Genomic DNA, 1,008,172 nt, shown 5'->3' on the forward strand with positions numbered 1-1,008,172 from the left:
TTCTTCTTGTCAGCAGCATTAGCTTCCAAAGATTCACCTCCATAGTCACGGTGGAAAAAAATAAGCTTGTGACCAGTTGACCGTTTGTACATTTTGAGGTGCCATGGTTTTTCCACACTTTTGTAAGGGAGGCCACAAATAGAAAGTTCATGATCAAAATCATAGATCAAAATGTAATGTAGCATATTGAGGCTTGCCATTACTTCGGCATCCACCTCCATCCCTGCAAACTGTTAACATTTCAAGGTTTGGCACTCAAACTCCCAAGCGAGCTGCCTCAGTTAAGTAGTAGTTGAGTGCCCCTGTGCTGGAATGATCTAGACTTAGGCGTCCTGAAGAAAATTCATAAAATGCAACAGAAACATCAACAAAAAATCTTACTGGTCCAGAAGAGAAGCAGTCAACAGCAGATTTTCCCTGTTAGCCCACACATATACTGGGGTGTGCCCTCTCAAAAGCTTTTATTTTGAGGAATATTTTTCCATGCAGAATTTAACTTTTGTTTAAAAAATATTTTATTTAGTTTTTTTTCCATAAAAGAGCCAGAAGAGTGTTCAATAATTCCCAAACTGGAAAAACATCCACCTTTTTTATTAGGCTTATTTCTCATGATCATTTAAATACTGTTGATAATTACTTAATCCCTGGTCTTGCACGTGAGTAATTTTCTTGTGAGTAGTCTCATTTAACGCAATGGTACTACTCACTTGGATGAAGTAATTCACATGTGAAAGTGTATGCAGGAGCCTTAGATTGTAAACTTTTTGGAGCAGGGACCTTTTCAGAACTGCCCTGTATGTTATTGGGCCTATATAAATAAATCACTTTAAGAACTAAACTATTTTGATTTTTTGTTTTACCTTTTAGTTATGATTTATCTATTCTCGGAGTTCAGCTTTTATGTTTTTTGCATCTGTATGAGATAGTGACTAATACAATGTCTTTTATAGTTTGTTTTATATTTATATTTTATTACTATGTCCCAGCAAAAGCCATATGGCAGTAAGTAAATTCAGCTTGATTTAAGGGCTAAATATTTCTTTGATTATCAGAGTTGGCGGTTGTTTATTATATCTTTAATATTGTTTAATTTTGTTTTACTTTTTGTTTAACTTTTCTTGGTAGACGACAAAAAAGTTGTGTGCAGAACAGTACAGATCAGAAAGGTCTTTCATAAAATGAGCTGATTTACAATACAAATTAATTAGATTCTGAATATACAGGGCTTAATTAACCACTGCATTATTCCATTGATTCAATAGTGTTATGATGGTATAAAAATAGAGTAACATAGGCCCAGATCCTCAAAGGTATTTAGGCTCCTAATTTCCATTGATTTCAATGGAATTTAAGAGCCTAAATACCTTTAGAGGATTTGGGCCATAGTGTTGAACCAAGTCCAAAGAGCCTGTTCTCACTAGGTCAGCATCCAATCAATGTGTAACAAAAACAATACTTTTTTTTAAAACTTCTAGCATTTATAATAAATGCTGTCTGTGTGAAATTGGAATGCCCCAAAGTCATCCTTTTGGGGGATTATGGTTATGTGAGATTCAATCTATTGTATCGTGATCTCCCAGTTAAGTTTGAAATGGCTATTCATTTACTCATGTAATAGACCTTGCTATATGCTAGTAGTGTTTGTGAGTAAGAATTAACTCCTAGACCAGCGTTTCTCAAACGGGTCCACAAGGGTACTCCATGGGCCCCACTGATCAACTCCTCCTCCTCCCTCCCAGCGCTTCCTGCACGCGGCTGAACAGTAGGGCTATAAACATAGACTGGTGGGATTACACAGTAATGCAGAGCTAAGATGACCAGCAGTAGCTCCAGAACTTTTGCATGAAGAAGCAGACATTCTTGGAGGTTTGTGATCTGCTTACCCTGGTCCTCTAGCATGAGGAAATGTGCATGAGGCTATGCCAGTCCAAAAGTGGGTGGCTATAAGTATCTGGAAGATGGCTACCACAGAGTACTACAGGTCTGTTGCTAACCAGTTTGGAGTTGGCAAGTCAACTGTGGGAGCTGTTGTGGCAAAGGTTTGTACAGCAATAGGGATTGTGATTTACCCAAAGGTGGTGGGCATTAAACATTTTCCTGAAAGAATTGCTGGCTTTAAGAGAATGTCCTTTCCAAACTGTGCTGGGGCCATTGATGGGACTCATGTCCATAATTTGCCCTCTGCAAGAAGCACATGAGTACATTACCTGTGTCAAGGTTCCTTCCCCACTCTGAACTCTAGGGTACAGATGTGGGGACCTGCATGAAAACCTCCTAAGCTTACTTTTACCAGCTTAGGTTAAAACTTCCCCAAGGTACAAACTATTTTACCTTTTGCCCTTGGACTTTATCACTGCCACCACCAAACGTCTAACAGGTATATAACTGGGAAAGAGCCCTTTTGGAAACATCTTTCCCCCCAAAATCCTCCCAAACCTTACACCCCCTTTCCTGGGGAAGGTTTGATAAAAATCCTCACCAATTTGCATAGATGAACACAGACCCAAACCCTTGGATCTTAAGAACAATGAAAAAGCATTCAGATTCTTAAAAGAAGAATTTTAATAGAAGAAAAAGTAAAAAGAATCACTTCTGTAAAATCAGAATGGTAAATACCTTATAGGGTAATTAGATTCAAAACATAGAGAATCCCTCTAGGCAGAACCTTAAGTTACAAAAAGACAAAAAAACAGGAATCTACATTCCATTCAGCACAGTTTATTTTCTCAGCCATTTAAAGGAATCAGAATCTAACGCATATCTAGCTAGATTACTTGCTAAGTTCTAAGACTCCATTCCTGTTCTGTCCCCGGCAAAAGCATCACATAGACAGAGAGAGGCTTTATTTCTCCCCCCCTCCAGCTTTTGAAAGTATCTTGTCTCCTCATTGGTCATTTTGGTCAGGTGCCAGCAAGGTTATCCTAGCTTCTTAACCATTTACAGGTGAAAGGGTTTTTCCTTTGGCCAGGAGGGATTTTAAAGGTGTTTACCCTTCCCTTTATATTTATGACAACCTGCAAAGGGTGCTACCCTATTGTTATGCAGGCCCTGAGACATTATTCCCATCAAATGACATTGTTATAGAATCACTGTCCCCACTGTTATTCTAGGGGACCCTGCTTACCCTCTGTTCCCATGGTTTATGAAACCATACCCTGATTTCAGGGGATCTGGCAAAAGAAGTTTCAGCTACATACTCAATAGCTATAGGATGGTGGTGGAATGTGCATTTGGCAGATTGAAATCCCATTGATACTGCCTTCAGAACCATTTGGCTGCCAGTGTCATCAGTGCCATCTGTATTATTGTGGATTGCTGTGTTCTGCACAATGTCTGCAAGGACAAAAGAAGTTGAACGTTTTCACCAGGCGTGAACTCTGGATACTGCTGGATTGCTGAACTGGAACACACAACCCGCAAGTGCACCTGTCATTAGTGGGGCTGGATTACCTGCACTGGAATTCAGGGTGCTTTTTGCATGGTCCCAGACATGAGGGGAAACAAAATGATATTTGTAATTGCGCTTTTTCTGGGTGTGGGGCACCTGTGAGGGATTTTTTTTTAAAGTGAATTTGTATTATGAATTTTGTAAACACTTTAACTTGCCCCTACACACAATGTATTACTCAATGTGCTGAAATGTATGGATACTTTTAATGCATTTTATTAAAGCTGGCCATGTACTTCAACTCTCAGCTTATGGACTATTGTGATGATGATTATTGAATTTATTGAGACTGGCCATGTATTTCAACTCATAGTTTAGATTACTTTGAAGAAGTTCCACTTCATTACATCCAATAAAACTTGCTATTGAAGCCTTGTGTGAAAATTCAAGACTTTGTACTTAAATACATGTTTAAAATAAAATGGCAATATAAAAATCAGACCAGCTGCCATCCACATGACCAACAAAATAAGCAAAAACTGAACAAAGCATGTTAGCACATGAAATGGACAACTATTTCTGGGTGTCCCTGGCCCTCTGTTCTCCTTGATCATTAGTGCATTTTGCACATGTGGGCTGTGACTGGAGTGGGGGATGCACAGGGTACAAATATGAATGTAAAAAAATTGCTTGAGTCCCAGCATCTTTTTCATTACAAATTAAGTACTGGACGTCTCCCTAAGCTCTGGGTGTCCCTAAGCCTCTCACCGCCAGATGTTGGGACTGGATGACAGGGGATGGATCACTCAATGATTACCCTGTTTTGTTCATTCCCTTTGAAGCATCTGTCAGAAGCCACTGTCATTGGCCACTGTCAGAAGATACTGGGCTAGATGGACCATTGGTCTGACCTAGTATGGCCATTCTTATGTTCTTACAATCCTTTCAGGTGGGGCAAGATCTGGAAGAGGTTATTCTGGAAGTCCCTAAGAGGAAGTCTGAACTTTTCCAGGCCAGTGGAGGACAGAGATCTGTATATGCTGAGGAGATTTTTAGGCACTTGGTGACTGACCAGCATCTCCAAATATGGGGGGCTTATGAGCTACGGAAGCAGCCTTAATAAGCAGAGGAACATAAGTGACAATCTGGAGTTCCTACTCCATGAGAAGTTTGCATTACAACCAGCCAAAAATGGGTGAAAAAATCATGGTAAAATCAACAAGCTGCTAATTTAGCATGGAGACATAGTACAGCCATCTTACAAACACCCTGCGTCCAACCACAAATCCAACTGATTGCCAGCCATGGGGACTCAGACAGACAGACAGCTACCCTGCGCTGTAATCTGAACTCCAAACACAGGCATCTGTGGACTAAATGCACAGTCTGGTATTGTTTGGACTCATATTTCAGACAGCTATGGGCCAAATACACACACTGTTTTGGGGTTTTTTTGGGACTGTATACAGGTGGTCAATTTACAAAGTATGCTGTATTATCAGGGAGGGGTATGTAAAGCTTATAAATGTAGCTTCCCCAATCCATATTTCTAACAACCAGTGAGTAACTAGTACAAATGTCATGATACATGCTTGTTTAACTTTTCCCCCTCAGTTCCTGGTGTCCATTTTGAATCTCATGTGGGGTGTGGGTGTGAGTACAGGGACACTATGGAATTGATGTTCCACCCTGAAGGAAGCACACTCTGATCCTGGCTTGTATTAATAATTTCATAGGGCCATAACCCAGAAATCCCTCCCATTCATATATTAATAACAAACATAAAGGCAGAAACTTACCAGGCTCTGTCTGAAGTGCTTTCTCTGTGGCAGGTTCCACTATGGGCCGTTCCCTAGGACTGTCCCCAAACAGCTTCTCTGAATACAGATCCAGGAGGTGCTGTAGGTGCTCCAAAGGCATTGCCTCTTCAGGGACTGGTGTCAGCATTGGGGTCACTTTGTGTGCTTCATCTCGCAGCTGGCTCACCTCCAGCAGTGTCTGTGACTGGGGGTGATAAGGATGCCATTACTGCTCAGCAGATTGTCATGCCCTATTGTCAGTGCACTGAGTGCACTATTGTCATGTGCTTGGTGAAGTTCTCAGCACCCAGTAAAATCATATTAGAAGAGGCAGGAAGCTGGGGAGTTCCCAGAGTTACCATAGCATACCTGACTGGGCAGCAATCAGTCTTGAGGTGCTTGATTCTCTCTCTGCATTGGTCACCGGTCCAGTCAATCCCCAACACCACAAGCCACTCCGATATAGATTTATAGACATAATCATTTCTTGTGTTCTTGCTGAAGTCAGATATCTTGCTCACCTTGCACTGGAAATTAACCAGAATCCAGCTGTGTTCCTCTGACTAGCTTTAACTTGATTGTCAGTTAAGTTGGGTTAATTAACACAATTTTATGTTCTAGTATAGACACTTGTCACCGGGTGCCTGGCCTCTAAAAGGGAACAGAACCAGTCCCCTGTGATGAAGTAGCTGCCTCCCAATAGGGACTGTTTAGCTCACTTGATTCCCCCAAGCCAACTCAATGAGCTATTTGTCCCAGCTGGAGAGCGGCTAGGAGTATCATAAAAAAGGAGCTGAGGGTAATAAGAGGAAGTGGTAGGGTAAAACGCAATATTTTCTGCAGGCCCTTTCTGGGTTAGAGAGGAAGAGTGACATGTATCAGAGAAGTGCAGACAGGGGTAGCTAAGGAGAGCCCCTAGCTTCCCTTTATGAACCAAGAAGTAGGAGGAAGCTTCTGGAAGTTTCCTGTGGAGGGCTGAGAGTTCACTGGTAAGGGAAGCAGAAGTGCTACTGAGAGAGTGAGGAGGGAAAGGCTCAGGGGCATTGCCCTGGAGCCTGCTATCCTGCCTAAGGGACAGGATAGCTGTGAAACCCAGGTTAGCATTAACAAGAGGAGCTTGGGAGGGATGTATACTAAATGTGTGGGACTGTTGCTTCTTCCTAGTCTGGGAAGACCTTGTTTTAAGTTTCTTTATTTCTCAGGCTTCATCTGGGGCATATGTGTGTCCTAGACCCAGAAGAGTAAGCTGTATGAGATGGGAGAAAGGTCTGCATAGGGAGTCAACAACAACAAGAGTCCTGTGAGAACCCTTAAGGTGTGACATCTGGACTCTTCTTTAAGGCTATCATGGGGTGGTTTGAAGCTTCTAAGTAAGTAAAAGAGCCCTCAACAAGGGTGGCCTTTGTTGAAATCTTTGCAAAGTGATTGGTAGGAGCTCCAGGTTCGTGTTCCTACCACAAGGTGGCATCAGGAGGCCTCTAGGTGTTATAAGACCGTACAAACATTTGTTCTAGGAATGACTGTTTATATACTCTGGTATTGACAAATGTGTGAAAGCATCAGTGCTAGAGCCTACAGTTATGTCAGCTGGGCCAAGTTGCAATCCACTCTTGAGTTCTAGCATCATGGACAAGTTCTAGTAGAAAAACTGTGTTTCCATGGCTGACTTCCCCTAGGAGGTTTTGGTAGGGAAAGGCAAACTTTGATACATGTACATGTGTATAATACTGTATAGTCATCTCACTCCCTTTAAATAAAGTGGGCTCCAGATGTTAATCTTATATCCTTATGTTTAGAAACACAAACCATCTCAAATTTGTACCTCATAAACAATGGAATGTGACCAATATGTACCTGAGAAAAGTCCTTGTAAAAGATTAATAGCTGTTATCCCATCAGTGAGCTGTCTAATGTCACTTCCAGTTTCTTTTAGAATACCTGCTCTGAATATTATTGAAGGCATATTCAGTTTTAACTGGTTTTTTTGGCGGGGGAGGAGGAGAGAGTTGTAGAAATGATCTATAACTTTCTTTCAGACCAATGAAAATGGTAGCCCAATAAAACATGAGTGAATGTTGTTCCTATTTTGCTGGACATGTCAGCCAATCTGATTTGGACTGACAGCTGGTAGCTCTTCCCAACAAGGGGGAGTGTCAGGATTATACCATTTTTAAGATCTGCCCAAATGCCTTTAATGAACAAAAACCAGCACCTTATATTTTAAAGTCCTAAAGATACCTGAATGGTGGTCTCTTCAGAAGGCCATTGAACTATAAAGGCAGGTGGATGATCCAAGCAAGGTAATGCATCTGTCTTTGTAACAGTTTAAATTTTTCCAGAAATGAAGTTAAATTAGACTCAAACTTGGAATGTCCAGTGTGAAGCACCAGTGCAGTATCCACATATTAACTAAGGGAAAATTTACTTCATCTACACGAAACCTGAGTAACCAGGCTTTGTTGTGGGTGAAGTCTGCTTGCTTTCCACCTTGTATAGCCATTTAAACTGTGCAAAGTTAGAGCACAACAGGTACAGAACCCTGCATAATCATAATAGTAGCCTTTTATGCTGAATCTATATAGATGGTAGTCTTTGGAAAATCCCTTCCTTGGAGGGAAGGGAATTCTTATTTGCAAAATGAATTAACTAATGTCCAGAACCTGAGTTGCAGCCAGCAGTGCTTGGTGTAGTTCAGGAAGGTGTATGTATGTGTAAAAAGGTGACTTTACCTGTATGCTCCTCTGATCCTGGGTCTGCCCAGCTGGGTTACACCAGCAGCCAGAGATAATGGAGGAGGAAGACCTGGGGAAATATTCTGCTGGCTGGTTTAAAATGTCTTTAGGGATGCTTTATGCTGTTGGTGCCAGCAGGAGTGGATTGTATATTCTAGTTCTTGATGCATGATTGTGGCATCTAGGCATCTGCCTAGGCACTAGCCATCTATCTGCATCTTTAGGCACCTAACTACCTCTTAACAAATTGGCCCTTTGAGACAATAAACATGGAACCCCATAATGCTACTTCCATAGAGTGATTCTTCAGGATGGAACCTGTGTGTGTGTGTGAGAGAGAGAGAGAGAGATCGTGGGTGTGTTGCATATACACAAGGAAGCAGAGTCTGAAGGAACTGCACTTTAAAAGGCACTATAGATAGTAAGAGCCAACAGCATTGGGAACAAGATATGTACCTCTGTCTTCTTTAAATTAAGAGAGCTGAGTATGCCCTTCCTCCCATTTATCACTAGAATGGTGAAGGGGGAAGAATAGTTGAATCCATTAAAGAGGAACCTTTACAAATGTTTCAAAGAGTTTGACCTATCAAAGCTTACACTATTTAAATATATCTCTTCACTCTAACTGAGCTGATATTTAGCCACATAATACAAAACGGCCTTTTAAAATAAGTCACTTTAGGAATGAATGAAAACCTAGAATGATTACTAAAGAGGGGGCAGATCCTCAACTGCTATAAAAGGTGTAGCTTTACTGAGTTCAGCCGAGGATCATCTGGCCTTGTGACTACTATTCTGAAAATCAGCCCATGATATCTCAATTGGGCACCCACCCTAGAATCAAAGTCCTTAACTTCTAGACCTTGGTTTCTCCATCTGTAAAACAGGGGCAGTAACTCTTAATTCCCTCAGAGGGGTGTTGTGAGGCTTAATGTTCTTAAAGCACTTTGACATAATACTTTCCACTTCATTAGTATTTTCCATCTGCGGTTCTCAGTGTGCCTGGTAAAGGGTGTATTTATTATTTATTTCTTAAGTGAAAGTTTTGGGGGATAGCTCTTAGGGAGCAGCAGAGATGATTACCCAGACATTATTTGGTGTAGTAGTCAGCTCTTGTTAGAACTCTGTGAAGCCCTGGGTTTATTTCCCCCGTTTCCCCTTACATTGGGATTACAACACTGTAAAACCAGTGGTGCTATTTCCTAATTTACAAGGTTGTGAGGGTGACTCCAGCCCTCTATCTTGGCTGGCTAGATTCATGCCCTAGGCTTTGCCTGACAGGTTTGAAGGATCTCTATAATTCAAAGCAAATTCAGCTGAAGTTGATATGTTTGGGGGTTTCCCATGACTTGTACCCTAAGCTTGGACCTTGGCGCTGGTCTTACAAAGCTGACCCCCAGCTGTGCAGGTTACATTTCCACACCAGTAGAGTGTCGTTAGGATTTCCCTTCCCTTTATGCTGGCTCTTTTGCGGAAGGGAAGTCGGTCCGGTCGCGCCATATTTCTTTGTGCCCAGGTGGGGGTGCTGCAGTACAGGCGCTGCCTGTCTCCTCCAGCTTCCTCGCGCTCCCGCAGCCTGAGCACCAGGACCGTGGCTGGGAATGGCTGAGATTGTGCCCAGCAGAGGGCGCTGCCGGACCGGTCCAGGCGGCGGCCGAAGCAGCGGCAGGGATGCAGTGGGAGGGTGGGTGGCTGGAGAAGCTGGTGCTGCAGAGCCGGCGGGGTCCCAGCGGAGAGCATGAGGCGCTCAGAGCGGGAAGAGCGTGGAGTGGGAGCGCTGAGCTTCGCGCAGCCCTGATCCAAGCCTCCGCGCTGGACTCCGGAAGACATGACTATGGCTGGGGGAAGGAGAGGGCTGGTGGCTCCCCAGAACACCTTTCTGGAGAACATTGTGCGGAGATCTAATGGTAAGGGGAGGATTAGCATTCACCAGCAGCACGCCCAGTAACAGGAGATGCTCCGGGGCGGCCAGAAATGCTGCTGAGCTTGGGGCTCGCAGGGGGGGCAGTGGCAAAGAAAACCCAGGAAGTCCTTCCTGCAGCCGGTGTCCGGCCGGGGGCTGCCCAACTGGCTTTGAACCATCACGGCTCGGAGGGGATTGAATGAAGCGGTCTATGCCCGTGCCCTTGGTGGCGCGATCCCGCCGGCGATGCCTTTTCAAAGTCCCGCAGAAAGTAGAGGGGAGAGTCTGATCGGACCCTCCAAAGGGGGGAGGTGGGGAAGGAAGTCCAGGCTTTTGGGTTGCACGAAACCCCCGTGATCTGGCGTAAAGCCCCCGGGACGCTGCTCTGCGGGGCTCAAGTGTCTGCTGCAGAGATGTGAGAGGGAGACGGGTTTGCGGGACAGAGGCTCGGGCACGCTCTAGAGCCGCCTGGATGCTGCCCCAGTGAAGACCCCGCCATGCTCAGGCTCAGACTCATCGCCCGCTCCTCGCAGCTGGGACTGCACCCGGCCCCCTCCTCAGGCCTCTCCCACATCACCGGTGGTGCCCTCCTCCTTGCTCAGGGGCTGCGTCCTTCCTTTCCACTGGGACGTGCTGCTTCGGGGCTAGGCGACCCAATGTGCCTGTCTTGGCAGAGCCCGCGACGGTTGTTTGGTAGCTGGCGATCGCCTTAGTTTTCATTTGCTTGCCAGGAGATCTCTCTGCTGTTGGCTTAAATCTCTTCTACCTCTTAGCTCCGGTGGCAGGCAGGGTGACAAGAGTTCGGGGCTGCTGTAATCACAGATACGATCCGTGGGTCGGTTTAAATTAAGGGTACAGCAAAAAGCCTATCCTGGGTCTGGGTGTCTAAGGAGGGGGTATATTTCTTAGGTATTCTCCTTATACACAGCAGTGTATGCAGGATAACCTCATATATCAGCCATTCAGGACATTTGTCTATTAGATCTAAATAGCTGCCTGTCACTTCTGTAACAGTAACGAGGGAATAGGTGTTAGCCTGTATATGGTTTAAATTGAATACTGAAAATGTTGTAGTTCTTCTATAGCCAAATGTCAAAACCATCAGCCATACTATGGGCCGGATCCTGTGGAATTCACTAATTCATGTAGTTTACACTCACCCAAAGGATCCCACAGACTTCAAGGAAATACAGGGTATGTAAGAAGTCAATTGACTGTCAGGGAGATTCTTTTGGTCTAAGAAATTGCTTTTTAATGACTAAATGATTTCGAAATTCAAGATGGTCTCTAGGAAAAAAAGGAAAAACCCCCAAGTCATCTTGGAAGATCAGGGAGGTCTATCTCGCGGAGTTGAAATTAAGTTTCTTTTTTAAGTAAAGAAAACGGTATTTGAAATTTTGTGAGCCTAAGGATGGATAATTTTTTCAAGAATACAGTAATCAGTATATTGTTGCAAGGGGAAATGTTTAGAATTGCACAACTGCATGTGAATATGTATTAATGTGATCTGGAGTTTGCTAAAAGGCTGTTTCCTTAAAAGGCCTCAATCATGCAAACATTACGCATAATACTTAAAACGAAGAACATATATGTTTGCAGGAATCTTGGCCTAAGTTCTATCAATTTTTAACTCCCGTTCACTTCACTGAGGATACTAAGCAATTTAAGGACTTGGATAAGTTAGAGTGTAGAATCAGGCCCCCACATCAAGAAAACACAATTATTGAATTACACTATTTAAAAATAATCAGCTACATGATGATAAAGTGAAGAAGGGCAATTCCTCATTTGATCTTGGGCTGGAAACTCAAATCACTCCAAGGAACGATTTTCAATTTTTTTATTTTTTTTTTAAAACTGGAGGCTCTTATTGAAGCAACAGCATTTTAGAAAGTCCGGGAGTGCAGACAATCTGGGTACTACTAATGCATCTTCACACGTAATTGTGACACTCTAAATAGGTTGCCTTCCCCCACTCTCTTCCTAGAGAAATGTTTGATTACTGTATTCTTAGAACAAAAAAATACTATCCATTCTTACTGAAAATCCCATTATTTAAAAACAAAATCTCCTGGCTGGCTGTGGTGAAATAGAACCTCTAATCTTCCAACTTCAGTTACTTAAAATTTTTCCTAGAGACTGTCTTGAGTCTTTGAATAATTTCATCATGAGAAAAGTCAACTTCTCACTTTATTCAGCAGAACTGATGAGTCATCAACCTGAACATTTGATCAGTTTTCCATCCCTACACCCCCACAAACATCTGAAGCAGTGTCAAAAGTTACCTTGACATTATAATTTATATGGCGCTGTGGGTGAGCAAGGTGCTTCACAGACTAATAAAAAGAGCAGGCCCCTGCTCTCAGATGTGCATTAGTTCATGAGGGCTATAATAATACTAGACTGAACCTCTAGGCTCAACCTTGTAGGAGGGGATGGCACACAGCTGTACCACACTAAGGAGGAATTGCGACTCAAGTTACAGTCCCTTCCCTTGCTCTTAAGAGGGTGTAATTGAGTGAAGTCCTTTCCCCACTTTGTGCTGGCTCAGCTCTGCTGGTCAGTTTAAGGGAGGCATGGGGGAGTCAAGGCTCCTCCCATTTCCTCTTCCTCTGTCCCTTCTCCTGGCCCACCTGCTTGGAAGGAGAATACTGGGCTGTAGTCTTCACTATGCCTCCTGTACCCAAGCTGTGAGGCAGGGGAAGCTAAAGTGGCCACATAAAAGTTAAGGTTTTGGTCCCCCTTTATTCGCCTGCTCAGTCACATTTGGCTGGGTCACAATCTGACTGACGAGAAATAAATATAAAATGATGGGATTTGCCATTGAAATGTTGGGAGTTTTATCAAGTTAGTACTTAGCTGGCAGCTCAGAGCAGGTTACACACTGCCTCCAAATATTGAGTAGATAAACATACACAAATGCATGCTCTTGGGAGTCTGTTCTCCCACTGAAATGTGAGGGACTTAGCATTAGTGTCAGTTCTATGACTAATTGGTGTGATGCATATGGACCTTGCTGTGAAGGGGGCGTAGAATAGAAACCACTCTGTTTATATCAGAGACACAAATTAATTGAGGACCACATTTGTACTCTCTCTTTTTAGAGACATAGAGAAGCTAGCTACCTAAATGAGACTAGATAACAGTAATAAAGCAATTATCTGCAACCATTTATTGGGAGCAATAATCAAAACACACAACTAATTATGCCATTTCACCATTAGTTTAAAATGTAATTCTATGAACAGCATTTGGTATGAGATGTGAAGCTTGAAAGCGGACATGTCTCCATTGCCAAGTATAGCTCATAAAGAGAATATGTGTGCTTGAAAGAACTGGTGGTTTTAAGTTTATTGTGCATGATTTTTCAGGTCTTTTCATTCTTGCGTAGTGTTTTGCTCATTTCTATAGCTTGTCTTCAGGAGGAAAGATTGTCATACCCATGTGCAGTGATTTGGGATAAGGGAATTTAAGCACTTCCCCGGCCCTACCCGCAAATGTGGCTTGCCTGAGTTGCCACCCCAGGTGCAGGAAAGAGCAGGTTTGTAAGGTCAGTGCTGTCTCCCCAGCCCTGCGTAGGAGTGGGCTGAGAAAAGCAGGGAGATAGGGAGCAATGGGTCTTTTCCCCTACATGCCAGACAGAGTGAAGGGGGAATTAACATTTAAAAAGCTACAGTAAATTACTGCCCTCAGAGTGGAGCGAAGAGGAATCCCTTCCCTGAGCTGCTCCAGGGATGGCATAGGCATGCATCACCCCACACATATGTTGTTTACAATTCTGCTGGTGAACAGCTTGTCTTATGCTTAATATTTTAAAACAGTATTTCTGAACTACCCAGATATAGTTAGAAAAATAAATGTTGTGCATGGGACTTAGTCAGGCTTGGTGAACAAAAAGGGTTTGTTCTGGTTGGTTCTGAAGAAGTGAAAAAGCTAAAAAGGCCAGAACACCCTGTGGGCGGAAAATTGCCTATGCTGTAAAATAGTTCAGTATGGAAGAAATCACTAGGCTGCTGATGGATATTGCTAATGTCATATTCATGTTTTTCCTATGGTAACACAATGTCCCTGTGGTATACAACATGCTATAACAGTATCACAGCTATCATCTTGGTCTGCAGCCAATGCACTCCATTCAAATGGTGCAGTATGTTACAGGCAACTCATTTTTATAAAATGATATTTTAATGCTTTATCAATAATCTAGAGGGAAAAAATCCTTTAAGTTTACAGAATTATAGGCCTGAGTTTTGCAATCCTTACTCAGGCAAAATTCTCATCGAGATCAGAGGGAGTTTTGCCTTGTAAAGGCTGCAGAATCAAGCCCTATTGTCTAATGACTATTGAATTTCAATAGAGTGCAGACACTTCTGAATATTAACAATAAAAGTAAGGAAATATATCACCAAACCAGAGCTTTGTCCAGACGATGACATAGCTAAACAAATATTAAAAAAGACATCTATTCCAGATTTCAGATCATACAACATTAAGACCAGTGTGGCTTCAAACCTTTGAGCTACTTGTATTATGCAAACAAAGATTGATAATGCCATATTTCTAATATGTTATAATTAGTTTTAGCTCAAGGTCAATCTATTTATATGCTGAAAGACACTGGCATACCTACCTGAGTATAAAAATTCTGCTCCAATACCCATGAATCTACCCATATATAAATCTTTTACCAACTACTTATAGACTTCTCAGTGTACAATAATATGGTGCTAAATAATACAGTAAATAAGAGAGGTGCACCAAATAGTCATGTGTTTTCTTTTGTATAACAATTTTGCTTCAAATGCTTATAGAACAAAATAAACAATTCTTGTATAAGATAATGTTTAGGCAATAACATAGATGAATCTTATCTTTCTTGTTTGAAAAGGATGTGTCAAAATTTTATACATCAAGGTCCAGACTCTTGGTTCTGCCTAAGTCCCCTTTGAGCCAAAGCTGCCTCAAACTGGGGCCTACCACAATCTAGCTTTGGTTTTGTTTGGGGTCTTGAGGTACTACTGTAATACAAATAATGAACAGGTCATGGGGTGCTGAGAGGGGGGCCACTCTAATGGGAGTAACTCGGAGCAGCCCAGGCACTGCTCTAAGACACATAAAAGGCTCTTTCTATTCCCCCCAGTTCTGGGACTGCTGGGTAGGTGAAAGGTGGCTTGGGGGGCATCTGTCCTTGCTCACTGGATCTGAGGATCTGGGCCCAGTCCTACAATTCCCCCACACCCAGCTTTTCCATTGATGTCACTGGGAGGTTTGGGTGAGCTAGGAATGCCAATACAGGCTTCAAAAGGGGTAAACTTTGGTAAAAATCAGTTAAGTGTCTTTCCAATAGGGTTGTTTTGTGTGTTTTTTAGTACTGAGGTATTCATATCAAAGCATATTTTAAAAGGACTTAAATTCATGCACAGGTAACTTTTCCCCCACAAACAGACTGTTAAATCTTCTATGTGGTCTGATAACATTAATCTGGGTTAAGTTGTTAGTACAATTAATTAGTAGAGAGGATGAGGCACTGAGAAGTTTTTGGTCTGCACAGACCTTTTTTGAGCTATGGTGCACCAAATCAGGAGAAAATAGCATGGCCCTGCATAGTCTCTCTTACATCCACAGATGCAGGAGACCCTTCACTTGTGGATTTCCCCAGTCCTGTGCTGATGGTTTAGCTCAGTCACTTCTGTGGCATTATTTCTGCCTTCCCATCCTCCTCTGGACCTCAGAGAGGATGCTCTGCAGGTTTAGGTTTCGCATGGAGGAAGGGGGTAGAGTCTGGGTGGGGGAGGGCAGAGGTGGGGCCTGGGAGAAGCACCTTGTACCCTTCAGGAAAATTCCCTGGAAAAAAATAATGTAGCCTAGGGCTTTAATATCTCTTCTGTGGTGCCCACTTCCCATGGCCAGGCCAGGGGGAGCCCCTAGTAGCACTGCTTTAATGGAGCTGAATAATAAGAGAACCTGGATGAGAGGGTTTGGAAGCACAGGACCCCTGTGAAGCTGACTGTTTCTGTGGATCCCCTGAGATCTGCTTTGATCACTGGGGACTGATCAGGTTCAGGGGCAACTCCTGTATCCCTTGAAGGAAAAGTATAGAGGGATCTCCATGAGAGGAGCCTCACAGAGACTTCCCTTGTGGGTTGTACTCTGGGAGGGAATATCAGCCCTGTTGATTATGCCATATTTAATAGAATAGGCCTTTTCCCTTGGTACTGAAGAACATCACCAAGACCCATCCTGCTAAGGGATATGGTGAGTAGAATCCTGTTGTCTCTAGTAACCGATGTGGATTCCTCTTGAAGGGTTCAGAGCTGATTCTCACATTGTGAATCAGACAAATCTCTCAACCGCCCCACTCAGAAATGGTTTGACACCTCTTCTCAGCAAAGATTTACTAAGACAGTGTCCAATGAAATTTGGTCCTAAACTTAGATTTTTTTTTAATTAAAAAAAAGCCTCTTGCAAATCCTGAATGACAGAATTGTTTCCATGATTGTATTGTTAATTCTAATGGAAATAGTTTAAAAAAATCAAACAAGCATTCCATTTTACTGTCTGCAAACCAGACCTTGCAACATTGTGCCATACTTGAGGCTTGCAAGAGAAATTAACTGGCAAGATAAAAAATGAAACTGGCCAGGCTATGTTCTGCTCAATCTGAGAGAAATGTAACAGCAAACAGCATAAAGAGTGGAATAAACTAATTGAATTTCTAAAGTTTTTTTGTATTTTAATAATCTAAATTGTTCTTATTATCATAGGAAACATGAAAAAAGATCTTAACCTGACAGTGTGGCTTTAGCAGCAGAGTGCTGCATTTTGGTATCCCTTTACTAAGACTTACTTTTACAAGTTATGCAAATAACTTCCTCTACTATGAAATATTTACGTAGATGGTAAGATCTTTGGGGCAGTGACTGTTCTTTACTGTTTGTACAATGCCTGGCACAAGGGGGTCATGACTGGTTCATGACTGGGGCTATTAAGTGCACTGTAATTCAGATAAATGACTATTTATAAGTGTTTTCATACATTAAACTAAACTGTGGTTTTCAAAATAAATGAACTGAGTATATTTTGGGGTCCATTGTATTTGTTTTCTTTTTTATCATGTATCTGTGTCTGCTAATTCACAAATTTTGATAATCTTCAAATTCTGCAGTGTCTCCCAACCATTAGTAGGTGAAATTCACTCTGTGCAGTGGGCTGGCACATAGGCTTTGTGCCATTTAAGCTGTTTTTTGAGAACGTAAATGGGTGCCTATGCCTTGTGCTGCTTGTGAATTTCATTCCAGCATGACTGACTGAGGTTCGGCTGCATATTGTCATGCATGTCAGTGAGTATCTCTGATACACAAATTGCTGGAATGAACAAAGTTAACCTTTAAACAGGTGTTGCAAGTGGCAGAGGGTATTGACTTTGCTGTGGAGTGTCTGTGGAAGAATGTCTACACCAGTTAAAGCCTCTAGAGGGACTAATGGGAAAGCTAGAGCAGCAGACCATTTGTTTTTCCACTCCTTTGTACTGGTTCAAGGCGCTATAACTCCATTGGTTTCAGAGGTCTCTATGCTAATCCCACATAGGCTGATGCAGAGGGGGCACTGGGGACAGTGGAGTTGTCAATTATGTGGCTGCCAGGACCTAACGCCCTGAAGAAATTGCAGAGAAGGCTGCTATTTCACCTCATAAATTGTAGTAGCATCTGTGGAGTGGTGTTGGCTAGAAAGTGAATTTTACCTCCCTCCAGTCCCTGTCACTTAACTTGCATAAGGCAAAGTGAATTTCACCTAAACAAAGTAGGCATCTGATACATGAACTAACTTTCTACTCATTTATTAAATGTAAATGCATAAAGCTGACATTCCTTAAGTACCCAATCCTGCAAAACTGTGTGGGCAAGATTCTATCCAAAGGGAGTTTTTGCTTAGGTATGGTCTTTAGGTTGGGCCTAGTGGCTCTGATTCATCAAAGTATTTAAGCATATGAGTAATCCCTCCTGGGCTTCACCGGGACTATTCAGCTGCTTAAAAGTATGAACATGTTCATATACCCTGCTGAATTAGGGCCAGTGTGAAGAAACAATTTTTTTTGTTCTTGCTTGGTCTTGCTCCTTTTGAAGTCAATGGCAAAACTCTTTTATTAACTTCACTGGGAGCAGCACAGACCTGGAGTTTGCAACATAACTTTTTTACTTCTCTAGTAAGCTAATGTTATCCCAATATTTTGCCCAATTTGAATACTGAAATTTTTCTTTGCTAGTTATTACTAAGTTAAGAGCTTCTAATTTTTAGTGTTTGGAAATGTATGACCCGATCTAGTAAGAAAAAAAGAATAGATTATAAGGATGATAGATATGCATTTTAAAATTAATGTTCTGTACACCCCCAAAAGTTCCATGGTAGTAATTCAACTCATCAGTCAATCAATCAATCTGTATTAAATCCTAGAACAAGATCATAAAACAAATCTTAATGAAACCTGTTTGCTAGAGAACTTGTTAATGCATTTTTGTAATGCATACCCTTAAGACTTTGCATAAAATTAGGTCTGGTCAAATGCTTTTAAAACTCTTGATGGCTGAAAATATCAATAAATCAAGTGGTTTATTTTAAACTGCCAGAAGATCTATATAACTAATGTACCCCAAAACAGGCTCTTCACTGGGTTTCTTTTTAAGACCAGAAAGGGAAAAACAAACAATTAAATGAAGTCTAATTGTTAAACATTATTATCTTTGTTCTTTTTTAAAAAAAATAGTACATTATATGGTTTTTGCAGATTTGTACAGGGTGAAGTTTTAATATTAATTTTATTGACTGATAACTTTAATTTTGGAAAGTTACTTCATTCTAGATGCCACATTTGCTTTAACATGCTTTCTTTTTTTGACTTTCAGTCTGGACATTATCTCATAGACAGACAGGTACAGAATGATGCTATGTACAATATACACATGACAGCTTCCATGCATTCTGTCCATTTCAGCCATTACTTCTCCATTGTTCTGTACCAATTGCTGTTAATTTACAAAGAGGGAAAATGGTTTACAAAAGTGTTTCTTTTAAAAAAATATTTTGTAGACTTAATTTGATATTTGACTATCTTTCTAAAGATATGTAATCATCAAAAGAGCGAGGGTTATCACTGTTGGTGGGATGTATCGCTGTTTGCCGTTGAAACTCTTCTGGTGGTAGAGGTCTGTTGTGAAATATTTACTATAGCAATGTAAAATAACAAATGTTGGCATGGAACTATTAATCTCTGTACGAACTGCTGGCTGAAAGTAGCTTTCATTTTTGTGCAATTGTTCAAACTGAGTCACTTGAAGTTGTTGTTTTAGTTAGCGTCGCCTTTGTTTTTTGTGGTAAGTATGATGAAATGCATCTTCTGCAATTCTTTTCAGTCTGTCTGTGTACCATGCTCTATGTGCAAATAGTAGGCTTAGAATGCAGCATTGAAATGTGGGTACTGCACTGAAGCTTTGCTCATGCCCTAGCAATTGTAGAGTCTTTAAAACCCTTTTTGTCTCAGTAAAGTGTGTGTTTTATTATGTGAACCTTACTATGGCCATTTTGTATGTATATATTTAGGTGTTTATTTTCAGATATAGCCTGGCTCTACAGTTCAAAACTATGTATTATAGAGGCAGAATATTGAGGACTTACATTACAATGGCCACAGATGTCATTACTCAGCAAAGAGGATTCATTTTAACATGGCAAATCAGGTCACATAATGTGGTGATGTTTAAATATCAACCCATCCCTGTCCAAGAAATCAGTTCAATAGATACTGAGCCAAAATATGCATCTGTGCAACTCCATTGATATGAGAGCAGCATGTTATCCCATTGGCTTTACTCGGCTACCTCAATACCTATCTAGCAGTATAAGTTGCTGTTTGCATTTGAACAGATTAATATTGTCTTGAGGGCCTCATACTGCACTTCTTATTCTGCCAACAATTTTGTGATTAGTGGGTGTGTCCACCTACTCTGCATTTAGGCTCTAAGTTTAGGCTCTAAGCCACTTGTGCCCAAAGAAATAGTTATTCATGTTTTGAAAAGAATTCCAAGAATGTATTTCCTTACAAAGTTGTCTAGACATTGGGCCTTATGCTGATCTCACCTTGGGGATATATCGGTGTAATACCATTGACCTTGATAGATACTCCTGATTTACACCATTGAGAGCAAAAGTCGCACAATGTAGGGATAAACCTGAATTAAAATGATCGAGTAAATAATTGCTCTGTGGGAATCACTAATGCAAACTGTGCGTGTAAACTCTCTGATTATAGAGGTTTTGAGAGAGATGTATTTACAAGGGAGCACTACATTTCTATAACTACATTTGCTATCAAAAATGAAAACCAAAATACTATATTAAAAAAAGAAATCTTCAGGTTGCAAAGTCAAGTGCTCCACAAATTTGGAAATACCAGAACTAAGGTTGCCTGGCAAACCTAAACTTACTCCCCTTACGTTTATGCTTTTTGGTGTAATTAATTACATAATTGTTACATACTATTTTTTCCACAGGACCCCTTGTTAATTTCAGCAAGGGAAGGGGTAGCATTTTGTACGCCTATTTCAGTGACATGAAAACATAAGAACGGTCACACTGGGTCAAACCAGTTGTCTATCTAGCCCAGTATCCTGTCTTCTGACATTTGGCTGGTGTCAGATGCTTCAGAAGAAATGAACAGAACAGGTCAATTTATTGAGTGATCCATTCCTTGTCATCCAGTCTTAGCTTCTGGCTGTCTGAGGTTTACAGACACCTAAAGCACGGAGTTATATCCATGACCATCTTGGCTAATAGCCATTGATGGACCTATCCTCCATGAACTTATCTAACTCTTCTTTGAACCCAGTTATGCTTTTGGCCTCCATAACATCCCAAACCATGTTGCACTCTGCCATTGGTTGTAACATGCCATCTATGCAGTTCAGTGCCCAGGTAACTAATGTAACACTAGCTAAGTGTGCTATGTCTGCAGATAGGATAAGAGACTGCTACAGATATCAGCTAAGAGGGTTACTCTTTTACCTGAAATGTAAAGGCCTATGCTGGGTTCAAACTCTACTGAAGACCTATGAAGTGTTGTCACAGTAACTTGGGGCATAACAAGGGGAGATGGTGCGATGTACTCCATACATAGGAGTGTGACCACAAAGTGGTTACCTGGGCTCTTAAATCCCAATCCTACATAACTTACTCACCCAAGCAGTTCTTAATCATGCAAACAGTCCTACTGACTTCAAGATGCCACAGATCTTCATGGGATGACTTCTGTGGATCTGCTTGCATGAATAGCTGTGCATCTCATTGGGTTGAAGAATTTATAAGCTCAGTTGCCGAAGCAGGAGGAGATTGGGTCTGATCTTGTGTTGCATCTCCAAGAGCTTTGTGCCCTATGGATTCAGGATGTTCCAGACTGCCTATGGCTTGTAGCTCAACCCAGAATCTCCAGAGTCCTCCCAGCCCCACCTCTTTTGGGGTTCACAAGGGGGCAGTGTTAGGGGTTTTAGAGCCTGTGCCGTGCCAGGGGCATTCTTGCCCAGCCAGCTGCTGCTCCTGCACAGCCCCTCTCTGCCACTGGAGCGATGTGTAGGGAATGCTATGTGGCCAAATTAACATTGTGGTAACACCTTGGGCCTGATTCACCAATATATTTTGCACCACTTCCTCAGTGCAGAACAGCGCTAAACACAGCTTAAGGAGCCAGTGGAGGATTCTTCTTCGTCCCCACCAGGCATAGCGATTCCTATGTTTCCTCCCTTCCTGGTCATTGGCATAGAGGGTATGACCTCTTAAAAAAGGTATGGCTGGGACACCCCTTCGTCCAGCTGCAGTAATGGTTCCTGGGGGGAGTTGGCAGAAATTATCCACTCTAGTCTACGCTGTGGATTGGATTGGTGCCCAGCCAGCCCCGGGACTGGGAGAGGGGACAGGGAAGGGTGGCTTGGGGGCACCTTTGCTGTCAGGTCTGGACTCCTGCTGAGTGCTCCTCAACCAGACTGGAGAACTGGGGCCCTGTCCTCTTGGGATTTGAGAGCTCCATTTCACAAACATTGTGATGCGTCCGGGCTAGGACTTTGTGCATAATACGTGTCCTCGGCTGTCTAGTCAGGTTTGGAAATGGTGCCCAAAATCCATATAATGGGTTAATCTTGTCTCTGGAAGCAGCCCAAGTAACCAGTCTGGGAGATCTCCTAGGGTGGTGGGGAAGGAAGCCTCACAAAGAGCTGCCCCGGGCCACTACTGTAGCCTTAGGGCTTCAACAGCTCCTGTGAGTATTTTTACACACCCTCTGTTGTTGTTTTTTTTGTCTAATCATGTCCTTCCTCTTGCCTATTCTTTTCCTGGCCTGCCATGCCCTGTGGGAAGTCCCTAAGTGGCTGTAACCTGTTGCCTGGGGTCTACGAGAGAATCCCTCCTTCCTGTCGTATGGCAGCTCCACAGCTGTGCCACTGCCTCCAGGGTGGGTGGCCATGCAGCCGGGAAGGCAAGGCTTGTCTCGGTAGATGTCTGATATCTTCCTATGTGAGGGAGTGACTGCTTGACTGATTACCAGCCGTGTCTTGTCAGAGACCTGTCAGAAACGTAAAGTCAGATCAGTGCAATTGAGCACTGACTGTAGCACTGGGGCTGTGCTCAGCTAATATCCCTTCTGCCGGGGGGGGGCTACTGATAAGAAGGAACTGTGCAGGGTAGGCGATAGGTAGGATTCCCTATTTTGTGCCCTATCCTGCAGGGCTCGGCAAAGGCAAGACCCCCAACACCTGAGATGCCTGCTGGGTTACACACATGGAATGCCAGCAGGAGTGGGCCTCGAATGGCCGCAAACCTGCTTTGTGGCAGGTGGGATGGGGAGAGGAGGGCTGTACAGTAGAAAGCAGAGAAGTTCATATTTTTCTGTGACGCTCCATTCTCTTCTGTGAAGGTGAAATCCCCCAGCCCATGGACTGAGGAAACAAGCAGGGTTTGGTGGGATGGAATCCCCTCTCCCAACCCAGTGGGCAGGATGCTGGGGTGTAGCTCTCCCCCTCTGCTACCTGTGTCATGCTTTCTGGCCACTGGCTACACACAGGGCTCCTGGATATTTGCCTATGTGGATCCTGCTTCCAGCTCTCCTTCTGCACCCCCATATCTACAGCCAGTGGACAGCTGAACTTCTTGGTGCACATGGGGTTCCAAGGATCTCATTGCGTGGCAGCGTGGTCCACATCCTCACTATGGGGTACTCTGGGGTTTCTGTGGTGTGCAGGCTTTGTGTGGGCTCTTCACCAACAGATGGATTTCTCGCCTTATGAGCACTAATGGAGTGGGGCAATAGAGCTGGATAAGGAAAGGAAGGATCATTCAGTGGTTGTGGTGCTGAGCTGGGACTTGGTAGATCTGGGTTCAGTTCCCTGTTCCATCTCTGTGACCTTGGGCAAGTCACTTAGCTCCTCATCTGTAAAACGCATGTTGTGACTGTGAAGCACTCAGCTATGACAGTAATGGGGGGCCATAGAAGTACCTAAGATAGATATAGATAAATTCAGGTCTCTAGTTATAGAACTTGTTATCTGGAGCCAAGTTCTGTGCTCAGATGCCTGAGGAGAGCCACCCTATAAATTAATAGGCACTCCTGTACACAGCTCCGGGAGTAGAATTTCCTTTTTGGGAAGAGGAGATGATAGTTAAACTAAAATGAATGGGCAAAGTCATCAAAATCATTGATGTTGGGACAGAATGTGACCTGAAGTTCATATTTGCATATTTCACTGCTGCTTTTTGTTTCCTGATGGATTTTTAAAAAATGTATCCAGACAAGATACAGTGCAGTGTTCGTAGTTGAAAAAAAAAATCTCAAAAGTACTTGATTCAGGCAAAAACAATAAGAAGAAATAACTTATTTTAGTGAATCATAGTGAGGGGTAACGTACATGTAGTGCTTCTGGAACAAGGTGCTTTGCCTAAGAAAAGCCATGGTATTTAAAATGGTTGTGAGAAACAAAGAAGTTAAGATGTCCTGCAGATCTATTACCAGCATATTTCACTCTAAAGTGTGTATACAGATACTTCTATTGCAAGTAGGATTGGGCAATGAAAGTAAGTGGATAAAGAACTTTTTTTTTTTTATATTTAAACCCATTTTATGCTTGCTACAAAATTTTGAAAAGGAAAAAAATCCCACCAGCAATTAATAGTTAAATTGTCTTTAGTCTTTTACTTTCAGGAATCATTGATGACCGCCATAAATATGTTATTGGCCAGAGTATGCTTTAAATACAAATATGGAGACCTAGATAACCCTTTTTGTTCTTTGTTTAATTTCACTTGGGTGTCTAGCCACCCTGCATAATGGTGATGGGCCTGATTCTTCCCTGCCTGGCTCCTTGTGTCATCATTGATACCTGCGAGAAGTCAGTGCTAAAATGAGAGCAAATTAGATTCCTCTGCATGAGTGAGTGGAGCGTAGTGTTTTTTATCTCACTTTGTGCAGATGCGGCTGGCTGTGCAAGGTCCAAGGCAGTGGAGAATCTGGCTGTATGTACCATAGTCAATGTGCTAATTGTTTGAATGATACATTAATTCTATAACAGCAGTAGTAAGCATTGAGGCTTGAATCCTGCTCACTATATTCCTGCTGGGTAAAATTCACCATGGCATGGATGGCCCGCAAAAGGACCTTAAACGGGGCTGGATTTCCAATTAGGCACAGTAGGCATATGCCTAGGGGTCCCAGCATTCTAGGGGCACCTTACCTCTCTAAAACTGGGTGCAACACGAAGGTCATCTGCGGGTGGGGGCGCTGAAGATTCTGTGCCTACAGGTGCAAAAATGTAAATCTGGCCCTGCCCTTACGCACCATGTTCAATCTGCTAGTGGGGCTCTGGACCCTGTATGCCATGGAAAAAGGTGTTTGCATCAGTCCCAGATAGGTCAGAATCGACAACAGCAAAGGGTGAAGGCAATAGGAGGGGCCACTGAATCCAAATTCAGAGCACATGACAGACAACTGTTGCACAGAGGTCTTGGTCACTTATCCAGTGGGTAGAGCTGGATTGGTGAATGGCGGGGGAGAGGGGAGGCGAGAGGGGAAAGAGGAGCAGTGCTGTAATCCCATATTAGCCCTGGATTGGGGATGGGATTCACCTCCCCATACCCTATATTTTACCTGCATAAAGTCCAATCACTCAGGCTTTACGCAAGTAAAGTGAATTTAATCTGCAAATAATCCTGTTGACGTCAGTAGGAATACTATGTGAGTAAAGTGAGTGGGATTGCGCCCCAAACAAATAAATATATATAGGAATGCAGCCACAGAGCTATCTAACTGTCTAACCAATGTGTTCTTTCAAACAGATACTAATTTTGTCTTGGGTAATGCCCAGATAGTGGATTGGCCCATTGTATACAGCAATGATGGATTTTGCAAGCTATCAGGATATCACAGAGCAGAAGTTATGCAAAAAAGCAGCACCTGCAGGTATTTGAGTGCAGATTTACTTTCTATTAAATAACTTGTAGTGTTGTGTTGTCCCCTGAGAAAAAATTCTGTTTGTTCCATTTTTCTCTTTAATTTCCCTAGGATGCATCTGTCATTTATGCTTTGCAGGTGAAATAATAGGACACCATCAAACAAGGGCAATTTTTGTCTAGGCCCTCTTTCACGCCATAAGTAAATGGCTTGTACATCTCTCCAATATCTTACTTGAATTCCTTGGTTTGTTTGCAGTTTTATGTATGGGGAGCTGACAGACAAAGACACAATTGACAAGGTGCGGCAAACTTTTGAGAACTACGAAATGAATTCCTTTGAAATCTTGATGTACAAAAAGAACAGTAAGTTGTTTTTTTGTGTTTTAGGTAAAGTGGGGGGTGGGGGAGTGGTGGTGGTGGGTGTGTGGTTTTTAATATTGGTGAAAGCTGCCAGTTTGCTAGCCTGGAAGACTGCAGTCTTATTAAATTAATGTTAATACATGATTCCGCAGTCTGATCCATAAGGGCAAACCCTTTTACCTGTACAGAGTCCCAGCCAAGGCAAGAGCTTAGGGGTCTGCCCACATGCATCACATTGCAGGACTGAGGCCTTCACTTGCTCACACTTATATTACAACTACTTCAGCTTCCAGAACAATATTTCAGCATGTCAACATTAGAATTCAATAAATAATACTACATGGACTATCCCATAATGACAACAAAACCCACCCAACCAACCTGACCTCTCTAAATACAAACCTACGGAGGTTCCAACTTGCAATCCACCAACCCAACTCTGTCCCAAATATCCAATTTAAAAGATTAGCTTTGTAGCTAGCCCAGGTGTTTAACAAATTTGGGCTCTGTCAGATCAGTGAGGGAATCTGTCCCTTGGGAAAGATCCCTGATAGAGAACCCTGCTAGCAGCTGCTTCCCATTTAAATCCAGGGGGCTCCCAGGCAAGAACCTCTGCTGACTGTCTCATTTAATGGGGAGGAGATCACCTCTTTGCACCAGCCTGTATTGTACTTGTTCTGTAAGTAATGTAACCTTCCCTACTTTGTCTCGCCAATGCACTTCAGCCTTGACCTACAGGAACCAGCTCAATGGAGAAGGGTAATCCAGTCTCCCTGCAGAGTTGGTCCTTGGTCTCTCTGCTGAAACTGCCAATTAGTGCCAGCTGTGGGGTAGCCATCTGAGAGAATCAATCACTTCACATAGGCCACTGAAAGGTAATAAGTAGGGCCCTACCAAATTCACAGTCCATTTTGGTCAATTTCACGGTCATAGGATTTTTAAAATCGTAAATGTCATGATTTCAGCTATTTAAATCTGAAATTTCATGGTGTCGTAATTACAGGGGTCCTGACCCAAAAAGGAGTTGTGCGGGGTGGTGGTCACAAGGTTAGTGTGTGTGTGTGTGTGTGTGTGTGTGTGTGTGTGATTTTGCAGTACTGCTACCCTTACTTCTGGGATGGGTGGCCAGAGAGCAGCTGCTGGCTGGGAGCCCAGCTCTGAAGGCAAAGCCGCCACCTGTAGCAGCGCAGAAGTAAGGATGGCCTGCCTTACTTCCGCAACCCCCCTAAAATAACCATGTGACCCCCCACAATCCCCTTTTGGGTCAGGACCCCCCATCTGAGAAACACTCATCTCCCCCATTAAATCCGTATAGGGTAGGGTAAAAGCACACAAAAGACCAGATTTCATGGGGGGAGACCAGACTTCACGATCCGGGACATGTTTTTCATGGCTGTGAATTTGGTAGGGCCCTCGTAATAAGGGCTTTGTATGCCAGTGCCAATCTGTGGGTGCACTCAGTCCTTTGTTTTCTAAAAGAATCTAATCAGTCCTATAAGGCTGCTGATGTCACTTCATTGGCCTTTGTCGTCATTTCAAAATAATCCTCAAACCACCTTATTTTTCTTTCCAGTCTCCAGCCTCTGGTTTTGCTGCCTGTTACCGTGCAGTCGGAGGCACTCTTCCGTCTGACAGTGCACCATGGCTGGGGGTGCTTTCCTGGAGCTAATACCAATCACTAGAAAAGCCATGGGCACCAGCTGAATAACACTGAGCATTTGTGATTCTTTCATTCCTCAGTGTCATCTGCCTCCGGTGTTTACCTGTGTCTTAGAATCATAGAATATCAGGGTTGGAAGGGACCTCAGGAGGTCATCTAGTCCAATGCCCTGCTCAAAGCAGGACCAATCTCCAATTTTTGCCCCAGATCCCTAAATGGCCCCCTCAAGGATTGAACTCACAACCCTGGGTTTAGCAGGCCAATGCTCAAACCACTGAGCTATCCCTCCCTCCCTAGTCTTGCTAGGCTGAAAATAGCAGCCACAGGGACAAATACAGCTCCCCTCCATGCATGCAAAGCCAAGTAAATGAGCAGTTGTCAGGGTATCCAAGAGGGGCTGGAGGAAGGAGGCATCTTTCAATTAACCAGTGACTCGGCATGGAGTGGCTATGCAGCCACTCTTCTGTCAGTGCTGCAGCGTATGGGCTATAGTCACATCTGGGGACTCTTGCTGTCCCCCCATGCAGGTTTAAAGCAGTCACATTGTGGGGGATGCACCAAGCACTTCCCTGTCTCCAGCCCTCCCATGCTCACAGCCATAAGGAGAGGAGCACATTCCACTGTGCAGACTCTTCACCACCTGCCAGGTCAAAAAAGTGGCACTGTGGTGGGTCTGCTGCATTGAAGGACTTTCAGGCCATTGGAGAAGGGAGGCGCAGGGAAGAGGGAGCAGTTAAATCTGGTATTTAACTCTAGTGAAGATCTAGGTAAATGACTGCACACTGGCGTAACTTAATGAAGGATCCCACTTCTTAGAGGCCAATAGATCTTGTTTCCTATTGCTTTTCAGTATGTAACACAGACCCCTGATTACAAAGCTGTACATTTTTCAACCTCATTAGTCATTTTAGAGATACCTGGTCTACTGTGAGACAGACCTTGAGAGAGAACCTGTACATCACTAGAACCAAGATGTAACATAGAAGGCAGAGGTTCTCAAATATTTTCATAGCATGGACTGCCTCTTAAAAGAGAGATTGTCTTGTGGCTAACCTTCCCCTCACCCCGCTTCATTATTACATAGACCACAACCCTTTCTCCCCTACACCCCCAGCCTCCATTTGTGATCACATAATAGGCCTGTGTAAATACAGCAGTTGCTTATTTGGAAAATTAATATTGGATAAATATTGAAGTAGAGCTGATCAAACAATGGTGACTATTGCATGAAAAATGTGGAAACTTTCAAATTAACTTTCATTCAGCAGGTTTTGAAAAGGACAGTTTTTCCTCTGAAACTTTTCACAACAAAGTTTTGGCTTTGAACACATCTTTTTTTTTAATTTTATTCCTCCTGTTTTCTACCTTTTTTTTTAACCTGTTTTTTGCTCTTTTTCTTGGCTTTTCCCCTCCTAGCCACTGAAAGGGGGGGGGGGGCAGAAAAATTAAATAGTTCTATTTTTATTACTGAATAAACAGAATATTTTGAAAAAATGAAAATTTGTTTTAGAAAAAAGACCATTAAACAATTTTGTTTGAAAAGTGTAGACTAGCTCTGCATATAATTAATGTATTCTTAGCTCCTTTTAAATGTAACTTACCAGCTGGAAACAAGGAATACAGAGCAAAATTTTCAGATGTATCGTAAGTGGGTACTGGGGACAAATCAGCATATTGACATGCATTTCATACATGATGGCTTTGCGAATGGTAATCCCATCTCTGCTCACACTCCAGTTTTGGGAGATGTATGTCCTGATCCTAAACCATTGATTTTTAAATGGAAGCAGGAGAAGGTGTATAGTCAATAGATGGAAGTCATTTAATAATTTAACCAGGGTTGGCATAGACTGCTGACACCACAATCTCAAAAGCAGCGACTTGATGTCAATATTTACTTAGCAGCATTAAAAAAAAAAAAAAAGTGGTCATTGTAGGCAAGTTCATACCATCACTGCGCTAGGACAGAATGGCTGTGAGCCTACGCTGGTTCACAATTATGACTTAGCTGCTAGCATTTTATGATGTATCCTAAAGACAGTGAGTCTGTATCCTGCCTTCATGTTAGCATGTGTTGGTACTTTTTCTCTAAATAAGTATGCAGGAGTAATACTCTTCACTGAACTTTAAGGTTTGGAGAGGATTTCATAGCACTGTATGCTTGGGTCTTAATTGTGCAGCATATATATGTGGAAACATATTCAGGTTATTTAAGATATTGCTTTATAGAACAGTAACTGCAGAAAGTCTACGGATGAAGTGCAAGCAGTTAAAATTTTGGGCGTAAAGAGACCACATTTTCCTCATAGTTACACTGGTGAAACCCAGTGGAGGGGCACTGGTGGATATGAGGGGAGAAGTTGGCCCCCTGAAGGTAATTTGTAAACCTAGATCTCCCAGAGCCAACACACAGGCTTACAGTAACTTCAGGAAAAAGCTCGAACAGTTTAATGCCATTATTTTATTAAAGCTGGATTTGCAGTGGTGTCAATGTTCTGAATGTTTAAGGAAAATTAAAGCAATGATTGCAGCTGCATTGAAGTCAAGGGAGCTGTGCAGATTTACAGCAGCTGAGAATCTACAGGATTAAACACACCAGCCTGAGAGGCAAAATATACTGCTTAGTAGTTTTACTGGAGATTAATGAGGAAGATTCCCTCCTGCTAACAGAAACCTTCAGATTACATAGCTTTTCTTCAGCTGCATACGGAGGGTGCTGTTTTTTGGCCTAGGAAGGGATTTTACTGTAGTCACTCACATCCATAAGCAGATACAGATGTTCTCCCGGTGTGCAGGTCTGAGCAAGGACTTTTGTACCGCTTACAGATCACGCTGAAGCATTGTGAAAGGTGAGATGGGCTGCAGCTATAGAGGGGAGTCTCCTCCTAAAGGGGTGTCTGTGCCAGCTCTGGCTAGGCCCGCAAAGGGGTAGGCCAAGGGATGGGCGACAAGCTCTGTGATTAGGCAGCCCTGGTATTCTCCCAAGTGGTTCAGAGGAGCTGTGACTGATATTCCAGCACATATGCTGAAGTAGTGGCTATTGTGTTGGGAGGCTGGATTTCACCTCCCTGGATCCTGTGCTTTTCACTTGTGTACAACCTGATGCCTGGCTGTATGTGGGTAGAGTGAATTTCACCAGTATTGCTATCTGCTTATTAAGTTTAATGAAATTATTTTTTCCATTGTACATCTCTCAATGCACAAGAAGGCACTCAGGTAGTACACAGAATGGTATATAAGCCCAAAAGAGTGACTTGGGGCCAGACTCTGCTCATGCATATAAATAAGTACAGTGCTTTCTATAGGGTGAAATCCCCCCTCCCCTCCAATTTCTACAGGGTTAAAATCACTGAAACAGGGATAGGGCTTGTGCTCACCCTCTGCACCAGGTGAATTTTGCCCAGCAGACTTAAGCAGAACCATAGGTAGCAAGGTGCACTAGGCCTGTAGTGTTTGCAGCATAGACCACATAGTGATTTATGAACTGGTCCAAACCATTGTGTGGGAGCAGAGGGTGGAGAAAGTGAAGGAAGAGTCACAGTGGGTCACATTCTCAGCTGCTATAAATTGGCATAGCTGAGGATTATCTAGCTGTGATTCTAACCCAATGTCTTGTTATATCACAAACCCACTCCCTTTCATTCCCTGTAAAATACATACGCCTCTTGGTGAGCTGGAGCCAGTTTGCACCGGTTCACTAGAACCGGTTGTTAAATTTAGAAGCCCTTTTAGAACCGGTTGTTCTGCGAGGGACAACCCGGTTCTAAAAGGGCTTCTAAATTTAACCGGCCAAAAGTGGTGCCTTAGGCGCCGACTCCATGGGTGCTCCAGCCCTGGAGCACCCAAAGGGAAAATTTGGTGGGTGCAGAGCACCCACTGGCAGCTCCCCGCCCTACCCCTGGTCCCAGCTCACCTCCACTCCACCTCCACCTCCTCCCCTGAACGCACCACCCCGCTCTGCTTCTCCGCCCCCCCAGGCTTCCCGCGAATCAGCTGTTTGCGCGGGAAGCTAGGGCAGGCTGAGAAGCAGGCTGCAGCTTCCCACTCAGGCCCAGGGAGGCGGAGGTGAGCTGGGGCGGGGGGGAGGGGTGCGAGGAGGGCCGCCCACGCTGCAGCAGGTAACCCGGGGGGATTCGCAGGGGAACCGCTCCCCGCCCCAGCTCACCTCCGCCACCCTCGGCCTGAGCGGGAAGATGCCACCTGCTTCTCAGCCCTCCCAGGCTTCCCTCCAAACAGCTGATTCGCAGGAAGCCAGGGGAGGGGGGCGGAGAAGCAGAGCGGAGCGGTGCATTCAGAGGCGGAGCAGAGGTGAGGTGAGCTGGGGCTGGGCGCAGGGTGGGGAGCTGCCGGTGGGTGCTCTGCACCCACCAAATTTTCCCCGTGGGTGCTCCAGCCCTGGAGCACCCCTGGAGTTGGTGCCTAAGGCGCCACTTTTGATGTGATCAGTGGGGGAGCAACCGCTCCCCCTGCTCCCCCCCTAGTTACGCTCCCCGCCCCTAGGAGCCAGAGGGACCTGCCAGATGCTTCCTGGGAGCTGCCCGAGGTAAGCACCTCCGGGACTCCCCACCTCACACCCTGGCAGGTCCCTCTGGCTCTTAGGGGTGGGCACCCACTATGGTAGCCCACGAGACCCTCCTGCTTGGTTCTGGAGGCAGTCAGGGGACAGGGGAGGGGAGTGGATGGGGCAGAGGTCCGGGGGGGGGGCGTCAAGGAACGCGGGGGGTTGGATGGGGCAGGAGTCGGCAACGAAGCCCTCGTGGGGTGAGGAAGGAACCCGATGTTAAGATTTTGACAGCTCATCACTGCATACGCCTAACTTCAGTTCATCTCAGGAAGGTCAAACTAATACGGCTATGTCACCAGGTGACACCCTGCTCCTGTCTGATCTGTCTACACAGACTCCGAGGCCTTCAGTTATTAAACTGTGCTGGGGTGTTTTGTTTACATTTGCTATTCCCCTACCTTACCAATCCATACACCATGTTATTTAGTTTCAGTCTCTCCTCAGTTCTCCGCCGAGGAGAGGGAAGAGATCTCTCTACCCAGAGATCTCTCCTTCCTGCCTCTCTCTCCCCACCCTCCCCTCCTTCCTGTGCTGCCTTATACTTCCTGTGTTAACAGGCCATTTCTCTTGGTAGTCCTCCACCAGCCCTTCTAATCCATTAATTTGGCCCTGCCAGGTCCACCCTGGGGGAAATTAATAGGTGTTTAAGTGACCAGAGTGCTGGCTCAGCTGTTGGTTCCCAGCCTTCTGTCACAGGCTAGGACTCATAAAACTGATAAACCAAGTCCCCATTGACCATGGCAATGTTGCCGGCACCCAGTGCCAGAGGCAAGCAACAGCAGGGGTTCGTTGCCCGGTATGTGTCACCCAATAATCACAACGGGGTGGAGAAGCAGAAAAGTTTATTTGAAGCTTCAAAGAAGGTACAGGGAGAATACAATCTCAAATCCTGGACACAGAGCAGGAAGTTACACAGGTTTTTATACATCCTTTCTTCAGCATACTTATCCAATAGCAAGCTGCCCTAAGTATCCATGGGGGGCCAAGGACACTTGGGCCTAGTGCGAGGGGGCTTCATCGACACTCATGGTCTTCCATCCCCTCAAGTTACCTAGTGGCCATGCCCAGTGTCCCCAACAGTAACTTTACCTGGATAATGTGTTTGCAAGAATGAGCTACTATCAAACAATTTCTCTAATGTAGTCACTGTGGAGCCACTTTCCGATAACTTCCCTCGTTTCTTTTATCTGAAGCAAAAGCAAGGGAAATCTGGAGGTTTACCCGTCTTCCAATCCCCTACAGCACATCGGAACTTCGTGTAACATAAATCATATCAAATTGCTGTAGTACTCAGAGCTGGCAATAGGCGTAAGCAGACTAAACAATTGCTTAGGGCACTGATCAGCTCAAGGGGGGACCCCCCCTATTAATTATTAATATGGGCTGAGTGTGGGGCAACCCCCCGCAAAATATTCCTGCGTAGGGCCCCCACTAGACTAGCACTGGCAGTAGGGGAGCATGTTCCAAACCAAGTTCTGTTCTTTAGTTACCCTTCAGGATTCTAGCACGCTCGAGTAACCTCTGCATCCAGAGACTTCACCTTTAGGGAGCTGAAATTTGTTTTTCTTTATCTTACCATGTAAAGATCTGACCTATTGACCCATTATTTACTAGTGTAAAGTGGCACCTAGTGCAGAAAATGTGAAGGCAGTGCTTTTAAAGCACTGGAAATGGCACCATAAAGTCTATCAATATAACCACACTGTGCTGAGTGCTGCTAGACACTAAGCTGGTTGGTTCTCATTCAGTGCACACTGCTTGTTCAGAGGTAAAATCTATGATAAGGCTTGAGCATTTACCTTACATAGTCAAATGTCAGATACTCCTCTCTATTCATAGTTAAAACTTGTATTGAAAGTGTCATTTGCCTAGCCCCCTAACTGATCTCACGCGGTTAAATTGTTTGTGTGTTTAATTAAGGTTGGGCAAAATACATGGCCTCTGCCAGGTTGAGAAACAATGTAAAAATGATAGAGCATTAGTGAAATATTGAGGGGGAGAATGTAAAGGTCCGCTGTACTTCTTAAGTAACTGAAATTCAGCTATCTGCTTCACTGCACACTGTAATTGATGAAGATATTGCATGGGGCTCTAGCCTTTCCAACACCATAGTGTTTGGACGTAAAAGCTACCAAAGTAATACCTTCTTGTCTGAGTGTGTGATTGGAACTTTGTCTGAAAGTTGTATTTGTGAGTGCTGTTTTTCTCCAAAGTTACCAATTCAGTAACACCATCTTTGCCATCAAACATGATTTCCATCGTGTTTACACATCAATCTTGTTTTACTCTGTCAAAAGATAAATATTGCCTAGAATGATTTTTTTTTAAAATTAGGCTTTTTACAGCTAACACAGTATTTTACACCTACTTAGCACTATTCACTGAAGGAGGTCAGACTGCATATTGAAACATAAATTAATCCTCATGGTGCCCAGGGAGGTAGATACTTAGGCCTGGTCTACACTACAGCGTTAGGTCGATGGAAGCCACCTTAAGTCAACCTGTTAATGTATGTGTCTACACTACCAGGTCCTTTATGCTGACCTAAGTCACCTTTAGTGTCTCCTACTGTCCAATGAGCACAACCAGGCAGAGAAAGGAAGTGATGTGGCTACAGCACTGTAAACAGTGTGAGAAGCAACAAGAGAACTTGGGAGCTTCTGCCTCACTTCTGCAGAACATTAGCATCCAGGGGATCCAGTCAAGATCAGGCCTCGTTGTGCTAAACACTGTACCTAGCCAGAGTAAGACAGTCTTGCCCTAAAGCTATTGCAATCCAAATAGACAAGACAGGAAAAAAAGGAGAAAGGAAGTGTTGTTTTTCCCATTTTTACATTTGGAGAATGGGGACGCAAAGAGATGAAGTGACTTGTCCAGGCCAGTGCTGGGAACTGACCTAGCTCTCTCGAGACCTAGATCAGTACCTTATCCGCAATACCATCCTGTCTCTTCACATTCCTTTCCCCCACAAAATTGGTTCTATTCCATTAAGCAGGCACTGGATTCCTTCACTGTTGATTCCAATATAACAGAAGTCAACCGGGCTCAGGAGGGTTTACTTCATCGTTTGTGCCCTGGCATTATCATTGATCTTCACTAGGAAGAGCATTTGCCAAGACTAAAAACAAAACATCAGTGAAAGTAGTTGCACTGTTAGAGACGCTGCTAAACAGTCTATGCCTCCATAGGCAGCCATACGTCAGTGCAGAGCGGTGCGAGAGGAGAATTTCCCCTCAGGTAGCTACAAGAGCTCTGAAAAATCAGGCCGGCAGATGTGCCTCAGCAGGTGTAAATTGTGGACTGGATTTGAAAATAACACTGCATTAAAAGAGGCATTTCTGAGCCACTAGTGACTGTCTGGCTGAGCGGAGACGTCAGCTTTGACACTGATAGAGTGGGGTCTCCCTGTTTAGAGGCTGAAATCCTTGTTTCTGGCCTGATTTATTACTAGTTTACACTCAGAGCTTTCATGTTTAAAATTAAAATAAACTGTTGAATGTTTTTAAAAAGTAAAATTCTTCTGATAATTACACCAGGCTGCAGAAAAGAACTCAGTACAGCCACAAGCTCACCCAAACCTTCCCATGTTTCCTACAACTTAGATCTCAGACCTGCTATCAGTTACCTCTGAGCAGCAAGAGCATTGTGGGTAACCATTTGCAAATGAGCACACCCCACTTTATTATAGAAATTCCTCTACCTGGTACCTGTCTCCTAGCCCCAGAGACATTTAAAATGAGACTGGACAAAGCACTGGGAACTTCTGTGTGTTATCTCCAGCGATGGACTGAATCACTTAAAAGGATTTTTCCATTCAATAATCTTTGCTGTTGCTATTTACATATAGCTCCAGAAATGGAGTAGGGTTTACCCAGACTAGCTCTGTGACCGTGAGCATGTTTTGCCATGGGAAGTCCCAGGCGTGTGCCATCCTGCCCCAGTGGTGCTCCAAAGGATACCTGAATAATGGCAGTTACTAAAAGCACCTCCTTTCATTTCTGGCCAGCAAGAAGATTTGGTTGCTCCCTGCTGTTGCTGGCCTAGATACAGAGAGCTAGAAACTCTACCTGGCTCACAATAAAACGTTCAGTAAGAAACTGCAGCTGGCGCATAATGTGGTGCGCTAGGTCACGAGGAGGAAATAGCTGATCAAAGCATGTTACGTAGGAATGCTACAGACTGCGTTTGCTTCCTGTTCGCTGCCAAATCCAATTCAAGGTTATGGTACTGATCTATAAAGCCCTTAGAAAGAGCTCACATTGTCTCAGAGATTCTTCTTCTGAGACCAGCCCCAGCAGTTACTTTCATGTGGCATGTTATTATTGAAAGAACACGCACATGAAACTGCGGGAGCCATAGTGAGAACCTTCTCGATAGAAACCCATGGGCTGGTACAGCCTCCCAAGCAGGAAAATTCCCTTGCCTCATTCAGCTTATGTAGTAAAAATCACCTTTTCAATAATTTGTCCCTCTGTAGAACCAAAGCACTAGAAAAAAGCAACATGTACTAGAGAAGAAGCCAATGTTTAAACCAGAGCAGGAGGGTAAATTGCCTGTCTTTTCTGGAGAGAACCCACTATTTTCTCTAGCTTTTATACAATATCTAAATGCCAAGGTGTTTTAGAAATGACAGGTGGAGGTGAAACTGGGTATACGACACCACCTAAATACTATGAAGGTTTAAAAGTAAGCCTAGCACCATGGCAATAGGTTGCAGTGCAACAAGGCAATTTGGGGTGCTTCTGGATGAAAGAAAACATTCGTGCAAAAAGCTAGTAACCGCTGGCTATCAGGGGAGATTGGCTCCCTTCCAGCTGCACAGTAGACATGCCCTAAGTATGCAAAGGAGTAGGAGAAGCTGGAACACAAGTGAGTGGGTATGCACATGGGGTGTGATGGAACAAATGAAGGTGCGTGGTGGAGAGCTGGATGTGCATTTGGTCATACTGGGGATAATGCATGCATGAAGGTAGGAGGAAGGCCAGATGGGAAAGGATGAAGGAATACACATGCATGGTAAACTGGGTGGGAGTTAGGGCTGTGGCTAAGAAAGGATCAAAGTATAGAAAGGTGAGTGCAAAGGGAAAAAATGTTACAAAAAGATACTGGCTTCTCTGTAGATGAGACTCTTTAGGTTAATTAATAACTTGCTAATGATTTTTACTGGGGCATTTATTCTGTTGTCACTATTTTGTAACTGCTTCAGGTTTTATTTATTTGTTTAAGGCTTGCTCAGGCACTTTAGTGCCTTTCTTCATATAGAGCCCTTAAATTTCTGTAGCTCCAACACTTCTCCCCAAATGGCTTTCAGTAACTCAAAGTCCATCTGTTGGCTTACCATGCTTTTTGAATCAGAAACTCCATCATTCAGTTACCCTGAAGTTCACAGGGCTTGCAGCACATATGGTCTGGAAGCTTGTTCGATGTCTGAAGCTGCCTGCAATATCCAGGCACAGCGGGATGTGTTAAAGATTTGAGTTTCATTCACGGAAACTGTCTATGGGCCTCTGAGTTTTATCTTCAGTGGCCCAGGAAGACTGCTACATTCAGAGGCTGGGGGAAGGCTGGGTGATGCATCAAGAGCACCATGCTTCATACCCATTAGCACACTGGGAAAATTGCCAGTTGCTTATTTCAACGAACAATTTGTGAACTTCCTGAGGGCCTTGTGCTCCTCTGGGAGCTGTGAGTAGCCACAGTCATTACTCACATCTGACTGAATTATGGACTATCATGTAAATACAGTCTGTACTCTGAAATAAAACCTGGATAGTTCAGCTGATAGATAAAGCAATATGCCTCTCTCATCTTCAGGTTGCTAGAACCAAATGAACCTAGGTAGGGGGTCATATGGTGGAGAAGAGGTGGTTCTCTTCCAGGCTCCACCCACAAAATAAGCTCCACCCATGTGAGGTGTAAAAATGAGATGCTACTTGCTGTAGGTAGTGCAGATGGTCAAAATATAATTGTGCAGCTCTTTGAGCTCCATTGGGCTTCTAAAACTTGGCTACCCTCTGTGGGCTTAAATATACCCATGGGCTGTGCTAGGCCCCTAGGGCTGAGGAAATAACTAGTGATATCTCCCAAGCATCACTCACTGTGACACCAACAAGTGACACCAACATGGGACCTCTCTCTCAGTGAATTATGTAGATCTGTGAATCCGCCCTTTGATTTCTTACATGCACAGTGAAGTAAGTGTTGACTTCTAAATCACCATCTTTAGGTAGCTTGGTTGACTCCTCACTGATATGAATGGGACAGCTCACACCTCTTAGAGCTAATGTTCCAGACTCTCTGCAGCATCACTTGGACAGCTCTGCATGGATTACGCTTGGTTCACCCTCTTGAGGTTTCTGTCACAACCATAACCATTGGAGATGTACGTTTTCTTTTTAGAAGAAAGCTGAGATTCTGGGGGGAAAGACTAGCTTCACGGAGGAGCTGGTATGGTGTATGGGCACATATTGGCTCTGTTTGAGCCGTTCAGCCTGCTAATACCCAAAAGTCTCGAACATCTGACAGCTGTGGTTTGTGTGAAATGAGTCTGTTGAGGTCAGTACTGGTGCTAGTGGACAGGGACCCCATTACTATAATTGACATCATTTTGGCAGCCTCAGCAGAAACACCAGGGATTAAATGGACCTTGAGATTGAATTACCCTCTCCCCTATAGAGATGGTCTGTTTGTCTGTCATAGTTGAAGTACTCTGGCAGAGCAGCTGGTATGGCTGCTGTCTGTGTGATATCTTTACTGTGATAAGCAGAGGACTCCAATCTTCAGAGCTGTCATTAGCACTTAATCCATTTAGGTAATTACCAAAGCACAGCTATATTGAAATGTCACTCTTAGTCACAATCTGTGGGCCCAATCCTGATCACTTGTATTCTGATGTAACTCCATTGACTTCACTGGAGTTATTCCTGCTTTATACTGGGGTAAGTGAGAGCATCATCAGAATGAGCAGACGTTGAGATGGCCTGAGTGGCCAGCAGAATGTTTCCTTTGCACAGAGGAATCTTCCAGTAACACAGAGCTAGCATAGCCAGTCCAGTGCCATCCTCCTCACAGCTCCTGGCATTGGGGGCATGGCTGGACCAAGACTGTACTTTGGTCCTCCCTGACTGCCAGAGTGGCCCCGGGGGACTCTTGCAGGTAGGCGTAACTTAGAGCCAAACTGACCTCCAGCCATCCCAATGCTGGGGTGTATGATATCAAGGTGGTATATAACTTTCGCCCCTTACTCAGGTCCTCTGCTCCGAGAACAGCCCAACTGGTCTCAGGGATTGGGCCTTTGCACCTGGGATGTTTTCATCTGTAGATCTCAAAGCACTTTATAAATGTGGGTAAAAATTATTTTAACCATTTTGCATATAGGAAACTCCAGGCACAAAGAGGGGTAAGTGACTTGTCCAAGATCACACAACAAATCAGAGGTAGAGTTGAGACTACAGCTGCCCTCACAGCTGCTCTGTCATTTTACATTTGGGGTGTTTGCGAAACAGTAATAGTCACAAACGGCTTCTTTTAAAGTCTAAACTTTAAAAATATCACATTCAGTGTTCTGTCTACTATTGACCAACTTTTTTTTTTTTTTTGCAGGGACACCTGTCTGGTTCTTTGTGAAAATTGCTCCAATTCGAAATGAACAGGATAAAGTGGTTTTATTTCTTTGCACTTTCAGTGACATAACAGCTTTCAAACAGCCCATTGAGGATGATTCATGTAAAGGTTTGTCTTTCTTGTCATATAATTGTGCATTGTGCTGCTTCTCTTGGTGCATGTTGACTGTGAAATAACTGAAGGCCTCTAATACTCACACTAAGAATTGGACTTTAAAACAAGTGGCAACCATGCAGTGTCAAGCACAGCCCCATGTGGAATGACTGCAAGCTTTAGAACGATCTAAGCAGGATTGACTCTGGTATGTGCTTGGATGGGTGACCACTAAGGAAAAATCCAAGTACTGTTAGAAATTGGGACTGGGGATCCAGTGGGTGGTGCTTTTCCTTTTAATTCAGTTCTGACCAATGCCTCAGCATGGTATTATGTGGGCACAGAGTTGTTACAAGTGCCAGCTTTTGGATGAACTGTAAAACTAAGGTCTCGACCACTTATCATTATTATAACTAGTGAAGGGTGCCGAGTTCCTTCTCTGAGGCACTGAGCCAACACAAATCCTTTGTCCTCGGTGGGAACGGGGGCTGTTCAGCTTCTTTCAGATTTGTTGGCACTCTGTGCAACAGCAGAGGCATTAACCCTATTGCTGGAATCTAGCCCAGACTTGGGTAATTTCATTCCACCTGCCTAAATGAGGGCCTGATCTGGTTTCCATGAAACTCAATGAAAAGACTCCCAGTGACCTCAGTGGGAGCTGGATCAGGCCTAAACTGTTAGATAGAGTTGCTGCATGCTGTTAATCCATTGCTGAGTTTCACCCCAGAAACTGTGGCCCTTCAGCAAGATCCTGATCCTGCACATTTATGGGTAGATTCCTGTGTCCGTGCAGAGCCATATATGAGCTTGAAGGAGAATAGTTTATAACGGGAGATGAATCCTCGGAGGCGAGAGGTACATAATGCAAGTTCTCTTGTTGATCGCATTTCTTTTTAGTGTTCAATAATATCTGTAGTATAAACTTAACAGGAAGTTGAATTTATTTACATTTTATTTTAAAAATATAGTGTTTCTCAAAGTGGAAACACCTGTCACCATCCCTAATGAAGAACAACCTTTAAAAATAGACTCTCTGCCAAGCTATATTGAATGGTTTTCTTTTTATTGCCATGTGTTTTTGGTTTTTTTGTTGCTCTAATCAAATTAGAAAGTGGGTTTTGTAGTCAGAAAGGTCTGTCCCATGGAAAATAGCTTTCTGCCAGTCACCTCGTGGTCTTCACTTCACTCTGACAAGAACTGACTGCAGAGATAAATCAGTATTAGGTAGTAAAGCTAGCTCTAGATTATTCTCTGGGAATGAAGTGCATTTAACCAGGCAATGAAGCGAGTTTCTTTCAGGAGTGATACTAGCCTGTAGTTCTCCCCTGCACTTCTGCTGAAACCAACGTTCTGCTGAAGAGCCTAATGTGCTAGTAAGCTATGGACTTGGGAGCAAAGATTTGTTTTCTCTCTGAAGATGACACATTTGATTTTGTAAGTAGGAGAAAGAAAACTCTAATCAAACATTTGAAGAAGTTGCACCTGTTGGATTCCCAGATTGTACTATACTTACCGTGGTGGTGATGATGCTTAGCAGTTTCATGTCCAAAGCAATGTACAGAGATTAAACTAATTATCCACACAGCATCCAAGTTAGGTGGGTGTTATGTTCATTTTACAAATGGGGAAACGGAGGCAGACAGCTAAGTGCCAGATTTTTGAAATGTGGGTGCCTAAAACCAGGCATGGAAGTAAAGGTGGCCTGATTTTCAGAGGGGCTAAATACCCACAACTTCCCCAGAAATATTCCTCAGACTTGGATGGAGTGACTTGCCTAAGGCCACAGAGTGAGCCTGTGGCACAGCTGGGATTAAAATTTGAGAGCTGCTGACTCTCAACCCTACGCTCATTCTCCAGACCGTGCTGTTTCTTCACATAACAAAAGTTACATGATGTTATTTGTAAGTCTTCCAAATATTAGTCCCAAGTTTACTGAAGTCAGTGAAGTTCTACCAGTTTTGTGTTGGTGTGAGTGGAAAACCCATTATTTCTACACATGCAAGTCAGAAGATGTGATACCATGGTAATAAAGTTGGAGATACTCTCATAAGCCTTAATTTATTTCCAAGTCTTTTTACTCCCTGCTACTGCTTCTTCCTAGAGGATAGCTCCACACTGTCCCTACACACAGTATATTTGCAATGATTTGATTAATTAAAAGCCCAGCGCCATACAGAAATGCATGTTGTCAGACACTTAGAGACTTTTATACAGATATTTATTAGTAGCGCTTATTGAGCCTTCATATCTTGCATGGAAAAGTTGCATGTCTGGTGGGTGACTCACAGGGTTGTGGAGGGGAATGAGAATATTTTTGGAAGTTGTGAGAGGTAGAAAAACTGGTTATGATTTCAGAAGAATCTTCAAGGAATAAACATCAGGGGTCTGAATTTTGAAGAGGACACATTCTTTGGGCCACATACAAACTTGTATTGACATTTACTGTAGTGCTGATCACAACATATTTTAAATGAAAAATGGCTTTTTGACCAAAAAGAGAACTTTTGCAGAAAATTTTCATTTGAGTAGAAATGTTCCTGATTTTCTACAAAAAAACAGGAAACCCCAAAGTGGAAGTTTTTATTGAAAATGACTTTTGGATCTCAGCTTTTTGTTGTTTGTTTGTTGCTGGAAAAAATGAAAACTCCTTGTGGGAAATAATTTTTCAGAATTTCCTATGAAAAGCCTCTAGTTTAGTGTGATTGTGCATGCACCCTCAGTTATTTCCTGTGAAAATCTCCAGTTAAACGCCTAATAGTCCCTTTACATGTGCAAAGACCTCATTTCCACGTGCAGTTATGTGTTGGTTCATATGCGATGGATGTAGCCCTAGGTGCCTGATCATTTGAAATCAGGCCCTGTAGCTCTGCTTATGGAAGCATTGTTATCTTATGCAAAGAGTAGCTGTCTATTTATCTCTGCCCATTTAAAGAGCAGGTTATGGCTTGGCCTGAGCACACTTAGCTATGAATGTCTTAGTAGACCACTATTGAATGTTTAATTTCAAGGACTTTTTTTTTTTGAGCTGTCAGCGTGCTTGTGACTTACGGAAGGGGGTGTGTGTGTCTTGCACTAATGACTGGAGATTGACATGTGTGCAAAAGTGAACAGGCAGCTGTTATCTGAGATGAGTAGAGGAAGGCAGAGATGAAAATGGTGCTGAGACCACCCATTCATTTTAATAAACACCCTAATAATCAGACATTAAAAAGCCTGACATTTGAAAAATGGAAGTCTTATACTAGGTATGCTTCTAATGATAGGGTCTTTTGTTTTCTGGTTCAAAGAACTCGTTCACTTTTAATACTGCATAATGTATGACTGCCGTGGAGATTTAAGTAAATTTGCTTTTAAACATAGCTGCTTTAAAAATAGCACACACCAAATATAGCTACTTGAAAAATACTATATGTCAGTGGTGTTTGAAGATATAAATAAATTTTTCTACCTCCCCACACACGTTCCTCTTAAAATTTCGGGGTGGGGGGGGAGAGGTATTTAGCCTGTGTGCAATTCCATTCAAGTTGATTGAGTTACATTATGGCGGAATATGGCACTTGATATTTTATGTGGGCCTCACAGCAGGCCCTCTAGAATGTCTGAAACTAGTCTATTCTTTTGCCCTTTTGGTTTATGATCACATGAGGTTTGGAGCACTCCGAGAAGGAGATATTCAAAATGATCTCTACATCTGAATGCACAGTTTTAGGGGCATGGTAATTTGTGCATGCAAATAGGATTTGTATGTACAAATTGAGTAGTCAGACATTCAGCAGGTTGGCAGGAACGAGTATTTGTGCATGCAAAGGAATGTGTGGAAACCTAGGGGTTGTGTTGAGGTCCATTTGAAAATGTGGACTGGAGGGTGCTCTGCCGACTTACACCAGCTCAGAATCTGTTGCTTAGACCCAATGTTTTTGTTTTCATTATTTTTATAAGACAAAATGATATTGGGTTCAACCACCATGTACCCTGTGGGTGAAAGATTGCTGGCCTGTTATCTCCTAAACTGCTATGTTTCCAGCAGTAATTGTTATAATTGACACTGCAGAAGAAGTTTTATTTCATTTTGTGTTTATGGTAATCCTTTCGATCAGAATCAGGGCTGAGAAAAATCCAACTGGCTTTGTTTGCTTAGTTTATTTTAATTCAGAAATAGTGTTTTCTGGTCTGTGTTTTTGTTTTGTGTGGGGAGGGAGGGGAGATTTTTTAAAATAAGTATTTACATGAACATAATTTATATTTGAAGATTTTTTGTTAGTAGAAACATTAGGCTTCAGTTTCAATGTCTGAATGAAACCTTTAACTTAAAAAAGCAAACAGAGAAGTGATGAGAACATAAAGACTCTTGTTTATGCTTCTTAGGTCCATTAGGACAAATAATGTCTAGAACTCTCCAGAAACTTAGACGGGAATGGGATTGAACAGAGTCACTGATGATTGGAGAGAGGTGAAGTCAGCTGTAATTGGATTTTGAAGAGAAGGGAATAGATGGAAATGAGAACTGTTCAGGAGCGTGGTTTGCTTGAGTCCAGACAATTCTGAATGCAGACGACATGGTAATCTGATAATACAAATCTGGTTACCCCATCTTACTTTTTCAGTCTTCACAATGTTAAATTTATGAGGCAGTGGCTTTTAATTCTAACTCTAGTAACTCAAAGTTGCTGATCAATGCTCCAGCTTGGCTAGTGTTTAGTAATTACTATAGTATTCAACATATGAAAGGATGTGATTCATCTTGAGTAAGCTGAAGGAAGTGGTAGGAAACAACTGAATGAATTGAAATAATGAAAACTGATAATTCTTCTATAATAAAATGTAAACATTGTCATGTTTTCGAAGCAAGTTACAAAGGGACCAGGTTCCTCTCAAAGTGCAGAAAATTGGCTTCTTCCAATTTGTTTGAAAATGAAATGTGCCATTGAATGAAACTTCATCTCTTAAAGTGGAAGAGGAAAACATTGAGTTTGATGATCCTGCAAATAGATCTTTTCGACGCTGTTGTTCTCATTGAAACCTAGCTGCAGTAATAATGTAAGTTCCTGTTCCAGGCATTCTAGCAGTTCTTTCGTATTAAGCAATCTCTCTTCTCTTCTCTTCTCTTCTCTTCTCTTCTCTTCTCTTCTCTTCTCTTCTCTTCTCTTCTCTTCAACATCAAAAAGCAGCAAAACTCCTTGGTAATGATGGTGTAAAGACAAATAAAAGGAAAAACTTGATATTAATAAGAGAGCTTGAAACATTCTTTTATGCCAAGATCTTCACCTTCAGTGTAGCCCAAATCAAACTATCTAAAGAAATGATTGAAGTGTGTTTCGTCCTGTATCAGCTTCTTCAGACCAAATGAAACTCATTGGTCCACTACCTGATGCTGCAAATGAAGAAACAGGAGGAAAACTAAAGGAAAAGCTTAAAGAAATAACATTGGCACTAATGCAGGACGGTTGGTTGAACCTGAGAACCTACCCAACAGTGGCTATAAGTGTCCATTCAGGAAAAATGCGTTCCTACTCATTGCTATTGATTCTGTATCTGAAAACAAAACCACAGAATATCCTGTTCTAGCTGCTGAAAAAAACATGCAAGATTGCAGGGTAAATTGTCTTTGCCATTTGCTCAGAGAACAAAAATTAAAATGGAAAAAGATGAGAAGACTTCTTGGGTGCACTCTTCCTTCATTTCTGAGATGTGGATGTGGAACACACTATTTCAACTTTTTTGAGAAAGAAGTCAGACCTAACACAGATCTGAAGCATACTGGAAGTTCCAAAAGTACTCTGCAACCACCATTTGCATCATGGTTGGCTGATTGAAAAAGGAAGACTAAAAAAATTGTTTGTATTACAGTAGTGCCCATAGGCCCTCGCTGAGACTTGGGGCCCTGTTGTGCTGAACACTGTGCACAGTGTAAGAGGCAATCCCTTCCCCAAAGAGCTTACAGTCTAGATTCACAAGAGTAACAAATGGTGGGAGGGGAAACAGAAGCACAGAGAGGTGAAATGACTTACCTAAGGTCACACAGTAGGTCACTGGCAAAGCTAGTAATAAAATTCACATCTCCTGACCCCCAATCTAGTACTGTGTCTACTAGACCACACTGCCTCCATAAGGATAGATGCCCACCTTCTCAAGGACACTTGGGAATCCTCAAGAAGACTGTTTGTATCTTTGTACCTAAATACTACAGTGTATTGAAATTAGCACTGAGCACAAGGAGGATTCTGTTAAAAACATAACATGCATTTTATATAACAGGGACTCTTAGAGTCACTAAGCTTATGGAGCTCCATCCTGGGGGACCTCTGGTTTCCAAAAGAGATACAGACCCTTATTCTTCCCTCTTGAGGACCTTGCTTGTAGCAGTCTGCATGGAACTTGGAGGAAAGAGCACAGGCTACAGGAGGGAAGGTGGCGGTGACACCATGAAGACAGTCTGTGTGCACATGGCTGGAATGCTAGCTGCAGTTACAGCATCTCTGTAAATAGTTCTCTTAATTAAGATCCTGGTTAGTTTCAGAAACATGGAGTCCTCTCCTATTATTACCCAGCATGTGGTACGTGAAATGTCAATGACCCACCTTAGACCAGTGGGGCCTGGGTTCTTTTGCACTCAGTGCCTTCACCTAATGGCCCAATTCATAAATTAACAGACAACGGCTATGACCTTTGGGACATTACAATGTATAATTACAGGAAATCCAGGACCATCAGACATATTAGTCACAGAATGTATAGCAGTATATTAACAGAATGGAAATGGAACAGGTCAGAGAATCCAGGATATCAAATAATTGAGTAACCAGCCAATCCCCCAGCAATGAACATGCAATGTCCATGAACTAAGTAAGAATATCAAAATGCCTCAGAAGTCTCCCACAGGCCGCAGCTTGTTGTTGGAGCTCAGTGAAAAGGGCTGGCATGCTTTCCTGGTAACCTGATAGTTCTCCCCTTCCAAGGGAAGGGCCCCAATGCAGAGGCAGCTTACCAGGCACAGCTGGAAGTCAGTCCTCACAAGCAAAGCAGAGTCTTGGGGCTCAGTCTCTCCTTTGTGGAGCTGGGGGTCAGTCCTAAGTCCTCTGGCCAGGTAAGACAAAATGGAGTCTCCCCCTGCTGCTGCATGGTGAAACTTCTGGACTGCATTCCCTGTGGCTGCTGTAACCCGACTCTCTGTTTCCAGGTGTCTTCTACAAAACCACCCCTGCCCAGGCTCAGTTCACATGTGAAGGCTCAGAGATGCTTTCTGGGGCCCGAAGTTGGTCACCCAGGCATGGCAATTGGACTCTGGTCAGGTAACTCCTCCTCTCAAACATGAGGTCTGTCCAGGTTCAACTCATATGCTGGGGCAGCTCTGGCCATGAACAGGCTTTCTGGTGCCTGCAGTCAGTTGCCAGGCTTGTCTGGAGCTCCTGGTCTGGCCCCCACAGAGTGTTTGTGCCTCTCAAACAGGTGAGATCAGCAATCTGTTTATACAATTTCTATGCTACAACTGGGAGAGCGCCTCCCAGCCTGGTCAGAGAGACTTGTGCTAGTGGGGCTTGCATTAATATGCCTGGATGTTGTGGCACCAGCAGTGTCTCAGTGTAGCCACCCAAGTTTAGACCCAGGGGGCAGGGTGGGCTTGTGCTTGGGTAGCTAGCTTGAGCCTACACTGGTACCACAGTGTTTGTGCAACTAATTTTAGTGTGCTAGTGCAAGCCCCACTAACATGAGTCTGTTTACCTGGGCTGGGAGGTTCGCTCCCGTGTATGTTAACATACCCTTGGGAATTGCTTCTCTCAAGCCTCCAAATGGCTAGCGGGCTTCACTTACAAAAGCCCCTGAAGCAGATTTAGGGGGGACTTGACAGGTCACAGGTGGAAGACACTACTCTTGTGGTCTCAGTATAAATCTGACTTGAGCCAGTTAACAACAAAAGAACTAGAACTTCACAAGAACAAAATACAAAATCAATTCAGCAAAGCGGTGGGATGTTTTGTTTTCTTAGCCAACGTGACTGATGCCTAATACAAAGGCCATAGTGGAGCCCAGAACAGGAAGAAGAAGAGGTTGAAACACAGCTGATGGTTTTGTGATCCTGAGTTCTTCCCTTTTCTTCTAGCATTCAAGACTGAAGGTCTTTGCAAAGGAGGTTGTATCACAGTGGTTGCATCAAAATGATGAAGAATTGTGAAAGTGAAGTCATTGACAGCAGGACAGTTGAATTCAGAATTTTGTCTTTTTAAGACCTCCACTCCTATTAAGGCAGCTCAGTATTAGTGGAGTGAGTTTTAGTACGTTCAGATTGGTTTGGTCAAAAGTTCATCACAGGACAGGTGCTTAACGTATCAACAGAAGAACAAAAACAGGAGAGTCGGAGGCAAGACAAGATGTTAGATTGGATACTATTATTGTTCTATTCCAGAAATGCAAGCTGGCTTCTTGGACGCTATTATATGTGCTTTTTGATTGTCTGAAAAATAAATATGCTTCTAAGGTGAATTGCATAATGAGTGTCTTGAGTTTCACGTAATACAATTTGAAATTTTTTCTTTTTTCAGAGGAAAAAAGTGGGTGTTTTCAGGTACAGGAAAATCCCTATCACCTTGGGGAAGAAAACAACTCTTTAATTTAGGTGGTCCAGTCTGTTCCCCCTCATCATGGTAGGACTGATGCCATTATACCTTTTTTTGAAATATGTGTCAAATCTAGACTTCAGGAGCTCCAATGCTGTGATTCCACTCTTCCTTCGCATTTTGTTCCACTGCCTAATGGCTCTTAGTTTGAATGTCTTTCTGATATTTACTTTCTCTGCTGTAACTTAAGTCCATCACTTCTTGGTCTGTCTTCATTGACTAATGAGAGTAATCAGTCCTTGCCCTAAATGTCTGCGTACCTGCAGGCAGTTTATGTCTTCCTTCAGGTTTCTGTAGTAATAAGTTGTAACAAGATCAAGAGGGATTCCTTCCTCTTAGGGTACTGAGAGACAAATGAGCATTCCACTGTAGGTGCTGTTGATGCCAATGTTGTCTCTGATGCAACATATAGAACCACTGTGTATGCTGGAGTTTCCACAATTTTCTTTTTCTTCCATTTAAAAATGAAAGGATGGTGTTTTACACTAATTGCCCAAAACACAGCAGTATTGCTACAGTAAGCATTAGGGTTTAGACCATTACTGTAGAATATTCCCAGCCCTTTTTAAATAAGGGACAGAAATGAAAAAAAAGTGAGAGAATCTCTCAGCTTCATAATTGCTAATGTTACTTGAAAAGCATAATATAATTTTTGGCCATTTTGATAGGCTTTGCATCTTCATGGCATTGCTTAAGTTTCTGTAAAATTTAATGATGTTTACTAACCCTTTGTTCTACAGTAAAAACTTCACAAAGCTCAGCTCTGCTCAAGCCATACTCACATACTTATGCACTCTTCAGGCACAGGGCCTGATTCTTCTTCCAACTGTAAATCAGCGGAAATTCCATTGGAATCAACAGTTACAATGATGTAAATCTGGAATAAGCAAGAGGAGAATTGGGCCTGCAGTCTCATTATAGGCAATACTACCAGCTCTGCTTGTATAGTTAAGATTGCATGACACTTCTCTTTACATGATCCTGTTTTCAGTTGCTTGTAACTTTGCCCAACTTTAACTATTTGGCTGAAATTTTCCTCACCAGGTGTCTGCCAGAGGCTGAATTTATTTGTAAAGTTTCCTCAACAATGGTTGAGCCATATCAGAGAATGAGATTAGGTTAAAATGTCTTAGCTTGTCCATGGTAAAAAAAATTGCTCTAATTGTTTCTTTGAGACATTCTAATGCTTTCATGCTTTGGAGCAAAGACTTGAAATTGCCCTGGGCCAGGAATGTGCCTTTTGCCATCCCTGTGAAAACAGCTCATATTTGGCCAAGTTATAAGCCTTTAAAAAACCTTTATTTGCATATGCTCAGTAGAGACTTGTTAAAGCTTGTCAACTAAATTCTCTCAGGATTCTATCTGTACTCAGCATGCTCCAGACCAGGTCTGCAGGGCTGAGCAGGCTTTTCCCTGAAATTAGTGCTGTCTGGTGCTGCAGGCCATCCTGGTCATGGAAACCAGAATTAAGAACAGGGAGAGTCTCTCTGTGATCTCAATGCCCCCCTGCTGGTGACCACACAGTATGGAGGAGGAAGTGACCTGTCTCAAATGCAGAACAGACAAGAACCTGACTGGTGGGTGCAGGGGATGTAGATCGAGACAAGGAACCTGGGATGGGAAACCTGGGATGGGGAGTTAACAGGAGGGGTTTAGAGAAGAGCCACAAGAATGATCAAACTTGTAGTGATAGACTCAAAGAAAGCAATTTATTTAGCTTAACAAAGAGAAGGTTAAGGGGTAACTGTATTAATTTATAAGTACCTACCTGGAGAACAAATATTTAATAATGGCCTCTTCAGTCTAGCAGAGAAAGGTATTCCACAATCTAATGACTGGAAGCTGAAGCTGGACAAATTCAGACTGGTAAAAGGTGTACATTTTTAACAGTGAGGGGCAATTTACCAAGAAGAAGGTGGATTCTCCATCACAGACATTTTTATAATCAAGATTGGATGTTTTTAAAAAGCTATGCTGTAGGAATTATTTTGGGTAAATTCTGTGGCCTGTGTGATACAGAAGGTCGGCCGAGATGATCACAGTGGTCCCTTCTTGTCTTGGAATCTATGGAACTAGGACTGAGACCTGGGAAGGAGAGAGACTGGGACTCTGGGCAAGGAGCCCGTAGGTAGACTGGGATGAGGAGCCTGAACTGGGGAGAAGACTGGGACTTGGACAGGGAGGTCAGAGGATTAGAGTAGGACTGGGATAAGAAGGTAGAGGTGGGGAAATGCAGTGAGATGCTGCAGTGGGGCAATGAGGAAAAGACAGTACTAGAATAGGTACAGACTGAGGGAGACAGGGGCAGAAAGGTGACCACTAGAATAGACTCCCCTCCTGAACGTGGAATGGGATCCCAGATTTCCAAGTCTCCTCATTCTTTTCTCTCAGCAAACATCTGTAAAACCCACCGGCAATGTGTGTGTCTCATCTGCCTCTAACCCTGGTCCACATAAAGGATGACAACCTACTACTGCTATTGGTAAATCCATTAACTCAAGGGGAAGATAGCCATGCAATGGATCCAAACGTTCCAATTCCTCTGATAACCCATGTGGGTGTCAATATGATTCCACAGTTTGCTTTTTTAAAAACCTAGAACATTACATACACACTCAGGGCAGAGTTTGAATAGTGTGAAGTAAATAAGGCCTAGGGCCACACATTGTTCAATGAAGATAAAATAAAATATTGAATAGTTGCTCATTAATTGAGCTCTGTCCATCCTGTGCACTGAATGAGGCAGGGATCCTGGTGGGAAAATTGTATGTGATCATGTAATTAAAGACTGTATCTTAATGCATGTGGACAAGGGAGCCAGATTATGTTCATATGGACAGCCTTAATTCTGGCATTTCCTGTCTGTTGAGTGCTTGGCTTTGCAATATTAAGGTATTTAACATATTGTTTTGTGTGTAATCTTTATACACAGCATAAAGAAAAGGAGTACTTGTGGCACCTTGGAGACTAACAAATTTATTTGAGCATAAGCTTTTGTGAGCACTCATGAAAGCTTATGCTCAAATAACTTTGTTAGTCTCTAAGGTGCCACAAGTACTCCTTTTCTTTTTGCGGATACAGACTAACACGGCTGCTACTCTGAAACTTATACACAGCAAAGTACACTTCATTTCAGCACCACGGACAACATTACTTGCTAATAATACTCATATGGTGTACATGCTTTATTCATATCACATACTATAAGTCTGAGACTGTAAACCCATGTGATTCTATTTACTGCCACTTGAACAAATTATCCCCCAGTTTCTCTGGATGCACACCACTCTAAATCCAATGATCTTGATTCTTCGCTGACTTACACCACTGTAAATCAGGAGTAACTCCAGTGGAGTCATGCTGGTATCCAAGTTATGTCAAAGGAAGGTCTTAGGGCCAGACTCTGAGTTGGTATCCATGACCATAGATTTTCTAAAGCTAATGGAGACATACCAACTTACACCATCTCTATTCGCTTCAGAAGATCTATGCTCATTGACACCAGCTGTGGACCTGGCCCTTAGGAGCAGTTTCCCCCATGTTCTCATAACACCTACTGGCCTACTTAAAGTTTTGCCTGAATAAGAAATGAGTAAGGGCTTCAGGACTGGGCCCATTAATGTTAATGAGACTTACTCATGGACAGCAAGGGAAGAATATTTCCTTAGAAATGTACTGTGTTAAAAAGCTGACAGGAAAATGTATCAGTCTGACTATTGTGAAACATAAACAGATTTGGGGCCAACTGATGTAAATTGATATAGTTGCACTGGAGTCAATAGAGCTGGCTGATTGACCTCAGCTGAGGATCTGCTTCTGTATTTGGAAAGGTAATCTGTTTCTCTGAAGAGATCTCCTTCTTTCTGGGGCAAACACTATGCTCCTTACTCAGGTGAGATTCGGCCCAATGGATGGAAATGAAAAGTCTAATTACTGCTGAACTCTCCAGGAAATAGGCAGTTGGTTCCAGCCAGCTCTATCAATCAGACCTTCTTAAAAGGAGGGGGGGGGTTTCAGTGTTGGCTTTGTAAGAGACATTCTTTGCCTCAACAACTGTTTCTTTGTCTGATTCCACCCCTTTTTTTAGGGTTGCCTCTTTGCACTTTCCTTAAGAAACATATGTCAAGTCACCTTTTCAGCCCCAGGCTAGGAAGGTTCTGCTGAACAGCAAATCCATGTAATTTGCTTCTTTATTGTGTCACCCTTTTATTTAGCAAACACACATTCCAGCAAACACTTTCACAACAGGGCATTGACAGGAAACGTTCAAAGTACTGGGCAGCACTCTAACCACTCAAATCCGAATGACTTTAATAGGAGACTTGCACATTAGCAAGCCAGGCTGCTCTTTAAAAATAGTATAATTTATTTTCTTAATGGAGGCAGAAGGTTATGGAAGCTTTCCCAGGAGCAGAACCACATTAAGAGAGACAGTCTGCAAGGTGCTAAGCACCCTTAATGAGATGGCCAGTGACTCCCAGAAGGCACTAAGTATCTTGCAGAATTGGGACCTAATAATATTTTTCTTTTAGGAGGCTAGAGAAGTCCAAATGCATGTTCTGGCTGAGTTTCTGTGATTGCAAATAATGATCATAAAAGTCACTGTTTCTGCTAACTCTGTAGGTGTTTTGTTAAAGGCCCCTTATTCTGAGGGGTTTATGAATTGGTTGTAAAAAATTGTTCTGGGCTAAAACTTAGCATATAAATTCTCCTCCCCGGCAGCTGAATGTTTTTACAAAGTTTGAAAAATGTATTTGCTTTGTCCTTCCTTTCATCTGCAGAGGGTATAAAATCATGTTGCTGGTTTCATCTGCACTTTTTTTGTTAGATCATGTAGTATCGTCTATTTGCTTACCTCCACACCATCCCCTACACATCTGGGGCCATATTCATTTCTTGTTATAACTCTCATTGTTCCCGATTCTGGTCTCTCACCTGGATAGGTCAGGAACATCTCCTGCATTGATGTGAGATCTGAATCAGATCACTTACTTCAATAGGTGATTATTCCAGGGCAGAATTTTGTCCCCAGGAAATACCCAATCCATGTAACTGTCCTCTTGCACAGCCATTGAAGTGCCACACTTTTTGGCCACTTTACTACACTGACATCTGTTTACTGACTGCCTTCCACCTGGCATGTGGTTAAATTATACCACCTTTATCACTGCTGAATTTGATCCCTGGATTTAGGAGAGTCTTCCTGAAATACAATTCCATATTGTTTCTTGTAGCTATTGTGTAATCTTTGTTCTGTTTTCTCAAGGCTGGGGGAAGTTTGCTCGCTTGACACGAGCCCTCACAAGCAGCCGGGGCGTCTTGCAGCAGCTTGCTCCAAGCGTGCAGAAAGGAGAGAACGTTCACAAGCATTCTCGACTTGCCGAGGTGAGAGAGAGTATGGAGCATGTGACTAGATTGTGATTGCTGAATCCGTATGTCTGTATATGGAATTTCAACGTGTGGTCAGAAGACAAGATTCATTACCCTAAAATCACTGTCTTCTAGTGCAGTTTACAGATGAATGACACACCTAAATGCCACTGTAAGTGAAGTACTTCCATCTTTACTGGGGTAGATGTAAGTAGGTCTCATTTCGTCCCAAATTACCAAGACCTTATCCATGGAGAAATTACACTAGACCTAGTTTACATATCTTTTGCATATGGTGAAGACTAGAAGGAAAGTGGGAATCCAGTGGAAAAGGTACTCAGAGGGCTAACCGTGGGGAAAGGTGATTACATAATATTTCCATGTCCTCATGTAGCTGACAGTATTCTCTCTATACTAGCTATGCACCGTCTGTGCTCTTTTGCCATTAGGTTCAGGCTTGGAAGGGAGGGAATCCAGGAACAAACGTGCTATGCAGTAAGTCCCCCTGGACAATGAATCAATAAGTGCTGTCCATAAAATGTCACGTAAACTAAGCATAATATTAGGATCTACACTCATATGGTCATCAGAGAGGTCATATAACAATATTAATACTAACCAGTATTTTTCACTTATATGTTGCCTTTCTTCCAAGGATCTCAAAGTTCACTAGGATCTATGAGTGCTCATGTGAGCATAACTGGGTGGGAAAAGCTATGGGTAGTACAGCAGAGAAGCCTAGGAAATACCTATTGGCTGAGGACTGTCAGTGTAGAAAGGGCTGGGAGAACATCTAGGAGGAAGCTGGATCTGAGGATTTGTGGTCTTCAGAAGTCAGATGTCTTCTCTTGTTGCCGTTGATCAATATTGTAGCCATCCACTCACTTTATGGAAGCTTTCCCAGGAGCAGAACCACATTAAGAGAGACAATCTGCAAGGTGCTAAGCACCCTTAATGAGATGGCCAGTGACTCCCAGAAGGGACTTAGTTTCTTGCAAGATTGGGATCTAACAATATTTTTCTTTTAGGAAGCTAGAGAAGTCCAAATGCAATGTGATTGCAAAGTAATGATAGTAAAAGTCACTGTGACTGCTAACTCTGTTGGTGTTTCATTAAAGGCCCCTTATTTTGAGGGGTTTATGAATTGGTTGTAAAAAATTATTATGGGCCAAAATTCGACATATAAATTCTGGGGTAATTTAGGGATACACTTGAAAAGGGATTGTCATTTTCCATCAGGTTCCACACATGAACCTCACTCATTCATCGGAATCTCTTAAAGTAAAAGAGTTCAGGAGGCTGGCAGGTGTTTTTAATATTTATCCTATATAAACTATGCTTGTTAGCTCTCATATAGTGATTGTTATCTGTAGATCTCATAGCCAATTATAAGGGAAGGTATAGATCTTTATCCCCATTTTACAGGATGTGGAACTGAATCACCGAGAAGTGAAGTGATTTTGCTCAAAATTACCTAGCTTGTCAGATGTAGAACTGAGATGAAAACCCAGCACGCCTGACTCCAAGGCCAGTGCCTTACCAATTAGACCACGCTGCTTTTGCTGTGTGGGAGCTTCAGAAGGTCAGTTAGTCTGTAATTGGTTCTGTGGCCCTTTCACTCACTTGCAGGGCCTGAGATTGCCCAAATATATTTGTGTCTACTCCTACTGGAATTCATTTCATTTAGAAAGACAATTCTGTAAGTAAAATGGTTGAAATTCTGCACAATAATTTCCTTACTCCTGTTAACTCCACAATATCATTATGGCAAAAAAGGAGGGAGAAATCTTAAGTGTCTTTCAGCAGCTGGGGCCCTTGTTGAGTGCACAGCTTTATTATGTGGGGGAAAAACCCAACTCTGCTGCCATTCATCACTGATATCTACAGTAGTGCACGCTTCCAATATTGTGCTCTCAGTCTTAAAAATATATCCAACTCCTGCAGCCCAATTCTGCCCTCAAGGATGCGACTCTCCTTCATATAATTTGGAATTGTACCCATGTAAGAGTCTGACCCAACTCCCACTGAAGTCATTTACAAGTTGCTTTTTGGCCAATAGGATCCTGAAATATTTTAGACTGATTATAAACTATACATGATAGAGTGGACAGAACCAGCTGCATAACTGCACATAGCAATGCTGTAAACAGTTTAGGGAAGCAAAGGACACTATTTAGTTGATCCTATAAATAATGTAAGGAGGCAGAGTGTCAGGCAAGGATTTGAAAGAGGATCAAACGGCATCATGAAAAGGTCAAGCGTTAGGTGGGCTGTGGTCAGTGCAGATGGGTGGGTATAGAACTTACAACCACCTTTTCCATCTGAACTCAAGGAGGAAGTATTAGCAGCATAAGGGTTTGTACCCTCTTGGTAGGGCTCCAGCCACTAGAGGGAGAGACAGTCGCAAACATCCTGCAGTGGGTTCATGGGCTTTGCCTACACGAGAACATTCAGCATCCATTGTCAGCCACAGGTGAAGCTGCACTGGTGATGACAACAGTTTAGAGAAGGTCTTCCTGATGTGGTCTTGAAAATGGGTTAGCCCAATATACCCAAGCACTTCAACCAGCCATATGGGTTGGCTGTCTGTATCAAGGAAATTGCCACAATTGCTGACAACAGGTACAAAATGTCTTGGTGTAGATAAGACTTTAGTGTAGCTAAGTCTGTCATTGCTTAAAGGTCTCTGTGGGAGGTGTGGGTACTCAGCACCTCTGAGAACCTACTCCAATATGTATCATGATCTCTATGAAAAACAGGTGCGCTCCTGGCCAATATCTGCACCATAACTTAACATGAGCCTGAAAAGGCACATGTATGTGGCTGTGGCAATGCAGACTACGGAGCTTGTGTATTCCGTCTTTGATTCTTCTCTGCACTCAGTTAATCAAGAATGAAAACCTGATTTCAGTAGTCGTCCTATATGGCTGGCACTGCTGGGAAAGCCTTCACCTTGTGGTAGCTTAGGTACGGCAGAATTTTGGGCAACTCTCCTCCCCACCTCTACCTTCTTTACACACCTCTAAAGAACTTCAAGACCCATCATCAGTCATTCTTTCCTTCATTTCAAATGTTTTCCTTTTTCCAGTGCGTGCTAGAACTTAGAAACACAAGACCAGTTTCTGATCTCATTTAGTAATAATAATGCCTAGCTGTTATATAGCACTTTTCACTGGTACAGCTAAAAGCAGTTTACAAAGGAGATAAGCATCATCCCCATTTTACAGGTAGGGAAACTGAGGTACAGAGGTTAAAAGCCTGCTCAATATCACCCAGCAGGCCAGTGGCAGCGCCAGGAACAGAACCTAGGTGTCCTGAGTCCTAGCTGAGTGTTCTGTCCACTAGGGATCACTGCCTCATGATGTCAATTCACAGTTGCTCCAATGAACTCAATGAGTGGATAATGTGTTCAATAAGACTTTGCACTGGTGCAGGTGGCAGGTTCATTGCTACTAATAAAGGGCAGGAACTTATTTTACATGCGTGGAATGAGTTCCTTTAATTGCCACTTGAATATTGCACTCATTGTTTTAAAGTGGTCATTGGGTCTGATTCTGATCTCATTTACATCATTGTATATTGGGAGTAACTGTACTGAAGCCAAAGGCATTAGACCAGAGTAAAAGCTGGGTATGTGTAATCAGAAGCAGGACCATTTCTCTTTACTTAGAGCGGTTGGTTGGGTCTAGCTTGGTAGCCTTCTTGTTCTATAAAAGTGTCTGGACTATTCTGGACATGAGACAATGTATTTGCAAGCCTTATGTGAGAGCTTTTCTACCGCTCTGAATAAACTTCAGCCAGTTTAGAGTATTAAATTCAAGTTAAAAATTCATCCTTTTTTCTCTACTGACTGTCAGTGGTATTTGCTCTCGAAGTCTCTGTATTTATTGGAGTAATATCTTGTAAATTAACTGAATTCAAGAAAGGTGCTTGATTGCAAAAGGCCTTTGTTTATCCACTGAGCAGGTAAAGTGTGGGAAGTGTCAGTGTGAGCTTCTACCCTCTATCAGTATGACCCTGAGAGGATAATTCTGTCTTCATGCCCATTCTGTTCTTGGCCTCTCTGCTGAGAGTGCCAGTTTGTGCTGTGACAGTGGTGGTATGACGTGGACACTCATTCACCACGCGCTAAGTTGAGACCACCGATTCATTTCGCATGGGCCACTGAACAGCTGCCAGATAGTAACAAGTTTAGATTTCTCTGGCCATGGCAAGCATACATTTTTAATATGGAAAACTCCGAAATGTATTGTATAGTAAATGCTAAGACGTGCTATGATTTTGAAAGAGACGTAATGAAGTTGCAATGGAATATAAACTAATCAATACCCTTTTACAATTTGACCACCCCGCAGCTGACTTACGAACCTTTGTCCCTGGACATTGGGCACTGTACGTGTTCTCTGTACTGATGCTATTGGCTGATTTATTCTGTACATTTGCCATGAAGTTCTGTGTTCACAAGATTATGTCACAATTAAAAACGCAACAGGTATAAGCTATAAAAGTAGTTAAATTTATAGTGGCTCTTGGCAGCACTGCTTAATAAAGGGTATACCAGCATTTCCATTGTCAACCTTCCTTTTCAGGGCCTTATAACTCAATATCTACTTCAAATTGAAACTTAGAACATAGACTTTTTGCCCACCAGGGTTGTGTTTGTGTGTGAGAGTGCGAATGAATGAAAAAGGGAGATGTGGCTGCAAATGATTGATTTTTTTTTTTCAGTCATAAAAGACCTTAAAACAAATTACAGTGGCAACTTGTTGATTAACTTCGAGTACTGACTGTTGACACAATCCCCATTTCTGTAACAAGTCTGTGGTATAAATATTTGTATTTTGTGATATGTTAAAAATATTAATACAGCCTAGCAAAACTTTGATGAAAATTGTTACTTCTCCACTCTAAATAATAATCTATGGCTTTAAAGAGCTATTAAAACATCAGGCATTGTTACCAAAAATAATAAACACAGATAGTACTATAGTAGTAGCAGATGAATCATAAATAATTGGGGCAATACTGCTATTAATAACTTTCTGAAATAAATAATTCTTTTATTGCGCTATAAACACAAAATGGAAAAAAAAACCCTCCTAAAATAGGTTGGTTTCACTTATTTAGGCGTCTAGTTCTTATAGTAATGAGGTATTTACTTATTACATGTTTTGGATTGCAACCAACATCAGTTGCTTACATTTTCTCCATAGTTCCTTTTCTGGTCATCTTCTTCTCCCCCTGCCCCCTGCCCAGGAGCAGAAATGCATGGCTACTAGCTGGAACAGAATTGGTACACATAGGCTGGTAACCACCACAGGTCTTGGGGCACATCTCCCAGGTGGGCGCTCCAAAGAGGATTGTGCTTCAGGGTGGCACAATCCTTTCCAGAGCTCACAGATGCGCGGGGAGAGCATTCCGGTACACCACCCTTTAAGCTGGTGTAGCATGTGCCTCTCTCGGTGCTTGGCTAGCTTTGCTGGCTGGTGCAGAGGGTGTGGGGACAAGGCCCTACTCTTTTATGCCCCTTTGGGGGTGATTTACATTCTTGGAGGCATTATGAAGGAGCAGCTGGGCTGTGTGTCACCCCTCATGTCAGGGGCTCAAGGCGGGGAAACAGCTCTTCCCAGTTTTCTATACACCTACACAGCTGCCAGGCAAAACCTAGCCCTTCGGTCGTAATCTTCTTGGGTCTTTCTCTGTGTTTTTTCTGCAGTGCTGGGCACGCTGCTAGTGCTTAATGACAAAAGCAACCCTGTGATGACTCATTTAGAACAGTCAGGTTCATTAGAGGGTTTATTCCTCCTCCAATTTTTAAAAAAAGAGTTTGGTGACTGTGAAAGTTCCCAGGTTGGCAGCTCCAGAGACAGAAGTCAAGTTGGTTATCTACAGAACAGGTAGAGCACAGTACAAGCTGACCTACTCCCCTGCCTCCCTCTCCATGGGTGAGAGGATAGTTCAGTCTCTGTGCCTTTGGATTTCCTTCTGAGAATGGCAACAAGACCCCAGATGTGCTGATGGTGTTTGCAACATGCACATATCTCTGTGAGGAGCTCAGCTAAAGCTGAGATTACCTACTAATTTAAACAGGTCAAGTAGCTATCAGTTGTTAGCTATATTTGGTCCTTTTCAACCTGGACTAGATTTGAACTGGAGACCTAGAGGTGAAATATCTATTACTAAGCCGTGAGCCTTTCAGTTCAGTGCAGAATAGCATGATCTACAAAACAAAAAGGAAGACAGACTTAAATCCTCTTATTTTCTATGCTGCAGTCATTGGACCTCTCATATATAAAGGGAGAGTAAGTCTGTTGATTGTTGATAACATTTAAGAAACTAAAGCAGTCAAGTTGTGTATCTTCATAGTGACTTGAGCTTCAAGGTCTGATTCTCCTTACATTTAATTCAGTTGTGCATCAGTGTAACTTCACTGACTTTACTGAAGTTACTTCTGATATACATCAGAGTAACTGGGACCAGAATTTGGCCCTTAGTTTCTAGGCCAGATACAGATAGATCTTACCTTTTTTTGTTTCTATCATACATATACCTGTGTGAATACACGAGTAAGCTTCCAGACAGTGTTTTTCTAATTTACATAAAGCAAGATTTTCTTAGTGTTAATTAAGAGTTGGCAGTTTTACCATTGAGTTTCAGGGTCTCGGGATTAGGCCATTCTGAGTGGATTTGAAAATTTCGCCTATAGAACCTAAATTCTAAAATATAGTTTACTCATACGAAGGACAAGTTATTTTTAGTTTTCAGGGTTTTTCACTGTCAAGATTCATGTGTATATTTCCAGATTTAAAAGGTGGTTGTCAGGATGGTTGTCAGAATGTCTGCCTGTGGCTATATTGAAGTAACAATGTCGATAGAGATTAACGTAGATGTATGCCAAAAATGACAACCCTAGTCTCCAAGGACCTTTTGATGGCATAAGTAGTATGACCCCCAAGAGCACCTCAGTGCCAGATGGCCAGGAACTACCTGACATGTACCAGTGAGTTTCAGCTGGTCTAACCAGGCCAGTGCACCCCAACTCACTACGGTCACAACTTTCATGACCCATTTTAAATACAAATGATCATATGTGAACTGGTGACAATGGTGATTAATATCATTGTGAAATATATGTATTAACACTAGATGAGGAATTACGGTTACTCACTAATATTATGCTTTAAAGTCTGTGACCAAAAGGAGAGAATCAGTTTTTCTCCCAGACAGGAAGGAAAACAGCTACCTACCTGTCTTATATATAAATTTAGATTAGTAGAATGAAAACAATGGAAGCCCAGTTCACATATGAATCATCAGGGGGATGGGAAGCCCACAGGAAGGGAAGAACAGCATGAGATCATCCTGAGTCTGGGGACAAAAGTGTGAGTTTAGGAAGATAGAAGGAGAGAGAAGACACCATCTTGGTATCCATTGCTGGACAGACACAAGGGGCCAGACCTGTGGCAAGATGAGAAAGATGGGCCCTTCAACCAAGAGGGTTGAAGTCTCAGGAAACTAAACATAGGTGAGAAACCTGCTTAGGCAAAGATCTTTCACCTAGAAAGACAAAGGAAACCCAGCACCTTGTTCTTCTGTGGAAAGTCCTGACTGAGAGAGAGTCAGCCATGGCTGGAAATAAAAAGATTGGTAAGAAATAGACCTTGAACCAAGGCTGTAGCTTGTTGAGTTTAAATTTTAGACTTTTAGGTGTGTGTTTTCACTTTTATTTGCTTGTAACCATTTCTGTTTTTAGCTCTTTTATTTGGTATCACTTAATCCATGGTCTTCTGTTAACAAACTTATTATATTTTTACTAAAAAGAAAAGGAGGACTTGTGGCACGTTAGAGACTAACAAATTTATCTGAGCATAAGCTGTAGCTCACGAAAGCTTATGCTCAAATAAATTTGTTGGTCTCTAAGGTGCCACAAGTACTCCTTTTCTTTTTGCGAATACAGACTAACATGGCTGCTACTCTGAAACCTATATTTTTACTATAAACCAATTCGGCGCTGTGTTTGAAGGGAAGGGTGTGCTTTACACCCAGTTAAATGAATAAGCTGTGATGTATTGACACCTCAGCACAGCATAAACTTGATATATTCTGTGAAAGCACAGTGGTAGGGGCTGTACATCGCAGAGAAGCATCTCTGAGGAGCTTGCAGGCTAGAGTTCACTGATAGTTACCTGCTAGGCTGGGAGATTCTTGAGGAGTTTGCTGGTGAGGAAGACAGACCAGTGTGGCAGGAAAGTGAGACACAATCTAATCACCAGCAAAACTCTCCCTTTTTTAGGCAGAGAGGTCACACAGTGGCTAACAGCTCTGGGTATCCTCAGCAGCATGTTACAAGAGGCAACCGTGGTTTTGCCCTGCATTTAAGAGGTGGTAAAAATGTTCTAGCAGTGGCTGGGACCATTAAGTATTATAACTAAAATCTACTTAACTGACCTGCAGAATGTCACTCTGGGTTATACCTGCTATTGTCAGAGATGGGAAGTGCATGCTGACCAATTATTGCAGTGGATGAGTAGTCTGGATGAGTCCGCTTGCCCCTCATACTGCATTTCAGACTTGGGACTATATATTACCATTACTTCTTATGCAGACTCCCATTGAAGCCAATAGTTGGATTCACCCACAGTGGTTCAAAGGGATATTTTGAATCAGTTCATCCATGGGCACTTGCCCAAGCCGCTGCCCCAGCCAGTACCACATACTTCTGGGGGGATGGCAGTGGTTGGCTGCAGCCTCTTGATAGAGAGGGGGTTATTGCCACCTCGCATCACCTCAAGCTTCTCTAACCACCCAAGGGCAGATTTCCTGTCACATGGAGCACTGGATGAATAAGGTCCAGGGCTGGCAGGATATGGCTCCAGGAATGCTTTGTGATAGCCAGGACCAAATCCTAGCCTGGAGTGCTCTATTAGGATTCTAATTACAGCCTCACATGTTGACCCTCTGTTTTGCGGCTGTTTCTGGAAGCTAAGTTCAGCATAGGAGGTCACGTTTGCCTACATTTTTCATATTGTTCTGGATCGTTGATGATTCTCTGTTTGATCTTGGGTGTACGCAGTCTGCAAATCTATTACTCCGGGGGGCATTCTGCGCCAAAAAATTAAAAACTCTGCACATAATATTTTAAAATTCTGCAAGTTTTATTTGTCAATAAATAAATGCAGAGGGTCCAGCATGGCAATGGGGAGCACAGGCTGTACAAAGGAGGGAGATCACCCTGCAGCCTCCCTGGCTCCGCATCCCCCGGACACAGACTCAGTGGTGATACTGCATCTGACCCTGACACAGCACAAGGCCAGGGCCTGCCCCAGAAACACTCTGGGGCCCTGCCCCTCTGTGCCAGGTGCACCAGGTGTGGGGCAGGCAGGCTCAACCAGGCAGGGTCCAAATGTGGAGGGGCTCAGTGTGAGAGGATTCTGTGTGGGATAATCTGGGTGCAGGCAGCTCAGTGGAGGGTTTAGAAGTGGGGGGATCTGGATGCACAGAGGATCATTGGGTGTGGGGGTTTCAGGTGCAGCACAATAGGACCCTGCAGGGGCTTCCAGGTGAAAGTGGTTGGGGCTCAGCGGAAGGGTCTGGGCATGGGGGTCTCAGCGTGGGGGGGGGGTCTGGATGCTGGGGAGTGGGGATTGGTGGGGTGGGGGTCTGGGTGCAGATAGTTGGGGGTCAGTGGCATGGGGGTCTGGATGTGGGGGCTCAGGATAGTGCAGTGGGGTAGGGCTACTCATGGTGGAGGTTTGAGTGCAGGGAGCTCAGTGGGGGGTGGTCTGGGTGCACAGGTGAGGGTCTGGGTGCAGGGGGGCTCCAGATGCAGGGGTTGAGGTTCAATGGGGTGGAGTTCAGGTATGGGAGGGTAGCGGGGGTCTGGGTGTACGGGGTGAGGCTTGGCATGGGTGACTGGGTATGGGAGGTCCGGATGCATGAGTGTCAGGTGAGCAGTTCCCTGTACAGTGACCCCTCTCCCCACAGCTGAGGAACGATGGGGACAGGAAGCAGGGGAGGATGCTGAGCTTCCTGCAGCTGGGGGAGGTTTCTTGGGGGAGGTCTGTCGCAGACCCAGCCACTCCTTGCAGGGGAAGAGGAAGTCCCGTCCTCTCCTGCCTCCAGCCCAGCCGGGACTAGCACCTGATCCCAGACCAGGGTAGGAGCAACTGGCTGGGGCGTCCCTAGCCCTGCGGTGATTTACCTCTCCGCCGGCCCCTCCGGCAATGTACCTGCACTGCTAGAGAGTGATGTGTGACTGCTCTTGCAGATTCCCTTTGCTTCCCTGTCATTTTTCTGTGTGGAAGCAAAGAAATCTACAGGGGGAAATGAATTCTGCACATGTGCAGTGGCGCATAATTTCCGCAGGAGTAATCTATCTATGGCTTTGATCAGCTCTTGCTGCCCCCTCCTGGAGAAAATGTTGGACTCTGACAATCATCAGGCCTGATTTTCCACAGCCTTGCACCTCACACGGTCATTTACATCTGTGCAAGATGAGTGTGAAATGCTATCATTCTAGTGTGGTGCTGTTTTGCACTCACTCTGCACAGGTGTAAATGACCATAAAAGGTGCAGAAGAACAAAGAATCAGGCCCTAGGATGCTTATAAAGACAGAATCTAAGAGCTGATTGTTCTCCTTTTTTCCTTTCAGTTTAATCTGTTGGAAATAGCCATCAGCTCACAAAAGATCATTTTAAAAGGTTCAGCAAAGTCTGCAAATAAAAGTCTGCATATAAATGATATTAAAAAGCTGATGTGCGGATAACTCCTGTGAGGGCATATTGTCTGTTCTCGTCCTACAGGTGGCAGCGATTTATTTTCCCTTTCCCCATTCTCCAAAGCAAATTAATGGCCATGCTATAGTAAACATGAAAAAAAATGGAAGATCTAAAAAGCTTTCCCAGATGCCACTTGTTTGGCATTGACTCACCTCCCTCTGGCAATGCCTTTATCTTCCTCTCAATTTTCTCCTATCACTGAGCCAATGCAAGCCTTCACATTTTTTATTTGAGGAAAAAGTGTAAGGGCCTGATTCTGATCTCACTCTGGTTTCATGCCTGTGTGCATCCATTGACTTACATGGAGTCACTCCTGATTTACACTAGCGTGAGATGAACATCAGGTCCAAAACCTTCCAGACACGATTCTATTCAGTTATTCCAGTGTATTAATCAGGCCTAATGAAGGCAGTGAAGTTACACTGGGGTAAAACCAATCCAAGGCCCAATTCCAAAAAGGAGTTAACTTCAAGCTAAGAGTGTGGCCAATGAGTTTTAAGCGCATGCTTAAAGTTAAGCCTTTGCTTAAGTGCTTTGTTGAATTTGGGCCTATATGAGGTCAGAAATCAGATCCTAGGTCTTCAGATATTCAGTACTCCTGATGTCTGAATTATTTTAATGGAAAGTGAAAGTTAAAAGCTGGCATAATTTACTGGGCTAATGGTACAATTTTGTGGTATTGAAAGCAAAGTGAGTTTACTCTTATGCCCCACAAAGTAGCACAACAAAGTCCAATTAATTCATGCCACATCATAGCTTCAGTATAGCAGAGAATTAAATCAACAGCATTCAGAGGCAGTGTGGTCCAATGGTTGTGGCACTGGGCTGTGAATAAGGAGAGCTAGGTATTATTCCTGGTTTTGCCAGTGACCTTGTGCAAGTAACTCCTTGCCTCTGCTTCCCTTCCCACCCTTCGTCTGTCTTGTCTATTTAGACCGTAAACTCTTCAGGACAGAATCCGTCTCTTGCTATGTATGTTTTCAATGCCTCATGCAATGGGGCCCTGTAACAGGAAGGCCTGCCCCTTAGGGTAAGTCTATATTGCAGCGGGGAGCCAGTCCCCCCAGCCAGGGTAGACACATTCACGCTAGTGGGGTTTGAGCTGGTGCGCAAAAAACAGCAGCATGGACATTGCGGCTCAGGCTGGAGCTCAGGCTCTCACGCCAACCCGATCCCCTGGGTCTAAGCTCGTGTGGCTAGTCTGAGTCTCCACCATACCTGCAATGCCCGCGCTGCTGTTTTTAGTGAGGTAGCTCAAGCCCCACTAGTGCGAGTCCATCTACCTGGGCAGGAAGCTCACTCCCAGTGGCAGTGCAGACATACCCTTAAGGTCTAAGAAGCCTAGGCTAGCCAGCTCTGTTCCATTAGCCCTACCTGTGCCATAGGTAGCTGCCTCCCAGCCTAAGAGGACTGGACTAATTGAGGTCAGGTGACACCCTGAAACATCTGGCTCTCATGGGAGAGCTGAGAAAACTCTGTTTGAAGGAAGAACCACAGTAAACAAGTTGGGCTCTTGTGGGAGGGTCTGGAAGGACTCCAGGGAAGTAGCGAGCATCCTACGTCTGAGTAGGGAAGATAGAAAGGTAGCTCCAAGAGGAGCTGAGACTGTGAAGGGACTCCAGGGAAGCATGCTCCATCCTAGAGCAGGGAGACTTAAAGGGAGCCCAGAAAGTGCTCAGAAGGGGAACCAAAGTGGGGCAAAAGTACTTTTGGATTGTTTGGAGTTGAGTGGACTGACCTTTGAAAGTGACCTAGACTGAACCACGTCTATTCTGTGGGAGAGAGACAAAACCCTGTGGATGAGAAAATGAGGCAGAGCCCTGGCAGGAGCCATGCTTGGCCAGCAGGGGGTGCTATGGGACATATATGCCCTGTGACGGACCCCGATCTGGGGTTGGCATCAAATTGCTACCATAATGCAAACAGGAAGCTACAACACCATAAAAACGAATAGTGAAAGGATGTAGAGGCAACCGGTTAATTTAAAAGGATTCTGTTGTACTGTACTTGCAACTCTTTAGTGTTTAAAGGAGTCGCAGGATTTTGTAATGGGCACTATTTCTGTGAAACATTTTGTTGAGCTTAATAATCAAAAAAGTGAAAAATATTTCCCTTTTTCTGAAATATCTGTCGTTCCAGGTACTGCAGCTGGGCTCTGAAATCCTTCCACAGTACAAACAAGAGGCACCAAAGACTCCACCACATATCATTTTACATTATTGTGTTTTCAAGACCACCTGGGACTGGATCATCCTGATTTTAACCTTCTACACTGCTATTTTGGTCCCTTACAACGTCTCCTTTAAAACCAAACAGAACAACGTGGCCTGGCTGGTGGTAGATAGCATTGTAGATGTTATTTTTTTAGTAGACATTGTGCTTAATTTCCATACCACCTTCGTTGGGCCAGCCGGAGAGGTCATCTCAGACCCCAAACTGATCCGCATGAACTACCTGAAGACCTGGTTTGTGATTGATCTGCTTTCATGCTTGCCATACGACGTCATCAATGCATTTGAGAATGTTGATGAGGTTAGTATACCAGGCTCATTTCCAGGGCTTTATTTTTTTTCTTTTAATGTTTGACTCCCCCCCAAAAATAAGGAATGAATACTTGTAAATATGCTGGCATATGGTGTGAGCATGTCTCCCTTTAGTAGCTGTCCACAGCAATTGCTGCTGCTTATTCATAGCTATGCAACATAATGTAGATATTGTCTTGCACACACCACCTCCTGTCCCAGGGCTGGGCCTAAATGTGTTGCCACCCAGGGTGGAAAACCATTTTGGTCCCCTGTCCTGAATGAACCAGCCAAGTGTGTATGCCCAAAAATAAAATTTAAAAAAAAAAGGCAAGTAATGTAGTGCCCCTAGAAGTTGGTGCTCAGGGCAACAGCCCTGGTTGCTGGCCCTATTTCCTCCCATGGGTGATCAAATAACATCTCTTTGGCAATTAGTGGTAATTTTTATAGGAGAAAGTAAGATCAGGAGAGTATTCACTGGTTTTATCCAGCTGTCTTTAATTTGATGTAGTAGCCAGAAAGGAGGAAGACAGCCAGCATGATATGGCTAGCAAGCTCCCTGCAGACTACGGTTGGTCCATGCACCACAGTTTGGAAGACATGGCATACCAAACATTTATCTGAAACTACCGTTTTCCAGCTCGTTTTGATGACTTACAGTCTAGAGTGGGCAGAAGAGAGGGATCATGGAACCTTCCCTCCCTCCTTGCTCACCTTCTTCAGGGCTAGCCACAAGACAGCTGGGGAGCACAGACATTCCCCTGGGCTAATCCCACCAATGACTTAAACTAGGGGGATAGGTTGTAGCTTTAACAGTTTTACTTTTAGTCATTTAGACTAGACTGCATTGAGACTAGACTAATCGCCTTTTATATTAAAGTCACATGTGCAAATAGTTTATAAAGGGTGGTTAAATAACGAATATCTTAATAAATGGTTAATCAATTAGTATAGATGAGTCCAACAGGTTGCTTATAACTAAGGCTACGTTTATGTCACGGAGGTCATGGAAGTCACGGAATCTGTGACTTCCAGAGACCTCCCTGACATTCTCTGCTTCAGCCCCAGGGGCTGCAGGACTCTGGAGCTGACAACCAGTGGGGCCCTGGCAGGGTCCCAACGACAGACGACAGCAGCGACAAGCGACAGGGAGCCCCCCTGCAACGTTCCAGCAACAGGTGACAGACTCCTGAGGGGGCCCTCCTCAGGGTTCCAGCGACAGGCGATAGCCTTGTGGGTGACTGGGGGGTGCCTCGGGTGAGCTGCTGGGATGTCCCATTTTTCTCTTTGGGAAATATAGTCACCCTGCAGCTCCCAGCCACCATGGGTGAGGGGGACCCCCACAGCTCCCAGCCACCATGGTGGTGGGGGGAAATCATGGAGCCACATCAGCAAGTCACAGACAGGTCATGGCTTCCATGAATTTTTGTTTATTGCCCGTGACCTGTCCATGACTTTTACTAAAAATAACGATGACAAAATCTTAGCCTTACTTATAACCATCTATAACACCATCTAGTGATGTGCTTATAACCAGCTGTGAGACACAGTACTTGTAGTAAAGTGGTCATCATGAGGTTAACAGGATTACTCAACATATTATGTGTTGGAGTCATGCTTCCCCCTTCCCTTATTTAGTGGGACTTCCCCCACCCTCCTCCTGTTGTGATGCAGCTAAATAAAACAGCAAATTGTCAGTCTGTAGTCCTGTGAGTAGACTTATTTTTGTTGCATTGAAAGGTCCCTTTACAAAACTACTCATGCCTGTAACATACTTCTAACACCTATTAATCGTTTATTCATCCTTTATAATCCATTTATAAACATAACCTTAATGTAAAGTGTGACCAATCTGTGTCCTGAAATCAGGACATTCCTTAAAATAATGTCCAATGAAATATCTGGATAATATCAAAAAAACATGTTACTTCTTGTATAATTAAACAAAAAAAGCTGTGAGAACGAAGCATTGTTCATCTCATTAGATCCATGTAAAATATTTGTTTTTCACTTTGGCTGGGGATAGCTAGGCAAACTATTAAGTGCAGTGAAGCAAATGTAATGTTATGTGAGATTTAAATCCCTGAAGATAGATTTTTGTTTTACATAGAGCCACAGACTGAAATAACACAAGTGAAATCACCCCCAAAACTTTGTAAGCCCTGTCCTTAAATATTTGTTTGTCCCAAATTGTGCCAAAGGGAAGATTTATGTGAAAGACTGACATTTTGCTGTTGTAGATAATCATGGTACTCATAAAGCAATAGAAGGATTGATCAAGTGATCAACAGCTGGCATCTACAGTAGAGTTTATATATTTGTGTGGTGTCTACAGTAGAGTTAAAAAAACAAAATCAAACAACTAGAGTCAATTTTCTTTACGTTCCTAGAACAGTAGCAAATCATTCTTGATCCTGCTGGACAGGCTCTTGATAACCTGAGTCTGATTCTGTCAGGATGACATACAGAACACACCCAGGTGTGAATGTCCATGCTAGAGGCCATTACACTGAAATGAAAAGCCTTTAAGTGAACAGAGATAGGTACATAGTTACTGCAATGATTTTCTGAAGTGATTATTATTGTTATACTTGGAACTTGGTTTTTCAGATTCTTAGGATAAAGCTGTCATTCAAAGGGAACAACTGGTTCATACTGTAATTATTGTATGGTTCTTCAATAGTTTCTTAATCAGAAAAGTACAATAGTGTTATTCCTGGTCATTCTAGTTATCCCATTCAAGCAAATAAAACATGCTGTTCTTGATGCTGTTATTCTAATGCTGTTCACTATTACTTCCCCTAATGGGGCCTGATCCTTAGTTGGTGTAAATCAATGTAGATTGACTAGGGCAAATCTTCAACTGGTGTGAATTGTCAGAGCTCCATTATGATCAATGGAGCTATGACAATTTATACCAGCTGAGGATCTGGCCCCATATTTGTTGTCCATTTCACTATGAACTGCTTCAGAGGAGAGATAAAGACAATCCATCTCTTTGAAGGGCCAAATTCAGGAAGTCTGGTCTAGAGAGAGAGACTAAGTTGCTGTAACTCATGCCTTATTACAGCTCTTCTACATGGCGTGTTGTTACATCAGTTCCACTTCCTTCAGGCTTGATGACTTCTCTAGGTTCTGATACGCACTGGTGTGAAACTGAAGTTATACAAGGAATCTGCACTGGAATCTAAAGGCTAGATTCACTAGGCTGCTCCAACTGCTTTGAGGAAACAACTTTTACATCGGAAAGGTTGCCTTTTTTAGCCTTACGGTAAATACTTTAATAAAAAATCATAATGTAATATTGCCAGAAGGGAAATGTGACAGAGTGCTGGACAACAGCTGCTGATCCAGCACTCTGATCACTGCAACTTCCATTAGCTGCCCCTTTCATGCTTGAATATGGGAAGGAGGCCAAATTGATTGAAATAGGCTGGAGAGAGTTAAAAACTAATTACCTCATTAACTTGGAAGGTGTACACACACACACAGGAAGGAGGTGCAAAGGGGGAAAGAGAAAGAGCTGTCACTGGTAGAGTGAAGGATATAGGAGGTCTCTCTACCCTGCTGGGCTCAAAGGCCGTAGAGCCCCAGGATTCTGTTCAAGCCGCTGCACCACCTATATAGGTGGTGAGAACAAATTTGTAAATAAATCACTGGCTGCTTTACCTGATGGTCTCAATAGTTTGTTCCTCTGGAAAGAGGCAGGAACAGAGCATGCTCCTGCCATAGGGAATGACCCTTCAAACATGTTAATAAAATGAGGTAAAGACTATAAAATCATATTTTACTCCTTCAGTGTTTCCCTGTGTTGACTGTAGCAAGAGAGAACAGAATCCTTATTTGGCTTCATCAGAGCAGGTGAAAGCTGAGTAATTTCATCTGTATCTAATCATTCTTTGTAAAGAAAGATGGATGTCAGTAACGAACTAGCTTGACAAGCCAATTTTTTTCTTTAAAATGCCATAATTCATGTGATGTACATAAAGGATTGATTTATATGAGGTGCCTCATCTGAATCTGATGCGTGAAACACTTTGTACCTTACTGCTCCACAGACCTGTTGGCTCTCTTCAGTTAACTATGACACTTGGAGTCATTTAGCTCTTGAATCTTCTTGTGGAGGAAGGCTGGAGGTGCTCATGTTTGCATTTGAGCATTAAAAGCATTTGGCGTCCATGTCTGTTTGTATGCAGGAGTTTGGATTTCTACAATTCATGCTTGCATACTGGCAAAATCATTTGTTGGTAGAGAAGTGTGATAGTGAGCTTTTATTCTGTCCTTACATTGTTTGGTTTTCTTGGTATTAATAAACTGGGATATTTTTTTTGGTGCACTGGAATCTGTGCAGTTTTATGCTCTGAGATCCCGATGGCCCCATACCACAAAAATTATAATAGAACAATTCTTGAGGTATTGGTTTCAGTACAGATGTAACTGGGTGAAATTCTATGCCCTGTGTTATGTAGGTCTGACCAGATGATCTAATGGTATCTTCTGGCTTTGAAATATATAAATCTATGAACAGCATGTGGTATCATGAGCTGACACCTGTATTCACCATAAGTGGCCCTATTTTTTAGTGATGGCAAGATTGACTGTGGATAATATTGTAGAACTCTTTTTGGGCCAGATTTGGCCGCAACTGATAAGGCCAGATCACGTAAATAAATATTGGCATGTGCCAAATCAACTGTTTTAGATAAAATATTTTTAATACCGTGTCTTTCCCACTCCCTTTCGCCCCAGCATAAAAATAACACACACAATCCCAGAGCTACTGATGGATCCACCATCATAGGAATATTTAGAACTAGAGCTGGTTGGAAACTTTTTGCTTTGGGGGAAAAAATGAAGGGAAGTATTTCAGTAAGGTTAAAATGTTTTGTTCTGTTCTTATCAGAGCAGCAGGCATCAGCTTTTTGGTTTAAATTTTTATTTTATTTTATAATTATAACATAAAACAAAATATTTCAATGGATCTGAGCTGATTTCTCCCCCCCTCCCCAATTTTTTTCACTTTGTGGGCAATCTCAAAATTCTTTGTTTTTTTTCTGATTAGGAATGAAAATAAACTTTGAAATCACAGAATGTCCAACAAAATGAAAATTCCAGTTCCATACAGATTTATTACAATGTCTTGTCTCTAAAACACTTTGTTGTCATTAACTAACTTATCCACACAACTCCTGTGCGAAGTAGGTAAATGTGAATAGCCACATGTTACAGATGGGCGGAGGGAGAGAGGTAAGTGCTTGGTTCAAGAACACAGAATCAGAGATCAGATTAAAGTAGGAATTGCTGGCTCCAAATCCTGCATTCAAACATCTAGAACACCTGTCCCCCCTTACTATGCCCCACCCTCTCAAAAGTTGTATATTTAGAAAAAAGAGAGACTATCCATGGAGAGATTTCCCTCTTGCTCCCAATAAAAGGAACATTGGAGAACTTTTTTCCAGTCTTTTCCACACTGGCGAGTTATTCCTACAATTAAAAGCCAAAACCCTTCCTTGAACTGGTAAGGAACTTCAAATAATGGAAGTCTTTCATTGACGAATGAATCATCATGGTACCAGACTTAGATTTATAACAGTACATACTGAGGTTAAGATGGTACAGTGGATTCCAGTTTAGCTTGCGTAAGATGAGGGGTTGTTCTAAAATGTCTTCCACTTCTCATAAACCCTATAGTACTGATCTCTCTTGAAAATGTGCATCAAATATCATATGCCAGTATTCAGACTGACCATAAATTTTTCCCCACTCAAGGAAAATCCACATAGATTTGGGTATAATGTTACTTTTTTTGTGCTGAAGCTTCAGTTGCCAGAATTAACAAAAATAGAAGTCAGTGACATAGTAGTCTTGTATCCCTCAATAGATTTATGACAGATTCCTTGTTAGGAATTTGTCAAGACCAATGCAGTCTAAGACCTTAAATGCCAAAGCCAAGCTGAAGCATGTTTTTGCAGTGGTGGCATGAGCAATTTCACACAGACCTTTGTATCTTATGCAGTTTTCAGCCCATAACTTCATAAGACACTGGAAACAATGACTTGTTACCCTGGTAACATGTGATCCTGTCATGAAATCTCCTGGCAGGAATGGAATCCACTTGTGTCACCGCCATATAAATCTCTGAAATAAGGGAGTTTATAGTGGAAGTGCTGAAGAGACTTAAACTCTAGCTGCACTAACATGAGCCACTATAATCAGTTATTGGCTGACATTGACTAAATTGAGAACTATCCATCACTCTTATGAATTGAGGTGACAGAGATATGCATACTGAAAAGTCGTGAGGAAAGATGTATTACATATAAATTAACTCACGTTTGCCTAGCCAGATGAATTAGAGAAAAATCTAGCATTCAGGCAAAGAAGATACCTATCTTCCAAAGGAAGGGGCTTTAATGACGAAGTGGAAGAACATAATCCCTGACCTTGAAGAGGATAAAGGAATAGATGGTGGTGATAAGTATAGTCAGGTAACAGGGTGGCCTGCCCCTTTAAGGACAAGAGTCCTGGGGCCAGCCAGTTCTATTTACCAATCAGATGCAGCTGAGAAGTGGTGGGGACAGGTGTTCCTATAAAGAGCTGCAGGAAAGGGGGAGATAGAGAAGCTGCAGGCAGGGGTAGTCTCCCTTCCTTAGAGACCATTTCAGGAGACTCCTGGTGGGAAGCCTGGGTGTCGTGTGGGTAGAAAGCTCCAGCTGGAAATGTTTGTTTTCCTTTTGTGAGTTGTTTGGTGGTTTGGACAACAAATGGAATCTGGAAGCAAGGGCTAAAGATTGATTTGAATGCAGCTGATAATTCTCCTGGCCGGTGAGGAAGGTTGCCATCTTACAGGTCCAAAGAGGAGTCAGTTTGGAAAGAAAAGACATTAAATCAGCTGAGTTTTATGGAATCTTGCTAACTTTGAAACCTTCCAGTTGCTTTTCAAAGACTATCGCAGCTACATTTCAAGTAGTGTTAAAGTTATTTACTGGTGTGTGTGAGCAGATTCCTACCTAGTTTTGTTCATCTTTCCTGTTTGATTCCTTTCTGACTGGGAAACAACAAAGTGCTTTGGATGTGGGTCTGTTAACTGTGGTAATTAAATGAATCTTCTCTAAGGCCACGTCTACATTTACAGCGGCATGTAGAGTCCAGACACTGCATGCCCAGCTAGCCTGGGTATAAATAGCAGTGTAGATAGTGAGGCATTGCTTAGGTGAGTAAAGTACAGACACACCAGAACCTTAGGGTACACACCCTACTCTGCTCTCTGTTCGCCTTCAGCGAAAGGCTCTGGCAGTGTGGGAGGCAGCAGGGAAAGGCTCCAGCAGCTCCCTGCGGCCATAGCTTTTCGCTGCCACATGTAGCTACACATGACAACATAGGCGCAGATTGCTTTTCACCATAGCGTGTAGCTACATGTACCCTGTGTGTCGCTCTGAGCGTAGACCAGGCCTAAGTGTGTGGCTAAACTAAGCAAAAGGAAAACAATTCCTAACCCAACTTCTGTGGAGTGTTTTTACACAAGAGGCAGATTATACATGCCATAGTCCAGGATAAAAAAAACTGCAGTTCAGTTCTTGGGCATGTATATTGGGAAATGGATACTGGCTGCACTAAAAATGGCTGGACTTAAGTGGAGATACAATGAAACATTTAGAACTCTGAGCTTTTGAGAAATGTCTGATTTAGTATGATGTAAGGCTCTCCCACTTTGCTGTGCTCTTAAACCTTTCCCTCCTTACCCCGCCTCGCAAAACTCCATAGCTCTCCATCCCCATATCAGTCAATCATTTTTACACCCTCTTTCAAATGTAATGCCACTCTTTTTTCCTTTATAGAGTGTTCACTTTCATGAATACCAAGTATATGGCAGTGTTTGTAGAGTAGTGAATTCCACTTTTTATTGAATATTGCACATTCAAAACCTGCACAAGAGACAGGGTCCAGTCAGACCTTTGCGATTGTGGCAATCTCTATTGAGGCCTTCTCACATGCAAAAAGTGGGGACATTTTTTTCCACTCCCCTAGAATATTTATAGTTTCTACCAGTCTGATTTCGTGTTGTCTTTAAGATACTTGGAATTTTGGTCCAAGCATTCTTTCATCTGATTTACCCCTTCCAAGCCCATGTTCCAGCTGAGCAACAGGTCTGCTGGTCTCATGGTCCTCCAGCATAACCCAAGAGGGACCATCAGAAATAACCTAAGACAAGCTGAATGATTCTAATGAAGTCTAGTGGAATTTCCATCCCGATACATTAGAGGGAAGTTAACGTTCTTCAAAAATTGTTTAGCTCTTCCTTCATATTTACCATCTTTTCACTTTTACCTGTTATCAGCTCAAGTCTTAAGACTTTTACTCAGACCTGATGCAGGCAGATTCTCACTGGCTGACTAATGGCTTCAAGAATAGATCCTATGGTTTGATTGCCATTCAGTTAATCTCTACAAGCTATTGGCAACCCAGAGCAACTAATCAACTGTAAGCTGTGCAGCAATATGGCTATATAATTGACCAACTCTAATTTGAGTTAGGCATGTCATAGCCATTCTGTAAATTCATCGCTTTAATGTACATGTTGGCAAAGAAGGCTTATGTGAATAGGGAAATCACAGGGTTTACCCACTTTTAAAGTTCTGAGCATAAAATCTCCCAGTAAATGGAATCATGCACTCCTGACAAACACAAATAGTGTATAACATGAATAAATCATGATACTAGCATATACTTATCCCTTCCCTTCTCAGGTACGTCTCCCATAATCATTGAATCCAATGTAACAATCAGTTTGCCCTCAGAACTACCATTGACACAGATATGGAACTTTACAGATTGCGGTTGCTGTTGTGGTTACTGCAGCTTTAAGGTTTGGAAAACTGTGTTTAGCAGAGTTTGAAAGAACCTTGTCAGCTGGAGTTGTAGCTGGAATCTGAATTTAAGAACGAGGCCGGGCTGGATGTAGTGTCATCACAAGGACCCTCTCACTGAGCTAATTTGATTATTTTTGTTGCAAGTTTATTTTTTGGCTATTCTGATTTAACTGCAATAATTTTAGTTATCGGGCCAGATTTGGGTGTTTTTTGCAGGGGGCAGCATGTAACAAATGATTGCAGTAAAAGAGCAATTATTGGGGAAAACTCTTAAGTTTTTAGAGCCAATCTCTGCTCTGATACTCCACTGTCAACCTGGAGAAGCTCCACTGAAATAATCGGAGTTATACTACTGTAGATCCAGAGTAACTGAGAGCAGAATTTGGTCCATGGACCTTATTCTTATTGCTCTGATGACATTGCTTGTGGTTCTGATCAACTGAAAATATTCTGCTTCATGACTGCATTGATTTCAATGACAAAATAACTTCTCAAGGAAATATGTATATTGTCTTAATGCCACTAGCTGACTTCCTGCAGGAGCAATTGCTGTATCAGTGCTGAAAGGGCAGAAGCAGCAAATTTGTTAAATCTGAGGCTTTAGTTTTTATTTTCATTTGGGGCCTGCTCCTGTTCCCACTGAAATCAATGAATCTAGTATTAAGTAAACAAATGCCAGATGAAGAGAGAACTTTGACATAGAAGCTATTACACAATTCAGTCACTGGGCTTGATTTTGCCTTCTGTTGAACTGGGAAGAGGAACATAGAGGAATCCTCTCCTCCCCCACCCCCACCCCACCTCAATAAATAGAAAAGGATCTCTTCTCCAAGCGATAGGAGAGAATACTGGTGAATATGCCAGTCTGTGCACCACACCTCCTTGTAGATGCAGTTGGATGGCAAGAGGACTTATTCCGCTGCAATCAGCAACACACATTAGCTGGGAGAACACACTGTTCCTTATTAGAGCAGCAGCAAAGAACACCCTACCCTGTGTCCCTTGGACCTGCTCTCTGGACTCCTGGCTGGCAAGATAACTGCAGCAGAGTGTCCATCTGCCAGCATCCCCTGTTTTCCCTTGTAATGCTGGCCTGGATAGGATTTATCTCCAAGTCACAGATAAGTAGAGGTATAATTTATACATTGGGTGCCAAGGCTACTTTCTCAGATCTTGGCAAAGCATGATACGTGATTTATCACACTGCAGAAGAATGAGTAGCTTATGTGGGCTGCTATTTTATCTATATAAATCTAAAAGAATTAATATATCAAATTACATCTTCAGCGAGAACATACGGTGATAGCTGTTGTCCGAGGAGAAGAGCTAATTGAGCGTATTAAATTTTGCATTACTTCAGAAAACTGCTGTTAGAGTGATACTTAAAGTGCTTAGAAAGAGAAACATCTTCTAGAAGACTGGATTCAGTTACCCTGTTTTCTTCAGTTTAGAGTATTTTTATTGATCTGAGGCAGCAAATCAGATGAGATGGCAAAGAGTATTTATTTGAGTAGATAAATGGTTGGTTGCTTTATAATCTATTTCATAACAGGTATCAGATTAGAATTTAAGATGGACTGGTACTAGATGCCAAAAGTAGTTCTGACCCCAGATATGGATTGGACATTTGTATTTTTTTTTTTTCAAAATAGGGAAAAAGCTTCTGGAGTTGACTTGCTTTATACCAGTATCACTGAAACAAAGGTAAATAGATCCATTAATTTGAGGTGACTTCTTAATTTGACACTCATCCCCAAATTACAATGCTTAATGAAATATTAATTTACTGACAAATTTCCTTTATCTTTGTTTCCCTTTGTTACAGATCAATGTAAAACAATGTGTATCTTTTCCTGGACACATTAGCCTTTTATCAGTTTTCAACCCATCTCTACATTTACTTCCCATGTATTTGCTGGGTTTTTTTCTTGATCTCTCTTTTCCACCTCTGTATTATGGGCATGGTTGGTGTCTATGTTCTATCTGGATGCTGGAAAACTGGAATCTCAGAGCTCTGACCAAAAACAAGCTTCATGGGTCTTAGATCTCCAGCTGTTCCCTTACTAAAAGCCCTAGTGGTAACCAGAAGGCTTAGATTTTAATTACAGCTTGTGAGTACAATGTTATCTCATAACTTGGCTGCAAAAATAGTAATCTGTAGGAAAGGTCATGTTCAATTAACATGAAATTCTGTTAATTAACAGAAAATCAGAAAATTAAAAATGACAAAGTGAACAGTTCTAATCATGGTATTGTTTACAATTAGGGTTATCATGACACTTCAGATATCTAGAGCAATGCAGTGGTGAAACTGAATCTAGAATCACATTAAAATAAATGGGGCAAGATTGGTTTAAATGAATATTGCCCCACTTATGCCAGTGGTGAATTTGGTCATCTGTCTGCAATTTTGCACAAATAACTCATTTACTTTTATCTAGCTTTATTCCAGTCCTTATAATGATTTACTCTTTGGCCTCCACATCTCACTCCACTTATATTAAACCTCAACATTGCCATAAACCTCCCTATAGCCCTTAAACATGACAGGCAGGATTTTCAGAAGTGGTGCTTTGGCCAGTTGAAATCAAGGGGAGCCAGTGTTAGGCTAACACTAAGCCCTCTTTTAAAAAATTCTGCCCACTACCTCTGGTTCATACTTGGTTCCCAACCACAGTGTTTATAATAAGAGTGAAACATATTCCTGCATTTTATGCATGAAGAAGGCTATACGCAATGTCCTGAAGAGTAGAATGTGACTGTGTAAATTTAACCTGTACCTGCTATCCTTAATGAAGGCTCCAGGAGATATAAATTGAAAACTATTTCCAATCTTCCCTAAAATTATTCATCCTCCATCATGCCCTGAGGGAATTATAAAGCGTGTTCACTTTTCAGTTGTGGTGTGTAAAAAATATGATTTAAAATTATTTACATAAAATTATACTTTCTTCAGCTAGAGCCCGGTTCTTCAGTGATTTCAGACCTGTGTGAGCTGAACTATGGATGACAAAATATGCCTCTCCCATACAAATTAACAGCAATAATTAATAATAAATGCTTTGCAAACTGAATTAACCCTCCCTTTACCCATGTGAGCTAGGGATGACTTGTTATCCCTATTTTACAGATTTGGGAAATCAAGACACAAGACCTTGCGTGACTCACCCAAGGTCTTGCAAGCAGCCTGTTGCAAAGCCAGAGCTAGAATGCATATCTCCTGAATCCCAGTCCTGTGCATCAATTCAAGATTAATCTGAGTTTTCATGAGCTATGTGTGTTTGATGTGAGGAACTCTCAACCGGTATGTGACACAACAGAAAAGGGAGAGAAGAATGAAGCCAAAACATGCACGATACAAAGCAGTGATGCACAACTGGAAAATCAGGTGCTCATGTGTAGAGTACCTAATGAGTAGCTTTAATTTGTGGCATATGACTACCAAAATGTTATTTGGCAGCATTTTGAGAATAATCTTTTCGCTAACTCTTCTTGGCCTGAAAAGCATGGGTCACAAATATACTCCTCTTCAGCAACCAGGCTTGCTTGTCTTTATGCTACTCAAAAAGTGCAGTTTGCTTCAAGTGCAGTTTAAGCTGAAAAATGACTTTGCAAAAGTGACATCACAGGGCTCCATGTTACTTGTACATGCACCGGATCTTATCAGGAGACTTTGAGAGACAAAGCAAAGACTTGTTTCCTCTGAATGCCAGTGCTATACGTCAGAGGAGACTGAAGCTGGACTTTCTTTCTTTCTCATGAATCACCAATAACAAAAATAAAAGTTCTGCTGGCCATATTCTGCTGTGAAGAACAACTGTGCACCCTTATCACCCTCAGTGTGTTTGCATGGCGGGATCTTGCTAGAACTGGGTAAACCGTTCTATAGATGATACATGAGAAGGAATGGAGTCTGGCTTGCTCTTCCTTCGTTGTGTTGGCTCTGCATGGCAAACAGGACTAAAACAGAGTAAAAAATCCTTATTTTTACTCCCCCCATCTTGGTTACTCAGGTCTGTTCCTAGTCTCTGAAAGCACCCAAGAAACAGATCTGATGAAAGATGAGGTGCAGTTTTTACATAGCTGCTTAACAGTGTGGAGCAACACTTCACAGAAATATGTCCAGTCACTGTTTCACAGGGGACTGCTGGTATTGAGAAACTTGTCCTACACTCACATCTTCCTTACGGGTGTTCCCTAAAGGGCTCCTTTGCAGTACAGAAATTGGTAATTCTTGGTGATGTGTAGCACCATTTCCAGCTCTAATGAACTGAAACTTATTTCTTCTTTGGCAGATGGAGCTCAATGTGTGTCTCTTAACCTGTCCCTCAAGTGTGTATATGAGTAGTAATCCTGAGAGAATTAGAAGCATCAAGTGGGAGTATATTGAGTTGAGGCATTTCTCTTGTGTGACCTCTTGAAGCTAACCTGTTGCTGTCTGCTGTACGATGAAATAGGTTGTTTCTGTGTCGATAACAGCAGCATTAAAATAGACAATAACTGTAAAGCGTTATTCTACTCTGGAAAGTGGCAATCTAAAAATGGCACATTCATAGCCAAGAGATGTATTCTTTGTGTGCATTCATATCTTCAATGCTGACTTCAGTGATAAAATTAAGTCTTTACTGCTTCCAACAGAGGCAGCACAGCTAAGATAGAGCAAACTGGGTTCTGTTTCTTTTAGTGCAGGCGTGGGCAAACGTTTTGGCCAGAGGGCCACATCTGGGTAGGGACATTGCATGCAGGGCCATGAATGTAGGGCTGGGGCAGGGGGCTGGGGTGCAGGAGAGGGTGCGGGGTGTGGGAGGGGGTGCAGTGTGCAGGAAGGGGCTCAGGGCAAGGGGTTGGGGCAGAGGAGAGGTACGGGGTGTACCAGGGGGCTCAGGGCAGGGGGTTGGGGTGCAGGAGGGGTGTGGAGTGTGGTAGGGGGTTGGGGTGCAGGCAGAGGGCTCAGGAAAGGAAGTTGAGGTGCAGGAGGGGTTTGGGGTGCAGGCTCCAGCCCAGCACTGCTTACCTGGAGCGGCTCCGGGGTGGCAGTGGCATGCACCGGCGCCAGGGCAGGCTTCGTGCCTGCCCTGGCCCCGGCCCCGGCCCCGGCCCCTGCCCCTGCCCTGTGCCGCTAGCAGAAGCGTCCGGCACCGTGTCCCTGCTGCCCCTGGGGGAGGGTGGGCAGAGGGCTCCGCATGCTGCCCTTGCCTGTGGGTACCTTCCCCAATGCTCCCATTGGCTGCGGTTCCCCATTCCCGGCCAATGGGAGCTTCGGGGGAGGTACCCACAGGCAATGGTGTCAACCCTCCCCTAGGGGCCACAGGGACATGGTGCCAGACGCTTCTGGTAGCGGCGCGGGGCCCGTGGTGCCATGGGGGAGGGGCAATCCCACAGGCTGGATCCAAAGCCCTGAGGGGCCAAATCCAGCACGCGGGCCGTAGTTTGCCCACCCCTGTTTTAGTGCATCAACATAAAATTTTTACTAATTTCCATAATGACAGTCAACTCCAAAGCCTAATTGGGAGCAATGAAGTGTTAATCTTCTTGGGTGGTTTCTTTTAATTTCTTTTATTTAAAAAAAGAAAAAAAGTTAAATGCAAAATATGCTAACACAACAGCTTTTATATTAAAACATATGTCAGAAAAAGCAAAAATTAAGGTTTTTATAGTAACATTTAAGTACTCTACTTTGCCAGTTACTATATAGGATGTTAAACATGTAACTAAATATGCATGTTTGTTCAATGTGTGCAAACTAGTATTAGCACAAAAACATTAACTAGAGCTGGTCAGAAAAACTATGAAGGAACTAGGGCTGTCAAGTGATTAACAAATTAATCATGATTAATCTCACGATTAAAAAAATTAATCTTGATTAATCACACAATTAATCACGCTGTTAATAACAGAATACCATTTATTTAAATATTTTTGGATGTTTTCTACATTTTCAAATATATTGATTTCAATTACAACACAATACAAAGTGTACACTGCTCAGTTTATAATTATTTTTGATTACAAATATTTGCACTGTAAAAACAAAATTAATATTTTTTTTCAATTCCCCTAATACAAGTACTGTCGTGCAATCTCTTTATCATGAAAGTTGAACTTACAAATGTAGAATTATGTACAAAAAATTACTGCATTCAAAAATAAAACAATGTAAAACTTTACAGCCTACCAGTCCACTCAGTCTTACTTCAGCCAATCGCTCAGACAAACAAGTTTGGTTACAATTTGTAGGAAATAATGCTGCCTGCTTCTTTTTTTACAATATCACCTGAAAGTGAGAACAGGCGTTCTCATGGCACTGTTGTAGCTGGCATCACAAGATATTTATGTGCCAGATTCACTAAAGATTCATATGTCCCTTCATGCTTCAACTACCATTCCAGAGGACATGCGTCCATGCTGATGATGGATTCTGCTCGATAACGATCCAAAGCAGAGTGGACTGACGCATGTTCATTTTCATCATCTGAGTCAGATGCCATCAGCAGAAGATTGCTTTTCTTGTTTGGTGGTTCAGGTTTCTGTAGTTTCCGCATCTGAGTGTTGCTCTTTTAAGATTTCTGAAAGCATGCTCCACGCCTCATCCCTCTCAGATTTTGGAAGGCACTTCAGATTCTTAAACCTTGGGTTGAGTGCTGTAGCTATTTTTTAGAAATCTCACATTGGTACCTTCTTTGCGGCTTGTCAAATCTGCTGTGAAAGTGTTCTTAAAATGAACACGTGCTGGGTCATCATCCAAGACTGCTATAACATGAAATATATGGCAGAATGCGGGTAAAACAGAGCAGGAGACATAAAATACTTCCTCAAGCAGTTCAGTCACAAATTTAATTAACACATTATTTTTTTAATGAGCATCATCAGCATGGAAGCATGTCCTCTGGAATGGTGGCTGAAGCACGAAGGGGCATACGAATGGTTAGCATATCTGGCACGTAAATACCTTGCAACACCGGCTACAAATGTGCCATGAGAACTCCTGTTCTCACTTTCAGGTGACATTGTAAATAAGAAGCTGGCAGCATTATCTCCCATAAATGTAAACAAACTTGTTTTTCTTAGCGATTGGGTGAACAACAAATAGAACTGAGTGGACTTGTAGGTTCTAAAGTTTTACATTGTTTTGTTTTTGAGTGCAGTTATTTAACAAAAAATCTACATTTGTAAGTTACACTTCCGTGATAAAGAGATTGCACTACAGTACTTATGAGGTGAATTGAAAAATACTATTTCTTTTATCATTTTTACAGTGCAAATATTTGTAATAAAAATAATAATATAAAGTGAGCACTGTACACTTTGTATTCAGTGTTGTAATAGAAATCAATTTATTTGAAAATGTAGAAAAACATAAAAAAAAATTTAATACATTTCAATTGGTATTCTATTGTTTAACAGTGCGATTAATCGCAATTAATTTTTTTTTTTTTAGTTAATCGCGTGAGTTAACTGCGATTAATCATAGCCCTAGAAGGAACTATCCATGGGAGAATGCAGTTCAGTTTATACTGCTTGGAAAATTTGTGGTGTTTTACCAGAAGTTTCATTTCAGAGAAATGATAAGGGGAAGAACCAAACACTTTTAGAATGAAATGTTTTGATTTTTGTTTTGAAATTACTTCGTTCCTTTTTTTAAATTTTGTATTATAAAGTTGAATTTGGATCACTTTTTACTGATCCAATTTTTTTTTTTTTGGCATTTTCCTTCACAGACAACATTGAAATTTTTTGGTGTTTGTTCCAAGTTGGAATGAAACCAAATTTCAAAATCTCAGTCCTTTGTGAAACAGAATTTCCATCCGCAGCACAGCTCTAATGTTAGCACTTTGGAACTGTTTTTCGGCGATGATCTGTAACTTGTAGGCTCAATTTTGCACAAACAGTGTTAGCCTGAATCAGATTGCATATGCAGTAAGTCTGTTTTAAGCTTCAATTTATTTGTACTTGCAACTTAAATAGCTAATATCTAAACCCTACCAGTTGTCTGCATTTTATTGTGGGCACAGAATTGAAGGCCCAATATATTTGTGTATGAAAAGCTATGCCTGCAAACCTGAGGCCCAGTTGTAAATCAGGCCCTGAATAATAACAAGGCATATTAATGTTACATTAATGATTTTTGCATGTCGTATTATTACATAAAAAAGCATAGGTGTGTTGGGGGAAACTCAGTGCTATGTCTTGACAATAGAGGACAGATATTTAAAGGAGGGCAAAACCTGCATGTGAATACTCAAATGGGCATTTAAGACTTCAAAGTAGGGAACTGGGTTTGCAAATGATTGGTTAGATTTTCCCTTCCCGGATTTTCATGTATATGTATATTGTGTGTTGCTGTTCTATTGGGGTTACGGATATTTCTGCAGGGCTACCTACCACGTCCTCTATTTTGGACATTAGGTCCTACATGCCTTCTTGTCCTTAAACCTTTGAATTTCAAGCAACCGATCATACTCCTTCTGTCAATGAAGTAGAGCTAAGAATGGCACAAATGGGAAAGGTGGGCTTACCTGTCCATCTGGGGAACAAATCGCATGTGTGACTTTTGAAGGCTGATATGTGATTTGATTCCTGGTTAGAACTAGTAAATATGATGGGAACACATCACTTTAGGCCCTTTTTCTAAATCTCTACAAATTATTCTGTTTTATAGAAATATCACTGTCCCCTTTGGACATGTTTGTGAGCACAATTAGCAGAAGCACTTGAAGTCGATTTTTATTGTTAAAGCATCTAGCAGTGTCATTTTTTTCAAAATAGGTAACTATAATCATGACAAATTAATGAAATAAAGAGAAAAATACATTGCTTCAGTCCTCAAAGGACTTATGTTAATATGTAAATCATATGTTATTAGCTAAATTAAATTGTTCCGCTACATTAAACAAGCCGGAACTAGAACATTGAGGCAAATTATATGTAAGCATGACTGAACAACTTTCGGTAAAACCTGGTGACCAGAATTATGCAACTATGCATCTCCAGAAACATTTATTAAAACAAACAGCTTAAAACTTGTTTGGAGAGCTTACTTAAATCTTTTTAGTCAGAGGCAGTTCCTGTGTCTGGTAAATCAGATATATGAGCTCACTCAAAATGTGTTTGGTTTTTGTTTTCTTTTAATTTGCTTTCTGTAAACTTATGGTGTAAATCTGGATGATAATGATGATACTTAGCATTATGTAGTGCACGCTTTAGATCTGAGATTTTGAAGCCCAGTGGGAGCTTTATCGTATCTACTGCAAAGATGTGTCATGAAGAATATTTACTGAAGTTTTCAAAAGTGACTTGTAATTTGGGGGGCCTTAATTTTTGGGTGCCCAAGTTCAGATATTTTAAAGGGGCCTGATTTTCAGAGGGTGGGTTCTCAGCACTTTTGGACAATCTGGTTCCTTTGAGGTGTTGCGATGGACATCCCAATACAGAGGAATCCAAAATCCTTAGACATTTTTAGCCTTTGTAGTTAATCGTCGTGGCACATCCGAGGTAGATACGGTAAGTATTATCCCCATCTTCCAGAAGGGGGAACCGAGGGCTTGTCTACACTGTGATGTTGTCGACAAAAATTTTGTCTTTCACGGGGACTTAGGAAAGCCCCCCCCCCCCCCCCCCGTGAAAGAGAAAAGTTTTGCCAACGCAAGTGGCAGTGTGAAGGTTAACACCGCTTAACATAACTACAATGTTAAGCGAGGAGTTACTGTATAGATTAAACCTATGAACGTATAGCAAAGCGAAGACATGGCTATATATCTGATCAACTCTAACATGCATTATGCATATTTCAAATGGTCTGAAATGAGAAATTCAAAGAGAAACCCAAGGCATGTGAAAGTGAATCGAAACAGAAGAGAAGGTTTGCATGTCCCCCTGAAAACACAGGCCACTGACATTCATACGCTTCACTGTAATGTCGCTTTACAGGCATGTGTCAGTGGCCAGTTTGCATGCCTAGATTATGAACACTGTTGATAGAAAACATTAAATAATGTAATGATGAATTCTAATAGCCTGCTCTGCTTTATTCTTTTAGGGAATCAGTAGCCTGTTCAGTTCACTGAAAGTAGTCCGACTTCTTCGGCTGGGTCGTGTGGCTCGGAAGTTGGATCATTACATTGAGTATGGAGCAGCTGTCTTGGTTCTGCTGGTGTGTGTGTTTGGTCTTGCCGCTCACTGGTTGGCTTGCATTTGGTACAGCATAGGAGATTATGAAGTTATTAATGAGGATACAAACACAATCCGAACTGAAAGTTGGCTCTACCAGCTGGGGGAGTCCATAGGAACGCCTTATCGGTTTAACTCGACAGGTTCAGGGAAATGGGAAGGGGGGCCAAGCAAGGATTCTGTTTATATCTCCTCGTTGTACTTCACAATGACTAGCCTCACCAGTGTTGGATTTGGGAACATTGCCCCCACTACAGATGGCGAGAAGATCTTTGCGGTTGCTATGATGATGATTGGCTGTAAGTACCAGAGATTTCATTTTTTTCATAGACAATAGGTATAAAGTCTTCCTGTGCAAGTTAACCTTTATAAAAATTTCTTACGCAGTATCTTTAGGGTTTCTAACCAATCTTTAAATCTCAGTTTTGTGACAACATTTAGACATCATTACATAAAATATTATGGTTTTTCTGGTATGATATTTTAAAATCAAGGGTGAGAAATCTTGCATTAATGTTGCATAATATTAGAATGACTGTTTCTGTAACAAAATATAGTTGAATTTCTGCTTACATTTAAACAATTAGAACATGCAAGTTCTGGGTAATTAAAGACCATATATATGCAATCAAACAAGAATGAAATGTATTAATGTTTGTTTGAAACTAAGTACCTAATCCTGAAGATGTTTATTTGTCTGAACAACTGTATGCTGTGAAGAGTTGCACTGAAGTCAATAGGACTATTCATGTATGTAACATTACTTGTGTGTATAAATGTTTGCATGATTGGGAACTAAGTGAGTAATTCAAAAAATCTCATCTTTCAATTCACTACTCTCTGGATTTTACAGTATCTAAATTTACTTGTACAGTTCTTATATTCAGAGATGGAAATGCTTCCCTTACTATATTACACAAACCAAGAGTCAAGCTGCCAGAATAGAACCTAGAATAGTTTGTTGTTATAGAGGGTTCTGGTAGTGACACATATGTTCAGGTTTCCTAACACTTTCCCATATGAAAGAATCTTGCAATTTTTTTTTTGACAAGCTCTAATATCTATAGTATTTGCAGTAGGGCTTTGAAATTCAACAGCGAGAGATCTTGGGGCCAGATAAGTGCCTTTTCTTTGTTACGTGAAATTCCATTAATCTTTAATTGAGTTATAAACTGTTGAAAATTGCCTGTCTGTTGTCAGCAAAATGTTGGTAGCATGTCAGACCGGTATCTTGAATACTAACATTCTAAGGAGAGACACCGGTGCTGCTGCCAAAACAATAGCAGTAAGTACAGCAAACCTTGGGAGCAGACAGTCTCTCTGTGATGGTGGGAGAGAGCTGGGTTGAAATCCCCTTACAACCTACCTTGGACTCATCATGTGGCTGCAGTGGTCTTTCTCCCTACCCTCGGGGAGCATCACACTGGGTAGGAGCTCCTGGGCAGAGGAGAGAGACGGTTGGGCCTGGCTCCTTCCAGACCCAGTACATGGTGCAGTAGCCTAGTCCACACTCCGATAACAGCCTACTTCTGCTGTTAGCTACTGTAATCAGCCCTGTAGCCAAAGTCTGTGCTGAAACTTCAGGGTTCAAACCCTGATGATGATTGATGGGGAGAAGGAGAAGGGAATGGGTTTGTGACAACTAACACAATAGAATTTTCACCCTTTTTCCTTTCATAAAAACAAACCATAGGAAATTACTTAACATGCTCTTAATGTTTTGTGTGTGTTTTGTTTTTAAGTTGCAAAGTCAAGCACCCAAGTTGCCTGTGCAACCTGAATTCAACCCCCTTGTGCATCATGATCTAGTTTTTAATTGCATGATCACATCCTCTTTCATTGCAGAGGACCCCTACCTCATTCAAGATGGACCCGCTCTTGGGGTGAAGCAGGGCTGTGTAGCGAATGATGCTGTTTTTCGGTCCCCTGCCTCATTTGTTCCAGAAGTAGGAAGCTGTGAAGTAAATGAAGGAAAAAGGATGATCTCATGGCTAAGGCAGTCGAACACCACACCGGAGAATTCAGTTCTATCCCTGCCTGTGTCGCAGAGCTCCTACGTGATGTTGAGCAATTCACTTAAGCCAAAATTTTGTCAAGTGAACACTAATTTGTTCCTTATTTTATGGGCACCCAGACTGAGACACCTGAGGTCTGATTTGCAGAACTGCAGATCACTCATACCTGCAACTGGGGTCAACGGGAGCTGTGGATGCTCAGCACCTCCAGAAGTGTGATGTGGAGGGATGAGCTCAGAGTTGGGAGTCAAGAGGTCATGAATTCTAATCCTGATTCTGTCACTGATTCACCAAAGCCTAAGTCTTGCTTGTCTCAGTTTTTCCACCTGTAAAATAAAGAGAATAGTATGTGGAGATTAATATTTGAGTCACTTGGTTATAACAGTAATGGGTGCCCTAGAAATGACAATGAGGAAGCAAATAATTCCATATTCAGTGCAAGGTTTTGACAGTGAGCAGTAAATAAGACCAGGGCTATGCACTGAATGACGATAAAAAGAAATATTGAACACTTATATTCCTTAATCACTGTCCATCTTGAATAAGGAATGAGTCAGGTCTCCTGGGGGGAAACAATAGTAGGTGATCATGTAATTAGACTGTATCATTGTGTGTGCATGCAAGGGGGCACAATTAAGGATGCACAGGCAACCTTAATTCTGGCCTTTCCTAACGTTTAAGTGCTTGACATTGCAACCTAAGTACTCTTTGGTTATTGTGGTTATTTATGTGTACAGGACACTCTGTATAGATCATGTGATGTGCTTTAGGTGAAAACAGTGATGGGCCAAATTCTCGGCTGGTGAAAATCAACATAACTCTATTGATGTCGATGGAATTACACCAGCTAAGGAGCTGGCCCTGTATGTTTAGAGATGCCCAACTAAATCCTACTTTAAATTAAAAAGTCTGACTTACCCTCCAACAGGACTGCTTGATTGAGTAAATGGGACAACTCATGGGAGAAAATGATAACTGAATGGTTCACAATCGAGCTTTTTATGTGACATCTGTATTGCATTTATTATATTACATCTCTACTGGCTTTCTAATCTCACAGTGCTCAATAACATGAGATGTGAACAAAAAATTGGAGCAAAGCTTGAACCAATCACACAATCTACTGCTGGAAAATGAGTCTGGCACAGATTGGAAAGAATATGTCTAGGTCACCTGAAATCAGTATGACAGACCAAGCAAATGGAAACCTGGTGCCCTCTCTTAATCAGAGACTATATGATAAATGACTTCAAACATTTTCTAAATCTTTGAAAAAATGGCCAAAACAAACACTTCAATAGGCTTCATGTGTAAATTGATTTGAATCAAAGTGCATGACTTGCAGAGATAAAAGAGAATTAGGTGATAATGTAAAAGACCTCAAGAAATAAATTATGGAAAGAATTATTTTGACTTTTGAGACATTTTGATTACAGTAGTGACCAAGAGGACAGACGAGTGAAAAGCTAGTGGATATTCTGTGAACAATGGAAGGAAGAAATATTTTCTGGACAAATGGACTTTGGACCAGATCCTGCAGGCTGCAGCACATCCCCTGAGATGTGGTGAACACCCAGAAGTACCATGATTTTAAAAAGAGTTAAGCGTGTGCTCAGTGTGTTACTGGATCATGTGTTAATGCAAAGGACAATACCTTAAATTCAGAATAAGCAAATATGCCTAATACTACCTTATTTTTCCTTCCCATGACTACGGGAAAAAACATGTGTACTCTGACTTCTCAGAATAATGTTCTAATGGCTAAATGTTCTCTAAATGCTTCCGGGATCATCCTCAAAAATCTAATAATCCAAGGCCTTCTAGTTTCTTCTGGTAAAGGAAACAAAGGGCCTGACTCCTTGCTTATCCCAAAACTCCAGTTGAAGTCAAGGAGGTGCAAGGAATGCAGGATCAGGCCCAGAATTTCCTCCTTCTATGATGTTCTTTCCACTCCCCTTCCAAATGACATGTCTTTCAAAGCTGCATGAATTAGTCTTCTTGTTCTTGGCATGGAGGATCACCTTGTGGCCAGCCTCTGATGGATTTTATGGTATTGAGGGGCAATTCTTACGATACAAATGTTATTGCTTTGGGATAGAGACGCTGTATTTTTTTTCCTCCTTCAGTTTTACAATTTGCATGTGCTAGTGTTTTCTTTGGGTACTGCTGACAGGTTCTAGCTAGGGCATTGTGTTGTGATCTCAGATGACATTGGCATAAAATGTTGCACAGAAATTATACAAGTGGGCTGAGTGTTCTTTTGTTATGTAATGTCTGCTAAGGAGACCAGTAACAATTCACTGCATTTCATACCTTGACACCAACTAAGTGGCTATCTGAAATTAGAATCAGGAGATTGTCTTCTACTCTGCTTTTTATTTTTAATTCCCTATTATGTGCTGTGTGCAGCTTGGTTTATATGTATTAAATAGGTAACTCAGCACTTTTGCATAGGTATTGGAAGGCCACGCTGACTGGGGTTTATTATTCTGTAGACATGGCCTCCTGTGGTATTTTTCATATGTAAAGTGTCCCATGTTGTGATGTGTGAGTGGATTCATAAGGCAAAGAGTCCATCTAGTCTAGAGTTTCTCACATTATCTCTAAATGCCTTAGAAAACATCCTCAGAAGTCTAATAATCCAAGGCAAGTTAGTTACTGCCGGTGAAGAAAACACAGGGCCCAATACTTTTATTCCTTGCTTTTGCCCAGACTCCTCACACCATGACTTAATAATCTTGCAGACACCGCCCCTCTGACTGCCAATGGAATAATGTCCCTGTGGCAACTACAATCTTTATTCACATTATTAATAGGAAAGCTTGTATTTAGCTGTGTCTTCATACACTGAGCAGGTGCGAACAAAGAGGAGGAGCCAGTCCCAAATGGTCAGGCCGGTCTCCACTGACCACCACCTAAGTACTCTGAAGACGGTTGGTGTGCTGTGGACCACAGCCTATTTACCTGGTCTTGTAATTGAAATAACACAGCAAACGCTGAACATGCATGATACTTAGGGCTGCTCTTGGACTGTTAAGAGGATAAGTACATACATAAAGTGAGAGAAGATTTTGTTCTCTTGGAAGTGAAAGCACAGATAAGAACTGCTCAAGAAATACACTTAGATCATCATGGGCCTAGGTCTGTTTAGCGACATGTTCATCTCACTAGCCAGTGCGGGTTAGCTGGATTATTTCATAAAATGCTGCCATTACACATCAGACCTCTTGTGATCCTTCGGACAGACCTGGGTTGGGACCAAAACTCATTTTGAAGTAAGTATAGTTTTATGGATAATCTATTGATCCAGGGCTCTTCTGTTCCCTTCAGTGTTCGCGGCGAGGTGACAGAATTTGGCAGCGTATTGGGCAGCTGATCAACACGCTTGCTGTAGTGTTTGCAGCTCAGCTTCAGCAGTTCGGGTGCAGTGGGGTAACCAAGACAACTGACATGGCCTGAATATATTGTTCCAACCAGTCCAGGAGAGGGTTGGACTTCTCCAAGAGGGTGGGGGCCCAGGCCAAGATCTCCCCACAGTCAGCAGACTGATGATGAGCCCTACTTGGGCCTGGTGTGTGGGGAACAATTGGGGGCCACAGTCAGAAGAGGAGCCAGTGGTGGTTTTAGAAATCTAGGAATTGAGCACGATCACCACTAAACTTGTGTGGGAGTGTGACCTTCGGCTCTTGGGAGGCAAGAGCCAGGGTTGCCAGTGGAGTTGCTTGGGCTCGTAGGGCTGCATTCTGCACCTGCAGGGTGGACACTTATATCTGCAAGTTCTGTATGGCCCTAAGCAGCTCCGCCAGGGGAAAACCTGGCCTGAGTGGGGTCCACGCCAATGAGGTGGGCCCCTATGCTTTGTATTGGGCTAATTAAACTGTAGCCAACCAGGCTGTGGGCAGTCAAGCCTAGTGGTGGAAGTGAGAATTCAACCTATGAGTTAGAGCTGGGTCTAGGGTGGGCAGCGTCCAAGAAACAAGCTAAGGGTCAGTACCAGAAGGACAGAAGCCAAATGCCAGAGCCAGAGGCAGATCCAGAGATCAAAGTCAGAATCTGAAGCTGAAGTGGAGCAGGGTCTAGAATAAGGGCAAGCATATATGCAGGAGTCACTGCCAGTTTCAAGGCAATACATTGGTTGCCTAGTCGTGAAGTTAGGGGGCAGGTCAGTAGCGCATCCTAGCTCATCTGGGTCCTTGACACCCTCCAACCATTCTGAAACATAGCCAGGAACACTGCTGCATTGCAACAGTTGTCCTTCATTCCCGCATCCAAACCCCTCAGCCCCAGCTCCACACCAGAGCCCACACCCCCAGCCAGAGCCCTCACCCCCTCCCACACCCCAACCCTCTGAACCAGCCCAGTGAAAATGAGTGAGTTAGGGAGGGTGGGAAGAGCGAGTGACAGAGGGAGGGGGGCGGGGCAAGAGTATTCAGTTTTGTGTGAGTAGAAAGTTGGCAACCTTAGGACCAGATGGTATTCACCCAAGAGTTCTGAAGGAACTCAAATGTGAAATTACAGAACTACTAACTATAGTTTGTAACCTATCATTTAAATCCGCATCTGTACCAAATGACTGGAGGATAGCTAATGTGATGCCAATTTTTAAAAAGGGCTTCAGAGGTGATCCTGGCAATTACAGGCCGGTAAGCCTGACTTCAATACTGGGCAAACTGGTTGAAACTTCAGTAAAGAACAAAATTGTCAGACACACAGATGAACTTAATTTATTGGGGAAGAGTCAACATGGTTTTTGTAAAGGAAAATTATGCCTCACCAATCCTACTAGAATTTTTTGAGGGGGTCAACAAGCATGTGGACAAGGGAGATCCATTGGATATAGTGTACTTAGATTTTCAGAAAGCCTTTGACAAGATCCCTCATCAAAGGCTCTTAAGCAAAGTAAGCAGGATAAGAGGGAAGATTCTCTCATGGATTGGTAACTGGTTAAAAGATAGGAAAGAGAGGGTAGGAATAAATGATCAGTTTTCAGAATGGAGAGAGGTAAATAGTGGTGTTGGGACCAGTCCTATTCAACATATTCATAAATGATCTGGAAAAAGAGGTAAACAGTGAGGTGGCAAAATTTGCAGATGATACAGAAATACTCAAGATAGTTAAGTCCCAAGCAGACTGCGAAGAGCTACAAAAGGATCTCACAAAATTGGTGATTGGGCAACAAATCGCAGATGAAATTCAATGTTGATAAATGTAAAGTAATGCACATTGAAAAACATGATCCCAACTATACATATAAAATGATGGAGTCTCAATTAGATGTTACCACTCAAGAAAGAGATCTTGGAGTCATTGTGGATAGTTCTCTGAAAACATCTGGTCAATATGCATCGGCAGTCAAAAAAGTGAACAAAATGGTGGGAAATCATTAGGAAAGGGATAGATAATAAGACAGAAATATAATATTGCCTTTCTATAAATTCATGGTATGCCCACATCTTGAATACCGAAGTTGGTCTCCCCATCTCAAAAAGATAACCAAAATGATTAGGAGTATGGAACAGTTTCCATATGAGATGAGATTAAGAAGACTGGGGGGAGTTTTCAGCTTGGAAAAGAGATGACGAAGGGGGGATATGATAGAGGTCTATAAAATGATGACGGGTATGGAGAAAGTAAATGAGTAAATAACACTTCCGTCTTCTGATAACACAAGAACTAGGGGTCACAAAATGAAATTAATGGGCAGCAGGTTTAAAACAAACAAAAGGAAGTATTTTTTCACACAACGCACAGTCAACCTGTGGAACTCCTTACCTGAGGATGTTGTGAAGGCCAAGACTATAACAAGCTTGATATATAAAAAAGAACTAGATAAGTTCATGGAGGATAGGTCCATCAATTGCTATTAGCCAGGGTGGGTAGGGATAGCGTCCCTAGTCCCTGTTTGCCAGAAGCTGGGAATGGGTGACAGGGAATGGATCACTTGGGGATTACCTGTTCTGTTCATTCACTCTGGGGCACCTGGCATTGGCTGCTGTCAGAAGACAGGATTCTGGGCTAGATGGGCCTTTGGTCCGACCCAGTGTGGCTGTTTATATGTTGAATGGTAACCAGTAAGTGTAAGGGAATCATAAAAGGCTGTGAAATGGTTCTTAACTTGCACACATGTGGTATTCTTTCTGAGGAGTTGGATAAGTGTGTGAGTGTATACCAGGATATGGAACCTCCTGAATCTCACACCAGACACTCTCACTGGCCCTTGTCACTATGTGCATACTGAGGCATTGCTCAAAACAGTAGAAGGAAGGTGGCATAGGCAACCTTTTTATCCCGCCCACTTCTTTTTGTCCTTTAATTGGACAACAGATTCCTTTGGGTGAGAGTGAGTGTAATGTAAAAGGAGATGAAGAGCTTGTACATTTCAGCCATTATAAGCAAAGTAAAGGTATGTGTGTGTTAATGGCACATAGTGGGGCTTTGCTGAAAGAGGGCAGAGTTAAGATTGCACGAGCAACCGTAACTGTGTTTTCTGATCTTCAGACATTTGAGTTTTGCTCAACTCTGTGTTCTTCAAGAAGACAACATACCACCCAGCAACCTTAAGGCAGAGTGTAGTTTTTTGCCACTGAATTGCTACAAAAAAGGACTGGTAAATGCTGCCAATAATGCTCTTTGGCAGAAAAAAATTACAGCATTAAATTCAGTGTAACAGTTAGCTGGGCCTACTGGTTATTCTGTCTTAATTGTGGGACAGCAGAGATAATTTACTATTGTTGAATAAGTTTGCTAAACTCCCAAACCACCTCCCCCCCCTCAAAAAGTACTTCCAGACTGCGTAGAGTATAATTGTTAATTTCTTGTTTCAAAATAATTTTACCATTAATAATGTTTGTTACACATCTGTCTACTCCCCAAAGAATTTTCTGCTGGTGAGCTCCCAGTGGCACATATAAAATCTTAAAAAGCAATCGATCTAGCATATTGCCTGCTTTATTGTCTTGCTTCAACAACAAAACAAAACAAACATAAAAGCAACTTGGAAAAGAGAGGTAAAGCAGATTGCTGATTACAGTTTGAATAGAAAGGGATGTAGCTGACTGACACCTCTCTTATTTTATTGCCTTTTTATTGAAAATGTAAATCTAAACTTCATCCAGAAATAATTGTGCTTGTACAGACAAAGATATCTTTATCTGAGGATGCACAAGTAATTTAGATGTTATTCAGGCCCCATAAAATTGTTATATATAGTTATAGATTAAGGTCAGAAAGGACCATTATGATCACGTAGTCTGACCTGCTGCAAAACAAAGAAAATAAGAGCCCCACCCAATAATTTCTCAACCACGCCCATAAAGATTTGTTATAGCTCAAACAGAAGTTAAGAAAGACACCAACCTTCAGTTAAAGACTTCAAGTGATGGAGAATCCACCATGCCCCTAAGTTGTTCCAGTGATTAGTTACCCTCACTGTTAAAGATGTGTGCCTTATTTCTAGTTTGAATTTGTCCAGCTTCTGCTTCCTATCCCTGGATCTCATTAGGCCTTTTCCTGCTAGATTAAAGCGATATCTACTGTTAGAAATCCCCCGCCCCCCGGCCCTGGCCCCGCCATATAGATACCTTTAGACTGTGATCAAGTCACCTCTTAACCTTCTCTTGGATATCAGATAGTGTTCCCAAATCCATTTTACACATAAGTAAACTGAGGCATAAAAGGGTAAAATGGCATGCCTGCCTTATCACAAGTACTGGGAATAGAAGCATGAGGCATTAACCTATATACCAAATGTGATTATTATATGTGTTCCCAGTCTCTACCATTCATGAGTCCTATAATTGACAAGACACCTAAATACCAATTCTGCAGCACGTTATAGGACAAGGAAAAGACATCATATTCCCTATCTCCTTGAGAGTGGCAATGACAAATACCAGAACAATGAGGGGCAAGTCTTACACATCTCTCCAAAATTTGACTTTCTCACAAAACACAGGTGCTCATATACAACAATTTCCTGCCTTCCTCCAAGCAGCATAGGAATTGGTGTTTTAAGGGAGCATCAGTTTCAGATTGGGCTGAACGATGATATAAAGGATGGACTGGCATGGGTCAAGCCAATGTCCTGTCTGGATGAACTGATCGACCTGAGTATCAGAATTGATCAGTGGCACCGTGAATGTGGCCAGGCCCTGACAGTACCCCTGCTTCCCACCTCTCAACTGTGCACCCCATTCCAGGACCTGGAACCCATGCAGGCCCACCCATGCCTGGGTGAGGCTGGGAAGAACCAGTACTGAACTTTCAGGCCTGTGTCTGTGTTGTGGGGGCAGCGGACACTTTGCCTTGAGATGCAACGGTCAGAGCAGATTCAGGGTCAGGAGATGCCAAAGTCAGGTTGGGCTGATTCCTTTTAACCTCCACATGCCTTTGTCAGGATGGCAGCAACTTCAGATTCACCCTTGATGTGTCTCCGATTGCCATTAAAGCACCGACTCTAGACAAGGCTAGGGGTCTACCTGGAGGATCTGGCTAACTTGGGAGCCTCCAGCAATTTTATGGACCAGGATGTGGTTAAGGCCCAAGAGATTACTGACATGCATAAAAATTCCCTGGATCTGGTGGAAACTAATGATGGGTTGTTCCTGGCCTCAGGGCTGGTCACACACCAGACCACCCTCTTAGGGGTCATTACACTCCAGGGGCACCAGGAAACTCTGCAGTTCAGATTGACTCAGGCACCCCCACTCTCCAGTCATCCTGGGAATGCCCTGGCTCACTTTTCCTGACCCCTGTATCCACTGGCGAAAAGGGACAGTATTCTTTTGCTCCCAGTACTGCCAATGATTCTCCCTTCTAAAGGCCACAGAGAGAATTGGTATCCTCTGCAGCTCATGTCATCATTTGGGGAATCTGTGCTACAAGAGAATGGGCCCATTGGAGTTGGCTGTACCACCAACTGTCCCGTCTGCTGCAGCTGACAAAATACTTGGCAAGTACCACAGCCTTGCAGATGTACTTGACAAGGAAAATGTGGACACCCTTCCATCACACTGCAAAGACATCTGCCCAGTTGACCCTCACCTAGGTGCTGAAATTCCCTTTGGCTACATACACACCCTTTCCAAACCACAGTTCCAGGCCTTTTGTGTCTGTCTACAGGTGAATCTGCAGAAGGGGTTTATCTAGCTGTCCACCTCTCCAGCTAGGGCCCCAATCTTCATTAGATACAATGGTTCCCCCCCTACATTGACAAATGGCTGTCAATAAGGTGATGGTTCGGAACTGTTAACCACTTCCCATTCATGAACTCCTAGACTGAGTATGCTCTGCTCAAATGTTTATAAAGGTAGGCCCCCACAGGGCCTATAACCTGGTGAGAGAAGATGAGTGAAAAAACATCTTCTCCACCCCATATGGACATTTTGAATACCTGGTTATGCTGTTCAGTCGCTGTAATGCTCCTGTGACCTTCCAGCACTTTATCAATGACCTTTTCTGGGACATGCTGATTACATTCATGATGATCTCTTGATAACCTTATATTTTGTAAACGACCAAGCACAGCACAACCAGCATGTACAGCATGCCTTAAAAAGGCTCCGCCAACGCCTCCTATATGGCAAGCCAGACAAATACCAGTTGGATCAGGACACAGAGTTTCTCGGCTGTATCCTCTCATCTGAAGGCCTGGATGGCTGTCACTTTTTGTGGGTCCACAGCAATGACTGGATGGCATCCAGGGGGAGCACTGCATTTTGGGCTTCGCCAGTTACTATAGATTGTTCATCAAGGGTTTCTCAGGGATGGTTCCCCAATCATAGCCTTCCTGCAGAGAGAAGCCCATTTTTTTTGGATCCCAGAGGCATGTGTGTGTCTTGCGTGCCTAAAGCAGAAATTCATCACAGCCCCCGTTTTGGTTCACCCTGACCCAGGCCAGCCATTTATGGTAGAAGCAAATGACTCAAACTTTGTACTGGGAGCAGTCATATCCCAGATGAGAGCCTCCAATGATCAGCTTCATCCTTTTTGTGCTTTTTACTCATGCAAATTCATTCCAGCGGAGCAAGACTATGAAATGAAAAGCTACTGGCCATTAAAGCAGCCTCTGAGGAATGGCGGTGTCTCCTGATAAGTGCCAGATTCCCAATCCAAGTCCTCACCAATCACAAAACTTGGAATTCCTAAAGACAGTTCAGCACCTAAATTTGCGACAGGTCTGCTGGTCCCTCTTTTTCATACTATTTGACTGCTTGGTGACTTATTGCCCCAGGACCAGGAATAGGAAGGCAGATGCATTATCTCGAAAGAGAGAATATGGTGAACTTGACTATCCGTAATTCTCAGACCATCAAATTTCATCTCTGGTACCACTGTCTGTGACCCGATACACTCCATACATTCCCTGCTGCCTAACGATCCCGTTGCAGTCAGATCCGCCAAGCCCTAGACAATGCCAATGCCCAGATTGCCTCAATCATCACTGTCTCAGGAATTTTGTATAGGAAAAGGTGCGGCTATGTGCCTGATGCCTGATCCAGGTTGCAAGTCCTACGAATCTACCACAGTGTTCCTCTAGCAGATCACTTTGATCAATTCAAGACCCAGGCCCTGGTGTTGAGGAGTTTTTGGTGACTAGCTCTGTGCTTTGGTAGCAAACTATGTATGGTCCTGTGACCTTTGTGCCTATACCAAATCTCTCCTGTTGGAAACTGCTCAGTCTCCTTCAGCCCTTGCCCACTCCACATCAGCCTTGAGCCACTGTGTCGATGGAGTTCATTGTGGAGTTACCAACGGTACACGACAATTCTAGTGGTGGTCGATTTCCTGACAAAGATGGTGCATTTTATACCATGTTGCAGCCTCCCTCATTGCCCATGAAACAGCCGATCTGTTCAAAAATATGACATCTTTTGCCTTCATGGGTTGCTCACAAGCATAGTAGCCTCATGGGGGTCCCCGTTTGTTTCATGCTTTTGGCAGGAATTTCTGCACCTCCTGGGCATCAAACCTTGCACCTCATTGGTTTACCACAGTCAGCCGGAGAGTGTCAATCAGGTCCTGGAGTAGAACCTACACGGTTCCTACATTGCCACCAGAACAATGGGCTGGCATTCATTACCCAGACAGAATTCACTTACAACAACTCCACACACAACACGACCCAGAAGACCCCTTTCTTTGTGAATTCTGGGTTCCGCTCTCTAATCCCCCTTGACTTACCAATGCCCACTGTTGCTTACCTAGCCACATGCATCCACCAAGAACCTCAAGAACTCATGCACTGGTTAGAAGAGGCTAAAACCTCATACAAGTGCCATGCTGACCAACACCATCAGCTGACTGCCTCAAAGTAAGGGATAAGGTTTGGCTGTCCACCCAAAACCTGTGATCCACCCATCCCTCCACAAAGCTGAAACACAAGAACTTGGGGCCTTATGCAATCATGGAATAATTTAACCTGGTAGCCTTTCAACTGCAGCTGTCACAATCCCTCACGATCCACCTCATGTTCAATGTCTCCCTTCTGAAGCCTTTCATCGAGAATCCCTTCCCACACTGCATCACTACTTCCCTTTTGTTGATAACCATGGATGGCCAAGAGGAATATGTGATCCAGCAGATTCTGAACTCCCACCAAGTCTGGGGAAAACTCCACTATCTGACTGGGAGGGATATGGTCTAGAGGAGTGTTCATGGGAACAGAAAACATTCATGCCCTGGACCTCCTGCATGACTTCCGCTGGGCCTGTCCTGCGAAACCCAGCCCAAGGTCTCCTGGGAGGTGATGTGGAAAGGAGGCAGGTACTGTCAGGGACTGGACCAGATCAGCTAGGACCAGCTGCTGGCCTGCTCCCTGGCTAACTTTGTTGCTGGACAACCAGTGAACCCAGATGCACTGCCTTGCACTGCCTTGAGAGAGTGACTCCAGCCCCTGAGAGGCTGCTGGTTTAGCAGCCCAGCTTATAAGCCTGGCCCACACTGCAGATCAGGGCTGCTCAATGCAAAACATGCCCATGACTGTGCTTGCCCTTGTTTCAGCTCTGCTCCAGTCCTGCTTCCAGCCTCTGCTCCTGTTTTGTTCCAGCCACTGCTTCCCTCTGGCTTCAGACTTCTGACTTCAAGCCCCAGCTCTGCCTCACAACTCTGGTTGATCCCCCGGTTCTGGCATGCGGCTTCTGTCTCTCTGGTACTGATCCCTGGCTCTGCCTCTGGCTTACAACTCCAGTTTACTCTCTGGCTCCAGCATTTGGTTTCTGTTCCTCCAGTACTGACCCTCAGCTTGTTTCCTGGACCCAGTTCTAATAAGTAGGCTGAACTCTCACTTCCACTACTAGGCCTGACCGCCAACAGCCCAGCTGGCTATGTGGGGTGGAGTTTGTGGCAGGACCAGAGAAATCACAGACAAGATTTCCGTTCCAAAACACTGTCAGTTTTATGCTTGAGAGAAAGATCCCTGTCCAATAGATGTACCCATGTGTGTGACAAAGAGTGAGGTGTGAGGGCTTATAATGTTTGTATGCCATTTAGTACACGTTTTCTGGGAAGCCATGAACACTTCAATTTCCTGATTAATGTTCGTCCAACACTCGGGGAGCTCTACCAAACCCATGCTTCACCCTGCAATGGGGTGTCCTACCCTCTTTAACCCCTAACCCTAGGGAGCTCCACCATTTGTAACCCTAGCCCTGTCCTGGGGAACCTACCAATGGCAAGTCCAGTGAGAGTCTGGGGAGCCGTATCACTTTTAACACTAACTTTAGCCAGGGAGCCCTATGCTCTGTAACCATAACCCTAGTTTGAAGAGCCCTATGGGTCCCAACCATAAGCAGACCTCGGTGTTTCTACCCTCTGTTACCCTAATACAAGCCTAGGAAGCCCTAACATCAGTAACTCTAATCCTAGTCTGGGAAGCTCCTCACTCTCTAACCCTGAACACTTGCATGGGGAGCCCTAATGGGCCAGAGCTTACCTGAGCTTGGGGAGTCATACCATTTATAACCCTAACCCTAGGCTGGAACACCTTACTCTGTGATAGTCACTCCTGAGCTTGTGGTAAGTGATAGTTCTATAAAACATCTGCTCTCCAAGTCTGTCTGTAAATTGACCTGCATATGTTCACCTCTTGATATATTAGTGTATATATAGCTACTGACAAATATGAAAGCTATTGATAGAGGTAACAGGTATTGATTAACTTCTCTGCATCATTGCAAATTAATCAAAATAAATTTTGCTTGTCCCTTTGCACGGGTAGGCAGTGACAGAATACTTTGAATCCAACTTGTTGTCCACGTAGTGTCAGTCCCTCTGGAAGGTCACCCTGTAAAACTGGCAATTTTAAAGCAACTCTCAAGGGCTGTGGAAGAAAGAGTTCACTTTATATTTTTAATACTGGAAAAAATGTGGTGGGAGATGCGTGCCTTTGAGTAACAGGTTTCATATAGTTTGTTTGGTGAAGCTGTCAGGGTTTGGATTTTTTTGTTGCTGTTGCAGTGACAATCATTTTCCCAGACAAGAAGTAGTGGAAATCAGAGGCTTCTTTTTTATGTGCTGTGTTCACATCTGAGCATTATTTTGGCAATCTGTTTCATGTGCATGTGTAGAAGGGGTGCACAGATTAAGTGCTCTGTATTCTCTATCTCTGACATATCAAAATACTGAGGTGGGTATTTTCAACGATGCTTAGATGCTCCAAGTTGAGGTTAAATACCAAAGTGCAATTTTTCCAGCTCTGCCTTCCAGTGGTTTCAGTTGTAGTGAAAGGTCCTAATCCTGTAATCAAAGGGCCTGACGCTCAAGCTGGATCCCCATTGGTCAGTGGGAAGTTTCTTGGAGCAGGAAGTTGGGAATAGGGCCCATTGTTCCTTCAAGGTAAAAGCTACTTTTTAGGAAAGACAAGGGCATATGTTTGAATATGAGGCTAAATAATAAAATTCAGATCAGTCAAAATAACTTGCTCAGACAGAGAGGCTAGAAATAGAATGAAAGTGGAAGCTGAATGGTCAGGTTCACAGAAATACATGCTTATATGTTTCAATAATAGATTTCAGCCATGGGAGTCCATCAAACAAAGCAGGCAAGTGATTCATCTTATGCAAAATTAGCATCATAAAGTCCCTCTAGCACTTTTTAGGGGGTACTCTGTATTTTGGAGAAAGGTAGAAACAAAACTCCTGGAACATTTGACAAAGTAATGATGGTTGTACTAATTTTGTTCAGTTTGGCTATGCATAGACTCTTGCAAATTGAAACTAGAATAGGATGCAGGAAAAACTGTTAAGTATGAAAATGGAACCAGATGATGGCCTTTGGCTAAAAGCAGCAGAAAGCTGCCCTCAGGATATGTCTACGCTGCATCTGGAAACGAGCCTCCCAGTCTGGGTCCACAGGTGGCCTGGGCTTGTGCTAGCACACTAAAAATCACCGTGTGGACGTTACTTTGACATTGTGGCTCAGGCTGGAGCTCAGGCCCTCAAACCCGCTGCCCCCCCGAGCCCCACGCTTCAGAGGCCAAACTCCAGCCTGAGCCATGACATCAAAGCAACATCTGGATAGCTATTTTTAGTGCACTGGTGCAAGCCCCCCTAACACAAGTCTGTGGACTCAGGTTGGGAAACTTGCTCCCCGATACGGTGTGGATGTACCCTAAGGGGCATGAGGACGTCCTTGTCTGGTGTAGTGATACGTAACTAGCTGTATGTCACGCCTTGGTTGAGAGGATGTGGCCAGAGCATACTGCACTCTGGGGATCTCCACTAGCCTAATGACTCTTTGGGAGCTGGTGTGGATAGGCCTGGCAGAAAACTGACTTCAGGATTAGAAAACTGCAGCTTTGTAGCTCACTGCTTCCCCACTCCATGGTGCTTAGTGCTGGCTGCCCCCTTTGTTGGGCTGGAAAATGGAATTTGAATATAGAAATATTATGGAACCTCATTAATTCTCACTTTGCTGATCTGCAAACCTGCTGGCTCTTGCATAAAACCTGGTGTTCTCCCTTGTCGACAAAGATTTACTAGCCAAGCACTACGGAGAGGATATGCTTACCCAATATTCTCAAGTACATATTCTGGCAAGTGGTATCATAAGCAGCTAAAGCTAATCCACCTTTATCAAAATACATGAAGCATCTAATGATGTAATGGCCTTGACGTGGGTTTTAAATCCGGGTGTTGGACTAACTTACTAATTCTGCCAGGGGTCTTATTTTTTAGTGCTCCAAGAACACTAGGAGGAGACCCCGGCTAGTGGTGCCAGCAGCACCATCTGGATTAGAGGGGAAGGGGTGTCAGGATGATGGATTTTGCCACAGCTCACCCTCCTGATTGATGCTGGCTGGAGGTTGCAGAGCAGCATCGTGGGGTGTTCAGGCTATGCCTGCTGATTAGGCGTAGTGACCATAATCATGCTCCCCCTGGCATACCGAGGCTCCTGACACATTCCTCATTGCCCAGGCTCATAGAGCCTGGATGCCTTGTTTTTAAATCTGGTTCATTGTTGGCTCTGACTTTTCTTCCAGACTGGACTGCAGTTATGTTCCGAACAAGGGTTGAGGAGGCTTCGACACCCATGTTTCATTCACAAAGAATGACGTTGAATACAGGTTAATTTGAACAAGTGAGACTTTATTAAACCCTGTGGAGGGTTCTGTCCATGTGGCTGAGTTGTTTCCAGCCAAACACCCTGCTTCCGTGTTCCACTGATGTCCCCTAAATAAGTGTCTCTTCAGGGAACATTGGCCTTCTGACTCCATTTCCACTAATCCTGACACATCTTCCCTATTTTACAAACCTTTTAATATAAACATTAAAAACAAATAATTGTCTGCCAGACCCCCACCCAGATCCCTTCAGCCAGAGGTTGCTAGCACATAGCCAAATTGGAGTCTCATCTGTATCACAGACTTAACTGGTTACGTTGTCTTTGAGATAGTTTGGTCTCCTCAACAGGCGACCACACCAGGAGTGACCTGTTTCCTTATTGTCTGTCTCTGAATCTAGCAAACTATCTCATCTCCCTGTGGGTTTGGCGTCTGGATGGTTTTCTATGTCTCCATTCTATGATGATCTGTATCTCTGAATAAATTTATTTATTAGCACTGTATCTCTATAGGCTCTCTGTGGGTGTTGTCTGCTGGCTCATGTCTCCTTCTGCTTCTTTGGATCACCTGTCTTTCTTTCACAGTCACTTTGTATGACCTGGGTGCCATTGCATCCCTCATGACTCCCTTAGTGCACTCCTTTTCATGTCTCTCTAATGGTTGGATCCTCACAGGAGTGCTTGTCTCTAGGACTGGTAGGTCCGAGAATATGTTATTCTCTAGTGCATGCTTTCTCTGATTGTTGGCTGTCTCCTCTCCTCCCCGTCCTTCTGGCTGCAACAGGTCTTCCCTCATTAGTAGCAGGGTCCTTTGTCCCATCAGTGCCTGTGCTGGACTATTTTGACACCCATGTGATGGAGTATTCCTGTGTACCAAAAATGCTAACATGGAATCTGAACCAGAAGAAGTAGCCTTGTGTCACAGTCTCTCAGCTGTTTTGGCAGCTGATTCCACCTTACCATTACTCTGTGGGTATGCTGTGGGGGAGGTATGGTGGTCAAACTCCCTTTTGTATGCAAATTCACTGAATTCTTCTGAGGAAAACTGGGATCCATTGTCAGTGAATACAGTGTCTGGAATGCCACACCTCACAAAATGGACCTTCAGTTGACCCGTCACTGACTTGTTTCTTGTATCAGGCAGGACATCAACCTGCCACAAATGTGGACAGTAGTCAAGTATTGCTTTTGCTTGAAAGTAAATAAGTCCACTCCCACTGTTTCTCATGGTTGGGTGGGTAGCTCATCTGGTAGGTCTTTCTGCTGGCTGTTATCACGTGACCAGGAGTGGTGCTGTGTATTCATTTCTGGCCAATAAACACACACTTGGTCCCAAGACAGCTGTTATACCCAGGTGTGAGGCATGTAGTTTTGCATGAAATCCTTATGTAATGAGATGGGGACAACAATTCTTGGTCCTGAAAATCAGATTCCATTCTGCACACTCAGCTCATCTTTAATCTGAAAACATGGTTCTGCTTCTGTTGGTACTTCGCTTTTTGTATCCTGGCCACCCCGCCCATTTTGCTCTCTTAACTGCCCGTTTCTGTAGCCTCTTTTATTTCCATCAGCTTTGCTGTTGGAAACTGGAGATAGCGCAGCATGTTAATGATTTCTGTGTCCTGATCACCTTCCCCAGCTCACTCATGCTGGGTATATGCTCTGCTCAGGGTGTCAGCTGACACCAGTAATTATCCTGGATGATAGTTGAGCTTTAACCGGTAACACTGGAGGTGCATCAACATGCTCTGCAATCTCTTTGGAGCACTGAGGGGGATTTTGCCATGATTGTCTCTAGGGGTTTGTGGTCTGATTGCACTGTTACTGGCTGGCCATACGTATACTGATGGAATCGCTGCATTGCAAATACCACAACCAGAAGCTCTTTTTCTGTTTGGGTGTATCCCTGTTCAGTCTCTGACAGGGCTCATCTGGCATAAGCAACCAGCTGTTCCTGCAAAGGGGCTACATCCCATCCTTTCTTTGATGCACAACACTGGAGTGTCAGTGGTCTCCGGGCTGGTAATACTTCAGGACAGGAGCATCCATTATTTGTTTTAGCATGTCAAATGCTTGCTGTTGGGTTCCTGCCCAGTCCTGCTCAACATCCTGCTTTGTGAGCTGACGTATGGCTTCTTCCACTGCAGCCAGGTGTCGGCAGAACCTGGACAGAAAATTTATCATTCCGATGAAGTGCTGCATTCCCTTTCCCATCCATTGGAGCTGGCATGCCTCAGACTGCCTTGATTTTGTTTGGATCTGCTTTCAGCCCTTCTGCTTTGAACAGATGTCCAATGTATGTCACTTCTTGCCATCTGAGTCATTTTTTTCCAGGTTGTTTTATGTTTTTGTCCCCACATCACTGTAGAAAAGCTTGTCATTTTCTGTCATAGTCTCATTCTACCTCTGTATCGTTGCTCCCTTTGCCTACAGGATCTCATCTGCAGTTATTTTCACCCCAGACAGTCCTTCCAGGGCTTGGGTGAGTCTTTTTTCCTTTGGAATGCCTCTGGTGCTGGGCTTATGCTTATTGTTATGGCTCACCATCTGTACTGACCAAATGATGTGGCAAAGGTGGTCAGCATACCGACTCCTTATCCCGGTTTATGTCCCAAAACCTAAGGCACATCACAGGCCATAAAGATTCTGGCTTTGGAAAGTTCTGGCAAGATGTCATCAATTGGGGGAAGTGGAAAGTGGCATCTTCTCAATGCCTGATGAAGTGGCTTTGGGTCTATGCAGATGTATAATTTTCCTGATGGCTTCATTACCACCACCATGTTGCTTAAGCAGGCTGTACTGGCCTCTAAAGGTACTACTATGCCCCTGCTCTGCAGACTTTCAAGCTCCTTGTGTATTGGATTATGTACTGCTTCTGGAATTTTCCTTCGTGCTAAGTTCACATCTTCTACTGTGGAGTCCACTTCCAGTCGCAGCTTTCCTTCAAGGCATCTGTCACCTTTGAAAACATCCCCATATGCTTTTAAAAATGTCTCTGTTGTCCGTGGACCTCCCCTTTTTCTTCTTGCACTGCAGCTGTAGAATTTTGACACTGCACCCTGATCAGAGCCATGGCTTGTATGGCTATATTCCCCAAGAGGGATCTGTGGGGCTTACCATTAACCACCACAAACTTCAGTCATTAATGCAGCCTGTTGTTTTTCTACATCCTGCATTATGCTCTCATTGTACTTTATTAGTTCGCACCTGTTCTTTGTAATGATTGTGTTCAAATCCAATTCACTCTGAGGAATCACACTACAGCAAGCCCTACTATCCAGCAGAAATCACACAGGGAAATTCCCTGTTATGGTTGTTGCCTATATGGAAGTTGGTAGCATCCCTTGTTGCTTCCCTGTCCCAATAGTCTTGAAGCTGATATGCTCTGAGACACGCGGAGAGAATCAAACTCACCGCTATCTGATATGCCATCCCCCCCTTGTACAAGTCTGACTGAATTTTGCTGGGACCTTCCTCTGCTCTTGCACGTGTTGCTAAAATACTTCGACTTGCCGCATTCTTCGCAATGCTGCTCTAGTGCGGGGCAGTTCTCCTTTACCCACTTGTGCTGTCCCAAAGTACATGCATCTCACTAAGGGTCTGGAACCCTGGCCACCTGCTCTCCTTTGCTGTTGTCTCACTGCCTGTATTTCTGGGGGTGTTGGGCCTCCTCCCGCTCTCATCCTTTCTCTTGGGACTTCTGCTGCGTGGCCCATGACCGAGTTCCATGGCTCCTGCTGACTGCTGCGCTGCAGAGAACTCACGCTTCAGGCACCGCCACGTTTCGTTCACAAAGAATGATGCTGAATGCAGGCTGAGTTGAACACGTAAAACTCTGCTAAATCCTGTGCAGCCCTCCCAACAGTCCCAGGTTTCATGGGACTGTCCCACTTTGACCTCTTCCCTCCCCCGAGCGTTCAAACCTGCTGGGTGAAGCTGGGGGCAAAAGGGGAAGTTTGCCCTGGCCTCCTATTTGAGCGCCTTCAAACTGAGAGGTATTGCGACCTGGAGCTCAGGGTCACAGTGCCAGTCAAATTTGGCACCCACCCCCGTCTCCAGCTGCAGAGGAGCAGTTGGGCCAAACCTGAGTAGCACTGTGTCCCTTGACCTGTTGGGAGGCATGCCTTCGGAGTCCTCGGTACATGTGGCTGAGCTGCTTTAAGTTCAACGCCCCTCGTTCCCTGGTCCCCAGTGTCTCCTCAACACCAGTCCCCCCAGTTCCACTGATCACGACACAACCCTGAGCAGTTTTCTTTGTTCCTGTCTTTGTTTCTGTCATGAGTGCAGGTGTGCTCTTTCAGATCATATCCATGGCCTAGATGGTCAGGAAACAAAAGGAAGTCCTGCTGTAAGAAATGATCTTTGGGAGATTCAGCCTCTGTCAGGCTGCCTGGGATTACAACAAACATCCTGTTAAAAATGCCAGAGCTGTATTTAAATTTCAGACCTTTTGCTAACTATTAAAGCTTGACTCCAGCTGACACTTGCTTAATATTAACAATGGTTGCATTGCTGCTTCTTCTTGCAGATAGGTTTGCATGGCTTTTCTCTCTCTGTCCTGTCCCAGCATCAGATAGCTCTTGTGGATTTGTGTGGCAATTTCAAGATTCTAAAACCTGGAATTATCAATTTTTTTAATCAATAGTGGTTTAGACTGAAGGGGGAGCCCTGACTCCTGGCAGGCTTATTCTTGTGTTCTCTGCTTCACTGTTTGTTTGCTGATGTCTGTCAAGATGCCTGAAGAGCTGGTGCAGGCTTCAGTACAACTGCTGATGAAATGTCAGGTGTTTTTTCAGATGCCATCCTTCCTTGATTCACCTGTTAGCTTTAATCACTTGATTCAGTATACGTCACATGCTAGATTCTCTGCTGTGTCAAGTTTTAGGCTCGGTACTGCAAATAGAGGAGGGCCCGTCAGAGAGCTTGCAACAGCTTCCTGGTTCTTGCCCCAGTTCAGGTCAGAGCAGCCTTCACGATGGAGCTTCTTTGAGGTTACCAGGGGGATGTATATCGGAGCTGGCTTTGGTCCAGTGACCACATCTCTTTGCGATACAAGAGAAGGAAGAAAGAAAAGAATGTTTTAGTTTTTTGGCCACACCATCCTTTTGAGGCTCCAGTCATGATGAATATAAAGCTTTCAAAGGGGTGAATTGGTGACTGATGTACAACTCATCAGTACGTTTGGGAATTGCAAGCCTATTGCACTTGTGGTGAGATTTTTCTAAAGCACCTAAGGAACAAAATAAGTGAGCTTTTCCTGAGTTAGAAGCAGCCTTGATTTCTAGTTTACAAACAGTCGCAGTGGTTTGATAGTTACTTGACGCTCAGTGCATACAGAGCATGCTAAAGGAATGTGGTCCATGCCAAATTTTGAAGTGTGTCAGCAAATTCCAAAATGAAAGTTGCAACTGCCTTAAAATCCTCTGCTCCTAGACTAGGCAGAAAACAGGTACACATGCCCATGCTCTGACAGGCCATGTGAATGCTGTGCAGTCCTGCTTTCCTTCTTGGGACCATTCCAGAAGGTGATTGGTAATGGAAAGATTCCTGGGGAAGTAACTGTCTTTTTTACTTACGTTTATACAGTGCCCCAGCCAATGGGGCACCTATTGTGTATTTTACTTTTTACACAACATACATAATGTAAAGGAACCACCTGGGTATGGTGGGGTTCAAATAACCATGTTCACTGAACAGGCAAGGCTCAGCTGTGCGTATGTGTCTCTGCGTATGCACGCGCACGCACACTGCTGCTCTGGCAGGGGTCTGGTAGCTTCTGAAGCATAGAGGATAGTGAGGGTGTCTAAAGTTATTTAAAGGGATAGTACCCTGTTCCTAGATGCATGGTGTGGAAAGTGGTACATTTTTAATTGTTGGCCACCAAGTAATTTTATTTTAAAAATTACTAAAAATATTTGGTTTAGTGAAACAAGAAATGGTAGTCCCACGCTGACTAATTATTTCTTTTACTGACATCTCAGGGATGTAACTCACACTATCTTAGTCAGAGGGTCTTTTTTACATATCTTAGAGGACACTAGGATTAAAAACAAGCAAAATAACCACCATCGTTAGCCATGCTATTTTATTAAAGAAAGGGAAAGAAAAAATGAAACAAACCAACACAAATGACAGAACACATGTGCCAGTCAATGGTTACTTCCATTACAGTTTCTTCTGTATGGCTTTCTGTAGAGAACTTTTTAACAGAGATTATACTCTGGAGAGTGAAGTGCCTCTTGGGGATGTTCTTTGTTTCGTAAGTTGTTGTCTTAGTGTATGCGCAACATGCCTCAGGTGGCACATGACCAGGATTCATCATCAAATTTGGTCCGCTGGTTGGATCATTAGCTTCCTCAGCATGGGCTGGGTACTGATGGGGAGCATGACGTGAACGTTGATTTAAGACCAAAGTGTATTGGTTTCCCAAAGTTATTGTGAGTACAGTCTTAGTATCTCATAGATACTTAATTTTTTTTCCCATTTCAAAACAGTTTAAGGGCAGCTGAGTCCTGTCCGGTTATTAATAGTTTTAATAGAGAGTTTATAATTGGGCAAAGTAAACAAAGTATTTAAATCATTTACTTAAAAGAATCCATTTAAGGAGGTGTCTTAAAACAGGCCAATTAATGAATATTTAAAAATTTACCTCCAATTAAATCCCCCTATTTCTGTGTTTATAGGAATGCATGGTCTCACCATTTGGTGATTAACAGGAGAAACTGTTAATAGTTTAAGTTATAACCGCATTTCAATATTCCAGTGAAACCAAACTATACATTTCACAAAGATATTTTGCCATTTCAACATTTAAGAAGTAAACAAAGGTTTAAAATAGGTAAAATATTTCCCATGGCAGCTTATACTTTGAAATTTCTTATTTTTAAAAATTGCAACAGGAACATAAAACGGAGAGCGCTTCTATTTCTCAGCCCTCCTTCAACACAGAAAAATGCCAAATCCAATGATTTCAAGTTTTGTAACAACCAGCTCTCAACCAGATTGCTGCGCCCAGGCTGAGACTGCCTGCTCAAGTTCTAGCCTCTTGTGAAGTTTTGTGGCTTGGTTATAAACTCTAAAACACAGGCTTTAAACCAGAAGTGCAGACACCTTGGTAACTATGGTTGTGCTGATGAGAACAACTGCATTAGTAGAGCTGATCTCCATAGTGGAGGATAGAAAGGACTATCGATGTGCAAATACTGTTTTGAAACTGTCATAGAAATAAAACTTCTGTTTTTTACTTTATTGTGCACTCAGTAGCACTTTGTTCACTGGCATGATCTCTGGAAACGTAAATTAATTCTAGGTAAGAAATGACTTCATACTACTCAGAGACAGGCAACAAATATCTATTTCCCTTTTCTTTAGCATTGGAAGAGCCTGTTATGTTAGGATCACTTTTTGTAGTGAGCTCTTTGTGAAAAATTCCATCAGTTTGTTGAGCCTCTCAATGCTTTTAATCACCTCCAGAATGTAATTTTAATACACCAGACATTAGACAGCTTCTTAAAGGATTGTAGCAAAATAAACGAGAAAGCATTGAAACACATTTTAAGCCACCGTAACATAACTTCCTATGGGTTTTTTTGTTTTTTCTTGCTCTGAACTTCAGTATACCCCTTCATTGAATTCCTAACTCCACTTTGTTTGTAACATGAAAGTAGGTGGATGTCGTCTTCTTGTTTTGAATGTTGTAGAACAGTGAAATGGAGGAAATATTGTGCAACAAAATAGAACAGGCCATTGAATCTAAAAATGTCTTCTCTGAGTGCTGAGAGACAATGCAAAGCCATATTTCACCTTTGCTCTAGACATGGATAATTTAGTTGCTGTCTTAATGGACAGACATCCAGTCTATGAGTCTGTCACACTCACCTGGTGTCCATCATACCACAGCCCTGTGTGGATATTTAAGCTAGCCCAGGAGTTTGCCTGTACTCACATCATTGGTAAAAATTTGTCTTCCCCTACAAACAAGTTCAAGGCACTGAAACATCAACTCTTTTCCAACTTTTGTCAGCAAGTGCAGCCAACTCCCTGTGATTCGTCAGAAGCTGAAGGAGCAGCACTGTCACAGTTGAGAGGCAGTGTGCGATGCATCCAAAATGCAGACTTGAGGTGAGGGGAAAAAACATAGAGGCAAATTTCAGTAAGATAACCAGGGCATACACTAGGAGTTGAGGTCGAATTTAGCAGCGTTAAATCGATTTAACCCTGCACCCGTCCACACAATGAAGCCCTTTTTTTTGACTTAAAGGGCTCTTAAAATCGATTTCCTTACTCCACCCCCGACAAGGGGATTAGCGCTGAAATCGGTCTTGCTGAGTCGAATTTGGGGTACTGTGGACACAATTAGGCGGAATTGGCCTCCGTGAGCTATCCCAGAGTGCTCCATTGTGACCGCTCTGGACAGCACTCTCAACTCAGATGCACTGGCCAGGTAGACAGGAAAAGGCCCGCGAACTTTTGAATTTCAATTTCCTGTTTGGCCAGCGTGGCAAGCTGCAGTTGACCATTTAGAGCTCATCAGCAGAGGTGACCATGATGGAGTCCCAGAATCGCAAAAGAGCTCCAGCATGGACCGAATGGGAGGTACGGGATCTGATCACTATATAGGGAGAGGAATCCATGCTATCAGAACTATGTTCCAATTTTTGAAATGCCAAAATATTTGTCAAAATCTCCCAGGGCATGAAGGACAGAGGCCATAACAGGGACCCGAAGCAGTGCCGCGTGAAACTTAAGGAGCTGAGGCAAGCCTACCAGAAAACCAGAGAGGCGAATGGCTGCTCCGGGTCAGAGCCCAAAACATGCCGCTTCTATGATGAGCTGCATGCCATTTTAGGGGGTTCAGCCACCACTACCCCAGCCGTGTTGTTTGACTCCTTCAATGGAGATGGAGGCAACACGGAAGCAGGTTTTGGGGACGAGGAAGATGATGAGGAGGAGGTTGTAGATAGCTCACAGTAAGCAAGTGGAGAAACCGGTTTTCCTGACAGCCAGGAACTGTTTCTCACCCTGGACCTGGAGCCAGTACGCCCTGAACCCACCCAAGGCTTCCTCCCAGACCCGCCAGGTGGAGAAGGGACCTCTGGTGAGTGTACCTTTTAAAATACTAGACATGGTTTAAAAGCAAGCATGTTTAATGATTAATTTGCCCTGGCATTCATGGCTCTCCTGGATGTACTCCCAAAGCCTTTGCAAAAGGTTTCTGGGGAGGGCAGCCTTATTGCGTCCTTCATGGTAGGACACTTTACCACTCCAGGCCAGTAGCACATACTCGGGAATCATTGTAGAACAAAGCATTGCAGTGTATTTTTGCTGGTGTTCAAACAACATCTGTTCTTTATCTCTCTGTGTTATCCTCAGGAGAGTGATATCATTCACGGTCACCTGGTTGAAATAGGGTGCTTTTCTTAAGGGGACATTCAGAAGTGCCCGTTCCTGCTGGACTGTTTGCCTGTGGCTGAACAGAAATGTTCCCCGCTGTTAGCCACGGGGAGGAGGAAGGTGCTAGCCACGCGCTGGTGGGAGGCAAAATGTGACCTTGGAACGAGAGCACATGTGCTATGTATGTAATGTTAACAGCAAGGTTTACCATGAAAGAGTGTACCCATTGTTCTATAAAATGTGTCTTTTTAAATACCACTGTCCCTTTTTTTTTCTCCACCAGCTGCATGTGTTTCAAGGATCACAGGATCTTCTCCTTCCCAGAGGCTAGCGAAGATTAGAAGGCGAAGAAAACAACTCGCGATGAAATGTTCTCTGAGCTCATGCTGTCCTCCCACACTGACAGAACACAGACGAATGCGTGGAGGCAGACAATGTCAGAGCGCAGGAAAGCACAAAATGACCGGGAGGAGAGGTGGCGGGCTGAAGAGAGGGCTGAAGCTGAAAGGTGGCGGCAGCGTGATGAGAGGAGGCAGGATTCAATGCTGAGGCTGCTGGAGGATCAAACTAATATGCTCCAGCATATGGTTGAGCTGCAGGAAAGGCAGCAGGAGTGCAGACCGCCACTACAGCCCCTGTGTAACCAACCGCCCTCCTCCCCAAGTTCCATAACCTCCTCACCCAGATGCCCAAGAACGCGGTGGGGGGGCCTCTGGCCACACGGCCACTCCACCCCAGAGGATTGCCCAAGCAACAGAAGGCTGGCATTCAATAAGTTATAAAGTTTTAAAGTGCTGTGTGGCCTTGTCCTTTCCTCCTCCACCACCCCTCCTGGTGCTTCTCTCCTCCACCACCCCTTCTGGGCTACCTTGGTAGTTATCTCCCTATTTGTGTGATGAATTAATAAAGAATGCATGAATGTGAAGCAACAATGACTTTATTGCCTCTGCAAGCGGTGATTGAAGGGAGGAGGGGAGGGTGGTTAGCTTACAGGGAAGTAGAGTGAACCAAGGGGTGGGGGGTTTCATCAAGGAGAAACAAACAGAACTTTCACACCATACCCTGGCAAGTCATGAAACTAGTTTTCAAAGCTTGTCTGATGCGCACTGCGCCCTCCTGTGCTCTTCTAACTGCCCTGGTGTCTGGCTGTGCATAACCAGCAGCCAGGCGATTTGCCTCAACCTCCCACCCCACCATAAATGTCTCCCCCTTACTCTCACAGATATTATGGAGCACATAGCAAGCAGTAATAACAGTGGGAATATTGGTTTCACTGAGGTCTAACAGAGTCAGTAAACTGCGTCAGAGCGCTTTTAAACGTCCAAATGCACATTCTACCACCATTCTGCACTTGCTCAGCCTGTAGCTGAACAGCTCCTGACTACTGTCCAGGCTACCTGTGTATGGCTTCATGAGCCATGGCATTAAGGGGTAGGCTGGGTCCCCAAGGATAACTATAGGCATTTCAACATCCCCAACGGTTATTTTCTGGTCTGGGAATAAAGTCCCTTCCTGCAGCTTTTGAAACAGACCAGAGTTCCTCAAGATGCGAGCGTCATGTATCTTTCCCGGCCATCCCACATTGATGTTGGTGAAACGTCCCTTGTGATCCACCAGTGCTTGCAGCACTATTGAAAAGTACCCCTTGCGGTTTCTGTACTCGCCGGCTTGGTGCTCCGGTGCCAAGATAGGGATCTGGGTTCCGTCTATGGCCCCACCACAGTTAGGGAATCCCATTGCAGCAAAGCCATCCACTATGACCTGCACATTTCCCAGGGTCACTACCCTTGATATCAGCAGATCTTTGATTGCGTTGGCTACTTGCATCACAGCAGCCCTCACAGTAGATTTGCCCACTCCAAATTGATTCCCGACTGACGGTAGCTGTCTGGCATTGCAAGCTTCCACAGGGTATTGCCACTCGCTTCTCAACTGTGAGGGCTGCTCTCATCTTGGTATTACTGCGCCTCAGGGCAGGGGAAAGCAAGTCACAAAGTTCCATGAAAGTGCCCTTATGCATGTGAAAGTTTTGCAGCCACTGGGAATCATCCCAGACCTGCAACACTATGCGGTCCCACCAGTCTGTGCTTGTTTCCCGAGCCCAGAATTGGCGTTCCACTGCATGAACCTTCCCCATTAGCACCATGATGCCCACATTGCCAGGGCCCGTACTTTGAGAGAAGTCTGTGTTCATGTCCTCATCACTCTCGTCACCGTGCTGATGTTGCCTACTCGCCCGGTTTCGCTTTGCCAGGTTCTGGTGCTGCATATACTGCTGGATAATGCGTGTGGTGTTTAATGTGCTCCTAATTGCCAAAGTGATCTGAGCGGGCTCCATGCTTGCCATGATATGGCGTCTGCACAGAAAAAAGGAGCAGAACGATTGTCTGCCGTTGCTCTGACGGAGGGAGGGGCGACTGACGACATGGCTTACAGGGTTGGCTTACAGGGAGTTAAAATCAACAAAGGGGTGGCTTTGCGAGAAACTGAATGGCCCCTCAAGGATAGAACTCAAAACTGGGTTTAGCAGGCGGTTGATTTCACAGAGGGAGGAGGAAATGAATACAAAACAAATCTGGTCTATTTCTTGTTTTGAGCCACTTCATCTATCTTTGTACATCTTGCTGGCAGCAGACTGTGCAGTACGACTGCTAGCCATCGTCATCTCCTGGGTGCTCGGCAGAAGACGGTGCAATATGACTGCTGGCCATCATCTTCTACTGGCTGCTGATTAAAAGACAGTGCACTGCCGGTAGGACTCAATCACCATGAGACGAAACTTAAAAGGGAAATGACCTGGCTGAGTTACTCCCATGTTTGCCCAGGCGCCCCTGACCTCATAGAGGTTGGTTAAAAGAGCACCCAGGACTAAGTCAATGACGGCTACCAGTCATACTGCACTGTCTGCTGCCAAAAGGCAATAAACTGCTGCTGTGTAGCAATGCAGTACCGTGTCTGCCAGCACCCAGGAGACATAAGGTGACGGTTAGCTGAGCGGGCTCCATGCTTGCCGTGGTATGGGGTCTGCACAGGTAACTCAAGAAAAAAGGCGCAAAACAATTGTCTGCCCTTGCTTTCACGGAAGGAGGGAGGGAAGGGGGGCCTGACGATATGTACCCAGAACCACCCGCGACAATGTTTTAGCCCCATCAGGCACTGGGATTTCTACCCAGAATTCAAATGGGCGGGGGAGACTGCGGGAACTGTGGGATAGCTACCCACAGTGCAACGCTCCAGAAGTCAACGGTTGCCTCGGTACTGTGGACACACTTCACCGACTACATGCACTTAGAGCATTTGTGTGGGGACACACACAATCGACTGTATAAAAACGCTTTCTACAAAACCAACTTCTATAAATTTGACCTAATTTTGTAGTGTAGACAGAGAATCATATAATTGTAGGACTGGAAGGGACCTTGAGAGGTCATCTAGTCCAGTCCCCTGCACTCATGGCTGGACTAAGTATTATCTAGACCATCCCTGACAGGTGTTTGTGTAACCTGCTCTTAAAAATCTCCAGTGACGGAGATTCCACAACATGGGACATGACATTTCTGTTTGTTATGAAAACAAACAAAACTTATTCTATTTTTGGGCCTGATCCTGCTGTCCTCACTCAAACAAAATTCCTACAAGGATCTTTCAGAGACATACTGATATTTTATACAACTAGAACACCAGTACTGCTGTGGATTCTTTGGTGTTTAAGCCTCATGGTATCAGGGGTATTTTGTCTGGTGAGTATTGAAGGTAAGGGCCCAGTATGTGATTCCTATTTAAATTGCTTCTTCAAATGATATTTTCAATTAGCTTGGCCAGATTCTGCCAGTAGGTGACCAAGTGTCCAGTTTTCAATGGGAACACCCGGTCAAAAGGGGACCCTGGCAGCTCTGGTCAGCACCGCCGACTGGGCTGTTAAAAGTCCGGTCAGCGGTGCTGCAGAGCTAACACCAGCTAATCCTTCCCTGTCCTGGCTCTGTGCTGCAGCCAGCAGGTCCGGCTCCTAGGTGGTGGTGCTGGGGGCATGGGACTCCGTTCTCTGCCCTCTCCCCGAGCACTGGCTCCGCACTCCCATTGGCCGGGAACTGCAGCCAATGGGAGCTGGGGTGGTGGTGCATGCAGGCAGGAGCAGCACACAGAGCCACCTGCCACATCTCTGCCTAGGAGCCGGATATGCTGGCCGCTTCTGGGGTGTAGTGCAGAGTCAGGACAGGCTGGAAGCCTGCCTTAGCCCTGCTGCACCACTGACTGGGAGCCACTGGAGTTAAGCCCCAACCCCCTGCTCCAGCCTTGAGCCCCCCCCAACCCAGAGCCCCCTTTTCCAAAAAACCTCATCCCCTGCCCCACCCCAGAGCCTGCACCCCCCGATGGAGCCCTCACTCCCCAAGCCCCTGCCCCAGCCCAGGGCCCTGTCCTGCACCCCAAGCCCCTCATCCCCAGCCCCACCCCAGAGCCTGCACCCCCAGATGGAGCCCTCACCCCCTCCCGCACTCCTGCCCCAACCCAGAGCCCCCTCCCACATCCTGAACCCCTCTGCCCCACCCCCGATCCTGGAGCCCCCTTCTGCACTCATCCCCGGCCCCACCCCAGAGCCCATACCCCCAGATGGAGCCCTCACACTCTCCCACACCCCAACCCCCTGCCCCAGCCTGGAGCCTCCTCCCGCACCTGAACCCCTCATTTCTGACCCCACCCTGGAGCCTGCACCCCCTGTTAGAGCCTGCACCCCAACCCCCTGCTCCAGCCCAGTGAAAGTCAGTGAGGATGGGGGAGAGTGAGCCACTGAGGGAGGGGGAATGTAGTGAGCGGGGGGCAGGGCCTCAGGGAAGGGGTGGGGAGGGGTGTGGCCTCAGGGAAGAGGTGGGGCTAGGGTGTTTGGTTTTGTGCGATTAGAAAGTTGGCAGCCCTATCTTCCAGTAGAAGTCTAGAATAACTCTACTGATTTGAATGGAGTTAGTCCAGATTTATACTGGTGTGAATGAATCAGAATCTGGCCTGTTTCCAGTGTTACAGAAATGGGTTGAAAGACAAGAAGTATCTCTTGCTTCATAACAGGCCAGCTGTATTCAGAGACCCTAAATCTAGGAAGCATTTGATTCCCCTGTGATGGATGGAAATGATGACTGATCTTCGAGCATTGCAAGAGTTTAATTTGTAGCCAGCCACAGGTCCACTTCAGCATAAGGAAAAGATATTAGAGAGGAAAAGGAAAACTTTCTATGCAAAATAGCACATCCAGTGGATTTTCTGTCACTTATCCAATATGTAGAATGTGATAGAAAACCTGGAGCATCTTCCATGCACCTTTTATTTCTAAATACTGTAAGCTATTAAAACAGTCTGGTTATTTTACTTTCTAATTATTACCAGACTCAGCCAGACTTGCTAAAGGCTACAACATGTCAAGCAACAGAGACAGTTTTTAGCACTGTAATATTTAATTAAGTGGTTTATGGATCATGAGTTGTCCCTAACGGCTGTCATGTGCTATCAGTGTGCTATATATCTAGCTTGAGAATGAATAAGGATTAGTTGTGCTTGTCAGATCATGGAGTTTCAATGCATTTGGCTGCTTTTATATTTTAAAGGCAGATTTGTCAGTTTATTAAAATAAATAAGGCACAAGAGGATCTAAAGGGTCTTTGTGGGTCGTGTGCAGTTTATCTCTCAAAGCTGAGAGCTCTGGAAAATTCTAGACTGGAGGTTAAGTAAGTGTTTCAAGAAATATCCTGCCTTCAGCTGCAACCTGATGGCACAAGCTCTGCTCTCTTAAGAAAGCATGGAACATATTTGGAAATGTCAATACCTAGCAACATGCTTTTTATCCAGTCCACTAATTTTCACTGCAACCAGTATGAAAAATCTGCAGGGAGACTGGTAACTTATTAATTTCCTCTTGGATTCTAGCAAAGAAGATAACTGTGTTCTTCTTACACTGAAGGGGTAAGACAGCCATCAGGTTCTAGAATGCTAAATATCTTGTAGCAGGGAGTGAAATAATTCGTAATTCTTAAGGACCGATTCTTTTCTCACTTACTCAAGGGTGAATTGTGAATATTTCCTTTTTTCACCCCTGAAAACAAGCCATAATAGCACCAGTAAATCTCCATGGTGAACTCAACTCAGCTTAACGGGCAAGCAAAAGGATTTAGCCAGTTTTAGCCTCAAAATCAAAAACAGACCTAAAGAATTTGGTTAAATCAGGAGAATGGGATGATTCATGATCACAGTTTGTTTCGATGCTCATTGTTAATGGGATTTGGCAGGTGTGGAGGATTTCAGACCTATAAAGCAGAGGCTAGAGATAGTGACAACTATCAATTAACCAACAAAGGGATTCTTTAAAAGGGCAAACTAAACAAGAGGAAATCCTATTGCAATGTCATTCTCCCCACTGTAATTAAGTCTAAATTGGCTTTCTTAACTAAGTAGGGAGTGTGGAGCTTTGCTATAGAAAATAAAAATAAAAGTATGAAAAATAACACAAGTCTTAGAGAATTTCTGCTCCCTGAAGATATTTGAAAGCATTGGGTCCTTCCAGCCCATTCATTTGTAACTTGTAGGAACTCCATAAACCCGAAGTCTATTTTGAATAGTTATTGTATTTGATCTATATGTTATTAGATTGGACACATAACTTAATGGACATTTTGTAGCAAACTTCATATCAAGTATAAACTCACCTACTTGCTATAGCAACTTGGATTTAATTTGCTTCTTTCTTGTTACCTGTGTTCTTCTTGTATCTTTTTTATTTTCCTGCACTATAAAAATATCCTTTATTGATCGCATTGGGGTCAAATCAGTGGAGTTTTACTCACTTGGCCCTCTGTATGTGTGCAGCTGGACTGAAGCAATCCTTTGGAACTCTACAGACTCAATGGCACTGACAATTATTCTGTTAGCAGAAAGCACACTAAAACTGCTGAGGACCAGTGTGTGAAAATTCATCATCTAATATATGCGAGGGGTGCAGATTTACCACCCTAGCACAAAAGGGACCAGTGATGCAACCCATGGAGAAGAGTTTTGCATTTATTGTTCACTATTTGTATTATGACTGTGCCCACAGGTCCCAACAGACATCGGGGCCCCATCTGGTAAGGGTATGCCTACATGGCAAATGAAGTTGTAATTATAGCATTCCTAGGCATACCCTCACTAGTGTTAATCTAGATGGCGTGGGTAACAGTACTATGGAGGACATGATGGCACAGGCTACAGTGTAGACTAGTTGGCCCAGTACAAGCCCTCTGGGTTTATATTCTGGATTCTGGTCTGTGGTACTGTGTCTTCGTGACTGTAGTTACTTGTGTTAGCTAGATTAAAAGCTAGCTGAAATGGGTATGCCTACCTGTGCTACAAATACATCTTCACTTGCACTGTAAACATACCCTTAGTGAGGTTAATATGTGCCAAATCCTGAGGTTCTTACTTCTTGGATGGGATTTCCAAAAGCACCTAAGTGATTTAGGAGCAGAGGTTCCATTGGCATTCATTGGAATGTGCTTTTAAGTCACTTAGGACGGGTGCTTTTGAATCTCCAACCCCTTGACTCTACTGGGAGTCTACTCTGAGTAAAAACACAGTGAGGACTTCAAGGTGTGGTCCTATAACTGCAAAGCTGGTAATGGTATAAAGCAGGTTTCATTTAGTTTTTCCATCTCAAACTGTTATCTGATTTGAATGTATGCCAGACTGTTCTGATTCTAGAGTTTCCTGTGCCATACTTCATAGATACCTCTTCCACCCCGTCCCCCTGCGGAAACAATAAAATGAATAGTGGCAGAAATTGAGATTATAAGTGCTAAATTTTTAGACAGCTGCTTTTTTACACTCTTTGCAGGCAGTAATGTCTACTATAATCAAGTAATTTATTTACAATGACAGAATGTGGGAGAAGGTGTAAATGAGCTTTTTCTGAGAAAGAGCTGTAACCCAAATAGAATTAGACTCCCCCTTGTGAAAATTGTAGCGAAATTATCAAATAGTAGCTTACTCAAAGTAATTTGCCTATTTCATTTAGGTGCTGCAGTGAATGCCAGATGCTAAAGGGGGGCTGTGGGGGGGGGTGGGGAGGACATTGAGCTACATGCTATCTCTATCTTGACCTGTTCACGTTGAAGGCAGATTATTTCTTATGCTGGCTCTAACCTTTCTGCATGTAAGATATTAATAGAACAAGTCATAAAATAGATTTTCCATCTTGCAAAAAAAATTTCAGATGGGGGGGAGGAATAAGATACAGAAAGAAAAGGCGAAATTTTGCATTAAATGACGTTAAATTAAAAATAAATTTAAAATAAAACATGAAGTAAACTTCCAAGTGAAAAGTCATTTCAAAATGAGCAATCCAAACTTTCCATTCTGAAAATGGCAAAACCTCTTTAACACTCCTTTTTTCAGAATGAAATTTTGTCCAAATAGATACAGCTTTGTGAAAAAAAATCACATTTTGTCAAAATGGCATTTTCCAACAGAAAACTGTATATGAGTCGTCAATGTCATGCAGTTGTGAAAAGGCTAATATCATACTGGGGCTGATTAACAGGAATGTCGTATGTAAGACATGGGAGGTAACTGTCCCATTCTACTTGGCACTGGCGAGGCCTTAGCTAGGGTATTGTGTCCAAATTTGGGTACCACACTTTAAGAAAGATGTGGACAAATCTGAGAAAGTCCAAAGGTGAGTAACAAAAATGATAAAGGGTTTAGAAAACCTGAGCTAAGAGGAAACGTTGAAAAAACCTGGGTATGTTTTCAGTCCTGAGAAAAAAGGGGGGACTGCCTCGACGCAGGGGGCTGGACTAGATGCCCTCTCCAGGTCCTTTCCAGCCCTAAATTTCTATGGTTTGATGGAAATTTTTGAACCAGCTCAAGATATTAAGAGACAGGAAGCTGTGTGAGCAGCTGCCCTGGAATGGCAGCATGTGACTACAGCACTGGAGACCAAAGTTCTTCACATATTCCTGTTGTGCTTTTAACCTGCTAGGTGGCCTTGGGCAGGTCATTTTAGCTCTTCCCCCCCCCATCCTTTTGTCTCCCTTGTCCATCTAGACTGTAAGCTCTTTGGGGCAGGACTGTGTGTGTGTGTGGAGGGGAGGGGGATGTCTAGCACGATGTCTAGCTTGGTTGAAGCCTCTAAGCACTACTGAAATACAAATAATAATATAATGCCTTTCCTTGTATTCTACTTACTGTAGATCTGAATAGCAAGTATGTTTTTTGTGCCCAATCTCTCTCAGAGATACTAATGCCTGCCCTCCTGCCTCAAAAGTCATGGGAGAGTTGAAGTTAGGCCAACACCTCCATGGTTCCTAGGTGGCTGAGGCTCCACCAAGTCATCCTTTTTGGGAGTGGAGTTTGCCTCATTGCACAGTGGGCAGTGTTATGGCCTTGATCTACAGGGAAAGCTGGTGGATTGTAGGGCATCTATACTGAGGCATGTAGTGTCTTTGTGCTACTCCTCAGGCTATCTTACCCCACATGACAACATGGCTCCTTCAGGAGCTGTACTACCAAGGACTCCCCACCTGCACTTGGACCTTAAAAGGGTATGACACTGGTGGCAGGGTTAAGATTTTCTTATTCTGGAAAATCCAGGTGGCAAGATACTGTCGAGAGTAGCACTTCTGTTTGCTCCAAAGTCATGAAACACCACATGAGCAGAAGAGCTTCTGCAGCATTAAAGGGGGGGAGGGGTACATTGGGTCAGCCTCCTGTATTTGAGAATTTGGAATAAGTGAGTATCACTTGCCAGCATTTAAATGCTGTAAGTGTTTATTTGAGGAGAAAATAGGGACATATGTTTGAAATCCATGGATGTGTTCAGGTCCTTTGAACTACACTAACTTACTATTGAATGCAGCTTTCTGGAAGGACAGAAGGGAAAAGAAATAGCTATTTGTTTGTATCTGTTCCAATGAGGTGGTGCAAAAGAACATATCACTGTGTACACAAAAAATATGCAACACAGATTAATCAAAGCACTTCCTTGTACTTGGAAATGCAGAGACATTAGCACCTGATCCCCTGAGATACTTATGCCATTGCCAAGTATCTTCTAGCGATACTTCTTGATACTGCCAACCGGACAAATGGTCGTATCTTCCAGCAATGGAATAAACAGGTCTTCCTTTCAGAACTGAACAGTTGCCGAGCTGCATTGTGGGCTCTTGCTGATCCATTAGTAGACACTGGCAGGTGCTAGATGGAAGCAGGTAGCTTCCTGAGTCTGTGTCTCACGTCGCCTGTTTTAAAGTAAGGGTGTAAAGAGAAAAATCAAATGGGCAGAGACAGCCTGAAATCGAAAACTAAGTTCAAATTTTTTTTATTAAGCTTGATAGCTTCTAGAAAGATGGCATCCTGCATAATGCAAGATTAAAACTCTTTTGCTGCTATTGCTCAATAGGTAGCTGTTGTCCAACAGATAAGCAGTATTTCCCATCTCAAAACCTGTCTTCGTTTGTAACAGTGTGCCTAAGTGTGCCTGTGTTTTGAAGTGGCTACTTCTGGAGTCATGCAAGACAATCTTAGAGTGAAGAGGAAACTTGAGATAGCTGTTTATGTAGGCAGTGAAATGAGTGCTGTTACTCTAGGTCAGTGTGGTTAATTGTCTGTATGAGCACTGTCAGTATTGTATATTGCACTGGCATAACAGATCCAGAATCTCATCCACTGTACCCAATGTAAATCCAGGTAAATTCATTGACTTCAGTGGAGTTACTCCAGGTTTACAATGGCATAATTAAGATTCAGAATCTGGTTCTTTTATTTCTTTATTTGTACTGGAGTAGCGAAAAAGGCTTCTGTTTGGATTGGGGCGTCATTTTGTTAGCCACAGTACAAACACATATGAGGGTATGCTCTCTGTCCCAAGGAGTTTAGGATTAATTTGAAACAGATGCAATAACTGAATGTAACAAATAGGAAGGAATGGGAGAAGGAGGAGGTTAATAAGATCCCATGGTTAGTGATGTGCACACATTAATGGTTCTAAAAGCAGTTGAAATAGAAAACCCAGTGAAATATTTGGGATTCTGGGAAGCAGGGAAATCAGGTGAACTTGAGTACTGCCTCAGGCCTCAGGCTGTTTGCTGGTGTTTTGTAATTACAAAGAACAGCAATGTCAGGAGAATATGATCGTTGTGTATGACTTAGCTCACTACACAGCACTGTTAGACCTATTGAAGTATAGAAAGGGATCAGGGGGAGAACCCCTAGCCCTGAGCACTTTAAACAAACACGAAAAAAGTCATTTTGAGGTCATTGTAAATCTTACCTTCTAGAAATATTCACCAATTCTTTCCCACAACTATTTATTGGGATGACGAGACCTGGCTGTGATGTGTTTCCAGCGGAGATTTGAAATGCGATGGAGGGTCTGTGAGGTGGAGAAACATAAGAAGGCCATCCCAGTGGTTGGAGCTGCAGAGGACAAGACTCTGACCCCAAGACTAGCAAGAGTGTTTATGTCACGGCTGGGTCGTGGGCAGCCAGACCCAGTAGTTGGAGCCAGAGTCTGAAGTTACGAGACAGAAGTCAAGAGTTGGCTAGGTCAGGATACTGGTAAGTCAGAAGGAGACAAATTGGAGATCAGAACCATGAGTCAGGAACCTGAGTCAGGCCAGGTCAGGATACCAGAGGGTCTAAGGCAGGAGGCAAACTCGAGATCAGGAACCAAATGCAGATGTCAGGAGTCAAGCTGAGTTGGGATGCCAGGAAGTCAAGTTGGGGGAGCAAGAAGTAGAAGGCACACTGTCCAGAACAGGGTGGAGCCCAGTTGTTTGGGCAGCTTCCTGTTCCTGCTGCTGGTTTAATTAGGGCCAGCTGGCCAATCAGCTGCTCTGGGACTCCATGGATCGAACCTCGGAGGCGAAACCTCGCACTGGGTTGGGCTTTGTGGGTCCCAGGTAAACAGTTGTCAGCAGGCTGCCAGGTGGAAGGTGGGAGTGTGGCTGCTTCCTTGAATCCTGGAGAGCAGATTCAAAACCTGTGGGTCATGACATCACTCCTACCCCTACAGGTGCCCTCTGGGTTATGTGGGTCCAGCTTTCTCAAGGTGGCGCCTATGGAAGCCTGAGCCAGGGTGGGAGTATGAACATTTTCAGCTGGCTCCCAAGTGCGTTCCTCTGGCCTGTGAGATTCCCAATCAATCAAATACCATAATTGGACCCACTTGATCTTAGAGTCCAGGACTTTGTGAACAATGTATTCCTCCTGACCCTGTTTTTGCACTGCTGGGGGGAGCGATTGGGCTGTGTGGGGAAATGTGTTCTTGGGGTATGGTTTTAGAAATGAGATGTGGAATATGGGAGCAAGGGAGCTGGAGCTCGAAGGTGGTTAGGTTGATTGTTGCCAAATCTGGAATGGGCCAAGAAACTGTCAGTCTAGTTTTCAAGACAGTCTGTCAGTTCAGAGGTACTCTGTAGAAAGCTGTAGCATTCATGCAAGGTTCATGCACTTGGCAACATTCAGGGCACACCCAGAGTGTTGTGTAGGAGCAGTGCACACACGGCTCCTCTCAAGGGCATGAACCTTGGAATCTCGCCCAGATGACATGAACTGTGGGAAGCCTCCCAAAACTGGGCTCAAGGCCCGAGAGCAAAAAATGCGGTAAATAAAAATTGGTAAATAAAAATATTATACAAAGCCAGTGTATTCCTTTTATCTGTTAAAGTATATAATGAGCAAAAAAAAAAAAAAAAAAAAGCTAACAGGCAAACCAGCCCGTCGGCAAACCAGCCTGCTTGCTTGCTTAAAGCTTTGTTCTGTCTTGTATTTAGACCGCAATAGAAAGCCATACCTTTTGTCCTACAGGGTAGGTGGGAACCCTGTTGTCTATTCTTATCCATGCGCTTTTTGTAGTCTTCTTCCTTTTCAAGATGTCCTTTCACCTCCTCTTGAGTGTGATGGATGTGTTTTACAAGGTCCATGTTCTTATGATCAGTGAATACTTGGACTGGATAGTGGTCCCCTTCCAAGTAGGGTCATCATTATTCAAAGCCAGTCTTAATTGCCAGGAGCTCCTTGTCCAAGATCTCACAGTTTTGCTCAGCAGGGGTAAGCTTCCTTGAATAATAGGTGATAGGGTGTAGTATTTGCTTGGGTCCATGCCTTTGGGAGAGGACTACCCCAATGGCCCTACTTGTATGTGTGTTGGGCCTTGGATGACTAATGTAATTGGGTATTTTTCTGGAGGAGGGCAGTAAGGAGCTCAGCTTGTTTTGAAAAATTTGAAATGAACTTCTGATAAAGGTTCACAAAGCCTAAAAAATGTTGTAGGACACACATGTTGCAGGGGGCTTCCCTTCTGTGGACATCCTGTGACCTTATGTGGATCTATTTTGATTCCTTCTGGGGACAGGATGAAACCCAGGAAGTTGGTTGATGTCAGGTCAAATGTACACTTCTCAAGTTTAGTGTAGATACCATGTTGTCATAGTTTTTCCAAGACAGTGTAGATGTGAGTAGTGTGTAGGTCTATCTCCGAGAAGATTAATATATTATCTAAGTACACCCCAATGAACTAGTCCAGTAGATCTCAACACATCACTAATGAAGTGCTGGAATGTCACTGGGGCATTAGTCAGTCTAGACAGCATAACTAAATATTCAAAGTGGCCATAGTGGGTCCAAAAGGCAGTATTCCATTGGTTGTGCCCTTGGATACGGATGACACTATAACTACCCCAGAGACCCAGTTTAGTGAATATGTGGGGCAGACCCCATGCGGTCCAATAGCTTGAGGATCAGGTTAGTGGGTAATGGTTCTGGATTTTTATCTGATTTATGGCTCGATAATTGACTGGAAAAGGACTGGGGCACGAGCTGGTGAAGGTGACTTGTGGATGAACCCCTGGGCCAGGTTCTCTGAGATATTCTCACAATGCCACCAGTTCAGGCTCTGGCATTGCGTATATCTGCCCAAATGGTATCTTCGCCCTGGCCAAAGGTCTATGGGGCAGTTGCTGTCTATTGCTCCTGAATAAATGAGGGCCTGTTGGAGGGGAATCCAAGGTGCTCAGCTGGATAGACCTCTGCAAATGAGAAGCCCATGGATGGGGCTTACGGTGTGTCTCAGTGAGGACTATGGAACAAGGAAGATATCTTTTGAAGGTCCATGCTGGTTTCCCCCACTGTGCCTGGACAGGCTTATTTACCCGAGCTTCTCAGCATTCGTACTGGGCAAGCTGAGATAGTGTAGCCAGGTTCATCGCAGCAGAAGCATAGGTCGTGCTGATGGCACAGTTCCTTTTCTTTGGGTGAGAGTCACTGATGAGCCAGCTCATCTTGCATAGGTTTGGCGGGCAATACAGAAGGTGAGGTCACAGTATGCGTGTAAGGGGGCGGCAGGGAACCTCTTAGTGAGGGTCGTCAAAGATGGTTGATCTCAATTGCAGAAAGGCATCCCAGTTCGAGAGCACTGGGCTGTGGCCTTTGAGCAGTGGGGAAGCCCAGTCTAATACATCTCCTGTCAGCAGGCTGGTTACCAAGGCCCCCTTTGCCTAGTCAGAGACACAGATCTGGGGAAACATCAGAAATAGAAAGTGGTTTTGGTTCATGAAATGCCAGAACTGCCAGTGATTCCCGTCAAACCACTGGGGCAAGGGTATTGCAGGCCCCAGTTTGGGACAAGGTACTGCAGGCTTTGATCGCAGTGTGGCATTCTCAGTGCTGAGCTGCTGTGTTTGCTCCTGCAGTCGTTGGTCTGAGGTCAGCTGTGCAACTTGGGCCTGCAGTATGTGGTTATCTGGCTGGAGATGGAGGGCCCATTCAGGCAAGTCGGGTGGCTGTGGTGGTGGTGCTTTGTCCATCCTCCTCACATCAAGCTTGAGCCCTCAGGGTTATTGTGGTCTGAACAAGCTATCGCAGCCAGATCCTGAGTGGCCAGAACTAGCAATAGGAGCCAGAGTTGAAAGTGTTTTCACAGAAGTCAAGAGTCTGCTGGCTCATGATACCAGCCGGACAGAAGCTGGAGACAAACTGGAGGTCAGAACCACAAGTCAGATGTGAGGAGTCAAGCCAGGTCAGGATGCCAGGAAATCAAGCAGTGGGAGCATGGAGCACTGTGGAGCCCAGTTGTTCAGACAGCTCCCTGTTCCTGCTGCTGGCTTAAGTAGGGTCAGTGGGCCAATCACCGACTCTGGGACTCCACCAAATGGAACTCAGAGGTGGAACCTCTCACTGGGGTTGGGCTTTACGGGTCCCAGGCAAGCAATTGTCAGGTGGTGGGTTGGAGCATGGCTGCTCCCATGAACCCAGTGGGTCCAAGTTTGAGACCAGTGGGCCATGATAGAGAGAGCTAAGCAAGCAGAGGGAGTGGGGGAGAAAGCAATGAGAGACAAAGGTCATTAACAAAGGATGACAAAACCCCATGGAGGGTTTTAAAACCCAGCAAAGGCAACTTTCTCCTGGATCCTGAAATGAAGGAGGAGCAATGGAGTTCCTTGAAGGTGTGAGGTTGAGGTGGGGGAGAGAGTAAATTGTATGTGTGAGAAAGTGATGTTCTCAATATGCTGGATTTGGTGAGCTGGGACTTGGGGAGCCCATCACAGTGGTCGGGTAAGTGGATGAAGGTCTGGCTGAGAATTTCTGTAGAGCTAGGCAATACAATACAGAGGCAATGCAGTGGAAATGGTGATAAGTAGATCTGCAGACAAAAGAGATGTGGTTGACGAAAGCATAAAGCTCTAAGTCTGACTATGCTATTTTATTTTTCCTGCATTGATAACCTCGTGTTACTGTAGTTACTATCTATAGCCTAGTACTGCAAAAATACACACTACCTTACAATCAAAGATTTCCTCTTTCTTTTGCAGGAGTGCATAGAATGGATGATGCACAGCAATCTTTGCCTGGGGCATGTACAGCCAAATTCTCTCATGACTGATCACAGAAAAGTTCCACTCCTCAACAATTAGTTGGCACTTGGCTATAGACTGTTGTTCTGCTTATGTTTTAACCTGCCATGCGGGGGCTTGCCATCCAGCCTCTGATTGCATAGTAGGCCCATCACTTGCCAGCTAAAGCAGGACTTTTCTTTTTCCCCTTATAATCCACTGTTTGAAATACCCATTAGTTGCAGGTCATTCTAAATGCTGCAGGCATGCCCGTGTCTAACAATTCAATGGAATGAAACCACATCTAAATGAGAAAACTCACTTGCTGTAATTATATCTGAAAAGCAGCAGACTGCTTACTGCAGTGCCCTGATCCTAGCTAGGCTCAATAGAAAAGAAGGATTGCTGTCCTGTGCTCCAGTGCTGAAGCTGATAGTGGATAGCTACATGACCTACTCTTAGCCATGTACTCTTATCAGAGGACAACACACAAATAAGCCATATTGAGGGAGATGATTGACACCCAGTCCTAAAAAACTTCATACTTCTCAGACCTGATTCTCATCTCGCACCAGTTTGAACTCCATTGACTCATGGAGCTCCTCTTGATTTCCTCTGGTGTAAATGAGAAACTATTTAGGGCTCTTGAGTGTTTGACACTGGGATCTGTTCCTCCTCCAGCTATTGTAATTACAGAGAGACAAAACACCTTTCAAAGAATGAGTCTCTCCTGAGTTTGTTCAGCTCAGGGAGTCTATTTTGCAAACCCATCCCCCTTCCTCATTGAACATGTGAGGTCATATTTTCAAATTTAAAAAAGTTTTGTCTGTTCATACAGGCAGATATTCAGAGTAGCTGAGCGCCTGCAGCTCCCATTGACTTCACCTCTGAAAAATCAGGCCTTTGCCATCTCAGACTGGATACCTAAAGCTGGACAGCTCAAAACCAGTGGCCCCTTTGGAAAACATTGGTCATGAAGAAGAGGGGGAAGATAACATTAATAAAATCACATGGTTCCACAGGTTAGCTATGTACAGTGGAAGTGCTGAAGAGAAACCTTAATTTAGCTGAATAGTACTGTAAAATTAAAATGTAAATGGGCAAAGGAATTACTTTAATAGGAAAAAGTAGTAATATAAGGCTGATTCCCTAGTCTGAAGCCTTTAATCAACTGTGAAACAACTGCACTCTGAGATGTAGAGCATTATGCTAATATACAATTAATTTGTCTGGTCTAGTCGGGAAAGAGTTGCAACTGCCAGAAATATGGTGTCTCCAGTGAAGGAGATGAATGCAGCTTCCTGGTATCAACTGACAAGTTTAATGCTGTTATCTGAGGCACAACAAAACAGTTCTCTGCTTCTGTGTTCGTTGAGCAATCCTGATGTTGTTTCTACGTCTTATCGCCATGTAGCAAATACACTGGTGCACTGCAATTCAGGCGTTGGGCTTTTAAAATGACAATCAGATAAGTAAACAGAGCATAAAAACTATGATCATCAATTCAAAGCATCTTGATTGGACCAGTGTCTTTCTATTTAAAGAAAAAAAGACATCTGTAAAAAGCTCTTTGTTTCTGTGCCTGGGCTCTGCCACACACAGACAACACGTATTTTATGTAATTGTTTGGATTACTATTCCTTCCCGCTACTCCTGATTTTTTACTGTCATTATTTGTTTGCTGCCATCATGGTATTTATACAAATGGAATATTAGTGACATCTACAGTTAAAGTTGCCTAAGTGTGTTCATGTCTGTGTTCCCTTATACAATTGCTCATAACTGTCTGAATCTTTCACCTGTCAAGCTGAAATTGTCAAAGCCTGGTCTCTGTGTGAGTGATTTTTTAAAAAAAAGTTTGTACAAAAATGGTTCAGCCACTTTTGAGAAAGAGGACTTTGGAATAAGGAGGGAGGGGAAATTCAAGTTTCCATGTTATAAAGCAAATTTTTTATCTCTTTTAGCAGTCCTAGTGTCAAATCTATTGTGTACTGAAAACTGTGTTGGAACCATAGGCTGTAACTTTAATTTGTAAGGGCTTCTGTTGTCATACTTGCATGAATATTAGGGAAGCATGCAATCAGAGCCAGTCTGCAGCAAGTTGTGATGCTGTGTTAGGGAGCAGCCTGCTTTTTCTTTTTCTGTTTTGGTTCTTGCGTATTATAGTTCTGGATTTTCAGAAATAAAGTAGTGTTACATTGCAGCCTTCCTGAAAGAGTATTTTGTTTTTTTCTGACTTCTCTGTTTGTATGCTGTGACCATAACAACATTGACTGGGGCTAGAAAGTTGAAATTTTGACAGGAAGATAGGCCTTAGGGAAGAAGAGTTTCTTTGTGCCATCCTGGTGAAAATTGTCTTTGTTTAGCTGAGTTACAAGGGTTTGAAAAATCATAACTGAATCATGCACAGCTATTGTTTAACAAATCAAGGGCATTGAATAACAACCTCTCGATTCTCTGCCGGAAGGAGAAATGGTTAAAAACACCAAAACAAAAAAGAACCCCCCTACATAGATGAAATGGTTTCTGCTTGCCGACTGATACTGTGGTTTAGGATTGGGGATAAGGTGCAATGTTGGGGGCAGTGCAGAGCTGCACTGCCAAATAGTAGCCCTGGCAAGGATTGTGCTTATCATGTAGGAGGAGTGGGCACGGCCCTGCCTCCTCCCCACTCCCTTTGGGGCAAATTGTGCCCAAGTGAAAAATTGCTATATCTCCGAGTGCTGAGACTGCAGTTGTCCCAGGCCTTTGCCTGGGGCATAAAATAGGGGGAAGTGCTTCTTATTTCCCCTCCTCAGCTCAACTGTACAAGGGCCAGGGACACTTGGGACCAGATTCACACTTGGCTGGCACCAAGCTTTAGTCCTTTTAAAAAAGCTGGTGAAAAGTGCTACTTTTCTGATTTGCTGGCATTTTATACCCACCTTGCACTGGTGGAAATGAGTGCACAAGATGTTGGGCAAGAGTGAATCAGGCTCTCTGGCCCTTAATAAGGCAGGGCTGCTTTTTTTGGATGTTGCTTACTGCACATTTCAATTACGGTGCGATCCCTGAGACACAGATTCCACAAGAGCCCCTGCCTCCTGCAGTGCCTGGTGCAGGTAAGTGCACACACGCTGCATTGTTGCTGCAGATGACGGTTACAGACATCCACGAGCAAAATCCGGCTTTCATGCTACTCTGCACTTCTTCTCTACCTATGCAATCTGCCTATCAGGGAGATCAACAACAAAACGTGTATGGTTACATTCACCCCCCTGGTTTAACTGCAGTGACCTTGCGGACTTACACCAGGACTTAATTTATCTCGCATCAATATCTAAGAAATGTTTCCCCTCCCTGATGTTAACAGCATTAAAGGGGGTGCCACATGCAATCCCTAATATTTGGGGCCCCTGTACTTGCAATGTCCCAGGTAATCTTGGATGGTGTCTGCCAACAAACAACCGGAAAATGGCAATTTTAATTGAAACCAGTAGGCCAGATCCTCAGCTGGTGTAAATTGATGTAGCTCACTGTTAAAGTGCTCTTTCAAAGTCTCCCTAAGCCTTTCGCTCTGCTTGGAGCTCGTCTGATAGCCCTTGCATCTGGCTGTTGAAAGTCAGCAGGCAGCCTTTACAGCAAGTTTTGCCCCTGCAGGACACTACAGACAGCCATAACCATTGGGATATCTTCTGCACTGAGATCCAACCTTGTGAATAAACAATGCCAGTCTCCCTTCAATCTACCAAAAGCACATTCAACCGTCATTCTGCAACTGCTGAGTCTGTAGCTGAATCTTTGCTGTCGAGGTGGCTTGGGAGCAAGGGGTAGGCTGGATCCCCTAGGATCACTATTGTCATTTCAACATCACCAGTGGTAATCTAGTCAGGAAAGAAGTTCCATGCTTGGAGCTTTCGGAACAGTCCTGTGTTCTTAAAGATGTGAGCGTCATGCACCTTCTCTGACCAGCCAACATGTATGCCAGTGAAGCATCCCTGGTGATCCACTAATGTGTGCATAACCATGGAAAAGTAGCCCTTTCTGTTGATGTACTCTGTCAAGGTGGTCTGGAGCCAAAAGAGGGATATGCATGTTATCTATTGCACCACTGCAGTTTGGGATCCTTACTGCTGCAAAGCCATCCACCATGTCTTGCACATGACTGAGAGTCACAGTCCTACATAGCAGGAGATGATTAATGGCCCTGCACACTGGCCCCCACAGTGAATTTTCCCACTCCAAAATGACTGCCCCCTGACCAGTAGCAATCCAGCGTTGCAAGTTTCTATAGTGTGATTGCCACTTGCTTCTCCACCTTCAGTGCAGCTCTCAGTTTGATGTTCCTACATTGGATGCTTCTGCAGCCAAAAGTTCTGCAGCCACTGCTTGACATCCCAAACTTGCATTATGATGCAATCCCACCAGTCACTGCTAGTTTCTTGGGCCCAGAAATGACGCTCCACCATTTGCAACTGCTCCATGAATGCCAGCAACAACCTGGAATTGGTTCTCACTATGTCCCACAGCAAACTGACTCCCAGGAAATTGTCGTGTTCCTTGCAGTTCTTCTTGGAGCTCTGCAGGCACTGGAGGATTGTGCTTGCAGTATTCAGGACAATAGTGCAGAACTGTGCAGGCTCCATGCTTCTGTCAGAGATGGCGGACAGAGACAAGTCCTGTGTGGGTTTGTGGGAAATTGAAAATAGGCGTGAAAATTATGAGACAGAGAGGATATGGGCTGGAAAACATTGCATTATGGGATGTTGATCTCCTGCTCCCAGTCACTTGGGGCAAGTTGTTTCTGCCCCACCATGCACTAGCAAAATTCCCAAAAGATAGTACACTGGATGGCAGCAGGTTGCACACTGAGATAGCTCCCCATGGTGCATCTCACTGTGCATCGATGTGCATTCCTGGTGAGTACGTGCAACGCTGGCCAAAGAAATCAAGTATGCACATGCACAAGCGATATACTAACTGCTGTGGCTGTGTGCTGACATAACTTGAGGCAGGAAACTTTGCAGTGTAAACATGGCCTAAAGCCCCATTGTGGATGTGGGCCCCAGGGCCTGATTCTCCATTACTTAGCTTCTCGTGTGGTCATTTACACCTATGCACAGGGCATTTAAAATGCTACCTTTCTGATTTGGTAGCATTTTACGCTCAGCATAGGAGTAAATGATTGTATCAAGTGCAAGGCTGTGAAGAATCAGGTCTTTAGGGCCTTATTTTTCAGAGGTGCTGAGTGCCTATGGATTCCACTGACTTAAATTGGAGTTGTGGGTGCTCTGCATTTATGAGAATCAGGCCCATAATAGGTTTCTCAAGTTGGGCACCTACAAATTGATGTGCCCCAAGTGGCAGCCATATTTGAAAACTTGGGCCTAGGCCAAGATCCTCAAAGGTTTTTAGGCACTTGACTCCCAATACAGTCAAGAAGAATTAGGTTCCTGATTACCTTTGAGGATCTAGGCCTAAGTGACTTGCCATGGAATAGACTCCTTAGTCCCAGCCCAGTGCTCAAACCTGCTTTTCTTAGTAGGACCATTCTCTTCAACACATGTCTTCACAGCACTTAGCTTAATAGGATCCTGATCCACAACTATAGTTTCTAGGCATGACTGTAAAAATCTATAATGATACACTGGAAAATGCTACTCCTTTTTTTGGTAGGCATAATTGGGCCAAACACTGCCTCCTACAGATCTCAGTGGTCACATCTGGGTTAGGCCTAGCCCAAACTATGTTACCATGATCTTGAATAGAACGAAAGGTGTACCAAGCAGGAGTGGAGTTATGCTGGTCTGAGCTAAGGTTGCCAAGTGTCCGGTTTTCGACCGGAACGCCCAGTAGATAAGGCTCCTAGGGGCTCCAGTCAGCACCACCGCCCAGGCTGTTAAAAGTCCGGTCGGCGGTGCTACAGGCAGGCTAGTCTCTATCTGTTCTGGCACCGCATGAGGCTCCGTGCGCTGCTCTAGCCCCAAGCACCGGCTCCACACTCCCATTGGCCTGGAACCGTGGCCAATGGGAGCTGCGGGGGCGATGCCTGCAGGCAAGAGCAGTGCACGGAACCTCCTGGCCCCCTATCCTAGGATCTGGGCTTGCTGGCTGCTTCCAGGGGCAGCACCGAGCCAGGACAGGCAGGGATCCTGTCTTAGCGCTGCTGACTGGCAGCCACCCAAGGTAAGCCCGCACCCCACCCTCAAGTCCCAGCCCTGAGCCCCCCCCCAAACCCCTCATCCCCAAAGCCTGCACCCCCAGCTGGAGCCCTCACCCCCCCCCGCACCCCAGAGCCCCTCCCACACGCTGAGCCCCTCATTTCTGGCCCCACCTCAGAACCCAAGCCCCAGCCTAGGGCCAGTACCTCTGCCACACCCCAGCCCCCTGCCATACTCTGAATCCCTTGGCTCCACTGCCCAGCCCTGAGCCCCAGCCCCCACAAACCCAGAGCCCCCTCCTGCACCCCAAACCCCTTATCCCTGACCCCACCCTAGAGCCTGCAGCCCCAGCCAGAACCCTCACCCTCTCCCGCATCCCAACCCACTGCCTCAGCCCAGAGCCCCCTCCTGCACCCTGAACTCCTCATTTCTGGCCACACCCCAGATCCCAACCCCCTGAGCCAGCCAGGTGAAAATAAATAAATGAATGAATGAGGGGGGGGGGGAATGGGGATGGAGTGAGCGGGAGCAGGGCCTTGGAGAAGGGGCGGAGCCGTAGGCTAGGCTAGGGTAGGGTAGGGAGTGGGGTAAGGGTGTTCAGTTTTGTGCGAGTTGGAAGTTGGTAACCCTAGTCTGAGCGTTTGTTTGGAGACAGCTGTGCTGTATTGACCCTGTATGTAATGTCGCTATCACATGTTTGGAACTCTGTGCTGTCTTTCTCTTTGTGACCCTCCAAACTGTAGTGTTTTGTCTGCTTTTCACACCCTGCCTAATTACTGGGAAGAGAGTCCCATTTCTGTGCGTTCCCTCTTGATATGTGACACAAGGGGCAGTGGCACGTGCTATTAATTGCAGGCCCTGTGATTATAAGCTATGCAGGGTTGGCAATTTGTGAGCTAATTGGTGATGCCTGTTTGCTGCAATTAACCTCATTATGGTTTTGATTACATTAATTAAACTCTTGTCCAGGACAGCAGCTGTTTAATCATTTGCCTTCAGGCTGTCCCCTCTGTGGGGGTCATTCTGAAACCTGCTGTTTTGGATTGTGACAGGAGAGAGTGGGAGGACAGGAGTGGTGAATGTGAGCTATAGTCATGAGAAAGACAGTCTTGAGATTTTTGTTTTGATTTTATACTTTCCCTTAAAAAAACCCAAACCCTACTGCAGAATTTTAACTATCGATTGGTCTGTGATGCTGCTATTGTTAGAAACTGCTGAAGGTGTAAATCTTCAGGGCTGGCAGGGAGAGCCAATCAATTTGCCCTTCAATACGCACACACACATTGCATTAGAGTTAATGGGTATTATGTGGGATGCAATCATACTGAAAGGAGAGCAGACTGCTTTGCTTTGCTGCACAGAGCTCAAAATGTGTCCTTTTCATTGCTTTATTTACCAAAAAAAAAAAAAAAAGGAAAAGAAAAGTTGAAGCTCAAAAGTCATTTTGGGGAGAATCTGGATGTCTTCTCCATGAATGCCCAGCGCCTCCCACAGAAGGTAACAGCATGAAGGGGCAGGTATGATTTGGGGAGCCTGTGTGAGGAGATGGTGTCCCCAGTGAGATGTAGAGTCCAGCTTTGTTTGAGCAACCTGTGGCCTAGTATGCAGCTGGGATACAAGACTGTAGAGGGCAGACAAGGCTGAGTTAGTGACTATACCACCATGTGAACATGATGGGCATTCCCTGCCCCATGAAGGGGAGTGTGGGTATGCTGATACAGGCTCTTCCAGCCCCCGCTAGTAGCTGCAATGTGGCTCAGCTGCTCCCTGTTTTAGGGAAGAGAATAATTCCCTTTTTCCAGCCCAAAGTAGATCCCCAGCCTAGATGCTCAGACTGTGCACTGGGACATACGTTTGGAGCAATTGAAATACAGGGTAGACCTGCCAGCCAGTGAGAGAGCTAGACAAAGCTACTTAGAATCCAGCATTTTGCAGACTAGGAACCTCCTCCAGTATGTAGTCTTCTCCCATTCCCTCAGACAACCACTGTCTCTATCCCAAGGTTCCAGCAGAATTTTATTTGACCTTTAGTTACAGACCCTGTGTTTTACTAAGCAGCAGTTTTTTGTTAGTCCTTTGGGTGGTCTTGCTGCACAAGTGAATATATTTTAAAAAAGAAAACTATTTTTTTAACTTGCCAAGACCTGAGTTCAGAATTCCTCTGGAAGAGTTGAAGCCAGCCCCTAAGGCCCAAAGCAACAGACCGTGAAGCTACTTCCTTCCCTTATAGGCAGTTTTGATGCAATCAGTTCCAGCAGGGAAAACAACCATGAACTTGATCCTGGCAGGTAAGTGTGTAAGTTAATAAAAATTCCCACACTTTTGTTTTCAAGCAATATGTGTTTGTCACTGATTCTATACTGAAGTCCATTAGTGATGTAGAACTGTAAGTAACTTTTTGCAGTTATTTATAAAGCACTTAATGTCACAGAAAGATTTATACCAGTATTTCTCAGTGCCTGAAATCTCCATCTTTAATTTAATCAGTGTTTTAGTATTAAGAGTATTAGTGTGGGAAAGCTTTGGCAAAGAGACAGGACAGGAGCTGTTGTGTGAGGGGGCAGGAAGAGATCGCAGGGAGACTGGCTCTGTTCCAATGTCTTGTGCACATAGCAGCTTAGGAACTCTACCTGGAGCTTAAGAAAGCACTAGATGAGATGGTTATGCTATCTTTATCTTATACGTCATACCTCCAGGAGGGTATGGTCTGCAGGTTGACGGCTTGTCAAACTTCCTTGCCTTGCTAGCATGTAGGCTGCAGTCAGCAGCAAATGCCAGAAGGTAGCAGGCAGGGACGGACAGAAGTGTGAGTAAGATCAGGCCCTAAAGCTCTAATCCTGTAAGGGAAGACCCTGTGCCCCACGTGAGAGCCAGTGAGGCTGTGTATGGGCACAGGAGTCTGCCTATGCAGCTACATCTGCAGGACCTGGCCTGTCTGCAAGCTGCAAAGCCTTAGGGGATTTACTATGCAGAAATCAATGTTTAAACTTTTGGTATTTTTTTCAAAACTGTTCTAAAAATTGGTATATAAAATGAACTCCCAGGCAAAGAGTCTACCTGATAAATGCTTACAACTGAGTAGAAACCAATACAATGGTTGTAATATAAAACACTTATTAGTTATCATAGCCATGACAAATGTCATTTTGTTAATCGATTTTTCTTTCTTCAGCAGAAATGCCATTTTATTATGCTTGCTTTGATTTCAAATGCTATCTAACTGAAAGCTCTTCAGTCAAATAGTAACATTTGTAAAAAGAAAACTGTTGAGACAGAAATCTTCAAAGTTTTAGTAAATTCTGAATGAATGTTTGAGCTGTAATTCCTAGAACATCCTCTACCTGTTTCGGGTAGGGTTGTCAACCCTCCAGGATTGGCCTGGAGTCTTCAGGAGTGAAGGTTATGTCATGTGATTAAATCTCCAGGAATACATCCAACCAAAACTGGCAACCCTAGTCTTGGGTACGGCAGCACAGATGATCCTTTGTTAATGCCTGATCCAAAGTCCACTGAAGTCATTGGAAGTCATTCAGTTGATCTCAATGAACTTTGAATTAGGCCTTCAGAGAATGCAACAAGGCTGGGTAATGTAATGTTACAGGAGATTTGGAAAGCGTAGGTCAGTTCCACAGCTGGTATAATTGTTGTAGCCCCATTGACTTAAATGCAGGTAGGCTGATTTACACCAGCAGTGGATCTAGCCTGTAGATATTCTACAAAGGACTAGTAATGAGGTTTAATATATGGTAGTATATGACTCCTTGGGGCACCAGATAGCATGCCCCAACAGGCTCCTTCCAGTTAGCATGCTGCAATCCAATTGATGTCAGGAAAAGTTCTGCATGTGGGATAAATTGTGAATATTCCCCTTAGAAACTTTTAGGCCAGATTTTCAGTTGTGATGAGCAGCCACTGCTCCCATTCACCTCCCCTGGAGATGAGAGCTCAGCACTTCTGAAAAATCAGGCTTTAAGTGCATGCAGCTCTCATCGACCACAATGTACACAGATCAAGGACGGAGTATTACTAGGCGTGGAAGAATTAGATTTTTATCAGTAAATGCCGATTTCACGGCGTACACACAAACCAATGGACAAAATATTTCCATTGATGGTGATCAAAATGTACAGCTAGGTAAAGTAAGAAAAATGCTGCTTGAGTACTTAGAGTTTAATTTAAGGATATTTAGTTTGTATATTTCAGCATGTTGACCATTTGTGTGTTAAGAGCTAAAAAGTTTTAACTTTCTGAATCTCAGTAGCTTCTGTCATTAAATAATTATTGCCTGACACCCCCACAATTTCCTGCAACTCTGAAAATTTAAATAAAATGCTTAAAATAAATGTCAATTATCTGTTGAAATTATAAAAAAAAAATTAAAATTGAATTCTGCCAAGCCTAAATATAACTCAAGGAAAGCTTGTGAGTCAGAAGGCAGTTGTTGAGGCTGCACTTTGGGCTACAGAAACAGTAATAATTCTGACAGTTTTTGCTTGAGTGGGGTTTGTTTCTAAAGCCTGACATTGTTCTGATACTACTTTTATGGCGGATCTTTGATCTTAAATGACACTTCAAGAGTGTGGAATGATGCTGATCCGTGAACAGGCAAAACATTTCTTACTGCTAATGGTTAACAGCTGAAATATATACACATACATATATGACTTGATGCTTCCAGGAAAGAAAGGGTCTGCAGATAAATCTGTGAAAAGTGAGAAGCGGTATTATTTCTCTCACAGACCAGGAGAGACTGAAAAGGTTTAGTTTGGGGAGGTACCTAGATAGAAAGCAATAAAAGACTGGTCTTTCTTGGTCAGGTAACCAGAGTGAATTGAAGATGGAATCTTTTATAGCAATGACACCTGCTGTTGTGGTTTGCTTTTTAGAAATGGGTCAGATCTTCTAGACTGTGGATTTTAGTACTAGAAATCCCATCCTAGGGCCAGATTTTTCCGCTGCCTTGCACCATGTGTAATCATTTGTACCTGTATAAAATGTTACCGTGTGGCTCTTATAGCATTTTACATTCACTCTGGGCAGGTGTAAATGACTACACAAGGTGCAGTGAAGTGGAGAATTAAGCTCTTAAACTCACATGTACCCCTGATGTAAATAGTGACGTCAGTGGAGTTACACAAGGAATGACTTTAGCTTTTAATATGTAGCTGTGGACAGAGTGTTAATGAAAGAACAACCTCAGTAAAATCAGGATAACTTTATTGTAATCAATGCAAAAAGGTTTTTGAATTCAGCGAGAGCAGGACTGGGCAGGGTTTTGTAAATCAATGAATGTTACTGTTTACAGAGGACTTGGATTATTTATGGCTAGTTTGCCTCTTCTCTCGAGCTCCAATCCTTTGTGATGCTCAGGGTCCCCAGCTCACGCTGGTTTCAGTGGTAATAGGGAATGCTCTTCAGCTCACAGTATCAAGCCTTGGGTTTGTAAGAGATGCTGTTCGTAACTGAGAAGCATTTTAAATTGATGGAGCCTATGCAACGAATAATTTCCCAGAAGGCAGAACAGCAGCAAGCCTACAGAAGCCGATTCCTTCATGCATAGAGAGTCTGATCCCTTGTGACTGACTATGATGATTAAATAACTTTAGAGTAGAATAAAGTTGAATGGCATTTGCCTTGCATCCTTCTGCAGTGCTTTTTTTAATGAGCACCCACACTTCCAACATGCAACTTCTGGTAATTAAAAGCTTTTTCTAGAGGGTTAGTTTTTATTTTAAGGTTGTTTTCTTTGAGATTCTCTGGTATTTGTAAATTTAAATCTTTTGCGTTTGTGTGTAAAATATCAGGTTAAGGCTGATAACAGTTTTAAGCTAATTTATAAGATAATTCCATTGTCCTACATCAGTCCAATTAAAGATTTAGTTCTGTCAGGCTTTACAAAGATAATGTAATATAGAACAAAACTAATTAGCATTTTCATCATCAGTGTGCTTTACAAACATTAGCTAATCCTCAAAACCCCCTGTGACCACACATTCCCAACATAACACAGCAGCCCCATACAGCAAGCATATTATTCCCATTTTTGAGATGGAGAAATGGAGGCAGAAGGGGTAAGTGACAACAAAAGGGAGCTGGTGTTGGAGCCAGGATCTCTATTCTGTGCCAAAACCACTAGATCACTCTCTTCTGTCAGAGCTTGAAAGGGGAACTATGTCATGCATTTGCAGTAGCAAATTAGAAAGAGCTTTCTAGTTAAGCACATCATTTATTCCACAGATGTGGTGGTGGTAATGATGGTGATAGCTATCTAGTAAATTGCAGAGCTATGCGATAAATGAATTTTGATCATGCTCTTTTATTTCCCGCACCTGCACTCGGATCACTAAGCCTTATCCCACTACCCCCTCCAGTTGTCCAGCTTCTCTCTCCCCTGACCTGTGAAGATTCTGCCAGTTCCTCCTAACATCCAATTTACTTGTGACTCCCTCCCAATTGTTAGGATCCTATATTGAGATCAACCAAGGTGTGGCAGCTTCTCTGCTGTGTCTGGTGAGCTGGTGATTTAAATTTTGAAGGCTGTCTGATGCAGAGAGATGGCTGATTCACCAAATCCTATGGCAGATTTCTGAAAGTCAGGAGGCAGATAAGTATTGAGTCAGGAGTATTGAGTAGAAAAGTGGAAGTGGTGGGGGAGACACAGGACTATTCAGGAAGGAAGCCAGAGGAGTAGTAGTAGGAGATGGCCAGATAAAGCCAGTGGGATCTGATCGTTAAAGGAGGGCAAGGTACATAGGTAGGCTATCGGGGAGTCAGAGAGAGATGGAACTCAAAACCACGATAACCAGAATCTGATCACTGAATGTCAGCAAGCATGTACATCCCTAGGGTGCTTAAGGATAACCCCAAAGGGCACTCATGCCCAGACAATGTTGCTAATTCACAGGTAGCATACTGATGATTGGCAGAAAAAAACATGCTTTGAATGGAAAATATCCTCAGGAATATCAAATGATCTTGGATTATTAAAATGCTTTTCTACCAGTGCCTGTATTCTGACTGATTACAACAGATCGAAGCTGAGACTGCTGTCCAGAGTCACTAATATCTGACAGCAAACATTAACTATTAACATCCACAGTTTTTGAGTTATCATAAGGCATTCCATCTGCATTAGACTCCTTCCGAAAATGAAGAAAGGAATGTAGACATGAGGATGCAGAACCTATTAACAGTTCTTTAGCTTCATATTGTCAGCCCTTAAAACATGAACAGGCAGATTTATTGCCACAAACTGTTAAGTGCCAAAATGTGTTTCTGCATTTTTATTGCCTTATAATTTGATAACTTCTGTGCCACTAAATGACGTGAAATATATTTGCCACAGTCATTTGCCAAACTCATGTTGTTATGTTTGTCAATTACAGTGTGAAGTGTAAGTTCTTAACATTGCTTCTAATGACTGTAAGAAACTTGGGATGACATTATGGCATTCTATTGAAGGGATGATGTGCATGGCAAGGGAGTGCAGAAGGCAATAAACTACCTAAGTAGGTGATTAAACGCTGATGCAAGGCGAAGACAGTTTTAAACCGCAACAACTCGTGTTGTGAATATGCTCCGTCATGAACATTATATCCAGTCTACTAAGAGTAAAGACAGAAATTTCCCTAGTTACAGTGGTGGCCTCAGGATTGAGGCTAGACTCGGTATTATGGCAGCAGGGTAATTGTAAGCGGGGAAATAGTCCCGCTATTGTGGGGAACTTTCCTGGCTTCTGCACTACCCCGGTGAAGTGGGCTAGCGAAAGGATCTGAGTCCTCGCTCCCACTTCCTTTACCCAGTGGCCTCCCTGCCCTTGAGGACTCCCCTTCCACTCTTCTGTCTGGCAGAGTCCTTGAAACCCCAACAAGGCTGGGCCCAGGATTCTGGGGGGCCTCGACCCCCAATCCTGCTGTGGTCACCTAGGACAGGGGCTAGGGTGTCCCCACTCCAGGGTACTCTCTCTGCACTGGGCACTTCTCTGACCCACTGACCATTACATACAAGTTAAAGCAAATGCAAGTTATTTAATCAAACAATTAATTTTAAAAAGAATAAGGAAAAATGGGAAAGGTTAAAGGAAACAGATCCACCCGCTCTGTGGCAGGGAATATCACAAACAGTGTCTCTGGAATGTCCGGGCACTTCACAGTCTGTTCCTTGTAAGTCCCAGGCCTTCTTCTCAGGCCCTGGCTGTCCTGCAGGGATGCTGTGGGTTGGACACTTGCTCTGGTGGTGGTCACACCCTCTCAGGCTCTAAGTGGTAGGACCCTTCTTCCCAGTATCGCCCCCACCCTGATGGGGTTATGATCCAAGCCTGGCCTGCGGAGCCCCTTGGCTGAGGCGTCTCCCTGTGCTGAGCCTGCTGCCCAGGGTCCCCCTCGGTCTCACCGCACCCGGCTCCAGACTGCTCCAGCCCCAGCTCCACCACTCTGTCTCTGCGCTGCTGCTGCTGCTCTGCCTCCAGCTCCCTGGGCTGCTTCTCTGGCCCCTCTGCCTCTGGTTGCTGCAGTTCCGTTCCCGGGACAGGTCTGCTCTGCAGGCTGCTTCTGTGACTCTGCTCCCAGCACTGACCTGCTTCGTGAGCTGCTTTTCCGGCCCTTCTGGCTCTGGTTGCTGCAGCTCTCCTCGCAGGGCAAGTCTGCTCTCTCTGGGCTGTGCCTCTGGCTTTGAGGGCTTCAGCTCTGCTCCCAGGACAGGGTCTGCTCTCTCTGGGCTGCTTTTCTGATCCCTCTGGATCTGGCACAGCTCTGCTCCCCAGCTTAGCTTGGCCCCTGCTTCCTCCTTAGTTCAGCCCCACTCTGTCTGACCCAGGCAAATCCAGCTCACACGGAAGACGGGACCTCCATGGCCTCCTGACTCTCTGATTAGCCTGCCCACCCTGTCATTCAGGCTGACCTGGAGCATTGGCCTCTCCTCATTGTTCCTGGGGTCTATCCGTCTCAGGGTCCTGGTTTCCCATAAACCCGTCCCCTTTTAGTACTGGGAGCTAGCCAACCAAAACACCCCCACTGAATGTTAGTAAGGGGGCAACAGTCCCCTTACATAATGGAGGATTTGGACAGGCAGGGCATCAAACTTTACAGTCTAGATTCATAAATTTTTAGGCCGGAAGGGACCATTGTGCTCATCTGGTCTCACCTCGTACAGGCCACAGAATTTCACTTTGTAATTCCTGCATGGCGTCCAGTATTGTATTACTGAACTAGAACATAGTGTTTAGATCTACTCATTCACTTCTTTGTCCTCCCTACTTTCTCTCTCCAAACCAATATCCCAAATCTGGAAGGCTTGCAAGTAGGAGTTTTATTACCTTACTTTTGGCTATATGAATTTTCATAGACATCCTTCTGTGACCTGCGCTTTTCATAATATGTAGTAGTTGGTTGTTTAGTGACTTTGTGCATTTTCATAAATGTTAGGTGGTTTCTGTTAGATCTACTACATCTGGCCCCGGGAACTTGCCAACTAAGACAAGCACAGAGAGCTAAGTAACCCTCTTGTTTATTTGGTGGCTGAGTTGCTCTTGCTCTGGCACCCTGTACTGCTCCACTGCTAGGGATCTTGATACATACAGATTCCCTCTGGGGGTTAGGCATGGAACACGCACAATTACATCACACGTTACAATTTCTATGCATGTATGCAGTGCTGTAGTTTGTTTGTCCCAGGATATTAGAGAGGTGAGGTATTGCCAACTTTCTAATCACACAACAGAGAACACCCTCGCCTCGCCCCTTCGCCAAGGCCCTGCCCCCCACTCACTACATTTCCCCCTCCCTCGGTGGCTTGCTCTCCCCCACCCTCACTCACTTTCACTGGGCAGGGGGGTGGGGTGCAGGAGGGGGTGAGGGCTCTAACTGGGGGTGCAAGCTCTGGTGTGGGTCCAGAAATGAGGGAGAGGGCTCTGGGGTGGGGCCGGGGATGAGGGGTTGGGTTGCAGGAGGGGGCTCCAGGCTCGGGGTGGGGGCTCTGGGGTGGGGCCGGGGATGAGGGGTTGGGTTGCAGGAGGGGGTTCCAGGCTGCGGGGTGGGGCCAAGGGATTCGGAGTGCGGGAGGGGACTGTGGGTTGAGGCAGGGGGTTGGGGTGTGGGAGGAGATGAGGTCTGTGGGCTCTGGGGTGGGGCTGGGGATGAAGGGTTTGGGGTGTAGGAGAGGCCCTGAGGCTGGGGGGTGGGGCCAAGGGATTCGGAGTGCGGGAGAGGACTGCGGGTTGAGGCAGGGGGTTGGGGTGCAGGAGGGGGGTATGGGCTCTGGGTTGGGGATGCAGGCTCTAGGATGGGGCCGGGGATGAGGGGCTTGGGGTGCAGGAGGGGGCTCAGGGCTGGGTTGGGGATCAGGGTTGGGCCACGGGCTTAACTCGGGTGGCTCCCGGTCAGCGGGGCTAAGGCGGGCCCCCTGCCTGTCCTGGCTCCACAATGCACCCTGGAAGCGGTCAGCAGATCCAGCTCCTAGGCAGGGGCAGGAGGCTCTGCATGATGCTCTTGCCCGCAGGCACGGTCCCCCAGCTCCCACTGGCCGCTGTTCCTGGCCAATCTACAGTGGAATCGTCCGCTCATGCACAACAATGCACAGTTTGTCCTTTGAAACCCAAAGCGGATGATTCTGGTTCCTTTATTTTCCCCAAGTGCCCCAAGCATCTAATTGCTAATTTGACTTTCACTCTTCAGTACATCACACTACCAGAAGAAGCCACCCGACATGGCTGTCTGTCAACTCTGATGTCTTTCCATCTTATATTTTTGTACGCGTCGCATGCAGCTGTTGATTTTAGGCTATGAGTACATCTAACGGTAATGTGTGTGGGATGATTGTGACTCATATAAAAGTCACTTGAATGACTGGGTCTTTTCAACTACTTCAGATGAATCTTGAAAAGGGGAATGTCTCTTTTTTTTTTTTTTTTTATCTCCATCGAATTCACTGGCTTACCAGCCATGTTGAAAATGTTGTCATTCTTAAAGGGGTCATTCTAAATGTTAAAATGCTTAGTGGCTTTGTATTTGCATTCTGAATGTATTTAAAATGAATCTTAAATTGCAGCAAGGGTGGTTTAGGTTGGAAATTTTTCCTAATGTCCAACTGTCAGGGTGGTTAAGCACTGGAATAAATTGCCTAGGGAGATTGTGGCATCTCCATCATTGCGGATTTTTAAGAGCAGGTTGGACAAACGCCTGTCAGGGATGGTCTAGATAATACTTAGTCCTGCCTTGAGTGCAGGGGACTGGACTAGATGACCTCTCGAGGTCCCTTCCAGTTCTGTGATTCAGCCTTTTCCACTGAGAGACTGAAGAGAACACCAAAAGGTTTCAGAGAGAGATGGTTGTTATGGCTCCAATGGGCCTCATGTTTGTTTGGAAGTTATTTGTAAACATCCTCCAGAATATGGACTTTTATATTAACTACAGCCTTGGGCGGGTGGGAGGGGAAACAAGTATATATGCATGACAGGGCTTGTGGTCACTTGGTGCATGCCAGAGGGCATCCTGGAGCCTGCAGTATCCCTAGGAGTCTGCCTTACCAAGGCAGGACAGCAGCATGCTTATTGTTAAGTCCCGGCAGAGGTTTCAGAGGCCCAGCTGGCAGGGCCTCTCTGAGCTGAAACAGTCAGTACAACTGAATCTGGTTAGGCAAAGAAGATTTGACTTCACTGGCACAAAAGCATGGTTCTTTTTACATCAGAATAATGTGTAGTAGGATTCTACAGTGAGATAACCAAGTGGAGACAAGGCACTTGTAGTTTTTACAGTGAGCTAGTTGTAAGGCCAGGTCAGCACAAATATTGCCCCCCTTCCCCACTGGTGGTTTATCCGGCTTTGTTTACCTCATGGTAAGACTGCAGTACCTTGTCTCTACTATGATTTTACAGCAGGACAGCGAATGTGTGTTACTCTGAGGTGAGAAAACACCTTTTTGTCAATGAAGACGACGTCAAAGCCTAAAAGAGACTGGGAAATTCCTAGCCCAGGGACAGACAAGGATTTACTGACTGGGTGCCAAGTCAGGTTGCTGGGGAGGCATTAGAGCTGCACCATGTGTGTGGTTGGGTTTCATATTGTTTGTTTGGTATTTAGATTGCTATGCTACCTGGCCAAAGCCTCTGCAGACGTGAGTTATTTTGGTTGCCCAAAACCCTGTAAAAAATCAGAAACTAGAGAGAGCGTTTTTTATTTTATTTGCATAATTGTTTATTTTCAGGCTGGACCCTGAGAAAAAGATCTGTTGTAAAATACTGTAAGCTTGCTCCTTTAAGATGAGGTAAATCGATTAAATGAGGTCTAGACCAGTTATTAAATAGTAAAATTAATGTGTAATTCTGCGTTTTACACTATGGAGTGAATGTTTTAGCAATGCAGAGTGACTGACTCCTATGACTCTAGTTACTGAGCTATGAATTCTCCCATTGCACCAGGGATGAAGGAAAAGTTGCAAAATCTTTAGTAAACTTAAGCAATAAGGGAGAGGCTCAAGCTGCAAAATTCAGATGCATTTCTTAACTCCCAAACACCTCTAGATCTGGGCAGTAAACATGGGGCAAAAACACTAACACAATCCCATAGATTGTATTTGACGGAGAAAGCTAGAGAGTTTTTAAAAATGAGTTAAAATACACTAATGCCTTTCCCTGCAGCTTTCTGCCAATTTTTCGGTTTTACATTCACACTTCCCTATTTTTTAAAAATGTTTTTCTCTCTCCTCCTGGTTTTGTGGAAAAACTCACATAAACCACAGGGGAAATTGACTATGTAGACCAAACCACAAAACTTGATTATAGGCAGAGTATTCTCAAATTCAAAAAGCAAACTGCAAACAAAAATGTTTGTTTTCTTTAGTATTTGTTGTTAGAGGTGTAACTTGTAACAATAATAGGCTAAAAAACCAAATTGTTCAGACACAAGTTTGATTTGGTGATGTCCTTCTATTTCAGTCAAACTTGGTGGATATAGCAGACTTCAGAACAAAAGTGTTAGTATTTGGCACAAATCAGCAGAACCTACCATTAGTACCTGGAGATTTAATTTAATGCATGGGCCATTTTCAATTACCTGACCTATTCTGTAAAAGAAAAATGATGCCCTTAAATGACTCAGTCGTCATTTAAATGGTGATCTGTTCATTAGCACTGGGAAACGAAATGGAAATCCACTTTAATTTTCAAGACAATTTCATTTTGATCATAAAATTCAACAAAACAGTACAATAGTGCCTCTTCTTTCTAAATTGCGGGGGATTTAATCAGATCTTCTACCACTTTAATAATTGTCCCCATGATTAAATCTGCTAGTGAATACATTGAACCAAATTCATCCCTGATGTCAGCGAAACTATCCCAGCGGTGAATCTGCCCAACTGTTCTTGAATGGCGACACTCTCCGACATTGTTTCAGAAAGCTTTTGGCACCAAATATTTGTTCAGGTCGTATGGCATTGAATAAAGGGGCAATCTAATTGGCTAATAAAGCCAAATAACTTTTCATCTGAGCTGGAATTTGGCCTCAGTAGAAAAATTAACAGCTCTGCCCTTATGAAAAGTACCAAGGAGTTTCTAATGACCATGAGTGCTTAGGACCTCTCTCTTGCATCTTATTCAAAAGACCCACACCTGTCTACTGGGAAGTCTCCTTCTCCTGCTGTGCCCTACCTTCCCCTCTTTGATTTGCTCCTTCCCATTGATAGGGAAAGCCTAGAGATGCAGGAACAGCACCTGCAGGGACAGAGCAAAGACTTCCTGATGTAAGAGCAGTAAGCGGAAAAGGACCTGCAGCATGAGGCTGAGCCTGGTAGGAAGAGTGTGGCCATCTTTTGGTGCCTGAAGAATTCGGAATGGAGAAGTGGTAGCGTGGGAAGTGAGGGAGGGTGCTCATTCAGGAGACAGAAAGGGAAGGGAGAGAGCAGGTGGGTGGCCTGACTGATGGCAAGGAGGAGAGAGAGGATAGCTGAGTTTTCTCTTGTTTTAATGGTTATGACACTTATATGTGCTCCAGTACAAGATGCACTTTTCATTGGTCTCTCTCTCATACTGCATGAGTATAGCTTATTCCATGGAGGTGCAAACTGGCTGATTATCTTGTGTGCCCTAATTCCCAGTCTTGAAGATGGGAACACACAACTCTTGCAACTGCCCTCTTTGGTTGCGGAATCTATTTCCTGTCGACGTTCAAATGCACTTGGTCTGTTACAGGGTTTAGAGTTCGTTGGAAGAGACGTGCGTTTGCTTCTGCTCCTTGTAAGTGTGCCTAGAGTAATATCTTGGTGACACTGTGTTGCAGAAAGCACCCCAGGGTTCTCCGAAGGATTCTCTGGAAATGCTCTTGTTCTTGGCATGTGTAGTTTTTGTGTGTGGGATGTTTTTTTTTGTTTTTGGGTTGTTTTTTTTTCTCTTACCAGGATGCAAAAATGAAACTGTCCAAGGTCATAGATCAGATCATTTCCTCTGTTTGCACCAGCCTGGGCAGGGGTGATGGAACAATTTTTATAATGGGGGTGCTGAAGTGGAAACCATGTATTTGGTATTCGTTATTACTGCTTCAAGCCAGGGGGTGCCGCACCCCTAGTTCCAGCCCCAATGGCAGAGGGGACCTGGATAGAGTGTGGGGGACTGCTAGACTTCACATATCCACACTTTACCAGTATGCAAATGGAAACCCTTGTCTCTAAAGAGATGCATAGAAGCCTGTTTTACATAATATGTTACAGAGATTTGACTAATGTGATGTGTTTTCATATTTAATTAATTTTAATTAATTTAATACTGTACACAAGCCTTTGGTGCATACAGCTTCAGCTTGCTAACGGTACCTCTTAAACTACCTCCCTGAAGCATCTCCCTACTTGTTTGCTTCACTGCATCATGACTGAAATCAAGCCAGATCCTGTAGTGACTTCTGTGTTGGGCACACATGGAGCTCATTGCAAGACTGAGGCCTTAGGCCTTCATCCCCCAAAGACTTGTGCAGGTGCTTAATTGTAAACACTGTGAGCAGTCATGTGGAAGTCCTTTGGTTATTCACAGTGCACACAGTTAAGCACGTGCACATGTTTTTGCAGGATTGAGGCCTTAGGGATGCTGAGGCAGGAACCCTGTTGTCTTTACTTGTTCTGTGCGGCACCTAGTGCACGTTGGCTGCTGTAAAATAATGTTGTCCTGTTGGCCTGAGTGGTTAGACAATGTTCTGGGCCTTGTAAGGTTGAAAAATCCATGATATGAGTTGGGTGTATTCTTGGTGTAATCTTGTGTATTTACAAAAAATAGACATACAATCCTGTTTCCCTGAACACAGGAGAAACTAACAGCAGGCAGTTTCCATGCTTAGAAATCCCCAAATCTGTCATGCCAATGAGTTCTGTGCCCCAAATCCTCTGTTTCCTTTTCAGGGTCATGCTCACAACTGTTTCCTAGGGCTCTCTGCCTCCGACACACACACACACACACACCCTACAACCCATCTCCTAGCCCCCATGGGTATGTCTACCCTGCAAATGAAGTTGTGATCAAAGCATGGGTAGGCATATCCATGCTAGCTTTAATTTATCTAGCATGAGTAACAATAGCAGTGTAGAGGTGGTGGTATGGGCGAGCAACCAGAGCACCTACCCGAGGTCCTTAGCAATATGTCCATACGACAGCTGGGACTGTGCTTCCCAGACTGGGCAGACAGACAAGTGCTTGCTTCGCTCAAGCTAATGCACTGAATGGTAGCGTGGATGCTGTGGTGCAGGTAGTGGCTGGGAGCATGCGCTGCACTACCCTGAGGGTGGGCACCACAGCATGTCAGATGTGGGGCAATGCTGGCTTGGCCATCCGGGGGAAGGCTCAATCCTTCCCCACCCCCTGATTGTCTGCAGGACGTCGGGTGGGCAGAGGTGCTGGGGCTGTCCAGAGCCGCTGTCTTGTGGCTGAGCTCCCTGGAGGGGCACGTCTAGGAGTGACCATCCCAGCCCTGTAAGAAGCAGCCCTGGCCAAGTGTGATGTGTCGCATGGGGTCTGCACCCAGTAGTACCATTGGTGGAGCTCTTGCCGGGGGGAGGGAGGGGAGGGGAGGGGGGTGAGCGCAGGGTTGGAGATGGGGCAGGGAATGCAGGACGCCCAGAGTCCAGCAAGGGTCAGGAGCCGAGGCCTGGAGTGGGGCAGTAGTGTGAGGTGGAGGTTTCTGACGGGACCCACCGGATTACAAGTGTTAGGGTTGGGTCAGGTATGAAAGCAAGTGGACAGGCTCGGGTCAGGTTCAGATTGGCTGTGATCTAGTTGGGTTCAGATCAGGCATCAAAATTAGGCCCAAATATACCTCTACCATGTGGTTTCTTGCCTTGAGTGGTCCCCACAGACCCTAAAGGGAAATGATTTGTTCCTTCCTTTGAATTTGAGAGTGTGTGCTTGGCACAGCCATTGGCTTTAATGAGATCTATGATTGTCTTTGGATCTCCGACCCACCTGCTGGCAGCCATTAGCACCTTTCAGCATAAAAATAATTAATGCTAAACTGCAGCTGTCAAAACATATAAACATGGTACATTTTGTGAGGCCATATCCTTGCTATTTTAATAGCCTGTACCTTGCTAATGCAAAATATCCAGTCCTTTGCAGTGTTTCTTCTAGTGATTATTGTAAATTAATGAGGTTTTGCTGTACGTTTGGAACTGGCCCATGGCACTGCCTCTCCTCTTGTACAAAGTACCCTGGGATCCTTAATTATCTATCTATCCATGATAGATAAGCAAAGATCTTGGTTTTAGCTCCCATCCAAAATGCAGGCACTTCAAGAAAACAATGCACTGCAAGGCCTTGGGCGTTGGTTCAGTACTGGCTCAGAGCCACTTACTGAATCACCAGTGCCATGTTGGCAGAAGGGTGGCAGACTAGTATTAGATCTGTGTCTCTTGGCTTTGGTTCACACTGGTTTTAATCAGGATTTTTGTGCATTTTGATTTTGCATGGGTTCCTACACTCTGATTTTTCTCTCTTTCCCGCTCATTTGGACCCAGTGGGTGGAAGCAAGACCAAACTAGGGATTTTAGTTGAGCTCTGTGGACTGCACAAGTGTTTGACCAGCTCAGAAGATCAACTGCTACAAGTTGTTAAACAAAAACGAAATCACAAAGTTTTTGAAGCCGGGTTTCTTGCTTAGGTAGACACACCAAAATTCAATATTGTTGAAAGGCTTCAGGGTCCAAAATGTTTTTCCCAAAACACATCTGACTTTCCCATATTAAACCTGAAACTAGCAGAATTTTAAATGGCTTCAGGGTTTTTTTGGTGAAAGATAGTTATTTGGCAAAGTGCCATCTTGTCTGCAGTACAGTACCAGCCACCCTGATTCTGTGTTTTCAGCAATGTGTGTGAGGAAAGAGTTATTGGTATCTGTGCCTGGGAGGGTCTCAGTCCTGGGCTTCTACCCAGCTGCACTACTGGTAGCCTGTTTTAAGGTGCACAGATGTTTCAACCGCTCTATCCCCTGCTTCTTTTTTAAGTGGCTCCTCAGAGCAGCTGTTCCCTGGTTTGTATCCTTGTTCATGCTACTGACGCTTTCGATAGGTTGCATTGCTGCTTTCTTTGGAGTCTGGAAAAGGGAGAAAAAAAACTGTCGGTCTGGATTTTTTTCCGGACTGTATCAGCTATATTTTTACCAGGGGCATAAACTTTACTGACAATCCTTCTGCAAAGCAGCTGTTTTCATGGTGAGGGAGTGCAGTGTGCTTCTGCTGTTGCATTAGTAATCAGCAGAGGGCACTTCACCCATAGAACTCACAAGTAGGATTGAACTCCTAGGGCGCCTTCAGACTGCAGCATACTTGGCTCCAGTCTCTTGCCCTCCCTCTAAGGAGGAACACAGCTTCTCTTTCCCCCATCAAAAGAGGCTTCTCATAATTGTAAGGGCCTACCCTGGATTTCCACTTCCTCTGCTGCTGACCCTACGCTTCACACTCTCTCAATTAATGGCAATGGGACAGTTCCTCACTACCCCCTGCCTCAGCTAATGCTGCAACTTACCTCTCCATGGTGGGTTTCCAGCCTGAGGTTGAGATTGTGAACTGACAGGGGAGTGAGGTGGGACAGCCCACAAGTGTGTGCGGGGGAGCATAGCAAGACAGGAAAGATGGAAAGCCTCCCAGTGATCGGAAATCCTTCTTCTAAACAGTTCCCAGTAGTGGTTTCCCTTAACCTTGGAAACACGCAGTTTTCCAAGATGTGAATGCAGGAATTCATGTAGGGTAGACTGATTACATCATAGCTAACATCATTCCTTTTCTCACCAAGTGAAAATATTAGGGTAATTATGGAATAAAACGTGTTGGTTTAGTACGTTTAACCAACCATACCATGTTTCTCTGTAAATTTGTTTTAATTTTGGTTTGCTTAGCTAAAGAACAGATCTGAGAATTATGTATTTATAGATTTTTATTAATCGGAATTTAAAGATATATTTTCAGAAAAAAATATATTTTAGTGTGAAATCTTACCACAAAGTATTAAATTAAACCTTAGTAAATCAATTTTATCACAAAGCCATAAACCTAACAATTCTGGGGAGCTGATAATCAGGACCTATTTAGAACTATGGATTTTTAAGAAAGGTCCTTATTAACTTGTCAGTCAAGCTTATATTGCTCAAAAGTTATGGAGCTGTCAGCAACAGTTCAACCAAGAGTGATTCTAAAATTAGAAATTTAAACCATTACTTACTGAACTGTCAACTCAGTTTGAAATTCCTCCCCAGATCAACCCTTTTCCTTTCACACATGTGCACAAATATCACACACTAACCACAAGTATGCATTTAATGATTCCAAACTATTTCTGGTTTATTTGGGAACTCCCAGTAGGAATAACCATAGGTAATCTGTAATCATCATCTTGATCAACTACAAGATCATATGTTATCCTAATCATAATCAAAAACAATCAGCCCGTTCACTTACAATTCATACATTCATTACTTTCAGCTTCTTTCTCTTTAGCTGATAAGATGTTAATTTTGTGTGACATCACAAATGCGTTATCTGAATAATCATTAGACTGTAATTGCTTTAGGCATGCTTGCTTTTTTTTTTTTTTTTTTTTTTTCAGCTAATTTTTCATTGCATTCAGTGTCCTATTAGAAGTCATGTTTTGCTGAATTAGTGTAATGAATCGTCCAGTCTCAGCGTGCACTAAACCATTTATTGAATTAAAATTATTTATAGTAATCTAGGATGAAACTGGTTCATGATACATACATTATACATTTAAGTTGTTTACTGGCTTGTAAACTCTTTGGAAAGTATCCAACACAGAACAACCTAGTCAATAAATATGAGTCTTTGTTGCTTAAAGCGGAACTATTGTGTAGACAGCTCTTTCGGCTCACTTCAAGAGTTCTCAACTGCTGGTTTCTTGAGACAGGTAGAAAGTTCAGTTCATTGTAGAATTGCCAGGTTGTTGGGAGGGTTTTCACTACTGGACAGTGGTATAATTTGTTGCTGTATAGTTTGTATGAATATAATCTGTGCATGGCACAAGAGTTTAGGATGAGTGCATGATCATAATCAATCTGATGATTCATCTTGGGACGCATGCACAGCATTCAGATCTGCAATTGTGAAGACTGAGAGGCTCGTAATTACTTCAAACAGAAACTTGTCTTTTACAGTTTGGAAATCAAACCCCAGAGAGGTGTGTCTCACTTTGGTATCCATATACATACATTTCTCATGGAGTTATTGATTTTTACACTTGTTAGATCATTAGAAATGGCAAATTATTAGGTAACCTCTGCAACCTGTGCCTGACCTTCATGACTCATTTGTATGAGTAATTGGCTGTAGAAATTACTGTGCTTTTATCTTTGATGGTATTAAAATACTGGTTTAAAGGAGGGGACACAGACTGAATTGTTGATGGGTTGCCACATTGTTGGGGGCAATGTGTTTTACTTTTGTCAGAGAAAATGTAACTGGCAGACAAAAAGCTGTTCTGTCCTGTCTGACAATTTTGTGTGTGAAATGACATTTGCTGAAAGAACTCGGTTTGTTTGCTGCCCAGTCTGATTGGTGCAGATCTAGATGAATTGAATGGTATAGGTAACCCTTCTGCCAGATGGAGTCGGCAGTAGCAATGGCCAAGTTCAATATCTAAGGGTTCCTCTTAAAAATACAAAACAGAAGTGTCTTGAGTCCCCACCCAGTAATCTGGGGAAACCTAAAACCACCCCTGGGCGCCTCTGAGAGGCAACGCTTCCCCACTCACAAGCATTGAGTCTGCGTAGAACAAAAGAGAGCATTTGCTAAATGGGAACGGGAACCAAGCTTTAATTTGGGAAAACACCTCAACCATACTCAAAAGCGTGTGACCATAAGCAAACCTAACCCCACAGTGCTTTGGGCAGTGTCCTTTGCTTCAGTGTCCAATGAATGAATGTCCCTTTTACGCATCACTCCCCTCTCCCTCTGCTGTGCCCCACTCAGTTAGCGGTCCTTGCTTAGTGAAGACCCAGAGTTCAGAAGTGTGTTCACAGGGTTACCTCCTCCACCAGAGCTGCGGGGGAGGAGTGGGGGGTGCGGTGGCGAGCAACTGGCTCACAGCTACCACTGCTGGCCACCGTCTCTCTGCTGTCACTGCTGCTGCTGTCTTCTGTCTTTCTGCTGCCACCAGCCACCACTGCTTGCTGCTCCCACGAAATCACACTCTGAAGTTCTGCCACTTAACCCAGCTCTTGGTGAGTTCAGCAGGTAGTGGGGAGCCTCGCGGCCAGTGCAGTCTCTGTGTCTTTCGCTGTCCCCACGCAAGGTCTAAGGCTAATCTGCTAGAACTGGTCAGAAGTGATGTCAACTCTAGGAATCACCAACCAGAAACAAGGAGACTCAGTTGAATCTAACCAGCTCTGTCATTAAACACTGGAGAGGAACAGGTCAAATGGTGTCTAGGACTCTTTAGGTAGAGTCTACACCATTAGGTAAGAACACCTGTCCCCACCCACTCATCTTTGCTGGGATTTGGCACCCCTACCCTCTGGTTAGCGAGTGAGGTTCAGTTTAGGGTGACCCCCTCAACCAGGGCATGCTAGGCACAGGACTGCTACCCATTACTGTACAACAAGTATAACATTTCATTACCCCTACATTCAAATCCTCGAGTGATTTGCCACCCATAACCAGCCAAAATTGATCATTTCGACAAAGCTGCGCACGTGGGCTGGGTAGGTGCGTCTGTGCAAACATGGCCTGCTCCTGAAGTCTTTTCCCCAGCTTATCCCTAGCTGTTAGGGGAAAGCTCATTCAGACCCTGCTTACATCTGGAATATGGACATGGCTGATGCTACGTAAGACGCTTCTCCTTCATTCACATGTGGAGATGGCTGCTAAGGCTGTGATCCTGTAATTGATCTGCACAGAAAACTCTTACTGTGACACAGTGGGCCAGATTCACTCCTGTGCTGATGCAGGCGAGAGGATGGAGGGGAGGCAGTGTGTGCCTCCCATTCAGGGGCTGTTGGGGACTAGTTCAGACCTTGGTGCAGGCTGGGGAAGCCCTCAGGGTTGTCCTAACTGGTGTCCCTTTATAGGCCACTTCTGGGCTGTTGATCCACCCTGACCACACCCCTTCTTGCTCAGATCCATCTCCTCCTTCCTCTGCCGCACTTCCGTTCTGCCCCAAAACTCCCCAAACCCCTGGGGCTATTGAGGAAGTGATACAGAGCTGGCACAAAGCAGGTGTAGTGCAACAGCACATCAGACCCAGTGCCTCCAAAGAGCTTCCCCTGGACCAGTGCAGCTCCAGGCCACCAATACAGGGCAGTGGCTTAATGCCACCATTTAGCCTGCAATTTAGGGTTGCCAATTTTGGTTGGATGTATTCGTGGAGAATTCATCACCTGACATAATCTTTAATCAAAGAGTAATTGCTGGAGGCTCCGGGACAATCCTGGAGGATTGGCAAACCCTACTGCAATTTAGTGTTTGAGCAGTAACATTCAGTTTGAAAACAGGAGTTTGTTTTGCCACCCAGCTCTTTGAAAGAGAAGAATTTTGATTCTGAATTCCTTCTGTGGCTTTGAACATCTTATGATGGATTCATTTCATTATTCGTGTAGAAAGAAGTGAAGGTATGTAACTAGCTATCCTTTGTAGAAACATTACGGGTCAGCGTGCAATATGCTAATGTTATCCCCCAGTCCACAATGAAAGAATCCTCATCCGTCCTGTGTCCATTTAATCCTAATAAAATGGTTAACTAATGATAAATTAAAGATCATAAGATTTGGAATGTTTTTAATAAGAAATTCATGTATGTGGCAATAATTTCCCTTGGCAAGGTAACTGTAATATCGGAGCATAGTGGCTGCAATTAGCAACTGAAATTGCTGTGAAATTGCACACATCGTACTAATCAAGATGAAGTATTGGGTATTGTTTTTCACCAGACTTCACATCGCTTGATTTTCTTGGACAGTAACTCTGAGACATGGGGTTCAATTTTCCCCTCGTGGCATAGGGGTTGTGAATTCCTACTCCCTGAGCCAGCAGAAGTCACTGCTCCATAGGTGATAATAGACAGTTTGTTCCAGTAAAGGCCTGCCAATGAGAGCTGTCCAGGAGGTACTGAATCCATAGCTAACCTTGGTGACTGCCGTGCCCCCCTCTATTCACTGCTCCCCATTTTTGGGATTGCGTTGGCTAGCTGCAAGCTCCGCAGTGGAAGAGGGTTTATAGATGCCTTGGGCTGTCACAGATTCCCCTCCAGGTGGACTTTCCACTGCTGGGGGCCCTGTGTTCAGGATTATGCCAGATAAGCCAGCAAAAGTCAGAGTTGAATCTAACCCATGATATTTAGGGTCCTAGCAGGTAGCAGAAGAGCATCTAGTAGGAAAAAGGTGATAGTGTTTAAATAGAAAATCTGCTGATTAAATCGCTTTTATATTAAATATATCGATAAAAGCATTTCTTCATCTTTCTCCACGAGATGGGGCACTTACATCCCGCAGGCTTTTACGTACAGTTTAGCTCGTGCAAACCTTAATGCTACGAATAAATAGGAAATCATTTGTATACCGTCAGGCAAGATCCATAGAAAAATTATTCTTCTTGACTGTTTGCATAATTGATCGTGCTGCACCACAAGCTGAAATCTTGATTTTGATTGGTGGAAGAAAAGCCATTTAAGAAGTACAAGAAGGGGAAAATCCTGCCCACTGTTCACAGCTGTGTAGAACCTTTAACAGCAGCAGGAGAAGGGTGTGGAAGGATTTGAAGAGCTCGTGCAGGAGGTCTGCACCTCCAAGAGATCACATCTCCAATCAGGGTCTTCTGTATCCCTATACAGAGGGAACAGAGGGGTAGAGACGTGCCTGGAGAAGGGGGAACAGAGCATTTGAATCTCCCTTCTCTTTCAGAAGTGGCATCAGCATCTACTGCAACTCCCATGCAGCCACTTTGTGCTAAGCCCATTTGCCTGGACATAATGCAAAGGCTGGGTCTATGAAAGCTGAGATGGACTAGAACATTGTGTCTGGACATGAGATGATATCCAGATTTGAGGGTTGAATCTCTCTCTTTAATGGGCTTATTTAGGGAAGTGTAAATCTGCACTGTAAACACTCACATTTTGGGGGTTTTGGATCCCTGATTTTGGCTGGGCTCCTTTATATATAAAGTTTGGATTCAGATCTGGAGTTAGATCTGTTTTTGATTTGGGACTATCACTGCAAGGACTTGTTTTTTAATAGGTCCATTCTGTACCTGAGTCAGCTTGGGTAGGGCTTTGCTTTGCTACACTAAAGATAAATAGGACCCAGAGCCACCTTTTCTCTTCCTTTCAGCTAGGTCAGACATAATCATACCTCTGATGTCTTAGCCATTTGCTTAATGCTATTTTTAATTTAGTCATGTCTTTAAAATTTATAAAGATTGCCCTTGAAAGCATAACTCTACCTTTTTTAAAAAAACAAACAAACCAGTATTCCTATTTTCCATATTTTGTGGGATACCTTCTGCTGCTTGCATTGGCTTTAAAATATTTATGTATTTCTACCACCAACAGAGAAATCAAATGATAGGTGTTGGCTCTCAACAACTGGTTATAGTGCATGAAACAGTGCAATTGGATATTGATTAGCTATCCTATTTAATATGACATATTTTGTTTGCTTCCCCTAGTTGTGTTGTGCCTTGTGATTTTACAACATAATGTCATGTAATACAATATAAAGTAATTATCGTAGGTGTAAAACCCAACACGTAACATATATCTGGGGAGGGGAGGGAATTGGATTTGTTACCTACTATTCATTTCACTGATGACAAAACCTCATTCTGATGGGGCAAAGATTGACCAGAAAGTTAACTTCCCCCTTTAGGAAATGTGAAAAGAATGAGGGAAAAATACTAACAAGAAGAGGCCAAATGCCCTAAGTCCTCCTTCAGTGTTTGTTTAATGCAAATTCAGGCAGAGCTCTCAATGACTCATAGGTTATAAGGCTGAAGGGATTGCTGTGATCCTTTAGTCTTACCTCCTGCATATCACAGGCCATAGGACGTCCCTGAATTTCTGTTTGAACTAGAGCATATCTTTCAGAATAACACCTGATCTTGATTTTAAAATTGCCAGTGATGAAGAATCCACCAGAGTCCTTGGTAAGTTGTTCCAATGGCTTGTAACTAGAGCTGGACAAAAAACTGATTTTTTCAGTTTTGACCAAAAATTGTTTTGTTTCTGGTTGACTCAAAAAACAATTTTTTTTTCTTGCTGAAATGACCCCCTGCTTCCCAGTTCCAAATTTTATTCAATCTGATCTGAAACATTATTTTATTTTTGGAGTGATTTTTACCCTTTGTGTTAAATCTATGTAAATTTCTAAATTAAACATTGTTTCAAAACAAAATTGAAACATTTCTCTTAGAAAATGTTGCAACAAACCATTTTGACTTTTTTGAAGGGGGAAAAAAAAGAAAACTCCCTCATTTTTTCTGCCAAAATTATTTGCTGAATTCAACCTGAATTTTGTGACCAGAAACTGCATTTTTCAGCAAATAAACTGCTCATTGAATTTTTTTTTTTTTTTTTTTTTTGCACAGCTCTGTTAATTCTCCGCAATGTTAAGCATTTTGTCCTTATTTGTCTAGCTTCAACTTCCAGCCATTGGATCTTGCTATACCTTTGTCCGCTAGATTGAAGAGCCCATTATCAAAGTTTTGTAGGTACTTAGTGTGATCAAGTCACCCCTTGACTTTAATGGAAGGGTTTGTCAGCATAAGGACTAAATAAAAACGGATGAGGAAGTGGTCCAAGGGGTTTGTCCAAGGTCCAACCAGCTCTTGGTTATCTGATTCAAAACCCCGGCCTTCCTGTTTTTCTTTTCTTTATGGTGTTCTGCTATGCTTGCTCTACGTGGTTAAGTTAGCAAATATATGTATGTTAATAGGGTTATGTATAGTTATGTTGGGCCAAATTCTGAAGACCTTACTCAGCTTTTAAGCAGTGCTTATACTAAGACACTATGGATCCCAGAAGAGGTGTGATTGAGTTGAAACTGACTAAGGTCCTCAGGATTTGGCCCATGAATACATAAGTATCGGAGCTTAGTAAATTATTTATCAAAAGGACCCCTGGACGCTTTATACAGTGGTGACTGAAGTAGGGGGAGTGGTCCAGTTACATTCCCCTAGCACCAGCCCCCTCTCCATCTGTGCAGAAGGGTAGGTGGAAAATGGGCAAGCTGGTTCAAGCAGAAAGGATTTATGAGTTCTGAAAATGGTTACGCGTCTTCAAGGAGGCAGTTCCATGCATAGCCATGTCCTCCTGAGAAGGCCCTGCACTGGACTAAATCCAGATTGAACCTACTCATCTGATCTCAATGGCCTAGGGAGAAAAGGACAGTTCTGCAAGTACCTACAGAAGATGATGAAAGACTTTATCAGACATAAAATCTTGCAGTGTTCTAGTTGGCTTAAGAGCAGCCGACGCAGTTATGGAAAGCAGGTGTCACTGGAATATATTCTATGTATGGTGTACAGAGCTTTAAAAATGTATTTGATTCTAAGTAACCCAAGTGCTAAGCCTATTTGCCAGAGTGAACAGTACCTGTGCAGCTAGGCTGCCTCACAAGTGACTCCTTCCCACAGTTTAAATATTTAGGTGCTGAGCCCTAGAAAGGCAGGACTGGATTGAAATATAAGCTCTATTATAGATCTGTGCCTAGGGTCCTGGCCTCTGGAGTCATGGAATGACCTCAGAATATGAGCTTTCATGTTTTTTAAAGTTATGTCTCTAAGCCTTGTGGTTGTGAACAAAACCTTGGAAACATGAACCAAGTGTAACTGGTGCTGCCTGAGTCTGTAGGCAGGCTAAAGTAGTACTCCAAATTGATTTGAGAGCTACTCTATTCACTTTACTGGGTTGCTAATTCTGACGCCCTCTACCCTCAGGAGCCAACATGAGCCCATTGGGGATGCTGTTTATGGAGGCTCTTGCAGCTGCCACCCCATTATGGCTCTGCTGGCCTGGTGTTAGAAGGGGCCCCCATTCTGAGGTATGTAAGGGGGTCTAGTCCTTCCTCCTCTGGGGCAGACTACTGCTTGGAGGAGCAGGGCCACAGTTGTGGGAGTGTGGCCTAGAGGTGTGGGGGTAGGGCCAAAGGGTGGCCTCTGTGGGGTGGTGTGCTTAGACTCCCAGATTGCCTTAATTCAGCCCTGCTAAACAGAGTAAAACCATTTAAATAGGTGCTGTAGTCCTGGCCTAAATAACAAGATTCTCTCTTAGAGAAGTGAAGCAGGAGAGAAAAAGGGAAAGGGGCAAAGGAAAGAAGATGGTCGGGGGGGGGGGCAGGGAAATGACAAACAGAGAAGCAGAAAAAATGCGGAGAAGACGAGGTGGGTTAGAAGCAGGTACCCGCTGCTCAGCCAGGGCTCAGTTGCTGCTTAGATAGCCTCTCAGGCTGATTGCACCCTTGGTTGTCTAATCTACTCTGATGGTTTCTTGGCTTTCCTTTCATTGAGCTGATCTGCTGCTTCACTATGCTCCCCAGGTCTCTTTTCTCAGTGATGATTACATACAGGTGGCTTGGGTAGGGCACAGAGATGAGGTAAGAGACCTTGAGAGAGGCTGCCTCACATTGTGACCATGAACTGTAACTCCAGCACCCTGTATGTCGTTAGGCTGGGTGAGTGTCAGCCGGAATGCCTGCATTCTAACGCCTTGGGTGAATGGATTTTTTTTTAAGCGCTTTGTGTCTGTATCTGACCTTCTGCCTCTGATTTTTTTTTTTTTAAAAAGGAAATAAAAAAAAGACTCAGTTTTTATTACTTTAATAAATTTTGAATAAATAAACCATGTGGCCATTGTAAGTAAACTGACTGTCGTCAGAAGGCATACCCCAGATTCTGTGTTTAGGGAAGGGGATTGCTCTAATTCTCATTCTTACCTGAGACCTTGCTGTTCCTTCTGCCTGAAGAATATTAAAACATAATACATCTGCATTATTACACTTGCATTTATAAATCACTGACCCATGGTGGTTGTGTATTCTATTCCATCTTGTGCTTTGATGCGTTGTTGTTGTCACACTGAGGTGGATAATGATGGCTCGACTGACTACTGTAGTAATGCATTTAAAGCTTGGAAATGTATCACTGATGGCATTTTAACGCTGGAGCGATAGACCATAGATGAAATTTTAAACTATTTACTGTCAAACTATTTGGCTTAACATTCTTTTATCTTACGTTTTGTTTTTATATGGTTTTTGATGCTACTGAATTGTTTGATGGCCAAAGACAAATGTATAGAATATGTTTCGGTAATTCTCTTTCACCTCCCAGTACTCACCATCATAAATTATACAGTCATCCTGAATTTGTAGTGCTACAAGAAATGTTTATATTTGTGTTTTATAAGATTTTTACCAGCCTAACTTGGTGAAGTGATCACATATACTTCTGAGGACCTGACATTACCGTTGCCCTTGGCTATATGGACACACAGACATATTGAGAGGGCAGACAAACCAACACAGCATATTATTACATAGCTCTCCAGTCTGCTGCTCCTTGAGACTTTAGGAAAATACCTACTGACCTTTTTTTTTTTTTCTTTTGTTTACAGCACTTCTGTATGCCACCATTTTTGGTAACGTGACAACCATCTTCCAGCAAATGTATGCCAACACAAACCGGTACCATGAAATGCTGAACAGTGTCCGGGACTTCCTTAAACTCTACCAGGTGCCCAAAGGTCTGAGCGAACGTGTGATGGACTATATCGTTTCCACTTGGTCAATGTCCAGGGGGATAGATACTGAAAAGGTGAGAGAATGCAACCTGAAGGAAACGTATTGCTTACTTAAAGCTCTTCCAAGCTCGCTAACCATTTAATCCCCAATGTTGATATTTTTAGCTGTTGAATTATTGAGATGCCAAGATTACATCAAACAAACAAAATGTGCATTGATGATGATAGGTTTTATATTTTCATAGGGCTAGAATGTGCACTGATCATGTTTGAGTATCCAGGAGGACAGGGCACAGGCAGCCTTGCTTTCCTTTTCACCCTCCGTGCCAGGGGCCAGGCACAATTGCAGTCTCTGTACTCCAAGGGTGTAGGGATTGGTCATATCCTGGGCCCTAAGGGATGCATGCCACCCAAAATGAGGTTGGGAGGAAACAAGGTCATGTTGCTAAGGGGAGTTTGCCTGACCTCAGAGAGAGGAGCATGTTTTAACTATGTGGTTTTGTGCACAAGGTGCACAGGCTGCTCCTGTCACATATTAATAGGGGTGTTGATTACCATGTAGACGTACAGGGTATAGATTATTAATATAGGTTAGCTATTCTAGTAATAAGATAGTTTGGGATCTACCTTTTACTAGGGGACTAGTCTCATCTTAATTCATTGGATTTACAGGCACAACTCCCATTGTGTGTATTGAGATAACAAATACCCCTTCAACAAAAGAAAATTATCTTTAGTCCCTTCATATTAGGTGCCTACTTTTATAGAGATACTGTTTTTCCTTTTGTTAGCAGACAAATGAGCATGGTGTGTGTTCCAGGGTTATTAATTCAGGAAATTACAACAATGTTCCAATCACCAGGCTTCTGGTTGGTTGGTTATTTTATTGTTCAAAATGGTGGATGATGTGATTTAAAACAAACTCATTGCTCTCTCGTGCTTAAAAAGTTGTTAGAGATGGGCTGAGCAGATGCAGCCTGGAGATGGTTGTCTGGAGTCCCATAGGAACATGGGACTGTTTGACTTCCTGATGGGGCTCTTTAGCATTGCTTTCTGCCACCTGGATCCCAGAGTGCAACTCGAGGGGGTATTGTCCAGAGCAGCAGTTCTCCAGGAGGAATGATATTGCAGCGCTGGACGTTACTGATCAGCAGCATATCCTCACAAATACTGCTTTCTGTGGACTTCAGGGAAGGATGTAAAGCCACCTGGGAAGGATGGTTGGGGGACACCCAGGGCACACAGTACAGCGGGATGCTCCAGCAACAAAAAGTAATTCTGCATGTTTAAAAAAAAAAAAAAGTATTCATCCCTGGCTTCCCCTGCTTAACATGGAAATACTAGATATGTACTGCTGAGAATGACTTTGGAGGTAGCAAGACTCAAATTAAATCACATCTGACTCATTTCACCTTCTAGAATTATTTTAATATGAAAAGTCTCCAATTATCAGAATCTCAGAGAGCATATGATGTAGCTTTCAGTAACTGACACTTTGGAAGCTTAAGCGCCAATCTTTATGGTTATAAAACAAAAACAAAAAATCAGCCTCACCATTTATAACAAGGACTAACAAATATACCACTGACTAATGTTTGTGCCACTCCATAAATTCTCAAGTCTGAGCTCCATTGATTTTTGCATTCATACACAACTTCCAGAATGCTGGATAATGAATAAAACATGGTATCACTTCCACATGCCTGCACAGCTGCCATTGTTAGTGTGTAAAATAATGCAACCCGCTACAGGTAAAACAAATATTTAAAGGTGAACTTATCCTCAGAATCAATCTTTGTAATATGGTACTTTGAACTCATGCTGATTGTGCATAAGTCTGGGGATGAATAACAAACTAAAAGCAAAGGCAAGCCTGCATGTTTTGCAAATGTCATTCTCATCAAGAGCCACGGGTTCCTGGTTAAAAACACTAACTAATCCATGATGACCCACATTTGGCTTCTTTGTGATACTGATACAGATGAAAGGCTACTACGGTCCAGGAATTCTCATAGAAATCAAGGGTTACCGATAGTGGGTTTAACATATTTGAAAGTCTGAAGGCAATCCCCAAAACTTCTCTAAAATGGGAGTGAGAAATACAATAATTTCCTATTCGATAGGGGGAACCAGAAGCGTTTTGGATGAGAGTTTCATAAAATCGTCTCCTCCTTCCAACACCAAGGTTGGGTAGGGCCAAAGTTATGAGAGGATTCCATCCACCTCTGTTTTGAGTTGTCATTGCACCCTGTAGGGGAGTTTCCTGGATGGCTTCATATACCATGTTGTACCACTGTCTCCATGGATGTCTGCTGCCTGCCGCTCCATGCATTATTTCCATACAGAACAATCTTAGGCAGTCCGTTTTCAGTCATTTTAGCAACATTGCCAAACCATTGTAGTTGGCACCTTTTTGATGCTCGTAGTTGCTCATTGTACTTCTATGGGTGTTCTCATTTCTTTAGTCTATCTAATCTTGTCATGGGGCAAACAACGCATTTCAAATATTTGCAGCTGTTGCCCCAGATGCTTTATCAGTAACCATGTTTCACAACCATGAAGTAATACGGGTACAATGCACATTGTATATAAACTAGTTTTAGCGGTCATGGACATGGTGAGTTAAGGGTCCAAACAATTTTATTCAGGCAAGTGAACATTCTCCTGGCAGTAGCTATCCACTTGTCAATGTTGTTTTCATAGTAGCTGTCATACCTTATGATGGAATCTAAGTAGCAAAAACTCTCTCTTTGTTCAGTGTCGACACTGTTAATGATGAGCTTAGCCTGTTTCTTAATTTTTGATGGTTCAATTAGTTTGGTCTTTTTGTTTGTTCAGTTTTCATCTCCATTTTGTGGCTGTTGTATATAGGTTAGTTGTGGCTTCTTGGTTATATTCCTCCAGGGGCCTTACCATTATGATATTGTTTGCAAAGTCAAGGTGATGAATCATTTGCCCTGATATCCTGTGGCCTCCACCAATGTTGTTAAGGAAATAGGACAAGAAATTTTCTAAGTATAGAGCAAAAAGTGTGGGACTGAATATGCATACCTGTTTGACTCCAGTTTTCACTTCAAACCACTTGGTCAGCTCACCATCATCAATACTGCTGGTTTGTATTGTATGCCTTCATAAAGTCATTGTTAGCAAAATCAGAGTTTTCCTGCAATTGCCCCAGTTATAACAGCACTGACAATATGTATGTGACAATAAGATATTTGTGGGGGGGGGGGTGTGCATACGCACGCACGCACATGCTTCCTAGGCTAATCTCTGAATGGCAAGTTTCTGCAAATATGACATGTATGTGTGAACATACATTGCAAGTGTAAATTGTGTAACTGCACAGCTAACTACCTCATTTGTGTGTGTCCAAGCCAAATGTTGTTCCCTCATTCCTAATGAGGAAATGTAGAGCCTGAAAAGTTGCAGAACTACTGAGGTTCTGCTGCTCAGCATGGGCAGACTGGAGAGATCATCAAATAGGGTCCATGCCCAAGCACCACAGAAATGTGTTTCTCAGCCTGGGGCTGCATCCTGTGGTAGCATGGCTCCTTAGAGGTGGAACTAGGAAACTTAAAGCTTTAGTGGAGCTGCAACAGATCCGCTTGTCTCCCGACTAGGGAGCCATGGTAATAAAGGAGACTCTTATAGTGGCTGTTGATTAGTTTTCTTCTGGCACATTGCACTCTTGGTTGTAGAACTCCATCCCTCCAGCTCTGTAGAGGACTCATGAGCAGCCTGGTACCTAGGCTTTGGCCAGTGATAGAAAAATGTGACCCTGTAGGCATATTTGCATACACAAATAATAAGCTGTATGCGGGGATGCATGCATATAGTTAACATGCCATATAGGTGTCTATCTTTGAAAATATGGGCCTTGGAAATTAAATTTGTACCGTGGTGGTCCCTTATAGTCTCTGGTCTCTGATAAGTCTTAACTATTTACTGTTTTACACTTGCCCCTAATCCCCATGAGCTTTTGCACTGAAACCACCACCCTCCTTCCATGAAGGGAAGGATGCATGGGAGTAACTTTAGAGCTTATGAAGGTTGTTCCTTAATTGGATGAAGTAGTTACTTTTGAGAAAAATGAGGCAAACACCATCTGCTCAATTAGACCTATTTTCTCAAATAGTGAATGTTGATGTCCAGTTCATCAGAGATTAATCTGAGGAGATACTGATGAGTGATGAAAGTGGACAGTGGAAGCATGTGACTAGGAGAACCAGGCAGAGGAAAGGACGGGGCAGTGAAGGAGAAATATTGCTCAGGAACAGGTTTGCGGAGTTGGAAAATGGAGAAGGGGCACAGCAGGTGGTCACTGAAGGTGAGAGGGCAAGAAGAAAGAGAAGAGCAGATAGTCCTATTGGAAGAAGGCAAGAGTCAATGGAGATAACACTAGATATAAGCCCCAGGAGGATACGGGATGGGTTGCAGAGGATTGCAAGGGACAATAGGAATCCAGAGGACTTGCGGCCAGATGGAACAGGGGATAAACTGGAGAATCACACCATCGCTAGGAAACGGCAGGTCTACGTGACTGGGGATTCATTACTGAGAAGAACAGACAGGCCTGTAACAAGAGCTGATCTAGAGAACAGAAGGGTGTGCTGTCTGCCAGATGCTAAGATATGGGATGTGGACCTGAGGCTGAAGAGGAGCCTAATGGGAGCGGGAAAGAATCCCCTAATTATCCTTCATGTGGGAACAAATGATACGGCTAGATTCTCTCTGGAACGTATCAAGGGAGACTATGCCAGGCTGGGAAAGACGCTAAAGGAAATAGAGGCTCAGGTGATCTTCAGTGGGATTCTGCATGTTCCTAGAGAAGGGAAAAAAGGTGTGACAAGATTGTGATGCTCAACAGATGGCTCAGGCAGTGATGCTATAAGGAGGGCTTTGGGATGTATGGCCACTGGGAAGCATTCATGGACAGAGGACTGTTCTCTCGGGATGGACTTCACCTGAGTAAGGAGGGAAATAGACTTCAGGATGGAGGATGGCACAACTGATCAAGAGAGCTTTAAACTAGGAATTCGGGGGCGATGGTTGGGAGGTCTCCCAACCAATCTCCACGCCAGTTATTCCCTTTGAGAGGGAAGAAAACGAAGTAAGAAAGGATACAGCCGTGGGTAGGTGAATGGCCATAAGGCGGAAAGGCAGTGTACATACCAAGCTAACAGGTAATATTGGCGGTAGAATGTCTGTGCCCAATCAGGTAAAGAATGTGAGTGAAGCCAAACGGCGCAAATTAAGATGTTTGTACACTAATGCGAGGCGCCTAGGTAACAAAATGGCGGAACTAGAGCTACTGGTGCAGGAAGTGAAACCAGATATTATAGGGATAACAGAAACATGGTGGAATAGTAGTCGTGAAGGGTATTGAAGGGTGTGTGCTGTTTAGGAAAGACATAAATAAAGGCAAAGGTGGTGGAGTAGCATTGTATATCAATGATGAGGTAGACTGTAAAGAAATAAGAAGTGATGGAATGGGTAAGACGGAGTCTGTCTGGGCAAAAATCACATTGGGGAAGGAAGCTACTAGAGCCTGCCCTGGGATAGTGCTTGGGGTATGCTATTGACTGCTGGGATCCAATGTGGATATGGCTAGAGACCTCTTTAATATTTTTAAAGAAGTAAATACTGATGGGAATTGTGTGATCATGGGATACTTTAACTTCCCAGATATAGACTGGAGGACAAGTGCTAGTAATAATAATAATAAGGCTCAGATTTTCCTGGATGCGACAGCTGATGGATTCCTTCACCAAGTAGTTGCTGAACTGACAAGAGGGGATGCCATTTTAGATTTGGTTTTGCTGAGCAGTGAGAACCTCATAGAAGAAATGACTGTAGGGGACAACCTTGGTTCGAGCGATCATGAGCTAATTCAGTTCAAACTAAATGGAAGGATAAACAAAACTAGATCTGTGACTAGGGTTTTTGATTTCCAAAAGGCTAACTTAAAAAAATTAAGGAAATTTAGTTAGGGAAATGGATTGGACTGAAAAACTTGTTGGATCTAAATGCGGAGGAGGCCTGGAATTACTTCAAGTCAAAGTAGCAGAAACTATCAGAAGCCTGCATCCCAAGAAAGGGGGGAAAAAATCATAGGCAGGAGTTGTAGACCAAGCTGGATGAGCAAGCATCTCAGAGAGGTGATTAAGAAAAAACAGCCTACAAGGAGTGGAAGATGGGAGGGATTAGCAAGGAAAGCTACCTTACTGAGGTCAGAACATGTAGGGGGATAAAGTGAGAGAGGCCAAAAGCCACGTAGAGTTGGACCTTGCAAAGGAAATTAAAAGCAACAGTAAAAGGTTCTATAGCCATATAAAGAAGAAGTGGGACTGCTTAACACTGAGGATAGAGTGGAGGTTAAGGATGATCAAGGCATGGCCCAATATCTAAACAAATACTTTGCCTCAGTCTTTAACAAGGCTAATGAGGAGCTTAGGGATAATGGTAGGATGACAAATGGGAATGAGGATATGGAGGTAGATATTAATACATCCGAGGTAGAAGCCAAACTCGAACAGCTTAATGGGACTAAATTGGGGGCCCCGGATAATCTTCATCCAAGAATATTAAAGGAACTGGCCCATGAAATTGCAAGACTGTTAGCAAGAATTTTTAATCAATCTGTAAACTCAGGGATTTTACCGTATGACTGGAGAATTGCTAACAAAGTTCCTATTTTTAAGAAAGGTAAAAAAAAAAAGTGATCTGGGTAACTACAGGCCTGTTTGACATGTGTTAGAAAAATTTTTGAAGGAGAAAGTAGTTAAGGACATTGAGGTCGATGGCAAATGGGACAAAATACAACATAGCTTTACAAAGGTAGATCATATCAAACCAACCTGATCTCCTTCTTTGAGAAGGTAACAGTTTTTTTTAGACAAAGGGACCGCAGTGGATCTAAATTACCTCGATTTCAGTAAGGCATTTGATACAGTTCCACATGGAGAATTATTAGCTAAGTTGGAAAAGATGGGGGTCAATATGAAAATTGAAAGGTGGATAAGGAACTGGTTAAAGAGGAGACTACAGCAGGTCACACTGAAAGGTGAACTGTCAGACTGGAAGAAGGTTACTAGTGGAGTTCCTCAGGGATTGGTTTGGGGATCGATCTTATTTAATCTTTTTATTCCTGACCTTGGCACAAAAAGCAGGAATGTGCTAATAAAGTTTGCAGATGACACACAGCTGGGAGGTATTGCCAATACAGAGAAGGACCGTGATATCATACAGGAAGATCTGGATGATCTTGTAAACCGGAATAATAGTAATAGGATGAAATTTAATAGTGAAAAGTGCAAGGTCATGCATTTAGGGATTAATAACAAGAATTTCTGTTATAAACTGGGGACGCATTACTTGGAAGTAACAGAGGAGGAGAAGGACCTCGGAGTATTGGTTGATCACAGGATGACTATGAGCCTCCAATGTGATATGGCCGTGAAAAAAGCTAATGCGGTCTTGGGATGCATCAGGAGAGGTATTCCAATAGAGATAAGGAGGTGTTAGTACCGTTATATGAGGCACTGGTGAGACCTCATCTTGAATATTGTGTGCAGTTTTGGTCTCCCATGTTTAAGAAGGAAGAATTCAAACTGGAACAGGTACAGAGAGAGGCTACTAGGATGATCCGAGGAATGGAAAACCTGCCCTATGAAAGGAGACTCAAGGAGCTTGGCTTGTTTAGCCTAACTAAAAGAGGCTGAGAGGAGATATGGCTGTTATCTATAAATATATCAGAGGGATAAATACCATGGAGGGAGAAGAATTATTTAAATTCGGTACCAATGTGGACACAAGAACAAATGGATATAAACTGGCCATCAGGAAGTTTAGACTTGAAATTAGACTAAGGTTTCTAGCCATCAGAGGAGTGAAATTCTGGAACAGCCTTCCAAGGGAAGCCATGGGGGCAAAAGACATAGTTGGCTTCAAGACAAAGCTTGATAAGTTTATGGAGGAGATGATATGATGGAATAGCCTAATTTTGGCAATTAATTGATCTTCGACTACTAGCAGCAGATATGTCCAATGGCCTGTGGGATGTTAGATGGGGTGGGATCTGAGTTACCCAGGAAAGAATTCTCTGTAGTATCTGGCTGGTGAGTCTTGCCCACGTGCTCAGGGTTTGAGCTGATCGCCATATTTGGGGTCAGGAAGAAATTTCCCCTCGGGGCAGATTGGCAGAGGCCCTGGGGTTTTTTCACCTTCCTTTGCAGTGTGGGGCCTGGGTCACTTGCTGGAGGATTCTCTGCACCTTGAAGCTTTTAAACCACGATTTGAGGACTTCAGTAGCTCAGACATAAATTAGGGGTTTGTTACAGGAGTTGGTGGGTGAGATTCCATGGCCTGCGTTCTGCAGGAGGTCAGACTAGACTATCATAATGGTCCCTTCTGACCTTAAAGTCTATGATTCTATGAAAGCTTGTGATCCCAAATTCCTATTCATTTGTACAATTCCAGAGTTTTCACTAGTAATTTTAAATTTGTATGTACACTGGCAAATCCATTGTCCCCACTTCACCCGTGTCTGTAGCATATCAACAATCTCTCAAGGTAGATGTGACATTGGACACAACAGGATCACTAATGCAGTGGCACAGATATATACGCACAAAGACAGAAGTATGTTAATAAAAAAGTCTTGATAAACAGAAACCCATTAGGATGGTGCACTAGAAGAAATGTTGTCCCTGGAAGGTTAAAGATTCCCCATTATGGAAAACCAGGTGTAAGCCAATTTATCTCCCACACCAAGGACTCTGTTCATTCTTGCTAGCGGGTGAGGTGTTTATACTTCTGTAGTTCGCCCCGATGGGTTAATACATTTTCTGATTATTTAGCTTAAAGGAATCCATGACTCCCCTTACCACGCACACTCCAAGTAGGTAATGCACTATGCATAGTTTGTGCATTTTTCATGGAATTTTCCTATTAAGAATGAAATATCCATCAAATACAAGCCCATGGCATTAGCAGTCGTTTCTACACAAGCTTTGTGCATCACTGTGCTGTTAATTTTACTGTTTTAAATACCTGCAGCATTTATTCTATAATTCAATATCCAGCAGAGCATGTTGCTGAGAAAAAAACATTATTTTCCTTCTAGTGTTGTAAAGTAGGCTAAGTTAATGTTATGGAGCTTTTTCTTTTAACTGAGGGTGGAAATGTATGAGAAGAATCCCATAGTTCTTAAACTCTGCTATAGTTTAAAAAAATGGGATCACACCAGGAAGGCAACCGTCCGATAGAATGCTCCAGGACTCTTGCACAGAAACTGATGATCTAATCTCCTTTTAGGTTTTACAGATCTGCCCTAAGGATATGCGAGCAGACATCTGTGTGCATCTGAACCGCAAAGTTTTCAAGGAGCACCCAGCATTCAGACTGGCTAGCGATGGGTGCCTTCGAGCCCTGGCCATGGAATTTCAGACTGTACACTGTGCCCCCGGGGATCTGATCTACCATGCTGGCGAGAGTGTGGACAGCCTTTGCTTTGTGGTTTCAGGGTCTTTGGAAGTAATCCAGGACGATGAAGTTGTTGCTATTTTGGGTACGTCTCATTGTTTATAATGCGTGTGCGTCCCTAATATAATGCTAATCTTCTGCATTTCTATAGCACCTTCCATTAAAGAGTCTCACCATGCTTTCAAACCCTTAATTAATTTAGCCTCACAATGCTGTGGTGAGGTATCTGTGTGTTATCGCCCCCCTTTAACAGATGAAGAAACAGAGGCAGAGAAGAGATTATTTGTTCAAGGTCACACAGGAACCTGGCACAGAAGCATAAAATCCTAGAATATCAGGGTTGGAAGGGACTTCAGGAGGTCATCTAGTCCAACCCCCTGCTGAAAGCAGGACCAATCCCCAACTAAATCATCCCAGCCAGGGTATTGTCAAGCCTGACCTTAAAAACCTTCAAGGAAGGAGATTCCACCACCTCCCTAGGTAACCCATTCCAGTGCTTCACCACCCTCCTAGTGAAAAAGTATTTTCCTAATATCCAACCTAAATCTCCCCCACTGCAATTTGAGACCACTGCTCCTTGTTCTGTCATCTGGTACTAGTGAGAACAGTCTAGATCTATCCTCTTTGCAACCCACTTACAGGTAGTTGAAAGCAGCTATCAAATCTCCCTCCCTCCTCATTCTTCTCTTCTGCAGACTAAATAATCCCAGTTCCCTTAGCCTCTCCTCATAAACCATGTGCTCCAGCCCACTAATCATTTTTGTTGCCCTCCCCTGGACCCTTTCCAATTTTTCCACATCCTCCTTGTAGTGAGGGGCTCAAAACTGGACACCGTACTACAGATGAGGCCTCACCAAAGCCAAATAGAGGGGAATGATCATGTCCCTCGATCTACTGGCAATGCTCCTACTTATACAGCCCAAAATGCCGTTCGCCTTCCTGGCAACAAGGGCACGCTGTTGACTCATATCCAGCTTCTCGTCCACTGTAATACCTAGGTCCTTTTCTGCAGAACTGCTGCCTAGCCACTATGTCCCCAGTCTGTTGCAGTGCATGGGATTCTTCCTTCCTAAGTGCAGGACTCTGCACTTGTCCTTGTTGAACCTCATCAGATTTCTTTTGGCCCAATCCTCTAATTTGTCTAGGTCCCTCTGTATCCTATCCCTACCCTCCAGAGTATCTGCCACTCCTCCCAGTTTAGTGTCATCTGCAGACTTGCTGAGGGTGCAATCCACGTCTTCCTCCAGATCATAAATGAAGATCTTGAACAAAACCGGCCCCAGGACCGACCCTTGGGGCACTCCACTTGATACCTGCTGCCAACTAGACATGGAGTCGTTGATCACTGCCTGTTGAGCCTGACAATCTAGCCAATTTTCTATCCACCTTATAGTCCATTCATCCAGCCCATACTACTTTAACTTGCTGGCAAGAATACTGTGAGAGACCGTATCAAAAGCTTTGCTGAAGTCAAGGAATAACACGTCCACTGTTTTCCCCTCATCCACAGAGCCAGTTATCTCATCATAGAAGACAATTAGGTTAGTCAGGCATGACTTGCCCTTGGTGAATCCATGCTGACTGTTCTTGATCACTTTCCTCTAAGTGCTTCAGAATTGATTTCTTGAGAACCTGCTCCATGATTTTTCCAGGGACTGAGCATAAGAGCATCCTCTCTACCTCATGTGAGTCTGTGTAAAGGTGCATGCACATCACCTGTGACTGTTTTCCAAAGCACTCAGTCCTGGCTTAACTGTGCTCCCATTGAAGTCAATAGGAGTTTTAACGCTGCCTTCAGTGCGAGCAGAGTTAGATCAGTGCTGAGTGCTTTTGAAAATTGTACCTATAATTTCAATTCAGTTTAAAAAAAAAAGGGGGGGGGGTCTGTTTAAAACTAAAAGCAATTCTTGTGGGATCACTCAGGAGAAGCTTTACAGACAATGCTGTCACTCTTAACCAGGTATGTGTTATAATAAGCAAACGCTAATGTCGTTTATAATCCCTTTTCAAAACAATATTCTATCTCCCAAGGTCAAAGTAATCTAAAAATGTAGAGGATTTAAACTAGGAATGGCGCTCTAGGTTGGAGGCATTAAAACCATACAAAGAGCTTGCAGTGATGTGAACAACACTGTGAAGGAGAAAAGACGGATAATCCAGTAGACGTAGCTAAATCATGAGGTGGCTAGAGCATTGAAAACGTGGTATTTATCCCTTGATTCAGTCTGACCTTTTTGTGAAAAGATGGAACCTCACGGTGGCTTAAACCAGTATCTGTCATTCATACCAGCCTTAAAAAACAAAAACAAAAAACTCACCAACCCCATAACCTTAATCTTTCAGAACAAGTATACCCAACTCTTCTACGAGAAATTTCTACTGGCAAAATAAAGCTACTGTACTGGGCTCAGTTCTCCACTGTGCCTGAGCAGAGCTGCGTAAGTAGCGTGGTTAGCTTAGAGGTCTGGAGAACTTTGCCTGTAATATTTTACTCTCATTTTTGCACACGTGTAAATGAGTAAAGATGGTGCAAGGCAGTGAAGTAATCAGGTCTATTTTGTTCTATAGCAAAGTGTACGTGTGTGTAAAATACATGTAACAGTTTAATCCCGTAAGATATTGAGCAGCCTCTGCTACACCTGAAATCACACATCCAGGCAGACACTTATACCATTTTCACATGCTGACTTTAGTAATTCATATGGCTAATGTGAAACAATGTCTTAAGTTGAAGTATCACCTTGTATCCCATTACCCTATTTCCCCGCCACTATATTCTTCAGAAGAACACAGACTATCTACTACTGTGTTTAATTTAAACTGAAAGGAATTGAAATAGGCCATTAAGCTCTTCTTTTTTTAAAAAAAATATAAACAAATTCCTTCATGTTAGCATCACCATCTACCCTTGTTTAACTTTTCACAACTATTTTTAAAAGAAGTCAGCATAAATTCCTGAAGAAATTAATGTTAAGGAAACCTAAGGCCCCAATGCATTGACAGCTGATGTTGTCACTGATAAAAGATTATGGATAAATAAATAAGGCCGCTCATTCAGTGCCTGAATGAATAGAAATATTATTTTGTTATCACTGTTCTCATGGGACAATAAATAGATTGATTCCCTTGATATTCCCCTCCCCCCCTTAAATAAAACTTGCAAGCAGAAGCAGCTCCCATGGCAGTTTGAGTGGACCCTGTGTTTTACTTGTGAGACTAATAGACTAAAGCAAAAGTCAGGAGATTTGGGTTCTGTTTGTGGCTCTGCCAGCACTAGCTGTGGGAATTGGACAAGTTGCTTAGGGGCAAATTTTCTGTGTGGTTTCCAACCTGAGGAATTCACCTCCCTCTGGGCAAAGTCAGGGTGTGGAGCCTTCCATGGAGGCTACTCCAGCCCATTCTTCTGTGTCAGGTTGGAACAGCAAGTTTTCTGGCGCTGCCCCACTTACCCTGCACCGTAGCATCCAGTGGTATCTCCAAAAACTGAGCTCTGCACAGCAGAGGGGATATGCACACTCCCATGCAGTCTTGGCGCTTTCCCTTCCTCCACCACAGCAGAACATCATCAGTTCCATTGTCAAGAGTGCCTCCAAAGAGGCAGGGATAGGGTTTCCCCTTTAACCTCACTTCACTGTCGTTTTCTTATCTGTAAAATGGGGATTTTTTTTCTACTCCACAGGACTTATAAAAGTGCTTTGACACCCTGAGATGGAAGGCACTACAGAGGGGCAAGGTGTTATTTATTTAAATCTAGTGCATTTCAAAAGTATATTTTGCATATAGATTGTTCCTTGGCCTGACCCTGCATACCTCCCAATTTGTGGGAGTTGGGCCTGCATAAGGAATACAGGTTCTGGTGCTATAAGTGTATAAAAAAGCACCACCAATTTTTTTACAACTAACTTTTGTATAAGTCATGTACAATTGTTCTGTTATCTGAAATGAAAGGTTGCTTGTCAGTTCTTAACCCCTTCCTTTTCATCTGAGGTTATGACATGGCGTACATCCAATTAACATTGCAGGTAGAATTTCTCAAAAACAGGCTCTCACCATTGATTCAAAGAGCTAATTCTGCACCAGGCAGGAATACACCACCAGCGAAGAGTGTGGCCTAAATTCTGTCTTCATACTAGTCCACACAAGTTATTCAAATGGACCTCTGAAGCAGGCCCAAGAAGATAGCTTTCTGTTAACATTCAGGGAACACTTTTGAATCACCCTTTTCTGGATAGAATATACTAATGAGTCTGTTCAGGCAATGTTCCATCCCAGCCAATCAATTGAATTACGTGTGGGCTCTTTTTTTAAAGAAATCCTAAATACAAATGTACATAGTAAATAGTAAAAGGCCCCATTCCTGTGAAAAGTTATCTGGTTATTTAATTTTACACATGCGGTGTAGTGTGTTGGAAGTCAACGCGGAAGATTTAAACACATGTAAACCTTTTGCAGGACTGGGGCCTCCCACTGCTTTCTACATGTTGAGTGACTTATGAGGCTTAAGACTGTTGCTAGAGCTGAGTGAATAACAAAAAGTTTTCCCCGAACAATCATTTAGACTTTAATACAAATGTGCTTCAGCTCTGTTTGCTCCCCTTATGCATTTGCTTCCCATGAACATTCATGCAACACATATAGCCAGCAATAGTACTCACTGAGGAAAAAAAACCCTATTCTGAATTGCATGAGAAACATGATTGTTGCTGTATTGTTCAGCCAGGAAGCAGACGTGATTTATGTCACTAATCATAACTAAACAACACAGCTTGAATTTTAAATATCAAGCATCAAATAGGAGCCCATAGAATTCATGCAATTTGTGAAAATTTGTAGGATAATTTTGACTAATGAACACACTGGGGGAAATTATAATCTCCTCAATTATTCCAGGAACAAAAAAAAAAAGATAAATTAATAAAACAAGCATTGCAATTAGGAATACATGCTGTCTTCCTTTGCAATAAGTTGCATCTCTAAATTACTCTGTGTGAATGTTGTACAGTATTATCTAAAATTAAGACAAGCTGCCCTTAATCTTCTAAAGATTTGAACCAATTTATAGCCAACATTTTCTAGTACTGAAATTATTTACCCTCAAAGGACAGCATATTAAAAGTGTGGTGCAGATCGCTGGTGTTTGGAATACACTGTGTACTCTTGCATAATATCACTATAAATCAAGTCTACCTAGTATCCAAATAGAAAGTCTGGTTTCAGTTCAAACTCATCTTCTCAGAACAAGTGATTGACTTTGACTTCAAAATGGAGTGACTCACAGACTGGTGTAAAAGAAAATTACATACATGGCAGAAGAGAAGAATCAGGCATTTTCTGTGGCCATCTAATTAACACGCATTCCTTGGTAATTAGAAGGGGAGGGAAAGGCAGATAAAGAGCATGGTCAAACAATTGATGTATTTTACAGGATTCGTGGTTTGTTGTGATAGAAATTTTTGTTACTGTTGTCTGATTTTTGTATCTTATTTCTTTAACTCTATAGAAACTTTACTTTAGTAGCATTCATATAGTACAATAATTGTCTGACACTTCACAGAATTACAGGACAAGAAGTTCTCTGGAATAAGGAGTTTACCATAAGCTCACGTATTGTTATTTGTGATGATGTGGGAGCTAGGGAAAGGGGAGAGACAGCAGGGAAGGCTGTTGTTTGTATAAGGGTTATTTTGTATGTTTAAGGGTTTTGGTTTTTTTTTTTTTTTAAATGGGCAGGTGTGAGGCCAGGGATATGTAGATAGGGTAAGCATGGACATTAGTTGGAGAGAAGTTACCCAGGTAGTTTTTGCAAATAGTGTTAGACAACTTTTTCAACCCTTAGGTCCTCTGATCTCCTTAAGGATATTCTTTTGTGTGGGAGTACAATTTGAAGCTAAATAATACCTTTAAATACATTCATGAAAGAGCCATAGACAATCACGTATATGCTCCACTGAAATCAGAGGACAGAATTTGGCCAATCATATTTTTAGGTTTTCTGGATTTTCTCTCTGGGTCTCAAACAAATACTTTGTTCAGTTTTCTATAGCTTTCTGGCCCTTCCACTCACACCATTACTTAGTACTATAAGTGTGCTCAGTACTTTTGCAGTAGGCAGAAAGTGCAAGACAAATAACAGAATCCCTGCCCTGAGAAGTATTATAGGTGGCACAGGTAGCCTGACATCCCATTATCAGATCTTGTTTCCGGTTGCTTATAACTTTGCTAAACTTTAGCCTTTGGGGCTGAAATTTTCAGTGCTGGGTTTTTGTCTCAGGCTGAATCTTTTGGGAAATTTTTCAGCAGAAATGGTTCAGCTGTTTCTCAGAACAAGGTGAGAGGAAAATACATTGTTTTGTCCATGTAACAAAATTCTTACAGATGTTTAGTTGAAGAGCTATAGAGCCTCAGTGCTATGGAGCCAGGGACATGACATTTGGCAGGGGCTGGCTGTCATGTCAGGGATATGTCTTTTGCCCTCCCCATTAAAATCTGCCCATATTTGGCTCAGATGCAAGCCTTTGAAAAAATCATAGTTTGAATATGCACAGTAGAGACTTGTTAGTCTGGCAGCTAAATTCTCTGACGATTCCATCCGTTCTGAGCATGCTCCAGTCTGGGACTGAGCATGACTTTCCCTGCAATGTGGGGAAAAATAGTATGTGATTATGTAAGTAAATACCATGTCATAATGCATACTCACAATGGGGCCAAATTAAGGTGCAAAGGTAACCTGAATTCTGGCATTTCCTAACTTCTGAGTGCTTGACTTTGCAACCTTAACATTCTTTTAATGTAGTTTCTGTGTGTAATACAGCTTAAAGACAGGCAGGTTTACAATACGGTCGAATGGTATGGCTCAGTAATATCCGGGGAGCCATAGAGTGTTGTGCAGTCATTGTATCTGGAATATTTTATGGAAAGGGTAGGTTTTGATGGAGGATTTTGAAGGAAGAGAAAAGGCTTGGCATATGTTAACTGGGAGGATGCTCCATGCTTAGGCATTGGGATGAGACAAGGTTTGCAGTTGTAAATAGAGGAAGGAGAAAAAGGGTATATCTATACTTGGAGCTGGCATTGTGATGCCCAGCTCTCATTGTACCATGGTGGTACGGGCAGTGGCGCACGGCTGGATGAGCTAGCTGCCCCGAGTACAAACCTAGCCACTGGCACATACTTGAGTGGCTAGTCTGAGTTGCTGCCTATGTTACTGTGGCTATGCTACCCTTTTTAACGCACTAGCACAATGAGAACTAGCGTGAGCATGTCTCCTCAAGCTGGGAATTGCACTCTCCCCAGCTAAAGTGTAGACATACTCAAAGGAAGCCTTGAGGAGTGAGTGGGTGGACTAGATAGTCACTGTTAAGAAACGCACTACCACATTCTGCTTGTATGTATGTTTCTCTTCGTCATCTGCCTCTTCATATCTCCTTCCTGTTGCCATGCGAGATGACCAATCTGCTGCTGTCTCTCCAGATGTAGTCTAGATAGTTTCTGTTTTTTATGGAAAACCACTTAGGAACAAAATTATATATTTATAAATAACTTCTATAAATAGACTATCAAATGATCAATAGAATGCTTTGTTATAAAAGCCAATAAATAGTGTTCAACCCAAAGGCAGTGGCCCCTAAGCAGGAATATTTTTGCCCCTCCCCCACAACTCTTACTAAAAAAAGCAAATGGGGGCCACCTTAAGCTGCTCAGAGCTCTAAGCCATTGCTTAGTCTCCTTATGCCTAACACTGGCTCTGGTTCAGCCTCTTCGGTGACGAGATACATAAATACCTAGACGTGATCAAGAATGCTCTGTCTCTCTTTTAGTAGTGGTAGTAAATAATAAACAATGTAGCCTAAATCTGACTTTTTTGACATGAAAATGGAACTACCAGGGAAAACCCAGCTTGCTGGAAAATTTGAAGGAAGGAAGCAAGCAAAACTGTCCAAGCAAAAGCTGGTACTTGTACTAGACCCAATCTCTTATGTTCAAAGATTGCGTTGTGGATTGGGATAGTATGGCCCAAGGGATCAGCAAGATCCTGTGTATGTCTTGGAGTTGACCAAGGATAGGAAGCAGGAAGTCTGTATAGCCTTGCGGTATGGGGCCTGAGAAATTGGTCTGGTGGAGACTTATTTTAACCTGAGATCACTGGAGTGGGCAATGGTCTGAACCAGTTGTTTGCTTTAACGGGTTTAATGAATGCAGCAAAATGCCTGAGCTGTGTTTGGTAAATTCCGTAGAATGACCACTGTAGAGCATGATATAGCAAACCTTTACTCACGTGAGTAAACTTATTCACACAAGTAGTCTTTGTTGATTATGGTGGGCTGCTTATCTGGGTAAGGACTGGAGGGTTGACCTGTTAGTCTGTTACAGAAACTCTTAATATCTTAAAGACTTTTTTTTACAACATTTAATTGAACAAAGTTTTTTGTTTTTAATTAGCACCTCTGAAATATTCCCAAGATAAAAAGAAATGCTTTTTATAAGCGTTCAGGAAACACTCAGACTGCTTACAACAGATCATTTTAATAAACCATGAAAGAATATGTAGCACTTCTATAGTTCATGGATATCCCTACGTTTTCAGAGATTCGCTTGGCATTTAGATACACAGCTCCTACTGGCATAAAAAGAATTCAGTGGATTAGTGCAAGTTGTTTGGCTAAATTCTGTTTGAGCCTTTGCTATCCACTGATTCTTGTTTACTAAACTGACCACCTTTTTATTAACCTGAGAAGGCTGTAGAAAATAGTGAGCGTCCTGTCTTTGCTCAACCAAAGCTATAAGCAATGACTGGATGCAGAGGGTACACTAAGTGTGATAAGGCCATAACTATCCTTGATGTTAATGACAAAGGCCAACAATTCCCAAATTGGATGCATAAAATGAATAAAATGGGTCTAATTTTCAAAACATTCCCAGTTCCCATTGAAGTCCATTAGAGTTGTGGGTGATTTCAAAATCAGGCTTATTTTTCCTTTTAGGTGCCTAAATATGGAGCTAGGTACCTACCTTTAAGCACTCACTTTTTGGAAATGTTAGACCTCATTTTCAAATGAGGGCATGTAAACTGAGCCCCCCACCAAATATGTGCAGGAAACAGCTGGGTGTTTGCTTATGCCAATAGGGGAACTATTAATAAATACCTGTTTGTGCATCCAGCTATCTGATTCTGTGCACAGAGTCCACATTTGCCCATGTGTGGGGGCAGTTTAGTTGCCCAACCAATCATTTGATCGCAAGCGTCACTGTCTCAGCTCCATTACATTTATCATGTTCTCACATTCTGTGTTTGAGTTAAATATGTTACTCTTATGTGCATACTGTTTGTCTTAGCAAAAGGCACTAATGGCTAAGCCCTCAATCTGTAGTGCAACAGTGGCATTAAAATATTATAGCAATGGTAGCCATATTGGTCAAATCCCCATTGGGATTGGTAGGTTAATGGGAATTTCGTGCCTGGCCTTGAGTATGGAAGTGTATAGCTCTACAAATAGACTTTGTTTCCCCATAAAGGAGTTGTCTACAGTATTTCTTGGATTTTGTGGTGCTGTAGGGTTTGGAACATATTTGCTGACTCATGTAATTGGCAGGTGCTTGAGAAATAGTGTAAAAATATTATTGAAAAACCATGCGTACGTTACTGCTTAAATACATTTAATTTGAGGGTATCTGTTGTAAACAAGAAAACAGGAGGACAGACATTAATTTTTCCTCAGTTATAAAGCCTGTGTCCTCGGATCCCTGAGAGGGATTCACCCTAAGAAGTGCAAGTGATGTTCCCATTGCTTCCTTCCCCTAAGTTCAACTGGCAGGGAACAGCTTGGACCACAGGGGTCTCAGCAGGGGGAGGCCCCTATAGGCTTTGTGTTGAGTGACTGCATCACACATTAAGCAGGGGGAGAGGGGGAGGCTGTTGCCCGGCTTGCTGGAGGAAGGTGTGTACCTCTTTAAGGGATAGAGAGGCCTGGAGTGAGTTTGCAGCAGCTGCGAAGCAGATCAGTGTGGTGATGCTGACGCATTCCGCTCCCTGCCCCCCCACCCCTGTAACAAGAAGAGAAGGGAGGCTATATAAGTAGATGTCGGGGAGAAGTCGTCTCTCTCCACCTAATCTAGCTCTGGCCCCTCCTTGGACAATTCTGAGGCAGATCTGGTTGCCCGCAGTCCCAGGAAAGAAGAGAGTTTGAGGGCACTTGGCATTGCTGCAGCCTTCCCCAGGCATGCTGGAGATCCTTACCCAGGGTTATTCTTGAAAAGATTTTTTTTTTAAATCAAGCATATGAGACACAGTTGAAAGTAGTTATAATTGACATTGTAACAGACAGCATACATGCACCTGTTGTTTGATTGAGCCATGGTCTAGCCAGACATAAGATTGGGATCTAGGAACTCCTGAGTTCTGATTCTGCCTCCAGTTCCGATTCTTTCGATAGCCTTGAGCAAGTCCAATAAATACCCTGCCTTGGTTTTCTCACTTGTAAAATGGGATAACTATATTTGCCTGTGGTATATATCGTAGGGCATGCTGACTCTTTACAGCAGGCTAAAGGCCCTGCACAGCTCTGTTTTCAATTCAGCCCAGAACCAAGGAGCTCTGTCACTTATAGTCCAGAGCTATAAGCCTCCCAGCAAGGAATGGAGACTATATATAAAGAGCTCCTTTTTCACTGTGCAAGAAGAGACCTGAAAGAAATAGGTGGTGGGTCTCTTCTGGCCTGGCTGGCTGTTGGAGGAACTGCGCAGAGCTGTCTGGATGGAGCAGAAAAACTATGAGAAGTAGAGTTTTTTTCTATTTTGAAATTGCTAGTGGCAGCAAGGTTCTGGAGAGAGCTGAATCTCAGGAGGAAGCAAAGAAATTAGTCCTGGGTGAAAAGGTAACTTAGAGAACAGGACAAGGCACGTGCTGCTTTTTCTTGGAGCCTGTGGCCAGAGCTTCCTGCAAAGGATGGGTGAAAAATACTCTCATCCTCTGGACTCGAATTGCAGGAGGGAGGAGCTGGACTTTTGTCACCCTGAAAGAGGTGGAATTTTGATTCAGCCAGAAGGCTAAATGAATGCATTGAAGAGAGAAACTGAGTCAGTGGCCACATATTCATGAAGAGGAGGCAAGCCACTGCTTCAGCACCTCACACTTTGACAATGGAAAAATCACAATGTAGATCCACGTGTGATTATTAGTACTGCTGTCAGAGCTGACGGAACATAACATAATGGAAAAAATTGTCAGAATGATTCTGTATATAACCCAAGATGAGTTTAAGACATTCTATCTATGGAGTTTGTAAGTGGATATTGAGTGGCTGCTTTAATTTATTTATCATCACCGGGGATAGGTTCTGTGTGTCTAGGATTTACATTTATTTACTTTATTTAAGATAACCTGTTGGATGGGAGAAAAGTGCTGTGTTCATGTCCCCAGAATACAAGTTTTTATTATTTATTAAGCTATAACCCTGAGGAGAAGACCTATTCCTGCCCCCCCCCACTTCAAAATACCATGTGAGCTTGATGCGTCACATTCTGTTTCAGAAGGACATTAAATGATCCATTTACTTTGGGTGGAGAAATTCCTGCTGATTTAATTTTATCTAATTGCAATCTTAAAGGACACAAACAGAATTGTTCTTATAATGTTCCTTTGAAATTGCTTTAGTTTCCTCATTTAGCCATAAGCTGTTGTTCAGCTGTAGGCACAGAAGGCTAGATTCTGATCACAGCAGGACAGATTCCTCTCATGGCACAGGGTGTGTGTGCAGGCAAATCACACTCTTTTACACTGAGAGGAGTGGCTATACCAGAGGGGTAATCTACCTTGGGGAAGGGCAAATGGCAATGCAGGATTTCCATCAGGGGAAGGCAGCTGTAAAATCTGTCGGGTGGCCCACCAGCAGTGTCTCCCATCTTGCATGTCATGTGGAATTGGCATCTTCCAGCCTGTTTGGCTTCACTCTGTGGCCACCCGCACCCAGTTCCTGTACTGTGTTGAGTGGTTCACCCTCACTGATGGAGTGGGGCTGTGCAGATCATTGGTGATGCTATGCCCTCTCACCAAGTGTTTCCTTCACTGGAACGTGGTATTCCACTGACAACAGCTGAATCTGGAACGGAGACTGAGTAAGGCCTGCTCAACAGTAGAACATCCTACTGGCATAGCTACCTCATCTAAGAGTATAAACTGCTGGTATAAACTGTCTCTCTATTAGGAGAGAACATATTACCAATATATTATCAATATATCTGTCTTGGGAAACCCTTCCTAATGTAGATAAGGCCTTACTGTGATTTATACTGGCAAATATGGGAATAGAGTTGCATTAAAATATACTCAGAACAAAAGCAAGTAACCATCAAAATAAAGGATTTAAAACCTTTTAGGAAGCACAGATAATTTTACAAAAGTGCCTAGGTGACTTAGGAGCCTAGGACCCTTTTGCAAATGGGGCTTAGGCTCCTGACTTTTGTAAATGTTACCCCACAACTCTACTTTGTTCTCCATCTGAGTTTACAATGTTTTTCCTTTCACATTCTAGGATTTTGAATGAAAACTATCAAGCTGCTGTCTTCTAAGTACCAAGAAATAAATTGTGTGTGCTGGATTACAAGGTGTTAGCAGGATTTCCTGAACATTTTAACAAACTAATTAATGTCACAATGCTGCTATAAGATGGCACTTTATAACTTGAACAATAATTCACTTTTGAAAGCAGAATGATTAATTAAAACCCAGCTCCATCTCCTGTTACTCGCGTTGAGCCCCATTTCTTTAAGTTGGTCTGTTCAGAATGGCAGGCCATCTCCAATCCTCCCTGCTGCCAGACTGCTAACCCTGATGCAGGCAGTTCAGACTAACCTATGGTTTTCATTGTTGTACATTCAATGAACTTCACGGAGGGGAAAAATCTGATTGGTCTGATTTACTAATCCTGTGTTTGGGACGTGTCCCACAAAAGACCCTAATGTAAAAACAAATACACATCTTGAGGCTGATCCTGCTTCTGTTGTCTCAATGGGAGCAGGAGCTTCCCTATATTTGTGGATTTTGCTTTTCTAATGGAAACAGTGCAGCCATTACTCATTAGTCACATGCTTAGGACTCCTAGGAAAAAGCGCTGTTAGTTGGTATTAGCAGCCTCTGGTTTGAGGGTTTGTCTGGAAATCTGCTATTTGTCTGTAATTTCTGGTAGAGCATGAAATGTAGAGGTCATCTGTCACAAAAATATCCGTTCCTTGCTTAAGCCTGCAGATTGTTTAAAATGAGAGATGTGCGTAATGTGTTGGTATCACACAGCTTCAAACCAATTGACAAATTGCTCCCTGGAGGCTCTGGAGAGGAAGGGTCTTACTGCAAAGACAGGCCAGGTTCATGAACCTCAAATATTCAGCCAGTTCTTTGAGGAAGTTGGGCTGAATATTTGACACCAGATGAGTGTCATGTGGATTTGTTTCATACCACAAAATGTATGCAACTCTACTTAAAATACCCCCTGGTCCTGCAGGTATGCTGAGGTGCCAGATTCACTCCATTATTTGTGGAAATATTCCCTTAAGAATGACTGTACCTCTGTGAACTGCGCACAACTGCAGGGCTGACAAGTGCTCTAGTTACACAGGAGAGACAAGGCGGGGGAGGTAATATCTTTTATTGGCCCAACTTCTGTTGGTGAGAGAGACAAGCTTTTGAGCACACAGAGCTCTTCTTGAAAGCTCGACTCTGTCTCACAAACAGTGGTTGGTCCTCACCCGCTTTGTCTCTCTCATATCCGCCTGGGATTGACCCAGCTACAGCTACTCAAGTTACATGTGGGCAGTATTGATCACTGATGTACAAATACACCAGGACCCAAAATGTGAAGACGCTACTACATATCCAAGTGTTGTAAGAGTCTTGGGACCTGTAACTCCTATTCACTTGGCACCTTTCAAGATTTGGCTTACAGCTAGAAAGGTGTGTCCCAGTCCAAATAGCAGCCTGCCCATTACCGCTGATCACCATATTTGAATATTTCCAAATAGCGGTGGTTGAAAATGGTCAGTGTATTTTGGAAAAAGAAGAAAAAATATTTTTGAAACTGGTGGTTTGTTTTGTTTGACAAAAAAATCACACACACACCCCATTTAATTTGCTTTTTTCCACCCTTTTCTTCCCATCCTTTTTTCAGTGGCCAGAAGGAAAAATGAGAAGAAAATGAAACAGCCCGAAGGGGGAAGGAGGGGAAAATTGGAAAAAAAACCCTTCCATTGCTATCGTGAGGGCCAATGTCTGAAAACACACGTGTAGCCACGTACGTGTGTACACAGATTTCCTATTGTATATTCACTTTCCATCAGGAAAGGCACCCCTGGATATTATTCTTAGGCTTCCTAGCTGAGGCCATGATCAAAAGCCCATTGAAATCGATGGAAAGTCTTCCTTGGACTTCAGTTGGTTTTGCCGCTGCCTGAATCTGCAGTATGTTTCGTTTAAAAATAAATATCAGTACAACACATCCAATAACATGGGATGTTGGGATAGATTTTCAGGCACTGTGCTCCATTTAGGCAAATGCAAATAATTCTGGGTTTAGTTGTGGGCCTGCAGTTTTGATCACTCACATGCCTAATTTTGATTTGTCAGCTTAACTAGACCTTGACCACCTTTAAAGTTGTGCCACTTTAAAAATGCTGATATAGTAAAAGTGGCAAAAACAGCCAGAGTAGACAGAGTTATGTTGATATAAAAATGCTTGTCCTGCTACAGCTTTATTCCAGGTTGGCAAAGTGAAATGAGCTATACTGGTATAATTGCATCTGCACTAAAGTTTATACTGGCATAGCTGTGTTCACCTCTCTTCCTCTTCCACCCCAAAATCGCACCCTTAACTAACATAGCTATGCCAGTAAAACTTTCGCATGTAGACATAAGGCCTGATTCGGTGAGGTGCTAAGTGCATTTCTAACAGTTTCATGCAACATTAAAGCTGAGAAATCAAGTCCTCAAAAATCTGGTAATTCCCAAAGGTAAGGCTATTATTACAAGCATTAACTCACCTATGTATTTATGGTGTTTTTATGGTAACTGTGGAAAAAAACAACGTAAGAACAAATTGCAACTTCTTGTGTTGCAAACTGAAACTCTCAGTGGAAACGGTGATTTTTTGCCGCAGTGATCAGAGTCATGAGATGTATTCCGTTCTCTCTTTCTTAGAGATAAACAAGTGAATTATAACATCAACAAAACCCCTTAATATTCTAGGATGCTAGGTCAGGGCAGAGCATTCGGGCAATTGTGTACAATTTTCCTCTGTCTAGGGTCTTGTTTTTAATAGAAGAAAGCTAACTGATGATGCAGATCACATAGTGATTTGTATGAAAGTCAGTGGTACCAAACACATGTTGAAGAAAACACTGCATACCACAAGACCTAGTGCTATAGATAGTAAACTATAATAACGTTATGAGAGATTAGGTTATGTACAGAAATACAATGATACAAATGAAATTTATTGGCTTTTTTTTTTGAAGTACAAACTATACCCTTTACGGTTTGATCTGCAATGGGTATATGGATTAGGGGTACATAAGAGATTTTAGATTTGTGTAGCATCTAAGTACTTTATAACTATCCTCTTACCACCTTATCATCGTAGCCCTTACATGAGTTTGTTCATGAATATGTGGGACCAGGGATGTATGCAGGGTTCATTTCCCACCACCAATTCAAGTGCAGCCAGTTCTGATTTGGGAAGTATCAGCTGTTTAACAATGCACAGCATCTCTACGCAACAGTTTAGGGCAGGAAGTGAAGCCAAACATGGTGGTATGTTCTTTACATTAAGCATTCAGGAAAAGAAACACATACAAAAAGGAAGCTATAAAACTTATTAAAAAACAAGATTAGTACCAACTTCATGTGTTAACAAAACAGAGCATTATAAATAAGCAGTTAAAAATACAAATATGTAGATCACTTGTCTGTAATTGTACTTAACCCAATACTTTCAGAAGTTGAAGGTGTAACCCATGCCTGCTGGGTGTGGTGCTCTGTCCCCCACTAGTGGCACCTAGACCCTCTCGAGATTGATGAGTCTGTTACAGCCTTGGCTAAGAGCCATGTAGCTTTTAGTTCATGTCGTCGAGGCTCATATACTAAGCTTCAGAGGTCCCAGGTTCGATCCCACTTGCTGACGACTGGGGTCTGACGGAGTTACAAAGATGCAATGTAAATATTTGAAACTGCAGGGGGAACACGCTCCTACCTTGAATATGGCCTGACAGTGAGGCTAAAACTTTGACTCCTGTGGACAGTGCAAGGGAATCTGTGTTGACTGTAAGTGGTCTATATCACCATTTCACTGTGTGCCTCCTCTGGGAGACATTACCTCCTACAACCCAGTTCCTCCACAGCTACCTACATGGCAGGATGTTGACTGAGTACTGATTCAGGAAGTGTGCAGGCTGCTCAGTCAAGGGTACCAGTGCCTGCAGCACCTGGAGTTTATCCAGAAAGGTTTCCATCCAGCAAAGCACTTGCATAACTCAAAGCATATGGCTAGACCTATCGACTCCAATAGAACGCTGAAGTCCCTATTGTGTCTTCACACTATTCATGTGCTTAAGTGTTTTGCTATATCAGAGCTCAAGGGCTGACAAAGCTCAATCTTGCTTAGCCTGTGGTATCTGACTGTACGTAGAACAGCTTTGAGCCAAGATCTGAGAGGGAATGACTAGGATGTATGTGCATATCCCATTATTCCATCCACTAGGCAGTCCATAGAGCAGTGGTTCTCAACCTATTTACCGTTGTGGTCCTCCTAGGCAGCTCTCTGTGTTATGTGGGTTGCATCCACACAATATATATAGTACCAGTATGGCCCTGAGGATGTCATATGAGTCGCAGCTGTGAGCTGACTGGGCTCTATGGCAGGTTGAGAACTACTGCCATAGAGTATATCTGTGTTTAAACATGTGGAATACTCCGCTCACAATGTATGCCGACCTAGTCCCAAAATGGAAAATTTGCTGCCGATTCTTGCTGTGCGGGCATGTTGTCAGTTTATCAAATTTTGGAAAATCTAGCCTAGGGATTATATGGAAAAATAAAGAAACTACAAAGTGTCCTTCTATCTGAGGAGTTAACGTGGGATTGGGATATGTTGTTTATCTTTTCCTTTAGCACTCCGTTTTCCTTGACTTGATTTTTAACGTAACTGTAAAAATATTTCTCTGTTTTCGGTCTGCAAGTCAGACCCGGAGCAGATCTCTCAATCCAGTCAGTTACAAGGTTCTTGAAACTCAAAAGTTAGCACTAGTTTGAGTAAATATACTTGAGCAACTACCTTGGAATAGTCAAAATTATATTTCAGCATATATGAATTTTAATAACTAAACCTGTAAAATTGCAAAATGTGCATACTCCTATTTAAAAGTTGGCATTTTACAAATCGTTTGTGAAAAGTGGAGCAAAGTTGCATATATTTTGTCTCCAAGAAATGTCATGAAATATTTACTATTTTTGCATGACCCTATTTCATTTTAGTGTATCTAGCTGGACTTGCTAGGTTTTATAAAATACATTTTAAATAAAAACCCTACAAAAATAAAACATTCCACTATATACACACTTCTCCTCTCCCTGGAGAGACAGTGGGAAAGAGAGCGTGTCACGTAATGTGCTACAGGATTGTGCTCTCATACCATGGAAATGAGGACAGTGGAAAAGCCTACACAGAGTAGAATAGAACTATACCTTGCCCAGCACTGTGGTATCTGAGCCCCTAAGTGTAAGGAAAAAATGACAGCTCTAAAGAACAATTTCCCTTTATGCTAGCTCTGTGAGATTGCAGCCATGAGTAATGGTTTTTCAAATATTCACCCAAAAAGAGAAATTCCTTTCATGGATGTTCTGCTGATCATGCAGTAGCCATCGCTGCCACATACATGTTTGAATAGTCAGTTCTGTCTTGTATTCAGTGTATATTCTGGGAAGAACATTACCTTACCTGAGGGTTGGGTGACTATGGAAAAGGGCCATGAAGCTGTAAGGCACAAAGCTGCAATAGATTTCAGTAGCTGTGACTGGAAGAACCAGCTGGCAGCAAAGCCTGATCCAGCCCCACTGGAGTCAGTGGCAAAACTCCTCTATCCATTTAAATAGAGGCAGGATCCTGGCCTTTTCTGTGTGTGGAAAGGAAACAGAAAGGGTGATAGTTTGGCTACTGCCCTTTTCCTGTTGTTGGACTGTAGTTAGTGTTTTGCTAAGGTCAAGAGGAGGAAAAGGAACAGAGAACTATCATAGTGACATAGGACTGGAAGGGACCCCCTGAGTAATTGAGGCCAGTCCCCTGCTTTCACAGGCAACCCCATCACATAATTTATCAAGCTTCATTTTTAAAACTAATTAGGTGGTTTGCTCCCACCACTCCTATTGGGAGCTGTTCCAGGACCTCACTCCTCTGATGATTAGAAACCTACTAATTTCCTGAATTTATTCATAGCCTGTTTATACCTATTTGTTCTTTTGCCAACGTAGTCCTTTAGCTTAAATAGCTCTTCTCTCTCCCTGGTGTTTACCACTCTGATGTGTTTATAGGGAGCAATGAAATCCTCTCTCCGCCTTCATTTTGCAAGGCTAAATAAGCCAAGCTCTCTTAGTCTCCTCTCATAAGATGAGCTCTCCCTTCCCCTGATCATCCTAGTAGCTCTTCTCTACATCTGTTCTACCGTGAATTCAGACTGGAGCCTTGGCTAGTAGAAAATAATATAGATCACCTCCATACTTGAGTAGTGATTTCCGTCTTATTACTGGCTCAGTTTGGAATTTGAGTCATAGCCTACTAGTCTAGAACAGAAAATCACCTTCATATGCCAACTCCTGCCAAGGGCATTGTGTTGGAGGACCAGAAGAAATGTTCCTGAAGTGGCTGTGAACTTACATTTTCCCCCCTTCCCTGATGCCATGTTCTCACTAGAAAATGGTTGCTTGGGTTCAGTGCTTTTCTGATGCTTTTTCACTGCCTTAAAGTTATGTCAAGAGGAAAGATCTTTCTTTTTTCTCTGGTACTTGTACTTGTCCTCAGAAGTTCCTCTGAAGTCCAATATTGTTCATGTAAAAATAAGAGAAAAGATATTCATTTACATTTTATGCCCAACTCGGGGAAACATTTAATTAAAACTACACAAAAAAATTAAGCCCTTCAGGGCCTGATTTCTGGTCTCACTTACATCTCTGCATTATCAGGAGTCATTCCGCTTAAGTCAATAGTTACACCTGAATACAACTATTGAGAGCAGAATCAGGGCCTGCTGCCCCAAGTTGGCTTTTCATCCTCTGCTCCCAATTTAACTGCAGGGCACGCTTAGAGCAGGAAAAGCACATTGAGACAGAGAAGATTTTTTTTTTTAACATCAGAACAGTGTTTTAGCCAAATACTTACCCTGAACAGAGAACCACAGGGGGCTCTGACTTGTCCCATTTTGTGACCACACTTCATTTTGCAATAGTCTGAGCCTCCACTTGTTTGGATGGAGAGGAAGAATCCTGGGGACTGAGGTCTGTGGAAGTCCTGTATTGAGGTGCATAGAGGATATTCTGCTTGGATGCTGCATATTATCAGCACACATGTAATTCTGATAAGTTTCAAAGACACCAATATTTGCTGAAGCATGATCTCCTAGGCCACTGTTAGGGATGCACTGCTGTTGAGATACTATACCGGGGGGGCTGGAACAATTCGTGTAGTAGCGGTGCTGAGAGTCATTGCATCAAAATGTAAAACCTATATATGATGGCAACCACTTCCTGCCAGGGGGTGCAGGAGCACCCACAGCACCCCTAGTTCCAGCACCTATGCATTACACCGAGCAGCATCAGGAAGCTTCCACAAAATTGCAGCACAGTGGCCTTGGATCATTTCAGCACACCATCATACACGCTAGCCTTAAAGAATCTGGTACTTTTAACATCTCTTTGGATCATCTTGATAGCGTGTGGAAGCAGAGTTCTTGGACATTTTCAGTAGTTTGAATGCAGCTTCATCTCTTGTGTAATAAAGAGCAGCTGTCAAGCCAGATTCTGGCCTCAGAGGGTATAAATCTTGAGTAGCTCTGTTGACCTGAGTGCAGTTCTCAGATGCAGGTTCTGTTTGACACACATTGAAGACCACCTGATCCAAAGCCCACTGAATGCAACATAAAAACTCCTATTAACTTGAATAGGCTTTGGAGCAACCCTTAAGATGCAGAACCCTGCATGTCTCTTGTAGCTAGGCCCTAATAATAGGATCAAGGCAAAAATATACCATGAATCCAAGCATCTGTGAATTTTGTGGGGTTGTAAATTTAGACCTAAATTCAAAATTTGCAGCATGTCTCCTAGATACATTACTCTCTTACTTAGCTACTGAATCTACTGCCTGCATGGGTTTGAATGTCTGTTTGCACTACTGAGCAAACCAAGTTTTTCTTTATTGCCCTGAAGTGCTAATAGCTAAAGTGAGCTGAATTCTATTCTCTCTGCCGCAATAGCAACAAAATAATGAGCAAAGTTCCAATGACAGCATCTTCATTACTGATGCTGCCCTTTGAGAGGCAGAAAAAACACAGGTTGAGCATGCAGTGCAGGCAGTTGGAAAAAATCATCTTTTGACTTGTAAACTGAGCAGCAGATTTGATATGGAGTCACTGGAAGAAAGTAAATATGGCATACTGTCATGTCAGTTTTACTGAATCACTTTTCAGAGTCTACATAAAGCTGTAAACCAAGCAATGAATTATTTGGTTTTCCACAGAGCGGGTAGTGAGCTGAAAGTGGAAGAGGGCCCCAGCCCACAATCCCCAGGAGGTATATAAATGATTGATGGTAAAAGCTTAGGTCATCTACTTTAAGAGTGATTGAAGGATAATGTCTCTGCATGTGTCTGGAATGCAGTGGGAGAGGGGTCTAAGGGAGAACACCCTGTGACACGCTTCTGAATTTATTCTCTTCCTCAGGAGTCGAGGTGGAGGTAGGGGCATAGGTGAAGAGACCCTAGTCTGTGCTTTCCCCTCTGCCACCCTTGGACATTTCTTCCCCAAAGAGCTTTCTGATCCATTTTGCTCTCTCTCTGTTTGCTTTACCTTTCTTTTCAAATTATAGATATTTGGCACATAACTCCGCCATTTAGTCTTGCCCATTTTTACTGATCACCTTGCTTTATTGACAGAATGAGAAGAGGAGGTATGTGGATGTTGAAATTGTTAGGTTGTTCTTTGTTGTGAGTAGGAAAGTGATTGATCCAACCTGATGTGTCTAACCCATGGGTGTAAGTAAGTTTTTGCTGCCATAGGAGTCTTCCCTATCCTTCTCTTTTGACAATTTTTTTCAAAGTTGGTCATAAATTTCCGCCCCTCCAGCTGTCTTCATTTTGTTTTGAAGCTGACAGCCACAGGTAGGGCTTTGTAAATTGCTGGAAAGGATTATTTTTTTAAAAAAACATGCTCTTGACAGAAATACAGCAGTGTGGAGCTTGCACAAGGAATTATTTGAAAAATCCAAACCTGGATATTTTAGAGATGTGGGACACCATCCTTGACTGATGTAAATTGGCATAAATCCATCAACTTCAATGGAGCCATGTCAGTTATATAGACCAGCTGAAGATCTAGCCCATCATTCAAAAACAAAAAAAAAAAAGAAATTCCCTGGGATGTCCCGTTATAATAATGATACCCAGCCTGCATATATAAAGCTCTTGCTTACAAATTAACCCTGCTTCCTCTGTGAAGTAGGTAAGTAAGTAAACTACCTCAATGTTGCAAATGAGGAAACTTACCTAGGGAGGTTAAGAAACTTGCTTAGAGCCAGCGAGAGATTTAGGAGCAGAGCTGGGATTTAAACTTCAAGAGTTTCTCATTTTGCTCAGGCTACGAGGCAGACATTCTGTCAATGACAGCATACTTACATACTTGGTAGCATCACCTGGCATTAATTTGAAATAGTTGTCCAGCTAATTGCATGGCAAATTCTGGATTCATATTTATTACAAAGGTCAACAACCCCTTTTTACCCAGTGAAACGTATCTTTCTTATGGTGCATAAAAATCAGTACACTTCAATGACTGTGGTGAGTGAATTCCTTCTGGGGAGAGCGTCTCTGTGCAGTGAGTGGATGCTAGCTTCTTATGAGGCTTGGGACCATGTTTTAATCATTAATCTTGATTTATGCAATTTGATCCGGAAAGCAAATGTTTAAGACAGAAAACTATCATGTAAACAATGAGCACTATTAATAATAATTATGATAGAGCTATTTACTGCACCAGGGTATTTAGTGTTACCATGATATTTGCAGATTCCATATTGTTAGAATAGGAGATCAGGCAAATGAGATGGTAAATTTATACTGCACTTGGCACATAAATATCCAGTTTTAATAACGTGCATGGTTCTCTGTAAGGGGAGTAGGAGGAGAGGGAACTAACCGACATGGTACCTTTACTAGTGTCTCTGACGCTAGCCCTGGGGAAAATAAATTGTGCCTACAGAATAGGTGGAATTGGAGCTTATAAGGATGGGTTCAATACATACTGACACTTGAAATGTATCTGACATTCCTCCATAGAGTTCAGAGATAAAATTGGCTCATATGTTATAAGGTACCAAGCTGGATTTTGTAGAAGAATGTAGCATAGCTTATAAAATACAGTTTATCAGTACATGTGGATTAATGTACCAGATGGCAATGCCATCCACTCAAGAGGAAAACGTTTATACTTTAGTGGAAAAGAAGGAAATGGAAGGAAAGCTCATGGAATCACACAGAAGTTCTGGTTTGGTGGTGAAGTTTTCGTGATCTCTTACATATTTCTTAATTCTTAACCCTCTGTGGCAAAGAGGCCCATTTGCTGGTTCACTTCTCTTGTCAGGCCTAACACTGTTGTCGTAATCGGTATCTAAAAAGTGTTGTGTAAGATATAATTGGAAAACTAATAACTTACTGATCTTTAGTATTCTTGTGTGATGTATGTATGGGACAGATACAAAGGAAATTGTCTCATGACATTAGGATGATTGTGGCTTGGTTTTTAGGGAGTTTTGCTGAACTCCCATAATTTAACACAGAAAATGAAGAAATGGCAAATTAAACTTTTTTATCACTTACAAGAAATGAGGCTGCAATAAAGCAGGGTTGAAATTTGGAGCTCAGAATACTTATATTGTGCCATACAATGGTACATTGGCTTGCAACGAGTGACCAATAAGGCTATTTCAGCTTTTGGTGACCATTGTTTAAGTCCTTACCTTGCAATAATGATACTTTGATGCATGTTTTTCTCTAGGCAAAGGAGATGTTTTTGGCGATGTGTTTTGGAAAGAAGCTACCCTTGCTCAGTCCTGTGCTAATGTAAGAGCCTTGACTTACTGTGACCTTCATGTGATTAAAAGGGATGCCTTACAGAAAGTGCTGGAGTTCTATACAGCCTTTTCTCACTCCTTCTCCAGGAACCTCATCTTAACCTACAACTTGAGAAAAAGGGTAAGGAGCTTCATTTTTAACATATGGATTCTACAAATAATCACTTCTAAAGACTGTCCCTGTAACTGGTTTGAATTTTGCCATTTCTCTTGCTCTTTCATAAAGGTGTAGGTTGATCAGTGACATTGCTAGAGTCAAAAAGTCACATCTGTAGGTGCATAATCAAATGTGGGTATGTTAAAAGTCCTTTATTTTAATTTATAAGAAGTAATCTCTGAAAAAGACTTGTAAGTTGCCATGCTATTGTGATCAGTTGCTCATTGTTTTTGCACTGTTGATAAACAACATTCACTGATTTCTGCTGCTTTAGTGTGGCAGCACAATTAAAAAAAGGAGGGGGCATTATTTAATCAGTTATGAGAGACTGAGGAAAAGGCATGAAATCTGATATATGGAAGAAAAACCTTTGCAAGTTTGTAATTCTACAGTTGCAATAGCAATAGAATATAAGCATGAACGATTTTATCAGGAGTTTTCTTCTAGCTACAAATACATTTTGGAAGTACTTTGCTGACTTAATCGATCTGTTCTCTCTTCTCTCCCTTCCCCGCCCCCCGTTCATTTTTTTTTTTCAATTCTTCTTATGTGTGTTAAATCCAAGACTTACTGTGTCACGTGCAAATTATAAAAATGTAATATACCATTTTTAATTCCCTACGTAATCTCAGTGAACCACGGCTGTGGAATTTTATTAAAACAGTAGTACATATAGGTCAGTTAATGAGATTCCATGATGTAGTGTAGAAGAGAGAAGAATATGAAATCTTGAATATTTGGAGTACACTGTAGCTATTTGTTAAAAGAATATTTTAATAGAAAGCGGTACATAATCACCTAACATGTACTTTTGGTTGACTTTTTTGTTCCTAAGAAATTCTCCATGGTAACTATCAAGTGCCACAAAACTTCTAACTAATTATAGCCGAATACATAGCAGAACTCTTTTTCAGCCTTTTTGTAAAATGATGACTGTGTGAGACTAGAATTTAACCCCAGTTGGCTAATTCTTGGCACTCTGGATCTACTCTAGGCACGATGAAATTTATAATATTCTGCATATCAGTAACTCATTCCATCCATTTGCACCCTTTAAAAATATCAATTAATTTTAGTCCCTAGTATGCTATAAGGTAGGTAAGTATTATCCCCGTTTTTGACACAAGATCAAAGCAGCAATGACAAATTTATTACAAAATTAACAAGCCAATTCCTGGAGATGTAAATTCTATTTGTTTTTCAGGGAATCCTTACCTTACAGGGTGAATTCTACTGAATGGCACGGCATTTCTGTCACAGACATTTTGCTCCCTATAGGACAAGGGGAAATGCAAGGCTACAAGACTGGTTAACTAACATCTGTTCTTATATGGTTGCAGTTAAGATCATCTGGATATTGGTCCTTAAATGCTGTGGCTTTAATAAAACCTTCTCAATATTGAGATCCTCTGAAGAGTCAATATCCTTGACTCTGTGGGATGAAATAGCCATAGTTATGGTTGTTTAAAACTATTCTGGTGAAGGGTAAAAGATTGTATTAGAACTTTTACATCAGCAATTTGAGAATCAGATATTGATCCAAAGCTGTGGGTCCTTCCACTGACCCTAATGGGCTTGGATTATGCTCCTGATTCCCAGGCCTGTGTTACAAGACCATCTTTAACCACAAAACATCCTTCCTTCCCTGTCAGGTTCTTCTATGATGCGTTTATTACAGAAATGCATTCTGTGATAGCAATTTCCATCAAATTAAGAGCTAATTGGATTTTAATTGGATTGCAGTCAGTGGAAAAACTATGCTGATTGATAGTGGAAGTAAGATTCAACTGATTCTAGGTTAGCAGGCTGTATTAGTTAGTTAGTTAGTTTTTTACTTGAAAGAAAGCTGATTGCAATCAGAGAAGCAATCATAAATAACACAAAGTATATACATTTCTGGGGGTTTATTGAAGGGATGATATTTTATAGTGCTCAGGCAGCAGATCCATCACAAAGTGACTTTTCAGAAATTGGAATTTTAAACATTTGTTTTCATACATAATCCATGAATTACTGTGATGTCATCATCGTTTAAATACTTGTGTCCAATTTATATAGGAAATTCTCATTAAGTTGTGGCTTTCTAACATTTCTCTATTTTTTTCTGAAAAAAAAAACAAAACACAGCCAGAAAACAGAAATTTATGTGAATTATTCTTGTGATAACCTTCAAAATATAAATATTATAATAGTACTTTGCACTCCACTAGCACCTTTCTTCAGGGAATGTCGAAGTGCTAAACTGGCTGAAGGGTAGGTACGGTATGTGCCCTCTAAATACATTTGTACACTATGAAAGTTCCTGGCAATTAAACAGAAATTTTTGATGTGCCAAAAAGACACCATTTCCCCACTAGGGGTCTCCACCTCTGGGGGTGCAGACTCCTTGTTAATAGGAAGCTAGGAAAGTGATCTCCAGAAAGGGCTGCAAGCCCTTTAAGAGTCTGGCTGGAATGGAGCTGTCAGTCTGGGGAGGGCAGGGAACCTGCTCTTCCTGTGACCATGACCTTCTGGAAGCTCTAGTCTGTCATTGCAGACAGTTACTCATCTCACGCAGGAGCACTGGGGCCTAGGGTTGTTTCACTGAGTCCCAGATACAGTTGCGTTTGTTTCCTGATGGAAAAATGTGGCAGAATTAAAGTTGCTCAAAGCAACATTAGCTCCCCTTCTGAACCCTCGGAGAGGGGGGTGAGGCAAAGGCACTGGGGACATGGGCTCACCAGTGGCAGTATAACTCCTAAGGGGGCCACGCTAAAAGAGGTGGAAGGTCCATGGGTGCCCTGTGGAGGAACCCATCATCTCTAGGGAAGATGCCTGCTTTTCCCCCACAAATCTTCTGACACTGTTGGGTTTCATGCTCCCATTAGGAGTCCAGAACCTTTTCTCTTTAAAGGAACAGTGCAGAGGAAAATTCATGGGGAGACGCTTGCACAGTTCCCAGCAACTCTGTCTCCTCCCTCCCCCTCAGGCTTTTTTGTGATAAGGCACTTTCTGGCCGTAGATCTTTAACAACATTTGCTAGCATTCAATTCTTGGATAGCTGACATTAGGATAGTTGGTTGAATGGTTCCCATCCCTTCTGTTTTTAAATATTTGCTCTCTGTATGTGTGCGTGCTTCATGCCCAGTATTTATTCCTACTGTATTGGGGCAAGGAGTATTGTCTCCTTCCACTCAGATGCAGCCATAAATGGTGTTATACCTTTGTTTGTTCTTCATGTGATTGATAGAGAATTCTCATGCATGTTTTACTAAGTTGGTCTCGTTAGCGCGCCGTGCCCTGAATACTTTACTATGCCATTTAAACATTAGGCATTTTAGCTTGGATGGGAAATTAACCAACTGGTTTTGAATGAAATAGAACAGTGTTCACAGATGGAATGGTTCAGCATTTTCATGTTGCCTAATAAAGTCATTATGAATGCTCTTAAGGTCTAGATGGGAGGGGTGGGGAGTTTTCCCGATCACAAATTTGTGTCCGAGGTATAGGGAGAAAGCATAGATTTAGAAAACTAGATGTAGATACAAATTATAATGAAGAGTTACCAGGCAGAAAAGTATGGTACAGAATACTGTCAGCATATAAATGGAGCAGGCATGAGCTAGTGCCTTAAAGCTCAGGACTCAGAATGGGAGATCATGTCATAAAAGAATGCAATGATAGAAAAGACCTAACCATCCATCTCCCTGCCAGTGTGGAACTGCTTCCTATTGTACATTAGTGTTTTGCTCTGTTTGGTTTTAATTGTGCCATTTGATTGGGGCTCCCATTGGTTCTCTTAGGAATCCATTCCACAGATTAGTCAATCACACTGCCAGGAAACTCTTCCTGATATTTAGCCTAACTTTCACCTTCTGTCACTTCTAGCTAGAGTGACTACCCCTCTCATGGGACACTGTGGAAGCTGGGTTTGGATAAGATACTTGAGCTAACAGTCTCTTGGTTTAAATGTGGGGGGGCTTTTCCCCTGTCACAGCCTAAACTTGCCAGCCTTCAGTTCATGCCACAAGATCTCTATGATCTCCCAGCCTGGTTCTTTCTGAATGAAGAGAACTGAGTGGATGGAAGGCTGTGATGGGACAATCTTCATTTTATGGGGGAATCTGGAGGGTTCTAATGTTTTGTTGTTGTATAGTATTTGTTGATGTGATTGATACAGCTGTCCAGATCTTTGCTGGCTCCATTTTAAACAAAGAAATGCTCCCCTTTCTACTAAACAAAATTCCTCCTTTCTCACCTTGTTTTTCAAACTCTTCAAATATTTGTATACTATTATGTCCCTTGTCATTTCCCCCTCACTTGAACTATATATATGTTTACTTCTTCCAATATTTCCTCACGAATAATGTCCTATGTTGTGCTCCTGGCTCTGTCACAGACTTTGTGTGGCCTTGGGCAAGTCATTTAACTTCTCCTCTTTCTTCCCACCTGTAAATGAGTATAGTAATCCTTCCTAGATCAGAGGTTTGTATGCAAATCACTTTGAGACCCTTGCTTGAATGTGCGATGGGAAGTATAAGGTAGTATTACATGTCCACCCACACATACAATAAATAGTCATAGAAATCAATCCAGTGCTACTCCATGCCCTGGGAGTTGGATTTCTTCCACCTCCTCTCCTGAAACTCCTGTGGATCTCATTAACTCAAAGCCCAGCCACTCAGGCTGTGCGCTAGAGGAAGGATTTGGTCCACTCTGAAGTATGAGTGAAACTTTGTATGAATAAGCATACAATTGTTTTTCAGTCGAGTGGGAAGCTTTCCTAATTTTGAGTCAAAAATAACTACTTTGCCTTTCAAAGAAGTCAGCTGAAAGAGTAATTTCCCAAAATTTTTCAGTTCTAAGGTTCTTTTGATCCTGATTTTAAAATATATCGTATATTTTTCAGCCTTAGGTCCTAGTTTACATTATAGAGGAGCTAGTTGCAAATTCTAATGATATACTTTACATAGTTTGAATATATACACATATTCATGCTGTAGCGTTAATAAGCTTGTGTTCTGGATCTGTATTAAAGTTGGTTGTACTATGTGGAAGATTCATTTTAACACAAATATTGTCCATAACTGACTGTATGAACAGTTTAGTCAGATAATGAAATGTTTATATAAATGATCTGAAATGGTCATTCCGGTACTTTTATGTTTTAATTTGCAGCATTCATCATGGTGTGTAGTCTAGATCATGTGTAATGCTAAGCAGTGTTTCATACGTTTAGACATTAGTTTAGCACTTGAGAATTCTCCCCCAGAAATAGTTAACTGATGCTATTCAGAGGCAGGAGTTGTTTTCCCAAAGGAAGAATATTTGAGACAATTTAAATTATTGAAACGTACATAGAATGTAAATCATCTGGGGAGCAAAAATTGTTTTAATAGATGCAGCTCTTCACCACCAGAAGAAATTGATGTGGGGGGACCAGCTGTTGATGGCCTTCTGAATTATGGTTTTTATGAATTGTATCTCATCATGGGATGCTTTTATACTGTAAGTGGTATTAAACAAATCAGCACTTAGCTGTCCCAAAGCATTTGCAGTAGAATATTTTCTGTTCTGTGTTATCATGGGTACCTGGAGCATATGAAATGCTGTTTTTAATGGTACCCCCTCCGTGTGTCACTCTGAAGTATTTGATACCATCTGGCTGATTTCTGAAAACTGAATTAGGAATGCACATTGTGAGGGCAGGATTTATTCAGATAGATATTTCCCAGTTTATTTTAGGACAAGAGAGAGCAGAATATTTGACAATAACTGGGGGGAAAAAAAGATGCAAGAATAACAGGCAAATCCTGGTCCCACTTAAGTTAAGCCTCCCTTTTGATGAGGACTAGGATTCTGTACAAGGTCTATTGAGGTTTGATTAGAACTGGTTGAAATATTTTGACTCTAAAATACTTAAAAACAACTAAACAACTTCTTAAAAACAACTAAAACCAACCAACAAAACAGAAACCTTTGTAAAGCCTTTACAAAAAATGCAAAAAAAAAAAGAGGGTTTTTTTCAAGCTTCTAATTGAAAGTACTTACTGACATTTTCCATTTATCCCCATGCCCAAAAAGTGCTCATGCAGCAGTTTTGGCTAAATGAAAAATGGTCATCAACAATTTCAATAACATTTTCAAATAGAATTTTGATTAACAGTTTTGCAAAATATTTACTATATGTCCATTTGAACTCTGGGAAATGTTTTCCAGTTGGAAAACAGCAAGTAAGTATGAAAAGTATGTTTTTCCCTCACTTTCTTACACTTTTTTTTTTTTTATCTAACCCCACTTTTATTTTTCCCAGTGGAAAAAACATGATGGGCTTGATTCAGCAACCTTACATTCATGTTGAGTAGGACTTACAGGAGTAATCTGAAATTAGTACTTCACTCATATTTCACTCCTCAACACGAGCAAGGGGCCCTATGTGGGTAGCATTCTAAAAATTATTTCAAGGGCCTGGGGCCCTTTCTATCACCCTCCCAAACATCTTCACCTCTGGTCAGCCCCTTCCCTATTATCCATACAATAAACACACAGTGTAATAACATTTTTTTTCATGATTGGTTCTCACAGTTGACATCAGAAACTCCAAGAAAACTTCTCCCCAAATCATTTAATAACAAATTAGACCATTTGCTGTAAAATGCCCTAAGTACTATCTTTGTGTTGAAAATGCAGGATTTATGTACCCTTTTAGAATACTTTTTTTTTCTTGAGTCTTTTTAAAAACCTTGAAGACAAATTCATTTAATGAGGTAACAGCAGGTGCAGCTCTAGTCTTACTAAGGTGACATTTTATAAAGACCAGAAATATATAAATAATCACCTCTAATCTCCAAGAACTTCCTCTCTTTTTTGGCTACTCAGAAATTTAATAAATCCATGGTGTCAGACTCTCTACCTTCACTTTGAGCCATCACATAATTGTGGCTTGTACAGTCCTTTTGCAAGTAAGATACATGTAATTCATTGCTCTTCAGGGATTCACTGTCACCCAGCAGTAGCAGATGAGGTATTATTTATGGTGAGTTGTTATCTTGATTAAAGAACGTAAAATCATTGTCGACTTCCATCACACACTTGTTAAAGTAGCTTAGGCTACCAATGACAATATAGCTCCTGCCCAAAGAACAGCATTGAAACAGCTGTGAAAGAACAGCAGGGAAATGGGACAGAGTCTAAGTGCCAAAGAACAGTCATTGGCTTTGCTGCTGCTACCTGTGATGTAGTCTAAAGATGTCTTATTTATTAGGCTTTGATTTCCTCTACCTGCTTCCATTTTAACTCAGTCATCAACCAGCAAGTCCTGTGCAGCTGCTCGTGGCTCATTGGTTTACAAGATTTCAGTAAATACCTTCTATCTGGGGGTGAAGGGCGTTCGTTGCATTTAATCCAATGACAAATGCAGTGGAATAAGTGAGAGAAGTAATCATGGAAAGCTTTTAGTTGCGATGTCATTTGGGAACAGTCCTATCCAGTTAACATAAAAGCTTTGTGATGTCCTTTATCGGTAACATTCAAAACTGTAATTTGCTTTTGACAGTCACAACATGATTTGGAAGTGACCTTTATATTTTATTCCTAGACCTTGCTTTACCATAGATTTGCATCCATGAAGGGTAGTTCAGAAAGCTAGTGAATTCCATGTACTGTTATATTTCAGAAAGAGGAAACAATTGGTCTGGATTTTTCACCATTCCTGTTTATCCTCGTAATATACAAAGACGTTAAATGGAGAAATAACCTTGGATATATTATGAGTTAATGTTTTGGTGGTGGCAGGAGTTCTGGGACTTTCTTCCCACTAAATTTCCCTCTTTTTTTGCTTCCCGAAAGTCCTGTGTTGGACTAATGCTTCTTTCCAACCAGGGTGATCCTCTAGAGGCCATCAGTATCACCTTGGAGTTAGCCAAGGGGATTGCTTGATGGAATTCTGAAGCCCCTGCCAAATTACCTTTCATAGCTAATTGCAATAACCCATGCATTGGCCAGAACTGTATTACCCAGCATTTTGAGATCCCTGAATTTATAGCGTTTGTCATCCAAGGATTCACAAAGGTAGATAAGTTGTTATGCCTATTATATAAATGGTAGAAACTGAAACAGAGAGAGGTTGTGACTTCTCAAGGTCAAACAGCGAGTCTTAATGTCACTATGAGGAATAGAACTAAGGTTTCCTGGCTCCCAGCCCCCTGCTTTACCCACCATGACACATTTTGGTACCGTCCTGTACCAATTCTCTTATGACTAATGGAAGAACAGACTGTGTAGTTATAGAGTTTGATTTACACTGTGGCGGGATATTAGCAGGTGGACTCATGCAGGAAGTGTTTAGAATTGGTTAAACTATGGCTATGACGAGATAAGTGGCTCTGTGGTGAGGGGAAAGCAGTGGACGTGGTGTTCCTTGACTTTAGCAAAGCTTTTGACACGGTCTCCCACAGTATTCTTGCCAGTAAGTTAAAGAAGTATGGGCTGGATGAATGGACTATAAGGTGAATAGAAAGTTGGCTAGATTGTCGGGCTCAACGGGTAGTGATCAATGGCTCCATGTCTAGTTGGCAGCCGGTATCAAGTGGAGTGTCCCAAGGGTCGGTCCTCGGGCCGGTTTTGTTCAGTATCTTCATAAATGATCTGGAGGATGGTGTGGATTGCACCCTCAGCAAGTTTGCAGATGACACTAAACTGGGAGGAGAGGTAGATACGCTGGAGGGTAGGGATAGGATACAGAGGGACCTAGACAAATCAGAGGATTGGGCCAAAAGAAATCTGATGAGGTTCAACAAGGACAAGTGCAGAGTCCTGCACTTAGGACGGAAGAATCCAATGCATCGCTACAGACTAGGGACCGAATGGCTCGGCAGCAGTTCTGCAGAAAAGGATCTAGGGGTTACAGTGGACGAGAAGTTGGATATGAGTCAACAGCATGCCCTTGTTGCCAAGAAGACCAATGGCATTTTGGGATGTATAGGTAGGGGCATTGCCAGCAGATCGAGGGACGTGATCGTTCCCCTCTATTGGACATTGGTGAGGCCTCATCTGGAGTACTGTGTCCAGTTTTGGGCCCCACACTACAAGAAGGATGTGGAAAAATTGGAAAGAGTCTAGCAGAGGGCAACAAAAATGATTAGGGGACTGGAACACATGAGGAGAGGCTGAAGGAACTGGGATTGTTTAGTCTGCGGAAGAGAAGAATGAGGGGGGATTTGATAGCTGCTTTCAACTACCTGAAAGGGGGTTCCAAAGAGGATGGATCTAGACTGTTCTCAGGGGTAGCTGATGACAGAACGAGGAGTAAAGGTCTCAAGTTGCAGTGGAGGAGGTTTAGCTTGGATATTAGGAAAAACTTTTTCACTAGGAGGTGGTGAAACACTGGAATGCGTTACCTAGGGAGGTGGTGGAATCTCCTGCCGTAGATATTTTTAAGGTCAAGCTTGACAAAGCCCTGGCTGGGATGATTTAGTTGGGGGTTGGTCCTGCTTTGAGCAGGGGGTTGGACTAGATGACCTCCTGAGGTCCCTTCCAACCCTGATATTCTATGATTCTATGAAACTACAAAGATCTATTGTCCCATTGCTGCCTGAGGCAATTGTGAGAACTCCTATTCATGTTAATGCTAAAAACTATTTTCCACGGTCTGCTTCCTGCAGCTAGTAGTTATGTATAGCAACATACTAGCTATATAGTAGACTGAGAAAATACATGTGGTAATATGCTGTTACCATTTTAATGCAAGCAAAGATTAGTGTCAACACATAGCAGCATCACTAATAAGCAGGTGTGGACAGAGAGAATACTCCCTGTATTTAGACCAAATGTGCACTTTCTGGGCTTTGGCTTTTCTTGGTGACTTAGATAAAAATAAACTTCAGTCTAAACTTTCTTTCCAAGCTTGGGTGGCCCTAGGATTTCCCTTTTAACACCTTCTCCATCCCTGACCCTAGTTCCCTCTGCCTCTTAGAGGGACATTTCAGCTCCTTTTGTGTCCTGGTTGGATATGACAAAATGCATCTGTCACTATGATTCACTAGTAATTACACCACATCTTTATGTAGTAATCAGACATCTGACGGCAGGATGCCCCAACAGAGGAGCGCTGCAGTCCTGTTGGCTCTCCTGTTTCAGATGCACGTCTGACAAAATAATCCAAAAGAAAATCCCTCACATGCCTTTTAATAAAAAGGAACAGTATTAAATATAGCTGGACACCTGATTAATGGTTGGAAGTGTATTCCACGGCTTGTCAGATGACAGATTGTACTTTTGAATTGCCTTAAATGCAAGGAGGGGGAGCACTTTAAAAGTTTTCTAAACAACTGAGCAGAAAGGTTAGGATACGTTAGAACCATTTCATCCTACGGTCTGGGCTGCAGGGTGAGCTCTCATCCCTCCATTCTCTGCACAGCAAGAAGCAGCTTCAGAGGAATGAAAGCTAGGTCAGGAATGTAAGAGGAAGTCACAAAAAGGCTACTTGCTGCACAAACACCAGAAATTCACAACCCTGCCCCATTGGGAAGGTGTGTGCTGTGAGATGCTTGCACCTCATTGGAGAGTGTGTGCACAGAGAGATCCTCTGAACTAAAGAGAAATGCCTCTCAATAGGTGAGCAGATGAATGCTGCATCCAATGGAGAGACGAGCAGAAAAAGGCAGGAGCAGACCTGCTGGGTGTCTCCCAATGGAGACATCTGATATCACCAGAGGTAATAGTTCCCTGGGACAGAATGGCAAATGATTAGTGATGGAGAAAACCACTCCCATACCAATTAGGGGAGACCACCAGCAGTAAGGGGAGACCCACCCACCTCTGTGACCAAAGGGGACTCATTCCTCAACTGTTGACCCAGTCTGACACCAGGAAAGGAAATGCTCCCCTACTCCATCCCCAAGAGCCCACCTGTCACTCCTGCTGCCAGAGAGCCCACATCACTGCTGCTGCTTCGAGGAGTGTCCCTGTGGGTGCCGCACTTCAGGTGAATGTGCGCCCCTTCGATTGGAGAGTTTCAGCAGCAGTGCTTGTCTGGGTTGTGCATCAAAGTACATCTTGCAGCTATCGCCCCTTTCCATCACAAGGTCCACAGGACATAGATCTTTGCCCTTCTGATCACCAAACATATCAGAAATGTTTGCCCCAAAATATGTGCACCCCACCCCACCTGGGATTTGAATTTAGTACGCACTGGGCCCCCATCGAATTCATAGCAACATGCTCTCTGACACACCTATTGATGAAGGTGGCCTTGTTAATAGCTATTACATCAGCACACCGAGTGGGAGAGCAAGGGGCCCTCATGGCACACCCACTCTACACCATCTGTGTTAAGGACAAGGTCACTCAAAGATCTCACCCAAAATTTGTCCCTAAGGTAGTTTCATCCTTCCATATAAACCAACCAATCCATCTTCCCTAAACTTCACGGGAGAACACAAGACACGGTACTACATACTCTAGATGTCAGACGCGCCTTAATGGTCTACCTTGGCAGAACTAAATCCTTTAGAAAATCACCAAGACTTTCCATTTCCACTGTGGAATGCTCTAAGGGTTCCACTATTTCCAAATAGAGACTCTCTCTAAATGGATTTCTAGGTGCATCCACCTCTGCTACCTACAGAAGAACCTGCAACTCCCACTGGGGATCCAAACTCACTCCACCAGATTCCTTTCAACTTCGTTAGCCTTCCTAAGCAACACACCAATTATGGACATATGTAGAGGAGCCCTGCACACCTTCACAAAGCATTAAGCACTTGACCAGGGCTCAAGACTGGATTCATTGCTAGGTCTTTTAGTATTATCTTTATTTACACACACACACACAACTCCGAAGCCCCTTCCGTCCAACAAGGGGCACTGCTTGACAGTCAACTGAAGTGGAGCTCCCACAGGGGCACTCCTCGAAGAAGAAGAAGATTACTCGCCCTGTGCAGTAACTGAAGTTCTTCGAGACAGGTGTCCCTGTGAGTGCTCCACTACCCACCCTCTTCCCCTCTACTTCAGAGTTCAATTTCTGGCTCTATGGTAGAGAAGGAGCTGAGGGGGGTCGGGTCATGTGTGCTAGATAGGCACTGTCATTGGCACGAGACGGGGATAGTGCATGCATGACCCAGATGAGCGCTGCTGAAACTCTACGATCGAAGGTGCAGGGACGCACATTCACCTGGACTGGAGCACCCCCAGGGACACCCATCTCAAAGAACTTCAGTTCCTGCACAGGGTGAGTAACCTTCTCTTTAAGAATAGCTGCGGGACAGGGCAGCCAGCTCAAGGAGGAACTTCCCCAAGGTGTTGGGGCTGGGGAAAGCTTAAGAGGGGAGGCTGGACACAGACTGATGGATCTGGGTGAGGGAGGAGTGGAAGGACTGATTGATTCAGGGATCTGTGAGGAATGGGAAGAATTTCTTCCTAGGAAACATTACTTGTTTCACCAACTGAGGTGGCACGGTTTTGAGGGAGCCTTTTGTTAAAATGTTGGCAGCACATCACTCTGTTGAATTGATGTTCCCACCAGGGGTGGGCTTGCTACACAGGGTGCTTCTTTGCATCATCAATATTTTAATAAGCCTGACAAACACTGTAACCTCCCCACGCGTTTCTAAGAAACTACTCTTGCTGGAGCTTGCATTATATTCTTTGTGCCTGTTATCGTCCTGAATAGTTCGACTATTGTGGTTCCATGTTAGGTATGAAAAAACTAACGATTGTTTCTTCTTCACATTTTCCCTTTTGCTTGGGAGAAAACACACAAGCAGACGAACATTTTAAAGTTATTGATATTTTTCCTCCATTTCATTGAACCAAGTCACAGTAAGCCTGAGTTCACAGACAGCTGCCTATTGCTGGCAGATGTAATTTGCTACCTTGCGCACACACTACTGTGTGTGTGTGTGTGTGTGGTGTGTATAGAACAGTGGTCTCCAACTTTTTTATGCCCAAGATCACTTTTTGAATTTAAAGGCAAGCCAGTATCTACCCTACCCCTTTCCCAAAGCCCCACCCCACTCACTCCATCCCCCACCCTCACTCACTTTCACCAGACTGGGGTAGGGGGTTGGGGTGCAGGAGGGGGCTTCGGGTTGGGGCAGTGTGTTGGGGTGCGGGAAAGGATGCTGGCTCTGGGAAGGGGGTCAGGAATGGGGCAGAGTGTTGGGATGCAGGAAAGGGGTCGGGGTGCTGGCTCCGGGAGGGGGCTCAGGGCTGGGAGTTGGGATGTGGCCTCCTGTCAGGCAGCACTTACCTCCAGTGGCTCCCAGTTGGTGGTGCAGCATGGCTGCCCGAAACAGGCTCCCTGCCTATCCCAGCCCGACGCCGCTCCCGGAAGGGTCCAACACACCCCTGTGGCCCCTGGCGGAGGCAGGCAGCACATGGTTCCATGCGCTAACCCTCTCTGCAAGCACCACCCCCACAGCTCCCCATTCCTGGCCAATGGGAGCTGCGGCGGCAGGGCTTGTAGGCAGGAGCAGCATGCAGAGGGAGACCCCTACCCCACGGGGCCGAGCTGGCCACTGCCAGGAGCGGTTTGGGGCCGGGACAGGCAGGGAGCCTGTCTTAGCGGCAGCCCTGCTGTGCCGCCAGTGATTGTGATCGACTGGGAGATCTTCTAGGATCGACCAGTCGATTGCAATCAACCGATTGGGGACCACTGCTATAGAATATAAAAAGAAAAAAAATGTCTTTATTCTTGCATTAGTTATGGTCTGGTGATTCAATGCTCTGTGCAGACCAAAGCAAATAGGAAAGATCCCTCCTAGATACTATGAGGATCTTCAATAAGGTACCTGTTTGGTACTCATTGACTATATATTTAATGGTGAAGAGTTCTGTCTGAATTAAGGTAATAGACCCTGCACCCAATCTCATCTTGCTGAGCAATATTGAAAGTGTCAACCCAGTGGGTATGGCATGCACTTGATTTCTAATACTCATGCTTCTGCTGCACTGATGTGGAATGGCCTTAGAGTGCTTCAGGACTTAAATGGTTTCTTCTCTGTAGTGGGATGGTCATGTAAAATAAAAGTTGGAAGACTAGATACTAGCCTGTGTTGGGAATAATGGTCCTGAGAGACTCTGACAAAGTAACTTTAATTCCTTTGGGACTTCAGTAGGTGCTGGAAGTAGTCCTCGCATCACTGACTTTCTCAACAGTTTTAGGATTGGAACCAACGTTACCAGTTTTTCAACCTTTCTTAGCTCAGTGGCCATTCTTGTTATCCATGATAGCTGGCAAAAGAAAGGAGGTAGAAAACAAACAAGAAAGGATTTGAGAGAGCTTTTTTCTAATGTCATGTAAATTGATGTTCATTTTACTATCCATTATACAGCAATTCTTTTGTTTAGCTTTAGTGTAATAAAACCTACAATTGTTCATAAATATTTCAAGCCATTTAGAGGAATAGAAAAATTATCCAATTTTGTTTTTGTTTTGCATTCCAGTGCAGATCAGGCAAACAACAGAGTTGAAATAAGCTGTTCACTAGATTTCTGAAATCAAACTATTCTTATTGGGTACTGATAGGGATATTCTGCCATTCCCCTGGTGGGCGAGCTAGCCTGAAATACATTGGCACTCTGCATATTCTCCTATCAGGATTGCATCTGTATCCTTTTACTTCCCGGCTTCTGGTTCTAATGTTGCTGCCTAACCGAGTCTTGCTGTGATGTCTTGAAACGCGTGCTTTTCCAGAGAACAGGCTTTTTCTGACATCTGGGGTAAATTTTGTTGTGAGAGATTGAGTTGCAAAGCTTGCCCTCCTCTTCAGAAGAGCTATTGCATTGAGAACACAGAGGCTTTTCAGACCTGTCACTTTTAAATACACCTGCCTCCACTTGGATGCAGCTCTTCAGCATAGTGTTTGAGCCGGAGCCTCTGAAAGCAATGGTAGGTGTATTTTAAAGGACAGGTCTAATTTTTTTACAGCACCTCACAGAAATCAGTGTTTTGATGAGTAAATGCAATACTGTGAAGCACTCTACTGCGTGTGGTTTCTAGTCCTTAGCAAAGTTTTCTCATATTCCAAAGCCAGCTGTCATGGAGAACTATCCTAAATACTTTAAAGGAACCATGAGTGCCTTTCACCTGATCTCTTACGCTATCGAACTTGGAGAGAATAAAAGAGGAATCTCTTGCTTGACTGAGATTTATTTCCAGTCTCTCAAAGTGCTAGTAATAACCCATTTTCTCCTAAGTTGTTTCATTATTTTGTTATACTCAAAAAAAAAAATTGCATTTGCCAAAAATTCATAATCTGAGTAGCTAAAGTTCATCCTAAATCCACACATTGGCATCTAAATAAAAGTGGCTGTCACTCTGCCTGGTATGGGACACAGCTGAGAGCACCAATTTCAGGTCAGACTGCCAGAATACAGGGCATATACTTCAGATTGGTGGTATAGTCTGTCATAAGATTTCACAAAGCCAGTAACAAATGTGTGCTTCCAAAATACTATACTAGTTTTTGTGAAGCCACAGACAGTCCCCTTCAGGCTCTCTAGCCCCCCATGCACCATCCAGACAAACCAGACTTCTATGATAAAAAGTTATTAAACCCAGAAATCACATATATTAGGTTCTTCCAGTTCCAAAGAACCAGACACTCGCCCCAGGTCAACAGGTACTTCAGGATCTCACCAAATACCACCCTGAGCCCATCCTTAGTAAGCTAGCTAAAGATCTATTAATAAAAAAAGAAAAGAGAGTTATTAAATGGTTAAAGTGAATCATATACATTACAGTTGATTTCAGCATCTGTAGATCAGGATAATAGCACTGATGTTAAATCTGCCAGTTCGTAAGAAGTCTCTCTATTTACATCCAAAGATTGGAGTCCTCAGTGCATTGTTCAAAGCTCCCTTTTGTTAGAAATCGCGTTCCAGAGATGTGGAACAGGAAAGAGGCAAGGAGGTGATGTCATGGTCTCCAATTTATACCCTCAGTCCATGTGCATGGAAAAATTCTGGCTCAAACATGGAATCATGGATCACATGATCTACCTGCCCTGCTAAGTCATGGGCATCCATTGTCCATGTGCTCTCTGAGGAATCCTCCAGAGGGGCGCACTGGAAGTGCTGATCCTCCTTAATGGCCCATCAACACATGGCTGGCTAGTCTTGATGTCAATCTGTCTTGTTGCTGTCTGCTTGAATAACAAGCGTACAGCAAATTTTCATTACTTTATACACAATGGTGATACAGACCTTTCAACAGGATGATAATAATACTTAGCAGATTAAAACTTTTCCAATGATACCTTACAAGGCATGCTTTGTACAAGATTTATTGTGTAACATTGGTAACAACAATAGTGCAATAGTGCCCTTTTTATGCAGTGTCACAGTGGCATCACCTCCAGAGGTGGTTAGTACTCTCAAAATTCATTGATGTCAGAGATGCCATAGTGAAAGATTATTTAGATCCCCAAACAATGCTATAATGCACTTTTTTGTATGACACCTTGCAAGGAAATTGTATCAAAATGTTTTACGGATTTAAATAATACAAGTATACTAACTGCAATGATGACCTTTAAAAAAAAATGTTAGTTACTTGCCGTAGCCAACTAAATATATATCTGTAGTTGGCGAACGTCACTGTAGTATTCCAGGTATTTCTAGTAATAGGTGTAAGGTGGATACAAGAGAATGCTGCAGTTACTGAGGTAACCTTATCTTAACTATATAATTGGCTGGTTTCTAAGGGCTATCGCTATAGTGTGACAAAACTGCTAAAGTCCCAATAATAATAAATGCTTTCAACTAAGTGGCATTTCAGCTGCCCCCACCCCTGCGTGCTTTGGTCTTAACAACTCAGTGCTTAAATCTGCAGTGTGTGAGTTTTCCAACTTATCGATTCACAAGCAGAAGTTCTTTTCAAATTAAGATAAAATATATCCCTTTTGGGTAAGCCAGGCAACCCCCAGATGGCTGAGTACCTGACATTCTGAGCAAGAGACCGAGTCTTGTCTTTGGGCAGTTTGTGTGAAAGGAATTGTCTGGAGGCTTAGAGTACTGGGTTTGCTGGAGTTCGAATTGCATCTAAGTGTTGGTGGTGGTGATTCATCATTGTTTATAAGAGTAAATCAGGACTGTGACCATACTGTAAATAAATATAGATTAGGAAGCAATAGTTTTAGTTTTTACATGCAATTGCTCCTCCCCCCAAAAGTGGAATAATCTGCTGCAAACATCCAAGCCCTTCTTGACTGCTCAGACTGGGGTGAATTACAGAAAATAGGGGGATATGGAGATTGCAGAGGGAGTTGTCAAAGTGTTTGCCCATGAGGTCAATGGCAGATGTGCCAGGAAGGCTGTAGGTCTGTTTGGCCTAGGGCCAGATGCACTGCCTAAAACGCTATGTTGGAGGGAAATGTTCAGAAGACAAGCACTGAGCCCTACAATTGTGTGGCTTTTGAGGAGCCACTCGTTTGCTTTATCATTTCCTCAGAACGGGCATCGATGTGTGAAACAGAAGGGAGTGTATGGCCAGAATTTCTTGGGTAGTGTGGGGATCCCACGAAATAGAAGAGGTCCCCACAATCTTGGAGCCTACAGGTGTACCCCTTTGCCTTCAGACTGTCTTTGGACAGGGCCGGGGTCCCAGCATTGGTAACACAGCTGCTATGTTGCCACTGGCTAACTTCCCTTCCCACCAAGCACTCAAACCCTCGCAGTGGTGTGCAAAAGCGGGGTGGGAGGGGGGTGGAGGAGGGGCTAGTGCTGCTGAGTGCAGCAGAAACATACACTGGAAATTGCATAATAAATTACAATATATTCCAGAGAAAATGCTACATGAGGTCACTCCACCCCCTTTATAGCTATGACTGTCATATCTTTGTAGAGCTGAGCTTTAGCATAGAGGCAGCTACATGATGGGGGAGACCACCATGCACTTGGCTTCTTCTCTGCCACTTCTAAACATGATTGTACCCTGACTGCTCCCTTTAGTGCTGATTAAGGGTAGGGAAGCATATGGTCCAAAGTTTTAGCTACTGGAATGTGGGAGATTGTTGTGAAAAGGAAGATAGGGGGAAGGTAAATCAAGAAGCTTTTTCAAATGTGTTAATGCTGTAGAGTAGCTTTAAAGAAATTGAAAATATTCTGTCATAAATTGCACTTAAATTGTCTCTTTTCCAGGCACCATACTGTGTGTGCTTTCTGTTAGCATTGCAGACAACATTGCATTTAGTAACTGTAGTTCATGGTGTCCAACACATTCAGGAACATACCAGACTCACTGATGCCATTTAAGCTTCCATTAATACAATCAGGGGAGAAGGTAATAAGCGTCTTTTCTTTTTACCAGTTGCCAGCATACATTATTTAATACCTGACAAAAACCCCAAGTGTAGGTGTATGAGTGGCTATGTTTGCTAATATTCACTGGCAATCTGTTTGCTTTGCATGTTTTCCAAGCCCTTTAAGGATCCTTAAGATACTTTACACAAAGCCACACAAAAGACTATGGACTTTGTATTAACCCTGATTTATTCTAACTGTTTCATATGCATGAGTGGTTTTCTCTAAGGTAGACAGATAATCATGTAACCCAAGACTGTACAACAATAACAGTGGCTGCTGTGACACCTACTGGCAAAGCAGAGTGGAGCAGGAAAATTCCTCCAATTATTCCTCTATTCTTTTTTCCCCCATTTCCTTCCAATACTTGTATTCCCCTCACAGTCCTCTGTGCTCTCGATGTAGAAATTTCTAGCTGCCTTTAGGAAGGACTGACATGTCTCATCTTCTGCAGCAATCCTGGTACTTTGTTTTTAATTCATTACATCCAACTGTGTTTTTTTTTCTTTTCTTAATTTCTCTCTTCTCCACCCTCCTCCCAATAGTTCTTCAATGTTTATCCCCTTCCTATCATCTCTTGTGTAAGTTTCTTCTATATCAGTGTTGTTAATATTAGAAAATTCAGGGAAATCACTTTGAAGTCTTCTCTGACTTGTCTTTTCCCACTAAAATAGCTCATCTTTCATGATCTGCAATTGTAACTTTAATCATGGAGGCACATTATCATTCTTATTGCTCCCTATTAGACATCCCACCTTTCAAGGGTAGAATGAGACATTTATTCAGTTCTTTCCATGAGATCTCATCACGAAGCAGTTTTTTGTGAAATGGCTTTAGAGCTATGGCCAGAAATGAGCTTTTCTGTATATTATTAAATTGTGATAGGGATCTTAGCAGTGCTCGGGCATGTCAGCCCATTTCCCCAAACCCTGGAAGAATAAATTAGATTTCATAAGTGCAGGACCGGCTCTAGGCACCAGCAAACCAAGCACATGTTTGGGGCAGCACAATTCCAGAGGCGGCATTCAGGGTATGGTGTGTGGTTTGTTTTTTTTTTTGCTACGGCAGTTGCACTCTTGGAGGTTTTTGTTTTTTTGTTTTTGGTTTTGCTTGGGGCAGCAAAAAACCTAGAGCCGGCCCTGCATAAGTGAAGCAAAATTCACAAAGTGCTGTTTCTTCAGGGGGCTAGTTTTGCTGCACTCAAGGAATACTATAACCTTTCACAAGTACATTGCCTTTTGTGTATTATTTCTTGAATGTGATTCTACTAAAAAAAAATACAGTGGGTGTCTTGGTATGTTATCTTTCCATACCTTCATTTCAGGTATGCTCCCTTTACCAAGAAAAAGAGGGTTTTTCATATCTGTCAGCCCTGCAGACTCTACTCGGGATCTGCAAGTAGAGTTAGATTCTCTCTACCTCTTCCATTACCACTAATAAAGTTTCTGCTATTAGATTTTAGCTGACAAATTTGTTGACAATGCGAGAGGCTTAACAGAATCCAGAATCCTATTCTATTCTGAATAGGTTCTTGTATTACACTCATGACCCAAATGCCTTCCAGTACTACATGAAGCAACATAACTAACATCTGTTGTGTGTGTTCTCTCATCCTCTCCCCAGGGGGAGAAGGGTGTGCAGGGAAGTGCTGTGTGTTTTTTGTTTTGTTTTGTTTTTTTAATATGTACACACACACACAGAGCGATATGTTTATACTGGAGAATAAGGTCAAAAATGCACCTTGTATATGGAGCAGTTGGTGGTGAGATTTGTGTTAGCCCTTAGTTCCTGTGGGAGTTCATTCCAGTCTCAGATTGGACCTTGAGAAAGTCTTGCCTCCTGCACAGATGAGCTATATCCTTATTGAAGTGCCACTGTGCCAGAGAAGAGAAGTTGTTGACTACAGTCATAAAATATCTTAATTGATCTTTTAAATATCCCCTGCCCTGTCCATTAAGCTCCTTGACGATAAGGCCTGAGACCTTGAACCTGATCTGATATTCTATGGGAAGACCTGTAGAGTGTGGAGGACAGGTCTGATGTGCTCGTGGTAGCCTGTGTGGCTGAGGAGATGTACAGTAGTGTTCAGTTCTGCTCTCATACTCCCATCTTAAACGGGACTGGCCCCTGGAATGTGTTTTTGTGCTCTTCCTTCCTTTTAAAGGAGCAGTAGTAGCCCCTATGCAGCCCTACTCCCATGCTTGCCCTCTTCCCGTAGGGGGAGGAAGCTAGGAGCGGCAAAGGCTTTGATCGCTGGCCTCATTCAGTTCGTTCACCTGCTCCAACTTTTAACTTTCCCTGAGTTGAGCAAATGGATTATTTTTTCAGGCCCAGCCTGTAGTCTGCCTTAGGCTATACCTCCATGAGGAATCTCAGTGAATCCCTCACTAGTATTAGCACTGATGGGACTCCTAGTGTAGGTGAGGCTTCTGCATCTGAATTAGTTTTTAACTTCCCTGCTAGATTAAGTTGACAGGATGGTAGTTAGAGGTATTTCTGAAAAACTGTCTGTGTGAAACCATTGTTTTCAACATTGTCTTAAGAAGATACCCCAAATTACTATTTTGGTGCTTGTCTCTTCCCACATATTTGTTCCACTTTTGTTTTACTTTAGAAGTTTAAGGGATGTCAAGTTTGGCCTTTAGTAAAACAAGGGAAGGGCTTGTGAGTCTCTGAAGATGTATTGGTTTAGGTTGGATGTTAGGAAAAACTTTTTCACTCTGAGGGTGGTGAAGCACTGGAATGCATTACCTAGGGAGGTGGTGGAATCTCCTTCCTTAGAGGTTTTCAAGGTCAGACTTGACAAAGCCCTGGCTGGGCTGATTTACTTGGGGATTGGCCCTGCTTTCAGGAGGGGGTTGGACTAGATGACCTCCTGAGGTCCCTTCCAACCCTGATATTCTATGATTCTGTGAGATGGAATTTCCTAAGCACTGAAGGCTTCATGACAAGGTATATTGCATTGCAGTAGTGCAGCTAAAAGATGAGAGAGGCCAGATCATCATTTGCCAGGGTGGGACAGAGACTGCTAGTCAACTAGAGTTGGTAGAAGGCATTACTTGGATTACCAGTCACTCACTCAGGTGCATTGGCTCTACAGTGCCAACAGAATAAATGTGTTTTAGTCACTAAAATGAGCAGATGTGAGTCAAAGAGCCAAGGGGAAAGATGTCAAGGGAGATGGTGTCAGTTTTCCATAGCTACTTTTCTGTCCATACACCTCTTTATCCAGTTTTAGCATCCATTTTAAGGATCTGATCCTGTAAGATGCTGTCTATCTTAGAGATGCTGAATGCTCTTTATTCCCAGTGGTTTCAATGGGAGTTGAGGGCATGGGTGGTGGTGATTTATTATTTGTATTTCGGTAACACTAAGAAGCCAAGCTGAGATTTGGGGGCTGCATTTTGTTGTTCGCTGACCAGGAATAGAAACAGACAACATCTGTCTCAGAGTTTACAAAATAGAGAAAATGGACAAAGATTGGGGAGAGGAAATATTATCCCCATTTTAAAGGTGGGTAACTGAGGCACAGAGACTCAGGGCCAGGTGTACAAAGGTATTTAGGCATCTAAAGATGCAGCTAGCCACCTACTGGGATTTACAAAAGCACCTAACCAGGTTAGGTGCCTAATTCTTGGTGAAAGTCAGTGGGAGTTAGGTGACTAATCTCTTTTGGTGCCTAGTGGGATTTACAAAGGCTCCATCTGTATCTTTGGGCACCTAAATACTTTTGTAAATCTGGCCTTAAGTGACTAGCTCAAGGTCAGGCAGAGAGTCTCTGTCAGAGCCAGTAACTGAACCCAGCTATCTTGATTCCTAGTCCAGTTCCTCAACCAAAAGACCATCCTTCCTTTCCAGCACTACTTAGGATCAGCACATTGTGAGCAAAATCCTGGTGAGAGCCTGCCAGTCAAGTGGCACTTCCAGCAAGTTCGAACACTGTTTAGAACAGAAATATGCAGATTAAGCTAGTGTTCCGCTGCTATTTTTACATGGTATTATTTCCATAGTGACATACCACTAAAAGCTGTCATTTAAAATCTCATAATGTCCTGCTCTAAACATCATTATCTTCTTCGCTAGAGAGCTCTGTACTGAGATAATTGGCCTTTACTTCTTTCTGCACTCACTCTTTCAGCTTTGGATTTATGACTTACGTTGCCATCAGTTATCTCAGTGTGGAGCATCTAAGAGTGGAGGACTGTAGCTCAATTCCATTCTTTCCTTGCAAAGTCATAGCGATTTGGCTTCATCCTTTGATATGGAGTACTTGTGGCACCTTAGAGACTAACCAATTTATTTGAGCATAAGTTTTTGTGAGCTACTAGCTGTAGCTCACGAAAGCTTATGCTCAAATAAATTGGTTAGTCTCTAAGGTGCCACAAGTACTCCTTTTCTTTTTGCGAATACAGACTAACACGGCTGTTACTTGAAACCTGTCCTTTGATATATAGCTCTGAAGCCTCCCCATGGCCATTATGTCACCACACCTTTCCATCAGCATGCACTCCTTGTGATTGGAATGTAAGCCCAAATATTTAAATTACCTAGAGGCCTTCGTGAGGTTTTGTGGGTCTCCCATTCATTTTTAGGTATAATGACTTTTGCAGGTTCCCCTTCTCTACTTGCTCTCCTTTATGGTATTGCCTTCACACTGGAAGGGTTGTAGGTGTGCCCAGAGAACACTTGTGAGCAGTAGTTGTCAGTTATCGGGCAGATGCATATTCCCTGAGCCTCCTCATCCTAGAGACCAAGGATACAAATATCCTTTTCCATGTAAGTGTTCCTCAGTTTCTCTGTACACCAGTCGGAGTAGTCCTATTCTCTTCCACTGCCTTTCACTGTCACACTACCATAAAGATATCTAGTTGAATTTTTCCTTATGGGGTCACACACCATTCTTCTATCATATTATTGTGCTTCTTCATTGTAGCATGAACTTTGCACACATCAGGGGATCTTGTTGCTTTCCTCTGAAATCTTGCTGTGATTAACTACAGACAACGCAGTACAATGGAGCAAAGAAAGACACTCATGGGAAAGTCTGGGAGACTATGAACAAATTTGCAGGATTTTTGGGGCCTTCTCTAGAACTTACAAGTGTCCCATTAAGAATGAATAGGAGACTTCACAACGTCTTAAAAAGATCCACAGAATTTTTTGTGACTCCTGCTATGAGGCTTTCCAGTAAGCAGTTTACAGCACCAAGAACTCATAGAGACCTCCTGTTTCTTGTTTTTTTCTGAATAATATTGTCATTAATATGCATCATCACATTTGAATCTCAGGCTTCTGCAACAAGATGTACTAAATGCTATTCCAGGGGCCAGAATAAAGTGTATCTACTAACCCTAAATTCCCTGATTTTTGGCACCTTTTTTCCCTCTCCAAAACTATTCAAAAGTCCTAATCTATGCTGTGTGGAGGGACAGTATTTCATGTACTAGTTCCCATTTTTGTGCTTTTTCTTCTTCTCACATTCTTAAATAAACTATGTGAAGTCCTTTTATTCTCTAAATCCAAAGTGGATCACAGGTCTGTGTAGCTGATTTGTGGGTGCAATATTTAGACAGTTAAGTGAAGTAAATTGTGTACAACCTACCTCCATGGTAGCATTCTCTGAAATGCTTCCAGTTCCACATGCAGGGCCAGGTAGGCAGGCAGAACTGCAGGGTCTCAATCTATGGATAGGGAGGAGGGGTTTAGTTTTATTAGGAACTGGGGAAACTTTTGGGAAAGGGGGAGCCTATACAGGAAGGATGGGCTCCACCAAAACCAAAATGGAACCACATTGCTGGCACTTAAAATTAAAAAGGTTGTAGAGTAGTTTTTAAACTAAGAGCTGGGGGAAAGCTGACAGGTGTAGAGGAGCCCATGGTTTGGACAGAGACATCCCTTAGGGAAGGTTCTATTAATGGAGATTCTCTATATCCTAGTAAGGAGGAGAGAATGGAAGATGATAAAATATGGGTAGGATCTGATGAGAAATAGTCAAATGAAAGACCGTCCCATTCAATTACATCAGGTAATGGCAGACAGCTAAAAAGTGACAATTTAAGTGCTTATATACAAATGCTAGAAGTCTAAATAATAAGATGGGAGAAACAGGGTGCCCTGAATTAAATGAGGATATTGATATAATAGGCATCACAGAGTGGCACTATATATGAAAGAAAGCATAGAATCAAATAAATGAACCAACTGTACCATAGAATCTCTGTGGATAGTAATTCTATGCTCGAATAATAAGAATATAGCAATAGGGATATACTACTTACCAGGATGTTGGTAGTGACTGTGAAATGCGCAAGGAGATTAGAGAGGCTATAAAAATAAACTCAATAATAATGGGGGATTTCAACTATCCCCATGTTGACTGGGTATATGTCACCTCAGGACGGGATGCAAAGATAAAGTTTCTTGACACCTTAAATGACTGCTTCTTAGAGCAGCCAGTCCTAGAAACCCACAAGAAGAGAGGTGTTTCTTGATTTAGTCCTTAGTGGAGCACAGGATCTGGTCCAAGAGGTGAATATGGCTGGACTGCTTGGTAATAGTGACCATAATATAATTAAATGTAACATCTCTGTGGTGGGGAAAACACCACAGCAACCCACCACGGTAGCATTTAATTTCAGAAAAGGGCACTACACAGAAATGAGGAAGTTAGTTAAACAGAAATTAAAAGGTACAGTGCCAAAAATGAAATCCTTGCAAGCTGCATGGAAACTTTTTAAAGACACCATAATAGAGGCTCAACTTAAGTGTATACCCCAAATTAAAAACCAGAGCACCAGAAAAGTGGTTGAACAACAAAGTAAAAGAAGCAGTGAGAGGCAAAAAGGCATCCTTTAAAAAGTGGAAGTTAAATCCTATTGAGGAAAATAGAAAGGAGCATAAACTCTGGCAAGTGAAGTGTAAAAATATAATTAGGAATGCTGAAAAAGAATTTGAAGAACAGTTAGCCAAAGACTCAAAGTAATAGCAATTTTTTTTTAAAGTACATCAGAAGTAGAAAGCCTGTTAAACAACCAGTGGGGCCACTGGACAATCGAGATGCTAAAGGAGCACTCAAGGACAATAAGGCCATTGCGGAGAAACTAAATGAATTCTTGGCATTGGTCTTCATGGCTGAGGATGTGAGGGAGATTCTCAAACCTGAGCCATTCTTTTTAGGTGACAAATCTGAGGAACTCTCCCAGATTGAGGTGTCATTTTAGGGGTTTTTGGAACAAATTGATAAACTAAACAGTAATAAGTCACCAGGACCAGATGGTATTCAGCCAAGAGTTCTAAAGGAACTCAAATGTGAAACCGCAGAACGACCAAATGTGGCATCATTGCGGTACATAGCATAGCAGCGTAAGCACAAGGTCTATACCCAGACGCTTGCTGCATCTCCTTCCTTTCCACCTCTGTTACCCTCAGGAGATTGATATCACATTGGGTCGCCTACGGGAAACAGGGGAAGTTCTCATTAAAAGTGCTCTTCCAAGGGGAAAACAAAAAGCATGTAGACCCACCCCACCCCCTGCATTCCGGATTGTCAAACTACGTGGCCACTAATGTGCCTTTACTGTGCTCAGCATGGGTCAGCAAGTAGTTTAAAGTGGCTGATGGGGGACTGGGGCCCCATGCAAGAGAGTCCGCAATTTGGGAGTGAAAACGTTCCCTCCTGCCCCGTTTGTAAACAGCTTCCTGTGGTGCTATGAGGAAAGGCCATTTCGACTAGCTACCTCTGTTCCCAACATGAGCCTGCCATAAACTTCATTAAAAGTGCTGTCACCCATGACCCTGGGGCGGGAGCCTACTCACCATGGCTGGAGCAGCAAAACAACACAGTGAATGTTTACGGATTCTGATTGTTATGGCTTGCACATAGAGTAATAAGGTGTGGTTTTTTGTTTTGTTTTGTTTTTTTTGTAATGAAAACAGCCTTGCTATGGAAACATTTTATTCACGTACAATGGCTCCTTTATTTTTTCCCATGACTGACCGCTGGAAATGTGTCCTTCAGCTTGTCATCAACACCTGAAAGCATGCTTTCGCTGATTAGAAGGAGAAAGAGAACGCGGGAGGACATGTTCACCGAGATAATGAACGCCTCCGGTACAGCGGACTCGGGTGAGAGCGTGGAGGATTTCAGTGTCCGAGAAGTTAGACATGGACATGGAGAGAAGGGAAGCTTCCAATGAGCAAGAGTGTGCCTTGCAGGATGAAATGCTTTGGATTATGTGGGACCAAGCAGATATGTTGAGGCGTCTGGTTGAACTGCAGGAACAGTCCCTCTGCAGACCCCAGTGGACAGCCAGCATGGCCTGGTGCAGAATCACCCTCCCTCAAGCATTCCATGAGGCGTGGGTGAAAAGTCCATTATCCCTTTCACTTAACACAGGGGGAGGGTACAAGGAACAGAAGATGCCCATTCACAGACCTTTGATGGTCTAGAATGTGGTGTTATGTTACGCAGCTGAAAATGTTTCTCCCATTTCAACTTTACAACCCCTTTTCCCCAAGGTCACCTTTTTTTCTGTTCTCCCTCTTTACTTATTTTTGTTAAATGAATTAAATGGATTCGAGAAATAAATGTTCTTTATTGAGTAGAAGCAGTTGGCTTGGGCGGGGGTTGGCTTTACAGGGACAGTGATACAAGGCAGGTGAAGGTTTGGGAAAGCACAATGCAGACAAGCAGGTCACATTACTGTGACTCATTATTGAAACGGCTTTTCAAAGCCTCGTGGATACGCAGCGCCCCTTGCTGTGCTCTTCTTATTGCCCTGGTGTCTGGCTGCTCAAAAATGGCTGCCATGCGATCTGCCTCAACTGCCTACCCCTGCAGAAAATTTTCCCTCTTTTTTTCACAGATGATATGGAGCACACAGCAGGCAGCTATAACCATGGGGATGTTCTCTTTGCTAAGGTCCAGCCTTGTTAGTAAACTTCTCCAGCACCCTTTCAAATGACCAAAGGCACATTCAACCACCATTCTGCACTTGCTGAGCCTATAGTTGAACCATTCCTTCCTGCTGTCCAGACGGCCGGTGTATGGCTTCATGAGCCATGGGGAGCAAGGGGTAGGCTGGGTCCCCCAGGATAACTATGGGCATCTCAACGTCCTCAATGTTCATTTTGTGGTCTGGAAGGAAAGTCCTGGATTGCCTCTTTTTGAAGACACCCGAGTTCCTAAAGATGTGTGCTTCATGAACCTTTCCCGACCATCCTACGTTGATGTCAGTGAAACGCCTCCTGTGATCCACCAGCATTTGCAATGCCATTGAAAAGTTTCCCTTTTGGTTTATGTACTGTTTGGCAAGGTGGTCTGGTGCCAAGATGGGGATATGCGTGCCATCCATCACCCCACCGCAATTATGGAACCCCATTGCGGCAAAACCATCCACTACATTCTGCACATTTCCCAGACTCACTACCCTTCGTAGCAGACATCGATTTAACGGCCCTGCACGCTTGGGAGCGCAGCCGCTACCGCAGTTGATCTGTCTACTCCAAATTGATTCCCCACTGACCGGTAGCTGTCTGGCATTGCAAGCTTCCAAATAGCGATCACCACTTGCTTCTCCATCGGAGCAGCTCTTATTTTTGTGTTGCTGAACTGCAGGGCAGGGGAAAGCTCTGGACAAGGCTCCTGGAAGGTGGCCTTCCGCATTCGAAAGTTCTGCAGCTGCTGCTCATCATCCAATACCTGCAAAACGATGCGGTCCCACCAATCAGTGCTTGTGTCGCAGGAGCAGAAATGGCGTTCAGAGTGCAGCTGCTCTGTGACTGCCAGCAGCAACTGTGAATTGTTTTTTTTCAATAGCTTGCAGCAGGGCTGCTTGCAGGACATCGCTATGTTCCGCATGGCAGACCCTCCCTCGGCTCTGGAAATACTTCAGGAGAAGGCACCAGGTGTTTGAGATGCTCACAGCAAGAGTGCACAACTGAGCAGGCTCTATGCTTCTGGGGTTATGACATACACGCGGCAGTTTTAAGGCGCAAAAACCACTGAGTAGTTTGCTTCGGCATTCCATGATGCACTGTGCACCCTCGCTCATATCAAAGGCAAACTTCCTATTCTCCCCGGCAACAATGTTTTGGTCCCAGGAGGCATTGCACAAACTTCCTAAAACACACTGCAGCAAGTTGCACTTTGGGATAGCTACCCACAATGCACTGTTTTGTGCATTGATGCAGGTGCTGCTAGTGAGGATGCACTCCATCGAGACAATGAGCATGGTGTGGCCACGCACAATCAACTTAATTAATTTGGGGGCTTGAGGTCGAGTTAGATAAAGTGGACTTAATTTTGTGGTGTAGGCAAGCCCAGTGGCTGGCCTCTATTTCTTTGGGAGTACTGTTTTGCACCCATATTTAATTGCAGAAGCAAATGCTGTTATATAGGCATGTAAGTTTCTGATTTCTGAGCACAAAAATGGGAGCTCTATTCTGTATCAATTCTATCTAGAACTTAGCAAAAGGATGGTCATGGGTTGGGGCTGAGGCATAGCCAAGAAATGTGCAATTAAGCAGATCCAGTTGCCACATACCTCCCTGCTGCAGTAGATTGTCAGAGGTCAAAGCCTTATTCATTCCAGTGCACAACCTGGAATAGCTACCCTGAAGGTGCTGGTTGATGACTGATGGGTGCCATCCCTGAGGGTTGGGGATGTTCCGGCCTATTATTATCTGTGTCACAGTAGTGCCTACAGGCCCGAATCAGAAACAGGATCCCATTATTGTTCTGGGCTTTGCATAAACACACATTAAATGACAGCATCTCCCCTGAAGAACGTACAATCCCTCCAGGCTCTAAGTAGTTCTCTGCATGAAACTTTAATTTTTGATCTTTTTTCTGTATTTAATTCGTTATTTTTTTCAGAATCACTTAACCGATGATAAAAGACCACAAATAATTTTACATTTAAGATCTAGTTTCAATTTCAGACAGCTGATCAGAGATTTAAAAAACCCAAACTCTATTTTGCTCTTTTGTATAAAAAATATTGCTAGAAAGCTTGGCATAAAACATGTTACAATCTTCATAAGTAATAAATTGCCAGCTTCATAAGCCAGAAGGAAGCGCACTAGTAATTGTTTTATCAGGTGTACATTTTGTTTCCTTTTCTTACCTTTTTGTCTCTTCTTAGCGTCCTAAGAAGAATTCTTCTGTTGCCCTAGCTCTGTCTGTGTGGGGATTTAGTTCGGCTTAACAATGCCTCTTGGGTGTGTGGATTTTTCACATCCCTGACTGACCTAATTTTCTAGTGCAGACCGGGCCTTAATAATTAAGCATGATCTTCCCTGCCAGAAACCATGCCTGCACAGTGCTCTTCTTCAAGTCTGGGAAAGGCACTCAAGGCATGTCTGCACTACAAAATTAAGTTGAACTAAGTTAGGTCGACCTACAGCCACCACAGTAATTAAATTAGTTCTTCTTGTCCATGCTATGCTCCTTTTCTTGGCGGTGAGCATCCCCACCAGGAGAGCTTGCAGTGACTGAAGTGGGGCATTGTGGAGCTCCAGTCTGTCAAAGGCAGCAACAGGTGATGTAAGCAACGCAGTGTCTACGCAGACAACATAACTCCATAACTACATCAACCGAAGTGCCACGCCTCTCGCGGAAGTAGAGTTATTAGGTCAGCCTGGCGGGCAAGCTGGCAGTAGGAATGTTGTAGAGTAGACGCTTTCACAATTAGGTCGACGTAAGCTGCCTTCCATTGATCTAGCTCTGTAGTGCAAACCATGCCTCAGTGTCGCAGCTAAATGCAAGATGGAACATATTGTTTATCTTAAGTAGTTACACACATTCTAAGGGACCATTCAATGTGAAGTGGCCTGTTAATGCCGCTGCAGTCATAAGACAAAAAAAGGGGGTGGGGCAGATTAGTGGGTTATAGATTGGATTTATAATTTATTACGAGTGTCTTTATTAAGATCATGATTTTTAGTGTCAAGCAAAGTTATGAATGTAAGGGTCATCCTTTGAAGGTCTTGTACAGGCTTATTACAACAATCTGTAACCTACTAACCCCTGCTTTTTGTCAGGTGACTGCAGGGTGTTAACGGGCCACTTCACCTTGAATGATCCTTCAGAATACATGTTAACTACTTACGCTAAACAATCTGTCCCATCTTGTATTTCACTATGACATTGAGTCTCTTTGCCAGACCCAAAGAAGAGCTCTGTGTAGCTCGAAATCTTGTCTCTTTGACCAGTGAAAGTTGGTCCAATGGAAGACATTACCTTATTCATCTTGTCTCTCTAATAGCCTGAGACCAACACCGCTAAAACAACGCTACAAAGAATAATAGATGCTTTTCAGTTTACGCTCGTTTCTTGTCTCTAGTCTTAGACACACACTGAAGTGTGAGCCCACGTTTACATTTTTGTAAAATCAAACTTTTATACAAACCTTAGACCAGTTGATTTGAAAATGTTTCCCATTGCCATAAATGAGGCTTCAGGATGTGCTTAATGGTAAGCACATACTTTAGTGCAGAAAACGGATGCAAATAAGCACATGCTTTCAGGAATTAAAGGCTAAAAAATCCAAAGAAAAGTGAAAGCAGTTGTTTTTAGATAGACATTCCCCTGCAGTGTTTGAAAGACCAACATGACAGCACTAAGAACTTGAAAGTGAAATGGACAAAAATGTGAAAATTTCACAGATTTTCATTACCCGGACTGAGAGAAATTGGAGGCCAAAGAAATATAAACATTCTTTCACATTTAGTAATTTAGATATTTATTAGTGACCGAGATAAATACATTTGTTTACAATATGCGATCTTAAAGTGGAGTATATCCTTTAACCTTATATCTGTTCCAAGAGTTAATATTCACAGTCATTTATGGTGTTACTTGAACACTTCCTCATTTTTATTTTGCTGTATCTGGAAATGTTCCAAGGTCCTGCTCAGCACAAGTATGCCACTCAAGCTATTCAGCAGTGTTTCTGCTGAATACTTCAGTGGGAATTTTATGGACTGGTTCCTCTTTGAGTACAAATAACAGTGTTTTCAAAATATGGAAGGAAGCCACTGAACACCAAAAGAATAATTCTGGCCAATCAGAGGCCTTTGCAAAACAGTCTGCAGAGAAGTGAAATGGCTGACAAAATATCATGTGACTTAGCTCTTTTCCTGATGTCATCAATTTTATTTTGAGCTCTGCAAACCACAGAAAGATATTTGTAATTCCAAAATGCATTTTATTGATGTGACACGTGCGACAAATGAAGCTTACTGCTGTATTTTCCTTAGAAACCAAATCAGATATGCCGTTGTTTACTAAAAGGTATTTGACTTCTGCCTATTTCATTAGTTTGTCTCAGTTCATTGATTCTAAGGCCAAATTTGTGAACAACTTTCTAAAAATAGTGCTTGGTTTATTTCCACACACAGTTAGTTGAAAATCTATGAGGCTCTTCTGGATATGCCTATGAAATTAGTCTAGAACAATCAGCCCACCCTGTGTTACTGACACATGCTCTTAATGACTTCAGGCAAATCATTCAAGCCAACATTTTAAAGATACCTCTGATTCTGGGTGTCTCAGTTTGTGGGTACCCTACTTAACACACTTTGGGCCTAATTTTCAGAGGAGCTAAGAACAGACCTGTGCAAATAAAGGAATTTTTGGTTTACTGGCAGTTTCTAATAATAATAATTAATAAAAAAAATTCAAGTTAACCTGAAAACAAATTTTCCCCCAAAATTTTGATGAATTGAAAATTAAAAAATGTTTGGGTTAAACAAAAACGCTTTGGTCTTGGGTGTATTTAAGCAGGTTTTAAAATAAAATTGAAGGAAAATTTTAGACAAAATGTCCTTTCAATTCCCCAAATTAAAACGTTTTGTTTTAACAATGTTGAAATTAAATGTTTTTACTTATTTGGATTTTTATTAATTTTTGTTTTACTGAAACAATTTTCATGAATTTGGGTCAATTTCAGTAATGTTTTGATTGACCGAGATCTGCATTTTTCTAAGAAAAAAAAGTTTTGGCTGAAAATTTTCACCCAGCTTCAGCTGGGAGTGCTCCGCACTTCCGCAGATGAAGCTATACGTGTCTCAAGCCAGACACCTTAAAAAAGATGCCCCACATCAGAGGTCACTTTTGAAAATGTAGGTCATGACCTCTCTGCCTCAGTTTACTCATAAAATGGGAATAATACTATCCCCTGCCTTACAGGGGATGAGTAGGAGAATTAATTATGATTGTTGTTGCAATAAACAAGACTGAAGTTAGGGAGCATTTTTCATTTAGTAACCACAGTAGTATTAGACTTGATCTGCGTGGATCCTGTTTGCAGTAAACAGAGAGTAAGAGGAAAAATTGAGGCACTAAAAAGGATGGTAGGGACTTAGAGGAAATGGAAATGACATTGGCTAAGCAGTTAGTTAACTTTCTTTACAGAGAAACTGATAGGGGCAAGGATCACATTTCCATTTATGGTGTAGGGGAGAAATTATTGTGAAAAGACTGTGTTATAATTATGTTCAGTCTACCTGGTCTACAGAATATGCATGCACAAAACCTAAAAGAAACAGAATGGAAATGTCTTTTTTTTTCCCCCTGCTTTTAGGAGTCTCTTTGATAAGTCAGATTTTTAAGGACCAAATGTGGCAAATATACCACCATTATTTGTAAAAGGGCTGCCTGGTAAACTGTAAAAATTGTAGAGCAGTTAGTGCAACATAAGTAGCAAGGAACATCCAGCTACACAGAGAATACAATGAAAAGTATAATGCATCTGAAACAAATATGGATTTATACAATATATACGAATTTGTATCCTCTCTCTTTGGGGGGAGGGGGTGAGAGAGAGAAATTTCAATAAACAAGGACTATTTGCAACCAGAAATTATTTGGGGTTGTATGTACAGAGGTAACACATAGTGAAACAGAGAGATAATTGTCTCTTGTATAACACTTGTTTGAACATAGCTGGAATATTACATTTAGTTCTGGACACCTAATTACTAAAGATATTGGTAGATAAACTGAAGGAAGCTCAGAAGAGCGACAAAATGTTTAAGTAGCTGGAGGGATGGACTTATGAAAAAAGAAATTTTAAAAACTTTCTTTGGAAAAAAAAAAAAATCCAAGTCTTTCAACCCAATGCATGGCTGCAATAAAAATGGCAAGCTGGAGTCTTCACAGGGAGAAATCAACAATCAGAGAACAAATCAAAAGAAGTGGCAGCTTTTATTAGGCATCTGGAATCGAGAAGGATATTATCACTCTGGAGATGGCACAGCCTGGGATGGTGCTTGGTTTTTAGCATATGTATCGCAAAGTAAAGCTAGAGAGTCTCTCTAGAGGAGGGAAGAATTTAAAATGATCTAACCAAGGGTTGTCAGATTTCTGACAAGTTGATAATACGGAACAGGATAAATTGCTTAGAGTGAGGGGTTTGAAACCAGGGTAACACCTAACAAGTAGGACATTTTCAAAAGTAGGGGGCTATGGTAAATTTGTGCACTAGCAACTGGAGAGGTGCGCACACGTAGGAGCTCAGGACATGTTTGTGCCTACGTCTGCATGTTGTTTTGACTCAAGTTACATGCCCACCATATTTTTGAAATTTGTCCCTATGCGCTGTGTACTGCCTTTTGTTCATATGCACAACTCCTGTGGTGAATAGGTGGCCAGAGAGGTTGTGTGATTGGTGAAGGAGGGGGAGAGGTTAAGGGGACAGAAAAGAGAAGCAAGGAGAATCCAGGGAAGGAGCAAGAGAGTCTGAAGAGGAAGGATGAACAGGTGGTTTAGGTGCTAAACTGGGACTCAGGACACCTGGGTTTAAATCCCTGCTCTGCTGCAGGTATCCTGTGTAACCTTTGGCAAGTCACTTAGCCTCTCTGGGCATCATCCTCTGTTCCCCATCTTACATTAATATTGATCCCCTGCTATAGTGTATACTGCACTGTAGAGTAGGCAAGCCATCCCCCAGCTAAAGCACTTGAAGCATGTTTTATTTTTCTCACACCACATATTTCACATGTTTTTAAAACCGATGTGAGTACCAAGTCAGAGCCCATTTTGCTTTTTATCTGTTTATTTAGGCATTTATTTTTTTTAACCAGATTCTGAATACACATTTCAGAAATGCTGTGAAAATGCACCTGCTTTCAGCTCAATAGACAGCAATTAAATTCAAATAATTAGGCAAGTAAGAGGCCAAAGGTAATCCGTACACCAGGTAGAAGGAAGAAAATTACTTCTTGTAGCCTTCTCTTGTCTCCAGTTTTATGCTTTTATTATTTTACTCGCTGTTTTAAAAACAAAAGCCAAAGTATATCTAGTTAAAGCGTAGGCATAATGTCACTTAGCAATAATGTCCAAGATCATTGAACAGGGTAGAGAAAGCAGAGGGATTTGTTCTAATCTCGGTTGTTAATTACACTGCATTGCTGACCTTCGCAGGCATTCTTTCCCTGATTCCAATTAGAAGGATGCAGCAGCTGAGTGATGAGTGGGTATATCAAAGCAGGCACCTTATTGTTTTTAAATCAAAGGAGTGTTATTTTTTTTTCTTTCTTTCCTTATGTAACCATGTGATTTTAAAAAAAAACTAATAAATACCTTTTCCAGCTATGTTCTCCAAACATTTTCACTGCACCTTGCGTCATGGGCAACAGGAGTCTGAGTCTCCTATTATGAGGAGATTGCCTCTGGATGGGTGTGCACATCGAGATGGAGTCACATCAGTTTTGCTAGTGTTGGGAAAAGCAAGCAGGTTTCATGAAAAGCTAGCAGAAGATTGGGGAATGGTACAGAAACACCAAGAAAGGGGAGGCGTTTGAAATAGTGCAAGGAGAGTTAAGCAAGAGCAATAGGATGAAATTAAGTAAGGAACATTTAAAGGGTATGGGCCAAATTCTGAAATGCTATTGCTCTGGAGAGCTCGTATGTCTGGAAACACACCTGCTTGCATTGTGCGCCATAGAAATAACTTCCCCAAATCTCTACAGAGGAGTGCAGAGGTGTGGAAATGAGCATGTTGCTCACTAGTTGGTGGTGTGGCATTGAGTGGATAACTCAAACTCTGCACGTTGGCCTCGTTGGCTGCCACCTCTTTCCTGCACATAACCAGCTTGTAGCTGGCCCTGGGCAGGCACTCAGATGTTCAGCAGCTGGGGGCCATATAAGTACCTAGATGAATAGATAGCTATCCCTTCATAAATTGCAGGGGATGGAGATCCCTGTCCTGCTGTGTTTCAGTATGGGCTCAAGCAAGCAAAATCCTTCGCCTTGTGGTTTGCTCATTTATTTATTTATTCAGTGTTGGGCCCAGTAACAGGAAGAATTTCCTAGAGTATTCTTGGCTGCTAATAGTGAAATGTATTAGTCTGTGAAATTCCATCCCAAAAGAAGTGTAAAGCCATGTGAAATTAGAATGGGCAGAGCACTGGGTCATACCCTGTCAGGAACAATCTTGCACAGATTGGGAGATGGACTAGCTGATCCAATTGGCCTTTCCAATCTCTAATTTCAACAAGTCTATAAATGGGAAGGCAAATCCCCAATATTTTCCAGGTCCTATGAACTGAAGTGGGACTATTGTAATTTTCTCTGTACAATCTATAAATACATTGTAGCATGTCAAAATTGCATTGAGGACGTGGATTTTATTTCCATGTAAGATAGGGATGAAACATGTGGCACAGCCAACTTAGCAGAAGCCCAGGTCCATACTATGGTTGTTGAATATTTGACAAATATATGGTCCCTCATCACACATGCTGAAAGTATTAGCTGGGTTTTAGTGTTTAGCTCTTTCATTTGCTTCTAATGAGAAGTTGTGATCAATAACTACTATGATCAGAAGTTATTTTGCTTTTCTGTTTTGTGTGTGTTGCTGCCAATCATACCCCATTTGGCTGCATTGTAAACATGAGCTAACATCTATATCTATCATATGCCAAGAATGTCTTGCGGGCAAGTGTGTACCAACAGAGGAGCAGGTGTTTCCCCTGGGGTCATTGCCACTTGTCTGGTTTTTCACAGTGCAGCCAGATTTTTAAAGCTGTCACTTGCTGTGGGTTCAACATCAAACCTTGCTTATTAGCTGACCTTTCCATTGCCAGGTATTGCATAGAGAGTTATGAAAAGCTTATCAGTCTGCTTCTGAACTGCTGCTGACCAACTCTCTGTCTGCCTGTCGAGTGATTTACAGGAGGGCCTGCTTCCAGTGGCACTGACTTAGGAACCAGTCCTTAAAACAAGCTCTCATTGACTTAAGGCGCTGGTTTAGTTATTTAAAATCTATCACCAGTTTCCCTAGGGCAACACTACACTTGGATTTCACAGAACTAAACTGAAGAATTTAGTTGATGAAGTTGCTTCATAAGAGCTAATACTGGCAGGGAACAAGATAGGCTGAATTAATCCGTGGTGGAGTTATAATGGGGATGAATTTGGCCTGATCTGTTTTTGCTGTGATCTAAACCTCTCATAATCTTTCCTGAGCGAGGGTCTGACCATGCACCCTTTCCAGTCAATGGCTACATTCCTACTGGTCAGTGAACAGATGATCTAGCTTGAAGTTCTTACAAAACTGTACAAATTCTCTCCCTGCTTCAAAGCGAACCTTTCATTTAACTCACAGGCCAATTTTATTTCTACCCAATAGTCCAGGTTCCTTCCCCACTCTGAACTCTAGGGTACAGATGTGGGGACCTGCATGAAAAACCCCCTAAGCTTATTTTTACCAGCTTAGGTTAAAACTTCCCCAAGGTACAAACTATTTTACCTTTTGTCCCTCGACCTTTATTGCTGCCACCACCACGCGTCTAAAAAAATAACAGGGAAAGAGCCCACTTGGAAACATCTTTCCCCCGAAAAAAATCCCCCCAAGCCCTACACCCCCTTTCCTGGGGAAGGCTTGATAAAAATCCTCACCAATTTGCATAGGTGAACACAGACCCAAACCCTTGGATCTTAAGAACAATGAAAAAGCAAGCAGGTTCTTAAAAGAAGAATTTTAATTAAAGAAAAAGTAAAAGAATCACCTCTGTAAAATCAGGATGGTAAATACCTTACAGGGTAATCAGATTCAAAACATAGAGAATCCCTCTAGGCAAAACCTTAAGTTACAAAAACAGGAATATACATTCCATTCAGCATACTTATTTTATCAGCCATTTAAACAAAACAGAATCTAATGCATATCTGACTAGATTGCTTATTAACTCTTTACAGGAGTTCTGACCTGCATTCCTGCTCTGGTCCTGGCAAAAACAACACACAGAGAACCCTTTGTCCCCTCCTCCCCCCTCCAGCTTTGAAAATGTCTTGTCTCCTCATTGGTCATTTTGGTCAGGTGCCAGCGAGGTTATCCTAGCTTCTTAACCCTTTACAGGTGAAAGGGTTTTTCCTCTGGCCAGGAGGGATTTAAAGGTTTTTACCCTTCCCTTTATATTTATGACACCAATCATTTACTAAACTGTAGGTTAATTGACGCTTCTGTGAGGAAAAGTGCTGTTTTAAAAGTGGTCGCCTCTTTGGCAGTTAATGCTTTTATAAACCAATATCTGAAATCAGGTTTGCTGTGGAGCCTGCTGCAAATGGCCTGCTGCAAATACTCAATGCTCGAGTTAACTAGAAAGGATGATTTCCTCCTTTTTCACAGGGAAAAAACAATCCATATCTGAAATTTTCCCATTGGGAAATAATTAAGAAAAAACATTTTAAAGAAGTGGGGGCAGAGGGAAAGCTACTTTTCCTCACTGTCAGATTCTTTCAACCAGCACAAGTTGGAAATCAGACAAGAAAAAATGTTTCTGAAAGTAAGGCAAGGTCTACACTGGAGACCCAAATTGGCATAACTATGTTGCTCAGGGGTGTGCAAAATCCACCAACCGCACCCCCTCTGTAGACAGCGCTCTGTCAACCGGTGAGCGTCTCTCGTTGACATAGCTATCCTCTCTCGGGCGGGGGGGTGGATTCACTTTGCCGATGGGAGAAGCTCTCCTGTGAGCATAATAGCATCTTCACTAAAGCACTACAGCGTTAATTTAACGCTTTAAAACGAAAATTTTACTTTTAAAAGTGAAAAGTTACACTTTTAAAAATGATTTTTTTCCCCACTTCTAAGCTTTTTTTTAAAAGAACTTTTTCCCTGGAAAAAGCTTTTTTTAAGAGAGAAGGCAAGCATTCTCTCCCCCCCTCCCCATTTAAAATGGAAAATGTTTAAAATACCGAAAAATGTGTGCTCTATTAAAAAAAATATTTTTTTTAAATTGTTGAATTTTTCACAAATTTCATTTTGACAAAACTCAAATTTTCAGCAGACTTCTGGCTCTTTTTAATCCATCTAATAAGCCAAATTCTGCTCTATTACACTTGTGCAACTACATTGAAATTATTTTGGTTGCCAGGGTGTAACACAGGCAGAATTTACCCAAATGACTTTGGGAAGAGAAAGATAAATGTTCTTGGTGGGTTGTTTTTAAGTTGTTTTAGGGGGTTGGCTGTCTTTTGTTAGGGTTTTTTTTTTTTTTGGTTATTGCTAGATTACCACATTGACATTTTTGTATCTGGAACTATCCAGTTAAAGCTTTGCTTGTATTGCTTTGCTTAGAGAGGAGAAAGTTATGGAAGTAGATGCCAACTTCCTTGAGATGATTGAAGAGATTTCTCAATGTAGAAGAGTAAGTGTAACTGACAGCCAAGATCAGCGAGACAAAGTGGGTGAGGTAATTTCTTTTATTGGACCAACTTCTGTAGGTGAGATAGGCTTTTGTGCCACACACAGCTCTTTGTCAGGCCTGGGAAAGATACTTCGAGCATCCCAGCTAAATTCAAGACGGGGCAGATTTTTTAGCATAAGTAGTGAGCACATATTATAAGGGACCATTCAAGGTAGAGTGGCCCATTAATAGCTCTGCAGTTATAGGACAAAGGGGGATTATTGGGTTACATATTGCTGTAATAAGAAATACATCCAGTGTATCTGTTCAGTCCTTGATTTTTAGGGTCTAGCAGAGTTATGAATTTAAGTTCCCAGGCTCATCTTTTGAAAGTGTTGTGCAGGTTTCCTTTGAGTATGGGGACTGATAGGTCAAATATAGGGTGATTGCTCTGTGAAGTGTTCGGTACACAAGCGACGGTATTTTTGGTCTTTTATCATTTTCCTGTGCAAGGTCATTCGAGAGCATAGTGATTGTCTGGTTTCTCGCACATAGTTGTTGTTGGGGCATTTAGTGCACTGGATGAGGTACACCTCATGTTGTGATAACATGTGTAGGACCCATGGATCTTAAAAGGTGTGTTGTGGAGGGTTTGATCATTGCAGCAGTGGAGATATGTCTGCAGGTTTTGCATCTGTTGTTCTGGCAGGGTCTGGTGCTGCTTTGAGTTGTTGTGTCCTGGTCTGTGGGGAGCTTGCTTCTGATGATGAGCTTAGAGAGGCTGGGGGGTTGTTTGAAGACCAGTTTTGGGGGTTCAGGAAAGATTTATTTCAGGATGGGTTCCCTATCGAGTATAGGTTATAGTTGTTTGATGATACCCTGTGTGGGGTGGTAGGTGAGAACTAGGGGCGTGTGGTTGGAGGGGTTTTATTTCTTCATTGAAGCAGGTTCTCTCAGGTTATTCCATGATGCGATCTACTTCCCTGGTGGAGTGTCCTTGTTTGGTGAAGGCAGATTTGAGCATGTTTAAGGTGCATAACCTGGACTTTTTTGTCTGAGCATATTCTGTGGTATCTGAGTGCCTGGCTGTAGATAAATTGGCCCCTAGTTGTTACCTACCACCCCACACTGGAACTAAAAGTCCTATGAGTGCAGAGATGTTAATGGGCCACTCTACCTTGAGTGGTCCTTACAATATGTGCTAACTACTTATGCTAAACAATCTGCTCCATCTTGCATTTGGCTGTAAAGCTCAGGGTACCTTTCCCAGACCTGAAGAGCTCTGTTGTCTGTCTCTAAAGCTTGTCCCCCTCATCGACAGAAATTGGTCCAATAAAAGGTATTATCTCACCCACCTCGTTTGTGTAGAATCCAATGCACACCGCAAGAGCGCAAGTGTATCTGTTTAATAAAGGGCAGATCTGTATCACTTAGTGATCACATTTGCATTCCCTTTTAAAAAAAAAAAAAATCCAGTTCCATCCTGTGATGGTCTATTGTTTGCAGTATTTACCCTTTGAGAAATCTGCTTACATTATGAAAGAGGTGAAATCTATGCTTGTCTGTCTTCTAGTTTTGAGAGGTTAAATTATGATGGCTTTGTGTTCATAAAGCACTCTCCCTCCCTAGCCCCAGAAGGTCTTTTACGTAATTAAAATGTAAACGTTGTCTTATTATTGGACCCCAGTTTATTTCTAGGAGCACGTTACATATATCAGGGTTCAGTGTCTACAGTGCAAACAAAATGAAATAGAGTTTTGTGGCCATGCCTAAATTATCATTATATTGCATATTAATTGCAATTCTTGCCAATTTTTCACACTGCTTGCTCAGGATTGTTTGGGAAATTTGTGTGATTTGCTATTTCCCACCAGAAGTGCTTATATGGGCATGGTGGGGAGATAACATTAAGGAAAAATGTAGAATTATTAAACCATAGAGAATGACATTAAAAAGACCCGACATAAAGGTAGCCTTTTTATACTTGTTTCAGGATAATCTAACATAACAGGCATCATGTTGTACATACTTTTTCTTCAAGGGTAAATCGTAGTGCTCATAATAAAAGCAATTAATGTGTTTTCATGGATGTTGGTTAGATATTTATTATACCGAATATGACCACTTGCCTAATGATAGGCTCTGACACTTGCAATTAATTAAACCTGTATGTAATTCATCAATATTGAAATGAAAAGGCCACTCACTGCATTATCTGCTGACTGATTTATTCATTTTTAAGCATCTAACAATATAGCAGCTAAGCACTTAGTAACTAAATTAAAACAATAATGAATTAGTTAAACCCATCTACAGTGGATAACATTAAAATTACAACCCTTTTTCTCAAGAATAATAAAAACAAAAATCAGACAAAAGCTAAATGACGTCAGAATGTCTTACAGTGGTGTTAGACTGGAGCTTTGTGCCAAGGGAGCAAATTCCAGCAGTAATGCCCTCAAGTGGGGAAAAAACCCCTATGCCTGTTATGGAGTATTTGGAAGCCTTCTAACAGATGTTACTGGCTGTGACGGTGTATAGTGACTGAGCTGGGTTCCACACCATTCAGGTCTTTACAAATCATTGCCAATACCTTGAATTGCAACCAGAAGTGAAAAGAGAAGCCAAGGCAAGAGCTGAATTTGGCTGCTCTATGTGCTTGGAAGACAGGCAGCTGCTGTGGCGGTTCAATGATGAGACAGAACACAGATTTATTCAAGCAAGCAAGCTGGTCAGCTGAAATGGGCTGCTGCCTGTCAGCTTTCCACCTTCCCTTTTATTATATTTCTCCCCCCTGCGCATTACCTACTTCCACCGCAAAGAGACACAACAAAGGAATGCATGACTTTGATTAATATTCTTATTTTTCAGCCTCTATCTACTACAATCCTAATTCTCAGGCCTTGAGGCCAGGCCAAGGAAGCTTCCCACGATTACTGTCCTTAATTAACTTCCCAGGGTTCATATCTGGTCCTCGTCCTTGGACGGAGCAATGTGTTGCTCCTACACAACGGTCAGGGTGTGCCCTGACTGTTTCCAGGTGGATGGACTAAACATGAGCCTTCACAGCTGCATTCTGAAGCAGTTGGAGTTTCGGAATGAATAGAGGGCATTCCAGTAGTACAGCCTTGAGGTGATGTAGGGTTAGTCAACCATGCCCATCACTCAGCACCAACCCTTGTCTCCTTTCATATTCTCCCCTTTTCCTCCCATTCTGACAATGACTCCACCCTTGACTGCCCCTTTCTTTCCATCCCCCACTAACACCTCTGTGCCATCCTTCATATCGCCCCCTACCTGCACCACCAATGAACTTCAACCATATTCATGAGGCCGCCACCTCTAGTAAACATGATTTTTGTATTGTGCGTTTCCCTTCTTTTGTCATCCCAATAAGAGTTGTAAATGCCGTGTGAAGAGTAGTGTAGTATGGGAGTAACTATGGTAATTGAATAATGTAATGTGAAGTATGGGGCTATGCTAATTCCAGTGTTAATCTTTCAGGCTGAGGATGTGAACTAGACCTTTCCAGAAATCTGGCCAGACTCTAAAGTGGGCTGTGTGCTTGCGTACCCGATTGTTTAAAAATGTTGTGCTTTCTCCCCGACAGATTTCATCCATCCGTGCTTATTAATCACTACCCACAGGAAATATTGGTCTGTAATGCTTTACAGAAGTCCATTTTACAGAAGTCATTTTATCTTTGAGCTGTCTGATGTGGCAGGCACCTTTTTTTGGTGAATTCATAAAACAACCAGATATTTAAAACATTCATGAATTGTTAGTGTCCAATGTATTAGCGCCTCGGGGTGGCAGTAATTTGTGTTCTCTTCTTGGATATTTGCCATAACTGTAGACTTTATTCTACGACTGTTCTGGGTGTAGAAAGAGAAGGTGCCTGAGAAGTGGGAGCTTGTTCCAGATATAAGAGAAGGTACAAAATTACAAATGTGACTTTTTTGTTCATGGTCCATACAACACTGTGATAAGAAAGAGCTTTGTATTGGTGGGGAGGAATATTGCATGATGCTTGAGGGCTGGGAAGAGTGATTCCACTAACTACCTCCCTGGGAGCTGAAGTCATTGGTGTTAGTTAAAATGGATTTGTTTCCTTTCAAAATGTACTTCACCATGATTGCTAAGCTCTTATAGCACTCTGCTTTTACTTTAATCCATTAATTTTACAGTTTAGTATAGGAGCTCAGTGTTTGTATCAGTTTTCAAGGGCTTCATTGACTTCATTTATCTACAGCACTGAAGTTTCCTACCCTTTGTTTTGTGTGCATGGTCATTAATCATCGCTTTCGCCAAGTTATGTTAAAAAACCACAGTGTAGTTTCACTGGGCACCCTCAAAAGTGGAAAAAGTTTGGAATTAAAAATACAACAAAAGTAATTTATTTTGATGTTTTCTTTAAACCAGACACCTTTAACTTAGCCTGTGGAAGGAGAAAGGGGTGTGAACAGCTGCAGACAGGGTTGAAGAACAACACTGGGAACCCGTACTAGCTCTCTCTGTGTGAGTGAGTGTGTGTGTGAGAGAGAGAGAGAGATTTATTAGTACTTGAAGGAAAATCTGATCTGATCTTGGCACTGCCGAATGGACTGTGAACTAGCCAAAAAATAGCAGCACATAAGCAATAAAGCTCTTCCTGTATTACCCCTCTTCCTTCCTCCATTTCTTTCTGTCATCTGATGATATTTTAGCCTCTAGGTTACACTGAAAAGTGAACAATGCACAGAATCCAATCATAATGCAGAAACATTCTTCATTCTGAAACATCTTTACATCAGTGATGTTATTTGCCTTTGTAAACACACTTGAGACTAGCTTAGTTAAATTGCTGGAGTGGTCAGTAGTACATCTGCAGATCTACTTCAAGGCAGTTTCCTTGGTGTTGCCTTTGAGTAATTCATGTTAAACGGCTTTTCTATTTACTTTTTTTTACATTTTTTGTTTGAGACATTTATACCTTTTGCTTCCATTAAGAAACAAAACAAATATTCTCTCTCCTATATTTTTTGAAGCACTATACTAGGACTTTGATGTCTATATGCAGGTTCTCTAGATCCTGGATGACCTTGTGTTTGCCTCCTTCCCTGCCTATACCACAGTGTCACACTAAACTCTGGACCAAGAAAACATCCACAGAAATGATGATGATGCCATATGTTAATAAAGGAGCTTGAGAAGAAACTGTGCTGTGTTCCCTAAGCTCCGCAGGACTTGTCACTTCCTCCTTCCTACTGGAGTTAGGGTTCAGGGACAGGAGCCCGGCAGATCAGAAATAGTCTGTGGAGCTGCATGAGCATCTGCAACCATGGTTGAAGAACAACACTGGGAACCCCTATCAGTGTAATGATGCAGAGCTTTTAATCCCCATATTCCATCTAGCCTAGCCCTGCAAGGTGTTCCCATTTCCATGCCCTTCAGTTGTTGGCTATGATTCCAGGAGTTGGGGCTTCAGGAAAGATACCCAGTAGTGCAAGATTACACAATAAAATGTCAAGAATTGCGGTGTCGCCAACTCTTTGATTTTTTTTTTAAATGTGTCTCTCAATATTTGGTGTTTTTTTTTTTTTTAAGGCCAATCATCTGAAGACAAGCAAATGTGACAATCACAGCTTTTAAAAAGGAAGCTTTAAGCTCTCTTGGTTGGGTAATAAAAGCTTGAAAATGTTGGACCCTAACATTAAAAGCAAGAAGGCAAACACGAACTCCAAAATTGTTGTTTAGAAAAATCTTGTGATTTTTAAGCCAGTCTGAGGAGTTAGCATTACTGGCATCAAAACACTAATGTTCCCTTATTAGCGGAAAGAAAGGAAACAAGGCAGCAAGTTCCTTTGTTTTAGCTCCTTTCTTCATATTTCTTTTCAGTGTCTCTAATTGGTCTTCTGTACTTTGTATCCCCAACATTGTTGAAGTCTTTAGAACAAGCTGTTTTGTAGGCAAGCTGTGGCAAAAAAGTACTAGACAATTTTCAAACTTTAATACCCATTTTTTTCTGCCTATCTTTAGAATAGCTTGTCTCAGTAATCTCAAATATGGTTTTAAAAAATTGTGCGCTTGGTCACAGCCCACATGTGCCACATTTCAAGTTGAAAGAGTAGTTATTGGGGATTTTGTAGGTAGGAGCAGCAAAATTGGATTTACAATGGAGTGGATTTTGCTGTTCTATTACATAGATATCACCTTTTGCTGGATCATTTTTCCGTACTTCTGTATGTTAATGTGGTTTACTTTTATGGGCATCAGATTTAAAATCTTATTAGGTGACTTTAATTGTTCATGGTAGTCAAAAGTTCTACACCTTCATTTGGAATCCAAGCAAGAACTCAGGCAACCGTGTGATGCAGTCCTACGCAACAGCCTGCTTTAGGAATGTAGTGTAATAACAGAACAAAATCATCTGACTTTCATAATCAGTGAGTAGAAATAGCACAAAATAAGAGCCATCTGAAACAATCACACAGAAAAATCTCAACAGTTTCCAAGTAATAGGGTTCTTCTGAGCTGGATTAACTGCTATGGAGCAATCTGATTGCCAGCTGGGCTCCTGCCCTGGCAGGCAAAACTAGCATTTTTTTGTATCCTGTTTTCTTGCCAGCAAGGGGCACTTCGCAGTTTGATCAAGGACAATATGCCCTCCCATCAGTATTTTTCACTTTTTCATCTACTTTTTAAAAACATGATGTTCTTCAAACTTGTCCTGGACTGACTGGCAACTGGCTTGCTATCAGTAAGATTTAGTTAGCCCTCCCGAGTCCTGGACGCTCATTGGAGTCATCATTGGTCTTATTCCACATGTACCATATGGCTATCAGGGAGATGAGGTTGAAATGCTTGTGCGAATATGCTTGGGTTGGATTCTGAATTCTGCTGGGTCAGTGTTGCAGCACAGGAGCTGGGTCACACAATTTCACAATTTTTCACTCCTGAAGTGTATTGATGTTACACATTATTGTGCTATATTGGCCCTGAGCCTCTTAGAATAGTTGGCTTTCAGCATTAATGGCGAAGTGGTTTCTTTTAGTATAAGTCTGCTTGCTTATTTTTGTCAGGCCTCAGCTTTAGCCAAGTCGCTGTAACCTACACAACAAATGCCCTTTCTGTGTTTGCGTCCATCATTCCTGAATTATTACAGTCCATTTACAAACAACCTGTTAGTTGTAATTGCTTTCATGAACAATTAATCGGAGTTGAAGCTTCTACATCCTTTTCTGCTTGATTATGCAACAATCTACTGATCATGCAGTGGTTGACTATAGCAGGGGTTCTCAATCTTTTCCTTTCTGGGCTTCCACCTTCCCAAACATGCTATAAAAATGCCACGGCCCACCTGAGCCACAACAAGTAGTTTTCTGCATATAAAAGTTTAGGGGGTAGCAAGCAGGGCAGTTTTCGTGAAGCTAAATTGCTCTGGGGCAGTGGGGTTTCAGCTTTCTGCCCTGGCCCCCAGTGAGTCTAATACTGGCCCTGCTTGACGGACCCCCTGAAAACCTGCTCGTGGCCCCCCAGGGGGCCTCGGTCCCCTGGTTGAGAACTGCTGGACTATAGAACAGAAAATTAGGAAGAGAAGGTGGATGGGGCATTTGTAGAACATATAACAGAAGACCTGGGAGTAATAGGGGACTTAAACGACCCAAATATCTGTTGGAAAAGTAATATGGCAAAACACAGAATTTCCGATAAATTCTTTAAATGTATTGGGGACAATTTTTTGTTCCAGAAAGTGGAGGAAGTAACCCGGGAGGCAGTCATTTTAGACTTGGTTCTGACCAACAGGGAGGAATTGGTAGCGAGTCTGAAGGTGAAAGGCAGTGTGGGTGAAAGTGATCATGAAATTACAGATTTCATGATTCTAAGAAAAGGAAGGCGTGAAAGCAGCAGAATAAGGACAATGGGCTTCAAAAAAAAAAAAAAAAAAAAAAAGCAGGCTTTAACAAACTCAGAGAACAGGCAAGTAAGGACCAGTGGGAAGAAAAACTGAGGGAAAAAGGAGTGTAGGAGAGCTGGCAGTTTCTGAGGGGAGACCATATTAAAGGCACAACTGCAAACTATTTCAGTGCAAAGAAAAGATAGGAAGAATAATAAGAGGCCAATATGGCTCCATCAGGACCTCTTTGATCTGAAAATCAAGAAGAAATCCTACAAAAAGTGGAAACGTAGACAAATTGCTAAAGAGGAGTACAAAAGAACAGCACAAACATGCAGGAACAAAATCAGAAAGGCTAAGGCACAAATACCTAGCAAGTGACATAAAAGGCAATAAGAAGAGGATCTTTAAATACATTTCAGAGTGGTAGCCGTGTTAGTCTGTATCAGCAAAAACAACGAGGAGTCCTTGTGGCTCCTTAGAGACTAACAAATGTATTTGGGCATAAGCTTTTGTGGGCTATTTTCCACTCTGTGCAACTGATGAAATGGGTTTTAGCCCATGAAAACTTACGCCCAAATAAATTTGTTAGTCTCTAAGATGCCACAAGGACTCCTCGTTGTTTTTGCTGATACAGACTAACACGGCTACCACTCTGAAATGTATTTAAAGATCCTCTTCTTATTGCCTTCTATGTCACTTGCTAGGTATTTCTGCCTTAGCCTTTCTGTTGTTTTTAAATACATTAGGAGCAAGAAGAAGATGAAGAAAAGTGTAGGAGGAAGAAAGATAACTGATATCAAGAAAGCTGAGGTGTTTAATGTCTATTTTGTTTCAGTCTTCACTAAAACAGTTAATGGTGACCAGATCCTCAATACAATTAATGTTAACAAGGAACACAAGCCAAAATAGGAAAAGAACAAGTTAAAGAATATTTAGATAAGCTAGATGTATTCAAGTCAGCTGGGCCTGATGAAATTCATTTTGGGATACTTAAGGAACTAGCTGTTTCAATCTTGGAATCCTTAACAATGATCTTTGAGAGCTACTGGAGGATGGGTGAGGTCCCAGAGTACTGGAGAAGAGCAAACATACCTATCTTTTTAAAATGGGGAACAAAGAGGACCTGGGTAATTATAAATCAATCTGCCTAACTGGAAAGATACTGTAACAAACTATTAAACCATCAGTTTATAAGCACCTGGAGGATAATAGGGTTATAAAGAAGGGATCCTAGAAATCTGTTTGCCACAAAAAAATGCAGAATGTGTTTCTTACAGAGAATCTTTAGTTTTTACATTTGTGAAAAAATAAAACATATATTAAGTATTAACTACATTTTACTGAAAGTACCAGTGTCACTTATTCAGTGCCCGCAATCTCTCCCTCTTGTGGTTGATTTTTGAATGTGCTTTAAATTTACATAGCTAAACATATTCCAATAAACCTGCATCTGGCATATAGAGGTTACTCTATGGCATATGGGCATTCGTGTTTTAATGCATTTCAAATTTCTCTTCAGCCTCCAGATGTGAGTAATTAAAGTTATGAAAAGATGCTGAAAATTTTAAAAAATCACCCCTAAAGACCAGGTCACGGAGTGTGGCAAGGACAAATTTCATGTTGATGGTAAAGTGCTGTTCTGTTCTGTACTGTATGCAGCAAGGCTGTAGATTACACATTTCAGTTCTATTAATTTTATTTTATTATAATGACTGATGACACTGGTATGTTTTAAACTAGTTTAAAAATTGTAAATATTCCGGTAAAACATTGTGTTCAACTGATACCCATATATATTGTGGCTAGGGAAACTAAAGTTCAGTGTTTCATTTTAATTGTAAAAAAAAAAAAAAAAAAAACCATGAAAATCTGTCTTATCAGAGAATTTTGGGGTGTTTTTAATCAGGAAAACTAGGATCCCTGATTATAAGGAATCCATATAAGCCAGTATGGATTTGTCAAGAAGTCATGCCACAACACCTAATTTCCTTCTTTGACAAGGTTACAGGTCTAGTGGATAGGGAGGGAGAAAGCAGTAAGTGTGATATATCCTGATTTTAATAAGGTTTTTAACATGGTCCTACATGACATTCTCATAAGCAAACTAGGGAAATGCAGTCTAGATGAATTTACTATAAGGTGGGTGCACAACTTGTTGAAAGACCATACTCAGAGAAGTTATCAATGGTTCGCCGTCAAACTGGGACAGCATATCTAGTGGGGTCACGTGGGTCAGTCCTGAGTCTGGTACTAATCAATAGTTTCATTAATGACTTGGATAATGGAATGGAGAGGATGCCTATAAAACTTGCAGATGACACCAAGCGGGGAGGGGTTGTAAGCACTTTGGAGGACAGGATTAGAATTCAAAAGGACCTTGACAAATTGGAGAATTGGTCTGAATTCAATAAAGACAAGTGCAAGGTACTTCACATAGGAAGAAAAAAATCAAATGCACAAATACAAAATGAGGAATAACTGGCTAGGTGGTAGTACTGTTGAAAAGGAACTGGGGGTTACAATGGATCACAAATTGAATCTGAACCAACAACATGATGCAGCTGTGAAAAAGGCTAATATCATTTTGGGCTGCATTAATAGGAGTGTTGTATGTAAGACAAGGGAGGTAATTGACCCGTTCTACTCAGCACTGGTTAGGCCTCTGATGGACTACTCTTGCCAATTCTGGGTGTCACACTTTAGGAACAATCTGGACAAATTCAAGATAGTGCAGAGGAGAGCAATAAAAATGATGAAAGGTTTAGAAAATCTGACCTATGAGGAAAGGTTAAAAAAACTGGGCATGTTTAGAAAAGAAGACTGAAAAGAGAAGACTGAAGGAGGAACCTGATAAGTCTTCAAAGGTCAGTTATAAAGAGGACTGTGATCAGTTGTTCTCCATGTCCACTGAAACAGGACAGGAAATAATGGGCTTAATCTGCAGCAAGAGAACTTAAGGTTAAACATTAGGAAAAGCTTTCTAACTATCAGGGTAGTTAAGCTGTAGAATAGGCTTCCAAGAAAGGTTGTGGAATCCCCATCATTGGATGTTTTTAAAAACAAGTTGGACAAACACCTGCCTGGCATGGTCTAGGTTTACTTAGTCCTACCACAGCATAGAGGGCTGGCCTTGATGATTTTTGAGTTCCCTTCCAGCCCTACACTGCTATGATTCTGTGAATAATAAGGGGTGTATGGCTCACCGAAATGGCACTGCAGCTCTAATGTTGCCTTTGTAAACAGGAGGTCTGGCCAAGAAGCATGAAGATACATTAGCAAATTATTCATACTGTTGTCGCTACCTTTAATGTGTTACATGGCCATAGGCAGATTAGGCTGAATTTAAAAAAAAAAAAAAAAGTAAATTTTGAATTTAATTCCATTAAAAGAGGCAAAATCCATTTTATATATAGCATTGTAGGGTTAAATCTGGTGAACTTTTAATCTGTGTTATCACAGTGATTGATGGTATATAATAGTGATGGAATTTATATCCTCTTTTGATAACCACTTGAAACTGTCTATTAGGTCAGCATTTACAAATACTGAATTTTTAATGCAAAAATTAATTTATAATGTATTCAAACTTATTCATTAATGGAATAAAGGCAATATAAATAACAGCTTAATAAAACGGAATATCTTTGGTGGGAGGGTAAATTTTAAAGAAGGGAATTTTAAAAAATATTTCCTCCAGGGAGAAAAGAGTTAAACTCAAGACAGTGATGTGTTGATAACTAATATTAACCAAAGTTTTATTGCAGTGAGATTTGGAGATGTCTTGGAGAAAATGGCAGTGCTAGCTAAGATTTTTGGAAAAGCAGGCATTTAATAGAGTCAATTATTTTCTATCATTTACCCATGACAGGAAAAGTCAAAGTGCTCTGTTCCATGCTGTAGTTATTATAACAGTAAAAATGTCTTGATGATCCATCCCTAGAAAATAAGAAATCTCAGCTAAATATTCATTGAAAGTGGCGGCCCAATCTGCTAGTTTAAATGTATGGTATGGTGTTTTGGTGGTAAAGAAGGCATTACCTTGCAAAAGTAATTACCTTCTTATTGATTGGTAAAAATGAATTGTATTTTAAGTTAGCATATTTAAAGTATGACCAGCTAGTAGTTTATAATTTGGTTTTAACTGCGAGCCTCTTAATTCTTACAAAAGCAATAGCACTTCATGCATAGAAAGGCAGTGAAGTGTATCCACTTAAATTATTCATTGTGCAGAACACATTTTTCCAACCAGAAGTCTCTTTTGGGGGAGAAGGGCATTTTTAACAGGCTGCTGCATTCTGTAATGCTCTCTGAGAAACAGAACATTACAGGTGTTTGGAAATGCTAGAAAGGGCTGGTAATTTAATGTAATGAAGAGCTAATGTCTAGAATAGAGGCATGTACAATTTCCGCAGAGTGATGTGTGGCTCTGCAATGCCCTTTACTCAAGGCTGAGTGTACTCTGATAGAAAAGGCCTATAGAACTGACTAGCTGATGATCTCATTGATCTAGGTTGTGTGTGTTGGGTTTCGGAATCATTCTACACAATTTAATGAAGAACTCTATTCCTTTTATAGAATTTTATGGTATGGTCTAAACACCGATAGGTAAGAAATGATTCCCTATTATACTTTGTAACTCCTTAGAGTAATTTCTACAGCGCCCTGACATTTTTATAGAAGTCTGTTGCTTCAGTCCTCTTAAATGATGTAGGCCTGTTCCATAACAGTAAAGGCCACAAATGATGTCAATATGAATTTCAATGTGTATCCATTATGAGAAGGGTATATTTCAATATTTATGGGCAGTGAGTGGCTGAAATATTGTCCTATATTAATATCTAGATCAGAAAAGATATATTTACAGTACAATGTGGCATGCATTTTTAGACTAGTATTGATACTCTGTCAAGCCATTTGCAAAGGGTCAAATTCTGCTCGGTTACAGAGCAGAATCTGTACAAATCTGAAGTAACTCCACTGAAAGAAAATCTCAAAAGAAGAATGGTTTGTACAGAGCGTAATTAGCAGGAAACAATGTAGGTGGTCAATGGAGCTGTACAAATGATGATTTTTTTTTTTGGTTCACTGGCAGTTCTGAAACATTGGAAAAATTGTTTTTGCAAATAAAATGTTTTGAAAGAACTTATTTTGATTTTAGCCATTTTAAAGTTTTTAATAAAAGCAAAGGAAATTTGGAAATCAAGGGCTAGATTCACAAAGGCACATTCACAAAACTATTAATAGTGTTGCTGCCCTTATACCGGAAAGCTCAATGGATCAGGCACCCCCCCTGGGATGTGAAAGATCCAGGTTTGAATTCCTGTTCTGGAACCCAGGTCTCCATTCCTAACCACCAGGCACGCTATAGGATATTCTGCAGTGGAGGCTCTGTCTCTCCTGTTGAAGCAGTTCCACTTTGCGTAAATAAATAGTCACTGCATCTGAGAGAGTGTGAATGAGTCTCTCGTCTGAAGGTTATGGCATTCACCTGGGAGTGGGGAGATCTGGGTTCAAGTCCTTTCTCCGTAGTGGGGATTCAAACCTAGATCTCACACATCCCAAGTGAGTGCCCTAATCACTGGGCTATTGGGTATAAGGGGATCATCACCACTTCCTCCTCCTCCTCTGTTTTGTGAGTGAAGGCTACATCTCCTTGTGAATCTAGCACCCCAGGCTGAAATGTTCCAATTAGGAAATGTCAAAATGAACTGTGTTTTTCTGAATCCCCCCCCCCGAAACAATTTGCCAAAACTGATGCAAATTCGTGATGTTTTCTGGTCAAGTCAAATCAGCATTTTGGGGCAGAAAAAAATTTGGATGAAAAATTTTGCATACCTCCAGAAGGGAGGCAGGTAAGTTGGGGTGAAGTTGTGAATGGCTCTGATGGCTAGGAGAAGAAGCAATAACTTTATTCAGAAGAGCAGAAGCCAGTGCATGGTTTTAAGGAGAGCAATGATGTAATTAAACAATGAGAAACGGATGTGATCTTCACTGCTGTATATTAGATAGTGTGAGGGTGAGGGAAGCGGATCTTTATACTTGTTGTTAGTTAAGATTTATATTACCATGGCAACCAGAGTCCCTAGTGAGGATCAGGATCCTATTGTACAAGCAAATGGGAAGGCACAAACCTTGTCTGGACGAGTATACAATCTAAGCAACTTTATATTTAGAATCTTTGTAAATTCAATGAGACATAGTCAATGACACCGAGCTATTAAACTGTCCATTTGCTACTCTGATGCTTCAGTTCAGTCAGACACACATACTTTTTTACCACGTGGAGATCTGTCAACAGTCAAGCAAAAAATATGCTTGATCCTGAATGCATTAACAATAACTCTTTGGACCTTAACGTAGTGAAACCTGATACCTGAAGGTTACAAAGAGTAAGAAGAAATAGACAGTACCACGCTCATCGGCACCAACTCCATGGGTGCTCCGGGGTTGGAGCACCCATGGGGAAAAAAATAGTGGGTTCTCAGCACCCACCGACAGCCTTGCCAGTCAGCTTCTCCCCATCCCCCCCAGCCCCTTATTTCTGCCACTGATCAGCTGTTCAGCGGCGTGCAGGAGGTGCTCTGTGGGGGAGGAGGAGTGGGGGCAGGAAGAGGCAGAGCAAAGGCGGGGAGCTTCCCACTCCGGGGCGGGAAGGGTAGGGTGCAGAGCAGGGCGGGAGGAGGCTGGGGATGGGTCCTTGGGGAAAGGGGTAGAGTGGGGGCAGGGTCTGGGGTGGAGTGAGGGTTGAGCACCCCGGGGGAAATTAGAAAGTCGGCGCATCTGACCATGCTGCTCTTAATAATGAGTAACACAAATATAGCTACAGGTGTACAGCTTTTATGACACTGTGGTATAAAACTTCACCTTATTTCTGTTTTATTCAGTCTTTATGCCTTACAGTACATGTCTCCAGGCAAACTCCTTAAAAGGCAATATGCATTAGAAAAGAACTATTTTCTTTCTTAGTAGTTGAGAGAAATCTCCTATGTATTATCAAATCTGTAATGTCATGTAAATAATGTATTATTATTTTTCCCTTAAAATTAGAGTCCTGGAACTGTTGGCAAATTATCTCTGCCCTTGAAATATCATGATGTTAATCTGCGCTGTGCTCTTGAATTTGCACATCAAAAGTTTGCTTTGCAGACAGTCACCGTGGGAGTTGTGATTTCTTTTCTTGCTGACATGGCTGGAAGTTGATCCTGGAAGGAAAGCCACTAGCCCCTGACTTGGCATAATTGGAATCACAGTCTTCTACTGATAATCAGACTTGCAGCAGGCAAACGCTTATAGACAAACTTCATTCAAATAGATCCACAGGCTGGTAGAAATTCACTGGTCTGGGAACAGATTTTGTCTGTGATTAGGACCAGCAACTCTCATCTTGTCCTTGGATCTATCCCAGTGTGTTTTCATGTAGTAGCCTTATGGCAACATGACTTATTGGGATAAGGACACCTTTTTGTCCAGTTTAACCTTCACCACCATTCCATAGAAACTTCAGGGTTCTCTTTTCTCTGTAGATGTCTGTGTGAAATGACCAATACTGCAGTATTTTAACAAAACAAGATTTATTAAAATGAGAGAAAATGGAATAAAAATTAAAGAAATGGTTTACTTAACATATCTAGATTTGCCCTTCTCATAAACTAAACTAAATTAATAGAGCTTTTCTCTTCCCTATAGCAAATTTTGACTTTTTGGCAACCAATTGAAAACCTAAATAGTTCAATTCAGAAATACCTCCATGGTGCCTCATGGGAGTTGTAATTTTCTCCCATTCTCCTCTATCAGACTACATCTCTCATGATTCTCCATGGCCTTCCAGTCGCACCAGGCTAAAGGTTCCCTTGTAAATGTCCTGGTAAATTGTTTGTGGGTTGAGTATTTAAACTACAAGAGCCTTCATTTATTAAACTCTCATTTAATTCTCCTTTGTTGTTGCTTTGCATGAGTCCCAGTGCTTTGTGCCCAAATGTGCACTCTGATTTGTTCCAGTACTAGACGGTTGGTCCAGAAAAAATCTGTATTTTAATCCTTTTCCTGATTTACCATTTGAACCTTTTTTAATCTGTTAATTTGAGAAGCAGATTGTCTTCTTATTCTGCAGTGCTAAATTGCCAACCCTCTTCACAGGCCTCCTTAAATTATCCAGTTTAGTTATTAAGAGTTTATTATATTCACAGACTGGCCAATACACTTATTCAATGACATTTTTGTAAATTGAAATCCTGATATGGTTGTTGATACCAGCAAAGAGAAGTGAAGTTCTCAGACACCTAAATTCACTTGCTGCTGACTTCTGGGGTCAGAGTTAGACCTGTGAATGATAAAGACACACTGTTAAGACTGTGTTGTATTGATCTGTTTTTTTTGTCCCCTTCACAAGATTGATCTTGGGAAATTATTTACTAATGTGGTATTTCCCGGACACTATAACCATACTAAGCCATGCATCTCTAAGATATAGCCTTCTTTATCTATCGCAGGGATTGTCAACTTTTGGTACACGGCCCATCAGGGAAATCCACTGGTGGGCCGGGATGGTTGTTTTACGTACAGCAGTTCACCATTCCAAGCCAATGGGGGCTGCAGGGAGCAGCGCAGGCCAAGGGATGTGCTGGCCGCTGCTTCCCACAGCTTCCATTGGCCTGGAACGGCGAACCGCGGCCAGTGGGAGCTGCAATCTGCCGAACCTGCGGACGCTGCAGGTAAACAAACCGTCCCGGTCCACCAGTAGATTTCCCTGACGGGCCACGTGCCAAAGGTTGCTGATTCCTGACCTCTCCACACAACTAAAACTCTTGTCCCATATCTCATCATCTTGTGTCATGATTACTGCTCAACGTGCTTCTGTCTGGCCTTGAAAAAGCCATCTTGAATTGCTCATATCCATTCAGAATGCTGCTGCAAAGATCATTTTCCTGGCCCATTGCTTTCACCACGTCATCCCTCTTTGAATCCCTCTACTGCAGGGGTGGGCAAACTTTTTGGCCTGAGGGCCACATCGGGGTTCCAAAACTGTATGGAGGGCCAGGTAGGGAAGGCTGTGCCTCCCCAAACAGCCTGGCCTCTGCCCCCTCCCACTTCCCACCCCCCTCAGGACCCTCCACCCATCCAACCGTCCCTGCTCCTTGTCCCCTGACTGCCCCCCCGGGACTGCCCCCCCAACCAACGCCCCCCTGTTCCCTGACTGCCCTGACCCCTATCCACACCCCTGACAGGCCCCCCTGGGACTCCCACACCTATTCAACCCCCCTGTTCCCTGTCCGCTGCCCCCTCCCCCCAGAACCCATACAACCACCCCCTGCTCCCTGTGCCCTGACTACCCCCCAGGAGCCCCTGACCCTTATCCACCGCCCACCCCCTTACCATGCTGGTCAGAGCAGCAGGATTGCCAGCCGTGCCGCCAGGCTGGAGCCAGCTGCGCTGCCCAGAGTGCTGGCGGCACTGTGACCTGAGGCTGCGCGGGAGGGGGGACAGCGGGGGAGGGGCCAGGGGCTAGCCTCTCTAGCGGGAGCTCAAGGGCTGGGCAGGAGCTGTGGATGCTCACCTCTGATCACACCAGTCTCCACTGCCAACTTGTTAAATTTTCAAACAAGCACCTTTGTGTTTTCTCCCACGCTGCCCCACATGTTTGGGGGGTGTCAGCTCTAAACAGCTGCAAAGCTGCCTTATTACCCACCTTCAAATACCTCCTAAAAGTCCCTTTGATGTGACAAAAGGTGGGCTGCTAGTGTGCAACGACCACTGCCTAACATACTGACCCGTACTGTCCCATTGTTTGTTTGTACTTCCCCGTCAGTCTATATCCATCTGTTGTCTCTTGTCTTATACTAGGGTTGTAAGCTCCTGGGGGCTGGGACCATGTATTTGTACAATGCCTAGCACAATGGTGTCCTGGTTCTGTCTCCTTCCCCCATGGCTCCTAGACATGATGGTAATACAAGTAATAATAAAATAGCTACCACAGGCTGTGGTCTCCACCAGACCTCACAAGCTTAGGTGCAGGTGAACATGGTTATTTGGATGGGAGATCTCCAAGGAAATCTCAGTTTCTGAATCCGGACATGCTATTCCTTCTTAACCCAAAGCGTCACTGTGCTGTTGGAAGAGCCATTTTGTTATAAAGTACATCTTGACCATACGTGCTCACTAAGGTGTAGCACTTCTCACTAGTGTAGGGTGTTAGTTCCAGTATCTTGGAAAAATTCCAACCTGAGTAATTGTGTTCTGTCTCCCTAAATTCCCCCTGAATGTGTAGCTGGATAATATGGTATTTTTTTTATTTTCTGTCATAAACTTTCAGGAGTATTGCTGGGCACTGTTAAACAGCTGCCCACTTTCACTCCAGAGGTGCCTGAACTTCAGTGGGGAACAAAGTAATTCTTGCAAAGTGCTTGGGAACCTAACAAAGCATTAGTGCAGATGCTATTAATATTTTATTTAATAGGAATAAACTGCTGGCAAGGTTTGGACTTCAGAGATCCACACTTTTTGTGTTTTAGCAGATTTATATTAATAAGAAACAACCATATATAGAGTTTTCTTCTTACTAATGATGATAGTCCTTTTAAACCTTGCAGTAGTTTTTAAGCCTAAAGAAATTGAGATGACTGAACAGAGCAGGAGTGGCAGGACATATGGACTTTTAAAGATTTATTTTTATCTTAGTTGATCAAAAAACATCCTGACAAACATTCCCCTCACCATAACACCAAACACAGCACTGAAAAACTTGACTATCAAGAGGAAAGTTTGGCAGGTGGCAACTGCTGTAGTATCCTTTGATTATCAACCTTCCAGAAAAAAACACTTTAGAAATGTTTCTCTTTGTATCCTGCCCTTAGAAGGAATTTCTTCATTCTGTCCAGAGTGCCATTCCTTCCATCTATGGTTTCATTAAAAAGGGAGAATGCATAGGGCCCTGATTCAGTCCATCCCGATTCAGCAACGGCTGATCCAACACCCCTTGAAAACAATTGAATTTAAGCACATATCTAAGTACTTGGCTGAATAAGCATGGACTTAATCACCTACTTAAATTCTATTCTGAACTGGGGAATAGATGACTTCAATGGGGCTACTCAAATTCTTAAAATTAGGTACATGCTTCAGTAGCTTGCTGAACTGGGGCCCTAATCCAGACTGAAGCAGAAGAGTTTACTGTCCATCAGACTAGCAGATCGTATTTTCTGAAGGGAATATCTGTGTACTCTGAGCAAGCACCGTTTAATACCAGAGATAGTAGCAGAGCAGAACACGCTACCTGCACAGGCATGTGCTGAAGAGGTGCCTTTGATCCTAAACATAAGGCAGCAAAACCTTTTTTTATCTTAGCTATAGGAGCCTACACAAAAACAAACCATTTTAAGAGGTGTTAATCTAGATCAGACCAGTGGTTCTCATTCTGCCATATCAGAACTCCTCTGCTGCCCCCTACCATCTGGAAGGCATCGAACTGGGACAGCTCTCCCATTTAGCAATATGGGACGGGCAGAATGGTTGCAACTCCCAGATGAAGGACCTAGGATCTGAATAGGCAACTGTTAGTTTACTACATCTATAATCTCCCCTTGCCCTTTTCTTAAGTGATATTGGCAAAACCCAGAATTCAAACTCTACAAGACATGTGCCACTAAATTTTGGTGCTTTGAACCAACTTTAGTTTGTGTTGGGGAGCAGATCGAGAGCAGATAGTGAAAGATCCTCAAAACAAAGGGCAGAAAACAGCCATTTCTTATGAAATAGTGAACCAGTGGTGGATTGAATGGCACAGCACTGCAATATTTGTAAAAGCCTTTCTTATATAAATACACACACACATATACCACGGTATATGTTGTTAAAAAAAATTGTATAAATGCTCCTCTGTGTTACATCCTTTTTGTTTACAAAATTCTGTGAGTAAAAGTAACTTTAAATAGATAATTTCACTTGACACTGTTGTCACCCGTTATCTGATACACAGCAGCAATGGATTGGTATGAAATTTTGCAGTCTGGCATATAAAACAGTGCGTGGCCCAGCCTGCAATTATGATTTGTTACCAATCACTATGAGATGCCAAAGCACCAGAAGTAATGAATGTGTAGATGGAACTTCTGCTTTTCAGTTTTGAAACTTGTATAAAAATTAGTGCAAAGCTGATGAATTCAGCAGGAAGGACCTGGAGGACAGGTGACAGTCCAGGGTAGAGGAATAACCATAACTGAGATTGCTTCATTTTACATCACTAAAACCAGCTGCAAATTGGTAGAGTGACTTAACAATAGCAAAAGGGGTTTCCTCAAGGGATAACACTTGTACCCAGAAATCGAAATAACTCCGCATAAAAATGGCGGAGCAGTAGGTTACATAAGCAGAAACAGAGTAACAGAAATCTCCCCCAGCCTAGGGGTTCAACCCAGTCTTATGATCCTGGGTGTGGAGCCCTGCCTTACCGCAGGTTGTCTCCTGTCTCTCTTGCTCAGCACGTCAATTTATATTCCTTCTCCTTGAGCACCTCTGCAAAGGGAGGGGATTAATTCTTAGTAAATTGGGGAAGGGGTAGTGTCACCGCATCTGATAGCACCAATAATGTGTTTTCTCTGTATGAGACGCTTTATATTATCACATTATATTGTGGCACAGCAATACCAAAGTTGTAGAAGCAGGTTCACGTTTTCCTGTTCTTCCTTCAAATGCATCACTATACGCCACCATGAAAGCGTGTTCATACCGAATCTTTACTGACAGTACCACAGGAGGTCGCAGACGGCACAGAGGGTGCATTTAGTTGATTGTGTTGTTCAGACAGCATCAGTGTAAAACAGCCAGCAAAGGTAGGTTTCAGTGATAATCGTCATTTATTATTAGAGTTGTAGACCTCTGCCTGTGATTGTTAGTCTGTTTGCTAAGGAGAGAGACGTATAGCCATTGCAAACTGTCCATAATAATTAGTTCATGATTGGAGAATTTTCCCTGGTGATTACTATGCAGAATCCTGAGTATATTTGTATGGAAGAAATTAACACTGCTAAATTAAAACAAACTGAACTAATTCTGTTGTTAAGATTGATATTCTATGTATATCTTGTAAACAAATCAGCCTATCTAATGGCACAGTAAACAATATATAAAAATTATGAATGAAATTATTTAACAGTAAGGCAGCAAGCAAACGAAGAACTCCTACTTTTTCATCTGGTATGTATGTTTCAAAGGATAACGTATTCCCTCTAGCAGAGAGCTCTAACTTTCATTAAAACAAAAGGACTCCATTTATTTTGCAAACAAGTTATTTCTTTTCTTGCCTAGGGTCAGCAATCAAATAGGTCTAAAATGACAGGTTCTTTGCTATGGCATTATTCCTTTATTGACATATCCTCCCCAGCCAGGTGGCATTTCTGATACTGCAATTTCAATCCCAAGCAGTTCTGCAAGTGGGTTATTTGATGGTTCTGGAAATGGCCATGGTTAAGAGGCTGAGGGTGGGTTTCAAAAAGATCTATCCCACTTTTTTTTTTTTTTTTTTAAGGGAAATAATTTGTCCACAGCTTTCAGGTCCATCTCTGGAGCATACACATTGTGTGGAGAAAGTGGCTAATAGTCCCTCTCTGTATATATTCAGCATGATGCTAAAGGTGGGTGCAAGGCCCTCCATGTGATTTTGAAACTTGCCACGGAAGTGAAACTGGTTGGCTGTTATCCTTTATGTGGACCAGCCATCAAAGGGCGGGATGTGGCACATGCTTTGGCAGTGGGTTACACAATGGTTTGTAAGACAGCAGTGGAATGCTGAGAAAAAGGATTCTGGGGTTCTGTTCCTGGCTCTGGGAACAGAGTGTTGTCTAGTGGCTAGAGACAGCGTAGTTAAGCCCACAGATATGGCATATTCATCTTGAAAGGTGGTGTTGATGAGACTTGGCTCTGATATAGCTGAGACCTGGGTTCTGTTACCAGTTCTGTCTGAAGCAACGCCTCAGTTGCCTGACTTGTCAAATGGGTGAAACTTGCCTGACTCCTAGGGAAAGGGTCATGAAGGAATGGACTAGGGTCTCTGTCAGCGAAGCAAAGGCTAGCTCTGTTAACAGGGGGCTGCCTCCAGCTCCTTGGCAGAGTTGGGATGGGCATAAAACCATGAAAAGATTCCCCATTTTCTGTTAGTGGAAGTTTAACTCCCTCCAAATAGCTTTAATTAAAATGTTAAATGAGTTTTACAGGGAATAATCAGAAGAGCTACACGGTGGGACATGTGAACTTTCGGGAAAGACATTAATAGAGCTACTGTGGGTAATAAGAGAACTGTCCCTAGTGTTTAATCCTGTTAATAGAGCTCACTGGATCTGGCATCTTTAATGCAACAAAACATTATAGAAAAAGTGAGCTGCTGTCATGGTGAAAGGAGGAGCAGCAGGCAGCTGGCACAATGCTCTAGGCCAAGGAACTACCTCTGCAGTGTCTTGCAGTGTTTCAGTTCCACGGCTGTGATTGAATCCTGGGAATACAGGAATGGGGATTCCAAACATCTCTCAAGCAGTTTGCACTCCCTCCTATAGTTAACCTCTGAAGTGCACTTTCTTGTGTAGACATGAGCTATCAGGAAATATTCTCTATTCACTGCCATCATCATTCACTCCAGGGTTACAGCTATAGTTGATCAGAGGTGACAGATTTGCCCTTCTATTCTGAAGTTAAAGGATGCAGGAACATCAGATTTCCTTTGAGACTGGACAGGCCGGATAATTCATTCATTACATGATACTGGTACTACATGTTTTATACACAAAATATTTTTTATTCTCAAATATTGCTAACATCCTTTGTCTGGCATATCTGTATGTTTCTTCTCAGAACAATGAGAGGTGTCCTTGGATCACCAAAACTAGTCATGAATGTAGTTACAATTCTGATTCTCTCCCTCTTAGGAGAGCCACAGCCTGCACTGGAAAGTGTTGACAAGGCACTGTAGTGGGAACCCCCAAGAAGAATTCTGGCTGACTCAGGGTATGTCTACACTGCACTCAGGAGGTGGGACGGCAGCTTGTATAGACACACCTGAGCTAACCTCCATCTAGCTAGATCAAAGCTAGCTTGGGTATGTGTGTGAGACCTGCAATCCCACCTCCTGGCCGATTGCAGCATAGACAGACCCTCCGATTCTGAGGGCTCTTCGAGAGTGTACAGCACATTGCAGCATCAGCTCCACCACCCTAGGGTTGCCAACCCTCTAGGACTGTCCTAGAGTCACCAGGAATTAATGTTTAATTAAAGATTCTGTCATGTGATAAAACCTCCAGGACTATGTCAAACCAAAACTGGCACCTTACATCACCCTTTTAAAGGGTACAGCATATATTTTCCCCTGGGTTGGACCAGTAGAGAGTGAGAGGGAAACCATGGCCCTGCCCTCTCTGAACCTATCATGGCCTCTCCAGGCTAGCAAATAGTTCTTGCATTCAGGGAGTATGGGGACTGTGATTGTGCTCAGTCCCTGCATTGGGTGCACTGTTGGGTAAGCATCCTGGCTCCCTGAGAAAGGACCAGTCATAATCTGGGCCATCATGAACATACAAAGTACAATATCTCATAGTAAATTAAGCTCTCTTGCCTTAAATGTATCTACATGTACTACAGATACACGGAGCTTTGGAAAAAAGAATACATGTGTGGGGAACCTTTTCACGTGACTAAATATTGACTGATTTTATTTCTTACTCCTAATAAATATTGCAGTAGCCAATTTACGACCAGCTTCTTGAATCACTAATTTATACATTTGTTTGTGTGTATATCCCGCCCAAGTGTTCAGGGCCTAATCCTGCTCCCATTGAAGTACTATTGGGCCTAATCCTGCTTTCAATCAAGTCAATGTTATCAGGGCAAGGCCTTTAATGGCCCAAAGTTAACTAACCACTAACTGTTATTGGCACTTGCTGTGAAGATAACAGTTAGGTGCTATCCTGGAAACTGGAAAAAAGCACAGAGTAGTAACAATGATTGGGATATTTATGGTAATTAAACAACAAGCAAAATGACAATTAATGTAAATTGATAATACGCTGCTTGCGTTAATAATAGTTATTTCTGTCACAAAACAAAATGAAGGGTACACTTTAAAATTTGGTCCGCTAATGGTTATAATAACGGGTTTAAAATTATCCACTTAATACATTTAGGACTGACTCAGTTTTTAGTATCAGAAGTTATATAAGTAAATTGTCTTGAACTAAACTAGCAGATAGCAATAGCAAAAGCAAAACCTATAAAAAGAAATTGGATATAAAGGCAAGGAAGGAAATATACTTTAAATATATTGAAAACAGGAAATGGTGAAGATTGATTTTTGTTGTTCTTTATCACATTTCCCCTTTCTGTTAGGGATCTTAATCTGTCACTTGATGCTGTGCAGTACCGTATTCTGGGAGTTGTCCTATGGATTGCAATAAGACTATTTGCAGGGGTCCATGCCTGTGCTTAATATAAGTAATGGTAACAGAATATGGCCCGTAGACTGAAAGGCCAAATGAACAATCTGCGCTTTGTGAGGAGTGGCACATAGCTATGCTACCATAGGAGCCCCTCAGGAAAGAATTGTGACTCAGAGAGGCATATCCCCATCCGTCCTTGCTCCAGTGGAGTAGTATTTACTATGGGTCCTGACGGGTAGGAGATTACTATCCCTGCTCTTGCCCCCCTGCACCGGCTGTGCTGCACTGGCTGGTGCATTGAGATAGGAGCTGGAGTCACCGCCCCACACACTCCCCACCCACCTACCTGCTTAAGTGGGGGGTAGCAAGCCCATAGTTTTCCCGTATACACCCATACTCAAGGCCTGGGAAGGTTGCGCTGGGGTGTCTTTGTGGCATTTTATGTCCCGCATATGGCCATACAGCTCAGCCTACAGTCTAGCTCTTTTGGGCATGGACTTGTCATCTTATGTACTTCTAAACCAACTGGCACATTTTGGGGTGATATGTAATCAACAGTGATGATGATGAGATATGTGATTCTGATTCTAAGCAGTTTTAAGGGATTTGCAGTCTTACACTGAAGAGAAAGAAAGGCAAGGCCAAAGTGTTGATGTTTCTGGAATTTGTAGGCAGGAATGGACGATTGTACATTTTGAGGCCAAACTGATATTCCTTGATCCTCTTAAGTATTTTCATGTCTTTCAAGGCCATAAATATAAATTAGAAAAAAAAAATGCTTAAAATGGAAAAATTGATTGAATCAAGAGATTTTGCTTTACTGCAGGTATTTTAAAAAGTGAGTTTAGGAGAAAAAAAAACCCATGTAGGTTTAATGTCAGCCAATGAAACTTGGTCATTTTCAAAGCCAGCTGCTTCCTCTCTGCATTTCACGAAGAGGCGGGGTCAGCTTTGGAAGTCACTAGGAAGGGAGGGCAGAAAAGTTGCATCCCATGAGTTGTGTCTTGTTAATGATGATAGGCTAGAGCTCAAACTTTAGTTATGGTCAGAAAAGTATGACTCTTAAATGGCATCTTGGTATTTTATATCTAGTTTACTTCAATAGCCAAAGGCTAACATTATTTAAGCATAACTGAGAAAACATATATTTTAAAATCTCCATATTAAGGGCCATATGCTGCCTTCGATAAGGAAGAAGTTCTTAACTTGAAAATATTGATGCATCAACAGCCCAGTTAAGGGCATTGGAGCTCTCACCAGAATGTATCTTGAGACCTTTACAGATTTGGGTTTACTAGTATAGCTGTGGGAATGGAAGTACAGTTCGAAAATACAGTCTGGTTCTGACTGCTAACCCTGTAGGTATATATCTGTGCCAGGGTGGGAGAGTAAGCCTTTTCCTCCCATATATTTAGATTGGAAGTTCCTTGGGAATGGCTCATCTCTCATTATGCATTTGTATAGTGTCTAGCACATGGTGGCCCCTTGTGTTATCGCAATACAAATAACAAATAATAAGATGCCTCTTTCTGGCTTTGAAGTGCAGAATGGACTCCTTAGTAATTCTCTGATCTCTAAATGCACTGATCTGCTTCTCAACTGGGTGCATCATTTTCTGAAGCCCATTTATGGTATGTCTGTGCCAGAAATCCAGGTTCCCAGTGTGTAATCCAAAAGATCAGTTAATGAAAGATTATATGGATTGAGAGAATGGGCTGAGAGAATAACACACGCTCTGGCAGTATAATGTGAACAGTAGCACAGTCTAATGTGCTAGGTCTGTAAAAGGTTTACACAGACTTTGCCCAAAGAGCAGTCTTGTGTGCCTTCTGCGTTTTCAGTATTAGATAGGATGCTTTTAAACCCTGAATTATTTATTCCTTGGTAATATAGTATACTTGACCTTTATATATTGTAGCATTATACAGCAGTGAATTCAGTATTTTATGGCAATAGTTCATATATGTAACTGAAGAGACAGGATTTTTGTACGCCTGCTTCTTCTTGTGGTAGGTCATCTAGCTTTGCCAGGTCACTGCCAGCTTGGTGTTATGGCTTAAATGAAAAGCAGGGGCTGCAAAATACTACAACCCAATCTCACATTTTGCACAGGCATTTTCCATTTGGCTGTGACTGATCACATATGGTGTTACAAAACCAATTTGAGAACTGTACCCATTTTGCTGATCCCAGAAGGCTGAGGTTTCTAATAGTACTTTTATTTCCCAGTTTAGTCATTGTGAGTGATGTCTTTACCTGCCTCGATTCAAGGGTGTTGGTATAAAGAAAATGGGCGTTGTGTTCCTTTGAATCACAGGAAAAATAGTGAAACAAGATCATACCCATAGCAGGTGAAATTACAGTGTTTACTTGTGAATCTTTTAATTCGTTCTTTGCTTTGTGGACCAAAATCCTAAAGGCATGTAATAAATCGCCACAACATTTCTGAATGTTAGGTTTGGCGATTAGTTGTCTGAACTAGTTAACAGATATTGATATGTAAAATCGTATGTGCCTAGAAAAGTACCATATATACAGGAGGCTCAGGAGAGCCCATTATTCCAGCTATTGTCGGTGTTAACAAACTAAAATCTTTCACTTCCAATTACTAATTGTCGTGGTGTAGATCTGCTGGCTTTACAGAGTTTCCAGCAGAAACTTTGCCAGCACAAAAGTGGAAGACACTTGGGACTGGAGATCTTCCCTGCTTTCAGGACAGTATACTATGGCTTACTCAATTGTATGCAGAGGATGCTGATGACCTGTTAAGAGTCACACCCTGATCTTCCCCCACCTCCATCCACACTCATGGAGGAGCCTCACCCAGTGGACCCAGCAGAGTTCCTCTATGGAAGGAGGGCAGGAACTGGAGTCCCTGAGCAGGGAGTTCATACATGCCTCTGTGGTTATATCTACACAGCAATTGGACATCCGCAGCTGGCCCGTGCCCCGGCCTCACAGGGCTCGGGCTAAGGTGCTATTTAATTGCGGGGTAGACATGTGAGCTCAGGCTGGAGCCCAGGCTCTAGGACCCTGATCCCAAACATCAGACCACAATTAAATAGCCCTTTAGCCCAAGCCCCATGAGCACAGGCCAGCTGCGGGTTTTTAATTGCAGCATAGACATATGTCACTACTCTGCGACTCACCACCCTTACGTGCTGTGGCTGGTAGACCTATGACTCTGCTGATGCACCTGTCATCATCCTTGATTAAGGGGGTTTCACTGACTGCCGTGCCAAAGTCACTCTATGGGCTAGGGTGGAGGATTCTTTCTGCTCCTCACCTCCCATAGAGCTCTCCACCTCAGAATCTGATGGCTAGGGCTGCACACAGAGTCAAGGATTTTCACCTTAATGCATTAAAAACATCCACTTCGAGATCTGCAATGAAAGTCTGAAGGTAGTTTCAGGCTCTCAGCATGGCTTAGGTAGAAGGGGCAATTCTGAATCTGGCAGAGAAGCAATAGCATAGCTGATTTGGACATTACAGTCAAGCAGGCCTTTTTTACCTAGTTCGGATGGTAAGGTAGGGCCATGTAAGTGTCAGGCTGAACAAAATGCAAATGTGAAAGGCCCATCAATCCATCCTTGGCTGAAACATCGTTGCCAATTAAGGTGGCACTGTGGATGTTGGAGGAAAAGCAGAGAAAGCAGAAAAATTACTGCATTCAGACAGACGTGAAGTGACAATTAGGAGTTAATAGATTGGAAAATTAAGAGAGATACACACAGATGAGATTAAGCCTTTTCCCTTTGAAACTTCAGCTATAAAGGCTTCGACTGACAGGCTGCTGGCTCACAGGTAACTTCCTTCTGTAAGCTGCAGTGGAATTTCAACATGACTTACGTGTACAGCACTTTTTTTTGCTGTTTTGTCTCCCCATTTCAGTTTATAGGCAAAAGCTGCTGGGAGTAAAGCTGCAAAAGATACTTTTGGGGCTTTTAATTTTGTGACCACAAGCAATGTTGTAAGCCTACTTGACGGCCACAGAGAAGATGGAGAATTGTGATGACGCTGGACTCGGAAGGGAGAAGCGAGGCTAGAACTTGGTCCACAGTTATGCTGCTCTTGTCTTTTATTTGTTAGTTGTTACTGCTAAAGACAGAGGAGCTGAATCTGACGTCTCACTGATTTTCTATATGTGTGGTTTAGTTGACGTCATTGACGTTACTCCTGGTTCTCATCTGTGTGAGATCAGAATAGAATGAGAGCTTTCAGCCACCTCTTGTGCCCTCCTGATTCTGGCCAGAGAGAGAGAGAATCTCCAGAGCTGTGTGCGGTACATCCCCATGACAGGGTTTGTGAGGGAGTACTCAGAAGGCAGCCTTACTGTCTTCTATAGCTAGTTTCTATAGTGCCTATACTAGGGGAATTTCCCTTAGCTGGAAACACAGATTTTAAGGCCCCTTTTCACCACCTCAGCCCTTTTTCTTGGCCATTTAGGGGCTGGAGTGAGGCTGAGGATCTCACCCGAGGCCTTCAGCATAAAAAGCTGGTACAGCCCACACAGAGACAAGTTATATTCAGCAGCTGAGTCATGTATATAGCTTGGAGAAAAATGCCCCGCATTTACAATACCAGCATACCTGAAAGATCAAAACAAGGGGGCTATAACGGCTTCAGAGACTACACACGGCCGCCCTAGAAAATGTATCCCCCAAAGTGGACTAGATGAACAATGGGGTTGTCATCTTTTTGTTGTCAGGTACGGAGCTTCTACGTAATGGCCAATTAATTTTGTTGTTGCAGAAGACTAGGATTCTTGCTTCACCCAGCATATAGCACTTTATGGGCTGCTCTACTTCCTTCTCTATTTAGGGCCATGGGTTCTACTGGATAACAATACCCTAGACTAGGGGTGGGCAAACTTTTTGGCCTGAGGGCTGCATCAGGTTTCTGAAATTGTATGGAGGGCTGGTTAGGGGAGGCTGTGCCTCCCCAAACAGCCAGGCATAGCCCAGCCCTCACCCACAATCTGATCCCCCCGCCCCGCTTCTTGCCCCCTGACACCCCTGTTCCCTGATGGCCCCCCAGGGAGCCCTGCCCCATCCACCCGCCCTCCCCCGCTCTCAGTCCCCTGACCCCCCCCGGACCTCCCACCCCTAACTGTCCCCCACTGCCCCATCCAACCCCCCCTCCTTCCTGACTGCCGCCCTGGGACCCCTGCCCCATCCAATCACCCCTTTTCCCTGTCCGCCCCCGGACCCCTCGCTCCTAACTGCCGCCTGCCCCTAACTGCCACCCACCACCCCATTCAAACCCCCTCTCCTTCCTGATTGCCCCCCCGGGACCCCTGCCCCATCCACCCCCCAGTCCCTGCCCCCTTACCGCGCTGTCTGGAGCACTGGTGGCTGGCAGCGCAGCTGCACCAGGACAGGCAGCCAGACTGTGCAGCACAGAGCACCGGGTCAGGCCAGGCTCTGCAGCCCTGCCGCCCAGAGCATTGCGCTGAGTGGCTGCAGGGGAGAGGGGACAGCTTCCTGGGCCAGGAGCTCAGGGGCCAGGCAGGACGGTCCCGCGGGCCATAGTTTGCCCACCTCTGCCCTAGACCATCTTCTTTAGTAGCATCACAATTTTATATTCCCATTCCATAGTATGAAATCCCAGTGACGATTTCATAGAGATTTATGTAATAAAAGAAAAGAGATGAATGCAGATACATTTGAATGCAAGTCTAGAGACTAGAGGTCTCTGGAAAATGGAAATCCCTTTCCATGGAAAAATCAAATATGTCAAAGGGCTTTCCAGGAAAATTCTGTCTTGGGAAAAGCAAGTTTCTCCTGAACTCAAGGAAAGTTTCTACTACCTTTGCATCCAAAGGTCTTTGGAGGACTTGGTTTTCTTAGTGCTCTTCTCAAAGCACTTTTCATATGTCAGCTAAACATATATCTAATGGTATTCTTTCCAGATTGTTTCCATAAAGACTTAAGCTTTAGCTTCCTGAAAGTTCAGGCCTTGGCTCTAGGTGAGAAGTCCTCTGCGTCCGACTATTTCTGTATCACACATCCCTCACTTCCTTAAAACAGTTACCTGAGAGAGGCTGCCAGCCAGCCCGTGGAATAATGGAGCCATAATCTAGCTCTGCAAGCTATCACTAAATTCTCTTTTGGGCCCCAGTTGTGCCATGGCTCTGCTTTAGGAGTCAAAACCGTTTTTCTAAAGAAAGGCAGAAAAAAGATCACTGGGTCCACTTTTTTTCACTTTTTTGAGGTCATCTTTCACTTTCTTGTGTCAATGCATCCTCCAGCAATAACTTTTTAAAATTTCTTTTGAGTTTTAACCCTCTGAATTCATATCCTGAAGCATGTTGTCCTTACCTGTGAACGAAGAGTCTGTTACTATCGCTGTGTCTGCATTACACACTCATTGGCTCAGGTGGCCTATGGTTTTCTGTAATAGAAAATCTTTCTTACCATGATGTTTGGGTGTTGGGTTGCAATATGCCTTCGACATCTCTAAAAGACTATTTAGTTTTTTCTGCCCTTGGCCAGTAACTTGCTACGCAAAATCTAGGCATGACACATCCCCGCTTTTTCTGACCATTTGAAAATGAGCAGCTTTTCATGCTTTGACATCCTCCAAGCTCTATTAATTCCTTCCATCTGGTTATTTTCTGAAACGTTTCAAGCATTGTGTATGCTATAGCCATGGTCTGTTTTGATTCTGTCTGTGCTTTCTGTTTTAAGTTAAAGAATCAGTTACATGCACCCAGGATAAAGAAACAATCTGTCATTATTCACTGTGCTTCTGAAACAACAATTAAGTGCAAGGACAACTCAGGAAGAGCCATGCATCCCGTCCTGTGCTCTCCTTAAAGAGAAACTGTATAAACTTCAACAATACATTTGAAACATCATCAGAATATCAGAACTTAATACAATTAACAAATATAAGCGATCACTGTTCCATAAAGAAGTTTTTTAAAATAAGAAAACAGAAAGGAAAAGAGAGAAATTATTACCATTTTATCCATGCCCAGAATTTTTCACAGGCACTTATTTTCAAAAGCATCTACTTTTCTAACTAACATTTGAATAGATCTCCAGTTCACAGCTGCATAAAAGCACTGAGATTACGTTTGAGTTGAAAATTCTCAGTTTTGTTGCTTATATCTTTTGATTTCCATATGTTGTTGAGTTTAGTGAATGCTGTGGATGCCTTTCCTATCCTAGATATTGCTTCTTTCTTAAGGTCTCCATGGGCTGGTATGATACTGCCCAGATAGATGAACTGTCCACTTTCTTGATGTTTTTGTCTTCTAATATGATGTTACCGCTTAATGCCTGTTTATATGTATATGTATGGCATACCATATTAATAGTTATTACACGTTATATAAATAAATGTTAGCACAAAGCTTTATATTTGAAAGGTAGTATGCTTACTCTTGTTCACTCATGCTAAGTATCCCATACGACTTTGCAAAGCTGAAGTCCGCTTTGGCACTAGCAAATACGAAATCTGTCAAAATCAACATATACCCTAGTACAGGTACTTTCATGGGTAACTGGTTTGGAAGGTAGTATCCAAAATAGAGATAATAAAAGTATAGAACAAAACAACAAGTTAAGGAACAGTTATGAACGGGTGGGTTGGAATTTAGTGATGTGTAACTTGCAAAATCATACTACGTGTATTACTTGCCAAAATGTATATCATGGAAGCACATCTTTTGTGTAAGGGGAACTGAATGTGCTGAGACAAAAGAGTTGCTTCCTGAAAGGAGAGGTATGTATGTCTCAGACAATCAACTTGGCTAAGTCATTTGGTCTCTTGAACGTTCTTCATGATGAACCACAAGTGTAGTAAACAATTAACTATGTGTCTGTGTTTCAAGGATGTTAGTTTTGGCCTAACTGATTTTGAGCCCTGTTTTTTCCAAGGTGTTTTTTTGTTTTGTTTTTTTTTTGGGGGTGTTGCTCAATAGCACAATATCATCAGCAGTCTAGATCTTCTAAGCATTTGCTATCTACCCATGCTATGCCAGCGTTTGTGTTGCTGATACACTTCTTCATTATCCAGTCTATGGTAATGTCAAACAGCTGCAGAGATGGAATGCAGCCTTGTGTCGTGCCATTGTCCACGTTGAACCACTCTGTCTGGTTGTTCATCCTTACAGCATACTTTGCATTGCTGTACATAGCCTTGCTGATGTTGATGACTTTAGCTGGATTTCCATAGGATTGAAGAATATTCCACAATGTATGCGTATGCAGGCTATCAATTGCCTTTTGAAAATCAATGAAATTGATGATGGGACAGCCTGCCATTCTACACATTCTTCTATGATGGTCCTGAGTGTGAATATCTGATCTGCACAGGATCTCTTGAGCCTGAATCCACCTGTTCTTTCCTAAGCTTTGCATCCACTGCCTCTTTCATCCTATGTAGTATCACCGTACAGAAGACTTTCCCTACAGCAGATAATACTGTGACTCCTCTCCAATTGTTAGTCAGTAAGATCACCCTTATTGGGTATTCGGACCGTTATTCCATGTTTCCAGTGTTCAGGAGGGGTCTCTCCTAGACTTCATTGGACAGCTCTGCCAGTTTCATTAGGGTGGAGGCATCTAGTGCTTTTAGCATTTCTGCTGTGATTTGATCCTCTCCCTCTGCTTTGTAGTTTTTCCAGCTTCTGGCATCTCTCTGACTGGAACTAGAAACCATTATTCTTGAGTCTCAACATTCCCTTGCTGTCTAGCAAATAGCTGTGAAAACCACTGGCAAAGTGTGTGTCTACTGCCACTAGAGCAGATTGATTTCCCCTCCCTCCCCCCCCGCCCCCCCCGCTCCCCTCCAGTGTAGACCAGGGCTCAGATTGGGCACCCAGAATTAGCGGATACTTGACACTTTTGGCTTTAATCTCTGTGCTTCAATTCCCAATACAAAATGGAGATGATAATGCTACCTCACCTCACAGGGGTATTCTGAGGATCAGTTCATTAATGTCTGTAAAAAAACAAACAAACAAAGATATTATGGGGAAAACACCACAGAAAAGCCCACGAGGAAATAAATAACACATTCAATACAGGGTTTGAATAGCTTGCAGTAAATAAGGCCTAGGGCCACACATGGAATAACTACCCATTCAGAGAGCACCATCCAGCCTGTGCACTGTGGAAAAACGCCGTATATGATCATGTGTTTACAGACTGCATCGTAATACATACCCACAAGGGGGCTAAATTAAGATTGCATGGGCAACCTTAATTCTAGCATTTCCTCACTTTTGATACTCTGTTGTTGCATCCTAAATGTTTTTAACATAATTCTTGTGAGCGTGTGTATATAAAATATAAATGCTCAAAACATTTAGGCCAACGTGGTCAAACCTGGGTGCCTAAATTAGCCAACTGTAGCTCGGTTTTCAAAAGTGCTGAGCGCTCTGAAATCCCATTTCAATTAGGCTGCTAATCTCTATTCAGACACCCAAATAAAAGCAGCCTGAATCTCAGAGACACTCCGGTGTCATTGACTTCAGTGTCTTCTCAAGATGATAGAGGGAGAGTAAATTGCATACACTTACATATCATATTCTGCACCTAGAAAAGCACAACTGAGATTATATTCCTTTTGCCAATCAGTTCATATGATATTCTTTAGAATAATACGGATCCAATGGATTTGCATCCCATTCCGGGTAACTTGTGAGAGTGAGATCAATTTGCATTTATTTAAAATGAATTTCCTAGCGATCTATAAGGCTAATAGGGGATAATTCAGATTTTTATATCACTAGAAGTAAGATATAAGTAACTCCTCGGACTTCAGTGAAGTTATTATTGACTTACATCTATGTAACTGCATTTAGGGTCAAACCCAGAGAATCCCCATACTGGTATTTCTTTTTCTTTGCTTAGAAGCAATGGTAGACAGATCATCAAGGATTAAAAGGAGCCAGCTCTCATGGGATAGTAACATTAAGTATGATTTTGATTTCTGTACTATAATTACATTGTTCCAAGAATTTGTACATTATTTCAGTCCAAGGGAAAGGGTATCTTTGTGACAAAAGCACAGGACTGTGTGTGTGAGGTTTATTCCTATGTCTACCACAGACTTTCTGTATGATGTTGGGCCAGTAACTTAATCTGTTTGTTTCCCTTCTGCACAACAGGAATAATAATAATAATAATAATCAATAATACTTTCCTGCCTTGTGGGATATTGTGAAGCTTAATTTATTTAAGATCCTCAGATGAAAGGTGCTATAGAAGTACAAAGGTATCGTTATTATTTAAGAGTACTAATGTATTTGCTGCAGCCTGCGTTGTTGGGCACAATGCGTATGAGAAACTATTTTTGTTCGTTTAACCTCGGACCAAATCCTCAAGTGATTTGCCTGAAAAATGGCTTCAGGATCCAGCTTCTCATTTTTAAGTCTAATGAGGATCTTTTGAAATGTGGGAGTCTGTGACATTTCCTGTTGAATCAAAGAACTGTCTCCATTTCAGCGCCCTAGAAATCTTTAATTTCCCTGGTACACTTTTGGTGCGGGAAATCAGGTCATAGATCTAGACCGTAGAGCTGCAGTCCTTTTTTTTTTTTTTTTTTTTTTAATTAATTTTAAAATGTCCAGGTACGTCTGTATTCCGTTCCAGATGATTTGTTGCTTCAAAAGTATGTCTAATGATGTAGTCAACAATAACAGAGCTAAGGACAATTGTAAACAAATGTAGACCTAAACCAATAATCAAATCTAATTGAATATACATTTAGAAATCATTGTGCAAGAATATCTAAAAGTAATTATGCTAACTATAATATATAAGTTTATTTTAATAATTGATACATGTTACTGTATCTAAATGTTTCTATCAAGCTTTGTAAGATTTGCCATACACGATCTGCCAGATTCATCGAGTCAGGTATCCTGCTTATGCTAGTGGCTGGTACCTGAGGCTTTGCACAGTAAGGTGCCCCTGCAGTCCCCAAGCTGGGAAGGCAGGGGTATGTCTATACCTACAGCGCTGTAGCGACTCAGCTGCAGGAATAGAGTTGCACTGCCGTGTGCCTGCTGACGACGCTCTATGCCGACGGGCGAGACCTCTCCCGTCGGCATAAAAACCCCACCTTTGTGAGGGGCTAAAGCTTCTCCCGTTGACATAGTGCTGTGCACATGAGCGCTTATGTCACTGGGGGTGGAATATTCACGCCCCGAGCAATGAGAGTTTTGCCAGCATAGGGCGTAGTGTAGACATAGCCTGAGTATTGTTTTGACACGACGTGGGGGAGAGGGTATAGCTTCCCAGTGCCTGTGGGGGATCAGGGAGACTATGCCTTGAGGCATGAGGTTTTGATTATTCTTGAAGCACTGTTTTACCTTGCATAATCCCTTTTTTGAAACTGCTGTAGCATTTACATTGCTGACCTTGTGTCAGTGAATCTCAAGACTGATTATACAAAGAGCTGGTTTTTGGGGCCTATGAATCTCCCAGCCCAAGAAGAACGTTGTTTACCTCTCTGTCCTGCCTCCCACCCTCTAGGTTATGGAGGGTCTTCAGTCTGTAGAAAGTTCTGACTTGGCTGCGTGAGTGCAGTGGTTGGTGTTCTGCTAGTTGTGTCTAAATTTAGTGTGCGACCTACAGTGGGGAAAGTTCTAGTCCCCTGGGGCCAGACTTACAAAGGTATTTAGGCACTAATGATGCAGATAGGCACCTAAAAAGATTTACACAAGTGCCTAAGTGAGTTAGGAGCCTAATCTGCTTAGGTGCTTTTGAAAATCCCACTAAGTGCCTGTCTGTATCTTTAGGCACCTAAATACATTTGTAAATCTAGTCCCAGACCTTTAATCTTCTCTCAACTACAACAAAACAGGGGGAATTGAGAAGATCTGCCATTTCCTTCTTTTCTGTGGTGAAGGGATGGCTGTGGTGGGGGAGTGTAGCTGTTAGAATCCCCGTGGTGGAGCACAGAATAGTTTGGGCTGGCGGTGGCTCATGAGATATTTTTTTGTGTTATATTTTCCATATTATGATGCTTGAGCCACAGCAGTAGAAACCTGACCACATTAGGTGTCTAGTGGGGTTGTTTTGTTTGTGGCTGTCAGTTTCTGTTACTTTATTTCACAGTTTTGAGTTCTTTTCCCTTTGAGTTTTGAGTAAATAACAAAGCTGGGTCTGCCTCTCATATACAAAGCATGAGTGTGATGTTTTGACAGTGCTCATTAGGCTTTCAGCAAAATGAAAGATTTCACATCCGCATACCCTTGTTACCCTACACTGTAATTATACCATTGGATACGCATGGATGTTTTTTGTCCTGGGTTATCCTGGGAGGTTCAAATTGGAAGCCTGATGGAGACAGTAGCTAATTGTAGTGTTAAGAGCATCTGAAAAATATTTTGCATTCTAGATGTTACAAACTAAGGCTTTTTATTGTTGGCTTAATACATCTTCATCTGTGAAAAACCAGATTCAAAAATAAAATCAGATGTACCACAAATGTCTCACTTAGAAAAATGTTCAATATTTAAAGATTACAACAAACCACTTGCAAAAACAGGTACCCAACCCTTGTTTTATTTGCACTGTTCCTGATTTTTGTTCCTTGCAACTGTTACTTTCATGTTGACTCTTTGTCAATTTCCTGCACATGACGGAGTGCAGGGGACATTTAGATTTCAAGATGTTTACATAGTTGACAGCAAGTGGCCAGAAAATGGGACTGTATGGGATGATATTTATTTCTTGAGTTGAGGACTGAATGTCCACCTTACATTTAAATTTCTGAGCTTTTTGTTTGTGACACACACTGCCTTAAAGTTATTTTAAACATCATTTGTTATCAGTTAAAAAAGCACTTTAGTTGTCTGTATTCTGTTGAATTTGGTTTATTAATTTTAATAAAACCTTGAAATGGTTCCCATCAGCATAGTGTCATTTTAAAACTAGTGAACATGCCAGCACATGCAGCTGTGTGGTGATAGTGTTTCTGTCAAGGTTCCTTCCCCACTCTAAACTCTAGGGTACAGATGTGGGGACCTGCATGAAAACCTCCTAAGCTTACTTTTACCAGCTTAGATTAAAACTTCCCCAAGGTACAAACTATTTTACCTTTTGCCCTTGGACTTTCGCTGCCACCACCAAACGTCTAACAGGGATATAATTAGGAAAGAGTCCGTTTGGAAACGTCTTTCTCCCCCCCCCCCAAAATCCTCCCAAAAGTTATCCCCCACCCTTCCTGGGGAAGGTTTGATAAAAATCCTCACCAATTTGCATAGGTGACCATGGACCCAAACCCTTGGATCTTAAGAACAATGAAAAAGCATTCAGACTCTTAAAAGAAGAATTTTAATAGAAGAAAAAGTAAAAAGAATTACCTCTGTAAAATCAGGATGGTAAATACCTTACAGGGTAATTAGATTCAAAACACAGAGAATCCCTCTAGGCAAAACCTTAAGTTACAAAAAGACACAAAAACAGGAATATCCATTCCATTCAGCACAGCTTATTTTCTCAGCCATTTAAAGAAATCAGAATCTAACGCATATCTAGCTAGATTACTTACTAAGTTCTAAGACTCCATTCCTGTTCTGTCCCCCGCAAAAGCATGACACACACACACACAGAGAGAGAGGCTTTGTTTCTCCCTCCCCCCAGCTTTTGAAAGTATCTTGTCTCCTCATTGGTCATTTTGGTCAGGTGCCAGCGAGGTTATCCTAGCTTCTTAACCCTTTAAAGGTGAAAGGGTTTTTCCTCTGGCCAGGAGGGATTTTAAAGGTGTTTACCCTTCCCTTTATATTTATGACAGTTTCATTTCTATATCCACGTTGTTAAAGGGATACCATCAGCTGAGGCCCCCATCTGGCAATGGGCTTCTTGGGGACTGATTACTGCATTTGTGCAGAGCCCCACTGGAGGGCTCTGCCCAGGCAGGTCTGACTGCAGGATCAGGGCTTTAGGCTTTCTGTAATAAATAGCGGGGTTTACAAGACCTAATATGAAGAGTAGCCTTGTCAGAGCAAAGATGGTCCCATAATTTGGGCATTAGCTAGGACTTGAGACCTGGATTCAAGTCCCACTACTTGTATGACCTTTGGTAAGTCACTTCGCCTCTTTGTGCCTCAGTTCCTCATAGGTAAAATGGGAAAATAGCACTGCCTTGCCATAAAGGGATGTTGTGAGGATAAATACACTAAAAACCAGGGTGGGGGGAAGGGGACTCGGATACCACAGTTATAGATACTTATTTGGCCCTTAAGATTGTCATGTTTTTTTAAAAAATATAATTAAATGAAAACACTTTTTTCCATTTACATATTAATACTTAACACTCTCCATCTATAGACCTCAAAATACTTTATCAATGTGAGTTTCAATTATCCATCCCCATTTATATTTTGAGAAACCCCAAATGCCGTTGCTTTGTGTTATCACACAAGCTGGAACTGTCCAAGGAGGAGAAGTGAAACCGGCCAGTCTAATCTCATTATTCAAGCTGAGTGAGGTGAAAAGTGTAAACAAAGAGCATACGTGTGGTGAAAAGCAAATCTGATGATTACAATTGGGAAGGATTTTAACATTCAAAGCTGATAACATGGGGGAGGGCTCTGAATTTTGAATCTCTTAAATCTCTGAATTTTGTCTTCACAGTGTCGCTTTTAACACTTGTTATGGCAGTCATCAGAATGTTATAGCCGTACAACAGAATGCATGTGCATTTCATGGAGCAACCTAAGGGGAAATAGAATGACCTTGCAAGTAGGGGTTCCCATTTGGTTTAGGCTGAAGGGCTTTGCTGGAACTGCAGTGCAGTCATGTGTCATCTGTAATATCTGACTGGACAATGAATTGCTGCATTAAGCTGGCAAGATAGTAGACATTCAATTTTCTCTCCCTGTTGACCATTGTGTTCATAAACACTTAAAACAGAAGTTTTGAAAACAGTCCTAATAGGGGAGCTTTCTTTATTGACATTATAAAAAAAAAAATTTGGAGTGCGTGAGGGAAGGGTGGTATTTTTTTCCTCACCAGTCTCTTTACTTTCAGTAATAGCTTGCAGTAGCCTTGTCCTTGAACAGTTCTTGAATATAAATAAGTCTCCCTGAGAACCATGTACTGTACAATAGAATGTATAAATACATTAGATATTGTCAGGCAATCTAGAGGGGTGATTCACTGCTTCGACACCTGTGCTGGTGTTCATTTTGCAAATTGCAGTTTAAATAACCAGTGTATGGAGAAAGTCCAAAGGTTTTCAGATGGCGAAGGAGCTAATTCAGCCTAACCAAATGTAGATGGATTCAGTATAGAGAACTGCCAAAGCCTCCCTTGATTCCTGATCTGAGGTAAAACAGACCCTGCTTTTTTACAGGTCATTACAGCTATTTGCTGCTCCTGGTGTCTGGGCATTCCATCATTTATAGGGTGTCTTGTCATGCTGAGTGATCTCTCATCAGAGCTTTGGTGGTGATTGTACCTGCTGCATGATGGTTTCATGAAATAATGAAATGCAATATGATGTGATGAAATGTTTATTAAATAGTGAACCCCCCCTAATTTTTCCTATCTCAGTTCCTTTACTGATGGGACAGGCAAAGGTGAAAGCTTCATGTTACCTGGTCAGCCTCCACACTGCATGAAATAATTTGAAATGATCAAGAAACCTAGTTCAGTTCCTGTTCATCTGGCTAGTCATTCTGGGTCCTGTATATCACACTAGCAACAGACACCCAGACATCCTCAATCACTCATGCAAATCTGGGGCACTTTACAGCATGGAGCTGTAACAGCAAGGATAAAAGGATCTGCTTTTAATCACTTGCTTACCTGATGCAGCTGAAGGTTGGATGCAAGCTACATAATCATACAACACAAGACTATGTTGTTGTTATTCATATACTCAACTTTAGTTTTATAAGGTACACGATAAGGATGGCTAGAATGTGGGGGAGGCTAGGAAGGAAACGCAGTTAAGGTTGATGCTGGATATTTGCTCGACTTTCCAGATTTTCAGGGTATAATGTTCTAATGAAGATCTTTTACAGGGCAACATCTTCTGAATCCAACTCTATTTTAATCAAGTTTTTATTCTGGGAATAATCATCTTAATAAAGCAGATTATTTCTAAAAAGCCATGTATTAAAAGAGCAAATGCTAAGTGAAAGGAAGGAAATTAGTACACAAGAGAAACCCTGGTTAGGACATTGGATCTAGCAAATTTTCCTATTTATATTAATCCTAGAACTCTTTTTTTTTTTTTTTTTTTGACTAAATGGAAGAGATTTGAGAACAGACTATTTCATTTGTTCATCAAATTGAGAAGGATGTTCTAGCTAATTTTAATGTAAGGTAAATTTCTGAGTAATCCCAAAATCACAAATGGTAGAGGTGCATAACTGATGAATATTTGATTCCTCAAGACATTGTTGGATATTATGGGCTCCTTTACTGTACTTTTCCAGAAGCTCCAATCACTGAGCAGCAAAAGCAGAGTTGAGGAGATTATAGTGCTTCCATCTATTTCAGCCAAACAGGCTTTTGGGCTTGATACCTCCATAACAAATAAGAAATAATGGGAGTGATAGCTGATCTACCAGGCAGCAAAGCTTCTGAGCCAAATGGTTTCCATCTGAATATACAGCAAATTTGCCATTGCACTAATATAGAACAAGTGCACAATGTGTTTGCCAGCTGTGTATGAGAATCCAAGTGCTTACTAGAAAATCTAACATTTTTCCAATATTTTCTTAATATGAGAGAGAGCGGTGAGGGAGCGGGGAGATTTCATTACTTTTAAACATATAGCTCAGTATCTCTTTTGAACACAATGTACTTTAAAATGTGGTAAGCCAGTAGGTGTTGGCAAATGGGTGAATAAGGAATGGAGTATCCCTGTTTAAAGAAGACCATATGAGCTCTAGGCATAACAGATTTTCCACCAACAGATGTTCAAAGGCCCCTGTTGCAGCCCAAATGTGCAGGTGCTGTACAAACACATCTTAGCATGTGGAGTGAGATCTTTACATCCTGTGAAAAGGCTGGAGTGGCATAAAGGAGCCAAGCCCTAAAAGCCCCATATCCTGCCAGGGGAGGATGCCCCTGGTGCAGGCACTGCAGAGTCAGCTGCAAGCAGCCCTTCTGGGGGTTTCATCTCACAACACCTGAAGTAGGGGATGTGCCAGGGGATGGTTTGGGGCCAGAAGGGCATGTCGGGGTGGAGCCACAGCACTGGAGACTCCAGACAGCATTGTGTCCCATAAGGCAGCCTGGAGAAGACTGCCGTATGGGTCCCCAGGGTTGTCTAAATCACACCAGAGTCCAAGATTGAGAGGCCACATAGGTGACTTGAGGCCAGTTTGGCTCCTGCTCCCCTTGGGCTGTGAGTTCTGTGCTGCATCTCTTAGGCAGAGTCTGGGATTTTCAAAGGGGCCTGAGGGAGTCAGTTACACACATCCCATTGAAATCCAACGGGAATTAGGTGCCTAAGAGGCACAAGTACATTTAATGGGAGGTGAGATTGTTATAGCATCATAAATGAGGGGAGATGGTCCTCAGAGCAGGGGTTTGATTAAGATGTGGTTGAAAAATGTGAGAACCCCTGCTTGAAACAAAACTGGTGCTATTGCCAACACTGAGGTTTCACTCCCTCTCTGACTGCTTTGTAACTGGCTACTTTGCACTTCTCAGGATCACTAACTTCTCTGATTGAAGAGAGGGTCAGTAAGGGATTCTAGAGTAGCTCACTGTATGTCTGAGCAATTTGTTTGCCCTGGGCTCTCATTTAAATGTCTCCAATTTAAACATCCAAAGGCTAATCCTCCCCCCTTGAGCTAATGGGCTGATTCCAATTCCATTCACACTGGTGTAATTCCTGAGTAATGCCCTTGGCGTTGCTTGGTCCTTTGAGAGGAGAATCTGGCCTGGAGTAACACTGTGTGCTTCCTCGCTCAAGTTAGGAGTGTCCATGAAGTGGTTGTTCCCAGTATGTTGAAACATTGTCTTTCAGGACTCTGGTGTGGTTTCTACACATGATTAACTAATGAGAGAGAAGCTCCCAGCTACACTCTTCAGTCGCCGAGGAAGTAGTTTACTTCCCATGATACATATTTTCATATCTCGTCCCACAGATCTAGTCTGACGTCATCCATCTTGCCACCTGAGCTGGTTGAGGCACTTCTCAGGGCTGTAATAATTTTTGCAGACTGAGTGGTCCCAGAATAGGACAGAGTGTAGATGGTAAAGGGAGCATAGAAGGGAGGGGAAGGAGCTTATTTACATGAGTTATTTTTTCTCCTGGCCAGCTCTGTAGGCTGCAGTTAAAACGAGGTTTAATGTCCTAGTAAAGAACTTCAGCACACACATTGCAGTGCCTACTAATCATTACACTGCATTTGCTTGGGAGCTCTTCCCTAACGCAGCAGTTTTCAAACTGTGGATCGGGACCTCAAAGTGGGTCGCCAGGACCAGCGTTAGACTTTCTGGGACCCAGGGCTGAAGCCAAAGCCTGAGCTCCCCCCACCTGGAGCCAACCCCCCCCCGCCCCCGGGGTCATATAGTAACTTTATTGTCAGAAGGGGGGTCACGGTGCAACGAAGTTTGAGAACCCCTGCCCTATTGGATAAAATCCCTTATGTTGACGTGTATTATGCAGGGGAGGGAGGTATGTTACAGGCTTTTTCTCCATCTTACTGTGACCAGTGGTCGGATCCATATGGCAAATCCTTTGTTTCTATCCAGCCTCCTGATCTTGGTAGTCCTTGCAGGGCTCAGAAAGCTGAGGATATATTCTGCTGGTCAGGGCCCTGACTTTCTTTCGTGTTTAAATATAAGATTTATCAAGTGCTGTAGGATCAAGTTTTTTATTCCTTGCTTCCTGGGCGGTAACTGATTAGTGCACAATGCAGAGTACTCGCAATGCAGTGTGAAAAATCTCCATGAAGACTTTTCTTTTGTGGACCATTTAAACATGATCAAAGGGAATAAATGCCCACATCAAGCAAAGGGTCTGTTCTGGCACACGCATCCCTACTTACATCATCAGTAGGAGTTACATATACATCATTGGGCCTGTCTTCATTGCAGTGCTAAAGTGAGGTATAATTTGGGTGTTACTCCAAACCTGACCCCCTCTCCACCCACACAAGTCTCTAGGTGGAACTCAGCACTGCATTAAGCTCAAGCTAGCTGGCTGGCAGGAGGTGCGGGTGAAAGCCTGAGTGCTGTTGACACTGGAGATAGTAATGCAGTGGGGATGCAGCTACTTGGATACAATCATTCTGTGCAGCCTGAGTGGTGGTTTGCCGTGTGGCTGTTCTCGCTCAAGCTAGGCTAACTTGAGGGAGGTTGACTCGAGTATAGGTGACCTAATGCAGTGAAGACAAGTCTATTGTCATGTGTGTCTCTCTGTTCCCATCTCACAACGCTGGATTAAAGGAAAGGCAGTGTTATGATGCTATCTGCAGGGAAGCCCCGATTATATAACCGTTGATCCACTGTCATATGATAGGAGAGGAGACTACAACAAACAGAACTTGCCAGTAAGTGATTTTCTCTGGTATTTTATTTATTTACATATAAAGTGCATAATACTTTAAAAACAAACAATTTAGACATGGTTCCTCCCCTGCATAGCTTACACGCCACGTACAGACCTAACATCTAAAATAAGAGGTGTGAGAGGGGACTGAAGAGTGGGTCAGAGGTTGGTTTTAGGCAGAGGTGGATGGTGCACAAAATAAGTGGTGAGGCTGGAACTGGTAACTGGATACTTCCCTCCACTGCACCCTCATCTCAAACATGCACACAATTATTTCTAATCTCCCAAATAACATCAACCGACCACCCATCTAACAAGGGTGGGCACTTCCCAATTAACAAATTCAATCTCCCCCGCCAGCTTCTCTCTTGTAGCTCCCATCCCTGCTCTCCTCCTGAGGAGGCACCCGCTCCAGTCTGCTCCCTGCCTCCATCTTCCTGCCTGAAAAGAGGCCAGCTGCTCTGCTTCCTTCCGGCTGATCTCTGCCCCAGAGAAGACTGAAAAGTCAGCTGGAGCATGCTCTGATCTCAGCCCTGCTCTGTACCTTAATAGAGGGAGGAGCTCTCTTAGCCATCAGCCTCTCTCACTGCTGGCTGCATTCTATGATGCAGCTAAACTGAACGGGCTAGATACTGCCTGCTCCACTCCACCCAGCCTACCCTCTGCTAGGCTTTGTTCTGCTAAAGAGAAGTGGGAAAAGATGGGTGTCTGCCACAAATGTGTTTTTTTGGTGTTTGAAGATAGAGGAGACCTGATAGAGGAGATTTAATTGATAGCGTGAATCCCACCACCGGCCCCTGCTAGTTTTAGGAGATCTGAAGTAGGAATGAGAAGTTGCTTTTCCAATGCCGAGAGTGGGAGAAGTGGACAAAGACAGCTGAGGAGAGAGGCTTAGTCAGAGCACAGGACTGGAGAGTGGGTGGACAATGAGGGGAGCATACATTGTACATACCCCGTTAACTGCAGATACCTTGAATTGAAGTCTCCCTTCCAAAATGTGTAAAGCCATTTAAGCAGCTTATAAGGATTTTGTTCAATAGCTGGCTTTAAAACCAGCTGTGAATTTATTGCTGCTGATAGAAGCTTCTTGGCAGCCCTGGAGAGGGAATTTCTCTTTCTTTGCAAAGCATGTAGGCATCAGGCAGGGGCCGCACAACCCTGACCCACACAGCCCTGCCCATGTGCCTTAATACGGACCTGGGCGGCTGTCACCTCACGGCTGATGGCTTGTCCAGTATCTACATCCATTCAGCCCTTGGCATCTCAGCTGAAACTACAGGCATCAATTGTAGTGGTGGAGTTTTTGTGACCTCTGCTCATCAGGAACCAGAATAAGGCAGGCACAGAAGGATTTTGTGATCATTATCAGGGAAGGCAAAAGTTTCTGCCTCCTCTCTGGGCAGGGAGAGGTCTGCGTACAGACCAATATAGGCTCTACTGTGTGGATGGAGGGCAGGGTTTGAAGTTATACAGGCAGTGCACATTCCTTGTGCATCATGCAGATCAGCTCTGCATGCACTGTCTCTACAGGCGTATTGGATAGGCTGGGAGAGGTGTGGGCCCTATGGATCCACTGTCTTTCCTCATGCACAGCACTGTGTATGTGCATTGGTTGTGGAGGCTACTGCAATCACAAGGCTGGCCATGGAGCAGCCAGAGGTGGGAAAAGATTTCTCCCCACCTCCCAGTCCCCAATGCACAATTCAGCTGCTCATGTTGAGCTCTGGGGCCAGGATTTCAGTCTGAAAGAACACAACACGATTAAACAAAGATTCCTCTGCTTTGTCCCTGCACAGTGTTTATAGTTCTGAGCTCTGTGGCAGGCTGCGCGAGGTTAGCAAGCTTGAAAAACTTGTTGATGTTACTGCTGTTTCAAGGAGTGGGGTAGTGGTAATTTTCAGAATGGGGATCACTGTGAGGTCATGACTCACAGCCCCTCTCCTGGGACCTGGGGGATTGCTAACCTAAGCCTGCCTAAGAGGCTGCTTATAGGGTGGGTGCAATTTTTCACATTCCGGTTTCAATGCATGCACCCTCCTGCAAAAATCAAATGCAAAAACCTAGATGTGAAAAACTGCTTACAATTTTTAGAGACCACATTGAGGCCTCTTTAGAAATTTGGCCCACAACTGTTATACGTTGGGTTTACCTCTACCTCAGGCTTTAGAAAATGAATATATTTCATATCCTCATATAAACAAGCACACCCTCCCCCCATGCCTTTGGTTTCAATGTTACCTAGAGGGTTTCCTGCAGCTGGTTTAGATAGGACACCAACAGGACAATAAAAAATGGAGACGTGTCCCCTCGTTCTCTCCCCGTGATTGTGCATATGCTCAGGATTCAGTCCCGCTGATTTAGCGCAGAGAAAACTCCCATCAACCTATGGGAATTGAGAGCTCACAGGATCTGGCCCATACTGAGTAACATAATGGGGTAATTTTACAGCCATATGTCAAGTAGCAGATGGACAGGAACCCAAGATATGTGCCTCCATCTCTTTATCTGTCAAATGGGGATATTCATTAAGGCTGAATTATTTTCATGGTCATCACAGATTTTAAAGAGAAACTGACCGTTTGCTGTGGAACGCATAAAGTATATTGAAAAATATGAAATTGAAACTTTCTGCTGGCTTATTGAGCATCTGCAGAGAAAAGCCCAAGCCTGGTTAATGTGATGGAGCAATCAAACTTTCTGCAGAAGGGACGAGAACTGTGAGAGTTGAGCATTGGCCCGGGGGGGGCAGGGGTCTCCATCTGCATGCTGCTCCTGCTTCTAAGCACTGCCCCTGCAGGTCCCATTGGCCGGGAATGGGGAGCTGTGGCCAATGGGAGCTGCGGGGACGGTGCTTGCAGAGAGGGGCAGCGTGTGGAGCCACGTGCCGCCCGCCTCCTCCCCAGGGGCGCGTTGGGCCTTTCCAGGCGTGGCGTGGGGCTGAGGTAGGCAGGGAGCTTGCCTTAGTAGCAGCCACGCTGCACCACTGACCGGGAGCTGCTGGAGGTAAGTGTTGCCTGGCGGGAGGCCGCACCCCAGCCCTGAGCCCCCTCCTGGAGCCAGCACCCTGAACCCCCTCCTGCAACCCAATCCCCAGCCCTGACCCCCCTCCCAGAGCCTGCACCCCAATACTCTGCCCCAGCCCGCAGCCCCCTCCTGCACCCCAACCCCCTACCCCAGCCCGGTGAAAGTGAGTGAGGGTGGGGGAGAGGGAGTGACGGAGAGAGAGGGGGAATGGAGTGAGTGGGGTGGGACTTTGGGGAAGGGGAAGGGCAGATCCTGGGTTGCCCTTAAATTCAAAAAGTGATCTTGGGCTTAGAAAGGTTGGAAACCACTGTATTAGGTGAATTGAAAAATACTACTTTTCTCTCTGCTGGAGAACTGTTTTTCTACGGTAGAATGTTTAAGTTAAACAAATTTACTGTATTGTAGAACAATGGATACTCAAGTTATCCACTGATTCTGGAATCTTTCAAAGTAAATTTCTAACAGACGATAAAAAAGAGCAGAAACTCTTCTGCAGGTAACGTTTCTAGCAGCTCAGAAAGCATTACTTGCCTGGCCCTGGCCATTACAATATGTGTGTGTGGTTTGTGTATGGTCATGTTTTTTCAGGAAATAAGCCATTTTGCTCCATTTTTCTGTAGAGAAAAAGTGTAACCTCCCCCCACCCGCAATACAGCCGTAGGCACTACTCCAATACAAATAAATAATAATGACAATGGTGGTGGTAGTACCTATTTAATGCAAAGGAATGTTATGAGGATTAATGAATTGCTTTTAAAACACTTGGAAATCTTTATATGACATGCACTATTGCAAGTACGAAGTGTCTGCCTGTTTTGGCATTTATAGCTGTATTCTTCACCACAGTGCCTTAGTGCCTCATTTTACAGAATAAAAATAGATGAAACAACTTCTAGAATTATTGCTATTTTAAAGGCTGGTCTGTGACAATATTTGGGGTGATCTGTTGATTCAGTCGCCTGGATAATTAGCTCATCTGTGCATTTGCCTGATAGGAGACAGCTGCCAGCACTGCAACTAGACTAGGAAGGAAGGTTGATCAGTGAGAGTCAGCTGGAACCATACCTCAACAGAGTGTCAGCAGGCTATTCCCTAGAGCTGCTAGTTAAGAGCAGTTTCTTGTAACAATAAGATTAGTGTCTGCTATAGACATTTTGTTTGCTTTCCCCGGAAGGTTTTAAGCTTGGGGCTATTAAAGCTGAAGAGATTTGATAACCACTAGGGGTACAACAGAAGCTCTGCTGCAGTGTGCTTTTTGATTGCTGATTGTCACCCAGCCATTAATATTTTGTTTCCTTCCTCTTTATTGTAAACACAAAAGCGTTCCTCGACATGAAAAAGGACAGAATAGCAGACTGGAATTGATTCTCCAGTTGAGGCTTTGTAGGTTGCTCACAGCTACAGTACGTAGGTAAGTTAGGTTGCCTAACGAATAGGGTTTATTTCCTTTTCATGTAGCTACAGTAATTTTTTAAAAATGAAATGTCACCAAGTTTCAAAGCACGTTAACCTCTTGAAATATATGCAGAGACGAATTCACTCCAGCTTAGGCAATCTGTGCAAGGACCTTTACGCCACGGTGAATTTCATCCATAGGGAATAATTTCATCAGCCACACAAGCATTATGTATCAAGGAAAATAGAATATTAATTGCACTTTACTGTAGGAATGTTTGCATGGATTGATTATGCATGTAAGTGAATTAGGAGCAAAAGCCACACAGAAAGTCAGTGGGCCCAGTGTTACTGACTCACTGGGGTGCTTTTGAAAATCCCACCCAGTGTTTCTTTGGAGAGTGTAATAGGCATGGAATAGTTGATAGATAATGACAGAAAACAGACAATTGACAATCAAAAGGGAAAATAAAGAGCAGGAAGGAAAGAAATACAAGAAGAGCAATAGGAGGGGGAAGAAATGATATACTAAGGGGAAGCCAGTGTTTCTGAAATGGAATTATGAACAAAACACACGTCATTAAATATCATTTAAACACATCACCGCCATCTACAGATACCTCCATAGGCTCCCACCCATTTCAGAATTCCATTCAGAAGTGCCCTTCCTGTGTTTAAAAACTCCTATGAACTTGTTCCAGTTCCCCCCACAAAACCCTCGATGCTGCAAGAAGGAGGGGAGCTCTGCTTTGTGCGTTGTCCCCGAGCCTCCTGGCCTGTTGTCAGGGGGAGGAGGGCATTCTGCTCTTCCCTCTTGGCTGCTGAGAGGGTGCATGCATGCAATCTCCAGTCTTCTACCGCTCCCTCAGCCTCCTAGCTCCTGCAAAGGGGAAATGGAGTTTCATGAGTTAGCCTCCCACCTTCCCTCTCCTCCCCCGACATCGTGAAACTGACTTAAAAATTATGAGACTTTGGGGAAAATAATTTTTTTGTGTTTTCTTTGAATTCTGTGTATTTGAGCCTTTGGGACACGCCAGTCACATCTACCACCATTTCGCTACAAACGCCAAGGGCTAGAAACTTACTTTTAAACCAAATTAAAGCTGAGATTCTCCTATAATCCCTGGACTCCAGGAGCTTTAAGAAAATATATCATGAGAGTCGCAACAAAATCACGAGAGTTGGCAACAGTGCAAAAATCAGGAAATTCAGAGTTTTGGTTCTTGTAGTTATTCAGCCCTTGATGTAGTATTTTGTATTATTGTGTGTCCTGGTTTGCAGGGCTAGCTGCACCTTTGTCCCCTTTCTAGTCTCCCTCTCAGTGCCACCCACTCCAGTCTTAGGCCTCATACCTTTCCCCATGTTGAGGGGCAATCCCATAATTCCGTCACTCTTAGACTGGGCACTGGGCTACAGTACCTTGTATCTCAATTGTGCTTACCTAGCAGATCCAGCTGGTTTGGGCACCTGAGGTTCTTCCCTGTGGGAATCTGTGACCAGTGGTGTATGTAGAGATCAGACAGCCTTCTTAAACCAATGAACTGTTTATCCTAACAGTAGGAACAAAGCATTTTGAGAGAGAGAGGATTTTAAAACAACAAACATGTGAGAGCCCAGGGAGCCTCTGACAGAAGACTGTTCTGTCGGGAAATTTTTGACCAGCTCTACTGGTAACACCTGCACTACATACAAGTCAGGCTTTTAAATATAAAGAGGAGGGTGTTTCTCTCATCTTGCTGGTATGAATGTACACTACTGCTGTATCTGTTTACAATTGGGGGTTTAAATTGGTTTTGATTGTTTTCACCAAGTATCATTCTGGAACATCTTTTGTAATCACAGATATAGTACTGAAGTCTGAGTGTCTGGCACACAGAAGGCCCCCAACTTAATGTGTGTTTCCTATTTTACATGTTTATCCAGTTTTCCTAGCTTATTAAAGGCATGGGGTGTTAATAGCTTATAGCAAATATGTTGTCACCTTAGGAAATGTAATGCTATCACTGTCTTTACAAGCATTAGTTCTCTTCTGTAATTAGAGCAGTGAATATTACATTGCTGCCCTGGAATGGTGAGGGATTACTTGGATAACAGTATCAATAAATGGCCATAAATCTGACCCTGTAAACTGTTGCTCATGCCACTAGTCTTGGTTAGGTCAATGGAACATTTTGGGTGAGTTAGGGTTGCAGGATCAGTCCTAATGTTTGGTGGTGGTGCTATGTGCATGGAAATGAGACTGTCCATAGGAAAGTGACATTACCGGTGATATTGGGTGTTAGCACACAAGTCCCACTGCTTTAGTGCTTTATGGGCTAGTTGGATCATTTCAGAACACTTGGGGCAAAATCAAACTATTATTTGCTCCTACTTCCTACATTAAGTGTTCCATTCTGACACTATAATTTTTATGATAAATAGCTTCCCAATAGGGGGCATTATAGTATGTTTATTTGTAGGAACTTAAAAAATCCTACTTTCAGGAAGTGCTTGATGCCAGAGGACAGTATACAGGCAGTCCTTGGACTTACGACACAATTGGTTCCTGTACATTGCGTCGTAAGTCGAAACATCGTAACTCAGAACCATGATACCCTTCATTGCGGGACCGAGCGTCGTAAAGTCAAAATCAGTTGTCGTAAGTCGAATCGGGGGGGGGGGGTCAATTCAGAAACGTCGTAAGTCGAACATCATAAAGTTGAGGACTGCATGTACATGGAGGAAAGGATAAAGTCTGAATGTTGCACTGTCTTGGCTCTGTCTCTCTGTGCTCGCACCCAGTACACAATGTTAGAATTGAGCTGGCTCCTGCAGGCACATGGAAATCAGAAACGAAGGGTATGTCTATACTACCCACCGGATCGGCGGGCAGTGATCGATCTAGCGCCACCCCCGCATGCTCTCCCGTCGACTCCTGTACTCCGCCGCCGCGAGAGGCGCAGGCAGAGTTGATGGGGGAGTGTCAGCAGTCGACTCATCGAAGTGAAGACACCGCAGTGAGTAGGTCTAAGCACGTCGACTTCAGCTACGTTATTCACGTAGCTGAAGTTGCGTAACTGAGATTGATCCCCCCCACCCCCCAGTGTAGACCAGGCCTAAGACTATTGCACACAAAACAAAAAAGAGAGAGAAGAAACAGTAATTATGGCAATTACCAGATTCCTGTCCCTAAGCAGGTGGACACGAAAGGAAATGCTAGACATTCTTTAAATCACAATGGGTAACCTATGAAATTGCAATGGGACTAGATAAAAAGAAAAAAAAATAGAGCAACCACACTTTTAGCTGTAATGATGAGCAAAGGCTGTCACATGCTCCAACAGAATTTGTATATATGTCAGCAGCAGCCTGGGAGGAACCATGTCAAATCACAGAAGCACTTCAAAGCATTTTCAATTAAAAAAAAATCGTATGCAGAAAGGTATCTTTTTAATAAGTGTAATAAAAAATCTGGAGAAACAATAGCTCTGTATGTTGCCAAACTGTGCAAAATGACTGATTCATGCAATTAGATCTTAAAAGATGAACTAATTTGTGAGACAAGGTGGATGAGGTAATGTCTTTTATTGGACCAACTTCTGTTCATGAGAGAGCCACACTTTTGAGCCACACAGAGCTCTTTCTCACCAATAGAAGTTAATCCAATAAAAGATATTACCTCACCCACCTGGTCTCTCTCATAACCGGGGACTGACATGGCTACAACTTCACTGCACGGAACTAATTTGTGATAATTAGTAATAGGAATGAAAGATGCAGGAGCTCAAATGAGAATGCTCAGAGCCCACACTAATTCTGACGAGGGCTACAAGTGTGCATGGCTAGTGAACAAGTTCACGTCCTAATGCAGAGCATAAGTGGAGTGCAAACACATAATTCACCTCATAGTTTAGGGAAATCATAAAAATACAAGGGAAAATGCACCAAAAATCGTGCAAAAGCAAATGCACAAACACAAAGTAGAGAGGAAAAACAAAACTGCGAAAAAAGACCTGTGGAGAAAACCCTCCCCCCCCCCCCCCACGTATAGTGTCATGTACAATAATTGTGGCAAGACAAATTGTTATGGCAAAGCTTGCAGATAAGAAAAACAAAATAAAAATGCACCAAGCTGAGGAAGCAAGCCGTGACTTAGTGGACTTAGATTTTGCATGCATATATCATTAATGCAGTGCAAAGCAGCAACAATAAAATGGCTTGTAAAGCTCAGCCTAGCACCAGATGCAGAGATAAGGACGTAGCACACAAACAGAAATCTGAATGCCAAATAGTCAGTGGGACATCAGTGAATGTGCTCGCTACAGAGATTTTTCTCAGCATCGTACGAGACAAGAAAGCAAAATTGCAAGCAAGCAAAGCCAAATTAAAACTCTATGGTGGCACAATCGTCATACCACCAGGACAGAATAAATGACCAGCAGAAAACTCAGGAACAGTTATACAGACTGACCTGTCAAGTAGTACAGACAACACAGAAGCCACGGCTTTCAGCTAAAACAAGTATATTCACAAACCAAGTGACACTAAAGGCAGGTCTACACTTAAAACGCTGTAGCGCTTCCGTGCAATGCTACCACACCGGTGGGAGAGCTTTTTCCATCAGTGCAGTTAATCCACCTCCTTGAGAGGCAGTTGCTGTGTCGACGGGAGAAGCCCTCCCCTCAACATAGCGCTGTTTACACCGGGGGTTAGGCCTGTGTAACTGCTTCACTCAGGGATGTGGATTTTTCACACCTCTGAGAGACATGATGATGATGATGATGTAAGTTTACAGTGTCAACTTGGCCTAAAACTAGGACAAATGATTGATACAATAGATGCACAAGTAAAACAGAAAATGTATCCAGAGCAGACAATACGTTGTGGCATCCCTATAACAAAGCTGCTAAAAGATTACCTTTTTTTGGAAGGAGGAAGGAGGAGGGGAAAGGGAAGGGCGGGATGTCATAGGTAAAACAATTCAGCCAATACAAGCACTGCCTCACAGAGTCCCTAAGTCAGATAAGCAGCGTGAGAAGCCAGGCAAGCTCATGGCCAGTTCTAGGAGTGGCAGAGCAGGGAAGTCACTCTGGGTGCCAGCCTCCAGGGGATGCCAAACTGCTGTGATGCTGGGTGGTGGTTGTTTTTTCCAGCTCTGCTCTGATTGGCTGGCATGTTATCTTTGGCTGCTGAGGGAGGCACCAAAAATATTTTCCACCCTATCTGGCAAGCCGGCTACGATCCCACCTGGGCAAGCCTCCTGTTTGCATAGAACCAACCAATATATGCAGACCACTAAAAAGAGCCCAGTACCAAATACCTGTTATTGAAGAGATACTACTTGACTTTGCAAAAAGCAAAAACTATTCTCAGTACTTGATGCCAAAGATGTGTATTCGGAAGTGCTAGTGGATTAAGAAAGCAGCTACCTTACAACCCTTTGGACACCAGCAGATAAACATATATGGTTGCAAATGCCGTTTGGGATCAAACCTGCAATGGGAGAATTTCAGTGTCACCAACAAGATATCCAAACAGGATTTTCAGCGATCAACATCCTAGCCGATGACATTATGGTGTACAGATGTGGAGACAACATGATGGAAGCTATGGCAGATCATGACCACAACCTCATCGGTCTGCCAGGGAAGTGACATTGTTTCTAAATGAACCATTTCAGCACTTTTAATATTGTTGTTTTTAGGGGCTTTGCCAGGGGGGCTGAAATTTATTTGACAAATTTGATCTGAATTCAGGAATAGCTTCAGTGCCCCCAAAAATGCATTTTTCTGACAATTTACTGTTTACTGAAAAAATGTCACCCATCTCTACCCATTGTACATATGGTGCAAAGATGAAAATACTTTGGTATTTTAAAATTCATTGTGACTCCCCTCTATTAAAAGATTTCCCCTCCACTAGGTCTAGCATATTTTTATCAAAAGCATTTTGATGAGCTTCTTAATAGTGTGTGGCAATTTTTATTCCCCCTCATCATAATGCCGTACTAATAGAGTTGTAACTGATACACACTTTATCAGCTTAATTATATTTGCTTTTACTTTATAAGTTAGAAGGACATGTGCACTAGAAAAATAGCAGCTACACTTAATTCTTATTTACTCTGAGTACCTATCAGAGCTCGTGATCAGGCTCTGAAGTTTTAAGTGTATTGACGCTTAACTGTATTGTTAGTGGAAATTTTTGAATATCTGTTTTTAACAAGACAAAAAATTGCCTTAATGCCTCGTACCTTGTTACAGAAACTGTGGTTTATGCATCAAGTTATACGAGATTCAGCTATTTTTTTCTCCAGTAATCACACTGTATATATGTTATCCTATTTCCAACAGTATTTTGATCAAAAGATTTTTCTTTCGTGTTATTCTCTGGAGAAAGTGCAGCATAGCCTGCAAACATGAAACAGAATAAGTATGAAAAAAGGGAATTGTCTTTTTGTTGTGTGCAACTTCTGAATAAGTATGAGTGACATGACTGAACAGTAATATCCAAGTCACTGTTTATAGCATTTTTAATTACCCTGCAAAATATCATCTCTCAAAGAAGAAACTTGCAGCATCACCAACGCTAATGAAATTCAGGCTAATAACATTTAGCTCATTCAGTCAGCTTCAGACATTAAAGCTCGGCATCAGTATGAGTTATATACATTAAATCAGATAATGTATGTTGTCCTCAGACTATGAATTCAGGCGTCTCCCCAACACACTCTTGTGGTGATGATTCTGTTGAATATGTTGTGACAGAGTTGGATTTTCTTGTAATATTTTTGAGTCCTGTTTGTTCCTCAGTTTACCGTATATGCTGCCTTGTTACCCAGTGGGGGTGGAAAAGGGCAGTTTGCTCTCAGGGCAGGCTAAGAGACATAGGTGTGGTGTCAACTATCTGTCTCGGTGTTGGTCCCTGTATCGATGGAACATTTGAAAAGACAATGACAAGTCCAGTGTGCAAATCCATTGATACCTAGCAACCAGCACCCCAGAGGGATACAGATTTCCCCACCTCTCCACAGGGAGACTGGGCAACATTCCTCAGCTTGAGAACAAAGTCCAGGAAGATGTGAAGTGGGGGGATAAGAACTGGCTGCTAATAGGTGTCAGGGCTCTCATCTGGAGTTATAGGTGCTGGAACCGCACCCCCTGGATTCAAGTGGTTTCCATCATATACAGGATTTACCATTTGGTTCAATGGCTCTGAGCACACACGTACCCCCACCACAACACAAATCGTTCCAGCACCCCTGCCTGGAGTCTAACCAAAGAGGTCAGACGGAGAGACAGACAGAGCTTCAACAAAGGGGTTCGCCACAGCTTGGCTGGGCTCTGGGCTAACCAGAGGAGACCTTTAACCTTCAATTCTCTCTAGTACCCTTAGGACTTCCTATGCTGTGTTTTGACAATGCTGTGTGTGTTTCAGAGTAGCAGCCGTGTTAGTCTGTATTCGCAAAAAGAAAAGGAGTACTTGTGGCACCTTAGAGACTAACCAATTTATTTGAGCATAAGCTTTCGTGAGCTACAGCTCACTTCATCGGATGCATAAAGTGGAAAATGCAGTGAGGATGTTTTATACACACAGACCATGAAAAAATGGGTGTTTATCACTTCAAAAGGTTTTCTCTCTCCCCACCCCACTCTCCTGCTGGTAATAGCTTATCTAAAGTGATCACTTTCCTTACTATATATATGATAATCAAGGTGGGCCATTTCCAGCACAAATCCAGGGTTTAACAGGAACATCTGAGGAACAGTGCGGGGGGGGGGGGGGGGAGGAAAAAACAAGGGGAAATAGGTTACCTTGCATAATGACTTAGCCACTCTCAGTCTCTATTCAAACCTAAGTTAATTGTATCCAATTTGCAAATGAATTCCAATTCAGCAGTCTCTCGCTGAAGTCTGGTTTTGAAGTTTTTCTGTTGTAATATACATTCATAAACCAGTCGGGGAACACTTCAATCTCTCTGGTCACGTGATTACAGACATGAAAGTTGCGATATCACAACAGAAAAACTTCAAAACCAGACTCCAGCGAGAGACTGCTGAATTGGAATTCATTTGCAAATTAGGTACAATTAACTTAAGCTTGAATGGAGACTGGGAGTGGTTAAGTCATTATGCAAGGTAACCTATTTCCCCTTGTTTTTTCCTACCTCCACCCCTCCCTCCCCCGCACTGTTCCTCAGACGTTCTTGTTAAACCCTGGATTTGTGCTGGAAATGGCCCACCTTGATTATCATACACGTTGTAAGGAGAGTGATCATTTTAGATAAGCTATTACCAGCAGGAGAGTGGGGGGGGGGGGTGTAGAAAACCTTTTGAAGTGAAAAACACCCATTTTTTAATGGTCTGTGTGTATAAAACATCCTCACTGCATTTTCCACTTTATGCATCCGATGAAGTGAGCTGTAGCTCACGAAAGCTTATGCTCAAATAAATTGGTTAGTCTCTAAGGTGCCACAAGTCCTCCTTTTCTTTTTGCTGTGTGTGTGTCACTGCAATTGCTGGGTGAGGTGCATTAATCCCTGCAGAGTGTGCAGGTCTCCATCAGGAGTCTGTCTCAGTTGAACTTTCTGAATGGAGCTCACAATGTGATGCAGGGTGCTCCAAGAGGTCCAGTCTAAGGAGATGGAACCCTAGAGGAAGAGTGAGATCCCTAGGGGGTCTGGCAGATGGAAAGGGTTCCTCCTAGAGACTGTGGATCCGTGGCATGTGAAGAGGTCTGATTTTCAGAAGGGAGGAGCACCGACTATTCTGTCTAGAGGGCAGGGTTTGCTCCCCCCAGCACAAAGAAGAGTCCACACCCAGAATCCTTGGATCTACCAGAGGGCCCTGTCCATTCATGTGTTGGCCCAGCTCCTCCATGCACTCACTCTAGGGCTCTCTACCCCCAGTGTCAGGATCACTGGTAACACGATTCCTTTGTAGCCACATTTCCAGGGCCATTCAGACCTCGGTTTCCTTTAATTTTTCAGAGCATTTCTCATGGAGATTGTTGGGGAATACGGTGACATGCATTCACTTTGTTTCCGTGGAAACCATCACTCAAATTGGGAAGAAAGTCTGTTTCCCTTCAGAAGCCGCTACAAATGAGGGGCTAAATTCTATGGTCATGAAGACCCACATAAATCATACTTACCTCAATGGCATTATTTTGGATTTGTGCTCCTGTGTGATGCCAGCAGACCCATGCACAAAACAGCCAAGACAAATCACAGTGGGCAATGCTTAAATAGGGTCAAAAACTGTGGAAGTCGCTTTGGAAAATCTACATAGCCCACCATTACATGCTTGCAGGTTTATGTGCACATCTAACAGTTAGTTGCCTGGTGGGATCCTCACCCATTTTTGCTATAGATGAACCCTGTGTGCTTATCAAGCTTCTCATGGAAACAGGCTTCACATCTCTGAGATGTAACTGAGAGCAGAATCTAACCCTGGCATAGCAGCAGCTATTGCAGACTGTTTGGGGGAAGTCCTGCAATTTTGTGAGAAGCAAACACCCCAAATAACCCCCTCCTGCCAAAACTCCTTACTAAGTTGTAAAAGGACACAAGGTCTCAGTTCTGCTCTAGTTTTTCTTCTGCATATTGCCTCTTAAGTACCTAATAAAGCATCACTATGGTGATTCTCTACCATACTGTATTAGGTTGATGTTATGCAGCTTTAATTGTCTTTAACAACATCAGCGTCTTATGCATTTTTGTTGCAGCCTCGGTGTCTGTCTGGCATTTTTTTTAATAGATCAGCTTCAATTTTCTTCAGTGTAACATAAGCCTGAAGATATTTTCATCAATTCCCAGCAGATGTTAGATGGGCTGGGTAGTAATAAATGGTTTCTTGGTGATTGTTTTCCTCACACGTAAGTCCATTTTCTGTGCGGACCGCATCAAGTAATTTAAGCTTTTAATTGTTTATGATATCTAGGGCTTGCAGACTCTGTGGGTGTTTTTGTATTTGTAAAAGAGAATTATTAACAAGAGCAGAATACTACCATGTTATTTGCTGCTCACACTAAGGAAGAACTGCCAAGTCCTGGCACTGCCTGTGTGTGCTATAGAGGTGTGAGGATGGGAAGTTGGGGGGAGTTTGTATAGTAATAGATCCATGGCTATCTAGGAACTTCACAACTGTCAGTATGCTACACACTATGGTGATTCAGGACGGTATTCAGAGCCCAATGAAGTCAATGGGAGACTTTCCACTGATTTCAGTGGGTCTTGGATCAGGCTCTCAAAGCCACAGTGGAAAGACAATTTGGATCCTCCTGCTTCAAAATAATAGTTCCCCTCCACTTGCGACGCAGACTCTCCATTAGTTGTTAACAGTCTGGGATCTATGACACACTGCTGAACAGTTCTGATTCCATCCAGTGGAGGGCTGTGTATACATACACAATAGCCAGTTCATTACAATATCAAATATTGTCAATGGAGCACTGCTCTTGATGTTAGCAAATGTGAAGTAACTTCCTCTCCTTGAGGATTGTTGTTCATTTTGCTGATGTGATTATACTTGTGCTGATCTTTGAGGCTGCCTATGTGTTTGATTAAGTGTAGAGTAACACTTCCCAAATTACGGTGTCTGTGTCTATAAAAGATATAGAGTCTTTTTGTAGCCTTGTCAGTCCCAGGATATTAGAGAGACAAGGTGGGTCTGTAAAATGTATGTTCACGAGTGGAACGTGGGTTGTATAGAATTTAACTTAATAAAAAAAAATGACTGACCAGCATCGAAGTTCTGCTCCATATGCAATTCTAAGATTTCAGCCACAAAACTTGAATTTCCTACAGCATTGTGCATTAATTTAAATACAGCCAACTCACACCAACTTTAGAAAAACTGACTTGCCCACCCCTTTAATTTCTCTCCTTGTGTGAAATGTTGGATGGAGTGATAAAACAACAAACTCCCAGATGCTAAGTACAACACTGTAACGGTGTGCAAAACAGTTTTTCTGCCTCCATCCGGACATAGAAAAGGAGGACTTGTGACACCTTAGAGACTAACCAATTTATTTGAGCATAAGCTTTTGTGAGCTGCATCCGATGAAGTGAGCTGTAGCTCAGGAAAGCTTATGCTCAAATAAATTGGTTAGTCTCTAAAGTGCCACAAGTACTCCTTTTCTTTTTGCGAATACAGACTAACACGGCTGCTACTCTGAAACCTGTCATCCGGACATAGGATTTGTGTTGTTTCATTCAAACTAGACAAGCTGCAAAGCCATGCCAAGGTTACTTACTGAGTGTTTCACACTAATCACTATATCATGCTCCCTCCCCTTAGACTGGACCTCCCATTTGTGCATGTGCAGACCAGGGCACCATGGTGGTATATCTGGCTCTCTTGAAGTAAATATCTGAACAGGCTGTTTTGTCAGAGGTTCAGCTCTCAAAGCCCTTCCTCAGATTTTCCTCTGAGCTTTACTTCTGCAATACAGTACTTCCATGAGCTGCAATGGAACGTTTCCTCAGTATGGACTGAGTAAATACTTTAGGATATGTCCCCTATGATTATTTAAAGGGAAGAAGATAGCAGATAGATGTTAATACCTTGAAAATTAGATCTGACTGGGAATCACCAAGAGGATCTCTCTCTTTTAATAACGTAGGCCCTGATCTTGCAAAGGGTTATGCGTGTACTTAGCTTTACTTACTATGAGTAGTCCCACTTAAAATTAGGTATGTACCAAGCCTTTGCAGGACTGCGGCCACATGATTGGCCATTTCTTCCCTAACATCATGAAGTTTGATGTTGCCAATTACCTGCTTTCTGTCAAATGGGGGACTTTCAGGAGCTAATCTAAGGAAATCTCTGACTACCTTCTCCAATGGGAAGGACTGAGGTAGACTGAACTACTCAAAATTCCTTATTGTTCAGAGCAACTTTGGGACAGATTTTGACCTCTGTCATACCAAAGTAAGTCTACTGATGTCAGTGGAGTTGTTCTGGACTAGATTTATACCAATGTAACAGAGATCAGAATCTGGCTCATTATCTTTCTTCTGTCCATAAAGCACCATGGACAATACCAGCACTGTCTGAATAAAGAAAAAAGTGTTACACCACGAAAGAAAGAACTTGTAAAAGCCAAAGGACTCACTCTTTCTTGGATCTTGCCACTCAAGAAGAAAAAGAAAGTGTTGACAAACTGTTTTGCATGTGAAAGGATTGAGCATGACATTTTACTCCTGACTAAAATAAAGACGACAAGGGGTGAGGTAATATCATTCACTGGACCACCTTCTGTTGGTGAAAGAGACAAGCCTTCAAGCTACACAGGCCTAAAGAAGAGTTCTGTGTAGCTCAAAAGCTTGTCTCTTTCACCAACAGAAGTTGGTCTAGTAAAAGAAATTACCTCATCCACCGTGTCTCTCTAATATCCTGGTACCAACATAGCTACAACAACACTGAAAAGTGGCTCGAATAAGTCATTCATGGTGGTCTAACATTTTATGAGGAGGAAGGGAACAGAGTCTCTAAAGCTAAAGTCCTCCAGGAATTTTTTTTTTTTACCCTTGAACAAAAAAATGCAGATTATGAATATGAGGAAGTTGAGGATCTTACCTGTTTTTTTTTCATTACAAACTCTCTCTCTCTTTCCCACTTCACTTGCCTGGTTGTACTAGATTATAATGGCTGAGGTATAGTAACATCATTCAGTATATTTCTTATCTGGATTATTGCTCATGTATTGTTGCAGTTTTAGGGACTAATCCTATCCTTCTTGGAGTCTGGAGGTGTTTGGCCTTTGCCTTCAATGAGAGCCAAATTGGACCCTTAGACTATTTCTAAATGGGTTAATTGTCTTAAGATAACATATGGGCATTCATGAATTACGTCAGCAATTATTATTGCAACTGTTTGGTCGGCTGCTTTTCCTCTCCTCTTAGATCAGCCCCTTGTGACAGGGTCCCTGGGTTGCAACCTGGATGGTGGAACCACTGAGCCCTCCAAACTCACCAACCTGGGCTGCCTCTCACATTGTGACGCTGATATCAAGCTACAAGCCTCTGCCAGGCACTGCATTTACCCAGATGTCCACAGGCAGGGACATACCCAACCGAGTTACGTGGATGATCTCCCAGTCACTCATGAACTAGCAATAGGGAGGCTCAGCCAATTCACCCCAATGCCCCAGTCTTGCACCCCAGAACTATATCGTCTTGCACTGGTCAGAAGCAGTGATGAGCTGCCAAAAGCTGAAGAACCGGTTCCTTAAGTCACTCCGGGTCTTCGGCGGCACTGAAGGACCTGCCGCTGAAGTGCTGCCGAAGACCCGGCGCGCCGCCGGGTGAGTAAAAATTAAAAATGGATTCTCAGGGGACCCTCCCCAGCAGAGAGCTCAGGCGGGCCGGACAGGATGGTCCCATGGGCCGGATGTGGCCCATGGGCCGGAGTTTGCCCACCCCTATAACAACTGGTTCTAAACCGGCTTCAAAATTTAACAACCAGTTTGCGCAAACCATCTCCAGCTCACCACTGGTCAGAAGCCTGGCCAGTGTAAGCTCATTACCCAGTTCGCCTCTTCTTCATAGGGAAGTGGCCATGGACCAGCCTTTGTAATCTGAGCTGAGATTCCCCCAAGCACTTCAACCAAAACACATTGTTTTAGGTAAAATATAAAACAGGTTTATTAACTACAGAAAGATAGATTTTAAGTCATTATAAGTAGCAGGCAGAGAGATCGAAGTTGGTTACTTAAGAAATAAAAATAAATTCAGTCTCAATTCTGCAAACTAAGCAGATTTGAATCATGCAGTGCCTTACTCTGACAGATGGTACAAGCAGGTTATAGATCTTCAATACACAAGCTGGGACTACTTTCCAGCCTGGCACCAAACTTCCCCAGTTCAAAGTCTTTGTCTTCCAGATGTGCTTCCAGGTGTTGAAATGGGGGGTGGGGGGGAGAGGAAGGCCAATTGATGATTCACTCTCCCTCTTTTATACTTCCTTCCAGCTACTAGAAAGATCCTTGCTGTGGTGTGGATGGTCAGGCAGTCCCCATTGCGTACCTGCCGTCTCTAAGGAGTCTCAGGGATAGTGGATTCTTTCCTTGATGGGCCATCAGTGCTGTCTGGCCCTCCCGTGTTGTAACTGAAAGCCTAGCTTGTGGATGTTCCCAACCTCATACCATATTTCAGTAAGGCATATAGCAATATTTCATAACTTTCCATACAATGTTAGTACATACAATTCAACAGGATATTAATATTCAGCAGATCAAGACTTTTAAAATGATACCTCACCAGGAATACTTTGTACAAAACATATAATAACAGAGTGGTGACCATGGGGGTTCTGGGGTGCTACTCTGAGGTGCAAAGTGTCACACAGGAATTTTTCTGTCTTTCTCTTGAAACTCATTAACTAGTCCTTGAAAAGTTTTTTCCTTTGTTAATTTCCCCACTGCATGTAAATAAAAGGCTTGCTTTTGTTGTTGCTCTTGCAGTGTGGATGTAGGAAAGCGTCACGGATTTATGATTTCTGAAATAATTTAGATGATTGCTGAGTCTGTCAAGGGGAATATGGGGCTTTGTTAAAGCCAGACTGTTATTCTTCAGTGTTCTTTCAGTAATTAACTGCAGGTATTTACTCAGCTTCATAAATCTGATATTTCCCTTGGTCTGCTAGACAGGAATGTTGTTTGTTCTTGGTATAATCCATACATGAAAACTTTTTCCCTTTCTCCCCCCTGGCTGATCATTTGATCTGTGATATTCCACTAAAATGTGAAAGAAAAATAAAGTTGGGGGAAAATAAGTTAAATTGAACCCAATATTCCTTTCCAAAGTTCTTTCTAATTTACTGGCATTTACTCTGCTTCTTGAACTGGGGCAGTTTTTTGTTTCTGAAAGAGATTTATATTTAGTCCAGCGTTGGGATGGGAAGAGTAACTAGGGAGCAGAGAGCTGGCAAGTGGAAGTGGTTGAAGGACAAGTGTTTTTTTTAAGGATCATATGTTTGGTTAAGCCATCTAAGTACTCTGTGTGGGTGTGAGAGCTTCGCCACTGCTATGTGGGGTGGAAGAAGATGGTGTCTGAGAAATAATTTTAACATCTCCAAAGCTTTAGTTAGAGTAGAAATAAGATCTGAAATTAAGTTCTGAACTTTGTGACTTTGCTTATAAATTATCATCAGTAAAAAGTTGTTATGGTCTGTCATGTCTAAAACTATTCCCGTCATGGTAGTGTCTAACTGCCCATGACACTTTGGCTGAGATTTTCGGAAGTAAATGCTGAAAGCTGGGTTCCTAAAGATAACATTTTAAGAAGTGCCTAAAGGAGTTAGAAATACAAGTCCCTCTGGAAGTTGTATTCGCAGGTGCTATACTGAGGCTTTTAAATAAGTGGCCTGATTTTGAAAAGTGCTGTCCACCCCACATTGCCTATTGACTTTAATAGGAGTCATTGGGCATACAACATTTTTGAGAATCAGATACTTAGTTAAGGGCCTAAATATGAAATTAGGCTCCTAACACTAGACACCATTTTAAAATATCTTGGCCTTTGTCTCTAAGGGTACATCTACGCTGCAAAGAAAAACGCACAGTACCATGTCTAAGAGGTCAGGTCAAGAGTATGGAGAAGATAATGGATATAGCCTACTATTTTTCCTCATGGACCTCTCTAATGCACATGCTGAGATATAGGCCGATGGATCTATACTATGGCTGATGAACTGGACATACCTCTTGCATGTCTTTCACCTGCTTCTTAAATGCTTTGATCAGTAGTAAAATAGTTATCAATGGCGACATTTAAATGATCATAATTAGATATTTTTGTTTACAGTGTTGTTGTAGCCATGTTGGTACTGGAATATGAGAGAGACAAGATGGGTGAGGTAATATCTTCTGTTGGACTTTGTCTCCATAATAGGACATATCAGTAAAAGCCTTATTGAAATGACTGTAGGCAGTACACCCCTCTGAGCTATTTTTTCAGGCTCTCGGCAAACTCAGCCTGACATCTCTGCAATAGTTACGCTCCTGGCTGATTTGAAGATTTTTTTTGCAACTATTAAGAGGCAGAAACTTATTTTTAAATGAAGGTGAGATTCTGGAACATGAGATGGCAGCTCACGGAGGTGGAGCTATACTGTACACCTAGGTGATCCTAATTGGAGTCCTGCACACACACCTTACATGACCTCTGAATTCAGCCCTCTATTTCTTCAAGATCTAATATCAATTTGAGCCCTTTAGATAGGATAGGTTTCAGAGTAGCAGCCGTGTTAGTCTGTATTCGCAAAAAGAAAAGGAGTACTTGTGGCACCTTAGAGACTAACCAATTTATTTGAGCATAAGCTTTTGCGATGCAGTGAGCTGTAGCTCACGAAAGCTTATGCTCAAATAAATTGGTTAGTCTCTAAGGTGCCATTAGTACGCCTTTTCTTTTTTAGATAGGATATTTTTCCTCTCCTTATCCTCACCCTCTCTTTTTGCACACTGCCCCCCTTCTTTCCTCTCATCCAGTGCCCCAATATAGCCTTCGAAGGAGTTAAGGAGCTACTGCTGCAAACCTTTTCCCCATATTAACTCTGTGCTTCAGTGCTTGAAGAGGATGCCGTGCTACAGCAGTGCCTATACTTTTATGTTAGAGATATAAATAACGCATATAACTGGTGCTCACCTTTATAATGGCTTCAGTCTCCGAGTAGAGTGTGAAATTTTGATCCAGAAGATTGCTAGTGAGTACAAGCTAAGTGACACCTCCAGAGAGGAATATGTTTCTAGGTGGTGATGAGGCGGACCCTGTGCAGCACGAGTGTAAGAACCATCCTAGAGTCTTTGCCCATTGTTCCGAAATATGTTTTAGTTCGAAACAGGTAAAGTTCTGCTTTGGTTAAAATCAGTATCTCTAACTGAAGCAGATTCCATAATACAATGCTATAAAAACATCAAGTGTTTTCCTTCTCATACCCAACAAAAGCTATTTCCAGGTCTCTCAGACTCACCTTGCTTGTGTGCCTAGGCCCATGAATGTCCAGGTAAGTTTAACGTTTGAGCCTCTCTGGGATACTTCCAATATTGTTTCTCCACCATTATTGTTTTTAGTAAGACTATTCCTGAAGCCAATATGGTCCCTATTCATTGAATCCATACATTTTCCATTTTTAATCACACTTTCCAGTCTGGTTACTACTATGCAACATGGTCTGATCAGCACCTATTCACCATGAGAGAACTTTGGGACCACATACCATTCCAGGTCATTTAACTGAATCCCCAGCAATTTTAATGGAAAACCACTTATGTAATGGGAATAATGGGGAGTAGGAAGAACCCCAGTGGTACTTTAGACTGCTCTTCCTATCAAGCACATTCTACTTACCCTCTTTTTCCTGTGTAATGAGAGAGCTCTCTGAGATTCCTTCCTTAAAATGACAATCTCAGACTTCCTTTGGGTCCATTCAGTGAGCCTTTTCAAGCTGTGCAAACATATTGATCGTCTCCTATCTGAATGATCCTACCAAGTCTATATTCCAGGCCATAGTGCTTTAATAGAAGAGTTCCTCATGCTGTTCAACGGAGGGCTTTTTGTTTTGTTTTTATCTCATGAATCATGGTGCAGTAAGCATGGTACAGCATTAAAATGTGAAACACTATGGGAATTCTACAGGGTGTTTGAACAACCTCAGGATTGGGTTAAATTATGTATAAAGTGTATCGAGCTGCAGACTGCAGAATTTACAGGCGCTCCCCGACTTAGGCAATTGTTCCGTTCCGGAAAGCCTTGCGTAACTCAAAGTTTGCGTAAGTTGGAAACGTATTCCCGAACGTTATACCAAAAAACAAACAAAAACCCCTCCTCTTTCTAGCTTACGGAACATTTTCCATAAGTGTGAATTTGCGTAAATCAGGTCTTGCGTAACCCAGGGAGTGTCTGTACTGGTAACAGAATTAAACATCAAAGTTAAATCAGTTCTGTACTGCCAGTGGACCAGTTTAAGATAAGAATTTCTTAACTCTGAGAACAACTAAAATGAAAATATGAGCTACCCAGTGCAGCAATTCTCACTTGCAATATTAACTTGTAGCATTTTAAATTATTGTAACTTTGAAATCCTACAAGGATTTCTCTTTCTCAGAAGGACCAATAAACTGCTCATTAAGAAGACAAAGAAACTTAATACCAAACATTACTTTGAGTTAAGAGGTAGCATTTTCAAAAGTGCCTAAATGACTTAGGAGCATAAGGCCCATTTCCAAAAGTGACATAGGCACTAGGCGCCTAAATCCCATCGACTTGCAAGAGACCTAGGCTCCTAAGTGAAAATGGAACACTTAGTACTCATAAGTGTTAAACAAATGTCCCCAAACAACAGTGTGTTGAAGATGGAAAATAATCAGAGACAGGGAAATAATTCTATATGAGGACAGTTTGAAAAGAGTCTCATTGTTCAGAGAAGAGACTAAAATGGGACATACATAGACGATAGTGAACAATAGAGAGAGAAAAATCAGGGTTCCCTATCTGCTGTTTCCCTTCACTCAAGGGACAAGCAGACATTCAATGTAACTGAAAAGCAGCAGATTTACAACTCATACAAGGAAATACTTTTTACACAGTACATAAATAACCTGCGCAGCTCATTGCCACAAGATCTCACTGAGGCCAGGAACTTAGTAGGTGTCTACAAGGATGAGGTATTTATATGGATAATGAGAACATCCAGAATAACCTTAGGATGATTTTTTATAAGGAATATGTGACATTCAGTGGGAGTCGGGCACCTACCTGCCACTAAGATCACATGGTTACACAGTAAGACAAGTATATACCTCGACTGCACTGTTAAATATTTTTGCTTATTTTGCTTCATTTCCTCCCTCTCATTTCTTACACACGAGATGTCAGAAGTGAGATCTGAATGAGCTGCAGCAGGCATGTAGAGGATGTTTAAAGCACAGTGGGCTCCCTGGAAAAGGGGATACTGAGGCATTTGTCACTAGTATTGCAGCCTTGTTTCAGGAAAACTCATATTTATTGATGCAGACTTTGAAATAAAATTTTAAAAGCATCTTTGACCAGCTTTTCTGCTCGTGTGTATTGCATTTGATCCATTGACATCTAGGGAGCTAGGCAGATTGGCACCAGCTGAGGACCCAGGCCATGTTGTTTGAAGAAAAAATAAAATACCCACCGAGCTGCCTGTTGTAAAGCTTTGACTGCAGAAGAGCAGTTTTAAAATATATCGTCACTGGTTCACTGCTCTCTCTTTTACGTATATTTCTGAAGTCACGCTGTTTGTTAATCTTAATGTCCTATCCGTAGTGATGGAATAAAGATGTGCCAGAGTAGAGAGTTGCAGGGTTATGAAGGTGCGACTAACGGCACTTCAGGTACGACAAGCACATCCCTCTGGTGGACTCAAATGGATGATGATGGAAGGGGGGCTAGATTCTTGGAACACATCAAGCACGACTTTGTCCTTTGCTTTCATTTCAACGAGCAAAATGTAGCACACCTCTCTGCTCTGCTTAACTAAACAGACCAGACCGTGACCAACCCCGCTCAGGTGCACAAGAAGGGTTGGAGAAACCACACGGAGAAGCCGACTCCCTCCGTCCTTTTGTAGAGCCCAGCCTCAGATCCAGCGGGCAGTGCAAAGGGCGCACACATCTAATGCCCGCAGCAGTACTCGACTCCCGAAAAGACCATGACCTTGGCTTCCCTTCCATAGTGGCAGCAAGGTTGAGCTGCTGCAGGGGAGTGGGATAGTTTAGTCCCATTGCACTCCATAAAGGGGGGCTAGAGCTCTTTGTTCCAGGGCATGCTCCTGCAGAGCCCCTCGTGCAGGGGTTCTCAAACTGGGGGTCGGGAGCTGTCAGCCTCCACCTCAAATCCCGCTTTGCCTCCAGCATTGATAAAGGTGTTTGTTTTTAATTGAGAAAGGGGGTCGCACTCAGAGGCTTGCTTTGGGAAAGGGATCGCCAGTACAAAAGTTGGAGAACCCCGGCCCTAGCAGCATTTAGGTTGAGGCAGCTGGATTGCTTCCAGGACCAGCTCCTGCTGAGCAGCTGCTCCACACTCCCCCATCCCCAGTTCAGGCTGTAGTTTCTAAAAGCACAAGCTAACCCCAGGTGTCGGTTGGTCACTGATTTAGCAGACTGGCCTTTTTTAATTGGAGCATAGGATTTCATACAGCTGGTCCCTCTCGTTAAGTAGCCTGCCTCGTGCTATTGGCAGTAACTTGTTGTTCTAGGCTGAAATCCTTGCAATCCATCAAGAAAATTGTGCAATACTGTACAGGTATCTAAGGGTCTTGGCACCGTGCTTTCAAGGGTGATCAAATCTCATACCCCTGTATGCAAGCTGTTACAATAATCTCCTTCTAGGTAAGCAAAAATGCTAAATCTTCCAGCATACGGATGGGATGTTTCCCCTATAATTCATTGTGAACGATAGCAAAATGAATACAGCAAGCGATGTAGCATTTGTAGAGCCTGAAATATAGGGCTGGGGGTTGCTGCTAGGAACCACGATATAGTTTGCTCATTACCTTCAGTCCATTATAGAGCATCATTGTCATTTCAGTTAAACTAGCTAATATGCAGGCCGCTGTGTTACACACTTCATAAGACAACTCTGTAAAAGCACCTCTCCCTTTTGCACTGAGGAATCAACGCAAAATTTTAGAAAAAAAAAAAGCTGAAATAAAAACGACTTCCTTTTCCAGATCTTGCATCTTCCTTTAGACCCCATATACTCTCTGTCTATCTGTCCATCTTCCTCTTTGCCTCAGAATTGATCAGAAAACAATCCACCCAAAACAGCTATTTGCATTTGTTTCTTTGTAAACAGTTGAATATCCCCTTTAAAACAAACACAAACAAAACCCCCCAAATACAGCCCTGTAAAGCCTCTTTCATTACCACTTCGCTTTGCACAGTTACCGTAAAACTTCAGTGGAGTCAAACTGTTCAGTAAGGAGCAGCCGTGAGAGAGCACGGCACTGGAAAAGCTGCCAGAGCAGCGGATATATTTTGACGTGTATTTGGGCATCGTTCTTACAAATTTAAAAAAGCAGAATCTCACTTCTTACCCACGTCTTCAGCTAAAAGAGCCAGCACAATAACCGAAGGGGGAGTCCCCAGACCAACACATTTTGGGTTTGATTCTGCTCAGTAGGGGTGCGGGGTACTGCACAGGTATGTCAGCAAAAGATGATGAACAGGGCAGGGAGTCCAGGGGATCTGATTTTTGCATTAATGAGAGTGCTGCTGTGTGGCTGCCTGGGACCTAGAGAAACACCTAAGCAGTCACTGGAAGAAGAGCTCTGTGTAAGCTCCAAAGACTGTCTCTCTCACCCACAGAAGTTGGTCCGATAAAAGATATTAGCTCCCCCGCCTTGCTTCTCGCAGACTGAAACAGGTTGCGATGCACTTGATTACGATAAGGGGGATGAGCTCATGCATAAGCTGATGTCTCAGACCATCCCATTCTTTACACGTGTCTCCCTCCCACCCCCACCCCCCGCCGTTTTACCGTGTGCTTTTCGGAGTACAGGAATAGGTGTGCATTGGGGCTTGAGACTCTCTACCACACCATGTGGAGACTGTGCCAGGGGCCACATTTTCAAGAGCTCAGCATTTAACAGGTCCCATTTAGGTACCTAAATGAAAAACAATGGGAACTGCTGGGTACTGCCCACTCTTGAAAACCTTCCCCACAGTGTCCACCTTCTGGGGCTGGTTTATAACTTCCAGTCACTCTGGTACAGAAGCACGGCAGCCTGGCATACCTTTGCTGTGCAGCATGCAAGAACTTGCACAAACTAGGATTTGCACATACCGCTGCTTCCCAGAACGGTCACCAGTTGATTCAGCACCTGTGTGCATGTACTTGTAGCAGCTTTGGTAAGCTTTTACTGTCAAATTGAATTACAGTGTCGGGGCTTAAACAGTTTGAGGCCCTCCCTGTTTGCAGGAACCGCGGGCTGATGTCGAGCTCTACCAACAGTTCATATGCCCTCCCTAGGCGTAGTTGTGATTATAGCCCACTTCTCATCACCAATTTATCTGTGTACATACTGCACTTGTGAGGAACGGGTACGTGCTAAGCCAGTATAAATCAGGTTTAAACTGATCTCTGAGCATCCATGTGCAAAGTTAAATCAGTTTAGCTAAATTGGTTTAATGTATCACCTTCAGTTAAACTGGTGCAACTTTTGTCTGTGGACAAGCTCTTATTTTGGAGCACTGTATTAATTATTTACTCTGCCTGGGTGTCATGCCTCTCCTTTTGCAAATTAGACTCCTTTGTCTGAGTTTCCTAATTATTGCGATTTCCTGAAAGGACACTGTCAAACACTTTGTCATTCTTAGTTTATGTTTAGACTCCCCTTTAAAGCTTGAAAATAAAATGTCCTTTCCTACTTGGCAAACATTCGATGATTCTTTCACCACTGACTTCCTCTCCTTTCTAACTACCCAGAAATTAATGCAACTCTCTTTTTGCATGCCTGCACCACACTGAGGAGAATGTCAAGGAGCTTTAGAGCTAGCAGAGCAAGCACAAAACATTCACATTGGGTGTTGTGCGAAAACAGTGCCTTTTCTGAGTATTTTAATATAAATTCCTCCGTGACAGAGGGGTGGGTTTGTTTAATCAGTTTCAATTCATATTTAGAACCTCAGGGATATTTTCTCCTATATTACAATAACTTTAGACTGGGGTTTTTTAAGGAACCCAAGGGGACTAGGCACCCCACTCCCTTGAGCTGCGTACTTAACTCATGTAGTAGGTCTCTTTGAAAACCTCAGCCTTAATGTACATCACATTTTGGAACTAAGCTACTTGAATACCAGATTTGAGTGCACCCTGTTTTCTTGCTTGGAAAATACCAACAGTGATAACGAGTCTACTGTTATTGAGGGGAATATTCTTCCTGTGAGCAGTATGGGACCATCCACCATAGTGTAAGTTAGAGCAGCCTCTAGACAAGGGCTGTGGCTGGCACAGATCAGCCCACAGGATCAAGAAGTCGTTGTTAGTAGAGCTGGTCAAAAAACAGGATAACGTTTTATGAAAAATGTGTCCCTTTTTTGGTCAAAAATATTTCAAATTTTGAAGTTTTTCCAACTAGCTCTAATAATTAGCTCCTTGGCAGCTTCCCCCATTCCAATAAGCAGAGTAGACTCAGAGAATCATTCTATTATTTTGTCCATCTACTCAAACGCCTTTTATCCTCCAGAATAACTTATCAACCTTTATCTCATACGACAAGTGTAACAAGAAAAGGAAGCAAAAGGGAAAACAATTTCAGTCAAGTACCTCAGAGACTACTGTAAATGAGCATGAATATGAGTTAATCTTGGTTGTACAAACCACTTAGCTGGCCGAGTTGCACTAAAACGATTACATAGTTCACGTGATGTGCAGTAAGTGAGCTCAAGGACAAGTAGGCGGAAACACATGAGAATGGCTATTTTAATAGTGAAAAATGAGCACACTGATGAACCCCAAGACCCAGCAGTAATAATACGTGTTAGAATGGAATGACTGTGATTATTATAGTTACAGTTAGTGACAACATCTCATCTCGCCTCTCAGAACTGAAAAGGTTATTTTCCAGTACCTTTGGAACCATATAATGGATGTAGCATGCGTCTAAATACCAAGATAGCCCACATTACACACAACATAAGCCACCCAAGGTATTGAGCAGCAACATTAACAAAAATGTTTGTCGCTGCTGTAGTTAGCAGCATTTTGCTTCTAATAGTGTTAATAGAGATCAAGCTTCACTTCTCCCCTTTCCTCCCCACCGTAACCTTTATGTAATTCATAACAGTGTGAAATATGTTTCTTCTCTGCAGATTGTGTTCCGGAAGATCAGTGATGTCAAACGTGAAGAAGAAGAGAGGATGAAAAGGAAGAATGAAGCGCCTCTGATTCTACCACCAGACCACCCGGTCCGTCGGCTGTTTCAAAGATTCAGGCAACAGAAAGAAGCCCGGCTAGCGGCAGAAAGGGGGAGGGATCCAGATGACCTGGATGTGGAAAAGGGCAACATTCTAGCTGAGCACTCTCGCACTGTTGTGAAAGCTAGCATTGTAACGGTAAGGGAAAGCCCTGCAACCCCTGGTTCGTACCAGTCTGCTTCAACATCCGGTGTGCCCGATCATGCCAAATTGCAGGCCCCTACATCAGACTATGCAGGGTCCAAAGTGTCCGGTGACTACCCAAGACGCAAAGGCTGGGCCAAATTCAAAGATGCTTGTGGAAAGGGGGAAGACTGGAACAAAGTATCCAAAGCAGAATCCATGGAGACTTTACCAGAAAGAACTAAAACTTCAGGAGAGACTACACTGAAGAAGACAGACTCTTGTGACAGTGGCATTACAAAAAGTGACTTGCGCTTGGACAATGTTGGGGAGACAAGGAGCCCTCAGGACCGAAGTCCTGTCCTTACAGAGGTCAAGCATTCTTTTTACCCTATCCCAGAACAGACTCTTCAGGCTGCCATGCTGGAAGTAAAACATGAGCTGAAAGACGACATCAAGGCTTTAAACACAAAAATGAGCAGTATAGAAAAACAGCTTGCGGAGATACTAAGGATATTAACCTCAAGAAGAAGCTCTCAGTCACCACAGGAGCTGTTTGAAATCTCAAGGCCCCAGTCTCCAGAATCAGAAAAGGACATTTTTGGAGCAAGCTGAGATGTTTCTTTTTTAAAAAACAAAAATCCATACAAATAAACACCCCCCCCCAACCATTTAAAATTTAGCCTTTCTTGATGAAAACTAGTGAGGGACCAGTTCATTAAGCATGTTCCCTGTCTCTAAAAAGGTACAGTAACAGGAATTGCAACCTCATGTCAAGATGGCAGCTGACACTGAAGTCTTTTTGACAGCAAGGGTACAGTTTATAAAGGTTTTTTTTTTTCATCTCCTTCATTGGTGCATCTTTTTTTTTCTACCCTTATGATATTTGGATAATTATTTTTAAAACAGCAACCATTCCTGCAAGCATTAGGTGACCTCATAGAGGTTTTTGGAGCATGCCTTAGGTAACCAGCTCAGTTTTTGTATAGATACATAAGGACTTGCCTGGGTGCTTAAATTCTCTAGCAATCTTTTTTGTTTTTGTTTTTTTGGCTGATGCTGTCTTGATCATGTGTACCTGTTAAATATCACAGTATCTTTTCCTACTGCAATGATGAAGTGACAATAAGTGGGAGGTTTATTTGGTTTCTTTTCCAAAGAAATATGCACTACTTAATTTCCAGTGGTATCTGTGGGTGGTATTATGTATTATCACTTGAGGAAAAAACCTGAAACTTCCTACATTTCATTTAAAATCTAGCACATGGTATCAAAGTAATTGTAGTGGGCAAAATCCTCAGTTATCCACTGTATTGAAGATGAGGTCCTCCACACCCCCAGCAGCAGGGATACTGGATTCTCAAAAACTAACCGTTCATAAAGATGCCCTTATACACTGTTAGTTTTGCTTTCCAATACCTAATTTTTTTTTACATAAACTCCAGAGGGCAAAGAACTGTGCATGAAGTATGCTTGAACATGGTGCTTCTTAGAATATGAAGCATTGCAATGAATCAGTGACAATGTCCCATTCACCAGGTTGCCAGTCTATTAGGAAAATATACTGTGCCATTGATTGTTCTAGTTAGAATTATCCTTCAGAAGTTTCTATTTTGATACTGTTCTTTGTTCACAGTCAAAGGCTCTCACGAGGCTTTTTTAAGAATTTAGATGGTTGGAAGTCTGTTTTCTCTCAACATCTAGTTATTGTTCTTCTGCTAACCTAGCTAGAACATCAATGGAAAAGGTAAATAAAAGGACCATGCTTAGTATATACAAGTGCCAAGGGATGCCCCCAACAAAAAAGAAATCTGCTTCTTAAAGGACTGTTTCCAAACCATGTTTTCATAATGCTAGTGCACATAGATACAAGCACTTTACCAAAGCTAGTAAATATCATTTATTAATCATTAGCTAAGGTAGTTTAGCCAGGATCCTGGCCTTGATAGATAGGGATACGGTTGCAGTAAACACTCCAACATTGGGTTTAACAGTGCTTTAGGGATCTGACGTGATATAACATTTTCTGGTCTTTCAGTCTGATAGACAAGGGGTAGTGACTTTTGATCGTTTACCTTTTGACAATACAAACTTACTTCCAAAGGAGATGTGATCTGGGTTTAAGGTTTGTTTCACATTAGATAATGGGGTTGCAAGGGAAAACAAGCCATTTGAAAGGGTTTCTGACGACACACTGTCTGTAAATATTGCTGTTAATTGCAGTATTCTTGGGAAGCAGCTGTGTGGGAACAATTCTTTAGGTCAGTAAAGAATAAGAACATATCAGTGACTCTCACGTAGAAGCACAGGTGCCATTTTATTCACTTTATTTAGGACTCCATGGTTAGCTTTCTCTAGTGCTAATTGGTGTCTGTCCTGTACCAAAGACACACAGTATTAAGGAAAGCTTTATTTGAACAAAGAAACTCACCGTATGTTTGCAGACCTATTGTAACTACCGCTCTATATCTACTTTACAAGTAATAACTGTGTTGTGATTAACCAAATAAACCCAAACACACTTTTCAGTTCAAGACCATTAAGTGACTTTTCATAGACTCTAAAATCAATATAACTATTAAATCATCAGTGATATTTGTCATATTAATTTTTAAAGCCTAAATCACACTCTTTGAGACAATGAATTATTAACTTATATTGGTATGGAGGGTCCTGAAAGTCCCAACAAATTCTTTGGCCCCAGGTAAGAATCTACCTTCTAAATCCATTCTAACTGGGATTAGTTCATCTTCTAAACACAAGTTTTTCTCGATATTTTTTTCAAAAATGCTTAATTCCCATTGAAAATCAAAGGGACATTGGCACTCCTGAAAATTTTACCCATCCATCTTCCACTGGAAAATATAATTTCCCATGTTTCTAGTTGGTGGCCTAGGAGGAAACTATACAGCCTTCTAGTAGGTAGCTGTTTCCAGAAGTACTACAATATAGGTAGAGGAGAGTTAGAGACACAATCACAGTTGTCTGGCCCTGCCTAGCTGATATCTAATTCAATCCACTCAGTCAGCCAAATGACATTTGTGTAGGCCTCTCAGGGAAACTTTAGTGACTATTTTGAGTGCCTAACGTTGGAATGGCAGGGCTAGAACCCAAAAGCTCTGTAATTATGGTATCTCCAGAATGGGAGATCAAACTAAATTAACATGGGTCTGCACTTCTTGTGGCTAAATTATTACTGTCTGAGGTCCTCCACCTTTGTATTACACAGTCATGGAGCCATGAGCGCTATACTAACTGGTGTTTGAAACACAGAACCTACCTGTAGCATTCTATGGCTTGTGAAGGCTTTGCGAGTTATGATGTGCTTTAGAATTATGGTTAATGTTTAATGACTGTATGGGCCAAATGTAGCTTTGTTACACCCATGTAAATCCAGAGTATCGACCCTCGAAGTATCAACTTCAAGTCAGCTCTGAAGTCATCTGAAGTCAGTACGTGAAGTCATGTACTCCAGATTTACACCGCTGTAACTGAGCTCAGACGCTGGCCCATTAAGGCTGTGTGAACCATCAGCTACTCAGACTAGTTGTAGGATATAGTTACAGCCCGCAATGATTCCCATATATTGTAAGAGCATTTTAAAAAAAGTGTGTGTTTAGGACCACGTTCAGTTTTTGGATACATACACACAGACCTCCCATTTGGCCGTGAAGTCAACAAGACTTATACGTTCCTGAAGTGAAATCAAGGCTTTGAATTGTTATTTCTTGTTCTTTGATTTTGCTTCTCTCTGCTGCCTTATGTATTAGATAAACTTTTGTGATCTTTTTTCTTTCAAACTATTTTTAAAATGTCCTCATTTTATTCATCTTAGAAACGGATGAATCCTACATATCGAATTCTATTAACCACCAAACCTTTGTAAATGCTACAAAAACAATGTTCACCATCTTCTGGCATAGTGCTGCTGCAGTTTTACAACTCGCTGAATAATCTTCATCTCAGCAGAAAGCCGTTTCACACCTGATTTTTTTCCTTTAAAGTTGCAATTAGGTTGGAAATGGAATGCAGGTAGTTCAGAGAAAGTAATAATGTGTTTTGGTTGAAATGGCAGGTTTTAAGAGTCAGTACTTAAATTATGTAAAGTACCCTAGGCATTATATGATTTAAAAAAATCTGTGTTCAAATACATTTCCTTCTGTCTGATGTTACATGTATGCTGTTATAAACATTATTCTTGCTTTAAATTTCATTTACAGTGCTGTCCAGCTTTCCAGAGAACATCCAGTTTAACATCTGCGAAGGTGATGTTCTGCTTCTACAGTACTTCACTTTAATGAGCTGAAAGAGTTATTTGCTGTGAATATCCTGGTGATTTTTTTTTTTTTTTGACTCTGTGTTAAGTTTGTGGAACAACTTAAAACACGATTTTTGTCTTTACTATATAAATTTCGGTGTATATGATAACATGTATACATACATACACACTCATACATATTATATATATGTATGTATAGATAAGTCTATGGATTGTATATCAGTCAAATAACAGCACATCCTTCATTTAATGATAAAGGTTCAAGAAGGGAACATAAGTTTTCCCCAGTAGGTGTCCACTGAAATGTTCTAGCCCGGTACATTTTTATTGATCATTAAGCTTTTCAGGCCACAGCATTTCTTTGGTTTCTCTGCTAGGCCTAAAGTTTATTCACCTGACTAGCTTATGACACTATGATTGCGATGCTATCTGGCAAACATTGTGACAGCCAGAAATTGGAAACACACATGAGGCTCAAAAACACTTTGGCATAATTGCTGAGAACCTGGTTCATAATCCACAGCTTGTTGCCATTCATTGTATCTCTAAAGCAAAGTTGATCTAGTACTGGTTCTTGTGGTTTCTCCCCAAGGATGGAGTCCAGAATAAATGTGTTCTTTTTCTGGAACCAGGTGCTGTCTCAAAGGTGCTGAGAATACTGTACTTACCAGGGGGCAAAGTGTCTTTCCATGACTTGAGTCTTAAACATTTCTTGTCACTGCACCTCTATTTTCTTACCCTGGCGCTAAGGGTAGAAATGCACTTGCTGTGTTGGCCTCTGAATTCTTGACTTCGACACAGAAGAAGCCAGTAGCTAAAGGCTATCTCCTGTGAGCGTATAGGCAATAACAAAGTCTGTATGTGATCTGCACTTCTGAGTAATAAAGACAAACATCTCAAAGAACGCCCCGCAAATTCAATGTGAGGTACAGTAAGTACTGAGGTTTACTGTACTCTTGTTCTAGACCACATTGTTGTGGTGAACATTGGTTCAATTAATTAAAAATAAAGCTTCTTGCAATAAAACATTCAACACTTAGCCTTAAGACCTTTCATAAGTGAGTTCAAACTGTGATTCAGTTCTGTAGTGTTTACAGTGTTGTCTAAATATAAAGCACTTTGATTAGCTTTCTAAGTCTAATAGAAGTCACTTGTAGGTAATTACTTATTGCCTTCTTATTAGTTAAATAAATTACTCCAGCAGCCCTTTTCCCCCAAACAAAACATCGTTGTCTAAACACTTTTGTATATCAGGGAGCTGACACATCTATTGCCGAAGTGTTTGTGTTTAGATTGTTGTTTTGGTTTTTTTTTACACTTCAATAAAGCTGATGTGACTTTACCTGCAGCTGTTACTTGTTTCAAACTGATGGAGTGTTGTGTAAACACGTTTGATGTGTAATCCCAGAGCGTCTCTGTAACTGGATTTAAATGCCCAATGTTAATGAAGTAGCTTGGGCTTTTCATGAAACTGCTCTGAAAAACTGGTGACTTTATTTTTTTGGTCATATTCCCACTGAATACGTCACTAAATTAGGAAAAGAATCACTTTAGCTGTAGATGGGAAGTTCAATAATCTTGTATCAGGATTAACTGCTATATAAAGAAATATGACTTTTTCTAATGAACGTGCTATATTACTGTACTACATAGAATCAATATTTGTACATCTGTTGGAAATCTGTCTGCGGTTAAATATTTAGCCACCACTGCATGGACACTTTATCGATATGCAGTTATGCAGTTGCTCTGGCGCTTTTCAATGTATTTCCCTTGTTTTCATCTCTTCAGAAACCCACTCTCTCGTTTCTTTTTCTTTGCATTTGTCACTTTGTCCAATCAAGCATGAATTTAAAAAGAAAGAATGGGTAGATACTATTTTTGTGGTCAGCAGAGAAGCTGCCAGTAGATATACTGTATATCTCCTGTTTTGGAATGTTCAAATAAAGTTGCAGTCACCTACATTAATATTCCCTTCTCAACATTTTTAAACAAGCACAAATACTGTTTGTAAAAAAAAAAAGTTTAATTTTATTTATTATGGTAATAAATTATTTTATACATAACTGTCTGTGTGTGGCTTTTAAATATTTGCATGGAGAAATGACAAGGGATAATTTGCCAAACATTTTGGCTAGATTTCTTCTTTTGTTGTTGGGTAGCTGATTACAATGTGTTCATCTGGATATATTTTTGGCATCTGCTATAGAATCTATAATACCAGTTCTTAGTCAATTGTGTTACAGCTCATACAGATTATATAAAGGCCAAGTATTATTATTTTGATAAATTATTCAGGGTTTTTTAATTAGATTTCAGTTGGTTGTGCACCATTAAACCCTACAGTAACTTGAATAGTTCCAGGGTCACTGTCAATGGGACTCAGATCATTTTAAAATAACCAACCAACCTGGGGTCCTAGGTGGCTGTGTGGACTGGGAATGGAACGCTAAGGCTTTTTCTTTTATCCAGCATGCGATGAAGTCACTAGTAATGGAGAGTCACTACCATCTGAAGACTGGTTGGTGGCCTATTTGAAATGAGCTGGTGTACTCAGATGCTAGAGGATGAGTATCCTTGTGGACGTCTGCATATTGCATTTGTTGTTGCCTTATCTAGGTATAGCTTACGAGAATGAAAAACACTTGCTTCTAACAATTAGCATAGGTCAAACACACCATGCCCTCGCTCCCCCCCACCCACTGATGAAAAAACTACCCTGGCTCTGGATTCAAATTAAGAAGCCAAAGTGAACAAATGCATCTTGTAATACAGTCTAAAAATTGCCCAGGTTGAGAGCATTCCCCAAGACAAAGTGAGTTCCAGACAGGTAGTCTCTGTCTGCCAAAAATGCCCTGCCTGGCTCCAGGAGGTCAATCCTGGGATGGGGGTTCCTGAGGAGGCACCCATTACAATTGGCTATAATTAACACCCTTGTTGGCGTCTCAGCAGAGAGACTGAGGGCCAAACGTGCAATGAGACTGAACTACCGTTCTCAGTCTAGAAGTAGTCCTTGCAAGTGAGGCTTGAGGCACATTGCTGGAGTTGTCGGGAAGCTTGTATTGCTTCGGCTCTTGGTGAACAGCACCCTGCCTGTGGAAAAGGAGAAGGTTTCAGACTCCAGGACTGTCGGCCTGGATCCCTTGTTTCGACCCTGTGCCTTCCAACCCCATTCCTGTTTTTCATTTTGTGTCCCCTGTAATCAGTTACGTTCTGGGTTTAGTGGCTTATCCCTCATATGACGGGGTGGGCCTTTTGTTGTTGTTGTGGTTGGTTCTGCCCACCTGCCAGGATTTAAGTAGACTGGTACTGTTTGGTTCTGTTTACTTTGGCAGCATTCAGGCTCCCATGCTTTTCTGCATCAGTGTACTCTTAAAGTCCAGCTCCTGGACACAGCATGGGGATTGGTGAGAGTCTGCAGAACAATGAAGCCATAAAACAATACATTTTTGCTGACTCACCCGTGTGCAGTAGCAGTAGTCTTTACTTGCATATGTCCACCCAAGTTACTAACAGAACTGCAAAAAAAAAAAAAAAAAGCCTCCATTGTCTTAAACCTCAGAACAATATGAACTGAAGAACTTCTGAACATTGGGTAGGTACAGTAAGAGAGAACACACTGTATGGAAACAGCTTATGTAACAGAAAGACCTGCAGCACTTCGAGAAGACGTGGTACCTCTCTCAGTGAAGGGAAGGTTCTCTGGTTTATGCACTGCGGCATGTCTTCTAAGATGTGGGATGTCTGAGCTGACAAGCTACCTTGTGCTTCACCGAGACACCGCATGGCATGAAATGCAGCATCCCCAACCACAAAATGTTGCAAGACACAATACTTTTATGAATTAGAATAACCAAAATGTAGGGCTGAAAAGGGCCCTAAGAAGTCATCTATGCCAGCCCGCTGTGCTAAAACAGGATCACGCAAACCTAGACAATCCCGGACAGGTGTTTGTCCTATCTGTTCTTAAAAACCTCCAATAATGGGGATTCTACAACCTCCTTTGGAAGTCTATTCCAATGCTTAACTACCCTTTATATTTAGAGCACTTGTCCTAATAGCTAACCTAGAGCTTCCTTGCTGCACATTAAGTCCATTATTTCTTGTCCTACCTTCACTGGCCATGGAGAACAATTGATCAGCCTTCTTTATAACAGCCCTTAATGTATTTAAAGACTGTTTTCAGGTCCCCCCTCAGTCTTTAGTTTCTCAGGTCTAAACATGACTAGTTTATGTAACCTTTCATCACCTTTCTCGCTCTCCTCTGGATTCCCTCCAGTTTTCCCACATCTTTCCAAAAGAATGGTGGCCAGAATTGGACGCAGTACTTCAGCTGAGGCCTCACCACTGCTGAGTGGAACAGACAATTACCTCCTGTTTATATACAACAAGTCTGTTAACATCCCCCAGAATGATATTAGCCTTTTTTGCAAGTGTATCACATTGTTGACTCATACTCAATTTTTCATCCACTTTTACAGCAGTATTGACAGCTAGTTATTCTCCATTTTGTAGATGTGCATTTGATTTTTTCCTTCCTAAGTGAAGTACTTTGCACTTGTCTTTATTGAATATCATCTTGCTGAATTCAGACCAATTCTCCAATTTGTCAAGGTCCTTTTGAATACTAATCCTGTCCTCCAAAGTGCTTGTAATCCCTCCCAGGTTGGTGTCATCTGTATATTTTTAAGCATACTCTCCACTCCATTATCAAAGACACTAATGAAAATAATGAACAGGACTGACCCCTGCAGGACCCCATTAGATATGGCCTCCCAGTTTGACAGTGAATTATTGATAACTAGTCTTTGAGTGTGGTCTTTCAACAGTTCTGCTTGTGCACCCAGCTTATAATAATTTAATCGAGACCACATTTCCCTAGTTTTGCTTATGAGAATGTCATGTGGGACTGTATTGAAAGCCTTACTAAAACCAAGATCTATCTTGTCTACTGCTCCTCATCCACTAGACCAGTAATTCTGTTATAGAAGGAAAATAGCTTGGTCTGTCATGACTGGTTCTTGACAAGTCTATGCTGGCTATTCCTTATAAACCTATAATCCTCTAGGGTTTACAAACTGATTGTTTAATAATTTGTTCCCAAGTAACTCTCCAAGTATCAAAGTTAGGCTGAGTGGTCTAGAATTCCGCAGATGGTCTTTGTTACTGCGAATCCATATGCAAGGTGTGATTACAACCAGGAAAAACAGTATAAGAAATGATGCCAAATATATTGTTCAGCTAGAGATTTGCTCTTTGTCATAGAATGCTAATGACAGTGGATAGTACCTGTGAGAAACTAGCTAGGGAGTGAGTCCTGGATCTGAGAGGCAAAATGTGATTCAAACTTGTAAAGAGCCAATTAGGGCATAGGAACAGATTGATCTCTAAACATGTGTGTCAGATGCACAGATAAGAAACCCCATTCACAACCATATCTGCACGCACACATCTGTGTTCAAGACAAACAGAGGCATGTAACTTATGTTCTGCTCCTAGCCTAAATAGCATATAACATATGTTCTGCTCCATCTTCCCCCCAGATACTTTTCCCCTAATCAAGCTCAAATGCAAGCCCTCAGCTGGCAAAGTTATAGTTTAAAACACATATTTTTTGAAGTTTCATCTGTAATTTCAAATTCCCAGCCTTTTGCTCTTAAAATTCTAACTTGTACTATATAGAAGGGAGACGTGCATGAATCAAGAGAGACAAGAACATCACTTGCTTCACTGACCTACAATTCTTACTGTATTGGCAATATTCGTACTACTTTGTCAACCTTTGTGTTATATTAATTGATGCAGTTTTCCTTACTATGAATAAAGCTGAATGTTTCTAGTAAGTTAATGTGAAAGAAATCTAAAGGAAAGTGGTTAGTAGACGGCTAAAGTCTGCCTTCAGATACACATGTAAGTCTCAATGAAATGAATGGAATTTGTATGTGCGTATGAAGGGAATGCTTTGGCTCAGTCATGCATCCACATCCTCGTAGCTGGTACATGCTACCCACAGGAGATAGAATAAACTACACAGAGAAGCAAATTTGGTCTGTCTTGCATATGAAAGTCACAACATCAAACCAAAGTGCTTGGAAAAGCAGCGGGTTTACAAACCGGGGTGTGTGTGTGTGTGAATATTGGCTAATGTTAACACCCTGAATGTTGGAATTAAATGCAACAGGCATTATGTACTCAGTAATCGCTCAAACACGGCCTTACAACAGTCTGTTCTTTGTGAGCAAAGGTTTAGGATGAATGAAAATGTGGATTACTCGCAAATCCTTTCTAGCAAGCTGATTTTGTGAAATTTGTTTTACAGCTAAGGAGCTGAAAATATTTCAAAGGAACTTCACTGCTGACTGTAACAGAGAAAACGTCTTATAAATTATCTGTTTGAAGCTCCAGAACAGACAATATTATGCTGAGTATATGATAAAAAGTGTGGTCTGTGTGCACACACACCTTTAAGCAGACCAACGTCTAAGTTTTAGACTCCAAATTTTCTTGCTTAACATGGACTTAATCACAATGAAAATAAAACCTTGCCCTTTCTTCCACACCAAATTTCTTACATTCATCCGTAAAAGATTTTAATCTCTTATATTTGCAGTGGGCTACATTTTCTGAATTATTAGTGCCTAGCCTTTCAGCATAGCAAGTGTGTAGAATATAAAATAATCCTGGCTGCTGTATTTGCTTTATTTTTTACAGTTTTTTTAAAACTAACACCACTTTAAAACTGAAACAATCCTTAAAATCTAAGAGGCAGCTTTTCAAAAAGTGGTCAGTACCCATAACTGGGGCCAAGTTAAATAACATTTACCAACAGGTACCACACTCTAGTGGTAGGTAGTGACACTTCAAATGACAGGTTTCAGAGTAGCAGCTGTGTCAGTCTGTATTCGCAAAAAGAAAAGGAGTACGTGTGGCACCTTAGAGACAAGCTGTAGCTCACGAAAGCTTATGCTCAAATAAATTGGTTAGTCTCTAAGGTGCCACACGTACTCCTTTTCTTTTTTCAAATGACAGCGACTGCATTTGACCACATAACATGGTTACTGTTAAGAAAGAAAGGATTTTTGTAACATCCCTTACAGTAACACTTCTTAGTTGTTTGTGTCTTCAAACCCCAGCCGTATCTGGGTGCGGATAGAGTTGATACATAGAACACCAATTGGAACTTTGATTTCATTTCTTTGCAAAATAAATACAGAGCTCCCATTCCTACAAAAATATGGATCATGTAAATGAACACTACAAAGGCAGCTTCCCTGCCCCTTCTCTATACACACAAGGGAATCCAGGATCATATACTACTGATTAGCACTTTATAAACGCCAACTTGTTAAGCATCAAAACAGTCTTATGTGCTAAATTATCACCTTCATTTTAAAGTGGAGGTCCCTGAGGCATAAAAAGGTAAAGTGACTTGCCCAAGATCAGAGAGGGAGTCTAGGACTAGCTTTTTGTTCTCTGTTTGTACAGCACTTTGGGGGCCTGGTCCTTGACTAGGGCTCATAGGCCCTAAGGTAATAATAGCTTGGAGTAGTTCTTTGTTTCAGTTCCTGTGCTTAGACCGTATCACGTGTGTGGCCACACAAATCATCAGCCTGGGGGGGGGGTCTGTAAAGATCATAGTAGAATGAGGAAGCTCTTGTATCCAGGAAATACTTCAGTAGTATGGAGAAGAGCATGCCTTCCACCTGTGAGAACTCCCTATATATAAATAAGGGGACGGATCCTCAATCATCTAAGACAATTTACGGCAGCTGAGGATCAAAGTTGTTTTTAGACAGCAGCATTGTAGCTCTAGGGAAGACTTAACTAAATCCTCTCCAGCCCTCTGCACTAGAATCACACCCCAAACGGCCCCTGTGGAGGGCTGAAGTGAGACTTGTGCTGGCCTTCTGCACAGGTTAGACTGCTCCCCTCTGTTGTAATCTCTTAATTTTGCCATTTTAGGCTGTATAGCTGAGGTATTCTAAATCTGTGATAACCTAACAGCTGCACCTTTCCTCCAAGCTCTGTTCTGTGACAGTGCAGAAAAGCAGGCCCCTACGTGTGTTAACATTTCCAGGCTCTTGTTCTGATACAGGCATGGCGAGGGCAGCAGGCTTGAGGACAGCAGTAGAAACCAGGAATTTGTGAATTCCCGTCCCAGCTCAGAGACAGGCCATTGCAAAACATTTCAGATTTCTGCCCTCATATGTATCATAGAACTGATAATAGCAAATGCCAGTACTTACGTCCCTATCTCCCCAGGGTTGAGAGGGTTAACTGGTAAATGTTTGTAACGATGGAATCACTGTATAAATATTATTTATCGTTTGAGTTTGGGGCTCTCATAACCTCTGGATGTGAGTCTTTCCCAGGGGCAGCTCTTTCAAATTACACTACTGCACAGTTAAATAGTAGGGGACATTTTTTCAAAGGCACAAAGGAGAATTAAGCTTTCAATGGGAGTTGGGCACTGAACTCTTTTATGCCTTTGATAACTTCCCTCTGTAAGCCTTCCTTAAACAATGTTACCTCTTTGTAGTTAGTAGCATCAGTTTCAAAGCAAGTGGACTCTTTCCTAATGCTTCCCCACCCGGGCTCTTCCTTAAAATCCTTTAGTAGCTGTTGATCTTTTAATGCAGCTCCCAGTAGTTATTTTATGCGTCAGCCAGGTTTCGAGACCAAGAAGGACTCAAATACCAAATGCACTAGTGCAGGGATATCAAATGCCTTGGTCCATAAAAAACTCATTAATATGGTCAAGAAAGACATGCTCCAAAGCGAGTGCTAATACAATTTAAACTTCACAGGTCATATGCCAAGTTATATTGGTTGCTTATGCGTTCTGTGAATTTTTAGTGGTCAGATGATACATCCACCCACAGTAATTCCCTGTCACTACCCAGTGCTATTTACGAGTTTTTGTTAGGTCATATTTGACACTGTTTTTTTTAACTTATGTGCTGAATGTCATGCAGGAGGTCATATATTGCATTTAAAGAGCATTTGAGCCACTTCTGAAAGTAGCTGATCGCCACTATTAAAGGCTAGTTGCATTTAAATCAATGTGATCCTGTCTCAGGAGGAAAGGTGACAAAGCCAGGCTTACTTGTGGGCAAACCTTGCAAAGAACTCACACAGTTTCATCCTGTCTCTAGCTTCTGTCTTGCCCTCGTGTGAGACCCAATATAAGGAAGGCAGAGATGGGGAATCCTTCAAGAATGGAAAGTGTTTGAGAGGACTTTTGGTGTCTCAAAAGGATGTGGTCCTAAGTTAATTGCAACCAGCCTGCACACTATTAAACATGGCAGGCCCTATTTCCACTCAGTGCTAACTCATGGTTCACATCATGTAAGTTAGCACTGGGAAATGATACTCTGTTCTAACACACGTTGATAAGCCCAATACAGAGGAAAAGCCTGACTCCTACTGGAGCAATAACTTCACGCCCAAGCAGCCAGATTTCCAAGGGCAATTTGGTAGATGCCAAAGTTGGAGTAGTTTTACTACGATTGATTAGGGAAGCCAAACTACAGGTGCAAAAGTAGAGGCAGTGTGAAAATATAGGCCTAAAGTTACTCCGCTCAGCCTTTGTATACAGCTCTGAGCAAGTAGAACAGGGTGTCTTTTCTCTCTGGCCTCCTGGGCCTTTGGAGGTGGAGGTGATATCATTGAAAAGTTCTCATCCTGGGAGCTGTCAAGGTCTGCCCCAAACCATGGGCTGCACAAGCCCTGGTGATCCATCAGCTACATGCTCTTGTCATAGGTGAGGCGCCCTAGCAAGCAGCTGGGACATATCACCTTGTCAGCCACCTTGACTGAATCCTGCACCTGATACAAATCGAACCCACTAAATGTGGAAAAAACTCAAAAAAAACAGCCCTTGGTGGTGATTTTTGGTGTATTGTGATAATGAGGCTAAAAATGAAACTCACGAACAGCGATATGTGTTAAATTCAGTACATATGAACCATTCCCTAGGCATCAAAATCCTTGAGGGGAGTCAGTTGAGAAATGCAGTATGCTCAGTAGCTCTCAGCGATCCCTTAGCAGAAGGAACAAGCTATTTGTAATGCAGATTTCCTCAACTTCCTCACAAGATTTCACAGACTGTGTGTCCTCTGCAAGCCTCACAGGGAGCAGTATTTCAACTGTCCCCACTGGATTAAAAGAGACGACTTGACTAATAATACGCTGTGTACCTCGAGAATTATTTTCCAGTAGACAGCAGAATGGCTGACAGGAGAGTGAGCTATTGCACTCTATTGGGAGAGGGGATGAGTATTAGTATAAGAAGACAGTAGAAAGCTATGCCATACCGTGCAGCTCTATCCCTTTACTCTTCATAGCTACATTAAACAGACAGTTCCTGAAAACTCTAGGGGCATGCCTAGGGATAACAAATGAGAGAAGCAACTGGCCCGAGGGGCAGACTCTATGGAAGATAGTTATCTTTGGAAATATATGAAGGTATGCAGGGGCAGGAGGTGGCATTTGCTAGTGTGAAGAATGACTAAGACTGCCTTAGGTTTTAACAGCTAAGCTGTTTTTCCTTTGACCTGTGTTAAGTAGATTAGTTCAATTAAGCTGCTTTTAGTTCTCAGATGTGAACCAGATATGTGAACACAGCTCTGCGTGCCATCTGTAATCAAGGCAGAACTGGTTAGCATCATCTTACAGATACAATTATCATCAAGGATGGTGTGTGTTGTCTTAACTCAAAACCAAGTATTTGGGGGAGGAGGGGCTGTGTGAGAGATCCGGACAATCACATTTTTCAGATCCTTCCCTGCACTTGTTGAATACATATATTGCAATGGGCACACCCAGCTTGCCTGCTGCTTAGGATTGTTTTGAAAAACATGGCACCAATTTCACATGAACCTTCATAGGTGTCAAGTGCAGCAGCAGGTACCCAAATTTTAATTCAGCCTCATAATCAGACAGCTAAGTACTGTCTTCATCATTGCATTTTCTACCATGCAATGACAAGGGATGTGGTAACTTCACACGTTCAAAGGGCATCTGATTTACACAAGTGCCCACTAGTCTAGTGCCCTGCCCCTTTGGTATAAAAATGGCAATGTGTTATTTGGGGAACCTGGAGAGATTCTTCCCCTCCCAACCTATCTGTTTCCTCACTCTGAACATTCACTAATATCCAGGCAAGAGAATGCATCTTCCCCTCATCGCCATATTGCTCTCTGATTTGCATGACCAGCTTACTGCTTACTAACTAATGTGTTCACCTTGGTCTGTGGCGCCAAACCTCTGTGTAGCTTCCTCTCCTCTAGGAGTTTCATAAATAAATTGCTCGTAAAATGGCAGCCTGATGCTGCCACTTGTGATGCACTTGAACTCCTCGGTCCTGCTCGTGGTGGCACATGGATATGGGTGAAGGCATGCACTCGGCCTGTTCAGGCCAAGACAAGGACTATCAGTCTCGGTGCCAAACCCCTAGAACTTCTGCTGCAGATGGTCATGGATGTTGCCCTAGGGCACAGAGTCTGGAATCCTATTGATAAATACATGAAGTTAGTCCAAGATTCTGATGCTGTGTATGTTGGTGCATAGCATGTGAGACAGATGGGAACTCTCACATATTTTAAATAGTGACTTTCCTTAAATTGGCCTGATTATAGGAATTTTTGAAATAGGAAAGGGAGCCCCTGAGAGATTGGTGCTGAAGAAAATCTATTTGTTCCTCATACAGGGGAGACATTGTTTAAGAACTCTTCAGGCTTCCCTGTAGATTACTACCCCACACTACATAATGATGTCCAGCTCAAGAGACAGTGACCACAAGTAGCAAGACTTGGCAGAATTCCTCAAGCATACTAACTACATGAAAGCAATTATTACAGCAGGAAGACAAAGTCATCTGACTAGCTAAGGAGATATAATGACAAGCTACAATAGGATAGGCATAAGTGACAGTTTCATTAGGTTATGAGGAGTTTTTATAAAAAGTAACCCAAACCTCTGCCTATATGTTGAACTGAAATAATACCTTAGGAAAAGTTTGCTTGGAGACTCCTTGATCTTCCTTGAGGGAAGTCTAACATGGTGTAAGTGTGTCTACAATCTATTCAAAAGATTCCCCCTGGCTGGCATACACCAAATGACATTAGAAGGAAGCGTGATAAATAGTTACTGAAGCAAAATTAAAGTTGTATTTCAGATTATTAAACTGTTGGCATTTGCACATTCCATTAAAAACAAACAGTAAGAATTTCAGGATGAAAGTATGGTACATGAGAAGCAGAGCTAATCCTTCCCGTGGTTAAAAAGTTTTTATAAAATTGGTGTTTCACCATGGCCTCTGATACAACATAAACAAAAAAATTTTTTTTTCTTTTATATAGGAAAAAATAATTCTGCAAGTCACATCTGTTCATCAACCTTCCTTAAAGACTGAGCTTTATTATTAAAACAGAAAAGGACATAGCAACACTAGTCAGTACAAAGCACTAGAACATAGACCACACAGACTGATACTGCTCTGGAATGAGGCATAGTCTAGATGACCTATGAGGTCATTTCTGTCTCTGAGTGTAAGATATGTTATTTATGCAGACAAGTTACTAAACATCCTACATTAGATCAATGGATTCCCAATCTACGTGGCTGGAGAACAGACACATGGTTTTTCACCTTAGTATTAACTACAGAGGGTTAAGCATGGGCTTTTTCAAAAGCTCTCAGCAATGGCTTAACTCTGCTCCAATGGTTAGGCTGATGTTAGGTGCTTTTGAAAAATCCCACGTTCAGGGCATTCCTTTTTGGTAGTGGTGGCAGTGATCCTCTCAATTACCAAATGTATTAGACAGACAAACTGTGTCTTATTTGGCCGAATGGCTTTTGGGACAGTTTGTACTTCAAGCTAAAACTGATTGCAAAGGGAAATAATTTACCCTAGCTAGATATTTACAAGCACCATCACAAACATGAAGGAATGTATCCTCACAACACCCTGTGAGAAGTTGAACACCCCTTTTTTAACCAATAGGGAATGGACGTACAAAGATATTAAGTGACTCACTAAAGGTCACATAGGAAGTCTGTGGTGGAACCCAGGGCCCAGGCCACCGCTTTAACCATAAGACCCAGCCATCAGTGTTAATTTTTTTCTAAATAGGGATTGGGTGAGCTTTACAGGGTTCAGTTCAGGCAGACTACACAAACTGGATCCTGGATCATTCATGGTGATTGGCACCAGCCCTCTGGTGCAAGTTATCTTGTAGGTTCAAGTTCCACAGAGCCCCTCCTGCCATGATCCAGAAACAGAGAGCATCCCACAATGCATTGGGCACTGATACTCAATAGTTGCCACAGTAGGAATATGGGTTGCTACCTGCCACTGATTCAGTAAAGTGTGGCGACTGCAGCAGGACAGTGTTTCTCCTCACTCAGTGCCCTAATGAGGCAACATGGCAGGTGCTTTTCACTAGCCTTTGGTTTAGAGGTAGCAGTGGCCTTCACTTAGCATTCTCCCAATGCCAACCTGCCACATAACGGAGCAGGTGTCAGGCGATCCATGAAGACTGGTGCAGGGGTCAGGCCAGTTCTGTATCCCTCACCCCAATAACCAGGTGAGATTTGGAGAAGCTAACAAAAGGCTGGTGCATGGCTTCAGAAATTGGCTGTGAGAACTACATCTGCCCTGCTATGACCAACATTCACCAGCCTGTGTTGCTGATTGAGGTTGTGCTATCACCTCAAACCCATCTTGGTCTCAGGCAGATCCAGGCTTCTGTGCAAACCTTTTAGTTCTAAGTAGAGCTGTCGATTCATGCACTTAACTCAAAAAATTAATCGTTATTAAAAAAAATTAATTGAGATTAATCACAGTTTTAATCACACTGTTAAAAAATAGAATACCAATTGAAATGTATTAAATATTTTGGATGTTTTTGTACATTTTCATATATATTGTATTCTGTGTTGTAATTGATATCAAAGTGTATATTATTTTTGATTCCAAATATTTGTACTGTAAAAATCTTAAATAAAAGAAATAGTATTTTTCAATTCACCTCAGACAAGAACTGTAGTGCAATCTCTGTTGTGAAAGTGCAACTTACAAATGTAGATTTCTTTTGTTACATAATTGCACTCAAAAACAAAACAATGAAAAACTTCAGAGCCTACAAGTCCACTCAGTCTCACTTCCTGTTCAGCCATTCGCTAACAGAAATAAGTCTGTTTACTTTACAGGAGATAATATTGCCCTCTTTTTATTTACAATGTCACCAGAAAGTGAGAACAGGCATTTGCATATCATTTTTGTAGCCTGCATTGCAAGGTATTTACGTGCCAGATATGCTAAACATTCGTATGCCCCTTCATGCTTCAGCCACCATTCCAGAGGACATGCTTCCATGCTGATGACGCTCGTTAAAAAGATACTGTGTTAATTAAATTTGTGCCTTGGGGGAGAATTGCTATGTCCCCTGCTCTGTTTTACCTGGATTCTGCCATATATTTCATGTTATAGCAGTCTCGGATGATGACCCAGCACATGTTGTTCATTTTAAGAACACTTTCACTGCAGATTTGACAAAAGGCAAAGAAGGTACCAATGTGAGATTTCTAAAGATAGCTACAGCACTCAACCCAAGGTTTAAGAATCTAAAGTGCCTTCAAAAATCTGAGAGGGATGAGGTGTGGAGCATGCTTTCAGAAGTCTTAAAAGAGGAAAATTCTGATGCAGAAACTACAGAACCTGAACCACCAAAAAAGAAAATCAACCTTCTGCTGGTGACATCGGATTCAGATAATGAAAATGAACTGCTTTGGATTGTTATTGAGCAGAACCCGTCATTAGCATGGACACATGTCTCCTAGAATGGTAATTGAAGCATGAAGGGACATATGAATCTTTAGCGCATCTGGCACATAAATATCTTGCAAAGCCAGCTATAACAGTGCCATGAGAATGCCTGTTCTCACTTTCAGGTGACATTGTAAACAAGAAGCAGGCAGCATTATCTCCTGCAAATGTACACAAACTTTTGTCTGAGCGATTGGCTGAAGTAAGACTGAGTGGACTTACAGACTCTAAAATTTTATATTGTTTTATTTTTGAATGCAGGTTTTTTTGTACATAATTCTACATTTGTAAGTTCAACTTTCATGATAAAGAGATTGCACTATAGTACTTGTATAAGGTGAATTGAAAAATACTATTTCTTTTGCTTTTTTACAGTGCAAATACTTGTGATAAAAAATAAATACAAAGTGAGCGCTGTACACTTTGTATTCTGTGTTGTAATTGAAATCAATATATTTGAAAATATAGAAAACATCCAAAAATATTGAAATAAGTGGTATTGTATTATTGTTTAACAGTGCAATTAATCTTGATTATTTTTTTTAAATTCATCATGAATACTATCATCTGGTGCCCCCTATAGATACACAGAAATCCCTCTCTCCTGACTTGTTCTCTGCTGATCCTTCTCTATCAGCATTCAGTTAGAGCAGTGGTGCCCAAATTTTTCCTGTCCCGCCCCCCTTACCAGTAATGGAATCTGTCCATGCCTCACCCCTTACTGCACAGCCAAGACTTCCTCAGCAGAGGAGCTTGGGCTGAAGGCGGAGCTGGGGCTAGAGGCTGAGTTGGCCTAGGGGTAGAGCGACGTGGAGGCTGGGGCTGGTGTGGAACTGCAGCTGGGGCCGGAGCTGGGCTGGGGGCGGAGTAGAGCTGCGGTTGGGGCCGGAGTTGGGCTGGGGGCAGTGCGGGGCTGGGTGGCACTCCCTCCCTGTCCTCCATGGGGGCTGGCATGGGCTCTGCCACTCACCCTCCAGAATGTTCCTGTGCGCCCTCGTATGCAGGTGCGCCACGCAGCTTGGGGACCACTGAGATAGAGAAATGGCTAAAAAAGCAAAATCTTTTATTCCTTTGTACATGTTTTCAGCTGCACTTTCAATAACCGGGTATTAGTCTCAGATATAATGTATGGAGGGCAATTCGGGTAGAATTCTGGTTTTCTGAATTGTGCAATGGAAGAACAGGATGCCCTCTTTTGTTTGCAATGTATTTAAATTTAATCCAGACCTGAAAAAAATATGAAAAAGACAAAAAATTCTCTCTTCCTGATACATATGGGTCCAAGAATGTGAAGTACATATACTAAGATACTCAACACGTACATACCATTTCAAATATTTCTGATATAAAAATAGTGTCTAAGAAGACAAAAATACTTAAAGAAATCAGTGTTTACAGTTCAAGTGATTTGTCCATAAACAATTATAAATTAAACTGGCTTCCAGTTTTTTAAACAGTTTGGCAAAGTATATTTGCTATGGCATATTTTCCTGCAGAGAGAATGGCATGTACAGCCACGGCAGAGAAATCGGAACGTGTGTATTCACTGTATGAAAGGTTTTACGAAAACCTTTCCCACTCCTTTGTTAACACACAGCTCATGATGGCATACCTTTGTACAACTGTGTGCTAATCTACATGGTGTGTGCGATCCCATTCAATTCCAACGTGAGAGTAGCAGTACAGGAATCCAAGAACAGACAGAGTTGTCCAGGGCCAGCCTGTGAATAGAAAGAAAGGTAATACTAGTCAGAGTAATTAATCTAGTTAATGAACACAGCAAGTGGACAGCAATATATCAAGAAACATGTGTCTGGGGTTGAACGTTTGATGGGTTTACACGGATATTTTTGTTGAACATTTAATATGGGAGGTAAAGCCAAGCCACAGAATTAGAAACCAGATCTGACATTTTCCAAATGTCAGAGGTAGTTAGGTTTGGCTTGGTTTGTTATAGATCCAGGCTCTCCCAAACTTCAGGGGCAATGGGTGTAAGGTTTTGGGTTGGTTTCATCTCAATTTAATATCCAAAAAACAACGTGCCAAATTAAGCAGGTATGTTATAAACTTATTTTCTGCAGGTGGCATTCACCCACTGAAGTGAATCCTAGTAGAAAATTTACATTGTACACATCCTAAGCACAAAAGCGCACAAAGCCATAACATGATGACAAAGTAGTAACATAAGGATACAGGACAAACTGCTGCTCTCACCAGCAGAAATCTGGGCATTTACAATTAAATCTTATTAGGATACTCAGATGCTTCCACATTGTCAGGGTCACTCACAACCGCAGGAGATCTACAGTGAAATACTTCCTTTTATTTTTTTGGTTCACAGATGTCAGACACCTACCTCCTATATTTTCAAAGAATTTCAAGGGGGAGGTGGACTAGTTGTACTTCTATTTACCATTCTCTTTAATGATAATCATGACTCTCGGGGAGACTGTGAGTAGAGCTGTGGAAAGTATTTGCACTGAGCCTTGAACTCTTTCAGAACGAACTTTGGGTTGGAGGCTTGACATGTTCCTGAACTCGTGTCTTTTACAACAACATAGCTATCTTGTTTTAGCTGTCTTGTAAAATTCTAACAAAAACAGGGCAAGTATTACTTTTACCTTGAGCTGGTCAAAACAAACCCTGGGGAGCTGGCGGAGGTGTCTAAGGTTTACCTTGACCAGCTACATACAACACGTTATCTATCTTATAAGATACACTTTTATTTCTAGTGAAGACACAGCCAAAGATGGGCTGTGAGTTTTCACCTAAGTATATCCTGCAAATCCCAGTCAGCCAACCTCCTTTCCCCACAAAATTGGGAACTGTCTCCCCATCTCTCCATGGTCTTTATATACAAATCATTATGTGTTCTCCTTGAAGATCTGAACTCATCTAACTCCCACCTGCAAGCAAATCTGTAGGGACTGGATCACTTTCACCCTGAAAAGTGAAACTGCGGGCTTCACACCATCCTAACTGTGATGTCCTTGTTTCTCAGTAAAATATAAAACACAATATAATACTTGAAACTTACATAGTACTTTCCATCTTCCAGACACTTTACAAATATTAATTGACAGATCTTTACAACACTCCTGCGGAAAGTGAGGCTCTGTTTTTACTGCAAAAAGCTATGTTCTTTTACACTGAGATAACGAACTCCCTATAAATTCCTATTGAAAACAAGGCACTGTACCTTCTACCACACTGCAGCTAGTCAACCCCTATCTGGGGTTAACGTTGACTAGCTACATTGAAAAACTACCGGTGCCTTGTCTCCACTAGGATTTTCCATCAAAAGAGCTATCTTGGTGTAAAAAAGCCCCATCTCTTTTGCAATGAACACAAAGCCTGAGGCAGAAGGGTTAAATAGCCACACAGGCAAGATTTTTAAAGGTATTTAGGTGTCTCAAGATGCAGGTAGGGGTGCCAAATTGGATTTTCAAAAGCACCTAAGGTGCCTAATGCCCATGAGTTAAGGCACCTAGGCACCTAGTGGGATTTTCAGAAGCACTTATTTGCATCTTTAGGAACTTAAATACCACAACAAATCTGGCCAAGGGAGACTGAGAGCTTACTGAGCCCTACTCATCTTCATAGCACAGTACACCACACCCTAAATTAATAAGGCTTTGGCTAGGGAATGATCACAGTGAAAGGTAAAATAGACTGATATGTAGTGAAAACCTCTTACACAGAACATTAATTATTGTGAAATTCCACCTATGGGCAAGTGGAGTGAGTCTTGAATTGTTTCACTTTATTTCACTGGGCTGAGGCAGGGGGCTGGGATGTGGGAGAGGGTATAGCCTCTGGGGTGGGGCCAGAAATGAGGGGTTCAGGGTGAGGGAGGGGGCTCCGGGCTGGGGCAGAGGTTTGGGGTGTGGGGGGATGGGTGAGGCTCCAGCTTGGGGTGCGAGCTCTGGGGTGGGTCTGGGAATGAGGGGCTTGGGGTGAGGAGGGGGCTCTGGGCAGGGGGTTGTGGGGTGAGCACTCCGGGTTGCAGGCTCTGGGGTGGGGCAAGGGATGAGGGGTTTGGAGGGGCTCAGGGCAGCGGGTTGGAGGTCAGGACTGGGGTGTGGGCTTGCCTTGGGTGGCTCCCAATCAGTGGTGCTGCAGGGCTAAGACAGGCTCCCTGCCTGTCCTGGTTCTGCCCTGCGCCATGGAAGCAGCCAGTAGGTACAGCTCTTACGCACAGGGGCTAGGAGGCTCTGTGCACTGCTCTCGCCCACAGGCACCGCCCCCCAGCTCCTACTGGCCGGAAACTGCAGTGAATGGGAATGCAGAGCCAGTCTCGGGGCGGGGGCAACACGTGGAGCCCCGTGGCCCCCCCACCTAGTTGCCGGACCTGCGAGCCGCTTCCGGGGCTCAGCACGGTGCCAGCAAAGGTAGGGCCTAGCCTGTCTTAGCCCCTGCAGCACCAGCAACCGGACTTTTAATGGCCCAGTCAGTGGTGCTGACCAGACCCAGCAGGGTCCCTCTTTGACTGGGCATTCCGGTCGAAAACCGGATGCCTGGCAACCCTACTTTCACTCCACTATAACTAGGTCGGTGGCTACCCTCTCAGAATGCTGCCATTTTTACCTACCCAAAAAACAGGTATTAAGGACTGCATTACAAGGGATCATCCCATCCTGCTCCACTTTTGCTCTAACTCAGCTGTAAAAGGGGGGCGGGAGGGGAAAAGAAAATGCAGCTACCATGGTGGGGGAAAGGGGAAAGAAGAATTTCTGGCTCACAGTGATGGAGGAGATGAGGGTGGAGAGAAGAGGAATGAGTCTTGCTTCAGCTGCTCACTGCTGAGAGTGAAGACAGGGCCTTCCAAAGTGTGTGCGCGCACACCCTGCCAACCCACACACACACCATTAGTGCTCCCTGCAAATGTAGGAGGCATCGCCCATCTGGTGAAGTGGAGGGGATCTCTTGTCCTGTGGGCTCTCCCTTGTTATAATACAATGTAGCATACAGTGGAAGTTGTTACTGGGGAAAAGCCCTTTATGATGAGATGTTTCCACTACAGATATAAAATATAGAAACAAAAGGAGCCACATTCTGCTGCCATTTACACCCATATAAATCCAGAGTAATTGCATTCCAGTCCCTGGAGCCACTCTGGATTTACCTGGGTGTATCTAAGAGAATTTTGTAGGTATACAATCTAAATATGGTGAGTAGCCTGGAACAAGAAAAAGGCCTTTCGAGCACTGTCTTTATTTCAACATCTGCATCTACAATTTTAGTGAATACAAAATAAACACCTTCAAAAACAAAAACAAAAAAAACAAACCTCATAATAACTCGACAGATTTTAAACCTTAGGAAACAGAAAAAAAGGGACACAGGATGTGATTTGCACCTTTCAAAGTTGCTGGTAAAACCCAAGAAAAGTTACCTTCGCTTCAGCACTAACCAGAACAAAAATAAGTAGAGCATGCATCCTTGGCTCCATTGTGGTCCCATACATCTCAAGAAGGCACTTTGTAATGTCAAGAGTTCTGTTTAGATTTGTAACTAAAGAGTAAAAATCCAACAGGTGGGGGAAAAAACGGTTACCTACCTTTCGTAACTGTTTTTTGAGATGTGTTGCTCATTTCCATTCCATGCTAGATGCATGTGTGCTGCCTGCCCCGTTACCAGAGATTTCCCCCCAGTGGTATCCACAGGGCCAGCTCTAGCATCCCCTGAAGGCCCACACTCATGCACTGGTATAAGGGGCACCGCTGGCCCTGCGCCCTTTCAGTTCCTTCTTGCACCAACTCCAATGGCAGGGTAGGAGGGTGGGTCATGGAATGGACATGAGCAACATATCTCGAAGAACAACAGTTACAAAAGGTAGGTAACTGTTTTTTCTTCTTCGAGTGCTTGCTCACGTCAATTCCATGCTCGGTGACTGACAAGCAGTATCCCTGGAGGTGGGCTAGGAGTTCTGGGGCGTACCAACTGTAACATAGCTTTCCTGAAACTGGCATCATCTGTGGCCTGTTGGGCGATGGCATAGTGGGACATGAATGTGTGGACTGATGACCATGTAGCGGCCCTGCAGATGTCCTGTATCGGTATTTGCACCAGGAAAGCTGCTGAAAGCTGCTTTCTTGCACTCTTGTAAAGTGGGCCTTCACAATGACTGGAGGTGGGTCCCCGCCTGTTCGTAGCAGGCCTGGATACAGGCAGTGATCCAGGACGAGATCCTCTGGGCTGACACTGGGAGAGCTTTCATCCTGTCCGCAACTGCAACAAAAAGCTGCGTCAATTTGCAGAAGGGTCTTTTTCTGTTGATATGAAAGGCTAGGAACCTTCTAACGTCCAGAGAATGCACATACCATTCTTATTGTGTCTTGTGCGGTTTCGAGAACAAGACAGGTAGAAAGATGTCCTGGTTGATGTGAAATTGCGACACCATGGTGGATAGAAAGGCCGGGTGGGGACGCAGTCGGATCTTATCTTTAAAGAAAATGGTAAAGGGAGGCTCCAAGGTCAAAGCTTGAAGCTCTGAAACCCTTCTTGCAGAAGTGATTGCTACCAGGAAAGCGACTTACTACCAGAGAAGCAGTATGGAGCATGATGCCAAAGGCTTGAAAGTTGGCCCCGTGAGCCTAGGCAGGACCAGGTTTAAATCCCAAGGCAGAATTGGGTCATGAACTTGTGGGTACAGCTTCTCCAACCCTTTAATGAATCTGCTTGTCATCTTCTGAGTGAAGACTGATTTGCCTTGGATCGGGGGATGGAATGCCAAGATGGCCACCAAGTGGACCTTAACGGAAGACCGTGACAAATCTTGTTACTTCAGGAGGAGCAGACACTCTAGGATGGACTGCAAAGACGTCTGCATTAGAGGAAGGTCCCACTCGGCTGCCCAACCAGTGATGCATTTTCACTTAGCCAGGTAGGTTTCCCTGGTAGAAGCCTTCCTGATACTGAGCAAAACCTGCTGAACCTGCTCTGAACACGCTCCCTCCTCGGGATTTAGCCATGCAGGAACCACGCTATCAAGCGTAGGCCTGTGGGGTTCGGATGGAGGAGTTGCCCACGATCCTGCAAGTCCGGCCCGAGAGGAAGTGCCCACAGGGCTGCGACTGTGAGGTCTACTAGGAGCATGCTGAACCAGTGCTGACGAGGCCAAGCTGGAGTGATCAGGATGACCTTCGCCTGGTCCCCTTTTATCTTCAGGAGCACCTTGTGAACTAGGGGGATTGGACGGAAAGTGTACAGCAGGCTGTCCGACCACGACTGCAGGAAGGCATCAGAAAGGGTGCCTTTGACCTGGCTGAGCCTCGAGCAAAAGCAGTGACACTTCCTGTTCTTTGCGGTAGCGAACAATCCACCTGGGGAGTACCTCACCTCTGGAAGATGACGCTGATGACCTCTGGGTGGAGAGACCACTCATGGCGAGAGGAGAAGGACCTGCTGAGGCAATCCGCCAACACATTCCATTCCCCAGGGAGATGTGATGCCTCTAGGTGAATGTAATGCTTCATGTAATGCTCCCATAGCCTGAGGGCTTCCTGGAAGAGGACCTTGGAGCAAGCTCCTCCCTGTTTGTTGACATATAACTTTGACACTGTATTGTCTGTCAGTACTTGCACACTTTTGCCTTAGAGATGGGGAAGGAACACTTCGCAGAGCCATGCGTATTGCCCTGAGCTCCTTCACATTGATATTTAAGGACAGTTCATCCTGGGAACAGAGGCCTTAGCTCCTGAGATTGCCGAAATGGGCTCCCCACCCCAAGTCCAATAAATCGAGGGCCGGGGGGCTCAAAAGGTACTCCAGACAGAACCAAGGTTGGGTGTAAGCACCACTTCAGGGAAGCCCAGACTGACATCAGAATGGTGAGGATCAAGTCCAGATGGTCCCGGCTTGGGTAACAGACAGACGCAAGCCACATCTGAAGCTGTCTGAGGTGCAGTCATGCATATTGTACCATGTAGGTACATGCCGCCATGTGACCTCGTAGACATAGGCACACCCGAGCAGTCGTCAATAGGCCAGCCGATACTTGGGTGATTCAGTCTGCCGTGGCTCTGTATCTGGCCTCCAGCAGGAAAGCCCTGGCCTGAGGGGAGTTGAGCCCAGCTCCTATCAATTCTATTCTCTGGGCTGGGACCAACATTGACTTTTGTTCGTTTATTAGGAGGCCCGGCGTCCTGCACCACAGAGGCACTGTGCTGAAAAGCCTCGAGTGGCCTTTTATCAGCCAACCATCTAGTGCAGATAAATCTGTACTCCTCAATGTCTGAGGTAGGCTGCAACCACTACCATGCACTTTGTGAAAACTCGCAGGGCCACCAAAAGGCCAAATGAGAGCGCTGTGAATTGGTAGCATTTGTGGCCCACCATGAACCTGAAGAACTTCCTGTGTCCCCAAAACATGGAAATATGCAAGAACGCATCCTTCAAGTCGAGGGCGGCGTACCAGTCTCCTGGATCCAAAGAAGGAATGATAGAGGCCAGGGAGACCATGCGGAACCTCAGTTTCTTGAGATACTTGTTGAGGCAACGCAGGTCTAAGATAGGCTGCAGGCCCCCTTTTGCCTTGGGGAATCAAAAAATAGCAGGAGTAAAAATCTGCCCCCCCCCAAGCTCTGAAGGGTCTATTCCACAGCCCATGCCCATAGGAGGGTTTCCACCTCCTGGATGAGAAGTTGCTCGTGAGAAGGGTCCCTGAAGAGAGACATGGAAGGGGTGTGTGGTGAAGGGATGGAGACAAACTGCTGAGTGTACCCCTCTGCTATGGTACTGAGTACTCAGAGGTCCAATGTAACTGACCCCCAAGCAGGGAGGTATGGCAAAAGGCAGTCCAAAAATAAAAATGGGGGCTGTTGATCTGGGATGGAGACTGGTAAGCCATCCCCAGGCGTGCCTTCAGAAGGCCTACCTGCCTCCACTTGGGAAATGGTTAGTGCCCTGTTGGGCAGAGGTGGAGGGCGACTGTCCCTGATGGCACCTATAACTTTTATCTTTTTTCTTATAGGGCTTGTTCCTGGATGGTCCTGAGAACCTGGAGGGACCGTTGCAGCCTAAACTGTTTCCTCGAGGCCAGCGGTGTATAAAGGCCCAAGGATTGCAACAGCCCTGGGGTCTTTGAGGCCATGCAGTTTGGTGTCTGTCTGGTCCAAGAATAATGAGGCTCCCTCAAATGTGAGATCCTGGACATGCTGCTGAACCTCCTGGGACAGACCCAAAGACTGTGGCCACAAACCACGACTCATGGAGACCACCGATGCCATTGTTCTGGCCACCAAATCTGCAGCATCTAAAGTCGCCTGGAGCGACATTGTGGCCACTATCTTTCCTTCCTCCATGATGTCCCTGAATTCCTGCCACAATTTTTAAGGCAAGGAGTCCTTAAATTTGGCCATGGAGTCCCAAACGTTTAAATCATATCTCCCCAGCAGCACCTGCTGGTTTGCAATGTGAAGTTGAAGGCTTGCAGTGGGATAAAAAGGACCAGGCATTTAGCCTCCTTATTTTTTGGAATGGCACTTGTCTGTCCTTGCCTATCCTGCTCATTAGCGGAGGAAACCACGAAGGACTCCGGGAGAGGGTGTGAGTACATGTACTCAAATCCCTGGCAGGAACATAGTATTTCTTTTCTGCCATTTTAGATGTTGAGGGCAGAGAGGAAGGCATCTGCCACAGTGCTTTTACCAACTTAACCACCCCCTCACGCACCAGCAGAGCCACCTTGGTGGGAGCCACGGCAGCCAGAATATCAAAGAGGGCATCCATGGATTCTTTCAGCTCCTCTGCCTCTAGGCCCAGATTGGTCGTGACCCTCTTGAGGAGCTCCTGGTGGGCTCTAAAATAATCTGGATGCAGGGAGTTAGCGGGACCCATGAATGCCTCGTCTGGGGATGATGATGAGGATGCTACCAGTGGTGGTGGGGCTAAATCCTCTGCCTCCCCTGAGGTAATTTCTGTGGGAGGTACCGCTGGGGTTTCAGTACTGTGGTCGAAGTCCGAGCCTGGCTCTGGGACTGGTTAGGGAGGAGCCGCAGTCCATCTCTCAGAGATCACCATGGACGGAGGGTAAGAGAACGGCCCTGGCATCACCAAGAACCCCCATGGGTTCCAGCACTGCCACTGCTTGGGCCGCTGTCCTGGAAGCCATTGGCCCATATATGGTCCAGCACCAATGTCTGTTACATGTGCTGGGTGACGGCGCCTCTTTTGATGGGGAGTTGAATCCCTCTTGGAGTCTGATGAGGACTCCTCATAAGATGACCACGGCAGAGCTGCTGCTGATCCCTCCTGCCAGCTATGCTGGGGAGCCAGGGAGCGGTGCCGAGGGACAACCCCTTTGTACAGGGGACCAGCTACGGGAGGCTAGTGATTGATGCCAGGACTGGTGTCAGGGCAGTGCTCGAGAGAATGGCGCTGTGGCTGCTGTCAGGGCTCAGGTGAGCAGTGTCAAGATTTGGGTGGCCGGCACCGGGACTCATGTGACCGGTGCTGGGGCTCGGGTGACTGGTGCCAGGTGTTGGTAACAGGTGCCGGCCCGCTGGGGATCGTCGTCTTGAGGTGCCGGGTTGGGGACCACTGCGGAGGTCCCATAGCGGACTTCCCTTTCAATACCAGTGCCCTCAGAGGATCTAGGGAGGTGGGTGGTCGGTCCCGGGGTGTGGGAAGCACCTGTAGGGCCATAAGGTTGCTTCCTGCCTGAAAGGCTTCCAGCACACTCAATAGCACTGGGCCCCGGCTATTGTTTGGCGTGTGGGGTGGGTCCTGGGTTGGGCTAGATGCCACAGGTAGAGTCATCGCCGCAACCGTATGTCTCTGCGGTGAGGGTGAAAGGCCCAATATGCGTTGCATCTCGCTCTTACCTCCCTTGGACAATGGGGAGCGCCCTCTCTGGGTGCGCTTCTTGTGCTGTTTCCTTGGTGCTGAGGATGGGGAATGGTGCTAAGGGGGGCACAGTTCAGAGGGGCACTTCGTACCGAAGCCAATGTACTCGGCGTGGAGTCTGACCTACTCAGCTCAGAGGCCGTCTTGAGTGTGGCTTCCATCAGCAGGGCTTTCAATCTGATATTCCTGTCCTTTCGGGTGCATGGCCTGAAGCCCCGGCAGATTCTGCACTTGTCCTTGATTTGAGCCTCTCCAAGGGACTTTTAGGCAGCTGGAGTGAGGATCGCTCACTGGCATGGGCTTACTACAGGTAGCGCACGGTTTGAAACCTGGGGATCAGGGCATGCCCCAACCCTGGGACAAGGTCCCTTATGTGAACTATCTAACTAATTGACACTAACTAACAAACCAACTAACCACATTTACAAAAATACAGTTCAGTAAACCACTAGAGAAGGCTTGCAAACACAAAGAAAGGAAGACTGTTCCAGCAACTGTCACAGGCAGTAAGAAGGAACTGGAAGGGTGCAGGGCCAGTGGCGCCCCTTATACCGGGAGATGCTAGAGCTGGCTCTACGGATACCCCTAAGGGAAAAATCTCCGGCAACGGGGCATGCAGCGAGCGCACATCTAACATGGAATCAACATGAGCAAGCACTCGAAGAAGAATCCACATGGGGATGCTGAGGAGTAAAAGACGGTGGTAGGTGCTAGTCCTGCAAACATTTACACATGTGCTTGATTTTATGCATGGGAAGGCCCCTTGACATCAGGGGGATTGTTTGCCTGCATACGGTTAAGCACATGCATAGACATGTGCAAGAGTGGAGCCTTAGACTACAACGTGGCTGGTGAAAATCTAAAATCCCTCCCTGAACCAGCCTTTTGGGGTCAAATCTGCATAGTTGGACGCAGCGATCCTCATCCTGGTTCAGAGTGCATCCGAACTAGACACACTTGTACCTTATCTCAGCAGCGGCGCAGGGGTACTAATGCAAGAACTCAGCTGTTTGGAGCACCACCATGAAAACTTGCTCGGAGCAGTTCAGAGCACACTGGTAAAACTCTGGAGCCCTGGTCACACTCTCCCTTCCAGGGACGAACCGGCATCTTCTTTACAGCTTTCTTTTCTAGTACACTCTTTCCTCCTCCTGTCTCGTTTCCCATAAGTATCCTCTTCCTAGCTACAAGCCCCTCACTCACTCTCCTGACCTGAGTTTTGTGGCTTTTCTGTAGTCAGCTCTACTCACGCCTTTTCTCTTCCCTCCCTGCCCCTTGTGCCACCTCAGAGCCAAAAAGAAAGATCTGACCACGATGCAAGGGACAATTTTCTGCATTTGAAAACTAAAGTCATTGCGTTGGATACACAGGAGATGGATACATGCTCCCCAGGCTCTCCATTGTCTGGCTGATTCAGTGAAATCTCACAAGAGAACGTGTTGGTAAGGTTTTAAAAATGGAATCCCAGCCTTAACGATCCTTTATGAAGTGATTTTGCTAAAATCTATATTCCTAATTAGAAACAGCAGGTGGGGGACCACTGAGTCCTCTTATGAAGACGTTTAGCTGCAGATTCTAGTCAGAGTTTTACTTTAGCAAATTTGGTCTCTAGCAATTTTGCCACTTCTTTACTGGTCTCACTTTCATCAGATGTGGCACCCGATTCTGAACCCACTTACACTGGTATAACTGGGAGTAACTCAATGGAGTTACAGTGGGGAAAATCTGATAGTGTCAGGCCCATAGTATTTCCACTTTGCTTCCCTACCCATGAATTCTCTGATTGAAAGGTCATTGGAAAATCCTTCATATGAACTAAATAATGGACCTGATTCACCTCTCCTCTACTCCAGCACTGTGGCATTGTAACTTCATTGGACCAATTCAGTTATACCAATACAGAGCTGGAGTAAAGCAGGGGTGAATCAGACTCAAGTTCTAAATCTTTTTAAATGCTGCAATTTGTACCCACAATCTTTTTTACAAGCTGTAACCTGAGAGCACAGTTTGTTAAATTGCCTTGTCTCTCTCGAATAATGGAGTCTCCTTTCAGATAGCTAAACATAAAATCTGAGCTAGGATTTAAATGTTAATCAGTTTAAACTGTATATCATATCTACTGCAGTCTAGAATTATTGCTCTAGATTTCTTTCTGGAATTGAGTTACATCCTTCAGCACAACATAATCAAAACAATTAAAATTCTTATGTTCTAATTAGAAAATGTCCTGCCAATAGCAATTTAGTAAGGTACCAATGAAAAAGAGAGGTTTGCCAAAATAACCCACCTGGATGACAACGAGACACAGAGACTGAGAGGGGCAGGGAAGATTAATTTGAAGAGTTCAAAACTGGGGCACATATTTATTTGAACATCTTTAGAGACGCTGCAGTTACAACTTGTACAGTACTGTTTATATTCTATGGATGGCAGGAAATGGGACTGGCCTCTATTCCTTTTCCTGCCAGAATGCAGGAACTTCAGTAACATTCTTTGAACCTACAGAAGGTAGCACCTTTCATCCAATTAACTCAAAGTGCGCTACAAAGGTATTTTTACCCTCCCCCCCCAATTAACTGATGGGGAAAGCACACTGAAGTCAGTGGAAAGACTTTATTTCAATGGGCATTGGATCAAGCTATAAGGCCCAGATTTTTAAAGGTATTTAGGAATCAACAAACATGTAGACAAGGGTGATCGAATGGATATAGTGTACTTGGACTTTCAGAAAGCCTTTGACAAGATCCCTTGCCAAAGGCTCTTAAGCAAACTAAGCAGTTATGGGATAAGAGGGAAGGTCCTCTCGTGGATCAGTAACTGGTTAAAAGACAGAAAACAAAGGGTAGGAATGAATGGTCAATTTTCAGAATGGAGAGAGGTAAATAGTGGTGTCCCCCAGGGGTCTGTACTGGGATCTGTGCTGTTCAACAAATTCATAAATGATCTGGACAAAGGGGTAAACAGCGAGGTGGCAAAGTTAGCTGATGATACAAAATTACTAAAGATAGTTAAGTCCAAAGCTGACTGTGAAGAGTTACAAAGGGATCTCACAAAACTGGGTGACGGCAACAAAATGGCAGATGAAATTCAGTGTTGATAAATGCAAAGTAATGCATATTGTTAAACATAATCCCAACTACACACACAAAACGATGGAGATCTGGGAGTCACTGTGGATAGTTCTCTGAAAACATCCACTCAATGTGCAGTGACAGTCAAAAAAGCTAAAAGAATGTTAGGAACCATTAGGAAAGGGATAGATAATAACTCTGTACATATCATAATGCCACTATATAAATCCACAGTACGCCCACACCTTTAACACTGTGTGCAGTTCTGGTCAAAAGATTTATTTGAAATGGAAAAGGTGCAGAGAAAGGCAACAGAAATGATTAAGGGTATGGAACAGCTTCCATCTGAGGAGAGATTAGAAAGACTGGGACTGTGCACCTTTAAAAGAGATGACTAAAGGGGGATCCAATACAAACCTATATAATCATGGATGGTGTGAAGAAAATGAATAAGGAAGAGTTATTTGCTTTTTCACATAACACTAGAACCAGGGGTCACCCAACGAAATTAATAGGCAGGAGGTTTAAGACAAACAAAAGTACTTTTTCACACAACACACAATCAACCTATGGAACTCATTGCCAGGGGATGTTGTGAAGGCCAAAACTATAAGTGGGTTCAAAAAAGAATTAGGTAAATTCATGGAGGATAGGTCCATCAGTGGCTATTGGCCAAGATGGTCAAGGATGCAATCCTAGGTTCTGTGTGTCCCCAGCCTCTGGCTGCCAGATGCTGGGACTGCGTGCCAGGAGATGGATCACTTGATAACTGCCCCATTCTGTTCATTCCCTTTAAAGCATCTGGCTTTGGACACCGTCAGAAGACAAGATACTGGACTAGATGGACCATTGGTGTGGCCTGGTAAAGCCATTCTTATGTTCTGTGTGCATAAAGATAAAACAGGCACCTAGCAGATTTTCAAAAGCATGTAGGCATCCAGATTTTTAAAGGTATTTAGGTGTTGCTGCACTCGGTGCTGCAATGCCTAGCTGGTTTAGGAGCAGAAATATAATTTTCAAAAGGGATTGAGGCACTTAGGAGACAAAATCCCACTGACAATTGATGGGATTTAGATTCCTAAGTGCCTAAATCTCTTTTGAAAATGAGATTTAGACTTCCAAATCAGGTAAGCTTTGCAATGCTGAGCACAACAAATCTGGGACCTAATTCCTAAAATCAATGGGAGTCAGGCACTTAAGAGTTTTTAAAAATCCCACTAGGTTCTTCAAGTCAGTGGCAGAGCCAGGAATAGCATGCAGATCTTCCTAACTTCCACTCCTCTTCTCTAACCACTTCAAATGCTTCCTTTGTTCCTTTCAATTAAAATGCATTACAAAGCCAGCAATAAATGAGCACTTGGGTTCTTCTGAGTTCCCAGTGAAGGACAGATTTACACGAAGAAAGAAAAAGGCTTGACAGTCAAGCCGGAATGATGTCATCTCTGGATTAATTTACACTGATGACCTATGTGTCATCATGTAACTTCTGTAATCAAATAAAAGGAAGTATGAGCCACGCTCTTACAAGAGTCATCTCAAGGGTGCCTTTGCCTTGCTTAAAACACTTGTTGCAAACCCAGGCAGCCAAAACATAATGATATACTTGATCTACATTCTAAAAGGAATGACTTTGTTCTCTTACTTTAGCATTGCAAGTCATATTCCCTGAACTCTTTTTTTTTCTTTCATCCTGACCTCACCTCCAAAGATATTTCAAAAGACTCTTATTTCTGCCCATCATTCTTTCCCCCCTAAAAGCTACATAAGGTGTTGGTCTGAGGGACTAAACAGAAAATCTTCTGATACAAAATGTCATTCTCTGTATAACCTTTTCCAATTATCCATTCAGAAGCACACAGACACACATTGTATATCTGCATCTATATATAAAATGACATACAAAAAAACTACCTTATTAAGGCTTCAAAGTCAACCACTGAATAGTTAAGAAATAGCAGAGATAAGGTTGCCCATGCAACCTTAGTTCACCCTGCTTTTACCTATGTGTTACAATAGCCTTTAGTCATTTGATCTTTGACTGGAGGTCTCCATTTTGATGGCTGCACCATATTTTCATCATCTTTGTGTAACAAAATAGAAAAGATGAGTACTACAATAATTTATACTGTCTGCAACTGAAGGACCCAATCCTGCAACCTTTACCTGCATGACTCATCTTGTTGAAGTCAACTGGCCTGTTCTTGTTAGTAAGGAATACTTGTCTGATAAAGGCTTGCAGAATCAAGGGAAAGTTCTGCACTAAGGCGGGTATATACTGTGCATAAAGCCAGAAACAAACTTCTCAGTAAAGTGATAAAAAAAAAAAAGATGGTACCTTTTGTGCAGAAATTCTAGGGCGGTTCACCAGCCTGTTGTAATTCAAATGCGTAGCACTCAACCCACCCCCTTTCAACGGCCTCCCCAATTAGAAACCGATTACACAAGAGAAATTGCTCTGTTATGCAGTGCTAATCTGATGTCCGATGAGCTGGTTGGTTTCAAACTCCATCATGTGTGTTGATAATGCGTTATGCACTAGAGACTTCTAGAATTACTAACCAAGGGCCTGTGCTTGTTACCCGATCATCGCAAAGCCAACACAACTAATTCCAACGGCAACAACTCTCAGAGCAGCTTCCACCTCTGCACTTCCCACCTTTCCTTCTGAAATGCTTCTAAGGCTTCTTTCTATCAAAGGACAAGATAGGAGCATGCACCTTCAAAGCAACGATGCAACACACTTTGGACTTTGAGTCCGGTAAAAGTAAAGGAGGGCGCCATCCTTCAAGCAAGGCTTGGATTCAATCTCTGCTCCCAAAAGGCTGGCCATGCCCCCATCATCTCACTTCAAATAATCTCTTTCAAGTCACCTTGCCCTCTACAGTGATGAAGATGAAGGGCTCAAACTCCTCAGCTGAAGTCAATCAATGGGAAATGAAGACCCTAAGCACATCACAATGCAATCGGCATATCGCAGGGATTGGGCCCAATGAAAGGAATGGGTCTAAAAATTAAAGGTGGGATACCTAGGCTCCCTGTCCACTGAATGGGGAGAGATTAGGCACCTAAGAATGTGATCTACAAAAGCCAGCACCCTAGGAGGGGAGTTGCCTAAACTAGCCAATGGGACATACCGATGAGAGGAGTGTGTCTGGAGCCCTGCCCCTCTTTCAGAGATAGGTGTCTAAGTCTGGGGTTCAGGGAGACACCTATCTCTGCTTATCTACCTACAAACGGGAACCTGCTGTCCAAAGCCTGATGGCTTAGGTGCCTAAGCCGCTTCTTGCACTTGCTCTCTGTCTCTGGCCCAATGACTGTTTCATTGCAGAGAGAGAGAGAGAAAGAGAGTGGATGAGAATGACTCTGTAGTCCAGTGTTTAGGGCACTCATCTGCGAGATTGGAGACCCAGTCCCCCTGCTCCAATAACTCTCATAATTTATCCACAGTGAAATAACTTTAACAGAAGAGACTGAGGGAGACCCCCTCATAAGGACATCTCATAGCTCAGTGGTTACAGCACCCTCCTGAGACATAGGAGACTCCCCATTCAAATCCTTTCTCGCCCTCTGAAAAAGAGGGGGGAATTGAACCTGGGTCTCCTACATCCCCGGGGAGTGCTCTAGCCAGTGGGCTAAAAGTGAGAAGGTGGGCACTGGTGGGAACCTCCTCCGGTTGGATTCTGAATGGGACCCAATCCAGTAGGCGGTCTCTGAGCACGCTTACCAGATCAGGCCCAACATGCGACTTTGATGAACAAATACTATCTTCCTCTGGTTTATGAATCGCTCAGGATGCTGAGAGGGAGGCAGGAGTACGTCTGCCCAGGGGCAGAAACATAGGTGCCTTGGGCACTTTTACACTGAAAACTTAGGTGTTGAGTGAGTTTAGGTTCCAAGGGGGTTTGATGGGGGTTTTGTGGATCGCAGTGGAACCAGAACGGGAATGTAAGTGTTTTTGGAGTTCTCGGCCTAAGAAACTAGGGGGTGCAAGAAATGAAATCTAGGGTAAAATTTTCAAAAGTGCTTAAGTGACTTAGGAGCCTAAGGTCAAGATTTTCAAAAGTACATAGGCATCTAACTCCCACTGAAATCAATGGGAGCTCAGTGCCTAAATACCTTTAAAAATACTTAGGAACTTAGTTCCCAATTCACAAAGGTACTGAGGTACCTAAAGAGGCAGTTAGGCACCTAATTGTCACTGACATCCTCAAAATTGTTGCTCAGCTGCCACTTAAGTCCCCATACGTGCATAAGTTTCCACCAGTTGGCCTGCACAAAGCCGCCTGATTCAGCCCCACAGCTAATGAACTGCTCAGAGCCCTAGCTCAAATGGAAGCAGGGTTCTCACCAATGGGACCCACTCCCATGGGCATGCTCTGAGCATGCCTAAGACCTGATACCTGTCACAACAGATCACCCAGGTGAGGTGGGGAGGAAGAAGAAAGGGTGGGTGTGTCTGTCCATCCTGCTGATTAGAGCACTCAGCTCGGATATCAGAGACCTGGGTTCAAGTCCCTGCTGGGAAGCATGTTCAAGTTTAACCATAAGCAAAACTTTACACAGCTGGCAGGTTACTGAACAGCATGTCCCTGAGGGCAGATGTAAGCAGTGCAAGGTGAATTTCTTGATGGGAAGATGAGAGAGAGCTGTGGGGATTTAATGCATCTAACAGGATAAAAAGTAAACGGAAACCAGCATGTCAGGTCAAGTGTCCTTTCCTTGTTTCTAACATTGATGAGGTCCTTACAAAAAGCTCAGTATCAATGGCACGTTTCCAGTGAACATAGTACGAGGAAAAACACAACATTCAAACCTATGTGTGGTATATGCTGAGTTAGGCCCTTTCTACATTAAGGACCTTGGCACTGGTAGTCCTGTAATACACTCAAATAAGACACCCCCCTTTCCCCCCCATTTGCACTGCTGTTCTGAATCTACATTAAGAGTTTACACCACAGTAACTACATTGATGTAGTTACACCAGTATGAATTTCCTTACTGGAGACAGGGCCTAACTAGGCATATAACCACCCCCATTCCCAGCCACTTAACAATTTATCATTGACACCTGCCTCTCCCTCTGCATCACCTCTAAATGTTTTGCTTGGTCTGGACTGAAATGTGGCATTGATGTAAGTCAGGCTTAAAGTAGTGACTCCAGCCAAGCCAGTTAATAATCCACCCCAGAGTTTATCCAGCTGCAGTCCAGTGAACTCTATCTTGCCTACAGAAGTGGGTTAGAAACCTTGGGCTGGTGGATACATTCCCCCTTTCTGAATTTTCTTAATGAATTATTTATTATCATTGCAGTAGTGCCTATGTTATTGTTGTTAATTATTTGTACTGGAGTGTGCTTGGTGGTGTGTCAGGTAGACAGGGTTTTGGTCAGAGGAGGGTGCACCTAACACCACTTACACACACTCATTCCTGAATTTGGTCTCTGTTCTTTATGTCTGTGTTAGAATACAGGCCCCTAAAAAAATCAGCATATTAGAAACTCTGAAGAGCTCTGCACAGTCTTGGCTCTCGTGGCATGTCATTTTTACAGCTGTGCTCATCAGATCAAACAAAACTTTAATGTGTTTGGTTTTATTGAGGTTGGAAATTGAAATTTCCAATCTCCGGGTTTTAAACGTAAAACTACAAATGTATTCATGCTTCTTAATGGGGCACTTTACCAATGTCTGCCCGAGTCCTGCAGCAGTGCTTTTTTGTAATTAATGGCTAACCTGATCCACATTAATCTCGGTGAGCAATCATCTCTCTTTTCTGCTGGTATTTTATTACTACTGTACATTGTACTGTGCACTTCAGGTTGAGTTGTGTAGCCAAAAAGTCATGTCACTGAACAAGCCCCTGCTGGTGATAATTGGGACGTGGAAAACTGGCTGCTGCAGAAGATCTCGCTTGAATGTAACTTGCTACCTGAAAATGCTCCAAGAGCCCTAAAGGCCACACCGAGAAAGGAAGACACTAATATTGTGCATATTAAAATGAGCAACTCCTAACACTTTTTCAGAGACAGCTAAAGTGATGTTCCAGTCACAGGGAGAAGGCGAAGGGAAGTTAATTAGGTTAAAAGGCATATTCCGTTGGAACAAGGTCCTAACCTGAGAGGTAGAAGAGGCTCTTCTTGCTGGTGGTTAGTTCCAAACTCTGCTTTGGGTGGAGACTCCTCCTTCAGCCTTTGGGGAGGCAGGAATTCACCCGGAAATCACTCCAATGTTATAAGTAATAAATAATCAGTTTTAATCAGCAGACACACGGCCCAGTGCCCCCCACAACAGTTCCCCCAGTCATTGATAAGGGGTTTCCTTCCCTTTGGGCTCTGGTTGGTCATCATGCACAGTGCAGGTTCACGGGGGGCTACGTGCTAAGACTGCTCCCTGTGCCTGTCCCCCAGCTCATAGCTCAAACTATCAGCCTGCTTTGGCCATGCACCCTTTCCAGCCACCCAGGCTGTTCCCTCCTTCAATCCCAGGACAGATGGCAGTTCTCTAGCCAACCAAAGCCCTGAGAGGGTGGAAAGACTGGCTTCTCCTGTTTGCCCATCGCCTGCCAGTCATGGCTCCATGGACATGGACAGCTTTTGCAGCATGCTGCTTATCTGTGGAGTGGGGCTACACAGAAACTTGTGGAGCATGAAAATGAAAATCAGGACAAAGAAAAGGGGTTATTCCTTCTATGCATGCCCAGGGCACATATTGCTCCACAGAAAGGGGCTGGGGGAGGAGACAGAGCCAATCTCAACCTGCTCATGGAGCAGGTCTTGTGCCCCAGGGTCTTTTGCACTGGGCTCAGCTCCCTGCATCACTCCCACCCCAGCCAGTCCCATATCATATATACACATTTGAAATTTTCAGATCTGGTCGAGCTCTGATGCAGCTACAGCAGTGACAGCAGGAGTGTTAGTGTGAACTGGGTTCCAGGATTTATACTGCCATGGGGTCTAACCATGTTCTGAGTTAGATGGCATGGTGATAAAAATGTCTGTGTTGCACAGATGGGAGAAGTGCCAGTCTAGACAAGGCCTTAAAGGAACAATTTGGCCCATCTTTCAAATGGTGTGAAATGAAAATGACAATAAGCGTAAGATGTAAGGAGGAGACAAAGGAGAGGGAATGGCTGTCAGAGACCAGATAATGGCTGTCAGAGACCAGACAACACAAGAAAGTAAAACTCTTGCTTTTTTGGGGGAGGAGAGGGGGTTGTGGACATGAGGAAGGGTATGTCTTTTATCTTTCTGTCTTTGTCCCCTTCTCCCCCAACTATCTGATTACAAAAGTAAGAAGCTTTTCATTAGCTATTTAGATGACAGCTTGAAGCTGGCCTGTTTGTAAGGCAATATGAAAGCCATGCCTTGCCTAAATGAACGCTAAGGCTGGGTTAACAGGAAGTGCCCTTGAGGAGTCATCATGCTGAAAAGTCTAATGATTAAATGTTTCAAAGACCTTCAACTTGATTCTGAACTCAGTGACACCAAGATAAATTCAGGGTAACCATTGACAGCAGCAGTTTTTACCAGGTGTCACTTCTGTAAGTGGGCTGAAATGCTGTTTCCTTTATTTAACGGGGCAAGGGGTGGGGGGGAATGGGCACTGGAAATGTTCATTTTGTGATGTGCCTATGGAGGGGCAATTCCAAGGGAGGCAGTATATCAGCCTATGTACACTGTACACAACATGTACACAGTCCCGAGACCAGTGTGCAGTTAGGAGCCTGTCAGAGCACAGAGACTGGCATACAGTGCAGCTATCAAGTGGTAACCGAACAGCGCTACACTTTCACTAGCGGAGACAATTCCATGTCTGCACAACTGGGAGTTACTGAACACACAGAAGAAATAACCAGCCTAATGTTATAATTATTTTTCCTGAAAATCAACTACAGTGGAATCCTCTTTCAGTGAATTCACTTTTCCTACAGAACAATTTAAGTATTAACTGGAAAAATACTGGATCAGTGCCATACCGGGGCTGGACAGCAATAACCACCAACCACAAGAATGAAGACTCTGAGAGCAAGGTTGTTGTGGTCTAGCTGCTGAGCACCGACTGAGTGCTTGACCCCGTACAAGACATAAAGGAAGAAATGGCCTCTACCCAGAGAAACTTACAATCTAAATATGTGGCTAAACAAAAGAACACACTGGGAAACCTGGAACATGCTATTAGCTTATAGCTTTCTTTTTATTGTTGTTTTTTAATGGCAACTCACCCTATATGCTTACCACCATGTATTTTATAATAAGACACTACTAGGGCTGACTTTCAAAGTACTGAGCACTTGCATTGACTTTATCAGAATTTATTTTTATGTCACTTCAGCCCATTAGGGCATGGCATGCCACTGTTCTGAAGCAGAACAGTCCATTGAAATCAATGGGGAGTTGTGCTTAAAATGACTGAATGATATACCTCTAATATACTAAACTGCACATTTAAGCAGAAAAGCAGGAATAGAAAATAGTAAGTTTGTGCAATGTAGCCAAGTTGTTGCTGGACTCTTTACTTTTCCTGACTTTCTGTGCTTTTAACTAGTCCATTTTAAAGCTGTATTAAAATTTTGACTTCTGATTTCCTATGAAAAGCAAGAAAATTTAAAATTAATTTGCTTACAGTGGTAAGAGATGCCACCAACCGAGCCAGTAAATACCTTAACTCAGAAAGCATGAAACTGTAGATAATCAACATGATCCTGATCTCACTCTTACTAGTGTAAATCTGGGGTAACTCAGCTGAAATCAAAGGAGTTAAACCAGTGCAAGGACAGAATCTGGATTAGTATTATAGAATCTGGACCTATGTATGGGTATAAAAGGGGTTAGAATTTGGCTTGGTGATGATGGATGGGTAAAAAGGAAAGACCCCAGATTAAGCTTCTGGTTAAAAAAATTAATTTGCAAGTTTGAAGGTCAGGAAAACAAATATTTTTAGCTGTAAAATATAGAAATTTGATATGGAATCAATGAAGCACTGTAAATATAGAACCCCATAATGCTATTTTTACTACAGTCGCATTTCAGAAAAGTACCATTCACAAATGTTTTGCCAAATATTCTTTCAGCTGTAAACAAGCCAAAGGATCTATCCTTTCGATGAATGTTTTTACTATGAAAATATAACATCTCAGAGCAATGACATACTGTGGAACAACTCTACGATTATAAATCCATATATATAATCTGCATAACCTACTTAAATGTGGAAAAACAACATTAAGAATATAAGGCACTTCTTACTTGTAATCACATAAGAATGGCCATATTAGGCTAGATAAATGGTCCACCTAGCCCAATATCCTATCTTCCGACATTGGCCAATACCAGATGCTTCAAAGGGAATGAACAGAACAGGGCAGTTATCAAGTGATCCATCTCATCATCCAGTCCCAGCATCTGGCAGTCAGAGACTTAGGGACACACAGAGCACGGGGTTGCAACCTTGACCATCCTGGCTAATAGCCACTGATGGACCTATCCTCCATGAACTTATCTAATTCTTTTTTGAACCCAGTTATAGTTTTGGCCTTCACAACATCCTCTGGCAACAAGTTCCACAAGTTGACTGTGTGTTGTGTGAAAAAGTACTTCCTTTTGTTTGTTTTAAACCTCCTGCCTATTAATTTCATTAGGCGATCCCAATTTCTTATCTTATGTGAAGGGGAAAATAACTCTTTATTCATTTCTCCACACCATCCATGATTTTTTAGATCTCTATCATATCATATCTCTTTTCCAAGCTGAACACTGCCCGTTTTTTCGATCTTTCCTTAGATGGAAGCTGTTCAATACCCTTAATCATTTTTGTTGCTCTTCTCTGTACCTTTTCAATTTTTAATGTCCAGAACTGCATGCAGTACTCAAGGTGTGGGTGTACCATGGATTTACATAGTGGCATTATTATATATACAGTCTTATTATTTATCCCTTTCCTAATAGAAAAGGAGTACTTGTGGCACCTTAGAGACTAACCAATTTATTTGAGCATAAGCTTTCGTGAGGTACAGCTCACTTCATCGGATGCATACTGTGGAAAATACAGAAGATGTGTTTATACACACAAACCATGAAAAAATGGGTGTTTATCACTACAAAAGGTTTTCTCTCCCCCCACCCTACTGGTTTGTGTGTATAAAAACATCTTCTGTATTTTCAACAGTATGCATCCGATGAAGTGAGCTGTAGCTCACGAAAGCTTATGCTCAAATAAATTGGTTAGTCTCTAAGGTGCCACAAGTACTCCTTTTCTTTTTGCGAATACAGACTAACACGGCTGTTACTCTGAACCCTTTCCTAATGGTTCCTAACATTCTTTTAGCTTTTTTGACTGCCGCTGCACATTGAGTGGATGTTTTCAGAGAACTATCCATGACTCCAAGATCTCTTTCTTGAATGGTAACAGCTAATTGAGACCCCATCATTTTGTATGTATAGTTGGGTTTATGTTTAATAATATGCACTACTTTGCATTTAACAACACTGAATTTCATCTGCCATTTTGTTGCCCAGTCACTCAGTTTTGTGAGATCCCTTTGTAGCTCTTCAAAGTCAGCTTTGGACTTAACTATCTTGAGTAATTTTGTACCATCAGCTAACTTTGCCACCTCATTGTTTACCCCTTTGTCCAGATCATTTATGAATTTGTTGAACAGCACAGGTCCCAGTACAGACCCCTGGGGGACACCACTATTTACCTCTCTCCATTCTGAAAACTGACTATTTATTCCTACCCTTTGTTTCCTGTCTTTTAACCAGTTACTGATCCGTGAGAGGCCCTTCTCTCTTATCCCATGACTGACAAGGTCCCTCGCCAACTAAGCAACTAAGTCTTTCTGAAAGTCCAAGTACACTATAGCCACCGGATCACCCTTGTCCATATGTTTGTTGACCCCCTCAAAGTATTCTAATAGACTGGTGAGGCATAATTTCCCTTTACAAAAGCTGCGTTGACTCTTCCCAACAAAAAGTGTTCATTTACGTGTCTGTAATTCTGTTCTTTACTACAGTTTCTACAATATGCCTGGTATTGAAGTTAGGTTTGCCGGCCGGTAATTGTCTTGGTCACTTCCAGAGCCTTTTTTTTAAACTGGCATCACGTTAGCTATACTCCAGTCATCTGATACAGAAGCTGATTTAAGTGATAGATTACATATCACAATTTTGCAATTTCATATTTGGGTTCCTTCAGAGCCCTTGGGTGAATACCATCTGGCCCTGGTGACTTATTATTGTTTAATTTATAAATTTATTCTGAAATCTCTTCTACTGACACCTCAGTCTGGGACAGTTCTTCAGATCTGTCACCAAAAATAATGGCTCAGATGTGGGAATCTCCCACAGATCCTCAAAGGTGAAGACGGATGCAAGCAATTCATTTAGCTTCTCTGCTATGTCCTTGTCTTCCTTGAGTGCTCCTTTGGCACCTCGATCATCCAGTGACCCCACTGCTTGTTTGGCAGGCTTCCTGCTTCTGATGTACTTAAAAAAACCTTTTGCTGTTAGTTTTTGAGTCTTTTGCTAGTTGCTCTGCAAATTCTTTTTTGGCCTGCCTAATTATACTTTTACACTTGACTTGCCAGAATTCATGGTCCTTTCTATTTTTGACTTCCAATTTTGACTTCCACTTTTTAAATGATGCCTTTTTTTGCTTCAAATTGCCTCTTTTACTCTGTTTAGCCATGGTTGCATTTTTGGTCCTCTTACTGTTTTTTTGTTTGTTTTTTTTTTAATTTGGGGGTATACATTTAATTTGAGCCTGTATTCTAGTTTTTTTAAAAAATTTCCATGCAGCTTGCAGGCATATCACTCTTCTGACTGTTCCTTTTAATTTCTGTTTAACTAGCTTCCTCATTTTTGTGTAGTTAGTTTCCCCTTCTAAAGGTAATTAGTTTATGATGGCATTACAGCTGACTGATTAAAACATCTGAGACAAAAGCCTTTATTCATTACAGTTATATGTTGAAATATGAGAACAAAGTAACTTGATTTATAATATAAAATATGATTTTAGGAGAAATTAATAATTTTTTCCTCCTAACCTCTCATTTTCTTTTATTCCCTTCTAATCTTCACAGTAATAGCAACATTCATGGACATGTTAGCAGTTCATTTGTGCTGACAATTCCTCATTGCCTATTATCTAAAATTAGTATTTATGCTGAGACAGATATTGTGACAAACTCCACCATCATTTACCACCAACCACTGTAGTGTTATATCAACTGTAACTTACCATAGAAGTCTTGTGTATGAAACACCTTTGTGTTAGTAGCATGGAGTTCCCATTTCCCCCTCTGCATACAGTAAACAGAATAACACTGGAACTTCAGGTAAAATTCCAAGACATAACACTACATTAAAATGAGGGAGTTAAGGCTGAGAGTACATCAACTTAACTGAAGGGTAAAAAGCCTTACCGGGGTGTAGTAATTATCCCCAAACTAAGCAATAGAAGCACAGGAAATTCACAAGTGGGGTTGAACTTAAAAGAAATGCAAACATATTAAAGGATGGAAATGCACCATTAAGGCACCCAAACAATTTTTACGTGCCTTGTAGTGACATCATGCAATAGCAATAAGATAATGAATACAGCATTTTAATGTATGTGGTCTCAGGTGAGATTAAACTGATTTTTAAAGACACTTTTTCATATTTTCTTTCCCTGTCACCACAGGGCAGAGTTGGGCTTTCAAACACTGATGACCACAACCACAGAACCTTTAAAGAGCATGGACAGTTGGGCCTACTAATCAGCCAATGGGAACCACTGACACACGTGTACAATCTCCCTCGCACCACTGATGCATTACAACCAACATAATGGCTGCATACAAATTAGCCATACAGAAAGGGCAATGTGTGGTTGACTTATTGAATTAACACTAGCCCCACTTAATAGTTATCTGAGCTGTTGACCTGACTCTGTCCTAGCCTATATAAACATAGCAATTAGATACAATAATTGTTAATAACTTAGGCTTTGTGTAATTATGTACAAGATTTCATTTAATTTTAACGATGTGAAAAAATGGAAGATTCTGTGATATTCTGTTATTAAGACCATTCAAGACAATTAAAAGACTGATACAGATTTTAAATTTCTTAGATTTTCCAGTATTTAATTAATTTTTACTCAAACTAATTAATGGATTGACTGTAAGTGCACATTTTACTCATAAACTAATTAATGGATTTACTGTAAGTTCAAAATGGAACTCAGCTTTCACAATGGATTCGAGACCAGTGCCTCCATTACGGTTGAAAAGAAATCTGGGTGTGATACAGTATCTCACATGCTGATGCTTCATGAGCTTCTGAAGCATAAAGCAGATACGGGGCAAATTCTAATGGCTTCTACACAAATTAATAAGAGACATCAGAAAATCAAATTTGCTTGATTATGGAGCCAGCACGGATCACCACACAGACTCCCACAGACATGACAAACTGTGAATTGTAGGTATGGGCAGCAGCAGTGCAAACTTCTCACAATGTCCTGCAAATGTTCTGTACAGCAACCATACATAACGGGACTATCTCCAAAGGTGAGAGGTTAATTCAACCTTCATTCGTATCCAATACTAGGGCTGTCTGCTGAGATGGCCAATTGTGGTGGAGTTTTTTGTGATATGATGCCTGGAAACTGAAATGAGACCACCAAGCATCCGTCAGTTTTGATCACCACTAATCTGAGCTAGATGTGTACCAGTTGGTAACTAGAGGTGAAAGGTTCCATGGCTCAGCTCCATAAAGGGACTTATGCTGCGTGTAGCATTGCAGAGTTGAACTTTTACCTAGAAAATCACTGGAATCCACAAACTCTGGTTTAGTTGCCTAAACTCTCTATGCTTAGGCATCTAGCTTGTTTCTTGGAGTAGGTGGTGGTCGTGCTGCCTCCCTTATAATTTTTAGCCCAGTGGGATAGTCTGATATGGGTCTCTCAGTCTCTCCTGTTGAAGCTATTACACGCTGTATAAATAAATAGTCATTAGCCCAGAAAAAGCATCAGATTGACTTTATAGCCTGGTGGTTAGGGCACTCACCTGGGACGTAGGAGACCTAGGATCCAATCCCCCTGCTTTAATGTATCCAAAATGGAACAGCTTGAACAGCAGAGATTGCGGAAGACCCACATCAGAATATCAGGCAACTTTTACAGCAAAAATTAAGGCACTGAATGAGTTTAGACAGCTACAGGGTTAGGTGCCAGCCGAGTGTGGATTTTGTGGATTGCAATGGTGCCTAAATCTGGGATTTGGGTGCGTAAATCGCCTTGGGGATTTGGGCTTGTGTGCCTCATTTTCTTCACCTGTACATTGCAGAGAACGATACCGACTTTTGGAAAGTGCTTTGAGATCTACAAGTGAAATAAGAGCTAAGCATAACTCTTATATCCTAGCACCAATCTTTTCGCTTTCCCATTTTAAGAAATAAAATCTCTCTGAATCCCAAATAAATGTTGAGCTGCAATGTGCATAACAAGCCTCCTTCCATTTTATCAGATGCACTTAGGATAGGTCTTATACTCCTGATGTAAACTGTAAGTAAATAATAATTATGTCTGTCAAAATATTTCATAAAAAATTCACATTCAGAGGTATCTTTAGCATTATAGTCTCTTCTCCAGGAAAACAGAAAAAGCAACCATCATCTCGTATGTATTACATCAAAACAACCAAGAAGTAAAAACAGTAAGTAAGATTATGCTTCACCTAAAAAGGTAATGCCAGTATTTAAATCACCTCATTTAAGTGCATCTAACTGCAATTAGATGAAGCCTTCCATGAGCTACTTTATGGCTAGCTAATTTTCCTGGGTATTATCTGACCCTTCCCTGCTAAAATCCAAATTAATAGCATAACATAATGCACTTCTCCAGGGGCTTAACAAGACCACTAATGGTGCTTATGTAAATACCCTGCTCAGAAAAAATAGAAATGTAGCTCAGTTCCAAGGTGATGATTGACCTGCTTATATGCATCCATCCTGCATTATTATTCAGCTGGTTTCTTGTCTCCTTGGCAGAGTCAGCAATGAAGCAACACTTTAATGGGTCATTTATAAATGACGAACAGTGAGGGCCCAATTCTGTTCTTATATTGGTGTCATCAAGAATAGTCTCACTGAAGTCAATGGAATGATACTGGTATAAGGAAGAACAGAATCAGGACTTCAGAAGTCCAATAATAAGAAGCCAGATGCATCCACCTTATTGCATTAGCGGCAGATTCATGTGTTACTATAATGTGGAAAAACGTATAGCTTCCCTTCTGAGATTAACCCACAGGTACACTCATAATAGGTATTTCTCTCAACACTAATTCTGCGGCCCTGTCTACACTACAGAGTTTTCTCAACAAAGGGCCGCTTTTGTCGACAAAACAGTGAATGCATACACACTGTGATACGACTTTTGGCAGCAAAAATGCCCTATTTTGGCAACAAAATAAAACCATCCCGATGAAAGACATAAGTCTTTTTGTGCAAAATTTTTGCCAACAAAGCGGCAGTGTAGACACCATGCTTGATTTTATCACTTTAATTGGCCTCCAAGAGGTGTCCCACAATGCCCATTGTGACCGCTCTGGTCAGCAGTTTGAACCCCGCTGCCTTGCAGCCAGGTAAACAACCGCCCACTCCCCGCCCCCCGCCCTTAGAAGCCCCAGGAATTTTTGAAATTCCTTTTCTTGTTTTTGAATTTTTGAAATTCCATTTTGACATGGAGAGGTCTCATTGCTTCTTCCCAGGTGACCATGGCGGCGTATTGCAGCAAATGCTTTCCCGCTTCGACCACTGCAGAGCTGTTGGATCTGCTCAGTGTATGGGGAGAGGAGGCTGCACAGTCCCAGCTGCGCTTGAGCCGTAGGAATTGGGATACCTATGGGCAGATTTCTCGAGGCTTGTGCAAAAAGGGTTATGGCAGGGACACGCTGCAGTGCAGAGCGATGATAAAGGAGCTGAGGCAGGCGTACCATAAGGCGAGGAAGGCAAACTGTCGCTCCAGTGCTGCACCTAAGACCTGCCAATTCTATAAGGAGCTGGACGCTATCCTCGGTGGCAACCTCACCTCCACCGCCAAGATGCCCATGGATACTTTGGCGGGCCTGAAGGCAGCGGAAAGAGAACCTAACCCAGAGAATGAAGTCATGGATGAAGAGCTGGAGTTAAATGATGATGTGGAACTCCTGGTGGGGTTGCCCAGTGCGGCAGCTAGCCAGGAACTGTTCACCACTCCAGAGGTGTCTAGCCAGTCTCAGCAGTTGCTCTCTGATGAGCAAGAAGCAGGAGAGGAGACGCCTGGTAAGTGGCTGTGGTTTGTGTAGAAGGCTGGCTGTGTTTCTGTGTGCCTGACATTTCCCTGTGCAGCTAATCAGTATGGCAGAACAGGGTGTTGATGCACGCTGAGATCTCACGGGAATCCTCCAGAGAGATCGCCAGGAAAGTTTCCTGGACTTAATCAGTAATCCTCTGCCAAAGATTCCTTGGCAGAGCAGCTTTGTTCCTTCCTCCATTGTAGGAAACTTTCCCACACCATTCAGCAATCACTTGTGCAGGGACCAAAGCGCCACACAGGCGAATAGGATAGGGACCAGGGCGGAAGCCACAAGCATGGAGTAGACATACCCTCGTTTCCCTGCTTACCCTTAGCAGTGAGATATCTGCTACAATGACCCCCGCCTGTCGAAAAGTGTGGAAGAATTTTAGATTTTTTTCCCGTACTCAGCTGCACCACAACCCTTGTGTGCTCTTTTCCCCATGTACAGCGTGCCCCGCCCCCAGCCAACACTCACCATGCTTTGGGTGTTGGCCAAGATGCGTGCTTGCCAAGGGTCAGTCAGAAAGTGATTGTTATGTTAGCAGAGGTGTAATTTATTGAAATGTTTCAATGCTGTGTGCGAACTTAACAAGCATTCTTCTGTGCATTGTTCCTTGTGCTTCGGCAGATGTGGCCTTCAGGAACACTCCCCTACACACACTGGACGAGCGTCTCTGCCAGATAAGAAAGCTCCCAAAACGGAGCAAAGAAGACATGTTCCGGGAGGCACTGCACTTCTCCAAAGCAAAGAAAAGGGAACGCAAAGAGTGGAGGGAAGCCAAAAAGGCAGGACAGAAAAGAAAATCAGGAGTTTGTTAAGGCTGCTACTGAGTGGATGATTAAAGTCATGGAGGAGCAAACGCAGACGCTGAAGTCCTTACTAATGCTGCAGACTGCTGCCTGCCCTCCCCTGCAGCACATTCAGAACTCTTTTCTGTGCTCCCCCCAACAAAAACTCTGCCCACACAGTCCTTTCCGCTTTCTGTGACTTCTTGGTTTCCCCTTCACTCCATCCTCTGGGACAACTTTCAAAATGATAGCTGGTCCTATATGCAGCTCTGAAAGTCTGCCCTTCCCTGGTACCTCCTTTTCCACCAAGCATCTTTGTGTGTGTGTTGTTTCTTGTGCAATAAAAAGCAAAGTTCTTGAATGGTAAGTCATCTTTATTTGTTTCCTACAAATTGAGATAGCAGACTCTACCAATACATACACAGACAGTTTAATCATTTGCTTACTTGCTTACCAAATTTCACCATTGTTTACTAGGAAAATTATATGTAATGTAACATTGCAGCACCAATCACAGAGATATAAATGACTGGTTCTCATTTTCAAAGTGTTGCCCTAAAGCCTCCCTGATTCAAACTGCCTCTCTCTGGCCACTCTGATTGCCCTGGTATCTGGTTGCTCAAAATCATCAGCCAAGCAGTCTGCCTCAATACTCCACCTCTGAGCAAACCTTTCACCCTTACCTTCGCAAAGATTATGCAACATACAACACCCGGCTACGACCATCGGAATATTATCCTCATTGAGGTCTAACCTGTCATAAAGGCATCACCAGTGTGCCTCTGACCTGTCAAAGGCACATTCCACCATCATACGTCACCTACTCAGCCTGTTGTTGAACTGCTCCTTACTGCTTTCCAGGTTTCCCATGTAAGGTTTCATGAGCCATGGCTGTAAGGGGTATGCCAGGTCTTCCAGGATCACTATGGGCATTTCAACATCCCCCACTGTAATCTTCTGGTCTGGAAAGAAAGCCCCCGCTTGTAGCTTTCTATACAGGCTGGTGTATAGATGCGTGCATCATGCACCTTCCTGGACCATGTTGCGATGATGTCACTGAAACACCCATGGTGATCCACAAGTGCCTGCAACACCATGGAGAAGTACCCCTTCCTATTGATGTACTCCACCACAAGGTAGTTTGGTGCCAAAATTGGAATGTGTGTGCCATCTATCACCCCTTCACAGTTAGGGAAACCCATTTCTGAAAAGCTGTCCACTATTTCACGCACGTTTCCCAGAGTCACGATCCTTCGTAGCAGGATGCAATTACTTGTCCTGCACGCTTGCAATAACGCAGCCCCAATGGTTGACTTCCCGACTCCAAATTGATACACAACAGATCTGTAGCAGTCTGGAGTCGCCATCTTCCACACAGCAATTGCCATGCACTTCTCTACCAATAGGGCACCTCTCATTCTGGTGTCTTTGTGCCGTAGTGCTAGGGCGAGCTCCACACATAGTTCCAGGAAGGTGGCTTTCTGCATCCGAAAGTTCTGTAGCCGCTGCTTGTCATCCCACTCCTGCATGATGATACGATCCCACCATTCATGCTTGTTTCCCAAGCCCAAAAGCGACGGTCCACTGTCTGCAGCTGTTCAGTGAATGTCAAAAGTAATCTAAAGTTGCTCCTATCCATATCACACAGCACGTCAGCCAACTAGGAGCCTTCTTCAGTTAGGAACTTTGTGATTAACTGCACTGCCATCCGCAATGTCTTAATGACAATTATCAGAGCATAGGAGAGCAGTGCAGGATCCATCCCTTCTCAGAAAGATGCCAGGGTGCACAGCAAAAAGGGCCATTGAAAAATGCCGCGAAAGAAAGCCAGAAGCCTATGGAATGCTGGAACAGAAAACAATGCATCATGGGACATTGAGCCCAGTCCCAAGATGCACCAGGATCTGCTCTGCCTCCTCACAAGACCTAGCAGCAGAAGGTATCAAGCTGGACTGTGGGATAGGAACCCACAGTGCATTGCTCACACTGTCGATGATAATGTCCCAACTGTGGACGCGCTCTGCTGACAGAGGGAGCGAGTGTGAAAATGCAATACCAATTTTTATTATAGCGCTTTTTGAGTGTTGACATGACTTTTGTTGACAAAACTCTTTATTGTAGACAAGGCCTGCATATCATGAGGGAGAGAGGGTAAGATTATGGTTGTTTTTTCTTTTTTTTCTGGAGAAGAGATTATGCTTTTAAAGGCACAACAGAAAGTGAATTTTTAAAATATAATTAACCACCGCTGCTGAACTACACACTTGGGGCTAAGTTTTCAAGAATGGATAAAATGAATGACCCTGTCAAAATACATGTGACATCACTGTGCATCACAAACCCTGATTTTGTCCAGGCAATTTGGGTTACTGGCAGGGACAAAACAAGCACATGCAAATGGGCGTTTGAGTAGACAAGTATTTACATGTTCTGGTGCCTGAATTACACACAAAAATCTACACACAAATTTTTATTTCACTAATCACTATATTCATAGTCTTACACAATTCTATCCAAAATTTGGACCTAAACAGACCCATCTGAATGTTCGCAAGCACACGTTGTACCAAGCTCTGAAAATTCTGCCCTTGAGATCCGATTTTGCCCATTTACAGTTATGTGTGAGATCCCTGACGTCAGCTCACATAATAAGTGTTAAGTGGTGCAAGGGTATTCAAGTTACTCAGTATTCTCAATTTAGAGTAGTATAATGCACTGGGGATTACCTCAGGGTTCACTTAATCACAGAACCCAAGTATAGCCATGGAGGAAATAACTTATTTTCTTCTTCTATAGTTTCCGTGAGTATTGGCATGAAGTAAGTGAGTCAGCTGGATTCAAACTGTTTCTAAAATAGTTTCATAGTTTAGTTGAACAAACAGAGAGGACTGATTAAATAAGTGACATTTATTTCTTGGCAGAATCCTTAATCCACTTGTTATAAAATAGTTAAACCCAAAACAAAACATGGTATTTTGTTCAAAAAATTGTGATGAAGTTTTTGAGTCATCCTCTTGGTTGCTTTAAATTGCATTTCACTTACTAAGGTAAATAAATTATTCTGGAAGTCAGAAGTCATTACAAATATACTAATATTCTCTACATTCTCCTTTACTAAAGTCCCTGAATTCTTTATGGTTCTAGGCTGACAATCATTTTTCTTATTTAGCAAGATAAAGTAAACTTTACTCTGGCCAAGTCTTGACCTGAATGGTGCTTGGTGTTACATAACAAGTAGTGATGGGAGAATCTCAGAAATTGAGGAGTTTCTGTTCTGATTTCCTGTTTGAAGTATTGTGTACGGCATAGTTAAAAGATTGGGGAGTTGAGTAAAAATGGTGACCCAATTAGACATTCACAACAAAGGACTCTGAAACGTAAATATCAAAGGCCCAAGCAAAGGATTAAAGTGATCAAATGAGTCTCTGGCAGTCAGAAAGAATGTGGGTGAGAAATGGCAGAAGACAGAATGTAAATTGGCAAACAAACAGCAGCTTTCTGCAGCTGAAAAGGGGCCCAGGGAACAGGAGTGAAGCAAACAGATTTGAAAATCAAAACATTTCTACAGAGCATGGTGGCCAATTAAAGCCAACAAATACAAAAACACACAGCCCAGTAATCAGGAAAGGGCCGTGCTCTATCCAGCATATAGTACATTTAACAATGAATTGTTTCAATCCAACAGTCCTTTGTAATGTTCTGAGAGGGTAAGTGCAATACTTCAGTTTTGTCATTGTTTAATGTGCCCATTTTCTAGGAAGAGGATGAAAGAGAATTTTTAATAGAAATATTTTTAAATGTTACATCCGTGGTTTTCAACCTGTGGTCTGCGAACCCCTAGGGATCCACAGACTATGTCTAAGATTTCCAAACGGGTCCACACCTCCATTCAAAATTTTTTAGAGGTCTGCAAATGAAAAAAGATTGAAAACCACTGTGTTAGGTGAATGTTCCTAGTTTCAAGTGATCCATCAGAAGTGAAAAACCACACACTAATGCAAATTTCCCTACACTGCTCCCCAGTGAGCCTCAGCACTGCCCTGGTGGGACCTCTTCCAGCAGTGGGAATCCATCGCCCACTCATTCCTAGTCAATTAGTTTAATTTGTGATAGTTTTATGTTATGGACATTTGTCCTACAGAAACTGAATTGAGACCACAAGTTAATCTGGTTAATATTAACCATCTTCAGCTAATAAAAATGTTCGGTCCATACTGACGAGGGGTGGATTTAAACCAGCAACAGACAGGTCCAGTCCTTTGAGCCATTGTTTCTCCCAAAGCTCATATGCCAATTTTTCAAAGGATAAAGATCTACATTTAGCTTAGGTTGAAGGTCTGCAGGTACAGTGCAAGTTGATCAATGGTTCACTTGAATCTCCAGGATGTAAAGCAGAAACCTTATTACATGTAAATAAAAATAAAATACAGCTAGAATTGGACCCACACTTTTACCCCAGTCAAACTGAGCAGAATGTTAAAAATAAAATGCTGTCAGTAGCCAACTTCTTTAGTGAAAGTAGCAGTGCATAAAGCTGAATTGAATAATTAATGAAACTACAGTTGCTGGACCCATGTGATGGAAGAAACTGCTTGTACAAAGTGAATTTTTCCCTGCAGTAAGTAAATGTCAGCAATGTATTCCCAACTGAGTCACTATCTAAATATATATTGATTTTTGGATTGTCTTAAAAATACATCCACAATTGTAAGAAATGTAAATGTTTCAATTACCAGAACTGGTACAAATATAATAAAATAATAGATGAAAATAAACTTGCTATGATTTACTCTTATCTCCGTGTCAAAAGTGCACATAAAATACCTGCCCTTGGCTAAGTACAGTACTTACACAGTATCAATTTCAGGAGGACTGATGGGTCAGCAGTTGCTATAGTAACAGCAGTACAGCAAGGTAGAGTTAATATAGGAAAGCCTTTTAAGTTGTTACATACCCTACTGTGCCGTTACTGGCGTGAGCGGATGGAGGGAGTTTTATATTGTGCCAATGCTAATGTTACACACAGTGCATGAACATGGGCCACCAGGACAAAGACTAAGTCTATTTATTTAAAAATGCACCAAGGATTGCCTTATTTTAAGAAATGACCTTAGCTTCTTTCTTGCTGCAAGGTTTTCATGACCTAGTGGTAAAAGTGCCTGAACCCTGCCTACATTATTGTCTACACTGCACTCTGGCTGCCACCGGTACAACTGCACTGCTGCTACCGGTGCCTCTGCCGTGCTGCCAGGACCGGCTCTAGGCACCAGCAAAGCAAGCACGTGCTTGGGGTGGCACAATTCTAGGGGCGGCAGTCCGGCCACCCTTTTTTTTTTCGGAAAAATCCACCAATGTACAAAAAAAAACCCCACATGAAGATCAAAAAAATCTGCAGTAGTGCGATAGGAGCGTGATGTGAAAAATATCGTGTCACATCATGACACGGTCACTCATAATGTGAATGTGCGTAAATGTGTAAATGTTAACAGTTATTGATTAATTAAATCAGGAATCACGATTACCTGTGTGTACTGTGCCACCCTATTGGCGCCAATTTCCATGTCACATCAATGGCAGTGGTTATAGGGCTAAAACGACTTTCCGGTACTGCCTACCGGCAACAAAGAGAGAAACAGCAAAAAGAATTAGAAAAACTATCTCATACTTTAAATAAGTATTTTTAAAAAGTCGACAATCAAGGAGAAAGCTCTAAGCAATGCATTGAAAGTGATTATTCATCAACTGATGAACACCAATCGAACCAAAGATTATCTTTATCTTTATCTTGATAAAGATGAACAACAATCCGATCAAAGATTATCTTCGCTAGCTGATAAAGACGAACAATCACAATCCATCCAAAGATTTACTTCTTCAGCTGAAGAGTCCAGAAACGAAGAACTGTTATCCAAATCTAAAACTGAAGAACAATTATTGGAAGGTGGAGAGACTGACATAGGATCGGATCCAAGTACATGGCCGACAATAATTACTGATGCAATGCTAATGATTATTGTGAAAAAAGGTCCTTCAAAACTAGATCCTACATTTGAATATCCATTTAATGAGTCAAATTGTTGATTTATGCCATCCAGTATGAAGAAAATAATGAATAAATAAATAATGGGGAACAATTAATAGATCGTGGTTAGTGTATTCACAGACCAAAGATGTAGTTTTTTGTTTTTGCTACAAACTGTTCTGTAATTCGGATATTCTTCTGGCAACTACAGGTTTTAATGACTGGCGAAATTTGCATCAGCGTCCGAAAGAACACGAAACATCAAAAAATCGTTTACGCTCGTTGACAAATTGGTTTGAGCTGTCAAACAGATTATGTTCCGGTACAACAATCGATGCAGTACAGCAATGTCTACTAAATTCAGAAATTGTATGTTGGCAAGCTGTGTTGGAACGTTTACTGGCAATCATTAATTTCCTAGCCGAACAGTGCCTTGCATTCCGTAGATCCTCGGCTATTTTATATGAGAATAACAATGGAAATTTCTTGAAATTGGTTGAGTTATTGGCAAAATTTGATAGTGTTATGGCTGAGCATGTACGAAAAGTGAAAGATGGAGAGATTCACAACCATTATTTGGCTAAAAATACACAAAATGAGATAATACAATTAATTTCTAATGGAGTGCGTAATGAAATTTTATCGGATTTGAAACATGCCAAATATTACTCAAGATCTGAGCAAAACCAAGCAAACGTCAATAATTTTACAATTTGTGAAAACTGATGAAAATGCAGAAGTGAAAATTTGTGAACATTTTCTAGAATTTATACCAGTGAATGAAACTACTGGGAAAGCCCTCACAGATGTAATTCTACAGAGATTGGAACATTATGGAATACCTTTAGAAAATATGCGTGGCCAAGGGTACGATAACGGCTCAAACATGCGAGGACGACATACAGGTGTACAGCAAAGAAGACTGAATTTAAATAATCGAGCTTTTTTCGTTCCTTGCCATGCGCATTTGCTCAATCTGGTTGTCAGTGATGCCGCCAAATCATCTAAAGATGCCGTTTCATATTTTACCACAGTGCAAGCAATTTACAACTTTTTTAGTGCTTCCACACACCGTTGGGCAGTTTTGAAGAAGCATCTTGAATAAAAACTCACACCTAAACCTCTATGTCAAACTAAATGGGAAAGCAGGATAGACGCTATTAGACCATTCCGACATTCATCAGGAGAGATTTATGATGCACTATTCGAAATAAGCCAGGACTTGTTGTATGATCCTTCATTTCGACCTGAAGCTTAAACATTGGCTCAGAAAATGATGCAGTTTCAATTTTCATGTTGCACAGTTATTTGGCATAATATTCTAAATCAAATTAATTTGACCGGCAAAGTTATGCAGAACATAACCATAGACATATCTGAGGCAAAGATGATTTTCAATGAAAAGCTGGAATATTTAAAAAAACACTGTTCAGATGTAGGATTTGAAGAAACTGTCAAAGAATCAACAACAATAGCAGAGGATCTTGATTTTGAACCGACGTTTGCACCTCAACAATTCATTTGTCCTTGGAAAAAAAACAAGACAGTTTTGTTATGAGGGTCAGGATGATCCTATTCTTGATCCAAAAGAAAGGTTTAAAATTGAATGTTTCTATTGAATTCTGGATGTAGCTATAACTTCCATTGAAGAAAGATTTTATCAGTTGCATGGTCATTGTGAAACTTTTGAATTTTTATACGATATTGGAAATACTAAAAATCAGTTTTCCAAAGAAGACCTCATGAAGCACTGCCAAGACCTACATTTAGCGCTCAGTACGGATAACGCTGCTGACATTGATGGAGTAAAATTGTATGATGAATTAATTGAAGACATTGATGGAGTAGAATTGTATGATGAATTAATAGCTTTATCTGAGCTAATAAGTCATAAAACTTCTCCTCTAAAAGTATTAGAATTTATAGCAAGAAATGATTTTTTCACTCCAAACACTGCTATAGCATTACGCATTCTTTTAACATTACCAGTATCAGTGGTTTCATATCGAGCGCAGTGTTTCAAAACTGAAATTACTAAAAAATTATTTTAGGTCCACCATACCTCAAAATTGTTTGTCGGGACTTGCATTAATTTCAGTTGAAAGTACCAATGCAAAAAATTTAAATTTCACTGAATTATTAAAAGACTACGCAAGTATAAAATCAGAAAAATTCATTTCATATAAATTCTTTTAATTTATGAGAAACTGGGCGCATCGGAAGGCACTAATGTTTTTCATTACAGTGTACAGTTAAACCCAAATTGTTTGTAATTGTGATTTTGTTAAAATTAAATGAGTACACTAGTAGGAAATTGTTTTATTTCACTAACTACAAATTCTGTTTTCATTTTTTTTTAATTTCCAACAGTCAAAAACAAAACAAAACAAAAAACATTGCGAAGTGCAAATGTGTAAAAGCCAAAAAAAAAGCGGGGGGGGGGGGGATTTTTTGTTTGGAGTGGCAAAAAAACTAGAGCTGGCCCTGCATAACGAATTTGGCACACTTTCCCCCTAGCAGTATACACAGGCACCTAACGAACACTGTGTAACTATTTTGGCCCATCCTCTTTCCTCCCAGCTAGCTAAGCAGTCACAAATCTCTGAGTCCACTGGCACTCTTCCATGTGCTGCTCTGTATGTGTCCTCCAGGTACTCGATTTCCTGTCTAAATTTCCCCCACAATGCACAGGTACAAATATAGCCAGGCAGCGTGTAGTAAGACCTGCATGTCAAGCACTTCACACAACAAGCCCTTTGCAATGTGCAACATCAATAGGTTTTATTTGGCCTACAAAATCCAAGAACAATACTGCATGTTCTTGAGGTCCATCTGCTGGTGCCTTAGCTATTAACTAACTATTTACACATATACAGACATATTAAAAACAAAACCTACATTAAAAGAACTTTACGCTAGGAAATGCCAGCATTAAGGATGTCTGTGCAACCTTAATTAGGCCTGCTTGTGTATAAGCATTATGACAGTGTTTTTAATTCCATGTTCACATACTATTTCATCTATAGGACCCCTGCCTCATTCATTGCACAGGATAGAAACTGCAGCCTGACTCCATTCTCCACCTTCTCTCCCCACCCCACTGCTTCCCAGTTCCAGTCGTTTTTGCCCAGCCAGTCCCAGTCTCATCTCCAGTTCCTCATACAATCTCAGTTCTCCCCATTTCCCTTCCTGGCTTCCAGTCTCCTTGCCCAATCAGTACCACTCTCCCCCTGGCTTCTGGTCCCAATAGCCTTGCCCAGCCAATCTCAGTTTTTGCCTTCCAGGCCCAAGTCTCTTTGCCCTGCCTGTCCCGGTCTACCCGCAACTCTCAATCTCAGTTTCCCTTTCCCCTCCCCCAAGGCTCCCAGTCCCAAACTTCTCCAGGCCCCACAGGTCCAGCTTTTGTCCCTGCTGCATTTGAATCAGGCAGCTTTCTCCTCCATTCTGCTTGAACCCAAAAGGAGGGCACTGTAAGTATAGGAAAGACGGGCTCATTGCTCCCAGTTCCAGTGCCTTGCTCTGTGTCAGCCCAGAGCTGCAATTACAGGGTAAGTTCTTGCCAGGCTGGATTGTGCCCACTGTGAACAGAAGCTTCAGGGAATTCAGCTGCCAAACTCTAAGCATTCTCTACTGAGCATGTGTGCACTGCAAGTTTTCAAAGGCTTACAACTTGGCCAAATCTGGATGAATTTTCACAGGGATGGCAAAAGGAACATCCCTGACACAAAGACCATTTCCTCTGCCAAATTCCAAGTCCCTACTCAAGGCATGGGGGTGCTAGAGCCTCCCAAAGAAAAGGTTGCTCACATTTTTTTTAACGTGGGCAAAACAACATTTTTTCTCCAGCCTCAGTCTTGGAAATAGCTGAAATGTTTTGGCTGTAATTTTCCACAAAAAATCACCCTGCATGGAAAATATCATCCCAAATGGTTAAAGTTTGGCAAAGTTATAAGCAAATGAAAAGAGAATCTTATAATAGGAAATGTCAGACAACCTTATTAATAGGCAGTCCCACCGACTCTGTTTATAATATACATCTCTCACATGAATGGATTTAAAATGATACTGTACCGTGCCAGTACAGTCTAATGACCGTATATCATTTGTCAGTGCTGGAATCAATTTAGAAGACGACATGTACATAAAACATTTTGCAAAAGGTAAGGTCCAGGAATGCCTTTTTAACTTGTGAAGTTCAAACAGGTTTGAACTTGCTCAAATACATTCTCTTCTCCCTAGTAATTAATGCTCAAAATATATCCAAAGTTGTGTTGGCACAGCACATTAGTGGGTATATCTTCCCATCACCTTTATAGCTGCATTATAATTATACAATATAGTGTTTTACAATCTAAAGTATACAACCTGATCCACAAATGCACTCAGTCATACCCACACTTCATTCATTGAAATGTCTTGGACCATGAAATGCTAAATTAGAAACCATTTTCCAAAGAATTAACCAACCCCTTATTCAGTGGTTCTCAACCAGGGGTACATGTACCTCTGGGTGTATGCAGAGGTCTTCCTGGGGTTACATCAGTTCATCAAGGTATTTGCCCAGTTTTACAACAGGCTACATAAAAAGCATAGTGAAGTCAGTACAAACTAAAATTTCATATAGACAAAATGAGAAAGTAAGCCATTTTTCAGTACTGGTGTGCTGTGACACTTTGTATTTTTATCATAGAATCACAGGACTGGAAGGGACCTCAAGAGGTCATCTAGTCCAGTCCCCTGCACTCATGGCAGGACTAAATATTATCTAGACCGTGCCTGACAGGTGTTTGTCTAACCTGCTCTTAAAAATCTCCAATGATGGAGATTCCACAACCTCCTTAGGCAATTTATTGTCTGATTTTGTAAGCCAGTAGTTTTAAAGTGAGGTGAAACTTGGGGTTTGCAAGATAATTCAGACTCCTAAATGGGGTACAGTAGTCTGGAAAGGTTGAGAGTCACTGCCCTAATCTATAAATCTGTGGGAAGCATGGGAGAACGTAGCCTCAAAACTCAGATCTAACCACAGGGCTATACAAGGCCATTCAGTGCAAAGTAAATGGAAGCAGAGAGAGCTTGCAGGGACTTGCAATTCACCTTCATTCCTTTACGAGAGAGACATGCAGGACCCAGGTATAAATCTGACTTAGAACTGACAGTGCCATATAGGCTTCAGCTGCCATTAACCTCACACTACAGGAAAGATGTACACACACACAGATAGTTTAGGATAAGCACAGACAGGTAGAGAGGAACAGAGATTAAATGTAGTTAGCTCTAGTTAACGAAACTGAGAAAACACCAGCTAGCGGGGCATGTATGTGACAGTTCAGATCTCAGGCCTACGGATTCAGGGTCTCTGCAAATTCAGGCAGACATTGCTCTAATGGTTACACTCAGGTCTTGTTTTGAAGATTTCCTCTGCTACCATAACAGCTAATGACTAACTTTAAATTTAGAAAAAAAAAACAACAAAAAACGAGGCCAAGACTCTGGAAAACCATCTGCACACCCACACCCCGTCATTCCCTGCTGATCTGTTATGTCCCCTCACGGGGGCACACCCCACACTTTGGAAAATGCTGCACTATGGCTACCAGTGGGTAACCTACATTCTTCTCTTTTAAATAGGAAGAAGATAGAATGTGTGCAAGAAGTGGGAGCCTTCGGGGGGCAAAGAGAGAAAGAAAGTTCTGGAGACTCATGGGGAGTGTGTCTGGGGGTGTGTGGGGACAGCTGAGGCAGGCACTCCTGGTGGAAAAAAGGTGGGGTGGGAATTGAAGAAACTGTTCTCCCCTCCAGCAGGCAATTTGTCCACTTCCTTGAAGAATGTGAGGTCAAGTGACCACCAGCTGTCCCACTTCAGTTTCTCTGGCTGTCAACACAGCACCTTTCACCAACACTGATGTAGTGCACTGGCCTGAGTAACGCAGAAGCCAGCTTTGCTGTGAGGGACAGTTGCAATGCTCATTACAGTGCACAGCAGATGCATTCGTGTTCAGTAAGTACTCGTGGTATTTTAATGAGGGCTTGACCTGCCTGCAGCCCAGCACCTATAGAACAACCTGGGATGTGCCTCATTCATACAAACACATTGTGATTTGACTGTCTTCGCTGCAAATTTGTAATGCTGGGGTCTTTCAGATTTTCAATATAAGAAACACAGGAAAATGATACAATTAAGGCAAGTATTGTCTCCTTCTCCTCCACCCTAGTTACAGATGTCCCCCCCACACAGCAGTACCACTGTCTTCCTACAGAGCAGGTGGAAAGAGAGTATTGTGGGGGCTGTGTACCCCGTCTGTGCTATGGAACTCTGTGGGGTCTCCCTGGATGATGTCATGGTGGAGGGGTTGGGAAAAGAGCACATCATATAAAGCTCAAGTGTCACAATTTGCAAATCATATGTAGCTTGTGGCCACAGTGTTATCCTGTGTCTGGGAATTATAAATGGAGAAAAATGGCAGCCCATCATTACATCAAGCAGAAACAGAACTGAGTGCAGTCCTAGGATTTAGCCTCACTATTCCCATGACTCATAACAGGAGTTACTTTACAAAACTCCTGTTTGGTACATGGACCACTACATTGTAGTCCACAATAATAAGATGAAGGGAGAAGACGAAAGAATCAGAGTAGTTTGTTCCCCCAACCCTGCAGAAAAAAGTGATGGCACGTTCCACCCCCTTTGTGGAAGAAACCAGGAATGATGAGCCCCAACCTTAATACTTAAAGCTATGGTGTTTCTCCCCACAAAATAACTGATGGGCTGATCTACCATTTCAGCTCTTCCTCCCGGCTCCAGCTATTTTGTTTATTTTCACCCTTCAGCAGTCAGAAGAGGGATATGGCCTAACCACCTCTTTGTATGGAATTAAGCAGTGTCTGCACTAGGATTAAAAAATAAAATTTCCATAGGTGCTGTAACATCCAATGCAGCCCCACTCATGAGCATGACAATAACGGGAGTGCCAGTGTAGGCATGAAAAGTGCACGTAAAACATCCACAAAATATAGAGGCTAGCAGGAAAGAGGCCACAATACACGATGATATTCCTGGGGGAATTCTGTGCGAAAAAATTCAAAATTCTGCACCAAAAAAATCCAAAATTCTGCATATTTTATTTGTCAAAATAATGCAATATAATCATACCAGTTTCACTCATTTGGGTAATTTATTTAAACTACCATATGGAAAAAAAAAATCACAACAACAGTTCAGCATTTCCTAAACACATGAAAGTTAAATTACAAATACTTGTAACCAAGGCCCTGCATTCTAGCTATAATCCTGGATTTTCATTAAAATTACATTACTTTTATTTTGGTGCTTGGTGTTCTGTAAAGTAGAATGTCGCTTTAAATTGCTCAGACTTTCACACATGAAAGTCATACAGTTTTGTTAATACTTGTCCTGCATTTTTTTTAATGGATAAGTAAAATAGATCCTGAGCTGTAATCTAACCCCATTGTGTCTCTCTGGCACAGGAGAAAAAGGGAGAAAGCACACAGACCTTCCTAGCTGAGGACTCCGTTACTGTCATTTACAATAAGGCTCCTTTACACCACTCTGGCAAGGTAAAGGAGCCTTAATTGACTAAGAATGGGAACAACTAACTAACAATGGGAACATTAGCAGCCTGCCTGTTTAGGGCACATCTTCACTAGCAACATTAAAGCGCTGCCACGGCTACCAGGGGGAGTAGCTACCAGCACTGGGAGCGCGGCTACCAGCGCTGGTGCACTGTCTACACTGGCACTTTACAGGGCTGAAACTTACAGCGTTCGGGGTGTGTTTTTTCACACCCCTAAGCAAGAAAGTTGCAGCGCTGTAAAGTGCCAGTGTAGACAAGCCCTGAGTTATTACATTTCTGCTCTGCCTCAGGGACAGAGTCTGCTTCACACAGCCCTACACCTCCCTCCAAGCCCAGGATGCAGCAACAGTGCCGAGAGGGACAGAGGGAGTCTCTCTCACTCATTCACACGCAGGCAGGCACCCAGCCCCACTCCCTTAATGTCTCTCGATGGATGCACGCCCAGCCTCCCCATCCCCCGCGGTGATCTCACGCCCGGAAGGGGCATGTGTTCCCCACAGATTTCTTTGCTCCCCCATTTTTCTGAAGGGGAGCCAAGAAATCTGCGGAAGGTATGAATTCTGTGCCCCTCGCAGGGCGCAGAATTCCCCCAGGAGTAATGATGAAGAGGGTAGTAGTGATTCTACTGCTGCTCTGAACTCATTCTCCATTGGCAGCTGGTATCACTGATGTCTTCAGGATGGTTCAAGGTCACAACCACTTTTCCCTTCAGCAATGATGACAATGAATGATTGAGGAAGGATGTCATTTTTAGCCTGTAAGCTCTTGAAGGCAGGGATCGTGTCTTCCTAAATGTTAGGAAGTGGCTAGCATAATGTAGGCGCTACTGTAATACAAATAATAAGGAACATGGGTTTGATTTTTGATGACACCACGCTGTCACATGCACAGTTGGCATCATATCAGCACAAGGTTAGCTGCCTTCTTGATGTAATGCCTTAGCAACTCTGTGTTACTCGAACTCTACCACTCACCCACCAGACTCATCACAGGAAACAGCTCTGAAATGGCAGGACAGTGGTGATATCACTGGCTCTGCTTTTTGTTCATAGTCCTGTGGGTGGTGGGGAATTACTTTTCTTCCCAGAATACTGCATCATGGCAAGGGCCTCAGTTGTTCAGAAGGCAAAGCTACAAGATCATATCAAATGCCCCAGCAAAGGGACACGAAGTGTGTCCAAGAGTATGACCCGTGTGACTTTAAAGACTACAGGATGAAATATTAACCACTACCACACAAGAGCGCTGACCTGATCCTGCCCTCTTTGGAAACTGAATTCTCCCTTGTCCTCCAAAACACCTAGAGGAAGCTCCTGACAGTCCTTAGGAAGCTGCTAATCTTTTCAATAATTAATACCTTGAGTTTACTGAGTGTCTTTAGGGTTAGCCTCTTAAAAAAGGTAGGTGAAAACTTAACTATTATCTATTAATCGTCTCACTGTAATTACAACTTGTGCCCGCACTACACAAAGAGGGAAACATGAGCACATTTCCCATGTTCTAAAAGTTTATTATGTGCTGCTGATGAATAAAGATTGCATCTGGGTCCTGAAGATATTTTATTTTATTGAATGGCACAGGACAGAAGGCAACTGTGCATTGAACTGTGCATGTGATAACAGGCTAAAACAGCTCAGTAATTGAAAACCATCAGTTCCTGCAGTGAATCAATGTTGCAAAACTTGGAGCAATTTTTGGTGGCAGGCAATATATTTTCAGCACAGTTACAGAGCAGCAAGCACTTGAAATGCAGGCTTTCTGAAATCCAGCATGCAGCTTACCCCTGAATCAGCTTTTTGTTTTGTGAAAGGCTTCGCTGTTTGGAGAAGGTTTCCTTTAAGAACAATACCCTGTTGCTGTTTTTCCAGGTTTTGAATGTACGTGCAACTTAACGGAAGATTGACAGCAATGCAAATGAAATTTAGAACAGAAGAGCTAAACTCCCACAAAAATTTCCATATTACCCTAATAAGGCCCTGATTTAAATATTTTAGTCATTGTAGATAATTGGTTTATCCAAGAAAAGAAGTCATATGTTCTAAATCTGCACCAATGAAATGCATGGAAGTTTTGCCACAGACTTCATTGGGAGCACAGCTGGCAGTAGGGGCCAGATGCTAAGCAATCACAGCTGCCAGTCAGTCAGATGGTAGTTAAAGGGCCTCAGCACCTTGCAAGATTTGGTCTGAAAACAGCAGGGCTATTGATTCCCTCTTCATTCCAGAAATACATCATTTGCTTATGCTAATTATTGTGGGATTTTACACCAGGCTTTCGGGCTTATGCACCCTTAATTCAGTCCCCTTTCAAGCATGCATTATGATAAAGTCTTTAATTACATAATCACATACTATTGTTTCCACAGAACCCCAGCCTCATTCAGTGCATGGAGGTTGGCACATGCTCTGTGTGGGTGGAATCTTTGGGGGAATTATGCTTCAAAAGCTCTAGCAAGTCTCTATTAAGTATGTACAAACTGGAAGTCTTCAAAGGCTTGGCCAAATTTTGGCATATTTTCATGGGGACAGCACAAGACACAACCCTAATACAAAGGCCATCTGTATGCTGATAAATTTCATGTCCCTGCTCCAAAGGATGGTGGTGGTATGGCTTTTCAAAGAAAAAGTTGCCAGAATATTTTAACAAGGGCATAGCAATGGATTTTCCCTTGATCACTGTCTGAAATGGCTGCACCGTTTTGGCTGAAATGTTGCAAAATACATCAATGAAAATGAGCCTGAGGCAAACACCCAGCATGGAAAATATCAACTCAAATGACTAAAGTTTGGCAATGTTCTAAGTAACTGAAAACAGGGAAACGCAACGCTTGGGGCAACGTTAATAGTAGGCAGTGTGGCAGCCCTATCTATAATATACATTTAATTACTGATTGAGTTAATAAAATACAAACATGTAGTACATGTTCTCAGTTTCCATCTGATTTCACTGTAAGGAAAAAGCAAAGGGGAGCCCACTTAACTTAGCAACGTATCTGAGAGTAAAAGCTTTGACTACAGCGGTTGTGAACATTCAGGTTACCGCTTGACATGTCTAAAATGATCTTTTTTCTCACTCATTAGTCAATATTTCACTGTTCCCTACTTAGGTGATCTGAACATTTATTACCGTCTTCTCCATGCTGTTCACAAGGAGCAAGTGTGAAAGTCATGTAACTGCTAAAGGTCTTGTGAAATTTATTGTAAGATATAAGAGAAGATGGCCAGGGCCCGATTCAAAGCCTACTGAAGTCAATAAGACGGGGTTATTGACTTCACTGGGCTTCTGAGCAAGTTCTTAAGGAGAAATCCTGTTCCACTGAAGTCAATGGCGTCTTTGGTACTGACTTCAATGGAGCCAGGATTTCGCCTTTAGTAAACAAGTTCCAGAGATTTGTTACATTTTTGTGTGTGTTTGTGGGTGGGGGTGGGTGTATAAAAATTCAGTGTGTGTGATCCAAAATACAAAGTTCAGCAATGCATGGAACTTTCCTATGTATAATTGATAACAAGCTGTCCCCTTTCTAATGCTAACCACCTCCATGTGTCTCGCTATTGGAATATGTTGGGGCAAACCTTCCATTCCCTGTGCATCCAAAATATTTTACTAGTGAAATGTTTGCTGTGGAATTTAAAATCATAATGTATAACTTACGTTTAATCTTCCCAACTTAGTGTGATGTTGATCAGTAGTTCTGTACCCAGTTTTCTGTTTCTTTTTCAGTGGCCTAAACAAGTTGACAGGTTTCATTGACTTCATTTGTTTCTGACATTTTCAATCTTCATTCAAGTTTTAAACATTACCGAAGAGGGCAGGAGTCAATAAGATTCAGTACTCTGCACACTGAACAGCTCAAGTTCTGAGCCACACAAAGTTACACTGACAAAACTGGAATGTTCCAAATGCAACTCATAGCCTAAAAAAATGACAGTCCTTGGAGGGGGGGGGGGGTTGGGGGGGAGGTGGCCTTGCAGCAATTATACAGAATAGTTAAGACAAAAACAATCTTCATCCAAGATTCTCTCTCAGACACACTATTGCAGTAATAAAGCATATGAGAAAATCAAAACAGAACCCATCATTTCTTTGACTAAGAAAAGACTTAGTTTTAGGAGTTCTGAATAAATGTGTTAGTCCAATCATTCTTCCCCACAATAGAATTGCAGCCTAGCATGATGGATTTCTGGGCACGTGAAAGAAGTCAGATGTTCTGATGCTATATTAGGAAGGATTTTTTCTCTGTACGATTTTATATGAAAAGGCTGTATTGTTCATCAGACAGGCAGGTTTGATGGTCACCTTTCCAAGTCCTCATTAATACTGGGATTCTGCTTTTTCTAACATTAAGCCAAGTCTCTGCAGCTGGAGACCACGTGTGAACATGAAAAGGCAAGCTTAGCAAAAAATAGCCTACTGATGTGCACTAAAACTCTCAAAGCTGAAAAAGTAGAACCAATAATGCCTGACATATGGAGAGCTTCTCAGGCATCAAAGAACTTTACAAACCATAGGAATTCAGCAACAAAAGACTGGTTAAGTCATATACTATCCATTCTCTCAGCCTATGCAAGATCATTCTCTGCACGCCAGTATATCAAGAAGTCTAGTTTAAATGTGCCAAGCCAATTTCCCTGGAGGCCTATTCCCAAATCCTGCAGTCTTCATGGTTATTTTTAATTGAGTGATTATAGCAACTATATCAGTAGGCTTGGCAGAACTTTTTTTTTTTTTTATAATTTAGATGGATAATACAGATGTTGAGTTTTAAGCATTTTTAATAGATTTCAATTTTGACAAGTTGATGGAAATTATGGAGGATGTAAAACAATGGGTTGATCAGACAATAATTAGTTAATGACAGTAGATATTGAGATTAAAGACACTAAAGCTTCATAACTGTTAAAACAAAACTGTCAATATCCCATGCAAAATATACAAAATAAATATTCTTAAATCAAACTAACATCTTCTCAAGAAGAATCTTCTTATTTTACTTAACTGTAAATTTCTATCATTATTGGTGGAAATGTTTTTTGTCAGTTTGTGTGCGCATGGTGAAATTGACATCTACAGACATTTACCATTAAAAGTCTAATCCTTCTAGGGTGACCAGACAGCAAATGTGAAAAATCGGGACAGGGGGTGGGGGGTAATGGGAGCCCATTTAAGAAAAAGATTCAAAAATCGGGACTATCCCTATAAAATCGGGACATCTGGTCACCCTAAATCCTTCAAAGCCTAAACATTGATAGAGACCATGTCCACAAGAAGGGGGTCTTGCTTAGTCTAAAATAGGCTGAAGAAACAAATGCAGATGCACAATACTCAATTACTGTACACAACTGGCCATTTAAAAAAACGAAACTTGTTTCTATTGTAGATTAGGAGAAAGCTAAATGAAGAGATGGAGGCTGTTCAGTGCACAAAAAGAGGGAGACAATTCTAAAAACAAGGGAAAGCATGTAAAAAGAAGGCTCAAAGACAGGAGTGGAAGGGGGACACAAAGCGAGTTGTTGAGTTTGCCCAGAGCAAAGAAAGTGGTAAATAGTGAGCACCAGTACAAAGGGTGGAGCATAGCTATGGAAAGCCTTGAAGGTGCAAAGCTAGGGATTGAACTTGATGCAGTTGGAGAGATACTGCAGGGGAAGGGGATGGAGATGGTCCAAGTGGTGGGTGAGGGAAATGATTTTTATGGCAGCATTTGAGATTGACTGAAGAGGTGACAGTGGAGAACTGGGAGGCCACAGAAATGTCCCCACTCAGCTCGTACTCAGGCAGAACTCCTAGGAGGTCAACTGGAGACAGGCCTAAGGTTTGCAGGATTTCGCCCTCACTCTAGAAACATTCCCAATATTCCACCTGACTTTTCCCTTTATTTAATTTCATCTCCTTACCCCTAGGTGTAAGCCCTCAATAATTGCTTTGCACTGGTGTTCACACCCTTTGAATACATGTATCTTGTCTCCCATTAGCGATCCCTTAGACAATTGCAGCCTATTTACTTTATTTGTTTTAGGGCTGGATTCTCCAGTCTGCCATAGCTGGTCAACAGCAAATTCCCCTCAAAGGAAGAATATGCCTGGGGCATTCTAGAGGTGGGGCCTATATTCCACTGACATAATCATGTACGTTAGAATAACTGCCTTACATCCACTCAGGCCAGGTGGTATAGGATCAGGGATTCGGAACTAGTTCCCTGTGGCCCCTTGCTCCACTGTTTCTGAGTGGAGCTGGCCACACTGAAGAATTGAGCCCTCATTCTTTTGCCATGAATCAATATCTCCGCTGCTTCCCCCATCCCCCTGATAATTTCTGTTGTCATTTGAACATCCTTCACTCAGATCTGGTAATAATGGCTTGCTTTGTATTGCACTACCAGTGGATTTTGGCCTTAAAACTGTTGTAGCAAGTCACAGTAGGGTCAGCCTTGTGTAGGAGGAATCCTCCTGCAGTGTCCACTTAGCACAGTATCTTCTGCACCACCGTCCTTCCCCCTTCCTCTCTCCCCACTCCCATCCCTTTCCCGCTCCCAGTGCTGTAGAGGGCGTGACTGGGTGAAACAGCGCATCGCTGGGGCTTTATTACAGCTCCCTGATCCCTAGACTTTTGTATTGGCCAAACTGGCAGCTGGTGTAATTTAGAGAAGCCTGAAGTCTGCTCCAAATTATGCTGGGAGACCTGCCTGGCACGCAGCTGGCCCAATACCAGGTGAGCAAGAAGTTCCTCTTCGCACTCACCCTCTGCTGAGCTGCAGCAGGTACTTCTCAGCTATACCTTAGGATCTGGGCCAATATTCTTTGTGTGGCCACAATGGATCGATTAGTAGCACTATTTTCTGTAATGCCCAAAACTGCACTCTCCAGTTTTGCTGCCAGTCTGTATTGCAAACTCCTGTCTAATTTGCTGTGTGCTAGCACCCCTATATCTCTTTTGGCATTTCTGCTTTCCAGTTTGTCTTTCCTCCCAGACTATCTGTCTCACATTGCTTTTCACTCAGAAGTTTTAGTTTACGTTTTTTCCAAGCTGAATCTCATTTTGTTATTGTCACTAGAGCACATTAAAAGGTCAAAAGAAAGCAATAGTTTTACAGAAGGAGAAAGTGAGGCAGAGAAGTTATATTATTTGCCCGAGACTACAGAAGGCATCAAAGCCAAAGCCTGGATTAAAACTCAGGAGTTCTGACTCATAGTCCTTTTGCCCATGCCTTTTTCAGTAAGTCACTGGTACAGGAAAACCATGACAATATTATCAACTTAAAATACATATTTGAGAAAACGTACATAAAAATTAATTCTCATCTCCATCTCACCCTGTACGCTAAGAATTTCTTCATCTATCAGACTAGTTTGTGCTAGAGGATGAAAACCAAAAATAAATTTATAATCTCTTTGCTTTTATCACTGTTGTTGGTCCTCTCTGCTCCTAGACTAAGTACATTCATAATAACATGACCAAACCATACTTTCAGCTAAATTACATACATAAAAATGCAATGCAACTGACAAATCCCAAAATCAATATTTATGTTACGGAGAAACACAGTATGTCTCTTTATATAATGTGTGGAATAGTAATTTGGTTGGATTGCAATAGAAAAAGGTTGTGTTTAAAGAATAACAAAATGAACATAACACTATGCAAGATATTTTTGCTAAGAGTAACAATTAAAAAGAAAACATGATGTGCCACCTGTCAGGGCTGGATGTGAAATCGAGCCTTGTACCTGAAATACTGTACATTTGAAAATAATAAGCCAATAGTACTAACACTTTAAAGTAATGCTTTTAAATACTGTGAATCCTGCTTATACAACATACTGAGACATAGTGAAACCCCATTTAAGTTGTGAATGCATGAACTAGATGAGATAAAATATGAGCTGTCCCTCTCTTACCCTTCATGCATTTTGAAAAGCATTCAGAGTACATTTTTCTTAAAGTTCTCATATGTTTGGATAAGCCTTTTTCCATTTCTGGTTTCCAGCAAGGGCCAGAACTGAGAGGACTGAAATTCCACAGTAAAGCCTGTTTTAGGGTACTGGGTCAGCCTTCTGAGACCACTGCCTATCATGATGACCAACGTTATCTCATTGTTTCCTTGCACTCCCCTGTTGGTCTGTCTGTATCCATCTGTTGTCTCTTGTCTTATAATTAGATTGTAAGCTCTTTGGAGCAGGGAGTGTTGTTTTTTTTTTTTGTTCTGTGTCCAGCGCACAGCACAATGGGGTCTTGGTCCATGACTGGGGCTCCTATGCACTAAGGTAATGCAAATAAAGTAAAATAATAATAATGTGTGTGGTTCCAAACAAGGGTTGTGACTTCCTTCCCATGCTAGTCTATCGGCCAGAGGAAGAGGTCCCAGAATGCTCTAAAAGATCACATCCATTCTTTGGGCCTAATGCTGGCCCTCTCATGGTATTATCATCTGAGATAGCAGCTGGAAAGGTCACACTCTCCCAAGAAAGCACATGAGCTGAGGTTGCCTTGTGTCATTCTGAGCAAGCCCATGTAGGCATCTCAAGGGTGGTATTGACAGGCTCTGGATAAAGCAACACCTAGCCCCTTATTTAATTTAGGAGGGGCCTCTCCGACAACAGTTATGCAAAACAGGTTGAAATAAGTCTTTCTGTCCTCCAAGAAAGGCAATGAAGACATCTCCTCATCCCACCACCACAGTGGGGCAAAAAAACAACATTGATTAAAATTACACTGTTCTGAAGACTTAGGACTTCCTATATTCAGATCAGGAACAATGTCCAAAAACTGTTTTTTAGGTCTTATTTAGTTTTAAGGTTTAATATCTTAAATCTTCAGTGATACACATCTTTCCAACAGTTTAAAGCATTTATTTCTAGTCCTGTCAGGTCATGAGAGACTAGACCATAAAATCATGTCATTCTTAGTACCATCTTACTTTCCCTCTTCCCCACATTAGAATTCAGAGATTATTTTAATAGGGAATGTAAAAACTGCTATCTCAAGAACTGCCAGAGGTAAAGTATTTACCTCCTTTTAACCAGTAGACCTTCTCCTCTAGCAATTTATGGGATAGTGAGGCTAAAAATCATATGGTGGTATGAATAGGTAAAAAAAAATGGTTTTGGGACTAGTAAAATGTTTCAAGCATTCGTCTTATAACACAGCAATTAATCATAATACATGATTAAATAAAATGACTTCTGATTAGAAAGAAAAAAAAATCTCAAATCAATCTCATTTATTTTTTCTGCCATTGTTTTTTGACCATTAAAATTAACACTGTAAGAATATGATATGGTTTAATATATAAAACAATCCTAATATTTCTACTTCAGCCATGGGATAAAAATCTAGCACAAAGCAATTCAGTAATTCATATTGTAAGAAACGCTAGAGGCACCTTTTAACCAATTTGGAGCTAGGGAGCACACCTCCTAACTTTTGTAACATTTCTAATTAGTTTTGGACTGATGTCCCAAAGCATCCAAGATGTGGCACCATTCATAATAGCTTGTAATAACATTAATTTTACATAATTTTGTATCATGATCCCACTGCACACAAAATCAATGCAATTTTCCTTGATAATGAATGGATCTCCACAATCAATATCTATCGGCTACATTCATTTGACCAAGTTCATACAATTTAATGCACTCTCATGCATGAAACTGGATTGTCACAATAGATTTTGCTGGAATGCTGAGTCTCAGCATTTCATTATTACAAGTCTGAATTCTCACAGTATCCTTTGCGTCAGACAGAAGTTCCTTGCTAAAATCAGGTCTTAAGAATTTTGATTATAATAAATTGAGGCAACCAGTAAATATTAAATCAAAACTGCAGTGTGCCAATTTTATGACTAGAATGTCAAACTTCACAGAGCATTGTTAGTTAAATTGCCACACTGAACAGAAATTATGTTGATTTGAAAGGATTATAGTGGGATAAAAGAATGGGAACAGCTGGGACAATTTAACAGTCTTCTTATATAAAAAGGTTTGCTAGGACGCAATTTTCTCCTCACTCTCAATTTGCACATATACTTTATTGCCATCTATGAGTTTAATTATTACGACCTGGGCATACAGCAGCAAATACACTATAGTCAAAGCATTGCTTGCACATTTTCTCTTCCCAAGACTCATTGATTGAAGTGACTAGCATTTTTCAATGAAGTTGTTTTATTTCCTTTTAGGCACACTGTTGGTCTTTAGTTATGTAGATCCATTCTGTCCCAAGCACTGTATTCCTTATGAAAGTTTGGTAAACAACAGGCACCACTGCGAGCACTGGTGGGACATTCCCACGATGGGGAGCAGTGCCGCTGAGACAGGGACCTACAGAAAGGACCCAAGGTGGGTTTACCTTTAGACCAGGGTACCGCCGTAGCCGGTGTGGGCAGCTCTGGTAGCGCCAGTATATCCTGTGCTGCCTGCAGGGCCTCGGGTGTCAACAGGACCTCTAACTGACGAAGGCCCTCATCACTGGCAGGCATGGCAGGAAAGGGTCAGGGTGGGCTGGACCGTTGACCTGAGCTTGGGCCCGACTCCCAGTAGGAGGTATCAAGCCGCCCTCCTCGGGCCTTGGCTCCCCTCCTGCCTTCTCCTTCCCCTTGCGGGATGCAGGAGATCTTCCTCTCCCGGTCTTCTTTTGCTTGAGCCGGGGAGTGGGATTGGTGCCCGTCTGTTGACGGCGCCGGTGGGGTGCTCTACACCGATGCTGCGGTGCTCGGGGCAAAGTTGTACCTCGACTGCTCCGGTGCTGGAGTTAGAGCTGACTCCATTAGGAGCACTTTGAGATGGCTCTCTCTCTCCTTCTTAGTTTGAGATTTGAAGGACTTGCAAATACGGCACTTATCGCTTATGTGTGATTCGCCGAGACACCTTAAGCAGCTGTTATGCGGATTGCCGACAGGCATCGGTTTCTTGCAGAGATAACAGGGCTTAAGGCCTGGGGACCAGGGCATGCCCCGTCCCTAGGCTAAGTTCCATTCGGGATCAACCAAGTAAAACACTAACGCTAACCACAGGAAACGGTTAACTATGTATAATTATTTTACAAGAAAAGTTTGAAACATTGAACGAAGTGAAAAAGGCTAGCTGAAGCAGCAGACATTCCAGCACCGTCACTGGCGAAAAGAAGGAACTGGGGGTGGGAGGAGCCCCTTATACCGCATCATGTGCGTGCCACTCCAGACGGCACCACAGCTGGTCCCCTACGGATACCACTGAGAGAAAAACTTCTGGCATTGGTGCATGTGGCGAGCACACACTCCTAATATGGAATGGACATGAGCAAGCACTTGAAGAAGAACACTAACATACAGGTGAACGGGTCTGGTTTCTCGCTATGAATTTGTCAGTGCTCAGCTGACACCTACAGACTTGGCAAGAGCTGGCACTTAGTCTACGTGTGTCACAAGCTGTTAGGGGTTGGGCACAAGCAAAAAGGGAGGTGTGATTGCTCTTCCCAGCTCAACCACTGTAGAGTTTGCAGGTTTTTTTCCTTCGGGAAAATGTATCATTCTGTGAAGCTCCAGACATTTGTATTTGTTCTCACTGACCATTTACAGGGTGTGAACTTGTTCTAGATTCCGTATCAATATGGAGTAGCTGGATTGGCAATGGGTCACTGTTTCACATGCAGTTAAAATTAGTAGTGGCTGAAGCTCATTACGATAGCTATTTGGTGACCTACATGAAATAGGCTGGTAATCGCAGTCCGGTTCTTAGTGGAGAAGTATCACTATCACTAACTGGAATCAGTATTGGCAATGGAGATTACCAGAACTGAATGGACGAGAAACTGGACTGTTCTCTTCTTAGAAGAGGAAACCCTGACTGGCCAAGGATTGAAACATGCTAACAGAGCAGTGCAGCAAAGCTTGTATTGCTCTATTGAAGGCCGAGTGGATTTCAGTCTCCATATCTGAAATTCTGCTACTTTTCAATGAACACTAACTTCACTCAAGGTTAAAAAACAAAAACTAAGTCGTTATACCAAGACTATTAAAAACCAGCCTTAGACTTAGGGTGACCAGACAGCAAATGTGAAAAATCGGGACAGGGGTGGGAGGTAATAGGAGCCCATATAAGAAAAAGACCCCAAAATCAGGACTATCCCTATAAAATCGGGACATCTGGTCACCCTACTTAGACTCTCTTTGGCAATTTTGAAATGCGCAGAAGCAAACAATCTTGAAGGCTGAAACAGACTCACTTCTCCCACAGCAGCGATTATAAGAAGCCATATTTTAAATTGTTGTGCATCCATAATTCCTGATATGCTTAACACATTAACAACCATATGTGCAGGTACAAAATGGGTGGGGGAGAGGAGAACAATCTTTTTTACACCTCTCATTATTGACACGGATTACATATGCAAGGGGACTTTAATAAGTACTGAACCAAGGAAAATAACTTTAATTATTTTAATTAGTTTTTTTTCAAAACTACATATAAAAATGATAAATGAAACTACTAAACTGATTTGCATATACTTGCCTCTTAGCCCAAAATGAATGTGTGGATCCCGCCCATTTCTTTAATGTGTGGTAAGGAACAGACAGACTGTCCTCCATCAAACTCTCATCTTTCTATGTCACTGTCAGAGACATTGTGTTTGTGGTGAAAATAGTCAGATTAATTAGGGAATCAGCAATTCAAATTACTTAACTACTGCTCTTGTTCTCATGCTGATAAGTTAATGAAGAAAAATAAGGAGGTAGCATTTGTGGGAAGTGGCAGCTTGTACCAGGGACACACTGAATGATCAAACAGAACAAGAGAGAGTCAGGGGTTGGATTTGTAAGGAATAATTTTTGAAGGTTGTCCCGGTACATTTTCAGTCTTTATTAGTGATAATTAGACTCATCTTTGTCATGTATTGATACATCAGTCATGTTATAGTCTGATTTTAACTCAGAAAAAAGTGATCTGATTATAAAAAATACCCAAGTGAATTTTAAAATATGCAACTTCTAATGCATTGGATGTTTGGGGCAGAGTTCCGAAAGGTGAGGTGTTTGCTTGATCTTTTCAGTGCTAATTGAAGGATGTAATGTTAACACTGCATTGCCTCAATGTATCATCAGCTGCATCAGTAGATAGAGTCTCCTTATCAGGGTAGGGAGTAGTTCTACAATGATAGGTGGTAATAATAGAGTGGATTTATATTGTGTCTTTCATCCCAGAGGATTCCAAAGCATTTTATAAACTAATGTTCTGATCCTGCACTGGGATCTGCTATCCTGGACCTCTGCAGGAATGGAACGTAAAACTATACATGGGTAGCACTTCACTCGTCACTGAAACTCTTGAGTGAAACACAGGAACTGTTTAAGCGTACATAGTAACATGACACCCAACAGTTCAACCATTAGAAACCAAAGGATCAGTAACTGTTACTTACAAATCTAAGGCGAGGAACAGGAGCAGAATCAGCTTGGCTCCCATCTCTGTCTTCCTCTCCCTGACGCTGCCACCACTCCTCCTCTTCCTTCTTTCACAAACATGACACCTCCTAGCCCTCTACAACTCACTCTTCACACACAACAAGACTTCCACTTCCACTCATCCTGGATCTACCCTGCAGCCAGCTCTTTAACATGGAGTCACTTTGGAATCTATGCCAGCCGCTTCTGGAAACTACCCATCTATTATTTTTCTATCTGAGGCAGAGGCTGAGTGAGTCTCTTATCCTGATCGAAGAGGGGGGAAGGGGACAGGAAGAGTCAGAGCTGGGCAGCATTGTTTCTACCCATCTTCTTCTAAAGACAACAAGACCTTCTCCCTCCCAGTGCAGTGCTCCCTAATGGCTCCCCCCCAACCCAGGGAACTGGACACTCTGGATGGAGATCTCCACCATCAGGACTGGCCACTGTTCTCTGGGTTAATACTGTAGGGGGAACTTTAGCTCAAAAAGGAGAGGTCTGTGCCGAAGTGCTAAGGGTATTGGCCATCTCCGAAAGCACAGTACCCCATCTTACACCATTGATTACGTGGGTGAAGTAGTGATCTGACCCAGCCCTCCTCAGCTGAGCAAAAATGGCTGTAGGCAAAAGACAAAAGTATTATTGTGAAGAAGAATTTACAGCAGTGGTGGGCAACGTGTGGTCCGCAGGCCGTTCACAGCCTGTCAGGGTAATCCGCTGGCTGGCCGTCACACAGTTTGTCTACATTAGCACGGCCACCCACCGCTCCCAGCGGCCACGCTTCACCATTCCCGGCCAATGGGAGCGCGGGAAGCAGCGTGGGCTGCAGGGACATGCTGGCCGCCACTTCCCACAGCTCCCATTGGCCGGGAATGGCGAACCGCGGCCACTGGGAGCTGCAGGCGGCCGTCCAAATGTAAACAAACTGTCTGGCAGCCAGCCAGCGGATTGCCCTGATGGGCTGCGTGTGGCCCATGGGCCACAGGTTGCCCACCACTGATTTACAGTATAGAGCACATGGATTTAAAACACTATTTTGCATTAATACTGTAAAAGGATATTGATAAAAGCTTAACATATTGAAGATTACTGAAGTGTTACAACTATTCTAGCCGGGAATATTGTTTTTTTAACCGTCTCCTTAAGGGACTGACTGCTCTGTGAACTACCCATATCCCTCCTACTTGGCTCTCACCACTGTCATATGATTCAATTATGAACTAGGCAGAAGCCACTGAGTGCTTTAAAAGACACATTGGTCTTCCGTGTGTGTGATCTGCTGATAAGCATTTAATTTAAATGACAGTGTGGGATTATTGAGTATAACATTCAATTTCCTGTGCCAGGAAAGATTTGTGCTCTGAGTGTGCGCGTCTGGATTTGCATGCACATATGCAAGGGGTGAGGGGGAGATACCTGCGATTTTGGGCAACGTTGGTTATTTGAGGAGTTTCACTGTAACAAAAATCTTGTGTGGGGGGATCAAATTCAATCTAGAAAAGAGCATATTACCTGTTTGTGGGAAAGTGATGAATGCCAGGTTCATAAGAGATGAGATGGAAAGATTAAAGTGATAAACAGTAATCCAGTAAATTCATTCTCACCAGGCTGGAGCCATTAATTCTCCAATGCTTTTTAAAATTACATGTAATTGTTCAAACGTCTGACCCTTCCAAATTTCAACTGTTCCCTGGAAATAGCAGGGAATCTTCTCCCATACTTTCATAGCATGTGACATCAGCATAATTGGGCATAATTATCACACAGTTTATTACCTCCTTGATGTTTAAAAATGTGCACCACAAGGCTTTTACTCCATTCATCTGACATTTTATCTTTCTTAAGAATATCATTGAACACACCTGTAAAATACTTGATGCTTTCCCATCCCAATGACTTCAGTACATCCACTGGTACTTCATCTGGCCCAGGTGCTTTCTCCTTTTTCATTTTCCCAAGTGCCCTCTACAAGCTATTCCTCCTGTATGCAATCTATCATGCCCCAGTTCAGCTTCCATTTTCTTAGTTCCTCCCTTGGATTCTCCTCATTCATTAGTTTTTCAAAATATTCACTCCAGTCTCTGCTTGATTCACCATTCATTTGCCATATACCATGTTCACTTCTAATATAAGCGAATTCGTTCACATCCCGTGTCTTTTTCTCTCTCGCCTTAGCGAGTTTGTAGATGGTCTGCTCTCCCCCTCATGTCCTCCTAGTTGGTTATACAGCTCATTACACGCAAAATCTTTAGCTGTTATAATACTTTTTTTGGTCTCTTTTGCCTCCATATATGCCGACTTACCCCTGCTCAAGCCACTGACTTGCCATTTTTTAAAAGTTACCTTTTTTCTTCTCAAGGGATTCTTTAATCTGAGGATTCCATCACCATGTCTCCCTTCGTATCCTTTTCAGCTCTGTTTTCATCACTCCTAGGGCTCCATGTGCCTTTTGCAGCAACATTACCTTTAGTTTCTACCAATTATCTTCCACCTATCCCCATGTGTAATCAGGAATTCTGTGCAAAGAATTTTTCATTCCCGTCTTAAAGTTTCCACCACTTAGGACTTTGCGGTGCCCAGAGATTCAGTTGTTTCTAGCTCTCTGCATTCTGAAATTCATAAGAAGAATTCTGTGCTGGTTCACAATGCACTCAATGGGTATTACCTTATAATTGATTATTTGTGATTTATTGCTTCTTCTTGTTAAAAAGAAAACAATTTCTGACTTCTATCCTCTACTGGCATAAGTTATGAGATGGCTTTCCCTCTTCTGAAAGTGTATCTTTGCAATCAACATGCTATGAAAGGTTGTGAAAAGATTATTGAAAAGTGTCTGCATGGAACAGTTGAAATTTGGAACAGCTGCAATTTGCATTCATCCTGGAAAGGAGCACAACTGATGCCATATTTGCTCTACAAATCCTACAGAGAAGTTCCGAGGAAAGAGGCATCAACTGGCATGGTCTTTGTGGACTTGGAGAAGGTGTATGACCATGGACCAAGAGAATTAGTTTTGTGGAATTTGCAACAGAGAGGTATGCTGGAACGATATGTCCATCTTATCCAGGATGTGCATGATGGAGTGACTACTGTAGTCAAAACTAAATGGGGCTACAGCAGAGAATTTCCAGTAAACACTGGCCTGTACCAGGGGTCAGCACTGAGCCCTTTTTTGTTTGTGGATGTGATGTGTTTGGATGTGATACGTACATGAAGAGAGCCACCTTGGAATATGCTGTTTGCTGATGACTTAGTGAAGCATGAGGAAGACTGTGAGAAATGCTTCACATGGAACACATTTCTTCATAGCTAGCTACCCAATGGCCCATGATGCATGCCCAGCATTCGTGTCAGCTCATCAGCCTACAGGATCTGTTACCCAGAGCTTACTTCACCTTTTTGGATCATATGTAATACAGAACCATGCTCAGCAGTGCTACCTTTGGCCCATCACTGCTCTCCCAGCAACCCTCAATCAACCCGTTGCAGAAGGGCCAAACCCTGATAACCTGTATCTCAAATCAGCTCACAGATACATGTCAATAACACTGTATATTAGACTATTGGTATTTACATTATATAGGAATTTATAAATACACAGGAGACACTTTGTACTGTTATCTCATTAGACAGCTCAACCTAAGCAGGTCAGATTTGAGGAGAACAAGGATGGAGACCTTTCAGATGCTGCAGGAATTAGTTTTGGTAATTCAATAGGTGGTACTTTTGCCTCTGAGTATTCCTGAACCACCACCTCCATGAAGAAAATATATCTGCTATTCACGCTGAAAGCTTGCATCACTGATCATTTCTGACTGCAAGACAGCAGCAATACCAGGAAAAAACAACTGCCTGGAAAAAGTGGTGAGCAGAAACATTTAACGAGATCAGGTAGTAATAATAATAACTCACTAATAATTCATCCAAGTTATTAAATTTTATGAAGAGAATAAACTTTAACACTCCAACAGCTGCAAATTCTGTTGACAATATAAAGGTGTTTGACAGAGTGGAATGGACTCATAGGTTTATTGTGTTATCTAACTTTATCTCTAGTAGTAAGTTGACTGGATAGGTGAAAATACTTTTATGTTATGCCAAAAGTCTTGGTGCTTATTATCAGCTTTACAAGGCATGTAACCCAAAACAGGGCTGCTTCCTCTCGTCGCACCTATTTGCATTAACAGAACAACTGCTTGCAGAGCATATTACCTCATAGTACACTGAATTCAGGAAACTGGAGGGGGACTCCCTGAAGCCAAAAGCCTCACAGACTATGCTGTTGGAATTCTGAACACCGTCTTGGATCAGTCCCAATGTTCAATACTTATCACAGGTCATTACAAAATGAACTAAAGAAAAAGTTAGTTGTTCTCAATAATTTCTTCATATAATGTCATTCTTACTTTCCCTCATAGGATCTCAAGTGTTGGGAAAAGTAGATAAATTATTTCAAACGGAGCATTCTCCCACCTCTGTGCAAATAATCATGATGTATTGCTTGATCTTGACAAAATCCTTTTCCTTTTAATATGGGCTGACTCTCCACTGTATGGTTTTGGAAGTAGAGAGACAGGTCTTGCCGTTCAACTCAGCCTAATCTGGTCCTCCATTTTTGAACCCCAGAGTTTTGGATGAAATCTTGACCCCACTGAAGTCAATAGGAGTTTTGTCATTGACTTTAATGGGGCCAGGATTTTACCCCTTGTGCCTGAAGATATTGTAGGCACAATTAGAGGTCTGAATATTTGACTGAGCCCCAAAAATATGGAATGTGGCTGTCTAGTTGACCTATGCCGCACCCAAATACAGTTGCAAGTGCATTGTTTGTGCACTCACATTAGGCATGCTAAAAGGGAGACCCGGTTGGTTGGTTTATTTTAAAGCTGCTCCAGAGCCCGCACCCCCTCTTGCACTGTTAATCGTGTGCAATAAAACTTTATACATATATTGGTTTTCATAATAATGCAACACACCAAAAATTGCCTTTGGCACCCCTAAGAGCCTAAGCAGGGAGAGATTATTTAATGTGCACAATTGTACATTTAAATAAAACTCAAGTGTGAAATTTGGTAGACAAATATTTCAGTGAAAAACAAAGAAAACAGTGCAATAAACACAAAGGCCTTATTCCTGATATTGATTCACATACAAAACTAAGCCAATGGACTACTCTTCTTAAAATCAATAGTAGCATATGGCCTCAGAGAGTCAAATGAAGATCATCAGCTTACTGTTTCTTAAAAGAAACATCTTTTAAGGGCTTTAAACAAACACTTTCTGGTTTTCTTTCCAACCTCCTTATTTCTCTACAATTCCAGTGTCCCTAACACTGTTAATGAGGGATGTTAATGGGCAATCTTTGTACAGATTTCAATGAGGTTCACTGTTTCCAGGAGACAAAATGGTGAAGATCACAAAACATTTACGATCCATGAGCTAAGTAGACAGACCTCACAATCAACTTTCACTTGTATGGCAAACATCAGTATTTTACTGGCACTTTGTTTTTCACAATTTAAGGAGGCAGTTTGTATACCTGCACCCTGATCTTTCTCCCAAACATGTCAATTGCAAGTCTCCTTAGTAGACGTAGGATCAGGTCCCAGGTCTACAGTAACTTCTTCATGATCTCTAAACATGCCTACCACCACTCATCCACTTCCTCATAATCCTTAAAGACAGGTTTCAGAGTAACAGCCATGTTAGTCTGTATTCGCAAAAAGAAAAGGAGTACTTGTGGCACCTTAGAGACTAACCAATTTATTTGAGCATGAGCTTTCGTGAGCTACAGCTCACTTCATCGGATGCATACTGTGGAAACTGCAGAAGACATTATATACACAGAGACCATGAAACAATACCTCCTCCCACCCCACTCTCCTGCTGGTAATAGCTTATCTAAAGCGATCATCAAGTTGGGCCATTTCCAGCACAAATCCAGGTTTTCTCACCCTCCCCCCGCCCCCCCCAACAAACTCACTCTCTTGCTGGTAATAGCCCATCCAAAGTGACCACTCTCTTCACAATGTGTATGATAATCAAGGTGGGCCATTTCCTGCACAAATCCAGGTTCTCTCACCCCCTCAGCCCCTCCAAAAACCACACACACAAACTTACTCTCCTGCTTGTAATAGCTCATCCAAAGTGACCACTCTCCCTACAATGTGCATGATAATCAAGGTGGGCCATTTCCAGCACAAATCCAGGTTTTCTCACACACACACCCCCCCCACACACAAACTCACTCTCCTGCTGGCAATAGCTCATCCAAACTGACCACTCTCCCCACAATGTGCATGACAATCAAGGTGGGCCATTTCCAGCATAAATCCAAGTTTAACCAGAACGTCTGGGGCGGGGGATGTGGGGGGGGAGGAAAAAACAAGGGGAAATAGGCTACCTTGCATAATGACTTAGCCACTCCCAGTCTCTATTTAAGCCTAAATTAATAGTATCCAATTTGCAAATGAATTCCAATTCAGCAGTTTCTCGCTGGAGTCCGGATTTGAAGTTTTTTTGTTGTAAGATAGCGACCTTCATGTCTGTGACTGCGTGACCAGAGAGATTGAAGTGTTCTCCGACTGGTTTATGAATGTTATAATTCTTGACATCTGATTTGTGTCCATTTATTCTTTTACGTAGAGACTGTCCAGTTTGACCAATGTACATGGCAGAGGAGCACTGGACTGGCTGAGGTTGATGGTGGGATGGAAATTGTTGACATCATGTTGGAATTCCTCAAGGGCTTCTTTTCCATGGGTCCAGATGATGAAGATGTCATCAATATAGCCTGGTCCAGTCCACACAAGAGATCCACTTCCTGGACACTACAGTGCTAATAAACAATGGTCACATAAACACCACCCTATACCGGAAACCTACTGACCGCTATTCATACCTACTTGCCTCCAGCTTTCACCCTGACCACACCACACGATCCATCGTCTACAGCCAAGCTCTGCGATACAACCGCATTTGCTCCAACCCCTCAGACAGAGACAAACACCTACAAGATCTCTATCAAGCATTCTTACAACTACAATACTCACCTGCGGAAGTGAAGAAACAGATTGATAGAGCCAGAAGAGTACCCAGAAGTCACCTACTACAGGACAGGCCTAACAAAGAAAATAACAGAACGCCACTAGCCGTCACCTTCAGCCCCCAACTAAAACCCCTCCAACGCATTATTAAGGATCTACAACCTATCCTGAAGGATGACCCAACACTCTCACAAATCTTGAGAGACAGGCCAGTCCTTGCCTACAGACAGCCCCCCAACCTGAAGCAAATACTCACCAACAACCACATACCACACAACAGAACCACTAACCCAGGAACCTATCCTTGCAACAAAGCCCGTTGCCAACTGTGCCCACATATCTATTCAGGGGACACCATCACAGGGCCTAATAACATCAGCCACACTATCAGAGGCTCGTTCACCTGCACATCCACCAATGTGATATATGCCATCATGTGCCAGCAATGCCCCTCTGCCATGTACATTGGTCAAACTGGACAGTCTCTATGTAAAAAAATAAATGGACACAAATCAGATGTCAAGAATTATAACATTCATAAACCAGTCGGAGAACACTTCAATCTCTCCGGTCACGCAATCACAGACATGAAGGTCGCTATTTTACAACAAAAAAACTTCAAATCCAGACTCCAGCGAGAAACTGCTGAATTGGAATTCATTTGCAAATTGGATACTATTAATTTAGGCTTAAATAGAGACTGGGAGTGGCTAAGTCATTATGCAAGGTAGCTTATTTCCCCTTGTTTTTTCCTCCCCCCCCCCTCCCCCGCCCCAGACGTTCTGGTTAAACTTGGATTTATGCTGGAAATGGTCCACCTTGATTGTCATGCACATTGTGGGGAGAGTGGTCAGTTTGGATGAGCTATTGCCAGCAGGAGAGTGAGTTTGTGTGTGGGGGGGGGGGGGTGAGAAAACCTGGATTTGTGCTGGAAATGGCCCACCTTGATTATCATGCACATTGTAGGGAGAGTGGTCACTTTGGATGAGCTATTACAAGCAGGAGAGCGAGTTTGTATGTGTATGGGGGTGAGGGGGGGGGTGAGAAAACCTGGATTTGTGCTGGAAATGGCCTACCTTGATTATCATGCACATTGTAGGGAGAGTGGTCACTTTGGATGAACTATTACCAGCAGGAGAGTGAGTTTGTGTGTGTATGGGGGTGGGGGGGTGACAAAACCTGGATTTGTGCTGGAAATGGCCCACCTTGATTATCATGCACATTGTAGGGAGAGTGGTCACTTTGGATAAGCTATTACCAGCAGGAGAGTGAGTTTGTGTGTGTGTTTTTTTGGAAAAGGGGGGTGTGTGAGAAAACCTGTATTTGTGCCGGAAATGGCCCACCTTGATTTTCATGCACGTTGTAAGGAGAGTGGTCACTTTGGATAGGCTATTACCAGCAGGAGAGTGAGTTTGTGTGTGTGGTTTTTGGAGGGGCTGAGGGGGTGAGAGAACCTGGATTTGTGCAGGAAATGGCCCACCTTGATTATCATATACATTGTGAAGAGAGTGGTCACTTTGGATGGGCTATTACCAGCAGGAGAGTGAGTTTGTGTGGGGGGGGGCGGAGGGTGAGAAAACCTGGATTTGTGCTGGAAATGGCCCAACTTGATGATCACTTTAGGTAAGCTATTACCAGCAGGAGAGTGGGGTGGGAGGAGGTATTGTTTCATGGTCTCTGTGTATATAATGTCTTCTGCAGTTTCCACAGTATGCATCCGATGAAGTGAGCTGTAGCTCACGAAAGCTCATGCTCAAATAAATTGGTTAGTCTCTAAGGTGCCACAAGTACTCCTCATAATCCTTAAAGCAACTCAGGGTACGTCTACATTGTAATTAAAAACCCACAGTCTGTGCCAGCTGTCTTGGGCTCACAGGGCTGTTTAACTGTGGTGTAGATATTAGGGCTCAGCCTGAAGCCCGGGCTCTAAGACCCTGGGAGGTGGGAGGGTCCCAGAACTCAGGCTGCAGCCTGAGTTCAAATGTCTATACCGCAAGTAAAGTGCCCCTTAGCCTGAGCACCTTAGCCCAAGTCAGCTGGCAAAGGCCAGCCACAGGTGTCTAATTGCAATGTAGATACACCCTTACTTCCTTTAACACACAAACCCACATAACGCCCTGGATATTACTGGAGACTATTCTTTTCCTGTGCATATTTAACTCCCACTGAAATTAATTACTGGGAGCTATGCTTCGATAAGGACAACTGCAGACATCCCTCTAATCTCCAGGACGCCATTATTTCAGGAAACTTTATTATGTGCAATGCTGTATTTGACATCCCGTCTGCTGAGCACAGATCAGTCATGTGATATCTGAATTTAACGTGGTATTTTGCTTGACAACTTCTCCTGGTTCATGACATCACTGTACTGTTCCATGATATTATAAAAACACATACCATCTATAAAATACCTGGCATTAATGTGTATGCTCAGTAATGCGTAAACTTTGGGTGTTGGGACAATCATGTTCACCTATATCCTCCCTCGACCATTATAAAATACTGCCACAAAAAAGGAAAATGTCGAGAAATGCATTTTGCTGAAACCCCATTAATGTATCATGTCCTTTTTCAGTAAGTTTCATTCCCATCACTAGTGATTCCCAAGCACAGTACTTCAGCTTTAAGAGAAATTTTACATTTTCTAATCTGTTGCCTCCTGATTTATTCAGCAGTTTTACAATCTGTTGTGTGGGGCAGCATGACACCATGGGAATGACAAATGATCAGGTTCAGTACACTGGGCAAATCACCTAATATTTAAATTGAAAAGTGGAAACATCATATTTATTATACATTAATTTCCAGGTACCTTTACCACTTTTAAAGTATTTTGCTACTCAGCATTATTCTAGTCAGAGCTGGTAGCACTGTCCACAGTTAAGATTGCCCAACACTTCCAATTATAAGATCCTGTCTTAAGCTGCTTAAAATTTTGCTAAACTTTAACTCTTCAGGATGAAATTTTCAATCGTAGGTGCCTATCTCAGCAATTGTTTCAGCAAAAATGGTTCAGCTGTTTCTGAGAGTGACTAGGGTTGCCAACTTTCTAATCACACAAAACCAAACACCCCCTTCCCCGAGGCCCTGCCCTGCTCCTTCTCTGAGACCCCACCCCCACTTGCTCCATCCCCCCACTTGGTCACTCGCTCTCCCCGACCCTCATTCACTTTCATTGGGCTGGGGCAGGGGGTTAGAGTGAAGGAGGGGGGTGAGGGCTCTGGTTCGGGGGTGTGGGCTCTGGGGTGGGACCGGGGATGAGGGGTTTGGAGTGCAGAAGAGGGCTCCAGGCTGGAGTGCGAGGGGGGTATGGGCTCTGGGCTGGAGCTGCGGGCTCTGGGTGTGGCCAGAAATTAGGGGTTCAGGGTGCGGGAGAGGGCTCTGGGCTGGGGTAGGGGTTAGGGTGTGTGGGGGGGAGTGAGGGTTACAGCTGGGGGGTGTGCCCTGTGGTGGGGCCAGGGATGAGGGATTTGGAGTGCAGGAGGGGGCTAGGGCAGGGAGTTAGGGTGCTGTGCTTGTGGGCTGCAGGAGGGAGATTGGGTGCAGGAGGGGACTCCAGGCTGCGGCTGGGGGTGCGGGAGGTGGTTCGGGGTGTGGGGTCTCGGGACCCCACTGCTCCCTGGAAGTGGCCGCCAGGTCCCTGCAGTGCAGCCTCTAGTTGCATGGGTGGCCAGGGAGGCTCCGCGAGCTGCCCTTGTGCCAAAAGGAGCCGCCCCCGCAGCTCCCATTGGTCGCGATTCCCGGCCAATGGGAGTTGCGGAACCGGCACTCGGGGTGGGGACAGCACGTAGAGCTTCCCTGGCCACCCATGCATCTAGGGGCTGCAGGGACCTGGTGGCTGCTTCCAGTAGCTGCAGGGAGCTATGGCAGGCAGGGAGCCTGCCTTAGCCCCGGGCCCCCACTGTGCCGCCGACCGGACTTTTAACCCTAGAATGAACTTAGGGAAAAATATATTGCTTTTCCCATATTAAAAAAAAAATAATTTTTTTTTTTACAGCCATTTACTTGAGGAGCTCTAGAACCCCATGTTTTGGAGCAAGTGCATGAAATCTGGCAGGGATGACCTTTGTGTCAGGGATGTGCCTTTTGCTGTTCCCATGAAAAACTGCTCAAATTTGGCCAAGATATAGGCCTTTGTAAAATGAAGTTAGCACATGCTCAGAAAAGACTTGTTAGATTTTGGCAGCTCAGTTCTCCAAAGATTCTGACTACATGGAGTATACTCTAACCCAGAGCTGCGATCAGGACTGACCCTGCAATTGCTGCTCCTGCATGCAACCTTAATTTGCCTCCCCTTGTGCATTTCATTACTTTAAATAATGTGATCACATATTTTTCCACAATTACATGACGTGATCACATATTTTTCCACAATTACGTGATCACATATTTTTCCACATGACCTCTGTCTTATTCAGTGCACAGGATGGACTGTCGGCCTGGGAGCTAGGCTTTGAATATATACAGTGTGATATGCAATGCTAAGCACTCTGAAAAATCAGGCCCTTGTCTTCTCAAACTGAGCACTCAAAATTAGTTGAAACTTTTGACTTCTGATCTCTCAGCCGCAATTCCCCATCTGTAAAATGGGGAAAATACCACCCCCTTACCTCACCAGGGTGTTGTAAAAATAAATCAGTTAATGTTTGTGAAGCTCTCAGATAATGTAGTGATGAGTTCCATAGAAAAGCCCGTGAGGAAACTAATAATTCTGACCTCAGAGCAGGATTTGAATAGTCTGCAGTAAATAAGTGCTAGGGCCACACACTGAACAACAAAGAGAATACAAAATATTGAATAGCTGTTCATTTGGTAAGTGCTGTCCATGTTGTGCACTTAATGAGGCCTGTTAAAAAAAACAACCATGTGATTATGCACAGGCAACGTCCTATCTTCTGAGTGCTTGACTCTGCAACCTTAATGTTCTTTTGATGTATTTTTTGTATGAAATTATTATTATGTACTTACGCTTTTCTCCAAGGAGCTGTAGTACAGGAAACTATTTGCATAAGAAACCAATATAATTTTTGGATATAAAAGTCTATATAGAGGTCAGTTTCTGAATTTTTATAAGTTATGCCATCATGATCTTTAGAATGGTCTTGGAAAGGTTGAGTGCTGCTGTCATTTTATCCGCATCATACACTTTCTAAGTTTGTCTGTGCACAGAAGTATAATCAAGGGAGAGTTATGCTTTAAGTAGTCTCTTTCACTCTTAATTTTGCAATGTGAAAAATTCACTAAAACTGGTCCAAACTCTAATTTTTCTTGCATCATATGCATGCTTCTTTTCTATCACAATTTATTTAGAAAAATAATAAAATATTATCAGAAACAACAAGTTTCTGAAGATTATTTCAAATGGGTGTAACACATTAAGTATAAAAAACAAATGTAGGGGAGGCAGCGTTGCCTAGTGCACACTACATGTCCTGGGACTCAGGAGACCTAGGTTCTATTCCCAGCTTCTGTCATTGACCTGCAGGAGACCTTGGGCAAGTCATGTCACCTCTCTGTTTTCCATCTGTACAATGGCGATAACAATACTGACCTCCCTTGTGAAGTGCTTTGAGATTTAATGCTATTTAAGAGCTCCCTAGGTATTATAACATTAGTACCCTGAAAATCGCAGGGGTGAGGTAAGAAGCTGGCACAGTAATGTCTGCAAAACTAAGGAATAAGAAAATATGTGTTAAGCATTCCAGGGAGGTAAAATTTCTACTGCCTGCTTCATTTAGTATGTTTTCTCCACTCATCTTAAGATTGCCAGCACTGAAAAGCAAAGGCTGTGTAGAATTATAAAAATTCCACTGTGTTTGAAATGTTACGAGGCTGTGACCCTCTAAGAAATTTGCATTGATTAGGAAAAGGAGGATTGCTTAATACCAACACACTTGACTAGATTTCCCCCTTTGATGTAGAAAAACCAGTATTCTCCAGGAAGGCCACTTGTGGGGAACCTGCTATGGTCACTGACACCTTCATAGGCTCCAGACTCTAGTATTATAATTTATTCTTTACTTGGCCTTCCAGTGAAGCTGGGTCTGGAAACATGCTTCCTGGCAGAGATGAAGGGAACCAGTAATGCCTGACTTCTTTGATTTTGCAGATTAGCTAGTAAACTACTAGATTCAAATAATGTTTTTTGGAAGGTAGGGTTTGTTTGTTTTTTAAGCCTCAGATCCTGAAGAAAAAGTGTGGAGAAATCAGCTTTCATTTCTAGCCCTTGTGGTTGTGGAAAAAACTTGAAAATGTGACCTGAGTGCATCCTGAAGGCTGAAAAACCAGAAGGCAAATTAATAAGAATTTTAAATCAGTTATTTTTAAGATACCATGCTTTAGTCTGACTCACGACTTTTGCACACGTGGGGTTGGCCATATGGAGAAACTGAACCATGAGTGATCAGCCCAAGGTCACAATCTCCCGACATCTAGTTCAGCGCCTTAACCACAAAGCCATCCATCTTTATCTATTGTCATTTTGGTTTCTCCTTGTTCCACGTATGTGTCTTTCCCCAATTTTTGAGAGATTTCCTGAGCTGTTGGACAGTATTCTTGCAATGCTAATTTTTATTTTGAACTGCAATCCAAGTACTTGAGATAGATGCTTTAGAAAATAATAAAATAAAAATAAAAAAGTGGGTCTGATTCCCCAGGGGCATCAATTTAGCACTTTTTGCTAGCACAACATTAATTGAACTATGACAAATAAGAGAAGAAAATTGTGTAATTTTGTTCTACAGCACATCATGTTTCCAAATGCATTTAAAATTAGCTGTGATTAATTCAAATTTGGCCTTTGCTGCATCCAATAAACTATTATGTTCCCTACCGTCCTCTAATAAAACAGCATGGCAACAAGAAGTAATGGCGTTAATGAGGGACAACAGGAAAATAGTACTAGATAAGCCAGTAAACTCATGTGTACATCATGATACAGATCGATGGTGAAAAACTTTCCTATTTTTTCCCCTACTTGATTTTGTTAAATTAAAGAACTGTGAGACATGTTCTTGGAAACACGTCATCAAAGATTACAAAATACAATTTGAATCCTTCCCTGCTAACGTCATTCATCTTCGAACGTCACATAACGAGTGTAGCAAGAGGGCTGAAGATAGTAAAGTTCTTTCCTTTCCTGGTTCAGAGCACTCCCTCTCCCCTGCAGAGAAAAGACCCCACAAAGAGGGGAGACGAGGAAACCAGATCATGTGAGTTAGCACAGGCTGCTGTAGAACAATGGTCAGCGCTTGCTGAGCTATGGTTCTGCAAGGTGGCATAGCCGCCTGCCAACCTCCATCTGCCAAAATGGATGCTGCTGCTGTGGACGCTAATTAAAACATAGATCAAAGAGGAATGAGTAGAGTGGAGTGGTGAACCAGTTGTTATGAGGAAATATTGCAGAGCACATTCATATTATACATATGGGTAAAAGTGATTCATTTTACTTGATAGGAAGTAGAGCAGAACAGTGCTAATTCTCACTTAGCAAACATGATAATTCTCAGCAATAAAACCCCAGTGTTTCTGCCTCACTTATCAGAAAATCTTTATAGGCTAAATGAGGTAGTGAGGTTTCTAACTCTAACATAGCTTTTACCAACTGTAATTTACTAAATTCACCTGTTTATTTTTAGACACAGTATCCTGCATTTTGTGTGTCCCAGCCCTGGCTGGACTAATTTTCAAAATTCTACAGTAAGATCTTGGACTTTTACATTTTTAACAGGTCCAACTTGGTAATATTTATTGGCTTTTCCAAATAAGTTGTTCAGCTCCTCTGAGTCCATAATCTCCCCCGTCTCAATCTCATTTGGAAGATGAGGGTAAGGGTTGTTCCCTGTTCACAAAGGCTTTCTTGGATATCCTATTCTTGTTGTATTTTTTGATGTGCTTCCTTTTTCTTTGCTAGGGAGTCAAAGCAAGCTCCAGGAGGGGAGAAACTCATTTCCTTCCAACTAGCAGTGTTAGGAGAGCGAGGCAGCCCCCACACTCACCAGGTAAGGTGCAATAGAGCCAATGCCACTTATGCTTTTAAGAGACAGGCTTCAGGGGCAATGCAACAGAGGTCATTTATTTTCTCTCCCTAGTCCCCTCTTGCAGCCTCAGGAGAACAGAGGTGGAGAGTTACTTCCCTAGGGTTGTGACATCACAGAGAGATATTATTAAAGAAATACATGTCACTTAGCTACCACATAGCCTTCTTCTGTATAACAAGCAGTTCGCCAACAGCACTGCTTCTACCCTGTCAGCACCAGGTTAAACCAGCTCTGTCCCCTTTCAGAGCTATCATGGGACAGCTACCCTTTGAGGTCTGAGGGCTCAGTCAGCTCATGACTATCTCATGCAGGCCCTACCTAGTCCAGGTGGCTGATTAGTAAATGAGCACCTGGACCTATGAAAGGTTACCCAGTCTTGGTTAGGGGTAAACTCCCAAGGAAGACAGAAAGCTGCTGTGGAGAGGACTCCCAAGAGAGGCCTGAGTCAGTGGGCTCAGCAGGGAGCCTAGACGGTGAGCTCTCTGGGGAACCCACCAGAATGGATCGTGTAACAGGTTCTCCTAGAGATGGAAACCTAGAAGGAGAACTCCAGTCTGAAGACACCCAAGGAGGCCTGCTCCCAGCCAGTGGGTCTCCCAGACACTGGCAATAAGCCTGGCCTGAAAAGGATCACCCACTGTCCCTGGAAGAGTCACAGTGGAAGGACCTCCCTGGACTCCTGACTCCAAAGAAGGATCTTACTCTGGTAGAGGCAAAAGTCTAACACCAGGAGCAGAGACTGGAATGAAGAGAACCCTTGGGGAAGAGCCTGGACAGAGGTGAACACTGGGCTCAGGTGAGGGACAAATGGACCAAGAATGACTGGGTGACCCAGCTAAGATGTGGGGGGGTGAAAGTTTTATTTATATTCTACGTTGGCTTTTTTGTTAATAAATCAGACCCTTCAAATAAGGATGCCCTTTGGCAACGAATGGTCTGTCTGGACTTGATGCCATTGGTGAAGGAATATTCAAGTAAGAGCTTGCCCACCTCATCACATCTGATTGCAAGAGAGTTCTCTGGGTCAGCCTGGAATGATGACTGGCACTTGACCAGATGATAGTGCCAGCTGGGGTTGGCTGTAGCACCTGGTGCACTACAGATTCAACCCTTCATTCAGCTGGACCCACTTACCAACCCCTCACATCATCTATCCCAGCCCCAAAAGGAAGGAACAATCCCAAGAAAAGACAGCATAGGCCCCAGGAAGTCTAATACCAGATATGGCCTACTCACTCTTTACAAACATCGTGTACCCACAGGCCCCAGATCAAACTGATGTTGATCCACACTAGGTGAATGGTCAACAAGCAGGAAGACATGCCTACTAGGGTTGCCAACTTTCTAATTGCACAAAACAGAACACCCCTGCCCCGCCCCCTGCCCTGAGACCCCGCCTGCTCTGCCCCTTTTCCGAGGCCCCACCCCCACTCACTCCTGCCCCTGATCGTTCCATTCCCCTTCCTCTGTCGCTTGCTCTCCTCCACCCTCACTCACTTTCACCGGGCTGGGGCAGGGGGTTGGGGTGCGGAAGGGGGTGAGGGCTCCGGCTGGAGGTGCAGGCTCTGGGGTGAGGCCAGGGATGAGGAGTTTGGGGTGCAGGAGAGAGCTCTGACCTGGGACAGGGGGTTGAGATGTGGGCGGGTATGGGCTCTGGACTGGGGGTGTGGGCTCTGGGTGGGGCCAGAAATGAGGGGTTCAGGGACCGGGAGAGGGCTCCAGGCTGGGTCAGGGGATTGGGGTGAGGACTTTGGCTGGGGGTTCAGGCTCTGGGGTGGGGCTAAGGATGAGGGGTTTGGGGTGCAGAAGGGGGCTCTGGGCTGAGGCCTAGGGGTTCGGAGTGCAGGAGGGGGTGCAGCTGGGGTGTGGGCTCTGGGATGGGGCCAGGGATGAGGCGTTTGGGGTGAAGGAGAGGGCTCTGGGCTGGGGCAGAGTGTTAGGGGGTTGTGGGATCCAGGAGGGAGTTTGGATGTGGGAGGGGACGCAGGGCTCGGGCAGGGGGTTGGGGTGCGGGACGGCATTCGGGGTTCTGGCAGAGCTTACCGCGGCTCCTAGGCATATGGGCGGCCAGGGAGGCTCCGTGTGCTGCCCTCATGCCTGCAGGTGCTGCCCCTGCAGTTCCCATTGGTCGCCGACTGGAGCCAGCTGGGCCTTCCAGTCGAAAACCAGATGCTTGGCAACCCTAGCACCACCTCACCTTGTCAGTGAAGTTCCAGACGTAGCCTGCATCAATGAGACCTGGCTGGATGTTACTCAAAGCCCCTTGCTGGCCCTCCTCCTACTCCCAGGTTATTCAGCACATTGCAGCCCAATAATGGATGAAAAGGCAGATGGAACAGCACTCATTTCCTCTTCCAACTTGAAGGCTGACCAGGAAATACAAAATCCTTTTAATTCCTCCATTTAATGTGAGAAACGAGAGCCAAAGCTAACACAGATTTCCTATTCACCTAAAGACACCCCAAACACTGACAGTTCCATAAAGGAACTGACACAGACATTGTTGGAAACAATGGTGAAGTTTCCCAGACTCCTTGTTCTGTGGTGTTCCAACATCACATTGACAAGGCCTTGGATGCAAATCCCATCACAATTCATTTTCTATTTCTCCTCCTTAGGTCTTTCATGGCCCAATACATACAGCCAGACACACCTTAGGGTTGGTCTTTGGCCTCGCAGTGACCAAAGCTCTTCCCTGCTCAGTGCAACCAGAGCGCGTGACGTATAACCTTGCCACGCTCAGTTGGCTGAGAGCAGGACTGCTGCTACCACTATAGCAAGAAGAGAAGGGAAGGAGACACAAGGGTAGATGCAGAGACAAAGAGGCAAGAATGGCCTACTAGCTGAAAACTGAGTGGCAGAGAGAAGAGAAGCAGAATTTGCAGCTCCGAGCTCTGCAGGCAACAGACTGCAGTAAAGATGTTGGCTGGGTCCTTAAAGTGCGAGGTTTAAGCACCAATGCAATAATTTGCATAAGGACCTCTTTTGAACTGTCAGAGGAGTAGGCATGACAACCCCAGGATAGTTCACACCAGAATGTTATAATTATACCATATAACAGATAGTGTTCAATAGAAAGATTATATTTCATTAAATTCCACAAGATTTAAGTCTAAATTTAAGGCGGAAGAGAGAGAAGGTGCTGTTGACCAAACAATTAGTGGCAACAGGAAGAGCGATTAACCACCTGTTCATATCAGACTAACTGCAGGTGTCATAAAGGAGAGAAATCCTACAAAGGAATGCTGGAACAGGTCAACCTAGAAACAGACATCCACAACACAAAATGGACTTACAAAAGCCTTAAAGTCTTTTAATAACCAAATACAAAGAGGGGGAGAATATAAAGCATTTGCTATATATTTAAAATTCCCTTAAAAAAATCTACATACCATGCTTAGCACATTACTTCAAAGTTGTTTGACAAAGCTCTTCCCAGCATTCTGACCCTAGTGATCATGATTATTTACACTTCCTCCTTCAGTACTTTACTATTTATCAGCTTGTGAAAAATAAGCTCTGTGATGAAGGTGGGGGACCTTGCGTTCTCATTGGTTCTTTCAGCCACATAAAAAAGGAAGCTAATTTAAAACCTTTCTGCGGAATGAACACGAGTGACTAAAGAGCTTCATCTTTATGGTAATTGTGAGAAGCAAAGATGTTATGTGTAAAGCAATACAATTCCAGCTGAGTGCTCTGTTGCTATGCGGGGTACCGCAGCGGTATATTTGGTATGTTAGGGCACAGAAACTGAGCCATGGAGTACTATAGACTTGAATCTTAGCCTGTCGTCAGACTAATTTCTTCTATTATATCATCATTTAAAAGTACAGTGGAGTTCTAGAAATGATTTTCATGCTAACTGCACCAAAGAAGCCACTGGTTTGTTTTTAAAGTCCAGCAGATTTAAGAGAATATAAAGAATAGCAATTGGGAGAGAGGTTCTCTTGAAATTCAGCACCCAGAGAAACGGTCTTACTCAATTTAAAATGATGAATAGTCAATTTATTACAGCAGCACTGTCAAGATAAAAATGGTGGCCCAGATTGAAACATTGCAGTAGGAGGGGGAAAGAGGACTCAGAGAAACTCAGTGAGGTGAACTTTCCACCACATGTTTCCCTTCAACAGTGTGTAGTCTTGCAGGGTGAACAAGCCCCAGGACCTGTGAGAAGAAAAGTTCCATCCTTGCTACTCTTAGGGCACCAATGCACCTTACCTCAGCTCCTTTCCTCCCCTGGTGCTGGGCATAAGTTACTGGTATTGATTATTTGCACAGCATTAACTGCTGTGCTGGTTTTTCTGGCAGAAACAACACTGGGTCTTTCAGTTCTCACATGAAGAGAAAAGGGAGCCCGGCTCTAAAAAACTGTCCTTACATACACATTTGGGTTGATGTCTAGAAATAAAGCGTGGGGAATGAAGCGGGGGGAAAAGTGATGGCAGAGAAGTGAAAAGAAAAAGTGGGAAAGGGCAGAGGACAAGAGAAATACAGCTCAGGAAGAGCGGGAAAGGGCAAAAGAGAATTGCAGAAGATGGGGTTAAGGGAAAATGAGGGGTACACAGAAAAGCAAACAGGAGAGGAGAGTGCAGTACGGAAGGGAAGGGAAGAACGATGAAAATCTTGGGAAGCACGGGAAATGAGGATATTTGATTTTGCACGCTGCTGTTTATCAGACACTGTGTGCATTCTTATACCACATTCATCTCGGGGATATCTGAAGTGTAGGCCTGAACCTGTAACCTTTGTGATTCTCAGTTGCACCGTTTTGTTGTGTTCATAAAGTTAATCTTTAAACTTCAAGTTAAACTTCAAGGGAAACAGGAGTTCACACTTGAAGAATGAACCACTTATGTATCTCACAAATACTTCACACACACAGTACTTTGGACAATGGACCTTTGCTCAGAAGAAGACAAAAAAAAAAATAAAACTCACTCATTCATCCCCAATAACTTTCTTTCTATGGGCAGAGAAGCCAATAGAAATGTGAACATTCACCACGTAATTCTGGTTTCTGATGCCTCCAGCTCCGCTGCTGAACCCACAGTGCAGATAGACAAGCTTTAGGTAAACACTGTTTACAAAAAAACATTTATAAAATTAATGTTCTGAGAAGATAACACCATGTCCATAATAACAATCATGCTTTGCATATCCATGGAAAAGATGTTTCATTTTCACAGAGTCAGTAGTGATGCCGTAGGTAAAGTTATGTTTATATTTGAACTTGAAGTTTGAAGAAAATCCCTTTGTGTTACATTTCAGTGTTTGGAGTCAGTCACCAAATCTTCCACAATAGCTCTTCAGAGGACATATACATATTCCCTGGCTATCATTGTATGGAAGACAACTATCCCCAAATTCCGAGCAATCGCCGACGGGGACATAGTCCCTGGCTGGTGGTGGTGGTGGTGCTGGTGGTGGTTGGTTTCTTCTGTTTTTTGGTTGTTTTTGTCAGGATTTGTTGTTGACTTTTTTAAAACAAACTATTAATGTTTGCAGGGGAAACATGTGGCAAAGAGCCCTTTCTGAAATTTGGCCCTGACAATCTTCCATGTCCCGCTGGGTAAACAACCACAGCACCCACAAACTGCAAGCTGCACATACAAAGCCTATTTTCACATTTTTATACTAAAAGACAAAGACAGTTATTCCCCTAATCTGTCACACTCAAATTATCTCATCCAAGAAAAATCGAAGGAGCAGCTCAAATCCACTAATTGCTTCTGTTCTCCAGTGCTGTAGGGGACAGCTGCCTCTTTAGTAGAGTAAAATTCTAATTCTCTGGCAAGTGGATTCGCCTCTTCACTCTGTCCCCTCCAAAAAGCCTCTTGCTACTAACAGGGGGCTAAGAAAGAGTTGGAGCCCAAACTGCCAGAGGCCTGCAGCATGTAGTGAAGCTCTGGAGCCAATTTCTCTCACTGATACCTGCAGCTCGCTGTGAGTAGAATAAGGCTGCAGTGGAAGAGACAGCTTGTTTTCACAGGGAAACTGACAAGAATAGCTCTCTGTGTGGAATATAGGACCTCCTGGGTCATCAAATTCAGTCCCCTGCTATCACAGGCAGCCCTGTCATATAATTCCATTCATACATTTATCAAGCTCCATTTTAAAACTCTTTTGGTGATTTGCCCCCACTACATCTAGTGGAAGGCAGTTTCAGAACCACACTCCTCTGATGGTTAGGAAGCCTCTTCTAATTTCCAGAATAACAGTGTCCACATGGGGAACTATTCCAGAATAAATATTGTGCTTTAATTTCACATCCTACCTTTTAGAGTGGTAGCCGTGTTAGCCTGTATCAACAAAAACGAGGAGTCCTTGCGGCACCTTAGAGACTAACAAATTTATCTGGGCAAAAGCTTTCGTGGGCTAGAACCCACTTCATCAGATGCATGGAGTGGAAAATACAGGAGCAGGTATAAATATATGAAAAGATGGGAGTTGCATCTGATGAAGTGGGTTCTAGCCCACGGAAGCTTATGCCCAAATAAATTTGTTAGTCCCTAAGGTGCCACAAGGACTCCTCGTTGTTTTTACATCCTACCTTTTCGGGAATAATTTTCCCATGCAGACAAGCCCTAGGAACCGCTGAAATTGAAAACTCTGAAGCTAGTGTCTGAAATTGCTAGCATGACAAATCTAAAGACATACCCAGAGAGAGCTGTGTACCCCAGTTTCCACGTTACCCCAGTTACCCACATGTGTACCCCAGTTTCCAATCTTGGGAATGGGAATAACAGCACTTCCCTACCTCATAATGGTGCTATGAGGATAAATACATTAAAACCTGTGAGGTGCTCAGATTTGACAATGGTAAATGGATTCGATACATATTGTAAATCCAAAATAACAATTGTTGGCCCTATCTGTACACAAAGTTGCACCAGTTTAATTAAAGGTGGGGTTTTTTAATTGCTTTAATTAAACCAGTACAAAACCCTGTGTGGACACTCAATTTAATTTATACCGTTTTAGCTTAAATCAATTAAGAAAAATCCATGTCAGCCTGGGTTATACAGGTGTAAGTGGGTCTGCACAGGAGTTTACACCAATTTAATTACATGAATTTTAAAAACAATTTTATTTAAGCCAATACAACTATTGTGTGAAGACAAGTCAATGGGTTCATTTCTAATTAGCCAGTGTAACTAAAATCTGATTAGGCTCATTTAGTTTAACTTTAACAAAATATGGAAATATTTTGCAAGTGTGCTTTATTAATGGTTGAATATCTGTGGATGTCACTAAGTTTGTTAATGCTCAACTTTTTAGCTACCAAAAAGTTATTTTGTTTTGTTCACTGAAGCTGGTGTAATTTACATCAGCACAATTGTGAAATGCATCTCATCTTCATAGTCTAGACAGGGCTACATAATAAACCATGCAAAAGCAGAACTGTCCTCATGTTAGAAGAAGCAGGAAGTTAATAAATTAAAATAAAAATTGGGGAATTACAGACCAGTAAGTCTTACATCCGTATGTGGCAAACATGGCAGGCATAAGAAGGCTTGGGGATGCTAAGTCTCCCCAAATGGGGCAAGAAATGCTGGATGCAACGCACCTCCCTTTGGCGGTGTGGCAGCCTGCTGCCTTTGGAGCACCGCCGCCGGAAGTTTCCGAGAAGTGAGGGGGCCACCGGTGCCCGGAGCGTGGCCCTGCCCCATCGCCCCACTCCGCCTCTTCCCCCAAGGTCCCTCCACCACCACCCGTGCCTCTCCTGGAAAGGGGCAGAGGGGCCTCCGGGAAGGAGAGGAGCAAGTGGGGAGGGCATCGGGGGAGGGGATGGAGAGGCAGGGGAGGGGAGAGGAGTGAACAGCAGGCGGGGGGATGTTGGGGGAGAGGGCAGAGAGGAGCAGGCAGAGGCAGTACCTGGGAGAGGGGGCAGAGAGGGACAAGGGGTGGGCAGGGTGGCCTCGGAGTGGGGGTGGAGAGGCACAAGTGGTAGGCAGGTGGACCTCGGAGGGGGCAGAGAGACGTAAGCAGGGGAGTCTTGGGAGAGGAGAGGCATGAGCGGTGGGCTTCAGGGGAGGGGCGGAGAGCAGTGGGTGTGGGGAGCCTTAGGGAAAGAGGCGGCGTGGGGGTGGGGCCTCAGGGGAAGGGAAAGAGGCTGAGCGGGAGCAGAGCCTCGGGGCAGAGCATCGGCATAGCCTCGGAGGGAGGAGGCCGAGCGATGGCAAGGTCAATATTTATGATGGTAAAAGTTTAACAGTGGGGTGCCCTAAGTTCTGTACTAGGTCCTGTGTTGTTTAATATCGTTACTAATACTCTGGAAAGGGAAGTGAGTAGTGAAGTAGCAAAACCTGCAGATAACACAAAATTATTTAGGTTACTCAAGGCCAGAAAGGACTGTGAGGAACTTGAGAGAGCTAACTAAGCGAAGTGCGTGGGTTACGTGATGACAAATGAAATTCAGTGTTGACAAATGCAAACTAATGCACATCAGATGGGAACATTTAAACTACTCCTACCCCTTTCAGGATTCTAAATTAACGACTATCAACTCCAAAAAGGGACTTGAGCATTATGGTGAACAGCTCAATGAAGACCTCTGCTTAGTATCTTTAGGTGCAGCTGCAGTTAAAAAAGCAAACACAATGTTAAGATGCATAAGGAATCAGACGTAGAATAATAACGTAAATTCTGAAAGGGGTATTAAACCTCATGCTTCAGGTTTTAAGCCACTTTCTATTACAGATCAAGATGACACCTATTGTGGGAGACAAGGTGGGCGACATAATACCTTTCTCCCAGATCTGCCTACAACCCATCATGTAAGAGTTCTGACCGCTGTTGGATACGGGACTAGATGAATCTCAGGTTTGATCCAGAGTGACAATTCTTATAGTCCTAAGCTTTGCACAAGGGTTAGTCTCCTTATCTGTTGCAAAATGAGAAAAAAAACAAAAACCTGCAGAAATGTTTTACTGCCATGGTTTGATTAACGTGGGAATGTGTGCCATTTCTACCACGGTGTGCCATCATAGGAATCAAATTAGTTCCTATCACCTTCATAGGAACTCGGGAAAGGGGATGTGAGCATTTTGCAGTCTTAATGCTACCTTTAATGCATACTGTACCAATTTCTCTACTCATCACTGAGGAGACAATAAGTTCAAAAGTATGTATATGGTCCTGTTTTACACCTGGGGGAACTCTGTGCCACTGTGCATGCAGAATTTGCAGAGAAATTAATGACAGGCTTCAGAGTAGCAGCCGTGTTAGTCTGTATTCGCAAAAAGAAAAGGAGTACTTGAAGCACCTTAGAGACTAACAAATTTATTTGAGCATAAGCTTTTGTGAGCTTATGCGCAAATAAATTTGTTAGTCTCTAAGGTGCCACAAGTACTCCTTTTCTTTTTTAGAGACATTGTTTTTTTTGTAGAATTTCCTTTTCCTCCACAGAAATGGGCGGCAGAGCTGCTGGCCACTACTAGGGGCCGCTGGACCGAGCGGAGCACAGCTCGCAAGTAGAAGACACTGCTCGGGGGAGGAGGAGGGAGCTGGAGGGATCCCAGCAACTATAGTTCTCTGCATGCCCTGAAGGAAGGAGACAGCGGCGCGCAGAATCTCCACAAAAGCCCAGGACCCAGCATCAGGTTGTTTTCCCCTCTTGATCCTTGAGCTCAGGGGGAAGGGCGGGGAAGCCTCGAGGGGCTTCAGCTAGGGTCTGGGGGGGATGGGAGGGGCAAGTGTCTGGGATGGGGGGTAGGGTTTGCCAGGTGTCTGATTTTCGACCGGAAAGCCCGGTCCAAAAGAGACTGGTATTGACCAGGCCGTTAAAAGTCCAGTTGGCGGCACAGGAGGGCTAAGGCAGGCTCCCTGCCTGCAGTGGCTCCATGTGGCTCCCGGAAGTAGTAGAATGCCCCCCTCTGGCTCCTAAGCATAGGGGCAGCGAGGGGGCTCTGCACGCTGCCCCCACCCCACGCCCCAGCTCTGCAGCTCCCATTGGCTGGGCACCGCGGCTGCACCTCTGCGTAGGAACTGGAGAGGGGACATGCCACTGGTTCTGAGAATTGCTTGAGGTGAGCGCCGCTTGGAGCCTGCACCCCTCACCCCATCCCACGCCCCAACCCCCTGCCCCAGCCCTGATCCCCCTCCCGCCCTCCAAATCCCTCGATCCCAGCCCAGAGCACCCTCCTGCAACCCAAACCCCTCATCCCCAGCCCCACAACAGAGCCTGCACCCCCAGCCGGAGCCCTCACCACCACTCCAGCGCCACAACCCCCTGTCCCAGCCCTGATCCCACTCCTACTCTCCGAAACCCTGGGTCCCAGCCCGGAGCACCCTCCTACACCCCAAACCCCTCATCCCCACCCCCATCCCAGAGTCTGTACCCCCAGCCAGAGCCCTCACACATCACTGCACCCCTGTCAAGCCCCGACCCCTCTCCTGCACTCTGAACCACTCAGCCACAGCCCCATACTCCCAGCCAGAGCTCTCACCCTCCCGCACCCCAACCCCCTTCCCCAGCTTGGGGCCCCCTCCCTCACCCTGAACACCTCATTTCTGGCCCTATCCCAGAACCCCCACCCTCAGCCCAGAGCCCATACTCTCTCCCACACCCCAACCCCCTGTCTCAGCCCAGAGTCCCCTCCCATACTCCAAACACCTTGGCTCCACCCCCCCAGCCCTCACCCCCTCCCACATCCCAACCCCCTGAGCCAGCCTGGTGAAAATGAGTGAGCGAGTGAGGGTGGGGAGAGCGAGCGAGCAAGGGATGTGGGGGGGGGGGGGGAATGGAGTGAGCTGGGGCAGGGCCTCGGAGAAGGGGCAGGGCAAGGGTGTTCAGTTTTGTGTGAGTAGAAAGTTGGCAGCCCTACTGAGGGGTCCTGCAGCTGGGGTTAAGGGGGAAGGAGGTGTATGTCTGGGTGGGGGGGACCTGTAGCAGGGGTCTGGGGGGCCAAGGGGGTGTGGGTGTCTGGGATAGGGGGCACCCCATGGCTGAGCTCTGAGGGGTGGGAGGTAGGGGATGCATGCCAGTGTCTGGATGGGGGAAGCGTGGCTGAGCTCTGGGGCGGTAGGGGATGCATGTGAGTGTCTGGATGGGGGGGGGGGGGCGCTCCACAGCTGGCCTCTGGAGGAGAGGGGGTGCATGCAAATGTCTGTATTGTGTGCAGGGGGCCTGTGGCTGGGCTCTGTGGGGGGGTAGGGAGGCGAGTGTCTGGGCTGGGGGGGTGCCCTGCAATTGGGCTCTGTGGGGGAGGGGGTGTGGCTGTCTGGCCCCCCTACTGGGCTCTGAGGGGAGGGGGCAGAGAAACAGGAACTGAGTTGTCATAGGAGTTTCCTTAGCTCTCTACTCCTGGAGGAATTTTTTTGTGTCTGTACCGTTACAGACACAGTTGCTGATAGGTATTTTGAAATGAATTACCAAAACAAATGAAACTGGCATGATTATATACTGTTATTTTGATGAATAATATATGCAGAATTTTGCACAATTTTAAAATATCGTGCACAGAATTTTTAATGCTTTGGCGCAAAATTCCTCCAGGACTACTGTTTATGTTCTGTAATGTCTTTCAGGGATTTTTTTGTAAAATGTCTTAGTTTTCGTCTGCCCGTCAATATTAACTACAAATATTGTGACTATATTTCAGCTTAAGCAAGCATTTGTATTCTGTTAAGACGACGTAGCATACATTTGTGGTTGTGATTTATTAAACCAAAATCTCCCATCCCACTTGAATCTCGTTACTGATTTACTTTCTCCTCAATACATTATCCAAGAAACATTGCCAGTAATGTCAAATAAATTATTTAATTAATAATTTGTATGATATTCAACTTCCTCTGTATATGGTCAAGTTCTGAAATATTCATTGCAGAGGAATAACATTTCAGAGGAATAATATTCAACCAGCTCTAACTATGGAAAAATATCTCATCTGTATTTATACTGTGTAGTATCCTAGACCCCAGACGGCTAATGGAAATTCTCGTTTAGCTTGGGTGTAGGAACCTCTCATCTGAAACAGGAAGACTGCTGCTATCAAATTCTAAATGACCCTACTGTACAACACAGTGAAAACTGCCAAGTTCTAAGTGGCCACAGATTTGTTACAATTATTTTGGAACATTATAACAAAATCTGCCATTCAGCCAAGGCCATGTGTCATACATTTTACAGTCCTGAGCAAATTCTGATGTCTTTTAATTACTATTTTTTTACCTTTAACTACTTTGTAGAAATGCTTTATTTTTACTTAATATCTCCACTGACAAAAGTAGCTGACTGAGAAACTAATGCAAATTTCATAAAAAATTGGGCCATTACATTACCTTTTTCCAAAGGATTAAAATATGGACAAAAGAGCAAAGTGATAAATGCACAGTATATGCTTCCATGCCTTGCAAGAATGCTGTCTGCTAACATAAACCATTTCAGTATTTTCTAGCTAACGCAGACAGCATCTCATCACAAGCAGAAAAAAGGATGCAGATTAGTTCTATTGTATTTCAGAGGCCAGCGGAAAGGTAGGTATTGATAAGCTAAATTTTGTTAGATTTCACAAAGTCAGCATCATTGGCAATAAGGTTTATTTATAGAGAAAATTAAAGGACAGAAAAATTTTAAAAAGGGATATGCCAAATGCCATTATTGTCCTTGTCAGGAATATCTGATACCTGCTTCAATTGGTAACTATCAGCATAGTTCAGGTGGTTTCAGAAAATAACAGTGAGGTTTCAATTTTGGAAAATAAAAATCGGAGATTGTCAAAAATGGGTCAGGTTTTATTAAAACCTGCAACGTTTTGTACGAGAAAAGGTCTGGATAAGTAGTTTGGGATTTGGGCCATCTTTAATTTTTAGAATTAATCTTTAGTTTTTAATTTGTGGAAAGGAAGATGGGAGGGAACTTCACCAAACAGGTATTTACACTGGATGAACTTTTACCGTTAAAGTTTTGCTCAAGAACTGGACACATTAAAAAGAAGTATATGCTACACTAACATTTAGTTATTTAGAAATAAATGAGAAGGGGCAGATTCTCAATGTGGGAGTCTTCAGTAGGGGCAGAGCCACTGTAGTTGGCTCCTATGCCACCCCTTCACAGCTCCTGGGAAATCGGAGTACGTCTGGGTTGTGGCTGGAGCACATTGCACTCCATGATCTCCCGCTGCCAGACAGCCCCTAGGGAATTCTTACCAGCTGGCAGAGTTAGAGCAGTCTAGAGGCTACTCTAAACTCTGCCGGTGATAAGTCTGCTTCTTCTGGATGCAGCAGAAAATCTGGCCTGGAATCTTTTTTTGTTTGTTTGTTTCCAGTTCTAGACAAGGTTGGCACCTTCATGCTTTTAATCAGCCCATCCTGTTGGACATTAATTATTCTCAACAATATCTTAAGTGATTAGAAAAGGTTCAACACCATTTAATTCACACAAATTAAAAAGCAGTGTCAGGTGCAGCATCAGGAAAGCAACAAACTAAGGCATTTCTGTAAACTCTACTTTGGCTTATAAAGAAACAGCAGAGTGCCCCCACTAAACACGGTGATATGTTAAGTATTACATTGGACCTGACTGGAGCAATATCAACAAGAGAAAGACATGCTTCTTGCAGAGGCTCCCTCTGTCCATTATTTTTGTAACACGAAATGCATGCTTACGCTGCTATAGACATATTAAATATTATTAATCTCTTGGCAGTCTTGATGCACTCACTAACATTTGCTCCTATATGCTGCAGTTGTGCTGCCAAGTCCCCTTCCCTTGTTCAATGTGCAAACTCTATCAAGAGGAGGAAAATCAATTTCAGTGCCCATAAAGACAGAACTGCCAGCTCAGTCGGTTAGAACAATCTGTTGCTCTATACCCCTGGTGCCTTCAAAAGGAGTCATTTTAAACACTGTGGAAGGAGTGTCTGAGAATTCAAACATAAATGGCAAGCGATACTTCCTTTGCTCTGTCTCACAGTCCACAGGAGGTGACATAAGATAACATGCTTCTCACACACCAGTTTAACTCCCCTGGGATTGCTCCTCAGTAGGTGTACATGAGTGCTGCTTCACTGACGTCAGTGGAGCTAACTGATTTACATCACCAGAAGATATGGCCCAGTGACTCTGCTGAAGTTACTTGTGTTTTACTTCAGTGTAAATGTGAGGAGAATCAGGTTCCTGATGTTAAAGAAAAGCCTATTTGTACATAATCCTTTGCACCGGGGCAATTGAGAACCATTCATCCTCTTGTTCAGACCGATTCTGTACTGCTGCCAGGGCCAGTTATCCCGCTTGGGTTATCCTCAGCAGCCATGTAACTGTCAGACATGCACGTTAAAGCAACTGCCCAGGAGACTTTAATTTGCACAGTTTGCTTTGCAGATTTTTCATTTCAATGCTGGTCTGCATTACATTTTTAAATGGGTATAAACGTTTTCATTCAGCTCACTCGCTTTCCTTGTTACACGTTGCCACTTTGGAGCCTTCCACCCTATTGTATCCAAGCCAAGTGCTCCCCACTGTGCAGTGAAAGATCCAACTGCTATTTAAGGAAGCCAGATGGAAGCGCTGTGTCACAGGAAAAGCCATTATCCCAATGAGGAGTGGTGCCTATGCAACTGGTGCCCCTTACAGGCGCTTTGCCTGCCAGAGAAGGCCTCCACCGTCAGTGGAGGATGCCCCGGACAAAACACAATGGTTTTTTTGGCACTGAGAACCTACACAATTGGTGTTTACTCTTGCTTTTTTCCCCTTGCTGGAGCTGTATTTTCTCTGTATCTCTTCCTTTATTCTTGCTCTTGTCTTTTGATCCCTTCAAGGAGTTACTGAAGGGAAAAAAGGAGCCGTATCGAACAGCTGAGAGTTAGGCTCCATTTCTCCAATGAATGAGGCAAAGAATATTAACAGGTTGGGGAATGGAGTCTGCCCTTTTGTAGCCTCAATTCTTTGTTTCCTTGCATTGGAATAGATGGTGCCATAATGACAACTATATGGACTCTTCCATCACATGGGAGAAGAGGAGGAGAAACGTCGAAAAATAAATCTTTACCCAGTTTTATATATGAAATTCACTCTTACTGATGCTAGGAGGTGTAATATATACCCACTGGAGCTTGCCTGCCTCATTGTGCCACAGGGGGGATACAATGCAGGGAAGGTAGGTGATAGTTATGCCACCTGCTCTGCCTTTGAGTTTCCACCAGGCAAGGGCAGCTTTAATCTCTGCCAGGAGCTGCATAACATCTTTCCCAAGGGAGTCTGCAATTGGAGTATGCTAAACCATCCTAGCCATGGTCCTTCCCAGCTAACACTGACAAGTTTTGGGGCCGTGCTGGCTACCAATATAATGGATCTGTGCCTCGGGTTTGCCAGCAGTAATTGGCATACCCTAATACTGAATCTATCTGAAAGCCTGCAAAAGATTTAAAAAGCTAGTTAACAAGCAGATCGTTGCTGTAGACAGAAGTGTATAAAAACTCTCGAGAGCGACTTGCAGAGTCTTGGTAGGTTAAGAGAGCATTGCATTCCAAAGCTTCCTTGTAGTATTTAAATGATTGGCCTGATAACAGATATCTGACTACTGGACTAACAGAATTACTATTTTTTCTAATTCCCCTGGTGTGTTCACCCAGGCAGAATAAATAAGGGAGGCAATGTCTATCTTGAAAACCATCCTCCCCAGCAACGGACATGTTAGATGTCTTAACAATATATGATACAGCTGATATGACTAGACACTGAGATAACTTGTATAATCAATGAGTTATATTGTAAATACATTGTTTATTGGAAGTGTGACACTGGTTATATCAGGAGAGAGAGAATTCGGACTCCTGGGTTCTGTATCTGATTCTGCCTTTGATTTACTCTGGAACCTTAGCCAAGTCACTTTGACAGTTCACCTGTCATTGAAGTGTGGAGCGTGTGAACCTGTTTGACACAACAGATGCTACATATAAGGTCTGCTCTCAGAGAGTGATGGGCCTAATAAGGTTTGAAGATTGAGGGAAAATACCATTCAGTCCTGGCCCACTTTACTGATGGCCTAGTAATACAGAATGATCCTACTTTTGTCTCTGAGCGCTAATTCACACAGTGGCCCCTGGGGCCTGTGTTACTCCACTTTACTGCACTGGTCACACAGATCTCCTTGGCATACTGATTACTTTTGACCAATTAAGCAGCAATGAAAGACACCAGCGTGTGGAAAACATCTGATGTTAAGAGTACTCTACCTAGGTCACGGGTAAGACTGATTGCATTCAGTCTAGTTTTGCTACTGGAAGTAGTATCAGAACTGATGGGAGTGTCGTGCTTGTGAAAAAGCAGCACTGGAAAAAGGGAAAACTGAAGCCCTCTCTTTATCCATAGCCTCAACCCTGAACTAGACGGACCACGTACCACAATGGCAGGATAGTTCAGTCTTCATATTTATTCTCTGCTTCACCAGTCTGCTAAGACAACAAGATACCACTTGTGACATGAACAAACCTGTCCAACAGCAGCTGAACTCAACCCACCTACTCAAAAGTTCACATACCACAAACTAGTAAAAAGCCGTCAGATAATATAAACTTGTAGTCACCGCTAACTTGGAAAGAATTTGAACCTAAGCTAAGGTGAAGGGCTGCACATTCCTCCAGCAATTATCTTGAGCTATTCAGTCCTTTCATTTTTCACATTTCGAACCAGGTTTCAGCTAGATCATTTTTAAATACTGAACATTTGGGAGATTCATTATGTGGGCAGAGATGGACAATTAGTACCCTACATTGAGACTAGAGTGAAATGTCAGATCTTTTTACCTTATGTTTGAGGTGTAATAATGGGGATAAATGTCATATACAGGTTCTAGTTTCATATACGTATTCTGTAGTATGCTCTGCAGCTTCAAACATGCAATTAAGTGGGAAATGTTTGTTATATATGATATCAAAAAGAGTATAAAAGAAACTAAAACAAATAAGTACATAGCAGACCTATGTCTGAAACAAAAATGGCAATTTGAGATGTTAAAAGCCAAAGTTAATACTATCTACTGGAATGCTAAGATTCTCTAGAGCAGTGGAGCTCACGAAAGCTCATGCTCAAATAAACTGGTTAGTCTCTAAGGTGCCACAAGTACTCCTTTTGGTTTTCAATCAGTTATATACAGTTTATTTGTAAAAAGAGAATGCTTGAAACAGTTATATTACAAAGAGAGTGTGCTTTTCAGCTGCAGAGAAAACGACTCATAGCCATAATATTCAAGTGTAAACACATTTCAATTATTTGCAAACTATTTCTCTCTAGATGCTGGATTTTAACCCAGAGATAATGGGTTAAAACACTCACACTTTTCTATCAAAATTAAAAACTACTGTAGAAGCCACTTTCCAACCCGAACAGTACAACTTCTCCAACCATTTTTATTTGTTGTCAGTGAGGAAAAAAGTAATAACAACCAAACATAATATCATGCCCTGGTGTTTCTATCCACCCCACGCTTCAAGAATAATAACCTTAACACAGCCGGCTCAGAAATCCAGAATTTAAGAATTTCTTTTACATGTAATTCGTACTATACATCATAAAGAAAGAAATCCTCGTACCAATGGATTTCTTGGGTGTCTGAGTGAGAAGCCGTACAGAGATTATTACATTTGATATAAGGCTTATTTATGGGTCTAATAAAACAGATGAGGAAGTGGTGTGTGTGTGTGTGGAAATCAGCCGCCAAAAGTTACAATATTGTTGGGTACACAACTATGAGTATTATAAAATCCTGATTATTCGCGGTTTTCTACTTGCAGACTGCAGAAATAGGCAAATACTTTAAAAAAAATTAAAACAACTTCTTCTTATTATCGTCGTCATAAAGGATGCACACTTCTTAAGGTGATCAAACACTACCACATGGCACAGTGACTACAAACGACTCAGAGATTAGTGTTTCACCACTAATCCTAAGGGAAGCAGAATTTAGCATATAAATCTGACTGCCCTTATGAGCTTGCCAGAAAATAGATGCAGGAAGCTCAACAACTCTCAGTGACAAATTCTGATCTTGTTACAACAGGGAAGGTTAAGATATTCTTCAGAGTGCTTACCTTCTAACAGGGATAGGAAATAAAGCTAATGGAGGTAACACCTCCTTGCACTGTTTGGCTAGCAAACTAAGCAATGGATAACACAAGAAGGCTAAAAAACCACTACAAGACCAAATTAGTGGGCTTTCACCTTTCATCACCACTGGGTCTCAGTGTGTATTTTCCTAATATGTGGGAATCCACAAATAACTACATGAGAAAAAGAGGAAGAGACATTTTTTCTGCTGTGGTTAGTCTTTTTCCTTGGGTGCACAATGCCAATATTTTAAATGAATTTAATTATTCCATGAAATACTCTTGAGGAATTTAATTATTCCATGAAATCAATCATCTTAATTATTCAATGAAATAGTGAGTATCACAGCATCAATGGAGAGTGTCAGAACTGACTTGCTAGCTGTGGAAGCACTTAGGATAGTGTCTCCATTGCGCTTTACAGATGAATTTACTATAGTAGGCCTCGTAATTTTTCTTCATTTTAATCTATTCCTCCATCTGTAGGCTAATTAAAATGGACCTATAGTCCAAGGTACTAGGTCATTAACCTGATAAAACCAAGTACCCTATTTATGCAGCCATTCTATTTTGTACTGTAATTCCATTAGATCTCACAAGCTAAGCAGAGCTGGCCCAAGCTCGTGTTTTCATGGCAGGTTTCCAAAATCTAGGTGCTGCACATCACAGCACAGTGTTCAGGGGCACTGAATTGCTGGAGGTGCAGCCTTGGTGATGAGATATAAACCTGAGGTCCTGATGGCTGGAACTGTTAAAATACCCCATGGCAAGTCTCACAGCATAGGCATGTTAATCCTGGTCTCCTTGCCAACTATGATAATTAAACCCTATCTAATATCCATCTGCAGTTTTAACTGGATAGGATAATACACCATATAACCTCGATGGTTGTCCTACATCCTTGTGTGCTGCTACTGTGCATCGTTAAAGAGATGTCATGTAACAGGGATGGCTTTGCTTTACTGGTGGCTGCCATGATCCCTGTACAGCTGACAGACCAGTTTGTGAATTACAGTTTGGGTCCCTTCGGGGTATAAGGCAAATTATTTATATTTAGCCTTCTCCCCACCTTTAGTGGTGCGTAAGAAGGCCAGATACAACCGTTCTTCCTTATCGTACTCCATGAGGGGAAGACGTTGCCCAAAGAGAGCAGAGAGAAGGGGGAGCTACAGTTCTTCCCTCAGCCAACCACCCCTAGTAAGTGTTACAGACACAGGCAAGGTACGCTGTATGACGTGGTCTAGCAGTAAAAGGGCTGCCTCTGCTGTACCAGGAGGTGGGCAGGCATTCTGCCTCCTGGTGCGGTGAAAGACTGATCCCAGTTCAGGGCTCCTCCTCACAGGCTTGACAAAATCTGAGTGAATCAAAGTGTTTTAAAGGGTTCAGGCTTCAAACGTACAACACTGAGGTAGGCTTGAACCAAAATCCCAAGCTGAAAAGCTCCAAGCTTTGGGAAATTTTGGATCTAAATCTAGCCTCTGTGGTGTGGGACCAATTTCTTCACTTTACTCTGGCACTTTGGATGAAAATGGTAAGTGAGCTTAAGCATGGAATTTAGCAAAACATGTAGTGAGTGGAGCATAAATCAGTCTTGTGAAGCTGTCAATATTAATGAAGTTGTAACACACTAAAAACTAGTTTACCAAATATGAATACAGTGTTTGTCTTTAGAAATGTAGGAAATGTCAGCTTTCTTCTAAAGAACAAGAGGGGCAAAATGTCATCAAAAGGGTCCAACTCATCTGAGTCTTTGCAGTGCTGTGGATTTGGAGGAAAAGGGGTTGGAAGAAGAGGGATACTATGGTCATTTTAGCATTGTGCAGAGATGGTAAATTCCTGACAGCTGTTGTGATGTTTATAAACCAAGTTTTGTCAATGTCTGTGCTTCTTAGTGGACATAGTGAATAATACTGGTGGAAAATTTAGCCTCTTCTCCAGCTCAAACTGTTGGCAAGCTAATCACAATTACCACCAGTATGTTCACTTTTCTTAAGTATTCACCTGCTACATGGTTTGTGCTGAACAGTTCAGTCAATGCATTGTATGTGAATTGTTTGCTTTGACTCTTCACCCTGTGTTTGTGATGACTGAGACAGTTGGTACTATCTGAATATAGGTAGGGAACACAGACTGGTAGAGGCACTCTCAGAACACAGCAGTGGGTGATCTTCACATGGAATTAACTCAAAGCAGGGTAGGCAATGTCTACCTCACCTGCCCTAAGGACCTTCACAGCTAGGTGTTGGGTTTACCAGCAGGCTTTCACTTTTGGTATGTCTACACAGCAGTTAGGGGCTGCAGTGTAGATATACCCTTGGAGTAGCATACAGGTTTGTTCTAACTTTCAGTTTTAACAGTATATTGCCACTGTAATTTGCTCAATTAGTAGTGTAAAAAACAAGTGGTGAGCATTACCATTGTTGTACTGTGTGACAAAATCCTGAAAGGTGTTGAATATTTACAAACCCCCATATCAATCAATGAGAGTTGCAAGTCCTCAGCACTTCTCACGATTTGGACAGTAGTGTTTAGTTTTTTGCCAGGAATACATAGGATTTGTAATGTTGTATTACTCTGAAGCCACTGCCTTACTACTCCTCTAAAAGTTTTCAAAGGAAAGTACCCTTGTATAAAAGAGCATAGGGTATTAAAATCTCTATGATGCTATAGTGTCACCACTGAATAAGGTTTGATATGAGTTGACTCCACAGTCGGTCTTCACTGAATTTACCCAAGAACAATTTACAGTAGCACATTTCTCTAGTGTTGTATTTGAGAGGCTCACAATTGTAACAAGCTGTATAAAGTTGTATGAATTTTGTGATACTTGCAGATAGCTACACTAGATAACAAAAGACCCTATTCCAACTTCAGGGAATTACATGAGTCCACAAAGATTCTCAGGATGCAAAAACTGAGTGTACAGATACTAATATAATTTGCTGATGAGAAACTGTACCATAAGTAAACAGGCTAACTTAATTTTGAACAGTCATGGGATCAACATAATGGTTTAGGTCGTGTAGTTGAAATCCAGAATGTACCTAAATGTGTTTACAATGCAAGACACTGAGAAAAAGATGAATATCAGCTGATGAAGACAGATGCTAGACAGTCTAAAGTTGGCAATTATATTTTTGCCTGGGATACTGAAGCGTGATTATAGAGAAAAAAAGTGACACTGTAATAATGGCACCTACTTACTCAGCAGAGCTGTTGGCTGTGTGCCTCTTATCTGGTTACACTACTTTAGTAGCAAAAATAAGTTATTAGTGCTATTTATTCCTGATGGCACTGCAGAACCAACATAGCTATGGGAGAATTAGCAAAATTTTTTGCATGGTTCATGCATCTACACAGCAGAATTGTTAAGTGCATTTGAGAAACTCTCTGTGACTGATGAGGCATGAGTCAGAAAGAACCCAGCTTGATTTGCAGACCCCAGGCAGGTTTGCAGGGCTGGGGCTTGGAAAAAAATCTCTCTAGCTATATAAATGGAGGGAATTTGATCTGAAAGTCACTGACAGGCAATAATTATGGAGCCCCAGCATGCCATTTTTAGAGTCACTTTTCAGAGAATAAATACGGTCTGGGAAAAAAAAGGAATCATGGAAGTATACAAAAGCCCAAAATTAAATACATCCAGTGTTCAACTTCTCACTTTTAGAGGGTTACTTCCTGTGTTTGTGAATTATTCACTAAATAAGCATTTAAAAAAAAAGGCAAAAAGAAACAATTACTAGTTTAAAAGATTTGAAAAAGATGAAAGGGGCTGAGACTAAGAGGAGGAAATCAGTATTCCCCTATAAAAAAAAGGATGGCAACATAAGGAGCCTGCTGAAATTTCATAATAGAATGAACAAATGATGGCTTTGTACTTGGGAAAATGCTAACTCCTCTCTAAGGGCTGGAAGTTCTTAGAGTAGATGAATACTATTAAGAATGCGTTAGCTATGTTTTGGCATATCCATGCATGTGTCGGTATACCAACAGACACTGTGCCCCAAATAAACATAAAATAGCAGTTCAAATACTATATAAAGAAATCTGATACTGATGATCACTGCCATGAGCTTTGCAGAGTGCCCATGCAGGGGAGTGAAAAGGCAAAAGCAGTGCCCAAAAGCCCCTGTGTGGGTCACTTGCATCACCAGAGGCAGCAGGTAGGGAGAGCTAGTTCTCCCTCTCAGCTTGCCAGCCAGCACACTGGAGCAGAGAGGGAAGAAAAAGTGTTGCCACAGACTTCTCCCCTGCAGCAAACAGGGATTAGATTGTGACTCTCAACATCACAACCTGGTTCCTGCCCTGCACCTGGAGAAAGTCAGTGGAACAGTGCCCCTTACTTCAACTGGATTTTAGGATTACAAAACATGGTTGACTTGCCTACAGACTGCAGAGGGAGTGAATGGGGCTGCTTTTTGGTTGCTCTGTTCCCTGGTGGCTGAGTAATCTCAGTGGGTAATTTTAAGCCGGGGTGGCCAACCTGAGCCTGAGAAGGAGCCAGAATTTACCAGTGTACATTGCCAAAGAGCCACAGTAATACGTCAGCAGCCCCCCCTCAACTCCACCCACCCCAGCCTCCAGCGCCTCCTGATCAGCTGTTTTGTGGCGTGCAGGAGGCTCTGGGGAGGAGGGGAGGAGCGAGGGCATGGCAGGCTCAGGGGAGGAGGTGGGAAGGGGTGGAATGGGGGCAGGGCCTGTGGCAGAGCCAGGGGTTGAGCAGTGAGCACCCCTCAACACATTGGAAGTTGGTGCCTGTAGCTCCAGCCCCGGACACGGTGACCATACAAGGAGCCGCATATTAACTTCTGAAGAGCTGCATGTGGCTCCAGAGCCACAGGTTGGCCACCCCTGTTTTAAGCAATTGTTTTTTGTCCCCAAAGGCACTCTCACATGGGTTTCTAACTTTTCTTTGCTCTCATTCAATGTGTAAATGGGGCTTTTGGAGGAATTGGTGCAGAGCAGGGGTGCTGGAACAAATTTTATAGTAGGGTTGCTGAGAGCCATTAAACCAAACTGTAAACTCTGTATATGATGGAAACCACCTCAAGCCAGGGGGTGCGGCAGCAGTCTTTGTTCCAGCACCTATGGTGCAGAGGCATGGATTATGGTGCCTTCAGCCTCCTAGTGCAACAAGGCACTTCAGATGTGTTGACAGATCAAAAAACAAAAGTTTTTCCAGAAAATGTGTATAAAAAGTGATTGTGTTTCTACTTATATGCTCTCTATCGTGTTCTGCCATAGGTGGTTGTGAGGCAGTCTGTAGTACCAATCAACAAATAATGGCAATTTAGAATGTTCTAGGCTCTCAGATTTCCCCCAAGGAAAGGCCTAGTGCAATTGGTCTTCACAGCTAGATCTTACGACAACCTAGGTAGAAGTTACTATTGTAGTTTCTTTTGCAGAAAGGTTTTAGAGAAGAAGAATACAGTCCAAGGTACATGTCTTTGTCCATTTGTATGCATAGGGTGGGATTTTCCAAAGCATCTAAGTGACTTTGAAGCACAAGACTCATTGAAAGTCAGTGGGACTTTTGCTCCAAAATCATGTAGGCACTTTTGAAAATCTCACCCAAAGTTTTTAATAAAATTGGCTGCAGTCTGTAAAGTTTTCTTGGATCTTCGCCAGCTCACATACCATGAAATGTGCCCACCAAATAAGATGGTAAAATAAGCAGTTGTAAGAACAAATATCTTTTGTATGTGAAGAGGTATAAATCATTTGAAAAAATGTGACATCTGCCTGTGATGACACATGCAGCTATGCAATATTTTTTTAATTTATGTAATCCATCAATATAGCATTCATAGCAGTAGTTTGAAAAAGCTGGCTTTAAGTTTCTGAGTAACACAGTAACAAGTGTAAATTCTCATCCTATAATACTGAACAGAATGGTCTGGAGAAGAACCAGAATTTCGGAGGACAAACCATGGAGTGGAATGTAAAACAAAGTGAGACTTGATCAGGAAAGATTAGTTTAAAGAGGAAGAATACAAAACTGCAGCATAAGCCACTGAGCAAGGGCTAATGATATGAAACTAAATGACATTCAGCTGTTTTGACTGAGTTCTCTCTGAGTTTTTGGTGTTTATTTCAATCCCAAATCAAAGCAAGCATGAAGGTGGTAACCCATCCAAATCAATCCTGAAGAAATGGTTTGCACAACTCCCTACAAATAAAAGCCACTACATTTCATACAGCTCTACTTTGACTATGTACTGTGAATCACTGTCCCACAGGAGTTAACTAAAAAACTGAGCCCCTTGGGTAAACCATGCATGAACTCTATGAATGATCAGTCATGGAACTAGTCCCCTCTTCCCCTCAACAGGAAGGAATATGACCAGTGCATACCGGTATGGGGCATGGTAGGAAAATTCAGGGGATCCTCTTTATTCACTGGGTAAACTGCAAAGGACCATGCAGACACTGGGACATCCCATCTGCTAGGCTCTCTGGTCTCTCTCTTCGGGGACTATACACACCCATTTGCTCCCCCCCGTATTGGGTGGCTCATTACAGAACACTCCTGTACATCCAAACTCCCTTTACTCAAAATGCTAGTTATCCAAATCCATGGTGTGTCCTCCATGTAGCCCTGTTAATCACTTGCTAATAACTCCTCAATGAGCTTCTTAGTGCCTATTAGCACTAATCAACTGCTTTGTACTTTTAATGCTTAATGCTCTGTACTTTATTAAAGAGTAAAAAACAACTCTGAATTTATTAGAAATACCAAAATTGTATTTAAACACATCCTTTTAATACAATTTTGGTGTTTTAAGAAACTCAATATAGAAATTTTTTTTACTCTTTAATAAAGTACAACACATTAAGCATTAAAAGTACAAAGACGTTGATTTGCACTAACAGGTACTAAGAGGTTAATTGAGAAATTATTAGCTGGAGATTAACTAACAGAGCTACATGCAGTGAAGCGGCAGCTCAAAATAGGACTTATATTTATCTGAATGCTTAGTTACTGGAAAGTTTTGGATGTCCCCCAGCCATTTGGATAAACGGGACTGTACAGTACTTCCAAAGATTTACACATTCATGCCTTCCCTACCACCTAACCCTATCCACATGTTGATAAAGGTGTTTATATAGGGCCTGACCCTAGAAAGTACTGAGCATCCTCAAGCCTTACTGAAGTGAATGAGAGTTTATGATCCTCAACACATCTCAGTGGATACTGAGCACCTTACGGGATTCAGCCCATAGTTTGTAATCTTCTTGTGGCAGGGAGTTGTCCTCTGTATTTGCCTCTAAAGTCCCATGCAGATCAGCGACGCTATATGAAGAATAAATAGTAATTCATGCTATGTAAATGATTATTTTTGATGCACAAAGAAGGGAGGATCAACCACTAACAATCAAGCGATTTTTTGTAGAAGGAAAGACCATATTGTGCTGCCACTGAAGCAAATGGCAAAACTCCCACAGGGAGGATCGAGCCCTGAACGATCATGGTATTCAGCGAGTCCCCTCAAAATGAGATTAATTCATCATACAATTTCCATAAAATGAAATAAATATAGGCTGTGAGGATAATTTTCAGTGCTATGATTTAATGTAATTAAGAAATAATGTCGTTTGAATTTCATGTTGTCACAGGATGATGGTCTCCTGCTGCTAGACAAATATCAAGTCAGCCAGCATTTACTGAAAATAAACATTGAGGCAGAGACTCAAAAGTTTTTCAAAGCAAGAAGTATCTGTCCTGTGACAACCTTCCATACTAATGTGTGCTTTTATTGCATCAAATGTTGTAGCAGCTGTCATTTTGTCTAACGAATGCTTGCATGGCTGTAGACTAGAAACTACTCGCTCCCACCAGCTTGGAACCTTGCTGCTGTGAGAAACACTATGGGATGAGGGTGGTGCAAAAGTGTGGAGGAGCTTGAAGGCATTCCATCTGCACAAGCCAGACAATGGCAAAATGAATTAGGCTGCACTGGGAGGGCATGTAGCACACTTGGTGCAGAAAGATGCAGTGTGCACTGCCCATGGTGCAAGCTGCCAGATCACCAGCAGGCACAGAAGTTGTGGTGAGGACTTAGACTCATTTGTAACCTGACTGGGCATATCCAGTCTATATTTTGCCTGACTCCTGCACTGGTAAGAGGCTCTGGAAGAATCTCCCTATGCCCTGTTTCCCAGTGCACCCATGCAGGGGCAGCAAGATTTTTGCCCTGTAACTTCAGTGAACAGCGGAATTCTGAAAGGGTTTATACATGGTCTTGTTTAAAAACTAGCAAAAAGAGGAATTGTTTAGTCTGTTTCTCTTTAAATGAAGGCATCTCCATTCCCAACCAACAAACATGCCATTGAGAAATCAGGTTTGGTTTTGTACAGTACAACAGCTTTAACTTGCATCAGAAATGTGACTAATTAAATATTCTTATATGTCACCACATGTTCTATCCTACTTAATGCTAAAGAAAACTAGCAAATGTGAAACCGAGCAAATATTTCAGGATCCCAGCAAACACTGGCTCATGAAACATTTAAAATTATTGTACCGCCATCCCAGTTAAGCTATGTCTTCTTTTTAGTGTTTCTCGGGTATTTTTCATAACAGATTGTTATTTACAACTGCAAAAAAAAAATTATAAAATGCTAACGAAACCTGTTGATTAACATGCAATAATGTATCCCCTAATTCATTTGAAGTAAAATGCAAAATGGGAAAATAAGCTGTGCTGAAAATTCCTTGTCTAATGCCTAAGAATCCCAGGAAACAGTACTATGGTTATATGACAACAGGAAAATTCACAACTGTACCAGTTAGTAAAACAGGCTTCTGTACCTAGTGCCCGTATTTCTTGCAAAAAAACCCAAACCCTTTACTTTCCTCATAATTTATTTATAATAACTGCTATTGTATAGTTGTTCACTTCTAAAGCTGATTACTGCCATTCAAAAGACTAGTCAAAAGACTGGTTTTGTATTTGACTTAAGACCAGGTACATATGGACATATGCTTTACTGATTTTGCTGTAAAAGAAGGAATTGATGATTAAGGCTGCGAGTCTGTCATGGAGGTCACAAAAGTCATGGATTCCATGACTTTCCGGGACCGCTGTGACTTCTGCAGCAGCTGGTGCAGCTGACCCAGGCAGGGCTGGCCTTACTATGAGGCGAACTGAGGCACCGCCTCAGGTGCTAGACTGGAGGGGGGGCGGGGGGGTGTTAAGGACCCAGAATGTAGAAAATTGTGTCTGCTGCTGGTGCATATGTATCCTCTCTGCTCTAGATGCACAGAGATGGTGGAGTGCTGTGCTGGAGGAAGGAGGGCACAAGAGACATTACAGGCAGGCAAGAGAAAAAGTGAGAGGGAATAACAGAAAGCAGCAGGAGCTGCAGGGAGAGAGAGGAGGAGGAGCCTCTTATGTACCGCTCTAGCACCCTCAGGAGCCTGGACTGACTAACACCAGCTTCTCAGGGAGCTTCCTGTTTCCTGCTGCTTCCCTGAACCCACTTGAGGAGAACAGGCAGTCAACTGAAGTAGTAGGAGCCAGTTAGGCCCCTAGGACGCTGATCTCTTCCCTCACTCAGGCCCTGCTACCAGCCTGCGTATTTGTCCCCTTCAATTGAGTGTTGAGAGCCACTATAGCTGGCACAGAACAGCAGTCTTGAGTGAAAGAAGAAAACGCCCCTCTGGGGCAGCATTCAGAAAGAAAGCAAAGGAAGCTTTTCTATCTAGGCAGGAAGGAGCTATCCTGAGATACATAGACATACATGTTCACGGTGAGTCTTCTGGCCCCAGTGAGGATGTGAGTGGTGAGGAGATGCCTGATCTTCCAGTTAGTCAGAGTGCAGGTGACCTGGCAGCTACTGCAGCATCCATATCTCCATCTCAAATGGATGTAACCATGCACATTCCTGAAGAAAAGTGTAGATCAGAGAAGAGTGTGGTGGAGGCACAAGAAACAGCTGCTGCTAAGTTTAGTTCCTTAAGTCTAGATGATTCAGGACTGTGGACCCACTTCAGCAGTAGCCTGGGGGACTTCCTTGTACTGAATGGGCCACAGCAAGTGAAAAACTTCATGTTCCCCAAAGACAATGAAAATAGAAGTTTCCATCTGACACATTACTCGCGTGAAATCCCCAATGGTGACAAAGTGGAGAAGCCATAGCTTATGTACTCAAAAAACCCAGAATGCTGCATACTGTTTTTGTTGCAAACTCTTCCAGTCTAATGTTCCAGCCACACTGGGTTCTACCGGAACAAAGGACTGGAAAAATCTGGCTAGAAATCTGGCATGCCATGAGAAGGCAGGAAGTCACCAGAGAGCATTCCATAGGTGGAAAGAGCTTGAGATGAGACTAAGGTTAAAGGCCGCCATAGATGATCAGCATCAAGAGAAGATTGCATCAGAGTCTCTTTACTGGCAAAATGTTCTGAAAAGGCACATTGCCATTGTGAGAATGCTTGCTACCCAAAACCTAGCACTGCATGGCACCTCAGATCAGCTGTATGTGCCAAACAATGGAAACTTCCTTAAAATTGTGGAGCTGATGGCTGAGTTTGATGCTGTACTCCAGGAGCATCTAAGAAGAGTCACTACCCAAGAAATGTACACACACCTCTACCTTGGAAAACCAATTCAAAATGAGATCAGACAGTTACTGGCAACAAAAGCCAAACAGAAGACTGTGGCAGATCTGAAGTCAGCAAGATACTACTCTGTTATTCTGGACTGCACACCTGACATCAGCCATACGGAACAAATGACTTTAATGGTGCATTTTGTAACAACAACAGAACCTTGTGAAAATGTCCCTGCAATGGTGACTGTCAGAGACCATTTTATAGAATTTATTGACATTGGTGATACTACAGGAGCTGGCATGACAAATGTGCTTCTTAAAAAGCTGGAAGATATGGGAATTGCGATAGCTGACATGAGAGGTCAGGGCTACAATAATGGTGCCAACATAAGAGGAAAGAACAGAGGAGTGCAGACACAGATCCGAGAGTTAAACCCTCGAGCTTTTTTTGTCCCATGCAGTTCTCATTCATTGAACTTGGTGGTCAGTGATGCAGCATCACCTTCTAGTGAGGCTGCTGAATTTTTTAATGTAATTCAAAGCATCTATGTATTTTTCTCTGCACCAACTCATCGACGGCAAATTTTGAAACAACATCTGGGAACATCCTCTCTGACACTGAAACCACTGAGTGCCACATGATGGGAAAGTCGAGTGGAGGCGATAAAGCCTATCAAACACCAAATTGGGAAGATAGATGATGCCATAGTTGCCATTATGGAGGATAATGCTATGACAGGAACTGTTCATGGGAGAACAGTGGCAGAGGGAAATGGAATCACCAGAAACATACATAACTTCAAATTTCTGTGTGGCTTAGGGTTGTGGCATGACATACTGTTTGAAATAAATGTTGTAAGCAAGAGACTCCAAGGTGTTGACCTTGATATATCTGGAGCAATGGAACAACCGGACAAAGCAAAGTCATACCTACAGTCTTACCGGTCAGATGAGGGATTTCAAAACATTCTGAAGAGTGCACAGAAGTTGGCAGAGGAACTTCACACTGAAGCTATTTTCCCACCCATTCAAGAATACAAGAGTCACCGAAGAAGAAGACATTTTGATTACGAGGCACGGGATAATCCCGTAAGAGACCCCAAACAACAATTCAAAGTTGAATTCTTTAACCAGGTGCTAGACTGTGCAATACAGTCAGTTGAAGAACGTTTCATGCAGCTCAAGGAACACAGCAGTACATTTGGGATGTTGTATGATATTCCAAAACTCCTCACTATACCTGAAGAAGACCTACATCAGCAATGCAGGGCACTAGAGACAGTGTTGACACATGATGACATGCACGATATTGATGCGAGTGATTTAGGTGATGAACTGAAAGCCCTCTCAAGATACATTTTAGCAGGATCAACTCCAAAGGCTGTTCTGGAATATATGTGCACAAATAAGATGACCACCCTCTTTCCAAATGCTTTTGTTGCTCTGTGCATACTTCTAACACTTCCTGTGACAGTTGCCAGTGGAGAAAGCAGCTTCTCGAAGCTGAAGTTAATAAAAACACATCTACGCTCCACAATGACACAGAAGAGGCTGGTTGGCCTTGCAACCACCTCAATAGAGCATGAGCTGGCCCAGACTGTGGACCTTCAGCAGGAAGCAGTTCAAATCTTTGCAACCAAGAAGGCACGGAAAACACCACTTTGATTATTCAAACAGATAAAAATGCCAGTGTTTACTATGCAGACTAGAAAAGTTACATTTGCTGTTCAGGCGTTTGAAAGTTAAGTGTTAAAATTTTTGAACAAGGCATTTTAAGTTGTTAGTTCTTCTTTATTGGGGTAGACAGCAGAGCAGTACCATGAGAGGAATAGAACAGGAAGAAGGTAGAATTGAGGCCTTTCAAAGTTTTGTCCCAAGCGAGGGGGCATGGGGGCATCATTTGAGCTCCCCGCCTCAGGTGCCAAAATGTCGTGGGCTGGGCCTGGACCCAGGGGCCGCTTGAACAGCTCAGGCAGCCCCTGGGCCAGCAGCACCAACCGCTGCTGGGGCAGTCTTGAGCCACTGCACCCACCCAACCCAGCAGCAGGAGTCTGGGTGTGGAAGGGGGCTCAGGGCTGCGGCGGGGGGTTGTGGCATGGGAAAGGGTGACGGCTCTGGGTGGTGTTTACCTCAATGGGGGCTCCCCGAAAGCAGTGATATGTCCCTCAGCCTAGGCAGAGGCGTGGCCAGTTCAGCTCTGCGCGCTGCCTCTGCCCACAGGCACCACCCCTGCAGCTCCCATTGGCTGTGGTTCCTGGCCAATGGGAGCTGCGGAGCCGGCGCTTGGGGCCTGGGCAGCACACAGAGCTGCCTGGTTGTGCTCTGTCTAGGAGACGAGGGACATGTCGCCGCTTCTGTGGAGCCATGCAGAGCCAGGTAGGGAGCCTGCCAGCACTACCAACTCCCCCCGCCCCCAGCAGCAGCGAGGGTCTCGGGCCACATGCCACCGCTCACCCACCCTCCCCCAGCAGCAGTCCTCGGCTGCCCCCCAGAGCACCCGTGGCACCCCTGGCCTCAGAGCACACGTGATGCTCCTGGGCCGCCCCTGCCCCACAGTACCCAAGATTGAGTTAGGGGTATACAGTACAAGTCATGGACAGGTCACTGGCCATGAATTGTTGTTTACTGCCCGTGACCTGTCCATGACTTTTACTAAAAACACCCGTGACTAAAACGTAGCCTTATTGATGATCACACAAATTTGGATGAGAACTGAATTTGCCTTCCATGTGCACAGGGCAGAAGGTAGGAGCAGTATTGTTACCTGTGCAATTTTAAAATAAGCTTTGCTATTCACTAATAAGGGCACCTGTCCATACAGGGAGTTGCTGTGAGCACCAATCACTGTGACCTGGGTTCAATCCATTATTAGTGCTTACTTCAGCAAACTCTCATTAGAGACAATGATAATTTGCCCAATGAGGACTTCAGGATTGGGTCCATTAAAAAAGTATTTCTAGTGTACTCTTAATGAAACTGTACTACTTTAGGTCCTGATTCTGGGAAGAAATGTATTGGCAGACCCCTCTGCCCACAGGGAACTGCAGGGACTTCAGTGATCGTCCACATGCATGGTTCTCTTTGCAGGACTGAAGCCTTACTGCCTAGTAGTCCTTAAATCTCAGGGATTCAATTCAAAAATATTTGACTGTACGCGTGTACGTGCACACACACATACACAGTTACTGGTTTCACTGATAAATTGTCACTTTGTAAAAGGATGTTGTAGGTCTTGCTTGGAATGCTTTCCCCACACAAAACAGCTGTAAAAGATGCGTTTATTTTCCATGCAACTTCTATGAAAATCAAAAAATTTAAGGTAGCAGTCTCAATTCAGTGTCTAGAGAACAAGCATCCACAACACATACCCAGGAACACAGTAGACACTAAATCACCCATTTTGGCAGCCTCAGCATGTCAGCACAGAGACCAGCGTTGAATAGGCTCAGCTCGTGATCTGCCTTCACAGATCACTGTTGTTCCATCAAGTTTAAGGTTGAAGTGCCACTGGTTGGGCAGCGCTGAGGAAGCCCGAACTGCAGCTGCTCATGCTGTACCTGTTCTCTGGATAGAATATTTCAGTCCAGCAGCTTTCGTGCAAACTAACTCATCTATTTTAGAAAGTAATTTAAGAACAAAACTCAGATTTTTTTGAAGTAGCATTCTGATCATCATGATTAGATGTTCTGCATAAAACCCACAAGTACAGGTTGTTATCACAGATTGCCACACAGTGGGTGTTTTTTACATCTTGCCATTCCAAGATTTATTTTACCTGTCAGACCTGACAATTCAGTAAAGCCTGTGGTTGTAGCTTTAATGTCTGCATTGAAATATATAGTATTATTAAGTCATTGAGGTTCATCATTTACATTTTGAATAACTTTGCAAACAATCACCTCGTGAAAACAACAGGAGTCAGATTCATGTCTCTGCCTCCTTCTACCTGCTCCCCGCTGCCCATATAGGCACATACACAAAGCCTGACTACTTGGTATTTGGGCAAGGAATTCTGAGGAGGATGTAGGTAATTCACCATTCCTACTGCTGCACAGGTTGAAGGGCTAGAACTAGCCTCTCTACGGCTGCTATTTCAGACCACAGGCCAAAATAGCGTTCTTTACCCGCCCTCCCCCTCACAACCATTATACAGGGGTTGTAACGAACTACAGTCATGGAACCTATGGACTCCCCAGCCCACCCCCAAATCCACACTGGCCTATTATAAAGTCCTGCTCCACAGACTGCATGGAATGTGGCGATGCCCTAGCCTAAGAAGATATTCCATAGCCTCTCCTGTGCAGCCCCTCCTCATGGTATACATGGTGCAAAGACTTGTTTGGGCTTTCCAAACTGGGGTGAATTTCTTGCAGAGGTTAAAGAGTGACCGAGTGTGCAGATGACTTTTGGTGTCATTTTTCATCCCAAATTAATGTAACATTTTTTCTCTTTCCAACCCAAAGCTAATAGTTATTGATTAAAACTGTTTAGAGATTCATCCAGCCTGTCTTAGTAGCACATCAGTGTACACAAGTGTACTCCCTCATCCCCACTTCCTTAGGGCTCTCCTAAATCGGATACTTCCCTGGACACCTGTGCAATATTCATTACTATCTGAAAGGAAAGCCTACCAAACAATTTTGATTTTGAAGTCTAACTCCTTGACTACTGTAAATTTGATGACTTAAGGAACAACAAAACAAAACAATAAGAAAAAAAACCCGCTGAGTTTGTACTGGAACTTGGTGTCCAGACTACTGCTTTGTCTGCTGCATGCAGGGGCACAGCTTTGGAAACAATGGAAGACAGGTGGCTTGAGCCCCTTTGTAAACAGATCCCAAATGAGGTTTGTTTGACCACTGGGACCCCCTCCCATTTTAAACTGGACTCCTCTCAATGTCCTAGCAACAACACATTCCATCCACAGTTCATCAACACCACAAGGCAAAAGAGAAAACCACACAGGTGAACGTCACATTGTTGGTATTGTACAGGACACAAATGTACAAAAAAGGAATTTTCCAAATAAGTCAAAAACATTCAGTGTTTAATCTCTCACTTTACACATTTAATCACAAAAATTAGAGAGTAAAAAGACCCTTCAGGTCACCTAGTCCACCTTTTGGCTGACACAAGAATACCCTGACAGCATATACCACAATGCTCTGTTTAATCTTGATTTAAACGTTTTGAGGGCTGGATTTCATGTGGGATCTAAATTATTTTGCTTCACCCTTAGAGTCTACACCCTAAAAATATTTGTAGATGGTTAGGTCTCCCATAAGTAGAACGATTTAAATTATTTACAATTGAACAATGAGAGTTTGAATAGCTCATCTTGATTTGCAATGGAGAATGCAGGATGCAACACGTGACATTTGTTCAGTAGCAGGAAGATGTGGGAACGGATAAAGAATGCAAGGTCAACAAAATTTAAGACCACTTTCGGGTTTTGGTTTGTTATCCACCTTTGTCAGTTTTTAGACGTGCTCTGTAGTAGCAAATACTTATAGCTATGTGCATGATACCAGAATATGGACATGAAACATGTGACACTGAATTTCCTAACAGAAGCATGTGAGCTCTGCTAAGCAAAGTTTTCAGCTTCTTAAAAATAAAGATAATGTGATTAAATTAACATGGAACAAAGTTTTGAATGATTACACTAATTTGTTATTCCAAACCTAGACCCTCTGTAATATCTCGTTCTGTACTGATGAACCCCGCCCCTGAGCTAATGGCACAATAATTAACCACAGGACTAGAAGATAAAATCTATACTAATAATAAACAAACAAAAAACAACCTACAATCAATTATATGTTATGATGTTTGCCTTCAGAAGATGAAAATACAACTTTGTGTAAACTGCTAAACCTTCTCATGAATAAGGGCAGATTTTAGTTCCAAAGGATCTTTTATAAAGCCTCTACAGCAAACAATAGACATGGATGAGCTTTCAGTAAGTATTACGTGTAGGAACAGAAACCATAGTGTATATTAATATTCATATACCAATAAGTAATACTTCTAGAAACTCTCCCTTTTTCAAAGTTCTTGTCGTATTTCCTTAGCTGTGCTTACATTGTTGTTTGCATTGTTGTAGCTGTGTAGGTCCCAGGATATTAAAGACACAAAGTGGGTGAGGTAATAAACTTTTGAGCTACACAGAACTCTTCTTCCGAGCTGAAGAAGAGCTCTGTGTAGCTCGAAAGCTTGACTTTCACCAACAGAAGGTGATCCGACAAAATACATTACCTCACCCGCCTTGCCTCTGTAGTTGTATTTACATTAACCAAGAAAATAAACAAACCAAGTTTATCAGATAGTAAATGAACACTTTCAGCTTTTCCCTTGAAAATACTAAACAGCAAGGATGCAATGCATTGTTGGCTTTGTGAGTGCAGACAAAATAATAAAAACCAAACAATGTTTCACTACATTTTAGTCTAAAATGAGCAGGTTACTCACCATGTGCAGTAACTGATGTTCTTCGAGATGAGTGTCCCTGTGGGTGCTCCACTCCAGGTGTTGGTGCGTCCCTGCACCTTCGCTCAGAGATTTTTACAGCAGTACTTGTACTGGGCACACACGTGCAGAGCCTGCCCCTGACTCTGAGTGTACCTTAATAGTACACTTGTGCGACGGGTCTCCTCAGTTCCTTCTCTACAACGGAGGCTACCCCAACTCCGAAGTAGAGGGGAGGAGAGGTGTAAGAGGGAGCAAGTGGCTAGGGCTCGAATGGTTGTTGAGTTAAGCAGGATAATACTAAATGAAGGTCCCATGGAGGGGTAGGAGGTTTAATGTCCAGGTATAGGGATTGGAGCCCTTTGAGAAAACACTTGGTGATTGGATGAGCAAAAACAGAGGTATGGTCGATCTTGTCATGAAAAGTTGTAATAGCAGCTAAGTGGACCTTGATGGCGGTGAAAGAAAGGCCAGATTGCTTAAGGTCTAATAGGTAGTCAAGTATGGGCGGAAGAGGTGCAGAAGTAGGAGGAAGTTGTTTAGTTGAACACCATTGTGTGACTCACTTCCACTTTCTGAGATAGGTGATGCGAGTAGATTGTGTTCTGCTATGTAGCAGCACTCTTTGAACCTGCTCAGAGCACGCTAGTTCATTTTGGGAGAACTATGTAGGAACCAAGCTTTGAGGTGAAGCATGGACAGGCTGGGGTGAAGAAATCGGCCGTGTTGCTGCAATAGGAGTTTCGGAGTGAGGGGCAATGAAATCGGTGAGTGAATTGACATTCTGGTGAGGAATGGAACCCACAGTTGTCTGGGCCACGATGGGGCAATCAGAATTACAGTGGCACAATCTGTTCATATCTTTGTCAGAACTCTGTGGAGAACTGGTATTGAGGGAAAAGCATACATTAAGTGTTGAGCCCATGAGATCAGGAATGCATCTCCTAGGGAATGTTTGCCCAATCCCACTCTGGAGCAAAATTTGGGACATTTCTTGTTCTTCACAGTCACAAAGAGGTCCAGGGTTGGATAGCCCCAAACATGGAATATATTGCGTATGATTGTGTCATTTATCTCCCATTCGTGATCCCAGGAAAACCAACTGCTTAGTTTGTCCGCAGTGGTATTCAGGGCCCTGGGAAGATAGGCGGCTGATATCCGGATGTTGTTTGTGAGGCACCAATTCCAGAGCTTCATAGCTTCTGTGCAAAGCGAGTGAGATCAAGACCCTCCCTGCCTGTTGACATAGAACATGCATGCGATGTTGTCTGTCATTATCCGAACATGTTGGTTCTGAATAAATGGGAGGAAGTGACGGCTGGCATTGTGTATGGCTCCCAGTTCTAGGACATTTATGTGTAGGGAGGCTTCGGTGGAAGACCATAGCTCCTGGGCTTTGTGGTGAGACATGTGCTCTCCCCATCCCATGAGGGATGCATCGGTAGTCATTGTGATTGTCATTGTCCTGGAGAAAAGGGACTCCTGAGCAGAGGTTGGAGGGAACTGTCCACCATCGGAGGGAGTCTTTGACTCTGAAGGGTATGGATAGAGGCTTGTTTAGAGCATGTACGTTTGGTTTGTAAACTGTGGCCAACCAAGCTTGGAAGCACCTCATGTATAGGCGTGCATTTTTGACCACAAAAGTACACGAGGCCATGTGGCCTAATTCTTGCAGGCAGTCTCGTGCAGTGACCTGGGGACTGTTGCGAAGTTTTGTAACCAGGAGTTTTATGGTGTTGAAACAATCGAGCGGGAGAGATGTTATTCCCGTTCGGGAATCAAGGTGCACTCCTATGAACTCTAGTTTTTGGGTAGGAGATAAGGTGGATTTGTTTTTGTTAATTTGCAGGCCAAGGGAAAGGAAGCAAGCGACAGTAGCTGCATGGATCGAAGAGCTTCGTCGAGCGTTGAGGCTTTGAGGAGACAATCGTCGAGGTAAGGAAATATTACAACCCCCTGTTTCCTGAGGTGGGCAGTAACCACAGCTAGGAATTGGGAAAAAACTCAGGGGGGTTCGATAGGCCAAAGGGCAACACTCTGTATTGAAAATGTGTCGAACCAATGGTAAAACGAAGAAAATGTCTATGGGCTGGGTGAATAGTCACATGAAAATAGGCGTCCTGTAGGTCGAGGGCTGAAAACCAATTGCTCTGCTCCAGCGCTGGGATTATGGTGGTGAGGGTAACCATTTTGAACTTTTGCTTTTTGATACGTTTGTTTAGCTGCTTGAGGTCGAGGATCGGTCACCATCCCCCGGTTTTCTTTTCCGTTAAAAAGTAATGGGAGTAGAAACCTTTCCCTCTGTGTTGTTCGGGTACGATTTCCACTGCCCTCAACTGAAGGAGATGTTGAACTTCTTGGAGGAGCAGTTGCTCGTGAGAGGGGTCCCTGAAGAGGGACGAGGAGGGTGGGTGGGAGGGAGGCAGGGAGACGAAAGGGATAGAATCGCCAACTGTGACAACCTTTAAAGCCCACTTTTCGGTGGTAATATCATGCCATTGATGGGAGAATGGGCGTAGGTGGTGACCAAAAAATAGGGCAGCCGGTGTAAGCGCTGAAGTGGGAATATTGTTTTCTATACCCTCGACCAAGGCCTCAGATTTGCTTATTGGTTGGAGGGGGTTGAGATACTGCCGAGGAGTTGGGGCGGCAGCGTTGGTACCTGGATCTCTGGCGTTGCTGTTGTTGCTGTTGTTCGTGAGGTCTATGGAATTGCTGGGTGTATGTGGGGTAGCGTGGTCACTGGTAAGGCTGATATCTATATTGTTGTCTTCTGGTCATAGGGGTTTGAATTCCTAGAGACCGCAGAGGTGCCCTGGAGTCCTTCATGCAATTCTAGAAGAAGAAGAGGGCTGCAGGATGTCAGTTAGCTCATGCTGCTGTTCAGGAATTTCCTCCAGATTAATTCGTAGGTCATTGGCAGCTCTTTTAAACAGGTCTTGAAATTTTGAGAAGTCGTCTGAAGATGTCGGGGGAGGAGGAAGAAATGCTTCATCAGGCAGAACTGGTTCAACCGGATTAGAGGCAGGCCGTGCTTGCTCTTGTGGTTGTGACAGGACTTCCTGGTGTCTGGAGTCAATGGCAGGGTCATCAGCTGGTGGTACCGAGCAGGTTTCACGCCTGGCTGCATTGGTATAACGAGTGTGCTCCTGAGTTTTAGGAGCCCATGGAGCCCAATATTGCCACCATGGTGGTAAGGGCATGGGTGGTGCCATCCAGGGGTTCACGCACCATGGGGCAGGACCCTCGGAGTAGGACGAGGCAGCTTTTTTATGACCTCTCTTGACTGGGGTCTGTGGACGGGAGATCTGATAAGGTGAAAATTCTCCCTGCCGCCCAGATTCCTCATCACTGGAGGAAAGCTGTGTGGACCTTGCCTGAGGGTCCGGAGAGAAGCAGGTGTTAAGTAGGGGTGACTGCAAGATAGGGGACACCAGAAGGTCCCTTGAGTGTGTGAAAGGCGGTGCCGCAGTGCCTCTGTGAGGGGAGGGCTGAGCGAGAGGAATTGGTTGCGAGGAGGGATTCCTCTGCACCGGTGTCCCAAGCGTTCTATCACTGCCGGCTAGTTCAAAAGCTGATGGTGCCAGAAGAGTGAGAGGAGCCTGCGGGGGGGGGGGGGGGGGGGGGGGGGGGGGGGGGTCAGGCAGGCTAGTATGCGTCGGCACCGCTTCCATGGCGGCGCTGAACAGTGCCATGTGAGAGGTAGGCAACTGAAAGCCTGAAGCCTCGGCACCAGAGGTTAGTGTGACCGCCGCAGCCGCAGGTGACTTCCACACGGCACCGGAGGAATCCAGCGCATCAAAGGAACTCATCCGGGGGAGCACAGGGAGGGAAGCAGTCCTCGGAGAAGGCTTGTCCCTGCGAATACCTTTTGCGGGTGAGAGAGACTGATGGTTTTTTGAAGTTTTCTTCAGTCTCTTTGAAGCCGGGGGGCTGCAGTGTACAGCAGAGTCAGAGCCCGGGTCTGAGGCTGGTCCAAGAGATTTTTGCAGCAGCAGCCATTTTAGCCGCAGCTCCCTGTCTTTGCGTGCCCTGGATTTCAACATGCTGCAGTGGGCACATTTTTGGGGAAGATGGGACTCCCCCAAACATTTAATACATTTAGAATGGCCAACTGAAAGAGGGATGGCATCATTACAGTTAGAGCAGCGCTTAAAACCTGGAGAGCCAGGCATGGCAGAAGTGGCTGCGCTGACAGGAACAAAGAAGTTTTGTATTTTTTTAAAAAGAGAAGAGAAAGGAAAAAGGGAACCTAACTATTACTGGTAAGCTAAACGAAGTGGGGAAAAAAGTTGAACAAGGAAGAGAAGAAATTCTCTAATGAGTCTGCTGAGCTCAGTCTCAGGCTGGGGACGGTAGAGAAGGAACTGAGGAGACCGGTCATGCACGCGTACTATTAAAGTACACTCAGAGCCGGGGGGCAGGCTCTGCGTGTGCGTGCCCGGTACGAGTATCGCTGTAAAAATCTCTGAGCGAAGGCACAGGGACGCACCAACACCTGGAGTGGAGCACCCACAGGGACACTCATCTCAAAGAAGAAATTTACCTGTCTTCATGCAATTTGATTGAGTTTAAGCTTTGTGGATTAATTTCTTTTTTGGTTGCCTTTATAGAGAGACATTCACTGAACATCATACAACCCCTGAAAACGTTCATTCTGTTAAGATGATTCCTAAGTGGGCTCTTTGAACTAAGCTGGGCCCTAAGCTAAGGTAAAAGAAGGGCAGGAGAAAACAGCACAGGGAGAAGCCATTTTGTACAAGTTCCAGAGAAGCAGGAGACATCAATGGTCTCACTGAGGAGCTTATGAGTGTAGGAACCTGTGGATACTTCCCTCACAAGAAGAATTATCCCTTTATAAATATCAGCAGGACACCCACCCAGGCAGATCTACCACAGAGGCATCTGATTATCACTGCTCAGCTCTGACTGTCTGGTAGCACTAGCTGGCCACAGAGCCTTGATCTCACTTTGTTCATGGGGTTCCTTTCATAGAGAGCATGCACTGTACTGGATTTGGTTGGATAGTGTTTGTACTGATGTATGTGATGTGTTAATGTTAAAGTTGGGGAAAAAAACTTCCAGCCTGGCCAAATGATCATGCCCTGCCTATTTGTTCATTAGTGTCAATTCACTTCTAGGCAAGCCTGGCACCCGGATAGGGGAACTATCTCCTTCAACCCCTGATGGTCGAGGAGGACTGATACCCTACGTGAAGGAGAACAACTACCAATCCACTTATGTTATTTAGATTCAGTGGGCCAGATTCTGATCTCTGTTACACTGACAAGAGAATTACTTCAGCTTTTCCCAGGGGAATTGAGATGACAATCTGGCCTCGCAATCCCAAAGAAACATTTGAAAGCCTTATCACCTACAGCATGTCAAAATAACTTGCCTTCCACAAAGATCCTGTTCCAGTAGATTTTCCCAACTTGATTTCCTCCGAGAAACACTAGATTGGATAAAATCAACATTGAAGTGGAAACAGCTGCCAGGGCAGCGTGAAGTCGACGACAAATTCTCGGTGAGAAAAAACGATCCTGACAAAAAACGAAAAGAAAGACAAGGTTAACACAGAGTTAACACTCCAAAAATACAGAGAAGCTGTTGTTGCAGTAACATTTTTACAACTCACACTGGAAAATGCAATGTAATGATGGCAGATAAGCATTCAGACTCGAGGCCTAATCATTATGGGCCAAATCCTGAAGTCCTTATACTCTGGCAAAACTTCCACTGAACTGATTGGTAGTTTTAACTGAGTAACAAATTCAGGATTGGCCCTACAGCTTTAACAATTATTTCAATGTAATAGATCATTTTTAATTTTCACTATCTTCCTTGAGGCATTTTGCTAGTGAGTTGAGCAGCAAACACACCTTCCTATATGGCCAATGGTACCCAACAGGTTCTAATAGCCAATTGATTTCAAAGGACTAAAGTGATTCTGTCCAAATATAAAGGATTTAAAGAGCCACTAACACTTTTGATTAGGTAATAGCAAGTTCACTTTTGATTAGTTAATAAACATTCACTCAAAGATGCCTCAGTTAAACCAGAATTGTTTAGTACAGTAAGTTCCCTTATAAAAATTACAAATAGTTTGATTGGAAAGTGAATTAAACTGTAAGTTGTGACATCACTGTTCATATTCATTTCAGAGGTGAACCTAGGTATTCTATAATTACTTACATTGGCAAGACAACTTTTGCCATTGGTGTTAATGAAGCATATAAGTCAAGTTAACCACCACAATAACTTGGAGCAGACTACCGCACTGTAAATTAATACTGGCTGGACAATTTTAAAAAGTTTTGTCCTCCTTTAGGTTTCAGCTGTTAAAATGAATGACAAAGATCGCATTATGGTAAATCAGATTAAGAAAGCATACCGTATAGTTACAGTGTTGTATAAGGAACAACATATATTGCACACCACATTTTCAGGTTCCAAAAGTGTCTATTTGTTAGTCTCTAAGGTGCCACAAGTAGTGCCTTTTCTTTTTATTTAGGGACTCATCCTCTCAGAATCTGAATGCTTCCTGCAAAGTAGTGAACACTCCGAACTCCCATGGGAATTAAGGAAACTATCCAGGAAGGGTTCAGTCTCTCACAGCTATTCAGATCAGGTCAGGATGTTGTGGCATAGGATGTTGAGTCTTTTATTGCTGTAGCACCAATAAAGAGCATTAATTTATTTATCTGTAATAGCTGTACTGGACCAGAATTAGTGCGCAGACACCAGAAACATGGAACTTGTACAAAATGGTCCTACAAATTTACTAGGGAGGGAAGTAGACTGCTGGCTTTAAAAACATCAGAACAGACATCTACGGATGACTGAAAATGAAGGCCCAGAAATTCAAATAAATGTACAGGCCTAAAAATGTCATTACAATGAATTTCTGAACAGTAACTCTTTTGTAAACGGCATGTTTACCAACCTAACGTATGTCAGCACTATTCAACAAAGAAATGTTGGCATATATTCACCTGAAAAAAAGTGAATCAATACAGCACACACACAACAATGGAACAATGAGATGCAGTGTGAAATGTAAGCGATAATGGTGAATCTCCCACACAACTCCGGGGAAAATATGCACTGAATATATAGGGTGGGATTTTCCTTTGAAAATCTGAGCCCAAAACGAAGTAATCACAGAGGAAAGTGTGTGGACTACAACAATAATCCCACTACTGTGAGTTATTTAATAAAATAATATATTAGGGCTGTTAAACAATAATAGAATATCATTATTTAAATATTTTTGGATGATTTCTACATTTTCAAATATATTGATTTCAATTACAACACAGAATACAAAGTGTACAGTGCTCACTTTATATTATTTTTATTACAAATATTTGCACTTGTAAAAAACAAAGGAAATAGTATTTTTCAATTTACCTAATACAAGTACTGTAGTGCAATCTCTTTGTCGTGAAAGTTGAACTTACAAATGTAGAATTATGTACAAAAAATAACTGCATTCAAAAATAAAACAATGTAAAACTTTAGAGCCTACAAGTCCACTCAGTCCTACTTCTTGTACAGCCAATCACCCAGAAAAACAAGTTTGTTTACATTTGTAGGAGATAATGCAGCCCGCTTCTTGTTTACAATGTCACCTGAAAGTGAGAACAGGCTTTCGCATGACACTTTTGTAGCCAGCATTGCAAGGTATTTACGTGTCAGATATACTAAACATTTGTATGCCCCTTCACGCTTCATCCACCATTCCAGAGGACATGCTTCCATGCTGATGACACTCGTTAAAAAAAACACTGAGTTAATTAAATTTGTGACTAAATGCCTTGGGGGAGAATTGTATGTCTCCTGCTCTGTTTTACCCGCATAGTGCCACAATATTTCATGTTACAGCAGTCTCAGATGATGACCCAGCACATGTTGTTTGTTTTAAGAACACTTTCACTGCAGATTTGACAAAACGCAAAGAAGGTACCAATGTGAGATTTCTAAAAATAGCTACAGCACTCGACCCAAGGTTTAAGAATCTGAAGTGTCGTACAAAATCTGAGAGGGACGAGGTGTGGAGCATGCTTTCAGAAATCTTAAAAGAGCAACACTCCGATGTGGAAACTACAGAACTCGAACCACCAAAAAAGAAAATCAACCTTCTGCTGGTGGCATCTGACTCAGATGATGAACGTGAACGTGCATCAGTCTGCTCTGCTTTGGATCATTATCAAGCAGAACCCATCATCAGCATGAACACATGTCCTCCGGAGTGGTGACTGAAGCAAGAAGGGACATATGAATCTTTAGCGCATCTGGCATATAAATATCTTGTGAGTTGGGGTGAGGAGGGAGGGCTCAGGGCTGGGGTGCGGGGCAGTGTTTACAAGGGGGGCTCCTCGGAAGAGGAACAGGAACTCCCCCCCTTCTGCGCCTAGCTCCACGTGCTGCCTCTGCCTGCAGGCACCGCCCCCATAGCCAATGGGAGCTGCAGAACGGGGACTTGGGGCAGAGCGGAGGCAGACATGGAGCTAGGAGCTGGAGGTCGCCATTTCCCTTGAGTCGGATAGGGAACCTGCCCCAGCTCTACCAACCCTCCTCAACCTCAGCACCCATGGTGCCCTCAGGGACGTCCCCCCGAGCTGCCCCCCCCCCACCCCAAGTTTTAGTCAGAGGTATATAGTAAAAGTCATGAACAGATCACGGACCGTGAATTTTTCTTTACTGCCCATGACCTGTCCATGACTTTTACTAAAAATACCTGTGACTAAAACATAGCCTTAACCATGACTCCTACATTATGCTCTCCCTTCCTCCCTCTCTCTATCATTCTGCCCTCCACCATCAAGGGTGAAAAAATGCCAGTGGCTCAACAGCATACAGCAACCATGAACAGTAGTTTAGCGTGGGAAGCCAAGAAGTGTAATAGATCCTGATAAAACTGTAGGGAGACTTGAGGTAGCCAAAATAACACCCAAATTGGAATTTGGCCAAGGCTCCCACCGAAGTAATGCTCAGGCCCAGTGCTGCCTAGCTTATGAGATCTGATAGGTTCACAACCCAAAGTGGCATGACTTTCGCATGCATAACAACCTTCCTTAATTAAAACAAACACACAATTATAGGTTTGAGTTTATTTATAAATAGAAATGGATTACCCTTACAGAAAGGAAAAATCAATAGTGCTATACGTACTACAGACAGCTTGTACTGTTTAAATATGTGTCTTTGGTCATTTACAAGATATAAGAGCATTTCAGCACAGAAACAGTTGCTTCATTGAACTCTCTGAGGGCTATGCTGTAGCTAATTTTCATTATTCTGCTAGGAATTGATCCACAAAGCAGTAAGATTTTCTTGGGAGCATTTCAACTTTCTACACATCTGTAACAAAATAGAAAAATCGAACTGTTTTTTTTAAATGTCTCATGTCATCCAGAAAAATCCAATTATGAAAGTACCTGAGCAGCTACTGTGTCCAAATTAACCTAGTGGAAGCAGTAATTTACCAGTGAGAAAGGACTGAGGTGAGTCTTGATTAACAGCAATATTTGTGATTTAAATATTTATCACTTTGTTGATTGTTCTCAAGATCTGACAGTCTGTCTCCATGAAAGCTATTTCCAAAGCTCTTCTCTGTGCTGTTTTGCTCTCTAGATGATCTATTCCACTGCTGCAAGAAAAATGCCAGCAGTTGCTGTAAGTTCTGCCTTCAGCTGTATAGTTTCTTTGGAAGCTGGTGTTCAGTTGTGAAATCCTTATCTCCCCCTTTTTCCTGCTGCCAAGAAAAGTGGCATTTAATGAATTGTTTGGTGTTTAAGTTACAAAAAAGTTGTGGCTACTTGACCAAAAATCTTATATTTGCCTCCATGGTCATTGGCCCCTTTCATTCACAGTCTGGAGTCTATCACTGCCTGCCCTTACATTTGATTTATTTATCTATTTTTCCAATCTGTAAAGATAAACCTACCATGGCGTCTAGGCACATATACAAAAAACTACAATCCCACACCACTCAGATCCTCTGATGGGGCCCAGAAACACAAAGTGCAACATAGGAGAAGTGTGTACAAATGTTGCTTTAAGCGACATCTGCACTTCTCCAGATTCTCAGCAGTCTGTACTCCAGTCCCCGGTGTAAATAAGTGCAGCCTAAACCTCCATCTCAGCCAGTCACTGGGAAAGATGAACTACCACTGCACTCTGTTGTGTCAAAGTAATCTAAGGACAGCAGCTATTGCTAGATTTGGCTCAGCATAACTAGAGTTGCCAGGTGTCCGGTTTTCAGCCGGAACACCTGGTTGAAAACGGACCCTGGCAGCTCCGGTCAGCACTGCCGACCAGTTCATTAAAAGTCCAGTCAGCAACACAGTGGGGCTAACACAGGCTCCTTGCCTGCCATGGCTTCACGCGGCTCCTGGTAGCAGTGGCATGTCTGTCCTCCAGCTCCTATGCGTAGGGGCAGCCAGGGGGCTCCGCACGCTCCCGCACCCCAAGCGCCGGCCCTGCAGCTCCCATTTGCAGGAAACCATGGCCAATGGGAGCTGCGAGGGTGGCACCTGTGGACAGGGCAGTGCGTGGAGCCGCCTGGCTGTTCCTCCATGTAGGAGCCAGAGGTGGCACATGTTGCTGCTTCCAGGAGATGCTTGAGGTAAGCACCGCCCGGAGCCTGCACTCCTGACACACACACCCTCCGCCCTAACCCCCTGTCCCAGCCCTGATCTCCCTCCCACCCTCTGAACCCCTCAGTCCCAGCCCAGAGCACCCTCCTGCACCCCAAACCCCTCATCCCACGCCCCAACCACCTGCCCCAGCCCTGATCCCCCTCCTGCTCTCTGAACTCCTTGGTCCCAACCTGGAGCAGCCTTCTGCACCCCAAATCCCTCATCCACGGCCCCACACCAGAGCCCTCACACCCACACCTGAATCCCCTGCCCCAGCATGGAGCCCCCTCCCGCACCCTGTACCCCTCATTTCTGGCCCCACTCCAGAACCCACATCCCCAGCCCAGAGCCCTCATCCCCTCCCCATGTGCCAGCCCGGTGAAAATGAGGGAGTGAGTGAGGGTGAGGAGAGTGAGCGACAGAGGGAGGGGGGATGGAGTGGACAGGGCCTCAGATAAGGATGGGGCAGGGCCTCGGAGGAGGGGCAGGGCAAGGGTGTTCAGTTTTGTGCAAGTAGAAAACCGGCAATCCTAAGCATAACCTTCTCAATAATCTTCCCTCCAAAAGGAAGGCTTATAAAGACAAATGATGAGCATCACAGTCCACCTCATTTAAAAGTCTGTGCTGGGAGAGGCTACAGCAAACTTCCATGTCAATCCAATATTGCTATTGAGATTGTTGAGGTGGTTAGAATGCTTTAATCAGGGCCTATTCCACAGGCATTAAATCTTGTCAATGTTTCAGGAGTCCTAATATGATTGAACAACAGCTATTTCCCACACTTGTTTTTTGTTACAAGGAACTGCCTTTCCGGAGACTCAAGAATGCAAGCACAAGATAAGAAAAAATTGGAAGCTATGATAAATACTGAGTCTTACACATAACAGAGTATTTATTATAGGACTGCGCATACAATGGAATAAGGATTTTACATGCCAGTGCTAAGATGGGTGTGGTATAAATACATTATGCTTGACTCACCATTGCTGTGCTGCAGTTTTACCCTCCGTTATCTTCTAATTGAGCTGAACGCTTAATACAATTTTTGGGAGAGACAGCAGTCATTTAGCTATCTTGTTCACTATCTGGTCTGCATGATTTTTTTTTTTTCCTGTCAGCCACCTTATCCAGGACAATTTTAAAGTCAGAGAAAGGCTGTGTACTTTTATTCAGAATATATACTGCACGATTGCCTATGCTCAATACATGAGCAAAGAACTTTCAAGAACGGGACACATAATCCCAGCTTCATCCTTCATTTTCAACCACCAAGATATGAAGGATAAGTGTGATTGCAATTTAAGATTGTTGAGTCTCTCGCATTTGAAGCTGATAAGGGATTTTAATAGAGGACTCAGGTTTGTAATCCAAATTATGTTGGAGTGGAACATTAAATGCATTCAGTGCTAATACTGATGACAGCCAGCTGACTCTCATTTCAGTTCGCCTTATTGTACAAATGTACAAAATAAAATATTTTTGCAATGTGTTGTTTATATAAAGGTCATAAAAAAGTTAGAAGGCAAAATACATGTGGACTGTTTTGATTAATTCATCAGGATTATAGTTGCACAAGTGGTATGAGTATGTAACTGAAGATGAGACTTGGAAACTTGAATTTCTAACTCCTGGATCATGTACTGAAATTTTCCTTTTGCTAGCTGTCACCAGGGACCTGAGCCTAGGCTCCCTCTCTACCCGGCATTATGTCCAAAGGATATTGCCAAGAGCATGCTTACCTCTATGAGGCAGCAATACAAGCAATCCAGTTGTTCTGAGTAGGATTCTTGGGTTTTCCCCTTAAGAGATACACTTAGGAATGAGAGCTACCCTCCTCAAACCTCTTCCCCAGGCACTGCAATGATAATAGCTCTCAACAGCCTGAGGAGTAATACCTTGAAGTGTCTTCTAAAACTGGGTAATCTGGACTGTAGTTATGAGCCAAAAATAATGGCACTATATAAAACCAGGAATATGGGTGAAGAGTTGACTGAGAATGGGAGCGGATGGGATGTAGAGAAGGGAAAGGGCATATTTTGACTAACGGTTATCGGTTATTTTATTTATCTGTAAATTAAGAATACTGAAAATGGAGGCTAGGGTGTGACTGAGCAGCTGGGTGACCATATGGGATAAAGGAATGGCTGGAGATTTTGACAAAGCTTTGCCAAACAATACAAATTCATGTAATTTTTAAAGTGAGCATAAAAATGAAAATTGGGTGGGTTTGAGGAGCTGGGCAACTTTTAAAAACACATCAACGTGTATCATCAAAGTAGAATGTTGACCAAACGGTGTCTGGGATGGTCTGGAATCAGAAAGAGTCCAGTGAAAGTGGATGACTCTCTTCTGAGGGGGAAGGAGGCACCCATCTGTTGGTCAGACATAGCATTCCAGGAGGTATGCTGCCTGCCAGGAGCCCGAATCCGAGCCATTAGGAAAGAGGAGACAGACTTGTCGAAAGTCTCTGTGTAAGGATAAAAGGGGTAAAAAACAAGGATCATGTCATGGTAGGGGTCTATTACAGACCACCTAACCAGGAGGATAAGCTTCCTGGATGAGGCTTTGTATAAACAACTAACAAAATCATCCAAAGCAACAGGACTTGGTGTTGATGGGGGACTTCAACTACCCAGACATCTGCTGGGAAAATAACACAGCAGGGCAAAGATTCTCCAACAAGTTCTTGGAATGTATTGGAGATAATTTTTTATTTCAGAAGGTGGAGAAAGCCAGTAGGGGTGATGCTGTTCTAGATTTGATTTTGACAAAGAGGGAAGAATTGGTTCAGAATTTGAAAGTGGAAGGCAACTTGGGTGAAAGTGATCATGAAATGATGAGTTCACGATTTTAAGGAATGGCAGGAGGGAAAACAGCACAATAAAGAAAATGGATTTCAAGATGGCAGACTTTAGCAAACTCAGGTAGTTGGTAGGTAAGATCCCTTGGGAAGCTAGTCTAAAGCGAAAAACAACTGAAGACAGTTGGCAGTTTTCAAAGAGACATTATTAAGGTCACAAGAGCAAACTATCCTACTGCATAGGAAAGATGGGAAATATGGGAAGAGACCATCCTAGCTTAACCAGGAGATCTTCAATGATCTGAAACTCAAAAAAGTGGAAACTAGGTCAAATTACAAAGGATGAACATAAATGTAGGGACAGAATTAGAAAGGTCAAGGCATAAAACGAGATTAAACTAGCTAGAGACATAAAGGGTAACAAGAAAACAGTCTACAAATACATTAGAAGCAAGAGGGAGATCAAGGAAAGGATAGGCCCATTACTCAATGAGGGAGAAAAAACAATAACAGAAAATGGCAGAAGTGCTAAATTATTTTTTTGTTTCAGTTTTAACCAAAAAGTTTAGTAGCAATTGGACATCTAACTTAATGAATGCCAGTAAAAATGAGGTAGGATAAGATGCAAAACTAGGGAAAGAACAAGTTAAAAATTACTTAGACAAGTTTAGATGTTTTCAAGTCACCAGGGCCTGATTAAATACATCCTAGAATACTCAAGGAGCTGACTGAGGAGATATCTGAGTCATTAGTGATTATCTTTGAAAAGTCATGGAAGATGGGTGAGATTCCAGAGGACTGGAAAAGGGCAAATATAGTGCCCATCTGTAAAAAGGGGAATAAGAACAACCTGGGGAATTACAGACCAGTCATCTTAACTTCAGTACCTGGAAAGATATAAGAGCAAATAATTAAGCAATCAATTAATTTGCAAACACCTAGAAGATAATAAGGTGATAAATAACAGTCAGCATGGATTTGTCAAGAACAAATGGTGTCAAACCAGCCTAATAGCTTTCTTTAACAGGGTAACAAGCCTTGTGAATGGGGCGAAGTGGTAGATGTGGTATATCTTGACTTCAGTAAAGCTTTTGATACTAACATGACCGTCTCATAAACAAACTAGGGAAATACAACCTAGATGGAGCTATTATAAGGTGGGTGAATAACTGGTTGGAAAACCATTTCCAGAGAGTAGTTGTCAGTGGTTCACAGTCAAGCTGAAAGGGCATATTGGGTGGGATCTGATACCGTTCACTTCTGGGACAACTGATGGAGTTTTAATTGATTTGTAAAATCATATGGGTTCTGGCTACCCGAGCATCCTTCTCTCTCTCGCTCTCTCTCTAGGAGCCAATGGGATTGCTGTGGTCAGGTGGGCACTCTTCCCTATACTCCCATAGATTTGAAGGTCTGAGTACATCCGAGGTAGAGGGCCATCAGCTCTGGACATCACTCCCTCATTTGGCCCTGCAGAATCCAAATGAGTTGATCTTTGGAATATGATGTACGGCCCATCCATTACTCAGGCTTTTGTCTCAGGAGATGACAACACTGGGATCTCAATAAATGGCATCCTGGAGTGAGAGTCTAAGTTATATGTTTTAAAACTATGTATGTTATTCTAACTCTGTACAGCTGCTCAGAGACACGGAAAGGGGGTAAATTTCCAAACCTACAGCTTAAGCAAATACATAAATAAAATAGATTTCAGTCCAAATAAAGGGTCATCCATTACGCAGAAAATATTACTGAAAATAGCTTTCATTTATTAGAACCAATGTGTTTCAAGTAAAATGTGCAAGTACATACATCATTCTGTCATTTAAATGGGAAACGTTTAGATACAGGCTCTTGACCTTCATACAGTAAGTGACAGAAAAATTTACATCCAGCAAATGAAATGATACATTTCCTGCATAATAAAGGTCATCAAAGCTTAGTATGTGCTGGAAACTAGCTAAGAATGTCTTAATGTACTGAAGAGGCATGTGCTCATTAAAGACTTAATCGTCTGGGAGGTGCTGAGCTCCCTCAATTACCTGGATAAAGCCCTACAATGAGTGCGGGACCCATGTTGAGAGGATATAACTAAGGTTCAGATGCTGGAGGGGCATGATAGTTACATGGTTTCATGACACACCTTATTTAATTTAGGTGAGTTACATTCCTAAGAATGAAATTTCCTTTCAAAAATGCATTGTAAACTATTTATAGCTGCAGGATCCAGTCAATGGGCGTCTTTCCATTGACTTTATTGGGTGCTGGCTCTGGCCTTTAGGCCCTGATCTAGCAAACAGTTAACAAATGTGCCTATCTTTACTTGTGTTATTAGTCCCATTGACTTTAACAGGACTATTCACATCAGTAAATTTACATTTAGGAGCAAGTGTTTATAGGATAAGGCCCAATCCTGCCAACACCTATGCACACGAGCAACTTAACTCATGATTTTAATGCAAAACTTCCTGAGTATAGTTACTTGTGTCTACATCTTCACAGGTTCAGGCCATAAAAACTGACCTCATAATGTCTGCAGATTTCTATAGCTCCAAGGACAGGACTCAGAGAGTGCAAAATGCACTGTTTTATTTAAACAAAATGAAAAAAACCCTGCTCTTAAAACTGCTAAAATAAAGCTCTCTTCAAAGCTGAAAAAACGAATGTCACCATTCTTGCCTCTGGTCCCCAGTAATATAGGAGTTATTTTACTATGGAGATAAGCAAGTGAAATTCATTTTTTATAAAAAAAACTCTGCTGTGCTCTAAGACAATGGGAAAATATACGGAAATTAGTACTATGAAACTGGCCCTATAGGTGCAAAAAAGAATTAAAAAGTAACTCACCTCTTTTCCGAAACCACAAAGAGACTAGTGCTTTGACCACTGATGCCATGTGTCAGAGTTATGGTACATTGAAATTGACTTATTATTCCATTTTACTGCAGTCATAAATGCAGATTTAAACACAAAACTTGGTGAAATATTTTATGCTTTCCAAAGACAAAAAGCTTGTATAAAGGGATAGCGCCTGTCATTGTAAAATAGTCAGTGTTTAAAATAAATGGATGATTCCAATTTGATTCACTTCTGTGCTTAGTTATTTAAGGACAACATTTTTTAGTTTTAGTTAATAAACCACAGGTTCATTAACTACAGTATTTTTTTTAAAGTTAAATTCCATTTAATTTTAGTTTGTTTCCTAGCTTGAGACACAAGTCTTGCATTTTAATGTGGAAGAAACATGAATGTAAATGTTATGGTTTCAATTGAGATTAAAATTTTTTAGCAGGAACCATTTAAACCCAAGAATGGCTGACAGTATCTCTTTACGTTATTGTTATTTTTTGTAATCGAATTTTTGGAAACTGTCCAAAAGCTATAGTAAAGAACATCAAGTAATAAGTACCAAAGGGGTAGCCGTGTTAGTCTGGATCTGTAAAAGCAGCAAAGAGTCCTGTGTCACCTTATAGACTAACAGACGTATTGGAGCATAAGCTTTCGTGGGTGAATACCCACTTCGTCAGATGCATGTACATCTGACGAAGTGGGTATTCACCCACGAAAGCTTATGCTCCAATATGTCTGTTAGTCTATAAGGTGACACAGGACTCTGCCACTTTCATCAAGTAATAAGTTAGTTAATATTATCTTTTAATGGGAGTCAACTTGTTATACCTTAAATAAATGCAAATGTATGGTTTATTTTCTTACTTCAAATAGAGCAGACTAAATCACAGAATCCTAGAAATCTGCTTTTTAAAATGGCCCGATACTGCTTTTTTCATATCAACAGAAATGCTGCCATTGACTTCAAATGGAGCAGGACTGGGACCTTTCTCCATGCATCAGGAACTAATTTAGAATTGTGAGCTACAAAACTCTATTACTTTCTTCAGTCTAGTTTCAAATGTCCCAAGCAATGGTGTTCCTTTGAATAAAAGAATAAAGAGTTGCCAAAAGCCTCTCTCTCTTTTTTTTTTTTAACTCTAATAAAATTCCCTGGATACTGACCAGCTTTCTTTGCACAATATTTATTACTGGTTCATCTGCTTTGAATGGAGAAATACAACTGCTTTGATAAATGGATTAAAATATTATTGAGTTTCACTGTAGCTTCCTTCAGGGTATTTGTATTTTTCCATAAATGCTTTTTGATAACTTCATACAGCAATATTTCTCAGTGAATCACAAAAAGCAAACAGTACAGTTGGGGGACTACTCTACAGCTGGATGCGTAAAGCACAGCACTGTTAAGGAACTAAAAGAGAACGGACCCGTTTCAGATCAAACTTTTTTTTTTTAATTAAGATCAGTTTCAACAAACTTTCAAGATGGTTTCTGCTCATGCAGTTTCACTCCCCTCAAATATTGCATCCAGGTTAATTTAAGCCCAAATGGCGGAGTAAAACCTCAAACAAAACCATCAAATTTCATTCAGAGCTGTGAAAACAACGTGTTTTGGATCACATTTTAATTTCAATATGTCCAGTTCACTCTGAATCCAGTGAGACTGTACTTGTGTAAACAGGAAATATAGGGCCTGATTCTCCTTATGCCTACATCTAATCAGCACATGAGGAGCAACAACGGGCCAAAGAGGGGGTCTCAGAATGCTTTAGATTACTCGCAAAAGAGGTACAAAGAAAAAGTGAGTCAATCCCATGAAAAAATGCCAAAAGAGGTGATTTATAAACTCTTGGTATTAACTCTGTATCAGTTCATTGTTCAGCAAACCACCACACACATTCAAATAGTGCTCAGACTTTAGATTCCATGAGTTTTTTAATGCAATTACAACTTGATTTTTATAAAATAAAAGTTTAATGCTCCTGTAAAACTGAACTCTGTAACACAACCTTAACTATGTTGCAGGGTTAGGGTCAGCAAACTGACTGCGTAAAAATGTCACTCAGACCTACTCTGCTCCCTGTGTTTATTCAGAATCACATCTGCTTATTTGTGTCACAAAAATAAGTTTTCACCTTTTACATCTATTTGCCCCTGGAGAGCCAACACAGCAAAGGGATTAAAAAATTCTAGGCCAGAAGAGAGCACTATGATCACCTAGTCTGGCCTCCTGTGTAACACGCAGGCCACAGAACCTCCCCAAAGTAATTCCCACAGCAGATCTTTTAGAAAAACATCCACTCTTGATTTAAAAATTATCAGTGATGGAGAGTCCACCAAAACACTTGGTAAATTATTCCAGTGATTAATTTACGATCACTGTTAAAATTTTATATCTTACTTCCAGTCTGAATTCGTCTAGCTTCAACTAGACTTCAAGTTATTCCTTTCTCTGGAAGAATGAGCTGGATTCTAGTCTGGTTTGTGCATCATCAACAGACTTCCAACTGAAATAAAATCTTTACACCGGTGTGCATCTCAATTTCACTTTGCATCTCAGTTGCACTGGAAGTACTTTTAATGCACATGTTTGAGATAGGGGTTCTGATGCAGCTACGAGTCAGCACAAAACCAAACTGTTGTTCTTTGAGATGTGTTGCACGTCCATTGCACGTTAGGTGTGCATGCGCTGCGTGCACAATTGCCAAACATTTTTCCTTCAATGATATCCATTGGGTCAGGGCTGGTATCCTGTGATGCCACTTGCTCATGCGCTGGTATAAGGGGTCCCGCCAACCCCAAACTCCCTCAGTTCTTTCTTGCCAGTCAACTCCGACAGAGGGTTAGAAGGGTGGGTTGTGGAATGGACATGTGCAACACACATCTAGAAGAACAACAAGGTTAGTAACTGTTTTTCCTTCGAGTGCTTGCACATGTCCACTGCACATTAGGTGAGTCCCAAGCAGTACCATAGGAGGTGGGATCAGAGTTCATGGACATGCTGACTGCAACACAGCTTGACCAAACTGGGCGTCATCTTTAGCTTGCTAGGTGATGGCATGGGGGATGAAAATGTATGTAACAACAACCAAGTTGCCACTTTGCAGATGTCCTGGATTGGCATCTGGGCCAGGAACACCCCTGAGGAAGCTTGCATCCTCGAAAAATGGGCCGTCACTATCGCTGGTGGTGGCGGGACCCCTATCTGTTTGTAGCATGTGCTGATGCACAATGTGATCTGGGACGAAATCCTCGGAGCTGAAATAGAAAGGCCCTTCATCCTGTCTGTTACTGCCACAAAGAGCTGCGTGGATCTAAGGAATGGTCTTGTGCTCTCAATATAGAAAGCCAGGGTGTGTCTAATGCCCAGTGTGTGGAGATGTTGCTCCTCCCTGCTTGCATGTAGGTTCAGGGGAAAAAATGGCAGGAAAATAGCTTGATTACTGTGAAATTTCAAAATCACCTTTGGGAGGAACATAGGGTGAGGACAAAGCTGTACCTTGTCCTTAAAAAAAGACAGTGTACGGAGGTTCTGACATAAGGGCCCTAATCTCTGAGACGCTCCTGGCTGAAGTGATAGCCATCAGAAAGACCACCTTCCAGGAAAAGTACGACAGGGAACATGTTGCCAGTGGCTCAAACTAGGGGCCTTTGTGTTTTGACATGACCAGGTTTAAGTCCCACAGGGGAATGGGCTCCCGAATCTATGGGTGTAGTCTTTCTAGGCCCTGGAGAAAACAAATGGTCATCTCATGCAAAAAATACTGATCACTCATCCACCGGGCTGTGAAATGCCAAAATTGTTGCCAGGTATACTTTAACTGATGAAATTGCCAGACCTTGTGGGTTCAGATGTAGCAAATACTCCATAATGGTCTGCAGTGACGACCGGATGGGCAAGAGACCTTACTTGGAAGACCAAATGGAAAAACGCTTCTACTTGGCAAGGCATGCAGCTCTGGTAGAGAGCTTCCTGCTACCTAGCAGAACCTGATGGGCTTGCTCCGAACAGGCCAGCTCTTCGGGATTTAACCATGGAGCTTCCAAACTGTCAGGTGGAAGGTGCTGAGGTTTGGGTGGAGCATTCCATCGTGGTTCTGTGATATCAGGTCTGGGAGAATAGAGAGTGGCATCGGAGTCACTACTGAATTCTTTAAGGACAAATTTGCTATCCTTACTCAAACTTTTGATGCCATATGATTCCCAGTACACCACACTCTTGCATTTTGCTATGGGAGGCTGATAAATCTCTTGAAGTAAGTGTGTTTGTAACTAAATAAGACACATTCCTTATTTATAATGACTATTAAATAGCATAAAGCAATCAAAATGACAACCCAGAGTGAAATTAGAAATCAGATGAAAAGCTACCTCCTAATTTTGATGATATATAAACTTGGCCATTGTTTGCTCACACTACGACAGCATAGAACATATCTGCACTACTGCTAGCCCTCACAGTTTGGTTAGCTGACATACTGCACATCTTTAGTTATGCAGTGTAGGCAGACTGGGGAAAATGCACCAACCATTGTATCCATTAAGTACTAGGTTTAATCTACTCTAAAAAAAAATCCAAACTTGAATTTCAAATAAACATGAAGCACAAGGGGATTCAACTTACAATTAAGTCTCGAACAAGTGAAACAGAAAGTAGCCTCTTGACTCCATTTTCTGCAATTATTCCAAGCCAGTTAAGTGCTGCCCAGAACCAAAGGTAGTTATGGCCCCCGTGCCAATAGCTTACAAATGAAAACGTGATTGCTGTGGAAAACAACATCCCAAACACACTGCCATGGGATCCTCCCATTGGGATGTAGATGTACCTGCAGGGGAAATGATAAATAAGCAATGTTATTAAGACCTTATTAAAATCTTGGTAATGTATCCACTGCAAAATAAATTTGATTTTAGAGCAATGTTAGGATTCATTTGACTAATGACCTGACATTTTCCATTTGCAGAACTTGACATAGTTTCTGCAAAGCAGCAGACAACTTCATGAAATGTTAACACACAGCATTTGTCAAGAAGATAGGTCTATGGCCAATGGAATTTTGCATTAAGTGAACACACTGGCTAAACTCCACTCCCACTTCAGAAGATGGTTATTATTTAAAACTGGCGTAGAATGAAATCAACTTATGTAAGAAGGAAGTTCATATAACCAACCTCCCATAAATTTACAATAATATTAAAGATTCTCTCAAAAACAATACAATTTTAAATACTTAACATCTTAAAACTAACTTGCTTATTCTTTACTTATACAATATCTGATGATTTTTCCACATACTTAATGGTTTTATGAATCAGTATTTCATAGAACTAATAGAAATTTTGATTAGATATTTTTAAACAAAAAATAGCCTTTTCTCTACACAAAACTGTAGTCCAGTGGTTCCCAAACTTGTTCTGCTGCTTGTGCAGGGAAAGCCCCTGCTGGGCTGGGCCGGTTTGTTTGCCTGCCGCGTCCGCAGGTTTGGCCGATTGCGGCTCCCAGTGGTTGCGGTTCGCTGCTCCAGGCCAATGGGAGCTGCTGGAAGCGGTGTGGGCCGAGGGACGTACTGGCCGCCGCTTCCAGCGGCTCCAATTGGCCTGGAGCAGCGAACCACGGCCAGTGAGAGCCGCGATTGGCCGAACCTGCGGACGCGGCAGGTAAACAAACCGGCCCGGCCCACCAGGGGCTTTCCCTGCACAAGCCAGCGGAACAAGTTTGGGAACCACTGCTCTAGTCTATCAATCTTCTGGCAACAAATTCTGTGAATTTTTTTTTCAAAACTCTGCATAGAAAATACTTAACCTTTTCTAACTAGCTCTAGTATTTAATCCTCTTGATCATGCCCAGGTACCGTACGAAATAAAATAAATAAATATTCTCGCTCTCTCTCTCTCTCTATACTGTTTAAAAATATCAAAAAAAATTCTATTATATATATATGAGAGAGAGTTTGAAGTAACTTGTACAAAGTCATTTTCTGTAATTCATGTGAATCTGGGATTTACAATCCACGTGTTTATTTTGTATTAAAATACCAAACATAACATAATCATGAAATTTGACATTGTATTTCTGAAGAAGGAAGAAAGAAAGGAAATGGAACAACTCAATCTTTCCATTACTGAGGTCCATCAACTCCCATTGACTTTAGAGAAAGGTAAATCCCTCTATACTCCCCACTTCGCAGAATCAGGCACAAATATGAAAAGACAGAGAGGACTCTCATCCAAGGAAGTTATGATTTCTGTTTGTGTATGTTAATGGCAAGTATACATTATAGCTACTTTTGTTTTTTTCAGATACCATTGGCAACTCAGTTTAGTCACCCTTCTTTCAGGGTGATGATATTCTGTACTAATCGATTTATATTCAGCAAATTAATCAATGGCACTTCTCCAGGGAAATTTTGCTGTTCGTTTATGAAATTCTAGGCCCAGAGACATTACAGTGTAAGTGCTAATTTTAAAGCTTATTAGGTAGATGAACATAGCATTTTACTCTTAATCTTTGAAGTCATAGGCCCAATCATTGGATGAGAGGTAAGGTAAATGAAAATAATTATTAATGGCAATATAAATGAAAAAAGTTATGCAATGATTTTCAAATGCTACCATGACACTAGACATAATTTATTAACATTAATATACCTTTGTGCATATATGGAGCACTCACTACAGAGAAAATCTTATTACATTTATATTGATTTGGCATTCAAACACATTCATAAAGTGTTTCTAAAATAAATAAAAATGTGTTTTCTGTCAATAGTGATATAACAGTTATATCTGTATATGGTATTTGTTTATTATTTTCTGCTCTGGTCCTGTCTTCTCTCATTACATACAAATTGTAAATTCTATTTTTGAATAATACACATTTGTAATTAAATTGCCTTGTCGCAGTATTCTGCCATATGTCGCCACCTGTTGCAGGTCAAAGAGGCATATATTTGGAATCTAAATAGAAAGATCCCCTGTGGGGCCTTTACTGCAACCTGCTACAAAAGATATAGCCACTCTCTGACTGTTTCAAACACTTCACATGTGTCCACATCAAAATCATTACAAAACAAAGGAGTACAAAAATAAGAGACGGAAGAAGGGTTTTTTCTTCTTACCCACACTTTCCAGGACAGACCGTCAGAACAGCTTGAGTGCCCTTTGGTCTCTCTCTATTTGGTGATAAGGCTTCTGTTTATATACTCCCTTTATTTCCCATCATGTCTTGCTGTTAGTTAGTATTGCTAATTATGGTTTCCACTGTGGACTACTCTTCTGGTTTTCAGACATGGACCATTCTAACCAGCAACAGCCAGCCTCATCCATCAGGCTGGGAGAGAGAGGTGGCTCCAAGCCAGCCAGCTCACAGAATGCCAACTTTAGGCCCTAAAGCCAGCATCAGCAAAGTAGACCTCTCTGTCAATCCCTGTTTTGCCAAGACCACCTCTTTCCCTTCACAGGTAGCATTCTCGTCCCACTGGGATTCTTACAGGCAAAGCTGAAGTAGGGTTTTACTGGCTCAGGAGGGTTCCCCTCAGAACTCAAAAGGGAGCATATACCCTGTTACACCATCTTATGGAAGTGTGACATAATTTATAACAAACCCAGAATTACAGACCAATAAGGAGCTCAAGGACCTGACTCGTATTAAAGATCCAATTCTATAAACACTGACATCAATGGAAGCCTTTCTATTGACTTCACTGGGAGCTGGACTGGCCCTTAATGTGTAGATAATGATTAAAAATTTCCATACAACAGTCTTCTTCCTGATATTCAAGCAGTATGGAAACTGTTTTATAATCTCTTGTGCTCAGCTCCTAATGCTACTGTTAGCACAAATAATATCTATTTTTGTCAAGGTGGATATTACCAGCAATAGGCTTAGAAATGCCAGGTTTAATTTAAAAATGTCTATTTCAATTTCAGATTGGTTTACAAGGCCACAAATGGCTCGCACCAAGTGAGCATTCAGATTGCTGTGCTGAGAAAAATGGGCACAGTTTTCCGAGTTTTACTGTTTAATGCCAGCAGTTGGTTAATTAGCAGCATTAGTTTAAATTTTGTTTAGAAAACTCTCCGGTGAATTTTCAGAGTCAAGTGACATTTTAGCTCTATAATTCCCATTGATTAAAGTGGGAGTCGTGTGGCTAAACCCTTGCATGCAGCTTTCAATATTACTTTTTAAAATACTGCATCACCCTTGCATATTGCATGAGAACCAAAAACTGTCTCTATATTTAGTAGCATTTAACCTGTCACTACAGAGCTGCATGCTGCCTACCTATGTGTGGGGACCAGGAAGAGAGAACAGAGCCTCTTCCTTCCCTAGCACTCCTATACAAGAGTAAGAAAACTGCTGACAAAGCACTTTCTGACTTCTAGTCAACATGCCTGGTAGTAACCCCCTGACTTCCAGGTAGGCTGCATGACAAGGCCTCTACCCAAGCATTTTTAAGCAGCTGTTACAACAGGCAGTACATGCTGCTGATTGCTGTAGGACTCCTCCCAAGCTGCCTCTGCCATTTTGTCTGCCTCTCTTTTATGCAGGCTGAATCACTTGTGTAACCTCCTCTAAGATGCTAAAGAATTAGACCTTAGTTTGTTCAGATCATGAAAAACATGTACATAACTCACCGTATAGCATGCATAAATTACACTAGAACTATGTATTTGTATTTACACTTCACAATGAATGGTCCTGTTTGCACGTTAGGTCATTCAGATAGCTCATCTCATGGCCAGTTCTGGGGGCTCTACTCCAGGTGTTTTGTGCAGCTTTGATGAGGATAGTGGTGGCTTGTAAAACAGATACCACCATAAAAGTGCTTTTTTATGACCAAAAGTACTTTGCTTATTCATAAGCATGGGGATCATTAAGATAGTTTCTTAATTTTTCTCTACATGTTTAAATCAGTATGTAAGGAGGAGTAAGCCAGTGAATGATTGTAACTAGTGCAGAGACTGAGGTGACACATCAGCTTCAGCCTGTGAACTAATAGCAATTGATAAGGAAATCCATTTACATCTAAGTTGTGAAAAAAGTTAAAAAAAAGTGAAAGAGAAAAAGTAACTGGCCAATAACTTACACTGCTTTTACTCCAACCTAAAAGTGGATACAAGAGGTTCCTGGAGTGAAATCCAATACAATGCCAGTGCAGTGCACGAAGATAAAAAGCTACATGTGCAAAGTAATTTAAAAAATAGAACGGAAAACCTAGGGCCACCTTCTCTGTGCACCTACATTTCCTGTAGACTTGAATTTGGGGCATAAAAAGAATACAAGATCAGACCACCAGAATTTAATTGCCTGCTTTGTGTCTTCAGTTCTATAACAGATGCTCATTTTTCTATCATATCACTTTTTCATAGCTCTTCCACAGACTAGAAACTTGGCCTTAGGTCAAACTCAGTTGAGGAGAGTTTGATATTAGGCAAGCATACCCTAGCTATATAATATCTCACCTTTTCTCAGTATCTAAACCTTCTTGTAGGATAACATGCAAACTTTGCATTCACTGGAGCAGCTGGTGCTGAGTTTAATTTTAGAATTCAATGTTAGGTCTCAGGTAAACAGATACATCTGAAACTTGAACAAGAGGTATTGGAAAGCTTAAAAAAATAAAGGAAGAGGAGACAGTTTTGTACAGTACTTCAGAGAACTGTAAAACAAGATGCTAGACTCTTCAGTTTACTAACCATTAAGGTTTCTGGGAAAGATATAATTGTTGCAGTTTTCATAAATAAAAAGCAATTGTTTTTTATTGTTGTTATTGTTTTTTCTTAATTCTTCTTTAGGCTCTTGCTGTTAATCAAGAGGCAATGACTACAGCAATGTTATGTTCTAAGGATGTGGTTTTATTCACTTTTCACTTGTCTTCCATTCTGACCAATGTTTCTTCCTTACTAGAATCCGTTCAATAGCCCTTCTTGATATCTAACCACAAAATAGAAGGGGCCAATGATGGTTAGGAGATGCTACTGATCAGCTACAGGAGGTTGACCATCACTTCTGGTTTTGTGATCAGGAATTCTGAGTCCAATTCCACACACCTGTATTAATTTTATTCCAAATGTATCAGTACCTCTTCACATATGTGAATGTGCGTGTACACTCCAGTGTTTATACATGCATATGTATCAACGTACTGCAACATGTCAGCCTTCTGTTTTACTGAGGTGACAACCAAAGTGGTACAATCTTGAATATCATTCTATGTTGAAGTACTGTACCATAGGAATAATATCACAGCCCCAGATTGTTACTTTATTTTCCATAAATGTTACATTTTATTCTAATATCCAAATATATTCATTAAAAAGTTAACACTTGCCAACAATGATCACAGAGTGCCTATAATTATTTCCTATTCTAAGGAGTGGGGTAACTGTGGCAGCTCAGAAACCACTGTTTGGTGACTATTAGCAAATACTAACTTTTTAATATCAGCCACTGCACTTCCAGGTCTATATGAAATCAATGTAGCTCAGAACAACACATCAATGTAGCTCAGAACAACACATTCCAGACACGGTGTGTTAATGGTTTGTAACTGGAGTAGATGTTTACCATATGTATGTAAGGAGAAGGATGCAGACACATCTTAAAGTGTGGTTCTGCAATAGTTCAAACAACCTGCAGCAACTCTATGGGCTGCAAAAGAATCCTTAGTGGATACTATATGATAAGCAAACAGCCGACTTGCCAGGCCAAAGGCTCCATTAGCAACACATGCAGAGAACTGGGCTTGCATGGAAAAGCAGAAAGCTCTCCCTTGTGTTTTTCTCATTGGTAAACCACATTCTGACCAAAGGGCCAAGGAATTACTATTCAAAGTTGAAAATATGCATGTTAGAACATCGACAAAACCTACTTAAGCAACTGGATTAGATCATTCAGAAGCATTTCAGTTTCTCAAAAGAGTAGAAACTTCCAATGTTTTTTTTTTAAATCCAGCAACTGAATACTGAACCAATGTTAACATTGTAATACAAGTACTAAGTATCATTACCGTTATTGTTAGCTGAAGAAAAACACAGGCCTTGGCTACACTTGCAGATGTACAGCGCTGTGAGTTAAACCTGCCTTCGTACAGCTGAGTAGGGAAAGCATTGCAGTCTGTCCACATTGGCAGCTGCCAGCGCACTGTTGTGGCCACATTTGCGGCACTTGCAGGGGCATTGGGAGTGGTGCATTATGGGCAGATATCCCACAAAGCACCTCTTCCCATGATATCGAGTCACATAATGCGTACAACACGAGATTGCTTGTGGCATTCATGGACATGCTCACCACCGTGGAACACCGCTTTGGGGCTCGGGAAACAAACACTGAGTGGTGGGATCACATCGTCATGCAAGTCTGGGATGACGACCAGTGGCTGCAGAACTTTGGGATGAGAAAAGCCACTTTCATGGGACTGTGTGAGGAGCTCGCCCACACCTTATAGCACAAGGACACAAGATTGAGAGTTGCCCTGACGGTGCAGAAGCGGGTGGCTATTGCAATCGGGAAGCTAGCAACTCCAGACAGCTACCAATCGGTTGCGAACCAGTTTGGAGTGGGAAAGTAGACCATTGGACTCATGTTGATGCAAGTTTGCAGGGCCATTAATCGCATCCCGCTCAGAAGAACCGTGACTCTGTGTAACGTGCAGGACATTGTGGATGGCTTTGCACAAATGGGTTTCCCTAACTGTGGAGGGGCGATAGATGGGACGCATATTCCTATTCTGGCACCACCCCACCTAGCCTCCGAGTACGTTAATCGGAAGGGGTATTTCTCTGTGGCTCTCCAGGCACTTGTGGATCACTGTGGGCGTTTCATTGACATTAACGCAGGCTGGCCAGGAAAGGTGCATGACGCAAGTATATTTCAGAACACTACCCTGTTCAGGAAGCTGCAGGCTGGGACTTTTTTCCCAGAGCGGAAGATCACAGTAGGGGAAGTCAAAATGCCCATTGTGATCCTTTGAGACCCTGCTTACCCATTAATGCTGTGGCTCATGAAACCCTACACAGGGAGCCTTGACAGCAGCAAGGAACGGTTCCACTACAGGCTGAGCCAGTACCGAATGACTGTGGAGTGTGCTTTTGGCTGTTTAAAGGGCCGCTGGCGATCTCTGTATGGGAAGCTGGACTTGGCCGAACACAGCATCCCTGAGGTTATATCCGCATGCTGTACCCTCCATAATATTTGTGAAGGGAAGGGTGAAATCTTCACTCAATCATGGACCTCCGAGGTTCAACACCTGGAGGCTGAATTTGCACAGCCAGAGAGCAGGGCTATTAGAGGGGCCCAGCGCAAGGCTGCAAGGATTAGGGATGCCTTGAGGGAGCAATTTGAGGCTGAAAACCACCAGTAATGTCTGGTGCCCTGCACGGGAGTGAAGTGCAGTGGTTCCAATGTTAGTCGGAATCTGTGTTTGCTAAGCTGCCTTGCAGTGCATGTTTCTTTCCTGGGCTAAGGTATCTTTTACTTTATGCAACAATAAAGAATGTTTTCAAAGCCAAAAAATCCATTTATTGAAAAGAAAATTCATTTATTGAAAAGAAACACAACTGCTTGGGAAACAGAAAGGGCAAGGGGGTGGGGTGGAGAGGGGAACGGTTCAATCATAGATTTGCGTATGTCCTGTTCTCATACTCAGCCTTCCTGTCTGGAGTGCTGTGCAATGAGTGCTGCACTTCAGGATGGCTATAATTCAGGATGGGGGTTGAGTGCAGTGGGTGAGAGTCGTAGTTTTCAGGGCTGGATGGTGAAGCTACAGGTGTTGGAGGCAGCTGCTGGCAATAAGAACCCGGATGTTGGGGAAAGTGGGTTGGAGGTTACATGGGGGCACAAGGGAAAGAGTTTTGGGACAACGGCTGCGGGGGGAATGGGGGCACGCGCGCGGTAGGGTTCCGCCTGCATGGCTACAAGCGCCTGGATAGAGTCTGCTTGGAGCTCCATTGTGCTTATCAGCCAATTGGTGGTTTGGTGCCGGAGCTCCATGGTTTGCCGCCAGTGCACTGCATTTTCCTGGCGGATCCTGCTTTCACTCTCCCTCCACTCCTGCACTTTTTGATTCTCTTTAAGAGATTGCTGCATCACTTCTTGCAGCATGTCTTCTTTGCTTTTTCGTGGCCTCCTCCTGAGTCTTTGCAGTCTCTCGGCCAGAGCTAACATGGACTGCTGAGATCTCAAGATTGCATCTGTAAAGGGAAAATGCAACACTTAACAGAGGCAGCATTGTTTATACCAGACAGAGTAATGATTCCCCCAAACTTAAGGAGGGCACACACAGTCTACACAAAAGCATAATTTTCCCATCCCAAAGAGAGCGCAGATAATCCACGGGAGCACCAAAATGGTGAGTAAACACAGGGTCAAGGGGGACTGATTGTTTCACAGCTGTACTGTCCTCTGAGTTTCTGTGCCTTGGGGAGAGCCAACAGCTGCAGGGGCACCTGCACTGAACACTGTCCCAACATTTTCCACAGGAGTCCATCCTGGAAGATATCTCGCTGCTGAGGGTGACCTGGGAATCAAGGGAGGGTCTTCTACTGCAATGCGGCTTCCGCCTGGCCCACATGCAGCTTGCCTGTGTGCAGCAATGGTCCCCCTGCCCCTCGCGGCACAGTGGTGGGGACACATTAGCCTTACTGGGACAAGGAACACAGTGGTTCTCCCAATAAACCTGCGCAAGTGCATTGCCCACATTCTGGATGAGACTTTCGAAGAGATTACCGAGGCCGATTACCACGATGTGATAGACCACATCAATGTGCTATTCCGCATCTAGGCATGCATGCAGCCCTAACCCTCCTTGCCCAAAGAGCCCGCACCGAAAAAATTCCTTCCCGAAAAAAAAGCTGCTTACCGGGAACCTGCTCTTCTGTTTGTCCTCCACCAAGTACCAGCCACTGTGACTGGCTACCTTCCTCCTGGCTTGAGAAGAGCTCCTGGCTGCATGCCTCCAGGGATTCCAGGGTGTCTCTCCCCACCCCAGCACCCTCACTCCCGCTTTCCTCCTCCTCCCGCTCTGAAGTGTCCATGGTGGTGCTCGGAGTGGAGGTGGGGTCACCCCCAAGTATTGCATCCAGCTCTTTGTAGAATCAGCAGGTCGCTGGGGGAGCACCCAAGTGGCCGTTTGCCTTGCAGGCTTTGCAGTAGGCACTCCGCAGCTCCTTCACTTTAATCCTGCACTGCAGTGCGTCCTGGTCATGGCCCCTTTCCCTCATGCCCCTTGATATCTGCCAGAAGGTATCGTAATTCCTACGGCTGTAGCGCAGCTGGGACTGGACAGCTTCCTCCCCCCAAACACTGATGAGATCCAACAATTCTCCATTGCTCCATACTGGGGCTCGCCTGGCACATGGACGCATGGTCACCGGGAAAGATTTGCTGAGAGCACTCCACGCCTGGCTGAGCAAACAGGAAGGTGATTTTCAAAATTCCCATAGAATTTAAAGGGCGGGTCTGACGGTTGGTCAGGGCAACCTGAGGCCAGGGCAGTAGAGTTTGAACTGATTACCAGAGTGGCTAGAACAGGCATTGTGGGATACTTCCAAATACTTCTGGAGGCCAATCAGAGCGCATTGGGTGGCCACACTGGTGCTGTAGTGCATCAGCAGCGGCACAACAAACTTTATTCCTCTGGGGGAGGTGAAGTACCGGCAGTGCTGTAGCCGCGGAAACACAGCGCTGTACGTGCCTTGCCAGTGTGGACGGGGAGTGAGGTACAGCGCTCTGGGAGGCTTTATTGAGCTGTAACTCGCAAGTGTAGCCAAGGCCACAGACAACACTGACATTGCCCTGAATGCGTGCTTCCCCCCTCACACAAGGGATAACATCTGTCTTTACATTACTTTTCCTGGCTTCTGACCTGATTTAATATTAGTATTTAAAATTGGACTTTATACTTTGCTTGTTACACACCAGGATTGTATAGTTGTCTCTTCCAAGAAACTGGGCACCCTTCTTTTAGTACAAGCCTGAACAGCTTAAGACAGCTTATCTACAACAGACAAGCCGCTCCATTTACACGGGATATCATAATTTTAACTCACTAGGCGAACATTAGTGAATTAGATAAAATATGTAAATGTCCCTTCAAATCCCTGCAGTAACACAAACAAACGTAATTGCTGAGGTATTTAAAAGTGACATTTATTTATGGAGAAAAAGTTTCAAAACCAATAATCATTTCTTTAGTCTGTTAAAAGTGGCAATATAAAAAAAAATAAAGACACCACAATAATAAACTAATCCTCTTAGAATACATGTTGCTTTTTTCAAGCACTGATTAACAACAACTGTAAACAAATTTTTGTTTGGATGACTCCAGGAATAGTTATGAATAACATTTTCAACTCCTACAGGACACTTGACTGGTTTTATCCTTATAGGCCCCAATTCAGTAGTCTATCCCTACTCAGCACAGCACTTAAGTACGTGCTTAATTTTAGTCATGTGTTTAATTCTCATTGACTTCACTGGGACTGAAACATGTGCCCAAAGTTAAATATGTGCTTAAGTGATGTGCTAAACTGGGATGGGCTTCAGCTCATGCTTAAATGCTTTCCTGAATTGGGGCTGTACATCAAGACATACAGGGCATGTACTTGTCCAGGATTTTACTCACATACAGGCCTTGGAATGTACTTACTATCGTTGAATGAATAGTAGAAACATATATTTGTGAGTATTTGTTTGAAATTGAAAATGTATTTTGATTAAACCTTATTTGTGAACCTCTTGTTTGCTGTCTGTGAACATTTCAATACTTGAGCTTTACTTGTGAGAAGTCCATTTTAAACTTGAATGCTCAACTATCTGGCACAAGTGAATTTTGAAATGTATGTTTGAAAGCTGAATTGGCCATTATGAACTGTGCATTTTATTAATTGTTATTATTTATAATGGAGGAGCACTTAGAAGCCTCAACCAAGTCAGAGCTAGGCACTGAACAGACTAATATGAAATGACAATCCTTGACCCCAAAAGCTTACAATCAAATCTAGAGTCTAAAATTCAGCATCTCTTGGCAGTTACATAAGCCATAGGATACTGTTTCTTTTCCTTAACTGGATGACTTATATAACGAACCAATGCGATAAACCTCACAATTAGCATTGTGTCAATTAGTTACAGAAATCATCCAATGAGATGAGAAACAAAACTGTGAATTGTAATTATCTTCAATTTGAAAATGATTGTCAGACAAAGTTTTATTTGATGAAGAAAGTAATTAATTTTGAATAATGAATACTGCACATCTGAGAATTTTGTGATCCATTCACAGACAATCTGCAAACAGAAAGGCAAAATTTACTGAATAATTTGTTGTGAATTATTTGCTTATCTCTAGCCCAGATACTTCATCTACAAGCTGCTATCCATCACCAAAGATATTATCAGAAAAATTTTTGGTTGCTGTGGAGAATCACAAAGCATATGGTCTATATTTGGGGAAGATTTTATTTGATGCTATTCTGATCTATGCAAACTGTTCCCATATACTTCAGTGATGTTTGCAATAAGCACAAGAATAGCTTAGATTTGGAAATGCCCTGTTTTCAGATTGCATTACGCTTCCTTAAAATCAGTGAATGTTCCTCAGTAACAACTTTGGGTACCTAATGCTCAAAGTGAGCATGAATAGCTCTGATAGCATTGTTGGTTTTTGTTTTTTGGGTTTTTTTTTTGCCTTTTGCACTAAACATCTCAAATGTGAAGATAGTGAAAAAGAAAACAGTGCAGGAATGTATAGCTCTTCTTGAGGTCTATCAGCATGTTTGATAGACTCCTTGAGTAACCTTGCAGAGTCATGACATGATTAGTCATGGAGCTAATGAATGCGATTTGTTTCACATACCACATTGCAGAACGGATTCTTCCAAACCAAATCCCTTGGAACATTAGGCATTCAGTAACCGTACGACATTATTTGTACTTGCAATTGCTGCTACTCCTCATTTTTCTTCTTTGTTTATAAAGAGCATTTGCTTTTCCCACATAGCTTAACACAACAAAACAACAGCTTGTACCAACAAAAACAAAACTTTAAGAGGCAACCTCTAAGTTTGCTCACCCAGTATTTGCATCTGTAAGAAACCTTTTGCATGTGAAAACATCGGACATACATCCACAGATCAAAAGAATTTAAATTTGACCTTAACTGTATGTTTAAACGTTCCCCGTTTGGGGGTGAAAAATCATACTAATATATTTAGACTTGTGTTCTTGACTTCTTAGGGGTTCTACAAAGCCGGTATAAGACCAACTGCAGTTCTGTACCACATTTAAAAATGAACCCTCAAGACTTAGGGCCAAATTCAGAGCTATTGTAGGCAAGCAAAACCACTTTAGTAATTATTCCATAACTGCTACTTACAATAGGTCTGATTTTGGCCCTAAGGGTTTAACAATAGCACATATCAAAATACACACTAATACTAACCCTGCTGCTGCTAATATTAATTAGGGTAATAATGAAACTATCCATCAAAAATTATTCAGCAGAGTTGAACCCTGGCAGGGACTCTGAATGTAAAAATTTATACTCCTTAACTCTGGATCTCTAGCTATTAGCAGGCAGGTATCCTAGGAGCAAATACAGTCTTTGTTGATTCACCGTGGCACTAAACATTTCATAATATCTGCATGATAGTATCTCCACCACCTGCATTAGAACAATTTGATACATAGCCTTAAAGCAGGTGTGAATGAGAATGTTCACTTACTCCTAATTCTTGCCTATGTCACACACAATCACAAATGTAGCTCTTTCTAGATTTTTTTAAAGTGGTTTTTACCTATTGAGATTTGGGAAGAAATGCTGGGCTTAAGCATTTAAGACACTTCTTCCATCCCAGGATATTCACCCTGTCTTTTGCCACTGCCATATCTAAGCACAGATGGATTTGACCCAGTGGCTTTTATCTCTGCTTGCATGCTAGTTCAGTTCCAAGCTCAGTTAACTTTAACAGTGCCTACAAATAACCTCCTTAAACACATTTTTGGCTCTGAGAAGTCAGGATTAGTGTTCCGTAAGTGGGTCAATCTCCAGCTTCAGCAGCTCTCAGAAGATTGTGACATATATTTGGACACAGAAAGTTCCCATGGTGCCATCAAGATTCTTGCTGAATAGAATGTGTGGGTACGGAAGCCAAATCTGCGATGCTCAGCAGGGCTGAAGCCTACATTTTATCCTTGTTATACTGGGCTTTTTGTTAGCAAGTTGTAGGACGTTTTCAGCTGATAAAATAAATGAGTATGCACCTTTTAAAAAATTTGGTTATTTAGTGCATCATTTTGCATTTACACTTTCTATTAAGTAATAACCTTTTTTAAAAAAAAAAGTCTCTCCTCTGCACTGGTCTTTTCCCTTCATTCTATGTTTTACCCCTTTTCTCTACTGTGACCCTTCTGACTGACTTAGAAGCAGGGTGTAGGGCATCATCCTTCCAGTTTGCCTTGATTTGAAAGTGGATGGACTTAAGATGAAGTCTTTCATGATAGCAGACCAATATAGGGGATAAGGAGAAGGATGATAAATTTTACATCTATATAGTGGTCACCATTAATGAAAATTTTAAGTGAGGGTAATTAACCATTGGAATATCTTAGCAAGGGATGTCGTGGATTCTCCATCACTTATAATCTTTAAATCAATCACTGACTGTCTTTCTAAAAGATATGTTCTAGTTCAAACAGAATTTAAAAGCTTAATGCAGGAATTCCTCAGTGAAATAGTATGGCCTTTGTTATACAGGAGGTCAGTCTAGATTGTTATAATGGTCCCTTCTGGCTTTTAGATCTATGACTCAACCTTTGCCAACGGTTATCACATAATAAGATCTCAGATTACCACAGGATAAGAGATATCTGCAATAATTCTGATGTAATGACTGGCAAATATTCACTTTTTAATGGCTTACCCTATATGCAGTGCCTCTCATCTTGAAAAATCCCAGAGTACTCCGCAAATGAACCAAATTACACAGATCACTACTGAGTATTGAAAAGCCATTTCTGAGGTTAGACACTGAAAGTATTTAGCAGAGCCCAGCACCACTAAGCTTGCATTCAACATAGAAAGTGAAGAATACACTAACCCAATTTAAACTACAGATATAGGGCAAAATATAACCCTATTCTTATTAAGAGTGTCAAGAGATCACAAGTCATTAGGATTCTGGTTTCACTTTTCACACCAAAGACCACACCTCCAGCAAAATAGTGTTCCTTTATACAAAGGTGGGGTATTGGAAGATGACTGATTCAGAATAAAGACTGCTTCCTAATAAATGGCTAAAACAACTTCCTGTAGTATTTAGATGCTCTTTGACAGTCTTCCATCTCAGAATTGATTTAGCATGTGAGATCTGACAACATGGTAGCATAAAGGTGCATGGCTTCAAGTGTCCTGAGCAGTAACAGAACATGTATAAAACACTCCTTCACTAAATGAAATCTGAATAGCTCTTGATCGGCTGACACATAGACAAGACTAAGATAAAAGCCTCAGAATTGGCCTCCACCTCCATCTCCCATGTTGGAAAGTACCACCACATTTTATTTTGAACTTAGACCCGTTTGCTAGGAGAGGAAATGGGCAGAAGAGAACTAGAAGAGACATCTTATGTAGGGCTTGTCTATACGGGAAAAGTTATACTGGTTTTAGTTAAGATGTGAATTTATACCAATGCATTCATATGGTATAACTCCCTGTGTGGACACTCTTTTTTATTGGATTAGCTTAGAACACTTTGAAACGTTGTGACACTCCATACCTCAAAGCAGCACCCTGAAACCCGCATATTCACCACCGTCATATAATTATGATTTTTTTTAAACAAAGTATGCCTTGTGAGGTATCGTTTTTAAAGTCTTGATCTCTTGAACATTAATATCCTCTTGGATTGTATGTGCTACCATTGTATGTGAAGTTATGAAGTTTTGTTACATGGGTTGTGAGGTTGGGAACACCCACAAACAGCCTTTCAGTTACAATGGAGTAGCCAGACAACGGTTAATGGCTCATCAACACCCATCAAGGAAAGAATCCACTATAGCAGGAAATGTATACAATGGCGATTTCTCAGAAAGAACATGTAGACCAGCGGTACTCAACAGAGGGCCCACGGGCCTCCCAGCCCTGAGGCCCCATGGCTAAAACCCAGAGCCCGAGCCCCAGCACCTCCGTGGTGCTGAAGCCAGGACCCGCAGGGTTGAAGCCCCAATCCCTGGTGCCCCCTGCTGGGTGGAAGCTGGGAGCAGCGGGGCTGAATCTTGGAACCCTGAGCCTCAGTGCTCCCCACAGGGCAGAAGCCCTGAGCCCACGGGCAGAGTTGGGAGGAACAGGGGTGTTGCCTCCCTCGAAACTACACTGCAAGAGAAGGGCAGTCCTGGGGCAGCTACATACACGCGCACACACACACACTCCTCCACCTCCTTTTCTCCCCACCCACTGGCCACGTCGGAGGCGGGACGGTCAGAGCCGAGCAGTGCGGGACAGCTGCTGCTCTGGCTGGTGTCATTGAGCAGGCAGCCGCTGTGTTCCCTCCTCTCCTGCTGCTGCTGGTGCAGGGGGTTGAAGCTTCTCTTCAGCTCCCAGCTCCCTTTGTTCAGGCAGCCGGTAAGAGCCACCTGGGCGGGGTGGGACCCGGCTTCATGGCTGACAGAGGAGGGGAGCCCTCCCGACACACAGCCCCTAAATTCCCCCCTCCCTGAACCCTGAGATACCCCCCTTCCCACACACAGTACCTAGCTATCCCCTCCCTGCACCCTGAGCTACCCCACTGCCCGCACACAGCCCCTAGCTACCGCCCAGCCTGCACACAACATCTAGCTACCCCCCTCCCTGCACTGAGCTACCCCGCTGCCAGCACACAGCCCCTAGCTACCCCCGTCCCTGCACCCTGAGATACACCGTGCCCACACATAGCCCCTAGCTGCCCTCTCCCTGCATCAAGATACTCCTCTCTCTGCACCCTGAGCTGTTTTCAAACTTTTTGAGCTGAGCCCCACACCTCTGAGTTACAATTTTTGGTGGCACCCCCGGCCCTCCCGCCTCAACCCACAAAGTAGGTGGCCTGCTGAGGTGAGTCAGGGGGTGGAGGTGGTGCTCCCTCCACAGACCCCACTGTGCAGAGCTGACCTGAGCCCCGCCGACCCTTGCCCACCCTAAATAAAAAAGTCAAACTACAACTATGCCTGAGCCCCGCCCACCCCTGGTACAGAGCCCCGAGTCCTCCCCCTCCCATGCTGGGACCTGGAATTTTTATAGCATGTTGTTGGGGGCCTCAGAAAGAAAAAGGTTGAGAACCCCTGACGTAGACAGTGGAGACTGCCTGACCAATGCGGACTAACCTACCTCACTGCGAAGATCTTTCGAGCAAGCTGGAAGAAACTATAAAAGAGAAGAAGTGACATCATCACTGCTCCCCCCCCTCCCCCCCACAACTCAACACCTGGAAACACATCTGGAGGACAAAAATTTTGAACTTGGGATGGGTGGTCCCAGGCTGGAAGGCAGTCCCAGCCCGTGTATTGAGGATCTGTGACCTGTTTGGACCATCTGTCAGGGTAAGACATTGCTTGATTCAAATCCTGTTTAGTTTGTAAACTCAGACTGCAAATATATTTTTGTTTCTTAAGTAACCAAATCTGATTTCTGTGCCTGCTACTTATAATCACTTAAAATTTATCTTTCTGTAGTTAATAAACCTGTTTTATATTTTATCTAAAACAGTGTGTGTTGGTTGAAGTGCTTGGGAAATCTCAGCTCAGCTAATGTGTGTCCAATCCACATTGAGGGAGGGGAGGACTGGGTAAAGAACTTACACTGGCCAGGCTTCTGACCAGTGCAAGACGGTACAGTTCTGGGTGCAAGGATGGGGAGTTGGGGGGAATTGGCTGGAGCCTCTCTATTGTTAGTTCATGAGCTGCTAGGGAAAGGATTTATGTAACTCAGTGGGGTGTTTCCCTGCCTGTGGATGTCTGTGTAAGTGCAGCACCTGCCAAAGGTTTGTGGCTTGACACGGCATCACAGAGTGAGAGAGGGATACCCCAGGTTAGTAGGACGGAGGGCTCAGTGGTCCCATAGTCAAGATTGCACCCTGCAGGCCCCGTCACACAGGTGTTTCAGCTAACCCCCAAAAAAGCCACTCTTATTCCAGAATAATTGTCCACACAGGGGTTTATATCAGTTTAACTACATCAGTATAAATATACCAGTATAACTTTCCTGTTTAGACAAATAAATAAGGCCTGAAATAATTCCATATATATTTGTGGCACCTTAGAGACTAACCAATTTATTTGAGCATAAGCTTTCGTGAGCTACAGCTCACTTCATAGCTCACGAAAACTTAAGCTCAAATAAAGTGGTTAGTCTCTAAGGTGCCACAAGTACTCCTTTTCTTTTTGCGAATACAGACTAACATGGCTGCTACTCTGAAACCTGTCCATATATATTCGTTATCCTGAGCCAAATTTTAGCATCAATGAGAGATTACCTGAGCAAGAACTGCTAAAAGTCTTCACTTTCTGTATGATGGAAAGAGGAAGATCATGTTTGCACCAATTAAAATCTAAGCTGCAACATAAATGAATGAGCTGTGTTTTCCCAAGACATGACACCCATCAAATGTGACAAACATATGTCACATTAATTAACGATGACAGTAGCTTATCATGCAGCTGAAGTACAGCAGAGGTCATGCACTAATTTTATAAATTATAAATCACAATGCACGAATATTCATACTGCATAATTGCTAATTTGTTTGCAAACCCTATGCTACAACTCAATTTATAGAATCTGAAAATTACATTAAGAATATAATGCAGTTCTAGTAGTTTCATCTTCTACACTAAATCAGCTATTTATGTTTTTAAACATATTTTACTGAGGCTTTCAGATAAAAGAACAACAGACAAAAGCAAACAAGTAATACTAGCTATACAAGGTTTCTAGTATTTACCTGAGATATTCAGTTAGCCTGTATAAAACGAAGCTATAAGGTAAGTTTTATAGGGCAATAAGAACATATGTTTCTGTGACAGGTAATCTACCTATACATATAAAAGCACCGATATCCATAACAGGAGTTAGAAAAAAAATGAAACATCATAATTAATTTGTAATACACCCTATAAAGAAGAGGGGACGGATTTGCCTTACAGTTAGGACACCCCCTTATGGGGGCAGGGGGTTGACAAAAATATTTGGTTTTGTTTTCACTGAAAATTTTACAGAGGTTAAAAAGTCATTTCACGACCAGCTCTAGTGCTAAATGTATGGGGCTTGTGTCTTCCCAACTGCCATAGGAATAGGGGAGGCCATTGCGACTGTCAGTCAGGAGATCCCTCTGGCTGGTATAGCCAGTCAGTCTCCCACAGTGATCAATCTGCTGAGGAACATCCCTTGCTGACTCAGTAAGTCACAGGCTGCCAACTCACCCATATTTAGAGGGTAACACCCTCACAGATTCATAGGGCCCTACCAAATTCAGGGCCATGAAAAATGCATCATGGACCATGAAATCTGGTCTTGTGTGCTTTTACCTTGTACTATACAGATTTCACGGGGGAGACCAGCGTTTCTTAAATTGGGGTCCTGACCTAAAAGGGAGTTGCAGAGGGGGTCACAAAGTTATTTTAGAGGTGTCATGGTATTGCCATCCTTACTTCTGCACTGACTTCAGAGCTGGGCAGCCAGAGAGTGGTGGCTCTCAGCCAGAGCCGGGCACCCAGCTCTGAAAGCAGCGCCCTGCCTTCCCCTATGCCAGCCCCTCGTCCTCTGACTCACTCATCACCAGCATTTTTATTGGGGAAGAAAGAAATCACCTACAGTAAAAACAGCTGGGGGGTGGGGCAGTTTCCAAGGGTATTAGTGAGAATGAATTTAAACTTAAAGGAAGAAAAAAATATCTGAAAATTAGCCTGGAAGAAAACAGAGACAGAGAAATAATCGAAAGAAAATATGTAGCAAGATAGGGAAGGAAAAGCAGAGAAGAGGAAGAGAAAATGGAAAGGAGAGGGTGGGAAAAAAAAGGAGACAAGGGAAAAGAATGGTTACTTGCCTTCTCACAACTGTTGTTCTTCGAGATGTGTTGCTCATATCCATTCCAATTAGGAGTGTTCGCGCAGCGTGGGAACAGTCATCTGAAAGTTTTTCTCCTAGTAGCACCCGTCGGGTCGGCTGTGGAGCCCCCTGGAGTGTGCCTCCAGAGCGCTCTATACATGACCCTGCCGACCCAGTGCCTCCTCAGTTCCTTCTTGCTGGTTACGTCGACAAAGGGGAAGGCAGGTGCGTTTGGAATGGACATGAGCAACACATCTCAAAAAACAACAGTTACGAGAAGGTGAGTAACCGTTCTCTCTTCGAGTGATTGCTCATATCTATCCCAATTAGGTGACTCCCAAGCCGTTCCAAGGCGGTGGGGTCAGAGTTATGGAATTGCTGATTGGAGCACCGCTCTGCCGAAAACTGCATCATCTCTAGCGTGCTGGACGATGGCGTAATGAGAGATGGACATATGCATCGAGGACCAAGTCGCTGCCCTGCAGATTTCTTGGATCAGACCTTGTGCCCTTGTGGAGTGTGCAGTAAGTTTTGGGGCTGGGATTTTGGCTAACTCGTAGCACATGAGGATGCAGAAAGTGATCCAGGAAGATATCCTTTGCGATGATACGGGGAGTCCTTTAATGTGGTCAGACACCGCTACTAATAGCTGGTTTGACTTTCTGAACGGCTTAGTGCATTCGATGTAGAAGGCTAGCACCCACTAAACATCCAGAGAGTGCAACCTCTGCTTGAGGTTACTGGCATGAGGCTTAGGATAGAAAACGGGCAGGTATATGCCTTGAGTCATATGAAAATGTGACACAACCTTAGGAAGAAAGGCCGGGTGAGGCCTAAGTTGCACCTTATCCCTGTGGAAGACGGTGTAAGGTGGGTCAGAGGTGAGGGCTGAGGTAATGGCAACCAGAAAGGCTACCTTGCATGACAGATAGAGGAGGGAGAAAGTCGCTAGCAGTTCAAATGGGAGCCCCCATTAGTTTGGAGAGGATCAAGTTAAGGTTTCACACAGGAACTGGCTGCGAAGGAAGGTTGCTACGACTGACGTGCACTTGGTGAACACTCGGGGATGGGGGGGCTGTTGACAGACCGAATGGGGAGGACCATGAACTGACAGTGTTTGTGGTCGACCACAAACCTTAGAAGTCGCCTGTGTGCAAGGCAAATGGCTCTGTGAAGTACACGTCTTTCATGTCGAGGACGGCGTACCAGTCTCCTGGATCTAGGGAAGAGATAATTGTGCTCAGAGAGACCACGCGGAACTTCAACTTCATCATGAACTAGTTGAGTCCTTGCAGATCTAGAACGGGTCTGAGACCCCCCCTTTGCCTTGGGGATTAGGAAATAGCAGGAGTAGAATCCCTTTCCCCTCAGCTCCTGAGAAACCTCCTCCACTGCTCCCATGGCGAGGAGCTACTGCACCTCCTGGATAAGGAGTTGCTCGTGAAAAGGGACCCTGAAGAGGGATGGGAAAAACAGGTGGGAGGGAGGGGAGGAGCAGAATTGGAGAGAATATCCTACTTCTCCAGCAGTCCGATGTTATTTGGGAGCAAGCACAGTAGAAGAGGGATAGACGGTTCAGAAAACACAGGGAAGGATCCAGTGCTGAGACAGGTGCTCCGTCCTTGGGCGCACCTTCAAAATGACTGCTTTCAGCCCAACGAAGGTTTAGTTGGGACCTTGCCCTGCCCAGACGGAGAGTGGGAGGGCTTGCACCTGCCATTTCTGCCCCTGCATCTGTAGGGATCCTGCCTTGGCCAAGAAGGATATGACCACTGTTATTGTGGTTGGGGCTTAAAGGGCTTTCATTGGGTCGCCGGGGTGTGCATACCCAAGGATTTCATTGTAGCCCTGGAATCCTTTAGGCTATGCAGCCTGGAGTCCATCTGTTCAGCAAACAGACCCACCTCATCGAAAGCCAGATCCTGCATAGCTTGTTGAACCTCGCGTGGAAGCCCCGAGACCTGCAGCCATGAGCTACGCCTCATGGCGATTCCTGAGGACAAGGTGCGCGCTGCCAAGTCCACAGCATCCAGGGAGGCCTGTAAAGTGGTCTGTGCCACGACCTTGCCCTCCTCCACTACAGCTCCAAACTCCTCTTTGGACTCTGCTGGTAAGAAAACCTTAAACATTAGCATTGAGTTCCAGGGGTTGAAGTTGTATTTACTCAGGATTGCCTGCTGATTGGCAATCCTGAGTTGTAAGCCCCTTATGGAGTATACTTTGCGTCCGAATAAATCCAGGCGCTTGGCGTCCTTGGACTTAGGTACTGGGGCTTGTTGTCCCTGCCTCTCCTTTTCATTCACTGCAGCCACCACCAAGGAACAGGGCTGTGGGTGTGTGAATAGGTAGTTGTATCCTTCAGAGGGAACGGAATATTTCCTCTGCCCCCCCTTGGTTGTGGGAGGGATGGAGGCCAGCGACTGACAAATGGTCTCTGTATTGGCCTGGATAGTTTTGATGAGTGGTAGAGTGACCCTAGATAATCCCTCCAGTGCCAGGATAGCTACCACAGGGTCCTCGGACTCTACCATCTCCTTGGCCTGCAGGTTCATATTTTGTGCCACCCTACATAGAAGTTCCTGGTGAGCACGGCTATAGGGGGAGGCCCAGAGATGGAGGTGCTCACCACAACCTCGTCCGGGGAGGAAGACGAGGAGGCCAGAGGGGGAACTGGGTCCTCCTGGCCTTCCGGGTCCTCTGGTACCTCCTGTCCTGCCTCTAGTCCAGGGTCAACCACCCCAGGGTCAGGCTCAGGAACAGGGGTTGGTTCCGGGGGAGGAGATAGGGCAGGTAACTCCTCCACACCTCTCAGTGTGGAACGGCTGGCCGCTGCCTCCAGGACTCTCACCTCAGCTGCCACCAAATGGGAACCCCTGGAATGGGTGCCCTGGGCCTAGTGGTACGCCCAAGGGGACCAAAATGGCCACTGCTCTGGCCCCTGCCACTGTGCAGGCCATGGTGCCACGCTCATGTCTGGTTTGCCCCTTGCCAGCTTGCATCGGGCCCACTCGAAAACTTTAAACCCTGTCTGTGAGCCCGAAGACGCAGACCTAGACTGTGAGAGCCAGGGTGGTGCCAAGTGCTGTAGTCTGGGGAGCAGTGCCGTGACGCTGGATAGTGATGCCGTGACCTAGAACGGTACTGTAACCAGGAGCGGTACCGCAAGTGGGGTCTCCATGTTGATGCTGAATGATCCTGAGATGGACTGCTCCAGGACCACGACCTGGTGCGTGACAGCAGTTGAAGCCGCAAACAGTAGTGCTGGAGGGACCTGGAGAAGTGCCACAAGTCAGACTGGCACCACAAGTGCAACCGGTGCTGCAAGTCTGATCGCCGCAAGTCTGATCAGCGCCAGGACTCTGAGCAGCGCTGGAACGCCGAGCAGTATCTTGTCTCAGGTGGCGCCGAGGGAGCCCCCTCTTCTCCCGCCGATATGCCTATGATCACAGTCTTTTTTCGAGGCAGCCCCCTCTTTGGTTGGTTGGGTGTCAGCCTGCTTTTGGTTTTAGTTCTTATATTGGGGTGGCACCCGCCTCTTGCGAGCATGCCCCAGCGACTCAGCCCTCTGGCTGAGCTGCATACACTGTCCCCCCTTCTGGGGTATGTAGTCCCGAGTTCTTATCACAGCTCTGATATGGGGAAGTACCTCCTATGCTTCTTCTCAGAGACACTACCTTCTTCAACCACCCAGCTGGGTCCTATCTCAGTACTCTCAGCTAGTGTCTTTTCAGCAGCCCTCCCTTGGCTCAGTCTGCAACCAGACCAGCAGGGCCCATCGCAGTACCTTTGTCTGGTCTGGCCGGGTTCTGTGCTCAGTCCCCTAGGCTCAGCCTGCCCACACTGACCTTTTTGTGGTCCTGCTGCTCATTCAGCCAGTCAGTCATTCAGTCTTTGACGGCCTTCCCTGGGCTCAGTTGTCTGGTGAGGTCTCTGAAGTGAGCTATCCGCGGTCCTGCTGTTCATCTAGCCAGCCAGCCAGCCGGTCCTCCCTTGTCAAGCTCCACGCAAAAACTGAAGGTTCTGCTCTGCTGTTTGCCTTTTATCTGACCCTTCTGGTCCCTTATTGGTCACTCCAGCAGCCCCTCTGATTGGCCACTCCTCTGCTGCCACTCTAGGCTCCCTGGAGGACTTCTTGCTGCTCTATTCAGGGGCAGGGTGACGCAGGGCAGCGAGGCCTCCAGCAGGGGCCTCCGGACCTAGTCCACCCTGCCACAGTTGTTCTAGCCACAAAATATCTGTTTCTCCAGCTCTGGATGACACCCAGAGCAAGTCCATATTAAGCTTGTGTTCTTCCCATAAGGTATGCCATGGTACTGTGAGGGCTGGAGTCTTAGGAAGAAACGAGTGCCTGTGTAGGCACTAAGATTCTCTCCTCAGGATCCACCTGGGTCTCAGTGGTCACCAAGCTTGCAACTCTGATTAGTCATCTGGGATGCACAAGTGCCCAGGTTCTGGCCCTTAGAAGGTAGCTTGGACTGAGAGAGCAAAGCCATTTGAATGGAAATGACTCCAAACCATAAGTCAACAACTACACACGTCAGAAATACTTAAGTTTACTAATTTTTGGCCATTCTGAGTATGTCTACTCAGCAACTGAGCACCTGTGGGTAGCCCCTGTCGGTAGCCCCTGTCAGCTGACTTGGGCTTTTGGGGCTCAGGCTGTGGGACTGCAAAATTGTAGTGTATACATTTGGTTTTGGCTAGAGCCCACAGAATCCAAAAGCTCTAACGTCTACACCGCAATTTTACAACCCCACAACATGAACCCCATGAGCCTGAGTCAGCTGACATGGGCCACCTGCTTAACTGCTGTGTAGACATACCCTCTAAAAATTAACTGTAACATTTTGTAAATGGAATAGCCTGCAAGTTTTTATAAAACAATCTCACCTCTCAGATAATGGACGCATTTAACCACACATCAGTGCCAGATGAGACATTAGGCTGAGGAGTATTTCACACCACACAAAACACTATGTGTTAGGTCATGATCCTGATTCCACTGAAGGTGATCGTAGATATGCCATTGACTTCAGTGGGAGGAGGATCAGACACCTTCCTTTCATAAACATGGCTAAACAAAAACTAAACAAGGCAATCTTCCAATAATGAAACTCCTCCTTTGATGCAAAATGAGTGGTAAGATTCACATAATTCCATTTGAAATATAAGCAAAATTAAAATTCTTTGAAAATGAGGACTTCCTTTGAAAATCCTGTATATTTGCTCAAGTGACTGAACTGGTATATTAAATCTGAAATGGATTTTCCAAACACTACCCCTTCATCACCATTGTAACATATAAACCTATGTCAGAGATGACACCTTTAGGGATGTTTAAAATAGGGAAAAAATACAGAAAGAATACTTAGGTTTCTGACTAAACAACTGAAGAAACAAAACACTCATAATACTTCTATTGGCAAATATATCATTATGTGAAAAACTAAGCCACAACTTATTCTGATATATATATAGGAAACTGTGTTTGAATAAGCATTTTTCCCTAATGCTCTGTAACCCAGATGGACTTCATTTCTTACTAGAAATTCTTGTGGTAATTTAACAAACTTGCCTAACATGCACATGAGCTTTAAAATTTAAAAGGGTCATCTTTTATCAAGTGTTGTCTACCACCACATTAAACTAGGGAGGTGAGAGAATTTTCTGGAGATTAGAAGTGTCAACACGCAGCAAAATTATTAAAGACTGAGTTGAAAACTGATTTTTAAAGTAAAAACATGTACCAGCCTCTCTCAGTGTAAATAATGTCAAACCCATTTAGAATATTCCATTCAATTATTCCCTCATTAGACTCCACGTAGACTCAAGTTGTACAAATGTGGACCTGAACCTTCAAACTCATACTGACAGGAGATGTTCAAGTGACTTCACCTGATCTACTCACAGAGGCCCCAGTCCTACAAAAGACTTATGCACACCGTTAACTTTGCACTGTATGTAGTTTTATTGAAGTCAGTGGGACTACTCACAGGGCATAAAGTTAAGCACATGCAAAAGTCTTTGCAGGACTGGGGCCATGTGGACCACTCACAAGTAACAACTGCAGGATTGAGCCTGAAGTCTTTACGTTACAATCTGTAGTTTAGGCTCAAAATTGTGTTGTGATACAATTAAACAAAGAACTCATTTTACAAAAACTGATGGCAGTTCCCTGCAAGACCCACCCTTCCATCCCTACACTGTGTCCAAAACACTCTCATTAAGGTACCCATTGAATCAAATTCAGAGATGAGGTAGATGACCATTCAAATGGCATTACTAAATTGAAGTGAATGTACAAGTTATGCCAGTGTACAGTACACTCATCCAGATGAATTACACTGACTTAAAAACATATCAGTTCTGAATGTGTCCCTTTGTTTCTTTTGTCCACCCCCACTTCATGCCTATTTCGAGCAACTGGTTAGAACAGCTTCCCAGTCAACATTCACCAACGCCCTACTCTCTTCACCTCCCATAGCTTCTGGAACATACTGTCTGTGAAGCCACATGATCACACAACACTTTCTTGTCCTCACTGTTTTAAAATCAATCATGCCTTCAGTCTGCAAGCTGCTAAGGGCAGGACCTCTGAGAAGCATATGACACACCTGTGGCACAGAACTTTGTGCATGTAGAAGAATGTGCCACATAATGGCTATAGTAGGGTGTGCCCCCCAGTGGCTCCAGCAGCGTTTTCTGCTCAGGTGCCCCCTGCTAACAGCCACTCCAGCTGTCCAGCCAAGTAAGGTTACCACGGGTCCTGTTTTCACTCAGACAGTCTGGTTTTTGGCTTCTATGTCTGGGTGCCATTTATGGTTGCCAGATGCCTGGTTTTCAGGGACCTGGCAACCCTAAATGGCACCTGAACCAAAAGTCCGGTTACCACAGGGCAAGGGGAGGCACCGGATCGTTAACCTGCACCAGCCCCTGCTCAGCCGGGCCCACCTCCTACCTGCAGGCAGGCTCCTTGAGACAATCCAGCAAGTGCTGGGGGGAGGGGGTGAGAGGAGCGAGTGATGGGGGCGGGGCCTTGGGGGGGAGGTGGGGCAGGGATGGGGCCTTGGGGGGGAGGTGGGAAGAAGCAGGGTATCAGGGGTCCAGTTACCAGCCATTAGAAAGGTGGCAACCCTATGGTCAAGTCATATATAGTCTCCCCGCTTCTCTTTTGGGGTAAGATGGACTCCCACCAAACAATGATCCAACAAGTTCACATCAGATCTTTGGCCTGACTGGGCTCAGTTGTCCTTACGCCCCTTCTATCAGAGGGTTTTCAGACCACTTTCCTTGGTGGGCCAGTAGGGGAACCCAGGCCATGTCCCTAACACCAACACCAGCACCACTCTGGGTTCTAGCCCAGGGATCCTACAGAAAGCAACTAAGGTTTCCTTCCTCAGAGTCCTTGCTGCCTCCCTGGAACACTTTCTCCCTTGGCCTATCTCCAGCCCCTTTCCCCAGCCCCTTCTTGAGGCTCTTCACCCTTGCCTGGGCTCTGCAGAGTTCTTTGCCGCTCTTCTACAGAGCGGCACCTCTCAGGGTTTTCACTCTAGAGACCAGTAGCCACAAGCAGCCCCCCCTTCACTTGCTCTTTCGAGTGCAGCCTGTGGTTTCCCTTTCAAGGGCAGTTTGCACAGTTTCCTATTATGCTGTTACAAAGCTATAAGCAGCGGAAGTCCCCAGTGATGTTAGATACTTGCTTAAAGCTACATTGCTCTATATTACCAATTGTATTCATGCTTATGAACATGTAATCAACTAACATAAGGAATGAGTAAGATAGTGTGAGTGACAGCCAATGGCAAAGCAAAGAAGCAAATATCGCTTTTTATGGAACCCTGGTATTATCTCGGTGAAGGTATAAATCTTCACCAAGGTGGCCAGGTCAAGGGTACCAACAAGGAAATATAACAGCACATTAAACTCAGGACTGGACCGGAAGCGTAGAGCCCTCCCGCCAATCCGAAGGGACTCCAGGGACTCTTGTCACCTCAGGCTGATCTCCGAGCAGCTGTAGCCTGGCCAGCCCCAGTCACCTGCGAAATCGAAACCAACACCCACAACTGCACCCTACCAGCATGAATGAGTTGTGTGTGTGAGTATAATTGCACAAATAAGGGAAGCAATAAATCAACCTTCAGTATTGCTTAAGTTCACCCTTTGTCTGTGGTTATTTCCTGGCTGGTTCCAGGAACAGGTAACATTAAATGGTGGAGAATGTGGGCAGCACAGGATTAAATTGAACTCGAGCAGTATTTGACGGCCAGGCTTGGGAGTTCCCGGAGACCAGTTGCCATATGGGTAGGCTAGCGAGCCCAAGTAGTAGCGATCCCCGCTCTTACCCCAGAGTGCCCTGAAGGGTTGGTCGACAAGCCCAGGTGGTCTCGGGTATGAGGAGCAGAAGAACCATGCCAATGTTCGGGAAGGGTAAAGGGAAGATGGAGGAAGCAGAAAAAAGGGAGTGGGGTGCTGTAAACCGGCCCTCCCCTTTCTTGGCATGGCTGCAGAATTTAGGCACAGATCCCTGGAGTCCCGTGGTGATCTCAGGAGGGGACACAATTCTGGACTTGGGAAATAATTTTGAGAAGTATTAAGCGTTGTACAAACCTGATAAAAGGGGACAGACCACGGCAGGAGCACGGCTTCTGTGGCAAAATTGTTGGGCTTGGCAAGCTGCCAAGGCAGAGTGCACTAGGGAACTGGAGGCACTCCGCGAGGACTTAACGGAGGCTCGGAGGGAGCATGACCTTTGGAAGGCTCAGGCTTAGACAGCCTTGGTGATTGCCGCCTCCACTGCCATATCAGCAGTGAAGTTGGAAGATAATCATACTAGGTCCCACAAATTGCAGGAGGAAAACAGGGACCTAAAGGCACATGTTACTCTCTTTAAGGATTTGGTGGGGGGACCTGGCCCCCCATAAAAGGACTCCGGTAAGGAAGTGGGGAGGAGAACTAAAATATCGCTTTTCTGTCTCCCCTCCATAGGTCACTCATAGGAGGCCTTCTGGGACTGACCATGATGAGGTGGGACCTCCAGCTCTACCCACCACCCTGCGAGAGAATGCCGTGGTTTAATATGACCACTGGTCAATGTATTTTTGCAAACGCAAATTTGATGGGAGGGTCAAGTGTCTCAAATGAGCAGTGGTGCAATTCTCCTTTGGGTCCGATAGGACCGCAATCTGGACTGGGATTTTAGCCACAGCCCCTCATGGACCTCAACAGGGCCAAGGCGCAGTTTGCTCTGCTTACAAATTTGGGATGGCACCAAGCCAGCTACTGTCCCGTGTTGGCTAGTTGAAAACCCTTCGCTGGTGGCGGACTGGTTATCATAGAATCATAGAATATCAGGGTTGGAAGGGACCACAAGAGGTCATCTAGTCCAACCCCCTGCTCAAAGCAGGACCAATCCCCAATTAAATCATCCCAACCAGGGCGTTGTCAAGCCTGACCTTAAAAACTTCTAAGGAAGGAGATTCCACCACCTCCCTAGGTAACGCATTCCAGTGTTTCACCACCCTCCTAGTGAAAAAGTTTTTCCTAATATCCAATCTAAATCTCCCCCACTGCAACTTGAAACCATTACTCCTTGTTCTGTCATCTGCTACCACTGAGAACAGTCTAGAGCCATCCTCTTTGGAACCCCCTTTCAGGTAGTTGAAAGCAGCTATCAAATCCCCCCTCATTCTTCTCTTCTGCAGACTAAACATCCCCAGTTCCCTCAGCCTCTCCTCATAACTCATGTGTTCCAGTCCCCTAATCATTTTTGTTGCCCTCCGCTGGACTCTTTCCAATTTTTCCACATCCTTCTTGTAGTGTGAGGCCCAAAACTGGACACAGTACTCCAGATGAGGCCTCACCAGTGTCGAATAGAGGGGAACGATCACGTCCCTCGATCTGCTGGCAATGCCCCTATGTATACATCCCAAAATGCCATTGGCCTTCTTGGCAACAAGGGCACACTGTTGACTCATATCCAGCTTCTTGTCCACTGTAACCCCTAGGTCCGTTTCTGCAGAACTGCTGCCGAGCCATTCGGTCCCTAGTCTGTAGTGGTGCATGGGGTTCTTCCATCCTAAGTGCAGGACTCTGCACTTGTCCTTGTTGAACCTCATCAGATTTCTTTTGACCCAATCCTCTAATTTGTCTAGGTCCCTCTGTAACCTATCCCTACCCTCCAGCGTATCTACCACTCCTCCCAGTTTAGTGTCATCCGCAAACTTGCTGAGGGTGCAATCAACACCATCCTCCAGATCATTTATGAAGATATTGAACAAAACCGGCCCCAGGACCGACCCTTGGGGCACTCCACTTGATACCGGCTGCCAACTAGACATGGAGCCATTGATCACTACCCACTGAGCCCGACAATCTAGCCAGCTTTCTATCCACCTTATAGTCCATTCATCCAGCCCATACTTCTTTAACTTGCTGGCAAGAATACTGTGGGAGACCGTGTCAAAAGCTTTGCTAAAGTCAAGGAACAACATGTCCACTGCTTTCCCTTCATCCACAGAGCCAGTTATCTCGTCATAGAAGGCAATTAGATTAGTCAAGCATGACTTGCTCTTGGTGAATCCATGCTGACTGTTCCTGATCACTTTCCTCTCCTCTAAGTGCTTCAGAATTGATTCCTTGAGGACCTGCTCCATGATTTTTCCAGGGACTGAGGTGAGGCTGACTGGCCTGTAGTTCCAAATGGCTCCCCCTTAGAACTCAATCCCACTGGACTCCAGCTTTGGGACACTTCACCCAGACTGTTCACTGCTCACAGGTTAAATTGCATTTTTCGGTTTTGTCCACCTGGCTCGGTGCTCCAGGATGCCTGCTTCTCCGAGCTGGGCCCCAAGAAGGAGGGTCTCTCTGTTTTCGTATCATTGCAAAACAGGGTCTCTGTTCTTAACATGGGACCTTCATATATGTGTGTAACAACCTTGTGAAAAACGTTTCTTGTTACTGGTTGCCCTCCGGCCAAGAATGTAATTTTACCAATAACCATACTCAATGTACCCACAATGTATACGGTGTTCTGGTCAATGGTGTGGGTGCCGCGCCCACCCCAAACCATCGATTTTTTGGCTCCCACACCCGAACTGCCTGTTCCCCACTCCAAGAACTGGTCTATTTGGACCGAGCTCCTAAACAAGAGTTCCAATATGGCCAACAGGCCAGACTAGTGGCCCAGTCCACAATAACCACCCAAATTTGTGGTTTAGCTAAAGGCCGCCAGATTGAACAACTGGGTGGAAAAATAGTCAACCTAACCAAGCTTCACTAATGAGACATTTTCGAGGGCTGGTCCCCCATAGCTTTGGGAATTCTGATGGTCTTAGTGCACCCCATTGTTGTCGTATTGATTATTCTTGGCATACTTTTCATTGTATTTTTATACGTATGTTGATATACCTGGTCGTTGGTTCAGTGAGTCACCAAGCTCCACGAGCTGTTTTGGGGGGCCACTGTTCGACATTCCTTATTGTGATCTATTGATCAAAGGAGGGGAAATGTAGCCAGACGTGCCCCCCGCCCCATTTGTTCTTTCGAGTGCAGCCTGCACAGTTTCCCTTTCAAATGCAGCTTGCACAGTTTCCTGTTATGCTGTTACAAAGCCACAAGCAGCGAAAGTCCCCAGTGATGTTAGATACTTGCTTAAGATAGATTGCTCTGCATTACCAATTGTATTCATGCTTATGAACATGTAATCAATTAATGCAAGGAATGCATGAGATAGTGTGAGTGACAGCTAATGGCAAAGCAAAGAAGCAAATATCGCTTTTTATGGAACCATGGTATTATCTTGGTGAAGGTATAAATCTTGAGACAGGCAGCCAGGTCGAGGGTACCAACAAGGAAATGTAACAGCACACTAAACTCGGGACTGGACCGGAAGCAGTAGAGCCCTCCCGCAGATCCAAAGAGACTCCGGGGACTCTCGTCACCTCATATCCGATCTCTGGGCAGCTGTAGCCTGCCCAGCCCCAGCCACCTGCAAAATTGAAACTAACACCCGCGCCTGCACCTGCCAGCATGAATGAGTTGTGTGTATGAGTATAATTGTGCAAATATGGGAGGCAATAAATCAACCCTCAATACTGCTCAAATTCATCCTTTGTCTGTGGTTATTTCCTGGCTGGTTCCAGAAACAGATAACAAGACCCAGCTCCTGTCTGCCTTTCCCCATGCTGTAGATATGTCCGTGTTTCTCTAATGGCCCTTTTCCAGAGCTCCTGCCTCAGGAGAGGATCCTAAGGCCTACTCTCCCCCTGAGACTCCAACTTCCAACCCTGACATCCTTTCTTTATTAGTCAGCCAGCTCCTCCCCAGCTGGGCCTAATACTATTTGAGTCTGGCTCACCCTACAGACACAACTAGGAGCATTAATTGCTCTCCAGCTCCAATTAACCCCTTCATTACAGTGTGGGGTTCACACCCCATCATACTGCACGTATGAAGTTATTCTACATAAATAGTAGCTGTGGCTGACATTTTGTTTTATTTTACTTCTGAATTTCAATTAAACCATTTTTAAACAGCATTTGCTGTTTTTCAATGAACTGTAATGCAAACATTTTTATAGGAGTTTTTCTAACTAAACATGCCCCTGAGATGTTTGGAAAGCAAATATTGCAACACTGGAAAAGCTGAAAGAGAAATTCACAATGGACCTGAAGAGCTTCATTGTGCAAGCAGTGTTAAACAGATGCCATCATCTTAACATAAATAAAGTTACACTTTTCTCTGAAAATATGTTCAGCAGTACTGTTAAAGCAAACAGCTAAGATTATTATAACAAAGACATGAATAAAAATTCCTCCATTTCCTCCCAATTTGTGAAAACACTTTTGTATAGCAGTATTGCCAACCTCAGGCATTCAAAAATCATGAGTTAAACGTCAAACAATCATGAGATTGGCTTAAAACTCATGAGATTTTATAAAATTGTAAATTTGGAATTCTTCTGGTTTTGGAGCCTTTAGGGTTCATGTTTTCTAGCTTTTCTTAACAACTATGAGAGCTGGAAACTTTTTTTTTTTTAATGAAAACTGGATTCTAATGTAATCACATGACTCCTGGAGGTGGGGCTTTAAGATAAACACCAAACACCACAAGATTTGTGATAAAATTGTGAGTTAGCAACAGTGGTAGGTCTCTCTCTCTTTCTGTCTCTAAGGGTTTTCTATAGAGATCATCACTATAGCATACAAACATATCACAAATAAGTAAGATCTGAATAGCTAGGTCCATAATGGGCTTCTTGCAGTCATAGAGTTTAAGGCCAGAAGAGATAACCAGATCATTTAGTTAGACCTCCTGTGTATCACAGGTCACCACGAGCGCCCAGCACCCACAGCCAAGTCCTCTGGTCTTCTCCCTTCCCAGGTGCCAGAGAACTCTGCTAAGGGGGTTGGTGTCTGTCTCTGTCTCTTTCATACACACACTCTCACTCTCTCTCTCTAAAGGAAAATCACATTTTTTAAAGATAGATAAGGTTAGTCAACTTTCCCTATTATTTGTGTGGAGCTTTCACACAGTAACACAGGAGAGAACTAAAAAAAAATAGGAAAGTGACTGTAAAATCAAAAACTGGTACAGCTATAGAGGGGCAGGTATGCTTTCTGAAACCACATTACTTTTTTTTTCTTTTTTAAATGGATAGATTTCAAGTTATGTCCCAATATGAAAGATAAACAGAGTACATGATGAAAATTAATTAATTTGTAAATCTATCTTAGATTTGATCATCCAAGGTGCAATCAGTAACATGAGTAAGGAGTCTTAAAAGATTTTTATCTAATATCTCTTTAAAATTATTCACATGCATTTAACCAAATTAAGTACAATTCACATAAAGGTTTATAAAGAGCTTAGTGCTCTGAATATTTAAATAGATTTAAAAATTAATGAGAAGGGACAGAAAATTGCAACTCTGTGTTCTGAAAAATGTTACACCAAAATAAAAAATGCAAACGTAGTGACACTCTACCAGGTTTCAAGTTCAGCAAATGCATGTCCTTTAGTATTAGATGGGAAAGTTGTTCATTCCTGTGAGCTGTGTGCATTGTTCCTACTTTCCCTCTGAAGGCAATAAAACCCTCAAGCAAAGCTCTTCTGAGTCCAAGCACATAGCTCCCCTGTTTCAAAAGCTTATTTTTTTGAAGCAGAACAGAAGTTTTTAAACTTTTTTTGACTGTTTATGAAAACTGACTATATACGATTGACATTGGCACCTTCTGACTCAATTGATCTGTTCCTTGTGCGTATTCAGAGTCAGATTACGTATTTAATACCAAAAATGAGGTTTTACTCCTGTAAAGCCCTGACCAGCTCACTGAGAATGAAGTGGAACCTTTTGCTCCTAGGGCGTCATCAAAAGAACTGTTTACAAAATTTCAGTGAGTTAACCTGGGGTAAATCCACTGAAGACAATGGAATTGCACAGGCGTCACAAAGGGCGCAATTTAAAGACAATGGATTTGCAAAGGTGTATCTCCTCTCAGGGTGAACGCAAAGGGTTGTATTAGATGCTTGTTCCTCCACATCCAGAGCCCTCAGATGCACAGTCCCACAGATTTCAATCCTCTTGTGAAGCCATTGGGAGAGCTGAAGAGACAGAAGGGGCCAAAGTGCCTGCATGATACAGGCAATACCCAGATCTACATCTCCTTTAGACTTCATGTAAACTGTTCCAACTCCCAGCTTTCCGAGGAATGCCTAGCCAAAATCAGTAAATATATGAAGAGCAGCTGAACCCTGATAAAATGGGGGTGCTGCTGAAGAAGAGGCAAGGTGTGCTTCCGAGAACTTGCCTCTTCTAAACCATCTTGCCTCATATAGATATGTTCACTTGCAACACTGGGGTCCTTTTGGGCTCCTTAGTGCTACTGGATGCCCACACAGCCATGCTGATAGAAACCAAAACATTTCTATCTGTAACTGGCCAGAAGATTTTGCCCTAGATTTATGCATTTGTGATCCTCTGGCACTGGATTTTTGCAATTCATTATATTTAGGAATAAATCCACAAACCTGGAAGGTCTCCAGTTGGTGCAAAATGAAGCAATACATCTGCTTAGAAACACAGGTCGCCATGACCACATTACTGCACTAGCTCCCTATTTAATATAGAGTCCAGGTCAACATTTGTCTTGATATTCATAGCCCTCTATGGGATTGGCCATACCTATCTGAAAGATTGTCCCTTCCTCTGCAACCAAAACTTCCCACAACAGTTATGTTCCACTGGAACAAGAAAGTGTCCCATAAAAAGGAAGGTACCTGAGCACAGAGACGGAACTTGCACAGGAGTTGGACCTATGCTATGAAATTCACTCTTGTGAGAATCACTGCTTTTAGAAGTAAATGAAAAACCTCATTTCTTTGATTTAGCGCCACTTCAAAAATGTAGGCTTCACACCCTAAGTTCAAAGCAAGCTCTTTCCACTACTCTTCCTATTTTTCATTTCTTCCATGGAAGTTATAGTGCAGTTCTCTCAGATGTCCTAGCGGAAAAATATCTAATTTCAAACTCCATACGAACAGCTACAAATTATGTAATTGCTTGGATGCCACTTAAGTGTGCCACACATGCAAGGCAAAAGGCATCTCCATTTCTACTGCATGTCTATAACATCCATTATAATTTCAAAGGAAATTCAGAAGCACAAAGGAATGCTGCCTCATGCCACCCACAGCACAGTGGGTAGAAAAGCTTGAAGATGAAGAAGACAATATCCAAAATAAGCTCATTATAGTGCATGAAACAGCTGCCTTTTCTGCTGTGCCTCTGACAGAGGAGCACGTTGAATGCAATACGCACATTAGGAACTACAATTCTACTCTCATTTAACAACAAAGGGAGGTGACGGGTAGCAGTGCAAGGTGACTTGCTGGGTACAAGAAAAGAAATTAAGTGTTCAGACATTACTGATTCCTTTGTAGGGGGATGATGATAATATTTTGCAGTTCTTCAGCACTTTGCATTCAAGGGTCTCAAAGCACTTTGCTAGCTTTCATGAATTAATCTTATAACAATCTGTGATATTGGGGTGATACTGTAATAAATAGCATTAACCCCATTTTACAGAGGAAGACAATGAGGTCCAGATATTAAATGTTAAGAGTATGATTCTATACGGTCTTTCACCTTGTGTAGCCATTTACCTCTGTGCAAACAGATTGCACTGGATGCCAAACATCATCATTCTGGCAGAGGCGAGATATGTGTGGGGGGCACACGGGGTCATGTGCCCTCATCCCCCCCCCAAAAATGTCTACCAGGGTTTATATTTTTAGTTCTTTTTTTTTTCTCTTTTTGCATGGAATGGGTTCAAAATATGTGCCCCCCACTATTAATAGTCACACATCGCCTCTGCATTCTGGTCTGGTAGCATTTTATACCCGTTTTGCAAAACTTGAAAATCAGCTAAGACTCAGCGTCAATCTTCAGGAAAACAGGCCAGTAACAAGGGCTTGAAGAAAGATATAACTGGTCATTGAAGTTCACCCCGGAAGAAAATAAGGATATGTCCTGTGGAAGATGCAGAAATATGAGAGAGAGGGGGACAAGTGGAAGAGCTGTTTACATACTGTAGGAAATGTTCTGAACATCAGCAGATACCATCTAAATATGAAATATCATTGGATACAACGTCCTTAAGGTTGTGTGAAACTTTAAGGAGTCAGCATATGATAAATTGTTCCCAAACTAAAGTATTCAAAAACAAATACTTTCCATGGTAAGGTCATTCCTGCCTCACCCATCTCTGTTCACCCCCCTTAGAACATATAGGCCCCCTCTCAGTACTGTGGACAATTTATAATACTGCACAGGCATGGAGATTTCTAGGCAAACACAGCATCTTTCATACCAAAGCACCTTACAAACTATGAAACATATAAAGGAATCACTTCTCACACCAATGAAATGCAACCACCTCTGGAGTATAACACAGCAGCTACATAATAATGCAAAGCAACACTATCCAATTGTTGAGGATAGGAATTGAAAATATCACATTCCATTGAAAACGCAGGTAAAATTTAATTGGGCAGAATATAGTAATATAAATTTGACCAATCCCAAGATCAACAGCCCTGCTTTTATTAAAGTAGTATCTTTAATCAGTCAGGACTTCAGCTTCATCTCTCATCTGAAAGAAAGCATTATCACAGTTTTCTTTCATACGGTGTTGGAGCACTTGTTCTTTACTGACTCAGAGGGCTACTAATATTCATCTGTATCGGCAACATCATCCAGTATCTCCCATCCAAGCACTAAACAGGTCCAACTCTGTTTAGCTTGAGAGATCTAAAGAAATCACAGCCTTGCATGGCTTCAAAAAGATTTTAAAAGATTTTGGCAGCTTTACCACATTTCCCTTGCTTTTGTGTGTGTTTAGGTGAGAACCATAACACCAGTTAAACATTTGTTGCATGCACAGCAATGTTTTTAATGCATGCATATTTGCTTTTCTGAAATAGCATTTTCCAAAATGCTATGAACAACATCGTATGCTGTGTGCTCATCTTCCTCTAACACATCTTGCTGAAGACTTCTTATTTTTTAGTTCACTACCATGTCACATTCAACATGGTCAATTAGACAACTTTTGTTGAGCAATGATTTAAAAAGCAGCCACACATTTTTGAGCGTTTGGGTCCATATAGCATTCTGCCTTTTTGATATAACAAGCAGAAAAAAGAAATGTCAGAGGCATTACCAGCAATATTAGAGAGACTCTTTTTAATGAGGACAGTAACTTCTACTGCTTCAGCAAAAGTATTAAAAAAGCTAACTCCACATATCTTCATGTATTGAATCATACTGTGGTGTTGATAAACTTAAACTTTGTAAAATAGGTGGTGAAATTTGAGTGACTATTAACTGTTATATGATGCTAAAACAAAGACTGGAACTGAATAAAACAATCCCTTACAGCCCAAACCCACTCCCATTAAAGCCAATGGGATTTTTCACACTGACTTGTGGATCAGGGTTTGAACCTCTAATGATTTTAGCGGATCCAGAAAGACTCCCAACGTCTACTTCAAAATACAGATTCTATACATGGAAGGGGCCTGTATGTAAATCAGCAAGATTGTGGCAAGTCAGGGTAGGGGATGCAGTTGATAGCTTTTAAATTCATACATACTACAGTGATTTTAAAAAAATAAATATTTAAGATTTTATTTACATCCTCAAACAGGTGTATGAGCCAGTTAAAATTGGTCCACGATGAGCTCAGTGAAGAAGACTGAAAACAGTTAACAGTTTAAATAGTCCATAAAAAACCTTTGAATGGTATAATTAAAAAAAAAATTTATTTGAACATGACAGAAGCAAAATCCCAACACATATTTCCTTTTTATTCTAAACTGACTTTAGGCTTCTTCCATGCCAACAAATCCTTCTACAACATACATGAACTCTTCTAAACCACAGAAACATCTCTTCCTAAAATTTGTGACTAGAGCTTGGAAAAGTTGCTGGATTCACTGAGACTGATGTCCTCTACTAAAGTACCCACTGAACACGGGGACTACAGATTTCCACAGTGCAGTCTTCCCCACACATTGATTTTTTAAATGTTATCTGAAGAGCAAGGCAAGGTCTACTGAGTTAAGAACTCCTGAGTTCTAATCCTGGCTTTGCTACTAATTCCCTTTGCAGCCTAACAAATCACTTCACCTCTCTGTATCTATCTTAGGCACTTATATGACCCTCCTCACTGTAGTATCTCAGCACCTCATAATAGTTAATGTATTTATCACCACAACGCCTCTGTGAGGTTGGAAAGTGCTACTCTCCACATTTTACAGATGGGAAACTGAGGTGAGAAACTAAGTGACTTACCCAGGGTCACAGAGGATGTTTGTGGTAGAGAAGGAATTGAACCCAGGTCTCCCACAGCTCAGGCTAGCACTCTAACCACTGGGCCTTCTTTCCTCTCTTCCACAGCTGCAAAATGGGGCTGCTAATGCTGAACCATGTCCCTGGGGTTTTGTTAGGATTAATTAATGTTTGTGTATCAGTGCTAACAAATTATTACATAAAACATAAGTAGATTGTTCAAAACGTAACATTGAAGGATATAGGCAAATATCAGATCCTATTACAAAGTTGACTTCTACCCTGATATTAAGTAACAATGTCATAACATGTCAATGGTACCATAGCTGATGTTATAAAGTGAGATTCCCAAGGAACCAGGTGCCAATTCCCATTCAAATTCAATAGGAGTTGGGTGCCTAAATTCTTTAGGCTCCTTCGAAAATCCCTGCTATAATCACAGGCCATAGAAGTTAACAATTGGGATCAAATGGTGCTGGGAAAGAAGTTTAGACTTTTTCTAATAGCAAGATGGGTGATTTTACTCTTAAACCAGAATCAGAAGCTTTCTCAACTGTATACACCTTCATCTTCACTTCTCAGAGCTAACAGGCTGAGAAATGACAGAAGAAATTATATCTTCAAGAAGTTAAAAGAAATAAAGACACTAAAGTGAAATGTCTGACCTGAAAAACCTCAAGAAATAAAAAAATACAGGAGATTTCTGAAGACAGATAGATTCACCAGTAACACTAAAGATAACTGAAGAATCACACAGTAAGGTTCAAATCAGAAACTGCCATTTATCTTTGAGATTGCTGGAATTATTTGTCAGCCATCTATGGGAATGTTTTATTTGTTTAATGATCAGTTTCCATTTCTTTGAACTCAAGGATGCAAGATTTCACACGTGACATAATATTCTCTGTCTAATCTTCTAGAGTTATTAAAGTGATGGGACTAAATACAAATGCAGAAAAGCAAAAATGGTTAACTACTAACAAAATAAAGAAGCAATTTTTTCTTTTTTAAATCACTCATTTTTGTTTCAATATAAATTGTAATACTGCGAGGCAATGCTGCCTAGATGGAGGGATTCAGTGCACTGTACCTTTTAATTATAATCAAGATAAAGACTTGTCATTTGACAAATGGCCTTTAAAATTTCTCTTCTTAGAATTATTTCAAGTCTGTTTTCAGGATTTTCCCAGGTCACTTAGAATACTAAGTCCACATTTTTTAAAAACCAAAGAACACTGATTTCCATATGTAATTACACATATAACAAATCTCTTCAGTTACACCTCAACAACGGATTTAAAGCTACAAATCCCATTAAAGGCCAAATTCTAGCTTCCCCCTTCCTAACAATTGAATGTTAGAGTCTGGTAGCTTTGCATTTTACCTTCCGGGAAAATACCGGGTCCTAGTTCTCCCTACTCCACCCCATCAGGATAGGAGTAATTCCCAGTTTCTTCAAAAGTAGATATTTAAATCTGGAGGGGTTAGGGGTACATATAATGGACCTCTACCACTACAGACTCCTTGATGCCCCCGTCCTGATAGCAAATTTAGCTCAAAACAAGTTCTTCAGGCTGAAGGAGCTCTATTTAGCAGATGAAAGAGAAGGTTAAAGGGTGATTTGATCACAGTCTACAAGTACAAAGAGATTTTATAATAGAAGGCTCTTCAATCTAACGAAGGTGTAACAAGATCCAATGACTGGAAGCGGAAGCTAGACAAGTTCAGAATAGAAATAAGGTACTGAAATTAAGACTGGTTGTTTTACTAGAAGATATGCTGCAGTTCAATTACAGCTATTGGATATGAAGCAAGAATTAATTCAGGGAAATCCTCTAGCCTGTGTTATGCAGAAGGCCAGACTAGATTACCACGGTAATCTATTCTGGTCTTTGCATCAATGAATACTGACAATAAATTAACTCCAATCTATCCCTTATCATGCAAACACTCACACATAGACCCATTGACAAACAAAATTATTATTACATTGTTTTGCAGACTGTCTGTCTAAGGTACTTATCTGGCCCCCATCACCACAGTATCTGAGCGACTCACAATCTTTAATGTATTTATTTTCAACATCCCCTCTGTGAAGCAGGGAAGTGCCCCATTTTTACAGAAGCTCAGAGAGACTAAGTGACTTATCCAGGTTCACATAGGATGCTTGTGGTAGAGGAGAAATTGAACCTAGGTCTGCACAGCCCAGGTTAGTAGTCTAACCACTGGACCACACATTTCCTCTGTAGCAGACCACAGTTTTATCTCAGAAATATCTAGTCTAAGAGCACCCAATTTGTATGACAACAGTAAGCAACACACATTAGGGGTTCCGAAACAAAACTCTGACACAGACGAATTTATTCCAACAAAATGTACAATAAACAGAGTTCCAAAATAAAACAAATAATAATAAAGACTTGGAAGCATATAGCACTTTTCATCTCCTGAGCACTTTACAATCTAAAACTAAGTCTTCATAACATACTTAGATGCAGAGTTCATTGTAAAAACACAAGGTTTGGACAATATTTTAGGTAAAACCAGTGTTGGTAAAATTACTGTAGAAATAAAAAACCCAAGACTAGGCAGTAATCTTTATTTTACATTACAGAAGCTACACCTTTTATTCCCTCTTGAATCAGCCTTAGTTAAACTATAAATTTGTCTATTTAATTAGACTCTCATACATTCAGACTTTCATTTTTCATGAAGCTCTTTAACAAGTAACTTAAAAAGTTCTTTCTATTTTTTTGTACATGGTAGACCTATTTTGTGATTTTGTTTTGATTTTAAAGGTTAGCTGATTGTGTTGCAAAGAATTAAAAGTGCAGGTGACTTTTATAGGATAAATCTGGTCAACGTTTTAAAAAAAACCACACCAGGTTATCTATTTTTATACCTACATGCTCACATCACCATAGTCCCTGAGAGCCCAATCTAAAATCCCCTTACATTCAGTGTATCCATATGCATAAACCAGATGATAGAAATTAATTCATATTGCTAAAACACTCCTAGTAGCAACTGCAGACCCGAGAATAATACCTTGTTTTTTAAAACTGGTTATACAATGAGAAATTACCCAGATATCACTGAGGGTTTTTTGGATGGATGGTAGCTAAGGCCAGTTCATCTGCTTTTAAGATAGCAGGCCTTACCCTACTTACACTGCTGTCATTGGGACTTTTGCCATTGAAACCAATGGACACAAGATCAGGCCATCTATCTTCTCTTTCTATCTTGAGTCCTTTTCCCCCATGATTTTTGTTCTTCTTTGCTCCATCTTTAGCCAATCACCATTTCTACAGTATTTTGAGGGCAGGTTGATCGAGGCAGCAAGACTGCTTGTGCTTTTAATGATTTTAAGACAACAATCCAGCTTTTTGTTGGTTCAATAAAAAGAAAAATGTAATGCACAATTCTGTCTTTGTACAATTATTTTTATGCATGTATACACTACTGTTTGCTTCACTTGGGTGCTCAAATATCTTGTGGGATTGGGGTGGGGTGTTCATTTATGAAGTATTTACATTTAGCAAGGCACTTAGACAAGAATATATTGTTTCATATATCACTACCTTTGTCATTAGAATTGATTCAACAAAGTGAACTTAGCAGATTTAGGTTTTTTTTCACAAGTCTAGTGAAAAAAATGACATATCTGTTTGTTAAAGCTCTGAAGTACATTCATAAGGAATAATTATGAAATTTCCATTTTAATGGAAAACCAGTGCCTCATAAATGTAGAATTATGCTGTTCTCTGCTGAAAAGCCCAAATTACATTGAGATACTACATATTCTTTGTTTCGTGGGCAGGGGAGGACCTCCAAAACAGATTTTAAATAAGCTGTCCAGTTTTTATCTTTTCTCACACATGATTATTTATACTGTATTCTCTCAGCTAGGAAAGGTGAAATTAATTGAACAAATTAGCTATCAGCATGAATTTTCCACTTACGTATTAATTTAGAAGTGATTACTCTCCACAGAGTGGGGGAACCATCAAGAAAATACTGTATATATAGTCCTTGAGAGAACTTACCTCATGTATACTGCAGTATTAAGACTGACTCAGTTGGATCCTTATTTTGAACATGCACACGATACCCCTCTAAGTGGTCTCATATACCTATAGAGGAAGACTTGTATTCAAATACTTCCAATAAGGTCTTAGGTGAAGCTGCTAATGAGCATTCTTAAAAAAAAAATCTTACATTCTGTGAGTATTCAACTAAAGATACAATTTAAGGGTGGTAGTAACTTGGAAGAAGACTTATGCCTTGGGAAAACAATGTTATCAATGAAGAGGCACTGAGAACATATGATGTCAGGATTAATAATATATAGTTCTTAATGCTTTTCAGTCTTAGATTCCAAAATACTTTTAGCATCATTATCACCATTTTACAGATGAGGAAACTGAGGCACAGAGAGGTGAAGTGACTTGTCTAATGTTACCCAGCAGTGGCAGAGCTGTGAACAAAATGTAGGTCTTCCGACTCTTGTCCAGGGCCCTATCTACGAAGCAGCACTGCCTCATCAACCCTATCAGTATCCATCAAGGCTACAAAACAGAACTTGGGTACAAAGTGACAAAGAGTTTGTATGATGCATTCAAACAAATAATATATTTTCATTTCCGATATTTTTTACATGTTGCCTTAGCTCACCTAAATCGCCCTTTTTTATGGAAAAAAAAAAGAGGGGGGGAGAAAACCTGGATTTATGCTGGAAATGGCCCACCTTGATTATCATACACATTGTAAGGAGAGTGATCACTTTAGATAAGCTATTACCAGCAGGAGAGTGGGGTAGGGGGAGAGAAAACCTTTTGTAGTGGTAAACACCCATTTTTTCATGGTTTGTATGTATATAAACTTCTTCTGTATTTTCCACAGTATGCATCCGATGAAGTGAGCTGTAGCTCACGAAAGCTTATGCTCAAATAAATTGGTTAGTCTCTAAGGTAACTCAAAAACAGTTTACTTTCAAACCCTGTCATTTTTACATGCTTATTATTAGTCCATGAAAACCATGCCACAGCCTAGCTTTCAAGAAAAATGCCTTAAAACTGGGGGTGGAAAGGGCTAGAGTTTTGTTTGTTTTTTGGCTAACTGGCTCCTTCTGTGTGAGCAGCTCCAGGGAGAAAACATTTTATCAACAACTTGGCAGCTAAACCATTAGGTGTCAGTGTTAATCTCAGGTTTCATTAAAAATATCATGTCTGAAGCCTTTTTCCTTGTCTTCACAATGTCAACTGAGCACTAGGGTTGAAAGTTTATCATAGTAATTTCACCCAGATATCAGCTATTCTTCCAGATGTGTCTTGTCCCACATCCCTGCAACCTAAGCGCTGGCTGCCAAAGCTACTACTGTTCCTGATGGCTAGCATCTCTCTGCCCTGCACATACTGGTACCACATACGGGGAGGCAGAGAGCCTAAGAGCCCAAAGAGGAAACAAGAGTCTCATTTCAGCAAATCTTAACCCTTTGTAAGATCCAGAGCACAAATACCACCTCTCTGTTCACATTCATTTCTTTTTAGTAATCCTACATTTACAAATTAACCATAAATTAGCGAGAATTAACATTCAGTGACAAACTTCACAGAGAATTTCCAGACTTCTAGGTATTTACGTTTGTTACTAGTATACAATGTTAATAAGACTGGGACTTTTCAGCTTGGAAAAGAGACGACTAAGGGGGGATATGATTGAGGTCTATAAAATCATGACTGGTGTAGACAAAGTAGATAAGGAAGTGTTTACTCCTTCTCATAACACAAGAACTAGGGGTCACCAAATTAAACTAATAGGCAGCAGGTTTAAAACAAATAAAAGGAAGTATTTCTTCACACAACGCACAGTCAACCGGTGGCACTCCTTGCCAGAGAATGTTGGGAAGGCCAAGACCATAACAGGGTTCAAAAAAGAACTAGATAAATTCATGGAGGATAGGTCCATCAATGGCTATTAGCCAGGATGGGTGTCCCTAGCCTCTGTTTGCCAGACGCTGGGAATGAGCGACAGGGGGATGGATCACTTGATGATTACCTGTTCTGTTCATTCCCTCTGGGGCACTTGGCACTGGCCAGTGTCAGTAGACAGGATACTGAGCTAGATGGGCTATTCTTATGTTATGTTCTTTTACCTTACTTTTTTAAAATGGGGAATAATTTAGTAACTTACCAACTTGGTGGGGGAGAAGAAATGGGTGTTATAAAATGCTACTTATTTATTACAAATTGAAAGATGCAGTTATCAGTGGGACAAGACAACTGGAGGTTCCAATTCAGGATGTTAAAGCTCAGTTTCTGTTTAGGAGGCTACCCAGGAACCAAGGACAAAATCCTGGCCTCACTGAAGTCAATGGGATTTTTAGACTATGACTTTAGCGGGACCAGGATTTCACCCCAAGCTGTTAAATTTTGGGCCCAATCCTGGCCCCACTAAAGACAATGGTAAAATTCCTTTTGATTCCAATTGGATCAGGCCTTTTACAAACTTACATTTCCCTTACCAACTGGCCCTATGAATACCCTAACATCTTGGCACAACAGGAAATGATTTTCCTTGCTGGTTGTCCTAGAGCAACAGAACACGGTCTTGGATTCTAGACTTCCAAGATTGCATTGTTTGATATCTTTAATCAAGTTCAATTTTAAATATTAAGACATCATCTGAAAGAGGCTTACTCATCATCCTTGTGACTCCTGTTTTGCTGAGAAAGCAGAAGCTTAATCAATACAACAGCATTCTCTGTAATCTTGTACCTGCCATTTCCTTTGTTACGCTCTTTCACTTCCAAAAGAGAATAGTAAGACAAAAAAGTAACCCCTTATTGTTCTGTGCTTGAACTTAGTGGTTTTGAGAGGAAGAGTTAAAAAGAAAACGCTCATAGTGATCAACATTCCTAGCATCAATCTTTAATGGTGTGAACACAACACATGGCAAATAACGTGTGTAAGATTTAGAAAAGACAAACTGGACATATAAAGAGCTGGTCAGCTACTACACATTAAGTTAAACCCATTAAGTCTGGCTACCGAATATGATAAATGTCCACAAAATAAAACCTTCCCAAGAAAGATCATGGTTGGTAGTATCAAACCAACACATTTTTATTGGAGGGGTGGGGGGGTAGATTGCAGAAACAAACAAAAAGAAACATGGCTAGACACAGCACAGTATCATCCACATCTGAGTTTATAGTCTTGATAGAATGAATATTTCTATATGAAAATCAGATCAATAAATCCTAAGACTACATAGATAAAAATGTCTTACAATGCTTTAGCCCAGGGACGGCCAATCAGCCTGAGAAGGAGCCAGAATTTATCAATGTACATTGCCAAAGAGCCACAGTAATACGTCAGCAGCCCCCTAACAGCTCCTCCATCCTCCTCCCAGTGCCTCTCACCCACTGGCAGCCCCGCCGATCAGCACCTCCCGCTCCCTCCCTGCACCTCCTGATCAGCTGTTCCGTGGCGTGCCGAGGCTCTGGGGTGGGGGGGGAGGAGCAAGGGCATGGGAGGCTCAGGGGAGGGGTTGGGAAGGGGTGGAGTGGGGGCAGGGCCTGTGGCAGAGCCAGGGGCTGAGCAGTGAGCACCCCCCCCCCCCCCAGCACATTGGAAAGTTAGCGCCTGTAGCTCCGGCCCCAGAGTCAGTGCCTATACCAGGAGATGCATATTAACTTCTGAAGAGCCACATATGTCTCCGGAGCCACAGACTGGCCACCCCAGCTTTAGCCCTTCGCTTCTCTTCCACTGTTTCTCATCACTAGACATAAACAAAAAATATAAAGGAGTTTATTGTAGCTTTTGCCAGCGCAGTCGTCTTTGCTTGAGCAGACTGCACTGGCAAAAGCTACAAACAACAAACAAAGGGCAAATTTAGCAACTGTGACAGCCCTGCTCAAGCAAAGACAACTGCGCTGGCGGGGCCATCTGAGTAGGCTGGAAGACAGACACATACCCAAGGACATGCTATACGGGGAGGTATCAGAGGGAACAAGAGCAACAGGACATCCCAAGCTTTGCTATAAAGACACTTGTATGCGAGACATGAAGGAATTTGGAATTGATCTTGTCAAGTGACCGTAACAAGTGGCGCCATCGTCTCCATCAGGGTATCAAAGTCCATGACAGAAGCTGGCTCCTATTGCTTGAAGTGAAAAGCGCACATAGGAAGTCTGCAGCTCCCAACCAAGATACCTACATTTGCAATAACTGCCAAAGATCATGAAAATCTCGGACTGGCCTATTCAGTCATATGAGACATTGCAAACCATGTACATCATAGGCTGCAATTCCCACGGTCTCTTGCAAACGAAAGGATGCCAACATTGTAGCTTTTATTTACTGTGTGACCTGTTAATGGCAATCACTATAAAACATTTCTTTTTTTTTAAATAGAGATGTGCTTAATCAATATTCAGGTTACATCCAAATTTGAAATCTCAGTGTTCAGAAGTGATTGGACATGGTATTTCAATAGGACTCCATCTCTAGTGATTCAGAATGAAGATTCCTTTTAATCAGATGCAAAAGCTTCTCTTCCCAAAGTCAGTGTAACAAGAAATAAAGTTCAGTGACACAGAACAAACAGCTCAGTACTAAAAAGTGATAGAGCTGCAGATAATATTCAACACCAGATGTTGGCTTGTTGAGAGTGCTTGATATTTAAGATAAATCTGTCTCTTGTATGTATTTCAGAAGAATCTAAATGGTAGCACTGCTGTGATTTAACATTTTGACAGCTAAGGAATAGTAACAGTACAAACACTGGTTTTCTGTTGTTGCTAATCTTCAAAGTCATTATAGGTGAAGCCAGATTTAGTAAGTTAAATTAACTTTAATTGTAACAACATGTTAAGTTTCATTGACTTCAGGGTAAGCCGGTGTTTAAGGGATTTTCTGAATAGGGTGAGTTTACTCATGTGCTTTAAAATTCTTAAAATTGCAGAATCAGGGCCTGAGAGCCTGATCAGAAAGTCCATTAAAGTCAATAGAAAGCCTTCCATTGACTACAGTGGGTCTAGGTCAGTTCTTTATGAATTAGGTGATAATTTATGCTCCTCGTTCATCATTTTTCACAGACTGATGGACCACTCAGCTCTGGTAAGTTTTTTAGCATTTTTTATTAATCAAGTTTCATCTCAGTCATTGTATCTGAACAACTGTGAGAGCCAAAGGCCTGAAAAGCCTTCAAGACCATCAGTCACAAAATCTGAGGGCTACAGGCCAATTCAGTATTTACTGTAGCAGTACATGCAATCATCCCATTATTGCCTTTCACAGATGTCACACAGTAGGAAAATGCCACAAAGTACACAGTAAATCTCTAATGTCATCACAATTCAGCATCTCTGGCTGAACGCTTACCATATTTCTGCACTTTGGCAGAAGCCCAATAAGTTTTAGACAAGGTTTTATAGAATTAATCCAAGTCTCAGATGTAAAGAACATTTTAAGAGGTGGATGCCTACGGTGAGCGGGCGTGGATCCCACAGAGACTGACAGGGAGGAAGGTAGGTGGAACCGGGCCAGCCACACCCATCCTGCCGGAAGCAGAGGGGTGGGGCAGGAAGCTTTAAACGCAGGCCCTACAACTCAGTTGGAAGGGAGTTGGCCATGGAGACAGATGCATCCCACCTGCTGCTGAGCCCCACATCTCAGGATGAGCCCTGCAGTGCCAAGGACTCTGCGGTTGGCTAACTGATGGGACCATGAAGGAGCTACTGGGACTGCCATTGGCTGTCTACCCCAGGGAGACAGAGGACAGCCACGAGACAGAAGTACACTGCAATGGGGTAATAGGAAGTAGCCCAGGGACACCAGACAATAATTGGATTGTGAGACCAGAATACTGGTCAGCGTATTTCGGTGGGATCCCTGCTGACCAGGTGGTGGGCCCTCTGCTACTGTCAGGGCCCTTGGCTGAGACCCGGTGGAATAGGGTGGGCCCGGGTCCCCCTACACCCTGCAGCCACTCCACCCAAGTGGCTGCCTACCCACCTTACGTTGAGAGGCCTGCATTTGTCTGCCATCTGCCTGAGCCGATTGCTCTGCCCTACCCCGAGGGTCAGACACCCTTTAAAACTGTGTGTTGTTCTGCCCTGTCTGAGAGCCTGAGCCCCCTAGACTGCTTACTGCTAGCCCTGCCACAAGGCTTGAACCCTATAAACTATTTGTGCTCTGCCCTGCCAAAAGGCCAGGGCACCGTAGACAGTTTATTGCTCCACCCTGCCTGAAGGCCGGAGCCTCGTAGTCTACTTGTCGCCCGGTCCCACACAGACAGTGAGAGCCTCATAGACCACTTTTGTTCTGCTACACCTAGGGGGGTCAGAGCCTTGAGAATGCTAATTTCCCCTTAAGCTTTGTTGGACAGTCACACAGTAGTGAGAGGCATGGCCCCCTGCTGAGACTGAAAGGGAGGGATCACCACAGACCTCTACACATGGTGGAGCATGCTGGCACAGCCAGACCTATGACCAGAGTGTTCGTGGCACTCCCAACGTACCACCCATCGAGCAGCCAGAATGGAGTTGGATAAACTCATGAAATGGTGGTTACGGAGAGCCGGGGAATCCCACACCAACCTGTGCTCTTTGGCCAAAGTGACCAGCACAGAGGGCCTTGGCGGGAATCAAGTGCCCACCCTCATGAACTCCAGCTGTGGACAGACCCTAGTGCGTCAACTACTCATCCCTGTGGCCAACCCGCACTGGGAAAGATTGGACTTCTCTGCATCCATGTGAACTCAAAGTCGTACTTCAGCACCAAGGTCCCGCTGACTGCGGATGGGGTGATCCATTTAATGACGGTCGGCCTAGCCACGAAGCTACCCTATCCTGTCATTCTCAGGCAGGATTGCCCGGGATTTGCCAAGGTCCTGCACAACATGAGCATTTAAGATCCCTGGGCACAGACGGCACTCGAAGGAGACCCCCTTGACGGTAAGGGAGACGGACCCAGGGGAAGTGACCCCGGCAACCCAACAGCTCCATCTGGAGACCCTGGTGCTCCAGAGGGAGACCTGCCACCTCTACCATCTGACAAGCAGACCCCACTAGAGGGCATGACTGACTTCAGTCAGGATCACAGGGAGGACTGCACCCTGAGCTGTGCCTACGAACAACTGGTGTATATCGATGAGGCAACCATGGGTCCCCAGCAAGCTGCCCAGTGGCCACAATTTCAGTTGACGAGGGAGCACCTCTACTGAGATCCTCAGTCCAAAGAATCCTGCTCCCAACTGGTCGAGCCCCAGTGTCACCAGAATGTGGTGCTGAAAATGGCCCATGACATCCCTGCGGCCGGCCACTGGGGCAGGAAGATACCCTGGTCTGGGTCTAGTTTTTCGAGCTGGGCATGCACCAGGACATCAAGAACTACTGTGCCTCCTGCCCGGAATGCAAGCTAGTGGAACCCCCAGGCATACATAAAGCCCCCCTGGTCCCCTTACCAGTGGTAGGGACGCCCTTCAAGAGAGTTGCGATGGACCTGGTTGCGCCCCTCACTAAGAGCATCACCAGCTTCTGATACATTCTAGCGATGATACATTACGTTACCCATTTCCTGGAGACCATCGTGCTAAAGACTGACACTGTGCTCTTGGAAGAGCTCTTGAAGATCTTCGCTCAGATGGGCCTGCCTGGGGGAGATTCTTACAGACCCCAGGGAACAAACATCACATCTCAGCAGCTTCGCTAAGTCTGCAGCCTCCTGGGGATCAAAAGGCTGCAGACATCGGTCTATCAACCCCATACAAACGGGCTGGTCAAGGGCAGTTTAACCAGACTCTCAAAGACATGCTCCAGAACTTCCCCTTCTAAGGACATGCACCAGTGGGACCAACTAATCCTGGCATTACTGCTCGCCATCCAGGAGGCATGGCAATCCTCCACCAAGTTCTCTCCATTTGAACTGCTGTATGGACGCCAGCCCCAGGAGATGCTTAACCTAATGAATTTTGACTTCTGAATTAAGATGTTGAGTTGTCGAAGATCCAGAATGGGTCTCCACCCACTGTTCTTTTTTGAGGCCTAGGAAATACAGAGAATAGAATCTTCTTCCTCAATACTGAGGCAGAATGTGCTCCATTGCCCCTCAGTCCAACAGGGATTCTGATTCCTGATGAATAAGGCTGCAAGCCACGGAGATCACGGAAGTCATGGATTCTGGCTGCTGCAGTCTCAGGCCACCGTGCCCCCACCCAACCCCCAAAGCACCAGTGGCAGTTCCAGGCGATGTGCCATCCTCTCCCCTTACCCCCAAGCACCAGCAGCACCCCCAGGGCTGCCCCATGTTCCAAAGCACCTGCGGCACCACCGGAGGCCCACCCCCCTCAAAAGCACCCAGGATTTAGTCATGGGTATATAATATGAGTCACGGACAGGTCATGGGCCGTGAATTTTTGTTTACTGCCCATGACTTTTACTAAAAATACCCATGACTAAATCTTAGCCTTACTGATGAAGAATTACCTTATGAGAGTGGTCCCAGAAGGGGGATCAGAAGGAAAAGGAACTCTATGGAGCATCCCTGATGGACAAGACCCAATTGCTCATCATGATTAGCTCCCTGTTGCCTCCAAAGGTGACAGAAGAAGGGGCTGGTGTCAGAGATGGCAAGTGGGTCTCAATTAAAAGATCAAAAGTGGCTCCTAGCAGTGGTCTGGGAATGGGTCACACTCATGGTGGTACAAGGGACCAAAAAGTGGGCGCTCTGTGTCTTCTGTCACGTGTGGGGAGGCTCGGCAGGACGCTCGTAGTAGCACGCGTAAGGAGGCAGCAGCGGTCTTGGCTTATAGGTTTGCCTTTGGTACTTCCTCCTTGGGGCTGATGTGTAGATCCTCAGGCAGAGACGGGTACACCTTGAATCCTTTAATGAGTGGAGAGAGTCATCACTCTTCTCGTTAAAGAAATTGGATTCATCCCAGGGAAGGTCTTGGCTAATATTCTGCACCCCTCTAGGGAATCCTGAGGATTGCAACCACGAATCCCTCCTCATAACAATACCAGTGGCCAAACTTCCGGATGCTGTATCTGTTACCTCAACTGCATCCTGAAGGACAGTTTTCACCACCAACCTGACCTCCTCTAAAAGGGAGAAGAACTGTGCTCTGTCCACAGAGGAAAGTTTGTCCTGAAAGACTGTCAGCCTAGCGTAGTTATTAACATCATATCTGGCTAGCAGGGCCTGGTAATTAGCCATGCTGAATTGCAAGCCCACAGAGGAGAAGACCTTTCTTCCCAGGAGATCCAGTCTCTTGGAGCTCTTGTCTGATAGGGTGGTCCTTAGGTATTGGGACCTGTTTCATCCCATAGGAGTATGTACCACCAGGGAACTGGGACCAGGGTGGGAGAAGAGAAATTCAGCTCTTTTTGCCGGGCCCAAATTGTACCTCTGAGCCCTCTTAGGTGTGAGGTTGCAGGATGCGGGGGGTGTGCCAGACCTATCTTGCCAGTTCCAATATGGCCTGTGAGGACTATCTTACATGGGCCCTGAGGCTGCAGAATGCTCAACAGTCGGTGTGGATCTTGGACTTCCTCCAGAGATATCTGGAGATCGTTAGCCACTCTTCGCAATAAGTCCTGGTATGGCTTATTGTCACCTGGTAGGGAAAGGGAAGGAAGACCGCCTTTTCAGGGGAAGAGGCGGGGATTCCTGTCAGAACTGTTGGCACCTGCGGTTCCAGTTCAACATCCTTCTCATACACAGATGGAATAGGTTGTTGACATGTAGGAGAAAAGAGTGGAAAGACTCCTGAGTGGGTCCCAGACATCTGGTGTAAGGATCCCACAGCCCCCAGTAAGGCCAAAAAGAGGGGGCAACCATTTGAGAGGGACCCCACAGGATGGGGAAGCATTGGTTCCAATGGAGGTCATGCCCATAAGGATATTGACTCTAAGTTGTGGTTTGTTTGTCTGGGCTTGACTCTCCCCATGGAGATGAAAGAGGCACGACAATTGCTTCTTTTGGAATGGCAGAGCCGTCAGTACCCGGGCAATCTTGCTGTACAATTGTAAGTGAGATGGTTCCTGGGACACCGAAGTAGTATCATCTGCCAGTGTAGTAATGTCCCTTAGGAGGGCCAGGCCAGAGGAGAGGGGAGACTGCGGGTAGGGGTGGAAGATACCCTCCCATGCTGGGTAGGTCTCCGTGCATCCCAGTGTGCTGGGGGTTTAGATGGTCAGCACCGAGGGAACCAGAGTATCTTTAGTTGTGGTGATTGCTTTGGGTGGATGAGTTGGTAGCACAGAGTCCAGAGCTGCACTCGTGGATGGGACCAGCAGATGATGGTGCTGATCATTCGATACAGGAATCACTGATGGATCCTTCTTCCTGTGCGCTTTACCATCCAGTCTGGTGATTTTTTGCTGAACCGGTTTCTTAGGGTCAGTGCGTAAGGGCTCACCCAACCTTGATGGGCTCGGGGAAGGAGCAGATCTCTTCTGGATTGTCCTTGATGGGGATCTGTCCTTGCACCCTTGAGAGTGTTCCTTGCTCTTATGGGAAGCCCTGGAGGAAGAGACCTTAGGCTTAGAAACGAAGGGCTCTGCTCCTATGCACGTGCTCTGAGGGGCACTGCTCATTTGGTGAGGCTGATTTATGGGGCAGGGCAGAGGGTTTCCCTGGCCTGGATCAGAGAGCGGTCTCATGGCCTTCTCCATTGTTGTCTAAGGTGAAGCTCATGGGCTTCGCAAGTTCTTGGTGGAAACGAGCGACAAATGCTGCACTTCACTGAAATATGTATCCCACCCAGACAGGAGAGGCATAATTGGTGTTCGTCACTGACAGAGAAGGATCTAGGGCAGGAGATGCAGTTTTTAAGCCTTGGATTCGGCATAATCCCCACTGATTTGCTTCACTCCAATGTTTCCAATGCAGAAAAAAATGAAGTTAAAAAAGAGTAATGGAGAAGAATCAAATGAAAGGAGAAAAAGGAAAGGAAAGAAACACAGGAGAAAAGAAGAAGGCCTTCTTTCTGTTATCTTTTAACACTTTTCTGTTCCCCCACAACTAAAGCACAAGACCAAACCTGCAAGAACAGGGGCAAGGATGAAATGGGACCACAGAGAGACAGATTAGATGTATATTAACAATCATGATAGAACTTAAATGGTTTTATCGCCCTCATAGCCATTGTTTTCAAATTACACCATAATTATTCAAGTGCAAGTGACCTGCTACATGTAAATTTTAATCACTACTCTTGTATTAGAGAAAATAAATAAATTTTGTGTTTGTTAGATAAAAATTCATTGTCTACGTAAAACTGAAGCCTTGCATGCCAAAACAATAATGTGTTCTAAGTCAGTGAAGATGCACTAACAAAGGCAAGGCAGGATTAATTAAGTTTGTTCAGCAATTTGAAATTATCAAGCAGTATAATTACTAAGTATTACTATTATTGCTACTAATGTGTGTGTACTCAACTGTTTATGGGTGGGAATGAACAAGGGGGCAAAACTGGTGGGAGTACTTTAATGTCTAGACACTTCAGATTACTTAATTATCAGCTATGTGGTGACTCCTCTAACAACAAATACTGATTCTTGAAAATAATTTTCCCATGACTTTTTAGAAGAGAAATTCTTTTCTTTTAGGGAGAGGGCCATATGAGATTAACACATGAGAGATTTAAAAAAAAAACCACACATTGGCATTAATATCAAAATACATAAAGAAAAAGATATTCAACTATGATCTAATCAAGTTCAGCTGGTCCATGGTCTCTCACTAGGGTTCAATAAAGCTTCCTATCTAGTCTCTGACTATATACACAAATGCATCCTAACAAGGCAGCTAATGAGGGAAACAAAAGAAGCAATTAGTTTTGTCATGGCTCCAAAGAACAGAATTTGCATTAACAAAATTTCTGCCTATCTTGCCATGGACAATAATTTTGTACATTTGAAGTTGAACACCATTTTAAAATATATCAGTCTAGTTTAATTTCTGTATATACCAAGAATGTTACAATCTCCAAACATGACCTGCACTTCTGTACAGCAAATCATTTAATGCTCTCAAAGTATGTTCCATTCTGTATAGGTTCTGGTACTAATCATTAAGCAGCATGACTCATCTGTCATATGTGATTTACTCTCACCCTCATCCTCTCCTGAAGAGGCTCTAGTGGCAGAGGTGCAGTTTCCCTTCACTGCTCATTGGGTGTCCCTGTCCAGTAGGATTTCAAACCATTTTAACACATGCCCCAGACCTCTCCCACCTTTCTCAGACAGGACAACAGTATCTGACAGTCGTCAGAATTCCATGTTGCAGAGAGATCCAGGAGGATGATAATGGATGGCTCTCCAACTGTCAACATTAGCTCAGCTATCAGTGCTACTGAAGTTGTTTCTGTCTCCTGTACCAGCCTGGATCCTGATTGTGGTGGGTTTAGAATATTACCTTCAATGAGATGAGCCTCTAGTTGGCCTTTGGCTAGCTGTTCTGTGAGCTTGCTCAGGAATGGGAAGTTTGATATTGACACTAAGACTAATGTATCCAAGGTAGGTTTCCTCAGTGTGTTGACTGGACTATTGTGTGTTTGAAGGATAGAGGGAAGATTCCTTCCTCAAATGAAGCATGCCTGTTTTGATCGTGAGTGGTACCAATTGCTCATGACTCTCTTTCACAAGCCAAGAAGGGCATATGTTGGCTCAGATTCACAGGTCTTGGGTCGAAATTCCTTTACGGAATTCCTATATGGTGGCAGATTCACAGGTCTTGGGTTGAAATTCCTATACGGTGGCTAGTACATCTTGAAGAGGGAATCTCCTGAACTCCAGGAAGGCAGGCAGGTGTTGGTTGGCTAGCCCAGGTGAACAGGAACCATGCTGGTAGAAAAGCCCTCCCAAATGACATTTTCAGTGAAGTAGGATGATAGTTCTTCATACCACTTGGTGCTGGTATGGAGGCTGTAGGCACTGAGAACCGATGAAGCCGTTTACCATTCTGGATAGTTCCTTAGGATGAGACTTGGCAGCTTCAATGAAGACTAATAGGCATGTTCTCTTGGCATGTAATATAGCCTCAGCATAGGCATGGAGAATATTAATGACTTAATCCTCATAACATCCCTGTGAGAAAGGTAAGAATTATCCCTATTTTACAAATGGGGAGAGATATTGAGACACGGATTGGTCCAGGGTAACACAGGAAGTTTATGGCAGAGCCAGGAATAGAACAGAGACCTCAGTCTTGTGTATTAGCCACAAGATCATCCTTCCAATCCAGAAATAATCCATAAGAGACAATAACATTTCTGAAATAATAAAGTACTTATAAAGGTAATAAATGAATACCAGGGAGATCCTCATTGTGACCAGCTGTTTTCACTGTTACCACAAATAAACCAGATTTGGGTACAGACAACAAGTAATGAGCAAGGTTAAAAAAAAAAACCTACATAGAACAGAAGTTGTTCAACTATCCAGTTTGCAAACATATGCAAATCCTACACATATTTTACATATTGGATTTATATGAGCCAGTACATGATCTCACTTATAGAGGAAGTCCCCTTCTTATATCATAGTCCATACACATGTGAAATACATTAAAAAAATACCTGGTACACTATCTATAAATGTGAAACATATTCTTTCCATGGGAAGTATGCATGAGTCCCTGCGTTTACTAGAACATCTTAAGTGAGGGGGATATCAAAGAAAATAGAGACTGTAAACAACTAATTTAATTCTTTCCCGTTGCCTTCACTGGAAGGATGAGGGACAAATACTCCCAAGGTTACCCCTCCCGTGGTGTAACTAATCATTAACAATTAGTTATTTGTAAATGCAGTTGTAACATTTTCCTCGAGATGGTGATGAGCTTGTGAAACAACCTACTGAGGATATCACTAGCATTAACCAAAACAAATTGCATTTATTAATAACAAACAGGCAATGGAAACCATATGGGGACAAATATATATAGCTCAGTATAGTCAGGAACATTTTTAGTGAGGTGCCAACATATTCATCAAGAGCCATCGACACATCCCACAGAGCATCCTTGAAAATCCAGTAAAAGTACAGGGATGTGACAAATACTTCCAAGCTAGTCACAGTACACTACGGACACCAGTCAAACACACTGTCTCCATTCTTGCTAACTATTGTCTCCAACAAGGTAATAATCAGCTGGAGTTTCAGAGCTGAAGATGAAACATCATGTACAATGCAGAGTGTACTGTTGGTTGACACAGATGGGCACTGTAATTAACTTGAATTATTGGTCATCTTCAACAAAATAAGCAAAGACAACATTGTGAGTATTCAAGGTTTTTTGGATTCCCAGTAATGAGGTGTAAGATTAAAAGGTTTGGATGTTTACAATTCACTACTTTCCAATACAGTAAAGAATAAGGCAGTAAGAAAAAATATTTTGGATTTGGGCATTTTGTAAAATATCACACAACTATAAGCTGAAATAAGTAAATGTATTTATGTCTTGTTCATAAAGTTCTAAAACATGTGGCATATGTTCAATAATTGCTTATATGTGCATAGGAAATGCAGCATGTGTTTGAAACTCAGATAGTATGCTCTTTTTGGAGCTACTATGCATTTAAAACTATATGCAGGCATAGTGTCATTTAGAATCGTAGAATTGGAGGACCGGAAGGGATCTCAAGAAGTCATCAAGTCAAGCCCCCTGCACCATGGCAGGACCAAATAAACCTAGCCTATCCCTGACCGGTGTTTGTCCCACTTGTTTTTTAAAGCTTCCAATAATGGGACTCCAAAACCTCCCTTCTAAGCCTAGTCCAGAGCTTAACTACCCTGACAGTTAGAAAGTTTTTCCTTATGTCTAACCTAAAGCTCTCTTGCTCCAGATGAAGCCCATTTCTTCTTGTCCTATGTCCAGCGGACATGGTGGAGATTGATCATTGTCCTCTTTATAACAGCCCTTAACATACTGGGAGACTTATGCTGCCCCTCAGTCTTCTTTTCTCCTGATTAAACACACCCAGTTTTTTCAACCTTTCCTCACAGGTCAGGTTTTCTAAACCTTTTGCCATTTTTGTTGCTTTCCTCTGGACTCTTTCCAATTTGTTTACATTGTTCCTAAACAGTGGTGCCAAGAATTGGACACAGTACTCCAGCTGAGGCCTCACCAGTGCCAAGTAGAGCGGGACAATTACCTGCAGTGATTTACATACAACAGTCCTGTTAATAAATCCCAGAATCACATTCGCCTTTTTTACAGCTGCATCACACTGACAACTCATATTCAGTTTGTGATCCACAGTAACCCCCAGATTCTTTTCAGCAGTACCACTCCCTAAACAGCTATTCCCTATTTTGTAGTTGTGCAGCATTTGATTATTCCCTCCTAAGGGAAGTACTGAAAATATTTATAAAAAAATTTTGCATTAAAGTATACATGTTTGCACATAAAATGTATATATTTTTATTAAATATCACAATCAGCAATGCAATATTGTATTCTCGTGTTGCATCACAAGGCTATGATTCAGAAATAAAACATTACGGAGAGACTGTACCGAAATAAAAGTCACCTATCTTTTCCAAGCACAGTTTTTTGGTTTTGGAATTTTCCATGTTAGTTTGTTTAACTCTCTCTCTCTCTATATATATATATAATATATAGGTAAGTGAAAACACAGGGCAAACTATTCAATATGCAATGCCTAAAGTTGGGCAACTAAATCCAGATTTAAGCATTTAATAAGTGGCTTGATTTACAGGAAGTGCTTATTATCTTTCAATTCTGTATCTCAATGAAGATACTTGGAAAAGCTTGAGAAAAATAAGGAGAAACCTACAATAATTATATTGAAGCAACATCCAAACTTCTCAACTTTGGGCTCTTTAAATATACTTTAGAACCTTTAAGGTAAATATGCTATAAAGACCTTGCAACTAGGGCTATCAAGTGATTAAAAAAATTAATTGCAATTAATTGAGTGTTAAAAAGATTAATCGTGATTAAACAATAATCGAATACCATTTATTTAAATATATTGATTTCAATTACAACACAGAATACAAAGTGCACAGTGCTCACTTCATATTTATTTTTATTACAAATATTTGCACTGTAAAAAAGAAACAAGAAATAGTATTTCAATTCACGTAATACAAGTACTGTAGTGCAATCTCCTTATCATGAAGTTGAATTTACAATTGTAGAATTATGTACAAAAAATAACTGCACTCCAAAACAAAACAATGTAAAATTTCAGAGCCTATAAATCCATTCACTCCTACTTCTTGGTCAGCCAATTAATCAGACAAACAAGTTTGCTTACATTTACTGGAGATAATGCTGTCTACTTGTTTACAATGTCACCTGAAAGTGAGAACAGGGGTTCACGTTGCACTGCTGTTGCTAGTGTCACAAGATATTTACGTGCCACATACACTAAAATTCATATGCCCCTTCATGCTTCAACCACTATTCCAGGGAACATGTGTCCATGCTGATGACGGGTTCTGCTCAATAACAATCCAAAGCAGTGTGGACATACACATTTTCATTTTCATCATCTGAGTCAGATGCCACCAGTAGAAGGCTGATTTACTTTTCTGATCGTTTGGGTTCTGTAGTTTCCTCATCAGTGTGTTGCTCTTTTAAGACTTCAGATTCTTAAACCTTGGGTCGAGGGCTGTAGCTATCTTTAGAAATCTTATACTGGTACCTTCTTTGCGTTTCATAAAATCTGCAGTGAAAGTGTTCTTAAAATGAACATGTGCTGGGTCATCATCCGAGACTACTGTAACATGAAATATATGGCAAAATGCAGGTAATACACAGAGCAGGAGACATACAATTCTCCCCCAAGGAATTCAGTCAAATTTAATAAAAGCATTATTTTTTTAACAACCGTCATCAGGATGGAAACATGTCCTCCGGAATGGTGGCTGAAGCATGGAGGGGCATACGAATATTTACGTGCCAGATATATTAAATACCTAGCGATGTCGGCTACAAAAGTGACATGCGAATGTCTGTTCTCACTTTTTGGTGACATTGTAAATGAGAAGCAGGCAGCATTATCTCCCATAAATGTACACAAATATGTTTGTCTGAGCAATTGGCTGAACAAGAAATAGGACTGAGTGGACTTGTAGGCTCTAAAATTTGACATTTTTTGTTTTTGAGTGCAGTTATGTAACAAAAAAAACCTACATTTGTAAGCTATGCTTTCACAATAAAGAGATTGTACTACAGTACTTGTATGAGGTGAATTGAAAAATACTATTTCTTTTGTTTACCATTTTTACAGTGCAAATATTTCTAATAAAAATAAATATAAAGTGAGCACTGTACACTTTGTATTCTGTGTTGTAACTGAAATCAATATATTTGAAAATGTAGAAAAACATCCAAAAATATTCAATATATTTCAATTGGTACTCTATTGTTTAACAGTACGATTAAAACTGAATAATCGCGATTAATTTTTTTTAACCATGATTAATTTTTTGACTTAATTATGTGAGTTAACTGCCTTTAATTGACAGCCCTACTCGCAACCTTTAGTATCTGTAATGTAAGAGACAAGAATCAATCCTCAGCTGCACTGAGCACGAGCTTGGTACAGTTGAGGAGGGACAGGCACAGGTACCTCTAAAACACTTGTCCACCTCTTCTAATCATGGTAGCAACCAGGGGCTGAACTGACCTCTGACACAAATCAGAGCAACCTAAAGGCTGATGTAATTTATGCCTATTTGTAATGGCCCCATAGAGGGAGATCAGCCAGAATCCATGGCCCTACTACTGTCAGGCCCCCCCAGATATGATCCCTACATCAGGGGAGAAGAGAGGGAGTGAGTAGATGACACAGAGCCTTGCTTTATGCCTCCTTCGAATTCCCCTGTGCCAGTTGCCTCTTTAGGGCAACTTTCCACAAAGGCATGAGTTAGGATTGTGATAAGCATTTTTTTAATTATGACATCAGCACTTATTAAGTAATTAAGTAATCAAAATCTTTATGCTGAAAATAACAATGCAATGTAAAATCAGATCATGGTAAGTGTGGCATTCTATACCTTCGGGGAGCATACCGTAACCCCCATATTCCTCATTTTATATGATCGTGATCTTACATATAAAACGTGCCTTGTAAGGTATCAGGGGAAAGGTTATGATCTGCTGAAAGTCATTTCTCTATCCATATATGTTAATCATTAATGCATATGAAGTTATGAGAATTGTGTTATATGGCTGTCAATAAAACATGCTGTAAATTGGGGAATCAGCCACATATTAGCTCCCCAGAAGCAACAGCAAGGAAAGTAACCAACACCTGGGCTGGGTTTCAAACAACCCATCAACAACCACTGTCCAGCAAGGGAGCTACAATTCAATGACTCACCTGCATGACACCACACCAGGGGAATTGCTCAAACCTTGCCTGCAGACTCAGCAGTGCTCCCAGACATGCCTGACTTGTGCTCCCCAAGCACATGGGACTGAGATTATAAAACAGACAGTGGACACACGCTTGGCCTTTCTCCTGCCCCCACCTACGCTGCAAGCAACTGAGACGCTGAGAAGAAGACAAGACTCAACAGAGGACATTGGCCCAGGTTTAAGGGACAAACCTGTATATTAAGGAATGCAATATCCAGTGGGGTGAGAAAAACTGCTTAATCTAGTTGTTGCCCGTCTAATAGGCTTGAGAGTTTAGACTGCGTGCTTATATTTTATTTCTTTTGGTAACTAACTCTGACTTTTTGCCTATCACTTAAAAATCTATCTTTTGTAGCCAATAAATCTGTTTTACTGTTTATCTTTACCAGTGAGTTTGTTTGAAGTGTGTGGCAAATCTGCCCAGGTTTTGCAAAGGCTGCTGTATGTCCACCTTCCATTGCTGAAGTGGTGAACCAATTAATAAATTTGCACCGCTCATCTTGAGCAGTGCTAGACGGTATATTCCTGAGGTACAGTGCTGGGAGCTAGGTGGATTTGGCTCTGGTGCCTTTCTCTGTGTGCTTCATGCGTGGCTCTGGGAGCATTCAAGCAATATAGCTGGGTTTGGGTCTCCAAATGCTGTTGTGCTGAGTGACCACAGTGCCTGGAGGGACATGCTGCTTGTCACGAGCAAAGCACTGTGAGACACAACCCAGGCTGGAGAGAGTTAAGGGGGCACATCATAGTCCCAGACTGCACCCCACGGGGATCCCATCACAGTAAGTTTCACAACAAATTAACTCTAAATGCAAAATTTATGAAAATCTTCTGGTAGGACATTTTTATACTCCTGTTTTGTACTTAAAAACATTTTGATCTCCAGTTTAAAGCACAAAAAGTCAGTCATATGCAGTTTTTACTCTCTAAAAATTAAATTCTGGGAAACACTTACCTATCAGGCCATCACAGTTACAGATTCTTAGCCCTGCTGCTGGTGATAGGAATGAAGTAATAAGCCCCCACATTTTTGCATCCTATCCCTATGCGAGACATCTCATCCTTCGTACCATCTGGCTCTTCTGTAATGTCTAGAAGTAGGGTACAATGTGACTGTGTGACAGCCCTAGGGTTTGTGATTTGAGGGCTATGCCCACATAGCAGCCTCATTCAATTTGCTTTGTAGGGGCTTCATTTGTAGTCTCTGACATGACTCACACTTTGGATTGAGAAACCTCCTGAATATTGCACTTAAGGCAGTGAGGTAAAGTGGAGGAAATTGGGATCTGATATAGGGCAAGATATACTCTTGGGATTTTGGTGAGAAATACTAGAAGAAGTATTTGATTTGGAACCTGACAGCAAAATTTCAAACCTGTCAGCATTTAGCATTAGATCCAATTAACTGCTTGGAATCTTTTAAAGATCGCTTTTACCAATCTTTAACAAGAGTTTCCTCTCTTTTTATCAGCGTGTTTCTTTACGGCTCCTCCTGTGGAAACAGTCCAGGAGAAAGCAAGACCACCCCACCAGTGCTCCCACACAGCAGTGCTTTACACATGATTATGTATTATTTGTACTGTGGTATACACAGTGCTGAAAAGCAGCCTGAACATGAGCAGGATTGTAATACATAGCCAGAATCCTGGTCAATTTCAAATGGATGTAGGCACAACATGGAAGTACTACTAGGTAGGTATGTGGGTGGGGCAACTCGCCACTGTAAATTTTCTTCTGCTGCCAATAGGATAAAGGGAAAAGGAGAAAGAATTGCTACCAACAAATGGCACAAAACCTGTGAAATTCCTATGTAAATCTTGATCCACCTGAAACTCTGACTCTCTCTCACCATTTGAAGAAAGAAAGACATACAGAGACAGACAGACAGAAAGATGGCATCCTCCAGAAGAAAAATTAAATTAGTGCCCTGGTTCCTATGCTCCCAGGCAACCCAAAAGATACGTGTATGCCAAAAGTAATGATGAGAATTTAAAAGGTTTCAGAGTAGCAGCCGTGTTAGTCTGTATTCGCAAAAAGGAAAGGAGTACTTGTGGCACTGAATGCATCTGATGAAGTGAGCTGTAGTTCACAAAAGCTTGTGCTCAAATAAATTTGTTAGTCTCTAAGGTGCCACAAGTCCTCCTTTTTTTTTTTGAGAATTTAAAAGACATCCCACATAACACAGATGGACTGCACCAACAGTCTGTTGAAATGTTGCCTCAGCAGCAAAGATTCATGTGGTGATACAAGGCCAACTGCACTAGCATCAGCTAATGGCCTTGTTCCAGTCACAACCACTAGCACAGCAGGGACAAGTCATCTCCAGAACAACTGAAAGAACGATGAGAAGTATCCTGTCTGCACTGGCCATTCAAGTGCAGTTCACTCAGCCTTTATATAATTTAACAGCTTAAAAAAATAGCAGCTGTGAATAAAAATGTGCCAGAGTGACAAAACCAAAAGAATTTATTGCAATTGCAGTACAGACAAAGCTTTTGTATATTTGACACTACCAACGTTTTAAACTCACTCCTTTGTTGTCAGATGATGCTGACTGAAAGTCGCCTTTCTTGATATTGCTGTTATACTTACGTCTTTGTGAAAAGTAAAATGCAAATATCAGAAGGCCCCAAAGTTAAAGAATTGTAAAGAATCTACTCTGTCCATTATTACCTGATGCAAACAGGAATACTGTCAAGTACAAAGACTACATGACATATAAAGCACTTTAAGACAGCCTGTGTATCAGCAATATTTACTTGGCCAGATGGCCGCCTTTAAATAAACTTAAACAGAGCAATGGGAGAAGAACTCTCTCAGTCCCTTAGAATTTCCAAACCACATAAAGAGAAATCAACTAAAGGGATGTAGGGGGAAAAAACAGAGTGAACAACATACACCAATCATGAATAGTAGTGTGTGATAGATGATGTTAGGGGCTTTATTCCTTCACCCGCTTACTTCCCTAGTCCTTCTCACATGAACAGAGAGCAACAATACCCAAAGTCCAAAGGTGCAAACAATTCAATGTTTACTGGGGTGAACTTCCAGCAAGCATGATTCCAGTTTCCTTCCTTAGTGTCCCCCTTCCCAGCTCTGACATCACAGAGCCTTACCTGTGTCCCTGTTCCCATTCCCCCCCTTAGCAAAACATAATTCCAATTTCCCCACCCCCATTCCTTGTTCCCATTCCCACCCCCCCGCGCTTACTTCCTAATTGACTGCAGACTATATAGGAAAACTTGAGTTCTTCTTAGCTATACCTTACCCAATCATTTTACTGACATTTACCTAACCAATCCTAACATATTGTAACATGATTATTTAACCAATTATATCCCACCACCTTAATCAGTTTACACCCAGCTAAATTAATTATACAGCAGACAGAAACAATCACAGAACCAGACAGAGATTATACAGACAAACAATAGGGAAATGGGGACTACAGTGATAGAACAACACAGAAATGAGGATTTCACATCCCAGCTATTGATAAGTGAGTTCTTGCCAGACAGGATGCTATCAAACTAAGTTTCCTTTTACATTTTTTAGGCACTTCCCTTTCCCTGGAGGTGACAGACATGATCAGGACAGGACTGTATTCCTAACAGCCCAATAGCACCTTATTTCAATGTGACTAGTCTGGGATGTGACCATTCGCTTCCAAGTTTACGGCTGCTTCTGCTGCTTAGCCAGAGGCCTTAGCCTAAGAACAGGGCCTCAGACTGTCACAGTGAGAAAAGGCCTTATAAAGTCAGACAATGATTTTGATTCTCTCTTTTGTACCTCTATAACTAGCTAAGTGATAAGAATACACCTAAATTCTCAGAGTATAGGCCTTTACAGACAAGCCTGAATATCTATATCCTAACAGATGAGTGTCATTAATCAGTGACTTTATGTTTTGATACTATATTCCCTAGTGAATTAAGGAGTGCATATCCTTCATATATCATCTTTGCTTTGTTTGGGCTTGTCTTATGAGTCTCATTTGTGAGCGTGTGCAGTCAGTCATGGAAAGGGGTAAATCCGGAGCCCCTGTGCAGCTGCGTATGGCCCAAAACATAGCCAGAGTGCAGCACTCTTCTTGCCCAGGGATACAGGAAGTAAAGAGCCTGGGCAGGGGCACTCCTGGTGGGAGAAGGGAGAGTTCTAGCTCCAAGCACTCTGTACATAAGACTGCATCTGAACATTCCACCTGCAGTGCTTAGGGATGATGCAGAGGGAGCGTCAGATAGCTGCTTTACAAATCTTTTGTACTGATCCTTCACCCTTCTCTGTCCAAAAGACACAATCGCCCAGGAGGAGTAAACTTTGATTCTAAGAAGACAGGGGATTATCCTTGCTGCCCTGTAATCTTCCTGAAGCAGCATCCTAGAATATAGGGAGACGCTTCAAGTCCTTTTCTAACTCCTTCAAATAAAATAAAAACCCTCCTAAAGGATTCTAACCTAGCCAGGCAAATCTTAGTCCTGCATACCCTAAGAACATGGGCAGAAACCAGGCAAAACAATGTCCTTGTTTAAATTAAAGGGTCACTGGACCTTTAAGAAGAAACCTAGACATACAAAGAACCACTTTGCTTCTGCGCAAAAGTAAGCAGAGGGGAATGAAAGAGGGCAGCTGTCTCCCGCACCCTCCAGGCAGGGGCACTCAAGTGTAGAGCCCTGTGTGGATACAAATTTATATCCACAGATGTAGATATCCAGAGATATAAATCGGTATCCACAGAATCACAGGGCTCTTCTGGGAACTGCAGTGGCAAAAGGAGCAGAACATTGGGCCGCCATTCCCAGGAGCCAGTGGAAATCACAGTGTCCTCCTCCTTGTATCATATTGTTTAGGAAACCATCTAGATATTTTTTATTAGAGGAAAAAATCAGACTTTTCAAAATATAGAAGCTACAAATAGGCAAAATAGATCAAATACAACAGCTATATTAATATATTGTATCATTTGATAGAGGACTACATTATATCCAATCTATAATCCCTCCCCAGATCACTAAGGAACTAACAAAGATGGATCTATACAATAAATAGCCGTAAAAGACTTATTAAATATGTTTACTGATCCTTTGGTATTTTTACTCTCCTCCTCATTCAGAAAATTTCTCAGTAACTACTTCTCAATAACACTCTTAGGATTTCCTTATTAAACCAAGAGCTGGCGAAGAGACTAAAATTCTGGTCTGTTCATAGTACTGTGTTTTTCAAGGCCCCAGTCCAGCGTTCTAACATGCTGAGAGAACCATGTGTTAATGGTGATGTCAATGCAACTCCACCCAGGATTAAGGGCCAGATTGCAGGATTGGGGCCTATATCTGTGTCTTCTTAGCCTTTAGTAACGAAAAGCGTTTTTTTAACATTTCAAATGTTTACAGTTAATTTAGTGCTTGTGAAAGATGGCAGATTGATAACACTGGAAACCAACATCCTCATTCGACGAAGCAAGACAGCAATAATACAAGCTTATCCACATTGTCCCACCAATGTTCCTCATGCCTGATCTGAAAGCGACACCTGTATGAATCAAAGGGTGGATCAGGCTCTGTGTTCCATTAAACATATTTCTTGAACCATCCAGTGAAACATGAATAGCACCCGAGTGGTTCTGACTATATGAGAACCACTGGATTACATTACTTGGTGTTTAAGTTTTTCACGTAGTTCAAAGCTGGAGTTATTTGTTCACCCTAAACTCACAAAGAAGTCAGTGGGGTTTTGGCTGCTAAAGCAATGCAGTGGTATGGCCCACATGGTGCCACAATACCTGGGTAAAATGGATTGTGCTTAGGATTGAGTAACAGCTTTAACTCTTCTTGCCTTTGTGGTTCAAATCTAGACTCTTAATATTGCTTCCTTTTGTGAGTCAATATTTAATGTGGCACTACTTTAAGAGCGTGTTGTGTAGAGGAAGAAAAGCATACTTAAAAGTAAATAGATAAAGCACGAGATGTTCACTCAATAGCCAACATAGTCTAAGAATTTAGTTATTAAAAAAACCCCAACAACTGAGTGCTGTATTACCTTTATGGACAGCCATCCATTAGTAAAATATTCAGTATGCACACAAATTGCTTCAAATTTTTGGGGCATTCCCTTTCTGCAGAACGCCAGTTGCGCATTTGCTGTGAGGTCAGCCATATCACCGAGCCAGGCATCAATATCTGGCAGGAATTGAGTTTTCCATTTTTGCAGAATTGATTAATTTTTCGGCAACCAAAGCTGCACGTTGGAACCACACCACCTTGTCACCAAGTAACCCCCAGGTATCACAAATGTATCCAAGAATGAAATTTAAAGGGGAGGGCTCCAGTTTAACATCCAATATCAAATTGGTCCTTTGACCCACTTACCACCAGAAATCGTTTATCTAGGGGACACTCCCAAAACATATGAGCTAATGTAGAACGTAGAGAGTTACATTTCTAACAGCAATCCAGACAGCAATTTTTAAAAATGAACCCAAGGTATAAGGAGGGTGCATAACACAAGACGCATCTGGCGTTTCTGGTTTGGTTTTTTTTAGGAGACGCATACATATTTTCCGTCTAGTAAATGCTTCATTTTCCATATATACAATTATCTGGATTGTTAAATCAAAAGAAGAGTGAAAACTGCCAGCACAAAGCTGACACCATAATATTTAGATACTAGTTCTAGAAATTGAGCTTTAATTCTGTATCTGCTACTATACATAAGACAATTATAGTAACAATTGTCCTTAAAACTCTCTCAGAATTGGTTTCATATAAGCAATGCTTTTCTATGGAGTAATTGCTTTTAGCATTCCCAATCCTGTTACTGACATGCATATTTAATACGTCGACATTTTAATGCCATCTGCCACTTAGAAACCCAATCTGCCAAACTGTCAAAATTTATTCCAGATACTATGTACATCCTCCAAGTCATCTGATTATTCTCCTAGAGTTAGAGGGCCTGATTCTCTACCGCCCTGTACCGTGTGTAATTATTTACACCTGGGCCAACTTGGTGTAAAATGCTCCCAGATCAGAATGATAGCATTTTACACTCACTTGGGACATCTGTAGATGATTAGAATAGGTGCAAGGCCACAGGGAATCAAGACCAATATCTTTTGTAAACACTGTTATTACAGCTTCTAGAGCCTTTGTGTACAGAATAGGAGTAAACCTCATATGGTCAACCTCTCCTTCCTCTCATGGGAAAACCTGTGAGAATGAGGATGGGAAGAGAAAAAACTCCAAGGTTTTCCACGCAGAGTCTCTCTCAAATCATTTGGTGGAGGGGAAGGATTTAGCACTCTGGAATTAGTTGTAGTTCCACCCCAAACCCTGCACATATCAGGAAACTTTGCCTTCCACTTGCTCTGATCCTCCTGGTCTCTCCACACCCACTTCCCAAGAGCACAGATCTACCGGTGACCCCCTCTCTGGCTTCTGCTGCCCACAAGACCTTCCTTCAAAAGGGCTGGCTCAGCAAAAGAGATTATTCATTCCACTTCAGGCTGTATTCCCATTCCTGGGAAACAACACAGGTCTGGGGAAGGGGTAATGTAGGTCCATTATGGCCTGACCTCTCCAGGCCGAAATTCATCTGCTGCCTGCCACTTCCCAGCCCCACAGGATTTCAGGAAAGGGGTAGAGTATAGGGAAAGCAGTGTGGTCAAACGGATACAGCTCTGGGCTGGGATTCAGGACAACCTGGGTTCTCATCCTGGGAGATTCTTCCACTGCCCTGCTGGATGACCTGGGGAAAGTCACTTTCCCTTTCTGTGCCTCAGTTTCTCCATCCGTAAAGTGGGGGAAATGATACTGACCTCCTTTTCTAAAGTGCTTTGAGATCTAAGACTATAGAGCTCTATATAACTGCTAGGTATTATATTATTATTATTACAGACATCTGACCACTTCCACCTTCTGCATGGAAAAGGGGCAGTAAGGGATTATCTCAGCCTAATCCTGATTTAATTAGAGAAAATTCCCATTGGCTTTAGGGTCAGCCTCTATATGACAGCCCATTAGTAGCTTCTTGCTACAATCGCCTGAATTTAAGATTTTGTTTTTTCTAGATGTGCCTAGTTCATTATCTATGCCATGGGGATTAATAACAAGACATGACGCAAACAAGCCATCTAAACTGTTTTTTCCCTTAATTATCTTGTGAAAATGTAACACAAATGTATTTGTCACCTACTGTACACTATATTCACTATAACCGCAGTTCACACAACACTATGTTGCTATCTAGATATTGATACAAAATAAACTAATAGCAATTCTTGGTCTTTCAGGCCAAATTAGTGTTTCAGAAACCTATTCTCCTACCAATTCAGATGCATTAATATGGTAAATTCACATTATTTGGATTATTTACACATCATGGATACTTTAGGGAAGGGATATAGTCCCTGAAGTATCCATTTTAAATTGTGTTAATTAACTTTTGCCTCTGACTACCAACCATTTGTTTCCTTTGCAAGTGACTCCAAGAAGTAAAGATGACAGGACTATAATTCTCTGAATCTAGTTTTGCCTGCCTCGCATTGGAAGCATAAAAGCCATTTCGTAGATTTCTAATCATAATAAATCTCACCAGTCCATAGTACATCTCACGGAAGTATCACAGTAATTGGAGTCCCACATTTTTCCTACTGTACTGCCCTTGGTCCAGTGTACCAGGATGTCTGTTATCTGGTCTTGGGCATTTATATCCTTCTGTATCTTGCAGGCTTTTAAATTAATTTCTCATAATGGATAGCTGCCACGTAAAATCAGCCTTGTTAAAAAATTTAAACAACCCCTCTCCCCTTCAAACCTCTGTTATTTCATGATCTTTATAAGGGATTAAAAAAAAAAAGCAGTCAACATCGCTAGCCAACAACATTACCATTTTATCTCCAACTGCACACGGCATATTGCTGAAAACAAAAACATTACAGATCCAGAACTTGACAGACCGAACAAGCCAAAGTCCTGCTCAGAATTGTACTCATTCTTTACACAAAGGGCAGGAAAACATGCTGGACTAAGCCAGGGTCATTGACATCTGGGCACCACCAGTACCATTGGGAACCTAGACAAAGCAGTAAGTTAGAGGCAGAGCTGCAGGCGCCACACAGTGCAACACAGAAGAACAGAGGGACCAATGATAAAGGAGCCACTTGGTTTTTAAGTTGTTAGTTGTGAGATCCTTTAACTTAACTGTATTGAGGTTTGCTGTATTCTTATGCTCGTGATCTCAAAATGGCTTCTTAAGCACGGTAATCCACTGGCAACAAAAACAGCAACTGCCAATGCTTTCTATAAAGCTCCTTAATACAGAGGTAGTATTTGTAAGGGACATACACAGAGAACAACAGCCCTATTGATTTTTACATTCCTGCAATGAACTTTACTTCAACTTTGAATATTAGATAACAGATGTGGAAAACATCCCATATTGATGGATTCTGCTAGGGTGAATTATTAATCTTTCACAATTCACAAGTGTTTCATGTCCAAGATGACAGCAGCTTGCAAACACACACATTCGCAGGCTCATTTTACTTTACCTTATGTCTCCTATTCTGAGAGAACAGAGAATTAGAAATTTAGTACATTGTGGTTACTTCCTAGGACCAGTCATTCATAACCAACCTTATGCTGCACGTAAAGTACAAGAAGGAAAGAAAGCAGGCACATGAATGAGAGAGAGAGAGATACAGAACTGTCCTGGACAATTAATATATGAGGAATAGGTAATTTCTCTGCTGTCACCAAAAGTCCAAGCGCACCACTGTAATATAAGATATACTAAATCAGAACACTTGCTACCACTGTCTAATTGGGCTGTATGCTGTGTCCAAGATTTATATTAACCTGTGCTGGAATAAGGAGATTTGAGGATTTTTTTTAATTGTGCAGCTGTTTCTCAACAAAATGTGATCAACAATGATTTTTAAGTCCATGGGCCTGGTCCCATCAACATCGATATCAACAAAACTCCCACTGACTTCAGCTGGAGGAGGACTGGAACCTAGGTTCCTATATTTGACATGACAAGTGACTACTCTTCTAGATGGCCTTACACTGGGGAGCAGCTTTGAAAAGGACAGGGGAAAAGGCTGGATTTAGCACACACCACTTGAATCAGGAAGAGACAATCAGTTCCAAGATGTGCACCTAAAAAAGGGCAAAAGATCATAAAAGGATTATTAATCAGTGAAAATGTAGCATTATCTTACAATAAAGTCAGCTGTAGTACTGTAACTATACATCAGAAAATGCATATATCATGACACTATTCCCTAATCCATTTTCCCTCATTATGCTCCCATTATGAGCTTCTTCCCCCAATTTCCAACCGTAGAAATTAACAAGCTTTATTTTCCATTCCCAACTAGGCTCCCCGGCTGCTCCAAGGCTCCCCGGCTTGCATCCTGCCACTAATTATTACTATTATGGCCTGAGCTGTCTCAAAGTTGGCAGAATTTTTACTGAAATGCACAGTTCCAAGTTCCCAGGTGCTTGAGTATAATTATTTAATCGATACCTTTTTGTTTTTCAGCAACAGCCTCAAAAAGCACAGATGGACTGAAATGAAACTCAATTATAAATTAATTTCATATATACATATTTTATACACACGCACACATATATACACATATGGAGATCGCAAACTGTCACATAAAAATAACACAAACTAGCTATATCTTCTTTAAAGTTTCATTGTCACTTCTTCATTTGTACAAAGGAATAATAAGCACAAAGATTAATTAGCTTTCCAAAATTGTATGGCTCATCAAAAATTACAGCCTAGATAGCCTAAAAAATAAGGTGGAAGAGGGGGGAACCTTTTTCACTTTGTTTGGTTTATGTCTGAATAGAGACATTGGGATTCTTTCATTATCAACCTTTTCCATTTCCCTAGTACCACTACTGTTGGAATTATTGTTTATGCAGGATATTATCACAACAATAAATTTCACCATAAAATTCCTTTATTAAATTCAAATGTGGAATGTTATTTATACAATTGCTCTAAACATGCCTAAAAAGCCTAAATAAGCAATTTGCTACAGCCAAACAGTAACAAAACATTTATAAGCATTTGATCAAGATACTTACAAACAGGCTAAACCAAGTGGTGCTTATACTCACATTGGTCAGCTCCAACATGGCCAGGCTGGTATTATAGCAGTGAACCCTTTAAAAGTTTACTTTTTTTTTTATACCCTTTAACAAACAAGCGATGCCATTACGAATTACCGATTTCAGCTAAAAACCAATTTGAAATAGTTCACCCTTATTTCAAGTCTTAATCCAGATAAGAGTTACAACTTCCTTTCCCCCCCATCTCTTCCCCTCCTTCTTGCTGACCAATAAAGAAATTGAATCCTTTGCACCTAGGTTCACATAGGCCCTGATTTTTGAGATAACACTAATATGTGGGTGGGAAGGTTCACATTGGCTCTTTTAAAGACAGATTCTCTGTTTTATTTAAAACCATCTGCAGTCATCTGTATTGGTCAGAGGTCTTCTTATAAACTTCCCCTTATTACACTAGTTATTCTTTGAACATGACATCCTCCTTACTTCATTCTTTCTGGCCTTATAACTCAATACTTTCAAGGCGTTTCTTTTACTTGCTAGTTAGGGCCTTTAAAACACATTTCTTTAACCAAATTTAAGCTAACTTTAATTCTCTAATGTTATATTTATTTTACAAGTACTAAATGAATTGACACAAATAAAGAGAAACTCACACTCCTTCCATGCAAACCAAACTATTTTTTTCAAAGCTCACACTGTAGGAACAACACACAAAAGTGAGGCATCTCTAACAGAGAATACAAGCATCAAACAACGCACATCTGCATAACAATATATTTGTATCTTTTGTTTTAGCACCACAGTATAATTCACTGAATGCCTTACAATCGGTTTTGTTTAAAAAGACAATTATCCATCTGCATTTTTTTAAATTTATTTTCAGCCTATTAATAGCTATAGAAAATAAAATCTGCCCCAGACTCAACTCAAATTAAAACCAGGCCTAGCAGAGCTAGTCCACCACACAAAGAAGTGCAGTTATATTTGTAGGGCTGGAATGGACTTCATGAGGTCAGCTACTGCAAGCCCACATGCTGAGGCAGGACAAAGTAAACCTAGACCAAACCTGGCAGCTGTTTGTCTAATCTGCTCTCAGTAACAGAGATCTTTGTGATGAATTATGTGTTTGAACTTTTAGTCTGTATATGCCCTGATCCTGCAATTGGGTCCACCAATTTCACATCTCAGCCCAATGTCTGCATTAGCAGATGTGATGGCAGGATCAGGACTTTGGATTTTAAGATCCTTGGGGCAGGGACCTCATTTCCTTTATTTTCTGCAACAGGCCAAGTATACCTGCCTTAAATAACTTAAATAAAAAGCAATCATCTTTTGAAATTATTTCATGTGCTGCCCCTGAGAACCCTATGCTGATTGTAAGAGAGAGAGCAGTCAGTTTTCTGTATCCATTCAATGCTTGATAGCATTCTATGAGTGTATAACTCCCACTGGAGTTATAACAACCTAGGCAAGAGTGTCTTGCCCTCTGGATGCTGACCGTCAAATCAGAGTTTATTCTGATGAGTTAATGCTATCTTGTCTTTCACTAATTAAATGATTTATCAGTCTGTCCGGCACAGGAGTTTTGTGGATATAGTTCTGGAGTGAGCAAGTATGTTCCAGCACACCTGTTTTTGTAGTAGAAGCATCTTACTAAAAGCTGTTGTTACTTTTCTAACTTGCTTAATTCTTAAAGGGATGCCATCAACAACTGAAAAAAATATTTCTGTCTGAAATTATTTCACCAAGTCTCTTCTTATGAGTCACACCTAAGGTTACTACAAGTGAAAGAGGTTGGAGAAAAATAATCTCTGTCTTCTGTATTTGTTTACTTTGGGAATTTGGCATCACTTTGTATTTTAGTCAGTTTCACGGTTTCCCATGTAGAGTTGGTCAGTTTTTTCTTGTTTGTGCAGTCTCTCACAACAACAGGAGAGAGAGAAACATTTTTAAATAGGAAAATGAGGTTGTAAAACCATAAAAATATTGGCAGGGAAACACAGGGGGATGTGCAGCACAGTAGAATACTGTTTACCCAAGCCTACTTTATCCGGCTCTCTGTATTTACTGAACCGGGTGGCAGAGCTCAGACTGTCAGCCCCACCATGCAGGGCTCAGAATCCGAGACCGAGCCACACCCATTTTCCTGATTATCCGAATTTTTGATTATCTGATCTGGCCCCAGTCCCAAGTAAATCAGATAAACTGGGTTCCATTGTACTTGAAACTAACTTTTTGAAACTGACTTGACTTTGAGTGGATCGCATGCCTTTAAAATATTATTACTCTGAGCACCACTCCTTTTTAAAGTATTATCAGTAAAGCAGCCAACGTTAATGTTTTGTAATAAGCATATCTACATCCAAGGATGGAGACCTGCAAATCATTACTGTAAACCAAATAGGACAATGCCTACTTTAAATGATGCTATTTTAAAATCTAAAGATCATATTGCATCTTAAGGTGAATGGGAGTTTGATCTGCACATTCCATAGCTCTTTCTTTCACGTATGAAATCATGATGCAGGCACGGATTTACTTTTTAGTAATTCAATCTCTGTCCTTTAACACATCATGTAGCTATTACTGAAATGATGTGTTGACTTAACTACTGAAGACGAATAGCTACTGAGAGTAATTTTATAGAACACCTTTGGGATCATGTAAATAATGGAACACCGGCCAGAGAGAAGAATTTTTTATAGACAAATAGGGCCAAATCTTTGTTCGTGTTAGGCTTGTTTTGTTTGCACTGTTGTGGTGGTGGCTCCAATAGCACCACACCTGCATTGTATCAGGATACTGGGTCTGGCCAGGGAAAAGCATGAGTGGGCAGAAAGTGTCTCTGGCCGGCCAATTCCCAGCAGCTAGAATAGTCCCTACGGGCCACTGGCAGCCTGCATAAAACAGAAGGCTAAAGATTTCTCTAATATTTCTCTGAACGTAGCAGATACTGGAGACAGCACCCACTGACACCTGCCTCAACTGCAAAAGCCTTTGCTCCCCAACCCGCACTACTGACTTGTGCAGAGACCTGTTCAGCCAGTCCAAAACGTCACCAAATCTTCACCTCCAGACACATTTATCAGGATCTTGCAAAAGATCTTGCAAATCTTGCTAAAATAGTTGATGTACATTTTAAACAACTAGAACTGCCTCCATTAGACTGAGAAATAGGTTGCAAAGAAAAGGGACAGAAGCTCCAACTCCTAAGACATTTAAAATTAGACTGAACAAAACAACAACATACTATAGGCAACAATGCAGCACGGCCACAGTGACCATCATGGGACAATTTAATAGCTATTTGCCATCTCTAATTTCTGAGATTCTAGTGATAATATAATTCATACAAAGAAAGAAACCTACATACATAATTATTGAAACTGTGTTAATTCCAGTGAATAGAATTTGCTTTTATACTACTGGTTTGAAATCATTTGGCTCATTTACAAAACAAATAGACCATGGACTCCCCCTGCTGAATTTAAGATTGAAAATTGCCATACTAATAATATTTGAATCTTCTTTAACTGTTAATCTAGTATTAACAGAATTTGAAGTACCATCACAGTATTTTAACATTTTTAGGTATGTCTTTGAAGCACTTCTTAGACAAAATAAGTACTTTGCACTTATGTTTATTTTGAAGGGTTTATTTCAATGTTTTGCAAGGGTGAGGTAATATCTTTTATTGCCCCCCTTGTCTCTCTAATATCCTGGGACTGACATGGCTGCTACAGCAACGCTGCATTACAGCAGCCCTAAGGCTCCAGTAGAACAACTGGGGATCAGTTCAAATAGGGGGCATCCAAACCATTACTCCAGCTACACCCTTGTGCCAGCCACAGCAGGATGGGGTGTGGTGCCATAGAGATCTCTATTCCAGCTCTATGCCACCAGAGGATTCCTTTGCCCTGAAATGCTCTTCTCAAGGCTGGATATGCCAGCTCAGTGGCCAGAATCCAGTGGCGGGGCAGTGCATATCGGTCAGACCACATAGAGACTCTGGCCTTGAATATTCTTCCATTTTCATTGTTCTTTGAAAGTAAAAGGAGAACCAGAAGCAGTGAAGTCAAGTGACAGTGTAAGAGCAGCAAGGGAGTGAGCAACAGAACCAGAATTCTAGCTAGCTAGGCTCTTATACAGCACTTACCGTGGTATCTGAAAGCCTTGCCATTCTAGAATACTTGGATCTCTGTCCTATGCTCAAACCATCCCTCTCACTCTCTACAGCTCTCCACTCTCTTCATCTCTAGAGCTAGTCCCTCTTTGTCAGAATTAAGGCACATTGGTGGGATGCTGTAGGCTTCTACCCTTGCAACACAGCACATGCCCTATCTACTTCTGTGAAGAGGGAACAGGAGTCTGGGTGATGTTAGACTGGCACCTTTTGTGAGTGAATCACAAATCAAACATACACACAGAATACATATTAGTTAAATGGTACTCCTGAGGGAATTCTGCACCAAAAAATTAAAAATTATGCGCAATAAAAATATTTTAAAATTCTGCAAATTTTATTTGTCAATAAATAAATGTGGCTTCAGCATGGCAGTGGGGAGCACAGGCCACTGGCTGCATTGAGATGGGAGATCAGCCTGAAACCCCCACCTCCCTCGGTACAGGGACTCGGCAGTGAGGCTGCACCTGACTCTGACACAGTGGAAGGGCTGCGCCTGCCCCAGAAGCACTCCGGGGCCCTGCCCCTCTGCGCCAGGTGCACCAGGTGTGGGTGGGCAGGCTCAGCCCAGCAGAACCCAAGTGTGCAGAGGCTTAGTGTGGTGGGGATCCAGGTGTGCGGTGAGAAGTTTCTGTGGGGGGCAATCTGGGTGCGGGCGACTTAATGGGAGATCTGGATGCACAGGGGCTCATTGGGGGGTTTCGGGTGCAGGGGCAATGGGACTCTGCAGGGGCCCCAGGTGAAGGTGGTTGGGGCTTAGAATGGGGGAGATGGGTGTGGGGAGACGGGGCTTGGCGGGTGGGGGGTTGGGTGTGGAGGTTCAGTGGGGAGGGTCCGGGTGCTGGGGGAAGGGGCTTGATGGGGTGGGGGTCTAGGTGCAGCTGGTTGGGGCTTAGTAGGGTGGGGGGGTCTAGGTGTGGGGAGCTTGTTGGAGGGGTCCAGATGTGGGGGGAGGGTAGGGCTTGTCAGGATGAGGGTTCAATGAGCCTGCTTAATGGGGGAGCCCCAGCTGCTTCTGAGGGGATGCCGCATGTCTGGCTCCCACTTCCCCCTGCAACTCCTCTATCCCCTTTTCTTCTCCATGACCCTCCCATCACTCCCACATTCCTCTCCCCCTGCCCCATTCCACCCCCACTGCCTCTTCCCTCCATCCCCTCCCCTCCCTCATTTCCTCCACACACCCCTTACCAGCCCCACTGCGAGCACTCACTGCTGCAAAGAAAAAAGGAAGGCTCCTGTGGGTGTACTGTCCCGCATAATTTCCCCCGGAGTAGTTAAATGGACAAGATAAAGCAGGTTTCCATGATCACTTTGTTAACCATCTCTATGTTACTGTTTATGTAGTTTGAAAAACAAAAGACAATATAAACACAAGGAGATAATTAAGGGCTATACTACAGCTAGTCTACCATACACCATGTCTGTTTCAACAGCTAACTGTCAAAGAAATTTTAAAGGATGAAATTTTAAAGAATTTTAAAGGATCAACTGTTGATGCTACCAAGCATTACGCTGCATAAAACTAATCCTCCATTATACATGCAAAGTGTTTCAAAAGGCAATGATAAAGTTCTGTTACCAGTATCTCACCTGTCACTTCCTTTCCATAGAGAGGCTACTACTCATTGTAAGAGCAGTAGCAGAATTTTACACGTCTCGCCATCGATCAGAGAAAGTTCTCACATTGCTGTTAAATTATAATTGACCACCAAAGTTGGCTCTGCATACTGGTGCAGCACCTTTGATCCTATTGCTCCTGGACTAAAGTTTAAATCCTTTTCAGATAGCTAAGGAGTTCTTCTCAGTTATGTTCAGAGGCTTCAGTAAAAGGTTAAGGATTGTTCTGCAATGCTGTAGTCTCCAACAAAAAACTTTTCTAAAACAGTTGAATGATTTTTTTTTTTTGTTAACACCTTAAAATCCTGCATCCTAGAATGATTTCTCACCCTTGGATAGAGGAATTAAAGACACAGCTCCATGATACTGCCAGTTCCAGATATGACCTCCGGTCTCAAAACCAGGAAACCCAAAAGTTACATGAAGACCCATCACTATAGGAATTTTGAGGATAATGTCTTTGTATCTTGACACAGATTTCTTATGGCTGAACACAGGAACATAGCTTATCCTAATGAAAGACTATCTTCAACCACTCCTTCACTGCTGCCCAAAATGAAGCATTATACCATCAGGGCTAAGAAGCTTTTTGAAGTGCCCTAGACGTTCAGTATGATTGTCTGTAATGATCAGACTCGCATTCCCTCAACACTGTGTTGCAAATCGGCCAAACTAGCCTCTTCGCAGTCCCGATTATGTTTCTATAAAGTAACTACCAATTTGTCTTCATTTCTTTAACATTTGTTTGCATTTTCAAGTCTTTCCTTTGAGTTTCTCTTTGTTCTCGTCACAGTGTGTTTCGCTGGTTCCTCTAACCAAAGGTTTTTTTTCATGGTACAGTACTCCTAATAGCATCTTTACTGCATCTACCTTCCTTCTACAGCATTCAGAAAAGTTGAATAGTATTAAAATATCTGAGAAATATTAAACAAATACTTTTCCTAAACATTCAGTAGTATACAACAATTTCCCTCCTTAATTTCTGGGCAATATAGCTATAATCCAAAATAGTGTTCGCAATTGATGATGATCCAGACAGTTCTTTTTTTCTTTATATATTCCATGTTGTTGAATTTCTCCACATGTGCATGTATTTTCTCCAGAAGTCTAGGGCACTTTATAAAACTGTCATGTATGTTACAGCTATTTTGGGGCAGAACATTTAGCTTTCTCCTCTTGGCTGCAGTGCACATATATGTGCATGTATGGGTTTCCCAATACTGCATATCCAGAACAACATCAGAGCATGTATTCACTACTATGTTTGCAATAGCAGCGACAGAGCCACAGTGTCCAGATCATCAGAAGCAGAAGTAGAAATGAAATTAGAGACAGACTCATCTGGGACGGTCTTCCTGCCATCAGTATCCTAAGTATGTGACCTTGTCTCGCTAATGTCCTGGGACAAACACGTCTACACCAACATTGCATATCAGTATCCTAAGACATTACTGGGTACAGCATTTACAGGCAGTAGAAGAACGGTATATAGTGTTGTGCACACCTGAATGTATGCCTTTAATCCTGTGAGTGCAAAGTAGGTGTTTTTACATGATCACATCTGTAATTAGGATAAGAAAGCAAAGAGATTAAAGACCCTTAACACGATGGTATGTAGGTGCACCAACAATGATCAAGCAGGGATATCCTTCCTGCAGCTTCAGAAAGGATATTCAGTTATTCATTCTGATATACAAATATCAGAAGTATGCCTAGAGACTGATAACCAGGGATCACAGAAATCCATTTGCCACAGAAAAACACCGAATTTGTGGGTTTTTACAGAGAATCTTTAGTTTTTACATTTTGTGAAAAAATAAAACGATATATTAAGTATTAACTAAATTTTACTGACAGTACCAGTGTCATTTATTCAATGTCTGCAACCTCCCCCTCTTGTGGATGATATTTGATTACACTTTAAATTTACCTTACTGAAACATGTTTAGCTAAGTGCTTCCAGCGTACAGAGGTTACTTAATAGTATATAGGCGTTTGTGTTTTAATGCATCTGAAATGTCACTCCAGACATCAGTAATTAAAGTTATGAAAAGATGCCGAAAACTTCAAAAATCACCCCTAAAGACCATGTCACTGAGTTTGGCAAGAACAAGTTTCATGTTGAAGGTAGGCTTCAAACTTGCTTAAAAATAGTAAATATCAATAAAACACTGCGTTCAACTGATACCTATATATATTGTGGCTAGGGAAACTAAAGTTCTGAGTTTCATTTTCATTGTGGAAAAACACTGGGGGTGGAGGGTTGTCTTTTTTTTTTTTTTTTTTTTTTTTTAAATCAGAGAATTCTGGTTTTATTGTGACAAAAAACTAGGATCCCTGCTAACTCAGCCAAGTTCAAAAATTGCCTTCTATTCACAAAAGTACATTATTCCATAGCATGTAGCATGAAACACTGGTTTTGCTTATCTGATAGCATCTGAATCAAATTTTCCTACTGTATTCTGAACACTGGTTATTAGCCTGATGTTTTGCACCACTAATTGCAGAACTAAATGTGGATAAGCTACAGCTGTTTAAACTGAGGCATACAATTTGAATGCCAGGATAGAATATGGACTATAAACGGTACACTTACCATTCATTAGTCACACATAAGAGCTACATCAAAGTCCAGGATACAAGATATATGAAAACATCACAAAAAATACTGAATGCAAACATTAATTACTCTGTATTGGTTACTGCTTTCCAAAACTCAGCTATCCTTAGACAAAGTTGCTACCTAACCTCAAAAGCCCCTTTTCACAATCTGTCCAGTAGAAGAGATATTCTAGCTTCCATGACACTGAACATGAACAGGGTTAAGAATATAAAATGTTTAATACCTAAGTCCTTAATCCATTTTATCAACATGCCATCGGTTAGCCCTGCACAACAACAGTTAAAATCCTACACTATCTCAATGTGCTTCCCTGTGTTATATTTCGAAACAACGGAGCTCTGTTTCTTTTATGGAATAGGGTAGAATTCTTTTTAAATATTCTTCGATATTTTCCAAAGTCCAAGGAAAAAGTGTAATTGAATAGAATAGGAAAAAAAAGGCTCCCTATAGTTCACCAGCTCCTATATTCTTTTAATGAGCACAATTCTCTTGAAAGACAGCTAAGAGGTACGTGCATCTCCATTCTACCCCAAAACAAAGGAAAAGAAAAGAGACTAAGAACTTGAAAAGTATATTCTTGGGAAAATTCCTAGGATCAGGTAATTAGATTGAAGGAAAAATAGGAAACGTGACCTATCTTAAATCTGATTTTTACACATCCACCAAACCACCCACCGAAATTTGCAAGGTTACAAGGAAGATAGATAAAATTTTCATTCCCAGTTGTCTGCTTTATTTTCAGAAACTGGAAGTCGGATATGCACTTATTCTTTTTTGCAAAATCACCCATCTGTAGTAGCAGCAGTGCTCAAAATAGGTGTTAAAAAAAGATGATGCTCTGAATATTTTATCTTAGCAAATCATCCACCTCAACTGTGCTCTGATCTAGACCTTAAAGAGTTTCCAAACCTATTCCACCTCTTTGTCTTCCAGGGCACAAAAAGCATTTATTCAGCAACGCATCATTTTATCGATCTCATCTGAAATTTCTAGCAGGAAACCCCTCATGTCCATCCTGGTTTTATTGAAGGACCATGCTACTTTTGTCAGTCCGGCTGAATATTTCAAAATGTTACCCTATGTTACCCTCAGTCTGGGGTGAAAGTAACTTAAATGACTTACTGGTACACACGGGGGCTGGGCTCCTGGGCAAGGTGGGGGGGCGGGGTGGCTCTGGGGCCCTGGAAAGGGCAGGGCCTTGGACAGAAGGGGCGGGGCCTCAGGCCAAAATCCCCCAGCCAGCCCTTCAGCGCTGCCTGGCCCACACTGCCCAGGGCTCTGGCAGCTGCAGCTGGGAGATAATTTCAGTAGTGGCTGCCGGAAGCCCCAGGCCCTTTAAATAGCTGCCGGAGCCCCGGAGCAGGTGCCCCTTTTGCTCCCTCCTCCGCCCCCCCCATCAGCGGCCCAGCTGGTACGGTCAGCACTTTCTTACCAGTACACCGGACCGTACCATACCAGCTTACTTTCATCTCTGCCCTCAGTGAATCTTAGTCATCTAAGCATTGGTTTCACTACACCTAGATACAAGGAACCACAAGTTCAAATGCTGGCCAGGTAAACACAGTCCACTTTTGGGGGAGGCCATAAAAATGAAGTTCTATCTAATCCATATGGATGACATGGATTTCATGGTGCTTCTCTTAATAGCTGTATTTGCTGCTGTATCCTGGGCCAAAAAATTCCTCCTTCCCAGCTGCTGTGTAGTGATAATTATATTTCTGGCTATCACCATCTACTTTAGAGGCTGCTGCATTTCACTGTTACTGTGCATATGTATATTTATAAAGTAGTTACCCACTGTCACAGAGTGTGGGGGAGTCCGGGGCCTGCACCCCTCTTCCTGGGATTCATTGTGACTCTCAGTCAGCCAGTAAAATGGAAGGTTTATTGGACAATAGGAACACAGTCTAAAACAGAGCTTGTGGGTACAACCAGGACCCCTCAGTCAAGTCCATTTGGGGGGCAGGGAGCTTAGACCCCAGCCCTGGGGTTCCCTGCGTTCCACCACCCAGCACCAAACTGAAACCAAACCCCCCTTAGCAGGCTCTCTCCTGCAGCCTTTGTCCAGTTTCCCAGAGGTGTTACCTACCCCTCCCCCTCCTGGCTCAGGTTACAGGCTCTCAGGTCTCCCATTCCCAGTGAAAAGAAAAGGAGTACTTGTGGCACCTTAGAGACTAACCAATTTTATTTGAGCATGAGCTTTCGTGAGCTACAGCTCACTTCATCGGATGCATCGGATGCATCCGATGAAGTGAGCTGTAGCTCACGAAAGCTCATGCTCAAATAAAATTGGTTAGTCTCTAAGGTGCCACAAGTACTCCTTTTCTTTTTGCAAATACAGACTAACACGGCTGTTACTCTGAAACCTGTCATTCCCAGTGAAACTCCCCTGCCACATTCCCAGGTCAACACTCCCCCCTCCCTGCTGCGTCACACCCACCAAGAAAGAACGAACTACATGCAAGATATCTGATACAAGAGTATCTATCACTGATGAAATTTTGTTTTTAATCCTTATAATAAAAAAAAGGTTTCTGTTGCTCTGATTTCTTTTAGATGGACAATCTGTCTATCCAGGAATTAGGTGATGGCAGAGAGTTTCACCAAGACCTTACAGAAATCTCATATTTGCAACCAATGTGAAAAGATGTTTGAATAATTCATAGTCCATTTTAGAGTATCACTGGTTCTTCTTTCCCATCCCTTTAGAAAATGTTAAATGTTAAATATGTTTAAAAAATATTTTCCACACAACTGACAGGCCTCAAAGAAACACAACAGGAGGTTATACTTTGATCACCTGATAACAAATTATCTCCTTATCTTTGTTCAAATACTTAAGGTCAGTGTTTAAAAATAGGATGTTTCATTAAATGGTTGTAAATTTCTATATTTAATATTTTAAAAGCAATATTTTAATCCTTCTTAGAAAGGCATATCCTTTTAGCATATCTGAGATTTTATAACAATCTTTAAAGTACTCAAGATTTCTCTGTAAAAATCGTGGACACATGGTAGTTCTTAGATACCATTACACTCACAGATAACTATTGTTATACTCAATGTTATAAATAATCTCACTAAAACTTAGGGAAAATTCACACAAAAGTAATAAAAATACCTACTACTTACATATACTAACCTGTTCTAAAACACTCTAGGCTGAATTCTGCTTTGTATCATGCTGGTGTAAATTTGGAGTAACTCTACTGAACTCATTGCATCTTGCTATTTATGTAAAATGTAACACCCGATGCTGCTTGAAAAGCACAGATACTTTTCAGATGCTCAGCCAAGGTCTCCTTTTTTAAAGAGGATTCTCAATGTCCAAGTCATGCAGCTTCCATGGAAAGGTTGAGGCTTCAGGAAAAAGTAAATAAGGAGCTGCAAACCTGTGCTACAGCTGATAAAAACACAATCCTTTCGCTTCCATAACTTTAGCTCTTTCTTTACCACTGCACTGTAATTACCTCTAGGAATATACTCGGAAGCCTACACTGCTTTTCTTTGCCCTCCTACTTTAGACCTGTAAAGATAAACAGAAAATTGCAGTTTTTGACCTCTCGCTCCCGAAAATATGTCTATCAGACAATTGTCAAATTCAGTGTATTTCAAGTGGAAAGTCCTGTACATGTGACTTTGTTTTCAAGGGACCCCGTTTCATAGTTTAAGACCAAAGTGTGACCTAATTTCCACAGTAGCTATTACAACTTGGAGAAGACTGTCCTCTGTTACATTATGTATCTTAGCTCCAACACCCTGCAAAGCCGGCATTGCCATGATTTATGCATAATCTGACCATTTTTTCTCTTCTCCCTTTTTATGGTATTTCTCTATTTTATTTTTCAGAATTTGCCCTAGTAAAATGGTTTTCAATCTGTGGTCTGCAGACCCCTGGGGGTTCACAGACTCTGTCTAAGATTTCCAAAGGGGTCTGCACTGCCGTTTGAAGTATTTTGGGGATACGCAAATGAAAAAAGGTTGAAGACCACTGCCCTAGTAACCATGATGAGCAGTAAATATAGACTGTAAAGAAAGGATTGGATATTTCTTTTCAGTTCCCTTTCTTACTCTTCCTTTTTAAACTAAATTTCAGAGTGTGGTGGGAAGACTACGAGTTTGGCAGAGTTACCTTCTGTCCTCTTTCATCTTTCTACTCCTTCGGTCTTGCAATCACATTTGCATGTTTTAATAAAGAGCTCGTAATAAATATTGATACCTAGCTCTTATATAACACTTTTTAATTCATGGATTTCAAAGCACTTTAAAAAGGAAGGTCATTATCCCCATTTTAGGAGGGTAAGTTAAGGCACAGAACCATTAAGTGACTTGCCTAAAACCACAGAGTTGGTCAGCTGAAAAGCTGGGACTAGACCTCATGTCTGATTCCCAGTGCAGTGCCCTGTCCCCTGGATAACAGTATCTGTTTCACAACATCTGTTGCTCTTGAATTTCAATCAGTGATTCTAGGTGCTTGACAAGCCTGAGAATCAATTCAGAGGGATTGTTTTAGATACAGCAGTTTAGTCAGTTTGCACATTAAAAGCTACCCTCTTATGCAAGCAGTACTAGTAAATGAGGGAAGCAAAAGGAAGTCTTGCTTTTATAGCACACTATTGTGACAGAAATAGTGCTTCTTACAAGGTTCAAAATGAAAAAGCTGAGATCAATTCTGCAATTACAGAGGGGATAGCCCTTATTGATATTTACAGACTATTCCATGCTGTAATAGCTAGACAGGAGCTACTGATCTCATTCCTGTGTCTTGTTTATTTCTAGATTTGCGCACACACGCAAAACCCCTCAAACCGGCAGATTGTACAGGTTGAGCAGCCAGTCTGTCACCCTGACTTCCTGTCACTGTTACCCTTTCTTTCACCAAGTAGTTGCACCTTGCCCTAATTTAGATGCTGAAACAGCAAACACTTATGCACATGCTTAACTTTACAAATTCATTGAGACTACTCACAGTGCCAAAATTCAAGTGTGGTGTATTAGTGCTTGAAGTATCAGGACCTTAGATTGTAAGCTCTTTGGGGTAGGGATCATATCTTGCTATGTATCTGTACACCACACAGCCCCCTAGGGCCCTGATCTGATAGGGATTGCTAGGCAGTACTGCTATACAAAAAATAAGTGGCAACAACTATATCTATCTTTGGTATCTCTAATGCCCTCTTTACCATATCAGGTAGGTGCCCATAGTACTTACAAATACATTCATGAGTAAAGGTTTGCAGAGTCAGGCCCATATAATGAACATCGGTCCCTCAAGTAACAGAATGCCTTCTTTTTTTGGAGGGCAGGAAAAGTGGCTGGCTTCCCACTGGGGCACTCCTTTAAAGAAAGTCATCTTATTTGACATTAGTTCAATCCATGGTAAAAGGAAACAGGTTGCTTAGAACATCTGTTCTCAGAATCCTCCTCCATCCATTTTTTACATGCTGCCCCCTGCCTGAGTTGATATTTTGCAGACAATAAAGACAGATATGCGACAGTGGTGGACAACACGTATCAGGTCATATTTCCCTGGCTGCAGATTTCTCTCAGCGTGGGACAATGCCCAGAGAGGATATAGTCAGTGGTGAGCTGGAGCCAGTTTGCACCGGTTCGCTAGAATTGGTTGTTAAATTTAGAAGCCCTTTTAGAACCAGTTGTTCCGCGAGGGACAACCCGGTTCTAAAAGGGCTTCTAAATTTAACTGGCCAAAAGTGGCGCCTTAGGTGCCGACTCCATGGGTGCTCCAGCCCTGGAGCACCCAAGGGGAAAATTTGGTGGGTGCAGAGCACCCACTGGCAGCTCCCCGCCCTACCCCCGGCCCCAGCTCACCTCCACTTCACCTCCACCTCCTCCCCTGAACACACCGCCCCGCTCTGCTTCTCCGCCCCCCAGGCTTCCCGCGAAGCAGCTGTTCACGCGGGAAGCTGGGGCAGGCTGAAAAGCAGGCTGCAGCTTCCCACTCAGGCCCAAGGAGGTGGAGGTGAGCTGGGGGGGGGGGTGCGAGGAGGGCTGCCGGCGCAGCAGCAGGTAACCTGCGGGGGGGGGGGGGGGGGCGCAGGGGAACCGCTCCCCCCACCAGCTCACCTCCGCCACCCTCGGCCTGAGCGGGAAGCCGCCGCCTGCTTCTCAGCCCTCCCAGGCTTCCCGCCGAACAGCTGATCTGTGGGAAGCCGGGGGAGGGGGGCGGAGAAGCAGAGCGGGGCGGTGCGTTCAGGGGCAGAGGCGGAGCGGAGGTGAGGTGATCTGGGGCTGGGCGCAGAGCTGCTAGTGGGTGCTCTACACCCACCAAATTTTCCCCGTGGGTGCTCCAGCCCCGGAGCACCCAGGGAGTCGGCGCCTAAGGCGCCACTTTTGATGTGATCAGTGGGGGAGCAGCCGCTCCCCCTGCTCCCCCCCTAGCTACGCTCCCCGCCCCTAGGAGCCAGAGAGACCTGCCGGATGCTTCCTGGGAGCTGCCCCAGGTAAGCACCTCCGGGACTCCCCACCTCACCCCCCGGCAGGTGCCTCTGGCTCTTAGGGGTGGACACCCACTACGGTGGCCCATGAGACCCTCCTGCCCTGTTCTGGGGGCAGTCAGGGAACAGGGGAGGGGGGTGGATGGGGCAGGGGTCCGGGGGGGGGGCACGTCAAGGAACGCGGGGGGGTTGGATGGGGCAGGAGTCCTGGGGGGCGGGGGTGAGGAGGGAACCAGTTGTTAAGATTTTGGCAGCTCATCACTGGATATAGTCATCATTGTGGGCTCCTAGGTCACTCCCTAGAACAGCCAGTATACAGGGAGAGGTGGTGACAACTGGTGGGGTATGATGAATTGGGGCTCTCTCTCTACAACTAAAGAATTCTGACTGATATCGTGGAGCTGTTCTATGAAACTCTCCTTTGTTATTAGTGTCTTTAGGTATGTGGATCCACCATTGCTGACATGTCCTGTAGCGTACACACTAGGCCAGCAGTTCTCAAACTGGGGGGTCACGAGGTTATTACGTAGCGGTTGTCAGTACATGCCTGCTAGCTAGTAAGTCTGCTGTGAAAAGCGTGTTTTTAATTTGTAAGTGGGGGGTTGCCCTCAGAGGCTTGCTGTGTGAAAGGCGTCGCCACTACAAAAAGGTTGGGAACCCCTGCACTAGGACAAGATACAAAGGGCCAGTGCTTAGGACTCAGTGATCCCATTCAGGTGCAAACACGCGAACGCTTCGTGAGATGCATCCTTAGAAAACCAGTTTTAGCTTAACAACCCTGAAGGGAGGGCGGGAGGGAAGGGGAGGAGAGAGTGAGAGAGAAGAGGGGGACGGGCAACAGCTGTGGAAAACTACACAGAAGATAGAACAAAGGAAGTCAGGTGGGTTTAAATAGTGAGTCACACAAGAATGGTGGGGGCAGGAAGGAGGCGGGCAGGAAGAGGAAGCATGGGGCAGGAAAGAGGAAGGTCACAGAAGTTGGAAAGGGGCTCCATGAGGGAGAGAGACCAGCTAGCATGCAACAGCCTGCCTGAGGAGCAGGCACCCTGCCTGCCTGCTTTCCTCGGCCCAGACGGTTCCCCAAGGGCTCACAAGGATGAGAGAGAGATTGTTGTTTCAGATGTTTACTGTCTTGATGTCTAGTGTACTCTGCTGTGTTTTACATGATTAATTATAAAAGACCATAAAGGCATTAGATTGTGTGTGTGTGTTGACTGCTTCACAACTACTGCATCCCCCTGAGAGAGTTATATTGTAAACCCAGAGATTCACACCTTTGGGGTGGAATTCTGAGAGAGGGGTGTGTTTCAGTAACTAGGGTATCTTAGGGGGTCACCGCTGGTCCTAGGACCTAGGGCAGGTGGGCTGAGGAGCCCTATTTCCAAGAAGGTATAACACACAGAGTCAGTGCCCCTGAAACCTATCAGAAAGGCCAAGGGAATAAACAGTGCTACAGCCTGTTGAGGAGCTAGAAACTTGAAATACCCCAGGGATGTAGAGCAACAGAGGCTTGCATTCCCCTCACAGAGTCCTAGTGGGTGTCCAGGAAGGGGCACTCGCTAGAATCTGCAACTGCAGATTATCAGGGAGAGCGTGTAGCTGGAGCATGCTGAGCTCCAGCTGACCCTCAGATGGTTCTTTGGGGTCCAGTTTGCCATTGTAAAACCAGAGCAACCCCCATGCTGCTCTCGTCTATGCCAGAACAGGGACTCATGAAAATTTGGCTCCAGGATGGAGAAGCTGCAGCTGACTCCTTTACACTTCCCCTTCTCAACTGTGCTCACAGAAGCTGAGCATCTAGCCATATCTGTACAATAAGCTGCATACACTTATTCTCCAAAATGTTAATACAAGGGCCCCCTCTGCTGGTAATAATGTTGCATAATAAGTAAAGCAAATGCTCCTTAATAAAACTTGAGACAACATGGCTACCTCCTGAACATCACACTCTCAGACTCAGCTTAAAACTCACATAAAAAAACCAACAAACTAAAAAAAACATGCATGCCCCTCTGGAAAGGATACTTCACAAAAATGTTACTGATCAATGATTTATTAAAGCAATTGCTAGACTGTCAGAGAAAAGGCCTTAGTTGTTTAAAAATGTGTTATTTTTAGATGTGTTGAGAGAAATAGTACTAAAGGTAAATTATAACACATTTATCCTTAAAAATAAAGATGAAATATAAGCGTGGAAGCAATAGCTGTTGAGAGTATAAAGGTTCAACCTAAACCATGTGCGGGGTAAGACCTTGCCTATGGCAGATGCACTGTCTGGGCTTATTTACCCGAAGCTGAGAGTAGCAGACAACAGTATTTTCTTTCCACAGGCATTTTCTTTCCAATTATGTCTAAATCTCAACCTTGCCAGTAAACCATCATACAAATTTGACAAGCTGCTTTTTATATCTCACTTAAAATGTACAACTCTGCTCTCACATAAAATAATTGTGAAACCAATTGGCTGGTCTGATTTACTTTATGCCAACTGTGTCCTACTAATTGGAAGTAGTCACGCAGCCTGCCAAAAGCCCAAATGTGGGTCACAATTTGTGAAAAACATCCAAACAGACACACAAAAGGATTAATCAAACCAGAAACTTAAAATCAAGCAGAATTCATTCATTCATTCAGGCCCTGATTCAGTAAAGCACTTAACCACTTGCTTAGCTTTAACTGTAAGCATATGTTCAAGTGCTTTGCAGAATCTGGGGCCTGGAGTAACCTCTTATAACCACAGCTCTGAGATTCTGGAATGCAGTAACTTTGATTCTAAGAGATGTGATGTCCTATAAAATGAAGGACATTTGTAAACTCCAGGCCAAATCCTGCAGTCTATATTTAAACAAAACTTCCTCTGAAGTCAGTGCATCAGCATTAACCCAAGACATCACCAGAGTTATTACACCACGGATGAGTTCAGCACCTTCACAGCCTCATCTCAATAAAGAGGGGTCAGCATATTCCTTCCCATACTACAGGAGAACTATCCCATTCCATCTAGCTCCTTCAAATTATCTAGTAAAATTGTTATTACAAAATGACCTGTACTAAATAAAAATCCATCTCCAGTTCAGCAAGCTGTATACTTGCTGCTTACAAACAGTAGCTTGAAATGCTCCGCAATATAAACTAACTGCTTTAATTCACAGTTGAGGAGGCGCAAAAGCATGATGAGAGCTGTACCTTGTTAATCCCAACTTCCCTGCTCCAACTGTTCTTCAATTAAATGTCAAATTTACATGAAATTTATATAAATATGTGCTTTTGTTTACACTGCGTCTAGCTTTATTTTTGTAACACACTCAATTACTAATTCATTATAACACAAACAGATTATAGTCCACTACTCTAAAAATGGGATTTAGATTTAACTCTCTGATGACTGTAAAGGGAGTTTAGTAGCAGCTGAGGGATTTATCGTCGTTCTTCATTATTGTACCGCCAAGCTTTTTTTTAAACAGCAATTCTGATTTTTCTACATGTTGCTCCACTTTACAATACACTTAAAATCATTATTAGCCAGTTCAATAATTCAGTTTTAATTTCACATAATCTACATTAGCAGAGAGTCAAGAAAAGCTAATTTAATGTACTCTATCCAGCAAACGGCTGTTCAATGAGCCTACGGATGCTCCTGCTGAAATCCATGAGTGTTTAGCTGTAAACCTCAATGGAAGCCAGACACTTCCAGAGGTGTTCAAAGCTGACCCAACTCTGCTCCCTTTGACGTCAATAGGAGTTTTGCCATTGACTTGAACAGGAGCAGAGTTAGGCCAACGCTGAGCACTTTTGAAATTCTCATTACATATGTCTACCATATAGATATGGTATCTTTAGAGTGAGGTCGACAATGGACTTCCTAGAGTCATCCTCTGTTCTTCTCCCCTCCCTGATTACAGGTGGCTCTGCTTGGGGATAACTTTTTAAATCATCATTATCCTCGGTATGGCGGGAATGCTTTGTCCGAGAGGTGGGTTTTACAACACAACCTATAAGTGGTCATACGCTGGATTACTCTGGCCACCTCTGGCAGCTTGTTCCACAGCTGAACCTCTTTGACTGAGAATACTTCACCTCCAGCTCTTCTAACTGGCTTCCTTTGTGGCTTTGTACTGTTCCAGAGGAGCACAGATATCCAGGAGGGTCAAAATTAGAGAAATGGTCCCTAGTGTAGCTATATGTAACTAGGGAAATACAACCTAGATAGAGCTACTAAAAGTTGGATGCATACCTGATTGGGACACCATTTCCGGAGAGTGTTTATCAGTGATTCACAATCAAACTGGAAGGGCATATCGAGTGGGGTCCCACAGGGATCAGTTTTGGGTCCAGTTCTGTTCATCAATTATTTAGATAATGGCACAGAGAGTACACTTACAAAGTTTGCAGACAATACCAAGCTGGGAGGGGTTACAAGTGCTTTGGAGGATAGGATTACAATTCAAAATGATCTGGACAAACTGGAGAAATAGGCCAAAGTAAATAGGATGAAATTCAATAAGGACAAATGCGAAGTATGCCACTTTGGAAGGAAAAATCAGTTGCACACACACAAAATGGGAAACATCTACCTAAAAAAGGAGTGCTGCAGAAAGGGATCTAGGGGTCATAGTGAACAACAAGCTACCTATGAGTCAACAGTGTAACACTGTTGTAAAAAAAGCAAACATCATTGTGGGATGTATTAGCAGGAGTGTTGTAAGCAAGACATGAGAAGTAATTCTTCCTCTCTACTCCATGCTGATTAGGCCTCAACTGGAGTATTGTGTCCAGTTCTGGGTGCCACATTTCAGGAAAGATGTGGACAAATTGGAAAAAATCCAGAGAAGAGAAACAAAAATGATTAAAAGTCTGGAAAACATGACCAATGAAGAAAGATGAAAAAAATTGTGTTTGTTTAGTCTAGAGAAGAGAAGACAGAGAGGGGACATGATAACAGTTTTCAAGTTCATAAAAAGTCGTTACAAGGAGGAGGAAGAAAAATTGTTCTCCTTAACCTCTGAGGATCGGACAAGAAGCAATGGGCTTAAATTGCAGCAAAGGCGGTTTAGGTTGGACATTAGGAAAAAATTCCTGTCAGGTTGGTTAAGCACTGGAATAAATTGCCTAGGGAGTGGAATCTTCTTCATAGGAGATTTTTAAGAGCAGGTTAGACAAACACTTGTCAGTGATGGTCTAGATAATACTTAGACCTGCCATGAGTTCAGGGGACTGGACTGGATGACCTCTCGAGGCCCCTTCCAGTCCTATGATTCTAGACTGTGCTGAAACACTGCTGGCTTTGAATAAATCAGTATCACAGTTTAGAACTGAGATCAGAAGCAGAGATGGTGCCAGAGCAGAGAATAAAAAACAGTTTTTGCAATTGCTTTAGTTTTAGACAGAAACATGCTTCACCAACTAGGAGCCCCTGCAATGCATATGCATCCAGTTCCATGTACCATGAGTTATAATGATCCAGTATGAATGTGACAAATGTAGGAATCGCCATGGTTTAATTCCTCTCCAGGTGGGAGGTTAGGAAGTTTCCTAGCAAGCTACATAGGTAATAAAGCATATTGTGCTACTGGTGCACATGATGGTTTAGGCTTAGTGATAAATCAAATAGGACCATGAAGCTTTGCATCACTTTGGTGGATAGGGTTGAATGCCAGCTGTTCTTTATCCAAGACTTGATCTTTTCTAGGCACTGTGACATCCTTCTGATGGCACTGAATGCAACTGTGGAAAATGAGATATACAGATGGGCATTCATGGGCATAATGTTGGCAGTGGTGCACAGTTTCTTACTTTTCCAAATAGCCTCATGTAGACATTAAGAGGAGGGAAGAAAGGACAGATCCTTGCGGATTTCCAAAATTGGGTGCTCTTGCAGAAGAGGATTTACTTCTCTTGGTCCTTGTAGCGAGGCGGTGTGGCTCCCCGCTGCCCCGGAGAGGGTCGAGCCCCTCCAGACACCAGAGTGGGCAGAGCCAGGGAGCTCTGAACCGACCCCTCAGAGGGACAGGCGGCAACCCGGAAGTAGAAAGACGCGACCCAGAAGTATAAAGGACTAGCCGCTGGGGAGGCCAGACGCAGCCAGCCTAGCCCGCGACTGGGGAAACCCTGAGGCCCCAGGTCCCTGCCAAGACTGGCCTGACCTGCCCTGCGCCCGCTATCCAGGGAAGTTACCGGACCTGCCGCTTGTCCACTGCCCCGAGGAACCCATGGTGCTGGACTCCCCGGAGAAGACCGCCGTGATCCAGGTACCCGAAGGAGGGGAGTTAGGAAGTGGCCCAGGGACAGCCGACCTCAGTCTAGCTGTAACTCTGCCAGAACCCATGTCAGTGTGTTGCGGTCAGGATCCCCACTGACCCAGCAGTGGGTCGTTGGCCGCTGCTAGGGCCCCGGGCTGGGATGCAGTGGAGTGGGTGGGCCTGCGTCCCCCCTGCCACCCAACTTGTGGGTGGCAGTCTCCCCCTCTTCCAGGTCCTTGGAGACCTGGGCTAATTCACACATGCTGTGTTGCTCGGCCCCTGCCTGAGGGCCTGAGCTACTGACTGACTGTTGCTCCGCCCTGACCCAGGGCCCGGGCCTATGGTGCTCATTCCAGTTACCGCAAGGGCTGCCGAGGGAGACTCCAGTGGCCGGACAAATTCCCCAAAGTCAACTGTGTATAGCGAGCCAGTGTGGCTCCCCGCCGCCCCGGAGAGGGTCAAGCCCCTTTACAGTCCTGTTTGAAGAGGAATGATTGGAGCCTCTTTAGTGTTGTGCTGTCTATTCCAGCTATAATCATGTAAGACCCTGTGGTCAACTGTGTCAAAAGCAGCAGAAAGACAGTAGTATTAGCAGTGATATGTGGTCTCAGTCCATTGTCATGAAGAAGCCAGCTTTTAGTGGCACTTAGGCTGCCTCCCTGCTATGCCCCAGCATGAAGCCTGATTCAGAAGCATCCAGATGTTGACTGATGTCCCACTCTGTTGGAGCATGGGGTCACTACATTCTCAAATATTTTGCCTAGGAATGAGCCTTTAGGCATGGCAATAGCAGGAGAGATTGTTTGCATCAGATGTTAGCCTTGAGGATTGGCTAGACTACACTAGTTTTCAGGGAAGTTAGTAGGCTTGATTCTCTGACGGAGGCATGGAAAGCATTGTTGGTTCTTCGCTGGCTTTCACCAGCCATGAGGGAACAGATTCCCTGGTGGTAGTACAAATATTTCACAAAGGCTCTTGAGCTTCAGTGAGTGGCTGTATTTCCCGGAAAAGTTGCAAGTGGATAGAGAATGTTAAAAGCTTTAATAAGGAAATCTGATGTCTTTTGGAGGGCATTGTGTGCAAGTGTAAGTGACAGAAACTTTTCTTTTTCTATTTTTCACAATGCTGATCCCCTGCTCGCCTTTCTGAGCAAACAATGCTGATTAATTAGGGACTCCCTCATTTTTAAATTCAGTGAACAAGTCATTTATCAACCCAGCAGATGGTTCATTATCAAAATGCTGTTAGTCTTTTGGTAGCACTGATATATGCAGGACCCAGTGGGAGTCCACAAAGAATGAAAATAGGAGATGAATAGACTGAAGAACAGACTTTCCCTTTTAATCCTCTGGCTCTTCATAACAGTCATATTTAGAAGTCTAAATGCCTCTTTTGTGTGGGGTCAATTCTGCCCTCAGATACAGGTGTCCTGGATCTCACCAAAGCCAATGGGAGTTGCACACACTTATTAAAAATTTGATTCTATGAGCCAAATTATGGCTGGTTCCACATAAGTATGGTAAAGAAAAGGATTAGGCTAGAACTCTTTCCCCCCTAGGACCTGAGAGGCATGGGGCTAGCAGCTAATGTGTTTGGCAGAGCTAGTGACTCCAGAAGGTGCATTTCTAGATGGGACTAGGGATTGTGGTCCTTCTGCTCTGTGCTTCAAAGGTAAAGCAAGAGCTGTTTCCTAGCAGGACTGAAGGCATTATGCCTCTTCAGAGGCCTGGTGTCTCCAGGTACTGCTGCTCAGGCAAGGCACCTCTTCTACCTTCCCTGGCACAGCTCTGCCACAAAGGAGGCTTAATTTAGCATTATATGAGGAAACATTCTCACGTGTTCACGATCTCATTTAATCAAATGCCCTGTTTTCAAACAGGGCTTACTTGCTTTATTTGTTTTGTTTGTCTCCCCAACACCTTGACAATCACTGACATTATAAAACCGTTTAGTTAGGAGGGGGATCAGCTAAAGGGAAAGGAAAGTGAAGGAGATGAGGGAGAGAGGGCAGGGAAGAGAAGAGGGTACCAAGGACAGGTGTGGAGTGAAGCTGAGGTGATGACACTGTGAGAGAGAAGGCTGGAGCAAACAGTCAGCACAGGGCAGACAAAGTCCAGTCAAAACTATAGAGAGTTCTCTAAATATCCAAAGGTCCCTGCTTTGGCTACTTCTGTGTCTACTGGCTAGAGTCTCCAGCTGGCTCCTTCTCTGAAGTTTTTTTCAGAGGGAAGCAGAGCTCTGAGTGGAGGGTCTCCCCTAAACAGTTTTGGAGGGGATGCCTGATGTGTGAAATGGTGGTCCCAGCTTAGCCCCATTTTGCCCTCTCCCCAACAGTGCTGCAGTCCCTGCTTTGGCTGTTCCTACAGGCTGGAGACTCTGGCAGTTAAGTTTCTCTCTAATGTAGAATGCACTCTACCGCAACCTCTCCCCCCACCCGTACATTTAAAAGGTGGGACTTTTATACCTCGTTTATCTTAGAACAATATCAAAAGTGCCCCTCAAGCACCCCTGCACCCACAAAAGAGAATTCCTTTTTTCAGACAACTTTAACTAAACATATTAAAGAATATTTGTGTGCCTGAAATTTCTGTGCCTTGCCTTTAAAAGGCAGGTGGCTTACTCAATCAACCCTACTGTGTGTGCACCAATGTTTGCAGAGTTTATTTTTCCTCTTTAATTAGCATTTTAATAAGTGATTAGGCACAGCTTGTCCTTTTAGCTAGGATTGATTTTACCTCTGCTGGACCTACACTTTGTTTTTCCTACATTCCGGCTGCACCGCGGTAGGCAGTTCTCACATTTTAAAAAATATTCAGAAGATGCTACTTTTTCCAATGCTTTCTGTGGCTATTTTTTATCATTTGTATTCCAGTAGTGCCTAGAAACCCCAACTGAGATTGGGGGACCCATCCTGCTAGGTGCTGTACAAACATATAATAGGAGACAGTCTCTGCCCCAAAGAGCTTATGGTTCAGATGTCATACATGCTGAAAGTGTCTTACATGCTGAAAGCTAAGAGAGGAATTGACTTGCCCAAGATCAAACACAAAGCTGGGAATAGTACTCAGGTCCCAGGTTTCCCAATGACCGGTCCGTGGACTGGCACCGATCCCTGAGAACTCCCTGACACAGTTTAGGAAGGCAGCAGGCTTCAGAAAAAGTTGAGAGACACTGCACCAGACCACACTGCCTTCCAACGGTCTAAGGCTCCAAGAATCAATGGTGTCTATCCTGTCATTAAGGACAGAACAACAAATTACTGCAGGAGGCCCTCTGTGTAGCATTAAAGAATGGGGCCTCAAACAAGAAAGAAAACTTTCAGCTCATACAAATTCAGTGGCAGGTTGCTGTGCCGTGATTATACAAACAAATAGCAAACCCAATGACAGGTTTAAGAGGAGCAGCCGTGTTAGTCTGTATTCACAAAAAGAAAAGGAGTACTTGTGGCACCTTAGAGACTAACAAATTTATCTGAGCATAAGCTTTCGTGAGCTACAGCTCACTTCATTGGATGCGTTCCACTGAATGAATTCCGATGAAGTGAGCTGTAACTCACGAAAGCTTATGCTCAAATAAATTTGTTAGTCTCTAAGGTGCCATAAGTACTCCTTTTCTTTTAGCAAACCCAATGTTACGTCTCAATGGGATGTAAAATACTGTTGTATATTTTTATAAGAGTAACACCTGATTACATTCCTCAGTATGAAGTAATTGAAAGTGACTCTCCTGTGACAGAAGGATTACTATTGACTTGTTTTTGATACATCTACAGTAGATGTGATAACAGTCTCCCTTATAGAAAAGGAGTACTTGTGGCACCTTAGAGACTAACCAATTTATTTGAGCATAAGGTTTCGTGAGCTAGAGCTTACTTCATCGGATGCATAAAAGTGGAAAATGCAGTGAGGATGTTTTTATACACACAGACCATGAAAAAATGGGTGTTTATCACTTCAAAAAGTTTTCTCCCCCCACCCCACTCTCCTGCTGGCAATAGCTTATCCAAAGTGATCACTCTCGGCAGCTCTCCAACACCACTTTCTACATTACTCTCTGATCCCACTGAGGGTTACCAAAAGAAACTACAGAATTTGCTCAAGAAACTCCCTGAAAAAGCACAAGATCAAATCCGCACAGACACACCCCTGGAACCCCAATCTGGGATATTCTATCTACTACCCAAGATCCATAAACTTGGAAATCCTGGGCGCCCCATCATCTCAGGCATTGGCATCCTGACAACAGGATTGTCTGGCTATGTACACTCCCTCCTCAGGCCCTACGCTACCAGCACTCCCAGCTATCTTCGAGACACCACTGACTTCCTGAGGAAACTACAATCCATCGGTGATCTTCCTGAAAATACCATCCTGGCCACTATGGATGTAGAAGCCCTCTAAACCAACATTGCACACAAAGATGGACTACAAGCCGTCAAGAACACTATCCCCGATAATGTCACGGCAAACCTGGTGGCTGAACTTTGTGACTTTGTCCTCACCCATAACTATTTCACATTTGGAGACAATGTATACCTTCAAATCAGTGGCACTGCTATGGGTACCCGCATGGCCCCACAGTATGCCAATATTTTTATGGCTGACTTAGAACAACGCTTCCTCAGCTCTTGTCCCCTAATACCCCTACTCTACTTGCGCTATATTGATGACATCTTCATCATCTGGACCCATGGAAAAGAAGCCCTTGAGGAATTCCACCATGATTTCAACAATTTCCATCCCACCATCAACCTCAGCCTGGACCAGTCCACACAAATGATCCACTTCCTGGACACTACGGTGCTAATAAGCGATGGTCACATAAACACCACCCTATACCGGAAACCTACTGACCACTATTCCTACCTACATGCCTCCAGCTTTCACCCAGACCACACCACACCACACGATCCATCGTCTACAGCCAAGCTCTACGATACAACCACATTTGCTCCAACCCCTCAGACAGAGACAAACACCTACAAGATCTCTATCAAGCATTCTTACAACTACAATACCCACCTGCTGAAGTGAAGAAACAGATTGACAGAGCCAGAAGAGTTCCCAGAAGTCACCTACTACAGGACAGGCCCAACAAAGAAAATAACAGAACGCCACTAGCCGTCACCTTCAGCCCCCAACTAAAACCCCTCCAATGCATTATCAAGGATCTACAACCTATCCTGAAGGACGACCCATCACTCTCACAAATCTTGGGAGACAGGCCAGTCCTTGCTTACAGACAGCCCCCCAACCTGAAGCAAATACTCACCAGCAACTACATACCACACAACAGAACCGCTAACCCAGGAACCTATCCTTGCAACAAAGCCCGTTGCCAACTGTGCCCACATATCTATTCAGGGGACACCATCACAGGGCCTAATAACATCAGCCACACTATCAGAGGCTCGTTCACCGGCACATCTACCAATGTGATATATGCCATCATGTGCAAGCAATGCCCCTCTGCCATGTACATTGGTCAAACTGGACAGTCTCACGTAAAAGAATAAATGGACACAAATCAGATGTCAAGAATTATAACATTCATAGACCAATCGGAGAACACCTCAATCTCTCTGGTCACGCGATTACAGACATGAAAGTTGCGATATTACAACAGAAAAACTTCAAAAGTAGAGTCCAGCGAGAGACTGCTGAATTGGAATTCATTTGCAAATTGGATACAATTAACTTAGGCTTGAATAGAGACTGGGAGTGGCTAAGTCATTATGCAAGGTAACCTATTTCCCCTTGTTTTTTCCTACCCTCCCCGTCCCCCCCGTTCCTCAGACGTTCTTGTTAAACCCTGGATTTGTGCTGGAAATGGCCCACCTTGATTATCATACACATTGTAAGGAGAGAGTGATCACTTTAGATAAGCTATTATCAGCAGGAGAGTGGGGTGGGGGGAGAAAACCTTTTGAAGTGATAAACACCCATTTTTTCATGGTCTGTGTGTATAAAAACATCCTCACTGCATTTTCCACTTTTATGCATCCGATGAAGTGAGCTGTAGCTCACAAAAGCTTATGCTCAAATAAATTGGTTAGTCTCTAAGGTGCCACAAGTACTCCTTTTCTTTTTGCGAATACAGACTAACATGGCTGCTACTCTGAAAAAAGTCTCACTTATGAGATTATTTGTATTCTCAGGAGATCCCATTGTTCGTAGTCTAAGGAGACAATCCTCTTTACACCTGTGACATATTTTTGTGAAAAATAACTATCAAATGATCAGTAGAAATGGCAATGCTGGTAGGAGTGTATGCATAAATACATTTGTAGAATTTATAGTGTCATCACAATGTACAATATTCTCAAACCTTAACTGTGTACTAAAAATGCAGACTTGTTTAGTGATTTTAGCCATCTGGCTCCAGTGAAGAGAACAACTGTTACATCCAAAAAACTACATTAAGAACAACATTAAGGTTGCAAAGTCAAGCACTCAAGAGTTAGGACATGCCAGAATTAAGGTTGTCTGTGCCGCGTTAATTCAGAGCCCCTGTGAGAATGTCTGATGATAAAAGACTTTAATTACATGTTCACATACTATTGTTTCCACAGTACCCGCATCTCATTCAGTGATGGATGGTGCTTACTGAGCAGCTGTTCAATAACTCTTTTTCTCCTCAACTTTCAACGTGTGGCCCCATGTATTATTTACCGCAGACTATTCAAACCCTGCTCTGAACCCCAAATTATTGATTTCTTCATGGGCTTTTCTATGGTGTTCATCATCATAGTATTTGAATGCTTCACAAACATGAATTAATTTATTGTCACATTCATGTATTATGTGAGATAATGGTATGAACCTCATTTTACACATGGGGAACTGAGGCACAGATATAAAAGGAAGTGTCAACTGATTTTGGGTGCCTCATTTGGGACCCTAGGGTCCGATTTTTCAGAGTGTTTAGCATTATATAGCACTTCGTATGTCAAAGGCACAGCTCCCATTCGTTTCAGCTGCAGCTCTGAGTGCATAACGTTTCTGTAAATCAGACCTCCATGGTTTCAAGGTGGACACCCAGAAAATGAAGAACACACAACGACAATTAGTGGCCACCTGTTACAAGTTTGGTTTAAGGGACTTGTCCAGCATCACACAGGAACTCTCTGGCAGAGGCAGGGACAGAAGTCAACTGTCTTAATCATGAGACCCCCTTTTCTCTTCCTGCAATTCCCTGCATCGACTACACTCCTTCCAACTTCTGCAACTAACAAATCTGGGTCCTATAGACAACAGCCTCCTTCTCTATCTAACCCTGATTCATTGCCTGAACACAGTCTGTCTTATGCATTGACTAAGGCAGGGTTTTCACGGGGACAACAAAAGGCACAGCCCTGCCAAAAAGCCAATCCCCTGTGAAGTTTCAAATCCTTACACCAAAGCATAGACACCCTGGGTCTTTTCAATTAAATAATTATAAGAACGTTTTTAACATGGCAAAACGATGCACATATTGTCGTCCTATCTCATTCTCAGAAATGGCTGAACCATTTTTACTGAGATTTTCAAAAGGCACCCTGAAGCAGACACCCAACATGGAAAATTTCAGGCTGAACACTTACAGTTTGGCAAAGTTATAAGTAACCGAAAACAAGGTCTGAGATAAGGAAAATTGTCATATAGCTTTAAAAATAGGCAGCACGAGCAGCACTGCCTAAAACAAGAAACGCTGCTGCTCACTGGAGTTCTGCTGCCCTTTAATGATATCATTAGCTTACCTGATAAGAAAATGATGCAGTCCAACATCGAAACTTCTGTAAGAAAAACAATACAACGTATTTTAAGTGCTCAGATACAACAGCAATGAGTATTCTAGAAACACTCAACCTCAAAATAATCAAATAAGTGTAATTAACTACAATAGAATTACTTCTACATACTATGAACGGCAATGCCTAAGATAGATCAAAGAAGTAGAACATACAATTTCATGTGATTTATGCAACATACATTAAATGTCAGATAATCATCTAGAGGAAAGACTTGAATTCAGTTATAGTCAAGTTCGAGAATTTCCATGACCTGATGTCTGTTCAATAAGGCAGGGCCACGCAGGATGGTATAAGTTCATGGAGGCTATAAATCTGAGTCCTGGTGTTGACATTAATTTTTCTCTTACCCTTTTCATAACTAGTAGGTCTGTGCGCTTCATGCAGTAAAGAGCTGTAGATAAAGGCAGATCCTTTTACCTGAATTGCTACATAAAGCAACTACTCTTCTCCTCCTTCTCTAAGGCTGCTTTGTGCCATTCCAACAAAGCTGCACTAAAACAGCACAATCAGCCATGGTGATTCCCTCGCATCTTACATAGATGATGTAGAATAATCTATAGTAGCCCCTGTGCCACTCCCCTCACCCCCAGCCTGACTTATAGGGCATGTGCCTGGGAAAAGTATGCCTGGAGGGGATGCCCTGTATCCATCTGACATCTAGCTGGTAAAATAACCCATGGACTACCGGCAGTCAGTACAAGTTAGATCAGCACCAGAAACAAGAGCAGTGCCTGGAGACCCCAGGACTGAGGGGGTACGTTTTCATAGCCCCGGAAGCAAGCCTCCCAGCCCGGGGAGACAGACTCAAGTTCATGCTATATTGCTAAAAATAACTGTGTAAACTTTGCCACTCAGGGAGGGGGAGGGACCTCAGAGTCCAAGCTCCAAGCCACAGCTTCAAAGCACTGTCTACCCAGCTATTTTTAGAGCACTACCACGAGCCCTGCTAACCCAAGTGTGTGGACCCGGGCTGAGATGCTTAGACATACAACGGTGGCTTAGAGCCATCTTTGTTCCCCTCTTCTGGATTTGCTCCAAAATACCCCTCAGCCAAATCTGGAGCATCCAGCCCATGAACTGTAGTTGACAAATCAATAAAATTGCAGGAAAACTAGTCATCTGAATTTTGCAAATCTACTTGGTATCTGCGTAAACTTTTCTAAGGAAAGTAGGAGACCTGCAATACATTCCCAGACCAGCTGGATGTATATAATGGCACAGCTATACAAGTATTGTTTATGAGTTGGGTTAAACCTTGTTATGAGCAGAGTTAAAAGCTCATCGACATTGATGCATGAACACATCCTTCCTCATTTTAATATAGTTGTAAGAGACAGTTAAGGGGCCACATCTAAAACAAAGCCTAACAGAACCTGTCCAGAAACTAGCACCGTGTGAGCAACGGGTTCCATAGGTATTGTTCTAACCAGGTGGGTGGGCATGTCTATGGGCGAAAAAGACAAACTGGGAGGGAGGCCAAGAGACAGAGAGACTGAAGCAGAGCAAGAAAGCCAAGCAACGGCTGCGTGTAAGCGTGGTGTGACCCTAGCCAAAAGCCCAGAGAGAGGTCTGTTCAGGGACACAGGCTGAAAGGAGCTTGGATCTGTCAGATAAGAAACAGCTCCTTTTGTTCTTGGTTTCTCCTGGAGAAACAGGACTTTGTAGATTCTTTGTAAATACACAAGATTTCATCAAAGAAAATACCCAACTCCATCATCAATTTCTATTCCCAGCTGGAACAAACTACAAGGCCCCGAATTTTGACTAGCCACCTAGATCAAAAAGGACAACATTACATATAAAGTCTTATTTCTGGTAAGGAACTTAGTTTGAGATGAAGGGTATGTCTACACAGGGATAAAAACCCCAAAACTGGCCCAGGTTAGCTGACTTGGGCCATTGGGGCTCAGGCTCTGGGACTGAAAAACGGTTGTGTTTGGACTCGGGTTGGAGCCTGAGGTCTGGGGACCCAGTGAGGATCAAAGGTCCCAGAGCTTGGGCTCCAGCCCAAGCCTGCACATCTACACAGCATTTTTTTGTCCTGCAGCCTGAGCCCCGCAAGCTCAAGTCAGATGACCTGGGCCAGCCACAGCTATGCCACAAGGCTTTTAACATACCCTAACTAGAAAGGCTTAAATTATTTGCCATAAAATAATTGAAAGCCTTTTGTAAGCAATTAACTCTTGCTGTGCTACCTAATTCAAAACAACTGCTCACTCTAGCTGAGAACAACATGTAAACTTTTTTTTAAAATATAACTAATGCTTGACATGACCCACTGAATAGATGATTCAGCCAGGGAAATCAGTGATGCTGTTATCAGTATCATCCTGACAGAGATACATATCAAGCTTTCAAAAAGTATAGAATTTAACAGAAAATGGAATTACTTCCCATTGATTCAATGAAAAAAAACACACTCCCATTCCCCCACGTAGCAGCTGTTAGCAATACTATTCTTGGAGTTTCTACCGAAGACTTGAGCATGGGCATCTTCAGTTTTATATACCCATACACACCGCCTTTTCCTGAAAGGACTCCCCACCTTTTACTTCGTAAGGTAACAAGAAGAGCATACTGGGACATTTCCAAATTCTTCCTGTTTCGACACACATCAAGATTTGCCTTCCACACTTCTCTAAAATTGTAATAGTCTTATGCAGTTATATTCTTCTATTTTAAATGGTGCACACAATGCATATTTAATTTTTCTGAAAGCCTTTGTGGCTAGGAGTAAAAACTAAGTATCTGTATTGGAGTTCAGGGGTGAGAAGAGCACTCTGTGGCTCCGGAGAATGGTAATAGGATAACCACATCTCTCAACATGAGGTCACCAATTCAAAAACAACAGTTTCAGTTATTACCAACTCAGGCTATCATCTGATAGCTCTTAGGTGTCCTATGTGAAAAAAGCTGCAATGTCAGTCTAGTTTCAAGTGGATAGAGATATGCATCATAAAATGGCCACCACTTTTGACCCTGAATAGTCCCCACATTGGAAGTCTCAAGACAGAGGACAAGGACTGGTACAGACATGGAGACTGAACTGTCCTCATGCTCCTAGAAGCGTCCCATCCAGAACAAGGTTAAGGCATGGAGGCGGGAAGACTGCTGTTGACCTGTGTTGTACCTATTCTATGGATAAACTGGAGGACTTTTAGCTTCCAATAGTCTCAAGGCAACACTTTTCACAACAACAACATGTATGGTGTTTAAAAGACATAGAACAGACACAACTCAACTTTGTTTTGTATAACCTCTCTCCTCTTGAGAGAGTTTACAGGTTTTATAAAATAGTTGCAAAGTTAAAATGAAAAATGAAAGCACAGGAAGACAGTATTTATTACAAAAATTGGAAAGGGAGAAAAAGAAGTCAGAATCTCAACTGGTGTAAATCAGCATAGATCCACAGGCCTTTGTAACCTTAATTTTGATCTTATTACACTGGCATAATTCCACTGACTACGGCAGAGTCTGAATTCACACCAGTGTAAAGCAGGAGCAACTCTACCGCAGTAAGTGGAATTATACCACTGTAAGTAAGATCAGAATCCGGGCACTGTCTGAAAATGTGCCTGGTACATTTTTGAGCACATAAGAAAACGGAGAGCAAGGCTCTGCACACCCAAAAGCCCGAAGAGCTGGGATTTGGGGAGGCTGGCTTACGACAAAAATCTATGTTACTATGGTACATGTTGCTGTTCATGTATTTTTAAAATACTACGTATCTTTGCCTGGTTCACATCTGAAACAAACCAACCTGACTTCACAATAAAAGAGCAAGAGAAACACATACAGTTTATGCAATTACTTGTCAATGCCCACAAATTAAATGGGAAAAAGAGGAAAATAAGAGGACTATATAACAGCTCTTCAGTTTGATATTTGGCAAAAGTGAGGTAACTTCTGTAAATCACAAGGAGAGTATACGTAATCATACTGCACTGAATTAATGATATTATATCATCCTTGTTCAACACTACTTGAATCTAGCAATCAGACATGATACCATATGCAACAATAACGCCATGGTGCACAACCTGGATGCACTGCAAGCCACCATATATGACAATGTAATGATTGTTTCCATCCTGAGAGAACCACACCCACAGCCTGTTGACAGCTGTTTCATAAGTTGCTATAAACTTCATTTAACTCTCTAATAGAGACCTCAGAGGGCTAAGTGGCCGAGCGTGCATCCAGTTTCCAGTATCATGCCTTCCACCAGGAAAGTCAGTCCAGTTCCTAACCCTTGTATGGGGCTTAGCTTCAGCTCAGGGTTTTTAACATCCTTACCCTCTCCTTACTAGAGGGAGAGTGCGGTGGAAATGAAGCTTATGCCCCTCCTGCAACAAGGGCAGTCAGTAGGGGAGCCTGGGCCTTCCCACTCCATTGGGCTCCAACCCAGGGCCCTATGAGAGCCAGTGTCGGCACTCTGGAGTGCTTTGGAGTTGCCTTCCTGGGTCACTTCCTACCCTCCATCTCCAAGTCCAATATAGGATAGGAAAGGAAAAGAAAAGGCAACTAAACCTTCAGCCCCAACCAGGCTCAGCAGGCAGGCTGTCTTCCTCCCCAGCCTTTCCCTTCTAAGCTGAGTTACTTCCTCTTAAGCTTCCTCTCCAGCTAGAGCGCAATCAGCAGGTCTGGAGGGACGAGGCTATGTGGGGGCTCGGTATTGTCCTTTAATCCCTTTGGGCCCAGTGTGGGGTTTGTACACCCCATCACAAACCCCTTCACTGCCGTGTTTTTGTCAGAATTTTTTGAAGTTTCCATTGGGATTCTTGACTCTTCCAGAGTATGTCCCAGTTACATGACCCCAGCATTCCCACTGTATTTTGGATCATGTACACAGAACACAACACACCAGAAATGAGCTTTTGAAAGAAAGGTTTTAATTAAACAATAAGAAAAATTCCCACAGTAAGATGAACACACTAATATTGTCCTCTCTATAATATTCTGTACAATGCTCAATGTTACTATGCTACTTGTATTCAGTACCATGGTATATTCTTTTGATTTTTAGAAGAGTTATGGGTGTGAATCCCATAAAGGATTACAGACTTCCTTCGAATGCTTCACAATCTTGCCTAACCAGTGGAAGAAATGACAAATAGAGTTGTGGTTGTTTCCATTTCATAGTCATCTGGTTCACTGAAGATGATCTGATTTCATCTTAATATATTTAATGCAATATATATGAGGAACATCAGGTACAAAGCACATTCCATACAGTTTAATGCTGTTTTAATAAACAAGTTCTATCTACCGCTCTATTGCAATAAATTATTATAGTTATAAACCTTAACAGTCTAGGCTCTCTCTTGGTAGTACAATAAACTAAAACTTAGAACTGACCAGCAGCCTGTTTGTGCAACACTGACAAGAACTTTAAAACAGTTAGCAAAATGTAATCCTTGAAATCTCTAATTATCTGCAAATATGTATTTCTATCTTCAAGACATTTTAAAAATTAAAAAATTAATTTCTGCTTTGAAAGCTAAAGCTGCACAACATTAAGATGCCTATGCCTACAAATGTGCATTCAGCACATAGTTAAATAAGATCTTCATATGCAGAAGAAATGGGGAAAAGTAGGAATGCACTTATATAGGAAGCTAACCCTCAAATCGGAAGCATTAGCACATTTAGTGAAAAAGCCATGCTGCCAATTCTACGTACCTAAAAACCAAACACGTGCAAAACAGGGATTAAGTTTCCATTTATGGTGCAGTCAGCAGTGAGCCTCTATTGTGCCATGGATGCTTTGAACTTACTTTTGACAGTTCTATTTCATTTGTCAAAATCCCTTCTAGACTTTTTTTTTATTTTGAAAGCATACCCAGTTTGATTCAGTACTTGTATAACTTGCCTTTCACTAAAATACTGTGCATCTTACCTGTTGAATTATATTTGCTTATTATAGGCCAAATCCTCATCTAGTGTAAATCAATATGGCTCTGTTGACTTCAGGGGAATTATGCTGATTTACGCCAGCAGAGGATCTGACCCTACTTTTTTGTTTTCCTATTACATTGTGTTACAGTTCTAGAGTGTTCATTATTTGTTTTGCTGTAGTGATAGGAACCCCAGTCAGAAACCAGGACTTCACTGTACGAGGCTGAGAACCCAATCTCACAGAGAAATATTGGGAGATGATGAGCACCACTGACTTTCAGAGAATTGGGTTCTCAGTCACTGCAGCTCTAGGCAATGGAACCTGGGGGTGCTGAGCATCACTCTGGATCATGCCAATTCTGACAGGCCCAATTTCAAACTGTTAGAATAATAAACTAAATTTCAATAACATACCCTTTAGCAGGATGACTGCATTACCCACATTAACAGACCCTGGATTCTTATGCTACATTTTTCAAAACACACTCTCTCTTGTTGAGAAACTACTTCAATTTGCTGTGAAAGAAGGATCACTAAATAATCATTTTCACTCAATTTCTCCCTATGACTGATGAGCTAGATGCTATTCCTGGAAACAAAATCAAAATGAGGTGCAAGCATAGCACATCTGGGAAGTGTTTGGCCAACCACAGTCTTCAACAAAGATGTCTATTATAATCAGAACAAATACAATCATTATGCAAATCTTTTCCATGGACTGAATAAGTCCCACAAAGATAAACAAAGAAGCATCGCCTGACTCTTCTCACTTACCTCCGTCTAAAAACAGGGAGTAACTCCAGTGAGAGCAATAGCGTTACACGGGTGGAAGTTAGATCAGACCGACTATAGTCTCATGGATGAGAAATGGTTACTTTCATCATGAGTGAGCTGTCTCATACCATCTGCTCATGTGCATGGTCTGGGTTCTGACACTTCTGATGGCCTTGAGCACTTCTTGATAGCTTTTGTTGTTAATGCCACTGAACATCCTCAGGTGATGGGGCAGAGGGCAGATGCTTGATCTTCTCATTCTAAAATGTGAAAAATCTATTTCTCTGCTCAAATGGCAGAACAAATGAATCATAAGGTCTCCATGGAACTGCAGTCTGAAAAGTGGTTCTTACTCAAACCTACTCTCAGTCTGCCCCGCTATAATGTGCTGTATGAGGGAAATATGAAAAAACAGAAGACTGCTCATTTTCTTGTACTGAGATTACAATAAACGTGGAAGTGACCTGAGACTGGCAAAGTATCCAAAACTCTCATTGACCTCAACAGGAATTGCAGATGCTCAGCACATCTCAATATTAGGCCATATGTTTGGAAAATAAAGATACGGGTGATGCGGGGGAAGGGCATACTTTCCCCTTATGTTAATGAATACCATGTACATGTTGAATACTTTCGAGAAAGTGTTCAAGAATCCCCAATTCCTGTAATAGTATTACCTCTGAATGATAAACTGTACATTCTGTAACGATGTAGATTCTGTCCTAAGAGTTAGGACTGTGCACTTGACTTCTCAAACAAATTTCAACAGGCTTTTTTCAAAAGCAGACATTTTTTGCTTGTCTGAGCTAGTTCGGTGCATGTCTTATGAACCATTTTTCAGCAGCTTCTGTACACTGACAACAAAACCACAGGCAGCCCTTTGCATGCAGAGGAGCATGTCATGATTTTAATTTTTGGTGCAATTTAAAAACAAATAGGGGTGGGTGGTTGAGTTGTCATTTGTAAAGAGGGCTCAAAATTAGCAGAAAGTGTTGGCAGGTAGGAAACTACAGTATATAACATGTGTTAGGGAATACACTTCCATGGAGTTGTGTGGTATTTTAGCCAGGAGTCTCCCACTAGACCTTAACAGTTGTGCAGCCTCTGCCCCATAAAGCGTTAAATGGAAAGTTGTAAATTCTACAGAGAGGAACAGATTTCAAATGTAACATTATCCCATGTTTTACTAGAGCAATCTTAGTCCTCATGTAATCAGGCACAACTCCATTTAATTCAATGGAGCTAGTTACCACTTACGGCAGTGGTGAATTTGGCCAGCTGATTAGTTAGCATGTAACATATCAATATTTTTCTCCCCTTCTGTGCATTCTGCTTCTCCTAGCAACTTCACCCCCCACCCCATTCATGACATTTCAGCAGCCGATTCCCCCACCCCACCCCACCATTGTAAATGTGGGTAAAACAATGCCGCTCTTCTTGCACACTAAAAATCCCAACTAATTCACCTAGACTCAGAGGAATCAGCTTCAGTTTAACAGAAAGGCAACAGCCGCACAACCAGCGATGGTACATTTCCATAAACAGAATGTGTTTTTGAGACTAAATCTGGCATTCTGTCAGCTGAGTTGCTGACTAAGAGCCTCTCCACACAGAATAATGTGCATTGGCACCTGAAGTTTATTGAACTATAGCTGTTCTCAGTGAGACACTGCTTGTAATAGATTGTTTCTCTTCTCCTCTTTCTCAGGGAGTGTCTTGAGGCAGTGATGCCCAACAGGCAGCACAAACAAGAGAAAAATTCCTTGACTGAGAGATGGATTTATCACTTCTAAACTACTTTTTTTTCTTCTTCTGGTTTTGCTAATTTCCCTTGCAATGCTGCCTGTGGCAATCTTCTAATTGGTAATCCCTGAAGAATGAAAGTGTCCAAAACATGAATAATTACAGAATTCTAAAAGTGTGCAATGTCATTTGGGAACATATAATTTAGGGGCTTGTCTGCAGAAATAGATGACTGTGAGATAAGCAGATGATAAACCGGGATACGGAATTTGTTGTTGTCTGTTTAGTGTCCTAATGAATGGATTAGAAAAGACACCGGTGGAGCGGGCACTCCGTGGGTGGGAGGGGAATATATTTAAAGTAAATAATGTAAATAAGCTCCGCCAATTTATTTTATCGTTATTAAATATAGTTCTCAGAAACCTAGAATTTTAAAGGGACTTTTGCCTATTACCTGTATGAAATTAGAGAGAGGCTTTTTCCCCCCCAGATGTGCAACAGGGATTCAGATGTGAGACCTAAAACTTCACTGCAGATCTCATCTGTCCAGTAACATATGGCATGGGTATTCCCAAATAATAAATAAAACAAATTATTTATAATGCACCTGCCATCTCTGCTAAGGCATTTGCACAGTATAACAATGATGATTACATCATAAAATATATAATATAAAAGCCAAATAAACTAAAGAGAGCCAAATAAACCAGCATAATTATACAGCTAAGATAGTATACTATTTGCTGGCAGTCTTTACAATAAAAAGTAGCTCTGAAAAATGTGTTTCGAGTCACTGGTTAAAACTGGTGAGGCATCAGATGATGCAGATAAATTCATGTGAATCCGAACGCACACAGTAATCCTCAACAAGCATTTATCTAAATACAGGAATTATGTATTCAGTCTTTACAAATCCAATCTGTTCTAAGAACACGGAAGTCAATGGAACTCCTCACAGGGAGCTGTGCTGGCAGATCTCAGCACAGGCTTGGGACCTATTAGAACTTCTACTTTTTATACAGTCTTTACTCAGGCAAAACTCCCACTGAATGTTGCCTGAGTATGGATTTTAAGATCTAGCTCATCAATCTTGGATTACAGAATCTGTAGTAGAGAAAAAAAAATCACAGCTGATCTGTTATGCTTATCATGCTGTTCTAATATCATTTTCAGGGCCAGCAGGACCATCCCATTGTTATACCTTTATACAGAGCCTAGCACAAAGGGGCCTTGAGATACTATTACAAGTAATACAACAAAAGTTCTTTTGTCCTAGTCAGAAGAGAAATTTTTCAGACTTTACCACAAATATTTAAAATGAAAGAAAACATGATTTGACAAGGTGAGAAAATTCCTGCTTCAGGGAATTCACTGTACTTCTAAACATCAGGATCTTAAAAGTCAGCTTGAGCCTAGATCTCTAGCTTCAGTGGAGTATCTCTTTTCTCTGCAAGTGGTGATCCCAATGCTTAAGCCATCTGCAATGCAGCAAACTCTGGTACTGGCTGCCTTCTCTTCTTCTCAAAGTAGTAAATGTAACCATAGGGGAAAGAAAAACAAAGATTGCCCAAAACTTTTATCTCATGTCCTTATCAAGCAATTTCTTGTTATGGTCATAATAAATAGGACTTTAAATACATAAGGACAACCTTATCATATTCCCTGACACATGCTCAAGGATTTACTGGAGTTTAAGCACTTCAGTTTCCTGGTAAACTCTTCTATTTAGAATTCCCATTCTATTTCTTCCCTGAGTGATTTAAAATGCCATCATTCAGTTCAGTCTGTGTTCAATATTAGAAAGCTTTCTCCCACAATAAAGTTGTCTTTTGGTTTCCCATGTCCACAGAGCAACCAAAATTTGTTTATTAAATTATGAAATTTTCAGGTATTCCTGATTCCTAGAGTTCACTGCTCTGACAAATGCTATTCAGTGCTGTATGATTCTTTAGGCCCCCATGCTGCAAACTTTGATGCACGTGCTTAACTTTACACATGCGAGTAGTTCCACTGAGTTCAGTGCCGAAATACTGCAATTCACCCTGACTTTTCTCCTTGCAGATAAGCATTCTCTGAAATGGAGTCACAGACAGAAGCTGAGGCTTTTAATAGCAAGGTGGTGGGAACCCTGGGTGAAACACTGTCCTCAACTGAAGTCAATGGCAAACCTCCTGACTCTAGGCATGTGGTATTCTGGGAGATGTAGCTCAGTAACTAAGTAGTCATTTTGATGCAGGCATTTTCATTTGTGATTGGGTCAACAGATGTGATTTATATTTTTAAAACTAAAATACCAGGACGAGTTATCTGATTAGCTGCACCATATGTGATTAAGGAATTTTATATTGTCATTTTGATGAAGAGGAAGATTTTAATTATTTTGAGTGGAAAATCATTAGCTGCACCATATGTGATTAAATGATTTTATATTGTCATTTTGATGAAGAGGAAGATTTTAATTATTTTGAGTGGAAAATCGTTACCAATCTCCTCCTGCAAAGGAAGAGGGATCAGCTAAACTTCCCAGACAAAAATCTCTCAGCAAGATTTAGTCACTGCTGGAGGTGGCAGAAGAGTAGACAGAAAACTGGCTCAAGTAGTGAGTTTTATACTACAAGTTTACATGCTTGTTTGTGATGCATTTTTGCAGATAACGCCTTATACTGACAGGTTTCAGAGTAGCAGCCGTGTTAGTCTGTATTCGCAAAAAGAAAAGGAGTACTTGTGGCACCTTGGAGACGAACCAATTTATCATCCGATGAAGTGAGCTGTAGCTCACGAAAGTTTATGCTCAAATAAATTGGTTAGTCTCTAAGGTGCCACAAGTACTCCTTTTCTTTTTACCATACACTTTGTAGTGATAATCAAGATGGGCCATTTCCAGCAGTTGACAAGAACGTCTGAAGAACAGTAGGGGGTGGGGGAGGGAATAAACATGGGGAAATAGTTTTAGTTTGTGTAATGACCCATCCACTCCCAGTCTTTATTCAAGCCTAAGTTAATTGTATCCAGTTTGCAAATTAATTCCAATTCAGCAGACTCTCGTTGGAGTCTGTTTTTGAAGTTTTTTTTGTTGAAGAATTGCAACTTTTAGGTCTGTAATCAAGTGACCAAAGAGACTAAAGTGTTCTCCGACTGGTTTTTGAATGTTATAATTCTTGACATCTGATTTGTGTCCATTTATTCTTTTACGTAGAGACTGTCCAGTTTGACCAATGTACATGGCAGAGGGACATTGCTGGCACATATCACATTGGTAGACGTGCAGGTGAACGAGCCTCTGATAGTGTGGCTGATGTGATTAGGCCCTATGATGGTGTCCCCTGAATAGATATGTGGACACAGTTGGCAACGGGTTTTGTTGCAAGGATAGGTTACTGGTTCTGTTGTGTGGTGTGTGGTTGCTGGTGAGTATTTGCTTCAGGTTGGGGGGCTGTCTGTAAGCAAGGACTGGCCTGTCTCCCAAGATCTGTGAGAGTGATGGGTCGTCCTTCAGGATAGGTTGTAGATCCTTGATAATGTGTTGGAGACGTTTTAGTTGGGGGCTGAAGGTGATGGCTAGTCGCATTCTGTTATTTTCTTTGTTGGGCCTGTCCTGTAGTAGGTGACTTCTGGGTACTCTTCTGGCTCTCAATCTGTTTCTCCACTTCAGCAGGTGGGTACTGTAGTTGTAAGAATGCTTGATAGAGATCTTGTAGGTGTTTGTCTCTGTCTGAGGGGTTGGAGCAAATGCGGTTGTATCATAGAGCTTGGCTGTAGACAATGGAAACAGGCCAGTCCTTGCATTTGTTAGTCTCTAAAGTGCCACAAGTACTCCTTTTCTTTTTCCTTATACTGAGTAGTCAATGTTTCTCTTTTGAATTTTGCCAACCTTTTATAATCTCTTAAAACAAAGGTAACTTTAGTTACACCTTCCCTATTCCTTCAGAAAACTACCCCAACCTTTCCCACGTAGTAGATGAAATCCTGGTCCCATTGATGTCGAGGACAAAACTTCCATTGATTTCAATGGAGCCTGGATTTCACACCCTGTCTTTTGTAAGGCTCTCCCAGTGCTTGTCAGATTGTCTTGACTGAGCCCTCTCCTTTCTAATAGAGGGTTTTATTAAAAGCTGTTAGCCATTTTCAGCATATTGTTGCCCCTTTCTGATCCAAGTGGCTAGTCAAAATTCAGGATTCTGGGCACGTTCCAGATGGAAACAGAAATTGATGGAGTCTGGTATTTTCTTTAATGCAACCTTGTTTATTTACATGTATAAAGTCCTGCTCTTCTGAACAAAGGAGGAACCAAAAACAGAAGGAGCAATGTCTTAGCTTACAGCCCTGAGCCTCTTTAGCCAACATCAGACCTCAAAGCTCTCTCTCTAGCTTCTTCCCAGGTCCAACTGTGCTCACGAGCTACTGCTTAGCGTTCTTGGTTTTGGCTTTTGCCTCCCTCTCTGTTCTCCACATGTGCATGCACACACACCAATACTCAACAAAACCCCTCCACTCAGTCCCACCTCTCAGCATAACGCTATGACCACTGGCAAGAGACAGAGCCTATGGATAATAAGTCTCGGAGCCCAGATCTACAGACTCAGAATCACTCATTGGCACTAAGAACAGCTCTGTAGACATTCGGGCTCAGGCTGGAACTTGGGGTCTGAAACTCCAGCCCGAGCCACAACATTCATACACCTGTTTTTAGTGTGAGCCCACGTCTGTAGACCCAGGCTCTAAGACCTGCTGTTGCTGGTTTTAAAATGCAATGTAGACATACTCTTGGACTCCTTGGGGGAGCAGGCTTTGAAGCATCAGGAAAATCACAACCATGCAGAGCCAGTGCCAAATAACTTAGCTGTGATGAACGAGCTCCAAGAGAGAGTGTCAAGTTGCAGGTGGTCCTTGGAATCTCCACATGTAGCTTCTACTGGGCTGGGGTTACTGGTGAATAAAGCTCATTGATTTCAAGTGACAGTAACAAAGCAGGAGCCACAAGCAAATAATTACAATAATTATGCCATTTGGAGTTGAGCAGCATTAGGTTCTTCATTATTACTTCTTTTTATATTCCAAAGAGATAAATAATAGATTTTTCTCTATTGAAGAGATTTAATGAGCCTTTCAAAGCTTTAATATAATCAGCAAGTTAAGCTGTACTGTAGGTAGGAAGAACTGGCATGCACACTAATTTAATAGACGTCAAAAGCAGTTAACGTTACTGTCTATGTCAATGAAAATGACTAACCAGAACAGAACAAAAATGGCTTTCATTTACTCAAGTGAAACAGTGCCTCAAAATAATGCTTTACATAGGAGAATTAGGTAATAAAATTTGATAATAGTACAGCAGATAAGAAATCAAATAAAAGAATATTATTTTCATTCTACTTAGAAACAAGTCACTATACTTTCAAAACATTGTACTAATTCTGTGACTAAATCTGCCATGCAATTTTAGGTACACAGGTTGAGTATTTTGATACTGACAAGCTGAGATAATATTTGAAAGCTGTATTTATTTCACACTATCCACGTACACCCACATGCTGAGGAACTGCAATTTCATAAAACTAACCTTTTTCTTTTTACATTCTTTTCAAGGCTTAGTCACATATGAAAAGATCCAGTAATGGTTAATGGAATTGGAAAACCCTCAATATAAGGCTAGAATAATACCACCCTTGCTCACCTTCTTCACACCAGCAGTCCCATTCAGCAAAATGGGATTTGCTGGCATGGGTAAGATGAGCAGAATTTGGTCTCATGTTCTAGTCTCACCGAAAACTTCTGAGTGCTACTTAAATCAGTCCTAGTTAAGAAACAATCTCTTAAAATGTATTTTGCATAAGCACATTCCAGTCAACAAAATAGTATTTAAATGGATGTATAACCTTGAATAACATGGAGATCGCATCTCAGTAGAACTTACATAGCATCTAATGTTTCCTCGGTCTGCAGTCTGAGCTCTGGGACCCCCCACCTTGCAGGGTCCTAAAGCCCAGGATACCGCCTGAGCCCAAATGTCTACACCACAGTTAAACAGCCCCTCAGCCTGAGCCCAAATCAGCTGGCACAGGCCAGCTGCGGGTTTTTAATTGCAGTGTAGACATATCCACTCTCACTGAAGTAGCTATTAAATGATGCACCGTAAATGTATTGGGACAAATGATCATAGTCCATCTATGGATCTGCATTCTTCACAACAGCTTTCCATATGTTAATAGTTTTCTTTAATCTGACTATCTGTGCTATAATATTTTATGCCATGGAAAGTTATTCCTTCTGGTATATATGTAAATTACTAGTTATAAAGGCCCGCACTCACCCCTGGAGTGCCCCCTGACAGCTAGGTTGCAGAACCCCAGTTGTGTGTCTGTCTCAGTTCCCCTTCCTGTGGTTTCACTAAGTCCAATGAGGTATACATATATTGAACTGTGCTCCTTCAGGGGTCTAGTTTATTGAATCCAAAGGCAGAACATTTTATACAAGTAAACTTTCTCCCAGAGTCCTAGCTGGGTAGGGGGCAGGGCAAAGAAGGGAAAGAGGACCAAGTTAACATTTGTCCATCAATCCCCCTTAAGTCCATCTACCACCTTGCTACTGAGGCCCTCTTGTCCTAGAATCATCTTCTGGCATCAGGACCTTTTGTCATCAGCTGGGGAAGGGTTCCGCATCTGCGTTCAAGGTCCCTGCAGAGTTCAAACCACAGCAACCCTTCAGCGGAACAGAACATAATTCCTTTGTGATCTGGAGTTCCTGCTGCTACCTGGTGAGGTCCTCCTGCTTGGGACCAAGTTGGATCTGGGTTGGCTCATTCTCCTTAGCATAGCCTGTCACAGGTTGGCTAGGTGCCTGACCCCCTCATGGGCCAGCCCCCATGACACTAGTTTTGTAATATTATTGCTCTGTAGCAATTCTGGATTTTTTCCACAGAGTTATTACAGTTCCAAAAGAATTTCCTTTAAAATAAAAACGGTAGAATATGGATACGTATTCAATATTTTGAAAGTCAGTCAGTGCTAATGAGTGATACTGATACTTAAATATTTTTTTAAAACTCAACTAATTCAAGATAACCATCCCAGCAACATTCTGTCTAATTATTATTTAGCAGTCTTCCAGCTTTGTAGACACCTTATATCAAGCTTTTCATTAAAAAGATAGCTCAATAAAGCTCACTCAATACTGAACTAGCTGCAATGACATGCAGATTATTTTCTTGAGAGAGTCTAACTTGTAGGCTTCATTTCCTTTACCATTTTAAATGTTCCATGAGCCACCAACCAATTTCAACATTCCACCATCTACTTCATTCTAATGTATAAATATTGACTTGATTTAACTGGTAGGGGTTTTGTTTGGTTTTTACATTTTCTAGTTAATTCACTGCCTTCTGAAAAGAAGGTAGCAATTGTCATGTCCATAATGACTATAAACCTGCAAAGAAACGTGTGATATGCGTTGAGAAATAAGGTGAAACTCTGGCCTCAGTGAAGGCATGGCAGTTTTCCATTACTTTAACGGGGTCAAGATTTCACTCCATTTATTCTTCCTTCTAGAAAAAACAATGTTTTCAAGATAGGATTTAGAGTAGGAGGGAGGGAAAGAGAAATGATGGAATGGTTCTGTCCTCAGCACACTACACATTTTAAAAATGGTAAATTTGTTTAATAACTTGGCTGAAAGCCTGAAATCTAATTAAATAGCAACCTGAAATTACTAAATTCATGGTTAGATTATAAAATTCACTTTTTCAGTGCATGTCCTTAATAATGCATTTCACCAGATATTAAAACACATACTCTCTTCACTAATGGAGTGATGCACTGTAACTTGAAGGATTACATTTCTGCCTCCAGTATGATAACAGCATAATGGAAGTTTGTCTCCATCCTACCTCAGTAATCATTGTAAATGAGCTGAAAATCTCAAATGCTATGGAAAAGAAATGGATCTCAAGAGACAGGAATAATACCTGTCTCAAAAGGAATAAAAATTAATTGTTGTTCTTCCCTGAGCCAAACTTCTCCCATGAGTCAATTATGGTTCTTAAAAGGTCTGTGCAATTTCATTTAACATTTAACTAACAAATGGTACAAATACAGACTAGGAGTAATACTTTCAAAACCACGTAAGGGCCAGATTCAAAAGGCATATCTGTGCTTAATGCCCATTGATTTTAATGGCAATTTGGTGCCTAAATACCTTTAAAAATCTGGCCCTAAGTGACAAAGTCACTTTTGAAAATGGGATTTTAGCTGTTAAGTCACTTAGGTGTTTTTGACCCGAGGTTTCCTTTGCCTTTGAAGATACTACTCTCTCCACTGCCTTCCTACCACAGCTGATGTGAACAGAATCCAGAAGTTCACTATTCAACCCCCAACAGCTGCCCATCTCAAAGAGCTCTAACACGGTAGCACACTCCTGGAACAAGCCTCCTCACTACCCAGATAATTTGTGGTCAGGTTACAGAAGGATTTGACATTTAGTTCTGCTGTCAGCTCGAACCAAACCAGCAGGTATTGATATGTTCCTCAGGAAACTCAATAGGAAGGAAACAACTGAGTCTCCAGCACCTTCAAAGCAAATACTGACACTCCTCCTAAAAACCTAAACCAACCTAACAAAGAACAACAAAAACCCCTATAATTTGCATGCCAGCATATGATAATCTCAGCACAAATTTCAGAAACAGCAGACGTGGTACATTTCTTTCTTTACGACATCCTATTATAGTGTAACCCTTCTGCCAGGTGGTTAATGTCAGCAAAAAGGGCCAGTTTCAATATATCTAGAGTTCCTCTTGACAAATAACTAAACTGGATTGAGGCCCCATCAAGAAACTTGGAAAAATTAACGTAGCTTCAACAGGCAGAACTTCCACACTTGCAAGCACCCCAAGACTATACAAACAAGAAAATCAGTGTAGGGGAAACAGAACACAGTCAAACTTGGGAAAACACAGCAACAGAATATACATGAACATAAACAGTAAAATGCCCCAACCCGCCCCTGTCCAACTCCCTGTCCATCTGCCAGCGCATGTCCAACAGGTGGCCACCCCACCTCATCCGTCCACTGAACCCCACTTATGGTTTGGATCAGCAGGCTTCCATAATCCAAGTACCTCTTTGCAAATCTGTCTCCAGTCCCAAGGGACCTAGGCTGGTTCACCTCGAGGGATCACCATCTAAGCCAGTTAGTTATTTAGTGTTAAAGTGATGGATAGGTAGGGCCCCACCAGAGCCCACTCAGCTCTGCTGCTGTCCTCTGCATTATCTCTCGCAGCCAAGTCCCCCCAGAAGGGAACCCAAAAGCACATAAGTCCTTTAAGCAGAGTCCAAGATGCTTGGAAAGGAGCTCTTTGCAACAAGGTAAGAGCTACTTCCTTTTTCTGAGCCTCTCTGGGATCCCACAACCCCTCAAAATCCAAGTTCATGAGTTATGGTGAATCCTCACTAGAGGATTGTTGGTAGGCAGCCTATGCAAATGAAAGTCTCTATGACACCACTTTTCCCTTTTCAGCAATACAGGAAGTAAAGAGCTCTTTCCCCTCTAGCTTCTGGACATAGGTCTTACAATAGGAACAATTTTCAAAACTGCAGGCATCTTAAAAAAACCACCTGCATTCTTTAAACATATGCACACACAAGGTCTCCTTGGAAAACTGTTTTTTCATATATAGTTTCTACAGCTGATCTCAAGTCCATTTCTCTCTCTCTCTCTCTCATACGCACGCCCCTTATTGACTTCAGTGCATGTGTGCACAAGTGAGAGTTTAATGTGCTATTATGTGCTTAATGAGCTATTTAGAAAAGCTGGACGAGCACAAATCCATGGGGCCGGATGCGCTGCATCCGAGAGTGCTAAAGGAGTTGGCGGATGTGATTGCAGAGCCATTGGCCATTATCTTTGAAAGCTCATGGCGATCGGGGGAGGTCCCGGACGACTGGAAAAAGGCTAATGTAGTGCCCATCTTTAAAAATGGGAAGGAGGAGGATCCTGGGAACTACAGGCCAGTCAGGCTCACCTCAGTCCCTGGAAAAATCATGGAGAAGGTCCTCAAGGAATCAATTCTGAAGCACTTAGAGGAGAGGAAAGTGATCAAGAACAGTCAGCATGGATTCACCAAGGGCAAGTCATGCCTGACTAATCTAATTGCCTTCTATGATGAGATAACTGGCTCTGTGGATGAGGGGAAAGCAGTGGACGTGGTGTTCCTTGACTTTAGCAAAGCTTTTGACACGGTCTCCCACAGTATTCTTGCCAGCAAGTTAAAGAAGTATGGGCTGGATGAATGGACTATAAGGTGGAGAGAAAGCTGGCTGGATCGTCAGGCTCACCAGGTAGTGATCAATGGCTCCATGTCTAGCCGGCAGCCGGTATCAAGTGGAGTGCCCCAAGGGTCGGTCCTCGGGCCGGTTTTGTTCAATATCTTCATTAATGATCTAGAGGATGGTGTGGACTGCACCCTCAGCAAGTTTGCAGATGAGACTAAACTGGGAGGAGAGGCAGATACGCTGGAAGGTAGGGATAGGATACAGAGGGACCTAGACAAATTAGAGGATTCGGCCAAAAGAAATCTGATGAGGTTCAACAAGGACAAGTGCAGAGTCCTGCACTTAAGATGGAAGAATCCCATGCACCACTACAGAGTAGGGACTGAATGGCTAGGCAGCAGTTCTGCAGAAAAGGACCTAGGGGTTACAGTGGACGAGAAGCTGGATATGAGTCAACAGTGTGCCCTTGTTGCCAAGAAGGCCAATGGCATTTTGGGACGTATAAGTAGGGGCATTGCCAGCAGATCGAGGGACATGATAGTTCCCCTCTATTCGACACTGGTGAGGCCTCATCTGGAGTACCGTGTCCAGTTTTGGGCCTCACACTACAAGAAGGATGTGGAAAAACTGAAAAACATCCAGCGGAGGGCAACAAAAATGATTAGGGGACTGGAACACATGACTTATGAGGAGAGGCTGAGGGAACTGGGATTGTTTAGTCTGCGGAAGAGAAGTATGAGGGGGAATTTGATAGCTGCTTTCAACTACCTAAAGGGGGTTCCAAAGAGGATGGATCTAGACTGTTCTCAGTGGTAGCAAATGACAGAACGAGGAGGAATGGTCTCAAGTTGCAGTGGGGGAGGTTTAGGTTGGATATTAGGAAAAACTTTTTCACTAGGAGGGTGGTGAAACACTGGAATGCGTTACCTAGGGAGGTGGTGGAATCTTCTTCCTTAGAAGTTTTTAAGGTCAGGCTTGACAAAGCCCTGGCTGGGATGATTTACTTGGGGATTGGTCCTGCTTTGAGCAGGGTGTTGGACTAGATGACCTTCTGAGGTCCCTTCCAACCCTGATATTCTATGATTCTATGTGGCTCTTCAACTTTCAGGTATTTGGGTTTGTTCCCTCTCAGTTTGGTAATATCTATTTCTTGTATTTATGGATTTCAAACACAACCTCCCTTTAATTGATGGATTAATTACTAGAACGAGAACATTTCAGCATTGTAAGAGAAATTCTTTCTAATCCACGGTTGCTTTGTAAGTAGTCCTTTGCTACATTTAGGGGATCATCTAATAGATTGGAATTTTTGGTGCACATATAGTTCTGAGGTGAACACTTTGTTAAATGAGAGGAGTGAGGATTCACTCATTTCAGCAGGACAGAAATTCAAAACCATTCTAAATAATTATAAAACAGTTTTATAAAAGCAAGCATCTGTGATAAACTGGAAAACTTTCACCATTAGCCCTTGGCCATCAAAGACTAGAAACAGCCTGAAAATGACATTCATAATCTGCGGGAAACAGGGAAGGAAGCACAAACTTGTCTTGTCTTTTCTCATCTTTCACTTTCAGCTACTGGTTAAATCCCATTGGAGGGAAGGGATTTCAAAAGAACAGAGGGCCAGAAATTAAAGGAAATTACCCAGAAATATCTGATCTTCTTGGAGAAAGCTGCTAGATCATTTATAGGGGTTCAAACATTGATTGTCTATTCAAAGACAAGTAAATTTTGTACAGTATATCTCTTCTGAGTCCCACAGAAAATCCTCCCAAGTCAAAAGACACCAGCACAGCTACTAATATAGTCTTTGGGATGCAGCTGCAAATGCTGCCCCAGTGCTCCCTTACAAAGTGGGTGGGGTTGGTGGGCAGATCCTAAATATGCTGGTCATATTCTCACCCCGCCCCCAAGCTCTTCCCTATATTGCCACAGGAGGTGTGGCATTCTCCTACACAGCCTCTCCATGACATGCAAGGGTAGGCAGAATTTGCCCCTAAACTGACCCTTGATCATCTCTTTCATATGGAAATTTTTAAGATGAATCAGTTACAGATGGGTTTTCTTCTTTTCCCGAGGTACATCCCAATTAAAAGTTATATGGCTACAATTTTCCACTGATCCCATGGAATTTGAGAGGCAAATTCTGTGAGAGGAAATTTAGCCCTGATTCTTCAATCTCTCAAGCCCCAGCAAAAATCAGTTAATTTAATGAGCCTGTATCATGGCCAAAGAATGCTGTGGCCCCAAAAGAGAAATCCAAAGCATAACACAGGATTTTGTTACAATATAAACCTGTTATACCAATAAAATAAAAACCAGCAGGATCTTAGTAACGTGGAAAAGGCAAAATGCCACATTTATTGTGAATACAGAAAGAATCATAGTAAGCAGTTAGTTATAGCTCTAACATTCCGTTCAATTTCAAATTTATTCACACACTCATTCATACACACACACAGGTTCTGCAAGGTTATCATCATAGTTACCAGCCTTAGAGTTGCTCGTGCCAAGCCACTGGCCAGGTGGCCTGGACCTGAGGAGGGAGCAGGGCCTTGTCAGATGCTCATCTGATGCTCCTGGAAGTTGGTTTGCAGAATCAGACCCCAAAGTTCTCACTTTCTAGAGTCCTTTTTATAGGAATTTATTCCTACGCCAGTCTACGGGAATTGCTTCATCATGCTGTTGCTGAATCAATCAGCAGATGGCACGTTCCTGACAGCTCCGTGCTGCCAGATGCTACCTTGTTCTTGAGGCTGTTGGGTGGATTCCAGTCTGCCCTCCAGGGGTCCTCTGGCTGTTTCCACTTGACGCCTTCTTCGGCCGATGGACACTGGATTCTTAGGCTGGCACCTCCCTGATCATTCATTTATTATCCACACCAAGCATCCATCTACATACATCCTCTATCTCTATTTTAATCACAATTGTTAACAAAGCGAGATAAATACAACAAAAGGGTGGGGAGACTCTGTGTGCTGTTTCTGTTGTTACAAAGTATCGCTTTGAGTCTCTCTCTGTGTGAGTGGTTGTTGTTACAAAGTATTGCTTTGAGAACAGACTATGTCTTAGGATGTACTAACACAATTAGCAGCTTGCAAGCTTCACACAGAGGGAGAGAAACAGTAAAACAAGAGACCAAAAACCAAGAGACCTCTTAATTAGTAATACCCTGGAATTTAAACTATGGGGAATCAAACACATTTGTGATTTTAATACAGAACTTCTTTAATATGATCCAACATAACAAACCCTCCAATACTACAGCTGCAGTCTATGCAGTGACATCAAATGTCTAAAGCAGAGCAGGCAGCTGATAAGTGACTGGGTTTCCAATTGTTTGTTGTTCATCATTAAAAAGTTACACACAATCAAGCTGGTCTGTCAGGCTTGCACTCAGGGCCTTAATATTTGAGCGTCTTGTCCCTTGAGTCAGCAGTATGAAAAGGAGAAACATTTTCTCATCTGGTCCTTTCTAGCAGACATAAAAGACAACTGGAGAGGTCACTGCAATGGTAGGAAGCCCTTAATGGAAACTGTGAGGGAAGGTAAAAGGTGGTATCTGGGGGGAAAAGGGGCAGGTACAGAGACATTTTACAGGCCAGTTTTATACTGCACATTTATAGCCAGGATTATTATTAACCTACAGCAAATTTCTAGCCTACAATTTACAATTCCCTAAGATCTAGTGTACATAATATACTCATCATATAAAGGCAAGTAATCCACTAACAATAAGGAGGCAGATGACCTAGACTGATCTAAACATAATCTCCTTCAAATCATAACCCAGCTGCAACTATCTGATGTCACCAAAATCTCTGTGGGATATTTTTAACATATTAATATTACACACACACAAACTCTGCTGCTCCTGGCAACATTTTCCTGAGCTAGAATAACTACTTTTTCATCACACAGCAAGTCAATGCACATTGTTCCAGCAACATTTTAGCTGCTCTGCTGGTAACACAACAAAATCACAGAGCTTAGCTCCTGCCCTGCAGGCCAGCACATTCTGCCTCTAGGCAGAAGCATTTCCCATCTGGTCCATGCCATATCCCAAGATTTTTTGTCTTGAGGATAAGACTGAAGTTCCCAGCAGAGAACCATGTTTTCTCCCCGTGAGCAGGGTCTATCATTTGCAGTGGCACAAATCTTTCTGGAGACACACCACTTCAAACAGCTACATGGACAAGAATTAGGGTGCTAAGCATGGAATGCAACCTGGAATCTGTCACATGGCAGCTCAAAATGCCAGACCTTTCTCTATCCCCTTGCTCAACACATTAATGCTTCTGGCTGGGATTTGTTTCTACCGCTCTCCAATTACATTTCCTCCATTCTGGATGTACAAATCAGAAAGATATCCCTAAAAAAACCTGTCTCCGACAAACTCCTGCCTACCCTTTCCTGGAGAGTCCTCATCTTCAAGGCTTCACTGAGCTTAGGCTAAAACAGTGTCTTAAAAATATGTTTTAAGAAATGTCTGTTCCCACCCACTCTTGCCTCCAAACTGTAATACGGTATTTTGCAGATGCCAGGATTGAAACATGTTTAAGTTGGGCTATGAAGCCAGTAAAGACTGGACCCTAGATAATACAGAGTGGTTAAAGTAGATGGAAGCAGTAGGGGGAAACTCAGGCTGCACTATCTAAGGAGGATGGGGAGCTGTGGGGGAGCACCATTTACCCAAGAAAGGGAGAGGAGGAAGAAGAGTAGCTGTGTTTCCCTGTCTCCACATTGTAGTCCCTAACAATAAAGGTCTTCCTGTAAGAGGGAGTTCGTGGTGTTTCCATAGGATTTCAAGATACATTGATCATCTACTTTTGCATATGCATGTGCTCCATACTCACTGAACAAGTAGGATGGGCACATGAAAGAGAAACACACTTTTCTTCATAAACAGCATATGGGTTAATCAACATTTCTGGAAAATGTTTAACAGGCTGCGCCACTGAATTCTCCTGCAGGAATCATCCTCTGCATTGACACATTGAAATTAGCAGGTGTTGTAATGTATATTATCTATCTATTAGATCCCTAGTTTTCAGACCCTTAATCATCAGTATCCCCCTAGGAGGGCACTTTTCCAACCAGGACTAATTTCCGAGTATCAGTGTAAAGCTGTTAGAGCCAAGATGGAATTCAATCTCTTCTAGTTTTGCTGAACTGTTTGCTTCTAGCCTAAGAATCTGTATAGCAAGCACTAGCCTAGAAGGATTTCTCTAAGCATTTTTAAGCCTCCAACAATACTGGTTCTTATCACATGTGCTTAGCTACCTTGATGTTACAATATTCTTGCTAATTCTCTAAATAAAAGGCAGTTTGATTCCCTGTGGCTGAAATTTGGAAATGCAGTCATTAAGAGCCAGTTAGACACTCTAGCCTGGTCTCAGAGTAACAGCCGTGTTAGTCTGTATTCGCAAAAAGGAAAGGAGTACTTGTGGCACTTGTGGCACCTTAGAGACTAACCAATTTATTTGAGCATAAGCTTTCGTGAGCTACAGCTCACTTCATCCGATGTAGCTCACGAAAGCTTATGCTCAAATAAATTGGTTAGTCTCTAAGGTGCCACAAGTACTCCTTTCCTTTTAGCCTGGTCTGTTACTGAGCTGTTGTCCCGTCTTGAATAAATCCAGAACTGGATATCACACTGTTTTCACAAATGCAGTTAGTTTCATTATTCATGATAATACTGCATAATGTGCTAGTAAAACCAATGACACCCTAGTCATATGAAACCTCACTGCCACATTGCGTAACTGTATCCTTGATGAGAGCTGGAGAGAGACTGCTGATTTTTTTCTGAAGACAAACATTTTTGAACTAGTAAAATAAAAATCAGCAACAGTCTACTGTCAATAAACAGGGTAACATGCCTCTTTATTACTGGCTTGGTTCATATGCATGCATTTTGCAATCGACACTGTTGGATAATTGTTTAGTGTCACATGGGGAGCACATGGATTGTTTTTCTGCAGTCTTCTTTGTTTCTTGATCTCTCCTAATATTTTCAACAACAGACTATGGCATTTTTCTTCCTGGTCTCAAGACGTTCTACATGCTACATCACACCATGAAACAGGCCAGCACCAATCATTACTAGGAACTCCTGCATGAGTCTGCAACCCAAGCACCTCTGGTTCTATGCTTTAAGGACACGCGATGCTGGTGTAAGAGCAAAATCAATCTGTCCAACCTACCTGGAACAGTACTTAGTGAAATATTTACTCAGTTGATATCCTTGCTTTGCGTGTGACATTAGCATTGTCCTCCTAATCTTTATAGCCTCAAACTCTACTATACCTAGGGGCTGCATGCATCTATCAATGCACGTATCATCATGCTTTTAGACTCTCTGAATGCCATCTTTAAACTGCTGTTTCACTGACAGTGTCTGCTTGTCACCACTATACTCTATTCTGTATTTGTTTTATGTATTTTCTAATATTCTATTCCCCACCTTAGCCCTGAGAGTCTTTACCAGCCTCTGATTTTTATTGTTCCATAAAGTCAGATTCTGGTGCAAGTCTTCATGTTGCACACCATTAAGAGCAGGCCCAATCCTATTAATACTATAATTCTGACACAGTTGGTGAGGGTAGTCATTGATGCCAGGTAACACACAAATTAAATACAGAGTTTGTATCAGAATTAGACAAACACTGTCCCCTAGACCTCACAATACGGACTATTTTGCTTTCCAACCCTTTTGATATCCTGGATGCAGCCAAGATACATTACTGAAATTCTTGATGGGATGACCAGGTACACCTGAGATAGTCAGACCTCAAGACTGCAAACAAAGTCTGTTATTCTACCTTCCACCTCTGATGGTGATATTTCTATATAAGGCACTGAACACACAAAAAGGATTGCAGCCCTGTGGATAGCAGTGATTCATGAGTTTAACTTTAAGGGTATGAGAGAATCATAACTCAGGGGATGCAGAGGGCAAGCTATGTGAGATTTCTTAGATAACTGAAATTGACCCATAACTCACTAGTAGCCATGGGAAATTCTACCATCATACAGCTTTCATAGCAACACATCAAATCAGCTGGACGTGAACTGATTTCAATACACAAATCCTATCTGTGAAATATCATATTTAATTATTTATTACCATGATTGTTCCCTATGCACATCAGTGAATGAGACATTTTGGCAAAAAACAACAACACATTTTTCTTCTACTGTAAGATTTCAAATGTCTAAATCTGGTTGCCTAGTGGAACAAAAGTTTCAATGATCTCATAAAATTTGAAAATGTTATAACTAAAATATTTAATATCTATTTTTGCAAGTGTACCGAAAGCTTAAAAAAAGGCACCCACTCTAACTTCACAGTCAATAACAATTCTTCCATGGTCTATTTGTATCAAACACAGTAACATCATCTGTATTTGTGTTGATGTTCAATTTAGTTTACACCTCGGGAGCAATGCTCAGATTCCACGGAGTAATAATTGACACAGCAGGAAAACACCGGCTACTGGTTCAAACTCTGCTTTCAAAGTCCAGCCAGGCCAAAAGGCGTTGCTATCAGCTCAGAGGCTGGCAAAAAACAAAAGATTTCTTTTTCAACCTGAAGGGTCAAAAGTTCAGTTCACAGTTTCAAAGGAGAATCTAATCGGAAGGGGTCTCTTGTTAAGTAACTTGGATTTTTAATTATTTTAAATGTCTTATTTATTCCCCTCCAACCTCAGCCACATAACCTATTCCCTTTTTGAATGTTTTCTACTGCCACAAAGCAAAACCCTGGTAAACTATTAGTTTTCTTTGTTATGGTTAGCTTCTGGCATTAAAAAAAAATCATCCAAATCAGTCCTGATAGTAGTGCAGCATGCAGGCCTACTAATTTAAAGAAAGAAAAAGGAAAAAGTTTTATTTATATTACAACTGTACGTAGAGTCCCCAATCCCATCAAGCCTCATCATGAGGGCCCTACCAAATTCACGGCCCCTTTTGGTCAATTTCACAGCCATAGGATTTTTAAAATTGTAAATTTCATTAGTTCAGCTATTTAAATCTGAAATTTCATTGTTGTAATTGTAGGAGTCCGGACCCAAAAAGGAGTTGTGGGGGGGAGGGGTCGCAAGGTTATTGGGGGGGGGTTGCGGTACGGCTACCCTTACTTCTGTGCTGCTGCTGGCGGCGGCGGCGCTGCCTCCAGATCTGGGCAGCTGGAGAGCGGCGACTGCTGGCCGGGAGCCCAGCTCTGAAAGCAGAATTGCCGCCAGCACCAGCACAGAAGTAAGGATGGCCTGGCATGGTATTGCCACCCTTACTTCTGCGCTGTTGCCTAGAGAGCTGGGCCCTCAGTCAGCAGCTGCTATTCTCTGGCAACCCACCTCTGAAGGCAGCAGTGCAGAAGTAAGGGTGGCATGGTATGGTATTGCCATCCTTACTTCTGCGCTGCTTCTGGTGGGTAGCTGCCTTCAGAGCTGGGCGCCCGGCCAGCAGCCGCCGCCCCCCAGCAGCCCAGCTGTGAAGGCAGCACAGAAATAAGGGTGGCAATACTGCAACCCCCCTAAAGTAACATTTTGACCCCCCTGCAACTCCCTTTTGAGTCAGGACCGCTAATTTAAGAAACGCCGCTCTCCCCTGTGAAATCTGTATAGCATAGGGTAAAAGCACACAAAAGACCAGATTTCATGGTGGGAGGCCAGATTTCACAGTCAGGGACACGTTTTTCATGGCCATGAATTTGGTAGGGCCCTACTCATCATGCTAGGCCCCGTACAAACACACAGTAAAAAACGAGAACTGGCACCGAAGAGCTGATGGACTTAATTATTTAAAGCAATTTCTAAGCTTCACAACCACAGTTTTCATTTTGACTGTCCATCATGTTTACTCAGACCTAGGGGAGACCAGAATTTCATGCTAAAATATGAACAAATATTGCTTTTAACATGCTAATGCTATGGAAAGTTTTCATATATACAGCTCTCTTCCTATTCAAGTGTTATAATCCACAACTCTCCTCACAGGGTAACTAATTAAGTGTTTCTTATCCTTCTCTGAATGAATTTTCAAGTGAAGGGTGTTTTTTGGACCAAGATTGAAAAGTGATCATATTTCATAAATATCTAGAAAAAAATAGTCAGCTTAGTGGAGTCAAGTGGCCTGGATCTAATTCTAATCATTAAGATGATGAAAATCCTGAAAGGCGGCTTCCCTTTATCTCTGTGGCATGAAAAAAGTAATCATCAAACTGAAGATCTTGTAAAAGATGAAAAGTGAAAGAATAGTTCAGAACACACACACCATCAATACACTGAAAAATTACCGTCATATATCAATAATAAATTAAGCTTACTAACCGCCACATTCCAGTGAAGCTGTGCATTGTGCTCACACAGCGAGGTAAAGCTGGAGGTTTGAGTCCATCCATTCGAATAATAAGAGCAGGAATACCAAAGAGAACCAGGTATTTCACATAAAAAAACAGTACTTGAGCTAATGCCAGGCCACCTGAAAGAGAACATGCCAACGCCTTAAAACAATAAGATAATGAAAAACACATTTTTAAAAATCTTACTGATTTTTTCCTCATTCAGACAATCCATTATCAAAAAAACGAAACATTTGTTTGATTAATAAGCTCTATGATACATATATTTTATAATATAAGAGCTATAATACACTTAATATAATATCTATGACCTTAAATGCACATACAATAAAGTGGTATTCTTTCTAGTACGGAGATGTAACAAAGCATCAGCAGCTCCACTTTCAAAATCTCCATTTGGACCTCAGGTCTGGATTGGTATGATAAGCAATAATTGACTTGTGTTAAGCTGAAAAATCAAGATGTATTGACCCAGGATATAAATATTTACCTCAAGGGACAATAAATCTTGATGTCTGCCAAAACAAAGTCAATACACAGTCTGTACAGTATTATTACATACACTCTTCACTTGTCCCTCCAAAATGGGTACAAATACTGTTACCTTTGTAGTATCCTGGCAGGCCCAGAGAGAGCCCACAATGTCAGACTTCTTGTGTGCACTAATAAATCAGAAAGAGAAACTCTATACAACCAAACATCTTCCCAGAATACTCCTTCCTGGCTCAGTATGAACACAGACTGCAGAACTGGATCTCTATCGCCACCATTCAGTATTAAACACATGCCTTACTTTGAGCACATAGGATTGAACTGCTCACACGCTTAGCGATGGGCACATCTTAAAGTTGTGTACATAGTTAAGTACCTTGCTGAATCCTGGCCTATGTGATTTCAGGGAGCCAGACCTAGAGCACAGAAGTTCAGCATCAGAATCCAGGACATGGATTTTTTTGGTTATGTGCGTACCCATGGCCCAAAGCCAGAATGTGCACAAAAAGGAGTAATCCTCATTTACACTGGCGTGAGTTCAGACAGTGAATTCACGGGTGTCAACCATGCCAATAAGGGCTGTGGAACTGTTCCTTCCATTTGCATTTTTACATAAAAAAATGTATTGGAGGGAAGACGGGGGATAGAGGGTTATAGGGCGATAAGCCTGATTTAAATATAATAAGAGTTGCCAACTCACACAATTTTATTGTGAGTCTTGTGATATTTGGTGTTTTCCTTCTGGGATCTTGTGATTACGTAAGAATCTCAGCTTTCATCAGTTAAAAAAAGCAAAGTTTCTAGCATACATGACTGTGGAGTAAAGCTTGAAAAGTGTTCTCCGAAGACTCAAAAACCAGGAGGCAAATAAAAAGAACCCCCAAATTATTTTCTTCAAATCTCACGATTTTGGGGTACAATTCATGAGATTTGAATGTTCATAACTGGCTACACTGGTGGTACATTATTCTCCTCATGATGGTTTTGCTGAATAAAATTTATTTGACCAAATTTCATGAAGAAACAAAGGTCAGTAATACTAAACACAGGGGCACAGATCTTTACTCAAGTTGGTATTTACTTCTGCATACAGTCTTATTGAATGTAATGAGATTAGTTGCATGAATAAATGCTTACCAACTTTTAGAGCATGGTAAAACCTATCCCATAGTCGTCAAATTTCTGTCATATGGCAGAGCAAAAAGAAAAACCCAACATTTCAAAGAAGTTTTCTTCCTTTTTGACGCATTAATTTCTTCCAGTGCCATTAACAATCTTGGTATTTATTTTACTATGAATGTAGTCTGGAACTTTGCACCAGACTTTACTATGAGACTAAACTTTCTATATTGGTGTGATAGGGCAGGGCCCACCTGGGGTGCCTTCCAACAGCAGGCCACACATCATGACAGTTATAGGTATGCCTGTCTCAGTTTCCTCCTGGTCCGGCCATAAGAGGAACAGTCTGTCCAATTCAAAAGCCCACCTCTAGGCATAACTTATTCTTGTACATGTACAACCATCTATAGAAACCTCATGATAAAACCATTCTCCCAAAATCCCAAAGAACAACATGTTCACAACAGTTTTCCATGCCCCCTCCCGAGACAGCATTTCTATCTCATCCTCCCAAGAGTCCATCTCCAATCCATTCCCATACTCTTTTGTCTTTGTCCCAGGGCCCCATTCTCCAGGCCCCCAGCCTGAGAGGTTCCAGGTTCAATTCTCCCCCACAACACTTCTCTGGTAGTCCCAAGACAGGTCTTGCAGCATAGGGCTTCCAGCAGCGTTCCACTCACCCAGGGTTCCTGGCCCGTGAGTCCTACCCCAGCTCAGGGAACTTCCCTTCAGAGTTCTGGGCTCAGATTCATGCAGTCCTCCACTCAGGCCTTCTGCCAGGGGATCCTCCTGCAATGTTCCACTTACCCAGGCCTCCCTGCGTGTGAGTCCTACCTCCTGCTCCTGGAATCCACCTTCCAGCATCAACCCTCTTGGCTCAGTTTCCCCTAACCAGGCTGGTTCCTCTTTGGGTTCCTAGGGCCATTGCATTGGTCCTGCTTTGAGCAGGGGGTTGGACTAGATGACCTCCTCAGGTCCCTTTCAACCCTGATATTCTATGACATAAGCTCTCCTGTAACTCAGCAGCAGCTCACCAGCCCTAGCTAGTCCTCACCAGTAAATTTCTCCACCTTTTGTTCTTCCCAGTGGCTCTCTGTATCGGCTCTCCTCTGCATCTCCTGTTCCCCCTGGGGCAGCTTTTACCTGCGCCTTTCCTGATTCCCTTTAGGTGCCTTCTGTTAGATGCCCCCAACTGGGAGGCATCTAACAAGTCACTGGTGCATTGGACCCTGCTCCTTCTTAAAAGTACTGGTAACCCTGAGACAAAAAGTGATGTTAAAGCTAGATATCAACCCAGGATTGTAGATTTCTATAAATAAAATGAAGTCTACAGTATTTTCCTCATGGAACATAGTAGCCTAGTAGTCAACCACATTTCCGCCCAGAGTAAAATAAAGAACCAAATTACAGCTTGGATACCAGCCAACTAGCAACAAATTAGATTACTATTAAAGTGATCTATAATGCTACCTGTCTGGTTTGATTCCTGTCTGATTCAATTTCTCATTTCTGTTCTAACAGTTTTTATTTTAAGACCTAAGTTATGATGGTCACCTGCACAAACTGCTTGCAAAAGCTTCAGCAAATTATGCAATGTATCCTCAACAATATGTGCTGCATTCATAATGTATATATTAGGAATGTAAATAATGGATAACGATGCATCCTACAATATCCTAATGTCTGCATCAAAGGATACATCACAACCTCTTCATGAGCAGCTCTATTAGCATCGTTTTCAGAACAACGCTGTCTGACTCCAGACAAAGTAAGATTAAACTAAAATCAGACTGGGAGCTTGAGACACCCAAACTACATTTCCCATGAGGCACTGTGGCAGCATTTCCATATCAATATATTTTGATTTACAGATTAAATATTTTGATTTCCAGCCAAAATATTTCAGTATTCAAATTTCTGTCAAAAATCAAAATTAGTGCTCCTAAGTAACATAAAGCAGGCCGAAGTGTATTACCAGTGAATCTAACCTTAAAAGTTAAAATTAAAAAGTGATTCAAGGTTAATATTAAATACCTTCCACTCATTAGCAGTATCGTTTACCTTTGGATTTCTTGGGAGTAAATAAGAGAATGTTTCTGAGTGCCAGTACTAAAAAATCAAGGTGGTTTTCAAACCACATAGCCCTTTTTTCTGCTTCATAAATCATCTTCAACAACGTAAGTTCAGGAGTAACTGGCAATTTTCATTGGTGATTCATGAGAAAAACAGACTTCCCTTTTGAACAGCTACATTGACCCTTGCATTGTCACCAGTTTAAAGCAGTTGTTTCTGTCAGTAAATAGACAGATATGACTAGGAAGACACATATAGTGCAGATACATAGAACTGCAGTGTGGTTTGAGGTAGGGTATTTAGTATGGGGTGTTTTGTTTTTTTTTAAACAAACTGACTTTCCAGAACACCACCACATTTTAAAGTAATACTGACATGAAGTGTAAGTCAAACGACGAACAGATTTTCGAACAGCTTTCATCTGGTGGCTAAAGTCTCCCAGATTCTAAATATAAGGTTGTTGGGGTTCCTTTGTGGGATCTTCCCCACATTCAATACACTGCTCCTCTCTCCTGGAAAAGCCCAAAGGAGGGGGAAAATACTTCAAAAAACTCTGCGAGGGTCACCTCATGGAGCTGGAGCCACATTCTCTCCTGCAAAGGTTTGTGGCCTAACACAGTGAGGTGTGTGTGGTGGGGCTGCAGCCTGTAAAAGTTAAAAATGAAAATCCTCACAGATAATTAGCTCATCCTTCCATGCATATCCCCTTTGGCATCAAAACTCCCTCCCTCTCTCTGCCTCCCATGACAATGCACTAGCCCCCATCTCTGAGGAGCACAGAAGTCATGGAGAGGAGTTCAACATAACTCTTAGCATCATTAACTGCCTCTTGGATTTTCACCTACAAATTCACGAGGCCCCCAAAAAGTATACCACAGTGAACAGCCACTCCCCTGATGTGTTTCACTGATCTAGGTGCATGTCAATTACTCTGGGTAAATACAAAACACGGTTATTTAATTTATATACTCAGAACACTGAAAACATGTAAATTTGTCCTTTAACCATAAGGCTTTCCAATATTAACCTTCTGACAGAAGTTAATAACTACTGTGGGCCTGATTCTCTACTCTCTTACACAGTTTTAGGAGATCAATAAAGTTAAGCTGACATAACATTGTAGTAACCCAATGGAGAATCAAGCCCTGGGACCTTAACAGAAAACTAATAGCTTCTTCCAAGGGATTTCCTCACTTGCTCCCTCACAGCTCATGCCTTGTCTTTCTTAACCCTGAGTCCTGTTTAACAGGAATCAGCAGCTTGGTTGTCCTGAGTGGGCATACAGTAGAACCTCAAAGTTATGAACACCTTGGGACTGGAGGTTGTTCATAACTCTGAAATGTTCATAACTCTGAACATTATGGTTGTTCTTTCTAAAGTTTACAAGTGAACACTGACTTAATACAGCTTTGAAACTGCTTCAATTAAACTATGTAAAATAAAATTGTATTTTTCATTAATCAATATAGGGCTTACTTAGAAGAAAGCAGGACTGATTCTTCTCTCCTTTATACCAGATTTACACAATGCAACTCTAATGATGTCAGTTACCCCGATTTTCCCTGAGACCTGAAAAAGGCCCATCTTCTTCAAATTGTTAATTATTAAATCCAAATATGTAATTTACCAAGCTCCGAATGAATACAGTAAGCAGACATTTACCTTCTGTTCACATTGAATTTATAATGACAATACAAAAAATGTTAGGACCTAAGTCCCCAATACCTGAAATGTTACAAACATAAGGGCCTGTCTACACTTGAAAACTGTTTCAGAACAGACTGCCTTACATGCACACACAAGTATTTGTTTCAAATCCTCTGGCTTTCTAACCCACATCAACCAACCCACTTTGGAAGCAGGTTAACTGAGAATCAGGATGATTTCTTCCCACAACAAGGTAGGTGTAGACACATTCCCATTCTGAAGCAACTGTTTCGCATCTGGCAGTCCTCCCACTGCTATTCTACACTGCTTTGTCAGCCACCTGGGTCAGCCTGTTTACTGGTGTGCCCTCTACTGCTCCGGGGTCATCTTGACCAGATGTTACTTCCGCCATTTCAGTGCCGGCGAGCAGTCAGGTACCCCCCACCCCTTTGCAATTCCAGCTCATAGTGAGTTCACACCCCCAGAGCTGCATGCCAATTGGACAGCAGCCGTGCCCTATGTTTTCACATGGCACTGTGCATGGGACTTCCTTGCCCCCCCTCCCCGTGGAGAGAAGTGCATCCAGACCCACCCAAACAGCAATCACCGACTGGAATACAGAGGTCTACGAGCAGCTATCAAATGAAGGAGAGGTGGCATTCCTGGGGCATGAGCCAGTGCCACAAGAATGGAAAGAAGTTTCAGCTGAGTTACAAGAATGTTAGGGACAACGCTGCCTGGGTGAGAACTTCACAGTGTGCCTACTATAGGAGCTGGGCCCCATTTTTTGGTAGAGGTTCCACCATCCAACCACAGCTTCTTGTGAGTTCCACCTAGGACTCCCACTTGGATGCCAGCCAGGATGCAAAAGCCAGAGGTGATTAACCTTGCAACACAGGATCTTGTCGGCCTGCTCAAACCAATGAACCCCAAGGCTCATACAATGCTGGAGACCCCCAAATCACAGTCAGAGGGCCAACTGAATCACAACAGAGACCTAACCTGGGATGAAGACTTCTTCCAGTAAGTATTATGTGATATATTACAGTACAACTGTACAGGGGGATTTAAACTACTTACTTCTGGGTACTGCCAAGGCACCACCATGATGGGCTAGCCTCTCTCTCTCTGCGCCTCCTTGGCTTTTAACACTCCCCCCACCTAGAGCTCCGAATGGCAGCTGTGCTGGAGAATTAAAACAGTACCATTTATTTCTCAGAAATAACACACAACCCCTGCTCAAGTGTCCCAGGTCCTCCCCATGCCCCACCATGCTGCCTATTGCTCCTGCTCCCTCCCGGTTCCATTCGAGATGGCCACACTGTGTGGGTTACAAATGAGATGCATTGAACAGTTGCACATTTATAGTAGCAGCAGATACAAGAAAGAAAAAGCCCCAGAATTTTTTTTTTCTGGCTCATAGTTTCTCAGTTTTAAGAAAACTTGAGTTGTTAGGACATAAGTCACGCAAATCAGGCTTGAAAGACATTTCAAAAAGGGTTTCAAGGCATTCATTCAGCCCCTCTCCCCTCCTCCTTTTGGGTTACTGCGGAATTCTATTTATTTTTCTCTTTATGCTGATCCGCAGATATTAAAAAGAAAGGAAGAATTTAAGGCAAAGACAATGCTCTGTTTTGGACACACAGATTGCACAGCAACGCAGCTCCCTCACCACTGCCCATATAGCTTGTGCTTCCCTTCCACTGCTGCACCAGCTATAGGGGCACCATCCTGGCAAAAAGCAGCAAGGCGTATCTTCTTGGTTTGCCTATTGCCTTTTTGAACAAAATCCTTCTCTGCCTTTTAGGGACACGCCTCAGGGTAACATCCTTGAACAGAATTGGTGCACATGCAATTACTAGCCTTCCCCTGCTGCCCCCTGCCACAACCCACTGGTGACGCACAAAGACACACATGCAACCACAGGCCTGGACCTGCTGGTGCTCCTTAGCACTCTCTGCCCACTAGCAGTCTGCATAGGTGCACATACAATTATTAACCGCCACACCTGGTGACCCAAGAACCACATGCCCCTTCCCACAATGAATTCAGGGATCTTTCACAAACAGGGAAGAATGTTTGAAAACATCTGATCTCCAAGCTCACCCCAGCTTGGGAAAAAGCATATGGGAATGGAATTCTGAAACGGAGAAAAAAAAACATTGGACCATTACTGGCCTGGAGACTAGAATTTGAACAACTGGGTTAGCTTTTTCTTTCCCTCCCTAGCACCTGACATGTTGTAATGACCACAGACAGGGGTGTTATCTCTGGGGGAAGGGAAAGAGGACAAAGGGTGAGAAAACGTTTACCACCTTGCATCTGCATGCCAGCAGAGGGAGCAAGATGAAGGAGTGGAGGGCAGGTTTCCTTAAACAGATACAAAGAGAGGGGGATGACGACAAGGAACTGGCTAGGGGCCTGCAGCTACTGGGGGTGATGGAGAGACAAACAGTCCTGCTTCAGAACATAGCGGGACTATGTTCACCATCCTAACCTACCCATGTCCTAGCGTTGCCAATTTTGGTTGGACATATTCCTAGAGGTTTCATCACATGACATAATATTTAATTAAAGATTAATCTTTAATTCCTGGAGACTGCAGGACAATCCTGGAGGTTTGGCAACCCTACCATGTCTTGCAGTCCTTTCCCTCTGAGAGCCTGGCATACCAGAATACATCCTTGACTCCCCCAACACCAAGACATAGGCCAGTGAAGGGATTCACGCCCTGCTGGGGCACATCCCTGCAGCTTTGCCTGGGGATTAGTTCTCTCCTATCTGGCACCCCACCGCCCCTTCAGTTCTCACCTTTCTCTCTCACTCTCGACTCTGGTTCCTCCAGACCAGCTGGCAGCTCCAACAATCCTGTGCCATTTCTCAGTGACTGCTAGGGAAACTCAGACCTGCCCTCTATATTGGGTTCCAGCCCAGGGACCTTATAATGAGCAGCCAAGGTCTACACAGTCCCCTTTCTTACTGCAGTTTCCCTGGGCTTCTTCCTACTCTGTCTTCTCAGGCTTTCTTTCCCCACAACTCCTCTGGGGTTAACCCTTCTTCCATGACTTATTCTCCTTTTGTGTTTTATGCTTCTAAAGAATGATTGCAGACATTCTCCTTGCAGCTTTCTGCTCTCCTGGCTTTACACTCACCGGCCTGCTCCTGCCCAGCTGGGCTTCGTACTCAGTTAAGCGTGGCTCTCCCGCCAGTTGCAGCCAGATAACATAATTGGCCTCTCAGGCACATTAACCCCCTTCAGGGCCTGCATGGGGTACGAGCCTGTTCATAATAAACACCAGGAAGACCGCAGCACTCTGTGTTTCCTCCATGCTGCTTGACTGCTCTTTGAGAATGGCACTGGCTCATGAAAACAAGTTTATTGGTGGATGAAAGGAAAGTGATCATGGGATTTATTTAGTTTGACCCTAAGTCCCAGAATTTCTGGCAAGTTTCCCCACAGAGAAAAATCTCAAAAAGGGTAGAGCCTAGCAGAGGTTCATTGCACCATAAGATGTCTGCCCAGAATGCTGAGCATTTGTTTTGAAACAAAGCAGCACCATGTGGACACAATGATCCCAAACAGAAGTGGCTTAACTCTGGATAGGAAGGCGGGGTGGAGGTTCACACCACAGTTGTTACAGATCACATAACAAAAATAAACAAAATCTGAAACTCCTTTCAAGTATAAACCTAAACCTACCTGCCCTGAGTCATCCCATTACATTTGGATGGTAAAAACACTCTGTAAATATTTGCAGGATTGAGCCCTAAATAACCAACAGTTAACATGTGAGTAAAAAAAATAAATACAGGGTATTTGTGCTTTGTAATAAAACTGGGTTAACTACCAATATCTGCAAGATCCTGCAAGAGGCCTTATAAGAATTCAGCTTTTTCTTGTTTCTTTTTATAAAGCAGTGAACTGCTCAATGTTTTAGAGAAGAAAATCTCATTAAGCTTCCTGGTTTATGTTTGTATTTCCAGTTTTCAAAACAGACATCAGATGCCAAATATTTTATCACATTCTCCTCATCATCTTGCAGGATGAAAAAAAAAAAAAACAAGCAAACAGATTACTTTGTTAGCATTTCATTACCATTTAGATGGATGCACAGACACCACCATTTCAATAGCAAAACACTGTGTGCTTCTTAAGAATGCACTCAGAAATTCCTTTCCTGTTCATGAGGTTATTAGAAAGAGAATCATAAGACACCAGACACAATACTCTACCATCTGCTTTACACAGAGCATTATGTAGACTTCACTTTTTTTATTACGTACGTATGTGAGGTTTCACTCTTTAAGGCATCCAAAAAATCCTATTTGTAATAAACCAACTTTCAGATAAAATGTCATCACTAACCTCTTGTATTGATGATGTCATTCTACATTATTTTTATATAAAGAAGACTCACACTTGTTATGTACAAGGAAAAATCTAGTCAGGAAGCCTATTTAATAAGTATAGCAATGACAACAAATTAAAACTGTCAACTGTACAGTCTTCACTAGAAAAGATGGTACCGAGTAAAGACTAGTGGGTTACACCCACAGCTGATGTAAAGTGGCCCATAAAATGCAAAAAATGTTTTCAAATTGTATCTATTGTGTATGCATGCACACATGTATATAATGGCAACCATTTCTGTAGATGCACAAGGGATTGAACCAGGGACCTGCAGCGTCAAAAGTCTGAGTTGTTACAACTTGAGTTAAAGAGCCATGTCTCCATAGCTGAGAACTGTAACAACTCATTTCCTATGTGGATGAGGAACAGAGGGAGAACCTGGAGCACATACTCATCAGTGGGTGATGCATACGTACATTGAATATACACATACACACAAACGTAATCAAGTTAGCTGAAATAGAACTGTTTAAAAATTATATCATGGCTCTTTCCAGAATCTGTTTCCCCTCCCTGCCATTTTTCAGTTGAATTTTGGCTATTGCTACCTCTTGTAGTTTGAGAGACTGATGTCAAGCTTTTATCTGATGAGCTGGAAAGGGAGAAGTATTGAGTCACCACTGTATGTACCTATCCTTTTAAATATAAAAATCTATAGGGCTAAAGGTGGAGTAGTGCAAGTATACAGAAATCAACACTTTATAACCCTAAGGTTTTAGAATTAGATAAGTAAAACACACATGAATGAACTAGTGAAGAGCAGCAGTCATGCCCATTTCATCAGAACAGCAGAAGCCAATATTAGTTTCTCCTACCTAGACAGGGACTATAGCAGCATAGCTACAGCACTATACCCCAACTGGAGATCATCCTCAAAGAGGGGAGAATGGTATAAGAATAAGAGACCACATACAACACAAATTATGTCTCTACTCTTACCTTTATGCTTACGACAGCAACACCTGAAGAAACACTGAACTGGGGGAGAGATCCTGGCCTGGACGGTTCCAGCTAGTAAAGACTGTAACGAGCACATGGTGAGAAAAATCTTTGCTTTGAATCCATTTAGCTTTAAGTTAGATATGAATCTGCATTTTATCTTTTATTTTCTTTGTAACCAATTCTAACTTTTCTGCCTCATTACTTGTAATCACTTTAAATCTATCTTTCTGTAGTTAATAAACTTGTTTTATTGTTTTATCTAAACCAGTGTGTGTTTGGATTGAAATGTTGGGAACCTCCACTTGAGATAACAAGGTTTGTGCATATCATTTTGCATTGATGACATGATGGACCTTATATGAGCTTGCATTGTCAAGTGGAGAGCTGGGCAGTACAAGACGCACATTTCTGGGGGAAGGTCTGGGACTGGGAGTTTACTGGTGTTGCCCCGTATGCAACTCATGAGTGGCTGGCCATAGCATTCATGTCATTCAGCTGGGAGTGATTTTGCACGCTACAGGCTGTGTGTGAACTGGACTGGAGTGGTTGTTTTCACAGCAAAGCAGTGTAAAAGGCACTCCAGATTGGAGAATTGAAGGGACCCAACTGTTCAACAGTCCAGATTGTACCTTAGGGTACATCTTGTCAGGATCCTAACAAGGACAGTTGGGACCAAGGATCAGAGCAGGGTCAAACATGAGGCTGTGAGTAGAGGAGGAGTTTGTGGTCAGGTTCCAGGACAGAGTCGATACCAAGGGGTCAGAGTCCAAGTCAGATTTCTGGGTCTGGATCAAAAGGCAAAGTCCAAATCAAGCTAAGGTTGAAACCACGAGTTCAAAAACAAGAATGGTTGTACCAGCTACAGGAGCCTACTGTGTCAAGTAAACAAATATTTCTGTACCTTTTAAAAGACAACTGATATGGCCCCATAGTGTTACTTATTTTATGTTTTATACTACTCCAAGTATTGTAATCTAGAGATCCCTGTCTGTGGCATGTATCATGGGAAAATCCACAGTGCTTACTACCACCTTCTGGTTTTTTCTTTTATTTCCTCCACAAACACACACAAAAAATCCTTAGCTCCGTTTAAAAACCAGGGTTGCTCTACAACAAACATATGCTGCCTTTAAACCTATCGAGTTACTTTGCTGAATATACTTAATTAAAAACACTCGTCAGGTTATTATTTATCCCATCCCCTCCTGCCCTCTTTGTTTGTCTCACTCAATCCCACCTCCATGCCTTCTTCTACACCACCCCATAAACCTGGGTCAGATTTCTTATTCTCCAAATGTTCTTCCTCTCTCCACTCAGATATTTTCTAAAACCCCAACTGCTCCACAGGAACTATATATGCTAACAACGACATGCAACATTGCTCTCTGAATTACTGCAGCACCTGTATGTGTTTTATATAAGCTCCTCAAGAGCAGAGATTTTTTGTTATGTACATTCTAGTGAAGCATCATGAAAATCTATGGCAGATCACAGATCCACTCTCCCCCTCTCGAATTGCACCACAATGGGGTCCAGACCCTTTGGGGAGGACTATAATCCCTCTTTGGCTCAGCAGTGTTTTTTTTCTACTCACTGATGTTACTGGGGAGGAACTGGAGGCAAGGGTTACTATGGGGATAATAGGTGTGTGTCTCTTGGGCTATGAGAGGTTATACCATATTAAGAGTGATGAGCTGGTTAGCTTTCTGAGCTTCCTTCAGCACAATGGATCATGAGGGTGTTGTTGGCACACCTATGGTCCCTGGAGGCCACACACAATAGTTCTTTGCCTGAGAGAACTCTCACATGGGATCACATAAGGTTCTCCTCTGCCACCCCTCTCATTCTATGTGTATGCTATGCAAAGCCATTAGGAGGGTCAATGAGGAGATACAGGCCAAAGAGTTTTCAATGTGACATTCACAGATGGCAACCAGATTCATGGCTCTTTGTCACCCAGCCCAAAGAGTGCAGCAAAGCGTCTTTCCCAGCATCTGAGCAAGACCGGGGTATGGATGGGAGCAAGACTGCTGAGACACAATCTGGAGAAGACTGAGGTCATTATAGTGTACTGGGGTAATTATCTGGAGGACTTCACAGAGGCTAAGTCACACCCCTCAGTTGAGGGTGTTTGAACCTAGTTTGTAACCAAAGTTATCAGCACAGAGATCTGATTAAAGTCTCAGTTGCTCTTACACAATCTCTGTCCAGGAGGGTGCGACATTTCCCCTTGGACGTGCAGTTTGCCCCCATGGTTCGTGCTTTGCCACCTCCAGACTGGAATATAATAATGTGTTCTATGTGGGGCTACTCCTGACCAGACATGCCAAACTCACAGAAAAAAAACCGCAGAAATTGGGCTTGTTTGTGGCTTAATTGGCTTGTGAGTTGCTTGTTGGCTAGGTTTTGGCTTGTAACTTGTTTGGCTTGTAGCTTTTTTTTTTTTTAATCAGCTCCCAGCAAGCAGGAGTAAGGGGGGGAGGGGGGAAAGAGAGTCAGGGGTGCACAGCAGGCCAACCACAGTCCCAGACTGCACACATGGGGGGATCCAGTCACAGAGTGTTGGGGTTCTTAGGGATTGGCTTGTTTCGGCCTTGTTTTGAAATGGGATTAGCTTGATTTTTGGCTTATTGTGGAAGTCAGGGTGCTTATTTACCGCATGAAAGTTGGCAACTGTGCTCCCGACATGCATTCGAAGCAGCGTGAGGTAGCCAGCTTGTTAAATAGAATATCTCATTGTGATCACATGGCATTAGTTCTCCAGTATCTGAACTGGCGGCAGGAGTAGAGGTGTTTTTTTGGCCCTGGGACTTTCCTCCCTGAGACATACTGCTGCAGGTGAGATCAGCAGAGGTACCTGTGCTGGAGTCCCTCTTGTATCAAAGAAAAGGGGCTAATGGCAGCACATTCTATGGGAAGAACTCTCACTTTGAAATTCACTCCCCTTCCACTCCCCAGTTCAAAACAGCCCAAGCTGATTGGCCTTCCAGACATCTGTTTGAGCTGACATTATAGAGCTACAGCAAGTGGGATTTATGTATGGGAAAGAGCACACGGTGTAGGAGATTCTGATGTGTGTATTGACTGCCGGAAGGAATAGGGAAACGACAAGTGCTGCTGAGTTGGGTTTCATAATGATTTTTGAATTGTATTTTTAGTTAATGGCAAAGGCACATGAATCCCCCGATGAGCATCCTTTTATATTGTTGTATTTAAATCCAGATAATTAATTAAAATCCAATACAAATAAGGGAAAATATAACAAAACAGCCACAGATTTTGTGCAATTTGGTTAAGGAGCCTAAAGAATGAATTTCTGCTTTCCAATTATAACAGATAAGGTTCCCTAAAAATAATCAATGTGAAAAGCTCAAAATGCTGCTGCCCAATTAGGGCAGCCCTCCAATAATCTTTCCTTTAAATGCACAAAATCCAAAGAAGAATGCAGAATGGCACTTGCTTTCCTACTTAAAGATTTGATGCACTGTGAATGTAATTTGCCAAATCTCAAAGAAAGTTGCTGATCATACTATTTCAATAGCTCACTGATCCATAAGGCTCACTGCATTACTGCTCAGAGCTACAGTGGCTGCCAGGAACATTTATGTCCATAAATAGATGACCAGACATAAATTAGGAAGTGTCGGTGGAAGAGTAATACAGGAAAACAGTGAGGGAATGGAAAGAACGAACACACAGGTTATTTACTTTAATCATCTATGCACAATTTCCAGTATTATTACCATCAATGTATTTAATCTAAAGTTTGAGAGTCACAAATATAATTGCAAGCAACAGTAACTTCAACAGAGATTTCAGGCCTAAATAAATACTCCACAGCACTTGTATTTAAATAACAATATCAATTCAAGATACTTTCTGTGTATCATTGTTCATCCCATAGGCAGGCTTTATTAACTGATATACACTGCACTGATATACTTTTCTCTGAGTTTATTATTTTGCAACATGCAGCTCCAGATAGCTGAACAATTCTATGCAAAGAAACAGTGAGCAAAGTGCTCTGGAAACATCAGAACTACCATACCAGTTTAGACCACTGCTCCATCCAGTCACATATCCTTTCTCTGACAGTGGCCAGCACCAGATGCATCAGAGAGACGTGTGGGAAATGCTGCAATAGGCTGTTATGAAATAATCTGCCCCTAAGGAAAGTTTCTTCTTAACACTCATTAGTTAGAGTTTGGCTTATGCCCTGAAGCATGACGATTTAATATCACTTCCAGACTTTTGCAGTTTCTCTCAAATCCTCACTAACGTGCAATTCTGGGTGTTCTAATTAGTCATAAAAATGTCCTATCTTTTTAAAAAATCTTGCTAAGCTCTTGGCCTTTATGATATCTTGTGGCAATGAGCTCCACAGGCTAATCGTGCATTGTGTGAAAAACTTTCTTTTTCCATTTATAAATTTGCTGCCTTTCAGTTCCAATGATACCTTATACTTACATTATAAGAAAGGGAAAATACCTTCTCTGAAGCCTTCATTATTTTTGTGTAACTTTATCATGTCACTTCTTATTCATCTCCTCTCTAAAGTAAACTCTTCCAATATTTTCTCTCTTTCTCTCTCTCTGCATAGGGAAGTTCTTCCATCTCTGTAAAGATTCTTGACACCCATTTTTGACCTTTCCACTATTTTTGCTATATCCTCTTGTAGACTCTCTTGCCAGCTTCCTGTGTCTGATATACTTCAAGTATTTATTGTTACTTGGTTTAATCCCCTTCAAATTCCATCGCAGCCCTGCTAATTCCCTTATTACATATTGACTGCTGTAGTTTATGCTCCTTTCTATTGGCTATGCTCACATTTTAGGGAGATGAGCTGGAAAAATTGGGTCATATACATAAGAAAAGACTATTTTGTCCAGTACCTTGCTGAGGAAAGAGAGGCTGGAAACTGGAAGGTATCTAGCAAGTGAAAGGTCAAGCAAGGCTACAACACAGTTTGAAACCCTTAGATCTTCTAATGATTAATATTCTAGAAGTCCCACAGAGGGTGTGTCTACCCTGCAAAAAACGACTCGCAGCAGTGATTCTCAGACCCTGGCTCAACAAACTTGGGCTCATGGAGCTCGTGCAATGGGGCTAAAAATAGTAGCATAGACCTTTGGCCTTGGGCTCTGAGACCCACCCCCTTCACCAGTAGAGCCCTGCATGGATACAAAATGTATATCCACAGATCCGGCTATCCACGGAGCTACAGGCTCTACCAGGAACCACAGTGGCAAAAACAGCAGCATGGTCGGACCAACACTCACAGAAGCCAACACCCCACCGGGGCAGCTCCTCCGGCATGGCTGTCTCACCTCCAGCCCCACCCACTGGGGTGGGCAGCTGGTTCACAGGGGCTGTCCCCAGTCGGACTAGTGTGTGCAAGCGGCTCGCATGCTCCCGGACAGGAGTCCCTTCCACGCAGCGGTCTGAGTATCCTGTCCGGGAGCATGCGAGCTGCTTGCACACACTAATGCAACCTGGGGCAGCTGCCGGTCAGCCTGGTGCCCACCCCAGTGGGCAGAGCTGGGAGCGATACAGCCAGGCCGGAGGAGCTGCCCATGCAGGGCGCCGGCTCCTGTGACCGGCAGCCCAACATGCTGCTGCTTTCACCGCTGCAGTTTCTGGTAGAGCCCCGCAGCTCCATGGATATCCACCTTATATCCACAGACATAAATTCTGTATCCGCACAGGGCTCTACTCCTCTGGTTTCAGAGTCTTGGCTCCAGCCTGAGTCCGAACGTCTACACTGCTATTTTTTAACTGCCGTAATATGAGCCCAGCAAGCCAGAGTCAGCTGACCCAGGCTGAGACTTGCTGATATAACTCCATTTTTTTTTGGCAATGTAGACATAACCATATAGACAGGTTAGGTTAGCTCAGCTCAGTATGAAGAGATGAGGTCAGTGTTGGCTTTCATGAAGACAGGTATGAGAGAGGAGAGAAATGGCTAAGGCTGTGGAGCTGCAAGTGAATCCAGAAGGAATGAGGTGGCTTAATCCCAGGAAGATGTAATGTGACAGTAATACAGCCAGGGTGGACGCTGATTTATAACCAAGAGCAGTGAGAGAGGAGAAATAAGCTCTGCTGAAGTTTCTACCTAAGCACATACCTGTTTGAGTCATACATGAGGACTCAGCCAACAAATCAGCAGATTTTAAAAGCAAAAGCACTTTTCAATAAATTCATTAACACTGAAGTGTAAACGCTTCTCGGGTGTTGGATGGCATTTGAACCTTTAGCTTTGGGCTTCACAACATACTATCAGTGTGCAGGTATCTAGAACAGTCACATACCTTTCTGTGCATTACTTAGAGAGACTCTGGCTTAGAGAAACTCACTTGGCTAGTTTCCTGCTACAAAGGAGACAATATTTATCTTGATGATGGATACCCGCTCGCCCTAGGCGCTATTTTATTTCTTAGTTCTATGTATGTGTGAGGGAGTGAATAATGACAGTGAATAATGGACAATGTACTCCAGGTAATGTTAACATTTCTGTGCTGCTCTTTTGTTAGCTTTCATTTTTAAAAAACCCGAACTACTGTGTATCATTTACAGTACATCTGTGACACAGCAGAAAATGGTTCATATTTTTAAATGCTTTGACATTTGTAAATTAACACTGTTACTATATAAACATTTTATATGCTTATAGCTGTACCTTGCAGGGACATTATACTGAACCTTTTTATGACCAAAAAGCTATTCTGATTATGCTCCTCTTACGCATACTTTTGACCATGGCAAAGTGTCCCCAAGATTTACCGAGTTACCCTTTGCTCAAGTTTTAAGACGCTGCTTTTATCCATATTGACGGGTTTCGTTGTATATCACTCCAAAATATTCAAGAAAAATTGGAAGGGCAACTGTAACATCCACAAGTTCTACATATTTCCATTACATGACCTAATTACAGGTTATTGCAATACTACGTCACACTTCACTATGAAGTTTACAAGTTACTGGGGGCAGTGATGCAACACCTAATACACACAAGATGATACACACAGCTTTCAATCTGCCAAGAGCTAAATGGATATTAATAAAAATGGGACACAAAAGAAAACAGTGGCACAGGAACCTTAATATCCCATGTGGTTAATCCTTTAGTACAGTGGTTTTCAACCTGTGGTCCCAAAGGGGTCCACACCGCCATTCAACATTTTTTAGGGGTCCACAAATGAAAAAAGGTTGAAAACCACTGCTTTAGTATCAACAGTCTATTTCCTCAGTCCCTCTTTCATGTACGCAGTTTCAATACTATGGAATCTGAGATAAAGGTATCATTTGGGTCTGTACAAGGAACATTAAAGGGTATGCAAAGCTCTGTATAACTAAGAAAGGATCAGAGGAAAATAGATCTACTAAATACTATTTACAAGGACATAGTCGTGGAATTTAAGCCTAAAATTTCCTGTGTCTTACATCTGTTAATGTGATTTGACTTTAATGAGAGATGAAGCACAATTATTGTGATAAACAAATAGCCTCAGATTGTCGGAACTGGACAGAACTAAAGCACTTCAATGTACTTGTAAAAATGTCACATTTTTTCATCGCCTTGAAAACTTAACTGAACCCTACTGTTTAACTACCCATCTTCGTTAACTACACTGTCACTTGTAATCCCTCTGTCCGAGTGTACCATCCCCCATTAATCACACCTCTTCTAAAAATAGGCTCTCCAAAGGACTATTATTTAAGTTCATATTATCATATTTTAATCAGACTAGGGAAGTTTTACAGTACAGACTTGCTTTGAAATAGACTTTCATCACCTGAACTTATATTTTAAGCATTTTCTAATCACCAGCTCTAAATGAGTTTTAGTTATTGAAATGTGATACTGATTGCATCAAATGAATATATCAGCATCCTAAGCTGCTCCTCAAATAGTAATTTTTTTATTTACTGTTTTAATACTGTTGATAATTTACACACACACACACACACACACTTCTTGAATAGTTGTCCCTTAAACTTGGAGTCTTGCATCTATTAACTGGTCAGCATTTGATTTAACATGTTCCATCACTTAACACTGCAAAGCTTTTACCCTCTGAATATAGAGGACGTCAGCAGCTACTGGATTTAATTGACTGAAGAACTCTTGTTTGGAACAGAAAATGCCAATTCAGAATCTCCTTTACAAATGCTGATGGAGTTAGGGGAGGGGAAAAAAGCTTGGAGGAAAACCTCTTATGTTTCTGTCACGTACACCAAACTAGCTTTGAGAGGACATGTACCACTGCCCTCCACTGGAGGGAGCACAGCTTGCTCCCTGTGAATACAGATGCCATCTATTGGCCCAGGACTGTTAAAGACAGACATCAACTGCTGGGCTGAATTTCTGTTTATAGATTCCAAGGCCAGAAGGGACCATTGTGATCATCCAGTCCAGTGGTCACCAACCGGTCAACTGCAATCGACTGGTCAATCCTAGAGAATCTCCCAGTCAATTGCGATCTCAGGTAGTGTAGTGTGGCTGCCGCTAAGGCAAACTCCCTGCCTACCCCATACCCACGCCGCTCCTGGAAGCAGCCAGCGCAGCCCCACAGCTGGGCAGGGGGGAGGAAAGAGGTCTCCCTCCGTGCGCTGCTCCTGCCTGCAAGCACCACCCCCACAGCTCCCATTGGCCGGAAGAGCTGCGAGGGTGGTGCTTGCAGAGAGGGGCAGCGCGCGGAGCCACGTGCCCCCCAGCTGCCTCCCAGGGGCACGTTGGCCCCTTCCAGGAGCTGTGTGGGGCTGCCTTAGCCTCGCTGCGCTGCCAACCGGGAACCACTGGGCAAACCCCCATTCCTGAGCCCCCTCCCAGAGCCAGCACCCCGGAACCCCTCCTGCACCCCAACACTCTGCCCCAGCCCGGACCCCCCTCCCAGAGCCAGCACCCCCTACCCCCTCCTGCACCCCAACCCTCTCCCAGAGACAGCACCCTGTACCCCCACCAGCACCCCAACACTCTGCCCAAGCCCAGAGCCCCCTCCTGCACCCAAACTCCCTCCTAGAGCTTGCACCCCTCACCCCCTCCTGCACCCCAACCCCCTGCCCTAGACTCAGCCCAGAGTCCCCTCCCACACTGTGAACTCCTCGGCCACAGCCCACATGCCCTCCCGAATCCCAACCCCCTGCTCCAGCCCAGTGAAAGTGAGTGAGGGTGGGTGGGAGAGAGCGAGTGACGGGGGGATGGTGGTGGAGTGGGAGGGGCTTTGGTGAAGGGAAGGGGCCTAAGGGAAGGAGTGAGGTAGATCCTGGTTTGCCCTTAGATTCAAAAAGTGATTTGGGGCGTTAAAAAGTTGGAGACCACTGATCTAGTCTGACCTCCTGTATAGCACAGATCACAGATGATCAAAAATAAGCTATAGGACTGTACTTAATTAATGGTCTTGTGTACCACATAAGGGACAGAACTAGATCTTCCCTTATGTACTTACAGCAGTGTCACCTAACTAGCTGAGGTACTGAGAGGCATCTCCTTTGCTTCAGTGAGCAACACGTCTGGCTTTACTGAGCCAAAGAGTTTGGGGCGGGGGAGGTTCCCCAATGGTACACATCACAGAGCAGCAGCAGATATTAGCATCTGTGAATGTAACGTAACTACAGCTTGAATGTGACTACAGCGACTACTATCACCATCTTTATACTGCACTCATTATAATATTTAGGCATCTATAATCAAATTATCATACAGCCACCAAAAAGAAAGAACAAGAAACTGAAAAAGAGATAGGGGAAAAGTTATTTTAAAATACTAAACATCTGTCTCTCACACATATATACACAATGATGGTGATCATCATGAACTAAACAGTATATACACAGATCATTGCCTTCCTGCCACCTTGTTTTCTTCCGGACTCCCTCGCTCTAACCCAGGGGTGGGCAACCTATGGCACGTTTGCCACAGGCGGCCCGTGAGCTGATTTTCAGTGGCACCCACACTGCCCGGGTCCTGGCCACCGGTCTGGAGGGCTCTACATTTTCATTTAATTTTAAATGAAGCTTCTTAAACATTTTAAAAACCTTATTTACTTCACATACAACAATAATTTAGTGACATATGAAAGACTTATAGAAAGAGACCCTCTAAAAAGGTTAAAATGTATTACTGGCACACGAAACCTTAAATTAGAGTAAATAAACTAAGACTTGGCACACCACTTCTGAAAGGTTGCCGACCCCTGCTCTAACCTTTTGATCTATTTTGTCTTTTTAGAACAGTAAAACAGATTGGAGGGGGAAAAACAGGGTAGGAAGGAAGAATTGTGAAAAATTTCTCACTATGTTTTTCCTTTTTCTCCTCAAAATTTCAAATAATTTCAATCAGCTCTGTAGTTGGTATAAAAACAGGGTGAAAATTTCATCTACATTTTTTCAATTTGTTTTAACTTTTGAATTTGAAAAATCACAAAATCATAGAAGTTTAGGGTTGGAAGAGACCTCAGGAAGTCATCTAAGTCCAAGCCCCTTCTCAAAGCAGGACCAACACCAACTAAATCATCCCAACCAGGGCTTTGTCAAGCCAGGCCTTAAAACCTTTAAGGATGGAGATTCTACCACCTCCCTAGGTAACCCATTCAGGTGCTTCACCCCCCTTCTAGTGAAATAGTGTTTCCTAATATCCAGCCTAGACCTCCCCCCACTGCAACTTGAGACCACTGCTCCTTGTTCTGTCATCTGCCACCACTGAGAACAGCTAAGCTTCATCCTCTTTGGAACACCCCCTTCAGGTAGTTGAAGGCTGCTATTAAATCCCCCCTCACTCTTCTCTTCTGCAGAATAAATAACCCCAGTTCCCTCAGCCTCTCCTTGTAAGCCATGTGCCCCAGCCCCCTGATCATTTTCGTTACCCTCCACTGGACTCTCTCCAATTTGTCCACATCCTGTCTCTAGTGGGGGCCCCAAAACTGGACACAGTACTCCAGATGTGGCCTCACCAGTGCTGAATCGAGGCAAATAATCACTTCCCTCGATCTGCTGGCAATGTTCCTACTAATGCAGCCCAATATGCCGTCAGCCTTCTTGGCAACAAGGGCACACTGCTGACTCATATCCAGCTTCTCATCCACTGTAATTCCCAGGTCCTTTTCTGCAGAACTGCTGCTTTGCCAGTCGGTCCCCAGCCTGTAGCGATGCATGGGATTCTTCTGTCCTAAGTGCAGGACTTTGCACTTGTCCTTCTTGAACCTCATCAGATTTCTTTTGGCCCAATCCTCCAATTTGTCTAGGTCACTCTGGACCCTATCCCTACCCTCCAGCATATCTACCTCTCCCCCTAGCTTAGTGTCATCCACGAACTTTCTGAGGGTGCAATCCACGCCATCCTCCAGATCATTAATAAAGATGTTGAACAAAACCGGCTCCACGACTGACCACTGGGGCACTCTGCTTGATACCATCTGCCAATTAGACCTCAAGCTGTTGATCACTACCCGTTAAGCTCGACAATCTAGCCAGCTTTCTATCCAAAATATTCAAATGGTCTTAATTATAATTTTTTAGGGGAAGCAAACTCTGGCCTTATGTGTCTATAAAACATTTTTTGGGCACTGATTAGGTAATGAATAAGTAATTAACAAGTATATTCAAAGTAAGTAATATTTACACTGACCTAAAGTCCAGTAGGACACTGCTTCCAGATGTGAAGAACTATTGTATATGGCATGGATATACATGAGATGAATCATCAGCTCTGCCAACCACCACCAAAAGAAAATGCGAACTATGCCCAGCAGTAAAATGCAAAGGTTACTCTTCAAACTGCAGGCTTCTGGTCTCTTCATCTACAGGAAGAAATCAAAGTAAGTTACATTGTGTACAAATGACCAGACATTTCATTCAAATAGACTTTTTGATGCCAACTTTTAAAATTTAACTTCTTTTTATTTATCTGCATGATCAAGAGCACTATTTTCAGTGTGGTGTTTGGGGAATTCTCTATTTAACCCTTCAAACCAAGTCACAGTAATTAATCAAGTTAATGGAAACAGTGAGAAGGAGAATTTGAGTGATATGCACGACATGTTTTCAGTCACTCCCACAGGACTAGAAGCAGTATTGACAAGCATTCAGTTCCATTTTTGTCTGTTGAGGATCTTTCCACATGCGTTCAAATGGAGAAAAGGGACACTTCCCTTCTATATCCTGTCTACACTACAGACTTGTACTTCTGCCACTTCAAGCCACAATAGCTCAGAGCTTCCTCATTAGCCATCCCGATTCAAGTGCATGGTGCACTGTCACCATACATGCAGCATACTTTGACAGTGCTACAGGCCTTGAATCTATCCCACGACGCAGCTCCCTGAAACAGGTGTATCATGTTTTCATCTGTTCACATTTTTGATTTGCTTTAATGGATGCTCCATATGGTTCAGTCCTGCAGGGGTATCTATGTATCCCAACGAGGGCAGGAGATGGATCACCCTATACCCCCACATTATCAATTCAGATACCCTGTCACCCCACTGCCAGACAAATTCTGAGCCTGGGGGCACCAAATATGTTGAATGCTAAAAGAAGGTTGAGGGGAGATATGATTGCTCCCTATAAATATATCAGAGGGATAAATACCGGAGAGGGAGAGGAATTATTTAAGCTCAATACCAATGTGACACAAGAACAAATGGATATAAACTGGTCATTGGGAAGTTTAGACTTGAAATTAGACGAAGGTTTCTAACCATCAGAGGAGTGAAGTTTTGGAATAGCCTTCCAAGGGAAGCAGTGGGGGCAAAAGATCTATCTGGCTTTAAGATTAAACTTGATAAGTTTATGGAGGAGATGGTATAACATGATTTTGGTAATTAACTGATCTTTAAATATTCATGGTAAATAGGCCTAATGGCCTGTGATGGGATGTTAGATGGGGTGGGATCTGAGTTACCCAGGAAAGAATTTTCTGTAGTATCTGGCTGGTGAATCTTGCCCATATGCTCAGGGTTTAGCTGATGGCCATATTTGGGGTCGGGAAGGAATTTTCCTCCAGGGCAGATCGGAAGAGGCCCTGGAGATTTTTCGTCTTCCTCTGTAGCATGGGGCACAGATCACTTGCTGGAGGATTCTCTGCTCCTTGAAGTCTTTAAACCACGATTTGAGGACTTCAATAGCTCAGACATAGGTGAGAGGTTTTTTGCATGAGTGGGTGGGTGAGATTCTGTGGCCTGTGCTGTGCAGGAGGTCGGACTAGAGGATCATAATGGTCCCTTCTGACCTTCATATCTATGAATTTATGGATGCCATCGTATTTGAGGTTCTTCAAGGAGGGCCTGATTTAATTATAATCCTCTAATTTCTAGAGGGCTGCCACACTTAGAAGAATACAAGTCCATTTTAATAAAACCTGTATCTGGCTCTGTGAATTTATACCCTAAGTACCTGATCCAGCAAAAAGTATCTGCTAACAAATAAACACAAGCTTCTCAAAGAGCACATGAAAAGAAAACTTGATGTTTCTCTCAGCATGTATCTACCACTGACGTCCCTCATTTTAGTGTCTCTTCATGCATGGGAACACAGGAATGTAGGAACTGGCAGACTGGATCCGTCCCAAGTTCCATCTAATGCAGTATCATGTCTCTAACAGTGACCACATCAGATGCTTTGTTGTAAAGCGCAAGAACCCCACAGCAAGCAGAAGGACCTGGAGAACAGCCTCAAAACAAACCTTCAGCACTAACATGTATTTTTAACCACACAAGTGTAACCATGTTATAGAATTTCCTCACTGATACAAGCTAACAGAAGTCACTCCAGGGAGATAAACAGAACTACAATATCTTCAATTAACAATCTATTCCCCTTTAACATCTGTTGGGTTAATTTTTTCCAAAGAAAGCACTTTACCTTCAAACTCATACAAAAACCCTGGAATTTAAAAATTCTGACAGGCAAAGCTACTAAAATAAAGCAAATTAAGAGACAAGAAATTTACTTTTCTCCTTAGTTTCTTTCAGTTCACCTTTAGGAGTAGGTTTTGAATAGCTGTACAACATTTTGTTGTTCTCATAAAAAGGCATTAACTATCTTTGAAGCATTTAGTTAAATAGCCTTTGCAGAGGAAGAAATAACCTACCAGGTCATCTATTTTAAGGAAACCGTTTTAATAAGAAAACCAGGCAGGGGTCTTAAAGTAGATTTTTCAGTGCCTGAGGGACAGCTAGTAATAAAAATGTAGGGTTTTCACTCAAGGTGATCTCCCACAGAAAGCCTGACCCGAAGCCCACCGAAGGTAATGGGAGTCTCCCAACTGACTTCAATGAACTTTGGAAATATGCTCAGAGACCCTAAACTCTATAGGCTCCTGACACTGTCCTTAGAGACTAAGGTATGCTTTAATATGCTGTGTAATAGGGCCAGGCATTGTCAAAGAACAATCATGGTATACACCAGAGGTGGCTGCATTTAAACCACCAAGTGATGCATATAAGCATTCATATATTATGTATACAGTAACTTCGTCTTAACATCCTCTTGCTTAATGTTGTTTCAATCTTACGTTCCTGCTCAATTACAAAACATGCTCCATTTAAAGTTGTGCAATGCTTTGCTATAACATCGTTTGGCTGCCTGCTTTGTCCACAGCTGGCAGCCCCGCATCAGCTCCCTTACGCCCCCGCCCCCCCCCACAGCACCTCCCATCTGCCGGCAGACCCTGCGGATCAGCGCCTTTCCCCATCTCCCACCGCCTCCTGCCCGTAGCAATCAGCTGGCTTGCGGCGTTCTGGAGGGAGGGGGAAGGAGCGAGGACACAGCGTGCAGGCTCCCCCTCCCTCCCCTGCCTCCTGCCCACAGCAATCAGCTGGTTTGCGGTGTTCGGGAGGCAGGGGGAGCCTACGCGCCAAGTCCTCACTCTTCTCCCCACCTTCCTGCCCCCTGAACGTTTCAAGCCAGCTGATTGCCGTAGGCAGGAGGGAGGGGGGAGGAGCGAGGACGCGGCGTGCAGAGTAAAGGGAGAGAAGGGGGGGGAGAAGAGATGGGTTAAGGGTGGGGGCTTGGGGGAAGGGGTGGAGTGAGCGGGCCGAGGGTTGAGCCCCCTGCCCCTGGTGCTTGCAGAGGAGGGGAAGCTGCCGCTGCGCAACATGCTTCTCTTAGCCTACAGCACCTTCAGCCTCCTTGCCTGTCTCATTGTCTCCAGTGCCAGTGGGCTGTGCATGTGTGGGGTAAGGCGGGGGACCCTCTCAACTACAGTACTGTATTGTACGGCAAAAAAACAATTTCCCTGGAACTAACTCCCCCCCCCCGCATTTACAGAAAGAATTTTAAGTTCTGGACGCATTATTTAAACGTAAACTGCATCTCTCCATAGTTTACCCATGATGTTGCTCTTGGATGCTGATGCTACTTCTTCCAACTGCAAAGCCTGCTGTGATTGTTAGTGGATCCCCCTGTACACATGCATCCGTGCACAGATACATGCTCACATGCACTCCAAATCACTTGAAGGGCCCTGAACCAAGAGAACAAGTGTGGTTCTGCTGCAGAAGGGCAGAGAATGCTATTTGCTGAGATTGACCAAGGGGTACACAAAGCAGGCAGGCAGGAGCCTCAGAGGAAGCAACTACTGGAGAAAGAGACAAACACTATTAATTGTTCCCAGGCACTATAACATTAAGAGAGTCCACATGTGAGAGACAAATTATAATCATCCTATATTTATCAATATCCTTAGATGCTGGGAAAAGCCAAAGGGAAGTAAAAACATTTTCCACATAGTGGCTATGGTAGTGGTAAATATTTGTTGACGATAAGAAAGGAGAAGAGAAAAAGTAACAGTGTGTGATTTGAAACTCTCCTGTTTGTACCTAATACACTGGATTTATTGCTCAAAAACAATTTGTCGCACTAAATGCTTTACTCCTGTAACATTGCCACGGTCAGCAAGAGCCATGGCGATCTGCTGAGCAAGTGCTGGTCTCACAAGTTTAAGTCATATGGGGGAAGATTTAAATTTTGTAGTTGGCATGTTTCCCAGGATGCCCACCAAATTCTAGGACATTAACTGTATTAAACACATTCATATACTAAGTCTCATTCCACCTTCTCCCTGAAGTAGGTTAGAATATAATCTACTGTTTAGTAGGAAACCAGCATTGCCTTCCAGAGTCACACACAATACAGCATGCAAACCAAAGAACACTACAGATGTTGAGCTTTAATTTTCAAATGCCTCCCTTTTGTGAGCCTGTTAAATTTTCACATGCATCTGTTTGTGCATGCAGAAAGCTACTAACAGAAGCCAACACACATTTACACACCTAAATCAGGTTTGCACATGAATATTTTGCATACTGTACAAAAGACAGACCCTCTGAAATTTTGGGTGGAAGGATCAAGGTTTCAACTGGCATCCAAAAACGTATGCAAATATGGGTGTTTGCATGTACAAACTGGGAAGTTAGGTTCTAATATGGGCTACATGTATTTGCGTACATAACACCCACAAATTCTGCAGGTGAATTTGTAGAGGCTGGTTGACATTTTTGACCTACTGAAACTGCCATGTCTTTGCAGGTGTTTGTACAGTGCCTGGCATAAAAGGGCCTATAATTATTGGGTGGGGCTTTGGGCACAGCTGTAATACAAAAATTAAACATTTTATTAAAGCTTATGTTAAAGTTATCTACAGCACGGATTAATAAAAAATTTCTATTCACCTAGGTAGAATGCTTAAATTATCCAAAGATAGCAAGTTTGGTATAAAAAGTCATAAAATGCACATAATCCATAATCTACAATATCCCAAATTAGGGTAATAAATTTAACAGTACCGTTTAAATATCAGTATCCATGGAAAGTCATACTAGAAATAACTTGTGAAAAATAATGTAACAATAAATATAAATTGCCCCTCAGTAATTGAGAATTTAGGGTAAGTTATCCCTAAATAAATACGATCTATTAAAAAATATTTCAGCTACTTTCCTGTTTTCTCTTCTCATTGGCACTCTGTCTCATTTCTCCTGGTATTGCCGCTGTCTGGTGACATAAATAAATGTCCCTTGACCACCTGATGGTCCGACACCATGAGTCGCCGCATCAGCCGGGCATACCGCTGACCGATTCCGCATTATCACACTCTTTACTGGGATCCCTTGTGCCCACAGCTCCAACGATCAGTGCATATATTTGAACCTCATAACCCCCAGCATTCAGGGCATCAGCCGGTGGCGTATTTCTCCTTTTTTCAGCTTGGGGATCAAAGAAGGCCATGGTCCTGTTCTCAAAAGGAACTGTGACATCCACCATGAGGATCCTCTTCTGTACCTTGTTAGTAATGATGATGTCTGGTCACAGGTGACTGTCCATTCCAGGGATAGTGGAGTTCACGCCAACCTTCCCCACAGGTAGAGGGACAGCCTTGATTAAGCGATCTTGGATGGTGCTGTGGCACAGCTGCCAGATGCAGACTACTATTAATAAAAGGTCAAACTATCCCACTTTTGCAAAGCAACTATAACAAAGTAAAAGCATTATTACTGAAAGCTCTCTGCCATAGAATAGTTTTGCTATTTTTCATTTTCTGCAACTCCATTTTCCAGCATGTTAAACAGCAACATTCTTCTCACTCCCAAGATTAATAAAGTGTTTCTGCAATTCTCCTTCTTTTTTATGATAACAGCCATAAACATACTTTATACCTCATGCGCCTGGATAGAGCTACTGAAAATTGCTAATTAATTATCATTCAGACTCCTCTCTATATCTGCCAAGTCACTACCCGGTCCTCATTTAAGTCGCTCCAACAAATGCAGTTCTTCTGCAACACCTACAAGGGAGTCAATAATATGAATTATTTAATAACCTTATCTTCCTTTTTAATTTTTGTTTAAAAATCAAATCTTGCAGAACCACCAAGATAGGCATATGCATACTTCAAATGCAATCATATTGCAGTAACCAGCATCCTCCTCTACTGTTTGTCTCTCCCCGACTCATTGTCTCATGCCTAAAATTTAGGTCTGTTTGTGGCAGGGACAGTGTCTGCTATATTTTCTTTGAAGTGATTAGCATGCTTTTGGAGCTATAAAATGATATATAATAAGGAAATATTTCCTCAGTCTTCATCTAAGCTAACGTTAAAAGGTAAACACCATCTTCATTTGAATTTTCTCCCCACCAGTTTTGTTCTTCTCCTGAAAAGGGCTTTGTAGATGCACAATTGATTGCCTTGTTCTTAGTGAAGTCTAGAAAATTACTTGATAAGTTGTTACATCTTTCAATGAGTTTTCCAGATGCTATTGCTCTTCTGACTCATCTCCCTTAATGACATCTCACTGGCAGTGAGTACTTTGAAGAGACCAAGTTTCTTCAAAGTACTGAAAAATCACTTGACTCGGCCCCTTTAATTCCTCTGGCACTTCTGTCAGTCACGGTTCAATGCAGTATCAGTGTGTGTGTTCATTTTTCTATTCAAAGCCACAAAGGGGAACTGGACACCTGATTCCTATTCATTCTAATGGAAAATGAGTGTCCAAATGTCGGACATACCCTCAGAAAAGAAAACAAAGCTGTGCACAGGCTAGCCTACCCACGCTAGCTTGAACCCAACAAGCGCAAACAACAATAGCAGGAAAGACTCCACAGTGCGGGCTTCAGTGTGGGTAGTACAAGGCTGGCATGGACCCTGGGTACATTCTTTTCTCGCTAGCCTGCTCTGAAGGTTGTGCAGCACTGTCTTCACTGCTATCATTACCTGCACTAGCTGGATTCAAGCTAGCTTATGCTGTCTAGCCCACGTACAGATTTTGCTGTAGACATACCCCAAATTTAGGTCACTTCTACTGATTCTTAAAAGTGTAGCATATTCTACTTTTGTTAACTGTATTTTCATCATGTATCTATTTAGTAAGGGAATCTTTTTCTCCACTGCACCAGATGACAAGCATCTCTCTTCTTGTCACTGAGCCTGCCCAAGTTCACTCTAATGTGATTAAATTCATTTTAGCCAGGTGGGAGGAGGACGGAGACAGAGAGAGAGAGACTATCAGAAGTACAAGCCAGTCACCAAAAGTTAACCACATCCCTAAGTAAAGCGTTGGAGTAATATCTAGCTGGTTACAATGGCACTCACTTGGACAGATCCATGCACATTGCTTACAGTTATGGAGTTACCAGAACATAGAGGCAGTCCCTAGTATTTTCTTTCAAACCAAGCGTTAATCATTCCACACAGGACTAAATTAGTTTTCTGAGAGTACATGCTGCCTTGAGGTTCCATCTGCTCTATTGATGGTGGAGGCTATTTTATTATCTTGTCTTCCTTTGAGATGCACAGCAATTATGGATTCAGAACTATAACTATGCTAGACCATGTTCTTGCCTGTGTTCAGCATCCTGGTTGTCACAAGTTGGCTTTTCATTGATGCAATCCCCATACACTGTAAGTACCTTGACTTTTATAAAATTTTAACTGCAAAGCATATCTCATTGCTGTATTTAGCGACCAGCTGGTATGTCTGTGCTACTGTTGCACATGCCTTGTCCCTTGAAATTATCAGTCCCTCACAGTACACCTACGCACCAAGTGCCTCGGGTAGAAATGTTCATTTGCAATGGTTTCTACAAATATACTCTTTATTAAAGGTGGCTGATTGATAGCACTGAAACCTGAAGTCTATGCCTCTCAGGAGATCAGACACAGCATGCACACGCATAGCGAACGGGCAAGCTCACCCAGGCCATATCACCAATGTGACTTGGTATTGCCAGGCTGTGAGAGTATTACTGCCTTCATGCCATTTCTACTGAGACTTATCTAGGATGCCAATTGGTGCCAATAGATTTCTGTGGTGTGGGCTCCTAGCCATTCAGAGAACTGGACTGAGGTCATCCACTCATTTCATGTAAGCTACCAGAGAGACACAGGACACCACAGAGCCAACTAATGACTTTTGCTTACTACCAATCTAGGCTTTTATCTGAAGTGGTTGCCTAGAGGTGAAAGTCTCTGTCCTGTTACTATTCTTGCACTATCCAAGTCCAGGTAGCAATGTCCTGCATTTCTCAAAGTGAGAGGTGTGAATGATTAGCCAAACTGGATGCTCAATTTTTCTCCAGAGTCTCAGCTTTCATCTTAATTAAAAATTAGTCTTTACCTGTTATGGTTTCAAAGAAAAGCTTCAAACTGTGAAACAAGTGTAACCAACGCAGAGACATGTACATGAATTTGTAGAGCACCTGAAACAGCAGTTCTGAGGTTTAAACTGTGCCATTTATTTGAATGGATAGTAACTCATATCCCAGTGATGATCATTTACATGGCAACATTGTTAGTTATTTCACTGCTCACCAAAGCATAAGAAAGGAGAGAAAGAATCATTTCATGAAGAATTACAGCACAGTCCCCTGGGAGAGGGGGGCGTAAAGGACGAGCCTAGGAGATGTATAAATTAAGATGAGATGACCTTTAACACCACATGGCAGTGTTTCAGGCACATGATTGGTTTCATTTTTTTTTTTTTTTTAAAGGGGGTCTCAGCTGTCAAAAGTTTGGAAATAGATGTTTAAACTATTTATCAGCAGCTTTCAAACCAGCGTCAGGGGAAAATGTGGTCCAATGAATACTCATCAACTGCCAGCTACGACACATTCAAAACAACAAAATGAAGGATTTGCGAACAGCTGAAGAAAGGTTTTATCACTCATATACACATGATGACCCTATAATTTCTGTTTCCACTGCACCTGTGTGGGATGGTGGGAAGGGTTTACCTTTTCTTATCATTTTTCATATGCTACATATGGTAGAGTGCCCAGAAAACACACTAAATTAAGAATGTTCTCTATCTTAAGACCCCCAAATCTGGCACCTCCAAGACTTTCCTGTAATTTTGGCTTTACAAAACTTAAACACCTGGTTCAGGATAAGGATAAGAATCACAAATTTTCTGGGGACTAATTCTGAAAATTCTTTCATTCTTATTTACGTGTAATTTTCTAGCTGACTTTCAACTTGGCTTTGTTTAGTGAGTAAGCTTGAACTGAGTCCAAGCATCAAAATATCTCCTACATTGGTATCTGCTGTTCAGGAAAACAACAATATTGGAATGTTGGAATTCCCAGGGAAGACGGTAGGGCTGTATTTTTGTTCAGCACTTAGATACTATGATGATGGGCATGTTAGAAACACAACAGGCATAGATGGACCTGTTGTCATGCAAGAAAAACTGAAAATGATAAAGAGCAATTTATTCATTTTCTGGTAATTTTTTATTTGAATAAGGTGTATTGCCTGTGATACCCACAACAGAAAGATATCTAGTAACAGTGTCAAAAGTTCCCTAACTGACTTGCTCAAAACTGACCTGTCTCTATGTCATTGTTGTATACCTTGATGTTGTCAAATTCAGTGATAGATGTATTGTTTAAAGCAACTAAATTACTTTGTTTTTCTAAAGCCCACATGGAAATAGAAGTCCCTTACAACATCCAAGAAGGAGAAAACCATATATTTGACTCAGTTACGGACACTGGGCACTGAAATCACCAAATGCATGAATGAAAACTACTACATTCCCACTGTGGGTTTTCTAAGGTAACTAGTTGATTGAAAAAAAAAAATATCTATTTCAAAAAGGAACTAAGATATTCGTATCTCCAAGCCTTCACAGTCTCATGCAGAAGATAAATAAAAATATATGTGGAAAACTAAGGCTCTGAGTTTAAATCAGCCCCATCTTTACCCCGATCCCTAGATTTTTAGACCTATTTGGACATTTTCCTTCAATCTGTCACTCAATCAATGAAACAGATACTCAGTTTTTAACCACTAGTTTTTTGTGAATTCAGTATTATTCTATGGCTGATGTGTAACCAGGTAATACCTAAGCTTGTGTTCAGTGCTCCCCTCTTTCCCGCATGCAATGTACTTCAAGCCATACTAAAAAAGGGAAGATGAAGATAGAACATATACTTAATGTTAGTGTGTTTGAAAATCTCATCAATGAGAATTTTTTCTCAAGTAGATAACTGTAAATGAAACTTTTAACTCAGACTCGTCTGCAAGGAGCATTTTAAAATATGTTATCAAAAGAATCATCTGAAGTAATGGATTAAAGGGAATTTTAGGCTCTGCCTATCCAAAATGTTCATCTAATTAATGACACCACCTCTCAAAAGATGAAAGAATCTGCTTTCCCACCCCCCACATCTCTTTCCCATTTTAATTTAATACAGCTTGAATACATACATCTGGCAGCTGGAAAGAGGTCACCAATTTGTTTAGCAGCTTTTCAGATGTTATTTTCAAGATATAGGCCTGAGCTTCAAAGTCTGGATCCAGAACCAAAATCTTCTGAAGTTTAGGGGATATTTAATAATATGTAGTTTTAGCTCAAGACCTCCAACTAATTTTCACGCTTTTGTCTTCCTTCTTTCAGAGCCCATTCTGGCCAATTTATCAAAGTGCCCAGAGCTGTCAACCCCCACATTAAAGGTGATATGTTAGGGTGCTGGGAATCTTGCAGGAAGTGCACAGCACCTCAGAGGATTTAGCCCTCAGTCCACACCAGATGTATCAAAAACCAAGAGCTGTATCAGCTTGAAAGTGCTGTTACCTGCTTAGTAAATTCATTGAAGGTCATAATGGGTCCATTGTGGAACACAGGATAGTAGAACATGTAGGCCAGCATCCAAAAGAATGAGTAGTACCTCTTCTGGGTAGAGCCATGCCAGCAGTATTCAAGGCTGAAACTAGTGTAGTAGAGGCAGTGAACAGTTAGGGTGAAGAGCAGCAAGTAGTACTCATTTTCAGTGTCGTACCACCCTCTCTGCAAAACAAAACAGAGATCAGTGCGATAGCTACGTTTATAACATGATAGGATTTTGATATCAAACAATCAACATTCTTACTGGCAGTCCACTAGTCCCTAGGCCATCATCAATAAAGGGCAGTTAATATAGACTCTCAAACTATGGCATGCGCCTCCCTGGCGTGCGCCTCACTATTTACACTTATTTCCTTGGCATATCAGAGTTTCAGGCTGAGCGAAAGCTGAGGCTGCAGCTGCTAGATGATACTGCTGGTAGCCTCAGTAGTTATGACAAGACTGCAGTTCCGACAGCCCCAACAGAGGCCGCTGCAGAGCTTGCTGGCTCCTGCAGACAGAGGCTGCTCCCTGCCTGTCTAGAGCGAGAATGCTGCAGCCCACATGGGCCAGTGGAGTAGCGGGAAGGTGGCTCAGTGGCAGCAGCTGCCTGCTCCTTTCATTCTCCTGCACTGGGGAAGGGGAGACACAAAGGTGAGCTATGTATAGAGGCCAAGGGCAGGAAATTTTCAATGTAATTAACAGACTTGGTGAATGCCCACATGTCAGTGAACTGTGTTTGGATTGTAACATCTATATTGTAGTGGATTTGATAGCCCTCCACCCCATCGTCCCATTTGATAAGATCCTGTCCTACTGCACCATGCATTGGAACCAAAGAGAAATGAGTTTGTCAGTCCTAATAAAAGTGTCTTTTGGAGAGAGGATAAATCTATTCACAAGCGAAGAACAGTTTCTTTCAAATCCATAAGCCCGTGAAAGGAAGCAGAGGATGAAGATAGCAAAACTGAGTCTACGCCAGTCAGTTAAAGGATGGTTAGCGACCATTGTTTTGGCACAAATCCAACTGTTAGAGCAATAGGCTTCATTTTCCAATTCAGAAACCCACAGTCATTAAAGAGAAACTGCCAAGCTTGACTAAGCAACTCTGGGATATGAAACAAAAATCTGCATTTTGAATTAGAGCGAATACATCTCTCTTGAAGTAGAGAGCATTAGTGAAGCACTTGTTTATCATATATTATGCTCCATCAAAATAACCTTTATACATTAAGGCATATAATTTCATTTTGATGCACAGGGCTTTATGCACATAACACCAATCAGCATGACAAGGGATAACCCCCATTATTTCCCACGAATAATGCCATATTTCAAGAAGCAGCAGACATGCTGAATCTAATTTTGAGCTAGACCTCAAATCCAAAAATTCCAACAACTGGAGGTGTGGAAGGCGGGGGTTCACCTTTAATTTTTTGGGGGGTTTTTTTGTTTGTTTTTTACACACATTGCAAAAAAATTTGTAGGCTTCTTACACAAAGGGTTAGGTAGGTAATATACGTAATCCTCCTCCTGATGGATGTGATGCAAACATATTCGGATCTGGGTGCCTCAGTATCAGAAGTATGTTAACAAATTTGAGGGAATTCAAAAAAGAGCAAAAGAAATGATGAAGAGTCTCGAGGAACTAGCTCATGAATAAAAACTGAATACAGGCAAAACCAATTAAAGTATTCAAAGGGTGTAAACACCAGAGAGAGCGGAATGTCTAGGGTTTGTGCAAGGGATCGAACTAGGAGCAACAGATTAAAATATCTGGAAGAATTTCAGTTATAGCCGTTAGACTGTGGAAGAGGGAGTGGCAGAAAAATCCATATTATGAGGTATACTATAGGGTACCGCATTATCTGTGTGGGTACCTGCAAGGGAGTATTTCTTCAACAATACCAAAAGGACGTGTACTAGTGTGCTTTAGGCTGTCAAAAAAGACCATGTTGATGCCTTGAACTACCATTAGCAGGGACCTGGTGGGAAGATTTCTGTCTCCTTTTCTTAGAGGGTGCCTGAGAAGGTGGCCACTTTTTATGTTCCCCAGAGGAATGATAGTGTCTGCTACCCTTGTCAGATAAGATTTCAGAGAAGGAGCCTCTGTGGAAGAAGTGGAAGAGGCACAAAACCAAGCGGTTGTAGGTGCCAGTGCATTTTTTGAAGACGACGGCTCCAAAGTCCAGAATGCCCAAATCTGAGGCCAGTCTCATAGATTTATCTAATGGGAACAGCTTCAAGCGAGCTTCTCTCGCTTATTTGAAAAGCGAATAGAGCATCTGGACCCTCACCTAAACAAAACAAACTTTCAGAATGGCCATCATTAAGGAGAATGGCCATGTGGCATGAAGAGCAATATTTGAAACAAGGAGATTTCTGTTCAGCCACAGAGATGAAAAAATTATTTTAAAAGTTACCCAGATGAAACCTCACTGTAAACAATACTTAAAACCTATGAAAAGCTAACCCTAGTACTACTGCTATCAACTAACCATATCCAGTAGTCACAAGAAAAACTGGGTAAACTAGGCTGCGGAATAAGGACACTGGCAATTCCTTCATCTCTCAGCCAAGGAAGGAACAGAGGAAGTTGGCCCTACTCTGTCCTTTCATGCCCTCAGGAGAGGGGCACAGCCATTGGTCAACACTGCTGCCCAAAAGACTACGATCTCTGCTACATGGGGCAATGCACATCAAGAGTTGTGTACATATAAACAATCACTCTACTATAAATGTTAACTTTTTATGTCAACTACTGGTGCAATGTAGGCATAGAAGCAGGTCTTGGGCCCTTTTCAGGTGTGGGATGGCATCTGAAAGGGAAAGCATGATCAGAAAAAATTCCCTCTTGACTCCCTGAAAAGGCACCTGGCTCCTTCCAAACATGAAAATGAATAATACCTCTTTAATTTATTAAATTCCATATAGTCATTCAACTTTTGCTCAAGTCTTACTATTTGAGTCTACTATCTCAACTAGAATCCCATTCCACCTATTCACCACTCTCTCTGCAAAAGGTCCCCAATTCTTTTTTAATATGTTCCCTCCTGCACCTAATTGTAAGACCTTTAGTTCTGGCTTGTTCACCAACCTCAAAAAGGCTATTCAGTCTTGATTTTATAACAATCCTTGACTAGTTTAAGTACGTCACTTATGTTGCCTTTTAACGTTCTCTCAGGACTAAATAATCCAGATGCTCCTCATCTGTAAGAAAAACAGGAGTACTTGTGGCACCTTAGAGACTAACAAATGTATTAGCGCATAAGCTTTCGTGGGCTACAGCCCACTTCATCAGATGCATTGAATGGAACATATAGTAAGAAGATATATATATACACATACAGAGAAGGTGGAATCTGCCACACAAACTGTAAGAGGCTAATTAATTAAGATGAGCTATTATCAGTAGGAGGAAAAAAACTTTTCTAGAGATGATCAAGATGGCCCATTTAGACAGTTGACAAGAAGGTATGAGGATACTTAACATGTGGAAATAGAACCTCATATGTAAGACCACTCATTTCATTCATCAATTCACCTGCTCTTTAGAATCCTTTGGGAGGAAAGGCATCATAAAAAGGTAATTTGAAGACAATGATGACAATAATAAAAGCAAGCAAAGCTGTAGATAAATGGTTTTGAAATCCACATACAGCAGTTTTAATTAAAACATAGCCAGGGCTTAAAGAAAGTGGGTAAATCAGATTAGTTTGAGCATACAGTACAGTTTATTGCATTCAGTGATTTCATCTATTGTTTAAAAGAGAACAAGGAAGCTGCAATGGAGAGCAAGGCTCTTCTATCTGCCTCATAGTTCTCCTCTCAGTTTACACCAACATGAAACTCTGTAGAACAACCTTGTTATGCATCTAGTTATCTTTTAGTACTCAGGGCCACAACACACCATGACAATACATATGAGAGACAGCCCACTAGAGGGAGTTCTCAGCAAGGTTATTAACATTTCCAAATGAGATGCTACAGTCAAAGACTGTACCAACACCTACTGCACCTTAGCACCTAGAAAGTTCTTTTGAGCCCATCTCTGCCTAGGCAAAACTAAAAGTGATTCGGCTGATAAGGGTTTTGCAATAAAATGTTGTCCAAGATCATGATAAATAAATACCATACTTTGATCACACTAAAAAATTACCTTTGCTTCTTCCACAGCTGGTACGCGCAAAGTTGATAACAAAAGTAGTGAGCACAGCCATGTCAGGACTGCTGTCTGAAACTGAGCCACGGAAAATGAAATGGCTATATGTAGCAAAATCACTGCCAAGCCATTGATTCCTAATAGAAACCAGCAGGCCACCATCCCGTATGTCATTAGACACCAGGGTTTGTACTGGAACAAAAGAAGAGATTTAAAATAATAGAAGTAAAATATTTAAAATAGAATATTATTTTTAAATAATAGAAGTAAAAATTTTAATTTAAAATAATAGAAGTAAAAATTATTAAACAGCCCCCCTAAAACATATTTACCTAAACAAACCTGTATGTTTTTAATAAATGGCAAAAATAAATAGACACAAAATACCAACCTGAGAATAGTACTAATGCCTAATGATCTAAATATCAGGTGTGAAATACAAGGACTCCCTGGAACCAGAGGTTTAAATTCTGATAGGATCAATTAATCGCTTCTTTCTTCAAGTTAGAGAATCTGAGCGCCACAGTTTTTTCTGTGAGGGCCCTTTAGATGAGACATTAACACTGAAGCATTCTCTGCTCTGCATGGACATTAAAGATCACTTGATGCTATTTATATGCTTAGAGGAATTGCCCCAGTGTCCCTGCCCACATTTCTTTCCCCTCATTGTTTTATAGTTTGCTATGTGCGGGTGAGCTGTACTACTGCCACCTCCCACCTAACAGGTTGATTCTTGTATAAAACTCTTTGCCTCCACCATTTGCTACTATCAAAAATACTCAAAGAAGAGAGTTGGACACAGCTCCTTCAGGAGCCAATCAGTGTTGCTCTGTGCATCAGTCATGGGACAGCTAGAGAAAAGCAAGAGTTTCTTTCTCCTCCACCAAGGACTAAGGCAGGGGTGCTGGAACTAAGGGTGCAACAGCACCCCCTGACTTGAAGTAGTTTCCATAATATACAGAGTTTACAGTTTTGTTCAATGGCTTTCACCACCCCCACTATAAAAACTGTTCCAACACCATTATCAGGTCTGCCAGCCCAGGAAACTAGGGAACCAAACTTGGATCTGTCCAAACACAGACCACTAGGCCCAGTGTTTCCCTCCCAGAGAAAATCCAACAGAAGGAGCAAGCTTTTCTTGAAGCTCTGCATGTTCTCACAGATTTGCCCCTTATCCTCCCCTTTAACAGGAGGGATGTGTGTCCTTATGGAATGGGGAGGGCACATGACTAGCAAGCCTCACAGATCCCTGCTGAGCCTCACAGCTAAATGAAGAGCAATCAGCACCGGCACCTGACCATATTCAAGACCTTCTTCATAAGCCTCATCCTGGCAGGACCGGCACACTGACAACACCCATCTCGTAAGGTTCCCACACGGAACACAAGGTCGGCAAATGATCAAACTTTTGAGATAGTGCGGCACCTAGATTGTGGAATTTGCTCCCCCTGGATTTTTACCTCAGCCCTGTCCTCACTGCTTTAAAACTGAAAATCTCTCTGAAAAGCAGTGTTAATTTTTAATTACATTCAGACCAGTCTCCCCTCCACACCTCCTTTTCATTGTTAATGACACCAAATATTGTTTGCTTAATTATTTCAATAGGATTGTATTTTAACTTATTTGTGAACCACCAAGAGCACTTCAGTGAGGGCACTTTCTAATTACAATTATTATATGCCATATTGTGCCCTATCTAGACTTTTCTGTAAGCAGATGGCTAGGCAGATATACATAAATGTGTGCATTTAAATCTGATCAGTGTGTTTATAACAAATGCAAAACACTGTATTAGTGTGTTAGGATTATGAATTTAAATATGCAGGAAATGTCTCAAATTGGCAGACCAGGAAACCTACAATAAGAAACTTTTGGTTTTGTTAGCTAAAATTTAATCAGCTTCATAGGTTCTAAGACAATTTGTACATGCACTCTCACAGTGCATTGCTGCATGGGTTTATATTAAAACACATCAGTATAGCACCAATGCTAAGCTCTTCAGGGTAAGGTTCATGTCCACCTATAAACATACACATACAGCACCTAGCACAACACAGCTCCCATCCTGATTGGGGTCTCTCCATGTTACCATAATACAAATAATAATCATAATAATAAAGTCTTATTTGTTCATATTATTTGCCTTAAAATTTTGAAAAAATTAAGTTTGCCTGTATTAATGGCAATAAAAATATATTTTAAAAAAGAAATGGCAGTTTAAAATCCTGCAACATAACATAGCAGTTTTATGGATTTTTCTGGGGTCTCTCAAGAGGGCTCCAGGGTTTCTAAGGTAAGGACAGTAGTATGTGTAGTAAACATCTGAACTGAGAACATTATCCTGACATGTTCAACATGCATCAGCAGTTCTTTGAAGCTCTTGAAGTTGCTTGTCTGGATGTCTGTGTCTCTCTCTGCCTCTCTTTAAGCAGTGTTTGAGGATGAAAATAGCATCAACAAGATGCTAAGAAGAAACTACTGAAGTGATTCCAACTGTGAAAAGAACCCTCTTGCTGCTTTTTACATAATTTGACATGATTTGAAATCTAAACAATGCACATAACCTTATGTAATTACTCATTATAAATCTGAACTCAAAAAATGGAGAGAGAGTCGCACTGAGAATCACTTTAACACAAGAGTAGCTGAGACCCCTCCACAAAATTGGAAAAAAGATGTTCTTCTAGTGCATCTAAACTTTGGCTCCTCTATGAGCATTCAGCTCAAATATTGACATGGAGCTTCCTACTAGTGTGACTGTTTAGTGCAATTGTTAGATTCTCTTTTCTCTAGTTTTCCATATTTTAAATAATTTCTTCCTGCAAAGCATTATAAGGAAACTGAAATCCATGTCTCTAGGACAGGACATGACAGTTAAAGAATCACATGACACAGAAGACCAGTGAACTATTCACCGCAAGACATGGGGCTAATAATTAGAAGTGAACAAATGTGACTGTAAATTAGTTACTCAAATATTCCTTGATTATAATTAGGTTTATGGCTTCTACATTATTGGCATCCATCATATTTACACAAACAAGTTAGCAAATAAATTCCATCGTAGATATTTACAAGGTTAGATCCTCTATCTCTTGTGGACAAACTGAAGAAGGGACTAAAACTGGCATATGCTTTCAAAATCATTCCTTCTAATGGGAACACAAGGCTTTCCAACCCCATGAATCTGCAGGATCCATGACTAAGATACCCCACACCCCGAAGATCTTCTGTAACACCTTGCTCTGGTTCCCAAAACCCTAGAAGAAAAGTCCCTGCAGAGCACCTGCACAGTGGTAGGTATATGAATAAGCGCAGTATATCTGCAGTTACACTAGCTTGGATAAAATTACCAGGGCCATCATTCTGAATGCTTAAGGGCAGAAACTGATCCTCAGCTGGAGACAAAACATCATTTCCCCTTTACATTATTACACAATTAAGTATAGTGAAGATATTCTTAAATATTTGACATGTTGCACTCTCAGAGACAAGATGAATCAATGGCCTATTCAACTGTGATGATTCCTGTGAAGAACATTTTCTTATTATGATTACCACTACTACACTTCTTGCCCTTCACCTGCCATTTTCAAAAGACCAGTTCATTACATTCACCTTCTTTTTCTTACATCCATAGCATCAATGCTTTTAAGTTTACTCTCAATTTACAGAAGATCACCCAAGTTCTAAGGAAAAAGCTAGCACAAAGAAATAAAAAAAGTGATGCAAGGTCACAGGCAGTATCATGACAAGATCTCCGCAGGGAATCCCTAGTGTTCAAATACAGATTCCATGGACCATAACTGCTGGCAGTCACATCTCCATCCCATCTGAGACAATCTCTTTAGGGACTCAAAGGAGCCTTATAAAACCTCTCAACTGAAACTGCTGAAATACCTGGTGTTACACATTCTGCACTGCCCCCAAAGCACAAATGTTTGGCATTCTATAAAGAAAGATAACAGTGAAAGAATCAGGTTTTGTCTTTATTAAAAAAAACGTCTGCATAATGAAGCAGATCAATAAAAGCAGAACAATAGGGTTATTAAATTATTCTTTTCTGAGATACAACATGATTATGATTCAACTTCAGATTCAAAGTTCCATATAATTTCATCACTGATTAATGCTAAGGAACTATAAGCTGGTCCCCTTCCTCTCTCTGTAAACCAAGAATATGATTTATTAAAGGACACCCCATTTTTACATACTAGATTGCTGAAATTATTATAGGCAGGGCTGGTAACACCAACTATTAAAATTACGTGACACTTCCTATTATCTGATCCTCGTTTTCAGTTACTTATATTTTTGCCAAATACTAACTGCGTGGGCTGAAATTTTTGATTCTGGACATCAGCCTCAGTCTGAAATTTTTGGGAAATTTCAGCAAAAATAATTCAGCCATATTCAAGAACAAGGAAAGATTTAGCGATGGAGGGTTGAATTAATTTGATGACAGGGACACTGATGGAGAGGAATTGAGCTAAGCTGCTATTGAGGGAGTTGAAAGTGATCGATGGCAGCAAGAAGGGCAGGATTTGTTTTCATGGCAGAGTAAAATGATAATATGCAGAGATAACTTGGGTGGTGTTAGCATAGAGAACAGGAAGAGCTGGTAGATGGACTGATTTGATACAGAGGATAGAAGTGATTGGGAAAGATGGTAAGAGTTTGTGATGGAAGGTATAAAACACTTCCCAAAATGGAAACGTGCCTGAGTGTTTGTTACTTCCTTATTTATCAACTCCTTTATGAAATTATGGAGGCGGGGAGTGAACAAATCCATTATATCGGCTCCAAACTTTGGTAGTCCTCAAGTCATTTCTTGCACTGCCACTGAAAATTAATAGGACCAGCACAACCACTGAGAAGTTTCATACAGCCACTATTCCCCCGCCCCACCTTAAATCAACCTACCACAAAAATGTTTCCTTCTTTTCCCCCTCATTTGTGGATTTTCCCTCCAAAATTTCAATGATCCAGAACAGGTAATATTCAGTCCTGCAAAAGTGCCTGAAATGGCATTCCTATAGGATAGGAACAAGAGTTTCAAAGCAGCTTTCTAATGGTTCTATATAGCCATAGAAGGTCCCAGATATTAGACATTAAAATTACCACATTTTTATATACAGCTTAGTCACTTTATAATCCTCCCTGTCCTCTGAGTTCTGAAAATGTGGGTTTATGGTACTAAGGGGGGCTGTCTTTGCAGATTGAGGGAGATGAAAAATTTTCCCAGTTGAGCTTGGCCAGAAAACATAATTTGTATCCTCCAGGAAAGTCCAATATTTGGTTTTGTCCTGATTCAGGACCAAACAAGAAAAAAAAAATACAATTTTTGTAAAATGAAATATTCACATGCAAGTGTTGAAATGAAATGTTTTGACACTGTGAAATTAAATATCTAAATAAAATGTCAATTGGAACTGAAACATTCTGAATTGACATTTCACTTTAAAAAGACATTTTAAGTTGAAATATCAATTTGAAATTAACTGTTTCTATTTGAATCAACTCCTCAAATAGAAATGGTTCAGTTAAAATAAGCACTTAAAAAGAAAGCAAAATGTTTGGATTAAATGATGCTTTGGAAAAAATTAAAGAATTCATTAAAATAATTCCAATATTTTCCAGTGTAAAATGTCAGTTTCAACAACTACATTTTCCAATGGAAAAAACCTACCTCGGACATCTCTTCTCCATAGCACATATGGGGGAACAGAGTTACACTGTACTAGGTCTGTGGTATAATTGCCCATCCATGCAGAGACATGCTGCTTTTGGCTATCATGTACCTGCACAACGTGTATCAGATTTGGTCCCAAATATTCCGCATATCCAAGTCCTCATTATCCAACATCACTTTTGAGTATTCTCACAGGAAAGTATTAAGTTCCTAACGATAGGCCCAGTTCTCTCAACCTTACTCACAATGAGGTGTGCTTTATTTATGTTGATTTAAATGGGACTGCTTCCTCATTTGAGTAAAGGTGGCAGAACTGGGCCATAAATAATTATATCTCCTAGATACAACTTGTCAGAATTTTTCATTCTACAGAATATACTTTTCAACAATTTGTAATATAAGTGTTCTATTTTCCAGGTCTCACAGCTAACTGAACAAATATAAGGTGCACTCCTGCAAAACACATGCATTCATACCTTTTCCATAAAGAGCCTTGACATCTGAGATACCATTAGATGGCCAAGGAGAAGCCATATTATACGTTCCTTTCCCCATTCCATCCAGAAGCTCCACTCAAAGTCTGTGGGATCCTAGAATACATAGTGAATTGACTGATACATGTTTCAAAACTGGGTGCGGTGAGCGAGTGTACTGATGAAACAGAGGGAAAGGTTTGAATAGAACACAAAGGTTTATGATCCAATACCACAGAGTGTCGTCTGAAGGGAATCTACACATATTGTTAAAGTAGCAGGGTCAGATTTTCTGAGGTGATGAGCATCCATAATTCCAAATTATTTCAATTTGTTTAAAATTTGTGGAACCATTTCTATTGGTCTTATATCTTGTAAAACCAAAATTTGGGGCCAAATTTGATTTGATGGTGACCCTCCTTTAATTTTCCCACCAAAGCATCAAACATTTTCAAACTATAAAAGATACGCACAAGCACATAAATACATGTATCATCTCAGCACTGAAAAATGTAGATACAAGTGAGGAAGCACAGACTCAGCACAGAATAAGATTCCTGATTTTAAGGGCTCTCTCTCTATTCATCAGTATTTACTGAATACCTACGTGGTATGTTCACAGTAATGAGATTTCTCCAGGAGGCCTGTCAGAAACAATATGACAGTCCTCCACACAAGGATTATCAAATGGAATTTTCAAACTACAGTAGTACGTGGCTGTTTACCAGTATCTGAACACAAGAGGACAATAGTGTGGATTTCAACTATGCAGCAAATAACTTGCTTTAAACTAGATTATGTTACTATCCAGACCTTAGTGCAACTGTATACTTTGCAGCTTTGGTGCCATGCCCAGTGCACCAGGCAGCAGAATTGAGCTAGCATGAGGAAAGAAGTAATCTGCGTGGTAAAAAGGAGGTGCAGATGACTTTCCCGCACGGAGCAAGGAAGAAAACCACAGAAGGAATTATAATTGAGTCTGGACTGTTCCTGGGGCAGAACAGCTATGCACCACCCTTACTCATGACAAAACAAAGTTTCAGACTAACTCAGAGCAACACATTAGCTTTAGCTTAATTCTGTTTAATCACTCTGATGATATTCCAATATTTGAATAATTTTTAATTTTATAAAATGCCCTGATCCAAGAAAATGCCTGATAATGGTTTTTACATGCAATTTTGGCTCCTAGCCTCCCACCCAGATTTGATCACAACCAACACTTTTTTGAAACAACCTGTTTTCCTAAGTCCTGAGACATGCTCATACTACTGATCATAGTGTTTCTTGCTGAATTCACCAGCTTCAGTGGGACTACTCAGGGTAGTAAGCACTATATGCTCATGCTAAGTGAAGAAAGAGAATTTCATAAGGCAGCACAAAGAACAATCTACACAAGCTTCTACCTAGACCAAGAAAATTGCATACAAAATTTTCAATAAACTGAAAGTTAATATGATTCTAAATAAGAAACTGCAAAACTTCCACTAGAAGGCTCATCAACCACAAAATATTGCAGCAGATCATAGTGACTGTTTTCAGGGACACTCCTGGAATCGCAGTACAAATCACACCAGGATAAACTCCAGATCAATTTCCTGAAGCAAAATCCCACTCAAGCTTTTAGCTTCAAAAAAATATTACATAGCTCCTTCCCCACCCTGTGATTTGTTATCCCTGATATTCCAGTCTCTCCTCCAACTTTCCCACCATTCTCAATCATAGAACACAAGCCAGTCAACTAGAGCCAATTCTAATACTTCAGGATGGTGGTGAAGCACTGGAATGGGTTACCTAGGGAGGCAGTGGAATCTCCTTCCTTAGAGGTTTTAAAGATCAGGCTTGACAAAGCCCTGGCTGGGATGATTTAGTGGGGACTGGTCCTACTTTAAGCAGGGGGTTGGACTAGAAATCCTGAGGTCCCTTTCAACCCTGATATTCTATTCTTCTATAATTCTATGATTAACTTTTCAAGGAAGACAGGCTCATTCTTTTTCTACCTGAATGTTTTGAATTAGCTATTTGAGACCCAGTCCTGCAAGCCATCCCTTTAATTCAGTCTGAAGCAAATATGAGGTCCAGGCTTGAATGGGCCCGTAAAACTGGAGTACTGCCAGAGACGCCATTGAAAACTGCTAGTATTCCAGAACCACACCCTAGTGAGGCTCCTATTTTGAATGACCTGCCCTCAGTGTAGGGCTCTCTGTTCTGCCACATTTTGTATCATTACCAGCTTTTGAAGAACATATGTGTAAAAACCACTCTGAATATCACATCTCCCCCCACCTGTCCAGACCACACATATTTAAAAGACTAAGCCATTTCAACAATGGGAAAAAACAGCCTACATCGGGGTTCTCAGACTTTTTCTTTCTGAGGCCCCCCACAACATGCTATAAAAACTCTAGGGCCCAGCAGGGAGAGGGGAGCGCTCAGGCATAGGTGTAGTTTGACTTCTATTTTGGGTGGGCAAGGGCCAGGGGGCTCAAGCCAGCTCCACACAGCGGAGTCTGGGGAAGAAGCGCCACCTCCACCCCCGACTCACCTCAGTAGGCCACCCAGCTTGTCTGGGATGTGAGGGAGGCAACCAAACATTATAACTCAAAGGTGGGGGGCTCAGCTCAAAAAGTTTGAAACTTTGAAACCTGCACCACCTATTCCCTCCTCAGGGAGGACTTCAGAGAGGCTAATATAGATGGGGGAGCCTGTCATGGGGTCAGCCTCCAGCAGCAGAACAGGCATGCCTGTCTCTGGTTCCCCTCCTTCAGAGTCCGCAGTAACTCGACACAAGCTTCCTTGCCTCAACAACACCCCTCCTGGGTTCCAGTTTATTAAAAAAACAGTCTGAATGGTCCAGGACAGAAGTCCCAAAACATAGTCCATTTATCACCCCAACGCATGCAGTCCTTAAAATCCCAAGATATCTAGTCCCTCAATGCCTCTCATGCTACACTCCATCTTCTGTCTCACCTGGGCTCTCTGGTGGTCCTCTCTAGTCCTTCTGCCAGCCCTTCCAGCTGGAATGCAACCCTGCTCTTCTCAGCAGGAACCCCCACAGCCTCACTGCTGGGAGCTCAGCCTCTCCAGGGGAGCATCCCTCACTTCCTCTGGTCTTTTAACCTTTTTGCTCCAGAGAAGCCAAGAGGTAGGCCCTTCCACTGTTCCCCTGACTCCAGCCCTCTCTGTCCTTCATCAGCTTCAGCTTCAATGTCAGCAGGCAACTCCCTCTGCTGCTGTCTGGCCTTCAGCCCTGGCTCTCAGGCATGGGAAGGTCAGCCAGCAAACCCCTCTGTTGCTGTTCTACCTACAGCCTTCCTCCAGGAACCACCTACAGCTTCCTTAAGAGACCTCCTACAGTCTCCTCGTTTCAGGCAGCTCTCACCTGCTCTATGGCCCAGGTGCCATTTTTTAAGCCCAAGTGGGGTCAGTGGACCAGTCACTATTAAGAGACCCACTGTCACCCTCTGACGGAGCCAAGCAATGTTTGAAAGAGCTTGTTTTGCAGATAGCCTTATTTCAGCTTTAGGTTCATTTTCCAGGGAACACCCATTAAACACAAGATTCTCTGAAGAAATTTATTTCAACACCCAGCGCAATCCTTACTGCTAGTCCAGTGGTTTTCAACCTTTTTTCAATTGCGGACCATTAAAAAATTTCAAATGGAGGTGCAGACCCCTTTGGAAATCTTAGACATAGTCAGTGGACCACAGGTTGAAAACCAATGTACTAGAAGTAGTCCTGCCAGAAATCTCTCCACACGACTAGTGTTTAAGATTTCCAGCTTTTTCACTGACCAAGGGTGACAATTTTAAGTCACAAATACAAAATTAATAAAAATTCATTTTTGAACAGATTGAGACTTGGGCTAGGTGCATGCACAGAGGAGTAAGAACCCATCTTACATTGTTAAGTGGGTTACCCTGCACTTGGGTCCAGGCACACAGGATTAAGCTATGTTCTTGCTTACTCCATCCCTGGAGCAGCTGGGCAGGGAGGGATAGAGGAATGGTCAGAGCCTGGTCTTCCTCCCACTTCTCCCTGGCCTGTACAGATATCTATCTAAGGTTCTTATATGACCTCCATCACCATAGTACCAGAGCACCTCAGAATCTTTAATATATTTATCCTCACAACACCCCAGGAGGTAAGGTAATGAAATGTTAACATCCCCATTTTACAGGTGGGAAACCAAAGCTCAGAGAGATCAAGTGACTTACCCAAGGTCACGCAGGAAGTCTGTGGTGGACTTGACCCCTGGTCTCCCCACTTGTCAGCTAGTGTCCTAACCTCTGGACCATCCTTTCTCTCTGTTTAGCCAGTGAGGCCCTGATCCTGCAATCAGTTCCATACGGGCAGAGCCCAAACCCTGCGCTGAGTCCTGTTGAGTTCAGTGAGGCTCCACGGAAGCACACAGGTCCACATGCACAGAACTGTTTGCAAGACTGAGACTTTAGTCCCCAATCTCACAAAAACTTAGCCATGTGATTTACTTTATGCCCTATGAGCAGTTCCACTGAATAGTCAATGGGATCAGGGCCAGAGTTTGTTTCCTCTGTTGGGTGTGTGGGTCACAGAAACAGGGGAAAGAAAGTCATCCAAAATAATAGGAAAATGTGAGCATAAAGCCACAGTAATAGACTGGGGCACTGAGGTGCAGGTACAGTACCTCAAACTACTTTTAACTACTTTTTTTAGACTGCCTAGTTTTTAAAGTTACTGGTGTCCCTTTGAGCTCTTCCTTGCCTATTAGTTGAGAATTGTCCTGAACACTAAGACTGAATACATCCTCAATGCTCCCAGTCTCTATTGATTCAAAGCTGACACACTCAAATCTCTTACAGATCTCTGGTCTTGCTCCTGGCCCGGTTCCCCCATAGGATCAGAATGCAAAGTATAATCACCTTTATTTCTTGATATTAAAAAAATATTCTTGGTCTATTCTTAACTAATACTGTGATTTCACTGTGCATTATTACTCTATTTCTGCTGACCTTTGAAAAAGTAGAAATAGATTTATTTCCATGCACTGTTAAGTTCAAACTGGGGAATCAACTGCTTTTATACTGCTTATCTGAGAGTTAATAAGAGACTTGCATTTATATGTTCCAATTTACAATTGCAGCTTTCTGTGAAGATAAGAATTTGTATTCTGCAGCTGTGGCTGCAATGGCCTCTGTTTTTTGTTGTATTGTGTCAAGTTCTTAACATGTCAGGTAAGAAATCTAACCAGGAGAAAGGAACAGAAACAATGTTAGCAGGTAAAAACACAAGCTCTTCATGTTAATAAGAGCATCTCAACTAACTTATCCCCTTAAACTTTACACCTTCTAGTCTCTGGGTCCTAATCTCATTTATTTACTCTTAGTTCCTACATGACTGGAGGAGTCAGGATTTTGCCCTTTCAGCATCTTAAATAAACATCAGCATGAGGATGCATAGAAGGGTCTTGTTAAAGGTGTATTATATTACAGTTCTGTATATGGACTTGAGAGTCAACTCCAATTTACAGATAATGAGATCTTGACCTAAACACAAATGCACAATTTAAACAAGCCCTTACTCAGCCCTTACTCAGAGCACAAACAACAATGTCCTCAGTTGATGCTATGCCAAAAATTGCAACTACCTAAAGGCTGCATTAAAAACAACAACAAGTAACAAGAAACAAGAAACACACAAAAATTGGGGGAAATGAAACAGGGAAACTTCTTTGGAGCAGCAAGAACAATAGGAATAAGGGCATCTCTTCTCTTTTCTGTAACCCCTACGGAAGAGATGTGTCTACAGCCAGGTCCACACTACAAAGTGTTCTCAGAATGGCTAGGTCAGTCACTGGTGTGGAACAAACTACACCCAATAGCCAACACAGCTATGCTAGCAAAATCCCCAGCATAGACACAATTATGCCAGCAGAAGAATGCTTCTGTCGGCATAGCTAATGTCATTCAGAGAGATAGCATTACTGTACAGAATAACTTCTTCTGTCAGCATAAACTGCATCTACACTAAGGGGCTCCTCTGGTATAACTGTATCAGTATAGCTTTATCGTCAAAGCCCATGTCATGCAGACAAGGCCTACATGTCTCTGTTCCTAAAAGCCAAATCCTGAACCCTCTCCCATACCCACAGCATTGAGGACTCTAAACACAGTGGAATGTTAAATAGTCAGTATAATACATACATAACCTATAGATCACGCTACAATCACATATAGCTTCTTCTGCAGAAACAAACGTCTTATGCTGATGTAAACAGCACGAATCAGAGGAAGAATCCCTGCAGTGACAGATTGTGTTGGCAGTATCCAAAGAGAGCAGAGCATGGAGAAGACAGCAAAAGCTGGCAGTGCCACAAAGCACATGCCTTTAATGAAGGACTAATTTTGTAATATACAGATGCTCCTAATTCAGAAAAAAGTATTGCAATGTACTCTACATGGAGTGACACCTTAAAACAATGCAGAAACTGAAACTGGTGCTGAATATGGCAGCTCATTTGTTAAGCAGGGCATCTGGCTGGGAGCACATGACACCGGTGCTCTGGGGTCCGCTAGCTGCCTAGTGGTCTCCAGGTGTAGTTCAAGGTGTTGGCCTTCACCTATAGAGCTCTAAATGGCCTGGAACCAGTCCATATGAGGGATCACCTCTCTCCCTGTGCCATACTGGCATAGCTATGGTCAGCAGGGACACTCAAGCTGGATCCACCTCATTATTAAAGAGAAGGAGCTGCTGGTCACGACTGTGGATCTTGCTCCCCATTTGAAACAAAGCAGTTTGGAGTTGAAACCTTCTGGGCACAATGCAAAAACCATTTGTTTGACAGGTTCTGGGGGAAGGTTGAGAACATGTTCATGGCAGGGGAAAAGGAGGTGTAAGGGGCTCTTCTGTTCCTTTAATTTATGGGCTGGCTAAATTAATCTGATACCTGTGTACAAGTATTTCATGATGCTGGGTGCTCAGCACTGCGTTACTCTAAGTATTATGACACCTGCAGCTTTTGTCTGAGCATTTACTGTCATTTAAATCTGAAGAAATAAAGCAGCACTCCTTGCAGAAGGTGAGCATGGACCACGTAAGCCCTTGGCACAGAGTGATTTCACCCAAAGGCAGTATTAACTTGACTTTATCGATCTTTGAGAGCAGTGTATTAAACATGAAGTGCGGACAAGAGTATGAGGACCACTATGCAATGAGGGTGTGGCCACGAATAGGTCAGGCCCAACCTTTAGGATCTGCATTTTTTAAAGAGGGGTGAGAAGCCCTAATATTAACAGAAATGTTTTCAGATTTTTAAATACTTTGTTCCTAGCTGGTAATTCAGGCAGCCTCCTCATGTCATGGCACAATGGCTCATTGGCTTAGCAGCAGCCCCTGTGGCTGTCACACAGACATGAAGCTCCTATTATTTTCATGTGACTTTGTTCCTACTGTTAACAAGGAAAAGGCTAATTTATGTTCAGTGATATCCCTACCTATATGCCAAACCATGTTACATGATTAAATGTGTTAAAAAAAACCTAACAATTAGTCAGTCAATCTAAAAAAATTGTTACAAGTAGCCTGAATTACTACATCAGCACCTGAATGCCCCAGTCTATTACTGTGGCTTTACATTCACATATTCCTATTGTCAAAAATGATTCTCTCTCCCATTACTGGGTGAAAGATCTGCACAAACAACAGAGAAAACTAACTATGGCCCCAATCCCACAAAGATTTATGCACATGCTTAACATTCTGCTTTTTGAACTGCTCCCATTGACTTCAATGGAATTGGTCATAGGACACAAAACAAACCAGGTGTCTTAAGTTTTTGCAAGATTGGGGTCTGAGGCCTCAATCTTGCAAACAGCTCTATGTGTATACACCCACGTGCCTGCACAGAGCCTCTCTGAACCCAACAAGGCTCCATGCAGGCACTGGAGTCTGCTCATGTAGAACAGACTGCAGGTTCAGGGCCCACCTGACTAAGAGAAGAAGGATGGTCCAGTGGTTAAGGTACTAGCCAACAAGTTGAGAGACCTGGGGTCAGGTCCCTGATCCACCACAGACTTCTTGTGTGACTTTGGGCAAGTCACTTAGCTTCACTTGGTCTCAGTGCTCCATCTGTAAAATGGGGATAACACTTCTCTACCACACAGGGGTGTTGTGAGGATAAATACATTTCAGCTTGTTAGCTGCTCAGATACTACGGTTATGGGGGCCATATAAGAGCCTAAGATAGACAGAACAATGTAAACAATGAGGAAAAATACACATTTTTTTCTTTTCTCTATCTCAGCTAAAATAATATTTGGCTTTACTTGTAATAGTAGTAGAAAATTTTCAAAAAGAAGTGTGATTTTTAAATTAACAGTGTTTCTTTAAACATTTATGCTGCAAAAATTATTACCCAGCAAGCTAGACTGAAAACCAGTGTAGGGTGACCCGGATGCTCAAATATAAATTCAGGAAATTCATTAACAGAATTATACGATGGGGCTGCCTGCAATCGCGAGGGGCTGGACTTGATATCCCTTCCAGTCCCACATCCTAAGAAAAGCCATTATCCAAACAATCAAATGACAAGCAAAAAGGAAAAGCGCAGCTGGGGGTGCACAGGGAGGCCAATGCTTTTTAGAATAAACATTGACACCAGAGATTAAGTGATTCTGCTGCTAATATGTACCAAAGGACAGCAATCAAGAGAAAAACTATAATACGAATTTCTAGATCATGTCACAAAGCACCAGGTAAGCCATTTTTCCTCTTGAGGGATGGAAAAACTCGGGAGATCAAATTAATTTTTTTTTACACTATTGATTGAGCTTGCAATTCTAAATCAGTATCCAGGACTGGCAAATATCTCCTTTTGCAAATGTTTTATGTATTCCATGCCTGCCACTGAAAATGAAGTTGGAGAGGCAGGGCATGGAGAGGAAAGTGTGCTAGTAATGGACCACTTTTAACTTATTTATTTTGATTAAAAACATTGGGCCAGAATTCCTTCCCTCCCACCGTGAAACCTGTGGGAAGAGCTGAATGGAAGGAATCCTCCTGTCACACTGGAGGATGCACTTTTCTATGTATTTTTACGCGTAGAAAAGATGCTTTACATCATTTTAGAGATTTTTTAATATAGTATATTTATACTTATTAGTTTCTGTTCCTCTGAGTTCTGTGTTCTTGGACTCAAAGTATTAAAGGTACCTGGCTTTACAGAGGGAGGGAGGCAAATAATAGGCTCTATAAAAATCTGAGTTACTCTTTAAAACACCTCTAAAATAATACTCAGTTGAGGAAAGGGAATACATCTTACAACACACAATAATTCACAGAATATAGCAATCCAGGGATCAGCAACTTTTGGCACGCAGCCCACCAGGGTAAGCCCCCTGGCAGGCCGGGCAGTTTGTTTACCTGCCACGTCCGCAGGTTCGGCCGATCGCAGCTCCCACTGGCCATGGTTCACTACGTCAGGCCAATGGGAGCTTCCAGCAGCCCCCATCGGCCTGGAGTGGCAAACCGCGGCCAGTGGGAGCTGCAATTGGCTGAACCTGCGGACACAGCAGGTAAACAAACCGGCCCAGCTTGCCATGGGGCTTACCCTGGTGGGCCGTGTGCCAAAGGTTGCCGATCCCTGTAGTAATCTGTGGCAAGTGTTCTGCCTAGGAGCAGAACATTCTTTAATACAGTAATCATAAAAGTTGGTCACAATACACTTGAAGAAGACTTCCACTGAATTGCTAGGGATATGAACTTACACGAAGCTTACAAACGAAAATGATCAGTAATATTCATTGACCTTACCTTTTTAAGTCCCCAAAACAGAGTATCTTTTTCCAGTTCAAATTCTCTTTCAAGTTCCTCTTCATATTCTGCCAAGAATAATACCTCCATTAATAACATCTCACCAAAAAAAATAAAGAGTGAATGGGCCTGCAGTGTTCGTTTTTAAACAGTATGAAATGCTGTGTGTATGTTTTTCAGGTAGATACAAAGAAAGTGGGAAGAGAGGTTCTTTATGCAGGAAGAAATCAAGAAGGGTAAGGAGGGCAGAATCCACCCCCAATCTTTAGGTCTGAACAAAATAGTCACTACTGTAGTCCCTGGTCTTTGATCCTTGCACATGCCCAATTTCTGGCTGATGTATGCGTACAATCATGGACCACTGATGCTATCTCTGTCCCAACCCTGCATTTGATCCATGCAGGGCTGGCATGCAGAGTAACCCAACTCCACCATACATTCAGCATGCTGTGAGTTTCCATGTACTGACTGCAGCCACCCAATCCTCATATAGCGGAGCACACTGTTCTGCTGAGTTGGAAGTCTTCCACAGCCTTTCATCCTTAATGCATGTTTTATTCTATTTCTAAAGAAAACAAAGCATGAAAACACATTGGTTCATGGTCTGTTTCAAGTGCAGACAATCACTTCCATGACCAAAATCTAAGCACCAGCGTGATACTATGCTGACCAGTGTAGAAAAAGATGAGAGTAGGCAGGGGAAGGATTTTTTGTCTTATATAAACAAACTAAGTATCACCACAATTGATTATTTAAGATTAAATACATATACATACACGCACACATACACATACCCCTCCCTAAACACTATTTAAAGTATGAACTATTCAGTCATTGGTCACAAATACCATCAGAGACCTCGTTTAAAAAAAAAAAAAAAAAAGGTGGAGGGACATATATTCTGCAAAAAGCAGATATAACACATGAAATATCTAGCAGGTTCAGTTGAACTATTCCCACAAGTGCATCCCAATCAAACTAACTGTCCTCAAAGCCCACTTCAGATTCTGGCTGGTGAGAGGCTGCCTCAGAAATTCAAGTGTTTAAATATGCTTAGTTGAGAAAAAGCTTGAAGTGAAAGGCTAAATCCCTGATGAATCACACCTCCGCTTTTCTGTGAAACTTCAATATCTGTCTAAAGTTCAAGTTTCTGCCTCTGACTTTGTGACACACAAGATAAACTGGGGCGTGAGGGGGAGATGTAGTCTTTTCTTATCTAGGAAAATTTCCCTCTTAACTCTATGTATCAGGGGGTAGCCATGTTAGTCTGTATCTACAAAAACAACAAGGAGTCCGGTGGCATCTTAAAGACTAACAGATATTTGAACATAAGCTTTTGTGGGTAAAAACCTCACTTCTTCAGATGCAACTCTAAGGCCCTCCTAATCCAGTACTACCGGGTACAGAACACCTATGAAGATACTTTTACAGGTTGTACTGGAATGGGAGCAAGCTTCTGTAGAAGCAACATTGGAAACGTGCTGTTCCAGAGGTATACACAAAACCTGTCTTCCTATAACGATAATGCTTAGTATTTAGACAGCACTTTATACGTTCAAAGCACTGCATAGTCATTAAGGTCTTAATTAATCAGTTCTTGCAACAACCCCCTTATTTACAAATAGGAAGACAGACAGAAAAGTGACAGAACCTCAAAGCTACAGATCAAGTAAGTGAAAGAAGCAGGATTAGAAGCCATTCTAGTGAAACACATCAGCTTCCATTTGTTAAATCAATTTAATTAACTGACGAGACCTACAGTGTTGACAGCATTCTCTTCAAACAGCTTCCCTATGATCTTCAGTGGTTTCTATTTCACCTTTTAATTACATCATATTCAGACTCCTAGAGAAACCACGACGGAATAGATTATCTTTTTCCAAAACTGCAATTATGGTCAAAAGTTACATTGCCCACTACTTGGCCATTAACTGTGCACACAGCTGGCCTGTGTAACTGTGTGATCTTCTCATTGCTATCCTTCTTCTTCCCCCTATTGTTTGTTGCATCTTGTCTTAATTTATACCCTGATCCTGCCAACTGCTCCAAGCAGGTGAACTCTTGTGCCCTTACAAAGCCTCTAGCCAATAAAGCTTTGTGTGCAGGCAGGGGTCTACTCACACAGAACAGCTTGCAGGGCAAGGGCATTAGACCGTGAGTTGTTCAGAGCAGGGATCTCATCTTCCTGTATGTTTCACAATTGGGTGCTGATGCTGATTGGGGCTCTGGGTGCTACCATAATAGAAATAATAAATTAGAATAATAATTAAACAGAAAGTAAAGATTAATTGGTACCGTAGCAATTCACAAAGCAAGTCCTGGTCTACCTGAAGTTAATAAAGAGGCAACAAAAACACTCAACATAATATTAGCAAACAAGAGAGAAAACAGCATGGTTTTATTTTAACCTCCAAGACCAGAAAAGCCGTCCATGGGGCACATTCTGAACGCAATAGCAAAGGATTTAATTAAGTCTTGGCTAGTTTTCACTATCTTTCCATACAAAAGATTTTGGTGCTAGGAATTATTATCAAAAATGAAATTCTAATGCTATGATATAGGTTGGGTTTATTTTACTAATTATAAAATGTAAAGCATATACTGGTCTTCATTTCCAGTTTTTTTAAGCCTGTTTGATATCTCCCTCTAGTGGGAAAAATAAGACACGAGACTTTTATATGACACTGCAATAAAAATAACGATGATCTTGTAAGCCTTTTCAGAGAATATTATGAAGAATCAGTTTTTTTAAAGTGCTTCAGTTTACCATCTTGACCTACCACCTTACCATCAACTAGACCCTGCACACTCTTACACACAAGCTTCACCTTATTCATGTGAGTAGTCCCATTGATATCAGTGGAACTACTCTGATGAACAACATTAAGCACAGGAGTAAATTCACAAGACTGAGGCCTTACATAGCATAAAATGCATGACTGATTAAAATGCAGTATCATTCAAGATTTATTTCTCTATAGCTATTTCCCCTAACCAGGAGTTACTTTTTAACCATTTAACTGTAAATTTGTTTACATTAAAATACCCAAAATATAGGAGCCAAATCATATTTATTATTTCTAAATGTTAAAACTGTACCCATCACTTGTCTCTGAGTGCACATACAACTCTAGATAATAGAAACGCAACATAAAGATAGCTAAAAAATAAATTTCCCTCATAATATATGAGAGTATAAGTACATCTTTCTCAAGTGCTCATATAAAAGCTTTCATGGGCAGACGCTGAAAGTTAACAGAAGACATTAATTACTGGGTTCACTGTCGTCTGCTGAAAAAACCCACTCACCCTTCCCAAGGTATTTAAACCTTAAGGATTCTTTAGTTTCACTAACAAAGAAGCAGGAGTAAGGAAACTGACCATCCACTCTCCTATCTACCAGGGAGGTTGGGGCTCCAGGAGTTTTTATATTAAAATCCTTCTTGTTCTAGTTTCATGAAGTGGTTTTCAAAACTGATCAGAGAAGAAAAATGACTAAAAATGAGACCACTGCTCATTACTGTCAGTTGGTTGATTTCCCCTGCACACAACGGAATTTAAGCATTATTCCGCTCTCACATAAAATGGTTTCAATTTTAAATTGGAAAAAACAAGCACACCAATGAACAAAAAGAAATCATACACCTCATGCACCAAGGGGTTGATGAAGCAAATGGATAACAGGGTTTCCTAAATACAAAAATCCCTGTGAAAAAACAGTAATAGCAGCAATATTGCAATCTGTCAAATCTATTTCGTTAGTTCCAGCAATTCATAGAGAAACCTCACTCACTCTTTGTGCAACTGGATACATTGTGGAAGACTTGAAAAATGTTTCCTTGTTCAGAAGCAAGTAGGTGAGTACAGCTGTGAATGAGTATTATTCCAAGGGTAGAGCATGTCAGATGACACATTCCAGAACATCAAACCCAGAAAGGCCAATAACAAACTTATGTGCAATGGAACATTTTTATGCCAGTTCAAACTGCGAGTCCCACAAAGTCCATTGAATTTTTGCAGCAGCTCACTTAAAGATAATAGTAAAGGGAGCAGGTGGTTTAACATTGGCCACTACGTCCTTTAAATGCCTTCCTTATCCCTTTCACAGGTCAGAGGTCATCTGAGGAGCTTTTACCTTCAACCAGTCTCTTCTGGAGCTGAGGACTGGAGGCCTCTCTCCTCTCTGGTTTGCCACCAACTGTACTATGCTCTCACCTTTTAAGCGCCTCTCTCATCTTTCAGCAATATGGCAGGGTGGAGCTGACTGAGCTACCACTAGCTTGTTAGCCTTAATTTGCTCAGAATGTGATTTGTATACCCCCATCACAATGGGAAATAGGGACAGTTGAGTTGGCAGGAACAACAGTGAATGAAGAATTAATTATAGACAAAAGACCTCAATCTGCAAAGATAACGATACTGCAAAGACTTAAGTACATGGTCAATTTTACATACTATGAGTAGTCCCACTGACTTCAGTTGAACTATGCCAATGGAACGACTCACCATGTACAAAGTTAAGCACATTCTTAAATGTTTTCCTGGACTGGGGTACAGACAGGCATGTATGAAAGACATTGGCATTGATTTTACAATACACTGTGCAAAATTTCAGGCTAATAGTAAAGATATAAGGAGGGAGATGACAATGAAACTACAGAAGAAATAGAAGCATTCCTGAAATATTCTATTCTGGCATTTTGAGAGGGAGAAAGTCCTGCAGCTGCAGTATTTATTGTATTGTAGTAAAAAAGGGATTATTAAAAAGTCCTACGCAAACGTTGTTTCAGACTATTATATACAGCAACGTTTGTGGCATGTGTCCAGCGTTACATGACTGATGCTATAACAGCTTCTGTGCTGGAGCTGAGAGGCAATTCCTTTTGGTATACCTAACTCACAGATCTATATGGGCTACCTGTCAATTATGTACTCCTTCCCAGGCATGGAACAGTTTGCCCCTCAGGTATGAAGCACTGACAGGAGAACACCATTAATTTGAGGGATTACTCTAAGAGCAGGACATTTTATGAGAGAAAAATATAATCCCCTTTCCTCACTAATTCTGCAATTTTTGAATTAGATTGGGCAACTCTCACTAGGGAGCATTTACTCACATGACCTCAACAGGCTTCCGATCAGGTCCAATGAGCACAAGTGTTTACAAAACTGAGGACTGAGTGACTTGCCCAAAGCCACAGGAATAAAGTGTCAGAGAGTAGAACTCAAAAGCTCCTGGATTTTAGTCCTGCGCCCAGACCACTCCTGACTCTCACAATTTTAATATGGGTCCTGATCTTGCAAACACTTGTGCATATGCTAAGCTTTAAGCACATCTATAGACCCATTGATTTTAACAAGACTACTCACAGGCTTAAAGTTAAACACTTGTGTAAGTATGCAGAAGATCAGGGCCTTATTTCTCAGACGAAATACACTACAAAATTATAAAGAAAAAACATATTTATTCCCATACATAGAATATTTATAATTTAATCTATTAAAGACAATATATATATTAATGGCAAGTGTCAAGATACCCCTTTCCAACTGTCCTCCAAATACCATAAACACCAGCTCTGAATAAGCTTTGACAAAAGACTCCTTGCACAGCTTGCCCCTCCTGCTATTTATTTGTATACTGTTGGTTCTCAGCTAGAGAGAGGATATAGGTACCTTCAGTTCAAAAGTCTCAGAGGGAAACGCTGCTGGAGCCTGCCTGGAAAATAAACTAATGCATTAAATAAAGCTAGCCAATAACTGACTAGCATGAACCTCAAAGGCAAGAAGCAATACAAAAAAATGAAATGGCAACCTTACAGACTTACCTCTGGAGACTCTGTATACCTCACAGAAGGAATAAAAGTGGAAGCCCAATGAAAGAAGCAGGTAAAGAAACATTTCCCATAGTGGCAGCATTACTACTTGTAACGTAAGTTTCTCTGGTCTCCAGATGATGTCCCTGTTGTTAACTTCTAAAAAACAGTAAGCAAAATTATACAAAGTAGTTCAGTATGGTGTGTATTTAATAGCAACAACCAGGGACATAATGCAACAAAGACATATATATTTTTGGTGACCAAGTGACATATTCTGCAGTTTTCTGAATCCTTGCATCGTTTTATATTCAGTATGAGAAAATGGCAGGGCACACCCACCAACCCAAAATGTCAGTTTGGAAATCCTTTCTTCCGGTCAAGTCCTCACTCACATGCTACATGTTGGGAGTGGATGAGCCTTTCCAGAGCAACTATTCTTGGGCTTCAAGCTGAAACTTACAAAGCCTCTCAGTGTTCTGGCCACTTGCTTTCAAAGTAACAACATAACTAACAAAGTTTATTTTTAATGCTGGCTTTTTTTTTTTTTTTTTTGCTTTTCAAAAGGATTAATGTGGGAAGTTACTATCAGTCATTGCCTTTCTATACAAAACAGGCCAATGTATGGTATTTTATGTACAACATAAAAAATAAAATATTTAAATCTTACTTTCAATTCAATCAAATACAGGAATCCATCAACTAAATTCCATACCAGAAGTATGCCATATAAAACAAGAACGGATTTGAGTGATAAGGCTAATCATGATACTTTTAGGACCATGAAGTTTAAAAAAATCCATACATACATAGGAAGAACTATGCCATGATCGGGGCTTCACCCACACATATGATATTGCAGGATCAGGGGGTTCCGAATTCTTTAAGAGAGAGCATATGTTCACTATTAAATACTCCCAGCACAAAGCTTTAAAATGTATTGTATAGTAACAGCACTTCAAAACAGCTCTATGTAAAATCAGATCATAGCACAGTGCCCTGCTGTGTAATGGGTATATTGTTTCTACTACATTCTGAGGTGGAATTTAATAAGGGGCATTTTCTCTTTTCAAGGGCCAAACAGAATAAAAGCATATCCAACATCTGTGTTGCAACAGACTTCAGACAGAATAATAAGGTTTCTGCACTGTGGATGCTGAACCTACCTTTTACTGTATCCCACCTATATTTATCGATTACATAGTTAGCGGTACCTTTTTCAAACTTTTTGATGTTTCAAAATTCAGAATAGTTTTCACGCTGCTAAGGCACTCTCAGCTGAAAACACTGGACTATCATAAATCCAGTCTGATATACTGTGATCTGAAGTACCTATAAGATAATTATCAATCCCTCTTGGGATTTTTTTGGGTACAGTTCTCTTACTGTTTTCTGAGCTAAGACTGCTACATTTGACATTTTTTGCTTTTAAATATTTCTTAAAGTCATAAAGTCTCATTCTACTCTCTAAAGAAGCGCTCAAACTTTTTCATCTTCCTCCCAACTGCTTGATTCTCAGAGTGTTTCATTCTGTAGACACCAAGAACACCACTGCAGGCCTGCGACTCTTAGACATTGGAGGGCTGAAGGCTTAATCCAAAGCTCACTGAAGTCAATGGCAATATTCCAATTGATGTTAAACCTAGTCCTGAAAGAGAATCTCATTCAGATTACTACAACTGATCGTTTGAAGAATCACTTTAGCTCAATATTTAGATCAATTGCTTTTTGAAGTTCTTCCAGAGCAAATCCCAACAGATCAGACTACTCAAATCAATGCCCAGTTTGTTGTTCACACCCCCTTTGTAATGATGCTTTTTAGTAAACCCTTGCTGAAACAGTATGTGTAGTCTTCTCAATATCGAGTGAGAGTCCTAGGCTTCAGTAAGCTTATGCAAGAAAATCCAGTATGGACTGAAGGTCATTCTCAGTGTGCGTGAAGATAACGCAATCATCAGCACACTGAAGACCAGTAATGGACGCTCTGAAGACTTTAGACTTTGAGCGGAGATGTCAAAGATTAAAGAGCTGCCCATCCATTCTGTATTGAATGTCAACTCCACTGGGGAGGTGATCTTTAACGAGGACCAAAATGACTGATAACTAGATGGAAAACTGGGCCATAACATATCCTTGTTTAACCCCAGTTTTGATGATGAAAGGTTCCGTCTCAAGGCCATTACAGAAAACCATGGCAGTCATCTGATCATGGAGAAGCTTTAGGACCTTAATAAATTTTGGAGGGCAACCAAATCTGATTAGTACCTTCCACAGGGCTTTACAATTGACAGTCAGTGGCCTTTGTAAAATCGATGAAAAGCCATGTATAGGTCCTGATTTTGCTCCCGAGACTTTTCCTGGATTTGGCAGGCAGTGTTGTATCGATTGTCCCATGGGATGGTCTAAAACCACACTGAGATTCCAGCAATATTTTCTCAGCAAGGGGAAGTAATTGGTTTAAGAGGATACGGACAAGAATTTCCCCCACTGTAGATAGCAAGGCAAAGCCTCATTAGTTTCCACACTCTAACTTATCTCCTTTCTTAAAGATTGTAACAGCGTTAGCCTCTCTCAAGTCTTCTGGAATCTTCTCATTATACCAGATATGAAGAAAAAGTTTGTGGAGCTTCCCTACCAGTTCTTCACCTCCAAACTTGTAGACTTCAGCTGGTATGCCATCTGGCTCTAATGGTGCGTGTTCAGATGGAAGGAGTATTTTGAGTTACTCCTAAACTGTGAGTCAACTGTCTCTAATGCCACTATCAAATCTATACCTCAACAACATGAAAGAGAATCTCTTGCTGACCCCCTGATCCTCAAAGAACACTAGCCATTCAAATGAGGCACATGGTAAGCTTTTGCAGGACTGGGGCCTTAATTTGTTACAACTTTAAAAGCTATTCTCTTTTGGTTTAAAACAAAACTCTGGATACAAAGAAGGGCTAACACAAGCAAAATGTAAGTTGCGAAGACTCCACAAACTTCTGGTAAATAATCTGAAGACCAAGCATGATTCACTGCAGAATGCCTTAAATAATTTTGAATAATGAATAAATCTGAGAAATTTTCAGTCTGTTCAAAAACAATTTGGGAGGGAGGCAAAATTCATTACAATTTTACTTTGTGAATTATTTGTTCAACTTGATGTATAGCACCTTGAATGATCAATCAATGAATTAATTGCTTTGAATTCAGTGTTTAGCAGCAACAGACTCCCAGCAATACTTTTTGAAAGCAGAGTCCATACAGGACCTGATCCAAAGCCCACTGAAATCAACGGAATGACCCCGTTCACTTCCATGAGCTCTAGATCAGCACCTTGGTTCATCGGCTATGTTCCAAAGGTAAAAATAGAGAAATAAAAATTCCATTACCCTGGTGAGGAGCAAAGTGGAAAATCCCAAATCAACACAGATCTCACAGTCAAAAGTATCTGCATGAATCAGGGATAAAAGTCGTCCCAGGCACGATGAGTTTAGCAGTAGTCAGAGAGGAAGATGAACTCCACCAGAGGAAGGAACAACAGTTTAATGTTTCAAGCTTTTCCCCAAAATGTATCTGCAGAGATTCCCCTTCAGGTGCACTCAACTAGATAAAGCCAACCCTACTCATTGGCGCTATTGCTTTGTACCTGTGCACAACTAGCAAATCTCGCTCTTTCGAGATTCATGCAGCTCCCTCTTGTGATTAACATTAAAGCAGTTTCCTAAAGGCCTTCCTCCTGCTTCTTATGGGATCCCGCCCTTCGGCTCTGTGTATTTCAGTGGGGCAATGTAGGAAATCCCCCTCCTCCTTATTTTCTCTCTCCCTCTCCAGAGGGACAGTTTGAGAGCAGGGGCCGCAGTTCATGCCCAGGCAACACTGGGGGAACCATTCACGGGGGGGGGCAAAGGTGGAGGCTGCGATCAGACCTTTGTTCCTCTTCTGGATGCAGCCCCCCACTGCCCTTTCCAGGCCTGGGCACTGACGCGTCCCCCGGGCTCACCCCGCAACGCGCTCCCCGCCTGGGACACGCCTTATCCGCTGCCCACCCGCCTCGAGGGGCCGCGGAGCTGCAGCTACCCCTGCCCGGGCGGCTCCGCGCTCGGCAAGCCCGCCCCCCGCCACCCGCCACCTCCTTCCCCCCGGCCCAGCGGCGGGGCGGAACAAAGGCGGCACCGACCTTACAAAGCCCGCGCTCCCCGGCTCCCTGCACGGAGCCAGCCACGCCCCCGCGCTTCCGGCCGGGGCCTGCGCCGCCCTCCCCGGCCCGATCCCGCCCCCGGGCCGGGCGCTCCGCCTCCGGCTCCCGGCGCGCCCGCCCGCGCTGTGAGGCGGTGTGACTGGGGCGGGTCACTCAGGGATGCCAAGTGCGTGTAACTGATGCCCAGAGAAGGCGGGGGGAGTCCGCTCCTCCGCCCCTCGCCAAGCCAAGCCAGTCCTGTCCTGTCCTGTCCTTCCTCCGGGCAGCGTTAGCAAAAGGACCAGGAGCGCCTCCCGCTCCAGGGAGGCCCAGGCCACCATGTCCCCTGTGTTCAGCCCGGGCGGGCACCGTGGCCCCTCCCCCACGCGCTGAAAGCCCCAGCCAGGCCCCAAACAACCCCCTTGGCTTTTAAAAAAAATAATAAAGGTTGGGTTCTTTTTCTTGACCCTCTGGGTTTTGGAGCCTTCAGGGGGCACGTTTCCAAGCTTTTCCTTGCAGCCGTGAGGTCTAGAAAGCTTTTCCATAAATGAGAGCCAACAGGCAAGTGGCTGCTGAGTCACATGAGTCCTGGAGCTGGAGATTTAAGAAAACAACAAATATCACAAAACTTGCAATAAAAGGAGCTGATAATAGTGGGGCTTGACTAGCATTGCTTTCTTTGTCTCTGGCTCTAGATAGAGGGTAAAATCCTAGCTCCATTGAAGCCAATGGGAGTTTTGCCTTCACACAGCCAGAGTGTCACCCTAAGGCCCCACACAAACTGGGAAACATGCTCTCTTTTCAGCAGGGAAAATGCAGAGCATGCATCCTCCCTTAGAGAGTGCATCCTCCCTGCACCACTCTCTTTCTGGCTTTCTGTTCATTTCCAACTCCTCATCTTTAAAGCCCTCAGTGGTCCTGCACCTGGGCTATACCCAGGCCAGGCAGCTATGCTCAGAGCAAGCTGAAGTTGGAGGCAGGGCATTCTCAACAGAGTGTTCTTTACTGCCAAACTCCTAATGGACGAGATCAGGGTAAGCCTACCTACCCTGCCCATTTTCAGAGTTCAGTGTGAAAACTAGCTTTTTTGCAGAAGCCTTCCCACATTATTAGAAGCTATAGGGAAGGGGGAACACACACACACACAAGCGAGCAATATTTCAAGTTTATGCAGATGAGCTCAGGCTAGCAAGAGTGTGTGTGGGGAGGTCACTAGGGACTTACCATCTTGCATAGAGGTAAGTCCCCTTGTGATTTTAATCAATCATCTTAACTATAGAAATTAATATGTGTCTGACACAATTCTTGGTAAAAAGAGCACACCCCAAAATGGCTCACAATGGAGTCAATGACAGCAGTGTCCATGTAACAGCACCAGAGTTGCATCAGAGTTGGATTTACAGAATATTTCCACAGGGTAGTAAAGGGATTAATGGCCACGAAGTGTCAGCAGAGCCTACAGGTTTCAGACAATACCAAGCTGGAAGGGGTCCCAAGTTCTCTGGAGGATAGGATTAAAATTCAAAATGATCTGGACAAACTGGAGAAATGGGCTGAATAGGATGAAATTCAATGAGGACAAATGCAAAGTACTCCACTTAAGAAGGAACAATCAGTTGCAAACATACAAAATGGGAAATGAGTGCCTAGGAAGGAGTACTGCAGAAAGGAATCTGGTAGCCATAGTGGACACAAGCCAACTATGAGTCAACAGTGTAACACTGTTGCAAAAAAAAGCAAACATCATTCTGGGATGTGTTAGCAGGAGTGTGCTAAGCAAGCCACAAGAAGTAATTTTTCTGCTCTACTCCATGCTGATTAGGCCTCAACTGGAGTAGTTCAGTTGTCCAGTTCTGGGTGCCACATTTCAGGAAAGATGTGGACAAATTGGAGAAAGTCCAGAGAAGAGCAACAAAAATTATTAAAGATCTAAAAACATGATCTATGAGGGAAGACTGAAAAAACTGGGTTTACTTAGTCTGGAGAAGAGAAGACTCAGAGGGGACATGATAACAGTTTTCAAGGATGTAAAAGGTTATTACAAGGAAGAAGGAGAAAAATTGTTCTCCTTAACCTCTGAGAAAAGGACAAGAAGCAATGGTCTTAAATTACAGCGAGGGCGGTTTAGGTTGGACATTAGGAAAAACCTCCTCACTGTCGGGGTGATTAAGCACTGGAATAAATTGCCTAGGGATGTTGTGGACTCTCCACCATTGGAGATTTTTAAGAGCAGGTTATGCAAACCCCTATCAGGGATGGTCCAGGTAATACTTAGTCCTGCTGTGAGTGCAGGGGACTGGACTAGATGACCTCTTGCGGTCCCGTCCAGTCCTACAATTCCCCCAGTTTTGTGTTTGCATTGCAATAGCGTAGGATTGCTGTAGTTAAAGAAAAAGCCCTCTAGATGGCTGTACAATACAAGATGTGTTTCAGAGTAGCAGCCGTGTTAGTCTGTATTCGCAAACAGAAAAGGAGTACTTGTGGCACCTTAGAGACTAACAAATTTACTTGAGCATAAGCTTTCGTGAGCTACAGCTCACTTCATACAAGATGTGTCATGCAAAGTATTGTAGCTTAATATTGTTCATGCAGCAAGAGAGCTATAGACAGTGAAATTACATTTAACCTTTTATGAGGGGAAGACTAGAAAATCCATGCATATATACTATAGTGGTGTCAGCCACTATTTTTTATAGATAAAAGCTCACTTGCAAGTTAATTGAGTCAAACACTGAACAACCCTGACAGTGGTCCCATCTGGAAGATTTTACTGTCTGGACTTCCAAGGTGGAAGAATTTTTTTTTCCTATTTAACCTATTTTGTATAGGGGAAAAAAAAACATTCAGGAATCCTAATGCATGAGCTTATTAGACTACCTATAAACTGACTGAAGTGAGATGTTGAACATAAATGGTACTGGAAGAATTTGGTTACTTATGCAATCTTTGCAATTTAAGATGACTCCTTTCCATGAGTTACGTGTTCAGATGGTCTGCACCTGGTAAATTAGGAGGGAAAGTGGCTAGAGGGTGGTGGCTGAGAGCCCAGTCACTGTCCCACCTGGACCAATTGTGGTCTGAAGAGCTTTTGAAACCTTGTTCTGTGGTTATACTGGAGGTAGAGTCATCACCATAGCATCTGCTAAATCCCAGTCAGCATAAATGTTCTGATTGGTTGACAACCTAGTTAAGCCTGTCTGTTTGCACTTGATGACACAGTTGAGTGTTTCATGCTCTGTGGAAATGTCAAATTTATTTCTGACTAAAACTGCTCTAATCTGGACTGGGGTATGTTTGTGTGATGATGGAAGTAATTCTTTTGGGCATGGGGAGGGAGGCATCAGAGCTTTTACTGCTTGGAGTCTTGGCTAATCATACCTACAGAGCCTCAAGAGCTGAGGGGCATACAGACTACAAACAGTGGGATAGATCTATGTCATGCCTAGCTGGTGAAAGGAAACAGAGAGGTGTTTGATCCACTGTCAACGTGTTGGTGAGGGATAGGAAGGTGCCATGCCAGCTTCTTGTAAATAAACTATTGTAATCCTTGTTCATAACCCATCTCATAAGATGGCCAGTCCCCATCACTATCGCTTTGTCTTAAACCTCGTTTTGAGAGAACATTGAGGCAAAACAATTCCATCAATATCTAGAGTTCTCAATTCCTTGGACACCGTCCATTTGGTTTTAGGCATGGGTGTTGTATATAAACCACATTGGATTTGTTGGTTGGCAATCTGATGACAGATAAAGATTAAAGCATCCTCCTGATTCTTTTAGATCTATCAGCTTCCTTTAATACCATTGGCCACAAGGTGCTGTGGTGTGGATCATTAGCAGGGATCTGTGAAGAGGGATAATTCTTCAGTGACTCCACTCCTTTTTGGGAGATCCCAAAAGGGTAGCGTTGGGCAATTTCTTATCTGCTTTAAGCCCAGCGCCCTTTGTACAATCTGTATATGGCCCTTTAGAGACGGAAGTATTGGTTTTGGTACTTTCAAATATGCCTATGACAGCAATCTATATTTCCATCTCTTCCTGACCCTGCCACTATGGTCTAGCAGAATGGGGCATGGATGAGAGCTAACTTGCTGAGACTCAATCCATACAAGACATAGGCTTGGTCTGCACTACAAACTTTTGTTAGTATAGTAATGCCATTCAGGGTTGTGATTTTTAATACGTTTTTATATTGGCAAAAGCCATAGTGTAGATTCAGTTATAAGAGTAGAAGAGTTCCCAGTATAGTTTATTTTGTTTGGGGATTGGTATAAGCTCTTTTGGCCAGCATAAGCTTATACTAGGAGTGTTTGCTGGCACAGCTACACTAGAAAACCCTTTCTAGTGTAGACAAGGCATTAGATAATAGTTAAAGAATGGATGAAGCAAGTTTTGTAAGGAGCAGAAGTTGCATCAAATCTCTGATTGGTGGGGATTATCTGCTGTTTGTTTCGATACTTTGGGGTGTTTTTAGATCCCCAGCTGTTCCTGAATGTCCAGGTAGTAGAGGTTGCTAGATATGCCTTATATCATATGCCCTTGAGATGAAGAGTCTATGCTTTTCTTTCAGAGGAGGACCTCAGCAAGGTTATTTATATTCTTGTCACTTCAGGGTTAGATTATTGCCCTCTCCATGGGTCTACATGTTCAAAGCATTTGGAAATTGCAGCTAGTACAGCACCCTGCAGTCTGCTTGTTACCCAGTGTTGCCAGCCAAGAGTACATTACACATGTGCTCTCTAATGATTACTAGTTAACTTACAGGTGAAGTTTAGGGTGTTGGTTTTGATCTGTAAAGCTTTTGGGTCCTTGCTATTTGTGAGACCAAAACAGTGCAGCAGTTGTGATCCTCAGGGAGACCTGAGCTAACAGCTCCCAAATTTAAATGGGATGAAAATGGCTGACAATCTTGAGAAAGTGATCCGGAATTTAGGTCTTGGTTGACCAGAGCCTGGATTTGGCAACCTTCATGACACACTGCAAAACACACTTGTTTTCCAAGGCTTTTGCGTGGTGAGGGGCAATAAGTGAAAAACAGTAAGGTGGTGAAATTGAAGCCATTCTGCAGCTGTGAAGGTCTGTTATTTTATGATTTTGAGAAAAAATATTTTTATTGTGTGTAATGCATTTATCATGCGACTGAAACATCAAAATAAATATTTATGAATCCATTTCTAGAGACCTTAGTCAAGCTAAAGAATTTCAGCATTGGGCACTATGTTTTTTACCACTTTGCAGAATAAGTAAATCCCACAGGAAGGACAGTAAATTTACACCATAGAACTTTCCTTTTCAAGACCAGAGAGGACAGTATTTGCTTGCGATTCCTGATTTTATTCATCCACCTATTATAAATCATACACTAGTGCTGCATACACAGAATGTCCAAACAATAGACTACAGTAAGCACCATTGTACATTAGAAGATCTGCAGAACACCCAGGAGGATTAGAGGTATATGTTTAGAAGCAAAGAAGTCTGAAAAGAAACCTTAATGTACCAAAACGCAACGTTAAAGTGAGAAAGAGTCAGAAACGTAAAAAAGGTGTGGTGTTTAGGAAAAGAGCCAAGTTATTCATTGCGATAGCCAAGTTAAATATGACACAATTCATGTTAACTTGCACCCTCCCTCCTAAGCTCCCAAGCGTGGGGTTATGAATTTCAGAGGTGAAATGAACAAATTTGCCCCTTTTTTTTTTGTCTTGTTTAACTTGGCTTTTGGAATGGCTAACATTTTACTAAATTGGCTGGTTTAACAGATAATCACATCTTTACATGGCTGTCCCTTCCTTCCCACCCCCAAATCTTTGTGAATGGCTAAGTGCTTTTGTCCATCACCTGTAGCTGTGTGTATGTATATCTTGTTTATAAAAAGCTTCTTGTTGTCATTTCTGTATTGCAGGTACCCTCACTTCTCTGGTTGCACTTCGATGTATTCTTCTTGTATCTTAGAGCACTTGAAGCTGGAGATGTCATGTTTCATGTTGGGAAAAATTACCGTTACATTTGTAGCTTGAGATTAGAAAATTAGCTAAAGGAAAAAGTGACACATACCTGGTAAATACAATAGTGTAATTGAGCACCTTATCTTTGGATGTGTCCTGAACATTTCAGAGGTTTCCTCTTAAACATGCTACGTGGTCTTGTTGAACAAAAGGCTCTGAAAGTCATGTTTCCTTCCTTATCCGAACCTTCTGAGGGCTTTTCCCTGCTCTTCCCAACCTACATAGCAGCAGCACATACAACAGTCATATGTTTATCTATTAAACACGAGTTATCCCTTTGTACCAAGACTTCTGCTTAGTGTTGAAAAGTTGCAGAGTGCAACGTCACATAAGATTTAAAAGATGGTATGTCAGCTGCTAAGTACCATAGACAGGATGGTGCAATACCATCTGATTTTTAGTAAGAGGTGGGAGGCACAGGTAGTGAAGTATTTAAAAATATAGATATTTCATTATCCAAGGCATCCTGAGGTAGAAAAGGCTGGCCTTATATGAGAGTGAGACGGGGATTCTTCTGGGCTGCCACTATTCAAAAATATTTGTCATAACAAACTTTTATAAATATTAAGATGGACCTCAGATAGAAGGGAGTCCCAAGATTAACCATCTGTAGTTTAACTTATTACAAGTTATCACAAGACTCCCACTGACTTTAATGGAACCAGAAGCAGGCCCTATATTTGACAAAATAAGTGATCTAACTAGTCTTACATTTAGTTTGAAAGTGTTAATCAGAGGCACAAAGCTGACCCTGATATATCTTTATCTTTTCCAGTCACTAAAGAGATGGCTCCGAATCTGTATCCTATCTGTATCTGTATACCATCCATAGCCCCATTTCTGAAAACACAGCAGTGTTTAAATAAATCCAGTTAATGGAATAAATTGATGTAGTAAAAACACAAATCTCAAATTATCTCATAATTAACCAAAAATGTTCAGACAGAAAAATCTCTCCCTGTATACTGAAAAGTAACTTTTTCTGACCCCTTCATTGTCAATAAATGTCATATAAATAATCAACCGTGAAATCTTCAAACAAACAATGCATCCACCATAATCTCTCTACCACCGAGAGAACAGCTATACAGTCTCTGAAATCCAGCCACCAGATAATGATCAAACCTGCTGGCACATGTGGTGCTATCACAGTCCTCATTTGTGATGACTACAACAATGAGGCCAACAGATAACTCTCTACTATGAAGAACTCAGAGAAGACCTCTCCCCCCTCCCCACAGAATACTATTCACACCGGAATTTAAAGGTACCCTCAAAGCCTTCCCCAAACAATTCCAAGAAAAACTCTACAAACACAGCCCCCATGCATCCACTCCAAGGAGCTTCTACACGCTTCCCAAGATATACAAACAAGGGACCCAGGCAGACCCAGCATGTCTGGCCATGGCACTTTTACTGAAGAAATATCAGGACTCATTAAAACCATCCTTAAACCACACAAAGAACCAGCTTTCTCCAAGACACTGCCAACTTCCTCCAGAAACTCCACAACCTTAACAATCTCTGCCAGTACACCATTCATGTCATATCCCTTTACAATATCCCTTCCCATGATGGCATTGCTGCCTGTCTCAAATGCACACAAGATTTCAGAACACTCAGAAATCCACCCAAAACACCTCGCCAAACTCATCCATTTCATCCTCACCCAAAACAACAAACAGTTTGTTCAAACCATGGGAACAGGCAGAGGAACTAGCCTGGCTCCCCAATATGCCAACTTCTTCCTGGGCCACCTTGAGGAAGAATTTCTGGGAAAATGTACCACAAAACCAACAGTAGGCCTGAGATACATTGATGGTATTTTCTTCCTCTGGATAAAAGATCTAAACTCCCTAAGATTTCTATCACAACTTCAACAGCCACCAGCCATCCATCAAACTCTCTCTAGAACACTCCCACTCCAACATCAATCACCTGGACTCCATGTTCAGCTTCAGCAATGGAACCCTACAAACAACCATATACAAGAAACCCACCACTCACCACACTTACCTTCACAGAGCCAGCTAGGATGATCAATATCCCCAACAGAACACCTTTCAAGATTCCTGGGTCCTACACAACATGTAATGTACCTCCTCCAGTGCACCAAATGCTACAATAACAACTAAGTGGGTGAAACCAGACAATCACTACCCTCTCAAATGAACTCACAGAAAAATTATAAAAGCAACCACCCCAGACACTGAAAAAGAATCCTGACATTTGAGAGTTCTAATCTGAGATCATGAGCAAGGCTTAATTTTACTTAGAAATTGTTGCAGTGAGGCCCCGTCTCCCGCTTCCCAGGCTCCCGCTGCCAGCCTGGGAAGTGGGAGACGGGACCCCACTGCAGCCCCCCCCCCAGGCTGGGGAGGGTGAAGAACCCAAAGAGGAACAGAGGTGAAGCTAAGAGGGCTGAACTATGACCTGGAGGCTGAAGTGAGGAGGGTGGGGGGGCTGTATTGACAGTGGGTTCTGAGCAGATGGGGTGAGTGCTGGGAGGGTGAACTAAGGGCGGTGGGGGTTGGTGGGGAAGGGGGGCTGAACTGATGGGGTGGTGATGATAGGGGCTGGGGGACAGGATTAATTGCTGGGCAGGAGGCAGGAAGATGTGTGGGTGAGCGTTCCTGCAGCAGGGGCCAAAATCATCTTGTCCAGTACACTTGGGAGAGGGGGCAACACTGTCAGATGCACATACCCTGTGGATGGGTAGGGGGAGTTCAAACATCAAGAGACTAACCTAAAAATAACAATACAATTTTTTTTTTAAGATGTCATGATTTTCGGGCCAATCTCATTATTTTGTAGGCCCGACTCAAGATTTTTGATCTCGAAGTTGGCAATACTATTGTACAATTAAAAAAAAAATGCCACTGCTAATTCTGGCTTATAACAGCAACGCGATATGCAAACACATTCAGTCGCTTCTTTAGGACAAGATACTGTGAGGTGCTCTTTTCATTCAACTCACAATATCTTCACTGACAACTCTAAAGAGGTTTGGAGCAGGTCTCGAACCTTAATGTACATTGTTGTCATGAGCTAGGATATACCTAGCACCTTCATAACCTTAGCTAGTCTTCAGTGGTAGGAGGAAATTTATAGAAAGATAAATCAAAAACATTCTGTCAAGGCTTCTGAGTGATCGAGAAGTTTTAGACTCAAGGAGTAGACATTGCCTTTTTGGGAGAAATAACTGGACACCAACTGTGAACTGGACCAGACAATGAATTGAGTAAGTCTGCTAGTCTATTCACAGCTATTACAGTTCCTCCAGAATATAGTTTCCAGCAAAGATATTAAATAGTATAGAAAGGAAACTCGGCCTTATGTTTTCACAAACTGCAGCCAATACACCCATAAAAGTGCTTTTAAAAAATCAGTCCTGTTCCATTTGGGTTTGCTTTTGTTCAAGCATTTTTCCCTTGTGAAAGCTCTGCCTCCTGAAGCCACTCCTCTAACCTCACACAGCCTTTTTTGTTTGTCAGACATGCTTCTATCTGATGTGTAGCCACTTTCCACCACAAAAGAAAATCTTGAAGTAAAAGATGGTCCGTGACTTACACTTTTAAAGACAATGATGTGTGCTCTATCCTATTCGCTTGCTCATTGTTCCAACTTATTTTTAGTTGAAACATTCTGCAGTGGTTTTGAGAGTGATATTACTGATAAATAGATCTCTTTACCATTTCTTCTGCAGTATTCTCATTGTAAGGTAACGGTTTGGAGTATTTTTGGTTTGTATTGCTCCTGAGCATTCTCTGTTTCTCAGAAAAAGAAACTGTAGTTTATTTTTAGGGACAAGTTTATAAGCCCTGGGAATTTCAGGCATTATTCCTTTAAAAATAACTGCCACAGGCATTTGATGTTCACTGCTTATAATATTATACAGTGCAAAACACTGTTGCTCTTTTGTATTGAGCTCTTCATATTAATCCTAGCACGTATACTGCTTGTCATCTTCATGCATTAAGTTTCACAGTGTCCTGTTAGTTTGGCTGATAAACAAGTAAATAACATCACCATTTTACAGACAAAGAGATTAAGTAGCTTGCACAAGATCCTGGAGGGAATCATTGTCAGAGCTAGAATCAGCAGGCTTTCCATTTTGTGCTCAGAACAATACATCACGCCTCTCTTTCTAAACTTAATTTCCAGTAATAGTCCTACTTTACCAAGCAGCAGGCCATGCTGCAATCTACATTTGCTTTCCTGAGATGAGAGAATGGGAGGATGACTCTGGTGAGAAATCCTAAACGTCAGAAGCCTTTGGCTGCTGGGTTAATAATTATATTAAGGTTTGGGCAAAGAGTTGCTTCTGGCATAGTCTATTTGGATAACTATGTTTAAGGTGACCGGGAGTGCCTTGAGAAAGGGATAGGTGCTCTTTTTTGCTAAATGCTTGTTTAAAATAAGTAAATAATTCATCAGTATTTTCTGTCAGTAACTGATCTCATTTACATCCCACAAGGATGCATTTTCTAAATAGAGGCAAATCAGCAGAAAAGAGTCAGATCAAACAACTGCAAGGTTAGACATACACCTTCTTGGAGAAATTAAATGAAGAAAGTGCACAAATTACTGCAGCTTGAAAGAAGATAATTTATATGGAATTTTTCTGAAAAGGAGAGTAAGTAGATAAAGAATCATGATAATACTGTAAAAACTGTCTAAGACAGGGGTACTTATGCTCCCTTTGAAAGAAACATTTGCTTGTTAGGGTTCCTCAGAGTGTTATTCTAAAGCGGAACAACATTCACACTACCTTCGAAGAATTGAGATTTGCAATGTATTATTTCAAGAGAATAAAATGTGATCTATTAGGCAGGAATATTTTTCAAATAAATAGGGTTTTTTTAGAACAAACCTAACATTAGCCGTTTTTTCCCCCCTTCATTAAAAAAATAGTCAATTTTTGTGACTGAAGAAAAAATGAGGAAAAAAGTATGTGCACCTTACTATAGGTTTTGGGAAAGTTTTCTGCTCTGCTACCTGTTTTGCTCCTGCTGCTTTTGTGGAAAAAAGCAACAGAACACTGCTTGCTACTAGTAACACCTTTAGTATCTGTGAATTTCAAATGTTCAGTCACAAACCTGGCATGAGCAAAGTAGGGCATTTCCAAATTCAAAATTTGATTCCCATTCAAAAAATCTGCACTCACTTAAACCTCGCCTGCATGACAGTGCACACGCCCACATAAATGGGACATTGTTCTTTGTACATCATGCTTGGAAACCACGTATAAATTTGTACATAAAAAAATCCTGTGGATTTAGAATCATAGAATATCAGGGTTGGAAAGGACCTCAGAAGGTCATCTAGTCCAACCCTCTTCTCAAAGCAGGACCAATCCCCAATTTTTGCCCCAGATCACTAAATGGCCCCCTCAAAGATTGAGCTCACAACCCTGTGTTTAGCAGGCCAATGCTCAAACCACTGAGCTATCCCCCCCTTCTGAGTGGTGGCCCAGAAGCATAGTTTTGTCAACAGCATATAAAGTAGGTGCACTATAGTTGTGTGAAGTGGGATAGACTACTACTACCTTTACCACTGCAACTCTGCCCTTATCACTGCTTTGGGAGTTAGTGAATAAAAATGAAACAGGATTTATTTTTTAGGTTTCTTAAAAAAAACTTTAGGAGGACATATTTTAATAATCTTGGAATTTAGTTGATCTGTGGAACTATGCTATTGCCTCATCTGAACTTGACCCTATAGGGTCAATGTCACCATTTTTATACTTGCTGGTAGCTGGAATATAGGTTGGACCTAGAGCAAATCAAACAACCCTGAAAAGGTTTTAGATCAAAATGAGAGAGAGGAAAGATTCTAGTTTTACTGAGTAAAATATTATGTGTAACCAAGAACAGGGATGGATAAGTCATGGTCAATTGATCCAGACCCTGTGTCCAAATTTCGGATCCAGAGGTAGAAGCTGGGCCCTAAGGGGACTAGGTACCAGGAGGTAGCATTAGCAGGGCAGGGAGACATCTTACAGCTTCTGTAAGTGGGGAGGGCTTTGATTTATTGTGAGACTGGACCCAAGTTCCATTTATTCTTAATAGACCGGTGCCCCAAAATGGGTGATCTGGACATGCAAGCACATCATGACCAGTGCAGTTCCATTTGAATTGGATGTAGCATTCCCATGCCCATTGTCAGCTCTCAATTAATAATTAGCAACTTTCCCTCAGCCCACTGTGCCCTAAGATAGGTCAAGACCCAGATGAGCCACTCCCTAACTTGGGCAGGGTTTTCCTGGATACAAACAGTAAGAAATTGAGATTGTTTTCACATACACAGGCAGGAATGCTGTATGGGCTCGGATGGGGCATCTCTTATATTTCTAGCCCAGAATACAGAATTGCTTTCTTCTCCCCACCCCATCTGGACAAAGCTATTCCTTAATCTTGAAGCAGAAGAGCATTTTCTTGACCCGGACAGGAGAGGTAGCACTTCTGTTCACACAGACAAACCTACATAAAAGCATTTCCAGGAATAATCAAGGTGTTCCCTCACACAAACAGGCCTACATGGAAATGACCCACAAGTCTTCTCCTCTCTAGAGAACTTGATCTATCTCTTCTGGTTTATTAAATCATGACTAATAGCTGCGCGCACACCCTGAAAAATAATATTAAAAGACAGATTGAAAATTTCTGGGACTCCATTAATAGTTTAAAAGGTTATTTCATTTCCTGTGTATTATAAAAAGATTAAGAGGTGAGCACCAAGGAGTTTGTTCTTTCTTCAGACCAGCTTAAACCACTGCCACTGAGGAAAATGGGAATTGTTGTGTAAAGCTACCAGGGAGGTAATTCCCAACCAGTCCCTCCCTAATAAACAGGCAGCTGTGAATTTCAAGCTTATGAATCCATCAGAAGTGTCTAACCATGAAAGCAAAGCTTTGTGTAGCTACCAGAGCCCTCAGGTGCAGTTATAGAATCTAAAATGTATATTTTTTTTTCCGTTTTATATATGGAATTCTGGTTACATCCCCATAACAGGTTTCTGCTCACCCTTGACCCACCCATGAAGGCTGCCACTACTGCAGCTACTTTCTAGCTCCCATTCATCGGGCTCCTATGAAAGATGGAACCCTAGGAGGAGGCTTCTCGGGGGACACCTGGGCTTAATGCCTTCCCTTGGTGTCTTCGCTGTGCCCTCTTCCTACACAGCACAGCCCAGCCAAGGTCAATATCAACCTCCTATTCTTTGGTGGGAGGATGCACCTATTTCATGCAGGCACAAACTTTATGGCCCCTAGGGCCTTCATCAAGGTCTAGGCAGGAATAGACCTTGTGATGAATCTTGGCCCAGGCTGATAAGACCCAGAAGTATTTGGCCTATTTTTATGCTTATTTGTAAAGTTTATCTAGTTCACTTTTAAAAGGGGGGGGAGGGGACGACCTCCAAAACAAATACTCCAGTGCTTTTTTAGGCCCCAGCTCAGCAACTCATTAAAGTCAATGGGAATTAAGCAAATGCTTCACTGAATAGGAAGGATTTGGCAAATTGGGACCTCTATCTGAAAAAAAGAACCACTGCCACCAGCCCAGCTCTCATAAGCAATCCTACAATAACAAATATCTGTGTGTATTATGTGTGTATATTCCTGGTGTGTGTATTATGCAAGGGGAAAACCACAAGGTAAGAAAACAGATTCCAGTTTAAATATTCCAACATGGTTTCATAGTGAGAATTTTTTTTAATTATGAAAGACTCCTTGACAGCGGAGTTTTAAGTAAATTCTCTACAAAAGTATATTACTTATTTTTTACCATTTCCTTCATTAGATATTAGCTTTTTCAGAGGAAGCCCAACTTGTCAGACACAAAACGTATATTTCAGATTTGCATAAGATCATTTATTGTTTCTTTCCTCTGAAGAGTATAAATGTGATGGGTAAAATATAAAGAATAATTAGTCCCAGTGGTGAGTAAACCCCAAACAATATGTCCTTTCTTTTCACAGTCTGTTGAAAAGTTTGCTGCATCCAGATGCAACTGATTTGAACAACAGTATGTGCAGGGGCCTGAGAACAGATTTCATGTGAGCAAGTGACAAAATTATAATTGAAAGGCTTTCCCTGGTACCTGAAATAAGATATAATAAGGAAAAGAGTTTAAACACTAAAGCAGAACATTTGAAAGTGATTGATTCTTGTCTGGACACTGTTGCTAAATAATGACCAAAGTTGCTGTAGATGGTTGGAATACCTAGTAATAAATACGAAGTAATCAAAGTGGCTTGTACCAATAACTTTTTCAGAGGAGCATTCACAACTAAAAAATCAGCAAGAACTAAAATTAACCACTGCTGCCTAGTAAAACATCTTCATAAGATCATACATAACCTTTCACTTGTTCACACAATGAGCAAATGAAACCTCTAAGTTACGTAGCAGAAAACGTACTAAATAACAAATTTTAAATGTAAGGTAGTGAATGATCAAATTCCAGTAGCATTGCACTTCTAGAATATTTAGCTTCAGGTAATAACGAAGCATAGTGATAAATTCAACTTAGATAAATACAAGCTAACACAGCTATGGAAAAAATAATCCAAGACAAATATTTAATGAGAAAGAACTATCAGGAACAGTAATGCCAAGAGATTTAAGGTTGACCATAGAAAGTAAATTAAATGTGTGTGCAGTGAAATCACAAGAGACACCAATGCAATTTAGACACCAAGGGTATGTCTACATTGCAATAAAACACCCACAGCTGGCCCATCTGCGATCATTAATGATCTGGATGATGGGATGGATTGCACCCTCAGCAAGTTCGCAGATGACACTAAGCTGGAGGGAGAGGTAGATATGCTGGACGGTGGGGATAGGGTCCAGGGTGACCTAGACAAATTGGAGGATTGGACTAAAAGAAATCTGATGAGGTTCAACAAGCATGAGTGCAGAGTCCTGCACCTAGGAAAGAAGAATCCCATGCACTGCTACAGGCTGGGGACCGACTGGCTAAGCGGCAGTTCTGCAGAAAAGGACCTGGGAGTTACAGTGGACAGGAAGCTGGATATGAGTCAACAGTGTGCCCTTGTTACCAAGAAGGCTAATGGAATATTGGGCTGCATTAGTAGGAGCACTGCCACCAGATTGAGGGAAGTGATTATTCCCCTCTATTCGGCACAAGTGGGGGCCACATCTCAAGTAATGTGTCCAGTTTCGGACCCCCCACTGCAGAAAAGATGTGGACAAATTGGAGACAGTCCAGCAGAGGGCAACAAAAATGATTCGGGGGCTAGGGCACATGAGTTATGAGGAGAGGCTAAGGGAACTGGGCTTATTTATTCTGCAGAAGAGAAGAGTGAGGGGGGATTTGATAGCAGCCTTCAACTACCTGAAGGAGGGTTCCAAAGAGGATGGAGCTTGGCTGTTCTCAGTGGTGGCAGATGACAGAACAAGGAGCAATGGTCTCAAGTTGCAGTGTGGGAGGTCTAGGCTGGATATTAGGAAAAACTATATGACTAGGAGAGTGGTGAAGCACTGGAATGGGTTCCCTACAGAGGTGGTGGAATCTCCATCCTTAGAGGTTTTTAAGGCCTGGCTTGACAAAGCCCTGGCTGGGATGATTTAGTTGGGGGTTGGTCCTGCTTTGAGCAGTGGGTTGGACTAGATGACCTCCTGAGGTCTCTTCCAACCCTGATCTTCTATGATTCTATGACTCAGGCTTGAGGGGTTGGGCTGCTGGGCTATAAAACTGCAGTGTAGACGTTTAAGCTCGGGCTGATGCCTGGGCTCTGGTACCCCGTGAGCCGGTAGGATCCCACAGCCTGGGCAGCCCAAGCCCCACGAGCCCAAGTCAGCTGACACAGGCCACCATGGGTGTTTTAGACGTACCCCATGTCAGTAAGTAGCGGGGGTGAGATCTTCCCTATGGCTCTTGTGTCACTGACCCTGGTGTATTACACTCGGTCACATGCACCATTTTATTAGAGCGATATTGGCAAACTGGAGGAAGAGTATCAAAGTAGGGATTGAAAGAAAATATTTGAAGGGCATTAGCACTGTGTAGGGAGAAGAATTATTTAATATGGTATGTTGAGGTAAAAACTAAGAATAATGGGATGAAATGTAGAGAGGGACAATGTCACTTTGCCTACCCTCAACTAACCTCACGTTGAACAACAGTGCTTTCTAATCTGCAGATCTGAAGGCTGCTGAGAAATCAGATAGTATAGGCATGGAAATTTGACCTCTGACCAAGCCCAGAAGGTCATTGTGACACAGTGTATCTGGCCTTTGTGGCTCCCTGTGGGAGGGACCCACAGTCCTACTACACTCCATCCCAGGAAGCAGCGAGGTGGAAGGAAAAGAGCAGCAAAAGTGGGTCTTCCAGGGCTGCCTAGAGAGGCCTCACTTGAGCCGTCATCTTGGAAACTGAGAAACCTGGTCCTCCAATGGCTAGAAGGGCTAGCAACAGCCAATCAGAGCCCTGCTGACTCAGATAAAAGGAGCTGCAAAGGCTTAGTAGTTCAGTCCCTGGCTGGGACCAAAGGAGTTGGGCCTGGCCCTCTGGCCATATGAACTTGAGGGACAGCAAGAGCATGTTTTCTGGCTGCATTTTGCATAGGTGGGTTTGCAGGAGGAGAGAGGACCTGACAAAAGGGTGAAGCTAAAGGGGCCAGGTGGGAAGCTACCCACGGAAGTAACAGCAATGAATCAAAGTGAGTGGTATGTAGCTGCTGTGTATAGGTCCCTGAGTTTGAACCCAGAGTAGTGCAGGCCCAGGTTCCCCCACTGACCACAGGTAAAGTGGCATCAATCCCAAGAAAGGGACCGAGTTTATCCAAGAGCCTGAACAAAGGGCTGAATTTAGAGGACCCAGGGCTGAAGACCCTAATGAGGTCAAATATACTGTTTGCTTATTGGACTCTTTACTACCCCCAAAGGGGTGTATTTGGACTTGGGACTTGGCTGCAGGGCCAAGCCACTGTAGACCTACCATGGTTGATCTGCAGGGGGCACCAGAGGTGAGAAGAGGACTGTGATACTGCACTCCACTGCTGGTGCTCCAGAGATGAAGGCTCCTTTACAGCCATCCAATGGTACCAAGAGCATTGTCTACAGGCCATCTTTTGTGAGTGGTCCAGGATACTGTAGGAGTTTAGGTGCAGTTGGGTCACTCAGGGACTTTGCTCAAGAATGGTAGGTTGGAAGTGGGGCAATAGTTTGTGAGGTAATTTGCATCAAGTGTAGATTTCCTCAAATTTGACTGGACTGTTGCTTTTTCCAGCCTTGTGTATTTAGGAAGTCTCCTTTCTTCACCTCCCTATGCAAAGAGATCCTTTCTGGACCCCTGACAGACCCCTTCCTGCATTTTTCCCCATCATGGGGCTCAAACTTAGTAACTGATCAGAGCCCGGCAAGGTTATCTTCAAATGTTGCCACTATTGGGACTTTCCTGAGGGCTAGAAGAAGCAACTGTTGGAACACTCTGATCTAGTGACACTCTGGAACTCATGAAAAGTGAAGGCAAAGCAGCAAATGGCCTTCTCTGGGAAATTCACAGAGACCTTTTAGATATATTTCAGCAAAGCAGAAAGTCTGCTGATGAGAAGGAAGTGGGTAGTTATCAGAACCAATCCAAAGTTCAATAAGTCTAAGATCCAAATAGATCAACATTTGGAATGATGGTCATGTCACGTTTATTTTTCTGAACTGGTTTGTGCCTATCTTCATTAGCTTTTTTAAATTTATAAAATTGCTAAGTAAACAATTTGTAAAATATGATTACATGTGTAAAACAATTTTAACAGCCCATTTTAACAATGCAAAACATTTCACCCACATGTGATTATTGCTTAAATATCTATTAAACGAACCTGCAGTTTTTAGGACCCTATCATCTGTTCCTGCAGTAAAATGAGTCCATTAACTGGAAAGATGTTATGATAACAGTCTCTTCAAAACTGATACAGCTCAAACAGAAAGCGATCATCCCAAAACCTTTTCCTGATCAGAGATGAGTACCGAAAATGTTAAAACTCTTTGTCAATCAGAAAAGAAAGTATTAAATTGAATTAAATTCTAGGTCTGGGGCGGGGGGGGCGGAATCTTGAAGTGTGCATCTTTCCTGAACACTGTAAAAATGGTACCTTTCACTCTGTAGAGCTTCTGCCTTTGTGTATCCAAAGTCACATCTACTTATATTACTGATTAAAATAAGGGTTTTTACTACTTTTTATGCCTGCTAGTTGCATTGGCTTGGCGATCTGGATTTGACGCTGGCTCCCACAACAGTGGAATTATTAATTAGCTCTCATGGCAAAATCTTTAATCTTGGTAGTGCATCAGCCTTTAGGTTGACTTTCAGATCTCAAGTTGAATGTGTGGGCCAGAAAGTTAGAAAGCCATCTTTGTACCTTCATGGGGAGCAGACATAGGTGCTGGAACTAGGGGTGCTGGGGATGCTGCTGGACCCTCTGGTTTGAAGTGGTTTCCATCATATACACGGTTTACAGTTGGTTCAATGGCTCTCCGCAACCCCACTATACAAATTGGGAGCAGATATATTGTGGAAATCCTAGCAAAAGCTATGGATCCCCAAGATGACATTTTTACAGTGCCACTTTCTAAAGTCAAACAGAACTATAAGAAAAAATAAACATTTTGGATGGGCTCCATGAAGGTACTAAGTGCTACAGTAATCCCCAGAACTCCTGCTCAGCTGCTGCCTAACCCTGTGGGTAAAGTTTCTCAGTGCCTACGTTTTTAATATTAAAATTTCCCTAGGCACTTACATTTCTTCCTCTGGGCATGTGCACCACTGCCTTCCTCTAGGCATCCGGGCTCCTACCTCCCACCTAAGCCCCAGAGCAATTCATGAACTGGGGAAGATACATGCTTCTCCACCTAAGTCACAGGCGGGGCCTGATCCAGTCAGCATTCTCAGAGGTCACCTAACTCCACACTAACCAAGGCATGGGGACAGGAAGAGGAGGAAGCTTCCCTTATAACCTTTAGCCTTGTGCTTAGGGCACTCAACTGGGATGTGAGAAACCCTTGGAACAAGTCCACTGCTCTACCTGATAAGAGTTTTGAACAAGGATCTGCCACCTTGCCTCTGAATGCTCTAACCATTAGGCTACAGAGTCGTTTCACCTCTCTCTCTGGTCCAGTTATTCAAAATGAGACAACTTCAGTAGGAGCCCAAGGGAGCCTCACATCAGAATATCCCATAGTCCAGTGGTAAGGGCAGTCACCTGAGAGGTGGTAAATCCCTATTTGAATCCCTTCTCATTGCTCGGGGGTGGGGTGGGGTGGGGAGGACTTGAACTGCCGGTCTCCCATATCTGGAGTATCCTAATCACTATGATAAAGGCTATCAGGGAGGTACTCCTCCCCACCGCCCAACTACTTTGTGTGGAATTAGGTGGCCTCTCATCAGACCCACAAGCAACTTACATGGTCAAACTGATCTTCCCCTGGTTTGTGAATCATGAGCCGAGATCCACCCCTGGCCGCAGCCTGGACTTAAGCACTGAACTCCAAGAAGGGCTGGGCTTAGCACATACCACTCTTATTGGTATCTGCCATTAGCTAGTTTCAGCAGCTGCCTGTCTACAGTGCTGGCTTTGAAGATTGCATTCTAAGGTGCCCCTCTCTCCCCATTCATTGTATAGGAGTCTAGGCACCTAACTCAGGTTTTGTGGCTTGCAGCATTGTTCCTGTGGTTTTCTAGGAGCCTAAAAGATAGGCATTGTGATATTATAATGCCTAAGTCCCTCTTGTGAATCCAGGCCTTTGCCAGTTTTGTCATGCAAAAGCAGCAAAATCAGTAGGAAACTGCGTGAGCATAAAATTTTTAACACACACCCAGTCAGATCCTCGACAGCTGTGAATTGGCAGAGCTCCACTGACGTCAACCACCTGAGAATCTTGCCCTATAGTCTCAGTATCCATCATGCGCTTAAGTGTTGCCTTGAACTGGGCCTAAATTAGTCAGAACATAGCAAAGGATGACAAAAGGGAATAGGAGAGGGTTGGTTACAACAGTGAAGGATCGGGAGATATGCTCATTACACGGATATTGGAACTAACATGTATTTGCACTCTGTCTCTCATCTCCCATTAAAGTCAATGGGAGATCTGCTAAGGAAGGCCAAGAGCGGTGAGCATGGAGGAGGGATTTGAAGGATAGGGAGGTTTCAAGGCTTAAGGGGAGGAGGAGGGTTGCCACCAGTCTGAGTTTTCCCAGGATCCTCCTTTTTTGAGGTAGCTATCCTGGGAAGCCTGTACACGTGCTCCGTACACACTGCCAGCTCCAGATCATCTTGGATGTCCAGGGGTTTTTTTGTATCTCAGAGGTGGCAACCCTAGTGAGGGGATTTTCCAGGAATCGAGGTGCAGCCTGAGTGCACATGGAACCACTTAGGAAAAAGAGGTAGAGAGAGTATCAAGACTAATTGAAGTGGCAGAGCATGGCTGGTATGGCGGGAAATAAGAAGCAGATAGATATCAACGGCAGCATGATTGATCTGTGCAGGACCTTTGAAGACCAAACGCTCAGTAGCAGGCAACCAATCCTCATGTTAATAAGGCTAAGGATGGTACTTAGCAAGAGGGTTACATTCTGTCTGTTAAGTCACCTACTGTAATCAACAGCAAATTTTGATACACTATACCAACTATTCAGGAAGTTGACTAGGCTTAAGTAACACAAGCAGCATATTGATATCGGTTTAGGATGATCCTTTCCAAAGCCATTGCATCCACCCATTAGGGAAGAGGAAGCAGAAATTATAAAGGAGTTTCTGAGCATTGTTGTCCTAATCCACATTCCTGGAATCAATGCCAGGCTTGCATGGCTCACAAGGAAGCCTCTGTTATCCTTGTTATATGTTTAAGGAATTCATACTGGACTATCATCACTGAAAATTCCAGACTATGTATTAACATGAAGAGATGATAGGGTAGAGCATTGTACACCTGTGAAACTCTCATGAGATTATTTCCTTTTGAAATCAGACTTTAGCCTCTTTGCCTTGAGCCAGTGAAGTTTCGTTATATCACATAAAGCAGGAGTCGGCAACCTTTCAGAAGTGGTGTGCTGAGTCTTCATTTATTAACTCTAATTTAAGGTTTCGCGTGCCAGTAATACATTTTAACATTTTTAGAAGGTCTCTTTCTACAAGTCTATAATATATAACTAAACTATTGTTGTATGTAAAGTAAATAAGGTTTTAAAAATGTTTAAGAAGCTTCATTTAAAATTAAATTAAAATGCAGAGCCCCCCGGACTGGTGGCCAGGACCCGGGCAGTGTGAGTGCCACTGAAAATCAGCTCGTGTGCCGCCTTTGGCACACATGCCATAGGTTGCCTACCCCTGACATAAAGGATGCCTTTTCTGCCCACCATCAACATCAGAGAAACAGATACCTTTTTGCTTCTGCTTAAAAGAGTTGGAAAAAGGAGCAAGTTTCAAGAGAGCTACTCATTTCCCTTTGTGACTGGGGACTAATTGCTGCAGCCACAGAAGCCAAAATGACAGGGAATAGAAACAAAAATCCTTACAGTAACAGTATTGGCAGCTAACATAACATAATTATATTATCTGTTGAAGAAGTCATGCTGAAAACTTGTTATATTCCAAAGCATATTTGTTTTTAATGGGTTAAGGCAACATCTTGCTTTAATTTTTCACCACAAATGTCAGAAAATAAATGATTTAAAACAGATGTACAATTCTGGTGCACATTTTATGGCAGCTTTGCTTTAACAGATGCCTTGTATTAATAATGTACAGTTGTGACAGGAAGTGCGGTTTAGATTCCTGGAAAAACATAAAAGCTAATTCCGTTACTCTTTTTCATTGTACCTACTTTCTCAAATGCTAAACTGGTTTTGATTATAGTGAAACCCTATAGTAAGAATAATTTTGTCAGGAGTATTAACTTATCTGTGCTTCTCTTTCTTTGTACATTACTCCACCCTCTGACCTACATTCTGAGCTACCTGCGAACAAATCTAAAGAGCACACACAAAACTATCACAGAACAGCCTGTAACACTATATTGTTCTATATGTTTCCACTGTTCCAATACATACTGTTTATTATCTTTATGAGATATTAAGTTGTTTTGTGGTTCCTCTCCTTTTCATGCTGAGTCACTCAGAATTTTCCCCATATCTTTCAGATTAAGAACATTTTAAAAAAATTCTTAGACTATAGTAACTAGATAAATCCTGGTAATAGATCTCTAGAGGGAATTTGTTAAAGGCCTAAGTACTGCACTTCCCAGAACACTGCTGTAATATGGATTAATTTAAACAAACGCTCAATTTGTTATCTGTATTTCATCACTTGATACCTTCTGAGCAACTGCCTTGAAAATGGCTTTTCTCCAGGAATACAGAAGCATATCTTGGTGGATTACAGAAAGAGTTGTAACAAATTAATTGCAGTTATACTGCATTGCCAGAAGATGCATACATCTTATATGTCACTCTATACATAGAAAAGAATGGGAGCCATTCAAATAGATATAAATACAGTGGATGCTCTTATTGTATCTAATGGCCTATATCCTACGTGCACCAGAAAAACTTCATTGAAAGTCCTGAATTCAAGAGCAAGAGGCTGATGATGGCTGAAGCATTTATTAACCAAAGCAAGATAAATTAGTTTATTGCCAACTAGAAATTGAAGGGATAATTTTGGAGAACAGCAGGCAATGGAATGGTCCAACACAACAGACGGTTAATATTGTGTTTGGCGCAAAAGTAAGTGACTGGAGGTGAATTAGAAAATTAGAAGAACTTAATAAGAGCTAACTGAACTGCCCATAGAGGTGGGGGAGACCATTTTTTCCCCTTTGTTTCCCAAAGTTCAGCCCTCTAAATTCTCCATCAGGACAATGCACTTTCTCTCTCTCTCGTGTAGTCTGTCAGTTCAACTATGATATTTTCATGCTCTCTCTTTTTGTGGATTCCAGAGCGACTCTGAAGTCCAAAGCATGACGCGCATGCTCATGAGCAGATTGGGCAGACAAAGTCGTTGGTGAGTGTCTTGGTAGCGATAGCAGTGGTATGATGCTTTTCCCTTGCAGCTAACAGTCGATTATTTCTGTCCCCTTCAAAGGCTTGGAAAGCTCTGAGTGTTGTGTGTCACCGTGCTGATCTATTAGATGCAGCCTTCTCAAGATCATCCAGTTTTATTGCACCAAAGTTTATGCTGTTCTTGATGCTGTTCTAGTAGTGCTTTCTGGGGAGGCCTGGATTCCAACGTCCTTGTGCCGATTCTCCATAGAAAATTTTTCTGGGGAGTCAATGTTCAGGCATCCTAATGATGTGTCCAACCCAGCATAGTTGGGCTTTTAACAGCATGGCCTCAATGCTTGTGGTATTTGACTTTTGGAGAACCTCCAGGTTGGTAATTTTGTCTTGCCAGTGGATCCCCATAATGGTGCGCAGAGACCACAGATGGAAGGCCTCTAGCTGTCTGATGTGCCATTTGTATAACATCCAGGTCTCACAGCCATAGAGGAGAGATGTGAGCACAAAAGCATTGTAAAGTTATATTTTTGTTGAGAGGGTTATGTTGTGGGATTTCAGGACTTTGTTACGTAGCTTTCCTAGTGACTGAGAAGCTTTCTGTATCCTGTTCATGATCTCTTTGTCAAGAGATCATCATTGGAGATGTTGCTGCCAAGATAGGTAAACCTGTCAACTTGCTTTCGCTGGATTCCACTCGTGGAGATGCTCGGGGATGTGGCCTGGAGCGGTGAAGCTGATTGATGCAACACCACAGTTTTCTCCAGGCTGATTATAAGGCCAAACAATTTTGATGCTTCAGCAAAGCGATCTACGATGCACTGGAAATCTCCCTCTCTGTGTGTGTGCTAGGTGAGCATGATCATCTGCAAAGAGTGCTTCTCCTATTAGTAGTTCTGTTAATTTTGTTTTTGCTTTAAGCCTTGGAAGATTGAGTACTGAGCAGTCGTGTCTGTATCTGATGTATATGTCTCTGTTGAGCCTGTTTGTAGCATGGTTGAGAACTTGGGTGAAGAAGAGTTTGAACAGTACAGGGCAAGGACACAGCCTTGTTTGACTCCATTTGAAATGGGAAAAGAGTCAATGAGATCTCACTTAAAAAGTACCTGACCTTGCATCCCCCCATGGAATAAACTAATTATCTTTACCAACTTTTTTTTTAAAAGTAAAAAACCACCCCAGGACCAACCCCCGGGGCACTCTGCTTGATACCGATTGCCGAGTAGACATCGAGCCATTGATCACTACCTGTTGAGCCCGACAACCTAGCCAGCTTTCTATCCACTTATAGTCCATTCATCCAATCCATACTTTTCTAACATGCTGGCAAGAATACTGTGGGACACCGTATCAAAAGCTTTGCTAAAGTCAAAACATATCATGTCCACTGCTTTCCCCATATCCACAGAGCCAGTTATCTCATCATAGAAGGCGATCAGGTTGGTCAGGCATGACTTGCCCTTGGTGAATCCATGTTGACTGTTCTTGATCACCTTCCTCTCCTCCAAGTGCTTCAAAATGGTTTCCTTGAGGACTTGCTCCATGATTTTTCCAGCAGGCTGTTCTTTCTGTTGTAAGTGGTAATGCGTATCAGGGAGTTAAGTTATGTCTCACTCCACAGCTGACAACTGTGATTTTGAGGCATCTTATTACTTAGCCAACAATTCAGTGTTGATCTACGTCAAAAAAAAGCTAAATACCCAACTTCCTTTCCAGCCCTGCAAATGCTGACTTTTTAGTCAAAAAGCCAGCATTCCCAAAAGATGCCACAGTGGGTACATCTACAGTGCAGCTGAGAGCATGCTGCGCAGCTCGGGTAGATAGACATGCACTAACACTGCTCAAGTTAGCACACTAGAAATAGCAGTGTAGCCAGGAGTAGCATGGGCAGCAACTCAGGCTAGCTGCCTGAGTACAAACCCAACTAGACCCTTTGGGATGTACTTGGATGGCAGCCTAAGTCACTGCCCATGTCATAGGTGCCGACTCTATGGGTGCTCCAGGGCTGGAGCACCCACAGAAAAAAAAATAGTGGCTGCTCAGCACCCGTGGGCGGGCCCTGCCAATCAGCTCCTCCCCCTCCCTCACAGTGCCTCCCGCCCACCGCAGATCAGCAGTGGGAAGGAAGCCCTGGGGGAGGAGGCGAAGCGAGGGCAGGGTGCGCTCAGGGGAGGGGGTGGGAAGAGGCAGGGCAAGGTGGAGCATGGGCAGGAAGAGGCAGGGTGGGGTGGAGGCTTTGGGGACGGAATGGAGTGGTGGCAGGGTCTTGGGCAAAGCGGGGATCGAGCACCCCCAGGGAAATGAGAAAGTCGGCACCTGTGACTCAAGCTATCCCTGGCTACGCTGCTATATTTAGGGCACTAGCTTAAGCAGAGCTAGAGCCTGGCTGTCTACTGGCAAGCATACCCACAGCTGAATTGTTGACATGCCCATAGTAAATAACTGTGGAAACTCTCAGTCACCACCCTGTGGTAATTGTTGGAACTGTGACTTTCAATGGCAGCTATCTACTGTACTTAAAGAGGCTAACCCATAACTTTAACACAGGGTGTGTGAGGGTGGAGCCGCTGTAAACATGTTTTGTTGTTACATTTACACTGATTTTAAGCAGTTTTATTATGTGTGGAAAATTCTGAGAGAGGAAACAGGGCTGAGTCAATCTCACCCCTTGTATTTCATTCTTGAACAATTCCATTAAGCTCGGACTGGCAAGGCATCACACACTGAGACAAAGTCATTGTCTGCATCTTTCATCATTCTTTAGACCCAAGGTAAATACAAAACGTTAAGAACTTTTTGAGACTAGCCTGAGGTATATATCCCAGATCCATACAGAGAAGCAGTTATGCTAATACCAGGTCCTAGTAAAACAAAATAAAGCTTCTTCCCAGGCTTTGTACCAGGGGCACCATTTCAGATTTCAACGGAGGGGGGCAACTTTCAGGAGGAGTCCAGGGGGCGCTTAGGCCCTTTAAGCTCTTGGATTTTTTGAAGGTTAAAAATATAGAAGTCAGTCTATTTCAGAAGCATTTGTTGTGATTATTTCCACCACCACCCAGCAGCGTTCCCCACCTCCACACAGCCCCAAATCATATGGAAGTGTCCCTCACCTAGTAGTGCTGCCACACCCATACTCCCCCCAAACAACCTGGCATTGCTTCCCTCCCCATTCCCACTGTACTGCCCCCAAATCACCTGGCAGTGCCCCCACTAGGCAGCTCTCCCGCCCCTCAAACACACATCCATGGCTCCCACGGACAGAGATAGCAGAAAGGTCAGAGACTTGCAGGGGGTTCACAAGGGGGTTCCCTGTTCCATACCCTGCAGGCACCCCACTCACCTAGGTCAGTGCTCCCTACTGCAGTGTGGGGGTTTCAGCAGGGGGAGCCCCCTTCAACCCTCAGCTGTGGTGACTGACAGCACCATGGACCCATTACTGCTCTCCTGTGAGGGTAGGGCTCAGTGACAACCCTGGGGTCCACTCAGAGAACCAGCTGCAGCCCATCCTCTGGGCCGCAGTCAGCCTACACACCGTTCATTTACAACCTGGGAAAGCTGCACCATGACTTGGCCAGGACTCCCCAGGATCATGGGGGGAGGCACATAAGTGCCTCCCCACCCAACCTAACTGGCACTACTAGCTTGTATTTATTTTTAATACCAGCTGACTCCAGTTAAAAAGCATGAAAATTAAAGATCAACCAATCACTTCATACAGCTGTCTTCATCTGAAGCCCAAAAGCACCATGATGAAAACCTTCATCGCTATCCTGGTCTTTTGGGCTGAGTCTACAATAGCTTCTCTCTCTCCCAAATTTCCCACTGTGCTAACAGTGAAGCTCCACCAACGGTGGCTAAAATGGGAGCATTGGTGTACACTGTCCACTGACATTTTAACCACCTAATCCAGAAGACATCCAGATAGGATGGTTAGAACCCAGAGGTGGTAATAGCAGCCCCACCATTGCTACCACTGGAGGAGCTTACACAGTGGTGACAATTGTGTAAATTTGAGGGAGAAGTCCTACTGTAAACAAGGCCTTGGACCTAGTGATGATTGAACTTGCTTTAAATTTCAAAGTATTATTTTCTGATTTCCTTGTTGATGAGGTAATATATCTAGTCGTTAATGCAAGGGACTGGGATTTGGAAGGCCTGCCTTATACTCACAAATGCCACTAACATGCTGTGTGACCTTCAGCAAATCACTTAGAATACGTCTACACTGCAATAAAAGACTCACAGCATGGCCACAGCTGGCCCAAGTTAGCTGACTTGGACTCGGTCTGTGGGGCTAAAACTTGCAATGTAGATGTTTGGGCTTGGGCTCTGAGACCCTGCAATCCAACCTGAGCATCTACACTGCAATTTTTAGCCCTAAGAGCCCAAGTCAATCAACCCAGGCTCTGAGACTGGAGAGGCCATGGCTTATGTACTCAAAAACCCAGAATGCTGCATACTGTTTTTGTTGCAAACTCTTCCAGTCTAATGTTCCAGCCACATTGGATTCTACAGGAACAAAGGACTGGAAAAATCTGGCTAGAAATCTGGCATACCATAAGAAGGCAGCAAATCACCAGAGAGCATTCCATAGGTGGAAAGAGCTTGAGATGAGACTAAAGTTAAAGGCCAACATAGATGATCAGCATGAAGAGAAGATTGCATCAGAGTCTCTTTACTGGTAAAATGTTCTGAAAAGGCTCATTGCCATTGTGAGAATGCTTGCTACCCAAAACCTAGCACTGCGTGGCACTTCAGATCAGCTGTATGTGCCAAACAATGGAAACTTCCTTAAAATTATGGAGCTGAGTCTGAGTTTGATGCTCTACTCCAGGAGCATCTAAGAAAAGTCACCACCCAAGAAATGTACACACACCACGACCTTGGAAAAACAATTCAAAATGAGATCAGACAGTTACTGGCAACAAAAGCCAAACAGAAGATTGTGGCAGATCTGAAGTCAGCAAGATATTATTCTGTTATTCTGGACTGCACACCTGACATCAGCCATACAGAACAAATGACTTTAATGGTGCGTTTTGTAACAACAACATAACCTAATGAAAATGTCCCTGCAGTGGTGACTGTCAGAGAGCATTTTCTAGAATCTGTTGACATTGATGATACTACAGGAGCTGGTATGACAAATGTGCTTCTTAAAAAGCTGGAAGATATGGGAATTGCGATAGCTTACATGAGAGGTCAGGGCTACAATAATGGTGCCAACGTGAGAGGAAAGAACAGAGGAGTGCAGACACGGATCCAGGAGTTAAACCCTCGAGCTTTTTTTGTCCCATGCAGTTCTCATTCATTGAACTTGGTGGTCAGTGATGCAGCATCACCTTCTAGTGAGGCTGCTGAATTTTTTAATGTAATTCAAAGCATCTATGTATTTTTCTCTGTATCAACTCATCGACGGCAAATTTTGAAGCAACATCTGGGAACATCCTCTTTGACACTGAAATCACTGAGTGCCACACAATGGGAAAGTCGAGTGGAGGCGATAAAGCCTATCAAACACCAAATTGGGAAGATAGATGATGCCATAGTTGCCATTATGGAGGATAATGCTATGACAGGAACTGTTCATGGGAGAACAGTGGCAGAGGGAAATGGAATCACCAGAAACATACATAACTTCAAATTTCTGTGTGGCTTAGTATTGTGGCATGACATACTGTTTGAAATAAATGTTGTAAGCAAGAGACTCCAAGGTATTGACCTTAATATATCTGGAGCAATGGAACAACCGGACAAAGCAAAGTCATACCTACAGTCTTACCGGTCAGATGAGGGATTTCAAAACGTTCTGAAGAGTGCACAGAAGTTGGCAGAGAAACTTAACACTGAAGCTATTTTCCCACGCATTCAAGAATACAAGAGTCACCGAAGAAGACGACATTTTGATTACGAGGCACGGGATAATCCCGTAAGAGACCCCAAACAACAATTCAAAGTTGAATTCTTTAACCAGGTGCCTGATTGTGCAATACAGTCAGTTGAAGAACGTTTCATTCAGCTCAAGGAATACAACAATATATTTGGGATGCTGTATGATATTGCAAAACTCCTCACTATACCTGAAGAAGACCTACACCAGCAATGCAGGGCACTAGAGACAGTGTTGACACATGATGACATGCGCGATATTGATGTGAGTGATTTAGGTGATGAACTGAAAGCCGTTTCAAGATACATTTTAGCAGGATCAACTCCAAAGGCTGTTCTGGAATATATGTGCACAAATAAAATGACCACTCTCTTTCCAAATGCTTTTGTTGCTCTGCGCATACTTCTAACACTTCCTGTAACAGTTGCCAGTGGAGAACGCAGCTTCTCCAAGCTGAAGTTAATAAAAACACATCTACGCTCCACAATGACACATGAGAGGCTGGTCGGCCTTGCAACCATCTCAATAGAGCATGAGGTGGCCCAGACTGCGGACCTTCAGGAAGAAGTTCAAATCTTTGCAACCAAGAAGGCACGGAAAGCACCACTTTGATTATTCAAACAGATAAAAATGCCAGTGTTTACTATGCAGACTAGAAAAGTTAACTTTCAAATGCCTGAACAGCAAATGTAAGTGTTACTTAAAATTTTTGAACAAGGCATTTTAAGTTGTTAGTTCTCCTTTATTGGGGTAGGTAGCAGAGCAGTACCATGAGAGGAATAGAACAGGAAGAAGGCAGAATTGAGACCTTTCAAAGTTTTGGCCCAAGCGAGGGGGCATGGGGGCGTCATTTGAGCTCCCCACCTCAGGTGCCAAAATGTTGTAGGCCGGCCCTGGCCATGTTTTTTTTATTGCTGTGTAGACATACCTTTAAGCTCAAATTTTCAAAAGGGGCCACAAAAGTTAGGTGTCTCAGAGATTGGGTGCTCAACTTTAGACATGCTCAGCATCTCCCAAAAAATCAGACTTTAGCTCTCTTGGTTTGGATACTAACAACTCAAGGCACCCAAATTAGTGGACATTTCACCATGTAGACCTTAATCTCTGTGCCTTAGTTTTCCCTTCTGTGACACAAGGATACTACTACTGCCCTTTAATGTCAAGGGCCTAGTATCCTTACATAAAAAGGATTGTCAGGGTTCCTACAGCATGGGGGACACTGCCATGACTGGGTACAAAGAACTAGCCTGGGGAATTGGACAGACATCTCAGTTGTCCACCAGAGTCTCAGCTTTTATTAAAGAGGTAAAACTCTAGCTGTTATGAAAATCTTCAAAGCATGAAGTATGTATAATTGATGCAGAGATGTTCACCTGAATTAGCAGAGAACCTGAAATAATAGCTTTGAATTGTGAACTGTCCTATTCAATTTCAATGGGTGCTAACTCAGATGACAATGGTGATAATTCATAATGTTAACATTTAGGGTATTTCACTATTGAAAGAACAGAAAAAAGAAGATAAGTTATATTATGAAGACTTACACCAGCATTTCCTAAAGCATAAGGAGCCCCCTGTTGGGGGCTGTGAAGGACTAGCTGGAGTGGCACAGAAGATGTATGTGTTAAGATGGGTCGACCTTTAACACCACATAGTGGAGCTGCAAGGGGGCACTATGGTTTCATTTTCCTGAAATTTAGCACTCAGATTTCAAAAGTTTAGGAAACATTGTCTAAGTGCAATGTATTTTAGAGGGTTTTTTAATATCACATATACACACACACACTATATCTCAGATACAGACTCCCTGTAGGGAGAAAATCTGTGCACCTGCATGATGTTTGCTTGTATTCTTATTGACAGCAATAAAAATAGTTTGACAATTATTTTCTGCAGATTACTTGTAAGAATATTAGGTTACGCTCATCACACTACATAGTACTAGAGATAAACCATCCAATTTGAGGATATTGGTTATCCTCCTAGTTAATGGGTATATGGATAGTATTTTCTACCTATATCAATGTATTCTGAATTTTCTGTAGTACTCTGTAAAGTTCTTTGAGTAAAAGCATCATGAATATTTGGTAGACAAGTGTACATAGCCAGTGAATTCATACAGCTACAGGTAGTGTTTGTCTTAGCATGATGTCAGATACTTTTCATTGATTCCCACTCCATAATCATTCTCATACTGAAATACATGGGTATAGCATTAATGACAGATAGACTGTTTCATTACAGCTTGTAGAAGTGTCAGCTTACTGCTCGTATGTCCTCGTTAGGGCTGGACATAGCACAGCAGGCTCTTCTCAGCACTCCAGCTGAGTGACTTTAAAGTCTCTCCCCTTTATGTGCCAACTCAAACACCAAAGAACAGAACTCCTTCCATCCTCCTGTGCTTGACTCTGGATCAACTCTTGTCCCCACCCCTGGAACTCTGAAAACTTCCATCTTGCTTTTATTACAGAGTGCTGCCTCCCAAGTCTTCCTGGAATCACCCCTCCACAGGGGCTGCTGCAGGAGCCCATCCCTTCCTGCTGTCCCACAAACTCCAATCCAGACACACCCCTCAGGCTTTACCATCACTACTTCCAGTTTCTTCCAGACTCAGGACAAAATGCCTCTTGCCCCAAGAACTTCCTCCTGGCTCTAGGGTTCTCTCTGCTTTGAGAAGCAGTGCAAGTGAAGAGGACTCTAGTTTGGTGGTTAGGGCACCCATGTGGGAAATCCAGGATCTGGTCTTGCTGCTTTAATGACTATTTATCAAAAAATGGAAGAAATTTGAGAAAGACCCACCTCAGACTATCCCATAGTTCAGTGCTTACAATAGTCTTCTGAGCACTGTAAGACCCCTGTTCAAATCCTTGCTCCTTTTCAGCCTCAGGGTGAATTGGAGCATGGGTCTCTCACACCCCCTGTGAGTGCTCTAGCTACCGGGCTAGAAGCTTATGGTAGGCACCACCACATCCTCCTCTCAACTCATTTTGTGTTGAGTGAGGCAGGCACCTCACACTTTCCCACAAGAATGAATTTAGGTGCCCCAGCTGCCTACTGCAGGAGCGGGTGTTGTGTTTGTGGAAGGAGAGTCACTCAGGACCTCAGGAAGATCAGGTATAGATAATTTATTACAGATTCAGCTCAGCAACTCAGAGTATGGTGCTTAGGTGGCTGTATTAGAACTGCTTGCAATTCCTATTAATGTATCTATTTAGCTAAGCTGAATACACCCGCCCCAAGGTGCGCCACTTACCACTGGTCTGGCACCTGTTCTTGATCACTTTGGGGGATTAGCTCCTGAGCCAACACCCCCTTCTACACCTTTGCTGTCTCTCCCTCTGGTCTGCAGCCCCAGGAACCGCGAGGCCCTCTTCATGACTCAGCCCTCCAGCAAGGTCACTCAGTATTCCTCCCTTCAAGGGTACCAAAGTCCCTTCTCCCTAGCAGTTCTAAGTGTTCATCCCTTCTACTGCCTTGGTGCCACTCCCTCAGTGGCTGGTATAGGAACCCTAAGGTCACCCTCCACTCTAGGTTCCAGTCCAGAGACCCTCAGCTCAGCAGTTCTGGGCTTTCCTCTCTCAACCCTCACTGTTCCTTCCCTGGCCTGCTTCCTACCACACTTCCCCTTCTCTCTCTAGGTGTACCAGCTCCAAAGCCCTCATCCTAAAAAGTGACTACTCCTGCTATCTGCCTGCAGCCTTCCCCAGTAGACCCTGTCTATTACTAACTACCTGGTTTTATATAGGCCCCTCATGTTACTGCACAGCTGAGCCTGCTTTCAATTAGTTCCCTGCTCCCTGGCTCCTCCTCCAGGTGCCGCCTGTGGAGTTAACTGGCCTGCCTGGGCACTTTAACCCCTTTCAATCCTGTTTCAGAGTGGCAGCTGTGTTAGTCTGTATCAGCAAAAAGAACGAGGAGTACTTGTGGCACCTTAGAGACTAACCAATTTATTTGAGCACAAGCTTTCGTGGGCTACAGCTCACTTCATCGGATGCATGCAGTGGAAAATACAGTAGGAAGATTATATATATATATACATACATACATACATATACACACACACAGAGAGAACGTGAAAAAATGAGAGTTCCCATACACACTATAATGAGAGTGATGCATCTGATGAAGTGGGTTTTAGCCCACAAAAGCTTGTGCTCAAATAAATGTGTTAGTCTCTAAGGTGCCACAAGGACTCCTCATTCTTTTTTCAGTCCTGTGTGGGGTGGCTGCCCCATCACAACCCCTTAAAGGGACATATCCTCACATCCTCCCTTTTCCAGTTAAGAATTTATGCTACATTAAGCAAAGCAGCTATCTATATATGCTTAAACTTAGCTTGTTACAGTTTTAACAATTCTCAGTCTGTGATGTTTTCTGTGCAGTCTGATTGATCTGCATGACAACAGGACTGTCTCTGCATCAGTCGGTTCAGCCAACTGCTACTCTGTCTCATGCGCCACTTCCCTTTCTGTTTTAGACATTGACGTTCCATCCTTATCCTCCCTTTCTTTGGGAACATATTATAGATGTCTCCTGTTCCTTCTGTAAGTCTGCTCTTCAGGAGTGACCACGTCATGTGACCTTGGAACCACTGTACCAGTAACTACTGCCTTTTGTTCCCCGTAATTTCTATCATATATACATACAGTATCCTGAGGCTGCAAAAGCTCTACTTGTTGTGACCCTCTGTCACAATACGGTTTTTGTTTTTCTATGTCAGCTTTCTGCAATCCTTTCGTGTTATCATGTACATTTTTATCATTTTCTACAAAATTAGGTAGTCTGGTTTTTAGACATCTGTTAAACAGTGGCCTGCTAAACCCAGGGTTGTGAGTTCAATCCTTGAGGGGGCCATTTAGGGATCTGGGGCAAAAATTGGGGATTGGTCCTGCTTTGAGCAGGGGGTTGGACTAGATGATCTCCTGAGGTCCCTTCCAACACCGGTATTCTATGATTCTGTGATCTCTTCAGGAGACAACCTGTGTCTCAATGCTGCCCTATAGTTAAGCAGGGCCAAGTAAGGATCTGAATTAGATTCTTTCACCCTTTTTAGTAGTCTCATTATTGTTTTTACATCATTCTCAACTAGGCCATTTGACTGTGAGGATCCAGGACTCGCTGTAATATGTCTGAACCCACAGTCTCTTACACATTTTTTGTATTCATATCCTGCAAATTGTTACTCCTGAGGACATTCTGCACCAAAACAATTCTGCACACAATATTTTAAATTTCTGCAGAATTCTGCAAATTTTATTTGACAAACAAATGTGAATGCTCCAGCATGGCATTGGGGAGCACAGGCCACTGGCTGCACAGAGGTGGGAGATCACTGTGCAGCTCCCCTCCCCACCCCAGGACACAGACTCAATGGAGAGGCTGCACCCAACCCTGACACAGTGTAAGGATCGGGCCTGCCCCAGAAACACCCCAGGGACCTGCCCCTCTGTGCCAGGTGCACCAGGTCTGGGCAGGCAGGCTCAGCAAGACAGGATCCAAGTGTGGAGGGGGTTAGTGTGGGGGGACCCAGGTGTGGGTTGAGAGGGGTCTGTATGGAGCAATCTGGATGTGAGCATCTCAGTGGGGGATCTGGGTGCAGAGGGGATCTGGATGCACAGGGGCTTGTTGGGGGGTTCTGAGTGCAATGGTAATGGGACTCTGCAGGGGCATCTAGGTGAAGGTGGTTGGGGCTCAGTGGGGGGTGTCGGGGTGTGGGGGGGATAGAGCTTGGCAGGGGGGCCTGAGTGTGAGGGGGGCTGAATGAGGGGTCCAGATGCTGGGGGAGTGGGACTTAGTGGGGTGGGGATCCAGATGCAACTGACTGGGGCTTGGTGGGGTGGGGATCCAGGTGCAGGTGGCTCGTCAGGGTGGTCCAGGTGCAGGGGGAGTGGAGCTCCTCGGGGGGTTTCTGAGTGCAGGGGGGTGAGGCTCAGCGGGAGGGTCTGGGTATGAGGGGGTCTGGATGCACAGGGGTTGGGTGGATGCGGGAGCAGCTCCCTGTACAGGGATCCCTCCCCCTACAGCTGAGGAGCGATGGGTGCAGGAAGCAGGGGGAGGGGGTGTTTGCAGAGCTTCCTGCAGCCAGGGGAGAAATTTGGGGGTGGGTCTGAGCCGGCGCCGGATGCTGTGCAGGGGAAGAGGAAGTCGCGTCCTCCCCAGCCCAGCCTGGACTAGCAGCTAAGCCTGGCGCAGGGTAGGAGCCTCCAGCTGAGTCTTCCCCAATCCCGCTTCCTGCCCCACAGTGATTTACCTCTCTGCCAACTGCCCTGGGCACCCAAATCATACTGTTGGGGAAAGTCACATGACTGCTCTTGTGGCTTCCCTTTGCTTCCCCATCAGAAAGTCATTTTTCGTGGGGAAGCAAATAAATCTGTGGGAGGACATAAATTCTGTGCATGCACAGTGGTGCAGAATTCCCCCAGGAGTAAAACTGTGAACCATTGTCTGACATTACCACTGCAGGAATATCAGGTCTAGAAGATATTGATATAATGCAGGTTATTACATGCTTTGCCAAGATATTGTCCATACAGCAGTCTTGGGAAAGTGTGAGCAACAGTCCAAAATCAAAACATAATCTTTGTCAGCATACTTGAATAAATCAATACCAACATTGTACCAAAGTTCTAAAACTTCCTGATGTACCAGCATAGGCTTTTTTGCAGGCATAGCTTGAATTTTTGACATGTTTCTTATTTCTTAATTGTTTTTTCTATACTATCATTCATTTGAGGCCAACACAATATATCTCTGTACCTTCTTTTGCATTTCGCAATTCCTAAGTGTCCTTCATGAATTCTAATAAGCATGTCAGACAGTAACACTTAGGGGATGATCTATTGGTTGCCTCCAGACAAAATACCATCAATCACTGAATTTTTTTCTTTTGAAGTGAAAATATGGACTATGTATATGGTGCCCAAGCCAACCTACTGTTATTGCTTTGATCACTCTTTGCAAGGTCTCATCTTGTGATGTGGCTGCTGAAAACACAGTCCACATTGTCAGAGATTGGGTAGTTTTTCTTTATAAGGTTCACATGCTCTATACAAGATTCTGAATAATTTTCTGCTACAGTATTGTCAAAAGCTCTAGACAGAGTGTCCAGTACTACTGGTTTATATTCCTGGTTTATATTCATTTAGAAATCATATAACTGCAACTGAAAAAACTGTCTCTATATTCTGGGAGGCGTGTCAGCCAGTCCTTTCTTTGCAACGGATATGAAAAATGTATGGCTTGTTTCAATGATAACTGGTCACCCATAGATGAGCAGATGAACTTTCTTTCAACCATGCACCAAAGCTAAAACCTCCTTCTCAATTTGTGCGTATTGACACTCAGTTTTAATGAGTGTCCTGGAAGCATACATCACTGATCTCCAGTATTCATCACACTTCTGTAATAAAGTTGCCCCTATGACTTCCTTTGAGGCATCTGTCGCAGAGGTGGATTAAGTTTTATTGGGGCCCTGGGCACAAAGAACATTTGGGCACCCCCGCCATGAGACCCCAACCCCTGCTCTTCCCCATCCCCCAAGACCCAGCCCTCTGGCCTGGCCAGAAGCCAGGCTGTGGTAGAGCTACCCAGGGAGCCCTAGCCACTGTGAGAAGCCCTGAACCCTCCACCTGCCCTGGGTTGTGTGCCCTGGGGGGGCAGGAACACAGGCCAGGGGCTGCTTTCAGGCACCCTGGACAAGGCAGGTGGAGGGTCCAGGGCTCCCCACAGTTGCCCAGGCTCCCTGGGCGGCTGTTACCACATCCTAGGGCAATGGTCCCCAAACTGTGGGGTGTGCCCCCCAGGGGGTCATGGAGGAAAGTTCAGGAGGGAGCGCAACTCAGCCCTGTTCTGTCCCCAGCTCTGCTCAGGCCCCACCCAGCCTTGCCCCCAGCCCCAGCCATGACTCTGCTCTTGACCATGACCCCAGCCACAGCTCCAGCCCCACTCCTGGCACCTGACTGCGGTCCCCAGCGCCCATTCCTAGCTCTGGACTCACTCCTGGCCCCGGCTCCAAGTGGGGCATGGACTGGGTAAGGAGCGGGGCAACAAAAAGAGTTAGGAGACCCCTGGCCTAGGGTGACCATACGTCCTGTTTTGGCCACGGATGTCCCAATTTTTTTGGCAAGACTGGGCATTTGTCCTCTTTGTTCTCGGCAACTGATCAACAACCCTGTGCAGGGGAGGGGAAGGAAGGGAGTGGGGCTCAGGCCAGCTCCACACAGGGGGAGGAGGAGGAAAAGAGAGGGGTTCAGGTGAGTGGCTCAGCCAGCTCCATTCAGGGGGAGGAAGGGAGAGGGGCTTGGGCCAGCTCTGCATGGAGGAAGGAGGAGGAAGGGAGAGCGGCTCAGGTGAGCAGCTCGACTAGATCTGTGGCAGGGGAAGAGAGAGGGCTCGGGCCAGCTCCGCCCCGGGGGAGGGGGAATCATCACCCTACCACAGCCCAGCTCCATGTTTCGGCTTAACCAGGAGATGGGGCCTCAGGGGTAGAGGAGGAGCAGGGTGGCAGAGCCCCAGGTTTTCAAGCTGTTTCAAGTTTTCAAATTCCTTGTCTAGACTGGCATCCCACGACCACTGATTATTTTTGTGCAAGAGTTCTCTAAGATTGCAGGTTTTAGCAGCCAAATTAGATACAAACTTTCCCACAAAGATGACCACCACTAGGAATCTTTGCACTCCTTCTTTGTCTACTGTGGGTGGCATGTTTGTAATTGCCTGTACTCTGTTAGGATCTACTCAAACTTCATATTCTGCGAGTCTTTCTCCCAGGTATGTGATATCTTGAACCCAAAATTTACATTTCTGCTTGTTTAATTTTAATCCTACTGCTCTAGCCCTTTCCTATACTCTCTTTAACCTGTGGTCAGGTTCTTCTACTGTTCTTCTTCATATTTATGTGCAGTAGAACCTCAAAGATATGAACACCAGAGTTACTGACTTACCAGTCAACCGGACACCCTGTGGAACCGCAAGTCCTCAATCAGGCAGTGGCGCAGACCAAAAAAAAAAAGCAAATACTGTACTGCCTCGGGGCTTTAGCCACAGAGGCTGTAGTCGTGAGGTGGGGGAAGGCTTCAGGCTGGGGTGGGAGCGCTCGGGGCTTCTGATGCTCAGGAGCAGTGGGGCTCAGGGCTTTAGACCGTGGGAGAGCACTAGGGCTTGGGGCTTCAGCCCTGCGGCTCCGCTCCTGGCTTCAGCCCCATGGGGGTGCTGGGGCTCAGGGCTTTAGCTATGAGGGGAGTGCCGGTTTCAGCCCCAGCACTTCCCCTGTAGTAGCTAAAGCCCTGAGCCCTGGCTCCTCGCACCCGCTGAAGCCGGGAGCAGAGCCGTGGGGAGCCCCGAGCCCCAGCACTCCCTGTGGGGCTGAAGCTGGGAAAGGAACTTACGGGGCTGAAGCCCCGATCCCCGGTACCCCCTGTGAGGCTGAAGCTGGGAGCGAAGCCATGGGGCTGAAGCCCTGAGCCCCAGTGCTTCCCCCAGGTCTAAAGCACTGAGCCCTGGTGCTCCTGAGGGTCAGAAGCCCTGACTCCCGCACCCTACCCGCCCGTAGCCCTAACCCCACCCCCTGCATCCTGCAGCTGCAGCTCCAACCCCACACGTGGCTGAAGTCCGTAACCTCGTCTTCAGAGTTATGGAATATTTCAGAGTTACGGACAACATCCATTCCTGGGGTGTCTGTAATTCCTGAGGTGTCTGAGGTTCTACTCTATACCGTAGCACATTCTATACTTCAAATATTTGTTGCACTGTCCTATGAAATACCTCTGGTGCAGATCTTAACCCAAATGGCAGACTGCACAAGTCATATCTTCCATATGGAGTATTAAAAGTATGTAAACATATGCTACTCTCATCTAAGGGGATTTGCCAAAATCCTGCTGATGCAGCCAACATGGAGAAGTATTTAGCACCAGTCATTTCTCTAAAAATTTCTTCCCTAGGCGGCATGGGAAAACATGCTCTTTTGACATACTTGTTAAGTTCTTTAGGGTCTAAGCATAACCTAACAGTTCTGTCTTTCTTTTCTACAATTACTAACGAATGAACCCATTCTGTAGGCTCTTCTACTTTCATGATGATCTCTGGTGCCACTAACCTTTCTCTTTGTTTTTTCTCAGGTCTAGAGGAACATTCCCAGGGGAATGTATGATGGGACTATTATGTTAGAACATAAGAATGGCGCTGGATCAGACCAAAGGTCCATCTAGCCCAGTATCCTGTCTTCCGACAGTGGCCAATGCCAGGTGCCCCAGAGGGAATGAACAGAATAGGTAATCATCAAGCGATCCATCCCCTGTCGCTCATTCCCAGCTTCTGGCAAACAGAGGCTAGGGACACCCATCCTGGCTAATAGCCATTGATGGACCTATCCTCCTTGAATTTATCTAGTTCTCTTTTGAACCCTGTTACGGTCTTGGCCTTCACAACATCCTCTGGCAAGGAGTTCCACAGGTTGACTGTGCGTTGTGTGAAGAAATACTTCCTTTTATTTGTTTTAAACCTGCTGCCCATTAATTTCATTTGGTGACCCCTAGTTCTTGTGATATGAGAAGGAGTAAACAACACTTCCTTATCTACTTTCTCTACACCAGTCATGATTTTATAGACCTCAATCACATCTCCCCTTAGCCGTCTCTTTTCCAAACTGAAAAGTCCCAGTCTTATTAATCTCGCCTCATACGGAAGCCGTTCTATACCCCTAATCAATTTTGCTGCCCTTTTCTGAAGCTTTTCAAATTCCAGTATATCTTTTTTGAGATGGGGTGACCACATCTGCATGCAGTATTCAAGATGTGGGCGTACCATGGATTTATATAGAGGTAACATTCACAGGTTCTGTTACTTCTATTTGATATTCTGTTGGCAGTTTTCCCATGCTCGTAAGAACATCCTGAAGCTGTTCCTCAATACATAAGTCCCCTTGCCCCTCTAATGAGTACAGTCTCTGTACTAACTCTGGAGCTTGACATGTGTTCAAGCCCAGTATAAGCATATTTTTTCCTGGCACAATTACAGATGTAAGCAGTGTCAGGATGAGCTCCACCCTGACATCTGGTGGTGAGGTGTGGCAAGTTGTGGAAAAGAACGTCAGGGGCCGAGCTCATTTGCATAGGCACACCCACCCCGCCTAGAATGAGGCCATAGCTGCCCAAATGGTCACTGTGGCTGCTGTGGGATCCCCAGTGTCTCTGTTATTGGAGCAGGAAGAATAAATTGTTATTACCCTGATTATGGGAACTGTGCTTGGAACTGTACTTGGCCTTTCGTTATGATGGAGGGACTCACCATCAACTAAGTAGCACTCGCTAGGCAAGGGTCATGGGTTCCAAAACTCTGTGAATTGAGAGAGGTTGGGGACAAGTATTAATACTTGGTGGCATGGGCCCCTTGGTGAGGGCCTTACATGCTAATTGCACTTCTTCCTCTCTCCACTGTGGAATATCAGAGCTAATTTTGATTTCATTAGGAGTCTAGTTACAGGCTGCTGAGCTCACTTTGGGCTAATGGTGCACCAGCACTGAGGCTCCCCTACTACAAGCTGAATTCACCAAAGAGCTGAACTAAGAGCTGAAATCACTGAGCGTTGTGTTAAGTAGTGGGGGAGCCTGAAGTTATATTGTGGAGAAGTTTGTGGGACGGCTGGAGTGCCTTGTGGACAGGCTGGTGGAGCAGGTTCATAGGACGGCAGGAGCTGCTGGTGGGACGCGGAGCAGTTCGTGGGACGGCGGGAGCTGCTTGTGGGCCGCGGAGCTCAGCTTCAGATCATGTAAGGTGCCTTTTACCCCAGCCCCCATCTCCACCCAGGTTGGGAGGTAAAGCTCTGCAGATAAACTTTTGAACTCTGGGGCTGCCCTGACCAGGGACAGAGACTTTTGGGTCATTGGACTTTTGGGACTTTGGGTGGTTTGGGGTTGCTGGACTCAAGAACCAAAGGGAAAGGGCATGCCCCAATTTGCTTGGGGTGGGTTTTTTGCTCATGGGTTGTGTTATGAATCCTGTTGGTGGTGTTTCCCCAACATAATGCCACATTCTCTCTGTTATTAAAAGGCTTTTTGCTACACTCAGACTCTGTGCTTGCGAGAGGGGAAGTATTGCCTCTTGGAGGCGCCCAGTGGGGGTGGTATATAGTTGTCCCAGGTCACTGGGTGGGGGCTCGAACCGGTTTGCATTGTGTTATTGGAATGGATCCCCTAGATATTGAACCCGGCCCTTGTTGCTGCCAACTCTGACGGGCAGAAGGGTTACACAAATATTATTCTTTCAATCTTATCTTTTAATGTTACCTCTACTTAACACATACCCAGAGGGTAGGAATGAGCTCTCCACTGCAAGCCCTTAACTTCACTAATGTGAAGTGATGAGTCGCTCCTGTGCTAGGCTCCAGACAATCCACAACCCAGGACCTGGTCATGTGATTCCCAGACCAGGTATATAAGCCCCATAGAAGGAACAGCAGCTCAGTCTGCTCAGTGTCACTTTTAGGGCTTGGAACTCTCTTCTGCCTGACAGTGGCAACAGACTCCACAAGGCTTAGCCTACTACAGCCTTGCTCTTGCTCCAGTCCTGTTCCAGCCCTGCTCTTTCCACTTCCCTGCTCCTAGTCCTGCTCCAACCCCACCCCAGACTCCTGATTCCAGCTCCAACCACTAGGCCTGACCACTAGGCATGACCATCTCCATCCCAGTGTCTGACAACCTGTCAATGTATCCATTCTTTTTCTTCAGACTCTTTAAAATATATTGCGTCTAATTTGAAAGTCACAAAAGTTCCATTCATTTCCAAGCTAACAGTCCAATCATTTGGTGCAGCTGCTTCATTCAAAGCTCCTAAAGAAAACTCTTCTTCTGGGCTGTTAGCACTGTTCTCCTCCTGGTACACAACATGCATATCTTGTTTCTTTTTGTGCACCTGGTGTTCTTGCTTGCACATGCTTGCAAAATGATTGAATTTGTTTGCACTTGTTGAGACATTGACCAAAGGCAGGGTATTGCCGAGGTCTTTGTTGGTTTCCGCACCTTGTGCAATTCTTTGTTGTCCTCAGTGAACTCCCTTCTTGCAAAATCATTTTTTGCAAGCTTGTTGTACATTTCTGCTCTGCACCGCCTTTGTGCTTTCACTTTGTATTGAGGGTTTGTAATTCTGCCCATCCAGGGAGTGTCTTGTTTTCCCTCAAAAAATGTCAGTCTGTTCTGCGTAACCTCCGCTGCTTGACATATTCTTACTGCCTTTCCAGGTTCATCTTCCAGCAGTCTTCAGGTAACCTTTGGATCTCAAACACCTTTATCACTATTATTGAATCCGTGAGCTGTCCATAATTACATGTTGGCTCAATAGTTTGATCCCAACATAAATTCTCCAAAGATTCTGAGTTCTCATATGAAATTTATATCTTTCAAAAGTTTCGTATGTTTTGGGTATGCAGTGGACTTCAAACTTCTGCATAACTGTCTCATAGCATGCTTGCTCTGCCTGACTTAACTGCGCACTATTATAAACATTGAGTGCTTCCAGCCCCACAATATTTAAAAAATAGTTACCTTCTGCTTATCTTCTTTCTCAATGAAGCCGCTTGCTCTGACAGGCTGACTCTCTGTTGAAATCTCTTTCAGGTATCTACTGCATTGCTTGATAACTTCAACTCCAGTGGCGCTCTCAACTGCTCCATTTTCTTTACCCCTTTGGTCTTGTACTCTCTTCTCCAGTATCTCTTATCTGTCCACTCCGGGTACCAACTGGTGTTCGTGGGTTTTGCTTAAGGAAATTCAGACAGGACATTAAGATGATCATAATATATAGTTTATTATAGATGGGCTACTGCATAGGTGGCTATATTAGAACTGCTTGCAGCTCCCGCTAATGTATCTATTCAGCTAAACTGGATACAGTCCTTAAAGGGACATATCCTCACAGAGGGGCTCAGACTTGTGGATTGCAAGCAGAGTTAAATGCTTCCCTGCAACCTGTGCTTATCTCCATAAGAGGGGTGGGGCATAAGACACAGCCCTATTATCTGCAACTTTCATTGGCTAGTTTAGGCAGGGAGCCACCTAACATGCTGGCTTTGTGGATCACATTCTAAGGTACCTCTCTCTCCCCCTATTGTGCAGGGAGCCTAAGCACCTAACTCAGGCTTTGTGGATCACAGTGTTGTTCCTGTGGTTTTCTAGTTGCCTAAAAGTTAGGCACTGCAACACTCAGCATTGCAACACCTAAGTCTCTTTGTGGATCCGAGCCTTAAAACCTCATCAATGCAGGTATGGAAAAACGTGTACAGAGGTGAAAGTAAGCTGGTCTGGTATGGCATGGCGTACCGGCAAGAGCCGGTATGCCGTACTGGACCGGCTTCCCCAGCCCAGCGATTTAAAGGGCCTGGGGCTCCTGGCAGCAGCTGGAGCAGAGGTTTGCTGCATCTTGATTTAAAGGGCCTGGGGATTTAAAGGCCCTGCCTCTTCTGGTTGAGGTCCCTGCCCCCTGCTCAGGACTCCGGCATACCGGTAAGTCCTTTAAGTTACTTTCACCCCTGAATGTGTATTGACTAATTTATTTACACTAGTAATAATGAAAGCTTAATTAAAACTAACTCTTTGGACAGGTCAATAAACTCTGCTGCAGTTGGTTGATTTCCATCCATTGCTACACAGATTTATTAAGAAACTTGGCTTTTCTGAGAAAGGCTTGCCAAAGATAGTAGACTGTCAATTTTTTATGGTTTACAAAAATATTGACTCTAGGTCATTACAGAACGTGAAATTTCTTGTGAATTTCATGGACTTTCTGTTAAATCAAACTATATGTAGGATCCGGGAGTTGCTCAAAATAACAGATAGAAATTCGCTAATATAGTGCCTGAACACAGAATCTGATTTCAAGGGAAGCACCATGGAAGTTTGGTGAGGATTCAAGCTCTAGTTCCTAAATTAAGATAATGACACTGAATCAGCAATATTCTAAGAACAAAGAGAAGGAAAAGTTTATGGTCTAGAAGAGATCTTTATCAGTGCAGATTTTGCTGATTACATCTAAGGTTATACAGAACATATGAACAAAAAGGGGAGCTTTGCATAATTAAGGACAATACAATTTGGCACTTTGTTATATTATTTTTGTAAGAGAAGAATTGTAATGTTGCATTCCACCAAAGATTAATAGAGATGTTCTTTCTAGAGACAGGTAACTTGCCTAAGGAGGTATGCTTTCTCGTAAGGATTCTTGTACATTTTTTCTCCCGCTTGCTTGAGGATCTCCTATAACACATTCCTCCCACTGGGCCCTACTGCTTTCAGTAAATCTGTTTTGGCAGGAGAGGTACAGATCAGTTACCCTTTAGGTATTAAAGTACACCCCAGTCCCATTAGATGTTAATTACATGGCTACCCTTAGAATCCACAGGTGCTGTTAAACTTAATATCTTCTCTCTGCCTTTGATGGTAAAGAGGTGGCTTCTAACTGAGGGCATCTTCTGATGAAGATATAGTATATGGAATTCTCATTGTACATACAGCTATTCTCTGTTGAGTATGTGTATTCTCTAAAGGCTCAATGCTCCTCTCGCACTAGTTTAAATCAGGGGTAACTCCACTCAAGTGAGAGGAGAATGAAGCCTATAGAGTGAAATTCTGGTCTCATCAGCTGAGAAGGTGGTAACAGGGGAGGTGCGCGCACAGGAGACAGTCCATGGAATGATTACAGGGATGCAGTGGCCCTGAAACCTGTAAGTGGCACAGAAGGAATGTGGACTCAATTCTAGCCTCTAGGCTGGAGTGACAATGGTGAGGAGAAGTGCCACTGCCTTACTCCCTGGTTCCATTCACCACCCATTCAACCAGCATGAAGCTCAGTTACTCTGCCTTTATGCAGGCAAAGGCAAATCCCAATGGCATTGACAACACATAGCATTCAGTCTGACCTCAAAACCAAGCAGAGCCATTCTAATGACAATTAACAAAAACATTATACCTGCTCCCCTTTACGGATACTGTGTATTTAGCTACTCAGATTTAACTGCTTCATAGGTGTGAGAATATAGAATGGTATTTGTAATGCAACAAATGAAGCAACAATTTCCCATGGGGTGCTTTTTAGAAACTAAAGGCACAGGATTATCAAAAGCATAACATGGCACCTTAGCAGTTAAACACTAGTTAAAGTCAAAAGTACAATAGTGTCACGAGGCAAAAGACAGTCCTGCGTGGTGCTGGTATGCATGGAGGGCAAGAAGGTATAGAGAGCCTCTTGTGCACAGACTCAGCAGGTAGGAACCATCCACAGTGCTAGCAGCAGGCCCAGCTGAAGTGTGAACCCAAAGACCACATCCTTAAGGGACATGGTCTTCAAGGTAGGGAGCGTGTCCAGCTCCATAAACCAGCTGCAGTCAGCAGCAAGCACCTGCAGATCACAAACACACACCTTGCTCTGGCCCAGAGGAACAGCTATGCAATTGCATACCACAGTGTGGTATCCCAGCCCTCAGATTACTGGGCTGCATCTATGCTCTCTTTCATTTTGCTGCCTAGTCCAGGATTTGGCCTGGTGTCCTCGATTTACTGTAATTTCATTTGCCAGTAACATCCTATACAGATTTTTCCCTTCAAAGAAAAGCTATTCATTTGTAGTGGCGCATGCAGACATTAATAAGAGAGCAGGTATGGTGGGAAACAGAGGTTTGCTGCACTGACTTAGTCAAACAGAATCACCTTGTCCTAAATTCACTGTAATTCCATTTCGTCAGAATGAATCCCCCATTTGTTCGCAAGTCAAGGAGTTGCTCTTGTACTCAAATATCCTCCAGTCCATCCACACTGGCCCTCCTGCTCCTGTCTTGCTGTGACAGGCAGCAGTAAAGCGGTGGCAGAACCTTTCAAACAATCTGCCAATAAACACAACACAGTTACTCAGATGCCTACTGACTGCTTCCTAACAGGCGCTGTGCTCACAGAATGGGGTTTAAATTGAGACCAGCCAGCATCCAGCTCAAGCGAAGTGAATATAATCCAAGAACTCATAATGTTGTTAGATAAAACGTCTGAAAGCACCAAGCATAGTAAAGAATAATTTCTTAATGGACCGTGACTTTTTTTTTTTTAAAGAGAGATGTCTTTTTTATTATTCTCGTCCTTGCCAGAATGAGCTATCATAGCACAACATCAGGATATGCATGAAGAAACAAGAAAACCAGAATATACATATGCATGGCAATGTCAAGTCAAGATAGGGTAAAGGAAAACAAATGCTTGTAGGATTGTGAACAGAGTTATTAAGGAAAAATATCACCCATCGGACATTTGTAGAAACTATCCTTAAAGGAAACGTTATGACCTCCATAGATCAGCCCCTAGTTAGAGTATTTAATAGGAGAGAAAGGTAAACTGATCCAATAACCTGAGTTCAAAATAAGAACTACACAAAGATACTGAAAATATCTCTTCCTGAGACTATTACAGCATCTTGGTATATTGCAGAGAAATGGAGGCTGATTTTTATATATGGCCCTTCACCCAGAACAAGGGAATCCCAGGGCTAAGGGCCCATATAAAAGAAGACCAGACCTCAAAGGAGGGCCAGTATTTGCCATCCAGGCCGCCATTATGGATCTACAAGCTCTTTCTCATTGCCACCCCATCTCCTGTACCATACAGTGAGCTCTCTCCTGCACTAGTTTCTCCACCTCCTGAACTCACTGTCTTTTTCCTTCCTCTTCTCTTCACTCCAAGCATAGAAAAGGAGCATTCCACTGGGCTTGGTCCACCCTCAGGATCAGCAGTATTTCCTTGGAGAAAGTTGCTGGCTTTGGAAGGTGAGATCTAGTTCCCCACTACTCTTTGTCTTTCCATGGGTGTTGCTAAGCACAGCTTCTTCTAGCACTGTTGTCTAGTCTATGCAATAGCCAGAGGCAGCCGTGCTTAGCATAATCCCTATTTCCCTCCTCTTCTCTCTGCCAACAAGCATCCATGTTCTGGTGGAGGTGGGCTGCAGACAAGAGGCCAAACAGCCATGTCTCCCTCCTCCTATGCATCTACAGCAATCCATGGGGGCAAAACCCCCAAAAAGGGTCAGCTTAGGTTAGGCAGCAACCTGCATGTGAATTGAGGCCAGTTATTTGAAACTTTGGCCATACTGCTTGGCAATCTACGGCCTTGTCTACGCTACCGGGGTAAGTCGACCTTAGTTATGCTACTTCAGCTATGTGAATAACGTAGCTGGAGTCAACGTAGCTTAGGTGGACTTACTGCAGTGTCTGCACTGCACTGCGTCGACGGGAGACGCTCTCCCATTGACTGATGCTACTCTTCTTGTTGGAGAAGAGTACCAGAGTGCATTCTGTGGTTGATTTAGTGGGTAGACCCGCTAAATCAACCCCAGCTACATAGATTGCAGCAGCGTTGACACCCAATAAGTGTAGACATGGCCTGTATATACACACATTTCTAGGGATCACTTCACCCATCACTGAACTTCAGCTGCTTCAGGGGAAATGTGGTGAACAACCTGACAGTTGAGAACAAGCAGCATAGAATACAGTGCCACTTACCAAGGGCTTGTCTACATTACCTGCAGGATCGACAGGCAGCGATCGATACAGTGGGGGTTGATCTATCGCGTCTAGTCTAGTCGTGATAAATCGACCGCTGAGCGCTCTCCCGTTGACTCCGGTACTCCACTGGAGCAAGAGGTGCAGGCGGAGTTGATGGGGGAGCGTCGGCTCTTGACTCACCGCAGTGAAGACACCGCAGTGAGTAGATCTACGTATGTCAACTTCAGCTAATTTATTCACGTAGCTGAAGTTGCATGACTTAGATTGATCCTCCCCCCTCTGCCCCCCCCAATGTAGACCAGGCCCAAGTCTCCAACACCACTTAGAACTGTGTTCCAGGAAAGTTCTGGATTTTCAGGTTACATGCTTCTGTCAGTTTTAATCACCGCAAGTGTTAATTGCTATATTCAGAGGCCTGGAAGCTTTCTGACCAGCTATCTATACCTCATCAATGACCAAATTTCCTATGAGTTCCCTTCCTCTGTGCTGCTGGGGCTTGCATACATTTGTGAAACAGATATGAGACTACATTGCTTATCAATAAGGCCTATTTGAAGCAAAACAAAGCACACTAGAGGCCATATTTGAGGGGGGAAATGGACCCCCCCACATAACCAAGCAGCTCCAAGTTCTGCCAACTCCGTAGGAACCACTCTGCCATTTGAGGACTGGCTAGAGCACAGTGTAGTCCAGCCCTACCTACTCCTCCCTGCCCCTTTCATGCCTTCAATATACCCCTATCTGAAGGGCTAGTAAAGCTTGCTATGTGAGGGGAATACTCAATTGCCCCCGTAGAGCAGCTGTCTGGTTTCTTTGTGCTGCACAGTTGCCAGAGCAGAGGCCAAGAATCTGGCCCAATGTCAATGCATCGTCCCTGTGTTTCAATGGAATATGGCCTGTATGACCCAACGGACAATCAGATTCCACCCCACCTTTTCCGTTAATTTAAAACTCAACTCCTGCCTGATATTTTTTGCAATATATTTGCATCTAGGGGAATTCCGTTTTGCTAACTGGTATGTAATTCTAGCATGCTTATACAAAGACAAATTAACACAAAATCCCCAAACCTCTTGTATTTCACACCACATGTAGAGAGAACCCCGCCAAACAAGCTTATTTGAAGCACTTGTTGTGTCTATTACTTATTTAATTGGCAGTGACTGACGGAGCTCTCTTGGGGAAAAAAGTTATTTGCACAGACTTTGGTTTTACTTTTGCCAGTTATACCCAAATATTTGAGTGAATTCTAGTCCTTGGAGGGTTTTCTTTTCCCCTTGCATATAAAAGACAATTGAAAGTTTATGAAAATGAGCTCCCAAGAAAAGTTACAAAATAAAGTTTTATTTTATAACAAAACAAGTATAAATATCATTTAAAAGCCTTCCAGACTTCTGCCATCGGTGGTACTCTAAATTATGGTGACGTTTGTTTGCCTTTTGGAGGGGTTGGGAGGAAGGCAAACGACAAACCAAAAACGTTTGCAGTGCTGTTGTAGCCGTGTTGGTCCCAGGATATTAGCGAAACAAAGTGGATGAGGTAATGAGGTAATATATTCTCTTGATGGAAGAGACGAGCTTTTGAGCTACACAGACCTGAAGAAGAGCTCTGCATAGCTGGAAAGCTAGTCTCTTTCACCAACAGAATTTGGTTCACTAAAAGATATTACCCATCTTGTCTCTCCAAACCAAAAATGATCACTTCCACACTCAGGAGATGACAAATATTTTGTGTGTGTTGAGTTCATACAGAACAATGCCATTTTTCAAAGATTTATATATGGTTGAATAGAGTGTGATGGACCTGGAGTTGTTTTCTGATCGTTTATGAACACTGTATGTTTGCTTATTGTAAGGGGGTTTACTGTATGAATCCATGGGGTAAATGCAAGAAGAAGCTGACTGCAGGTAGGCAGGAAACAGTATATGGCTTCAGATAGCCACCCATCTACCAACACTTAATGGACATTGCATGAGCCATTTGCTCTGAAATCTACCTCCGACATGCTGCTGAGCTGTTTGGGGCAGCATGGCCAGAAGGCCCAAGAAAAGGAGACAGAGGGCTTATGGCTGGATAAGAGTGATTCTTCCTAGGGAGGGGGCAGTTGTCTGGGATCTGTTTGGGGAAACAGACTGACACACACAACCCCCTGTTGGAGGGTCTGAAGAAACTAGGACTTCCTAGTTTGCCTTCACAGGATGGAATGGCTTACGTAAAATAGTCGTGTGTGTAAACTTTGTTGTTTTAACAGTAATTTCTCTTATTTTATGCTTTGTTCCTACTGTTAAGATGAAACAATATTGGGTGGCAAAGGCTGTCTGGTCATTATTTACCACAGGTCACAAAATCCCAAAGGGAAGGACTGCAGGTGCCAAACACATTCAGACCTGCTTGGGTAAGCAGGGCTGATCACAGGGGACTGTAACCCAGGACCCAGGGATGAGTCTAAGAGTGGGAGAATTGTGTAATTCCACCCCAGGAGAGGTAAAGGCTTGAGCCCGGAGACCAAGGGCATGCACTCAAATCCGAGAGGAGTCAGAGATGCCACTAACCCTGTAACTATGACATGTGATATCTAGAGAGTCAGTCATTCAGATGCAGCCCGATCCCACTATGTTTGGGTAGAGTTAATTCCCACAGATTTCTTTTTTGTAGGAAAGTAATCTTGAAGTCTATCTTTGCCAAATAGTTTCCTTGAAAAGGAGGTGGATATAAATCTTACAGACTTGTTCATCTTGAAATTTTGTTCCTACAAAAGCTTTAGAAGCACTGAACTTCAAGATGGCTCAGAAGTCTCCTGATAAGCTCTGGAGAGCAAATAAAGAGCCAAACTACCTTCCTGAGCAGTATGAAGTAGATGCAGTTTTTCAGAATACCTTTCAGTAAAGCATCTTGAATTTCCTCATACTCATCTAATTAAAAACACATGACTTCTGCATGTTTGCTATGGAGAAATCATCAGGAGTATACAGGAACTGTTCAGACTCTTAGTAACTATTCGTACTGTTTTCCAGAGACTATGTCAATGAAGTGAGTTAACATCCAAATCTTATAGACATCACCATATGCCACAAACTGCCTGCACCCTACTCTGTTAACTTAATTTGTGACAGAGAAATATAGGGACTTAACATACTGGCCCAGGCCTGGATTTCATCTTGTCCACCAGACCGTCGCCGATAGCCAGCACTAGTGAAGAAAGTACAATTGGGTTGCCAACCCTCCAGTATGTCATGTGATGAAACCTCCAGGAATACATCCAAGCAAAATTGGCAACCCTAAAGTGCAAGAAGCGTTGCAGTACAATTGGAGGGAGTTCAGAGACTGGTGACAAGACTCCATCTCAGAAAGGATATTGCAGAATCAGAGGGGGCCAGATACGGGTATCATGTCAAACTTTTGTGACACATCGCTTGGATTGATTTATAAAATGGCTTGTGATAAGTATCTCACATCATGACCTGATTCATAGTAGCTTTTTGGAACTTTGCTGAATATCAGGCAGCTACTGTGCGACATGGTGTATTATTTTGAAGTAATTGGTAGAATGTAGGTTAATGTTTGAAGGAAAAACTAGAGGCAGAGTAGGAACAAAGAGAGAATGAAACACAGGACAACCAACAACAGAAAAACAGACTGCCAAAGCCACCACTTACCAGGGGCAATGGCTTCTGACATGCCTGTCAATTTCTGGCATGATGGCAATAGCCTTCCCCTTCCCTGGGAACTACCAAGGGACTTGCACAACATTGTGGATGCATGGGATACCCAATCAGCCTCCACTTCCTTGGGATATGCCCTTGGGTATATTGTACAAATGTGACAGCTTGAAGAGACTGTCTGGTGCAGTCTGTTTAGGCCTTGGGATTATACAAGCCTACCACACCTTGTTATTAGGTGGGCCTGCTTGCATTTGGAGGGTTAGCACACTCGGGATTATTGGAGTACTGTACTAAGAGCAGGGAAAACTGGAAAAACTACTTTCATTTTCCCCTATTTAAAAATCACTGCCAGGATCTATTGTCTTGTTAAAATCAGTTTCGTGAAGTTACAGCTCCTTGGCCATTTTATACATATTTTCATGTCTGTCCTCATTTTGTTTCGCTCTTTGTTTCTCCCCATTTCATTTAAAACTATTGACCTAATGTGTTTAATTTCACAGTTGCATAAAATTTGTGCTTTGTCTGACAGAGAATTGGGGAATAAACAGAACGTGTCTGTGTGTTACATACATAGTGCCTGAGCAAATAACTGGGGAAGGCTTCAGCAATTGTTACAGTAACTGGTGTTTATGATTAAGCTACTGCAACCACAATTCTAAAGATCAAATTGCTCCTTTTTGGGCTGAGCCTACACAGTTATGCTTTACAATGGACATTCACAGACAAGGGGGAGGGAATCATGCACAAATGAGTGGCATAGGAACATGCAAGCTACATGGATTTTTTTCATGCAGCCTAAGTAATAAACACTTGAAATGTATATTTAATGTTCTTTAAAAAAAGAGAGACCTTTTATTTGAGAAAAATTCATAAAAAGAACCAGTTCTTCTACAGTTAAGTGCGGCAGTTACACACACTTAATTTACACACATGCTTAGCTACCTGATTTGCACGTACCAGGTGACTGGGTATCAGTGTATCCCAAGATTACCCCCACAAATGGAATAGAGAGATGGACAGTTTGGTAAAAACTAAAAGGTGTTCATTTCACCCATAGTCAAACTGATTTCTACCTAAAGACCGTAGGCCATCTGTATAAAGTGAGTCACAGTTCATACAACATTAGGAAGTATGCATAGAGTGGAGATACAAGCATATACAGAACAGAAGCCGGCCGCCGTGGGGTGTTGGAAGGCTCAATCTCTTCTCAGTCCTGACCCTTCCTGCACCCACGAGGTTTTCCCTGAAGCTTTTCCTCCTTAGCCTTTCCTCATTCTGCATTTTCATACGAGAGTGTCCACCACCTCCTTCCGCAATGCCTTGTCACAGGAAACCCTGCAGAGATGGCCACAGTAGGACAGCCCACTAACACAGACACCTTACTGCGAGAAGTTCCAGGCAATCCAACTCCAGCCTCAGGGTTTAAAACAGGCTAGGCTTTAGTCTTAGCACCATTCTGCTTCTTGAGATTGCTTCCTCCCGCTCAGCACTAATGACCTCTGTCAGACACACACACATGCACACACAGGGGATTTATGCAGTAAGTGCATGTAAATTAACATGGGCAACAGCACACAACTCATTTGAAAATATGGCCTACGTCTGCCTGATTGTAAAATTTTATCACAAAACTCAGTATTTTCTGGCCTCCAGCTCCTAGCTCTGCACTAAATAGAAATCACTCTGGTAACATTATATGCCCTAACATGACTATCCTCAAATTCTTGGTACAGAAATGCTATCCAGCACTCCATGAACACCTAAAATTCCCACTAAAATCAATGGAAATTTGGGCAGTGCAAGGACTGTAGAATTAGGCCCAAAGCTCTCTAAGGTCTGAATTGTGTCTTTAAAGCAAAGTGCTGTACTGGGGGCAGCGTGGCTCCACACTACCCTAGTGAGAGAGTGGGCAGGCATTCTACTTGATGGAGAATTCCTTCCCGAGTTCCCTGGCATGCACAAGGAGCAAACCTGCACTGAAGCCCTTCAGGGTGTGGAGCGTACTCCTGCTAATGTGCTGGTCCCTCCACAGACTACTGTGGAGTGGCAGATGGCAAGGGCCATGGCTGCCCCTGGGAAGTGTGGAGGGCGAGTCCCTGCACATCCCTGAATACCGGGCCTGCCATTGTTCCTGGTCCTTATGCAGGCTGTGCAAGCTGTGGGAGCCCTCCCCCATCCACCCAAGAGCCAGGAACAATTTGGCCCTGCATTCTTGTGGCTCTTTAGGGATAGACAAACTGAGTCAGCTGAAATGCTGTCTGTGCTCCTGGAGCCTCCAGCCCTCAAGCCCAGCTTTGATTGAGGTCCCACATTTTCTAATTGCCCAACTTTTGACAGCCTGATTCCTTTGTATTTTTGATGATTTGAACGTCTCATTGGCGACTTACATGTTTTCCTGTCTCTAGCAATATTTTCAGAGAGTCCAATCTTGCAGTCGTTCCTCAGGACAGAACTCCCACTGACTTCAGCTGAATGGATAAACAAATATGAAAGCTCTTAATCTCAGTTTCTTCCTATTCCCTGTAATCCTGTTCTTACTTAGTCACGTTTCTTTTTTGCCTATATATGGATCTTTATAATGTAATAGATACTGAATACCATGTCCATGAGTAATTTTGTGAGGCAATTTGAATATCAAAGGACAAAATATACTAGATTAGTAGATGTTACTGTCATATTCTTTATGATGGATACTGTACTTCCAGCATCTTGTCTTTCACATTAATAGGGAGTGGGATTCTGTTTTAAGTGACTCATCTGTCAAGAAATTAAAAGTAGATGCTCAAATCTGTAATACAAATGTATTTAAGTAAAAAAAGGATCTGTTTACAAATACATTAATGGGTGCAGCGAACAGTTCATTTACTCCTTTGACATTTGCCCTTATAACATTACAGCTAAAACTTAACACTGTTTAGCCCAGGATTTCCCAGGGGTAAAGGGCCAAAACACAATCCTGAGAATTCTGTGAATTGCTAAGGATATTAAACACTAAAGTATAAGATTACAGAGAAACAATGCAGCCATTTTGAGCGGAGCTTTCCCACAGTGAGAGGTTCTGTGAGGCCCAGCTGGTTGTTTTGACTTCAGACACTGACTCAGGGATTGAAAAGTTGGACACCACGGGTGAAACAGAGAAACAGTTTGGCAGGCAGAAGAAATTTTTTTTTAACCTTTTCAGTCTTTGTGCTGCTTACTCTACCCGAAAGTCATAGTAGAGTACAAAAACTTGGCTTAGTTCATGTATATCTTGGTTTTAATAACATTTATCTGATTTTAATGTTTCCTCCTGCCCCTCACTTGTTGTGTTTCATCTTAAAATGAGAGGTTATCTTTGGGTCAGGGATTGTGTCTTCCCGAGTGTTCGTACCGCATTTGTCATAATGGGGCCTCGACCCTAGCAGAGATATGTGGGTGCTACTGTAATACAAATAACATACAGGTATAGGAAATTATTATAGATTAAATCTGCAAAATACATCTATAGAATCTAATTTACTAAAATTCAACAAACCTAATTTTTCAGATTTTTTTCTTGATTTGTCGTTTTCATTATTTGGATTTTTCCACTGGTGACCTGACAGTAGATCGATAATCTTAATAAACTTCTTAAATAATTTAAGATTTGTTCAATACAGCTCCCTTTCTGGATAAATATATAATTAGTCTAATAATTTACACCACACATAGCTTTAGGGCGACCAAATGTCCCAATTTTATAGGGACAGTCCTGATTTTTGGGTCTTTTTCTGATATAGGCTCCTATTACCCCCCACCCCCGTCCCAATTTTTCACATTTGCTGTCTGGTCACCCTACATGGCTTGTCTTCACTGCATTATTAGCTCAAGGTAGAGTGTGACTGTTGCCCCTAGTCCAACCACTGTCCACATACAAAAATCTCTAGCTCAAGTTGAATGGTCTTTAAACCTCAAGCTGGCTGGCCATCAAAGTGTATGAGTTGAATTTTGAATGTCAGGGGCATGGGTTGAAGCTTGAGTGCTACTGATACTCAAGTTAATAATGTTGTGAGAATGCAGCTAAAGGTTACAGCTTGAGTTAACACAACTCGTCAGATGCTAACCCATTTACTCTATGCTGATTGCATTGTTTTGTAGTGTGCCTGCTTTTACATGAGTTAGGCTAGCTGGAGTGGAGTAATTTAAGATAATTGTTGCAGTAAAGACAAGCCTTCTACCTCCATTCTGAATATACACAGGGCAGCAATTTTAGAATTGCACACAGTTACTGAGATTGCATATGTAGTCGTGATAGCTGTGTGTACAAATAGACAAGAGACCAGACAGACACCTAACTGGTCATTTATATGCACAATTATTGTGCTTGTTTTGCACATTTGTAAAAAAAAAAAAAAAACACCAACAGACTCCTGGTGCCTGGAGTTTATTCCCAATGAAAGCAATGGTAGTTTTATTCTCATTGGGATTGCAGCCCTGTAGTCAACCAGGAATGGCATCAGTCAATGGCAATTAACAGTGTATTTTATCTGACAGTCAGTGTGGGCTAGTAGATGCAGAAAAGGACCATAAATCAGGATGACTGGGTAGTATTCCTTGCTCTGCGACAATGGGCAAGTCACTTAATTTCTCTATGCCTCAATTTCCCCAGCTGTAAATTTGCAACAACAATTCCCTACCTCACTGGGTAGTGATGAGTCTGAATTTCCATTTGTAAAGCACTTTGAGGTGCTTGAATGAAGGGCACCATGGTAGTCTCAGGATTATCAATTATAGAATTCAGCCTTGCCAGTATTAAAACAGACATTTCTGTCTTAACATATCTACTTTTAGGAGTGACATATTTTTGACTAGGGAAGCCTCAGAAGCCTTACTAGTGCTACATAAGTACACTGTGCATGTTTTTTCCACTTTTTGAGGTGCTAGTATTCAGTGTTCTGTCACTATCCACTCACCATTTAGTGAGTACTGACAAATATTATCAACACGTCAAGAAAGAATAAAGCTCTGCCTAGAACCCTTTTGCTTTCTCAAGCATGTTGCATTAAGAAAGCTAAAAAAGAAGTGGGGGGGAAGGAGAGAAACAAGGAACACTTCCAAACATAACATAAAAGGTCTTGCCTTAAGACCATGGATTTCCTTTTTGGTACTTTCAAAGAATGTGTCTTTAGTTCTCTTTGGCTGTGGGACAACAGTTGCGGGGTGTGTCTGTGGTTGGTTTTTTTCTTTTCACAGTAACTCTATTGTTCAGAAACTGCAGCCAATTTATGGAAAGAGGTGGAATGTTTATGTAACTTACTTTGCTTTAGACAAGAAATAAAAAAAAAAATGACTGATGGAGGAAGGCCAGTCAAAACAGGATTTTTCTTCCTTTCTGGACACAGATGTTGGGAAAAAAACCAACTCTGTCTTCATGTTAAACTAAACAGCCCTTCCATTTTTAGACCCTTTTTTAATTAAGTAGGTCAGCAAAACAAAAATCGAGCATTTGATTAATGGTCTAGTTCTCGTTTTAAAATATGCCGTGTTCAAGAGCTGCTCTGTTGACATACTCACAACACCATCAACTGGTAAATGAATATATTAGGGTTAGATGATACCAGTTTTGCCAGTACCTAGACTGTTAGGTCCCAAATGTACAGTTGGCCAGTACTGCTAGATCGCAGATGTTGAGTGTCTCTTAATAACTAGAATGGAGTTTCCTGCCATTTTCAGATTAGCTGGGCTACACAGAAGATTTACAAAATGAAAACCACAAGAAGCTAGCCAAAAATGACTCCCCCTAATTTAATTGCACCTTCTTTTTGTGATTACAATGGAGAAAAGTAAAGATCACTGACTGTCTGCAATTTGTCCTGCCCTACCAATACAGTATCTTGACAAGTGGCTCCAAGGCTTCTTTAATGCAAATATACATTTAATACTCCTTGGGCCAAATGCCATTTTCCTTAATTGAGTAAGACTCACATTGACCTCAGCAAAAAGATATTGCTAAACTAAGGCTTAAACAATTTGGAGCTGTAAGACTTAAAAAAAATATTGAAATTGATTCTGGAATAGCTTGTACACCCAGGGCAAAGCCCTCTGTCAGTTAGACTGGCATAACTCACCTGAAGCCAGAAGTGAAACCTGATAGTTTGGGCCAAAATATATATGACAACTGCAAATCATTGAGGTATACGTCTACAGAACAGATTCTGCTCACATAAAATTCTGCTCAGCGTGAAACTCAAGTGGTCTGTGTAGCCACAGACTGAGTTATAGTTTCAGTTCAGGATTTGGTCATATGTTGTTTCAAACAACAAAACATAGACCTGGCACTGGGACTGCCAACAGAGGTGGACAGAGACCACCAACTTATTACCCACAAGATCTTCAGGTACCCATGACTTTCAGTCTCTTCCATCCTAGAGCAGATCCAGAGCAAAGGACTATCTTCTTACCAACCCCTTGAGGCATTCAGTTCCATTGAAGACAGAAAGTTGTATTAGTGTAGTTCAGGAGAATTTTGTCCATTTTCATTAGTTATTCCGAATATAGTTTCCAGTTCATAATCAAACATGTATTGGATTGGGTGGTGGGGTATTGAGCCAACAGTCCAAATTCTAGTCAGACATTGCCCCTTGCAATCCAGCCAACTCCAGTGGAATTGCATGAGCATGAAAGCAGAGTCTGGCCCAATAAATATATAGAGGCTACTGAGCAGGCATCTGTAGGACATTTAAAACGCTTTTCTACATACAGGGTTGAGTGCTACAGTCATGCATTCCACAGAGACTCCGTTTGCAAAGGGATAGAAATAAAACATTATTTGGGTTTTAGTTTCTTGGCCTTCATAACTGAAGTCTGAAAACAATTAAAGCCAGTGCCATACCAAATCAGCTATGCAGGCGTTACTGGATTTTCCCATGGAATTTTTATACAAGAATCAGGCTGCATCTGATGCAAACTAAAACACACAAAGAATTGTGTTGGTCAGAGTCAACCCAGCTTGAGGACAAGTTTTTGCAAATGCATACAAAAATCAATTACAGACACCCAGAAATACCTAGCTAAAGACTATTCGCATAAACACAGCTGGAATTTAGACAACAGCTTACTCACTGAGGCACTGAGCCTGCTTGCTAGTAAGGAGGTGTACAGAGAGCTCTGGAGTTGCCTGCCATTCATGGGGGACACCTGCTGCTGTGCCTTTCAAATAGTGAAGCATCCTACCCCTTGTACACTAAGCTTGCACTGAACCACTGTGGATAGGGTCGGGGCACTGGCACTGCCCCTTCCATCCCATTTGCCTCCTTTGGAGGGTGCTCTGCTGCGGGATTTTACTAGGGGAGCAGTCCCTGTGTTTTCTCAGAGAGTGCGTGGACTGTGATTGTGGCTGGCTGCTGCCAAGAGGAAGAGATTTCTGGCAGCATCCCCAACCTTTTGTGCCCAGCTGCTGCAGAGGTGAGCAATGTGGCCCCAAAACAGTATTGCTGTAATACCACAACCAATACTAACATGGAAGGAAAACACCATCCAACTGAGGTCAAGCTAGATGACCACAATGATCCCTTCAGGACTTCAAAATTGTGAATCAACTGCCACACCCTTCACTCGCATTACTATGGTAAACTCCTCTTGTTTTATTCCATTGAAAATCTGGTCATTTTCCGAGGAGGGGATTTTTGAGGTTCTTTTAGAATCAATACTTTCATCAGTGCAAAGAGACAGTGTAGTCATTCAGATCCTCATGCAATAAAACCTCTATATTTTGCACTCACAATGGTGAGACCCATTGCAAGTTACCAGAGTTTGTGGATTAGCAAATATACGTCTCTCCTTGTTTTTGCATGCCCTAATAGCATATCGAATACCGTTCTGCACTTTTGCCAATTCAGGCACACCATAAGACCCCCACCACCTCCTCCCCATTTGAGGAACAGTGAGTATTGTGCAGGAGAGTGGCTAAGATCAAGCGTAGTATCAAGCCTGACCCCAGATGTCCAGTACCTACCCTGTCGGGGGGAGTGATAGCTCAGTGGTTTGAGCATTGGCCTGCTAAACCCTGGGTTGCGAGTTCAATCCTTGAGGGGGCCATTTAGGGATCTGGGGCAAAAATTGGGGATTGGTCCTGCTTTGAGCAGGGGATTGGACTAGATGACCTCAGTCCCTTCCAACCTTGATATTCTATGACTGTGAATCAGGAGGCTGGCTCTCCACTGGAACTTTCATAGCAACCCCTAGCAGTGCTGCCTAGCACAGAAAGAAAGTTCCATGAGTTTTAATCCACTATACCTTTTCTGGTTAACTTATATCTTTTAATGAGCCAGACGTTTAGTCAAAAAAATACACTGAATTAATCTACAGGGATTCCCCTTATAACATGAATCTTTAGGTGTGAGCTGACAAATGTAAATAACATTATTCTGCCAAGCTTTAAGTATCTCAGTGTCTAATTGCTCAATGGAGAAGGAAAAAAAAGAGCACAACCGAAGTGACTTCCTGAGCCCTGTGTTTATGCTCAGTTTTCATCAGATTTTTTTTTTTTTTTTTAAACACAACCTGAAGTACTCTCATTGCATTTATTTTGGCACTAAAATTCACTCATGCTTTTTGGATCAAAGGGATAATTATGAAGTTGATCTACAACATGCAGCCTAACTTTGTAACTCCCTGTAACCAACTAATATATATATTGATATATGCAACCTGCACAGTGTTATCTTGTTACTGCACACAAAGAGAAATGATCAGCTCAGCAGCTATTGGAGTAATACTACTGCATTTATCCTGGAGTTTTTTCTCTAGCAAGAGCTTACTTGCAACCACATTCTCCCACTAGAGGTTTGCCAGATTTTCAAAGCAATGTTATATTTAAACAAAGGTTTTACCACCTTTGTAACTCTAAACAGGGTTTAGCCTCTTGCATAAATGCTATAGCCTGTAAATCCGAGATGGCCCACACCCTACACATTCCTATGTCGCATACGAACAGCCTCTTCTTTAATTACAAGGTGTGGCATTTCTGGACAAGAGACAGCTAATCCTTCAGACGAATGCTATTTATATTTACCCTAGAATTTCTGCACTATGCAAAGCTTTGGATTTGAAAATGCAAAGTTTAAACCTGACTGACAAAATCTTTAGCTCATGGCCACACTTTGATGCCCTTTAGTATCCTGGTTGATTAGCAGTAGCATTATTATAAGGTATAGGTGTGCTCTAGGTACAGAATTTGCATCCTGATCTAAAATCTCAAAGAGGTGTTTGGATGCAGCATTTTGATTCGTGCTCATATCGATTATAAGATTAACCATCTGCAAATCTACACATGTACAACAAGGGCCCAACTCAGCAAGGTATGCCTAAGTACTTGCCTAACTTTAAGTGCCTTGCTGAATCAAGGACTCAAATAGAAGTCATGGGAAAATTAAGCTAAAGAATATTCCTAAAGGTATTGGTATCGCATACAAATGAGCATAACTGAAAGAGACAATGGCAAAGCATCACTGATTCCTAACTCCTGCAGACAGGAGAGTCACATTGCACTACAGCTGCAAACTAAAGTTCAGTAGATGCAGCACAAGAGTCCACCATCAGGCTCTGCTGACGGAGCTAGACAGGCTTTATTGTCATTTATGTTTGTGCACAAGGGGATAGGATGCTTCTGGGGACTTGTCTGATGAAGATCACATTCAGATCCTGTACTTTTGTTAATGTCTTTGGGAGCCAAGAGGCATCTGATTCCACTTCGCGGGCTGCTGGGGCTTAATACCATTTCTCTCACCCTATTAAATGGGCTTAACTTTGTTCTCTTCAGTGACTGTGCAGGAAAAATATGGAGTGAAGGACTCTTACTTGTTAACATAGTAAAGTGCCCACTTCCTCAGTTTTCCTCAGCAGACTGTTAAGTTAGCTGTCCAGCTAACCCAAAATTCCACCTCTACCTGGCTAGTAAGAGCCAACATCAAACACAGCAAATCCAAATCAGTCTTCACCTGGGTTTCAAGCTTCTCACTAGGGGGTTGCATTCAGCTCCCACTTGGAGTTGTATGGGCTCAGTACCCTAAGAAGCAAGTAGATGCTCACTCTGGGCCTCCAGCCCACACTACTCCTTTGCCCAAGGCTGCTTCCTCCACCTTGTTCTCCCACTCTGGTCTCCTAAAACCAGATTTCACCCACACACACCCACACCCCAAAAGTTCCACAAAGCCAGTTAATCAAAACAGCTTCCTCCTATGCTATCTCAGAGCCCCCTTCCCAGCATTCTTTACCTCCTTCATGAGGCTTCAGCGCTTCTTCTAGCTCCCATCATGTCATTTCAGTGGAAAGATCAAGCGCATCTGCTCTTTCCACATCCTCTCTCCCTTCTGAGACAGAGAAGCTAGTTATATAACCTGCTCCCCTCCCCCACACACACTTCCCAGCATGCCTCACTATATAGGCCTACAATTTCCACCTGCCTCCTCTGGGCTAAAAGCAGGAAAGGGGCACTGCTAGACTTGGAATCCATCTTAAAGGACCCCCATGCCTCGTCACAAAAGGTCAGCTGTAGTTGCCACCTGGCTGGTTTGGGTTTTTACACTGCATTGCTGGTTGCCAATGAAAATGTGCTTCTCTCCCCCTCCTCCCAGTTGTAAGCTGTGTGCACACACAGCAGCGCCAGCTGCCACACGGTCTTGTAAGTACCTTGCACAGTATCACATGGCTGGGTGTGCTGTTGGCATGGCACAACACTTGTGTCCTGCTCTGTTCTTGTCCCTCAGCATGCCAAAAATGCAGCAAAACTGCTCCTACTTCTCTTGGCACCGAGGACTGGGAAGGAGGACAGGTGGACTCGAGGCTCACCAATATGATGGGGAAGGCGGGGGCTTCTCTTAGAGGGGAAGGTAGGTGGGGCTCCCTTGAGAGCGGAGGCTTCTGGGAAGGGGTGGGTGTAGGGGCTCATGGGCAGGGGTGAGCTGGAGGGGGTTCACACTGGTTCGCTAGAACCGGTTGTTAAATTTAGAAGCCCTTTTAGAACTGGTTGTCCAACAACCGGTTCTAAAAGGGCTTCTAAATTTAACTGGCCAAAAGTGGCGCCTTAGGCACCAACTCCATGGGTGCTCCAGCCCTGGAGCACCCAAGGGGAAAATTTGGTGGGTGCAGAGCACCCATCAGCAGCTCCCCACCCCACTCCCGGCCCCAGCTCACCTCCGCTCCGCCTCCGCCTCCTCCCCTGAACATGCTGCCCTGCTCTGCTTCTCCGCCCCTACCCCCCCAGGCTTCCCGCAAATCAGCTGTTCACATAGGAAGCTGGGGCATGCTGAGAAGCAGGCCGCGGCTTCCCACTCAGGCCCAGGGAGGCGGAGGTGAGCTGGGGTGGAGGAGGAGGGGAGCGTGAGGAGGGCCGCCCACGCCGCAGCAGGTAACCCAGGGTGGGGGGCACGCAGGGGAACCACTCCCCGCCCCAGCTCACCTCTGCCACCCTCGGCCTGAGCGGGAAGCCTCGGCCTGCTTCTTAGCTCTCCCTGGCTTCCCGCCGAACAGCTCATTTGCGGGAAGCCGGGGGGGCATGGAGAAGCAGAGTGGGGCAGTGTGTTCAGCGGAGGCGGCGAAGCGGAGGTGAGATGATCTGGGGCCGGGTGCAGAGTGGGGAGCTGCCGGTGGGTGCTCTGCACCCACCAAATTTTCCCCATGGGTGCTCCAGCCCTGGAGCACCCAGGGAGTTGGCACCTAAGGCGCCACTTTTGATGTGATCAGTGAGGGAGCGGCCGCTCCCCCCGCTCCCCCCCAGCTATGCTCCCCTGCCCCTAGGAGCCAGAGGGACCTGCCAGATGCTTCCTGGGAGCTGCCCCAGGTAAGCACCTCCGGGACTCCACCTCACCCCCCGGCAGGTGCCTCTGGCTCTTAGGGGTGGGCACCCACTACGGTGGCCCAGGAGACCCTCCTGCCTGGTTCTGGGGGCAGTCAGGAGACAGGGGTGGATGGGGCAGGAGTCCCGGGGGGCGGGGGTGGGCAACGCCCCCTCATGGGGTGAGGAGGGAACCCGTTAAGATTTTGGCAGCTCATCACTGCTCATGGGCCAACGGGGTCAGGCTGTACTGATGGTGGGAGCACCTGAGAAGGGAAGGGGAGGGTCCGGCTGGTGGGGTGCAGTGGTTGATTTTTCTGAGCCTCGGAGCTGGGATTTGGAGAGAGAGACAGAGAGAGAGACAGCATACACTGACACCCACTGATCATAAGGCAATGACTTTATGTGCAAACAGCCTTATGTAGTTTCAATTCACTCTCCCTCCCCCCCCCCCCACACACACACAGGGGTTCTAGATAGTGTTGGCAGTCAGGCAATCAAATAGGGTGAAGACTGAGTACTACTTTAATACAAAGTAATATAAAAACCATAATAATCATCAGTAATTTTGTGGTTGTTCAGCGTGGCCTGGTAACATCCCCATCTTTAAAGTTCCCCTGCCCTATGACCCGCCGATGAGGAGATCTAGGACAGTTTAGAGCCCAGAACGTGTATTGGGATTATTTTTTAGTTATTGGCTTTTGTTATCAGCTGTAGACGCAAGAGATACTACTGGATTTCAGTTTCCACAAATAAGAGGCAAATTCTGCCTGGGATATGTGCACACTGCTTCCATTGTCGCTAAATCAGTCTGTTCTGCAGCCTTTAAAACAAATATCTTTCACCTCATAGTGATTGGAGGCTAGGATTAAGGCTTTGTCTTCTCTGTAGATTTACCTTGCATTCCCCATAACATGCTCTGTGTGCACACATCCCATACCTCTGTCTGTGCCACGTGGTGAGGCAGCCACCATGCCCTGAGGTACAGGGCAGACCCTGAGTTATCTTATCCTGTGTATCCAAAGTAACTTCAGTGAAAACATGCAGCCACGCCCAGTCTCAACAATTAGTAGATGATGGTTCTCTAGATTCCTTCTCACAAGCCCCCAGGACATCCAATCTGGTATACTCTCATGCCATCTACCTGTGTTCTGACCCTGGCTCTTCAAATGCCTCTGCTCAACATCCTTGGTCCCACACTGCTTGTTCTTTCTCCTGATTCAACCTCATTCATTTCTGGTGTACAAAACAGCAGAAGAACGCCCAATATTGCAGCCACCCGGTCAGAAGCTGATATCGGTATCTTGGTGCATCTTTGGCAAAGACCATGACTTGCGGTGCTCAAAGAGGAACAAAGTTATATCTTGGATCAAGCAGACCGACAGCAGTACAGGGAGAGGATGAAGGGGTTCGAGGTGAAGAACTGGAAGGATAATTCCAAATCCAGCGCTGCCTGACAAGTTCCGTGCCCTACAATGAGCTGGACCATGTTCTGAGAGGCATGCTGAGCACAGAGCCCCACTTCATCATGTGGGTTTCAAACTTTGTTGATGCCCATGAGGACATGGACACCTTCTCAGCCCCTCAGACAACTGGCCCAGAAAGGGAGAGGACCGCAGCCCACAAATCACAGGATGTCTTCCTTGGTCTGGACCAGGAAGAACACCAGAGTGGATGAACCCCACAGAGAAACACTAGGGGAGCATTGCAGCTGGGGCCTCTCTTCCTATTGTTTTGAAGTATATTATGAAATATTTGGATGGGTTTTAGCCTATAATTCTGGCTGCTGCTTTAGTTGTGGGCAGATGCAGCGACATTACGCTTGTCCACCACCACTGCCGTTCCTCATTCACTCCAATTCCAACCATGCTACTCAAAATGGCAGACAAGCAGAGAAAACCCCCTCTGCAAACCAACAGGTTACAGTGGCTTAATGTAATAGCTTTTTGCTTTTCCATTAATAAAATGCTTTGTGGCCACAGTCCAGGCAAAATGTTACTTGCCATAACACAGTCCTTAAAGGCACTAGTAACAAAATACCCCAACACGTTAAGGCACCCTCTGACTAGCGCAGAAGCTGTTTTATTGCTCATCTGATTACTCTCCAGGAATGGAACACAATCAAATAGAATTTTGTGCTCAGTAAAAATTCCAGGCAGTCTCTGAGATTCCTTCATAAGGCAAACAAACCTCCCTCTGCTTCCCTTGTAATGGACAAATCCTTTCCAGTCATTTATTAGTTCATCTGCCACAGAACGCAGAAAGATTTGTCCTTGCAGAGCTGGAAAGGCTCCTTCCCAAGGCTTAGAATAAGTAATAACTGCTCCCTTTTCCATTCTGGAATCTCAAGCAGGACCACGTCTTGTAAGCAGCAGCCTGACAAGGTTTTGACATACTTGCCAATGCTGCTCTGTCTCCCAGGACCTGGACTCCCCTGTGCCCACTTTTGGGAGAGTTGGAATGTAAAATTAACTCACTATTTCTTTTTCCTGGGAACAGTCCTCTACAAAGCTTCACACCAGGCAGAATTTTGCTGGGTGGGAGAATCAATAAAAGGAACTGCATTCTTTAGAGCTAAAAGTTGATACTTTTTATTTACAGCTGCGTACACTGAGAAAGGTTCTAAGCTCTCAAACTTTTTTTCCCCCGTGTCAGTCAGGGCCCTCTGCCACAGCAGAAGACTCATTGAGAGAGGGGAGGACATCAAGGAGACAACTGATTGTCAGTGAAAGGCTTTGGAGTTTGAGGTCAAAGCAATGAAGGACCAGGATTACCTGCTCATGGGGGTGCATAAGGACTGATCCACACACCATAAAAGGAGGAGACAGGAGGAAAAGGGAAAGAAGGACAGTGTGAGGTTGGAGAAGTGAAGGAAGGAGGACAGGGAGCCTGAGAACCTGCTGGCAGAATGTCTTCACCGTGACTCAGAGGTTAAGGAGTGAAATATGGCGTTTCCAAGAAACATGTTCAAGAAACTGTTCAGGCTCATGAGACAGTCCCAGCAAACCTCCATGGCACCAGTGCCCAAACCCATGGCTGTACCTTGGCACTACTGTGTCCCACAACCTATAGTCAACAATGCCTGAGGGACCCAGTCAACGAGCCACGGAACTGCAATATCTGCTGCACTCTGTGCCTGCTCCAGTGCAGGGGAAGGAGATCAGATACATCAAAACCTTGTCACAAATCAGTGTTTTTGTACTTGTTTGTAGTTTTCTGCACACCTTTGAACCACATTAGACTAGCTGCTCTGCCCACATTTTTTAACTTCAATAAAGTTAGAGAAGGAAATATTTCTTTAATTCATGCATAGAGACTACTTTTGATTTCAAGGCAACAGCCTTAATGTGCCAGACAACCCCATTAATCAGCCCTAGTTTACTTTTCATGCAGCTCAAGAATGCAGGCACACAAGGCATCCCTTACGGCCTTTGCTTTAACAGACCCTGTGCCAGTCCGAGGTGCATTTGGTGGTTGTCTGTAAGTAGACCTCAAAATATCATCATCAGTCCATTCCATCCCACAGCACTCCCCCTTGTCCTCACATATATTATGAAGCACCCAACATGCCCCAGTCAAAGGTATGGGGTTAAACACGCTATAGTACAAATAAGTCTGTAAGCAGTGCCAGTCAGCCTCAGGCATGTTCTGCCACACAGGAAATGACACCCCTGCTCAGTGTGTAGTTCACCGGCTGCTTGTCCAGGGGGCCCAAGTCAGGATAAGCTTCAACCACCAGAGTGGAAGCAGCAGGTAGGATGGGGTTACCTACAGTCACGGTGGTCAGGGACACCCCATTGAAGACTATCATTGGGAGGAACAATGTACCAGTTGCCTATACTGAAAGAGGCCAGACCTGAATACCGTGGCATTACGCACCCGGCCAGAGCATCTGATATAGGTGGCCATGAATATGCCACCATGGTCCACAAGGACCTGCACAACTACGGAGTAGTATTCTTACCTGTTAATATACTTTCTTGCTTGAAATGGCAGGCAAAGGCTGGGTGTATGCTTGTCATCACTCACACCTGCACAGCTCAGGAACCTCATCCGTTCAAATCCTGCAGTTATTTCAGAATATTTCCAAGTTTTACAACCCTGGGGGCCAGCACAGTATAAATTGCCTTGGAAACCTCCATGACCACAGTGCCAGCTGTGGATTTGCCTACCTCAGACGTGTTGCCAACAAATCTATAACAGCCTGGGGTTGCCAGTTTCCACAAGTCAATAGCAATGTGCTCCTGGACTGTTTTTGGCTCTCTCAACTGGCTGTTCTGCTGCTCAAGGGCCAGAGCGAGTGCCTCACACTGCTCCAGGAATGTGGCTTTCCTCATGTGAGAATTCTGGGCCCACTGTGATGTGATGCCATGTTTCCATCACAATGTGGTTCCACCCTGAGTGCTTGTGAGCCTGGTCCAGAAGCAACAGTCAGCATAGGGGATGGTCGGCTGTGAAGAACAACATCAGCTCAGTCTATTCCTCCATGTCCACGTGGTCCTGATCTGGTCTTGTTGTTGTGCTTATAACTGCAGGCCACTGCTTCCATCTTCTCTGGGCAAAAAAAAAAAAGCTGCCTCTGAAACACCCACCACTGTCTCTTGGCAGCAGCTTCTGCAGAGACATGCCGAAGAAATACTGCCTGCCACTAGAGCAGCCGCTGTTGGCCCCAGGTATTAGGATGAGCAGAATCCATACCTTTGACACGTAACACCAGCTGGCTCCCTCTCAGGAAATGAATTTCCTGGGCCTAGCCCATTTCCTCCCACAATCTCCAGAGTGGACAGACAAGCTGACCTACAACACTCTAAGCACACTCTGTGCTTACACTGTGAGTTGTGGTGCTACGAATCACAGGATCTGTGCCCAGGTAACTGTATTGCTTCTCATGGACAGACACAGCACCAGTGTGGACATGGGACATGACAGCAATGCACTGATCTCAACAGTGTGGTCACACTCCAGTGGGTTAGACTGCTGTGCATCGATTAACACTTGACTGCTTAACCCACGTTTAGCCTGCAGTAAGGACAGAGTCTTAAACTATACATGGACTTGAACTAAAACCTGTCTGGATTCAGCTCAAACATCTCCCTATCACAGGCTGAATCCAAACAAAGATTCAGATCTATATTTTATCACCAGGCTCAGGAGTGTTCAGATTCAGGTTCTGGCTTGGACCCCATCTCTAGTTTAAACTTTGGTATAAAATTCAGACTTCTTCCATGTGGTGGAATATTAAGTTCCATTTACTAGATAACTAACAAGTAGTTTGTTTACAAAAGAAATGACCTCACTCACTCTCAGTGGAGATCAGACAGGCAATATATGGTGATTAACTACAGGATCAGAGAAACTAAGGTGGAAAAAGACAATTAGGTCATTGTGGTTCCTCCCTAAGGGCAGATCCAGAATTGTTCCTTACAGCATATTCTTCAGCCCCTTGTCCAAACTAGTTATAAATGACTCAAGCAAACAGTCTTTCCCAGCTTTCCTTTTGAGGCTATTCCACACTCTGACAGATCTCACTGTTAGGAAACATATCCTGATTCACCCTAGATTTCTCTCTGCTTATTTCATCCCACTGCTTCTAGCTATAGCCTTGGAGCATCCTCAGTAGTCCTCCTTCCCATTTGGTCTTTACCCTCTCCAAACACCAGTAGAATGTTATCCATTAGTTGTTTACCTGACACATACATGTTTGGTCTTTTTGCCTTTCCCCAGTGCTGGATTAAGGTATAAGCTAACTAAGCTACAGCTTAGGGCCTCGCAAAAAAAGAAAAAAAATGACTCCATTTCCAATTTTATCAAAATCCATCAACAAATAAAGGAGATATGGGAAAAAGAAGATTCTTTAAATATAGACAATTTCGTTCAAATGACAGAAATATACACATCTGGCTACACAAATACCTTTACCTTACCCTTACCCTTCACCAATTGTTCATTATTGACAGGGGGAGGCCAGGGCTGAGGGAAAAAAAAACAATAATTGCACTTGTAAAATTAGTATTTCTACAAGTAAGTCTGTTATCAGACTCCCAAAGCACCATTTTGTTGGCCAGCTGCTACCGGTACAATTCTGACTGTGCCTTCAAAACTTATTTACATAAATAAATAATCTCACCGCCGATGAAATTGAGACAAATGTGAGGTCGGAGACAGCAGTGACATGAAGCAATCCTGCCAAGCTCATACTCATATGTTAGTGTGTTCTTTCTTCTTTTGATCTGTACATACGTACGTACAACTGTGTGTCTTAGTGCGCGCGCCGCTTTCTGCTTCACGCACTATCCATGCTTGACATGATTGCGTTTGCAGGTGATCATCTTATGGACTTGGGTCGAGTGGATCTTGAGGAGGATAAATTTGTGTTGGCTTCCCTCTGTCAGTTTCGGGCACCTTCACAGTAAATATCAAATGGTGCTGACAAAAGGATAATAGCAAGTTTTGAGAGAAGTGAAGGAAGATTCTATATTGAGAGAGAGAGATCAAAATATTCTGAGTACTTGGTGAGCAAGTTATTTTAAACTACATGCATATACAATTTATAGGCTATTAAAGCCTATAATATTCATTATATTTGCTTGAATATAGGCTAGTTTTTCCTCACTCTCTCAATGACTGTCTAGAGATTACCATTCTTTCTCTTCTGCGCATATAGCTTGTTGTCACTCTGTGTCCGAGGTGTTTACTCTTGGAGGAGACAGAGGATAGAGAAGCAAAAGCGAAGAGAGATGTCTGCCTAGAAAAAAAGACTTGGATTTTCTGCTCAGCGGGTTTGGAGCGCACAAGATCATATTTTATTATAGGTAGTATGTGATTTATAAGTCTATGTAAGATTTTTTTTTACATCGCATATCATATGCATACTACATTATATTTTTATAGTATGGCAAAAGAAACAATTCATTGTTTTGTAGCGAAAATTAAATCGCAATAAACATTTGTAAATATATTTTATATAGAGTCTGGATTAATTTTGTTAGGGAAATACAAAGTTTATCAAATGTTTTTTCATTTATTCATATGAAAAAAGGATAATTTTCCCTATTCATGGTGTAAAAAAAAAAAAAAAAAAAAATTATGTATCCTCTCTTGTTTTCCTGTGAGAACAAACAAAATAGCACTAACTTTCACAGAAATATCCTGGTAAAACACAGGTTTTTGGCATATATTTATATTAATAAAAATATTATTTGTTGTATAGATATATAAATCTCAACATTTATAATATAAAATTAAATATTTTACTGGTTTCAATAAAAACCCTCAGTTACTAATTTTAGAACCATTATTAGGTAATTCAGCATAACCTTCTATAAAAACAAAAATTTATTGGAAAAAAACAACCGAAATACAATTTTCTGATACTTTTCTTATTACCTGGGTGTAATTCACATCAATAGAAACTCTAACCCTTGAACTTTAAGCTTGTGGGTTATCCCCATCCTATATCCTCTACTGTCATCTTATATCCTCTAAGAGTCTCATTGCTTATTCAGACAAGGAATTCCACAATTTAAATGCCCCAATAGAGAAGAAAAAATTCCTGAACTCTTCTAGTAAATGGTATTAGTTACAATATAAAAATACAAAATTAAAAAAACATAGTATTGTTTAGTTCTACTTTACTTACATATGCAATTAGTTCAAAGAATATATCTAAAATGTATTTCTGTCATGATGTCATCGTTATAGAGAGGGCTGTTTTTACAACTTTCCCTTTGTATAGATGCAGATATAAAAGCTTTTGTGTTTATATATTCAATGTCCTGTGAAAATAATAAATTTTATATGGCATAAGGTGTCTTACACATGACATAGCTTAGAGCCTCAGAATGTCATAATCCGGCCCTGCCTTACCCCATTAATGAGTCAATAGTCCATTGTTTGTTGCTTTTCACTGTATTTCCACTGGCTTGGCAACATTTTTACTGTAGGCTCCCTCACCAGCTCAGGAAGAATTCAGCACCATGCCCAAGTCTCTTTTAGACCCTTCCGCAGGACACGGTTCATTAATTCAAACACAAAACAAGAAAACAAAGCTATTCCCCAGAATGGGCTGCAGAGGCCAGAGGTCTTTCCCCTTGCACCTCTCTCTCTGCTCCTGGAAAAGGGACACACCTCTTCCCTTAAAGCCCTGCTGAATCATGTGACAGGCAGGCAGGGCTTAGCTCTTTTCTGCCTGTCCCATCCTGTCACATTTACCATAGTTAAGTACCCAGTATAGACCATAGCATTCCAGGTGGTGATCTGAAAAGTGCCATGTAGAGAGAGACTGGCAGATCCCTGTAACATAATCGGTTGCTTCTGTGTTATCTTTTTTGCAGTGCCATGACACATTGCAAGCTCACCCCTCATTTGCTGCCTACTCTGAGATACTGTGCTCAGATACCATAGACATAAGCCTGGGATGGAGAGAGTTCCCCAGCATTACTCCCTTCCACGTTTCCATTAATCAGTTATATTTTTTTCCTTCAGCTGTATTAGTTTGCATTTTTGTAGGTTGACTATCATCATACCATTTCCTGCTCTTTTTTCTGACGCTTGATGAGATACTTAATATTTATACTGATGTGACTGAGATCAAAACCTGTAGTGCTAGAGAATCAATGCAACTTAATGTGACAGAGTGGGAAGTGTAGGTCTCTCACAGCATGCTTAATTTTGACAGTTCTACATAATCAGGATATTTTACCTGCGAGAGATGGGTGAAGGCCAGTCTTAAGTTCCCCAGGAATACAGAAGGTGGGTTCTTACTCTAGCTTGGATATTCTGGGTCTGATTCTCCACAACCTGGCATCTTGTGTAATCATTTACAGCTGTGCAAAGGGATTGTAAAATGCTATCACTGATGTAAGGTAAAAGAAGAATTCAAATGAAGTACCATTGTACAACTACTTTGTACAGGTGTAAATTACTACCCAAGGTACAAGGCAGGGGAAAATAAATTCCTTTCTTATGTTCACGCTACTGGTCTATTTTATGCTGGAGCAACATTTTACAAGGGGGAATAACCAAATATTTGTCGTGGATGCATCACTGTATTGCACAGAATAATGTAGAATTAGACTTTATTGTTGTGTTTTTCTGAATGAAAACCTAGTTTCAGCCACCATAACCTCTACTTTAGATTAAGAGAGCACCAAAACAAGACAGAGCAAAGGTTAGGACCCCAGGAGAGAGCACAGAGTGCATGTCTCCTTGCACAAGCTACTGCTAGTCTCACTCTGAACTAAACCTGAATTGCCTATAGTGTAGACAGCAGAGTTCATAGAGGTTTCAAGTTACAGTTCATAGAAAACAAAGGCTAACTGTTACGCAGCTAAATACACCACAATTATCTCAAAAAGCTATGTAAGTAGTTGGTGTTGATCCTCATACTTCTACATTTTCCAAATTCCATGTTGGCTGAAAAGTGAAATTCGGACCAAAAAAAACAGCTATCAGCTTATAGAAAACATCTTGGAGAAGGTATTCAGGGCAGCGGGAAAAATTATTGTTGATGCAGAGAAATATATTTCAACAACACAAACCTTGGTTGTTCAATGTTAAGACTGAGAATGTGCATGTGGATATTCTCAATTAATTCTCACATTAGCAGCCTGAGTTGCATGCTTGGAGGCGACAGTAGATGGGGAGAGGCAAATAAGTTCTGTCAAAATCAGAATAGCGCAGAGTGATGCCACAAAGCAGGATCAGGGCATGCACCGTGGCAGACTTCCTAGGCATTCTGGCATTGGCCAGGGAAATTACGAAGGTATTTCTTCCCTACTTCACAGCCGAGGGTCTGACATTCTCTCATCCAGTGAAGCAGAGTGCAAAACACCATGAACCAACAGGGTGTTGATGCAGAGCAGAAACATCTCAGTGAGACTGTGTAACACTGACAGACCCCAGTCGTCAGTGGTGGGATTTAACCAGGGAACTCTTGAGCTTAGTGTATGAGCCTCTACCACATGAGCTAAAAGCCAGCTGGCTCTTAGCTAAGGCTGTAGAGCAGACTCATTTAACTCTCTTTAAGTGGTCTCGGTGCCACTAGATGGGACAGAACACCACACCCAGACAGTGTGTGGGTTACAGCTGCAGCTATAGGTCTAGTCTACACTAGAAGCGCTGCAGCTGCACCACTGTAGTGCATCTGGTGAAGGCACTCTATGCTGAGGGGAGCGAACTCTCCTGTTGGCATAATAAAACCACCCCCATGAGAGGTGGTAGCAATGTCCGTCGGAGAGAAGCTGTCTCACTGACAGTGCTCTCCACACCGGTGCTTAGGTCGGTGTTACTTACGTCGCTCAGGGGGTGGCTTATTCACACTCCTGAGCAACGTAAGTTACACCAACATAACCTGTAGTGTCGGCAAGCCTCTCAGGTTTGAGTGCAGTGGCGAGGGTGGGAGATCTCACATCATACAGGTGGGTGAGTCGCTGAGAACAGGTACCAGCAATTCGTGCATCTGAACCAGATTAACTATAAGTAAAAACAGGAACTAACCATGTTCTGTGCTGTTTCAGAAGCTGAGCTTGAACCTGATTCCAAGCAGTCCAGACATGGTGCTACCCCTGTATGATGCAGAGTATGTGCTTCTGGATTTTCTCCTCTGATGAGATGACCTATATTTTGTTATGGAAACACGGTGAGTGAGGTAATGTCTTTTATTGGACCAACTTCTGTTGGCGAGAGACACTTTCAAGCTATATAGAGTTCTTCTTCATATTTGTTACGGACAGACAAGGTTGTCTCAGTGTTTCTGGTTTTTCAGTATAGGGGTAGAATTAATGTTGTTTGGACGACCTTTACTGTCCTACTCCATACTTTCTAATCTTTAGGATATAACTTTAAACAAACTTCCTGGTTTTCTAATACTTGTTTTCTCAATATCGTCAACGTTCCTGTTAAGGTTGTACACCCTAAGGCTACTAAGAAGTACTCTCCACGTCAAAAGGAAGCAGTCAACTTCAAATCAAGTCAATTAAAAAAAAAAAAGTTTAAAGCAGTCTCATTCCCCTCTCCCACAGACCTCTGCCAAGTTGTGTGCTTTCACAATTATATTTTCCTTTTTTAAAAAAATGAGAGAAAATTCTCTCTCCTCTGTTGCTGTGTGAAAGACCCAAACAAACAGAGGAAGCAGTGAAATCCACTGTATACAAAGTGCTGTCAAGTCACATTGTAAATAAAAAAATTATATGCAATTATTTCTCTCTAATCTCTTTCAGTTATAGTCATTTAAATAGTTACTTGTAAAGGAAGTAGGTAGAATAATTCCGATAGATGGGTGAATTTTAAGTTGAGTGTCCCATTAACACCAACTTAAATATTTACGAGGAAAATAAAAAATGTAATCCATTGTAATTCATAGGTATAAAGCCTAAACACTAGGGTGTTTTCGATAATCAGTTATAATTGAACATGCCAAATAATTTCTAAAGTCTACTGCAAATGCTTTCTTAAGAACCATAACATCTTACTGCACTGTCTTTTCTTTGTCCTCACCTGCCCAGGAACAGCACATCTTCATCTGTATATATTGCAGTAATCTATTGCATTGATTCAACAATCCTCTTGTTTAACGCACAATCAAGGCTGAGCCACATGATCCAGTATACTCTTTGCTTCAATAGTGCCTCTGTGTATCCCTGTTTGACTAGGTTATCCCTCCACAGAGCATCTTCGTGAAGTATATTTAGGTTTCACATGAATAAACACCACAAGTGGGTGACAGGGCTTACATAGCCCCCTGCTGCAAATACATACTGCCTCGGGGGTTGACAGAACTAGTCTCCTAATCTAGGATTTACTCTTCTGCCCTGTCAGGGACTCTTGATCCAGGGATAGGAAAGGAAAAAATCTCTATGCGGTTTAGGTTTTAAATCCCTCAGTCTGAGAGCATGATGCATCTGTGCACTGCAAATATATCTGACAGCCATTGGACCCAGGGGAGGATCAGCTTCAAGAAGCCTTACCACTGATCCCCTGCTTTTCTTCCTTCACTCTCTGCTCCTACTCTAACTCCTGGTATATGTAATTTCCCTCAACAGCCAGCTTGGCAGGGAACAACCTATACAGCCATCACAAGACACTAGCCAGGTGATGCCAGCACCCAACAGGGGAAACATAGCACAGTTATGATGAGAGGCCAGATTAAAATGAAATGGGGAACTGCGGTGCATGCTATACAAGGGTCACATGGCTTTAATAACTGACTCAATCCAGAATCCCAACCGCAGGCAAGAGGAGACATGTCAGACCTTGGCTATGAAACACAAGAGACAAAGAAGTGGTAGCAGTTCTGGTGAGTGTGCCAAAGTAGCTGGCGAAAACATTTACAGGAGACCCAGGTTAAGAAAAAAGAAATCTAGTCTCTGGGGTTTCTGGTTTGTTTAGCCAAAATAACACAAACCAACAAAATCTCTGGCCATATTCCCTGCATGCAATGTAACAGTTTGTTAAGTCCAAACCAAAGAATATTAAGAGGGCTGCTATTGCCTTCAGACTTTTGCTCAACAAACCCCTCTCTGTGGGGCAGATCCTGAGCTGTTGTCAGTTGTCACAGCTCCATCGACAGTGAGAATGTTCAAATTGCTTTAGCTTTTAGGAAAGGGTTTAGTAAATACATTTGTCTAGTACTACCTGGAATTCAGATTTATGTAACATCCCGAAATGTGTCAAGATATTTGAAAGCTCAGAAATGCACAGTGCAATGCTATAATATGGCTCTTTGTTATGCTAATGATTTCTTCCCTGCCGCTCTTGCGAAAAGAGCCAGCCAGCCCGTCAAATAGGAATGAAACCAGTGGGCAACCTTTTTTTTTTTTTTTTTAACCTTCTGCTGCTAAAGGTTTTCTTAACACTAAGCTTGAGGGGCAAAAACCAAGTCTTTCTTGGCACCTGTAAACAAAGCAGAGAGGACAGACAGAACAGTTTCCCATTACGCACCCACTGCCACGTGGAGTGATCACTGGGGATGAAAAATGAGGCCCGCCTTTCACCATGATATAATTTACATTTTTTCCTCTTCTCTCCCCCCCTCCCCAGTCTCTTTATTCCCCTTGTCAGCAGCACTGAGAAGAGGCAGTGTGGCAAAACCACTTATAAAACCTCATATAATCTAGGTACTTCCATGGCCCCCCTCTGTGTGATTCATGAAGATTTATGATTTTTTTATACTCATAATAATCTTATCCAGGAGAATTTACAGTTGAAGGATTGAGGAAGAGAGGGATTAAGTGACTTCCCCAAGGTCACACAGGGAGTCATGGCAGAGCCAGGAACTGAATGCACATTGCCTGAGTCCCAGCCCCCTAAACAATCCTTCAAGACCCCAAATATTCCACAGCAACAGAGGCCTAAATTTTGCAGCAAGGTGCCTGACTCATGTAGCACTCCAGCAGGTGACTGGAAATTCTGTGGTGACTTCAATTTAACTTAAAAATGTGAGGTTTTAAATAAATTCAAAATGTCAATAAATAATCCCTAGCCCGTTTCGATATTAAATTAAATTTAGTTTATACAGTTCCCACGTCTTCAGTTTTTAAACAAGATTTTTGTATCGACAACACAGAACTGCATGGTAAGGGTTGACAAAGGGAAAATGTAGGTTTTGGTAGCTGGGCAGGGCCCACCTGGGTCTTTTGGCACCTTGGGAGGCTTGAAGGACAATTGGGATGATGGGGTAAACTCATCTGGGTGTCTCATTTATAATGAACAGCAGTGAAATAGTTAATAGTTGACAAAAGATTGTCCTCTTTCGGTATCAGACTTAAGTTATTGTCTTGAATAGGTAAGTTCAGATGACATAGTGCCATTGGTTCCGGCTGTCTGCAACCTAAAGACGACATCCCTGCATTAGTTTATGCTCAGTTAAAGTTTTTAATGTTCTCATCTTCACAACTATGGGGACTAAAGACTTATTTTTAAATCTTAGCTACTGGAGCACTGGTCTATGGCAAGGGGACGAGGGCAGGATTCTATGGCAAATCCCATCACTGCAGAATCACCAAATACACTATTTTGAGTTGAGCATACAAAAGGGAACAGACCTCTTTACACTAATGAATCCCCCTGTAAAACCAAGCCATTTTGCAACAAGGAGGAATAGTCCAAAAGAAGGAATATCATTTACTCAGTCTTCAGGGATCCAAAATTAAAATCTATGCAATTTAAGATTTCAGAAGTTATTCAACTTAGGTTTACAGGAAAACACCAAACAGTGGAGATGTTTGAAAAATGCAGATAGCTGTAGATACATGCACTGAAATCAATTTCAGAGAAGTGTGGGGCAAGCGTGTTATTGACCTTACATAACATTTACAAATGTAACATTACTTTGTGAATAGCCAGCTGATATACACAGGGAAAGGACCACTAAAGTTTTAAGTCAACTGCTGATCACCTTACTCACAGAAGTGAACTTGCGGTAGCCCGATAAGAAAATGATTTGTAGGCAGTAGATCTGGTCACATGATTAAGGTGAGCAAGAATTTGCCCTAAAATAATGAAGGCCAAAAGAATGACTGATGATGGCAAAGAGTCTCATAAAGATGTTAGGGGTATACCTCAATGAGTGAATAGATCACAGCACAGATAGCCATCAATACCTACATATATAGACACGATTTTGAGGTTGAAAAATAAACCAGGTGATTTTGAAAAGAATCTGGTAACCTTTTCTGAATTTCACAGCAAAAGAACACCAATAAATACAAAACCTGAGCTGAGACCTGCAGGAATCTGTCTCAGAAAGCAACGAAGGTGGCATTGGTCTATGGGCAGCGTCTTTTTTTATTTGTACCATATGTCTGGTGAAGAGGAGGGGACAAAAATTATAACAAATGGGCCATTCTGTCAGCTGGTATGACTAGTATAGCTTTATCAAAGTCTATGGAGATACATGGATTCACAGCTGAGGATTCAGCCCAATATATTAATAAGTTATCTGATAGTAATGAATGTCCTGGTCATGCCTATGTGATTGGCATGTTGCTTGGAAAATGGCAGTGCCTTTAACTGCTTTAAGAGGCATATAGGGCACATGAAGCAGTTAAAAGAAAAGGAGGACTTGTGGCACCTTAGAGACTAACCAATTTATTTGAGCATAAGCTTTTGTGAGCTACAGCTCACTTCTACAGCTAGTGCACTTCTACTACAGCTGTAGCTCACGAAAGCTTATGCTCAAATAAATTGGTTAGTCTCTAAGGTGCCACAAGTACTCCTGTTCTTTTTACTAAAACTACACTAACTTCTAACACGGCGGCTACTCTGAAATATAAAGCAGTTAGTATCACAGGGTTTACTACTTGGCTCATCTGGAGATTAGTTCTCAACTGGTCTGATGTCCCCTCCTTTGGTTGTTCACCCTGCGGCGTCTCTCACTCTCTGGATTCAAGTTACTCCCTCTTCACAACTCAGCCCAGGTCACTATCGTACTCCCCTTCTGGGGTTACGAAGGCACACCAGCCAAATGATCTATCTGCAAGCTGAGGCACTCTTCCCATCCACTTCCCAGATTGTACCACTTTCCCAGTAACCAGGAGAGTAATCCAGGCCCATCTACTCTGGGGTCCAACCTACAGACACTATGTCCAGCAACCATGGTCTGCTCAAGCTCTGACCCTGTAGTGATTTCCCTAAACTCTTTCCTACCTCTCCGCATACCCTCTCTTACCACCAACTTCCTCCCTTTATAAGCCTGGCCCAACTCCTCCCACAGCTGGGCTTCCTCAGCCATTAGGCCTTATCAGTCCTTGGCTCCCCTCCAGGTGCAGCATGTTGGCTAATTGGCCTATTTTATCTATTCAAGGTTTGTGTGGGATGGACACCCCATCACAGATGGCCATTACCTTGCATTCCTCAAGGAAAATGCTGTGCTCAGAGAAAGAATGAAATGAAAAGACCTCAAGGGGTCGGTTTGTCTTGTTTCTACATGCTTGGTACATCTGAAAAGATGTTCTCTGTTGCAAACTGGACAATGATGTGGTGCTGTCAGACAGGAATAACTAGCAGGAGAGATAAGGTGGGTGAGGTAATATCTTTTATTGAACCAACTTCTGTTGGTGAGAGAGAAAAGCTTTAGCTTCAGGTCAAGATATTACCTCACCCACCTTGTCTAATATCCTTAGCCCAACATAGCTACAACAACACTGCATATAGCAGAAGAGATGTCATTTTCCAAGCAAAACAGCATTTCTCATTGATTTTTCCTGGTACCCTAACCTGAGATCTTACGCCTTGTCACTGAGCACATTGCCCTGTTCATTATGGATCTTGAATGCAAGAGCTTTTGCACCAATTTATACAAACAAGCTTGCAAACTTGCATACATGGCCAATGGGCCCAGCTGAATTTGGTGGGAGAACTTTGCTTAGTTGCTGAGACTTATGAGAATAAAGTCTCCACCATCTTTCTGGAGACATTTGCAAAACTGGAGCATTAAAACACCTTCAGCCTCCAGGCTGCATCTGCAGTATCATAAATTACCCTCAGCATTCCATGGCATAAAAGCTTGAGAAAGCAACAAAAAGCTGCACAGTTCTGACTGCAGCAGTGTCTGCATAATCACTCAGCTGAGTTCACATGTCTGATCGGAGACATTCCATACCTTACCACAGGCTTCTCTGATATAGAAAACCACAGACCCTCTGTGGTGAATTCAGCCTGGCCCCACAGCTACAGCAGCTTTGTTTTACCCACTCTGTGGAGAGCCAAAAGGGGTGGGGTTTTCATTCCAACCCCCTAATGAGTCCCTCCACACCCAAAAGTGATCTTTGCTCAGTTCACCAGGGCTAAAACACTGCCTTACATGGCCTTTGAAACATATCTCACATTTTCAAAATTAATCTGTGCTGGATTAACTGATGCAGAAGCTCTGGGCACAATGCCGGAATGATGTTTACATTAGAGAAAATGGACCTCACAGAGATAGTTTGCAAACATCACAAGGCAAACTTGTGTAAACTCCCATAGTTTAGTCATCTTTTTCCATCTGTCATAGAATTTAAAAGTGATATTCAAAAACACAGGAAATTACTGTATATTCTAAGTGCTCTTGATTGGACTCATTGGCTGTTGTGAAAGATTCACATCTTTATAACCTCCCACATGATTCTTTGCAAGTACTTCTTTAATTGTGTTCCTCTGGCAGACATACTGTCTATACTGCTAGGAAATTTATTACTACTGTTTCACACCACTGTGAAATAACTTTATTACTAAACTGAGTATACTGGATTTTATCTTCATAAAATAAGGATTGCTCCACTTCTTATGAATTGCATGGAAATGAGTGGACAATACAAGAGAACAAATACATTTGAGATCTTTAGCATAACTATGGTATTCATTTAATAAAAAACATCTGAGATTTCATAGCAGTTTAAACTGTCCATTGAAATGAATCATTCATTTTGATAACATTTACCCAAGTTTCTATATCTGGACATTGGTCTAAGTAACGTAAACCTGCGTCAGACTGGAGGGATGTATTAGCTGACCTATGCTGTCCCTTCCAGCCCTATATTTCTATGATTGTAAAATAAAAATTGCTTTTAGTTACACCACTAGATTTCCTCTTTATTTCAGGAAGCCAATGAGATTGCATAGGTGTAACTGAGTGCAGAATTTAGCATGGTTTCTCCACTTAAAATATTGGGCTAGACTTACCAATACTAGTCTCTGCCTTTAGGTCATTCTGGTAACATAAATTAGCTGTAAACCCAGTTTAGCCAGACAGTTAAACCAGCTTTACAACTGCTTTGTATTGCCAGATTGGCACAAAGCAACCAGAATGTCTGGGTGAATCTATCATATCAGTTTAATTCTCCTTTTAGACACTCTAGTCTTCCTGTATCTTTGAACTTGTTCATTGTCTCGGCTGTGCAGAACTGGATCTTCCAATAAGTATGGCCGCTAATAGCACCGCACTGACTAAAAGTTCAAGAGTTTGAATCAAAGGGAAATTTGGTAAGATGGAAAATATGGTAAAAGAGGAAAAGGAAGAAGAACGACCATGGGGTGATGAAACATAAGAACGTAAGAGTGGCCATTCTGAGTCAGACCAATAGTCCATCTAGTCCAGTATCCTGTCTTCCACCAGTGGCTGGTGCCAGATGTTTCAAAGAGAATGAACAGAACAGGGCAATTATCGAGTGATCCATCCCTTGTCATCCAGTCCCAGCTTCTTGCAGTCAGATGTTTAGGGCCACCTGGGGCATGGGGTTGTGTCCCTGACCATCTTGGCTAATAGCCATCCACAGACCTATCCTCCATGAACTTTCTAACTCTTTTTTGAACCCTGTTATACTTTTAGCCTTCATGACATCTCCTGGCAACGAGGTCCACAGGCTGCCTGTGAGTTGTGTAAAGAAGTACTTCCTTTTGTTTGTTTTAAACTTGCTGCCTATTAATTTAATTGGGTGACCCCCTGGTTCTTGTGTTATGTGAAGGGGTAAATAACACTTCCCTCTTCACTTTTTCCGTAGATGAAAACAGCAGTTTCTCTCAATCTTTTGCTCTGGAGGGGATCATCTCTAATGGTGAAAGCCTAGCTCCGCTTTCATGGCTCATTCAGCTTTTGCCCCCTCTGCTGAGACTGCCCTCCAGCTTACCAATTAGTGCCAGTTATGCTGATGATTTCAGTGATATGGACACTTGTCCTCTGCCCATATTTAAATGCTCGCACTGCATGCACTTCAAACACCTAAACAACTTCCATTCCGACTATTTTTCCAAGTTATCCTCATAGAAGTTGTACAATGTAAACTCTTTAACAAATACAATAAGTATGAATGAAGTGCAATAGTGTTACTGTGTATGTTTTAGAAAAGAAGTGCAGTACTTTTTTCAGCTGAAATATACTATACATTTCAGTGGGAAATGTATAATCTATTGGGAAGTGATCCAGGAGGTAAAACAGCACTTTTATTCTTATCAACAGTAAAATAGACATAGCAACAGAAACACCTTGTTCCGTTTCTATTTTCTGTTGTATTCTAAGACTTGAGATATAAGCATAGAATTGCCTCAATGCTTTATAATATTATATTCTATGAGTAAAGTATCTTTTGGTGCAGAAGAAAACAATTCCTCAATAGATAAGAAGTTCTGACCAGTTCTCTCAAGCAAATAGACTGGTATCAAGTTGGGGAAGATGCATTAAGCTCCACATAAAACATAAAAGAGAAGGGAATGAATATGGTCTTGAAAAGAATCAATTGTTGGAAACTTGTGCTAGGAACAAAAGTGCCTTTGGTACTGAATAGTCACAGGGAAAAGACCCTGTCTCCTTAGTATAACTTAAAGCACTACAAAACAAAAATGAAACTACAAAACCCACTATGAATCTCTAAGCTGAAACTCACAACAATAGCTATTATATTTTTGACAGTTTACCCAGGTTGCTTCAGATATACTTCTCTTTTTCTCTTTAACATAACAATAGTTTGTCCCTTTGAAAAACAAATAGGAATGTTTAGTACACTGTTGAGTTCTACATATTTCCTTTCAGCACTTGTTATAGTTTGTAAAGAAGGGTCAGGGGACAGACATAAAGGAACACTTAAATTCACATTGCTGTTCTCAGAGAACGGATAAAATAACACCATCTTTGTATAAATTCTGATAGGTCTTAATTTTGTCCAACATTTAGACATACCAAGGTGGTAGGTGGCTTAGAAATACATTTTATATACAGAGATAATTATAGAATTGTTTCAGATAATTCCACATTTCAAGAGAGTGTAAACAAGACCCATAAACTAATACCATGGCATTATGGCTTCATACATTGGATGCAGTTTTCTCAAATGGGCCTGACTGTGCAGAGTGCAGAATACAATGGGACTTGACGGCATTCAGCACCTCACAAGTGGTCACCACTCTGCATGACTGGGCCCTAACAGAATACTGTAGTTTGCAACGTTTGGCCCAATTCTGTCCTTAGCTCTACCTGTACAATCCCAGATGTCAGCTCCTATGCCGCAAACAAATCTTTTACATTTGTCGGCATATCTTAAAATTCTGTTCCAAAGTGTTCTAAAAATGGACAGCTTAGACTTCTGTATTGGTCTGCATCTGTGGTAAAAGAACTGATTGTAATTTAAACCTTTTCAGCAATGGAACAATTTGATTAAATGGTATTTCCTTGGGGTGGGATTAGAGGACGAATCCAACAGCCATTAAAGATGTAAAATCAAAATGAATTTTGGTCATTTTAATAAATATATACCAAGGAAACCTCACTTTACTACAACAACACATTAGTATACAAGAATCTAATATCTATGCTTAAAACATCAAATGTTTATCAAATATTGAAAAAAAGAGCAGATATTACTAGACTAACTGGGTATAATACAAGAAAATCAGCTTTTAAATAATTGGTCCTTGTGGACAAATGTCTAACTGATGATCCTACTCATACACTGTATGAATGAGATCTATATTTTATATTATTATTAATAATAAAAAAGCTTCCGTCTTGGAGAAATCAGGCTTAATCCATATTTTCTCTATTTGTTGTTCGATTCCTGTTACAGTGATAACCTTTACAAACATGGCAGTTTTGTCTTAGATCACTAAATAATGGTTATCTCAGTTTTTTTAAAAAATTCCCTAGGAATTCAATATGCTTCCTGTAGGAAATACTGCAAATATTGAGGTAACTTTATTTAACTACATATCTAAAGCAGTTGGTGAGCTTCCAAGAGTGACCAGTGGAGGTGTTGATGAAAGATGCCCAATTTGTAATCTTGACTATGGGGTACACGTATTACCTGCCATAATGAAAAATAACGGCAGGGGAGGATTAAGAGAGACTCTTTGGAATCCATGGCCTACATTCTAAGAGGAACCCAATGCAGCAGTGAATCAGAATCTGATTCTGCACTAATAAACTCCATAGATATGTCAGTGACTTAAAAGAGTGCTGGTCTGTACACTTAAAGTGAAATTTATCCCTGTGCAGAGGCCATCACAGGTCTGGGCACTGCTTAAATCCCATTTACACCCAATTTGGAACTGGGCTGCTTCCATTCACAAAGATGAATTTCACCCTTAGTGAACAATGGACAGCATGAGCACAGCTAATTGTTCCTAAGGCAAGAACCAACAAGAAAGCGCTATTGTTTGGATTCACAATGTCCCAGTCAGGGACAGGTAGCAATAAGGTGTCATCTATGGTTTGGATTTGGCTGGTATGCACAGCACATCCACAGTTGTTCAGGTGGGTGTGGAACCCAAAAATTAGATGGATCCAGGACCCAACATATTCTTAATCACCCCCTGAAAAATATAATATGTATGTTTTTAAAAATGTGCATTTTAAAAGGATGTACCTAAGTATGTCCAAATTTTTTGTCGTTAATCATTGAAAGTTCAAGCCCTGTTTCTCCAAAATCATCTTTTTTAAAATTAAAACATTTATTTAAGATCAAATCGTATCGCCACGTTATTGATTAACATTGTGCTTTTTGTTTTGTTTTAAATCAACAGCAAAAGTTATATAAAACCCCCACATGCTTTTGCAGTCTAAAAGAGAGAAATTATGCGAAACAGAATAAAGTATAAAGCATGCCATTGGTTCATGAACTTCATTATATGGAAGAATTAAAAAAAAAAGGATCCTCAGCAACAGACAGTTGCCATAGAAATGCTCAAGCATCTAGTGCTTGTTTACAAGACACGTCTCTCTATTGTTTCTTAAATCCCTTCCTAAGGATAGCAAATCAAAAAGCAATCGAGCATCAAAAAGGAAGAATAGCGATGGTTGAATAAGAAGTTGAACTCAGTATTTCAAAGATTACAGGTTTCTAATACTATTGATCCATCCTGTTTTTCTCTGCTTAGGTTAATAAATCCCTGCTGTAGCTCAGATTTTATACTTAATTTTCACGCTGGCAAAAATTAAGATAAAAAGTAAGGCACCAAAAAAACCTGCCCTAGATAATAACAAACCACCATAAGCCTCATTAATTATTACAGCTGAGCTGAAAATGTGCAAGTGATTGAGCTGTAGGTGGTATTTCTGCTTAAGATCCCATAAATAGGTATTTCCTTACAATACACCCTATCTTTGTCAGTTGTACAAACCTGTTAAATACGTGAATTTAACAGTGTCAGTATGAGAGTGTAGAAACTGTTTAATCCCAGTCCATAGTATCCGGTCTTTTGTCACAACAAATATTGTGTTACAAGAAGCAGAGCACCCTTGCTGGTAATATCAATCTGTTTACCAAACATCTAACTAATTGGTAAACATAATGGAGGTTCCTCTTAATTAATGGCAGACTCCATGTGGGAGGGCATATATAAAAGGGTATGTTTTCCCCATCTGGTTTATTGATATTTTCAGTAACAAAAAGCTAAACGATAGTTGTAAGCAGTAATTCAACTGTGCTCTTTATGAAGTCTCCATCTTTATAACTAGCTCACTGATGCAGATCATACAGATGCTTTATGCAATCTGCTCTCCAGTCATTTAAAACTATCTGCAATGTCTGTGGCATGATTGTATCCGTTGTACAAAACTATAAAGAATCCATTCAAAATACAATTTTGATAGATAACATGCTGTGCATGCTCCAGGGTTACAGCCAAAGAGGTGGCTCATATTTTACTTCCTTTGCTGCAGCACATTTTATTACTTGGCAAAGATTCCTTTCCCCTTAAGGACTTTTTCCAAGATTCATTTATGTTGCTCTTGTCATTACATCCAGTCTCAAAATAATCATAAAATTTGCCTTTACATTCAAGAGCAAGGTCGCCTTTCATAGGTTCACAGTTTAGAGTGATACCATCTTGATCAGTTTTGTTACCTCCTTTCTCATCATTTAATTTTGCCTTTTCCTGATTACCATGAGACTCGGCATTAGTAATGAATATTTCGTTAGCAAGAACCTGGTCGTCACGCCTGTAAACAGGGGCGCTGCCGATGCCATAATCCACCTGGTGGGAACAACTTGGCAAAGATATAGGGGAGGAGGAAGAAGAGGAGGAGGAGGAAGAAGAGGAAGAAGAAGTCTCCCCATTAGTATTAACAGAGAAGGGTAAATTTAAATAGTGACTGCCACATTCTTGATAAAAGCAGCAAGTATGGAACTTTTCACACTCCTCTTTTGCCATCCGAAGACGTTTTCTATAAGGACAGTCTTGAGCCATAAACCACTCTTGCGATGAGGGACCACCAAAAGAGCAAGCAGAGAAGCACCAGTTGTTTTGCATGACAATTTCTCCATGGATTCTCTTCATTAAATTGTTTATGAGGACGGATCTCCGTAGGTAGACTTCGGGATCATCGATAAATTTCAGTTTTTCCAAAGACATGTAAAGAATGTGTGCCCGCTCCTCAAAAACAGAAACTGTCTGAAAACGAAAGAGGCAAAAAAAGGGGTTAGAGTGTTTTGCTTTATGCCATAAGAAGAATATTAAGCAGCCTATTGGCAGTATGTAAATCCAGCTAACATTTTGGATGGGCCAAATTTCCTCGGGGATCTCAGCTTGGCCTCTGAATTTGTGCACCCATGCATTTAGGGACCCTATTTTTCATGGCCAGAATGTCAGATGTGCACCCATACTGGGGAGACAAATAGCTAAGTGTTTGATATGTGTAGGCAAACATTATCTGCGTGCACAAATCCAGGTTTGAGTGACCCAACATTGAATGTGAAAAGCTGGCTCTTTAGTTGCATCCTGTGTAAACTGTAAAGCTACTGTGCAATTTCTCTGAAATGTTTTAGCTGATGTGGTTTTTTATGTGAATGGAGCAAGGAGCAGGCCCTATCCACTGTTGGGCTTCACCAAAGCCACCAGACTGAAGGGAGGCTTCCTCCTGCATGCCCTCCATACCAAAGGCCTGCTAAGGAGAGCAAGGCCAGCCAGTAACAACAGTGCAGATGGAATGAATGTCAGAACTGCCAATGAAATAGGCCTCCACAAGGAGGAGTCTCTATTAGTCAAAACGCTTTTACCACGCTATTGTGTGGAAAAATGTTGGCCGTGTGGTAAAAACAATCAAATATGACTGCAGCATCTGGAGTGCAGCTGTTGAGCTGAGTACTACACCCAACAATCCCTGGGTCTAGTGGGAACAAGGTCAGGAAACTAGAAGAGGCTGGGGAATTATGGAAAACTCTGGCCACAAGCACACAGATTTGCTCTCCCTTCTAGGCTCCTGCCAGGATTTCCTTCTCAGCATTGGCAGCATGGTCAGGTTACTATTCCCAGGAGGCCATGGGCTCTGCTCTGTGACCTCTACAATGGGAATCAAAGTGCAGAGGGGTAGTGAATGTTACTCCCGGTAGTATTAACTAATTTCCATTTTTAGCACAGAATTTAATCTGCGTAGGAGTGAAGAAACACATCACACAGGCTGCTCTAATTCCCACCATCTGCAGGGGCAGCAAGTTATATGGGCCCATGGTGCCTGGACTCCAGCAAATTCAGGGCCCGGGGGCCCAGGTCCACCAATGTTTGGGGCTGGGTCCCTCCCCCCGCCCTGGCTGCCACCCCAGCGCTTCCCCCGGAGTGTCCCCCGGCCCCGCCTGCCGCCCCCACGCACCTCCCCAGAGCATCCCTGCCACTGCTGGCTACAAGGGAGTGGCGCTGGGGGCAGGCTGAGGCGGCTGCTACACCTGCAGAGGGAGGAGGCCCATATCATCCCTCCCACCCCTGCCCCAGCAGGCAACTCCGAGTTGACTCGGGTGGGGACTTTCTTAGCTGGACCTCCTGAGCAGCAGCCTGTGGGTGCTTGGGTGAGTGTCAGGCCAGGGAGGGAGGGCCCCGGGTCTCCCCCTCCCCCAGAGCTCACTGTGGCCGGCAGGAAGAGGGCTGGGGGAGTCCTCCCCTCTGGCCCCCACCCCAGTCCCAGGGCAGCCTGCCTGCTGCACCCCAAACTCCTCATCCCCAACCCAGCGCCATGCCCCACACCCCCTCCTATACCCCAACCCTCTGTCCCAGCCCAGAGCCCACACCCAGCACCCAAACCCCCTCCCGCACCCAGCACCCCGGTGTTACACTTGCTTTAACTATTCTATAGACAGAGAGAGGGCTTCAATTTCCAGGACTGTCAAAGTGGTTCCTTTTACAAGCACTAATTCAAACAGATTTTACAATAAAAGAATATATTGGGGGAAGGTTTATCTATATCTCAGCTATTAAATGTACAATGTAGCACTGCCAGAGAAATCAGCCATGATCCAGCAAGGGGCAAGGCAGGGAGCTCAGTACCTTGCAGGACTGAGCGCTTAATAAGCAGGAGCATAAACAGTTTCCCATGAATTGCTAAACACCAATGTTTGTGGTCACATGTCAAATGTAATCTATAACCCCACCCAGGCCCCTTTCGAGAAAAAAAAGATGCTGTCTGGGGTTTTAATTTGTTGTTTTGAATTAGGGTTTTAATTTTATAAGTAAGATTCAATTTTGGAGTAGAATATCCTCCCCTTCCAATAATTCTGTTCCTGTGTAGGATTTACACACCCACCAGGGTATGCTGAGCCGAGCAATCCTGGAAAAAGAGTACTGAAAAAATGGGAGAGCCTGGAGCTTACTTTTGTTAAATTTACATTATGCATTTTTGGTGTGTAAGCTCTAGAGTAACCTCTGTAAACACAGTTTAACTGTTTTATGAATAAAACATGTGAGAAAAGTAAGTTATTCGGAGTGTTTATATTTACTGTTATTATAGCTGAACAAACCCCTTTGTTTCTTAAGCTATGTGATGACAATAATAAAATACAACCAAAAAAGTGTGAACTATTTGTTTCTATGCAAACAGCTGGATTATGCTCATCATTTGGGTGGAGTATGTCAACTTCTGGAAATGAGTCAAGCAAGTGTTACTAAGTATCTGAAATGCTCAGTACAAAAAAAGTCTATTAAAAAACATACTTTATGCGTACAGCTGCTGAGTGGTGGATGAAAATCCTCTTCTTCCACATATTTCCTTTTAAAGTATGTGATCTTGGATGTTGTTATAGGATTTGAAATTCCCCTGTAATGTGATCCTGTGGGTAATAGATCAGATATGACAAATGACATGTGGTTTGCCTGAAGTTCTCCAAACAAAATACTTTTCAATTCCTTTCTCACTACAGGATAAGTCTACCAGGTTTGTTTATATATATTTGTAGTGATCACAAATAAACTTTTTACCTTACTAATAAATAACTTATGTGATACAATAGCATGGGCAATTGAAGATAGACACTATAGACACATTCTGATAGACACTATAGGACATTAGTGCATTTGGCATACTTAGACATTCTCTGTATATTTTTCTTTAATAAAACTTTCATTCTGAATTTACAAGCAGTCCAACAAGTAGTGGCATTCTCCAGTGTATCATGTTCAGATTCCATGGACCCTGAGTTACAGAAGAAATTTTATTTTACAGTTGCTAAATATATTCCATACACCTGGAAAAAGATTTAGTAGCTTAAAATAATTTTTCAGAAGTTGATCGTTTTGTGTAAAGCCAGAAGTGGACATGTCAAATTACAACTGACTGTAGCATAGATCAGATCAACAAAAGGTAAGAGTCTGTTTCTACCTTTCATGAGAAAAAAGGTAACATATCTTCGGACAAATACATTTTATAGCATCACTCATCATTACTCAATAATTTATTAACTGGCACCCAGAATAGTTACAATCCAAATGTTTATAATATTTTATCTTCACAAAAATCTAAATAAAGATGGCCATGCTTGGACCCCCTTCTCTTCCCCCACCCCACATCAAAATAGACACCATCTCCATAGGAAGCCTAAGCCCTGTTTTGGCCAATACGAAATTTATTTATGACAAATGCCTTGTTATAATGACCAGTTATGTGCAGGGTTCCTTAAGATCCATAGACAAGAAATGACAACTAGCCAGAATGGCATGACTTTTATCCCCTTGGAGAGTGACTGTAGTATAATATTTCCTGGGCACCAGTCCTCCAATCTAGGCATATGCTTCCACAGATGAAATTGAAATGACTGTCCGTTTAATGTAGCCATCTATTTCCCCCCCCCCCCCAGCCATTGCTTTAGGATGAACGAAGGCTTTGCCCGATAAATTGCTGCATGTGGAAGCTGGTTCGAGTGGATCCAGTTCTCTGCCAGAAAAGCACTGGCTTCTTGAATACAGTCAATACCACACTAATGACATTCGTTTTGCCCAGAGTACTTTTCCCGTCAGGGTACTGACAGCCCACCCCCGCCGCTTGGCCACCAGCTCAGCTGCCACAGAGAGGCAGAAGGGGAGCCATACCTGCCAGAGAATGACATGGTGCCCTGTCTCCCTGCTGCTGAGGATCCGAGGGGCTAGTCTTGCTGCCACAGTGCGACCCCCACAGGGTCTGGTACTCTGCGATCTCGGCCGCTCCTCCCGAGACAATGGGCTCGCAGAATCTCTGCATGGACAGCACCAGAGTCATTGCTGAGCGCCCGAGACCTGCAAGCAGAACACAACCGCCCGGTCAGCCCGAGCAGCCCGGGGCATGGGCGAGTCCCCCGGCACCGCGGAGGGGGGGCACGGCTTTCCAGGAGGGACCGTCACTGCTTCGCCATCCTCGTCTTTCCCCCCACTTCGTCCTGCCCTCCCGCCACTGCCTGGCCGCTTGCTCTCTCGCCGCACAATTACGCAGCCCCCAAACTCTCTTGCTCGCACCAGTGTAGCCTCTATCTTGCTGCGGCGGGTACGTCTCTTTCTCCGGCTCTCTCTAGTCCATTGCTCATTGTTCTCCGACTCCCCTCCCCCCGGGGTCCGTTGATCCAGGTGCCTTTTAAAATTACATTTTTCATCCTTTAGCGGGGGAAAAAAAAAAACCTCCACTAAAAAGAGGGACCAGATCACACGCATCGAGGATCCCTCCCTCCCCTCCCCGAGATCCCCCCATGCACCGATCCTTCCCTCCCACCCCCTTCCATGGAAATAAATCAAACGAGCAGATCCAAACGATGCTCACAGATTGTATGGAACAAATCAGTTCAATTCGCTTCCCATGCTCTCCTTCTCAGCAGCCCGGCCTCGGCAGCCACATCGCGCGCGGGTGCGTGTGTGTGAGTGTGTGCGTGAGTGTGGGTGTGTGTGTGTGGTGGGTTTGTTTTCTGCTCCCCTGCTCCCAAGCGAAAGACACAGAAGAGACTTAGGTAGTTGTTTCCACTAGCCCCGATCGGACTGAACTGGATCTGCCTCCAGTCAAAACACTGTGAGATGAAGACAGAAAATTGGCTCCCGTTTCAAGCCGTGAGTTGCAGTCCCACAGGAGCCAAGCACAACAGCAGCGAAGCAGGCAGAATATTAAGCAGGAGCCGGGACTCCAGGGCCAGCGCCAGGCAGCGATCTGCCTCCCAGTGCAAACGCGAAGCGAGAGAGCAAACTTCCTGAAAGGGGCAACAGCTCAGCTCACTTTCCCCAGTTCACCTACTTCTTGGCACAGGAGTATAGAACAATGCACTGAGACGCAGCCTGGCCCCTCCCCCTCCTCCTCTCTCCAAGAAACTGGAATTTAGTTTTCTCCTCCTGCGTGTCTCAGGTCGGTGCTACTGCAGGAAGACAAGGACCCAAGGGGAGGCCGGTGGGGAATGGGGAGAGGGCGGGATGTGGTCCCAGCAATTCAAAGTGCGAGCAATTGAACTCTGCCTGGCTGGAGAAAGATATCAGAAGCAGCAGAAGTGAGGGATTAAGAAAAATAAATCGTCAACATCTGTCAGATACCTTAAGAATGCACCCGGAGTGCCACTTTCTTCAGAAATGGGCGAGTGCTGGCTTGCTGGATAACACTGTGGCTCGATCCTGTAGCCCTTACTCAAGCAGCAAACGTACATTCACTTCAGATTGAATAGTGGGAGTCAGGTGGGGTTTCAACTAAAGTCTCTGGGAGTTCTGGCTGAGGAAGGACTACAGAATCCAACCGTAAATGTGCAATTTCAACTTCCCGCTATGAAACCAAATTATTATGTGGCTTGGAACGCCCTCCGACACGGGGAAACACAACATACAGAATTCTTTTAGTCCGTATTCTCATTGGTAGCATATTAGTTAAGCCTTTCTTTTTCCTGGAGAAAGAAACAATGCCCCCGCGGGGAATTATGGCCCACGACCTACCAGCCTCGTCGATTACATTATAGCTGTTAGTTACTCTATCTTATGTATTTACCATTAGAGTGCCCCCACATGGCCAGAGTAAGAGTAGTTCAGTCTCACCCAGGACTGAGAACCAGCTAAAAATCAAATGTATGCTACCGAAAAAGATTATGCTGTCATTGGAAAGCACCCATGAACTGATCTACTCATTAATCTGCCCTGAGCAGTCACTCACAGTTAGACATCAGTCTCCTGATGCTGGCACCATGTCAAGACTTAGCATTTGTCCTTAGAGAAAAGAGGTTGGAAGAAACCCTCTGCTGCTTTGGAGAAGTCAGGATTTCTTTGCATTTAATAACGTCTTATAAATCAGCATCTCTCGCAGATGCCTTTTTCTGACAGATGTTTTTATTAGCATAAAATTTGGAATCAAAGTTTTCAGTCCTGCTTTTTTTTAAACAATATTTCATTTCAAAGGGGTCTTTCTGTGTTTGAGCACAAACACATAGACAGCACACATGGAAAGAAGAACGGGCTGGGATGCTTTCTGCGCAGTTCTCAGAGTAGAAACAGATTAATCTTGGAAAAATACAATTATGCAGACTGTTTTTAAAGTAAATTAACTGTGCCTGCTATTTAGAACATATAAAATTAATAGAGGGAAGTTGGTTTAACTTTTATAAACAGCTACTGTCCATGAACAAAATCTGTTCTCTGTAACATTTTATAACATAATAAAAACATAAATAATAATCCATAGCATTTAATCTGTTGATCTCAAAGTACTTTACAAAGGTAAGTGTCCCTATCCCCAATTTTGCAGCAGAGAAACTAGTTTACATGCACAGAGGCTGAAGCCCAACATTTCAAAAGGGGCTTCTAATTTGGGGTGCCCTTACTTCCCACAAGTCCACTTGTCTTAAAAAAGAGTTTCGGGTACTCAGCACCTCTGAAAATCAGGCTCCAGGGGTCTAAAGTTGGATCCCAAATCAAAGGTAATTTCTGAAGAAAAAAAAATGTTTCTAAGCACCACTTTCTGCCATGTTTACTCAAGATAAATAACACCTGACTGCCCACATAAGGACTTCAATGTGACTGCTTGCAGGTTAGGATACTATTCATCATGATTAAGGGTGACAGGATTTAGTCCAATGCTTTACCAGTCGGACAGCAAATCAGTGGCACAACGAGAAATAGAACCCAGGTCCCATTGTCTCCTAGTCACATTCGCAATCCATTTACACTACATTATTGTATGCAATATCTGGATTCAATCCAATTCGCATTTATTTCATTGAGACTTTTCAGAACAAGATATGAATGGTGAGCTTCCATTAACGCGACTGGATATAAAAGGATAAAATGTGTATACTGAGTGCACAGTACAGTCACTGTACAAAACTGCAGCAAAAGGTTGACATTTAGGGCTGAATTCAAATATTTTTAAATCCATTTTGGAGCCTTGTGTGGGCTTCAGTGGCAGTTTTTACTGAACCCAGCCCTTCATCCGTAGGCTACCACAACTTTTCCACGTTGTCAGCCAAATGCATGCAGCAGGAGGACACCCTGAGGCACCTACAGCAGCCTGAAGGTTAAAATGCCAAACTGTTTCTACACGCAGTTTTATATCGTAAGACTACTATACATTGCTACTCGATTCCATTTGCTAGGATTTTCACTCACTATGCCTTCAGATTCATTATGATGTTAATGAGAGAACTCTAATGATGCCATTCACTTTACAACAAGTCTGATGCAATGTCAATGAAAAGGGCTCTTTGTACAGTTCTGGAATGCCTCTAAAAACAGAAGTTACATTTAAAATGCTTGTTACAATAATGCTGCAGGGTCTCGCTCAGATCAATAAAGACAAAACGAAATAGACTTCCAGTGGCTACTCCATTCTTAACTCCTGAGCTTGTACTGCTCAGGTCTCACTATTTATCATATATTCTAGCAATCCCAAAGTACAAAGGCATGATTTAAGGACAGGAGGGCTTTCTAAACACTGTATCGCCTTGCTTTTCCTAGCTGGATTAAACAATTGTTGAGCCATGTACTTAGGAAATAAATTTGCCCAAATGTTCTGGCTGTACCTGGTTAATATTTACATTGCTGTGGCACCCAAAAGCCCTATTGTGCTGGGCACTGTCCAACCATCTGCAAACCACAGTCCCTGCCCAAGGGAGTTTACAATCTCAGAAAACAAGTGCCAGACAAAGGGTGGGGGAAGAGAAATACAGTCAAATATATGCTATGTTTATATATACATTTACAAAAACTAGAAATAGTGTAAACGAGTCCCTCCCCTCTTCAGCTTCGCCATTATGAATTGGCCTCCTTTTTTGTAGGCAGCAGAGGGGGGCATTGGGGAGAGAGCTGAAGGAGGAAATGGAAATGCCCTTACAGCTCAGGCAGGGAGGGCTTTCCATGTGTAATGGCAAGATGGGATGCTCATGTGAGAAGTTGGCACATGGGTAAAGCAATGCCGGCGTCATTGCTGGCGTGGGGGAGGGACCACGCCACACGAGAGGAGTGGGTCGGCAAGGGGCAGCAGAGTTGGGAAGGTCTTTGAAGGTGAAGCAAAGAAGCTTGAACTGGATGCAGGGAAAGAAGAAGGAGACAGTAGAGGGATTCCCTGTGGTCAGGGCAGTGAGCAAGGGAGATGATCCCTCAGCAGCTGTGTTTGAGCAGCTCAGACTGGAAGGATGTGGGTGTATGTCTGGGCGGAAGCTACAGTAAGGAAGATGGGAGATGCTCAAGGCCTGGAGGACACAGCATGATGAGGATGGGTATTAGGAACGTCATGGCTGCAGCAGGAGCAAGATTTGTCCATAGCCTAGATGCAGCAAGAGAAAGGGAGGAGTCAAAGAAGATCCCTACGTTAAGGGTTTGGGTGACAGGGAGAATGGTTATGTTATCCCCAATGACCGACAATGAGTCCAGCGGCCAGGGTTTGGTCATGTTAAGTTTGGTAACAGCGAGACTTCCAGGAGGAGAGAGCAGAGACACAAGTCAAGATGTGGGATTGCATTGGGGGGGGACACACATCAGAGTGCGAAGGAAGTTCTGTGGTACCTGCTCCTTCTTTGTGATTATTAAATAATATTAATATATAGTAGCATCACAAATGTACCGTGTTTTATACATATAGATTCAGAGCTGGTCCCTACACTGGCCAGCTTTCTGTCAAACAAACAAACAAAAAGGCACAAGGCAAAGTACTGGACAACGGTTAAGGTGTGGGGATTATTAATGAAGAGGAGTAAGCAGGAGTTGACTGAAGAGGTTAGTTTGAAAGAGAAGAGAGAAGATGCTTCACAGATCAGAAGGGAGACTGTTTCAGACAGAGGCAGCCTGATAGAAGGTATGGAACAGAGTGTGGAACAAAAAGGTAAAGGGAGAAATAAAGTGAAAGGGGGGGAAAGTGCAAGGAGGAGAAGGGGAAGAAAGAGAAAATGAAACTAGGGATGTAGATGGGAACAAAATCATTCAGGGCCTTGCAGATGTGTGATTTTCCATTCATTCATATGCATGCTGCACTGGAAATGTAGCTAAAAGCTACTGGGCATACATATGCATGTGCCAAAAGCAGTGACAGAGTTAAGTCAGGTCTGAAATACCTAGACTGCCAGAACAACAGATCTACACGCCAACAGGGTCAATTCATCTCTTCATCCCTCTGAGGTAGATAAACTACAGACCTGCCAAGTCTAGTGTTTTTCCCTGTCGTTTTTGGCCCTTAATTCAGGGAAACTCAAGCAATCCACTATTTTTTTCTGATGCCAGACTCCCAGCTCAGTGCGGGGGGAATTCACATGAAATCAGAGAATGATTTGTGTGTTTTAAGAAATAGCTCTGGCATGAAAATGCTTCTAAATCATCATCTGCTTCCTTGATTTCTCTCCTAATTTAGATTATCCAAATCCAGATGCTCCAGCCTCTCTCACAAAACCTAATTCTAAGAATATTTTCTCCCATCTTTTTCAATGGACGCGTGCCTCAGATTTTTCATTTAATTCCCTTCCTCCTGGAATTTTCCTATGGCAACTTCTTGGGGCTACATTTTGGGGGTTTCTTGGGGCTATTGAGTTGTTCCCTGAGCTTAGACAGCAAACGGTTCCATAGGAGAAAAAATGCACTTTTTGGATTTTTGATTTTTCAGTGTATGACCTTAAGATCTTATTACCACTTATTTTCAGAAGCCAGAACACAACTGTTTTAAATGTTTTGACTTCCTGCATTTCCCTTTGATATTTTGGGATTAATTAAGTAGTATTAACAGATACTCCTCGCCATCTGTTTTCTTACTACTTGTCACCATTAAAGAGAAGAAGAATGGCAAGGACAGCTTTTTAAAATTATTTAATTATTGGGATTTAAATAGAGTATATTGCACCTCTCAGGTGCTCCCTCCAATTGTGTGTAAATATCTCCCCACTGGGGTTCATTACAGCTAAACTTTAAAATGGGAAGGCATCTGTTTATGATGGTCTGTACCTGGATTTATGTAAATATATGACACTGTATGCAAATTTGTGATTTTTTTTGTCAGAGGATTTTTCTTCACACAGTGCCCAGTCAACCCGTGGAACTCCTTGCCAGAGGATGTTGTGAAGGCCAAGACCATAACAGCGTTCAAAAAAGAACTGGATAAATTCATGGAGGATAGGTCCCTCAATGGCTATTAGCCAGAATGGGCAGGAATGGTGTCCCTAGCCTCTGTTTGCCAGAAGCTGGGAATGAGAGACAAAAGATGGATCACTTGATGATTACCTGTTCTGTTCATTCCCTGTGGGGCACCTGGCACTGGCCACTGTCAGAAGACAGGATACTGGACTAGATGGACCTTTGGTCTGACCCAGTAGGGCCATTCTTATGGTCTTATGATTTTAGCAGGTGTGAAACCAGATTCCATGAAGTCTATTATATACTTTTGTCCCAGATGAGCCCTTAAACCAGGGTCCTGCCTGTTCTATGGGAACAGTAAGATTCCATGGTATTTTGTTAAAAATAAGAATAGATGTTTCTTCCAGTGTTTTCATCCAAAATGTCCATTTTCCTCTGCCATATGCCTCACCACCACCCCACTGATGGCTGCGTGATTCTTCCAGGTCTATAGAACCCCTGCCTGCCTCCACTGAAGTCCAGGGAAGTTTAGTTTGCAAAACGCTTTGGGATCCTGGGTGATGAAAGATGCTCCTGTTACTGTAAACTATAATAAATGTTATTTTAACATAAGGTGTTTTTTTTGTAATTAGTATTTCTAATTAGTTATCCTTTGTAAAGTCTGTTGTAGCTGGAAAAGTGCTAGACATTATTAATTATTAATTATTATTATTATTATTACTGAAGTAACAGAAAGAAAAGGGGTCAAGCAAGTCTGGATGGGTTGACAAAGGGAAGCAGTTTAATATCACAAAGTTCCAAAATCACAATGCGGTTCTCTTTATTTCTTTAAAGACGCACCAATTAAAATTGCTTTCCCAGTTCGCTTTTCACTCTAATGCAGCGGTACACGAATGTCGCTGGCACCATAAATTAGATGTTTTATGGGATTAATTATATTGCCTTCTTCGCTTTTGTCCGCTGAAGAAAGTAAACAAAAACAAAAAAAGTGTTTTGGAACAAAGAGCAAGTTGTCTGCCACTGTACTGTGTGCTACTTTCCATGAAGAATAAGAGCTATTATTATTCTTTTACAAGTTTCCTTCTAAGGGAAATAAACACCAAAGGTAGGATTCCAAGGAAATGACTCACAAATATTGGCAACAGGCTTCGAAAATTGGATCCAGTCTTCGCAAAAGAATACTAACCCTTCTTATTTCAAAATAAACGTTTCAAATAGGAGATGAACATCAGCTGTGTGTGTGTAAGGAAATGGAGACAGGAACAGAACCCATTTTTCATGTCTCCCCCGCCTCCCCCTGGGGCATGGCTTCTGATGCCATTTTTAGCTGAAAGCTGGAAATTTTTAATGATTGACTGAGTCATCCTCGGGGGGGGGGGAATGAGACTGAACTCACCTTCTTGCAACGTGTCATATATGAACATCTCCGACAAGTATTGCGGGATGGAGAGAGGGGTGCACAGTGGAATCGCTCTAAGTAGCATCCATCCAGCACTCAATACCTACCTCCGCGTGCGGTGAGTCAAGGAGAGAGCCTGGAGTCTCCGATTTGCCTTTCCTGCCTGCTTTTAAGTCGGAGCCTTAATACTCCTGTTAACATATTTTTGCTCTTTGTGTGAAATTCCCCGGGCAGTGTCCGAAGGGTGACAGGCTGGACCAATGGCTGGTGTAACTGCACAGCTGTATTTTAGAGCCTCAGAAGCGCTCTTCCCCCGAGATCTAGGTGCCTGTGTCCCCCCGCCCCCCAAGCCGCCGAGGGGCTGGGCTGTGATCAGAGAGTGGCCCGAGCTCTGCAGGGCTCCGTGGAGTCTCCCCTGCACGCGGCGCTCGCTCAGAGCCTGGTTCTGCTGAAATGCAACGACCTGCCGGGGCTGCACGATGAGGAGCTGGCAGGTCCCGCCCAGGTGGATGCCGAGCGCCCTTTGGCCCTGGGGCAATGGCCCGCCAGCCCGCCCCAGACAAAGCGAGCCGCGGGAGGGAGGCAGAGGATGCCCCCAGCTCGGCGGGGCGCTGGGAGGGAGCCAGGCTCGCGCGCCTTTCCCCTCCCCCGGCTGCCCCTTGCAGCCGGTCTGCGGCCGGCGCGCCCGCCCCCGGGAGCTCGCCAGGCGCCGCGCGCCGTCCCCGCGCCCTGCTTACCCGCGCGGCCCGCCGGGCAGAGGCGGCGGCGGCGGCGGCTCCCTCCCGCAGGATCCCGGCGGCCGCGAGGCGGGCCCCTGAGTGCCCTCCGCTGCGTGCGCCGCCCCCCGCCTCCCCGCCCGCGGCCGGCGGCTGCAGGCGGAGCGGCCAGGAGCGCGCGGAGCCCGGCAGCCCAGCTCGGCGCTGCCCGGGGGCCCCCAGGGCGGCAGCGGGGCCGTGACACGCAGGGCAGGGAGCCGGGCGAGGGCAAGGGGCTCGCAGCCTCCCCACCGCCCCCGTCCCCCCCCAGCAGGGGGCGCCCGCACGGGCTGCCTCGCCCCTTGCCGGAGCGCGGCCCGCCCGCCTCCCTGCCCCGCGCGCGGGCTTCGCGGGCAGCCTGGCCCCAGGGCGCGGGGGTGGAGAGAGAGACTTGGGGTCTCGCCCCTGCGGCTCCCTCCCCGCCCCGCGCGCTTGGCAGGTGCCGTTCAGCGCTAGACTTGTTGCGGCAGGGAGTGTCCGTGTTCCTACAGCGGGGCGGCAAATAATGGTGAGTCGAGCTGGAAATCATGGTGTTGCTGGAAGTTAAATTGCAATTGTGGGGGGGGACGGGCCCCAAGGGGAGAGGGGATCCAACCAAAGCTTCCTAAAGACACAGCTTGGCCCCTTTCAAAAACCATTTCATGAGGAGACAAGGTCCAGGGTGGCAAGACTTTGCAAGTAAAACAATGATTTAGCCTTAGTTTTTAAATAAATAATCCATGCACACTACCCTCAGCTTAATCTATAGCAGGGACAGGTAACTCCCACTGGGTTAGGTACATTGCTACATATTCCTTTGGACTTTAAGAGCTCACAGACAGAGATCTCGCTACCAAAGCACGTGTATAGCACACAAATAAGTGGCTATAGTATTTCTTTATGAATATTATTTATTATTTGTATTACTGTAGCACCTAGGAGCCTAAGTCATGGGCCAGCATGCCACTGTGTTTGTGAATGTATAAGCACAGAACAAAAAGACGGACACTGTTACTGGTACTGTTGCTTACTACTTATGTAGTACTTTTCATCTATAAATCTCAAAGTGATTTACAAAAGAGGGTAAGTACCATTCTCCTACTTTCATAGAATGAGGGAAATTAAGAGTAGTGAGTTTTTAAGGGCCTGTTTTTTTTACCCATTAAAGTCACTGATAAAATGCCCACCCACAGAGTTCAGCTTTGCAGAGTCAGTCACCAAGTGACTTAACCAAGATCACAAAGTTACTACAGTTTCAGATGTGTAAAAGGCAACACTTCTCTAAAGCACCAAGACTCATTTTTCTTCTTAACCAGGTACCCCAGGAATCAGGAATACAGACCTTGAAAAAGTCAGACTGAGCAAAATCAAGGTAGAATTTCTAAAATTGTCTGATTTGCATACTTATTTCTCAGATGTTTAAAATATAGTATCATAAATGAGTTTTCTACACCACTTGTAATGCACACATTCTAAAATGTTGGTGCACTCTCATGTTGGTAAGTGGTTTTATTTTTTCTTAATGCAAATACAGTTAATTAGATAAAAGTAACAACCTTTGATAAGTTAAAATAATTTGTTTTGTATCATAGAATCATAGGGCTGGAAGGAATCTCAAGAAGTCATGAAGTCCAGCCCCCTGGACTGACGCAGGACCAAGTAAACCTAGACTATCTTCGACAGGTGTTTGTCCAGCCTGTTCTTAAAAACTTCTAGTGATAAGGATTCCACAACCTCCCTTGGAAGCCTATTCCCAAGCATAACTAGTTTGAAAGTTTTTCCTAATATCTGACCTAAATCTCCCTGCATATTAAGATAATTTCTTCTCCTACCTTCAGTGGCCACAGAGAACAATTGATCACAATCCTCTTTATAACTGCCCTTAACATATTTGATAGCTGTTAAACCCCTCCTCAGTTTGCTTTTCTGAAGACTAAACATGCTCAGTTTTGTTAACCTTGCCTCATAGATCAGGTTGTCTAAACTTTTATCTTTTTTTTTTTTTCGCTCTCTTCTAGACTATCTCTGATTTGTTCACATCTTTCCTAAAGTGTATGGCCAGAATTGGACACAGTAACCCAGTTGGGACCTCTCCAGTGCTGAGTAGAGTAGGACAATTGTCTCCCATGTCTTATAAATGACACTCCTGTTAATATACCCCTCAGTGATATTAGCCTTTTTCTCATCTTCATCACACTGTTAACTCATATTCAATTTGTGATCCACTGTAACCCCCAGATCCTTTTCTGAAGTACTGCCACTTAGCCAGTTTTTCCCGATTTTATAGCTGTGCATTTGATGTACTTGTAAGTGATGTGCTACGCACTTTATTGAATTTCATCTTCATGGGCAGCCGGTGACCCGGCTGCCCAGGGAAGCTAACCCCTTCCCTTGTGCCCGAGGCCCCGCCCCCCCCATCTACCCCCCCTCCCCTGTAGGAGCCCAAAGCATCCCCATCGCAGCCCCGCCGGGGACAGCCACACAGGCTGCTGCTGGAGCAGCTTTGCAGCCAGCTGCTCAGGCGGCCCTGCAGGCAGCCGCACCCATCAGCTTGGTGACACCTGGCCAGGGCATCAACTTGCCCTTTGTCTTTGGGAAACAGGTTTACCCACTCTCAAGGATTGTCTGGTACACATACTTCAGTCATGATTTCAGCTTATGTTTATAACTTTACATATAATGTTGCTACATACATTTAACCATGATATTATTGACCAGTGAGTTATTAGTTTTCAAATGGTACCTTAACAAGGCATATTTTATCCAAAGATTATTACAGTAGTGTGCAGGGTGTGAATACAGAGGTGTATTCTGTCACACCCACCGTATAGCAATTTAATCTTGACCACATTTCCCTAGTTTGCTTATGAGACTGTCAAAAGCCTGAGTAAAATTAAGGTATATCCTGTCTACAATTTTCCCCCTGTCCGCTAGGCCAATAACCCTGTCAAAGGAGGAAGTTAGGTTGGTTTGGCATAATTTGTTCTTTCCAAATCCATGCTGGCTATTCCTTATAACCATATTGTCCTGTAGGTGCTTACAAACTGATTGTTTAATAATTTGTTCCAGTATCTTTCCAGGTATCAAAGTTAGGCTGACTGGTCTATAATTTTCCTCTTTTTTCCCCTTTTAAAGATAGGTACTATGTTTGCCCTTCTCCAGTCCTCTGGGACCTCACCTGTCCTCCATGAGTTCTCAAAGATAATTGCTAAAGGTTCTGAGATTGCTTCAAATAGTTCTTTAAGTACCCTAGGATGAATTTCATCAGGCCCTGCCAACCTGAATACATCTACCTTATCTAAATTTTCTTTAACCTGTTCTTTCCGTATTGTGGCTTGCATCCCTTCACCTCTGTTGTTAATATTAATTGTGTTGATTATCTGGCCACCATTCACCCTTTTAATGGAAAACTGAAGCAAAATAGAAATTAAACACCTCAGCCTTCTTGATGTCATCAGTTATTAGCTCTCCTTTCACGCTGAGGACCTACACTTTCCTTCATCGTCTTTTGTTCCTAGTGTATTTGAAGAATCTCTTCTTATTGCCTGTTACATTCATTCCTAGGTGTAACTCATGTTGTGCCTAAGCCTTTCTGATGTTGTCCATACATACTTGTGCTGTTATTTTGTATTCATCCTTTGCATTGTGACCTTGTTTCCACTTTTTGTAGGTTTCCCTTTGGATTTTCAGGTCATTAAAGGGCTCCCGATGGAGCCATCTTGGTTTCTTACTATTCTTCCTATCTTTCCTTCGTATTGGGATAGTTTGCAGTTGTGCCTTTAATATTGTCTCCTTGAGAAACGGCCGGCTCTCCTGCACTCCTTTTTTCCTTAGATTTTCTTCCATTGGGACCTTATCTACCCCTTCTCTGAACTTGCTAAAGTTTACTTTTTTGAAGTCCATTTTTCTTATTTTGCTGTTCTCACTCCTTCCTTTCCTTAGAGTCATGAAATCTGTCATTTCCTGATCTCCGATCAGTACAAGGTCTTGAATTTTGAATATTTCCATTATTTGTTCTAGAAATTCCTCATCCACCTCCTCTTCCTGATTTGGTGATCTATAGTAGACATAAAAAGGGTCTTTGTTTGTTGTTTCTACCATTATTCCGGAATGCTGTCATTACCATGATATAGACAAACATAAAGAGAGACTGTTGTATGCAGTGTTGTTGTAGCTGTGTGGGTCCCAGGATATTAGAGAGACAAGCCGGGTGAGGTAATCTCTTTTATTGGACCAACTTCTGTTGGTGTGAGAGCCAAGCTTTCAAGCTTACACAGAGTTCTTCTTCAGGTCTGGGAAAGGTATTCAGGGTGTCTCAGCTAAATACAAGGTGGTCCTGCAGAAAATCCTGGGGCAGCAGGACTAAGGATTTCCATTAGGCTGACCTTGCAGTTTCCTTTGCATATTCTCACCAGAAAGAGAAGGGTGTAGGGATTTGTAAAAGAGGTAATGACATGGACATGGACAGTCAAGCCTGAAGAACCCAATTATCTGCAGGGAATTCTGTTTCTTCTCTGTGGGTATGTCTATCCTGCAATAACACGCCCCCACACCCCCACCCCGCAGTCTGGCCAATGTCAGCTGACTCAAGCTCTTGGAATACTGGCATGGGGCTGTAAAACTGCAGTGTAGACTTCAGGTTTGTGCTGGAGCCTGGGCTGTGGGACTCTCCCCCCATCTGGGGTACACTCAAAATGTAAAAGAATGGAAATAAGTCAAGGGGAAAGACTTGTCCATTCCTTTCCATCTTTATATTGCCAATGGGAGTTAATAATGCTCTCCAACACTCCATATGTCTTTCACTTCCATTTCCCACAGATGTCAAAAAGCAATACATAACCCATTTTCATCAAACTTGCGCTCCAGCGTAAAACCTACAGATGTATAACTGATAGTGGAGCAATCAACATGCCAGGAGCCACACTGTGGCCAAAGGACAGGTCCCAGGGTGCTTTCGATGTCTTGCAGGAGGGGTACAAAGATGATCCAGTGAAAAACTGCCAATGTGGCAATTTTTGTAGTCGTGTTATTCTCTATCAATTCATTTTCATCAAATCACCAATTGACAACAGCACTCAATGTTTCTATTCCATGGCTTGCTTTTTGCCGTGTCACTGGGATTTTTATAAAATAAAGGCTTAGATCTTCAGTTAAACACTGACCTCTAGCACAACTACAGTTCAGCTACTGCTGTATCACAATTAACTAAAAGTTCCAGTCCCTCCTAGCTCCACATTTGATCACCCCACTCCCTTCTTCCATGGCCTCTGTTCTACACATGCTTCCCTATTTTTTCCCACAAAAGAGAGAGAGAGAGAAGAAAAAGTATTTCCTCTCTTCCTTTCCAAGGACCAGATTCTGCCAGCCCCATAGAATCGTTCCTCACCCCATCTCACTCGCTGCATAGTTCCAGTGACTACAATGGGGCTACTCAACCGGAGTCAATATGACAGAATCTGTGCCCAGGAGTAAAAAGCCAATCAGTCCAAAGACAAAACAGACAGTCAGGGTACAAGTCCATGGGGCACGAGCCCAGTTTGAACACAGCTGAAAACTAGGTGCCAAGTTTCAGTCACAGGCTTGGGAGAGGTTTGTGCAAGGCTAGAGGAAGAATACTCAGAGCTGGCGAGGGGGTTTGCAGTCGATTATGAGCTCAAGCAATTTGTTACTCTGCAATAGGACAATATACTCCATTTGTATTTCATGCGATGTACAGCTCTACTTCTGGTTTTTTCCCTTTAACTATTTATTTATTTAGAAAGTTTTAACAAGTTTACAAATCCTTGCCATGTAAGTATCGGAAACAAAACAATAATTACAACAGTTAGCTTTTGTTTAAAGAGAGATTAGCCAGGAGTATAGTCATCAGATCTGTTTGTTTAATAGGGTGGTACCATATTACAGCCTGAGCATCATTACAACACCTATTGTTTACAATAGGGGTTTTCAACCTTTTTCTCTCTGAGGCCCCCTTGACATGCTATAAAACTTCCAAGGTGGGGGGGGAGGGGTATCGCGGGGGGGGGGCCTTGGGCATAGATGTAGTTTGACTTCTATTTGGGGGGGGGCAGGGGCCAGCAGGGCTTGAGCCACCTCCACATGGCGGGGTCCAGGGAGGGTGCGCCACCTGCTCCCCCGGACTCACCTCAGCAGGCCACCAGGCCTGTCTCAGTTGGCGGGGGGGAGGGGGAGGGCACAACCAAAAATTATAACTCAAAGATGGGGGGGGGGGGCAGGGGAGCTTAGCTCAAAAAGTTTGAAAACAGCTTAGGGTGCAGGGAGGGGGTAGCTAGGAGCTGTTTGCATACAGGGGGTGGCTGTGGGTGCAGGGAGGAGGGCAGCTAGGGACTATGTGTGCAGGGAGGGGGGATAGCTGGGGCTGTGTGCAGACACGAGGTAGCTCCAGGTTGTAGGGAGAGGGGCATTAGGGGCTGTCTGCTGGGAGGACTCCCCTGCAATCCTTGTTCCCGAAGGGGTCTGCCAGCCACGGAGCCGGGTCTCCCCACCCGGGCAGGCTCTTAGTGGCTGCCTCTGTGGGAGCAAAGGGGACTGTGAGCTGAGGGGCAGCTTCAACCTGAGGCACCAGCAGAAGAAGAGGGAATGCTGCCTGCGCCATGGCACCAGCCAGTGCAGCAGCTGCCCCCCACTGCCTGACTACAGCTTCCTGCCTCTGACCTGGCCAGGGGGGCGGGGAGAGGACATGGGGGGAGGGAAGTGTGGATCTGCCCCCCGGGACTGTCATGCTCTTGCACTGCAGTTTTTTTCCGGGGAGGGAGAAATGCCCTCCATGTCCCCCACTCTGCCCATGGGCTCAGAGCTTCTGCCCCACAGAGAGCACCAGGGCTTGGGGCTCTGGGATTCAGCTTCACGCCTCCCAGCTTCAGCCCCACATGGGGCACGGGGGTGGGCGGGGGGAACGCCGAGGTTTGGGGCTTCAGCCCTGCAGGGGGGTCGGCGATCGGGGTTTCAGCCGTGGGACCCCGTAGCAGCCTTGAAAGAGCTTCCAGACCCCCGGGGGGCCGTGGACCCCCAGTTGAGAACCACTAGTACACAACACAGTTTCACAACAAACAGAGCCTCAAAGGCTGAAGATCTGTACTTTTAAAAGTACATCATTCTGTTGGAGAGTATATATGGAGTCTCTTGCAGTGTGTGTGGTGCCGCTTTCAAAAAAACATCCGCACCTTCCTGCTGCCGCATAGCATCATTTGAAGAGGGCAATTTTTTACATAAAAATCCTGTTGTGTCTCAAAATGTATAAAAAGACGACTGACACTTAATAAAAAGAAAGCTTAGGAAACCATTTCTCAAGTGACCAAGACAGGAGGCGTGGGGTGGTGGTGGAGTGGATGGGGTAGGCAGGAAAGAAAGCATGATCAAGGCTATGAAGTTAAAGCAAAATTAACATGAGAGCCAGAACTGATCATAGTAAATATAAGGTATAGGCTAGAATTGTTGATGCAGTGGAAAAAATATAAGAAAAAAAGAGTTATTTTTACTTGGATCACAATTGCATGTCTTCTTGAATAATTTGACCATATGATGACCACAGATTCCTTTCTGTGTGTATTCCTAGTATTCAAAGTAGAAAGGAAATGAATGGGGGGATTCATGTAGTAGTACAAGGCACATCTAAGCTGAGGAAGATTTGAACATTAGCCTTGTCCCACTTACAAAAACAGTGGCTGTTCTGCATTTCATAGTTTAAAAAGTGCTGAAATAAAAGTTTCCATGCAGTACATATACTATATGTGTTGTCAATCATGGTTGACTTTTACCCTCAGTATCTGACTCCTTGTAACATCTGATGTATCTTATGTTCTAACATACATGGACAATAAATTACGTGATAGACGTTTAAAGTTAGATTAATGAATCTGAATATGAAATTTTGGATCTGGATCATATACACAGTGTTTCTATTTGCTATAAAAAGGGTGGAAACGAAAGGACAGTGAACTGTCTTCTACCTTATGCTTATATAATATCTAGAACTGTAAGGATAAGGCCTTTTCCTGTAGCCATATTGTACGGCCTAAGGCTTTCATCTGCAGCCGTATTAGGAGAGCAGCAGCCATGAGCTAAGAATCAGAAAGCCTCACATTCCATCTAAATTACATTAAAGCAATGTAATATTGGGCTGTTAAGAAGGAGATCCTGTCCTAACAGTACCCACCATTACCTAGCTTGACCAGATGTCCTGATTTTATAGGGACAGTCCTGATATTAGGGGCTTTGTCTTATATAGGTGCCTATTACCCCCCACCCTGTCCCGATTTTTAACACTTGCTATCTGGTCACCCTACCATCACCAGATAGAGAAACAGATCTTAAGGTGGTCAAAGAAAACTTAGTTTGATTGCTTGCCAGACAGAATACTATCACTTATCAGTAATTGTGGTTGTAAAATCCCCATTTCTTTACTGTTTTGTCTTTATGATCCCCACTTCTCTACTGTTTATCTGTATGGTCTCAGTCTGGTTCTTTGATTGTTTCTGTCTGTTACATAATTAATTTTGCTAGGTGTAAATTAATTAAGATAGTGGGGTAGGATTGGTTAGAGAATTTTGTTACAATATGTTAGGATTGGTTAGTAAAATTTCAGTAAAACAATTGGTTAAAGTACAGCTAAGCAGGACTCAAGTTTCACTATATAAACTGGGGTCCAAAAGGAAGTTCTTGGGAACCAACTCCAGGACACAGGCACACATCCCCAAGATCAGAGCTGCCAGATCTCAACACTGCCAATGACACTGCAGAAACTGGAGTTCCCCAGATGACCTGATCCTGATTGGCCATCAAGAAATGGGAGAGGTGAGCATTGTATGTTTAGCGTATGCATTTGTGGGGGGAGGGGGGTAATTGTTAATAAATAGAGATTAAGTAGGATATTACTGTGTAAGGCTCTTTCACTGTTAAAGACCCCGCAAACCCGCAGAGTGTAAAGTTATGCCCTGAGCCCATGGAAGGGTGAGGATGGGTGCCTAAATTAACATGGTTACACCTGAGCCCTAGGAACTGGGTAAAGGTGGGTGCCCTAGAGTGTGGAAGTAACAGGGAATTTTGTGCGGGTAACAGAACAATGGAGCCCCATTCTTCGGTGGCCCTGATGCACTCCTATAATAAACATGATGATTATTATTATTATTAATCATCATCATGCAGAATAAAAAACATGGTGATGCATAGGTTGGACCTTAAAGTGGGTGTAAATCATTAAGGCTCTTTACACTGCCAGAATGGTGTAAAGGGCCCTTAGCATAACTGAGAATCAGCCCCTTGTGTGTATATATTTTTTATTTTACTGGCTCATTGTCAGGTTAAAAATCGTGAAATCAATCAATCAATCAATTCCTGACCCCTGTTATTCTGCTAATTTAGATTAATAAAACTGATTTAAAAAATTTCATTTGAATTTATTTACTTTTTGCACTTCACTCATTTTAGACAATGAAAACAGTCAAGTCAGTTTCACTCTACAGTCTTTCTGGTTCTCAGGAACTAGCACAGTGCTTCAGTTGCAAGTTCTACAAAGGAAGGTTTAAACACAATTAAAAAGTTATCATTAAATTATTAAAACCCCTTTTTAAAATACAAGATCATTTTAAAGTCTGACATTTTAAAGTCCGATGCTTTTAGGAAGGCTTTTGTTTCCATTAGTAAGGTTATCTTGTACTGCAGGTGGTGTTTAAATAAATAAAATAAAATGTAACTTACATTCTGGGCTTAGACAGCTTGCCAGAATCCTTTAAACCACAAGAAAGACAATTCCAGTACCAGTGGGATGCAATAAAATCAACTCTGTTCTATTTTATGCTGGCAAGACCTCTTTCTTCAGCCACACACTCTCCAAAGTTGGAAGTAATAATCTCAAATATACAGACAGTCTTTGGGGAGAGGAGCTTTATGGACATGGAAACAACATCATTCCTCCCAGAAGGGAAGCAACAAGGCTAGAGAGATCTTTCCTGAGGTATACTCTGTCCGGGCAACAGCCTGATATAAAATCATTCTGGGAACAAACAGGGTTTCCAGGCTACAAAGGAAGCAAATTAACCATTCATCTGTGTCTGACCTATTAAGTTACTAAGTAGCTATTCCTCAGTATTAATAAGAGGGTTAAAGTACAGGCCCCAGCTACTCCTCCTAGAGGCCAATTCACATCTATGTTGGTGCTGCAGAAAGTGAAACTGGGGACTCAGTAGGTGGCAGTCGTCTTTCAGCCTGCCTGGAATCGGTGCTCTAGAATGATGATGATAGGGAACACTGGAGGTGCCATCTTTTGAATAAGATGTAATACTAAGATCTTGGTTGCTTGTGTTCATTAAAGATCCCCTGGCGTGTTTTATAAGAGTAGATGTGTTAACTCCAATGCTCTGGCTAAATTCCAACTCCATTTACCAACCTATATTCCCCCTGAAATTTCAGTTGATGTGATATGTGTCATCATTTCTTCCCCCAAACTGTTATGCAGAACTGCTGTATACTATTAGGAAGCTTCTATGGTCCAAACTAGAACTGGCTGCATTGGGGGGGTGGGTGAAATGATCTTTGTATATTCATTATCTACTTCCCAGGGTGTTTTGAGGGTTAATTAGTGTTTGGAAAATGCTTAGAGATCCTCAGATGAAAGGCAATATAGAAATGAAAGCATTTTGTTTATTATTAAAGGGCACATTGTACCTAGCAGAGTAGCCAGAGGAGACTCTACCCATGGTCTTGCTCAGAAATCCATAACAAACAGTAGCATAGATAGGTGTAAGTGAAGGAGATGCAAATACAGACCTTCATGACATTTTAAACTGAGGTTTTAAAAAAATGTGTAAAATATTTATATACTGTATCACTTCTACTTTTCATGCCCTCGATAAATGTTTGTCATGCAGTGTTCCTGGAGATATGCATTGTAAATTTCATTGCATCATTTTACAGCTTTTGTTCTTTTGATTGCTGCATTTGCAAATTACATTTAATTTGGATTACCTAGAATGACAATGAACATTTTAAGTGTATTCTGCACTTCACACTTTTGTTGTAATAGATCTTATGCAGCATATCTACCCTTAGAGAAAACTTACAGTGAAATTTTATGCATAATTAGACAGGGTAGGATATAGACCAAGAGAAAAATCATTCCTTAAAATATTTCTGCCAGTAAAAGTCTTTGCCTCAGGCCAGATCACCCCATCCTGCAGAAGACACTTGGAAGGAGGCAGGGGAGAAAATCTCTATGAGAGATTAGCCGGTTTGGGCTCTAGCATATTTGGATCTCAGGGGATCATCTGGAAGTTTCTGCCCTCAAATTAGCTTCAAAGTTCCCCTATCTCCTCCTGCTTCCCAGTAGTGCAGCTCCACTGGAGCCCCCACTCCATGCTGTATTACCCCCCAATTCCCAAAGTACTCTCCCTAGGATCCCAGCACAGGAAAGGGGAGACAGACAGCCTTTCCATAAAGGTCTAGATGGATTCCTTACAGGCAGGAGGCTTCAAGGTAAAAACCTGTCCAAATTAACATGGTAGGAATCATACAGTAATTTTATTTATGATTCTTGATTATACTGAGGATTACTGAGAGATCCTATACTGATCTATTTAACATGGTGGAAATTAAGCTTACTTGTGTAGACAGCTCTTCTGTGAAACAATTCTCACAGAACAGTCTAGCCCAGGGGTAGTCAATAGGCAAACCATGGGCCAATCCAGACTGCCAGGTGCTTTTTATTTACATATTATCATTGGTATTTTTTATTAGTTTCTCTGGAGTCTGGACCTTGACCAAGAAATTTGGACCTTTACAAAAAATAATTGACTATGCCTGATCTAGCCCCATGAAAATAATCAGCAATTTTTATTTTTAATGTTTAAGGGTTGGAAGACCCCTTCCGAGGGAAGTCACATAGAATTTAATTAAAATGTTAATCATTGTATACACTCTTTGCAGCAGTGCGTAAAACTGAATAGAGAATTCTATCCCAAGTCAAAAACCTATAGAAAGAATGACAAGGTGGGTGAGAATAACTTCTGCTGGTAAAAGAGTCAAGTTTTCTAGCTTACACAGAGCTCTTCTTCAGGTCTGGGAAAAGTAGCAGGCCACGCCATAACAACAGATGCAAAATCTGCAGAAATAGCTCCACTACTTCGATGTTCAATAACCCTTCCCCCAACTCGCCTCTCAAGATCTATGGGTCCTACACATGCCGATAGCAACACGTAGTGTACCTCATCCAGAGACCCAATAAAAGCCCCAACAACAACTAGGGGGGTGAAACCAACCACAACATTCTGAAGGAATTCAGACAGAAAAACGATAAAAGACAAAAACACCAGATCACCCGTGGGTGAACACTTTTCCCAAAGCGATCTCTCCATATCTGACCTCCGAGTCCTCATCCTCCAAGGAGAGCTGCACAGCACCTTCAAAAGATGAGTCTGGGAGCTCACGTTCCTGACTTTTTGTTAAACACTAAAAATCATGGCCTGAATAGAGACGCTGGATTCATGCACAGGCACTGACTGTGTTCTTTCCTGGGGGGTGCGTGACCCCCACTCTTTCCCTTCCCCCAAACCCCCACCCCGCCTCTGCCTGCCCCGCTCTTCCCCTTAAACCAAGCATGACCCGCCCTCGCTCCTCCCGCACACTGCGAAACAGCTGATCCACAGCAGGTGGAAGGTGCTGGGAGGGAGGGAAGATGCAGATCAACAGGGCTTGCTGGTGGGAGGGAGGTGCTGGGGGAGGGGGAGGAGTTGATAGAGGAGCTGTCCATGGGTGCTGAGCACTCACCATTTTCCCCTGTGGGTGCTCCAGCCCCGGAGCACCCACGGAGTCAACGCCTATGGATTCATGGCTCATGGCAACAATTTATAACCCACCAAACCTTTGTCCTCTCATTGCAGAGGCGTTAACTGCCCACTTCACCTGCAATGGTCTCTTACAACATGTTAATTCCTTGTGCTAAACAATCTATTATTCCATCTGGTGTTTAGCTGTAAGACTCTGAATACTTTCCCAGATCTGAAGAGCAGCTCTGTGGGGCTCAAAAGCTTGTCTCTCTCACCAACAAATTTGGTCCCATAAAAGATATTACCTCACCCACCTTATTGGTCTAATATCCTGGGACCGACATGGCTACAACAACACTACAAACAACTATAGAAAGAATATCTTTCTATAGGTATTTAAGAGCAATTTCTGTCAAACCCAATTACATTTCTGTTGATTTTATCCCTATTTTTATAGGACCTTTCCATAAAGGTCTAGATGGATTCCTTACAGGCAGGAGGCTTCAAGGTAAAAAACTTGTCCAAATTAACATGGTAGGAATCATACAGTAATTTTATTTATGATTCTTGATTATACTGAGGATTACTGAGAGATCCTATACTGATCTATTTAACATGGTGGAAATTAAGCTTACTTATATTGTGTCTTCTTAGGTATAAGTAAATGCAGGATATACACTACTTTTTTTATATAATAGCACTTATACATTAGCTTTCATGTACAAACACTTCACAGACTCTCTTGTTATTAACCTTTGAGATAAGAAAGTATAATTATTTCTGCTTTACAAATAAATACACTGAGGCAGGGAATTTAGGGCTGGCATTCTGTTCTCATTGACAAAATTCCCATTGCCGCCAATGGGAGCAGAAGCAGGGCTAAAGCAATCTACCTGAGAGCCAGTCAGTGTCAGAGCTGGCATTAGAACCGAGGTGCTCCTATTCCCATTTCCATGCTCAAACTGACAGCCCACACCACGCTCACATCATATCAGTATTCCTGAAGGAACTAGATTAGCATCTTCAAATCATTTTAAAGGACATACACAGTTTTTAGAAATTACAGTATATATTAGCTAGCAAGCCATCATGATGCTTGTTCCGGTTTTCATAGTAAACTTTTGCTTTACTTCTGTGAAGTGCAGTTGAGTTCCTGCATGCTTGAAATAAGATGCTACATAAACCTGTCTATCCCCCGAATTCTCAACTTGGTTGTATTCACAGCAGAGGATGAGGACTGAATGGGCCATAGAGACTGAACTATTACAGCTCTAGAAGTGGTCACTCCCAAATAGGCGCAAGGCATATTGGCCCTAGGCTGTGTTAGGAACTACTCTGGATTTACACTGTCAAAACTGAGAGCAGAATATGGCCTTTTGCATGGTGTAATAAAATTATTTAAAAGGCAATATTCACTCCTGCCTTAAAAATGTACATCTTAGTGTCAATATGATCTTACCCACTTTGACAAGAGAATTTTTATTATTAATAAGATGAAATGTAAGGCTTCTAATTAAGTGGAAAACAAACCACTGTAAACTATGCTCACAACACATAACCCTATTAAGGTCTTGTTTTAATAAATAATTTATCTAATAGTCAATTTATTTATTATATGATTTTAGCTGATGACATTTGATTTCATCCACACGTCTTTTTTAGTCTCATTTATTTCCTTCCATCATAATGTTTTTCATGCTGATCCAAAAATAAATTTGTTTTTAGGATTACCATGTTGAAAACTAGCTATTCAAAATAATTAGGCAAGAAAATGTAGCATCTCCTTTATTATTTTTTGGGAAGGAGGGGTATAAATTTACAAGTAAAATTAAATATATAATATATATCAAATGACAAGCATTAAAGTAGAACTGCACCCAGTGGAGTGTAAAAATCCAAACACTAGAGAGAAAAGAGTATGCTACAAATTTGGACAGCAAGAAAATACTAAATAGCCCTTATTCACCAGAGTATCTGGAGCCAAGTAATTTGCTATTTTAAAAAGACTAACTTGGAATCCATCACATGAATAAAACTGTGTGACAGTTTAATCCTTTCCCAAATAGAAGGTATATCTGAAAGTTTATCAGAAGTAAACGAAGTTGTGTCTGATAAGATCTGTGTATAGCTATCGCTAGTACTGTACACAGAGGTATTCAATGATCACGAGCAGTACCATGTAATTGTGCTCTGTTACATCCATGTAATCCCACTGTCCATAGGAGAATGCACAGATGTAACTGAGGGCAGAACTTGGTCCATGGAGGACAATACACACCCTATTCATGATCATCACTCGCGGCAGTGATGAAGATATTTAAATTGAACACATGTAAACCAACAGCTTTCATACTGAATTTTTTATTCACTGCATCATGAAACTTTTCCAATTCTCAGCCTTACATATTTTCGGAGCATCTTAAATTTTCTTTTTTCTTTATACTTAACTTACAGGAATATAATGGGTCACATGATCACATCGTCGTAGATCTTATATCACAGATTATGTTCAATTATGAACCCAAGGCCAAACTTTTATTAATAAATACAATAATGATAATAGTTTGTTCTTATAGTAGATGGCTGGAGGCATGAGAAAGCTACGCTGCAATTTGAACCACCTGTCCTCTTTTCTTCCCATATGCCAAAAAGAAAGGGAGCCAATAACCAATGCACAATCCCATCCCATGCACATGTCCTACTGAGCACATTATCCCCCTGCCAGCTGTGAAAATTGGTTGATACACCAGCTGTGTGATCTAATAAAAACCACATTACTTACTGTATGTTTAGTATTTGTAATACTTTTTTCTACTACTAATTTTTCATACACTACTCACCTGCAACGTTGCCGGCTATCATCCTCTATGATGATCCAGGGCTACGTTCCCCCATTGGCTGCTGGTCTGCTTTCCAACGACCACCACCACCACTTGGTTCTATAACCCCTTCTTGCTCCCAAGCCCTCCTCATCCTCATTTGCTGGGGGAAAGCATTTACATATGCCTTCTCCGGCAAAGGTATTGCATGTCTGATGGCTAGGTTGTGCAGAGGACTTGGGCAGGACTCATAGTCGTTCTGAAAAGCTCTTTATCCCAAAACATGCACCAAACTTCATGTGGAGTAACAGGCCACTTGCACTCACACAAGTTTTGGAAAATTTCAGCATTAACACTGACAAGATCAACATTAACATACTTGCAGAAGTCCTGTGAGCTGAGATGATGATGCTGTGGGGTCTGGGAAATGAGGAATGGTACAGCAGAGACGCTTTCCCCCTTCTGCACTCTCTCCTGGCCCAAGCTGCCAGGATTGTGCCACTTCCACCTGCAGAACTGGAGAGAACGACAGGGCTCCCTATATTAAGTTTTCCTATCTTTTGGGTAGGGAAAATTTTGGTTTTGTTTCATTTTAAACATTTTAACTAATCAATTGTTTTGTTTTATTTTTTGCATGTATGTAGTTTTGGTAGAACCCCATGATTAAAAAGTATGTACTCCCACACTTTCTAAAGCAGAGCTATCGTGATGGCTCCAGAAGTTTTGTTCTAATGTGCATAACAAAAATCACTAGAGAGAGTGCTGTAGAGCACTTGTGTGTGTGTGTGTGTTATTGAAAGTGTAACCATCGGTAAAATGTTTGAGCCAAACCCCAACTAGCTTAGGTTATTTAACTCTGTCTTTTAAAAACTTCCTATAAGTTAAGCACACAGCTGTTCTGTGAAATCTGTAGGTAGAATAAATTCACAGACATCTAGATGAGGTCTACAAAATGCTATGGGAGCCTTTTTTGGAGGCCAATCAGAATAGTCACCTGAATGTCCCTTTATTTGCATTTGGAGGATATACGGTACCACTGGGCTTTAAAAATTCTGTAGTTAGAAGATTCAAGACACAGGCAGAGCCTATGAGAGCTTCCAAAAGGAACTGAGGGAACTCTTTAAAAAGCTCGGAAATAGCACAAAAGGGGGTGCGTTGTGTCCAGATTCAGCTTCAGGAAATTAAGATCTCATCCTTTCCCTAAAACGCAGACTCCATAGAACTGTCAGCCTGCTAGTACTATTTGCTAAATAGTGGGGTTCTTTACACAAGACCCAGTGAATTCCAAGGTAAAAGAAACCTAATTAGCTTCTGCAACGCATTTTTCTTTCAAATATTTTCCAGCAATTAAGGTTCAGATGTGAAAGGTTGGATTCCTTGAATGCTTTTTAATTAACAAAGGATACCCATGCAAAAAATAAAACAAGTCCATGGGGCCGGACGAGTTGCATCCGAGAGTGCTGAAGGAATTGGCGGCTGTGATTGCAGAGCCCTTGGCCATTATCTTTGAAAACTCGTGGCGAACGGGGGAAGTCCCGGATGACTGGAAAAAGGCTAATGTAGTGCCAATCTTTAAAAAAGGGAAGAAGGAGGATCCTGGGAACTACAGGCCAGTCAGCCTCACCTCAGTCCCTGGAAAAATCATGGAGCAGGTCCTCAAAGAATCAATCCTGAAGCACTTACATGAGAGGAAAGTGATCAGGAACAGTCAGCATGGATTCACCAAGGGAAGGTCATGCCTGACTAATCTAATCGCCTTTTATGATGAGATTACTGGTTCTGTGGATGAAGGGAAAGCAGTGGATGTATTGTTTCTTGACTTTAGCAAAGCTTTTGACACGGTCTCCCACAGTATTCTTGTCAGCAAGTTAAGGAAGTATGGGCTGGATGAATGCACTATAAGGTGGGTAGAAAGCTGGCTAGATTGTCGGGCTCAACGGGTAGTGATCAATGGCTCCATGTCTAGTTGGCAGCCAGTGTCAAGTGGAGTGCCCCAGGGGTCGGTCCTGGGGCCGGTTTTGTTCAATATCTTCATAAATGATCTGGAGGATGGTGTGGATTGCACTCTCAGCAAATTTGCGGATGATACTAAACTGGGAGGAGTGGTAGATACACTGGAGGGGAGGGATAGGATACAGAAGGACCTAGACAAATTGGAGGTTTGGGCCAAAAGTAATCTGATGAGGTTCAATAAGGATAAGTGCAGGGTCCTGCACTTAGGATGGAAGAATCCAATGCACCGCTACAGACTAGGGACCGAATGGCTAGGCAGCAGTTCTGCGGAAAAGGACCTAGGGGTGACAGTGGACGAGAAGCTGGATATGAGTCAGCAGTGTGCCCTTGTTGCCAAGAAGGCCAATGGCATTTTGGGATGTATAAGTAGGGGCATAGCGAGCAGATCGAGGGACGTGATCGTTCCCCTCTATTCGACACTGGTGAGGCCTCATCTGGAGTACTGTGTCCAGTTTTGGGCCCCACACTACAAGAAGGATGTGGATAAATTGGAGAGAGTCCAGCGAAGGGCAACAAAAATGATTAGGGGTCTAGAGCACATGACTTATGAGGAGAGGCTGAGGGAGCTGGGATTGTTTAGTCTGCAGAAGAGAAGAATGAGGGGGGATTTGATAGCTGCTTTCAACTACCTGAAAGGGGGTTCCAAAGAGGATGGCTCTAGACTGTTCTCAATGGTAGCAGATGACAGAACGAGGAGTAATGGTCTCAAGTTGCAATGGGGGAGGTTTAGATTGGATATTAGGAAAAACTTTTTCACTAAGAGGGTGGTGAAACACTGGAATGCGTTACCTAGGGAGGTGGTAGAATCTCCTTCCTTAGAGGTTTTTAAGGTCAGGCTTGACAAAGCCCTGGCTGGGATGATTTAACTGGGACTTGGTCCTGCGTCGAGCAGGGGGTTGGACTAGATGACCTTCTGGGGTCCCTTCCAACCCTGATATTCTATGATTCTATGATTCTATGAAATCCATGACTTAGCAAAAATGGTTTACATAGTGATCAATAGAAACACAAAGAGAGAGAGAGAAGGTAGACAAAAATTATAAATCCTTAACTACACAGTCTCAAGCATGTGAATAACAGCCTTAAAGCTGTCGTATCTACACGAACTGTATCTTATGGCCCTGTTCACAGCTAATTGATGAGTTTGAGTTGTGTGTGTTTATGGGTACGGGTATACCTACAAATACATGATGGAAATTTTCCGTAAACCCTTTTTCTGAAACCAGGAAACATCTATTTTAGCAGCAACAGACATGCTGGAACCTCTTCTGCTTTTTATAAAAAGACAACTTGACAGCAGTAACTTTTTATGCACATTGGAGAGGTTTAGGGTTACTGTAAGCAAGTATCAAATCGTAAAGTAGTTTTTAGCTCGCTAATGATAAGGAAAGGAAAACAAAACAAAAAATTTCTGACAACACTCAATTTGAGATACGGTGATATAGCGTGACATTTAATTATAAATCCTTCTCCAACATAAAATATTACTAACACCCCACAATTTGATACATGATATGCAGAGCTGCACAGTCACTGCTAGAACTCCATTTTTGTCTACATCCAGCTGAAATGCTATGAGAAAAGGAGTCTTCATCTCGACAATATCTTTTTCAAAGTCCTAAATATCTAATAAATCATGTGAGTAGTTGAAAAAGGAGTCATTCATTTTTTGTTACTGTCAGAATATAAAACAAACTGATTTACAGAGAATGCTAATTTCTGTTTATTTGACCTAAAATATAACAAAGGAAAAGACGGGCAAGAAAGTTTGATAATAAAGGGCAAATTCAGTTTCAGGTGTCAGTTTAGAGTCCTTGTTTCTAGCTGGAGATCAAAGCATAAAGATGAAGAGTTCTTTATGTTTCCATTTCTAGTGTCAACAAAAAAGATAGCCCTTTTTAGGAAGGGGGGAAAACCCCAAATCACTAATTGGGCATTGATGTTTCACTTCAAAAAAGTTAATCAAGAAGGCTTCTGGTTAATCATGGAATTATGGGTTGAAAGGCTGTCAGTTTCTTGATCAGAATGTACTGATTTTAATTTCTGTCATTTTTATAGTCTGATATTTAAAATTCTTTTTCATGTGCTGAATAAGACTTGGAAAGTATGGTATGTTCTCTTAAATTGCTTTTGTTGTCGTAAGTCTTTGTTAAGGGAGTGCAAACAATTTGCAATGATAGAAGAAAATGGAAGATGAAAACCCTGTAACTTTATAGACGAATCATCTAATGAAAAGAATTTAAAAGGGAAACATAATGGTTGGAGGTTTTGTTATATTATGAATATTAACCAGATGTATGTTTAGTATGATATGGATTTGTCTTGGTAAGGGCAGTACAGGTATACAGCTACATTATGCTATCAGGGCTTCAGACAGGAATAGGCTTGAAATTACCAGGCTTCTTGAAGTTGTACACTCCTGACACAGGCATTAAATGGGGGTAAAATATGTCTGCACTGTTTATTTGTATTTTTGTTTGCTTTGTGGGCACATTTGATTAACACACACATACAGATACAAATCAAATGTTTTGCTACTGATACAATAATGTACAACTAGTCAGAAAAAAAAATCTTCTATTCCCAGCGGTGAATCACATTTATATATGTCAATTTTATATTAGTTCAATGAGATCCATATTTTCACTTCAGTAATTCTATGATATCAAGCCCCAGAGTTATTTGTCCAATGAATTAGAAACAGGGCTGGTTCTTTGGTTAACACCATGTGACTAACATCAGACACGACAGTCTGTTAAGTACAAACAATCATGTGAAGAAGTTTCTTGGGATGCAGCTGAAAAAGGAAGAGGGACAACTTTTAACCTCTCAAGAAAATGTGCTATGTTAAACTGACCTGCCATTTAAAACCTTCTGTACTAGAAATAATCTGGTTAAGACATTTCTCAAATTACAGTGACATTGTTTATACATGATAACATCAGTTTCTCTACATATTAGTTTTATACAAAAGAAACAAGGCATCGAGTGTAACAGTGGTATACAGGCAGTATAAAAGTATGTGAATAAAATGCTACATACTGTATATTTAATACACTCATATAAAATTTGGTGGCGGTGTGCTCTCTCCATACAAATACTCCTTCACAAGCCCATATTTTTATATATTTTAATGAAAGAACGAATTACAATGTGAAATAAACACATTTTAATAATCTGGCTAACAGTGTAATTCAATACAGTATTTGAATTCACTAAGAAAGATTAATTATTAGTTTATAGTCACCAGCACACAAGTTTGATATCATTTAAGATGAAGGGAACGATAATCTATAACCACAATTACGGGGCAGACCCTGCATCCCTTTTTTGTGGGAGAAGTCCCGTTGAAGTCAATAGGACTGCTCACGGAGGGCTCAGTTCTGCCACTGTTAGTCATGCACCTTGCTCTGTGAGTGGTCTCGCTGAAACCGGTGGACGTGCTTGTGCAGTAAGGTTCTACTCAACATGAAGAAGTGTGGCAGAATCAGACCCTGAGTAGGGGCAGTAGGTTCCGGCCCTTAATCATTAGTACAGCACTTTAGATTGGTTATCAGAGATGTAGCTTTGCTCATAGAGCATTTAACTTTACATTGTTAGATCAGTTTTTATAAAAATAGATAAGAAAGCTCTGTAAGAAAGTATATATACTGTATAGGGAAAAGCCTCTCCTTAAAACAAGCAAAGAAAGGGAAAAAGTAAATAAAAGATTTCCCTAATTACACTTGGTCAGGAAAATTACATTAAAAACAGTTGTAATAAATGAAACAGTTCCAAGCATTAATGAACCTTGTGGTTTACTGGAAAGGACAGCAAACTAGCTGTATTGTAATAAAAGAGCGTTGCTTTTTATTTTTTTAATATTTCTTAAAACATTCAAACTGCTTTAGAAATTTTCTTAAAATATCATAATGAACCATATCAAAACTTGTTTAAAGTTCAGCTCCTGACTGTACCATGTCTTAGAAATTTCCCTGTATCCCAATGCCACACTAATGTTTCTAGCTCATTTGGCAGATTCTTACAAGTTTGTATAAGTTTATATTTTGGAAATCAATCAAAAGTTATAAATCAGTCCACTCTAGGTATATAATGGATGGATGTAGGATTTTGGACAGCACACTACAACAGTTAACTGGATGCAGTGGGCCAGATTCATCTCCATGGACACAAGAGGAAAGGGGAGGTACAAATTACATCCCCCCCCTGCACCCAGGAGCTACTCATCCTTGTTGGAGGGCAGGTGATAGTACCGCTGCCATTCTCCCTCCAACAGGTTTCTGCCATGGCTGGGCAGCTTTAGTTGATGGCTGGAGCTCCCTAGGAACTCACGGTCTGGGTTGCACTAACAGAAGCTAGCACTGTTCATGGAGGGACTCAGACACAATATTTATATAGGGCCAAGTTATGCACTCAGTCACACCATTTTAAATAAGAAGTAACTTCATTGAAGGCCATATTTACAAGGCTGTAACTTAGATCTAAATAGTAGCTGAGCCTGAAGAGGTTCTACAGGGCCTATGGCAGGGAAGAATTCCAGCTCCTAGGGTACAGAGGGGTAGCAGTAAGGCTGTAAGTTTGCAGTAATCTCCACCAGTCAAGAGGAGGCAACAGCCAGTGGTACCCACCACAGCAAGTCCATGACCTCTACCCCTCCCACATCCCTTAAATAGGGTGTGTTGGGACCCACAGAGCAAAGTGTGCCTTTTAAGAAGTGTAGCCCCCACAAATCCTGCCCCTGCTGCACATCAACACGGCATTGGTTTTCCTATGTCTGGGATCCAGGGACTAGACTTTCTTCTGAGAGCAGAATTTGACCCATACAACAAAAGGCTGTTTAATGCTGTCAAACTTATTTTTAATTCTCATACTCTTTGCTGACATCATTTTATCAGGCATTCATTCAGTGACAAGCAAATGCTTCCATGGATCTTCCCCACAAAAAATACCACCAAAAACAAAACAAAACATCTACCTACAGTATGTTACAAAACCTGGTAACAGATTTAAGCGATTACAAGATATAATACATTCCTGGGGCAGTTTACTTTAGCACTGTACTTTTCTGAATGCTACAGTTAAAACAATCAAAATATGTGGACCATTTTTATTAAATGTTAAGTTAATGCTAAAGTAAAAGAAAGAGTCCAGAAGTTGGAACAAATAGAACCAAAGAGGGGAGAAAAAGATTATTTAAATACTTAAATTTGAGACTCAAACGGTCTCCTGATAATTGGCTTTTACCTCCATTCATAATTGAAATCACATTTGGTTGTGTTGCAGGTACCATGGTATATCAGTGCTCTAATCTGATGATCCTATTACTCTGTTGGGTTTGGGTCTATTCTCCTGTTAATGTCTGTGAGTTCCTCTCATTAACATTAATAGGAGTTAGGCATGCATTTCAATAGGCGAATAGAACCCGTAGAGTATATAAATGTCTAGCTCTTACTGAAAATTCAACATAAGGAGTGAGGATAGTCTGCTTTACTTACTCCTGGGGAATTCTGCGCCAAAAAATTAAAAATTCTGCACATAATATTTTAAAATTCTGCAAATTTTATTGGTCAAAATAACACTATATAATCATGCCAGTTTCAATTATTTTGGTAATTTATTTCAAAATACCTGTCAGCAAATATGGCTGTCACAATACAGACACACAAAAAACTCCCCCAGGAATATAGAGTTAAAGAAACCCCTATGACAATTCCCAGTTCCTGCTTCTCTGCCCCCTTCCCTCCCCCAGAGCCTAGTCAGGGGGCCAGACACGCACACCCCCTACCCCCCAGAGCCCAGCCATGGCCCACCCAGCCCAGATATTCATATCCCCTTCCTCGCAGCTGCAGCCCCCCCCCCACCAGACAACTCACACACCCTCTCCCCCCAGAGGCCCCCTGCGGGGCCTCCCCAGCCCAAACACTCACACCCCCTCTCTCCCAGAGACCAGCTGCTAGCTCCCTGCCATTGACCCAGACACTCACAGACCCTACCTCTTAGAGCCCAGGGATCCAGAGGGAGAAACAGCTTGATGCTGGGTCCTGGGCTTGCATGGAGTTTCCTGTGCACTGCCATCTCCTTCCTTCAGGCTGTGCTGGGAACTGCAACTGCTGGGAACCCTCCAGGTCCCTCTCCCTCCCCTGGCCTTGTCTTCTATTTATGAGCAGGGCTCTGCCGGGTCCTGTGGCCCCTAGTGGCAGCCAACATTTCTGCAGCCCATTTTGGGGGGGGGGAATTCTGCATGCACAACATTAATTTATGCAACATTCTGCATTGCACAGTGGCGCAGAATTCCCCCAGGAGTATTTACTGACATGCCATAATATTAGAGAACTGCTTTAGACAAGACTGCATTCCTGCAGACAAGTGTGATGGATAGGTAAAGAGTCTGATCCTGCTCTCAATGGGAGTTTTTATTGTATTAAAAGATAGAGTTTTTCCAAATTCCATCCTTTCATCTCTTTGTGGAAGTTCTCATGACTTTGTATTTCAGCAGCAGTAAGCTACAAGGGTAGTATATATAAAAGAAAGGGAAATTCACAACAATGATCTAAAAGGTAGTCATAATGTAGGGGGATGACTGAATCATAGTAACAGAGATTATTTGGTTTTAGTTTGGGAGACAATTTTTAAAAACATAATGTTTGTTGACTACAGGTCGTCTACCAACGCTAATGGTGCAAGGCACCCAAAATTGAGTCAATTGCCTTATTTTGCACTCCACTTCAGTGCCTTGTGATAAGAGGTGCCGAGTGCCCTCGCTGTCAAAGGCAAGTGGCTGAGGACAACAGAAGTTGAGGGTGCCTACCATCTCACAGGACCAGGCCCCTTAGTGAGGGCAGAGAATGGACAGACTAATACAGAAAGATAAAGTGGGGGAGGTAGGAAAAAAAAGAAACCGCCCCAAAAGTGTCAGGCGGGAAAATAATAAAAACAGGCACTATTGTAGCCAATAGGAATGATTGCAAGAGTTTATGGGTGAAAGTCTCTAGAGTGCTGAAAAACTGTCCTCTTCTATAGTCCCTGCAATAAAACCAGTCAGTGGTCTGGGTACTCTCGCCGACTCCATTATAGCCTATGGACTTGTTCAGCTGAAAAATAGAGCCTGACGCACCAGTAAAGGGCATGCCTTGATTTCCAGTAATCACTGTATTTTGAACCTTCATTTTATTAATATGCTCTGAGGATTTTAATTATGTTTAGCAACTATGCTGTATCTGTCAAGTAGCTGAATCCATAGCTCTTGCATGCCAGCAAATCCTCAGCTGCTGGTCAGCCAAGAAGCTAGACCCTACTTTAAGGCTGAATTGTGGCTTTGCCACAAGCCCAGCACAAGGGGCAGCACGTAGATGTGCTGCCGCAGGAGCAGCCTGGGAACCAGACGGTGACTGCACGTGCCATGTCCCCTCTTGCTCAGGGCGAGGTTCTCTGCACCAGTCCTATACCTGGCACAGATTCACTCTCCCCAGAGAATGTTCTGGCTGGCAAATGGGGGAATGGAGCCAAGGCTCTGTCCGCTCCCCACCCACCTGCACAGGAGGCTGTCCTCCCTCTTGCACTGCTATATTACTGGCCAGTGCAGGGGAGTAATAGGGCACCTGGTAACTTCATATTCCCTCGTATTGGCCGGTTATGTCACAATCTGGCCCTTAATCTTTTGTGCAAATTCAAGTATGGAGCCAATCATTCTCTTTCACTTTTGTAATCCTATTTGTAAGGAGCCATATATAATATGGAAGATTTTAATCCTTTTTTCAAATATGTAGGTATATATATTGCAGAAAAGATAGAAAACCCTTTTAAGTGTAGGTTTCAGAGTAACAGCCGTGTTAGTCTGTATTCGCAAAAAGAAAAGGAGGACTTGTGGCACCTTAGAGACTAACCAATTTATTTGAGCATAAGCTTTCGTGAGCTGTAGTCTCTAAGGTGCCACAAGTACTCCTTTCCTTTTAAGTGTAGTTTCTCCAAGAAACCTTGCTGGTTTATGTCAACCCAAGGGGTAAAAAACCATTGCAGTGTTGTAACAAAAACCAGTATCAGTTCAAGGATTGTAATCTCTGTGGAATCCTGATATACAGGAGAAAAATAATTTAATCATTTGATAAATTCTTATAAGGGCTGACTGTGTCTTTAAAACAGAAGTCTGAAGGGTAAACAACAGAAAAAGTCAAGAGAAAATAGAATCATGCACAATTTTGAGGCCAGCACAAAGCCCCTGTTCTGATTTCTTTCTCCTACATACCAGGGTTTTTGTTCTTTGGATTGTCTGTTCCTTGGTTGAGGTTTGTTTTATCTGAATGCATACAAAAGACTCTGTGCATCAGCCACTGGGGTAAGGTTTGCACAAAGCTTTATCTAAAGGCAGATTTAGAATATGGGAGTGTAGATTCACATTAAGCAATTAACAAAACAAAAACCCCAGCAAAACCACAAGTCATAACACTGACCTGGGAATAAAGAACAACATAGCAGTTACCAGTGCTACCACCAATTTATAAAAATTCCCATGTGAATTCCAGTGGATGATGATGTGATTAGTTTTGAAAGACAAAAACATCTAACCACATTCTATTACCTGTATATGATGTTCATGTAAAATTAGAAATTCCTTTAAGCTCTTCATATACATTTATACTGCATGAGCCTAAATAAGTAAGACCTTTAATTTTGTGATACACTTGTTGAATCTGGAGTCTATGAAAATCATATATGAAAATCTTGGAAAAGCATCACGATCTAACAAAAATAATCTGGTTAGATTATTAGTACTCAACATGCATCTAGACATGTTTTGTTTAAATTAATATGTTAATGTCTTATATGTCAGAATTGTTAATATATGAAAATGTCATTCCTAAACAATATCACTTTTCAAAAGGAATTTGATTGCTCACATCATTTAGTGTAGTTTGGATTCCTTTTCCAGGTTATAGACTCACCAAGTTTAATTTGTAATATAGCCTGTGGTGACCTGAGATCTTCCATGCTCTGCAATGGAATTATCTTGTTCAGTAGTTACTGTGAAATACCGTACACCACTTTATACAGTGAAACCTGTACAAGAGACAACTCTTGACAGACAATATTTGATCTTAGAAGACTGCTTCAAAATATTCACAAATATAAGTGGTTTATGACCCTTGAGAGGTTACGTATGACATATATCCTGGTAGTAACTCATTAAATAAGTTTGTCTATTGTAAGTGAAACCAAAATGAGCTGGGGAAATTGAGGTGGTTTTTCTTATTTACATAAAATTAACGTATATTTTTATTTAAACATTTACGAGTTTGAAGTTGCACCTCACAAACTGAGCAACAAACAGAACTGGAAGGAACACTTTATACTGTACTGCTACTTACAATGTTTCTGGCTAATCAAAGTTCTTGGATGTTTGAATTACCAAAATGAAATTTATTGTGCCTTACATAAAAAACAACATGCAAGACAGGAAAGAAAATCCCTGTGGCAATGTTCTGAGAAATCCTTAAGCCAATAAAAATTGAAGGCCCAGTTCTGCAAATACAACCATCCGTTTGTATTAGCAGCTTCAACTAGTGTGATATGAAAGGCACGAAATAACATCTATTGAAAACTGTAACTGGAAATTTCTTAGGAAAGGGGTTATGAAATCATTTAAGTATTGTGAGTATCTGAGAGTCACATGATGTATCTTTAAGTTTATACACTTGCTGTATGCAATCACACAGTACCTGACGGTCTTTGTATCCTAAAGGTTGAACTGTTCAGAGGTAACAAGAAAGAGTTTCTTTCTTTACCCAAATTCACTACAACATCAATAATTCTCACCAAAAATAATACAGCGATCGCACCCTCCTTCTCAGTGAATGCTACACTGGGGGGTCTCACATTAGTAAGACTTAATTACTTTTAAGAAATAAACTTTGGTATATTTGCTCACATATGGTAGAGTAGCAATTAAGATGAAATGAAAATTATCGTAATAAATAAAAAAAATACATTTTGAGAATCCTGACTCTTTTTTTTTAAAACCGGTGTCATTACTGACTCAATAATCCACAATATTTAGTAATCTGAATTGGATCTGGCCATCAGTGTGAATTAGTGAGACTCTACTGTACTTACGGTACGTAGGCCCAAACCTCAGCTCTACACACACACCCACACCTCTCTGATGTCAGTGGAAGTTGTGGGTACATATCCAAAGGCAAAATTTGTCCATTATGCTGCAGCTTTTTCTTTTTTTACCATGATGTTGCTATGAAGCCAACCGTGCCAGCGTTAAGTACATGCAGAGCAAATGGACCCATACATTTGGGAGTTCAATGTTCCATGCAAGCCCTGGCAACTCAGGGGTTAGCCCTATTTCTCTCTGCCACCTGGAAAATAGAGAGGAAATAACTCTCTTCTAGATCCCCTGTATTTGTCCTCCAACAAGACTAGAAATTATGGTTCTTGAAGCTCTGCAATTCACATGACCAGCCATGGAAACAAAAATATCTTTCTTTTCCCCAAAGTCATAGAATTGGTCCTTTGCCTTAGCAGTTTAACTACTACTGTTTCTTCTGTGATCTTTCAACATAATCTTCACAATATTGACATTTTAAAGAAATGCATATCAATTGGTTTAATGAAAAGATATTTTTAGTAAACTCGCGCTCTAGGAGCTTCCTATATTGGAATACATGAATACAGGAAGTGCTTTCAACAGAAAGTTACATAGTTTTACAGTACAACCTGTCTCAACACACTTGCAAGGGACCAGAACAGTGATCTGGTCTCTTTGGGTTAGGCACCAGCACAGGCAAATGGGGAAAAACCCAATTTATGCCACAATGTGGAGCTTGTTCCTATCACAGATTGAAGAAACATTTATTTTATGTCAAAGTTCACCTGATTCCACTGAGTGCTAGAGTTTTTCAAACTAATTTCACATCAGAAATGAAAAAGTTAATGCAACTAAGTGCGTAAAAAACAAAATCAATCTAAAATAGCAATATATTCACTATTAAGCTTTCTTTCCAAGTGGTGGTGATTTTTTGTTGTTGTTTTGTTGTCTTGTGTCACAATTTAATAATTTGTTTCTTGTATTAAAGGCCAATGTCTCTAAATCGGGATGTTGGCAGGTCAGAAACTAAAATATACGAGCACTAAAAAAATCCAAGATGATAGGAGGATTTTATAATAATTTGGGGATTTTTACATAAAATATATTTGAATTGCTAAATTGAAAATAATCCCAAACCAAACAGTACTGAAAGCATCAAGGGGATGGAGCGATTGCTATCTCGTCTGTGTACAGAAAGGTTTAATGTGACACTAGTGAGGTGTCTGACAAATTAATTGAAGAAAATGTATAAAATGTTCCGCTCCATCGCACACTGTGCAATCTTTAAGGTGGAATGTTGAATTTGTTACTTCCATAACAGATCTCTTAGTGGTGACTAAGGGACAGTCTTGTTAAACATGGAACTCCCTGGAACCACAACTGACCCTTGGTACTACCTATTAAGACTCTAGTAATGAGTGCCATCTACATATTTGTTGTCCTTTGGATTCCTTCATTTCAGTCCAGTGATTTAGTTCCTCTTCTCCTGAGCTGTTGAGACCTAGAGAAATCCAGCCTATCATCTCTTTTCGTTTCATGCTGCGTTTATTATACACAGACAGTATGAGCGTCACATCTGAAAGCTGAAATAGTGCCACTTGAAAAATGAAGGTTTCTTTGTATACTGGATTTGGCTGCCCTCGGCGGATGGACGTCTTGCACTTGGACATCTCCTGACCCATGGAATTCAGCAGTGTTAACTTAACATATGTATCTACAAAATAAATAACATTTTGGAATGTTAGCTGTTAGACTAGGACTTTTTGCTAACGAGATATATAACAACATACTACGTAAGGATACGGTGTATACCATGTTGACTGAACATAGCTCAGTTTGGACATACATAGTTATAATGTGAAGAGGATGATAAGTAAGCAAAAATATTTTTATTGCACTAATGACATAGCTGGTATTTTCACTATGTTAATGGGTTTAGTTAACAGTATTCCTCATAATCCTTCTCTTCCCCACCACCCCCAACGTCTGTACACAAAGCAGACTGGTATAGCATTAACACTTAGCAAGCTTCAACTAGCCACAACACTGAAAAGCATATCACTGAGTTTTCAGAAAATAAGAACAAACAAGTGGAATGAAGACAACTAATGAAGAGGAAAAACGAATGTTGGTGTGCAGCAATGACATCAAAACAGCTAAGGATGAAATGCTTTAAAAAAAAAATCTCTGCATGGATGTGGTTTCTTACTTAAGACTTTTTGATTTTGTTTACATTTAAAGACCAAAATGTAGCCAAATGTATTAAATGGTGGATATTTACAAAACAGATTACATCTCTTTTGTAGTTCCTAGTTTCATGCAAGATTACATTTAATGTGTTTTTGGAGAGAAAAATAAATAATCTTTGCACAATTTAACATGGTTCTTTAAGATGTGGCTTGCCTAGTGCTTTAGGAAATACTTTCAAAATGCTGATGTAATGTTTAAAATATATACTGTAAAATGCATTTAACACACCATGAGTTTTAGTATTTGAGTGATAAGCCTTTTATTTTTAAAGCTGTATTTTTTGTTTGTCATGACACCTGCATACTGTATAAGCATTTGTATTTCATAAAGTTATTACTCATTTTAAGAAGTATATAATTGTCTGAAAAAATCTGCTTTTTTATTCCTATCGTATATATGACAAGAAGATTATTAAAAGATTAGAGCTTGTGTAAAAAGCAGCTCATTGCATGTTTTCACTTTTTAGATACTCTGAATACCATCATCCATAATCAGAGATACGTGCTACCACTACTTTTAACAGTGCCACAGATAATAAATGTACATTTTGGAAACTACATGGTGGACAGCCGTGGACAGCTTTACTGCTGGCAAGTTTTCTTTTGCATGAAAAAGACAACATCCAATTAGTCTCTACAGGAACTCACCTCGGATTATATAAACCTGTCCACCTATCAAGTGTTTTAGACAACAGAACAGTCCGTCTGACAACAGGGGGTGGAAAGCAGTAAAAGAAATAATGACCAGATGTCAATAGTTTGGTGAGAGAGGGTCAAAGGTTAAAGTTTAAGAGGAAACACTGTTCACTGGAGCGGAAGAACACAAAACCTTAGCAGTTCTGTTCAGATAGAGGATTGAACAACAGGATTGTTGGGTAAAATTTAATGAAATGAGAATTTTGCACATTCATTGTGTAATCTTTACCAAAAAAATTACACTTAAATAGTGGGAGATCTTAATATTAATAGTTATTGGATTTAAAGCACATTGAACATAGAAAGAATCATGCATGTGATCAGGTTATAAAAGACTAGGTTGATATCACTGTATCTTCTTTATCAAACCTTATGCTTTTTCATGCAAACTCCAGCATATTAAGTAAGACTACACACAGTAATTATGCTCAGTATATTACAAATAATAGAATGAAAGATTATTGACCTGAAAAGTTAATCCTATAAATGTATAATGATCTTGATCAGTCATTATATTTAATGTTACTTTGCGACTGAAGCAGAGATGAAGTTGAATCACAAAGTGAAACTGATCTAAACATCCGCAAAGTTCACAGATGCTCAGACCTGGGATTCAAATGTGGATCCACCTCTAGTTTAAAATTTAAACAACTCATTAATTAAAACTAATTCATACAATTATTACATGAAAGTTTATGCACTACTTTATAATTTTAAATTATAATGGAATTTTAAAAATACATAAAAGTTCATCAGGATTAGTACACTCATCTTCATCACACTATAGTGATAATTATACTATAGATACTATATCAGATCAAATTCCAAACTCTGATTGTTAGTACAGGTCAGTCTGTAGTTTGATAAATTCACTACAACTCTTATAACAGTAATAGAGATGCAGGAACCCTTCCAGGTTTGGTTTGCAAGGACTTTGAGAAATTTACATGAGTTCACAATCCCTCATCTACGAAAAGGGTCATGTCTGAACAAAATCTTACTTTTCACAGTTGAATCTCATTGTGATCCATGGGTGAAACTGGGATTCTATGGGATCATGAGTGTTTTAGCACTCACATCAGAACTAGAAATTAGATTACATCTCAGCTTTATGGAAACAACAGAACTCTGATCTCATGTTTGCACATATAGAATTAGGCCCTCATTATTATACTAATCAAAACATAAAATAATAAGGTAATTCCCAATAACTGGGAAATGAATGAAAGTAAAGTATTAGGGCACTGCCAGACTTGCCAGAAATAAAACCCCCCAAGATCTAATCTGCATAAAATTTGTACACTAATGTATTATAGGAAACTGTAGCTTATTCCCTCTCTCCAACACCTTCAGGGGCAGCTACCTATTCTTTCTTCCCTAAGGGAACCCAGGGTCATCTCTCCCCTACCTTGATTCTCACATCTCCACCTCCATCCCCTCACTCAAACTTCCATTGTCCCTCTCCACACTCATCTCTCTTGCCTGTGAGATCCCCACCTCTCCACGCATCTTCTGCTCTTCTCCCTCATCTGGGGTCTTTGGGTCCTTCATGTTTCCCCATCTCTCTCTCTCGCTCTCTCTTTCTCCAGCCTTTCCTGTCTCTCTAATCCCCAATCTCTATTAGTTTTTGACTCCAAAGAGATGTCTCTGGAGCTGCTGCCTGGCAACACAAAGACAGCTAAGATTACGCCATACCCTTCCCCATCCATGACCACCAAGCTTTGCTCCATCCCTGCAGAAATATATTCAGAGAGGGAGATGGAGGAGAAGGCTGAGACAAAGGTAATGAATGGGATAAGTAAAGAGCCAGGGAAGGGAGAGGAGAGAGTCTTAAGCCTTAGTGTCCCACTTATGACTCAGCTGCTAAAAAAGAGAACAATCCCAGAGATGGACAGGATATGAAAACAGCTTTTTTAATGTTGGCAACCTGCCAGATAAGCCTGCAAAATGGTAGGAAAATTGTGGATTGGGGACAGTGTTCCCTCCAATTTTCTCCACCCATGTGTGGGAAGAATTTTGTTATGTGCACCAATATGGAGGTGATGGCGTGACACATCATCTCCATATTGGTGCACATAACAAAATTCATGTGACAGGGTGGGACCGAGGGATTCGGAGTGTGGGAGGGGGCTCAGGGTGGGGCAGAAGGTTGGGGTGAAGGGGGTGAGGGCTCTGGCTGGTGGTTGTGGGCTCTGGGGTGGGGCCAGGGATGAGGGGCTCAGAGCTGGGGCAGAGGTTGGGGTGGGGGGGGCGGATGAGAACTCCGGCTGGGGGTGCAGGCTTTGCAGTGGGGCTGGGGATGAGAGGTTTGGGGTGCAGTGGGGCTCCCCGGGGCAACGATGGGGAGAGAGGACTCCCTCCCCCAGCTCTCTCTCCCTGCAGCAGCACCTGGGCTGGAGGGGAAAAGCACCTCTTCCCCAGCTGCTGCAGGTCTGGGGCGGGGATGCGCCGGGCCGGGCGAGGGGCTCCTGTCCCCTGGCCACAGCAGGTCTGGGGCTGGGCTGGGCTGGGGTGCCTCTCCACCGTCCCAAGCAGGTTCGGGACTGGGCTGGGTCAGGTCCGTGGCTTGGGGAGAGGTATCTCTCCCCACTGCAGCCCTGAGAGCCTGCACAGTGCTTAATAGGCAGCTGTGTGGCCACGCAGCTTAGCGGGAACTTAGATTGGGGAATAATGTGGCCAAGGTCGGGAGCATCCAGACATATCTTGCTATAACCTGCTTGAGTCAGACAGACACCTACTGAATTTTGCCAAGTCAGATCTGAGAATTAGAATGGAATCACATAGGAACCAAATAAAAAATGGATTCTGATTAGCTGGGCTTATTCTCCACATCACATGAGAAGGAGCAACCAGTCAGGGATGGAGGTAGGGTTGCCAACCCTCTGGGATTGTCCTGGAGTCTCCAGGAATTTAAGATTAATCTGTAATTAAAGATTATGTCATGCGAGGAAGCCTCCAGGAATACATCCAACCAAAATTTGGAACACTAGACGGAGGAAAAATACCATCTGACTTATTCCATGTGTCTTATTTCAAGAAATTATGCTCAAACTCAAAATACAAATTTAGAAAGTTTGGAGATATTTTTAGACACAGGTTCATCTCAAACCAAGGTTATTTTGAGTCAATTTTGCAGACTAAGTTAAAATAAAAAAAGTTTTCCCAACTCCATCCAGTGATGAATTTTCCAAGTTAAGTGGTGATCTGTACTGCATCACATGGCAAAGGCTAGAATTTGCTTTAGATTGTCTTCTCTGAGATTTCAAAAGTTAAATATAACTTTTCCAAATATATCACATACATACACAAGTCCATACACAATTAAAAACTGTAGCATCAGTTCCCTAGTAACAGCAACAGCTTCACCATATTTACACTAGTGTTAGTTGGCACATACTGTTTCTTTAAAAACGGTAACTTTTTATTCCTGGCCTGTGATGTGAGGCATTAATAGTTTAGCAATTAATCATTATAATAAAGGTAATTTATTAGTCAGTCATCATGAAAAATTAAAACAGTCTTGTCAACTTATAACTAATATTTTGAATTTTAGATTTTTGCTATTTCCCAACTGACTAGAAATAAAAACATGAAACAGATTAGTTGATGATTGCTCTATTTCATTTGGACTGGATAAGACTAAATGATAGGATTGACGTTCCCACCACTGAGAGCCCCACAAGTGCAGAAGTATTAGGATGATTAAAAAAAAAAAAAGATCATCACTCACTGGGTGGTCTGTTTGCTGCCAAGTTTTTGAAGTGGCTGCCTTTTATCACTTCTGCTGATAGTCTTCCAGTTGTGGCATTATAAAGTAGGCCGATGAGGATTTCTGGAGCTGAGCCATGTACTAGGGACTGACAAGAGGAGGTACTTTCACTGCAGGACATTTCTGACATGCTTATTTGAGAGTCACAGCCCTGTAAGCAGAAATGAAATATTTCAGAGTGAAGCTACTTGAGATCAATTTTTAGTGTAGCACTTAGGGAATTAGGCAAGCAACTTTACCAATAACAGGAGTTGCATGCCTAAAACCCTTATGCACCAGATGAGAAATGTAGTCCTTTAGTGTATTTGTGTTTAGATATACATCTGAGGTAACAACGAATAAAGCAATCTGGAGACAAAGTTATTATTAATATTGTGTTTTCATTATTAAATAGTCAGGAAGAATAAAAGGACCAAGTCAAACACAGCATTTAGGGTCTTTACTTACTTGAATTGATAAGGTGAGACATACAGTGTAGTTTGCTGGCATCTTAGAGCCTACTAAACGTAGGATATTTGCTGTTTTTCCATAGATAGAAATCACCATTTGAACTTGGAACACAATAAAATACAGGGAATTTTTATTTCTCCTTTGTAAAGGTATTCGCCAGATTGAAAACTCATGAGCATACAGTTAAAGACACAAGGAGAAACACAAAACAAACACAAACACACACTGCCAAGAAAGTTTGTTTAGTAGGGCAGATTAATTGAGCCAGGCATATGGAATGTAACAGGCCTCTGTGCCCTGAATGGCAGGGAGGGAAAGTCACGTCAAAGGTGGGCAGGCAGTGATCCAGTGTCTTCCACCTGGTTCCCGCTGGGAGAAAGCTTTAATTTCCACCATGGGAGCCTCTAAGAGGATGCACATCTCCCAGCCATTATGACTGTGTTGCCTCCTGATCCAGGCTGCTCACACCCACCTTGGCCCCTTTCAGCCCCTTCCCCCGGCAAAGGAAAGGTTACAGCTACTTTACACTACCACATTTATTGCCCCAGTGGACTTCCTACTCTGGGGACTATATGCATATAGTAACTCTAGTGCAAACAAGGCTCTGGGTTATAATTTGGCCCAACTGCTATTTGCTTGGAAGCCGTGGAGAGAATTTAAAATGCCCAATTTACTCCTTTAAATTCCTCCCTCAAAGATCCTAAGGGTCTGTCTACACTGCAGCTGGAAGTGAGCCTTCCAGCCTGGGTAGACTGACTTGCAGTAGCAGGACTCAAGCTAGCACACTAAAAATAGCAGTATGGACACTGCCACTTGGGTGGAGATTTGGGCTAGCCACCTAAGATCATGCCCCGGCCACACACCTTTGGGTCTGAGCTCAGGTAGCTATCCCAAGTCTCCATCAGAGCCATAATATCTACACTGCTATTTACAGGGTGCTAACTTGAGCCCTACTAGCACAAATCTGTCTACCCAGGCTGGGAGGCCTGTAAGTTGTACCCACCTTTTCATCAGTCAAAGAGAATGTGGGGTGGCTCCTTTCAGACTCAACATTATTTAAAGGAGTTGCTGGGGGACGGATGGAAGGAGGGGGATTGGATCCATTGTTCTTTAAGGTGGTTGCTTCTCCAGTGTTCAACACCTCCATACCCTTTCTAGAAATTGGTGGTAAGGGACAGTGAGATCAAGCCTGGGACCATCCCGGGCCAAGGTCAATCTTAAAAGCAAATGAAAATTTTGCTTTACTCATAAAGCATGAATGAAATACAGAAGACCAAATTACAGCACAGGTATTACTTTAGTCTATGAGATTGCATTTGAAATTGAATCCTTGTCCTAATTCTCGTCAACAGAAACAATACGTCCAAATAAACGTAAGCATGATACAAGCTTCCCAAAGCTTATTCCAAGAATTCCAGACCTTATATGTGAATGCATAATGGTGTTACCAAATACATTCCTGCTGGAGAAGGTCCTAACCCAAATCCTCAGATCCCAGTCCTCTGAACCATCCCAATTTCCATTTTCAGCTTTTGATAATTCCTCCCAATGCTCATTATTTAGGGCTGAAAATGAGCTATGAAGTATTTTTTAATTGCATTTACTCTCTGCTTCTTTGGTATACAGCAAATAAAACCCCCACATTCCTCAACCTAAACTATGAAGTACAAAATGGAACGCTGAAAAGGAACATGACTCAGCTCCAGCAAGCACTGTGTACACTGTGCATTCCAAAAGCGCTGGCTGTCATGAAATGGATAAAATCAAGGTTTGGCCAGTCTGTTTTTATAATGTGTTTTCACAACTGCAGGTATGGCATACAAGAACATTTTTTTTACAGCTGTTAAAACTATACATATTCTCTCTGTTGAGCTTATTCAGTTTGTCTACTTAAGCTGGAATTACACCCCATGATTGCACAATAAATATACCCAGGATCGGTCAGTATAATAGACAGTAGTGTGAGCCTATCAGCAGCCTAACCGTTGTCAAGTTTTTGTAGGCATCAGGGCAATGGAGAGTTTTAAGGAGGGATCTGAAGGAGGATAATGAGGTAGCTGTGTGCATATTTTCCAGAGCCCCTTTCAAATGGTGGGATGCCAGTGGTAAAAATGATGGGGTAGGAAAATGTTTTTGCAGCAGCATTCTTAAAGAGTATGAGTGGGGCAAGGCTGCATTTGTTAGAGCCAGAGACAAGGATGTTGCAGTAATTGAGATGGCAGATGATGAGAGCCTGGATGAGAGTTTAGCTGTGTGGATGGATAGGTATGGCCATATCTTAGAGATATTACTCAGAAAAAATCTGCAAGATTTAGACATAACCTGGATATGGGTACCTAGAGAGAGGTCCAAGTCAAAGATTACTGAATGACAGGCAGAATGGTGTTGTTGTTGACAGTGACTGAGAAAGAGTGGGGAGAGGACTTGGGGGGCAGGAGACAAAGAGCTCTGTTTAGCCATGTTGAGCTTGGGCACACAGCTAGACATCCATGAGGAGATGTCAGAGAGACAGGTCAAGATTTTAGTTTGGACAGAAGGAGACAGGTCTGGGAGTAGAGAGGTAGATCTGTGAGTCATCAGAATAGAGATGGTAGGTGAATTTGTGTTTACAGATGAGATTACCAGAGATAAGATATAGATGGAGAAGAGAAGGGGACCAAGGATAGAGCCTTACAGAACACCCATAGGAAGTTGGAGGGTGATGAAGAGGATCCTCCGAAGAACACACAGAAGGAGCAATTAGAGAGATAGAAGGAGAATCAGGAGAGGACAGAGACATGGAAACCAAGGGAGAACAAACTGTCAAGAAGGCGGCCATGGTCATCAGTACGAAAGGCAGCTGACAGGTTGAGGAAGACAAGGAGGGAGTACTAGTTCTGAGATTTGGCTAGGAAGAGGTCATTAGAGACTTTACCAAGAGCCATTTCAGTGGAGTGCAAGAAGCGAAAATGAATGGTAGGGGATCTAGGATAGAACAGGAGGAGAGGGACTCCAGACAGTGATTGCAGAGAATGCATTCAATGAGATTAGAGATGAAAAGGAGAGGGGGCAGTAGCTGGAGGTAAGTGAGGTCAAGGATGACTTTATTTTAAGAAGGGAAAGATTAAAGAATGTTTATGTTGTGAGGGAAAAGAGCCAGAGGAGAGTGAGAGATTAAAGAGAAGAGTAATGTAGGGTATGAGAGTGGGAGCAAGGGAGATCAGGAGATGAGATGGGATGGGATGGGCTCACTGAGCAAAGTGGAAGTGTTAGAAGAGGAGGAGAGCAGATGAAAAACCACTGCATCTGTTACTGTGGAGGAGGAAGAGAGTTGTAGGAGGGAAAGGGAAGGCAAACCAAGGGGAGGGAGAATCACGTCATAGGTTGTCAGTTTTCTCTTTGCACAGAATCTCATTAATTTCTTCAAAGAGAGACATGGAGACATGAGGAGGGGAGGGTTTGAGGAGTGAATCAAAGATAGCAAAAAGTGTCTGGGATTGTGGGCATGGGATTAAATTATGTTGGAGAAGTAGGGCTGCTTATCTAGCAAGATGGCAGAACTGATAAAGAGAACAAATCTGTAGTGGAGGAAATCAGCCTTGTCACAGGATTTCCATAGAAACACTCTGCAGTGTGAGAGCAGAAGTGAAGGAAGCAGATGTTGGGGGTGAGCCAAGGCAGGATGGACCTTGTGATGGGAGAGAGAGGCCAAAGAGTCAAAGGTGGAGGAGAGTGGAGCATGGAGATAATCAACAACCACATCAGTAGAAGCAAGGGAACAGAGGACAGGGAGGAGAGAGCTGGGAGCAGATGAAAAATCATCAAAGCTGATGGACTGGAAACCATGGAAAGGTTGAGTGACAGGACAAGGGGAGGGGCTGATGGGTGATGTTGAAAGGGACCAGGTGATGCTCAGAGAGGGAAAACTCAGCAACAGAGATCAGCGAGAGAGAGAGCAGTGCTTGGTGAAGACTTTCTACACATATCTAGCAGCACGGAAAATGTCACAGACTAAGGTCTGGAAGCGTTTTCATATATGGCAATGGCAATTGTCCACCACAATAACCATTATGAAAAGGTCCCACAAAACACTATAGCAAAAAACTCAAGGATAGTCTATATTAGCAGGATTTCTTCTCTACAGTATTTTCCCCAGTGTATGCTGCCCTATTTGAGTGTTGATGTGGAGATCTACATTGAAACAGATCCATTTATTGCCTTTCAAGTGAAGCTCTTCTTGGTAGCAATGGCTACTGCTATTTACTCTGACTTAGTCCCTAGTCTGTACATTGCATGAAGATTTTAAAATGTAACAGTATCACTGGGTTCCTTTCCAAGTCCTATCTTGTTTTTACTCTGTGCACATGGTAGAAAATCCAAAAAGAGGTCACCAGTCTTTTCAAGAAAGAGTGCGGAAAGAAATGATATTGTATTACCGGCCTTTGGATGGTACTGATATTTTGATAAATAAAAGCACAATGATCAAGTGCCAACTTTTAAAATATTAATTTTGAAATTGTTAACCAATACAACATGAATATAAAGATAGACACAATAAAGCTTTAATCTTATGACAATAATGGAGTGCTATTTCTGCTTTTCGTTGCCATCTAAACCTGCCTTGAACCTACGTATAAATCAGCATGGAGGCCATTTCATTGCAGCAGTTTCATTGTGAGTAAGATAAAATAAATTATAATAATACCTAGTGCTTTTTATCCACAGATCTCAAAGCACTTTACAAAAGAGGGCAGTATCCTTATTCCCATTTTGGGGATAATGGAGGCACTGGGAAATAAAGTGGTATGCCCAAGGTCATCCAGCAGGCCGGTAGCAGAGCTGAGAATAGAATCCAGATCACCTGAGTCTCAGTCTAATGCTCTATCCTTAAAACCTGTCAAAACAAGTTTATCTACACTGACCTATTCAGAAAGGTGTTTGTTTGCATAAGATAATTATATTTTTCCTACATTAACTGTGACAACAAATATATTTTTAGTACACTAAATACAAAATAAAAAATACTAAGTGGTAAAACCTTTTCCAAGCATTTGGTCAGAATGGCAATATCTTTACATTAAAATGCCCAGATTTCTAGCTCTCTGGCTTTATACATCAGAGCTATCATCCCCTGTTGATCTTTAAATCTTTTCTGCATACACCACAAGGTTGGTACTTTACTGGAAGGTCTCTCAGAATTGATTTGATCAACATCATTAGAATGGGTGAATTTACATCCGATTACAAGATTAAAATGTACTGTGTATGTACATATTTGAGATTAAGACGGTCTCTGTTAACTTCTTCGTGTGTATCAAATAGAAAACAAAATTGAACCTTTTAAAAAGAATCCCTAAAGGAGTATATCAGGTATAGGAATGTTTCTATTAAACACATTATAACTGGTTCCTACTGCACAACAAACAATAAACCAAAAGAAATACAAGACCTTTTTTCCTCATATAGAGGAAAATATGTATAGTGCTCAGTGCTGGCACACTGAACTGCTGAGGAACGTTTTCTTACTATCTGAACCTTAGCCCTGTGGCACATGAGAAGTGACTCCCTATTCCTGGGGGTTCAATCCCATCTTTTTTCCTAGGTTTTTTCCCCATCAGCAAACAGAGCTAACTGGATCAAATTAAGCAGCAGACATTGATCCCTAGAAAGCATTAAAAAAACCTGGTATTTCTTTTGTATAACTTGTGATATCCTGGGTCTCAAACTCAGGTCTGGGAGTCGCCAGACAGGCACCACATCCTGGTCTCCACCCAACGTGTTCTGAAACCTGGTGGGCCAAAAAGCTGGTAGGACTATAGCCTCAGCCAAGGCATCACCCACAGAAGCCCCAGTTGGAGGATTGCCCTGCTCCAACCATGCTATTTAAGCCAGAAGTCAGCACTGGAACTTTGTCTGAGCAACAAGCTGAGTTCCTATTGTGGCTGCATTGGCCCCTGCTTGTGCTGCCTCTTGCATCCAACTCTCTTCCTGATTCCTCCTTTACTTCTGGCTCCTACCTCACCCTTACCTTCACTCCTGTTCCCACTATGCTCCTGTTCCGTGCTTGATTCTTGCCTCTCCTCCAATTCCTGATCTTACACCTCGTCTCCAATCATCAGTTACTAGTCCTGGCTCTGACCTTGGGCACCAACTTCTGACCCTGACTCTGGCTTGACCCTGGGCTCTGGCATTTGGCATCTGACTTCGACTCTGTGACACTCCGCTTTGATTCCTAGTTCTGATTCTGGCTTGCCCCCTGGCTCTGGTAATTGGCAGTTGACTCTGGTGCTGACCCTGGGCTTCGTTCCCCAACCTGGACACCTGCTCTGCTCACTAGACCTGACTCCTGCTCTGACTACTAGGCCAGACTGCCTACATCCCAGTCCATAGCATAACTTCATCTGTCTTTCTTCATTTTTTATTATTAATCACAATTTCATGGAAATAGCATGTTTGTTTCTTACACGTTCATCTCTTCCTGTGACTTATTCTGGACTTGTAGTCATAGAGATAAATTCTGCTCTCAATTCAATTGAGGTCACACCATAAGTGCAAGTACTGGGGAAGGGATATTCTCCTTCCCAATGTTTTAGGTAGGTCATTTGTCTCAACTCTTACCAGGGCTCATTTGTCATATAAAATGCTAATCCTGGTCTGCATGAGTGAAAGAGGTGATAAAGTCTCCTGGCTGCCCAATATTCTAAAGAAAGAAATCTCTTTTGCTTTGCTAAACCTGAAGTAGGCTGTGTGGGGAAGAAGCTTTGAAGAAGGCTGTGTTTGGGGCGAATCTTACATGAGTTCTACTTCCCCATATTGCTGTTTTGTTTTTTTCTTGTCTTTGTTAATGTTGAATATTTCATAGAATCATAGAAATGTAGGGCTGGAAGGGACCTCCACAGCTCATCTCATCTAGCCCCCTGCCTGAGGAAGGATCAAGTAAACCTAGACCATTCCTGATAGGCATTTGTCTAACCTGTTCTTAAAAAACTCCAATGATGGGGATTCCACAACCTCCCTTGGAAGCCTATACCAGAGATTAATTGGTTAAAGTTTTTCCTAATACCTAACCTAAATCTCCTTTGCTGCAGCTTCAGCCCATTACTTCTTGTCCTACTTTCAATGGACGTGGAGAACAATTGGTCACAGTCTTCTTTATAACTGCCCTTAGCATATCTAAAGACTTATCAGGTCCCCCTGCGGTCTTCTTTTCTCAGAATAAATACGCCTAGTTTTGTCAACCTTCCTCATATGTCAAGTTTTCTAAACCTTTTATCTTTTTTTTGCTCTCCTTTGGACTCGCTCCAATTTATCCAGTCTTTCCTAATGTGGCATCCAGAACTAGACACAGTACTCCAGCTGAGGCCTCACCAATGCCTGGTAGAGCAGGACAATTACTCCCCATGTCTGACATACGACATTTCCGTCAATACTGCTGTGAATAATAGCAGCTTTTTTTGCAACTGCATCACATTCTTGTCTCATATTCACTATAACCCCCAGACCCTTTTCTGCAGTACTACTGCCTGGCCGGTTATTCTCCATTTTGTAGTGGTGCATTTGATTTTTTTTCTTCCTAACTGCAGTACTTTCCACTTGTCTTTACTGAATTTCATCTTGTTGATTTCAGACCAATTATCCACTGTGTCAAGGTCATTTTGAATTCTAATCCTGTCCTCCAAAGAGGTAGCAATCCCTCCCAGCTTGGTGTCATTTGCAAATTTTATAAGCATACTCTCCACCCCATTATCCAAATCATTAATGAAACTATTGAATCGTACTGGACCTAGGGCACATCCCTGTGGAATCCTGTTAGATACATCCTGCCAGTTTGACAGCAAACCATTGATAATTACTCTTTTTCAACTAGTTGTGCACCCACTGATAGTAATTTCACCTAGACCAGTGATTCTCAAAGCCAGTCCGCCGCTTGTTTAGGGAAAGCCCCTGGCAGGCTGGGCCGGTTTGTTTACCTGCCGCGTCCGCAGGTTCTGCCGATCACGGCTCCCACTAGCCGCGGTTCTCCGCTCTAGGCCAATGCGGGCTGCGGGAAGCGGCACGAGCCGAGGGATGTGCTGGCCACCCTTCCCACAGCCCCCATTGGCCTGGAGTGGCAAACCGCGGCCAGTGGGAGCCACGATCGGCTGAACCTGCAGACACTGCAGGTAAACTAACCGGCCCGGCCCACCAGGCGCTTTCCTGAACAAGAGGCGGACCGGCTTTGAAAACCACTGATCTAGACCACATTTCCCTAGTTTGCTTATGAGAATGTCAAGTGAGACTGTATCAAAATCCTTACTAAAAATCAAGATATATCAAGTCTACAGCTTCCCCATATCCACTAGACTAATAACCCTGTCAAAAAAAGAAATTAGGTTGGTTTGGCATCATTTATTCTTGACAATTCCATGTTGGCTCTTACTTATAGCCCCATTATCCTCTAGGTGATTAGAAATTGATTGTTTAATAATTTGTTCCAGTATCTTTCCAGATATTGAAGTTAGGCTGATTAGTCAATAATTTCCCTGGTCCTCTTTGGTCCCCTTTTTAAAAACAGGTACTATGTTTGCTCTTCTCCCATCCTCCACGAGTCCTCCAAGATAAACATTAACAGTTCCGAGATTGCTTCAGCTAGTTCTTTAAGTACCTCTAGGATGAATTTCATCAGGCCCTGCTGACAACCATATGTAATTTATTGAAATATTCTTTAACCTGTTCTTTCCCTATTCTGACTTGCATTCCTTCCCCCTTGTTGTTAATATTATCTGTATGTGATCACTATTAACATTTTTAATGAAGACTGAAGCAAAATAGGCACTAAACTCCTCAGCCTTATTGATGTCTTCTGGTATTAGCTCTCTTTACTGGTTAAGTAGTGGACCAACACTTTCTTTTGTCTTTCTCTTGGTCCTAATGTATTTACAGAACCTTTCTTCATTCATTTTTATTTATTCTTTCGCAAATGATGGCATTAGCTTTTGATGAACACATAAATATTTCAATAGTTTAGTACTACTATTGAACAGGCATTGGCTGATCTGGTGTGTACTGTGCTTTTTCGCCCAAACTTGTCATTGAAAATTCTGAGAGCTCCAACCTACAATGGAGCCAGCACTATGTTGGGCAAGTATAATGGAGTACAACTTATTAATACTAGGAAGTAGTATTTATGCATATTGATATGAATGTGGGAATCCTACAGAAGTCGGTTGTAATTTGTGAACCAGTTGGACTGGTGAATGATGTGGGCACATTTTGTGGCCAGTTAAAGTTACACATTTTCCTATCTGCACAGGTTAAAAATGTGCCTTCATATTTTTATGAAACAAAGGCATCTGAGTCTTCTAGATTTTAAAAATATATGTAAGAAAGATTAGACCTTGTTGATAATCTTTCAGTAGCAAAAATATGATTCACAGCATGTTAGTTGTGGAAATGTCTAATATTAAAACCACTTAACATATATTGAATTGTTTGGGACAGCTTTTGATTTTTATTAGTATTGTATCAATATAATGTATTGAAATACCAGCCTCAGTGACTAGCTCAACTGAATTTGATATTGTAACTTTCATTTGTTTCAAGCATTCAGCTCTATATGTACTATTATTGTATGCTTTTATAGAGTTAAGTTGGACAATGCTACTCCAAACAGTCTTAGATACTTTCTCAAGACCTGTATGTGGTATACACATTTCTTGCGAGCTTTGTTTGGGCAGGGAAGAGAAAAGTGGAAAACATGAAGTTGTGTTTTTTTTTCCAAAGGCGAAACTGTTCAAGTAAATACAATGTTTTTCAAACTTTTGCAGTGTACCAGCAACTCACAATTAGCACAATAACGTGGTCTCTATTTGATACAAAATCTCCAAATTCACCAAACACTACAGATTTAGGAAGGAAATTTAAATTCCTCATTCCCCTTGATCTCCAAATAGTCTTCTGTGCCCAAAAGAGGATGATCTGCTTTTTCTCAGTGGCAAAGACGAAAATTTTAGAGCACATGACAGTTCAGGAAATCTGCTAGATGGTACAATATACATCACTTCATCATCATATATTTTATAGGGCTAGCTCCCAGGAAACCAATTTAACCTAATGATAATGAATGGCACTGACGGCTACTTAACTGGGCCAGTATTAGCATAAATTCTGCTTAGTGGGAACATATTCAGCAGATCCAAAGAGTTAAGTGATGCTTATATCCTCATGTTAAATATGCATGAAATAATAAGCTTCACTCTGTTAGTAAAGATGTTGCCAAATAGCAGTTAAAAAAAGAAATAAAGATTAAATGTAATGAATACTCTTTTTAGTCTAGGTGTGCTTTTTTTTTTTTTTTTTTTTTGGCTAGTACAGCATTTTGTCATTTTACAACTTTCAAAACTTTTTAAAAAATGGTCTCTGTTAGCTGACTGTCCTTTTGCTCATCTACAAATGGACACTCACAAAAGTTAATTGAAATTAACTAAAGGTGTGAATTTAAACTGGATTAATAGAACCACATTAAACCCCTGTTTGGACACACTTATTCAGAATTAAAATGATATTAATTTGATTTAGTTTAATTCTCTTTAAAAGTAAATTAAGCTAAATCACATTAAGGCCAGTTTAATTCTGAATGGGAGTGTCTATAAAGGGGTTTAATGAGGTTTAATCCACTTCAAAAAATTACTTGGATTAATTTTCCTAAGTATCCTGATTAGACAAGCCCTAATACTTTTGAAACCATAGTAGGGTAACCTCCCAACACATTGTGGGGGAAATCTTAACCCTACTGAAGTCAATGGGCATTTTGCCATTGACTTCAGTAGGACCAGGATTCCATTCTACGTGTGAGCAAAAAGCTCAGGAGTTAAATTTCCAAAGCCTATGTCCCACTGATTTTCACTTTGGTGTCAAGCTGCTGCTCCCCAGAAATTAGTAGACCAGCTCATGTGAAAACCAGCCTCTACAAGGTGCAAACCATGAGTGCACTAGGAAAAGTCAAGGTTGGATGCCAAACTCTGAAATTTATCAATCTTCAAGGACTAAAGTTGGACCAGAAGCTGGAAGTTGTCAAGTACAGGCAAGTTCCCAGTACAAGATTCACATCTGGACAAAGTGACACAGGAACTGGGGACAAGACAGGCTGGGGATTTAAGCACATAACCTTAGACAGATCTGCATGCAGATAAACCACTATATCTGGCAGAATAGGACTGTACGCCTTGCTGTCCAACATTATTCATTTTGGAACTATTCATGTTATAAGAGACCTTTTTAACAGGGTATTCTATTTGTAAAGTAGATGTAAAGTTAAGATTAAGGTTAATAATATTCAGAAATTACACACGGAATTAATCTCTAATATTCTGTGGTGTTTGTTTACATGAATAATGTTTTTCAGTGGCAAAAGATGTTAATGAAGGCCTCAATCCTGAAAACATTTAACCACATGCTTAACTTAAGCACCAGACTTGTCCCATTGATTTCAGTATATATAAGAAAGAAAATTTACTAAATTGCAGTTACAGTATGGTAAATTAGTAGAACATATGGTATCACTCTTGTGATTCAAGTTGTTTTAGATTATACGCCTGCTAACATGTATAAAAACTTTAACCACCTGACAAGGCTCCAATTCAAGACAGTATTCCTGATCAGGAAGCGTGCTTAAGCACATGCTTTAACTGGTTTCCTGAATCAGGGCCTAACTAAGCATACTGCATAGTCCTATTCATGTGCTTAAAGCTAAGCTTGCAGAGTTAAGTACTGAATCAACTTAAATCACTGGAGAGATATCAAATGTTTTACAAATATTACCATTGTGTAACTTCAGTTTATGAAACATCATTCTCATTTGTGTAAAATTTAATACTTTAAATGCTGACATGTTTTCTATTTGCAAATCCCAAAATAAGACTTTATATCAACTACTATTCCACATTAATAATATTCACATTAAATATACAATTGTTTTGATGGTTATTAAATTATCATCAATGTGGTTATAATCAGATTGCCTCAAAAACTGCTAAAATGATAACTTTTCATCAAAAGCTTTTCCCTTTGCTTTGTTTTTTGCTCTTAAGAGAACAAACTACTGAATGTACTATTCAAAAAAGCTCATTTTATCATGGGCAAAACATTTGGAAAGGGAAATCAAATGAAAAATATAATTCTTTCATTTGTTATAGTCAAGGGACTAAAACTCTTATGTACAGCCTTAATTTATCACTATGGAGGCTATAAAGTTATATAAAATGTCCTTACTTGTATTTTAAACAGTTAGAAAAATATGCACAGCCAAATTAACGAAACAAGAAAAATGCCATATTATTCAAAGTTTAGTTTTGTTTCCAAACTCAAGATATTATGAATAAATTAGCCATAAAATGAAATGACAAAATAGAATGTATGTTCTCAAAACTGGCAAAACAGCATTCTGTCTTCCTGAAAGACTTTGAACAAGCCAAGTAAAAGCCCTGTGAAGCTTTTCATATTTTGAGAACACTATTAGTACTCAGTGTACAGTAAATTTATAAGTCTCATAAAAGATTTTTCATACTAAATCCTAAAGAACAAAATGTTAATATGTACAGAAATAGTTAAACATTTTATTTCATTTGGCCATAATGTGCTCTGTTTAGACTAAATATTTAAATGATATCGTTACCTTTCTACCAGAATACAGAACAGCATCTAGTTGCTCCAGAGTTAAGGATCTAGCTAAATTTCTATTTAAAGCTGAATTTCATAGCTCCTCTAAAATCCAGAAGAAAACTCAGATTAGCTTGTAAATTTGTAGGGCATATCTGGGAAAGAGAATTTAGAGTCATTTGCACTAGAGATTTCAGAGAGAGAAAGAACACTCCAAAAAAATATCTGTTTGTAAAGTTGCAAAAGTCTTAACACATTTTCCACAGACCTAGAAATAAAAAGAGCAAAAGAGACATAAAATGTTTATCACTCAACTCTCCTTGCCGAGTCTAGTGTATAGTGCCCCAAATATGTGTAATTTAAACTACTAAATGCTATTAGACCTTCTTTTTAGAATTACTTAGTGGAACCATGAAGTATTGCTGATCCACTTATGGACGGCCAGCACAATGCACAGACTTCTCAGCTACATTTCTGACAAAGCAAGAGCTACCAACTCCCCCCCGCTTCTTTATCCCTCTGAAGCTAACAGGAAACGTGGGAGGGACGTTGGGGAGAGACCTGGGAGCTGAAATTCTGTTGAGAGTGCAGGTAACAAGCTCATCTCTCCCAGCAGATTTCCCAAATAGCAAACTTTCTATAGATGACCAGCTCATAACCTGAATCTGATGAACCAAAGCTGGGTCCTCAAGCCAGGACTAGAGCTCTACAATCTACTCCAGCTGCTCCTCTCCCTATCTCCTTGTCCCTAGGTAAGAAGAGACAGGGAGAAGGCAAAGAGGGGACAAGAAGATGGAATATTTGTGGAGCAGACACACAAATTCCACTCCTGGGCTCACTCCTGCTGCTCCTACCTGTCCCCCCAACGCCCGTTCTCAGTAGATGGAAGGTGGATTATTTAAGGTTGCTGGGGGCTGATGGGTACTTCTGTCCCATCATCAGACTCACTGCAGTGCCTGTGACTTTGTCAACCAACATGGCATCTGTCACAGGCAGAATGGGTCCAGCAGTGGAGTTCCTGTTTCAGCTGCACAATTTGGTCCAGTTGCTTTCCTCCCCATTTCCCTGCTCCATCCTTGTTCAGCCTGACCCTTGGGATCAGGGCCAGCTCCAGTGTTTTTGCTGCCCCAAGCGGCAAAAAAAACAAACAAAAAACTTGCCGCCGACCAGGGAGGCGGAATTCTGCCCGCCAAACACGGAGGTGGACTGATGGTGCGGCTGCTGAATTGGTGCCAGCGACCGAAGAACAGTCGCGTCCCCGCCACTGAATTCCCACCGCTGCCGAGGGCAGATTGGCACCCCAGAGCCTGACCTCCTGCTGCCCCTTTATATTTGCTGCCCCAAGCACCTGCTTGGTTCGCTGGTGCCTGGAGCCAGCCTTGCTTGAGATAGTGAGGATGGGAGAGGAAAGTGGGAAGGGAAGTGCTGGAGTTGGTTGTAAGGCCCAACCTAAAATTCCACTGCTGGGCCTGTTCCTGGAAAAGGCAGGGAAGGGAGGACAGTGGCTTTTAAATTGGCTCGGGAGCAGTAATAGCAGCTCCATCACTGACACAACTTTTCCCCTTAACAAAGATCCAGGTCTTGGTCAGTGGGTGCACTGTGCCAGTGGGAAGTCATATGTTGTTAAAAAATTGGAATTCAGAAACAATTGAACATTTCTATTTCTGAAAAAAGCAAGGAAAGTTTGGCCCAGGGTTGCCACTGGCTGCCATTCTGAGGCTGGGAAAGTCAGGATGAACTAGAGAGGGAGTGCATTGCCTAGAATGTCCTTGATCCATGCAACATAGATTTTGTCTAAGTCTAGGACTCGGGTTTCAGCTTGGCTAGAAGTGGTCTCTCTGAGCCAGGAGATGACCCATGTGGACTTCAACTAGATATGTTCATTTTTTTCAGAATTCCAATTTTTTTAGCAAAATTTGACTTCCCCGGCACTGGCCCCCACTGGCCAAGACCTGGATCTTTTTTAAGGGAAAAAGTTGTGTCAGTGATGGAACTGCTGTCACTGCTCCCAAGCCAATTTAAAAGCCACTGTCTTCCCTTCCCTGCCTTTTCCCACCATCTGCCCGCTCACTGCTGCCTGTTATGGGTAGAGAAGGTGGATAAAATGTCCTCAGAGCTCTTTAATCCTGCTGGCCAAGCCGCTCTTAACTCCACAAATTGCTCCCATCCTCAACTGAGAGAATCCAAAACCCAGTGATTTTATCATATCCTCACTCCCTTTCTAACAGATACATTCATTCACTCATGGAACAGAAACAATACTGAGTGACTAGGTTACAACTGAACCCAGTTTGGGAGTAATCTATCGGCTAAAATTTGTTTGTATAAAATATTCATTGAATCATTTTGGATAATGAACACACTTGCAATATTAAAAATCTGTTCACAATACAGAAAAGGAGGCAACGTCTGTCAATTAGATTGTTTGCTCTGAATAGTTCACCCAACACTAAAAAAGGCTGCTAGTGGTGTCCCACATGATTTGTTCAGGTCACGTTAAATCTCCTGGACAGAGGATCCTGGATGTTTTGCAGTTTGAAAATTATCTGCTTTAGTCTTACAGCTATCAAGTAAACTATAGAGAAGGGTAAGAAGTGAAGATAAGATGGATTCTCTTGGGATCCAGCTGCCAGTTGATTAAGCACATCAGAAAGACAGGAAGTGTAGTGTGAAATACACAGCTCAAGGTCAGAATTAGCTGAGAGCCAACACTGACAAGAGGCTAACCTGCTACGGCTATAAGGATCCTTCTTAAAGGGGTTGTATACATGGAAATGTTTAATCTAAAACAGGATGAAGACTGCAGGAATAGAAAAAAGGAATGAAAATCCTGAAGTCTGAAATGAAGAAAATAACCAGTAGTTTTTATGTTAAAATGTACGATCCAAGGAAAGGAGAAGTGCCCAGAAAGCCAGAGAGGACAGAGCATGTAAACTGAAAATTGAAATCACAACACAAGAAAGACATAAATCAAATAGTTGAAAGGCAAAAAGAAAAGAGGATGCATATAGACAATTTATTTTGTTTGATTAGTGTCACTGTTAATTCCTCACTCCAGAGCTACCCCTCTAGGCACAAAGACTAGGGGCAGGGAGTTCAGGTGCTTTGGCTGGGAAATCCAACCCTAAATTCCACCCACTTGGCTTCCTGCTAGAAGAATACTCCTGAAGTTGCAAAAGATAATAACTTGTTCCAAGTTAAACAAGCATTAGCTGTGAAACTTTTGGGGGGCAGCCAGCAAAGGGGAAGGAACATACATACACCAAGCTTTGGAAGAGGGCAGAAATGAAAAAAAGATGTCACTAACTGCTGAGTTTATGGATGGTTTCAGATTAGTGGAAACAATAATCAAAGAAAGAAAATAATCAGTTAACAGTGTTCCAATTCTTCATGTCTCCATTGCTGTGGGAAGTAGCAAGCAGTGAGAGAAAATAAAATAGAAGTTGAGAAATTGAGATTATCAGCATCCCTAAGGGAAATGGAAATTTATCTTGGAAACATGGACTGGAGAATATGCTTCCTTTGGAAGATATGCCTGAAGAAGTCTTAAGGGTCAGCTTGTTGTCTTTGAAAGTAGAAATTTTGTCTGGTGTTGACCTTGCAAATCTTCAGCTAAAGCTCTATCAGGATGTTGTTGGTAATTTTAGGTATGGCTTACTAGCTGCTCTCTATGGTTCTTTGATACATCATTTAATCCACCAAGCCCTGATTTTGTGGATTTAACCCCTATGCAATCTGAGTAGAAGAAAATAAAGAAGGCTGAAGATTTTCTGAAATCCTTGGTGCATTTTAAATACATCTTGACTGCTCTTAGCCTGATTCTTCATTCCAATACACCGGTTTTATGGGGTTTAACTCCACTTACTTCTCCATTGATGTAGGTCAATAAAACATCTTCTGGACAGAAAGCTTCTGTGATTGAAGTAAAAATTTACATTCTGAAGTGTGATTTTTTTTATATATATCCTCACATGAAGGTGCAATGGAATCATTGGTGAATTTTACGAATCAGATGGATTCAATTTGCTCCAAATAGGCTATATAAGGGGTGGGCCTTTCTCAAGGCCAGAGGGAGCAGGCGACTGGGATACAGGAGGCCCTGCAGGGAAAATCCTAGTTTAAAGTTTGATAGCTTTTAATTGATTTATCAGTAAAACCTAACTCACAGTAAAGGGGTAAATTTTCACTTTGTATAGTACACATGTGCTTTGTTCATAGTGTGGGAATTCCATCTCCTTTCATCCCCTCTTGGAAGTGTCTCACCAAATACTTTGGCTCCTGAGCATTTTGAAGAAATTCTTTGTCTTTTGAGTACCATGGTTTTTAAGGATGCTTGGAAGACAGCTGAAGGAATGTTTGAAATCTCATTTCTGAGTTCCTTCAATGTTTCCAGCTACAAATTCTTTTGGGGAAAAAAAAACACCTTCCAATAAAATAACCGTATCTATGGTTAATGAAGCCACAATAGTATCAATTTTAGGAAGAGAGATTAAACTAGATTTTGGCCCCGATTCTATATTTTCATGAGATGGTAGCTGATTTTTTTTAAACATTGTCTAGCTTTTCCCAGTCATAGGTTAGTCCTTCCTTACTTAGAAGTGGAAGATAGGCAACCACACATCAAGTAATGTCCCTTAATACTGAAGCACTTATCCATGGTCAGTTGTATCAAAAGGTCCTAAGAAGGCCAGAATGATCTAAATAGCCAACTGACTCGAATCTAAAACAGGCAGATCATCATTCATAATCATGACAACCAGGGTTTAAATTAAAAAGGAAGGCTAGAAACCCAAATTTAAATCCCTCCCAGGGTACCAGTGATGTCTAAGAATGCTGGGCCTGTTTGAATCCTGGGGAGGGATGGACCTAAATCTTCACAAAAAAAGATGAAATTTAAGACCGAGCAGTAACTGATAAGTAGTCTGATATTAGGAGATGATTTCTTGATAAGGGAGTATATCTCAGCTAGTAGCTCAAAAATTGTAAAGAGAATGTTTCGTTTCTGGAACACCCAAAGCCATATACAGATTATGTTCTATAACTCTTCAAAACAACCCTGTATTTCAGAAGTTTCAAATAATCTCCTCTATAGTATGATGTGGACGCAAGTCAAAAGCTTCCTTTGTTAACCTTTATAGAGGGGATTCATAGATCATGGGACAAATTCACCACTGACAAACAGTTGGCAACTCCACTGAATAAGGTTGCCAACTTTCTAATCGAACAAAACTGAACTCTCTTGCCCCTCCCATTCCCTGCCCATGCCCTGAGGCCCTGCCCCGCCCTACCCCTTCTCTGAGGGAATGATTTAATGGAGATACACCTTCTTTCTGACCTCCAGCATCCTTGGCATTTGAGTTAAGAGCCAAAAATGCCACATGTCCTACATCGTGTAATTGTTTTGTGACATGGAGAAACAACTACTAGATATTGTTGCTGTCTGAGACCACTAAACTCAATTAGAGTGAAATTCAGTTCAGCATATAACCTAAGTAATCAAGCTTTATACAAGAGAAAGGCACTCCAAGATGGAGTCAGGATACAGAGCTGCAGCACCACCGTACGCATCTACTGCCCATGGAGTGGGATAGCGGCTGAATGCCTTCCACATGATTCCACTGGATCTGAATAATCATTGCTCCCATTGATCTACTGACAGTCTTCAAAGCTGACCTACATGCTGCAGAACACAGAATTAGTACAGAGGTCCCCTGATGCTCTGCCCCATGTTGTCTTACCACGGAATTTAAGTGGTGTCGAGAACTGTGCACTAACCGTCCACACCAGGAAGAATTTCACCCTTAGTTTTTGACTAAAATCAAACACGAACCAAGGCCTTCAGACCTGAAAGATCAGTGTCTTACGTCCATGCACAGCATGCATATATCTCCCAAGAGCTCCATCATCAGAACCTTACCCAGTATGCAGAGACTGTTCTTATACTTTCTAATAGCCTAAATGCACAGTAACATCTTTCCTTTGCAGATCAACACATTTTAAAATTTCCAAACTAGATCTATTCAGTTTTTCTGGTTACAATCAATACCATTTTGAACAACCTAGAGCTGAGCTGCCTTTTCATATAGTACATGACAAAGTTCTGTCAAATTAACACAGCCTCAACTAAAGATCACATAAAATCTTTGGTTAAAATTTGGAATCTGAAAGTCTGCTTTTCTTCAGGTATGATGCAAAACTGCCATTTCTTTTGCTTTCTTTCCTTTGATTTATCTTAACTATATCTTATTGTAAGGCTCACTTTAGACCCAGATTTATCTACATATCAACAAACTCTGCCTACAAAATACCAGTAAGCACCAGTAATATGAAATTTTGAAACCGATATTAAAGATGACAACCTCTCATTATCCCAAGCTTCTGATATTTCTTGTCGCATCACTGTTTTAGGCTTTTGTCGTGCACATTAAAAAGATCAGTGTCTCACAGGAAGCTCAAGGAGAGCTCACAGCCCTATATTTTTTATTTAGCTCAGTCCTGTTAACGTTTGGTCTGTTTTAATCCTCTATTAAACCTTGTCAAAGAAACTACAAGAGTTTCATCGTCTGCATTATGAACTTCCATGCCTGATTCTACTCCTTCATATTTTATACCAAGATAACTGAATTAATTGAGTTATTCCTGATTTACTCCAGTTTAACAGAGATGAGAATCAAGCTGTAACAATCATAGTATCTTACACTGGAGTCTGATTTTCTATTTTCAGGATTTCCTTCAGCAACTGGATAATTAACAATTGGAATCTTACACTCTTTTCATACAGATCTCTCAATCTCATTGAAACCAGTTCTCCCAATGACGTGTTATGTATTTGGAGTTGCCTATAATAATAATAATTATGTGTTGACCTCATTAGTGTAAAGTTTACTATATGCATATATTGAGATAATTCAGTAGAAAGACTGTAAGGAAGTGCATCCAGGAAGAGGGGAGTGGACCCAGATATATACTTGAGGGATAATGCAAGAGCCATTTGCTTTGAGACTGTGGTGCAACCCCCCTGATGGACTTGCCAGATTGGTCCTGGAGAAACCTATCAGTCTCCATGAAGGGTGAGGTGTATCAATGGAACTGGGGGGGAGGAGCGGGCACAGAGTTTAGAGAGATACATAAGCCTTCAAAGACACAGACAGGTTTTTGAGACTGAGAACCCGAAGTTTTCTGCATGCTGGTCTGTGAGAAGTCAGACCTACCAGGGTCCCTATCAGAAGGCTGGATAGAGCGTATAGGTAAGACAGACATGTGTATAGGTCTTAAGATCCTTTTCTCTGGAATGCTTTGTTTGTATGGCTAAACAAACAATACTTTTGTTTTGAGAAGTCTGATTTGGGTCATGATAATCTATTGGTCACAGGCTCCCACATGGAAGAACCACAGACACCAAACCTAGCCAGACCTGAAGGGTAAGCACTGTTGATCCACAGGGCACTGGGATCTGTATGAGTACAGAACTGAATTACATGTTTACAGCACACAGCTTTATGTGCAATTTTGAATTATTATCCATTCTCAATAACTGATTATTAGAGAAAAATCCGTTGGATAAAGTAGACTTTGTGGTCCTAAATCAAAAATACAAAAATATATTTTTAAATTGTTCAGTGTTTAGTGATAACTGAATCTTACTTTGGTAGACATGATTATATAAACTACATTAATGTATTTATGCAATGTACCATAAAGTCATTGATACTTAGATTAATTTAATTTTAGACAGAACTTAAATTATATAAAATATTATGAACAAGATCTTTCATTTGAAGTTGGTTCATTTACTGTAAATTGAAATGGCTTAGTTGTTTTCCCCCTTTTAATCTATTAAGCTAGGCGGCCACCTGGTAATAATTAAGATAAATCCGTGTGTTCAAATTTTAATATTCAACTCCAGATTTCTAAAATAGGACAATTAATGCAATGTATTAAGGCAGGGGTTCTCAAACTGGGGGTCGGGACCCCTGAGCGGGTCACAAGGTTATTACATGGGGGGTCGCAAGCTATCAACCTCCACCCAAACCCCGCTTTGCCTCCAGCATTTATAATGGTGTTAAATATATAAAAAAGTGTTTTTAATTTATAGGGGGGGGAGGTCGCACTCAGAGGCTTGCTATGTGAAAGGGGTCACGAGTATAAAAGTTTGAGAACCACTGATTAGGGGAAGACTTAGTATGGGAGTACAGTCATCCACAGGTCTAAGACACAACCATTTTTATTAGGGCTGTCGATTAATCACAGTTAACTCACGCGATTAACTAAAAAAAATTAATCATGATTAAAAACATTAATTGCAATTAATCACAGTTTTAATTGCACTGTTAAACAATAGAATACCAACTGAAGTTTATTAAATATTTTGGATGTTTTACTACATTTTCAAATATATTCATTTAAATTACAACACAACACAAAGTGTACAGTGCACACTTTATATTACTTTTGATTACAAATATTTCCACTGTAAAAGTGACAAAAGAAATAGTATTTTTCAATTCACTTCATACAAGTACTGTAGAGCAATCTCTTTATCGTGAAAGTGCAAGTTACAAATGTAGATTTTTTTTTTTTTGGTACATAACTGCACCCAATAACAAAAAAATGTAAAACTTTAGCGCCTACAAGTCCACGCAGTCCTACTTCTTGTTCAGCCTATTGCTAAGAGAAACAAGTCTGTTTACACTTACGGGAGACAATGCTGCTCGCATCTTAATTACGATGTCACCTAAAAGTGAGAAAAGGCGTTCACATGGCACTTCTGTAGCCAGCATTGCAAGATATGCTAAACATTCACGTGCCTCTTCATGCTTGGACCACCATTCCAGAGGACATGCTTCCACGCTGATGATGCTTGTTTTAAAAAATGTGTTAATTTATGACTGAACTCCTTGGGGGAGAATTGTATGTCTCCTATTCCATGGTTTTACCTGCATTCTGCCATATATTTTGTGTTATGATAGTCTAGGATGACAACCCAGCATATGTCGTTTGATTTAAGAACACTTTCACTGCACATTTGACAAAACACAAAGAAGGTTCAAATATCAGATTTCTAAAGATAGCTACAGCACTCAACCCAAGATTTAAGAATCTGAAGTGCCTTCCAAAATCTGAGAGGGATGAGGTGTGGAGCATACTTTCAGAAGTCTTAAAGAGCAACACTCTGATGCGGAAACTACAGAACCCAAACCATCAAAAAAGAAAAGCAACCTTTTGTTGGTGGCACCTGACTCAGATGATGAAAATGAACATGCATTGGTCCGCCCTGCTTTGGATCATTATCGAGCAGAATCCGGCATCAGCATGGATGAATGTCCTCTGGAATGGTGGTTGAAGCATGAAGGGACATAAGAATCTTTAGCACATCTGGCACATAAATATCTTGCAATGCCAGCTACAACAATGCCATGCAAACGCCTGTTCTCACTTTCAGGTGACATTGTAAGTAAGAAGAGGGCAGCATTATCTCCTGCAAATGTAAAAAACTCGTTTGTCTGAGCAATTGGCTGAAGAAGAAGTAGGACTGAGTGGACTTGTAGGCTCTAAAGTTTTACATTGTTTTATTTTTGAATGCAGGTTTTGTTTGTACAGAATTCTAAATTTGTAAGTTCAAATTTCATGGTAAACTGATTGCACTACAGTATTTGTATTAGGTGAACTGAAAAATACTATTTCTTTTGTTTTTTACAGTGCAAATATTTGTAATCAAAAATAAATATAAAGTGAGCACTGTACACTTTGTATTTTGTGTTGTAATTCAAATCAATATATTTGAAAATGTAGAAAACATCCAAAAATATTTAAATAAATAGTATTCTGTTATTGTCTAAACAGTGCGATTAATCGCGATAAATTTTTTTAATCGCTTGACAGCCCTAATTTATATAAAACTTGTCAGCCTCAGTCCCCAGTGGCCATGAATCCTATGACTGTGATGAAGTTTAAAAGTTTTAGTTTTAGAATGCTTTTCTGAAAAGGTAATGAGCTGACAAATGTAGCCCTACTATATTCTGTAGGACTGCTATATAATGTGTGCTACAGGTAAAGAGCAACATGAAACAAATGCACAATGCATGAAGAAATGTATAATAAATGAATAAACATCAGCTTCTAAACTGATAAATATGAATGCCTTACTTCACTAAAAATAACTCGAACTAAAATGTTTCTTGCACTATTCCAGAGGCCAAATTAAACATCTTTTCACAGATGTTTGATGCACATACACCTGCCCAGTGTCTAGTCACTACCACTGGGATCACATCTAGTATATCCAAAGATGGAGAGTGAGAAACTTAAATTGAATTCTTCACAGCAAAATGACTAGCACAGTGATGTAAGGTGGAAGATTATTATGCCTACTCATTAAAAGGCACAACAGGTATACGCACAAGGAAAGTTATTTGTAATGTACTGCAAGTGCTGTCACCTCTTCTGCAAGAAATCTTTCTCTGTAGAGAGTTTTAAAAAGTGATTTAGATTGCAACGTTGGATTAGGTAGCTCAATAGTCAAAAAGGTGCTCAAGTGTACTAATATAGGTTTGCAGCAAGGTTGAATCTGAACACCAAGCCTTCCTCCACCTCCAAGCTTAGATCAATTTACCATGGTGTCAACAGGAGATGCTCTCCTGCCAACTTACCTTACTCTTCTCAGGGAGCTGGAGTACCAGAGTCAATGGGAGAGCCCTCTGCCATTGACTTAGCAAGTCTTCACCAGACCCACTAAATCAACACTGCTGCATCGATTGCAGCAGTGCCGATCTACTGGTTAGTGTAGACTGGCCTTAGAAAATAAGTCAAAATTACTTCTGATGAGCACATGAGGTATATGCTCATCTGGGACCTGATCCACTGCCTTCCATGAACTTTGAATCAGACCCCTAATCAGAATTTCAGCCATGTGAAAAAACCCAGCCCAGTTTAAAAATCAAAACTTCATCACAAGAAAGCTCTTGTTGACATCCAAACGGCATGGGAGAGCGGAAGGAATTCAACCTCAGCACAATTTTCACGGACACAAAAATGTTGCAAAACGTATTTCATTGTTGCAGGACCTTCAAGAACTTGAAAAATAGTAAATTTAGAGTATTTTCAATTGTGTTTCAATTTTCGTTGCTCTTGTATTAAGCACTTCAATAGTAGGAAAGTTTACTTAAGGTAAATGAACAGTATTTGTCCTCAGAAGGCACTACCCAGGATTCCCTTGTGTTCCTTACAGAATCATAAAAAATGGGAGATGATAAAGTCCTCTATCATCACCTGTTCCATCACCAGGACTCCATATTATATTTTTTTAGCTGATCCTCGTTTCAAATCCCAACAGATTATTGTCCTTTATAGATTAATGCGACTAAAAAGAAATTAAACATTTTATTTTGCTTGTCCTCTGAAGTCCTTAAATAAGGGTTTCAGCACCTTCAGGTTTCCTATTTCCATTGTTCCTGGGAAAGCAAAGCATGTGTATTATATTACAAACTGGATTTTATTACAAAAGACAAAAATCACCGACTAATATAGATATTTTAATATGAAAGCACAATGGTTAACAGGTTGATAAATCAAAGCTGCAAAACTAAGCTCAATATAATAAGTTTATCCTCCTACTACTATTATAATATTTTATAGTGGAAATACCAAAGTAATCAAAATGAAAAAGTGTAGGCAGCTTCTACACATGAGAAATAAATGTACCTAACAGTAGCTAATTGGATCTTTGAGCTGTAATGACCCCCTCCCCCAAACTATTATTTTGCATAAAGTGTGCATGACAATGGGGAGGGGAGGCGTCAGTGGAAGTGCTGTCTCTATAAATATATATACTATTCCTAATAAATTCAGGACAATTTATATAATTACATTCTTATTCTGCTTTGTACAATACTCACAGAAAGACTGTAAGAAGGCTCCATTATCACTGGTACTGACATCTTCCCTTGAAGATTCAATTTGGTTAAGTAAAAAATCTTTTCCCCCACAATCCTCTCTTTTTTCATGCGACGTACACCATACAGTCTAAAGCGAACTGCATAATTCCCAATCATCTCAGATTCAACATGATTAAATTTGAATGTCTCTGCGAAGACAGGGCATGGTCCCCGCTGGATGCTCGTTTTTGCTCTCTGTTTCTTTATAGGTAGGAGAACTAGATGTACTTGCCATGAGTTTCCGCCTGTCCTGTTATATGTTGGGATGTCTGTGACAGCTGCCACTGTTACTAGAAGCTTCTGTTCTTGTGAGTCATAGTCAAAAGTCACATCCAGTGTGCCATATTTAGCTACTGGCTCAGGATCAAAAGGTTTAGGAAGCTGTGAAGATGATCCTCGAGCTGACATATCCTAAGGAAAGAAATATAAATACTTTTATTTAAATTTATTTATTTATTTTTGGTATTCTATTATTAAATCTAGCATGGAAATGCATGGTTTTCTCTAAGCAGCATGATGGGACTGTGATCTTTTTGTTCACTTCATGAACAAGGTAATTAAACACTGAAGAATGAAGAGATGACTGACTGGCAACCAAGGAAAATCAAAAGCTACTTCCAGCTGGTCAAAATAGACAAACCCAGGCACCAACTGGAAAAGAAAAAGCTAGAACTAATAAAGTGATATTAATGACTTAATTTTTTCAGTTCCACATAAGCTGAGATAAACTGTCATTCATTGTGAGGTGCAATCCAAATATCTGATTCAAGTGAGGGGTTCTGCAGAATTAAAAAAAAAAAAAATCAATACTCAGGTTTAACATATTTAACACATTAATACCTGATTTGATGGTAACAGAATATTGTGAAATATATATGACTAGAGCAAGTAATGGGCCGAATGCTGCAGTTGGTTGCACACACAACTCCCACTGCAGTCAGTGAGAGTTGTGCACATGCAGCAGATGGCTAATAGAGCCTGGTATATGTAACTTCCTTAGAAGTATACAAGAAACATACCTATGTCAGAAATGTCTTCTGTACTTGCCATATACAGTATATCAGTTCTTAAATCAATTATTGCTAATGCTTAATTTCTAAAATCTTCAGTGTTCTCATTAGGTGTGCACTTATAAATTTAATAGCTAATAAAATGGTGAGAACATGCTGCTACTTTCTGTTTCAATTAAAATTGCTTTGTTTGCACAATGAACCCTTCTTTAATATGGGTTGATTTTTCTCCCTTACAATATAAGTAGCTTACTACGAATTTACTCCATTTACATGGTATTGGTAGTTTAGTGAAAGTTAACCTAGCTGTACCTACAAATATATTCTAATCATGGGGCATGATTAAGGCTGTATTTTTAAAGAAAATAAGTGCTATTTTGCGTGAAGCAATGTGTCAGATTTCATAGCGCAACTTTAAATTTCATAAATACAGTGAGTGCTGAATATAGTGCTAGAAATGTTTCAGTATATATCTATATCTATCTAAAGAAACAAATAATTTCTAATCACTATTTGACAAAATAATTTTATTTTTAAAAAGTCAAGTATAAAGAAATAATTTGTGTGCCTCCCATTCAAACATACAACAATATTTCAGTAAAACCAACAATCTGGAACTCCTACTATAGAAAGTGTTTTTTCAGTGGTGTTCATTCAGACATAGCATGATGTATAGATGAAAATTCTCTGGCATTTACAATTCAGCAGAACATGAAAAGAATCTTTTAACACATGCACTGTGGGCTGACCCAAAAGATGACTGACTACTAGGGTGACCAGATGTCCCAATTTAATGGGACAGTCCTGGGGCTTTTTCTTATATAGGCACCTATTACTTTCCAGCCCAATACCGATTTTTCACATTTGCTTTCTAGTTCCCCTTCTGACTACAATATTTGTCAATCTGTCCTTTTTTTTTTCCATTTGGGAAAGCCAGGTTGCCCATCTATGCACCTATGTTTTCTTTTCCTGTGATTGTCCAGCGATCGCTGATCTGTGTCAGCAGGCTCAACACAAGTAAGCCCAAAGAACAGGCCAGCTATTTCCAACAAAGCCCTCTCCAGCTACCTCCTGTATTCACAGCCCTTTGTCAGCAATATTGTTTGTTCAGTAACAATCCACATCTCTCAGATTTTTCCTCTCTGCATTAGCAGTATGTTTTTAAAAAGGGGGGCATAAAGTTTCCATGCATGTTTTACACAGCAAATTGCCAACTCCACATTTTCCATTAGATCTGTGATTACCATGAAAATAATACAGTCATAGTCAAGATCAATGACCTATTTCTAAGAAGACATCAGGAGTGAGCAACAGGTCCTCAAATCTCCTGGATATCATTAAAATTACATTCATCCCCATTTATTTATTAAGGAATGGGAAAATTCTAGATCACGGAGGGAGCCATTTGACCAAAGGTTGGGCCTGAATCGAATTTATAATACAAAATAGTTTTGATCAAGATAAAGCAATGGTTCCATATGCTTGCATACTGTACCTCAATAACCTGAGTCCAAGGACTGATACAATTAGCAGCTAAAGAAATGCAATGGCTAGTGTGGCAAAAAGGTACTGTATGAATAAGATATTTTTGAAGTATAATATAGATCATTGTATTATTCATATAAGAAGTATTTATTCCAAACATGTAAAACCTCAATGTAAATCCTGAGGTCCTTTCATATGGCTAAAGATATGACTTGTTCATATCAATGATAATGTAGCTTTTTTTTTTAAATCTAAAAATTGTTTGCTTCTGGTTTAAGAATTGATACTATTGATTGTCTTTACACATTTTAGATATCTACATATTAAAAATTCTGTTTAGGAAGAATAATCATTACAAATTACAAGGGGAAAAATGAGAAAGTAAGTGTATCATAAATCTATTACATTATCCATAATAAAAATATTTCTTTAATCTCAAAACAATAAGGATTTTTAATCAAGATTTTTCTTCAGTTCTCTAGGGAGTTGAATATGAAAGGCACTAAGAGAAATATAATTTTGATTGATTTATTGCTAAATTATTAATTGAAAATTGTTGTGAGAAGCGAATTGTTAATATATAGTTCCCCCATGATAATGTATATCATAGCTTTTACTGGTTTAAAAAATAAATCATTCCTGCTGGGGTGTTGTTTTAAAATGAAGTGTCATTGAGGTCATTATACAGAGCAAGTTAAAATCTTATTGCTATATTATTTGGCAATATACATTTTTCTTCTTTATAACAGACCGTTGAAGTTAACGTACGATGTAAGATGTAAATTAGAAACAAGATATTTATAAGATCTACAAGAGAAGTTAAAATACTATTGTGTTACATCCAAGATACCTACAAGTGCAGTGCTAGACTGTATTTCATTTACCTCTGGGCTAAGGACAGCAGTACTATCACTGGGTACATCCTCTTCATATCCTTTGTTATGGAAGCTTTCTATTTCATGTCCAGTGCTTCCCTCACTTGGGCACTTGTATGAACATCTTGGACTGTTGCTACAGTGGGAAAATTCACATTTACTGTCATCAACTTCAGAGGGTGTACAAGAGAGGTGAGGAGAACCACTATCATCCTGATACGGCGGAGGCTGCAGTTCATCCAGTGGAGGTGTTCTTCTCATTCTTTGAATACAGTTTGCTGTGAATAAGTGATAGATCTTTACTTATACACTTTCTGAACTGAAAATATATAGAGCATTTGGTTATTAACTGCTCAAATATTTCTTTGGAAAATGACTGAATTCAAACATCTGGACACAACATTTAACTACAATTATCTTCAATTTCTTGATGTTTCAAATTAAATAGGATACTCCTGAAAAAACACTATATTAATAAACAAATAACTCATCTATCTCTTTTCAATACAGTGTATAGGAGGGAAAAGCAAATTACTTGAATACATTAATTGTATGTGCATGACATTAATATTTTATACAATATAAAAACTCTGGCCCTGATTGTGAGATGTGCTGGGCCCCTCCAACTCTATTAGGTGCAATTCACGAAGTCAGAGTTTTGGGAGTGTGAAGCAGCTGGGCAAATGAAACCACACCCAGCCCACAGTGGAAGATTGCCGAGTAGCTCCTATGTGGCTGATATTCCAACATGCTGAAATAGCGACTACAACTCCTCCATGTTAGTTGTGTGAAGTATCAGGGACAATGGATCCATGTAAATGAAGATCTGCAGCCCCTCTCCTTGCCTACTGGCAGTGTGGCTTAGTATACCATCTTATGTAGGGCTGGCACAAAGGCCTTTTTTCCATGGCTTGTAGGGAGTGCACTGGCACCCCTGAGCAGGTGCTCAGTCAGTGGACTACCTGTTCTGCCTTTACATAGAGTTTAAGTAATGCAAAAGACTAGCAACATGCCCCTTCACATAGGTGAATTTCACCCACTGAATTTAACAAACTTAATGGCTTCTCGGGATCATATCCTCCATTAGTTATTAAAATCAAAGGGCTCAAAATTTGAGTACCTGGAAGTTAGACACTGGTGCCTACTCACTGAAGCCATTGGAAACACTACTACTGACTTTAGTGAGCTTTAGATCAATCCCCAAAGAGACTTGATTTTCCAAGGGGCTGAACATCTTCAGCTTCCACTGACACCAGCTGGACAGATGGATCTGTGTCTACTCAGCACCATGGAAAATCAAGGTGCCTGAATAAAACTGTAGACGCCTAACTTAATGCACTGATTTCAAATTTTAGCTTATTGCTTTACTACTTGGCACTACAAAATAAACTGCAGATGGGAAAATAAAATATGGTCTGTGTTAGCAGAAGCAACAGAAATGCCAAAGACATAGGTAAAATATGTACCATAGAATCATAGAACTATAGGGTTAGAAGGGACCGCAAGGGTCATCTAGTCTAACCCCCTGCCAAGATGCTTATTGACGGGTCTTGGTAAGGTTGTTGAAGAGCTGGCTGGTACATAACATCAGTTTTCATTCAGCTGATGGTAAGGGCAAAGTTATGAGCTGCTGCAGTTTGTAGGATCTTGTTTGACACAGCAAAAGCCATGGCAACACAAAAATTTCTGACAATGAAGATAGGCCATAATCATATTCTTACAAGAATTCGTCAAACCAAAAGATTAGTGAAAGTACAACTGTTAAACAGTATGAGATTTTATTTCAGCAGTGATTATCTGAGAGACTGTATCTCCACCCTGTGTAGGGTTGAAGTTGGCTTTAGCCCACGAAAGCTTATGCTCAAATAAATTTGTTAGTCTCTAAGGTGCCACAAGTACTCCTCATTCTTTCTGCTGATACACAGTAACACGGCTACCACTCTGAAACCTGATATTATGTGAGTTTCCCAAGTTTACACCTCCTTATTTAACATGCAGGTGCTGGAGGCTGGATGTTTTCAGTGAGGGATTCTCAAACTGGAATACTCTTCCTGCCTTAGTTCACCAAAACCTGAATTTGCTGACCTCCAGGTCACACTGTAAAGCAATTTGCTCTACATTTCTACCTGTCTTCTGTTGTCAGGGGATTATTAATGGAGTAGATGATGGGAAAGTTTTGATTATGAAGGGACCATGCGGAACCTGGGAAGGCTCCATTTGTTGAACATTAGACAAATTTTTGTTGTTTCTATAGTAAGTACATGTACTTAGAGAACTGGATGGATACATTATTCAAAATCTAATACTTTTGCAGTATCACTCAACTATCTTTATTATGTAAGTAGGGCTTCCATTTTGCAAGCAATGACCGCACCACACCTAAAGTGGGGGGGATATTGTCCAATCTTGCTGGAGGAAGGTAGAAGTGCTTTATAGTGGGGGGGAACAAGGTCAAACTGCTGCAAAAAGGTGGGTGGCGGTCGGATTTGCAGCACTGACTCACCGCCTGGGAATGTAAGGGCAAAAGGCTTTAAAGGTGCAAGCCCTGGTGTTGGAAAACTCTTTCTCCATGCAGCAGGCAAGGTAGCACCCACCCTCCCCACCCTTGAGGTGTGATTATCAGGTGGGGTTTGAACCTGCTGTGGGCATTGCGCTAGTCGCTCCTTTTTAGGGGGGCTGGGAAGGAATTTTTCCCTCACCACCATATTGGCTTTGGTGGAGTGGGGTTTTTTTTGGCTTCCCCACAGCGGGTGGCAGGGAAGACCTATTATGGTGGGCACAGAAGGTGGTAGGCTTTATGTCGCAATTTATTTTGTAAGTGTGGGGCGGACGTCTAGTATAGGTACTCCATAGGGAAGGTATTCAGTGACCAGATAAATGGCCTGGTAAAGGATTTTAAAAGGAGGTGCTGGTTAAAGGAACAGAATGGTGTGGAGTTCGGGGCTCCTATGGCTGGAACAGCAGGGAGCCAACCCCCCCCCCCTTTTTCTGATAGCCCACCTTACCCCTCCTATGGGGGGGGGGGTGGATGGTAAGGTTCCGGCAATAGATTTGCTGGAGGGACCTGGATGGAAAAAGAGGGGTAGCTGGTGGAAGTCCCTTGGCTAATAATGGAATAAACATGGGGTTACATGCATTGTACACTTTTATCTGCTGGGTAGTCCCAGACATCTAATAATAAAGTTGAGGCCTGATTAAATCCATATGAAGTATCTCCTTCTTTTGGTATAGCCGGACAATGTCACTAATGTTATTTCAAATCTAAAGCAATAGTTTCTGCTCAAAATGGCAAAATGCCCACAAACAACATTAACTGAGACAATAACTACCATACAGCTATGCCTCAGTTTTTTAAAAAGTTGCAATCTACAATGACAATTTTTTTCCAGTAATTTGTGCACAATTTAGAAAAACGAAAGTATGTCCGGATAGCTATAAGCGCCATTATTGTCTTAAATGAGTAAATAAAATGACTATGTGATTCATTTTTTTTTTTTTTTTTTTACTTTGATGAACCCTCTCATATGTCCCTATGGGAAACCTGCATAAGGCTGTGTGACAGAAAAGGTGCTCTTAACGTAGGTGGAGTAAAAGTGAAGAGAAGAAAATTCCTTTTAAGCAGCTAGAGTGATCCATAAATGTCAGAAAAGCAGAAACATAAATGCAAGTTTTTAACTATTTATTTTTGAAAGCTTACTTAGCAAAGAGAACTACAATGTAAACTATTAAAAACAGGTTTTGAATGTCAATATTAAGGATCTAAATACACATTTGTATAATCAGTGTAAACAGGCACAAACCATTTCAGAATCAAAAAAGCCCTTAACTCAATATAAAGAGGTAACAAAGTTTTAAAAGGAATTAGACTGAAAATGGTTTTTGAGGTAAAGTATTTTTCTTTTAAATAGTAACAGTGGACCTTTTTGTACTAAGAGCCATCTAATATTAGATAGACCTTTCTTCGGGTTAACTTTTATTTCCCCTATGTGCACACACAGATGTAAATGATCAGTGCTGCAGAATACATATCCATACCCCTTGTCCAACTCTTAATCAGAGAGGGCAGAATTTTCTGAGATACTGAGCAAGTGCTACTCCTCTGACTTGAGTTGGAACAGCAAGTAATCCAGCACTTCTGAAAATCAGGCCCATTATCTCACAGCTGCCTAAACTCTTTCTGAGCAATTGTGCCTGCTCTCAATTTGTTTAAACCCTTGCCCCAAAGTTCAAAGTCAAGCAAACAGAAGTATACATTAGTAACAGCCCAGCATTGAAGGCCTAATTCATTCTGGATGCAGTTCCACTGAATTCAATGGAGTTACACCACAGATTAATTTGGTCCTGCATATTTCTACTGCAAGAAGCCCCTCCTTTACAAACCAGTGGTATAGAAGCATTGCCAATATATGCCTTTCCAATCCTACATATGTTTGTATTCCAAATAACACTTCAGTAGTCACTGAAATGAAGTAATATGGGTACTTTCCTCAGACAATGCAGGTCACACAGAAGTAGGAATGTTAGAAGACCATTTCAGAGAAGGAATTCAAATATAGCAGAAGCCATTAAAAATTTACACTTGCCAACTGCTACCACACAGTTACCATGGATCTCCCCCACCCTAACTATAAGATACTGTGGTATCACAGAAACCATTGTGTGTTAATTTGGCAAATGATGGTTTATAAATGGCTATCACTGTTTATGTATCATTGCATGCACTAAATGCACAGCAGGAACTCTGTGAAAAGACAATCTAATTGTTGATGGACATCAGAAATCAGTGAAATCACATAGAATTGTCGATCAAAGCTCAAAATAAGAAGTTGGGCATTTTCCATAAGAATTTAACTAGTAAGAAGCAAAATTATATAACCAAAAACAAATATGTATTTGATCAACTTGTGTATAGATCGAAAAGTTTAAAATTAAAAAACAATGTTTGTACATGTCGGCCCTTTCTGAGAGATTCTATTGATTAGGCATGATAAGAACTATGGATTAGGCATGATAAGAACTATAGATAACAATCTTGAACACAAGCAGATGATGGACTGCTGGTACAATCAGCAGTCATACTGAGTAAATGGCCATTAGTGGACTGAAGTCAGAAGTAAAGATTTTCTTTAAACTCTGTCCGTCAAAAGAAAGATGTTAGTCTATTTTCAAGAGTCCCTCTCTCTGGGCTTGATTCAAAGCCCACTGAAGTCAACAGAAGTCTTCCACTGACTTCAGTGGGATTTCCGTAAGTCCCCAAAGAAACAATCTATGCCAGGCTGATTACTATAAACATCCCGTTTATAATTACATGAACTATGTGAAAATTTTCAGACCTTTTTCAGAGAGGAATCATGCTTTAAGGTTTCAACAGCTTGCTGAATAGAATGCTTTTCTTCTCACATTTTTTGTTGTTTTTTAAAATGCTTCACTCCCAATTTTGTTAATTTTTTCCACTTTATTCTGGTCCATTACCTTCCACTTTCGTCCCAACAAAAGTATCCTTTTATTGGTAAAGCTTCTTTCTGTGTTTGCAAATGTAGGATCTTAATATTTCAACTATTTCCCCCCAAACGGTCATCATCTCCACAATCCTATCATTCTTTTATTCAAATTTTTCAGTCCACTTCCAAGAATGACTCTCTCATTAACATTTGGAAACTACAACCTTATTCCTGTGGTTGTAATTCCCTAGACATATAAACAACAACCAAAACACACTTTTGTAAGTTAGCTTTGAACATCTCTTGTACATTTTCTCTTTAAATATTCACAATACTGTGGGAGACAATCTTTACTGCAAACTTCATAACGAACGTGGTTCTGAGTTTCTTTAAAACAATAAACTTTATATAAATCCAGAATTTTTGCAAGTCATGTTTTATAGTTTCCATGAATATCTTTACACACAGTGACATCTTTCCTTCCTCTGCAATTTTGCTACATACAGTATTTTTCATACTTCATTTTTTAATCTAATGTAAATTTCAAGTTTTAATCCTTCAAGGGGTTCTATGCAAATGTTAAGACAATTTTAATAAAACATAAAATGAAATACATGTTTAAAAATTAAAGAAATCCTTTTTTCATTCTGAATGATTAAGCACCCTTAGCTGTTTCTGGTATGCAGCTCAGACATTCCAAATGTAATTTTCACATTTTAATATTTTGGATGGGAGGAAAGTTCAACTGACTGAATAACCCTACATCATAAGGAGAGGATAAAATATAAATATATAATATTGAATGAAGGGTTTATCTTCCCTTTAAAATGAAGAAATTATGTGTGTGTGAGAAAAAATGTTATTTTACTATGAAGCAGATTTCTTGGCATTTTAATTTTTACAAAGGAAATTAGGTACATGTGGATTCAACTACCAAAATGTGGGGAATCTAAGGTCAACATGGAATGTATCTGCACATTGGGATGCAACCCCCTTTTAACAATCTTTTTCCAAATGCCATATATTTTGGTTTTTATTCACCATACAGTCATCTCTGATTATCTTTTCAAATTTAGAGGTTCTTAAAGTAAGCTGGAATTGACAGAACCAGTATTTAATCTACTATACATGCTGTACCAGCACATATGAATTATTTTGTTAATGGTACTTTTTCTTTGCTCCCAAATATTTAAAACATCTTACGTTCATACTCATTATGGGCTTGATCCTCTGCCAGTGGAAATGTTGTTGGCATTCACTTCCTTTTCAGGACCGAATCCTATATCACTACACTGCATTTTCATTACATTCCCAGAATAGTTTTATTAATCACAGATTAATATATTCAATATTGATTGCCATATGCTAGCATAATTACTTTGTGTTATTAATACACATGATTAGAGTATAATTTTTATCTGCTAGAACATTAGATTCCCTAGAAATGTTAAATGTCATTTATGTACATTCTTTAGAGCTACTTCCAAATTTTCTCTCAGGAGAAGTAAAAACTCCCACAACTGAGACTATTGTTGCTGGTATAGTAAATTCCATTAAGCTTGTGCTTGTTTACATTGTGAGCCAATAAAACTGTAGTTTGTTTTGGTTTGCTGACAAAATGTGGCAACCTGCAGAGTCTACTGTACTTTTCTGTTAACTTCTGCTGGAACTGCTGCTTATTATTCTGCTGCAACTGTTTTTGACCTGAAAACTATTCCATTAGCTTGACCAGAAATGCATCCCTTGTGTAAGAGATAAACAATGGTCAGTGCTGAATTAGGGAAGTGATTCCAAGCTTTTGGGTGCCAAAATGGACTAAAAATAGAATATTGTTAAAAATAGAAGTACATTATAAAAATGAAGGAACTAAGAATGGCTATCTGGTATCTACTCCTTATTTTAAAAATTACATTTATCATTGTCCTGTTTCTCACCGTCTCTCTCCATCCCTCCTCCCTTCATCAGAAATGAATCTTGGTATGTGTCTTGAACTCATCTGCCTTCTACTTGAATAGCATTCCCTGATAACTTACTCTGTCTTTATTAACTTGTGTATGCAATGTTTGAGTTCCCATTTTATTCTTATTTTCTTAAATAATATTTAACAATTATCCTGTACAGTGCTTTATATTGTCAAAAGTCTACCCAAATACTTCTTGGATGTACTTATTTAAATATCTAATCTTATTAGTGTAACCATTTATATTGATTAATTTTAGCAAACTCTCTCAAGTGTTTTAAAATTTCTGTTACATGAGCTCAAAACCTCCTCTTTTTCAGTGAGATTATGCACAAATCTCTAAAACCGTTCCTTGTAACAGAGATTCTAGAGACTTGAAATGATATTAGTTGTCTTACACTGTACCCTTAATAATATACATCCTTGGGGATAGTAACCTGTACTGTATACAGTTCTTCAGATAGTGTTGCCTTATGCAGTAGTACTTCTTGTTTTGTATTCTCTTCTTCAGTGGATACAATCTAGACTCTGGCTTCACCTTTTTAATTAGGGTTGTGCACAGCGTCAATAACATTAACTATTTGCACATATTACTTTCCAGAATTGTGTACTAAGTTGACTAATTAGTATGTATTCCTTGGGTTGCATCTTTGTTCTACTACTAAATTGTGTTTTCAATTTAGCAAAGTTTCTAGATGCTAGTTTGAGAGAGAGAGTTTTGTTTTTGAAACAAAAGATGGACAAATCAAAGATATTCACAAATTGGCACAAAACGCTCATGATGGCCAATAAAGCCACTCAGTTTCTAGAGTACAAACAGGGTAAGTACAGAACTATTGGTGGTACTGGTTGCACTGCCTACGAATAACATTGCCCAGCATTCCCCCATTATATGATCCTGTTTTCAGTTGTTTATAGTTTTGCCAAACTTTTACTATTTGTCTGAAATTTTCCATACTGGGTGCTTACCTTTGCCTGAATTGCATTTGACAAATTTCAGCCAAACACAAGTGAAATTCAGCCAAAATTTTGGAAAACAGTTTTGCCATTTCTAAGAATGAAGTTGGGGAAAAATATGTTGTTTTGCCCATGTTAAAAAATTCTAGCCTTTTCTTTTAAATGGTTTAGTACCCCATGCTTTGGAACAGGGACTTGAAGTTAAACAAAAACTTATTCACGTTTAACTTTACACACTCTGAATAGTTCCAATGACTTCAGTGCATAAAGCCAAATTCGCGTGTTATGTCTGCAACATCAGGGGCTTGGTGTGTCTTATTTTAGTACCATATATGTAACATTGCTGTATGTTGCCGAAATTATTGATGTGTGTCCCTACATAGAGATATTTATCTCAAGACTGATCTCTCTCTCTCTTATTCATATCTGGAATGCAATATCCTTTGATAAATCAAATGAGATATACATAAATCAATTATTTGGTAACAGATGGATCAGTTATATTCCAGGAATGAAATAAAGCAAATTTTAAGGTCAATGTTGATGGAGATATTATTTATAATTTATTTTAAATTGCATGTAATTTCTTATTAGAGAAAGACTTCAATGAAATTTTTTTAAGTGTTTAGAATTCTAGAAAGACAGAATTCTTAGAGAAATCTTCATATTCACACAAGAGTTTTTTTGTAATTTGCTTTTCCCTTAAATCAAACAAGTTTTTCATCCAACAGTTCTCTGGCAGCATCAAAGTCCCAAAATACAAACTTTGCGCCATATAACATGAGGCTTAATTTAACTGTATAAAGTGCTGAATGTAAAAAGGCTATCTATGGGTCCAAAATCTTAATTCAGCAATGCAAAATGGCACTCTCTCTACTGATTACTCCAGCATACTCTGGAAACCTGAATGAACTATACAGCAATGCCCATTTTTTGTCACTGCATTTGCTCTAAAACTTGGTCTCAAAGACAAGGAAAAGCAGATATGACAATTAATGTATATAACATGGTTCTTAAATATTTTAAAATGTGGAGCTTGTTTCAGAAATGTTAACATGTAACTTGACAAACATTATCAGGATAAAAATCTTTTCCAGATGTCACAGAGGAGTTAAACTTATTTTTCAGTAATTGTTAAATTAATAAAAATATATTAATATGTAATAAATACAATCCAGTCAGCAGTTCAAATAGCTACACTTTCCTTAATTCCAGAATTCCACTATTCTTACATTTTAGTTGATTTTCCATATCTTCAATTTAACAAGACATGTAAGTGTTGTCTTTAAGAAGAGCTGTTACAGTTAATATATAATTTCCCTTTTTATAGTTTCTTGGGAACAACTCCAGTTTATGCATTTAAGACTGTTACCATGGCAGCTAAATCCTGAAGTTGTATTGTGAAAAGTAACTCTCAAAATGGCAATGTGAAGTTCCACATATATTATGCCCCATTCATCATTGCCTTGAGATTCCTTTGCACCAGACAGACTGGAGCAAAGCGACTGTAAAACAGCTGTAAGCCCCCCATATTCCCCTTCCGAGGTGGGGGCTTCAGTGCCAGACGCAAAAGCCTCGGGTGCAGGGGGCAGTCTTTGGCAAGACAGGAAGAAAATGAACACGGACCAAAGGAAAGTAGGGGTGTGCCTGGAGTGGACATATGTTCCCATGATTCAATAGCCCTAGAGTGACCATTACACCAGGGCAAAAGTTAGGTTTTCTAGCTGTCTACTAAGATACTTATATAGTTCCAATTTCCACAGTATCTGAACACCTCACCTCACCTCACGTCTATAACACAGCTAATGCCACACCACCCCAATTATTCCCATTTTACCGACAGGGAACTGAGGCATAGACAGACTAAGTCTTTGTCTACACTAGCACTTTTGTTGGTATCATTTATGTCACTCAGGGGTGTGAAAAAACACCCACATGAGTGACATAAATTACTCCAAAAGAAGTGCTGGTATGGACAGCACTATGTCAGCAGGATATGCTCTCCTGCTGACATAGCTACCCCCTCTTGTTGGGGGTGGTTTAATTATGTTGATGGGACAGCTCTCTCCTGTTGGCATAAAGCGGCTAAATGAGTGATTTTACAGCGGCACAGCTGCATTGGTACAACTGTGCCACTGTAAGCTTGTTAGTGTAGACATGGCTTAAGTGACTTACCCAAGGTCACACAGGAAGTCTGTGGTGGAGTAGTGAATTGAATCCAGTTTTCCAAATTCGGAATAGCACCCTAACCACTGGACCATTCTTCTTGAGGGTAGTCCTCCAGGGAATTTTTCTCCGCTTTTTGTCTCATGCCTTTCAAAAACCAAATAATCTCAAATTCACCAGAATGTCCATAGAACTGTGTATCCATGGGGGCCTGGGGCCCTCTAGGCTCCTAGCTACTTTAAGAGATTTGCTGCAGCAGAATTTCCCAGGTTGTCGGCTATCCACTGAAGGAGTGGGGAAGAAAAAATATAGACTGAAACCAAGGGAGCAGATTAGGGGGAAAGAAAGAGGGAGGGACTGAAAGAGACAAAAGGAAAGGGCAAGAGAGAGAGGTATGCTGAGTGATTTGGAAGAGAAGGTGAAGAACCTGCCAGGACGGAAGGTGACTGGGTGAAGAGAGACTGAGAAGTGGGAGACAACTTTGACAAAGAAGTGAGTAGTGCAGAATTCACAGAGAGGCAGAGGAAGGAAGGTGCAAACTGGGAGAAAGAAGAAAGAGGTAAGAACCAGAATTTTTTAAAATGGAAAATTAAATATACACATAGCAAAGAAAAAAGAGAAAGATACAGAAAAAGGAGGGAGGAAGAATGGACATAAACCAGATGAGATGCATCAGTGACACACAGGGATGCCTATGGCCACCCAGATCTGCCATAGGTGATGCCTCCAACATAGGAAAGTTTGGAACCACTCACATACAGGTGCATGTATGCCATGACTACTGCCAATCATATTGTGAAAATAATTGATACCAACACTGACGAAAAGATAACAGAAATCTGAGTTACTTCTTATGGGTGTCAGCAAAATCTAGAGAGCACAGCTAGTTGCCTTCCACTAGAAGAAGCAGGATGGTTCTCAGACTGATCATCTGGAATTTTTCTTTGACAAAATATTCATTTAGCAAACTGAAATTCCAGATGGGTTTGAACTCTCTTGCCTACTAAAGTATCAGGAAGTACCTGAAATAAAACCCTTTAACTCTTTCACCTGGTGGCACAGGCTCAATAGATTTCTTTACCAAGAGGAAATTAATTTCCTGAAACATCTCTTTGTAAAAATGGGCCTGAAAGCACTCCGGAGAAAAGCAAAGTGAAGGGCTCGGTTCTGTTTTATAAACCAGATCTTGTAGCCTCACTGACCAATAGTCAGGACCCATGTGTCAGAGGTCATAGGGACCATGAGAGTAAAAACTCTCCTGATCTCCTTCTAACCGGGTGTTCCTGGTAGGCTAGTAACTATGGCAGACTAGTTATAAGCTTCAGAGCCCTTCAAAATCTTTACAAATATTAATTCCTGCTAAAAGGGGGCTTAGGAACTCATGGCTTTTGGGGCCACTGTTAATGTCAAGTGTCCAGAGAGAGAAATGGGCAGCAGACACCTTTAAATCCAAAGGTAAACACATATCTTGAAATCAAAGATAGTACCTTTCCTTCCTATTAACCTAAAAAGAGTGGGAAAGGGAGGGACAAGATGTTGAAGGTGGCATTAGTCTATTTTGCTTTCTCCAAAATGGCCCCAACCTGGTTCCAAAAATGTGTTCTCCTACTTTGAGCTTTTTTCTGGTGAGAGAAAGCAGCAGATTGGGTATTCTCCCTTTCTCTATCTCCTTCCTGTGTCTTCTCAAACGGATTTCTTGCACTTTCCTCTGATTTATATGATACTTGCCACTGTCAGAGACAGAATGTTTGACTAGATGGACCACTGGTAAATCCTACGTTCCAGCATTCCCCACATACCTCAGAAGCCGGTGATAACTTGAACCTTGACAAGAGTAGACGAAATTGAGTCTGCGTAGTGAAGACAAGTACACTAAACTGCTGCAGCTGCCATCAGGATGCAAGGCTATATGCATGTTAGGTTGGTGAGAACATGGGAGAGGTGGGGGAGCTAAAGATAAGAGCATGTGGTGTTTACACATGTCACAAGAATGCTACCTCAGCCTTGTTCATACCATAGGGGATTCAGTGAAACAGGAATGCCCTCGATAATCAGGGGGTCACACTACAGCCTTTTCACTTGCCATCTATTTAACTCATATGTAGTTTAACTCACAAAAATAAGAGTTGGTGAGTACATTAGTCAAGAGGTGATGATGTATTTACTTATCAGGCTGTGTGACAGACTAAATGTATACATACACATAAAAAGATTTCTCTGAAGGAGCATCTAAATTACCAAGATGTTATAGACCTAATTTGAAATTACTGTTTGGTACTGCTTGTTAAATAAGAGACTTGAAGGTGGTGCACAAGCAGGTAATTAGTAATCAAAGTCTGACAGCTACAGTTGCAAAATATTTGTATGATAATTTCAAAATTGAAAATGGCTTATTGCACTCCACCTGACATTAATGTACACCCATTCAAAAGCTAAATAATTATCTGGAGAAATACCAGTAAAACATTTCAGTACTTTGCTGCAAGTCCAGCAGCATAACATCATTTTGGTTCAATCGATGCAGACCAGACCTATCCATGTTCTACCAATACTATTTGGCTGTGTAGATGAGTCTTCAAATCATATTAGCCAGAATTATATTAACACTGGTTTCAAATCTCAGTGTAAAGTGAGCCTAACTACCTTATCAAATGGTTTACAAAACCAACATTACATATTATATATTGTGTAATACAGTATAGGGATCTCAAAATGTCTGTACAGCATGTGTTTAAAAACACTTGAGATAGTTCAGCTCCCCATGCAGTTAACTATGCAGCTCATTTCTGATCTGCAGTAGTTCTATTCTATTCCTGAACCTCATCTGAATCTACAAGTCATGCTATATTCTACAAATCAAACATATTGGTAGTTCTGTCATATGAAAAAAAAAAAAACAGGGACTAAAAAAAGACACCTACTTCATTAATATTTATGATATAACCTAGGGATTTTTACAAGGCCAAGCGCTACTACAATAATTCTTGCTGTGAACTATTTTCAGACTGAACATAATATCACTGAGAATTTGTACTTTGTCCAAATTAATAAAAGACATATGGATTTCAGATAACAAATTTAATAACTCTGTAGTTTTATACTTAATATAACTGTAAGTCACCATATAGCCAAGCGCTTCATAAATAAAACTCAGTATTAAGAACAATTTAGGGTCTATGAAGTATTAACATCAAGTATAACTAAAGATTAGATTTATGAAGTTGTAACTATTACACCATGCTGATATTGGATAGCAATTTATAATTCAGCAAATAAAAAAGCCTTAAATTTCTTGTAATTCAAATTTCTATGATAAGTATGGTAGCTTAGGCTACAGAAAGTGATGAATGCAAAAAAACCCAAAAACCAACCAACCTCACATTTACATTTTGACCAGTCAGCAATTCACCAGTGTTGCAATGTGTAGCTTAACTCAAAATCAGATGAAGCAATTTAATAACTTAAAATAAGAAATAAGTAATGAAATGTTAGAATGCTGATAAGTGATCACAGCTGCACCAGAATTAGTTTCTATAGCAACAGAGAAGAAATAATGTGATGAATTGCACCGCAATACAAAATGAATTCTTTACAAACAATGTAATTCAAACAGAAAACTTTAAAGAATTCACTTTATTAAAAAACATTAATATTATTATTGAAGTATATAATATCTTTCACTTCTTTACCCTTTCTATTTTGTTTTTCCTGGAACCAATTCTAACCCATCCATTCAAATTTCCAATGACATTTCCTACCCATCATTGCCACATGCACCCTTTTTAAAAAGAAGTTAAAGTCATATTAATCTAAAAATATGGATTTTTAACCTTAGGCTGATCTGCATTTTTCAACCATATCTCTTGTATTATTCCTGCTTAGAGGCACATATTAAATGTACCTTTCCAGTAATACATTTGTAAAACACAAAGGAAAGCTTTAAAGATGATATTCATAAGAAGCTGCGTCATAGCTATGGGAATTAACATTGATATCCAACTTCTAAAACTTGTAGTCATGAGAAGTACGCTCTCTCATGTCCTAAGCGTGATTAACAAACCGTAACAAATCTATTAGTATTCATAGTCTGCATACCCTTAAGATGGTAAGAGAAAAGTCTATCAGCTAAGCACATCTTTATGTTTCAAATGTTGCCATTTCTAAGAGTTATATTGTTTCACTGCATCTTTTCTGTTTCTAGCTATTTTTGGAAACTAATTAAAAGCATATACCTGAACCTTTTATGTATTTTGCCCTTATAATGAGACCTATTACTGTGGCTTACTCTATCCCTCTGAGTTCCAAAGTATCTCTGAGTTACCATGGATACGAATGACATGCTTTCTCTCACAACTGCTTTGTGTGTCTTATCAAACATCAGAAAACTGACACACTAGGAATCTGAGACATCTATACAGGATGAATATCTAATCTCTTCATAGCACTCCTCATGCTTTCAAAAATAAGAATACACCATTCTTTAAATTTTTAATGAAACATACCAGTAGGTTGTTTTCTACTTTAAAAACAGTACTGTAGTAGATTTAAAGAGAACTGAAGTGAAAGTGTTGTTGTACATACAAAACTAAAACTAACTTGATCAACTCTAAGATAGAGTTATAAATGGTGTCCAATGGAAAATCAATTACTTTAAACAATTTTGGGTTTGCTGTTCATTTAGAGTGGAGAGAGTTTAAGGGATACCCAATGTTTCTTGTGAAATACAATGTGATGCAAGTTTCAGAACTCATCACAGGAATGCAGACTCATTGGGCCAAATTCAGAGATGATATATAAGGTGAGGTAAGTTAGTTTCCTTTAAAACATAGATTAATACTTTTAGACCTCTTCACAGCCTCTTACTAGGTGTATATGTGTTCAAGGGAGTCCAAACTAGTGTAATTTACATTTCAAGGAGTCAGAAGAATGTGTAAAAAGCTGTATATTAACATAGTGAATGGTCTGTTAGTTGATTTTCTTGTTACACTCCTGTCTTCTGACCCCTCTTCATGTTAGTTACACCAATTTAGACTCCCTCACACAGGGCCGTCCCTAGCAATTCTGGGACCCTACGTGTATAGGTAAGGGCGGCCCTGCCCTCACACTCAGGCAACCAAATTCAGAGGTGATATAAAAGCAGAGGGTAACCGAGTCTAAGACGATGTAATGTACTTGGGTGGAAGGGAGGGGAAACAGAAGAAAATGTTAGTTACACTAATTTAGACTCACTATAGGCTGATTCAGAATCACCTCTAATTTTGACCCATTGAACTCAAGATTATGGTAAGGTGTTGGCTGCAAAGTGAGTGTAGCAAACACAACTACTATAAAGTCAAAAAGGAAGGGAGGACACTACTGTGAAACAGGCATCCCAAAGCAGAATAATGGGTGACAGCTTTAAGGCATATATTCAAAGTGGATAACTATTGCCTAATCACGCTTCAGAATGGCCCTTTTAGCTTTCTCCTCTTTATGAATCTGGGGAACTAAAGATTTTGTAAAAATAACTGGAAGTAAATATTTTAGACTTCAACTTTTAATCACACAGGATAGATAGAGTTTTAGAAAGTTTCATTTCTTTTTTTCCTATTAGAACTCTTTGGCAAATGGAACTTCTGTCCAGCAAGAAATTCTGATATTTTGACATTTGTTTTCATCATGAAGCAGGACAAAAGTCAAAATATCAAAAAAGTTTCCAGGACAGAAAGTTTTAAAATTGTATGTTAAAGTGTCAAAATGAAAAAAACTGACATTTTTGATCAAAATGAAATATTTTGGTTCAAAATGTTGATCTGAAATAAAATGTTTCCTTGAATTTTCCTATCAAAAATTAAAATTTTTTGTCAAAATTGAAATTTTTCTGTGAAAATTGATTGTGAAAACCTGCAGATTTCATTGGGAATTTTTTTCAGCTGAAAAATGTCAGCCAGCTGTAGGTCACATACATACACTCTTATTATTTGTATTAGCTTCCCAGGTTTTTTCTCCCATGCTTTGGTTGAAGGCTGTGGGGGATGACAGAGCATTAGTACATGTGATGCCACAGTCACTGCAGTGGTTTTTTATTTAACAATAAGAACTATAATGATATTATAAACAAAGAGAACATACACCAAATAGGGCTTTTCTGCACACAAAGTGAATTTAGATCTAATGTTTACATACAATAATTCATTGTATATGCAATGGCCAGGTGCAAGCTGGCTCTCCGAGCTGGAGAGCACTAAGTGGGAAAAGATCAGATTTAATAAAATAGCTACACTGGAGGCAGCAATGGCTAAATCTGTTAAAACAGTAAAGCAAATGACACCTTCTCCTGCATTCCCTAAGAGCCTCTTGAAGTATTATACTTTTCAAAGGCTAAACAACTTCAGGGAATGCAGCCCTACCAGTTCATCTCCCCAGGCTTTGAAGGCGCACCCAAAGAACCTTAACTCTGCTCTGCTATAGTGACATTATACAAAAACCATACAATTACGATTAATGCATATTAGTGTTTGTGCCCGGACCTTGGAGGAAACTAATTTTAAAGATATATTTCATGTTATCTCCTTTCCCCTGCCCCCACCGGTGTCACTATAGGTCAGAGTTAATAAAAGTCGAATTTACAAGTAAATCAGTCCTTCAACATGGATAGAAGGATAAACTTTCAGTTATCAAGAATAAGGGGTAAAATGACCAAGTGCTAAACTTCTTAAATGATCCATTTTAAAATGAATATTGATAGCATAAATTAACTGATTTACTTGTAAATTCTCATTCAATTCATGCTATACTCAAAGAATAAATACTATAATTTTGGAGAAAATACACTGAATTCTTCACACATAACACAGTAGTTAAATACTTACCTTACATGAAAAAGTCAATTCGACCTTAAATATGAAGCTACAAGTAGGTATCTACATATTAAAGTAATTTTCAGTGGGTGGTTTTAAGTTCAGACAAAATTTGGAATCTTTCGACTTTTATTAGCCATTAGACCAGGACCTATGAAAGCAAAGAAACTCAGGAGTCTTCATAGAGATTTTTTTCATTCTGAACATCACTGTCTTGAAGGATTGTTAGTCATTCCTCCTTTCAGGCTATTCAGGTGCAATGAAAATGACATGAACACTTAAAAGTTTTTATGAAAAGTGACTTTAAACATTTAACTATATAGTATAGTATTCTTCATTTTTGACTAGTCACCTATAAAATTTTGTTTTTAAAATTTAACTATGTATTTGAGTTACAAGAACACACACAAAATTCTCTTCACAACAATATCTCAAAAATTACTTATTTTAAATGGTACTAAAAACTGTGTTCTCAATGCTGAGACCTTCAACACAAAGTTTCAGATTGTGTCATACTTTTACTGTCAAGTTGGGGATGTTTACAATACAAGAGTTTACTGGGAGAAAACACACTGATCATTAAGTACAATGAGGCAAATGGAACCACTGAAATACATTTCTTAAATAAAACAGCAAGTATCAGGACCTGCGAGCCGAAGCAATCTTGAGTATATTCAAATATCAATTTTAAACAATTCCTTGAGGATCAAGAGAATTTCCATTCAAGTCAATGGAGTTACTCCTGATTTACACACAGAGAGCAGAATCCGGCCTTCTGTCTGCAAAAAGGTAACTACTTCTTTCTGATCTATTACAAGTTTTATAATCTAGTGCTGAATAATAAACCAGTTACGATAAACAACAGTAACCTTTCCCCCCGTTCAGGTAGTAGGCTTACACATAAGTCGTAACTGTTTCAGCTGAATAACAGCAACAAATAAAGAAAAATAAATTACAAAAAAAAAGTTGTTATACACAAGAGTCTGACTTCAGGTGTATCTACACAACATTTTGGAGCGAGTCTCCCAGCCCAGGTTGATGATTCAGGCTAGTGTGGCTCAAGTCTTCACGACTGGGGTAAGTCGACCTAAGTTAATGCTACTCCAGCTATGTGAATAATGTAGCTGGAGTTGATGTAGCTTAGGTCAACTTACCCCAGTGTCTCCACTGCACTGCATCAACAGGAGATGCTCTCCAGTCAACTTACCTTACTCTTCTCAGGGAGCTGGAGTACTGGAGAGTGCTCTGCTGTCAATGTAGCGGGTCTTCACCAGACCTGCTAAATCAACACCTGCTGCATCGATTGCAGCAACATTGATCTCCCTGGTAGCGAAGACAAGCCCTCATTCTAGTGCTCTAAAAATAGCTATATAGACAGCGCTTTGAAGATGCGGCTCAGGCTACAGCTGGGGTTCTGAAGCCCCCAGCCTGAGACACAACTTTGAAGTGTTGTCTATATAAAATTTTCAGAGTGCTAGCACAAGCCCAGCTAGCTTGAATCTGTTGACCTGGGCTAGGAGGCTCCCTCCAAAATGCTGTGTAGACATACCTTTAGAGAGATCATCCTTGTATAGTTTTATTCCGCAAGATTCACATTTTCCAGATACGCACTCTCTTATTAGCTCTATTTTTAACCTGCTGCTCATATAGTATACTTAAAATTCAGAACATGTTTACATTATCCATCCAGCAGGCTAATGGAACTGCACACCAGACAGTCATGAATAATTCAAATCAATATCCTCAGGCTTGCAACTCTAAGTCAAAGCTGCCTTTAAATAAGCTAGGGTGTGACTTCAACATGAATAAAGTGTATCTAATTTTTAACTTTATCTGACAAATTGATACACTTTGCAAAGGCATGACATAAATGTGCTGCATCTGTATAATAATGCATTTGTAAACTACTGAAAAAAGGATAAATAACAAAAAATAAGATAACTGTAAAATAATCTTAGAAAATGGGCTCTAAATGTAACAACGTAGAGTGGTTCAACAAGATTCAAATACTAAAAGACAAAAGAAGATAATAGACAAGTTTTTACAAAATGGTCTGTTAATATCCATAAAAGTTAGTGTCAGAAGTTTAGGTGGTATAGAGGGTGATTTCTCCTTTACAGACCAGGAATGAAATGTGTTCGATTTAATTGGCATCAAAACCCATGCCCAAATTCATATGACTAGGATAGGCTGAGAATTAGAATACCGGAGGTGAAATCCTGACACCACTGAAATCAATAGGAGTTTTGCCATTGATTTCCATGAGGCCAGGATTTCACTCCAGGAGCCAGATCCTCAGGGTAAAATGACAATTCACTAAAGATGAGGCTCTGCCCCCAGATGTCTTACAAATCATGGAGGTCTCATGTTGCCACTAGGAAAACAACCCTGAAGTTCTTAAAGTAAGGTAGATTTCTAAAACACAAGAAGTATTGCACCCAAATTGGGGCAATTATATATTACACCTCATTCTGACAGATAAAGATGAATTGATCACTGATCTAAAAATTGATGGCTACCTAGATGCAAGTGATTATAACCCAATTTCATTTGTTATTTGCAAACACAATATAGTCCCAACCAGTAAAATAAACACTAAAAATATCAATGGAAATAAGCTGTGGCCAGTAAAGATAAGGACAGTAAGAAGGAATTATTTAAATATCAGGAACAAATGAAATCCTAGTGACAATATAGGTCTGATACTAGACAGCAAAGTTGTCAATCATGATGTAGAAAAGGCAGAAGTATTCAACAAATGTTTCTGTTCTGTATTTGTAAAGAAGCACGTTGATGTAGTCATATCTGACAGTGATAATGAAATACTTTATTACATCAATAACTAGTTATCTATTGAAGTTACACATTTTAAAATCTGCAGGACTGGATCAATTGTACCCATGAGCATAAAAAGAATTGGTTAAGAGAGAGCTCTCAGAATCATTAATGTTGATTTTTAAAGATATCATGGAGCACTGGTAAAAAACGAATATAGTACCAATATATAAGAAGAGTAAAAGGGATGACTCAGGTATATAAGCTGGTTAGCTTGACATTGATCCCAGGTAAAATCACGCAAAAGCTGATTTGGGACATAATCACTAAAAAATTAAAAGATAACGTAATTAATGCCAATCACCATGATTTTATGGAAAACAGGCCTCATCAAACTTGCTATTTTTTGATGAGATCACAAGTTTGGCTGATAAAGGAAATTGTGTTGATATAACATACTTAGACTTCTGTAACACATTTTGCCTTAGTACTTGTCTACACGGAGAAGTCGGTGCGCAGTAACATAGGGTTTAAATTTAAAGTGTACTAACCACTTCGCATTCACTCCCCGTATTGGCAGCTTTACTGCACACTGAAAGTACCAGCAGGTGATTTAACTTAATGCACTTCTAAAATATATTAAGGCAGAACTATTGTACACAAAGGCACTTTTAGGGATTCTCTATACAGGGACACTCAGGAAAGTTAATCCAAATTAACTTTTAAAGTGAATGAACATAGATCAAATTAAGGCCACTTTAATTCTGAATAAAAGCATCTGCACAGGGATTTAATGTGGTTTAACTAATCCACTTTAAATGTACACCTTTAGTTAATTTGGATTAATTTTCTTGAGTGTCCCTGTATAGACAAATCTTTATTGTGCAGTACGAGTGTTCACAAGAGGTGGTGCGTACTAGTTAGTGCAATCTTTTGCCCTGTGTAGAAAAGCCCTTAGTCTCCCACATCATGAAAAAATAATTAGCACTATACAAAATCAATGTACCCTACATTAAATTGCTTAAATGCTGGCTAAGTGTTAGACCTCAAAAAGTAACTGTAAATGGGGTATAGTCATCCAATAGGGGCATATCTAGTGGTGTTCTTGGCTGTGTGCTACTCAATATCTTTATCAATTATTTGGAAGTATTAAATTGTTATTGGTAAAATTTGTGGACAACACAAAAATTGGAGGAGCGGTAAAAAAAGATGGAAACAGGTCAGCTGTACAGGCAAACTTGGATTACTCGGTAAGGTAAAGCTCATTTTAATAAACACAAATGAAAGCTCATACATCCAGGAACAATAGCAGAGGCCACACTTACAAAATTACAAATTGGAAAGAGTTCAAAAAAGAGCTACAGGAACGATTCAAGATCTGGAAAAACATACCTTATCATAATGACACCTCAATCTATATGGATCTCAATCTATTTAGTTTATCCAAGGGAAGGTTAAGAGGTGACTTGCTTATGGTCTACAAGTATTTATGTGGGAAAGAGATTTCTGATAGTTTTGATAGATCTTTAATCTAGCAGAAAAAGGCATAATGAGATGGAATGGTTGGAAGCTGAAGCCAGACAAGGTCAGACTCAAAACCGGCTCTTTTTTTTTTTTTTTTTTTTTTTTAAACAGTGAGGATAATTAACCTTTGGAATAACTTACCCAGGGATCTGGTGGTTTCTCCATCACTTCAAGTCTTTAAATCAAGATTGGATAAATCTCTCTAAAAGATAAGCTACAGGTCAAACACAAATTATGGGTTTGATGCAAATTTTACTGGGTGAGGTTCTTTGGCTTGAGTTATAAAGGAGGACTGTCTATATACTGATCCCTTCTAGCCTTAAATCCTATTGGCAGAGGTGTGTAGGAATATTGTATAGGACCTCATACTACACTTGATTCTAGCTTTTTACTTTCATGAGCAATAACTATGCACTAAAAATAAAGGAAAACAGGTCTAAAGCTTGATGCTTGAAACAAATTAACATGTTTCTTTGGATCTCCTGAGAGATGATTTTGCTGTTTTAAAACCACGCATCATGCCTAAAATCAAAGGATAAATTGGGACAATCTAATTAACCCCTTTTCCCCATAATATTATAAGATTTTTCAACCCAAGCCTGGACCTGAGCAACAGAAATGAAGATCATCATCAATCTGGCATTTCTACATTATTTAGGAAACTCCATACTAGTGTTGCTTTAAATTAAAGAAAAATAGGATTACTGTTAGATACTACTTTAAATCTATTAAAGAGGGTCACCAACTTGAAATATAGTCCATTAAAAATAGAACATATAAAAAAGTTTTAAGAAAAACTACCACTACTGCTCAGATTTCAAACTTAAACACCAACATTGTGTACTTATGAAAGCTTGATGTACAGCAGAACTGTTTTGGTGGTACATTTTCCCCCCTCCCTTGAGGTACTGTCAACCCTGAAAAATGTGAAAAAGACTCCAGGTAAGACTGTGGTCTAGACATCAGAATCAATCTGGTTCAAGTGACTGGCTAAAAGAAAAAACAGAAAAGATGCATTGTTTTTTATAATGTTGACCAGAGACTAACTTTTTAATTTTTCATCTTATGGTAACAGAGACTGTATTCTTCTGATAATACCATACAGTGGTTTGGAAACGCAGAAACAGTGAAAGCACCAGAAAAATATGCAGAAGAGACTGTTGCAGGACAAGTGAGGGTATCTACTCTATTCTCTAATCTATAAACCCAAGTAACATGGCTGTATTCTGCGGAAGTACATGGGGAAGTGGGTATATGCAGGGGATTGAAATCACAGTCAAATGAAGTAAAAATCTTAAATGAACCAAACTGTACCACAGAATCTCTGTGGATAGTAATTCCATGCTTGAATAATAAGAATATAGCAATAGGGATATACTACCGACCACTTGACCAGGACAGTGATAGTGACTGTGAAATGCTCAGGGAGATTAGAGAGTTTATAAAGATAAAAAACTCAATAATAATAGAGGATTTCAACTATCCCCATATTGACTGGGTATATGTCATCTCAGGATGGGATGCAGAGATAAAGTTTCTTGACACCTTAAATGACTGCTTCTTGCAGCAGCTAGTCATGGAACCCACAAAAGGAGACGAAATCCTTGATTTAGTCCCAAGTGGAGCACAGGATCTGGTCGAAGAGGTGAATATAGATGAACCGCTTGGTAATAGTGACCATAATATAATTACATTTAATATCCCTGTGGTATGGAAAACACCACTGCAGCCCACCACTGTAGCATTTAATTTCAGAAAGGGGAACTACAAAAAAATTGGAAGTTAAACAGAAATTAAAAGGTACAGTGCCAAAAGTGAAATCCCTGCAAGTGACATAGAAAGTTTTTAAAGACACCATAATAGAGGCTCAACTTAAATGTATACCCCAAATTAAAAAACATAGTAAGAGACCCCAAAAAGTAACACCATGGCTAAACAACAAAGTAAAAGAAGCTGTGAGAGGCAAAAAGGCATCCTTTAAAAAGTGGAAGTTAAACCCTATTGAGGAAAATAGAAAGGAGGATAAACTCTGACAAATGAAGTATACCAATATAATTAGGAAGGCCAAAAAACAATTTGAACAGCAAGCCAAAGATTCAAAAAGTAATAAAAAAAATGTTAAGTACATCAGAAGCAGGAAGCCTGGTAAACCACCACTGGGGCCACTACATGATTGACATGCTAAAGGAGCACTCAAGGACAATAAGGACATTGCGGAGAAACTAAATGAATTCTTTGCAATGGTCTTCACGGCTGAGGATGTGAGGGAGATTCCCAAAGCAGAGACATTCTTTTTAGGTGACAAATCTGAGGAACTTTCCCAGCTTGAGGTGTCATTAGAAGAGGTTTGGAACAAACTGATAAACTAAACAGTAATAAGTCACCAGGACAAGATGGTATTCACCCAAGAGTTCTGAAGGAACTCAAATGTGAAATTGCAGAACTACTAACTGTGGTATGTAACCAATCATTTAAATCAGCTTCTGTACCAGATGACTGGAGGATAGCTAATGTGACACCAATTTTTTAAAAAAGGCTCCAGAGGTGATCCCGGCAATTATAGCCTCATAAGCCTAACTTTGGTACCAGGCAAACTGGTTGAAACTATAATAAAGAACAGAGTTATCAGACACATAGACAAATGTGATTTGTTGGGGAAGAGTCGACACAGTTTTTGTAAAGGTAAATCATGCTTCACCTATCCACTAGATTCTTTGAGAGGGTCAACAAGCATGTGGACAAGGGGGATCCAGTGGATACAGTGTACTTAAGATTTTCAGAAAGCCTTTGACAAAGTGCCTCACCAAAGGCTCTTAAGCTAAGTAAGATGTCATGGGATAACAGGGAAGGTCCTTTCATGGATCAGTAACTGGTTAAAAGATAGGAAACAAAGGGTAGGAATAAATGGTCAGTATTCAGAATGGAGAGAGGTAAATAGTGGAGTCCCACAGAGTTCTGTATGGATACTGTTCAACATATTCATAAATGACCTAGAAAAAGGAGTAAACAGTGAGGTGGCAAAATTTGCAGATGGTAAAAAACTACTCAAGATAGTTAAGTCCAAAGCAGATTGAGAAGAGTTACAAAGGGATCTCACAAAACGGAGTGAGTGGGCAACAAAACGGCAGACAAAATTCAATGTTGATAAATGCAAAGTAAGGCATATTGCAAAACATAATCCCAACTATACATATAAAATGATGGGGTCTAAATTAGCTGTTACCACTCAAGAAAGATCTTGGAGTCACTGTGGCTAGTTCTCTGAAAACATCCACTCAATGTGCAGAGGCAGCCAAAAAAGCTAAAAGAATGTTGGGAATCATTAAGAAAGGGATAAATAATAAGACAGAAAATATCATATTGCCTCCACATAAATCCATGGTACGTCTACATCTTGAATACTGAGTGCAGATGTGGTCGCCCCATCTCAAAAAAGATATACTGGAATTGGAAAAAGGTTCAAAAAATGGCAACAAAAAATGATTAAGGGTATGGAACAACTTCCATATGAGGAGAGATTAATAAGACTGGGACTTTTCATCTTGGAAAAGAGATGGCTAAGTGGGGATATGATAGAGGTTATAAAATCATGACTGGTGTGAAGAAAGTAAGTAAGGAAGTGTTATTTACTCCTTCTCATAACACAAGAACTAGGGTCACCAAATTAAATTAATAGGCAGCAGGTTTAAAACATACAAAAGTATTTCTTCAGACAACACACAGTTAACCTGTGGAACTCTTTGCCAGAGGATGTTGTGAAGACCAAGAATATAACCGGGTTCAAAAAGAACTAGATAAATTCATGGAGAATAGGTCCATCAATGGCTATTAGCCAAGATGGGCAGGGATGGTGTCCCTAGCCTCTGTTTGCCAGAAGCTGGGAATGGGCAACAGGGGATGGATCACTTGATCCATCCCCTGTTGACCTGTTCTGTTCATTCCCTCTGAAGCACCTGGCATTGACCACCGTCGGAAGACAGGATACTGGGCTAGATGGACCTTTTGTATGACCCAGTATGGCTGTTCTTATGTTCTTACTCTCTGCATACAGACAATGGAAGTCTGTAATTAGGGTTAAAGAAAATGATGCTTCCTTTTTCCCATCCTTTGTCTTATTTTGACTACAAGCTCTTCAGGGCAAGAACAGTCTTTTACTACATGTATTGCGGCAACTTGCTGGTACGATTATGATGGGAACTGCGCTTCCTCTTCTTGGCAGGGGTTCAGGGCACAGTTTCCTGCCCCTGAACTAGAGTATTTATTGTCCCACTAGTAACCCAGAGAAGGTTAGTGGAGAGGGAGGGACCCAGGGCCACCCTCTACTCCAGGTCCCAGCCCAGCGGCCCTAGGGATAGTGGTAAACCACTTGAACTAATGCTTCCTTCCCCTGGGCTACTTCCCTCTTCTGCTCTTCAGCTTGTGGGGTTTCCTGCCCTCTCTCTCTCTGCACAAGCTGGGTGTCTCTTTACCTAGGGTCTTGGTCTTCTAGCCTGCCATGGCACTTCTCCAAACTCTCCTCTACTTCAACTCCTTCAAACTGCACTCTACTCCAACTCCTTCCCCAGGCTAATTGAAGCAGGGGGTTTTTATAAGGTGACTACCTTCAGGTGCTCTAATTGGCTTCAGGTGCTTTTAATTGATCTATAGAAACCTTTCTTCCCTCTACAGGGAATAAGGCTTCTTCTCATCCTGGGACTTACATATCTCTCCTATATCACTCTCCTGCTGCCTTCTGGCCATGCTGTATCACAGTATGCACAGTGCTTACCACGAGTCCCTGATCTCATTTGTGGTCTCTAGGCAGTACCATAATAATAATAATAATAATAATAATAAACAAACAGCCTCAAATATTGCACTCAGAGGGGTGCCCTCTCCTCCACAGCTCATACAGAATATGGCTGCCTGCCTTCTCCAGGGATCAGGTGATGATGCGTTCATAGGGTATGTCTACACTGAAAAAATTTGGTGGCAGTAAGTCTCGGAGTCTGAGTCAACTGACTCGGACTTGCGCCAAGGATCTAAAAATAGTAGCAGACATTCCCACTTGGGCTGGAACTAAGACTCTGAAACCCAGTGAGTGGGGTGGGTCTCAGAACCAGCCTGAACCTGAATGTCTACACTGCTATTTCTAGGCCCATAGCGTGAGCCCAGGGATCCTGAGTAAGTTGAACCAGGCTCTAAGACTTGCTGCCAGCGTAGACATACCCTATGAATATATCAGGCCTGTGCTCAAGTCCCTCCACTAGCTCCCAGTCACCTTCCAAAGTCAGTTCTGGGCCTTAGTCCCAATTTTCAAAGCAATTAATGCATCAAGCTCCAGCTACCCCAAAGACAAAATTTTAATCTATGAACTCCTGCGACAGCTACACTCATTTGGGAAAATGCTGATCACAAAGCCCAGGACTAAGCAGCAATAGCTAAGGACAAAGTACTCTCAAGAAAATCCAGCTACGGAACAATCTTCCAGAGGAAATCAGGCAAATCCAAAATCTGACAATTTTTAGGAAACTTTTCCAAGCCTTCCTCTTTTCACTATAAATGATACCCACAATTTCTACAACTCTTTTAGTCCCAGAACTCTCCTACTCCCTCCGCCCCGCCCTGAAAAAAAAGCCCTACCTAAAGCAGAGTTCTGACCCAGTAAAGGAAGAAGTGCCAGAGACTCCATGAAGACCACTAAGGACTTTGCTACTGATTTTAAGTGGAAGATGCTCAGATATTACAGTGATGGGTGGCAGAATACAACGGATTATAGATTAGAGAGATCTATTAGATACTGGTTTCAGAGTAACAGCCGTGTTAGTCTGTATTCGCAAAAAGAAAAGGAGTACTTGTGGCACCTTAGAGACTAACCAATTTCTTTGAGCATAAGCTTTCGTGAGCTACAGCTCACTTCATCGGATGCATACTGTGGGAAGTGTAGAAGATCTTATTATATACACATAAAGCATGAAAAAATACCTCCTCCCACCCCACTCTCCAGCTGGTAATAGCTTATCTAAAGTGACCACTCTCTCCTTACAATGTGTATGATAATCAAGGTGGGCCATTTCCAGCACAAATCCAGGGTTTAACAAGAACGTCTGGGGTGGGGGGGGGGGGGGTAGGAAAAAACAAGGGGAAATAGGCTACCCTGCATAATGACTAAGCCACTCCCAGTCTCTATTCAAGCCTAAGTTAATTGTATCCAATTTGCAAATGAATTCCAATTCAGCAGTTTCTCGCTGGAGTCTGGATTTGAAGTTTTTTTGTTGTAAAATAGCGACTTTCATGTCTGTAATCGCATGACCAGAGAGATTGAAGTGTTCTCCGACTGGTTTATGAATGTTATAATTCTTGACATCTGATTTGTGTCCATTTACTCTTTTACGTAGAGACTGTCCAGTTTGACCAATGTACATGGCAGAGGGGCATTGCTGGCACGTGATGGCATATATCACATTGGTGGATGTGCAGGTGAACGAGCCTCTGATAGTGTGGCTGATGTTATTAGGCCCTGTGATGGTGTCCCCTGAATAGATATGTGGGCACAGTTGGCAATGGGGTAAGGACAAAGTCACAAAGTTCAGCCACCAGGTTAGCCTTTGTCCTTACCCATAACTATTTTACATTTGGGGACAATGTATACCTTCAAATCAGCGGCACTGCTATGGGTACCCGCATGGCACCACAGTATGCCAACATTTTTATGGCTGACTTAGAACAACGCTTCCTCAGCTCTCGTCCCCTAACGCCCCTACTCTACTTGCGCTATATTGATGACATCTTCATCATCTGGACCCATGGAAAAGAAGCCCTTGAGGAATTCCACCATGATTTCAACAATTTCCATCCCACCATCAACCTCAGCCTGATCCAGTCCACACAAGAGATCCACTTCCTGGACACTACAGTGCTAATAAACGATGGACACATAAACACCACCCTATACCGGAAACCTACTGACCGCTATTCCTACCTACATGCCTCCAGCTTTCACCCTGACCACACTACACGATCCATTGTCTACAGCCAAGCTCTGCGATACAACCACATTTGCTCCAACCCCTCAGACAGAGACAAACACCTATAAGATCTCTATCAAGCATTCTTACAACTACAATACCCACCTGCGGAAGTGAAGAAACAGATTGATAGAGCCAGAAGACTTCCCAGAAGTCACCTACTACAGGACAGGCCTAACAAAGAAAATAACAGAACGCCACTAGCCGTCACCTTCAGCCCTCAACTAAAACCCCTCCAACGCATTATTAAGGATCTACAACCTATCCTGAAGGATGACCCAACACTCTCACAAATCTTGGGAGACAGGCCAGTCCTTGCCTGCAGACAGCCCCCCCCAACCTGAAGCAAATACTCACCAGCAACCACATACCACACAACAGAACCACTAACCCAGGAACCTATCCTTGCAACAAAGCCCATTGCCAACTGTGCCCACATATCTATTCAGGGGACACCATCACAGGGCCTAATAACATCAGCCACACTATCAGAGGCTCGTTCACCTGCACATCCACCAATGTGATATATGCCATCACGTGCCAGCAATGCCCCTCTGCCATGTACATTGGTCAAACTGGACAGTCTCTACGTAAAAGAGTAAATGGACACAAATCAGATGTCAAGAATTATAACATTCATAAACCAGTCGGAGAACACTTCAATCTCTCTGGTCATGCGATTACAGACATGAAAGTCGCTATTTTACAACAAAAAAACTTCAAATCCAGACTCCAGCGAGAAACTGCTGAATTGGAATTCATTTGCAAATTGGATACAATTAACTTAGACTTGAATAGAGACTGGGAGTGGCTTAGTCATTATGCAGGGTAGCCTATTTCCCCTTGTTTTTTCCAACCCCCCCCACCCCAGACGTTCTTGTTAAACCCTGGATTTGTGCTGGAAATGGCCCACCTTGATTATCATACACAATGTAAGGAGAGTGGTCACTTTAGATAAGCTATTACCAGCGGGAGAGTGGGGTGGGAGGAGGTATTTTTTCATGCTTTATGTGTATATAATAAGATCTTCTACACTTCCCACAGTATGCATCCGATGAAGTGAGCTGTAGCTCACGAAAGCTTATGCTCAAAGAAATTGGTTAGTCTCTAAGGTGCCACAAGTACTCCTTTTCTATTAGATACTGTCACTTGTCTTGCAACAATCTCTTCTGCAGAGTGTTCTGTTTCTGGATTTTCAAACCACTGTATGGTATTTTCACTAGATCTGATGAACTAGGATCCAGGGTAATATTTTCCAAAAGTCAATACACTTGTATTTTAAGAACAAAATGCTGAAACATACATACATCTTTCTATTTCATGTAGAATAAGGTGTTCAAGATAATGACTGGACATTTATATTACACCTAAAGTTTCAAGGTTAGGTTTTGCAGGGCCCTTATATGAACAAACATTTTAACATTTCTGCAACACTGACTATCATTACAAGCTTTTATGTTACACAAGTGAAAGAAACACATCTAGTTTTCAATGTAAACAACATATCAACAAAAATTCTTGGTTCTTCAAGAATGTGTTCTTTTACACTGATATAGTACTTCATCTGTGTTTGTATTGCATCTGATTTCTGTGCCTTTTTAATGTTAAATGCTCATATATATTATGATATTAACATTTTCCACTTTAGCCCAATTATTCACATAGGCTTTGCCCAGTTACTTACAGAAATCACAAAATTATCTCATTCTCAACCCTTTGAGAAATCCCCCAATCCAGATGAGAGACTTATTAAATGAATAAGTTTTCAATTAAATGAAAACCTTCCTGTAATTATTAATGCATGGTTTCCATCACTTCAGGGACATCCCATTGCTAGGGGTGTATTTCTTCAAAGACTCCACATCATTGCAAAGGCTATTTCTTCAAAGACTTCAGAATGCTGGCAGGGGTAGCCTATTTTGGGAGATCACTTTGCTCACTTGCATCCATCAGAAACAAAAACTTTACATCAGAGTGGGTATCTCTTCTGAGATTGTTGTGTTGGGAAGGAGGATTCTCTTGTTGACAATTTTCATATCACCATCACGAAACTTTGAGCTTGATTACTACTTTTTCTTTGATGATCATCTATTGTACATATTGTTCAATATTTTAAAATGACACCATCTACCATCTCTGCTGTTCATGACCAAGTAAATGCGTGGCTTCGGGGTAAAGTTTTGCGTTTATCTGAATTTCCTTCACATGTATCAACAGATATGCTACTCTTCTCCAACAAAAGATTTTTTCAGTCATTTTTCAACTAAGACATCTCTATTTACCTGCACTATCTTCGAACTTGATACTAACCAGACCTTGGATTCTCTTCTTCCCACCACCATCTCCCATGTCTGCAACTCTACCTCCTGCTATCTCCACAATATTACTTAGGTATACTACTGTGTAATTTCATCTCTGCTGCAGTATTCGTCTTTGCTTTCAATTTCTCTCCATTTAATTACTTAATTTCAGCTCCTATCTATGGACTTTATACATTACAGAATTCCAGATTCCAATGTGTGTGGCAAGCCTGTATGCTACTCACTCATGCATAGATGTGCAACCACATCATGACAGTATCACACAATTTGAGTGGCTTTCTATTCATTTCAGAATCCATTTCAAAATTGCCCCTGCCCCTTTAAAACAAAACAAAAAGATCACCGTCTGTGGACTTGCTCCAGCCTGCCTCACAGCTCATTTTATTTCACTTATCTCCTGGATCAGTGCACTCATCTAGCTCTAACCTCTTTTTCTTTCCTCTATAGCCGTGTTTCCCAAACTTGGGATGCCGCTTGTGCAGGGAAAGCCCCTGGCGGGCCCGGCCGGTTTGTTTACCTGCCACGTCCGCAGGTTTGGCCGATCGGGGCTCCCACTGGCTGTGGTTCGCTGTGCTCGACCCATGGGGGCTGTGGGAAGCGACGGCCAGTACATCCTTCAGCCCACACCACTTCCTGCAGCCCCCATGGGCCGGGCACAGCAAACCGATGCCAGTGGGAGCCGCGATCGGCCGAACCTGCGGACGCAGCAGGTAAACAAGCCGGCCGGGCCTTCCAAGGGCTTTCCCTGAACAAGCGGCATCCCAAGTTTGGGAAACACTGCTCTATAGTTCGTATCACTGCTGGCCTGAGAAGTTTGTCCACTGGAGTTCTTGCAACCTGAAGCAGACTTCTCATCTCTTTGCTTCAGGCTCTCTCCATTTCAGATCTCAACTGTAAAGAGAAAATTACCTGTTTGTAATTCAGCTTCCCTAAAGATCTCTGGTGGCTGGATCCCTACTCTTGAAGATTGTGCTTTTAATGTGGGACAAATGAGCTCTACCTCTCAAAGTTTTTTGGCCCTTGGAGGCACCAGAAACTATGTGTTTTATTCTGACCAACTGCTAGTGCCTCAGTATCCTCCTTAATGAGTGGGAAGCAAAGTGGCTTTCTAACTGCTTCACAAAATTTGTGTCAGAAAAATCTATCTATATCCTCGGATGACCACAAATCCAGTCACTGGAAAATACTGTACCTCCCAACTCTGAAAGGAAGGAGAAAGGATGAGTAGAAAGCCAGTAAAACGATACCTTCACAGAAATCAAATTACAAATTAGGAATTTCACTTTTTCTCAAGATACCGTATTGACAGTATTTAAACTTCTGGAGACTAAAAATCTCAAGGAAAACCTCAAAACAATCATACTTTTTTGAATGCTAAAGAACAAGAAGCCATCTGTGGTGGTTTCATATATTTTGGATAATTGTAAGTGCCTTCCAAAATGCATTCCCCCAAACAAAAGGTGGGACAGTTAGGGAGAAAATACTGAAGACAAAGTCCAATTTCAAAAAAAACTCTTGCAGAATCAACATCTCCAGACATTTTGAGCCATGATGTTCAATGGCCTTCTGGAACTTTCTCTTGGAAAGGTTTATTGCTCTTCAACTGGATAATTCAGGTTCAAGTTTAAAGTGTATGGTTAGGGTCTGTCAGCATCTATCTAGCCATTCCTTTTATTTGCTATGCAGAAAGGCATCTTTCTGAATCACTGATTGTTACACATAATAGGACAGCAGCAAGTAGACTTTGAAGGGATCTCACAGAAATTCCAGCAGGACCTTCAAAGAGTCTAGCTGGAAAATGTGTACCTCTGTTTGGCTGTTTACCACATTACACAACTACAAGCTAACACTGGGGTGGTTGTTATAAGTGCACATTTCTGAACATATATACAATGGAAATGACGTATTGTATCATCACATTTAAATAAATTAATGAATTACCTGACCCTTTAAGAATGAAGGATTACCAACTTTTCTGCAATATGGGGAATGAGGAACAATTTTAAAGGTAGGAAAACCTAGCATTCTAATTAGAAAAGTGCTGAAAGTATAGGTTATGCTATTATGAGGTTATGGAGAATATTTTCTGTATGGAAATGGAGACATAATCAGATGAATATCAGAATGTTATCACTGTATTTACACATATTTTATTAAAGAACAGGAATAAGTAATCTAATTTGTCAAATATAATTTTATCCAATACAATTTCACTATTGCTACCCAGTGTTCCTTCATTATTTTCCTGTATGCAGAATAATCAGCACGGACAGAGCCGGCCCACAACATTTTGGCACTTGAGGCGGGGAGCTCAAATGATGCCCCCATGCCCCCCTCGCTTGGGCCAAAACTTGGAAAGGCCTCAATTCTGCCTTCTTCTTGTTCTACTCTTCTCATGGTACTGCTCTGCTACCTACCCCAATAAAGGAGAACTAACAACTAACAATTCCTTGTTCAAAAATTTTAAGTAACACTTAACTTTCAAACGCCTGAACAGCAAATGTAACTTTTCTTGTCTGCATAGTAAACACTGGCATTTTTATCTGTTTGAATAACCAAAGTGGTGCTTTCCGTACCTTCTTGGTTGCTAAGATTTGAACTGCTTCCTGAAGGTCCACAGTCTGGGCCACCTCATGCTCTATTGAGATGGTTGCAAGGCCGACCAGCCTCTCATGTGTCATTGTGGAGCGTAGATGTGTCACACTGGCAACTGTCACAGAAAGTGTTAGAAGTATGCACAGAGCAACAAAAGCATTTGGAAAGAGGGTGGTCATCTTATTTGTGCACATATATTCCAGAACAGCCTTTGGAGTTGATCCTGCTGAAATGTATTTTGAGAGGGCTTTCAGTTCATCACCTAAATCACTCGCATCAATATCACGCATGTCATCATGTGTCAACACTGTCTCTAGTGCCCTGCATTGCTGGTGTAGGTCTTCTTTGGGTATAGTGCGGAGTTTTGGAATACCATACAACATCCCAAATATACTGCTGTGTTCCTTGAGCTGCATGAAATGTTCTTCAACTGACTGTATTGCACAGTCTAGCACCTGGTTAAAGAATTCAACTTTGAATTGTTGTTTGGGGTCTCTTACGGGATTATCCTGTGCCTCGTAATCAAAACGTCGTCTTCTTCGGTGACTCTTGTATTATTGAATGGATGGGAAAATAGCTTCAGCGTGAAGTTCCTCTGCCAACTTCTGTGCAGTCTTCAGAATGTTTTGAAATCCCTCATCTGACCGGTAAGACTGTAGGTATGACTTTGCTTTGTCCGGTTGTTCCATTGCTCCAGATATATCAAGGTCAACGCCTTGGAGTCTCTTGTTTACAACATTTATTTCAAACAGTATGTCATGCCACAACACTAAGCCACACAGAAATTTGAAGTTATATATGTTTCTGGTGATTCCATTTCCCTCTGCCACTGTTCTCCCATGAACAGTTCCTGTCATAGCATTATCCTCCATAATGGCAACTATGGCATCATCTATCTTCCCAATTTGGTGTTTGATAGGCTTTATCGCCTCCACTCGACTTTCCCATTGTGTGGCACTCAGTGGTTTCAGTGTCAAAGAGGATGTTCCCAGATGTTGCTTCAAAATTTGCCGTCGATGAGTTGATACAGAGAAAAATACATAGATGCTTTGAATTACATTAAAAAATTCAGCAGCCTCACTAGAAGGTGATGCTGCATCACTGACCACCAAGTTCAATGAATGAGAACTGCATGGGTCAAACAAAGCTCGAGGGTTTAACTCTCGGATCCGTGTCTACACTCCTCTGTTCTTTCCTCTCATGTTGGCACCATTATCGTAGCCCTGACCTCTCGTGTCAGCTATCGCAATTCCCGTATCTTCCAGCTTTTTAAGAAGCACATTTGTCACACCAGCTCCTGTAGTATCATCAATGTCAGTAAATTCTAGAAAATGTTCTCTGACAGTCACCTCTGCAGGGACATTTTCTGTTGTTGTTACAAAATGCACCTTAAAGTCATTTGTTCTGTATGGCTGTCAGGTGTGCAGTCCAGAATAACAGAGTAATATCTTGCTGACTTCAGATCTGCCACAGTCTTCTGTTTGACTTTTGTTGCCAGTAACTGTCTGATCTCATTTTGAATTGGTTTTCCAAGGTAGAGGTGTGTGTACATTTCTTGCGTGGTGACTCTTCTTAGATGCTCCTGGAGTACAGCATCAAACTCAGCCATCAGCTCCACAGTTTTAAGGAAGTTTCCATTGTTTGGCACATACAGCTGATCTGAAGTGCCACACAGTGCTAGGTTCTGGTAGCAAGCATTCTCATAATGGCAACGAGTCTTTTCAGAACATTTTGCCAGTAAAGAGACTCTGATGCAAGCTTCTCTTGATGCTGATCATCTATGGTGGCCTTTAACCTTAGTCTCGTCTCAAGCTCTTTCCACCTATGTTCCAGTCTTTTGTTCCTGTAGAACCCATTAGACTGGAAGAGTTTGCAACAAAAACAGTATGCAGCATTCTGGGTTTTTGAGTACATAAGCCATGGCCTCGCCACTTTGTCACCACTGGGGATTTCATGCCAGTAATGTGTTGGATGGAAACTTCTGTTTTCATTGTCTTTGGGGAACATGAAGTTTTTCATTTGCTGTGGCCCATGCAATACAAGGAAGTCCCTCAGGCTACGCTCAAGTGGGTCCACAGTCCTGGATCATCTAGACTTAAGGAACTAAACTCAGCAGCAGCTGTTTCTTGCACCTCCACCACACTCTTCTCTGATCTACACTTTTCTTCAGGAATGTGCATGGTTACATCCATTTGAGATGGAGATATGGATGCTGCAGTAGCTGCCAGGTCACCTGCACTCTAACTGGAAGATCAGGCATCTCCTCACCACTCACATCCTCACTGGAGCCGGAAGGCTCACCGTGAACATTTGTGTCTATGTATCTCAGGAGAGCTCCTTCCTGCTTAGATAGAAAAGCTCCCTTTGCTTTCTTTCTTTTTCTGAATGCTGTCCCAGAGGGCATTTTCTTCTTTCACTCATGACTGCTGTTCTCTGTTAGCTATAGTGGCTCTCCACGCTCAGCTGAAAGGGACAAATAAGCAGGCTGGTAGCAGGGCCTGAGTGAGGGAAGAGATCAGCATCTTAAGGGCCTAACTGGCTCCTACTACTTCCGTTGACTGCCTGTTCTCCTCAAGTGGGTTCAGGGAAGCAGCAGGAAACAGGAAGCTCCCTGAAAAGCTGGTGTTAATCAGTCCAGGCTCCTGGGGTGCTAGAGAGGTACATAAGACACTCCTCCTCCTCCTCTCTACCTGCAGCTCCTGCTGCTTTCTGTTATTCCCTCTCACCTTTTCTTCTCCCTGCCTGTTATGTCTCTTGTGCCCTCCTTCCTCCAGCACAGCACTCCACCATCTCTGTGCATCTAGAGCAGAGAGCATACATATGCACCAGCAGCAGACACAATTTTCTACACTCTGGGTCCTAGTGGCGCCCCTCCACAGCCTGGCACCTGAGGCGGCCGCCTCAGTTCTCCTCATGGTAAGGCCAACCCTGAGCACTGAGAGCACAATTTTAATACCTATGAACACTTTGTGCATCACAAGAAATAAAAAGCTGTTCATACATTCGCTCTTGGTACAGGTGCTCCTTTTCCACTGGAGATAGAAAAGGGCATCCCTACTGCCACTTTCCCCTGGTGGCCAGTAGCAAGATGAACAGAAGAAGAGGGGAACCCTGGGTGCATTTTTCCCCTTCTGACAGGAGCTGAAGGAAGACGAGGCTGCTCACAAATCTTTACCACATGGAGCTGAGTGGCAGGTTCAGAACTCTGCATGATGCCTGCCAGTAGGGAGCAGGGCTTAGCGGGAACACGGTTCACCACATGATCCTATCCTCATATCAAAACACACAAAATATGGTAGAAAACATTTTTCAGGCAGTCTTAGCTAAATATAAATATACTACAGACTTTAGACTTCTCCAGGAGCAGAGAGTCTATTGCTGCTTTTAACTTGGCAGCTTATACTCAGAAGGCAGTGAAGTTTTTGAAATAGAAGCAGTTGGGGAAGAAGAGAAGACATTAAGTTATCACAAAAGCTTTTTATTTTTATGGCTCCTTTTTTATTGTTTTCAAGACTGCGCTGACAAGAAAACTGCCTTTAAAAAAATACACTCTGTTTTCTTCCAACTATGTCAATTTCACACACTCATTAAAATCAGAGCCTTTCTACCTGAAGCTGTTCCTAGGCTAAAAGCTTCTACATACTCCAGACTTCTGAAGGACTCTAACACGGCTGTGAACCTACACTAAGTTAAACTAAAAACTAAAATAAAAATAGTAAAGAAATAAATACAAATACATAAATTTACTGCACCATATATAACTATTTTCCCTCATCGTTTTCTAACTGCGAGACCCAGTAGACAATGGAGTAAACTCATAAGGAAGCCTGCTAAGGCAACATCACTGATGTGTTCACACACAGAACAAATGAAATATTACGGCCAGAATGTTGTCATTTTTATGCCATTCACTTTAGTGGAACTGCATCAGGGATTAATTTGATCCTAAAAGCTACTTTCTAACCTTCTGGAGATTTGTTTATGTAAATACAAAATTTCAGCACATCTCTGTACATTGCTAGCTTCTAGCAGACTGAAAAGGAGTACTTGTGGTAGAGCTGATTCTGTTGTATCACCTGTTCTTTTCACTGAAGCTCATGGGACCTTAGGCATCCATGGTTGACTGTGCTGTCCCGAAGAACTAGAAGATGTGCTGTCCCAAGACTGTATGGCTCAGTAAAGTCCTGGTTAAGTTGATTGCAGGTGATATGCAGCCAGAAAGCAGATTGAAAGCATTTTGGCAGGGATGATCCTTTTATTCTGTGTTTCGCAGTGCCTGGCACAATGGGACCTTGGGTCCAGGACTAGGTGATAAATGTTTATCTCTCCACAGAGTCTCCCTCTGTGTCAGCCGCCAGAAGCTATGTAGGGAGATAGGCTGACACAGAGGGAGACTCTGTGGAGAGACTGTAAGGAAGCTGGGCCTGGAGCTGTCTGGTCACAGATTACCACTGTCGTTGGCTCAGTCCCTGCAGTTTGGTTCTCTCCTAGAGCAAAGTCACTCCTGCAAAGATAATCATTTATCACCTAGTCCTGGACCCAAGGTCCCATTGTGCCAGGCACTGCGAAACATAGAATAAAAGGATCATCCCTGCCAAAATGCTTTCAATCTGCTTTCTGGCTGCATATCACCTGCAATCAACTTAACCAGAACTCTACTGAGCCATACAGTCTTGGGAGAGCTCATCTTCTAGTTCTTCGGGACAGCACAGTCAACCATGGATGCCTAAGGTCCCATGAGCTTCAAATATACTATACTAGGACACTGCAACTATACAGGCCCAATATAAGACTCTGGTTCAGAAAGCAATGTATTCTTAAGAGCATGACCCTGGTTGTGGAATGATTTTAGATGTAACCTGACCATATTATGATCTAAGTTAAAGAATTACTTCTTTCAAAAGGCTTTCCCCCAGTAAAGTCATCTCCTCACAATATGTTTCAGAAGAAAGTAACCAGACAAGAGAAGGAAGAAGAGGAGGAAGAGAAATAGGATGAAAAGGAAGAAGAAAATTGCCTAGAACATGAAAAGACTGGGAACTAACTCCCCTTTGGGCACAATTATATTACTTTTTGTCATTTTGAGCACATAGATATTGAAGAGATATGCAACTTAGAAATACCACAGATAAATTAGGCATTTGTGTGTATATTATGAGCCTCATTCCGTCTCACCAATGCAGACCATGCTTCCCATGATTTTTTTTTAAATATATTCACTGTAACATAGACATAGAGCTGTGTACCGGTAACCTATTTATTAGGTCTGGACTCTAAATCCCACTGGGAGTCTCAGACATCTGCATTTTCTGTTAGTGCTGGATTTTGTATTTAGATCTCTTATTTAACTGAAAGACATTTATAAATTCATACACACAGACGGCTTTCTAATGCCCCTATATTAAGAGGCTCAAGAGCATGAACTGCTCTCAAAAATCCATAGTATGGAAATGTACATTCTATTTCTCTCACTGGCACAGGAATAAACATTTTTTGCCTTAAAAAATACACCCCTAGTTATCAAAAAGATCAGAATAAGGTGGATCTGAAAAACCACACCAAGCAAATAATTTCCTGCTTTATGATTTAAGAACACACACATTAAAAATATAAGCAAAAGTCTTATAAAATGAGCATACAGTATCAGACACTTAAACCACTAAGGAAACAATGAATAATATTCTACAATATCTAAATTTACAGAGAACAATGTACTCTAATTTCTCTCTCACACTTTTTTCAACCAAATAAAACAAAAATCAGAACCAACTCACTCTTCATGTAGCAGCCACTTGATATTTCTTCTGGATGACAAAAGCAAATTCAGACTAATCAAATTCTGCATGTCTATCTCTTCCAACCAGCAATACCTGAAGCTGGGAATCCCTATTCACCATTCACTGTAGATATCTTTATACAATTTTCTCCATTTAACTCCTGAATAGGGAATTTGCAAAAGAAATATACTAGCATCAGAATTATTTTTATTCATGAAAATGACAATTGATGTAGCTCCACTGAAGTCACTAGAGCTCAGCTAATTTACACAAACTAAAGATCTGGCTCCAAGCATCTTTAAATAAAAAAAATATGAAATAAATATACTAATTTAATACAGACGCATCCAGTTTAAAATTCACGGGTCCACTTCGGACAGCTTTGAGATGAAAAGCAGAGCAAAGCAAGGATGTGTTCTTGCCCCTACACTCTTTGGAATCTTCTTCTCAGTACTCATGAACTGTGCATTTAAGATGCAAGATGGAGCGTATCTCCACACAAGATCAGATAGGAAACTCTTCAACCTGTCCCAACTTAAGTCAAAGACCAAAGTCAAAAAGGTGCTAATCGGAGAACTTCTATTCGCTGATGATGCTGCCCTCATAGCCCAGAATGAAGATCTACTACAAGAACTCATGGACCACCTTTCAAGTGCTTGTCAGGCATTTGCTCTCACATCAGCATCAAGAAAATGGTTGTATTGAGGATGGAGCTAGGCTATTCTCAGTGGTGGCAGATGACAGAACAAGGAGCAATGGTCTCAAGTTGCAGTGGGGGAGGTCTTGGTTGGATATTAGGAAAAACTATTTCACTAGGAGGGTGGTGAAGCACTGGAATGGGTTACCTACGGAGGTGGTGGAATCTCTGTCCTTAGAGGTTTTTAAGGCCCGGCTTGACAAAGCCCTGGCTGGGATGATTTAGTTGGGGTTGGTCCTGCTTTGAGCAGGGGGTTGGACTAGATGACCTTCTGAGGTCTCTTCCAACTCTAATCCTCTATGATTCCATGTATTAGGACGGGGGTTCCACAAGATCCTTCAATTACCTTAAATGTAAACCAGCTAGAAGTAGTCCAACAGTTCAGCTATTTAGGTTCTACAGTGACCACCAACCTCTCACCGGATGAAGAACTAAATGTTTGCATTGAAAAGGCTGCCACCACCTTTAGCAGATGAACTAAAAGAGCAACTCAACTCAAAGCTTACCTTCAAGACCAAAATGCTAGTGTCCCAAGCTTGCATCCTCAGCGCTCTCATGTATAGTGGGGAAACACGGACAACTTATGTTCATCAGAAGAAAAGGTCAAACAGTTTCTACCGACATTGTTTACGCCACATACTCAACACCAAATGGCAGGATAAAATCACCAATGCAGAGATTCTTCCAAGGGCTAACTAACCAAGTGTGACAGCTCTGTTCAAGCAAAGACAACTGCGCTGGCTGGGCCATCTGAGTAGGTTGGAAGACGGACACATACCCAAGGACATGCTACATGGGGAGCTATCAGAGGGAACAAACAACAGGACATCCCAGGCTTCGCTGTAAAGACACATGCAAGCAAGATATGAAGGAATCTGGAATTGATCCTGACCAATAGGAAATCTTTGCAAGTGATCATAACAAGTGGCACCATCGTCTCCATCAGGGTATCAGAGTCCATGACAGAAGCTGGCTCCTATATCTTGAAGAGAAAAGGGCCCGCAGGAAGCAAGCAGCTCCCAACCAAGAGACAAACATTTGCAATAACTAAAGATCATGAAAATCTCGGCTTGGACTATTCAATCACATGAAACATTGCAAACCAACTACATCATAGGCTGCAATTCCAACCATCTCTCGCAGACGAAAGAATGCCAACAGCTATCCAGTTTAAAATTCAAGAACTACCATACACACTCTCCATGAACAGATGGAAAACTTAAATGAGTGCTCTATGAGTTTACAGGATTAGAGACATTTTTGTTTCATTTCAGCATGGCATGCTTATACTGAACCATGAGACCACCATTTACAGTAACAGGAATCACATGCTAAACTAAAGCAATACCCATATAAGGCTTCATTAAATTTAAGAGCACATTAAAACATTTTGCCACTTTTTTCTGCTACTCAGGGAGATGGTCAAGCAAAGGAAGTCTCCAGTAGAGTTGGCTGCAAAATGATGACTCCACTTCATGGCAACTATTGAGGTTTCAAAATTTGTTTTTGTTCCACTCTGAGTAACACCAAAACCCTTTGAACCTTTCAATGAAAACAGAATTCTGGGTGTGGTCTGGTGGATAGGACACTGGCCTATGAGAGACACTGGAGTATGAGAGACCCGCTTTCAAGTCCGTGCTCTCTTGTCTGATTCAGAGCAGAATTTTTCATCCCTGATCACTCTGAATTAGGCAGCAATGATTCAAACCTCATCCTCACATCCCAAGCCAGTGCCCTAACCACCAGGCTATAGGGTGCAAGTCTCTCTTGTGCTTTCTCAAACACTATCAAAACTGATATGCCTCCACAAAACATTTTGGCATTGGTAAAAAATATATAATTTCAGCAAAATTTCATTTCAACAAAAATGTTCCGAACAAGCTCATCTCCAGGCCTAAAGGTGGAATTGATATCAGGTCATGAGGGCCTGATAACTGACCGTATGAATCCCCAATGTATCTCAGAACATTTTTCAGCCCAAGAAACCAATTGTTCTGGCATCTTTATCTGATGGCCGAGAGCAAACATGAGCCCTTAGATGTTTCACTAACTAAATCAACAGATAACTAGGACTAAAGTGCAAGAAGAAACGTTGAAATCCATATTGTAGAAACTAGTATACAACCCATCTCATCTCTCTTGACAGCAGGTACCAGACAGACATCCCTAGCTATGTCAAACAATCTTAGTGAGACCCTCAATGATTTAGTTCTATCCAGGCAGAAAAAGGGGGTTCTGAGTACGTGTGTCTTGCCTCCCCTTCATCAGAGTGAGGCTTAGTAAAGAAAACAGGTGAGAATATGGCCTGGTCTGGGCAAATGTTAGAGATCATCTGGGGCAGAAATTTTGCATGGGGATCAGGTGTGACCTTGACTTGTGGAAAACGTGTATTGTGAGCCCATGAATGCCTGCAATTCTCACACCCTGCAGGCTGACATGACCACTACTAAGAAGGCTGTCTTCAATGAAAGATAATATGAGAAGCATAATGCCAAAAGTTCAAAGTGGGGAACCATCAACCCAGCTAGAATGACATGGAGATCCAAGGAGGAAGAAGGGTCCCACACAGGGGAAATACATGCATTAAAGCCTTTAAGGAAGGAACCCAACCATTGTAGGATGCAAGAATACAGCATGATCCTGTATAGGGGGGATGGTGAGCTCATAGAGTTGCCAACTAACAGAAAGTCCTCAGATTTTCAGTGACAGAAAATAGTCTAAAAGAGGAGGAATCTAAAACTCTGTGGGAGAGAGGTGACACTGCTATATCCAAATGGAGCATTTTTTCCGCTTGGCTGCATAAATCCTTCTTGTAGTCTTTCCTGCTTTGGATCAGAATGTTCTGGATAACTCTAGAACAAGTTTTCTGCAGCCAGCATCCAGGCTGTGAGGTGCAGAGAGTCTGGATCTGGAGAGATTGTCCTGCTCTTGAAAATTATGTCTGAATTAAGAGGCTACGTTACTGGAGATCAAACAGAAAAACTGCATAACAGACCTGTGTGGGCTACCCTGATGCTATCAGGATCATTACTGCAGCTTCTTGCCTGAGCTTCCTCAAAACCCTCAGTATCAGAGGGACTGATGGGTAAGCATGCATCACTCTGGGAGTCCAACAGATGAGGAATGTGTCTGACTGTAAACTGGGGCTCAGACCCCCTCCATGTATGACACATTCTATTCAACTTAACTGCCACAGAATTTATAGATGACTCCACTTGTCATCTGAATGACAGAGTCCTTTACTGGCTGCTCATAGTTGCATGAAATCTGCTCAGGAGTTTTGTAATCCCAGAAGCGTAGTACTCTTGAGGTGAACTGATGGTGGATGCACCGATTCCTCTGGCAGACCAGATTCACGGCATAAAAGGGATGAAAAGGCTCCTCCTTTTCTGATCACATGAAACATCACCATGGCATTGTCTATCATTATCTCAATTATTTTGCCTGACTGAGAGGTGCAAATGTTACAAAACCAAATGTATTGCCTTGATTTCTAAGACATATATGTGGTGCAGAGTCTTCTTACGTAACCATAAATCCAGAGTCTGGTGTTGGTCCAAGTGATGCTCCCCATCCAAGGTTGAAAGCATAATGTTACTACAGCCTATGTAGGCAGAGGTGGGGCAAATGGAACTTCTCTGCATACCTATCAGAATTCTTCCACCAATTTAATGATATACACTTTCATCAGGAATTTGTACTGTTATGTCCATGTGGTGTTTGTTTGGGAGGTAGACGCACTTCAACCAACCTTGCCTACAAAGTAGGTGAACTCTGGCAAACATGTATGAGACCACGTGACTTAGCAATCTCAGACACATCCTTATTGTTGTGTGATATAACTTATAACTCAGTTAGACTACGTTGTAACTGAGTTATAAATTCTGCCATGACTTCAAACGTCCTCTATGGTAAGTATACTCTTACTGTTGTACAGTCTAGAAGTTACACTATAAACTCTATCTTTTGGGTTCACACAAAAGATGACTTTTCCTTGTTGATCCTAAGCCCCAAGGTGGTGAAAAGCTACAGGATGTGATGAATGTTGTCTGTGACCTGTTGGGTTAAGCTCCGTTGAATGTGCCAGTCGTCAAGGTAAGGGTAACCTTGTATCCCATTTCCTTAAATGTGCCACTACTATAGCAAAACACTTGGTGAAGAATCTTGGGGCTGCCAATAATCCGAATGGCAGGACTCTGTACTGAGTATGTGAGATCCCCGCTAGAAAACTTAGGTATTTCCTATGTGCTGGAGGCATTGATATCTGGACATACATGTCTTGGAGGTCAAGAGCTGCAAACCAGTACTGTGCATCTAGGAATGGGTTTACTGAGGCGAGGGCTTCCATTCTGAATTTGAATGGACTAGCAAATGCTTTGGGGTTTCTCGTGTCCAGAATCAGGTGCCATCCTCCTTTCATTGACAGTTAGAAAATAATGGGAATAAGCCCGCATCCTCTGTATTAAAGAGGACCTTCTTCTATTTCTGTAACACAGAAGGGTCCCTTAAAAGATATGGGGCAGGCAGGTGGCAGTAGGGAGAGCACGGAACTGTACAGAATACTCCACCTGGATGATATCCAGGACCCAGCAGTCCAAGGTGATTTGCTTCAGGCACCTTGAAAATAAAACAAATGGTCCCCAAACAGGGTGGAAAAGGGATATAGAACCTTCAGATGTGGTCCCAGGTGGCCCTCGAATTAACATCAAACCAGCTCTCTCAACATGTTCACAGGTTGCACTGCTGCTGAAGTATTAGTAGCTGAGGGCCTTCCTCTACAGAATCTTTGTTTCTTCTTCAGTGGCTCTGATGGCTTTTGGTATAACTCACAGTAAGAAAAAGGTAGCTGCCTTGAATAGGTCTGGTGTTTTGTCTGTCCTAGGGACCTAATAAGCATGGCCAAAGAGTCTTTTAAGGAAAGTAAGACATGATCAATTTTACTGATGAACATATCATAGCCCTCAAAAAGAGATCCCCTACTGTAGTCTGCACTTCCCTGGGGATCCCTGAGGATTGCAGTTATGACATCCACTTCACAATCAAAGCCATACCGCAGTGTCATCAGGCAATGATGAAGAAATGGCAGCTGAGACAAGTTCAGCATGATGATGGTGTTCATCATCAGAAGCTTGTAACTGGTGAAGTTCAGCATGGGAAACCTGGGGTAGCTGATATCATTGAGCCTTCAGGGACTGTACCAGGGAGGTGATCTAATCCAGTAAAGGGCAGAGGAAGAGGGCCTTCTAGCATGTTGATGACCCCCTGGCATCCAGCAGTGAGCCAGAAGCAAAATGAGTAGGAGGCATGGTAGGGAGTCCCTCCCTATATCCCCTGTGACTATGATGGTAGTTTTGGGTTCTGAAATCCCTATCAAAAGGCTTACATTTCATATGAGCGTGAAGTATGTAGATGAACTCTCCTACTATGCTGTGAAACTGATTCCAGTGGTGGAATAGACTTGGCAGAGGGTATCAGGGCATGACCTGAGAAGATTCCTTGCCAGTACCAAAGATGCACCTGGTTCCACGGCTGTTGGGTGGATGATGCTGATGGTAGTATCTTCAGTAGCAAAGATTACAGTAGTGACTTGGGAAGGACAAATACCACTAAATCACCCACTACTATCAATCCTGATACTGAAAAGTGTCGGTACCCTGAGCAAGTTAGCACCTGTCAGCATCAAAGAAGATGGTCGGAGAGGGGTCTTGACCTGAGAGTTTGGTCAGTAACCTGCTGGAGCATGTGATGAGAAAGTTTTCTTTGCAATTAAGATAGTTATTTTTAAGTAGATATTAGTAAGCATTTTAACTTTCTTTTTCTTGTAACCATTAATGACTTGTATGCCTTATTACTTATACTCACTTAAAATCTCTCTCTTTGCAGATAATAAACCTGTTTTATTGTTTAATCTAATCCACTGTGTTTAAATTGGAGTGTCTAGTCAGGCTATTTAAAATAGCAAACTGGTATATTATTCCCTTAAAGGAATAATGGACTTGATATATCTGTGCTGTCCAGGAGAGGGCAGGCAGTACAGGACATACATTTTTGGAGGAAGATCCAGGACTAGGGTGTGTTGGGGGTTACTCTGCAGTAAACCCAAGGCTGGTGAGAGCCAGGGTACAGCTGGCAGGTTGCAGTTACACACAGACACTCAGGGTATGGCTTGCATGCTGGAAGGCTGGTTGTGAGCATCCCAGGTGGGAGCTACTACAGCAAGGTATTGTAAGGTACCCAAGGTTGCAGGAAAGAGGTAACACAGTGTCTCACTGGTCTGGGCTGTACCTCTGGTATGTTACAGCTAGTACTTAAAGCCCTGAATACAGTACTGCATAGTCTGTGCAAGAGACAGCATGCAGAAGCTTTTTAGCAGGCACTGAAGCACAGAGGCCGGGGCCTTTTTTGGGTGCCAGAGGGACCTATATGAGGCTTTGTTCTACTTTTAGATGCTGCAGAATAAGGTGATCTCTGCCTCTTTCTTATTAGTTAACTGTTTTTGTGATCTGTAGAATACTGCTGTGTCCTATCTCTGTCAATTGATGACGACTTCAGGGCAGGAACAGCTGAGTGCTTTGAGGAAGCAGGAACCTGGGAATTAGCCCCAGAGCCAACACTCACAAGTGTATTTCTGGAGGAAGGCTGCTCTGATCTAGGTGGACCTTGTTTACCTGGATCAGAAGCAGGTCTCACGGAGTGGTCCCAAAGAAAATGTTTTAGGTGAGCCTCTCTTGTTTTTGTGTCCATTTAGAAAATAAACGGACAATCAAACATTTCTCAGGGAGATGTCCACCACCAAAGCAAACTAAATACCTTGAATGACCATTACTGAGGGCTACAACTACTTCATATGAGGGCCAATATTTAAACCTTGGATGTTTTTGCTCAGTCATAAGGACTGAAGCCTGGAACTCAGTAACTAAAAACACAGAATAAAAATACTTGAACAGAAGTATCGCAATCCCATGCTAACAACTAAAAGCTACACTAAAGGGATACCTATATACAATTAAATTTGTTTAGATATGCAGGTGTGCACAGATAGAGACACTGCTCACAGTTCAAGCTTGCAATCCTGGGCAATAACTGAGGAACAGTTGGCCACACTCCACCTCTCAAGTCCTCGGAAAGAGAGAGGGACATGTGAGCACAACAGCCCTCAATGTGCAGGCCTGGTCCCATTGGGCACTGCTGGCCAAAGGAGTCCAATCTCAAGGGCATGGCGCAAACACACATCAAGAGTGGAATATGTATGGGCACACTTTTGGGATTATCTCCTAAAAATCTTTTGCAGTATAAATTTCTGCAAGTTCATCTCACTTTCATTGGCTGCATGTGTTTCAAGGGTTTTTGTGTGGTCTGAGACCAGAGACTTCAGTATTCTAGGTCATAGGAGAAAATTCCTCAATCTCAGAATACAAGACAAAACATCTGTCTAGAGAAATGTACTGAAGCATAAAAGCTCTGTTGAACTCCTCAAGGTGCTTCCTTGATTTATACATCAAAGATATCAACAAACCAGTTTTTCTCTTCAAAGCAAAGGATTCCCAGGCAATTAATTTTGTGTCAGGAGTTCTACAAATCTTAGAGCTCTGTAGCCGAGTCCTGATCAATCTGATGAAACTCAGCACTCTGTTTTAGGAAAAAACATTTAGAAGAGACTGATAGTTTTGTTTGTGGTTAGGGTGATGTCACACTCACTTCCAGGACCTGATATCATGGTGAGCAGCATAAATATTTAGGTTGATTGCCAGACCCTAATGCTCAAAACATCATATTTAAAGATAGCCACATCTACACTAAGAGTGTGTTACCAGTACATGAATACCGGTACACCAGTGATTCCCAAACTATTTATCTTTATGGGCCGCATATGTGTTACATGGACCACAGGTTGAGAACCACAGTGTCCCCCCAAAGCCACCCAGAGCCCAGCACACCCCGCCCAGAGACCCCTCCACAGAATGGGGCCAGGAGTGGAGCTCTGAGCATGGGACCGGGCAGCCAGACCCTGCACGTCGCATAGCGGGGCTGGGCAGCTGTACCCCACACCCCATCCTATAAGGCCGGGCAGCTCAGAGCCAGGACCCGGACCCTGCCACATGGGGCCGGGCAGCCTAAAAGTCCTGCCACGCGGGGCCGGGAAGCCTAAAACTTGGGGGTGCTGCAGCACCCCTAAAACCCCTAGGTCCTAATGCCCCCCCACACCCTCACTGCCTAGAGCATCCCCCCTCCCCACAAACCTGCCCAGAGACCCACCCTCCCGCACCCTACCCGCCTGCAGCATCACCAACCCCCTACTGGCCGGACCACTCCAGAAGGCTGCCAGACGCTATCTCCCCCTCAGCTAACCCCATCCCCTTTCAGATCAGAGCGGCAAATTTTGATTTTTTTTTTTAAGCACACAGCTGGGCCGCAGCAATACACCATACTGGGAAAGCACTCCTAGTGCAGATGGAGCCCTACTGGCAAAGCTGCATTTTGTACCTACATAATACATGGATGTGTGTATATACCTACCAAATAGAACATGAGGCAGTTTGAAACATTTGACAGCTGCTCCTCTAGGGCCTCTCTGAAAAATTCCACCCTATCAAATGTGTGTGGATGAGGTTATTGATAGAAGCAGTATCTGTATGAAGAGCCTGAAGCCACATATGGAATTTCTTCATGCTGGGATGTTATACAAGAGATGGATGATCTTAGGTTATCACAAAATATATCAGTAGGGAAATCTAATAAGTTAATGATAAAGCCCAGCTTTTTCTTAGACATCTCTGATACTATCTGGGATCTCTTCTGGGAGCATAATAGAGATGAATAATAGAGTTACAGGGACAAACCATCCCGATGTGTAGAAAGAATAGTAAATATGGCAGGTGACCAGCTTGGCTTAACAGTGAAATCCTTGCTGATCTTAAACACAAAAAAAAAAGCTTACCACAAGTGGAAGATTGGACAAATGACCAGGGAGGAGTATAAAAATATTGCTCAGGCATGCAGGAGTGAAATCAGGAAGGCCAAATCACACTTGGAGTTGCAGCTAGCAAGAGATGTTAAGAGTAACAAGAAGGGTTTCTTCAGGTATGTTAGCAACAAGAAGAAAGTCAAGGAAAGTGTGGACCCCTTACTGAATGAGGGAGGCAACCTAGTGGCAGAGGATGTGGAAAAAGCTAATGTACTCCATGCTTTTTTTGCCTCTGTCTTCACGAACGAGGTCAGCTCCCAGACTACTGCACTGGGCAGCACAGCATGGGGAGGAGGTAACCAGGCCTCTGTGGAGAAAGAAGTGGTCCGGGACTATTTAGAAAAGCTGGACGAGCACATGGGGCCGGATGTGCTGCATGTCCAGGCCACCTGGCCAGTGGCTTGGCATGAGCAACTCTAAGGCTGGTAACTATGATAACAACCTTGCAGAACCTGTGTGTGTGTGTGTGTGTGTGTGTGTGTGTGTGTGTGTGTGAGAATAAATATGAGATTGAATGGAATGTTATAACTATAACTAACTGCTTACTATGATTCTTTCTGTATTCACAATAAATGTGGTATTTTGCCTTTTTCCCTTTAATAAGATCCTGCTGGTTTTTAATTTATTGGTATAACAACCTCAGTCCCTGGAAAAATTAGGAAGCAGGTCTTCAAGGAATCAATTCTGAAGCACTTAGAGGAGGGGAAAGTGATCAGGAACAGTCAGCATGGATTCACCAAGGGCAAGTCATGCCTGACTAATCTAATTGCCTTCTATGACGAGATAACTGGCTCTGTGGATGAGGGGAAAGCAGTGGACGTGTTATTCCTTGACTTTAGCAAAGCTTTTGACACGGTCTCCCACAGTATTCTTGCCAGCAAGTTAAAGAAATATGGGCTGGATGAATGGACTATAAGGTGGATAGCAAGCTGGCTAGATTGTCAGGCTCAATGGGTAGTGATCAATGGCTCCATGTCTAGTTGGCAGCCAGTATCAAGCGGAGTACCCCAAGAGTCAGTCCTGGGGCCAGTTTTGTTCAATATCTTCATTAATGATCTGGAGGATGGCGTGGATTGCACCCTCAGCAAGTTTGCAGATGACACTAAACTGGGAGGAGTGGTAGATACGCTGGAGGGTAGGGATAGGATACAGAGGGACCTAGACAAATTAGAAGATTGGGCCAAAATAAATCTGATGAGGTTCAACAAGGACAAGTGCAGAGTCCCATGCACCGCTACAGACTGGGGACTGAATAGCTAGGTAGCAGTTCTGCAGAAAAGGACCTAGGGGTTACAGTGGACAAGAAGCTGGATATGAGTCAGTGTGCCTTTGTTGCCAAGAAGGCCAATGATATTTTGGCCTGTATGAGTGGGGGCATTGCCAACAGATCAAGGGACATGATAGTTTCCCTCTATTCGACATTGGTGAGGCCTCATCTGGAGTACTGTGTCCAGTTTTGGGCCCCACACTACAAGAAGGATGTGGAAAAACTGAAAAGAGCCCAGCGGAGGGCAACAAAAATGATTAGGGGACTGGAACACATGACTTATGAGGAGAGGCTAAGGGAACTGGGATTGTTTAGTCTGCGGAAGAGAAGAATGAGGGGGGATTTGACAGCTGCTTTCACCTACTTGAAAGGGGGTTTCCAAGAGGATGGATCTAGACTGTTCTCAGTGGTAGCTGATGACAGAACAAGGAGCAATGGTCTCAAGTTGCAGTGGGGGAGGTTTAGTTTGGATATTAGGAAAAACTTTTTCACTAGGAGGTTGCGGAAGCACTGGAATGCATTACCTAGGGAGGTGGTGGAATCTCCTTCCTTTGAGGTTTTTAAGGTCAGGCTTGACAAAGCCCTGGCTGGGATGATTTAGTTGGGGATTGATCCTGCTTTGAGCAGAGGGTTGGACTAAATGACCTCCTGAGGTCCCTTCCAACCCTGATATTCTATGATTATATGAAAGACTAGAAAGAACCATTCAAGCTAACATCACAACATGCTAAAGTGACATGTAAAGTAATGAAAAAGGATCCATATAAAGCAGCTTTCAATCTTCTGGTCTAAAAAATAATTTACAGCTCCTGCTCCATTCACTGGGATCAATATCTTCTTTGGTTGCAACAGTCTGGGCTGTAGCACAGAAAGGATTAATCAATTTTTGGTACAGAGAATAATTTAGTGGCCTTGTTCTGCAGAAGTTGCTCCAGTTTCTGAGGGGTCCTACAAATGGAAATCTTTTCTTGCTGGGTTCAATTATTCACAGTCTTCTAACACGACTAGAGGTTTTCACAGCACTGCGCTTTCTTCACTGTATCTTGAAAGGATCCTGGGCTGGTGGAAGCTAAATTGCTGGAGGGTGAGTCAAACAGATCTGCTACACTAAGACCTCCATGCCATCTTTTTGAAATGGTGCGTTCTGAGTCAAAACTCAGAGTGGTCTGAAAGGAAGGACATAGGAACATAATTCTGGAAGGGACCTCCCGAGTCATTGATTCCAGTTCTGTGCTATCCCAGTCATATAATCCTGTTCATGAATTTATCAAACTCCTTCTTAAAACTTGTTTGGTTGTTTGCCTCCACCACTCCTACTTGAAGGCTGTTCCAGAACTTCATTCCTCTGACAGAAGTCTTCTAACTTCCAACCTAAATTTCTTCCCCTTGTCTAATCTGAGTCTTGGTTCTGGTTTAAATGGTACTCAAAGGGTGAAAAAAACCTGGAACTCTGTTGAACATGTATCTGCTCAGGAGAAGCCCCAAAACATTGTTTCAGCAAGCTGGGAAAATGAATAGGATTGCCAGATTGAGGTGCTGTGAAAAGGAGCTTTTTGACATTAGCACTGGGGAGACAGTGCTAGGCAAAGGGAATTTCCAGCTGTTCTCCGGGTGCTCCAATGAAGGCACTCTCCCTATAATATGGATGCTTAGCTAAAGGAAGAGGAAGAAAGTGCAAGAAGAAGAAATGGTTACTTACCCTTGTGCAGTAACTGTGGTTCTTTGAGATGTGTCCCCTCTTGGTGTTCCACACTAGGTGTGCTAGCACCCCCTGCACCTTCAGTCAGAGATTTCTCATAGTAGTGTCTGTTTAGCCCACGCATACATGTCAGTCAGCCTCGTGCCCTGTGCCATTGTTATATAGCACTGCGCGTGTGAACCACCCTCAGTTCCTTCTCTACTGCAAAGCTCCATATCAGAGAACTCTGAAGCAGAGGGGAAGGAGGGCAGGTAATGGAGCACCCATAGGGATACACATCTCGAAGAACCACAGTTACTGCACAAGGTGACTAACTATTTCTTCTTTTTCCAAGTACTGTTCGCGCAGGTGCTTCACTCTGTGAGACTACCAAGCAGAACCCAGTAAGGTGGAGGGGACTTCAGAGTTGAGTCCAATACAGAGAAGAGTACCAACAAGCAGAACACAGTATCAAAAGCAGAATCATGAGTTATAGCACAGTGTTCGGTGAACGTAAGTACAGACGCTCAAGTAGAGGGTTTACAGATATCAATAATGGGCGCGTTCTTGGGGAAGGCATCAGAAGTGGCAACAGATCTTGCAGAATGAGCGCGTATATTTGAAAGTGGTTGAATATTGCAAGACTTGTAACAAGAGTTAATGCAGCCTGATATCCACTTGGAAAGCTTCTGGTGAGAGATTGCTGACCCTTTTAATCTATCTGCTAGCGAGACAGACAACCGGTGTGTCTTTCTGAAGGACTCTGTCCTACCCAGATAAAAGGCCAGGGCTCTCCTGACATCAAGAGTGCCTCCAGGTAGCAATGCCTCCTGGTAATCTAGATGTGATTTGGGGTGGAAGACAGGCAGGTGAATTGTCTGATTGATATGGAACTCGGAAGAAACTTTGGTAAGAATTTGGGGTGGGGTTGCAGTGTGACCTTGATCTTAAAAATACCGTGAAGGTTGCCATCAGAGCCACTATTTCTCCAACCTGTTGTGCAGTGTAATGGCTATCAGAAAGCAGGCAACCATCGGTTCAAACGGTGGTCTTGTGAGGCACTTAAGGACCAAATTAAGATCCCATTCCAGAGTAGGGCATCGGATCGGTGAATAGAGGTTTCCAAGCCCTCTGAGAAACTCACTTTGGTTGGTGGGAAAAGATGGAATAACCCTCTAACGGGGGGTGGAAAGCCAAGATGGCTGCCAGGTGGACTCTTGTGGAGTTCACTGATAGTCCCGAGGTTTTTTTTAGAGTTAGGAGGTATATCTGGAAGTGATGAGGTTATTGATGAAACATGCTTGAGGTCACACCAACTGTCAAACCTTGTCCATTTTTGAGAGTACGTATAACAAGTAGATTGTTTCCTGCTGTGTAATAGTTACATTTTATGCCATCTGAGCAGGTTGCCTCTGATCCCGTGAATTATTGAAGAATTTGAAGAAGAGACCTGTGGCCTCAGAGGTTGCTCAAAACGTCCGTTCCAGGGAACAGCCCTTCAGCAGCCAATCGTCCAGGTAAGGGAATACTAAGATACCTTTCCTGCGGAGCTGTGCTGCTACTACCGACATGACTTTCAATAAGACCCTGAGGGCAGATGACAGGCCGAAGGGGAGCACTTGTACTGAAAGTGGTCATCGCCAACAATGAAATGTAGGAATCATTTGTGGGATGAGTGAATAGCAATATGGAAATACAAATCCTGAAGGTCAAGGGCTGAGAACCAATCCCCTTACTCTACTGATGGAATTATTGCTGCAAGTGTCATCATTTTGAATTTCTGTGCTTTCATATAGGTATTGATAATCTCAGTCTAAGATGGGTCTCTAACCTCCACTCTTTTTTGGTACCAGAAAGTACCTTGAATAAAACCCCTTCCCTCTGTGCAGCTGGGGACTGATTCTATAGCTCCTTCTCTTTCTTGATAAAGCAAGCTCTCATAAGAGAAGTCCCTGAAGAGTGACAAGCAAGGGGTGGGATTCATTGGTGGATGTGCAGTAAAGTGGATGGTGTGTCCTGTGGAAATCATGTCCAAAACTCACTAGTCCATAGTGGTCAACTCTCAGGAGCACCTGAAGTGGTGAAGGTGTAGCCAAAGGAGAAAAGATGGTGAATTGGTGCAGCTGAAGAGGTTGAGAATAGCAATTAGAGCCTTCAACCAACCCATCAAAATTGCTGCTTGGAAGTGGGTGTGTGCGAGGAGGAAGGCTGAGAGGCAGAAAGTTTCCTTCTCTGGAATCTCTGCCTCTTTCGATGACATTCATACAACCTCTGAGAGGTAAAGAATTGAGCAGGGCAGGATATCTGGGCCATCTGGAACTTACTGTGCTCCCTCTTGTAGGTGGGTGTGTAAATGACAAGACAAGGTAAGGTAGTTCTAGAGTCCTTTAATGTTCGCAGAGACTCATCCGTGCTATCTGCAAACAACTTAGACCCATCAAAAGGAAAATCCTCTTCTGTATTCTGGACCTCTTTTGTGAATCCAGAAAGTTAGAGCCAGGAAGCTCTTCTCATCACCACTGCTGTAGCGTTGAATGGGTGGCAGTATCAGCGGCATCACGGAAGGCTTGTGTGAAGTTATCTGATTAAAATATAACCATGTAGATCCTTGTTGCTACCACTGTTGTATAATTGCAACAAGTATGTCAAGCAAGGTGTCTATGGAAAAGTTATGATTTGCTGAATATAATTATGCTATTTGTATGAATGTATCATTTTTGTATTTGAAGTTATGAGTATTGGCTCTATATCTGTATTTCAAATACGTGGTAATGCCCACAAGGTATTTAGCCTGCACATCTTGAAGGGACTATTCAAGTTAAATGGCTCATCAAGGAACACAACTCACAATGGACCATGGGAGACACCTATCTATACTTAATCAACTTTCCTGTGTACATTCCATCTGGAGTATAGGTAATGGCTTCTGCTATGACTAAGCAAAATGATGCATGGACATGTGACTTGCCCGTGTGATCCCAAACACCATCTTGTTCCCTGTAATTTTCCCACAGTGAGAACAATGGGTTTCTCTTCACTTGGCAGAGGCTATGAAAGGTGCTGGAAACATCCATTTTGCCTCTTCCCTGCTCAAACCTCTGGACTATAAACGTACTAATGGGAGCATTCTAACCTTCCAGTGATTTGGAACAAACCAGAGACTTAACAAGCGAGCAGTTTATTCCATCACTTCTACAAACCTGATCCAAGAATTTTGCAATTATTGTATGCATTTAATTCCTTTAACCAATTTTAACTCTCACCTTTCTTTCTATAAATAAACCTTTAGATATTAGATACTAAAGGATTGGCAACAGAATGATTATTGGGTAAGATCTGAGTTATATATTGACCTGGGTGTGTGGGTGGTCCTTTGGGATCAGAAACACCCTTTTGTTTGATGAAATAGGTTTTAAATAACCCCTCATCATTAAGTCTAGTGTTTTTGGTGGTGATACAAGGACTGGAATGCCTCAGGAAACTGCTTTTCTGACTTCTTGTTAGCCAGTGTGGTGAAACAGAAGTTTACGTTTGTTGCTGATTTGGTATATCTTATGGGAGAATAACTACCAGTTTTGGAACGTTTCTGCCCTATTGCTCAGCAGTTTGTCCTGAATCTGGTATTCTCAGTTGTGACCCACAGAGGCACCGTGACAACTTGCAGAGCTGTTCTGGCAAGGAATTGGCCCTCCACAATAATTGCCTGGAACTGTTCCCTGTGCTCTGTTGGTAGGTGGTCCACAACAGAGTTCAGTTTGGTATAATTGACATGGTTATATTTTGCCGTAGACATCTGATAATTGGGGATTCTAAATTTTAAGGAGGCCGAGAAATAAGACTTCCTCCCCAGTAAAACCAGATGCTTATGATCTTTTTCTTGAAGCATGATTTTAGCATGATGCTGCCTTCCACTTTCATTAACTGAGTCAACTACCAAGAAGTTAAGTGAGGGACGGGAAAATAAAAGCACAGTCCTTTGCCGGGACGTAATACTTCTTATCTTCTCTTTTCCATGTAGGTGGAATAGAAGCTGGGTCCAGAAGAGCTTTGTTAACAGGCAAAGCTATGTGGGCCAATAAGGGTGAACAGAGAATATCAAGCAGCTTATGATGAGGCCCTTCCATGTCCTCAAGAGGAATCTGCAAGGAGTCTACAACTCTCTTGATCAGATCCTGGAAGTGTTTAAAATCATCTGCCAGGGATGGAGGAGGAGGCATGACTGCTTCATTTGGAAATGAAGAGGAGATGTTGGCTGTAGGAGAAACCTCTTTATCAGCTCTAGCTTCCTGCTCCTCAAAAGATTTATTTTGAGGGTCAGGTCTCCTGGAACGAGCAGGTGAAGCAGGATGCCCCTTTTTATGATGGGTGGTTCTGGATGCTCTGGAAAATTGTTGGTGATAAGCCTCCAAGGGTCCCAATATGGGCAAGAAGGAGGTGCATAAGGCATAGGAGGTGACACCCAAGGGTGCTCAAACCAATGAGGTGTTGGTGATAATCATGAGCCACAAGTAGTTACAGCTTCAGTTGAGGCTTCTGGAAAGGGGCCTCTACAGGAGTGAGAGGGAGAACGCAGTATTGACACCTGAGACACCAAGGCAAGGTCTTCGTCCGAATCCTCTTCCTTAAGCTAACTCTGGAATGGTGGAGTGCCTGGAGAGATCTGAAGTGAAAACATCAGTACAAGGCGAATTTCAGGCAATCTTGATGTTCTTGGTACCAACAGCACATCGGAGCCAAACAGCAAAGAATCAGGCATCTCAGATACAGCCAGGTCCCAGGGGAAATGGAACTCCTGTCATACCGAGGGTGTTATCAGTACCAAGCCTGCAGTCTGCATTGAGGTGATCATAGCTGATGGTGGTGACAGTACTGGAGATCTCAGGCACTCAGCGGGAAGCGCGGTTGCTGATGGTACCAAAGGTCTCGAGAGCTCCAGTGAAAACACAATCGGAGCCTAAGTGGGCTTCTTCAGTACTGAGGAAGCTGAGGAAGAGCCCTTCTTGCTGCCTCGGTCAGTTAACAATACCTCTCTGGGCCCAAGGCTTTGCCATCTTTCGGTGTAGTCATGCCCTGGCTCCCTGAGGAGCCAGCAGCCTTGTGAGTACATGATTGGCGAGCTGGTGATGTTGGGGTAGCTGATGATAACAACAATTTTGGCTTTTTAGAGGTAGATTCTCTACGTTGTGAGCCAGGGACATGTTCCACTGAGGATTTACAGAAAGAGTCCTGCGTCTTCCTCTTAGATGCCCTGGAGGTGTGGGGCATAAAGGTCATGGAGGCAGCAGATTTACTTGGAGACCGGCACACCGGAAGGGGTGGGGGAGAAGGGGCGGGAGTGTCCATTGGCCTGGGTCAGAAGATAGGCATAAAGTTCTCCATCATGAGCTTTATCTCTCTGTTTTTTCTGGCTCTTGATTTCATTGCCAGACAAAAGTTATACTTCTGGACAACATGTGATTTCCCGAGACAACGGATGTAGTGGGAGTGCCCGTCGCTGACCAGGATTGCCTCCCAGCATGACAGACAGCATCTGAAGCTGGGAGAACTGGGCATAACCTCCCAGTAAAAGAAAAAGCTACCCACTTGCTCATATCTATCTAAATATAAAGAAAATAAAATATTTAAAGAAAAAATAAGCTAAAAAATTAGTATTTACTAAGTATAGAAACTAATGCTAATATTACTACTGACTATTAATAAAAGAAGTGGAAAGCTGAGGAAATCTCAACAAGACAACCGCCAGAGCTCTGTCTCAGGCGGAGGTGGCTGAGAAGGAACTGAAGGTAGTTCGCCTATGCAGTGGTATATAACAACGGCACAGGGCACGAGACTGACTGACACCCACACGCAGGCTGAACGGACACTGCTATGAGAAATCTCCAATCAAAGGCACAGGGGGTGCTAGCACACCTAGAGTGGAGCACCCATAGGGACACTACAGGAAGAAGAATCAGAGGTCTCAGAGTTCCAGAGAAACCTCTGCCTTCCTATTCAGAGACACAAAACTGAGCAGCAACGTGGCTGCAGTCCAACAGATATGTAAGCATACCATGCTGATAGCCTAGCTGGGGAAAAGAGACGGAGAAGTAAAAAAAACTATATGAACCCTCTTGCTCTACCTTCACAATGTACAAAAGGCCAATAAAAGCCAGTACCATATGCCTGACAGAGGATATGCAAGAGAACTTCTGTTTTCTTGCTGTAATCTTTTAGTACTTCCATATGTTTCCAAAAACCCTTGTGAAGAGTAAGACACAAATTAATCTTACAGACCAAATCTTTGAACAACCTAGTCTTTAGCCACAGGACTACTGACTGCAGTGTTGTTAAAAATACTTTAAAATAGGATGGAGATGGAATCGACGGTTGTACTGCACTGGTAAGTGTAGCTAACTTGAGATCACCTAAATATTCCTTAAAGCTTTCTTTCTTTTTCTTTATGTTGCCACTGACTTTGTCTCATAATTCGAACTATGTTACCACATATCAAGTGGTACTGAGGATTTCCTGATACAGGCAACAACAGCAGTGTCAATTTTGGGAACTATGCCCCAGATTTACTGGCTATCATCTGAAATTCAGCTGATCAAGAGATTTGGGAAAGCACGCTTAGTCAGGGGCATCCAAGGTGTACTTAGACATTTTTGCATGTTCTCATGAACATAAAAAGCAAAATCCTTTTCACTCTTTTGGGTAACTCGGATTTAGAAAATTTTCTTGCATTAGAAACAAGGAAACATCTAGGGCTTTTGACGTCTGTCTGCAATGTCTCAGTTTCACCACGTTTGTCTTCATATTATCAACTTCAAAAACTTATCTTCAGGAACCTTAGGGGACTGTTTCTCTAAAGAAAAAATGCTGCCCTCTTCTGTAGAACTGTTAGAAGAAGACAAAGGCATGACAATTTTTAGATTTAATAAGGAGCTAAGACAGAATATATTAAAAGGGCCACTGTGACAGATTAGATAATGTTTGATGAGAAATCATATTTCAGGTGAATTGGAACTAAGAAAGTAGGGTCACTTTAAAATTATGACAGAGAGATACTGACAAATTGCCTTAGGTTTAAAAACATAAAAGGACAGTCAACTTAAAACTAATTGTTGTAAACAAACAATTCTTTATTTATATTAATAATTAGCTGCTTGGATTATAAGAAATAATTTATTTACTTTTTTTAAAAAGAATGTTAATGAAGTATGAAATATTCACTCTTTGTGCTGAACTAAAGAATTTTTCACACGCAAAAGTGGACCAGATCCTGCAAATCAGATAACATTGTGTAAGGAAGATTACTTTATATGTAACAGGATCATAGCAGCATTTGAAATGCTAGGAAAAATAATTATACGTACAGTAAAGAGGGGATATAATGAAAAGTGATTGGCAGTCATATTGGTATAGGAACAAGGAACAGAGATTACTTCACTCTCCCTGAGAAAATATTATTGTCAAGATGTTAATGCCACAGATACTTTCTTGGTTAATATGATGAGTAAGTAGACACCTGACCACATAAAAAGAGGGTAGAACAGGATGGCAAAAAAAAGGAAACTGACACTGGGATCTGAATAGATATCTAATATGTCATGGAGAATGGCATATGTCCAAATCCTGGTGAAACTGACAGAGGTCTAGAAATGTAGGCATTAAATTTGCCTCTCTCTTTTCTGTGACTTCAACAATTTGGGCCTATCTGTGCAACCTGAGGGAGTTTCAGGCCTAGGTACATCTTCTGTGCCTTTTAACTTGCTTTGACTTGATCTTTTCTTAATTTTGTAATAAACTAGGGTTTATTTAAAGACACATTTGTATCTTAGACTGAGGTAGTTCACTACAGCTTGTCAGAGGAGAGGTAAAATTATCCTTTGGCCTATGCAGAAAAGCCTGAATCTAAACCAAGCTCAAGTCAAACTTCCATTACAAAGGTAAATTTTGATTCTGCAGAATCTTAATATATCATATTTGCTACAGAAATACATGAAGCAAGAGAGATCCAGCTCATAAGCTGTGTTTCACCTCCTGGAATTAGAAGAACACTATTTTTCTAACTAAAATTCTTAACGAAAGATTCATGGAGCAAATTAAAATGGAGTCATAAAACAATGCAGGTAAAAACAAAACCAAAAGTAATGTTACAAAAATATTGATAAGTTGTTATTACTTGTTTTCTCCATTTGAAGATTATTAGACATGCTATATAATGATAATATGTCATTTCTACACAGTACTTCTAGGTGGAAAGAAAGATTAATATGCCACCTAGAGGACGAAAGAATGATAACAAAATATGCCACATTCTCTTATGTTTCCAAGCTTCAAAATAACAACTTTTCAGAATATATGCATCCTGTAAATGTGAAATTAAATACAATATACTGGTCAAGTATTGATACATGTTTTATAATTAATGTCAGTATTATATTAATAGTATAAGAAGATTTTAGGATATTATCATTGAATTTTTACACTTTGGGATTACAAAAATCAGGTAATATATCAAGCAGTGCAATCTTACTTAACCTCATGTGTTAAACACAAGATTCTGTTTCTTGCCTGTCCTGTTGTAAGATTTTGTGTACATCATGTTGTTTTTTAAACAAATAAGAGCATGACTAGCCAAACAAAAAAGTAAACAAAGTAATTGTAAAAGTGCAGAAAAGACAGCTATTGGTAAAAACACATATATGGGTCCCTTCTTTGAAAATATATAGTAGGGCATATACAGTCTGAAAGAACTACTGATTAATTGCCTCCCCAAAAAATAGCACACGTTTCTAAAAATGAAAAACCACTGTAGTTCTATCAGCTCACATTGCTCCTGACCTATGGTGGAATTCCTGTTGATTTCAATAGGAGTTATGCACAGGGATTGAAGGCTTTAATGTTCTGAAAGTGGGACTAAAATATCCAGGGTGTAGAAGTAGAAAAGATTACACATTTGTGAAAATCTAAAAAGATGGGGAGCAAAGATGTTACCAAGTACTAAAACTGTTTATTTCTTATATGACATTTTCCTTAAGTACACAGAGTAATGTTGTTCCTTTTTCCAAAGAATTAAGAAATTTCTCTATTATTTGTCTTTACATCATCTATATTTATAGTTTAACACAAAGTTATATCAAGTAAACTAAAACTAAACTATTGAAAAATATCAGTTAGGATTGCTGTGATGCCTCATAGCATTAAGGATTCATGTCCAGGTTTCAGAAACAGTAAGACTTGGCATTGCATAATTTACACTGAAACAAAATGACTAAAAAGTTCCTTGATGTTCTTCACTTTTAATCTGAGACTGTAACTTCAAATGTTTAAACATATTGTTCTCTGAACATGTCTGAACTGGCTGGTTGTACGCTCCAGCCTCTTTTTATGAGCTGCAGGTGTTCTTTATCAGGTTCCCACTTTCTTTGTCACTAAAGCTCTAGGATGTGAAGCTTGCCTTTCTTGGTGAATAAAACGCAACCATGCATACTCTTCCTTGTCTTTTCCTGTATTCAGAGCAAATTTGTATGGAACATATTTTAATAATAATGCAAGGAATTTGCTGTTGTATTTGAAATTGTTTTGGAAGAACTACGAAGTATCAGCAAAATATATACTGTAGTGTACCACCTTCAGGTCATAACATATTATAAAGAACACTATGATAATTTTTTTTGTTAACTTGTGTAACATTATTGAGCAGCATCTCATGGAGACTAATGGCTACAGAAATAATTATAAAACATGACCCTGATTCTACAAATGCTTTGCTCACAACTGTAACACAACTGCAGGTTTTCTGGCAGACAACACTACTGGAGCTCAGCTCTTGATGACAGCAAATGCAAAATAAGTATTCACAAAACTCTGATAATTACTTTGACATTTTTTCTGTAAATTAAAATGTAAAACATATATGCAAATAACCTGAAATTGAACATATTTTAAATCAAACTTTTTAAAATTTCCTTTAATTTTTTTTCTACAAACATTTCCATTATAATAAATTAAATTAGTCAATTTACCACTTAAGTTGTTGGCAGTTTTTTTTGTGACAATTATCCCATTTCTTGAATGGAGACACTGTCTGGAAGCATGGGCACTGATGATATCTGCAGCAGGCTGGCAGACTCCTAGCTGCTGTGCTTAGAACCTGCCAAAGATGGCCCATCTGTCATGGACTCCAATCATGTTCTAAATTTCCAGCTTGAGGAATAAGGGCTCCAGCTCAGGGGGAAGCCAGCACAAGCCCCAGCTTTTTGCCCCAGGACACAAAAGAAGGTGGCTGGTAAAATCTCACTGCCCCTGCAAGACAAGCTCGGGAGCAGGGAAGGGGGGGGGGGAATTTTAGGAGATGGGTTCAGATTCAAATCTCAGAAACTTTGAGGTAGGAGGAAGTGGGCGCCACTTGAAAGGAAAGAGGCAAACAGCATTGAGGCTACATTAGATTCTGTATCTTTCTTCTCCTATTTGCTGATGGTAACATCTCCCTTTCCCACCCCCAGCAAGTATCCCCTATAATTCTCCCTTCAAGTAGCTCCAGGTGAAGCTGGCTCCCCACATAGCATGGAGTACATAGGTGTTGGGGGGAAAGGCAGCAGTGTAGGAGAGGGAATGTAGATGCTGCTGTTGGCAGGTTTAAGTAGATAAAAGGAACTGAAACAGAAAACACATCCTTCTACCCTTACTCATCTTTGCCTTTCTCCCAGTGCTTCCTGAGCAAACAATAACCATCACTTCTCCTTCTTCCTCCCTAAATACTGAGACTCAAGCTCGCCGATCTCCTAAGATGTGGTTTTGAAGCAGAAGGACTGAGGAATTTAGATGGTGAAGACTGAAAGAGAATTATCTTACTCTGCTGCGAGCTTCAAGTATGGTGTACCTGTTCTATCTCTGTGTCCTTCCATAGGAATCAGAGTACCCATCCAGGCCCTGTTTCCAACCTAAGAAGTGGAAGAAAGGGTCACAAAAATAACATCTCTTTTAGCTGAAGTGGTAAATGGACATTTTTCCAAAACAAAAACAAATTGGCTCTCACATTATGAAAAGAATTTCCAAATTTGTAAGGATGTTTTTAGGTTGCAAGCTACACTTAAATGTAAACACTAGTACATGAGATGTATTGCTTTTTGCTAGGAAAAATTATTTAATTTTTAAAAATATAGTGTCTATTAAAATACACTTGTATTTTATTACATATACAATTAAAATGTCTAATTACTCCATCAAGAAAGTCTTACCATTGCACCCACATGAAAAATACAACCTGGTTTGTTTTGTTTTGTTTTTAAACGGGACCTCAGCCAGAACTCCGTTTTTATGCTTCGAAATGCTTACAGATACAATTTTGCACCTGGAACTATTTCCAGATGCAAATGATATAATTTTGACATCTCAGTGACTGACTGTGTACTTAGCTATCTACATGGCAATCATGGGGGATGATTGCAGCTTGTGTAGACATACCTTAGCTAGCGTTAATCTAGCAAGTTTGGATACCAGTAAAGCCGTAGCAGCACAAGCTTCAGCATGGCTTTACAAGCCCACTCAGAACCCTGGGTAATTACTCAGCTGGCTAGCCTGAGCTGAAGCCCAGGCTGCCATGGCTTCACTGCTAAGAGTACCTGAACTAGCTAAATTAAAGCTAGTTCGGGTATGTCTACTCAAGCTGCAATTACACCTCAGAATTGCAGTGTAGGCACACCCTAACTGACATGAACTGAAGATTCAAAAATATGCCACAAAAAGGATCTATTTTCAAAATTTGACTTTTAGGTATTTTTATTAACAAAACAACTTTTTTTGGTTCTTAACTCCTGTGATTTAAAAGATATGAGACATTCCTGTCATTTACATGCTAATAACATAATAGAATAAATTCCACTGAATGATAAGCTATACTTTAGAGCTATAAAAGTCAACATATGTATAAAGTATACCTCTGTACAAAGGATCCAGCAAGTATGTCTTGTAATTTTGTACCTATACTACTTCATCAGGAGCCACCATGTTTCCCTCTTAATCCCCACAAAAATCAGCTTAAAAGGAGTTCTTCCAAGAAAAATGTTACTGTTGGTAAAGTTGCATGATATTAATTCCTCCCATATTAAATTCCATATGCAGTGCTTTTGGGAAGGACATGAAAACATGTTGGTACCCATCTTTTGTAATGTATGCAGATATAGAAAAATATTTTAGAGTTACTAGCAGATAGTGACTATTTCTAAGCCAGACTGTCTTTAACTGCAACATTCTTATCCACAGTGTAACCTGAAGGTGAGGGATGACGGGAGAAATATTGTAAATCACATCTTACCTTCGTCTATTGAGGCTTCACTACTGTACCCATCATACTCTGCAGACAGAGGGCTATATTTTTGTCTAGTTTCCCAAATGTAATTTTTTTGCTGTCTGCTATCTACCATTGGTGGCCTGGAACTTTGTGTTCTGGACAAGGCCTCATGGTATTTACCCACTGCCTCGTCTTCACTTTCAGAGGAGGAACCATTCTGGTCTTTATTCATGTACGAGTTGTCTGTTTGAAGAAAACAGAACAGTAAATGACAGATGATAGCTTGAGAGAGTGAAACAAATTAATCAATACAATTTAAATATTTTCAATGTTTACTGAAATTTTTTGAGAAAAACAAAATATATTTAACCAACTTTTGTCATCGTTTTACATAGGTACTAGACTGAACTGCAATACCTCAGAAATTTTTATTATTTTTTTACAAATGCAGAAAAATTACAAATTCCTAAATATTATACAGTATATTTAATGGGAAATAAGCTATGGGGGTTTTTTGAGGAAGCACACTTATCCAATTTCTTGAATCTCTTTATTTAAGAAACAAAATTCCCAAAGATTTTATGTAATCACAGACAACATAATTTAATGTCATATTTTAGATTACTGACTCACATTAGAAATTCAACTCCTGATTCTCTCCTGTCAAAGGGCTTATGGTGTAGAATATGGTATACATAAAATTCTGATGTCAAAATAAAACAGATGACAAAATTACATAAAATATTTCAGGTTAATAACACCTAAGGGAAAAAATGGTACAGTAATACCGTTGCTATGTTTTAAAAGAAAATCTAACAAGTTGACCAATATGTTCATAGCTAAAAACAGAAGTTTTACAATACAGGCACATACCAATAGTTGTGAAGGATGTAGAAAAGTACTCAGTTAAATGAAAATCAAAATGGACATACAGAATCTTATTTTACTTGAAACAACTGACTATTTTCCTCAAACCTGAAATTAATACAGATTCTCATAGCAGCCACTTGGCAATAGTTAAGTTTGCATAAAAGTTTATATTCTAACCTCTGTTTTTATCCAGTCATAAATTCTGAAATCATCACATTTGTGTTTAAAATTAGTGTCTTTTTAAGGTTTTTCATTTTTTAAAAGTTTAAACAAAGATTCAGCTGTTTTCAGAATGAAGGGAGTGAAAAATAAACATTTTCCATTTTAAAAAACCTACAAGGTTTTTAGTTTGTTTGTTTTTTAAAAAATCCTCCACTTGAAATGGCTACAGTTTAAAAGTTGAAATTTAACAGGAAAATAGCTCAGTTTAGATGGCCAGTACAAGGTCTACACTATCTTTAAGTTCCCTTAACTACTGTACAGAAATATAACACCAAGTAACTATGAGGCCTTAAACAGAAATTATGTAGCGCATTATGTAGTGCACATGTAGTGCACTCTACCCCAAGTGCATATCCAAAAATAATAAGCTGGATAAGTACTTCTCAAGCAGACTTAGTTTCACATTGAACTGGCTAGTAACATAAATTGTTGCATATTAATTGGAATAATTAGGGCTGAGACTTTGTATGGTGTGCAAGGGCTGGGGAAAGACTCCTGCAGTTTGCTGGGGGCCGGCACCTCCTATGGTGTGCAAAAGAATTAAGGAAGGGTTCTGACCAATTTTGTAAACTACACAGTAGCTGAAGCAAAGGTTTGTGTGGATCTTAAGGTCTGAGAGGGATAAGGACGGGCTCCTGAGAACCTGATAAATGTCAGCAGGATCACTGCCTGCAACTCCAATGAACTGCATGCGGTGAGCAGAAGCCCTTGCCTTTGCCCCTCCTCACTTTGGTAGCTCCACAGATGGGGAAGGCATTTCGCTGAAGGAAATCCTGAACAGCTCTTTTCCAGTGGAGCTTAGGAATGTAGCCAGACTAGAATGAAGTCTTCCCCAAGTGTGGAGTTCTTAAATTGCACAGGAAAGCCGCTCTCTCCTGTACATTTTAGCATAGCCACCTGAGCTGCACAAATAGGTTGGTTGGGGCTACATGCATTACTAACTTAAGTGCACACTAGCCTCCTCAACTATGATTACAATTTAAGCCAAAGTTTATCATTTAAATTGGTGTACATGGGCAGTGACTAATTTGAGCAAATCTCATAAACAAAGGAGAGGGGCATTCTAGTGGTATAAGAATGGCCATACTGGGTCAGACCGAAGGTCCATCTAGCCCAGTATCCTGTCTTCCGACAGTGACAAATGCCAGGTCCTCCAGAAGGAATTAACAAAACAGGTAATCATCAAGTGATCCATCCCCCTGTTGCCCATTCCCAGCTTTTGGCAAACGGAGGCAAGGAACACCATCCCTGCCCATCCTGGCTGATAGCCATTGATAGACCTATCCTCCATGAATTTACTAGTTCTTTGTTGAACCCTGTTATAGTCTTGGCCTTCACAACAACCTTTGACATGGAGTCCCACAGGCTGACTGTGCGTTGTGTGAAAAAATACTTCCTTTTGTTTGTTTTAAACCTGCTGCCTATTAATATCATTTGGTGACCCCAAGTCCTTGTGTTATGAGAAGTAGTATATAACACTTCCTTATTTACTTTATCCAGACCACTCATGATTTTATAGACCTCTACCATACCCCCCTTACTCGTCTCTTTTCCAAGATGAAAAGTTCCAGTCTTATTAATCTCTCCTCTTATGGAAGACATTTCATACCCCTAATCATTTTTGTTGCCCTTTTCTGAACCTTTTCCAATTCCAATATTTTTTTTTTTAAGATGGGGCGACCACAGCTGCACACAGTATTCAAGATGTGGATGTTCCATAGATTTATATAGAGGCAATATGATGTTTTCTGTCTTATTATCTACCCTTTTCTTAATGATTCCCAACATTCTGTTCACTTTTTTGGCTGCCGCTGCACACTGAATGTTTTCAGAGAATTATCCTCAATGACTCCAAGATCTCCTTCTTGAGTGGTAACAGCTAATTTAGACCCCATTATTTTATGTGTAGTTTCCAATGTGAATTACTTTGCATTTATCAACATTGAATTTCATCTGCCATTTTGTTGCCAAGTTACCCAGTTTTGTGAGATCCTTTTGTAGCTCTTCGCAGTTTGCTTGGCACTTAACTATCTTGAATAGTTTTGTATCATCTGCAAATTTTGCCACCTCCCCATTTATCCCTTTTTCCAGATCATTTATGAATATGTTGAATAGGACTGGTCCCAGTATAGACCCCTGGGGGACACCACGATTTACCTCTCTCCAATCTAGCCAAGAAATTCCATATTACAAAGTCCCTGCCTCATTCACCATACACCTTCCAATTTCTGCAACAAATGAGGCAGAAGTACTAAAGGCCTCTTTCACTAAACAACACTGCATGGCGCATCCTGTGCTCTGAATCAAACAGGGCTTGTGGAAAAAAATAGCACGTGACCATCTAATTAAAGATTGTATCACAACGCATATGCACAAGGGAGCTAGATTAAGGTTGCACAGACAACTTTAATACTGACATTTCCTACATTTTTTGCAATCTTAAAGTTTTTTTCTACGTAAGGTTTTTTGTGTGTAACTTCCCAGGTTTCTGAAAAAGTAAACTGAAATAACAAATTCCACCATGTGGAATCATACTGATACCCACATGAGTCATCAGCAGAACTGAAATCCTTAGATTCACAGCACAGACCTTTGCCAATTTAGCTAACAGAGTTATGGTGGCAGCAGCAGAAGGTTCTCATCCTCTGTGTGGATCAGCCACTAGAGGAGGAGGCACACACTTTGCCAGTGGATTTCACATACATTTGTGACATTCTAGGTTCTGAAGAGGAGTCTGTTCTAGTGGTCACAGACCCTTCTCCCCACTTTTCCCCAAGCCTGACCCCGTCCACCCCATTCCCTCTACTCTGTCCCTCTCTTGCCTCTTCCCTGCCCCCCATCTCTTCATCCCAATTCCCACCACCAGCCCCTTGCCCTAACTGAGGTCTTACTGCTTAGCCAACCCCCATTCCAGCCATGAGCTCCTCATCCCAGTCCCATTCTCCCTACCCAGTGAGTCTCCCTACCTGGGCTTCCCATCTGAGTCTCTGCATTCCCTCCACCTCAACTCCTAGTTCCAGTCAACTGCCATGGCCTCCTTCTCTCCTCAGTTTCTTTGCCCACCCATTCCTGGAACTCACACCCCAGCTCCACATTCAATCTCAGTCTCTCTAACCCAGTCCCTAGCTCCCAGTCTTCCTAGTCTAGTCATTTCCCATTCCCACCCCCCCACCGCTCCCAATCCCAGTCAACTTCATCCAGTGGTCTCTGCATTACGCTCAGGCAATTTCTTCATCTACAAAATCTGAGAATCAGCAGAGGGAACACTGAAAACACAGGGGAGAAAGTCTCCCAATTGTTAGTTGTGATGCCTGACCCCAAAATAGCCCACAGAACTCAGAAGCAGCAATGGCTCAGAAAGTCCTGTTTGGCCTCTACAGCCCTGGAATGGAGCATGCCCAGTGCAGACAGAGTCTTACAAGAATTTAGCTCACAGACTATAACAAGCTGTGATGTTATCTGATTAAAATATGACCATATAGGTAATTGTTGCAACCACTGTTATATATTTGCAGCAAATCTTGTACAAAGGTTGTCAAGTGAGGTGTCTATGAAAAGGTTATGATTTGCTGGTTATGATTATGTTATCTGTACACATGTAACAGTTTTGTATTTGAAGGTATAAGTATTGGCTCTATACCTGGATTTCAAATGTTTGCTCCTGGGGTACTGCCCACAAGGTAGCTCGCCAGCACATCTTGGAGGGACTATTCAAGTTAAGTTGTTCATCACTTGGTTGACAATGGACCATGGGAGACGCCCATCTACACTGAGTGGACTGTCATGTAAATGTGCTTCCTGCAATGACTAGGGAAATTGGGCATGAATATGTGACTTGCCAATGTGACTCCAAACTCCATCTTGTTGTTGTAATTTTCCACAGTAAGAACAATGGAATGCCCTCCACATGGCAAAAGCTATAAAAGGCCCTGGAAACTCCTCCATTTTGTCTTCAATTCTGCTTATTACCTCTGGAGGAACTTTGCGACAAACTGAAGCTCTGAACAAAGGACAATGACCCATCCAAGCTGTGGACGTACTCCAGAGACTTGACTTAAGCCAGCAGTTTATTCCATCACTGGTACAAGCCTGAACCAACAACTTTGCCATTACTTTATGTAATTGATTCCTTTAACCAATTTTGACTCTCACCTTTCTTTCTTTTTATAAATAAGCATTTAGATTTTAGATAATAAAGGATTGGCATCAGCATGATTTTTGGGTAAGATCTAAGTTATATATTGACCTGGGTGTGTGGTTGGTCCTTTGGGATCAGAAGAACCTATTATTTGGTGAGACTGGTTGTAAAGAACCACTTATCTCTGAATCCAGTGTTTTTGGTGGTGATATAAGAACTGGAATGCCTAAGGAAACTACCTTTATGTTTTCTTGTTAACCAGTGTGGTGAAATGGGAGTTTACTTTTGTGGCTGGTTTGGTATATCTTATAAAAGAATATACATCAGTTTTGGGTTGTGTTTGCCCTATTTCTCAGCAATTCGTCCTGAATTTGGCATCCTCAGTTGTGACCCACTAAGGCATGGTTACAAAAGCCTCTATTGAGTACCTACAAATTGCAATTTTCCCAGAGGTTTATAACTTAGTCTAATTTGGGCAGTTTTTCCACAGAAACAGCAAAAGGCACTTCCCTTACACCAGAACAACCCCTCCCCCCCCTCAAATTTCAAGCTCTTGCTCCATAGCAGGGAGGTGCAAAAACATCTCAGTGAAATTGTGATAAGATTTTTTTTAACACGGGCCAATTTATTTTTCCCTAATCTCATTCCTGGAACCAGCTGAAGTGTTTTAGCTGAAACTTAAACAAAACTATAGCAAGGAGGCATGGCTTCCCTCTGAGACTGACAGGGAGGGACCACAACCTGTCCTCTGTGGGCTGAGCCAGGAAGGCCACGCCCAGCCCACCAGAAGCAGAGGGGCAGGACAGGAATCAAAAGTATAAAAGGCAGGGCCTTCAGCTCAGTTGGGCTGGAGCTGCCAAGGGAGACAGATGCAACTCATATGAGGCTGGAACCTGAAAAGGATCTCAGCCATGCTGAGAATTTGCTATAGCAACCAGCCAATCAAGATGCCGAGGGGTTGCTGTGGCTACCACTGGCCACCTGCCCTAGGAAGATAGAGGACACCCACAAAATGGAGGTACCACATAAAAGGGATGTAGGAAGTAGCACAGGCAAACTAGACTACAGTCTGGTTGAGTCTTGGCTTGATTCTAGATCAGTGTGTTGTGGGCAGATCCCCACTGACCCAGTGGCGGAACAGTCCGCCACTAGTATTGCCCTGGACTAGGACCCAGTGGAGTAGAGTGGGCCTGGGTCCCCCTGCCCACCCACCCCTGGGATGACAACCTCTCCATCTTTAGGCCAGTTCTAGGTTTTTTGGCCATCTGCTAGAGTAAGGACGCCTGACTATTTGATGCCCCACCCTGCCTGAGGGCCTGGGCCCCTAGACTTCTTTGCTGTTCTGCCCTCACTACAGACCGGAGCACTAGATTGTTTGGTGCTCCACCCTACCTGGGGGCCTGGGCTCCAAGACTCTGTATTACTCTACCCAGACTGATTGTTGCTCAGCCCAGCTTAGAGGGCCCAAGTATCACAAACTGCTAATTTCCTCCTTTGATAGACTGCCACTCTAAGGGTGTGACAGTGAGGAGGTGTGGCCTCCCTCTCAGACTGACAGGGAGGGATGGCCATACACGCCAACAAAAAACAAAAATCTGACTAAAACAGACACACAGCATGGAAAATTTTGGCCTAAACAGCAGAAGTCTGGCAAAGTTATAAGCAACTGAAAACAGAATCTCATAATGGGAAGTGTCAGGCAACTATCCTATCAGTACTATCAGCTCCATTTACAATATGTATCTATGACCATCTCTTAAGTTAGCATTTATTGGGTGAGTTGATGCCTTAGGATATTGCTAATGAGCTACAGCATCTTTAACCTGTAGATCACTAGTTTGAATCCAGTCCAGCTCAAATAGGGATAAGAGGTATTTTCCATTTTATGCCCCTATATGTAGGGTTGCCAACTCTCTAATCGAACAGAACCCAAAATCCTTGCCCCGCACCCTGCCCCTTCCTACAGGCCCCACCCATTCCCTGCCCTTCTCTGAGGCCCTGCCCCCACTCGCTCCATCCCCCCTCCCTCTGTTGCTTGCTCTCCGCCACCCTCACTCACTTTCAGCGGCCTGGGGCAGGGGTTCGAGTGGGGGGGGGGGGGTGAGGGCTCCAGCTGGGGGTGCAGGCTCTCGGGTGGGGCCGGGGATGAAGGGTTTGGGGTGCAGGAGAGGGCTCCGGGCTGGGTAAAGGGGTTGGGGTGCGGGAGGGGATGTGGGCTCTGGGGTGGGGTCGAGGATGAGGGGTTTGGGATGCAAGAGAGAGCTGGGACACAGGGTTGTGGGGCTGCAGGCTCTGGGAGGAAGTCTGGGTGCAGGAAGGGACTCCAGGCTGGGGCAGGAGGTTGGGCTGCAGGAGGGGGTTTGGGGTCCCGGCGGCAGTTACCATGGCTCCTGGGACGTGGCCGCCAGGTCCCTGCAGCCCATAGATGCATGGACAGCCAGGGAGGCTCCATATGCTGCCCTCGCACCTGCAGGTGCTGCCCCCACAGCTCCCATTGGCCGCGGTTCCCAGCCAATGGGAGCTGCAGAGCCAGCCCTCGGGGCGGGGGCAGCGCGCAGAACCTTCCTGGCCATCCATGTGTCTAGAGGCTGCAGGGACCTGCAGGGAGCCTGCCTTAGCCCCGGGCCCCCTCTGCGCTGCTGACCGGACTTATAACAGCCCAGTCAGCAGTGCCGGCCGAAGCCGCAAGGGTCCCTTTTCGACTGGGCATTTCAGTCAAAAATCAGACACCTGGCAACCTTACCTATATGAAATCAGTTTCATAGGTTCCAATTCCATCTCCCACATCATAAATTCACCAGTATGCTTTGTGCTAACTGGCAGATACAGATCAGATACAGAACTGATGACCTGCACAGGACATAGAGAAGGACCCTCTGCTATCTCTAAAGAAAGTCCTTGCCTGACCCTCCCCCAGATCAGGGTTGAAATATGTTGGCAGAATAATATGTGTAGGACATTTGCTCAGCTGCTCCCCTGTAGATAAACACAGATCTTCATTTATCAGGCTGTCACAATCTGATGCCTTTCACCAGCAATGAATCCACATACTTATAAGTATAAATTTCATCTTAAAAATTAAGTTACTTGCAAATAAGAAAATTAGCTCATTAAATAATTTGCATCGTGTCACATATGTACATATTTATAAGCTTAGTATGTTAAAAACATATCACAAAGCATATTTACCAACAGCACATATAAAATCTCTCTGTGTCAGACTGTCTGTGTCAGGCTTCCTTAAGACAAGCCATAGAAACAATTTAGTAAAGTGCCAAGTTTAAGTTTTTATGTCTACAGGCTTCTTAATTACCTCGTCAGTGATTATTCTATCCTAAAATTACTGTGTTATTCAACCAGACAACAAACTCGTGGTAGAAAATTTCCCAAGTACAAATATATCAAAAATTCAGTTTTTTGTTTATCGTATGCCTTCAAAATCCCATCCTGAATGTTTTCTGCAGACCTTAAACTGTTTTCTAGATAATCTTAAAGAGTGCACATAGAATTTAAACTGCTTTCAAAGAATACATGGAAAATTAATTTTGGATTTTTGTTGTTGTTGAGAGAATATTGTAATTGCAAATAAAGTGTCAGAAAAATAAATTCAAATCTTAAACTCATATATATGTTCCCTGATCCACATGCAGTAAGGGCAACACAGCTGCTTTGAACCTGTTCCTAGACAATATAGTACAGCTTGCTGCACTAAGTGTTCTCTTATACATTCTGACCAGGACCACTGAAACAAACAGATTTTTAGGAACATTCTAGAGCCAAACAAAGACTAAAGAAAAATTCCCAGTACCCAACAGAAACCACACAAAGCACTTCAGAAAATGCAAAATAGTTTTTATTTGGAAAATAGAAAATTTAGAACAAATGTCAGAGATTTAATCATGAGTACTAGCATAGCCTCAGACTTGAAGGTCAGAGGTGACCATCATGGTCATCTAATCCAACCTCCTACATACCCACTCATTCCCGTAATAGACCCCTAACCTCTAGCTGAGTTTCTGAAGTCCTCAAATCATAGTTTAAAAACTTCAAGTTACACAGAATCCACCATTTACACTAGTTTAAACCTGCAAGTGCCCCATGTTGCAGAGGAAGGTGAAAAAACCCCAGAGACTCTGCCAATCTGACCCGGAGGAAAATTCCTTCCCGACCCCAAATATGCCGATCAGTTAGACCCTGAGCATATGAGCAAGACCTACCAGCCAGACACCTGAGAAGGAATTCTCTGTAGTAACTGAGAGCCTTCCCAATCTAATGTCCCCTCATCAGCCACTGGAGGTATTTGCTGCTAGCAGTCGCAGATCGGCTACATGTCATTGTAGACAGTCTTATCATACCATCCCCTCCATAAACTTATCAAGCTCAGTCTTGAAGCCAGTTATGTTTTTGCCCCCACTGCTTCCCTTCCAAGACTGTTAACAGAACTTCACTCCTCTGATGGTTAACAACCTTCACATAATTTCAAGCCTAAACTTGTTGATCGTCAGTTTATATCCATTTGTTCTTGTGTCCGCACTGGTACTTAACTTTAACTCCTCTTCTACCCTGGTATTTATCCCTCTGATGTATTTATAGAAAGCAATCATATCTCCCCTCAGCTTTCTTTTGGTTAGGCTAAACAAGCCAAACTCTTTGAGTCTCCAATTATAGAAAAAAATTAACTGGTTTTCAATAAATATTGCAATTAGAGAATAAATTTCCTAGAAAATAAAATACACTGTAAAGTGATCTCATTTAAAAGGAAAAATTGTTCTAGTGAATTCTGTAAATTAGGAGGTAAAAGTAGTATGTAGAAAAAGATGCAGGAAAGGCCTAATGGAGAAAATTTGATGAAAGACACCTCACCTTTTTCTGGTGTCTTCTTGCTACTTACTTCTCTTGAAATCTTTTCTGATTCCTTATAGTTTCTCTTTTTACCTTCTTTAGAAAATGTGGTTGTTGCATTTTCTTCATGTTTCACTATGGTTTGTTCGTTACCATCAGAAAAAGTTTTGTATTTCTTTGCTTTTACTTCATTAGCACAATCAGGATGATCACTCGGTGCCTTTTTAAAATTTGACTCTGATAATCTCTGCTTTGGTATGTCATTTGCTTTTGCTTCTGAATCCTTGGATCCATCTGTACAGGGCTGCTCTTTGGGGTCCTGAAAATCAATCACTGAAGACCTGGATTTGGCTTTTCTATGCAAGTGATCCTTAGAATTCTCCAATACTGCATGTAACCCATTGCCTGGATCTTTAATAGATTCATCTGTTACAAATTGATTACTATTCAAATTATTATCCTTTGAAAACTTTTTGTTTTCCAAGTATTTATTTCCAGTAGCTCCTTTGCTTTTAACATGTGCTCCTACTTTTTTCATGTCTTCAGACACTTCCATATTATTAAAATGTTTGTTTCTTTTGTCCTGGACATGAACTGACATTCTAACTTGATTGAACTCTTGTTTTACAGAATCTGATGAATCAGAATAATGAGTCTGCTTATGTTTATCTTCAACACATCTTTTTTCCTTCATATTAGTTTCCTTAGAATCTGCTAATGATATTATATTTTCCTCTTTAATAGGCATAGATTTATCCTCTTGCATTCGAGAGTTTTCATCTTCTGTGCGAAGGCCATTTATCATGCTTGTTACCTGCTCTGTGACTGAATCAGCTACAGTATAGCTGACCTCTCCAACAGCACTGGTTAGATCATCTACAGCATTACTAAGAGCGTCAACCAGAGAAGACACAGAAGGAAGGCTCAGATTTTGTTGAAAGTTTTTGAAAAATGCCATTTCTCCAATCTTAAACAAATTATTTCTGGTAGAAAGGTCTTCAGTTTTGTGAATGTCACCCACCCAAAAGACTCAATTTTACATTTATCTAGTTTTGCTGTCCAAAAACCTACTGTATAACCTGCAGCCACTGCAGCTTCGTTCTTGCCCAAAACTCTATATGTACTGAAGGAAATAATAAATTGAAGTAAAAAATCTTTGAAATGAAGCCAAGATCAACTAGCTCAAAACAATATTTTTCCATTGCAAAATAAGTAGTCTTTCATCAAAGTTCAGTATCAACTAGCCATAATACGAGTATTTGTTTTCAAAAATACAACTAAAGAAGGGGAAATGTGTATTTTATTCAACACCTGCAAAGAAGAAGTTTTAAACACTTTAAAATTATGTACTTTTACTAAATTAATTCATACTGCAAAGAACTACTGTAGATTAACATAATAGCTGCACAATAGCACATACCCCAAAGGGTTTCCTCAGCTCAAAACATTTGTTGCTTTTTAAGCAATGAGAGATACTTTGGGCCACAGACAGTTGTTCCACAGCTGGCAGGACAGAAAGAAGCCCTAGCCCCTGTCCCAGAAAACAAAGCCTGCTCCTCCCTTTTGGGAAGCAACTTTCAAGAAGGCAGGAAAGAAGAACAGCCCAAGTAAAATAAACGTACCATCTCCCACACTCTATAGCTCCTTATGTCAGGCCTGTCTCTTCTTTACAAGAGAGCCAACAAAGCCAGCTGGAATTCTTCCAGCCCAAAGGCCATTTTACCAACCTCCAATCCCAGAGAAATACGAAGTTCATAACCCTGATCCCTTTGGAAATTTGATAAAGTAGTTCCCCTAATTATTTTTTTGACAGTCTGGATACTATCTTTGGCTTATTGGATCCTATCTCCATATAGGCAAGCTCTAGAAATGAGTTAATAGCCACCGAAGAGAAACCCTTATTTTTTCTGGTGAGTGATTTCTTTGAAAATTCTTCCCTAACTGAACGAGCCACTCCTGTGCAAGGCACTGGAGGACTAACTCAGCATACTGAGTGCAATCTTCAGCAATGTGGTTCACCTACCTCTATTTGAGAAGGGCAATTATAGACAACCATGCAATATTTCAATTGGCATTATACATCCAACATCAAGGAGCACAGGGAGGGAAAAGTATCTTCTCATAAGCAAAGATAATCTCTTTAGCTATATAGCCATTAAGACCTGTAGAGTTCCTGGGGGCAAGCAGTCACAGAGGCTGCCTTTCCTCCAAATAAGTCCCAATCATCATAAATTTTTATACATATAACAGGTCTTTCTCATTTGGTCCAAGTATTTGTATATTTTGTGTTACTCTGTGAAAGTCTCTATTAACTTTTACAGAATTAAATTGAGTAGAATATATTTCAGATACTTACAAAGTTTGTCTTGTGAAATCTTCCTTGCATTGTATCCTGAATCAAGGTCTGGGAAGCCACCAACATTTTCAAAACACATCTTCTTATTAATATATAGAAAAAGAAGCAACATGAGGATAATGACCACTCCAACAGCTGACAGAAATCCAACTGCCTCAGGAGATACTAAAAGAAATAAAAAGAGAAAAATCTAAAAATCGACAATAGATTTCAGAATATGACGGTTCAATAACCAATACCCACACTGTCTGTAATTTATGTGAAAGATATTACTAAAATAAAATTATAAGACTTCAGTTTGCATGTATTTTGGACACGGTGTTAAATTTAAAAGTGACCAGCTGATTGACCTACAAAAATATTTTCTTAGTCACCCAACACGTTCTAAATTAGTTCTTATGTCAGAGATGTCACACAGATTTGCCAAAAATAAAGTTATTTAACATCTCTGGCATTATTTTGAATATTTGCCTTACCATGTCATGTTATACAGTTTTTCATCACATCTTGATGAACTTCAACTAGTCTACCAGAAATTGAAAACAGAATCATCAGCTCCTTTCACATTGATCACTGTGTGCACAAACATGATTTTTTTAATTGGAAATAAAAATACAGGTTGTCACTAAAAAGGTACATCTGTACTGTGGAAATTCCAGAACAACGTACATATAGAAAAGAGACCTGAATTCTGTAATGATTATATTGAATAGGAATGAAGGAAATGCTGAACTTCAAGAAACCCAGCTCATACCTACCAACAGCCAAGGTATGTTGAATCAGAATGTTTGATTGATTAACCTAATGAAAACATTACAAAACATATGAGCTCTTTTCTGAGAGGAGAGGTTACTTACCTGTGCCGTAACTGGAGTTCATCAAGGTGCGCATGTACCCAAAGCATCTTCAATCAGAGATTTTTTGTTGTTGTTGCCAGAACTGTCTGCTTAATCCACGCATGTGCCTTAAATATCCTCAATCACTTTATCAAGGGTACATAGGCTAGTGGGGGACCAACTGCCAATCCAGTTCCTTTTCTACCATGGAACCCAGCCCAAACTAGGGACTTTGAAGCAGATGGGAAGGAGGGTGGGTTGTAGAGCACGATATAGATAAGTAACCACTCCTCTGCTTGTTCCTGTGGGTGCTCTATTCTAGGTGCCTCCCACGCAGTGATTCAACTATGAAGGTAGGTGTTTCAGAGTCCTATGCAAGACAGACTAAAATACAGCCACCTGAGATGAAGCATCTGCTCTAGCAGCCTGTACTTCTAGTTGCCTTACAGATGTCAACAACAGGAGTTTTTTCTCAACAAGGCTGTTGAAATGGACTGAGCTTGTTGAAAGGGCTCCAAGATTAGGAGGGGAATCTACGGTCATGATCTTGTAACATGTCTTATACACCCTGAAATTTACTTAGACAGTCTCTGTGTGGAGATAGGGACATCCCTAATCCTTTCCACAAAGAAAATTAAAAAGCCTCACTGAGTTTCTGAAGGGTCTGTTCTTTGAGGATAAAAAGCCAACACAGAACGTCTAATATATGTAACCTAGCTTCCTCATGATTGACATGAGGTTTGGGAAAATATTGGTACCTGAGAGCATGTCTACACTACAAATTTTGCTGACACAAGTTATGTCAGCATAAAGCCACCAAGGTCAGCAGATCGCTTGTGTGCGTGCATAGTTGGCTCCTTGCATCAGCGCTGAACATTCTCACCAGAAGTGCTTGTGCCAGTGCATAGCGCAGTGCACCATGGGTAAGTATCGCTGTGTGCAAGCCACCACCATCATGTGCATGGTCTTTTGGGAAGCTTTGGCAATGCATGGTGAGGCACTGGCAGAAACAAATGGCGCAGGGATGACTGAGCAAGAGGTCAATTTCCCAGCATGCAAAGAATGGTCTCACGAGCGCCAAAAGGACCAGATTAAGCTCCCAAACCAGCGAGGACTCCGAAATACATAGAGAAAAATATAATCACCTCTTAAGAAAACTAGATGTTGTACATAAGAAAATATGGCAAAGCTTTCCAATGGATGGTGAAAGACATTAATGGCTGCCAAATATACCCTTATGAAACGTGTGTATGAAGAGTTCTTCTGCTGTCTTGATGTAAAAGACTGGACAGTGCTGTTAACTACATCAATAGTCACTCGGAGATCAAAGGATTATAGTAAAGATATGGGCCAATTTAGCCTATATAACTGCTATACTAGTTGTACTTAATGCTAATTTATACTTAATGCATACTAATGTATGTATGGTGCAGATATCGGTTTTTAATTTATATATAGATATATATGCTAGTCAGCATATATTGGTCACCAGGCCCCCACTTGTCACCTTACTAATTGTTATAGCAAAGGTGACACCTTTGCAAAATTAATATGTGAAACAGTGGGGAGGGCCTTTAAACATCATTTAAAATGTTTTACCCCTGCATAAGTAGCAATACATAATTAACACAGCTAAAATTAATACACCTTGAACCACAAGTAAAGCTTTAAATGCAACTTCTATCCAAATGAGAAATTAGTATTTTAAGATCCCCATCATGGATAAGATCATTCAAGACTTGTTCTGGCTTGTGCATGTCATTGCTAATCTAAATAATGCGTATGTCTTTTGTGTCTAATAATGTTTTTAAATTTAAATGAGTGAATTAATATGCATGTTAAAGATTCACTTTTGATAAGTTTTATTTTGAAAAATTGGGATAGGCATTATTACAGTGTCCCCCACAGTGCTAAATACATGAAGAGTAAGACAGAAATTTGTAGTAGTAACATTACAAGTCAGGCCTCCATACTGTCCATCCATCTTACAGGGTACCCTTATTGCTGGTTGTCGGCATCTGGTAAGCTTCACTGGACAGCAGACAGGAGCAGCTAGCTTCTCTGTTGCATTGGACCGGCCTGATCCATTATGGCCCCATACTGGAGTTGCAATGTCAAAAACATTGCATCGACACATGTACTGGTATCTCTTAGTGGAACACGCAATGTGTGGTGCTCTCCAGGTTTGTGTTGCTGTGTGATACCACCAATAGCGAAGGTAAATCCAATCACCCCTCATAGATGTCATCTTTTAGGTAACCTACTGAATGGACAGTAACCAATTTATCAAATATTGTAGTGATAATGTAAAAAAAAAAATACATGGAATCAGACATTGAGCAACACTGTTTTGAGTAACATGTGCCTTGATTAGGATGTGATGTCACTGACATCAAATTACAAATAGGCTTTTACCCAACCATTGAGTCTAGTGCATGTTCCTGATAAGATGCTATGTTAATTAACAAAGAATACAGTAATGGTACATTTGCTTTTACACAATAGCGAAATTCAGTCACATTCCACTAAGAAAGGAAATTTGCCTACATGATTCAATGTACTACCAATTTACCATAGTTTTTGTTATACGCTGAGGGAAATAGCAGTTAGCTAACTGTCCATCACTAAGGTCAGGCAGTTTTCCTTTCTCAATATTCCCTAATGAATAGATTATGGTAGTTAACACGCAATTCCCATAAGCAGTACAAATATTTCTTTACCTTCCTGATTTTCCTTTACATTTTTATTATTTGTTAGAATTAATTAAGTTTTGCTTGTGTTAGGTTAAACAGGTTATCAATGTTATGCATATTACACACCACATATGGTTCTTTTTGTTTTTAGTAGCTACACCTCAGTGCCAGGAATTATGGGTTTAGAGATAGTTTCCAATTCTTGATGCTCAAAACCACTAATGTGGGTGGGGTTTATACATACATATTTTCCATATTACCCCTGTTCCAAACAGATATTCCAGATTCAAATAATCTTGAAATGTAACCAATAATTTGGAGTCTCATATTTTGAAAGATACTAGACTGCTGAACAGTCTTTTGCCCAGCCATTGAGTCTTGTGCACCTTCCTGATAATATGCCATTATATAATTATCGAAGGATACAGTCATAATCCATTTGCTTTTCCACAATAACCAAATTCATCCATATTCCACTGAGAATGATTTAAAACTATAGGTATATGCATAAACGCATTTTGCTTAACAATATACAGTTTAAACAACAGTTAGACCTGGCTGGGCTAGTGGTCTTTGTAACGTCTCTAAAGTCTATTGCATACTCAGTTGTCCATATACAGTATGTTGAAGTGTAGTTGATCAGTCTTATTTATAACATACTATCTTTTCTTCTTCCAATGCCTAGGGCATCTTCACTAATATCTTCTGGTGTCTTCTGGCAGTGGGATGTTGGTTAACATGTTATATTTTTTAAAATTTACATTTCCCTTGTTTTCAGTAAACCAAATTTATATACAGATTAATTTAGTTCATTTATAATGTAATAGGGATCAAGTCATTTATAACACAAACTACGCTTTGGTACAGCATATGACAGAAGAATGACTTGGTTATGTTAGTCTAATTTTTTTTTCCAATTATTAAAATATATTTTAGCTTTTTATTCTGATTTTTTCCAATTCTTTAGCACATATTAAACATGATTTAGATGCTTTTTCAGTTTTTGCGTAAAAACATTAATTATTACTTCCTCAATAGGTGCATTACTAGTTTTTAACAACAGATATAGTGCTTGACTGCTAAAATAGATGCTCACAATCTTCTGTGAGAACATGTATTGCTCTCCCCTGTTGAGCACTCCGTTTTAGCAAGGGAGTTCGCCACAGAATTTTTACCCAAGCTTTTTAGAATTAATCTGTTTGTGGTGGCAATTTAATTTTTGTTAAATATTTGAAAGTATAAATCTTATAACCAATACTTTTTCTTAGCATAACACAAAATAGTATAAAAATTAAAGCAAAATGAAGTTTAAATGCAGGTTTATGCAAGCACTTCAGGGTATTAAACTTTCATGACATTTGCTCGTGCTTAGAAGACAAAGTGAGAAACCTCCTGAAATTGTTTGATTAGCTCTAACATTTCATAACATAATCAGACATAGCCACAATGTTGAACAATATCTATTATCATATTTATATCTATATTTTAATATTTAATAAAGGGCCAAATAAGTTTATAAAAGCTTTCTTAAAATATGATTGTATTAATATTATCTTTACATTAATGTTGAGGTTTTTCCCCTACAGCAGCATTTCTCAGACTGGGGTCTGTGGACTTCTGGGAGTGCCCAAGGGTACTCCAAAGGGTCCACGGACCCCGCTTATCAACTCCTCCCCCCCCCTTCATCTCCCGGAGGCTCCTGAAGCCAAACCAGGAGATTTTAGGTGCTAAAAGTCCGGCAGCACAGTGGGGCTAAGGCAGGCTCCCTACCTGCCCTGGTTCCACTCCGCGCCACTCCCGGAAGCAGCCACCAGTCCCTTCGGCCCTCTGGCCCCTGCCCCCACCCCGAGTGCCAACTCTGCAGTCCCCATTGGCGAGGAACTGGGGGGGCGGTGCCTGCAGGCAGGGGCAGTGCATGGAGACCCCATGCCTAGGAGCTGCTGCCAGGGAGATGTGTCAGTCGCTTTCAGGAGCCATCTGGGGTAAGCACCACCCAGCCCAAGCCTGCAGTTCTCACCCCCTCCCGCATCCCAACCCCCTGCCCCAACCCAGATCCCACACCCAAACTCCCTCCCACAGGCTGTACCCCAAACCCCCTCCTGCACCCAAACTCCCTCCCAGAGCCTACACCTCTCACCCCCTTCTGCAACCCAACCCCCTACCCCAGCCTGGTGAAAGTGAGCAAGGGTGGGGGAGAGCAAGCAGTGGAGGGAGGGAGGATGGAGTGAGCAGGGGGTGGGAAAAGGTGGGGTAGGGCCAGGGCCTGGGGTTCAGCGGCGGGACTTGGGGGTCCCCAAAACATTTTAAATCAGAATGGAGGTCCTTGGGTTGCTAAAGTTTGAGAACTGCTGCCCTGCAGGGTTTTTTTTCCTTTGATCAAAAAGCCTTTGATTAATTAAAAAACCCTTTTTGTTTGCAACTGCATTATTTATTAAGGCTGAAATATATGTACATATATAGATAATATATATTTATCACTGCGGCTTTTCTGAGTTTTGCAGAAAAATTTAAATTTAATGATGGTTATGATCCAGCCTTAATATTAAATAGTATGATACCACTTATGTTAATTTTTTAAACTATGAGTATAACATTGGCTTTTGTTGCAACAAAACAAAAATTAGTCATATGACACACAACATAGGACAATCTACACGACAAAGGGAAAACTTAAAATTAAATATGAATGGTGCCAAAACTATTTATAACTATACAAAATAAGGCATTAAGACTTACAAGTATTAAGACAACTCATTTTGGAAAGCAAAAACGGTAAATGAAAGAACTAAATATTTAACCAGGCAAGTTTTTATTTAAACTTGTAATAAGCATTGATAAGAATCTCTATTAAGCTATTTGCCCACTTTGTTGTACAATATTAATTTAGTTAACTTAAGGCAATTTCCATTACTTGTTACTTTTATCTTAAGAATACTGCTATACAAAAATATGGAAAACCCATGTTTCTTATATTAGTGGCTAGGATTTCAAGCAGAGTTAGCATTTCTGTTGCTTGGCAACTATATCTTCAAGAAGGTTGAGTATCTTCAGCTGCTGCATCCTTGAAGGGCTAAAATTATTTACTGGACTTACAAATTTTTTACCTTAAACATTTTGATTGTTTCTTTGGGTTTTTTTCAGCTTCTGCATCTCTTTCCGCAACAAGGATTTCTGTAATAACTATAACTTTTAACAGAAAGGGGGGCAGAAATGAGGAGAAAGCAATGTAGGAAGGGAGAGTGACATCCGCCAAAAGAGATTAAGTGAGAGCATTTCCAAGTACAGGCAGCAGCACCAAGTTTAGCAAACTGAGAAAGGACAAAAGAAAAATTGGACCTGTATTGAAAAATATTGGAGATAAAAGTTTATTACTAGCTCTAATGTATGTCTACACTATGAAATTAGGTCGAATTTATAGAAGTCAATATTTTAGAAAGCTATTTTATACAGTCGATCGTGGGTGTCCCCACACTAATGCACTAAGCGCATTAAGTCAGTGGAGTGCGTCCACAGTACTGAGGCTAGCATCAACTTTCGGAGCGTTGCACTGTGGGTAGCTATCCCACAGTTCCTGCAGTCTCCGCCGCCCATTCGTATTCCAGGTTAAGCTCCCAATGCCTGATGGGGCAAAAATATTGTTGCGTGTGGTTTTGGGTACATGTTGTCAGTCGCACCCCCCCACACACCGTGAAAGCAATGGCAGACAATCATTTCGCACCTTTTTTCCCATGCGGGCGCCATACTGCTTTCAGCAGATGGTGCAGTAGGACTGCTAACCGTCGTCATCCACCGCTTCCGCTGCCACTCTGCTTTCCTGCTCTCCTGGTGGTCTCACAGGGCTGCTTCCGCTGCAACTCTGCTCGGCTGCTCTTGTCTCGCCATGCCACGGCAAGTGTGCAGCCCGCTCAGCTGTTGTGTCCTGGCAGCAGATGGTGCAGTAGGTCTGCAAAACTGGTCATCTAACCTCCACTTCCCCTGCAAGTCTGTGCTCCTGCAGACACCATATCATGGCAAGCATGGAGCCCGCTCAAATCACCATGGCAGTTATGAGCATTGTAAACACCTCATGCATTATCATGCAGACCCAGAACTTGCAAAAGCAGGAGAGGAGGCGATGGCAGCGCAGTGACAAGAGTGATGAGGACATGGACACAGACTTCTCTCAAAGCACGGCCCCCGGCAATTTGGCCATCCTGGTTGCAATGGGGCAGGCTCATGCCATGGAACACCGATTCTGGGCCTGGGAAACAAGCACAGACTGGTGGGATCGCATAGTGTTGTGGGTCTGGGATGATTCCCGATGGCTGCAAAACTTTTGCATGCATAAGGGCACTTGCATGGAACTTTGTGACTTGCTTTCCCCTGCCCTGAAGCGCCAGAATACCAAGATGAGAGGAGCCTTCACAGTTCACAAGTGAGTGGCGATAGCCCTCTGGAAGCTTGCAACGCCAGACAGCTACCGGTCAGTCGGGAATCAATTTGAAGCAGGCAAATCTACTGTGGGGGCTGCTGTAATCCAAATAGCCAATGCAATCACTGAGCTGCTGCTATCAAGGGTAGTGACTCTGGGAAATGTGCAGGTCATAGTGGATAGCTTTGCTACAATGGGATTCCCTAACTGTGGTGGGGCGATAGATGGAATGCATATCCCTATCTTGGGACTGGACCACCTTGGCAGCCAGTACATAAACCGAAAGGGGTACTTTTCAATGGTGCTGCAAGCACTGGTGGATCACAAGGGATGTTTCACCAACATCGACGTGGGATGGCCGGGAAAGGTACATGACGCTTCAGGAACTCTGGTCTGTATGAACAGCTACAGCAAGGGACTTACTTTCCAGACCAGAAAAATAACTGTTGGGGATGTTGAAATAACTATAGTTATCGTTTGGGACCCAGCCTACCCCTTAATGCCATGGCTCATGAAGCCATACACAGGCACCCTGGACAGTAGTCAGGAGCTGTTCAACTATAGGCTGAGCAAGTGCAGAATGGTGGTAGAATGTGCATTTGGACGTTTAAAAGAGCACTGGCGCAGTTTGCTGACTCAGTTAAACCTCAGCGAAACCAGTATTTCCATTGTTATTACTGCTTGCTGTGCGCTCCACAATATCTGTGAGAGTAAGGGGGAAGACGTTTATGGCAGGGCGGGAGGTTGAGGCAAATTGCCTGGCCGCTGATTACATGCAGCCGGACACCAGGGCAGTTAGAAGAGCACAGCAAGGCATGCTGTGCATCAGAGAAGCTTTGAAAACCAGTTTCATGACTGACCAGGCTACGGTGTGACAGTTCTGTTTGTTTCTCCTTGATGAAAACCCACCCCCTTGGTTCACTCTACTTCCCTGTCAGCCAACCGCCCTCCCCTCCCCCCCTCGAACACCACTTGCAGAGGCAATAAAGTCATTGTTGTTTCAAATTCATGCATTCTTTATTAATTTGTCACACAAATAGGGGATTAACTGCCAAGGTTCCCTGGGAGGGATGAGGGAGGAGGGAAGCACCAGGTGGGGTGCGGGAGAAGGACAAGGCCACACTGCACTTCAAAAAACTTATTGAATGCCAGCCTTCTGTTGCTTGGGCAGTCCTCTGGGGTGGAGTGGTTGGGTGCCCGGAGGCCCCCCACGTTCTTGGGCATCTGGGTGAGGAGGGCGGCTCATTACACAAGGGCTGCAGTGGCGGTCTGTGCCTTTCCTGCACCTCAACCATACGCCAGAGCATATCAGTTTGATCCTCCAGTAGCCTCAGCATTGCATCCTTCCTCCTCTCATCATGCTGCCGCCACCTTTCCTCTTGATCCCGCCACCTCTCCTGTTGCTCCTGCCTCCTGTCCTCGTGGTCATTTTGTGCTTTCCTGGACTCTGCCATTGTCTGCCTCCATGCATTCTGCTGGGCTCTTTCAGTTTGGGTGGACTGCGTGAGCTCAGAGAACATTTCATCGCGAGAGCGTTTTTTTCGCCTTCTTATCTGCGCTAGCCTCTGGGACGGAGATGCTAGTGGCAGCATTGAAACATTTGCAGCTGCGGGAGGAAAAAAAGGGAGAGTAAAATTGGAAAAAAATACATATTGGCCATTTAAAAGGAGGGGCTGATGTTTTCGGCTTAACATGCAGCACAAACCCAACTAACCCCCCCGCACACCCAATTCTCTGGGATGATCGCTTCACCCCTCCCCCTACCATGTGGCTAACGGCGGGGATGATTTCTTTTCAGCCACAGGCAAAGAGCCCAGCAGGAACGGCCACCTCTGAATGTCCCCTTAATAAAATTCCCCTATTTCAACCAGGTGACCATGAATGATAGCACTCTGAAGATAAACACAGAGAGATAAAGAATGGATGTTGTTTGCTGGCATTCAAATACCGGGACCACACACTGCCATGCTTTCTTATGCAATGATTCCAGACTACGTGCTACTGGTCTGCCGTGGTAAAGTGTCCTACCATGGATGACGCGATAAGGCTGCCCTTCCCAGAAACCTTTTGCAAAGGCTTTGGGAGTACCTCCAGGACTGCTTCACTGAGACGTCCCTGGAGGATTTCCACTCCATCCCCAGACAGGTTAACAGACTTTTGCAGTAGCTGTACTGGTTGCGAATGCATCCCAAGTCTTCAGGGCAAATTAATCATTAAACACGCTTGCTTTTAAACCGTGTATTATATTTACAAAAATGTACACTCACCAGAGGTGCCTTCTTTGCCTTCAAGGTCCAGGAGCCCGGACTGGGAGGGTACTGTCTCCAGGGTGATAAACAGTTCCTGGCTGTCGGAGAGAACCGTTTCTCTGCTTGCCTGGTGTGCGCTATCATCTTCCTCGTCCCCAAAATCCTCATCCCTGTTGCGTGAGACTTCCCTCTTGCAGGAGTCCACAAGTCCTCACCTTGCAGGGGTGAGGTAGTTGTAGGGGCACCCCCTACAATTGCATGCAGCTCATCGTAGAAGTGGCTCTGACCCCAAGCGGGCGTTTGCCTCTTAAGGAGCTCAGGCAAGCCTACCAAAAAACTCAAGTTTCACACGGCACTGCTGCGGGTCCCTGTGATAGCCTCTGTCCTTCATGCCCTTGGAGATTTTTTTCAAATATTTTGGCATTTCGTCTTTTGGAACGGAGTTCTGATACCATGGATTTGTCTCCCCATATAGCGATCAGATCTAGTACCTCCTGTTCGGTCCATGCTGGAGCTCTTTTGCGATTCTGGGACTCCATGGTCACCTCTGCTGATGAGATCTGCATGGTCACCTGTGCTGATCAGCTTGCCATGCTGGCCAAACAGGAAATGAAATTCAAAAGTTTGCGGGGCTTTTCCTATCTACCTGGCCAGTGCATCTGAGTTGTGAATGCTGTCCAGAGCAGTCACAATGGAGCACTGTGGGATAGCTCCCAGAGGCCAATACCGTTGAATTACGTCCACACTAACCCAGATTTGATCCAGCGATGTCGATTTCAGTGCTAATCCCCTTGTCAGGGAGGAGTACAGAAACTGATTTTAAGAGCCCCTTAAGTTGACAAAAATGGCTTAGTTGTGTGGAGAGGTGCAGGGTTAAATCGATCTAACGCTGCTAAATTCGACCTAAACTTGTAGTGTAGACCATGGCTAAGAAGGGAGTGGGGGTTCTGTGGTTTAGAGTAGGGGGTAGAAAGGAGGACCTCTCATTTTTAACCTCCTCTGGTGAAGAGTGGGGCTTGCTACCTGTTCCCACAAAATATGAAATTGTTCCCCAAGTGCCTGTTGCTTTTGTCTGCACTTTTAATGGATTACAGAAGTGCTCTGCTCCTTACTGTGATTAACTGATTTTGGGCAACTCAGTACAGCTTTAAGATTTTTAGTCCGTCTTCAACAGCCTGACTTTTCTCCTTCTTGTTGGCTGCATCTGGTCTGACAATTTCCTTGTCTTCCCTGCATTTCTTGTAAACTGTGAGCAAGAGGGGTATTACAGATGCTTATACCTTCCACTTGCTGTTCTAATTTCCTATTTTGATCTTTTTCTAGTTTTAACCCTTCTCTTAGTTCTTTGATTTGTTTTACTTCATCTAATGAATCCTGGGGATCATTTATGTGCCTCATGTTGTGCATAAACGAACTGCCCCTATATTTAGTTACATTTTTTTTTTTACAAAAATTTTAGTAGCTCATTATTATTTATAGCTGTCATAATTGCTAATTCTTGGGCTTTGGCACTTCACCATTTTAGCCTTTGCTGTATCTGGGTGTTTTGCCCAGAAAATTTCACTTGTAATTAATCTTTATATATTCTTAAAGAATGACTTCTTGCCCAGGAATTCTTAAAGTATTGGCGTTTTGCCTAGACTGCTTTATCATGCACCTTCTATAAAACCAGTTACTTTTGAATAGGCGTTCCACAGAAATAGCACTTATTATATATTTTTTAAAATCCCAGTAGCACCTCCTGTGCGTACTGGAATTGTGGGAGCACTTAGCATTCATCAGCCCAGGCAGGGCTGGCTCAATCAGTGTACGTGAGATTCATGAACACTACAGTTCCACGTCTCATTGAACGTTATCCCCCTCCAAGCAGTTAGGTCATGACCCTGCACTGCTTGGTTCGACTGACTAGATTTTGGCTAGATGGCTTCTGGCTAGGTTCACCACTTTGTTGATAAACTGCATAATCAATTGCTTGAACACACTTTGGTTCAGTATGAAATATACTCAAGAGACAAATAAATCAAGTTTAGTCAGGTTTATTGCTATAAGCCAATAATAATACAATACAGGGAAAAGGTTCTCTACAATACCAGTCTTGAGGAAGCCATTGACTGCAGCTACGTTACTCTCACCTTATTCTGAAGATGTGCTCCCAAAAGTACACAGTTCATCTGGTATTATTTATGATGATTTTGCAAGTTATACATCTCTTTACACATCACTAAAATCCAACCCATCAGTTTGTCCCAGTTCCCTAGCTTGCTGTTTCGTTCCTTCCTTATCTTTGTTTTGGATACTAGCATTCCAGGTACTGGTTTGTGTAGGTATTTCCCTAGCTTGTATTAAGACATAGAATGAATTTATCTTGATTTTGACAAGTTTCCTATCTGCTTGTGCCAAAACTTACTTCAGCTAATGCAAGGTGTTATGGGATATTTAACATAAGAGAACAGGATTGTAGCAAAGGTATAGGCCAATTGTAGGCCTTGCTTTATAACTGCTATGCTATTTGTGCTTAATGCAAACTAACATATATATGCTATTTATATATAACATATATTGGTCATCACTGCAATGCAAAAGGGACAAATGCCCTAAGTCAAAAAGCTTGCCAACACTCAGGTTATTGACAAAAAGCAACAAGGAGTTGAAGTGAGGTTTTTACCCATGAAAGCTTATGTGCAAATAAATCTGTTAGCCACCGCACTCCTTTTTGTTTTTTTTGGATACAGACTAACATGGCTACCCCCTAATACTTGACAGGTTATTGATAGCTTTGCATGCAGGGGGTTCCTAAATTGTACTGGGGCAACTAACGGGACCCATGTGCCTACCATTTGCTCCCCACCCCTCCACCAGGCCTCAAGTCTATAAACAGAAAGGGATATTTCTCTACAGTGCTACAAGGCTTGGTTGGTCACTGTGGCAGGCTCACAAACATTAATGCAGAGTGGTCTGGAAAGGTTCATTATGTTAGGATCTTTTCAGAACTCCCAACTGTTTGCCTTAATGAATAATGGAGGATTTGTCCCCAGAATCACTACCAACATTAATGATGTTGAGATTATCTTTGTCATTCTGAAAGACCCCGCTTATCCTCTGCGTCCCTTGCTGATGAAGCCACATAGGATAGAAGAAAGGAACGGTTCAACTATACCTTGAGCAGTTGCAGGATGACAGCATGCATTTGGCACATTGAAAGGTAGGTGGTGCTCCCTCATGACAAGGTTAGAGGCTGCAGAGCAATACTTGCCTCAGATTACAAATGCATGCTGTATTTTGTACAAAAGAGAGAGCAAGTGGCAGAGCCTCAAGAGTAGGTGAGAGGCAATGGTGCAGAGGTTTTCTAGGCAGTCTGAGCAGCCAGTAAGGCATCTATTGCAAAGTGAGAATTGCCACAGCACAATATCAGGCATGTCTTTTGCTCTTTCTTTAAGGTTGGGGTTTGAAAACATTCTGCTGTGCCCTCAGTAGTAATTTAGGGGAGGGGAAGCATTGTAGGTTTGTTGAGTACTGGAGAGGATTTTATGAATTTTTATAAAATCATACAGTGCTGGTGTGGCACATTTAGGTTTTATCATATATTTCACATTTTGAGGAGGCTCTTATGATTTTTTAAAACCAAATATAGTGCTCTTATGTGGAAACTGGGAGTCTTGGTGTATTCCATGCATTGTAGTTTCTTTAAGGTACATTTATTGGCCTTTATTGTATAAATTGTGCCAGTACAAAACATATAGAAAAACAGAACTTGGATAACATTTCAAATTTACAAACAAACTAACATAATATACAACTTGAAAGTGACAATGTGTGTGACTAGTGAACATTTACAAACAGTGCAGTGGGAAGGAGTCATCAGACAGCAATGGGAAAGAGGCAGCACACACTCCTGGTCACAGGCATATGAAGGTCTTAATTCTCCTTCTGATCACCCTGCCTTAAGGGCAAGAGTGGTGTGGGAGAACAGTCTCTGTTGCAGTAGAGAGTTCAAATAAGCTTGGCTCTCATGCACTGCTGTTCTTGCCACCCAGTGCTGGGACTTGAGAGGGAATGGCCACCGCCTACAAGGTTGTGGGGCAACCACAGGGTATATCTGCTGCTGATCCCAGTAATCAGTGTTATCTAAGGGTTGGAGAACATGACAGCGTCCTGCTTGAGGATGCTGCATTGCCTGTTGGCCTAGCAGTAATAATATGTTCCAGCAAAGTATTTTGCCTGTTAATTGCCTCCAGGAGCTGCCTCTGCGTGTCTCAATCCTTCTCTACAGCATCCTTGGTCAGGGCAATGCTAATCTGGGTCAGGTCCATGCTGTCTCTGGCCAGCTGCCTATCCTTCTCCTACTCAACCAGCAAAACACCCTTTTGGTGCGTGGTGGCTTTGCATTCGTTCTACACTGAAAATTTATACCTATATAGCTACATCTCCCAGGGGTGTGAAAAATCCACACCCCTCAAAGACATAGCTATGCCAACCTAACCCCGGTGTGGACAGTGCTAGGTTGACAGAAGAATTCTTCTGTTGACCTAGATACTGCGTCTCAAGAATATGGATTAACTACAGTAAGGAAAACCCCTCCTGTTGCTGTAGTGAGTGTTCACACTGAAGCACTGCCACTGCAGCATTTTAAATGAAGACATACCCTACGAGTCCATCAGGAGAACTCCAAACGTCTCCTCTTCTGACATCCATTTCTTCCCTCTCAAATTTGCCAGATGTTGATAAATGCCCTGTCCTTGAAGGTCTCACCAAATAAGGTGCAATAGCTGGGGGAAGGGATTTAAAAAAAAAAAAAAAGTAGTTATTGTTCAGATTAGTACTACTTCAAAAGAAGGAAAGCATTCCCTCCATTTCTGAATTTCATCTCAGTCTTGGAAGACATCAGAGAGGGTAAGTCATGTTCATCCTTGTTCCTCTTATGCATATGTGTCCTACTGTACATGTCATAGTTTTGAGGATGTTTGGGGAGGTGACTGGGTGTGTGTGTTTCCTGGCTTAAGTCTTATAGTTCATGCTGAAGTTTTCCAATAAGTGTATGGATGGGTGATGTAGATAAGTAGGGTACGTGTGTATCCTAGGTTGGGTCTTACAGCGTATGCTGTAACTTTATGTTAAATGTCTGGATGGTGGGTGTAGACAACAAGGGTGGGAATGGCTAGGGTGTAAGAAGGGGCTGGGCAGTAATCCCCTTTTAAGGCAATCTTGACTCTTGGTGACGTTACATTGATGTAGGTGACTAGAAGGCAGAGAAGGAACTTATTCAAAAAGGCAAAGGGCAGACCAGCAATATGCTGTGATGTTATTCACCAAGATGGACCCCCTAGAAGTGCTGCAGGAATGGAAGGGCAACCATGGAATGTCCGTACCAATAGAGAGCACTTCTTTGCCTTTAATTCTGCATTAACTCCTCTGCAGACATGAAGAACGTGCAGCAAGAAACAGATTGGGTTTTGCATTGATTGTTTGAAACCTTAATGGCTCCCAGTCTTTCTATACAATGTTATGAAATGTCATTATGTAACATTTGCCTAATTGATTACAGTGAGGAAAAAGGTACTTGATATACCAGAGCTAGTGGCCTCAAAAGCTGTAAATCTATGCAATCCCTTTACCTACATATTATTCTTGTACACTAACTAAGCTAAACTGAAAACAAAACTAATCTAAACTTCTTTCCTGTATGAAATGCTGGTTGCAATGTTGAAAAGGGTATTTGATGTGCCTCAGCTGGGAGTAACAGCCTAAATAGCTGTACAGGTGTGTAATCCCATATACCCCTCATGTAAATTGTGAAACTTAACCTAACCTTTTTTCCTGCACTGATTGTTTCAGTAAACTTTTACAACTTTGTACAACTACAAGGTTTCATTATTTGAATCTACTGCCCAAAGGGAGAGGGGTTAGGGCCACAGTATGTGGGTGCCAGTTTGGGCATGCAAATAGGGCTGCTGGGTAGGGGCGGGGGGAGGAAATCAGCATTCACCAACCAGGAGAGAGGCAGGCAGGGAAAAGGAAATAAGTAGATGGATATATGCCCTCCATGCCATGGGTATGTAAACAATCAATGTTTGGGATGTCAGTATGAGTTAAAGGCTGAATACCTGGCCCAGTTGCCATTTTCAAAATGTGTTTGGTGGGAAGGGGGAAAAAAGGGAGACATCGCTGGGTGAGGCAGAGAGGGAAGCAGTGGCTAGAAGCTCAGAAAGGCTCCCAGCTCATATCCATTATAAATGGCAGCAGCCACCAGGTACAATAAGTTACCACCGCTGAAAAGCATAATAAAATAAAACAAAACAATAATAAATTATAATGATAGATACTTACATGCTGAGGTCCCCTCAAAAGGATTATCATCCTGTGTCCTGGTCTGAGTATCTGGCTGGGGTATCTGTATGGACACCCTTAGGGTTTTGTTGGAGAAGAGACCCTTGGCTGTTTGGGAAAATCTCCTCATCCTCCTCTGAATCTTTGTCTTTCTTGGGATTCAGTCTCCTTGCTGGTGGCAGTGACAGTGTCAGCACTGTCCACACATGAGCTGGGTTTGATAGTGGTATGCCTAAAAAAATCTTGTCCACCTCCTCATAAAATGGACAGGATACAGGGGTATTACTAGAGATTTGATTTGCATCCCTGGTTTTCTTGTAAAGGATCCTAAGCTCTTTGCTCTTCAGATTACACGGATTAGTGTCCCAGCTGTGACCCTTCACAGCCAGCTACTTCACAAAAATCTATGGACATGTCTTTATTGTGGTGGTTGATGGCAAGAAATGGCTGCACTATTACGTCTCCCCAGACGGCAAGATCTCTGCATGGCTCTGAGTGGATGCATAAGATATTGTGTAGCAGTGCTGTAATACCACCACTGTAATAGTGATGTATTCAAATCCAGGAACAAAATGTACAAATCCTGGCTCCATGCCAGATTTTAAACAGGGAAGGGAAGATCAATTTGACCGCGGAGCAGTGGAGGGCACACAGTTGAACAGACAGGTTGGTCACAGCAGCATGCAAAACAGTGTGGTATAGCATTTGGAGGACTGATAAAGTAGTGTGAAGGAGCATTCAGTGCACTCAAACACTTAATTTGCACTGACTTAATTTGCAACGAACTTACTACACTTTGAAAGTGTATTACTGATTGCACAGTTAGGGAGTTGCTGTGCTTTTCAAGGGTTTGTGTTGTGTACATAAAGGCCATTTCAATGTGCACAAACTCAGGTTAGTGTGTAGTAACCCCCCCTCCCCCACCTATATAGACAAGGCCATAGAGTACTAGCTTAATATGTTCATGAAATGACACATCACTTAACAAGAGGACTACTGAATTTTGTATTAGTTGCAGTTTCTAGATGGATTTAATATGTAGCGCCATGTAGAATACATTGCACTAGTCTAATCTCGAAGTGACAAATGCATGGAATACGTAAGTGTACACTTCTGGACAGCAGAGATGAAAAAAGCCAACCTAACTGTAGCTGATCCTGCTCTTCTAGCAGAGGTTGGGAGTTTAAACCTGACTCTCAGCTTGCAAACTCAATCTACAAAATAGTACACATACTTCAACCAAAAAAGGCTGATATTATTTCCTGCCATATCTTCTGGTTGCTTCCCTCAACCAACCAAAATCATTTTCATTTTGACTGGACTGAGTCTCAGCCAGCTTTCCCTCTTCCATATTTCAGTCCGTCTTCCACAGACAGTTAGTAATGCATTTGACCATTACGGAGCTGAGGTGGAGACAAAGTTGTACATCAGAATACTGAATACAATACAATCCATGTCTCCATACTAACCCTCCTAATGACCTAGTCCACTTTTTTTAAGCATGGGATGACAAGATGGATCCCCTGAAGATCCACACAGGAGAGCACCTTCATATTGGAGAAGTAGCCTACCACCACCCTGTGAGAGTACCCACTAAACAACTCAAAAGCAGCCTTCTCCACCCCACTGTAGTTCACAAATAAGCCAACAAAACTTCATGGTTAATTGTACTGAAGAAAACTAACCGATGTAACAACATCAGCAGGGATACCTGACCTTCATCCACCACTAGGAGAAGGTCATCAAACACACACAACCATAGCCACCTCTGTTGTACCCAGGTCATTAACCAGATTGACAAAGATCAAGATCCAGAGGAGGTCAGAAGACCGCTTACATTTCAGGCTGGATGCATATAGCACAGCAATACACCCTCTATGCTGATACTTCTTTGGCTAACGCCACACCAAGTACCCAGCCAGAACCAACCGTACTAAAACTGGTTCAGCAGCATCGTTCAATCAGGTCTCTGATCCATTATACATACAAAGTCAGGGGCCTCATGTTTTACCAAGTTATAAATTGTTGTTACCTTACATTAATCAATCCTCTGGTATGCTGCTATCTATTTGTTTAGTCTGTTTTTTTTTTTTAACCTTCTTATCAGGAAGCTACAAAAAGGGAAGGAGACTGGGCAAGTAGAGTGAAAAGGGCAAATGGCCCAAAATTACACAGGCCTTGGGTAACTGGCCAGCTACATTTTTATTATTTTTTTTTTAAATCATCCTGCATGAAAAGCACATAAACAAATGTCTTGTGTCTTTCAATGTTTAAATATGCAGACAGCACATGGATGTCACCAGCAGAAGGGAAATGGACTCTTACTTGCCAAGTCTGCAATTGTTTTTCTGCTGGTTAGTGGGTTTCTGATCAGCGCCCCCACATGGGACAGAGGGTATGAAATAGTTTGTTGTTTTTATTTTTAAATTAGAACTCTAACCATCCAAGTTAACTACAATTATTTCATCCTAAAAGCAAAGCATATTTTCAAGTATTATGCACCCTGCTATTTAAAATTAAGACAAAACAACTGGAAGTGCTTGTACCAAACACATTTATAACGCACAGACCTATTCCCGTCAACCTCAAAAGGTGATTCTGATCTATTCAACATGAACCCTGAAACAGAAGTGAACCTATAATAAAGCGGTTTGTTCCACAATACAGTAGGCCTAGTATTAAATGAATTAGTCAAGCAGTACTCAAGAAAGAAAATAAAAAACCCTGTAAGTGAGCTATGCAGCTCTCTATGGATATACAGTACCTGATGACATCATTCTGAAGTGAAGAAAGCACAGTATCTAACCTTACAAAAAGACTGAAACTTTAGCTCCAGAAAGACTAATTATTAATGTAATTTAATACCACCATTGGACTTTGATATGAAAAAGATAATTTCCAATCTGCATACATGTAGGATCTTAAACTGCTTGTACGTGGACTGAATATATTATCGAGTTAAAATATTTTTACTTTTTAATGCTCTTATAAAAGCCATAATAAAATAAGTAAAACTGTATTGCGTTAAAACTGTATTTGATCTTGCATACTTTTGTGAAGGTATGATCACTAACAGTGTAGTATATTATGAATAATGATGACTGGATAAAGCCCTAAATTAGTTTCTCATAGTTCAAGTGTTAACCAGTTGTGCTCCCTGGACAGAAAACAATAAGAAGCATCTTACTATGTGTAAGATATGATCTTTAGCATATTTATGCATGAAATTCTTTTCATTCAAAATATGTATTCACATAAATTCTAACAAACAATCCAAACGGACATTCACTGAACCATTAAAAGTGTAAAAGAAAAAAAATTGAGTTTCCAGTGACTATAAAACTAGAGCAGAAAGATGGTATTTTTTTTTAATCAAAATACTTTCTGTAAACTGATCAAATTCACATATTTTATTTCACTAACTTGATAATTATCCTCCGCTTATATGCTAGACAATATAAAATAATGGCTGAAAGGATGGTATGGTAATTAACGTAATAACGCTCTTTCAACGTATTAAAAAAACTCAAATGCCTTACCACAAAGTTGGTATTATGACTAATGTATTCACTGGCTGTGAAAATTAATGTTATAGAAAGTATACTTAGTTTACAATATTATGGAAATATTACATTAATACATTTTGATTACTAATTAGCACTAAATTAGAGTACAAACTTACCTTATTTTAGCTGAGCTGTCTTAAAACATGAAAATTAGTGCCGTTCTCTTAAATCTAATGTCTATTAAAATATGTTACAACAAGCAGTTTCAAATGTACTGTATAATTCTCCTTATCAAAAATACATAATCATCTTTAAATATATCTTGAAGTCAAATAAAAATGTAGATCTTCAGATATATAAAATACAGAACATTTTTTTTAAATGGATTAATTTAAAATGTGTAATTTAAGGCAAATTATTTTTGGAGCTCATGCAATGTAGCGTAGTTCTCACCTGTCCAGTAATGTATGAAGCCATATGGTAACCTAACTCTATGTTAATGAAGCTTTAATTATTTATTTCACAGATGAAATCTTACCTGCTCTTTGCACAAATTAAGTAACTGTGGGCTTGATTCAAAGCCCATTGAACTCCCATGGATTTCAATGGGCTTTGAATCAGGCCATATGTGAAAAGCAACTTGAACAGAAAAAAGTATACCTGCTTTCTACTTTAGATACTGGATTTTTTTGCAGCAACTTTTATCTAACAGGTTCTAGCCTTTGTTTTCTTCATTACTTTAAATTAAGTGCTAAAATATCTGTTCTGAATCAGTTCTTAGAAAAATCATATTAGTTTTTACATGTGTATATTGACATTTTTAAAATGTAATTGTCTAGCTGATACTATTCTAGTGCAAAGATTACTCATTGTAGTGTCATTTTAATCAACTATCTTTCTGACATTACATGTGAACTTTCCCTCTTGCCATACAAAATGCATACAATGAATGACAAAGTGATTCAGATCAAGATTCATCCTATCCATCCTTTACTCTCCTCCACATACTGTATATATATTTCTTGCCAACAACCCGTATCACAATGAAACTCCATCAGAGTTAGTTTTTAAGTGAAATGTCAAGATTGATTAGATAGCAATAAAAGCTATAATTTTCTATGTTTGTATCAGTAAAGTAGTTTACAGATAATAAAAATATCTTCTTTTACAGTTAATTATAACACCCATGATATTGATCACTTCTCTAATACCACGCAACTGACCCTGAAGGCTATCTTAGTATTTTAGTCTCTTTAAAAGAGAAATTGTTGGTTGAGAAAAGCAAGTTAAATACACAGGGCTTCAAAATGTGGAATTATTATTCACCTGGGTAATACTGTACTTGTAGCAAGCTACTATACAACATCTTTAATTTACCATAAATAAAATACCATAATTAAAATGGTAAGGTTTTATTCAGCCTTCTGCTCTAATGTTTCCAAAGTGAAAAAATAGATCCATTGTTACTCCAACCGTTTTAATATTCTGGATTAAAATATATGATAGAACACACTCTGTATTTTAATAATATTCAGGTGTCACCTACTCACCCATACAAAAACAAAAGTGTCTTAAACAGATATTGAGTTCAGGGCCGTCCCTAGACATTTTGGTGCCCTACACAGCCCCCAGGCCTCTGCGGGGGGACAGGAGCAGGTTTGGACGGTAGGGGGAAACCACCCCCCAGCACAAGCCAGCAGAGCGGCTTGGGGCCGGGTCGCTCCACTTCCTGCCGCCCAGTGAGTGCAGGGCAGGCCCGACCCCACACTCACGGAGCGGCGGGAAGTGGAGCGACCCGGCCCCTGCCCGCTCCACTCTGCTCTCCTGGTTCCCAGCCTTGGGGAGCAGGGGAACCACCCCGCAGCACTCACCAGTGGCGCAGAGCGTGCTGGGGCTGGATCACTCCACTTCCTGCCACCCCATGAGTGCGGGGCATGCCCGACCGCTGCTGCAGTCCCCTGGGATGTTGCTCAGGGGAAGAGGTGGAGCAGGGCAGGGGTGGGAAGAGGCGGGGGCAATGGGGAAGAGGTGGAGCAGGAGCAGGGGCAGGGGCAACTTTCCTGGGCAGCTCAGCCGGCCAGGGGAATTGGGCTGGCCATTGGAGCAGCACCCAGCTGCGTAGTGCACAAGGAAATTTGGTGCCCCAAATTTCTTGGTGCCCTACGCAACTGCATACTTTGCACATGGGTAAGGATGGCCCTGATTGAGTTGTTTTGCTTCCACTTAAGTCAGTGGGAGATCTGTGAATAACTTTAGGGAGAGCTCTTTCTAAAAAAGTTTTGCTAACCTTTAAAAAAAAAAAAAAAGAAACTTATAAAGAAGCAAAAATTTGCAAACATTTTCTTATATTTCGTCTCCCTACTTTACAGTTCCTTCCTCTTCCTCACATTTCATTGGAAATCGTGATATTAAGCAACAGGACAAAACAAGTTTTAATCCATGCTGTTTTACTAACACATATAAAAACTTCAGCTGTAAGAACAAGCATTCAAAACTCAGGAGCTCCCACACTGAAGGTTGTAGATGCAACCTTAGCTCCTTGTGCCTCATCCACAGGCTAATTATATCATCACATATTATTACTCACTTTTTTTCCCTAAGAAACGCAATATATATTTAGCAACTTGTAACATTTTCCCAATTGTTGGACCCTTATACTGAGCTATTAGGCAATGAAATCAGGATAAGGGACAAATTCTGGCCCAGACAGTATGTGACAGATATTGCAACCAAGAATAGTATCTTTGGGGAGCATATTGTATTATATCTGCAGCCTCCCCGCTCCACTCAAGCTTATTCAAAACACTGCTGCTAGGATCATCTTCCTGGCTCATCATTCTGTCCAAGTCACTTTCTTTGAAAATTTCCACTGACTATCCCTTTCTCCATTGCATGAAATATAAGCTTCTTGTCAATACCTTGTAAGCTCTTCAAGATTTAGACCAGATGTACCTATCAGCTCTACTGTCTATCATGACAGTTGATCTTCTGCCTTCATTTTACCAATAATGCCCACCTTGATTGGCTAGTCATTCGCTTCTCTCATAAATGCCTCCACAATTTTTCCACTTATCCCTTTCCATGCCACCCTTTATGTGTGTGGGGGGGGGAAATCTATAAAGCCACTATTTTATCTTTGTTAAAATTTAACTCTGCCATGAAGCTTTCTGGATACTGCCAGATAATAATGGCTCAGTTTGAGGTGAGCCGTGACTACAGCCTACTATGCAAAATATACTCGTTCTATGTAAAAATGTAAAGCTTCTTGTTATTTGTTTAACTAGTACCTAGCCTAATGTTCGTTGACGAGGGCTATGTGCTATTGTAGTACAAATAATAAATATAAATGAATAATATGAAGTCCCATTCTCAACTTGTATACAATGCTCTAGGTTAAGAGGGAATTTTGGTGGGGAAAGAAGCAGCAGCAAGTTTTTTGGGGGGGTTTTTTTTTGTTTAAAAAAGGTTTAGCATTTCTCAGAAACATTTAGAAATTTGGTTTGGATGCTTTGGAATATTTCAGGGGACGAACTAAAGTAACCAAGTATACGCAGCAGAGCCAAGGTGCATTTATAATATTAAACATTTGTATCAACTATATTGCTCATAAGTGAAGTATAATTTTCAAATGGATACAACTGTCAAGAACAAATTTCACCATAAATAGGACTACTACCATGCCAAATTTCAGCTCTATATTCTCTACTGTTTTAGCAATTACAGCTATTAAAGTCACAACTTTTTCTCCTTCATTTTTCTTTAATAAATGAGAAAATGGATTTCCCCATGCACATAAACTACTTTCAAAGTTCTGTTGTTTTTTAATTGCTCAAACTTAAGAAGAAAACAAAACCTTCAGACAGAGACTCAAGCTAAAAAATTTCAGCCCAAAAAGTTAAAAATTTGGAAAGTTATGATAGATTGAAAACATGGCATCAGTACAGAGCGTATTCAACCTTAACTATCAATTCCCCTATAATTAACAGCACTAACAGTTAAACGTGTTGTTTGAATCAATTAGTGTGTTCAATAAACAAAGTGAAGACAACATGCATGAGGGACAGTCTATACTATATTACACTGAAAATATAATACTCTAATAATGCTTTATGAACACTGAAAATATTCAATTACTACTATATTACTATATATTGCAATACTACTGACAAATATCACTAAGGAAATAGGTCTTACTTCATTCAATCACTTAGAGCTTGTCTACACAGGGAAATTTACTGGCATTACTATACAGGTATAATTATTCCATGATAGTTATACTGATCAATTCCCCACTGTGGATATTCTTATTTGGAATAAGAGTGGCCTTTTTTCAGTTTAGTTCAGGGGTTCTCAAACTGTGGGTCGGGACTTGCTGAGGCCCGGGGCTGAAGCTGAAGCCTGAGCCCCACTGCCTGAGGACAAACCTGGGCAGTAGGGCTCAGGTTACATGCCCCCTGCCCGGGGCTGAAGCCCTTTGGCTTGGGCTTTGGCACCCTCGCCTGAGGTAGTGGGGCTTGGGGCCCCCCCCAACCTGGGGCAGCAGACTCAGGCTTCGGTCCCCACTCCTGACAACAAAAATTACAACACGACCCTAGAAGGGGGTCATGGTGCAATGAATTTTGAGAACCGCTGGTTTAGTTTATGTTGTTTCCAAAGTATAAAAAAGGAAAATGTAAATATAGAATTTGATATTAAGTTACCTTAGCTAACAGACGGTGCCATCTAATGGCTAACTTATAAAACGTGTACAATATGTCTAACATGTCACTAAATAAAACCAAAATCTAAAGGCTTGTCCACACAGGGAAATTTACTGGCATTACTATACTGGTATAACTGCACCGTGTGCTCTTATTTGGAGGAACAGCAGCCTTTTTTCAGTTTATCTTATGTCACTCCCTGTTACTGCTGTGAAGATAAATCAGATATAGGATTTATAAAATGAAAAATCTTGCAACTACAGCTGAGAGAGTATTAAGCTAGCAGAAAAAACAAAGTTGGCTGCTCTTCTTACACATCATTAACAATATCTAAAAGGGCAAAAAGTGAGGAGGATTACCCATGATTTAACTTTGCCTGGATTCTCGTTGCATCCACTTTGCACTTAATAAATACAAACAACATTTTGCATTAATATAGTGATTTTCAACAATCTAGCCTTGCTCCACCCCAAGACTTTCACTGGAAACCATCAGAGACAACTGCAAACAATTGAAACCACCTGGAGATGAAAAAGGAACATTACGACAGAGAATCGCCATGACTATGAATAAAGATAAATGACTTTTTCAGTGTAACATAAGGTGAGGAAAGGTACTCTATCCTTTTACTGAGAAGACATCTTGTGGTGTTTTCATGAAAAATTTGATCCTGGTTCCTGTGAAGCCAGCCAGCTCTGTAACAGACTGAACTTTGGGTGGGGAGAGGGGAAAACCTACTTTACTAGGCTGAAAAGACAAGTGTAGACCCAAGTATGTGTTTTATGATTTTGTTTGTATTGTAACCAGTTTTTTCCAATCACTCCTTATTTCTAATATAATGTCTATCCTTTTTTAAATAAATTTTCTTTTTGTTTTATTAGTACTCACTGTTATGAGCACGGGTTTAAGGTAAAAGTGGAGTACACTCTTATCAAGGTTCCTTCCCCACTCTGAACTCTAGGGTACAGATGTAGGGACCTGCATGAAACACCCCCTAAGCTTATTCTTACCAGCTTAGGTTAAAAACTTCCTCAAACTTTGCCTTGTCCTTGAATCCTGTGCTGCCACCACCAAGCATGTTAAATAAAGAACAGGGAAAGAGCCCACTTGGAGACGTCTTCCCCCCAAAATATCCCCCCAAGCCCTAGACCCCCTTTCCTGGGGAAGGCTTGATAAAAATCCTCACCAATTTGCATAGGTGAACACAGACCCAAACCCTTGGATCTTAAGAACAATGAAAAAGCAATCAGGATCTTAAAAGAAGAATTTTAATTAAAGAAAAAGTAAAAGAATCACCTCTGTAAAATGAGGATTACAGGGTAATCAGATTAAAAACAGAGAATCCCTCTACGCAAAACCTTAAGTTACAAAAAGACACAAAAACAGGAATATACATTCCATTCAGCACAGCTTATTTACCAGCCATTTAAACAAAAGGAAATCTAACGCACTTCTAGCTAGATTACTTACTAACAAGTTCTAATACTCCATTCCTGTTCTGTTCCCGGCAAAAGCATCACACAGACAGACCGACCCTTTGTTCCCCCCCACCCCCTCCCCAGCTTTGAAAGTAACTTGTCTCCTCATTGGTCATTTTGGTCAGGTGCCAGCAAGGTTATCTTAGATTCTTAACCCTTTACAGGTGAAAGGGTTTTGCCTCTGGTCAGGAGGGATTTTATAGTTCTGTATACAGAAAGGTGGTTACCCTTCCCTTTATATTTATGACAACTCTCCTTTGGGGGCAGAGGATCTGGGATTTCTGTGAGCAGCCAATGTTAGAGTTTGGATATCACAGGGGAACACTTCAAAGGCACTCAGTTACTGGGGTGCACCTATCGTTAACCTGCATATTGAAGTCAGGGATGGAGGAGAGCAGTCAAGTGGCTAATAGCTCCCTAACACCACCAACCTAACACCCAGCCACCGCAGGCGAGATTCCCTCAGGCTGGAGGCAGCAGGGTGACTCCAGTCCTGGATGCCCTGAGAACCATCACAATTGTCTGCTGGAATTCTCCTTCTAAAAGCAACAGAACAATTCCATGACTGCTACTGTAGCCTTCAGACTGGAGCAGCACACAGATGAGGTACACACCCTATAATGTACACAGGATATGGGAATGAGGAAAAAAGCCAGCAGAGCCATGTAGTGATTAATCCATTGGCCTCCTCCATCAAAACTCATGTAGGCTGCGGGACAGCAAATCCCAGCTGAGTTGTTCAGTTGCAGACTGGTGTGGACTCCCTCATGAACTCTAAGGACTTGCTCCTCCCTAACATAAAAATTCACAACATCTAGGACCTTCTGCACCCACTGACAAAGGGGTGAAGACTGGGTATAATCGTTATATGAATTAATTTTCATTAAGATTGCAAACAGATCAAAACCAGAATTTTTACTCCATTAGTCTCCACTGCATTTTCTGTCAAAGCATTTATTATAGTTTATCATACGGCTCAGTCATAAGTACAAATCTATGACAAAAAAGCTAAACTAGTTCTTAAATTAATTTTATGAACTATTCACTAAAAGTTATTTGGTTTATATATTGTGTAATAATTTGTATAAATTCTATAAAGTAAAAGTCTTTCTAGGAACTGAGGTTCATAACTCAATGTACATCAGTTTACACCCTTAGTACCAAGTGTTTAGTATACAGCAGTAAGTAATTCTGTCACAGAAATTCAAATAAATAAGCTTTCTAGGGAATCAGCAAGGAGAGAAACATTTTTTTAAAAGTGTTACAATATTAATCTACTGCTTGCAAGTTTAAGTCATCGTTATCTATGCCAGATTAGATTTAAAACATATTTTAAAAAAAAATCAAGAAGGAAAAGAAAAATCACCTGTGATTTCGATCTTTTATATTTGCTTTAAGAGAACACTGCCCATTAAATTGGGGCTGATATCTGACCCATTCTAAAATTATAATTTGAAGGGAAATTCCACTCATTTTTATTTTGCACTCCTTTGTGATATTTTGCAATAAATTTTATAGGCTGCATGTGACTATTATTAATACATATCTCAATATGAAACTGAAGTAAGAGTGTAAACTTTCTATATAAGAAAGAAAAATTACTTACCTATATAGCAAATGAAGTTCTTCAAGGTGTGCTCATATATATTTTCCACTCTTGGTGCACACATGGACAGCAATGCCCATTGGGGCTGCGCATGAATTGACTGTCCTCCTGTACAGAGGACTTAAGGAAAGAGCAGGCCCAATCACTACTCAGTTACTTCGCCGCCACAGAATCCAAGCATTATAGGCCTCCATAGTAGTAGGGAAAGAAGAAGGGTCATGGAATATATAAGGACAATACATGTTGACGTACCCCAATTACTTTAAATTTAAATAACTTTACCTCTTCAAGCACTCATCCATATGTATTCCACTCTTGTTGACTCTCAAACAATGACCTGCTATGAGGAGCCAGGTGTTTGGAGTCTACTTAAACAATGTTTGCAGTAGAGTTCTGCAAGAGAGGCATGAGACTTCAAGGCTTCTACTACGGAATAATGTTTAGTAAAAGTATGGACTAATCCCAAATGGCTGCCTTACAGAGATTTGAAGTTGGTATGCTTCAGAAGAAAGCTTTAGAGGCTGCCATGAGTCCTAGTAGATTGGAGCCCTAATGTTAGCAGGGTGTTCTAAACCAGTGGTTCTCAATCTGTAATCCGTGGACCCTGGGGGTACACAAACTATGCCTAAGGGGTCTGCAAAAGAAATACTGAAAACTGACTGAACAGAATTTATATATAGTGATGGGGCAGGGCCAGATAGCCATAGAAAAGTAGTGGGAGATAGATATATTAGCTCCAGACTAAACAAATCCCTGGTACCAGGATAAGTGAAATGGCAGCTGCTCTAGGTCAATTAAGACACCTCGGGCCAATTAAGAACTTTCCAGAAGGCAGGGAGAATGCTAGGTTGATTGGGACACCTGCAGCCAATCAGGGGCTGGCTGAAACTAGTTAAAAGCCTCCCAGTTAGTCAGGTGGCCATGCATGTCAGGAGCTGTGGGAGAGATTGAGTAGTACAACTATATCAGGCACAAGGAAGGAGGCCCTGAGGTAAGGGTGAAGTGGAGCTTGAGGAAGTGAGGGCTGCTGTGGGGGAAGTAGCCCAGGGAATTGTACATGTCATGTTTCTAAAAGGTCAGCTACCATAGCTGATACTATTAGGGTCCCTGGGCTGGAGCCTGGAGTAGAGGTGGGCCTGGCTTGACCCCCCACCCCCACCTTTGCCCCCTGATTAATCACTGAGACTAGGAGACAGACTGTGCAAGGAAGGATAACTTCTCCTCACCTCCCTTGCTGGCTTATGATGAAAATGGCTCAGTAGACTGTGACCCTTGTCGTTAGAGAGAGAAGAGTTATGTGGAGGGTCACAGTGAGTCTCTGAGGCTAGCGATATCCGCCAGGAAACGCGGGACTCACAGAGGCAAGGACAGAGCTTTGTCACATACATACACACGATTTCCAAAGGGGTCCACATCTCCATGTAAAATTTTTAGGGGTCCACATATGAAAAAAAAAAGGGGTGAGAACCACTGTTCTAGACTAACTCATGAGACACTAATACACCCTGATAATCTCTGGGCTGGAACAGGTTGACCCTTCATTCTTTCAGCAAATACAACAGTTATGAGGAAGCCCTGATGGGTTTGGTTCTTTGCACATAAGAACAGCCATCCTGGGTCAGCCAATGATCCGTCTGGCCCAGTATTCTGTCTTCCAACAGCGGCCAATGCCAGGTGATTCAGAGGGAATGAACAGAACAGGCAATCATTGAGTGATCCATCCCCTGTTGTCCACTCTCAGCTTCTGGAAATCAGAATTTAGAGACACCCAGACCATAGGGTTGCATCCCTGACCATCTGGCTAATAGCCATTGATAGACTGACCTATCCACCATAAAAAGCTAGGGCCCTATAACCATCTAGGATGCGCAATCTAGAGTCTCCTTGATTAGAATGGGTTTGGGAAACAATACAGGCAGATGGGTCATTTCATTTAAGGAAGGTCACAGACTTCATTGGGTAGGAGTTTGGCGTGGGGATTGAGAGACCCTTTATCTGCATGGAATACAGTATAGGGAGGTCCTGCTGTGAGAGCCTGTATGTTCCCAATTCTTCTAGCTGACATAATTGCTACCAAAAGAGAACAGTGTAGTACAGAACAAGTTGCTAGGAGGTTCAAATGGGGGACCCATTAAACCTGCCAGAACCACATTAAGGTTCTGGGTGCTAGAAGCAGGAGGTTCTCTCACTGGTGAGAAAACCTGAGTAAGGCCCTCAGGAATTTAGTCATAGTGGAAAAGTCCTGGAAAAGACTGTGTAGCTTTGGTGGTAGGGCGATATGCAGAAATGTTCTTTAAACAGAGCTAATCAAGAGTCCAGGTTTCTTTAAAGAGAGGAAATAGTCCAAGATAATAAGAATATGTGAGTCAATAAGATATAACTGATGTTGTTCATATCAAGATATAAAACTTCTCCACTTAACAGCATACGTTTGTCTGGTGGAATCCTTCCTCCTATTAGTCAAAACGTTCTGGATATCTGAGGAGCGTGACCTCTCTATGTCTGACATCCATACAGTAGCCAGGCAGCAAGATGGAGAGAGACTAAGTTCAGAAATCAGATCCTGTTTGTCCTGGGATGTCAAGTCTGGTAGTAGGGGTAAGGGTCTTGGAGGATGAATCACTAAGAGCATCAACTCCAGGTACCAAAACTGCCTTGGCCAGGCAGGTGGTCTCATGATGAACCAGACAGCAACTGGCCTCATCTTTCCGAGTACCTTATGAATCAGATAAATTGGTATGCATACATTCAGTACTGAGGCCTAGTGAATGAGAATGCATGGGATAAGAATCCTGGACTCTGACCCCATCTGGAACAAACTAAGACACGTGTTCCTTCAATAGATCTGTTTGTGACAGATGAAAGCATTACTTAAATCCGGGGAGGGGGGGGGACGGGGGGGGGGGGGGGGGGACGACGGACGGACGGACATACACCACAGGTGAATCACAGAATCTTTCATTGTCCACTTGTGGTCTGCTGCAAAGTGCCTGCTCAGACTGTCTGCTAGGGCATTCTGGAGACCTAAAAGGTGAATCTCGTGAAAGATACCTGATGTCATATGTACCAGTTCCACAGCCAAAGTCTGCATACGGAATTTTAACTTTCTGATATAACTCTTCAGTTTCTTCAGCATATGATGGGGTGAAGGCTTTTGGGATGAATAAATACCTTGAGTGGTACTCTTCCTCTATGCTGCTTTAGCATTTTTTTGTCGGTTCCCAGCCTTAATAAAGGAACCCATCTCTTCTCTGAGCAGTCTCTCTCAGTATTTCAAAGAGAGAAAGGTGGGTTGTGTGTGGCTTGGAGTGGAACCGGGATCATATAATCAAATTGGATTATTTCCGAAATCCAACAATCTATTACATGTCACATTGCAAGGAAATGAACCAATAGTCCCCTAATGGAGGGAAAGAACAAGTAGTAACTGGAGTGAAGACTCCAAATGGTCTCTCGCTAAACCTGCCAAATCTGATGGCATCAGGGCACTGAAGAACCTGTGTCTATGGGCTTGTGACATAAGCACCCACCACATCAAGCACTGACCTGGAGAATGGCCTTCCCTGAAGCAAATTAGACAAGTGTGTATATTGGACTGTGGGGAAATGTAGGAGTACTATGAAAATCATTTAAAACCAGCCTTCTTGGAAGCTGGGTCAGCCATGACATCCAGAAAAGAACCTGAAAAACTCTAGGAACTAATTCTGCAATGGTTCAAATGCTACCTAAATTTATCTAAAACTAATTCTAATAACTATTTACACAAATATATTCGGGGGAGGGGGGAGGAGGCAGGCAGGAGGTTAGACTTTGGATACGGCAACATTCCTATACCTGTAGCTTGCTGTAGAAAATAAGGAACTGAAGTGATTGTGGCTGCATGGCCGCAACAGGCACTACTTACCGGAAGGTTCAAAAGCTCTGCAGCCTCAGCAAGAATGCACCTCAAAGAACAGTATGTGTGTGTTTCAGGTCACTATTTCACTGGTCCAAAAATATTTGGATATAGATTAGTTGTTCCATAGTGTCATATTAAAATATAGTCAACAGAAAAACAGAATTTAATATCTTAATATTTTTAAAACCAAAAACTAATCTTCAATTTTCTAAAGGTTTAGTGATATTCTCTGAACAACATCAAAACCTGAATTGTAGGTTTACTACTCATGGGATAATAGTTACAGATTTTTATACAGGACATTTATTACAAAGACAAATCTAGGATAGATTTCTGCTTTGCAATCATCTAATGAACCGATTACTGCTGGCTTCTAAAAAAGTGTTAAGATTATTATTTCAAAAATTGTATTTTGTTTTTAGTTCAGGGGTTTTTATCCATACTTAAAACAGAGGAAAGCTGGTAACCTTTGTATCTTCAATATTTATGAACTACAGACTGAACAGTAACATGAGATAATTACATTTTGTTTCACTTTTTAGTCACGTTACCTAAGTTAAAGAAGCTTGTCATGCTCTGCAGTCTCCTCTTTCTCTTGAGCTCTAACTATAAGCGCCAACTGAATGAGAGGGAGGGGAAACAAAAGGAAGAATTGCTTAAAAAAAAGTCTACTTTTTTAAATGTAGAATGTGTCAAAAATAAAATGTTATTTGAGTTTCATAAGTAGTTTAATTCTTTCACTCAATAAATGAAAGTCTCTAGTAATGAAGTGAGATTCACAAAGAAGTGTGAATGGATTTTTTCTATACATGTTATATATGAATGAGATGAAAAAGAGATACATCTTGGTAACTTAAACAACCAAAAAGGATAAAAATCAGCAAATAATATTGCCTTGAATATTTAAAGGGACAATGACTACTTAAAAACAAAGTCATGCTTCAGTTGGATTTTATTTCAAACAGATATTTGTGAAGTGACATTGAGGATTATGTTACTTGAGTGAAAGAAATTATTTCAGTCTTTTCACAGCTTCTTTATGTTGTGCATTTGACAGCAGTATGTGTCTATCATCAGTTTCACGGTTTCTGCTCTACAGACAGTTTGCCGAAGTTTCTCCTGCTTGTGAAGGTCTCCCACAGCAACAGAAAAGGCCAAAAAAAAAAAAAAAAAAAAAAAACCACCACACCACCACCACACACACACACCCCCACCCACCAACCCACCCACAAAAAAGGGTATTAAAACCACTAAAATTCGCCAAGGTACTCAAGACCTGGTGACAGACCCAAAACTACTTTTACCTCATTCATTAAAAATTGACTACATTTCAGAATTGATAGTGTCCCTTTAAATCTTGGAGAAAAAGTCATGAAAAAAAAATCTATGATGGTCACACATTACCCCATGGAAGTTATTCTAAAAACAAACAAAGTAATAATTTGTAAAATATATTTATCATTTTATTTATTTATTTACAATCCAGTAAAAACAAAAACAGCTTGAATTTCACACACAGTGAAAAAAGTGTATGAAAGAGAGTTCAATGCTTAATTAAAATACCAGTGTGTCTATGTGACATACCTTGGGGGAGCATCCTGTAACCCCCATATTCCTCATTTATATATAATCGTGATATTGCATATAAAACAGGCAATGTGAGGTATCAGGCAAAAGGTTATGATCTGCTGAAAGTCACTGTTCTATCTTAATATGTATATCATTAGTGTATATGAAGTTAGGAGAATTGTGTTGTACGGTAGTCACTAAAATATGCTGTGGGTTTGGGAAGCGCCCAGATACTAGCTCCCCAGAGACAATGCCAAGGAAAGTAACCAACGCCCAGGCAGGTGTCAAACAACCCATCAACAGCCACTGTCCATCAAGGGAGCTACAATTCAACTACTCACCTGCATAAGGCCACACCAGGCAAATTGCTCAACCTTGCCTGGGGACTCAGCAATGCCCCCAGACATGCCTGGACTTGTGTTCTCCAAGCATATGGACTAAGGGCATAAAACAAAACACAGGGGCCCCATACTTCACCCTTCTCCTTCCACCACCTATGCTACAAGCAAAAAAAAAACAAAAACAAAAACAAAAACACACACAAAAAAAAAACAGGACTGAAGACTCCAACAGAGAAGACTGGCCCAAGTTTAAGGGACAAACCTGTATATTAACGACTGCAATATCCAATGGGGTGAGAAAAACTGCTTAATCTAGATGCCCAGCCTAATAGGGTTGAGAGTTTAGACTGCGTGCTTATATTTTCTTTTGGTAACTAACTAACTTTTTGCCTATCACTTATAATTACTTAATCTCTCTCTTGTAGTCAAACTTCTTTTACTGTTTATCTTTACCAGCGAGTTTGCCTGAAGTGTGTGACAAATCTGCTCCGGTTTGCAAAGACTGGTGTATATCCACTTTCCATTGATGAAATGGTGAACCAATTAATAAATTTGCACTGCTCATCTTGGTATATTCCTGAGGTGCAAGGCTGGGAGCTGGGGGGGGAGGAGGGGGATTTGGCTGGTGCCTTTCTCTAATTAGTGAGTGGCTCTGGGAGCATTCATGCAATCTAGCTTGGTGTGGGGCTCCACATGCTGTTATACTGAGTGATCACAAAGCCTGGAGGAGTTTGCTGCTTGTCATTAGCAAAGCATTGTGAGAGACAGCCCAGGCTAGAGAGGTAAGGGGGCACAGTGGTCCCACAGTCCCAGGCTACACCCAGGGATCCGGTCACAGTCTAATAATAGCTAACTAAAAATTGGCCAAGCAGCCTTGCTGCAATGCAGCATACAGCCAAGTAAATATCCAAGTTCTTCTCAACCTTAGTCTTGAGTTCCCTGAACAGGTAATGTGCTTGGGACCTAGACGAAGGCAGCATCTTGCATAATTCTCAAGCAACCACCTATGAAAATCCCAGAAGCCATATTGCTGGCCTCTGGAGGGTGTTGGGAACATAAACCACCTAAAACAAAAAGAAGGATTGGATGGATTAAAAGGCAGAAAACATTTCCAACAAAAAAAAAAAAAAAAAAAAAACACAACCTGTAATATCACCTCTTTGTTAGCTCAAGAACCCCAATTCATTTTGAAAAGAAGCTATACCACCATTCTTCAATGTCTAACTTAAGCCACAGCATCCCTCTGTATTATAAATTGTATTACCATGGCAACAAACACTACTGATCAAAAATAATTGATTTAATGGAATTATGTCTTGAAAGTGAATATAAACCAAAGCTATATATTTAACATTTATTTAAAGTAAAAAAAAAAAGTTTTACACTGTTTTGTTACGTTCCAGACACAACTGTACAGCTACAATAATACACACTGTTCTCTATTTTACCAGCCTCCCTCAGGCTCTCTCATCATCACTATCCCTGGCCTGCTATTCTGCTCCTCAGGCTGGTCAGTTCTGGACTGCTGCTTGGCCCTCAGCTTCTTGTCTGTCTCTACAATTCTGTTTTTTCTTCCTCAGCCTCCCCCAAGAACCTGATCTTCCTGGTGCTGGAAGTACAGAGAAAATGATACTTTGAGGGCCTGACCTATGGGTTATTGGACCCCACTTCTATTACCTGCACACGTCAGAAGCTTGACCTTTAACCAGTTTTCCTTTTCTGTTCTCTCACTTCCTAGAGATTAAAACAATTTTATTACACCTGTTACCTAACCAAAACAAATCCCACCACTATTATAATTAAACATAATCAACCAACTGGGAGGCTCTTGCCTGGAATTAAATAATCGACCTATTCACATACAGTACCTCCTAGCCTTGTTCACCCTTGGGGGCTTCACAGCTTCCCGCCACACCCTGCATTGCAGCATGTCCAACCATACAATTTTTACTCCTGGGAAAAGTTCCAGGATCTGCCCCAAGTCCCTCTTAGCTTTGATCATTAGATCTACCCATTCTAAGAGTGATATCAAGTCTGCTTTTTGACTGCTGCCAGTGCATCCTTCGGACTTAATCTTTTTGGATTTCTCTTTCAAGGGACAATTTTATTTTGATAAAGCTATGCCCATGGGATGTGCAATATTCTGTTCAGCATTTGAGAAATTAAGTACAATGCTTCACTGCTGCAGCGATGCAGAAAGTAGTTTACAGCAAGTAGTGCATTACTCAAAGAACTTTTTGTTTGCAGGCAGGGTGAATTTGGATGAGTGCGTTAACCTGATGGAACACCTTTCAGGCCCTTGTTTAAGAACCGGTGGTACCCTAGTGGAGGAAGAAAACACAGACGGACCTTCCATTATACTAATCTTCCTGGGGATTTAGATAGACACACGGGCAGGTTTATCGCGACTCCCTAAGGATAAGATTCAGGAACTACTGGTCTTGATTAGGAGAGGTAGAGGGGCCTGTGACAGGCAGGGCCTTGCAGGTCGAGCTGGCGTGCCCCCATCAGTCCAGTACGTGGGTGGCCCACTCCACCACTTGGACGTGGACTTCCCCGTTAAGCAGGTGATCTCTGCCAAGTGTGTCCTGGCCTCTGGACAGGGTCACCTGAACGGGTGGTCTGTGGATTCCAAGCGGCAAAACCATCAAACAGTCTGTTGGATTAGCCCCCTGGGCAGGGTGAAGCAGCAGCAAGCAGGCTGCAGCCGCAGGGAGGGGCCAAAGTAAGAAGTATCTATAGTAAGAAGTCTCCCTGGAGCGGCATACAATCCAATTGTCTGGGGAATTAGCCCCCTGGCCAGGGCGAAGCAGCAAGCAGGCTGCAATCCTGGGGCAGGGCAAGGTAAGCAACAAAAAACAATCTATAGACCTCCTGTTTCTCGGGGCTGGGGCAAAGTTTAGGCAGCTTCCTCAGCGGGCAGGGGCTCGGCTTCCACGGCAGGCCAGCAGGTCATCTGACAGGTAGTCCAGATCCCCAGGCTTTACTGCCGGGACGCTACAGGTACCCCTGCAGGAGCCAGTAGCGTGCTCCCTTCCTCCCTCCCCTTGACTGCCTTGGGCTGCCTCCTTTTATCTGAGTTCTCTGCTGCACATGCTCCAAGTGGAGGAGAGGGTGTGGCCTGCTGGGTCCACAATGATTGGTCCACCCCTGGTGGCCCAGTGTGAGGCTGGTATACCCCATCACAGGGCCAAAAAAAAAGAAAAAAAAAAAAAGTAATACTCTGTGAGCTGCAATCTATTATTGAGCATCTTAACTTTACCTGAGGGGTAGTAGCCCCAGCGCAGGCATTCTGTGCTTGGGTTGCAGCAGTCACTGCAGGCATAGCAAGTTCTCTCCATTTTATCTGAGTTACTGGAGAAACGAAGGATTTGGGGGTGTAGGAACTGTTTGAGCCATTTTAATGGAGGGAAGAATGACCAGACCTTCAGATCACACAGGGTTATGAGGTTGGTGAGGACATTTGCACTACAAATGTCTAAACTTTAAACATCCGTTTCTCTTCCAAGCACATGCCACAGGTTGATAGCTGGGTTTCAGTGGTGAAGCAGTCCTGAGCTGGCATGGGAGGAAGGGCATGTTATGGGACCAGCTGATGCCCCTTCTGTACACTGTGGAAGCGTGTGAGCAGACACCAGATATAACTAACTATAGCTCAGCTTGGGTAAAAATGATTTGGGAATGTGTAAAGTGGTAGACTTAACAATCAGAGCTAAGAGGGACTTGGGGCAGACCCTGAAACTTTTCCCCAGTTGTAAAAATTGTGTTCTTGGACATGCTGCAACGCAGGGTGTGGTGGGCAGCTGTGAAGCCCCCACAGGTTAACAAGGCTCAGAGGTATGGGAGTAGGCAAGTGGCCAAATTCATGGGTGTCAAAGGAGTCAACATTTTAGATATGGTCATAGCATTTAGAGCACCAGAATTATTCAGAGAGGATGGGATCCACCTGTCAGACTTGGGAGCTGACAAATTTTTGGCGAATATTAAAAAGGGGGCATTAGGAGATGTCTGGGAACACAGCCAAGCTAACTGCTGGCACCTCTTTGTGATGGCTGTCCAGTGCAGGTACTCCATAAGGAAGGGATACAGGAATCAGATAAAATTGATTGATAAAGGATTTAAAGTAGGGGAGGGCAAACTACGGGATCATTGCTGGAAGGAAACACCCGTGCAGAGGTTTTCTAGTCTTTGCCACCAGTGTAGGGAAGCTAGAAAATTGGGAGGAGGAGTCTGTAGCATCCCTAGGGTGTGTCTGTTGGGTTTGAAGTTGGAGTTGAGCCAGCCCTGAAGACATCTCATGTGTAGCCTGGCGCACTGGACCATGGAAGTGGTGGCTGCCATGTGACCAAGGAGCTGTAGACAGATTCTTGCCTGTGTCCTGGGACAACTAGAGAGCGTGCGTATAAGTTGTGCGATAGCAAGGAATCTGTGATTTGGGAGCGAGGCTGCGCTTCGGATTGAGTCCAGATGAGCTCCAACAAACTCTGTTGGGTAGGCATCAGGGTGGATTTTTGGATGTTTATTTGGAGGCGTAGGCTGTGAAAGAGGGAGATGGCGAAATGGGTAGCTTGAAGTGTCTCGCCCTAGAAGTTGCCCTTGATGAGGTCATCGTCCAGGTAGGGGAAAAGCATGATCCCATATCTGTGGAGGTGAGCCACGACCACAGCTAGAGTCTTGGAAAAGACTCTCGGCACTGTGGAGAGTCCGAAAGGAAGAACTCTGTATTGAAAATGGCTGTGACCGATGGTGAATCGTAGGAAGCGTCTGTGAGCTGGATGAATGGATATATGAAAATAAGCGTCCTGTAGGTCGAGGGCTGTGAACCAGTCCCCTTGATCCAGTGCAGGAATTATTGTGCCCAGCATGGCCATCTTGAATTTTTGTATCCTCACGAATTTGTTCAGTCGGCATAGGTCTAGTATAGGCCTCCATCCCCTGGTCTTTTTCTGGGTCAGAAAGTAATGGGAGTAGAACCCTTTCCCTCAATGTTGCGTCAGCACAAGTTCAACTGTGCCTAGTTGTAGAAGGTGCGCCACTTCTGCGCAAAGTGTTCGTGAGAGGGGTCCCTGAAGAGCGAAGGGGAAGAGTAGGATTTAAATGGGATAAACTAACCGGACTGAACTATTTCGAGGACCAGCGGTCCTGTGTAATCCACTCCCAGGCATGTTGGAAACTCTGGAGGTGGTGGCCAAATGGACAAGTAGGCGATAGAATCAAGGGGTAGTCGTGCAGACCCTCAACTAACGTTTCAAAATTGTTATTTAATTCCCCAATGGGTAGGAGGTGGTTGCTTGAGCTTGGTTTTGTCTGTGCTTAGGGAGGGTCTAGCGTGATTCTTAGTTATGTTGTATGGTTTGGGTTGAGGCCAATAATATTGTTGTGTGCATGGTCTTTGGTAGGGTTGGTTTGTCTCCTGGGAAGAAATGGGTGAATGCCCAGGGTGTGCAGTGTCGCGCTAGGATCTTTCATGGTGTGGAGTTTCTCTGTTTTTGTGGAAAAAAAATGTTTATCAAAGGGGAGGTCCTCCACTTCGGTCTGCAGATCTTTAGGGATGCCAGATACAGACAGCCATGAAGATCTGCATATAACCACAACAGCTGCAGTAGTACGGGCTGCTGTGTCTGCCATGTCTAGAGATGCTTGTAGGGCTGTTCTGGAAATCAGTTGGCCCTCAGTCAGGATTGATTTGAAGTCTGCTCTCCTATCATCTGGAATGTAGGAGGCAAATTCAAAAAGTTTATTGTAATTATTGAAGTTGTAGTTAGAGAGGAGGGCAGAATAGTTCACAATTCTGAATTGAAGAGTGGACGACGAATAAACCTTGCGACCCAATACGTCAAGGCATTTAAGGTCCCTGTCTTGCAGGGTGGGCCGATATTGTGGCTGTTCCTGCATCCATGACAAGAGTTTGTGCAACTGCATCCATGACAAGAGTTCGGTTTGGATGAGAAAATAGGAAGTCAGCATCCTTAGCAGGAACATAGTATTTACGTTCGGCCTCTTTGCAAGTTGTTAATAAAGAAGCTGGAGTTTACCAGAGAGCGTCAGCTTGTTCCAGGAGTGCTTTGTTTATGGGGAGCGCGATCTTTGAGGGTGCAGATGGTTGAAAGATTCTGAGTGGTCTGTGTTGTCTCTCTTGAACCTCTTCTACGGGGATGTCTTGACTGAGTTCCACCTTCCTGAAAAGTTCTTGAAATTGTTTACAGTCGTCCACCTTCTGTAGGAGCGGATGGAGAGTTAGGGGTCTGAGAGTCAGGATATGGTGCGTAGCTCACATTCTCAGGAGGGGGTTCAGGTACTCCAGAAGTGTACAGAGCTGGAGATCAAGGCATGAAGGAGGTAGTAGTTTGGTGGAAGAGGTCTGAGGATGAGTGGTAGAAGGATGTAGTCAAGGGCACCACTGAGGCCAAGGCATAGGGTAGGAGAACCCAGGTGCTGCCTGGGGCGGGGGGGGGGGGCAAAGTAGGGAAACTGAGGCTGGTGGTTGTGAGCTGTGACCTGATATGGAAGAGGTGCTGGTGGAGGAGAGGCAGGTGGGGAGAACTCCGCCTGCTGCTGTATATTGAGTTCGCTGTCAGTAAAAGTAGCCAGTTCAGGTCAGGAGAGCAGCTGTTCAAAAAGTGAACCCTGTGTATCCAGGAGTAGGGAGTTAGGCTCAGGTGGCACTGAGAGGTCACATGGAGTGAGAAACTGTTGCTCCTGCTCCCTGGGCTGCACTGAGCCTGCTGTGCTCTAGCATGTTATCAAGTGAAAGTGAAAGTGTCAGCGGTGCTGCGGAGCGCTTGGAGGTGCTTTGTAGGGGATCTGCTGCTGGTGCTAGGGTGGGAGGCAGGCTCGGTGCCAACGTTCTTCTTGGCACTGGGGTAGTGCGTGCTGTTGGCACCGCATCTATTTTCGGTGCGGAGGGGACAGGTGCCATGGAAACCTTCCCGGAGCGGGAGGTCAGGTCCCTGCCTCTGCACTCTCCGGGAGCCGTGGCTGAGGCGTTAGAAAATGCTGAGGTGCCTGCCTTTGGCGCTGTCAGCACAGAAGGTAAGGCTCTTGCCGGAGACCCTTTTCCCTAGTTAAAGTCTCTCCTTTGAGACGGTTGTGCTTCTTGCCTCTGCTCCAGAGAGAGTGAAGAAATGCTCCCAACTGGTTCGGATCTGGCTGGGGAGCATGTGGGAGCAGGTTTAACTTTCCCTATCTCCAAAAGCAGCTGCAGGGATTAGAAGCATTTTAAGCCACAGGTCCCTGTCGCGCCGAGCTCTTGACTTGAGGCTCGTACAGTGGAGGCACTTTGCAGGGAAACTTATGTCCCCGAAGCTCTTCACACAACATCAGTGCCCATCCAACCATGGCATGGAGTCCTGACAGGAAACACACTTTCTGAATCCTGAAGCCCCTGGTATTATGAATTAGAAAAGGCAGCGGAGAGCGTCTCAGCGGGAGACAAGCGTGAAGCCAAAAAAGTTGTTTTGGGGGAGGGGTGGGAGGGGTTGGTTGTTGGTTTTTTTAAAATTAAGTAACTAACTATGCAACTACACTAAAAGAAGGGAAACAACTGGGATGTAACTAATATCTATTTCTATGTTCTTTGTTACTGTTTCCTACAGAGACCATGGAAGAAAAGTAACACTGCCCCAAGTCCCGTCTTCAGCAGAGGACGGTTGAGAAGGAACCGAGGAGGGTGCGGGATGCACGTGCTCAGGAAGATTCCAACAAGATGGGAAATACCAACTGAGTGCGTGCATCCCGACCAGGCACTGCTACCGAAAATCTCTGATTAACGGTGCTGGGACACACCAACACCTAGAGTGGAGCACCCATAGGGACAGCACTCTAAAAAGAATGACTATTCCTCAAAATGTTGAGAAACACAAAGCAAACAAACTAAAACTGAGAATTTTCTTTCATCTCTTAGTTATAATTTATCAGAGCAGTGGATAAAATATTTTCACACTCATGTGCATATCGATTTTTAAGTTGATGGTATTTTATGGCCCCGATCCAATTTCTATTCAATTCAGAGGAAAGACTACTATCAAATTCAATGGTATTGGATAGGTTCTTAAAGAAACACAGATGGTATTTCGCTATGTATCTCCATTTATTTTTAGCATATTTCTTATGTACTGGCTGTAAAGCAAAGCAACATAACAGGTGTCCCTTTAATATCAGTTCCCCGCATACCCTCACAAATATCAACTGTATTCACAGGAAGAAGAGGGGTAGAGGTGTGGGTGGGTGTGAGAGAGAGACACACACAAAATTATAAGCATCTGCAAATATTTCCATTACAAAAAGTATAATGATAAAGGAGTAAAACCTGGAGCTCTGCACTAAACTGCAGGCTTTCTATTGGGTACCGGGGAGACAAATTTCTGACACACATTCATAGATTGCAGAACACCAGCAGGGCTGCTTAGTGACTACTAATTTAATCACAGGACTGCAATGGCAGTCTGTCCGTCCATCTAAGGTACTTATCACCATGTCATACAAGAACTTCCAGCCCACAACCCTTTTCTCCAGTTTTATTCAGTGAATTCACATAGTGGTGGGGCAACTGGCCATACTCATCCTGCTTCTCCACCAGCCTGTCTCTGCCAGTAAAATCCCCTCTATAGTGGCGCAGAGAAAGATGCCACGCAACAGAGTTCTGTAGGATGATGGAGAACAGTTATTCTTTGTGGTGACTCTCTAGGGCTAGTCAGAAAGCTCTCCAAGTTGTACATCTGTCATCCAATGAAACTAAAAGACAGCATGTTTAAAACAAACACACAGTCAACATGGGGAACTCATTGCTGGGAATGTAGTGAAGCCCAAAAGTATAACTGGATTAAAAAATAATTAAGTTCACGGAGAATAGGTGCGTCAATGGCTATTAGTCAAGATGGTCCAAGATGGTCAAAGATGCAACCCCATGCTTCAGGTGTCCCTAAACCTCCAACTGCCAGAAGCTGGAAGTGGACAACAGGATGGATCACTTGAAACTGCCTTATTCTTTCCCCCTGAAGCATCTGGTACTAGCTGCTGTCAGAGACAGGACACTGAGCTAGAGGGACCACTTGTCTGAACCAGTATGGCCATTCTTATGTTCTTATCTGCCTAAGACTGTGCAGAAACTAGTGCACATATACCAATGGACAATAAAAGACTTGGCCAGTTCAGATTAAGGGGAAATAGTAGTGAGTAGTGGCAAATAGCGCCCCTGAATGTCCCCTCTAGCTATAGAAATGAGTAAAGGTTTATGGATAAATGAATGCAACTAAAAATGCAGAGAAAAACAGTACCAAATCATAACTATATTTTGAAATATGGTCTCTGAAGTTAATAGAAAATCTGTGTGCCCACTGTGCCAAAACACTTAACTGTGTTTAATAGGAAAATATCTAACCTGCAATACCATTAAAAAAACATGCCATCCTAATCTTTGCATATTTTAATAGTGTACAGTGATAAATGTGTGTACATGGTGTATATATATTTGCCTCCTGTATTTTGTGTAGGTATCTTTGATAGCCACATAAATTTGCAGCACCATTTGATAAACAGCAGTTTTGATACAAAGATTTTTCTTTTTAAAACAAGTAGAACCTCACACACCCGGGGGGGGGGGGGGTTTGAATCACATGCTCCTCCCCAAAGAGGAAATTTCCTGCCAAAACCACACTTGTCTGAGACACATGATGGGCAACATTCAACTTTGGACCAATGACGTGCAAGATTTAGTAGCTCACAAACTACAAGAGGTAAAACCAGATATTTTTGTACCACCAGAATAAGAGCTCTCACTTTCCAGTGGTATGCAGCATTTGTTTCAAGCTCTAGTAGGTGTTACGAATTATAACTCACAGGTCACGCACACAAACTGCTGCGAATTATACCTCAGCTCCTAGTAGGTCATGAAGTATTAAATCTTACTTCAAGTTGAGAGCTTTCATTATGAAATTCTGTTTTCAATAAACTTTGGACGTTTTGAAAATTTACTAAACTATAATGTTTCTCTTTCTCTGAGGTTTGAAGGGTTACGTCATGTCATGGTAACAAAGGTTGCCTGATGTCTTGCATAGAGCTTTGTTGTTTTTAGGGCTTTTCTTCAAACTGAAAAAATGTCATGCACTTAGAGAATGTCAGATGTGCACACTACATAAATAAAATAAGTTTGTAAGCATGAGAATATGAAAAACAGTATCAATAAGTATGGTCATAAGGACACCAGATTAAGAACTAGACTTAGGGTATGTCTACACAGCAGTTATTGCCAAAACTTTTTTCTTTTGCAGATACTTAAAAAAGCCCCCCCGCAAAAGACAAAAGTTTTGCCGACGCAAGCAGCAGTGCGAATGCAGCTTTGTTGGCAGGAGTGCTCTCCTGCTGAGAAAGCTTATGTCGCTCAGGGGGCTGGAAGTATTTTGTCGGCAAAAGTGCCAAGAAAATAACGCAGAAGAGCATTCACACTCGCTGACTTTTAGCGACTAAGCTGTGTTGACACAGCCTCGTCGCTAAAAGCTGCGTAGCGTAGACAAGCCCTAAGATCACCTGCACAGTGCACCCACAAGCCAAAATACAACCACAACTTCCAATGACTATTAAACCAAATGGGAAAACATATTTCAATACAGAAATAAAACCCCCTCTGACCCATACCCCTATTTGGCACCTACCACCCAACACTGGAACACAGATAGGGTTGCATCATACAAATATAACTCCTCCTTGATGGTGACTCCATCCTGAAATATCCTTTCCTGAACCCCTCTTCTGTCCTTCGAAGAACCTCACAACCTCTCCAAGTTAATCACCATAAGGAAGCTACCCACAGACCAGAACACACTAACTCAAAGTGGCACCAGACCCTGCCAGAACAGATACAAAACCTGCAGACATATCTCCACTAGGGATGTAAAATATTAAATGGTTAACCGATAAGCATTAATCTTAACGTTAACCCACCCTAAACATTAACCCCCCAGCCCCGGGCCGCGCCAGCCGGAGCAGCCCCAGCCCCGGGCCAGCCGACTCCAGCCCCAACCCCACAGGCCGGCCAGAGCAGCCCAGACGCAGCCTCTGACCCCAGCCCCTCTCCCTTTAATCAGTTAAACTATATAATTTTAATTGTTTAAATGGTTAACTTTTTAAATATTTACATCCCTAAACACATCTTTCAAAATCCAGGGGTCTTACACATGCCTATCACAACACATGGTATCCAGTGCACTAAATGCCCAAACAGCAACTATGCTGGTGAAACCAGACAATCACTACACTCTCAAAATGAACTCACACGAAAATGATAAAAAGACAAAAACACCACATCACCTGCTGAACACTTTTCATAAAGCAATCACTCTATATCGGACAGTAGTAGAAAGAGAGAGCTTGACACATGACGCTTGGTATAAGAGGCCTGAACTAAAACAGTGGTCAAGCCTTGTACATATAAGCCAAAGTTAGCAAAAGTCAACTGTGACTAGAAATCAGGCCCTGTTACAAAACATGCCTGCTTTCAAGTTCACAGAACCTGGCAAGAACTGGGCTGGCATTGCAAAAAACACACATTCTTAAGTAGTGCTAGGCACAGGACACTCATGGAAACACATTCCAGAAGGGTGTTACCAGAACACCCCGATACAGGGTTATGGTGTAAACACACTCCCCGAAGATGATACAAGGACATACTAACCCTCTCTTAAAGAAAAGGTTACGATGACAGGGTGATGAATAGAGATGTTTGATTGAACCAACATGTACAAGGTAAAGGGTGGTAACTAATCACCTCAATACATCAAGGGGCAATATTAACTTGTTTGCATCAGTATATAAAAGAAAGGTCACAGAGAGTGCGTCTTTGGCCAGCCAAGAAGGGAATGGAAAGTTCCAGCATTCACCAAGCTGCGTCCAGTGCAATGGGCATGCATATGCTAGTATAACTGTAGACACTGATCTGGGGAACTAGGACCATGCTTCATTGACAATAAACCTGGCTAGGTGCCTTCGCTACCAAACCAAGTCTTGTGGTCTGATTGAGAAGTTGGATCAGAGTCTTCTGTATGGCCTATCTGGCCAGAGCCAGCACGCAGAGAGAATACACAAGCAGCCTAAGACTTACTACACAGACTTATCAGTCCTCATCCTCAAAGGAAACCTGCACAACACTGTCAAAAGATGAGCCTGGGAGTTTAAATTTATAAGTTTGCTAGATACCAAAAAACATGGACTGAATAGACACACTGGATTTGTGGCTTATTACAACAATCTATAACTCATTAGCAACTAGCCCCAGCTATTTCCCCCGACCCTCTCCTTTCTTCCTATGACTGGAGGGGTTTTAAAAGGCCACTTCACCTTGAATGGTCCCTTGGAACAGATTGTTTAGCATAAGTAGTTAACACATATTTCATCTTGTATTTAGTTGTGACACTCTAAGGAAGGCTATGTCTACGCCGTCATTAATGTTGGTCCAACTTATGTCGCTTGTAACAGACTGCTAGGCAAGAGCAGCTGGGCATACACTTTGGTCATGGCAGCTCCACTCAAACAATCCAGAATGGAGCTGGTTAAACAGAGCTGTGCCTAATTGGTTGGGGAAGTAGAGCTGGAAGGCTAATTAAGCCATTAAGCAGAGGCTATAAATAGGCATAGGAAGAAAGTAGAAGATGAGGAAAGCAGACAGTAGGAGGAGTAGAGAATTTGCTCTTCCCTGCTTGTTGCAGGAGCTGGGGACTCCCTAGGACAGTTGGAGCAGAGCCATATGCGGTATGAAGCGGTGGGGAACCCACATTGTACACAAACTACTCAAGGTGTTGGACCAGCACAAAGGTCTCTGAGCGGTTTGTGGACCAGAGCAGAGGCAGGAGTCAGAGGATCCAGTTACATTGCTCAGGGATGTGAATAAACCACCCCTCTGAGCACCATAAGCTTCACCAACAGAAGCGCCAGTGTGGTCAGCACAAGCTGCTGCTGTTCGTTGGGGGTGGATTAACCTCCCATCGTCTTAGAGTGGCTACACTAGATAGCTCCCAGTAGCGCAGCTGCATCAGTGCAGCAGCACTGCTGAAAGCTCTCTAGGATAGCCATAGCCTAAGGCTATATCTACACGAGCACTTTTGTCAGTAAAACTTTTGTTGGTCAGGAACACCCACACACACCTGAGCGACATAAATTTCTTCGACAGAAGTGCCGGTGTGTACAGTACTATGTCAATGGAAGAGCTTCTCCCACCAACATAGCTACCGCCGCTCGTTGGGGGTGGATTAATTACAACAATGGGAGAGCTCTCTCCCCCATCAGCATACAGCAGCTACATGGGACACCTTACAGTGGCGCAGCTGCAGCGGTACAGCTGTGACGCTATAAGGTCTGTAGTGTAGACAGCCTAAGTTTCCCAGACCTGAAGAAGAGCTCTATGTAAGCTCCAAAGCTTGTCTCTCACCATCAGAAGTTGGTCCAATAAAAGATATTACCTCACCGACCTCGCCTCTCTAATATCCTGGGACTGACATAGCTTCAACAACATTGCATACAAATTAAACAGAAGTAATTTTACAGCAATTTGAAAGTATAGCATAAATAACCAATTTAAAATATTTCATTATTCCCAAAAATTAGCCTTAAAATTAAATTAAACACCCATTTTAAAAAATTGTGTACCTTTTCTAATGCAGATTAGCTCATGTACACCACAGGTTCGTTCTCCACCTATTTGAGAAAAACAACATTAGAAAATAGTAAATAGATATTATGAAATGTATTCTAATATTTAATGAGTTTTACAAACTGCAAAAAAGATAGAGGGAGAAAACTGAGTGTCACTTAATGAGGACATTACAAAAGAATAAAACAAGTTCCTTTTTTCAGAGGATATTATATGTAAATAGGAAATATGAAAACTCAAACAGTTCTTTGGTATTACCATTCTACTAAAGATGCTATTATTCATGCACTGAATTCAATGTATTAAACTGAATATTAAATTATCCCTAAACTTTTCATGTGGACTTTACACATAGAAATCTGTGAGCTAGTCACCCCAAACCTTTTCCTAACTATAAACCAAGTCCTCTAGTTCTGAAAAGTTGGTGAGTCACTTGATCAGCACATGGAGTTTCAGAAAGCCAAAGTTTTAGAACATCACGTTGACATTCTGTTGCAATGTCTAATTGATAAGTTGTACAAAACAGGTTTTATCCCCTGAGGAAAAAAAAAACAGAGGTTATTGGTGTCATTCCCATCACCCCAGGTTTTATCAGGTTTTTCCATTTGGTGAGGGTTTTTTTAAACTTATGTTACTTTAAAGTATTTAAATGGGCATAACATAAACAGTACTTGAAAGCTCTTTGTTACTAGAAAAATTAGGCTGTAATTTCAGACTGTGAATGAAAACTAACTATTCCAAAATGTTCAAAGGGAAGCAATGAGAACATTGAAACTTATTATGCCTACTAGGGAAAGTTAAGAATTGTCTAGAAGCCTAGAGAAAAAGAATGGGATTAGTCATTGGTGATGAGAGAAAGGCTTGGTTATTGGGTGAAATAAAGCATTCATTAAGTGTTAAAAAGAGGGGTGTGTATTTATATATATATATAGTGGTAAGATGGCCAATACTAGTATGGTGGGTCCTGTGCCTTTCTTGGCAGGGGGCTAAGATGCCAGCCCTTGCCCCTGCTCTTGGGATGCTGAGGTCCCTGATAGTGGCCCGAGAAGGTGGGAGAGGAGGGAAGCGGGGGAGGGGTCTGGGTTTGCGCCTCACTCTGAGCCCCAGCCCCTGCAGGTTCTTACCCTCTTCCCCCTTGGGTGGGGAACCTTTGGTCCTTAGATGTTGGGGGAGGAAGTCTCCCTCCCCTGCTGGGGCAGGGTCTCCCTTACTTCGGTTCTCTGGTTTTTCAAATCTTACAACACACCTCCAAGCTCCAGTCCTCTCTCCATCCTCCTCCTCCCCAACTGCCTGAAGCAGGGGTTTTTATTAGGTTCCTGACAGGGCTTAATTGACTACAGGTGCTCCAATTAACCTGTAGCAACCCTCCCTAGTCTACAGGGAGCCACGCCTTACTTAGCCTAAAGCTTATATATTTCCCCTGTACCACTGCTCCCTGCCGATGTCTCTCCCTCCGAGGGAGAGCGCTGGTGCTTAACCAACTAGTCCTGTCCATGCTCTGATACCGGCTCAACACCCTGATCCTGGCCCCGGGTTTCCTGACCAACCTCCGGACATCGATTCTAGAGTTCTTTTGGTCAGGAATGCACTGGGCCCCTGTTGGGGTTCTTCATCTACCCCTGAAGGAAGGAGGACAGGGCCTGAAGTGTCTGCACACTCAGGTCCGTGTCTTCCACCTCCAGGCCCTGCAGAGGCTCCTCTATAGTGCAGGTAGTTCGACGTGGAGCATACTAGCGCACGCCTTCCTGCGCCGCTTCCAAGGGCTCCGATACGACCGGCAGCTCTTTCATCTCTTTCCGAGAGGTTTTCCGCGAGACCTCTCCGGGCTGCCGGTCTTCTACCAGGACCTCCTCCTGACCTGGAAACTGTTTTCAACGACCAGGTCTGCGGCGGCCACCATGGGAGCAGCTCTCCTCATGGAGCCCCTGCTACACAACCCCCAGCTCCGTGTGCAGGTGGCGGAGTCCCGCTCAGTACGCCAGAGTTTGGTCCTGGCGGAAGTGACGAGAGTCAGAGACCTCCTGGACTACGACCGGGGAGACTGGCTGGATCCCCTGACGCTCACTCGGCGCATAGGGCTCTCCAGACCTCGTACCCCCCGGCACGTACTTCAGGAGGTGAAGGCCGCCTTGACGCCCGCTGCTCAGGCTTATCTCAACCGAGCCCTGCGCGAGGGCGCACCCCGCCCACCCTCTACTGCAGGCCCGCCGGACCTTTCGATTGGGCCCCTACCCCGTAGATCCCAACAAACCCCTCACCCATGAACTGCAGCCGGTCAGCTTTCAAATCGTGCCACGGAAATATCTATATACACTCACGCTTCACACCCTTCACGCCCACACCCTGGTGTCCCACCCCGATACAAAGAGGTGGGACCTCCTGCCACCGTTGGAGGGTGAGCAACCCCAGTGGGCCAGCCTGTATTCCACCTTGGTCCCGAGGCCCGTCGGGGACATTAGTTGGCAGCTCCTTCACGGAGCTGTGAGCACGGGCGTGTTTTTGACACGGTTCACCCCCACCCCGGATACTTGCCCTTTTTGCAACGTGAGAGAAACCCTGGCACACGTATATTTAGAGTGTGCCAGGCTGCAGCCCCTTTTCCAGCTCCTCACGAATATTTTATTACGCTTTTGGCTACACTTTTCCCCTCACCTTTTTATCTTCACACTACCCATCCGTGACCCCACAAAATCACGAGATCTTCTGGTTAACCTCCTCCTCGCCCTAGCTAAAACAGCCATTTATAAAACCAGAGAGATGAGGTTGGCTAATGAAGCGTCCTGCGATTGTGGGGCCGTTTTCCGATCCTCAGTACATTCACGTATCCGGGCGGAGTTCCTCTGGGCGGCGTCCACCGACTCCCTTGACGCCTTTGAGGAGCGGTGGACGCTGTCCAAGGTTCTCTGCTCGGTGACCCCGTCCGGTTCCCTCCGTCTGACCTTTTGATTGAGGGGAAGAGTGAGAGGCCCCAGCTATTGCCGCTGTGGATACCATCATCACCGTCACGTAGGAGGCGTTCTATCACACGTGGGTGTACATCCGCCCCCCCCCCCCAAACTGCCCACCCTGCAGCCATGCCCATCTTGTCGGGCACTCTCAGGAGAGGAATAATTGGTGACACGGGGCGTGGCACTAGGTAACTAGAGGGGGTGGAAGACCATGAGTGTCAAGGAAGCCCCCCCACTCTGGGCCCAGGCTAGCCTGAACACTTCTCCCTCCTGAAGGCTGATGTGTTATACCTTGCGTTTGCTTTTGTTTTGTTGCATAGTTTTGTTTTTTCCTTTCTGGTGATTCTTTGTAAGTGTTATGCAAATAAAATTCTTTTTTTGAAGCAAAAACCACTGCTCCCTGGCCCTCCTGTATCACAATATACTCGTTCCATTTTAAACAAAGTTTTTATTTAAGTTTGACATCATCCAAACTCAAACACTTAAACTCAGGGTAATACTAAGTTACAGGACATCTCTTAACCATATCTTAATGCCCATTAAAGATGTTTCCACTCAACAGACTGTATATTCACAATGAACTTCTTTCTGCCTGCAAACGATAAGGAAATATATATAGAATACATTAATCTCCCTCACAGCATAATGCAAAACCTTAATTAGGCCCTCAGCAAACATTTAGTGTTGACAGAAAGTGCACAGGTTAAAGTGTTTAAGGGGGAAGAGTGCATGAGACTGTAATTAATGTTACCTTCTAAAGGAAATTAATGTGTTGTACATAGTACATTTTCTTATATATTGGAGACAAAATATTCCTTACAAAAACATAGAGTCTGTTCCTGTCAGTGTACAGATGCTGTGTAAACATTAAGGTACGGTAAAGAGATATCCCATTAGTAGGCATTTTCTTGAATTTTAGAGCTTGAGTTGGAGGGACCACTAACCTCAAGACCTTTTAAACAAAGTTTCTGTTTATCGAATTTCCCAGATTTTTAATACAGCAAGTGTAGGAGAGAGGTTTTGTTTATTTTGGGGGGGGGGGGGGAGGCCAAAGGGTGATAAGGATGCCCTCGACTTCCCCTATGGCATAGTCTACAGAGGGAGTGGGAATGTTTGCTGTTGGGGAAGTGGGAGACAGCATGCATGGTGAGGAAAGGACTAATTGTGTTAAGAAAGGTGGGAGAGGGAGGGGACAAAGAAGGCCTTTCTCTACACTTCCAACTCCAATACAATAGCTCCCGTATTCCTGAAAGTAGGGTAGGAGATCTTGTCCCATTCTGGATTTGCTCACACTAGAGCTCTAAAAATAGCTGTGTATACAGGGCTTTGAAGCAATGACTTGGGGTAGCCCAAGTCTGTCAACCAGGGATGGGAAGCTCACTTCCATAGGCTGTGCAGACATACCCGTAGTCAGAGGTACAAAGCTTTAACATGACTGGAGAGATCTCAGAACTGGAGCTCCAAATTCCTCTCCCCCGGAAATGCTAGTCACTGCTCCCCAGTTGTGCCAAAGTTATGGTATACACCTTCTCCTCACAGTTTCCCAAATGTAGACCACAGGGAAGGACCCTTTTCCCTGAGGATAGTTTGTGGCTTCAGTCCCACCAGAAACAAAAGACCCAAGAGATGGCAATTTTGACTAGAGGCAGCCTCGTTTTCACATGGCAAGTGAGCACTTAAGTATACTAGATTACAGGTGAAGTAGAGTCCCAGTTTTCTGGGGGATGGAAGGGTAAGGAAAAGCTCTCCATCAGATTATTATTCAGCCCTGTGAAAGATGTACTGAGCTGGGAGCCAGAAGACCATGAGTTCAAATCTCATCTATTCCATTCACTCCAAAGACCTTATTATTGAGCAACATCTCATATCCCTATATTATGAGGTGTCAAAAATCATCCATGCCTTTCACATATGAAATAACAGAGGTTGCACAAGGTCATCTCTAGCAGAGCTGGGATAGACACCAGGGTGAGAGTCTCTCCCCTGCTCTTGCCACTTTATGCTGGACAAGAGGGCTGGTAAGCAGCCTAAAAAGTCTCTAAAAAGATTCATTTCCATCCAGGAGATATTCATCTTGATGCAGGAACTGAAGAAGACAGCTACAGGCCATCTTCCAAAGACCCCCTTCAAAGTCCTTGCATAGGGGCATGCCAGAGATAATATGGCTGTGTGTGGGAGGAGTACATCAGAAGTGGGGCTGAAACATGTAGCACTGCAGAGATTCAGGGCAGCACTGCTGCCCATGGGCAGCCAAAGGCAGGCTAATATAACTTAGATGCAACCCCCTCCCGGCTTTAAAGCCACCTGAATGCCTCTTCCTCCTAGCCTGTTGATTCTGTGCTGCACCTCTCAATTCCTGTCATTGATTCTGCCCCTCAAAAAGCATTTGCCAAATATATGTGCTTGGCTATGCTATCAGTAACCATGGTTCTAACCACAAGACTATGCACCTCTCAGAATTAGAAACAGAACCCAGAATTCCTTACTCCCAATCCCCCCCCCACTACTCTAACCTAAAGACCATTATCCCCTCCCAGGTGGGAACAGTATCCAAGAATCCTGATTCCTAGCATTATATTGCTGTCTAGCAAATAACCAACCCACTGGTTAAGTGCCACTTCTCCTTTTGGGGACATCTCTTCCACAAATAAAGTAGTGGCCATCTTTACTGAGGCCATGAGTAATTTCATACCCAATAGGTAGCTTCAGTCCCACTGTAAATTATGGAAAATGGTGGCCATTTTTAGTAGTGGAAAATTGTGAATGTGATGGGAAAGACAAGAAAATACAATGGTTAGAGCTTTGCTTAATTACAATCTATTTTTATTAAATGTACATTCAAGGAATGCTGGCAATAACTTAACTGTATAGAAAGTGTGAATGATGATAAAACCACCATTTGTTAGCAAAAGGGATAAGTCAAACACTAAAAATGTTTCAATGTCCCATTTAATTTTAACTCAAAGATTTAGTTTAAAATACCTCTGAAAATGCAGGCTTTACTCAGACTCTGTGCTTGAAGCTTGGGGAAGATACAATGTATTTTTCATGCAAATCAAAGAATGAATCCTTCCCAAATTAAAAAAAATGGAACCCAATCTTAATTTAGAGGTGATGCCGCTCCTCTGTAAAAGGGTATCTAGCTCATCGATCTTCAGTCTCAACAGGGTAATTTATTACGTGGTCATTTCTCATTTTAAGTGTAGTATATGTGAAAGCTGCTGATCAATACGCTAAAACAATTACTGTTAATGATTCCTTCATATTGGCATAAGAATTTATCTGACTCGACATGAATGAAGATGAAAAAAATGGTAGAATACAAAGGATCAAATAGATCAAAGGAATAAAACCAGATAACTTTCACACTAAAATGCAAAAATGGTCAAGAATTGTTAAGTAGCAAGTTAGAAAGTGGCCATGCTCATCTTAAAGTGCAGACAATCTATTTCTTCTGATTTCATCAAGCTCAAATGTGCCACTGACTGGCAATTCATCTACTGAATGGGAAAGATAAAATATTGATGAGTTTGATGATCCTGCAAGAAAGATTTTTTTCAAGGTCACCGCTGTTATCAAAATGTAGCTAGAATGATCATTTAAGTCCCTGTTCCAGGTTTTCCAGAAGCTTTTCAACATTAGCTTAGTTTAGGAATAGTATTTTTGTCCTTGACACACAAAAAACTGAAAGAATAATGAGAGATTTGGCTGTTTTTATGGCATAAAGGCTCAAACCTGAAATCGTTAAGATAGTCATAGGCAGAAATACTTCTCCCTAGATACACTCCTCCAGATAGATTTCAACTCACTAGTGAAGAAAATAAATTATGGAAAGAGCTAAAAGAATCAACATTGACATTAGATGGTAAGTTGAAAATGAGAAGTCATTCAATAATTACCACAAACATTTAGTCAAGAAAAGGAGTACTTGTGGCACTTTAGAGACTAACATTTATTAGAGCATAAGCTTTGGTGAGTGAGCTGTAGCTCACAAAAGCGTATGTCCTAATAAATTTGTTAGTTAGTCTCTAAGGTGCCACAAGTACTCCTTTTCTTTTTACGGATACAGACTAACACGGCTGCTACTCTGAAACCTGTCATTTAGTCAAGGAAATGTATTCTTGTTTAATGCTATTGATTCTACACATGAAAATAAAAAACAGAATACTGTGTCCAAATTGCTGAAAATCCCAACCAGAAATCCAGAGAAAAATTAAACAGAGGTCTTCACCAATTTTCAAAAAATGAAAATAAATTGAAAAAAAGATGAGAACTGAAATCATCCTGAAGCAACATACTGATATTCAACACACTACTTGACGCTTATTGAGAATAAAGTATCAACTAACACAGTTCAAAAGCATTAACGTAAAAATCACCATCACTCTCCTGGTTGATTGGATGAAACTGGAAGACTGATGTCCCAACTTCTCAATTAAATTTAGTAGAACTGAGAAAAACTGCGTCTCTACAGCCAACTACCATAAGTATGCTGAAATCTGCACTGAGCACAAGGAAAACAAAACATATTTTATACAAGAAACTCTAGAAAGCCACTAAATGTATTTTAAAAAATGAAGAATTTACAGCAACTTCATAGATATGAGGGAGACCTCAATATTGATGCAAAATTATATTAATAAAAAAATTTTTATTAGATTATAAATTTGTCTGCATCTTTACTGAATATTAAGATACAGCTACAAATGTATTATAGCCAGAATGCTTGAAAGATATCTGTGGTATGTTTTAGTTAATTATGTTATAAAAATTTCAGGCTAGCTAAAGAAATTACAAGAGGTTTCTGCTTTCTGTCTCCCAAGAACAAGCAAATGGCCTCAGAAGATTATTGTACCTTAGCCATAAAGCCATGAGTGTTATACAAACTAAGAAAAGCTGCATTTTAAACATTACCTGGCTTTAACTTTTATACTATGTATTTTCTTTTGTTCTATGTTTAAAAGATATATTGGTTATTTAAATTTATGCTTTGTACAAAATATCCGAGACATTTAATTGATATACCAGATAGACTGTAACTCTAAGGACACTGGGTAAAGAGACAAACACCTGGCTGCATATTCAGAAGCTGAAGGTAGCACCTAAGCCAACCCCAATGGCATGAAGCCAATGAAAAGATAACAGCAACCAATTTGGAATCTAAACAAGCCTGAAAAAGATGTCTTCCTAACTTCACGGAAACAAAAAGGAAGAGTATTTTTTAAAAAAAAAAAACCCTCAGAAGTGAGCACGCTCACCTCCCCACACACACACACACAAATCCTGTGCTACCCTACTTAAACAGCAAGCATTCATCAACTTATCCTTTCCATCTCTATAAGAAAGCTGACACAACAGCTAAGGAAAAACAGAGAAGGCTCAAGGGAAAAAAAAAAAAACAAACCCAAAGGATAGCTCCTCAAGATTTCAACATGGATTGGTGAAAGAAAGTTAACTAAGACACTGCCAAGAGATTAAATTTAAAACTCTTCTAATGATTTTATTGGGATATGAAAATGCTGTTATAAATTAAACCATTAATAGTTGCTGCTGTTAATCATCAAATGGTTAGACCACATACACCTGAAGAGGAGTCAGGGGCTTTACGTTGGAAACAAAGGAAAAGAGGGATTTAATTGGATCTAAGATTCTAAATATTGGTCAATTGCCCTGTTTCAAGGCAGCTCTTTAAATGGCTTCTGCTCTAAATCACTGATTTGAATACCTCCTTCAGTTTCATAGGATTGAGTTAAGATTGCTTACTTTTCCCAGTTATAAACGAGCTGATTATTAATAACTAGACAAGTTCTATCTACCCTTAAACAAATTATTTTGTCCATACATAAACAGCTTCTAAGTATCTAATAAGATACTAAGACTGGGTTCATAATAATTTGGGAAAACAAAATACTTTGGTTTTAACTTATCAAATGAAGAGCATCCCCAGTGGTGGTCCACTCTCAAAGGTAATACATCTGTAAAAGCTCTCCATAGACAGACATACAGAAGAGATTGTAATGAAAGTAGCCAATTTATCACTTGTGTTTTATCATTTGTGTTGTTTTAATATTTTCTATTACTTTCTTCAATAATAAAATATCCATGGTTAATAATTCGGATTATTTTACTGGTTTTAATCCTGGTGTCCCCTAAGGTATGTAAAAGAACCCCTTTGAGTAAAATAGTGGGAGTCAGAATGATTGATACAGGTTATTCGTTACCCTACCTTTTGATTTTGGGTTTCCCTGATTTGTCAGTAAGAGAAAGGAGCTGGTCTACCACTTCTTGTTTCTCTAGATTACATTTTTCAGCAAATTTTTAAAATAAAATTACTCTGTTTCCAACAATTTACAATTATCCCTTTCTACCCCACCCAGATTACAGGCTGGTGACACTACTGCTGAAATGTTGTTAGAAATTTGGCTTGATCTAACTAATAAAGAACTGGAACCACAGAAGAACAAAATCAAAACATGATTCAGAGAAGCTATGGAACCTTTCCATTATTTAGCCAACATGACTGATTGCAAATATAAAGATCACATGTTGAATCCAGCATACGAAGAGGTAGCTGAAACATGGCTGATGGAATATAATCCTCTCTCTTGTCATTTTAAATTGAAGATCTAGATTTCTACCACAAATCTTTGTGTCTGAGTTTGTATTCACAGTTCTGACTGCATCATAAAGTAGAAAATTGTCCAAATAAAGTCACAGGAGACAGTACAGTTGAATTTTATCAATTTTTAAAATCTCTGAATTCCTGTCCTGTAAACTTTGCATCATATGATCAAGTTTAGCTCATTCAGATAGATTTAGTTGAAACTTTATAATAGACTAGATGTTGAAAAAAGAAAGTTGGGAAACATCACTCTTCATCTTGTATGTACAACCTTAGTTCTGTGTCCATGCATTACAATAGCCTTTAGTTATATGGCCTAATGCTATTGCTCAAAGTACAATATATCATACAATTTCCTCTACATCATTGGTTATACGTCATAATGAACTAATATCTTTCCTGACAGACTTTTTATATGATAAATTTTGTTCTCTGTGAGGGATGTATTTTAATAATTAAGGTTCTATCTTACAAACCATCACCTGCAATATATAACTTCACTCACTTGTGGACCATATGAACGCATGGACTGTGAATGGCAGACAGTCAAGGAAATACCATTATACAAAAACTACAGCAAGCCATACTTACACAACATATATACTACATATTAAATCTAAAACAAACAACAATAGTGAAAATCTTCAGGTTTCTATAGGACTCCAAAGCCTACTTCAGAGCAAACCACTTCATCCCCTTAACTGCACAAGGAAGACTTTGATACTGGATTTTAAAACGTACAGATGCAAAATATCCAATACAAATGCAAACCTCTAGATTTACTTGCTTGTGTAAGATATCTCAGAGCAATGTGCCCTCCTGCAAACTTCATATACAACACAGAAGCCCTCCCACACATTTATATGAAAAGCATATTGAAGGCGTAAAGAAGCTAAGCATTCCTCTGGTATCCCTTTTATGGATGGGGGCGGGGGGAGTCAGTGCAAAATGTACATGCAGAGCATGACATTTTCAAGGGGTAATAAATCCATCAAATAAAAAAAATACAAGAACTCACAAAAGGCATTTATCCTTACAGAGGATTACTCAAATGCCAATTTCAGTGTTTTCCAACCATTTTGGCTACAAAGCTGTGAAAAACATGGCAAGATTTTATTATGGGAAAGCATAATTGATTTACTCTTTTAGTAAAATCAGCTGAATTGTTTTTGCTCAAATAAAAAACAAAACCCCTTTTGGGCTGAAAATAAGCCTGGAAAATTTCAGCTTATGAAGGTAAAAGTTTCATAAAGTAAAAAAAGCAACTGGCAAGGGGCTTGGTATTGAACTCATTAGTTATCCTTAGCAACAGAAGTCTTTGCCTCTAATGCTAACAGTATATATTTAAAAATTATTACTGGTTATTAATTTAAGGATCCACACTTTTCTCTTCTCTCTGTCTTCATTTCATCTTATCAATGGTTGACTTGCAACTTCCATGTTCTTTTAATGTAGTTTTTTTGGCTATCACTACACTGTTCACCATTTGCTGGTATTTGTTTGATATTTTGATAAACTTGGTAATCTACTACACAATTCAGTTCTTCTCTTCCAACTCTTGAATGCAACAGTAGCTTAGTGTGTCAACCCTCTTCTAATGTATGAAAGCCTCTGCTTCCTATAGAATCCTAAACATTAGGGTCAAAAGAGACAACTTGAATAACCCAAATTAATCTCTTGCATTTTGCAGAACTATTCTCTGTATCATTCCCATTAGGTTTCAGCTACACTAAGATTTTTCTGAAAATCTCTTTTCTTGGCACTCATGTTGTTGTATTCATGCAGCTCTGTAAGTGATATCACTAATACAGAATGGCTCCTAACTTTTTTAAGCACCTTGTCATCCAACCCTGCAGGGTGGTAACGTGAGCATTTGATCTATGTTAGTACTCCAACTATTGCTAGGACCAGTGGAGCTAAAACCAATTCCACAGTAATGTTGGGCGATTTGAAGAAAAACCGCAGTGTAGGGAAGGGCCAGTATATGTAGTCTAACCTGTTCTTAAGTACTGACAAACATGGAAATTCAACCATCTCCCATGGTAATTTAGATCCCTGACAGACTGCTCCTTATTGTTAATAACATTTTCTTAATGCCCAGTGTAAACTTTTCCTTCCTAACCTTCAGGTCATTTGTCCTTGTCCTGCCATCATCAGTAATTGATTTATTCCTTCCTTCATACATACTGTTACACAGAAGCCATACATGAAACTAAGTTGCACCCTGTCCAAGCCTTCTTTTAGAGTAAGCATATTTACCTCTAAGCACTTCCTCATATGCCCTTGAACCAAATTATTTGTTCTTACTCTAGTTTTACATTTATCCTTCCTATTTTATGGGGAGCACAACTGGACACAATAATCCAAGTATAGTCTCACCAAAGCTATGCAAAGAAGCACTATTATCCGTCTGGCTCCTTACATCAAAGAAAAATACTGTTATTTGGTTAGTATTTTGTAAAAAGCACTGCAAGCTCAGACTGAATTTGCTATTTCTCTGCTAGATTTACTGTCTACTGTCCTACAAAAGGTGTTTCTCAGACTTACTAGTTTCCAACCAATGATCCCCCAATTTGAATCTGTGCTATTTACTTCCTTTTCATGTTGCATAGTATACCTTCATAATTATTAATATTAAACAACCTCCACTCCTCCCAGCAAAACCTGCAAGAGTGAGTATAAATTTAAGAACTCAGTGAGTTTGAACTGGTGAATTTCTAGCTGCAGTCTCACCTTAGGGAAATCAGGTGTACAACTTTAGAGAGCGAACAAGAAGGGAAGGCCCAGAAAGGTGGCAGAAGTAGAGGATTTACAGAGCTATCCAAATGCATCATCTCAGATCATAAAGCATCCATTCTGTCCCTGTACTTTTCCCTCCATCCTTCATGCAGCATGGCTAAAGAGACGCTATCATCGGCTTCTCAACTGAGTCCTGTTTCACCAAAGCTCTTTAGTATATGTCTGAGCTTAGCCCTTTCTCCAAGGGGGGAGAAGGGAGTGCAGGTGTGAAAATGAAATTAATGCTGCTATAAGCAACATTAACTTATCCTGTGAGAGTATGAAAGAAGCATTGCTCCTCAGTGGTGCACTCTCCGCCCATCCCAGCACACTGCCTGAAATCCCACCAGAGTCCCAAACCCCAGTGACCTGTGGGAAAGCAGCCCTAATAGAGTCACAGAGTGCAGTTAATAGGATACATTCCTTTCAACTGCTACTTTTGGTGACTTACTGCTCCATTTTGCTTCCAATTTTCCCCTCTGATGCAGCCCACTCTTCCAATCTTTCACACACTTTTCCATTTAATACCATCATTGATTGAGTTTGCCACTCCTCCAATTTTTGTGTTGTCTGAAATTTTTATTAGTTGAAACTTTACCTTCTTCTATTATTAGTGGAAATATTAAACAATGTGCTTCCTGTATCTACCCCTCCAATGTATCTTACACTTGACACTGTGCCTTACTTGTTTTGTCTGAAGAGGGAGAAACATATGACAGATAAGGTTGTCAAAGTAATTCTGTAGTCCCATTTCAACCTGCCCCTTTTGTCCTCTGCTGTTTCCTGGTACTTCTGGAGTTGCTCAAGCCAAACCTAAACTATCTACCTGATATTTAAAAAAATATGTTAGTGTATTTTTTAAAAATTACTATCTCCACAATGACTGGAATTTCAGCTTCATATTGACTTTAAAATGATTTTATAACAATATGTTTATTTTGAGAAATCATCTCAGAAAGTTTTATAATGGTAGCTACTAGGAGAAAATGTGGCTTCCCAAACTTCACCTCATGAAGTACTACTACATTGTTAAAGCTTTGTCAGTAACCAAAGTATTTCCACACTGCACAAATGTAGCTATAAATAATTTCACTGATCAAAATAAATTGCACTTGCTTTCTTCCTTACAACTCTTAATATAAAGAGCTTTACATGAGAAAAACAACTTAGGTTTTTCAGTTAGCACTGATGTAAACTGGCATATGTTAACATGACTGACATACTGAAAATATCTAAAATTATTTTAAATACATTAAAAGTACTTCTTTACTAGAGCTAATAAATACTATTTTTAAGTTGATATTTTAATTGTGTAGATTTCAAATGTAACTATAATTATTTTGTTTCAAATGTTTAAAAAAAAAAAAACCCTTTGATATTTATTCTAAATGCTGAAATTTTTAACCTTGCAGATTCCCTGTAGTTACAAATAATAATAATATTGAACTAGTACATGGTGTTTTTAAAAAACAATACTTTCTATGAACATTTTTATGTCTAATGATGTGTGTGAAAATGTCTTGGACACACAGTAATTTCTGTATCTTAGTGCTGTAAGACGGAAGTCCTGCTGCTTTAGTCTGATTACACTGGGGAAGACAAAAGCAGTAGCATGTACCAGGGCTAATATAAAAACATGAATTTGATTACTTGACTGGTAAAGGGGTTTGTCAAACGCTAAAGCCAAAGGCAAGGTGCTAACAAGCAGACCAAAGAAGGAAGAAAACCAAACTGGGAAGGAGAAGGGATTATATATATACTTACCACTAAAACTGGAAAAAAATATTATTTATGAAACAGAATGGATGCTGCACTCTTGCTACAGCCTATAGCAGGGGTTGGCAACCTTTCAGAAGTGGTGTGCCGAGTCTTCATTTATTCACTCTAATTTAAGTTTTCGCATGCCAGTAATACATTAACGTTTTTAGAAGGTCTCTCTCTACAAGTCTATAATATATAACTAAACTACTGTTGTATGTAAAGTAAATAAGGTTTTTAAAATGTTTAAGAAGCTTCATTTAAAATTAAATTAAAATGTAGAGCCTCCCGGACCGGTTGCCAGGACTGGGACAGTGTGAGTGCCACTGAAAATCAGCTCACATGCCACCTTTGACACACATGCCAGAGGTTGCCTACCCCTGGCCTATAGTAATGAAATTCATTTCAACTCCTGCCTTCACCAAGAGAATTAAATCAATACTTAGCTGCTCAATTTCATAATGGGATTTGCATCAGATTTTCAGGAGAGCTCAGCTCCTGTTTAGGCCACTTTATTTAACTGTCCAAGTGGAAACTGAGCTCTTTTGAAACACTGGCCCCGCACTGCAGGTAGTGAGCACTTTTGAAAGTCTGAATCTTTTTTGTTTTTTTTAAACAGTTTTAGTAGTATTCTTCTTTTACCACTCATCTTTCAAAAATAGATTTCAAATACAGAATTCAAAGGGTGATAAAAAATATCTTCAGATCCAATAAGCTCTGATGCATTTGGAGGAGATTCTCCATTTTAGGGATAAAAGTTAAGGCACTGTTTTAAAGGACACTGTCAACTTGATTTTTTTTTTGAGTGACTAATTTAAAAGATTCCAATTAATGATAGCACATCCTTTATATTATATAGGAAATCCTGTCTCTCCCCTCTCCCTCCCCCCCCCCCCCCCCCAAAAGACACCTGAGAAGGGATTTTTGTCTACCTCTGTTTAAAGGGGGCTTTTCAGCATGGGAGAATTCTACTGACCAATTCTGGTTCCTATGTTGCAAGCTACTCCATGTGGGTGAACCCCTGCATGCACACAGGGCCCCCTGACTCTGTGTGGGGACTGGAATCTGCTTGCATAAAGCAACTTCCAGAGTTATAGGAAGCCAAGCCCCTACCTTTGACAGTGAAACTGACTAAAGTGCTGGCAAGTGTACAAAATAACCAAACTAATAAATAGTTTTGGAATTTATTTTTTTAAATGATAGCTTCTTTCAGCTACAGTAAGGGAAAAAATTTCTGACAAACGTTCTGAAATTGACAGTGTACCTTTACAGTCTCCTTCACCGGAAATTACAGTTTGGGGGTTTGTGAGTTTTTAATTACATTTATATTTTTTTCTCAAGATTGAATGAGGTTTCAAAACAAACTGTGCGGATTCAGGAGTGGCACCCCTTTCTAAACAGATGGTCATCTTCCAACACTACAAGTGCCCACTCCTTTAAAAAAAAACAAAACAAAAAAAAAACACACACACAAGTGATGGTGTAAAGAACCTGGAGCAGACACAGACAGCCCTGCAAGTCTCACTCCCTGGGCAGTAGAGAGAAAGAGGGAGATTCCATCCATTGGGGAAGGAGTTTTAAAGCAACTGATGAAGTCTCCCCAGGGAGGAAGAAGGGGGGGGGAGGTTATGCTGCGTGGGTTTCGATGCGATCCACAATCTCTGTGACTGAAACCTGAGCCTCTCATTCCAATGGGCTTGAAAACAGGCGGAGCCCTGCTGGGGGGGCTGCCGCTAGCACCTATTGGAAAACCAGGGAGGTGGGCGGGCGCAAGACAAACCCCACTGGCGCCCCGCCCCGGGCCCCTGCCCCGCTGCAGCCCCGCACCACGGTGGGGGGCGCTCAGACCCTGAGCTAGTCTCCGTCTTCTCACAGCCAGCGAGAGGGGAGTGTGCAGCGAGGGGAGGCTTCGCCCCACCCCAGGCGGAGTCCTCGGCACCCCCGGGGATTATTTATTTACCTACTCAGAGACTCCTCGGCGCAGCCACAACAGGGTGGGGAGAGGCCCGCGAGGGAACAGCACCCCCCACGTCTCCACCCACCTCTAGGGTAGCTGCCCTGCTGCAGCCACAGACGCCGGGCACCATAGGCTGCAGCCAGCCAACCCCAGGGCGCAGCCGGCCACCCGGGTACCACCGCGACCGCTCGGCGCCACAGTCCCGCTTTGCCAGGGATTATTTACCTGAGTGGGGAGTGAGCCCCTCCGCCCCGCTGGTCCCTAGCCCAGGGGAGCCCGCTGCTCCCCATGCCCGCTGGGAGGAGGATGTTCAGGAGGAGGGGAGCCCGTTATTGGCCTACTTACCATCAATCGCCATGATCTTCCAGGTGGGCCGTACCAAGTGCAGCGCACGCAGGAGACACACCGACAGGCAGAGGCTGGAAGAAAGAAGCAACGGGAGAGGGGGGCCTAACAAGGGAGGGAGAATGGCGCGTGCCAGGGCAGTGGAGCTGCGCGTGACTCCGCCCCCTTTCCCCGGGCCAGAGGGGCGCCCAGATTCGAAAGGGCAGCAGTTGGGTGGCGGTGGTCGACACCGAGGCCAACGGCCGTTGGTGCCCTGGTTCCCGACTGCTGCTGTCAGCGGCCGCCAGCGACCCCGGGCAGCGTTCCATCCTGCTGCTGCTCCAAGCCTTGCGCGCGCTCTTCCGCTCCCTGAGCCCAGGGAAGTCCATGGGGTTTGTGCCTGTGACTCCAATGGAAGCAGGATTTGGCCCTGTTAGGGGGTACAGTGGTCATTTCTGCTGCGCAGCCAAGGAATCGGGGCCCAAATCCTGAACGCACTACAGCTTGTTGGGAATTTTGCCCTAGCGTTCAGTAGGATCAGGATTTGGTCCATTTAAAATTCGGCATAAAGTGCACATTCTTGCCCAACTGCCAAAAACAGTTACTTGATTTTTTTTTTTTTCCAGCAAAGGCAGAACTTTTCCCATCCAAAATGAGCAAAATTTCAAAATTCTGCTTATCTGGTATCAATAGCTGATCATCCTTGAAATTTTAAGACTGTTCCAGTTATTGTTAAAAATGGTATCTTTTCAAATGGGGGGGGGGGCATAAAACTTGTCCAAGGTTTTGGAAGTTGTATTTGTTTAAAAAAATATGCATTGATTCATATAGAAGACTTAAAATGTAAATACATTCCCAATTTTACATATACCACGGTAACTTTAAGCATGTGAGCACATGAGCTTTATGCAGTAGGTAAAGGTATGTCTGTGGGATCAGGGCAAAAAAAGTGAATGAGGTAGTCTTAATTCTGGCATTTCCGAAACTTTAAAGCGCCTCATTTTGCAACATTAAGATTACATAAACAGTACAGTAGAAGGTTAATTTTTAAACATGTAAAAGTCAAAATAAAATCAATTATGGAGAATCATGCTGACTCTTCCCCCCCATATGGGCCATCAGCAGGGTTTGACTGCATCTGGCAGTCAGAGGCTTAGGGACACCCAGAGCATGGGGTTGCACCCCTGATTATCTTGGCTAATAGCCATTGAAAGAAATTCACAGAGGGATAGGTCTATTTCTTTTGTGACCCCGTTATACTTTTGGCCTTCACAACATCCCCTGGCAATAAGTGCCACAGGTTGACTGTGTGTTGCGGGAAGTAGTATTTCCTTATGTTTGTTTTAAACATGCTGTCTATTAACTTCATTGGGTGACCCCTGGTTCCTGTGTTATGTGAAGGGGTAAATAACACTTCCTTTTCACTTTCTCCACAAAATTCATGATTTTATAGACTGCTATCATATCCCCCCTTAGTCATTTCTTTTCCAAGCTGAATAGTCCCAGTCTTTAATCTCTCTTCATATGGAAGCTATTCCATACCCCTAATCATTTTTGTTGCTCTCTCTGTACCTTGTCCATGTCTAATATAGGTGAGATGGGGTAACCAAAACTGCATGCAGTATTCTAGGTGTGGGTGTACTATAGATATATGTACTGGCATTAGGATATGTACTGTCTTATCTATCCACTTTCCTAATGGTTCTTAACATTCTTTTAGCTTTTTTTTGACTGCCACTGCACATTGAGCAGATGTTTTCAGAGAACTATCCACAGTGACTCCAAGATCTCTTTCTTGATCAGTAACAGCTAATTTAGATCTCATCTTTTTGTATGTATAGTTGAGATTATGTTTTCCAATGTGCATTACTTTGCATTTACCTGCATTGACTTTCATCTGCCATTTTGTTTCCCAGTCAACTAGTTTTGTGAAATCCCTTTGTAACTTTGCACTCCTCACTATTTTGAGTAATTTTGTATCATCTGCAAACTTTGCCACTTCACTTTTTACCCCCTTTTCAGCAGAGGGTGTATTGAGAACAAAAAGAGATACAGTCTCCCTGCTCTCCATTCCTGTGCCTGGTAGCAGCCAGAAGGAGTAACTGCAGGCAAAGTCCTGCTCAGCTCCTACAGCCCAAGGCCAGAGTATATTCAGTTGCTATGTAGGGATGGCACGTGTATAGTCTGGTTGATGTGTATGAAGGGAGGGAACATGCCCATTGCAGATGGATGTTCAGAGACTGTACCTGCCAAAATCTGAGTCTCTGAGCATGTGAGAACTGAGATTTTTAGTGGTTTATAATTTGGGGAAATTTTCACAGGGGCACACCCTGGCACGAGTATACCCCAGTCAAATTTCAAGTCCCTGCTCTCAATCATGGAAGCACTAGATCTTTGCAGCTAAACCATTGTAAGAATTTTTTTAAACGAAGGCAAAACATAATTTCCCCTAACGTCACTCTCTGAAACAGCTGAACCATGTTAGCTTAAATTAAAAAAAAGCCTGAGGCAGACACCCAACAAGTAAAATTTCAACTCAAATGATTTACGTTTAGCCAAGTTATCAGCAACTGTAAACAGGGTCTAATAATGGAAAGTGTCAGGGAGCCTTAATTATAGGTGTCACCACCTGAACTGTTTATAATATTTACCTCAATTCTCCTAATCACAGACACAACAGGAGACATAAGGAAAAATTCATAACTCCTCATCCATTCACCATTCTATATTAACCCTCAGTTAGCTTTCCATATATCTATCAATGTTAACTTAATTTATTTTTTTGCCTTTTTAAAAACTGGAACAAACACACACAAATAACAAAAAACAGATAATGTTGACTAATGGTTATCACCAAACAGTGCTACATACACTTTCTTCCTGAATATTTCCTGTTTTAATCACACCACACTGTCTCCATGCCTTCTTTCATTTGAACGGTTAGCGTGGGTACTATTTTTATCTGAGCTTGATCCTAGGAGAGACTGAGTTTATATCTGATAATTTGTTGTTTTGAACTTTCAGAAAATCCTTAAAAAGAGGCTGTGAGGGGTTTGGTTTGGTGCTGTAGGAAGACTAGAGTATATACTATCCCTAAAAACTTCCATGCAATTTGACTTTGTTTGTTAAGAACCATCTTGTTTGACTATATTGTACGGCTGGTTCTGAGTAGTGGGTTAAGGAATCTATTGGATCCAAGTATCTTTCACCTCTGTTAAGGTTGTTATTCATATTTTTTTCTAGCAGTATCTCCATTTTGTTGGGGTTATGTCATGTCACATAACCCACAGTGGGGCTCCCGCTGGGTATAGGAGTCTACCCCCACAGGTCTGGGCTCCAGTTTGAAAGACATTAATCAATCATCCCAAATTTGTGCGTGGCCTGCAAAAAGTTATCCCATTGTCACATGCTTGCACACCATTAACGTGTTGTGACACACAAGTTTGTCTCGTTGGACAAACTCAGATAAGTGGCAATCCTTCCTGTGGAGGCTGTGAGTTAATTGTTGCTTGAGTCACAAGTAAAATGGTGATTGGAAGTCCCATCCCAGTCCCCATTTTTTCACATCAGAAAATCTCCACACACTTAATCCCAATTAGCTGTTTGCTCAGGAAAGTGTTCCAGGACTAAAATAATAGGTGTCACTCCAGGTCAGCAAAGAGTTATATTGGCAGAGATGTGTGAGGAAGCATGAACACTGCTTGCCAGCACTATCCCTGGCTCAACTCAAAATTAATACATTCACATGTACTATGTTTACATTTTTTAATCTTTATACTAAATCAACAGACCAAAGAATAATGTAGTGGTGGTCAGCAATGTCCTATTTTTTCAACTGCAATGTTACTAAAAGAGGGACAAAGCTTTAAATCAAATTGCAAAATTAATTCTTTGTTTGGGCCACATAAATCAGTTTTCTTTTAAAAATAACGTGGATGCTTGTGACAAACCGAACTTTGTCTGAATACGCATTGCCCTTTATAAAAGTAATATAAAGGATCTGCTGATGTGTAAAATTCTCTCTGCCAAATCCAAGAAGCCAATCATTTTGTTGAGAGTATTACTAAATTATTATTATTATTATGGCTACAATTATGTCACAGAAGTCATGGAATCCATGACTTCCAGAGACTGCCAGGACGTTTTCTGCTTCAGCCCTGGAGCCGCAGGGCTGGAGCTGTCAGCCAGTGGGGGCGCCAGAGCTCTCAGCTGCAGAGGCCCCACAGCTCCCAGCCCTGGAGCCCAGCACAGCTCCCACAGGTGATAGAGGATCTGCAGCTCCCAGGCGCCTGCCCAAAGCTCCAAGCCATGGAAGGGGGCCCCTGGAGCTTTGAGCTGCAGCAGGGGGCCCCTGGTGGGGGGCCCCCGGCAACTCCTAGCCACCACTCCTGGAGCTCCAAGCCTCCATGGGCAGTCAGGGCCAGCAGCTCCCAGCTGCTGTGAGCAGCAGCAGTAGTGGGTGCTAGACCCCCATACATCCCATTTTGTCAGGGTTATTTTTAATAAAAGTCATGGACAGGTCACACACTTCCATGAATGTTTGTTTATTGCCAGTGACCTGTCCGTGACTTCTACTAAAAGTTACTGTGACAAAATCTTAGCCTTTATTATATATGATGATGTTGGTCTCTTATTTGTAGAGGAGGGCATTAATACACAAATATGCAGCCAATTTATTATAAGGTTTTCAGCAACTACGTGAGAAAACAGCACGGTGACCCACAAATGCACTAAGTGAAAGCTGATTCATAGGTTAGCAATAGGTTTAATACTGAAAGAATACCATGTGTGTGACTAATCCTTCACTCACACTAACCTGCCACAATGATTCAAATAACTGGCAAATTATAGAGCACTTTTTAATCCCATAAGACCCAACGCATTTAACAAAACTATCTACAAAGGGATCACTTCACCCATTATTGAAACAGCCAATTCTGGGATGAAAAAAGCCTTTGGAAAGTGCACAGAACTGCATGGTAATCTTTCAGTTTCCATTCCAGATCTCTACAAAAGGGAATTTTTGATAATCAGAATGCAGTTACCTAATTGGAGTTGAGGCCTGGTGTCATCCCAGTACTTGAAAAATGGTCCAGGAGATTTTTAAAATGAGTATTAAATGGACAGAACCTAAATTCACATTGCATATGAAAGATGACATCTCAACAGCACAGAGCCCCTTATCATACTGGGTCATTGGTTAAATAGGAAAAAGTGCCACTTACTGTATCACTTACAACATTTCCTGCACCAAACAGATTTTCCTTACAGGTTACCCATCCAAGTAATAAACCCTACCGAAGTCTGCTTAGTTTGTGAGATCTATTGAGATCATAGCACAAGGAGGTATGGATGAGAGATAAGTAAAAGGTAAAACAGGAGAGGAAGGATTGTCCAGTGGTTAGGACACTAGTCTAGGACTTAGGAGATCTGAGTTTAAATCCTTGCTCCACCACAGACCTCCTGTGAGACCTTGAACAAATCACTTAGCTAGCCTGTAGGAGGCTATTTAATTGACTAGACCACCTGAGTGGTACCACAGGCACTGGCTTCTAATTTTCCCCAGGGGTGCTCAACCCCTGCTCAGGCCCTGCCCCCACCACACCCCCGCAAGGCCTCTCCTCTTCCCACCCCCACCCCACCCCTTCCCTGCCTTTTTCTGCCTCCTTCCCCCAGCACACCCCATCCCCGCTCTTCCCCCACCCTCCCAGCACCTCCTACCTGCTGCAGAACAGCTGATCTGTGGTGGGTGGGAGGCGGAGGCGCTGGGAGGGGGATGAGTTGATCAGCTGGGCAGCCAGTAGTGGGGAGAGAGGGGAGCTTGGCTGCCAGTGAGTGCTAAGCACCCACTAATGTTTATCTGTGGGTGCTCCAGAGCTGGAGCACCCACAGAGTCGGCACCTATGAGTGGTACCAGCTCAGCAGACTGGCTTTTAAGCCCAGCTGCAGCAGTTCAATGGGTGGTCAAAGCATTTACCTATGGCTGTACTAGTTCCTGCCCTACTCTACTTTGTTCCCCTCCACTCCAGGTAACCCAGTTCTGACCCTCAGCTTGGATTTCTGACTTTGGCTCTGACCCTTTGCTCTTGCATCAGGCCTCTGATTCCTGGGCCCTCAAACTAGTTCTAACGACTGGGCTCAATGCCTGCTCTCACCACTAGATACAACCACCCACCTCCCAGGCACTGAGAGATTGTGTCACTTTCACCTAAATTTTTGTTTTAAAACAAAAACAAAAAAACCCACATTTTGATAAAGTCAAAACATTCCATTCTAAAATGTAGTATTGACTATTTCATTTCAAAGTGACTTTGTTTTGAAAATTTCTTTATATTATAAAAGAATTAAATATCAAAATTGAAATGAGATGTTTTGATTTTTATCAAAACTAAACATTTGACCCAAACCAAATTTTTTTCAGAAATTTCATCTTGCAGGAAATTTCAAAATTTTATTTTTGTTCTCAATCAAAAAAAAAACAAAAAACAAACAAACAAAAAAAGAACCACCAACCAACCAAGTTTCAAATTTGCAGAATCTCCTGCGATATAGAAATTCTGGTTCCCACACAGCTCTAGTCTTCCAGAGTCCCAGCAAGAAGCAGAACAACATGCTGTACAGTACTTTTCTGAACCCTCCCACTATGGGGAAAGGGGTTGTTCATGGGGACTTGAAAAATATCAGACTTTAGCAATACTATCATAAATAACATACTAACAAAGAAAACACCAGACCTGCTCAAGACAAAACCTATCTTCTTCCTGTGACAGAGCCAGACCAATGGGGTAGAGGAGTCTGGTAGAAGGCAAATATGCTAGCCACTGGATAAATTGTTTTCTGTTCTCTGAGTGACCAGAGCAGAGGCTGCTCTAGAATAATCAGGAACCTGCTAGAACCAATTAAGACAGGCAAGCTAATTAAGACACCTGGAGCCAATTAAGAACTTACTAGAATCAATTATGGCAGGCAGGCTAATCAGGACACCTGGTTTAAAAAAGACCTCCCAGCCCTGGGGGGCAGGCATGTAGGGAGTGAGAAGGTGTGCTGTTGGAGGGCTGAAGAGCACAAGTGTGATCAGGAGAAAGATCCTATAGTGAGGATAAAGAAGGTGCTGGGGAAAGGCCATGGGGAAGTAGCCCAGGGAGTTGTAGCTGTCACGCAGCTGATACAGGGGATATTGTAGACAGCTGCTATCCACAGGGCCCTGGGCTGGAACGTGGTGATTGGACATAGGAGGAGTCGACCTGGTCTGTGAGAAACCCCAGAAGGGAATGTCTAATTTGGAAAGGGATCTGGCCTGTCCCTGACCCACTAGGTGGGACACAGAGACTGCAGGGATTGTTCTCCATTTCCCCCATGCTGGCCAGTGATGAGGTTAGCTGAGCGAATGGCAGGTTTGAGCCTCTAGCTGAAGCAGCCAGACTGAGGGCTGCCATGAACCTCTGAAATTAGCAAATCCACCAAAAAGCACAGGACCTACCAAGGCGGAGGAAGAACTTTGTCACATTCCATATCTTCAGAAAAATTTCTTCCCAGGGACATTATTGCACTAGCAAATGAAGAGATGGTTGAAACAATTATGATACAGTGCTATGCCCAAATTGATTTGGGATCTCAGTTTACATCTTTCACTAAGAATTTTTGGCAGCGATGTTGTGAACACTGCCAACTGGAGCTGAAATTGATGTCCATTCAGATTAGTTTCCCATGAAAAATGTCCCTATTAGGGCATTAACAACTTACCTTCTAATTTGAGGGTTTGCATAATCATTTTGTTGGTACCAAAGAAAGTTTGAGTGAATATCTGTGGCTCTTAGTCTTTGTCCCTTATGGCTTCTGAAAGCTTCCCTCTACTGACGAAAACTGTTTAGCTCCCTTTGGTGAGAACAATCTACCAGCCACCATAAAGAATGAAATAATTTGATCAGTGCTCAGAAAGATTACTCTTGAAGCAAATGCTGTGGTCAACTATTGCCCAGTGTCTAGCTTAGCATTAATGAATAAATTGATTGAGAAAATAAAAAGAGAGCATTTCTAATAACACTTAACTTCTACCATCATCCTAGACTCCATATGGTCAGGTTTTCAGTGAGGATTTGGTACTGGTCAACAATCGCCTATAAGCTATGGCAATGAACAAACAGTTATGATCAGGGTTTCTATTGCTAAATCTTTCAGTATCATTTACCTTCCACACATATATGAACTAAAACATTTATGCATTTTATTTTATTTAGTGCTCCATTATCCAAGTCCTGTAACGAAGCACTCTTCTGTCCCAGATAGAAAGGATAATTAAACTTACTGGTATACGCATAAAAAGCCAGACCTGCTCAAGTTACCAAAGTAAACCTTACTCCACAGTGTATACTATACTTTACATTATAGAGTTCCAAAACAAAGAATTAAGTTACAGTTAAGGTTTTTAAGTGCAATTCAAGAGAAAATATACCAGTAAATACATACTTTTTACACACATGTGGGCACATGCATGTACACACACACACAATGATTATGTAAACAATTCTGGCACAAATTTAACACAAAATTCATGCACACCCATACCACTGAACAAAACATATATCTGTGGCCACCTGCAAACAGCCATAACTCCATCCTGTAACAAAATATCCACAGTACTTATAGTCTAAATGAACCATTCATCTCAACTTTCAAAATTATGCATAAAATTTAATACAATCTTTACATGAGTAAGAATAAGGTAATAGGTCTGGCATGTCCACAACTATAAGTCACAGTCACATCCCTTATTGTATGTAAGCACATCCAAATAATAATAGTTTCTTGCTGAGAAGAATAATTCCATGTACTTTTAATTAGACAGATATTAGAGATTAGCAATTGTGTGACTGATGTACTATATAAACACACATCAGATCATAAAACCATGTCCATTATTTAAAAAAACAAACTGCCCTTGTCATAAAAAGCCATCACACTTGACACCATAGAACAAATATATGTGCTTATTCAATTAAGCATATAGAAAATGTTAAGAAGGTATGTAAGGGCATTGTCCAACTCACATTAATTGATCAGTATTAAAATCAAAAGAAAGGCTACCATTGCCTTTCACAGAAGCTGAAACAGGCCCTAAGATAGTAGTATATATATAAGATAGATGTATATATATACAATCATAACTCTGTCCCTATATATATAGGGTTTTCCACTTAGACTTTCAAAAGTGTAGGAGAAAAATTTTATTTTTTCTCCTCCCTTAGAATAATGAAACCATGTTATTACTAATAGTTCTTTGTTATGAAAAATGAAAAAGGTGGAGGGAGAGTCAAAATATTCCTTTAAGAATTTTCAATGCATCTCTAGAATATATTTAATCAATGGGTTTTTATGGTTCTTACCATTTCTCATTTTATGCCTCATGTTACATAATTTTCCAGAGTGCATGGAGAGTAATGGGGAAGGTATTGGAAGTGGACTACTGAGGTTGGTCCATGGGGGGAGAGGTGCTGGTGCCTAAAGCCTAGGGCTTGTCAAGGGGATGTTTTCAAGGGCAGTGGTGGGGTTGCTGTGGATTAATTTGGAAGTGAAATTGATAACAGTCTCAAGGTATTTTCTAGTGTTAGTAATTTACAAATTATGTGCAAATCCTGTTTACTGTGAACAGCATTGGGCAAATATAGACACAGGCTTTTCCACTTGTCCAAACCCCAGTTAAGACACCACTCGGTCAGCCCTGATTGTCAAGAAACAGCTCCCTTCATTCTCACTCTTGGTGTCTGTCTCATTGCTTTTAGTGCACTGTCTCTTTGTATATTCTGCCTCCCCCTCATCCCACCCTGATAACTCATCAGCCCAAAGCCAAAAACTTTGGACAACATGGGTGAGCTTTGTGTAGCTGCTCTGCACATAAAGGAACCTCACAAAGATTTGTCCACAGAGACCAATTCCTCTGATAGTCTGTATTAGACAGAATTTACCCACTGAATCCCCTTAGCAGCCATCTGGGTGCAGTTGCAGCTGCCAGACCTTAGAGTAAATACTTGTATGCTTAAAGCATTTTAAGCAATAAGAGGTGTATATGCAAATGAAATGTCAACTGTGTTATGTGATTGAGTTACTTTTGATGCTGTAGTCCCAACAACGCTAATTTGGCATCTGTAAATGGTTTAAAGGAAAACATTGCCTATCAAGCTGACCAGTATTGTCTCATTGTTTTCTTGTACTCCCTGTCTTTGTATCAGATTGTAAACTTTGGGGCAGGGACTGTCTTTTTGTTCCATGTTTGTATAGTGCCTACCACAAAAGGGTCTTGGTCCATGACTGGGTCTCCTAGGCACTATCACAATACAAATAAATAAAATTATCTGTATACTGGCAACTCTCACATTGACAAAAACTAACCCTTGGGATGGAATGGAACTTTGAGACAGAATGTTTGCTGGTGTAACTGAGAGGCAGTCAGACAGAAAGAGCAGCAGGGCTGACAGGAGAAGCAGCACTGTGGAATTGAAAGTCATAAGGAAATTTGGCCCTTTCTTTACAGGATGCACTTTTCATGTAACAGAATTATTCTGTTGTTTGTATGTGTTTATACTGCCAGAATGCCCTTTTCATTACAAAGGCTATATAGCATAAATTCTACACTGGAGGCATGTTATGAAATTACTGTGCAGGACTGAAGTAAAAACTTAATGTACTTGATGCAGTAAAATATATAGTTTGATAGAGTTGTAACATAGGAAAGCCATGCAGTTACAGTTTGAGATTGAATTAACTATTTCAGATTAATGTATATAAAGCTGCCCTGCTGATTTGAGTTAACAAATGTGTAATTCTGTGTCTTGTTATTAAAATGTTATTAAAATACTCAATTATCAGTTTTGTTTATACTGAGACACATCTTATAGACAGAGACACGTGTTATGCTGACGGGGAATATTTAAAAAACCACAACCAAACCTATTCAGGTATTTCTAATGCAAGGTTTCTAATGCTTATGAAAAGGTGTGATTACCAAATTAATTTTTCAAAATATTGATAATAATAATACCTAGCTCTTCTATAGCACTTTTCTTCAGTAGATTTCAAAGTACTTTACAAAGAAGGTACCATTTCCCCCATTTTTAGGATGGGAAAATAAAGGTAAAGAGAGGTGACATGACTTACCCAAGGTGACGCAGCACGACAGTAGAAGAGTTGGGAATAGAATCAAGTGTCCTGAATCCCAGTTTGGTGCTATATCCACTTGGTCACATTGCCTCCAAACAAAACATTGAAAAATATTGCTGTTTCTTTCACCAGTTCTAGCCAATATGTAATTATTTTAAAGTAGGAGAGCCATATTTCCAACATATTTATACCATTAATGCTCTCAACTAGGGTAAATAAAAAACATTTTAAAATTAAATAAATGCATTAGTCCTCAAAGAACACTATAAAACCTGTCTGAGACAAACTTCAGCAACTTTTGCTGTGGCCCTGTTTCTTTTTCTGCAATACTGTTCACAAAATGTTTTTTTACAGTGAGAATTGTCTGATTTGTTTCAGTTCTCCCATAACTCAAAAATAGCTGATGGGATTCTGCTGAAAATTTCCACCAAAAATTGCCACTGACTAAGATCAATCATGGAAAATTTCAGTTCAAAATGTGAATGTTCCAAAAAGTTATGAGGATCTAAAAATTGTGGATTATAGTAGAGCTTACTAGCTGTAGCAGGCAGGGGCACTCACTATAATTGCTCTTTGTGTTAACAATATAGGGTTCTATTCAGTTAAAACAATTTATCATCCACCATGTAAGAAGTCAGCTGCACCAAAAAAGGCAATTTTTTAAAAATGACTTATTTTATCTGGCAAAGAGTGGACCAGTAAAGCATAATTCAGTTGGAACTGGGCAACACGGCTCTTCTGAAAATCCCACCAGGAACCTAAAATCCTTTATAAATCTAGCTCTAAGCTACTTGCCCAAGGTTACACAGGAATTCTGTGAAAGAGAAGGAAATTGAACTCAAGTCTCTCAAGTCCTAGGCTAGTTCTCTGGATAATCCATCCTCTCTCAGGCATCTAGGGAAGATCACTTCTAGGAATGAGAGGTCTATTCAGTTTCTGTGCCAATTCATTCCTGGGCAGCTCAGGCTGAGACTGCTAATACGGGTGCAATTTGGTACCAACTGTGGTGGTGGTTTTTATGATGAGAACAGAACCAAGAGAAAAATGCCAGATGTATTTTGTAATGAAATCAGTAACAAACTGATCAGAAGTTTAGATTGAAGCCACTTTGTAATAAAGCTCCATGTACAGGTCAAGTATTTTAAACTATTTAGGGCCAAATACAAACCAAAATGAAATTTCATTTACATTAACAAGGTCTAAATATGGATTTTGGTATCTGCTATACTTATATTTAATATGAGCAAAATGCCATAAAAAACCCTACCAGTCTCCTGCATAAGAAGCAAAGCAAAGTAGTATACATACCAGAGATCGACACATCCACAATGCTAACACTACATTGCTCAAGGATCCTCAGAGATAGAAACATTGACTAATAACACATTATAGTTCACAATTCTAATATTACAAACATATATTTGTTGTGACGGGTGAAGGTTCCTAAGGGGAAATAATTCCAGACTCAAAAATCACAAACAGCGGGAAATGAAGATTAATCCCATGGGAGGGCATAGTTAAAATTTTCTGGACAAGATCTTAGCAATAATGCTTGAGTAAGCTTGATTTGGTAGGGGAATGGACGGTGTGTGTTTGTTAGCATCTGGCTAGGAGAATATGAGGGAGAATGTAATGCACATAGCTTTAATTTGTATTTTCTGGGTATTCTGTGGTTTTGAGTATGGCATAATTGTCCTTTAGGAACCTTAACTAGTTTTCACAAAGTATCTTTTATATCTGAATTTTCCAGTTTTGATTTTTTAAATAAACATTATTGTTTGGCTTCATTTCAAAGTTTCAATTTTTGTTTTAATTTCCACCTGATACAAACAATTTGTTCCCATTTCTACAAAAGGCAAACAAACCTGCATCTTTAGAAAAACCCTTTTTTTAAAGAACAGACAAACCATGTAAAATGGGAAAAACATACTCTGACTCCATTATAGAAGTTGAAAATTATCCAAAGAACCAGTTACTAGGTTTAGATTTTGTTGCAATATTAGATGCAAATTAGACATTTTTCAACAGTTGTCATCAGTGGTTCTAGCACTTTGCCTCTCTCATATTTAAGCTTGTTTGATTCTTTCCAGCTGCATATTGTCCCGAACTGGAATCTCTCAACTCCTGATAACAATCTGTTTAACTGCTCTGCCTTGGCAATTCCTGTTGGCTCCTATAGCTGTTTGCGAGTCCAAAAGGTGATCCAGATGAAAGCTGTGTTCTCCATCACTGTCCTCTGGTACAATTCTCCCCAAGTTGTTGGTTCCCTGTGTGACACTGCATCCCATATTCTTCATAGTGATATTATTATGCTATGGTTATAGCATAATTATGATGCATTTTATGCAAGATGGGTCATGTGAGATGTCATTCAAAAAGTTATGATTTGCTGAATATGATTATCTTATTTGTATGCGTGTGTCATTTTTGCTTCTGAAGTTATAAATACTGACTATGTATCTGTACTTCAACTGTAGTGACACCTGAGTAACACCCATTAGACAAGATGCTTTCAGTCTAGAGAGCTGGTTGGGAAGGGCCTATTCAGGGATTCAGCCATTAGGGAAAACAATAGGCCTTAGGAGAAGCTTATCTCTGGGGAGCCTTCCTGAGAACGCTACAGACAGCCTGTGAGTGATAGCTGCTGTGACTCTACAAGGACATGTGACCAGGCCACATGATGCTGGACTCCATCTTGTATGTCAGTATTTTTTCACAGACTGGTCTGGGAACCAAGCTGTGGAACAATATTATTGCCCACTTCCTCAGGGCTGTGTTGCCTAATGGCCAATGGGGAGTAGTGAGCTGCCACCTAAGGGTGAGTGGCAGCCAGGGTAGTAGCTTTCAAAGGCAGTTTTTGTTGACATTGAAATATAACTAATTATCCAGTCTTTAGAAACTCCTTTATGTACATCCTAAATTTTTATATATGTGTGTGTGTGAGGATGTTGCATTTTCATCATTTTAAAAAGAATCTGTAATGGGCTGCAAAAGAAAGCTACAAAGAATAGCTCTTTTAACAAAAAAGATACACATTGATTCTCCATTATTTTTTATTTGGGAAGATTAAATTCTATTTAAAAAAACGCAGTTGGGGAAAAAAGACTGTGATGAGTTCTTTTGAAAAAAAAAACAAATCAAATCAAGTTGTCAAGACTCAAAGTATGTTAGTAAGGGTAAATCACATAGGGCAGTGATGTAAATGGTCCTGTAAGTTACACATGGTGTAGATTGGTCAGAAAATAGATGTCAGCTGCAAGGAGCAAAGTAGCATAACTTGTAACAGTTTGGCATTCAGTAGGGGTGCACAGTGAGTGAAACTTACATGGGGGAGGGAGTTGTAACATTTAAAGCAATTAACATAAGGGGGTAAGCTAAAGTGTGTTCCCCCCAAACATCATGATATGCACCTACCATAGAACCTCAGAGTTACAAACACTTTGGGAATGAAGGTTCTTCGTAACTTTGAACAAAACATTATGGTTGTTCTTTCAAGAGTTTACAACTGAACATTGACTTCAGACAGCTTTGAAACTTTATTTTTTTAGTAGTTTAAGTTTAACACAGTACTGCACTGAATTATTTTTTTTTATTTATTTGTTTATTTTTGGTCTCTGCTCCTGCCTGATTGGATACTTCTGGTTCCAAATGAGGTGTGTGGTTGACCAGTCACTTCGTAACTCTGAAATTCTAGTGTACCTCTCTATCTTAGATACTTATATAGCCCCCCTTACCGTAATATTCAAGGGCCTCAATCTTTAATGCATTTATCTTTTCAACACCCCTATGAGGTAGGGAAGTATAATTTTCCCCATTTAATAGGTGTGGAACTAAGGCAGAGAGAGACTACACAATTTGCCCAAGATCACACAAGCAATCTGCTGCAAGCAGGGAACTGAGCCCAAGTCACTGTCTACCACCTGCGACATTGGACCATCCTTCCTCACCTACCTTATCTTAACATATGCCCAGTATTTGTTTTTCCTGATTCACCACCCCCTTCTGTGCTCTGGGCATGAATATTGGTTCATGGACCATTGCTTGGTTTTACACACACACGGCCAAATGCCATGCTCTATCCTGCTTACACTAGCTGAAGTAACTCCACTCAAGTCAGTAGAATTACCGCAGATTCGCATTGGTGGAACTGAGCAGAATCTGATCTAATGTCACTCATGGAAAACATCCTGAAAAGAGCCATTAGTTAAAATGCGATTTCCTGTGTGAATAGGTAACAACTATGTAAAATAAATGTATACTTAACTAACTACACCAATAGTTCACAAGCTTTTGGAAACTGAGGATCTCTCTTCCCCCAAGCAGGGATTTGAATCCCTAAATAAATCTATTGAATGGTCTAAATGTGCTGGGTTCATCAGTTTGCCACCATGGTGAAAATCCAACAGTCAGCTTCATCTGCACTAGTTAAGTGCATCATACATAGACAGATCATCTCTAGAATGTAAACTTGGGCATGAAAGTTCAAATCTCAGGAATGTTGCTGCTACAATGACATCCTGATATAAGGCAATTCATACTCTGGAAAAGGACAGTGTCTTAAAACAATTTGCGTTTGTTCATTCTCTCTGTAGAAATGTGACTTTCATATACCATTAGGATTTTTATTTCCAAACATATCTCATTTTAGGCAGTATTTCTTTGATTAGCTGAATTTTAGAGACTGAATGTTCCCTGAATAAATAATTTTTGTGAAATGTGGTTTGCTTTTTGGAATACAAATTCCTAGCTTGAGGTTCTTAGTTTTAACAGAAATAGATATACACAATAATCATATAGGTATTTAAAAGTAAGCTGTGGGATTCACAACTATATGAAATATGTGGTTCTGTTAATGATAGATTCCAGCAGGAGTTAATATACTGAAATTATTGTTGTATGGACACATTCTAATACTCAGCTGTATTTCAGCAATGATGGCAAAAAAACATTTACTGCTGGAGCAAACCAGTAGGATTCATTATGTCCATCCAGATGAATAATAGTACTAGATATTTTCGTTGACACAGACAGAGTGCCATTCCCTTAGGTGGGGCTAATCTGGCAAGTCTAGGCAGCCAACATTAAAGTGGAACCTTTCACTGCAGTTCTATTTAGTGTGATATAGGTCACAGCTTGTGTCCTGACAAGATGATGGATGATAGACTACAAAATACTCTTATTTGATACAAAAAAAGTTGGTTCCTAGCTATGGGTGCATGATAAAAACATACTTCAGATGATTCACAGGCTAGTCATACAACTGTACTTGTTGTCAATCAATGGTTAGTCATTAATCTATGTAAAAATTTCCTGCATTAATTACTAATCTATTTGATGCCTCTGCTTAATACTCTGCCTTAAACTGGAGATTTCCACTTTACCTCAATAGCAGTTATTTCACTTCTGGTCAGGGCAAGAACCACTTCTTTCCGTTTGGTTTTTTGGTTTTGGTTTTTTGTACACTTCTTAGTACAATGGGGCCAGACTGGAGCCCTCATGCTGATAAATTACATCTAATTTAGTGACATGGTTACAATCATAGTAAGAAGACTGCAAGGGCTGTTTTTAGACAGAGGGACTAGGCATAATGAAAGCTGAAAATGTGCTGTTTATTCATAGCCCACATATGCTATAGAACAGGGGCGGGCAAACTTCTTGGCGTGAGGGCCGCATCAGGTTTCGGAAATTGTATGGAGGGCTGATTAGGGGAGGCTGTGCCTCCCCAAACACCCAGGTGTGGCCCGGCCCCCACCCTCCGCTTCTCGCCTCCTGACGGCCTCCCCCCCCGGACTCCTGCCCCATCCAACTCGCCCTGTTCCCTGTCGGCCCCCCCAGGACCCATGCACCACCCCCCGCTCACTGTCCCCTGACCACCACTGAAACCCCCGCCCCTGAATACCCCCCGCCGTCCCATCCAACCCCACTCTCCTTCCTGACTGCCCCCCCCGGGACCCCTGCCCCATCCAACCACCCCTTCTCCCTGTCCCCTGACTGCCCCCAGGACCCCTGCCCCTGACACCCCCCCGCCGCCCCATCCAACTCTCCTCTCCTTCCTGACTGCCCCCCCCGGGACCCCTGCCCCAATTCAACCCCCCTGTTCCCCGCCTTCTGACTGTCCTGACCCCTATCCACAGCCCCGCCCCCTGACCACCACCACCCCCCGAATTCCCCTGCCCTCTATCCAACGCTCCCTGCCCCCTTAGCTGTAGCGCTGCCTGGAGCACCGGTGGCTGGCGGCGCTACAGCCGCACCGCCTGGCTGGAGCCAGCCACTCTACCGCGCAGCACAGAGACCGGGTCAGGCCAGGCTCTGCAGCTGCGCTGCCCCAGGAACTCGCAGCCCCACCGCCCAGAGATTGTGCCAGTGGCGCAGTGAGCTGAGGCTGCGGGGAAAGGGGGACAGCGGGGGAGGGGCTGGGGGTAAGCCTCCCGGGCCAGGAGCTAAGGGGCCAGGCAGGAGGGTCCCATGGGCCGGATGTGGCCTGCAGGCCGTAGTTTGCCCACCTCTGCTATAGAAGGACAAACACTGCACCATTTTCCTCCTCTCATCCTTCCTACAACCGGACCCTTTCTAGGAATGAGAAGTTATGTTACTACCTGTTATTTCTTGGATGACTAGGTTTATAAAAGGTACACTACCTAATGCTAACAGCAAACTAAAATTACAGAAAGCAGAAGTCAGTGGGGTTGCCCCTCACAGAAATTATGCTGGGCTACATACTGCTTGTTGTGATGCAGATGCATCAGGATACAAGCATGTCAAGAAATCAGCAGCTTTCAGACAAACAGCAATGCACAGGGAGCTGGAGAGGAGAGATGTATGTGTATACATGCAGTAATCTTAATCCGGGACACAAAATACAGTCCTCACAAATGGATGCAATTCCCATTGAACAAGAATTGTGTCTGCTTATGACATGGCTGAAATTGGATCAAGGGTGTGGAAGGTTAGGCAAGCATAACACCAAAAGCGGCAGAAATCCGAGAAATGGGTGTGAAGACAGCCAATAACCCAGCAGTTGCCTCTGTAGCCATGTGACAGATGGGCAAGATGGCCACACAGGCGGGATCAAGAGGCAGTGTATTGGGCTGCCCCAATATACCTTCCTGCCCTGCACAACCAAGATTTATTTTGGACAAGAGGAACCTGCTGCCCCATGAGCTGCAAAAAATAATAATGGTAAATGAGTGAGGGTCAGTGCCTCATTCATGAAAGAAGACCAGAAATGTTTTGGGAAAAAATGTAGCCACATAAATAGATCAACTGTGATCACCAAGTACTGCTAGTGACATGCTGCATGACCATGAGCAACTTATTAGAGCACTCTGTGCCTCAGTTTCTCTAATTGTAAAATGGAGACATGGATAATTAGCCAACTTTGGGGAGAGCTTTGAGATCTATGGCTAAAATGTGCTGTGTATGTGAAAAAGATAGTTTATTATTATTTCTACTCAGGAGAGCGTTGTAGTTTGCGGCACTCCTTTATGCTTTGTTTCAGCATATTTCATTGTAAATATCTTGGGTCATCTCTCATCACAAAATCCAGTCATACTATTAAGAATGAACGAGAATGAGCTATTTACATCTCTTCATGAGCCTGTTTTTCACACTTTATTCCATATTAATAGGAATATTCTGAAGAAACAAAAGAGCCATTACTTTAAAGAAATTGTTGAATCTGAACAGCAGCTTGTTCGTTAGATAAAACAAATTTAAAATGCAATCACAAACTGAGGTGCTTGAACTGGATTGGTATTTACTATGCATAGTGTACAACCAGCTTGGAGATACTGTTCGCTTTGGAAATTTTAGCAAATGATATTGCATGTAATATGGCTAAAGACAATGGGATTGGAGGGAGCCCAGCATTTGGTATGATCAGATCCATAGTGTGCAACTCCCACTCAAAAGATTCTGCAAGAAAACACAGTGTTCTGCTACAAGCTTGCATTTGCTTCATGCCAGCACATAACAGCCATGGCAGTACAATCAGCCAAATGAATCTCATTCATCTTCAGAGTTAATGATCTGAGCTTTATTTTGATAGATAATAGTCTATACTATGTTGAGAAGTGAGCCAGCAATATGTAATTGACCAGAATATGTGTTTATATACCAATGTCCAGCAGGCATAGACTAGTACTGTATGTGTCAAATTCCACAATTCCAAATGCATATTTGGAATAAATGTATAATACATTGAACTATACAATCAAAATTTAAGTCAAACTTTTAAAAACTTTCTGTTTCTACATGGCCACAAGTAAACATTTCCCGCAAGCTTTTGAAGTTTAATGTCTGCCTTTTTGGTGATCATTCTAATGGGATGATCTTTTTAATAAATATTTACTCTATTATTAAAATTGCCTAACCCATTAGAACCTTCTGTTTTCAATTGCTGATAATATTGACAAATTTTAAGCATTTGGCCAAAATTTTCTTTGTTTAGTCTCTGCCTTAAGTGGAATATTTTGAAAAATTTCAACAAAAATGGTTTAGTTGTTTCTGGGAATGAGGTGGCAGGGAGGTTGTTTTAACAAGGTTAAACCTTTGCTCATAAACTCTGAACATTTTACTGTGAATGTTCCTGCGTCCCGGAAGCAGCCACAGAAGCCAGAACACATAGGGTACAGAAGAACGATTCCTCCTCCTTTTGAGTGTGTGTGTGCGGGGGGGGTGGTAGTGTAATTGTAGAGCTGGCTGGTAAAGAAAGAAGCCAATTTCCACAATAAATTTTGAAAAAAGAATTCAGGGTTGAAAGTAGACCAAGTTGTCATTTGATATTTAGATTTTTAATAGAATGTTTTTTTCAAAAGCTTTCCCATTTCTGAAAATGATTTTTTTCATGTATGAAAATGACAGGAAATGAGGTTTTTCAGCTATTTTTGAAAGGAGAGAAATAAGCCACAAAGCTTTTCTTCTTTAGAAGCACAAATTAAGGTGATAGGGTAAAATATTCAGAGGTACCTAAATGACTGTGGAGCTCATGTCCCATGAACCTCAATGGGACCTAGACTCCTAACTCACTTTTATCCTATACCCTTTCAAAAGAAAATTGTGCCCAAGGAAACAGGTGTGATTCTGCTGCATGGAGGCAAGATTTGGGAAGTCTGCTCATAGGGGCCTGCGAGCAATCTGTGCACTGTGAAGCTGAGTTTCATAGGTTTATCCACGAGAGCACAGAGGGTACGTAGCAGGCAAAAGTAGGTGTGTGGTTTATGAATCCATGCATGTGTCATTTGGCTACACCCTCCCACACAAGGGGGTGAAGTTTTGGAGAAGCTATTGCAAGGCTGAGGCTGCTGTAGTGGCCGTAAAGTACCTCTGCTAGTCTTTCACAGCCTGGAGGGGAGGATTTTGTCTTCATGGAGAACCCTGTATTTCAGCTGGCCTCACCACCGTGGAAGGGATTTGACCTTAAGTACAGGATCTATTGGCATAAATGGAGAAAGAGCCAGTGCCCTGATTTGCCAGAGCTTAGAGACAGCAGTATTTTTCTGTTGGCCTGTAATGTACTGTTGCCATAGTAGGGATAAAGAGGCCTGTTTCTGTTCCCTGAAGAGTATATCTGTGAGAAGTTACAGAATAGCGGTTCAGGAAAGGAGACAAAGGCAATTACAGAAGCTGCAGTGAAACAAGATTACTTTTCAATCCATTTATGGCAATGCTTTGCAAATCTCATTTTAAGGCTGGGGAAACAATGATAAATACTGAGCAAAGAAAGTTAATCTATATCTAAAGAATTATATTAAAAAAAAAAATCAGCTCAGACCCTTTGGCTCTTGCCCAAACCTAGGTGACAGAAGAACCAGAAGCAGCAACTGCTATGCTGGGGAAGAAGGTAAAATGGGGCCCAGTCAAGGCCACCCCATCTCCCAGCACCCTAGACCCAGAACAGACCCCACCCACCTGCCCACAGACTTTGGGGTCACTAGGACCCAGACAGTCCCTCTGCCTCCACCCCCGACCCCTGCCATGCATCGTTAGGGTAAAATTGCAACCAGCAGCCAATCACACTCCACCCACTAAAAAACCTGAAACAGCCAAAACAGTAGCCTCTGGACATTCCAGTCAAAACTGTGAAAAGTTCTGATTTTCCCTGCCCTGTGATGATTGTGCTGATTGTTCCAACTCTCTCCCTCCCCTCATAGTCTCTCCATTTCAGATTTACTCCAGACCTCCCCATTTACCCTTTCTGTCCTGCTTGTCTCTCTTATGCCCCTCCCTTCCCTTTTCTTTCCACGTAGCTGATCCGCCTCCTACTAAATCCACCCAAATAAATAAATTGTTGAATTACCATGCCATTTGCTGCCAGCCCCTTGTTCACTCTGGGTTTGTGTTCTACCCCTTCCCCCACCCCCACCTGAGTCTGTCTTGTCCATTTAGATTGTAAGCTCTTCGGGGCAGGAACCATGTATTATTCTGTTTGTGCAGCAACTTGGCCAACCCGAACCTTGGACCATGACTGGGGCCTCTAGGCACTACAATAATACAAATAACAGGTATTCTCAAAATCAATTACCTCTTACTATTATATTGTTCATAGTTGAGAACTATCATATGGATTTTATTCCAGGATCTCTAGTTTCCAGCATTCCAAAAATCTATGTATCTAAGGACAAGTCTACACTACAAAATTAAGTCAACCCAAGTTACGTCAACATACAGCCACCGCAGTAATTAAATCACTTTTGCATGACCAAACTGTGCTCTTTGTGTTAGTGGTGCACGTCCTCACCAGGAGCACTTACACTGATTTAACTGTCAGTGTGGGGCATTGTGGAATGGCTTCTGAAAGGCAGCAACAGTGTTTACTCTCACGCTGTGTCGACCTAACTACATCAACCTAAGCATTACACCTTTCACAGAGGTGGAGTTATTAAGTTGGTGTGTTGGGTGAGTTACATCAGTGGGAGGAACATTTAAGTGTAGACGCTTACAAAGTCAGGTTGATGTAAGGCTTAATTCTTTACAAAGAAAGAGAAATATGGGTTAAATCTATCTGACACTGAATTCTTGTTAAAGGTAATTAAATGCATGCACAGAGGGGCACGGATCAGCATTCATGTTGCACTCTCCATCAGAACCTGGCCCAAGCCGGGGAAGCTAATGATCCAACCAGTGGACCAAATTCGGTGATGAATTCTGATCACATTCCACCTGAGGTACCTTGTGCATATGCTAAGAAGAACACATGCACACACACAATGATACAATGTTTTCTCATACCCCTTTCCCTTGGATTTCTCAATGATGAAGATTTATGGAGTAATATTCAAGGCCTACCATGCATTCAAGCTTGAAGAAAATGCTCTTTGTGCAACTCTCTTGTTGGTTTAGAAGACTCAGGCACAGTCATCATGTTCACAAAGTTAAAAGGTGTGTAACTGTCCAAGTTCTGATACAGGGAAGCACACTTATAAAACATTTATGCAAAACTACCTTTGATTTAACTTTTTAAGATTTCATATTTAGAGCCCAGTCCTACAGTCTTTGCACACTCAGAACTCCCCCTAAATTTTGACTGCACAACAAAAGCAGGATGGGACTCGTAGGGTATAAACATTTAAGAGATGGGGCCCTGTCAGCAGCTGCCACCCTTAGAGTGCCTGGATATGAGCGTAGGGGCCATCACCAAGGCAGAAATTTACCCATATAAGCACATGGAGAGACCATACCTCTATAGCTCCTGTCATGTAGGCTTATAGAATGAGCTCTCAATTAGGTTTGTTTGTTTGTTTTTTTCGGGGGGCGGGGGGAGCCATAGTAATGGTCAGCTTCCAGCCTGTATTCTAGTGGATAGACACCGGTCTTCTATGTGTAGTAATTGCTTGCATTTGACCCATAGGGAAAAGTTGGCTATTGTAGTCTACTGTAGAATAACTACTTAAAAATAGATAAACCTTTTGTACACTTTCTCTTAAATCCACTGTACCAGATCACCACCACCTGATACATTAGCTTCAGCAAATTAGCATAAGGCTTGAGGCCTATTAACTTTGCACACATAAATGGCCCAACAGAAAACCCCAAGTATGTGGGGAGCTAAAAATAGAGTTTAAGGGAAAGTTCTGACCACAGGTACATGACCACAGAAGTGTCCTGGCAGTGAATTGATGTACATAACAGGTACATGAGATACATCTAATGCTAGCCTACTTGCTTGCCTATATATCTTTTCTTATAAGTTTCTTATTTTCTTATGGGTTTGATTATTTGTTTTATTATAATAGGTTTATATTAAAATATATTTTGGCTGTAATGCAAGGGACCTACGGACCATACCCTGTACGTTGAGCGAGGGTAAGGTTAGCATACATATGTTTGGGACCTTTCACCTGGAGAGACGGTGATGAGCTAAAGCATAAGGTCCATATATGGCTGCCACCTTTAACACAGAGGATGAATTGAAGTAGGTTGGCATAGGGGGCTTCCTAAGTTCATACCCTTTTAAACTTAACAGGGCATCACAACTTGGAATTTGGAAAGAACCAAAATAACCGGATAGGACAGAAATAACAAATGTGATACCTAACCACAAAAGGGCCATTGTAATGAATTGACGTATATAATAATAAGTTGAGATCATTGATATACTATACAAAAAAGACACTCCAACATTATACGGTAAAGAGGGAAGGTAAGAGAAGGAGAAGTAGTCCTTGGGAGGTGCCAGAATGATGGCCACTGGTGATGAGGGGGAAGGTGATGGTGATGCAGAAAATGATGGCTAACATTTCAGGTTGTTCTACAAGGGAAGGTGTGAATATGTGGATGTGCAGATGTACATTCTGTAGTATCTCTATCTACCTTACTGAGTTGGGGGGTTTGTGACTGTGCTAAATGTATTAATAAACTATATTTGTAAACATAAAAGAGTTTCTATAGTGTAAGGGTCGCAACTGTGCACAACGGAGTTCCCAACTATATAATAATTTAAATAATACTGGGCCTGATCTTGGGGCAAGAAGCTGTCAACCTTCAAAGTGATAACTAGGGATTCTTAAGTAATCAATATAATTAATACATAATCTAAAGATTGGTCAACAGTAGAAAAATTGCAAGGAACTTTCCTTCTGGTGCCAACTATTCTGATGGGAAGTTTTAGGGTGTGTGGAGATTTTGAGGCTGTGACATTACTCAGGGTACAATCTGGACAGTTTAACAGCTGTGTTCCCCTTAACTTTCTAGCCTAGGGTGCCTTTTACACTGCTTTGCTGTCAGAACAGCCATGCATAGCCTGCTCATGCAGGCTTCAGCATGAAAATTCACTCCCAGCTAAATACATGAGCCCTCTGACCAGTCACTCATGAATTACATACAGGGTAACTCCCACAAATTCTTAGTCCCATCCTTGTTCCCCAAGAAATGTGCATCTTGTACGTCCAGCACACTGCTTACCAATGCAAGCTCATAGAAAGTCTGTTATTTCATCAAAGGAAAATGATATATGCACCAGCTTTGTTATCCCAAATGGAGTTTCCCCACGTGCTCTAATCCAAACACGCTGGTTAAGATAATAAACTTATCTTATTGTTTTAACTACAGAAAGATAGTTTACAAGTGATGATGCACAAATGTCAGGATTGGTTACAAAGGAAAATAAAAGTGATATGGAAGCTAATACCTAACATAAGCCAAGTGAACTTAAAAGCAAAGGTTTTGTCTTACCATATGCTGTTGTAAATTTCACAGGCTGGGTCTCTTTTTCAGTCTGGGCTCACTCCCCCTACTTCAGTTCTTTGAGAGTTGGTGATGTCATGAGCTGAGAGATGGGAGGAGGAGCGGTGAAATGGAAGCCACTGTCTCTCTCTTATACCACCCTCCCCTCTTTGACGATTACCCCAACTGGGGTGCGGACGACAAGTGAGTCTCCTGTGGATCTGAGGGTTGGACTGTCTCTGTGAAGAAATGTAAATTTCTTGTTTACACCTTCCCATTGCTGAGGAATGGCTGCTTAAACCGGTGCTAGCTCTTTAACACCTGACTTGGGCCAGTGTGTCTTTGTCTCTGAAAAACTGGTTTGTGGTTTTACAGAATTACAACATAGTTCACTAACAATCATGCAGTAGAATCTTATAACATCACATATAGTGTAGCTACACATATTTTACTAGGACAATAATGTTCAGCAGATTGTGGTGTTTCAAATGATACCTCACAAGGAATACTTTGTACAAAATTTATCAGTGTCTTGTAAAAGTGGTGATCATAATAGTATTGTTACCCCAAAAATATATTTTGGGATGCTGCTATAATAACCTGCCTATTTCCCCCTTAGTGTGTCCTTCCCAAGGAAAAAGTTCCTGGGCTGCAAAGGAAAACACCAAAGAACACAGATATAACCTTCCAATAAAGTAATTGAGACAGGCAGTATTCTTTCTAATAAAAAGATACTTTGTTCTGAAGTGTCAAATAATCCCTACTACAATCTGATCTAAAAATCCTAAATAAGGCACAAATTCCCTTATTGCAAGTTAAAGAGCATTCAAGCTACAATAGCATATAGTTCAAATGATACTAAGGGAAGCAATTTGTTGCAAGTGCCCAGTTTGCAACAAATTGCTGACAGCAAATCATAAATTCCTTTAAATTTTACATAAGTAAAATAGAATTAAACATACACATTTCAACACACATGTTAAATGCTATATACTATCCTAAACTATACTTATACTAAATTAAAATTAAAAGAATATTAAGCTTACTCAAAAATCCATGGCTTTCTTTTAAAAATCAAATCACTGTTGTTGCTGTTCAGCTCCTGGTCAGCCAGCTCCACTCTGCTCCAGCTGTCTTTTCTTTCTCTGCAGCAGTTCTTCTTCAGCTTCTCTTTCTGCCTTTCCAGCTCTTCCTGCATGCCTCCCTCCTTCTCAGACGCAGCCTCCAGACTCTGAAAGTGCTGCTGGCAGTTGGCCTTGTATGCTAAATTGTAGCTCTTTCTTTAAATACCTCCCTATTCTTAGCAATAGTTTCCTCACTCACACATGCTCAGTCCTGACCATTATCTCAGAATTCCGATTGACAGCTCTGACCTTTAAAACAAGTTATGACCAGTATGAGTAGGTTCTGACCAGCTAGCTGCTTAATTGACTGACCTCTCTGTCACCCCTTACTGCACATGCTCACTGTTGTCCTTTACCTCAGAACTGTGATTCTGCCAAGCCTCACCCACAAACACTTGGCTCTTTGCCAGCCCTACCCCCTTTTTTTAAGAAATCCGAAGTTCTTACTGAGCATGTGCAGGGTCCGCAGGGTCCATCTCAGGGTGGAGTAATTTTTGCTTATTCAAGAACGGAGATCAGAAATACAAAGTAGAGACTGGAGAATTTTCTCTGGGAATAGTATAGACCGTCACAAAGGCCTTGCTCACTCCCAGCCCCATGAATCCTAGGGGCCAGAGAGGAAGTGATTTCCTTGCCACATGGAGAAAGGAACCCTCGTTTAGCAGCAATGCTTGGCTTTGCTAGTCTTCCCACTTTCTGATAGCGCTGCTAGGAGCTGTGCTGCCATTGGCTTCATCCCACTGAGGCTGCTCAGTAACAGAAAGACCCAGTGGAAGGTGAATTACCCCAGTCCACATTTCTGCACTAAAACCTGGATGCAGGACAAATGATGAAGCTGAAGGGAGCAGCATCTCCCCTATTTCACCCTTTTGTGTTCCCACAGGGCTCCTTCTATGTGAAGCATCCATGCAGAGTCAAAGTGGAAGTTGTTCTGTAGAGGTTGCACCCTCTCACCTCTGCATTAAAAGGGACAGGCCCCCAGACACAGAAGCCCCCTCAGTGAGCAGATCTCCAGAGGATGAGGTGGGCCAGGCTTTGGAAGGGAGAGCTTTATTCTACAGCTTCACTAACTATTCATATTAGGCAAAGAAGTAAAAGCAAAGGCACACAGACCCATCTGAGCAAAACCAAGCTTCTTCTACTTCTTACAAACCATACATGGGCAAAACATCTTTAAATATGCCCATTCTGGCTCTTCTTAAACATCCTAAACATCTTAAACAAAAACAGGGTTTTTCCCCACCCTGTAACTATTCATAACTAATTGAAACACATGCACGATCCATCTGAATTACTTAGATGGAGGTTCTACTTGGGAAACCCTGACACAGTGTAATAAGAAGTGTTGTTGATATTGTTCAGTCTCACTCTTGACAAAATTAATTGAATTTTAAATGTGTGATTAATTTTAATACTTTAGTCCATTAATAATGTTTGTGTTCTAATTATCAGATTTAACCTACTTAGTGACCAAGATAATTACCAGGCAAAACACTTAATTAAATTGGAGTTAAGACTGTAAACATAATTTCCTTAATGGAAAAACCTTGAAGGGAATGCTCAAGATCTTGAAAAATACAAATTTACAAGAACCTGGAAAGTCAAAGCTAAAACATATATTTGAATGTAACTGTAAGTTATACACTTTGGAAGTTAAATATTAAGGTTATCCAACCAATTTCAACTCTGTCCCTTTTCTGTCTCCTATATTCTTCCCCCTGCCCAGCCACTGCATCTTGTATGAGAAATACTGATATTTTGATGAAAGGTTTAAGAAGTTTCACTCTCTGTGGCTTTGATATTTGAGATCTACTTTAAGAATCAAGGCGCTCTGAAGCACATCTTTGGTTTTACAAGCTCGTCAGGACAGGCACCATCTTTCTATTATGTATGTACAATGCACAATGGGTTCCCAATCCCTAAATGGAGACTCTAAACAATACTGCAATAGAAAAACACCTACACAATGGAAATAATAAATAAAATGATAAGAACAATAATAATATATACATGACTATGAGATGAAAAGTCTGTTCCTATCATCATGCAACTGTGGCACGTAAGCCACATAATTTTTGATCCAACTCCTTAGAGGTTCAGAGCCCTAGACACAGTAGACTTTCCCCAGCATGTGTCTCTTCCTCCCATTCACCTCCAGGCAATCCCTTCATGATTATTTTTCCCCCACTCCCTAGACAAGAGCAACCTCTTCCACTCCCTCATGCAACTCCTACCCAAATGGAAGTCATTGTAATAAAGCAAAATTGAGCTCAATGTGTTTATTACTCACTTCTCTTATGTATTGTGAAGCTGCAATTAAAATATTTATTTAAGATTAAATCTTTGCATATTGTGTCAGGAACCACTCTTTCACTTGACATATTGGTATTGTTACACACGTTCTTAGCCATGTCTCCTCTCAATACTCTCACCTTCACTTGCAGCTCCAACAGAATGAGACTTCCCCAGACACTCAGAAATTGTACTTGCAAATACAATTCCCAGCTTTTATGAAGCTTCTGGATGAGTAATGCAGACACTAATGCTCTTGTTACCTACCAGCTCTCAGTTAGACAATTTCTCTCAGTTAACACTTAACGGACTGTATTCACAGAGTGCCAGAAACGTACCAAGTTACTATTAGATCATATAAATGATGGATTGTCTATGGAGAAAATACAAGTCTAAAATGTACAACAGGAAAAAAAAAAAGTGCGGGGGGGGGGGGGGGGGGGGGGACATTTACCCAGAATTGCACTGTCATATCTATGCATTAGATAAGGTTTCAGAGACAAACAATTTTCCCTAGGCCAGTTTCTCTCTGTCATTATATACTTTCCTAACAACTCTTTTCCATGCAAGCAATTGCTACAGTTGCCAAGGGATTATATAGGATTATGAACAAGAGAACTGCTCCATTCAACAGTGAGTGGGAGGTGGTTGTGCAACAGCTAATGGGAGAGGAGGTATGCAGGAGAAGGAGATACACTTCCCAGTAACATGCAGATTTGCACTATGAAAAAATTTGAGAAACCCTGTTGTGTTTATTATCCCTGTACACCTGATCCCCTGCAATTAAGCACAGATTCTTAGTTTATTACTTCTTTGCATATACATCATTTTACCATTTAGCTGTCTATAGTTGAACTTCTCTGTCTTCTGTAGTGAGTTCTTCTAAGCATTTCACAGTAATAGTGAAGGGGAGTTTAAATTATGTATATTCAGGAATGGATAGCTATGTTCCCCCCATATACAATGGGCTGTTTGCTGTTCTGTCATTCATGCCACTGCTCTAAATTCATCATGACAGTATACCAATGCTGATAGTGATAATGACAGCCCTGGCCTGAACTGAATATGATCTATAGTAAATGCTTTTGGAAATGCAACAAACAAGTTTTACAAGGGTCTTTAAGTTGCACAATCCTGGGGACAGATTTCTTAAAATTCTATCCATTTTCTAAGTCCCACAGGCTCCATAAATATATTTCAGTTTGCATAGCCTTCCATAGCATGAATATGAATGGAATTTATTGACTGACTTTTAGGAACTAAACGTTAAGATCAATACTTTGCAAAAGCTGATTTACATTGATACTAAAAGCTTGTTTTTCAACAAGTCAGACCTGCAATATGATGCTCAAAAACACACATGAAGTGTATAGTTAATTTGTGCATATAGTTATTGTAATTTAATGCAAATGCCTGCGTCCTGCATGCTGTCACGGTGCATAAAAGTTAAGCATGCAATTGAACCTGCATTTTTTGCACTCCTGACTTTTTGAAGTTAGCCCAGTTAGGTCAGTGGTAATTTTTTAAAAGGAATTGTCAAGTTAATGTTTTGACTGATGCAGTGAATTTAATGAAGTTTTTATTGCTACAAATTTAAATTTGATGAGACCACCATGAAAATATTATAAATCCAATGTATGACTAAATTTCAATTCCATGTTAGATAATGCTATCCCTTCAAACTTTGGGCTTTCTCTCTCTTGATCATACTCTTGTAGTCCAACCATCAGACTAGATCTGGATATATATTTGGACTTCAACACCACCACTGGAACCTTCAAAAAAAGCATCAACCTGGCATTCATCATCTAGAATATAACCTCTAAAGTCCTATAAGGAAATTGTTTTATGCTTGCAGCCAAGTATACATTATTGATCAAGACTGCATTTAAGATGTTAGCTATAAGTACATCTTAGAAAAGTAATTGTATTCGATCAATTTCGATATTACTTATCACAATTAAATTTATCTCTTTTCATACAGCATAACCACAAATGGCCTACTGTCTAGGGGTCAGCTGTTTTTTTAATTCAATTTAAGTGTAAAAATTGTGTTTATCACATTAAATGATGCACATTTAAATACACAGAAGTCAGAAAACTGAACAGTTTAAGCTCTTAAAGTAATACTAAAACAAATTACACGTGTGAAGTGGGGCCCTAAACTGCAGTCTTTATTCAAGCAAAACTTCCATTGACTCCCTCTTCAGGAAGTGTGGCTATTAAAAATAAATACACACAGGGGCCTCAAAGTGTATACTTTCTCTGTGCACCAATAGGTTTCTTATGATGCATTAAAATGGGCCTGCATTTGCCTGTGCACCACTGGTAGAGACTTTTGCCCCCAAACCCAGCATAACCATAGCCAAAGGATGATCACACCAGTTAGTAGGGGCCTCCAGTGACAGAGAGCTGCTAGCATAATGGCTCCTGTGCTAACCCACCACTCTGCCAGCAGAGACGTAGTGACTGGAGAAAGGGGACTTGGCCAGGGCTTCCCTACAACGCATACATGCCTAGCTGCCACTTGGGCTCTTTGGGGCAGTGGCAGCGAGAATAATTTAGAGCATCTCTAAATTATTCTGGGACTTAGCCAGCCCAAGACTGGGGAGTGTAAAGGCCACTTTTGCAAGCCTTCCTGAGCAGTGCTGTGAGCTCTTTGGCTGTAGCTACTGATTTAGACCATCAGATCTGATCCTACTCCCACTGAAGTCAACAGCAAATTTCCGAAGGGAGCAGGGTTCTCTGCCAAATAAGAATATCAGCAAAAACATTTCTCTATCTTTTAAAATTATAGCATTGAGAAGGCATGTTTTGACTTGAGAATTTTAGAATTATTTATATTGGCTAATACCAAGGAAAGGCAACTCAGTTCAAGAAACTTTTGAATATTTATATTCTTTAGTCCAGAATGATGCAGCAGCAGTTAAAGTTAGTTCCACCATTATTTGGAACAATCCCAAACAAATATAACTGTATATATAATTCATCTTTGAATCAGCATCTTGTTGTTCAGCACTTCTGGCCACAGTGTCTCTCAGAACATCATCTATATACTGAATGTATATCTTTTACCCTCTCAATAAATCAGAAGACAGATGCTAAGAGCCAGAACACAAGTATTTTTACATAAAAAGTCCTTTATTTCTTCCCCTTTTTTATATTAATACTCTGGCATATTTCTCAACAGGAGATTGGAAAGTACCTTTTATCATTCAGATAGCTTATTTATTGGAAATAAGAAAGAAAGAGAAATCTCAAAGCAAAGAACAATATCCATGGCTAATTAAGGATACTATAAACCACTAGCTAAAAATAAAATCGATGTAGGTACAGTTAAAATGAAATATAAGTAAAACTGCTTTAACACTAACTAATACATCCTATGGGAGATAGAAGTACCATATGAGGACTAATATCACAGACTTTCTTGAAGCAAAGCTCTCATTGAAGCCATTGCTGCTGAGGCCAATGGAAGTTTTGTCTGAGAAATGACAGCAAGAAAAGGCCTACAGTAAAGCACCTGGATTTAGAGCACAGTCTTGAGAAGTGTTGATCCCTCTGAAGTGAACTGAGGATGGCTTGTCTATACAATGGATATTTTAACTGACATCCATAGTAATTCGCTTTGAATATTCTTTTCAATTTACTGGAGGGCATTTACCAAAGCGTAAGAAATTTCATGCAGCATGTGACTTTTTCCTTCTTTTTCTACCAAATTCATTTATACTTATCAATAACATGGAACATTTTCCCAAGCTAAACGTGATCCCTAATAGACACTATCCCAGCTATTCAAGGTTAAATTAGGCGACAACACTATACATTCAAACAAACATTGGGTAAAACAATCACCTTGCAACTTTTTAAGTAGGCAAAAGAAGGAGGAATATAGGACTCTGGATAAAGTTTTCAACCCAGGAAGTAATAATGGCCCTTTCAAAGATAAACACAATTTGCAAATATCTGGGTTCCTAAGACTTACTTCCTACCGTATTGCACCTGTGCATGCAGTTTCACCTATCACGAGCTTTAACGTTGTTATCATAACTCTCAAGCTTCCTCTTTCAAGAGATGTCATTCATTTTAGTCCTAAAAATCACCTGCATCTCACAAAATATGATGTCCCCTCACTGTTGTTGCTGAAAATTATTTACAGCGGAACACAGACTCATGAAATTGATATTACAGGAAGAGTTTTTTACACTAAAGGAGGAAATTTCACAGCATTGTAAGTCTCCTGCATGCGTCATTATACCATCACGCATCCAATCGGTCCATGTAATGAAGTTCTGTTCATTTGCAGTTTATGACTGACCCAAAGGGATGCTAGTTTTGAATTGTTTGTTCTCTTCCAGTCCAACTACACTCCACAGGGTTCTTTATTTGACATTGTAGATCCACCTGGATTAAATGTATACATTTTTAAAATAGGTGCATTTTATAAATAAAACAAATACATAAACACATACATATGTGATGTGTCCCATGACTCGAGCTAGTGCAAACTTTGAAATGAAAGTTGTAAGCTTGGACTTCAGATCGGAGAAAATGGACTTCACCTCATTACTCCTTCAAGACCAGTCACGAGATGGCCAAAATTGGTGCCAATCCTACTCTCCCAGCCAGAAGTTAACAACAATGATAATTTAATAACAGTAGTAATTGCACTCTTGTAGTCACCTTCATTAGTGGATCTTTAATGGCTGTACAGTTACTAGCTGATTAAGTTGTACATTACTCAGTAAGACATTCCAGGGATATATTATAACCATTTCTCCCAACAATTAAATGCAACCACTTCTGGGGCAGAGTACAGCAACTGTTTAACACCACACAGCAATACTACAGAACAGTTTAGGACAGGAAATAAAGAACATCGTTTTCAACTAAAGTTACATGTTGAATTTCTGTAGGTAGAATTTAGCTACAAAAATGGAAGTTGGCCTGGACACCAGGCATTTTTGAGCACCCAAGAGTCTCATCGACTTCAGAGGGAGCACAAAAAGTCGGTGATTGGGACAGAGATTTCCAAGCAGAACAATATGCAGGAGCTTTTATATTAAAAAGGGTGGTTTCCTCCTGCCCCATATGCATTTGTAAGTTGCACTTACAATACCTTTTCTGCAAGGTAACAACACTATGCTCACCCACAGAAACAATATATTTCTTCTAACAACATATTTTAGATTAAAAATCTTTATGGAGAGTTTTAGATATCCCAGATGGATCATTTGAACATTTTTCAATCATTTTTCCCAAAAAATGTCACATGCATCACAGAATCCTATACATTTGATTTTCATATGCAACCTCTGGGGGGGAAAATACATTAACTTAAACATGATTGAATAAAACTATCTTCTACCTGTCAGTGTTATGGATTTTTTTCAATACTTTCTGTTTGAAGTGGAAAAGTGAAACATTTCCTCCTCAAACATACAAACCATATAATTTTCCTTCCTCCTCTGGAGTTCTTAACATTCCCGGCGAGTATCATTGTTCTACTCCTTCGTAATAATAACCCACCTTCCAGTAGGTACGAAATTCCAAGAAGCTGCCTCTGGACAAGCTCATCAGGACTAGTCCACAATGTGATGGTCAGAAGGCCATTTCTGAAGCACTTGCAGCCACTGACGTCAGCTAAGGAAAACAAATAATTTTTCAATAAGAAAATGAGATTTGACAGCAACGCTGGGAATCTTCTTCAGCACTGAGAGATACTACAGCTGCAGTACCAGGGAGACCCAGAATATCCACAGAAATCTATTCTAGCTTTCCTGGTCATTCACTTTTTTAAGTGAATACAAAGCTAATATAACAAAAGAAAAACTGACTAACTATACCTGAACCAGTAAATCTTCCTGATTAAAACAAAAATCCTGCCCTAAGTAAACATGTCTGCAGACCAGTTGTCTACCTAGAGTAGTTTTCTTCCACATGCCACACCTACCTCTGACACGAAGAAAGAAAGGCTGTCCTAATCTGAAGGCCCCAGGTCCCACCTCCTTCCTAGGGCACTTCCTGTCAGGACAATCCTCAGTCAATTAATCTAGGTCTGTCTATCTACATACTTACATGTCCCCCACCACTGAACTATCTGAACACTTTCCAAGCATTGAAAAATAAGAACAACAATAATTATAGATCACTTCCTTCCTTCCCAGCTTGTATAAGAAATAGCTTGGTATATGTGTCTATAGATGTTATTGAAGGAAAGCCAGGTCAGAGATTAGGGGTTTCGCATTTAGTTCTGAAAGAGGTAAAGTCTACTGTCATTCTTTTCTCTTGAGAGAGCAAGTCTAGCTTCTGTGATCTTTCATTCTCCTGTGCTCACAAACCTGAGACTGCTGGCTGACAGTATTGTTGTTCTATTGAAATATAGCTGTCTCAGGAGCCAATCTCTCAGACAGGTTGAGCCAGTCACATGAAGGGCTTGAATATCAGGATACAGACCTTTATTGTACTCTGTAGTCATTTGGGAGCTAGTGCGGAGAGAGCAGAGCCCAAGGGTAATGTGCTCACAATGACCTGGGCTGCTGCCTTTTGTACATCTGGGGTTTTTCGGGATGTGTGGCTTCATTTCTAGGAGTGTCATTTCCTAGATTTATCTTAGAGGATGATTTTGTCCACTATGTATTTGTGAGAGAGAAGTTCGTGAGTTCCAGGCCAGGTAGAGGATAGATAGATATAGATATATCCCTCCTCTGTTTTCTTTCAAAATACCCACTTATAACCACTGGCACATATCTAAATAAAGTGCCGACAGTCTGTGTCCTTTTTCTGCGAGACCAAACTAGGGGAACTTTGTGGTTGCTTCGGGTGTGCACCTCTAAGCAGCTGGCCCCCGCACCACAATCTGGCCCTAGCAGCTAAGTTAAGGGGAGCTTATAGAGAAAAAGAGCTAGCAGCAGCTGTGCTGCACACGTTTTGGTTGTTCCATAAGCCAAGCAGGAGACAGTGACAGAATATTCCCGAAGCAGACAGGAATTTATCCAGTTCTATCCTACATTTTCTCTGTGCTGCTATGCTGAAGAAGTCAATTATACTGTGTACAGAATGAGGCACATTCACAGCTGACATATGCAGTTGCAACATCAGTGAAGATAAAAGTGGATTCAGAATCTCATCAGTGAAATCTGAACCATCAGGCTCTTTATTATGCACTTTATGTTGCTCACAAAACAATATGTAAAGCTAAATTCATCACTGGCATAAGTGGACACAAATCCATTGACATGGGAGAGAACAAACTATCTTATATGAAAGATAATGGTCTTTTGCCAGCATTTCATCCAGTGATTTTAATGGGACCCGGATTCTTCTCTTTACGAGAGTTAATTCACTGATTTGCCTAATCCTAGAAGCCATCTACCTATCTATTGTACTTACATAAGAGACTATGCGGTGCTCAGGTATTTATTTTCACAACACCCTTGTGAGGTAGGGGAGTGCTGTTATCCCCATTTTATAGACAGGGAACTTAGGCACAGAGAGACTAAGTAACTTACCCAAAGTCACACAGGAAATCTGTAACACAGCAGGAAATTGAACCCTATTTTCCTAAGTCCAAGGCCAGCAACCTAACCATTCAACCCAGCTTCCTAACTGACTCGAGAACTCAATGGGGATTTTGCCTGCAGATTCAGGCCCAGTGGTTGTACATTTCTTTGTGAGCCTTGGATACAGGGTATTGTAATAGCACAAAATATGTTTATTATTCATATTACCATCATCAGAAACTTTTAAACCATGTTACTGACAAATTAAAACTAATACCTGCTTATAGTTGACTAAGACATGATAAACACAAGTTAAAGAATAGATTTGTATGTAATAAATTATGTTCTGAACTGATTCAGGATTCATGTAGCAACAGCTTGCTATTAAAAACAACAACATTCCATTCAAGGGAAATTAATTGCCATGGGTTTCTTAAATTAGAAATTAATGGGCCAAATCATCAACTTCTGGACAATAGAAATATGAAAAAGGTATAACAAACTTGATTTTAATATTACCTGATGTATTTATAGCCATGATTTTTTAATGTGATATCCTCTAATTGAGCCAAGGCTTCAGATTTTGGCCCTGTCAAATCTCCCAATGACTTCACTGAGGTCTTGTCTAGCAGAGCCTTGCCTTTATCCCTAAAATTTCCCACTTTTGCTACCACCAGGTCAATTCCAGTGGTGTAGACAAAGTGCAGGCATTTTTATCAATATATCACCTATGCCTACTCGGAGATGCTAGGTTGGTAGTGAATTATGACTCTGAAGTTTGCTACTATAGGAAAGGCCAAAAGGGGTCAGTGTAATTTGGGAAAGTTAATTAACCTGGCAGAAATTTTATTTCAGCATAAACCAACAGAAAGGAAGAAAGAAATCGTAATGTTTAATCTGGGCCTTCCCTGCTCCATGGTGCCCCATAACATGCCTCCCCACCGGCCAAGGCCCAAATGTAGGGCACAGTGTGGGAGACAGACACAAAATAAAAATCCTAAGCCCATTGAGATCAAAAAGGAATTTTGCTTGTGACTTCAGTGGAGCCAAGATTTTACCACTGATGTTTAGGGCCGGATCATCTGAGGGGCAGGGTTGCTAGGTGTCCGGTTTTCAACAGCTCTGGTTGGCCCCCTGTCTGCCCTGGCTCTGCGCGGGTCCCAGAAGCGGCCACCATGTCCCTGAGGCCCCTAAGCGCATGGGCGGCCAGGGAGGTCTGTGTGTACTCCACCCCCAGAGACAGCTGCACAGTTTCCATTGGCCGGGAACCATAACCAATGGGAGCTGTAGGGGCAGCAGCTGCGGGCACAAGGGTAGCGCACGGCGTTTCCCTGGACGCCCACGCACTTAGGGGCTGCAGGAACCTGGCGGCCACTTCTTGGGAGCTGTAGTAAGCACCACCGGGACCTGGAACCCTGAACCCCTCCAGCATCGCAACCCCCTGCCCAGAGTCCCCTCTCATACTTCAAACCCCTCAACCCCGGTCCCACCCCAAAGCCCACACCCCCAGCTGGAGCCTGCACCCCCTTCCACACTATAAACCCTTTGGCCCCAGCTCAGAGCCCCCTCCTGCACTCCAAACCCCTCATCCCTGGCCCTACCCCAGAGCCTGCACACCCCAGAGCCCATACCCCCCCGCTGCACTCCCACCCCCCAGCCAGAGCCCTCAGCCCCCTCCCACACCCCAACCTCCTGCCCCAGCCTGGTGAAAGTGAGTGAGGGTGGGGGACAGCAAGGAAGAGAAGGAGGGGGGGATGGAGCGAGCGGGGGCGGGGCCTCAGAGAAGGTGCGGGGCGGGGGTGTTTGGTTTTGTGCAATTAGAAAGTTGGCAACCCTACTGAGGTACCAAGTGCATCCTGGAAGGATGTGAGCACACTCACCTCCCCATGACTTCATGGGAGTCAAGGTGCTCATCAACCCCCAGGAGGCATTAACGCTTTACAAGACTGGTTTATTAGTAAGCCAAATCCTGCCATCCTTACTCAGGGAGAATGCCACAGACTCAATAAGAACTTCAGGATTTGAAGAAATGCAAGAGCTGTATGTTCTATTTAATCTGATAACACTGAGGTAACAACAACTTTCTGACATAAATGGATATATTGGCCATTTCATAGTTAAGCTATGTTTGTTCCTGAATTGACAAGAAACATAAGAACATAAGAGCGGCCATACTGGGTCAGACCAAAGGTCCATCTAGCCCAGTAACCTGTCTTCTGACAGTGGCCAATGCCAGGTGCCCCAGAGGAAATGAACAGAACAGGTAATCATCAAGTGATCCATCCCCTGTCACCCATTCCCAGTTTCTGGCAAACAGAGGCTAGGGACACTATCCCTGCCCATCCTGGCTAATAGCCATTGATGGACCTATCTTCCATGAACTTATCTAGTTCTTTTTTGAACCCTGTTATAGTCTTGGCCTTCACAACATCCTCTGGCAAAGAGTTCCACAGACAGACTGTGCGTTGTGTAAATAAATACTTCCTTTTGTTTGTTTTAAACCTGTTGCCTATTAATTTCATTTGGTGTCTTGTGTTATGAGGAGTAAATAACACTTCCTTATTTACTTTCTCCACACCAGTCATGGTTTTATAGACCTCAATCATATTCCCCTCTCCCCTCAGTCGTCTCTTTTCCGAGCTGAAAAGTCCCAGTCTTATTAATCTCTCCTCGTATGGCAGCCGTTCCATACCCCTAATCACTTTTGTTGCCTTTTTCTGAACTTTTTCTATTTCCAATATATCTTTTTTGAGATGGGCAACCCCATCTGCACACAGTATTCAAGGTTTGGGCAACATGATATTTTCTGTCTTATTATTATCTATCCCTTCCTTAATGATTCCCAACATTCTGTTCGCTTTTTTGACTGCCGCTGCACGTTGAGTGGATGTTTTCAGAGAACTATCCACAATGACTCCAAGATCTCTTTCGTGGGTGGTAACTGCTAATTTAGACCCCATTATTTATATGTATAGTTGGGATTATGTTTTCCAGTGTGCATTACTTTCCATTTATCAACACTGAATTTCATCTACCATTTTTATAGTGAAATGTTTCTGACACATAATTGAGCTAAAGTTGATAAGGTCAGATCACCAGGTTTATTGTGGACATATGAATGTTGAATTGTCAGAGCAACAGCCAGTCAGAGTGCAAGGACTTGTATACTGTACAGTGACTGAAAACTAACCTCCAGTCCTTATGGCGTTGGCTTCTTGAGACCATCCATTTAATTGTAACAAAGAAGCAAAGCAGTAATTTGTGCTGCATATTAAGTTTTTGTTTGTAACCACGGTTGAGTAGGTAGCACATTGTGCGTGACTGGTTGCCTAGCAACTTCAGTTCATTTAGCAAAATTTAATTTCTATGTATTGTTATTTCATGTCAGGTACAGCTGAGTAATAAATTCTTCCATTTTGCTACTTGTTGTGTTTAAACTTTCCCTCAGAGCTAAAACAAGCAGGATCCTGGAATCAAATCAGGGGCAGGGGAGGAGAGGGTAGAATTGAGGAAAGGCATGCCAAAATGTGACAACTTTAAATTAAAATTAAGCAGAGGAATGTCCCAGGGAATCTAAACTGTTCAAGTACAAAAATCCTCTGCTTTTTTCCTGGAAAACAATAATCACTGTTCATGCATCATCACCACCATCCATTGAACACTATCTGCATTTACAAATAAAGAGGAAGATATGGTCCCTTTCTTAAGGGCCTTACAAGGTAAAGGACAATCATTTTTAAGTTATCCTTAGAAAACCACTGGGAGGCAGAGAAGTAAGTATTTTCCCCATATTACAGAAGGCAAATAGAGGGAGAGACTGAGGATCTTGGGGAACTAAAAGGAGCTCAGGAGCTCCCTGACTCTTCACCTCTGCCCTAGAGAACAAATGCATTTTATTACAATCCTACAGCACAAATACTCAATACAGATGCATTCTTTGGAAAGTGTCATTCCCCTTTAACAAGCAGCTGCAGTTGCCCTGCAAGGTGCAGGGCCATAGCAATAGGAAGGACAGGAACTTGCAGTTCAGGCTATTTTTTGTGTCTTTCAAGTGAGGAAAGAGAATTTTTGCTACAAGTATCTCACAGCTAGTCTATAGTTGGCTTGAGGCTCTAGCCCACCCTTGTTTAGAGTGCCACCTAGTGTTTCACACACTACAAAATATTGACAAGGATACTTATTTCAGTGTGATACAGATACTAGTTGGAGAGAAGGCTCTGTTACATAATGGAGGTCTGTTACCCAAGGGGAAAGCACTATTTTTTGCATCTATTTTATAACACTATGGGTAAACTTCCATTCCAAAAGGGAGAATGGTTTGCTGTGTAAATTATACCGTGGTAGAGGTCTCTATAGAAAGGATCGTGGGGAAAGTTGTCTGATGAGTTTGGATTGTAGGGGTGAGTTCTGTCCTGAATAGTTAAGAGAAATAGAGGCTAAGATGTGCTAGAAGTAGGTGGTATTATTTAAACTCATTTGAGTCTGTGACAGCACATTTGAACCCGCGCTCTGAACACAGTGGGCTGTTAAAGAAAGATAGCCACAGAGATGAACAGAAAGGCTGGTCTGCATATAAGTGTGCAATGTGAATTAACATCAGTTCAGTTATTTTGGTGCAGGTGTGGGTGTGGTAGGACACTCTTATTTCAGAATACATGTGGCTACAATCAATCAATTTAGCTAAAGTCAGTAACAAAACCGAATTAAGCTAATTTGATTTAGCCACTTTTCTTCTGAAATTAAGGTGTTCACACAGACTGGCTCTGAAATAAATTTGTTTTGGTTCACAGCTTTTGTTATTTTGTGCCAGTTTGTGTACAGATCCGTTCTAAACAAGAACGTAAACTACTGAAAGATAAGACACTATCATCTGTGGCTATACTATAACTGTGATGTGCAGTGTGTCTGTCTGTCTATGGGATGCTCAGTGAGGCACGAGCCACTGCTTTAGGCAAACACTCCAGTCTAGATAGACTGATGATTGGATCCAGTGAGGTAACTGCTATGTTTTTAATGCATGAAGTACTGAATTACCAGATGCACCAGATGGACAAATACAGCTGAATATGGTAAGCAGATGAAGTGAGAATTTCAAAACAGTTACTTCACAGACTTAAATCAGCACTAAGAAACTAAGCTGAATAACAGCAACAAGTGAATAGGTATAAATATTATGTATGCCATTAGAAATGTCAGCAGTAGAGACAGGAAAAGTATATTTATGTGCATTTTGAAAACAGAAACTTTGGAATAACATGATAGACCAGGCTGGTCTTTGATTGCAACATGTAATCCAACAATAGAGGTTAGATTTTGGGCACCGCAAAAAAAAAAAAAAAGTGTGTGTTGTGTGACTCATCTGATTGTCCTGTGATTTTATACACGTTGGAGGGGGTTCTTTACATTCTAGTGAACATGTATTACTATTTATGTAAAAATGTATTAATTGGATCATGCTTCTTTGTGGCTGGGGTGCCTTGTGGAGGGAACCTACTGGACCCAGCCAAACTCACTTTCAGTTATTGTGGAACCCTTTTAAGGATCACTACAAGAACAGACTAGACATTAAAAACAATTTAATAAACATGCATGTATGCCTCACTTTGGCGCTCTATACCTCCTCTTGGTGTACAAATACCCATATACAACATTAATATATACTCTGTACTGTTGTTGCATAATTTCCAGATGAAATCTGTGTAATGTGTATGTGTAGTTTACTAACCCCACACATATTCTTAAGACAGCGAAAGGTCTACTAAGTGAGCACTCCAGGGCCTGACAAAAGTAGGTCTTCTTGACTCTCACACAGTGAGCAGGTGGTAGTTTTGACAAAAGGAAGAAGAGGCAGTAGAGGAAAAACTGTAGCTCCTAAACTGAAAATTTGCAGATACTCTCTCCGCTTTCCTGATTAATGTGTCCCTCAGAGAAATTTTAAGAATCCATGGAGAGATCGTTTTCCTTGGAACAGGAAACAACAGCTGAATCCGCCTTAGGGGACATGGTAATTCGTTAGAAAGATCCAAGGGAGCCTGTATAGTTTCTGAGCAGATTTAGAAAAAAAAATTATTTCGATCTGGGGAACTACATATTAACTCCATGATGTCAAAAATAGAAGGACTGACAGGAAGGGATCTCTTGCTTTTTCCACCAAAGTGTAGCAGGAGACCTTTAGAAATCATGCTTTATTGTGGGCTCTCCAACTGCATTACAAAGAAAACATTCATGAGTAAGAAATTCCAATTCTCCAAAACACCTTCCTGGCTAGACGGGGCATTGACTCACAGGTTTAGACTCAGAAGAGTCTCACCAGTTCCCTCTTTTTCAGAGGAAGAAAGATAAGACAGAGGAGGGTGGAGCCAGAGCCTTGGCTGCTGATTTGTAGGGAAGTCTGGTTTAGGAGAAGTGGCAAGCAAATTTCTTCAGCCTGTATAAACAGTGCAAGAGAAAATACTTAGGATTTCATTGAATAGGTTTTTTTATGAGTCTTCTTTATTGGATAAAAAGAAAAGGAGTACTTGTGGCACCTTAGAGACTAACCAATTTATTTGAGCATAAGCTTTCGTGAGCTACAGCTCACTTCATCGGATGCATGCTGTGGAAAGTATAGAAGATCTTTTTATACACACAAAGCATGAAAAAATGGATGTTTACCACGACAAAAGGTTTTCTCTCCCCCTACCCCACTCTCCTGCTGGTAATAGCTTATCTAAAGTGATCACTCTCCTTACAATGTGTATGATAATCAAGGTGGGCCATTTCCAGCACAAATCCAGGGTTTAACAAGAACGTCTGGGGGGTGGGGGTAGGAAAAAACAAGGGGAAATAGGTTACCTTGCATAATGACTTAACCACTCCCAGTCTCTATTCAAGCCTAAGTTAATTGTATCCAATTTGCAAATGAATTCCAATTCAACAGTCTCTCACTGGAGTCAGAGGGATCTGATCACTGGATCAGAGGGTAATGGCTGATCCCACTGAGAGTTACCAAAAGAAACTACAGCATTTGCTCAAGAAACTCCCTGAAAAAGCACAAGATCAAATCCTCACAGACATACCCCTGGAACCCTGACCTGGGATATTCTATCTACTACCCAAGATCCATAAACCTGGAAATCCTGGGCGCCCCATCATCTCAGGCATTGGCACCCTGACAGCAGGATTGTCTGGCTATGTAGACTCTCTCCTCAGGCCCTACGCTACCAGCACTCCCAGCTACCTTCGAGACACCACTGACTTCCTGAGGAAACTACAATCCATCGGTGATCTTCCTGATAACACCATCCTGGACACTATGGATGTAGAAGCCCTCTACGCCAACATTCCACACAAAGATGGACTACAAGCCGTCAAGAACACTATCCCCGATAATGTCACGGCAAACCTGGTGGCTGAACTTTGTGACTTTGTCCTTTCCCATAACTATTTTACATTTGGGGACAATGTATACCTTCAAATCAGCGGCACTGCTATGGGTACCCGCATGGCCCCACAGTATGCCAACATTTTTATGGCTGACTTAGAACAACGCTTCCTCAGCTCTCGTCCCCTAACGCCCCTACTCTACTTGCGCTATATTGATGACATCTTCATCATCTGGACCCATGGAAAAGAAGCCCTTGAGGAATTCCACCATGATTTCAACAATTTCCATCCCACCATCAACCTCAGCCTGGACCAGTCCACGCAAGAGATCCACTTCCTGGACACTACAGTGCTAATAAACGATGGTCACATAAACACCACCCTATACCGGAAACCTACTGACCGCTATTCCTACCTAACACGGCTGTTACTCTGAAACCTGTCTTTATTGGATAACAGACTCTTGCCTGGATTGGAATGGCAAAAATGATTGATTTAGCCAGGCAAGATCTACAAGGGATAGTTCAGGGAGTTGGAAACCCCTGAATTTAACTTCACCGGAGGTTGACCTTTCATGGCTTTGTTGCCCATAGAATCCATAGTTTCAGGAGAGTTCTCTGCTGTTATTGGTGAGCTTCCTGTTCTTCTCAGGCTGGAAGGGTGCTCTGCAGAAGGACCACTGACTCCACCTCAGAGGAAGTTGAGGGCCAGGGGTGGGAGTATTGATTGTGACCTATGGAAAACATTCTGCCACCCTTTCTCAACGGAACTACTCAAGTCTTAAATTCTCAAAGATTATTTCCTGGAGCCCTCCACATTTTCCCCCTCCCCCCATTCAGGGCTCCAGGATTCAGCTGTGGGGTGGGAGGTCTCTGGGTTTTAGCTCCATGGAGCAGAGGAGAACAAACATTACCTGTGACAACTATAACCACAGAACTCCACCAGGACAAACATTTCTTTCTATATTTATTCTTAATTTTAGCCTTTTCTGCTGACTTAGAAGATTTCACAATGAGCTGGCAAGCCAAGATTGTGTCACCAAGCAAGCAGCAGGTGTTGTCTCCCTGGTTCTCTAGTGAGGCAGAATTCAACTGGGAAGCTGAGGAAGAGCTATCAGGGGTTGAGGGAAAATACAGAAATGCTTCAGTTTGATGGATTAGTTCATATCCTGTCTCTTGCAGCTTGTTACTTCAGCTTCTTTTGTCAAGTATCTTACGACCCTTCCACAGATTGGTAGTAGGGTGGGACAGAGGGTTAACTTTTTAAAACAAATGTAATCAAGACAGAGAAGTCACAGACCATGATTTGAGTGTAAACAGTTTGGTGTTAGAGCAAAGTAATAGGACAGCAAATGTGGCAGAAGCAAGAGAATTCTCCTCCAAAGTAAACAGATATTATAATAAATAAAATATATATATTCATCAGGTCCCCTGGTTGTTTTGTAGTGTCATTTTGTTCATAAACTAAGGATTGCAGCCAACTCATAAAAAATGGGTCATCTCTGTTTTCTCATCATCTTTTAATTGGTCCATAATTAATATGTCCCATATCCTTTGAAACCAAGCAATACCATCTGGGAGAGCTTTCCTTTCCCAATATTCAGCAAGTGAGTAGCTGGCTGAGACCAAAATATATTCTGTACTGTATAACCAACAGATAACCTTATGGGGAAATTTAATGATACCATCTGAGACTGTGGCACACTGGGCCAAATTCATCCCTGTCACTTTATAGAAGTCAGTGGAATGACACCAGGAATGAGTTTGGCCTAGTGTTTTTGCTCTGATAGGTGGAGCTGTCAATGTTTTCATTACAAGTTCTTTTAGTGGAATGTGGGACGTTGCTCTGAGATCGCTAGTTATGCTACCAGCTGGTAAATGCCTGTGAATACAAGTGCTGTGTTTCATTTCCCTGTTTGTATGTGTGAGTGTGACCTTTGTTTTCACAGCTGTTAGCCCATTTGGAAAGGTTCTGTTCCTTTACAGTTAGGGATTTGCTGCCATATATTAACAAGGGCTCCCTTGCAAACTCTAAGGGAAGCAAGTACAGCTCTTCCATACCCCAGGTGGTTGGAGGAAGGGTCAGTGATGGTGCTTGCAGAGAGCATGGGACCTGAACTGGAACATCTATTAATGTATTGCCCATTTAGCAAACAAACAAACAAAAAAAATGCTTTTCAGGAGTAAGAAGACACATAGCAAAGAAACCAACAGGAACTGCACTTTTCTGGAAAGGTTTACACTTTCCCTGAAAAACGGAGTGAGCTCCCTCGTCATATAGTGCAGTGTTGACAGAAAATGCATTCTTGAATTTGAAAGGCACTCCACTCCTGCAGCATCCACCTCTTTTTGTGACTCAGCCTCTAGTTGGCTCATGTTCCAATCCCACCCCTAATAGAAGGTCCAGCAAAAACAGATGTCCAATATGTCCATCCCTCTGCCCTCAGTTCTGGGCCCAATGATTCATACACCCTTCTCCTCAGGCTCTCAGTCTTCCTTAGCCCCTTCTCAGCGGCTTCATGGTATTGGTAAGGGAACCCAGGCCCACCATCTACACATCCAGAGATTCTAAAACAGGCAGTCAACATTCACTCTGCTAGACTTTTCGCTGCCACCTCCCTGGACTCCTTTCTACTAAGCCTGTCAGGGGGCTCCTTCCACAACCTTTCCAAGTTCACCCTTTGCTCAGGGCCAGGACTCACACAGGCTCTCCCCTGCAATCCCCTAACAAAATCTCAAATGTGCTTCTGCCCTCCTCCAGTTTGACCTTTCATCCCTCTCTGTTCCTCAGGTGAATGTCTCCCAGAGATCTCTCCCTGAAAGTCCAGATCCAGCCCTATTAGGGCTCACCACTGGAGCTTGTTCCACTCCACTGACTGCTCTGTGTGTCTCTTGCCAGATTTAGCTACTCAGAAGAGGAGTGCAGGGCCTACTTTCCTCAAGGCTTCCCCCTTGATTCCCTCAGCCTCTCCACTCTAGTCCCAGAGAGCTGGTGCAAATTTATCCCTGCAACCTCTGCTGCTCCAGACTTCCTGCCTTTATAGTTGCCATCAAGCTCCTCTCCCAGCTGGGACTGATCTTTAATGGGGCTTGGCCCATCCTTCAGGTGAAGCAAGAGTGTTAACTGGCACCTGAGGCCCACATTAACCCTTTTAAAGTCAGGATAGGATATATACCCCACCACACACCTTTTAGTCTTGGGATGGAATAAAAAAAAAGGAGAGTGAACCAAATCCCTTTTAGTTCTGTAACCCTTCTGCCCATCAGAGTTGGCAGCAACAAGGGCCGGGTTCAGTATCTAGGGGTTCCGTTTCAATAACACAATGCAAAACCGGCTCGAGCCCACCAAGTGACCTGGGACAAATATATACCACCCCCGCTTGACACCTCCAAGAGGCAATACTTCCCCTCTGGCAAGCACAGAGTCTGAGTGTAGCAAAAAGCCTTTTAATAACAGAGAGAAACAATGTGGCATTATGCTGGGGAAACACCACCAACAGGATTCATAACACAACCCATGAGCAAAAACCCACCCCAAGCAAATTGGGGCATGCCCTTTCCCTTTGGTTCTTGAGTCCAGCAACCCCAAATCACCCAAAGTCCCAAAAGTCCAATGACCCAAAAGTCTCTGTCCCTGGTCAGGGCAGCCCCAGAATTCGAAAGTTTATCTGCAGAGCTTTACCTCCCAACCTGGGTGGAGATGGGGGGGTAGGGGGAAGGAGAGAGAGGTAAGGGGCACCTTACATGATCTGAAGCTGACTGCCCCGCAGCTCCATAGGGCTTCGCTCCGCTCCACCAGCCGCCCCACGAACTGCTTTGCTCAGCTCCGCTCTGCGGCCCACAAGCAGCTCCCGCCATCCCATGAACTGCTCCACCAGCCAGTCCACGAACTGCTCCACTCTGCGTCCCACAAGCAGCTCCTGCTGTCCCATGAACTGCTCCACCAGCCAGTCCACAAGGCGCTCCAGCCGTCCCACAAACTGCTCCACAATATATCTTCAGGCTCCCCCACTACTTAACACAACACTCAGTGATTTCAACTCTTAGTCAGTTCAGCTCTTTCGCGAATTCAGCTTGTAGTAGGGGAGCCTCAGTGCTGGTGCACCATTAGCCCAAAATGAGCTCAGCAGCCTTTAACTAGACTCCTAACAGAATCAAAATTAGCTCTGATATTCCACAGTGGAGAGAGGAGGAAGTGCAATTAGCATGTAAGGCCCTCACCAGGGGGTCCATGCCACCAAGTATTAATACCTGTTCCCAGCCCTTCTCCATTCACAGAGTTTTGGAACCCATGACCCTTGCCTAGCGAGTGCTACTTAGTTGATAGCGAGTCCCTCCATCATAACAAAAGGTCAAGTACAGTTCCAAGCACAGTTCCCATAATTAGGGTAATAACAATTTATTCTTCCTGCTCCAATAACAGAGGCACTGGGGATCCCACAGCAGCCAAAGTGACCATTTGGGCAGCTATGGCCTCATTCTAGGCGGGGTGGGTGTGCCTATGCAAATGAGATCAGCCCCTGAAGTCCTTTTCCACAAGTTGCCACACCTCACCACCAGGTGTCAGGGTGGAGCTCATCCTGACTCTGCTTACAGTTCCTTGTAAGGGACTTGATGCCACACTGAGTGCAATACAAAGGACCAGACAGATTAGATTCCTGCCTTCTATCAGGGTTAGTGGTGGCATTTTAAAAGGCTCACAGCCAGTACATTTTTATTTTTATTCAGAATTTGGAAACCTAACTGTGGAGGGGTCACTCGCCAGCCAGTGTACCCCCTTATGGCCTGGAATGGTACAGCAGCCTCTAATGCTCCAGAAGCCCCTGTCAACAGCCCCACCAAAATTGTGGTGATTGGCCTCGTCTCATGGCTCAGCCCTTTGGCCAGTGGTTATAGCAGTGGTTCTCAACTCGGACAGTGACTTATCTATACTCTTCTATTTACTATATCAGCGGTCCTTAAACTATGGGTGAGTTCATTTTAATGGGGTCGCTAGGCCCAGTGTTGGACTTGCTGTGGCCCAGGGCTGAAGCCAAAGCCCGAGTTTAAGTGAGGTGAAACTTGGGGTATGCAAGACAAAGACTCCTGAAAAGGTACAGTGGTCTGGAACCACTGATGTAGAACAATCTTTAGTTGTGTACCCACACCCGCTACTGGTATGTTTTTTCTGGAGCTTTAACTACCCATGATATTTTTTGTATAGAACTATGAACAGTTTTTACTACAAACAAAATTTAAGCTGTATTGTCTTAAAAAACATGGGAGCAGAAGCAACTTCATATAGTTTTTCTGGCAAGCTGAGGTGACAACTGTAATCAAAACATACAGACTAAAACAAAACTGGTGCTTCTCAACTGAATAAACACTGACACCTGTCCGCATCAAACTACTTTTTCTAACATCCGCTGTTAAATCGTTCAAGCCTGATTCTCCTTTCACTTATACTTGTGTAATTCTGGAGTAACTCAATTCAAATCAATAGTTAACAAAGGTGTCAAACTGGTGTGATAGGAGAATCAGGCTCAAACTTGACCATTTCATGCTAATAAGGCAACTCTGACCAATCAGCTAAATTACTTTGTCAGATTTAGTTTCAATGTAATGTTAATTATGTTGTCCTACTACAGGAGCTATAAATAGAGCTTCTGTTTTTTTATTTTATTTTTAACTGATAAACACAGATTAAAACAAACCAATACCAAAAATAAAATGAAATTGGCGTTTATCCAACAAACATTGGAAATGGTTACTTGTGTCTAAGGGCTTCCTTAGACAGAACAGCAATGCAGACTACTGGGGAGTGATTTCTAAAGCACACTAATGTGTTGGGCATTAAGTAGTCCGTGTAGACACTGCTGGTGCACACTAAAGGTTCTCTTGTGTGCTTTATCAAAGTGCTGTTTGAAAAGCACTATGTTAAAGCACACTAGGGGACATTAGAAAGACATTACTCACGACAGCATATACTACTGTTGTCTAGCCTGATTCCCCACTCTGGCACTTTGAGTGCAGGTGGGGGTCCGCAAGGATTCTAAAAATTGATACTGGCCACTCCAGGCTTGTATTAAACTTCCAAGGTTACAGCTTTTTTCTGACCTTGGATGGGTAGATGCTGCCACCACCCAAGTTCAAAAACCCCTTTGAGAACCCAGGAACACGCACTTGGGAATTCCTTCCTGTGGGGTACCATCAAGCCCTTTCACGCCCCCTCCAGGGAAGAACTGAGAAAGAAAACAAAGGAAATCAGCTGTTGCCACCAGCTAATTAAACAACATGTGCACAAACCTTTTAGGACAGAAAATCCAATCCAGTTTTTTTAAAAAGATAAATTTTATCAAAAACAAAAAGAAAGAAAATACGTTTGAAAACTCAGGCTATTGCTAGATTTTAAAAACCCACTTACAAGAATTAAGCATCAAGAATAACCTGAGGTCCAGCTTAAAGGTTACAAGTAAAACAAAAGCATTTGGGGTTAGCACAGAGGAGTCCACAAGCCATAAAGAAATAAACCTAATTGCATCATCCTAGACATTTCCCAATCTTACTTATATATCTGGGGGTTTCAAGTGAGTAGTTTCTAGGTATGATTCAGATGATTTTTCATACCTGGCCCCAAGCTTCTTACAGCACAGTTCCAGCCCTGTCTTTGCTTCTCTCCAAGAGCAACAAGGACAGATAGACAAACAAAAGGGGAGTCTTGTTTCAATTTTAAAAAGTTCTAGCCTTCCCATTGGCTTTTTTGGCCAGGTGCCCACTCAATTCCTTTTACCTATGCATCACAATGACTTTTAAGCCTTTACAGGTAAAGTAAGTAGAGAACACCTACTAAGAGGTATTTTATAGTTAACTGGCTGGCTGGGTCCATAAAAGGGAGATCCCCCCACCCCATTCATTTATCACAACTGTAATGAGTAAAGTATATAATATAGAATGATTAATCATTACAGTTTATACAGACAGAGCCCTGAAAACCCTGATTTTTTAAACTTTATAAAAAACTCAAATTGGTAAAAAAATAAACCCTGAAAAATGGAATTAATAAACCTTAATAAACAGAAGCCCAGTTTATACGGCAGATTTGGTACATGAAAATACATTTCATTTTTATACAAGTCATTGTGGACAAACTGTATGATAGTTCAAGGGCACAGCCAGTTTGCATTATATGCCTTTATTGTAGCTCCCCTTTAACTCTGAATTTTAAAATCATCCCATTTATTCTGAAGGCAAAGGAAAACCATTTTGTAAAGTTTGAAGAAAACTAATAAAAAACAGTTTTAGCTAAAACTCATTAAAATATTACTCTGATTTGAAATTTTGACTCGTCTAATGTTTTTTGCCCTGCTAGCTCAAAAAGGTTGCCCCTTCAAACTTACAGCTCAGTTTCCTCATATAGTGGTTCTATTTGAGGAAAATAGGTTATGATCAAGCAAATAATTACATTTGATAGAGATTTTTTTGGGGCCCAACCCTGCTCCTTTTGACAGCAAGCAATTAAAGGTTTTTGCCATTGACTTCAGTGGGAGCCGGAGCAGGCACTGTCCGTGCAGGAGTATGTTGCTACAACAGACTAGGCACTCTGGGAATTGTAATTCAATAGTGGATCATGTGACCACAGGCTGTAAGCATGGCCTGTTGGGGCCAAAGGCCAGGGCCCAGGACTATGTAAGAGGCACCTAGCTTTTTATTGTGTGAGACCAGCGATGAGGCAGGTGTTTGTAAGGGGCTTGAATGCTGTGGAGGAAGAGCTCAGTAGGGATCTAGGGTTTGAACTGAGATTGGCAATGGGTGCCTGTTTAGATGGAGCTAGGAATGGAGTCTGGGAGAGGTTACTCGATACATCCTGTAACATAATGCCCATCACTTCCGGGGCAGGGAAGCAGCCAATAAATTGTCAGGACAGTTTGGCAACTGGCCATAGCTGGAGCAGGAACAGTCTCAGAACAGTAAGACACAAAGAATGGCTCATCATATAAACAAGGAGTCCAATGACCCTATACTAGGTCTTCAGTCCAACCCTAATCTCAGGAATCCTTGATTCTCACATCAGGATGGCTTTTACATCCCTTTGAGAGAGAAGACGTTGGAGAACCCAGATCTTCTCTCTGTTCTGGGATCTAGTGCACAAGCCCTGTATTAAGCAGCCAAAGTCTGCTTCCTCAGATTCATTGATGTTTCCCTAGGCCACTTCCTACCTTCATCCAGGTCTCATTCACAGAACTCCTCCTTCCACTACTTTGTGCCATGTCCTGCCAATTTGTAGCTGATGCAAAGGCCCCTTGAAAGCCTCCTTTCTGCCTGATATGGAGACTCTTATCGCAGCTGTTGATGGTCCATCAATTAGCTGCAGCTGAGGTGGTATGGACTCAGTTTCTTAACCTGTAGGCAGCTGTGGCAGGCTGGGGTTTACACATCACACTACTCCTAGTGGGCCAAAATGAAGTTTGAAAAGCAAATAGCTAACGGTGTAAAAACAAACAATAAGAGATTTTTTAAGTATCTCAGAAGCAGGAAGCCTGAAAAAGAATCAATGGGTCTGCTGGGTCACCATGGGCTAAAGGGAGAAATTAAGAAGATAAGGATGTTGCTGAGAAGTTAAATAATTTCTTTGCATCAGTCTTCACCACTGAGGATGTCGAGGAGATTCCTACCCTAGGCCTGACCTTTCCTGGTAACAAAAATGAGGCATTCTTACAGATCGAGGTAGCAGAGGAAGATGGGCTGGGAAAATAATTCTTTAAAATGCAATAACTCACCAGAGTATACATCCAAAAATTCTGAAGGAGCTGAAGTATGAAGTAGATGAGCTGTTAACAAAAAATTGTAATTGCTAATTAAAAATATATACTGTTCCAGAGGACTGGGAGATTGGAAATGTTGTACACATAATTTTAAAAGGCCCTAGTGGTGATCCAGGGAATTATAGACTCATAGCATTACATCTATATCCAGCCAATTGGTTGACTCTATAAGTATAACAGAATAACAAAACACCTGGAAGATCATGATCTTTTGGATCTAACCAGCATGGACTCCACAAAGGAAAATCACATCTCACTAATCTCTTTGAAGTCTTTGAACACGTCAAAGGAGTGGATGAAGGAGACCTCTGTAATTTGAAGGGCCTATTACAGGAGTGGGTTCATGAGGTTCTGTGGCCTGTGAGATGCTGGAGGTCAGATTAGATGATCACGATCGTCCCGTCTGGCCTTAAAATCTATTAGTCTATGAGTCTAACTGGTTGACATATGCCATTTATTTAGACATCCAAAGGTGTCCAACAAAGTCCCATACTTGAAGTTACTAAAAAAGCTAAGTAGTAATGAGGTGAGAGTGAAAGTATTGTCATGGATCAAAAACTAGCTAGGAAACAGAGAGCAAAGAGTATGAATAAATGGTAGATTTTCATTACAACAAAAGGTCAGCAGCAGGGTGCCTTATGGTTCAGATGCGTTGTGTTCATTAATATATTTATTTATGATCTGGAAAGGGGGTGGGGCACAAATAGCGAGGTAGAAAAATTTATAGATAACAAAGTTATTTAGAGAGACAAGGTGGGTGAGGTAATATCTTTTATTGGACCAACTTCTGTTGGGGAAAGAGACAGGCTTTTGAGCTTTCAGGTGACCTGAAGAAGAGCTCTGTGTAAGTTCGAAAGCTTATCCCTGTCACCAATATAACTTGGTCCAATAAAATATATTACCTCACCCACCTTATCCTGGGAACAAGATGGCTACAACAACACTGTTAACAACAAAGTCAGGACCAGAGAAGACGGTTAGGTGTCACTGAAGTTCCTCACAAAGCAAGGTGAATGGGCACCAAAATGGCAAATGAAATACAATGTTCATAAATGCAAAGTACTGCACATTGGAGCAGAACGTTTAAACTACTCATACACTTCACAGGGTTCTATGTTAATTATATCAACCCAAGAAAGGGACCTGGGCATCACTGCAGATGTCTCAATGAGCAGCTGTAGTCAAAAAAAGCTAACAGGATGCTAAGATGCATGAGAAATACTGTGTGTAGTACTGATCACCCCATCTCAAAAAGGATATTGCAGAACTGGAGGGGGCTCAGAGAAGGACGATGAGAATGATCAAAGGCCTGGAAAAACTCCCATATGAAGAGAGAAGGAAAAGACTGGGAATGTATATTTTAGAAAGGAAATGAATAAGAGGGGACATGATAAATGTATATAAAATAATGAAAGGTCTAAAAAAAAGTGGATCAGGAATTTCTGTCCTCCCTGTCTCATAACATGAGAACAGAAAGACATTCGTTGAAATTAAAAGGTGGGAAATTCAAAACTGATAAAAGGAAATACTTTTTCATCCAACATGTTATTAGACAGTGGAACTCATGGCTATAGGATACTACAGCCAAAAATATAGCAGAATTAAAGAGAGACTGGACATTTATATGGATATCAAGAATAGTCAGAGTTATCATAATTAGAGCTTGCTGAGAATTCTCCATTTGAATTTTTTTCCTAAGGAAAATTCACTTTCCACAAAATCAGTTTTTTCCACAGGAAAATTTCAATTTTGCTGGAAAATTTTGATTTTATGTTGTAAAATCATTCCCAACTCTGGGGCTCCCCTGGTCCTCTGTCGCTCACCAGATTGGCTGCCAGGAAGGTCAGGATTCCAGGTTCTTTGGCAGCCCACCAGGGGCTTATAGGACTTCCAGGATCTTGGCTTCTCAGCAGTCTTGGCTTCCAAGCTACCAGGATTCCTGAGCTGCCCAGCTCCCCTCTTGGTGGGCTGCTGGTGCTCCGGGAAGTTCAGGGAGCATCAGAAACATTTTGAAAAGGTAAAAACAAAATGTCTTTTTCGCTTTTTTAAACAAAACTTCAGAACTCCTGTTCTGTGTGAAACTTTGATTTTGTTGAAAGTGCAGTATTTCTCATGGATTGGGAAGTCCAATTTCTGGTCAGCTGTAATCATAATAAATGACAATAAAATATTTGGAAGTGATTAAATCTTATACTTCAGAATATAAACCAAATCTCTAACTATTAGAGACCAGGATGAGACTTCTGAGGGGGAGGGGCAAGAGGGGGGGCAATTGTCCCATATCAGCCAACAGCATGGGTCTTATACTTCTGAAACATCTGGTACTGGCCACTTTTGAAGACAGGATACTGAACTAGACAGACCTCCAGTCTGATCCATTATGGCAATTCCTATGTTCATGTTCAATGTGATTTCGTCATACCATAGTACATTTGATTGGTAGCACTCCATCGACATCGATGCTGTTGGAAAGGATGTCACCATTTCTGCCAACTATCAGTTCTGGAAAGTGAGTCCACTTCTGTAAGGATTGCTAATAGAGTTGCAGTGCTAGCTACACCTCTGACCCCTCTCTCTGAGAGCAACCCCTCAGGCCTCGTGCCTTAGTCTCCCCTTGGGTGGAATCACACAAACCTCCCACTCCTAGACTGAGCCCTGGGCTACGGTACCCTGTGGATCAGCCATGCTTATCCCATCAGTTTGACTGTGATCAGCACCTGCGGATCTTCCCTTTGGCAGGCTGTGACCAATGGATTACAATGACCCAGAACAGCCTTCTTAAAACAAAGGTATTGTTTATTTAGCCATAGGAACAAAGCATTCCAGAGAAAAGGATCTGAAACCAACCAAAGATCTACACACACATGTATCTTTCCTAGAGTCTAACCATTCTACTGGTGGGACCTGGTAGATCTAACTTCCTCCAGACTTCCACACAGAAGGCTTTGGGTTCTCAGTCTCAAAAACCTGTGTCTCCTTGAGAGAGAGTGTGTCTCTTTAAACCTCCCTTGTCTTTTGATTCCTCCTTCACTGGGACTGATTCATCCCTGGGGAAACTTGTCTGGCAAGCCCAGATAGGGGTAGTACGAGAGCAAATAGCTCTTATGTTGTCCCTCAAATGTTTGCTGGGAAGTGTATATCTGGATCCATCTCCCCCTCCCTGGGTGCATTTCCTGATAGTCCTGCTATTGAATTAACTCAATAGATGCATACAGTAAACATCACAGGTCAACACAGAACATTCATAAATTATTACAGGCAACTAAATCCATCACAATTGCTTTGACAATTAGCAACTCCTATGGTATCACGCTTCAAGATTGAACCAATATCTGCCTTAAGATTGGGGCTGAGACACGGAAAGCACAATCCTTCCATGTATGGAGCTACTGAACATTTCTGAATTGGGCATGGTCATCTCCAATTGCCAATCTAAAGGGAGACTATGTCCTGAGTCTCTCAGTTCAAGGCAGAATTTCATAGAGATGGACAGGACAATGGAAAGCCAAAGGTTGGATAAAGTGGGCCTGACCCTGGAAGGTGTTGAGTGCCTCCAACTCCCAATGATGTCACTCATTAGGCGAGTAGAAGGTTGAAGGTGTTCCGAACGCTGCAAGTTCAGCCTCAATGTGGAGTTGCAACCCTAGCCTCAATTTCACTTCTCCTCAGTCACTGCCGGAAGGCAGAAATCTTTGGCCCAGGCTCTGAGTCAGGTGAGCACGGGAAAGACTGTGTTCTAAAGATTAGAGGAGAGAGAGGCAAAGAGCCATTCCTGAACTTTCCTTAGTGTCAACGCGCCATTTCTTTCCCAGAGAAAGCTAACTGCTGCTCTTGACATGTTTGATGTCAGCTGGAGGAACAGATGGCTCAATGGTTCATTTCAAATTGTTCACTCAGCCAAACAGCAAAGCACAAATTGCATTAATTGCCTCACAGTATGAACAAAGAACTAAGCGCTCCACATGTCCACAGCTGTGAATCACTGAGATGTCTTCTCATTATTCTAACTTGACAGATAAGTTAGGAACTCATCCATTTGCAGGGAGGGGGACAGAGTAAAGGAGTAAAGCACATAGCAGGAAAGATGATGTCTGTGATGGGTACTCTGCAAGTGACAAGACATTCTATAGAGTCAATTGCTCCTTCAACACTTGGTTGAGCCTTAAAGTGGTTTTATCAGCAAAATGCCACTTTGTGAACTAGTTTGTCTAATAATGTAAAAGTCATGCAATAATACACTTACTGAAATCTTGAGGGCGGGGGAGGGACAAGAAAGAAGCATTACCCATCTTCCCTAAAACCAAATTGAGACCCATGACTTCCTAAATATCTTGTATATACTCTGATCAGATTTCCATAGCCCATGTCTTACCACACACCCTGCCTTACCCAGGTATGTTCTTCCCTCCCTTGATTGTCCAATTCATTACTTAGAACGAAATTCTGATACTCTCAATATACTCCAATGAGGCTATTTGTAGAATAAATTACTATTTGACAAGAATAGAGGTATCAGAATCTGCCCCTTAACTTGTAAGTTTAGCCAAACATTAAAACACTTCACATCTTTGTGGCTACTATATTATATATAAAATATTTAAGTAAAATCTTTAGTCGAATAAAAATTGGGGCCAGGGTGGGAAGATGGCAGCAGTACAATTGAATTTTTACACATTAATGCCCAGTTTTTTATTTAATTTTTGTGGCGCCGGTTGTAGTGAATTTCTGTTCTTGGGCTTGTAGGTTATATGGGGTATTTTTATGCCAGATCAGTCTTAGAGATTCTTTGGGTTCAAGCACTAAAGAAATAAAAATGTATTATTGCTAAATTCAGCAATTCCACAAGGCACAAAGGTTACACAAAAAAAAAAATTTTTTTTTTAAATACAGCATTTATTTTAATTTCATCAGTGGGCTCCTAAGAAACAGATTAAGGACAAACCAGCCAGGCAATCTCTTATGTGAGAGGGGCAGTCTCTTATTTCTCTTATGTGTGAGGAATAATTGATTTGGCAATATAGACCCAAGTGGCTTTCATCTTGATAGGCTTTCAAGTAACTTTCCTCTATCAAAATAAAGATTCTAAGATAAGCTGTTTGACCATTCAGAAATAGAAATATTACTGTAAATGCCTCATTTCCATGAGAAAGAACTGGAGGTAATTATATTGAACATAAGTCTGAACTTATTTTTAATTTTGCTGATGGATCAATGTTGAGTGACTGGATGTTGCCTTTTGTCAATCATCCATTTTTATACTGAACTTTCAGAAACTGGTGACACAATGTCATCTCAAGACCTTTTCACCAGGATAAAATCATGCCAGCTTCCTCAAAAGTGATCTCATGCATCCAGATATTTGATCTTTTGGGGCGCAAAGAATCACAAACTTGCAGTCTCTGCGATATTTAAAACACCATTTTTTTTTAATTGCTGATTTAAGCAGGACTTTTCCAAGTTGATGATCACTAAAAGATGACCTAACTAGAGCTTCCTTGGACCAAGTTACATGTCTTCAAGGTAGGCCTCACATCCGAGGTGTCTGAAGAGCTTGGAGGGAGGCATTGCAAGGTAGAGTATGGGAAGTACAAAAACTGTAGGAATCAAGTCTCACCTTTTAGAGTGAGACTTGATCAACAAGCCGCTGAGAGAAGGTTGACGTTCCAGAATCTCCCAGACTGGTTACTTCAAGGAGAGGAAGTCACAACATCAACAAACGGGCTTTGCCAGCCTTTGACCAGACTCCCTGTACCCAAAAGAAGGTCTGCTAATAAAAAGTGCTGTGCCAATAGAACATCACCATCTGGCTCGTTAATTGCAGTTCCAGCACCTACGCTACGAGTCCATCAGACTGCTAGAGCTGAAGAGTATGCAACTCCGCTGTTGTCTTAATGGTCTGATTTTTCCTCTCTCTATTTTTATTAGCTGGGAGATGTCCCAGTGTGACACAGAGGCCCCCTGGTGGTTCACTACTCTGTGAACTCTACTTGTAAAATAGACTAGACCTTGTATTAGTGAATATAAGTGTGGTCACTACACTTGGTCTTTGTGTTCCTAGAGACTCTAAATCCGAAGCAAGTAGCAAAGGTAACTTTCGCTCTGTTAGACTTGAAACTGTAGCCACCAGAGCTGAACCCACAATGGTGTAATACCACATAACAAAATTCACTTTAAAGAAAATAAAAGACTATAGAGTTGAATGCTCTAGGAACTGAAAATAAGTGAGAAACCTGCTTAGCCAATAATTATAACTTGCCAAAGTTCAGTTTTAGTCTTAGAAGCATATTTGTTATTTTTGTAAGTTCATAACAATTTCTATCTTTCAGCCTTGTACTTGGTATCACTCAAACCTATGACTTTTTGTTTAATAAACTTGTTTTACTATAAACTTATTCAATACTGTGATTGGAATAAGAGTATGTCAAACACCTGTTAATGAGCTGCAGCATATTGACTCTTTAAAGGAGCAACAAACTTAATGATGTCCGAGAGCGTTCCAGGAGAAGACGCTACAGAGGGAGACAGTTTGGGGAAAATTTGGGTGTTGGGGGTCACGCAGCAAAAAGTAACTGGGTGGTGGAAGCTAGGGTTGATCTTTATGCAGATTGCTGGTGTCAGGCCTGTGAGCCACAGCAGCATAGTATTGAAGGCACCCAGAGTTACAGGACAGGTGGTAACGCAACCCTTTACTGGTCTGGTCTGAATCCCAGTGTCCCACGAGACTTCTTATATTTTTGTAGTGTTAGGGTGTGGAAGTGTGGTTACGTGCATGTATGTATGTCTGAGCACCCATAAAGTCCACATATGGAAGGCACCACAAAGAATATAAACAGGCATAAACAA

The 1,008,172-nt window shown here is 42.3% G+C and overlaps 4 protein-coding genes and 4 long non-coding RNA genes across 21 annotated transcripts; 3 read left to right on the forward strand and 5 right to left on the reverse strand.

Annotated features, from left to right (window-relative positions):
• The first annotated feature begins 5,554 nt into the window (after positions 1-5,554).
• Positions 5,555-308,088, forward strand: KCNH1 (potassium voltage-gated channel subfamily H member 1). 3 transcript variants are annotated; one of them, XM_043543694.1, is made up of 12 exons: positions 5,555-6,176; positions 6,390-6,557; positions 25,186-25,309; positions 25,559-25,665; positions 39,489-39,617; positions 53,481-53,599; positions 66,503-66,895; positions 85,792-86,221; positions 162,946-163,145; positions 172,390-172,642; positions 195,850-196,046; positions 307,014-308,088. In XM_043543694.1, exons 3-12 carry the CDS (start codon positions 25,287-25,289, stop codon positions 307,854-307,856), a joined length of 2,694 nt encoding a protein of 897 aa, XP_043399629.1. In that variant the 5' UTR covers positions 5,555-6,176; positions 6,390-6,557; positions 25,186-25,286; the 3' UTR covers positions 307,857-308,088. The 3 variants fall into 3 exon arrangements, with proteins under 3 accessions (XP_043399629.1, XP_043399630.1, XP_007058080.1); XM_043543695.1 differs by lacking the exon at positions 6,390-6,557; XM_007058018.4 differs by lacking the exons at positions 5,555-6,176; positions 6,390-6,557 and adding an exon at positions 9,581-9,826.
• On the forward strand, positions 135,500-156,897 carry LOC122465194. Its single transcript, XR_006289845.1, has 3 exons — positions 135,500-136,370; positions 137,016-137,161; positions 156,856-156,897. It is a non-coding gene; the product is annotated as an uncharacterized LOC122465194 (long non-coding RNA).
• A 17,526-nt stretch (positions 308,089-325,614) lies between the features above and the next one.
• Positions 325,615-647,724, reverse strand: HHAT (hedgehog acyltransferase). Of its 8 annotated transcripts, XM_037895773.2 has the most exons (13): positions 646,819-647,597; positions 643,457-643,603; positions 637,629-637,696; positions 627,843-627,956; positions 621,672-621,866; positions 617,483-617,695; positions 606,538-606,709; positions 584,199-584,349; positions 556,130-556,165; positions 455,485-455,686; positions 439,963-440,107; positions 327,963-328,071; positions 326,921-327,577 (listed from the first exon to the last, which is right to left on the reverse strand). In XM_037895773.2, the coding sequence occupies exons 2-12, from the start codon at positions 643,545-643,547 to the stop codon at positions 327,980-327,982; spliced, it is 1,479 nt and encodes a 492-aa protein (XP_037751701.1). In that variant the 5' UTR covers positions 643,548-643,603; positions 646,819-647,597; the 3' UTR covers positions 326,921-327,577; positions 327,963-327,979. The 8 variants fall into 8 exon arrangements, with proteins under 8 accessions (XP_037751699.1, XP_043399638.1, XP_037751701.1 ...); XM_037895771.2 differs by lacking the exon at positions 646,819-647,597 and adding an exon at positions 647,607-647,724 and having other exon boundaries at positions 325,615-328,071; XM_043543701.1 differs by lacking the exon at positions 326,921-327,577 and having other exon boundaries at positions 327,595-328,071; positions 647,430-647,597.
• Positions 647,725-698,616: 50,892 nt separating this feature from the next.
• LOC122465195 lies at positions 698,617-709,089 on the reverse strand. Its single transcript, XR_006289846.1, has 3 exons — positions 708,943-709,089; positions 701,098-701,178; positions 698,617-700,045 (listed from the first exon to the last, which is right to left on the reverse strand). It is a non-coding gene; the product is annotated as an uncharacterized LOC122465195 (long non-coding RNA).
• A 57-nt stretch (positions 709,090-709,146) lies between these two features.
• On the forward strand, positions 709,147-721,764 carry LOC122465196. Its single transcript, XR_006289847.1, has 4 exons — positions 709,147-709,212; positions 719,179-719,252; positions 721,019-721,140; positions 721,405-721,764. It is a non-coding gene; the product is annotated as an uncharacterized LOC122465196 (long non-coding RNA).
• Positions 721,765-727,818: 6,054 nt separating this feature from the next.
• Positions 727,819-746,420, reverse strand: SERTAD4 (SERTA domain containing 4). 3 transcript variants are annotated; one of them, XM_037895778.2, is made up of 4 exons: positions 746,340-746,420; positions 737,757-737,939; positions 736,386-736,501; positions 727,819-733,859 (listed from the first exon to the last, which is right to left on the reverse strand). In XM_037895778.2, the coding sequence occupies exons 2-4, from the start codon at positions 737,920-737,922 to the stop codon at positions 733,104-733,106; spliced, it is 1,038 nt and encodes a 345-aa protein (XP_037751706.1). In that variant the 5' UTR covers positions 737,923-737,939; positions 746,340-746,420; the 3' UTR covers positions 727,819-733,103. The 3 variants fall into 3 exon arrangements, with proteins under 3 accessions (XP_037751706.1, XP_037751705.1, XP_043399642.1); XM_037895777.2 differs by lacking the exon at positions 746,340-746,420 and adding an exon at positions 738,454-739,095; XM_043543707.1 differs by lacking the exon at positions 746,340-746,420 and adding an exon at positions 738,156-738,342.
• Positions 746,421-771,898: 25,478 nt separating this feature from the next.
• SYT14 (synaptotagmin 14) lies at positions 771,899-956,250 on the reverse strand. 3 transcript variants are annotated; one of them, XM_043543709.1, is made up of 10 exons: positions 956,165-956,250; positions 949,452-949,860; positions 933,040-933,087; positions 885,794-885,958; positions 873,390-873,608; positions 809,129-809,397; positions 805,711-806,160; positions 780,713-780,902; positions 776,935-776,991; positions 771,899-775,751 (listed from the first exon to the last, which is right to left on the reverse strand). In XM_043543709.1, the coding sequence occupies exons 2-10, from the start codon at positions 949,462-949,464 to the stop codon at positions 775,438-775,440; spliced, it is 1,725 nt and encodes a 574-aa protein (XP_043399644.1). In that variant the 5' UTR covers positions 949,465-949,860; positions 956,165-956,250; the 3' UTR covers positions 771,899-775,437. The 3 variants fall into 3 exon arrangements, with proteins under 3 accessions (XP_043399644.1, XP_043399646.1, XP_043399645.1); XM_043543711.1 differs by lacking the exon at positions 776,935-776,991 and having other exon boundaries at positions 956,165-956,249; XM_043543710.1 differs by lacking the exons at positions 776,935-776,991; positions 933,040-933,087; positions 949,452-949,860; positions 956,165-956,250 and adding exons at positions 913,597-913,784; positions 913,879-914,086.
• A 24,539-nt stretch (positions 956,251-980,789) lies between these two features.
• On the reverse strand, positions 980,790-1,002,133 carry LOC122465197. The gene is made up of 3 exons (XR_006289848.1): positions 1,000,724-1,002,133; positions 983,192-983,305; positions 980,790-982,066 (listed from the first exon to the last, which is right to left on the reverse strand). It is a non-coding gene; the product is annotated as an uncharacterized LOC122465197 (long non-coding RNA).
• Positions 1,002,134-1,008,172: the final 6,039 nt, after the last annotated feature.

Source organism: Chelonia mydas, chromosome 3 (assembly GCF_015237465.2).
Source record: "Chelonia mydas isolate rCheMyd1 chromosome 3, rCheMyd1.pri.v2, whole genome shotgun sequence".
In the NCBI taxonomy this organism is placed as follows: Eukaryota; Metazoa; Chordata; order Testudines; family Cheloniidae; genus Chelonia; species Chelonia mydas.

Bases quoted from the DNA above. Each gene is read 5' to 3' on its own strand.
- KCNH1 (XM_007058018.4), top strand. From the start codon at position 9,748: ATGACTATGGCTGGGGGAAGGAGAGGGCTGGTGGCTCCCCAGAACACC. The intron at 39,618-53,480 runs GTTTGTCTTTCT...TGTTTTCTCAAG, and splicing joins TGAGGATGATTCATGTAAAG to GCTGGGGGAAGTTTGCTCGC. The intron at 53,600-66,502 runs GTGAGAGAGAGT...CTGTCGTTCCAG, and splicing joins AGCATTCTCGACTTGCCGAG to GTACTGCAGCTGGGCTCTGA.
- HHAT (XM_037895771.2), bottom strand. From the start codon at position 643,547: ATGCTGCCACTATGGGAAATGTTTCTTTACCTGCTTCTTTCATTGGGC. The intron at 627,957-637,628 runs GTAAGGTCAATG...TATGTATTCTAG, and splicing joins TGTTTTGGGGACTTAAAAAG to GATCCCACAGACTTTGAGTG. The intron at 621,867-627,842 runs GTATGAATGCAT...CTTTTGTTCCAG, and splicing joins CAAGGCTCTTTATGGAAAAG to TACAAACCCTGGTGTCTAAT.
- SERTAD4 (XM_037895778.2), bottom strand. From the start codon at position 737,922: ATGACTCTGGTGCTGTCCATGCAGAGATTCTGCGAGCCCATTGTCTCG. The intron at 736,502-737,756 runs GTATGGCTCCCC...TATTACCCACAG, and splicing joins ACCATGTCATTCTCTGGCAG to GATCACATTACAGGGGAATT. The intron at 733,860-736,385 runs GTATGTTTTTTA...TTTCGTTTTCAG, and splicing joins TCAGCAGCTGTACGCATAAA to ACAGTTTCTGTTTTTGAGGA.
- SYT14 (XM_043543709.1), bottom strand. The intron at 780,903-805,710 runs GTGAGTATTGTA...TTCTGCTTACAG, and splicing joins AGCCTTCTTACAGTCTTTCT to GGCTGTGACTCTCAAATAAG. The intron at 776,992-780,712 runs GTGAGTGATGAT...CCCTGTTGTCAG, and splicing joins GGCAGCAAACAGACCACCCA to ACGGACTGTTCTGTTGTCTA.